The 1153433-nt window shown below is 44.6% G+C and overlaps 2 protein-coding genes, 1 long non-coding RNA gene and 1 pseudogene across 3 annotated transcripts; 3 read left to right on the top strand and 1 right to left on the bottom strand.

Moving 5' to 3' along the window:
• The first annotated feature begins 234023 nt into the window (after positions 1–234023).
• LOC146780111 (uncharacterized) lies at positions 234024–831349 on the top strand. The gene is made up of 12 exons (XM_085638049.1): positions 234024–234212; positions 334157–339847; positions 354704–354904; positions 376084–376202; positions 410540–410598; positions 477249–477406; positions 493085–493144; positions 531157–531322; positions 670022–670189; positions 742776–742879; positions 821331–821407; positions 829942–831349. Exons 1-12 carry the CDS (start codon positions 234152–234154, stop codon positions 830074–830076), a joined length of 6999 nt encoding a protein of 2332 aa, XP_085494175.1. The 5' UTR covers positions 234024–234151; the 3' UTR covers positions 830077–831349.
• On the bottom strand, positions 260559–413885 carry LOC146780113 (uncharacterized). The gene is made up of 4 exons (XR_014972096.1): positions 413763–413885; positions 412858–412944; positions 299711–299779; positions 260559–260794 (listed from the first exon to the last, which is right to left on the bottom strand). It is a non-coding gene; the product is annotated as an uncharacterized LOC146780113 (long non-coding RNA).
• On the top strand, positions 733975–734100 carry LOC146780112 (U4 spliceosomal RNA; annotated as a pseudogene).
• Positions 831350–1020659: 189310 nt separating the features above from the next.
• LOC146780110 (mucin-3A-like) lies at positions 1020660–1153209 on the top strand. The gene is made up of 6 exons (XM_085637119.1): positions 1020660–1020669; positions 1023246–1023364; positions 1045093–1045151; positions 1070633–1070790; positions 1085850–1085909; positions 1153040–1153209. The coding sequence occupies exons 1-6, from the start codon at positions 1020660–1020662 to the stop codon at positions 1153207–1153209; spliced, it is 576 nt and encodes a 191-aa protein (XP_085493245.1).
• The last annotated feature ends 224 nt before the right edge of the window (positions 1153210–1153433 follow it).

The raw sequence follows: 1153433 nt of genomic DNA, 5'->3' as shown, positions 1-1153433 counted from the left end.
GGCCCCGAGGTTTCGTGATCTCAATAAGGTGGAGCCACGACGCAGTCAGCAGGGCTCGTGGTAGAGTCTCAAGCAAGAGTTCTTCTCCGTAGGGTCGGCCGCGATTCAATCAGCAGGGCTCTCGACTCCGGGATACAACTGCTGTCCCATTGCGGGGTTGCCCCAGATATAGGTCTGGAGCCCTTTGATGTCCGCACCCTTGCGCCTGGGGGGGCGGAGAGGCCGGGCTGGGAGAGGCCAGACGCCCAGCGGGGGAGGCGCCAGGCCCCGGGAGGCCGGAGGACGATCGCACCTAGGTGTCGGGGGACGGTGGGGGTCCCATCGAAACTCCCCTCCTCCGGGAGTGGTGAAGTGGTCCGGTGATGCCCCCTGGCCAGATCTTGGTGCCTCGATGTCGGGGCTTCGCTGGGGCCGGGGCCGGCGGGAGCCGGGCCGCGTGGCTGGGGTGTGAAGCAAGCATGATCCAAAAGGGGGGGACCCCGAAGGGGCGAGGGGTCCCTGTGCGGCCTGGAAAGGGGGCCGCGTAGGCTGGTGTAGGGAAACTGGTACAATCCAAGGGGGGACCTCGAAGAGGGGAGGGGTCCCTGGCAGCCCGAAGGGGCAGCCCGGGTAGGCCGGTGCGGGGAATGGGCACAATCCAAGGGGGTTAAGCCAACGCCACGAGGCCGGGTCCAACAGGCATCCCCCCCAGCCAAAGGCAGGGAGAGTCACCCATCTCCTTGGGGGTTCTCCTCGTCGAGGTGGCAGAAGCGGGATAGGCCGTCGGCGTTGACGTGGTCATTGCCGGGCCGGTGTTCGACGGAAAAGTCCATCCCTTGCAGCGAGATGGACCACCGCAGCAGCTTGGGGTTCTCGCCTCTCATTTGCATTAACCACCGCAAGGGCCGGTGGTCGGTTTGAACCCGGAAGTGGGTGCCGAAGAGATAGGGCCGGAGCTTCTTGAGGGCCCACACCACAGCGAAGGCCTCTCGCTCGATGGTGCTCCACCGCTGTTCCCGGGGCAACAGCCGTCGGCTGATGAAGGCCACGGGTCTGTCGAGTCCCTCCGCATCTGCCTGGGACAGGACGGCCCCAATTCCATATTCGGAGGCGTCCGTCTGCACAACGAACTCCTTGCTGTAGTCAGGGGCCTGTAGCACGGGGGCAGTGCACATCGCCGTCTTGAGAGTCTCGAAGGCCGACTGGCAGCGGGGTGTCCAGTGTACCTTCTTGGGCTGCTTCTTTGACGTGAGCTCTGTGAGGGGGCCAACAATGCTGCCATAGTCTTTGATGAATCGCCAGTAGTACCCGGTGAGGCCCAGGAAGGCCCGGACAGCTGTCTGGGTGGTGGGGGGTTCCCAGGCCTGGATGGCATCAACTTTTGGTTGGAGGGGAGCCACCTGACCGCTCCCCACCTGATGGCCCAGATAGGTCACCGATCCTTGGCCTATCTGGCACTTGCTGGCCTTGATCGTGAGCCCGGCCCTTTGGAGGGCGGCCAGGACTGCCTTGAGGTGCCCCAGGTGCTCAGCCCAGTGGTTGCTGTACACGGCAATGTCATCCAAATAAGCCGCGCTGAAGGCCTCTAGCCCGGCCAGAACCTTGTTCACCAGTCTCTGGAAGGTGGCCGGGGCATTCTTCATGCCGAAGGGCATCACCCGAAAGTGGTAGTGCCCATCAGGGGTGGAGAAAGCGGATCTCTCTTGGGCGCCGGGGGTGAGCTGGATCTGCCAGTACCCGGCGGTGAGGTCAAAAGTACTTAGGTAGCAGGCTGCTCCTAAACGGTCGATGAGCTCGTCGGGCCGGGGAAGGAGATGGGCATCGGTCTTGGTAACAGCATTCAGACCCCGGTAGTCCACACAAAATCGTAGCTCCGGGGGATTGCCTGGGGCGGCGGCCTTCGGCACCAGGACGACGGGACTGGCCCACGGGCTGTCGGAGGGCTCGATGACCCCGAGGGCCAGCATCTTTGCCACCTCGGCCTGGATGCAGGCCCGCACCCGGTCGGGTACTCTGTAGGCTCCGTGTCGCTCGGGGGGACTGTCCCCAGTGTCGACGTCGTGGACGCACCATGGGGTCACCCCCGGAGTGAGGGAGAAGAGGGCCGCAAAGGGCTGCAACAGCTGCTGACAGTCGTGGCGCTGTTCCGGGGTCAGGGAGGAGGCGAGTTGGACGCCTTCGATGGACCCGTCGTGGACGCTGATCCGCAGGAGGTCGGGTAGGGGCTCGGAGTCGTCTTCGCCCCCATCGTCGGTTGCCAGTAGCAGGCTCAGTTCGGTCTGGGCAAAGTGGGGTTTGAGCCGGTTAGCATGTAGGACCCGGAGGGGGTTCCGGGGGGACTCCAGGTCGATTAGGTAGGTGATGGGGCTCTTCTTCTCAACCACCTTGAAGGCCCGGTCCACTTGTCCTGGAGGGCGCAGGGGTCAACCGGTGCCATGACCCAGACTTGCTGGCCTGGCTCAAACTCAATGGTAGAGGCGTTCCGATCATACCATCGCTTCATGTCCTCCTGGCTGGCCTCGAGGTTGGCTTCGGCCAGGGCTCGGAACCTGCGGGTCTGGTTTCGTAGGGTCAGGAGGTATCGGTAGACGTCGGGAGGGGCATCTTGGGGCTTCGTCTCCCAGCCCTCCTTGACCAGGCTGAGGGGTCCGCGGACCGGATGCCCATACAACAGTTCGAAAGGGCTGAACCCCAGGGACTTCTGCGGGACCTCCCGATAGGCAAACAGGAGGCACGGCAGCAGGACATCCCATCTCCGCCTTAGGGGCTCTTCCAGGCCCTGGATCATTCCTTTTAAGGTTCTGTTGAACCGCTCGACCAGTCCGTTCCCCTGAGGGTGGTATGGGGTGGTGAATTTGTACGTGACCCCGCACTGCTGCCACAGGGACCGCATGTATTTAGAGATGAAGTTCGTACCCCGGTCGCTCACCACTTCTCGGGGGAATCCCACTCTCGAGAAGATACCCATTAAGGCCCGGCCCACCACGGGGGCCGTCACAGTTCGAAGTGGGATAGCCTCAGGGTACCTGGTTGCGTGGTCCATGAGGACCAGGATGAAGCGGTGACCCAGGGCGGTCCGGGGGTCCAGGGGCCCTACAATGTCTATCCCGACCCGTTCGAACGGGGTGTTGACTGCTGGGAAGGGCTGGAGGGGGGCTTTGACCCGTCCCCCCGCCTTCCCGCTGGCTTGGCAGGTCTGGCAGGACCGGCAGTGGTTGTCCCCGTCTCTCCGCATCCGGGGCCAGTAGAAGTGGGTCACCAGGCGGCTGTAGGTTTTGTCCTGCCCCAGGTGCCCGGCGAGGGGCACATCATGCGCCAGGTTAAGGAGGAACTCCCGGAATCGGAGGGGGACCACCAGCACTCGACTGGCCCCCAGTTCCACAATCTTCTGTTCGCTGTACAGTAGGCCCTCGGCCCAATAGACCCAGTGCGTTCCGGTCTGGTCACCGTTGGCCTGCGAGGACGCCTGCTGTCGGACCCCTTCGAGGGAGGGGCAGGTCTTCTGTTCCTGCTGGAACTGTTCTCGGGTGGGACCCCCGTCGTGGCGCCATTGGGCAAGCTCTGGGAGTGCGTCGAGAGAGGCGATTTCGTCTGGGGAGGGTTCGGTGGGTCTGGTATCAGTGTCCGCTTCTCCCTCGCTGGAGGCGGGTGGTGGCGAGGGCCCCTCGGGCCCGGTGGGGTCGGATGCCATGGACGAGCGGGGGGCCTGTGCGGCCATGGACCGGGTAGTGGCGCAGGCCCATTCGGGTAGTCCCAACATTCGGAGGTGCTCTCGCCGCTCCACTTGAGCCCAGGGAGAACTCTCTAGGTCGTTCCCCAGGAGGCAGTCCACCGGGGCGTCGTCACGGACAGTCACCTTTAGTTTGCCCGTCACCCCTCCCCATTCGAAGGGGACCTGGGCCATCTGGCACATGCTTTCGCTGTTGTCGGCCGTCCGGACGGGGCATAGCACATTTGGCAGGATCTGTTCGGGGGTCACCAGGTGGCAGCGGACAGCGGTGACACTGGCTCCGGTGTCACGGAGGGCTTCGGCCCGTCGTCCATTGAAAGTGACCCACTGTTGGTACTTCTGGGTGTTGCTCGGGATGGGTGTTCGGGGCACCATTTCTCGGCTGCCCAGGCAGACCAGGGACATGGCCGCCGGCTCCCACTGAGTGGTTCCTCTGTCGAGGGGTTCTTCCTCTTCCTCCCCTTCCCCCAGGGCGGCAGCCGCCAGCTGTCGGGGCGGGGGCCCGCCGGCCCCACTTCTTCGGTTCATGGGGCAGGCCGGGTCGCTGGCATAGTGTCCGGTTTGTTGGCAGCCGTAGCAGGTTATCGAGGGCCGGGGTCCGGCTCTGGCTGGTGCCGTCCCTCTTCGGGCTAGGCTCGGGGAGAGGGGTTGCTGAGGCGGCACTCGAGGCGGACTCCGGGGTGGCCCGGCGGGGGTGTCCCAATTCCGGTTCGACCCTCCTCCTCCGCCGCGCTGGCGGGGAGGTCCGGTGGTGTTTCTCTGGTACTCCCCCATCGAGTTCCGGGGGACTCGGGTGTTGACCCATCGATCGGCCTCGGCGGCGAGCTTCCGCGGCTCGGTCAGCTTGCTGTCGAGGAGGTGTTGTCTTAGCTCCACAAAGCAGTTGTTGGAGAGGTGTTCCCAAATAATGAGGTCGACCAGCTTCCCGTAGGTGGTGACCTTGCTACCCTTGATCCACCCTTCTAGGGCCCTGCTGAAGAAGTCCACATACTCTACCCACATGGTACCGGGGATTTTTTTGCAGTCTCTGAAACGCTGGCGGTACATTTCTGCGGTTAGTCCGTAGCGGTTGAGCAGGGCCTCCTTCATATGGTCGTAGGAGGTCATCACTTCTTCTGGTAGCTGGAGCAGGGTGTCTCGGCCCTCGCTAAGGAACCGACCCCACAGGCCGGCACCCCAATCCTTCCGGGGCACCCGATGGGAGGTCATGGCCACCTCGTATGCCTTGAACCACTGCTGGATGTCGTCGTTTTTATAGTACTCTTTCACGACATCTTTGGGAATATGCACCTTGGCTTCGGTGGGGGGTAGAGCGTCTCTATTATAAGGGGTGCCAGTCTCCCCCTTCTGGGCCTTGAGTTCGAGTTCTTTGAGGCCCCGCTCGTGTTCAAGGGTCAACCTTTTTTCTTCCAATTCTCGATGCCGCTTTTTCTCCTCTATCTCTTCCTGCAGCCGTAGCTGTTCTATGGCCATTTTCTTTTCGGCCAGCCGGAGTTCGCCGTCCAGCCGAAGTCGGGCGAGCTCTAGTTCGTGGGTCCGGACCTTCTCCCGCTCTCGTATTTCCTCCGCAGAGAGGCCGGTTTCCAGGCTGTCTCTCCCTCCGTTCGCCGGGGTCGGTGTGGGTGGTGTGGCTGCATTTAGGGGCAGGGGACCTTCGTTCTGGGAGGGGCCCGCCTCGGACTCTATCCAGGTTCTCAGGGCTTTCTGCATCTCTTCCTTGGTACCTAGGCCGGTGGTTGCAATGCCCTTGTCTTTGCAGAACTGTTTTAACTCTTTGTAAGTATACTCTTCCAACCGTTCTGGTTGGAACTCCATGGTCGCGGTGGTTTCCTGGTTGCTCATGGTTTCTGTTCGTCTGGATGGGTAGCGAGTGGGTTACTTGCTTGTACGCACTGCGTTCGGCTCGGATCCCGTCGCTGGCCACCAAATGTTGGAAGGCGGGCCTCGGGGGAGTCGGAGAGACCAACCAGAGGGGCCCCCACACTGCACGAAGTAGCCGAGCGCTGCTGAGAAGCCTCCGGGAGAGGTCCTTCTCCTAAAACGTACCAGCACAGTAACACCACCACACAGGACTCGAAGAGATTTAGCAAGACGAGCAGTTCTTCATCAGCACTTAGGAAGTTACGGTTACCAATATTTACAAGGGGGGATCGAGGGATCCACAAGAGTCTCAAAGTCTTTGGTAGGGACGGGGTAGCGGGACAGTCTTTAGCAGCAGCTTGGTACGAGGGTACCTGAGGCCCAGTTCTTATTCTCAAGCTGGAGGGCCTCTGGATCTCGGAGTGGTCGAGCCGCGACGGCGTCAGCAGGGCTCTGGTGTTCAGTCCTTGGAGTTCGAGCCGCGACCAGGTCAGCAGGGCTCTTACGGTGTCTTGGTTCAGCTTGAGCCGCGACAGCGTCAGCAGGGCCCCGATGTTCCGTGAGGTTTCGTGATCTCAATAAGGTGGAGCCGCGACGCAGTCAGCAGGGCTCGTGGTAGAGTCTCAAGCAAGAGTTCTTCTCCGTAGGGTCGGCCGCGATTCAATCAGCAGGGCTCTCGACTCCGGGATACAACTGCTGTCCCATTGCGGGGTTGCCCCAGATATAGGTCTGGAGCCCTTTGATGTCCGGACCCTTGTGCCTGGGGGGGCGGAGAGGCCGGGCTGGGAGAGGCCAGACGCCCAGCGGGGGAGGCGCCAGGCCCCGGGAGGCCGGAGGACGATCGCACCTAGGTGTCGGGGGACGGTGGGGGTCCCATCGAAACTCCCCTCCTCTGGGAGTGGTGAAGTGGTCCGGTGATGCCCCCTGGCCAGATCTTGGTGCCTCGATGTCGGGGCTTCGCTGGGGCCGGGGCCGGCGGGAGCCGGGCCTTGTGGCTGGGGTGTGGAGCAAGCATGATCCAAAAGGGGGGGACCCCGAAGGGGCGAGGGGTCCCTGTGCGGCCTGGAAAGGGGGCCGGGTAGGCTGGTGTAGGGAAACAGGTACAATCCAAGGGGGGACCTCAAAGAGGGGAGGGGTCCCTGGCGGCCCGAAGGGGCGGCCCGGGTAGGCCGGTGCGGGGAATGGGCACAATCCAAGGGGGTTAAGACCACGCCACGAGGCCGGGTCCAACAAATATATTCTGACAGTCAGCATTTTGTTGAGGCTCAACCCAACAGAGATCCAGCAATTTGTGGCTCCTGTTAATCCATCACACTTCTAACCTGCGATGTCAAAATATTTGCTTCCATCCTAGTAACAAGGCTTCATAATATATGGTTGAAATTGATCTCCACACAACAATCTAGCTGTATTTGAAACCAGATAGGAGACAATACAAGACTAGAAGTGGCCCTAATTGAAGCAGTGGAACAAAATAAACAGCCAATTGTTTTTCACATACTTGATTCAGAAAAGGCCTTCGACATGGTCTTAACTGATAAAAATGCTAGATAAAGTTCAAGTAGGCCCAATGATGACATACATCCTTCAATCCCACTATAAATGGACTTCTACAATGGTCAAATGAACACAGAGGTGCCGATTACGATCCGGTAAAAAACTTTCCCCGTGCGACTCGTATCCGGTCTTTTTACCGTACGAATCGTACAAGTGCCGTACGAACTGGCAATCACAATTCGCATGGTAAAAAGTCCATACGAACCGCATTGGGAATCATTCCCCACACGTCCTCGGGTCGGAAAATGTGTCCGACACGTCCTCGTACGATTTACCGTACAAATGTGAAAGGTGAAGTCCGACCGAGGAATCACGATCCATCCTGTGCGTCCGAGGTTACAACCGGATGGAAAAAACACCGTCCGCACCGAACTCCCATAGCAACCATGGAGACGTGCCCGCATACGCGCCGACCCCCCCCCAGCCCCCGTACGTACGCGCCGACCCCCCCCCAGCCCCCGTACGTACGCGCCGAACCCCCGTGTATGTACACCCGTGTACGTTCGAGTCGAACCCCCCCGTGTATGTACACCCGTGTACGTTCGAGTCGAACCCCCCCGTGTACGTTCGAGTCGAACCCCCCCGTGTACGTTCGAGTCGAACCCCCCCCGTGTACGTTCGAGTCGAACCCCCCGTGTACGTTCGAGTCGAACCCCCCCGTGTACGTTCGAGTCGAACCCCCCGTGTATGTACACTCGTGTACGTTCGAGTCGAACCCCCCCCGTGTACGTTCGAGTCGAACCCCCCGTGTACGTTCGAGTCGAACCCCCCCGTGGCAGGCGGTGCTCACAGCACCGCCCGCCACAATGCTGTGGCAGCACTGTGTGCAAACCATGTGCCCCCCCAACTCAGGAATCTGCATGTCTTTCCGTGGCAAAAGGCTGCTTCCCGCTGGCATACTAATATGGCTGGCGGTGTCTAGCAGACACCGCCACCATATGCAACCCTTTTCCGTCCGGTCGACCCGTCGACCGGACGGAAAAGCGGCAGATGGTCTTTCCATCCACCGTGGTCCCCCCGCCATCATAATATGGCAGGGGGAAAATGGGAGGCGGGCGGGGTATGATGTAGGCCGGATCTCCACTGCCATGTGATATATTGGACTGCAGTATAATGTGGTAAGTTCACGGTATAATGCTGTACATGACGATGACAAAAGAGGATATGACTGGTTAAGGAAAGACCATACAAAATTAAAAGGCAGCCATATTTTTTAGAGCACACTTTGGCTGTGTTGATTGTATGACATAATTTCGAAAGACAAAAATTCGACCTACAAAAATATCGCAACAAAAATATCGTGGTCAAGAATATCGACATCCTATCTACAACATGGTAAGTACAAAAATATCGATAATTTAATATCGATGTCAAAAATATCGTAATTCAAAAATATCGTTTTTTTTTAGTTTAAAAATATATGTAAAATAAACCAAATAATACTTATAAATCAAAGAAACATAATTAAATATATTTTATAATATGTAAAATTTATAATTAATATATGTAATTAAATGAAACTTTAATTAAACATATATATATAATATATAATATATACACTTACTTAATAATTACTTTTAATAATAATTTCTGTAACATATAAATTATTAAATATTTATTTAAATTACCAATACATCTATACACATAAAACAATAACATTAATAAATATTAAATAATTACATATAGCAAATAATAATCAATAATTTTAATTTGAATAATTTTTATTATTAATTATATATTACAATAGCTAAAATATAACAAAACATATTTAATATCAGACACAATAAAACTACTAGTCCAACTTCAACAAAAACAACAGTAAGGAAAATGTTGGATATCGTAGGGGTAAAAATAACTATTCCAACTCCCGAGAGTGCAACAGTAGGGAAAACATTGGATAGCACAGGGGTAAAAATTACTATTCCAACTCCAAAGAGTGCAACAGTAGGGAAAGCGTTGGATAGCGTGGGGGTAAAAATTACTATTCCAACTCCAGAGAGTGCAATAGTAGGGAAAGTGTTGGATAGCGTAATGGTAAAAATTACTATTCCCACTCCAGAGAGTGCAATAGTAGGGAAAGTGTTGGATAGCGTAAGGGTAAAAATTACTATTCCCACTCCAGACAGTGCAACAGTAGGGAAAACGTTGGATAGCGTAGGGGTACAAATAACTATTCCAACTCCAAAGAGTGCAACAGTAGGGAAAACGTTGGATAGCGTAGGGGTAAAAATTACTATTCCAACTCCAGAGAGTGCAATAGTAGGGAAAGTGTTGGATAGCGTAAGGGTAAAATTTACTATTCCCACTCCAGAGAGTGCAATAGTAGGGAAAGTGTTGGATAGCGTAAGGGTAAAAATTACTATTCCCACTCCAGACAGTGCAACAGTAGAGAAAACGTTGGATAGCGTAGGGGTAAAAATAACTATTCCAACTCCAAAGAGTGCAAGAGTAGAGAAAAGGTTGGATAGCGTAGGGGTAAAAATTACTATTCCAACTCCAAAGAGTGCAACAGTAGGGAAAGCGCTGGATAGCGTAGGGGTAAAAATTACTATTCCAACTCCAGAGAGTGCAACAGTAGGGAAAGCGCTGGATAGCGTAGGGGTAAAAATTACTATTCCCACTCCAGATAGTAAAACAGTTGTGAAAGCACTAGATAGCATAGTGATTCTATGAACATTATAACCAATTCAATAATTTCTTATAAAAAACATTGCATGTTAACAATGTTTTAAAACAAAAAATATTATTAAATACCAATTATGTTAAATAAATATTTAAATAAATAAATTTAAATTACATCCCACACTATTCCCCCTTTGACACACAACACACTACACATACAAAATACACAATAGATTTATAAATCAATTTCTCTCTTATTTGCAATTAATAATACATTCTTTATAATTAATATAGTTATTAATTGACTAATTAATACATATTAACTACGAAATTACAAATATTCACCTATTAATTATTAATTAACAATACATTAATTAGCAATAACAACAAATAAAATACAATAATACATTATTTATATTTACTATATTTAACTAACTAATAACAATTAATTAATATTAATTACAAATAAATAAAATATATCATTATTTATTTTATTTTAATTACATCCCACCCTATTCCCCTATAAACCCCCAACCCACTACACATAAAAATTCACATAATTAATTAAATTATGAATTATTCACTTAATAAAATTAAATCACCAATTAATTACTAATTAACAATTAATTAATTAACTATAACAATAAATAAATATTATTAATAAACTAATTAATATGTATATAATTAACCAAATAATAAAATAATTTTACAATTAATAATTAATTAACAATTAATTAACCTATTAATCACATTAATTACCAATTATTAATTAATTACCAATTAATTAATCATAAATACCAATTAAACAATACATATTAATTCATTAATTATAATTAAATTACTTCCCACCCTATTCCCCTATAAACCCACAACCCACTACACATAAAAATTCACATAATTAATTTAATTATCAATTAATCACTTAATAAAATTAAATCACCAATTAATTACTAATTAACAATTAATTAATTAACAATGACAATAAATAAATATTAATAATAAACTAATTATAATGTATATAATTAACCAATTAATAAAATATTTTTACAATTAATAATTATTTAACAATTAATGAATCAATTAATTACCAATTTTTAATTAATACCAATTAATTATTCATAAATACCAATTAAACAACACATATTAATTCATTAATTATAATTAAATTACGTACGCGCCGAACCCCCCGTGTATGTACACCCGTGTACGTTCGAGTCGAACCCCCCCGTGTATGTACACCCGTGTACGTTCGAGTCGAACCCCCCCGTGTACGTTCGAGTCGAACCCCCCCGTGTACGTTCGAGTCGAACCCCCCCGTGTACGTTCGAGTCGAACCCCCCGTGTACGTTCGAATCGAACCCCCCCGTGTACGTTCGAGTCGAACCCCCCCGTGTATGTACACTCGTGTACGTTCGAGTCGAACCCCCCCCGTGTACGTTCGAGTCGAACCCCCCCGTGTACGTTCGAGTCGAACCCCCCCGTGGCAGGCGGTGCTCACAGCACCGCCCGCCACAATGCTGTGGCAGCACTGTGTGCAAACCATGTGCCCCCCCAACTCAGGAATCTGCATGTCTTTCCGTGGCAAAAGGCTGCTTCCCGCTGGCATACTAATATGGCTGGCGGTGTCTAGCAGACACCGCCACCATATGCAACCCTTTTCCGTCCGGTCGACCCGTCGACCGGACGGAAAAGCGGCAGATGGTCTTTCCATCCACCGTGGTCCCCCCGCCATCATAATATGGCAGGGGGAAAATGGGAGGCGGGCGGGGTATGATGTAGGCCGGATCTCCACTGCCATGTGATATATTGGACTGCAGTATAATGTGGTAAGTTCACGGTATAATGCTGTACATGACGATGACAAAAGAGGATATGACTGGTTAAGGAAAGACCATACAAAATTAAAAGGCAGCCATATTTTTTAGAGCACACTTTGGCTGTGTTGATTGTATGACATAATTTCGAAAGACAAAAATTCGACCTACAAAAATATCGCAACAAAAATATCGTGGTCAAGAATATCGACATCCTATCTACAACATGGTAAGTACAAAAATATCGATAATTTAATATCGATGTCAAAAATATCGTAATTCAAAAATATCGTTTTTTTTTAGTTTAAAAATATATGTAAAATAAACCAAATAATACTTATAAATCAAAGAAACATAATTAAATATATTTTATAATATGTAAAATTTATAATAAATATATGTAATTAAATGAAACTTTAATTAAACATATATATATAATATATAATATATACACTTACTTAATAATTACTTTTAATAATAATTTCTGTAACATATAAATTATTAAATATTTATTTAAATTACCAATACATCTATACACATAAAACAATAACATTAATAAATATTAAATAATTACATATAGCAAATAATAATCAATAATTTTAATTTGAATAATTTTTATTATTAATTATATATTACAATAGCTAAAATATAACAAAACATATTTAATATCAGACACAATAAAACTACTAGTCCAACTTCAACAAAAACAACAGTAAGGAAAATGTTGGATATCGTAGGGGTAAAAATAACTATTCCAACTCCCGAGAGTGCAACAGTAGGGAAAACATTGGATAGCACAGGGGTAAAAATTACTATTCCAACTCCAAAGAGTGCAACAGTAGGGAAAGCGTTGGATAGCGTGGGGGTAAAATTTACTATTCCAACTCCAGAGAGTGCAATAGTAGGGAAAGTGTTGGATAGCGTAATGGTAAAAATTACTATTCCCACTCCAGAGAGTGCAATAGTAGGGAAAGTGTTGGATAGCGTAAGGGTAAAAATTACTATTCCCACTCCAGACAGTGCAACAGTAGGGAAAACGTTGGATAGCGTAGGGGTACAAATAACTATTCCAACTCCAAAGAGTGCAACAGTAGGGAAAACGTTGGATAGCGTAGGGGTAAAAATTACTATTCCAACTCCAGAGAGTGCAATAGTAGGGAAAGTGTTGGATAGCGTAAGGGTAAAATTTACTATTCCCACTCCAGAGAGTGCAATAGTAGGGAAAGTGTTGGATAGCGTAAGGGTAAAAATTACTATTCCCACTCCAGACAGTGCAACAGTAGAGAAAACGTTGGATAGCGTAGGGGTAAAAATAACTATTCCAACTCCAAAGAGTGCAAGAGTAGAGAAAAGGTTGGATAGCGTAGGGGTAAAAATTACTATTCCAACTCCAAAGAGTGCAACAGTAGGGAAAGCGCTGGATAGCGTAGGGGTAAAAATTACTATTCCAACTCCAGAGAGTGCAACAGTAGGGAAAGCGCTGGATAGCGTAGGGGTAAAAATTACTATTCCCACTCCAGATAGTAAAACAGTTGTGAAAGCACTAGATAGCATAGTGATTCTATGAACATTATAACCAATTCAATAATTTCTTATAAAAAACATTGCATGTTAACAATGTTTTAAAACAAAAAATATTATTAAATACCAATTATGTAAAATAAATATTTAAATAAATAAATTTAAATTACATCCCACACTATTCCCCCTTTGACACACAACACACTACACATACAAAATACACAATAGATTTATAAATCAATTTCTCTCTTATTTGCAATTAATAATACATTCTTTATAATTAATATAGTTATTAATTGACTAATTAATACATATTAACTACGAAATTACAAATATTCACCTATTAATTATTAATTAACAATACATTAATTAGCAATAACAACAAATAAAATACAATAATAAATTATTTATATTTACTATATTTAACTAACTAATAACAATTAATTAATATTAATTACAAATAAATAAAATATATCATTATTTATTTTATTTTAATTACATCCCACCCTATTCCCCTATAAACCCACAACCCACTACACATAAAAATTCACATAATTAATTAAATTATGAATTAATCACTTAATAAAATTAAATCACCAATTAATTACTAATTAACAATTAATTAATTAACTATAACAATAAATAAATATTATTAATAAACTAATTATTATGTATATAATTAACCAAATAATAAAATAATTTTACAATTAATAATTAATTAACAATTAATTAATCTATTAATCACATTAATTACCAATTATTAATTAATTACCAATTAATTAATCATAAATACCAATTAAACAATACATATTAATTCATTAATTATAATTAAATTACTTCCCACCCTATTCCCCTATAAACCCACAACCCACTACACATAAAAATTCACATAATTAATTTAATTATCAATTAATCACTTAATAAAATTAAATCACCAATTAATTACTAATTAACAATTAATTAATTAACAATAACAATAAATAAATATTAATAATAAACTAATTATAATGTATATAATTAACCAATTAATAAAATATTTTTACAATTAATAATTATTTAACAATTAATGAATCAATTAATTACCAATTATTAATTAATACCAATTAATTATTCATAAATACCAATTAAACAACACATATTAATTCATTAATTATAATTAAATTACGTACGCGCCGAACCCCCCGTGTATGTACACCCGTGTACGTTCGAGTCGAACCCCCCCGTGTATGTACACCCGTGTACGTTCGAGTCGAACCCCCCCGTGTACGTTCGAGTCGAACCCCCCCCGTGTACGTTCGAGTCGAACCCCCGTGTACGTTCGAGTCGAACCCCCCCGTGTACGTTCGAGTCGAACCCCCCCGTGTATGTACACTCGTGTACGTTCGAGTCGAACCCCCCCCGTGTACGTTCGAGTCGAACCCCCCCGTGTACGTTCGAGTCGAACCCCCCCGTGGCAGGCGGTGCTCACAGCACCGCCCGCCACAATGCTGTGGCAGCACTGTGTGCAAACCATGTGCCCCCCCAACTCAGGAATCTGCATGTCTTTCCGCGGCAAAAGGCTGCTTCCCGCTGGCATACTAATATGGCTGGCGGTGTCTAGCAGACACCGCCACCATATGCAACCCTTTTCCGTCCGGTCGACCCGTCGACCGGACGGAAAAGCGGCAGATGGTCTTTCCATCCACCGTGGTCCCCCCGCCATCATAATATGGCAGGGGGAAAATGGGAGGCGGGCGGGGTATGATGTAGGCCGGATCTCCACTGCCATGTGATATATTGGACTGCAGTATAATGTGGTAAGTTCACGGTATAATGCTGTACATGACGATGACAAAAGAGGATATGACTGGTTAAGGAAAGACCATACAAAATTAAAAGGCAGCCATATTCTTTAGAGCACACTTTGGCTGTGTTGATTGTATGACATAATTTCGAAAGACAAAAATTCGACCTACAAAAATATCGCAACAAAAATATCGTGGTCAAGAATATCGACATCCTATCTACAACATGGTAAGTACAAAAATATCGATAATTTAATATCGATGTCAAAAATATCGTAATTCAAAAATATCGTTTTTTTTTTGTTTAAAAATATATGTAAAATAAACCAAATAATACTTATAAATCAAAGAAACATAATTAAATATATTTTATAATATGTAAAATTTATAATAAATATATGTAATTAAATGAAACTTTAATTAAACATATATATATAATATATAATATATACACTTACTTAATAATTACTTTTAATAATAATTTCTGTAACATATAAATTATTAAATATTTATTTAAATTACCAATACATCTATACACATAAAACAATAACATTAATAAATATTAAATAATTACATATAGCAAATAATAATCAATAATTTTAATTTGAATAATTTTTATTATTAATTATATATTACAATAGCTAAAATATAACAAAACATATTTAATATCAGACACAATAAAACTACTAGTCCAACTTCAACAAAAACAACAGTAAGGAAAATGTTGGATATCGTAGGGGTAAAAATAACTATTCCAACTCCCGAGAGCGCAACAGTAGGGAAAACATTGGATAGCACAGGGGTAAAAATTACTATTCCAACTCCAAAGAGTGCAACAGTAGGGAAAGCGTTGGATAGCGTGGGGGTAAAAATTACTATTCCAACTCCAGAGAGTGCAATAGTAGGGAAAGTGTTGGATAGCGTAATGGTAAAAATTACTATTCCCACTCCAGAGAGTGCAATAGTAGGGAAAGTGTTGGATAGCGTAAGGGTAAAAATTACTATTCCCACTTCAGACAGTGCAACAGTAGGGAAAACGTTGGATAGCGTAGGGGTACAAATAACTATTCCAACTCCAAAGAGTGCAACAGTAGGGAAAACGTTGGATAGCGTAGGGGTAAAAATTACTATTCCAACTCCAGAGAGTGCAATAGTAGGGAAAGTGTTGGATAGCGTAAGGGTAAAATTTACTATTCCCACTCCAGAGAGTGCAATAGTAGGGAAAGTGTTGGATAGCGTAAGGGTAAAAATTACTATTCCCACTCCAGACAGTGCAACAGTAGAGAAAACGTTGGATAGCGTAGGGGTAAAAATAACTATTCCAACTCCAAAGAGTGCAAGAGTAGAGAAAAGGTTGGATAGCGTAGGGGTAAAAATTACTATTCCAACTCCAAAGAGTGCAACAGTAGGGAAAGCGCTGGATAGCGTAGGGGTAAAAATTACTATTCCAACTCCAGAGAGTGCAACAGTAGGGAAAGCGCTGGATAGCGTAGGGGTAAAAATTACTATTCCCACTCCAGATAGTAAAACAGTTGTGAAAGCACTAGATAGCATAGTGATTCTATGAACATTATAACCAATTCAATAATTTCTTATAAAAAACATTGCATGTTAACAATGTTTTAAAACAAAAAATATTATTAAATACCAATTATGTAAAATAAATATTTAAATAAATAAATTTAAATTACATCCCACACTATTCCCCCTTTGACACACAACACACTACACATACAAAATACACAATAGATTTATAAATCAATTTCTCTCTTATTTGCAATTAATAATACATTCTTTATAATTAATATAGTTATTAATTGACTAATTAATACATATTAACTACGAAATTACAAATATTCACCTATTAATTATTAATTAACAATACATTAATTAGCAATAACAACAAATAAAATACAATAATAAATTATTTATATTTACTATATTTAACTAACTAATAACAGTTAATTAATATTAATTACAAATAAATAAAATATATCATTATTTATTTTATTTTAATTACATCCCACCCTATTCCCCTATAAACCCACAACCCACTACACATAAAAATTCACATAATTAATTAAATTATGAATTAATCACTTAATAAAATTAAATCACCAATTAATTACTAATTAACAATTAATTAATTAACTATAACAATAAATAAATATTATTAATAAACTAATTATTATGTATATAATTAACCAAATAATAAAATAATTTTACAATTAATAATTAATTAACAATTAATTAATCTATTAATCACATTAATTACCAATTATTAATTAATTACCAATTAATTAATCATAAATACCAAATAAACAATACATATTAATTCATTAATTATAATTAAATTACTTCCCACCCTATTCCCCTATAAACCCACAACCCACTACACATAAAAATTCACATAATTAATGTAATTATCAATTAATCACTTAATAAAATTAAATCACCAATTAATTACTAATTAACAATTAATTAATTAACAATAACAATAAATAAATATTAATAATAAACTAATTATAATGTATATAATTAACCAATTAATAAAATATTTTTACAATTAATAATTATTTAACAATTAATGAATCAATTAATTACCAATTATTAATTAATACCAATTAATTATTCATAAATACCAATTAAACAACACATATTAATTCATTAATTATAATTAAATTACTTCCCACCCTATTCCCCTATAAACCCACAACCCGCTCTGATACTAAAACGATAAATTAAATTTAAAATAATTATTAATCTCTAAACATTTATTTTTAAATGTATTAAAATACATTACAATTATCTTTAACATACAAATAAAATACATATTAAATGACATTACACTAAATAAATATCGATATTATTGACATCGAAATTTTTACTTACGATATTACTTACATCGAAATTAATTACCTCGATATTATTAACTTCGATATTACTTACCTTGGGATCGATATTCTGTCCGTCGATATTCTTGACTTCGATATTCTGTACCTACGATATTAAAAACACGATATTATTGTAGGTCGAAATTTAAAACTCGATATTTTGGCTAAACACCGGCTGGGTTATGGTTTGTACATTAAATACAGGTTATTACTTTCTTCTTTCACCTATATGAAGAACTGAGGTACTTTAAAAAAGATTGAATAGTTAGGGAAACATATTTTTCTGTTGTATATATTTTTCAAAAAGGTACTGGAGTACTACCTTGGAAGAACCGCTGTACTTTTTCCAAATAAAAAAAAAAGTGATTTATAACAAACAATAAAACAATTACAAACAACAATGAAAAATATTGTTTTATTGTTTATCATAAATCCCTTTTTTATTTCAACAGGTACTGCAGTACTTCCTAGGTAGTACCGCAGTAACCCGTTATCGTTTTTAAAAATATAGAGCGAAAAAAAATATGTTTCCCTAACACATCACACTTTTGTTAAGTGCCTCATGTCTTCATGCTGGTGAAAAATCATAGTAATAATTTGCATCTAATGTAGAATCTGAGAACTCAGCCTTTTTTATCACTACGTCTGCCTAACAAGTCGATGTAAAACAAAAAAGATACTGCACAACATGCCACTCCATTCTACTGTACAAGACGCCACTCCCTGCAACTCCCTTCTACACCACTCTACTCTTCACCTTTCCACTCTATGCCACTAAACTCTACGCCACTACACTCTACACCACTACACTCTATGCTATTTTAATCTATGCCACTCCACTATATATCCATCCTATGTAAGACACTATACAACATGCAACTCTATGACACAACTCTCCACTCTACTGTATCACACGCCACTCCACTCTATGCCACTCCACTCTAAGCTATACACCACTCCACTCTATGCACTCCACTCTGTGTGCCAATCCAGTCTACGCCACTCCACTCTACACCAATCCACTCTATGCCTCTCCACTCTACGACCCTCCATTTTAAGACACTGTATGGCACGCCACTCTTTGACACAACACTCCACTCTTCTTTATGATACACCATTCCACTGTGCACCACTCCACTCTGGCTCTGGGATACCCACCTAATTGCTACGCAATTGCCGACTAATTGCTCTGCATTTGTTCTGCTTGTTTTCACTACTGAATTTAAACTGTTATGTAATTTGAATGTGACTTTGACTGATTCTGTTTTTGCTGCACGCTGCTCTTTATTTACGGACGAATAAGGGTCCCGTTTAAACTTGGGGTCATATGTACAAGGAAGTAGTGGAATGAGGCATTAGCTGTCATGGCTTAACGCCTCACTCCGCCACATCAAAAACGTAAGGCTGCACCTTATTTACAAGGATATGGTGCAGCCTTGCATTTCCGCCTGCGATGTCGCTACACTTAGTAGTGTAGGGCCAACGCAGGCACCCTTGCACCATAGTGCAAGCGTGTGTGTGTGCAGGGGAGGATTGTTTATGTGCAGGATGGTGACCCTTACTGCACATAAACAATCATATAATGCAATGTTGTCACTTCTATGTGTGCTGTTTAATGCAGCACACATGGAAGTTAAAAACTTTCATTTTTTTATGGATTGTTTATGTGCAGGAAGGGTCACCTTCCTACACAAACACAATCAAAGGAATTTTGCTTTTTCCACAAGGCAGCAAACATAAACAAAGCAAAAACGGGGAGAAATTAAGCATTTCTCCTTGTTTCGCCAACTAAAGACCAAGGTGCCGATCACGATCCGGTAAAAAATTACCCCGTGCGACTCGTATCCGGTCTTTTTACCGTACGAATCGTACAAGTGCCGTACGAACTGGCAATCACGATTCGCATGGTAAAAAGTCCATACGAACCGCATTGGGAATCATTCCCCACACGTCCTCGGGTCGGAAAATGTGTCCGACACGTCCTCGGACGATTTACCTTACAAACGTGAAAAGTCAAGTCCGACCGAGGAATCACGATCCATCCCGTGCGTCCGAGGTTACAACCGTATGCAAAAAAAACACCGTCCGCACCGAACTCCTATAGCAACCATGGAGACATGTGCCCGCATACGCGCCCAACACTCCCCCCAGCCCCCGTACGTCCGACACGTACCCCCCGTGTATGTACACCCCCACCCGTCTAGGTACACCCCAGTACGTTCGAGTCCTACCCCCACCCCTGTACGTGTCGCACCACCGTGTACCCACACCCCAGTACGTTCCAGTCGTACCCCCACCCCTGTACGTGTCATACCCCCGTGTACCTACACCCCAGTACGTTCGAGTCCTACCCCACCCCTGTACGTTCGAGTCGTACCCCCACCCCAGTACGTGTCGTACCACCGTCTATGTACACCCCAGTACGTTCGAGTCCTACCCCCACCCCTGTACGTGTCGCACCACCGTGTACCCAGTACGTTCCAGTCGTACCCCCACCCCTGTACGTGTCATACCCCCGTGTACCTACACCCCAGTACGTTTGAGTCCTACCCCCACCCCTGTACGTGTCGCACCACCGTCTATGTACACCCCAGTACATTCCAGTCGTACCCCCACCCCTGTACGTGTCATACCCCCGTGTACCTACACCCCAGTACGTTTGAGTCCTACCCCCACCCCTGTACGTTCGAGTCGTACCCCCACCCCAGTACGTGTCGTACCACCATCTATGTACACCCCAGTACGTTCGAGTCCTACCCCCACCCCTGTACGTGTCGCACCACCGTCTATGTACACCCCAGTACGTTCGAGTCGTACCCCCACCCCAGTACGTGTCGTACCACCGTCTATGTACACCCCAGTACGTTCGAGTCGTACCCCCACCCAGTACGTGTCGTACCACCGTCTATGTACACCCCAGTACGTTCGAGTCCTACCCCCACCCCTGTACGTGTCGCACCACCGTGTACCCAGTACGTTCCAGTCGTACCCCCACCCCTGTACGTGTCATACCCCCCGTGTACCTACACCCCAGTACGTTCGAGTCCTACCCCCACCCCTGTACGTGTCGCACCACCGTGTACCCAGTACGTTCCAGTCGTACCCCCACCCCTGTGCGTTTCATACCCCCCGTGTACCTACACCCCAGTACGTTCGAGTCGTACCCCCACCCCAGTACGTGTCGTACCACCGTCTATGTACACCCCAGTACGTTCGAGTCGAACCCCCACCCCTGTACGTGTCATACCCCCCGTGTACCTACACCCCAGTACGTTCGAGTCCTACCCCCACCCCTGTACGTGTCGCACCACCGTGTACCCAGTACGTTCCAGTCGTACCCCCACCCCTGTACGTGTCATACCCCCCGTGTACCTACACCCCAGTACGTTCGAGTCCTACCCCCACCCCTGTACGTGTCGCACCACCGTGTACCCAGTACGTTCCAGTCGTACCCCCACCCCTGTATGTCTCATACCCCCCGTGTACCTACACCCCAGTACGTTCGAGTCCTACCCCCTCCCCTGTACGTTCGAGTCGTACCCCCACCCCAGTACGTGTCGTACCACCGTCTATGTACACCCCAGTACGTTCCGGTCCTACCCCCAACACAACCTCCTAAGTATGGAGCGCACCCCAGGCCCCAACATCACAACCGCATGTACGAGTCGTACGAACCCACACACAAGGACAGCACCGTACAACCAAATGGCCCATGTACACACCGTACACACGCTCAAAACGCACGTACACAACCAGGACAAAACAAAACAACACAAGAATACACTATTCGAATGGCACAAAGCCACTAAACATGGCCAACAAACACTACAAATACACCTTCACTGACCTGCAACTGCCAAAGACAAACAGAGGCCCAAAACACCACCACTCCTTATAACACACCCACCCAAACTTCAAACACTGCCACACCCACCCATGGACCAATAAAAAGGGCCCACACACACAAACCATGAGCCTTTGCAACAGACTCACTGCTGCCAGACACCACAGAACCATACTACAAGCTACACCACACCTTACACTTGCACACCTTCACACAACCACCCTCACAAACACCCCCTCATCACATTCACACACACACACCCACAACCATCCACACACCCCCCCCAACATCCACACCCCCCCCACCATCCCACCCACACCCCTCACCATGCCCACTACCAAGAATCCAAAGTTCAGTAACCGAGAGTTGGAGGTCCTTGTTGATCAAATCCTCAGAGTCGAGCCACAGATCTTTGGAACATTGGTCAGAAACACCAGCCTGGCAGCAAAAACAGCCATGTGGCAGACCATCGTCGATGCTGTGAATGCTGTTGCGGACACCAGAAGGACCAGGCAGGAATGCCAGAACAGGTGGTACGATCTGCGGAGGAGGGTCAGAGCCAAGAGGCAGGAGGAACACGACCAGGCCAACGCCACCGGAGGAGAGCCCTCCTGCAGACCCGTACAGTACCATCCCTGGGAGGAGAGGGTGATGGCCATACTGCCGGTGGAGGCAGTCGAAGGATTAGAAGGACTCCGAGACCCGGGTGAGTACACAAACAACGCACCTCACATGGGGGGAACGGCATCCACAACCAAAATCACTAACAGGCACGCAACCACCACAAGCCATCGCATGACTCAACCACACTCCATGAGCACGCACATGCCACTGCTGCCACCATGCCCCATGCACCCAGCTGGACAATGTCAAGTCACAGGCCACAGAAGACAACAACACATGACACGGTAACCCGGATGGCGGGAGGCTGGGCCCCAAAAATCACATAGTGCGACTCCGAAGCAGACAACAATGCACTCTGCCCAAATGGCCTAGGTCACAGCCAGACAAACAGTGTGTCCCAACACAGGAATGACTTGCCAGCAAATGGCGGACGCCTTGCATCAACACATAGGGGTGAAGGCACTGTTTTGCACATGACAGCAGCTAATGAACAGCCAACATTGTGAAAGAGTGGCAGCACACACCACCACAGCAGCAGCGCAGAGACACACATCACACCCAATGGGTGCCTGGAGATCAGAAACAAACTCACATCAACAAGCCAAGGGCCACTCAAAGATCTGCTAACAGTGTGTGCCCAGGAAGCTGGGCTGAGGTGACAGAGGGTGACACACAGAGGGAGGGAGAGGGGGACAGAGAGGGAGGGAGAGGGGGACAGAGAGGGAGGGAGACACAGGGAGACGGACAGAGGGAGGAGGCTGACACACAGAGGGAGGGAGAGGGGTCAGAGAGGGAGGGAGAGGGGGACAGAGAGGGAGGGAGACACAGGGAGAGCAAATCAGCCGTGTGGTGTGTGGGAATGTCTGCTCGTCAGCAGGTAGACTGCGTGCATGTAGCCAAGGGTGGCCCGTGCCAGAACCCCCCCTCTTCTCCATGGCAAAACACAGGGCCATGTCACAACCTGTGCACGAGCACAATGACAGCTACCTGCATCATATAAGTGTGTGGAACAACTCCATGTGCACATGTACAGTGCTACACGGAAGGCGCCAATGCATGGCTCGCAACACCTGCCCACTCCACTGCTGACTGCAGTCACACTTGACGCAGCAAGTAAGACTGTGCCACACATAGTTAAAGGGGCCAAAGTGGTGCCCAAGGGACACACCCATGCACAAGTGCACTGTGAGTGGAATGCAAGACAGATCCTAATTCCAAGAGGAAATGTGCCAACTTTGAAAATGATGAAACATGGATGTTGCATGGACCAAAATTAACATTGTCTCTCTCACACACAGGTCAACGTCGTGGTGCACCCCCCAACACTGGGGGGGAAGACTCACAGGACCTCGATCTGCAGGAGCCCGATCCCACCGGCAGCGACCACTCTCACCACTCTGTGGACGACCCCGACCGACCTGGCCCCTCTGGTGTCCAAGCACCTGCAGCACCTGCGTCAGGTACAACTGTGCCAACCACCACCCCCACTCCTGCCACATCCCAGGAGACACCCAGGATCCCTGCCCCAACACCACAATGCAGCCAGGCTCGCCAGGAGGGACACGGTGTCCCGGGCACCCAGGAGGAGGCAGGCGACAACGCCAATGCCACCCCTCAGGGGTCCCGGAGACCCGATGTGCCCACAAGGGCAGGCCAGGCGCAAGTGGGCAGGGGTGGTGGGAGTGGAGGACGGCGGAGGCGCGAGCCTGACCAGTTGGCTGGGGATCCGGTATTTTCCCATGTCCGTAACATCCTGGACTTATACCGGCAGGACACCACGGGCATGGCCCAGGTTGTGTCCACCCTCAATGAGATCAAGGGGAGCCTCGATGAGATAAAGACCCAGCAGGCCCAGCAACATGCGGAGCTACATGCCTGTCTACTGGTACACCAACGGAGGATGGAGGACAGACAGGCTGAGCAAGTGACGGCATTCCAGGGGATTCACGCTACACTCCGTCGGATGGCCGACAACATGGCCGACCCTCCCTGTGCCAGAAGGCGGAGAACATCACCACCCACAGGGAGGGATCAGGAGGAGGAGGAGGAAACATCCGACGGAGCATCCCAGATGTCGTCACGGCCTGCTGCTGAGGTTCCCCGCAGGAGGCCGGGTCGTCCACGGAAAGGACCGTGAGGGTCGGCGCTACATCACCATCTCCCAGGACACCTGGCCTGGCACCTGGCCCACTGGAGCAACAGCATCACAGCATCAAGAGACATTCTCTGCCACATGGCCCTGCTGGTCACTGGCTGACCAATGTTGACAAAGACTGTGGCATGGACTCTGAGGACATCCAATGGCAAGGACACCAACTCCCCTACTGAACTTTGGATTCCAAATTCCCGGAAAGACACTCACTTTTTTGCCCCCCCCCCCCCCCAATAATAAATCACACTATGAAGAGTAGATGCCTGCTGGTAGCATTATTACCTAACATGTGTCTTGTAAAGTCAAAACATGCCTGAGTCATCTTTTGTCTTCAACCACCCACACCCTGGGGCCTGAGTCTGGCACAGGACACATGGGTCACAGTGTATTAGGCAAGACAGACATGGAGCACCATACACACCCGTGATGGGCCCAACCAGCTGAGGGGGTTACCGAACAAGCGTGCTGACACACACATTGAGTACAGCAACAGTCATGCGCAGAGGTCAGGGATCCAGTCCAGTGTCCTGGGGGGCACCCAGGTATGTGTAGACAGGTGGCAGAAACATGTCCTGCAAGCTTGAGTCCGGTGGATGCAGAGAATGGGGGCCTGGCCAACGTTGGATGCATGGGGATGGCACATGTCACTATACCCACACAGTCATGGACATCATGCCCAATACACAGTCTCAGCCCACACACACAGCTTGCATCTTGCCACTCGACACATTGACACATAGCCACAATCAGGGAATACCATGCCAGACAAGCAGGATGCACCGTGGCAACACACCAGCATTGACTGAGAAGAGGCACCTTGGAGGCATAGGGACACCTTTATTAGTCATGTATTCGGGATTGCAGAGGCAACTCGAAGTACACATGAACACATCATGTGGAGTAACATGTGGGTCCAACACTGGCACCCCCCTTCAGCAGCACACATGCGTGTTCGCGTGGAACTGGCACACAAGCGTCGGCTAACAGCTAAATACCCACAGCTGCACACGGAGAGCCTGCCATACACCATAGATCCGCCGATGTCGAAGTCCCACACCATGTCAAGCCAATGCTAACCGAATGTGTCCGAGGGCAGTGTCACACACATTGATGCCATCATCACAATCCCCTATCCCATCACTGATGACTGTCAACCAGGCAGACCATCTATTCAGGTGTACACAGCTGCATGTCGTGTCCCATGGGGATGCGACATGGCTGCAGAGGAACCAAACACCGACAGGGGCAGTGTGCACACATCGTGAACAACTGCCACACCCAATACACCCCAGATGCATCCCTTACCCCATGGAGACTTCCAAACGTGTCCGTGCCTGTAACGCTGAGTCAGCCCACGATGTCATGTCCATGAGGAATAGCAGTGCCACAACAATGCAACCAGCAGACGGCATGCGCAGGTACCTGGGAAAGAGAGACACACAAGAAGTCAGCCACAAAAAGCACAGCCACTTGCATGTGCATTTACTCGACACATGTATGGATGACAACATGCTAGGTCACAATTATGACTGAGGAAGTACAACCATCACTGGCACCATCACTCCAGTGACACACCCACACACACCTCTGACTCACGTGCCATACATGCAGGTGGAGACACACATCACAACGCATGCCACACGGGGACCAATGCGTGCACACTCAGACACTGGTACTCACCACTATGCAAAGAAGTCGCGTATGAGCCGAGTCCGGATGTCCTCTTGCGGCTCCACATCCTCCACATCACTAGCCCCATTGCCAAGCCCTTCGTCCTCCACGGGTGGATGGTCCTCGTCATGTTGATTCAGGATGAGTGGCACTGCTCTTTCAACTGCCATGTTGTGCAGCATGCAGCAGACCATGAAGATCTTGCAGACCTTCGCCGGGGCATATGGGAGTGCACCGCCGGTCTTGTGGAGGCACCTGAATCGGCTCTTCAGCATGCCAAACGTCCTCTCTATCACTCGCCTTGTCCGGCCATGGGCGGTGTTGTAGCGGAGCTGGGCCGGCGTGATGGGGTTGCGGAGAGGTGTGAGCAGCCAAGGCATGTTGGGATAGCCAGCGTCCCCTACATGGAAAGCACATGGTCATCGTTAGAAGTGGTGAAGCGGTCGTGCTGGTAGGCTATACTGAATACAGGACAGACAGACTGTACCCACCAACAACACATGCCCGTTCGTTGCGCAGCTGCATCATCATATCAGGCATCCCGCTACGCCTCATGATGTAGGCATCGTGTGCTGATCCTGGAAAACGAGCACAGACATGTGAAATCACCATGTTGGACAGACACACCACAAGGGCATTGATGGAGTGGTAGTGCTTCCGATTGTGGTACGCCACCTCCCGTGCGTGTGGTGGTACCAAAGCTACATGTGTCCCATCTATGGACCCAATGACATGGGGCATCCCTCCCAGGGCATAGAATCCACGCTTGACCTCAGTCATCAGTTCAGGGGTTGGGAACTTGATGAAGTCATCCAGGTGAATCAACATGGCCTCTAAGAAATCATGCAGCACACCACTGAACGTGCTCTGGGACATGCCACCAACATGAGCTATGGTATTTTGAAAGGTACCCGTGGCAAGAAAATGTAGGGCAGCCATTACCTTCAGCTGGGGTGTCAGTGCCGTGGGATACCTGTGCTGCGGTTGCAGGTGTGGTGCCAGTCTCGCCGTCAACTCCAGAATCAACGGTTGGGTGAAGCGGTAGAGCCGGATGCTGTCATTCTCCTGCATGGCAGCCAAGTCTGGAATTCTTCGGGCAAGAGGCGGCGCTCTGCAGTAATTTGGAAGTGACAAGGAAGAGTGAGTGCACTACGACAACAACTCATGTGTACTGAGCACATGTTAATCTGGCAATACACACATGCTACATAGGGAGTCAGGTATGTGCTACATGGTCAGGACACGTATGGATGCAAGGTGACACTCCTTCAAAGACCCAGCTACACACGGAGATTGAGAACCTCCCCATGCCACGCCATGGGAATAGCTGTGTCCCAGTGCAAGTGAACAGCCAGACGCAACACAGGAGTGACATACGCCACATACAGCAGCAGTAGGATGCCGATTGCAGAGATTGGTAGCGGAACACTGGAGCCACAGGTCACATGACATTACACTAGGCCAGCCCACACACCTTGCCATGAAGGTGCACATGTCATGACTCACCACACATACCTTGTGAGGATGCTGACATGTCCTTGTCACGCTACTCCGTGTCCCATGCATACATGTGCACCTCACATCCGATACCACATGTGGCATGGTGTGCGGAACAGTGTGCAATGACAATCTACACACAGACACATGTTGGTTGCTGCAATGGCTGCAGCTTTTGAGGGTGCTCCAACATCAACCTGATGGGAAGCCCCCACACATACATGACATAGTCACATTGTGCACCGTGCGTAGTGACAAGTCAGGTGTCATAACCCCTGTACCGGGCATCAGGGGACACTTCCGTGTGTTGGTGTCCGTGCCATGCCAGTGACGCTCACCCCAAGTGCGCAGTACGACATGCACACATGTCAAAGGAGTCAAGGGCATGCCTGGCACACATCGCACCATCACACAGTACATCTGTAGACATCTCATCATACATCTGGTGCCTTCTCGACTCAGGAGTAATGTTCCACATCACAGGCCGTCACACCTGTGCCCCACACATGTAGTGATGCACAGACGATGCCTCGATGTCAATTAATGGACTAGTATGTCCGCCCTATCCCTACCTGTGTGCCGCCTGTCACCACTGTGATGTGTGAAAACCGCTGTACTGCTGCCAAGAGGGCCTGTGTACGTCCCCATATCACTATGGGAGTGCTGCCGTATATGTACCCATCGTGATGGCGAGCGTACAGGCATGTGTACGGCCCGTACCACTACGAGTACGCATACGCGAGACCACCCATAGTGGTACGGGCCGTACACACGCCTGTACGCTCCCTATCAGTATGGGTGGCCTCGCGTATGCGTACTCGTAGTGGTACGGGCCGTACACACGCCTGTACGCTCCCTATCAGTATGGGTGGCCTCGCGTATGCGTACTCGTAGTGAAAGGGAGCGTACAGGCGTGTGTACGGCCCGTACCACTATGAGTACGCATACGCGAGGCCACCCATACTGATAGGGAGCGTACAGGCGTGTGTACGGCCGTACCACTATGGGTGGCCTCGCGTATGCGTACTCGTAGTGATAGGGAGCGTACAGGCGTGTGTACGGCCCGTACCACTACGAGTACGCATACGCGAGGCCACCCATACTGATAGTGAACGTAGTCACGCGTGTACGGGCCGTTGCAATGCATTTGGGGTGCCCTAGGGCCCCGGAACGCACCGTACCTGTGTGTGAAGCTCAAAATTACATAGGGGACACATGAGGGACAAGTATTAAGGCCTACATGCATGCTGGTTGTCATGGAGACCAAGTTCAAAATTCGAATTTCTTCTGGAAGGTGAACAGCAGTAGTCAGTTGGAATTAAAATACTTTGTTGCAATGTGTTTGTGGAGCTGACATCATGCAGGAGAATGAAACCGATAGAGTACACACAGACTGCTAGGTTTGAAGGGATTGGTGGAAACATAGGATGCAAATGTGAGTGACCAATCACTCTGTACTCCTGTGCATGAGACAGGGCAGAAAGGCACATATAAGGCAGCCAGGTCCCATGAGGGAGTACTTGCCTGCACATCTTTGAATTCGTCGACCCAGCTGCTGCTACTGATTCCCTGGAACCATGTCAAGGGCTTTGGAGAGGTCACAGCAATTCACCCTGGAGGAGAACATGGCATTGCTGGATGTGATCCTCCCACAGTACCCCATGCTGTATGGGCGACCAGGGTATCAGGTGAGTGCATAGGCCACTGGCACAGACTGTCCCTATGTTGTGACTGTGACTTCTGGCATTGTGTCCTGGTGTGACACACATGCCATGTACTGTTGGGGGGGTCCCAGGGGGGGGGGATGTATTGATGTCTCCCAGCAGTGCCCTGAGACAGGAGGGGTGTGTGCCTATCACTAACAGCAGTGCCCTGAGACAGGAGGGGTGTGTGCCTATCACTAACAGCAGTGCCCTGAGACAGGAGGGGTGTGTGCCTCTCACTAACAGCAGTGCCCTGAGACAGGAGGGGTCTAACAGCAGTGCCCTGAGACAGGAGGGGTGTGTGCCTATCACTAACAGCAGTGCCCTGAGACAGGAGGGGTGTGTGCCTCTCACTAACAGCAGTGCCCTGAGACAGGAGGGGTGTGTGCCTCTCACTAACAGCAGTGCCCTGAGACAGGAGGGGTGTGTGCCTATCACTAACAGCAGTGCCCTGAGACAGGAGGGGTGTGTGCCTCTCACTAACAGCAGTGCCCTGAGACAGGAGGGGTGTGTGCCTATCACTAACAGCAGTGCCCTGAGACAGGAGGGGTGTGTGTGGAGTCCTCACAGCAGTGCCCTGAGACAGGAGGGGTGTGTGCCTATCACTAACAGCAGTGCCCTGAGACAGGAGGGGTGTGTGTGGAGTCCTCACAGCAGTGCCCTGAGACAGGAGAGGTGTGTGCCTATCACTAACAGCAGTGCCCTGAGACAGGAGGGGTGTGTGTGGAGTCCTCACAGCAGTGCCCTGAGACAGGAGGGGTGTGTGCCTATCACTAACAGCAGTGCCCTGAGACAGGAGGGGTGTGTGTGGAGTCCTCACAGCAGTGCCCTGAGACAGGAGGGGTGTGTGCCTATCACTAACAGCAGTGCCCTGAGACAGGAGGGGTGTGTGTGGAGTCCTCACAGCAGTGCCCTGAGACAGGAGGGGTGTGTGCCTATCACTAACAGAAGTGCCCTGAGACAGGAGGGGTGTGTGTGGAGTCCTCACAGCAGTGCCCTGAGACAGGAGGGGTGTGTGCCTATCACTAACAGCAGTGCCCTGAGACAGGAGGGGTGTGTGTGGAGTCCTCACAGCAGTGCCCTGAGACAGGAGGGGTGTGTGCCTATCACTAACAGCAGTGCCCTGAGACAGGAGGGGTGTGTGTGGAGTCCTCACAGCAGTGCCCTGAGACAGGAGGGGTGTGTGCCTATCACTAACAGCAGTGCCCTGAGACAGGAGGGGTGTGTGTGGAGTCCTCACAGCAGTGCCCTGAGACAGGAGGGGTGTGTGCCTATCACTAACAGCAGTGCCCTGAGACAGGAGGGGTGTGTGTGATGCACAGTGTGAGCCTTGATAATTGATTGTGACATTGCCATCATTCCACCTGTGTACCCACTATGGCACGTACTGCTTTTTCCCTCACCAGAGGATCATGTCCCTATGACAAAGGTGCAATGCGTTGGCTGCATGACATGCCTTGTTGTTACCAGCTAATTTGTTATCAAATGTCTCTCTGTGACATGTGGCTGGTGTATTGATGTGGTGTCACTTGTTCTTCCTCACAGGTAGGCGCCACTGCCAAGGAGCAGATTTGGCTGACCGCCGTCAGTGCCGTGAGGGGTGTGGATGGTCGGAGGCGGAGCCTGTCCCAGGTGAGGAAACGCTGGCAGGATATCCGGTGCTGGACGCGGAGGATTGCACGGGTCCTGCTGGGGGACTCACCTGTGAGCCACAAGAACTGCGGCCGCCGCCGTCTGAACCACCTCCACAGGCGTGTGCTGCCGGTGGTCTTTCCAGACTTGGATAGGCGCTTACAGGCGACGCAGCAGCCGGAAGGGGGTAGGTACATGTGTGTTTGTTGTGTGTCACCGGCATTTGTAAGGGCACAGTAGCATGAATTCACTGCCAGGGTTTAAAGGTGCTGTGCAGATCCAGTTTGCCCCAGTATAGCGCTGCGCCCCTGCCACCCTTCCCCTCCTTGCAATGTGTTCCCTGGTCTGTGTGTAGTCACTCCTTCACAAGGTAATGTAGGCTGGCGCTTTGTCCACGAGAACTATGCCTGTAGCATCATGTGTGGGGGTGGTGTGTAACAGGTTTTGGGACCTTGGCTGTGCCCTGTCAAGTTCACTGCATGTGGGTTCCATGTCAGTTGGCACTGATGCTGAGTCCAGACATGGGAGTTGGTCTCTCATGTGTCATGCCTTACAGCGCGCATGTCCTATGTAGTGGCCTGTGACATGATGTGCATGAGTGTGCGATACGCATAGTGCAGGGATGGTGGCGTGTGTTGCAGTCATTACCATTCAGGAGCATGGAGTTGCGTGGCCACTACTGTCCCCTCGGGCACCTTTTCATCGGTGTTGTATGTGTCATCATAAACGTGGACACTCTCAGTGTCTACAGCGTAGGTTGTGCTCTGTGCCATTGTCCCCTGGCACCATGTATATAGACGTGCTATTTTGTACAGGTGTCCACTGTGCAGCCTGACCTGAATGTCCTTCTTCATACTCACAGTTGCTAGTGCCTGTGTGTCTTGTTATACTCATCTGAGGATGGGCAATGGTACCTCATTATTTGTACAGGCGCACCTTGGCTGTTTGGCGTCCAATCTTGCATTTTGCCTGCCCCTGTGTTTATCACCCAGACTATGAGATGTTGGTGCCACCTGTGTCTCAACTATTTGCCTCGTGTAGGGGGTGGCTGGGGCGGGCAAAGCCTATATGTCAAATCCTGATTTCTACTTGCTGGGTCTGGCCAGTGTGTGATGTTTGTCTGGACACACACGCAAGGTGCAGTGACCGAGTCATGTTGGGCATGTTTTCAGCATGACCTATGCAGCATGTGTCTCAATTTCATGGATATGGTCCCTGGTCATCGGTATTTTCGCCAACGCTGTGTGGTGCAGATGCAGTGCTGGATTGTCCCCAGGGCCTGGGTGCTATGTCAGACTCCGTTTCCTGTCTTTAGCTATTGTCTCATGCTCTCCATGGTATTTCAGTGGCATGGTGGCTCAACCAACTGTGTGTTTCATGCCCTACATCGGTACCTTGTTTAGTAGATGTTAGTGATCTTCCTTTTCAGGCTATGCAATGTTACCTATGTAGATTGGACTCATGTGACAGATGTGTACAGGTGTCTGATTAATTTCTGTCTCTCCACCCTGCCCACAGCATCGTCGGGGGACACAGAGGGAGACATGGACACAGACAAGGCGGAGGGACCGAGCACCAGTGCCAGCCGTGACATCGGGGCTGGCACATCGAGTGGGACAGAGGTGGAGGATAGTGCGGCCGAGGACCTGTCGACTGGCACGTCAGAATACGAAGCTGACAGGTCCGAGGAGGATGTCTCCGAGTGGGCGGTGGTTGCACCAGCAGCTGACAGCGGAACAACACCTCGCACCGCCCCCTCAGTTCCCATCAGCCGCCTCCCACTTGCTCGTGTCCCTTCCCAGCGTGCCCGGTCACCGCATGTCTCCTTCATGCCAGGCACCGCACCCCCTGCCCCTGTCTCCACTGCTGCCGCCAATGCTGAGTCTGTGGACATCCAGCGGCAACTGCAGGTTGGTCAGGCTGCGATCCTTAATGTCCTCCATGCCCACGGCCAAACCCTCAACAACATCGAGGCATACTTGGAGGGCATTCATTCATCGCAGGCTGACCAACGCAACTTGCTGAGGTCCATAGACTCCACACTGACTGCAGCAGTGGGTCTCCTGCAGCGCGACCTCCCCCCACCTACCCCTGCCCCATCCACACTTCCCACTTCCATGCCTGTCCCACGTACACCCAGACGTCGGCATGCACCCACATCAACAGACACAGGCACCACACCAGCAGGGAAGGTCCACCGCACTCCTCCTGACACGCACACACAGGGTGAGGTAGGCACACCCACTGGGTCGGGGGGCAAACGTGTGACACGCAGCCATAGTGGGAGTCCGCATTCCACCCAGTCCATTCCCTCCAAATCCCCTCCCCTCAGCTCTCCTGGCCACATCTCCCCCAAGGACTCCTTCATGGCCACTCTGTCCCTGAGCCCCACAGTGACACCACCACGCAAGCGGTCAAGGAAGTCCTCGGTCAGGGTGGTTGATTCTCCCCCCCTGTCTACACCCTCCCCCGGTGGCGCTGCGACCCATCCCTCTGACCCCCCCCCCCCCTCCTTGGGGCCTGTGGATCCTTCGGGTGCAGGGGAATCCCTGGAGGACCTTGCAAAGGTGTGTAGTGCCATCCTGGCCTCCGCCTTTGGCCCTGCCCCACCCCCTGTGGTGGAGTCCTCCATCCCTGCACCCACAACGCCTCCCCTTTGCCCTGATGTCCCTGCGGTGCCTGTTGCTTCCCCCCCCCATGATGCCCTCACCCCTGTGGAAGACGATGGCATGTAACTGTGCAGGCAAGGTAGGGGACACGCATCCCACTGTGTCCCCCATCCAGCTGAGACTCATTGACTGCCCTATGGGCTTTGTGAATATTGAACTGCCTGCGATCCACGGACATTGTGCTCATGCTGAATAAAGCTTAATTTTTGTTTCATTATAACACTACTGCTATGCTGGTATTGGTGTTGGTGGGGCTGCTACATGGTTTTGGGTGGTGTTTATGTGTTGGGTGTGTGGGATATGTAGTAGTGTGCTGCTCATTTGGGGGACCCTGGGATCTGTGTGCCATCACAAGGTGTTAGCTAAGTTTCTTTGTTCATGTAAGCAGTTAATGCATGGTGCAATTGTCCCAGGGTGTATTCCTTCCTCTGTGTACCCTGATATCTTCCCTGCAGGGTGTTCCCAATGTTTAGCGCAGAGCTGTGTCTACATGAGTTTTGTGTGTGATGGAGCCCTTCTACTTTGGCCATGCATGCAGGGCCATGTCTCCACCTGCAACATTCGTGGCATCCTTGGTGATCACTGTACTTGTGTGTGGAGTCTGTTGACATGAGTTCATGGGGACATGTTCCCTTGTAGGCAGTATGCATGTGGGTACTTCCAGCCTCACACACATGTGTTGCACCCCTCCTGTCTCAGGGCACTGCTGGGAGCACTCTGTACCCACCCCTCCTGTCTCAGGGCACTGCTGTGAGGACTCCACACCCACCCCTCCTGTCTCAGGGCACTGCTGGGAGTGATAGGCACACACCCCTCCTGTCTCAGGGCACTGCTGGGAGGACTCCACACCCACCCCTCCTGTCTCAGGGCACTGCTGGGAGCACTCTGTAACCACCCCTCCTGTCTCAGGGCACTGCTGGGAGCACTCTGTACCCACCCCTCCTGTCTCAGGGCACTGCTGTGAGGACTCCACACCCACCCCTCCTGTCTCAGGGCACTGCTGGGAGTGATAGGCACACACCCCTCCTGTCTCAGGGCACTGCTGGGAGGACTCCACACCCACCCCTCCTGTCTCAGGGCACTGCTGGGAGCACTCTGTAACCACCCCTCCTGTCTCAGGGCACTGCTGGGAGCACTCTGTACCCACCCCTCCTGTCTCAGGGCACTGCTGTGAGGACTCCACACCCACCCCTCCTGTCTCAGGGCACTGCTGGGAGTGATAGGCACACACCCCTCCTGTCTCAGGGCACTGCTGGGAGGACTCCACACCCACCCCTCCTGTCTCAGAGCACTGCTGGGAGGACTCTGCACACACACCTCCTATTTCTGGATATGTACGCTTGGAACATACACGGTGGGGGTAGGCTCCATGCATACGCGGGTGAGGGTACGAGTCGTACTTACACTGTTGGGGTGGGGGTAGGCTCCATGCATATGCGGGTGAGGGTACGAGTCGTACTTACTCTGTTGGGGTGGGGGTAGGCTCCATGCATACGCGGGTGAGGGTACGAGTCGTACTTACACTGTTGGGGTGGGGGTAGGCTCCATGCATACGCGGGTGAGGGTACGAGTCGTACTTACACTGGTGTGGTGGGGGTACGGTCCGTACGTCCGCGGGTGAGGGTACGAGTCGTACTTACACTGTTGGGGTGGGGGTAGGCTCCATGCATACGCGGGTGAGGGTACGAGTCGTACTTACACTGTTGGGGTGGGGGTAGGCTCCATGCATACGCGGGTGAGGGTACGAGTCGTACTTACACTGTTGGGGTGGGGGTAGGCTCCATGCATACGCGGGTGAGGGTACGAGTCGTACTTACACTGGTGTGGTGGGGGTACGGTCCGTACGTCCGCGGCTGAGGGTACGAGTCGTACTTACACTGTTGGGGTGGGGGTAGGCTCCATGCATACGCGGGTGAGGGTACGAGTCGTACTTACACTGGTGTGGTGGGGGTACGGTCCGTACGTCCGCGGGTGAGGGTACGAGTCGTACTTACACTGTTGGGGTGGGGGTAGGCTCCATGCATACGCGGGTGAGGTTACGAGTCGTACTTACACTGGTGTGGTGGGGCTACGGTCCGTACGTCCGCGGGTGAGGGTACGAGTCGTATTTACAATGTTGGGGTGGGGGTAGGCTCCATGCATACGCGGGTGAGGGTACGAGTCATACTTACACTGTTGGGGTGGGGGTAGGCTCCATGCATACGCGGGTGAGGGTACGAGTCGTACTTACACTGTTGGGGTGGGGGTAGGCTCCATGCATACGCGGGTGAGGGTACGAGTCGTACTTACACTGTTGGGGTGGGGGTAGGCTCCATACGTATGCGGGTGGGTACGGGTCGTACTTACACTGTTGGGGTGGGGGTAGGCTCCATGCATACGCGGGTGAGGGTACGAGTCGTACTTACACTGGTGTGGTGGGGGTACGGTCCGTACGTCCGCGGGTGAGGGTACGAGTCGTACTTACAATGTTGGGGTGGGGGTGCGGTCCGTACGTCCGCGGGTGAGGGTAACGTACTTACACTGGTGGGGTGGGTGTACGCTCCATACGTACGCGGGTGGGGGTAGGGTCCGTACATATCCGTCCCCACGCTATGTGATGCTTGTGCGGGCCGTACCCAGGCCTTTGCCACGTGGGTACGATCCGTCCCGCCATTGTTGGGGTGACGTGGGTGTGGGCGTGGTACGTCTCGTACCCACGCTCTTGAGGTGTGGGTACGGGACGTACCGGTCTGGTTGTGTTGCCGGTTCGCGTGGTGACGGACTTCCGTTGTGGCGGTCGCTGGCTTCGCTGGACATGCCCCCACCCCCTCGTAGTGACCAGGGCATGGGTGTCAGGTATGTCCTGGGCATGTGTGGTGTGTGACTTTGGTGGGGGTTTTGTGGCCTGCCCTGGTCCTGCCACCCCCACCCCCCCCACTTTCCCCCCTCCCTTAGTTGTTCTGACCTTCTGCGGCGTCTGCGTCGGAACCTGTAGAGGAGGTGGACTGCTATGAGGGCCGGGATGACACGTAGGTTCGGGTCCATGTCTGTCTGTCGCGTACTGGTCCTCCTTGTTCGCGTCGTCCTGTCGCGTACTGGTCCTCCTTGTTCGCGTCGTGCTGTCTGTCCGTCGCGTACTAGTACTCCTTGTTCGCGTCGTCCTGTCGCGTACTGGTCCTCCTTGTTCGCGGCGTCCTGTCTGTCCGTCGCATACTGGTGGTCCTTGTTCGCGTCGTCCTGATTTCCCGGCAGTTTTTGGCAGCCGGAAAATATTCACCGTGCGGGATGACGTCGGTGCGAATCGTGATTCCTGGTTCGTGAATGGCAGGCTGCGAGCGTCTCGACGTCAGGTCGGCCCTTTCCCGGATCGCATTGGTAGGTTTATTTTGTTCGGTCGGGCTTTTTTACGAATCGTACGGAAATGGTGTTCCGTGCGAATCGTAATTCCTTGTTAGTAAATTTTGACGACCGGGTACGCGTCGGACGGAGAATATGCTCCGTCCGACGGTTCGTACCCGGTTTTTACCGGATCGTGATAGGCACCCAAGTTTTCATTTTGGCACTGCTTCCTATTTACACTGCCCCTGTAAATAGGGGGCAGCATCAAAATCAATGGGTGTTGCGGGCGAACACCCGCTGCAACACCCACTGCCCACCCCTTTCACGCTAAGCGTAGCTTGAAAGGGAGCCCTATTTGCAAGGCAGCGTTAGGCCATGTTAAGTGGCTTAACGCTGCCTTGTAAATAAGGCGAAGACCCTATTGCCACGGAAACGTCACAAAAAGTGACATTCCTGAGGCGATAGGGGCTTGTACATATGCTCCTTGGTTTTTAACCTTCCTCTATACTTTTGGTCGCATTTGCGATGGGTGGGGGGTTCTTCTCACTAGGGAAGTGTTGTCTTTTACTTTTCTCCTCTTCCGGGCTGGGACGCTGTAGAGGCACCATCTTGGTTAGTGCGCACTCTAGTCGCCCAGCCCTTATGCCTACAAAGGCAGCCGCCGAAGGCACACCAAAGGCAAGCCTGTCTGCGCCCATCAGCGTCCCGTAAGCGTCCAGCGCCAGCCACTATGCCATTTATTCACACCATTAATCACCTTTGATAGGGCCCCTCTACTCCGCATGGACCCTTCAAAAAGATTTTCTTCTCACTGGTCACCCGGTAAGATAACTGAGGAATTTGTGTGTCCTAGCTGCGCATGGACTTACACTAGGCCTTGTTCCAACAGGGCCCTACACATTCCAGATAAGGCAGGAAAACATCAAAAACTGTTTTGGGCTGCCTTGATCAATGTAAGATCCCTCCATGAACATGAGCTTAAGGTTTTGCACCTATTAAACGATGAGGAACTGGATGTCCTCTTTCTCACAGAAAACTGGCTCTCAGCATCTGCCAACCTCCCACTAGCTACTGCCATTCCCCCTAATTACAGGGGGCAGGACGGTACTAGTGTAACAGAAGGAATACGAATGCTCATCATTCTCTCTTGAGGGCCTAGAGATAGCAGAGGCACTTGGGGGCATATTAGCAAGCCAGGCGTTAAAATTATCGCCGCTTTAGCGGCAGAAAACTGCCGCTAAAACTGTGAAAATGGGCTTGATAATATGCTCTAAGGAATTCCAATTGAAGCCCATGTTAGATGTCCTTCACATCTAACATGGGTTTCAATTGGAATTCCATAGAGTATATTATCAAGCCCATTATCTCCGCTTTAGCGGCAGTTTTCTGCCGCTAAAGCAGCGATAATTTTATCGCCTGGCTTGTTAATATGCCCCTTGGCTTCTGTCTGTCCTTTACCACCAACCAGTCTCTTGCAGGGGTCCATCTCTACAGTGTCCCGGGCCCTGGCAGCCCCTGCTTGTGCACATTGGAGAGTGCATTAGCCCCATGGGTGATGAGGTATGCCCATTACCTAGTGCTGGGTGATTTTAATGTTCACTTGGACAACCCATCGGGGCACGAGGCCCCCACACTCTTAGAAATCATGAGTTCTCTTTCCCTGAAACAACAGGTCTCTGGTCCCATTAATCAAGCTGGCCATACCCTAGACCAGGTTGTTTCCAACGTGAACTTGGTGGTTTCTCAACCCACTCCTCTTCCATGGTCAGACCACTACCTTATTCCATTCGCATGGCCTCAGACTGGCAATTGGCCACCCCTGAAGGATAATATGCAGATCTCCTATCGCGCTTATCACAAAATACAGCATGATGACCTGAAGCGTGATGTTACAATTAGCACCCCTGTTCTGTTCGGCTGTGTGGAAGAGGACACCACAAGCCTCAACAGCTGGATTCGCGGGACTGTTAACGCATTAGCCCCCCATTAAAAATAAATCTCAATCAAGGTTGAAGCCATCTGCCCCCTGGCTCAATGATGAGCTTAGTGCATGCAATAAACTCTGTAAACAGCTTGAAAGGTTATGGAGACACATTTCCATTCAGAGGATAAAGCAACATATAAGATCTCACTGAAGAAGTACCACAGGAAATTGTCTCTAGGTAAAAAGACCTTTTTTGATATTAGGATAGAGGAGGCAGACAACAAAACCAAGGAAATCTTTAAAATTATTAATTCTTTTCTGAGCCCTGTTGTCATATCTAGAGTATGTACACCTACTGTTGAGTGGTGCAATGAACTTCACTCTTTTTCCACGAAAAAATCAAGACCATTCAGAACAATTTCCCTAATAATGCTCAAGTCTACCAAGCACAGGCATCTCCTCGAAAGGATTATTTTCCTTCTCCATGCCCTTCTCCCTAGACAAGTTCGCCCCTCTTTCTCTCGAACTTCACTTTCAGCGTTGGAGGGCATGAAGTCCATCTCCCCTTTAGGCTCCCCTTTAGACCCTTACCCGACTACCGTGCTGAGTGTGGCTGCTCAATCTATCAATCCTATAGTGAACCGCATATTTAACATCTTGCTGGCAATGGGTATCATTAGGTTGGAAAAAGGCGAAAGTGCACCCTCTGTTGAAAAAACTGGCAGCTGATCCTAATTAAATTGGCGAATTACAGGCCCATCTCCCTTCTTCCTGCTTTCTCAAAGATTCTGAAGAAAGAAGTCAACTGCCAACTCTCCCTTTCCTTCGAAGGTAATAAAATATTACATCCCAGCCAATCTGGCTTTTGCCCCCTTTTTAGGACTGAGACCGTCCTTCTGGAAGTTGTTGAACATGTAAGGAACACCCTAGACAAGGGAGGCAAGGCCATTCTGATCCTTCTAGATCTCACTCCAGCTTTCAACACTGTGCCCCACTCTAAGCTTCTTGAGCGTCTTCAAGAGATAGGGATCAGAAACTCAGCCTTAAATTGGCTGACATAATTTTTGAGCAAGCGTACTCAGGAAGTATGGCTGCCCCCTTATACCTCGCAAGCCAGAACCCTGACTGTGGGCGTACCCCAGGGTTCGGCCCTTAGCCCCACCCTGTTTAACTTATACCTCACGCCCTTGGCAATACTGGCTGAGTCCCTGGGTGCTAAAGTCATTTCTTATGTGGATGACATGCAGCTACTCTTCGCCTGTGAGAAGGGAAGTGAACTGGATGGGGAACTCATCTCGCGGTGTGTCGCCAGAATGTTTCATTGGTTGGACCGGCAGCAACTAAGGTGTAATCCAGATAAAACCGAGATCATGGTCTTCGGAGATGGCCGCCACAATCTGGTGAGAACCTGCTGGCCGAGCAATGTGCCTCAGCCTGGTCCCCTACAAAAGTCTTTGAAGAACCTAGGTATTAAAATTGACAGCACCCTATCTTTCCAAACCCAGATTCAAGCTCTAGCTGGCTCCTGCTTCAGCACTATCCACATGCTAAAAAATGTTTTACCTCTCCTGTCTGAGTCTGAAGGCAGAAAGGTCGTTCAGGCTCTGATCACAATGAGAATGGATTATGGGAATGCCCTTTACCTCGGTCTCCCTGATTTTCTTCTCAATAGACTGCAGGTGGTGCACAATTCTGCGGCTAGACTGCTACTCAGACTCCTACCCATGTCTCACATATCCTTTCATCTGAGGGCCCTCCACTGGCTCCCTATATGAAAGAGGATAGTTTTTAAGGCCATGGTCTTAATGCATAAGGCCTTGCACGATGTGAGCGTGGTATACCTGAGAGAGAGGATCAGTGAATACATCCCAGCGCGTACCCTTTGTTCGTCCTCTTCACGCCTTGCTAGAGTGCCCCGGATCAATCGTCTTAGAGTAGGCGGGAGATCCTTTTTTTACTTCGGGCTGCTCAACTGTAACAAACTTCCAACAGATTGCCGTATAGTCAGTAATCCTGCTGCCTTCAAGAGGAAACTGAAGACATGGCTCTTTAGGCAGTCAATCTAGATTCCTTGGTCTGTTGCCCTTAGCCTGAGCGCCGGGACACTCTGTTGAGTAGCTGTGCACTTTACAAATCAGGTTTACATAACATGACACTCTACTCTATGACACGCCACTCCACTCTATGCCACTCCACTGTAAACCCCTCTACTCCATGCTATTCCATTCCACACCACTCCACTTTACTCCACCTCACACTACGCTATTCCACTCTACGCCACGCCACTCCACTCTATGCCCCTCCATTGTAAGACACTGTACAACACACCACTCTATGACATAATACTCCACTCTACTCTACAAAATGCCTATCCATTCTATACCACTCCACTCTACTGTATGACACCTCACTCCACTCTACACTCCACTCAGTGCTATGCCATTCTATGTCACTCCATTCTACGCCACCCAACTCTATGCCATGAAACTGTATGCCACGCCACTCTACGACACGACACTCTATGCCATGACACTCTATGCCATGGCACTTTACGCCACAGTACTCTACGATAGGACTTCCATTCACACAACAATGTACGACCCTCCACTCTATGCCACTCCACTCTACTCTGATCTACTCCACTCTATAACTCTCTAAGCTCTGTACAAAACTCTACTCCACTCTACATCACTCTTCACAACTCCCTCTATGTCGCTCAAACCCACTTTAGTCCTCTTTAATCTATGACACACTACTCCACTCTACTCCACTACTCTAATCTAAGCCACTCCACTCTGCACCACTGTATGCCACTCGATTCTACAACACTCTACTCCACTCTATGCTATTCAACTCTGTGCCACTCCACTCGTCTCATTCCACTCTGCTCTATTCCACTCTACACCACTCCACTCTACACCACTCCACTGCACTGTAAGACATTCTATGATACGCTAATCCACTCTACGCAACTCCACTATACTCTACTACATGCCACTCCATTCTACACAATATCCACTCGACACTATGACACACCAATCCAGTCAAGGCCTCTCCACTCTACACCACTCCACTCTATGCCACCTGACTCTCGCCACTTAACTCTACAATATTGCACTCTATTCCACTCCACTCTATGCCTCTCCACTCTAAGACACTGTATCACATGCCACTCTCTGACATGACACCCCACTTCACTCTACGACACGCCACTCCAATCTATGCCACTCCACTCCTACGTTATTCCACTCTATGCCACTCAACTCTATGCCGCTCTACTTTATGCCAGAACACTGTAAGCCATGACACAATATACCCTAGTACAGAACAATACGACACTGTACAACATGACACTATACAACACTTCACTCTACATCACCTCGCACTCTGTGACACTCCACTCTACTCCGCTCTACCATGCTCTACTCCACTCTATGATACTCAACCCCTCTTCACTCTACCACACACTACTCCACTCTATGATATGCCACTCGACAACACTCCACTCCACTTTATCCCACTCCACTCTACTCTACTCTATGATACTCAACGCAACTCCCTCTATGCCACTCCACCCCACTTTACTCCACTCTACTCTATCATACACTTCTCCACTCTACTCCATTCTAGTCCACTACTCCACAATACCCCACTCAACTCTATGTCACTCCACTCTATGCCACTCTATGTCACTCAACTCTACAACGCTCTATGCCACTCTACTTTACAACACTCTATGCCACTCCTCTCTACTGAACTTTGCAGCACTTTCTAACATTCCAGCCCACTGTACAACATGTCGCTCCACTCTATGACACTTTAATCCACTTTCTGTTACACCTCTCCACTCTACTTCAGACCACTCTACTACACTTTACAACCCTCTATGCTATGCCAGTCCACTTGATTCCACTCCACTCTACTCCACTATACAACACTTCACCCAACTCTATGCCACTGTATGTCACTCCACCCTCACCGTTCCACTCTAGACAAACTAATCCACTCGGTGCAACTCCACCCTATAACAGTCTACACTTTATGGCACTCTAAGACACTCTACTCTACTCTATGTCCCTACACTCCACTCTGCAACACTGTGCAAGCGGGCGCAAACCAATATTGAAATTTTGCTCACAACTTTCTCCAGGAAATAAGATCGACCTTTTCCAAGAGGTGGTTATCGCAGATCTCAGAAGTAAAATAACCAACTTCAAAAAGATGAAACTGTCAAATTTAACTACAAAGGAATGGAAGGCTTTGAAAGAACTGGGTGGTGATTGGAGTATAATCATCAAAGCATTCGATAAGGGTGGAAACAGTGATAATGGATCGTACTCAATATATCAAAGAAGTTAGACGCCAACTGGATAACCAAGCACACTATGAGAGACTTTGCTCGGATCGGACAAAAGAAATTTCCTCAAAATAAAAACATAAACTCCTGAAAAGAAAAGAGAAGGATATGCTGGATTATAAAGAATACTACTATTTGAGAAATGATAACCCTATCACACCAGTGGTATACTTTTTACTGAAAATCCATAGAAACAAAAAGGAACCCCCTGGCAGGCCCATAGCAAGTTCTATTGGATCACTATTGGAGAACACATCAGGATTTATAGATCTATTTCTCATTAATTATGTTAGTGTGCTACCTTCATATATATTTGGGATTTTGCAGACTTTCTATCAAGAATCAATACCATTCCATGGGAAAAGAATTATGTTATGACTCCTATTGATGCACTGTACTTTACTATAGACCCCAATTCAATTGGATCAATATAAGAGCACTCCTGTCGACCTAAAGAGAAAATAATTTTTTGCTTTAAAGCATTCTCACCCACTAGCACTATACACATCAATCCAACATGAGGATGATATCAAAACAATGTTTTCATCTTGATTAAGCCTGCTATAACCAGAAGCAGGGTGCTGCTACGAAACATCCTGTGCCCCTACGTATGCCAATTTATTGATTGTATTTTGGGAACAAGAAACAATGTGGACAGACATCAGTGATGTCACTGACCATGTCATGGGTGATGTGATATGTGAGGTCATATTCAGTGCATTTATTGCGAGAGCTGAATTTCTCTGGTTTTGAATTGTGAGCCTAACTATAATGTCCCTGTAACCTCTGTTTTTTTAGTGGAAAAATATAAATATTTAATTTGCTATCTACGTGCTAGGATGTCCCTGTATTCTTAAGTATGTGGGTAGTACAATACTACTGGTCCATAAGAGGGTGCTGAAACACCTCAGAGCGATTAAAAATGGCGATAAGTCATATCCAGTGGCGCGCCATTTTGAGAAACACCATAACAAGAATGAACAAGGTCTTACATATTTTGTCATAGATTCTATTCCTCCTCATATTCGTGGAGGTGACAGAGAGAAGAAATTAAGAAGGCTAGAATCGTATTATATATTAGAGCTAGATACGAGGGCTCCGGAAGGACTGAATATGGAAGAAGATCTGTACACTCATCTGTAAACTCTCTGATAATCTAGTTACCATATAGTTGAATTCTGTCAAAAAGCTCCTTCAGATTTTCTGTTTTAATAATTTTAAGTTTTTGTTAACACTTGCACTTTTTTGGTTAGTTTCAAGCACTATGTTTACACAATGCAGACATTACAGATATGAACCGCATGATTGCATTAAGCCCCGACAGCCCAATCACATGTGCACATTTGCATGAAACAAGTGCATAACTGTACGAAGAATGGTCAGCAAATACTGTATTTCCAAATTCTTTTTTCTTTCAATTCTATATTCTTTTTGACCTTCTTTTTAGAAATCTTCATGTATTTAAACTATGTATTCAGGTTACAGTAATTTAAAGCCTTTCTATGTGGCAATGAGAACAATAAATTCCTGTGAAGCACATAAAAACTAAAAGGGTTTAAAAGCCTGTTGGAAGTCATCTTAACTGTTCTTCTTAAATTGTATGTGATTGTTATTTATTTGATTTTAAATTTTCATTGCAAGTCTATTGCTGGTCTGTCCGTGGCAAGCTGGTGTGATGGCTAGTTTTGATGGCAAAAACATGCCACAAAAATAAAAATAAGACAACATGTCGCCATGTAAATGTAGTAGCAATATGCTTGCTGTGTCGCAGCCCAACCTTTGGTGACTAAATGACCCAGTTTGTCTTTAAATTTACATCTTTTCTTGCGGGGTACAGTCCAGGCCATAGACCTATTTAAACATGATTCCACTCTCCATCAGAAAGCTGACAAACATCATTGTTAAAATAGAAAAAATAGAGAGTACCTCTGACACCATCGATTAGACGTATTTATAATAGCCAGTTGGATTTTTTATTTATCCCTGGCCTGCAATTTAAATACAAAGCAGAGCTATTTAAACTGTTTCATCAAGACTTAAGGTTCTTATGCAACGCCTGCTTAGGCATTAAGTGAATGTTTCAAACTAGTTGATATACATCTGTAACAATAAATACAGCACGAAAACAGATACAAAATCACTTACATCTGTACAAACTGACAACGAGACTAGACACAATATGGAAAAACAATTAGACAATGCTTATACACTTGTACAAATAAAGCTCAGTGGGTTTACATACATGAAAAGAAAAGAAAAGACACCATGCAAGCTATTACACTCTTGGAAGGTAAACCCTTTGATGAAAAAGAAGAATACCTGGTCACACTTGACATTGTTAGTCTGTATACCAATTTCCCACAGGCAGAAGGGTTGGAGGCAATCGAATTCTTTTTGGAAAAACGTGAACGCCCCCACAATGTCCCCACCAGTTTCATAAGGCAGATGGCAGAAATCTGTTTGAAATACAATTTCTTCACATTTAATGGATCCCAATTTGTGCAAATCAAAGGAGCCGCAATGGGATGTCCATTTGCACCGGAAATGGCCATTATGTTTATGGCCTTATTTGAAGACAGGTGGATATATTCCAACAATCCATATGACGGCCACATTAAAATGTGGTATCGTTATATTGACGATGTTTTTATGCTGTGGCGTGGATCGAAAGAACAACTTCTGGAATTTTTTGATTGGATTAATCATAGAAATGGTGACTTTCAATTTACGTTGAACTACAATAAAACTGAGATGAACTTCCTAGATCTAATGATAAGACATGAAGAAGGAAGTATTTATACGACCTTGTACAAGAAGGAAACTGATAGAAACACCATACTTCACTTCTCTAGTTTCCACCAACGCAACCTTAGAGAAAACCTACCCTTCAGTCAGTTCCTAAGAATAAAAGGTAACTGCAAGAAATTCGGCACTCTGCAACACTGTGCAAGCGGGCGCAAACCAATATTGAAATTTTGCTCACAACTTTCTCCAGGAAATAAGATCGACCTTTTCCAAGAGGTGGTTATCGCAGATCTCAGAAGTAAAATAACCAACTTCAAAAAGATGAAACTGTCAAATTTAACTACAAAGGAATGGAAGGCTTTGAAAGAACTGGGTGGTGATTGGAGTATAATCATCAAAGCATTCGATAAGGGTGGAAACAGTGATAATGGATCGTACTCAATATATCAAAGAAGTTAGACGCCAACTGGATAACCAAGCACACTATGAGAGACTTTGCTCGGATCGGACAAAAGAAATTTCCTCAAAATAAAAACATAAACTCCTGAAAAGAAAAGAGAAGGATATGCTGGATTATAAAGAATACTACTATTTGAGAAATGATAACCCTATCACACCAGTGGTATACTTTTTACTGAAAATCCATAGAAACAAAAAGGAACCCCCTGGCAGGCCCATAGCAAGTTCTATTGGATCACTATTGGAGAACACATCAGGATTTATAGATCTATTTCTCATTAATTATGTTAGTGTGCTACCTTCATATATATTTGGGATTTTGCAGACTTTCTATCAAGAATCAATACCATTCCATGGGAAAAGAATTATGTTATGACTCCTATTGATGCACTGTACTTTACTATAGACCCCAATTCAATTGGATCAATATAAGAGCACTCCTGTCGACCTAAAGAGAAAATAATTTTTTGCTTTAAAGCATTCTCACCCACTAGCACTATACACATCAATCCAACATGAGGATGATATCAAAACAATGTTTTCATCTTGATTAAGCCTGCTATAACCAGAAGCAGGGTGCTGCTACGAAACATCCTGTGCCCCTACGTATGCCAATTTATTGATTGTATTTTGGGAACAAGAAACAATGTGGACAGACATCAGTGATGTCACTGACCATGTCATGGGTGATGTGATATGTGAGGTCATATTCAGTGCATTTATTGCGAGAGCTGAATTTCTCTGGTTTTGAATTGTGAGCCTAACTATAATGTCCCTGTAACCTCTGTTTTTTTAGTGGAAAAATATAAATATTTAATTTGCTATCTACGTGCTAGGATGTCCCTGTATTCTTAAGTATGTGGGTAGTACAATACTACTGGTCCATAAGAGGGTGCTGAAACACCTCAGAGCGATTAAAAATGGCGATAAGTCATATCCAGTGGCGCGCCATTTTGAGAAACACCATAACAAGAATGAACAAGGTCTTACATATTTTGTCATAGATTCTATTCCTCCTCATATTCGTGGAGGTGACAGAGAGAAGAAATTAAGAAGGCTAGAATCGTATTATATATTAGAGCTAGATACGAGGGCTCCGGAAGGACTGAATATGGAAGAAGATCTGTACACTCATCTGTAAACTCTCTGATAATCTAGTTACCATATAGTTGAATTCTGTCAAAAAGCTCCTTCAGATTTTCTGTTTTAATAATTTTAAGTTTTTGTTAACACTTGCACTTTTTTGGTTAGTTTCAAGCACTATGTTTACACAATGCAGACATTACAGATATGAACCGCATGATTGCATTAAGCCCCGACAGCCCAATCACATGTGCACATTTGCATGAAACAAGTGCATAACTGTACGAAGAATGGTCAGCAAATACTGTATTTCCAAATTCTTTTTTCTTTCAATTCTATATTCTTTTTGACCTTCTTTTTAGAAATCTTCATGTATTTAAACTATGTATTCAGGTTACAGTAATTTAAAGCCTTTCTATGTGGCAATGAGAACAATAAATTCCTGTGAAGCACATAAAAACTAAAAGGGTTTAAAAGCCTGTTGGAAGTCATCTTAACTGTTCTTCTTAAATTGTATGTGATTGTTATTTATTTGATTTTAAATTTTCATTGCAAGTCTATTGCTGGTCTGTCCGTGGCAAGCTGGTGTGATGGCTAGTTTTGATGGCAAAAACATGCCACAAAAATAAAAATAAGACAACATGTCGCCATGTAAATGTAGTAGCAATATGCTTGCTGTGTCGCAGCCCAACCTTTGGTGACTAAATGACCCAGTTTGTCTTTAAATTTACATCTTTTCTTGCGGGGTACAGTCCAGGCCATAGACCTATTTAAACATGATTCCACTCTCCATCAGAAAGCTGACAAACATCATTGTTAAAATAGAAAAAATAGAGAGTACCTCTGACACCATCGATTAGACGTATTTATAATAGCCAGTTGGATTTTTTATTTATCCCTGGCCTGCAATTTAAATACAAAGCAGAGCTATTTAAACTGTTTCATCAAGACTTAAGGTTCTTATGCAACGCCTGCTTAGGCATTAAGTGAATGTTTCAAACTAGTTGATATACATCTGTAACAATAAATACAGCACGAAAACAGATACAAAATCACTTACATCTGTACAAACTGACAACGAGACTAGACACAATATGGAAAAACAATTAGACAATGCTTATACACTTGTACAAATAAAGCTCAGTGGGTTTACATACATGAAAAGAAAAGAAAAGACACCATGCAAGCTATTACACTCTTGGAAGGTAAACCCTTTGATGAAAAAGAAGAATACCTGGTCACACTTGACATTGTTAGTCTGTATACCAATTTCCCACAGGCAGAAGGGTTGGAGGCAATCGAATTATTTTTGGAAAAACGTGAACGCCCCCACAATGTCCCCACCAGTTTCATAAGGCAGATGGCAGAAATCTGTTTGAAATACAATTTCTTCACATTTAATGGATCCCAATTTGTGCAAATCAAAGGAGCCGCAATGGGATGTCCATTTGCACCGGAAATGGCCATTATGTTTATGGCCTTATTTGAAGACAGGTGGATATATTCCAACAATCCATATGACGGCCACATTAAAATGTGGTATCGTTATATTGACGATGTTTTTATGCTGTGGCGTGGATCGAAAGAACAACTTCTGGAATTTTTTGATTGGATTAATCATAGAAATGGTGACTTTCAATTTACGTTGAACTACAATAAAACTGAGATGAACTTCCTAGATCTAATGATAAGACATGAAGAAGGAAGTATTTATACGACCTTGTACAAGAAGGAAACTGATAGAAACACCATACTTCACTTCTCTAGTTTCCACCAACGCAACCTTAGAGAAAACCTACCCTTCAGTCAGTTCCTAAGAATAAAAGGTAACTGCAAGAAGAAGGATGACTATTTCGAAAATGCAAACGCCCTCATGGGGAAACTAATTGCCAGGAAATACCCAAAGAAGCTCTTGAAAAGAGTCATGAAGAGAGCTTGGTATGTTCCCAGAGAAACATTGTTAACACCCAAAGTACGAGAGGATGATCTTCCCCTTGTGTGCGTCACCACTTTTTCAGGCTGTACCAACGACATGAAAAAAATAGTACGAAAGAACTGGTCGACCGTGAAATCCTTGGTCCCGTTACAAAAACTCCCAATCTTTGCACTCAAGAAGAACCAAAGCCTAAAAGACAAACTAGTACATGCGAATACAGAAAAGAAGAAAAATACTCAATCTATTCGCGCAATGCTAACCTTACCACTGATTAGAGGTCATCGCAAATGTGGGAACTGCTCCTCCTGTGATAGTACAATAGAAGGCTCCCTCTTCACCTATGGAAATAAATTTGTAAAGCATGAAGCATTTACCAATTGCAATACACACAATGTAATCTATGGCGCAATTTGCCCTTGTCCGAGATTATATGTCGGCAAAACAACTCAAGCCATTAAAGCACGCATGACTCAACATCGCTCTAGAATTAGATGCAAAATCATGAATGCACCTAGGGTCTCACATTGTCTAGAGTGTCAGCACAGTCCCAGTGACATCAAATGGACTGTGCTGAAACATGTGTCTGGGGGTAACATCGATAGCCTTCTATCTAGATTTGAAGCCAAAACTATAATGTATTTGAACACAATCGATAATGGCCTGAATGAGATTAAACACTGGGTATGATGTTTGCTTCTAGACAGCTCCTCTTTCTGTCCTGCCCAATCATTTACTAATGTATGTGGGAGGCTAAAATTGGTCTGTGGTTTTTTCTGTTCCTATCACCGTGATTGTTTGCTACTATCGAGAGTAATGTATTTATGAGGGTGTAACAGTACGTTGAATTATGTATTTTGTTTTGCTGTCACCTTTTTTTATAAAAAACCTTCACCAGGTCTTGTGCTATCGATGCTGCTCAGTTCCCGCTTTACCCGATTTGTTTGTCCAATAACAATAGGGAAGCGTGGAGAACTTTATTCAGAGTTCAACATAACACTCACTTCCCAAAAGTAGCGTCTATTTCCATAGTAACTGAGGGGAATTACGCTACGCGGCTTTAGTCCCTCCCCTTGGTCCACTAACCCGGAAGTACTAGGTCGATCCCTTCGACGTCACCCCAGAGCAACGCCCACCTTTCAAAAAAAGCCATGATCTATAATTGAGATAGTCGATCCCCGCCTGTGTCCAAGCCGGAGGTACACAAACCGAGACGCTCCGCGTCTTCCCCGCGTCATTCGAGCACGTAACTACAATTCAGTTGGTGACCTAGTCAGGATGACAAGCTACGCTCTTTCCTTCATCTATTGAAAGGTAACATCCTTGCTGTTTCTCTCCCGGTTCTTGGCCACTTGACACGGGAGTTAAGAGGGTCACTTTTATTGGTTTCAGGAGCCGCTCACTACGGAGAGGTGGTAGGCTTCACAACGTGCCACCTCTTTTTTTCAGTATTTTGCAAGCTCACAATTCACTCTCTCCTTTGGATAATATTGAGAATGTGTCTATTAAAACACCGCGTCTTCATTACAAGACTAAATAGCACGTGTATGTTTGCCACCACGCTCTGTCTCTTTCCACGAAGTTTTTTTCTCTTACTTTGAGACACTACCTAGCACAAGCATGAAGTGCGTACAAATTCAATCTCTAACACCCCTTTTTCTCTAACCCTTAAATATAGTAATTGATATCAGGTATACTACCCTCGTTAGTGAACAGATTTTCCCCTCCTTTCAGCTTAAAAGACCCAGCTCCGACTAAAGAAGCTACGGATTCTGTTACTTACGTACCACTGTGATGGTAGGTAAGATTAGATATTGTAAATAGACACTCTTTTTCACTTGTTAATATTTTGCACATAATAACTTTTTTAAACAAAAATAAATATCTGATTAGTACTCTTGTGCTTTATATTCAGATATCAAGAGTCCTCCGTAGAGAAATGTATTCACCCTGATGAAGACCTCCTATCTAAGAAGCGCCACGCAGAAGGTCGAAACGCGTTGGTAAACTTAAGGTGGAGGCGAGCCCTAAAGAACCCAGAAAAAACTAATGCCAAATTATTTTTGACGAATTCCCCCCAAAATAAGAAAAAAAGCCCCATTTAAATATAGGGTTCGGGATCTGGTTTCTAGACTACAAGGCGACCTCCCCCTATCTTTTTTGGCACCAATAAAAAGACTCTTATATTGTAAGGACTCTATGGCAAAGAGTCCCCGTACCTTTACTTAAAGAAAAACGTAGGACTTTTCTTTTCATGTATATAAACCCACTGAGCTTTGTTTGTACAAGTGTATAAGCATTGTCTAATTGTTTTTCCATATTGTGTCTAGTCTAGTTGTCAGTTTGTACAGATGTAAGTGATTTTGTATCTGTTTTCGTGCTGTATTTATTGTTACAGATGTATGTCAACTAGTTTGAAACATTCACTTAATGCCTAAGCAGGCGTTGCATAGGAACCTTAAGTCTTGATGAAACAGTTTAAATAGCTCTGCTTTGTATTTAAATTGGAGGCCAGGGATAAATAAAATATCCAACTGGCTATTATAAATACGTCTAATCGATGGTGTCAGAGGTGCTCTCTATTTTTTCTATTTTAGCATTAGATTCCAACCTCTGTACTCCTTAACAGAATCATTCCCCTGTTTGTTCAATAGACAAACATCATTGTGGCATCCCCGCCAGCCTAGGAGAATGCACAAGAACACGACACATACGGAGCTCGGAACCAACATCTTTATTCATCAGCATACAACATTCAATTCAAACTTTTATTATTTCATAACCATCAATTACCACACCTTAATACCCCTCAAATGATTACGCAATTCTTTCATTGAGTCTGCACAGGGCTGCGGGTTCCTTGTGCTCAAAGTCTTAAGACACTACAACTCCCTCCTTTTTCAATAAATAGGTATAACCAACAGCAGCATCATATTTAAGGGTGGTTGCTGAACTCCGCTCCGCTGGTGGAGTTTGCGAAGCTTTGCACACTCTGCACTCTGAGTAGAATGAGCCACAATGTTCTTCATGAGCAAGTTCAATGACTTGCTGTCTCAGATTCTCAGGTATGACAATACTAGAGCCTCTTCGCACAATGCCTTTTTAGTGTCAGACAGTTCATTTTGCTTGGAGTTACGAAGGAGAGTTTATCCAGCATGTTCCTCCCTCATTCCTCACCTTTAACATTGGTGACCTGGGATTGGATCACTGGGAGGGGGTACTTTTGCCAATCCTTGTGCGGCATACTGAATTTCGATCTGTTATTTGGTTGCTGGGTCTGGACATGCCTTTGTCTGAGCCGTCCTACTCCAGTTTGAAGAGGGCAGGGCAACTGTAGAACTACAGCCTATCATCTGGTGTACCCCCATCCGCTGAACTTAGCGGCAGTGGCGGCATGTATGTCCGGTTGGCATTGCAGGGCAAGCTTGTTTGCTGCTGGTGCCAATTCCGAACTGCCGATCTGGAAGGCAGAGAGGGACCTGCACGTAGTACGGCAGCTGTGGGCAGAGCACGGGCTGGGCACTGAACCTCTCCTCCCCCACAAATGCACACTTCATGCCGGCCTGGGGCTGCACACCGACACACAATGCCACAAGGCCAGTCAGCAGCACTCAGCAGAAGCCGGGAGCACAGGCAAATGACAGTGGTGGCCTTGGCGTCCCCCTGCTAGGTAGCAGTGTATAGGCACCAGGGAACTCGCTTTTGGGTCGTTCCTTTTTCTCCTTCCCACTAGAGCAACAAATAACAGTCTCTTCGGCAAGAGGGCCAGCTTCTTTGCCCACCCTGGTCACTTGGCTCCCCGTGCAACCCATACACCACCCCTGCTCTGGCTGCCACACCCCTGGCACCATGACCACTGCCAGCTGCACCCAGAACCATGCCCATGCAGAACCCCCGATGCCCAAGACCCCTGCTTTGCCACCACCACCACCAAACCCATAGGCTCCCCCAGACAACTGCTGGCGCCTGCCCTGCCTCCGCCAATCCCTACCCCGAAGCCAACGCCAGCACCGCCTCCGTTTGCAGCAGCCCCAGCCTCAGGTTCCTGAGCTTGAAGGCGGTAGAGCCTGGAGGACCAGGGGGACTGTTGGTACCCTTCAGCATGACCCATCCTTGCCACCCATAGACGCGGTGCAGGTGACATGGCAGTGGGAGAAAGGAGCTGCAGGCACTCAACAACAAGCTTGCAGCCTTCATCGACAAGGAAAGAAAGATTTTTTCCTGTATGGTTCTGTGGCATGTGACTGGTAAAGGCATGTGTGAAATGAAATGGATAGTTGCTGCTGCCCGGCAGTTCAGCCTGGCTGTGCCGAGATTTTTTTAGGCGCTAGACTTCACTCCTCAAGTGGTACAGTCTGCCTGTCACTGGCATGCTGTGCTGATGTAAGCAGCAAGAGCTGTCAGACTGACACTGCAGAGTCCCATCTAGACCAAGCAGACACCGGGCCAGTGAAACACAAGTGGCATTGACAGAATTCCACATCTCATGGAAGTCCGTGGCATTCAGAGGAGTTTTCTTTTAACTTCACAGAATTCCACGGGGTGAAACTCCGCGAGCTCTGCTCAGGCCTAATCATATTTCTTCGATAAGTCGTTGAGGTGCTCGCATAGTATGAGGTAGTTGAACTGTACCTGGAACGGACACCACTGGTACTGGATCTAATTTCTGATCTGGGCTTTCAGGTGGGGCAGCCTCATCTGGGATTACAGGAACAGATTATTTTTGAGACAGATGTTTGAAATGTGACGAGTCCCTTGTGATGGATTTGCAGGGACATAGCATCACTATCATATGTCCATTGCACATCTCAACTTTCAGAGGTTCAGAGGTTCAACAGCAAACAGAGGATCTGTTTTCCGCTTCTATTTTTGTTTGATAAGAGCCCAGTTGCCTTAGTCAAAGACCATCACTGAGTTCGCCGATGTTGATCAGCATATGTCTTCATCTGATGTTTTCGAGCAACAGTAGTGGCACAAACATTTTCATAATTCCAAGTTTGTTCAGAAGTCCACTGTGGTTGTTTGTTTCTTATAGCTCTCCCAAACAGCAAGGTGGCAGGACTCTCACTGGTGGTGGAGTGAGAAGTTAACCGATAAGCCTGTAGGGCATAACATAAGGTCTGACTCAGCTTGATTCCCTCTATCAATGCGCGTTGGATCGCTAGTTCCCCAGAAAACATTCCACAACACCATTAGCCTGAGGCAACAAAGGTGTACTTTTTTGATGCTTAACATTGAGTCTGGTTATAAACTCCTTAAACTCTTTGCTATTGAACAGTGGACCAATTTCAGACTTGAGAATATCAGGTATGCCCCCCCTGCAAATATGTCATCCAGCTGCTCAATTACTTTGTCTTGGGTTGTTGTTGACATTTCCTCCACCAGAGGAAAAAGAGAAAACTCATTAATGATCACCATCAGGTGATGCGCAATCGTTAGGGGCCTAAAGAAGTCTGCGGCCACTCTTTCCCACACCTGTGCAGGAAGATTAGGCATGGTTCGTGGATGCTGGGTCACTTTAGGAAAAAGGAAATTGCGTAAGTGACACTCCTTTAATTGCCTGTCAACTCTCTCACCCAAGTGAGGGACCCACACTCGATCTTTCAGGGCTCTTTTGGTGGCGACAATGCCACAATGTTCTTCATGAGCAAGTTCAATTACTTACTGTCTCAGACTCTCAGGTATGACAATACTGGAGCCTCTTAGCACAATGCATTTTTAGTGACAGTTCATCTTGCACATTTCGATACTTAATTTTGTCTCCCTGATTGTGGTGAAATAATTTTTTTAAGGGCTATCATGTATTTATCTTTTTTAGCTGCACCAATCTGTTCAATGGATAAAACCGCTGGCTTTTTGGGCCTTACAATGAAGTTGATGTATTCTTCAACGGTTTTTTATTTTGAACTGTGCCACTGTAGTGGTACTTATGAGAAATAATCTACAGGATTTTAGTTCTTGCCTGGCCTGTGCACAACTATATATTCGGACTCTTGTAACCGCAACCCCTACCTCTCAATGTGAGGGGCCATCTTGGCCTTTGGATTTACGAATATGATGAGCAGCGCTTGGTGGTCTGTGACAATCGTGAAGAGATTTCCATAAAGAAACACATGAAAATGTTTGCAAACCCACAGCACAGCCATAATATCGTTCTCATCCTTGGAATGGGCAAGCACACTGTTAGATAGACTTCAGCTGGTGTATACCACAATGTGTCTCTGACCATTTGGATTCCCATTATGGTGAGCAAGATTGCTCCCAGCCCCACCCGGCTTGCATCAACAGTAATCTCAGTGTGTAGTTTCGGATTAAAGTAGGCCGTCTCAGTCACATTTTCAATTGCATGCTTTATTCTTTTGCAGCTTGATCACATTCGGAGGATCATCTGAACTGGACATTTTGTTTGGTCAGGTCTCACAATGGGGCACTCACTGCAGCAAAGTCGCGAATGTATCTTGAACAATAGCTGGCCATGCCGAAGAAGGACTGTAAAATAGTGACATCTTGTGGGGGACTGGTGGCTGACAGCACTTGCACTTTATCTGGGTCAGGAGTCATTCCCCTATCTGAACATATGTGCCCAAAGAAACTGAGTTTGGTTTTGTGAAATTCACACTTTTCTGCATTTAACATGTGAGCTGCATTTGTAAGTAACTGACACACTTGTTTGAGGGCTTTATCATGCCCCTTCCTTCCCGTCCCAAATACCTGCATGTCATCACTGAAATTAAAAGCATGCTTAACATGTTGAATTATTCTATGTATTAACATCTTGGAATATTTCTACAGCAGATGACACTCCAAAACTTAACCTTTTGTATCTGAATAAACCAATAAGAGTTTCTTCCATTTCGAGTTGATGTATCCCTTGTTCAAGTCAAAACAGGAGAAGACTTTGGTTCAGTTCAGCTGCATAATCATGTCAGCAACGTGCAGATGCGGCTGTCTTTCCCTCTCTATTGTATTTTTGGACTGGCGCATATCCATGCAAATGTGCACTGCACCTCCACTGTCCTTTTTTGGCACTACAACTATAGGCGACATCCATGGTGTGGGATCAGTAGAGCTATCGATACTGTTGTGTTTCAACAGCGATTCTAGTTCTGTTTTTTATCGCTTTTTGTAGGTGAAATGCTATTCTGCGGTGCCGCTGGGCAACAGGCTGGATGTCTTTTTTAATGTGAAGTTGCACCTTCATGGGGGCGCTAGGTGCGGAATGGCTGCCTTTGGGTGAAGCTCCCGCAGCCCGGCGACGAAATCCTCCATAATCCTGCCTGAAAGTCGTCCTTTGCTGCCTGCACGGACCTGCGTGGACGGCCCGACATCCCTGCTGCAGCCTGAACACTCTTTCATCCTTCGTGGCCCGGTGATATCGGCCTGGGGAGCCGCTGCGGACCGCGCCGGCTGTGGCGGACGTCCCACCGGAGCCGAGACCGGGGAGCTGCTGCGACGAGAGGCCGGTGCTTCCCACGTGGAGGTTAGGCCTCACCTCCGAATCCGGAGCCGCGGGCGGCAGCCCTACGGCGCGACTGCGGGGATCGTAGTGTGCCAAACTGGATACCCCTGACCGGAGACGAGAGGACGGTCTAGGTGGTGGCGGGGGGCCCGGCGGGCGCTAGCACTGGTGACGGGTGCGCCCAGCTGATGTCGCGGCCGCGGCGGCCCTCTGTCCTGCCCTCCATTGATCCTTGCTGCGGTGCGGTGCTGCCTCGCTCGCCTCGGCGTGTGAGGATCTCTCGCCCCCCCGCTGATGCCTGGCTGCCTGCCCACTGGGTGCGATTGACCGACCGGCGGATCGACGGAGGTACGGGGCCCTCCTGTGCCGGTGCCTGCTTCGTGGAGCCCGCGCTAGGGAGTGGCGGGTCTGCGAGGGGGGCCATTGGCCTGGAGGCGCTGGACAGAGGTGCATGCCTTCTCCCCCTGGCTGGCGAGTCGCGGTCGCGGTGCCTACCTGTGGGGCTCGCCCCGGATCCTTCCTCCCCCCGCCTGCCTGGCTCTTATTTACTGGCGATCCGCGCAGAGGTCGCCCCGGACGCACAGGTGAGGAGCTGCCTGCTGAGGAGATGAGGGGTATGCTTGGGTGATCGCGATCGGGCTCTGGAGCGGAGGTTGGTCCCCAGCGGGGTCCCCCATAGCAGGTGGAGGGGGTCGAATGGTGGGATTGTGGATGATCCTGTGACCCGCTGCACGGTCTGGAGGTTTCCCCCCTCTCCTGCACTGCCACATTCCCCCCTTTTGCTTCTTTCCCTCGTGGCCTGACCTGCGGCCCGGCTCGCCCGGACGCGCCCTCGATCCTGCTGTGGGCAGCTTGGCAGCGCCGCCATGGGGAAGCCGGACAGTCGTCAGCCTCGCCTCACTTTCGAGTCCAAGAAGCCGACCAGGTCGCAGCCGGAGCCTGCTGCGGGGGGGTCGACGTCGGTGGAGGCCCCACCGGGGGAGGATGTCAAGTCCATACTGCTGGATATGCGGCAAAGTTTAGCGACCATAGTGGACAAAATGGACTCCATGCAGTCCCGAATGGACTCGATTGTGCATAAGGTTGACAGCCATGGCGAACGCCTCACAGAGACGGAGAGGCGTATCTCGGACACCGAAGATCGCACATCGGAACTGTCTGCCACTGTGGCGCGCATGGACAAAGTCCTACACGTAATAGCAGCCAAAAATGAGGACTTGGAAGCGCGCAGTCGGAGGAACAATATTCGTTTAATTGGCATTCCAGAATCGACCCACACGGGCAAGATGGAGGACTATGTGGAGGGTCTCCTGCGAGAGGTGGTGGGCACGGACTCCCTATCACCTCAGTTCATCGTCGAAAGGGCGCACAGATCTCTTGCCCTGAAACCGCCGCCGGGGGCTCCCCCCCGCCCTATTATCGCACGCTTGCTGAACTTCCGTGACCGAGATGTCGCGCTTCGGACGGCGAGAGAGAAGAAGACCCTATCCTACGGCGGCACAGCCTTCACCATATTCCCAGACTTCACCCCGGTGGTTCAGGAGGAGCGGAAGAAATTCGTCCAGGTCAAGCACAAACTGCGAGCTGCACAAATTGACTATGCGCTTCTTTACCCGGCCCGCCTGCGCATCACTCATCAAGGGAAACAAATCTTTTGCACTAAACCCCAACAGGCGGAGGAGTTCTTGAAGCGAATCAAGAAACGTGACCTGGATTGCCCCTCTTCGCCGGCATCAGGATGATGGTGCTGGATCGTTGTCCTGTCGCCACTGAGACTGTTGCTTGTCAGCTGGTAAGGTGTTGCACGTGTCTGCCATAGTGAGACTTGGTATGGGGACCCATGGACCTAGTTGTGTTAACTGTGAGGGGATGTTATCGGAGTTCAGCACTTCTTTAGCTTGTACCAGACTCTCAGGACTCTTTCGTATCGCTGGGCGCCCTTTGTCCATGGAGAGGGCTCGGCCCCTGGCTGGGCGCACTCTTCTGGGTCGAGGGGTTACTGTGTTTTCACCTAGACTGTCCTCCCAAGGGTATTACCCACTTGACTTTAAGTTTACATGTGGCTCCCATATGGCACTTGCTATAGAGGGGGTTTGCTTCGGGGTGGGGGGGTGGGGGACTGTCCAGATAGCATGTTTGGGATGCTGCTGTGGGTGGGGGGTGGGGGGGGGGAGTTGGGGATTTGTTAAATATGCTAGTCTTGAATGGTATGTGGCGATGTTGGCATTGACTTCTTCACAGTGTTCGGGGGGCGGTGGTTGCATTGTGTTGCTGTATTTGAGTCTTCTCTGTTTCCATGAGTGATCCGCAGACACGTAGGGACTTTACTGGGCAACTTAACTTTTTTGACCTGGAATGTGAGGGGCTTGGGAGACCATAGAAAGCGTAGACACGTCCTGGCATACCTGGATAGGCATCGCATAGGGGTAGCCTTCCTTCAGGAGACGCACCTGGACCCCTCCCGGCCTGTGTTGTTTGCGTCACGTTGGGCTGTGCACCGTACTTTCTCCTCTTACTCCACCTATTCGCGTGGGGTGGCCATCCTTATTAGGAAGCATACCCCTTTTGTGCACATGGGCGAACGGATGGATCGGGAGGGCAGGTATTGTGTTGTTTGGGGACGCATGGGCGTGGACACGCTCACTTTAGCGTGCTATTATGGTCCCAACACAGATGATCCGTCTTGCCTCCAGACGCTCTGGGGGGAGATTTTACGCATCGGTTCCACTTACCTAGTGTGGGGAGGTGACTTTAACATTGCTGTTGACCCCGAGAGGGATAGGGCGAATCCCGGCCCACACCACTACTCCCGCTCGCAGGCATATGTGCATGACCTCCTTATTGAGCGTCATTTGCTGGACACGTGGCGCTCTAGGAACCCGGCGACACGGGAGGGCACGCACTGGACTGCCGCGCATTCCACGTGGGCGAGACTGGACTACATCCTAGTTTCCCCGGGACTTGCTCCCATGATAGGCTGGGTAAAACACCTTGCTCGCACATACTCCGATCATGCCCCGGTCCTGCTGAGCGTCGAATTGACTGACCTCGCTGGCTCCCCGATGTCATGGAGACTGCAGCCCACTGCCCTGCTAGACGACGTCTTCCGGTCCGAAATTGCACAGGAGATTGAGAGCTTCTTCCAGCGCAACGGTGGCACGGTGGATAGTGTTGCTGTGGTGTGGGAGGCTTTTAAAGTCACAATTAGAGGACTGTGCATCTCGAAAGGGGTGGGAGTCCTCAGGGTTCTGCGTAGCGACCTCCGTAAGCTTGAGACTGACCTTAAGGACTTGGAGACCGCCCCCACGTTTCACACTGATGCTGGGGCGCAGGCCCGGTTCCGCGAACTATTGTCCGACTATAAAGAAACTGCGGACAGAGAGGTTCGGTTCAGGGGGAAATACTTTCAGGCTCGCAGGTACGGGGAGGGAGAGCGGCCGGGTAAATTCCTGGCTTGGGCAATCCGGCCGCCTCGTTTTAACAACCAAGTCCTCGAGATCCAGGGTAGCTCGGGGGAGCTCCACAGGGACACCCGGTCTATCATGCAAGCATTCGTTGCTCATTATACTGAACTATACTCCTCCGTTCACACTGAACAGCCGGAGCTAGGTCAATATTTGGGGGAGATCACACTGGGATGGCTCTCTGACGCACAAAGGAAGTTCCTCATGGCACCCCTTGGGATTGACGAAATTCGCGAGGCCATCATGCAAATGGCCTCGGGGAAGGCCCCGGGGCTCGATGGGCTCCCGATCGAGTTTTATAAATCATACATAGATATCCTTGCCCCGATTTTGAAGGTGGTGTTTGAGGAAGCCCACACGCTGGGGAAACTTCCCCCTACCATGAGAGAGGCCTTAATTACCTCCCTCTTGAAGCCGGGCAAACCGGCGACCTCCCCTGACTCCTATCGGCCTCTGTCCCTCCTTAACTGTGACGCAAAGATCCTTTCTAAAACTCTGGCTAACCGGTTGACGCTCCTCATGGAGGGACTGGTACTCCCGGATCAGTCGGGCTTTATACCAGGTAGGGCAACGTCGCACAACTTGCGCACGCTATTTGCAACTTTACAGAATGTGGCCCCCAGCCTCCAGATGGTGGCAGTTTTTTTGGACGCGACGAAAGCGTTCGACTCCCTAGAGTGGGATTACCTGGTAGCGGTGCTGACTAGTATGGGCTTTCCCCTGGTTTTCCTGGGCTGGATAGCTATCCTTTATGGTGGCCCTTGTGCCAGGGTCTTAATCAATGGTAGGACATCGGAGCCCTTCGGAATCGCCCGTGGGACCAGGCAGGGGTGCCCTTTATCCCCTCTCTTATTTGCACTGGCGCTGGAGCCCCTCGCCTCGCGGTTGCGACAACGTCATCAACACAGGGCGCTGTTCTGCGAGCAGCGACAGCTACTGCTGTCGCTTTATGCAGATGACATTACTTTGTATGTGCGTGACCCCCAAAATAACCTGAACCCGATCCTCCGGGAATTCATAACATACGGAGAGATGTCGGGCGTACGAATCAATTGGTCAAAGTCTCAGATCCTCCATCTGACGGATGGATGTCGGACGTTCTCCCTTGACTATCCCATAGAATGGTGTGAGTCTGACGTAAAATATCTCGGCATTAAGATTTCTCGTGACAGGGAGGAACTAATGCGGTCAAATTACGGTACGGCGTTGACGCACGTCTCCTCCTGTGTGGACCGTTGGATTACGCTCCCCCTCTCGATGGCAGGACGTGCCGCCTTGATTAAGATGGTAGTGCTCCCCCGACTTTTATATTTGTTTATGAACATTCCCTTCCCCCCGGGCCGGCATTTTTTCACTCGTTTGCGTTCGGAATTGACTCCGTTGGTGTGGGGTGGGAAGAGACCTAGGCTGAAGTGGGCCGTGATGACTTCTCCATACTCGCGGGGTGGTTTGGATATACCGGACCTGGAGTTATATTATTATTGCGCTCAAGCGCACTATGCGTTTTATTGGTTCCACCCCGTTGCATTTATGCCCCAACTCGCCGCAGAGGACTGGCTGGCGGCTCCTCTACCCCTGCGTGGCCTACTGCATAGTACACTTCCTCATAATACAACAAATTATAACGCCTTGCAGGGTACAGTGAGGGCGTGGCTGGAGATATCTAAGCGAGTGGCGAGCTCGTTCCTGTACTCGCCCCTTCTCCCCATTGCCTACCATCCGCAGCTGCCCCTTCTACAAGAGAGATTGTTCCAAGACTTGATTCACAAATTGGGGATTCAGAGGTGGGGAGATCTATTCTCTGCTGGGCGCTTCCGCGACCGGGAACATTTTTTCGACGGGTACACGCCTACCCCTCTGGAGCTTTTCATCTACATTAGACTGAGGCATGGAATGCGGTCCATATTGCAGACTTTTCCGGCTGAGCCCGAAATCACTGGTCCACTGCATAGAGTCCTACAGGCATCCTCGCCCTCCCACTTGGTCTCCATACTGTATCACACAGTTCGCTCTGACACTGCACTCGACACTTCACGGGCCCGTGGGGAGTGGGAGCGGGAGTTGGGGCTGGAGCTGGGGGATGACAGGTGGTCATATTGTTGCATACAGACAGAGCAGATTTCTGCGAGCAGTAGACACCGTGTCATTCACTTTAAATTCCTGAATCGCCTGTACTGCACACCGGTCACCAAGTACAAATTTCAGCTGCAGAATTCGGATACCTGCGAGAGGTGTCATGCTCCTCATGCAGACTTTTTACACCTGTCCTGGGACTGCCCTGCTATTCAGACCTATTGGACCCAAGTGTACTCCGCCGTTTCGCGGATGGTAGACCTGCCCCTTGAGCCTGAGCCGGTGCAGGCGCTATTGGGATATACCAAACATATTCCGCGAGCGAGTCGCAAATTTGTCACAACGGCGTTGCTGTTGGCGAAACGGCGTATAGCTTGCCGGTGGGGTCGGGGGAGGGCCCCGAAATTTAAGGAATGGCTTAAAGACCTTGTCTACTGCCAAGAGCAGATTCTGACATACTCCGACCTGCTCCCTGTACGATCCCGCCCTGCTGATGTTTGGGGGCCATTAAAATGTTACCTACTGCAGTACCCGGGAGCCCTGACGGAGGATGCTCCCCCTCTGGCCAATGACGACTCTGCTTCTGGTGCTCTTGACGCACATCCTGTGCAGGGTGACGGATGAACTGTTGCAGAACTGCGGGGGTGGGGGTTGTGTTCCCTTGTCCCCTGGCTTCCCCTTTTCCCTGGGCAGCCACTCTGATCCCTCTTCCGCGATCCCCACGCTATGTTGATTGGTTTGCATGCCTGTTACACGTGGTATATGGGTAGCGGTCACGCCTTGGGTGCGGTATAATGCATGGGGGACTTCCATCTGCGGGACCCCACGCTTTCTTTGAACGCTTAACTTGTGTATTACCCTACTGCCAGCTGTTACTGCCCCATGTCCCTGTGCTAAGACTCATGCCATTCTTATGTGTTGCTGTTCACATGCACCCTGGAAACGCAATGGATGTTCTGCTGTGATGATTTATGACTTGAAATGCCACTGAATATCGCTTATGGTTATTGTATGACTGTAATGTTTTGGTACAAAATTCAATAAACAAAGTTTAAAAAAATAAAAAAAAGAAAAAAAAAAAAAGTTGCACCTTCATTGTTCTGAGCCTTCCTAGGCCATGAACTAGTTCGGGAAATTGACTCCCGATTTCAGACTGCATGCATGGGTTGTAATTGACAGAGATCATTCCCATGTCAGGCGTAGTTGCAAAACTACATAGATTGGGGCTTGCGCAGGCATCTTTTATGCTGCAAGGTCACTGTAAATTATCCTTGATTTTGTAACATTTGGAAGCAGCCACCTTCGTGTTTGATGCTTTGAGTCATGCTACGGGTGACACACTGTTAAATTGTTTGACAGTCATGATGTTGATTGATGCAGCACTATCGATTATAAAGGTTATAGTGCAACCGTTGACTTTTAGTGTGATCTTGGAGAAATGACCATATGATTTTTTTTGTTTTGTTGAATCGCTTGTTTTTGTCGTTCGTTTCTCTTCTTTGCAATCGGCAAAGCCCATGTGTGCATGTTACTTTTTTTTAGATAGGATCATTGCATACTTACCCTCTTCACTATTGCACCAACGGTGGCATCGAGGAACTCCTCAGGTTGAACTTTAAGACAATCACCTTCGGTTAGTTCGCACTTGTCGCAGTTGAGGTTGCTTCTTGTCTTTGTTGGCATGGGGAGAATGGTTCTGGAATCTTCTGGTGTCTATTTTGCTTTGCAAGCCATTCTGAAGTGGCTTTCCTTTCCACAACTTTTTCACGTCTGTCCAGTTGGCTGGACATTTGGTTTTATGTGGAAATGGAAATCCACATCAGAACCACAGTTTTTCCTTTTTTGAGGATGCTGACTTCTGTGCACCTACTTTGTGCTTGTGTTTGCTCTTCATGATTAACGCTGATTCACTTTCTGCTGTTCTGATTTCTTGTCGGCAGTTTGCCAATCTGCTCTTTCCTGAGCACTTGCAGCCATCGGTACTTTTTCTAAACTGAGGGTTTCTTTCAAAACACGTCTTCTGAATGAGTCCGAAAGAAAGCCATAATGGACTCTGAGGCTCATGGCTTCTTCATCATTAAATTTACAAAAATTACAGTGTTTGATAAGCAAATCAAGTCTCTCAACAAACTCATCCATTGTTTCACCAACTTGTCTAGCTTGATTGAAAATGTACCTTTCATAGTCTACGTTTGGCATTGGATTAAACATGACTCCCGAAGCTTCTTTGATAAGATGGTATGATATTGTGTGTGAGATTTTCCTTATCACTTCTTTTGCTCCATCACCAGCAAGATTATTTAAGTATTTAATGATATTGTCATCATTTACTTCTTCCAGAACATCGATGAAGTAATTAAAAGCCTCGATCCATGTGGCCCATCTGGCACCAATATTATGCTTTTTGGTGGTATTGAATGGTGTTGGAGGTTTGTTTCAAAAATGTAGCAGCACTGTAGTCCATGCCCCTTGTGGCAGCCCAAATTTCACATTCTGAACAACCTTGCAAGAAAAACCCCAGTGTTGGCTCTCAAGTCACCTCACTCGATTCTGAGGTTGAAAATCAGGTGAGTACATTTTACTACTCGTAGCTGGTTGTCGCTGCCTTTTATTTCTATATTCGGTTGTCGCTGCCTTTTATGTTGTACCCGGTTGTCACTGCCTTTAGCGTCTACTTGGTATGAGTGATGGCTCAGTGTTGTGGGGCATATTCTTCTTCTGCCCCACCAACAAGTCTTGGCAGGCTTTTCCAATGGTGCGCCTCTGCTAGCCCTTCAGCTTCTCCATGAGGCCTTGTATAGGATAGAGTGGAGCTTGGACTCCAGATACACCAACTTCGGACTCCTTTGCACCAGGCCTGGGTGCACATGGCATGCACATGCAGTTTGCTGCATCCTTGCAATGTCTCAGGGAGAGCAGTCTTGTTTCTTCAGGGCATGTAACCCCTACTAGTCTCCAGTTGTCGCGTCCTCCCCAGCCCGGAAGCTTGCAAAAGAGCATGCCACACACGGAGCTCGCAACCAAGGTCTTTAATCATCAGTGTACAACATTCAAACTGAACTTCTCATTATCTCATAGCAATTAATAACCACACCTTAACAACTCCCAAATTTCCACGTAATTCTTTCATTGAGTCCACCAAGGGCCCTAGGACCCTAGTGCTCACAGTCCTAATACACTTCAATCATCATCAGACATAAACATGTATTTCTGTGAACAATCTTGTTTGGAGTGTTTTCTGTTTACCTGTTCATTTCTTCTGTCATTTCCTCATGTTCTACTTGTTTTTCCAATTGCTTGCCCTATGGTTATTGGATTTAGTCTGTGGTGTGTATTACTAATAGACAATTCAAATTTAAATCAAATTGAAATTAAATCAATTTATTGTAGTGAGTCCAGTGAAGTTGAGTTTAAATACGATAGTGATTTGGACTGGCGAAGTTGATGCCTCAGATATGAATATATTTTGTTCATTGCATGTGTAATGCATATTTTCCTGGGATGCAAAAGAGAGCTAAACCTCAACAAGCAAATTATTTAATCAAAGTAGTTTACGGAAAGACAGGCAACAGGGTAAATTACTATGTGGGAAGAGTGATTGGGCTCCTTGAAGAAGTGTCTTCATCTTTTTTTTGACATGCATGAGGTTGTAACATTTCTGAGCAACACATTTCTGATGTTATTGGGGATGTTGCTCCAGAAGATGCAGGAGGTGTGCCTTTCTTGCACCTGTTTGTTTCAGTGATGCAATGTTCTGGGTGGTGTTGTTCACCTGAAGTAGTTAGATTCTAGGTGAGGTAAGTTGAGGTGTCTCTGTTGATTGCCTTGTTGGTGATGCAGTGGCCTCAAAGATGATGAGGGCCTGGATAGGAGTTCCTTGAGAGTTGGGTTGTTGTTAAAATTTTTCAAGTTAATATTGATGAGCGGTGCCACAGTGTAGGATGTCGTTCAGAGGTACCAGAGTGGTGTCTGGTAGGCAGTTGAGCAAAGAGATGCCGGTCTCCAGGAGAGGACCTGAGATTCCACTGCTGTACTGCAAATGGTATCCAGAAGTAAGGCTTGCACTTATTTGGGGGCTTAAAGTGGTACCATGATGTCTTGGTTTTCCTAGAGATGTGTTCTTTGAACGTGAGGTCTGATATTTTGCTCATTGTTAAGCAATCCAGGCTGTGCTTTGGATGGGTCTGCCTGTTGGTGTCCAGATTGCAGATAGTAGATTGCTGGTTTCACATGCCTTGGGCTCCAAGCAGCAAGTGAAGTAGAGATGACCTGGGATCCTTTCAAGTGATGGATGCTTAGCGTGGCAGAGGAACCAATATGTGAGCCATGTCCTATGGCTGAAGTGAAGGAATAGTGGTGATAAGATGGCATGGTCCCTTCTTTAGAGTCCTCAACACTTTAAAAAAGGGTATTATGTGACAAATCAAATAAAATTTTGGGCTAAGCTCTACATTAACTGCACTAACTCCTTATCCTGATTCCCATGTCAGTGATCAGACATTATTCCTTATCAATAAAGGAAGCAATAGGGGAAATCTTTTAAAACCTTCAGAGCAGTCTATATTCTAGGAGTAGCTCTAAAGTTCTCGGTAAACCACTCTACGAGGAGCAGCGTGGATAGCAATCACCCCAAATGACCATGTCCACGAGCTCCTATACTGGTGCTAGGAACAATCAGGGGCTCAGGCCCCTGCAGCAGAGTGCAGCCTGAAAAGAGTTTACAGGCAGCCAGTGCGAGTGTGACATCGTCAGGGCGAAAACATAGCTCATTTGATGCTTCATTTTAAGTTCGGCAGCCCTAGGGAGAGCCAGGACCTGTGAATGCGTGTAGCGGACATCAACGCCCATCTTAGCACCTCTCAACTCTAAATGCAGAGAGTGCCCTATTAATGCCTCATGCCTATCGAAAGAATATAGTCATCCTTGCGGGCAAAATGCCCTTAGAACAATGGATGTTGTGATATTTCCAGGAAAATATTCCACTTTTTTCCTGGTGATGTAACTGCACCTCTGTTACAATTTACAATGGAGGTCTGAGGCCAGGCCGCCTTCTCCAACCTCAGTACTATCCCTTTTGTGCTTTGAGTGACTGGTGGAGCCTAATAACCGGTGCAATTACTGGTGCACTGCGATCTCCATCCACAACCCAGTTCTAGGACCTCAGGAATGGATTGTCCTTGGTGTGCGTAGATAAGGTGGTGTCAATGTCTGATTCATTGGAAGGGAACAATGTCATTGACAGTGGCACAGCTGACACTGGCTCCCCAGAGAGAATGTAATGTGTGCTGTGGTGATGCTGTCTGAAATGGCATTCGACTGCCTCCCCATTCTTCATTTAGACATGCGGGCCGCTCACCATTTTTCAGTTGTGCCATCTCCCTGCATGGCAACCATCGTGGTCTTACATTAAATTACACAAAAGTGCCCTTATTTCCTATTTCATGTTAGAACATTTTTAGGACATCACCGACATATCTAGTTTGCTAAATGGAAATGTTCTAACAATCCGGAGCCCTGCTTCTAGTATCCACAGTCAATGGCAGCAATGCCAACATGCCAACCAGGCATGATGGAACTGCCACCAAGGAATATCTCCTCAGGCTTGCTTCCACCATGCTGGTGGGAGAAACCTCAGGGGAAAGCCCCAAGTCTGTACTAGGATCTCTGCACTGGGAAGACTGCTCTATGCAAATCTGGTGAAGAAGAAACCAGTGACACAAGGGCAGCTGATCAGCAAGCCAGCCAGAGCTAAATTGGCCCTTTTATGGCCACTCGAAAGCTTTGCAACTTGCTGTGGTTCTAGGTAGGAGAAATAGGCGCGTAAAGTGTCGCAGAAATATTACAGAGATCAACCGTGGGTCCAATCATCACTACAAGTTCCGTCTCAGCAAGATGATGGTGGAGCAACAAGTCCTAGCCAGAGTAGGGACTGTTTATCTGAATAGCATCTCACTATCAAGGCTCAGGGGTGTTGTTTGCACTCATGATGGCTGTCATAAATGAAGATAACAGGGCACTGATGGCAAAACAGCTATACAAAGCTCCTCAGAGTGAAAAAGTATCAATAAAAACATAGCTGCCCCTGGCAACAGTTGATGTGTTTGTAAAGTATAGATATCATGTCTCACTGAGAGCGCGAAGTGCAACATACTACGCCTGCGTCATCAAACAGCTTGCAACCTGTTAAATGACATTACAATTTTGAAGGAAATTCAATGACCACTTTTTTTTGCATGACTGTATTTTTTACCACTTTCCTCTAAGTCAGATCTATTGTTCCTACTTATGATGGTGAACCTGTTATCTGGAATTATTGCGAATTTGTCATTGCAGACTTATCAAGGACACACAAAACACCCTGCCCCAAACCACCTGGCCTGTTGAGGTCGTCCCTGCCCATCGGTCATAGCTTACCAGCGCTTCCTCGCTATTTTGCACAAATCCTTATTATTCATGTCCTCAGCATACAAAAAGCCCAACACTGCTCACTAAAAAATCACCTCACTACCTGAACAAAAATCGTCCCCAGCCTACCACTTACGAAATGCAGTTAACAAGAGTTTACGACAGTCTCCACTGTTTTAGACCCAAACATCTAAGCCCCCTCCCCCCTCTTGTGTCCCCAACGTATCCCAAACATCCGGGCAATGCGGGTTGTGCCATTTGCACAAAGTCACCTGGGGAGAGACTTGCTGAGGTCCTACTTCCCCCTGGTAACCCCTTCAGGAGCAGAGAGCTGCCAGGCCAGTAAGTCAGAAGGGTTCCCCTATTGAGAGAGGACTTGCTGACATACATTATTCTCGCACACAACAACCATGAGAGGCATGAAGGTACCAGGAAGGAAAAAAATGAGGCACATATTTACAAGCCCCTATCACCACGGGACCGTCACTTTTTATGACATTATGGTGGCGATAGGGGCTTCGTCTTATTTACAAGGCAGCGTTAAGCCACATATTGTCGCTTAACGCTGCCTTGTAAATAAGGCCCACTTTCACACTATGCTTAGCCTGAAAGGGGAGGGCAGTGGGTGTTGCGGTGGGCGTTCCACCGCAACACCCATTGATTCTGACGCTGCCCCCTATTTACAGGGGAAGCGCAAATAGGAGGCAGCACCAGAATTAAGACCAGGGTCTTACCCTGGCGCAACAAGGAGAAATGTTTCATTTCTCCTCGTTTTTGCTGTTTTCATGTGTGCTCCGTTGTGCAGCACACATGAAAACATCAAAAGGCCAATGATTGTTTATGTACAGGAAGCTCCCCGTTCCTGCACATAAACAATCATTTAAGAAAAATGACTTTTCGCAACTTCTATGTGTGTTGCATTAAGCAGCACACTTAGAAATTACTCAACGCATTTAAAAATTGTTTATGTGCAGGAAGCGGGACCTTCCTGCACATAAACAATCTTCCTCTGCACACAGACACCCTTGCACTATGGTGCAAGGGTGCCAGCGTTGGCTCTAGGCTGGTAAATATGGTGCAGCCCTGCATTTCTGAAGTGGCGGAGTGAGGCATCAAGCCAGGAAGGCTAACGCCTCACTCCACCTCTTCCCTTGTAAATATGCCCCTGAATGTCGAGGCAGAAAACTCTCTGGGGGCCGGTAGAAAACTACCTGTGTATTTGATTTTAAGAAACCAGCTCATTGCTGAGCAGGCTGCCATGACATACAGAGCAGTCCAATGATTTCACTCTAATACCCTGCTGTGTGGGAGGGAGCATTTTTATTGAAAATGCTCTAATGCAGAGGCAGCTGCAACAATGAGGTGATGGATGCAATGCTTGAATTAATTTCAGCCACTGGCAATTGTTCGGGCTGCACTCAAATCCATCTTGTTTTGCCCCCCATGCCACCTCTGTTTGGATCCAGCCATATGCAAATTAATGTTAACCCTGCTCCAATAGGAACAGTCCAGCATGAACAGCCAGGCCCTCCCTGGACTGTAACATAAGCAACCCAAAGGGGTTTTGCCCCTACTGGGGCTCTACATCATATATAGCTTAGTTCCAGTGGTACTGCGAGCACGCGACCCATGTCTGGGCATGACAGTCACACTATTGGCGGCAACTGCACCAACAAGTTTCTGGATTAATGTCAGCCACTGCCAAATTTTTGGGCCGCACTTCAGTCCATAATTTTTCACCAACCATGCTATCATAGTTTGGACCCAGCCATATTAAAATCAGTGGCGGCTGGTGAGTTTTGAAAGTGTTGGGGTGTAAATGTTGGGTATGAGTGTTATATCACGAGTGAGCAAAGCAAAGAAAGCCAAGTGACAAAAGGGGGAATTGGGGAGTTCTACCCCAAGAATTTATTTTTTAAAAGAGTGGTAAATAGTGCGTTTTAAAACAAATTTGAGGAAGCAAAACATTTTATAAATCAACTATGAACATGTAGGGGCTTATTACGATGGGAGATCAAAAAGCCTCCGACACCCATCGTCGGTTTCAATTCAGAGCGGCTGATTATGTATCAGATGGTCGGAATTGAAACCGGACGGTCATTCTGGCTGGCTTCTGACAGGCACTAGGAGCCCGTCGGGACAGACTCGTAATCATAAAGGGCGGGCCTTTCCGCCCTTGGGATTACAATGCACCTTTCCAGGATGGATTCCATGCCAGCCTGTCCGACATGGAAACCATGTTGGAAAGCTTGTTTGGGGGGATCCCAGCAGGGCCCTCTCATGTGTGCAGCCTCCGGTTGGGATCCAAGTGGGCACCTATGGTGCCACTCTGTTGATCCAGGCACCCCGTGCCACGCGGTGCAGGGATGAGCAATACCTCCCATTTTCCTATGGGAGCATGTATTACGGCCGGTTTATGGCTGCCCTGCATGCTCCCTTAAGGAAATGTTGGAATGCAACTGAACAGAATTCAGTCGCAGGCTAATAAGACCGGCAGTACTGCAGACCGGAGGTCGGTCGGTCAGTCCCGTTTAGGAGACGGTGTCGGGTGTCTGCCCGACATCGTAATCGCCCCCGTGGTCTGGAAATATTTAAACCCATTAAAACAGCCCCACATCTTCCTGCATTAAATAGGTTCCATGTCCCAGACTGACTAAGGGTGGCAAATGATTCAGTCCCAGGGCATCATGGCATGTAAGGGACTTGGTCGTAGAAATGTAGATAGCAATTGATCTGCCTGCAGGACATTTGAACATGATGGATTGGGGAGAACATTGTTTCATCCTTAGCTACAACTCTGCTAATACCACCACCGAAGGCCTCTTGGAATTTTCCATGATCAAGAAAAACTTGAACTTGTGGGAATTATTTTATTACATAGAATTCTTCTTTGGCTGTGTTCTTCAGCACAGTTCTGACTCAGATGAAAGGGTATTCCCATATAGACACACTGCAAAAGGACTACTGTGACAAACATACTTTATTCACCATTATGGAAAATATACTGACTCCAAGGTAGCTGAATTAGGAAGAAAGTGTTTTCATTTACAAATGCTGCCCCCCTGTGAAGCACCTGTTGTCACAAGATGCAGAAATTTAGACTTAGATTTGGTTTGCAAGTCTACAGCTTTAAAAATAAAATTGCAGGTTTTCATAAAGTGTGTAAAACGTATGAACACAGCCTCAGAAAAATTAGAAAAGAGGCTGTGATTCATAGGCAACTTGTCTCAAATGGTTTATATCACTGCAACAAGTTGTTAGGGAGCTATAAGGCAAGCAAACATGGTTCATGGAGTAAAACCATATTTTTGGCATTTGTGTTGGACTCTCGCCCCCATCGTCAGAGCCTAGGGACTCAACATTGTGTCATACGCAAACGACACCCAACTCATCCTCTCCCTATCCAACGAACCCAACACCGCCAGACACAAATTTCGAGAAGGTATGGAAGCCGTCGCCAAATGGATTAAAATAGCTGCCTACAACTAAACACCAACAAAACGGAAGTACTCATCATGGGCCCAAACCCCGATGCCTGGAACAACACCTAGTGGCCCCCTGCCCTCAGAAGCCCGCCCACCTCCACGGACCACGCACGCAACCTGGAAATCCTCCTGGACTCAGAGCTCAAAATGGACTGCCAGATCAACTCCTTCTCATCCTCCTGCTTCCACACCCTCCGCCTCCTACGTAAGACCATCAAATGGATCCCCCTCGAACACAGAAAGACCGTCACTCACGACCTGGTCACCAGCAGGCTTGACTACGGCAATGCATTTTATGCCGGAATAAACAAAAACCTCACCCCCAAGCTACAGAACATCCAAAACGCCGCCGCAAGACTGGTCCGCAACCTGCCAAGACACTGCCACATCGAAGCTAGACTCACCTTCAAGATGCTCACACATGCTCACAAGGCCCTCCACGACACCGGACCAGCATACCTGAACAGCTGTCTCAAATTCCACACACCCCAAAGGACCCTACGATCAGCCCAGCTCTCCTACGCTGTGGTACCCCCCACCAGAAAGACCAGATCGGGAGACCGCTCCTTCTCCTTCCTTGCGGCCAAAGCCTGGAACGACCTTTCCGCTCCACCTCAGACAGACAACATCGCTCTCCATCTTCGCTAGAAACCTCAAAACCTGTCTCTTCAACAGACACCCTGCTTGATGGACTGGAACCTGCCAACCTCCCCCCCCCCCCCAGCGCCTAGAGACCCTTGCGGATGAGTAGTGGCACTTAACAAACACCTGATTGATTGATTGATCTCCATGATGTGATTGAATCACAAATTACATTTTGAGAGAGAAATATAAATCAGAAGAAACATAAAAGAATGATCACTAAACAAATCGGAATAGGAATAGGGAAGTAATAACGGATAGGAGAAAGGGTTAAGTTAACAGTGAAAGAAACATGCATTGGCATAGCCATTAGGTCTTGCCTTTGGGACTGTATAAGTGTTCAGCTAGATCTATTGGCTTTGCCAATGTTTTTAAGGTATGTTGTTAAGCATTGTGGCTGCTGTGCTCGATACTGCAAACTTGGTGTCTAAGTTTTGTTTAGTGCAATGATGTGGGGGCAGTGGCATGGTGTGGAATGTAGTGGTGGGTTGTCATATGGTGTGTGTGGGTGCCATGCATGTGAGTAGAGTGTGCTGGTGGAGTGCATGTGGGTGGTATATCGTGGTGTGTGTGCATGGAGAAGCCATGTGGGATGAGCTCTGGTGTGAAATCTGTGAGCGTGAATCTAGAAATTCCCCTGCAACCGGCCCCTGCAGTCACTGACCTGCTGCAGATTGCTTGGCCTCCTGTCTCCCACTCGATTTTTCCAGCGAGTTCACTTTTTTATTGAATACTCCACCGAAATCCTACTATTAAAAGCCAGCAATGACGGGGAAAAATTAAATCCAGGGGAGAGAGTGTCCGCATTGGCCTTAACCTAAAGCTGTGTCCCAGGTTCCTGCCGCAAACATAAGTAGAGAAACCAGAGCTCAAGAAAAGTTGGTACATCACAGTCACTGCGAAATGGTAAAACATAAAAAAAATTAAACATGAAGCATGGCACCCATCTGTGAAGAGGGCGCCATGCAACAAAATGAAGTTTGTTTAAACACGCTTCTAGTTGGAAAATGAAACATGAAGCACAGCACCCGTCCATGAAGTGGGCTCCACGCAACAAAAGAAAGTTTGTTTAAACACGCGATTGGTCGAAAATGAAAGAACAAGCATTGTTAAAGATGAAGAGCAGTGTATGTGTCAGGCTGTCTTGTGAAAACAAGGAGAGGGGCTCAATAACGTCCAAAGGAACAGAGCACCAAAATATACTGTGAAGTAAAAGATTTTCCCTTTGGACTGTCTCACATCAATAGTAGAGGCACTGCTAAGGTATCCTGTCAACGAAAGATATAATTTATAAAAATGTCTACCAAGACCAAGCAAGTGGCCTTATGGGGTTCAAAACTCCCTACAGATATGTAAATTAAGAACCAAGGAATGAAAATAGATCTTTCCAATAGAGTGTCACAAGGGTGATCCAATACACAGCAATGAAATAAACAGAAAACATATGTAGAGTAAATTTAATTAATCAATACATGTTTTATTAAAACAAGTTTTAAAAGAAGAGGCGCATCATAGATACAAGAAAAAATGAATCGTTACACAAAAAAATATTTTTATAAAAAACAATTTTTTCATAAGAAAATATATACACAGATTAAAAACAATCTACCTCACAAGTCTAAATCTCACAAATCAAAAAGAAGGACACCTTTTGCAATAAAAGCACCACAATTGTGCTTCAATAGTGTTGGTTTGTCTTCCCTTTGGACCAATACCACTAAACTCACTATACCCAAATATTTGGTAATTGGTCCCAGGACAAATACAACTCGGGTTTCAAGCGTCGACGCGTTTCGGTGGACAAATTTATAGAGCCACCTTCTTCAGGACGGGTAATAAAGATCCTTCCTTCCGTAAATAGTACTTCTAACAATACCTCAAAGTTGAGAGTTAAGGAGATGCCTGTAGTCTGGAATGGTTAGTTGAAAACTTGCAGTATTCACATAAGGATTCAGCTTATTCACGAGAGATAAGGAAGTTGGTGTGGGTATATTTTAATACACTTCAACTCTCATCGTAGAAAATTGGTACTTTTTTTTACCATATTGTTGAATAGCTAAGATGAACACACTGTAGGCTTTACAATCTATCTGCACCACGTTAATTGATAAGCGGTAGTGAAATAAGATAAGAGTTGGTGGTTGGTAGTCTATATCCACTTGTTTGTCAATTCACCACCTCGTTCACCCGCGAAGAACGAGGTGGCGTTACGGAGGCCGGATCATGTAGAGCTATACAGCCTACCAGTTTTAAACAGATGAGAATCTATGCTGGTGAATTGACAAACAAGTGGATATAGACTACCAACCACCAACTCTTATCTTCTTTCACTACCGCTTATCAATTAACGTGGTGCAGATAGATTGTAAAGCCTACAGTGTGTTCATCTTAGCTATTCAACAAGATGGTAAAAAAAAGTACCAATTTTCTACGATGAGAGTTGAAGTGTATTAAAATATACCCACACCAACTTCCTTATCTCTCGTGAATAAGCTGAATCCTTATGTGAATACTGCAAGTTTTCAACTAACCATTCCAGACTACAGGCATCTCCTTAACTCTCAACTTTGAGGTATTGTTAGAAGTACGATTTACGGAAGGAAGGATCTTTATTACCCGTCCTGAAGAAGGTGGCTCTATAAATTTGTCCACCGAAACGCGTCGACGCTTGAAGCCCGAGTTGTATTTGTCCTGGGACCAATTACCAAATATTTGGGTATAGTGAGTTTAGTGGTATTGGTCCAAAGGGAAGACAAACCAACACTATTGAAGCACAATTGTGGTGCTTTTATTGCAAAAGGTGTCCTTCTTTTTGATTTGTGTGATTTAGACTTGTGAGGTAGATTGTTTTTAATCTGTGTATATATTTTCTTATGAAAAAATTGTTTTTTATAAAAAGAATTTTTTGTGTAACGATTCATTTTTTCTTGTATCTATGATGCGTCTCTTCTTTTAAAACTTGTTTTAATAAAACATGTATTGATTAATTAAATTTACTCTACGTATGTTTTCTGTTTATTTCATTGCTGTGTATTGGATCACCCTTGTGACACTCTATTGGAAAGACCGATTTTCATTCCTTGGTTCTTAATTTACATATCTGTAGGGAGTTTTGAACCCCATAAGGCCACTTGCTTGGTCTTGGTAGACATTTTTATAAATGATATCTTTCGTTGACAGGATACCTTAGCAGTGCCTCTACTATTGATGTGAAACAGTCCAAAGGGAAAATCTTTTACTTCTCAGGCTGTCTTGGCCCGCATGAAACACCAAAAATTAAATAAAGTAGTTCAGTGGCCCAAAGTGAAAAGATCCATGTAGCAGGGGCAGTGCCAGGGTGGGAACAAAACAGCAACAGGGCGGGACAAATATACACTATTCACCAGCAAAAACAATGGGATTTGTAAAGGCACACCAAGCAACCAATCACAAAGATGTGGGCATTTTTGATGGCCACAGAAGGATTACAGCATGCCTAACAGAGCAGCGTATGCTCGTCCTATAAACAGGCAAAATGTTAAGAAAAGTAGGCCAGCTTTTTTAAAATCACAACTCAGAAATGGCACCTGGTAATTCATGGACCGCTCACATTCAGCCAGGACTAAAGGCCTCCCATGCCTCCTGAGACAATCCAGTTAGTACTCCCTTGCTGTTCCAATACTTTCCCTACTGCTGTACTTACTGGAGTAGGAATGGTAATTTTTACCACTCCGCAATCCAACACTTTCCCTACTGTTGTACTGACTGGTGTGGGAATAGTTCATTTTATTCCTTGGCACTGCTTTCCAATACTTTCCCTACTGTTGCACTCACCGGATTGAGAATACTAATTTTTACCCCTCCGCAATCCAACACTTTCCCTACTGTTGTACTGACTGGAGTGGGAATAGTTCATTTTATCCCTCCGCAATTCAACACTTTCTATACTGTTACAGTCAATGGAGTGGAAATAGTAAATGTTACCCCTGTGCTCTTTAACAGTTTCCCTGGTGGTGTATTAGCTGGAATGGGTGCAGTAAATATTACGTATGCGCAATTTATCACTTTTCGTACTGTTGCATATATTGGAGGGAGCTTTGTAAATAGTATTTTTATCAAGTCTTAGGGGTCGATTCCAATGGCATTCGGTAGAGCTCCGAATCAGATTTGTGTTTGTCAAACCTGATCCGGAGCCCTTGTTTCCGACCAAGTTATTCCCAGTTCCGAACTACCAAGAACGATGCCTGGAAACCGTTAGGGCTGACCAAATCAGTTCAGGAAGGCATTTGGACAGAACGAGCCTTTCCGGATCCGATTTGTATAGCTATATGGAAGTGGTTTCTGAACAAGCCAGTACGATGACCGTTTCGGACAGCCTTTCTGATTCGGTTTGACCGGAATGAATCGGCTGCAGTAATCGGTCTTTGGGGGACAGTAGCATGCCCCCATTCACCCGGGGACCTCTGAATCGGGCCTGTGGGGGTACCCATGAGTCCCCTCTTCCCACCTATTCACAGTGTGTGGCACTATGGAGGCACTATGGGGTGCCCATCACAGGGTGCATGCTTTTTCCCGACAACTCCTTATTTCAATGGGAACCTGTCTTTCCGTTCAAAACAGAGGCTCCCATTGAAGTCAATGAGAGCCCGACCAAATCGTATCCGGAAGCATCCAGATGCATCGTACTCGCTTGGTTGGACTCCCCCTATCCGAGTCATCCGGAAAGCATTCCAGAACCGATTCGGTCACAATGCTTTCCAAACATGATCGGAATCGACTCCATAATATTTATGTGTTGCGCTAATTGGGAGTAGTACATTTTTTATATATTTAATTTAATTATTTGCATAGTTTTGTTTAAAGTATAGTGGGAATAGTATGTGTATTAAATGCTGTCATTTATTAATATTTGTATTTGATTTTTAAAAAACTAAATGTAAAGATTTTTAAATAGTTTAATGTTTTAATGTAATTAGAATGGTCCATTAAAGATTTGATATTATTGGTATATGTTCATATATATATAAATTCATTTGTTATATTTTATGTCATTTTTGCAATTATAAAATACATTAAAATGATATGTTTTAAAGTAAATATATATATTAATTTTTATATATGTGTGTTTAACTCTTTTAACTTAAGCTTATTTGTCATATTTGTTGAGATGTATATTTTTTAAATTAATGTTACTATTTAATATATTTAATATATATAATTTTATTTTATATATAGCTAAAAAACTATATTTTGTACAACTATAATAATTGCTGATATTTTTTTTCAATATTTTTGTACTTATGATTATAAATATAGGATTTCGATATTTTTGACATCGATATTTATGACACAATATTTTGGAAAGGGGACATTTTAGGTGTCGATATTCTGTCAGTGAACCGCTCCAGATGTATAGTGAGCATGGGACACACATCTGGGCAACTACAACAACAAGGTGATGGATAGGATTACTTGAATGCATTTTAGCCACTGACGATTGCTTGGGACAGCACTCCAGTCCAACGTTTTTCACCCTCCATGACACTTCAGTTTTGACCCTGCTCCAATGGGAGACGTCCTTTCCGAACTGCCAAGCCAGGTCATCCCTGAACCAAAACACAAGCAACCCAAGACCAGTTTTGCACTGATTGGGACTCTTCAGTCTGGTGCAGCTTGGTTCCTGTGGCAGAATGAGCATGAAACCCACATCTGGGAATACCGGTCATGCTTAGGGTGGCAAGTGCAACAACAACAAGGTGATGGATGGAATGCTTTAATTAATCTCAGCCGCTAACAATTGTTTGGGCCCCACTCAAGTCCATCGTTTTTTGCCCACCATGCCATTTCAATGTGGACCCAGCCATATGCAAATCAGTCTTCCCGTTGCTCTAAGAAAAACAGTCCAGCCCGAACTGCAAGGCCAGGTCCTCCCTGAACCGGAACACAACCAGGCTAAGAATGATTATGCACTGGTTGGAACTCTTCAGTCAGGTTTAGCTTAGTTCCAGTGGCACAGTTACCAAGGAACTCACATCTAGGCATACCCGTTGCACTCAGGACAGCAACCGCAGCAATAATAAGGTGATGGATGAAATGCTTGAATAAATCTCAGCCACTTGCAATTGCCTGGGTGGCACTACAGTCCATAATTGTTTGCCAACTATGCCACATCAGTTTGGACTAAACCATATTCAAATCAGTCTTGCCCCTACCCCAGTGGGACCAGTCTAGCCCGAACTGTCAGGCCAGGTCCACTCTGAACCAGAACATAATCTACCCAAAAGTGATTTTGCCCTGATTGGAGCTGATTGGTTCCAGTGACACAGTGAACATATAACCCACTTCTGGGCATACCGGTCCCACTTAGAGCGACAGACTGCAGTATAAAAAAAGTGATGTAAGGAACACTTAAATGAATCTCAGACTCTGGCAATTACTCAGTGAGTAATTGATCCCAGAGTGATGGATCAAATGCTTGTCATTTTGTACTGAAGTTAATTTCTGGAACAAAGGGTTTCACTTTCCTCAGGCAGGCTGGCACTAAGCTGTCTTGGTTTGAGTGATGTCTGATGTTTTGCTCACTGTTAAGAAGTCTAGGCTGGGCTGTGGATAGGTTCACCTGTTGGTTTAGGTTTTAAAATTGTAAATATTAAATGCCTGGTTTCAAATGCCTTGGGCTGCAAGCAGCAAGTGCTGAGATCGTTGGTCCCAGCTTCATAGTCCTCCACTCTATAAAAAAGGCTCTATGTGATAAACCAAATCATCTTTGGGGCTAAGCTTCAGATTAACAGCTCTGACTTCCTTATCCAGAATGTCACAACAACATTGATCAGACATTATTACTTATCAATAAAGGAAACAGTAGAGGAAAAAATGCAGAACATTCAAAGCAGTCTCTATTTATGTGAGTAGCAACGTGGATAACAATCGCCCTAGTTGACCATTTCCAAGCGCTGCTATACTAGGGTTAAGAACAATCAGGGCTCAGGCATCAGCAGCAGGGTGCAGGCTGCAAAGAGTTTACAGGCAGCCAGTGCGAGTGTGACATTGTGAGGGTAAAAATGGTGCTTGATTGGATGTGTTGGAGCCCTAGGGAAGCCGGGACCTGTGAATGTATGCTGCCAACAGCAACCCCCTCCTAAGCTCCTCTCATTTGAGTATGCCCAGACGTGGGTCCCTTGCTCACTTTGCCACTGGATTCAAGCTAGCCTGGCTGATGAAGGATGTTACCCAGAAATCAGTCCCAGGATGCTTGTTTCCGGTTCAGGGAAGACTTGGTTTGGCAGTTTGGGGTGGAATGTTCCTGTGGGGCACAGGGTCAAGACTGATTTGCATATGGCTGGGTCTGAACTGAGGTGGCGAAGTGAGCTAAAGAATGATGATGGATACATCCCGGGTCTGTGACTGGGGGTAAGTGTTTGAAAAGTTTCAGCGCTCAGTCCATCATCTCCTTGTGTTTGCTTTGTTCGCCCTAAGTTGGTAGTGTATGCCCAGACATGGGTCCCTTGCTCAGTTTGCCACTGGATTCAAGATAGCCTGGCTGATGAAGGGTGTTACTCAGAAACCGGTCCCAGGATGCTTGTTTCCAGTTCAGGGAAGACTTGGCATGGAAGTTCAGGCTCGACTGTTCCCATGGGGCACAGGGTCAAGACTGATTTGCATATGGCTGGGTCTGAACTGAGGTGGCGAAGTGAGCTAAAGAATGATGATGGATTCAACCCAGATCTGTGACTAGGGGTGAGTGTCTGAAAAGTTTCAGCGCTCCGTCCATCATCTCCTTGTGTTTGCTTTGTTTGCCCTAAGTGGGCACGGTATGCCCAGACGTGGGTCCCTTGCTCACTTTGCCACTGGATTCAAGATAGCCTGGCTGATGAGGGTTATGAACCCGAAACCGATCCCAGGATGCTTGTTTCTGGTTCAGGGAAGACTTGGCTTGGAAGTTCAGGCTCGACTGTTCTGATGGGGCACAGGGTCAAGATGATTTGCATATGGCTGGGTCTGAACTGAGGTGGCAAAGTGAGCTAAAGAATGATGATGGATTCAACTCAGATCTGTGACTGGGGGTGAGTGTCTGAAAAGTTTAATGGCTCCGTCCATCATATCCTTGTGTTTGCTTTGTTCGCCCTAAGTTGGCAGGGTATGCCCAGACGTGGGTCCCTTGCTCACTTTGACGATTGATTCAAGCTAGCCTGGCTGATGAAGGGTGTTACCCAGAAACCGGTCCCAGGATGCTTGTTTCTGGTTCAGGGAAGACTTGGCTTGGCAGTTTGGGCTGGACTGTTCTCGTGGGGCACAGCGACAAGACTGATTTGCATATGGCTGGGTCTGAACTGAGGTGGCAAAGTGAGCTAAAGAATGATGATGGATTCAACCCAGATCTGTGACTGGGGATGAGTGTCTCAAAAGATTCAGCGCTCCATCCATCATCTCCTTGTGTTTGCTTTGTTCACCCTAAGTTGGCAGGGTTTGCCCTGATGTGGGTCCCTTGCTCACTTTGCCACTGAATTCAAGATAGTCTGGCTGATGAAGGGTATTACCCAGAAACCGGTTCCAGGACGCTTGTTTCCGGTTCAGGAAAGACTTGGCAGTTCGGGCTGGACTGTTCCCATGGGGCACAGGGTCAAGACTGATTTGCATATGGCTGGCTCTGAACCGAGGTGGTGAGGTGAGCTAAAGAATGATGATGGAGTCAACCCGGAGCTGTGACTGGGGGTGAGTGTCTGAAAAGTTTCAGCGCTCCGTCCAGCATCTCCTTGTGTTTGCTTTGTTCGCCCTAAGTTGGCAGGGTAGGCCCAGACGTGGGTCCCTTGGTCACTTTGCCGCTGGATTTAAGGTAGCCTGGCTGATGAAGGGTGTTACCCAGAAACTGGTACCAAGATGCTTGTTTCCGGTTCAGGGAAGACATGGCTCGGCAGTCCGGGCTGGACTGTTCCCATGGGGCACAGGGTCAAGACTGATTTGCATATGGCTGGGTCTGAAGTGAGGTGGTGAAGTGAGCTAAAGAATGATGATGGATTCAACCCAGATCTGTGACTCTGGGTGAGTGTCTGAAAAGTTTCAGCGCTCCGTCGATCATCTCCTTCTGTTTGCTTTGTTCGCCCTAAGTTGGCAGGGTATGCCCAGACATGGGTCCCTTGCTCACTTTGCCACTTGATTCAAGATAGCCTGGCTGATGAGGGTTATGAACCCGAAACTGCTCCCAGCATGCTTGTTTACGGTTCAGGGAAGACTTGGCTTGGAATTTCAGGCTGAACTGTTCTCATGGGGCACAGGGTCAAGATGTTTTGGATATGGCTGGGTCTGAACTGAGGTGGCGAAGTGAGCTAAAGAATGATGATGTATTCAACTCAGATCTGTGACTGGGGGTGAGTTTCTGAAAAGTTTCATTGCTCCGTCCATCATCTCCTTGTGTTTGCTTTGTTCGCCCTAAGTTGGCAGGGCATGCCCAGATGTGGGTCTTTTGCTCACTTTGCCGATGGATTCAAGCTAGCCTGGCTGATGAAGGGTGTTACCCAGAAACCGGTCCCAGGATGCCTGTTTCTGGTTCAGGGAAGACTTGGCCTGGCAGTTCGGGCTGGACTGTTCTCGTGGGGCACAGGGTCAAGACTGATTTGCATATGGCTGGGTCTGAACTGAGGTGGCGAAGTGAGCTAAAGAATGATGATGAATTCAACCCAGATCTGTGACTGGGAATGAATGTCTCAAAAGTTTCAGGGCTCCGTTCATCATCTCCTTGTGTCTGCATTATTCGCCCTAAATTGGCAGGGTATGCCCAGACGTGGGTCCCTTGCTCACTTTGCCACTGGATTCAAGATAGTCTGGCTGATGAAAGGTATTACCCAGAAACCGGTTCCAGGACGCTTGTTTCCGGTTCAGGGAAGACTTGGCAGTTAGGGCTGGACTGTTCCCATGGGGCACAGGGTCAAGACTGATTTGCATATGGCTGACTCTTAACTGAGGTGGCGAGGTGAGCTAAAGAATGATGATGGATTCAACCCGGGGCTGTGACTGGGGGTGAGTGTCTGAAAAGTTTCAGCGCTCCGTCCAGCATCTCCTTGTGTTTGCTATGTTCGCCTAAGTTGGAAGGGTAGGCCCAGACGTGAGTCCCTTCGTCACTTTGCCGCTGGATTTAAGGTAGCCTGGCTGATGAAGGGTGTTACCCTGAAACCGGTACCAAGAGGCGTGTTTCCGGTTCAGGGAAGACTTGGCTTGGCAGTCCGGGCTGGACTGTTCCCATGGGGCACAGGGTCAAGACTGATTTGCATATGGCTGGGTCTGAACTGAGGTGGCGAAGTGTGCTAAAGAATGATGATGGATTCAACCCAGATCTGTGACTGGGGATGAGTGTCTGAAAAGTTTCAGCGCTCTGTCGATCAAGTCCTTGTATTTGAATTGTAGATCTGTGACTGGGGGTGAGTGTCTGTTGGGGGTGAGTGTGTGAAAAGTTTCATCGCTTCGTCCATCATCTCCTTGTGTTTGCTTTGTTCACCCTAAGTTGACAGGGTATGCCCAGACGTGGGTCCCTTGCTCACTTTGCCACTGGATTCAAGCTAGGATGGCTGATGAAGGGTATTATCCACAAACAAGTCCCAGGACGCTTGTTTCTGATTCAGGGAAGACTTGGCAGTTCAAGCTGGACTGTTTCCATGGGGCACAGGGTCAAGACTGATTTGCATATGGCGGGGTTTGAACCGAGGTGGTGAGGTGAGCTAAAGGATGATGATGGATTCAACCCGGATCTTTGACTGAGGGTGAGTGTCTGAATAGTTTCAGCGCTCCGCCCATCATCTCCTTGTGTTTGCTTTGTTCACCCTAATTTGGTAGGGTATGCCCAGACGTGGGTCCCTTGCTCACTTTGACGCTAGATTCAAGCTAGCCTGGCTGATGAAGAGTGTTACCCAGAAACGGGTTCCAGGATGCTTGTTTCCGGTTCAGGGAAGACTTGGCTTGGCAGTTCGGGCTGGATTGTTCCCATGGGGCACAGGGTCAAAACTGATATGCATATGGCTGGATCTGAACTGAGGTTGCGAAGTGGGCTAAAGTATGATAATGAATTCAATCCAGATCTGTGACTGGAGGTGAGTGTATGAAAAGTTTCAGCACTCCGTCCATCATCTCCTTGTATTTGAATTGTAAATGCAGTCTGAGTCCAATCAGCAAGCTATTTTATTCTCTCATGTCTACTGAAAGCGCATGTAGCCCTCCTTGTAGGGAGAATGGGGCTCAGATCAATGCATTTTGTGATCTTCCCAGAGAGAACACCCCTTTTTCCTACTGATGTAACTGTATCCCGCTGAACTTTACCATTAGGGTCTGGGACCAGACCATTTACTCCTTTTTTCAGGAAATGACTGGATATCCTAATATTTGCTGCACTATGTATGGTCCCAGCCCAAATCTGGTCTGGGGCCTCAGAAAATGGATTGTCCTCAATGTGCTGTATACAGGACGGTGTTATTTCCTGATTCACTGGAAGAGAAAAATGACAGAGTGGAAAGCTCAAGCTAGACTTTTCTTCTTTCTCAAGTCAAAGTAAAATTATTTAATTCGACTTATCTCAGTAAATCATAAAAGCACATTGATAAAAACATTTCACTAGCATCAGTTAGAATGCTTTAAAAATAAAAGTATTTCACTTTATGAATATGAATGAAACCATATTAGTTAAAACAAACATTAAAACTATCTAAATATTGAAGCTACTTTAGACGAGGGCCTCACTTTCATGCAATTCATTGGTAAGAGGAGGGGTTGAATATACCTAAAACGTAAACTAGCAAATTTAGGACAGATAAAAGCAGTATGTTAAGTGGTAAATGCAATAGCCATATCATATGAGCAAAGCAGGGAATCCAGAGGTTTATGCCACCTTGCTACAAGTTGTGGAATCAAATCAGGCGAAAATATGTCAAGAGTCATTTGCTCAAAACTGGCGTATTCAGCATTAAATACAATTTGAATTTACTCTCTGATCTCACCATCGCATACTGTTTGCACAAACTCCAGAACAACTCTATTGCAACTCTTATTACTTGAATATGTGCACAAAATGCCTCCTTCACCCATACAACATCTGACCTGGAGATCAGCCTGGTGTCAGTAAATATTTTTAGCTTACCCAGTTCCCTCAAAATGCCCTAACATATTGCACCCATGGTATTCGAAAGCAATATCCAGACCCAGGCCATGTCGTAAAATCTTTCTATTAAATTCCAAATCATTTTTCAGCCAAACTGAGAACTACAGTAATATGAGGCAGATTTGGATGTAATCAGAAATAAATCCTGCACCAAATTCATCGTGCACAAACTCTTAAGGAACACTCTGGGGAATCCTAAAATCCTCCTGAAGAATTTGTTCTCTGCAACTTGTGTAGGGTAACAAGGCTTGTAACCCCATATCTCATCATCAAATTACACTGTTGAAACACATTTAAAGGACCGATTACAATGTCATGCAGAAAGACTCCGACCGACAGTCAGATTCTCCTAGACTGTGCCGGAACTCATCTGCCTGACTCAGTTGGTTTGCAATCTGCCTGACTGACTATGATGTTCGCTGTCAGATTGCAAACTGAATGGTCTTTCTGAATTGTTTCCAACTGGCTCTCGGAGTATCCTTGTTGGTTGGAGGCGCATCGTATAGCTCTACAGACAGCGTTTCCGACCAAGCAATTACGATGTCGGTTTTCAGCAGCCTTTCCGAGTCTGACTGTCCATCACGAAAAGGCTGTCAGATACTGACTTTGCGGGCCCCTGGCAGGCCCCCTTCACCCTGCGGCCTCCAGCTGGGGGCCAAGGGGGTACCCAAGTGACCACCTGTAAAACCATGTACTGTGTGGCAGGCACTATGGGGTGCCTGCGAGAGGGTGCAGGGTTTTCTGCACATGCCCCATTTCCACATAGGAGCCTGTGTTGTCAGTCGAAACACCGGCTTCCATAGGACTCAATGGGAATCCGACCGAACTGTGTTCAGTCGCATCGTAATCGGACAGGCAGAACCGCCGATCGCGAGTCGGTCATATCCGATTCCAAGAAATGTTCCACCCGACATGGTAATGAGCCCCTAAGCTTTATAGAGGTCCAACATAGACTTAATATAAGCGCCTAGAGAATGCATCAATGCTATGCGCTATCCTATTAAAGGTCTGTACTTGCACACCCATTAATGGATTCCAATTAATTTTGCAAACTAGCAAAATGCCAAGATAACAAAATGTATCTACTTTCCCAATGCCTTGACCGTTATTTGAATATGCTTTAATTTTAGCATGTTTCGGCCCCAGCACCATGGTATATGATTTTGTATGATTCATTTTCAAGCCCAGATTCTCCATAAAATCGATCCAACAGAAACTGAAGGCCGTTTGCTGTAGATGCTATAAGTACAGTATCACCCACATAAAGTAAGGATGGAACCTGTCTGTTCCACACCTTCGGGACATCTTTACAATGTTCCCATAAAAACCTCTTAATGTAAAGAATAAAAAGCATGGGAGCCAATATGTAACCCTGTCGGACTCCGCTCCCTAACTGAAAGTGTGTGGTGCATTCTCCATTGGGCCCAAATCTTACAGAGGCTTCAAGCCCTGCATGAAAATCATGCAGAAAGTTACAAGGACATCATCTACCCCCATGTCTCTCAGCACAGCCCAGAGCTTCGAGCTATCTACTGTAGCAAAACTGTGCTAAGGTCCATGAAGGCCAGATATATGGTTTCCTTCTGAATTACAGTGTTCTTTTTAATCAGCAAGTAAAGGTTCAGATTTTGTTCTATGGTGCCTGGTCCCGATCTGAAGCCATATTGTATTTTCAACATTATATTTCCCTTCTCTGACCAATCAATTAATCAGTTCACTGACAGAAGATCTACCTCAAAAATAGTGATGTAAAAATCTTGAAGGAAAAATATAGGAGACAAAAATATTGGCAGCCTATACTTAAAAAGATAAGTACAAAAATATTGAAAAAAATATATAGTTTATAAAAATATAGGGCCTCATTACGATGTCAGTCAGAAAGGCTCAGAACGGCATTCGGTTTGTCCGAATCCTGGTCGGAACCCATGTTTTCGACTGATTCGGAAACATTTCCAACTGCCAAATTACGATGTTAGGTAACCGTTCTGTCACTCCGACTCGGATCCGATCGGCATTCGGAGAAACCGAGTCGGTCAGAGCTGACTCGTCCAGCTCCACAGATCACGTTTCCGACCAACGTGTTACGATGTCGGATTCGGACAGCCTTTCTGACTCATTCTGTCCGACGCGGATGGGCTGTCGCAGGCCCCCCTTCACCCGGAGGCCTCCGGTTGGCGCTCGTGGGGGTGCCCATGGACCCCTCTTTCCAACCATGCATGGTGTAGCAGGCACAATGGGGTGCCCGCCACAAGGTGCGGGGTTTTACGCAACCACCCCGTTTTGTCAATGGGAGACTTAAAACCGAGCGGTGTTCAGAAGCATCGTAATCGGTTGTTCCAACTCCCCGAATCCAAATCAGTCAGAAGGGATTCCGACACCGAGTCGGTCGGAATGCTTTCTGACCGACAACGTAATGAGGCCCATAGTTGTAATTGAATATCGATTCTTAAATATATATAATTTTAAATATTAAAATAAACATACAATAAATACTAACATTAATTTATAAAACAAAATATATTTATATGTATATTTTAACAAATATAACAAATAAACTTACTTTTAAAAAAGTAAACATATATATATATCTATTTATATATATATTACCTACTGGCGGTCGCCAGTAGGTAGTTATAGTTAGGACCCCTTTTCCATAGGAAAACTGCAACATTCTATTTGGAATAACTTTGGCGCCGGTCGACGAATCCTCGCGAAATTTTCAAAACTAATGGGGCGCTACGCTCCGCTCCTACCCTGAAAGTCTCGGGGGGATTCGTCAAGCGGGGGCTGAGAAAAAAGGGGGGTCCCAAAACGCGTTTTTCCCATGCATTTTTCCATAGGACCTTTAGACACAGCTACAGCCCGAACGGCTGAACAGAGTTACTTGAAATTTGGCAGAGAGGTAGTCCTCAGATCAAGGAAGTGCCTTTTGTAGGTCTGGTGTAAATCTGTTCAGTAGTTCCTGAGAAAATAGCATTTAAATCAATATATATATCTGAGCCAGCTTACGGTGCGCTTACCGTGCGCTTACGGTAAGCTTACCGTACGCGTACGGTGACGTGCGCGAGCGCGATTCTGATTGGCTGTTAGATCTTAGTAAACATTCGAATCGGTCGAAACCAGGAAGCGGCGGCCGCCATTTTGTGTGTTTCACACAGAAAAAAAAGGGTGATAACTTGAAAAGGGGGCAAGGAAGAGAGTTACAGACCCCCTAACATTTGAAAGGGGGTCAAAGAAGGACACAAAAGTACAAAAAAAACATTTATTAATTTAAAAAAAAAATCACGGGGTACGCGTACGGTAAGCGTACGGTAAGCTTACCGTACGCGTACGGTAGAAAAAAAAAATAAAAAAATAAATAAAATTCAGATTTAAGTGTTTAGATATTAGGGGGCTCTAAAAAGAGCCGTTGTGTTTATGAAGTGATTTGATTTTTTAGTGGTACCTACAAGTAAGTACCGATGCAGAGTCTAAGGTTCAAGAGGAAGACTCTGTTCCCTTCATCAGTGAAGTGTACACCATCTCCTCTATAAATGTCTTGCATGTCGTAACGCAAGTTGTTGTGGTAAATGGAACCCATACCATAGTCTCGGAGGAAAGCAGAAACAGATTTGTTGACGTGCTTTCTTGCTTTGTCAATCTGCGGACAAAAATGATTGGACCAGTTCCATTTTTGCCTTTGGCATATATTAGAATACACAAAGGCAGTTTTAGGGAAAAGTGAAAACAGTTGTGCAAAGGTTTCCTTCATAAGCATTTCCAGACCTACCCCAGTCAAAGTGCCTAGGTCATTGCCACCACAGTGCACTATTATGAGGTCAGGGTGTTGGATTTGCATGAAGGATTTCACCAATGGCATCAATTGGTGCCACTTTAACCCTCTCTGACCAATCCATTTAATGTCTACATTTGGCAAAGCAAGGTCTCTCACCATACCTGTTTTCTCTGCATACTTTTCACTCCAGAAGACATAGCTGTGCCCTACAATCCACACTGTGAACATCTTCAAAGGAGAACTGGATGCACTCAGGAGGTGTATTTCAGTAGAATGGGAAAAAGAAATGAAAGACAGTTTGGAAATGGAGGCATACATATTTTTTTAAAATAAAAAGAACTGATTGGCTGTTTCATACCATTCTACACTAAAATCTAGGCTGTATGTGTCAATTTATAGAAGCATGTTTTGTATTGGTACAGAAAAATGTGTTACCAAAGAACAGTACTATGGATTTGCTGTTAGGTTTGAAAAGTCAAGCACTCCTGCTCTTTGGAAATGAAACATTGTGTGGTGAACTTCTGACCTAACTCTACACAGCAGTGTTTCAAGAGCTGTTGCTATGGTAGCAGGCAGAAGTCAAGTTGGGGGAAGGGTACTAGGCTGAAGTCAAGTTGGGGGAAGGGTACTTTTGGAAAAGGGTTGGTTTTCAACCAATAGAAATGTGTGATTACATTTGAAAAAAAGGGGGAAGCACTGAGATTTGAAATTAACATGTATATGTGTGGAAAAAGAGAGGGAAACATTGCCATTATCTGGTTCTGCTGAGAGGAGAGAGGTGTACAGAACAGAGATCCTGGCTCTGATAATCTGCTGTTTGAGTGCCACATTTCTTTCACAACTAACTAATTTTAAAGGTGAGTTATGAGTTTGAGAGGGGATGTATATGGTAAAATAAGAAATGAATAATAGAATTGGAATTCCTTTTGTTGAAGTTGTGTTTATCGTTTTGTGTTTTGGGAGAAATTTAAATGTGAGGAACATGTAAAATAATATGGACTAAGTTTTCACCATAAAATAAGGTGTATTGTTATAAATGAGGAATACTTTTAGGGTTTGAGGTTGCAGTCAGTAATGCAAATACATTCAGCATCACTAAGGCTGGTTGCCCTTGCTGGAGTGTAATCAGTCACCCAGGTTACACATGTTTCTGGTCTCAAAAAGCTGTTTGGACATGTGCTTTTTTAAGAATCTGAAAAGTGGATTAAAAATGTGTCAGACTGTAAAAGTACTTATCACTTGCAAAAAAAAAGAGTAGTAAGTGTGCTTTTAAATTGGCAAAGAAATTTCGTTTTCTGACTAATATGAAACCATGACTCTGTGTGCAAAGAGGAATTATAGACAGAGATTTATTGCGTATTACTCTGGTAATTTTACAGTTGCATTAGTAGGAAAGGGGGAGCTATTTTTTCTGCAGAAGCAGACTCTTAGCACACACCCAGCTGCTTATCTTGTGGAATCATGCATAGTATTCACAACCAAGTGGGGTTTGAGGTTGCAGTCAGTAATGCAAATACATTCAGCATCACTAAGGCTGGTTGCCCTTGCTGGAGTGTAGTCAGTCACCCAGGTTACACATGTTGCTGGTCTCAAAAAGCTGTTTGGACATGTGCTTTTTTAAGAATCTGAAAAGAGGATTCAAAATGTGTCAGACTGTAAAAGTACTTATCACTTGCCAAAAAAAGAGAAGTAAGTGTGCTTTCAAATTGGCAAAGAAATTTCATTTTCTGAATAATATCAAAGCATGACTCTGTGTGCAAAGAGGAATTATAGACAGAGATTTATTGCGTATTACTCAGGTAATTTTACATTTGCATTAGATGGAAAGGGGGAGCTATTTTTTCTGCAGAAGCAGACTCTTAGCACACACCCAGCTGCTTATCCTGTGGAATCATGCACAGTATTCACAACCGAGTGGGGTTTGAGGTTGCAGTCAGTAATGCAAATACATTCAGCATCACTAAGGCTGGTTGCCCTTGCTGGAGTGTAGTCAGTCACCCAGGTTACACATGTTTCTGGTCTGAAAAAGCTGTTTGGACATGTGCTTTTTTAAGAATCTGAAAAGTGGTTTAAAAATGTGTCAGACTGTAAAAGTACTTATCACTTGCAAAAAAAAGAGTAGTAAGTGTGCTTTCAAATTGGCAAAGAAATTTCGTTTTCTGACTAATATGAAACCATGACTCTGTGTGCAAAGAGGAATTATTGACAGAGATTTATTGCGTATTACTCTGGTAATTTTACAGTTGCATTAGTAGGAAAGGGGGAGCTATTTTTTCTGCAGAAGCAGACTCTTAGCACACACCCAGCTGCTTATCCTGTGGAATCATGCACAGTATTCACAACTGAGTGGGGTTTGAGGTTGCAGTCAGTAATGCAAATACATTCAGCATCACTAAGGCTGGTTGCCCTTGCTGGAGTGTAGTCAGTCACCTAGGTTACAGATGTTGCTGGTCTCAAAAAGCTGTTTGGACATGTGCTTTTTTCAGAATCTGAAAAGTGGATTCAAAATGTGTCAGACTGTAAAAGTACTTATCACTTGCCAAAAAAACAGTAGGAAGTGTGCTCTCAAATTGGCTAAGAAATTTCGTTTTCTGCCTAATTTCAAACCATGACTCAGTGTGCACACAGGAATTGTTTTTAGATATTTAATTTGTGATGGTGTTATTGTGATTTTTACTTGTAGGAAAGGGGTACATAGTATTTTAAGATTTGAAAAGATCATAAAAAATGTAGTAATATATTTAAATAAACTAAAGGATTTTTTTTTTAGTTTTTTTCAGGTATTGCTGAAGAGCAGTGAACAAAATTTAAGATGCCTACAAAATCCAGACTAAGGAAAAACCACAAAAAAAAACTATATTTGAAGACAACTGGAGGACCTAAGTTAGTTGGAGATGCTCATGTTTGGGAAAAAGAGAAAGTCTTCTGGTAAGCAGACAAAAGATTTTTTAAGCAATATCTTCAAAAAAAGGAAAAATGTACAAAATGTCTGTACTGGAAAGAATGTTTTAAATAGAAAACAACAGTAAAAAATTGAGCATTTAGTTAATGCAAATACACCTTCAGAAACAATAAAGATTAACTTAAAAAGAAAAACAGCGTTTGAAGAGATTTGTAGAAAAATGTTTCAGAGAAGAGTTATGTCCAATTTGATAAAGGATGTGAAAAAAATATAAGAATAAGGATAAATTTTATAAGAGAAAAAAAGAAATTGAAGCCATTGCAGCAAAGGCATTAGAATTAAAAAGGAAACTATTCATTTTAATTTTGAACAGGATGCGTACATTAGATAAAATGGTCAATGTACTGAAATCACAAAGCAAAAGGAAAAGACTAGTGAAAAGAACAAACTTTTGTAAATTTTTTTTAGGTGAATGGATGCATAGTTCAAGTAGTGAACCTTTTTTTAATGAAGAGAGTTATTTTCAAACTAATAGTTTGCTGCATGCAGTTGACACCAGAGGTCGTGCTTATGAAGTGAAAAATGGTTGTATAATGGAGAAGGAGAAAATGGTTCCAAGAGATGAGGTACAAGTGATGGCGGATGAGGCTATGGGGAGACGACCTAAAGCCCCAGTGTACACTTGGAATTGTAGTAGTATTTGCACTGTGCGTCAGGAATCTATTGATAAATTTCGTGAGTTTCTAAGAGAATATAGTAAAAAAAAGTGTTAAACAGAAGATTAAGGTGCTTCAAAGTCTAGATCCATGCAGAGTGAGAGAGAATACTGGTTTGCAGGGACATTCTCTGGCTTGTCTATCTAGAAAAGTGTGTAAAAGTGTTTTTCATCATTTTAGGATGCTGGCTGTTCATCATACTGAAATGAGAAAGTTTGTGAGACGGTTGTATTTTTCTAAAAGTCCAGCAATAAAGTTAGATGAATTGAATAGGGCTCTGTTCCGTGGATCGGTATCAGATGTAGAGAAGGTTACTGATGAAATTCAGTTTTGTTACTTTGGTCCTGAACAAGACAGTGCAGAAAAGGACACAGTAAATGAGGAAGAAGTGGAAGAGAATGTAGAACCCTCTGTAAGTAAGACATTTAATGATCACATAACAAAATTTGCAATAATCTCTAATGAAAGACCAAATATTACTTGTATTTGTTGCCGCAGAACTCATTATAGAAAACAAACCAGGAATGTTGATCTGTACAGAAAAAGTGAAAATGAAGATAATTATAAGTGGAAGGATTTTGCCACATATATATTTCTTGAAAATTGTTTTGAATTGGGTGAAGATCAGCGTATTTGTAAATACTGTTACAACAAGTTAGAGGAAAATAGAATGCCGACCAGAGCTGTACATAATAATTTAGAATTGGATGCTATTCCTGCTGAACTTTCTGAATTAAATACATATGAGTGTATACTTATTCAATGTGTTCATCCGTTCCAGACCATAGTACGTATGGAGCCCAAAACTGGTAAATTACCTCCTTCAGATTTACTGAGAGATTTAAAAGGTAGAGTGGTGTATTTGCCTTTGGATTTGAAAAAAAATATGGAAACTATTGATGCAGATACTTTGGAAACTGAACCATTAGTTATTCTGGTTAATGGTGTACCTACAAAGAATAAGAAGATTTGGCAGGAGCTGGTAGATGTACGGAAAGTACAAAGAGCAAATTTGTATTTGAAAAGGAATAACAAATGGTATGAATCAATTTATATAGAAGAAGAAGAAGAAGATTTACAAGAAGACACAGAAACACCAACTGGACAAATTGAAAAAGTGGACAAGTCAAAGGAAGAAGAAATTTATGAACATTTTAGCATACATCCTCTTCATTCAAAAGAAGTTATGGGAGACAATATTGATCTGTTTCAGATGAAGAAAGCAAAAGGAACTCCCGTGAGCGTATGGGAGGAGAGCTTGGAAGCTCGATGTTTTCCCCAGCTGTTTCCTACAGGAAAAGGAGGACGATACGACGAACGTCCAGAACAGATTCCAGCTTCTGAGTATCGAACTACAAGACTATATGCAGAAGATCCCAGATTTTGACAAAGTATTCCTTATTTGTTCCATCTTTTATTTGAAAGCGACTTGTCTGCATTATCATATGCAGTAAATCACATTTTAAAAAGTGGAGTACATTTACAAAATGTGTCTGCTAAGGATTTTATGGAGAAAGTGGAGCACCGAGATGATCATTTGGAAACACAACTGATCAATCTGATGGCTTGTCAGCGTGGGACAAATGAATATTGGTACCGACGCCATGGTGAATTAAAATGCATGTTACGGAATTTAGGAACACCAACATGGTTCCTTACCCTAAGCTGTGCTGAGTACGCTTGGGATGATCTTCTGGATTTTCTATGAGAGGCAAATTCAAACATTAAAAACATCGAATACAAGACAGCAGGAGAACTGTGCTCATTGGATCCGGTTAATGTTTGCAGATATTTCAATCATAGATTTGAGGCTATGATGTCCTTCATCTGCAGTAAAAAAAATCCACCTCTTGGAGAAGTAGTGGATTTCTTTTGGAGAAAAGAGTACCAGGCAAGAGGTGCTCCTCATATTCATATGCTGTTGTGGATCAAGGATGCCCCAACGTTTGGAACAGATACTGATGAAGCAGTGTTATCTTTCATTGAAGAATATGCAACATGTGCTATACCAAAAAGCACAGAAGAGAAAAAGTTAAAGGAGCAAGTTTTACGTTTCCAAAGTCATGGGTGTGGAAAATACTGTCGACGGAAATACAAGAGCAAAGATAAATACTACACTAAATGTCGATTTGGATTTCCTAGACCTGTTCTTTCAAATGGAAGAGTAAACAGTTTTATGTCATCTGTAAGACATACTATTACAAGAAAATCACCTAAGAATACCTACAACCTTAAAAGAAAAGAAGAATCAAAAAATATAAATGACTACAACCAAGTCATTTTATCCATGTGGAATGCTAACATGGATATACAGTATGTAGCTGACAATTTCCATAGCTGTTGCTCGATATGTAACGTCTTACATTACTAAATCAGAAAAAACTGAATTGAAAGAAATGTGGGAAGAGATTTCTCACGAGAAGACTGTCAGTAAGAAGCTGTACAGTTTCAGTTTAAAGATGTTATCGCATCGAGAAATTGGATCCTACGAATGTTCAGATAGGTTATCTTCTGCAAGTCTCTACTCGAAATCAAGAAGAATAATTTGGGCAAGTTTAGGCCTTGCAGCAATGATAAATCGGGTACTGAAATCTGTTGGAGAAATTGAATATTTGGCCGAGAATGACCCAGAAAGTACAGATATTTTGAAATCAAACATGTTGGACACATATTATCCTAAGAGAAGTCTTCATCTAGAGAACATGTGTCTCTATGAAGTGCTGCAGAACTACATTTATTCACGGAAAGCCACAGAAGACATCAACAATGGAAAATATAAAGTCATTGGTGAGGAAGGATGTTTGGTGAAGCAAACAAAAGGAAGTTTGATAAATCACAGGAAGTTGCGTCACTACTGACAAAAAGGAATTTTACTACTTGCCTCTTTTACAGCTGTTTAAACCATGGCGTACAGAGGATGAACTACTGGGAGAATTTCAAAGCTATGAAGATTCATTTAATGCTTGCAAAGACAGCATAGAATGTAGTACATTCGCAAATTATGTGCAAATGTTAAATGAAGAAATTGAACAGGAAACTACAATTGCAGCTGAAGTAGCTAGAGACAGTTCTCAAGACAGCCAAAGATCAGGAACACTCAGTCAAGATCCCCTAGGACAACCAATCGTTGAAAATGAAGCTGCAATAGCCATGAATGAAGTGGAAACGGCTATGAATCAAGCTGAAGAAGAATTTATAGACTTACCAAATTTGGAAAGACAACTGAATGAAGCTACCTACAGCAAAAAACGGATTCAACTTTGTCTTGTGTGGTTACTGCTCCAACTGGGTTAGCAGCATATAACATAAAAGGAATCACCTTACATTGTTTGCTAATGTTACCAGTGGAGCATGAGAACAAAATACAATACCACAAGCTAACTGGAGAAGCATGCTTGGAAGTTTCAAGAGTATTGAAGAAGATGCAAGTTCTCATTATTGATGAGGTGAGCATGGTATCAAACTTAATGCTTGCCTTTGTGCATTTAAGAATGCAGCAAATTCTAAGGACAGACTATGACGTGTTATTTGGTGGAAAACATGTCATAGTTTTTGGGGATCTTCTACAGCTTACTCCAGTTAAAGGACAACCAGTGTTTAATACTGTGACACATGAAGACACAAAGAAGTCATTGGGAAGCATTGGTAATGCAAATATTTGGTCCTTCTTTGAGTACAAGGAACTTACTACTAATATGAGGCAAGCAAACGATGAAGAATATGGAAGTATTCTGAAAGATATCAGAATTGGACTACTCACTGAAGCTGGCACAAAAGCATTACAGAGTCGGTTGCTACATAATTTATTTCCAAAGGAAGAAATAGTTGCAGAGAAGATATACAAGAACATTGCAGAAAAGAAAAGTGTCATCTGTTTAATACCAACTCTACGTGAATGCTCAATATTCAATGAGGAGCTTTTGAAATTGGAAAAGGAAGATATCAGGAAATTGGAAGCAGTGGACAAAATTCAGGATGGAAGAATTACTATCACATTAACAGGCAAACTAAAAAATAAATTGGATTCACTAGAGAAGAACATTTCCAAAACTGCTGGATTAGAAAAAAATCGATATGTTTGCATGAACTGTAGAGTATTTTTAAGGAGAAATTTGGATGTTGAAAAAGGTTTAGTTAATGGAGCTATGGGAAGAGTTGTGGGTTTTATTAATTATCAGAAAAAAGATGGAATTGAATGTTTAAAAATAAAATTTGATAAGATAGAAGAAGTTATAGACATTTGTCGTTGTACAGTTCGTTTCATGCTTGTGAAAGACTTATATGTACAAAGGAAACAGTTTCCGTTTTCTCTAGCATATGCTGTAACTATTCACAAGTCTCAAGGATTAACTGTAGATTGTGCATTTGTAAACATTGGTTCAACTGTGTTCAAAGAAGGTATGGCTTGTGTAGCTTTGTCACGAGTGAAAACATTATCTTGTCTATTTATGATAGACTTTGATGATTCAAAAGTTAGTGCTGATACAAACTGTGTAAAGGAGTATAATAGATTAAGACGAACTTATGCTCCTCATTTAGGTCAGTATCCTGTGTTAGAGAAACGTGTAGTTTCTCGAAAAAGGAGAATTGAGAATATCTGTAATGAGGATGTAGAGAGGAGGAAAAAAAAGAGGAGTGATGTAATTGCAAGCAAAAAGAAAAAGGAAAATGTTGAAGAGGTTGTAGGATGTCATTTTGAAAATAGCTCTGGTGTCAACTGCTATGCTAATGTAGTGCTGAATGTTGCATTTTATCTGGAAAGTTTGCAAGAGCAGATAATAGTAAATCAGAGAAAAAGATTCTGTTCTGAGTTGAGTGTCCTTTTTCAAAAGCTGAGTAATGATAAAACTCAAATAGAAAGTGCTACTGAAATTAGAAAACTTTTAGATGTATGTTCAGGATGTTTCAGTTCTAGAACTCTCCTACACCACACCCATTCCCCTCATTTCTGCTTGTGATCCCTTAGGAGAAGGAGCTGACTTGTCTTTGGGATACGATGGCAGACCAGCACTCTTCTACTGAGAGTGAGGCTAGCAGCACCACCATCAGGCAGAGAAGGAGGAAACAGAAGAGCTCTTTTATATGGGAGTATTTTAGTTTTCCTGAGGTTGAGAAAAAAGTCAATGCTGCTTTGGTGACTTGCAAGCTGTGCCAGCGTGTACTTTTGAGAGGTAATCCCAAGAAGAAGTATTCCTTCGGGAATCACACTATGTTGAGACACCTTCACGATGTACACCCTAGGACACATGCTCGACATACTGGAGGAAACCCTTCAGTAAGTCAACCAAGCACATCCACAGCAGCTCAGCCGAGTCCTTCTTCGGAAGCTCAGCAGAGCCCTTCATCTGTGGGGGCAGATTCACCTTTTTCTGATCCTGTGGAAACGAACCATCGGTTTGCGAGGGTTACTATGCGGTGTTCATTTTGCCATGGTCTAATTGTTCATAGGGAGACCAGTCTTCCCCTCATTAACAACAAAATAGACCAGCACATTTGTCCTACCAGCTAATGTTCCCATTCTTCCTTTCCTCTGCCCCTGCATGAACACAACGGCTCTTTTAAGAGCCAACCTTACCTCTCAACTTTTTTGTATTTTGTCTTTAAAACTTTTTTTTTTTTTACCGTATTTTTTTTTTTTTTTTAAAACACTAAAAATCAATTACCACATCTCAAGATCCTTGAGGAATTAATAACTAAATACTAAAAATCTGTTTGATGAGAAGTGGAAGAAAGGGACCATCTAATTTCTGACTTACCTGACCCACCCAACAATTTAATTTTTTAATTAAAATTTAATTGAAATTACTTGTAAAAATGGTTGGTTTTTTTCGAAAATTTTCTTACACAATCTGGAAAAAAAGAAAAAAGTATTAATATTTAATAATTCATTATATAACACAGTACACGTATTTACATATTTTCCAAAAACATTTTTTTGCCTTTTTTTTTGCTGTTTTCAGAATATATTGCATTTCACTATAATTCGTGAAAGCAATTGCATTCATCACTTAACAGCGGGCAAAAAAAAAAAACAATCTCAAAGATTGTTTTAAAAAAGCCCAGAATCTCTTTTTACTTAAACATAACATTATAGAAATGCATAATATTCTAAAAAAATATCATCTAATAACAATAACTATTTTTTTAAAATACCGTCTGACAATTTTGTAACAGAAGCATAATCTCAAAAATAATATATCTCAAATAACTCCACAATACATCTGGTTACATTTCCTTTAGGCCAAATAGTAATTTTAAAATTCTTTTTTGATTAAATTTCCAATGGTAATCTAATAAAATTCCAAAATTTAAATTGTGCAGATGTTACCGATTCTCTCTAACATTTTGTTTTCCGAAAGATTAATTAATAATTAAATAAGTCCACAATACAATTGTTTACCTTTCCTTATGGCCAAATAGTAATTTTAAAAATCTTTTTTGAATAAATTTCCAATGGTAATCCAATAAAATTCCAAAATTTAAATTGTACAGATGTTACCGATTTTCTCAAAATTTTTGGTTTCCGAAAGATTCATTAGGAATTAAATAAGTCCACCTTACAATTGGTTACCTGTCCTTTAGGCCAAATGGTAATTTGAAAAATCTTTTTTTTTGAAAATTCCAATGCTAATCCAATAAAATGGTAAAATTGTTTTGTACAGATCTTGCCAAGTCTCTCTAAAATTTAGGTTTCAGGAAGATTAGATAGGAATTTGCTAAATCAAAAGGCAAACGTTGCTTGAAAATCAATTGGGAATCATTACACAGTGTCCAGCCTTTTTCACATTTAAGATAAACTGTGTAATGTCCAGAAGTAACAGTAGGTCCTTCATGGAAAATTATTGCAACTGTTAGAAAAGTTTTTCCTGAAATTGATAATTGCTGTCCTGTAAACTTCTTTATTAAAGTATCCAATTTTGAACCATCAGCTTTACATCGTTGCATCATTAAAATTACATACTGTCCGTATTCCTTTAAAATTAACGTTGAAAACATGTCAGATTTACACTCACCACATTCCATGCTATGATTAGCATCTTTAACTAATTTAGCAAAATTGACTGTTTTACTGTCTGGCAATGTTAAATAAATAAACCTTTCAGAATCAACATTAGAGCCACATGTATTGTAACAGTTTTCACAACTATGTTTCAGATGTCATCAGTGATGTCATGAGTGATGTCACTGACCATGTCATGAGTGATGTAATATGTTACATCATCAGCAGTGGATTGCGGGTGCGCGAGTTATAGTTAGCTTAACTAACTATAACGGGGGAATTTCAATGGTTTTTTATGAGTAAAATGTCCGCTAACTATAACGTGTGTGAAACCTATGGTTTTTTCACTGAATTTGCAAGGTTTTTTAAATGCTAAATCCTAACTATAACGTGTGTGAAACCTATGATTTTTTTAGTGAATATATATATATATATGAACATACGTATGTAGAAAAAATATAAATAAACTAACATTTTAAATAACATAATTTAAAAAAATCGTATATAATATAATAGTGTCAAAAATATATGTATACATATTTAAATAGTTTAAGAATGTAAATGAGAGGGACCCCTTGTCAAGGCCAAGGGAAATAGGGTACTTGTACCAAGTAAGTAGGGAAATTCCCAGGCAGAGAGTTAGAAAACACACAATGTGAGTTAGAGCGAATGTAGATTATAGCCCATATGTTAGAACATGTACAAATTCGAATTAAGCAAAAACCTGTATTTGACTGATTAAAAAGATTTTTTTTATTTTTATAATTATAAAAGACACTGTAAAAATATTTTCATCATAAAGTATACAAAAGCTCATGAAGGAAACAATTGCAACACCACAACATCCAATCCTGTCTATTTGGGAAAGTTGAATAATCAGCCCTACAAGTTTATCTCATTACAATTGTAATCTAGTATACTACACAGAGAGACAAAGACAGACAGTTGATTTTGTCATTATTATAACACATCCGTTTTAAAATTTTCAAAGTACTAATCTTTGGAACAGTCAAACTGTGGTGTATCTCAAAGAAGAAGCCGTTAGTACGGATTGTGTTCAATAGTAGCGTCGACGCGTTTCGATAGTTCTATCTATGGTCCATCTTTATCAAGACAATAATAACGTCCCTCTTGTTTTTGGCACTGGTTGGTTGCCGTAGTTTACTTGCTCCTGTTAACAATAGATCAGGATGGACAAATCAATTTACACATTTCATCCATACATTTATCACCTGTTTCGTGTACTTGCTATTCATTGATTGCATCTAAAATAAACAATAAAAGATATAAAATGTAATCATTACTTTTGATTTCTGTCAATTGTCATACTGGCATCGATGTGGCCTTTGTTTTCAGGAAACATATCATTTCTATTGATGTTACATCCTACTTATGTTATGTTCAATCCAAAGGGATTTTAAAATAAACTTCATGAACATCACCATAGCCCTTGATGCCTTTGTTATCAGGAAACATATCATTTCTATTCGTATTACACTATATTCCTATTATGTTCTATTAGATGGGCTTTAATAATGAACTTCATAAACATGACCATAGCCCCGGGTGCTTATACACCCCCAAAGAAGAACAGCGGGATTACCTTATATCATCACGTACTATTTCCGCATGTAAAATAGGACCGGTGGGTCTTTGCCATTAAAATGAGTGGAATCTACAAAGATATAGGAATAAGAAAGTATGTCAAATTGGCCATACTTTTACTATATTGTGTTATAATGATTTAAAATCAGGATAATCCCAATTATTACCTCAGTCTTCACCGTAGAAAGTAAAAAGGTTTTTAAAAAGGGTTTTAAAGAGAGGAGCACTCATCAGGTTTGTGCTCACATAAATAGTTGAACCTAAACATAGGAGAGAGAATATATATCAATTTTGATTCTGTTATTATTGTTAGAAACTGTCACATGTATTACAACATGGTGTTATCCACGTTATTTAAGCTATTTCATTGTACTGCTAATCTCCATATCCGGTATCTAATGATTGGTTCTACCACTATTGCTTATTATCTGATTCTTCCATATATTCGTGTATATATTTGTTTTCTAACCTTTTGTTTTTGTTTATCAAATTTTAAAGGAAGGGTTTTAGGCCTACCGTATTAATAATATCTCCACTGGGGGGCGTGGCTTGCGCGCCGCTGCGTGATGGCGGATCGCGCTTGAGCTCTGTGACGAGCGAGGGCCGTCGGAGGCTTTTACACCACTTTGGGGTGCCCCATTCCTTCCAAAAGTTGGCCTCATGCTGCTGCTGATGTCTTGTTCTGCCTGAGTGGCTTTCCAGCGCTCTGTCACTACTGGTGACTGTGTTTATGCTGTTTTATGGTGGCGCTCGGTGTTTTTGCGAGCGGGCGCCATTTTGTTATTTCCTCACGGACGGAGATGCTTGTTTTTCACTGAAGGAGATGTTCGTTTTCTACAACATGACGACGTTTTTTCTGCGAACTGGCCAGGAATTATGTCAAACAGGTGCCTGTGACGTTTTCATTACTTATAAGTGTATATTGGATTTCTTTATTGACTTATTCACACTGCTGCCTATGGTGAGAGCATTTTGGATTTTATTTTACTATACCTCTCTTCAAAGTGCCTCCAATACCTTGATATGGCGCTTTTATGATTTTTGATACCCGTCTTTTTGATTCCTGCAGAATATGGTATTTTTGTGATGGGAGTTCTCTCCTCTGTCATGTAAACCCACCATTATTATTATCTGGGAGTGTTTGCTGAAAGTGCGCTTTCCACTTTTTTGCACATTTATATTTTACATTTTGTGCTTACTAGTTTCCTCTGGCTTCTTCCTTTCCTTCATTTCTCTGACGTGAGGTATTTTGCGCCCGTAGCGGCTGTGGTTCTATGGCTGCGAATATGGGTTTGTCACCGAATGCTAAAGATGCCAAGGATTCTAAAACCTCTTTTAAGAGGTCCAAACAAGTGTCTTTTACACCCGAGGCTGCTCAAAAAGACACTAATTCTACTCTTGAGACTATTCTGACGCGCCTTAATGATGTTCATGCAATTGCGCAGTCTACCAAGACTAACACAGATCTGCTGCAAGTGGAGGTGTCAGCTATCAGGAATGATCTCAAGGCCTTGTCTCTTCGTGTTTCAGCTACAGAAACACGTATTAGTGGTGCAGAAGATTCTATACAAAAGCAATCTAGGTCTCTTTGCCAGTATGAGCGTTCAATGGCGGCATTGCGGAGGGAACTTACTGAACAAGAAGATCGTAATCGCAGATCCAATCTGCGCATTTTTGGTCTTCCAGAGGAGGTTGAGAAGGATGCACCTTCTATGATTGATTTCTTATATAAATGGGTTCCTTCTACGCTGCAAATTTCATTCCAAAGAGACTTTGAGTTGGAACGGGCACATCGGGTTCCCACTTTTCGTTCTAAATCAGCCACGCAGCCAAGAGCGATAATTTTTAAGCCATTGCGCCATCAACATACGGAACAAATTTTGGCTCATATGCGCAAGGTTAAAGTTGTTTCATGGAATGGTCACCGCATATCAATTTCTCAGGACTTTGCCAGAGACACGGTAATAAGGAGGAAGGGATTTCTTAATGTCCGGAAGCGTCTCTCTGAGATGAATATCCCCTTCTCTTTTTCTGGTCCTTCAAAATTCCGCATTACCTTTAAAGGTCGCTCCAGAATTTTCGATGAACCTGCTGACTTGACCTCGTTTTTGGATAATCAGATGGAGCTGCAGATGGATCTTCAAATGGAAGCCTCGCGGGATCCTGGTCCATCTGGCACCTGATGTGATTTCACACAGCTGCATTGAGTTTTCTCTTTTCCAGATCTATTAAGATTGTCTTTTTAGATCTGCGTGGTGGTCTTATTGTACACTGTTGTTGGTGTGCTGTTGCTGTTTTATTTGTGCGTGGCTTTGTAAGATATGCTGTGGGCTGTGTTTCTTTTCTCCTTTTCCTTATCTGTTTTACCTTCCTATCTTTATCGTATAAGTGGAATATTATCTCCGTTATGTCTATTTCTCTGCATTTTCGAATCGTTCGTTATATTATCTCTCCTTATAGGTTGTCCTCTTTCCTGCTCGCTGTTTTGTTTGTGCTTATCGATCTTTTTCCCCCCTACATGCTTTTTGTCCATGGCAGGCTCTGGATCTTTTTTACCTCACTTTATGACCTCTTCTATTTCCTTAGCATTTTTATGTGAGACTTGATCTTATCTCTCTTTTTTGTTCTTCCTTTTGTTCTTTCTTCCTTCCAGACCCCATTTAATGTTACTTCCATTGCCGTACTTTTATTTAGTCTTTTCGCGTGTTGTTTTTCTCTTATTGTTTTGTTTCTGTTGAGTACGCAATTGTTTATTATCTGTATTATTTTCTAGATGGGCTACATAAATTGCCCATAGATATTTATGAACTATTGTATATAGAGTTGTTCTTAACTTCTGTACAGTTAATTTTTATATTTATTTTATTGCTATATCATTGATTGGTTTGTTTAATTATTATTATTACCTGCTTCCCTTTACTTGCGCTAATTTACTGTATTTATATTGCACTTTATAATCTCATGTGTTTTACTTCTATGGTTATATATTTACGATATTCTTACTACTTTAAACTAATTAGTATTACAAGTTTATATATTTGGGGACAGTCTACTAGATGTCTATCTTTGGATTTTGCATTTTTAAATAGTTACTTGTTTCTTTTATTTATTTTTTCCATAGGGCTACATTGATTGTTTTTGTGGATTGGTTACATATATTGTTTCATAGATACCTATTAATTATTATATATAGTGTTAATTCTAATCTATGCATAGGTTATTTCTATATCTATTTTATTGCTATATCATTGATTGGTTTGTTTTCTTTTATTATTAACTGCCTCTCTCTACTAGTTCTAAGTTAATATATTTATATTGCACTTTTAGTCTCTTGTTCTTGACTTCTATGGTTATATATTTACGATATTCTTGCCCCCTTGAATTACATAAGTATAACAAATTATATATTTGTGGATAGTCAATTAGCTGTCTATCTTTAGAGTTTACATATTTAAATATGTACCTGTTTTTCTATTTAGTTGCCATAGGGCTTCATTTAATGTTACATTAACAATTTGGCATATACATGTCGCCTTTATAGTCTTACATGATGAATTGTCTTTGAATACTATAACTAAATCTAGTTCATACTTCAGATATTTATTTTCTTAAATTATTATAATCAGTTATGTACTGTATTGGGGCCATTTACGCTGATTGTATTTATTCCTCGTGATTGTTCCCTTGCTCATCTTCCCATGTTCCCCCAGGTATGAATTTGGTCTCTTTCAGACCTTCCTTGTTGGTTCTTCTCTTTCTTCTTCTTTATACTTTCCTTCTTTCTTTTTCTTCTTCTTGCTATTTTTCCCTGTGGATTTCCTTCGTGGATTCTCCTTGTTTTGTGTTGTCTAGTGTGTGGTGGTGCATTTCTTTGGTTGTTGTACATCCTCTATCATATATGGTGCATCTTTTTTCCCTATTATTGGTTCTATGTCTGGTGTGAATATACTTTCCCTTAATGTAAAAGGGTTAAATCACCCAGTAAAAAGGTCAAAGATATTAGATTACTGTAAATCTCTTTCTTCAGATATCGTCCTTTTTGAAGAGACGAAGGTCTCTGCTAGAGAGGCGCTATTTTTGAAGAAAGAATGGGTTTCTGAAGTTGCTTGCTCAGATGCTTATGGCAAAAGGAATGGGGTAATTACTTTGGTTTCTAAACAGTCTGGTTTGTCTATTGTTTCCTCTGAATGTGATACTGAGGGACGGTGGTTATTATCTAAATTGACTGATGGTAACGTTGATCTTTTTGTCATGAATATTTATGCCCCTAACACGGATGATCCGTCTTTTTGGAAGGCAATCACTAAAAAGCTAAATGACACACCTCATTCTGGTAATCTTATTGTAGGTGGAGACTTTAATTTACCAATGGATCCCATTCTGGATAGAAATTCTGCCTTTAACTTTCGTCCCCCTAAATCACATAAACAAATGATTAATATGTGCTCTCTTATTCATCTTCAGGATGTCTGGCTACTTCATAATCCCACTGGTAGTGATTTCTCCTTTTTTTCTTCCCCACACTCGTCCTTTTCACGTATTGATTATCTTTTGGTTCATTCCTCTCTTGTTCAATCTTCCTCATCTCCGCTTATCCATCCTATTTTGATCTCAGACCACGCAGCGGTGACTTTTACACTTTTGTGTTTTGCCCCTAGAGCGAGATCTCGGTCTTGGAGACTAAACACAGAAATCTTATATGATGATTCCCAGATTCAAGAGTTTTCCAATTATATTGAGACGTTTTTCCTTGAGAATGTTGGTTCAGTCGATTCCCCTATTGTTCTCTGGGACTCTTTTAAATGCACTTTCCGCGGTCAGGTCATCAAATGTATGTCAAGGAGGAACGCTGCTATTAGAAAGGAACTCACTGACTTAGCAGCTGAGATTAAAAATCAAGAGTCTCTTTTTCGACAATCTAAAGACAAATCTTGCCTACAATCTATTAAGAATTTAAAATATACATACAATACTATAGTCACTAAAAGAGCTCATATAGGTTTTCAGGCTCAGAAATCTAAGAAGTTGTTATTAAAAAACCGTGCGGGCAAGATGCTTGCAGCTACATTAAAGTTCCAGGAATCTTCTTATAAATCTTCCCAAATTTCTTCTATTAATGACCATCTTGGTAAGAAAAAATTTCAGACTGAAGAAATTCTTGAGGTCTTTCGAGATTTTTATAATAATTTATATACCCCCTCTAATCAATCTTCTTTTGAACAATGTCAAGAGTTCTTAAAAACAGTTCCTGTGAAAACTGTATCGTAGGACGATAATAAGTCTTTGAATGGCCCGATTACCTCTGAGGAAATTATTTCTGCAATTAAAGCTACTCGCTCCGGTAAAGCTCCAGGTCCTGATGGATATCCTATTTTGTTTTATAAAACCTTTTTATCTGTGATTGTGCCGCATCTTCAATCCGTCTTTGATGCTTTTATTAAAGATGGTTCTGTGTCTGGTTCTGCTGCTGATGCTACTATTGTAGTAATCCTTAAAGAAGGGAAAGATCACTCGGACCCCAAGAATTTTCGTCCTATTTCCCTTCTTAACATGGAAGCTAAGATTTTTGCTAAAATCTTAGCTAAACGTTTAGAATCCTTTATCCCTCAATTGGTTCATCCTTCCCAAACAGGATTTGTAAAGGGTCGTCTTGCGCGTGAAAATATCCGGACTTTTTGTCACATTCTAGGTTCAGCCAAGCGATCCACTCTTCTGGCGGCGGCCTTGGCCCTTGATGCTGAAAAGGCCTTTGATAAGGTCTCTTGGCCTTTTTTACGAGCTGTTTTATGTGCACACAATCTGGGTGACTCCTTTATCGGTATGGTTATGTCTCTTTATTCCCGTCCTAGAGCTAACATAAGAGTAAATGGAGCTACGTCGTCCTTTTTTAATCTTCGCCAGGGTACTAGGCAAGGATGTCCCTTGTCTCCTCTTTTATTTTTGTTATCCATTGATCCTCTTCTCAGACTGATTGACTTACATCCAGACATTAAGGGCTTCTCTTTTGGGTCTCATCAGATCAAAACAGCTGCTTATGCGGATGATGTTCTTATTTTCTCTGATGATATTGCACTGGCCATCCCTGCTATCTCTGATACGATATCTCTTTTCTCAAAGGTTTCAGGATATACCCTGAACAAAGATAAGACAGAGATGTTCCCCTTAAATGCCTACTGTTTCTCTTCTCATATGGGGTTTTAAGTGGCAATCTAAACATTTAAAATATCTGGGAATTTATTTTTGTTCCACTCTTTATGCTACGGCCACTTATAATGAGTGTCAAACTATTCTTAAGGTGCGACGTCTTTTAGAAACTTGGTCCCCGAAGCATATTTCCTGGTGGGGTCGACTGCAGACTCTTAAAATGATGATAACTCCTATTATTAATTTTGTGTCCTCTATGCTTCCGGTTAAGCTATCTGATTCCTTCTTTCACAAACTTGATTTACTTACCTCCAAATTTTTATGGAATGACAAAAGGGCTAGAATTGCCTATAAATTCTTACGGAAATCTTACGATATGGGAGGTTGTAATCTTCCGGATTGGGGGAAATATCAAACAGCTTTTTTGGCGTCTCAGGGTGCTCTCTGGTTTTCTTCTCCCTCTATTCATGTTCCATCGTGGTTGTTAATAGAACAAGAATTGGCCTCCCCTCTGCCGACTGCCTCTTTTTTAACCACAAATACCCTTTCTATTCCATTCTCTCGGTCTATTATTTTAGACACTATTGCTGCAGTTCGTAAGGTTGATAAGAAAGTGGCAATTCCTCTGCATAAAACTAGATGGTCGTCTATCTGGCGGAATTCTAAAATCAAAATTAATATCGATTCAGAATTGATGTCTTACTGGGCTGGGAAAGGTATCTCACTTGTTAAACATCTCTATGACTCCAACAATGACCCTTTCCCTTTCTCCTCCCTAGCTCAACAATTCTCTTTATCTAACTTAGATTTTTATACGTTTCTTAAGATAAAGGTAGCGCTTGCTAAAGTGCACCTTCATCCTTCCTCCCCGACGATTACACTTTTTCAATTATGGTTCAGGACTGGCCATGTAGCGTCTAGGATTTACAAATTCTTATCATCCTCTATACTTCCTTCCCACACTGTTGCACAGCAAAAGTGGCTACATCATTTTGATCAGAGTGTTACCGATCATATCTCTTCAGACACATGGCAAGATATTGGTAAACTTTCCCTTCGTAACAAAATCGCCCCCTCATTAATGCAGTCTAAGTTTTTCTCTATTAATCTTCTTCACTGGACTCCCATCCGTTTGTATTCGTTAAATCTCAAAGAAGACAATCTGTGTTGGAGTTGTGGTCTCTTACCAGGCGATTTTCAACATATGTTTTTTGATTGTTCCCTTCTTCAACCCTTTTGGGATTTAATTCACAAACACCTCATGATTATCTTTAACATTGAGTTTCAACTCTCTTTTCCATTAATTCTTTTAGGTCCTTTGGCATCCCAGGTCCCTTTGCCTTTAGATTCCATGGAATTGCAATTGCTGGATCTTTTATTGACTATTGCAGTCAAAGTAATTCTCATGGAGTGGAAATCGTTCTCTTCAGTTTCTTACCATACTTGGTAGGCTTGGGTTTCCTTTTTACGAAGTGCTCACACGTCAGTGGATCATGCTCATCTCTCTCCTTCTATATCTGCTGGTGTTTGGAAAGCCTTAGATACATATATGGACTTGGTTTCAGAGGGGTTGGTGGATCAATATCCTTTTGATTTGTCTGGTTAATGTTGTCTGATCACTGTTGTCTTGTGTGTCGGATGAATCCTTTGGAAATCTTCTCTTCTTCTTTCACTCCTTCCTGTCTCTCTTTCTCTTTCTTCATCTCTTTCCTACTTTCTCCGTTATTTCTTCTTTCCTTTCTCTCTTCCTCTTATCCCTATTTTGCTAGTTGATGGTGATACTTTTGATAATTACTTCTGCAGAGTATCAATTTTGTCTTCTTTACTTAAATTATTTATATGATATCTGCAGATTAATGGTTGTTAATGTCGTTTTTTCTTCTTAATTTAATTTCATTTTATCATAATATTTATCCCTGTCTAATATCAATTGTATCACTTTTACTTGTATCTTATCTCCTTTTTTGCTCCCTTAAAATAATAAAATTCTTTTGAAATCAAAAAAATAATATCTCCACTGGTTTGCTAGTCGTGTGGTCTCCAATTATCTGCACAAAGCAGGATTGTCCCCCGGATTACCCGCTCTAAGCTACTTAGGCATCACGATACACCTATTAATACTGGGAAAAATAAAAAAATACAAAAGATACAAAATGTTATTGGGTTTTACCCTTTCTGTTTTAGAGTAAAAATTAGTCATAAAACTAATCATAAAAACTGACAGGCTCAATTTACTTGTTATCACATACCGCGTGGGTGTCTTTTTCGCACTTGCTTGCGTTTTGTGAAGAGGTGTTGCGAAACAGCTCACCCTGGTCGCAGGGGTTAAAATAAAATACCATATGCAATACGAACTGAAAACGCTGCCTCGGGAAACGCGGTGGGTTATCTTATCCCAACAACCTATAGAGTACATAGGGATAAATGGATATTTTTTATCTTTTTATCGTGTCAATGGAAAAAGGTAAAATTGTCTAAACCTAGTTGCCCTGGTCTTAAGCAGATCCCTGTGTTTCTTACCTTTAAGGGATTCTCCGTGGCAAAGCGCTTCGCTCTCTCTCTCCCGCATTCGTTTTGAAAATGAGAGCCTGCTGTTCCCGTTTAAATACCACTGGCCCCCTTCCCGGATTGGCCAGCACCTACGCATTTGGAAGTTCTGTCAGCTGTTCGTTGTACAGCGAGTTGCTGCCTAAGTTTACACAGGAAGTGGTATGGTCCATGTGTAAAGGGCCGGTAAACACACCTCTGCTGCCTGCATGGACCGGAACAAAAACATTCCAGTCTCGCACAAACACTGGTTGCGGCTATGTCATCGTTAATTATGCACATCCTCATTTTTCACAGAAACCCGAAGTTGTTTGGAAAACCTAATGCATCCCAAAGTGCTCATTGCATAAACACAGGAACTATTTTAGTCGGCGCACTACCGATTGTATTTGTCTATAGGACCAATGCATCGTTTATATTAGTTGTCATTCAATTTCTTTATATTAGATGTGAGTAAGCCTACATATTATTAAAAATTGAATTCCTGTGCGCATTTCCTGTAGCCCCATCAATCACGCTGTGGGTGGATACATGTGTTGCTACTGGTTTGCTACCAGTTTCATCCAGTCTTCTCTAGTATTAAGACCCTTGTCGATGGTATTCAAATGGCACATGTACCATTGTTCCCTCATCTTCCTTTGTACGTCCAGATTGCCACCTCTCCTGTTGATAGTGACTTTCTCCAAAATAAACCACTTGAACTCATTAAATTGGTGGCTCTCTTTGGAGTAGTGCCCTATCATTGGTGCATTTTCCTTTCTGTTCTTCAAGGCTGATCTGTGTTCTAAAAGTCTGATACGTAGTTCTCGGCCTGTTTCGCCCACATACCCTAGACTGCACGGGCAGACCAACAAATAGACTACACTCTTGCTATGGCAGTTATTTAATGTTTTGGCGACTACAAGTTGCTCGTTGAGTTTGAAACTTTTTGCCTGAATACAGTTTGGGCAAACAGAGCAGGTACCGCATGTGTAGTTACCTATAGCCCTCTGATTCTGTAAGTAGTTTGAAAGGTGCCATGACTATTTTTGTACGTGGTCACAAGGGAATTTCTCATAGTTTTGTTGCGTCTGAACGAGAAAAGGGGTTTAACTAACGGTGTCTGCAACCCATTATTTAAGATTTTCCAATTTCTATTAATTATATTTTTGATTTTGTTGCTCAGACAAGAGTATTGGCTAACAAAAACTATCCGCTCTGCGGTTTTGTTCTTTTTGTCTTTATTGGTGTTGAGGAGATGCTCCCTATCATAAAACCTGGCACGTTTGAAGGAGTGTTTGATCAGTCTTTTGGGATACCCTCTGGCCTTAAGTTTGTTTTCCATTATCTCAGCATGATGGTAGAAATCAGTGAGACTCGAACAGTTCCGACGTAGCCTCAAAAATTCCCCAAAAGGAATATCCTCTTTTTGTGATTTCGGGTGATTACTGCCGTATTTTAGAAGGGTGTTTCTATCAGTGGGTTTGGAGAACAGTTCTACCTGCAATTGACCTGACATATCTTTGATTTTTATGTCCAAAAAGTCCACACTAGTATCACTATAGGAGGCTGTAAATCTCAAGTTGACATCCCCCATGTTAAGCCACTCCAAGAAGACAGAAAGTTGCTCACTGGCACCATTCCAGATGAAGATGATATCATCAATGAAACGATGCCAGTGCAACACATTTTCGAAAAATGGTGCCATCTCGTTATAAATGTGTTTTTGTTCGAACTGGCCAACATAGAGACATGCCAGACTTGGGGCACAGGTGGCCCCCATGCTGGTACCTTTGATTTGTTTATAGAGTTCTTCTTTGAACAAAAAAATGTTGTTCTTCAACACCATTCTAATGCAGTCCAAAATAAACTGGCAGTTGCCACCGTTCAGATTTCCTTGCTCCAGGATGGATAGCATTGCTCTTATTGTGTCATCTTGGGGGATATTAGTGTATAATGCTTCGATGTCCAGGGTCACCAGCAGTTGGGTTTCCCTGTCGAAGCTAAGTCCTTCAAAGATCGCAATAGTATGTGCTGTATCTTTGAGATACGATTTTTGTTTTTGGACAATCGGTCTCAAGAAGACGTCAGCATATTTGCTGAGAGGTTCCAAAAGTGAACCCAAACTGCTCACTATTGATCTCATCGATGGATTTGCCATGTTCTTATGTATTTTGGGGAGACCGTAGATTGCAGGGATAATGGGATTGTTGTTGAAGAGAAACTTATATTCATTATCGCATATCCAGTCTTCCTCTCTGCCTTGGTTGAGCAGTTGAGCTACTTCTTTCTTAAGGGCATCAATCACAGAAAAGAAGACGCGTACATAATGTTCTTTTACGTCAAGTAATGCCCTCATTCTATTTTCGTAGTCTACAGTGTCTAGGATGATCACCCCCCCGCCCTTATCCGCGGGTTTAATGGTAATGGAATCACATTCCTGTAGTGATTTGAGGGATTTTCTTTGATTGAAGGATAAGTTGTTATTCTGTTTATACGGAATTGCTAGACTATTCTTGATCTCAATCTCTACAACTCTTTCAAAAAGTTCCACGTTTTTGTCAAGTTGACTTAGTTGTGGTGTAAAGGTAGATTTAGGTTTTAAGCCTGTGACATTGGGTGCTGGTTCATACGTTTTATCTATGAAGAAGTTATTCAATCTAATTTTTCTAAAAAAACTCCTCATATCTTTTTCCAATTCAAATTTGTTTAGTGGGGCTGTCGGTGCAAAACTGAACCCTTTCTTTAATACCTCTTGTTCCTCGTTAGTCAATATCCTATTTGAAAGATTAATAATAGGAATCTCTTCTACCTCCAGTACCTCTGATTCCTGGTTTTCAGATAGTCTTGGGTTGGGTAGTTTTGAGGTTGATGGTTCCTCATCTGATCCTCTCTCGTATAATTCCGGTAATTCCTTTGCCCCCTGTTGTGGCGCCCCCCTAAAAAAGTTGGTTCTCGTTCAAAGGTCCCTCCTGACCTAGCTGGTTGTTCAGTTATTGGTTCTTCTTCACTGCTTGACCCTGAAGATTCGGAGAAAGTGATTCTTTTGTTAACCCCTCTTGAGTATATCGGTCTTTGGTATTGTGGTTTATCCCACCTTTGTTCTTTCCTACTCGTATAGTACTCTTTATTAAGAAATGGATACACTAGTTCTGCACTGAATTTGCCTACATCTTTCCTCAGCTTTGTCATTTTTTTGTTAGTCAGGTATTCTCTATAACCGTTGGTTTCTGATTCCAACTCTTCTAATTTCTTTTTGCCTCGTCCAATGCTGTATTCTGTTTAAGTGCTGCTTCTAAGTCCTCTATTTCTTTGCGTTCAATTATCATAACCTCTTGGGCGGTTTCTATGATTAGGATGAGCCAATCCCTACTACAGCGATTGGCTATGTGTGTCCAGATCTCTAAAAATTTTTGATTCTCTATGAAGAGGCCTGGTTCGTTCCTAATGCGTAATCCTATTGGTATGACTCCTGCTTTTAAATATTCTATTAGGAAATCAGCATGGAGTTCTGTCCTGATAAGTTTCTTTTTTAGATTGAGTATTTTTATTATTTGTTCATGGCTGCTATTGTTTATCATAGATTTGCCACCACTTCTTGGATTTTGATTAATGAGCCTATTAAATTGATCCTCGGAGAAACCAAATGTTTTAAAATTATCCATTTCAGTACCTTGGAAGGCTATTCAAAGTCTGGACTTTAATATGTCCAAGGAAAGCAACCTCTCCAACCCAAAAGGGCTGTGCTGTGGAGTTTAAGAATGTAAATGAGAGGGACCCCTTGTCAAGGCCAAGGGAAATAGGGTACTTGTACCAAGTAAGTAGGGAAATTCCCAGGCAGAGAGTTAGAAAACACACAATGTGAGTTAGAGCGAATGTAGATTATAGCCCATATGTTAGAACATGTACAAATTCGAATTAAGCAAAAACCTGTATTTGACTGATTAAAAAGAATTTTTTTATTTTTATAATTATAAAAGACACTGTAAAAATACTTTCATCATAAAGTATACAAAAGCTCATGAAGGAAACAATTGCAACACCACAACATCCAATCCTGTCTATTTGGGAAAGTTGAATAATCAGCCCTACAAGTTTATCTCATTACTATTGTAATCTAGTATACTACACAGAGAGACAAAGACAGACAGTTGATTTTGTCATTATTATAACACATCCGTTTTAAAATGTTCAAAGTACTAGTCTTTGGAACAGTCAAACTGTGGTGTATCTCAAAGAAGAAGCCGTTAGTACGGATTGTGTTCAATAGTAGCGTCCACGCGTTTCGATGGTTCTATCTATGGTCCATCTTTATCAAGACAATAATAACGTCCCTCTTGTTTTTGGCACTGGTTGGTTGCCGTAGTTTACTTGCTCCTGTTAACAATAGATCAGGATGGACAAATCAATTTATAAATTTCATCCATACATTTATCACCTGTTTTGTGTACTTGCTATTCATTGATTGCATCTAAAATAAACAATAAAAGATATAAAATGTAATCATTCCTTTTGATTTCTGTCAATTGTCATACTGGCATCGATGTGGCCTTCGTTTTCAGGAAACATATCATTTCTATTGATGTTACTTCCTACTTATGTTATGTTCAATCCAAAGGGTTTTTAAAATGAACTTCATGAACATCACCATAGCCCTTGATGCCTTTGTTATCAAGAAACATATCATTTCTATTCGTATTACACTATATTCCTATTATGTTCTATCAGATGGGCTTTAATAATGAACTTCATAAACATGACCATAGCCCCGGGTGCTTATACACCCCCAAAGAAGAACAGCGGGATTACCTTATATCATCACGTACTATTTCCGCATGTAAAATAGGACCGGTGGGTCTTTGCCATTAAAATGAGTGGAATCTACAAAGATATAGGAATAAGAAAGTATAACAAATTGGTCATACTTTTACTATATTGTGTTATAACGATTTAAAATCAGGATAATCCCAATTATTACCTCAGTCTTCACCCGTAGAAAGTAAAAAGATTTTTTAAAAGGGTTTTAAAGAGAGGAGCACTCATCAGGTTTGTGCTCACATAAATAGTTGAACCTAAACATAGGAGAGAGAATATATATCAATTTTGATTCTGTTATTATTGTTAGAAACTGTCACATGTATTACAACATGGTGTTATCCACGTTATTTAAGCTATTTCATTGTACTGCTAATCTCCATATCTGGCCACATCGATGCCAGTATGACAATTGACAGAAATCAAAAGGAATGATTACATTTTATATCTTTTATTGTTTATTTTAGATGCAATCAATGAATAGCAAGTACACGAAACAGGTGATAAATGTATGGATGAAATTTGTAAATTGATTTGTCCATCCTGATCTATTGTTAACAGGAGCAAGTAAACTACGGCAACCAACCAGTGCCAAAAACAAGAGGGACGTTATTATTGTCTTGATAAAGATGGACCATAGATAGAACCATCGAAATAAAACCAACCAACACAAGTGTATTCCTTAACTCAAAGGAAAACTACACAATTTTCAATGTATCTGAAAACTTACCATGTAAAGCAAAAGAAGGGGTCAAAGGACCGACCTTAAATTTAGGAACTTCATGTATGTCACCTTCCTTTGAAGATGCCTTGGTTAAGCCTACAACTACCTACCTATAGGGGAGAGACTGAAAGTAGCCATGTATCTGGACAAGGCTCTACAGAGGGACCTCCACCAGCAAATGGATTCTCTCAGATATCTGTATCTGACAAAAATAAAGAAAGCCAAGGCATTCCTTTAGTCGCTCAGAAAAATAAATTGTTGTATATAAATGTATTTTCATTCTGGTAAAAATCTAGCACAATCACATGAAGCTATATCCGGAAGAAATTGTGATTTCAGTTGCTCTTGTAGGAGACAGTCAGAAAGACTCGAGGTCACAAGGCACAAGTTCAATTTCAATTCTATTTATCCACAATCATCGACTCAAGAAGAATCCAACATCAATTGTGGACATTTGTGCCTTCTCGCCTGCAAAGCTACTCTTTATTCCATTGTATGTCTCAAGGGGCCCTTAGGATATTTTAAATCGCAGTGATATATGAAAGTTATTCATTTCAATCCCAGAGCTCAGTGATTTAACATCGGATGCCTTAGAATCAGTTCAATTCAAACAAGACCCTAATAACTCCAAACTGGAAGTAACCTTCAGTAAATGGCATAATGAGCAGACGATTAATAGAATTCTTGAACATAGACCGCAATTTGAGAAATGGGGGATCAAAATAAGGAAATGCACAGATAGCCAATATCCAACACTGTTGATTTCCAAAGTTGTGGAAAAGAGACGCCTCCCAATAAATCTGACGTTAAATGGAAATCACAGGGGAAATAATAATAATTTGAAAGGGGCAATAGGCAATCTAGTCAATTCTGAGTCATCTTCTTGAATTAAGATTACAAGCTGTCGCATTGGCACACAAATATGTAAGGAAATACAAAAAACTCAGCCCCTAGTGACGACTGGGCTTGGCTCCCAAAAAAGCTCAGTAAAGGGAACCTTGACGAGAATGATTGAAGGTTGAGTAGCATGGAAGGAAAAAAAGAATTCATTAATATCAATATTTGCTCATGGAGCGTACATGGCCTTACAAGGTTGCTAGAACATCATGATACAATAAACTTAATTCAGAATTTTTAAATCTTAATGTTACAGGAAACCTGTAAATTGTGCAATGAGCCCATCATTGGATATCAAGAGTATGCTAACTTCGTAAATCGAACATCTGCTTATGGTCATGCAAAAGGTGGGCTTTTTTATGTTTCACTAGATTTAGATGCCACCCACTATGTAATCGATTTTCAATTGTCTTGGATAGTTTGCATCAAAATAGACTTCGAAATACTGATTATTTTTTAAAATGCTTATTGAAGTTTAAAGAGAACAGTCAAGATGACTCAGCTTACAGTCCTATCAGAAATAATCAAAACCATATCCCATCAATATCCTGCAACCAGCCTCATTATTTCGGGAGATTTTAATATGGACCTGTCTACCAAGAACCCTAGGAACTCAAAGAAGGCAGGTACAGTTCTGTCTAAGATGTTCCGCTCCCAATTACAAAAATGTGAGCTTAAGCTGCTACAGGAGGATATCCAACATAATATGCCAGACGTTCCAACTTTAAAAAATTCACAACAGGATCCCATCATTCTCTCAAATGATTTGTCGACTAGTCTTATTGGGTTCCAAAAGGTCCCAAGAGTGGAAAGCGACCATAACCCTCAATCAATAACATTTGCAGTGGTCTATTTACCAACGTCTAGAAATTTTGATTCAGGAACACTCACGTATAATTTGAAAAGGCAGGTGTAGCATTCAACAAAACAAGAGGAGATTTTGGTGTTCTTAGACGCTGCAATAGAACTAGCACTTAATTAGCGCTGACATGGGAAATCAATAGTGAAAATCTAGCCACGTTTTTGTTCTATATTAGAGGATCCCTTTTCAGCAAATTCAACATCTAAGGGAAACCCTATCAGGCCAGGTACTCATACAGGTTACATCTTCAAAAGAAAGCACTAAACAAAGCATCTCGGGCCATTTGTAATCAACCAAATAGGAGTTGCCAAATTCACAAAGCTGTGCTCATTAAACCGCCTGGGAAGATCTTACAAAAATTAGATTTGGAAGGAAAAAAGGACATATCACAAAGGACTTTAGGCAAAATTGCATCATGTAAAAGTAACATCTTGAGAGCATGTTGGGGGATAGATAATGACCTGGAGTATGGCAAGAGGTGAGCTAATAGTGCTAACATCACAGCTCCAGCTTGGGAATCTTTCATCTCTTCTCTGTATGGGACTTCTCTTGTAAAAACTCTTGGATCTGACACTGATGTATGTATGCCAGTTCCGATAACCAACTTAAACAGTGAGAATAAAGGAAAAGAAAATCTCTATGAAGATCAACTATCAGCGTTTGAGTCACACCATGAGGATATGGTGAAAGTATTGATAGGTATGATTAAATCTAATGGGGCGCCCGGTCCAAATGGTATCTCCAACGCTAGTTTTAAATCCAAAACAGATTTATGGTAAAGAATTCTATCACAACAGTTTAAAGATGTTGTAAAATCTAAATTGGTCCCTGATTCCTGGCAAGGCAGTATAATACAACCAATCAATAAAAGTGGCCCACCCGACAATCCAGCAAATTACAGGCTAATTGCGCTAACAGATGTGGAGGCGACACTCTTTGCATCATGTCTACTCAAGGACATTGAAGATTGGGTGAGGATAAGGAAAGTAATTCCAATCTTCCAAACCTTATTTTGCAGGGGGCAGTCACTGATAACAAACCTGCTATTGCTCACCTTGTTGGCAGAGTGAGCAAAATATAAAAAACTAAAGCTTTATATCTGTTCTGTTGATTTAAAAAGCTGCCTTTGGCTCTCTTCCTCATTATTTACTTTGGGCAAAGTTATTGGCTTGCGGTGTACCGAATCAGCTGTAAGATATGATCAAACAGGTGTATTTAAATTCCTGAGTGCAGGTTAAATTGGGGGATAGATGTTGTACCACCCGTCGCTTGGAAACACATAGTGGCCTCAAACAAGGCTGCGTACTAGCACCATGTCTTGCTAGCCTTTTTATGGGCGATTTACCACAGCATTCGCAAAATGTCAATGTGCACTCTCCAAATTTTGCAGGCCATAATATAAAAAACTTACAGTATGCAGATGACACCATACTTTAAGCCATACACCCATAGGGCTTTTAAGATTGATAGAGTCATTTAATGAATATGTTTTAGCAAATGGTCTACAAATTATTATTAAATAAACTAAAATTATGACTATAGGTTCAAGAAAATCGGATAAGAAAATATGGAACATCAATTGACTATCGATCAATTCAGTGAAACAATATAAATAATTGGGACTTATGTTTGATGATAGAATGATTTTCAAACAACATTTTAATAACTTAAACGCCAAAGCAACTTCACTTTACTTTGCTTTTAGATTATTGGATGACAAGCTACTATGCCCGAGCCACGAGCATTTTTTAAGGGTAATGAAGGCGAAGTTGATTCCCTCACTCGCTTAGGGTCAGTAATCTCTCGGGATAAAGATAGTAAACTACTTGATAAACTAAATACAAGTTATTACATCAGTTTTAGGGTTCCGAGAAATGCTGGGCATGCTATTGTCAGACTAGAATTTAGCCTAAAAAGCCAATCTCTAGTGAGACAATCCACGTTTCTAAAATGTCTATTTTCGTTTTAACTATCAGATTATGGGCCTCTTGCCAACTTGTGCTGGCAAGAAAGAATGAATAAAGACTATGTTAGTGCTTGGAGATTGTATTTAACTGAGAGCCTAAACACTTTTAAATTCCCGTCTATGGAACACTTGGAGAGAAACATAATCGTTTTAAAGCAGATGTTAAATCAATTAACTAATTTTTTATTGCTTTTACTGGATAAGGATGCGATTGCAAAAAAAAGCATGCTTGGTCTGTTAGTAACTCGTACAATAAAACTGAGCCCCAACCCTGTTTAACCTCCCATTTAAAACCGTTTTTAAGGTATAGGTATCTTATGTTAAGATTTGGTCGCTATCCAACATAGGATGGAACTCTGAGATGGATACAAAATTGGCAAACACGAAATTGTAGATTATGTGGTTGTGTCAATGAAAAGCTATTGCTTATTGTATGTATTTGCCCTAGATTGCGACAAGAGAGGCAAACTCTGTTAAAACCCATTTTTAAGGAAGTAGGAGTAAGAAAGTGCAGCCAAGCAATTATATAGTGCCTCTTAGGGCATACCACCGCTTTACCAGACCATTTTATTCAGTTCATCCTTACAGCTGAGAAAAAATTGACCCAGGCTGATGTTTTGCCTGTGATGCAGGAATAATAAATGGTTATATTAATAACCATGATGTTGTATTAGTATTGCTATTGCAGCAGTGTAAGATGGGTGTCAGTTAAGGTAAAATCTTACTGTTTATAATTAGTAAAGCTCATTGCAACTAGATATTAAAGCTGGTCTATCTACCCAAATTTAGACAAATAATTCTAATCTTAACTCGCACCTTTAAAAAAGAAAATTATAAAAAAGAAATAATTTGTAAGAACATAGGCACATAGACATTTTGAATGTTGTGATGATATTTATTTGAATTTTTCAATGAGTCCCCCAATGTATAGTTTCAGAAATGTGTTATAAAACATAAGTTTCCTTGCAAAATGCTGTTAAGCCTTGAGTAGAGACACGGAGGCACTTTATAGATTAAGTTATTTATTATTATTATGTATGATATGTAAGTATAGCTTGTTTGAAGGGATTGAACAAAGGCACTGTAATGACCAGGCTGGGCAAGGCGGCTAAGATTGAATGTATGGAAGGTTTATTATTATTATATAGAGTTGTTACATAATGAAATTAAATTAAATGAACAAAATATTGCTTTTATGATGTTTTTTGTGATTTCAATAGTCTAGTATGGCATGTCGTCGCTGAAATATCTTAAAATTTGTAATGTATCTGTTCAAAAATTCTTTTTGGCAACTCTGTTTTAAGAAACTTGTTGCTTTTATTCTCCATGATTGTAATGATTTTTATTAATTGGACAGTGAAGACTTATACATACATTAATTATAATTAAATTACTTCCCACCCTAAACCCTTATAAACCCACAACCCACTACTGAACTAAAAAACTCAAAATGTAATTAAATTACATATAATAACTACTCTGGTGCCGATTCCGATCCGTTAAAAATATTCCCCGTACGAATCGTATCCGTAGTTTTTTACGTACGGATCATCTAAGTCCCGTACAAACTGGCAAGTACGATTCATATGTGAAAAACTACATACGAATCACATTGGGAAAATTCCCTGATACGTCCTCGGATCGGGAAAAGTCACCGACACGTCCCCGGACAGTTTTACGTACGATTCGTAAAACTGAAGTCCGAGCGCACAAGTACGATCCGTACCATCCGTCCGAATATACAAACTCATGTAAAACGCACCGTCCGAATATACAACCGCATATAAAACGTCCCGTACGGAGCGAACTGTGTACCACCCCTACCCCAGGCACACCTGGGTGAGGAGTACGAGTCGTACGGCCCCCCCAGGCTCCCACCCCTCCTGCGTACATCTGCACCGTACCCCCAACCCCCCGCATGTACGCACCGTACCCCCAGCCCCCCATGTACGCACCATACCCCCAGCCCCCCGCATGTACGCACCGTACCCCCAGCCCCCCCATGAATGCACCGTACCCCAGCACCCATACGTGTACGCGCTGTACCCCACCCCCGTATGTACAGTGCGTACCCCCCGTATGTACGGTGCATATGCGCACCCCCCGTATGTACGGTGCATACCCCCACCCCCGCATGTACAGTGCGTACCCCCGTATGTACGGTGCGTACCCCCACCCCCGCATGTACGGTGCGTACCCCCACCCCATATGTACAGTGCGTACCCCCACCCCCGCATGTACGGTGCGCTCCGTACATGCGGGGGTGGGGATACGCACGGTACATACGGGGGGTACGCACTGCACATGCGGGGGTGGGGATACGCACCGTACATACGGGGGGTACGCACTGTACATACGGGGCTGGGGTACGGCGCATACACGTATGGGTGCTGGGGTACGGTGCGTACATGGGGGGGCTGGGGGTACGGTGCGGACGTGTAGGGAAGGGGGTACGGTGCGTACTGGGCCCCCTTTTCATCGTGCATCGTGTCTTACTTAGCTTTTCCGGCACTTTTTGGGTCCCGTAAAAAATTTGCCGTCCGGAGTGCTGTCGGTACGAATCGTACTTGCTGGTACGTAAAAAGTAGCGTGCGAATGTCCCGTATGCGCTGTCCCGGATCAGATTTGTATATATTTTTTAGTCGCACGGTGTTTTTTACGATTTGTACGGAATTGGTGTTTCCGTACGAATCGTACTTGCATGTTTGTAAGGTGTTTTTCCCGGGTACGAGTCGTACGGAGAAAACGCTCCGTCCGATGATTCGTACCCGGGTTTTACAGGATCGGAATCGGCACCTAAATATTAACAAACATATTAAGAAACATAAACCATAATTAAACAAAAAAAATATGTCATATACATTAAAAAAAATATACTTAAAAAATAACAATAAGTGAAAAACTATATTTCAAACAGCTATATTTTTACAAACAATATTAATGACTTCTATAATCCAAAAATCAATATTACATACCGTAAAATCGATATTCTTGACAACGATATTTTTGCACTCGATATTTTCATTCCACGATATTTTTCACTCGATATTATGGTCAATCGAAATTTTTAACTCGATATTCTGTCTCACCACCTGATTCATCGATTAAGCAGGACCCGGCCAATAACTTTCCCTTCGGAAACTAATAAAGAAATAGGCCGATAACACGCTGAGTCCGCTCAGTTCTTCTTTTTAAAGATCTGGATAATAACCGATCTTTGCCAATACGGTGGAATATGACCTCTCACTGCTGCATTCAAGTGTTGGGTGACTAATGGGGCCCGAATATCGACACATGATTTAAAAAAATCCCCAGGCAGACCATCCAGACCAGGGTCTATAACAGAGGAAAGGGCCATTATTGCTTTTTTCATTACAGCCACATCAAACTGTAATTTTGTCCTGCTAGAAAAAGATGTAATCGAAGGGGAATAGTTATTATTCAAGTAGGTAGACTCAATGTGCGTGACCATTGCTGAGCTGTAATGGATTGGGCCATATCTGGAACAGCTACTGTTGCATTGTTCTCTGACATCAACATGTATTAGCAAACATTCTCTGTAAATGCCATGTAATGTTTTGTAGTGCATTCTACATTACAGGAGAATGTTGATCCCGGATGTTCTTGACTGCACTCAGTTGAAACAGTTGCTGTCCTGTCTGAATTTGCATATACAATTTGCAACAGCGCTGACCTATGGATTTGATGGAGTTGCGGATGTGCACATAAAAGGAATTTCTCATAGCTTATTTTACCTGCTTTTAGTACAAGGAGGTGTCTGGCAGAGGTTGTTTAATTTCTAAAGCCCCACTTACCACTGGCCGTTCCACAACAGAACCTGCAGCCACATTCCATTTCGGAAACAACATTCGTCAGCAGTGGAACGCACCTGGAGGTTGTTCATGCCTACGCATTCTCTACATAACAATGCATTATTGCCTTTCATAGTGCTGCCACATAGTGTGCTTCTGTCATCACGCTGCATGGCAGCCATTTTGTTTAAGGGAACCTATTATTGGTGAGCACTACAGGTTGATGCCGTTGGCCACGCTACCCCGCGATGGTTAATACTGCGGTGTGCTTTCACAATATCTAGGATATTGCTCAGTATTATCAACATTATATATACTCTTTAAGCTTATACAATAGTATTATTTCTGCACTTTGTATTATTCAACCTTCTTTACTATATGGGGGAACGTTTTCCTGGCAATTCTAAGTTACATTTTAAGTAACATTACTCACTGTAGGTAACCGAGTTATAAAACAAAGAGGCTATGCAGTTTGATCCATCAGCTACATTTTTACAAACTGTGAAAGGGGGATGTAGTGCATCATTTTCAGTTCAGAACAAAGTTCGTAGTAATAATAGGCTAATGCCTTAATTTGTTGTCGCGTAATCCTAGACACGTGTTTCTGGATTCCTCCGTCATCAGTAGGGAAAAATTAGTAGGCTGCTGGACATGCTGCCGCTTAATTTTCCAGGCAAAATTCCACTCAGGGCATGCAGGCGCTCCCAAGCTCGTCAGCTCAGACGGCTCAAGGGAGCCTTTTAAACAGTGAAAGGGGTAGTAGCACACTGTCATCACGTCTCAGCTTCACTACCTCTGGGCATCTTGGTCGACATAGTTCATCATTTTCAGTTCAGAACAAAGTTCGTAATAATAATAGGCAAATGCCTTAATTTGTTATTGCGTATCCCTAGACACGTGTTTCTGGATTCCTCCGTCATCAGTAGGGAAAAGGTTGTAGGTTGCTGGACATGCTGCCGCTTAATTTTCACATGTTATAATCAAAAAGAGAGAGGAGAACTAGAGAGGCTAGTCCGTTTCCCCAGTTTGTGTTAGTAATCAATGAGAACTAGCTCTGGTTTTAATTGTTTGTATGTCTGCGGGTGGAAAAATAAAACACGCTACGGTACTTATATGTGCAAGAGGTGTTTCCTCTCGGGTTGTACACCTGATTGTAGCGAACAACTCAGCATGGATCTCAGCCGGGGGCCAGGACCATGTGCACTTGTGCGATGTCGCTGGACCCTCAATGAACCAGAGCCTCTGCCCGGACAACAGGTTCATTGAGGGTCCAGCGACATTGCGCAAGTGCACTTGGTCCTGGCCCCCGGCTGAGCTCCATGCTGAGTTGTTCGCTACAATCAGGTGTGCAGCCCGAGAGGAAACACCTCTTGCACATATAAGCATCGTAACGTGTGCTTTACACACAGGGCACTGACAAACTCATAACTCATAACTACCCCTACAGTCTTTGGGACACCCAGGACAGTATTTTAAACCTCACTCAGAGCACACTCACAGCACCCTCACGAACCAAAAAAACCCGCTCCGCAGTAATCTGGCGTCGAAGCACACCTGAGGTACACTCGGTACCTCGGGTGGGGCCCAATGATGAAGCATGCCACCAACTAGGTTGGTGGGTGAGGGCCTTCATAAAAACTCTAATGGTTTTTTTTTTTCCACCCGCAGACATACAAACAATTTAAACCAGAGCTAGTTCTCATTGATTACTAACGCTTAATTTTCACAGGCATAATTCCACTCAGGGCATGCAGGCCCTCCCAAGCTCGTCAGCTCAGCGGCTCGAGGGAGCCTTTTAAACAGTCAAAGGGGGTAGGAGCACACTGTCATCACGTCTCAGGATCATTACCTCTGGGCATCTTGGTCAATGTAGTGCATCATTTTCAGTTCAGAACAAAGTTCATAGTAATAATAGGCTAATGCCTTAATTTGTTATCGCGTATCCTTAGACACGTGTTTCTGGATTCCTCCGTCATCAGTAGGGAAAAGGTCGTAGGTTGCTGGACATGTTGCTGCTTAATTTTCACAGGCATAATTCCACTCAGGGCATGCAGGCGCTCCCAAGCTCATCAGCTCAGGCGGCTCAAGGGAGCCTTTTAAACAGTGAAAGGGGGTAGGAGCACACTGTCATCATGTCTCAGCGTCATTACCTCTGGGCATCTTGGTTGATGTAGTGCATCATTTTCAGTTCAGAACAAGACCAAACCTGTGTTTGAATGTGGAAAAGGTGCAGCCACCAACAAGGGCATAGTGTTACCTATTCAAGAGAGTGGAGAGAGTTTGAATAAGAGTATGATAAGGAATCCCCCTAAGTGTGTAGTCTGCATTTCAGGAGGGAAGTTTGACCTCATGGCAAATTCAGGGTCCCCTTGGACCATCATTAGTGGGAAATATTTCCAAGAGACGGTCAGTGGCATTAGGGCAATGGAGTATTTGCATCAGTCTGATATTGTGGCTGAGAGTTTTGATGGCTCAACCATTGTCATGGATGGTTCTATAAGTGTAAAAGTGGAGTTCAGAGGGAGAAGTGCCCAAATCAAGCTGTATGTTGCTGTTAAATGTGTGAACATGTTGGGATGGAGAGACCAGTGGAAGTTTTCATAATTCTTAATCCCCGTGCCAAGGAAACTGTAATGTTACGTGAGGAGGTTTATGATAAACAAGTAACATCCACTGGGGAAGACAATGGAGAGAAGTATCTCAAAGATCGTTTCAAAAAAGTGTTCGCTGAAGATTTGGGGAAGTTAGAGAATTTTTCACACAAGATTAAGCTGAGAAGTAATGCAGTCCCAGTCAATCAAAGGTTGAGGGGTGTGCGAATCAATCTGAGAGATGAGTTGAGAAATATGCTCAATGGATTAGTTAAGGAACAGACCATTGAAGAGATTAAATCGTCTGAGTGGATTGCTCCCATCATTTTGGCCCACAAGACTGACCAGAAGTTGTGTTTATGTGTTGACTTGAGGGCATTGAATGCAAATATATTGATTTATTGCCAACATTTGCCCATCATTAATGATGTGGGGCCATATGTAGGAAGCCAAATTGGGATCGCAAATGCTGAAATTCACCGAATTTTAGCGTTTGTGATCGCAATTTGGGCAGTGTGCTATGTAGCACACAAAAACCCAAACGCAAAATAACGCAAAATAAGGAATCGCAAAATTTGCGATTCCTTATTTTGCTAATGCATTTAAGGAATCCCAAATTGCGATTCCTTAAATGCAATGTAGGAAGCACCCAAGTTGTGAGATTTTGGCTTAAGGAATCGCATATTACCACCAACTTCAGGTTGGTGGTAATTTGCGATGACTTTGAAAAATGCACTTTTTTGCATTTTTCAAAGTGCCATGTGGCGCACACACATGCCCTTAGGGCGTGTATGTGCGCCACATGTGCACCCATGCTCATTTCAGAGGTGCAACAGGGTGTCCTATTGACACCCTTGCAACCTTGAAATTGCATTCTCAATTTGCGATTCTCTAATTGAGAATCGCAAATTGAGAATGTCTTCCTATTCATTCCTATGGGCCTTTTAGCCCATAGGAATGAATGGCAAGGTAATCCTTATTTGCGAATCTCAATTTGCGATTCGCAAATAAGGAATAGGTGGGAATCGCAAAATATTTTGCTAATCCTACCTACATTGCGTTTTGCAATTCTCTAATTGCGATTCCCTAAAAATTGCAATTAGAGAATTGCAAAACACGGCTTACCTACATATGGCCCCTGGTGTCTATGTTGGAGGGAGCAAAATATTTTCCACTGTAGATCTTAGATCAGCTTACCATCAGGTCGTTTTGGCTGAGGAATCCAAGCACCTAACCACATTTATCACTCCACAGGGTTTGTATCAGTTTACAAGCATGCCATTTGGCTTGGCCTCTGCTGCCTCGGCACTTCAGAGAGCCATGTTCAATATTTTCAGAGACATCAACAAATATGTCAAGGGTTTCCAGGACTACATTTTAATATTTTCAAAGGAAGAAGAAGAGCATTACAACATATGATTGAAGTGCATTCCAGATTAGAGACACATGGTCTAAAGCTTAAGGGTCAAAAATGCAAAATGTTTAAAAAATCTGCAGAATATCTGGGACACACTTTGTCTGATGATAGAGTAGTACCAACAAACTCCAATGTAGACTCTATTGTCAAGGTCCCTGCTCCTACTACTAAAGAGCAGTTGCCTTTGTTTGCTAGAATGTGCAAATACTACAGAAAGTTCATAGAGAACTTTGCAACACAAATTTTACCTCTTAGAGAACTGTTAAGACATGAGGTGGGGACATGGTCGGCAGACAACAAACAGCATTTAAGAACATTAAGCAAGAGATTGTGCAGTCCCGTACCTTGAGACTGTTTTGTGTAGGAAAGGAGTATGCCATCACTGTTGATGCCAGCATGTATGGGTGGGGGATGTACCATCACAGAAGTGTGGAATGGAAGAGTGGAATGTAACTTTTGCCTCTTGCACTCTGAGTGAGACTGAACGCAGGTATGTAGTTATCGAAAAAGAGTTGCAACAGCTATCTCAGTAAAGAGGGGCTACTTCACTCCTTCCGAGATATCTCTTGACATACTAAAGTTGTGAACTGCTCCCAAGATTCCATTTTAAGAGCGCTCTTCCAATTCTGGCAGGACATGTGATACTGACTTCTAGCCTTCTTTACTGCCTCTTTGGATCTTAGCTTCTGGTGTAGGGTCCTCATCAGGTCTTTATGGGCCTCTGTACAACTGTTATCAAACCACTTTGGGTCAGAACTATCTACCCATCTTCCCTTCCTAGTGAGGGCACTCTCTACTTCTTTGCAGATATTTGTGAATGAGTCCAAGATAACTTGATCAGAAGTTTCCAACCGAAGGCAAACTTCAAAGTCAGTTCTACATCCTAGCATCAAATCCCTCAGAACATCCTCTGGAATAATCTTACCCCGGCCTATTGTGTTACCCTGGCCTTAGTTTCTTTGTACATATTAGAATTCTCATATCCAGAATCATACCATTTAATCTCCGCTATAAGCAAGTAATGATCATTACCGGCTTTCCATTCTGTCTCAAACTTAATAAGAGAGAGCAGCATGCAAGCAGGCACAAAGATAAAATCAACAGTAGAGCTAAAGAGTCTTCCCTTAAATGAAGGTACTAAATTGGGGGAATCATTCTCATCCTGAGGCAAAAGGTTGATAAGAATGAATTCTGCTAACATGAGATCCAAAATATCACTTTGTTGGGAATTAGTGAAATGTGCCTGCTCTAGATCTACAGAAGTGTCATATTCTCCCCTACTGGAACCACATAATGAGCACAGATGTTTGTAAAAATCCTTGGCTAAAATAATCATACGAAAAAAAGACCGGAGCATTAATGATTTTTCCAAAACTTTTCAGAGTTTTGGCCCTAGCGGTTCATCTGGTGAGGGTGAGTGATAAACATTAATTAACAAAACCATTAGCTTGTGTGGGAAAGATAAAAGAATGCCTACGATATTTCTTGAAACGTAAAGGACTAGCTCTATATTGCATCCTAAACCTAGGCTCACGAATGTCAACAACCCCCCCCCCTTTGCTGTACCATGTAGTGAGGGTATCACATTAACACAAAAAGCTGCATACTGTATGCCCAACAGGCAGAGCCTTCTCCCCAGTAACCCAAGTCTGTTTCAGACAAACAATCCCACAGGATTTACCCAAATTAATCCCATGTTTATCCACTAATCAAAGTCTGCCACATTCCAGCTCAACACCCCAAGAGTATTATAGGTCCCCAGAGATACCTCCTTTTCTCCTAAGGACCACCTTTCTACTAACTTCAATCAAGCACTCACTCTCAAAAGCAACAACAGAATGAGAACCAGACTTCCTCCTTTTAAGTCTGCAATATCCTCTAATGCATCAAACTAATTATAAGGTCGGAATCCCAAATAGTGTGGCATTGTGGGTATTTGGCACTATAGGAATTGTTGACATACGGGCCTCTCTGCACCCAGTTACTGTCCTGGGCAACCCGAGGGTCTGGTTTATAAAAATAGCCCAAAGGCAAAAGAACAACATTACTATTGTCATACTGGGTGCTCATCTGCCTAAAAGTTATACTCTGTACCAGAAAAGGTGATCTGAAATTGACAATAATACAATCTCTTGGCCGGTGCCGGCCCTTCCCCAATACAGCCAACTCTCCTTGTCAGCAAAATATTATTGGTCATGGAAGATGGAAAATCTCTAAATCAACCCTATCTAAGAGTTGAGGTGGACTTTAGACTAGAGGGGTGCCTAAATGGATAATTTGGGTGTAAGCTTAGACCCCTTCCACATTCTAATTTGCCGCGACTGACACACCAGAACCCTGATCAGATAAACCCATGAATGTTTGAGGTTCAATAACAAGCATTCAATAGGATCCAGTCAGGTGAGACCCTGCAAAAGCTCAATTACTTTGACCAAACAGCCCTCAATCAGACTCCTTGTTCCACAGTGATCCGGTACAAAATCTCCCTCACTACTCACCACTGGTAATGTAAATGTCTGGGCAGCATCTAAAGCTGGAGCAGCAGTGAGACACGGTGAAGAGTGGGAGGTCTGAATGTCAATTTAAACTAATGGGGGTCTGGCCGTTCGCTTGCCCACTACTCGAGGTCGTGGACTATCAGGGAAGTGAGATGTCACAGTAGGATGTACAGCATCTATGTTAGGAACAGGAGAAAGCAATGACAACTGACCTGATACATTTGAGAGAACAGCAGATGACCAGATTTGTGGAGAAGTAAGGGGTTTACTTTTCAGGCCTATCTCATTGACCGAGGTAAGGGAGAGTCATCTTTCTATGAGGTCATTCTTATTACTGATGACACTCACCGCTCGCTGGATCATCCTGTCAATCGAGGTAGTTACAGGTGGGGGCGTAACAGTACTAGGAACACATCCCACTTTCCTCTTCCCCATTATAAGTATCTCACACACAAACCAAACATAGCAGAAAACTTCCGTTAGGCGAAAGGTGAAACCGGAGCAAAAAGGCACGTACCTCAAATATATAAAAGGGCAAAATGGCTGGCCCAGCCCAGTCTCCTCCGATGAGCATAGACATGCCCGCCCTTGGCCCAGGTTTTACCAGGGCATGGCCCACATGTGTCCTTTGCAGAGGAACAGGTTTATGGAGAAGTAAGGGGTTTACTTTTCAGGCCCATCCCATTGACCGAGGTAAGGGAGAGTCTTTTTTCTATGAGGTCATTCTTACAATGATGACACTCATAGCTCGCTGGATCATACTGTCAATCGAGGTAGTTACAGGTGGGGCATAGCAGTACTTGGAACACATCGCACTTTCCTCTTCCCCATTATAATAATCTCACACACAAACCAAACATTGCGGAAAACGTCTGTCAGAAGAATGGTGAAACCGGAGCGAAAAGGCACATACTTCAGATATAAAAAAGACAAAATGGGTGGCCCAGTCCAGTCATCTCCTATGAGCATAGACAGGCTCGCCCTTGGCCCAGGTTTTATCAGGGCATGGCCCGTGCGTGTCCTTTGCAGTGGGACCGGTAGCTGTTTAAGTAGAGTAGATTACATACAGCTGGAAATGCAGCAGAGGCTCTGGGATTTGGAGTCCCCAGCGGCTAGGCAGTATAACGGTACACCCCCTGTGAAAGTGGTGTGATCCTGGCTGGTAGATGAAAATAGATGAAGGCAGTTCCCCAGTGTAAATGGGAGCAAAATGATGGCAAAAGCTCCCTAGGACAACGTTCAGGCAGAATCAGTTTGCAAACGCTTTCTCCTTCATATCTTTATTCAAATCCATAAGACATCTCCAGCAGAGCTCTTTTCACCCTCCTACTCCTTTACCTCCATGCTCTGTCGCCATTCAATCTTATGTCATCAACTTCCCCACAGTCTACATTCCCAACTATCTGCTTATCGTCACATATCTCCCCCTCATAATAGCTAAAGTGTAAAATAGAACACTCCTATAATTTTTCTATAAACATGTAAGATCAGCTAAAGGTACACTATAATACTTAATCCTACATTAGTAAAATGTTATAGATCTCAAAAGATTTAAATATAACTCATCGCAATACATTATTTCATATTATACGTTCACATCAGCTTCCATTACAATGTACCTTTCTTTGCAGCCTATCCTTTAACCTTACAGACATCTCCCATACCCCACATAGTTTCATCATCTAAAATTAATACACTATGTTTGACTTCCTTTACCTTGCATGGAATGGAACATTTGCTATCTCCTTTGTGGACAAAATCTCCTCTTCTCACCACAACCTAATCTCCCCTTTGTACACGACAACTTTTCACACCTTTTCTCCTGTTGTAATACTGGACATGTGTTTCTTGTGATTCCTTGTTTCTCTTTCCCACCTCCTCATAATTCACTCTACACTCACTTTTCCTTTTAATCATATGAGACATTCTTTTATTCCAGGTTCTCTTCCTTTCCAGGACCTAAACGGTGATACACCTGTAACTGAATGAGGAGTTGCTCTATGTGACCAAATCATTCTCCATAATTCCTTCCTCCATGAAAAATCATTGGCCAAAGACAAATTAATGTTTTTTATTACTAACCAGTTTATTCTCTACACTAATCCATTAGCCTGTGGACACAAAAGAGCAACCCTCTCATGGACTACTCCCATCCTAGAAAGATAATAAGTAATTTCTCTGGATACAAATTGGACCCCATTGTCTGGAACAATAGTTTTTGGTATTCCTTCATCAATGAAAACCTCCTCCATAAACCCAAAGACCCCTGTCATATTCACCTGTTTCTTTTTTTTTTTACAAAAAACATTTCATATGATAATCCACCAATATTAGGATGTACTTATTCCTCAGTCCCAATGTTGACACAGGTACTAGAAAATCAATTACTAACTTTTCCCATGTTCTTTCTGGAAAATACATGGTGTCTAATAGAGGTTGCCCCACAACCTGAGTCTTATCACAATTGTCACATGCAACAAAATTTCCCACTATTTCCTGAACTTCCTGGTCCTAACTAGGCTCAATTTTCTTTTTGTCTTTCCACGTCCCAGGTGTTCTTCATGTGCAATATCAATAAGTGCATTCAAACACCACTCGAAGGAACAAACTGATTCCTCCTCATTTCCCATTTACTATACTTAATGCGTCCCTGATTTAAAAACTCACACGCATCTTTGTATAATTCATTCCATCCTACCATCCACTCACAACTCGCACCTCATCATCCTTAATCACCAAGTCTCTCTCCTTTGCAGCATTCCAATCTTCCATTTGTATTGCCACTTGTGCAACTACAACTCCTTCCTCTCTGACAATTACCTCCTCAAAAACGTCTTCCACTCCTACTGGCTTCCTTGACAAATAATCCACCACCACACTTTGCATCCTATCACAAACTCCACTTCAAAATTATACTCCGTTATTGATAAAAACCACCTCAAAATACGTGGTGTAATATCCCTTCCAAACCTCTTCCCCCTTTGAAAATATAGGTTAAGGGTTTGTGGTCTGTTTTTACTTTAAAAGGTATACCCCACACACACAATCTAAAGTGGTTTAATCCCCAGAATCAGGCCAGTGCTTCTCACAGAATATGTGGTTTTTGCTACCTGCAATCTCCTGGATGCAAAACCAACCACATATTCTGGTGCCGATTACGATCCGGTAAAAACCGGGTACGAACCGTCGGACGGAGCATATTCTCCGTCCGACGCGTACCCGGTCGCAATAAAATACAAACATGTAAGTACGATTCACACGGAAACAACAGTTCCGTACGAATCGTAAAAAACCCCGACCGACGAAAATTCACATACAAATGTGATCCGGGAAAGCGACAACGCATCGTCGGGACGCACGCAGCCTGCCATTCACGAACCAGGAAGTACGATTCGCACCGACGTCACCCCGCACGGAGAATATTTTCCGGCAGCCAAAAACTGCCAGGAAATCAGGACGACGTGAACAAGGAGTACCTGCACGCGACGGACAGACATGGACCTGAACCTACATGTCCTCCCGGCCCTCATAGCAGTCGACCTACTCTACAGGTTACGACGCAGACGCCGCAGAAGGTCAGAACAACAAAGGGAGGGGGGAAATGGGGGGGGGGGCAGGAGCATGGGCAGGCCACAAAACCCCCACCCAAGTCACACAGCACACATGCCCTGGACATACCTGACCCCCAGGCCCTGGTCACTACGAGGGGGTGGGGGCATGTCCAGCAAAGCCAGCGGACGCCACAACAGAAGTGGTTGACGACGCGAACCGGTAACACAACAATACAGGTACGTCCCGTACCCATGCCTGAAGAGCGTGGGTACGAGTCGTACCACGCCCACACCTACGTCACCCCAACAATGGCGGGACGGCTCGTACCCACGTGGCAAAGGCCTGGGTACGGCCTGCACAAGCATTCCACAGCGTGGGTACGGATATGTACGGACCGTACCCCCACCCGCGTATGCATGGAGCGTACCCCCCACCCCAACAGTGTCAGTACGACTCGTACCCTCACCCGCGTATGTATGGAGCATACCCCCATGCCAACAGTGTACGTACGGACCGTACCCCCACCTCGTATGCATGGAGCATACCCCCCACCCCAACAGTGTCAGTACGACTCGTACCCTCACCCGCGTATGTATGGAGCGTACCCCCATGCCAACAGTGTACGTACGGACCGTACCCCCACCCCGTATGCATGGAGCGTACCCCCACCCCAACCGTGTATGTACGACCGTACCCTCACCCGCGTATGCATGGAGCGTACATCCACCCCAACCGTGTATGTACGACTCCTACCCTCACCCGCGTATGCATGGAGCGTACCCCCCACCCCAACCGTGTATGTACGACTCGTATCCTCACCCGCATATGCATGGAGCGTACCCCCCACCCCAACCGTGTATGTACGACCCGTACCCTCACCCGCGTATGCATGGAGCGTACCCCCCACCCCAACCGTGTATATACGACCCGTACCCCCACCCGGTATGCATGGAGCGTACCCCCACCCCAACCGTGTATGTACGACCGTACCCCCACCCCGTATGCATGGAGCGTACCCCCACCCCATCAGTGTCAGTACAACTCGTACCCTCACCCACGTATGTATGGAGCGTACCCCCCATGCCAACAGTGTACGTACGGACCGTACCCCCACCCCGTATGAATGGAGCGTGCCCCCACCCCAACCGTGTATGTACGACCGTACCCTCACCCGCGTATGCATGGAGCATACCTCCACCCCAACCGTGTATGTATGACTCGTACCCTTACCCGCGTATGTATGGAGCGTACCCCCCACCCCAACCGTGTATGTACGACTCGTACCCTCACCCGCGTATGCATGGAGCGTACCCCCCACCCCAACCCTGTATGTACGACCCGTACCCTCACCCGCGTATGCATGGAGCGTACCCCCCACCCCAACCGTGTATGTACGACCCATACCCCCACCCCGTATGCATGGAGCGTACCCCCACCCCAACCGTGTATGTACGACCGTACCCCCACCCCGTATGCATGGAGCGTACCTCCACCCCAACCGTGTATGTACGACTCGTACCCTCACCAGCGTATGCATGGAGCATACCCCCCACCCCAACCGTGTATGTACGACCCGTACCCTCACCCGCGTATGCATGGAGCGTACCTCCACCCCAACCGTGTATGTACGACTCGTACCCTCACCCGCGTATGTATGGAGCGAACACACACCCGTGTATGTCCTAGGCGTACATATCCTGAAATAGGAGGGGTGGGTGCCTATCACTCCCAGCAGTGCCCAGACATAGGAGGGGTGGGTGCAGAGTCCTCCCAGCAGTGCCCAGACATGAGAGGGGTGGGTGCAGAGTCCTCCCAGCAGTGCCCAGACATGAGAGGGGTGGGTGCAGAGTCCTCCCAGCAGTGCCCAGGCACAGGAGGGGTGGGTGCAGAGTCCTCCCAGCAGTGCCCAGACGCAGGAGGGGTGGGTGCAGAGTCCTCCCAGCAGTGCCCAGACACAGGAGGGGTGGGTGCAGAGGCCTCCCAGCAGTGCCCAGAAGCAGGAGGGGTGGGTGCAGAGTCCTCCCAGCAGTGCCCAGATACAGGAGGGGTGGGTGCCTATCACTCCCAGCAGTGCCCAGACATAGGAGGGGTGGGTGCAGAGTCCTCCCAGCAGTGCCCAGACATGAGAGGGGTGGGTGCAGAGTCCTCCCAGCAGTGCCCAGACATGAGAGGGGTGGGTGCAGAGTCCTCCCAGCAGTGCCCAGACACAGGAGGGGTGGGTGCAGAGTCCTCCCAGCAGTGCCCAGACGCAGGAGGGGTGGGTGCAGAGTCCTCCCAGCAGTGCCCAGACACAGGAGGGGTGGGTGCAGAGTCCTCCCAGCAGTGCCCAGACGCAGGAGGGGTGGGTGCAGAGTCCTCCCAGCAGTGCCCAGACACAGGAGGGGTGGGTGCAGAGTCATCCTAGCAGTGCCCAGACATGAGAGGGGTGGGTGCAGAGTCCTCCCAGCAGTGCCCAGACACAGGAGGGGTGGGTGCAGAGTCCTCCCAGCAGTGCCCAGACGCAGGAGGGGTGGGTGCAGGGTCCTCCCAGCAGTGCCCAGACACAGGAGGGGTGGGTGCAGAGTCCTCCCAGCAGTGCCCAGACATGAGAGGGGTGGGTGCAGAGTCCTCTCAGCAGTGCCCAGACACAGGAGGGGTGGGTGCAGAGGAATGAACACACCTTGGTACGATGTCACCATGCAGCACCTGCTCACATGAACAAAGTGATGTAGCCAACAGCTTGTGATGGCACACAGATACCAGGATCCACCCTATGACCAGCACAAGACTACAATTCCCACACACCCAACACATAATCACCACCCAAAATAATGTGGCCGGTCCACCAACAGCAATACCAGACAGACAGTAGTGTACGAAGGAAAAAAAATTGCTTTAATCAGCATCCATAAATGTTTAGGTCCCTTGAAAGTTCAAAATGTACAATGCCCATAGGGACAAAGGCGGAGGCCAGGATGGCGCTGCACACCTTAGCAAGGTCCTCCAGCGACTCCCCTGCACCCGAAGGAACCACAGGCCCCAAGGAGGGGGGGGTCAGAGGGATGGGTTGCAGCGCCACTGGGGGAGGGTGTGGACAGGGGGGGGACTCAACTCCCCTGCCGGTGTCCTGCCTCCACCGCTTGCGGGGTGGTGCCACACTGGGGCTGATGGACACACTGGGCAGGACTGACCCTGTATCCGACTCTTGGCCAGGAGAGCTGAGGGGAGGGGATTTGGAGGGAGTGGATTTTGTGGAATGCGGACTCCCACTCTGGCTGCGTGTCTTACGTTTGCCCCCCGACCCAGTGGGTGTGCCTACTTCACCCTGTGTGTGCGTGCCAGGAGGTGTGCGTTTGACCTTCCCTGCTGGTGTGGTGCCTGTGTCTGGTGGGGTGGGTGCATGCTGACGTCTGGGTGTACGTGGGACAGGCATGGAGTGGGAAGTGTGGATGGGGCAGGGGTAGGGGGTTGGACGAAGCGCTGCAGGAGACCCACTGCTGCAGTCAGTGTCGAGTCAATCGACCTCAGCAAGTTGCGTTGGTCAGCCTGCGATGAGTAAATGCCCTCCAAGTATGCCTCCATGTTGGTCAGCACTTGGCTGTGGCCATGGAGGACATTAAGGATCGCAGCCTGACCAACCAGCAACTGCCGCTGGATGTCCACAGACTCGGCATTGGCGGCAGCAGTGGAGACAGGGGCAGGGGGTGCGATGTCTGGCAGGAAGGAGACATGCGGTGACCGGGCACGCTGGGAAGGGACACAAGCAAGTGGGAGGCGGCTGATGGCAATGGAGGGGGCGGGGAGAGATGTTGTTCCGCTGTCAGCTGCTGGTGCAGCCTCCGCCCACTCGGAGAGATCATCCTCGGACCCGTCAGCTTCATATTCTGTCATGCCAGTGGACAGGTCCTCGGCCTCACTTCCACTCAATGTGCCAGCCACGATGTCACCGCTGGCACTGGTGCTCGGTCCCTCTGCTCCGTCTGTGCTCATGTCTCCCTCCCTGTCCCCCGACGATGCTGTGGGCAAGGTGAAGAGAAAGCAATTAATCATACACCTGTATACATATGTCACATGAGTCCAATCTACATAGGTTACAGTGCATAGCCTGAAAAGAAAGATCAGTAACATCTACAAAACAAGGTACAGATGTAGGGCATGCAACACACAGTTGGTTGACCCACCATGCCACTGAAAAACTATGGAGAGCATGACACAATAGCAAATGACATGAAATGTACTTTGACAGAGGAGCCAGGCCCTGGGGACAATCCAGCACTGCATCTGCACCACACAGCGTTTGCGAATATAGGGATGAGCAGGGACCAAATCCGCGCACTTGAGGCACATGCTGCATAGGTAATACTGAAAACATGCCCACCATGACTAGCTCACTGCACCTTGAGTGTAGGTGCAGACAAACATCACACACTGGCCAGACCTAGCAAGGAGATATCAGGTTTTGACATGTAGGCTTTGCCCGCACCAACCACCCACTACATGAGACAATTTCTTGAGACACAGGAAGCACTTACATCTCTTAGTCTTGGTGAAATACACATGGGCTGGATAAATGCAAGATTGGACACAAAATACCCAAGGTGCACCTGTCCAAATAATCATGTACAAATGGGCATCATCAGATGATTGTGACAAGACACACAGGCACTGGCCACCGTGAGTATGAACAAGGAAAATCAGGTCAGGCTGTACAGTGGACACTTGTACTATATTTTACATCAATATACATTGGGCCAGGGTACAATGGCACAGAGCACAACCTATGCTGTAGACACAGAGATTGTCGACATTTTTGGATTACACACATGATACCTAGGAAAATATGCCCCAGGGGACAGTAGTGGCCACACAACTCCATGCTCCTAAATGGGAATGACTGCAACACACGCTACCATCCCTGCACTATGCGTATCGCACACTCATGCACATCATGTCACAGGCCACCACATAGGACATGCGTGCTGTAAGGCCTGACACTTGAGAGACTAACTCCCATGTCTGGACTCAGCATCAGTGCCAACTGACATGGAACCCACAAGTACAGAACTGGACAGGGCACAGGCAAGGTCCCTAAACCTGTTACACACCACCCCCACACATGATGCTACAGGCATAGTACACGTGGAGAAAGTGCCAGCCTACATAACCTTGTGAAGGAGTGACTACACACAGACCAGGGAACACATTTCAAGGAGGGTAAGGGAGGCAGGAGAGCACCACTATACTGTGGGTAACAGGATCTGCACAGCACCTTTAAACCCTGGCAGTGTATCCATGCAACTGTGCACTTACAAACGCTGGTGACACACAACAAACACACATGTACCTACCCCCTTCCTGCTGATGCTTCTCCTGTAAGCGCCTGTCCAAGTCTGGAAATACCACCGCCAGCACACGCTTGTGGATGTGGGTCAGACGGCGGCGCCCGCGGTTCTTATGGGTCTCAGGTGAGTCCCCCAGCAGGACCCGTGCGATCCTCCGCGTCCAGCACCGGATATCCTGCCAGCATTTCCTCACCTGGGCCAGGCGCCGCTTGCGACCCTCCGTCCTCCGCACGACACTGACGGCGGTCAGCCAGATCTGCTTCTTGGCAGAGGCGCCTACCTGTGAGGATGAACAAGTGACACTACATCAATACACCTGCCACATGTCACAGAGACACATATAAGAACAAATTAGCTGGTTACAACAAGGCATGTTCTGCAGCCAACTCATTGCACCTTTGTCATAGGGACATTCTCCTCTGTGGAAGGGCAACAGCAGTACGTGCCATTGAAAGTACACAGGTGGAATGAGGCCAACGACACAATCAATGATCCAGGCTCACACTGTGCATCACACCCACCCCTCCTGCGTCTGGGCACTGCTGGGAGGACTCTGCACCCACCCCTCTCATGTCTGGGCACTGGTGTGAGGACTCTGCACCCACCCCTCCTATGTCTGGGCACTGCTGGGAGTGATAGGCACCCACCCCTCCTATGTCTGGGCACTGCTGGGAGGACTCTGCACCCACCCCTCCCATGTCTGGGCACTGGTGTGAGGACTCTGCACCCACCCCTCCCATGTCTGGGCACTGCTGGGAGTGATAGGCACCCACCCCTCCTATGTCTGGGCACTGCTGGGAGGACTCTGCACACACCCCTCTCATGTCTGGGCACTGCTGGGAGGACTCTGCCCCCACCCCTCCCATGTCTGGGCACTGCTGGGAGTGATAGGCACCCACCCCTCCTATGTCTGGGCACTGCTGGGAGGACTCTGCACCCACCCCTCCTGCATCTGGGAACTGCTGGGAGGCCTCTGCACCCACCCCTCCTGTGTCTGGGCACTGCTGGGAGGACTCTGCACCCACCCCTCCTGCGTCTGGGCACTGCTGGGAGGACTCTGCACCCACCCCCCCTGTGTCTGGGCACTGATGGGAGGACTCTGCACCCACCCCTCTCATGTCTGGGCACTGCTGGGAGGACTCTCCACACACCCCTCCTGCGTCTGGGCGGCACCTCAAAGCAGTCACATGCCACAGGCCACTGACGCTACCTCAGCAGAGTACACAGACACACACAGGCACAGGTCATTCACCTGCCATTGCCAAATGCAGCAACATACCTCACTCTGCACATGTGCCACTTACGGGGGGGGTCACAGGTGTGGGGCTGGCTCTGCACGTCAGACACACAGCACTGCTCCCTGCTCACATCAGATGGGCAGGGTATATCCATCCCTCATGCAGCCCGGCTGCTACACTCCACATATGCACTCACCCACATGACAGGGGACTTACACACACACACCAATGTCCAGGGAACAAACACATCATTTGGACACTCTCAGCACATGTACACTAAACAAACACACATCTGTGGGTACTGCCACCTGTCACACTGGGGGGACCACAGATTCACATGATGACTGTAGTAACAACATTCCCAGGAGGATTAGACAGGCAGAATGTGTAATGCCACATGCAGTGATTGTCACAGTACACACAATGCAAGTGAGGAGAGCAGACATGCACCACAGCATGCTCTGGCTGGGAGACATCAGGCATTCCGCCCCCTGGGACCCCCCCTACAGTACATAGCATGTGTGTCACACCTGGACACAATGCCAGAAGTCACAGTCACAAAAAAGGGACACAGTCTGTGCTAGTAGCCTCTGCACTCACCTGATACCCTGGTCGCCCATACAGCAGGGGGTACTGTGGGAGGATCACATCCAGCAATGCCAGGTTCTCCTCCAGGGTGAAAGGCTGGGACCTCTCCACAGACCTTGACATGGTTCCAGGGAATCAGGAGCAGCAGCTGGGTCCTAGAATCTAAAGATGTGCAGGCAAGTGCTCCCTCATGGGACCTGGCAGCCTTATATCTGCCTTGCTGGCCTGTTTCATGCACAGGAGTACAGAGTGATTGGTCACTCACATTTGCATCCTATGTTTCCTCCAATCCCTTCAAACCTAGCACAGTCAGTGGTTGTTCATATTTTTTTTCTTCAGCATGATGTCAACTCCAGAACCACATTGCAACAATGTAGATTCATTCAAACTGACTTCTGCTGTGCACCTTCCTGAAAAATATCAAAATTTGAAATTGGTCTCCATGACAACCAGCATGCATGTAGGCCTTTATACTTGTCCCTCATGTGTCCCCTATGTAATATGGAGTTTCACACACAGGTACGGTGCGTACCGGGGCCCTAGGGCACCCCAAATGCATAGCAGCGGCCCGTACAGGCGTATGTACGGTCCGCATCACTATGGGTACGCATACGCGAGCACACCCATAGTGATAGTGAGCGTACATACGCGCGAACGCTCACTATCACTATGGGTGTGCTCGCGTATGCGTACCCATAGTGATACGGACTGTACATACGCGCGAACGCTCACTATCACTATGGGTGTGCTCGCGTATGCGTACCCATAGTGATACGGACCGTACATAAGCGCGAACGCTCACTATCACTATGGGTGTGCTCGCGTATGCGTACCCATAGTGATACGGACCGTACATATGCGCGAACGCTCACTATCACTATGGGTGTGCTCGTGTATGCGTACCCATAGTGATACGGACCGTACGCTCACTATCACTATGGGTGTGCTCGCGTATGCATACCCATAGTGATACGGACCGTACATACGCGCGTACGCTCACTATCACGATGGGTAGGCCTACGGCAGCACTACCATGGTGATAGTGCACGTACACACGCCCTCAGTGCGAATGTACGGTGCCTCACACACATAACAGTGGTGACAGGTAGCACACAGAAGGTAATGGAGCTGACATACTTGTCCATGGATGGACATCAAGGCATTGTCTGGCCAGTGCTACATGTGTGGGGCACAGGTGTGAAAGGCTGTGAGGTGCCACATTACTCCTGAGTCTTGTAGACAATAGATGTATGATGAGAAGTGTACAGATGTCATGTGTGACGGTGCTATATGTGCCAGACATGGCCTTCACTCCTTTGACATATGTGCATGTCGTACAGCACACTTGAGATGGCCGTCCCTGATGTGGCACAGTCAGCAACACACGCAAGTGTCCCCTGATGCCCACTACAGGGGTTACCACACCAGACATGTGACTACACACGGTGCACGATGTGACTATGTCATGTATGTGTGGTGTGTTCACATTAGCTTGATGTTGGTGTTCCCACAAAAGCATCTCCTGCTGGTGCAACCAACATGTGTCTGGGTGTGAATGGACATGGCACACTGTTACGCACACCAGGCCACATGTGTTATCGGATGTTGGGTGTGTATGTATGCATGGGACACGGAGTAGCGTAACAATGACCTGTCTGCATCCTCTCAATGTATGTGTGGTCAGTGATGACATGTACACCTTCATGGCAAGGTGTGTGGGCTGTCCTAGTGTAATGTCATGTGACCTGTGGCTCTGGTGTTCCGCTACCTGTCTCTGCAATCAACATCCTACTTCTGCTGATATGTTGATGTATGTCACTCCTGTATTGCGTCTGGCTGTTCACTTACACTGGGACACAGCTAGTCACATGCCATGGGATGTGGAGGTGCACAATCTCCGTGTGTAGCTGGTTCTTCGTAGGAGTGTCACCTGGCAGCCATACATGTCCAGGGCATGTAGCACATACCTGACTCCCTATGTACCATATGTGTATTGACAGATTGACATGTGCTCAGTACATACAAATTGTTGTTGTAGTGCACTCACTCTTCCTTGTCACTTCCAAATTACAGCAGGGCGCCGCCTCTTCCCCGACCTATTCCGGACTTGGCTGACATGCGGGAGAATGACTGTATACGCTGCTACCGCTTCCCCCAACCGTTGATTGAGGAGTTGACTGCAAGGCTGGCACCACACCTGCAACTGCTGCACAGGTATCCTACGGCACTGACACCCAAGCTGAAGGTAAGGGCAGCCCTACATTTCTTTGCCACGGGTACCTTCCAAAATACCATTGCCCATGTTGGTGGCATGTCCCGGAGCATGTTCAGCCGTGTGCAGCATGATTTCTTAGAGGCCATGTTGCTTCACCTGGATGAGTTCATCCATTTCCCAACTCCTGAAATGTTGACGGGTGTCAAGCGTGGCTTCTATGCCCTGGGAGGGATGCCCCATGTCATTGGGTCCATAGATGGGACACATGTGGCTTTGGTACCACCACAGGCACAGGAGGTAGCGTACCGTAATCGCAAGCACTACCACTCCATCAATGCCCTTGTGGTGTGTCTGTCCAACATGGTGATTTCACATGTCTGTGCTCGTTTTCCAGGATCAGCACACAATGCCTACATCATGAGGTGTAGCAGGGTGCCTGAAATGATGACGCAGCTGCGCGACGAACGAGCATGTGTTGTTGGTGGGTACACTCTTGCTGTCCTGTATTTTGCGTAGCCTTCCAGCCCGACCGCTTCCCCTGTCCTACTAATGTCCATGTTGTTTCCATGTAGGGGACGCTGGCTATCCCAACATGCCATGGCTGATCACACCTCTCCGCAACCCCATCACGCCGGCCCAGCTCCGCTACAACACCGCCCATGGCCGGACAAGGCGAGTGATAGATAGGACATTTGGCCTCCTGAAGAGCTGATTCAGATGCCTCCACAAGACCGGCGGCGCCCTCCCATATGTCCCGGCGAAGGTCTGCAAAATCTTCATGGTGTGCTGCATGCTGCACAACATGGCAGTTGAGAAAGCTGTGCCACTCATCCTGGATCAAGATGATCAGGACCATCCACCCGTGGAGGACGAAGGGCCTGGCAATGGGGCTAGTGATGTGGAGGATGTGGGTCCGCAAGAGGACATCCGGAGTAGGCTCATACGCGACTTCTTTGCTTAGTGGTGAGTACCAGTGTCTAAGTGTGCACGCATTGGTCCCCGTGTGGCATGTGTTGCGATGTGTGTGTCCATCTGCATGTATGGCACTTGAGTCAGAGGTGTGTGTGGATGTGTCACTCGAGTGATGGTGCCAGTGATGTGTGTATTTCCCCAGTCATAATTGTGACCTAGCATGTTGTCATCCTTACATGTGTCGAGTACATGCACATGCAGGTGGCTGTGCTTTTTGTGGCTGACTTCTTGTGTGTCTCTCTTCCCCAGGTACTTGCGCATGCCGTCTGCTGCTTGCATTGTTGTGGCACTGCTATTCCTCATGGACACGTCATCGTGTGCTGACTCAGCGTTACACGCACGGACAAGTTTGGAAGTCTCCTTAGGGTAAGGGATGCATCAGGGGTGTATTGGGTGTGGCAGTTGTTCACGATGTGTGCACAATGCCCCTGTCGATGTTTGGTTCCTCTGCAGACATGTTGCATCACCATGGGACACATTACATGTAGCTGGATACACATGAACAGATGGTCAGACTTGTTGACAGTCAACTGTAATGGGATAGTGGATTGTGATGATGGCATCAATGTGTATAACAATGCCCTCGGACACATACGGTTTGCTTTGGCTTGACATGGTGTGGGACTTCCACATCAGAGGATCAATGGTGTATGGCAGCCTCTCTGTGAGCAGCAGGGGGTGTGGAGCTGTTACCCGGCACTTGTGTGCACGTTCCATGGATATCACGCATTTGTGGGGCAGAAGGGGGTTGCCAGTGTTGGACCCACATGTTCATCCACATGACCTGTGTATGTGTACTCCGAGTTGCCTCTGCATTCCGGAATACATGACTAATAAAGGTGTCCCTATGCCTCCAAGGTGCCTCTTCTCAGTCAATGCTGGTGTGTTGCCACGGTGCATATGACATGTCTGGCATGGTTTTCAGTCATAGTGGCTATGTGTCTATGTGTAGAGTAGCGAGTTGCAAGCTGTTTGTGTGGGATTGGACTCTGTATTGTGCATGATGTCCATGACTGCGTGGGTATTGTGACATGTGCCATCCCCATGCATCCAACGTTGGCCAGGCCACCATTCTCTGCATCCACAAGACTCAAGCTTGCAGGACATGGTCCTGCCACCTGTCTACACTTACCTGGGTGCCCCCCAGGACACTCCACATGATCCCTGACCTCTGTGCATGACTGTTGCTGTACTCAATTAGTCTGTTGGCACGGTAGTGCGGCCACCCCCTCAGCTGGTTGGGCCCATCACGGGTGTGTATGGTGCTCCATGTCTGTCTTGCCTGATACATTGTGACCCATGTGTGTCCTGTGCCGGACTCAGGCCCCAGGATGTGGATGGTTGAAGTCATTTGAGAACTCAGGCATGCCTAGACTTTACAAGACACATGTAAGGTAATAATGCAAGACGTAGGCATCATCTCTTAAGCGTGTTAGTTTTTATTTGTGTTGGGGTAGGTGTGGGGGGGGGTATGACAAGAGGGGCTTTCCGGGTGTGTGGAATCCAAAGTTCACTGGGGGAGTTGGTGTCCTTGCCATTGAAAATCCTCAGGGTACATGCCACAGTCTTTGGCCACATTGGTCAGACAGTGACCAGCAAGTCCATGTGGCAGAGAATGTCATTTGCTGCTGTGCTGCTGTTGCTCCAGTGGGCCAGGTGCCAGGCCAGGTGTCCTGGGAGATGGTGCTGTTGCTCCGACCCTCACGGTCTTTTCCGTGGACGACCCGCCGTCCTGCGGGAACCCTCAGAAGCAGGCCGTGACGATGCTTGGGAAGCTCCGTCGGATGTATCCTCCTCCTCCTGATCCCTCCCTGTGGGTGGTGATGTTCTTCGCCTGGTGGCATAGGGAGGGTTGCCCATGTTGTCGGCTATCCGACGGAGTGAATGGTCAATTCCCGTGAACAGCGTCACGAGCTCAGCCTGTCTGTCCTCCATCCGCCCTTGGTGTCGCAGTAGACAGGCATGTTGCTCCGCATGTTGCAGGGCCTGCTGTGTCTTCATCTCCTCGAGGGTCCCCTTCATCTCATTGAGGGTGGTCACAACCTGGCTCATGCCCATGGTGTCCTGCCGGTATGTGTCCATGATGCCTCTGACATGGGCATATACCGGTTCCGCAGCCAACTGGTCAGGCTCGCGCCTCCGCCGTCCTCCACTCCCACCACCCCTGCCCACTTGTGCCTGGCCTGCCCTTGTGGGCACATCGGGTCTCCGGGACCCCTGAGGGTTGGCATTTGCGTTGTCGCCTGCCTCCTCCTGGGTGCCCGGTACACCGTGCCCCTCCTGGTCAGCCTGGCTGCGTTGTGGTGGTGGGGCAGGGATCCTGGGTGTCTCCTGGGATGTGGCAGGAGTGGGGGTGGTGGTTGGCACAGTTGTACCTGACGCAGGTGCTGCAGGTGGTTGGACACCAGAGGGGCCAGGTTGGTCGGGGTCGTCCACAGAGTGGTGAGAGTCATCGCTGCCGGTGGGGTCGTCATCCCGCAGAGCCGGGTCCTGTGAGTCTTCCCCCCCAGTGTTGGGGGGTGATCCACCACGTTGACCTGTGTGTGGGAGAGACAATGTTATTATTGTTCCATGCAACATCCATGTTTCATTAGTTTCAAAGTTTGCACATTTCCTCTGGGTATTTGGATATGTCTTGCATTCCACTCACAGTGCACTTGTGCATGAGTATGTCCCTTGTCCACAGCTTTTGAGACTTTACCTATGTGTGACACAGTCTTACTTGCTGCGTCAATTGTGACTGCAGTCAGCAGTGGAGTGGGCAGGTGTGGCAAGCCATGCATTGGCGCCTTCCGTGTTGCACTGTACGTGGGCACATGGAGTTGTTCCACACACATATGTAATGCAGGTAGCTGTCGTTGTGCTCGTGCACAGGTTGAGACATGGCCCAGTGTTTTGCCATGGAGAAGAGAGGGGGATACATGCACTGGCCACCCTTGTCTACATGCACGCAGCCCACCTGCTGACGAGCAGACATTCCCACACCACCCAAGGCTGGATTGTTCTCCCTGTGTATCCCTTTCTCACTCCCTCTCTGTCCCCCTCTCCCTCCCTCCCTCCCTGTGTCAGCCTCCTCCCTCTGTCCGTCTCCCTGTGTCTTCCTCCCTCTGTGCCCCCCTCTCCCTCCCTCTGTGTGTCACCCTCTGTCACCTCAGCCCAGCTTCCTAGGCACACACTTTTTGCAGATCTTTGAATGGCCCTTGGCTTGTTCATGTGAGTGTGTTTGTGATCTCCAGGCACCCATTGGGTGTATTGTCTGTGTCTGCGCTGCTGCTGTGGTGGTGTGTGCTGCCACTCTTTCACAGTGTTGGCTGTTCATTGGCTGGTGTCATGTGCAAAAAGGTGCCTTCAAGCCCATGTCTTCATGCTATGCGTGCGCCATTTGCAGGCAAGTCTTTCCTGTGTGGGGACACACTGTTTGTCTGGGTGTGACCTAGGCCATATGGGCAGAGGGCATTGTTGTCTGTTTCTGAGTTGCACTATGTTATTTTTGAGGCACACACTCCCACCATCCGGGTTCCCGTGTCTTGTGTTGGTGTTTTCTGTGGCCTGTGACTTGGGATTGTCCAGCTGGGTGCATGTGGCATGGTAGCGCTAGTGGCATGTACGTGTTTCTGGGGTGTGGTTGAGTCATGTGATAGCTTTGGGGTGGTTGCGTGCATGATTGTGAGTTGGGTTGTGGATGACCTTCCCCCCATGTGAGGTGAGTTGTTTGTGTACTCACCAGGCTCTCGGAGTCCTTCTACTCCGTCGACTGCCACCACCGGCAGTATGGCCATCACCCTCTCCTCCCAGGGCTGGTATTGTACGCGTCTGCAGGGCGGCCCTCCTCCAGTGATGTTGGCCTGGTTGTGGTCGTCGGTCATTTTGGCTCGGACCCTCCTCCGCAGATCGTACCACCTGGCTTGGAATTCCTGCCTCGTCCTTCTGGTGGCCGCAACAGCATTCACAGCATCGACGATCCTCCGCCACATGGCTGTTTTGTCGGCGATGCTGGTCTGTCTGACCAATGTTCCATAGAGGGGTGGCTAGACTCTGAGGATTTCATCGACCAGGACCTCCAACTCTCGGTTAGTGAACTTTGGATTCTTGTTAGTGGGCATGGTGAGGGGTGTGGGTGTGGATGGTTGTGGGGGGTGTGGGTGTGGATGGTTGTGGGTGTGTGGGTGTGGTTGTTTGTGTGTGTGTGTGAATGTGATGAGGGGGTGTTTGTGAAGGTGTGTGTGTGAAGGTGTGCAAGTGTAAGGTGTAGTAAAGGTTCAAGTATGGTGCTGTAGGTTGTCTGTGGGGTCTGGCAGCAGTGAGTCTGTTGCAAAGGCTCATGGTTTGTGTCTATGGGCCCTTTATATTGGTCCATTGGTGGGTGTGGCTGTGTTTGAACTTTGGGTGGGTGTGTTATAAGGAGTGGTTGTGTTTTGGGCCTCTGTTTGGGATTTTGGCAGTTGCAAGTCGGTGAGTGTGTTGTATTTGTGCTTGTTGGACATGTTTTGTGGCTTTGTGCCATTCGAATAGTGTATTCTTGTGTTGTTGTGCTTTGTCCTGGTTGTGCACGTGCGTTTTTTGCGTGTGTAGGGTGTGTACTCTGGCTATTTTGTTGTACAGTGCTGTCCTTGTGTTTGGCTTGGTACGACTCGTACATGCGCGATGTTGTGTGAAGGTGCTGGTGTTTGGGGCCTGGGGTGCGCTCAGTACTTAGAATGTTGGGGTGGGGGTACGCTCCATACATACGCGGGTGAGGGTAGGAGTCGTTCAGACACGGTTGGGGTGGGGGTATGCTCCATTCGTACGCGGGTGTGGGTACGGCCTGTACATACAAGGTTGGGGTGGGGGTACGGGTCGTACATACACGGTTGGGGTGGGGGTACGCTCCATACGTACGCGGGTGAGGGTACGGCTCGTACATACACGGTTGGGGTGGGGGTACGGGTCGTACATACACGGTTGGGGTGGGGGTACGCTCCATACGTACGCGTGTGTGGGTACGGCCCGTACATACAAGGTTGGGGGGTGTGTTCGGTCCATACATACGCGGGTGAGGGTAGGAGTCGTACAGACTGGGTTGGGGTGGGGGTACGCTCCATTCGTACGCGGGTGAGGGTACGGCTCGTACATACACGGTTGGGGTGGGGGTACAGGTCGTACATACACTGTTGGGGTGGGGGTACGGGTTGTACATACACGGTTGGGGTGGGGGTACGCTCCATACATACGCGGGTGCGGGTAGGGGCCGTACGTACGGTGGTGTACATACACGGGTGGGGGTTCGACTCGTACATACGGGGCCTGGGGGTGGTGTTGGGCGCGTATGCGGGCACATGTCTCCATGGTTGCTATGGGAGTTCGGTGCGGACGGTGTTTTTTCCATACGGTTGTAACATCGGACGGTGTTTTTTCCATACGGTTGTAACCTCGGACGCACGGGATGGATCGTACTTGCGCGGTCGGACTTCACTTTTCACATTTGTACGGTAAATCGTCCGAGGACGTGTCGGACACATTTTCCGACCCGAGGACGTGTGGGGAAATATTCCCAATGCGATTCGTATAGACTTTTTCCCATGCGAATCGTACTTGGCAGTTTGTACGGCACTTGTACAATTCGTTCGGTAAAAAGACCGGATAGGAGTCGTACGGGGATTTTTTTTACCAGATCGTGATCGGCACCATGTCGTCCTTAACTTGCATTAGTACTGCACCAATACCTATATCACTGGCATCTGTAGTAAATATTTCCTCATGTAACATCAAAATGTCCCAATATGGGTGCTTGAACAATCCTTTCCTTTATCTTCTCAAATGCACATTCACATTCCTCCCCTCATTCAAACTCTACAGCTTTTTCCATCAATTTCCTTAAAGGTTTCATCACCTCTGTAAAATACGATTCGTACGGAAAACGTCCCGTACACGGGGAATGACTTTACCGGCTACGAAGCGAAGTTTGTACGAACCGTATCACGGGAAAAGTTGTTCCCGGGGTGCGAGTCGTACAGGCCCCCCAGCGCGTATGTATGCACTGTACCCCCAGAGCGTATGTACGGTGCGTACCCCCAGTGCGTATGTACGCACCGTACCCCCAGCGCGTATGTATGCACCATACCCCCAGCACGTATGTATGCACCGTACCCCCAGCGCGTACGGGTACGGTGCGTACATGCGCTGGGGGTACGGTGTGTACATACGCGCTGGGGGTACGCACTGTACATACGCAATGCACGGGGGTATGCCTGTACGACTCGTACCCCTGGGGACTCAGCTTTTACGGCTGTGTTTGGCTCCCGTAAAAAAAGAGCCGTACGGAGTGATGTAGGGACGAATCGTACTTTCTGGGCCTTAAAACGCTGCTTACATACGTACGTACATCGTGTACAGGCTGTTCCGGATCAGAATCGTACGTTTTTTTTACTCGTACGGTCTTTTGCACGATTCGTACGGAAATAGGCTTTCTGTACGAATCGTACTTCCTAGGTTGTACGGACAGTTTATCGGGTACGAGTCGTACAGAGAAAACACTCCGTACGACGATTCGTACGGCCTTTTCCCAGGATTGGAATCGGCCCTTTAATGTTAGAACTATCTTTTGAATACTTTTTCAGCTGTCTTGAATTTGTTGGCCAATTACCTGAATCTTTCAACTATCCCTACCTTCAATTTTAGTTGTGCGCACTTTTGCAAAATGCCCCCTCCTACCACAGTTTCTGCAAATCACCTTCTGCGCTGCATACATTGTGCTGGATGCAATATCGCCAGGAGCACCACAGCAAAACATTTTACATCTCTCCAACTAAAATGTATTTGTTCTACATCTCCTTCCACTTTAGATTTAGGCATTTCTATCTTCCTCCTCACATCACTGTATTTATTATTACTTTTCATTGTTTCTTGCACAATTCCAATCTCATTTATTGCACTGTCCTTTTAATTATCCCTTCTGTTATCCATTTCTTTTAACCACATCACCTTGTGCTCCATTCCTTATATTACTTGTATAGCTTCTTCCAAATTAGGATTTTTCATTATAAGGCGCTCCTTTACCTTCTTGCTATTAGTACATCTCACCATTTGATCTCTTATCAATGAGTCCATTAGCTGTTTGAATCAACAGGACAATGCAAAGCCTCTCAATGCTGCTACACACAATGCGATGTCCTCATCAACTCTTTGTACCCTTGAAAAAGACTTATTTCGCTCCAAAACCAAATTAGGTTTTGGAGTACACTGAATGTCTAACATTTGCATGGGCATGTCAAAAACATTGCTAGGTTGAAGGTCACCCATGCCTATAGAAACCTCTGGCAGATCCTCATAAATTATTTTTCCTTCAATGCTCAAATGATGAAGAAGAATGGCTTGACTCCTAAGAGGTCCATATCGATCACCTCCAATTGCTAGCGTGAATGTTATAAATACTTTCTTGTTTTGTTTCCATGGTATTGGATGCTCTCCCAGTGTTGATATAAAAAGGTGGTTGGTGACTCCATACTTTGATCTGATATTTTTCCTGTAAAATGAACTTAATCAAACAAACTAAAATTTAAATTTAACATACAAATTCAATATAATAGGTTAACGCAAGAAACTTCCCTAACAATCTAAAATAACAACACAGTCCTATCTTCCCATCTTCTCCTCAATCTATCTGCATGTTGGTAAGTAAACATATTTTTTTCCAAATTTTGCCTACTACTTGTATCTTATTTTCCCAGGACTCCGCCAATGCTTGTTTCGTTCTTCTTGATAAACAGATATAATCCAGAATTGTAGTCCTTCTTTTGTTATTAGTATGTCACTTGCCAAGGGCTTTCCTCCAAAGCAATTTTTGTTTCTTTTTACAGGCACGGTTACATCGTTGTGTTGCAGGTTAAGTGTTGTGATCGTTACTCACAATGCTAATTATCTTTAGAGACAGCGTGAGTAAGTGAAGTCTAGTTTGTACTTGTTATTTTGGATTATGGTTGTTGACAGAATGTGCTCATGTACATATAGAAGTAGCGCATCTTCATTAGAGGCACTGCAGGTGTTGACCTCTGTGTGCTTCGGTTTTAATAATTTCTCGCACTGGCCACATGCTGCTCCTAGGGATGGCGTTGGCACACAGGAATTATAGGAATACCTCTCGGGCTGCCCTTCCACTTGTGCTATGAGCGCATGTCTCGGAGGTTGATCATCCCTCACGCTGCCCTCCTCAAGCCCCAGGCGTTAATAATACTAATATGCCTCAATCAGTAAAAGTTCAAGATAAAGCCCTTGTCAAAGACTTCAAAGGCCAGTCTTGACGTAATTGACTAAGTGAGCGTTCACTTGCCTTAATAATATCATTTCAAATGTACGTAGTTGCAAAACAGTGGTTTTCCAGGGGTGGAGATGTCAGATTTCTGTCCCCTGCACAGGTGTTCTTCTTTGTCGCCAGTATAAAGATTAATATAGACTTTCCTTCTTCGTCATATCTTTATTTATGTTCATAAGACTTCTCCAGCAGACTTATTGTGATCCTCCAGCACCTCTGCCTCTCTATCCCATCTAGTGTCACCACATAGAGCTGACACCGGCTCCCCATAGAGAATATAATGGGTGGTGGTGCTTGTGCTGTCAGAAATGACTGCCTACCCACCCTCAACGTAGCTAGGGTCAGTCACAAGTTTTTGCCCCCATATCAAACCATGGTGGTCTTGCATTATATTACAAAAAAGTGTCCTTATCACACTAGTAAAACATTTCAGGGCATCACTGACATCTCTAGCTGCTTATTGGAAACATACTCACAGCCTGTTTCTAGTATCCACAGTAGGTGGCGGCAATGCCACCATGCCACACAGGCATAATGGAATTGCCACCTCGGAATTTCTCCTCAGGCTTACGTCCACCATGCTGGTGGAAGTTACCACAGGGGAAAGCCCACTTCTATAGCAGGATGTTGGCACAGGGAGGGCCTCCCTATGGAAATTAGGTGAAGAAGAAAAGGGTAGGTGGTCAGACTAGCCGTCAAGAACTACATTGACTCTTTTAGGGCTACTCAAATGCTTTGTAACTCGCAGTGATTCTAGCTGTGAGAAAATGGTGCATAAGGTACTGCAGAAATTTTACAGAAATCAACCATGGGTCTAATCATCAGTACAAGTTCTCTCTCAGCAAGGTTACCCTGGTGCAAGACGTCCTAGCATGAACAGTGACTGTTTATCTGAAGAGCGTCTCACTATCAAGGTTGGGAGGACGGTTTTCCCTCCTGTGCCTGTCATAAATAAAGATAGCAGTGCACAGACGGCATAACAGATATACAGATCTCCTCAGAGTGAACATGTAAACTTAAAAAGATAGCTGCCCCTGGCAACAGTTGATATGTTTGTGAGGTAGAGAGGTCATGTCTCACAAGAACGTGCAGTGCAAAGTACCGATCATGCGTCATGAAATGTCTTACAGCCAGAAGATACAGGACCTGATATAGAAAAAGGTGTTAATGTTAATGCAGTGGGATTGTAGTTTATTAAATTATATTATGATTTTGAAAGAAATTGAATTAACACTTTTTGGGAGGATTACCATTTTGCTCTGTCAGATTTATTGTTCCCACTTCTAATGGTTAACCTGTCATTTGATATTATTTCAGACTTGTCATTGCAGACTTTTCACCAATATGATCATGTCATGCCGAATCCCATTGTACCTTTGCTACCATTACCAGGGAGAATTAACTTAAAATTAAGTTACAATATCAATTAAACCTTACATTTGAACATCCTCATATACTTAACCAGCCTTCCCTGGATCTCAAATGACCTAAGAGAATTCAGAACCCAGACCTCCTTACAGTTCTAAGTACCTTGCTTCTAAACCTCTCTTGCACAGGCAGATTATCTCCTTCTTGATATTAGAACTAACCTCACCCTTCTCTCACTTAGGCAACATCAAAATACTCACACCTTCCACGTCTTCAGCATTCACTTGAATGGACTTGTCTCTCTTACATCAAATACAGCACATTATACATGCTAGTGTGTGCGCAGCTACTGTGATGGGTTCCTATCATGCATCAAATTTGCTCCTAGTCAGTTTACTGTAAATGTCTTAATAGTATCCTGCTTGTTGTAATCTATTTCTGTTAGGCTCCTTGCAAATCACTCTAATATCCCATGTGGTGCAGGTGCACTGTATTAAACTGTTAAATTAGGGGTCTTTTGAGACACTCCTTAAGTGGGAAACGAGATCTCTAGAACAGTTGCTTTCATTTAATAAGGGTTGCACAGGTGCTCTCGCAATGCAGCCCAACTTGTTGCTGAACACCTTGGGCTTCTATACTGGTAAGTAGATCACAGCAAAGCTTACTTTACGTCACTGTATACAATGCAAGGATCCCACTAGTTTTCCAGAACACTACAATGTTTTCTCTGAACTATCATTGCAAAAATGTCATGCCCTAGATAAGTGAAACTCACAGAGTATAGTGAATTCTTAAACATCTTCTAGGGATTTTAAAATCTGATGGAGCAGGACTGATGATGATGATGTGTCATTTACTAAGCTTGAATAGGTACCCAGTCGGGTGCCCAGGCATAAGTTGAACTACTCTCAGAGTCCTCCACACCAATACTTACGCAAGGGTCAGATGGAACCACTTGGGGAATATGACTGAAAAGATAGAGATCTCGAAGGGAGTCAGACAAGGGTGCGTCCTCGCTCCAACATTGTTTAGTCTATTCATCAATGGCGCAGGGAAGACTGATTGAATGCAAACATGATGCCCCGAAAATGGCAGGACTACCCATCCCTATACTGTTGTTTGCGGACGACACCCAGCTGATCTCCTGAATCCCCATGAGTCTCCAATCAGAGTTAAACACTTTTGTTACCTTCTGCGGAGAAAGGGGCCTAGATTTAAATTAGTCCAAATCTAAAGTTATGGTGATCAACCCACACAAAGGGAATAGAGGTAGTGGGACTGTTGAGGGGTGCAAATTAGAGGTAGTCCACCACTTTGACTATTTAGGGGTGAGGCTAAGTGACACCCAGGCATGGGGCCCCCAGTTGGCTAAAAGTAAACTATCCTACACCAGAAAGCTTTTGCCATAGTGAGGCGGTTTGGAGCAGCATCTAGCGGAGCTGTTTCTCCTGTTATCTCTGTATACAACTCCTCAACTGTAGCGTCAGCAATATATGGAGCTGAGATATGGACTTATACTGATACTGAGAGGCTTACAAAAATAAAAAATAGGTTCATCAAAACACTTTTAAGCTCCCCCTAAGCTCTCCTACTACACTGCTTCGCTTAAACATGGCACTCAATCCAAATATTTTAACGGTGGTCCTAAAACCCCTTCTATTCTGGGTCAGATTGTGGTTCACTAATAACCTGGCAGCCTACAAAGAGTGCATAAAAGATGACTCCTAATAGAAACCTGAGAACACAATGGCTGAAACACATTAAAGATCTAGCCAGACCAGATCTCCTCAGTTGCTGCTTTACACCTTTTAGCACTACTTTCCCTAACATCTTTAAAATTTTATGTCTCTGGTTCTACTAATTAGATTTTTGTCATTTTGGTCTTGTGTTAATAATTAAAAACTATATTCTATTTTGCTACATCTGTTGTGGGCTTTTTTTGCAGAGTGTTTTAACTGTGTTATTGTTTGAAGTGTTGCACAAATACTTTACACATTGCCTGTAAGACTGCTCTGTGCCAAGCTACTCGAGAGTAGAGCACAGGTTAATTTAGGGTTTCTGTGTGACTTCAACCTGAGAAGAACTGTGCAAGTTGCTGCTTGAGAAGGGTCTGAGCTCCCTAAAACAGTAACCCAATTTCTTACAGCAAGTAATCTTGCAGGCTGGCACTCTCATATACTGCTGTTTAAATGCACATGTAATGGGGAGTATGGGGCAAAAATAAAAACTCATCTATAAATATGTTAAAAAAACAGACCAGAATAAAGCCAGTGAAGGCCGCTTTATTATCAACACAGCTGTTACTACAACCAAATAGTATTTTCTTCTACGAAAATGACTGCTGATTACTTGCAAAACAAGTGTTATACAAATTATTGGATTTACAGCTAGAAATGAAATGAACCAAAAAACTTTGAGCAAGTTAGATTTGCAATACAGAAAAATATTTTCTTGCTCTTTTTAATTACTTTTTATGGTATCTGTAATGAGTCATATATAGCTACATGCAAGGGCAGCACCTTCTTCTCTCATCTTGGCTGAAACGAGTGAAGAAAGCTCCTTCTTGTAGCCAGTGTGTTGCTTAACAATAAGGAATATCATGTGCAACAGAGGTCTCCTTGAAAGTAGGCCTGGCCCAAATTCCGATCCGCTCGTGGAGAATGCAATAATTTGGCATTTTCGCGTTCCGCGGAAAGCGCGAAAATGTTAAAATTTCCGGAATCCGCATTTTACCGGTAATTTTTTTCTTGCTCGCGCTGTAAAAAAATTAATTCTCGCATGCGCGCGATCGCCTTACCTGAATCCCCGCGTTCGCCGACAAGTTTTCCCGATCCTGTCGCGTTCTCCACGAGATGTTGGATTGTTGGTAGCCATTTGCGCTGTCTTGCGACAGTTCGCGCCCGCATTAACGTCATTTGTCGCACGATCACGTCTTTCTTCTCGCGATCATGCACCGCGAGAGTATGAGAAGATTGAGATCTCGAACACGTCATTCTCCACCGCGAGCGAGAGCATGAGGACGCGGGCACGTCATATCGAACGCGAGCGGGCGGGACAAGTGAAAACAAGAAGGCCGCGCCCGTGAGCAACCGCATGGGTAAGTTGGCGAGCCGCGATCACGTAAAAAATATCGCGAACAGGCGGGAAAAAAACTTCTGCGTCTTTGTGATATTTCCGGCGTGTTTGCGGAGATTTTCAACATTTTCGCGATAGTTTGCGAAAGTGAATTTCGCAAATTCCGCCCACCCCTACTTGAAAGGCCACTAATTGGGGGAAAAAGCCAAGTGGTATAAAGACCTCCTAGGCAAACAGAATATACAAAGTAGAACATTATAGGGTAACCTGGCACTCATAAATCCCGGTCTGGAATAGTTGTAGACCATATCCAAATGGAGTGCAGCTCCAGGTGGAGATGAAGAAATTTAGATTCTTGGAAGAGTTCTATGAAGAAAATTCCGGGACAAAAATCACTAACCAGGGATGATGAACCCACTGACAAAAAGCTACTGCAGTATATGCCATGCATGATGCTGACTGTTTGAGCTATTTTTCTTTGCAGAAACAAGATGTAAGTGTGAAGAAGCAGGGAGAGTTGACAGGACACAGGGAGTGACATACAGAAAACTGTCCAGCCATGACAGACTGGAAAACTAACGAGCAGTATCTTTAAAATAAAAGCCATTTTGAGTTGAGTATAACATACTATGACATTTTCGTCCTTATGAAAAGTGCAGACTTCACGAGGAGTCAACTTAGGCCCAAAAGACCGAAAATATCTCTGCATGTGCTTATCAGGTAAGAGGGTTTGAGAAAAAAAGAGCACTCAGGCTTGGCCCCAGGCTATCCTCGGATAGAACATGAAGGAGGCAAATTCCTATATTCATTCAGGGCCACAAACAATCTCTAACTATGTGCCCCAGAGAAATGTATCCTGGTGAAACCACTGTCAGAGTGAAAGCGAGATGACCATATATCGATTTCAATTTACTGTTTCTGGAGACTTCGCATGTTCAGTGGAACGTTCCATGAAGGATGATCACAGCTCGACCAAGTGAGAAGAATGGCAGACCATTTATTGGAACCAACAGAAGAAATATCATTTTAACTTCACAAACAGCAACCATTGACACACCACCAATTAATGATCTGAGAGCATCTTAAAGGCAGTGATAGAAGATTAAAACTATATTAAGGAGGTAGTATGAGCTGACAACACAACTTGGTCAGACCGGGAGCTGACTAACCCAAATGAAGCCAATTGACACTGTAGGGGAACTGATAGAGTTGGCAGACATCATCTTAGTGAATGAAGAACATGCTCAGACGTATCTTTGCTACCAACAGTTCAGTTTTTTTACTAAATTAATATTGCATCGCCTTTTAATTTGATGTGATGCATGCATAAAATTCTGCAATCAATAAGAACAGCTTTGGCCAGAGTGTACCTTGAGACTTCAGTTAGAAATGTTCAGATTGTACCTCATATCTTACTTTAGCCCAGCAGTTAACTTGTGCCCCCTACCCCTGCCCCGACCCTTAGGGCTCTGCAAAGCCTACTCAGAGGGTCCATGACCGTTTTGAAAAACAATGTTAGCAGATTAATTAATTATATATACATAAAGAGGCAAAATTAAAGTTAAAGATACTAACATGTTCTGTAAATGTGAAGGAATTTGAAACTAGAGACATACCACTCACTGGTGAGTGCATGCCAGAAAGGGTGAATAATTATGTATTGCATTTCGGGACTTTGCCATACCCCGCCCTATGATTAAGGTGCAGGAGCACCGAAACGTGTAAGGGATTGTATTTATCTGTGACGTGTGTCCGGTTTCATAAATAAAATGGCTCATGTTGCACCGTCCTTTGTTTGGAGTGCAGCCTAAAAGCTTGGAGGCTTTTTTCTGACATGTAAATGCACGGCGGCCTCGGCCGTGAGGGTTTGCACCACCTGGGAAAAGTATCAGGACTGCGAGGCTGTGAATTGAATCGTAGACTACTCGCAGCACGAAGGACTTTTAATTTCGAAACCGGACACTTGATCTGAGGCCCACTAGAGGGCTTTAAAACATTGTGACATTGGGAGAATATCATTTTGCAAATATCACGAACCCCACAGAAGGGGAAGAATAGACACTACATTTCCCAGCATACCACTCACTGGAGAGCGCATGCCAGAAAGGGTGAATAATTATGTATTGCATTTCGGGACTTTGCCATACCCCGCCCTATGATTAAGGTGCAGGAGCACCGAAACGTGTAAGGGATTGTATTTATCAGTGACGTGTATCCGGTTTCATAAATAAAATGGCTCATGTTGAACTGTCCTTTGTTTGTAGTGCAGCCTAAAAGCTTGGAGGCTTTTTTTTCTCCATATATTGCTCCTACGATTCCTTGGGTTAACCCACCACCTCCAAAGCAGAGGGCGCGTCGGCAAAACGGACCTCCCAAGCGCGGTCCGAAAATATTACCAAACACTCCCCTTCACAGCAGGAATACCCAAAAGTTCTTTTATTTGTCTGCTGAAAACGTTAGATGCGTTTTGCCTGCCCTGCAGGCTTGCTCACTAACAGTTTGCATAAAGTTTTGCCACAATTTTTAACATCGTGAAGGTACGTGTCACGTGAAAACTACCAAACAATAAAAAGTGCAAACAGACTCGTAGTTCAATAGCGCAATGTCAGTGCAAGTTGTTAAATATACAAATTACATATATTCACAGTATAACAGCACGTTAAAACAATCCATAGCATTAAAATTAATTAAAATGCTTAAAATTACTGACTGTTTGTAGTATGCTCTCTTCTACTTCAGAGCATAAATGAAACACAGGAACAGATGGTTCTTCAAACAAACTATTTATTTCAAGAGCAAATGACCCACAACATATCCCGTTAACATCCTGTCTTCATCTAACTTCTCCCTGAGATTCTAGATCCCAAGAAGCATTCTACCTTTTGCTCACATAGCTACATTCCATAAAGTTACAGCAACCCATTAACCATAACATTATACAATCAACTTACTACACACCCTCCCCTTTTTACACAAACAGAAATTTAAGTCATTCACAAAAAAAAACCCATAAGAGATAATAAATAAAAGACATAAAAACAAAATATGATTACTTAAGTCATGACATAATCACGGAAGCAAATAGGTGCTGTACGTAATCTTGAACCTACAAGATTTCTACCACTACCCTCACCTTCTCCCCTCTCAGATATTACACAAGGAGAAACTGGGTGTGGTAAAATTACCCTAGAATATCACCTTGATGCAAATTAGTATGAGAAAAATGACTAGAGGGCTCCGAACGTGTACCAATATTGTCACAAACACCAAACCAATTCTGATCTGAAATATCTGTAACATTAGGGTCAGTCTTATTTTCCAAAATGATAGCTGCTTGGTTGTTGGTAATTTTAATAAGAGCATTTTTGTTCCACCGACCTCTATCTTGCAGCATAGCAGACATTCTAGAAACTCGTATAACTTGAACGGGAGATGAAAATTTTGAGTGACCTTTAGAAACTTTAATGGGTTTCCGAATCAAAACCCAATCCCCTACTGACAAAGGTTTGTCCACAACATGAAATCTTTTATCATAGTTATGTTTATAACTATTTTGTTTCTTAATTACCCATCTCGAATTTTGTTTAGATCAAGAGGAACATGAGATTGTTTTTCAAGTAACCATGAAGGATTGAGTTTGGAAGTTGGTATGCGGCCCCTTAACAATGTGAAAGGTGTAACACCAGTAGTAGTGTGTGGCGTGGTATTGTACTTCCAAATTCTCTGGAATAAAAAAGAATGGATGTGTAAATCATTACTAACAGCTGTTTGTACTGCATCTTTCAACAATCTGTTGGCACGCTCAACCAATCCGTTTGTTGAAGGACTATACAAGGGAGCAAGAGTATGCTTGATGTCTAACATGTTTAAAAACAATTCGAAATCACGACTAATGAAATGAGATCCATTGTCAGTTACAATATCATCAGGTGTTCCTTCTGTGTAAAACAAATGTTGCAAAAATAAGATAGCAGTGTCAGAATCTGCACTTTTAACAATAGAAAAATATATCCACTTAGAAAAATAATCTACGGCAACAATAAGGTATTTCTTTTCTGAATTGAAAACCGAAAAGGGACCTGAATAATCTAAGCCAATTTTCCTCCATGCTGCAGAGGGCCATTCAACAGGGCACAACGGGGAATTAGATGACTTCCAATGTTTGTCAGAGCACAAGCACTGAGGACATTGGTTCACATGGGTTTTAACCTGATTATCAATGCCAGGCCACCAATACGTAAGTTTAATTTTGTTAACTGTAGCCGTAGTACCTGGATGCCCCTCATGAGCAAGCGAAATAATTTTATCCCGGATACCTCTGGGAGGAACAAATTTATCTTGCCGCATTAAAATTTCATTTGAACAAGATAATTCTGAAGCAACCTGTGCAAAATGTTTTTCTTCTACGGATAAACTCCGATCCAACGGCCAACCTTTGACTAGAAACTTCTTGACATTTTGCAAACAATCATCTTGTTGAAAGCTTAGCATCCAATCATCTTGCGTGATCTTGTAAGTTTGCATGACATCTTCAACAGCGAACACACATTCAACTTCATCATCAACATTCAAAGACTCTTGACCATGAGGAAGCGAAATACGTGAAAGGCAATCAGCCCGAATGTTTTTGCCACCAGGAAGATACTTTATATCAAAGTTGAATTCTTGGAGTCTAGCTAACAACCTGACTAAGCGAGAAGATGCCTTATTGGAAGAACTATCAGCAAGCATATACACCAATGGTTTATGATCTGTATATAACTGAAATCTAGTCCCCCAAATATACGTGCGAAATTTTTCAACAGACCAAGTGCAAGCTAGAGCTTCACGCTCAATGGTGCTATAATTGATTTCAGCAGTAGTTAAAGTACGAGAAGCAAAAGCTATCGTACACTCTTGTCCATCGATTATCTGATTTAACACAGCACCTAGACCTTTAGCACTGGCGTCAACAGTTATAATGCTTTGAATACCATAAGTAAATGGCTTTATTGCAGGAGCATTAACTATTAATTGCTTGACCGATTTGAAGGCCTCATCCGTGTCCCCGGACCACTCAAACTTAGCATGTTTTTTCAATAAGTTTCGAAGAGGTTGTACCACAAGAGCATACCCTTGAACAAAACAAGCATAGTACTCACTCAATCCAAGGAATGCCCTCAGTGAATCCTTATCTAAAGGGGCTGGTGCATTTTTGATTGCATCCAACAATGAATTCTTTGGCTTGATACCTTCTTTTGATAAATTGTGACCCAAATAGTCTACGTCTTGTGTCAAAAATTTACATTTGCTAATGTTTATAGTCATACCATTTGTTTGTAATTTACGCAAAACTTCCTCAAGTAGAGTGTAATGTTGTTCCAAAGTTTCTGAGTGTACCAAAATATCATCCTAAAAGGCTTGAATACCCACACAATTATCAAAAATCTTGTCCATTAATCTCTGAAATATACTAGCCGCAGACGCTAATCCAAAAGGAAGTCTCTTATACATTATCAGATAACGGGATTTGATGATACGCTGAGCGTAAATCAATGGTGGAAAAAAATTTGCTGCGACCCAATTTGGCAAGCATATCATGAATTTTGGGTAACGGGTGGGCATCTACAACAATATTGCGATTGAGAATCCTCAAATCCGCACATAGACGAATATCGCCAGAATGTTTACGTGCTACTACTGCTGCAGAAACCCATTCCGATGATTCCACGGGGCAAATAATATTTTGAGCACACAATTGATCTAAGTGTTTCTTGAGATCCTCCCTAACAGAAAGTGGAATAGGACAAACTTTTTGAACAACCGGAAAAACCTTATCTTTAAGTTTAATGGTATGTTCAAAATTTTTAACTAGCCCAATTTCAGTGCTAAACACCGTTTTATATTTGTCAAACAATTTGTTAAGAACAGGGTCATGTATTTTATCCTCATCAACTAACAATACCGGAAAATCACCAAGAACTACGGGTTCCGGATGACCAGGTTTCAACAAAATCCCCAACCCGGCTTGATCACGCCAACCCAAAATGTCTCTACCATCCAAGGCCACATAAATTTTGGTATTGATGACTCTGCCTTTAAAATTTATTGTATCATTGAAATACCCTCTCATGATGATGTCATACTCACCAAAGGCTTTGGGGTTCACATCAGTAGCTATTAAATTTGTGTTCGCCCATAGCCTGTAAAATGTTTTTTCATCTAAAATCGTAATTGGAGAGCCCGAATCAGCCATTACTTCCATTTCAATTTGACCTATTAAAACTTTACAATTAGGCCCTTTAACTTTTTTCCCATCAAGAGAATTAATATGAATAGATAAAGAAGATTCATTTAAAGCATCACATATGTCATCATCAGTATAAATGTGGTTAACCTTGCTTTTGTCTTTGGGTAACCTACACATAGTAAAGAAATGACCAATTTTTTTGCAATTATTGCATCTTTTGCCTTGAGCTGGACACTTTGGATTGTTACCAACATGAAACTTGGATCCACACCTGTAACAAAAAATGTTAGGTTTACGTTCAAACACTTTTGTGTTTTTTAAACGATTTGCAACAGCATTGACTTCAATTTGATTACAATCATCAGCATCTATATTCATAACCTTGGTGTTGCCAGATGCATTAGAAGTCCCTGCTAAAATCTTGGATGATGTGACAGAACATTCAATGCTCTTAGCGATAACCACGACTTCATCTAAGGTAGGACTTTTACAAGTTAATATGCGTTCTTGTATTTTTTTGTTATAACAGTTAAAAACAAGCTGGTCTCGAAGCGCCGTCTCTAAATGGGACCCAAATTCACACTTTGTAGCCAACACCCTTAAGGTAGCCAAGTAATCTTCAATGGATTCTTCCACAGACTGTTTTTGTTTAAAGAACACATGTCTCTCAATCATTATTGAAGGTTCATCCTTATACTGTTTACCCAAACGAGCTAAAGCTTCTGAATAAACGTTCCAGGAATCATCAGATGATGGATTAGTGACAATAGGAAGACTGTCAAAAACTTGTTGACCTGCATCTCCGAGTTGATTGAATAAAATGGCTCGTTTTCTAGATGGAGAGTATTCAAGTGCATCAAAGCTTCCAAATAATTAGTAAAAACTCTTAACCATTTTGGCCATGGAGTGGGTGGTTTACCAGCAATCTTTAAAAAACAAGGTGGAGCCACAATGCTTTCATTGGATTTAGCCATAGTACATAAAACAGTTCTGTTAATAAAAAAAAACTTTATTAACTTTAAAGTAAACACAAACCTTTGTGTTGACACGTTTTGTACTCTATGCCAATCGTGATGACAAATGAAATGGACTTAAAAAAAAAAAACGAGAGTAAAATGATGTTCGTTTGAAATCGGCAGATAAAAACAACGTGGCTGTAATGCTTTGAAATGCAGGCGATCCCAACCTTTCAAAATGGCCGCTATAACGCGATGATGCAATCACGCGTCGACATCATTTCCTTGTTGACTTCCGATTGAGCAAGCTGTATCGGCAGTTGAACAGCGAGCGCGGACTCCTCAGAGAACCAACACGAAGTTTGAAAGATGCTGAGGCATAAAGAGGTATGAGAGCCAAAAGTCAAATATGCACCACAACGGTCGATGTACTCACAACCTCCAATTTGAATTCCAAACAGGATAACACAGTTGGTGGGTCTTCTTTTCCAATCCTGACAAAAATACCACTATTCCAGAGTTCGAAACGCTCGCTTTGCTATAGAATTTCACCGATCCCATCCAGTGCGTCGCCAAAATATGTAGTATGCTCTCTTCTACTTCAGAGCATAAATGAAACACAGGAACAAATGGTTCTTCAAACGAAGTATTTATTTCAAGAGCAAATGACCCACGACATATCCCGTTAACATCCTGTCTTCATCTAACTTCTCCCTGAGATTCTAGATCCCAAGAAGCATTCTACCTTTTGCTCACATAGCTACATTCCATAAAGTTACAGCAACCCATTAACCATAACATTATACAATCAACTTACTACACTGTTCTAAGAATTATCAAACTTAATTAAAATTTAATAAGAATAAACTCAATAGATTCGAATCCTGGGCCGTTCATTAGCATAAAGTAACACATCATTGGTATCTTGCTCCAGTGGGCTATTTTGTCCTAGTGTCGTCAAGGCTGTGTTTACATAACAATGTACTCTGCCTCCAGCACAGAACCAAGTCTTTATGTATCCAACCCAAGTGGGCATAGCTTACATGATTCAATGACTGTGATACAACTTGCCAATATCGCATTTACTACAGTAAACCGGTCTGCTTAAAGTGCTCGTGCTATTTTTAAAACCCAAATAAAATCAGAAAAAAAATGGGAATAGGGAGTCCAGCGATATTGTATTGTAAACACAGCCTCGATAATATAGATAATATATATATATATACATATATTATCTATCTTATCAATGAACTGTTTTGATTACATGAGGCTGGGGAGACAGCACGGCTGTCTCGAGGGCAGACCTGAAAGTGGATATAAATAGTGTGTTCATCACAATCTTCCTGAACATTATGTAAAAGTCATAGATATATATGACATTTCAAATAATCGCAGTATTTTAATTTACTTGGTGTTCTATCATGCTTTTAAAAAGTACATAGCTTCCTTCCTTTCTACCTCCCATATCCTTCCATTTTTTGCTGGCTCTTTCAGTGCTTAATTTGTGATAGAATGAGTGCCGGTGCCCGAAGCTACTCAGAGGCCAGCACTATGACATGTCGGCACGCCAAAAATCAAGGCTTCTTAATTTTATGTCAGGACCGGAGGCTCCGATTATGCTTCTCATTTCTTTACTAGAAATCTCAGCAGCCAATCAGATAACAGTAAAAGTAAAATAACACTACAATACCCATGAGCATACTGGGTATCACCTGACAACCATAGAGCAACCCCTATAAAAGATCCATAAGAGAATACCACATCCTCTTCCTTTGCTGCTCTGCAGCCAGTTAAGTGTTTTACCTTCACTTGTCATTTTACGTTTTCGATTATCTGTGCAGCGCATTTATCGTCGCTTTATAGCTATGCATGCAGTATTTGCTGTTGACTGTACCTGTATCTGCGCTTTGTCAGCGCTCTGCACGTTGTTGTGGGCTTTATCTCAATATCGGCTTCTTAGCCGTGCGGCGCTCCTCACGCATTGCGTTCTTTTTATTTTGCCGGTTTTCCGTTTGGTACTTGTTGCAGGGAGTGTGTGTTCGCCTCCTCGGTTCAGGCGCTTTGCGCCCGCGATCATCTTTTGTGGAGCAGGAGTGCGGGGCTGCAGGACTACGCGGGTCCATGTCGCATAGTCCTTTTTCTCTTTTGGACAGGCGGCCGTTACTGCGCATGCGCGGCGGCCATTTTCTTTGTTGACATTTCTTGCACAAATCGCAAATTGCAGCGCCGCAGCAGCGCTTCTGTTGCTCAATGCCCACGAGCCTGTCTGAGCCCCATTTTACGCCCGGCTGCCGAAATTATCAGTTTGGGCTGTATAATATAGCATAGGCTCTGCCTAGAGTGGTGTCATTTCTGGCAATCTCTCCCTCCACATTTAATTGCCTATATATTCAAGTTACTTTGTAACTGTTTTGTTGTTGGCTTGCCTTGGGGGTTTTGCCACTCCCCCCTCTCATTTACCTTTGGTATTTCTGTGTTTTTGTTACTTCCTCTTGTGGGCCTTATTAACACTTTAGTGTGTTGCTATGGCTGAATACTTTGATGAGGAAGACTATTCTTATGATGAAGGGGTCTCTGGCTCCATGGAGCAGGATTTGGTTGAAGCTCTGGACGTGGGTGTTCAACATTCAGTAAATAAGGCGCTGGTCCGCGCTATTGAGCCCTTAAAACGTCACCTATCCAATTATGCTTTACAACAGGGCTGGCTACCTACGTCTTCTGGGTGTTCTTCCTCAAAGGCTACCAAAGTTGCGAACCCTCACAAGTTAGACTTTGTTAAGTTGGCTATGGCTCTCTCTAATGACCATTCCTATCGCCAGTCTTCTAAAGAGGCTCTATCCCCTCAGTCTCACCAGACGGACGATGGGGACACTTCTTCTACCACGTCCTCGGACCATGACGTCTCTCCTCCTCCTACTAAGAAGGCTCGTAAAGAGCATTTTGTGGACGTGCCTACACATTCCCATATCCTTACATTTGACCCTCCCGACATTGTGCACCCTAACTCTTCTTCTTGGCTTCCATCTGCGGAAGTATTGGAGTATGTCCAGTCACATATTCGTCAACCATTTGACAAAAAGGTGGGGACCCGTCTACGGTCTGAATGTCCTCGGCCAGATTTAGCTGATAACTTGGCTGACACTCGGAAGTTGATCCAACCATGGTTACGTACCTTAAAAAATATGCGAAAGATCCCAAAAAAGGTATTGATAGTGCATGGCGCTCTTGTCAGGACGAGTTGTTAGATTTACTGGGTTCCCTCACAAAAATATTCGACTTAGGTTTTCGAGCTAAAGAGTCTTCCACCGCCATTGACCCCGATGAGTTAATTGGGTGGTCTCAGAGGGCCATTTGTCAATTGGGAAACACCAATTGTGCCATGTCCTGTGAGCTCTATTCTTTTGAAGTTGGACCCTAAATTAGCTGAATTGTCCGCATCTGAGTCTGGCTCAGGGATTGTTGTTTGGTCAACCTTTGACTAAATTTGTCGCCACGTTTAGTGGACTTGACAAAGCTCAGTCCTCCCTTAGACGAGCTTTTCGCCCGGTTTTTGGACAGGACGGACGATACAGGGGACGATCGTTTGGCCGTGGGTTCAACCACAATACCCCGTGTGGCTATCAGTCCCATCGTGGAGGTACTCAGGATTCCAGCTACAATCACAAATCCTCCTTCTATCCCTCCCGCAAAGGACAAAACCAATTCAGGAAGGGACGCTATGGTGGAAATCAAGGAGGACATCATGATTCCTCAGCTTCAGGTAAGCCTGATCTCAGCTTCAGAGGTTTTGTTGGGGGGCTGAATTCAATTTTTTCTTCCAGGTTGGCAACTGATCTCGAGCGATGCATAGATATTGGAGACTGTCAAGGGTTACAAGATAGAGTTCTTCAGTTGTCCGGTTCAGCCTCATCCTCCTTCAACTCTGTTTTTTTCCCTTCACAGTCAGGCTGTCATTTCCGCGGAAATAGACTCTCTTCTCAGAAAAGGGGCCATAGTTCAGACCCCCCGCCACCCTCAGGGTTTCTCCAGCAACGTCTTTCTGGTCCAGAAAAAAGGGGATGGTTCCAGACTGGTTCTCAACCTTAAGGACTTCAACGGCTGGGTTGTGTACCGCCACTTCAAGATCGAGGGCATCCATCTTCTGAGGGATCTTCTTCAGGAAGGGGACTGGATGGTCCGTCTAGATCTGAAGGATGCGTATTTGTCAATTCCCATTTACGGTCCTCATCGTCGTTTTCTACAGTTCCAATGGCAGGGAGTCTGGTTCGAGTACAAAGTTCTCCCTTTCGGCCTCTCGTCAGCACCTTGGTGCTTCACGAAACTCCTGAGGCCTGTTGTGGAATCTCTGCGAGCCCTGGGTATTCATCTGATAATTTATCTGGACGACATTCTCATCATGGCTCATTGTCCTCGGCTGCTACTGACTCATTGGAGTGGTCAATAGTTCTTTTACAGTCACTCGGATTTCTGGTAAATCCTCAGAAGTCAGTTTTCATTCCGTCTCAATCGATGGAATTCCTGGGTTTTCTCGTCAATTTCCTCACTTGCCAACTCCTCTTGCCCACTCAGAAGATCAAATCTATCAAGAGGGAGTTGAGATTGATTTTACACAAACAGATTGTATCATGGAGGTCTGTAGCTCGGATAGTCGGTCTTTTAGCTTCCTCGATCCAAGCCATCTTTCCGGGTCCTCTCCATTACTGAGCACTTCAGCGACTCAAATCCGCCATCTCCAGAAAGGCCTCGGGTATTCCAATCAGATTCTTCTTTCTGAGGAGGCGAGGTGGGAGATGCTGTGGTGGTTAGAACACATGGAGTCTTGGAATGGTCGAGCCCTGTTCGGAGTATCCCCGGTAGTGGTGATAGAATCCGACGCCAGTCGGTGGGGATGGGGAGCCCATTGCGGTCAGATAACCACAGGAGGTCGGTGGTCTCCAGACGAATTGTCTCTCCATATCAATTTTCTGGAACTTCTGGCGGGGTCTTTTGCAATTCGTTGTCTGTCTCCACGCGTGACGAATTGTTGCATACTTCTCCGCATGGACAATGTGGCAGCGGTCGGGTATGTCAACAAATTAGGGGGGACGAGGTCCAAGATTCTGGCAGAAATCGCCAAGGATTTCTAGCACTTTTGTCTTAAGAGAAACATCACAATGATTGCGGAGTATCTTCCGGGGTGCACCAATCTGATTGCACACTGGCATTCTCGTCACCTCCGAGATTTCAGCGATTGGAGGCTTCATCCTTGGGTATTCAGGTCCCTAACTCGATTATGGGGTCAGTGCCAGATTGATCTGTTTGCCTCTCGCCTCAACAGAAAACTACCAATGTTTTTCAGTTGGCGCCCGGATCGGGAAGCTCTGGCCACGGATACATTTCTGCAGGACTGGCCATCTCATCTGTGTTTTGCCTTTACCCCGTTTGTAATGATCCACAGGGTCTTAGCACGCACGAAGCATTATCAGTCGGACTTGATTCAGATCACTCCTCTGTGGAGGGCTCAGGCTTGATTCACAGTTCTTTTGGAGAGGACTTGTGCAGTGCCGCTCCTTCTTCCCCAGCGTTGGAATCTGTTGCTGGACCCTCTCAACAACCCACATCCACTGATAGAGTCAGGTCAGCTCCTTCTGGTTGCATGGCGGGTTTCGGGGATCGCTGGAAACTCCCAGGCCTTTCACGAGACGCTACCAAATTTATCAGCGAGGCTTGGTCTCCCAACACACACAAACGTTATGCCACAGCTTGTAAAAGATGGTTTAGTTGGTGCGATCAACGGGAGGTGGATTGCGCTTCAGCGGATATCTATCTGATTGTGAATTTTCTTGCATCAATTGCTTCTTCCGGTCTTGCTTATAGAACGGTTAATAATTTTCATTCTGACATTTCTGCAGGCCATGTAATGATTAATGTCAAACCTGCTGGTGATCATCCCTTAATTTGTAAGTTACTCAGGGGTATCAGGTTGGTAAAACCACCTTGTCCGAAGTATGTTGATTTATGGGATGTTTCTACTGTTTTGCGATTCTTAGATGCTTGGCCCTCCAATGATTCTCTATCCCGCAAGCAGCTTTCAGCAAAATTACCTATGTTATTATGCTTGGTTTCTTGTAAACGCGTTTCTGATATCTGTGCTCTGGATCTTGCAGGTCGTAGATTTTCACCTGAAGGTGTCACTTTTGCCATATCCAAACACACTAAGTGTAATACTGCCTCTGTTACTTATCCGAGTTTACCTAATAATCCAAAACTTTGTGTAGTGCAATGTATTAAGGATTATGAGGTAAGTACTGCTCCTTTTCGACAAGATATGCATGGTCAATTGTTGATTGCTCTGCAAAAACCGTTTCGCCCTGTGACCCCAGCTACTTTAGCAAGATGGGTGAGATTGCTCATGGGTGAGGCAGATATTGATATTACCAAATTTGGTGCACATTCAGCTAGTGGAGCTATGGCTTCCAAAGCTTTTTCTACAGGAGTTTAATGGACATTATGAAGGCAGCTGATTGGTCAACTGATTCTATGTTTAAAACCTTTTATTATAAACCAATTGTCGATATTGCATCTGAGGTGGTGGCGCAGATTTGAACAAGCATAATCGGAGCCTCCGGTCCTGACATAGAATTCAAAATTTGCAAACATACGTGACAAGAATTTTCAATTCTATTAAGGACACAGAGGTGAGGATTATCCCACCCATGTTTTTTCTATATTTCAACTGTTGTTTACCTTATTTGCATCTCTTGCATAGGTATATTGTATATTATACAGGTACTCCTTCTTTTTTCTCCCCCTTTTTATTGTGATTCTTCTACCATGGGGGAATGGTATAGTTCGTCTCTATGTCTCTTTTCAGGTTGTGATCCTAAATGAGGCGTGTTCTTCTGTCTCTTTGGACTGTCTGCTGGCTTCCTGCAGGTTCCGTTTTTTTCTGCAGAAGCAAGCATCAACTCTTCTGTTCCAGCCCGGTGGTCTGTTTTTTTCAGTGCTTGAACTTCTTTTCTTCCACGTTCTTCATGCTGGACTGTTTTCTTCATTTTAACTGTTATATTCTACCAAAGAAAGAGGATATGATATTCTCTTATGGACCTTTTATAGGTGTTACTCTATGGTTGTCAGGTGATACCCAGTATGCTCATGGGTATTGTAGTGTTATTTTACTTTTACTGTTGTCTGATTGGCTGCTTAGATTTCGAGTAAAGTGAGAAGCATAATCCTCGCCTCCGTGTCCTTAATAGAATTGAAAATTCTTGTAACGTATGTTCGCAAATTTTGAATTGCCTCTTTGATCGACTTCCAGACACTGACTGCTCATTTATCTCACACCGGCACGTTCCTGCTTTCTCCCTTTGTGACATTTTTTTTGTCTTTCTCATCCTCTGTCTTTCTGTTTTGTGTGTTTTTCATCTGTTGCTGTTAGTAAACGTCTGATGTGGAGAAAAAAAAAGTGCCGGTCCCCAAAAATGAGTGTCAGCGCCCCTCAGATTAAGCACTGGGCTCCTTCATGCAAATTCTCAGAACAATAAATCTGACTTTTACACAGATCTGGGCATCACATGCCATAGAGACCTGAGCTAATTTGAAATAGAAAGTTCAGGATCCAACGAAGCTACTGCTCAAATTCCTGAGATGTGTGGGTTACAACAATCTAGCAGAAACAGACCTAAATGTGCATCAAAGCTGGAATTTTTTTCAAAGGGCACACTGTTTTTGACCAATGCACTTTTTTCAGAGTTACAAATTAGATGTCTTATTGAGCCCAGCCTGGCAACCATGTCTAAAGCAAATTTGCTTATGCTTATTATTTAGCCTTATGGCCTTCAGAAACATTGGCACTAATTTAGGCACCCAAAACATTACACAAACATTAGATTGACGTCAGTTCAGAAGCACTACTTAACACATTTTTATAATTTGATTAGCTGTATTCAGATGAGGAACGTTTTAGAGAATCCAATTTGGTTGAATCTTTATTGACCTGAATCATTGATTTTAGATGAGTGTCAGACTTAAGGTGGTTTCTCAATTGTATTTGCATTAGAAAATGTAATTCTTCTTTGATTTGTAAACTGTGCTGATGAACCCACCTAGCTGAGACTTCTACAAGCGTAAAAGTTTCTTCAAGGTACAGGATGTCAACAATGAGTGAACACAGACCTAGACTTATTACCAGAAAAAGGTAATAAAGAGCACATTTCATTGAGTAATACAAATACTTAACACAAATGAACATCTGATGATAGCTGATACTCGTTAACACATGTTTAAGGAACACATACAACTGCCTAAATTCTGGAAGCATTCAGATGCAAACAGCCATGAAAGCATACGAGACATGCGCAAAATAGCAATAAAATATATAAAAATTACTTTAAAAAAAACAAATAAAATACATATTATCATCAGGTTTAGGATATGAATGACCACCAATCTGAAAGAAATGGTGATATGATTTTTGACAGTGCATACACCGATACAGATCACATTGTAAAAAGAATAAAAAATGAAGTATATAATAAAAAAATTAATGAAAAGTCATATGACTTTGAACATTGCAAACACACACATATATATAAAGAAAATCCCCCAACCCTTGTTCTGATTTAGGAGCCTGCACTCGTAGTTGTGGGTATTTCTCCAGTTTATTGAATCATTTGCAGCTGACACAGGTTGGGACACAAGAGGGACGCGTTTTGGCAGTCAAGCTGCCTTTCTCGACCTAACATGTGATAAAGCTGGAATCTTATCTATCTTACCATCACCAAGAATCCTCTCAGGTCGCCAGGATCTTGTTATCTGCTAAATAGTGTAGAGGGGAGAAAATCCAATATTAACACATAATCAACGGAAATAGAATTTGAACTCTAAAGGACCACTGACTCCGAATCTCAAATATTTAGGGATTTATTACAAAGCCAAAAATAATTGCACATACAAGCACCTCAGCAAGAGGTTAAGAAAATAAATGGGCACTAATGCAAAAAATATCCTACGCAGGAGTCTCATCCAACTCTGAATAAGAAGAATAGTCAGTTGAAGAAGCCTCAGTTGAAGAAGCTTCTCGATATTAGAAGTCATTAACATAAAAGAAAATCAATCAGTCTATCCCTACTCTATTTCTAAAGTGACAACCCTACTTAGCATTTCCCTCCCAGGCAAGAGAGTAAAAAGGTGTCAGAAGTGAAGACTTCCTTAGAAGTACACTCACTTTGTCAGAGCTCGTTCTAAGATGCTCCCTCTAGCTTCCCATCTAAACGTCATCTGCTCAACCCACAGGGCACTGTCCCTAATTCAAAATCCCAAAAACGTAGAACACGCCTCCGGCACACATCTTCAGCCAGATCTTCTCCCAGTGATTTTCCAGTGAAACTTGTCTCCCTTCCAACGACGGTTCACTCGTCCTTGGGTCCCAGGCACCTTCTCCACCGAAAGTATCATCCCTACATTCCAGTATACTCCCATATTGGCTTCTCATGCCATCCTAACTCCTGAAACAAAGGGCTAGTTTCTCTAACGAGCTAGGTGTCCTTGCACCTGCAACAGAAACATGGGAACGAGAAACTTTCCACTTCTCTGAGATTTTCTACGTCTCTAAAACTCAAAGCCTTACCAAGGGAAACCATTTTCGGCCTACAATATTTAGCTAACATAAGAAACGAACAGGCCTTTCTCTAAACGTATATGCGATCAGGCCTTTACACAATTTAAACACACACTTCTAAAATCATACTATAAGCATTTATGTAATTACACTTCATATATGAATAAGCAAATTACACGTGCAGACTTTAACATGGGGCACGTTTTAAACCTAATGCATCACATTATTTGGGAACCAATCATTCTGCATTATCTAAAATACATTTTCGATGAAACACTACATTGAGCTTCATAAATGACTTGATTACTTCTCTAATCACTCTATTATAAGCAGGTTTTAGTAACACATTTCTAAGGTACATGTTAATATGGATCCACTAATTATGTGGGTGCGGACTAACAGTGATTATGATGCACCCCTGCAAACTTTAAGAACAACACGGCGCTCTATCACATGCGTCATATTAGATGCTTCCTTTTAAAGCCTCTATACAATAAAAATAAAAGATGCACTCTACTTAACAGTTATTGGCAAGACACAGGCTTATATATCCTGGCACAAACAGAATTGCATATAATAAAAAACATTTCAAAGCGCTAGCGGTAGCGCTTTTTGCCTTTGCACCACCAGCAATCTGGCAGCATGCCAGTATTACTGCAATTTTGCTTGGAATATATATATATATATATATATATATATATATATATATATATATATATATAGAGAGAGAGAGAGATTTTAAATTAATTAACACATACATAGAAAATAAAAAATATATACATTGGTAATTAACCATAAAAAATAGCAAATAATTCTACACAAACTCAAAGACAAATGATAACTTATTGCATGTCCTGAATACATGAAATGACACACAATACAATTATAGCTGATGCCTGGCATCCACAATGTCACAAAACACAAGGGGAAGAGGACTGCACTCAGAGATTGGAGTCTATTTATGAGCTCCCAGTGATAATGTGTCTGAGGTGTGGATTGTTTTCCTTAGGCGATATCTGTAACACTGTTCTTTAACAATCTTAGTTCTAAAAAGCGGGCCTCTTTCTAATTTGGAGAGGCACGATTGCCGAAGCCAAAGGATTCATCGACAAACCCAACAAGAATGACCACAATCTAGTTTTGACCAGCAATATCAGTCACAATAATGTAGAATTTTTGGATACTAAGGTTGAAATCATAAACAACACCTTACAGATGAGATTGTACAGGAAAGCCACGGCTGGCAACAGCCTTCTTCACGCTTTAAGCAGTCATCCTGACCGGCTCAAGTGGAGCATTTTCTATGGAGAACTTCTTCGAGCTAGACGCAACTGCAGCTCGGAGGAAGCTTTCTCTAGGGAACAGAACATCATGCTCACGAGATTCTTAGAAAGAGGCTATCCGGGTTGGGTACTACGCAAAGCCACTGAGAAGGTGAAAAACATCAGTAGGGAGACCGCCCTTGAGAATTCTACTAAGGACAGTGCAGACGAAAAGGAGGACACCACCGGGGTGATCATGTCTTACAATGGTGGGTCCAAAGAAGTGCAACGCATCTTAGCAAAAAATTGGGATATGCTAAAGAAAGACCCCATTATAGGTTCTAACATCACATCCAGACCACTGATTACCTACAGGAAGGGACGAAGTTTGAGGGATATTCTTGTACACTGTGACATCACGAGGAAACCCGACAGGGGTATCAATTTGCAAGGGTTCTTCCCCTGTGGCCACTGCAAGGCCTGTCGTAGTAGCCACATGCGGAAGGAATACCTCAATACCAACAGTGGCAGGATGACCACCATACGACAGTTCCTCACATGGAGCTCTTCGTATGTGATCTATGCCTTAGAATGCCCATGCAATCTCCGCTATGTAGGCAGTACAACACACATGACAAAAAAGCACGTTCTGAAGTATATGAGGGCAATAACGAATAAAGACTCCAACTACCCCATTGCCAGACACTTTGAGAAATACCATTTTTCAGACAGTATTAAACTACAGTATTTTATTATTGAACAAATAGAGGTCAACCACAGGGGTGGGATCTGTGAGCTCACACTCAGAAAACAGGAATCCAGACACATAATATAATTAGGAACACGTTACCCAAAAGGCCACAACATGGACGAAGAAATGGCAATACATCTACATGAGGAGTAACGAGTTTGACTAATGTACTGCCTTGCAATGAGACTGTATCTCTGTCTGTAGTCTTATTGAATCTCTGCCGAAAGTTTTGGTGAATCTTTGCTATTTATTTTATTTTGCTTTGTCTCTGTCCATGCATATAATTCTCTGCTTACAGTTATGCGTCTGTGCACATTATGCCTTTGTGAACATCCAACCCCATAACTTTTTTCTTTTATCTTCTTCTTTTCATCTCTTCACAGGAGGAAAGAAAGGGACAGGTTGGGTAGAACCAATAGAACGGGTCCCTACCCGTTTCTTCGTGGCATCATTCTCCTGGAATGGCATCTGCCGCAGATAAGACTTTGGTATTTTTTGCTATATTTCCTTCTTCAATTTTTGCATTTAGTATCTTCACACAACAATGTTTGAGTTATACGCTGTCAATGTGATTTTCCGTGCCTCATGACTCTGTGCAGACTGACCAGGACATGAGTCACCCACTAGGGGTATACTAATGTATGTTTTTATTGTGCCAGGCAATACTCATCTTCCACTAAGGGAAAACACTGTTGTGATTTGTAACTGCCCAGACCAATCTCCCACTTGGGGCACACATCACAGATCGCTCATCTTTCTGACCACACCCTGGGTAACACTGTCCCCTGTAGAGATCCCATGTACAGACACTGATTCATTCACGGGAGGGGGAGATAACATCTGGTCCTTTGGACATTATTATCCAGACGGGTGTTGTCGACTTGCTGTATTTCCAAAACCCATATCGCTATGTATAATTGTGTGCAACCCGGACCGCAATTGGTTGCTTACGTGCACTTTTTAATATGACCTATCCTGTGCTTAAGATCGATTCACCAGGGCCGTTTGTCAAGTCGGGCACTATGCCGGCAAACAGATTGTCAGGCACGTCTCAACACATTACAAGATGGCTCTCATTGTAGCATGTACTATAATGTATTAACGGACCACTCATGGCCGTTGTCAGTTTCTGTTTGTTGAACATTTAATGAGGCTGTTTGTATCGTGCACTTGGTATGATCAAGCCGCAAGGCGAAACGCGTCACGATTGATATATGATGGAATAAATCATATTTTTTTTCTTTCCTGAATCCTTTCCTTTTGTCTCTGAGAGCACCAATGATTACTTTTTGAGATTGTAAACATTGGATTATCGGCAGCTCCGCCGACCTGGCGCCACCTCTCATGGGACCCCAGCTTCCAGCAGGAGCATTTGGCTATATATCTCACATTATAAAAATTTTAAATTAATTAACACATACATAGAAATTTTAAAATATGTACATTGGTAATTAACCATAAAAAATAGCAAATAACTCTACACAAACTCTAAGACAAATGATAACCTATTGCATGTCCTGAATACATGAAATGACCAAACAGAGGGATTTACTTGCCACAATAATTTGTAGAGGCCCTTGAGAAGGATCCTGAAATAGACTAATCACACATTGGTGCAGGCAAGAATGGAATTGTTTAATTAAATAAAATCATTTTTATTTTCCAAATAATCAAAAAATAATTAGGTCAGATGGATACAAAGTACATGTATAGTAAAAGCGAAATTCATCATCAGATAAATTCAAACACAAAGTCCCACAGCCTCATTCAAAACACAGAAACATACTGTCACACAAACCAACTCAATGAGCATCATCATTTATACCGCACACAGAAAATTTGTACACTTCAACAATGTGAATCGTGATGGTACAATTGCCAAATTAAAGTTAGAAAGCAAGTTCATAGTTGTCATCCACAGGGCATCTATGGGTGGAGATGGTCCAACTACCCAGCAGCAATGAAAACGCCAACGCGCGTTTCGGTGTCTAGCCCCAGCCGGGGCTGCACCTTCATCGGGGCAAAGATGGACAAGAGGTGTGGGACAAACACACCTAGAATAATGAAGAATTTTTTTCTAGTTTTTTTTTTTTTTTAAAGCATACACTATAGATATACAACCAAATATACATTAGAGAAATCAAGGCTTTTTTTTGCGAAGACTCAGATTTTTCTGATAACTAGACATCTGCCACCGATGTGGGAACAAAGATTCAAAACTGTCATAATGCAATTTTCTAAAAATAAGTACGGAATAGAGTGCGCCACCAGGAACAAATACTGAGAAAAGGATACAAAGAAAACCAGCCAAGGGCAGTGGTTAAGTGGTTGCCAGAGATACATAATTAGTAGCGCCCAAGTCATGAACCATTAGCAAGAGAGTCCAAATTCAATAGGGCAAATAGAAAAAGTGAGAATAAAATAATAATAGAATAAAAGAACATGCCCAGTGAAGATTTTGAAGTAGTGAAAAGGTATATCTCACATACATTCATGCAAAGTGAAGTAGAATGTAAATAACAAATTCGCGCAAATAGGTCCACTAATACCTGATTGTATCAAATATGGGGCAAATCAAATATTCTCCAGAGACTTCCTAAGCTTCGGAATGGAACAATGACTTCCAACGAATGTCTATGGTATCAATTTAAGATAATGATTTCAAAAAACGAATCCGAAAAAAAATATATATGGGTGCAACAGCATGTACATCGGATAAAGAAACAAAACATAAACCTACCATTCAAGGTCCAATAAGATCCAATCAGATGAAAACGTGTGGTCAGAGTTCACAGAAGAGGGGGGTAATAAGGGTTGCCGCTTCAAATGATAAGTCAGGGTACTGCAAGTTCTACTGAACATAGATAGAAAACAGGGTATCATCAGGGAGAGATCAAAGGCCCCAAAGGTAAAGAGCATGGTTAAACAAGGCTCCCTCACCAAGGTGTCTACTACGTGGCAACTAGACTAAAGAAGGCTCAAAAGCCACTATTTAGAAATAAAGTATCGCCGCAAAAGTCTATGGACGCGAAGCGCTCATAGGTATAAACAGTAATCAATAGCGTATTGCTCGTTTAGGTGTCCTATACCGGGTGAGATATTAGGAAAGTCATCCGCATGCTAGAAACTACAGGGAGACAATCTACATTACGCTGCAAGAGGAAACCTGAATAACGCTAAACTGTAAGGGACACTTTTACTGAAAAAGATTTTTATGAAGCGATGAAGATTAAATCCCTCAAGCTAGATTAAAGTTACCTGTGAGTACAAATGACCAATTTCAGATAAGGAAAGGTTCAGTATGCCCCGTCGCTTTCGTTCTCGAGAATCGAGCGTAACAAGGAAGGCGGAAATCAGGGCAATATCAGTGATTTCCGGACCTCGGTTAACCAATGGACGCTCAATGTCGTCCGAACAATGGAAATAGAAACAGGACTGTGGAGAAGGCCGCCTTCTGCAATAATGTGGTGGCCATCTTTAAACAATGGAATTCACACAGGAGTTAAGTACACCATATGACAACTTTTATCGTAGGGAGCATCATATGCCGTTAACTCCTTTCAATTGCAAAGAGGATCACAATCCATGAAGGCCATGATTCACAGAAATGAATAAATAAAACCTCAGAAAAAATAAAAATAGAAAAAGAGGGCAAAGGATAAACAATAAACACGCCCCAACTGCCAAGGAGGGAATTTCATTTGTTTTGGTTCATCAACATAGACGAGCCAAAAACAAGGATCGAGTAACTAGTAAATCTGCAAAATATATATAAATGACAGATCATCACTGGATAATTGCAGTTCATCCTCACCACAGGATCCTTGAGAAGTAACTTGATTGGTAATCCATGTATCACTTTCTAAGCATTGTGCCCTAGTGCACAAGAATATTAGCAGACCACAAATAAAGGCTGTTGCAGTATTACTCACACTCAACCACACTGACCAGTGCTAAAATGCAACAATGTAACAGTTACTCTATGCTGATGCAGTGGCTGGAAAATCTAAGCATGAACAACACAAGCTTCCATCTGACACAAAGAACAAAGTTTCCTTTGCACCGTTACTGACAGAACTATCATACACATTGTTGTCATTCAAACTGGTAGAATCCAACACAATGAAAACCTCAGCAGAAGTCCACTCACATAGAACAGATACTGTCTGTTCCATTCAAAGACAAGACACATTGGAGACAGGCATTGAGGACAAACAAAACCACTTAAAGAACTGGATCAGGGCAAGTGACATGTCCACTAGAAAAATACGGACCTAGATGATGGGTGTCATAGGGATGATGAGTGATCCATCCTTACTACCATCACACTAGATCTTATACATTTCGAATTCCCTCTGTCCTTGCTAATCAAAAGGCCCAAGCCAAATAGTTCCATGCTTCCTATGACATCAGCAAGTGCACCAAATCATTGTAGCCAGAAAACATGGGCATTATCCGTTAAAACATCACAAAATGCACATTTCAACAGATTTCTCTAACAATACTGATGCAAAAATTTAACTGTTACTGACCATGCTCCACTTTGAAAAGGTGGTAAGTACATTTTAGATTTTTTTGAATTAGCCATAATAATTGTCATTATTTATGGCAAGACTAGACAGATTGATTGAGATAGAGGAAATCAAAAGATTATTTGATAGCCCTAGAATCATACATATGTATGTATATGGTACATCCAGGCCAAAAGGCAGTGGAGCAATGTGTTATGGAGCACACACAATGGAGCATAATGGAGCATACATAATGGAGACCTCTCAATCAAGACTCACTCCCACTTGCAGAACCTTCTGCAGGTAGGGTCTCACAAGCTGTGACAGATGCGCAAACAAAGACAGAATTATGGACAAACACGCATCTGAACACAGAGATAAGTGAAGATCCAGGGAGCTATAAAGATAGCTATCCAGTGGTGGCCCCTAAGGATTTGGCTGATTGCACAATCCTGGTGATGATGTTTAGAAACTGTAGTTTGGTGATTAAGTCAGGAGGAAGCATATTTGTTGATAATAGGAGAAATTCAAAGTGTTTGTATAAGCTTCATCATGGACAGCCATGAGCTATTGTCAGGCAGGCATTGGGCTAGGGTGTCAATATCCATTGAACTATCACTCTAAAGGTACACCTGCCCATTGTCCTCTTACTGGTGCAAACCAGTACCTGCCTTAGAGAATATCTCATCCAGTGGTTCAACATATAATTTGAATAATAGGAGCTAGGATACATCATTGTGGCATTCCACATGGAGCAGGAGTGGGGATGGATGGATAACTGCTTATTTCAATGCATTACATACTATTTAGACACTAGGATTTGAAACATTTCCATACAGCTTGGAGGTTTATGTGCTGTGACCAGATCTACAACCAGACTGATGAGGTTCCAGTAACTCATTTTTGGTTGTTTCTCCAACCGGGTAGCTACACATTTCTATATGACTCTAGCCAGGAAGGGTAGGCCTGAAATGGATCTGTAGTTTCATGGCTGTCAGGGACAGTGTTCAATTAGGTTTGAATAGAGAGTAAAAATGGCTCACTCTTAGCACATCTGGAAGATTGCCTTGCACAAGAGCAAACTGTATGATGTCCCGTAATATCAATGGAATGGAGCCAAAATATCCATTGTGCAGGACTACTCTAAAGAAACTGAGGCTGCCAGGAAGGCTTCCGGGCCCTCCGCCTGCCTCTGCAAGACCGCACCCCTTCACCTCATTTGATCATGGGCAGATAAAAGTGGCATACACACATAACCATGCTGAGCTGCTTTGCTTCCATCTACTACACTCATCCACTTGACTTCATGATTAGCATAATGACGCACCAATTGAAATTCTTTCGCTAAATACTAAGGGCCGAAATTCTCATGTGAAATTTAAAAAGATTGCAGACTACTGCAGTAAGCTTAAAGGGGACAAAATACTACTACAAGAAACACACCTTGAATCTACCTGGGATGCAAAATTCTATTGTTATTGGGTGGGTGAGTCTGTGCTCTTCCCAGCACTCAACAAGAAAAACAGAGTTATCACTTTGTTCTCTAGAAAATCTGAAATCACTCTAGTATCCCATACGTATGATCACCAAGGTCTATGGCTTATCACCAAGGTTAAAAGAAAAGACAAAAAATTATTTTATTGTGAACAGATATGCTCCGAATAATACCTCATTGGAATTCTGAAAAGAGCTTGACAAGCGATTATCAGAGCTCGGTTATAATCTAGAAGTCATCCTAAGTGGGGACTTTAACCTCCTGACAGACAGGAACCTAGATAGAATATCAGCACATAAACGTCTTGGCAGCAGATCTCACAGCAGATCTCACAAACAAACAAACATATGCTGTAAAAATAACAATTTGATGGATGTTTGGAGGTTGTATAAGCCGTCAGGCAGTGACTGTACATTTTACTCCCCACCTCACCATTCTTTCTCCAGGATTGACTATATCTTGGTCAATCAACAAGTACACACAATGGTCCAAGATCCCTAAAATAGAACCAATAATAGGCTTGGACCATGCCTGCAAATCTCGTGACCTCGAACTTCCAGCCTTCTCTCCACCCTCCAAACATTCACACCTTAATGATGACCTCTTAAAGGATGACGACACAAGGAGAAAGATCGCAATAGTGATTGCCCAGTTCTTAAGTGGTAACACCCCTGAAGACCCTCTGACACTATCAGATGGGATGCCTTGAAGTTCTCCCTCAGAGGGGCCCTGGTAAACCTTGCATCAATTAAAAATAAGTCCCTAAACAAACAACTCACTGATGTAGAACCTAAAATAAAAACACTAAATGAGTCTATTGGTTCTGCTGATTTATCGAAAGTACGCAACTTAAAATATGAGTACAAAAGAATACTGAGTAAGAGGGCCCAGAAGTGGGTAGAGTTCTCCGATGACAAGAGGGTGGTATCTAGAAACAAACCTGGAAAGCGCTATCAGGAACATATCATCCTAGGACATCCTGTATGTGTTTCAAACTTTTTTACGCTGATCTGTATTATCCTAACAAGTCAATGCACCCCAATACATGCAACAGCTATCTAAAAACATGTGTCCTTCCTCGTGTGTTCCAAAAGGACCAGCTCTCTCTTAATGCACCCATTGAGAGAGAGGATGCTCTGAAAGCGATTCACTGCACCAGGGCTGGAAAAGCCCTGGGACCCAAAGGATATACATCCAAATTTAACAAAACCTTTACGAAACTGATAGCCAATCTCTTAACCTCTGCATATCGGAACTATGCGGACTCAGGCCTGAAGTGGCAACCTGAGGCCCTCAGATACCTGGGCATATGATTTGGTAAAGATCTAAATAATTCTCTAGCGATTAATGGAAACAAAACACTGACCAAAATGAAAGATTTATCGAACACATGGTCCCCCAAAAACATCGCATGGTGGGGTCGAATCAGAATACTCAAATAATGATAGCCCCACTGGTTAACTTTCTTGCAAGTATGCTGTCCATTTCTCTCTAACCCTTCCTGTTAAAAATGTAGAAAAATAAATATCCAAGTTTCTATAGAAGGGCGAAAAGGCCAGGATTTATGGAAATATTTTCAAAATGAATAAGAACGGGGTAGGCCTAATCCTCCCTGACTTTCCAAGATACCAACAAGCTTTCCTACCTGCCCAGGGCTCATGGTGGCTTAGGTAATCAGACAATCGTTCTCCCCCATGGCTACCCCTAACTCACCCTCTATCACTTAACTCTACCATCTCTATACGGGCTGTTGCAAAGCTGCAGTTGGATCACTCAAAACCCATACTATTAGATGCAATCTCTGCATTACTACGAATAGATAAATTACTAAACAAGCCAGTGTCTGACTCAACGCAGGCCTCCTTATGGCATAATCACAACATTAAAATGGATGGGAAAACGATATTCTGGGAGCAATGGGCAAACAAGGGCATAAATACAATAGGGGATCTGGGTACATATCTTAACCCCATACCCTTAGCTGCCTTCACAATTTCTTGAAACTGAAGCGTACCATACGGAAACTGCTACGATCTCATACTCTCTATCTCCCAGGATTAGTGTGTAACTTTAGAAAGCTAGGACACTGCATCCCGCCTCTATAAATTGCTTGCGCCCCCCAAGAATTACTTGCTTAAGGGGCTAATAAAGAAATCGCTCCCGTGGTATGCAGTAATGATATAGAGTTTCAAATATCGATATATAACAAAATATCGATGTTGAAATCTCGATATGACAGAATGTCGACCTGCAAGAATATCGACATGCAGGTAAGAAATATCGTTTTACAGAATATCGAAGTTAGTAATATCGTTAGTAAAAATATCGCTGTTTATAATATCGATTTTTTTTTAGTGTTCTCTATGTTAGTGTACGGGTTAAAAGCATAGCTTATTTTTTAATGTATGTTCGAATTTTTTAGAAATAATTTATTTTATGTTAATTAATTTTTGCGTATTTTCGTTCCATAGGGGGTTGTGGGTTTATAGGGTGCGAAGTAATTTAATTGAAATTAATTAATTACATTTTTATTAATTACTATTTTTGTATTTGATACTTTATATTCTTAATTGTATTAATTAATTTGTTATTAATTATTTGGGTATTAATAATTATTTGGTAAATATGTTAATTGTGTAATTGTTTTAGGAGCGGGTTGTGGGTTGCTAGGGGAGTAGGGTGGGAAGTAATTTAACTATAATTAATATTTGTATTAATTATATTTTATGTAATTAATATTTTATATTGTTTATTGTGTTCTTTTTTTTATTAATTAGTTAATAATTGGCTGTTAATTATAAATAATTAATTGGTAAATATGTTGATTGTGTAATTCTTTTAGGAGCGGGTTGTGTGTTAATAGGGGAGTAGGGTGGGTAGTAATTTAATTTTAATAAAATGTTCATTTGTTTATATATAATATGTATTTAAAGTTATTTTATAGTTTTAATTGTGTGAACTAATTTATTTGAGATGGTTTTTTAATTGATTGTTAATTGTTATTAGTAAATTAGTTAATTGTTAATTATATATGTTAATTGTGTAATATTTAACAATATTGGTGGTGTTTATAGGGGAATATGGTGGGAGGTAAATTATTAAAATTAACTCATTATTTGGTAATTTATATTAATTATTTTGCAATAGTGGGAATAATAATTTATTCCACTCCGCTATCCAACTTTTTCCCTACTGTGGTATTTGTTGGAGTGGGAATAGTAAATGATTCCCCTAAACTATCCAACACTTTCCCTACTGTTCCATTCGTTGGATTAGGAATAGTAATTTTTAGTCACTCGCTATCCAATACATTCCTTGCTGTTGCACTCATTGGAGTGGGAATAGTAATTCTTACCCCCCACTATCCAACACTTTCCCTACTGTTGCATTCACTGGAGTGGGAATATTTATTTTTACCCACCCGCTATACAACACTTTCCCTACTGTTGCAGTCACTGGAGTGGGAATATTAATATTTACTCCCCTGCTATCTAACACTTTCCCTACTGTTGCACTCACTATAGTGGGAATAGTAATTTTTACCCCCCGTTATCCAACACTTTCCCTACTGGTGCACTCGCTGGAGTGGGAATAGTAATTTTTACCCACCCGCTATCCAACCCTTTCCCTACTGTTGCACTCACTGGAATGGAATTGAATGGAAAAACATTTATAAAACGCATTGCTACCCGGAAGTAGCCCAGCGCTAGTACCGACAGTAAGGGGAGGAAGCCAGAGCTAAGGAAAGAGATACGTTTTTATTTGTTTCCGAAAGGACATGTGATCAGAGGTGGTACGCAGATGGAAAGGCAGACCATTCCAAAGTTTAGAAGCATTGTAGGAGAAAAGCCTACCACCACTTCTGGCTCTCTTAATCCTGGGGACCTCAATCAGATGCAAATCATCTGATCTGAGTCTACGCTTGGCTTTGTAAGGGCGAATCATGGTAGCGATAGATGGAGGGCCAAGTCCCTGCAAAGTTTTGTGCCTTAAACAACGGGAGTTGAATTTGATTCGTTCCTGAACCGGAAGCAAATGAAGGGCGCGAAGAGCCGGTTCTGCTGACAGTCTATTGGGAACTCTTAATAAAAGTCTTGCTGCACTATTCTGTACAGATTGTAGTTTTTTGATTGCTGAGAGGGGGGAGCCCAAGTACAGGGCATTCCAATAATCCAGCCTAGAAAGAATTAATGACTGAATCATTACTTTCTTAGCCAAAGAAGGGAGAAGAGGTAAAATCTTCCGGGCCATTTTGAGTAGGCCATAGCAGAGGGCTGCTGTTTTCCTAGCTTGCGTTTTTAGGCTGAGGTCCTGATCCAGCCATACCCCCAAACTCTTGATTTCTGATTTCGGAGTAGGGGCTGGACCCATGCATAGTGGCCATAGCTAGGTGGGAGTGTAATGAAGGGAGTTACCCAAAATCATAATTTCGGTTTTTTCACCGTTGAGCCTAAGTTGTGAATCGTCCATCCAGCTTGAGATGTCTTTCAAGCAGGAATGGATGGTGTGAAATTCTTGGTTGGTTTGGGTTAGTCCGACCACTAGCTGGGTATCATCAGCATAGGTAATGATTCGGATGCCATAGGGTTCTATCTTAGTTGCCAGGGGAGACATATACACGTTAAACAACGTCGGGCTAAGAGAGGAGTCCTGGGGCACTCCGTTCGGCAGGTGTATGGATTTAGAGACCACATTGTCATGAAAAACTTGGAAGGTTCTATCCTCTAAAAAGGAAGATAGCCAGTGGAGTGCTGTGCCCCTGATACAATGTTCCTGAGCCGCTGGATCAATGTAAGGTGGTTCACCGTATCAAAGGCGGCGCTCAGGTCAAGGAGTATAATGGCAGCTGACCCTCCAGAGTCCAAGATCTTTCTGCTTTCTTCCATCACTGCCAGAAGCGCCGTCTCAGTACCTTGGCGTGGGCGGAAGCCAGTCAGGGAGGGATGGAGGAGACCATGCTCCTCAAGAAACCCTGAAAGAGCTCCATTTACGAGTTTTTCAGTGATCTTACTAATGGCTGGAAGAAGAGATATGGGGCGGTAGTTGCCTGAGTCAGTCGGATCCAGGTTAGGTTTCTTTAGGAGAGCTCTTACTCTTGCCTCTTTCCACCTAGGCGGAACTACTCCAGTGGTGAGTGAGGTATTAATCAGACTTATTATGTGTGGGGCTATGATGGGAGTGACTAGCTTCAGTATATTCATAGGTGCTGGATCAGCTGGGGAACCGCTTTTAAGCGTGGTCCATAGAGAGTTAAAAGTTTCCTGAGTTAGCAAATGGAGGTCTTTCAGAATAAGATCTGTTTGAGGATCCAAGTGGGTATGAGGGAGGGAGTCTTCCTCTGTCTTAGTCGGAAGAGATTCCACAATGCGCTGGACTTTATTGCTAAAGTATTCGGCGAGTTTGTTACATTGTTCGCCTGAAATATCGGGGGCCGCTCTGGGGGCGGGGCTTTCAGGAGATTTTTTTATAATCTTAAAAGTTTCTCTAGAAGAGTTGGGTGCTGCTAAGATTTTATTTCATAGTATAAGGCTTGGGCTTTCCTTAGTTCTTTTTTGTAGGTACAAATAGAAAGTCTGTATTCCTGTTTCTTTAATGGTAGAAAGTCTTTCCTCCATTGTCTATCTTTTACTTTACATTGCTGTTTGAGGGCACGTAGTTCTAGTGTGAACCATGGTGTGTCTTGTGTCCCTGCTGGCTTCTTTATCCTAGTTTTGGGAAGGACCGTATTAAGTGAGTCCTCTATCCAGCAAATAAAATCATCATTAGCCTGGGCAGGACATTGGGATATGGTAGGTTTTTCCCTTTCTAATTCCTGAGACCATTTGTCCATGGAAAGCTTATTCCAGCGGCGTCCATATGTCCAGGATGCAACCATCGTGGACATATGGACGCCGCTGGAATATCTTGGGCCTGACTGTCTGAGGAGACCAAAGAAGTTTTATAAGGAAGTGGTCTGTCCAGGGTAATGGGGTGGATTCACTTGCCTTCAGATCAGGTAGGTTGGAGAACACTTGATCAATCATGTGTCCTCCTATGTGTGTCGGTTTATTAATTATGGGGGATAATTTAAGGGAAGAGAGGTCATTTGTGAGCTCAACAGCATTGGAGGCCTGAGGCGCATCAAACTAGAGGTTAAGGTCTCCTAAAATTGTAAAATTGCTTGAGGTGCTCGCTAGTTTTATAGTAGCCTCAAGCAGGGAGCTGTTGAATGATCCTATTGGTCCAGGGGGTCGGTAGATTAAGATGCCTGTGAATGCAAGAAGAGGAGAAAATTCTATCGAGAAAAGGACGTTCTCACAGTCTTTAATCGGATTCTCAAAGAAGCGACAGACAAACTGATCTTTGTGGGCAATAGCTATTCCACCTTCTCGGCCATTGGGCCGGTCAACTCTTTGTAGCATATAGCCCGGGGGAAGGGTTTGTATAATGTCGGGCTCTGAGTTGGGGGAGAGCCATGTTTCTGTAAGAAAAAACAAATCGGGGTCTAGATCTCCGAGGAGTATCCCTATCTCAGTAGTATGTTTGGGAAGGGATCTACAATTAAGAAGAAATATTCTAAACTCAGTTCTTTCCTGGAGGTTGCCTGGCCCATATGGGGTGATGTTTTGGCTACATGAAGGGCATTTGTTGGGGATATTCTCCTGTGGGCAAACAAACTCACAGTTGATTCCAGAAAGAGAGTTTAGATTGTGAAGGTCGGTACTGGTATATGTGCGACGGGCTGATATGCACGGTACAGGGGTTATGGCCCCTGGTCCCGGGCGGGCGCGGACGGGCGCAGACGGGCTTGCCTTAGGAACTGGAGTGGAAATAGTAATTTTTACCCCCCTGCTATCCAACACTTTCCCTACTGTTGCACTCATTGGAGTGGGATTAGTAATTTTTACCCCCCCTGCTATCCAACACTTTTCCTACTGTTGCACTCGCTGGAGTGGGAATAGTAGTTTTTACCCACCCGCTATCCAACACTTTCCCTACTGTTGCACTTGATGGGCATAGTAATTTTTATCAACCCGCTATCCAACACTTTCCCTACTGTTGCACTCACTGGAGTGGGAATAGTAAATTTTACCCCCGCTATCCAACACTTTCCCTACTGGTGCACTCCCTGGAGTGGGAATAGTAATTTTTACCCACCCGCTATCCAACCCTTTCCCTACTGTTTCACTCACTGGAGTGGGAATAGTAATTTTTACCCCCCTGCTATCCAACACTTTCCCTACAGTTGCACTAACTGGAGTTGGAATAGTAATTTTTACCCTCCCTGCTATCCAACACTTTTCCTACTGTTGCACTCGCTGGAGTGGGAATAGTAATTTTTATCCACCCGCTATCCAACACTTTCCCTACTGTTGCACTCACTTGAGTGGGAATAGTAATTTTTACACCCGCTATCCAACACTTTCCCTACTGGTGCACTCGCTGGAGTGGGAATAGTAATATTTACCCACCCGCTATCCAACACTTTCACTACTATTGTATTTGCTGGAGTGGGAATAGTAAATTATTCCCCTACACTCTCCAACACTTTCCCTACTGTTACACTTGGTGGAGTGGGAATAGTAATTTTTACCCACCCACTATCTAACACTTTCCCTACTGTTACACTTGGTGTAGTGGATCACGGGCAGATTGCCCCCGCCGGACCGGCAGTAGCCACCCCTGGCCCAGCGGAGGCAATCTGCCTGCCATCCTTGCCTGATTGACCCCACGCCATATTAGTATGGCTGGGGAGTCCGTCGGTCGAGGCATGCGGTTCCTGCTTATGGGGGCCAGTTGCGGGCCCCCAGGGTGTTGGGGGGTGCACACGGGGGGTACCTATGGTGCCCCCGTCATTTGCCATGCACAATGTGGCAGGCACCATGTCTGTATACATTGCGGGTGGGTCTGCAGCCAGCAGATCCACCCGCAATGTATATGGCCAAGGATGGGCCCGCCAATGTGGCGTGTGCATCCTAATGCACATGGCGGGACCGCCGCCACTTCGGCGGTCGGTCCCTGGCTCCATGGCGATGGCGGGCGGATCGTAATGGACCCCTCAGTTTTTATTAATTATATTTAGTATTTAGTTAATTTAATATTATTTTTAAGACATTTAAAAAAAACGATATTTTATACAACGATATTTCAAACAACGATCTTTTGGTTTCGATATTTTTGTGCTTACCTTTTTAAAGATAAGATGTCGATATTCTGTCCATCGATTTTCTTGACACGATATTCTGGTAGGTCGATATTGTTGTCAGTCATCCGGCTCCCGCATAGCCATCTTCACAATCCCCCTGCTTCACAGATGGAACATGAAGTAGATTTTGTCAATTGCCTTTTACGGAAAAAACCATCCCGGCTTTAGCTCAGTCCACATTTTGGTCCATACATAAGACTTATTGGGCACCATTCAAGCTCTACAAATTAGGCTTCACCAAAATGGACAGCTGTTGGCGGTGTGGGACGGTTAGGGATACCTGGAACATGTTCCTCTCATTTAAAATGACCCAGCTGGTGTGGACAAGAACACATACATGATGGAAGACATTTTTTAAATGCTGCTTACGATTGACTTCTTGATGGTAACATTGCGTATCGCGTCCAACCCATCTCCCTTATCTCTCCCTGAACATGATATGCAATTATTGGACCTCATCTTAACATTGTGGTGCCGATTCCGATCCTGGAAAAATTATCCCCGTACGAATCGTATCCAGATCTTTTTCCGTACGAATCTTACAAGTACAGTACAAATGGGCAAGTACGATTCGTGTGGGAAAAAGTCTATACGAATCGCATTGGGAAAATTCCCCCACACGTCCTCGGGTCGGAAAAAGTGTCCGACACGTCCCCAGACGATTTTACGTACGAATCATAAAAGTGAAGTGCGAGCGCGCAATTACGATCCGTACCGTGCGTCCGATTGTCCAACCATATGGAAAAAACACCGTACGGAGCGAACTTCAATAGCAACCATGGAGACATGTGCCCGCATACGCGCCGAACACCCCCCCCAGCCCCCGTATGTACGTGCCGTACCCCCCCAGCCCCCCGTATGTACGCGCCAAACACCCCCCAGCCCCCGTATGTACGCGCCGAACACCCCCCCAGCACCCTGTATGTACGCGCCGAACACCCCAGGCCACGGAAGGACGCGCCGTACCCCCACCCCCCCGGAAGGATGCGCTGTACCTCCACCCGTGTATGTATGGTGTGTACCCCCACCTGTGTATGTACGGAGCGTGCCCCCACCCCACCCGTGTATGTACGGTGCATACCCCCACCCGTGTATGTACGGAGCGTACCCCCACCCGTGTATGTACGGTGCATACCCCCACCCGTGTATGTACGGAGCGTACCCCCACCCCACCCGTGTATGTACGGTGCGTACCCCCACCCGTGTATGTACAGAGCGTACCCCCACCCCCGTGTATGTACGGTGCGTACCCCCACCCGTGTATGTATGGAGCGTACCCCCACCCGTGTATGTCCGGAGCGTCCCCCCACCCGTGTATGTACGGTGCGGACCCCCAGTGCGTAGCGCTGGGGGTCCACACCGTACATACACGGGTGGGGGGTACACTGGGGGTCCGCACAGTACATACACGGGTGGGGGTACGCTCCGTAGATACACAGGTGGGGGTACGCTCCGTACATACACAGGTGGGGGTACGGCGAGTCCTTCCGGGGAGTGGGGGTACAGCGTGTCCTTCCGCGGCCTGGGGGGGTGTTCGGCGCATCCTTCTGCGGCCTGGGGGGGGGTGTACGGTGCGTACATATGGGGGGCTGGGGGGGTGTTCGGCGTGTACATACGGGGAGCTGGGGGGTGTTCGGTGCATACATATGGGGGGCTGGGGGGGGCACAGCGCGTACAGGGCCCCCTATTCCGCTCGCATCGCGGCGTACTTAGCTTTTCCGGCACTTTTTGGGTGCCGTAAAAATATTGCCGTCCGGACTGCTGTCGGTACGAATCGTACTTCCTGGTTCGTGAAACGCAGCCTGAATGCGTCCCGACGTCACGTCGGCGCTGTCCCGGATCACATTGGTATGTATTTTTTCCTCGGTCGGTGTTTTTTACGATTCGTACGGAAATGGTGTTTCCGTACGAATCATACTTGCAAGTTCGTAGGGTTTTTTTACCGGGTATGAGTCGAACGGAGAAAATGCTCTGACCGACGGTTCGTACCCGGTTTTTCCAGGATCGGAATCGGCCCCTGTGTGTCAAGATGATACTATTAGATTGAAAATCAGCGTCTGAGGTCCCCTTTAATAAATGGTGGAACACGGAATGCTCCACTAGAAAGGCAGACAATATAATGTACAAAAACTACATAAGACATCCAGCTCAAGGCAACCAGGGGACTCTTTTGATAGGTACTTACAAAAGTCCAAACCACCATAAAGAGAATGCATCCACATAGGCCATGTAGGATGCTCCAGAACCCTCTTTTGGATATTGATACTGCCAAATTTGTTCAGCTACCGGTCCTGACAGACTTGTCAATACTACAAGATACCCTCCTCATCCTCTTCCCCCAGTTCCTCTCCCACCCTCTGTTTTCCTCTCTCTGCTGTCCTCTCTTTACTTTCTCTTTGCACTCTGACATGCTAGCTGTGGAAATATCAGCTGAACCTCCCCCCTAAGGGAGACCTTACTGTCTATCTTACTCTGCTCCCCCATGCGCTTGTATTTATATGCCTCTAGCTTATAGCATTTCCAGTTTATATGAGGACTCTACGCTGTACGACTAATACTGTTCGATTGAGCCTCGCCCTGTTGATGTTATCCTTAACTGACTTGCACTCTAAGCCTTTATTAGGTTTAAAATCTCAATAGAAATTGATGAAAACAAAAAGGGTATATTTGGTTGGATGCAAAGCTAAGGATATTCTCCTTCCATACTGACAGAAGGTCAATTGAGTGCGAAAACAGGTGAGGGTTGTGGCAGTGCAGAAAAAAAGTGTATGCTCATATTTTAATTGGTGTTAATTCAGCATGTATGTGACAAGGGGCAAGAGTGATCAAGATCCTCTCCTTGTTCTAAGGGAGTCTGTTCAGAAATGTACACACCTACGCTTCCCTCCCATTTACATACATGGATGTAGCTATGAACAGGATGCACCATCGCCATTTAACTGCAACATGATGTGCTTGTGAAGTGTCACATTGTCCCCTAAAGAAAAGAACTTAAACAAGTGACTAAGTGTTTCTTAGTCTCTTGAGCCATGTGAGGTGCATAGTGTCTCAAGGGGTATTAGCATAATTCCACTAACAATGTTTCTGGTTCTCAACTTGGCTACTGAAGGAAAATAGTGAAACTGTGTTGAAAGATTTGAAAGAGCATTTTAAAATAAATTAATTGTGTAATGTACTACAGGAGCATTAAATCTACCTTTGTGTGTTGTGTACCATTGAGTTTGACAGCAAGATGGAATTGTTTCCCAATATACTTATTGTGTACGTCATCCATAGGTATATTAACCTTTATTACTGCTGGACAGACTCTAAATAGATGTCCTGCATTTGTCCATTCTTTCACTGGCTTTAAGTTGAGATCAGTACCTTCCTTACTACCTGAATTGTTTAATGTGTTAGATTTAGTATTAGTAACTTACATGGCACATTTAACAAGATCTTACAATTGACTTATCAATTCAGTTATGAGACACAGTACTGTTGATCAGTTCCACAGCTAGTATTTTATAAATGCACAAAAAGCTCTTCGTCCATGTTGAGATCTGTCGGGTCCTTGGTTTTACGTCTAATGATATAACGTGATTCAATCTGTCTCAATTTTTTGGTTCTATCGCCGCCACGTTTATTAACTGGAATTGTGTCAAAGCCAAAATACCTCATAGATCTCCAATTCGCATTTTGACATAGGTTCATGTGTCTCGCTGTTGCATAGTTGGTGTCCTTGTTCTGAACAGGACGTATGTGCTCTAGTATCCTCTTTTTCAGCATACATGTCGTTCTACCGATGTTTTGTAGTCCACAGTGACATTGGATTAGATATACCCCATGTGTCGTTTTGCATTTAATGCCGTGTTTAATCAATATGGTTTTCCCATCTTTGTCATTTATTTGTTTCTTCTTCTCTCCGATCTTACACGCTTTGCAGGTGTTGCATTTGGTGAATCCCTTTCTTGCATCCACTAGCAAGTTGTTAGTCTTGATGGTAGTTGTTGTTTATAGATGACTACGAACTAGCTTGTCTTTTAGTGATTGAGTTTTTTTGTACGTCACTGATGGGCGAGTGCCCAACATGTTTCCTATATCTTGATTTTTGTTGATCAGATGCCAGTGTTTCTGTATTGCGTTGATGATCTTTTTGCTCTCTTTGCCGTAGGTCAAAATTAATCTTGGTGCTTCTTGATTCTCCCCTTTGGTGGCTTTCTTTTTGGGAATCAGGGTTTCATCACAAGTTTTTGTTCTTACTTTTCCAAGCTTTTGCTCAATTCTTTTTGCTTCTATCCTCTTTTTTCTTTCTTACAATTTTTTCATTGTACTGTTGTTCTGCATCTTCGTCTTTGGAGCAGTTTCAACACATTCTTATTAGTGCACCTTACGGGATACTCTTTAGAAGAGACTTAGGATGGAAGCTTTCTCTATGAAGCACGCTGTTGGTTGCATGTCTTCTTTCTGAATAGTGTGGTGTGTATTGTGTGCCTTCTTCCACAGAAACATGTGTGTCCAGGATATCTATTTAGATGGGTTGATCGTACAGGTAAATGATAGTCCAATATTATTCTGATTCAGTCTGTTAAAGTATTGCATAAAGTCTTCTGTACTTCCATCCCATATTATAAAAAGGTTGTTCAGTATATCTGACCCATAGTACAATTTGATCAGGTTCTTTATGATATTCCGGACCCCACGCAATTTCTTTCTCCCACCATCCCATTGTAATATTGGCATAGTTTGGAGAAAATGAAATGCCCATGGCTGTCCCACATTTTTGATGAAATATTTCATGGTTGAATAAGAATATGTTATTGGTCAGGCACATTTCGATCATTTTCAACAGCATGTTAGAGTGCTCTAGTTCACTTATGCTCCTTTGTTTTAAGACATAGTTGCACGCCTTCAGACCTATTCTGCGTTCAATTGAGGGATACAGAGACACAACGTAAATTGTTGCCATTTTGTAGTTTTTTTCCCAGTCTATTTTGGATAAGGTACGTAAAATGTCTCTGGTGTCTTTGATGTAAGAGCTGAGATTCTCTGCAATTGGGGCTAGGTATGAATCCACATATATTGACACATTCTTGTAAATAGATTCGCAGATGAGACAATTGGTCTTCCAGGGGGGTTAGTCAATGTTTTGTGAATTTTTGGCAGGAAGTATATTATTGGCATCACAGGTTGTTTTTTCAGTAGGAATAGATGATTAATTTTAAACTCTCCCAGTCATCCAGCTGATGCTCCAGTTCTATTGTCATCCGGTTGTTAGGATTAGATGGTAACTTAGAATATTTTTCTTGGTTGTTTAATTGTCTTTATGCATCCTGTAAATAATCACGTATGTTTATATTTATGTATAGTATTAAACATTAGTGTGATTTATTTAACTAACATTATATTGATTGTATGTATTACAATATTTAAAACTTACAACTTTAAATTATATATATATTAAGAAACTATATTTTTGTATGTTTTTTTAAAGATATTAGTGTGAAACACTATTTTCTCCAGTTATTTTCTACTTACCATTTTCAGGGTAGGGAAATTATGTTTTTATGGGGGGGATTACGATTGCGGTGAATCTGCCACAGGCAGCCTGCCAGTGGCAGATTCAACGCAATTGTGCGGCCAAATCCCCACCGACAGATTGCGATGGCGAGCGGTGTGCGTGGCGTCCAGAAAGCCCGTCTGTCACGGGTCCGAAAGCAGCAAGCGTAATGATTGCCTGTTGGACCGCCTTGCATCAATAGAAAGGTGGCGGTGCCTAGCAGGCACCATCCGCCATATTATGATACTGCATCACCGCAAGTGTTTCCATGGCAGTGAAACCACCATGGAAAGGCTGACGGGGATGTACTTTGGGGGCCTGTTGCGGGCCTCTCTTGTGCTGGGGGAGTTTGGCTTTGCACTGGGTTGGCACCTATAGTACCTCCCTACATTTCCCTGCACCAGGTGGCAGGCACCACGTAGTACCTGCCAGGTAGTGCAGGGAAATGCAAACAGTGCATTTTAAAGATTGAACGGGTGCTGCAGCCAGCAGCACCTGACACAATGTTAAAGATAGACGATGCGACCACTACGGTGGCGGTCGCATTGTAATATCATGTGCGGGTACGCCGCCTTACAGGCAGCCGGTCCCAATCCCCGCAACGGACTTAAGTCCGTCTGCCATCGTAATGACCCGCTATATTTTTTACACTATATTTTTGTTACACAATATTGTTGGCTTCACTATTGTGTCAGTGATCTAAAGGCACCTCATGGGAACACCAAATGGGAGTTCTGATGAAGGATTCTTGGCTTAACAAAATCTGGAGTCTCTTGCCTGAATTGTTTGCATGTATGACATCTGAAGAAAACATAACATGAGCTTAAAACAAAAGTCATGCAGTGCGAAGGCCGCGGCGTGGGTGGGGAGGGGCAGCAGGAGGAACTGAGTGAGCCAGGTGCTGAGGAGTACTATTAAGAAAATTATGGGGGACACTGGGGATAGTATGAGCCGTTTGCTAGCAGCTGTGAAAGCTCCCGGTATATGGAGTCAAAGTGTAATATAATACGTGGAAGGACTATGCAGTGCTGAGTATGCCTTGAACCATGAGGCCTGCTTTTGTGGTCGTGCAGCCCAGAGCAATGGTCTTTGTTGGTGACTCCCAATGACTTCCTTCTGCACAGGCTTCCTCACTACCACACTAAAGGGGTGCCCCTCGTCTTTCCATAGCTCCTTCCTCACATGTATTCAATTTATTTTAGAGTGCTACTCATACCAATGTACAGTATCAGAGCACTTTACATCACACACACATTATATAGAGACAATGAATTGCATAGGTGTGTAAATCTATGTAAAGGAAATGTTACATAAGACGATGAGGACCTAAAGGTATCAGTACTAGTAGTAAGTACATTTTAAGAGTGCTTGGTTTTAACCCCTTGCATGCGCATGACGGAACCACGCCGTCATGAGCCACGGGCGGCATGTGAATAGAACAAAAAACTCCTCATGGACCTTTATTTCTTTTTTCCAAGAATTAATCTAGGCATGGGTTAATCACTTCTTATGGTTCATGTATATAATTGAATACACAAATGCATAGTCTTTACTTTGATAAAAAATCTTCCTTTTATTTTGTTAATTGATCATAAATTATACTTTTGATATGATCATTAAGCATTAGTCTTCATTATTTTCCTCAAAACCAGTACAAATCATTTCACTTTAACAAACATGTGTATTTTTTTGAAAGATTATATTTTTTTAAAGAATTTATATATAAAACAGAACAACTACAACCTACTCAGCATGACACAATCAATTCTCAGACATACTAACCACTCTTACTTATACACACTCATATATAACACATGTACTTAAGGGGTACAGGGAGCATCGGAACGTGGCGACATCTCCAGTGTTTGGTTTGTAGATGGTAACAACCTAAACAGATCCGGGCGCACGTGGTCTACGCGCGTTTCGGTGGATTTGGACAAACAAGGACCACCTTCATCAGGACCTCGCCCAATAAGGATACAGTGTCATCAACTTAATACAGGGTAGGAATACCTAAAAAGGTAACAATAAAACAATTTATGTATTTCACTTTTCAATTAACCCATGCTAAAACAGCAAACATTTCATAGTATCTAAAAAGCGGTGTGTCAGACTTAAGATGTGTGGTTGATAGAAAAGGCAAGGATGCCCCACCACGGGCGGCGTGTGCTCATGACGGCGTGGTTCCGTCATGCTGCGGCCGCTCCGCCTATGCGTCACTGATTCCCCACCTGTGCAGGCAAAATAACGAGTGGGCGGAGTCGTGACGGAACCACGCCGTCATGAGCACAGCTCGCCCGTGACTCATGACGGCGTGGTTCCGTCACGAGCATGGCAGCGCCGCACTCACCCCGCACCCCCCAGCGCCGCAGCAGAATTCGCGCCACGGCGAAGGGGTTAATAGAGCGCAACTTTGCTCTTTTATTTGTAGGGGTGTGTTATAATCATGGTTAGTGCGCATCCACATATAATCTGTTGTCGTTTTTATATTATGCTATGGGAACGTGAATTGTAATAACGTGGAAGCAAAGTGTTAGAGATTTCCTTCATGTAACCAAAGAAATAATGTGGTAAATGTACATATTTAGGTAACCATGTACGTGTGAAGTATATTCATGACTAATGAACGTATCTTTATGAAGGCTCCGATAAAATGTGTAAATTACTAGTTCATACTTGACAGCGCGCGACAGTTACCCGCGTTAATCACTGCCTGTTGTGTCTCGAGCTGTTTGAGAGACGAGGAAGGAGCATTTGTTTCAGATTTCCAGCACTGGTCCCTTTACAAAGGACACAAGTGATAGATCTTGCTGAAAGCTACCTCGCCCTGGTTCCTGCTTGTTGCATTCTGCTGCATTCATCTGACTTCGCCAGAAGCTCGCCGTGTCATCACCTGTGCCTGGAGTGAGGCTATCACGCTGTGGGCTGTGTTAAGTGCGGCAGGGCTGCGTGCAACAGAACAGGGACTCCATCTCCCAGGAGTCCCTGTGTGAACGATCTGCACCTGGACGCTCTCCCTGCTTGCCACGCCCCCCGACCGCCGAGTTAAAGGCTGTTGCTTGCTGGTCAGATTTGGGTCACTGATCTTGCTGAAAGCTACCTCACCCTGGTTCCTGCTTGTTGCATTCTGCTGCATTCATCTGACTTCGCCAGAAGCTCGCCGGACACGCTACGCGGGTCCCGCATCGCCGTGTCATCACCTGTGCCTGGAGTGAGGCTATCACGCTGTGGGCTGTGTTAAGTGCGGCAGGGCTGCGAGCAACAGAACAGGGACTCCATCTCCCAGGAGTCCCTGTGTGAACGATCTGCACCTGGACGCTCTCCCTGCTTGCCACGCCCCCTAACCGCCTCCACACCTTCATAAGTGACCTCGTTCACCGCTACGCGGGAGCGCGCGGGAGCGTCCCGGGAGAAGCCCGGGACAAGGGCGGGACAGTCTGCGACAGTCCGCGACTGGTAGAGACTGGACTGGGCCGCGCACTCTGCTCGTATTTGGTGAGGCACTGCCCCAACCTTTTGTCGGATTATTGTATTTTATCTTACTGGCCTTGCTCTATGATCTGGTTTGGTCGCTTCTTTTGAGCTCTATGTAAGTGTTGTTTTCTAAGCTTTAAGTAGGATTACACTGTATTGGGGCATTCAATGTCTAAGCAAAGGGCGGCCTCGGTATCGAATACCATGGACAATTATTTAGTTCAGGTTGTTGCTAAAATAAATAGTGAGAGGAGGTCATCATTAGGTTTGGGTTCATTCTCTAAGTCTGCTGCGCCTGAATCTATACGGGCCGAACCTCCAGAACTCGATAACAGTGGTATCATTGAAGCAGCATGCGATCAAGCAGACGACCAAATTTTTGCTCAGAACACCTCTACGAATTATGTTGTCGGTAGTGAAGAGGAGGTTGAGTTAGAAATATTAGAGGAAAAAGCCCCGTCCCCAGTACCTGTCCCTCGAACTACTAGAGGAGGCAGAAAGGTCCAGCCTAAACGGGGTGGATTACGTTCGGGCAGGAAAAGGCCCGCCTCCCCACCTAGTAATATTGATGTAGCGGACGAAAGTGGATTGATTGAGGATGTGAGTGTGTCCCTAACCAATGAACAGCTTAAAAAGTTTATGTGCATGATTGACTCAAAGATTAAGGGTATCGTCAAGCCTCTGGTAGCTAAAATAGATAAGCTAACGGACGAAGTGACCAGATTAGGGGGGCTACTGAACAAAACTTTAGTTGAGGTAAAAAAAAATGCCAGCTGAAGTAGTACAGAGAGTCTAGACCGAAAGGAAAACTACGAGGCCTGATGGAGGTGTGGGAGGGAATCCATTGCCCAAGTGTCCTACTGCTCCCGAGATAAATGCAGGAGAAGACGAGTCTGGGGGTGAGGTTCCCCCAGTAAGTCTTACTGCCCTGAATTCATTGAAAGGCTCGGTGGAACTTGTTGTTGAGGCCTCCCCCTTAGTTTTGGTTTTAGCTAATGTTCCACCACTGACGTCTGGCCAGGTGGAATCCACATCTTCCCTGCTGACCAAAGCACTGCACTGGTTAACTAATAACATGGTAATAACCCCCTGGGGTAAGCACCAGTTAGTGGATGAACTAGTCATGGCAAGAAGGGTGGATTGGATAGGAAGTGGTCCAAAAAGATTTAGGGGGGACTGTGTTGTGTTGAACTTTACTGACCTGGCAGTACTGACTGATATATTACCAAATGTACTCCCCCCTCAGCGTAGATCAACCGATATCATTCCACTCACACTTGACTTCTTCTATCAAAGGAGGGGAAGTGGCCTTAATCCGAGCATTTTGAGGACAAAATGGAATTTGGTACAAAACAAACGGGGAAGGGCTACCCAAATTAATGAGTGAGGATTCAACATAGAAAATAGGTTCTCAGCTCTATCTAATCTGAACGATTGCGACTGACTTGTTGGGGGCAAGAGTGCAGTACCTTGTGAACCAACTGGCCCAAATAGTTCAAGTACCCTCACCAAGAAGAGCAATGTACGTGGCAAGAAGACATTGCCAGGTAGTGTGTCGGCTGAGCCTCAATTGTATACTGTTGCATCTATTGTACGCTGTACTTCTGAGACTGACCCGAAAGGTGAGGGTGACATTCTTGCCGCTGGGTTTGGAGGCCGAACAATTGTTGCAGTTTCAGAAGTGGGTAAGGCCATTTATCTTGACCCTGTTCCGAATGCCTTGGCTGGTCCTGCGGCTGAGGTGGGAAAATTAATCTCTTGGAACCTTGCTGGGCTGCGTTCTAAACTTGACTCTGGTGATTGGTTCAGCTTTGTTAACTCCTTTGATGTTTGTGTATTTCAGGAGACTTGGGCATGTGAACCCGTATTTGTGTTGGGATACTTGAATTTTTCTGTGCCCGCTCTAAAGGGCCCAAAGGGGAGACCAATGGGGGGTCTCACTATTTGGGTTCGGCAGTCCCTAAATTTATCAATTAAAGCTATGGAAACTAGTCATAGTGATATCCAGTTAATTAAAATGTCCACTGGCACTATAGGAAAACTTGATATTTATAATATCTACCCCAGAGGCAACAAGGGAGGCAGATCAGAGGTATTAATTACCTTAGGTACCCTTCTTGACACGCATTTGCAAGACAATAATATTGTCATTGCTGGTGATTTCAATCGTACTTTTGAACCCCTAGTCGCTGGTGAAGACTCCCTTGGGGACGAAGAGGATTCTCATTGGGGCATCCCTAGGTTAGAGTTGGCCCCAGTTATATGCTGGACTGAGGATGTGGTCGGTCTGAACGCCTTGTGTTTTGAAAAGGGTTTAAGAGCCTTGAATGGTAGAACAAAATCCGATAAACAAGGGGCTATGACATTTGACAATGGGCGGCACAAAAGCAGAATAGACTATGTATTCTGTAGTATGACCTTATGGCCTAGGGTCTGCGACATGGAGGTTGTTTGGAGAAGTGAGAGTGACCACAACCCCTTATGCGTGGAGCATGAATGGTGGCTAGCTGCCAATGGTCTCATAGGCCCTAATACTCTTGTACCACCCTTGGTTGTTCCGGCAAATGATATGAGGAGGTTAAGGTGGGACAGGGTAGCAACCGATCAACAGGCCATTGATAAAATCAATTCTGAAACAGATAAAGCGATATTAGCTATGGAATCCGCTAATCCCTTTGCAGCTGGACTGGGTTGTGTGGTCAAAATTCATGACACTCTCTTTAGTATGATTAAAGATCAGTTTTTGAAGCCTGCCAAGCGTTACGGGGTGAGAGCCCGCAAAGGTGCAAAATGGTACAATGCTAACTGTAGAAATGCACGACTTGCTTTAGGTCGTGCCATCAAGGGGAGGGAGCCCGCGTCTATCCAGCTAGCCAGGAAGGATTATAAAGCTTGTATAGTGAAGGCTAAGAAAGCCTGGGACGAGCACCACTGGACTGAACTAAAACGTGCTAGTGATAGAAAAGACTCTAGATCGTTTTGGACCATTGTCAAGTGGGGAGGTGAGGGAGTGGTGGACCCCCCTAATAACAATGTTCCACAGGATGATTGGGGAAAATTCTTTAGCACCCAGTATGCTGAGACATGTCAGAATGCAAGAGTAGATAGTATTTGTCTACCGACTTCTCAAGATAATCTCTTTAGTTATAAAGAGATTATGATTGCACTAAGCTCAGTAAATAGTGGGCGCGCCCCAGGGCTAGATGGCGTACCTGCTGATATTTATATAAGTGATAAAGAACGGTGGTGTAAATACTTATTAATACTATTGCGAAAGGAGTAGAGGTTCCGAAATCTTAGAGGGGTGCTATTATCATCCCAGTGTATGAAAAGGGCGATCGATCAAAGCCTGGTAACTATAGGCCGATAAGCCTCATTGATACCGTGCAAAAGATAGTAGGGCGGGTGATAGTAAACAGGCTTCTTGACTGGGTTGATGATAATAATGCTCTGTCACCCTTCCAAGCAGGTTTTCGTAGGGCTACAAGTACGGTGGACCAGGTATTCCGGTTTCAACTACTGCAATGGAGGACTGTGGTGTTGGGGGGGGGCAGCCTTTATGCGGCTTTCGTCGATCTACGGGCTGCCTTCGACCTGGTGCCACAGTCGAAGCTGTGGTTTGTTCTTAAGGATTTGGGGGTGCCAGAGGTGCTACTGTCACTGATAATGCGGCTTCATGAGTTAACTTTTGCTAAAATCCAGTGGGGTTGTCAGGGGATGGTCACAGCGGACTTCCCTGTTGAACGAGGTGTTTGACAAGGGTGCTCAATGGCACCAACCTTGTTTACTTTGTATATTAATGGTGTGGTCGCCCGTATGCTATCAGCGCAGGTGGACGCTCCCTCGCTTTCTGGTACAAAAATTCCCATTCTAATGTTTGCGGACGATACGCTCATTCTATCCAAGACCCCAAGTGGTCTGCAGCGTGCTCTGTCCATTTTTGATCAATTCTGTGGGAACACGGTCTTGAGGTCAACGTGACCAAAACAAAACTCATGATTTTTAATCCCCATCCTAGTTTTAAATCAAAGATTATCATGAGTGGTCGTCCTCTTGAGGTGGTGAACTCCTTTACGTATCTGGGTATTCTCATTGCTGACAATAGTAGGTGGTGCCAGCATATAGATATTGCTACCTTGAGGCATAAGCAATTATCAGGTGCTATTAGCTCGGAACACAGAAAATCTTTGACGAAACCCGTTAAGCCTGCCTTGCAGGTTTACGAAGCGAAGGCGCTTGGGTCAGCTCTTTACGGGGCGGAGCTGTGGGAGTTCGAGAAGTTGAATACCCTACAAGCTTCGGAAAACAAGTTCTTCCGGGCAATCACAGGCACCCCGAAAAGTACTCCGCTGTTGCCTTTAAGGTACGATCTAGGTAGGAAACAAGTTTCCGATCTAGCTAGACTACGCCCAATTCTATACTGGAGAAGGCTCTGGACGACTCCTGAGCTTTCCCATTATGCTGATGGTTTTGAAGACGTTATTAAAGCGGATTCATTCCATAAAATAGGGTGGCGCAAATCGCTGAAGGTAACATTGCTTGAATTAGGTTTGAGCTCGCTTTGGCTAGATCCAGCAGGAGCAACATTTCCTACCAAGAGTGTCTTGAAAAATATCTACTGGGACTACGTTGCCATTAGGAGTAGGAGTAGCTTTAGCACAGGGTCCATGACAGTGGGATTCCTTGAGGCGAAATTGTATCCTGCCCTGGAACCCTACTGGGATATTATAACCAAACCAGGTGATAGAAAACTTCTCTTCCAGTTGAGAGCCGGTGCCCTCCCCCTAAGAAGTCTTATACGGAAATGGGGAGGTGGGGTGTGTGATATCTGCCCAGCCTGTGGTTTGGGGAAAGAAACTCTTGGCCATTTTCTATTTTCTTGTAAGTCCTATTGTGTGCCTAGACGTGTATGGTTATTTCCAATGTGTAGGAACCTGGGGACTAATTGTAGTACTGTTGCCCTGCGAATTATATGTTCGAGTACTCTGTCTTGGATTTCAATTGCCACTGCTAAGTACATCGGATGGGCCTGGTCGATCAGGCAGAGACTGCTAGTCAACTGACTATTCTCTGCCTGGATAATTTTTCTGCAAGTTTAGAGTTATGGCTTTTAGATATTTGTGTTTTTTAACCAAGTACATTTTATTCTTGTATAAACTTTTATCTTACTTGCCAACCTTGTAATAGGTGAAATTATTGTAATTAATTTTATTACTTGAGACAACTGTGAATTGTTTGCTTTATTCCGACTGTCTAGTTTAATTGTTTTTTAATTGGTGTATTTTCTGTTTTTATGAGTGCTAACTCGAATAAAGCATTATTTGACTTGACTAGTTCATATATGCATGTATTTTAAATGCGCGCTCTGTTCTAATCTTAGATGAAAACTTGGTAGGCCTAACTTTCGTTTCTCTAAAAAGGTCGCAAATTTAGAATATGGTTGCAAATTGCAAATGCATAAAAAAAATAGCAAATCTGCTTCCTGGTTCAGGGAGACGACCCCTAAAACAAGACATGCCGGATCCCCGCAGTCAGGAATGGATGCATAGAGAGAGTGGATAGCGGCAGAGCACAGGCACCCCAAACAAAAGACACTCAACACGAGGAGCAAGAGGGGAGAAAGTAAAAATGAAAATTCTCGGAGTAGGAAATTGAACTACTCACCAATGCGCGCTTCAACAAGCACGACCTCCTGTTTAGCCAGGCATCTATGACTGTGCCAGCGAGTGAGACACAGAAGTGCAAGATATGAAAGGACATGCAATGCAACAGAAGATGAATGCGGTAGGTGTGGCACAGCGCTCTGCAGGAAAGATTCACAAGAGGTGGAATGAACTCCGCTCAAAATCGGAGGAAAAGGTCACAAAATGCCTGAACGAGTCATGTCACAAGAGGCGGATCATCAACTGCACCCTTCCCCACTACACTGGAGGCAATGGTAGAGTCCACTCCTGAGCCAGAGGCTGTCATTTGTTTTGCCAGCCAGGATACGTCTGCGCCAATACCTTCGCAAAGTAAGTGCAAAACGTTATTAATGGTAACATTTCTGACCTTGAAACTGGTCTCCAAATGCATGTAAAAGAAACTTACTCAGGCTTATCAGCATGGGGTTATGCTATGTCGTAATTAGCCTTCATGGTGCTTTATGGGACTCATCATTTTAGACAAACACAGTGTAGTTAGTGTCAGTCATTGTTTGAATAAATTTGTGCAACCAAAGAGAATGTGTTTCTCACATAAAGATTTCAATGGTATTTACATTATCCAATCAGATGCATCTGGGGAAGACATTAAAGTTCCAATAGATGAGGGTGAGAACAGACACAAATGGTGGAAGAAGAAGAAGTAGCCCTGGAGGCTCCTTGGTCTGAGGCTACTGCAGAACTACAGGCTGTGTATGGTGGGCTTGAGACGTAAACGCTGCAGGTTCAGCACCTGTAGCACAAACAAATTAAAATGATCAACAGAAAATTACAGATAATCAACTGTCCACTACTGTGGTGTTTAACAAAGTGTCCAATCAGTTGGCAGACAATCGGGCCAGTATTGACACAGAAATGGACAAACTGACAGTGCCCTTGAGAAACTCTGCACTCAGATGTTAGAGGACAGAAGCACTGAAAGGCGCAGAAATGGATGCAGTGGTGTGCACATGGATGCCATGACCAGGTCCATTGGAAGCCTCGTCCAGGACATCACTGCACTATTGAAGCATACTGTGATGCTACAGGTGGAAATGGGCCCCTTCAGTGGGGATGTTTTGAGGGACCTTGGAAAGATAACTGCAACATAGAGGCAATCTAAACTGAACAAATTGCTAGTGGTGTGGAGCAGAGGCTGCTGATAGTGTGTTGTCCAGCGTCAGCAGCATCTCTGCCAGCCGCGGCCCGTGGAGGGAGTTCCGTGGGGCAGAGAGGCGGGGCGGGGGAGGGGCAGGGTGGGGGGTACTAAAAACTGGAATATGGATAATTGGAGGTAAGTAAACAATTAAATAAATAAAACAAATTTCGTAGCGCGCGCGCTGCATTGCATTTTGCGATGCAGCGCGCTACGAAATTCGTTTTATTTATTTAATTGTTTACTTACCTCCAATTATCCATATTCCAGTTTTTAGTACCCCCCACCCTGCCCCTCCCCCGCCCCGCCTTTCCGCCACACGGAACTCCCTCCACGGGACGCGGCTGATCTCTGCCACAGATGCATGTGTTCTGCAATGCAGTAGCAGCCACACTCCTGCACCTCAACACGGTGGCGCATCACATACTGGATGCATTCAAAAGAAATAATTGAGAGACACCAACCAATGATTGGCTATATTCGTTTTTTTCATTTGTTGTTCAGCTGTAACTGACATACATGATTTCTTCATGGGATCAAAATTCATGAGAATGACCGCTTGTTTGTCAACTGTTTAGTAACAGCTGACATTAAAGGTATCTTTACTTTAAGCAATCAATCAAGTGTGGTGCCATTTTTTTACAGTGTTGTGGATATGAAAATGTCTTACCTTGAGACGTAATGTGTAGCAATGTGGTCCCTCGCCTTCTCCCATCCACTGCTCTGCTTTCCTCTGGTGGCTGCAGAACTAGTGGGCCAGGATCCTCCTCCTTCAAATCAGAGTCAGACACCGCAATGTGTAAGCCTCTCATGCTGGCAATATTGTGAAGGATGGCACATGTTTCTACAATCTTACAAGCGGTGTCTGGTATATATATATATATTGTAAGGCACTCCCACTCTTATGGAGGCAGTGAAAACGTGATTTGAGTAGTCGAAATGTCCACTCTATCGAAGTCCTGGTGCGATGATGTGCAGTGTTGTATCACCTTTACCTTTCATTTGGGTGGTGGGAGAAAGGTAGGGTGTGAGGCTCCTGGGGCATAGGGCATATGCACTATCACCAGAAACACATAGATTAGTGTGAGATACTATAAATATTGTGACTATTTATGCACTTACATATAAGCTATATTCAAATAACTTTATTCGACAATTCTGTCATAAAAGCTTCTAAAAACACCTTACACCAGTTGGACAATATTGATTAAGATATTACCTACTGGCGGTCGCCAGTAGGTAGTTATAGTTAGGACCCTGTTTCCATAGGAAATCCGCAACATTCTATTTGGAATAACTTTGGCGCCGGTCGACGAATCCTCGCGAAATTTTCAAAACTAATGGGGCGCTACGCTCCGCTCCTACCCTGAAAGTCTCGGGGGGATTCGTCAAACGGGGGCTGAGAAAAAAGGGGGGTCCCAAAACGCGTTTTCCCCATGCATTTTTCCATAGGACCTTTAGACACAGCTACAGCCCGAACGGCTGAACAGAATTACTTGTAATTTGGCAGAGAGGTAGTCTTCAGGTCAAGGAAGTGCCTTTTGTAGGTCTGGTGTAAATCTGTTCAGTAGTTCCTGAGAAAATAGCATTTAAATCAATATATATATCTGTAAGCGCGCTCCGAGCGCGCACCGTAAGCTTACCGTACGCGTACGGTGCCGTGCGCGAGCGCGATTCTGATTGGCTGTTAGATCTTAGTAAAAATTCGAATCGGTCGAAACCAGGAAGTGTCGGCCGCCATTTTCTCTCTTGCACTCTGAGGGGGGGATGAAAAACAAAGTTGGATATCATTAAAAGGGGGCAGGCTAGACAGCTCCTAACCACCTAGCCTTGGTTATGGTGTGCCAGGCCATCCAAGGCCCAAAAAATAAATTTTTTTTTTTTTTGAAAAAACGCCGAATACGCTTACCGTACGCGTACGGTAAAAAATAATTAAAAAAAAAAAAAAAATCCATATTATCCCCCCCCCGTGAGCAAAAGGTGCCTGCAGGGCACCTTTTGTACATGGCATATAACACATGTCAACATTTAATAGAAAACCTTTCACAACGAAGCGCATAATATGTCCTCCGTGTGCGGACGGTGCGCGAAGGGCATCGTGCGTACATGGCCCTTCCAGCGTAACGTGGGCACGCGGTGCGCGTAGCGCACCGCGTGCCCACCGTGCGTGCACGGCACTAACTGCGTTAAGTGGGCGCGCGGTGCGCAAAGCGCACCGCGTGCTCACTGTGCACGCACGGTGCGCGAAGCGCACCGTGCCCTCACGGAACGAACTGCGTGAAGTGGGCGCGCACGGCACGAACGGCGTAAAGTAACTTAGCATTTAAAAAACCGTACAAATTCACTGAAAAAACCATAGGTTTCACACACGTTATAGTTAGGAATTAGCATTTAAAAAACCTTGCAAATTCACTGAAAAAACCATAGGTTTCACACAAGTTATAGTTAGCTGTACATTTCACTCGTAAAAAACCAATGAAATTCCACGTTATAGTTAGTGCAGGCAACTATAACTCACGCGACCGCAATCCTCTGCTGATGCTAATACTGTATTTAGACACTTATTTGCCCATGTCTTCTTCCATTAAATTTTAGCTATACATATATTACAAATATTTTTTTTTCATAAAGACACATATGTCATTAGCAGAGGATTGCGGTCGCGTGAGGTATAGTTGCCTGCACTAACTATAACGTGGAATTTCATTGGTTTTTTACGAGTGAAATGTACAGCTACCTATAACTTGTGTGAAACCTATGGTTTTTTCAGTGAATAAAACTATAAATGCAATTATTTACATAATAAAATGTCTTAAAATATATTAAATTAAAAAAAACATTTGTCGAATAATGCTAAGAATGGTCTGGATGCAAACCCCAGTCAATTCCTATAATGTAAAACACATTCTCTCCCATGGGTATAAGTCCATAGATTAGGACAACCTCCACATCCCCAATATTTCCAACTGTAAACAGCTATCTCTTAGGGAGTAGGTGGATGTTGTTTTAACGCCTTAGATCATATGGACCATGCCCAGCCTAAAAACTTGGCCAAAGCAATCGCAATATGAGGAGACGCATCTGATCGAAGAACTCTAAGTGCTTCCTCGTGCTTTCTGAAGCCCAGTATTTTGCAAATGGGAATGACCCATACCCTTCGGAGAACACTATAGATAGGACAGAAAAACAATAGATGACTTAAAGTTTCCTGATTATCTGGGCACCAAGGACATACTTCTTTTGAGGACCCTACCCATCTGCTTGTGAACGACCTTAATGGGAGGGAGCCAACCCTCAGTTGAAAGTACAGTTTCCTATCATGGGGTTTCATAATTGCATCCCAGTATTTTTCTAGTATAGGTCTTTGTTTAAATTCAAGAAATAGGCCTGTTAGGTGCCTTGTGGATCTGCTCATGCAAGCCTCTTCCGTTACCCAATCTCAATACATACTCTTCAATGCTTTTTTTTAGGGGAAAACTGCATTTTGGGGATCGTTCCACATTTCGCTCAAGCCCATCCTCAATAGGAGCGATCTGATCTCTTTTAGCCAAGGAATTTTATGGAAGATATCAGCTTCCATAACGTCCTTGAGACCATTGGCGTAGTGTTCTAGTTCTTCTGTACACCAAAGTCTTCGCCAGTATAATAGTGGTCGAAGCTTTGCGGAATCATTTACAGCCTTCCTATCTAGATCTATCCGAAGTGTATACATCGGGGTACTCACTGGGACTCCAACCACTTTGCGTAGAAATGAATTCTCAACCGCAGTCAGTTGATTCAGGTTCGCGAATCCCCATAACTCCGCTCCTTAGAGAACAGATCTCAGAACCTTTAGCCTATAAATTTCCATTACCGGGGTAACGGGCTTCGTGTAAGAGGTTCTAAACTTCCCTAGAAGCACCCCCACCTGTTGTTTAAATTTAAGAGCAGTCAGGTTGAGTTGATGTTTCCAACCCATGTCCTTCTGTAAGGATACGCCCAAGTGTGCAAAGCCTTTAACTTGCTCTAGCATAACATTTTTCATGCTAATTTTGCCCCGAAAGGATCTATGTTCATTGAACGACATGAATTTAGTCTTCCCCGTGTTTATTTCTAGCCCCCGGATGCTACAGAACTCTTCGAACCTCTCTAAAGTTTTCTGTAGGCCACTAGGTGTCTTGGAAATTAATAGGGTATCGTCCGCAAACATGAGGACAGGGATATGGACTCCTGATAGTACTGGGGCGTCGGAGGGGACCAGGGCCAGGTAATCGGCCACCCCATTGACGAAGAGTGAGAACAGGGTAGGTGCAAGCACACACCCCTGCCAACAGGAAAGGTCTCCGTGACCTCGCCACTAGATCCCCACCGCTCCCAAGCATAGTTTTCCTCATGTAAGCGGACGATTAGGGACAGCAACTCCAGAGGCATGCCCAATTCTCCTAGTACGTGCCACAGCTTACTGCGTGGCACAGTATCGAACGCTGCCTTCAGGTCTACGAACACTGCATACAATGCTCCCTTGCCCAGTAAAACAGTCTTCCAATAAATTGTCATAAAAAGGAATACCTGATCTATTGTGCTTGTAAGAGGGCGAAACCCTGCCTGCAATGGGGTGAGTATGTGGTGTTCGTCTATCCATGACTGTACTTTATGCAGAATCAACCGCCCTACGACCTTTTGGTTGGAGTCTATAAGGCTGATCGGCCTGTAATTGCCTGCCACCGATTTATCGCCCTTTTTGTAAACAGGTATTATTTCCGCTCCCTTCCATGAAGACGGGATTTGGGCACCGCATGCGACTGCATTGGCAATAGTGCATATGTAACTACACCACAGCGGTTTGTTGTGCAAAAACACATCGGCGGGTACACAGTCGAGCCCCGCAGCTCTGCCAGGTGTCACTGTGTCTAATGCCCTAGCCACATCGCCCAAAGTAAATACCCATTTAGTAAAGGGTTTGTCGTCGAGGGGTCTACTATCCAATTCGTCTGTTGGTGGTGCGTACTGGGGTTTAAAGTGCTCCACCTAGTGCTCCTGGGCAACATTATTCTGTGGGGGATCTGGGCATCCACCATTCTCCCATTTATATTCATCCCAGAATAATTTCTGATTTTTATCCTTGCACGCTTCCAATAGGTCACCCCATCTAGCCTGGTCCCATTGTTTTTTAGCATCTCCGACTACTTTCCTATAATTGTTCCTTGCCAGCCTTACTCTGTCCCCATCTCTATTTCCTAGGGCAGATCCTAACTCGACCCTGGCCTGGCGGCATTCCTCATTATACCACCTGTGGGATTTCTTTATATTCGGTTTCCTGGTGCTACCATGCTTAAGAAAATAAGACTTCAGGCGATCAAAGAGGGCTATGTGCTCCTCCATCACCACCGTCTTCCATTCCTGGCTGTCATCTTTGGTACCTAATACACCCATGGTATTGCTTAATTCGAGTTCCATTTTGGCCACTATCTCCGGGTGCTCAACGATATGATTCGACTTAAGGTGGCGCATATCATTACTAACTACAACATCATTATTAACTAAAGTATCCCTACTGGGGATTACTTTACATATCGCCCCCACCAAAGTCATAACAAGCGGATTGTGGACACTTTCGGCTCGGTTTACTATAACCATATCATTGAGAAACTGCCACAGGTGAAGGCTGACCAGCCAGTAGTCTATACGGCTTGACGAGATCCCATTATCAAAAGTTGCAGCCCCGGTCCTGTCAGATGAGTGCGGCCGTTAGCCGCCCTCAGCTGCAGGCCCAAACATAGACCCTTTAGATGGATGGCCGCCTCTGTCCATCTTTTTATCGGCGGGATTTCAAGGATAGGTATTCCCCACTTACAATCCTCCTCTTCCGTAAGGCTCCCATCGTCGGGCCCCATCGGCTCGAACGTGGTGTTGAAATCCCCCCCGATTATCGGCCAGACTTTACTAGGCGATGATTCTAGCATGAGTTCCATTGCTGTCACTACCTCAGAACGACACCCTCCAGGAAGGCCACGTGCGTAGATATTATATACATCTTCTCGTATCCCTGACCCCATCTTCATTTTTACGGCTAGAATGTCACTACTTGCTGTAGGTAGTTGTGATACGTACAGGCCAACGCCTGCCTAACCCAAATTACCAAACCACCCACTGGCCGTCCCCTATCTTTCTTCTCTGCGGGAATATAGAAGTTCAAATAGCCCTGGCGAAAAACATGATCCACTGCCCACGTCTCCTGGAACAAACATATATTGTGTCCCTCGATGAAATCAGACCACTCTTCCTGTGATATCTTAGAGCATAAACCAGCAATGTTCCAGGACAACAAGGACAGATCGCTAGAAAAGGGAGGGGGAAGGATTTCTGAAATAACCTCCCGGTCCATGGTTTGGAGCCGTACTTTGCTTGTGTTTGTCCCTGAATCTATTCGAGAATCTAGTCCACCCACCCTAGTAATAGGCAGTGAGTTAACATTCTCAACATCGGGATCGGGCAGAGCATGGGATGCCTGTGTTCCCCCAAGAGTTAGGACATGCAAACCAGTTAATTGATCTTTTTGAGAACCCCTATCTATCCCTGTACTCTCCATCATAGATGTGCGACGACCAACCATGTTTCCGGTCTGAACCTGGGGCGAGTGGCGTCAATCACATTCCTCGAGCCCTGAAAGTATATCATACCTATTCCTGGTCTCAATGCCCCAGGAATTTCCTGTAGGAACCCCCCTGCTCCTGAACGATCATATCCTGTGGCCATATTCCCCTCCGGATAAAAATAATCAAGGGGCACAACATTTATTTGGGGCCTGGGCCTTTCCTGCACCCACCCACATATGTGCGCAACAGCTCTGGTGTCCTTGAAGTTAATTATTATATAATCACCCCGGTCTAGTTTTTTCCTACCCCCAACCCACTCTACCCTTCGGGCAAATAAGATCTCGGCCGATGCCGTAGGGGGGAGCGGGCGATTTGCATTTAACCACTGTATGCACTTTCTTTTCAAGGCGGGATAGTCCTCCCATTGACCCGATCTTAATACTGGTACCCCCACTAATATTGCCACATATGGTGCACAGGCCGGGGGGAGGTTAATACATGGTGTGGTTTTCCGCAGTCGGTCTCTGGAAGGTGTGATATTTATCTCGGGAAGGTTCATAATCGAGGTAGTGTTACAAGGTCCCTCCCCCTTGCACATTGTTGAGGTGCTAGGTCACTCCCAGTTGGCGTAAAACCTCTATCCTGCCCCTGGTGATCTAAATGAGTTATCTGTGGATGGCCATGACCAAACATTCCAACTTCGCACCGGATGGCTGGGAATATCCCACCTACGGGTTCTGTCGGTGGCCTTCCCTGCTTCTCTAATCCCTTTGCTCCTAGTATTGGGGCCCCTCTACCCTGGACCCTCAATACTTCAGCCTCGAGAATACTCAACCTAGTATCTATTTTGTCCAACCTTTCATATATGGGAGCACACGATTTAATGAACAGATTTTCCATTTTGACCCACATGTCCTCTCCCCAACAGAATGATGTCTCCTCCCTAAGACTTGTTATTGGGGCGGTAGATCCCGCCTCTAGAGGGGCAACTTCGGGGGTTGTCTTAGCTGGAGGACCATTATCGTCCATCTCCGGATTATGCTTCTTTGCCTTTGTTTTCCTTCCCTTATGGTGTACATCTACCTGTTTCCTCTTTGATTCCGTTGTTGACCGATTTATAGAAGCAGAGTTTGCGCTACGAGTATGCATGCATCTTCGTGTGGGCTCAGTCAGGATACTGCTGTCCACTGGATTTATTATAGAGCCCCTGCTAGCGCTCCCCTCCTGATTAGATAAACTAATCACAGATGTTGCACTGGTTTGTCCTTGGGTAACTTCGGGCACTATATTCAGAGGAACAGCAAGAGTGTCATGGGGGGACTTTGCCTGCACCAAATTGCCCAGAGAAGACCTTTTATCAAATGTTGGATCCATAGAGAATCTCTTTTCAGTCAGGACTATTTCTCTCTCCAGTGCCGATGATGCGCGTATGATAAACTGGTCTAAAGTGCCCAGCACAGAACCTCCGGTGGTATTTTTTTGTTGGGCCATAGTCAAATGTACTTGCTAACAAACAAGGAGATACCGTGATATACAGATATCCTTGCACGGCTTGCCCCGGTCTAGAACGCGACGGGGATGACGTGATACTCTTATAGGGCCCTGGGCGAAAAGGGAGGGCTTCGCTTCTCGCTGGTTGCCCCCGCTGTCTCCGGGGGTCAGTAGTCTGTGGCTGGTCTCCTGCTGCGTCTCCCGTGGAGCGGGAGGCGCGAGGTCACAAATGCTGATGGGGGCGGAAAGGGAGGGCTTCGCTTCTCGCTGGTTGCCCCCGCTGTCTCCTTGGGTCAGTAGTCCGTGGCTGGTCTCCTGCTGCTTTCCGCGCTGCGTCTCCCCATATAAGCATTTACATTGAATCTCAGTACGTAATAAGTATCCATCATTAAACTCTCCACTTTCCAGTCGTCTGGATGTTCCGCTGTGCCTAAACATGAAGGAGGCATGGGTGCTCCCTGGATATTGTGAGGCAATGTCAGTTATTATGCTGTGGGCATTGCAAACCAATTGTATATTAAGGGACAACATATTTTTCCTGTTCCTAAAAAGGTATTCAAGATAGGAGGGAGGACATATGGTCACATGTGTCCCATCTATACACCCTATGACCTGGGGAAATGTTGCCATCCTGTAAAATTGCAATTTGGTAATAAGCATTTCCGCATCATTCCTGGCCATGAATATGTGTTGGTGGATGTTGAGAAGCATGGTATTGGGGAGTGAGCAGAAGAAACACGGAAGCACTTTTTGCAGCACCCCACCTTCAACAGCTACCACACTCTGGTAACTGCAAGTGGCTAATAGGTGTAGCAAGCAGAACGCCTTGACCTGGGTGGGGATGGAATTGCTGCACAGAGTACTGCTTTCTAGGTGTGATTTTAAAAGGGAAATTAACTCCAATGTGACAGTGCTACTTAGCCTGTATTTGTCTTACAGCTCTATCTCTGTTTGGTCAAAAATGATCAGCCTGACTTTGAATATCCTCTCTTGTCTCCAGTGGCGGCTGATGACATTTGAAAGTGGTGAGGCGTACATTTTTGCAATAAGTCTCCTGTGACAAGTGAGTGTATCGAGCGAGTCCAATCGTCAAAAGGGAGTTTGGGTGAGGGTATAGGGGGTTTCTCCCCCCTGAAAATTTTGAAAAGAGAGTCGGCAAACAGTGCATTTTCATGTAAATTTGAAAAAGCACGAAGATTAATGAAGCAATTGTGAAACTGAAGATATGACATCAATAAAGAGATTTCATATGATAATGACTTAGAGGTTACTGCATGATTGTCTGTACAAATGTTGGGGCTATTGCTATGAATAATGGAAATGTGCTATATGTTAATGACAGTGTGCTATGCTACTGCACCATCCGTTAGTACAATATTTGTGACAGTGTGGCCCAAATGCACCACCAACAACAATACTACACTCTTACCACATTCATGCTAAATGAGTTGGGCCTGTACTATTTCCTGAACCACTACAGATTTACTGACTTTTTCACTCGATCAGCGACACATGCTAGAACACAATCAGCCAGCTACAGAACAAAATCCAAAACATGTTTTGCCTCATTATAAATAATATCAAATGTACACTGCGCTGTGACCGCCGTGCTAGATGGGTGCTAGTGCATGCCATCCTGAGTTTACCTTCTCCTGAGCGTGCTAGTGTGTGCCTGGGTTCCCAAGTGTTGGATGAATGCATGTGCTCCTTGCTGTACTAGTGCATACACCATGTAGTGCATATATGTTTCTTACTGAGTGCACTTTTTCCTGAGCCTGCACTGCATGCCTATGCTCTTGAGTGCTAGACGAGCGTACAATCATGACTGTCAGATGGGAACGTGTTTGTCTCTGGTCCTGAGTACAGAGCACTAGAGGAGTGCGTGTGCGCTTGCAAGTGTAGTGGGTGCATAATATTTGTGTTGCACTGCTTGAGTCTGGCTGTGAATGCTCTGTTCTCCACATAATGTTTTCACGTGGGGCTCAACATAAAACATTCCCCATCATCATTAATAACAGCCTTTCTCCTTGTGTGGCTACTACTAGGGCCTGGTTCTCTTCATTTTACTTTTTAGTGTTTCCTCCTCCCTGGCTGATGAAGTGCCTACTTTCAGGCGCTATGGCTTTCATTAGCTGCAGGTAAAGCTGTTATTTTTATCTCCAACAAGAGTGTGGTAAAACAAACGTATTACCGGCATCAAAGGCAGGCTGCCACACAGGGCTGGACTGGCTGTAGGGGGCTCCTGGGTATTTCCCCGTGGGCTGCCAGGGTGGGGGCCGGTTTTGGGCCGCTGAGGGCTGTTTTTGTTACCAGGGGCTGGCAATATCGGCCCCCTGTAACACAATTGGGAAACAGCATGGTAGCACACCCCCTGACCCCCAGGGGGGCCGGCCGCGCTGTTTGCCAGGGCTGGTTTCGGTTCCCAGTCCAGCACTGCTGCCACACCACTGCCCAGCCTTGTCCCTGCGACCTGGAGTGTTGATTAGTGTTTTGTTCTGTGAAAGGCTGCGTGTGAAAGGCATGGCAGGGAGGTGCTGAACACCTATTAGTAAACCATTGCTAACCATTTAGTCTAAATAATTTAGACAGCATCAGGTTGCATGTGGATGTTCCCAGACACTGAAACTCCAGACTAATGCGGTCGGCGCTGAGGTGATCATAATCAAAAGCTAGTACTACCAGTAACGTGAATCGGACTAAGTAAATGGAAGGAAGGAAATACAAGGACCCATGCCTGAGCTACCTACTGCTGGTGCTACAAACTTTAAAACCTAGGCAGCGCCAGCGCCACATGCTAGATCAATTAGCCACTGAAAAGAAATTGAATTATATTATAAACAAATTTTTTTAAAACATTTTTGTGATATTCTTTTTTTACACAGCATGCGACCTGTCCGCTTCTCCAACTCAGAGTGCTGCCTTCAGTGGCTTCCTTCCAACCTACAGTACGGTTTGTACATGTGCAGTGGTGGCGATCAGACTGATGACTCCTATACAAGTAATACTAGTCATAATCTTAATTAATCTCTGTAACTTGCTGTATGTCTGCCTTCCATGTAACCGATAAATGTAAGCAAAAACAAACTAACGGTCATCCTAAAAAGTGCCAGAGCCACATTTAGAAGTATTCAGGGCAGGGGTATGGTCTGGCCTCAGAAAAGATGGCAGCTGGTTAATGCTGCTCCGCTCTGGGACTCGAGGACTTTTAAGGTTGACGGGCAGAGACAGCGCCCTGTCACCTACCACAACATAAGGACTCTTCTCTTGAGTGCCTCTGGACCTCCGTGACACTTCTTGCAGCTGCAGTAAGCCCTTATAACACTTCAGTTTACTTAAAATGTGCGGCTTGTCTCCGTGACTGGATTTGCAGCCGCCATTTAACATTCCTGACATACTCAGCGCATTATTGGCACCGCTGCGTTTTTCTCCTGTCAGAGGCATGCTGTAACTCTGGTTAACTCTTCGGTGGATTTTCGTTCCATTATTCTTACTGGCATTGATGCCTTAGTTATTCCCCTCTGCAAATGTCATTTATCCTGGATTTACAAATGTCATCTGTTTTTTAACTTCATTAATGTTTTTCACTATTCTCCATATGACAATTTGTGGAAACATTGTTAATGCTATAGTTCTTTGAGAGTAGATGATCCTTTAACAGTATTTGATTCTTCATCTCTGCTATTCAAGCAACAATGTTTTCTGTGCGACTACCTTGCAAACTTTACACAGCTCTTCTCTCCTATTCTGACGCACATGTATTTGGGGGGAAATAAATCTGGTAGAGGTGCAGCTTCTACATCCATCCAATCTCTGCGTCCTAAATACACTACAATACATACCTCAAACCCCTTTTCGGTATTGCAAAGCGACATGGAGGAATCAGAACAAGTCGCACCTTCCCATTTTATAGACACAGAGACCACTTCGCCCTCATTTACTACTCCTCTTCCACACTCCTCACCGTCAAATGGGAAAAATGTATCTAAAATGCCTACCTCTTCTGTATTATCATCTAATAAGATAATTTAAAAGGATCCTCCTTCTCCGACCACATCTCCACCGCCAGCCTCCTTAGAATTGCTTCTGGACGAGGTCAGAGCAATTAAACCCTATATGGAGGAAACAAACATACATCTACAAGCCCTAGAGGATAAATGGCCTAGCTGGATAACAAAATTAACTTAATGGAACACCAATTAAAATCTATACAAATATCCTCTCAACAAATTCACCCTATGAAAACAGAAATCTTACAACTGCAGAAGCAAGTGGAAAATCTCGAAAACCGGAATAGACTAGCAACCTAGGTATTTATGGTTTGGCTGAAGGATTGGAAGGCTCTAATCCCATTTCTTTTTTTCAATCTTTTTTTTGCCTCAGATCTGTAATTGAGACTCTCCAACATTAAACATACAATGAGCACACTTGGTCGTTCTCCTCAGAATGCATTTATCCATCGTAATCCAAGAAGCGTAATATTATATTTTTTAGAATATACGGATTTGTTGAAAGTCCTACAAGCAGTCAAAATCAAACGTTGCATCTCATGGCAAGGATCCCAGTTATTCTTTTCACCGGACTATGCGAAGGTCACGCCAGACAAAAGGAAAGGTTTCTTAGCCATGCGTCCAGCTCCACATAATTTGAATGCCAGATTTGGCCTACTCTACCCGTGCCTCTTTAAAGTGACTTATAAGAATAAAACAACAACATACGAAGATCCAGGCTTACTTCAACAATTTCTTGATGGTTGAAGAGAAGACTCCATGGAGTTTGCAGGATCATCTTTTACTTGAAGATTTCTTCTCCCTTACTAAAGATAATTGTAATTTTAAAATATTCCTATGATATATTTTGATTAGCTAATCTCCTTATGTCTCCTCCCACCAGGTGTCGTTTCCCTGCTCCACCCAATGTTGTATAGTCCGTTTGAACTGATGCCCTCCTCGTGGTCTCTCCCGGAGTTTCGTGACTGACTGTTCATCTTCCCTGTGTGGCCTCAGCACCCTCCATCCATGTTTGAGTCTTTGGTATGTTGTATTGTCTTTTCTGTCTATACTATCTATCTTTTCTCCTCTCCTCTCTTTTCTTTTATCCTTTCTTTTTCCTGTTTTCCTTTCCTTCTCGCCTTTATTCCTTCTATTTCAATATTTTCCATTCATATCTTGTTTCTTTGCTGTTGGAGTGCTTGTTTTTCATTTTCTAAATATTGCACGTTTTCTATTATATCTTGTTTTGCTGTAATAGAATACAATTTTTTTTATTCTTATTTTATACAGTTCATTAATAACGTTACGTGTTATTTCCTGGAATGTTAAAGGTTTGGGTACGCCTATTAAAAGGCAAAGAGTATACTGATAGTAATTAATATTTATGACTCAGTGATGGGTAGTATAGAGAGGTAGCAAGCGTTTTGGATGGGTAGAGTTTTTGGTAGGGAGGAGTACTTAGGGCTCAGGGATGCGTAGTCTATAGTGGCAGTGAGGAATATTTATGGCTCATAGAGTCGTGTATAGTGGTAGTGAAGAGGTTTATCTGGATGAGGAACTGATCCAATGTGCTTTATATCGTCCTCTGCTGTCTCCTCTTCTCCTTCTCTCTACAGCTACCCTCTTCTAACCTCTTTCTTTACTTCAGCCAACCCACCTGGATTAATTCCCTATTTCCTTTTAAATTCATGATATATGAAGTTGATGTGTTTTTTCTCTCTTAAATTATATATGCATATACTGCCGTATCAAAACAACCTGCATCTGGCCACACTCAGAACAGGACTGGCACTCACTAATCCAGCTGTGAGTTTCATTTTAAACAAGACTCAGTAGCCCCCCCAGTGCATTCTGGTGAATGCGGTCCATCTGTTCACATTTGCAGTTCTTCCGAAACCGCAAAGCTTGATAACTGTTAAATACTTTCAAACATTTCATTTTTCAAAGCCCAAGACACATGTATCTCGTTTGCTGCATAACATTCAAAGACCAGTATCTTGTTAATAGTCCAACAAACAGCATGATACTGCAAGGGCCATCCCAGTCCGGTTCGAGCCATTGGCCCAGGGAGCCATCATAGGCAAAACTGCCTCCTCGTAGCCACACTCTAAACAGGATTGGCACTCACCCATAGCTTTCAGCTTTGAGTTTCAAGTGAAACCAGACTCAGCAGCCTCTCAGTGCATTGTGGTCAATGCGGTCCCTCTTTGTAAATATGCACTTCTTCCAATAGACCAAAGCTTGATAACAATTCCTTTCAAATATTTCATTTTTCTAAGCTCCAGTCATGTGCTTCGCTCTTCATAAACTCTTCAATGTATCTAGTATCTTATTGTGTATTTGCAATTTTCATTTATTTTTTAGGTCTCGCTGAGACAGCGCATGCTGTCTCTTCGAGACATTTAGTAGGTGGGTTTTCAAAGTGCTACAAGCTTGAGCGCACGATGGCGTGCACGTGCACAGCTGCTCCCCGCATTCCCCCCTCCCTTCTCGCCCAGCCCTTTGATGCTCTGCTCGCATCTCCCTCCTCTTTTCTCCTCCTCTTTTTTCGTCACTTGTATTCAGGTTCCTCTGCCCCTTGCATTCCCCCCTCCCCCCTCCCTTCTCGCCCAGCCCTTCTTGTCACCTCTGCTTGCATTTACCCCCTCCCTCCCTTTCCATTTGCATTCCCATGTGTTCGCAGTAAACATGCCTGAGGCGCCAGCCAAGCACAAGGCACACAGAGACATCCTCCTTAATTGTTGTTTCCCCTTTGAGCTGAGTCACTTTACGCTCAACTCCAATAAAACCGAACCATAAAAAAATGTACTTTTTAAGCAAAACTACCTTAAACAGTATTGTTAGCTGGGTCTACTTTTAACGAGACTATGGTGGGCTCATCTCAGCATTGTACAGTTTGCATTAGTTTATGGATTACAGCAGATTTAAGAGTTAATTTATTTTAAGGAAAATAATTCTTTGGTATTTACACACAAGGGGAATATACCTGACCAGAAAAAAAAAATCCCTGCATTTCTATCTAACATACATCTCAACATACAACACTCTGTAAATAACTGTCACTTCTCTATATCAACAAATACATTTCTTTCTAAAACCCTAATCCACCTTTATGTCCCACATCTCATTCCTTTACATAAACACTCAATTTTTAGAACTATATTTATACATGACTAGGTACCTACCACACTATTGCTCTAGCCTTAAAAAAAATCTATGTACTTCACACCTCACTTTCAATAAACCTCAGGGCACCACTGCACTTACTTCTCAAAAACTCAACTTGCAACCTCACTGCGAACCTAACTCTAGATCTCTAACTCTCAATCAACTTTCTGCCCCTATCTTCTCCTCAAATCTCGCTCACTCTCCCTCTTACTCTGCATCTCTCTCCCTCTCTCTCTTTCACTCTCTCTTTCACCAGCGATGGCCTGTGTAGGGCGTTTTACCGGGGCGGTGACGTGGCGCAGAGGAGGGGCAGGGTGGGGGGGTTGCAAAATGCAGCATATGGCCGATTTCAGGTAAGTTACGAAAACAATTAATAAAACGAATTTCGTTGCGTGCGCTGCATCACCAAGATGCAGCGCACGCAACAACATTCGTTTTATTGATTGTTTTCATAACTTACCTGAAATCGGCCGTATGCCGCATTTTGCAACCCAGTGCAATAATAACTTCCTAGGCAATTACTTTATCATGTATAATGATATCTACAGCGTGTCCAATGAGTGTAGCCAAAACAATATTTAAACATGTCACAGTGGTTTTTATTATTAAAATGATTCTCATAGAATCAGAGAATGTGTTTTGAGTAAAAAACTATTCGACAATATATTTGTACACAATATAAACATTCAATGAAGTAATATATTTCAAATTACAATAATAGGACAAAATAAAAACAATTCAGTGGTCATATAATTATCTTCTCGTCAGGAAAAGCCACAATTCCTGTGAATTAAAAAGCAGATACTTAAGGTAATGTTACATGTATGATTGTTTTCTTTATTAATTTTTCAATACATATCAGCTACATAATTAGTGGACACGTTACATGAGTATGACTAAAGACAAAGTTAAAAAATGAAATGACATTACATACAATGAAATTAAGTTGAAATTGTGCATATCCATGATGTACTTTTATCTGATTGGCACAGATTCAACAGAAGAAATTCAGGCTAATAACTGAGAAGGAAAAGGGAGAAAATATAAACAATAGATGACAAAGGACAAGGTATTTGGGTGATTGAAACGGTGGAAGTGTAATATGTGAAGACAATAAAGAGTTCACTATGAGCAATGATATGAGGAAAGAATCAAAAGTGAATAATTACTGAAAAGATAAATGGTGCTTACTTAAAATCGCAGCCTAATGGGCAGATGAGAGGTCGAGTGGTTATCGAGAATGAAAGTAACAACCTGAAATGATAGAGGACGATGTATAAGGAGAGTGATTGTAGCAGAAAAGGTAGACAACAGTGTATGAAGCTTTAGTTAAGTACCTGATATTAGATAGGGTTCTACTAATATTATGATTTCACAATGAATTGGTAAAAGTTCAAGCGAGTGACCGAAGATTATTTTAGAACCTGCAATGATAATAGAGTACATTTGTGTAGGTCTCAATTAAGGTACAGAGAAACTAAGAACGCTGACTGTCTCGGTATGAAATTGCATACAAGTATTATTATTATTATTATTATTAATATTATTTATTTTTATAAAGCGCATAGTCACCCGGAGGTATCCCAGCGCTAAAAACCCTAATTCAACAAATCTGAGGCCCGGGAGCTAAGAGCAAAAGAGAGGAAGGGTGGGAAATCAAAACAGGGGGGGGGGCATGGAAGCTAGGGAAAGAGATGTGTTTTTAGCAGCTTCCTGAAGCGCAGATATTGTGGTTCAAGACGTAAGTCATGGGGGAGTGAATTCCAAAGACGGGCAGCTTGTACCGAGAAGCGTCTTCCTCCTGATCGGGCCTTCCTGAATCTCGGGGTATTGATGAGGTTTTCTGCGTTAGAACGGAGGGATCTAGTGGTAGTGTAAGGGGTGACAAAATTGCTGAGAATTGGGGGGCCTTGGTTATGCAACGTTTTGTGGACCAGGCACAGGGCCTTAAATTTGACTCTCTCCCTTATGGGGAGCCAATGGAGGAGTTTGAGAGCGGGTTTAGCAGATGATCTGGCCGGGGTGTTTGTGATGATCCGGGCAGCAGTGTTCTGAATTCTCTGCAATTTATTAAGGGTCGCTTCGGGAGTGCCCAGATAAATCACGTTACTGTAATCTAGTCTCGATATTATGAGACCTTGGATTAGCAGTTTTTGGGGTTTAGGGGCATGAAGGGGTAGGACTTTCCTCAAAGATTTTAGAAGACCGAAGCAGGTCCCTGCTACCTTCTTTGCTTGCGGAATAAATGAGAGATCGGAGTCGATCCATACTCCTAAGCTTTTCACCTCTATTTTTGGGTCAGGGAGAGGACCTAGACAGGCTGGCCAACTATCCAGGGGGAGTGAGGTTCCTTTCGGGCCAAGTATAAGGACCTCCGTTTTTGTCCCGTTTAGTTTTAGGGCTGATCTATTCATCCAACGATGAACCTGCGTAAGACAGTTGAAGAGATCAGCTTTCTGTTGTTTGGGATGGGACAAAGACACCACTAATTGTGTGTCGTCAGCATAGCTGACGACGCTCACTCCGAATGGGGTGATAACCTCCTCCAATGTGGACATATAGATATTAAATAATGTGGGGCTCAGGGAAGAGCCCTGAGGCACACCACATTGGAGGGGCATTTCGGAGGAGCGGGCGTTCTTCTCCCAAATCTGATAGGACCGTTGGGCCAGGAAAGATGACAGCCAGGATAGGGCTGTACCTTCTACTCCAACTCTTGCCAATCTTTCGATAAGGAGTTGATGGTTGACGGTATCGAACGCCGCGCTAAGGTCGAGGAGGATCACTGCCACTGATCCTCCCCCATCCAGTAGTGCTCTGGCCTCCTCTACCGCTGCCAGGAGGGCGATGTCCGTGCCCTGCCCTGGTCGGAAGCCCGTCTGGGAACTTTTTAGTTTGTTATTGGCCTCTAGAAACTGCGAGAGTTTCCTGTTGACTAATTTTTCCGCGATCTTGCTGACTCCTGGGAGTAGGGAAATGGGCCTGTAGTTCGCCAGGTTCTCAGGATCAAGAGAAGGTTTCTTCAGTAGGGCTTTTACCACAGCTTTCTTCCAGCTCGAGGGTACGACTCCTTGTTGGAGTGAGGTATTAATCAAATGAGTAAGGGAGGGGATGATAGTGGGGGCTACCTCCTTAAGGATCCGAAGAGGAGCAGGGTCCCTAGGGGAGCCGCTCTTCATGGAGTTGAACAGTACCTGTTCTGTGATGTACATGGGGAAAAGATGTCAAAGCCGGATTCTCCTAATCCTATAAAATCGATAATTATTCGTGGATGGTAGATAATCTGTATCAGAGAGGCGATTCTGAAATGGGAGACCCAAGGTGTATTATTATAATTTTAGAGGGTACCTATTAATGCCAATAGTCCTCAGTATGGTACATCATTCAGTATTTACCTTTTTGTCTAGTTGTATGAAGGATATTCAACATGTGAAATTTGAAGAGGTACCGTTTGGATGACGGACGTCTTCTTTGTGGGATAGATATCCTGAAGCAAAAGAGAAAAGGACATGGATAGTCGCGAATAAAGTGCATTTGGTGAATATTGAGGTAGCCAAGTATGTGAAATTTAATCAGACTCGGTTGAGTCTTTTATTTGGGGTTTATTTTAAATAATCATTCAAAAAGAGAAATGGTTGTGTGGCAGCCAAATGCAAGAAAATAATTCAAAGTGAGACTATGAACGTGAAATTATGGACAGGTTCATCACGTCATAGCGACAATCTGTTTTCAATGAAGAGTTTAATCTGTTTCTGTCTGAGGGACTTAAAAGCTCATAGATTTAGCTTTTTGGTGCTATGGAGTCTTTACCTGATCGACGCAGATGTGAAGTAGTGGTTACTTCTCTGTGGCTGCGAACTCAGCTGTGGGCCGGGTGGGTAAACAGTAATGACGGGCTTATGGCGTGTTTAAATATTCAGGCTGCGTTAGTTTGATTGGGTGTAGCTGACTCTACGTGCTACGTCAGCAGCGTGTGGGTGGAGTCACTGCTCTATTTACCTTAGATACGTGGAGTGAATAGCAAAAAGTTATCGTTGGGCTATTCACATACAAATACTATCTCTCAGCCCAAGTCAAATTAAAAACATATGTCTATGTGTACAAGTGAGTAGTTACCTTATATGAAATATTTGACTTGTGTGAATTACTGTATGCGGATCTAATGCCACAGAGAACACATACAATACAAGCAGCTATTGGAGATTCTAAAAACTACATGAAGATTATTTGATATGTGTGTAGCTACGTATAATATAACTAACATGAGTGATGCACTAATGGCAAAGAAATAGTTTAATATCAATGAAGTTGCGTTTCAGTAATCTGACATAAATAGTTTATGTTAGAGTGTGAATTTAGATGAAGAATAATTCACAGTACGATTCATCAGTAAGCTGGTATACTGAGGAGTGGATGCTTTATGTGGGAAAGGAAGGGGGGGAAATTACAAAAATAAATTTATAATATTGCATCTTCTTTATCAATGGGGATAGTTAAATGATTGCATTCTCTAACGGCAGTTCACTGTTCAAACCATTGCGAAAAGTATCTAAGGAAAAGATCCAATAAACTTCTCGTTTTTTTCGGATTTGGGTACCACCTTGGTTGTCAGGTGTGTTGATTTTTTCCAAAATGCGCCAGCTCAGCTCATTTGGGTGGTGTTGTGCCTGTACAAAATGTTTCACTAGCGGCGCTAGAAGTTTCTTAGTTTTGATGGCAGAACGATGTTCTGATATCCTTGTATGTATGGCTCTCGAGGTCGCGCCTACATATCCCAGATGGCAGGGGCAGAGGATTAAATAGATGACATTTTGTGTCTTACAGTTCCACAGGTTAATGGCTTGGATTTTGAATCCATTGTGGATCAAAGTTTCTCCAGGTATAATGGAGTCACAAGATTTGCAATTTGTGCATCGTATGGTTCCTTTAATGGGTGCTTCACCATTAATAGGTTTTTGAATGAACGGTGTTTGTGAATTAGGACTAGTGAATTTCCAATGAACCAGAATGTCTTTAAGGTTTTTATTTTTACGGTAGGCATATAGTGGTTTTTCTAATTTTTTGTGATTGGTAACAGCACAGTTTAGGATATGCGAGTTGGTGTTGATGATATGTTTTATTTTGGTGTTAAGTGTTGAATGTTTAGTGACACATACAAGTTGTTGATTTGTGTCTTGTATTTTAGGTCTTAGAAGGTGATCCCTATCATAATATCTGGCTCGTTTATAGGATTCTCTCACGAGTCTATGAGGATATCCTCTCTCTATGAATTTCTTTTTCATCTCGACTGCTTGTCTGTCAAAGTCAGTGAGGTTGGAACAGTTGCGTCTGACTCGTAAGAACTGGGAGAAGGGGATGCTATTTTTTTGACTTCTAGGATGAAAACTTTTGAAGTGTAAAAGTGTGTTTCTGGCTGTGGGTTTAACATGTAAATCCACTTCTAAGTAACCACAATTATTCCTGATTAAGATGTCCAAAAATTCCACTGTAGTGGTATGGCTATTTGCAGTAAACCGTAAATTAGAATCTGTAAGATTAAGCCATTTTAGGTATTCAGGAAATGTATCTTCCCCTCAGGTCCAGATAAAGAAGATGTCATCAATGTATCTGGACCAGTGGGAGACAGATTCAAAGAACGGGGCAATTTAGTTATAGATGAACTTCTCTTTCCAATGAGCCATGTAGATATTAGCTATGGACGGCGCCACAGAAGCGCCCATGCTGACGCCTTTGGTTTGATGGAAAATGTGGTCACCAAAACTGAATTTTTTTTTCGCTAAGATGATATGTAGACATTCCAAGATAAATGGTTTGGAACGTGGAATTTCAAATTTGTCTATGAACCACGATGTCGCTTCAATGGCTTCATTTTGGGGAATATTGCTATATAGGGACTCTATGTCCAGAGTTACAAGGACATCATGAATAGGGTTAAATGGTATATTTTCTATTTTGTTAATCATGTCTCTAGTGTCTTGTATATATGACATGATTTTTGAAATGTGGGGTCTTAATATATTATCTGTAAATTTAGATAGTGGTTCCGTGATAGTGCCGATGGTAGAAACTATAGGTCTGTAAGGTGGCTGATATAAGCTTTTATGGATTTTTGGAACACTATAGATGCATGCTGTTTTTTGGGGGGAACAGTTAAGATAGTCGTATTCTTTACTAGTAATATGTCCTTCACTCAGGGAAAATTTAGTAAGGGTAAGGATCCTTTTTTCTATTCTGGAAATGGGATTATTTCTGATGTTGCGATAAAATTGTTGGTTTTCTAGCATTGTAAGCATGTTTAGTTCATAGTCAACAGTATTTAGGACTACAATGCCTCCTCCTTTATCGCAACATTTGGGTGTAGATTCCGATCCTGGAAAAAATTTCCCTGTACGAATCGTATTCGGATTTTTTTCCGTACGAATCGTACAAGTACCGTACAAACTGCCAAGTACGATTCGTATGGGAAAAAGTCCATACGAATCGCATTGGGAAAATTCCCCCACACGTCCTCGGGTCAGAAAAAGTGTCCGACACGTCCCCGGACGTTTTTCCGTACAAATGTGACAAGTGAAGTCCGAGCGCGCAAGTACGATCTGTACGGGGCGTCCGATGTTACAACCGTATGGAAAAAACACCGTACGGACCGAACTCCCATAGCAACCATGGAGATATGTGCCCGCATACGTGCCGAACACCCCCCCAGCCCCTGTACGTATGCGCCGAACCCCCACCCGTGTATGTACACCAGTGTACGTACGGACCGTACCCCCACCCGTCTATGTACACCAGTGTACGTACGGACCGTACCCCCACCCGTCTATGTACACCAGTGTACGTACGGACCGTACCCCCACCCGTGTATGTACACCAGTGTACGTACGGACCGTACCCCCACCCGTGTATGTACACCAGTGTACGTACGGACCGTACCCCCACCCATGTATGTACGGTGCGAACCCCCAGCGCTACGTGCTAGGGGTTCACGCCGTGCATACACGGGTGGGGGTACGGTCCATACGTACACGGGTGTACATACACGGGTGGGGGTACGGTCCGTACGTACACGGATTGACATACACTGGTGGGGGTACGGTCCGTACATACACAGGTGTACATACACGGGTGGGGGTTCGGCGCGAACATCCGCGGGGGGGCTGGGGGTTCGGCACATACGTACGGGGGCTGGGGGGGTGTTCGGCGCGTACTTATGGGGCCTGGGGGGGGCGGCGTGTACCGGGCCCCCTAATCTGGTCGTTTCGCGTCGTACTTCGCTTTCCCGGCACTTTTTGGGTGCCGTAAAAATATTGCCATCCGGACTGCTGTGGGTACGAATCGTACTTCCTGGTTCGTGAAACGCAGCCTGAGTGCGTACCGACGTCACGTCGGAGGCGTCCCGAATCACATTTGTATGTATTTTTCCCTCGGTCGGTGTTTTGTACGATTCGTACGGAAATGGTGTTTCCGTACGAATCGTACTTGCATGTTTGTACGGTCTTTTTCCCGGGTACGAATCGGACGGAGAAAACGCTCCGACCGACGGTTCGTACCCGGTTTTTCCAGGATCGGAATCTACACCTTGATTGTGAGCGTTTTATCATTGGTGATGTTCTTCAAAGCTAGAAATTCCTCTCTATTTAAATTGTAGATGGGTTTGGGTATGAATTTGAGGTTTTGCTCCAGTTGTTTTAGGACAACATGTTCAAATGTGGACACTTCAGGTCCCACTTGATCTAATGTCGGTGTGAAAGTTGAAGGAAGGGAAAGTGTGTTGTTTCTGGGGATTTCATTATCTGAATCTTTATTATCTTGGAAGAATTTTTTAAGTCAAATTTTTCGGAAAAAGGCATGTATGTCCTGATGTAATTCAAATTTATTGACAAGGGAGTGAGGGACATAAGATAGACCTTTGGCTAAAAGATTAGTGCTGGGGGTGTCAAGAGGATGTGATGATAGATTAAAGATAGGTATTACATTCCCTGTTTCCTGTATTGCCGGTTCCTTGTCTCTAGCAGATATTGGGGATCTGGTTGGTAATGGGGTCCCTGGTAATTTCCTCTGAATTGGGGTTGTGGTTGAAACCTGACTCTTTGTCTTCCTCTGCGGGCTCCTCGATGACCTAAAAAAGACTGGTGAGAGTTTTTGTTAGAGTTAAATGAATTGTATGTGTCACCAGATTCCTGTTGGTGTATACCACTTTCACTGTCTGAGTCTGACGTATCAGAGAAAGTCATGACTTTTTGATGTCTGGCTGTTTGATCATTAATGTATTGATTTTGTTTATAGAAATCTTCATGAAGATATGGATACGTTCTTTCTGGTGTACAATATCTTTTATCTTTTAGTAGTTTATCAGATTTTCTTGTGTTTAGATATTCTGTGAAGGAAGCTAGTTCTTTGTTTGATTCTTCTAGTTTTTTTATGGCCTCTTCTACACTGTTGTTTTTCTTGATTTGATCTTCTAATTCATTCAATTCTATTTTGAGTACTGCTGCTAACTCTTTAGCTGTTTCAATGATTAATATCATGAGATCTCTTGAGCATCTGTTAGCAATCATGCTCCATTTATGTAAAAATTCCTTGTATTGGACAAAGAGTCCTGGAATATTGCGTACTCGTAAGCCTTGAGGTATAATGCCGGCTTTTAGATATTCTAGCATGAATTCGCCATGCGCTTCCAATCTTTTTAATTTCTTTTTGAGATCTACTAGTTTGTTAATATCATCATTAGTATGGATACTAGATTTCGAGCTGTTGCTAAAAGAGCTACTAGTTCCTATAAGTGTGGCAAAATCTTCATCTGAAAAGCCAAAACATTTGAATTGGGCCATGATATCAGAAAGTGGTGGGAGCTAGAGATGGGTAATAATTAATGAGAGAGAATGGTGAATGACAGGTACCAATGTGAAAAATAAAGAAAAGAAAAGAGGAAAAAAAGGGGGGATGAGAAAAAAATAAAACACAATAAAGAAAAAATATATAGTCAGTGATTAGTGTGTAATCGATATGCACAATTGGAAATAATTCAACTAAGAATCAGTGTCTAGAAAAATTAAGAACAGTCCCGCACAGACAGGCTGTGGGTAATAAGGTGCAAATAACAAGGACCCCCTGAATATAAGACAATGAAGTTCCTAGGACAGGGTAAAACACAGTGCAATAATAACTTCCTAGGCAATTACTTCATCATGTATAATGATATCTACAGCGTGTCCAATGAGTGTAGCCAAAACAATATTTAAAAATTTCACAGTGGTTTTTATTATTAAAATGATTCTCATAGAATCAGAGAATGTGTTTTGAGTAAAAAACAATTCGACAATATATTTGTACACAATATAAACATTCAATGAAGTAATATATTTCAAATTACAATAATAGGACAAAGTAAAAACAATTCAGTGGCCATATAATTATCTTCTCATAAACTCAACTTGCAACCTCACTGCGAACCTAACTCTAGATCTCTAACTCTCAATCAACTTTCTGCCCCTATCTTCTCCTCAAATCTCGCTCACTCTCCCTCTTACTCTGCATCTCTCTCCCTCTTTCCCTCTCTCTCTTTCACTCTCTCTTTCACCAGCGACGGCCTGTGTAGGGCGTTTTACCGGGGCGGTGATGTGGCGCAGAGGAGGGGCAGGGTGGGGGGGTTGCAAAATGTGGCACATGGCCGATTTCAGGTAAGTTACAAAAACAATTAATAAAACGAATTTCGTTGCGTGCGCTGCATAGCCAAGATGCAGCGCACGCAACGAAATTCGTTTTATTAATTGTTTTTGTAACTTACCTGAAATCGGCCGTATGCCGCGTTTTGCAACCCCCCACCCTGCCCCTCCTCTGCGCCACGTTACCGCCCCGGTAAAATGCCCTACACGGGCTGTCGCTGTCTTGCACTTTTCCTCACCCTCTCCCTCTTTCCCTCACGCTCTTTCCCTCACGCTCTTTCCCTCACTCTCTTTCCCTCTCTCTTTCCCTCACTCTCTTTCCCTCTCTCTTCTTCTCTCTCTTCGCTCTCCTATCTCTCTCCTCTCTCTCTCCCCTCTCTCCCCTCTCTCCCCCCTTTATCTCCTCTCTCCTCTATCCTTTCTCCTCTCTCTCCTCTCTCTATTTTCCTCTCTCTCCACTCTCTCCTCTCTCCTCTCTCTCTCTGCATCTCATCCCACATCATTTCTCTTACATTTACTTCACCTCTCTCTTAATTTCATCTCTCTTTCTATTACACTTTCCACCATTTATTACAAACATTTTTAACATCTGTACATTACCTTTAACTACCTCTTGCATGCCTCTTTCTAAATCAACATTCTCTTTCAATTCTCTCTCTGCCTCTCAACTCACTGCCTCATCTCTCTCTTCCCCACCTCACAGACAATATCTAGCCTCTCAATTTACCACAACAATTGGACTACCAGGTCTCGCTTATTATTAATGTCACCTTTCTCATTATTTTATTAGTTTATCTCTACAATACTCTCTCTACCTCTTACACTCCATCTATCACGACCATTGCTTTCATCTCTCTTTCTATCTCATTCACTATTACCGTTAAATCTCTGCTTACGTCTCACTCGTTTAATACATTGGTCTTACCTCTATCTCTCTCTCCCAAGTTCTACATTCTGTACTTCTCCCTCGTCCATCCTCTGTATTACACTCATCTCTCTACGTCATCTTCACCTCTTTTCTCTCTACTTCTCATAACTTTCGAATTTTAATCCCACCGGCTCTACCTGCCTCTCTGCCTCGCTACTTTGGTTAAAAACACCTGTCATTCTGTGCTTCACCTTTCTATTTGTGCTATCTCATTATAACTCACCTCTCTTACTAACTTATTTCTATATAGTCCTTGCCCCTCGGCTTGGCACCTTTCTTACTAGCCTACATTTAAAAATGCATGCCAGCCCTCTAAAAAAAAGAATTGGCATAGCCAATAGGTCTCACATTTGAGACCTTATACGCTTTTAGCCATGCAACAGTAACGTTATTGCACCAAGGATATTCTGATGCATAACTAAATACTTATAAGGTCCCAAAAGCGAGACCTATTGGCTATGCCAATGCTTGTTTTATGTCTGTGATTGACTTAGTCTTGTACTAATTGTACTTGTCATTGTAAAACGCTCTAAAGCACTCTAGCACACAGGCCTTAATAGGACTTTATAAAACGTCAAAACAAAAAATAAATATGCTTGAGGTGTTTCGAATGTACCTCAAGTTCATTATGCTACAGATTAGGGGAAGAGAAATGGTAATGCAGAACAAAATACACATTTAATTTGATCTGGACATGAAATGTTGAAAGTGAACTTCTTCTTTTACATTCAGTGTGATATGGTCCTAAACATATATAGGCCCTGATTCCAAGTTTGCTGGAATCCAGGTGCTTCATATGACACCAGATAAGTAAGAATATACTGGGGTACGCTATAGGTACAATAAATGCTACCTATTTTGAGTTTCTTGGGGCCGATTCACAGAATTAATCTGAGATAATCTCCTAAATGTACTACTTTTGGTATTCACAGAATGCATTTAGTAGTAGTACAGTTAGGATTCCTAACTTTACTACTACTAAACAGACAAAATCCTAACTTTACGACTTTCGGTATTCACAAAAGGCATTTAGAAGTAGTAAAGTTAGGATTCTGTGAATTGGCCCATAGTGAATAACATGCAGGGCCGGCTTTAGTGCTGGTGGCGCCCTGTGTGACAATGTTTGTTGGCGCCCCCCCAATGACCACCTCCACCACGGATTCTCTCACTAGCACCCTTTAACAGTGACCAAGTTTCCATAACCACACTCTCTCAGATGCATTGAATTAGTTATACAGCACCACTCACACCAATCATATGTGTGTAAATCAGTGTATAGGAAATGTTACATAAGCCAAAGGACTAAAAGTGTAGGAGTCACATGTCATCCATACTGGTAGGCAGTATAGTTTTTAGAGTGCTTGGTGTGGAGAAGCACAAACTCCGAGTCGAAAAAGAAACAGCATAGTTGGGAGTTTTCTTTAATAAGAATCGATTTCTAGCCAAATTAACCCTTTTTGCAACATCAATCAATGCTCTAATAATGTATACTTTGCAGTGTGTATGCAGGTCTAGGATGAAAATTAATAGCTCACTATTCTAGATTAGGACTTTAAGTTATAAATTGCAAGTAACAAAAGGATGTCTCTTTTGAAAGCAGTAACCTGCTGATCTGTACATACGCACTCTGGAATCTACTGGGTACACGTTCTTTGCAGCAGGCACATTAACCCTCTGCACGAACTTCACCGAAGTCAAAACCTCAACTATGCTAAATGCTCATCTCTCTCCAGGAAGATAATTAATCACACGATTTATCTTGACACTAATGTGAGGCCTGGTCATTGCCGGGGAAAGAAACGCTGCAGCAGGTGCTTCAAAAGCATAATAAACTTTCAAACACGGCGCCCCCAGGAAGCCAGCACCAGGTGCGGTGGCACCGTTCGCACCGCCCTAAAGCCGGCCCTGATAACATGCATATTTTAGTGCGTACTGAACCAAAATCCACATAGTACAGTAAATACGGCACACTTTTTCCTCTGGTAAATTCCAACAGATTTGACCTGCCTGAAATTTAGCAAAGAGAGAGATATTTAGAGCACCGGGTAATTACTGGACACCCTAAATATGACCGAGCTGGAATTCTAAATGCTTTGCAAAAAGGGGTTTTACACAGGAATTGGAAAACCCTGACCTCCTGGTAATCTGTAGAGCAGAAACAGTGGTTCTGTTGGGAATATGTTTAGTTTAAACAGCACTACATGCATTCGATAACTGTTCCAATATTCCTTAGGTACAGTTATATAGACACACACATATACACCAATTTAAGAGACACAAAATGATTTTATTATCACTGTATTCAAATCCAAATAGATATTACTACTGTACAGGACTGACCAACAATAACTGAAATATAACATAAGACACTTAGTGACAAATAGTGCACGGTGACATAACATTCAAACATAAATTGACATCAAGAACATATATACACAATGACAAAAATTATACTTTAAACACAAAAGGTCCAAAATCAATAGCATATAACACCACAACATATATCCTTCAATATTCAAATGGTGGAATTGCATGGACTAATTAAACAGGTAACGTCGACGTTTCGACCCTAAGAAGACGTGCAGCTTTATACGCATCTAAAACGGGTCTTCATCAGGACAAAAAGGAACACGTATGGCTGCCTGGGGATTAGGAAAAGAGCAAATTATCCTAGGATCGCATATGGAGATATCAGCCGACCTCTCACTCAGTCAGGTCAATATGTTCTTGAAATGTGTTTATTCCCGGCAATAAAGGCGGTGCCGTCGTAACGATCACCGAAATTTGGAGCACACTCAATTCACTTCTGATTTCTACAAAAGCTAGGCAAACAATCTCCTGGTAATCTGGGCATTAGAGTGAATGTTCTTTGTCAGTCCAGGTGGAAGTGAGTTAATCCACTTCCGCCAACCGAGTCAATGTTGAATGGCAAAATTCCCTGATACACTGATTGATGCCAACTTATGTTGGTAATAAAAGTTATATCTCACGCTGCAAAGTTCCTGATTCTTGGTTCTGTACTTTCTTTTTATTTATAGTATATTGAAACTGTTTTTGTTTTCAATTCCTGGCTGTTAACACTTTTCCAGAATTAATAATTAAGTGTGTTCTATTATCAGACTCCTTCGGTGGAAATGTCAAGGAGTCCCTTCAGAAAGTGATAATGTGGCCGTATCACGGTCCTCAAGGTCTCGCAGTGCTATCATTAACACAAGTCATCACATTACATGGTATAGTATGAAAAAAAGCAAGCGCCTGCTCATCGGATAGTGTTGGTGATGTGTGGGCAGGCCCAGGCGAGATCCCTATGCATTCTATAACACCGTCTTCTTGGGGCTACCGAGGTGTGCCCGCTTGGCTTCCATCATTCTTTTATGGACTCCTATCAACAGCAATCAGTGAACTTTGCAGCCTGGTTATCAGTGGAACAAGTAATTACGTCTTATGTTCATGCGTACAATGGCATTCCAATGTTTCATTTCCTACTTCGAGATCAGAAGCGAGGCTGCAGGGGTCAAAAATCACCCCACCGCCTGCCAAGCCCTCACTTCTCACGAGGCGGCGAGTCTGCTGCAGCTGTCGGCACAGGGAGTGAAGGCAAGACCCAAAAAGATTAAATGAGGGCGCCCGCATGCTTGGTCCTACTTTGCATATGTTTATACTCCGCTTCTACAACTGGTAAGTACCAAAGAGTAACCGTTAGAACAATGTATGCCGGGACTTCCGGTTAGCGACCTCCCAGCGCGCCTGGGATTGTGGCACGAGCCAGGAAGAATTACCCAGGCGTAACTCGGACTTCTGTCTACAAAAGAGTGGGACTGACACGAGTGTATAGATTTACAAAGATATACAGGCGTATATTTCTTGAATATGAGGGTGTAAACTGTTCATGTGTGCAACACTCGACACATAGTTTACTCAAGTTTGCACAAGAATGTATTTCAAGGTAAGTGTGAAATGTGTTGTCGGAGAAATCGGAGGCAGATATGATAAAATATGTTTAAACTATTTGTAAAGGCATTTGCCACATTTTTCGTCGCTATTTACTAGTGAAAGATTCGGGTATAAAACCCTGATTTGAATAGGCATTTGTTGGCTTACATCTTACTTATGCACAGAAATAGGATCTCCTTAAAACTAATTTGCCACCAATAATTCATCTAATTATTTATTTTCTCCTTGCATTAACGAAAAGTTGTTGTATTGTGCACATATTTCCTTGTCGCGTGCGAATGATTTGGCCAGCCACCCTGAAAGCTAACACTTCATCTTCCACTTCGATGGCAAATTCATGCAGGAGAGGCTGTGGCCTAACGGCCAGAGCGGCGGGCCTTGATGTTGGGGGAAGCGGGTTCGAGTCCCGGCAGCGTGCGCACCTTTCTGTGATTCCGGGCTCTTAATGTCCCCGTGTCTAAGATGAATGTGTCCGTGACCGAACCGGTGCCCATGTAAAGCGCTCTGATAAATTCCGTTAGAGTTCGCGCTATATAAAACTCCAAAATAAAAAAAAAATGTGTGAGAAGGAGATGTGTCTACCCGATGAGCCATTTGAAAATGGTTCAAATATGACGTTTTACACTTATTTAAGCGTTATTTGCATATTCTTTGTAAACATTGATCAATGAGAACTCATGAAAATTTGTAATGTTTTTAGTTCTGCCACACGTGCGGCAATGTTAAACCACCACTACAACTGAAAATATACTTTGTGCAACTATCAAAAGAATAATATTAGAGTATTGACTTGTTTTGGAGAATAGTATGTGCTGCCCCACTATGTTTAATAGTGTAAAATTGCAAAGCGTGACATAATGATTTCTTTAGTGTGTGTAGCAGCCGACATTTACCACTTCTTTGAAATAGTATACATTAATTGTAAAAATCAACCTCATTTAATTCAGAAATTCTGAAATAAAAAAAATAAAAAAAAGTCCCACTTGGACCAGTGCCCCTGTTTTTCTGTAAAATCTGTGAGGTTCTAAAAGCACATATAAGAATGTCAACCCAGGGCGTGCATTGGTTACCTGCAACTCTCCGACTCTGAGAGGCTTTTGGTCAAAGTAAAACTAACGGAAAGCTAGCTGTGCTCAGTCGGACACGTCTATCCCCATCCCTGCGGCTCCGTCTGAGGTGCACTATCCTGGCCGAAGAGCTTCCTTCCCCAGGGTCATGAGAGGAGCACGACTGGATAAATAGAAAATAAAGAAGAAAAAACTCTTGGTGAACAACTTTAGGTAGTATTTATATAGACTCACATTGCCCCCTAAAATGTCCATTTTCAGTTTGCTGTGCACCATCCCTTGAGTTGTCCCGGCTCCATACTCACCCTTGTAAAAATGATCACCCAGAAATTGTCAACAGTTTACAACAAGCGAGGAGCATGTGTGTGTAGGGGTGCAGGGGTCAACCCAAATAACATAACATTAGTAGTAAAGGCATGGGTACTGAAGGCAGTGTGGCGATGGTATGGCTTTCGGCGACATGGCACGCTGTCAGCATTCCTCTCTTATGCCATACCTTTATCTAGTGCTCCTTTTTCAAACACAAGATTGCATCTCAGCATTTAACAGGTACCACAGGTCATACTTGGAGGAGGAATTTAGCTCAGCAGCAGACAAAGTCAGCCCTTGATGGGGAACATCCGGAACAACAAGGCCAGAGCCAGGAGTTCCGGAAGCCCGCAAGCCAAACGACTTTGCCTTAACCACACATGTGCGTGGTTAAGGCAAAGTCTGTCTAATGTTCAGGATGGGCAGGGAGAGAGGAGTGTCAGAAAGAGAACGGGACAGGAAAGAGGGGTTTGTGGTAGTTTTAAGGGGGTGGGGGGTGTTCGAGGTAGTTTTTAGGGGTGAGGGTGATCGGGCTAGTTTTTAGGGGGTGGAGTGTTCGGGGTAGTTTTCAGGGGGTGGGGTAGGTTTCAGGGGATGGGGGTTGGGGTCATTTCTTGGCGGTGGGGGGTTCGGGTAGCTTTTAGGAGGTAGGAAGGGATCAGGGTAGTTTGAGGGGGTGGGGGTTTGGGGTATTTTTGGGGGGATGGGGGAGTTCAGGGTAGGTTTTAGGGGGGATTAGGAGTAATTTTTATAGAGTTTGGGTCGTTCGGGGTAATTTTTCGAAGCATGGGGGGTGTATTTAGGGCTCAAGGGAAGAGGAAAGGGGTGGTAAGCTCAGCCACGAATAGCTGTTTACCATGCATGACTTTACCAGAACAATTTGTGCTAAAGGAATGAGTGGTTAAGCAATTCGTGGTTAAGGCGCGGTCATTGTAGAGACTGCTTTGTAAAGGTAGTCGTTGTCGAGGAACTCATTGTTCCGACATACAACCACACGTGACCAATTTTGCTGGTAATCAGAGATTTGCGGAATAGTTTGTGTTTGCGAGGAACACAGATGAGAAATCGTGTCAAAACTGTAGTGTTGCAATATGAGACCACTATCTCAACGTTCCCTCTTTTTCTTAAAATTGTGTGTTGAATCAGGCGTTAGCACAGAAACAGGCTAATTCGTTCCTGGTGAAGTGAGTCAACTTCGCCAGCTTTCTGTGGCTTCCATTTGGGAGGCACAGTGCTTCTGTCTTCGTTCAGTTAACTTCAATGTTTTTAATGGGCTAACTCGCCAATGTCAAGGTACTGCTTCGTTTCATGCCAACCTATGCATAAATGGTAAAATGCTGTGACAGCGACACTGTAACACACCAAACTGGTTTCTATTAGACATGGTGAAATTGGCATGGAGAGCACGGGACTCACGTCTGAGCATACCCGTCCCACTCGGGGTGACAAATGCAAAAAGAACTATTGATGGACAGAATGCAGAACAATGTCATACATTCACCCCAGTACAGAGATCTGGGCCTAAATCCATCGTTTTTTTGCTCACTGTTAGACGGCGACCTCAGAGGAGCCCGGAAAGGGGTCCTGACTTCCCTGAGTCCCACCCGTGTAGTATTGTAGCCGGGCACTGGCGGGAGATTCCCCAGGGGGAGGAATCTCGCAACTAGGATCGTACTTCTGGCACCACACGACACAGAGAGACCACACTGGGTATTCTCAGAACAAGCTTTATCAAATAGGTATCACTGCAAATATGTACAAGGTGAGTACGGGCTCAAGAGTCTCGGAAAGGTAGGGGGTAGCGGGACTGTCTCTGGTAACGGTTCAAAGCAGGGACGTATCCGGCGCACAGCTCACAATCCTCGAGCTGGGGGATACGTGGTCGGAGTTGGGGTCCGGCGGGACCGTGAGAGTCTGGGGGAGCCGCGAGTCACTCAGTAGGGCTCAGGTACCAGTTCGGAGGTCTTACGTTCTTCAGGGAGCCGCGAGTCACTCAGCAGGGCTCAGGTACAAGTTCGGAGGTCTTACGATCTTCAGGGAGCCGCGAGTCACTCAGCAGGGCTCAGGTACAAGTTCGGAGGTCTTACGATCTTCAGGGAGCCGCGAGTCACTCAGCAGGGCTCAGGTACAAGTTCGGAGGTCTTACGATCTTCAGGGAGCCGCGAGTCACTCAGCAGGGCTCAGGTGAGTTCCAGTTCCAGGAGCCGCGACCACATCAGCAGGCTCTCGTTGTTCCAGCGTCGAATCTGCCGGACAGTCTCAGAGCACCCCTTGTTATAGGTCGACCCTGCTTTGATGTCCGGAGTCTGCGCAGGCAGGGGTCTTGTCACCTGGAGGCCGCTTGTCGGGGTTTCCTGCTATTGTCTCTTGATCCTTTCAGGGCCGGGTCGGGAGGAGTCTCAGACACCCAGCAGGCACGGAGCCAGCCCGCAGGGAGGCCGGAGGGCCGATCGAAACCCATCGTCCCAGGGGAGTTCAGAGGTGCGATAGAAACTGCTCCTCCCTCTCTCATCCCCTGGAAGCGTGATGTCCTCCCGCCGGAGTGGCGCCTCTAGGCCCGGGTCGCGCTGGGGCCGGGCGGCCATCTTGTTGCAGGGAGTGGGCACGTGGGCCCGGGGTGGCCGAAAGGAGAGAGGCCATGGACGGGGAGGTCCGGAGTTGGCGCAGGTGTCCTGGTGGGAAAGGTCGGCTGGGCCGCGTGCTAGGGCTGCAGGCACCAGGTTTCGGTGGTGCGGGGGCACGGAGGGCCATCCTACGAGGCCGGGTCCAACACTCACCATGCCATTTCAGTTTGGACCCAGTCATATGCAAACCAGTCTTGACCCTGTGCCCAATGGGAACAGTCCAGCCCGAACTGCCAGGCCAGGTCCTCCCTGGACTGGAAACAAGCATCTTAGGACCGATTTCGGGGTTTCACCCCTCTTCAGCCAGGATAGCTTGATTCCAGTGGCATGGAGAGCACGGGACTCACGTCTGAGCATACCCGTCCCACTCGGGGTGACAAATGCAAAAAGAACTATTGATGGACAGAATGCAGAACAGTGTCATACATTCACCCCAGTACAGAGATCTGGGCCTAAATCCATCGTTTTTTTGCTCACCGTGCCATTCCGGTTTGGACCCAGCCATATGCAAATCAGTCTTGACCCTGTGCCCAATGGGAACAGTGCAGCCCGAACTGCCAGGCCAGGTCCTCCCTGGACTGGAAACAAGCATCCTAGGACCGGTTTCGGGGTTTCACCCCTCTTTAGCCAGGAGAGCTTGATTCCAGTGGCATGGAGAGCACGGGACTCACGTCTGAGCATACCCGTCCCACTCGGGGTGACAAATGCAAAAAGAACTATTGATGAACAGAATGCAGAACAATGTCATACATTCACCCCAGTACAGAGATCTGGGCCTAAATCCATAGTTTTTTTGCTCACCATGCCATTCCAGTTTGGACCCAGTCATATGCAAATCAGTCTTGACCCTGTGCCTAATGGGAACAGTCCAGCCCGAACTGCCAGGCCAGGTCCTCCCTGGACTGGAAACAAGCATCCTAGGACCGGTTTCGGGGTTTCACCCCTCTTTAGCCAGGAGAGCTTGATTCCAGTGGCATGGAGAGCACGGGACTCACGTCTGAGCATACCCGTCCCACTCAGGGTGACAAATGCAAAAAGAACTATTGATGGACAGAATGCAGAATAATGTCATACATTCACCCCAGTACGGAGATCTGGGCCTAAATCCATAGTTTTTTTGCTCACCATGCCATTCCAGTTTGGACCCAGTCATATGCAAATCAGTCTTGACCCTGTGCCCAATGGGAACAGTCCAGCCCGAACTGCCAGGCCAGGTCCTCCCTGGACTGCAAACAAGCATCCTCGGACCGGTTTCAGGGTTTCACCCCTCTTTCTATATAACCTGTAGAATTGGACGTGGATGCTGTTCACTGCTACATTCACATGGGCTTTGAATGAGATTTTAGGTATTAATACTAATCCTAAATTCTTCAGATTTATACTGTGTATTGGTGCTAGTTGTATTATTTTTTGCTAGGTGAAAAATGTACTATTTTTAGATATGCTGGCCGTCTTAAGCACCCCTCCTTTCATTCAGACAAAGCAATGTTCCCTGAGCCTATGCAAGATGGCATTCATGTGTCCTGAAATAGTGGTATAGTTTACACATGCTTTCAGGTGAATACACGTTTGGGTATAATCTGCATAGGCACGAAAATAAGGTTATTTATTCAATTACTTGTTTTAAGGGGAAAACCTATATTTCGAAAATCAACATGGAGTCATCCTATTTTGTTGGTTGTAGTCTTGGAGGAACAAACTAATGATCATTTGTGAAACCTCAAGACTTATATTCTCAAAGTTGTTCTAAAAGCTTCTGTGGTGGTCAACGGTGTCATATGCCACAGAGAAATTGGACAATATCAGAGTTGTGCCAGTCGAAGGAATCATTTGTTTGGATTGTTTTTGCTTTCTTGGGGTGGCCTGGACTCTTCTTAAAAAGTTTTTAAGTGTTATAACATGATCCTGTAACAGTTTGGTTGCTTCTTTTACTACCATGTTGATAATGCACATAATTTCTGCTATATGTTGATTGCTGGGTTTCTGAAGTTTGCTCTGGATTTTAGGAGGAAGTATGTTATAGGTACCTGTGTTATTAGGGTGGCGGTTGATTTCAGTTGCAGGGATTCATTTAATGTTTCTTCCATGTGTGGTACTAGTGTTTGCATAAATGTTTGATGATTTCATGGTTCATTTTGATGATTCATGTTTTTCAATGTCTTGTTCAGTTTTTCTTTGGTAAAAATGTGAAAGCTATTATGGGAGGCAAGGATTCAATATTAATGTATTGTACGAAGTGTTGTATGAAGACGCCGGTTTCGTTTTAGGACTGGAAGAAAGTCATCTGTGTGTTGTGGTGTATCTGGTCCCTATTTTGTCTCTTTCACTTTGATTTGAATGTTTGCCTTTTGGATATGTATGACATTCCATTGTTTATAATCTTCTCATCAGGATATTGCTCATAATACATTAATTTCTCCTGTAGGCTAATTTTATGCCATTCATGTCCATATCTCTCTTTTCTGTGTTGTTAGGTGAATATTGAACAATTTGTGCTCTATGGTTTTGTTCTTCTTCTATTAGGTTGTGGAAATGTTTTAGTACTATAGTAAGGACTGTAGTAATCAGTATCTTGTTTGAGTTCCAGCAGTTTTTGGAGTCTCTTACATTTTGGAAAGGATTATTGATGCTCTGGTTGATTATTTTTTGCTTTTGTGTTCAGTGGATATTTTACAGAATTCATTAAGATGAGCAAACAACCTTACCTCCTCAATTTCTATGCGTTCACTCACAGAATAATTATTATCATTGCAATAATAACTTATGTAGTGGGGAATCTACTTATTTATCAACTCGATCAATGTGAGACCTGAAGCATGATCATTTCATTCGAGGATGGGGTTATATTTAGCTTGTGGCAGTGTTTGGCAGCACATTGTAGATTGGTAGGCACAGATGTAATCTTGAGTATACTTTATCGGATCTTATGTCAAATGCGTCATTCGGCTGGGTGCTTGATTTTTTATTGTTCAGTCGCTGTACACCTTTAAGTCACTGGTGTTGTGAGCTTTGGTAAATTATAACATTAATTATATATTTGTGCCTGTGACTATGGTAACCAGATAGCAGGTGAGACTGCTGGCATACACAAGCATTGAAAATTGCTTTGGCACTGTGGCAAGGACAGTTATTAATTAACCATTTATGTCTAAGTAAGTCAGGTATCGTCATTAAATCATATAACTGTTATAAAGGAAAGGATATGAAATGCATTGTTCAGGGAAATTAACATGACTCCCAGCAAATTGTGTGAGATAAAACCACACTGCACAGTTAAAGATTGGCACCAGGTTGGAAATTCAAAAGCCAAGGGGTGAAGACAGAATAGTTAATTTACATTTGACACCAAGGAAAAAGTAGGAAGACTGAATTAGAGGTTGTGAAAGAACTCATTTCTAGTCTTATCTCTCACCACCTTCCTCTGGTAGGAAGCCTGGTAACTCTTTTGGAAGTCCCTCCCAGATATCTGCTTGTGTACCTAGCAAGCTACCTGGGGTCTACAAGGTGTTGGCACAGCTCTGTAAAACAAAGACTAAATATGTGCTCTCTAACAATCAGATTGTGCAGCACCTTCTAATCATTCACTTCACTGCCATTCACCCAACAATACAGTGTCTTGGAAAATGATCCACACAATCCATCTATGTCTGCTCGGCCAGCTTCTGGTTGTCCCTTAACTTCTTCCTATATCTCTCTAGGGTGCACCCATATTTCCTACTCAGGGCCTCCTTCATGAGGGGGTACTTCAGCCTGAACCCTTCCCCTAGGGCTAACAGGGCACGCCCCATCATTGGAAATCTGTCTACAGGTGGTCCCCCCCCAGGTTTACTCAGGGATCCTGTGCATCTGTAAGGAAACCTCTAGGCCTCAAACCAGTTGTCTAAAGGTAAACAACGTTTACCAAGAAACATTTTGCCCACAGGGAATCACAACGCAGTTGTTACAACAACCGTGTTGTGATTCTGCATACCAGTACTCCGCAAGTCGAAACAGGGGGGAGGGGGGGGGGGGGGGGAGGAGGTGTTGGATTCAAAATCCAACACCTTCCCTAGTGTCAGCTCAGACTGGAGTTGGAATAGTAAATTATACTATTCCAACATCCAGCGCCCCCCTCCGCAAGTCGTTGTTACGACTTGCGGAGTAATGGTGTGCGGAATCACAACGTGGTCGTTATAACGACCGTGTTGTGATTCCCTGCGGACAAAAAGACTGCAGGATTTCGAGACATATTCTTGTCTAAACCATCTCCCACAACAAAGTTAGGCACCAGATCATTTTAGATGTGGACTCTTCTCTCTCCAATGGACACTTGGTTTTGCTGCCACCATTGCTGCTGGATTCTGAAGTTTTCCTGGCTTTATCTCCACCTTCTTCAGGCCCATCTCGTGCCAACAGAAGATTCTTTTCAGCCATGTCCCTTTCTGCCTCAACTTTATCCATTCCTAACTCTCTCTCTGCCTCAGCTTTTTCCGTGGCCAATGGGCTCTCTGCCTTAGCCTACCTCTCCTATCCTCTCCTCTCCTTGCAACTTCATGTTTTCCAGCTGGTGTTTGAGCTCCCTCTCTGCCTTTCTGTCCTTCAGCTTCTCTGGGAACAGACCTAGGCAGAAACAGTGCTTGCTGCCCCATCCTGGCCATCCTCAGCGGAGGGTGGGGTGAATTATGTTCCTCCTGCCGCTCAGGACTCCCGTTTGGGTCTTCCTCCTCATCATCATCCAAGTGTACACCCTCCTCATCATCAGCATCCGCTGGGGTGGACTGCCACCTCCGGACTTCCTCATAGGCTTTGAGGGCTATTTGGTAGCCCAACTTGTTGGGTTCTTGCTTGGATTCAGCCCCCTTTACTTGCATAGCCTCGGCGGCTCTGCCGTGGTGAGGGTGTTGATGTTGAGCAGCTCCATCTCCATTGTACAAAAAAGGATGGTAGGGTACTTACATTATGAAAAATGGAAAACTAAGAAGAATTCAAAGAGAGGTTAACACTGGTGTAAAATTATTTATATGGAAGTTTTGTGTTACAAAAATCACTGTGTGGTACTGCACAAACACAAGTACAGGATCCCACCACTGAACACCAATGACAGAAGTTGGGTTATAGGTTGAATGGGTTGTTAAAGCTCCATGCTCTGTCTGTCCGAGGCAATGTTATGCCTTAAGAAAGGAAAACTGATTTTAGGTAAGTAAGCGGAATACCAAAGTTAAACTGTTCTCAGCAAAGTGCGGACAATTGTTCTGAGTTCAACAAAGGATAACAGATGGTTCCAATATTTTAAATTTTAATTAAGAGTTCGATTTACTAGTTATGTGCACCTGGACCTCTTTACAGAGTAATACTTCAAAGTACAAATGTCTAATTGTCATATTTTTATAGAAGTGCATTGTGTCGAGTTCTTTGCATCATCCTCTTTTCCCTATTGCATTCTTTTATGGTCCCTATAGCAGGAAATCTTTATCTGAAAAATTCGGTTTGATGCCAACCACAGATCAAGGTCTATATAAGTCTCTGCTCTTCACTAACAGACGCGTTGTAATTGCAAGAGGTAAATTTGTTTCCTCAAAGGTAATAATTATAGAGAACAATGTCAGACATTTAAGTGAATACAAATATCTTCTTTCACTTAGCATGTTTGTGGAAATACGTATTGACCAATAATTGTATAACACTGTAGGTACTTCATAAGGTTAGCAACCACAATAGGTAGCAGCTTCTTCCTCCACCCACTACACTACCTCCACCTGCTTCACTACCTCCACCTGCTCCACTACCTCCAACCACTTCACTATCTCCACCTGCTCCACTACCTCCACCCACTTCACTACCTCCACCTGCTCCACTACCTCCACCCACTCCACTACCTCTACCGCTCCACTACCTCCATCCGCTCTACTACCTCCACCCCCTCCACTACCTCCACACGCCCCACTACCTCTATCCACTCCAATACCTCTCCACTCCTTTGACAATGGTCCACTGTTAGTGGAGGCGATAGTATGGCTTCCCTGTGGTAGTAAATCTTGGAGAAGCGAGGGTGCGGCCAGCAGTGTAAGTGGGACACTTCTTTCGGTCCTGGACTTTTGAGTGACACACTAATGCATGATGGGTGTTGTAGTCTGATTTTGCTTCCCATTGGCCTAGTTAGACTAACACATCTGAAATCAATGATTTGCAAGTAAAAACTTCAGGACAGTGTTTGTAATAACCTGGAGTCAAGCAGTCACCCTATTGGTGGTGGCCAAAGATTCTCACATCTGTCCAGCCCGGGCTCTGTAATACTGCATCCAATGAGCTGCACAGAGGTGTAGCTTGGTCAGTAAGATTGGCGGGTGTGAGCTTCATGTTTGCTAGCAATCACCTTGGTTAAAATACATAATAGGAAAAGCAGGACGTGGTTGGGAGGGGGGGATAAAGAAGCAGTAGGAAGGAAGAGGAGTGCGGAATGAGAGAGGTACTTAAAACTCAACATTTTGTAAAATAACCATTTTTAAGACCTTTTTTTAACAGGAACTAGTGTGTGTGTGTGTGTGTGTGTATGTTTTTGTCCGCATGTGTCTATAAAAATCCCAAGTGAAATCTGACAAGCACTTCACCATACCCACTTTGGAGCACTTGTACCCAACTATTTACTACAGAATACATTTATTAGGGGGTTGTAATACCCCAACCCCTCTCCCCCCAAAAGTACGCCTTGCCCTTACACAGGGGATGAAAGTTGCAAGGTATAGAGAGAATGGAGAGGGTACCTGACTGTGGGCAGAGATTAGAACAAAATAATCTATCCAGGTCTAATTCTTCTACAGACTGTGCACAGGGGAGAAGACTTACTGCACAGCTACATGTTTCTTTAAGCAATGGAAGTTAAGTAATGAATCTTTTCATGCTGGTAAGCAAAGTGTATAATGGTAAAACATGGAACTTTATATGCCTGTCACAGTGTGGATTACATCCATGACCGTGGCGCCTTTATCAGGCGAGGCAACAGTGGATGTTGTCATGGCAGTAGTGATTTATGCGTTACTGGGAAATGTGCATACTGGCATGGCAATGGTGCTTGGGGCAGTATGTACTAATGGATGCTTTGCACAATAAGGCAACGTGAGAGCTGGCTTAGGAATATACGTACTGGGGAAGTATGGCTACTGGTATAAGAATTAGTGCTTTTCACACCGGGCAATGTGGACTTGTTGGATAAGTGTCTGACCCATGAGCATAAAACTTAGCAGTGGATGTTAATAGGTAGCATGACCTAGCATGGAATCAAGAGCAGTAACTTTGACAAAATGAGCAGTGTCCGGCATGCAGCCTAATAGGGAAATGACCAGAAGTGTACTTGGAGTGACATCAGTGATCACACCTGTTGAGTACAAGTCTGACATAATCAATCAGAGCACATGGAAAGCTGGAACATTGAACATGACATCATTAACAGAATCCTGTCATACCTGAGCACCACCCTACTGTAATTGGCAGCTCCCTGAAGAATATATTGAGAGTACATTTAGATATGATGGTGGCAGGCTACCATCTGTTAACAGCAATTCTAGTGGTTTTAAGTTACTGGTTTCTCCTCTTGTAATTACACAATCTAAACTACAGTTTTTGGTAACTGTGGCACTACAGGCAGGGACAATCTAGATACAAATGTGCTTTGTTATGAATAAACCTGAATTGGTAGGTCGTGTGTCTCTCAGTAACCCTAAGTTGGACGGTATGCCAAGAAAAATGTGCCAGAGCTCCGTAGCCGGGTGTGCCATAAGAGTCAAGCTGCCCCTCAGGGAAGGATGAATAAAAGTATATCATGCATGGAGTTGCTTGTGTTCATAATCAGAGTACATGTGACCTAGCAGTTTGGGCAGGAATCAGAGCCTTGAGACCCTCAAGGGTGAGTAGCCGTGCATTACAAACCCTTGATTGATTGATTGACTCTACCTCATGAGGCGTGGCCAAGACTGGTTTGCCATTGGTGGATCCTGGTCAGTGATGGCTCAGTGACTAAAAGAACAATGGACTGGAATGCTTAAAGCTCAACGGATTTATATTTCTGCGGTATGCAATGGCGCCTCCCTATTTTTCGCCAATTTTCCAAACTCACAAAAATTAGTGTGGTGCTTGGAGCCATCACTAGTTGCTGGCTTGTAAGTAATTCAAGACTTTGACCTATTGCATTTTATTCTTCCAAGGAGGTGCTTTGTCAAGGCACAGGATTTACTACATGTGGCTGCTTTTTGGCATGAGGTTTTGTATGAATTTACACTTACATTCCATTAAGGAGTGCTTTATCAGAGAAGCAGTGCTCTCTCCTGTGCCACCGATATTTGCCTTGTGTGCCTTTGGTATTTTGTGTCAGACACACAGCTTTCCTTTAGGAGCAATCATCATTGCTACTATGGTAAAATGTTGCTCCGTGGCAGACTGAGGTAATAGAATAATATATCAACTTTCCTTCAGAAATTCCTGTTAATTCAGTTTAGAAAAAGTGAGAATAGCATTCCCAGTTTAGCCTTTGGTCCTCGTAACGTACGTTGGATGAGAAAGTGGGGATAGCATCACCACAAACTACTCCAGATAAAGCGGTCTTATTTTCAGCACTGATTCTGGTTGCACTTCCCACCATTGATGCCTTTTTCTTCCTGTAAGAAATTGGTTTACTGGTTGAGGGTTGAGGGTGTTGTATCCCTACTCAAGCAGCAACCACAATTCGTTTTTGTTTGCGTTAGGACAATATGCACTTTATCATTGCTAACCAGTGCTAAAGTGCTTGTGCTTTCTCCTTTAAACATGGTAAAATGTGCTTACACTTAATTGCCACAGTTTATTTACTTGTAAGTTGCTAGCAAAGTGGTACTACATGTACCCAGGGCCTGTAAACTAAAAGCTACTGTTTAACATGCAGCACTTATTGTGACACCAATCAAAGAAGCCCTTTTAAACATGTCTCAGGCCTAGCATTGCAGCCTCTGTGCATATTTAAACTGCTAATTAGGCCTGGCAAAATACAACTTTTGCCAGGTCTGAACCTTCCTTTTTAATACAGATAAGTCACCCCTAGGGTAGGCCCTAAACAGCCCATAGAGCAGGGTGTAGTGCATTTAAAAATGTGGCTATGTACTTTTAAGTTTTACATGACCTGGTAGGAAAAAACTCCATCCTTAGTTTTTCACTACTGCAGGGCCTAATTCTCCCATTGGATAATATTAACTTAACTTACTACATTGAATAAGTGATAATTTTTTATTGAATTCAGGTAGGAAGCTCAAGTTTGGTCTCAAAGAGTGTGAAATTTAAAATCCTAATCCTCTTTAATTTTAAAGTCAGGTTTTAAGTCAAAATTCTGAAAATGTCACCTTAAGAAATGTGCCTTTTTTTGTAATATCTATTTGGTGCCTGCACCCTGCATCATGGGTCACTTGACTAGGTGTCATAGGCTGTTGGCCTTTGTGTATTCCTCTCAGGCAGTGATGCAAAAGGGGACCAGGTGTTGTCTGGATAGGCCATTTTGTCAGGATTGGAGAGGCAGAGCTGTCACCTACAGACCTGCACTTCAATGGGGCTGCCTTAGCACACTCACAAAGGACATTGTACTAGTCTATTGTCACCCCAGACATGTCGGAGCCAGGGCAGGGGAAGGAAGGAAATAACAGAGCCAAATATGGGGAGAGTCTAGATGTTTCTCTCAATTCAGCGCTGTCACCAGATATAGATATTGGACTCTCAGACCAACTCTTCAGATTACCTCTGGACCTGTGTAAGATTCAGAAGAAGGACTCCTCTGCTGCTCTGCTTCCGGAAGGACAAACTCCACAGTCCTGCCCAGCATCTGCCCAGCTGCCTAGACTCAACTGGATGTGTCTGTGTCCTTCTGCTGGCCTCTCCTGGAGGGAGTCCTAATCTCAAAGAGGTGCTCAGCAAGTCTTAGACCCTAGGCTGGCATCAGAGTGTACATCTCCTGGCCCAACTGTAGGTTCCCTCAGAACCGATGCAGTGTGATGCAGGACACCTCAACACAGCATCTCGTAGCTCCTGATCATTGGCATCATCGGAACTGATGCACCACGATGCATTTCGATGCAGCACCTTACTGCTCCCGGTCTACAGCCTCATCTGAACTAATGCAGCATGATGCATCCCAATGTAGGACCTCTCACTGCAGCATCTCTCAGCTCTTGGTTATGCTGGGTCTGGTGGCTTAGTGGACTAATGCATCCACTGCAGGAGCTTGTGTTTGACCTCATGGTCACAGGTTCAAATCCTGGCGCGTCCACTCAGCCTTTCATCCATCTGAGGTCGATAAAATGAGTACCATTGAGTTGGGTAACACTAAACATCTGTTATTCAACGCCTTGAGACCCATGGGTGATAAGTGTGCTTTACAAATACAAGTTTTATGTAATGTTATGATTGGCAACCTCATTGGAACCAATGCAGCATGACATAATTTAATGCAGCATCTTTTAGCTTCTGGTTGGGGGCCTCATTAGAACTGGCACAACTTGGCACAGCAAGACACAGGGCCTTGCATTTCAGTTCAAATACGACCTGGTACATTGACCAGTAGGCCGAACTCAGTCGGCACCCTGACCACACTCTATCGTGGCAAGCTTGAACTTGTGGCTTTGTCACCGGTGCGACCGGATAACCCCATTTGGCACTTTGAGCTTTTGGTGATACCTCCACCTAAAACTTTGAAATTGCATACCTCCAGTTTTACTGAGTGGTTTCTTTTCAGTCTGGTATCATTTTATTTATTAACATGTACTCTATGTTTCTAAATTGGTGTGACATTTTTATTGTGTGGTATTTTCACCTCATTACTGTTTGAGGGCAGCATAAATACTTTACACTTTGCGTCGAAGTTAAGCCTGACTGCTTTTGTGCAAAACTATCAGAGGGTTAAGCATAGGTCAGTTTGGTGACTTTTGTGGTTCACCCTGAAAGGTACCGTGGTTGTCCCTTGAGATGGGTTAACACCCCCTCAACCAAAAACCCAATTTCTTACACCCACCAAGAATCGCCTGAGTGTGTATCCGAAAGGTCTCAAGACAAAAAGTAATGAGCTCTTCAAATAGTAAATAGGCAGTATAATGAAGGTGTACTGGCCTCGCACACAGATCTTTTTACTGGGGGTAATCACCTCTGACGAGTGAAGTTGATCTATAATTGGGTAGGCTTGCGTCTGAGCAGCTCACAACAGCACATTTTGCAAGCTTTGCATCAATACATTTTATATTTTTGTCTGCAGCAATATGGTTACTTGATGGTGGGAGGAAGAGTACTCAATCAAATGATCTCCTAATTGGAACACAGAGTTAAAAAAATTGTCTAACTTGTACTCGCAATCCAGTCTCTTTTGGGTTAAATGGAGGTCCTGAGATGTCCTGAGGTCCTGAGATGTGTCATCTTCTGGTAGGCATTGTTATTGCCAAGTTTCACAACAGTGCACTGAGTCTAAATGAATACAGTAATTCAATCAATTATTCAATCATAGGAGACTTCCAATCAACATGTGTTTCATCATGCGAATACTAAGCCCTATGACTTCAACAGTGCTAAAATTATATGTAATACTAATTAGCTAACACTGTAAGTGTGACACAAAATTCATTAATGCAAACTATATTCCAGTGAATCCCTCCTCTGATTGAGGAATAGTATGCTCTCAAACTAGTAGAGAGTAAGCACTCATAAAAAGTAAATATGACTGTAAAGACAATTTAAACAACCAAATACCATAATAATACAAGTGACATTTGTTTGTGTGGATTAATCTGAAATATAGGATTAAAGAACATATGCAATAGAACAAAAATGTTCTGCTCTGCAGTGGTGATGAAGATGGCCAAATAGGCAACAGAGAGCCATGTGCTTGTACACCATCACTTTGGACTAAGGAGTAATATTCTAGATTGAAATGATTATTAGAAAAGCAAACACTAGATGCTCAGTCTCAGTAAGTGATTTTAGGCAAGTGCCCATTAGGAGTGCCCCAAGTGTCATTGGGTGCCCGAATGAAAACAAGTTTTCTAGGGGCTGCAACATGCCTGGAAAGTATGCATCTATCAGTGAAGAAAGGATTAGCTGTTAGGAAACATTCACTCTGTGTTATGTTAAAAAGACACTGCGAGGTAAGATTTGAAGCTTTTATGCAGCTTAAAAGGTAAGCCACCAACTCCTGCTGCCAGCCTGCTGTTACTCCTGAGGCAAACTGTACAACAGAATGCTACAATGGAGATAGACTAAAACAGGCGCATGCAGCTCATTTTAAAAGTTCACAACACATCCTCCTTACCGAGGAAACAATAAAAGGAAGGAAGAAACAAAATGAACAAAGAAAAACCGTGTAGGTAATTCATAAACTGGTTGTACATCTATCAGAACATTGCAAATTCAATTATAACTTCACATAAAAAAAAAATTAGGAGAAGAAATTAAGACATCTCATAATCATCATACCTTTTCGGGAGACAATGAGTTCTAAGAGGGTGTGATGGAGAGTCTCCATTGGAAAGTGCCACAGAAGTAGGTGAAACATCTGGACATGATGGAAATAAAGATTTATCACCTTGAAACTTCACCAATCGAGACATACTCCATTTACTACCATTATGTACAGTGACAACATTTTTGTATACTGCAATGCTAACAAAAGGTCCCTTGTAATCAGTGACTCCTTTCCTGTGTCAGCGTGGTCTCTTGACCAGTACCCATTCTCCAACTTCCCATTTTATAACTTTGGTGGATTTTTGTTCATCAAATCTTTGTTTATAAGAGTCTTGATACGATTTGATTTTATCACTCACCTCTTCTTCACTCAAAACTGGATTTTCGATGGGGGTAACCAGTTTGGATTGAGTTTAGAGGAAGCAGCCCTGCCACGCAATATCTGAAATGGGGACCTTTGCAAAACACAGTTAACAGTGGTACGATGAGCCCACCATGTGTCTCTCAAAATTCCTTTCAAAGGAAGTCTCATCAAAACAGCTCTCTGTACACACTCCTTGACCACTCTGTTCATGCGTTCAGCCAATCCATTGGCTTGGGGGGAATACAGAGCAGTTCTTTGATGCACTATGCCATACTCATTCAAAAATTCATGCATTTCCTGTGAAACAAATTGGAGACCATTGTCTGTGACAATGTATTCGGGAACACCTTCAACAGCAAATTCGTCTTTAAGAAAATCAATCACCACCCTTGTACTCACTGAGCTGACACACCTGGTCGAAACCCATTTCGACGAATAATCCACCAAAAGAATCACAAACCTGTCTCCAGGGCCTAATAGCTCAAAGGGACCCATTAGATCTAAACCTACTTTAACCCATGGTTCCTTGGGAACATCAACAGGAGAAAGCAGAGGATTGTTGATGACTCAGGACTTGTCACAAGAGCCACACTCACTACACTCCTTAACTACTTTCTCGACTTGTCCATCCATTCTTGGCCACCAATACCTTTCTTGTAAACGAGACTTAGTAAGACTTCTTCCAAGATGTCCTTCATGGGCCAAATTAATTAGCTTGGATCTCAGTCCTTCAGGAGGCATTACTCTTTCTCCACGCATGAGTTGTCTATGAGAAAGAGTGAGTTCACACCTGACTTCCCAAAAGGGAAGTAAATCAGAGTCCATACTTTTGCTATCAGGCCAACCTTCAATAACAAAATGTGTTAAAGTGGGAAACAAAGGATCCTCAAGTCTGGAACTTTCCCATTCACTTTCAGGAATAGTAGACTCTTTAACCCAAGCAACACTGATGTTATCATTGTCAAGGGAATTCTCAGTGTACTCAACAGGTAATCTTGATAAACAATCTGCCACCATGTTAGCAGTGCCAAGGAGGTACTCCACAGAAAAGTTATACTCTTCAAGACTTTCACTCCACCGCTTCAGCCTCGGAGTGAGTCTTTCACTTTCCATGGAGGAGAACACCTGTACTAAGGGCCGATGATCTGATCTAACTAAGAAAGGAATGCCCCATAAATAAAACGTAAAGTGTTTGATACCCCTCACAATGGCTCAAGCTTCCCTTTCGATGCAAGAGTACTGTTCAGTTTTTTTTAAAGCCCTGGAGGCAAATGTTACAGCCCTCTCTTCCCCACACACTACTTGAGACAGCACAGTCCCAAGACCACTCAAACTGGCATCAGTTGTGAGAATTGTTTTCTTCTTGGAGTCAAAATGACCCAAGGTTGGCATTTTCCCAATAGTTTGTTTAATATTATTGAAAGCAGAAGCACAATCAGGGGACCAAACAAAATGTACTCCTTTTCTTAGAAGAACTGTGATAGGTTCAACAATGAAGGCAAAACCCTGGATGAATTTAGAATAAAATTCTGCGAGGCCCAGAAAGGACCTAACTTGCTCTTTGTCTGTTGGGGCAGGAGCATCAACAATACTTTTCGCTAAGTCTAATTTTGGTTGAATGCCTTCCCCCGATATCACATGCCCCAAATATGTTACAGAAGATACATCTATTTCACATTTCATACGATTGACAGTTAAACGATTGTCAGCCAGTCTACGAAGAGTGATTCTCAAGGTTGCATCATGTTCAAGATTATCCTTACCATAAATTAAAATGTCATCCTGAAAAAACATGTAATTGGGAACATCTTTCAAAACTAATTTCATCATCCGTTGAAAACATGCAGCTGCAGAGGCTAATCCGAATGGCATTCTAACAAATCGGAAGGCCCCCAGTGGTGTGACGAACAATGTGAGGTGTCTGGAATCCGGATGGAGGGGAACTTGATGATACGCTGAAGATAAATCTAAGACATTAAAAACCTTTGCACCATCAAGTATGGTAATCGATTCAGAGATATTAGGAAGTGGTTGACTATCTACCCATATCCATTTATTTAGGATTCTCAAGTCAACACACATCCTAATACTCTTCCCTCCATCCTTAGGAGCCAAAACCACTGGGGCCAACCATTCTGATGATTCAATTTCCTCAATGATATTGTGAGAAACTAATCTTTTGAGTTCACACTTAAGAGGTTCTAACATCATACTAGGAACCTTCCTGACTTTATGTACTACAGGCAGAGCCCTTTCCTTAAGTATGATTCGGTGCTCAAAATTTTTAAGTAGACCAAAATGATCAGAGAAAACTTGAGGAAACTCATCAAAGAACTTATTCGACGATAAATCGTGATCCACTAACATGACTTGTTCTGAAGGACAGCGAGCATTAGGGTTCAGAATTATGCCCAAGTCTCTTTGGTGCCTCCATCCTAGGAGGTTGTCACCGCGTTTTGCCACATACATTTTTCCAATTGTCTCTCTTCCTTTCAAATGGATTTTCAAAATGACATAACCTGTTACATCTATGTGTGAACTGCCATAACTTACAGGATTAATGTCAGGAGGAATAAGTTCGAGATCAGGAAAAGTCTTATCCCAAATTTAATTTCCAATCATAGTGAATGGGGAACCCGAATCAGCCAAAACGACAAACAATTTATCCCCAATCACAACGTCACATTCTGGCACGTGAATTTGCTAAGCATCTACAGGACCATCATTACGTACACTTAACATTGTCGTTTTGGTTGAAACACTTGTTTCTACATTTTCATGCGTGACATCACCAGTTCGTACCCTTCCTCCAGACTTACATACTCTTGCATAATGGCCTTTAATTCCACATTTAAGGTATGTGGTATTTCTGGCATAACATTGAGGATAGTTGGATTAATGATTGTTACTGCCACATCTGTAACATTTCATTTTCGAGAAGTCTGAATGTGTCTTGGGTTTAGGACCACAGACAACTTCGGAGATGTTGTCTGCAAACTCTTGAGGATGACTGGGACCTGGATCTTTTTGAGTCACTTCATGAATGCTACTAGGTGTATGAGTATCATCAGAATTGTTTTTTTTGAGCTTTCATTTCTTTGACCCAACCAGAGGTGTTCTCCATTCCTTCGACAATAGCTACAGCTTCTTTGAGCGATGGATTTTTTAAAATAAGTTTTTCTTGCACTCTGGAGCCGTTAGTACATCTAACAAGCTGGTCACGAATTAATGAGTCAGTTAAGTCACCAAATTCGCAAGTACGAGCAAATGTTACATAGTTGGCAACTTTTTCATTGTGTTCTTGGACTCTCATAAAAAATGTATGTCTTTCTAAAACAACGTTGATATGAGATCCAAAGTATTTTTCTAACATTTTCATGGACATATCAAACACATCCGAAGGTTCACCACTACCTTCACCAATGGGTATTACGTCAATGCTTTCATAAATGTTACGTCCTTCAATCCCTAGGTTGTGGAGTAGAATTGCTTGTTTTCTGTGAGCTGAGAATTTCTCACCACCTATCGCAACTAGATAAGAATCAAACAACAATTTCCATCGTTTCCAGGTTAAAAGCGGTTCACCTTTTTCACAGAGAAAAGGAGGCGGTTGACTCATGCTAGTTACAGACATGTCGAAAAGAATGTTCACTTGATTTGTAAAGGGAAGAGAAAAAAATGTATGGAAACAGTTTGCAGATTGGCCAATATGGAAATATATGTATGAAATAAACAAGCAAAACACTTTTCCAGCCGGTAGGTCACTAGATGGCAGACTTGTCAAGCAAATAACTGTGAGAGTAGTACATTATTAGTGGTTCCAAGAGGTCAGATTTCAAAATAATGGTGATGGTAGGTCTAGTGATATGACAATCACTAACAGAATTGTAGGTAAAACCAATAAAATATGCTTCCAAAACAATTGATACTCGTAGTGCAGGCAAAGAGGCAGCTTTAGTTCATTTTTCTCAGTGTATGATAATCTGTCTGGCACGTTGAAATTCTGATATGTCTCCGTGTGGGGGTTGCCAGGGTAACTGTAAAAAAAACAAAATGGGCGCACGCACGTAATTTCAACGTGCGTGACGTGCGTGATGACGAGCGTGATGACGAAGATGAGATGACGAGGTTCAACACATCTCGAGCTGCATCTCGAGCTACTCACCATTAAAACTCAGCAAATATTTAAAAAATTTGCAAAGTCAGAAGGGATCATCGGAAGTCAACCGGAAATGCTGGAGAAGGTTCCTCGAGGATGTCGGAACAACACTGCTTCACTAGTTTCACGGCAACTTGCTGTGAAGTGAAGACATCCGTGGGTTCGCCGTGGGTTCGCTGAAAATGGGGAGAGCTGGTGGCCACTTGTCCCCCGCAAGTTTCTCTCGTCACCAGTGTTAAGAAGACACTGCGAGGTAAGATTTGAAGCTTTTATTCACTTTAAAACCTACTATCTAACTAGTTCATATTAAAATATTTACATTAATTAGTCATAACATTTTCTTTGTATGGATTCCAACCATTTAATTATCTACAGTGATGCTAAAACTCAAAAAGGGGAAAACACTGAATTTCAGGGAAGCCTCAAAGTGGTAGGGCCGCCTGATGATACGTAAAACAATACACATTTTGTAAATCATTTGCATTTTGAGTTTTGTTAATGACAAACGCTGGAAGTCTGACCATGTCCCATGACTAGTGGTCTTTAAACATGGTCAGACTGGGCCAAAAACCTGTCATATGCAGTGTTCAGTAACAGAAGGGTCCAGGGAACCGACCTGGATACATTGGCTTCCCATTTGTTCTTAGCTGTCATATTTAGAGAAGAAGTATTGATAAGTGTCTTGCTCAGAGGAAATAAGCTGCCAGGAGACATGGGCCACAAGACAACCTTTTTTTTCCCAAGCATTATTGATGTCAGCGCAGTAAGAACATATGATGAGGGTTTTTAGGAAGTTACAGACCTCGGTGTGGAACATTTTCTGGCATGTCATAACTCCATGAGAGTGCAGTCTCACTTCTTTAAAGATTTGGTGGAGTTCTAGGCTGTCACTCTGTTGTTCTTTTAACTCCCTAAGTTCTCTGCTCTCTCATGTTAAGTCTATTTTGTTCTTTTCACAGTACTATAGTTTAATCTTACTTTCAACCTTCTTGCTTCCCTCTGTCTGTTTCTTTACTCCTCTGTCATCCAGTGCTTAATTTGAGCCAGTGGTTTCTGGTGCTCAGCACCGGCACTTAATGATCAACACCAGCGCTTTTCAAGAGCAGCAGTTAATTAGAAAGTTTCAGGGAAATTAAATTATTTTCCCAGGATCACAGGGTGTTGAGCCAATGCTGAGACTCAAACCTAGTTCCCTACCTCCGAAGTCGGCAGCTCTGGCCATTACACCACATTCTCTTCCCACTTACATGGTTAGTAGTTGGTTTTGTTTTAGGTGGTGCTAATAGGAGAAATGAGCTGATGTAGGTTGCCTCCTGACTAGAGCCACAGCACTTATTTCTTTTACAAATTAACCACTGCTGTGAACAATTCACTCTCCCTACCCACTTTATACACCTTACACTCAATTCTTTCTGTCTTGAAGTATTCATGGTATCAGTTCTTTTAAAAATACTATAAGATGTTAAACATAGAGAAATTGGGCTTTGAATCAACTCCCCCTTCAGCCACCCGTGTTTCATGCTTGGCAATTGCTTGATTCCATGTCTGTCAAGGCCATGGCATTTTGAGGAAGGTTATATTGCGCCTTTGGGGTCCACTTTGCTTTTTCTGATGGGGTTAGTAGACCTTTCGTTATAGTAAAATTGGGATAGGACCTGTAGCTTTTAACTGAGAGGTACTAGATAGTCAACCACTTCTCTCCTCTGCTGTTTGATTTATTTTACTCAGCTGCCACGATAAGATCTTGTTACGTTTACAACTTAAAGACTGTTCCATTACCTAAACACCATAAACATGCTAGACAGACAGTACAATTCTTTTTTCAGCTTGGTATGTTGTGAAATGATTCAACAGATTTCACAGCATGACTGTGAAAATATTTAAATGTCATTTTAGAGTTAGAGACTTGCTCTCTTATTGCCTAATTTAAATCCGACTTTCTGTTCCTTAAATGTAGACGAGAAATGTGAAACACGTACCCAAGGAATCTCAGGCATACCAGTTTCAATATATGTAAAATGTTTATTTCCTTGAATACATCTAATAAAATGCAGCCAAATGTGCCAATGCACATTGAAAGAAAGTGTAAAACGTAGCACAAACAATAAAGTTGTTGATTAATCTATCTAAAACAAACCTCACTTACAACATAATAAAACAGTGTAATCAGCATCATCCTCACCTGGGGGCATATGTATCAAGTTCCGTTTTTGCAAGTCTCAAATAGCGATTTTTAGGGAATCGCTATTTGAGAATTGCAAAACGGGATGTAATAAAAAATGTGCAAATAGTTTGCGATTTCTTAGCATTCCTTAATTGCAATTAGCAAATTGCTAATTGCAATTAAGGAATACCTTCCCATTCATTCCTATGGGCCAGGAGGACCATAGGAATGAATGAGAAGAAATTTTCAATTAGCGATTCGCAATTAGAGAATCGCTAATTGAGAAAAATTTCAAGGGTGTAAGGGTGTCATAAGGACACCCTGATGCACCCCTGAAATGAGCATGTGTGCGCATGTGGCACACATACATGCCCTAAGGGCATGTATGTGCGCCACATGACACTTTGAAAGATACCAAAAAGTGCATCTTTCAAAGAAATCGCAAATTACCACCAACTTGAAGTTGGTGGTAATTTGCGATATCTTAAGGAGAAATCGTACAACTTGGGTGCTTGTTACATTGCATTTAAGGAATCGCAATTTGCAATTCCTTAAATGCAATCGCAAAATAGAGAATCGCAAATTTGCGATTCTCTAATTTGCGATGCCCTTTTGTGATGATACATCCCAAAAGGTCTTTTCCTGTTCGCAAACGGGCCGATTCTAAGAATCGGCCCGTTTGCGAACGGGAAAAGGGCTTGATACATATGCCCCCTAGTGACACTCATTTAAATGAATAAGTGTGCCTGGCCTATAGTAATGATAATGCCTTTATCTGAATGTGCAGGAAACGTGTCCTTATCAGGCTTTCCATAGAAGCTGTTCACTGAGCTGCTTCAACCACTTGGACTTAAAAAGTTTCATAACAGAATATCGAAAACAGAAATATTGTGGAGTCAAGATATTGAGGCTAAATATTGGAAAGGTATATGCATACAGTTAAAGTAGTGATGTACTATCTTTAACTCCACATCTACATACCTTGAACATATACATATATTGTCAAAGTCCATATATGCAAGTATATGTATAGTAAGCCTATATTTATTAACCATATATACTTAGCTTCATGATACTTTGAACCACAATATTTTGGCCCCAAGATATTTAGTAGTCGATATTCAGGTGGAATACCATTCAACGTTCAGAGTATCTAGAGCTATGTAATGTATATTGATTAGGTGATCTTTTTAGTGAAGGGCAGAGGGTCATGGAATAGGCCAATGATCAATCATACGCATTTTATAAAAAGGGTATCCGGTACATAACACATGATCTGTTTGTTTGCTGGAGATTGCGCATAGAGTGCTGGATATCTACAAGACTACAATTCTAAGAGACCAGGATAAGATCTGGACAGGCAGTGAATATTTTTCGCTTTACAATACTTATGAACATTTTGCTTATCAATTATTTAGATTTTTGCCATGTTTTTGAGCAATTATTGTTTTTTTATTTAATTCAGGCATTGTCAATTTTTTATCGTAATGTGTATAAACCTCATATTAACGTAAACAATGACATTCCTTTATTAGTGAAGAATTAAGCATGTCTTCTGGGGAGGTACAGATTGTAATTTTATATGTGTTTTTTTCTAAATGATGTTTAAGTAGTAATGTATATAGTTTCGATTTACAGTTTAAACAATGTATATTTTTATGTGGGAATGTATATGGAGATTTGTTGTTTAGAGTCTCAAATCCCTGTCACTGTTTTATTGAGAACGCCTGTACATTTTGTGGCTGCAACTTTGGTTCCACTGAGACAGCAAGAAACAAAACATGACTTTTGTACTGCAGACTGTCAATGAAACCAAATCAGTGCAATGTAACTTCATGGAAGATCATCGGAATACCAGTTTGTGCAGAGTAATACATGTGCATTGACTGAGCAACATGTAGAAAAGCAAACGTTGGAATGAACCTAGCATATTCATTTACGGTAATGGAAATTTTGTGTGGGAGTATTTTGTCTTACTGATTACTCAGGCAGCTACAGATCAGCTGTTTGTACCTGGCCATTTGCCTATCCAATTCAAGAAACCTGCCAATGTGACTGAATGGACCTTGCCTGTGTCAACGCTCGTCTGCTACAATCTGTGCTGCATGGTACATAGGTCATACAAGTTCAATGCTTGAGTGTGGAAACTCTTTTACCCTTAAGATCTGGGTACAGAGTCTTACATCCAGGGTTTAGTGGACATTAACCTCTTGCATTTTGCTAATGTGGATGAAAGGGAGTACGCACTGGATCAGCTGTTAGTTTCTCCATTAGTTGCTTTATACAGGGCAGGCAGATTTTGGCTGAATACATCCCTCCCGTGCTCTTATGCATGCTAGGTGAGGGAATCATTTAATTCCCCTACCATTTGGCAAGGAAGAGTGGGGGTAGAAGACTCTAATGCCACTTGGGAGGTGTGGAGGTTTTTTTAATCTCTATCCAGGTTGATGAACATGAGGAGAGATTTCAAATATAAAATGAGCACAGGGTTTGGTGGGGCAGTTATTTCTCCTAGAGTTCTTGAAAATTGAGAGAGGTTAAAAAAAAGATTGCAGGACTGGGGATTATTATACCACCCCATTGAGCTTTTCAACCTTCACTTTTCCCACGTTTTAGGGGATTTAGGGTTTTCATAGGTGAACTACCTCCACCTTTGTCAGGTCACAGTTAGGCGCAAGAGAACAAAGAAACAGCAAACATAGTAGAGGTGGCACACAGGTCAATGCAGTAAATGGGAATAGAGCGACACACACACTTAAGTTTTAAGTAGTAGTAATCCTTGTAAACACTTTGAAGGGTGCAAGTGGGTATCGCCTTCTAATCAGTAGGCCTATGAGTCAGAGAAAAGTTGTCTTCCTAAGGACGAGAAACAACCCCATATGTCACTCCATTAATAATTCTTGAATGTAATTCTTTTGTAATAAACACAATTTCATCAGATAGTAAATCCAATCTTCATTTATTATTGTGGAGTTTCTTCAATAAGTATAGTGTTGTCCAATCACACTATTTTAAGTAGTTATTTATCAGATATTCATGTTAACATAACCCAATGCTTTTTGGGACCAGCCCTTCTTCAGGGAAAATTCCATCCTGGTTGATAGGGAAAGTTTTCAGCGTAACGGGATGCGTCATAAGAGACTCCGAATGCATTTCGGGACCCGCCCTTCATCAGGGGAAATTCCTAGAATGCAATAAACGAAATGAATCTAGGTAATACCAAACAAGCAATCAATACTGTGGTCAAAAGGTGAGGAAAAGGGTTGAGAAAACACGTGCAAAGGAAAGTGAAAGAAAATTGTGCACACTTTCAACTCAACAGAATATAGTAGAAAACAATTTCAACTTTTTTATTCATTTTATTTACTTAGTGTTTTCTATAGCACGAACATGACCCAATCCTGGGTGTCAGAGTGCTTTACAAATCAACAGCAATCAGTTTCGTTCACAGTTTACAAATTTACAACAATATACATATTAAGTCTTACTAGGTGACCACTCGGGTTATAGTAGTACATGACATTAAATTCTTGCATATAAAATGTAATATCATCCCTAAAGAAAACATGGAGTCACAACACGAAGACAGTTACAAGACCAGACCCAGAACCATGTGGCTTGATAGAGGTACCTTCATTAGCCATTGTCCCTGAATTTTGCGTATGGAATTGGGTATCCTACCAGGTCTGACTAAGGACCATAGGTGAGACTCAATGAAAGCCCCGTGACTTGTGCTATCTCTGGAGTCATTATTCAGATAATAGCAGTACAATCATACTGATTATCTTCATCTATTAGCACAACTGAAAATAGTAGCTTCAGGAATGACTAAAGGTCTCAAAGGAGCCGAAAGAGGACCCTAGTTAGTTAAGGTAGGAATTTACTCATGAGAAAGGACTTAGACTCTGTTTTGAATCTCGAGACTAAGGTTCGGAGGCAACGCATTTCAAATTATTGCCGAAGCTCCCGAGAATGCTCTGTCGTATGTTCTCTTCTTACGGAAAATTGCTAGTTTCAGTAGGAAATCAGCGGCCCCCCTCGAAGATCTAAAGCCTCCAGAAATCGTAATTTTCTGGGCAAGGTAAAGTGGTGTTTTGTAGTGTAGAGCTTTGTGTGTAATACATGTACTTGTAATTCCATAGAGAGTCTCACTATTCATTGCCCCTTTACTGTTTTAGCTCTCATTGCTTTTGGGGTTTAAGGTGCTTCATGGATCAAACGTTTAATGAGAAACAATGTTTATCTAATCAATGCAAATGGTTTCCAGAACCTATTGTAGGGATTGATTGGAAACCATTGATTTCAGGAGAAGTATGTTGAGAAACATTCCTAATTGAGAACAGCGTTAAATATAGTACATTATGATGCCCCATATTCCCTTTAGTTTGCACTTACATTGATCTATTCATTTACTTTTCTTGTTTTTTCCCTGTCTGGTTTCAGCGGCTCCTCCTGATTCATCACCTGTTGTGATTTGTTACCTTCCTTGTTACCATTTTGTTAGGCTGTCTTCTCCTTCAAGACATCCTCTCTCCCGGTGCTGCATTTGTCTACATCTTTGGCTCTTGAGTTGGTTTTGGGATACACTGGCAGTTTCTTTCTTTCTTTATTTTGAAAGTTTTATATAGCGTGAACGTGACCTAGGTGGGTATCAGAGCGCTTTAGAATTTGGAAAGGTATTACATGAATATGCTTAAAACAACAAGATAGTCGTGCAACACAGTTAAGGTAGGGCGGATACAGACCATGGAGACGAATATCCGATAATATTTACTACATAAATTAGCATGGCAGGCAAATGCTGGGATTCAAAGTTGTCTAACAACTAATAGTAAATCAGGGGGAATTCAATGAGCAGTGGTGCCAGAGCCATTTTATGGCAAAAACGTAGCCATTAGGATTTTTTTAACTTCCTTTTTGAAGGTAGTAGTGGAAGAAATTTGTCGGACTTCCGGTGGAAGAGAGTTCCAAATTTTTGGGGCAGCACCTGAGAAGGCTCTGTGACTCGTTCTCATATTGTGGAAGCTCTGTGGTTTTAAGATCCATGAACTTGCACTTCTTGACTGTCTGCAACCTCCAGATAGCTCTAGTTTTTGAGCTAGATACGTGGGAGTCTTGAGATGTAGGGCTTTGTGAGTCATGCAGGCTATCTTTAGCTGTATTCTAGCCTCAAGGGCAGCCAGTTTAGGGATTTGAGGGCTGTGGAGATGTACTTGTTTCTTTTTGAACCAGTGATCAGTCTATCTGCTGCATTAATGGACGTTTTTAGTGGGGCCAAGTTATATTTGGGAAGTCCACAGAGCACAGTGCTACCATAGTCTAGCCTAGGCAGTACCAGAGCTTGGCAGAACCAGAGCTTGCACTGCCATCTTGAAGTCCTCTTGGGGAAGGAAAGGTTTTAGGTGTTCATCTGGTATTTAGTTCCCTTGCTTAAATTTCTAATATGATTCTGCATGTTCAAGTGCTTATCAAGTGTGATTCCGAGGGATTTCGCAGAGTCGATAATGCGGGTATTGCAGTTGAAGGTCGTAAGATATTTCAGCCAGTGGTCGAACCTGGGGTGGGATTAGGTAAAGCAATGAGAAGGAATTCTGTTTTGGAGGTATTGAGCATGAGGTGGTTGTCAGTTACCCAGTTACCCAGTTTTGAGTATCCAAAAGGGTAGAGATGAGTGAGATGAAGTCTTCAGGGGAGGTGATTTTCAGATAAAGTTGAGTGTCATCCGCATACACATGGAAGAGGATGTTCGCAGAGTTCAGAGCATTTGCCAGAGGTTCTAGGAATAAATTCAAGATTATCAGTAATAGTGCTGACCCCTGAGGAACCCCCATAGTAACTGAGGAGGGCTGGGATAGGAATTGCTTAATCTTGACTTTTTGTGATCTATGATGGAGGAAGGAAGTAAACCATCGCAATACCGGACCTGAAAAGCCCATCCTGTGTTTAAGGATGGATAAGAGATTGTCGTGGTTAAACAGTGTCAAACGCTGAAGAATGGTCAAAGAAGATCAGGATGCATGCTTCGTTGTGGTCTAGCATTATCAAGATGTCATCCATAATATGAGTGAGAGCAGATTCCGTGCTGAGGCTTCTTTGAAATCCGGATTGCGGTTGGTCCAAAAGTTGGAAATATGCTGTGTGTACAAAGTTGCATCTGCACGCATTTTGTCCAGCAGTTTAGCCATTGTGGGGATGGTGGAGATAGGCCGGAAGATATTGAGATCAGATCTGTCTGCATTAGTTTTTTTTAGAATGGGGAGACCTGCACTACTTTTAAGCAGTTGGGGATCGTGCTTTGCGATAGCAAGGCGTTGACAATCTTTGTCCATAGAGAGAGGATGGTATCTTTGATATCTTTGAAGATCGGTGGTGGTAGCGGGTCGGTGAAATGACTAGATGGGTTGATCAACCTCAGAGTGTTGTAAATATCTCTTTCACTGAGAAAGGACATATAAGAGGCGTCATTCTTGGTGCCAACACTGGATGGACTGAGTCGCCCATGGTGAGCTGGAGCAGCACTCCCTGATCATGGGATAATAGCCCTCTTTGCTTCCAGATTAATACTGATGCTTTTCGTTTTCTCAGGAAGAAGGCCGCCACCTCCTCATGATGGAAGGCGATTGCCAAAGTCAGAGCTGTTGGGTGTCTTGCCTGATTGTTGTTTAACAATTTCAAACAGTTTTCTGGGGCGGTTTTTGGCTTTATTGAGTTGGGTTCTGAGGAAGTCAGGCTTTGCAGTTTTGATTTTTTTGTTAAAAGTGTTCCTGACCAATCTAAGGTGAATCAGGTGTAATCAGATGTTCAGTGGAGGGTACTGCTCTCTAGGTTCTTTCAGGTAACCTAAGGGTTGCGGCGTTCAGAGTTTAGGTTGTCATCGAACCAAGGTTTGGAGATTTTGAAGGAGGCACTTTTTTGTTGTATAGGGGCTATTTCGTCCAGGATGCCAGTGATGGTGGTATTATAGAAAACCGTGAGGACATGAACATCAAGACATGTCGGATTGGGGAGGCCTTTCTACAGCGGGTTGCTAGATCCATGGAGTTAATATTCCTAAGGTTCCTTTTCCAATGCTTTGTTTTCTTGGGTTGGACCCTTTTCAGCGACACCTCCTTCTTAATTAGGAAAAAGATGCTGTAATGGTCAGACCAATTGCAAGGGATAATGGCCTCTATTGACATGGTTTTTCCTTTGGAGATGATGAGGTCCAGAGTTTCACCTTTTTTTTATGGGTTGGACTCTCACAATATTGTGTCAGCTCGTGCTCCAATAGGAAGAATTTTAGACAGTTTACAGATTGATCATTTGGGTTAGATCAGTGAAGGTTGAAATCTCCCAGGAATATTTGGGAAACTAGGGTGTCATCATTGGAGGAGATGATTTCCAGAAATTTTTCAATGAAGGGATGATTGTCCCCATGGAGGTTGTAGAATTGGTGTAATTTGCATACTGGGCAGTGATTGCTATAGATGTTGATGCATAGGTACTCGCTGGAGGTCATAGCGGAGGTATCAGAATGTGAGACTGAGAGTGTTTTTCGGCTAATCCTCCACCCTGTTTTATAGATCTGTCTAATCAAAATATGTCATGGTTAGGTGGGACTAGAAGGTCAAGAATGGGGTGGAAGAGCCTGTTAGCCAGGTTTCCATGAGGATGATGATATCAATTTCATTGTTTTGAATGAGGTCAAAGATATCGGCTGCGTGTTTACTTGCTGATTTGCAATTGAGTAGTACGCATTTCAATTGGGGAGGTGTGTGAGCGGTCAGAGTCTGCATGATGTTCACTCGTTTGAGGTTGTCATTGTTTATAACTCTGAGGTTGTGGGAGGGTTCCCTGTTCAGGTATGCATGCATGCTTTGGATTAAGTCCATAGGGGCCTTGCATGAGTCCAGAGGTGTCTTGTCAGTGTTTAGTGGGAGGGCATAAGAGAGGAGAAGAACATCACTATCACTATTGACAGCTTGGTCTTCATTCTTCTGGGGTGGAAGGGGGCATTGGAGAGGGGTAACGTTTTAGAAGTAAGGTGAGAGGAATGCATGTCTGAGACAGGGCCTGTACTAGTGAGGCTCCAGGGTAGATTCCCTAGTGCGCATAGCACTCTGAGCAGGAGGAGATGATCGATAGAGAGGGCTTTCAGTTCATGAAATTCATCCGTGAGCAGGCGCAGGTGGAGAGAGATCTCTTCAAGGTGTGCAGCCAGGTCTGGGTGTTAGCTAATGGATAGTGGTTGTGTGGATAGTTCCGCCAGAGGTGTGGTATCTCTATGGAGATCTGGTAGGTCAAAGGCGCACATGGAGAGGTCAGGGGGAGCCAGTGATTCAATGAAGTCTTGTGTGGTACCAGTTCGCGAGAGGATAGGGGGATGGAGGGGTGGTGGGGTGAGTTAGATGTACAGGATAGGAGGTGGGTGAAGGGTGGTGTGACGGAATGGATTGGATAGAATCCGTGGAGGGCAAGAGCCTAGACTCCAGTTAAGATAGTGGCGTGTTTGGTGGTATCGTGCATAGGAAATCGCCAGGAGAGAGAAAGGGCGGTGGGGCATGAGGGGGTAACCTGCCACTGGGATCGATGTGTGACTGCTTAGTGATCAGGGAAGTAAATGTCGATGCAGAGCCATTAGTCATCTGAGTCGATGGTCAAATGAAGCGTGAGTAGTCTGGCAAAACTAACTCAGGGGATTGAGAGGATCCGATATCACATAGGGGGTGAGAAGGGTTATGAGGGGTTGGGGACCACCCAGGTGCAGTGGTGGGTGTGAGAGTGAAAATGTGTGTAGTAGGATGGATTAGGCTGGGAAGATTGGCCTTGAGATCACCGCTCTTTTGAGAGTAGGGAAGATATTATCCATCCAAGCTAAATTGGAGTCTTGAATTAGGATAATACCGTTGTTGTAGCGGGTGATGGAGGCATTTGCACTGAAAAAGGGTGAGGGCGAGGCTAAGAGTTTGAGGTCATGCGGGGTTTTCATGGTGCCCAATATATGAAGCATGGAGTAGACAACCATTGCAGTGTGCCCTTAGCTTGTACCAGCTAAATCCCAGACTGTGTCACTTACATGTCCCATTTCCCTCCTGTTTAATGAACCCCTTAGTAATTGCATTCTTTTACCCCGAGGTGAAGACCTCAGCTTGATAAATTAAGATTTGATGTGTAGGGCCTAAGGAATCCAGTCTAGATCTTCCAAATACCAAACTTCCGGAATGTCTCTCTATATTCCTGCATCTCTTCACCCCATTTTCTGCTCAATCTGGGTCCTCTTTACTGTCCTCCATCTAATCCAAAGGGGTGAGTCGACCTCTTGGGGAATACAGAGAGATTGGCCTTCACATCCTCAGACTCACAGTACAGAGTCCTTGACAACTTTGCACATGGTCAGGGGGAGCTTCGAAACATAACTACCCTGGCCTTGTCCAAGGGAGGTATAGTAGGCAAAGTATGTTTCCACATCTGCCCTCTCCTTGCCCGAGGTGAGAGGAATCTAAAGAAAGTATAACGTAGTAGATGAAGTCACTCCTGTCCCTGTACCTGGTTTGCAAACAGGGTTCAGTGGCAGATGACCAGTCCCTTTGTGGCCCAAAGCGCTGTGTGGGCCATAGATGAGCAGAATAATCACTCCTGCATGGTGTTCAGTATTGAACACAGGAGGTAGGGACATGAGTCAGACAAGCAAATACAGGTCTACTGATCCCCACTCATGTGAATTTTCCCAATTACAAACAAAGCCAGAGGAGGATACAAGCTGGCCAGCAAATCTGTTGCCCATACTGCACTGTAAGACATTAAGGAGATGTTCAGCTACCACTCACGTCTATTCTCTTTTCACAATTTTAGTCAGGGTGAAGGTGCAGGTGTCAGCTGCCTTACTTATTATACCCAGTCTTGCAGGTCATGGAATAATGGAGAATTTTTCACCTCAGAATCATCTTCCTAATTGTAAAGAGGAGACAAAGGTAGTTGCCCGATGACCAATTACTCCTTGGTCTACATCATTGTGTGGGCTATGGAGGAGTGAGCATTTTGTACCAGAAATGACTGGTATTAGGACAATTGAAGGAGTCACAAGAACAATAGTTAGCAGGAGTAGCGTGGGAGAATTTGGAGCACTGCAAGGGGGTAAAATATAAATGGTGATTAATAAAAAATAAAGACTGTGTAATACCAGCAGACCGCAAGATTTTATATATACCTGCCCATTACTTATTCCAAAAAGGGACCGACCAAGAAATTCCTAGATCTCTTTTACACAAAAGCTCATATTTGGATTTTTCTCTAGATGGGTCAGGGAGGTAGAGATATTTATAAATAGCTGAAGCCCTAGGGCCTGTTTCCAGAAATTCAGTAATGCCAGAAGAGAAGGGAACCGACTTCAAAGAGTTTTTTAAGGAGTAATAAACATCAAGGACCACATTCATTCGTTTTAAAAAATGAGTAAAAAAAGACTTAGGGAAGTGATAAATAAGCCAAATTGAGGGAAATAAATAGGGGAATCATTATAAAAAAGTTGAGATACCCACATTGAGCCCTTATCCTTCCAAGTATGCCAGAAAAGGACCTGTTCTTTATCTTGAGCAAGGAATTGTACCATATTGGCATTTTTAAAAACAAGGCTGTATCCAGAGTGGAAGAAAAGTCAATTTGAGCAGCGATACTGTGTTTCATAAAATAGGTGAATGGAGAAGTGACGTCTTAGCAGTCAGCGATAAGGCTTCTTTGAAGTTAAAGGGAAGACAAGAAACACGTTCAATATCTAGTCATAATGGAGAAAAGGACGAGGCTAGATCCTTAGTCCAAAGAGCCGCTTGACGCAAAGCAAAAGATCTATAAAAACCATAAAACTAGGGAAAATTAACCATTCACACTAATTTCGGTTATTGTAAAGTGGTTAATGCTACTCTTGACTTTTTATTTTTTCCAAAGAAATTTAAGGAGTAGTGTGTTGATTTTCTTGAAAAACTGCTTGGGAATATGAACTGACAGCATAGAAAGAAGGTATAACAGTAAGGGGGAGATCATCATTTTAATAGGGCCCAAACAACCCCACCGTGATACAAATGGGGTATTCCAGGAGGTAAGAATCACACAATTCTGATACTAAGTTCCGTAAAGTTGATTTTAACTGTTCATGAATGAAGTTTGTAAACCATACTCCCCAAATATTTAATTCTTGCAGAAGTGGACCATTGGTAACCAGTAAGGGAGTAAGAATTACTAAATGTGTACTTAGTAAGTGGGAGAACTTCAGTTTTATCCGAATTGATTTTATATCCAGAGAGAGTGGAAAATAGAGACATTTCATACAATAAAGCAGGTATCGAGTCCTTAGGAGAAGAAATAAAGAATAGAATACTTTCTGCGTATGAAGAAACTTTTAAGTGACGATCTCCATGGGATAAGTCATAGATAGATGGGTAAGACTGATCTGAGAAAGAAAAGGCTCAAGAGCTAAAACAAATAATAAAAGAGAAACCAGGCAACCCTGTCTAACCCTGAGAAAGAAAAGGCTCAAGAGCTAAAACAAATAATAAAGGAGAACCTGGGCAACCCTGTTTAACCCTCCTATTGAGATGAAAATACAAAGACATCATGCCATTAACCATTAGTGATGCTTGGGGCGTGTGCTATAAAAGGGAAATGATAGCTATACTTTTTGGTCCAAACCAATGCCATTTTAAGGAGTGAAATAAGAAGTCCCAATTTATTCTATCAAATGCTTTCTCAGTGTAGACTGTTTTAGCTGCGAGGGAAGATTTAAAATAAGGAGCCCTACTAAAAGCGTTCAGAAACAATCTCGCATTATCCGATATAAGCCTACCTCTGATAAATCCCGACTATTCTTTACCTCTAAGGTGCGAAAGAAAGGATTCTAACCGAAGAGCTTAGCAAAAATGTTATAATCGACGTTCAATAAAGAAATAGCCCTATAATTTCTACATTCGCACAGGTCTTTCCCATCCTTATGAATAAAACATATTATAGCCTTCTGAAAAGTACCAGAAGTAGAGGAAGATGCAATACAGTGATTAAATAGGCAATATAGATAAAGGAGCAGATAATGGAGAAATGAAGGTAGAATTCCACTCTAAACTGGTCTGGACCAGGCGTTTTCCTAAATGTAAGTGCTTGCAAGGCTGCCACAATTTCTTCAGTAAAAAGGTAATTCTCTAAAGATCCAAAGTCCAAATCAGGAACAATAGGGCAAGGGGTATGATGCAAATAATCTGCAATTGCAGGATAAGATAGAGTTGATTCAGGTGTGTAAAGGGACTTATAAAACATAATAAATTCTTCAAAAAAAGCCCGATGACTAGTAATAGACTTTCCAGATACAGCAGAAATTGAATCAATAATGTGCCGCTCCTTTCTTACCGTAAGATAGTTCGCTAATAACTTGCCAGCCTTGTTTTTCCCCCCCATAGTAACACGCATTCTTCCGAAGAAGCACAGAAGAGACATCTTCAGTGGAAATAGAATTACATTGCAGTTTGGCCTTAAGTAGGGCAGTTTAGTGGAAAAATATATATTTTCTAAAGATTTAGATTAGCATGTTGCTTTAGTCGTGTCTTCTTTTGTCGAGAGAAATAATTTTAAATGAAGTCTCTTGCCACTGCCTTGAAAGTATCCCCGAGCAAGGAAGGGGAAATTTCCGGATGGTCATTGAAGGAAAAAAAATCAGAGACAAAAGCAGTAAATGAATTGGAGAATTGAGCATCTCGTGGTAAGTAATTATCACATTTCCATCTATGCAAGGAAGGATGAGAGGGGACCAAATCAAAGTCTGTAATGACCATAGCATGATCAGAAAGTACAATTGGAGAGATATTTGACTGATAAATTGTGCAAGGGATTTTGAAAGAAATATATGGTCCAATCATGAAAGTGAACCAAGAGAGGCAGAGTAAAAAGAAAGCTTATGGGCAGTAGGATTGAACAGTCTTCAAGAGTCTACCAAGGCTTCTTTAGGAATAACAGATTGAAATTGTTTATGCATTTTATGGAACAAAAAGCGAACTGAAGATTGTCTATCTAAAAATGGGTCCATTATTTGATTGCAGTCCCCTCAAGAATAAAGTAAGAGTCATGATATTGTGTACATGTTTGTGCAATGGAGGGCCAGAAAGCATTATCAGGTTGTGTCGGGGCATAAAAATTCATGATGGTAAGGAGGACATTATATATGCTAAGGCTTACTTTAATCCACCTACCCATATCATCCATTTATTGAGACACCAAATTAACTTTAAGGGACTTTCTAACCAATATCACCACTCCATTCTTTTCACCCACCGATGGGGATACAAACACACAGCCCAAAACCAGGCTCATTCATATATCAGGGCCACAGACTGTGTAAAATGGGTTTATTGAAAAAGAACTAGATCTGGATTAGATTTACCTAAATCTTTATATTTTATATATATTTTACCTTAATATTCCATGAGATTACTTTGAATTATATACAACAAGAGAAAAAATATTATTGGAAAGTAGTGGGACGTATACCAAAATGTCATTATAGAATACAAGGAAAAGAGGGAGCAATACAGAAATGAGACATATAGGAAAGGAAAAAGATCAAAAAGGGCAAGAAACAGAAAAATGAAATGCAAAAAGAAAAGAAAAAAAGGACCAAAGGAAGAGATAGTACAAATCCATAATGGACGACCAAAAACACATCCCTGCAACAAAACAAAAAAACAAGAACGAATAGAACAGGGATGGTGACGACACATAAGACGATGACACACCCAAAGAAGGGAAGGCCCAGCCGCACCAGGACCAAGAACACTGAGGAAAATGGACCAAACATACGGATTTACCTCAGACTAACCTGCAAGCGAGAGAATAAGACAAGAAAAAAAGAGAGAGAAACAACATAAGACATGTCAAATACAATATAACATATTAAAAATTACAGTCTGAGAAATATTGAATAAAGGCAAAGAAAAAATTCAATTCATTTCTCGGGAAAAGAAAAAGTCAAATAATGAGAACCAAAGCAAACAATTACACAAGACCTTTATTGTAGCATTACACAGTATTACAGCACCACGCCTACAACCTCAAGGGCCGGCTGCATTTGGGAACGCTCTCCTGTTACTCTCGCATATATACACAGCCATTTGTCCGACAACCCGGAGGTGCGGTGGCAAGGCTCCGCAACACATCCCGCTTCCCATCCCTGCTTGATACACAACAGTCCAAAGGTCCATGAAGTTATTTTTGTTTCCCTTTTTTGCTCCTGCACTGTATTGCAACAGCGAAGGTAAACTTGGGGTATGGACGTCCAATATCCTAATACTAAACAGAAAGCCACAATTGCCATAGTCCTGCCGGGCATACAGCTATAATCACCTACAGAACAGGGTCATAAGCCCGATAAACCCCTTGAACAGGAGCAACCTCCCGCCCCAAAGGTCACGAAGATAAGCCGCAATATAGGGTTAAAGGCCGAGGAGAAAGTCAAGCATACCTGCAGCGCATATTGCGCCTCCCATCCCTGTGGTCCAGCTACTATGTCACATATTGAGATATTTATACCAGGTCAATAACCCCCTATAAATCTTATGTCAGACCCCTTGCTCTGCAACAGGCCATCCAGCACCCTCCTATCTCCAGCGCCGCTAGAGCCATAGTATCGCCGTCTGATAGAGCATCTCATCACTGTCAACACATCACATCCTTTAAGAGCCACTCCTAAGCATTTGTGATATCCGCAGGGCCTGAATCCGCTGCTACAGGATTTCCATCTCCATCTGAATTGGCATTGGCTGCCAAGTATTCTCTGAACGGATCCCATATGTCCCTAGCCCTACTGCTCAATGGTTGTGTGTCAGCATATATCGTGTTCTGTTCTTGACAATATAGTAAATCATCTATCCACTCCTTACATTTCGGTGCACAGCCCCTCCCCCACCTACATGCAACCCGTCGCTTCGCTAGAAAGAGTGCATTGTTTCCAAATTTCCGATTCACCTTGGGTATCTGCATAGTATATCCCAGCAGCATCATTTGCGGGTCACGTTCAATCGTTTCGCCCAACATAGCGGTTAGTGCTGTGTGGACCTGCATCCAGTAATCAGAGACCCTCGGACACATCCAAGCCAAGTGTAAAAAACAGCCCCTTCCGAATGGCATCGCTCACATCTGTCATTATCCGATAGTCGGAACCTCATCTTTCTTTCGGGCGTGCAGTAGAATCTCTGCAAAAACGTATAATGGATAATCCGTAGCCTGCAGCTGGCCGAAATCTGAGAGGTGAGCTCACAGCAATATGCCCACTGTGCCTCCGTGATATCCCTGCCTATATCAATAAACCACTGCCTGAGTGCTCTACACTCTCCACTCCCACTTTGCTCTTGAATACTTCGGTACAGGTGAGAAACTAGATGCCTGCCATCCACAGAGGTAAGCAGAACTTGTAATGGCAGTACTATTTCAGGTTCCTTCGGACACTGCGGTAGAACAGCCCTCAATCCCTGTCGCAGCCGGATATAGTAAAAGATGTCTAGCGGTGTAGGCCGACAACCCTGAAACAATTGTTCTCGCGTTTTAAACTGAGCGTTCACAAATAGATCGCCCCAGTAGCGGATTTTTAGTTTCGCGCACATCCCCTGGAACCCCCCTTCTTGCAATAAGGACAGACCCGGATGGTAAATCAGCGGCAAAGTCGGTGCATACAGGAAATTAAGTGTGATCCTGCGTAGGATCCGCTGCCACACATCTATCGTGCACGTCACCGTAGTAGCCGGCGTCTCTATCGCACTCACTGGGCCCTGAATAATGCCCTTCAGGGGCAGAGGTCGAGCTATCCAGTCCTCCACAGCCAGCTGCGGCTTGCATGGCGTAGGCGCAAACCAATGGTATGCGAAATGGGCTTGAGCACTCAGATAATAAGCTAGAAAATCGGGGACATCAAATCCCCCTCTACTACATGGCTGGGTAATAATCGACCACGCCAATCTAGGTTGCTTACCCGCCCAGAACAGCTTCAACAGCTCTGAACGCAGCGTCCGAAAAAAAACACACCTGGATAGTACGGAGTGTTCTGGAACAAGTACAAAAAACGAGGTAAAACCACCATTTTAATTAGTGAAGCCCTACCAGCCATAGTAAAAGTTAAAGAAATCCACTGTGTTACATCCTCCGCCAATTTAGTGATGGCAGTGCCATAATTCAATCTTAACGTCCCCTCCCTCACCTTTGATATCTGGATCCCTAAATAACGGAGGTCCGAGTCACACCATTCAAGCGGATAGTCCAATGAAAATCGGGCCACCGCTGGAGTCAGGGCAAAAAACTGTGATTTCTTCCAATTGATTTGTATACCAGACAATCGACCGAAAACCAAAAATTCCCTGAGCAGCGAATTGAGGTGAGTCTGCGGATCTACCACATACAGCGTTAAATCATCCGCATAGAGTGACACATCTATCTGACGTTGGAAACATTTAAAAGCACTTTATTTGTGCAGCTGTCGGATACGGCATGCTAAAGGTTCAATCGCAATCGCGAATAGCAAAGGGGACAATGGGCACCCCTGTCTGGTACCTCTGGTGAGGGAAATTGGGTCCGACAGCTTACCATTAATTCGTACTCTCGCCGTTGGTTCCGTGTAAAGCAACTTTATCCATGCCACAAATATTTTTGGAAATCCCATCCTATACAAAATGGCAAACAGGTAGTTCCTCTCGACCAAATCGAATGCCTTGCTGGCATCAAGGAATATGGTAGCTACAGGTTGTTCCGGCGCTATTGTGAGGATCAGAGAGAATAGGGTTCGCAAATTACTGGCCGTAGATCTCCCGGGGACAAACCCAGCCTGATCCGGAAGGGCTATCTTAGTCATAAGCAGGGAGAGCCTAGTGGCAAGCACCTTCGCCAATATCTTGGCGTCACAATTTATCAAAGAGAGCGGCGTATACGAATCGCATTCAGCAGGGTCTTTACCTGGTTTCAGCAAAGAGGTAATCACCACCTCCCTCATTGACCCTGGCAAAATTCCCACCTCCAAAGACTCCTCAAAGACCTCCTTGAGCACTGGGGCCATTATATCAATATAACATTTATAGAATTCCGCTGGTAGCCCATCCAGGCCCGTCGCCTTACCATTATTAACAGACATAATTGCATCTCGTATTTCATCAAGTTCGAACGGGGCCCCAAGGAACTGCCTATGGTCGTCACTTAGCCAGCATAGAGCCACCTCATCCAGGAAATCCCCAAAGATGACTTCCCCAGCGCATCGTGCAGTGTATAACTCCTCATAATGTTCAGTGAAGAGGCCTAATATCCCCTTCGTATCCTGATGCGCGACACCGTCCGATGTACGTATCTCCAGTACGTGTGTATTGCACCGCGGATGGCGGGCGATCTCTGCTAAGGCTTGCCCCGGTCTCTCTCCCTCGCAGTATCTTCGAGCCTGCCAGTGTTTACCTCTGAATTTGGCCTCTCTATCTGCTTCCTTTTCATATTGCGTTAGCCTTTCTGTGGTAAATATTTCGTTACCGGTACTATTTTTTATGCGGTAAAATCTATCAAGAATAACTCAGTAAATATAAGAGGCAGAATCCGTGGTATTAGAGGTTTTAAAAGGCTTTATTCCTATACAAAGGAAGACAATTCGAATTGTGGGCCTTCTGTTCCATCACCACGAAAGTTCAGGAAGGAAGGGAGCCTATATTATTGACAGATAGGCAGTTTTATAGAAAATACATTACAGTAAAGCAGATGCAAGAGGCGTAACAGCTGATAAAAGGTGCATACGTAGCTAATAGAGGGCGTAATTTAATAAACGTCACTTAAACATGATATCACAAATGGGTGGATCCATAAAAGAATCCTGCAATGTCAGCAGAAATGCTTGGCAAGGATGCGCACGCAGCCGCATGACGTGTGATTGACGTGCAACTAGAGGGTGAAGGGGACTTGACATTTAGCTCTACATGTGGAGACAGAAGTCTGGGGTTATGTCAACCTAATTCCAAATCATATCTAATATCCTATGTTTAAAGAACTGTGTTATCCAAAAGGAAAGGTCTCTTAGGATAGAATCTTATTCTATACTGACTATACTGACTGTTAGTGCGTGTACAAGCGTCTAAGTGTCTACACTAGATGCGAGGGGGTAGGAATATTCCATGGTAACGGGGCTATGAGTTATTTGCATGAGGGCAGCAAGGCTTGGCCCTTTGCACGGGAGCTGGAAGAATGTTTACCTAAACTACTAGACAGGAATGCATCGGATGAGGAGCGAAGGAGATAATCTCGAAGGTGAAATACAGTTTTTGGCATGCGACAGGCTGGATCAGGCACCGTTAGCCACGCAGGGAGTAAGACAAAGTTCATGGTCACAGAATCGGGCTCAGACTGGAGCTTTCAGAGGCAGAGGGCAGGAAAAGGCTTGATGACAGAATTCGGGCCTACTCGCCTGAATCTGTAATATGTGGAAAGTGAACCATATAAAGTCGGTGGCCTTTCATACTTAGGAATGGAATATCTGACCCATTCATGGCGGATCTGAAAGAGGACATGTTGACGGTGGACACACATATATTTGCGTCTTCAAAACTGGAGCAGGAGGGAACATACATGTACTTATAGCATGCACATGGAGCCGTTGGGGTCTACGATAGGGGACATAACTGATCACAAAATTCATATTTCCTCATTCCCTCCTTGTCCCCTTCGAACCCTTAGGAGATATCGATCTTCATCAATCCATCGATCTGTTCATATAGTATCGTTTGTTCTTCTTTCTTCTTCCGGGATCTCGAACGAATACTTGGATGTGGGATACACGAGGTGGCACACAGACCACAAATCGCTGGCCCACATTGTAGACATAAGCAGCAACTGAATAGTATGAGAAAGCCAATACCTAGGAAGGATAGTATTCTCCATCCCCAGGCTGACAACACGCCCCAGAACCAACCGGACCAAGTCCAGGTGCCTGGACTCTGGTGTATCTGGATTACAATCTTATGAAGGCGGGTTATGGCTTTATATACTGACGGCGAATTTTCTGGTATGAAAATGCAACAACTTGATCCGATGACCCTACAAGCTCCGCCCCTATCGGCCAGGATGACGTCAAGGACAAGACGGTTTTGAAGCACAACAATCCGCATAGCAGACTGCTCTTCTGTTAAATTGCCTAAGGCGGAAATAGTTTCGTTCACTACGGCTTCAAGAGTTCTGGTTAATCTACGTATCAGCTTACTATTAGTGACTGTACCTATATAGGGAAAGAAACCTTTATTGAAATCTGTGTATTTCTCCCATGTTGTTTCAGTGTAATCGACAATTGGGAGATCTCTCTGCTGTCTATTGTGTACTAAGTGAGTATTTCTATGATAATCAGGAGGAGCTAGGAAAACAGGTGGTAGAAGGAATGCTATGTAACAGGTACCATCCCAATCTAAAGGTAGACGTATATATGCGGTCTGGCCACATATAAAGTAGGAATGACGAGAAGCTCTAAATGTAGATTTGCCTTGATCACTGAATTTTATTACAGTGGTGCATTTACTATGGCCCATGTGTATGGAGCCATTCTTTTTTATACATAATTCCCCCTTTACTGGGAATACTGACATGGCGGGCAAGATTGGTGTAGCTTCAGATTCAACGTTCAGGATCATGAGGTTAAGAGTAAAATTACCTAATCCATATACTTCATTTTCTAGATCAGTTCCTGTTCTTTTGGGAAGTCCCTCCTTGTTAGGGTAGCAGACTTTAAGCAGAACTAAGTTCAGGTTGCCCCATACCCAGTTGTCTTGATAAACCGCGGAATTTGAATCCAGGGAATTAATCAAACTAAACCATGCTCCACAGGAGCCATTGTGTGTGAACGGATAGGGAAAGAGGGGCAAGACTCCCTTATAGTTCTGATAGGGAGGGAGTCGGCCACATATCCAACAATTTGTGGCATTGCTGGTTTGATGGGAGTGATGTAACATACTAATGAATGTGTTGTTGCGCAGCGCAAATCTATAGGACAACTCATGCGGAGGAAATTCACTAAAAGAATGTTCTGCAGTTATATTATAAGAATGCTTAGGAATAGGGTAATACATGTGCAATAGGATGCTGACAATGATGATCAAAAGACTTAGAAAAAACAAAATCAATAATGTTACTGTACAATGACTACGAAATGATTTACAATACGCATGCTTTTTCAGCTGCTTTCGCTGATTTCTCTCTCTATTCCGGTCTAGAGGATACATGTCAGAGACAAATTCAACCGATTCACCTTGGAGAGGACTTAAACAATCAAATTGTCTGACTTATTAGACCTCAATTTTACTTTATAGATTTCTGAGTTCGATTGCTCAACCAAGGGGAGCTTTGTGTCTGTCTTTGAGGAAATACAAGGTGTAGTCTCTATATTGGATGGTAGTCCATAAAATTTCTTGATATGACTTGAGTGCAACCATCCTTTTCTTCCCTCGATTTTCACGGCTGTCCTGGTGGTAAGTAAAATTAACTTCGGTGACTTCCACCTAGGATCCAGTTGGGTCTTCCGGTCAAAGTTCCTGACCAGCACCAAGTCCCCAGGAACCACGTCATGGGGCTTCACCTCAGTATTGTCGGGAAAAGCTGCTGATACCTGTGAACGACAAGATTGTAGTGCAGACATCAAGGAAGCCAGGTAATCTGTCAGCATATTACAGTCAACGTCAGTGATTTTACGAGGTATAGGCGTCCCCCACATATTTGGTGGTCTACCGAAGATCACCTCATACGGGGATAGCCCTGTTCGAGAATGTGCTACCATTCTCATGTAAAAGAGCGCAACTGGTAAGGCTACTATCCAATCAACTCCTTTTTCTCTACATATTTTGGACAATCTAATTTTAAGAGTTTGATTATGACGTTCTACGAGACCTGCTGCCTCGGGATGTCGGACACAGTGAAATTTCCATTGATACCCTAACAAAAGGGAAACGTGTTTCATTAGTTCGGATGAGAACGGCTGGCCGTTATCTGAATAGACAACACGTGGTAAACCGTACCGTGGGAAGAATTCTCGAACTAACTGTTTGGCAGTAGTCGGGGCAGTGTAATCTGAAACCGGGTATGCTTCTGTCCAACGGGAAAGAGCACAGACAACTACGAGAACATATTTGAATCCTCGACATCGTTCCATCTGGATATAATCCATCTGGAGGACTTCAAAAGCATGATCGGGAGTTTGGAATCCACCCTGTTCTACGGGGATGCTTTTACCTGGATTAAACTGACAACATATCATACAGGTACGAACTTTTTGTTTAGCTGCGGCTCGTAAATGTTTGTTGAACCAAATGTGTTGAATGCTGTCTAGCATAGCTTTTTCTCCTAGGTGCGCTGGACTATGTATAGTGTTAATGATGACTTGGACCATTGAGTCGGGAAGAAACCATATAGATTTTTCCTTCGTCATCCATCCCTGATCTGTTTGGATCCCTCCTAATTCAGTCCATTTCTTTATTTCTTCTGGTGTAGCGTGTGTCTGTATATCAATTACATCAAGGGCGGGATCCTTAACAGTCATGCAATGTGTTGGTGTCGGAACTATTGTCTTTGTCATGTCAGTTGTGTGAGTCTGATTCTGAGCAGTCTGTTTAGCTGTTCTGTCAGCTAGGTCATTACCCTGAGAAATGATATCGGTAACTTTTGTGTGGGCTTTGCATTTCATAATCGATATTGCAGTAGGTAGATGAATCGCGTCTAATAGGGCTTGAATGAGGGGTCCGTGTTGAATGTGGGCACCGTGAGAAGTTAAATAACCTCTCTCTCGCCACAGTACGCCGAAGTCATGGACAACTCCAAAGGCATAACGTGAATCTGTGTATATGTTGACTTTTTTATTTTTGGCTTGAATACAGGCTTGTGTCAGAGCGGTGAGCTCTGCTGCTTGAGCTGACAAAGTGTTAATACAATTTGTTTCAATGACTTCAGTGTCTGTTGTGACTGCGTAAGCGGCCACTAGCTCTCCTGTATTTGTTCTCATACATGACCCATCTACATACAATGTCAAGTCCGGATCTGACAAAGGGATGTCTGTCAAGTCTTGTCTGGGTTTCGTCGTGATAGTAATGACTTCGACACAATCATGTGCCAATGGATCTGTTCCGCTCACTGGTAACAGTGTGGCAGGATTTAACGTATTACAACGTCTGATTTCTATATGTGGCTGAAACAATGTTAATTCGTAACCGGTGAGTCTCGCTATAGTCAAGTGTTGTGTTTGTGTGCGGTTCAAGAGAACCTCTACTGCGTGTGGTACTTGTACTGTCAATTGATGTCCTAACACTATGGCATCGCTTTGTCTGATTGCTAAAGCTGTTGCTGCCACTGATTTCAGGCACGCTGGAAGTGCCTGAGCTACTGGATCTAATGTACTAGAGAAATAAGCACATGGTTTATGTGATCCTGCTTGTTCCTGAGTGAGTACTGACAAAGCAGTACCTTCGCGTTCTGTAACGAAGAGTGTAAACTGTTTACTGTAACATGGTGTTGCTAGGACTGGTGCTTGGCATAAAGCTTTCTTTAAGCTTTCAAAGGCGTGTGTATGTTCTGGAGTCCAAGGGAGGACAGTCGATGTGGCTGCCTCCTGTGTTGTCAACTGGATGAGTGGTTTTGCTAGAAATGCATATTGAGGGATCCACTGCCTACAGTATGAAGTGAGGCCTATAAAAGCCCGCACCTCCTTTTGTGTCTTGGGTGGTGGCATGTTAGCGATTAACTGGATGCGGTCGGATGTAAGCTGCCTTCCCTCCTTGGACAGCGAGTGCCCAAGGTAAACAACTCGCTGGACACAGAATTGCAGCTTAGAGGGGGACACCTTGTGCCCCTTGTCAGCCAAAAATTTTAAAACCGTCAGTGACGCTTTTTCACATTCAGGTTCGCTTCGGGCGGTGATCAGCAGATCATCGACATATTGAAGCAAGGCAGTGTTAACTGGCATATGGATACTGTCAAGTTCTCGTTTCAGTGCTTGGCTATAGATGCTGGGGCTTTCTGTAAATCCTTGAGGTGCGCGTGTGAATTTAAAACTTCGTCCATTCAAACTGAATCCGAACAAATATTGACTTTCCGGATCTATTGGGACACTAAAGAAAGCATTCTTGAGATCAATTACAGTAAAAAACGTTGCTTCTGAGTCAATAGCTGTGAGTAATGAAGAGATATCTGGGACCACGGGGTATTGTGGCACAATACATTTATTTAATTCGCGCAGATCAATAACTAATCGATATACTGGTGGAACTTTTGGATCCGTTCTTTTAAGAATCGGAATTATCGGAGAATTACATACATTGGAGTCAGTTTCGACAACCACTCCTTGTGCAATGAGCTCGTCAATGATTTGTAGTAAAGCCACTACAGCATCTGGTGGTAACTTGTATTGTCGCATTCGTGGTAGTACTATTCCTGTTTTCAATGTAACTCCATATGGTGTAATGTTCATGCAACCAACATCAGTGGGGCCTTGTGCCCATAAATGTGTAGGTAAATTCTGCAGTCGGTGATCCATGTCTCTGGACACGTAGTGACCTTTAAAGTCACGTAAAAATAGTCGTACTCCTTCCGGAGAACAACATATTATAGCTCCTAGAGCTTTCAATGTTTTTATGCCTAACAAGTTTTCTGGACATGATTTAGTAAGCAATAAATCTGTAGTACGTGTCAATGGACCAATCGTAAGTGGAAGAGGTTGTGTTACGTCATTAATTATAGGTTTTCCTGAGAATCCAAGGGAAATATTCTGTGAGCCTGAGAGGGGTGCCCCTGGAACTTCACTACGTCTTATAGTTGTTCTGCTTGCCCCTGTATCAAGTAAAAACTTTCTGTCTTCCCCTAATAGTTCACTATGTACATAAGGTCCCTCTTGGTCTACAGGAACCTCAATAAGGGGTAAGCCAACTTCCCTCTCTAGGCTATTTCATGTGTATCGCTGATAATCGGGATAATCGGTTTGTGCATACTGATACATTTGTTGTGTTGTTGCTTGAGTTGCAGCAGTAGGCTGCGTTTGTGGTGGTGCTACGATCTGTTGTGGAGCTGCCTGTTGCGGAGCTAATTGTTGCGGAGCTAACCTAGATTGTGCCTGCTGCGTCTGTTGTTGATTCTGATCCTGTCTGGGTGGACGTGGTCTCTCATGTGTTCTACCTGTGGCTATATTATGTTTCAGGACTGGACAATCGTGTATATAATGACCTGGTTGTTTACAGTAGTTGCATGTCCCTTTCGCAGGACCTATGGAATCACCCTTTTGATGACTATCAGCTGGAACTGACTGTGCAACAAGCATTTCCATTTTCGTATCTTTCATACGTCTTTGTTCGTGTTCGTTCGTGTTCTTGTTCTTCTCTAATTCTATTGTGATGATATTGTAACATCTGTAGCATCTGTGATGGGGTATTACCTTGCCAGGTACTTTCGAATTTCAATACTCTATTCTTGACTTGTAGCAGAGAATTTTCAACTAATTTTGTCACAAACAGATGTGGATATGACTCACTACTAGCTTTTATACCACTATTTATACTGAAACATTTTTCAAATCGGGAATAGAAATCACTAGTGTCTTCATCTGGTTTTTGTTTACAGGCTGAGATTGCACCCCAGTCTTCCTTTTTCGTAGTTAATAAACGTGGCAATACCTGTATTAATAATCCTGCTAATGCTGTAGTCTTTTCCCCAAGCCCTGCTCCTGCAGCTCGGGCCTTTTCTTCGTTTTCTAATGCTGTCCAATCTATCTTTTGGTCTCCTACCTCCCATTCTTTTTCTTTGAGTTTTTCATAAACACCTGCGGGTAATAGGACTTTTAATATTTTCATAATGTCGGGGTAGGTATACTCTCCCATGAGTAACATGTCTTTTATCTCACGGTGGAAACCTGCTGGATCTTTATCATGACTGGGTACTACTTTCTTCATTTCTAATAATTCCAGTTTAGTTATAGGCGTGTACACAAACACGCGTGTGAAATTATCGCCGGCACCTCTGATCGGGTGCACTTCGCGTAACGGGTTCTGTCTATCTATGTGATACATTTTTCTTCCCATTATGGGAACTGGAACGTGTTCTGGGCATATGAAATTTAAATATTGGTTTCGGGATTCTAGTATTTCCTTAATCAAATCAGTACCTGACCCTCTCCATATGTTGGTGAGTAGTTCTGTCAATATGTCAGGTAAGGGTCCTGGATCAGAGTGTTGGCTTTTATATAATATAAGGAGGTGTTGAATCATGTATATACTAGCTAAACGCTGTTCATATGGGTCTAGATTCAGAAACGTGTGTGTAAGTACATCATCATTGTATTCGCCGGGACTGTCAGCCCATTGTACTGCTGACCTGACTAATTCTTGTTCGTCCATGGAATCGAGCACGTGGTATCCCCTTCGATCTCGGAGTAATTTATCAGCGGTTTGGAATAGGTGTTCAGGGGATTTTGTATTTAGCATAGGGTTTGGAAAATGTCTATTATATTCTGGACGTATTGGACGTATTGGGTCGTTAAAACCTCTGGTATTATTATGGGGTCTTCCTCTACCTACATAAGCTATCGTGTCTACTTGTTCTGATTCTTGCTCCTCCTCCTCTCTGTTTAGATCAGCGGCGTCTACCTCTAATCTTTCTTCGTGTATTCGTTCTACCTCTTTGCGGATCTTTCGGTACATAGCTACTATACATAACTGTTTATCATGTCTTCCTTCTGATATATTCCGGCCCCAAGTGACAAGTGTTTGCATTTCTTCCGGATTTACCCCAGGCCGGTCTTGATTTCTAATTACACAGTTGATGAGGAAACGTAACAGTTGTCCCTGTACCTCCGCTTTCTGGTACTCCATGGCTCTGCTAATACTTTCAGGGCCTCGCCCTGACTGGACAAAGTGATATATATTTTCTAAATGTGTATTCATTCCTGGTAACTTCGTTAAATATATTGCAGCTCGTCTAATACGTAATGATGACAGCAGCATTTCGTCCCGTTTACCGGGCACAGGATCATATCTACAATCTACTAGAAGTTCCTTAAGCATGTCGGGAGTGGCTAGTTTGGGCGTACGTTGGTGTGCTAATTCTCTAAGGGAAAATTTATTTCCTCTAGGTGGCGTAGAAAAAATGTCTGTCGTACCTCCTGTAGCACCGTCTGGGGTGCTGGGCGTGAAAGGATTTGTTGAGGGTGAGACAGCAACCGTTGTTGCGGGAAAAGCTGTAGAAACAGATGTGCTTGTCTGAATGTGTGTCGAAGCGTGTTGTTGCGGAGGTACAGACGAATGTTCTTGGCGATGAGCATCATCGGCAAGCGGTCTATGTGCTGCGGTATTAGCATACTCGGGAGCTGCGTCATCTAAATAGCGGGAAAGGAAAACATCTTCTGCGGTTCTGGGATGCCCCTTGGGATGTGCTTTTATCGGAAACAATGGGGTTGGCAAGTCTTTTGGTATTTCTTGGGTAGCCTTAGGTAACCCTTCGGCCAGAAGTGGATACATACCATTCATAAGGGCGTTTCTTTGTCTATCCACTTGTTCTGAGTTTACTCGAGTACCTTCCTCAAGTAATAGATTTTCTCGGACTTTATTTGAATTCTCCTTACTCTTATCTTCCTGTCTAAGTGCTTTTTCTGTACGTCTATATGATTCTTTACGCCATAATTCAATGGCATCTTTCTGTGACTGTCTGGCTTTCTTTTTCCATAATTCTTCTTCTACTCTCATGATGCAATCTGCATCCCAGGTCCCCGCTGCAGGCCATCTCTGACTCTCTGGTAATTCTTTGGTGTAGTCCACCCATAAATCAAGAAATAATACGGCATCTAGGCCATGCTTATGATACATAAAGTACCCTGGAGTGTCCCTTGGTGGGATGGGAACGGCTTCTTCGAGTACACCTTTTCTAGTTTTGATCTGTCTTAGTTTCGAAAAGAGCGGCATTTTCAGACCTTATTACTAGAACACACTTTATACAAAAAAACACAATAATGAACAGTCATTCACACCACAATATATAGAACGTATTTAAAACATTTGACGTTTAACAGTTTTTACGAACAATGATAACTAATAGAAAACTGGTTACTGACATTATACTGACACTAGATGATACTTATTTATATGCAAGACTTACTATATTACTATATATACTGCTAAACAGTACAGATACACTGCTAAAACAGTGCAGACCGGATTTGTGTACCCAAACCCGTCTTGACCGGCACAGACTATGTGCACGTTAAATGCCTCCCCGGTAATGGTACTCACCGGGTAGCTCGGAACGGAAGGCCTCGGAACGGAACTTGAAACTGGACCGGACTGGATTCGACTCGACTGGACTCGGAACTTCGGAACCTGGCGGGTCTCTGTATACCTCGGATCTTGCTCTCTCAGCTAGGCTCTGGTCGGGATACTTCGCACTTCTCACCGCCTCGTCTGGGTGTTGATCGCAGCCTCAGTCATCCCCGTTTGGCCGGAGGGAGGTACAGGAAATCCTGCGGGTACGCGTTTTTGTCCGTTCAGCTGTGGCAGGAGACCGGGCCTGCAACGCACCGCCGGCGCGTGAGATGAGAAAGTGTCCCTGTTCGGGCGCCAATTTATGTGGTAAATATTTCGTTACCGGTACTATTTTTTATGCGGTAAAATCTATCAAGAATAACTCAGTAAATATAAGAGGCAGAATCCGTGGTATTAGAGGTTTTAAAAGGCTTTATTCCTATACAAAGGAAGACAATTCGAATTGTGGGCCTTCTGTTCCATCACCACGAAAGTTCAGGAAGGAAGGGAGCCTATATTATTGACAGATAGGCAGTTTTATAGAAAATACATTACAGTAAAGCAGATGCAAGAGGCGTAACAGCTGATAAAAGGTGCATACGTAGCTAATAGAGGGCGTAATTTAATAAACGTCACTTAAACATGATATCACAAATGGGTGGATCCATAAAAGAATCCTGCAATGTCATCAGAAATGCTTGGCAAGGATGCGCACGCAGCCGCATGACGTGTGATTGACGTGCAACTAGAGGGTGAAGGGGACTTGACATTTAGCTCTACATGTGGAGACAGAAGTCTGGGGTTATGTCAACCTAATTCCAAATCATATCTAATATCCTATGTTTAAAGAACTGTGTTATCCAAAAGGAAAGGTCTCTTAGGATAGAATCTTATTCTATACTGACTATACTGACTGTTAGTGCGTGTACAAGCGTCTAAGTGTCTACACTAGATGCGAGGGGGTAGGAATATTCCATGGTAACGGGGCTATGAGTTATTTGCATGAGGGCAGCGAGGCTTGGCCCTTTGCACGGGAGCTGGAAGAATGTTTACCTAAACTACTAGACAGGAATGCATCGGATGAGGAGCGAAGGAGATAATCTCGAAGGTGAAATACAGTTTTTGGCATGCGACAGGCTGGATCAGGCACCGTTAGCCGCGCAGGGAGTAAGACAAAGTTCATGGTCACAGAAGCGGGCTCAGACTGGAGCTTTCAGAGGCAGAGGGCAGGAAAAGGCTTGATGACAGAATTCGGGCCTACTCGCCTGAATCTGTAATATGTGGAAAGTGAACCATATAAAGTCGGTGGCCTTTCATACTTAGGAATGGAATATCTGACCCATTCATGGCGGATCTGAAAGAGGACATGTTGACGGTGGACACACATATATTTGCGTCTTCAAAACTGGAGCAGGAGGGAACATACATGTACTTATAGCATGCACATGGAGCCGTTGGGGTCTACGATAGGGGACATAACTGATCACAAAATTCATATTTCATCTGCTTCCTTTTCATATTGCGTTAGCCTTTCTCTAAATTCCTTATGAATGGGACCCATCGACTCCCGAGCCATCCTAGATTTCAGCTCCTTAAGTTCTTTCTCTAGTTTCGTAAGCGCCCCTCGTATGTCTCTCAGCACCCCAAAGCTCTTTGAAATGTAGTATCCCCTGACCGTCACCTTAAACGCCTCCCAGATGGTATCCACACTATCTACCGATCCTTTGTTGCGAGGGAAAAACTCTGCGATTTCCTCTCCCAACTCTGTTTTAAACAGTGGATCCAAAAGTGCCGTGGAGTGCATACGCCAAGTCGGTACGGCCCTTCCATAGCCCGGGACTGACATCTGAACCAGGACCGGACAATGATCCGAATAAGACCTCGGTAAATGCGTAACTCTGCCTAAATTAACCACCAATCCGCGAGACAAAAAACAGTAATCAAGTCTGGCCCATGTGTTGGCATAGGCTGTAAAGTGCGTACCCTCCCGGAGTCCAGCATGCACGAACCTCCAACTATCTATCAGTCCCCCTTCCTCCAGTATACCCTCTAACGCAGCCCTTGCACTTTTATTGTATTTAGGGCTGCCGTCAGACCTGTCCAAGCCTGGGACCATCGCAACATTAAAATCTCCTCCCCATATAATATGCATTGACCCCGTGTTCAGTATTTTTCCCCAAAGCTGTGTGAAAAAAGCGGGCGAATCTACGTTAGGACAATAACAGTTCACTATTGTGACTGTCAGTGCCCAGCCTGCCCAATAGCAAGACAAATCTCCCCTCTGTATCCGTATGCTCCCCTAGTTTCACAAAAGGCACGTTTTTTAAATTAAAATTGCCGTGCCCCTGGCATACACTGAATATGAAGAGAAACTCTGTACCGCTGCCCACTTGCTAGCCAAGGCATAATTAGAACGTGGACTAAGATGCGTTTCCTGCAGTAATGCGATCTGTACCTGATGCTGCTCTAAATAGGCCACTACCCTCCTGCATTTTCTTGCATCATTTAAACCTCTCACATTCCATGATAAAACTGTGATTTTCGTCATCCGTTCAGCATCGGCCATTACTCAGCAAATTTCCATAATCCGAATAGCCACAAAACATAAAGTACGTTCCCCTTCCCATGAACCCGTAGTCGTATCAAGATTAGCCACAGCAACCACAGCATTGGACTTTCATGAACAAGCAAATCAACATTCCAATAAGCTTCTCCCACCACCCTCCTCTGTAGGCAAAAAACCCTCAACTGTCCCAAGTGTCCCACCCCCTTACTCGAACTCCAAACAGCCGTCCCTTCATCTAACCCTGTATACCCTCCCCGCTCCAACTGAAGCAAACCCCAACCTGCCAGCCATGTTCCCTCCCCTTCCCTCCCACAATTGCCCCAAGAACTAGGGCTAGTAGTCTCCCCACACAACAAAGATATTCTAAGGTATTTCCCTTCGGGGACCATATCTAGGTGGCACCACTAATTCCCCTCATTATCGCCAAACCACAATGTGACTCGTAGTCTGGCCTGGAGACCCAGAGGGGTGTCCGGCGCTATAACTATAGGCAACAGAGGTACCGCCTCAACAAAGTACTATCAATAGTCAATAGAATAGAGAAAACACAAAGTACAAACTGAGTAGCATCCAATAATTCAGAGGTCTCAAAATTCTGCCCACCTCCCCGTGCCCACAAAATTATGGAACAGGCAGAATGCCGATCCTAGTGCAATGTCTTTCTCAGCCGAAGGGCACCATTCTCAACTCTCGTGCTCCTTCCTCGTATATCCCATAGTCATAGTATGCAATCAGTGTTCACCCTACTCACTCTTCGCCTTCCAGCATCTCCCTGTGCAGTGGATCTGGCTCCTCCTCCGCCCCTGCAGCAGGCCTGTGAGCACGCTTATAATGCTTGAGAAAATCCTCTACTTGCTGAGGATTTGTGAAATTTTTTTGTCTCCCCTGGTACGTGACTCTCAGACGAGCCGGGTAGAGCAATGCATAGTCCAATTGCAAGTTGCGCAGCTTGGCCTTTACAGCTAGAAATTTCCTACGCTCCTCCTGTACCATCGGAGTGAAATCAGGATACAGCGTCAAAGAATTTCCATCATAGGACAGTGAGTGCGCGCTGCGAGCCGCCCGCAGAGCCGCATCCCGATCCCGATAGTTCAGCATCCGGGCTATTATTGGCCTGGGGACCGTTCCCGGTTTCGGTCTGGGGCCCAGGGCACAATGCGCCCTTTCCACTATAAATTGGGGAGAAAAAACGTCAGAACCAATCGTCGCCAATAACATCTTCTCAACGTACTCCTCCATTTAGCCCACATTGGTCGTCTCTGGAATACCTACTATGCGGACATTATTACGTCTACTTCTCGCTTCCAAATCCTCGTTTTTAGCCGCAATAACTCGCAGCAGGTTGTCCATTCTTGATAACTGCAAAGTATGCTGTGTCACAGTGTCCTCCGAATCCGATATCCGCTGTTCCGCTCCTTTCAGACGTTCCTCGTGAGCATCCAGTTTCTGAACCACTGCATCCATGTGCGAGGACATCCTATCAACTTTGTCAGCAATCGTCGCAAACCCTTGACGCATCTCGCGCAGAACATCCTGTAGGTTAGTCGCTGCGTCCGGTGGATCCCCCGCAGCTCCACTCGTTCCAGCCGGGCTGTGATGAACCTCCCCAGGTTTGGTCGTCTTCTTGCTAGAGTCAAACGTGAGCTTGGGCTGTCTCGTGTCCTGCCTGCCCATCCTGACCGTCGGTCAGTGCAGTATATCGCACCTTTAGGACGATCACTCTCCAAGTCCCCAGCCAGCAGGCCCAATTTGGTACAAGAAGTGGTAGGGGAGGGAGAGGATGCTCCGACATCAGCGTACAATAGGCTTCCAATGCGTCCCCAAGCCTCAAGTCGCAGGGCCTCAGGGCAGGTAATGCTTCTCACCCCCTCACAAACAATGGTTTCGAGGCATAGGATAATGCACTCTGCTGTTGCCAACAGTGGACCTGAAAGGACGCAGCCGCCTCTTAACACAAAATGGCGCCGATCTTCTCTTTCATCCTCCCGGCTCGGCTATCCAGCTCCAGCAGGCCGGTGCAAGCAGTGTAAGGTACCGGAGCCCGGGGCAGCTCTCCCGGCACCTCAGGCAGCTCTAAGGAATCCCACAATAGGTCGATGCACCACAGTCGCAATCCCAGCTAGCGAGTCTGGGAACTGGGCCACGTGCGCCCTCACCAGCGCAGCCCAACACACCCCACCAGCGCACCCGACAGTGCCAATGCTGGCCTTGGTGGTTTCCCCGGGCGGAGTATGATCATCAATAGGCTATCCGCACCTGCAACAGCGCAAAGTTCCAGTATATCGTCAGCGCCCCTTGCTCCCAGGCACCACGTCACCAGGCCGCCAGCGCAGCTCCTCCGCACACTCCCGCCGTGGTCCCCGACGGTGCACCACACCCTCACGGGGGACCCCGGCAGTGCACTGTTGCCTCTGGTACGGGAGGGTTGATCGAAGTCTCACCACCCCAATCTGTCAGGCGGGGGAACTGCTCACCAAAGTTTTTGAGCCTCTAGCCAGTAGAATTCAGGGCCATGTAGATCCCGGGCAGCCTCGGCACTCCCCAGCATCAGCCCTCGGCCCGCCAATCTTGGCCAATATTCGAAACGGGGGGAGCCGTGCCTCTACCGCCCCCAATCGTGTCCTCCTCATATGCCCAGTGCTCTGAGTTTTCCACTCATTTGGCTCCGAAGCGCGCGTCACTCACCTCACGCGACCTGGAGGCCTACGGCCGGACCCACCGCCGCAGCCTCGCCTGGGATCCACAGCCCGCCAAGCTCCTCACTTCCTCCAGTCGACCTGTCCGCCGGAGCCTCCGGCGCGCCTCTCTCCCGCTGCAGCGCTTCAGTACCGCTCAAACTCGGCCAGCAGTTGCCGATTCACGCACTAGATCTCCGTAGGTAATTACAGCACCAAATATTGCCTACTATAGGATATTTAAGCGGATATTTGTCGCCGGCTGCGGGAGCCCTACACGAAGGCTGCCATACGCTAGTGCGCCACCTAGCGTCCCCTCTATTACGGAGAGTTACTTTAAAAATGCAAAGGTGAAACACACCTTATCTTGACCCTAGTGAGCAAAGATGAGCTCGAAGATTGAAAAATTATTTTCTTCTGGTTGCGGTGGCATTGGAGACATCCTGAGAGAGGAACACCCTTTGACCTACCCAATAGACTTGACACTTAGCCCTGGAGGCAGAAAGAACCGAAAGCAAGTCCGTAAACTTGAGAAATAGAATAAAGACTCCTCTGGGTTTGGCCGAAGATGTAGAAAGTGAAGGACGAGGACCAAGTCTATGGACTCTCTGAATATTGAGCGAGGTTGAGGAGGGCATATCCTGTAGTTTAGGCAAAAAAGAAGTGAAAAAGGAAATCGGGTCATCTCCCCCCAAATCTCCTGGCAGGCCATATTATGTAGATTGTTCCTCCTATTCCTGTTCTCCAAATCCTCTGTATGTTGTTGAAGCTTGCGCAGCTCTTTTTCCAAGGAGTGAATTTTATGAGTTTCATCCTGAACCGCCAGAAGATGTTGCTCCATTTCTGATACACGACTTTCCATTAATGACCAGATGTCATCTAGGTGCTGTATTTTATTATTAGTTTCCTCTACAAAAGGGCGTAGTGCCCGGATTTCCTCCAGCAACAACTCTAAGGAGAAAGAGCTGTCCCATCCCCTCTCATCTCCACTCTCTTTCAGGTGAAGGTGGATCTTGTTTCAACCTTTTTGATGTAGAGGAGGGTGGCAAAGCCTTATTGACGCCAGAGATTGTCAAGGAGCTGCGAATAGAGGCAGAGTTAGCCATTTCTCTAGTAGCAAGAGACTGGCTTTCTGTTGATGAAAGATGTGGAGACATTATTCCACTCTGCCAAGGGGCATCATTTGGATGTAAAAATAAATTGCGGTTTCCTTAATTTCCCCATGCAAAGTGGACCAATGCCAGGACAATGACTACGCAGGTGTTCCTCCAGCTGAACCTGCACCAAGAAATGCCACTTCAGAGTACCTCAGACTGCCAGTAGTACACAAAATTTCCAAACAAAAAGGCACGTAAAACTGCATTTAACATTTAGTATCATTGAATCTCATTATAAGGGCATTGGTGAACTTCCATATGCTACACGTACTTGTCAGGCACAACCCTTTCCAGCTGGGCTTGCATCAAGGAAGTACCGCATAGATTTGCCTAAAAAAATCTCAGTAGAGCAAAGATTTCAAAGAAAAATCAAGAAAGATAAACCGCATTAGGGAAAAAAGTGATAGTGAGATTCTTAAAAGTTATTCAGAGAAAATATTGGTGAAGTCACTGAATAAGGTTGTTAGAAGCTGCATTTCGACCTGCGCGAATCCATGAGAGCAGAAAACAGGAATCCAAAATGGCGGCCTGCTCCTGAGGACCCTGCCATGGCGGCAAGAGAACACGAAGAAACGCACAGCACTTCAGCTAAAAAAAAAGGCTTGTCTGCATCCCTGTGCATTCCTGTTGAGGTGCCTATAATTTGGGCCCTTGAGATGGCACCGTAAAGTGCCCCAATGTCACGACTCGTCCGTGATGCGGTGCACCCAGTCTTCAGGCAGCCATCTTGAGTGGCGCTGAAGCCACGCCCCGGACATCAAGATTTTTGATAAATATATGTTTACCCTGGGCCCGATTCACAGAACTAACTTAAGACAAAATCCTAAACTTACTACCATTTTGGTATTCACAGAAGGCACTTACTCATTTTGGTATTCACAGAAGGCACTTACTCATTTCGGTATTCACAGAAGTTAGGAGTCCTAACTTTAGGACTCCTAAATGCCTTCTGTGAATACCGAAAGTCTTAAAATTAGGATTTTTCTCAGTTTAGTAGTAGTATAGTTAGGACTCCTAACTTTAGGACTCCTAAATGCCATCTGTGCATACCGAAAGTCTTAAAATTAGGATTTTTCTCAATTTAGTAGTAGTAAAGTTAGGACTCCTAACTTTAGGACTCCTAAATGCCTTCTGTGAATACCGAAAGCCTTAAAATTAGGATTTTTCTCAGTTTAGTAGTAGTAAAGTTAGGAGTCCTAACTTTAGGACTCCTAAACTGAGAAAAATCCTAATTTTAAGACTTTCGGTATTCACAGAAGGCATTTAGGAGTTCTAAAGTTAGGACTCCTAACTTCTGTGAATACCGAAATGAGTAAGTGCCTTCTGTGAATACCAAAATGAGTAAGCGCCTTCTGTGAATACCAAAATGGTAGTAAGTTTAGGATTTTGTCTTAAATTAGTTCTGTGAATCGGGCCCCATGTTTTTACAGTTTGCTAAACTTATTACATTTTCCTATATTTTCCCATAGGGAGAACCTTGTCCTTTGTCAATATGTTAATAATTAATAGTAGAAGATATGCACTAGTAGCCTAATTTTTGTATATAACAAATTTAAATTAATGTAATTATTTAAAAATATTTATATATTTCTTTAATTAAAATATTTTACTGCAAAATAATATTAATATTTATTTATACTTTATCGGTTCGGTTCAAAATCTTTATTCGATTCATACAATGAATCATAAAAGCACAAAGTTAAAAAACCATAAAATACACAATTAAGATGATCCATCTATAAAACAATAATTGTAATTTGAGAATCCATCATACAGCATAAATACAAATCCCATGGCAAAATACAGTTCTACAGCTAAATTATCCATAGCGTTTCCTAATCTGAAGTGAGACTCGTATGAAATTTAACATGGCACAACAAGTTTCAACAGAAGATAATGACAACAAGTAGTCGTAGCCTTCTTTATAAGTACATGGTTGCCGCCCCTTCAGGATAGGCTTAATAAATCTAATCCTTGGTTCCCGATATAAAGAACAAAAGAGGACAACATGTATGGTACTTTGGCTAACTCTGTCATTGCAAGGACAAGGGGGTAGCCTCTCACACCAGCCCCCTTGTTTAGGAAAGGCGAAGAGAAAATGAAGGATATTTAGCCTAAACCTCGTAAAGTAAAACTGCCATTGGACATTAGTTGTAAAAGTTAAATAAAACTGATGCTGTAACTTAGGTACATAACTAGTTGGGCCTCCCAAACAAGGTGTGTCTAAAAATTTCCAATAACTTGCTTTAATTTGGGTTTTTATGTTTCCCTGGATATTTTCAGGATTTTCATAAACATAACCCAAACCTATCTTGTTCAGCATGTCACTGACATATGACAACCAGGGGATCTGCTTTGCATTATCTAGGCTCATACAGTCTAAAAGAATTTCTCTGGAGAGCTGCAGGTCATCAGATAACCATATTTTGCCCCATAATAATAGGGGCGACAGACGAATAATGTCAGTCACTTTGGTCATTCCCATTTCATTATGACAAAAGCTGTTTGATGAACCCGATGGGATCAAATAATACCCGTTTTAGGAATTTGTTTTCTATCACCTGTATTACTGAGGGATTTTCGGTCCCCCATACCCCTGCCCCGTAGGTGCCCACAGATAAACATTTGGATATATATAAGGTTTTAAGATGCGCAACAGGTTTTTGACCCAGCTTACCAAAAAAACGGAAAAGACCTTCTATGGAGCGGGTGGCACTCTGGACTCGAGCCTTCATTAATGGGGCCCAACTTAATTTGTTGTTGAAGAGATTTCCAAGGTAATTAAAATTTTCCACCTTTTCAATAGTAAAGTGGTTCACCACAAATATCCTTGATTTTGACCCTTTTGGACCACAGACCATTGCAAAAGATTTTGCAAAATTTACCTTCAGGTCAAGGTCCAGCATGAAGGTGTTAAAAGCATCTAAGCACACCTGCAAACTATTTCCAGTGAGGGTCATCAAAACAGTGTCGTCTGCATATGAGTGTATGGGAATACTCCTACCATTTACCTTTGGAAAGTCACAACAGTGGTCCAACAAATACTTCTCCAATCCGTTTGTGTATACTAGGAACAAAAAAGGTGCCAAAATGCAGCCTTGACGCACCCCCTCAGTTGAGGGAATGGGTTTTGTTGTTTCACCCCCAGGTCCAAATCTTATCGCCACGGACGTTGCTGCATGCAATCTGCGGAGAAGTGTCACCAGGGGTTCTTCAAAACCCATGTCATCCATCATCTGCCACAGCTTACTTCTACAAACAGTGTCAAAGGCGCTTGACAAGTCCATGAAGGCAAGGTAAATTGCAGAACTCCTTGCCTTCGTGTACTTGCCAATAATTAGCGCCAAATTCAGACACTGTTCAACTGTCCCCTTCCCACTTCTAAATCCATACTGGGAATTCACAATTAGACCAACAGAGTCTGCCCATGTTTCTAATCTGGCCAAAATGACCCTTCCCAATAATTTGCATGATGCATCAATCAAGGATATAGGGCGATAGCATCGGGGATCACGCCTATCGCCCTTCTTAAAAATCGGCACCACCACTGCCTCCTTCCACGATACAGGGATACGACCAAGAACAACAGCCCTAAAGACGTTCAACAGTAATGGTGCCCATACTTCAGTATTGTGTTTAAAAGAGTCCAAAGGGACAGCATCAGGGCCTGGGGCTTTTAATGATATACCTTTCCTCAAAGCTTCTTCAACCTCTTCCAATGTAAGCGAAGAGCTAAGGAGCGAAGCTGTGGATGGTACCACCAAAACCCCTGCATCATCCAACAGATCCGGGAGTAATAGTGCTTTGGGATTAAAAATTTTACCAAAGTGAGCTTCCCAAGATTCACCAGTAACCTGCGTCACTATGCTTTCCTTGTCTTCACTTTTAAACAGGGGGCGATTTACTACTTCCCAGAAGAGCCTACTATCTTTTAACTCAGAGGCCTTCTCTAGATCTTCCCAGGCACGGTTTTTCAACTCCTGCTTCCTCTTTGTGATGGCCTCTTTATAGGCCCTTCTAGTCGATCTTATCAATTCTTTGTTTCTTGGTTTTTATATAAGGGCCGCTTTTAGGGATTTATGTGAGGCGGAGCATGCGGAATCAAACCATCTAAAACACCTTAAATTCTTTTTCCCCACTGGTTTTTTAAGGTGCTCAGCCACGTGCCCGCATAATTTTTCGAAACTCCCAATGACCTTGTCTGAGTCAGATGTTGGCAATAGGCATGAATCGATCTCAGTTTTACAAACATTCAAAATCTCCGCCTCTAGGCCTACAGCATCTATTTTCCCCCACTTCATGGTGACACCCTGATTTTTATTATATTTTATGAGTTGCTCCCAAACCGGATGTTTTCCACTAGCAGGAGCACACAAAGATAGCATTAAAGGGTTATGATCACTTACAGCATTTGCTATTACTTCAAGCCTTTTAACATAATGGAGAAAGTTACTGGACACAAATACAAAATCAATAGTGCTCATTGCACCTCTTATTCCCTGAAAGGTTGGTATTGGCGATATGTTTGGGGCGACCCAGGGCTCTACCATACATAAATCATTTAAAACAATGATATTATTTAAAGCGTCCCCCTGGGGCGTGTGTTTAAAATGCATCAAGGGCTGATCATTTAGGTCCTCGAAACCACACACATTTGAACCACCATATTTGCACAATGAACAATTAAAATTGCCAACCCAAATAACAAATAATAGAGGTCGTTCACTACGAGCCTTACATATTACTTCCTCCAAACTCTGAATTGTGGATACATCATTCCTATCGAAGACATTGTGGTACCAATTAATTAATAACAAGGGCTCTGGGAACAAATTTTCCAACAAGAGCAACTGGTACCAGGGAGTGTCCATTATTTTTGAAGTTATCAAGTTCTTCAGTTTGATGGAGAGTGCTGTCATTATCCCACCCCTTGCCCTCCCAGCTGGTGATGGCACCGCCAAGACATTAAAAGATTGAAAACCATCAATTTCCCCACCCGTTCTGCTCCATGTCTCCTGAAAGCACAGGATATCCTGGCCACCCACATAATCCAGCCAAGCCTCGTCTTCCAATCTACCCGCAAGACCTGCAATATTCCATGAGATTAGTCACAGCGTAGGTTCCCCTAGGTTATCATCCACAAGTTCTTTTGGAGTTGCCAGGTCGTGCCCAATAGGTGGGTTTGGCTCACAGCCTAAATTACTGACAACCTGAGTGTCCAAAGGTATATTAGGCTGTGCATTGTGGTTGAAAATGTCCACCACCGAGTTATCCTTCTGCCTTTTCCCCTCATTCTCCCCCATGGCCAGATCTGAAATAAATGAAACATTTTCCTTTTTCTTGTCTAATGGTCAATCTAAACCCTCCATTCCCGCCAGTGGGTCAAAGCGGTTTCTTAGAGGAATATTGTTATTTAGCATCCACCCTAGGTATTCCTCCCCCTGAAATCTCCTTCTTGATTGTTCAAAGGGCAGTTGCATGAAATTATTGAAACTTGTTGGCCCCATGAGACATCCATCACCCTGGTGCCACAAACCAGGATGATTTTGGGGAGGTCGAGATGCAGTATTACTCTGTGTCCACCCAGAGTGACTTTTGCCCTGCAATCTTGACCCAGGGTAGCGATGATTAAGGGGAGCATGATACAGGTTGGGGTAAAAATATTCAAGGCCTATACATTGAATATCCCCCATTCTGGCAAACCTTGCTTTGTTACAAATTAAGTCCTTGACCCACCTGTCCCTAAAGTTAATAAGGATACAGTCCCCCTCTAAATCCTTCTTACTTGGACCAACCCAAGGGACCCTTCATACACTTAATATTTTTGTAGCAGAAGCTGGGGGAAGTGGTCTATTGTTGTTGAGCCAAAATGTGACTTTATTTAATAAATCCTGACTTGATTCATGTTTATTCAGTGCGACCACCGGAACACCTGTCAGGATGGCCATAAAAGGGGCAGAATCAGTATGTTCACACAGATTGATTTGCTTGGAGGTGCCATTTTACCCGGAACTAATGAACCGCTCAATGGAGTTAATTTAACTTCAGGTGCGGCCACTAGCTTAGACGTAGTTGAGCTCAGTACTGGTGCTATAGCTGTAATAGACATTGACTGAGAGCCCACATCAGCCGCCAATGTAGGTTTAGTTGAAACTGACTGCACAGGGATTCGCGGGGAATCAGCAGATGCAATAGGCTGGGATGGATTACTTTGATTTTGGATAGAATTTTTCTGAGCCCCCTTCTTTGTTATAATACGATTCCCCAAGGGCTCAGGGGGTTTACTGTTATTAGCCAGAGTTTCCAGCGAATGCGTGTTAACTGATATTAAATGCTCTAATTGGTCCAATTTTAAGTTGACAATTTGTGTTCTCTCTATAAGGGGCATCAAAAGACTTTTTACCAACTTCTCAATGTGTATTAACAAATCTTCGTTGTTATTATTTTGGCAGCAGTGAGTCAGATAACCGGGATCTCCCAATCGTGTTCCCCTTCCCTTCATGTGACCTCCCCCTCTTTTACGTTTGCTAATTTTTGTGGCTACTTGAGCAGGATCTGGAACTTTGGGTTGTAAGGGAATGGGCCCCAACAAGTTCAAATTAGAGTGTTGGTTCCCATCCCCAATGTTACTCAATACAGTACGATCCTCTATTGGGCTGTTCGCTATATCATCCATAGGTATTTCTTGAAAATCTGGGGTTACGACTAAATTTGGGCTAGCTTCCAAGTCATTAACTATACTCTTTTCAGGAGTGACCACAGAGGCAAACCGTCCCAGGGATGAACGTTTCCCCGTAACTAAATCCAGAGACAAACGCTTTTCAGTGAGGGCAATTTCTTTATCCAGTATTCCCGTAGCCCGGATAATGAAATCATCTAGGGTTCCAGTGGCTTTACCGCTACTTGACTTTACTGTGACCCGCCTACCCTTCCCTGATAATGAGGACATCATTAAAAAGTGTATACAGTTTAAAATATAAATGAGACAAGAAGATAAAACTAAACTTACATACAGTAACTACATTAAGTATCTCATCACATTCATAACTAAAACATACTTTGCATCCTCGAGTCCGGAATGAAAGAGAATGGGCCCGGCCCGGCCCTGTACGCCCTTGGACGGCCTTAGACGGCCCGCCCTTTGCCCGGGCTTAGCCCCGGGCGCTTCCCGCGCGCTCCCGCGTAGCGGGGGCAGAGGCCAGTAATAAGGATTGTAGTGAGGCGGGGGCGGGGCAGGCAGGGAGAGGGACCCAGGTGTTATGGGTCTCGACCTCACGCAGGGACTCCTGGTACATTGAGTCCCTGCGGGTCAGCTCGCAGCCCTGTGGTCCCGCACACACACACGCACTCGCAGTGACAGTTCGACAGAGTCAGCTCAGGAAGAGAAGGCAGGCTCACCGCCAGTCAGGGAGACAGGAACAGCGAAGCGGGACCCGCGCAGCGGGTCCGGCGAGGAGCTATGGCGAAAAATATGGGCAGATAAAGTCCCCACACTGAGGCTCCGAACGACGGCAGGCTCAATTCAACTCTTCAGTCCCAGGTAGGCAATAATCCCAGCAGTAGCACGGAGCTGCCAACACTTATTTGCTGAGGCGGGGGCGGGGCAGGCAGGGAGAGCGACCCAGGTATTACGGGTCTCGACCTCACGCAGGGACTCCTGGTACATTGAGTCCCTGCGGGTCAGCTCGCAGCCCTGTGGTCCCGCACACACACACACGCACTCGCAGTGACAGTTCGACAGAGTCAGCTCAGGAAGAGAAGGCAGGCTCACCGCCAGTCAGGGAGACAGGAACAGCGAAGCGGGACCCGCGCAGCGGGTCCGGCGAGGAGCTATGGCGAAAAATATGGGCAGATAAAGTCCCCACACTGAGGCTCTGAACGACGGCAGGCTCAATTCAACTCTTCAGTCCCAGGTAGGCAGTAATTTATACTTTATCATTTATATAAATTTGATATATATTTCATTCAAATTAATTTATTTTTATTATTGCGATGGGGTTCTATTTTTATTCTGTGTCTGCCTTATTTTCAATGGGAGGGTGTTGCAGTACAGGCGGTTGTTCATGACTATTGCTGGATTTACTCCAGGGACCATTTTGGCTGTGGTAACTCTACAGGAGTAATTCTGTCTCCTGTTTCAGGACATGTAAGTAAAATACATGATGAATATGCAAAAGTAGTAAATTTACCAAAAAATGTAAAAGTAAATTTACATGTGATATACTCACATGAATGTTTACCTTTGCGATTAGGCACCAAAGATTTTAAGTGAGACTCAAATGAATGGCTCAAGATACACTTCAAGCATGACAACACAACATCAAGACGTGCATGTAAATAGCTTTGGGATGTCCTAATTGATTACTTCCTATTCATGTCTTTGCTTTCTCATACTTTTCCAATTTCAAAGTCTTTTCAAAGGAGGATACCTACCTTTTTTGCATGCATTAGGCATTCAAATAAGTTTCTTTTTTCCATGGAGAGTATTCCAATGTACATGATCTGTAAATAGATGACAAAAAGTAAATTACATGGAAACGAGGGGTTGTCGATAGTGTAAAGGTCCTGGACCCAATAAGGGATAATTATACATTGACAGCATGGTCTAATATTCTGACAAACTGACTCCATCTGTTTAGAATGATACTGCTGCTCCAGTAAAGCCTCAAGCTTGGATCGCAGTGTTGTATGGTAATGTTGGTTATGAAGCTGGGCAGTGCTTGGAAGTAAGCACTGAATTTACTTCCCCAGCAAACAAACAAGAATTGTCAAGGTCATAAGCATGTAGTGCTACATCAAACATATTCGCTTTTAAAAAAAAAAATGCTCGAAGATGGCTGCCTGCTGCGTTTGCTTTTTCCTGTGCTTTTTAAGCAATTTTACAAATATTAGCAAAGCTAAGATCAATGTGGTGGCCAACTAATAATGCTACTTCAGTATTGTTAAGATGGTCACCACTTTGCACTTACACACAACATAACATTCATCTTAGAAATATAACAAAATCGCATGCTATTGACTTTGTCAATGCTTGCACTGCACTGTCAAAGTGACACTAATTGTCTTTTCCAGTGCTGTTTTGTTGTTGAAACCTGTTTACAGAATTCTCTATTTTTCTTTGGAATGTTCCAGTGTGGAATATTCATTTAAAGAAGGTCATGCCTACAATAATAAAAGCTAATTTGTGATGTTAAGAGTGTTAAGACCCGGGGATCTTTGTATCTCAGTCTTCGGGTGTAATCATTAAATAACCCCAATGACCATTCGTATTGACCTTTGTTCATTGACAAGGAGAAATGAAAAGGACCAATCTTATACATCAAACACCATGAACAATGGAATCCATTTGGGGCTCTACACTAATCAATACAGAGAGTTGGTGTGAGTTAAAGAACTCCTTTAACTATTCTAATAATGTTTGTTTTATCAGCAATTATTAGTCTTTAGCCATCATTATAACAACTTTGAATGATCCATTAGTCGGTATTTCAAAACAATGTAAAATACCAAATTAGTGGAGATTAGAAATAAAATAGACATAATACAGCAAGCATGTTCCATAAAAGAATTTCCCTAATCTGAATTAAGGATTTGGTTAGCAATTTTATAATTAAGCTAAGGAGATCAAATGTGTCAGTTTGGAAACCCAATAAAGAGACAATAAAATGCATATGCATGAATCCTTTAAATTTAAGCAATAAAGAAATTCTTAAGCTCTAAAGTATGCTCAGCTGAAGAGAGGTAATTCTAAGAATTTCAGAAAGAGAGTAGAGATGAGAGGGGACGGTACAGCTCTAGCTTCATATACACATGTTAATAAAAATATATTGAAGTACAAATTGAAACAATTCACACATTCCATGTTCTCAGCATCCAATACGATTTCAAGAAACCCCTTGGAGAAGGTGAACTCCCTTGTTTCTCACTTCATCACAATAGGCCACAGTAACTAGTCCTTGAAAAGAAGCTTTGTCCCAGGGACATCTTAAGGATTTTGTGGGTCCAGGGCCAAACTTATTTTGGGGACTCCTGTTCCGAATAGCTTTGAATGTATGATCCAAGTTAAGCTCTTTCATGCCCTCTTGGGCCAGGTCACTGACCGTGCACAGGCACATACCTCTACAATTCTAAATGTGTTAACATATATTATTCAATGATAGTGGCATAAGGTTTCAATATTGTAACACAGCAGGAACCCATCTGCACATAATCTTTGTGACAGCTTCCATTTCTCAAATGTGATGTCCTGTTTTTATGATTGTTGCATGGAACATAAACAAAATACTTCTCTTCAAAATGTCTGTAATAGACTCCCCACACATCGCCCGCATTAAAACAAAATTAAAGGAAAAAGATATTTAAAACAATATGTTTAAGATTTATTCAAGGTCTTCAGGGCACGACTCTCAGCAGAACAGAGCTGGCTCCATCAGGGGGGCCCCCCTGAAAGCCTGGGCCAGAGCCCACTTTAACCCATTCCAAGACATTTTAAGGCATGGGCAAAGTTTGGTTTACTTTTTTGGAAAACTTTATTGGTGATGGAGTTAATGTGAGCAGATGGAAAAGCCCAGGCTAGGTTCATTACTTCCTGCTCTTGAGAAAATCACTGAAAAACTGGTAAATAGCCAATTGATGATGTTTTTGAAAGAGGCCAATATTCTTCACCCTCGGCAGTCTCGCTTCCGTCCCAAACACTCTACAGAGTCAGCACTGCTGGAAGTTGCAAATACCCTAAAGTTAACCCTAGACCCTGGAAAGAACACAGTGCTAATCTTTTTAAATATATCAACCACATTTGATACCATCTTTAATAACATCTTATTGCAGCATATTAAAAATTGTGGCATTTCCCATCTCGCTTTGGCCTGGTTGAAATCCTTCCTCTCAGACCTCAGGCAAACAGTGGTATTAAGACCTTTACTATCATCAGAAAAACCATCAGGTTGTGTGTACCGCAGGGCTCATCTCTTAGCCCTGCACTCTTAAAATATACATGGCCCCACTTATTACGTTGATGTCCTCTTTCAGAACTGAAACCACATCATATGCTGACGACACGCAGCTTATTTTGGCTTTGGATAAATTATCCACTGGCTCACAACTCAACTTCAAACACTGCTTAATGGAGGTTATCCAGTGTATGCAATCCAACCACCTTAAATGCAATACCGATAAGATGGAAATCATGCTTTTATGGAAGTCTTACTCCTTCGATCCAGTGTTATGGCGGATGGACTCTGCAACTCCCCCACCTAACACAGTTAAGGTAGTAAAAAAAATTGACGCCAATTAATTTTTTCGCCCACAAGCTCTTGAGGTGGCAGGAGTATGTTTTAATTAAAAAAAAATCAGTGACATTTCATTTTGACTATCTTCCCTTTGCAGCAAAAAAGACAGTGGTCTTTGCAATAATTACGTCCTGATTGGACTATGTAACAGTCTATATGCAGGTGCCACTAAACAGATGTTGCATCAGCTGCTAGGCTTGTGCTGATATTGTCATGCTGTTCCTAAGCCTCAGCTGCGTTTGAAGTCCTTCATTAGTTACCAATACACGAAAGGGTTTTGTTTAAAATCCTCTTGCTCACCTTTAGAGCTTACAGAGCATTAGGAACAAAATATCTAGTTTCTTTGCAAACTCCCTACCTTTGGGTGTAAGACTAAAGGTGGCAAATCAATTGTTGTCCTGGAGACCAAGGCCTGAAATCAACTCCCCTGACACCTGAGATTCATTGATTCTGAGTCTTTTTTCAGGAAACATCTGAAAACTTGGATCTTTATGGCCTGAGACTCACTGTGTCACTCACTTATTCAGAGATCCTATGATTCTCTCCCCGTTATGCACCCTGTATTTTTCTGTTTAGCGCCAGGATGCTTCTTCTGGAGTGACAGCTGCACTTTAGAAATGCAATAATCATTCATTAGAACAAAGCTAGAAGACCTTGTTAAATGCACATTCTCCAGTATATCTGTGCATATCCCATAGATCATGCATTGTGCGTATGTCATCACAAGTTAATAAAGGAGCTTTGTTTTTGAGACGGCCTAAAAAATTTAATGTGCCTCATTTCTAGAAAAGCACACATAAAGATAGCCACTCTTACAGTCATAGGACCTCATATCTCGATTTAGGCTGGGAACCCACTGTAACACATCATCATTTCCATGGAACTTCTCACAGTGCCGCTCAGTGTGTCGGAAAGATGTGCCGAAAACATAGCTTTCCAATTGTTAGCCTCTCTGCAGAGTACACAGAGCAATGGTCACGTAGTCCTGTTGCAAATGTGTGTGAAGGAGGTACACAGTTATCAAACTACTGACAAGGTGAAAGTCCTGAAAGCCCTGTGCCCAGGTTAAATTACACTCTCCAGGCAGCTCTCGACCCCTGGGCTCTGTCCTTGTTGAAGTTCAGTGCTGTGGGTCTGAAGCTGTAGTCTGATTGTGCTCATCGTGATGCATGTGGGGAGCCAAAATGCTTCTCACCTGTTGTGCTTGTGAAAAATTGTGACAAAAGGCAAGTTGATTTCATAATTAGGGGACCAACAACAATTATTTCAAGGGCTGACACTCTTTCCTGTCAGCGAGGAAAGAGTGCATCAGCCACTGTGCTGGCAAGCCTGTACCTCCCATGAGATGTACCAGAGCATGTCTAGGTTTTGGTGGTTCAAGCAGGTTGCCCAAGATGTCTTTCTCTGCTCAGACTGCCCCGTGTGTGTTTCCTTTCATTTGTCTCTAGTCTAAATCCATCCTGGGGCTATCCGTCCAAGCCAGAGCCTAGCAGCATGCAGCAGCGTTTACCACTGTCAAGGCATAAGCAATTGCCCCCTTCCCTTTGACATCTTTTAACAGGTGAGTGGGTATGTGTTGCACCTGTCAGCCTTAGGGTGGTTTCCCCCTACATTTCTGCCTTTGTGCCTCCCATTTTCACAGTACATTTTTGTTGGACTTAGGCCTCTGGGTGACAGCATAATCAGGCCCTAAGTGAAGTTAAGTCTATTATTTATATTAAGGACATGGGGGAAGTGTTGAAGTAACCATAGACCGAATGTTCTCAAGTTGCAACCGGTATTTTTGTGACCAGTGCAATATTTTTGCGAACTTGCCTATGTACTACTAGGTTGTTTTGGAAATACGGATTCCTAGTGGGTCGCTAATCAACCTACCTCATGAATATCAATGAGGTAGGTGGCATTGTCCGACCCACTAAGAATTGCAGCCATCACAGGGATGGTGGCCTGCTGAGGGCAGCAGGCCACCATGTTTGTGATTGCTTTTATATAAAAAATATATATCTTTTTGATGCAACTATTTTTTCGCTAAAGGAAAACAGGATGCATTTAAAAAAACAGATGAAAAGCTAAAGGAATTTTTTTAGGAGTAGGCAGTGGTCCATGGTATTAATGCCTACTCTTTGCTTTTTTCATCCTTTCCAAAGGAGAAGGGGTTCCTTGGGGACTCTTTCTTGTTTGTGTTTGTGTTAACTCTGCAATTTTAGTTTGTAAAATATTCATGTTTTGTGACTGGATTTCGGTCGCTAAACATACCATTCCAAATCTGTATTTGGAAGGGATGCCGTAAGACGCCCATTTCAGATATTGAATCAGTATTGGGTCACAAACCCAAATTGTGATTTGGTAACATTTTATTGAATCATAGTTGGTGGTATGTACATAGCCAAAGGCATTTTTGCACGGACCAAATGCAAACACAAAAAGCCTTTTGTACATGTAGCCCAATAATCTCTTGAGCAGTTTAAATTTTAATTTTCAAGGAGTTCACAAGGTTTAAATTCTAAGGCAGAGGCCTCATTAGTAAGAACTAGGATGAGGAAGACAGATGAGGAGGTGACGAGAGAGGCAAGGGGCTTGAAAAGAGTAGAGAGTTGGAATGTACTCGTGCACAAAGGGAAAAATATTCAGCAGTAGAATGAAGTGTCCATGAAAGAATTAAAGTTTGGGAAATGCGGGATGAAGGATAAAGAAAGATCTGAGGGAAGTTGAAAAGGAATAATTAGAAGGCTGATAGAAGAAAAGTGGGACATGAATAAATGAAAGACAACATTGTAGGAAAGCATGCCCAAGAAAAAATGAAATGGAGCAAAATATGGATAAAGGAGAAAAGAATTTTTTTTAAAAGCAATACAAAAGGAATCAAGAGAAGGAATGAAAGGTGGTAGAGGAAGTAAAATAGTTTGGGAAAGTGGAAGTTATGAGGGAAGAGGAAGTATATCCAAAGGATATGAAAAACAAGGATGGCAGGAAATAAGAAATCATAAAACAAAACATGTGCAGTCAAGTAAGATTATTAATTTTCCAGTTGCTCTGGACACTTATTTCTTTATGTATGGTGTTTGTAAAGCATTACATACAATGTTTCACCCCCTGGGTACACTTTGTTGCCCAGGATGCCTTACATTGCGAAAGTTCACTGTCCAGTCATGGCTTTAAGTGGATTGGGTCCCTCCCGGTCTCAGACCTGGTAGTAATTAAAAACAGACGTTGAAACGGGCCCCTATCCGGCCCTATAGTCATTTTGATTTCTGAACAATGAATGTAAAAAAACTTTAAGATAACCCATGTCAGTAACTTGGTTCCTATTTGTATTTCACATTTTATTTAGAGCCTGATTATGAGTTTGGCAGTGTAGGAGCGGGCCACTACGCCAGCGCCCCGCTCCCACACCGCCAAACTCATCCGCCCAGTGACCACCAAATTACGAGTACATTCGTGGTCTGGCCTGCGGTCGTTGCTGGTCCCAGGTTGTGAGCCTTAGAAAGGATTCACAATGGGAACACCAAAGCCCTTTCCTGCATGGCATGTGTCCCACTGCATGCATCCCAAGGCCCTGAAGCAACAAGGTGCCCTGTGGAGCCCCCTTATATTCCTCACTGCTACAGTTTTCATGGCAGGCTCACCACCATGAAAAGTGTGGCAGTGAGAAAACTCGTAATATGCTTGGCGATGCCACATCTGGACCGCCATCAAAGAAACAATGGTTCTGTCGGGTGAAAAGCAACTTTTTGTACTGATAGTACGAATCATACGTTATTCAAACTCTAACCCCATTCCACTTATCCACAGACTGGAATATTTCGTATGATGCACTGATTTTACCATGATTAGACGGGTCTAGGTGGGAGACAACCGCCCCAACATCTTAATTCAACTAAGGTGAGCATTAACTGACACACCATTCCAATACTCAGCAACTAAACGGCTCTATCTAATTCTAACTCCTTATCCATAGATAGAACTGGAAGGCCTCCATCTTGAGACTCACATGAGATGTCCAAGTTTCGCAATTATCTGAAGGGTTCAGATGTGATTCCACCATACGTAACCTTGTCTCATAATTAGGTGAGTGGAATGCCACCTAAACTATTTGTAAGTCACTATTCTTGGACAACACACCTGATTCAAGTCCTCTCACCATTTACAGGCCATCATTCTTTTGCCCCTGTCCTGATGAAGACCCGCACTGACCCTATAGTTGTGCAGTATCTGGGTTGAAACGTCGACACTATCCCCTGGACCAGTAACTAGAGCCTGCGCAAAAAGAATTGATTTATTTCGCAGTTTTACTACGAATATCTGTTCTCTGGCCAATAATAATTTGCTGACCTTTTTAAATCACCTTGTACATATCATGGACAATATCACTGAGCACTAATTGTCACCTTATCACTAATTGTTATCACTTTGTATTTTGACGGCTTACTTAAATATTTCTGGGTATATATTTGAATGATGCAATTTATATAAAAATCGCTAATTACCCTACAAATTGTTTTATTTCATGTGTTGTTCAGGACTAATTGCAATGTTTGAATAATGTATGATTCGTACTATCAGTACAAAAAGTTGCTTTTCACCCGACAGAACCATTGTTTCTTTGACGTAAGATTGCCCAGGTTCTGAGGTATACTGGGTTACCCCATTGTTTGCCAAACTGACATCTGCACCTCCAGCATATTGCAGGCTTCAGAGTCAGACCACTGCAAGGCTGCCAGAGATCGCTGATCCCTGGCGGTAGCCGCAGTCCCATGGCGATCCGACTGCCCAACTCGTAATATGACGGTCGGATCGTCAAACTCATAATCAGGCCCTTAACCTTCCATTACCTGAGAGTGTTTGTGTTATGATGTTATACTTGCTGTTTTTGTGCGTCCTGCTGCGCGAGGCTGGCCTGTCACACTTGGAACACTTATAGTGTTCTAGGTGGTTGGGTCATTCTTGGAGTGGCAGTTGCTGGAGGCAGGAGTCTGGGAACCCTATCTTTGAAGAAGCAGAAATAAACTTACCTCCTTGGTACATCTATGTGTCCGATTCCTTCTTGAACATTTAGCTATTTCCAGGACAAATGTTCCTGTAATTTTTTGCACTGCATATTACTCTTGTATAGTGTATACTTTGAACAGACTCACATTCATGTGTTTAGAGCAGGCTATGATTGAGGTCTCTGGAATTGAGGCTGAAGGCTTTGCGAGTTTCTCACAGTGCCGCTCAGTGTGTCGGAAAGATGTGCCGAAAACATAGCTTTCCAATTGTTGGTCACGTAGTCCTGTTGCAAATGTGTGTGAAGGAGGTACACAGTTATCAAACTACTGTCAAGGTGAAAGTCCTGAAAGCCCTGTGCCCAGGTTAAATTGCACTCTCCAGGCAGCTCTCGACCCCTGGGCTCTGTCCTTGTTGAAGTTCAGTGCTGTGGGTCTGAAGCTGTAGAGTCCGATTGTGCTCATCTTGATGCATGTAGGGAGCCAAAATGCTTCTCACCTGTTGTGCTTTTGAAAAATTGTGACAAAAGGCAAGTTGATTTCATAATTAGGGGACCAACAACAATTATTTCAAGGGCTGACACTCTTTCCTGTCAGCGAGGAAAGAGTGCATCAGCCACTGTGCTGGCAAGCCTGTACCTCCCATGAGATGTACCAGAGCATGTCTAGGTTTTGGTGGTTCAAGCAGGTTGCCCAAGATGTCTTTCTCTGCTCCGACTGCCCCGTGTGTGTTTCCTTTCATTTGTCTCTAGTCTAAATCCATCCTGGGGCTATCCGTCCAAGCCAGAGCCTAGCAGCATGCAGCAGCGTTTACCACTGTCAAGGCATAAGCAATTGCCCCCTTCCCTTTGACATCTTTTAACAGGTGAGTGGGTATGTGTTGGACCTGTCAGCCTTAGGGTGGTCTCCCCCTACATTTCTGCCTTTGTGCCTCCCATTTTCACAGTACATTTTTGTTGGACTTAGGCCTCTGGGTGCCTCACCACTGCTAAACAGTGCTGAGGTGCAGGTGCTCTCCCCTAAAACATTGTGACGCTGGCATATTTGCCACAAGCCCCTGCTACTGCAGTGAGGCCTAACCGCTAACATTGGGAACCCCCCTTATGGGATAATGTCTGGCGGGGACCTAATAAGTCTGTCATGTTTGGTCTTGTTGGACTCGGGGCGGGGAACCCTTTCCAAGGATAAATGGGCTTTGGGCCCAACTACTTTAGACATCCCACTTTTAGAAAGTGGAACTTTTCCTGCCTACACTTAGTCTGGGCACTGTAGACTCCCCCCTCCCCTCTGCATACTGCCTGGATTGGGAGGTGGGAGTGGTGATTCACACCTTCTCCCCTGGAATGGGCTGTGACCAGCGGCCCATCGTAGCCTTTACGGCCCTGTCTTTCGTCACTGTGACAGCCAGGTCAGGGAAAGCACAGAACATCCCAGAACTCACTGGACACTTCCAGATGCCCCTGCCCCCAGAACCTTCCAGAGACTTCTACCCCCTTCTAGTAACTAGACTGTAGGATATATAAGGAAGGGTCCTGGCCTCACATCCTTGTTACACTGCTGGACCATGAGGGAACTCTGCTGGAGTGAAGACTGCTGCGTCAAGAGGATGGTCACCTTTGCTGGGACGGACTGCTCCAAGGAACTGCTGCCCCAGCTTGCTGCTTTGCCCTCCTGCCTGCTGATCTTGCCCTGCTAAGAGAGGACCTGTAAAACATCTCCAGAGTGTCTCCATAGGAGGAAGGACTGATCCCCTGGGCACTGGTATCACCAGGACAGTAAAAACACGCAGGAATGTCCCTGCAGCGTTGTGGAACTGCTCTGCTGCAGAACAGAACAAGAAGGACAATAACAACCTGTACTCCTCTTATAAATCACCCTGCAGCGCTGGAAATCACCGCCACCGCCTGGGGACCCCAATTAAACTGTGAGGCACTGTGAGCGAGAAGCGCTGTGGCAAGGGAGCGCTGGGGCGGCCGTGGAATCACCGCAGCTGGCCCGGACTGTGTGCCTGATTCAAATCACCCCCGTGGCACTGAGCGGGTGTGTCTGCACCTCCTTGGGGCATTGGGAACACTGTGCCCATCACCGCTGCGGGCCAGAGTGGGCAAACTCAATTGAAGTGCTCCTGAAGTCACCGCCGCAGCCCAGGCGGAAAGTGCACCAGGACAGCTTTTAAAACTTCCCCCGATAACACCGCCGTGAGCCGGGAGCCTCAGGAACCCAAGCAAGGCTGTGCCGAACACCGGAAGGGCTTTCCTGCTCCTCCGCCGTTCCGCCGCACCTGGAACCGAGTGCCCAGAGGACGGGGGAGCTCCCCGCCGGTGCCTGCCTCGCCCCCACCCAAGGTAACACACAGTGGTGTGCACTAGGCCGCTGTGTGCGTTGGCGCCTCAGGCGGGTTGCAAGCTAGCCGGGCGGTTGTGTAGGGGCCTGGGACTGTGTGAGGATACTGTCAGCTGGGAAGTGACCTACCGGGGTCCGAAACTGACTGACTGCAGACCGGGGACTGCGTAGAGCCACAACCAGAGTGCGGGGTCTGCTCAGACAGAGCTTGTTGTGGCTGGAGCAGTTGCCAAGGTATAATTGCTGGGTTTGACCCTGCGCGAGGCCGTTTTCCCATCCGTTGGAAACGCAACCATCTTCTTCTTTACAACCCTGAGATTCAAAGCATGGCCTGCTTCTGCCATAAAGTGCTCACAGGGGCATACTTCCTTTGTAGTTGGCCTTGGGAAGAGTTTGGTGGTCGCCGAGGGAGCACCTTTCACAGGATAAAGGTGACGCGCATTCCTGGCCGAGGCATCGCTCGCCAGGGTGAAAGTGACACGCCTTCATAACACTCTTATCTGGCATCCCTTGCACTTCGAACTGGGCGTACCGCCGCCTGAGGTTTGAAGAATTGTTTTGCCCTGATGATTGCTAGCTAGAAGTCAGTGCCCACTAGGAACTGTGTATCAACCACACCAAAGGTCATCTGACTGATGCCTGTGGATTACAGATGGTGAATTCTTACTATTTCTGAACCGGGCACAATCTCTAGATAAAGATAACTTTACTTCCTTCATATGAAACTGGATTTATCGGATTGTTGATCTTGCCTGGAAACTGGATTTACCTGCTTTTGAATCTCGCCCAATTGTAGATAAAGATTATTTTATTTTTATATAAAAACCGGTGTGGTGTCCCTTTTGTGCGTGTTTTACTGTGTTACTGTTGGTGTGTGTTGCACAAATACTTTACACATTGCCTCTGAAGTTAAGCCTTCCTGCTCTGCGCCAAGCTACTCTGTCAGAAGCGATGGTCCCTACTTGGACTAGGATGCATACCCCGGCCAACTAGAGACCCCGGTTCTAACAGTGCGTTTTGGGTGTGGTGACGAAAATGTGGGAAAGCGCATCAGAGAGCGAAAAAAGGGTGCTGATGAGGAGAGATGAGGTGTCAGATATGGAGATCGACCAGAAGTGGAGAGAAAAAGGGCGTATATATCTAACAGAGAAAAAATAACAGAAGAGATTGAGACATTCTAAAGACCAATACCCCTTTCACAGGCATGAGTAATGTTTAACTCACGGTCTCACAGTTTCAGAATTGAAACATTTACAATATTAATTATTTACAAGAATAATTGTTGTTACTCATTTATCTTAAACATCTAACAACCATTGACAAAGCCAATAGTTCTATCTGGTTTTAGATATATGTCACTTGTGTTGTGCACCTGGAAGAACAGAGAGGAGCCAAAACACCGGTTGGGTGGCAAGCTATGGGAATCAGTCAAATTTTGTTTATTTTTAATCCATGATATAATTTAAATAGGCCACACCTCTTTTAGAGCACCGCCACTTTTTGATCCTACTTAAAGCCCTGTTCCCAGGTTAAATTGCACTCTCCAGGCAGCTCTCGACCCCTGTGCTCTGTCCTTGTTGAAGTTCAGTGCTGTGGGACTGAAGCTGTAGAGTCTGATTGTTCTCATCTTGATGCATGTAGGGAGCCAAAATGCTTCTCATCTGTTGTGCTTGTGGACAATTGTGACAAAAGGCAAGTTGATTTCATAATTAGGGGACCAACAACAATTATTTCAAGGGCTGAGACTCTTTCCTGTCAGTGAGGAAAGAGTGCATCAGCTACTGTGCTGGCAAGCCTGTACCTCCCATGAGATTTACCAGAGCTTTTCTAGGTTTTGGTGGTTCAAGCAGGCTGCCCAAGATGTCTTTCTCTGCTCAGACTGCCCCTGCGCCCCGTGTCTGTTTCCTTCCATGAGTCTCTAGTCTTAATCCATCCTGGGGCTATCCGTCCAATGCCAGAGCTTAGCAGCATGCAGCAGCGTTTACCACTGTCAAGGCTTGTGTGGCCTATGAAAACAAAGAGACCACCTCACCTGCGTGCACATGTGTGAGAACCAGCCAAAGAGAAAAAGCTGTCATTTAGAGATGGAGGCGAGTGAAACCTACACGACTAATCAGATCAAAGAGTAGAAGAACGGGATGAGGAGGCAAAGCCATAGCTGGAGGGGACTGCGGCAATCACGCCGAGGGCACCAGGATGTATCTGCAGTGAGAATGAGTAGTAAGGGGAGCATGGGGACAGGGGGGCATTGAAGCAGAGAGCATACGCAATTGCCCACTCCCCTTTGACATATGTAGGTAGTCGTACCTTGACGCGGGAAAATGTATGCTCAAGATTGACCAAGGTCCTTTAATAGATTCAATACTGGGAGAAGGGCAAGACCCCCCTCCGGGAGCCTAATACACAAAGACTGCGGTCTGCGTTCAGTTGCTTAGCACAAATCTTGTTCCGCCCACCCACACCTACCAGGACAGCGGGTGTCACAGCCACTGCTTTCAATGGGAGAAAGGGATCCGCAATATCCAGCAAGAAGGAACTGTGTTGGTAGTGGATAAGGACAGCCGGTAGCCTGGCAAAAGGAGATTTGCCACAAGAGTGGTCCTTGGAAAGCCTGACAGGTGTGACACTGGGGGCGGAAATAGCACAGTTAAACTGCATCAATAACCCATAGGGATGACTAGTATGCCATCAGAAATGAAAGTTGCCATAACAGTGGTCCTTGGAATGCCTGATTGCTGGAACACTACTGGGGCAACGGAGAGAGCCTGAGAGGATAGCCACCAAGCAGACAAGGAACTTGCAGCCCAGGCATGACTGGAAAGGGCCTCAGATGCCGCACGTCAGTAGGAAGGGAAGCCTAGAAGCTGCTACCCGCAAGCCGAGAGGGCTTCACATCCACAGCATGAACAGGAACTTATGTCGGATGGTGCTATCAGAGATGGTACAGTGGTGCCACATTGGCTTAAGGCTTGGGATCAATTATTCAAGGCTGTTGATTAATTTATGATGTTCTTGAGGCATTTATGGTGTATATCAATGATTGATTACTGTCTTGATGATTTATGGCCATCTCATGATTTATGACTTAATGTTAATAATCCATGACCTTTACCTCCACCCAGGGGGCTCTGACTCTTATGGAAAGAAGGGCGTGTGGAGGGGAGGGACATTCAAAGGCTTGGTAGGATCAGGTAACCTGTCTGGGGTGGGTTGAAATGTCCATTTTATTTTCTACCATTTTTTATGGCACAAATTCGGCCCAAGGGCATTGTAGCGCTTTACATGAGCACCAGATTACATTACACAAGGCCAGATTAAGGGATTTCTCTAATGTAGCATGATGTTGAATGATTCTGGGACTCAAACCTGGCTTCCCAGTTCCATAGTAGGCAGCTGTGGCTGCCAGGCCGCATCGCCTCCCCGTAAGCATAACTTCCTACAAAAAGTAATCATAATAATAACAACAAAATAAAACTTTGATAATGAGTAGTGGTGTCCAGAACTTGCACTTGCCATGCCCCAGGTAGGGCGGGCAGGTGTTCTTCTTCCTGTCCACTGAATCCTTCAGTGATGGAACTGGTAAATCTGTCTTTGTCAGAATTAGAAATCCAGACAAAGGTAAAAGCTTCTCATTTGAACCGTGACCGTCAGGTAACATATTAAATCATGTTTGTAATGTAAACATGGTAATTTGAGTTTGTCTTCTGTTCCAAATGAAGGCTGCAAATACCACAGTGCAAAAGCAAAACAGCACTGGCCCTGTTGCTGAGAGCAGAAATGGAACAAACTGGAATCAGTTCAATTTGAATAAATGATAAATTCTGCTTGTTAGACCTGGCACCTTGGCGTGAGTCTCCCTTCCTCTTTTTGTCGCTGTGCGTCATGGGTTTTTATGGTGCTGGCCGCTCAGCGCGCTGTGCCACTGCAAACCCGTGTCGCGGCGCAAGTGCTCCCTATGTAAATTGTATATGTTGGTTGGATTCCATGATTGGATTGTTTGGTTTACTGTCAGACCCCAGTAAAGTGCGCCAGGAGCGCCAGGGCGTGTAAATGCAAATACCGCTGGTGGGCTTGCAGCACTGGTTGTGCCACTCACAGAAGCGGCCGGTAAAATATGTCTAAGGTCTGCCATAGCAGAACCTGCGTGCAGTCTGGTACTGACATGCTGACTGGCAAGTGCCCACACTTGCCGGTCCCTAAACCTTCCCTTAACTTCATGTTAGTCACCCCTCTGGTAGGCCCACGGGCAGGGTGCGTTGTAAGCATAAGGTAGGACAAGCCTGGATGCGTGGCATGTCCTAGTAGTGAATTACCGCCATCTTGTTGTTCACTACTGTAAGGCTACCCTGTTCTCATAGGCCAGCATGGGCGGCTAGGATTATTACACCCTATGATCCTAACCGACCCAGGGAACATGGTAGAAGATCGAGTTTAGTATGCCTGAACTCGGAATAATAAGGTACATCTTTCCCCAAGGTTTATTTTAATATTCCGCGTTTGCAAATGCCGCTTTTAGAAAGCTGGCCTTTGCTTGCCTAAACATTCAGCCCGCCTCTGCGTGATGTGTATCTGATGTCTGGCTGGTGTGAGTGACAGGGCTGGGGGAACCCAGATGGGCAGGGCTAGGTAGCCTGGTGGTGAATAGGACGATCGACAGGTAGATGGGTGGGAGGAGTACTCTTAGGCTCTGAATAGGACAGTGCTCTGCCCCCACAATGCCGGCTCCGCCCCCTGTGGAGCGTCTGATGACTCTGCCCAGCACCCTGAAAGAAGAAGCCTGCATCACGTAAACAAAGTGCTCAGAAACTGGACTGGACTAGGCAAGGGCCCCCCTGGCCTGGGAGAACAAAAGATTTGCTGTATAAATGTAGGAGCCCTGCTCCTAAGAAACTAGATCCGCTTTTGACCAAGAAGAATCTCTGCCTGAGGAGGAGGCACCGGGAAGGCTGTAAGGAGGAAGACTGTCCCTATCCTGGGGGATTGGCCTACAGTGGTGACCTTGCTGCCAAAGGGGAGAAGAGAAACTGTTGCTGAAGACTTTGCTTTATTTTTACTTTCAAGACTTGTGCTTTTCCAAAACGATCTCCAAGGGCTTGGAACTGAGCTGGCCCCCTGAACTGAGCCCCAGGACCATTGGGCTCTACCTGATCTTCACTCGCCTGCCGCTGGACTGTGGTGTCCTTTCCCTCGCCGGAGCTGTGACCCTCGTGCCCCAGTCCCTCCTTGAGCCGTGACCAGGACTGCTTAGCCGCCCCCGCCTTGGGAAGAGCCTCGCTCGATCTGAGCCGCTCCCCCTACGCTGTGCTGGGCTGCCCCTGTCACCTCGCTCGCCGGAGGCTCGCTGCGCACCCTCACCCTCCCGTCGGAATCGGCGTTGTGAGCATCTCCAAGCCTCGGACGGCCCGGACGTAACCTGCGTGCCCGGCTGCCCCGCTTTGTTCACCCGCCACCTGCAACACCCCGCTCTTGTCGTGAGCCTGAAGATCAGACCCCCATCGTGAAGTGTGGGAGCCTCGGACGCCGCCTCGCCCTTCTGTCGAAGAGCCGCTGTAATCCCGCAACCGCCTTCGCGTCAAGAAACAAGGTACTGTACTTACAAACTCGACCGCAAGCTCGCATCGGATCCAGGGTCCGCAACGTTCTGATTTCCCTGTCATCTGCCGTGTGCTTCCCGGACGCCACCTCAGCACGAAGTGCGCTGAGGCCCACAGATACCTTGCGCCCGCCTAAGAACTTTCCGTAACAAAGAGACTTTACCGTATTTCCAAGAGTTGTGGCCCCATCAGTTCAACGTTACTGGGCCTTGTATTTGAATCTGCTGAATCTACATAAAAGCTTATTTTTATATACTTCCTGATTGGTATCTGTTTGTGGTGCATGCAAGGGGATTACTGTATGTGTAATTGCATTTGCTTAACCGTGTACGCCTGAGACTTAGCCTAGACTGCTCGCGCCACGCACCTAGAGGGTGAGCAGGGGTTATTCTGGGGAGTCATCCTTCGCCCTGACAAGAAGTAAAGGGTCCCTGCTTGTTGTGGGTACACACCTACATCAACCAGAGCCCCCTCATTTCTAACATTGGTGACAGCGGTGAGGATTTACGGATTTGCATTTGTGGTTTGCATATAGTGAATCACTGATCACCACGTAGTGAGAGCAGACCAGTAACACAGCCACAAGACTAGAATTTGTTTGTTGTTTTGCCAAGAATCTCCGTTGTTTAAGCCATGCCTGGTTCACTCCCCGCCGGAAGGGCAGCCTCTATAATCTCTGGATTAGATTACATAGATTGGGGAGAAGGCGCACTTGAGGGCTATACAAATGAAGAATTTAAAGGTTTTTGCTCCAAGTTCAGAATTGCCCAAACTGGATTGAGAAACAAGACCCAAATCGTGAAGGCGCTGAGGGCCTGGTATGAGTCAAGGGCACCAGAGAATCAGGTGGAAGTGGTTCCACCAGAAAGTGTCCATGAGTTTGGCAGAGGCCTGTCACCAGAAGAGTTGGCAGACAGGGCAGCAACCCGGGCACATGAAGTGGAGATGGCAAAACTTAATGGGCAGATGGATATGGAAAAACAAAGATTAGCCAGGGAAGAAAAGAAACTACAATTAGAGCATGAAATGAAGCTGAGGGAGCTGGAGCTGAAAGCAAAAAGTTTGGAGCTTAATCCCTCTGGTGGCAGCACACCGCCAGTACCGGCGGAACCAAGAGTTTATATTCCCAAGGATGTAGTGAAGGAGTGCTTTAAGAATGACGACATCGGGCAGTGGTTCAGAGCCTACGAGGTAGCCATGTCTTCCCACCGGGTCCCTGAGAGAGATTGGGGAGCGGGGTTGTGGGGACGGTTCCTGAGTGAAGGGCGGGACACACTGTTAGATTTACCTGCTGATGTTCATAATTCTTACGCCCATATGAAGGAAGCATTGATGACTAGGTATGGGTTGACCCCTGAGTTATATAGACAGAGGTTCAGGGGTTGCACTAAGATTCCCAATAGTACGTATGTGGAGTATGTGACTTTCTTTTGCAGAGCGCTGGATGGTTGGGTAAAGGGTAGTAAGGTAAATGATTATCAAGGGCTTCTTGATTTAATGGCATGGGAGCACTTGTCCAGTAATTGTTTTCCTGAGCTACGCCAGCACCTGATAGATGGTAGGCTGACTAACCCTAGGAATCTTGCTGAGGAGGCGGACCGCTGGGTCAGTACCAGGGTCCACAAGGGTCCTGTGGGAGATTCCGCCAAAGGTGGGCAGGGTCCCCAGCAGAAGAGTGGGGGGGACAGGGGTAACCAGAGGGAGTTCCCTAGAAGGCCCCAAACTAATCTCCAAGGGAACCAAGGGAAAGGTTCTCAGCCTCCCCCACCCCCGAAACCGACCGGGGCCCCGACAGGTCCTCCTGTTCAGAAGGGGCCCGTAAGATGTTACAGGTGTAACAATTTGGGGCATATTGCCTCTGATGTAAAGTGTCCATTGTTTGGTAAACCAGCACCCACTGGTGCTCCACCCCGGCAGGTGACTAGTGTAGCCTTGGGGGAGGAGAGGGGTATCCAAAGTGGGTGGGGTCCCGCAGAGATGTCCCTAGTCTCGCTAGGAGACCGTGAAGTGGTCCCTCCAACCCAGCTGCCTGAGAACACTAAGAAGTACAGGCAGTGGGTGACCATAAATGGCCATAGAGTGAAAGCTCTTAGAGATACAGGAGCCAGTGTGACAGCTGTCAGGTGTCACCTGGTGTCTCAGGAGCAGGTGGTCCCCAATGCATTCTATCCCGTTGTTGCCGCTGACAACACAGAGAGACACTGCAAGGTGGCTCAGGTTCCCTTTGAGTGGGGGGGGGGGGTCTCTGGTACTCTTCAGGTAGCTGTGAGGCCCGCCATGCCTGTAGACTGTTTGTTAGAGAACGATTTGGAGAGCTCACCTTGGGCTAAGGTGGAGCGGAGTGCTCACCTGGAGATGTTGGGTATGCCGGATTGGGCGTGTGTCACCACACGGTCCATGGCAGCCAGTAGAGGGACTCAAGAGGTCCTGGAGCCTGAGACGGAGGCCCAGGAACCGGCCTCAGAGAGAAGGAGCGAGGGGCGCGGGAAGCCGGCCCCTGAAGTTCCCACGGCCCAGGAGGAAGCAGACCTTGAGGGGGATGCCCTGGAGCCTACAGGGGAACAGATAGCTGAACTGGGAGACCTGCCTGAGCTGACCCATTGGCAGCAGGAAGGAGGTCCCACCAGGGAGGACTTTTGTAAGGCGCAAAAGGAATGCCCTTCTCTCGTGGGTATGCGGCAGCAGGCTGCAGACCAGGTCGCAGGTGATCAGTCAGGATCACATTTCATTTACTGGGAGAACGACCTCCTATATACAGAGCCTAAGGTTGCTGAACCTGGGTCAGCCCGTGCGCTGGTGGTACCCCAGGACTTCAGAGCCTTCCTACTGGGACTGGCTCACGATGTGCCATTGGCCGGGCATTTGGGGCAGAACAAGACCTTTGAAAGGCTTGTCACCCACTTTTATTGGCCTCAAATGCGCAGGAGTTCAGATACTCACTGCAGGACATGCCAGACTTGCCAGGCAAGTGGAAAGAGTGGAAGGAAGCAGAAGGCTCCACTCCAGCCATTCCCTGTGGTTGGTACCCCATTCCAGCGAGTGGGGATTGACATTTAGGGGTGGGCGGAATTTGCGAAAGCGACTTTCGCAAATTATCGCGAAAATGTTCAAAATCTCCGCAAACACGCGGAAATATCGCGAAGATGCGGAAGTTTTTTTCCTGCCCGTTCTCGGTATTTTCTGCGTGTTCGCGGCTCGCCAACTTACCCATGCGGTTGCTTGCAGGCGCGGCCATCTTGTTTTCACTCTTCTCGCGGTGCATGATCGCGGGAAGAAAGACGTGATCGCGCGACGCATGACGTCACTGCGGGCGCGAACTGTCGCGAGACAGCGCAAATGGCTAAAACAATACAACATCTCATGGAGAACGCGACCGGATCGGGAAAACTTGTCGGCGAACGCGGGGATTCAGGTAAGGCGATCGCGCGGGCGCGAGAATGTATTATTTTACAGCACGAGCAAGAACCAAATTATCGCAAAGCTGCGGAATGCGGAAATTTTGACATTTCCGCGCTCTCCGCGGAACGCGGAAATGCCAAATTATCGCAAATTCCGCGAACGGAACGGAAATTTTGCCCAGGCCTATTGACATTGTAGGGCCACTGGACCCCAGGACAGCAATGGGCAATAGGTTCATCCTGGTCCTGGTGGACCATGCCACCCGTTACCCGGAAGCCATTCCTCTGAGGACAGTGACGGCCCCCGTGGTGGGACGTGCACTGATGGGAATTTTCTCCCGAGTGGGATTCCCTCTAGAGGTGGTGTCTGACCGAGGTACCAATTTCATGTCCAAGTACATGAAATCTCTTTGGCAAGAGTGTGGTGTAACCTACATGTTCACCACACCTTACCACCCCCAAGGAAACGGGTTGGTTGAGAGATTCAACCGAACCCTCAAAGGCATGATAATGGGCCTGGAAGGACCCATGAGGCGTAAGTGGGACGTCCTCTTACCATGCCTTCTCTTCGCTTACCGTGAGGTGCCACAGAAGTCTCTAGGGTTCAGTCCCTTCGAGCTTCTGTATGGTCACCCAGTCAGAGGACCTCTAAGTCTGGTCAAGGAAGGCTGGGAGCAATCTCCCAGGAAACCTCCCCAGAATGTATATAGTTACATGCTGGCCTTCAGGAATCAGACTAGGCGATTCAGGCAACTTGCTGAGGCAAATCTGGAAGCTAGCCAGGAGGAGATGAAGCGGTGGTACGATCAGAATGCCACTCTGGTAGAGCTTCAGCCTGGACAGAAGGTATGGGTCTTGGCCCCCGTGGAGCCGTGCGTGCTCCAGGATAAGTGGACCGGTCCCTTTGAGGTGGTGGAGCGCAAGAGTCCTGTTACCTACGTGGTGGACCTGAAGTCTCCTAGGAACCCCTTAAGGGTCCTACATGTCAACCGCCTCAAGCCCCACTTGGAGAGGTCCCAAGTGGGCATGCTCTTGGCAACAGATGCTGGGATGGAAGAGGAGACAGAACCTCTTCCGGACCTCCTGTCAGCCAAGGAGCAAGATGGGTCAGTGGATGGTGTTATCCTCTCTTCCACCCTGACCCCTGAGCAACAGAATGATTGTCGCCAGTTGCTGGGACAATTTTCTGATCTGTTTTCCCTGATCCCTGGTGTCACTGATTGGTGCGTCCATGATGTGGACACTGGGGATAGTGCACCTGTGCGGCACAAGGCCTACAGGGTGACTGACAGGGTGAGGACATGCATCAAGGAGGAGGTCTCCAAGATGTTTGCACTCGGGGTAATTGAGTCCTCCAGCAGTCCTTGGGCCAGCCCAGTGGTCTTGGTCCCAAAGGCTGCAGCGCCGGGAGCCACACCCGAACTCCGGTTCTGTGTGGACTACAGAGGACTCAATTCGGTCACTAGGACCGACGCACACCCCATCCCCAGAGCTGATGAGCTCATCGATCGGCTAGGGGCTGCCAACTACCTCAGCACGTTTGATTTAACGTCTGGGTATTGGCAGATCGCCTTGACCGAGGGGGCCAAAGAGAGGTCAGCATTTTCCACCCCAGATGGGCACTACCAGTTCCGGGTTATGCCATTTGGGATGAAGAATGCCCCTGCCACCTTCCAGAGATTGGTCAACCAGGTGTTGGCTGGGCTGGATTCGTTCAGTGCAGCCTACCTGGATGACATCGCGGTGTTCAGCTCCACTTGGGAAGAACACCTGCGACACCTCTGGGAAGTGTTGATGGCGCTGCGCAAGGCAGGCCTCACGATCAAGGCGAGTAAGTGCCAGATCGGGCAGGGTTCCGTGGTGTACTTGGGGCACCGAGTTGGGAGTGGCCAGGTGGCACCCCTTCAGCCCAAGATAGAAACCATCCTGAATTGGGAGGCGTCCAAAACCCAGACAGAGGTGAGAGCCTTCCTAGGTCTCACTGGGTACTACAGGAGGTTTGTCAAGGGGTATGGCAACCTGGTTGCCCCCTTGACAGCGCTGACTTCAAAGAAACAGCCCAGGAAAGTGATTTGGACTGACACCTGTCAGAAAGCTTTTGAGGCCCTGAAAACTGCTATGTGCACGGCGCCCGTGCTCTTGGCTCCCAACTTCTCCAAAGAGTTTATCATTCAGACAGACGCTTCAGAGCATGGTGTGGGGGCTGTTCTTTCACAGATTAATGAGGAGGGCCTAGATCAACCCGTAGCCTTTCTTAGCAGGAGTTTACTTCCACGGGAACAGAGGTGGAGTGCTATTGAGCGTGAGGCATTTGCTGTGGTCTGGGCGCTGAAGAAGCTAAGACCCTACCTGTTTGGGTCTCACTTCCGGGTTCAGACGGACCACAGGCCCCTCAGATGGTTGATGCATATGAGGGGTGAGAATCCAAAGCTGTTGAGGTGGTCCATTTCCCTACAGGGTATGGATTTCACCGTGGAACATCGCCCTGGTACAGATCACGCCAATGCTGATGGTCTGTCCAGATTTTTCCACCTTAGTGATGAGGAACTCCCTGGGGTAGGGTAGTTCTCCCCACTTTTCAGCTGGAGGGGACACGTGTTAGACCTGGCACCTTGGCGTGAGTCTCCCTTCCTCTTTTTGTCGCTGTGCCTCATGGGTTTTTATGGTGCTGGCCGCTCAGCGCGCTGTGCCACTGCCAACCAGTGTCGCGGCGCAAGTGCTCCCTATGTAAATTGTATATGTTGGTTGGATTCCATGATTGGATTGTTTGGTTTACTGTCAGACCCCAGTAAAGTGCGCCAGGAGCGCCAGGGCGTGTAAATGCAAATACCGCTGGTGGGCTTGCAGCACTGGTTGTGCCACCCACAGAAGCGGCCGGTAAAATATGTCTAAGGTCTGCCATAGCAGAACCTGCTTGCAGTCTGGTACTGACATGCTGACTGGCAAGTGCCCACACTTGCCGGTCCCTAAACCTTCCCTTAACTTCATGTTAGTCACCCCTCTGGTAGGCCCACGGGCAGGGTGCGTTGTAAGCATAAGGTAGGACAAGCCTGGATGCGTGGCATGTCCTAGTAGTGAATTACCGCCATCTTGTTGTTCACTACTGTAAGGCTACCCTGTTCTCATAGGCCAGCATGGGCGGCTAGGATTATTACACCCTATGATCCTAACCGACCCAGGGAACATGGTAGAAGATCGAGTTTAGTATGCCTGAACTCGGAATAATAAGGTACATCTTTCCCCAAGGTTTATTTTAATATTCCGCGTTTGCAAATGCCGCTTTTAGAAAGTTGGCCTTTGCTTGCCTAAACATTCAGCCCGCCTCTGCGTGATGTGTATCTGATGTCTGGCTGGTGTGAGTGACAGGGCTGGGGGAACCCAGATGGGCAGGGCTAGGTAGCCTGGTGGTGAATAGGACGATCGACAGGTAGATGGGTGGGAGGAGTACTCTTAGGCTCTGAATAGGACAGTGCTCTGCCCCCACCATGCCGGCTCCGCCCCCTGTGGAGCGTCTGATGACTCTGCCCTGCACCCTGAAAGAAGAAGCCTGCATCGCGTAAACAAAGTGATCAGAAACCGGACTGGACTAGGCAAGGGCCCCCCTGGCCTGGGAGAACAAAAGATTTGCTGTATAAATGTAGGAGCCCTGCTCCTAAGAAACTAGATCCGCTTTTGACCAAGAAGAATCTCTGCCTGAGGAGGAGGCACCGGGAAAGCTGTAAGGAGGAAGACTGTCCCTATCCTGGGGGATTGGCCTACAGTGGTGACCTTGCTGCCAAAGGGGAGAAGAGAAACTGTTGCTGAAGACTTTGCTTTATTTTTACTTTCAAGACTTGTGCTTTTCCAAAACGATCTCCAAGGGCTTGGAACTGAGCTGGCCCCCTGAACTGAGCCCCAGGACCATTGGGCTCTACCTGATCTTCCCTCGCCTGCCGCTGGACTGTGGTGTCCTTTCCCTCGTCGGAGCGGTGACCCTCGTGCCCCAGTCCCTCCTTGAGCCGTGACCAGGACTGCTTAGCCGCCCCCGCCTTGGGAAGAGCCTCGCTCGATCTGAGCCGCTCCCCCTACGCTGTGCTGGGCTGCCCCTGTCACCTCGCTCGCCGGAGGGTCGCTGCGCACCCTCACCCTCCCACCGGAATCGGCGTTGTGAGCATCTCCAAGCCTCGGACGGCCCGGACGTAACCTGCGTGCCCGGCTGCCCCGCTTTGTTCACCCGCCACCTGCAACACCCCGCTCTTGTCGTGAGCCTGAAGATCAGACCCCCATCGTGAAGTGTGGGAGCCTCGGACGCCGCCTCGCCCTTCTGTCGAAGAGCCGCTGTAATCCCGCAACCGCCTTCGCGTCAAGAAACAAGGTACTGTACTTACAAACTCGACCGCAAGCTCGCATCGGATCCAGGGTCCGCAACGTTCTGATTTCCCTGTCATCTGCCGTGTGCTTCCCGGACGCCACCTCAGCACGAAGTGCGCTGTGGCCCACAGATACCTTGCGCCCGCCTAAGAACTTTCCGTAACAAAGAGACTTTACCGTATTTCCAAGAGTTGTGGCCCCATCAGTTCAACGTTACTGGGCCTTGTATTTGAATCTGCTGAATCTACATAAAAGCTTATTTTTATATACTTCCTGATTGGTATCTGTTTGTGGTGCATGCAAGGGGATTACTGTATGTGTAATTGCATTTGCTTAACCGTGTACGCCTGAGACTTAGCCTAGACTGCTCGCGCCACGCACCTAGAGGGTGAGCAGGGGTTATTCTGGGGAGTCATCCTTCGCCCTGACAAGAAGTAAAGGGTCCCTGCTTGTTGTGGGTACACACCTACATCAACCAGAGCCCCCTCATTTCTAACATTGGTGACAGCGGTGAGGATTTACGGATTTGCATTTGTGGTTTGCATATAGTGAATCACTGATCACCACGTAGTGAGAGCAGACCAGTAACACAGCCACAAGACTAGAATTTGTTTGTTGTTTTGCCAAGAATCTCCGTTGTTTAAGCCATGCCTGGTTCACTCCCCGCCGGAAGGGCAGCCTCTATAATCTCTGGATTAGATGACATAGATTGGGGAGAAGGCGCACTTGAGGGCTATACAAATGAAGAATTTAAAGGTTTTTGCTCCAAGTTCAGAATTGCCAAACTGGATTGAGAAACAAGACCCAAATCGTGAAGGCGCTGAGGGCCTGGTATGAGTCAAGGGCACCAGAGAATCAGGTGGAAGTGGTTCCACCAGAAAGTGTCCATGAGTTTGGCAGAGGCCTGTCACCAGAAGAGTTGGCAGACAGGGCAGCAACCCGGGCACATGAAGTGGAGATGGCAAAACTTAATGGGCAGATGGATATGGAAAAACAAAGATTAGCCAGGGAAGAAAAGAAACTACAATTAGAGCATGAAATGAAGCTGAGGGAGCTGGAGCTGAAAGCAAAAAGTTTGGAGCTTAATCCCTCTGGTGGCAGCACACCGCCAGTACCGGCGGAACCAAGAGTTTATATTCCCAAGGATGTAGTGAAGGAGTGCTTTAAGAATGACGACATCGGGCAGTGGTTCAGAGCCTACGAGGTAGCCATGTCTTCCCACCGGGTCCCTGAGAGAGATTGGGGAGCGGGGTTGTGGGGACGGTTCCTGAGTGAAGGGCGGGACACACTGTTAGATTTACCTGCTGATGTTCATAATTCTTACGCCCATATGAAGGAAGCATTGATGACTAGGTATGGGTTGACCCCTGAGTTATATAGACAGAGGTTCAGGGGTTGCACTAAGATTCCCAATAGTACGTATGTGGAGTATGTGACTTTCTTTTGCAGAGCGCTGGATGGTTGGGTAAAGGGTAGTAAGGTAAATGATTATCAAGGGCTTCTTGATTTAATGGCATGGGAGCACTTGTCCAGTAATTGTTTTCCTGAGCTACGCCAGCACCTGATAGATGGTAGGCTGACTAACCCTAGGAATCTTGCTGAGGAGGCGGACCGCTGGGTCAGTACCAGGGTCCACAAGGGTCCTGTGGGAGATTCCGCCAAAGGTGGGCAGGGTCCCCAGCAGAAGAGTGGGGGGGACAGGGGTAACCAGAGGGAGTTCCCTAGAAGGCCCCAAACTAATCTCCAAGGGAACCAAGGGAAAGGTTCTCAGCCTCCCCCACCCCCGAAACCGACCGGGGCCCCGACAGGTCCTCCTGTTCAGAAGGGGCCCGTAAGATGTTACAGGTGTAACAATTTGGGGCATATTGCCTCTGATGTAAAGTGTCCATTGTTTGGTAAACCAGCACCCACTGGTGCTCCACCCCGGCAGGTGACTAGTGTAGCCTTGGGGGAGGAGAGGGGTATCCAAAGTGGGTGGGGTCCCGCAGAGATGTCCCTAGTCTCGCTAGGAGACCGTGAAGTGGTCCCTCCAACCCAGCTGCCTGAGAACACTAAGAAGTACAGGCAGTGGGTGACCATAAATGGCCATAGAGTGAAAGCTCTTAGAGATACAGGAGCCAGTGTGACAGCTGTCAGGTGTCACCTGGTGTCTCAGGAGCAGGTGGTCCCCAATGCATTCTATCCCGTTGTTGCCGCTGACAACACAGAGAGACACTGCAAGGTGGCTCAGGTTCCCTTTGAGTGGGGGGGGGGGGTCTCTGGTACTCTTCAGGTAGCTGTGAGGCCCGCCATGCCTGTAGACTGTTTGTTAGAGAACGATTTGGAGAGCTCACCTTGGGCTAAGGTGGAGCGGAGTGCTCACCTGGAGATGTTGGGTATGCCGGATTGGGCGTGTGTCACCACACGGTCCATGGCAGCCAGTAGAGGGACTCAAGAGGTCCTGGAGCCTGAGACGGAGGCCCAGGAACCGGCCTCAGAGAGAAGGAGCGAGGGGCGCGGGAAGCCGGCCCCTGAAGTTCCCACGGCCCAGGAGGAAGCAGACCTTGAGGGGGATGCCCTGGAGCCTACAGGGGAACAGATAGCTGAACTGGGAGACCTGCCTGAGCTGACCCATTGGCAGCAGGAAGGAGGTCCCACCAGGGAGGACTTTTGTAAGGCGCAAAAGGAATGCCCTTCTCTCGTGGGTATGCGGCAGCAGGCTGCAGACCAGGTCGCAGGTGATCAGTCAGGATCACATTTCATTTACTGGGAGAACGACCTCCTATATACAGAGCCTAAGGTTGCTGAACCTGGGTCAGCCCGTGCGCTGGTGGTACCCCAGGACTTCAGAGCCTTCCTACTGGGACTGGCTCACGATGTGCCATTGGCCGGGCATTTGGGGCAGAACAAGACCTTTGAAAGGCTTGTCACCCACTTTTATTGGCCTCAAATGCGCAGGAGTTCAGATACTCACTGCAGGACATGCCAGACTTGCCAGGCAAGTGGAAAGAGTGGAAGGAAGCAGAAGGCTCCACTCCAGCCATTCCCTGTGGTTGGTACCCCATTCCAGCGAGTGGGGATTGACATTTAGGGGTGGGCGGAATTTGCGAAAGCGACTTTCGCAAATTATCGCGAAAATGTTTAAAATCTCCGCAAACACGCGGAAATATCGCGAAGATGCAGAAGTTTTTTTCCTGCCCGTTCGCGGTATTTTCTGCGTGTTCGCGGCTCGCCAACTTACCCATGCGGTTGCTTGCAGGCGCGGCCATCTTGTTTTCACTCTTCTCGCGGTGCATGATCGCGGGAAGAAAGACGTGATCGCGCGACGCATGACGTCACTGCGGGCGCGAACTGTCGTGAGACAGCGCAAATGGCTAAAACAATACAACATCTCATGGAGAACGCGACCGGATCGGGAAAACTTGTCGGCGAACGCGGGGATTCAGGTAAGGCGATCGCGCGGGCGCGAGAATGTATTATTTTACAGCACGAGCAAGAACCAAATTATCGCAAAGCTGCGGAATGCGGAAATTTTGACATTTCCGCGCTCTCCGCGGAACGCGGAAATGCCAAATTATCGCAAATTCCGCGAACGGAACGGAAATTTTGCCCAGGCCTATTGACATTGTAGGGCCACTGGACCCCAGGACAGCAATGGGCAATAGGTTCATCCTGGTCCTGGTGGACCATGCCACCCGTTACCCGGAAGCCATTCCTCTGAGGACAGTGACGGCCCCCGTGGTGGGACGTGCACTGATGGGAATTTTCTCCCGAGTGGGATTCCCTCTAGAGGTGGTGTCTGACCGAGGTACCAATTTCATGTCCAAGTACATGAAATCTCTTTGGCAAGAGTGTGGTGTAACCTACATGTTCACCACACCTTACCACCCCCAAGGAAACGGGTTGGTTGAGAGATTCAACCGAACCCTCAAAGGCATGATAATGGGCCTGGAAGGACCCATGAGGCGTAAGTGGGACGTCCTCTTACCATGCCTTCTCTTCGCTTACCGTGAGGTGCCACAGAAGTCTCTAGGGTTCAGTCCCTTCGAGCTTCTGTATGGTCACCCAGTCAGAGGACCTCTAAGTCTGGTCAAGGAAGGCTGGGAGCAATCTCCCAGGAAACCTCCCCAGAATGTATATAGTTACATGCTGGCCTTCAGGAATCAGACTAGGTGATTCAGGCAACTTGCTGAGGCAAATCTGGAAGCTAGCCAGGAGGAGATGAAGCGGTGGTACGATCAGAATGCCACTCTGGTAGAGCTTCAGCCTGGACAGAAGGTATGGGTCTTGGCCCCCGTGGAGCCGTGCGTGCTCCAGGATAAGTGGACCGGTCCCTTTGAGGTGGTGGAGCGCAAGAGTCCTGTTACCTACGTGGTGGACCTGAAGTCTCCTAGGAACCCCTTAAGGGTCCTACATGTCAACCGCCTCAAGCCCCACTTGGAGAGGTCCCAAGTGGGCATGCTCTTGGCAACAGATGCTGGGATGGAAGAGGAGACAGAACCTCTTCCGGACCTCCTGTCAGCCAAGGAGCAAGATGGGTCAGTGGATGGTGTTATCCTCTCTTCCACCCTGACCCCTGAGCAACAGAATGATTGTCGCCAGTTGCTGGGACAATTTTCTGATCTGTTTTCCCTGATCCCTGGTGTCACTGATTGGTGCGTCCATGATGTGGACACTGGGGATAGTGCACCTGTGCGGCACAAGGCCTACAGGGTGACTGACAGGGTGAGGACATGCATCAAGGAGGAGGTCTCCAAGATGTTTGCACTCGGGGTAATTGAGTCCTCCAGCAGTCCTTGGGCCAGCCCAGTGGTCTTGGTCCCAAAGGCTGCAGCGCCGGGAGCCACACCCGAACTCCGGTTCTGTGTGGACTACAGAGGACTCAATTCGGTCACTAGGACCGACGCACACCCCATCCCCAGAGCTGATGAGCTCATCGATCGGCTAGGGGCTGCCAACTACCTCAGCACGTTTGATTTAACGTCTGGGTATTGGCAGATCGCCTTGACCGAGGGGGCCAAAGAGAGGTCAGCATTTTCCACCCCAGATGGGCACTACCAGTTCCGGGTTATGCCATTTGGGATGAAGAATGCCCCTGCCACCTTCCAGAGATTGGTCAACCAGGTGTTGGCTGGGCTGGATTCGTTCAGTGCAGCCTACCTGGATGACATCGCGGTGTTCAGCTCCACTTGGGAAGAACACCTGCGACACCTCTGGGAAGTGTTGATGGCGCTGCGCAAGGCAGGCCTCACGATCAAGGCGAGTAAGTGCCAGATCGGGCAGGGTTCCGTGGTGTACTTGGGGCACCGAGTTGGGAGTGGCCAGGTGGCACCCCTTCAGCCCAAGATAGAAACCATCCTGAATTGGGAGGCGTCCAAAACCCAGACAGAGGTGAGAGCCTTCCTAGGTCTCACTGGGTACTACAGGAGGTTTGTCAAGGGGTATGGCAACCTGGTTGCCCCCTTGACAGCGCTGACTTCAAAGAAACAGCCCAGGAAAGTGATTTGGACTGACACCTGTCAGAAAGCTTTTGAGGCCCTGAAAACTGCTATGTGCACGGCGCCCGTGCTCTTGGCTCCCAACTTCTCCAAAGAGTTTATCATTCAGACAGACGCTTCAGAGCATGGTGTGGGGGCTGTTCTTTCACAGATTAATGAGGAGGGCCTAGATCAACCCGTAGCCTTTCTTAGCAGGAGTTTACTTCCACGGGAACAGAGGTGGAGTGCTATTGAGTGTGAGGCATTTGCTGTGGTCTGGGCGCTGAAGAAGCTAAGACCCTACCTGTTTGGGTCTCACTTCCGGGTTCAGACGGACCACAGGCCCCTCAGATGGTTGATGCATATGAGGGGTGAGAATCCAAAGCTGTTGAGGTGGTCCATTTCCCTACAGGGTATGGATTTCACCGTGGAACATCGCCCTGGTACAGATCACGCCAATGCTGATGGTCTGTCCAGATTTTTCCACCTTAGTGATGAGGAACTCCCTGGGGTAGGGTAGTTCTCCCCACTTTTCAGCTGGAGGGGACACGTGTTAGACCTGGCACCTTGGCGTGAGTCTCCCTTCCTCTTTTTGTCGCTGTGCCTCATGGGTTTTTATGGTGCTGGCCGCTCAGCGCGCTGTGCCACTGCCAACCAGTGTCGCGGCGCAAGTGCTCCCTATGTAAATTGTATATGTTGGTTGGATTCCATGATTGGATTGTTTGGTTTACTGTCAGACCCCAGTAAAGTGCGCCAGGAGCGCCAGGGCATGTAAATGCAAATACCGCTGGTGGGCTTGCAGCACTGGTTGTGCCACCCACAGAAGCGGCCGGTAAAATATGTCTAAGGTCTGCCATAGCAGAACCTGCTTGCAGTCTGGTACTGACATGCTGACTGGCAAGTGCCCACACTTGCCGGTCCCTAAACCTTCCCTTAACTTCATGTTAGTCACCCCTCTGGTAGGCCCACGGGCAGGGTGCGTTGTAAGCATAAGGTAGGACAAGCCTGGATGCGTGGCATGTCCTAGTAGTGAATTACCGCCATCTTGTTGTTCACTACTGTAAGGCTACCCTGTTCTCATAGGCCAGCATGGGCGGCTAGGATTATTACACCCTATGATCCTAACCGACCCAGGGAACATGGTAGAAGATCGAGTTTAGTATGCCTGAACTCGGAATAATAAGGTACATCTTTCCCCAAGGTTTATTTTAATATTCCGCGTTTGCAAATGCCGCTTTTAGAAAGCTGGCCTTTGCTTGCCTAAACATTCAGCCCGCCTCTGCGTGATGTGTATCTGATGTCTGGCTGGTGTGAGTGACAGGGCTGGGGGAACCCAGATGGGCAGGGCTAGGTAGCCTGGTGGTGAATAGGACGATCGACAGGTAGATGGGTGGGAGGAGTACTCTTAGGCTCTGAATAGGACAGTGCTCTGCCCCCACCATGCCGGCTCCGCCCCCTGTGGAGCGTCTGATGACTCTGCCCTGCACCCTGAAAGAAGAAGCCTGCATCGCGTAAACAAAGTGATCAGAAACCGGACTGGACTAGGCAAGGGCCCCCCTGGCCTGGGAGAACAAAAGATTTGCTGTATAAATGTAGGAGCCCTGCTCCTAAGAAACTAGATCCGCTTTTGACCAAGAAGAATCTCTGCCTGAGGAGGAGGCACCGGGAAAGCTGTAAGGAGGAAGACTGTCCCTATCCTGGGGGATTGGCCTACAGTGGTGACCTTGCTGCCAAAGGGGAGAAGAGAAACTGTTGCTGAAGACTTTGCTTTATTTTTACTTTCAAGACTTGTGCTTTTCCAAAACGATCTCCAAGGGCTTGGAACTGAGCTGGCCCCCTGAACTGAGCCCCAGGACCATTGGGCTCTACCTGATCTTCCCTCGCCTGCCGCTGGACTGTGGTGTCCTTTCCCTCGTCGGAGCGGTGACCCTCGTGCCCCAGTCCCTCCTTGAGCCGTGACCAGGACTGCTTAGCCGCCCCCGCCTTGGGAAGAGCCTCGCTCGATCTGAGCCGCTCCCCCTACGCTGTGCTGGGCTGCCCCTGTCACCTCGCTCGCTGGAGGGTCGCTGCGCACCCTCACCCTCCCACCGGAATCGGCGTTGTGAGCATCTCCAAGCCTCGGACGGCCCGGACGTAACCTGCGTGCCCGGCTGCCCCGCTTTGTTCACCCGCCACCTGCAACACCCCGCTCTTGTCGTGAGCCTGAAGATCAGACCCTCATCGTGAAGTGTGGGAGCCTCGGACGCCGCCTCGCCCTTCTGTCGAAGAGCCGCTGAAATCCCGCAACCGCCTTCGCGTCAAGAAACAAGGTACTGTACTTGCAAACTCGACCGCAAGCTCGCATCGGATCCAGGGTCCGCAACGTTCTGATTTCCCTGTCATCTGCCGTGTGCTTCCTGGACGCCGCCTCAGCACGAAGTGCGCTGAGACCCACAGATAACTTGTGCCCGCCTAAGAACTTTACGTAACAAAGAGACTTTACCGTATTTCCAAGAGTTGTGGCCCCATCAGTTCAACGTTACTGGGCCTTGTATTTGAATCTGCTGAATCTACATAAAAGCTTATTTTTATATACTTCCTGATTGGTGTCCGTTTGTGGTGCATGCAAGGGGTTTACTGTATGTGTAATTGCATTTGCTTAACCGTGTACGCCTGAGACTTAGCCTAGACTGCTCGCGCCACGCACCTAGAGGGTGAGCAGGGGTTATTCTGGGGAGTCATCCTTCGCCCTGACAAGAAGTAAAGGGTCCCTGCTTGTTGTGGGTACACACCTACATCAACCAGAGCCCCCTCATTTCTAACACTGCTAATTAGAAACAAATTTCAAAATGCAATGTTTGCATTTTTATTTTTCAGAGAGCTTTAAAACCTAGTTGGGGATCAATGGAGCTCTTTATGTTGCGATAGGGCTTACATAAGAATTATGTGCCTGATTTAGAGTTTGGTGGACATGGGTACTCTGTCGTAAATGCACCCTGTCCACCAACACCTCTGTCTTTTTGCTCAGTGTGACATTGCCTTTGCAAAATTTGCTCCAATGCCCTGGCAGATTAGGGGCTGTCTGAGTAACGGCATCAGAACATTAGCCCTGTTTAGAGCGGACAGTCTGATGTCCTTTTTTCCCTTATAAAACCACTAATGCAGCCTAGTCTTCCCACAAGAGATTGGAGAATAAATATACATAACACTGAACTCCTGAAGGAATTATCTTTTAATAATTCAAATTCTAGATAATTGAGGTTGGTCAATAAAGATACAACCTATACTAATGTTTATTCAAAAAATGGGGGTTTAACTTTGACAGAAGTAAATGAACAAATACATAGGCATACTCTGTGCTTTGATTATGGTACATATAGAGATATATTTCCAAGTTTACAAATCTTTGTAGCATAAAATACAAGGTAGAAACTAAATAATAAAATCCAGGCAGATATAGTTGTTTTCGGGGTTACATGAGTTCAAATGCACCTATAAGGACGCAAAGACCAGTTGATACAGCTTAAGAAGTGACAATATTTGGTGTAAAACATCATTCAACCTGAGGTACATGAAGTTCTAGATTAAGAGTATATACAAGTATACATAATTTCTAAAGACTGATGTGGGTGGAAAGTCAAAATAGGGTCACTTGTTAAACTATATCAGCCGGCCTTTGTGTCATTACAGGTATTTTTGTACTCATGTACCCTAAAAAACTATATCTAATTGCAATTGTTTTATCTACTTTCTACATTGTGTTTATGCTGCAAAGATTTATGAACTTTTAAACATATCTCTATTTGAACCCTAATCAAAATACATAGGACGCCGATTTTTTGTTTTTTTTTAACTGTGTGTATTTCACAGAGATCACTGCTGAGGCAGCGATGTGCTCCAAATTTGGCGGTCCTCTATTGGTCAGGGTGGCAGACGTAGTGTCCTCTGGCACCTTAACAAACGGAGGTAAAACTGCCATCCTCTAAATTAGGCCCTATATCACATAAAGGGATGGATTAAAAGGGATTGCATGCACAACATGTAGATAGCGCTGATGATCACCTCAGAAATGTTTGGACCTAAATCTTATTTAAGTTTTTTTAAACAAATTTCTGATCATTATGGTTGTCTGGAGCCAGAAATCATTATGGTTGTCTGGAGCCAGAACTTGTAATCTGTCTGCTCTCTAATCCTGCAAATTTTATGGAATTGAACAGCGGCATTGCTCTGTGAGTCTGTAGCATTTGTCTAGCACTTCTGTCTAAAGGGTCCAATTCTGATATTTGTAAAATATTTGATCCCACCCCCCGTCCTTTACAAGCAGCGTGGCAGAATCTACTTTGAAGAGATATAGTGCAAAAATTTAGTGAAGAATGAGGCTATCTACATTTTAATAAAATGTAGGTAATTTGTTTTTTTATAATTAGATTGTTTTGAATGCCTGTAATACACATGGCTCGGTAGTTATTTTTTAGAAACTTTTAAGCACATTTATGCCCTCTAAAAACTCACCATCTGTCACTGATTTTGTCTGAATTTTTTTCGAGGGCGAGGCCCCTAAAAGTCATTTTTTTCCACATTGCTCCCCCACGTAGTTCTATTGGAGGGAGCTACTCATCACCCCTTTGAAGCCGTCACTGCCTAGAAACGAGTCTGATGGTAACACCAAAAACAGAGGGCAGATGCCACAGGGCAAAGCCAGTGCCCGTGGTGGCAATTGCCCGCCCCTAAAATATTTTGGTCCCTTACACATTTTTTTTTTTAAACAAATTAAGCCCTGGTCACACGAGATACAGACACACATATTTTACTGGGGTCGTTCAATTTCCTAAGATTTTTATGGAACTTCGTAAAACTTTATGATGAAGAGTATATACCCCCGAAGTGTGTGTCCAAGATATTTACATTGGAATGCTAGTTTCTATGGAGGATACATCCGTCAACTGGCTGATTGTGTAGATGAGTACAGAAGCTACCCAGTCTCCCCTCTGAGTCCTCCTCTGCCCATCCAGTACCAGTGGCCCCTCAACGTTCAACGGCGAGTTTACGCAACACGCACTGCTAGTTCATGCTGAATCGGAATAGCGCTTTTTTAGTCGGTAAACTCAGCCTCTCTGATGTCTGGGCTCGTTAACATGAGAACCATTGTTTTGGATGACAAGAAACAACTATCATTCAGTGCCAAGAAGCCCTAATGAGAGAACCTTTGCTTTACAATCGCACAAGATATGTTGTTATAAAAAGAATAAGTGTTAGCAACTCATTTTTGACCGATAAAGATGAAAAAAGAAGTCATAGTCGGGGAAGCTTGGCATATTAGAGGGACTGATGCAGTAATGTGCGGGCTCTACGTCTTGTTTTTTAGATTTGCGATTTATTTCTCAAATGTTGTGTGCTATGTAAGATGGTGGCAAAATGAGCAAACAGATTAAAATAAGTTCAAAAGGGCGACATGTAAGTTTATTTCTTTGTTTTTTTCTATAAAGCCCACACATGGAGATGGGGATCGGAGGATGTAGCAGAAATAGAGTCATCGCCTCTAAATCAAAAGTCCCTTCAGAGACCTACCAGCCACAGAAAAGACCCTGGAGATGCACACATCCTCCATCGGAGAGCAGCGCTGGGTGAATACTGGAGTGCAGCAGAGCCCACCGTCAAACATGCACACAGAGCCTCTGAAATGACACCCCAAAGGACAACAGCATCTACCACAACTGCAGATGCAAAGTCTGATGCAAGAATGAGGGGGGCTGTCTCGGGTAGCAGTACAGCAAATCCAGACTCTCCAACCCCTGAAGACACCGGTGATAGGAAACAGACCCCTGATATCACCACTGAAGAAGACACAAGTGACACTACAGACACAAAGGCAGACACCACAATTCAAGACTCAACTAATGATGCCACTTACACAACTGATGACACCACAAGTCAAGACTACACTTATGATACTACTGAAACAAACACAGACAATACAGCTGAGGATGATACTACTGATACTGCAGGCACAACCACAGACAACACATCTGAAGCCCACACTACTGATACTGCAGGCACAACCACAGAAAACACAACTAAAGACCTCACTACTGATACTACAGGCACAACTACATACACCACAACTGAAGATTACAATCATACTGATACTACAGACACAACCACAGAAACTACGACTGAAGACAGCACTACTGATACTGCAGACACAACCACATACATTACAACTAAATACTACACTCATATTGATACTACAGGCACAACCACAGATACCTCTACCATAGCCCTAACCTCTGATGCCACTAGTACTGCGACTCCTGTATTTGCTCCCACCACAGAAACCATCATTACAGATCAGTCCTCTGATACAACCACTATAGTTCTCACAACTGATGATACTGGGACTACTCCTTCACAACAAGTCACTGATACTACCCTTTCAACTTCACCCACAAATACTGCTACCCCAGTCCTAAATGAAGATACCACGATTACAGGCACAACCTCTGATACCATTTCTTCAGGTCCTCCTACCACTCACACTACTAATGATGAACAAACCTCTGATACAACTAATGTAGAGCGATCCACTAAGGACACTACGGATGATCATCCCTCCAGTACTACTAACTCAAACCCAACCACTGAAACTTCTACTTCAACCTCAATAGCACATCCTACCACCACAGCCCTGACATCTGGTATAACGACTGGAGAAGCAATCATAGAACCCTTTACTACAGTGCCAACCACGGCTACATTTACTGCAACTCTTCCTACCACAAGCAACTCTTTTATTAATCAAACTTCTGGTACTACTACTATAATGAGCACCTATGATGACACTACTGATGATCAAACCTTTATTTCCACTACCATGTACCCAGCTACTGCGACATCTCCTCCAATCTCAACCACAAATACTGCTACTACAGCTTTAACCTCTGATGCCCCTAATACTGCGACTCCTGTATTTGCTCCCACCACAGAAACCACCATTACAGATCAGCCCTCTGATACAACTACTACAGTTCTCACCACTGATGATACTGATACTACTCCTTCACAACAAGTCACTGACACTACACTTGCAACTTCACCCACTAATACAGCTACCACAGTCCTAAATGAAGATACCATGATTACAGGCACAATCTCTGATACCATTTCTTCAGGTCCTCCTACCACTCACACTACTAATGATGAACAAACCTCTGATACAACTAATGTAGAGCTATCCACTAAGGACACTACACCAACCTCAACAGCACATCTTACCACCACAGCCCTGACATCTGGTATAACGACTGGAGAAACAATCACAGACCCCTTTACTGCAGTGCCAACCACTGCTACAATTACTGCCTCTGTTCCTACCACAGACAATTCTTTTATAAATCAAACTTCTGGTACCACTACTATAATGAGCACCTACATTGACACTACTGAAGATCAAACCCCTGTTTCCACTACCATATACCCAACCACTGCTACCTCTCCTCCAGTCTCAACCAGAGATACTGCTACCACAGCCATAACCTCCGATGCCACTAATACTGTGACTCCTGTATTTGCTCCCACCACAGAAACCAGCATTACAGATCAATACTCAGATAAAACTACTACAGATCTCACCACTGGTGACACTGATACCACTCCTTCACATCAAGTCACTGTTACTACACTTCCAACTTCACCCACTAATACTCCTACCACAGCCCTATATTCTGATACCATGATTACAGGCACAACCACTAATACCCTTTCTTCAGGTCCTCCTACCACTCACACCACTAATAATAAACAAACCTCTGATACAACTAATGTTGAGCTAACCACTAAGGACACTACTGATGATCAGCCTACTAACTCAAACGCAACAACTGATACTTCTACTTCACCTTCCACAACAAATATTACTACCACTGCCGTGACATCCAGTATCACAAATGGAGACAAAATCACAGATACCTCTACTGCAGTGCCAACCACAGCTACAATTATTCTTCCTACCACAGACAACTCTTTTATAAATCAAACCTCTGGTACCACTTCTATAATGAGCACCTATGATGACGCTACTGATAATCAAACCTCTGTTTCCGCTACCACATACCCAGCCACTGTAACATCTCCTCCAATCTCAACCACAGAAATTGCTACCACAGCCATCCCATCTGATGCCTCTAACACTGTGACTACTGTATTTGCTCCCACCCCAGAAACCACCATTAAACACCTGCCCTCTGAAACAGCTACTGCAGTTCTCACTACTGAAGACACTGATACCACTCCCTCACAACAAGAGAGTGATACTACTCTTCTAACCACACTCAAAAATAATGCTACCACAGCCCTAAATTCTGATACGATGATTACAGGCCCAACCACTGACACCATTTCTTCAGCAACTCCTTCCACTCTCACCACTAATAAAGAACAAACCTCTGATACAACTAGCGTAGGGCTAACCTCTAAGGACACTACGGGTGATCATCCCCCCAGTACGATTTCTTCTCCAACTTCAACAGCACCTACTACTGCTACAGCTCTGATCTCTGGTATCACGACTGGAGACACAATGACAGATACCTCTACTGCAGCTTCAACCACGGCTACAATCACTGCAGCTCTTCCTACCACAGATACCTCTGTTATAACTCAAACCTCCGCTACCACTACTATCATAAGCACCTACGATGACACTACTGAAGATCAAGCTTCTGTTTCCACTACCATGTACCCAGCCACTGCTACATCTCCTCAAATCTCAACCACAGATACTGCTACCACAGCCATAACCTCCAATGCCACATTTGGTGCCACAACCGTTAATAACTCTTCTTCAGTCCCAATTGCTACAACTGAATTTGCTACTACCACTGAAACTACTGTTAAAGATCAATCTTCTGATAAAACCACTGCAGTGTCAACCTCCGAGGACACTGTTACCACTACCTCTGATTCAGGCACAGATACTAGTCCAGACTCAAACACACATACTAGTACTGGGGCTGTGACCTCTGATAGCACGAAAGAAAACACAACAACTAATATGGTACCTGAATTTTCAACCACTACTGTAAAGACAACCTCCTTTGTCACTTTGACACAATTATCCTCTGCATTCACTACAACAAATGCATCCTCGACCGTCACTACTGCAGAATCAGCCCCTTCTATTACCAATGAAGAGCCAACTTCGACTGTAACTACTGTAGACAATCGTCCTATTAGCACTTCTGGAAATCCAACATCCTCTGTAGCTACAGCAGAGTCAATCATCACTGTCACTAACCAAGAATCATCATCGACTGTCACTTCTGCAGATCCAACATTAACCTCCACTTTTAATACTACATATCCAATCTTGATTACAACTTCTGCAAAGGAAACCTCAACTGTCACTACTGCAGAATCAGCCACTTCTATTCCCAATGAAGAGACAACCTCAACAGTAACTACTGCAGACAAGACTCCTTCTACCACTACTGGAAATCCAACATCATCTGCAGCTACAGCAGGGTCAATCAACAATGTCACTAGTACAGAATCACCATTGCCAGTCACTACTGCAGAAGCAACCTCCACTTTTAATACTACAGAGCCAATCTTGACTACTACTACTAGAATGGAAACATCCACTGTCACTACTGCAGAATCAGCCCCTTCTATTACCAATGAAGAGTCAACCTCGACTGTAACTACTGCAGAAAATACCCCTATTAGCCCTACTGTAAATCCAACATCCTCTGTTGCTACAGTAGAGTCAATCATCACTGTCACTAATCAAGAATCATCATCGACTTTCACTACTGCAGAACCAGCCTCCACTTTTAATACTACAGATCCAATCTTGATGACAACTTCTGCAAAGGAAACCTCCACTGTCACTATTGCAAAAACATCCTCTATTTTCTTTACAAACGTATCAGCCTCCTCGGTTACTACAGCAGAGACAACCTCTGTTGACTTAAGCCAAACTGCCATAACTTCAGAGCCAATTTACCCTATCACTACTGCAGAGAAATCCTCGATTGCCACTACGGCAAACCTAACCTATACTGTCAGTACTAAAGACAATACTCCGATTGGCACTACTGGAAAGCCGACATCTGAAGGTCCTACAGCAGAGAAGACCTCAAGTGTCACTACAGCAGAACCAATTTCATTTTCCTCTACTACAGTTCCTTCCTTGACTGGCACTATTGCAGAGACATCCTCAACTGTCAAGAGTGCACAGCCCACCTCTAGTGCTACTTCACTACAGACAGCCTCTGCTAGTACATCAGCAGCCACAGAAGTGAATATTACTACTGTAGGGATGTTCTCCACTGCCTCTATCGAAGGAGCAACTTCCACGATCACTACTAGAGCAACAACCTCTGCTGTCACTACTGCAGGGGCATCCTCCACTGTCTTAACAATGGCAGCAACCTCTGTTGCTACTGCAGAACCCGCCTCTACTGTCACGTCAATTCTGCTAAACTCAACAACCACTACTATAAAGACAACCTCCTCTGTCACTTTGACACAATTATCCTCTGCATTCACTACAACAAATGCATCATCTGTTGTCACTACAGCAGTGCCGACCTCCATTATCACTACTACAAATTCACTTTTCACTGCCACTACTACAGGCATAAAAGCTACTGAGGAGACAACGTCCACTCTCACCACCAAAAGTACTACTTCCTCTTCTGCAAAGCCAGTCTCCAGTGAAACTCCTGCACAATCAACTGCCACTGTCTCTCTTCCAATTATAACTTCCACTGTTACTATAGCTGAGTCAATTTCCACTGTCCCTATTTCAAATCCCACTTCTCCTGTCATTAGTACTATCAATGTTACCACTGCAGCTTTGACTCCTAGAACTACCATCATCTCTGCCCCTTCATTTACCACCTCCCTGACCACTGCTAAAGCTAGTATGCCTCCTTCTGCTCCAACTACCATCACTTCTGCCTCTACAACAGCCTTCACAACTACCACACATAACACCACAGCCTCCACCCCTACAACTGTCTCCATCACTAGTACCCCCACAACTATCACTTCTGCCCTTACAAGTATGCCCACCACTACTATCCGTTCAACTACCACCAGTTCTACTCCTGCATCCACGTCCACTACATCTGCGCCTTCAACTACCAGTACTACATCGGCCAAAACAATGACAGGTACGTCCCTTAAAAATAAAAATGTTTAAATATTGTGTGTGTTTTAAAATATTTTCGGTGTGTTTTGTATTTATGTCGAATTTAGGTCTAATTTATACGTATATATATTTGTATACCTATATGTACATATGAAGCAAATGTGCATATAACAGTGTCTAATTTTACAAAGGATGTGGACTATATGAAACAATTGGCACCTAAAAATAAATACATATATATATATTTTTTTTAGGTGCCAGTTGTTTCATGTATTTCACATTCTTTGTCAAATTAGACACTGTTATATGCACATTTGCTTCATATGTGAGGACATGAGGCTTGGTGGTCACGCCTCCTCTTCTACGGCCTGAAACAATTGACTTCTATAGTAGCATATTAATCACTTAAAGAGAAAAAACTGATCACTTCCCAGGAGCATGGCCTAGCCAAGTCTTTTCACAAAAAAAAAAGCAACCTAAAAATGTTAAAATTCAAACCAATAAAATACTGGACATGTTTGAATCGAAGAACAAAAATACAATGTTGCTAGTAGCTTGAAAAACATAAAATACAACTGACTGAATAAGGCAAGGAATGGATTCAAATAATAATGGAGGAAAATAAATACATTAAGACATTGTAGCAGCACAGTTTCAAATAGTTTGGGTTGGATGACAAAAATATTTTTGACTGCTCCTATTCTACGTCCTTGTTGTGAAGTGAAAACAATGCTTGGTGGAATTACCTTTTCACACAATATTCTCAATATTATGAAAGTTGGAATCTGGAAGTAGTAATTTGCGACAAGAATGTTTGTGTACAATTCTTGGACCCAATAACAAAGGTAAAGTGAGACGAAAGTCTATGTTTACGACTTTCGGTATTCAGAAAGAGCATTTACTACTCGTAAATGCCCTTTGTGAATACCGATAATCGTAAAGTTCAACTTTTTGTATCCACAAATGTCATTTACGAGTAGTAAAGGCCCGTTGTGAATACCAAAAGACATATAGTTAGACTTTCGTCTCACTTTTCCTTTGGGAATCGGGCCCATTATGTGGCTTTTTGTTGTGGTTATGTGCTCTGTTGCATTTTGGGCTGATGTGTTTGTGCTAACTTGTTGCAATCTGATGCCACTGTGTTGTATTAGGGTCGTGATATAATATTCTGCTTCAACCGTTTTGTTGTATCGCACCATGTTATTTTTCAATAATTTTGTTATATTGTTTTGTGTATATTGTTTTGTTGTGATCTGTTGCTTACTACAACTATGTTGATAAAACTATGGGGCATATCAGCAAGCTGGCGATGACAAATTATCGCCGCTTTAGCGTCCGTTTTCGGACGAAAAGCGGCGATAATTTTATCGCTTAATCATCAAGGTCACGCTAACGCGTGATTCCTTGCTTTATCGCCCTTTCCCATAACGCCCACCTTTGCATCTCGAATGAGATGCAAAGTGGGCGTTCCGTCCCAAAATAACTGGAGAAATGTCGCTAACCGACATTTCTCCAATTATCAAGGGAATCGCTAACAGGCATAGCGATAAGAAAAGTAACGTTAACCACAGTTAACGCTACTTTCCTTACGCCTGCTTTCACCCTGATTTAGCCATTATATCCAATGTAGGGTGGATATAATGGCTAAGTATGCCCTGCCTTATCAGCAAGCTAACACAAAAATGTGTGAGATTATCGCTGGATTTCCAGCGATAATCTCACTTTTGGCTGTTAGCGCAAGTAATTTTATTGCTTTTGAGATAAGCGTTGCTGATAGCACGCTATCTCAGCGATAAAATTCCACGATAGCCGGCGATAATTATCCTAGCGCTAAGTGCGCTTAGCGATAATTATCGCCGGCCCTTGCTGATACGCCCCTATGTATCCACACAATTGAAACATAACAGGGCACTTCACAAAAAAATAGTCAAAGCATCAAAACAGCTAGAGTCCAAAACAACAAAAGCACATTGAAATATTGCAGCAACAAAAAAACGCATCACCACCACAACACAGTGCTACACAACAAATGTGAACAAACATTCTGGGCTCACCTCCAGAATCCTGTTTTTATACGTAAAATGTGTTCAGAGCAAGCATGGCCTCACTGTAAATATGAACCGAGGACATAGCATTGCGCCAGTCAAAAATGTTTAAATTAGTACGTGCAGTTATAATCACATCATCATAAGATACGTTCATTTGACTTTACAGTGAAACGTTGCTCTCAACCCTGAAAAAAATGTTTCGGACTGATATCACGAAGATTCGAAGATGTGCCTCTTAGCTATCGATGTTGGCTCTTTAAAAGGTATTTGGTCAAAGAATGCCCCAAGATGGCGTCTCCTCATTAGAGTGCCAAACTCAAAAGGCGGCAGATTTGAAACATTTTCAGCTCGCAGGAGGGTCGCTGTTCAATCTTGAAGGATTGTGCTACACACTTGGATTGTCGAGAGCACAATAAAAGGTACAACCACTTTTACACCTGAGGATGAGGCAGGCAATTCCGCTGTACACTAAAATTGTTTTGAGTATTTAAAATATTTGATGTAGTTTGAATGGACGAATTAAACAGTTTATAACTGAAATAGTTTAGAAAACCCGCAGTTACCTTTACAAGTTTTTTTTAGTAGAGACTAGATTGACTTAAAGGTACAGTTTATGATTACATTGTTAAAATCAGTTTTTAAAATTGTATCCTAAAAGCTGCCACTGAATATTGCTGGGCAGTTTTTCTAAAGTCACTGAGGAAGGCAAGTAAAGACACAACCGCCAATACGTGCCTGGCAATTATCTAGATATTTGAAGTAAGGACTATAAATTGCACTCCGCCGACAGAGTTCACAGACTTTTGGCCAGTCCGCGGTATGCTTGTAATGTGGAGTTCTAGCCAAACTCCGCCAACTTCTGAGTGGCAGAGTTTTTTTTTGCCCGTGGCTCGCCAATGGTAAGTTGGAGAGTATGAATGAGAATTGACGTCCCCTAGTGCCATTTTTAGGTGCTAGGAGGGCACACAATGAGACTTTCTCCACCCGGGTGGTAGCAACTGTTTGTAGCGAGCAAATTGCAGCTGGAGTAGGAAATCTTCTTAAGTGGCAGCAAAGAAGCAGCACCCTCTTGCATGCCATATGGTGCTGTTCACACTATTAAACCAGCATGGAACAAGCTCCTGGAACTAAAAATCAGCACGAGCAGCGCAACCTGACGATTTCTGCCCGTTTGCGGAATTCCACGGAATTCCGCAGATTGAAACTCTGTGAGTTCTGCTCACCCCTAGTAAGGACCCTGCAGATGACTTCCACGCTGGAGAGTGAATATAAATATTCAAGGATGGATTCATTCTATAGATTGAATGACAACAGAGGAAGAGAGCTTCAAAGTCAATAAGCTGGTTGGCAAGAAGCAATTAAAGTGTGTGGTGCTAGGAAAAGGGGAAATTCGGTTGAAGCAAAGTGACGCGACAACCATGCAGCCACAGTCTGTATGACCTAGAGTCTAGTAATCAAGTGCCAAATAAAGGATATTTCCATGGTCCAGTAAATGAGAAAGAATGACATGGACCATAGGTTTCCTTCCCTAACTGGGATGAAGGGAGACTCTTTTCCTCTTAGTAAAACATTAATGAAGACAAGGGTTCTCTGTTAACTTATAACAGAGCAACTCCTCAAACAAAAAGCGTAAAAAATGTACCTTGGATGTGGGTTAAGGGTAGGGTCTCTGGAAGTATGTGGCAGGTAGCACCAAAGTATGCAGGTGAAAAAGGCGAAATATGTGCCATAATGCAGCACTTTTTTTGATAGTATTACTTTATCATTTTGTCATTTTTACACATAGTAACACTGGGCAAATATTTCAGCTCAATAGTACCAGTTTAATAACCAAATACAGAAATAAGCAACTGAAGAGTGACCAGTTAACCTTTACAAAGGGCCTTTGTTGGAATTCCTGGTTGGCTGAGGTATGCGCCCAGGCCAGGCAGCAATCACCGATCTAGTAAGGGTAAGCTAAGTACACACAAAAAGATAGCCTGTGCTCAACCTCTGATAGCCTAGCACATACCAGTCAGGCCTATCTAAAGAGGCAATGATTAAAATATATGTGCAACACCGACACACAGTAACGCAATGAATAAACCACAAAAATACTCCATACAAGTTTAGAAAATAGATTATTATATTATGTACACAGCAAGACCAAAACAACAAAACTTCAATGTATAGAAGTTGAGATGTTGAATTTCAAATGTATAAGTGAAATAGCACTTAGAAGCAAATAGCACTTTAGAGGTTATTTGAGGTTATGCTGAACAGGGCAAACGTCAGTGTTCAGGCTGACCGTGATGGAGCACAATCTGGCTACAGGACCCTTGCAGACCCTGGTGAACAAAGTACCTTTACTAGCTGCAACAGCGAGATGCATTAATGAGGGTCCCGTAGATCGAGGATGCATTGATTTTCTTCAAGTGCTGACGGCGATGCATCGGTTCAGTAGATGGGTGCCGGCGTCAAGAGGCATCGAGCAATGGACTGGGTTTCTTGAAGGGATGCGTCGATCTCTCCTAGCTGCATCAGTGATGAACTTTGTCCGGTGCATCGATCTTGGGAGGCAAAGTGCTGGTTCCAATGTGATGCACTGATTTTGCTCTTGCAACCAGGTAAATGCTCCGGTCCTACTACACACAGACAGGAGATGCATTGAAGTTGGTGTTGCAAGTATCTGGGCCACTTCCAGTGAGCCAGGCCCAGGAGCAAGGGTAGGGACTTTGATATCACTAAGTTTCAAGAAACAGGAGGCAATCCAGCAAGTCCTTGGAACACACTTGGAGTGACAGCAGAGTCCATCTCTCCTTCAGCAAAGTCAGAGAGCAGCAGGCAGCAGGGCGACAAGCAGAAACGCAGACTCTCCAGACCAGCAGTCCAGTTTAGAGCCTTTAAGCAGCACAGCAGTTCTTCTGGCAGAGCTTCAGTTACAAGTCCAGTAGTGTCTGAATTTAGGGGATCAGAGACCCACTATTTATACACAAAGTGACTTTGATGTGAGAGTGACTTCAAAGCAGCTCCTTGAAGTGCACAGGTCCTACTTTCAATCCAGCCCTCTCTGCCAGGCTATCCATGGGGGTGGGGAGAGGGGGGTAAATCAACCCTTTGTGTGGCAACAAGATACTTCCTATTCAGTTAAGTGTCGGACCCTTCCTTCCATCCTGCTGTGGCAGGGCCATCAGAATGCAGATGTATATTGTTAGACCCGGGATCCCTGGTAGGCTGAGGTAGGTACCTTAGGCCAAATAGGGACCATCGTTTCCACGTCTGGGAAAGGAAGGACACCTTCTCAGATAGCCCCCGCTCACCCCATTGGTAGCTTGGCACGAGCAGCCAGGCTTATCTTCAAGGCAAATGTGTAAAGTATTTGCAGTCACGCTCACAGCAAACCAATGATGACACCACACATGGACTTCACACGAGTTTCATAAAAACAAGTGTAAATTTATATAAAAAGATATAAGATAAGACCAAGTGATATAAATCCAACAGATGCGTATTTGTAATATTCCTTCTGGCCGGTTGTTAGTCCAACCAGCCCTTGTAAGCTCTGACGATATTAAAGAGCACTTCTAAATGTTCCACTGTAGTCCTAATACAATGTTATGCAGTTCGGAATGCTAGAATGAGGCACTTTGCAATGGAAAAGTAATGCAATACGTAACACAACAATCAGGCACTGTGCAATGTAAAAATAATGCAATGCGTAACGCAACAACCAGGTACTTTGCAATGTAAAAATAATGCAATGCTTAACGCAACAACCAGGTACTTTGTTATGCAGAAATAATGCCATGCGTAATACACTAATCATGTAGTTTGTTCTGCAGGAATAATGCAATGCGTAATACACAGGTAGTTCGTTATGCAGAAAAGATGCATTGTGTAATACGACAATCAGGTACTCCGTTATGCAGAAATAATGTAATGCGTAATACACTCCAGCACCGATCACAGTGCCTTAGGCAGTCTCTCCGCCACTCGTGCTGACTCACAGTCAACCTCTGTCAACAGTTGCCCCCAACACAGGTATGGTGTAACAAAAAGTGCAGCCCTGCACCCCGGCCCCAGTACTGCCACCCCCTTGGCAAGTACGGACCCCGATACGAGCCGAAGCAGAGGTTTGCGCTGCCGGAATGAGAGAGGCCGAGAGTGTCTCCCTCCGAGCCCGCACCCCGCCCCAGGCGTCGACACATGTTACCTGGGGGGTGCGGCCCCCTCTCATCTCTGCTTTTAGCGACTTGGGCCTCCGATGTAATCTTTGTGAATTCTGGGCAGTGGGACTCGGGTCCTCCCTCGACAAGGTTGGCTCGAGGACCCGCTCTGGCAACTGCGGGCTCAGGCAGGCAGCTCAGCTCCTCTGGGGCTGCCGGTCTGAGACGCTGACACTACGAAGATCTCAGGCTGCCACAGGGCAGATGCACACAGCGTCGCTGAGACTCTCTTGAGCTCTGGGTGCACGATCATAGGGCACTCCTCACGAAGGTCTCAGGCTGCACGAAGCACACCCACACAATGTCGCTAAGACTCACTTGAACTCTGGGTGCACAATAACAAGGCAATTCTCACAAAGGTCTCAGGCTGCACAAAGCACACGCACACAGCGTAGCTGAGACACACTTGTATTGATGACATGAGGCCATCCTCACGAAGTCTTTGTGTTCAGGGGGGCACTGACACCTGTTCAAACTAGTTCTGGGTGCCTCTCTGCCAGTGACACCTTCTTCCTTTGATTAGTGGGGGTCTGGATTCTCAATCACTCAGCAGGAGATGGGACAATTGTTGTATGGCAGCAACCCAGGCCTCTTCACCTCTAAGGCTACTCCTCCCCCTCCACTCTAGATGCAGGTCAGCCTGTTGCTGTCTCACCTCCTTCCCTGGGACAATACATTCCTCAGATCCTATTGCTTTCAAATCCAGACAGTCAATCTATAACCAGGCAGAGACACACAGAAATGTTGGAGCACAAAAACCCAGCCACTTCTGAAAGAGTGGCTTCTAAACACACAATGGAAAAACCTCCTGCATAAAAAGATGTGTCATTACATTGTGAGTTCAGGCACACTAAACTTCACCTCTCCATCTTAAGCATTTGAGAAGATAGGCTGGAAAACATATTACACAGCCTCCCCATTTCTTCCTATGGGCAAGATGGCCTTTCCACAGTGAAAAACAAAATGGAGGTTATTTCACTGTCAGGACATGGTACACACCATAGTACATGTGCTACCTTTAACATTTACTGCACCCTGCCCAGGCGGTACCTTGGACCTACCATAAGGGTGTCTGATGTGCATAGAAAGGGAAGGGTAAGGTCTGGCAAGTGGGTGCACTTGTCAGAACAACAGGGCAGTTTAACAAACTGCGCACAGGGGCTGCAATGGCAGGCCTGAGTTCCCTCTTTAAGGCTACTGGTGTGGGTGCACAATTAGTGCTGCAGGCCCACTAGTAGCATTTGCATTACCAGCCCTGGCACACATAGGGCACTTTACTAGTAAGGCAGACATACCAATCATGCACAATCAATTACCATTACACTTTATACAGGGAGCACTTGCACTTTGATACTGATCAGCAGTGGCAAAGTGCCCAAAGCATCTAAGTTGGCAACACCATGTCAGTAAAAAGGTCTAGGGGAAATCAAAAGGTTTAGGGAACTTTAGCCAAAAAGGGCCAAGTCCAACATATTACTGTGTTTGTGGCTGTCTAGGGAAAATACACAAAGTGAGGCTGTCACCCACCCCAAAAGTGTACTGAAGACAAGCTGCATGGCATACAGAGCAGTAAGTTCATAGGTATGTGCACTTTCTAGAAGGATTTATCATTACCATTCCAAAAGTTATAAAACATGAAGTAGCTACTCCTTTCTGATCAGGAATTACCACTTAAAAGTGTATAGCGGAATTCCCAATGCTAACTCATGAGAGGAGTAGGCCTCACAGTAGTGAAATGTAAATTTAGCTGTTTGTCAGTACCAGGACATACAAAACATAAAAGCACATTTACTACCTTTTTCTTGCATAGTGTCCTGCACTTAGGGCTAACTAAGGCCTACCTTAGAGGTAACTTATATGTAGTAAAAGGGGAGCTAAGGCTTGCCAAGTAGTTGTAAATGCCAAGTCGAAGTGGTAGTAAACTGCAGACATAAGCACTACAATAGGAGGCCTGGGACAGGTTTGAAAGGCTCCTACTGAGGGTGGCACAATTATTGATTTAAGTCCACTAGTAACATTTAACTTTTAGGCCCTTGAAATATGGTATACCACTTTACAAGAGTCCTAAGGCCAACAAAAAGATTCAGCAAAATGTTGATGTCAAATGCAAAACGTTTGGGGGAAGAGCACCCAAAGGACGACGGGTCTAACAGCCTTCCATTGCGTGTGAACACATTGCCATCTGTTTAGTAACTTTTGCTTCATTTGTGCTAGTAACAATTTTTTTTGTTAAAATCTGTAGATAATACAGCAAATTATGGATTATTTGGCAAATTAGAGAAATTCCCAATTACGCAAAAAATGTTGCACCCACAGAATCGCATTATTCCAGTGGCCCTGGCTATGGAAGAGGGAGCTATGGCCCCATGGCCCTCATTATAAACTGTGTGGTGTTAGATGTCATTTTTCAATATTGCCGTTACATATTGGGAGCATTAAATATCCAATTAGAAGTTTATCTCTTAAAATGGAGAATATCTTACGGATTCAAACTCAAAATATCCCAGTGTTTACCATCAATGTTTTTACCTATAAATATTGGCAGTTTGATCTGCTGAAATTTGTTGCGTGATGTCATTTTTATCTAGGCCTGGGCGAAGCACTACGCTACGCTCGCGTAGTTTGCGAAGTTCGCGCTACTACGCACTACGCGAACTGCACGTAGCACAGTGCGAACACGCGTAGCGTAGTGTTGCGTAGTGCTGCGGTCATTTTTTGCTTGCTCGCGGTCCTCAACGTCAAGTTGGCGACCGCAACCAACAAAATGACATCCTGGCGAGACTTTTTCCTTGTTCGCGATCGCGAGCATGGAAAATAAACCTCCCGGCGAGATTCCCAACGCGAGAAGGTCAGGTTTCTCATTGCGAGGGGTCGCGTATGCTCGCGACCGCTCGCGATGAGAAACTACCAGTTCGCGTTGAGAAAGCTGCAGCTCGAGGAAAAATCTACTGGAGCAGCAGAAAACTACAGCTCGCACTGTGCAAGATGCCATTTTCAATGATTGCACAGTGCCGGTTGCTTGTCCGCACTGTGCAATCATTGGAAACAACATCTTGCACAGTGCGAACATGTTACTTCGCAGTTCGCGAAGTGCTACGCGTAGCTCGCGTAGTGCGAACTTCACTTTGCGTAGCTTCGCGAAGTGCTACTTCGCGAACTACGCCCACCCTTATTTTTATCACAAAATCTATCATTTCGCTCTGTGCAGGAACAGGAGATTATCTGCCACCTTTTAATGAGGGCCTTTTTTGATGACTAGATAGGGGTGGTCATGGAGAACCTACGTTTGGTTAGGTGTATTTGGCTACATTCAGACTGGAATGCACCGATGGAAACATTGAGCGGTATCATCCTCATTGCCATCCAAAGATCTGGTAGCATGGATATCATAGGTACATGAATGAAACACACAACCAAATGTGTGAAACAGGTTGTCCTTAGGTAACACCTACAAGTTGAAAAGAGTGGGGATTTGAAAGGGTTCTGTGGTACTTTACACTTAAAGGTAAAATATAGACAAAAACAAGAAAGATGAAGCCTGCACATGGCTCACCTCTTAACAGTCAATTAAGGCCAGTGCGTGGGATCTCAGTCCAATTCAGTTCAGATCACTGTATGGTACAAATGAGGAGGTTGCTGAGAAAGAAATCCTTTTGATAGTGGGCAGCTTCTTATTTTGAGTTGAAAACACAGAAAAACTGGCAGCTGTATGCAATATCATCCACTGCAACTTGCTTGTGTCCACTGATATTTATACACTGCAAATCTGTCTTAAAAGCAAAGAATGATGTGCATCAATGAAGAGAATCAAAGACAATTCAAGATTTTGCACATTAAGGCCCTCATTATGTGTGAACTGTTACAATCCTTAAAATTGTACCCTCTTGGAAGTACCATTACCAAGGTTGCCGGTCATTTTGGGGATGAGGAAATAAGGGGGATTATAAGAATTGAGGGAATAACTAGCAGCAGTCAGTGTTCCTGTGCTGATTCTTGCATTTTTCCCCTTTCTTTCAAACCAAAACTATTGATAACTCCGAAGGTAACTCACTTCGTAATTGTGTTACCACACATTTGTAAATTTAAAATGGAATAAGGGCCTAAGCGCATCCTACCAGATAACACCATCTCATTAGACCACTGTCTCCTAAATGGCAGAAAGGTGATTGACTAGGTCCACATCACTCCGGCCCCTCCAGAATGAATTAACAGGTGTGTAGCAATGGCAGGTGGATCACATCACAAGGAGCAGAAAATCCAAAGACCCCTTTGAAAAGCCTCTTCGGGGACAGAGATATCTACTTTCATTTCTGCTGCTGATCTTGATTTCACCACAGAGGAGCTTGTGGACATTTGGGTCCCCCAGGGGGACCAGACAAGAAGTCGGCCCCATCAGAAGTGTTACCCTGGAACTCATTTCAAGTAGGGATCGGAGAAATTGCAAGAGAAGATCCTAATTGCCAGGGGCGCAGACATGCCTTCCAGATGTGCCCTGTGAGGGAGAGGATCTCTTCAGACCAGTGCAGTTGTGGGTACGGAGGAGATAATGTGCTTTAAAACCCATCTTGGAGTAAGAGCATGCCAGGTCATCGGTGAGCCTCTGGTGATCATGCAGGCAACAGAGGAGCCGTGCGATGACCCTTCCCTGCAGTGTCTAAATGCCCCAAAGTGAGGCTGGGGCACTTGCTGGAACAATGTGCTCAGCAGCCACTTTAACTTCTTTAGCCTCTTTAGTGTGGAAGACAAGACGTTCTCCACTCCCAGTGCAGAGGATGCACAAGCCACCCTTGCCTCCACCTAAAGGGAGGAAATCCTTTTTGTTCCGGCACAAAAGGATCTCCTTCACAACCTTTCAACTCAAGTTGCATGGAAAGTGTTTTTTTGCAGCTCGAGGTGTTTTTTTTATAAGCAGTGACTCAGCTCACCACTGCTTTAGAAACTGCAGTCTCCAACTTCTTACTGCGTGATCAGTTCTCGGGGCCTATCTCAGCAACCCTGAGCACCGATCACGATGGGAGAGGTACTGTTGCAAAGAGTAGAATATCACCTTCCCATTGGTACCTCTCCCTAATAGATGCCTGCTTGGGGAGCGCTGCAGGAGGGGGCTTCGAGTGCAGGAATCCACCCAGTAGCCACTAGGGGTGACTTTGATGAAGGGACGGCCTTCCAGGAAATGGCCACTTACAGGCCACCCTCCTAAACTTAATTTGTGGAAGGAAGTGTCAGGGCCCTCGTCCATAGGCCACCACAGCTTACACTACCTATTGCCCCTGCCAGCGCCCTGACTGTCCGAACACACACAACTACTAACCACCACACCCTACAAGTGTGACAATTTAGACAATTCCAGGGCCCCAAATCTAAAGTAATGGCGTGGGAGGCAAATTGGTCACGTTTGATGTATATTAAGTTAATAAACCACTGTTGAGTTCATCTCCAATTCAGACAAACAGTGCCACCATATGGAAGACTGTCATAAGTGAAGGTGGCTCGAATTAAGCACTGCCAGCTCTCCCACCCCCCACAAGGCACCAACAGTCTATCTGTCCCATGGTAGGGCAGATTGTGTTTTTTCTCTCACTTTGTCCTAATAGGGTGGAGCCATCTCACCATGACACCGCACTGCATCCCCCAACAGACTATCTGTCTCCTGGGGGGCAACTGCAGACTTATCCCAAATCTGTCCTCCTGTGGGGGTGTTATAAATCCTATTAGTGCACCAGGGCTCTAAAATGTGGTGAGTGGCACCTCAGGTTTGGGAAATTGCCCCCTTTATCCACCAAAAACCTCAAAAGTCTTACTACCACCCCCTCAGGTAGGACAGATTAGGCATTAATGAATCTGCACTATATCAGCGGTAGGGGCAGGAAACAAATTAGACTCCAAGGATTGGTAATTTAAAAAACAAAATGGTTGTTGGTTGGCCTATCATAACATCAGTTCAGAAATGCGCTCGCACGGGCATCCGCGCATGCGCATTCGTGAAGAAGATATGCAGGAAGCAGAAAGATGGAGCCCTGGGACGCGGCAGCTCAGGTAAGTCATTTTTCTTTATCTAATGATTTTAATCATTGTAAAAGGAGGGCGGGAGGGAGGTGGGCAGGGGCGTAGTGGGGCTACGCGAAGTGTGTGGGTGGGCGTTGATTTGCCCCCACTCCGTATTGCTTCACGTAGCCTCACTACTTCCACTACGCCCAGGGTTAATTAAAATCCTGCTCCCTTGTTAAAGGCTCTCTCTGCCTTCGGCTCAGGCCTTTACTGCTGGACTGGTCCTTTAATGGCCTGTATGCCCGCTATGACAGGCTATATGGCTATAATAAACAAATGCAGATGACATCTTTCCATCCAACGCATTTCGTTTCTGCCAAGATGTAAACAGAGGGTTAGAGGAAGCATTTAATAAACATTTTGCAGTGGTTCTTCCCTTCCCCAATCTGCTTGGATCCCTGGCAGTTTTAAGTGTATTTCCTCAGATTGGAAGGTGTCGTCGAGTATATCGCTGTGATTATGTATTCCTGTTGGGCACCTACATAACTTTTATTCATTAATTTGATGCTGCTACGGCACAGTAGTTTGGAAGGATGCATTGTTGGGGAGGAGGACAGCACAGCCGAGCACACAAAATAGAAAAGACAGGGCCACTGGAAAAATGCGGTACAAAAGGGGGTGGTGATGGATGGAGCATCAGAACCAATCAAACACTCACACCCAGTCAACAGCACTGGGACAGGTACAGACTAATTTGCATGTAGCCAGGTTCTGAGCTGGGATGGTGCCGTGAGCTAAAAAACGGTGATGGATTCAAACCATGATCTCTTGACTTGGTAAGAGCATTCTGCATCATTCAGAAACTCTGTCCATCACCACCCCCTTTTTCCCAAATCACTGGAAAAATGCAGCAGGGGAGAGCCAGCGTACGCGTCAGGCTTGACTATCTTATGCAGCAAGAAAAGGCAATTTATGCGGCATAATGTGACTGACATTTTTTATAGTATGACCAGGGCTTTAAGTGGGCCGGGTCGTGCTGGTGCTGAGCACCAGCTGTTCTAAAAAGCAGGTGGCGAGACGGTTCCCTATCTGGCTCTCAATTTTTGCCCTCACCCTCAGGGAGAGAAAAAAATCTTAACTCAACAACAGTACCACCCTTCACTGTCTTTGGGGTAACTTCGAAGAGATTCGTTAAAGTTCTTTCACATTCTCATCTTTTCAGAACTGAAGCATTGTAATATTATATTCAATGAAGTCATAGTTGCTGCTTATGCAACTAACAACCATTGACAAAGCCAATAGTTTTGGCTTGCTGTAGGTGTAATGTTACTTGCTGTATTATATATCTGGATGCAATGACAGAAGCGGCAAAATACCAGTCGTCCGGCACACTGTGCTAAGCACAGATTTTTCACTTACATGTTCTAAGCCACACCCTTAAATACATTGGCCACGCCCCTTTGAGAGACCCCCCAGTTTTTTCATCCCAATAAAAGCCCTGAGTATGTCGTCATTGTTTTGGGATTTTTACAGATGGTAACACTGCCTGAGGAAAGCGCTCACCTTATTAGTACCAATTTAACCCTCAAATACAGTAATAAGCAGCTGAAAGTTGACCAATCAACCTTTGACAAGGGCCATTCCCTGTAAAGGAACAAACATATTTTGTCATGTTTTTAGTAACTTTTTATCTGTGTGAGCTAGAAACTAATTTGATTTTTGGTAAAATCTGCCGATTATTCAGCAGAAGATGGATTGTGTGGAAAATGCAGCAAATCTATACTTACGTGGAAAATGCAGCGCTTGCAAAATTACATAACTCTAGTAGCTCTGAAAAAATGAACAGGCTACGAGTTAGTTATTTCCAAATCATATATTATTGTCTAGACGTTAAAAGGCAACTGCTGCTCTAATATTTACATTCACATGCAGCCAGGAAGCTATGGCGGAGGAGCGTCGCCCCCCCCACAAAACAGCAGAAAAAATCAATAAAATGGCACTTGTTTTATTTTTCCTTGCCTGCTGAGTCCTTGGGCGGGGCCTGGTAGTGACAGGCGCTGAGAGGAGTGGTAGTGGACTTCCATCACTGCGCATGATGTTTTGGCCAGCCGTCTCAGGCCGGCCAAATGACCATGCGCAGTGAAAGTTCTCTCCAACCCAGCAACGCAGCTGGTTGGACAGAGCAGGCACAGACTCACAGTCCGTCCTAGGGCACGAGTTGAGGGCGCTCAGGCTAATCCTGAAGATCTCTCTGCATGAGAGCAGCATCAGGATTGGCCGCAGGGCATCCTGGGTGGCTCTGCCTTCCTGAAGAGGTGAAGAAGAGTGGGACGTGGACTGCTGCAGGTAAGCTTTTTTTTGTATTCCCTCCCGCGACCCCTAGTGCCCCTCTTCTGCCCGCCTGCCCCCCTGATCCTCCAGCATACCGGCTGCTCCGGGATGCAGTTCCTCAAACGAAAATCGGGGTCAGAGCTTGGAATATTTCAGACTTCTTTTCAGAGAATCAATGATTTTATCTTTCAAGAACGGAAAAGATGGGTGTTGGGGGGGGGGGTATGTGTCATGTCGTGAAGAGCATATATGTCTTGCTCGCTTTATAAGACTGTACGTAAACTCTGTGATCTTTTTTTGTTGCAGCCGCTTTGAAGTGCCAGAATGGAGGGACTTTATCTAGCTCTGGCAATAAATGCATCTGCCCGCCTACTTATGGTGGAAAAACGTGTGAAGAACCCCTGAAAGTGTGCCAGAACGGCGGGACCTTGGATGCTGTAAAATGTCAATGTACCCCACAATTCTACGGGGACGTGTGCCAATATCCCCTGGATGGGATAGAAGTCGGTAAGCATGGCTATAAATTCATTACTAAAGGACTGTCCGAGCTTGAGGGATACACGAGCATGAACAGAAGGGCTGTTGAACAGACACATGTCCCTGCTCTCTGTTGAGCTGCCTTGAGTCATGTGCAATAACTGAGAACTATCTGCTTTGAGTAATACTAACGCTAACAACATAACAAAATTAATAGTAATAGTAATACCAATCATAATATTAATCATAAAAATAATGATAGTTCCAATCATATTCATAATAATTATAGAAATCACATTCACACATCAATGGAATTGACATTTGATGTACTATGTACCACAAACTATTTTATCTTCCGGCACTGAAATAATGCCTGTGATACATACACAACGCTCGACATTGGAGTTACACGTAGAGAGGACTTTGAGCATCATGATTCCCCAATTTGGTGTGAAATTTGTCCACAGGCTGGAAAGTCAAAATAGGCGCAACTTGTGTTTGCACCCAATTTGGCATTTGTCACTGTCATTTGACCCTATAGAGCAAGCAGAGACTCAGATTATTGCACCTATTGCTCGCTGCTAAGGCACCGGGATATTGTGGTTTAATGTGTAATTGTATTTGTATATGCTTACTACCCCTCATGAGGCGTTCAGTTGTTATTGGGAATGGTGGGAGTGATAGATCTATGGACTGACAAAAATATTGTGCCCCAAAAATATTGCCCTGCTGGAGTTATCGCCAAAGACATTAACAAAAATATCTGGCACAATTTATGTATCCAATATTAGGACACCGTCTCTAGTGTTTTTGCCCAGAAGTCTTCAAATACCTTAGGTTGAGCTAACGATATGGATAAATGTTCCAGAATTCCCACATCAATTGTATATAACATGAAGGAACCTGCTAATTAGGCAGACTTCTTGTCTTGTAATAAGTATAAAATGGATTCTTAGGAGCGTCAAGGAGAAAAACATTTACATATCAATTTATGGACATGTTTAGTTAAATCACAAATATAGTATTATTCCTTTTGCACTGCTGAAGAAAAAAATCTTGGACTGCATTTAAAATCCACCTATAATTCTAAAAGTAACCCCTTGCTGGGATATTTCTTAATAGAAAGGAAGCGCTTGTTACAAAACTCCTGTACTTGAAAATACTACACCTATTTTTTGTGTGTGTGAAATGTTGGACTTTGAGAAATATTATTGAATTAAAGTGAGGTTGATTCCTTGGTTTTCTGTCATGAAATTGCATGCCACTAAGAAATTTAGGGGCTTATTACGCTGTCGGTCCGAAAGCCTCTGACCGACACGATCGCAGTCTCGGGACCGACCAACCTCCGGTTGGCGGTTCCGACCGCCTAATTACGATCTGACCTAACAGGGTTTGGTCCCATTATCCTTTTTCTCTATGGGAGCTTGTGTTAGAGCCATACACTGTCTGTAATACAGGCTCCCATAGAGAAATTGGGCTGTGTGGATAACCCTGCACCCTGTGGCAGGCACCCCATGGTGCTCGCCACACAGTGCATGGATTTACAGGGGGGTACCCTAGGTACCCCCTCAACCACAGACCATGGAGGCAAGGGGGCTCTGCTAAGGGCCCCCATAGTCACTTTCCGTGTCGGAAAGACCGGCATGGAAAGGCTGTCAGGAACCGTCATTGTAATCCCTTGGTCGTAAATGTCATCCATAGGGCATTACGGTGTGGTTCCGACTGACTGTGAGACTCCGAGAGCCGGTCGGAACCGCGTCAGAAAGACGGATTTCGCTCCAACGGCTGACATCATAATTCGGAGGTCGGATCGAGTCGGAAAGCCTCTGACGTGGTTGGAAAGCTTCCGACTGGCAGTCAGAGGCTTTCCGACCAACATCGTAATTGGATCCTTGGTGTATAAATGCTCTCACATTACCTTTGCTGGGTCAGCACTTAACTATACACCAACAGTTAAAAATGTCTGGAGGTGTGGTGCAGTACTTTTTAGTTGTCCACAGCTTTAAAGTAACAAAGATCACCCTTCCTCTCCCATTTGCACTGGCTATACTAGTAAAATTTGTTAAAACCTTGAAAGGAAATGAGGGTGTTATAATACTGAATATTTACATCAATCTTGCCCCAAAACAATGACAGGGAATGCATGGGTCCAACTAAAATATACTCGCAAATTTTTCAATATAGTTTTAATAAATCTTTGGCAGATTTGCCAATAAATATGTATTTATTATTTAAAGGAAAACATTGGTGACACTCAAAGTGGCCATCTAGAACTGCAAACTAAAGAAGGCTATGGATGCATAAGGAAGTGTCACTGGTTAAACAAACTAAGAAAAGTTTCAGATTTAGGGAGCAGTAAATAAAAATGTCCATCCATATTCTCTAGTCTCAGACTCCTCCACCAAATTAAAGAAATTTGACATAATAGAATAGAATACATCGCTGGCAGACACAATTCAATTAAGAAACAGCTGGATTAAAATACATCCTCGGCAAAGCGATCAGTAGCCCAGATATATGGCCAGACACCCATGTTCACTTGTAAAAAAACAGTGACCAGCTCTAACATGTAAAGCCAGTTAGGGAATCTGTGAATCCAAGTGATTCAGGTGCGGTTTCAAGGTCAAAATAGAGGTGCATTTCTCCGCCTCTGAAGATGCTTGGTAGTCTGCACCTAATAGCATTATGCTGTCCTGAATGCTATCCTACCTGATATTCCAGGAAACCCAAATGCTTGAGCCATCTAATCAAGTAACAAAAACAAATATGTGCAAAACCTCTCACCTGGGATACATAAAACATAAAATAAAATGATAGTTTAGAGTGAGGTCAGTTTGAGTGCCATATTTTTTAAACTTATAATGAAACAAGGAGATAAAATTCTGATTTAGATTGGCTATTAAAACCTTGAATTACATCCGCAAATAACTTCTCAATTTTTAAATAATTGTGATACCCAAGTTTCTAACAGGATCCTTCCCAGCCACCAGGGTTGACTTCTACATCATTCCAGTTCATCATCCCCGTTTTACTGTTGTTGATCCAATAATTAAAAACCTGATAATGAAAAAGTTATCTTCCCTTTGGAGTACAAATGTATTATTTTTAAATATGAGATCTATTAGTAAATACCTTTTTGCACTTTAAAAAAAATCTACTCAAACATTTAAGTGGAAGATTAGAAAAAAACTTTGATATTTGCCAAAATGATATTATTTTAAAATTATGGAGCTTTTAAATAGCAGTGAGTATTGGAAGTTTGAGTACACAGATGTGAAAAGGGTGTGATGGACTGGCATGGATCTCTCTCGTTAATTACTTTTGGACCCTTTGAAAGTATATAACAAGCCTTTAATGACCTAAACCCATCACAATGCAAATTTACTTCAGCCCACAACACAAGAAAGGCTTTATATTCAGCAGTTCCAATTCCAATAAAATGGCGTTCAGGAGTGCCCCATGTTTATCTTGAATAGAGAATGTTAGGCTTCTGTGGTGAAGCTGTAGCGGAACACTGGGAAGTCTACTGAGTGCTGCTGGTGTTTGAAGTACATTTTTCACCCAGGATTTCAGACATTTTTTCTAGTATGGATGACAAAGGTATTCGAGAGTTTGTAGAGTTAGGTATCATTTTGTACATCATTATAATTTTTAATGGACAATTTATTGAATTTATAGAAGGTTAGTTTTCTAGAGCACTAACCAAAATGTCTATGATGCTTAGAAACCCATCTGTTTGTTAATTTACTGCCGCAGCCGCCTCCTCCGTAGGAAATGCTTTCAATACTAAATCTCTGATTCCACCAGCATGGAGTTCGATGTGCCTTACATTTGTCATGTATACAGAATGTCAGCACACTAGTTGTTCATTAGAACTCTCTGTTAAAGCTGTAGTGGAATAATAGGCAATACACTGACAGACTGATGCTGCTGTTGGAAGCACGTTTTTATCAGCATCTCATACATTTTTATCTCACGTCTTGAAATATTTGTGAATTTATTAAAAATGGGTCGCATATTAGCTTTTGGACCACCTTCCAAACCTTCTATGAAGAAATCATGAGAAGAACCTAGATTCTTTTAAACACAATTCTTAATGTTCCAGCAGAAGATGAGCATTTTCAGTGTAAAATCACCCTATAAAGTACTGCAATTCCTAACTTTAGTAAGATGCCACCAACAAATGATTTATATTGATTATATTGTGACTAAAATCTATTATCTCCCTTTGTATTTGTTTTTTTGTGAGCCTTACAACCAGACGCACACTACAATCCATTTCAATAGACTAAAAATGACAGAGCCTTCTCATCAAAAAAACTTCTTTTACCTTACACCTAAATAGTGTGAGGACCGTGGGACAACTTGAGAATAATTCACTGTTTTCACAAAGCAAGACAAAGGTCACAGAGTTTTAACAAAGCTTTCTTGGTGTTTCAAAAACAAATATTGAAATCATGTGCCAAAAAAAAAAAATGACAAAAATATGTTTCCTAATATGTTACTTAAACTTGACTGCTAACTCTATGCAATAAAAAAAAAAATTCAAACATCATTCAGTGATATGTCTGTGTTACCAGACAATAATGGATTACAGTCTAACCAGAAACTCAAATCAAAGGGAGTTACAATGTTACAATGTTACTTAAACACTTTATAAAAACAAGTTCCATAAAGCGGATGGAAAATATATCCCCATCTAATTGGGGAGCTGAGGTGCAGGCAACATAAATAGCCAGTATTGAATGTTAAATTAAAAGTTAATAAGTAAATAAAAAATCACAGTCTGGTCCTGTATTGTCACAGAGGAGTAAGGAACTAGATAGGTGGATGTAAACACTGTGCACTAGATTTGTACACTTACATTACTTGATGGGGTGGGCACAAGCAAAACGTGAATGACAGTTTACTGAACACTGGATGAATCGTGCTTACCAAAAGCCCCTCTACATGTATGTGAAAAATGCCCCTTTTTAAATAGTGACTGCCAATACCTGCTGAATTTTGTTGCTGGTTTTTAGACTCTGCACACTTAAGCCCTGATGCCCAGTGTATGCACTCTGACCCCTAAAACATATCAAAATTGTATAATCCACAATTGGCATATTTAATTTTCCTATAAGGCCATAGCATATGGTGCCTAAAGTATACTCATTGCATGTAAAGTTAAATGTCATTTACGAACACCGGCACTACTGTGCCATCCATAAGAGTGACAAGACAAACATGACTCCAGGCTTACTACTGTAGTCTGGCTGCTGCTGTTTACCCCTTCAGTCCGACCTCTGAAAATAAATTTTTTGACTGGTTAAAACTTCCCTTTTAAATGTTAATAAGTCACCCCAATGTGGTCTTTGTAGCTCGCGATGCTGAATGCATAATATTTAACAGTAAGACATGTACAAATTTGAGTTAAAATGTCCTTAACGTTGACTAGTAACCAAAAGCTATTTTTAATGTAGGATGGCTGGCTGGCTGGCCCATGGAGAAACATGGTGGATCAATATTAAATATTGATTCAGCTATTTTAGGCTGGGGACAAGCAAGAAAAATAATTTAATTATTCTTTTTTTAGAAAGTTACCTTCCCCCTGCCTGAAGCTCTTGGAGCCTAATTTGTATTAGCTCTTCAGATGTAGACCAATGATTGATTATCCCTGATGAGGTGTGAAAACTGCTCCTAGAGCAGAGACACCTTGGTGTGGGGAGGTGCCTTTGTTCTCTGGCAAGAAGACCAGTTTTACCCAGGAACTTAATTTACTTCAAAGGGGCATTCACATCACAAGCAAATGTTTGGTGACAACTGAGCAGCCCCAGCTTTTGTCCTCCCAGTCTGACAGGCACCAAACCCAGGAAAAGAAGAGGTGCCCCAGGACTGGTTTGTAGTAACCAGGATGGAGAGGATTCTCATTACCCTAGCCACACCTGTGTGCACACAGGCTCTGCACAAGGATAGAAGGGTTCCCCATCTTGGATTTTAAGAGTGAGGGGCAATGAGGGATTATTTTGCAGTAGTTCATACAGGAACAGCTGCAAAAGTGGGCAGGATTACCACTGGGAACTTCTGTCCCTTTGTTTAGCGACAGGCCAGGAGATCTCCTTGCTCACTACATGGTGCCATGCATATTGCACATACATGGCACCCCAAGGCACCTTCTTCAGAATACTCTGAACATGTGGAAAAACAAGAAGGACTGCACCTGCTGTTTGTGACCTGTTTGGAGACCTGAAGGAATGGACCTGAATCCGCTGGTGCCCAGTACATAGACTTCCACTCTAAGAGTCCATTGGCTGACCTCCTATTTAACCTAAAGGGGCACAACAAGCTGCAAGAGGCCTTTCCCTGAAATGCTCAGCTGACCAGTAACAACTGGACAGATCACTGACACAGTATCAAATTCAACAACACTGTTCAACACAAATATACAAATATTGGGTCAAAAATATTGTTTACCAAATTATCGTGTCCCTATCCTTATAATGGTATAGTACAGAAATATCAGAAAGCATTTTGTTTCACACTTATATTGTTAAAAAACTTATAAAAATAGTGTCTATATATATATAAATATATATATATATAATTGTTTTTAAAAAAATGAATTCTAAATAATTATTTTAATATATACCACTAATATAATGTTAATTAAATACACCTCACTAATATTTAAAACAGTAAATATATACTTATGTAAACACATATGCATATATATGTGTGTGTGTATGTTTATGTATATATCTATAATGTAACACAATTATTACAAATATATATTTTACTTTATTTTTTGTTTAATGTGTTTAATTTACTACTGTAAAAAGCACACTATATATACTTTTTTTACAAGGCACACAACGTATAGTAACAATTCCAAAACATTACATTATTAACCAGATAAATAATATTTAAAAAAATGTATGAAATACATTTACATTTTTTATAAACAAATTAAAATGTAAACAACTAATAAAAAATTCTAAACAAACTTTGATAATAGATTTACTTAACCAGTATTAGGAAAAGTATTGGAGTCTGGGAATCATAGATATACTATTCCCACTCTAGTTTCTGCAACAGTAGAGACACTGTAGGACTTCCGAGGGGCTAAATGTATTATCCCCACAACTATATTATGGAAAACAATAATAACAACACAATATTCTCAACAAACATATTACTTACCTAAAAAAATGATATTCTTGACAACTATATTCCTGCATCACAATATTATTTTTCAGACATTTCTGTCTCCCGATATTTACAACTCTATATATTGTCCAAATACCAACTAGACCTCACCTCGGCTGTAGTGAATCTTGACCCCACAAGTGCTGTTCCTGAGGTCCTGGATGTGGATTCTTGGATGTGTCTTATTATGCTTTTCCAAATCACCTTTGAAAAACTGGGACGCAGAAACATTATGAGCTTCAAGACCTTCAGAGAACTGGGAAAAACCTTATAATATGATCCATGCAAGACACAACCTCTGGGCTGAAAAAAAGAGGTCTCTCCTTCTTGGAGCTTGTCAGCAGCAGAATATCTGGTTCTGTAGGCCCTCGGTGAAGAGGTACCTGACCTTGTGAAACCTGCCATCACATACAACCTGTAAATTTGCCCTGCTGGAAAATTCCAAACTCTCAAACAGAGATTTAGATCTCGTGGATGGGTTATTCTGTCACAATGGTGATGGACATCCCCTCTGCTAAAATATAAATCTCATAGGATATAAAGGGATTTAAATTCCGGTGGACGTGATACACGTCACTGTTGTGATGGAGCAACCAGTCTGCAGAGATCTAAATCAGGCCCCAAGTCAGAAATAAAAGTACGTGACCGGGAAAAGTGGCAAAAGTATCAATCCAGCAAGAGAACTTCCCTGAGCATGAATTATGTATTTTCCTGTCCTGAATGTTCCTGCCTAAACCAACAGGTTCATCATGACCTCATCTAACGCCTATCTGGCTATTTGAAGACTTCTTTGGATACAGCCTGCAGTCTTACCCCTTCGAAGGATTTTCATTGTAAAGGCATGTGTGGTAAAGGCATATGCATGGTAATGGTTGCATGGTAATGGTATTGCGTTGTAATGACCACGTTCAAAGCAGGGGCAGTGCCTCCAATAGGACGCTGGGGCATTTCCCCACTCATAAATTGGCCCCCCTGGCCCGCCTATTACATGTAAGTAAATATATATTAATACACATACAACTCTCAATTTGTTATTCAGCTCGCACCTGCAGCACTCAGCCTTCAGCCATAGTGTCTGGCGTCGGCTGCTCTGAAGGAGGTGGGGCTTCAATTTACATATTAGCAGCATACCGGGGGAAGCGAGCTTATGGCACAAAGTGCGCATGTCTGGTTTGCCGGCTGCCTTTCTCTGGCCAGCCCGACATGCGCAGGAGAGGCTTCTCTCCACCTGCACATTCGGGGAGCGGGGGTTGATCAAAGCCGCAACCTTCGGTCTCCTAATAAGCAGTGAGTTTGCCTGCTCAAGCCAATCCTGGCACTGCTTTCATGCAGCGTCTGATTGGCTGAGTGCAGTTTGTGCATGTGAGAAGCACCGCGGGGGTTGGAGGCTCTGCTCACAGAGCATGACCAATCACTGTAATGGTTTACTGTGAAGCTATGCAGTGAGTGGCCATTACTGCAGGTGCTGGACAGGGCTGCTCAGCCAGCCTGTCTGTTCCTTCCCACAGCCGGCATCAGCAAGCGAGATGGGCCAGAGCACACCTGACCTCGTGCTGCTGTGGCCAGACTTGAGTCTGTCCTGACTGACTCCTTTGAGCCTGCGTTGCCACTAAGATCCCTCAGTGGAGTCGAATGGACAGTATTCACAACAACACTAAGATAGCCAGTAAGCCACTTTAGGCAGAAGTAGGTGGCACAATATGGAACTGGGGAAAGGAAGGGCCCAGCGAAGGCAAGGGTTTAGAGGGGTGATGGGGATAATGACGATGTTGAGTTGGGTTGGGTTCAGTGATTGTATATTGTTTTCACTGCCTATTGTACATGCATAAATTACTAACTTTCGATGAAGTCTGTTTTTCCAGGGATAAATAGACGATACCTGTAGCTCAGATTTACTGCCAAATCAGATTACTTCTGCCAAGTTGAACTATTTCCTCTCGTAACTTTCCCCTTAACTAGGACTAAACATAAATAGTAGTCTGTGCTGTCATGATATGGATGGTTGAGTCGTGTATTTCATTCCAGCAGGTCCAATGTCAGCCATCTGCAACTGGCCAGAGATTAAACCAGGCATTACTGCTAGAACACATCACCCAAAGACAAGTGTTGGAACACAACTGAGTCACATTGAATGAGGGACGGACACATTTAAGGAGCTCCAATCAATGTGCTTGGTGATGAGGTCCTAGCTAGTTGAGTGGCTGCTTTTTACGGATATTTTTCAGTTGAAACCTTTGTTGTGAACACAGTCCTATTCTTTGAGATAGAAGTTTTTAATCTGCCGTTGGTGGCAGGGTGGGTAAAGGGGGAGCCCAGACTAGAGCTGTATCCAGAGTAGTTTCATCTCTACCCCCTTGCTTGCCATTCAGACCTGAGCGCTTTTCAAGATCCCTAAGCCGTGGTGATAATATCAGAACTCTAGTGCCTAGTGCTAAGGTGTATTTCACTCCTAGCACTGGACAAACACTACCCTTTCCGCAATGTATTACATCAGCAGGATTTACATTATGGGACCCATTACGATCGACCGCCATCGCAGCGGGATGGAGACCATCCGACAAGTAGTTGGCGATTCCACCCACCATATTATGATGAGACTGCTGGGTAGGCAGTCAGAAACATGCCTTTTTAGGTCTCGTCTGACCCAGCTGCACGGCCGCTTTGATGTTTGATCGCGATCGCGGCCGCTTTGATGTTCCCACCTCCCGTCTCCCTCCTTAAGCCGCATGCACTTCCTTACCGAGCTTTCTATAATATGAAACACTCGCACGTTGATGTTTTTTATCCAAAATATTGTACAGGCGCACGTTTTTGATGGCACATGCCATGCAAAGGAAATTTAAAATAAACTGAACATGTTTGAAAATGAAGTGGTCAGTGACGAATCAAACAAGTCTACTGCTACCACCAATTTTCACAACATCTTTTACAAAATGTATAACATTAAACTTGCAGAGCAATGCTCGAAATTATTAAAGGCTGCACTGAAAGATTTTTTTGAAGCATGGAAAGTAATTACAGTGCATTGCCTTTACTCTCTTTTTGTCTGTGAGAAGCTCCCTTTAGACACCAATTAGAAACTCTCCTCACTGCCCAAGCCAGCCAGCTCTGTTCAAGTAAAGCAGCCAAGCGGGCAGGGCCCCATTGATGATGGAGTCTGCTCTTCCTGGACGTGTGGAGGAGAATGACATCCCCGTTAATGTCAGAGGTGCTCCACGCCCGGCCGGCTCTCACAAAGCCACTTTATTCCTAACGTCGTTTGTTTGACACATTCACATCACTCGGAGCTTCCCGCGTGATATTAATGCCAGTCATCCACTTGCGCACGCAGCACTGTAAAACACACAAACCTCTATGTCTGTGCCGACAAACAGTAGCAGATAAAAGCAGAATTCCATGTAAATGGCTCGCCCATCTTCCGGGAGCACATTGTTCACAATTGTCAGGGAAACAAAAGATTCGGACCCGGAACGGGAGAGGAAAACATCTGTTGAAACGACACCCCTGACAAACTCCCACTCACTCACTCGCCCGCTCAATATTCAATGTATCCCAACAAAACAGGAGACTCGCAGCTCCCACTGGCAGATGCTCTACCCAACTAGGCGCCCTTACCTGCCAGCCAATCCTCTCTCCAGACCAGGAATCTGCACTCCTCTCCTATCCACCTGCCATCTCACCATTATAGGCTTTTATACTTGTAAAACAAGACGAAAATGCACCAATAGCATTTTAGGGACTGTCATTTACACATGTAACAATAAAACCAAGAACAGCAATAACTATGCATTACTTCGTATTATTGGTAATAGTAGCAGCAGCTGAATTAATATTGGTTGTAGTTTAATGTTGTTGTGTGTCTTCAGTTCTGAGACAGTCTGTTTTATTTTGCCCTCCCACTTACATCAAGGAACTGGTCACAATTCCATGAAAGCTTCACTCTGCTTAATTGTTCTTTACATATGAGTTTGCTATGCATCACAAGATGCACAGTAGTAGCTGCAAGTCTGGTTATTGTTTGATTCTGGCTGATGTTTCAGGTTCTGGCTTGCTGTGAGCTGCGGCAAGATTTGACTCTGATTGTTGCTCCTTACGTGGAGGGACCTGGTCTTGGGTTCCTCCTGGTTCTTTATCCCACCCAAGGCGCATAGCCTGTTTATAATGTGCTGCATTACTAAACACTTAAAAGGTCCCAAAGGTGAGAACTATTGGATATGCCAATGCTTGTTTCTATTGTGGCTTGTGCTGCGGCCCGGAAAAGGGCTGCAGCACATGCTGCATTAGAAACAAGCATTTGCAATGCAATAGGTCTCGCATTTATGCGAGTTTAAGCTATTGGTATTGTAAATGACATTGACTTTTATTTATGTTTCAAAAACCAAAACATAAATAAAAGGCGTTGTCATTTACAATGCCAATAGCTCAAACTAGGGTAAATGTGAGACCTTTTGCATTGCAAATGCTTGTTTCCGTTTCAAATTATGCCAGCAGTAGCATAATACACAAAGATATTTCTTTCACAAAGGAAAGGGTGAAGGACCAGGGACACCTAGTAACAGCCTGTGGTACTGCACCCATTTCTTCGTGAAAGGAATTTCTTTGCGTATTATTATTTCTTATTTAGGATTAGCGGTTATGATCAAATACGTTTAGATAATCCAGGGAATAAAAGGGAACCGCAAACATAGGGAGCAGATGGATGGCTTGTGTGATCAGAGATCCCAACATACAGACAACGGGAAATATTGGGAAAGTAATGTAACTCTTTATATTGCCACTGCAGCCGGTGTACTATTGATCGGTAGCAGGGGAGGGTGATACCATGGGTGCTCGTTCAGTTTTGCCTGATGTTCTGGTCAGTGGGATTGGTGTACACACAGACAGCAGCTGTGGTTCTGCAGCGCCGCGCGTTTTCTGTTATATATACAGCTCTTTATTAACCCCTTCGATGCTGCGCAGATTCCGCCGCTGTGCTGGCGGAATCTTGCGCGGGCGGGTTCATGACGGAATGGTTCCGTCATGAGCACAGCTCAACCGTGGGTCATGACGGAACCATTCCGTCATGAGCACCGAAGGGGTTAAAAGGCAGTGAGTCGTCATGCGTGTGCCTGCTACTGCACTATGAGCACTTATTAAACACACATAATTACAGAGTCGCTGTGCTCCTGTGTGTGTGCCCGTGCCGCAGTTTACACCAGTGTGGCCGGTGAGGGTGCTTTTCGTTCAATTGTGCAGTGTGTGTTAGATTACAGTGATATAGTTTGCAGATTACTTTCCGTCTACACCCCTGCTGATGGTTGTAGAGAGCCACCCGGGCTCTCTTATACAATGTTGCGCTAAAACACGCATCCACCCACCCCTCGGGGCGGGCTCATCCCGAGGGGATAAATAAACGTGGGCAAGACCGCACGTGGTCTTCGAGTAACCCAGAACTCACGCTACGGTTCTGTGTCCTTTATTTGGTATCACTCCCAACTAACTGAGACCGAGGCCTGCCGCGCTACACTGGCGACGAGGCCGGTCGTGCCTGGCGTGCTGTCCTATCAGCCTGCGCGGGGAGTGTGCGGAGCCCACCCGTATTGCTGACGCCCCCGCTGCTCACCAGCTTCATCCCGGTGATTGCGGAGCCCACCCGCGTAGTGCTGGAGGCGGACCGCCTCCCAAAGTGGCCTGCTGATCGGGGAGCCCACCCGCATGCTGCTCCCTGCACCGGACGCTTCCAGCGCTGTGCGCGCTCTTCAGGGGTGAGTGGCTGACCCGGCGCCTGATCGGAGCTCTGCTCCCGCCCCCGATCCGAGTCCCTCTGGAGGATTCACCTCGTGCTGGCCCTGGTTTGCATCGGCCGATCGGGGGAGGGGGCCTTGACAGGGCTGCCCTTTCTCCTGCCTGCCTGAACTGTGTCCAAGGCTGCGTGGTGCAGCAACTGAAGTCCGTGGGAGGGAACAACAAGGCCCAGAGCAGGGAGAGGAGGTCAGGAGCAACAAGCATTGGCAAAACCAATGTTCCCAGAAGTTTAATAAACAAGCCTTGGCAGAGCCTCAGTACTAAGTGAGAGTGACCACACTGGGATAATAAGCACTGGCAAAACCCACAGGTCCCACCAGTACATTCGCACGATGTCTTCAGGGCCTGCGGCAGGCGCTGGTGCACCACAAGCTGGCGGGTCCAACGCAGGTGCTGGCAACTACCCACCACCGCCACCGGTGGTCACCCACAACGCAGTAGCGCCCCTACCACCGTTCAGCGAAACCGCAGACCCAGCTACCGCCGCCCCGCGATGGAAGGCATGGGCGGGGCGACTGAATCACTACTTTAGAGGGACCCGAGAAACCGATGGGGCAGTGAAGCGGTCACTACTCATATATTATGGAGGTACTGAAATCTATGACTTGTTCGACACGCTTCCCAACACTGGGAATGATGATGATTATGACGCAGCGGTGGCTGCGCTGAATAGACATTTTGATCCTCAACTGAACCCGGATTTTGAAAAGTTTAAGTTCCGGAGGGCGTGGCAAACCGACACCGAATCCGTCCATATGTTTTACGCGCGGCTGCGCTGGCTGGCCAGCACGTGCCCCTTCACGGACCAGAGAGTGGAGATAAGGGATCAGATCATATTGGGCTGTCGCTCCAAACTCTTACGGAAGCTGATTCTCCGGCAGCCAGGGATCTCGCTGGATGAAATCCTAGTACTAGCACGGTCCCACGAGCTGTCCGATGCCAGGGCGGAGGAAATGGAAGCGGCCCTACACGTGCCCGTGGCCGCAGGACCGGGGTTCAAGAGCGTACCCATCAAAGAAGAAAAGGTGGAAGCGATACAAAGGCGGCCGGCCGCACCTCGCCCAGCGCCCAAACCTGCGACTGGGGCCTCGTGTGGATACTGCGGGGACGACCACCCGGCAACGGCAGTCTGCGGGGCAAAAGGCAAGGCATGCTCCCACTGCGGAAGAATGAATCACTATGCCAGAGTATGCCGGGGTGGGCGTTTCAGACAACCGTCATCGAGACCCAGGTTCGGGCCACAGCAAGTGCGCCAGGTCTCGCAGGAAGACCCGCTGCCAAGCGAAGACCGTCAGCCACAGTCGCGGGCCCCGATATATGAGGATGAGGACGACGAGGTATTCGTAGTATCGTAAGTCAGCAGGATAGGCTCCCGGCGGAGGCCGCCGCCCATGTGTTCAGTCTCAGTGGGAGGCACCGAGGTCCAAGCCCTCCTCGACACAGGGGCGTCGGTCAATGTGATGGACTCCGACCAATATGACCGTCTGTCGCCGAGACCCCCCTTGACGCCATCCAAGGCGCGGATTTATACGTATGGAGGGACGGACCCTCTTCCCCTCCGTGGCGTCATCAGTGCCACCATCGCCAGCAGGGGAAACTCGACTCAGACACAATTTCATGACACAGAAGGCAAGAAAGGGATGCTGCTCAGCTGTCATACTGCAGATTACCTTGGGCTAGTGTTCTTTGCGAACCAGGTTCATGACTCCCACGCCGAGCACATACTCAAGGAGTTCCCAACACTCTTCACCGGCCTGGGAAAACTAAAGGGCAAGAAGTTCAAGCTGCACATAGACACGTCCATATGACCGGTAGCCCTCAGACATCGGAGGGTGCCGTTCAACCTGCACCCGCAAGTGGAAGAGGAGTTGCGGAAGCTCGAAGATCTGGATGTCATTGAAAAAGTCTCCGGACCCACTCCCTGGGTGTCCCCGCTGGTCGTGGCGCCCAAGCAACCAGGGGCCATCAGACTCTGTGTGGACATGCGGCTGCCCAACACAGCAGTGAAGAGGGAGCAGCACATCACCCCCACGATGGACGACATCGTGGCGGACCTCAACGGGGCCAAATGGTTCTCGAAGCTGGACCTAAATGCTGGCTACCACCAGCTAGAACTAGACCCCAGCAGTCGATACATCACCACGTTTTCGACCCATGTCGGCCTCCGGAGATACAAAAGGCTGAGTTTTGGTGTCTCCTCCGCGGCAGAGGTATTCCAGAACGCCATCCGAGAGACCCTGTCCGGTCTGCAGGGCGTGATCAACCTCAGCGACGACATTTTAGTCTACTCCAACACGCTGGAAGAGCATCACACACACCTGCGGGCCACCCTCCGGAGACTGACAGAGTGCGGGCTGACGCTGCACTAAGGGAAGTGCTCCTTCTACCAGGACAGTGTAGACTTCTTTGGATACACGTTCACTCGAGAGGGGTTGCTGGTAGATCCGAGAAAGGCGGAAGCCATCCGAGCGGCACCCACCCCGTGCAGTCCCACTGAAGTAAGAAGCTTTCTTGGAATGGCTACCTACTGTGGGAGGTTCATCCCGAGGCTAGCCGCGATGTCTGAACCACTACGCGCCCTCACGCGCCACGATCACCCGTGGGAGTGGACCCCGGCGGCCAACAAGGCATTCCAAGAGATCAAAGAGGGGCTCCGCGACAAGACAATCATGGCCTACTTCCACCCCCGGAGGAAGACAGAGTTGGTAGTAGATGCCTGCCCGGTGGGACTCGGTGCCGTCCTCTTGCAGGAACATGGGCACGAAGTATGGAAGCCCGTTGCGTACGCTAGCAAGGCGCTTACTGACACTGAGACGAGGTATGCCCAGATAGAGAGAGAAGCGCTGGCCATCAAATGGGCCTGCCAGCACTTCCACTTGTACCTGTGCGGACAGGACTTCACCGTCGTGATGGATCACAAGCCGTTACTCCCCCTGTTCACCGGATTGTCGAGGCTGGCACCGCCGCAGATCGAACGCTGGGCCGTGCAGCTCCAGGCGTACCAGTTCAAGGTGATCTACCGGCCGGGGGCTCACAATCCCGCGGATTACTTGTCCCGGCATCCGCGATCAACCCCATCAGCTGCCATACCGGAAGACACGTGCAACACGGAGGCCTTCGTCAGCATGGTATCGCAGGGGTCCTGCCCGAAAGCTATGACCCTGGAGGAGATCGGTCAAGCCACTCAGGAAGATCCTACTCTCACCCGCGTCCGCAGGGCGCTAGACAGCAATGGATGGGCCCGCTTCCTAGACGGGGTTCGAGCCCTGCGACCAGAGGTCAGTCACGTTCGACAGCAACTATGGCAGGTCAGGAGTGAACTCAGCGTAGGGGGAGAAGGAGTCATTCTGAGGGGAATGCTCATTGTGGTCCCAGAAAGCCTCCAGAGGAAAATCCTGGCGCTTGCGCATGTGGGCCACCAGGGGATGGCCAAGACTAAGGCCCGGCTCTGGGACAAGGTGTGGTTCCCGGGGATGGACGTGCAAGTGGATGAAATGGTCCGACAGTGCCACGCTTGCTCTATCACCGGAGGAGATCCGGCTCCAGCTCCAGTGATTACAGAAGAAGCAAGTAAGACGCCGTGGACCCATCTCAGCATCGACTTCGGGAGATTCCCAGACGGCAGGCACATGCTGGTCATGGTCGATTCCTTCTCGAAGTTCCCGATAGTGGAGGTGATAGCATCCACTGCGTTCCCTCACGTCAAAAAGGTTCTGGACAGAATATTCGCAACTATGGGGCTGCCAGAAGAAGTCAAGTCGGACAATGGGCCCTCATTCCAGGGGCGGGAGTTCCAGGAATACCTGACCAGTCTGGCGATCCGACACCGGAAAATCACCCCCCTCTGGTCTCAAGCCAATGGAGAAGTGGAACGGCTGATGAGGACGCTCAATCGAGCGCTGCGGATCGCCGTGGATAACGAGGAAGATCTGGAAGCAGCTCTAGATCAATTCCTGGGAATGTACCGCCAGACCCCACACAGCACCACCAAGTGTGCTCCTGCTCACATCCTGTTCAAGCGAGCCCCGCAGGACAGCATTCCGGCGGATCCAGGCTGGGCCCCGGTGGAAAGAGACGGGGTAGCTATTCAGGCGCGGAGGGAAGCAACGAACCGGAAGGCTAGCGAGGCCCGGAGAGCCCAGGACACAGTGGTACGAGTTGGAGACCGTGTGGTCATCAAAGATCGGCACCCCGGCTGGAAGTTCCGAACTCCCTATGAGCCTGAAGTGTGGAAGGTGACCCAGGTGCAAGGGACCATGATCACGGCACGGAGAGGACACCAGACCGTCACCAGGAATGTGTCGAGCTTCAAGGAGGTTCCCGAGACGGGCATGGATGGCAAAGGGCTCGAGTCACCAGGGGTTTTGACGGAGAGTGGTGCCCCGGCGTCTCCCGGTGGAGGGGTGTCACCTCCGGCAAGCGGGCAGTCGGCGGCCCCAGGTGGAGAAGACCATCAGAGACTAACTGATTGGGGTCCCGTGGCCGGTGCTCCTGGGGTTACCCCGTTGGACAGGTCTCCCGACCCCTCCACTAGAAGTCAACGGTATGGACTACGCCCCAATCCTGCACCTAGTCAGAGACTAAAAGACTATGTATATACTTCCCCATGATGGGGTGCACTAGGGGACAGCTAACTAAAAGAAAGGAGGAATGTAGAGAGCCACCTGGGCTCTCTTATACAATGTTGCGCTAAAACACGCATCCACCCACCCCTCGGGCGGGCTCGTCCCGAGGGGATAAATAAACGTGGGCAAGACCGCACGTGGTCTTCGAGTAGCCCAGAACTCACACTAAGGTTCTGTGTCCTTTATTTGGTATCACCCCCAACTAACTGAGACCGAGGCCTGCCACGCTACAATGGTGTCTGCTCTCACGTCCGACTCAGAACAACTGGCAGGCAGCATGGCGAGAACGTGCCGGAGTCTGAGCTGCTCCCAGCGGTGCAAACCATGTCTTTTTTTTTTGCATATTTATATAGCGCAAACTCGACCCGAAGGTATTGGAGCGCTTTACATGAACACCGTATTTATATTACACATTCAGGCACGGGAAGATTAAGTGATTTGCCCAGAATCACAGGATGTGGACGCGACCTTGAGGCTCGAACTCTGGTTTCCAGCACCAAAGTCTTCAGTTTATCCGACGAACCACATCCTCTCCCCATTCCTGGCCTCGCTCTCGACACATGCAGACAGCGTTCACATGCATGACACCCCGAGACATGCCTTGAGAACACAGGTCACAGTGGTCGCATGTGCTGGTGACACCATCGCAAAAGCATGTTTAATTTTAAAATGAAAACAATCCATTAGCAGACCTTACACACAAGTGTAAACATGCGTAACTTCCGGACCATTTTACACACACGCAGAAGGCGGGTGAGCAGACAGGCCGGCTATTCCTTTTATCGAGATAAAAGCATATTAATGACATCAGATGAGCGCTCCACTTTCTGGGGAACACTTACACCTCCCAAGAAGTGTGAAAAAATGCAATCACTCTAGAGGTTAATTAGTGGAGAGAAAGATATGCTCCCTCGGTGGAGACGAATCCTAAATGAAGCATTATGTAAATGTGAGCGATTGGCGTTGCAGATGCTAATTGTTTTTCTTCCATTTCAAAGTATGCCAGCAGTACGCAAATAAATATCTTTCACGAAGGAAAGGGTGCAGGACCAGGGACACCTAGGGACAGCCTGTGGTACTGTACCCTTTTCTTCGTGAAAATAATTTCTTTGTTTATGCTAATACTGGCATACTTTGAAATGAAATAAAAATTTGCATTTGCAATGTCTGTAATGTCCGGCGCGCGATGAGGCGTTCTAGCCTACAGCGCTGCCGGAGAGCGCTAGCGCTGACGCGTGACGTCAGACGCTAGTGGGTATTTAATAAAGAGGTGTGGCCTCGGCGGGCAGTCGGAGCCGCGTGTACAAACCAAACCACCGGCTCCTGTGTTTATTTAGCGCGAGCGCGCTAATATGACAATGAGCATTTATTAAAATGCTACAATGTCAAGAGCTGGCAGTTTGACTAATACGACAGGTATTGCACTGCAAATGCTGTGAGCAGCCTCCTGTGTGGCTTCAGTAGTGAATATGTCATTGTGGCAGGAAGCAAAAAGTAAACCTTCAATTCGCCCAATAGAAGTTAAAAGGTAGGACAAAGTGAAAGGAAACACGCATTCACGAGGTAAGAATCAAAGGTAAACTGAATGGAAGTAAGGTATTCTCTGATACAAGGAAACAGGAGACTGCAAAGACAAGTGACCGTAAAGAGGGAGAGTAGCCCCCCTCCCTCAACCAGATGGCTCACTGCAGGCAATTAAGTGCCAGCGAAGCGGTTGCCTCAGGGACTACACGAAAGTTACCATAGAATTAACAGCCAACAGTAATCAACAAAACAACAGCAATGCCAGACTTCATCCAATCTACCATAAAACCAACAGCTAACAGAAATCAAGAAAACCACAGCAATGCCAGACTTCATCCAATCTCGAGGTGCAGGAGAAATCACACAGAGTCGAAGCCAATATACAGATTACTTTAGGTCTCGCTTAGACAGCGCATGCGCTGCCAAGGCGAGACCTAAAAAAGCATGTTTGCAAACATCCATGCACAGTGTGCCAGGCACCATGGGCCTGGCACACTGTGCATGGATGTTTGGGGGGCACCACATGTGCCCCCCTGGACACAAAGCAGTGGCTCACAGGGGACGGGGCCCCTACTAGGGGCCCCAAAGTCCAATTCTGACAGCCTTTTCATGGCGGTGGGACCACCATGAAAAGGCTGTTGAAATGGACATCATAACCTTACGGCTGTACCTGTGCAGGCACCACCTTCATTGTAGGGATTATTGTGTGACCGCCACCCCGACGGGCTCCTTGAGCCAGTCGGAGGCGGCGGTCTTCACCCCCCCTCTACGTTCTGACTGCCGGTATCGTACTCCTGTGCTCGGACCTTTGCCCTGGATGTCAGGCGGACCTCCACCGACGGCCTGTAGGTGGCGGTCCACCCAACATCATAGTGAAGGCCTATATGTGCTTGAAGTTTCTTTGCTTTTTTACTTACATTTTTTGTTAACATGTACCACCTTGTGGATGTTACTCAGCATTATGCCTCAAAGATTTATAAATACTTCCTCGTTAGCATCATCAGTGTCCAATTGGTCTGGTTCTCAGTAGCAAGTCTGTTGGTCACATTATTAATTGCCTAAGTGATGGGGAAGAGGACAATAACAATTTATTGGTGCTTAATTTGAAATGGTGATTGCAGGCAGGTCCCATCGGCACTCATTTTTGGAACAAACACATTTTGCCCCATCAGCAGACTTTGAGGAACAGAGAGAAAATTCACAAAAGGGGGAAACAAGAATGAACAAAAAGAAGGAAACCTGCTACAAACAAAGAAAGCAGAGATGAAAAGAAAATGTAAGAGAGAGGAAAGGGGCCGGGAGTGTAGGTTAGAGAATGAAAAAGGCACAGGTGCAATCAATACTGGACAACTTTGATATTCGGCCTTCCTTGCCTCCTCAACATGTAAGAGTGCCGAGTATGGGATTAGATGGCATTCTTGTTGTGCTTCTGTGCAAGGGAGGATCATTATGAGTAGTCTCCTCAACCCTGTGCCCCCAACAGTCTCAGCAAACTTTAGAAGTGTCTTGCACCACTGGGGGAGGGGAAGCGTGTTATGTAATACTGTAGGAAAAATACCCCATCTCATCCAACAGTCGGGGGCAGAACCGCAGCATGGGCAGTGTAGTTCCTTAACCCTGCAGCACTCAAGTGTCTCAGCAGTGCTTCAGCAGCATCCGCTGCAGGGGGGGGGGGGGGAGTGCACTGTGAAACACAGCAGGGAAAAGGGCTCCCCTTAGGTATTGTTATCTCAATGTCTTTTATGACGTTCTGTGGTTATACTGCATAAGCAGATACCTACGTCATCATCATATGAACATAACAACACTTTCACTATGGCTTTATTAACCTTCTTGCTCTCTCAAAATTGCTTGAAAATGCACCATATTCCCACTCTTTTTTTCAAACTTTTCTCAGGGAGACAACCACACCGACTCCCCCTCCCCCCCCAACTCCCTTATGCCAGTCGGGCTCACTCACTACTCATGTTCGCCACAGGGCACTCATCACACACTTTTATACCTCATCAGTTTCAAATGTCACCAGGTGCCACTGGTTAAAAGGTTGTGTCACCCTGGTTTAGTTTCTCATGAGAAATCTCTTTCTTTCAGCCACCGTCAGTGCAGAAGTGGCCGTCGAGGTAAAGATCACCAACCAAGAGTTCAGCACAGAGCTGACGGATAGTAACAGCAACGAATATCAAGTCTTTGAGGTCAACTTCAAAGCTCAGGTAAGACAAGAGCATGTGTGAGAGGAGGGCTGCCAGAAGAACCATCGAAATGTGTTCTGTTCCTGTTTAAAAGTTTGTTTTCAGGTCAGTTGCGAAACAAACTGATAAAAGGGCAAAATAACATTAGCCACAGTCTTTGAACGAAGGCTCTCTGTATACATCTTTCACAAGAGCAGATTGAAAAAAAATCGAAAAGCACGTTAACAAATGTGTATAGTGCCATGTGGGCAACAGTTCATTAGGGAACATTACAGGCATTTGCAGAGGTGATTTTTTATTTCTGTAAACGTGCTAGATTAATAAGCGTTCACTACGATAATAGTATTGATTTTTATACAATTCATGCACACAGAGGCACACATCACACTGGCACACATGGAGCACGCCCACATGCGCATAGACCGGCAGGCTGACAGACGCCATTTTCGTAGACCAGCAGAAACGTAGGCACACATGCACATCAACCCGGTAGAGCACGGGGCATAGAGCGCTGCGCATCAGCGGAGCACAGAATGATGTGCTGTATGAAAGACTTAGGGGCATATCATCAAGCCCCAGAGATAAAATTATCACCGCTTTAGCGTCTGTTTTCGGCCGGAAAGCGGCGATAATTTTATCGCCTAATCAGCAAGGTCACGCTATCGCGTGAATACTTGCATTATCGCCCTTTCCCCCAACGCACATCTTTGCATCTCTAATGAGATGCAAAGTGGGCGCAAAGTAGCGATAACCTCTGTTATCGCTACTTTCCTTATGCCTGCTTCAAAACTGACTTAGCCATGATATCCTATGTAAGGTGGATATCATGGCTAAGTATGCCTTGCCCTATCAGCAAGCTTTTGCCAAACCTTGTGCGATTATCGCTGGATTTCCAGCGATAATTGCACAATTGGCAGCTTGCGCCCTGAATTTTATCGCTTTGGAGATAAGCGTTGCTGATAGCACGCTGTCTCTACGATAAAATTCAGAGTTGGCCGGCGATAATTATCCTTGCGCTAAGAGCGCTGTGCGATAATTATCACATGGCCTTGATGATATGCCCTTAGTGATGTACATCAGGAAAGTGCACGATGGTGTGCACCACAGAAGCATTGGCGGATGAGCCCCAGCAGAGCAGTGAGCAATGTGCCTCAGGGAATCATTGGACAATGTGCCTCCGGAGAGCACCGGATGACACACTCATGGGAGCAGTGTGTGACGTGCATGGAAGTAATAGGTACAGTACTTCCGGTGGGCACTGGTTGTTGCAAATGAAATGAGCATTGAATCCTATACTACTGAGAGACAATGGATGAAGTACGGTGCATAGGCACGGAAGTGTACACATTATTGGGGCATACCATGATGTGCATTAGGTGGCATAGGGTGATGCACAAATGTGGAAACATGTTGTTATGCCACTTGTCATGTGCTGCACCTTTTTGCAGCCCTGGGCTTTTGAACAGTAGTATTTTTTTAGGCGGGAGAAATAGGAGTACTTTTAGTAATTCTGCATTACTCTTTCAGACAGAATTACGCATAATAATTCAAGTATTCCTCTTCATGTAATTAGGAGTAATTTGCGGGAACGATCCTGAAGCGAGAGCACATTTCACTATTCATGATCTGCTGCATTTAGCGGTTTCTTAGTACAAAATACATTCTTGCATCCATTTTGGATGAGAGGGAGCTCTTTGTGCTAAGAAAATAGTGCTAAATAACGGTAGTAAGTTGGGAAAAATCCTACCCCAAGAACACATTTAGTGAGCCTGAGTGGCTATTTGCGCTCACTATTCCGGCACTGTTGCATTTAGTACTATATCCCATACATTTTGTACTCAAGGGGGGATTTTTATGCTGAGAAAAGTGCTACATGTAGAATTGCACTCTTATGTAATTTGAGTGTATTCTCATGAAATTCTTAGGTAACTCCACATGTTTGCAGTACATGGAATTATGCAAGTTATGTCCACCTCCTAGTATTTTTCTTGTTGACACTTTTAAGCCAATGGGCTATAAGCTTTACCTAGAATGGAAAAAGAAAATCTCATAGCCTCAATTTAAACATTCCTGTTGGCATAAAAGCCAGAACTCATTGAAGGTCTTGACAGATATTGAGATGGACAGAATAATTGAAAATTATAAGAATTCTGCTAATTTAAAAAACTACTACAAACGTGGTAATCACATGATGTAAATATTACAATCAAATGGACAGACAGAATTTCATAAAACAGTTGTGAAAATACAATTGCATGGTTAGGTCAGCAAAAGAAGGCTTACATTCAACAAAATGTTGGCGGTTGATAATGTCTCAAAAGGGATTTTTAAGAACAGTGATGCCCTAAATACTCCAGTGGCCATTGCCAACACAATAGTACCCATTAAGAGCTGGTGAAAGATTATTTAGCATATATTTATGAAAAAACTGGTAACATCAGAGGCGAACTGGCTAGTGATGTGGGGGGAGGAAGCAGTGGTGGTTTCAGAGACCTATTGGGTAGAGTGTCTAAATCAAAACATTAAGGCTTCTGTCCATTGAACATGGTGAGACCAGCCTATAGCAACTTGTCAGACTTGGTCCCGCTTAGATGTGTGTTCTGCCCATTTTGAGAAATTTATCAGCTGTGTTGTAGAAGTGTGCATAGTGCAAATTATAAATTAATGTCTGAGTTTTTATCTAGTACTTAGAGAGTTTAAAGTGGCTTTTATACTCCCACTGTCAAAGAAACCGTTCCTATGCACTGAAGGGCCATCAAACTTTAGACATGTCTCGCCACTACCATAGCTTTCAAAATTGTTGGGCAGGGCATTTACTTCTCAGCTTCGAAGGTTTGTGGAATTAAATAATAATTTGTTGTTGGATGATGCACAAGCAGAGTGGGCCATTGAACAAGTAGTGATGCTAGTAATTGATGAGTTACGAATGATAGTTGATAAGGGGACACTTAGGGGCAGTTTTATTATTAGATCTATCAGCCACCTTTGCTACCATTGACCATCACAGACTCACACATTGTCTATCCAGTGGTGTGATAAAATGCATGGCACTGCTTTGTATGGCATCTTTTCTTCAGGACAGAACTCAAAAAGGCCAAAATCTGTACTTTTTTCCCTTCCAAACTCTTTCCACACAGCAGGAAGCACCCACGAGCACAGCTGGCTCACGACACTTCACCCACCCACACATGGCACCCCATTGCCATGTGTCAGCACGTCAAAAGGAGGTGGCCGAACAGATGTGGGCGGGGTCCTAACTCATGGAAGGCGAACTAGATCACATATGTTGGTGTCCATTACACTTCAGGGACCACCCACACCCCACAAAGGAGACCCTCACAGCCATAGAGACACATGCAGATGCACATTCACAGTACAGTACCACGCCCAGGGGCAGGCAAATAGTAGTCACACACCCACGTTGGCTCTGCCTACTACGGCCCAGCCCAGTCCCCTTAGGAAATGAGCGGGTGACGACAAAACTACATGTCCAAGCTCCAACCCGCTGCCTGTGGTGACATGTCTGCATTCGCTGTACACTGCACAATGTAATGTCATACGGCCCAGGGCACTCATGCATACAACAAGACCACAGGGACACAGGCAGATATCATGTTGAACTGGCTACGTGCACTTGTACCCGGCCCCTTTAGTGGCAGGGCCACATGTACAGTGATGCCTGTGCTGGATGTGTGTGGGGTGAGTGTAAGCCAGCACGCACGGAGTGCTTGGTGCTGGCAACCACTTGAACAGTGGAGACTAGTGCAACGGGAACTGAAAACACCTGCATAACAGAGTCAACTGCTGAGCAACATGGAGGGAGCTGGAGAAAGCCAAGAGGACACACAACATGCAAACAGAAGTGTCCGTGAGTTGCAGTGCACTGTGGTTGAGGATCTAGAGATGAGCGCGCTCATGTGAAGAAAAAGTCTTGAATTGTGTCCCTTCGAGATATTCCAGATGCAGATGCAGTGGGGTGTGTTAGACCTGCATCAGCTTCCTCACCAACGGCCCAGGTCTCCCACACTGCTTGACATGACATTGCTGCGCAGCCTCTCCACCTTCTGCATTCTGTCCATCAGCAGTTATTTTGCACAGCCTCTCCACAGCACAAAACATAATCAGTAACAGACGATGGCTTGCGGTGCACTGAGTTAATGGCACCTAGTGTGCTGAGCAGGGTGTCAGTCTGATGATTGCATCCATGACTGGTGTTTTGCAACTCCGTAGGTTTATCAGGACCACCGTTTTGACTCTGGCAGATGGCGGTTGGAGATTGTCCTGGTGGAGGTGGCGTGTGCCTCCTGCGGTGATGCGACGTCCGGGCCGGTCAGGAGTCGATTTCATGTGTGAGCTCTAGTGGACCGCAGTTGAGGTCGGAGGCAGCGGACATCACAGAGGCCACAGACACATGGCGTTTATGACACTAAGGCCATCGCCTCAGAGGCCAGCCAATAGCCCAGAAGAAGGGGTAACGGACATGACCAGCACAGAGTTAGTGGCCCCGGATGCACAGCGGCTGGCACATGCTCCTGCCACGGGACGGTGACTTGCAGTGCAGTCAGATGGGCCATGCGACCTGAGCTGGTCTTCATCAATGTCCGAGGTGTATGTTGCAGAGTGTTGGGGAGGACAGTGGAAGGGGTCCTCCAGGGCATTAGGCAAAAGGTCTGATGTTAGCCGTAATTAGCAAATGGTGGAGTGGAATGCCACGGCCTCATTTTCGCCACAAAGTTAGTATCACCTCCATGATGGCGACAACAACCTCAAGTCCATGGAGTCAGTCGCCCCCAAAGTCCATCCAGAAATTGACCATGGGTCTCGGGGAATAGACATATTGGCAACGGGGCTGAAAGGGGATGCTGCAATGAGGCCTGTACAAAGACATAAAGTCTTCCATAAATAAATCGAGGCTGAATTCAAAGGTGTGTGTGACCTATTCGACCGCAGTGTAGGCCGGGGGCAGCGGTCAGCAAGGGCCCACAGCCACCTGTCATTGGGATGCTATGCACATGGTTGCTGCCACCTGACCACAGGGAGTACAGTGAAGTGGAATCTTCATTTTAATGCGTACACTGACAATGTATGATCAAGACTCAATTCCAAATGTGTGACCTACTTGTCCGTAGTGTAGGCCGAAGGCAGTAGTCAGCAGGGGACCACAGACGCCTGTCATTGGCTTGCGATGCACAGAGTTAGTGGCAACAGGGCAGTTGTCAGTAGTGTTCGATGACCTCTGTAACGATGATCCTATTCCCTCCGGACTGCAACGCATCATCCTCTCACGCCTCTCCTTCCGTGCGAAGATATGTAATCTGACTTTGAAAAATCGATGTTCAGTTCCAATTCTGTGACCTACTTGTGCGCAGCGTAGGCCTAGGGCAATAGTCCGCGTGGGCCCACAGACACGTGTGGTTGTAATGCTATGCACAGAGTTGGTGGCACCATGTCGAAGGGAGTATACTGGTGTAAACTCTGCAATGAACATATGTACTCTGTCATCGTGTAATCAAGACTCAGTCCCAAATGTGTGACCTGCATGACCGTGGTGTAGGCCGGAGGCGGCAGTAGAGTACGTCAACGTGAAAGGACTACAGCGGGCCTGTGTCGTGGAGGCCATGATGGTCTGAGAGGCTGCCAAGGACGTGGTCCTCGGGGTTGGAGCTTGTGCAGGCTCGTGGTGGGCCATCCTTGACACACGCCGGTGTCGGAAGGTCATCAGTGTGGCCTGACGTCTTCGGGGTCCAGCGGGCCGGGGTAGGCAGGCGCACAGGATCGCAGGCAACTCTGCTCACGAGGATGGTGTCGGCCTCGTGGCGTGGTGAGAGGCGACGCCCTGGCAGAGACGTTGGTCTTTCCGGAAGAGGACCACGCCCAGGACTACGTGCTTTTTATTCACATACCTATGCTGACCTGGCATATGCCGGGCCATCCCACTCCGCTCACGCTTACGGTGGGGACGTAACAGGCAACATTGCGGCAAACTCCCCCACTGGCTGGGGTGACATGGTTGCGTCCACTGTCCAGTACACTCCATACACTAGCGGTGTATGTCGCCATGCATATGGGTGTGTTCTGCATGCTGCAGTCTGTCCAGCACATCTCCGCAACTCTTGACATTGTGTACTATCCCATTCATGGTTCTTCACACATGCCTGGTTGCCACCTCTCCCCACATGTGTGGCTGAGCTGCCATGCCATTGATGGCTCATGTTCACGGCTTGCCCAGGTTACCGTTGTGAGTTGTTCTGTCGTGTCTGGTGGGTGGGCATGTTGATTTGCATGTTGGTTGTGATTTTGTGTCGTGTGCATTGCCAGTGTTGTGTGTTGCATGGTTGCGGAGTTGAGGTGAGTGGGGTGTTCATTTTTTACTTGCCAAGGGACTGTGCATTTCCCTTGGTGCCATCCTGGGAATGCTGGGTGCTGATGGACTGTCAGAGGATGAAGGTATCATGCACACTGGCGGGGAATTTGGAGGCGACATTGGTGGAGGTTCCACGGTGTTCAGTTGTTGCCTGCACATTGATGTGAGATGTGTGCGTTCTGTTGCGGTGAGTGTGTGCTGTGTCACTAGGGGGCACAGGTAGGACATGTGTGCTGTGGATTGCCCCCAACACGTGCGTGCATCCAGCTATGGCGTATGGTCCTTGCTTGGTCTCCAGCGAATCCTGCACATTATGTATGGGGACTGGGGTACCAGGCTGATGGTGATGTCCAAGACAGGTGTGAGGGACTGGGATGTGGCTGGCAGTGTAATTCCTCCGATTCCGGGGGGTGTTGGTTGGGGGTTGTGGAGTGGTGTTGTCATAGCTTTTGTCGCGGGAACGCCTACTCTGCATCTCATTTGCGATAGTTGCTGAGGCCATCCGTGGCGATGATTTTTGCGTCTGCTACCATGAGTAAACTGGTACTGTGGGATGTTTACACCAGCTTGTGATTGGGGTGATAAGTTTATCGCAACTTTGGCTGCAATAAAGTGCCGTTAAGTTGGCGATAGATCCTTGTGAATATGGCCCCCTGATTTTTAACCTAATCGATTTGTCTCAATAGTTTCCAGTTGATCTTGCACTTAGACACTAACTTCAAATTCACAGACATTTAACAGATAACACAGAATAAAACATGGAAGTACTCATAACTGATTTAGAGATCAAAAATAGGGAAAATAGATTTATTTTAGAATTGTTAATAAGTGTGGTACAGAGAAAAATGTATAAAGCGCCATGAAGGCGCAGACACAGAAATATAGAATCACAAAACTTAGTAAAATCCCTATTTAGGCAAGTCAAGACATTTTCTAACAGTCAAACTCATAAAGACTACTGTCAGCCTCTCAATAAGAAAAGTCTAAAACAAAATGGACAGAGTCTTGGGAGGAAAATGGAAAGTCACCCACAGACCCCAAAACCCAGAGGTTTTTATACACAATTAACAAATAGCTATTGATAGAAGCTGCAAATTCAGCATGGTATGATTATAATTGGTTCGCATTTGCAAATCAGAAGCAGCTACATAATTCTTTACAGCTTTAACGCTAACCCATTCCTTAAGGTAAGATAAATATTTCCAGCTACTTCCTCAGCAAATTCACTCCGGAGATGTACAACACAAAATGAAATATTTCTTAACAATGGCTCATAGAATCATGTTCTCTAGCATGCTTGCATCAGAACTTCCAGTAGAAGTCCTTGAAAATGATACTTTAGGTAAACGATTGAAGCTTCATTCACAATACATGCTTTTTAACACAGTTGTCCACCTTTGATATCTTTTCACTTGGTGTTCTGTAGAAATGAGGGGAGAGATGACTTGCAGCGGGTCACTGATTGGCAGGGGGATTGAGTAGGTGCCAGATGAGCAGAACATCAAAAACTGCATCCATTTTAAAATAAATGGTGTCTCACACAAAAATGTGTCATGACTACTATACATCATTAATTACACTTCTAGGCAAGGTAGTCAAATAGTTTCAAATGCAACATCATCAATTCATCGGTTCTGACTTCATATATCATTAACATCATTAATTCTCACAAATAATTTTCTCAAAATAATTTTACATTTCACACATTGAGAAAAAAACTCTCACAAACCCCCTTCTGATTATTTTTCAATAATCACTGAAAACTCCATTAGTAACTTTATTAAAACCCCATTAGTAACTTTATTAATCAGCCATTAGTTCTTTGAAGCCTTCAATTTTTTAGTTAGTTGGACAAGCTCCTCCATCCGTTTCAGCTGTGGGAACACTCACTCCCTGTAATTGTATAGCTCAAAATCCATGGGCCTCTTCCTTTTCCTCGGATTATTATTCTCATTACTTTTACTCTAACTATTATATATACTGATCAGACTTTCTAACAACTTTAATAGAGAAATAGAGAAACTGCACAAATCATTATTATTATTATAGGTGTTAGAATGGACTGCAGAACCCCAACACCAATACTACTCAAATATTCACCCACTTTTCTAAAACCACTCCCTTATCAAGGATCCAACAGCTTCCCATTAGCCTAGTTCTTCAAATTATCTAGTCACATGTGTCAAATTAGTTATCTTAGTAGTGTAAGAATCAATTGCTCCACTATAATCCTGAGTGTAGGTACAGCAGTTGTCTGCCTTAATTGCCTTACAGACTCTGCCCTCTTTCATTAGAAGAATGTCTAGGATGAGACTGTTTTGCATCACCATTGCTCTGATTGCTAACATCTCTACATTTAATACTTTTAAAAACCCTGCTGTATCCACAAGTCTATCTACAACTAGGACAACCATCTAATCTTCGCATAATTAATATCTGTTACTATTGGAGGAATAATAACTCCCAAAATAGCCAAAACCACCAGCCCAAGACTTCTCTTCTCTCTCCTCAAACTATATTCCTCCTCCAACTCTTCCACATGATAATTTCTAGGGAACACTTACGCCAGGTAACATGAACCCACCCACTTATTTTGCAAATGAAAATGTTCAGTCTTTCCACAAACATAATGAATTACCCCCATAATAGGTTTACCTCCAGCCAAAAGATAATTTTCATCTGCAAACTCTACTCTCTTGCCGTTCATAGGAATATGCCTTACCATACACATGTCACCATTCCTTTCCCGTTATGTCTTCAACTTGGTATGTAAATCTGAAAACCTAAATACTTCTTCTTCTTGGCTTTCCTCCAAACCAACCTTCTGTTGTTTCAAATTCCTTTATATTTTTACCTATTTCATTATATTCTCTAATAAAATCATGCTTTTCCCTACCCAGCAAACAATGTTTTCTTTTTATTCCTATTAGTATTACATTTGTTTTGTGCAATCTCTCTCCAATACCTCTCATTCTCATTAATGAATAGATTCTCCAATGCCTCCTAAAAGTCAGTCAGATATAGGGAAAGAAACTCTTCTTAATTAAAGATCACTATACAGACACTGCAAAAAAGCAAATACGAAAGCTCTAACTGAACATAGGTAGATCCCTCCCCAGCTGATGTAGGAAGGAAAATGCTGACGTAGCACCTGCTAACTTTCACTATCTCAATGTATTCTTTAATCATTTTAGTATGTACATGATCTCTAAAACCACTAACCAAATGTTATTCATGTACTGGTATCATTTGCTTACATTCTTTATGATTAGTTGTAATTGCAACATCATTAATATGATCGGAAATATTTCCCACAGATGTAAATAAGCACACAAAGAGGCTAATAATGCTAGTAGTACCACCAGCTAAAACATGAGCGTACAGTTTGCTCAGACTCTCTCCCATCTGCTTCTGAAGGGTGAATTTTTGACTCTGATTTTTAATTGCAACTTGCTGTTGTTTGGATGAAAAACTCCTTCTTCCTGCTGCCACTCATGCTTTGCTCTTTTGCATTGCAACAGCTCTTCCCTCAAACTACTCAGCAATTGGACTTAAGAGGTTTCAGGCTCTCTTCATCTGAACTTTCACTCACTTGAAACCTTTGTTCCCAACTCTGCACTAGATCATCAACAGGTTCAGAAAAATCTTCATCCCCACCCCTTTGGATTTACTCTGCAATGTTGGAATTGGCTATGACCTTGATCAGCAGACGATATATCATGGTCATCTGTATCCTCCTCTGCTTCAGCTACTCTCACTCTCTTTGTGTGAGCAGAGTGGATCCTCTGAAGCACTCCAGTGCACTTGACTGCAATAACCATTGTTAACATGACTTGGAATGGCCTCTCCAGTGTTCATCAAGGCAGCCCTTAAGGACATGTTTCTGGATAACCACCTAATCATCAGCATTCAAACCATCGCAGGGTGTATCCTTGTAATCTTCTCTGGCCGCATTCAGGTTGTCGGAGACAGATTTCACCACATCAGCCAGGCTTTGCAATAATCCACAATGATATAATCAGGTATTGAAACTAATGCAGCTGAATGTCCATGTGCAAGTCTCATTGATCTTCCAATCATCACCTTGTGGTGTGAAAGGCCTGCCTTTCTGTCGAAGTACTGGGTATTTTAAGCCCAGCGGTGCAGGGGAACACACCCTATGACTTCGGGGTTCTTCCTGTTTCAGACCTACAGAAACACAGAGTCTTCTGGGTGAAGTCAAAGATCAGTTTATTGGCTGCAGACCAATTACAGGTATCCGAGAAGTACACCAGCATGTATGTTCTCAGGAGACTGCTAAAAATTACAGAAACAGGCTTCTCCTTAAATACAAAATATCATGCTTCAGGCACACATTCCTTGTTTTACGATATGGTCATTCACATGTATACATTACAAACGAAAAGGCAGAGTCATGATGACCATCCCACATTCCAGTTAAGCCAGCCCACAATTATTTACCCAGCAAGGCTCAGATCCCACATCAGATATCAACTGACCCCAATAAACACGGGCAGCTCCTGTTGATAAAACAAGCCATAAAGCAGGAACAGTCAGGTGTGAAAGAGATTAGCCGGAGGCTTGTGTGGGATGTAAAGGCTTTATGGTGTGTCAAGCCCTGATGCTAATCACAGGTGGCCAGGGGACGGGGAGCTCGTGAGACCGGACTGACCTGGGGCAGCGGAGCCAAGCTGCCCAGGTCACAGAGAAGTCAAAGGAAAGTACATGTCCTTTAAAGGCCCGTATTTGCTTCATAACATGTAGCCTATGTGAGGGCAACCATAAGATGGCCACCGCTCTAAGATGGAACCCACGTAGTGATGTACAATAACGTATACACAGTGCATTCATAGCTAGAACGTTATACAAAGCACTTGTACATACCGCATTGACCATTCGCGGTTCGCTAATACCGGGGGAGACAGGGGTAGGGCCCTGCCTCCTACGCGGTCCCGAAATTCAAAGTACGACACTGTTTGGAGTACTTCTCATCTTCATCAAACCACAGTGAAGTGTGTCAAGCTATTCCAGACCTGTTGAAGCACATAATGTTGCCAGTTTATTCTTGACAGTGCCATTTGCTAGCTTTACTACTCCTGTGGGTTGTGGTCAACAATTACAATGGAATATTTACTTGATTCCTAAAGCTGTGCAGATTATCTGTTACACTTCATTCTTGAAGTATATGCCACGATCACTCTCAATAGACCTTGGGAGGCCGAATCTTGGGATCCATTCCCTCTTCATAAATTTGACAACTGTAAAGTTATCTGCTTTCCTGGTAGAAAAACCTGCTACTCATTTTGAGAAAAGGCAGACAATTACTAAGATATAGTTCAGACCATTGCAGTGTGGCATCTCACTAAAATCTGCCTGTAGTCTTATTAACAGGACTTCTGATTGGGAAACATCCTTTACCACGCAACCATTACAACGCGGTATGGTTACATCGTGGTTTTAACAACGCAAGTCGTTACACCGACTTGCACTGGAGGGCGCTGTAGGCTAAGAAATATTGTGAATTACCATTCCAACACCTTCCCTACTGTACGTAGACTGGAGTTGGAATAGTAATTCACACTATTCCTATGTCCAGCGCCCTCCAACGCAAGTCGATGTAACGACTTGCGTTGTTAAAACCGCGATGTAACATACCGCGTTGTAATGGTACGCGTTGTTATATCATACATCCACAGACATCTTTTACAACGTGTTGAACCTTGTGTTTTCCCAATATTTCTGAAATATCTGAGCCAAACTATCTCTTTCTGTATGAGTTTGATTATGCAAATATTTACACACAGGTTGCATCATTGAGTCTGGTAGGATATATTTTGTTTCTGAATTTACATACAAATATTGATCATTGTTTTTATAGCCTAATGTTTCCCATTTCTTTTTCTCATTTTCAGGAGCATCTTCCTGCAGGTTTCTTAGCTTACTTGAAGTGGTCTGTATTAAGTCCATAAACAAGTAGTTTCCATTGTTTGAGCCTTGTGTAATATCAGCTGTCAATTCTCGTGGACAGCTGACTCTTCTTGCAATGCACAATACTTGCTGTTTGGTTAGCATACTTTTTCCCAATGTAACCACATGTTTGCCAGCATTATGTGCTATGCACCTCACAAATGCCACTTCCTTTTGCTTCTGGATTGCATCCAACAAATCTAATATGTACTTACTCTTTTTCATTGGAGCACTTGAGGATGTCATAATCCTCTTTGCACCTGTAATTGCACATAATCATGAACAACATCAAAATCATACAGGCTATTGGTATAGATTGTCACCACTCAGATTTTCTAATAAGTAACACGCTCTTGTGCTGATGGTAAATTTGACAAGATAGATGCTTTCAGAGTACACTGCATACGTAGCTCTTAATCTTCTATCCTGGTCTGTCAAAGAAGAACCATCAACTAACAATGTCAAATCAATGCCTGTTCCACTGGAACTTCTTTCATGCCTGGTCTTGGTTTTGTTAATAATTCGGTCATTTCAATACATTCACACTCCAATATGTCATCAAGTTCACTCTCCCTGTCTTTACATTTGTCTGAGATCAGAAGCAGTGTTGATGAGTTCAGGACATTACACATCTGAATGGCAATATTCTCTGCTGCAAGAATTATTTATCCTTACCATTCCAACCTACTGTTTGTTATGTGTTGTGTCTTGTTGTTGTGAAATTAATCTCAGCCAAATGTGGGACATAGACAATTAAAGTATGACCCAGCACAATGTTTTCACTTTATTCAATTGCCAGACAAATAGCTGCAATCGATTTCAAACATCCAGTATAGGGAAATGGCCCTCTCTGCAGGGTCACTCCCAAACCTTTTGCCTTCCTCCTCCACTTTGTCTAAATTTATTTAAGTCGTTCTTAGGATTCTGAGCACTTTACTACTGCTAACCAATGCTAATGTGCCCTATCCTCAGAAAATTGTAACATTGGCTCAAACCTAATCAGCATAATAAATGTACTTATAAGTCCCCAGCAAAGTCCACTGCATATGCCCAAGGGCTATAAATTAAATGCTACTAGTGGGCCTGTAGAACATGTTGTGCCACACACTTAAGTAGACCTCTAACCATGTTACAGGCCAGCAATTGCAGAGCCTTTGCGTGCAGTTTACACTACCATGTTGACCTGGCAAAATAAACGTCCCAAACCTTCACTTTTGAAACATATAAGTCACCACAAAGGTAGACTCTGGACACCCCTTAGGGCAAGTTGCAATTTATTTAAAAGACAGGATATGTACTTTTACGTTTTACATGTCCTGATAGTGCAAAAAATCCCAAAGTCAATTTCCTCTTCCGCAAGGTCTATCTCTCTTATAAAATAATATTAGGATTACCCTATTACATTTCATAAGTGCCATTTCCAATTGGGAAAAGATAAGACCCCAAGTCTTATGTCTCTAGAAGCCTAATTTAAAATCCTAATTTATAGTGAAGTCAATACCCCCAAGTCTTATGTCTCTAGAATCCTAATATAAAATCCTAATTTATAGTGAAGTCGGATTTTAAACTCCAATTCTGAAAATGCCACTTTTAGAAAGTCGACATTTTTTTACTATAGATATTTGGTGTGCTGCCTGTCTCTGATCACGCCTGGGGTCGGTGACTGTTGGACTTTGTGTATTCCCCCTAGAGAGCCACATTCAATGGGAGCTTGAGTGTGACTTGATGGGCCATCCTAGCAGGATGGGAGGGAGAAGCTGGACCCAGCCTCACTTACACCTGAATAGGATGTGTCCTGTTCCCACATAATGGACTGAATATCCCCCTGTAGTGAGTCTGGGTCCAGGGCAGGATGGGAGGACCTCTGTGCACTTCAAAGGCATGTATTTGAAGTTCCCACCCAATTCAAAGGCACAACTTGGTATATTTACTGAACCTCTGACAACACCACTTCAGTACATTTCTGGACCGGTGAAGACTCTGCCTGAAAGAAGGACTGATGTGTTGCTGAAGGACTGTCGCTCACTCTGTTGGATGGCTGTTTTGCTAGACCTCTGGCCTGCTGTGCGGCCCTACTGTCTGTTCCCTGCCTGGGTGAGATGGACTGGACCTGCATCACTTGAACTCAGAGTGACTCCAAGGGCTAACTGGCAGGCCTCCTGATGTGAAGTCTCAGGGACATAAAAGACTTCCAGCTTACCTGCTTTTGCACCTGAACTCTGCCATCTGTGAGTCTGCCCTGCCTAGTGGTGCCACCACATTCCTGGACCCTTGAAAGTGAGACCTATGGTGCTTGCTTGAATTGGGACTAGTGCATCACTCCTGCTGCATGACCAGAACCGGTGCACCGCCCTCACTGAGTGGATCGCCCCCCATGCATCGTCTTGGGAACCACCACTGCACAAGGTCACCACATTTATGTCGATGGCATCCTAGATGATGATGTTGAATCTCTGCATTTCAACTCTTCACTGATTGGAGACGGTTCATCATCGCTACTGAGCGGATCAGAGCGAGCAAAGCTTCAGCTGAGGTCCACAACTTTGACGCAGGCAGGATCTTGGTACTTTTGTTCAACAGGCCTCACTAGATCCCTGTATCTGGCCCATGCTCCATCGCGATCGGTGTGAACTTTTGACTTTGTCCTGGTCCGGCGCTACCAGATATTGCAAGTAAGCATTTATTGCTTCTAAGCCCTATTTTACAGCTTATTCTTTAAAAATGTAAATCCCAAGTTCTACTTATTGTATTTTTGTCATTTTGGCTATATTGCTAACCTGGTGTTAAATATTTTTGCTTGGTGATTTTCCTGTTTACTGTTTGAAGTGTTGCACAAATACTTTACACATTGATTCTAAAGTTATGACTGACTGCTCTGTCAAAAGATGCAATTGGGTGAGCACAGGTTAATTTAGGGTACGCCTGCCTCTTATCCTAACTATGCTGCTTGACTAGAGCTCATACCCCAGTCAATGTACAACTCAATTTCCAACATCCAGGAACAGTTACAGCAACTGGATCCAGCACTCCTGAAAGATAAGCCACTGCATGTATATCAAAAGCACACATCCATCTTTTTCATGACAGAATAAGTAAAACAAATTGTAATGAGGCACCCAGAGTGGGAGCGCATTACAGAAACTCTCCTTCAGTTTCTTAAATGCATCAAGGCACTCGGCATCAAATGGTAGCGGATCATGTGCATCATTAAAGTTAGCCTCAGTAAAGGTTTTGCAATCAGGGTCAAGTCTGGAAATGTACTGTCTCCAACAACACTCAATAATTCCAAGAAACATCCGAACCTACCTATGAATGGTTGGAGGACTCAATTTCAATTTACCGAAACACATTCTTTATAGAATTTCCGGACTTCCTTTTCAATATGGTGTCTGAGATAAACAACCTCTCTTTCACAGTACTGCATTTTGTTTGGGGAGAGTAGATGGCAATTTTCAGCCAAATGGTTTAACAATGCAACCGTATCAAGTTTGCAATTTTCTTTTATCTTGGACTCTATCAGCAAATCATCAATATATTAAACTAGGAATGAAATACATGGCAATTTAAAATTCTCAGAATCTTTTTTCAGTATATGGCAGACAATTGAAGGGCTCTCAGTATACCTTTCTGAAATTCTGCACAATACAAGAAATTTATTAAAAAATTGGAATGCAAAGAGGAATTCTAAATCTTTCTGAAATGGTATTGAAAGTAACTCTTGGCAAAAGTCAATGAATGTATGCCATTCTGTCTGTGGGAATCTGAAGCATTAGTGCTGATGGAATCAGTACCATTGAACAACAAGGAACCACAATTCTGTTTATCTTTCAGATATCTTGCATCATTCTTCATTTGCCACTAAGGTTTTTTAATTCCCATCACCGGAGAATAGCAAGAACTACAAATCACTTCTCAAATAATTCCTTGCTTAATCTGTTTCTCAATCAGGGGTTTCATTTCATCTTCAGCCTCTTCAGCTAATCTGTACTGCTTGGTTCTGGGAAATATTGGATCTGGTTTTATCTTGAAGTTTACTGGTCCTGCTGTTTCGATTAATCCATTTATTTCCCAGTATAATTCCACACCTCTTACTTGACTGTATGTCTTAAATCCAGAGGTAGAGAGAGCGTCTTTAGTCAAAACTGTGTACATTTGTACTGTTGTGTCTTCTGAGCTAATTTTGAAAACTAAAACTTCATCATGCATTTCTACTGCAACAACATCTGGTTTGCAATAAATAATGCAGTTCATCTTGCACAGAAGATCCCTTCTAAGCAGGTTCACTGAACTTGAATCACACAATATAAACTGATGTTTATTCTCCATCTGTCCTATTTTGACTGGCACACCTGCTGTAACCTTCCTAATGATTTGTTTATTACTCATCCCTACAACTTGGACTTCTCTCCCCAGAGAGGGGTAGGTTATGGAATTCCACAAAACAACCTGTAGAACGGGTAGCTCCTGCATCAATCAGAATGAAACGGGATGACTATTGACTTCTCTGTCAATATATGGGACACTTTGGTCTACCTCTAGGACTTCTACAAGCAAGAAATCCCCCCCACCCTTCAGGCACTGTCATTGTTAACTCCTTCCTGCCATCTCGTCAGTCAGTATCATAGCATTCTGTTGATAACCTGGATTATATGGCATTTTACTTCTCATGATGTCTTTCATTTATGAGGCTCAGGGATGTGGAATTCCTATAGCCCGATGCCCGGTACATATTGTTTGGAGTCAAGGGCAACAAGTTTTCATGTGTATTTTGTCCTTGGGACAAGAAGGCCCAACCCCCTACAGCGCAAACCCTTTGGCTGCCAGATTACAGTACCACATTATAGATCAGGGGAAAGCATTGACTGCAGTTAAGGTAATATTTATGTCCATGTGTTAATGCTGTTCAAACTTGTATATATGGTTTATTAATGCAAAGCCTTTATTTTTAGTGCGAGTGCTTTAAGTAAATTTTGTAAGCTTGGACTGCACTACTAACGGATGTTCCAGGATAAAAACGTATACACACGTTTTCAATGTTTAGCAATATGAGGCTAAGAATACTACTCCCAGAATGCTCTCTGATTAGATGCAAATATTTGCAGAAGCTTGAAAGCAAGATTGATAATTCTTTGCTTTCAAAATAAAATGTTCACAAAAAATGCAAATACATTTCGCTAAACTACTGTAACATTTTTGGTACCATTTCTTTGCAACATCATTTAGTAAAATGTGTTGATGTATGCTAGTATTCCCCCAAAATATATATAATGGAAAATCAGTGTAACCAGTTTTAATAAGATTATGGGAAACACAAATAAACAAGCATTGGTAAAGCCAGTAGACCTGAAATCGTTGGTCAGCCTTTTGGTTTTGTTAATGCGTGACTTGTTTTGGCATGGTTTTTGTAAAACCTTATTGGTGTGGGAGTTGGGGGGCCCTCACCATTATAACAAACATTGGCAAAAGCAGAAATTCTTTAGGTCTCAAAAAGCACACATTGCCACAGTAGTTCCTGGCACTGAACAAAACGACTGTGTGTTATGCTCCTTGTGAAAGAACAGAATGCTGTCACTCACAGTGAAGCTAGCTGATAGAGTAAGAGACAGACAGAATTTAAATAAACACAAAAGGTTGTGGTTAACGCCAGACCTGATTAGGGGGCCAATTATTAAAGTCTCAAAAGTGCACCCACATCCTTGTATTAAGTACAGATATACTACTTTTGTGAATTCACAAGACTTTACACAAGTAGGCCAAAAAATAGTATCCTAACCCTGGAAGAAGTTTTGTGTTTGCCATTGTCAGGAGTAAATGTCCAACCTTTCAGAGTATGGGAAAAGGATTAGAGAAGAGTTAGTGAAAACCCTTAAAACATGCAAGTTAGTAGGTATGCGCAGACTCAAATGGGCATTCCAACCCTGGAACTGTTGCCTACCACTACCTTCAGCCCCAATATGTAGATCTGCGGAATCATAACAAGGGAATTGCTAGTATTCAAACCCTACTATGGAAGGAGCCCTGACATAATCAGAAAGGATATTTCAGAGCTGCCAATATTTGTCGCCGCATTACATGGCACAAAAGGGACAAGTGGATTTTGTTACAGGACAAGTAGATTTGTGAAGCAACCGGCCCCATGGACATGTAGATATTTTATTAAATTCCACACCCCTGGAGGCTGTAGTCATTGACATTCAATTTTTTTTTTTATTCTGCATGTTCTTTCCAAAATTCTACATTGCCTTCTGTACCTATTGAATTTGATCAGAGTTCTCTTGAATCATATCAGGATTCTGCCTACATTCCCTTTTCAAGTGCCCGATTTGACCACAAAAATGGCAAGCTGTATTCTTTTACAACCCTTCAACATTTCCAGTCATTCCATTTCCTCTACCGCCTTGCATCATTTGATTCATCCCATTCATAAAATTTCACACAAAATTCATACTCAAATCCATTTGATTCTTCGATCTTTTCTCAAATTGTTTTATTTTGAGCAATCATTAACTTTTCCTTTAACTTCTTTAGCCTTTTCTCAAAATAATCACTATTGTTTTTTGTCAATTGCAAGATATCACTAATGCTCTTTGTCGACCAGCACAATGCACTCTTTTGAATTTGATTGCTAATTTCAAACCTTTCACAAACGCAAAAACAAAACCACCAACAGAATTTTTTTCTGGATTTTCACCTCTGCTGTGTTTCCTAAATACCTGCATTATTTCCTCATAATAAGAATGCACTGACTCTTTGGGCTTCTGTGTTGTTCTTATAATCTTTTCCAAATTTAAATCCTTCTCTGGAGTTCGTTTCTTCAAATACTCAATTACAGCCTTGTAATTTGTAGCTACATCTGCTGCAGGATGCATTGTAAGAACCAAGTTTAGCTGGTTCTTGTACTGGCCATCCAAAAACTGCCTTATATTCCAACCAAAAATGTCTAGGGACAACAATCTCAAATAATGGGTGATCCAGCAGTAATTTCATGGTAATTTCTCAATGCAAAACATCATTACCTCGTGTTTACCGCTTAAAGAGGCTGGACCTTTGCCACTGTGTTATCACTATCAGGAGACTTCGCATAAACATGAAAATCAAATGCAATTAAATATGTAAGGCAATAATGAGAGTTGTGAGTAGTTTTAAAGGGTTTTATTTTCTAATCAAAAGTCAAAGTTCTCTGACTCTTTATTCATTAGTCAAATATCAATCAGGTTACATTATTGAAAAATAGGAAAAAATTAGAATTAATACACAAGATATTATAGATTGCATACAAGGCACTCCATAAAGGAAGAAAATGAGGCATAAAATGTCAGTCACAATCTCTTAAAGAGTTTAAGAAAATATAATTCTAGAGTGAGTTTTGCAAGGCTAATCAATAATTAATAATTGGCAAAAATCTCCCATAAAGAGAAATAAAATGCATAGGACAAATTAAGGCAAGTTAATCAAAGCATGAAATTTAAAGTTTTAGAATCTAAACCTGTCCTGTTTTTCAGCTGGTTTCTCTCTGTCTCTGCACTGTGCATCTCTGCCTTCTGTGTCAGGAGCTGCCCATGTCCCCACCTTCCTCTCTGGCGTCGCAGAGCCTTAAAAAACTGTGTGTCCCGCCTCGGGTCCTGCTAAAAAAATATGAGTCTGCCCTGGACCTCTCAGCTAGCATCCAATATTTCTATCAAAAATACACGTGACTTGGTCTTCGTAGCTTGTCCAATAGAAGCTTCAGAACACCCCATAGGCTGACTGGACACGTCATCAATCAGGCGAGTTCTTTTAACAAACTTGAGTCTTGTGTTAGATGACTTCACATCCTGAAAACAATTACATTTTCTGCAACAAAAAGTACTAATCATGCGGAAACAGAGAATATATATTATAATAATCAAAAAGAAAAATGTGTGCTTTGCAGTTTTCTTTCTACATGATGTAGTGAATAATGCATTGGTTGGGGGAAGTGGGGGGGTGAAACCTTACTCATTCAGTAACCACAATCCTTGTCAGGGTGAGGCACAAGCAAACTCCAAAATAAAATGGGCACAACCCTCCAGTAGCTTGGCACAGAGGAGTTAGGCTTAACTTAGAGACAATGCATAAAGCACTTATCCAGCAATTCAAACAGTAATAAAATAAACAAATCACATACAAAAGATCCCACATTAGATTAGAAAATAAAGTAAAATGTAATAAATAAAACAAAAACATCAAAAATCAAATCAATAGAGCCTGAGATATGCAGTTTTAAAGATTTTAGTGAAAATAGTGCCAAAAAGCACAAAGTGCGACTCTGGATATCTTGTTGTGCTGGACCCGGACACAGTCACAAGTTCAAGCTGACCATGGTGGAGTGGAGCCAGCTACAGGGACCCAGTTGGGGCTCCTGAACAAGAGTATGTTAAATCCTGGTTGTGGAGCGTTGTAAGGTCCCATGTCGAAGATTTTTTGTGCAGCCGCAGCAATGCGTAGGTCCGAGGGGATGTGAGGCTGCAATGCGAGGTAACGCGTCATCGTTGAGGATTCAGTCAATGAGGGGCTTATGATGCGAAGTCGAACGCTGAAGATCTGTCATGCAGTCAGGGCAATGCATCAGCTCAAAGGAGTTGCAAGGCTGTCATGGACCCAGGTCATCGCCGTCGAGGCTGCCATCTATGAGGAATTTGTGATGCGAGGGCATGTGCTGAGGATGCATCATGCAGTGGCGGTTGGCAATGCATTTTCAGAATTCTGATTAAAAATCAGAATTTACGATTAAAGAAGGCTTTTAATTAGAATTGTTTAGACACCATACTCAACCTGACTACCTGGCTCTTATTGGAAGTTGCAACTTATTAAATTATTATGGTAACTCCAATGTTATCCTACAGGAGAGGCGGGCCTTAAAGTAGTGAAAATGGATTTAGGAATGATTCACAACCAGGCAGGACATGTAAAAAGTGTATGTCCAATTTTTTAAATACAGAACAACCTGCTGTCTGGGCTGTCTAGGGCCTACCCTAGGGGTGACTTACATGTATGCCTAAAGGGGAGGTTGTCTCGCAGGTGCTTAGGGTGATGGCTGTCATATCTGAGCAAGCTATTGCTGTCTGTGGATTTTTTGCATGTCTTGGTAGCGAACCTACCTTCATTTAGTGAGTTCGATAGGTCAAGGAAAGGTATTTCTGTAGTTGAAAAGTTCTTGCTTAATCTAGGAAAACAATCAAGCGTATTGACCCATTCACAGAACTCTAAACAGGTGTCTAGTATACCTTGCGACAGAATCAGTATATCATTGATATACCTCCGGCAGATCAGGATGTTGGTTTTGTAGGGGTTATTCTTCCTCTGGGTGTACTCTTTCTCGAAATCGGCCATATAGAGGCAAGCCAGGCTAGGGGCAAAGGCACTACCCATCGAGGTGCCCTGCATTTGGTGGTATATCTGTTCCTCGATTTGAAAGTAGTTCCCCTTGAGAGCCATGGCCGCACACTCCATGATGAAGCTGATTGGGGTGGGGGAGGTTCAGTCTTATCCCTGAGGGTGGTGCATCAGAATGTCCTGCTAGAAGCAGGTTGACTGCTGGTGGTCCCCCAACAGGCCCCGGTGCCTCCTCCCCTCCCTACCCATCCCCTACCACTGGGTCGCATGGGTCACCTTCAACCCACACCATCCCCCTGCTGCATTGCATCACTATTTTATGTTGCAGGCACTGCTCCACTCGCCATTCAGTGAGTACCCCGGATGTCACGGTTGGGGCAAATAGGCCCCCCCTTCTAGGTGAGTCAACTCATACCCTCCCCGTCTTGCCATGGGCTGGCTTGAAAGGGACACATGATGTTGTACACTCCTGCAGTGGAATACCACCACCCTACCCTGCAGGAGGGCCACCAATACTGGACATATTGATATGTGGTCCACTACATTACCGATGCATGACTTCTTGATGTGTGGAGTTGCATGCACTTGGACGGTATGTCTGGTTTTTAATTTGCACAAATGCAGGATATAGATTAACCAAGTTCGATGGGGTTGGTAATAGACTAGGCGGCAGCCTTGCCGTGATTATGAGAGAAGGCTGGGAGATCTTGTACAAGAGAATCGAAGATACGGGACTGATTGAGGCCATGTCCTTCTGTATTAAATTCTCTACGATCTCCTCTATGCCCGGACTTCTGGTCTATAGACCCCCGAATGCACTGACTGTCCACTGGTAAAAGTTGTATGACACCATTGCTGACCTCTCACTGAGACATACTAATTTCACAGTTCTCTGTGATTTTAATGTCCATATGGACAAAGAGAACTTCCCCTTAGCGGTTCAACTAGCTGACACCCTTAAAGGGCTAAACCTGTTTCAAAAAGTATTACTGCCTACACATGTGGCTGGCCACACGCTTCATCTACTTTTTATTAATGCTCACACATTACAGGTAGAGGATCCCTTACCTGTGACCTGGTCGGATCCCTGGCTGGTCCCTTTCAAACTGACTTGGGGTGCCTGTAATAATCAGGTCAGATCAACATTTGAGGACAGGAGAAATTGGGGGAAGATTTCACCTGAATCTATGGGTTGTGAGTTTCACAACACCCCCACCCTAAGCTTACAGGTGATCCGAGCCAAGATGCTTCAGTCTTCAATGGTTGGGTAGATTCAGCCCTTGACAAAATAGCCCCAATTAAGACTATGAAATCGGCCAGGAATAAACCTTCAGCCCCTTAGTTTACTATGGAGCTCGGCACGGAAAAAAACCTATGTAAGAAGCTGGAGCGCGCTTTGCGGAAAAATTACGAGCCACTGGCCAAGCACGCATACAAAGCTGCACTGAGGAAATTTCACAGTCTAAAACGTAAGATCATCGGGGACTATGTCGCTAAGCAGATGAAATCCTCTGACAATTCTGTAAAAGAAGTTTTTAAGATAGTCCAAGGGTTTCTTAAACCACAAGCCCTGAAGAGCACCATCCCACCTTCAATGGCTCTATGTGAAGATTTAGCCACTTTCTTTCAGGAGACTCCTCAAGACCTGGCTCTTTGAACAGTAGTAGCGTTCCCCCCCCGCCCTCAGCGCCTGGAGACCCTCACAGGTATGTAGTGCGCTTTACAAATGCTATGATTGATTGATTGATTGAGCTATCTATTCCTCTTTTACTTCCGTGGGACCATTTGATTTGGTAACACATACCCCACAATATCTGAGCATGTGGTCAGTTTTCCGCCCTTTTTGCCCGGAAGCGTCCTTGGTGAAACTAAACAAAACAAAATCAGGCTCTCCGTTGGACCCCTGCCCGGCCAGATTTTTTAAGCTGCTAGCCCCCTGGGCTCAATCCTATATTGAACTCTATCTGGAATGCCTCGTTAGAGATTGGGGTCTACCCTACCAGCTGGAAAAAACATATGTTCGGCCAATCCTCAAGAAAGAGGATGCTGACCCAGCAGAGCAAGAACATTTTAGACCAATATCTCTTCTGCCTGTCCCGGCTAAAATTCTGGAATAGGAAGTCCAGAGACAGCTTTCGGACTTGCTGGAGTCGAACAACCTTCTGCTTGACTCCCAGTCTGGATTTAGATCGGGCTACAGTATGGAGACAGCCTTGCTTGAGGTCGCGTAGTCGATTCGTGAAACCTTAGATCAGGGAAGCTGCACGATGCTGGTGCTGTTGGACTTATCCGCAGACTTTGACATGGTGTCACACAGGATTCTCCTACATAGGCTTAATCATCTAGGAGTGACAGGAACTGTCCTGGCATGGTTCCGCTCATTTCTTGAGGGTCGCTCTCAACAAGTGATTCTTCACCCCCATGTCTCCAGTTCCAGTCCCCTCATGTGTGGTGTCCCTCAGGGCCCAGCTCTAAGCCCAACGCTTTCTAATGTTTATCTTACTCCTCTCACGGCAGTTGTTAAGCAGTGTGGGGTGAAAGTTGTCTAGTATGCCGACGACACACAATTAGTGTTCTCTTTCAGGGAACACAATGAGACAGCTTTGGCCAATTTTAAGCAGTGTCTTTTAAATATCTTGTCTTGGATGACGGATAGTTGATTAAAACTAAACACTGACAAAATGGAGGTCCTGTTTTTTATTCAACCTACTCCCTCTCGGTCGGGACTCTGGTGGCCGACTGAGCTAAATCCACCCCCTCTGCCAGTTGCCTCTGCCAGGAACCTGGGGTTTAAGTTTGATTCTCAACTTACGGGCAAGGCGCAAATTGCTTATGTCTCCTCACTGTGTTTCTGGAAGTTGAATGCTCTGCGGAGATTCCTTCACTTCCTGCCAATGGACTGTAGGAAGACAGTGGTGCATGCATTAGTCACCTCCCAACTTGACTATGCTAACAGCCTCTACCTTGGTCTTCCTGAGTATTTACTCAGGAGGCTATAGATTATTAAAAAAGCGGCAGCCAGGCTAATTAGGAATGTGCCACTGCAACATCACATTACCCCCCATTTGCGCAGTTTACACTGGCTTCTGGTAAAAAGAAGACTAGAGTATAAGGTACTGACCTTGGCACACAGAGCAGTCAGAGGTATCGGTCCCCAATACCTGAAGCGGAGACTTCAGAAATACAGCCAGGCCAGAGTACTCAGATCAAGCAACCAGAATCTACAGGTGATTCCTCGTTTTGCAAAGGATAGGATCGGCGGCCGTGCTTTTACAGTGAAAACCGCTACATTATGGAAACCTTATTTAGGAAAGCTTTGAAAACTTGGCTCTTCGGGTTGCCATAGTGCTCACTGTCCAGTCCGGTTCATTCTTTACAGGTTGGATGCACTGCTAGTGGCGGGACACTTCAGTTGGAGGTAGCTGCGCGCTCTACAAGCTCCAATATTAATAATAATAATAACAAATGTTTTTTTACTATGTCCTGCACAGATGCCCTTCCCTTGTCCCTACCCACCACGGGCACTTGTGTTTCCTAACTACTAATAACTGTGGTTGTTTAACCATCTTGTACCTGTGCTTTCTCTCCTCCAGATGTTTTCCAGAAGGTATAGACCATTTTACATCGGTTTAATCATTTTTTCACTTTGAAACAGGACTACAGCACGAGTTCAGACTATAGGGAACGTGAACTCCTCTCACATACACCAATTCCGTCCCCTTAGAGTAGATGAGGATTCCCCTGGTCCTAATGAAATGCTTAGATCCGCCTGGACAACATAGGGCATGAAACATGTCAACCCCTGCACATTTTACACATCATCCTGAGCTGAAGTAGGTACAATTCTCCCTCCTCAGCCACAACTTCCTAATCGATTTTTACTCATAGCATGGAAACCCAGCGAATAAATATTTTTGGGAGAATCCTGTAGCTATTTTTAAACCACACTCATGTTCTCCCACCTCTACTCGCTACACATACGCCCTACTATTATCTTTTAGCTTCATATCGGCAGCCAGAGAAGATATACGGCACAGAGGCCCCCTGTGGGGGCCGTTGGGCATTGCAGTGCTGGCCCAACGAGGAGCTGCCCTATGATGAAGCATAGCAAAATCAAAGGGAATGATGGACGGAGTGTTGAACATTGCAAGCACTCACCCCCAGTCAACTGATCTGGGTTTAATCCATCATCATTCTTTAGCTCACTCCGCCATCCCAGTTCAAACATGGCCATATGCAAATCAGTCTGACCCTGTGCCTCATGGGAACAGTCCAGCCAGAACTGCCAAGCCATGTCTTCCCTGGACTGGAAACAAGCATACTGGGACCGGTTTCGGGTTCGTAACCCTCATTAGCAAGGCTATCTTGAATCCAATGGCAAAGTGAGCAAGGGACCCACGTCTGAGCATACCCTGCCAACTTAGGGCGAACAAAGTAAAACCAAAGGGGATAATGGATGGAGTGTTGAACATTGCAAGCACTCACCCCCAGTCAACTGATCTTGGTTTAATCCATCATCATTCTTTAGCTCACTCCGCCACCCCAGTTCAGACATGGTCATATGCAAATCAGTCTGACCCTGTGCCTCATGGGAACAGTCCAGCCCGAACTGCCAAACCATGTCTTCCCTGGACCGGAAACAAGCATCCTGGGACCGGTTTCGTGTTCATAACCCTCATCAGCAAGGGTATCTTGAATCCAGTGGCAAAGTGAGCAGGGGACCCACGTCTGGGCATACCCTGCCAACTTAGGGCAAACAAAGGAAAACCAAAGAGGATGATGGACGGAGTGTTGAACATTGCAAGCACTCGCCCCCAGTCAACTGATCTGGGTTTAATCCATCATCATTCTTTAGCTCACTCCGCCACCCCAGTTCAGACATGGCCATATGCAAATCAGTCTGTCTCTGTGGCTCATGGGAACAGTCCAGCCCGAACTGCCAAGCCATGTCTTCCCTGGACCGGAAACAAGCATCCTGGGACCGGTTTCGGGTTCATAACCCTCATCAGCAAGGCTATCTTGAATCCAGTGGCAAAGTGAGCAAGGGACCCACGTCTGGACATACTCTGCCAACTTACGGCGAACAAAGCAAAACCAAAGGTGATGATGGACTGTTGTTTTTACATTTGTCACCCCGAGTGGGAAGTGTATGCCCAGACGTGGGTCCCTTGCTCTCCATGCCACTGGAATCAAGCTATACTGGCTGAAGAGGGGTGAAACCCCGAAACCGGTCCTAGGATGCTTGTTTCGAGTCCAGGAAGGACCTGGCTTGGCAGTTCGGGCTGGACTGTACCCATGAGGCACAGGGTCAAGGCTGATTTGCGTATGGCTGGGTTCAAACTGGAACAGCATCGTGAGCAAAATAACTATGGATTTAGGCCCAGATCTCTGTACTGGGGTGAATGTATGACATTGTTCTGCATTCTGTTGATCAACTGTTGTTCTTGCATTTGTCACCCCAAGTATGAAGGATATGCCCAGACGTGGGTCCCATGCTCTCCATGCCACTGGAATCAAGCTATCCTGGCTGAAGAGGGGTGAAACCCTGAAACCGGTCCTAGGATGCTTGTTTCCAGTCCAGGGAGGACCTGGCTTGGTAGTTCGGGCTGGACTGTACCCATGAGGCACAGGGTCAAGACTTATTTGCAAATGGCTGGGTTCAAACTGGAACGGCATGGGGAGCAAAAAAACTAGAGATTTAGGCCAAGATCTCAGTACTGGGGTGAATGTATGACATTGTTCTGCATTCTGTCCATCAACTGTTGTTTTTACTATGATGAAGCATGATACCCTTTGGAGTGTGTGAGGGCCCTTGCTCCTAATTGAAGCTATTCCTTCTTTACTACATCTTCCGCCTTTGAACACCTGGCTTCATCCAATAGATCCTGCCCTCCCTTCAGTTTCCCTTCATTCCACTCAGGAACAGCGTACCCTTCTCTCTTCAGTTTAAAATTGCCCAGACAGGCTGCACTGACAGGCATGCGACATGTTTAAAGGGCGACTTGAGCGGGTCTCCTGCCTGACAGTGAATACTGGATTTGCTTGGATGATGCCTGTGATCTCATCCATGTACTGTGAAGCTGCCTCTTAATACGTCCCTGTTGGGACATGCTATGGATATAATTGCAATGCCTTCATCCTCAGCTGTCCCCCCTTGGCACTTCTTGCCTTTCTACTTGACATCGATGATGTGCCTGACATGGATATCCATTCCTGCAGGGGACTGCCCATGGTATTAGCAGTCGCAAAGATTTGTATCCTACGGCATTGCAACCAACTCACGTGTCCCACATACTCCGAATGGCTGCATGAACTCCACAGAGTGGCCTTGCACAAACGGTTTACCTATAAGCTCAATGATAAACTAGAAGTGTTTGACAGAGTCTGGTTGACTTTCTAGAATCACTAGAACCCAAAATTGGACATCCCCATCTGGGGCCCATTCCCTCGCACTGCTCCACTTGGACCGTGGAAACAGCCTGATGCTCACTGATGACTGCCCGGCCCATACCACCCTTTTAGAGTTACCCCCATCTGTGGTGCCAATGGTTCCCAAGTTTCCTTCTCGCTGCACTCTGCAAGGTCATTCAGGCACTCCGGTACCCTTCCAATTCCCACTCAATCAATCAATTAATCAATCAATCAATCAATCAATCATTGGTTTATAAAGCGCACTACTCACCCGCAAGGGTCTCAAGGGACTTGGGGGGGGGGGGGGTGCAGCTCAGGATCAGTCGAAAAGCCAGGTCTTGAAATCCCTCCTGATGGTGTAGAGGTAGGGGAAGCATCTGATGCTGACTAGGAGCTTGTTCCAGGCTTTAACTGCGACATAGGAGAAAGCTCTTCCACCTGCTCTGGTTTTGTGGATGCGGTGGGTCTCTGCGAGGGCGAGATCGGCGGAGCGGAGGTTCCTCTTGGGTATGTGGAATGAGACTCTCTCATTGAGGTATTTGGGTCTGAGGTTGTGGAGGGATTTGTAGGCGTGAGTGAGCAGTTTGATGGTTTCTCTCTTCTGGACGGGGAGCCAGTGGAGGTCTCGTAGGTGTTGGGTCATGTGTTTGTGCCGTGGGGTTCCAATGACGAGTCTGGCTGTGGAGTTCTGGATAGTTTGGAGCTTGTGAAGGAGAGTTCTGTTGATTTCGGCTTAGAGGGCATTGCAGTAGTCGAGCCTGTTGGTTCTGAGAGCGTGGGTGATGGTTTTTGTGCATTCGGGGGGTATCCATTTGAAGGTCTTGCGAAGGATCCTGAGGCAGTTAAAGCAGGTGGAGGCAATGGAGTTTATCTGGCCGGTCATGGTGATGGATGAGTCGAGGATGATGCTGAGGTTCCGTGCGTGTTCTGTTGGGGTGGGCGGGCTCCCGAAGGCAGAGGGCCACCAGGTGTTGTCCCAGGCGGAGGTGGAGGGTCCGAGGATGAGTACCTTGGTCTTCTCCGAGTTTAGCTTCAGGCAGCTGCTTTTCATCGAGGCGGTGACATCCCTCATTCCTTCCTGGAAATGGAGTCTGGTGTCTTCGGCATTCTTCATGAGGGAGAGGATGAGCTGGGTGTCGTCGGCAATGCTGTCTGACGATGGCAGTGAGGGGGGCATGTAGATGTTGAAGAGCGTGGGGCTGAGCGGTGATCCCGGGGGCACTCCGCACTTGATCTCTGTGGGTTCGGCAAGAAGAGGAGGGAGTCTGATCCTCTGTGTTCTGCCGGAGAGAAAGGATCGGACCCAGGAGAGGGCGGTTCCTCGTATCCCATTGTCGTGTAGTCAGGCTGTGAGAGTGTGATGTGAGACGGTGTCGAAGGCTGTGGAGTGGTCTAGTAGGGTGAGGGCCGTGGTGTGTTCCTGGTCGAGTAGCATGCGGATGTCGGCGGTGGCAGCGAGGAGGGCGGTCTCGGTGCTGTGGTTTCTGCGGAATCCGGACTGGGAGGCATCGAGGATAAAGTTATCTTCGATGAAGGCGGTCAGCTGGGTGTTTACGAGTCTCTCTGTGACTTTGGTAGCGAAGGGGAGAAGAGAGATGGGACTGTAGTTTTTCAGGTCTGTCGGGTCAGCCATGGGCTTCTTGAGGAGGGGTTTAACCTCCGCACAATTCCAGTCATCTGGGAAGATGCCGGATGCAAAAGAGGCGTGATGGTACATCCTAGTTCAGGTGCAATGGCGGCGGCGGCCCTGTGGTAGATGAGCGGTGAGCAGGGGTCTGTGGGAGCTCCTGAGGGGGTGTTCTTCATGGTCACTGTGGTGTGTTTGACGGTGGTAGGATTCCAGGTTGTGATGGTCGGCTCCTTGTCGGTGGTGGTGGCAGGGGGTGGCGTCCGGATTCTGTCTGCTGGAGTTGTCGTAGTGGACATTGATTTTCAGATGGAAATAGGAGCAGAGTTTCTGGGAAGATGTGATGTCCGAGGCTTCGCTGGGGGGTTTGGTGAATTGCTGTATGGTCATGGTGTTGAAGAGTTCTTTAGTGTTGGTAGCGTTGGTGTGGATTTTGTTCTTGATGAAAGTCCGCTTGTTGTCTCTTATGTACTGGTGGTATTTCTTCAGGGCACTCCTGTAGCTGTTTAGGTCTTCCATGGTTTTCAGGTTTCACCAGGTTTTCTTGAGGTGTCTGCAGGAGCGTCTGGCTTCTTGTGGTTTAGTCGTGAACCAGGCAGCTTTTGGGGGGCGTTGTTTGCCAAGGTGGCATAGGGGTGCGAGTTTGTCGGTGCAGCTGTTAATCCAGCGGTGAAATTCCTTGGCTGCGGAGTTGGCGTTGGTTGTGGTGCAGGGTGGGCCTAGGATGAGATTAGTGTTGAGGTGCTCCTCTGTGATCTTGCTCCTGTTCCTTCGAGGTGGGCCCGGGGGGGTCTGGGTCCGGTGGGGGTGTTGAAGGTTGAAGTGTACGCAGTGGTGGTCCGGCCAGAGGGGCTGCGAGGTGTGGCTGAAGTGGAGGTTCGTTCCTCCTGCAAAAATGGTGTTGAGGGTGTGTCCTGCTATGTGTGTGGAGGTGGTGACGAGCTGCTTCAGTCTGAGGTTGGAGAGGTTATCAAGGAGGGTGATGGAGTCGGGGTCGCTGCGGTTGTCAAGGTGGAAGTTAAGGTCTCTGAATAGGATGTGGTCCGTAGAGGTGATGGCGTGGGGAGCGACGAGGTCGCCACTGGTTGAGGCGGATTGGGTGTGCGGGCCGGGGGGTCTGTAGGTGAGGGTGCCGCGTAGCATAGTTCTGGGGTTGGTCGGGATCTGAAAGTGGAAGTGGAGGTGTTCTGTGTTGTGGTGGGGGTCGCTCGTGTTGGAGGTGGAGAGTCAGAGGGAGGTCTTGTGTGTGATGGCGATTCCTCCTCCTGGGCAGTGGGAGCGGTACCTTCTCTGGATCTTGTATCCGTCGGAATGGCGTTGACGATGTCAGGGCCGGAGGAGACGTTAGTCCAGGTTTCCATGAGGAAGGTTACGTCAGGCGAGAGGGTGTCGAGCAGGTCCCAGATATTGCCGGCTTGTCTATGCATGGAGCTTACGTTGAGGAGTATTCAAGTCAGGGTTTCGGTGGTGCGGGGGTTCAGCAAGTCTTCAGCGGCCATGGGGGTGCTGTTGATGGTGAAGGATCGTCGGCAGTGTCTGCAGGAGAACTGTCCTTGGGTGGTGTTCGGTGTTGCTATTTGGCAGTATTTTTGTCTTACGGGGTTGAGTGTGTGGAGGGCGGCAGAGTTGTATCGGCAGGGTTCTGGAGATCCAGGGTTCTTGGCACTGGCCGCGGTTGGGTCGCGGACGGGTGCAGACGGGCTTGCCTTAGGCGTGCCTTTGGCGCGCCAGCTGCGCGCCCGCTGCACGTCCACGCAGCGGCCACCATTAAGTAGGGGAGGGGGGTGGGACTCGTGGTAGGGAGGCGGTAGCGGGGGCTGTGTCAGTGGGAGGGGCCGCAGGGGCAGCAGTGGCGGGAACCAGCAGGGAGCAGGAGAATTACAAATTATTAAATTGAACCAGGGGCTGAGCAACAGGCCATCCACCCCTTTCACCTTAGCCCTCTCTCAACCAGCTCCCCCCACTTTTCTCCCCCTCCCGTAACCCTGTCCTTTTTACATTCCCTCCACAAGTTAGAAACTGTTACTTGGTTTGACTAGGTGATTATCATACTCCTATAGGGATCTGACCCTCATAATCTGGCTAAAGTCAGGTGATGGCAATTTGTTTTGTGATCATGCACACCGATAAGGATATTGTCTGTGGGCAGCCACATGTGCTGGATTGCCCTACTCCTCCTCCCTGTGCCACCTCCCATGGAAGCTTATCTGTACATGGCATGATATATCTGGCTGAGGGTTCCCTTTATTCTCTTACTCACCTACCTGGTTCTACTATCTCTTATTGTATTTTGCGTGATAAAATATAAATAAAGGCTGCAAATAATTAAAAAAAGGGCTACTAAAGTGGCTGGCACAATCGGTGATGCAGACCCACTGGTAGCATTTAATTTACAGACCCTGTTCAAAGGTCAACCTATCACAGCGCAACTATACTGGCAAAGAACCAATCAGAGCGCAGCCTAGTGACGATGTCACATCAATCCCAGTACAGCTCCCTAGCTGAGGAGCCAATCACAGTATGATTTCTCCGTGAACAGGAAAGCAACCACAGAACTACATTACCCCTTTAAATTAAAAAAAAACCTCTTTGTATACCCTAGAAAGGAAATAAAATTAGCATTTAAGACAAATCACTCACAATTTTGAAAACTCAATAGTTAAGTTAGCAACTCGATTTCAGCAAAGACGAGAAAAACAGTATCAGTAAATAAGATTGGATAACAGACGGGCTACAAAGTTCTCGCTTGGCAAACTTTGACTAGAAGAATTCTACCTCCGATTCAACGTATAGCACCCCGTGCACTCAGGGCAAGCACAATAATTCAATTTAAACTCTCAAACCTGTTAAGAAAAACAAAGTCCTCATAAAAGTGTAAGTGGTTCGTCACTCTACACACCACAATGCAGACAAAGTAATTAATATCTCAACATCTCAGATTTTTTACAAATCCAGTTTCAATACAGAACAAATCCTGTTTCAATACAGAACAACTTCAAATGGGTTTTCAAATATGAACAATACATCAATACAAGAGAAACTAGCCCAGCAATGGAACCCAGGATCATAATCGCATCTCCGAACAGCTTGGAACACAACAAAGATCAGTCTTCAGACACTCATACTCAGAGGTCACTGATTTGGAGAGGGGGATGAGCAGGAGCAGGAGAAACATCTGAAAAAACATCAATTGTTAAATAAACGGCGTCTCACACAATGATGTAGCACACCTACTTCACATAATTGATAACACTTCTAGACAAGGTAGTCAAATATTTATAAGTGTAACATTATTCATTTATCCGTTTTGACTCCATAGATCATTACAATCATTAATTATAACTCTCACATATGCACTTCCCACCTTACCATTTTCGCCCTCTGTATTTTGACTATGATATTCTGACAACTCGATATTCCCTACTTGATTTTCCAGACTGCAACCCTTGCATTACAATTTGTGAGGTTAATAAAGACAAACCTAAAATAACTAGAACTCATCGTCATTTTAAAGTATGTCACATCTGGCAGAAGAGTTTAGCAATAAATAAGAACTTATCTCTAAAATAAAACATATTGGGTGAGTTTGAGAACAACGTTGAAATGTCATGTCACACTATTTATAGATAGGATTCTTGCCAAGTATTACCTGCCGAAAACATGTAGAAAATACCTAGGGGTACATAATGTGCACATTCACATATAGTACACGCACAATTAGCACTTGCGTCGATACCACCAAATTGGAATCCAGTTTCAGGTGCAAATGGGAATTTGCACTCAAAATGGAATTAGCCCCTTTCTTGTAATCAGTGACTAGGAATGAAGACCCAGGGGCAGATTTAGAAGCCCCTTGCTTCACTTTTCGGATGCAACGGTGGCGTAAAGATGCGGCAAGTGTACAACTTAACGCATCTAGAGAGATGCGTCATGTTGTAAAGCCCTGCGTGACATTATACCTGCGTCAGGTATAATGTATGCAGGGTAGGCGTTACCACGCAGGAGAGCCTCGTAAAAGAGACGCAGTGAAATCTACAAGAATTCACTGCGTGACTTTTAGGATGCCACTGCTTAAAAACCTTACGCCTGCTTGAAGCAGGCATAAGGAGTGACGCAGTGTATTGGGAATAGGCCGCAACACGCATTGCTGGAATTGCGATTCCAGCAATGCGTGACTTTTCCGCCAACAGATGCGTCAGAATTTCTAGGCATCTGTCAATCCTTGCACCATAGTGCACCTTATTGTAAATACGGCGCATCTATGGTGGTGCAAGGGTTTTTCACGCAGGCGCAGGGAAACTGGTGCATCTATACAGATGCGTCAGTTTCTTGTAAATCTGCCCCCCAGTGTACTAGCACTGCAAGTAGAATAAACAAAGAAAGTTGGAACTGCATTAGGACCAAGTAAATTTTTTTTACATTGCCGGGACTGCCATGTTTTTTAGCCCTGCTCCATTAGTTGCACACATTACTCATTACTAGAGTCTTTAAGAAATAATCATGTGCTAGTCTCTATATGCTTCAGACTCAGAGGTAAATTCAGGTGTAATGTATTGGAAATATTCTTTCAGGAATTCAGAACGCTGCTAAAAAAGTTACTGAATGGATTTATAACTTTGTCAATGTCTCTCCTAGATGGTGAAGGCCTATAAAAATGTCCCAGGTTTTAAAGACGTGGAAATCCTCTCAATAAGGTAAGAATACACCCTACTGCACTACCTTCACTGTCACCCTTGAGACTGGTAAAATTATTGGGAAGTTAAAGCCTTCTATATACTTGAGTTTTAGCATTAGCCATTAGAAAGGTGTAAAGCATGACACTGGCCATGTAGCATATGGATTATTGTGAATTCCTTGGACGCTTTAGTACAGCCTGGTCTCAGTTGTGCAATGCTTTCTGCAGCCTGCCCAATTTGTTTTTTAAGACCCATATTGAAAAGGCTTTCCTACTCTGTAGGGGAATATGGAATTCGCTTTTGGATTGATGTGAACATTTTTTAAAACTATAACAGCAAAATTTGTGAAAGTCAAAAAACAACTGATGAAAAGCATGTCAAAGCAAGCTTTGTAGGAGGTAAATCTTGCAATTTCTACTTTTTGGCAAAAGGATTTTCTTGAAAGCGTTTTTTGTTAGAAACTTCACCCCACAGATAGAGTTTAATTAAGTTCACTAACACCACAATTTCTCACTGTAAAAGTTGTAAACTTTGCACAGGGCCAACTATTTGAAACTACAAGGTACATAAAAGAACTTCCTAATGAATCATGCAAATTACCTGGTTTGGAATCTCGTGGATGTGCCGCTTAGCAGCCAGTGTAGCAGAGGAGCCTGTAAAAAATGGGATTATTGGATGACTGGAGTGTCAGCCCTGGCAGTGGTGGATGATGACATTTGAAAGTGGTGTGCCGTAAAACAATTGTTGTACCGCACTGTGGCGAGCGAGCGAGCCCGAACCACCTAAGGGGGACTTGGGGGTGATGCTACCCCCGAGAAAATTTTGAAAAAGAGTGGGCAAATGGTACATTTTCAAGCAAATTTGAGAAAGCAGGAAGAGACAGCTGCCGCCTGCCTGGCTCCTACTGTACACTTTGTGGCCCACCCATATACCTCCGAGAGTAGCAGGCTCGACCACAGAAACACATGTTTGTACAAATACTTTGGAGCAATGACGGGCCAGGCGCCTGTCGCCACAGTACGCTCACAGGGTTCAGAAAGTGAACCATGACGGTGTGTGTGGACACCAGGACGGACACACACATGTGCGTGTGCCTTGTGCAGGGATTGCCTGTGTGGGCGGCAGAGTGCAGGAATGTGCAACAGATGCATTACAAGCCCCCCTTAGTAGGTTTAATTTCCCAATTCATAAAGTTGTTCAAGGCATGTGTCTGGCTGATGATCAGTTACACGTAATATGAAAATATTATGCGCTGAAACCTTTGGACTGTCATTAATAAAATAACTGTTCAAAGGAAAGTGTCACAGAACTGAAGAGGTGTGTAGTGCAATTTAGACAGACACCAAAAGTTAGTACATTTTGTGCATTCGCAAAGCCTGAGGAATGCACTCTCAAACTTGTAGACTTAACTTAAACCTGAATAGTTCAGTCATTAGTGGTGCCGAAAATGTGGGAACATGCCCAATCTCTCTAGTTAATGCTGGCTGATTGTAGGAGGAGGTTTCCTGTGTCTAAAAACAGCCTATGTACAGGGAAGGTGCTGTAAGGAAATGATACCACAATTTGACTAACCCTTGACTTGCATGGTGTACGCATTGCAAATGTGAGGTAATGAAAATAAGCTAGGAATATTGAACAATATGAGAAGAAGTGGAGGTGGCACCAGGTATGAAGTCACGATCACATGAAAGCGATTAAGTTCACTGTAGTGCTTTATTCTTCTTTATGTAACATGTAAAAACAACAGCCAACGCGTTTCGTTCCCTTTAAAGGAACTTCATCAGGGCTGTAACCAATACAAAACAACATATAAATGACGACATAAATATAGACATATACATTTGATGACAAAAGAAAATTATAATCATATCACATGTGTGGCACTAAACACTTAAAACACCATACAATATATAAGAAAGACAATTATAATGTCACATGTAGACATGACTCATAAACAACACACCATAAATAATCATCTCAATACAAAGTTAAAAACAACGACAAATCACAATATAAATACTATTTACGATCATATATAGTCATCGTTTCTTGTAAGCGAAAAGTGAAATAGAGTCAACATAAAAAAGGAAAGAAAACAGATGAAAGGAGAAAAAACGAATCTGACCATAACACAACATCACATAATACTAATATAAGTGTAAAAAATATATACCCCGAAAAAGACACATACATTAATACAAAGGCAAATAGATTGATATACAGTTTCCAAATTGGTTGAATACATCAGGAAAAACATATAAATGAGTGAAATCTCACCAGAAATTTATTCAGAAAAAAGCATTTTATGTGGACTTTCTCTGTAAATGTTCATGAGAGTAAACATCAAAGGTTGATGAAGTATATCTAAAACAAGAACGAATAATAACCATTATAATGTGGCCAACTAGACTGCAAGATGTTAACAGCTAATGTTTAAAAGAATCCATCACAAACCAGACCCTGTATCTAAGAAAAAACGTTCCAAACAAAGTTTCACGAACGTATCCTAGGCGTTATAGTAACGGCGATCCCTGTCATCACAAGATCCCGCAAAATAATCCTACTTATTATTATCGTAGTACTAATATGACATGCAGTGTATGGTTGGGTTCGAAAATATGACCAATCGTAATTATGATAACAGCGATCCCCATCACTTATGATGAAAAATGCCTGTTACCCCAAAAACCAACAAGCGAAAAGGCAAGAAAAAATTCCTAGTTAATGTCGTTATATCGGTGTTACACACCATATATAAATGAACAAAGAGATTTAACCAGTCAATATCCAGTGTCATAAATACAATTCCTATCATTTAGGATGATATGTGCCCATCTAGTCAGAGGGATTACTGATTCTTAGCATGGCATAGGTATAATATGCAATATATAGATAAACAGGGAGATGTAAACAGTAGCAAACCTCCCGTATAAAGCCAACTAAAACGTCATGTGTGTGACTTCGCACTCAATTTATTTCGTGCAAGTTTACATTTCACATTATTGGAGCAATTGACTAGTGCATTGATAAATCTTTGAAATACAAGGCAAATCCTACTGGGGGCACCGAGAGTGTGGAAAGTCCACAGATATAAACCACAATAAACAAATTTAAAAGTACAGTAACACAGCATTCAAAGTTAACGCGTAAGTGACGCAAGGTCCGCACGGAGATTCACTTACATATTAACGGCGTTACAATTGACGCCTCTCGACAGACGGTTCCGCATCCACGATTCACAGAGGAAGCAACCGAAATCATTTCGGAACCCAGTACTTATGCACAAATCTTGATGGAGCATGCCGAATTGCGTATGACGTCGGGAGATAGGCAAAAAACCACTGGCAGTGTATAGACCCGCTCGCCGCCATCTTAGAATGTACCAAACTCCGTGTTGGAGAAATGAAGATTGTATTGTAATTCCCAAGATGGCCATATATTAGATGACGTACCATTTGATTTATCTACTATTGTGTCACGTATATAATATTATACATCGTATCGATAGGAACCGGAAGTATATTCATGATATCAGTGTGCTTCGCAAATTGCGCAAGGATTTTAAACACCCATATAAAGTAATATTTATTTTGTGTTAATTTTTGAAAACGAATTACTCGGGACAAAAGGTCACAGACTCTAGTTTGTAAGGATCTCTAGGTGACCAAATAGGTCAAAATTGTATAGCGATTTGGGAATCATAGAGAGACATCCGGCGCCATATTTGAGTGGACAAAAAAGCCTACTCTGTATGAAAGAGAAATATATATCGACTTTGGAGTAAGCTTCATAAAGATGAAGGGAACAATTTCGATAAGGGCCACTACTCGTTATATTAAGACCTAAGTTCTCGGGGCCAGTTTAGACAGCAATTTCAAAAAATCGCAATGGAGCAAAACGATTGATTAACTACTTTTGCTCTCTAAGAAATATCATCAGATGTTCAGAATCGGTACTGTGAGTGACATAGTTTAGGCCATATGTCCCATGAGGAATGCAGGAGTTTTATTATTAGAAATTGAGCATCAAACCTTAGATGTCAAGCTATTATTCATACACAAATCCTTGTACATATCCTAATAATAATCTCAGAACCCTAAAAGTTATTGGATCCGGAGATGGCTAATAATAATAAGTGTCGCTAATAGAGTTCAAATTATATATGCATTACAAGCCCCCCTTAGTAGGTTTAATTTCCCAATTCATAACGTTGTTCAAGGCATGTGTCTGGCTGATGATCAGTTACACTACATATGAAAATATTATGCGCTGAAACCTTTGGACTGTCATTAATAAAATAACTGTTCAAAGGAAACTGTCACAGAACTGAAGAGGTGTGTAGTGCAAATTAGACAGACACCAAAAGTTAGTACATTTTGTGCATTCGCAAAGCCTGAGGAATGCACTCTCAAACTTGTAGACTTAACTTAAACCGGAATAGTTCAGTCATTAGTGGTGCCGAAAATGTGGGAACATGCCCAATCTCTCTAGTTAATGCTGGCTGATTGTAGGAGGAGGTTTCCTGTGTCTAAAAACAGCCTATGTACAGGGAAGATGCTGTAAAGAAATGATACCACAATTTGACTAACCCTTGACTTGCATGGTGTACGCATTGCAAATGTGAGGTAATGAAAATAAGCTAGGAATATTGAACAATACCAGACAGATATGCGTTTGCATATCACATGTGTATGTTTTGTACAAGCCACTAAGGAATGTATGTGACTATTCTAAATGTGATAAACAACATGCAAGTCTAAATACACAAGAAGGCCGGTATGGACATCTTGATCTTTCTGGAATGGCCCTTTAGAGCTATGATCTAGTACAGAAGGCGCTTTCTGCTCCGTTCAAGATGGACAGGGCCAAAGAGTGCACTCTGATTGTGATGGGATAGCTAGCACGCCATGCAGGATTCCTTGTGCCTTGCACATTCTGAGTATATGGCCAGGGTCAGAGAACAGCAGTTTAGTGTCACTGAAATATGCCACTTATGGAATCCTTACATCCATGTAAACTTTAGCAGGGTATGAAATCCGGTCCAATTGCAACAGTGTTGGCATTGGGACGAGGCACATACAGTGAAAGAAAAACGCATTTTTGGGGTAGTGCAATCCTAGCATGGTTGCGTCATTACTAGTAAATGATGCTATTTTAATAATGTTCTGAAGTCAACAGAAGTTACGTCGCATAGACCACATAAAGAGCGTCGTCTGTAGTAGCCGGCATTGCGGATATGATGACGCCTCAGACGTTGTGAGTGTGCCCCACGTTACATGTACGCACATTCCTAATTCTGGGCAGACATCTGTATATTATGTGGCACTGCGTACCTTGTCCTGTGGAGCTTGAAAAGAGCCTTCACTCAACAGCAAGTGTCACAATAGCTGCCACATAAAATGACTTCAACAGTGGCCACATCCACTTGCCACACACAAGCAGTGAGAAGCCTATGATGGTCAGGCTATGCCATTTGAAGCTTTGTTAGTTTACCAATGCATCCCTGTGCTGTTAGGTCTATAGTACCCAATGACATCACACACTATACAACTTATATCTCTGCACTGCCGGTCTCCGTAATACCGAAGGCTCAAGGTACACACCCTATTATCCCAGTGCCACCCATGCCAAGACAGAACTGCGGCTTTTAGCTAGAGAGGGGGTTGTGCTCTTTCTCTCGTTTCTGGGGGCAGGAGGAGTGTTCTAGCGTGGGTTAAGTTACGCAATGCAGAAGACTGATTTCGACCTCAAAGGACGCAGTCGCAGTTCGAGTCTCAATACTCGCGCAGTGGGTGGGGGCCAGGGGAGGTTAAAATGAAAAGAAAACCTACCTGACCGCCGAGTCCCGCCGCGTTGGCTCTCTTCTTCAACTGAACGAACAGGAACAGCCGCGTCACTGCGGCAACCCAGCTCTCAGCCAATACGGACGCTACTCCAGCAGCGCCAGGATTGGCTTGAGCAGGGACTGTCCCCGCCCATAGGAGACCAGGGGCTGCGGCCACTCGCCAGTAGCAACCCTCGCCCTTGCTCTCCTAATGTGCAGGGGGGCACTGCAGGCTAGTACAGTTCGCATGTTCGGGCTGGTTGGAAAAATGACCAGCCCAAACGCGAACATGCGCACTATTGCTGCTGCGCTACACAGTCTGTCAGTGTCAATCAACAAAAAACCCTGCAGTGCTGCCCCACCCCCTTCGCGATCACGTCCTGACTGACTCGAACGGCAGGCCCAATTTCGAGTCAGGACTGGTGAGGTGAAGTGTAAGTTGTGTAACGAGTCTGTGGCCATGCTGTTCATGCTGTGGCCATGTGGCATTAGTTCAAGAGAGTAAAGTTGATGAAGTATATCTAAAACAAGAACGAATAATAACCATTATAATGTGGCCAACTAGACTGCAAGGTGTTAACAGCTAATGTTTAAAAGAATCCATCACAAACCAGACCCTGTATCTAAGAAAAAAAGTTTCAAACAAAGTTTCACGAACGTATCCTAGGCGTTATAGTAACGGCGATCCCTGTCATCACAAGATCCCGCAAAATAATCCTACTTATTATTATCGTAGTACTAATATGACATGCAGTGTATGGTTGGGTTCGAAAATATGACCAATCGTAATTATGATAACAGCGATCCCCATCACTTATGATGAAAAATGCCTGTTACCCCAAATACCAACAAGCGAAAAGGCCAGAAAACATTTCTAGTTAATGTCGTTATATCGGTGTTACACGCCATATATAAATGAACAAAGAGATATAACCAGTCAATATCCCGTGCCAGGACACTACCTATTGAAGTGTAAGTGTCAGCCCGTCCCATTCCTTCCTGCCCAGGAAGATTCATCAGAATGCAGATTAATATAGACGAGTGCTCAAAATGCAGTTGAGCCTCACCTTCCTGTGTTTGTGGCTGTCTAGAGGGACAGCACAAACTATGGCTTTCACCCGTCCCTGACGTGTATTGGAGACAGGCTGTAAGGCACAAGGAGTTATATGCACAGAGAAATGTTCACTTTCTAAAAGTGTAATTTCTAAAACAGTAATGTGAACACCAACTTCACCAGTGAGGAGGATTTATCATTACCATTTCCAGCATATGAAACATAAAAAAGCTACTTCACTCTGATCAAGAATTACAGCTTAAAAGTGTATCAAGGAATTCCCAATGCTGGCCTATGAGAGGAGTAGGCCTCGCAATAGTGAAAAATGAAATAGGCTGTTTGTCACTACCAGGACATGAAAAACATAAACGTATATGTCCTACCTTTTACTTACATAGCGACTCTGCACTTATGGCCTAACTTAGGGGTCGTTAAAATGTAATTAAAGGGGAGTTTAAAGCCTGGCAAGTAGTTTTAAATGCCAAGTAAACTGCACACACAGGCCCTGCAGTGGCAGGCCTGAGAAAGGTTTGAAAGGCTACTTCTCGGGTGGCATAATCAGTGCTGCAGGCCCACTAGTAGCATTTGAAATACATGCCCTGGGCTTATGGTATGCCACTTTACAAGGGACTTATAAGTAAATCAAAAATGCCAAACAGGTGTAAACCAATTATCCCATGTTTAGAGGAGAGAGCACATGCACTTTAGGACTGGTCAGCAGTGGTAATGTGCCTGGAGATCTACAGCCAACAAAACAAAGGTCAGAAAAAGATAGGGCAATTTTTCAACATGTCGCTCCCCCCAACCTAAAGCCGGCATAGACTAATCAACACCTTGATGGGCTTCCCTGCTTAGGGTGGTAGAACATAGACAATGGTTTATTACTGCAGGGGCACTTGCCAGTTCTGCGCCTCTGAATCCAATTGGATCCCTCTGTCTATGCTCTCAGGGTCCACTGAGCTAACCCGTGGGGAATCCTTCTCCTTACCTCTGGAACCCATCTGTGCAGCACCTAACTTTAACTTGCTCACAGATGCATCCAGGTAGGCCGATAGTACAATCTTGGCCAATTCCACCCCTTGGGTCTCACTTCTGTCCCCAACCAAGTAAAACTCTGTCCATAAGGACAGCAACCAGGAGCCAGGGCCCAGGCCATACAGGGTTCTCTGTCCTCTGTGGGTTCTCGGAGTAGGCGCTGTAGCCCCAGGGCACCTTTCATTCTTTCGCCACTCCACCTCCCACCAGTTCAGGGGTGGTATCCTGCAACTGGTCCTCCAACCCAGGGTCTGTACACTTGCGCTGGACAGGAGTCAGGGGTGAGTTCTTCCTTCCCCTGCCCCTCCCTAAAGCCAACTAAAAGAAGGTCAGAAAAAGAGCAACATTTGGGGTGACCCTTAAGTGAGGGCCATTTTCCAACACTTACACATTTCTACTTTTATTAATGTGGCGAACCCAGACAAAGACAGTATATTTTTGAGTAGTGTGTGCAGAAAAAAGCATTTTTCTTTTCAGTAAAGGCATTTGCTGGACAGTGATTTATTGGGTTTTGTTTATTGCATTCTTGAGGGCTGGGGTACTAGCAGACACCAACCCGCCTGTGTGGCACTTGGGCTGATCTGCATCAGTAACCTAAGAGAATCAAAATCTACAATGTCATACTTGATTGCCAGTGAATGGGAGGTTGTGGACTTATTTCTTTGGAAAGGCCCTCTTCCTTTGCAACTGATAGCCCACTTTCTTACAGCTTCCTAAACCCAGCATAGATGATCCCCCAAGCATAAACTTTAATTAAACTTTAAATATATTTAATAAAATAAATACTTTTCTCTGAAAAAGCAGCTTGTCAGCTTATGGAAATTCACATTTCACCATGAAATACAACATTTTGAACTGCACCAATATTTTCACTTCCTTCGAGACAAAGTGTGTCAGTTTCATAAAAATTGCTGTATTTGTATTCTGAAATAACAGATTTTTAATTTTAGAAAATACATTTGTGCTATATTTCAACATGAGTGCCAACGGCGTGACAGAGATAGGAATCTTTAATGCATTTCCTTTCAAGAATGTCACCATGAATGTCCCCTGTATGTCTAAGTTGGGAGTCTATAATGCCTGTGATAGCCAGAAGGCCACTATGAATAAATGTCCTCTTTAGGTCAATTTAAGTACCCTGTTCTCATTGAAAGCACCACTCTGGGCTTGCAACATTCCCTGCCTCACTTGCAATGGAAAATCATTTGTGTATTTAGATGAGAGCATTTTGAAAGATTCTAGTTCTGTGTAGAAGGTGGGAAGCCAGGCCTCCCCCAACTTGATTATTTGTACTAGCCATTGGAAGCCGGATGGATCACAGCTTCTCATTCCCTCCCTATTGATTATTACAATCTTTGGGTTCCAGCAGGTCAACCCTGGCCTGTAAATGAGGATGTTATTGTTCAATGTATCAATGCTTTATGTGTCCATGCATTTTCACAGTCACCAGTTAATATTTTACGATGGCAATCTGTATGCATCTAGGCTGCATTACATGCATTCATCAGACACACTCTGTTGTCTTTAAAAGTAAGTAATAAACAGAAAAAGTCAAAATTATGTTTGCCCTAACCATTACAAATGACATCTCAAAAAACATCACTGATGACATCACTGATTACACCATCCAGTGAATGTGTGTTTCTCTAAACCTTAAATATTTTTCATATATATCTATGCAAAGGTGTTTTGAAGAATGAGTGGATTTACAAGTGCCTGAAGGAATAATTTAATAGGCACATGACTGACTGTATAAGTGAGTGATTGAACGTGCCTTACTGAATGCATGGGTTAGTGACTAAACTGTGTGAAAGTCTGTATTAGTCTCTCAGTTGGTGTGTAAGTGGCTGCATGCGTTAGTAAGTATCTACATAGGTGTCTATATGGGTTATTGATTTCTTGTCTGAGTATCTGTATGAGTGCCTGAGTGTCTGTGTGGGTCGGTGGAGGGGGTATGACTCTAAACACAGATGTCTGAGTGGGTAATTCACTGGTTGTATGGATTCAAAAGTGCATCTGGGAAGGGCTGTATGGGTGACTTAGTGTGTGTGTGGGTGTGTGGTGAGTGAACAAATGTCTCAGTGGTATATGTGTGAGTAACTACATATGTTTTAAGGCAGTATATTTGAGTGTTGGAGTATATAAATGACTATTATGTCAGAGTAAGTTATTTGAAGAGTGGATGTATAAATGAGTGTCTGCTTGTATCACTGATTGTATAAGACAATAAGTATGTCTTAGTATCTGCATAAATAAGTTATGTGGTGAGTGTATAAATAACTCAGTTGGTGTATATAACTGTATACATGAGTAAATAAGTATGTAATTCATTCTTTGCATGACTAACTAGGTGTGTGACTAACTCTATGAATGAGTGGTAGAGTGTGACTATGTATAGGTGTATCAGTACATATTATAGTACTGTATTGATGAGTAACAGTATGTGTAAGACACTGGATGTGTGTATAGACCTAGGAAATAGTCGGTGCTATGTAGTATCTGGCATTCTTGTGTGTATGGTTTCAAAAATAGTAGTCTGTATTTTAGAGTGCGTGTATCATAGTTTTTATTAGGGCATCAGTATGTGCATCAGATTATCATGTGGATGATGTCATCAGTGATGTCATCAGTGATGCCATTTGAGATGTCATCAGTGATGTCATCAGTGATGTCACTGACCATGTCATGAGTGATGTAATATGTGACGTCATCATTGCGGGCGCGTGAGTTATAGTTAGCTCAGCTAACTATAACTGGCGAATTTCTCTGGTTTTATATGAGTCAAATGTCCAACTAACTATAACGTCCCTGAAACCTATGTTTTTTTCAGTGAATTTCTAAGGTTTTTTAAATGCTAATTCCTAACTATAACGTCTGTAAAACCTATGGTTTTATCAGTGAATTTCAAAGGTTTTTTAAATGTTAATTTGATAGTTTAATATTAATAAAACCTATATTTTTTCTAATTGTTTTTTAATATTTTGCAACTCTATTATCCTTTTTTTAACTTTAAAAATGATGTCATGTTTTATATCTTCCCCCAAGAATAGGCATATCAAACTTTTTTTTGGGGGAGAAAACTACAGTCCCGTACCGGTACTCTACCAACCTCGATCAGCACGCGAATCCTATCCAAGTGTATATGAGAGTACACTGTGGTACAGCAGGTCCAAACAGTGAAATGGGGTCTTGATTGTATGATTGAGGATGTCAGAAGTTGAAGTTTGATATTATTTCTGTGTACCCCTTCTGATCTGCTGCAAGCAAGTCCATGCTTTCTAATTGAATGGTACATGGCTGTCAGGTGTTAATGAATAGTGAGTCTGGCCTACAATGCAGTATGGGGTCGTGCCCTCTGCACGCTGCGAATGCACGCTGCCACACCCTGTGTTACATCATAAACGTACGGTGTTGCGCCGCGTACGCCATTCCCTCTTTTTTTGGGGGTCTCAAAACTATATCTAAATACCTTTAAAGTGTATATGAGAGGAAGCGATAATCTAACATATTTTAAACATTTATATATTTCTAACTGTAATAATAGAATAGATAGAATTGTTCACAATTCAGATCGAGTGCTGATTGTTTAATTATAGAATCCAGTAGTCAAGTAACTACAACGTCTATTCGAATATACATATTATGTTTTTAGTATACTTCTTTGAAGACATTTTTTGAAATGACTTATGGGTTTAGTACAATGACCAAATTTAATTTGCAAGTGCAAAGGAACACTGAATAGTCTACACTGTAGACAGCAGGAATGGTATTTGAATTGTTTTGTTTTGTTTATTACAGATTTTTCTGCAATTGATGTTGTTGTCTTTTGTTAAGAGGAAGTGAGAGAAAGTATTCATGAATGTCTGTGTGAGTACTGTTTATAATTAACACTGCAGATAGCAGTGTTTCCAATTCGGATCGAGTTGGTCTTGTAGATGACGTAGTTCTGTAGGAAAAGACATTGCTCCAGTATGCTCTGTCTATACCATGAATACGTATTATTACAGGTTTCAGACACACGTTTGTTGCTTCGCGTACGACAAACTGTGTAGCTGAATTCCACCTTACGTAGCTGTGGGCCCTTGCTGACCACTCTCTCTGGCCTACACTGTAGACAGCAGTGTTCACAATTTAGATTGAGTTGCTATTGCTGATGATGTTCTGTTGATGGCAACAGATATTACTCCAAGTACGGCCTGCCGTCTACAGCACATATCATTGCTGGTTGTTGACATGCTGAATGATTTTGATGTGGCTTTCTTAGTGCACTAAAACTGATCGACCCTTTAAGATAAAATCTTTTTGTGTATTATTTCTGATCTATTAATTGTGTCTCAGTATACCATAAGTTGTGTTTCTTTTACGATAGAATATTTTTCTGTATTACTTCACATCTACTGTCCCTACCTTACTGCAGTACAAACTATTGATTCTTTTTTTATTGAATGTTTGTGTGTGATCCAATGATTACTGTTGTAGTAGATGATAGCAGCAACTATTCCTTGAGGAATAGTTTACACTGACTCCACACGCATCCACCACAGACGTTACTGGATATGTGACCCTGGTAATAAAAAGGTGTCGAGCCCATGTGCTCATATCCACTTCCACTATCTATCTGTGTCCGTGTGTTCATTATCTATGCATAATAGTGCCCCTGGGCCGTATGATGTTACATTGTGCTGTGGGTAGTGTATGTAACTATGTTACCTCTGGTAGTGGGGAAAACTTTGGTTATGTAACGTGTAGGTGTACGGCTATCACAGGTGGAAGGCTACTTTACAGACCATGAATATTGATGAAGATGATGGTCGCATGTTGTGTGTAGTGTAAGATATGTGTACATTGCAAAAAGTTTAGAAAAAAGCTCTCTAAACAGAAGGGGTGTGTCTCATCAAATGCAGTACAGAGATTGACTAAAATGGGTGGCGTTTTCCAACTGTTATAAAGGGAAATGTGATGAACTAATGAAGTGCTTTTTTTAAGGGTCACATGGCAATCGCGCCCCTAATGCCCAAGGAGACCGCACCCGACGTGATTTTGAGAAAATATAATTGCTAAAATATACGTTTATTACAGTTAGAAATATATAAATGTTTAAAATATGTTAGATTATCGCTTCCTCTCATATACACTTTAAAGGTATTTAGATATAGTTTTGAGACCCCCAAAAAAAGAGGGAATGGCGTACGCGGCGCAACACCGTACGTTTATGATGTAACACAGGGTGTGGCAGCGTGCATTCGCAGCGTGCAGAGGGCACGACCCCATACTGCATTGTAGGCCAGACTCACTATTCATTAACACCTGACAGCCATGTACCATTCAATTAGAAAGCATGGACTTGCTTGCAGCAGATCAGAAGGGGTACACAGAAATAATATCAAACTTCAACTTCTGACATCCTCAATCATACAATCAAGACCCCATTTCACTGTTTGGACCTGCTGTACCACAGTGTACTCCACCGACTAGTGTCAACCAAACACAATAATAATGTGCAACAGTCAGCTATGGAAACACCAAGCCTGATGCACCTCAACGGAGGGATTTCTATGAAAACCAAGCAACAAGTAATAGAGGACATCTTCCACTGTGGAATCAAGACACCGTTCCACTGTTGGGACCTACAGTTGCTTGCACCTGGTCGAAGGGAGTACCTTCATCTCCACTCTCAGAATAAGCTCTAACATCCTCCATTGTCAGATTAAGACACCGTTCCACTGTTGGCACCTAGAGTTTGATGCACCTCCTCGGAGTGGGTACCACAAATCATCACAAACTGTAACTTCTGACATCCTCAATCATAGAATCAAGACCCCGTTCCACTGTTTGGACCTTCTGTACCGTGGTGTACTCCACCAACTACAGTCAACCAAGGCCATTAATCATGTGCAGCAGTTAACTACGGAAGCACAAAGTCTGATGCACCTCAACAGAAGGACCTCTGAAAATTCACCTGCACGTTATATCGGACATCGTCCATTGTGGGATCAAGACAACGTTCCACTGTTGGGACCTAGAGTTGGTTGCACCTGGTCAAAAGGAGTACCTTCCTCTCCACTCACAGATGCAGTTCTATCATCATCCATTGTAGGATCAAAAGACCGTTCCACTGTTGAAACCTACAGTTTGTTGCACCTGATCAGAGGGGTACACAAAAATCATCACACACTTTAACTTCTCACATCTTTAATCACAGAATCAAGACCCCATTTCACTGTTCGAATCTACTGTACCACGATGCACTCCACTGACAGCACAATAATCATCTGCAACCGTTAACTACGGAAGCACAGTGTCTGATGCACCTCAACAGAGGAAGGTCTATGAAAACCAAGCAACAAGTAACATTGGACATCTTCCATTCTGGGATCAAGACACCGTTCCACTATTAGGACCTAGAGCTGGTTGCACCTGGTCGTAGGTGTTACACAGAAATAAACACAGACTTTAACTTCTGACATCCTCAATAATAGAATCAAGACCCCGTTTCAGTATTCGAACCTGCTGTACCACGGTGTATTCCAGTGACTACACTCAACCAACCCCAATAATCCTGTACAGCAGTTAGCTACGGAAGCACAGAGTCTGATGCACCTCAACAGAGTGAGTTCTGCGAAAAACAAGCAGCAGGTAATATCGGACATCATCCATGGTGGAATCAAGACACCGTTACACTGTTGGGACCTACAGTTAGTTGCACCTGTTCGAAGGGAGTACCTTCATCTCCAATATGAGATGCAGTTGTAACATCATCCATTGTGGGATCAAGACGCCATTACACCGTTGGGACCTAGAGTTGATTGCACCTGGTCAGAGGGGGTACACAGAAATTATCACAGACTTTAACTTCTGACATCCTCAATCATAGAATCAAGACCCCGTTTCACTGTTCGGACCTGCTGTACCGCATTGCAATTTCAACTTCATGCATAGCAATGGCTGCTTCATTTTCCAGTATTGCTCGTCCAAGAAGATCGTGACTACATGGACCACTAGTTTCACTATCTTGAGAACTTTCATTACTAATTTCAGCTGTAATAGTTTTTTTCTGTTCAACTTCATCATTCAACATTTTTAAATATATAGCAAAAATTGTACATGCAACGCTACTTTTACATGTATTACAAGGATCTTCGTAACAGTCAAAGTCTCCAAATAATTCACTTTCACTACACCATGAATTAAACAGTTGCAGAAGTGCTAAATAGTAACATTCTCCCTTATCTAAACTTTCACAACTAACTTTCTTGTGGTTTATGAGATTACTCTTTGCATGTTTTACTAAACAACCATGACATCCAACTACTGCATATTTCCTTCTTTTACATTCTCTTTAACATTTCAAGCTGTATTGTTGAAGTACTTCATACAGACATAGCTGTTGACTCCTTTTCGGTTAGTATGTGTCCAACATATTAGTTTTAAGATTGTCTGTACTGTCTGCTTCATTTCCTGCTAATTCTTCAATTTCTTCAAATCATTAAAAGAATTCATTTTGTTTGCAGGCAAGACCTAAACTTACCCAAATGATTCCTCGTGACTTTGAATTTAAACTTGAAGAGCACAATCAGTCTGAACATCCATACAATCCAATTTCTCGGTGGGAAAGCATTTTCAAAGTAAAGCTGTACAATTCTTTACTAAGGCTTTTCTCTTGTGTAATTTCTTCCCACAGTAATTTCATCTCTATTTTTTCTGATTTTGTTATCTACGATGTAACGTAACATGCAACAGCAATTGAGTTATCTGCAACATACTAAATGTCCATGTTCGCATTCCACATTTTTTAAATGACTGGATTGTAATCATTGACATACTTTGACACTTCTCTTCTTTTTAACTTGTAGTTATTCTTTTGAGATTTCAAAGTTATTGTGTGCCTTACAGAAGAAAACAAATAATTTACTCTTACTTTACAAATGACTGGACAGGAGAAACCAAACCGACATCTGGTGTAAAATTTTCCTTTAAAGTTGTAGTTTCTTCTGCAATACTTTCAACAACTGTGATTTTGGAAACGTAAAACTTGCTATCTCAAGCTTCTATCTCCTTCTTCTCTTGGTATCTCACATGATGAAAGACAATACTGTTTCATCAGAATCATTTCCAAATTTAGGTTCATCCTTGATCCATAGTAGCATATGTATATGAGGTGCACCTCTTGCTTGATACTCCTTTCTCCAAAAGAAATCGGTAACCTCTCCAAGAGCTGTATTCTTTTTATTGCAGATAAAAGACATTATAGGTAGAAACCTATCATTACAATATCTGCACACATATACAGGATCCAATGAAACACAGTTCACCACGAGTCTTTATTTCAACATTTTTTATATTGGAATTCGCTTCTCTTAGAAAGTCAAGCGAATTTTCCCATGCATACTCTGCACAGCTAAGTGAGACAAACCATGTTCTTGTACCTACGTTCTGTAACATACACTTGAGTTCTTCATGACGACAATACCAGTACTCATTTGTTCCACGTTGACATGTCATCATATTGATTAAGTGTCCTTCTAAATTTTCATCTCTTTCTTGAAGTTTCTCCACAAATTCTGTCGCAGAAAGAACTTATTGATGAACATTAGTTTTAAGTATGTGGTTCACTGCAAACGACAAAGAAGACAGATCAATTTCAAACAAAAAGGTGAAATATGTATAAAATGCACTGTCAAAATCTAGGATCTTCAGAATATAATCTGAAATTTCAAGTGGTCAAATAGAGAAAGTGGACAAGTCAAGAACTGAAGATATTTATGAACATTACACAATATGTCCTTTGCATTCAAAATAAGTAATAGGAAGCAACATTGAGTTATTTGAAATGAAAAAAGCACAGGGAACTCCAATAAGTGTATGGGAGAAAACCTTTGAAGGTCATTATTTTCCACAGCTGTTTCCTACAGGAGAAGGTGGACGGTATAATGATCCACCTGTACCGATTGCAGCTTCAGAATATCGATCAACAAGATTCATCTTCTAAACTCATTACCTGTTCATCCACATTTACAGTTTTGTAATAAATATTGTTCTCTATAAGATATAAGATAGCCTTTTCAACTTTATTAACACCCACAAAATCTTTACATATTTTCCGACTTTTTGTTACTACAACATTTACTAGAATGACTACTGCCTAATTTTCCTCTTTCACTACAGCAATAGTTTCAATATTTTTCATGAAATCCAAAGGTAGGTACACCACTCTTCCTTCAAACCATTTTGCAAGTCTGTTGGTGACAGTTTACATGTTTTAGGCTCCATCCGAATTATAGTTTGAAAAGAATTAACACATTGAATTAGAACAGCCTCATATGTATTCAATTCTGCCAGTTCCTCCGGAATAGCTACTAATTCTAAGTTATTATGTACTGCTCTAAAAGGCATTTTGTTCTCTTCTAATTTGTTATAACAATATTTACATATATGTTGATCATTACCTAACTCAAATTGACCTTCAATCAAACAAGTAAATTGTGAATTGTACCCACTTACCATTGTTCTCTTTTTCACGTTTCAAATACAAATCAACATTCCTACGTCGACAACAAACACAAACATAGTCTCGTATTTTCCACCACACTACATTAAACTTTCCAATTTCTTATTCAAACTGATCAGTGCTAGTCACTTTCCCATCTCCTTCAACATCTGTAATTGTCAAACTTTCACTTTCAATGAACTACTCCTCTGAACCAAAATATCACATTTCAATATCATCACACTTTTTTAAACAACGAATATAGAAGCATATAAAAGACTTGTACTCAGTTCACTTAAAAATAATGCAGAACTTTTTACATAGTACACTTCCTCACAAACCTCCGCATTTCTGAATAACATACTGCTAACATCCTCAACTGATAAAAAACACTTTTACAAACTTTTCTTCAAAGACAAGCCAGAGAATGCCCATACTTCTCAGTATATTTTCTTACGTGACATATATCTAGTCCTTGTAACAACTTAGCGTTCTGTTTAATACTTTCTCTTCAAAATCACAATGAATAACTTCTGTTTTAAATTGAAAGCACTATCCACTATACTTTCAATACGCTGTTTCTCTTTCAACTCAAAAACATTCCTTTTATATTTGAAGCATTCTTTCATTGAATTCTGAATCACTCTTGATCGAAAAAGTCTCTGACGATTTTCATGAAAATCCTTTTGTCTCCGAGTAACAGATACTAATTCTTTATCATCTTTCCTTTTCCTGGTATTTGAAATTGAACTTTGCTTCTCCTTACTTGAAAAATTCCTATTTTTCCTCTTGTGTGATCCTTTTTTCATCTTGTACTTATAGTAGAACAAAGTTATTCTGTACTACTCCCATTTTTTCCAAATACAAACTTTTGCCTTTTGCACAAATATGTATTTTTCTTCACTTTTTTTTCTTTTTTTACTTCTGGGCATTTCCAAATTTTCATCCAAACAAAATAATTTTCTGCAAAAAAAAAAAGATTCAATTATTTTTCACATTTGTTCACTATGTTAAAATTATAACATACAATTACAAAACTTCCACTAACGACTTCCACACCCAGTGCTGCAATGTGATTGAACACGACAGAGCAGCACTAACATGACAAGTTGTGCCATAGAACATACAGCAAGTATTTATTTAATTATATGCAAACACCTTTACAATTTATATGTAACTGCACTACCTCGTACTTTTCACCTCTCCGCTGCACCCCACCACCCCACACCACTCTCTCTGCAACCCACCACAGACAACTTTATAGATGGTATTTTTTTAATTTTTGAATCTATGTACTTAAGATGATATTATCAACCAAAAAGCACACACAAAAACTACCATTATTAGCCTACAATTTTATCTACAACTGTCCAAACATAACACTGCCCCCTCCCCGTTTTAAGTGCGGGGGGGAGGGGTGTCTGTGGGTGTCTTAGCAACAGCACTTTATTTTAGGTGGCCTCGAAACAGGTCTTTATGGGGGTCTACTTTCGGGCCTCGCACAACTCATCCTTTTTTTTTTTCTTTATTGCACTGCAGTGAGGCTGTGAGAGCATGCACACTACTCACTACTTAGAAGTGCAGACATCATGCCAGGTGATTCGCATTGTAGGAGAAGGGAAATCCTTTAAAATGACACTTTTTCTCTCAGAATTTCCCTTCTCTTTTTGCAACGCAGGAGCAACATCATCATGGGATAATATCCAAACACACCACCAGGCGCGCATCGCCCATTGCCCCGGACTCTCTCAAACAGCTTCCCGAGCGCACAAACACAGCCGCACCCGAGTACTTCACAGGTTTTCAAAAGATCATTTTTTGGTAAAGAAGACTCTGTTCTTTTTCACCCCTTTTTATAGCCCCTACATCCCCACTCTGCCTATTGCTGAAAAAATTAGGCTCCTCCGAAATTTCGCTCTAGTTGAGCCTCTTGAAACGACCACAAGCAAGCAACCACAGCACAAACCTGCTCTGACCGTACACATTCTCTTGTTATAGGGCTACAAAAACACACGCTTTGCCTGCCTCACTTAGTTCTCACACCCCCTCTTTAATATGAACATAAAAGCTTTCCACTTAATTTTATATTCCTATACTGTACTTCACATGGAAATATAGAAATCAAGGTTCTCACCACCCCAAATTACCTCTCTGGTATACTTTCTCAAATGTAAGAAATACAGGTATTCAGTATCTGTCATTCATGGCCGCTTTTAAACAGTGTACCTATATACAACTCGACAAAACATTATGTTTCTAAATTAACGTCGTATACTTAAAAGCTCCTTTACATTTCTTTCGCTATATGTACCTTTCTTTAAAACACCACCAGAGAAGGATGGTGAAGTATGCTCCAGAAAGAGCAACTCAAAGCTTTGTTATTCTTTACAAAATAATCTGCCTGTCAATGCTTTTCGCAAACCTTTTCGACCCCTTAACAGGCTGGATGGATGAGTATAATACGTCCTATTTAGGATCGGGCGGACGATGCCCGAAAATAAGAATGTATAGTTGAATGAAAGGCGAGTGGATGCATGGCCAGATGCATCAATGCATATATACATAGATGGATGTATAAATGTATGAATGGAAGGATAAATGAATACAGGGACCAGTACTTATGATAGACTGGTGGACTGATAGATGCTTTGGATTGGTTATGGGACAGATGTATCTATGGATATACAGGCGTATGGCTGTATGAATGACACAGTGCTTACAATAGGCGAGTGCGATCATAGATGCTTAAGATAAGTGCAGGAACAGATGTATGTATGTATATAAGTAGGAATGTATGCATCAATTAAAAGATGGTTGGATGGCGCAGTGCTTAGGATAGATGGATAGATGAATGCTGGGCTTTAATTGGGCCGGGTCTGAGGACCAGCACTTATTTTCAAGGAGCCTCCAAAAGGGTCTCTATCAGGCTCTATTTTCAGCCCTCGCAAACATAGTCAATTTAATTTTTGGCCCTCGCAAACATTTTTTGTATTGCACTGCAGTGAGATCATGCACATTGATGTACGCATGCTTATTTTGCTCACTACTGAGAACTGGAGACATCACGCTACTTACCCACGTTGTAGAAGGAAGGGAAATCATTTAAAGAATGTTTTTTCCCAAACGTAGGATAATTGGAGAGGATTTTCTAAAGCACACAATGATACTTATCTTGATTTAGACCACGGCCCAACTTGCATAGCCCACACCCCTTTAAGAGCTTTGCCCCCCCTTTTAAAGCACCCCCACTTTCTGAAACGCTCATAAGCAAAGTGTATTAAACATGCAAATTTGCGAGTAAAACATATACCATGCCATAGGGCACTTTATAAGTGCTCCCAGTGGTACTGCATCATCTTTATTAGGTCGACATCTGCATGTTACTATATTCTGTGTTTTAATCAGAAACATACCCACCTCCCCCACACCCACAACCACCCACGCCCTTCTTTAACCGTACAAAATAGAAAAGAAACCCCCACCATTCCTAGTAGCGCCACTATACCCATACACAGGCTTAATTTTAACAGGTGTGTGCCGGAAAACTTATCCACAAAAAGTATTCAAACATGCAAATTCGCGGGAAAAACATAAACAATACCACGGCACGGTTAAGAAATGGGCCCAGTGAAACTACATTACCTTTACTAACAACACATGCCCACGTTACAAATGTCCATCTTATAATCAGCAACATACGCACATCCACCACCCCCACCCATACCATGCTTAACCTTATGAAATCAAACAACTAGCCCCTGCACTCCCGTTACTGCCACTATAGCCATAGATAGATTTAATATCAACAGTTGTCTGCCGGAACGCTCATCAGCAAAAGCTATTGAAACTTACAATTTTGCAAATCAAACATACACCATACCATAAGACGGTTTATAAATAGTCACAGTACCACTACACCGCCTCAACACCCGCCCTTGCTTAACTTTACGCAATAAAAGAAAGAGCCCAAGCAAACGTAGAAGCGCCACTATAGCCATACACAGCCTTAACTTCAACAGATGTCTCCTGGAAAGCTCATCAGTAAACCGTATTAAAACATGCAAATTTGCGGGTAAAACATACCATGCCATAGGGCGCTTTATAAGTGCTCCTAGTGGTACGACATCACCTATAGTAGCTCCACATCTCCACGTTACCGTATTCTGTATTTCAAACAGGAACATAACTACCTCCCCCACACCCACCCCCGCCCTTGGTTAACAGTACAAAATCAAACTGAAACCCCCCATTCCTAGTAGCGCCCCTATACCCATACACAGGCTTTATTTTAACATGTGTCTACCGGAACACTTATCAGCAAAAACTATTCAAACATGCAAATTCGCGAGTAAAACATAAACCATCCCATAGCACTGTTTAGAAATGGGCCCAGTGAAACTACATTACCTTTAGTAACTACACATGCCCACGTTCCAAATATCCGTCTTATAATCAGCAAGATGCGCACCTCCCCCACCCCCACCCATCCCTTGCTTAGCCTTACGAAATCAAACAATGAGCCCCAGCACTCCCGTTACCGCCACTATAGCCATACATAGACATAATGTCAACAGGTGTCTGCCGGAACGCTCATCAGCAAAAGGTATTAAAACCTGCAATTTTGCAACTCACACATACACCATACCATAAGACGGTTTATAAATAGTCACAGTACCACTACACCACCTCAACACCCGCCCTTGCTTAACTTTACGCAATAAAAGAAAGAGCCCCACAAACGTAGAAGCGCCACTATAGCCATACAGAGGCTTAATTTCAACAGATGTCTCCCGAAAAGCTAATCAGCAAAACGTATTAAAACATGCAAATTTGCGGGTAAAACATATACCATGCCATATGGCACTTTATAAGTGCTCCCAGTAGTACTACATCACCTTTAGTACCTCCACATCTCCATGTTACTATATTCTGTGTTTCAAACAGCAGCATAACTACCTCCCCCACACCCACCCCCGCCCTTGCTTAACAGTACGAAAACAAACAGAAACCCACCCATTCCTAGTAGCGCCACTATACCCATATACAACGTTAATTTTAACAAGTGTCTGCCGGAACACTTATCAGCAAAAAGTATTCAAACATGCAAATTGGTGAGTAAAACATACACCATCCCATAGCACGGTTTATAAATAGGCCCAGTCGAACTACACCACCTTTACTAGCTAGACATCTATATGTTACAAAAGTCATTTAAACACTCTGTAGACGGGGCGTGGCCAAGATGGCGGGGTGAGCGGACGCTTCCTCCCGTAGCTCCTCCGGCCCGGCCAAGCTAAAGCCCTTTTCTTATGCTTCTCTCCCCCCGCTGAGGCTCAGCGCGGGAGAGGAGCGTGGCGGAACATCAGGGGCATACACCGGTGCTGTTTTTGTCCGGATCGCCCCGGGGGAACCCCCCAAAAGTTCGCCCGAGATCAAGGGACGACGGCGGCGAGCCCGAGGGGCGGAGCGTATTGGAGAGCTGTCCGGGCACCTCGGTTGGGCCTGGTGCTGAAAGTTGCGGTCTGGAGGGGATCTGGCCCGCCGCTCGACGGTGACTGAAGGAGCCTGGCGGGAAGGGGCCCGACGGTGTGGAAGGCTTGGGACGGGTGCCCCGGCACTCGGGCTGGTGATGGCGACACCTTGCACTGCGGAAGCCCTGACCCCTAGCCGAGGTACGGCGGACTCTCTGATGGGGTCGGACCATCTGGCCCCCTGTGCGTGACAATCGGGGGCCGGGGGTGGAACTTATTTTACTGCGGGGTGCCTCGGAGGCCCCGGAGGTGTCGCCGGGCCTAGTCTTTTTGGCTTGCTCCGACCGGCCGCCATTTTGTCCCCGAAGGAGCAGTGGTGGCGGCCTCGGCTGGAGTCCTGGCTGCAGGCTGCGGGCGACCTCCCGCTATTGCTGGATTGACTACCGGAGGGATGAGCTGTTGGGACCCCTCCGCTGCGGCCCCCTTGGTTGTCTCACGCTAGCTCTTGCGGCTGACGGTGACCGGACTAGGCCGCCATTTTGTCACCTGTGACGCAGCGACCTCACTTGTGGGGGATACCTGGGGCGCCTGGATCAGTGCCCGACTGCGGAGCTGGCGATGTCTGGAAAAGGAGGCCCGAAGAAAGGGGACCGTACTCTGCCGGACATGCTTGGCAGGGCCCAGCACTTGCGGGACAGGACACAGCCCTCACCGGGGCCCTCCCGGGCTCCAGCAGATGTGACTGGAGGGGAGCCACCCGTCACGAGGGCCTTTATGGAGGAACTGTTTAGCTCCCTCAGGGAGGACTTCCAGACACTGAAGCGGGAGGTGGCCAGCGAGGTCCGAGAAGTGCGCAGAGAGGTGGAGGGCCTAGGTGAGCGTGTGGAAGCGGCGGAGACGGAGGGCCAACAGCGAGCGGAGGAGATAGTCCATCTCCAGCAGGACGTTCTTCGCCTCCGGGAACAGTGTGTGGAGCTCCAGGCCCACTCTGAGGACCTTGAGAACAGATCTCGGAGGAACAACATCCGAGTGCGTGGCGTGCCGACTGCGGATGAGGGGTCCGATCTGGGGGGCTACCTGCGGGCCCTGTTCCGAGAGATCCTGGGGGAGGCCACGGACTTTCCCATCAGCATCGACAGGGCGCATAGGGTTGGCCGTCAGCGCCAGCCATCGGCACCCCCACCGGACATTCTGGCCTTCCTGCCCGACTTTCCACTAAAGGAGCGTATCATGGCCGAAGCCCGCAGGAAACAGCCCCTGACCTTTCGGGATCGGCCGGTGGCGCTTTACCAGGACCTCTCCGCCATCACTCTGCAGAAACGCAGGTCCTTTAGGATTGCCACTGACTTTTTGCGCGAGCACGAGACGCCGTACTCTTGGGGTCACCCCTTCCGCCTGATTTTTCGGTGGAACGGAGTATTACACCAGCTACGCTCCTTGCAAGACATTTGTGGTGTCCTGGGGCTCACGGCAGCGGAGGAGGAGGGAGCTACGCCGTCGTGGAGGTCCTCGGAAGGACGGAATCGGCGGAGGTCAACGAGGCGGCGCTCAGCGACCAGTGCAGGGCGCCCGGACTCCCCTACCATTAGGGCGGACAGGGCTGACGCCCTGAGGGCGGCGGCCGGGGACTCGACCGGCTCCTCTAGCGTGGCCTTGACGGCCTAACACACACTCCGGGGGGAGATGTCTTTAGCTTCTTAACATGCTTGGCACGGGGCGGGGGGGTTGGGGGGAGCGGGTGGAGGTGAGTGGCTGGACGTCCATTTTGCTCTTTTCTACGGACTTGCCCGTTTTGGGGCTTGACTGAGACTATGGGGTGTTTGAGTTTGGGGATGGCTAGTTGCCGAGGTTGGGTTTTGGGTGGGGGAGGGGGTTGTTTTGGGGTTGGGACGGTCTCGTCCGATGTTGTCTACGCCCGCTTTGTTTTGGCTTGTCCCGCGCTGCGGCCCCGCGCGCCCCGCCCGCTGATTCCCTACCCATTGCATGGCGCTCCCGATCCCTGCGAGGAATGCCGGGCCTAAAGGTAGTGACCCTTAATGTTCAGGGTCTGAATAACCCGGTGAAGCGCAGAGCGATCCTGTCGTTGCTGGAGGGGACGCAGGCGGATATTTGCCTTTTGCAGGAGACACACTTATTGCCCCGAGACTGCCATAGGATGCGCTCTGCTAAGTTCCCCACCCAGTTCTTTTCCTCGGCAGCGAACAAGACAGCGGGGGTGGCCATTCTCCTAGCGAGCTCCTTTCGGGGGGAGGTATTGCATAAGTGTGCTGAACAGAAGGGGAGGCTCCTTGCGTATCGCATGCGCCTGGGAGGCATAGCATTTACGGTTGGCTCCGTTTATAGCCCAAACGAGCATCAAGAGCGCTTCCTAGATTCCGCGCTGGTGGATGTCACTGCTTCCCCAGACCGACACATTATCTTGGGCGGAGACCTCAACATTGTCTTTGACTCTGGGATGGACAGATCGGCGCAGCGCTTTCCGCAGACGGGGGAGCTGTCCCAGGCTGGGAAGGCCCGGATTGCGGAAATGGACTTGCACGATCTCTGGCGCTCCCTGCACCCCACGGATAGGGACTACTCTTTCTTCTCGCACGCACACCGCACCTACTCACGGCTGGACTACCTCCTGGTGAGTGGACCGATGCGTGCCGCTGCCACGGCGGCGGACATCGGGGTCCTGACCCTGTCTGACCACTCTCCAGTCACCGGCGTTTTCCGGTGGCCGGCGGCCTCCCCCTCTCGGGGAGCGTGGCGCCTCCGGGACACACTTCTACACAAAAAATCGGTGGTACAACGCGTCGGGGAGGTCATACAGGACTATCTCACTCACAACAGCAACACTGACACTTCGCAGGCGACACAGTGGGCGGCACTGAAGGCCGTCCTACGGGGGGAATTCATCTCTATCTCTGCAGCCGAGAATAAGGAGCGGCAACTGAAGAGGGATGAGTTGACAGCTCAAGTCCGGGAGCTTGAGCAGGTCCACCGCCGTACGGGAGCGCCAAGGGTATGGAGGCAGTTGAAGGCAGCGAGGAAGCTCCTCTCGGCTCTGGATCTTGATAGGGCGGAGTACGCCGCCTTACGCTTGAAACATGCCTACTACACTGGGGGGGACAGATGTGGCAAGCTCCTAGCGCACCGGCTCCGGGTCGCGCAACAGCGCAGCGTGGTGAAAGAACTGGCGGGTGCGGACGGGGGGGTTGTCTCCGGGGACGCGGAGGTAGCGGAGACTTTCCGCGGCTTCTACGAGGCGCTGTATGCTGAGGAGCCCTCCTCGCCACGGGACGCCGATAGCTATTTGGAGTCGGTGACCCTCCCGGTACTGGACCCGGCTCAGGCTGACCACCTGGAGCGGGACATCCATGTGGAGGAAGTGATTTCGGCTATCGCGCGGCTGAAACACGGCAAGGCCCCGGGCCCGGACGGGTACACGTCGCTATTCTACAAGACTTTTTGCACGACCGTGGCCCCTGTCCTTACGCGGCTGTTTAACTCCTTCTCCGAACCGGGAGCCATCCCTCCGGATCTCCTGAGGGCGACGGTCGCGGTAATCCCGAAGCCTGGGAAGGACCGGGCCCTCTGCGGCTCGTACCGGCCCATCTCGCTCCTAAATGTCGACCTCAAGTTGTACACGGGGATTCTCGCATCCAGGCTGGGTCCACACCTCCCCGACCTGGTGGAGGCGGACCAGGCTGGTTTTGTGCCCGGTAGACAGACGGTTGACAACACCAAGAGAGTGACGCATGTTCTGGAGAAGGCCTCAAGGATCTCGGGGGAGCGGATGTTGTTGTCCGTTGATGCGGAGAAGGCCTTCGACAGAGTTCACTGGCCGTATCTTGAGCGGGTCCTCACAAAACTGGGAATCGGCGATAAGTTCCGCACCATGGTATTTAATTGCTATAAGCATCCTTCAGCGTCGGTGCGGGTAAACGGGTGTAGCTCTGGTGGCTTCGCCATCGAGCGCGGCACGCGGCAGGGCTGCCCTCTCTCGCCGCTCCTGTTTGCCCTCTACATGGAGCCGTTTGCTCAGAGGATCCGTAATAATCCGGATGCTGTCGGGGTCCGGATGGGCCAGTACGTCCACACCGTCAGTCTCTACGCGGATGATGTCCTGCTGACTTTGGACGACCCTAGGAGGTCGCTGCCTGCTTGCCTCCGAGAGTTGGACGCCTTTGCGGGGGTGGCCGGCTTCAAAATGAATATGAGCAAGTCGATGGCATTAGACGTGTCCCTGGCTGCGGAAACCAGGAGGGATCTTCAACGGCTCTTCCCCATGCAGTGGTCCTCGTCCACGGTGCCGTATCTGGGGATTCTGCTGGCACCTACATTATCGGAGATGGTTACGGCCAATTATGCCTCCCTCAGCAGGAAGATCAAGGACGAGCTTTGCCGATGGAACAAAGGCCTGCTGTCCTGGCTGGGGCGAGTCGCGGCGGTCAAAATGACGGTGCTGCCCCAGATACTATATCTTTTCCGAGCCCTTCCGCACCAACCCCCGGTGGGCTGGATCCGACAAATGCAGGCTGACATCTCCCGCTTTGTCTGGCAGGGCCGCAGGCCACGCATGAAGAGGGTCCTCTCCACGCTTGCTCCGGAAGCGGGGGGTCTCGGCATTCCGGACCTCCGTAAGTACTTTCAGGCGGCACAGCTTCGCTATCTGGTGGAGTGGAGCAGGTGGGAGTCCGACAAACATTGGCTTTTTCAAGACCAGGCAGTGGCGGGCCGCACCTTACAAGAGGTTCCATTCTTGCGCCGCACGCACCGCCCCCCTAATCTTTACGCTTCCTTTGTTACGCGGGTCCCCCTGCGTGTGTGGGACGCGGTCTGCGAAACCCGGGGCCTCACCACCTTCCCTTCGCCGTTCACGCCCATTGCGGGCAACCCGGACTTCTCCCCAGGGATGGAGCCGGGGGTTTTCTCCCACTGGGTACGGGCGGGCTGCAGGGCACTCTTCCAGATCCATGGCCCGGAAGGCGTGGTTCCTTTTCAGCAACTCCGCCAGGAGTTCGGCCTGACGGAGCTGGACAGATTGCGCTACATGCAAGTTCGGCATTGGGCCCTCCAGCCTCAGGTGCGTGCCACCGCTGCCCGTCCAATTACACCGTACGAGCGGTGGTTGGCTACTCGGACCTCCGACGCTAAACTGATCACTGATCTGTATAAACACCTACAACCCCCGCCGTTTCACTACTACAACCCGGGGAGGGAGCGTTGGCACAGGGAATTGGGTAGGACACTCAGCCACAAGGAATGGGACCAAATTGCGTATCGGGCTCGGCACTCTGCATATCACACGGGCCTTACGGAGACATTCACTAAGGTGTCCACATACTGGTACTACACCCCGGAGAGACTGTATGAAATGCATAAACACACTGACAAGGGGTGCTGGCGGAACTGCGGGCAGGAAGGTACCCTTACACACATTCTATGGGATTGCCCAGTGCTGACCGCCTACTGGAAAGAAGTCTTGGACGAGGTGGATGAGCACTTTGGGATAGAGCTGCCGCGACTCCCGGCGTATGTCCTGCTGGGCCTCCCCAATGACCTAATGTACCCACTGAAGTCCCGCAGGGGTAGGCAGATTGCAATAGCGCTGGGGTCTGCGGTTCAGAACATTCTGATCCACTGGCGCACATCCACCGTCCCCTCCATCACCGGTTGGTTGCATAGGCTCTGGCATGTGCTGGGGATGGAGAAGCTGTCGCTTACGGTTGCGGGGGAGGTAGACCAATTTGAAGAGCTATGGCAACCCTTTCTAGCGCTGCTGTCCACTGAATTCCGGGAGCTCACCTGCCCGAGGTACCTTAGGCTTCTCAGGCTGAGGCCGCCGGTGACCCCGGCGGACTAGCTTACATGTGAGGTGGGGACCCCCGGGGAGGGGGGAGGGGTGCGGGGCTTCCTGGTTAGGGCTACTTTGATGCGGGACCATAGGACGGGGGGAGGGGGGAGGGTTGTTGTTTTGTTACTGGGAGGATGGGGGATGGGAGGGGGGGGATTGCGTTCTGTTGAGGTGTTGATGGGGGGGGATGCTCTTGCTCAGCTTTGGGGTGTCGGATACGCGCGTGGGATTCCACAGCTTGTAATTCTAGCGTTCAGTTACTGTGCTCTTCCCTCTGAGCCACCGCGCCACCTATTGCCAACCCTCTGGAGATGCATCCCTTCTTCTTTGACTGTATTCCATGTATCCTGCCTCCTATCCCCCTCCCCCATGGTTTGTTTTGTCTCAATAAAAAACGTTTTAAACTTAAACACTCTGTAGACTGTATAGCAGGGCATGTGGAGAGTAAACCAAGTTCTAATTCCCAAACTTTTGATTTACAGTCCCTTTACTGTATCTATATTAAAGATATTAAATGGAATGAATAAATTGACGACTGTCTCAAAAGGGATAGTGAAGCTCACCATCAGTAAAACACGAACCACTTCAACACCTACATATATCCGCCACAGCGACACAGCCTGACAAATAGTATCACTTATAATCACATGTAGTTCTCTAATGTCAACAAAGTTATACAGAAAATATACCGCACATTTACATTTTTTTTATCTCTCATACATTTATAAAACATTTCTTCTAAAAAAGCACTCCCCAACTACTTCTATTCCTTAAGAACAGACAATAATTAATACGGTTACTACCATATATTTTAGTATATCTACCTTTTTATTATTCACTAGTCAGAAACTACAAAAACTATTCACTATACCCAAATGCAAACCAGAAACCATATTCATATTTATCTCAACTTAGGATCACATGATTGAAACTATGCGTACATATAAAAGGAACTTATCACTTTTCCTATCTCCATCTCCACTCCATGTAATCTGAAAACACAGTATACGGCCCCACTGTACCACAACCTACCCTGACTTACATTCAAACCTACCTCTCAGTGCCCAAAAAAAAGACCACAACCTGCCCACATAACATTTCTGCATATCGTTTTATCGCTTTTAACTTAATAACACATATGTCTCCTACCACCAGCCCCCCACCCCACTATTTCCACAAAAAGTATCAGTTGCAAACGTGCAACATTTTCTTTATCTCCCCAAATACATTACAAACTCAAATTAACGCTGTACCTCATTTTCAAAACAATACACTCCTATAAAGATGACAAACTACACTTCTTCTCTGTGAAAAATCCCTAAACATATATAAAATACTTATATAACAACAGCTCAAATTGTATGCATATTTCATAACCAATATCAAACACGACACTATACACAAGTTTCAATGTTCGAAACAAAAGATCCTCAAAGTAGGCATAACTACATGCTGACACTACTTGCACAGATGTGGCACAGCGGCCAGAGCACATGACTTCACAGCATATGACACACAGTTTGGGCTCACGCTTTCATCCCCGAGTCCGGCAGCAGCTCAGCTTAGCAGCATGAGACTCTACACACTACCTCACATATTTTCCGCACCCCAGAACTTTCAGACCAGTACGGATCAGTAGTTTGTCCTAGTAGTTATGAACACATGATGACACTACTTCCACAGCTGTACTGCAGCGGCCACGGCACATGACTTCACAGCATAAGACACACAATTTAGACTCACGCTCTAATTCCAGAGTCCTGCACCACCTCACCTTAGCAGCATCACACTCTAGGCAATACCTCACTTAATTTTCGTAGCCTAGCATTTTCACACCGGTAGGTATGATTAGTTCACTTCTCACCCCCTCTATAGCACACCCTAAACACCCCACAGAGGTTACAGTGCTCCTACCCTCCTATTTCCCACTTTTTTTGCCCTTTTTTCCCCTTACTCGCTTCAACGGAATCACAAAATGGCGGCCAACACTTCCTCCTTCCATGAGACTCTGCACACTACCTCACATATTTTCCGTACCCAGGACTTTCACACCACTACGGGTCAGTAGTTCATCCTAGTAGGTATAAACACATGCTGACACTACTTCCACAACTGTAATGCAGCGGCCAGGGCACATGACTTCACAGCATAAGACACACAGGTGCCAATTACGATCCGGCAAAAACCGGGTACGCACCGTCGGACGGAGCATATTCCCCGTCCGACGCGTACCCGGTCGTGTAAATATACAAACATGGAATTACGATTCGGACGGAAACACCTTTTCCGTACGAATCGTACAAAACACCGACCGACGAAAATCAACGTACAAATGCGATCCGGGAAAGCGCCGACCTGACGTCGGGACGCACGCAGCCTGCCATTCACGAACCAGGAATTACGATTCACACCGACGTCATCCCGCACGGTGAATATTTTCCGGCTGCCAAAAACTGCCGGGAAATCAGGACGACGCGAACAAGGAGTACCAGTACGCGACGGACAGACAGGACGACGTGAACAAGGAGTACCAGTACGCGACGGACAGACAGGATGACGCGAACAACGAGTACCAGTACGCGACGGACAGACAGGACGACGCGAAAAAGGAGTACCAGTACGCGACGGACAGACATGGACCCGAACCTACGTGTCATCCCGGCCCTCATAGCAGTCGACCTCCTCTACAGGTTACGACGCAGACGCCGCAGAAGGTCAGAACAACTAAGGGAGGGGGGAAAGGGGGGGAAGGGGGGGGGCAGGAGCAGGGGCCACAAAACCCCCACCATAGTCACACAGCACACATGCCCTGGACATACCTGACTCCCAGGCCCTGGTCACTACGAGGGGGTGGGGCCTTGTCCAGCCAAGCCAGCGACCACCACAACGGAAGTCCTTGACGACGCGAACCTGCAACACAACCAGACAGGTACGTCCCGTACCCACGCCTTAAGAGCGTGGGTACGAGTCGTACCACGCCCACACCTACGTCACCCCAACAATGGCGGGACGGCTCGTACCCACGTGGCAAAGGCCTGGGGACGGCCCGCACAAGCATCACATAGCGTGGGGACGGATATGTACGGACCGTACCCCCACCCCGTATGCATGGAGCGGACCCCCAACCCCAACAGTGCAAGTACGACACGTACCCCCACCCGCGGACGTATGGAGCGTACCCCCCACCCCAACAGTGTAAGTACGACACGTACCCTCACCCGCGGACGTATGGAGCGTACCCCCACCCCAACAGTGTAAGTACGACACGTGCCCACACCCGCGGACGTATGGAGCGTACCCCCACCCCAACAGTGTAAGTACGACCCGTACCTCCATCCGCGGACGTATGGAGCGTACCCCCACCCCAACAGTGTAAGTACGACACGTACCCTCACCTCGAATGCATGGAGCGTACCCCCCACCCCAACAGTGTAAGTACGACCCGTACCCCCACCCGCGGACGTATGGAGCGTACCCCCACCCCAACAGTGTAAGTACGACACGTACCCTCACCTCGAATGCATGGAGCATACCCCCCACCCCAACAGTGTAAGTACGACCCGTACCCCCACCGCGGACGAATGGAGCGTACCCCCACCCCAACAGTGTAAGTACGACCCGTACCCCCACCCGCGGACGTATGGAGCGTACCCCCACCCCAACAGTGTAAGTACGACACGTACCCTCACCTCGAATGCATGGAGCGTACCCCCCACGCCAACAGTGTAAGTACGACCCGTACCCCCACCCGCGGACGTATGGAGCGTACCCCCACCCCAACAGTGTAAGTACGACACGTACCCTCACCTCGAATGCATGGAGCGTACCCCCCACCCCAACAGTGTAAGTACGACCTGTACCCCCACCCGCGGACGAATGGAGCGTACCCCCACCCCAACAGTGTAAGTACGACCCGTACCCCCACCCACGGACGTATGGAGCGTACCCCCACCCCAACAGTGTAAGTACGACACGTACCCTCACCTCGAATGCATGGAGCGTACCCCCCACCCCAACAGTGTAAGTACGACACGTACCCCCACCTCGAATGCATGGAGCGTACTCACATCCGTGTATGTAATGAGCGTACATATTGTGAAATGGGAGAGGTGTGTGCGGAGTCCTCCCAGCAGTGTCCAGAGACAGGAGGGGTGGGTTCCTATCACTCCCAGCAGTGCCCAGACACAGGAGGGGTGTGTGCAGAGTCCTCCCAGCAGTGCCCAGACACAGGAGGGGTGGGTTCCTATCACTCCCAGCAGTGCCCAGACACAGGAGGGGTGGGTGCAGAGTCCTCCCAGCAGTGCCCAGACACAGGAGGGGTGTGTGCAGAGTCCTCCCAGCAGTGCCCAGACACAGGAGGGGTGGGTGCAGAGTCCTCCCAGCAGTGCCCAGAGACAGGAGGGGTGGGTGCAGAGTCCTCCCAGCAGTGCCCAGACACAGGAGGGGTGGGTTCCTATCACTCCCAGCAGTGCCCTGAGACAGGAGGGGTGGGTGCCTATCACTCCCAGCAGTGCCCTGAGACAGGAGGGGTGGGTGCAGAGTCCTCCCAGCAGTGCCCTGAGACAGGAGGGGTGGGTGCAGAGTCCTCCCAGCAGTGCCCAGACACAGGAGGGGTGGGTGCCCATCACTCCCAGCAGTGCCCAGAGACAGGAGGGGTGGGTGCAGAGTCCTCCCAGCAGTGCCCAGACACAGGAGGGGTGGGTGCAGAGTCCTCCCAGCAGTGCCCAGAGACAGGAGGGGTGTGTGCAGAGTCCTCGCAGCAGTGCCCAGACACAGGAGGGGTGGGTGCAGAGTCCTCCCAGCAGTGCCCAGAGACAGGAGGGGTGGGTGCCTATCACTCCCAGCAGTGCCCAGAGAGAGGAGGGGTGGGTGCAGAGTCCTCCCAGCAGTGCCCAGAGACAGGAGGGGTGTGTGCAGAGTCCTCCCAGCAGTGCCCTGAGACAGGAGGGGTGGGTGCCTATCACTCCCAGCAGTGCCCTGAGACAGGAGGGGTGTGTGCAGAATCCTCCCAGCAGTGCCCAGACACAGGAGGGGTGGGTTCCTATCACTCCCAGCAGTGCCCAGAGACAGGAGGGGTGGGTGCAGAGTCCTCCCAGCAGTGCCCAGACACAGGAGGGGTGTGTGCAGAGTCCTCCCAGCAGTGCCCAGACACAGGAGGGGTGGGTGCAGAGTCCTCCAGCAGTGCCCAGAGACAGGAGGGGTGGGTGCAGAGTCCTCCCAGCCGTGCCCAGACACAGGAGGGGTGGGTTCCTATCACTCCCAGAAGTGCCCTGAGACAGGAGGGGTGGGTGCCTATCACTCCCAGAAGTGCCCTGAGACAGGAGGGGTGGGTGCAGAGTCCTCCCAGCAGTGCCCTCAGACAGGAGGGGTGGGTGCAGAGTCCTCCCAGCAGTGCCCAGACACAGGAGGGGTGGGTGCCCATCACTCCCAGCAGTGCCCAGAGACAGGAGGGGTGGGTGCAGAGCCCTCCCAGCAGTGCCCAGACACAGGAGGGGTGGGTGCAGAGTCCTCCCAGCAGTGCCCAGAGACAGGAGGGGTGTGTGCAGAGTCCTCCCAGCAGTGCCCAGACACAGGAGGGGTGGGAGCAGAGTCCTCCCAGCAGTGCCCAGAGACAGGAGGGGTGGGTGCCTATCACTCCCAGCAGTGCCCAGAGACAGGAGGGGTGGGTGCAGAGTCCTCCCAGCAGTGCCCAGAGACAGGAGGGGTGTGTGCAAAGTCCTCCCAGCAGTGCCCTGAGACAGGAGGGGTGGGTGCCTATCACTCCCAGCAGTGCCCTGAGACAGGAGGGGTGGGTGCAGAGTCCTCCCAGCAGTGCCCTGAGACAGGAGGGGTGTGTGCAGAGTCCTCCCAGCAGTGCCCAGACACAGGAGGGGTGGGTGCCTATCACTCCCAGCAGTGCCCAGACACAGGAGGGGTGTGTGCTGAGTCCTCCCAGCAGTGCCCAGACACAGGAGGGGTGTGTGCAGAGTCCTCCCAGCAGTGCCCAGAGACAGGAGGGGTGGGTGCAGAGTCCTCCCAGCAGTGCCCAGACATGAGAGGGGTGTGTGCAGAGTCCTACCAGCAGTGCCCTGAGACAGGAGGGGTGGGTGCAGAGTCCTCCCAGCAGTGCCCTGAGACAGGAGGGGTGGGTGCCTATCACTCCCAGCAGTGCCCTGAGACAGGAGGGGTGGGTGCAGAGTCCTCCCAGCAGTGCCCTGAGACAGGAGGGGTGGGTGCAGAGTCCTCCCAGCAGTGGCCTGAGACAGGAGGGGTGGGTGCCCATCACTCCCAGCAGTGCCCATGGAACGCAAAGGGTGGAGTAGCCACAGATACCATGCCCACAAATGTCAGTCAGGTGCACAAAGACCCTGCAGTACATGTACCACGTCTGCGAGGCTGGGAGTAGACGCATGCATAGGGCCAAAAAGAAAACATGACCACATGAAGTCATGTCAATAGTCCAAATACACAAGTACAATGACTACCAAGGATGCCACGAATGATGCAGGTGGAGAATGGCTCAGCATGCATGTGCAAAGGTGAAGGACTACGTCACACACCCAGCGAATGTACACACAGCTCTGCGCTAAAGTCAGGGGACACCCTGCAGGGAAGAAGTCAGGGTACACAGAGGAAGGAATACACCTTGGGACAATTGCAACATGCAGCAACTGCTTACATGAATGGAGAAAGGTAGCTAACACCGTGTGATGGCACACAGATCCCAGGGTCCCCCCTATGAGCAGCACACTACTACATTTCCCACACACCCAACACATGACCAACACCCACAACCATGTAGCAGTCCCACCAACAGCAATGCCAGCAAAGCAGGAGTGTTCCAAGGGAAAAAAATAAATAGCTTTATTCAGCATGAGCAAAAAACTAGTATGAAGTAAGTCCAATAATTACAAAGCCCATAGGGCAGTCCAGGAGTCACAGCTGGATGGGGACACAGTGGGATGCGTGTCCCCTAGCTTGCCTGCACAGTTACAAGCCGTTGTCTTCCACAGGGGTGAGGGCATCATGTTGGGGGGAAGGAACAGGCACCGCAGGGACAGGAGGGCGAAGGGTAGGCGAATTGGGTGCAGGGATGGAGGACTCCACCACAGGGGGTGGGGCAGGGCCAAAGGTGGATTCTAGGAGTGCGCTGCACACCTCGGCAAGGTCCTCCAGGGACTCCCCTGCACCCGAAGGAACCACAGGCCCCAAGGAGGGGGGAGGGTCAGAGGGATGGGTCGCAGCGCCACTGGGAGAGGGTGTGGACAGGGGGGGGGACTCAAGCACCCTGACCGTGGACTTCCTTGACCGCTTGCGGGGTGGTGTCACTGTGGGGCTCAGGGACAGAGCGGCCATGAAGGAGTCTTTGGGGGAGATCTGGCCAGGAGAGCTGAGGGGAGGGGATTTGGAGGGAGTGGATTGGGTGGAATGCGGACTCCCACTCTGGCTGCGTGTCACACGTTTGCCCCCCGACCCAGTGGGTGTGCCTACTTCACCCTGTGTGTGCGTGTCAGGAGGTGTGCGGCGGACCTTCCCTGCTGTGTGGTGCCTGTGTGTGTTGTGGTGGGTGCATGCTTACGTCTGGGTGTATGTGGGACAGGCATGGGAGTGGGAAGTGTGGAAGGGGCAGGGATAGGGGGTGGGACGTAGCGCTGCAGGAGACCCACTGCTGCAGTCAGTGTGGAGTCTATGGACCTCAGCAAGTTGCTTTGGTCAGCCTGCGATGAATTAATGCCCTCCAAGTATGCCTCCATGTTGTTGAGGACCTGGCTGTGGGCATGGAGGACATTAAGGATCGCAGTCTGACCAATCTGCAACTGCCGCTGGATGTCCACAGACTCAGCATTGGCGGCAGCAGTGGAGACATGGGCAGGGGGTGCGGTGCCTGGCAGGAAGGAGACATGTGGTGACCGGGCACGTTGGGAAGGGAAACGAGCACGTGGGAGGCGGCTGATGCCAATGGAGGGGGCGGTGCCAGATGTAGGGCTGCTGTCAGATGGTGGTGCAGCCACCGCCCACTCGGAGAGATCATCCTCGGACCCGTCAGCTTCATACTCTGTTGTGCCAGTCGACAGGTCCCCGGGTTCACTCTCCTCCGCCTCAGTCCCACTCAAAGTGCCAGCCCCGATGTCACCGCTGGCACTGGTGCTCGGTCCCTCCGCGCCGTCTTTGTCCATGTCTCCCTCTGTGTCCCCCGACGATGCTGTGGGCAGGGTGAAGAGACATACATCAATCATACACCTGTATACATATGTCACATGAGTCAAATCTACTTAGGTTACAGTGCATAGCCTGAAACAAAGGAAGAGTTACAACTACAAAACAAGGTACATATGTCGGCCCTGCAAGACACAGTTGTGTGACCCACCATGCCATGGAAAAACTATTGAGAGCATGACACAATAGCAAATGAGATGACATGGAATTTTGACTGAGGAGCAAGGCCCTGGGGACAATACAGCACTGCATCTGCACCACACAGCATGGCAGGAAATTGGGATGAGCAGGGACCATATCCAGGAACCAGAGGCACATGCAGCATAGGTAATACTGATAACATGCCCACCCTGACTGGCACACTGCACCTTGAGTGTATGTCCAGACAAACATCACACACTGGCCAGTCCTAGCAAGGAGATAACAGGTCTTGACATGTAGGCCATGCCCGCACCACCCACCCCCTACATGAGACAAATCTGTGGAGACACAGGAAGCACCTACATCTCTTAGTCTGGGTGAAATACACATGGGATGCAATAATTCAAGATTGCACACCAAATACCCAAGGTGCGCCTGTCCAAATAATCATGTACAAATGGGCATCATCAGAAGATTGCAACAAGACACACAGGCAATGGCCACCGTGAGTATGTACTTTGAAAATCAGGTCAGGCTGAACAGTGGACACTTGTAATACATCTCACGTCAAGAAACATGGTGCCAGGGGACAATGGCACAGAGCACAACCTATGCTGTAGACACAGAGATTGTCGACATTCTCGGATTACACACATGATACCTAGGAAAAGATGCCCCTGGGGACAGTAGTGGCCACACAACTCCATGCTCCTGAATGGGAATGACTGCAACACACGCTAACATCCCTGCACTATGCGTAATGCACACTCATGCACATCATGTCACAGGCCACCACATGGGACATGCCTGCTGGAAGGCCTGGCACTCGAGAGATTAACTCCCATGTCTGAACTCAGCATTAGTGCCAACTGACATGGAACCCACAAGTCCAGAACTGGACAGGGCACAGGCAAGGTCACAAAACCTGTAACACACCACCCCCACACATGATGCTGCAGGCATTGTACACTTGTAGAAGGTGTCAGGCTACATAACCTTGTGATGGAGTGACTACACACAGACCAGGGAACACATTGCAAGGAGGGGAAGGGAGGCAGGAGAGCACTGCAATACTGTGGGGAACAGGATCTGCACAGCACCATAAACCCTGGAAGTGTATCCATGGAACAGTGCACTTACAAATGCTGGTGAAACACAACAAACACACACATGTACCTACCCCCTTCCGGCTGCTGCATGTCCTGTAGACGCCTGTCCAAGTCTGGAAAGACCACCGCCAGCACACGTTTCTGGATGTGGGAGAGACGGCGGCGCCCGCGGTTCTTGTGGCTCTCAGGTGAGTCCCCCAGCAGGACCCGTGTGATCCTCCGCGTCCAGCACCGGATATCCTGCCAGCGTTTCCTCACCTGGGACAGGTGCCGCCTCCGACCATCCGCACTCCTCACGGCGCTGACGGCGTCCAGCCATATCTGCTCCTTGGCAGAGGCGTCTACCTGTGAGGATGAACAAGTGACACTACATCAATACACCTGGCACATGTCACAGGGACACAGATTAGAACACATTTGCTGTTTACAACAAGGCATAGTGTGCATCCAACGCATTGCACCTTTGTCATAGGGACATGATCCTCTGGGGGAAGGCCAAAAGCAGTATGTGCCATTGAAAGGACACAGGTGGAATGAGGGCAACTACACAATCAATGATCCAGGCTCACACTGTGCATCACACCCACCCCTCCTGTCTCAGGGCACTGCTGGGAGGACTCTGCACCCACCCCTCCTGTCTCAGGGCACTGCTGGGAGGACTCTGCACCCACCCCTCCTGTCTCAGGGCACTGCTGGGAGTGATAGGCACCCACCCCTCCTGTCTCAGGGCACTGCTGGGAGTGATAGGCACCCACCCCTCCTGTCTCAGGGCACTGCTGGGAGGACTCTGCACCCACCCCTCCTGTGTCTGGGCACTGCTGGGAGGACTCTGCACCCACCCCTCCTGTGTCTGGGCACTGCTGGGAGGACTCTGCACCCACCCCTCCTGTCTCAGGGCACTGCTGGGAGACATCAGGCATTCCCCCCCCCTGGACCCCCCCTACAGTACATAGCATGTGTGTCACACCTGGACACAATGGTAGAAGTCACAGTCACAAAAAAGGGACACAGTCTGTGCCAGTGGACACTGCACTCACCTGATAACCTGGTCGCCCATACAGCATGGGGTACCGTGGGAGGATCACTTCCACCAAAGCCATGTTCTCCTCCAGGGTGAATGGCTGTGACCTCTCCACAGCCCTTGACATGGTTCCAGGGAATCAGTAGCAGCAGCTGGGTCGTGGAATACAGAGATGTGCAGGCAAGTGCTCCCTCATGGGACCTGGCTGCCTTATATCTGCCTTGCTGGCCCATCTCATGCACAGGAGTACAGAGTGATTGGTCACTCACATTTGCATCCTATGTTTCCTCCAATCCCTTCAAACCTAGCAGTCTGTGGGTTCTCTATCTGTTTTTTTCTCCTGCATGATGTCAGCCCCAAAAAAAGGGGTATCAATGGGGTGTTAACAGATATTTTTAATAACCCCCTAAGAAACTTGTTCTCAAGGCTTTCAAATGTATTTCTACATACGGGTCCCCATAATTCTGCCCCGTATAATACTGCCAATTGAGCTTTATACTTAAAAATCTCTAGGGCAGGGGTCACTGCCTTGTTCAAGCATTTTTTATGTCTCTTAAGGATTGGGAGACGTACAGGCGTGTGTACGGCCCGTACCACTACGAGTACGCATACGCGAGGACACCCATAGTGATAGGGAGCATACAGGCATGTGTACGGCCCGTACCACTACGAGTACGCATACGCAAGGACACCCATAGTGATAGGGAGCGTACAGGCGTGTGTACGGCCCGTACCACTACGAATACGCATACGCGAGGACACCCATAGTGATAGGGAGTGTACAGGCATGTGTACGGCCCGTACCACTACGAGTACGCATACGCGAGGACACCCATAGTGATAGGGAGCGTACAGGCGTGTGTACGGCCCTACCACTATGGGTGTTCTTGCGTATGCGTACTCGTAGTGGTACGGACCGTGCACATGCCTGTACGCTCGCCATCACGATGGGTACACATACGGCAGCACTCCCATAGTGATATGGGAATGTACACAGGCCCTCTTAGCAGCAGTACGGCGGTTTTCACACATCACAGTGGTGACAGGCGGCACACAGGTAGGAATAGGGCGGACATACTTGTCCATGGATGGACATACTTGTCCATGAATGGACATCAAGGCATCGTCTGTGCATTACTACATGTGTGGGGCACAGGTGTGACAGGCTGTGATGTAGAACATTACTCCTGAGTCAAGAAGGCACCAGATGTATGATGAGATGTGTACAGATGTACTGTGTGACGGTGCAATGTGTGCCAGGCATGCCCTTGACTCCTTTGACGTGTGCATGTCGTACTGCACACTTGGGATGAGCGTCACAGGCATGGCACGGACACCAACACACGGAAGTGTCCCCTGATGCCCGGTACAGGGGTTACCACACCTGACTTGTCACTACCCACGGTGCACAATGTGACTATGTCATGTATGTGTGGGGGCTTCCCATCAGGTTGATGTTGGAGCACCCTCAAAAGCTGCAGCTGTTGCAGCAACCAACATGTGTCTGTGTGTAGATTGACATTGCACACTGTTCCGCACACCATGCCACATGTGGTATCGGATGTGAGGTGCACATGTATGCATGGGACACGGAGTAGCGTGACAAGGACATGTCTGCATCCTCTCAATGAATGTGTGGTGAGTCATGACATGTGCACCTTCATGGCAAGGTGTGTGGGCTGTCCTAGTGTAATGTCATGTGACCTGTGGCTCTAGTGTTCCGCTACCAGTCTCTGCAATCGGCATCCTACTTCTGCTGATGTGTGGGCGTATGTCACTCCTGTCTTGCGTCTGGCTGTTTACTTGCACTGGGACACAGCTAATCCCATGGCATGGCATGGGGAGGTTCTCAATCTCCGTGTGTAGCTGGGTCTTGGTAGGAGTGTCACCTGGCAGCCATACGTGTCCAGGGCATGTAGCACATACCTGACTCCCTATGTAGCATATGTGTATTGACAGATTAACATGTGCTCAGTACATATAAATTGTTGTCGTAGTGCACTCACTCTTCCTTGTCACTTCCAAATTACTGCAGAGCGCCGCCTCTTGCCCGACCAATTCCGGACTTGGCTGCCATGCGGGAGAATGACAGTATCCGGTGCTACCGCTTCCCCCAACCGTTGATTCTGGAGTTGACGGCGAGACTGGCACCACACCTGCAACCGCAGCACAGGTATCCTACGGCACTGACACCCCAGCTGAAGGTAATGGCAGCCCTACATTTTCTTGCCACGGGTACCTTTCAATATATCATAGCTCATGTTGGTGGCATGTCCCAGAGCATGTTCTGCCGTGTGCTGCATGATTTCTTAGAGGCCATGTTGATTCACCTGGATGACTTCATCAAGTTCCCAACCCCTGAAATGTTGACTGGGGTCAAGCGTGGATTCTATGCCCTGGGAGGGATGCCCCATGTCATTGGGTCCATAGATGGGACACATGTAGCTTTGGTACCACCACACGCACGGGAGGTAGCGTACCGCAATCGGAAGCACTACCACTCCATCAATGCCCTTGTGGTGTGTCTGTCCAACATGGTGATTTCACATGTCTGTGCTCGTTTTCCAGGATCAGCACACGATGCCTACATCATGAGGCGTAGCAGGATGCCTGAAATGATGATGCAGCTGCGCAACGAAAGAGCATGTGTTGTTGGTGGGTACAGTCTGTCTGTCCTGTATTTTGCATAGCCTATCAGCACGACCGCTTCACCAGTTCTAACGATGTCCATGTGCTTCCCATGTAGGGGACGCTGGCTATCCCAACATGCCATGGCTGCTCACACCTCTCCGCAACCCCATCACACCGGCTCAGCTCCGCTACAACACCGCCCATGGCCGGACAAGGCGAGTGATAGAGAGGAAGTTTGGCCTGCTGAAGAGCCGATTTCGGTGCCTCCACAAGACCGGCGGCGCGCTCCCATATGCCCCTGTGAAGGTCTGCAAAATCTTCATGGTCTGCTGCATGCTGCACAACATGGCAGTTGAGAAAGCTGTGCCACTCATCCTGGATCAACATGACGAGGACCATCCACCCGTGGAGGACGAAGGGCTTGGCAATGGGGCTAGTGATGTGGAGGATGTGGAGCCGCAAGAGGACATCCGTACTCGGCTCATACGCGACTTCTTTGCTTAGTGGTGAGTACCAGTGTCTGATTGTGCACGCATTGGTCCCCGTGTGGCATGTGTTGTGATGTGTGTCTCCACCTGCATGTATGGCACGTGAATCAGAGGTGTGTGTGGGTGTGTCACTGGAGTGATGGTGGCAGTGATGGTTGTATTTCCCCACTCATAATTGTGAACTAGCATATTGTCATCCATACATGTGTCGAGTACATGCACATGCAAGTGGCTGTGCTTTTAGTGGCTGACTTCTTGTGTGTCTCTCATCCCCAGGTATTTGCGCATGCCGTCTGCTGGTTGCATTGTTGTGGCCCTGCTATTCCTCATGGACACGTCATGGTGTGCTGACTCAGCGTTACACGCACGGACAAGTTTGGAAGTCTCCTTAGGGTAAGGGATGCATCAGGGGTGTATTGGGTGTGGCAGTTGTTCACGATGTATGCACACTGCCCCTGTCGATGTTTGGTTCCTCTGCAGCCAAGTAGCATCACCATGGGACACGACATGCAGCTGTGTACACCTGAATAGATGGTCTGACTGGTTGACAGTCATCAGTGATGGGATAGTGGATTGTGATGATGGCATCAATGTGTGTAACACTGCCCTCGGACACATACGGTTTGCATTGGCTTGACATGCTGTGGGACTACTACATCAGCGGATCAATGGTGTATGGCTGTCTCTCCGTGAGTAGCTGTGGGTGTTTAGCTGTTGGCCGACTTTTGTGTGCCAGTTCCATGGCTATCACGCATTTGTGCTGCAGAAGGGGGGTGCCAGTGTTGGACCCACATGTTACTCCACATGACGTGTTCATGTGTACTTCGAGTTGCCTCTGCAATCCAGAAACATGACTAATAAAGGTGTCCCTATGCCTCCAAGGTGCCTCTTCTCAGTCAATGCTGGTGTGTTGCCACGGTGCATCCAGCATGTCTGGCATGGTTGTCCCTGATAGTGGCCATGTGTCTATGTGTCGAGTAGCAAGATGCAAGCTGTGTGTGTGGGCTGAGACTGTGTATTATGCATGATGTCCATGAGTGTGTGGGTATTGTGACATGTGCCATCCCCATGCATCCAACGTTGGCCAGGCCCCCATTCTCTGCATCCACCAGACTCACGCTTGCAGGACATGGTTCTGCCACCTGTCTACACATACCTGGGTGCCCCCCAGGACACTGGACGGGATCCCTGACCTCTGGGCATGACTGTTGCTGTACTCAATGTGTCTGTCAGCACGGTTGTGCGGCCACCCCCTCAGCTGGTTGGGCCCATCACGGGTGTGTATGGTGCTCCATGTCTGTCTTGCCTAATACACTGTGGCCCGTGTGTCCTGTGCCAGACTCAGGCCCCAGGGTGTGGATGGTTGAAGTCAAAAGAGAACTCAGGCATGTTTAGACTTTACTAGACACATGTAAGGTAATAATGCAACCAGCAGGCATCTTCTCTTCATGGTGTGAATTTTTATTTTGGGGGGGGGGGGGGTATGACGTGAGGGGCTTCCCGGGAGTTTGGAATCCAAAGTTCAGTAGGGGAGTTTGTGTCCTTGCCATTGGAAATCCTCAGAGTCCATGCCACAGTCTTTGTCCACATTGGTCAGACAGTGACCAGCAAGGCCATGTGGCAGAGAATGTCTCTTGATGCTGTGATGCTGTTGCTCCAGTGGGCCAGGTGCCAGGCCAGGTGTCCTGGGAGATGGTGATGTAGTGCCGACCCTCACGGTCGTTTCCGTGGACGACCCGGCCTCCTGCGGGGACCCTCAGAAGCAGGCCGTGACGATGTTTGGGATGCTCCATCGGATGTTTCCTCCTCCTCCTGATCCCTCCCTGTGGGTGGTGATGTTCTACGCCTTCTGGCACAGGGAAGGTTGCCCATGTTGTCGGCCATCCGACGGAGTGTATCGTGAATCCCCTGGAACACCGTCACTTGCTCTGCCTGTCTGTCCTCCATCCTCCGTTGGTGTTGCAGTAGACAGGCATGTAGCTCCGCATGTTGCTGGGCCTGCTGGGTCTTGATCCCCTCGAGGACGGACACAACCTGGGCCATGCCCGTGGTGTCCTGCCGGTATGAGTCCAGGATGTTACGGACATGGGAATATACCAGATCCCCAGCCAACTGGTCAGGCTGGCGCCTCCGCCGTCCTCCACTCCCACCACCCCTGCCCACTTGCACCTGGCCTGCCCTTGTGGGCACATCGGGTCTCCGGGACCCCTGAGGGGTGGCATTGGCGTTGTCGCCTGCCTCCTCCTGGGTGCCCGGGACACCGTGTCCCTCCTGGCCAGCCTGGCTGCTTTGTGGTGGTGGGGCAGGGATCCTGGGTGTCTCCTTGGATGTGGCAGGAGTGGGGGTGGTGGTTGGCCCCGTTGTACCTGACGCAGGTGCTGCAGGTGGTTGGACACCAGAGGGGCCAGGTTGGTCGGGGTCGTCCACAGAGTGGTGAGAGTCGTCGCTGCCGGTGGGATCGGGCTCCCGCAGATCCGGGTCCTGTGAGTCTTCCCCCCCAGTGTTGGGGGGTGAACCACGACGTTGACCTGTGTGTGAGAGAGACAATGTTAATTTTGGTCCATGCAACATCCATGTTTCATCAGTTTCAACGTTGACACCTTTCCTCTTGGAATTAGGATCTGTCTTGCATTCCACTCACAGTGCACTTGTGCATGGGTGTGTCCCTTGGGCACCACTTTGGCCCCTTTCACTATGTGTGGCACAGTCTTACTTGCTGCGTCAAGTGTGACTGCAGTCAGCAGTGGAGTGGGCAGGTGTGGCGAGCCATGCATTGGCGCCTTCCGTGTAGCACTGTACATGTGCACATGGAGTGGATCCACACACTTATATAATGCAGGCAGCTGTCGTTGTGCTCAAGAACAGGTTGTGACATGGCCCTGTGTTTTGCCATGGGGAAGAGGGGGGGTTCTGGCACTGGCCACCCTTGGCTACATGCACGCAGTCTACCTGCTGACGAGCAGACATTCCCACACACCACACAGCTGATTTGCTCTCCCTGTGTCTCCCTCCCTCTCTGTCCCCCTCTCCCTCCCTCTCTGTCCCCCTCTCCCTCCCTCCGTGTGTCAGCCTCCTCCCTCTGTCTGTGTCCCTGTGTCTCCCTCCCTCTCTGTCCCCCTCTCCCTCCCTCTCTGTCCCCCTCTCCCTCCCTCCGTGTGTCAGCCTCCTCCCTCTGTCCGTGTCCCTGTGTCTCCCTCCCTCTCTGTCCCCCTCTCCCTCCCTCTCTGTCCCCCTCTCCCTCCCTCCATGTGTCAGCCTCCTCCCTCTGTCCGTCTCCCTGTGTCTCCCTCCCTCTCTGTCCCCCTCTCCCTCCCTCTGTGACCCCCTCTCCCTCCCTCTGTGTGTCACCCTCTGTCACCTCAGCCCAGCTTCCTGGGCACACACTGTTAGCAGATCTTTGAATGGCCTTTGGCTTGTTGATGTGAGTTTGTTTGTGATCTCCAGGCACCCATTGGGTGTAGTGTCTGTCTCTGCGCTGCTGCTGTGGTGGTGTGTGCTGCCACTCTTTCACAATGTTGGCTGTTAATTTGCTGCTGTCATGTGCAAAACAGTGCCTTCACCCCCATGTGTTGATGCAAGGCGTCCACCATTTGCTGGCGAGTCTTTCCTGTGTGGGGACACAGTGTTTGTATGGCTGTGACCTAGGCCATATGGGCAGAGGGCATTGTTGTCTGCTTCTGAGTTGCACTATGTGAATTTTGGGGCCCACTCTCCCGCCATCCGGGTTACCGTGTCATGTGTTGGTGACTTCTGTGGCCTGTGACTTGACATTGTCCAGCTGGGTGCATGGGGCATGGTGGCGCCAGTGGCATGTGCGTGTTCATGGAGTGTGGTTGAGTCATGCGATAGCTTGGGGTGGTTGCGTGCCTGTTAGTGATTTTGGTTGTGGATGACGTTCCCCCCATGTGAGGTGCGTTGTTTGTGTACTCACCCGGGTCTCGGAGTCCTCCTAATCCTTCTACTGCCTCCACCGGCTGTATGGCCATCACCCTCTCCTCCCAGGGCTGGTAGTGTACGGGTCTGCGGGAGGGCCCTCCTCCAGTGGCGTTGGCCTGGTTGTGTTCCTCCAGCATCTTGGCTCGGACCCTCCTCCGCAGATCGTACCACCTGGCTTGGCATTCATGCCTGGTCCTTCTGGTGTCCGCAACAGCATTCACAGCATCGACGATGGTCTGCCACATGGCTGTTTTTGCTGCAATGCTGGTCTGTCTGACCAATGTTCCAAAGAGCTGTGGCTCGACTCTGAGGATTTCATCGACAAGGACCTCCAACTCTCGGTTACTGAACATTGGATTCTTGTTAGTGGGCATGGTGAGGGGTGTGGGTGTGGATGGGGGGGGTGTGTGTGGATGGTTGTGGGTGTGTGGTTGTGCAGGTGTGTGTGTGTGTGTGAATGTGATGAGGGTGTGCTTGTGAAGGTGGTTGTGTGAAGGTGTGCAAGTGTAAGGTGTGGTGAAGCTTGTAGTATGGTGCTGTAGGTTGTCTGAGGGGTCTGGCAGCAGTGAGTCTGTTGCAAAGGCTCATGGTTTGTGTGTGTGGGCCCTTTTTATTGGTCTATTGGTGGGTGTGGCTGTGTTTGAAGTTTGGGTGGGTGTGTTATAAGGAGTGGTGGTGTTTTGGGCCTCTGTTTGTTTTTGGCAGTTGCAGGTCAGTGAATGTGTTGTTTTTGTGCTTGTTGGACATGTTTAGTGGCTTTGTGCCATTCGAATGGTGTATTCTTGTGTTGTTTTGTTTTGTCCTGGTTGTGTACGTGCGTTTTTAGCGTGTGTACGGTGTGTACATGGGCCATTTGGTTGTACGGTGCTGTCCTTGTGTGTGGCTTGGTACGACACGTACAGGGGTGGGGGTACGACTCGAACGTACTGGGGTGTACATTGACGGTGGTACGACACGTACAGGGGTGGGGGTACGACTGGAACGTACTGGGGTGTACATAGACGGTGGTACGACACGTACAGGGGTGGGGGTACGACTCGAATGTACTGGGGTGTACATACATGGGGGTCGGACACGTACAGGGGTGGGGGTACGACTCGAACGTACAGGGGTGTACATACATGGGGGTCGGACACGTACAGGGGTGGGTGTACGACTCGAACGTACTGGGGTGTACATACATGGGGGTGGGATACGTACAGGGGTGGGGGTACGACTGGAACGTACAGGGGTGTACATTGACGGTGGTACGACACGTACAGGGGTGGGGGTACGACTGGAACGTACTGGGGTGTACATAGACGGTGGTACGACACGTACAGGGGTGGGGGTACGACTCGAACGTACTGGGGTGTACATTGACGGTAGTACGACACGTACAGGGGTGGGGTTACGACTGGAACGTACTGGGGTGTACATAGACGGTGGTACGACACGTACAGGGGTGGGGGTACGACTCGAACGTACTGGTGTGTACATTGACGGTGGTACGACACGTACAGGGGTGGGGGTACGACTGGAACGTACTGGGGTGTACATAGACGGTGGTACGACACGTACAGGGGTGGGGGTACGACTCGAATGTACTGGGGTGTACATACATGGGGGTCGGACACGTACAGGGGTGGGGGTACGGCTCGAACGTACAGGGGTGTACATACATGGGGGTCGGACACGTACAGGGGTGGGTGTACGACTTGAACGTACTGGGGTGTACATACATGGGGGTGGGACACGTACAGGGGTGGGGGTACGACTGGAACGTACAGGGGTGTACATTGACGGTGGTACGACACGTACAGGGGTGGGGGTACGACTGGAACGTACTGGGGTGTACATAGACGGTGGTACGACACGTACAGGGGTGGGGGTACGACTGGAACGTACTGGGGTGTACATTGACGGTGGTACGACACGTACAAGGGTGGGGGTACGACTGAAACGTACTGGGGTGTACATACATGGGGGTGGGACACGTACAGGGGTGGGGGTACGACTCGAATGTACTGGGGTGTACATACATGGGGGTCGGACACGTACAGGGGTGGGGGTACGACTTGAACGTACAGGGGTGTACATACATGGGGGTCGGACACGTACAGGGGTGGGTGTACGACTCGAACGTACTGGGGTGTACATACATGGGGGTGGGACACGTACAGGGGTGGGGGTATGACTGGAACGTACAGGGGTGTACATTGACGGTGGTACGACACGTACAGGGGTGGGGGTACGACTGGAACGTACTGGGGTGTACATAGACGGTGGTACGACACGTACAGGGGTGGGGGTACGACTCAAACGTACTGGGGTGTACATTGACGGTGGTACGACACGTACAGGGGTGGGGTTACAACTGGAACGTACTGGGGTGTACATAGACGGTGGTACGACACGTACAGGGGTGGGGGTATGACTCGAACGTACTGGGGTGTACATTGACGGTGGTACGACACGTACAGGGGTGGGGGTACGACTGGAACGTACTGGGGTGTACATAGACGGTGGTACGACACGTACAGGGGTGGGGGTACGACTCGAATGTACTGGGGTGTACATACATAGGGGTCGGACACTTACAGGGGTGGGTGTACGACTCGAACGTACTGGGGTGTACATACATGAGGTGGGACACGTACAGGGGTGGGGGTACGACTGGAACGTACAGGGGTGTACATTGACGGTGGTACGACATGTACAGGGGTGGGGGTACGACTGGAACGTACTGGGGTGTACATAGATGGTGGTACGACACGTACAGGGGTGGGGGTACGACTCGAACGTACTGGGGTGTACATTGACGGTGGTACGACACGTACAGGGGTGGGGGTACGACTGGAACGTACTGGGGTGTACATTGACGGTGGTACGACACGTACAGGGGTGGGGGTACGACTCGAACGTACAGGGGCGGGGGGGAGTGTTGGGCGCGTATGCGGGCACATGTCTCCATGGTTGCTATGAGAGTTCAGTGCGGACGGTGTTTTTTCCATACGGTTGTAACATCGGACGCACGAGATGGATCGTGATTCATCGGTCGGACTTGACTTTTCACATTTGTACGGTAAATCGTCCGAGGACATGTCGGACACATTTTCCGACCCGAGGACGTGTGGGAAATCATTCCCGATGCGGTTCGTATGGACTTTTTACCATGCAAATCGTGATTGCCAGTTCGTACGGCAATTGTACGATTCGTACGGTAAAAAGACCGGATACGAGTCGCACGGGGAATTTTTTTACCGGATCGTAATTGGCACACCGGTGTGGGTTCATGCTTTAATCCTCGAGTCGCGCACAAGCTCACTTTAGAAACATCACACACTAGCCAATACCTCACTTAATTTTCGTAGCCTACAACTTTCACACCGGTAGGTATGATTAGTTCACTTCGCATCCCCTCTATAGCACACCCTAAACACCCCACAAAGGTTACAGTGCTCCTACCCTCCTCTTTCCCACATTTTTCGCCCTTTTTCCCCCTTACTCGCTTCAACAGAATCACAAAATAGCAGCCAACACTTCCTAGTTCCAAACGCTCGCAGCGCTCGCAGCCAATCAGCAGTAAACTCGTGCTTGTAACGCCTCAGCTAATCAGATGGCAGAATGCCCAAATATCGATATTTGTAAATTTTGATATTTCTCAAAAGCTACTGAATGGATTTACACCAAATAAATAAAAGCGTGCTTTCTAGACCAAGACCCTTGTCTCTGCCAAATTTGGTGTAATTCAGTTCACCCGTTCGACTTGTAGCCTTGTCTAAAGTTTCCAATGGAAATTAACATTGAAAAAACACATTTTGGGACCCCCTTTTTTCTCGGTACCCCCTTGACAAATCACCCCCAAACTTTCAACATAGGAGCTGATCTCAACAAAGAATTAATTTTGAAAATTTCACGAAGATTCATCAATCGGCGCCAAAGTTATTGCGAATAGAATGTTGCCATTTTCCTATAGTAACTAGGTCCTAACCGCCAGTAGGTAATAGATATACACATATATATACATGTCTAAATATATCGGAAAACACCTCTCCGGCAAAGAAAGGAAAGAGGCCACTCGGCGAATCCATATGGAAGCCTTTAATTGGAAACAGCACAGCATAATGCATTTCGGCACAACTTGCCTTCCTCAGATGCTACTGCCATCACGGTAAGTCTCCACCCACGTCTTATGAAGTGTCCTACTTGTCCCCGATTGGAAGATCAGTTCCAACCCCCAGATCACATGTCCTTTCACCCAGAGTGGTTTGTGTTGCACTACAATTCCCAGAGAGCACTGCTCCCTGGTGGGTGTTTCATGGAGAAGGAACCGCTGTTCAGGGCAAAGAAGCGGTAATGGAAATGGAGTATCCGCTAAAATAACTTCCTCAGGCTCCCTCTGGTCCCCTTGACATTCCAGCCTCCCATATGTGTGACTGTCAGGCCGTGAGTCATCAATATAATAGTTGCGACCACTTGTGCAATCAAGAACTGCACCTGGCAGCGGCTCTGGCTGAAACATCGCTGGAGGCGGGCAGGAGTGAGTTGATTCGATCCCTCGAAGAAAAAGAAAAGCTGCAAGAGCTGGAGCCAGCATCTCTCCTGCCTTTTAATGGAATGGGGCCTCTTTGAACACCTCTGGCTGGTGCACACATTAAATCGAAAAACACCTCTCCGGCAAAGAAAGGAAAGAGGCCACTCGGGGAATCCATATGGAAGCCTTTAATTGGAAACATATATATATAACCTCCTGGCGGTCGCCCACATTTAGTTATAGTTAGAACCTTGTTTCTATTCAAAAAGCGTTTTTTCTTTTGCCAATATCTTTGGCGCTGGTTGACTAGTCTTCGCGAATTTTCAAAACTAATGGGGCGCTCCAGTCAGCTCTTGTCTTGAAAGGTTTGGGGTGAATCGTCAAGCTAGGGCTGAGAAAAAGGGGGTCACAAAATGCGTTTTCTCAATGTTAATTTCCATAGGAAACTTTAGACAAGGCTACAGCCCGAACTGCTGAACAGAATTACACCAAATTTGGCAAAAAGGTAGGTCTTGATTCAGAAAGCGACTTTTTTTTATAAATGGTGTAAATCTGTCTAGTAGTACCTGAGAAATACATATAAAAAATAATTAGTATCTGGTGACCCCAGTGGATTCACAAACCCTCCCATTCATGAGCTGAGTTCTGATTGGCTGTCAACACTTCAAACTAATGAGGGCTATACTCATTTAACTGCGGGGGCAAGCGGCCCCCCACAGCCCCAGGGACCGCCACCTCCTCAGGATATTTTTACAGTAAAATGCATGCCGGCCTCCTGCCCCCCACCTGCCCCGGGGACCGCCATGCCTTGGGGACCGCCACCTCCCCGGGCGTTTAAAGAAAATTGTGTACGGGGCTCCTCCCCCCACGCTGCCCCATGGACCACCACCTTCTCAGGGCTTTTTTAAAGTAAAATGCCTGGAGGGGCTCCTGCCACCCAGCTGCCCCAGGGACCGCCACCTCCCCATGGCAGGGCGGGAGTACTGCTCTTGCCCTGCCATAGCAAACACTGCTTTGCTTCATGGAAGCGAGAGCAGGAAAACTGCTCTCACTTCCATGAAGCGAAACAGAATTGCTTTTCGGCAAAAGGAGCTGCATGTCAGCAGCTCCCTTTGCCTAAAAGTAATGCCGGCTCCCACAGGAGGCGAGGAACTGGCTGAGACCGTGGGGCATTGGGGCAACCCCTGCGGTTCCCAACGAAATTGGCCTTGGGGGGGGGCCACTCGTCCCCTCCCCTTTTATTTATTTCTTTTTTTAAATGGCCAGGCCCCAGGGGAAGGGGTCTCCAGGCCAAAAATGGCCTGGGAGGGGGGCCACTCCATCCCCTCCCCTTTTCTTATTTACTTTTAAAAAATGGCCAGGCCAAGAAAGGCCTGTAGCCCCGGGGTATTTTTTTTTTTAAATGGCCAAGCCAAGAAAGGCATGTAGCCTCGGGGGATGGGGTACATGGCAGTACTTGGCCTCAAGAGGGGGACCACGCATCTCCACCATTTTTATGACATTTTTTTTAATGACTCAGGCCCCAAGGGATGGGGCCCACAAGGCCCAAAAGGGTCAAGGGAAGGGGGGCACACAGCCCTCTTCTTAAAATTAAATTTAAAAAAAGAAACCGGCAACTGGCCGGATGCCCCTCCCTGCACGACTCTGCAAAGGCGCCTCCTGGTGCAATCTTGGTTGGGGAGTGAGATCCCTGTCACTACTGAGGGTCCTCACCACCAGGTACCTCTAGTAAGCCCTACACAGCTGGTTTGCTTGGAGGTGGTAGGAGGCCATGCCCCTTTTTACACCACTCTGCAAACACGCCTCTTGGCGCACTGGTGGTGGGGTGATGACGTCCCCTTGTGTCCTTCAGACCTCATGACTAAACTGGACTTCATCCCCCAATGCTCGTTTGTTGGACAAGATAAACTAAGGGCTTGTTGTAAAGACTAATTCTGGACAGCCCCCATAGGATATGTCATCCTATAGTCCTGCTAGCTCTCAGTGCTACCATAAGCTCCCAAACATTACCAAGGAGCGAAATGTTTCTAGCAACCACTGAACATGACAACCCTGACCCCTCAGGTGATCGAGGAAACAGTACAGTACTTTTCGCTCAGTCACTCATGCTCGCTTAGTCTCAGAAAGATACACAGAATAAAAGATGGGGATGTTTATCAATAAGCATTTATTGAAGCAGTGTCATTCCAGTGTAAAACATCTGTGCTGCAACAATCATTAAACAGAAGCAAATGTAGAAGATTCGAGCCCCAATAGAGTAAACAGTCGATAGATTTCTACCATAGTGCTAAAGCAAGGAATATATGCAGGCATATATAATATAGTAATCTCAGCGTACTCCTACTAATGCAAACCCTATCTAAGAGTACCTAGATGTATGGAGGTGCAAGGCCGATGTGTGGGTGTGAAGCCAAGAATCCCCTAGGAAAGAGCCAATCCAATTACCTGATGGGAGGGAATGAAGGACCCCATCTTGGTCTTGAGTTGGACACCCCACAAGGGATGTCAGACTGCTGCATGTTGATGATTCAGCATGAAGGACCCAGCGTCAGCGTGGAAGTGTCTCCTCTGGTAACCCAGTGGTGGTGTGGGTCTTTTATACCAAAAAGTTACCCTCAGGGGTTCTACCTCGATTGATATGTTATGGTTTCAATTATGTAAATTAACCTAGATCAATAATTGCAACTGTGGACAGCAAGCCTGTCATCCAAGGATGACGATGTTGGTGACTTTTGTACAGAGTTATTATACAGAGTGTGAAGGGGATTAAGATACGGTACTAAGAATCCTCATTCATAATAAATCAGAGAAGTTTTCAAAGAAAACCATACAACATTTATTCAGCTCATTACTGGGTATACAGTCAGTGCCAGAACCGTTATGTAGAGAAAGGTAGGATGAATGTAGGTGAAAGGTCACCTTACTACTTAGGCCTAGCTTATTTAGTATAATAAGTGGGTGTGTGAGTGGCTGTATGGGTCTGTGAGTGGATGTGTGAGTGGCTGTTTGGGTCTGCAAGTGGGTGTGTGAGTGACTGTATGGGTCAGTGAGTATGTGTGTGAATGATTTTGAGGGTGTGTGAGTGGGTTTGTAAGTGGCTGCACGGGTCTGTAAGTGGGTGTGTGAGTGGCTGTATGGGTCTGTGAGTGGATGTGAGAGTGTTTTTGTTGTGGTGTGAGTGACTGTATGGGTGTGTGAGTGGATGTGTAGGTCTGTGAGTAGATGTGAGAGTAGTTGAATGGGTGTGTGAGTAAGCTTCTGTGTGGGTGTTTCATTTGTTGTGTGAGTGACTGCACCAGAACAGAACCTTACTTGCCCTTTTATCCAAAAAGAATCCACAGTTTTACACAAAATGTCTCCCTAACTGGAGTACTTCCTACTGTTTAATTAGTAAGTGCTAACTTGTTGTGTACATGTCTAGTGCCTATTCTGCAATACAGCTGCATAATGGACCAGGAGGAAATGTCTCCAGCGACCTTCTGTGCATTTAATTTCAGCAATGTGATTGTTCCTCAAAACATCTTTTCCAGAAATCTGTGATAAAATGAAAGCTCCTACAGAGAAGATGACGTGACTACAAAGAGGTGAATCTCTACCAAACAGGGGTACTTCCTCTGAACTATATGAAGTAAATGCTTCTTTGTTTGGTGGATATGTCCTCATATTCCTTGGCATCAAGAACGCTTCATCAAAATTGTCAAGAAACGTTCTGGAGGGCCTTTCAGTAAGGTGCCAATCATCCTGGCAAAAGGTGGGAAGACGTTTTCGTACTTCTAAGGTGGATGGTGCGGGGCCAAACAGGTTGAGCTTTTAGTTAATTTTGCACACTTTCGTACTCGTAGTGATTTAAAGGGAGAACCATGCACTCTGCTCTCCCTAAGAAAGAACTCACTTGTCACAGTCACTACTGATTGCGCACCAATAGATCAATGATGCATTCACCTCCAAAAAGGATTTCAGATCGCTTTTGAATGTAGAATTCCTAAGAAAACACACTTGCTTTGCCTTTGCTAAGCCCAAGAAGTTAAGATCCTTTGCCCTTTTGAAGAGGGGAGGTACTAGGCTGATATTGGCCAAGAATTGATGGGGGAGGGGGCCACATGGCCCCCATTCTCGGGTTGGTTTAGGCCTCAAGGGCCACCATCCTCTGGGCCCATCCACTTGATGTTGAGTACCCTGGCCCCACCCAGGGCACCCAGTGTGCTCTGTTGAGGACCACATCAAGCCCCAATTGTCCCTGCCAGCTCCCCTCTTCCAGCGGGAGCCGTCATTGCTCTCGCATGCATAGAGTAGAAGAAAACTGCTTCCTGCATGCAGGAGCATTTCTTTCTTTACCTTTTCTGCAGTGAGCAGCAGGAAATGCTGCTCCCTGCTTCAGTACTTAATTTGTAAAATATTATGTGCCAGGGCTTTGACCAGGAGGCCACTGCAGCTTGCACCACCTATCGCCCCTGTCATCCCTGCCAAAACAACTACTAACCATCTCTCTTGCATGTATATGCTACAGTTCAGATTATTCCAGGTCCCCAAAGCTAAAGAAATGGCTGGGGAGGCAGGTATTAGTAATTGTTTTATGTATATTGTTTTCCTAAACAACTGTTATACTGCTCATCTCTAAATTACGTGAGCAGCGCCACCTTGTGGCAGACTGCCCTACGTGTGGTGTTGACAATAAGGTGCCGGTGTCGAGCACCGGAAATCAATTAAGTGCCCGTGCTCAGTGCTGGAAAGCTCCGGCTCAAATTAAGCACTGCCCTGCTTGCAGGAAGAATTCTTTCATCTGTTTTCCTGTCTGCTTGATAGCGGGCAGGGAAACAGATGAAAAGTCAGCTCCTAGCGGGCTGTAGCAGCTTTCCTTTTCCCACCCACTGGGAGTGGACATACTGTTTGCTGTCTCTTGGCAGGAGTTGTCAAAGCTCCTGCCAAGTGAAAGCAAACATCTGTGTTCCAAGGGTGGTCACCTCAGGACATAGAGAGCCGGCCCCAGCGAGTGGAGGTACCCAGGGCGAATAATGGTTTCAAGAGGGGGAGCCCCTCTCACTTTAAGTTGATGGCCTGGCCCCAGAGAGCTGGTGGACCCTGGGGTCGTAATGGGACCATCCCCCTTCCATTTATTAAACTTTGGCCTGCCCCTGGTAGGTGACGGTCCCTGGGGCCAAAATTGGCCATGTAGAGGGGGGCCGCATGCGACCTCCTCTCCAATATAGTTATTACAGTTTGCTCCCAGGGTAGTCACCAGGGCCATTAATAGTTCCAAGAGGGGGGCCTCACAGTCCAACTCCTTTTAAAGTGCATGGCTATTCACTCGGGGAGGAGGTGGCCCCGTGGAGGATAGTCGCCCAGGGAGTGGGGCCGCGTTGCCCCTCTCTCACTTAAAGTTAACGGCCTGGCACTGGGGGGGGGGGCTGGTGGACCCTGGGGCTATAATGGGACCACAGTCCCTAGGGTCGAAATTGGCCATGGGGAGGGGGGGGTGCATGCAACCTCCTCTCCAATATAGGTATTACAGTTTGCTTACAGGGGGGTGGTCCCCAGGGCCATCAATTGTTTTAAGAGGGGGGCCGCGCAGTCCACCGCCTTTTGAAGTGCATGGCTGTTGACCCTGGGAATGCGTGCCCCCGTGGCGGACAATTCACCCGAGGAGTGGGGTTGCTTTGCCCCCCTCTCACTTTAAATTAATGGCTGGCCCCGGGAGTGCTGGTGGACCCTGGGGCTGTAATGGGACCAGCCCCCTTCCGTTTATTAAACTTTGCCCCATCCCGGGCAAGTATCGGTCCCTGGAGCCAAGATTGGCCATGGGGAGGGGGGGCACGTGTGCCCTCCTCTCCAATATAGTTATTACAGTTTACTTCTGGGTCCTGGCCCACTCAGGGGCTAAAGTGTAAACAAGCACTTTAAAAATTTTGACAGAGACTCATGGATCATCAATGATGTATGCAGCAAAAAGAAAAAAATGCTTTTTGACCCTGGCGGGGTCCCCCACCACCAGACCTAGGGGATTAGGGCATTCCTATCCTCACCCCTTCCTGAGTTTTTAAAACTTTTTTCTTGGAACTCGACTGAGTCGGAGTCTCAAGATGGCTGCCAGCACTTCCTGGTTAAAGTGTTGGCATCCAATCAGATCTCAGCATGAGATCTGTCAGATCCGTGGAGGGTCTGTGTCTCTAGATATTTATATTTCTTTGTTTCTTTTAATAACTCCAAAACTACTCAATGGATTTACACCAAAGTACAAAAAGGGCTCTTTCTGGACCAAGAGCGAGTTTTCTGCCAAATTTGGTTAAATTCCGTTTAACAGTTTGGGCTGTAGTCGTCAAAAATCCCTATTGGAAATTGCATTGGAAAAAAAGCTTCTTACGACCCCCGTTCTTCTCAGACCCTTCTTGATGAATCACCCTTAAACTTTCTAGTCAGTGGCTGAAATGAGGTGTACACTAGGTTTGAAGAATTTGTGAAGATTCCTCCATCAGTGCCAAAGTTATTAGCAAAACAAAAAATGCTTCACGATGAAAACTAGGTCCTAACTATAACTAGCTACTTGCGATCACCATTAGATAATATATATATATATATTGTGGTAGCCATTCTGCAATCATAGTTAGAGTCACCAGAGAAAAGGATTTTTTGAATATTTGTCCCTTAATACCTTTCCATCTGTTTTAAGACTCTCTGTGAAACTTTGCAGACCACTGCCCCGTTTAATTCACGGAGTAGTGAAGGTTTTTCTACATTTAGCTAAAAGGGGGTCACAGAAAAAAGGGGAGTCCCAAAATAGGCATAAAATTGAATGCCTTTTACATATACCTTTTTATTTTGCATAGCTCTCAAAACGTTAGTCCTATGTTGACTAAATTTGGAAGGTTTATATAATATGGTACGCAGATGATTCTGTGGGGAACTGCAGGTAAGTTGGAAGTATTTCATACCTTTTAGGGGTTTTTCATTTACCTATATCTGTGGCTGGATTATTACCGCTGTACTCCAGTGGTACACATCAGTGCCAAGTCATTAGCTGATTGGCTAATGATTGCCTTTGCAAAAGTTAATGGCAGACATCATGTTTTCACCTCGAGTTTCCCTGTGTTCCGCAAAACACCTTGTATTGTAGGTAAATATTATGTTTGATATTTTTTCTATACCGCTTACCACTTTTTTTAAAGTGGTAATAGGTAGGAAAAAATATTAATAAGTGGCTATATATTATTTATACCCAAAGATTTTTTTTTTAATTGAATATTTTGGTTCAGGTCTAAGGAACCTTTTTTGCGTGCAGCCATTGATACTTTCATTTGTCTCAAAATCGTTGAAGCCTTCGGCTAGTTTTCCTTAGTCGCCTACCAAATTATTTTAGTTGGCTTGTTTACATTGATTAATCATTTGGGGGCATATCAGCAACAACCGGCGATGATTATCGCACAGCGCCCTTAGCGTGAGGATAATTATCGCCGGGTAACGTGGATTTTTATCACTGAGATAGCGTGCTATTAGCAACGCTTATCTCCTCAGCGATAAAAATCCTCACGCCGACTGCCTAACAAGAGATTATCGCTGGAAATCCAGCGATAATCTCACGTAGTGTGGAGTTAGTTTGCTGATAGGGACTCACAAACGTAGCCATGATATCCACCTTCCATAGGATATCATGGCTAAGTCAGTCCTGAAGCAGGCGTAAGGAAAGTAGCGATAACAGGGGTTATCGCTACTTTTTCTGATGCTATGCTTCATAGCGTGGGGCTTGATAATAGGAGAACTGTCGCTTAGCGACATTTCTTCTGTCATGTTAGGTCAGGAACGCCCCCTTTGCATCTCATTAGAGATGCAAAGCTGGGCGTTAGGAATCCCGACGCTAAAGCAAGGTTTCACGCGTCAGCGTGGCCTTTCTAATTAGGCAATAAAATTTTCGCCGCTTTTCGGCCGAAAAGGGCCGCAAAAGCGGCGATAATTTTTTATTGCCAGCTTGTAAATATGCCCCTTGGTCTCTTCCTTGGTTAGTTGGAAATAGATTCATGTAGACATTGTGCCTCCTTCAAAGCCATTTTTGCAGCTCACATTTCATGCATGTGTCCTTCAAAATGTGGTGCATATTGGCTTTGGTATTCACATAGCTCCCTGGTTTATTTTATTTACCTCGTTAAGTGTTTAGTTGTACATGGATTCTTGCACTTTGCTGACTGTGAAGGTATCTCTGTTGGTTTCACTTCCATCTCTACATTAGGGAGACTTTTAAATGAATTATACTCAGCTCGCCAGTCAGGTGCTAGATGTTGACAATTGATATCTTGAGCTCATTCCTGTGACTTAAAGGTCTCTTTTAGGGTTTGCTGGGAAATGTCTTCAAATGTCTTGAGTTACAGAGTTGGGTCACTAGAGTGCTTGAACTATTTATTTAAAAGCAATATGAGACTTTGTTTTCTTGCCACTCATACTGGTCCCTGTGTACTTGAGCTTGTTGACAGAGATAGTTTGATGTGACCTTTAGCATTAACAACTACACTTTTGTCCAAGTGGACGCCCAGCTTTATACCTCGTCTCCTCGGTTGCAACTCCAATTGCATGCTTCTCTGTGTGAAATGCAAGCCTCATGGCTAGCAGAATGGGGTCCAAAGGAGTGTGGCGCATATTGTTTTCTATGATCAAATCAAAATATCTCTACAAGTGTGTAGTCAATTTGTGGACATTGTGGGATCTATATATGCCTCAGTCTGCAAGACAGCTCCACAAAGGCAAGAAAGTGGCTACTAGCACTGTTACTGCTGTTAATGCTACGGAAGTTATCATGAATGACCATTTTCAGGCCATTCTGTCTGCATAGATTTGGCAGTTACTGCAGTAGTATGGCAAGATGAACCAACACAGGGTTATACCACTCCCTTTCCACAAACCATCCTTACTCACCATCAGCCAAGGAAGAACAAAAGCACTTCTGTGTGCTGCACAGCATCCAATGTCTCTGTTGCAGCATGATACGTGAGACCACTAATACACAGTGTGTTGACCCTATGCACTGAGCCTTAACAAGTGGTCTGCTTACGGTATCTCTCTGGTGTGCCTCACTAACCCAGTCTTTCTTTGTGATGAACCTTCTGGCTACATTGACCGTGGGGGGTCCATTAAGTTCCATCTACAGTGCCAGGGCAGGTGCTGCATAGTAGTAGGCTTTGGATGGCATCATAGTAGAAAGCCCCACAAATGTGTTTTTCACTACTGTGAGGCGGGAAACAGCCTTTACAATGCAGTTATTAATTCGCGTTAACTTTAGAATGCGGTCGTTACAACGACCGCGGGGTTTACAATGCGATGCCTTTACATCGCAAGTCATTAGATCGACTTGCTCTAGATAGCACTCCAACCTAAGGAATAGTATGATTTACTATTCCAACACCTTGCCTACTGTTGCGGAGGGTGGAGTTGGAATAGTAAATTATACTTTTCCTAAGGTTGGAGCGCCATCTAGAGCAAATCGATCTAATGACTTGGTTTGAAAAGGTATCGTGTTCTAACAACGCGGTCGTTCTAACGACCGTGTTGTAATGGAATGTAATGTAAAAGCATGCGTTGTAGCATGCTACATTCCTGTGATGCCTACCTATCCTATAAGATAACATTGGTTTATCCTATTGTATTTAATAAATGATAACTTTTGTATAGGAGCAGGTTGAAATTTCATGTTTGATGGCTAAGAAATTGTAATTTAAAACCCTCTATAAAGGTAAAGTTGGATTTTAAGTCACATTCTGAAAATGCCACATTTATAAAGCTGACATTTTCTTGTATTAGCCTGCAGCCTGTTTCCTGGGAGAAATGACTAGGTGGAGTTGCTAGTTGTTCTTTGTGTATTCCTCCCAGACACGCATGCATTAGCAGGGCTGGGACTTGGCAGATTGGGACTTCCTTACTTGACTGCATGGGCATAGCTCTCACCTGTCACACTTGCACTTCAAAGGCACTGGCTAGCTCTCCCACAAAGAACTTAACACAAGCATATTGTGCCCCCAGTCATCCTGCAAACAAGGCAAGGCTGCAAGAAATTCCCAACACTTCTGTAGGGGGAACACTCCAGAAGTTTCTTCTACTTTAAAGCTGGCACGAGGTATAAAACTAGGACTCTTAGACTCATTCTTCAGTACATTCTTGGACCTGTGGATTCTATACAAAAAGGACTGCCCTGCTGCAAGGGGACTGCCCTGCTGCTTGAGGCCTGTCCTTATGTCTGAGAAGGAAGACTAGACCTGCTGCCTTCATTCCAAACTACCATAGTAACTCCAAGGGCTAGCTAAATGGCTTTATGTCCTAAGCGATAGGAATACAAAAAGCTTCAGAGGCCTCATGTCCTCTACTGGAGTGAGTTCCTGATCCCCAAGTGGTGCCTCCCAGGACCTGGACCATTGGTGTTGCATCAGTTGAACTCCTCCTGGCAGAATAGGAGAATCTCTGAAGTTTGCACTCTTTGAGCGGATGTCGGAGTTTGAAGGCTGTGTTGCAACCCATTTCTGGCCAGTGGGTTGTGCATTTTTAAAACTGTCCTTGCTTATTTTTATGTTTTGTGCTGTCACTGCTGTTTGTTGCTGGGTGCACAGTGTTTACTGTGTTGTTTTAGGAGTTTGAATCCGTGTGTACCTTGGTCCTTGCTGCTCTGAATTTTCCAAGTGCAGGACACACTTTTGCTTTTGCTTTGAGCCCACCTTGACCGAGGCAGAGCCAAGCTCAGGTGCTCCTTGGCATGGAGTTGTCCCATTGTGGAGCGCCATTTTCACCTTGCTCCTTCGGTACTTTCTCCGACACCATCTTGGTGAGGTTAGCAGACCAGTTTTCCCTCCTGGCTGCTATTGGAACATCACGGTAATGCGGACGTGCAACAGAAGTGTGCATTGGGTGCGCAAAAGGCAAGCCTGTCTGTGCCCGTCTGTGTCCGTATTGCGGCCAGCGTTAGCCATGCTGCCCAATGGGATAGTGGCAGAATGCTGAGATGGGGGCGCAATGAGCTGATGGCACTAAGATCAAAAAAATGCTCTGGTATGCCTCTTGCCGATGTTGGGGGAGAGAACAAGGTGTATTGGTGCCCGGCTTGTAAATTCTCATTTAACCCCAGGCTTGCCCCTCAGGTCTCTGAAGGGAGGCGTGGCTCAGCCCAGAATCCCAGTTCCAGTGAAATAAAAGCCTGTCTTATCAACTGTCTATTCCTACCCAAGCATGCACTTGAGGGTTATCAATCCCTCGAGGATAATAAATGGGAAATCATGTTTCTCACTGAGATTTGGCTAAGGAAGAACTTGAACCCTGTGGTGACCCTGGCAATACCCCCTGGCTTTCACATAGTATGTGCCAATAGGGGTGACAACAGGCATAGGGGTGGTGTGTCCATTGTCTACAAGGATTCTTGGGAGATTGCCACCTCCAACCTGGATCAAATAGGTAACATTGAATGACTCTCCTTCTGTATTAAATTGTTCCCCATCTTCTCCTTTTGGGGTTATTGCTTTATAGGCCACCAGATTGATCCCATAGCTTCATGCTGAATCTGGCAGACTACATCGCTCAGATAGCCACATGCTATGCCAACTTTACTGTACTGGGGGATCTCAATCTTCATGTCGACGACCCCCTATGTCCTCACAGTACGAAGTTCATAACTGCTCTTGCGGGCTTCAACCTAGATCAGCTGGTCTCTTTCCCCACCTACAAGGCTCGTCACACACTTGACCTCATCTGCACAAACATGCAGGAGCTGAGGGTTGAAAGCCTCTACATATCATCTGGTCGGACCACTTGCTGGTCCCTTTTCCGTTTTGCCTGAGGACCACAGCGATGGCCATAAGATCTAATGAAGTTAAAAGGAACTGGAGTAGAGTCATCCCTGAGACCCTAGGCCCCGTGCTGGACGGCTTCAGGCCAAACCTTATGGACAACCCCAACCACGACGCTGCGTGTTTTAACATGCGGCTGACAGCAGCACTTGATAAAAATGCCCCTCTGAAATCTGTCTGCCCCATCTGCCCCGTGGTCCTCAGAGGAAGTCAGATGGGAAAAAAGCACTTGTAAAAGACTGGAACATGACTGGAGAAAGTCATACTCGCTAAAAACACCTATAAAAACACCTTGAAAGACCATCATAAATTACCTAACTGCAAGAGAAGGGAATTCCTGGCTGACCATATTGCCAGTGCTAAAAACTCCTCAAGGGAAGTTTTTAGGATAGTGAAATCCGTCACAGCTGTCGGCCTTCTCAGGACCTTTTCACTAGTCTTTCAGACTTCTTCGAAGAAAAGATTATGCAGCTCTCCTCTTTTCCTCCAGCTTCAGATCTCGGAGCAACGGTAGACAACTTCGGCTCTCCCAATAACCAGCATGGTTTAAAATCTTTTCCCCCGATTCCCGCAGAGGTGTCTCTGGCCGCACTTCGGAAAGGTAAATCAGGGTCAACTGGGGATCCCCGTCCAGCTCAGCAGTTTAGGCTACTGGGTGAGTGGCTCAATCCGGTCCTAAATCATAGCTGGAACACCTCACTAGGGTCTGAAATCTTCACAGCTTTGTGGAAACATGTTTATCTGCTACCTCTCCCGAAGAAAGCCAACACAGAACCAGAAGTACATTGCAACTTGAGGCCTATCTCCCTGCAGTAGGCACCGGCTAAGGTGCTAGAGCAGTTGGCTCATTCAAAACTAGCCAAGTATGTGGAAGCCTATGAGTTGATAAACGACTCTCAATCTGGCTTCTGCACAGCGTATAGCATGGAAACGGCGCTGCTTGAAATAGCAGACTCCATCATACTGTCTGTGGATGACGGTTCATCAGTCATGCTTGTATTATTAGACCTTTCGGTGGCATTTGATACGGTGTTGCAAGTAGTCCTGCTGGAAAGACTTAAGCAGATAGGAGTGCTGGGGATGGCCCCTAAGTGGATTGCTTTCTATCTCAATTGCTGTGACCAGCAAGTTTTTCTCCGCCCGTACACCTCCTCAGTTAAGCCGCTCAGATGCGGAGTGCCCCAAGGTTTGGCCTTAAACCCACTGCTTTTTAATATCTACATGGCTCCATTGGCAGCTCTCATTGCTAGGAGAGGGGTCAAGATGGTCTCATACACGATTGACACCCTGCTGGGTTTTCCTTCAAAGACCACTCTACCGCAGCTTTTAACTCTTTCAAGTCATAGCAGGGTGGATGAACGGAAACTGCTTAAAACTGAATTCCGATAAGACGGAGGTCTTCTTCTTTAATCAATCCTCCCCACTCCTTCAGGCCTATGGTGGCTTGGGTAACTTGGCCCCCCCACTAGTGCCCAAGGACTCAGTCAAAAACCTTGGCCTCAGGTGGGATAAGGGCTTGGCCTTTTCAGCCCAAGTCCAGCAAGTTTCTGCAGTTTGCTTTGGAAAGATGAGAACCATCATCAAATTCCTGGGCTTCCTGTTGGGAGAAAGCCAGAGGACCATGGTTCATGCCCTGGTGACCTCTCACCTCGACTATGCCAATGGCCTCTACCTGGGAATACCAAGGTTCTTGATTGGAAGGCTACAAATGGCGCAGAACATAGCAGCTAGTTTAATTCGCAAGTCCCCCACTGCACCAGCACATCTCTCCTCACCTTAAACAACTTCATTGGCTCCCAGTAGCCAGGAGGATCGAATTTAAAGCCCTGACTATTGCTCTCCGTGCCTCTCAGGGTAAGGACCAAGGCTACCTGAGGAAGTGACGTTGCCCCTAACACCAAGAGCAGACATTAAGATCCAACCTCCGACGTTACCTTACTGTTCCCTGCTTCACCAAAGCAAGGAAAGGGAGTAGGCCTTTCTCCTTTGAAACTGCCAAATTGTGGAATAATTTGCCTCCCGATCTACGTATGCTGAACTCGGAGCAGGATTTTCGAAAGGCGCTGAAAACCTGGCTCATTAAGCAATGGGAACAGCTGCTTGGGCTTTAATCTCTTTAGTCTGCCGCATTAGTGCCGGGACACCTCGCCCAAGGTATTTGTGTGCTTTATAAATGCTCTTTATTATTATTATTATTATATTGTAACTGAGAAAGGGCCCAATTGTGCCAAGATCTTGCCACCCATGTAAACCGCCATTGTGAAGCTCAGATTAACCCAACTCTCATGCTACAGCAACGACAGTCAACGTGAGATCTGCACTTCGTGCCAGAGCATCGGCAGACCCAGGTTACCGCCAATGATGAGAAACGACTGTCCGTGATGCCCAACAGTATCTTTTCACTACAGCAATAACTGTCTGCGATGCCTGCCTGCTCTTCGCACTACAGCGATGATCATGTGCAATGCTCTCCTTGCTCCTCGCGGCCTCCTGCATCACTAACTGGGCTTGTCATGCCGGACTTTGGAAAAGTAACTTTTTCTGTGACTAACATGGTCCTTGTATCCGTCCCTCACTCCATCGTGGGCAGCCTGAACTTGAGACTTTTACCCAGTCTTGCATGGCCAGATATCTGCGAGTGGTACTTTGTGCTGTTGGGTGCTATACTTACCTTAAATCTTTGAAATTGCATATCTTCGGTCCGACTGATTGGACTTCCCTCAATTTCATGTCAAATACTTTATTAAAATGTACTCTATTTTTCTAAATTAGTGTGGGATTTTTCTTTTGTGGTGTTTTCATTTATTACTGTTTAAGCGCTACATAAATACATTACACTTTGCCTCTAAGTTAAGCTTGACTGCTTTTGTACCAAGCTACCGGAGGGTTAAGCACAGGTAAATTTAGTGACTTTTTTGGTTCACCTAGACAAGAATTGTGGCTGCTGCTTGAGAAAGGCTCATATCCCCTCATTTAGCAACCCTATTTCTCACAATAGTGAACTCGTTCATAGTCCTATTTGGCACAATGGCATTTCACACCTTTTAAAAAAAAAAGACTGCACCTGACGTCACTTGAAAATCTCTCTTTCCTGGTGGAATATGTGAAACTTTATGGGAGTTATACTATAATGTGGCAGATTATCACGGATAATAGGTCTATAGCAGATTTCTCCCTTGCAAGAATGACAGAAATTTGGAAGTAGGCACTTGTGAAGCAAGAATTTAATTTTTTATGTACAGATGAATACTAATTTTATCATTATATGGAATTGTTTATTTTTGTATGCAATCTATATGAGTCTTACACATTTCTAGAGGTTTGTTCTTTGTGGTCCTATGTTGGCATCCACTTGTGGACATTTTACCATGGGGCAAACACCGACACATGAATGTCACTGGTGGTTGCCCTGCAGTGATTACTGTTTTTATTTGGGGGGGGGGGTTTGCCCCTCACCCTTTCCTCCGCTCCCTTCTGCCCGAGGGTATTTTGCTACTCCCACTGCAACGCTGTTTAATCTGGTGTTGCTGTGCAGTCAGAAAAATGTTTGATGGGTGGGTGGTCATCGCTTGACACATCACAAATGTACAGTTTGTGCCCTTTGCAGCCATGGCTTCAATGGCCATCCTGCCACCCTGGCATTTTCCCCTTAGGCGGCATCTAGAGAGCTGCTTTTTTGAGCAGGATGTGCTCTCATGACCCAACCATGCCCCATACTCAAATTTTAGTTGTGTCCGCCTACATTGTGGGGATGGTTTGAATAGTTTGCCATGTCTGACTGTGGTTCCTAGGACACCCTGTTTGAAGCATAGATGCACTAGAACTTTGTAGGAGAGACACAGCTGGAATTGCATCCTCTAGACTAAAGTTTAAAGAGCATAACTCACAAATCCAAGTATAACAGCTAAAGACCACCATAAAAATGGGTGGTTTTAGTTCAAGAATGAAATGTACCAGTAAGTACGGCTCACTGGTTATAATGCAGAGTAAATTGATGAGTCTGAGTTAAAGCACATTAGATGAAGTTGTTGTTTTCACTTGCTGCGATTGGTCACTGTCTTTCAGAATTTTTAACTGTTTTTCCCTGACATTAATATAAATTTTTCTTTTTAGTGAGGGTAGTATAATTGTGGATCACAAAGTCCTTATGGAAATAGAATTAAAGCCAAATACCTCAGTCCAACAAGATTACAAGGAGGTGGTGACTGTACTCAAGGAGGAGCTAAAAGCGTTTGTCAGCAATGACACCAGTTGTAACAAAACCGACCCATGTAAGTACAGCAAGAGCTTTATGTATCTGATGTGATTAAGTTTGCAAGGAGGTGCCTGCATTCCTGCGAACATACAAGCCTGTGGGTAAAGAGTTTGAGTTGATTGATCATTTCTTAACATACTATGTAACTGCTCCTAAAAGCCCATTGCTTGGATTGTTTTATTTTTTATATATATCTTTTTATTTAAAATGTTTGCAATAGTCAGGTGAGAGAGTTTGCATCACAAATAACAAGCATTATACAGTGCAATATACATTACATGCATCCTGGCAATTATTATATTTCAATTTCCACATTATCACATTCTCTCAGACCCCTCCGTCTTCGATGTCTTGCAAATTCTCATGTGGGCTAGATACATATATCCCCTCTGTGTGTGTTTCACTTTCCCCATTTCTTATCCCAGTTTTTTAGGGAAGGCTCTGGACATATATACATCTTTTTCAATGAACATACATTTATCCATATCTTTTTTCCATCCCTGCAAGGTAGGTATCTTGCTCGACCCCCATTTTAGCGCTATGTTTCGCTTGGCCAGGGTTAACCCTAATGTGACCCACGGTAGCTTAGCAGCTGTTAGGTCAGTGGCCTCCCATATATTCAGTAAGCCTAGTTTGGGCATTAGGTGAATCTCTTTCTCACACACATTTTACATCTGGGACGTGATAGTTTCCCAGAATGGCTTAATAGCTGGGCAGTCCCAGAGGGTATGATAAAATGTGCCCACTTCTGTGCATAGTCTAAGACACTTAGAGTCCTCCCTCCTTCCGATCTTAGTCAACAATCCATCCAAGTTCTGTGCAGTATTTTAAGTTGAATCAATCAATATTTCAGTGGAATCACCGCCTCCCGGGGGGTAATACAGTGCTTCCTGCCATTCTTCGTCATCTAGCTCTCCTACGTCTTTCTGCCAACGTTCTCTGAGTGAGAGCAGTGGGTCTGGCAGATTATTACTTAGCTTTTGGTACATCATTGAAATAGCCTTCTGGATCATTGGATTTAAAAGTAATCTATCTTCTAATGGAGATGCTTTTGGTATCACCTTGTTTCGCGGGATTATTGTTATTAACGCATGTCGTGTTTGCAGGTATCCGAATAATTCCTGGTCAGTCATTTTATAGTCAGATTGCAACTCAGTGAATGGGATTACCTTTCTATTCTTCCAGAGATCACCTACGGAGGAGATGCCCATGTTGTCCCATTTATTGAACCCTGGTTGACTCCCTAACTTGCCTAGTTTCTCTGCTGCCCACAGGGGCATAGCTTGTGTCACTTTCTTGTGTCAGCCTAGTTTTTTATATGGTTGGCGCCAAATAGCAATCATCAGAGCCATTGGGCCCGTTAGCGATTGAGATCTGGGGTCTGTGTAAAGGCTTCTCTATATCCCTCAGGACCCATTAAAAGCCTGTCCATCCGGTATGTATGCCGGGTCTTTATGGGGATGGTAGGCCCAATGATTGATGACCATCGTTTGGCCTGCCCAAATATAAAACTTAATGTTAGGCAGTGCAATCCGCCCATCATATCAGCTTTTCGGCCTTCTATTTGTTGTTATGCGAGGGGGTTTACCGTCCCATAGCAGGGTCCTCACTTCGCTTTCGATATTAGTGAAGTACGTTTCAGGGACTTTGAAGGGGTCATCTTGTAGGATGTATAAAAACCGCGGCAAAGACAGCATTTTAAACAGAGCTGCATGCCTAAGTAGGGGCAAAGGCAGCATCTTCCAGTGCTGCACAACTTTTTGCAATCTGGACAGAGAACCCAGGAGATTGTTTGTGAAAAAAAAGGGTGGGATTTGGTGTGATATAGATCCCCAGATAGTGGATGCCTTCTGTCTTGATCTTAGCCTCACAATCAGATGGCAGTTTTGGTGGTGGGCCATGTAATATGCATGCGTTGGATTTGGACCAGTTGATCCTAAAACCAGAGTACCTGCCAAAGTTAATGAGCATTTGGAGAATTCTGTTAATCGACCTAACTGGTGACGCTAAATATAGTAAAATGTCATCTGCATATAAGGATATTCTATCTTCGAAGTTACCCACCTACCATAGTCCTCTGACTATCGGGTCCCCCCTCACCCAAGTTGCCAAGGGCTCCAACATTAAGGCAAATATTGGAGGCGACAAAGGGCATTCTTGGCATGTTCCTCTTCCTAGTTGACAGCTTTGTGAAGTATGTCTATTCACTATTACTTGCACAATCGGCTCCATATAGAGCACCTTGATCTATTTCAGGAACTTCAGGACAAAGCCCATACATTCCAGGACAGCGAAGAGGTATTGCCATTCTATCGTATCAAATGCCATCTGCGCATCAAGGGAGAGTATAGTAGCACTCTCTCAGAGTGTTTCAATCCTACCCAGTACCCCATGGAGACGGCATATGTTGAGTGCAGTGTTTTGCCCAGGCATAAAGCTCGACCTGTCTGGATGTACTATTTTGGTGATAATGGAAATCGAGCGTGTGGCCAGTGTTTAGGCCAAACTCCTAGCTTCTGCATTGAGCGGTGAGAAGGGTCGGGAGGAGCTACAGCTCTCTGCCGTTTTACCTTGTTTGTGTATATCTACTATGGAAGTCAGTCTCTGATCATAGAGCAGGGTTCCTTTATGGGAGCTCTCTAGATACATGTCCCTTAGATAAGGTGGTATTCGGGATGCAGTTCGTTTAAAGAATTTAATCAGGAGGACATTGGGGCACATCGCCTTCCCTGACTGCACACAACGAATCACAGTGCGTAATTCCTCCTCTGAGAGTTCGTCCTTTAGTGAGTCCCGATCTTCAGGAGACAGGGTTAATAGCGGGATGTCCTTCCGTTGTTCTCGTAAGTCATCCATTGTGGTCTTAGTTGTGGGTGCATATAGATGCTCAAAATGGTCCGCAAAGGCCTCCGCTATTTCCTGGAGATCTCTAAGGGTCCTGTCTCCATTTATTTTTAGTTCAGGTACCCATTGTTGAGTCTGTTCCCTTTCTTCTAACCAGGCCAAGAGCTTACCTGCTCCATCTCCCATTTCATATGCTTTGTGTTGTGATGCTCTGAGTTTAGTTCTGGTTGCCTCAGCGAGCATTGCTTAGATTTTGACTGCTAAAAACTAAAAGTCCTGAGGTTACAACAATATTCCAATTTTAAGGAGATACTCGCAAGCTAATAAAATATGTTTTTTTGGCCCCAAATATTCTAATACGAAATGTTTTTTTAACACTGCAATAATTTTAGAAAGGAAAATATGCAGTAATTATGCTTTTCTTAAATAGTTTTATTGGGTTTTACAAAGTGCATACAGGAAATAACAGCAAAGTGTGAGGAAGCACAATGGACACGCCAGAACATCAACTTTACACGAGCAAAAAACATGTTTACACAAACAAACATACATCTGGCATTGCCTCCAATAAAAAACAGTACACTAATGCACTCCATCCCATAGAAAACACAGTGAGAGAACAAGAAATAAATGCGTGGCGTAGATTGGTAACAATAAAGGAGAAAGTGGGAAAGGGGGAGTAGAAGAGGGAAAAAGGGGAAGGAGGCAAGTAGGGGAGGAGGGAAGGGCCATATGGGGAGGGAGGAATGCCCAATTGGTAGAGATGGCTCCAAGAAACAAAACAGGAGATGAAGAAAGAAAGCGGGTGGGGAGATCAGTCCGCCCACTGTGTGTCCAACCCACCCCCCAAAATAAATGGAGTAACAAAGAAGGCTGAAGAAACTTATCAGGCAGACCCTGAGCTTGGTCCTCCAGTTCAAACGCAGAAATCCTGAACTGGGCTCAGTGTCCACGCTGCATGGGGGGGTTGGTGTCCCCTGTATGGCCCCAATAGAAGCAAGCTAAGGCAGTGTTAATGGGCTGTAAGGAACCCTCCACAAGTATCCAGGAATTTCTCCAAGCAATTGTTCAGTCTAGCGACAATACATTGTAAGATGGCAGATGCTACATATGAAGGGCCCGATTCACAGAAATAACTTAAGACAAAATCCTAAACTTACTACCATTTTGGTATTCACAGAAGGCACTTACTCATTTTGGCATTCACAGAAGGCACTTACTCATTTCGGTATTCACAGAAGTTAGGAGTCCGAACTTTATGACTCCGAAATGCCCTCTGTGAATACCGAAAGTCTTAAAGTTAGGATTTTTCTCATTTTAGGAGTAGTAAAGTTAGGACATCTAACTTTAGGATGCCTAAATGCCTTCTGTGAATACCGAAAGTCTTAAAGTTAGGATTTTTCTCAGTTTAGGAGTAGTAAAGTTAGGACTCCTAACTTCAGGATTCCTAAACCGAGAAAAATCCTAACTTTAAGACGTTCGGAGTGGTGTCAAGGGCCGGAGAGGTGTCAAGGGCCAGCAGTGAAGTATTTTAAAGTAGCTAAACTTCAATCAGACTACCCTGAGAGAACCATCATAATTAGCCATCAGATCCATCCCATCCTCATCCATATATAGCAGACCCAGCATGTCTGACCACCAGGTTTTCAGGGAATGAGAAGCTGGCATAGAATATTGGTGGTCCATCAAAATACTGTATAGGCCTGACACCACACCCTTATGTGTGCCCCATCTCCTCATGTAGGACGCTATGGGGGAGGCTGAAGAAACTTATCAGGCAGACCCTGAGCTTGGTCCTCCAGTTCAAACGCAGAAATCCTGAACTGGGCTCAGTGTCCACGCTGCAAGGGGGGGTTGGTGTCCCCTGTATTGCCCCAATAGAAGCAAGCTGAGGCAGTGTTAATGGGCTGTAAGGAACCCTCCACAAGTATCCAGGAATTTCTCCAAGCAATTGTTGAGTCTAGCGACAATACATTGTAAGATGGCAGATGCTACATATGAAGGGCCCGATTCACAGAAATAACTTAAGACAAAATCCTAAACTTACTACCATTTTGGTATTCACAGAAGGCACTTACTCATTTTGGCATTCATAGAAGGCACTTACTCATTTCGGTATTCACAGAAGTTAGGAGTCCGAACTTTAGGACTCCGAAATGCCCTCTGTGAATACCGAAAGTCTTAAAGCTAGGATTTTTCTCATTTTAGGAGTAGTAAAGTTAGGACATCTAACTTTAGGATGCCTAAATGCCTTCTGTGAATACCGAAAGTCTTAAAGTTAGGATTTTTCTCAGTTTAGGAGTAGTAAAGTTAGGACTCCTAACTTTAGGATTCCTAAACCGAGAAAAATCCTAACTTTAAGACGTTCGGTATTCACAGCAGGCATTTAGGAGTCCTAAAGTTAGGAGTCCTAACTTTACTACTCCTAAACTGAGAAAAATCTTAACTTTAAGACTTTCGGTATTCACAGAAGGCATTTAGGAGTCCTAAAGTTAGGACTCCTAACTTCTGTGAATACCGAAATGAGTAAGTGCCTTCTGTGAATACCAAAATGAGTAAGTGCCTTCTGTGAATACCAAATTGGTAGTAAGTTTAGGATTTTTTCTTAAGTTAGTTCTCTGAATCGGACCCCTTGTAACCAGGATCATAGGATGGGCAAGCACCAGTGCACCACAGCTGAAGAATGCAGAACTTTGCAGTAGCCAATGCCGTGGAGAGCCATCTTGTTGGCTGGTTAGTAATGTCAGGGAATTGCACGATATCATGGAGAAAGTTCAACTGAGGCGGTGCGGGTCCTTGGAGAGGAACAGTGTTCTTGATCATTGCTGTCATAGAGAACCAGTACGGAGCCAGCGAGGGGCATTCCCACAGAAGGTGGACTCTGTCTCCCTCCACGGAGGCACATCGCTGGCAGGGAAGGAGTGGTAGGGACTGTCGTATCCGGAGTGGTGTCAAGGGCCAGCAGTGAAGTATTTTAAAGTAGCTAAACTTCAATCAGACTACCCTGAGAGAACCATCATAATTAGCCATCAGATCCATCCCATCCTCATCCATATATAGCAGACCCAGCATGTCTGACCACCAGGTTTTCAGGGAATGAGAAGCTGGCATAGAATATTGGTGGTCCATCAAAATACTGTATAGGCCTGATACCACACCCTTATGTGCGCCCCATCTCCTCATGTAGGACGCTATGGGGGAAGAGGCCAACTGAACGGGAGGGGGACCCAATCTTTTTCCATACACAATGTTGGAGACGTTGGTAATTCCAAAAGGAGCATAAGGGCAGGTTGTATTGTCCAAGGATTTGTAAGACTGGTCTGTGAGTAGGTTCAAAATAGAGCATAGGCCTTTAGAGTGAAAGATCTTCCACAAGGGTTCAGTGCAATTGTTGAACTTGGCCCTTTTTGCAAGATCATCCCTGAACTTTTTTGCCTTCCGCTGTATTTTGTCTGACCTGTTGTTAGTGGTTTAATGACTCTGGCCACTTTTTCACTGCTGGTTAGTGCTAAAGTGCATATGCTCTCTTTGTACATAATTGTTATGGTTAGTGACTCCATGATTGGCTTATTTGATTTATCTTTCAGACCCTAGTACAGTGCACCATGTGTGCCCAGGGCCTGTAAATCAAATGCTGCTGGTGGGCTTGCAGCACTGGTTGTGCCACCCACAGGAGCAGCTTTTAAACTATGGCTCAGGCCTGCCATTGCAGAGCCTGTGTGCAGTCTGGGACTGCCATGTCGACTTGGCAAGTGCACCCACTTGCCAGTCCCTAAACCTTCCCTTTTCTGCATGTTAGTCAACCCTAAGGTAGACCCAAGGTTCCCCTATGGGCAAGGCGCATTGTATGTGAAAGGTAGGACATGCCCTGATGTGTGTGGCATGTCCTGATAGTGAATTGCAGCAAATTTTGTTTTTCACTATTGCAAGGCTACCTGTCCCCATAAGCCAGAATGGGCAGTTTGATTATAATACCTTATAATCCTAACTGACCCAGGGAACGTGGCAGAAAAACAAATTTATTATGCCTGAACTCAGAATGCTAAAATACATCTTTTAGTGAAATTGGTTTTAATATTCTGTGTTTGATAATACCACTTTTAGAAAGTATATATTTTCTTACCTAACTATCCAGCCTGCCTCTGCTAGGTTGTTTAATTGCATGTCTGGATTGTGAGTGACAGGTGCTCGGGTGGCTCCAGGAGACAGGGTGAGTCAGCACAGGGCTGAATAGACCTATTTGCATTGGGAGTGGTGGGAGGAGTAGAGCTTTGGCCTGAATAGGGCTGTGCCTGCCTTTTACAATGCTGGCTCCACCTCCTGTGGTGCGTCTGATGACCCTGGCTCACACTGACAAAGGAAGAAGTTGTGCACTGGCAAAATTTATCCAGAACTGGTTTGGACTAGGTACAGACACTTTCTGCCTTCAGAGACAAATGATTTGTGTGTATAAAAAGGGAGACCAAGACCCCAAAACTTTAGATCACATCTGGGAAATCAAGAGGAACCTTTGCCAAGGAGAAGAAACCGGAGAAGCTGAAGGAGGATTACTGCCCCTGTGCTGTTTACTGTCTGGAGTTGGCCTGCAGTGGTTACTTGTTGCCAAGGAAAGGAGAAAAGGACTTTGCTGTTTGCTTTGTCATCTTGAGGAAGATCTCCATGGGTTTGAACTGAGCTTGCCTCCTGTCTGAAGTCTCAGGGACACAAAGACTTCACCACCAGCTCCCCCTGAATTTCCTTGCTGGGAATTCTGACCTGCAGGGAGGTGCCTGCTGTTGTTGGGGCCCTCTGAGAGACTGCGTGTCGCTGGAAGCGCGACACAATGAGGAGAGGTGTGTCACCGCCGCAGCAGTTGCAGTTGCATCGCCGAAGAAGCGTGCCGCCGCTGCAGCTGTTCGCATCGCCAACAAAGTGTGCCGCCGCCACAGAGGTAGCCGTCGCATCACCGGAGAAGCGTGTCGCAGGGCCTGTGGCGGCTCCAAAGATCATTGATTTTGCCGCACAGCCGTCGGGCGTGCATGCATTGCATCCACGTTATCGCATCAAAGACACCATTTTGTCGCATCGCATCAAAGACCAAAGTCACCATTTTGTCACATCGCACCGGATCATCGCATCACATCGAGGCGCCATCTTGTCGCATCGCACCGGATCACAGTAAGAAACCGATGCATCACTTCCTCTCCGGTAAGGAACTGACGCATCACCTCTCCTGCGTTGCAGTAAGGAACCGACGCATCACCTCCCCCGTAGCGAGGAACCAACGCATCACCTTCCCTGCAACCCTTTTGTTTGTTTTGCGTGACGCATCCAAGGTACTTTGAGAGTAAAGTGTCACTTTTACCGTCTACATTGAAGTAAGCTGTTTCTACTTATTCAAAGTCATATTTTTATTACAGTATTGTGGATTTTTGTCGTTTGGTCTTGTGTTAAGTCTAGTAAAGATCACTTATTTTTCTAAACTGGTGTGGTGTCCATTTGTAGTGTTTTCAATGTATTCCTGTATGTGTTCACAATTGCATTACACACTGCCTCTGAGAGAAGCCTGCCTGCTCGGGCCAAGCTACCAAGGGGGTGAGCAGGGGTTATTTTAGGAGTGTAGCCCCTTACCCTGACTAGACGCAATGGTCCCGATTTGGTCAAAGGTACCTACATCTGCCAACTAGAGACCCCCAAATCTAACAGCAATCTATTAACAAAGAGGCATTGCATCAAAGTGTTGCTTCAGAGTAAAGCGTGGGGTGAACTTTCAGGCATAGATTGTGGTGATCAGGACGAGGGGAGATGAGAGTAGGTGGTCCAAATCCCCAGAATACTGCATCCTCCTGAGGCATCTAAGGTGGCCAACTAGTGCCTCCTGTATGTGGGCCCATTTCGGTGTATCCAGAGCGCTCTGGAGGACTTACCTCAGGGGTATCAGTTGTGAAGCAAGGCAGTAATCTCTCTGAGGCTAGGAAGACCCACCCTGTAAGCATGCAGTTTGACAAGTTTTAGTCGGGGCTCATGCCATCCCACCCAACCAAGGGTCTTAATGTGCTGGTAAGGGCATGCATTGAGTTAGTGGTGATCGGAAGGGAGATCACCAGGATGTGGTAGTTAAGCGTGGGTAAGATATCCATTTAGATTATCTAGGTCTTACCCCAGAGGGAGAGGTAAAGATGAGACCATCACAGGAAGTCGGCCTTGATACTGGTGTGTAGGGGCCCAGAATTATTTTCAACCATGTTGGTCAATCCCAGGGATACCCTATTGCCTAGGTATTTCAAGAAGTAAGGGACACATGAGAATGGATGGAAACAAGGACAGACTAGGGTGTGTATGCTGTCAGGGGCGTGGCTTGGTACTAGTTCTAATTCACCTTGTATCTAGAAAGGCCAGAGAAATGGGAGATGAGTGTGGTCAAGACATCAAGGGAAGACATAGGAAGAGAAATGGTAACCAGGATGTCATCTGCATACAATGATACTTTATGTATTCCACCCGGGATAGGAACACCTTGTATGGGTGGGGGTGATGGATAGCTATTGCCAAGGTGCTCCAAAGCTATAAGTGGGGAGAGAGGGCACCCCTGTTGTGTTCCCCTAGAAACAGGGAATAGGAAGGATAAGTGACTGTTGCATGTCACCCTTGCTGTTGGCTGAGTGTAGAGTTTCCGTGACCTTGCTGTAAAAGTGGGCCCGATGCTGATATGGTTCAGCACCTGGCACATGTGATTACACTCCACCTAGTCAAACGCCTTCTCGGTGCTGAGGGAGACCAAGAGCTTTTCGACCATCTCATTGCGCATTTGCCAGAGGACATGAGAGAGGGCTGGGTGGTGGGATATAGAAGAATGGTGAGGGATCCGATCTGGTCCCGATGCATCAAGGGGGTGATAACCTTTTGGAAACAATTGGCTAGTAGTTTGGCCTGGATTTTAGTGTTGGTGTTAATGAGAGCGATGGGTCATTAGCTCAAGAAAGCAGAGGGTTTTTGCCCTGTCTAGGAAGAGACTTGATTATCACACTATACCCCAGTTCAGGAAGGACCTCAAGACCTGGCTTTTTGAATCTCCCCAGCACTTAGGCGGGTCTGCTCTCCACCTCCCCTGTGCACCTTGAGACCCTCACAGGTGAGTAATTGTGCTTTACTAATCCTTGATTGATTGATTGATTGACTGTTAGGCTCTGTGAGCAGGGCAGCTGAAGGATGTGCTTTGAGAAAACCTGGCACAATACAGAGGCCAAAAGATCCTTGTTCATCCTATAAAATTCAGAGGGTATCTGTTGGTGCCTGGGGATTTGTTATATGGCAGGCCCTCTCTGACCTTCCTCATCTCATCCTCAGTAATGGGGAGATCGAGCCAGGACTGTTGCATCAGGGAGAGGCAGGGCAGGGCATTTTGCTCCAAGAAGTCAGCAATGTCTGTAGCAGCACTATCGATGTCTGAGCTGTAGAGGGAAAGGTATTAGGAGCTGAAAGTCTCCAAGAAGTCCAAGGGATGTGTGTGAGGCATGTCTTCTGCATGGGGGATAGCTGCCATGGTTCAGGATGCTTCCTGCTAGCAGGCTTGTTAAGCTTAAATATGGCCAGCCTTCTTCCCCCTTTCATAGTGATGCTGTTTTAGGGGAAAAGGGGCTTTTTCCATTGTGGTGTGGTGGTGTAAAGGGAGTTAAGGTTATACTTAGCCTGCAGGAGGGCTTGCAGTGTTGGTAAGGTGGGTGTGGAGGAGCACTGGGCCGTTAGCATACCAATCTCACACTTCAGTGCTGTTTGAGCTTTTAGGGCTTCCCGCTTTGTGGAGACGGTGTCCTGCATTATGTTGCCCTTAAACATCACCTTCTGAGCTGCCCAAATAACCCCGGGAGATGACACTGCTTCCCAGTTGGGGTCCAGATAGGTTTGAAGGTGACCAAGGCGGCATCGTTTATCATTCAACAGTTTATAGCGGGAAAGAATCAGCCTCTACTGCACTGGAGAAATCGTATCAGTCCCAGGAGGGGCCACACCTGTACTGCATCATGATAGGACACCCCAGAGGGGGATATGGATGTGTCAGTCAGGTGAGCCAACATGTATGGGGATGAAAGGAAGTAATCTATCTGTGTACGAGTGCCATGTACACAGGGAGTGAGCATGTAATCCTGGGTCACCGGGTGGGTCAGTCTCCCAAAGATGGACTAGGGAGAAGTCATAGGTCAGATCTAGGAGAGCCCAGTCTGAGGAGGCAGGGAATCATGGGTGGTTGTACTTGTCAAGAAACGAGTCGAGGACCAAGTTCCATTCGCTCCCCAGTATGGGCTTAGTGCTGGAATGCTGGTTTAAAATGCGGTCTACATTGAAGGTGTCTCTTTTGGCGTGAGTCGGGCATAGATGGAACCAATCATGAAGGTCAGGCCCTAAAGGGAAGCCTTGAGAAAGATATAGTGTCCATGTGGGCCCGCCATATCTTGCTCACCTCTAGCAAGAGGTGTTTTGTCACTAGGATGGCAATGCTCCCTTACTATATAGGTGTGTAGGGTATGACTCACCGTGCCCCAGGAGGTTTTTCTAGCGTGATATTCACTAACCACCCATTCCGGATGAAGTTTCTGACTCTCTGCATCGGTGAGATATGTGTCCTGTAGCAGAACAAGGCCAGGGCAGAGGAATTTCACATAATCCAGCACCTTTTTATGGTAAGTTGACAATCCATTATCATTCAGGGAGACAATGGAGAGGGAAGGAAGTTGCTTAGTGGTACCCAGTGAGCGGCCAGGCCCAGGAGGTGAGGCATGCTGTGCCTGGGCAGACCTGGAATGAGGTTAAGGCACGTGGAAGGAACCTGAGTCAGGTCAATAGTGTCCGCTGTGTCTAGGTGGGAGAATGAGCCAACGAACACGACGTACCGATTGTTGAAGAGAAGTACTAATGGGAGGGGTCTTGGCCTGCTAGAGGTGGAACATTAAAAGGGGGAAGTGTGAGCCAGGGCACGGAGGAAGGACAAAAGGAACAATCCTTGCAGGGCAATGGTCCAAGTTCGTGGTCAGAGAGACGTGGAGGGCTTCAGAGATCGGCACTTGTCTCGGACATGAAGACCTGTGCAAGCCCATCTCTGTTTAGGCCTGCTCGATCAAAGGTTGGCAGCTTCTTCCGACTGACAGCGTTAATCGTCTGGGGTACTGGGCAGGGCTGTGCTGGATTGGTCAGTGTGAGGGTGGAGGCCAGCCTGGTCACCCACTGACCTCCATCCCAGAGGGAGTCAGGGAATCCTCAACTGTATTGTTATATCTTTCAAATTCGTTCCTGCTTTGCATATATACTGGCTGGATCAATGTTTTAAAATAATCCTTCATGGTCGAGATAATTGATTTTTGGTCATCATTGTGAAGTCACACAGATAAAAATGTATTTCTGATGTTAGCTCCCTCAAAATGCTTCAATACGACCAGTGGGAGAATTTGTTTGATGATTTCACTAAGAGATTGAGGTTTAAATATCTATGTTGTATCATTTTCAGTGAGTTTTGGCTGCCCTGTACTCACTGTTTCTGGTTCTAACTGCTGTTTTGATAAACGTTCCAAGATATTACTTGCCAGCAATGATATTACTTTTATTTTCAAGCTTAGGTCTTCAAAAAAGGGATTACTAAAGACAACCAACATTCACAACATACCATCTTGCTGTATCCATTTTGAATGGGTAACTAGAAAGCTCTTGATATTTCAGAATTTCTAAATTGGTGCCTTAGTGTGGAGCAACAGCAAGGATTTTAGGTGGTTCTGGATACTATATTCAAAAGAAACATGCATCTGACAGTTATCCTTTTCTAAACATTCTATCATCTTGATCAATCTTCACAAATTGCTCAATGCACTTTAGATTTTGGGTAGGACTCTAACAAGTGACTCAATTTTATGGGGCTGATTACGATCGTTCCGGGATCGGGACCACCCGACAAGTAGGCAGAGGTCCCGACTTCCAAATTACAATCCGACCGCCTTGTAGGTGGTCAGAAACGTGCCTTTTTGCATTGAGATTTGTGCTGCTGCTAGGAAAAGGAATGCAGCACAAGCCTCAATGCAAAAAGGCATGTTTACAAACATCCCTGTGCCAGGCACCATGTGGTGCCTGGCACAGAGTGCATGGATGGTTCGGGGGGTACCACGGGTGTCCCCCTGGACCCCATAGCGGAGGCCCAGTGGGGGATGGGGTCCCTTCTAGGCGCCCCAAAAGTCCCTTTCCATCTGCCTGTACATTTTTAGGATGATATATCATAGAAAACACACATACATGCACACACACGCATGCCCACACACATTGAACAACTGTGATGCCTGAACGGCAGACACTCACAGATCAGCTGAGAGCTGTGAGATTTTCAGCCATCTTTGTATATACATTTGCTCAGATTTTTGCTAATATCTATATTCAGCATCTAGAAAAGCATAGACAATTATTCTCTGGATCATTCTGATAATATTGAGCACTTTGCCACTGCTGATCAGTGTCAAAGTGCAAGTGTTCCCTGTGTAAATTGGTATTGTGATTGGTTCTCCCTGATTGGCATATTTGATTTACCAGTAGGTCCCTGGTAGGTGCACTGAGCGTGCCAGGGCTGGTCAACCAAATGCTACTAGTGGGCCTGCAGCACTGGATGTGCCACCCACATGAGTAGCACTGAAACTATGTCTCAGGCCTGCCACTGAGGTGCCTGTACACAGTTTATTACCTGCCATGTTGACTTGACAAGTGCACCCATTTGCCAGGCCCTACCCTTCCCTTTTCTTACACATAGGACACCCCTATGGTAGGCCCAATGTACCCCCCCTGGGGCAGAGTTCAGTGTATCTGAAAGGTAGGACATGTACTGGTGTGTGTAACATGTCCTGATAGTGAAATACTGCCAATTTCGTTTTTTTAACTGCTGAAAGGCCATCTTGCCATACATAGGACAGAATGGGGAATACTGTGTAACATTTTACAAGCAGATCTTCCCATAGGAATAAGATGGGAAAAGGAAGTGTGGTATCCCTGAACTCAGAATTTGATAACACTTCTTATAGTAAAGATGGTTTTCAAATTGTGTGTTTGAAAATACCACTTTTTAGAAAGTAGCTATTTTCTTGTTCAACCATCCTGTGTGCCTCTGCCTGTTTGTGGATTGACTGTCTGGGTTTGGAGTGTCAGTGTCTGGGCAAGTGCAGTGGCTCCAGAGAGTCTGATGAGTCAGGGCTGGGCTGAATAGACCTTCGCTGCATATAGAGTGGTGGGAGGGGATTTTCCTTGCACCTGAATGGAGCCTGCCTCCCTTGCACAATGCTGTCTCCACCTCCTGTGGTCAGGGTGCACCAGTGAAGGCAGAACTGGTTAAACTTCCTTCACAAAGAGAACAAAGACATTTTAGGGTATAAGTATTAGATCTAAAATCCCAGAACTTTAGATCATTCCTAGAATTCAAGAGGAACCTTTGCCAAGGAGAAGAGTGGGAGAAACTGAGGAGAAGTACTGCCCCTTTGCTGCGTGCTAAGTGGGGTTGACCTGCAGTTGCTGTTTCTGTCAAGTAAAGGAGAAAGACTTTGCTATGTGCTGTGTCCCCTGCTTGAAGGAGATCTCCAAGGGCCTGTGTGTGCTAGCCTCCTGTTCTGAAGTCTCACAAAATACTTCACCCCCAACTTCCCTGAACTCTGCTGCTGTGAGTTCTGATTTGTAAGGAGGTGCCTGTGCCAGTATTGGGCCCCTGGGGGTTTTTGCTGCTGTTTGGGAGCTGAATGAGAGAAGAAACTTGAAGTGCTGTTTTCCTGAAACATCTTCGCGGTGCGGGAAGAATTTCCACGCATCGCCGCTGCGAAAAGCGATGCAGTGCCTGTCGCTACTGCAAGAATAGATGCATCGAGGGGTCGCAGCTGAAGAGGACCGACGCAGCATCGCTCGATGCCACTGCGAAAGCATCCCGGATTTCCACGCATTGTACCTGTGCGGCAAGTTTTCCCAACGCATCACCTACGGACTGGAACTGCCACGAAGAATTGACGCATCACTTTCCCCTACAGACCGGATTCTATGCATCCCTTCTCCTGTGTGCAGCAGAAATGTCGCATCGCCTCCTCAAGGTCTCAGGAACTGACGCATCTCTTTTTTTCCGACTCTGCGGCTGTTTTGCCTTGATGCATCTATAGGTACTTTGGTGTAAAAGTCACGCATCCATACTTTTCTATGGTACAAATTCTTGAAACCTTTTGGAAGTCATATTTTTAACTGTGTATGTTGGATTTTTGTCGTTTTGGTCTTGTTTGGTTTAGATAAATATATTTTATTTTTCTAAACTGGTGTGGTGTCCTTTTGTGGTGTTTCCACTGTGTCACTGTGTGTGTTGGTACAAATACTTTACACATTGCCTTTGGGAGAAGCCTGTCTGCTCGTTCCAAGCTACCAAGGGGGTGAACAAGGATTATCTAAAGTGTGTATCCCCCTTACCCTGACTAGAAGCAATGGTCCCTATTTTGACAAAAGTACCTACCTCTGCCAACTAGAGACCCCCAGATCTAACAACCTGGAATGTGCAGGGGTAGGGATTTGGAAGAACTTGCACAGACTGATACAGCAGATAGACAGCTGGCAAGAACATGTCGTTTTCTACATCTGAGATCAAAGTCAAACCAGAGACAACTCAAGCTTCACCCTCTATCTGATGTCGCTTGGTACCCTCTTTAGAGAACAATCCCATTATTGACAGCTACACATCTATAATTCTATGCTTTCTATTTAGCAGCCTATGCATGCATGGTGATTTTCTTCCTAAACTGAAACCCTTTTAAGTATAGCAACTGATGTGAGAATAAAAATCTGGACGAAGATAAGACTGTTAAATGCATTGTCCATTTCTTTCTAGATTCTTTTTGTTGGCTCAATGAAACTAAAGTCGATGAAGTCCCTCCGCCCACGGAAGCTGGTAAGAGAAAGAAAAATCTTCCATGGTCTCAAAAAGAGTCTGTAAGAACCAGTGCTGCTGCATCTAGTAATTTCTTTTGACATTACAAAGAAATACATGCTAACTAAAAACAGATCTCAATGTCCTGAAATGGTAAAACCCACAGACTTGATGATATGCATGGACGAATTAAAATTATTTCATGCATGATAGCCTAACTTTTTTTTTTACCGCAAAACATGTGTCAAAGGTATTGTGTACCTGGTGGTTCATGACTCCCAGAGTGTTTACATGTATTTACTTATATGATGCGTATTGTAAATGAAATTACGTAATGGCAGTTGACCCTAGGACCTGGTTAACAGATTTAGTTTAAAGAGACAGCTGTAAATGCAGTTCTCTGAAGGACTTTGTTTTGGCTACCAGTTCGCTTGACAAAGTAGATTTCTACCGCAGCCTGCCCCTCACTCTTGCCACTGTCAAGTATAATGGAGAGCCACCTTTGATGGTGAGATTATTCTGTTCAAGAAGGAGGTAGAAGCTGAGACAGGAAATTGTAGGGGCTGAAAGACCAGAGAGCTACTCAATATAGGTTTTCTCTGTGGATTCCAGGAAATATATAATTTCGTAGTTAAATTAAGATTACAAATTTCTTGTATGTAAAAGAAATCGTAATAAACACAAAGGGCTTGATTATGAGGTTGAGTGTCCGATTGATACTGTCTCGGTCCCGGGCCGACCGACCTCTGGTCGGCGGTCCTGACCGCCTCATTATAAAATGACCAAACACTGTTCAGTCGCATACTCCCATTTCTCAATAGGAGCTTGTGTTACGGCTGAAACCTGCAGTAACACAAGCTCCCAAGGTACCTGTCACAAAGGTGCAGGGATGAACAGGGGCGCACCATAGGTGCCCCCTCGGCCCCCAACCGGAGGCCGAATACAGACGGAGGCCCTGCTGTGGGCCCCCAAACATGCTTTCTGACATGTTTTCCATGTCAGACAGGCCAGTATGGAAACCATGCTGGAAACCGTGCATCGTAATCTCAAGGGCGGAAAGGCCCACTCTTGAGATTACTATCCGGCTTCCAACTAGTTGACGGGTTCCTGGAGCCCCTCGGAAGCCAGCCGGAATGACCGGCCACTTTACTTTCTGACCACTTAGATTTTAATTAGCTAGTTCGAAAGTAAACAGCGCGGCCAATTACGATGCAGCCCTTAAGTCTCCGACCCTCTGTTGGATCCTTTACGGGCTGCATCGTAATCGGCCCTAAAATATTTTCAGTCATGAACCATCATACATAGAAAATACATCACCATATCTGAAACACTGGTAGACTTATAGTTCGATAAGTCCCAATTAATTTGATTTTGCAATATCACAGCATTTTCCTTTCTAAGTGGGTGATTTTTCGATGTCATACATAAAATTAATTTATATTACAACCAAATATTCCCCAGGTGGGAAAATTAAACTGTTCGTCATCCTTCGACAAGTAATCTGGATAAAATATATAAACATTTGTAAACAAATCTTTATGTACAGTACCTTTTGCCCTCATCCATTGACCGGAGAAAGTAAAACAAAATACATCCAAGAAAATAACCTCTAAACAGACAATCCAAATGATGTTTCAGGAATTCAAATTAATTTATCTTCCATAGATATACAAAGGGTTCCTCTTAAATGTCTTATCTCATTGGTATCTTAAAGTTGAATATATACATTCCAGACACCGTTGTCTTCATTTCTCATAGCCGCCTGGAATATTCTAAGAAACCATATCAATCACAATGCATTTCCTATCATGCTTCATTTTTCTGGGGGACGTTTCTAGACACTGGATAGTTTTCATCCTTAATTTCAATGGCTTTAAGGTGTTGAAGCTCCTGTTATGATCTGGTAAAATAGGGCTCCCCATGTACCATTTAGAGCAAGGCTAGTATAATACTTCGGGCCTGATTATGATGTGGGTCAGTGTTGCCTCCGACTGACATCGCCGCAGATGCGGAACGACCAACCTCCGGTCACCAGCCCCAGAACCGCAATTAGGGTGCAACCGCATATGGTGTGGTCGAAATCTTCCATTTTACGTATAGTGCTTGCCACATGGTGCAGGGCCACAACTAGAGGGCCAGGGGAGAAGGGGGCCCTGCCAGGGGCATCCAAAGTCGCTTTGGGTGCCCCTTTTGGAAAGCCTGACATGGAAAGGCTGTCGGAAACCGACAGCATAATCCAGACAGCAAAAACGCCACCCATAAGGGATTATGAGCAGTGTCTAACTGGCCGCCGGCTCATTGAGCCTGTCGGAACCGAGTCGGTTTCCCCGGCCAGTTTACACTCCAACCGCCGACATTGTAATTTGGCGGTTGGAGTGTAAACATTCCATGTCGGTTGTGAAAAGAGGCCTGTAGACTGCAGTGCCACTCTTACCGTTGAGACGTACAGTTATATTGGTGAATTTTACTGTAAGTAGAATGCCCCCCTTGGAGAAATCAATCAAACATTTTTATGTCTCACAATCAACAAACAAACAAACAGCTCACATCTCACAAGCTTGAATGGTTTTATCATTCACAGGAAGATACCACATCTACATTAATTGTGCACGGAAGCATTTTTGTATTATTTATACAGAAAGTAGCATGACACAATTCATTTCTAAAATATTTCCATTGTTAAAATCATGCATCATTAAAAATGAAGGTTTGTTCAATTATAAGCAGAAATTAAACATAAATCATCCCAAACCTCTCAAGTCAGTGCAACAATTATTTTAACAATAGGAAATAATGTATAGCAAAATAAAAGTAGAGAAAAACAGGGAGAAAAATAAACAATACAGTACACATAGATCAGTTCCTGTGTTTCTGGCCCGCTGTATATTTAACAAGCATTGGCAAAGCCAATAGGTCTCGCCTTTGGGGCCTTATAAGTGTTTATATAGAGGTATTGGTTTTGTTAACGTTTTTAATATGTGTTGTAGAGCTTGGTGAATGTTGTGCAGCATGTTGAAAAGTTATGTTATAATATAAAAAGTGTTATAACCATTTTTGTCACCTTTTATATAACCTAGAAAACATTATACACAATCAACCTTCTTTCTTTTGTCAACGCTTATTTTCTTAGTGAGCTTTTTTTAAATGAATACCATGCAACACACTAGAGGCCTGGTAGCAGTGTTGGTGGTGAACCTGTCAGTTCCTTGTCTAAAAGCCAGAATATAGATTATTTAAATGTAAAATCACACATAGCACCAGTAGTCCCTGACACTTGAAGGGACTACTTACTGTGAAGATGTGTACAATGTGTAAGGGCAGAATTCGGTCATCCAGCTAAGTAAGCCATTTGTTGAAGTGAGCGTACCCTGCGCCCTATGCTGTATGCTGTGGGGGGCGGAAGCGAAATGTGAATGACACTCCAGCAGACCAATGGATGATGAGGGCTGACTGAATGCCCCTGGAAACAAGCATAAACATAACAGTCACGCTTTGCCAGATCTGAAAAAAATAGAAGCTTTGGTTCTATCCCTTTGTTGATCTTCTTATGACACTTCACCATTTTATTGGCTATCAGGTTTGTCAGGCCACCAAAGGTGTGCTTCTTCTGCAAAGCATGGACACTGCAGTGTCCATTGGCTTCAAAGGAGGCACACTGTTATCATGCCTAAAGCAGGCCTACCAAAAATAGTAGCCAACGTATGCCCCATATATGTCTGTGTGCCAGGAGGAGAGCAGGCCACAACAGATGGCAACCAGCGCCATCCAAACATCGCTGTAACTAGAAGCGCCAACAGTACCCACAGCGCTCCAACCAGGACCTTCTCCGCACCAGGAGGTAAGCGCTCAAGGGGCCAATGGCATCCCAACAAATATGGAAACTGACACAGCCCTCAGTCTGTTTGGGAGATGAGCAGTCAACAACCAGTCGCCGGCGCAACGCATGACTTTGGGCCACCAATGCAAAACCCACCATGTTCTCCCTCCCCCTTCCAGTCCTGTGGAACCAGTGTTTCCAGTGTGACATAGACAGAACCTCTTAATTTCCATATTTACACAATGTTCCCAGGTTTAGGGATGCCAACAAGTCATTTACAGGTGCCAGGCCTGTAATGCACCATGTGTAGGCGCTATGACTCCAGGTGCAGTGCTCACCCACTCCCCCAGGTGGTGGATTCGTAAGGGTGCTCACTCACTACCTGCATTGTATGCCCCACTCTTTATAGATGGCACACGCTCCTACAAGTGTTCGAAATAAACGTTTGTCCTTCTTCTATTGCAGCACTTGGCGGTGCACTACTCATACACACTGTTCTATTACACCAGGGCCCAGGAAGATGCCAGTTTTCAAATAAGAAATGGTCAAAAAGCACACATCCGATGTAAGGAAATGTGCCCCTGAGTTTTGTAGCCAACTAAAGGCTTGATGCTTCAGCCTGACACCCTCACCTTGGCATCACACATCACGAGAAGGGAAAGGGTGCCAGGCAACGGCTGCATGAAGAAGAGTCTGTGAGCATCACACCTGTTTGTCACTTTGGATGGTCCGTCAGTAACAAGCATATATCAAACTTTACTTACCATAGGAGTACACTTTGCCATATGTATTTATAAGTGTAAATAAGACATGCATTAAAAACAAAGGGACGAGAACGTCCAGTTGTTCTAACATGTCTGTAGAGCGCTATGCTGTAGAGGGCTCTGCTGGTCTGTTCTAAGGGCACATAGAATAATCATATTTGGTGCGCAAGCTGGTTTATTTTCATCTTTTCTTGAAATGTTGCCATGTTGAAGCTTGAGATCACGTGAGAGGCGCCTCTAGGTGCTTATACTAGCATTGTCCTGGTATCAGCTGCGGACATGCTCGGGTTCTCTTCCCCGTAAACAGAAGTGGTGTTTCCCACTCATCTGAATGAAGGCTTTTTTAATCGTGACAATGCAGGGCTAGTCCTACAAAGGTTGTGGTTAAAAGAGAATGGCTTGGAAAACAAGCGCGGTTGCGAAAGTGAAAGTGACTGCGCTGGGTTAATTAGTAACCTGATCGTGGAATGCAACTAGCACACTGCGCACCGCTGCTCCTCCGCTCACTGCCGAGACCCATAGGCCATGGGACTGAACGTTTAGAGGAAAGGCGGGACATGCACCCATCTTTGGCCATGTGCGTATTTTCATTATTGAAAGCCACACGCAAAGGCTAATGGAATGTGTGGGAGGAGTCCGACCCACACGGAGAAGTCTCTGGGAAGTCCGGAGTGATTCCAAGAGGCCCTCTCCTAGGGCAGTGCATGCGCGCTGCGCTAGGCTCAACCTAAAAAGGTAAAATGATGCGTTTCTCTCTGCAAATCATCTAATATATTGCAATGTGTAGGGGATCTTGCATAACATCAGACTACATAGATGTGTTTCGGTGGCTCTTCTGATATATTTCCACCTTCTTCAGGACATGACAAAACTATAAATCTCTCAGAGACATGCACAATAGGACGAATTAATACCAATATAACAAGAAAGACTGTTCTATTCGACTTACTTTATTTAGATACAGTGACCCAAGGATTGCTGCTCCAATCTCCTTAGTATTTGGCAGTCCTCATGTTGGATGGTTACTCTTTTAAGAGCGCAAGTGGGTAGCCAGAAAGAACCTGTGCATGCGTTCGGGTTGTGTTTTATTCTTTTGTTTGACCTCAATTGCCCAAGATGTAAGCCTCCTCTGAGTATAAGATGTGCGTCGTCCTTCGCCTTGATCATCAAAATAAAAGGTGCCCTATATTATTGTCAGTCCTTTCACTTGTGAGCTTGACAGGTTTCCGATCTACTGACTGTCTTCTTTCTGAGCAACCTTAAATTACGTGCTTGTAAATAGATTTTTATTTGTTCCAGTTATTTAATTCTGTCACAATATAAAACAACAGCGTTCTTAAAGCAATAAAAGTGGCAAGATGACACAATATAACCTATTGCCTTTATACATTTAGTAACTCATACATCTTTCCAATAAAAGCCATGGTCAGCCAGTCTATTGTTATAAAACACAATGCACCTAGGGGCATATGTATCAAACCCTTTTCCTCAGAATCGGCCCGTTTGCGAACGGGAAAAGGCCTTTTGGGATGTATCATCCCAAAAGGACCTCGCAAATTAGAGAATCGCAAAATTTGCGAATTTTGAGATTGCATTAAAGGAATCGCAAATTGCGATTCCTTAAATGCAATGTATGAAGCCTATAAAAATTGCAATTTGGCTGTAAGAAATTGCAAATTACCACCAACTCCAAGTTGGTGTTAATTTGCGATTTCATTGAAAAATTCACTTTTTGGCATTTTTCAAAGTGCCATGTGACGCACAGACATGCCCTTAGGGCATGTATGTGCGCCACATGTGCATACGTACATATTTCAGGGGTGCAACTGGGTGTCCTTTTGACACCCTAGCACCCTTGAAATTGCATTCTCATTTTGCGATTCTCAAATTGCGAATGGCAAAATTAGAATGTCTTCACTTTCATTCCTATGGGCCTCCTAGCCCATAGGAATGAATGGGAAGGTTTTCCTTAATTGCGATTAGCAATTTGCTAATCGCAATTAAGGAATGCCAAGGAATCGCAAAAAATTTGCGAATTTTTTATTACATCCTGTTTTGCAATTCTCAAATAGCGATTCCCTCAAAATCACTATTTGAGAATTGCAAAAACGGAACTTGATACATATGCCTGCTAGTTTGGGCCATAATCCGAAAAAGTGCCCGATGCAATGTGATTCAGGCCTGGGACTGAGAAGGCCTGAGTGCAACTTTAAAGTATAACGAAGAGCAGCTAAAGTGACCTACAACAGACCAGGCAGATAAAAAAGGTTGATTATTGCATCTTCGGCAGCCAAACAGGACTGATGTTTTCTTCAAAGGTACCAGTGCTGGAGTTGGATAATCCAGTGAATAAGGTGCAAGCAGCGACCATGCGGGTATGCAGACCCCAGGGGATCTTATTTGGACAGCAAGCATTTTATATGCTGAGGGATTTTATAGAAGGAAAGTGAAGAACAGATTGATATATTGATATATTGGACACGTGCCTAGTGCACTGAGAGCTGGCAGGTTTTCTCCTAGGCGGGGCAGATGACTGAGATGTAAATTTAAGGTTCGATTAAGTAAAGTGCAAGTGCAACGAGATGTCCATTTTGGTTGTGCTCTAATAGACTGATTCTTTTGAGGTGAAGTGCCAGTGATCTAAAAGAGACCCGAACAGATTACAAATGAAAAAGTGCCCAGTTCCCTAAGAACTGGCAGGCACCTCTGCAGCAAGATCAATGGCTGGAGTGCAAATTTAAAGTTCAACAAAGGTAAAGTGGAAATGCAGATGACAGAAGACTATATTTGCTGTGCTCTGATAATCCGATTTGAGATAACGACCAGGCGGACCAAGGCAGACCAGAGCAGAGTAGAATTGGAAAAGTGGCAAGTGTAGTAAGATCTGGCAGACATCTCTGCGACAAAGCCAATGACTGGAGTGTAAATGTGTGATTTAATAGGGTAATATACTTATGCAATGTCATGTGGGAAGTCCATTTTGGCTGTGCTCTAGTAGTTAGATTTTTGAGGCGAAGCACCAACGATTGGGGACAGGCCTGGTTGGAGAAGGTCTCGAGTGGCCTGCTACCACAGACAGGCCCGTTGCGGCCTCTCCTGCTTGCCATAGCTGGAGTAACCTGAAAGAAAGAACAGAGGATCAAGGAATTACCCATTTCAAAGGCTTTCTAGGTGCGTTCAGTAGCTTAAGTGCTTTTTTGAGAAATCTCACACATCTAAATGATAGTCGCACATCCATACCACTCAGACATGTGACGACGGCCATAATGCATTTTGCTAAGTTGAGGTTGCGGAACAATGATTTCCACCAATAGAACCTTAAACTCTTAAAATCTTAAACTTTAGTTCTGGACACAAGCATATCAGCTGAGTTAGAATTTCCTTCTTGTAGTTGCATAAACTGCAGTTATGTTCCACTGATCCAGTTAAACGGCCAAACTTGAGGGCTTTTATAGGGAATTAAGTCACATCTCAACCTCAAAAAATCTTTTGTAAAGGCCAGTTTCATGGGGCTAGCTAGATTTGATGCTTTCCCCAGAACTTGGTACAAAGTCTCACATAGATTGGCGTGGGCTTTTTGAGAAAGATCGTGTTTCTCATTGATTTCAGATTGTATCTTGGCCATTTTAACTAACAATTTTGCAGTGAGCTTCAGGATTAGATTTTGCTTAAAGATGTTCTGCGTGTTGAATGCTTCTATTGCCTCCCTCGGCTAGGGTTCCTTCAGTACTTTTTTGTCTTAGATACCTTGCCCTATCATTTCTCTAAGGGACCCCGAAGGGTCATACTTCAGCTTCGAATAATATCCCAATAACCGGGCTTTCAACATATTAGTTTGTTTATTGAGACCAAATTCCAGCCATATCAGTGAGGATGGTGCAGCATCAGGAAGGTTGAGTAGACGTCTGTAACATCTTGTCTGGGCCTTGCCCAGCCATGAAGAGATGTGATCTTTAAAAATCAATGAGCCGTACATGAGCATTGGTATAAATTTGGCATCAATGACATTACAGATGGCAGTTAGATGTGGACTGCTCATCTTAGATGCCAGTTTTTTAAGCTCATTGTCCTTGACAAGGCAGATTCCTTTAGGGTGGACAGGTGTGTGACATGGGAACCACGCTATTTAAAACAATTGCCCAGATATTTGAGGCTTGTCACATGTTCTTGCCCTTCCCTGCGCACCCAGGCCTCACTGCTCACCTGACGCCACCGGCGTGTCTCCAAGAGGGCCCACCACGTGCCGGTGCAATCTTCAAGCCCGAGGCCCATGAGCCTGGCAGCCTCCTCAGCCGATTGCTGGCTTCTGTGCAACAGGCCCCCAGCGCACCCTGCGGCACCGCACCATGGAGTTCTGTGTGTGATGACTGCTCCCTCTGGCCTACACTGCGGTCCAGCAGATCTCATATAAATCTATTCCAGACGGGCACACCAGGCCTACTGCGTTATCGCAGGCTGCACACCCGCTCAGCTCTTCAGGTGGGCCTACCTCAGTGCACTGCAAGTCACCGTCCAGCCTCCAGGCCACTGCATCATCGCAGTCTGCACACCCGCTCAGCTCTTCAAGTGGGACTAACTCAGTGCACCGCAAGTCAACGCCATGTGGCGGTAGGCCTGTGCCGGGTGCAGTGCCTGAGGTGCCACTACCTCTGTGCACCACAAGTCACCGTCCAGCCTCCTGGCCACTGCATCATCGCAGGCTGTACACCAGCTCAGCTCTTCTGGTGGGACTAACTCAGTGCACTGCAAGTCATCGCCAGGTGGCGGTAGGCCCGTACCGGGTGCAGTGCCTCAGGTGCCACTACCTCTGTGCACCACAAGTCATTGTCCAGCCTCCAGGCCACTGCATCATCGCAGGCTGCACACCTGCTCAACTCTTACAGTCGGACTAACTCACTGCAATGTAAGTCATCGTCCCGTGGGGCTACCCCACAAGTCTGCCTCCAGCAGCCAACAGTATGTCTTCGGTAATGCCACTGGAGCCCTTCACAGTCACGGGGCTAATCCCGTCCTAGGCAGGCCGCTCGAAGGCCTGGGTGGAACGTCTAGAGACGTACTCCGAAGCACACAACATCCCAGTGCTGTGGCACACGCGTAGGCGTATGAGGAGTGTGAAGAAATGGCCCGGGACTCTGAGCATGGTTCAGTTCTGGGCTCTGGGCATGGTTCAGTTCTGAGCTGCTGGCCACAAAAGTAACTATGGCGTGTGTCTGTTGTAGTGTCAGCGCCACCCGGACCTTATCGACAATGTTGCAATGTAGCATGCACCCTGAGGGTGGGCTTGCCTGAATGGATAACTAAAGGAGTGCAAGACAGCTTGGGGTCTTGGCCCATACATGCCAACTGTTGTGTTTGTATCTTCATTGCCACAGCATAAGCCAAAGGCCTAGCCTCAATCGCATACTTGCTTGATCATAGACATGACACATCTGTGTGAATTAGAATGTTTTAATCACATTCGGTGGAGTGTTGAAGCTGGACCAGTACATGGCCATGCAATCCCCACTTTACATTGTTGCCCCGTGGAGGGCCAGCCAGAGTCGTTTAGGGATTGACAAGTTCATCGGAAGAGGAAGAGTTCAGTCTGCAGTCTGATTGCTGTGTCATTGGTAACCATACCAAATATGGCAGTCCATGTTGAGGGCCAAGGTAAGTGTCGCAGAGTGTACCGGGGGACAGTGGAAGGTGTTATTACAGGGCATGATGCAGAGGGCAGAACCAAGCTGAAACAGGCCATATGGCGGAGATAAATGCTACCGCTTCCTTCTTACCAGAATAGCAGAATCATCCACATCATCGTCCTCTGATGTGTGATGTGCCTCACATGTGGGTGGTGGTTTTTCATCTGCAGCACTGTGTGACACTGACACATCAGGGGCAGAGGTGGAATGTCTGCCGCATTGTGTGGCAGTGCCACATCAGGGGCCGGAGGTGGATTGTCTGCCACACTGTGAGGCACGGACACATCAGGGGGCGGAGATGTAAATGGAGTAGTAGCAGCAGCATTCATCTGCGCCAGGCCTTGTGGCAGCAATGCCTTGATGAGGATCTGCAGGGCATGGAAGATCCCAGCTACATCTCGCTGGTGTGCAACCGTGGCCGCCATTCTTTCCGCCTGCATCCGCTCCATGTTCTCCATGATCCTCCGCATGTGTCCCAACTACCTGGTGACATCGCTGGGGCCACTCTGACTAGACAGTTGTTCTTGTCTCAGAGTCATGACTCCAGCGATGTCAGCCATGGATTGTTGGAGAGCATGGACCGGACTGTGGGTGTCCGTTAGGGGCTGTAAGTGGTCCCTGATGGGACTTAGACACCCACGTATGGCATCTAGTTTGGCTGCCCTGAGGTCAAACCCCACCTGCACCTAATGCCATGTGTTGGTCATGGGGGTCCTGGGTGATGGCCGTGGTGGTGGGTGCTTCCTGCTGTGTGGTCTGTGTAGGTGGTGGGGTCTCCTCGATGCAGCTAGGCTGCCCTGCTCCTGGGGGTGGAGAGCTGAGGGTGTCCATGAGCTGTTGGAGGGCTTCGGTGTCGATGGTATGGAGGTCCTCTTCATCATCAGTTAAGAGATGTACGGTCTGCTCTGCAGGAGGTGTTGATTCTCCCTCTGCAATGTAAAGGGGAGATGCAGTTTAACAGTGTGTTCCATGTATGTTCATGCATTGGACAAGTTTACAGACAGACTGCATGACAATGTACATTGTGACTGTTTGCGAGGAGATGCCAATTTGAGCGGGACAGTGGACATTTCTACACCATCAGGGATGTGAGGTTGTACTTGTACATTATCATCTCACAGTTTCCTGCTATGCGAAATGTGATTGGCCAGTTTCTACACACAAGCGGCAGCAGTTGTGTCCTCTGTTCTGTAGTGAAAATGTTGCAGTTTGTACCACATTGTTGTCAAAGTTGATGTGCTCTGATTCTTATGTGTGTGTGCTGCATTGTGGGAGAGTCACCCCTGCAGCCCTGATTTTGCTGGCCCTTATCCTTTTCAGGCAGTGTGCCTTTTACTTCTGTGCTCATACAGTGCTGAGATGTTGCAGACTTGGGTAAATTGGGCTTTTGGTGGGAGTTGGGACTCTTGGACATGGTTTGTCTGCAGATGTCTTGTTGACGTCAGGGGTTGTTTGTGCACGTGGATGTGTCAGAGTGTGACCTACTCCTTTACGGATGTGGTCCACACTCAGCCACCTCAGTGTCATGGCGTGCACCATGTCATGATAATTGTACTGCAGCCATGCTAATCGTCATGCAGTGTCACTTGCATTGCAAGTGTGGCTCATTGGACCCGCAGCTTTGCTGGGTTCAGCACATGTGCATGGGTTTGTTGTGAGATTAATGATGTGTGGAGAGGGCCCCCTCTGGGCACATTGTCGACTGGGGCCTACTTGCTGTTTCTATGTGTGCTGCAGTATGCCAAGGAGATCAGGGACATGATTCAGAGTCATTGTGGGTGTGCACTGTGCTATACTGAATTGTGCATGTGTGCCATTGTGCCCATCTCCCCCGTCCCCTCAGTCCCTGGTCGTCACTCACCCTGTTGGGTCAGGTCATGTTGAGCAGTGTCCGGTCCCCCAACTCCTGCCACCATCTCCCCACTGATGACTGTGGACACCATTTTCTCCATCTCATCTGCTCCTGATGTGGCGCTGGACTCCCACCTCCAGTCTGTATTGCGGCTTTACGGTTGTTAGCAAGTTTCAGCTTGGTTTTGCACTTCACATCATTCCAGCGCTTCTAGCACTCATCCACTTCCCTTCTCTTCACTCCGACTGCATTCACCTTGGCCAAGATGGACTGCCATATTGCATTTTTAGTTGCCAATGACACAGTGGAGGTGATGAACAGTTGTTGGTGGTGTTCTATCACCTCCGTAATCAGGATCTTGTTTTCCTGCGGACTGAATCGCGGGTTCCTCTTCTTCTTCTCCTTGTCCTTCTCCGAGGTCCTTGGCTGGTCTTCCGGGGGGTTTGTGGGGTTCTGGATGGCCTCTGTAGTTGCTCCAGATTCCTTCATGGTGCTTCTCAGTTCTTTTTTTTTTTTTTTTTTTTGGGCAGCTTTTATGGTGAATTTTCCCATCTGATGTGGGAATAGCAAGCCTGGCGCTGATTATTGCTGATATTTTTATGGCTGTTGGGCCCATCGTAACTTTTTTCAGGTTCGGGTTTCCTTTTTATCGGTGTCCAGGTAATTTTAACGCAGACATTTGAAGTGTTATCGGGGAACTATCGCCTGTTGCCGACGTGTTGATAGTACGCCGTTAACACGGCATTAGTTTCCCCCGATAGACGGCGTTATGTAAAGTTGCGTTAGCCTAGGTTGGCGATGATTATCGCACATTCTTTAGAATAGCCCCCCGATATTTTCTTTACCAGGTTCCAAAATTTTGTGGGATTTTTTTTTCAAGGCCATGCGGAGTTCAATCAATTCCATTTCTTCGTTGCACCGGAGGATTTACTAGGCTTTGGAACTATAGGCCTTCCTTGTCTTCTGGATTTTGATTGCTTGTAAAGGGGTATTGCTGATTTACTGCGCTAATCTCCGGAGCTGGTTTAATTCTTACGTGAGAGATCTTACCACAAGATTGCGAGATCACACATGGGTCTGTGGACTTCCTGCTTTTTGACCTTGATAAAAAATCTGTCAGTTATCTTTTTTTAGTGAATTCGGCGAGTTTGCAGGTGTCAGAGGAGATTTCCTGGCCTTGTATTATAGAGGTTCTCTCAGCCCCTCTTGAAGGAGTAAGGATGGGGTTCAGGAGGGCTAGGGAGCCGTTAACGGAGGAACAAGTGAGGGGTTTATTTGTTTTAGAACCTGCACACTGGTTTTGTTTTACTCTCCCTTGTAGTAAGGGATTCGTTTTTTTATATAAAAAAATATCTGTGGCCACTTTAAACCATACGCTGTATTTGTTCTTGGAGAGATGAAGACTCTCTCTGTATCCTGAAGGAGTTATAATAAGGGTAAGGAAGATCACCTGGTGAGCTGAGCACCATTGATCCTATTCTTCTACCTCACAGTTTTTATGACCATTTCGCTCTGTTTTCTGTAAGTCTTATGTCTACCTTTAATTCAATTGTCTTCTTTGATAGCAAATGTACATGTTCTAAGATGCAAGGTTGGTCCTATTCATAAAACCGATGCAGGAGGGAGCTTGGATTACAAAAAAAAATGGCAGACCTGTGCATATTTCTTCATCCGGATACCAAATCTCTTGCACTCTCAGGTGATTCTGAGGTTCAAGTCCTGATAAATATATCCAAGGTACCCATAGGCTCCCAATTATTTCTTATAATTATTATTATGTTTTATATGCCACGTGGGGAGGAACGATCCCACTGAGCAATAACACTGGTGGCAGTGGTGTAACTAATCTTGAGAGGCCACCCGGGCAAAGTACCCCCCAGACCCAATCAGGAATACTCAGGCCAGGGGCCCATTACCTGTGCACACTGTGGGAGGGGGTCCACTGGATCTTGCCCTCCATCCCGCACCGCGGAAGCTAACATAACAAACGACAAATTATGGGGCATATTTACAAGCTGGCGATAAAAAATTATCGCCGCTTTTGCGGCCGTTTTCGGCCGAAAAGCGGCGATAATTTTATCGCCTAATTAGCAAGGCCACGCTAACGCGTGAAACCTTGCTTTAGCGTCGGAATTCCTAACGCCCAGCTTTGCATCTCTAATGCGATGCAAAGTGGGCGTTCCTGACCTAACATGACAGGAGAAATGTCGCTAAGCGACATTTCTCCTATCATCAAGCCTCACACTATGAAGCATAGCGTCAGGAAAAGTAGCGATATCCCCTGTTATCGCTACTTTCCTTACGCCTGCTTCAGGACTGATTTAGCCATGATATCCTATGGGAGGTGGATATCATGGCTAAGTTTGTGAGTCCCTATCAGCAAGCTAACGCCGCACTACGTGAGATTATCGCTGGGTTTCCAGCGATAATCTCACGTTAGGCAGTTAGCGTGAGTATTTTTATGGCTGAGGAGATAAGCATTGCTAATAGCACGCTATCTCAGCGATAAAAATCCACGTTACTCGGCGATAATTATCCTCACGCTTAGAGCGCTGAGCGATACTTATCGCCGGTTGTTGCTGATATGCCCCTATTATCTCCCGTCCAGTGGTAGCTGGTGAAATTTAAAAGTGGTGGGACATAAACAAATGCCTGAAACGGAACCGCTCAAAGTACAATTTCACCAAGGCTGGTCTCTGGAGATTGAAAATGTGTGCATTATATACCATAATTTACCAAAGACACTGACTATGAGGCTCCATTCATAAAAGGCAATTCTTAAGGTTTACTTGATAAATAAGGATTTATAGAGGTCTCTTTTTGTAGTTAGGTGGCGCCCACTTGGCCAACTGTTGTGCATATGTTACTTTAAGCAGATTTGTGTAATGCATTTAGGAGCAAATCTTGTTTTCAGATGCAGGATAATTAACACCAACAAAATGCAAAAAAAAAATCAAGTTTCAGTGCAATACAGAAACATCTCAAAACAGAGTGAGAGGTCACTACAAAAAATGTGTCACAGTCTAGGTAGGAAGACAAGCTTCTAAAGCCACACAAACCACAGCTACATCTAGCCTTCTACATCAAAACACCCTAGTATGCACTGCTCACTGAGCAGCCACGTCATATGCACTCTGTGTGAAAAATTCACATCAATCCAGTGCCAGCATGGAAGGGTCTCTGCAGTGAAAATCTTCAATTACATCAAACAAGTAACACCTTAGTCCTGAAATGTGCTACATCACATTTAACATCAAATTCACAGAGCAATCTAGCAACCACGAAACTTCCTATTTTAAAAATAAAATTGTTACAGACCTTACTGTTTGTTGATTTCTCCCTCCTACATTTTCTTCACTCCACTAAAGGGCTGTAGGCAAGTGCAGTCTCATAACTTCTGAGGCAAAATCGCTTGCTTTTGCATTTCAAACGGCACATTGCGGTCTTTATATCTAGAGTTAGAGTGCCTCGACACATTCATCCTTGTAATTGGGATGAACGTGATCCTGAGCTCCCCTTCCGTCACTTGGGGCCTAAGCTTTAAATCTGTGTCATGTGCATGCATGAATGAAAAGTGAAGCTGGACACAACCTGACATCAGAAAATAACATGTTCATTATCACTGACGTCTAGTTACAAATACCTTGATCTCACCCTTTACCGCTTCATCACAAAGTGAGGTGGAGTAAAAACATTTCTAGCTGGCCCATACGTCATGAATGTTCAATTCTATTAAGGACACAGAGGCAAGGATTATGCTTCTCTTTCTTTACAGAGTAAAAACACAGCAGTCAATTAAACACTTGCAAACTTTAAACTACATATCCCATGAGCCCCAATAGCCCAATATCTTGTCCAACCATAGGGACCATATCTCCTTATAAATATTCTTATTACTATTGTCCTTCACCTCTCTTCACGAACATCAACATAAGGCCTCCAACCAGAGTCCAATGAGAAACCTTTGGTGAACACCAACTTGCCGCACTCCACGGGTAGAGCCAGACTCAACAGACGAAGGCGAACTCCCTTTAATCGACCAGAAACCAGTGGTTCTTCTGTCATCTTCATGCGGATTTATTTTCCATCCCTGATAAAAAGAATATTGAGAATAATATCGAGCCCCTCAAAGACAACATAAACAATCTTGGGAGGGAAATTTCAAATAGAAAAAAGTAATCAAGCAGTGTTTCACAAGCAAGAGCAATAATATTTGAAATGCCACGTAAAAATGCAAACAGAGTTTAATTTAAAAGGGTGGGATAATCCTTGCCTCTGTGCCCTTAATAGGATTGAAAATTCTAGATGCGTCATCTTGAATTCTTTTTATTCAGTGTCAGGACCGAAGGCTTCAGATTATCCTAGATTAAAGTTGAGCCACTACCATCGATGCAACATCCACAATAGGTTTATAATAAAATACCCTGAAGGTGGAATCAAAAGACCAATGCGCCGCAGTCATAATGTCTTCTAAATGAGAACCAGTAGAAAAGGCTTTAGAGACCATAGCCCCTCACACAGAATGCATCCCAAAAAGGGATACATCAATTTCAGCTGCTGCCAGCAGCCATTTAATCCAATGGGCTAAATTTGCCAATGAGACCTGACAGAAATGTTTCTGTAAAGATAAAACCAGTTTATTTGTGGAATCTCTGTAAAACTAGTAGGTACACTTCTCAGAAGACTTAATACATTTAACCACACATAATTTTTGATTAGGAGGGGAAACTGGATAACTAATACATCGCGATGCAGTTTTAGCATGGCTTGAAATAGAGAAAGAGACCCCAGAAGGAGTAAATACTCTAAATGCTAAATTGTCTACATGAAATGAGGCACAGAAGAAGCGTCAGCTTGGCAGACAACTGTTTGCGAGAGAGATCTTTGTTTGCGAAGCACAAAACTACATCAGCATCCCATTACATGGAATTTTTCGGTTGAGGGGAGTGGACCAACCGAAAACCCCTAAGCAATTTGCATACTAGAGGATATTCACCCTCCGGTTTTCCATCCAGATCAGGATGTCCAGTGGAATAGCAGAATGGAAGTTGTTTATCATCCTATATGCTAAACCCTGATTAGCAAGGTCCGATAAAAAAATTCACAATCATATGGATACCCACTCCCTTTTTTTTTTTTTTAATTCATATTTAACTTATTGGTCACAGTCACAACATACAAAAGAAAAAAAAGAAAGAAAGATACATGTCATATTTGTCTTCTACCAACAATTAAAATAAAAAAATAAAAATTCAAACGGAAAACAAATAACAAACATTTTCTATGACATAGAATACTATTACATTGGGTAGATAAGTAAATACAGATGGATACTTATAGAGCTACCATATTAACATGTCAAATCATGACCAAACCAAATTTCAGCAATAATAGCTAAGAGTACTTTTAGTCCCACTGAAGACAGGACCAAAGCCGTCCAAATTTGACCAGAGAACGTAGACCCCTTGCTTTCGACAAAGCCATCTCCATTTCATAAACCCCCCTCAACAGTAGCCAAAATTCATTAATAGTGGGGCTAGACTTTTCTATCCATACTCTAGCAATAGTCAGGCGAGCACAAGCCATAAAGATTGACACAAAAGAATTTGTGACATTACCAGTGTCCACTAGAAACCCCAATAAGATTTCCTTTTCTGATAAGACCGTTGTTTTACCAATTAACTTACTCATTTCATAAGCAATCTTACACCACAAATCAACAAGCTTGGGACATGTGATAAACATATGCCGCAAATCTGCAGCGAATTCATTACATTTAGGGCAGAAAGATTTAATAGTATTATTTGAGGCAGACCATTTGGAAATCACTTTTGGGGTATAGTACAGCATAAATAAAATACGATGTTGTTGCACCCACTCCCAAGGAATCCAACCGTTCACTACACCAACATATCCGTCAGCGCCAGGCCTCCTCATATCGTTAATGCGAGTGGGAGCTCAAGACTGTACCAAGAAGTATATTGTTTCTTGCAAAACTCCTAACACTCAACAGCATCGCCAGAAAGTCTCCACGCCATGAGGGACAAGTGCTCCTCACTCACTAATGGTTGAGGGAGACCCATGTGGTTGGAAAGAAGATCCAGGGTGGAGAGAATCTGCACTGGTGGCACACAAGACAATGACATTGCCACAATAAACCAAGACTAGGCCTTCTAGCAAGGGGTGACTAGGGCAAACTCCACTACTTGCCGGCTCACCTCAGAGAGCACTCTATGGATCATAGAAAAGGGAAGAAATGCATACAGATGAGCTGTCGACCAGGATTGGAGAAAAGCATCTGAGTTGGCACCAGGGTATCCAGCCTCCAACTGTAGTAGATCAGAAGCTGGGCATTCAGATGGGATGTGAACAAATCTATTGTGCACGGACCCCAAAGCAGATTCAGCTTGTGGAAAATCTGAAGATGAAGCCTCCAATTGCTGGAATCGCGCAGGAATCAAGAGTTCCAGTGCCCTATCACTAGGGACCTACCCGGAATATACTCCGCCTTCACTGAAATTTGATGCTGAAGACAGTAATGCTAGAAATGCTTGGCAATCTCCACCCAAAGACAGGACCTTGTCCTGCCAGACAGTAGATGTACTGTACTGCCGAAATGTTCTCCATTCTCAGAAGAATGCAACAACTTGTCTTGCACGGGGATAAAGTGTGAGCTGCAAAGGCCCCGCTAACAGCTCAAGGTAATTGATGTGGAGCACCTGTCCCCCTGTACCCATCAGCCACACAGCGCCCCCCAACCCCACCAGCTGGCATCTGATTCTATGGTCACCTCGGAACCGAGCCATTCCACTAATCCATGTGATCCAGCCACCAGGACATCTCTGTCCTGGCTTCCTCCAATAGCACTTTTCGCTCCGAATAGTACAGCCCCTTCTGAAGTTGTAAGATCTATAATCTTTGAAGGGCCTGATAATGAAGGGGTTTGGGAAATATCTCTTGGATGGATGACCTCAAAAGACCTACCAGGTGATCTAAAATCCTCAATGATATAGTTGGAGAGGCAAGGGCGTCCTCAACTCTTTTTTGATAGACAGCCATTTCTCTAATGGCAACTTGAGCTGGGCCTTGATAGAGTCCACCTGAAAACCTAAGATTTCTAGGGTCTGAGAAGGAATTGGGATTGATTTCTCTTGAGTTGATGACAAACCCTAGATACTGAAGGAGCTGGATAGCCCAAGAGAGATGAAGAAGAACCGTGTCCATGCTTTGTACTAGATGATGGGGGCCCCCGAGCTGAGCATCTGACCTCGGGAAGGAGGTTGCCTGACCCCAACATGGCAGCATCTACACACAGCGGGCCGCTATTTTGCAGAACGAGGTCTCCGGTCAGCGCCCTGGACTCTCAGTGAGAGCCAGCAACAGCCTGCCTAATCGCCACACCAAGGGCCCGGCTTCGAGTCCCACAGCACTGGTCTAGGCGCAAATACAGTGGCACAGACAGGGCCCCACCTCAAGCGCCCCATTTCTCACAAGTTGATGCTTTGGTAAGCCGGCAGGGGTAAAGCATCACCAGGGTGCTAGGAAGAACACAGAGCCTGCAAGCACGACTCCCCGGGAGAGGTGGGCTGCATGGCTGAGTGGATGGCCTAGGGCGGGTGCCCTCCCCACAAGTAAAGCAGCTTACCTTGGTGCCGCAAGCCCTGGGATTCGGGACCCCAGATAGAACGTCAGGCCCCAGGAGAGGGGTAGCCTAACTTCAGCGGGAGCCGTTGCCTGGCAGCGGGAGGCTATTCAACTACTCGGGACCACTGCTCGAGATCCGCGCCCTGAAGGCAGTCTAACAGGAGCCAGCCTGTACACCGAGTCAAGGGCACTACCCTAAGGGGCACAGTGAGCTAGAAGGGAACCGACGGGAGGCCCAAGGGCCAGCAGGGTCCACTAGCAGACGTTAGACCCACAGGACCAGGATTGCAAGCGATCGCCGATGAGCTGCCTGGTTCTAACAAGAGGCCGTGGGATGTCGTTGCGAAATTTAGCTCCTTCGAGACAAAGGAATTGGTACTGCAGAAAGCAAGGGGCTCAGAGAAAATCACCTTTCAGAACGCTACTTGTTCACTCTTCCAAGATGTGGCCCAGGCCACCCTGATGCGTCAGCAGCAATTCCGTCCAGTAACAGAAGCATTGAGAGAAAGACAAGTCAAGTACAGATGGACCTATCCCTTCGGCATTGCCTTCCATATGGACAATAGGCAGGTTCACTGCACAGAACTCGATGAAGCGATGGAGCTCCTGGGTCTCAGACCTCCCCCCTCACCCAGTGAATCTGTGTCTCGGAACAATGAAGGGGGCCAGAGAAGGGAACAGAGAGGCGCAGGTGTGTGGAGGATGACAGGTTGAGTAAACAAGATGACTCCAAGTTAATGCTGGACGGATGCAGGTACGCTGAGTACATTTTCGGGCGAGCAGATCCACCTGAGGGGGTGTGACATTGAATGATGGCAAGAGGACTCTGGGGGGTCACAGCTGCCAGAACATGGGCTCGAGGCCCCCACATAGACATCCTCCGAATTGTGTCTCTTAGGGACTGCCGCCCACAGAGCGAACTAGGCTTCTGGAAAGAAGTAAGGGAAAGGGTAATGGTTACATTTACGACGGGGATAAAGTACACACCCTGATTATAAAGTAGCAGGAGTAACTGGGAGCGGAAATGGGCTCGCTCCTAATGTCCCTCCTCTGGGATGGAGGTTTCTACAACTCACTGTTTTAGTTATGTGTTGTTATATTTGTTGTGTATCATGGTGAATTTTCATTTTGCATCGATGGGTGGTGATGGGTGGGTAGGGGGCCTTAGAGAGATTTACTGCGGGGAGGGACAGACGTGCCCGGGAATATGGCAGTTAATTGTCTTTCCTGGAATGTAAGGGGGCTTGATTTCCCCAATAAAAGGCAATCCCTATGGAAATATCTAACGGACCATCAGATCCTCCTGGCCGCACTACAAGAAACACACCTTAAGAAAAGTAAAGAGGGCAGGCTGAAACACAAGAGGTACCCCCAGATATTCGGTTCCTCACCTTGAAGCAGGATGGGGTAGCCCTACTCTTTCATTCCACGGTCCCCTTCAATCACTAAGCTACTAAATCCGACACGTCAGGATATTTTGTAATGGTTCGGAGGGAGCTCATGGGCAAGGAGTGCACCATAGTCACAATATATGCGCCTATCACGGGGCAATTGGACTTGGGCATCCTTCCTGACCTCACTGGAGGGGTTTGCCACGGGAGAAATTCTGCTTCTAGGGGACTTTAATCTCATCTGGGAACCCACACTGGACACGACCTATCCCCAACGGGCCGCAGGAGGGACATTTAGTAAATCTCTTAAGGTGGTGCTTAGTAGATGCGTGGAGGGAAACCCACCCCACTGAGAGAGACCATTCGTTTTTTCCCATAGAGCCCATTCTAGAATAGACAATGCCTTTCTCTGTCAGTCCCTCCTGGGAGTGGTATCAGATACCCGCTATCACCCGATCTGCCTCTCAGATCATGCCCCACTGGAGACTACACTAAATTGGCCTGAGCCACTGCCAAAACACAGGAGATGGTTTTTCCTCAACATTCTCAGCCGGGACAGACTTTTTAGAGATGACCTCACGGAATTTATTAAGAATAATGACCCAGCCCTGACATCCTTCACCAACAATTGGGAGTGATTTGGGGCAAATGTATAGAGTTAGTCACTACTCTTCGGAACCAAGAAAAGGAGGAGAGGCTTCTAGCGGAAAAAATCTGACAGGTAGCGGAAAAGAACCACCAAGAGGCCCCATCAAGCCAATCGCTTTGAAAGGTCGTTGCCCTTAAGGGTAAATTAAAAGCCATATGCACTAACAGAGCTGAGCACACACTATTGAGGCTACAAGCAAGAGGGTTTGAAAGTGGCAACGAGATAGGCAGACTCTTAGCGCGCCAACTAAGGGCAAAACAAGAAAAAGCATATATTAGGTAGTGAATGATGCGGGCGTCTCCCATTCCAAGGAAGAGGATAAAGCAAATGCTTTGGCCAGTTCTACAAAGAAATATATTCTGCAGATACAGTTGACAGCCAAGCCCAGGAGCAATACTTGCAGACCCACTTCCTACCCCAGGTTTCAGATCACATCAATGAGGAACTGAGTAAGCCCTTCACCAGGGAGGAGGTTTAAAAGGCAATAGATGCTCTGAAACTTCAGAAGGTGCCAGGCCCGTATGGGCTTAATGCCCACTTCTATCGTATGTTTGCTCCTGAATTGACCCCACATCTGGTGACCTTATTTAATGACATAGCAAAGGCGCGCAGAGTCACAGACACTGTGGGGGAGGACCTAGTTACAGTCATCCCCAAACCAGGTAAAGACCCAACAGTATGCGCCTCTTATAGGCTAATTGCTCTCCTGAATTGGGATGCTAAACTGTACTCTAAAATTCTGACTATGGGCCTGGAAAACCTTCTCCCGGAGCTGATAAATCCCGACCAATCGGGGTTTGTCAAGGGGCGCCAGACCCATGAGTACCTCAGTAGAATATCATTGAAAAGGTACAAAGCAAAGTTATCCCCACGGCCATCCTCTCGCTGGACGCAGAGAAGGCCTTTGACGGGGTAGATTGGGCCTTTCTATCTAGAACACTGAAACGATTCAGCTTTTGCGACACGTTCATAGGTATGGTACAGGACAATTATCACTCCCCCACTTCGGGAGTTCTAGTAAATAGAACGGTGTACGATGCCTTCACGCTCATGAGGGGGATGTGGCAGGGCTGCTCTCTGTCTCCCATGTTGTTCGTGCTTAGTATTGAGCCTCTAGCAGAGAGGATAAGGGCCAACCAGGACATCAAGGGGGTTCCTTTCAGCACGGATAGCCACAAGATTTCCCTCTTTGCCGATGACGTGCTCCTACTTATTACTGACCCACAGAACTCACTTCCGGCAATTCCAGCGGAGCTTGGAGGTTTCGAGAGAGTGGCGGGTTTTAAGGTGAACAGCTCCAAATCGTTCCTGTTAAACCGGACCCTACCAGCGGATGAATGGGAGTGCATAAATGAGACCATGCCTTTCTGTTGCACAAACAAACACATTACTTCCCTAGGGGTCAAACTCACTCCAAAACTCTCCGGACTCTACAAGGCCAACTATCCGCCTTCACTGAGACAAATTAAGGCTGACCTCAACAGGTGGAAAGTGGCCTACACATCCTGGATAGAATGAATAAATGCGGTAAAAATGAATATCCTCCCTAGACTTCTCTACCTATTTCAAGGCCTCCTGATTTCCGTAGACAGGGATTTTTTTGTTGACCTCAAAAAAGCGGTCACCAAATTTATCTGGCAGGATCAAATAGCCCGACTCTTGCACTGGTTTCTGGTTAGGCCAAGATCAGAGGGGGGCCTGGCCCTCCCGGATTTTAGAAGTTATTACCGAGCGGCCCAGCTATCGGTCATCACTGAATGGTCGCTTAGGGAGTTTGAAAATCACTGGCTGCATAAGGATCGCCAGATAACGGGCAGGACCATATGGGATCTTTTATGGTTAAAAAAACAGCACAGATCACCAAACGCGTACATTTGGTGCAACCACGGCCACTACCCTGAGAGTGTGGGACCTGCTTACTAAAACGCTATCCCTGTCGACCTCTCCCTCGCCCTTCACCCCCATTCATTTTAATCCTGATTTCCCCCTGGCCATGCAGGAGGGGCCATTCACACAGTGGAAACAGGGGGCTGTCTAATGATCTCTCACCTCTTTAAGAAGGAGGAACTAATGACATTTGCGGAATGTGCTAAAGAGTTCCATTTAGAGTCATCTGAGGGCTTCCACTACACGCAACTCAAACACTGGGTGCAGCAACCACAAGAGTGGCTGGCCGCTACCAGGGACCTGCTCCCACTGGAGAAATGTGCACAGTCAAGGACCTCCACCAAGGGCAATATCTCTTTTTTGTATGCCTTCATCCAGTCGCTGAGCCCTTGGGAGAGAACGAGACACAGAGCTTTCGGGGACGCCACCTTGTCTAATCCAGCGAAGGAGAAGCAGTTGAGTCGCCTATATAAAGACCTAATCAAACATAATCGCTCTATGTATCTCCGGGAAGCTCACTACAAAATAATTTATGATTGGTACATGCACCCGCAGAAGCTTCAGAAAAAAATCCCGAACACTTATGATAGATGTTGGAGAGGCTGTGGTCAGTTGGGAGACTTTAGACACATTTGGTTGGACTGTCCATCCATCAACCCATTTTGGAAAGAAATCCTGTCTCAAATAAAACTGATCCTAGGGTATCCTATACCGGAGACCATTGAACACACCCTCCTGGGGCTTAGAGATCGGTTACTGAAGAGACAAACAAGCAGTGACCGTGCCATTAGGTGGTTGTGTATCAGAGCGGCTAAGATGGCGATCGCAGCGGCTTGGAAAAAGGCAGAGCCACATCTATCACACAGAGGCATGTGAGATTGTGGCAAGCGTTAGCGCTCAAACGACTGACGGACATTATGGTGGACACTAGGAAAGTCTTTGACTGCATTTGGTCCCCGTTGGTGACATACCTATCTGAGGGTCTACCCTTAATTGCATGCAGCCCCAGACTAAGGGCCCTTCACCTTTTCCACATCTAACCAAGTAGGGAGTCCCATAGGGACCATATCTCCTTATAAATATTCTTATTACTATTGTCCTTCACCTCTCTTCACGAACATCAACATAAGGCCTCCAACCAGAGTCCAATGAGAAACCTTTGGTGAACACCAACTTGCCGCACTCCACGGGTAGAGCCAGACTCAACAGACGAAGGCGAACTCCCTTTAATCGACCAGAAACCAGTGGTTCTTCTGTCATCTTCATGCGGATTTATTTTCCATCCCTGATAAAAAGAATATTGAGAATAATATCGAGCCCCTCAAAGACAACATAAACAATCTTGGGAGGGAAATTTCAAATAGAAAAAAGTAATCAAGCAGTGTTTCACAAGCAAGAGCAATAATATTTGAAATGCCACGTAAAAATGCAAACAGAGTTTAATTTAAAAGGGTGGGATAATCCTTGCCTCTGTGCCCTTAATAGGATTGAAAATTCTAGATGCGTCATCTTGAATTCTTTTTATTCAGTGTCAGGACCGAAGGCTTCAGATTATCCTAGATTAAAGTTGAGCCACTACCATCGATGCAACATCCACAATAGGTTTATAATAAAATATAATAAAATACCCTGAAGGTGGAATCAAAAGACCAATGCGCCGCAGTCATAATGTCTTCTAAATGAGAACCAGTAGAAAAGGCTTTAGAGACCATAGCCCCTCACACAGAATGCATCCCAAAAAGGGATACATCAATTTCAGCTGCTGCCAGCAGCCATTTAATCCAATGGGCTAAATTTGCCAATGAGACCTGACAGAAATGTTTCTGTAAAGATAAAACCAGTTTATTTGTGGAATCTCTGTAAAACTAGTAGGTACACTTCTCAGAAGACTTAATACATTTAACCACACATAATTTTTGATTAGGAGGGGAAACTGGATAACTAATACATCGCGATGCAGTTTTAGCATGGCTTGAAATAGAGAAAGAGACCCCAGAAGGAGTAAATACTCTAAATGCTAAATTGTCTACATGAAATGAGGCACAGAAGAAGCGTCAGCTTGGCAGACAACTGTTTGCAAGAGAGATCTTTGTTTGCGAAGCACAAAACTACATCAGCATCCCATTACATGGAATTTTTCGGTTGAGGGGAGTGGACCAACCGAAAACCCCTAAGCAATTTGCATACTAGAGGATATTCACCCTCCGGTTTTCCATCCAGATCAGGATGTCCAGTGGAATAGCAGAATGGAAGTTGTTTATCATCCTATATGCTAAACCCTGATTAGCAAGGTCCGATAAAAAAATTCACAATCATATGGATACCCACTCCCTTTTTTTTTTTTTTAATTCATATTTAACTTATTGGTCACAGTCACAACATACAAAAGAAAAAAAAGAAAGAAAGATACATGTCATATTTGTCTTCTACCAACAATTAAAATAAAAAAATAAAAATTCAAACGGAAAACAAATAACAAACATTTTCTATGACATAGAATACTATTACATTGGGTAGATAAGTAAATACAGATGGATACTTATAGAGCTACCATATTAACATGTCAAATCATGACCAAACCAAATTTCAGCAATAATAGCTAAGAGTACTTTTAGTCCCACTGAAGACAGGACCAAAGCCGTCCAAATTTGACCAGAGAACGTAGACCCCTTGCTTTCGACAAAGCCATCTCCATTTCATAAACCCCCCTCAACAGTAGCCAAAATTCATTAATAGTGGGGCTAGACTTTTCTATCCATACTCTAGCAATAGTCAGGCGAGCACAAGCCATAAAGATTGACACAAAAGAATTTGTGACATTACCAGTGTCCACTAGAAACCCCAATAAGATTTCCTTTTCTGATAAGACCGTTGTTTTACCAATTAACTTACTCATTTCATAAGCAATCTTACACCACAAATCAACAAGCTTGGGACATGTGATAAACATATGCCGCAAATCTGCAGCGAATTCATTACATTTAGGGCAGAAAGATTTAATAGTATTATTTGAGGCAGACCATTTGGAAATCACTTTTGGGGTATAGTACAGCATAAATAAAATACGATGTTGTTGCACCCACTCCCAAGGAATCCAACCGTTCACTACACCAACATATCCGTCAGCGCCAGGCCTCCTCATATCGTTAATGCGAGTGGGAGCTCAAGATTGTACCAAGAAGTATATTGTTTCTTGCAAAACTCCTAACACTCAACAGCATCGCCAGAAAGTCTCCACGCCATGAGGGACAAGTGCTCCTCACTCACTAATGGTTGAGGGAGACCCATGTGGTTGGAAAGAAGATCCAGGGTGGAGAGAATCTGCACTGGTGGCACACAAGACAGTGACATTGCCACAATAAACCAAGACTAGGCCTTCTAGCAAGGGGTGACTAGGGCAAACTCCACTACTTGCCGGCTCACCTCAGAGAGCACTCTATGGATCATAGAAAAGGGAAGAAATGCATACAGATGAGCTGTCGACCAGGATTGGAGAAAAGCATCTGAGTTGGCACCAGGGTATCCAGCCTCCAACTGTAGTAGATCAGAAGCTGGGCATTCAGATGGGATGTGAACAAATCTATTGTGCACGGACCCCAAAGCAGATTCAGCTTGTGGAAAATCTGAAGATGAAGCCTCCAATTGCTGGAATTGCGCAGGAATCAAGAGTTCCAGTGCCCTATCACTAGGGACCTACCCGGAATATACTCCGCCTTCACTGAAATTTGATGCTGAAGACAGTAATGCTAGAAATGCTTGGCAATCTCCACCCAAAGACAGGACCTTGTCCTGCCAGACAGTAGATGTACTGTACTGCCGAAATGTTCTCCATTCTCAGAAGAATGCAACAACTTGTCTTGCACGGGGATAAAGTGTGAGCTGCAAAGGCCCCGCTAACAGCTCAAGGTAATTGATGTGGAGCACCTGTCCCCCTGTACCCATCAGCCACACAGCGCCCCCCAACCCCACCAGCTGGCATCTGATTCTATGGTCACCTCGGAACCGAGCCATTCCACTAATCCATGTGATCCAGCCACCAGGACATCTCTGTCCTGGCTTCCTCCAATAGCACTTTTCGCTCCGAATAGTACAGCCCCTTCTGAAGTTGTAAGATCTATAATCTTTGAAGGGCCTGATAATGAAGGGGTTTGGGAAATATCTCTTGGATGGATGACCTCAAAAGACCTACCAGGTGATCTAAAATCCTCAATGATATAGTTGGAGAGGCAAGGGCGTCCTCAACTCTTTTTTGATAGACAGCCATTTCTCTAATGGCAACTTGAGCTGGGCCTTGATAGAGTCCACCTGAAAACCTAAGATTTCTAGGGTCTGAGAAGGAATTGGGATCGATTTCTCTTGAGTTGATGACAAACCCTAGATACTGAAGGAGCTGGATAGCCCAAGAGAGATGAAGAAGAACCGTGTCCATGCTTTGTACTAGATGATGGGGGCCCCCGAGCTGAGCATCTGACCTCGGGAAGGAGGTTGCCTGACCCCAACATGGCAGCATCTACACACAGCGGGCCGCTATTTTGCAGAACGAGGTCTCCGGTCAGCGCCCTGGACTCTCAGTGAGAGCCAGCAACAGCCTGCCTAATCGCCACACCAAGGGCCCGGCTTCGAGTCCCACAGCACTGGTCTAGGCGCAAATACAGTGGCACAGACAGGGCCCCACCTCAAGCGCCCCATTTCTCACAAGTTGATGCTTTGGTAAGCCGGCAGGGGTAAAGCATCACCAGGGTGCTAGGAAGAACACAGAGCCTGCAAGCACGACTCCCCGGGAGAGGTGGGCTGCATGGCTGAGTGGATGGCCTAGGGCGGGTGCCCTCCCCACAAGTAAAGCAGCTTACCTTGGTGCCGCAAGCCCTGGGATTCGGGACCCCAGATAGAACGTCAGGCCCCAGGAGAGGGGTAGCCTAACTTCAGCGGGAGCCGTTGCCTGGCAGCGGGAGGCTATTCAACTGCTCGGGACCACTGCTCGAGATCCGCGCCCTGAAGGCAGTCTAACAGGAGCCAGCCTGTACACCGAGTCAAGGGCACTACCCTAAGGGGCACAGTGAGCTAGAAGGGAACCGACGGGAGGCCCAAGGGCCAGCAGGGTCCACTAGCAGACGTTAGACCCACAGGACCAGGATTGCAAGCGATCGCCGATGAGCTGCCTGGTTCTAACAAGAGGCCGTGGGATGTCGTTGCGAAATTTAGCTCCTTCGAGACAAAGGAATTGGTACTGCAGAAAGCAAGGGGCTCAGAGAAAATCACCTTTCAGAACGCTACTTGTTCACTCTTCCAAGATGTGGCCCAGGCCACCCTGATGCGTCAGCAGCAATTCCGTCCAGTAACAGAAGCATTGAGAGAAAGACAAGTCAAGTACAGATGGACCTATCCCTTCGGCATTGCCTTCCATATGGACAATAGGCAGGTTCACTGCACAGAACTCGATGAAGCGATGGAGCTCCTGGGTCTCAGACCTCCCCCCTCACCCAGTGAATCTGTGTCTCGGAACAATGAAGGGGGCCAGAGAAGGGAACAGAGAGGCGCAGGTGTGTGGAGGATGACAGGTTGAGTAAACAAGATGACTCCAAGTTAATGCTGGACGGATGCAGGTACGCTGAGTACATTTTCGGGCGAGCAGATCCACCTGAGGGGGTGTGACATTGAATGATGGCAAGAGGACTCTGGGGGGTCACAGCTGCCAGAACATGGGCTCGAGGCCCCCACATAGACATCCTCCGAATTGTGTCTCTTAGGGACTGCCGCCCACAGAGCGAACTAGGCTTCTGGAAAGAAGTAAGGGAAAGGGTAATGGTTACATTTACGACGGGGATAAAGTACACACCCTGATTATAAAGTAGCAGGAGTAACTGGGAGCGGAAATGGGCTCGCTCCTAATGTCCCTCCTCTGGGATGGAGGTTTCTACAACTCACTGTTTTAGTTATGTGTTGTTATATTTGTTGTGTATCATGGTGAATTTTCATTTTGCATCGATGGGTGGTGATGGGTGGGTAGGGGGCCTTAGAGAGATTTACTGCGGGGAGGGACAGACGTGCCCGGGAATATGGCAGTTAATTGTCTTTCCTGGAATGTAAGGGGGCTTGATTTCCCCAATAAAAGGCAATCCCTATGGAAATATCTAACGGACCATCAGATCCTCCTGGCCGCACTACAAGAAACACACCTTAAGAAAAGTAAAGAGGGCAGGCTGAAACACAAGAGGTACCCCCAGATATTCGGTTCCTCACCTTGAAGCAGGATGGGGTAGCCCTACTCTTTCATTCCACGGTCCCCTTCAATCACTAAGCTACTAAATCCGACACGTCAGGATATTTTGTAATGGTTCGGAGGGAGCTCATGGGCAAGGAGTGCACCATAGTCACAATATATGCGCCTATCACGGGGCAATTGGACTTGGGCATCCTTCCTGACCTCACTGGAGGGGTTTGCCACGGGAGAAATTCTGCTTCTAGGGGACTTTAATCTCATCTGGGAACCCACACTGGACACGACCTATCCCCAACGGGCCGCAGGAGGGACATTTAGTAAATCTCTTAAGGTGGTGCTTAGTAGATGCGTGGAGGGAAACCCACCCCACTGAGAGAGACCATTCGTTTTTTCCCATAGAGCCCATTCTAGAATAGACAATGCCTTTCTCTGTCAGTCCCTCCTGGGAGTGGTATCAGATACCCGCTATCACCCGATCTGCCTCTCAGATCATGCCCCACTGGAGACTACACTAAATTGGCCTGAGCCACTGCCAAAACACAGGAGATGGTTTTTCCTCAACATTCTCAGCCGGGACAGACTTTTTAGAGATGACCTCACGGAATTTATTAAGAATAATGACCCAGCCCTGACATCCTTCACCAACAATTGGGAGTGATTTGGGGCAAATGTATAGAGTTAGTCACTACTCTTCGGAACCAAGAAAAGGAGGAGAGGCTTCTAGCGGAAAAAATCTGACAGGTAGCGGAAAAGAACCACCAAGAGGCCCCATCAAGCCAATCGCTTTGAAAGGTCGTTGCCCTTAAGGGTAAATTAAAAGCCATATGCACTAACAGAGCTGAGCACACACTATTGAGGCTACAAGCAAGAGGGTTTGAAAGTGGCAACGAGATAGGCAGACTCTTAGCGCGCCAACTAAGGGCAAAACAAGAAAAAGCATATATTAGGTAGTGAATGATGCGGGCGTCTCCCATTCCAAGGAAGAGGATAAAGCAAATGCTTTGGCCAGTCCTACAAAGAAATATATTCTGCAGATACAGTTGACAGCCAAGCCCAGGAGCAATACTTGCAGACCCACTTCCTACCCCAGGTTTCAGATCACATCAATGAGGAACTGAGTAAGCCCTTCACCAGGGAGGAGTTTTAAAAGGCAATAGATGCTCTGAAACTTCAGAAGGTGCCAGGCCCGTATGGGCTTAATGCCCACTTCTATCGTATGTTTGCTCCTGAATTGACCCCACATCTGGTGACCTTATTTAATGACATAGCAAAGGCGCGCAGAGTCACAGACACTGTGGGGGAGGACCTAGTTACAGTCATCCCCAAACCAGGTAAAGACCCAACAGTATGCGCCTCTTATAGGCTAATTGCTCTCCTGAATTGGGATGCTAAACTGTACTCTAAAATTCTGACTATGGGCCTGGAAAACCTTCTCCCGGAGCTGATAAATCCCGACCAATCGGGGTTTGTCAAGGGGCGCCAGACCCATGAGTACCTCAGTAGAATATCATTGAAAAGGTACAAAGCAAAGTTATCCCCACGGCCATCCTCTCGCTGGACGCAGAGAAGGCCTTTGACGGGGTAGATTGGGCCTTTCTATCTAGAACACTGAAACGATTCAGCTTTTGCGACACGTTCATAGGTATGGTACAGGACAATTATCACTCCCCCACTTCGGGAGTTCTAGTAAATAGAACGGTGTACGATGCCTTCACGCTCATGAGGGGGATGTGGCAGGGCTGCTCTCTGTCTCCCATGTTGTTCGTGCTTAGTATTGAGCCTCTAGCAGAGAGGATAAGGGCCAACCAGGACATCAAGGGGGTTCCTTTCAGCACGGATAGCCACAAGATTTCCCTCTTTGCCGATGACGTGCTCCTACTTATTACTGACCCACAGAACTCACTTCCGGCAATTCCAGCGGAGCTTGGAGGTTTCGAGAGAGTGGCGGGTTTTAAGGTGAACAGCTCCAAATCGTTCCTGTTAAACCGGACCCTACCAGCGGATGAATGGGAGTGCATAAATGAGACCATGCCTTTCTGTTGCACAAACAAACACATTACTTCCCTAGGGGTCAAACTCACTCCAAAACTCTCCGGACTCTACAAGGCCAACTATCCGCCTTCACTGAGACAAATTAAGGCTGACCTCAACAGGTGGAAAGTGGCCTACACATCCTGGATAGAATGAATAAATGCGGTAAAAATGAATATCCTCCCTAGACTTCTCTACCTATTTCAAGGCCTCCTGATTTCCGTAGACAGGGATTTTTTTGTTGACCTCAAAAAAGCGGTCACCAAATTTATCTGGCAGGATCAAATAGCCCGACTCTTGCACTGGTTTCTGGTTAGGCCAAGATCAGAGGGGGGCCTGGCCCTCCCGGATTTTAGAAGTTATTACCGAGCGGCCCAGCTATCGGTCATCACTGAATGGTCGCTTAGGGAGTTTGAAAATCACTGGCTGCATAAGGATCGCCAGATAACGGGCAGGACCATATGGGATCTTTTATGGTTAAAAAAACAGCACAGATCACCAAACGCGTACATTTGGTGCCACCACGGCCACTACCCTGAGAGTGTGGGACCTGCTTACTAAAACGCTATCCCTGTCGACCTCTCCCTCGCCCTTCACCCCCATTCATTTTAATCCTGATTTCCCCCTGGCCATGCAGGAGGGGCCATTCACACAGTGGAAACAGGGGGCTGTCTAATGATCTCTCACCTCTTTAAGAAGGAGGAACTAATGACATTTGCGGAATGTGCTAAAGAGTTCCATTTAGAGTCATCTGAGGGCTTCCACTACACGCAACTCAAACACTGGGTGCAGCAACCACAAGAGTGGCTGGCCGCTACCAGGGACCTGCTCCCACTGGAGAAATGTGCACAGTCAAGGACCTCCACCAAGGGCAATATCTCTTTTTTGTATGCCTTCATCCAGTCGCTGAGCCCTTGGGAGAGAACGAGACACAGAGCTTTCGGGGACGCCACCTTGTCTAATCCAGCGAAGGAGAAGCAGTTGAGTCGCCTATATAAAGACCTAATCAAACATAATCGCTCTATGTATCTCCGGGAAGCTCACTACAAAATAATTTATGATTGGTACATGCACCCGCAGAAGCTTCAGAAAAAAATCCCGAACACTTATGATAGATGTTGGAGAGGCTGTGGTCAGTTGGGAGACTTTAGACACATTTGGTTGGACTGTCCATCCATCAACCCATTTTGGAAAGAAATCCTGTCTCAAATAAAACTGATCCTAGGGTATCCTATACCGGAGACCATTGAACACACCCTCCTGGGGCTTAGAGATCGGTTACTGAAGAGACAAACAAGCAGTGACCGTGCCATTAGGTGGTTGTGTATCAGAGCGGCTAAGATGGCGATCGCAGCGGCTTGGAAAAAGGCAGAGCCACATCTATCACACAGAGGCATGTGAGATTGTGGCAAGCGTTAGCGCTCAAACGACTGACGGACATTATGGTGGACACTAGGAAAGTCTTTGACTGCATTTGGTCCCCGTTGGTGACATACCTATCTGAGGGTCTACCCTTAATTGCATGCAGCCCCAGACTAAGGGCCCTTCACCTTTTCCACATCTAACCAAGTAGGGAGTCCCTCCGTTTTTTTTTTTTCCAATTTGAGAGGCACCTGGATTCTGCCCACCGGCCCGCCCCACACTGAATACCACTCTTCACCACTCACACCATGATACACTGGTTACACTGTTTTTTGTTTATGTTCCCTCAATGGAGAGCATAGTATGGACAGTATACATTCACATTCTAACTCAGTGCCCCAACAACTGGGTCGATAACAAGAGGAACTGCTAGTAGAAGCAGGTAGATTAAGAAGGGGCATAGAAGCATAGCTATGTACTGGGTCGAGTCCTCGTTCACAAGCTCTGTTCACCTAGAAGCTATCTATAACACTTGACCTGTTTACTGTATGAATGTACCTGCCATGTTTTTTATTACTGTGATGCTACGATTAAATTCAATAAAAAGATGTTGATACAAATGGAAGGGTGGTAAACTCAAGCCAGTGATGGTACCAGCAAATGGAGGAACATTCAATGGTGGACAAAGATGGGGACCGCTAAGTGAGCGTCCTTGAGATTGAGACAGACCATCCAATCTCCCTCCTGTAAGAGGTGGCGGAGCAAGTGTATGCCTTGCATTTTGAAAAAGTGACACACGATCAAAGAGTTCAAATATTTGAGGTTCAGGACCAGTTGAAAGACTTCTGGACCAAGATTATTGTGCTGACAAACCCGTGCAGGTGGGGTGAATAGCCTCACCACTGCTCTTTTTAAGAGCAGCGAACGAATCTCGTTGTCTATGAAACCGCTTTCTGCTTGGGAAAAAAGAAGAGGAGTTGGATCCTTCCTTTGCTGATGGGTGGAGTAAAACTCCAGTCTGCACCCCTGAACCATCTGCAACACCCTAGGGTCTTGGCTGATAGCCCTTCGATTGTGCAGGTACAACTAAATTCGTTCCCACACCACAGCCTTTGTAGATGGGATAACTCTTACCTTTGTGAGTGGCAACAGAGGCATTGTTTCTACCCCGATATCTACCTTATTGGGCATGGCCACACCCTCTTCTGTTACGGGTGGGGACGAAGTTGGAAGAGTCGGAGGGAGCACCTCTTCCCCTTTGTGAATAGCCTTGGGAAGCCTGGTTGAATCTATGGCCTGGTGCTTGGCATCGAAAGTGCCTGACCCTGGTAAAAAGGCCACTGTTAAACACTTTCTTCATGGATATTTAGGGCTTGTCCAATGCGAAGAATGTGGCAACATACTTGCTGAGGTCTTTGACGAATTTGTCCCCAAACAGTAACCCATTCACTATAGTGCCTGCCTCCGTTGAGGTCAACTCCGCCAGTTCTGGATCAACCTGTATAAGGAAAGCCTTGCGTCGTTCTGTGGACATTTCTCAATTGGTGTTGCTTAGAAGGCACAGCACGTGTTGAGCCTATTCAAGAAGTTCCCCTGGATTCAATTGAGAATTTGCCTCTTTCAACTGGAAGGCCAACTCTAGAGCCTTAGCATGTGGACTGGAAAGATCCAACAGCTTATCTTGGCATTTATGCCATTCCCTATCCAGGGCCTTTTTTGGGGTCTTTTGCAAATGTTTTAAGAAAATTCGTCAACCTTCCGAAGGAGAGAGGGCTGAGGACACCTCTCGTTCAAAGCCTTTGCTCAATCTAACCTGTTCCTGATGCACCACTTCCATACAAGGCTCCCAATCAGTGGAACGTGGGTGAACTAAAATTTCTGGGTCAAAGAGTAGGTCTTTATTGGTTGGAACATAAATTGCATCATGGTGCATTTTACGCTTGAGTTTTTGCCACTGGCTGTGGATCTCCTAGAGGAGCTTCCAAATCTGTTGAGAGGGGAGATGACGCTGCAGACACGTTTGCCACTGGGGGTATTTCGATTGTGGAGATCCCCGAAGGGTCTTGAGGAGGCATGCTCCCATATTCATGGTCCTGGAGGACTGAAGTGGCAATTTGCGAGAGGACTTCTGCCGAGGAAGAACCCCCAGAAGAGGCTCTCTGGGCAAAGCCCAGCTCATTGGTCGTGATGTCACAAGGTAAGGAGTCCCCAGAGGGCCCAGCCGACTCATGCCACCCATAACAGGCCTAATAAGGGCCCCATTAATGGAGTCCTGCACATGGGTATTCAGTGCCTCCATCAACCTCTCTTCCATTTTGTGCCCATAGGGCACATCAGCATACTCCATGTATCCTTCCTCCTCTTCGGCGTAGTATGTCATTTGTGAATCAATCTCATGAGGATGGAATAGGTTCAAGGGGGGTACAGCCCAAAGGCAGGTGTCAGGTAGTCCTAGAGAGGCAGTGAACTGCCCTGGCCAGAATATAGACATTTACTGTGGAAGGAGCAACCTGCAGTATTCCCTCAAGCAAAGCCTTTATTCATGTTTATCCAGCCCAGTTGGGCATTTCTTAGGAGACGAAGCGTAGGTCCTCTACACATCAGGCACACAAAGCAAATCGGGGACTGAAAAAGTCTCTGTCGGCTGCATGAGCATGCATGAAGACAGCGAAAGAGGACAACGTCCTCACTCCAAGCGGCGAGATGGCACCTTACAGTCCCTGCTCTCACTCTACTTCTGGCCAATGCGACAGGGGTAATCAGAGAATTCGCCCCACCCCGAGCAGAACCCACTCCGTCTCCTATAGCATGAAATCTAGAGGAGCAATAAAGTGCCTTGCATGGCACGTGTTTAATGAAGGAGAAATGAAAGTGCATTTATCTCTGGCCGCTGCAGAATCAAAGAAAGAAGAACTTTTGTGATAAGAATATATATGTGGAGATGTGGTCCCTATGTTTGGACAAGACATTGGGATGTTGGGGCTCATGAAATATGTGGCTTAAAGTTTATTCAGTGTTTAATTAGCTGCTGTGTTGTTAGTCACACTCTGAGCCTCCGGTCCTTACATAGAATTAGTGAAGCATTCCGATCTCACACCACTCTGATGTAACTTGAAAGGGTGCAGAAAACCACTTTTTACTGACATGCTTCTTTGAAAAGCCTGGGCTTGAGGGCGAAGCGCCCAAGCCTGTTTTAAATATGTGGCGCTTAAAGTAGGAGGAGACAGAGAGATGAAGACACCTGCTCCGAGATGAACCCCGCAGTGCAAATTGGGATATAAACCTATTAGGTCTAATTTCCTCAGTGCAAAATAAATTCCTCATATTATGTTCCAAGCACTGTAGCCATAATAGAATGATTCTCTTATGCAATGCAAATAATAGCTCTAACTGTTATGTGTAACTAGTGAAAGAGCTGGGGTAGCATTATGGGGAAGCAGGAGATAAAATAGTGAAAATACTGTTTGGGCATGTAGTGGACTTCCCTTACCATCTGGCAAACATGTTTTCAAAATTTAGATTTGCAGACGCCCTCCTGAATTTTATGGGGCAGGGGTCACAATTGACAGTTGAATATTCACAGGTCACGCTCAGTTTGAGAGTCTTACTTACAACTACGAGTTGGGTCAATTTTTAACAACATTTGCACAGATCCATACGTTTGGGATTGCTTCCTAGAGGAGTTCCAGACTTGGCTGGACTACAGGGGTCAACCCAAAGTGAAAGTCTTTTTGACACAGATGATGTCTGTGTCCATGCCCAGATCATGGCACAGTTCATGGCTGGAGGGAACGGATACATAGTTATGTGGGACAGGTCTTTTTACCTGCATCTGAGAGAGCGCGGCATGCCTTCATGATAAAATCCATGTATTCTATTATATTTAGACTCTTCACATGGGTGAGTAGATAGAGATGAGAAATAGAAGGACTCTAGTATGGGGATCTCCCTGTGGGTTGTATGACAGAACCCCACATGCATTTACCCCGCATGCCTTTACAATGTAGTCACTACACCGACTGCGACGTTACCTCTTGTTACTTTGCCACGCAAGTCATTACAATGACTTGCTTTAGAGGGCGCTGGACATTGGAATAGTATAAATTACTATTCCAACTCCAGGCTACGCAAAAGTAGGGAAGGTGTTGGACTTAAAAATCAAACAAAAGTCCAACAACGCTCCCCCTACAGCAAGTAAATGTAATGACCTGCGGTTTAAAGTCACACATGGTAATGTTGCAGTCGGGATAGTGACTGCGTTGTAAAGGTTGGTTGTTGCTGAGACTGCAGGTTAAAGGATGTTTCCCATCTCTGTGTGTTTATAGCCCCACATCCATAGAGATCCAGCAGTAGCATCTGGTTCCTGTGGCTCGAACAACACAAGTCACAGGTAACATGGTTGGTAGTATGCTTCAGGGTTCTGTCAAAACAACCTGTACCACTTCTACAGCTTCCTGTTCCTGCAGCACTAAATGTGTAATATGTATCATGCCTATTGTATCTTTATAAACTACAGCATCCCAGAACTGTGCAACAATCAGTTTAACATGTGTCACACATGCTATCACATTTCTATCACATACCCTGTTTTATTGGCATGTTCAGTGGGCCAGTCACCTGTACTGCCATTTATGAAGCAGAGGAAAAGAGAATTTCATTTTTGGGATCTACTAAATTATGAGATTTGTTGAATGAATATGAAATGATGATATTATTATGGATACTTTTTCAACAGAAGTATGCCAAAGTAAAGTACCTGCCAACTACACACAATACTACTTCCCATATTACTTTGCTGATGGGCTGCTGAACTGCGTGACCTACTGCAATAAGAGTGTGACAGGAGCTATAGACTGCAACCACGGGGAGTGCAAGCTGTTAACAACAGGACCTCAGTGTTTGTAAGTATAAACCATTGCTTTGCACAAATACTTTCAGTCCAAGACTTTGAGTCAGAACCATTCGTCTTTTTTCACTGCAGATTTTTTCCAGCATCACCACACCTTGTGACATGGTGTCTGGGTGTAGGGCTTAGCTGAAATGCCCACTGTGGACATAACCCACTGCATATAGCTGCGGCTAATGTCATCATGGGTAACACAAAGCTGTGAGGTGCACACATATCCGGTTTTCCTCGGTGCCAGTCAATCCCTTACCCAAACATTGTTGCCAACACCTATGGGAACTGTAAGGAAATATTGTGCTATGTTGGCATAGTTCAAAGTTTGGAGTGCATTCTGGATAAGAAACCCCACACATGTGAGATACTGTGTTTTTTATCTGAAGTGTGGAACTCTCAATCAAAGGAAATTTGCCACTGGCAGGGAATTCTGGTCTTCACTGCTTTGTAAATCTGAGGAATCAGTATTTTCCCCATATTTGATATTCACAGGTATTACCAGTAAGAAAGTCTTTGACAGTACTTAGATTCTACCATGCTCTTAGGTTTCTGCTCTTTAAAAATGTTCGTGTGTTGTAATTTATTCAAATTCAATGTCACGTGCTGCTGCCAGCACGTGACAGTAACTGTTCACAGGCTCTACTGCGCGAGAGCACCCATTGTTATCCACCCCTTCCCATTGGCTCCCCACCATTCCATCTTGCTCTCTCCTCTCCTTCCCTGCTCCCAACTATGATAACGATATTGTAGCTCTGACTTCTAACCGCACTCCATGTGGGGCTGTAAGGGATAAACTTAGAACTCTACTTATCGCGTCTGCTTCATTTCCACAAGTGGCGACGAGGATGGGATCTCGGCGGAGGAGTGGAAAAGACATAAGTCAAAAGATCCCCCCCTACTGACATTGTGCAAATATATCAACAGCTCCTGGCCTGAGAAAAAGCATCTTGATGAAAATGTCAAGGTCTATTGGGAAATAAGAAATGAGCTCAGTCTGGAAAATGGGGTATTGTACAGAATAGGTAAAGCAATAGCCCCCGTCACGCTCAGAAATAAAATCCTCAGCTTATGCCATATAGGTCACCTAGGTATCTCAAAAACCAAACAAAGAGTCAGAAGCAATTATTGGTGGCCCGGAATCGACAAGCAGATCGAAGTCCCGATTAGAGATTGTGTGAACTGCAATGACTCAGACAAGAGTCTGAAAACTTCCAGGGTTCCTCTGTCTTCCCTCAATCCTCCCACAATGCCATGGGAGGGGAGAGGTTTGGACATCACTGGGCCCATTGAAGGCTTTGATGGAGTGATCAAGTATATTCTGGTGATCATGGATCACTTCTCCAAATGGCCTGTGATAAAAATCATATCAAGTACTGACAGTTCTTCGGTCATCTCATTTCTAGACAAGCTATTCTTAAGTGAGGGATTACCCAAATTCTTGCTCACCGATAATGGCCCTCAATTCTCCTCCGAGGCATTCAAATCATTCTTAGAAATAAATTGTATCACCCACCTCACCACCTCACTCTACCATCCCGAGGGTAATGGCCTCGTTGAACAATTCTATCGAGTCATTAAAGGGCATATACAACTATCCCGGAATGCCAACCTCAATTGGGAAGAGAAAGTATTCAAACTCATTTGGGCATTTAGGATTTCCCCATGTACCAGCACTAATGAGGCACCATTTATCCTGATGCGAAGCAGACAACCCCTGAGCAAAGACCTATGATTGATGCCCGCTTCCAAACAGATTGAGTGGTCACCTGAAACCATCAGAAACAGCAAAGAAAAGGCACAAATGTGCTATAAAGACTGGTACGACTCCAGACATGGTGCCAAAGAGCATTCTTTCAAGATTGGTGATCAGGTCAAAGTTTGCCTTGAAAGGAAAATCAGGAAGGTAGAAAGCAGATTCACCACTCCCCTGCACATCAGCAAACTGTACAACAATGCTGCCAGACTCAGTGATGGCAAAGTATGGCACATGAACAGATTGGCAAAATGTCATTCTACTGGAAAAGAGCCGAACCAATTTCATCCCGATAGCACCAATAGAGATGGGTCAAGTCTATGCCCGCCCAACGGATGTATGACGTTACAACGCACACTTTTACAACGCATGTACTTACAACGCATTTTTTACAACGCATAATCCATTACAACGCACTACACTTACAATGCATGACACTACAACGCATTTTTAAAAAATACCTTTACAACGCATACCATTACAACGCATAATATTACATTGCATTTAAGGTAAGTATTAGATAGTATAGGGGTAAAAATTACTTTTCTAACTCCAGGGGGGGCAACAGTAGGGTGAATGTTGGATAGTATAGGGGTAAAAATTACTATTCTAACTCCAGGGGGTGCAACAGTAGGGTAAGTGTTGGATAGTATAGGGGTAAAAATTACTATTCTAACTCCAGGGGGTGCAACAGTAGGGTAAGTGTTGGATAGTATGGGGGTAAAAATTACTATTCTAACTCCAGGGGGTGCAACAGTAGGGTTAGTGTTGGATAGTATAGGGGTAAAAATTACTAATCTAACTCCAGGGGGTGCAACAGTAGGGTAAGTGTTGGATAGTATAGGGGTAAAAATTACTATTCTAACTCCAGGGGGTGCAACAGTATGGTAAGTGTTGGATAGTATAGGGGTAAAAATTGCTATTCTAACTCCAGGGGGTGCAACAGTAGGGTAAGTGTTGGATAGTATAGGGGTAAAAATTGCTATTCTAACTCCAGGGGGTGCAACAGTAGGGTAAGTGTTGGATAGTATAGGGGTAAAAATTACTATTCTAACTCCAGGGGGTGCAACAGTAGGGTAAGTGTTGGATAGTATAGGGGTAAAAATTGCTATTCTAACTCCAGGGGGTGCAACAGTAGGGTAAGTGTTGGATAGTATAGGGGTAAAAATTGCTATTCTAACTCCAGGGGGTGCAACAGTAGGGTAAGTGTTGGATAGTATAGGGGTAAAAATTACTATTCTAACTCCAGGGGGTGCAACAGTAGGGTAAGTGTTGGATAGTATAGGGGTAAAAATTACTATTCTAACTCCAGGGGGTGCAACAGTAGGGTAAGTGTTGGATAGTATAGGGGTAAAAATTACTATTCTAACTCCAGGGGGTGCAACAGTAGGGTAAGTGTTGGATAGTGTAATGTAATATTATGCGTTGTAATGGTAGGCGTTGTAATGGAATGCGTTGTAAAGGTAGTTTTTAAAAATGCATTGTAGTGTCATGCGTTGTAAGTGTAGTGCGTTGTAATGGATTATGCGTTGTAAAAAAAGCGTTGTAAGTGTAGTGCGTTGTACCAGTTGCGTTGTAAAGGTTGTTCCCCCGCCCAACAGTACCTGTAAAGATTTGTGGGTTGATTACGACGAACCTGAAAGGGGTCACAGTTCCATGCCCTAAAACAATAGGGGGTGTCCCACAAATGAAGATGTGCAAGATAACAGTCATCCACCCACCTCTGACTCCACAGAGTGTTACACATTGGAACAGCTTGATGATATCAGCTCGCGCGCTCCTGAGTTTGATCGGAGTGGTGATGGTGATTCACATTCTGATTCTGATGTTGCATCTGACAGTCAGGGTCTCAGGGGTAGGTTTGGAAGGACAAATGGCGATCCCCATTCAGACACTGAGGTCGTGTCAGACCATCACAGTCTCAGAGGAAGGTTTGGCAGAACCATCAACAAACCCAAACGTTTTGATGATTTTGTTTGTGGATAGTTGTTAAACATTCAAGAGAGGAAGATTTGATGTAATTTATTCATATGCAATGTCGCGCGCTGCTGCCAGCGCGTGATAGTAACTGTTCATAGGCACTCCTGCGCGAGAGCACCCATTGTTATCCACCCCTTCCCATTGGCTCCCCAACATTCCATCTTGCCCTCTCCTCTCCTTCCCTGCTCCCAACTGTGATAAAGATATTGTAGCTCTGACTTCTAACCGCACTCCGTGTGTGGCTGCAAGGAATAAACTTAGAACTCGCCTTATCGCATCTGCTTAATTTCTACAGTGGGCATGGCAGATTTTCTTAGACATCATGCAGGCCGAGAGAGAAAACTGTAAGCATACCACTTCACAACTGTTTTGACAACAAACCTTGAATCAAAAATACACCCGTACACAGTTTTGGTGTGCCTGTTTCCACTGTGGTATGGTCACACACATATGTGAACTTATTCTGATTGATTGCTGTGTGGAATTGCTGACTGGCAGGGCACAAACAGGCCAAGCACCAGACCATAGTCCACATCTTGTAAATTCCACATTTATAGAGAATAAATACGCCCTCGTAGTTGGTGTGTTTCAGCTCCTCTTGGGTGTAAAATGAGGGTAACACTAAACCCATTACTTCATGGAAGATTACATTCTAATGTTGGGTGGAAGAAAAAGAGGGTCTGTTCCCCCTCTGTTCTATTTTGTCGCTTAACAGAAAAATGAACGCTAGTGTTGAGGGGACTGTCCCAATCAAAAGGTGACAGATGGAGAGATGAATGGTTCTCAGGTAACACCTTGTGTTCTCCCTGTGTGTTGAATTCTAGAGGATGTGTAGAGATTGCATATATATATTTATGTATGTATGGGTGTATATATATAAATATATATATATATATATATATATATATATATATTCACTGAAAAAACCATGGGTTTCACACACGTTATAGTTAGGAATTAGCATTTAAAAAACCTTAGAAATTCAGTGAAAAAACCATAGGTTTCACACATGTTATAGTTAGCTGGACATTTTACTCGTAAAAAACCAATGAAATTGCCCCGTTATAGTTAGTTCAGCTAACTATAACTCGCACGCGCCCGCAATGCACTGCTGATGACGTCACATATTACATCACTCATGACATGGTCAGTGACATCACTCATGACATCACTGATGACATCTCAAATGACATCACTGATGACATCATCCAGTGAATGTGTGTTTTTCTGAAAATTAAATATGTTTTATATATGTATATCTCAAGGTTGATGGAAGAATAAATGGGTATATAAGTGTCTAAATGGATGATTTGTTTTTGAAAAATTGATTGTGTAACTGACTGATTAAGTGTATCATAGTGAATACATGGCTTAGTGAGTAATGTTTAAATATGTAAATATCTGTAACAGTCTCTCACTTGTATAAGTGGCTGCATGGGTTGGTGAGTAGGTACATGGGTGTCTATATAGGTTATTAGTTGGTTTTTTGAGTGTCAGTCTGAGTATCTGCATGGTTCGGTGGGGGGTATTATGTAGTGCATAGGAACATGAATGAGTCACTCACTGTTTGTATGTGTTGAAGACAGCATGTGTGCAGGACTATATGGGTGGATGAGTGTGTGTATGGCTGTGTTAGTGAGTGAATGACTGTCTCAATAGTGACTTTATGAGTAACTACATATGTTTTAAACTAGTATATGTGACTATTGGTGTATATAAGTGAGTATATGTGAGAGTGAGAGATTGAAAGAGTTCCTGTATGAATAAGTATGTGTTTCTAAAAGTGATTGATTAAATGACTAAGTATGTTTAAGTTTCTGTAGAAGTAAGTGTGGTGGTGTGTGTATAACTGTGTATGAAAGTAAATGTATGTTTGATTCTTTATTAGCATGAGTGACTATGTGTGTGAGTAACTCTATGGATGAGTGGCATTGTGTAACAGGATGTATAGGTGTATGAGTACATATGATGAGTGAGTACATGTATGAGTGACTGTATAGGACTGTTGGTGAATGAGTGGATGTGTATGTGGATCTTAGAATTACTGAAGAGGTTGTTGTAACTGGTATTGGTATGTCCATTGTTTTAAAAATTTTAGTCTCTATTATTCAATGTGTGTATCAAAGGTTATATTAGGGTGAGAGGAGGTCTGCCACTCTATCACAAGGATGATGTCATCAGTGATGTCATTTGAGATGTCATCAGTGATGTCATGAGTGATGTCACTGACCATGTCATGAGTGATGTAATATGTGACGTCATCAGCAGTGCATTGCGGGCGCGTGCGAGTTATAGTTAGCTGAACTAACTATAACGGGGCAATTTCATTGGTTTTTTACGAGTAAAATGTCCAGCTAACTATAACATGTGTGAAACCTATGGTTTTTTCACTGAATTTCTAAGGTTTTTTAAATGCTAATTCCTAACTATAACGTGTGTGAAACCCATGGTTTTTTCAGTGAATTTGCAAGGTTTTTTAAATGCTAATTCCTAACTATAACGTGTGTGAAACCTATGGTTTTTTCAGTGAATTTGCAAGGTTTTTTAAATGCTAATCCCTAAATATTTCGTTTTTGAAACCTATGTTTTTTTCTGAGAATTTGTATGGTTTTTTATATGCTAAGTTATGTATTTTTAATTAAAGATATTTTTTTTTATTTAAATAAAATTACTTTATATTCATTTATATATTATCTGTATTTTTTTATAAATTATTTTTTTAAATAATTCAATTTGGATATTTTTTTTTTATAATTTTTTAAATTATTTAATGTCCTCTTTTTTTTTTTTATTTATAATTTCTTGGGGTGCGCGCTCTGAGCGCGCACCTAGTACTATTTCGTATGTTTTTTAAGAATTCCGGCGTACGTTATTTACGTACGCAAATATACTTGTTGGTGCGCGCTGGGAGCGCGCACCCAGTACGTATGCGTACGTACGTACGCACGCATGCGTCCTACGCCCTCGACGCGGTTTACTTCCGCATACGCTAAAATTACGCGCAATAACGGTCGCGTATACGCGTGTTAAACGTATGCGCGCTAGGTGCGCGTATATGACGTATGCACCTGCGCGTTTACGCGTTCGTGCATACGTCATCACGGGGTGCGCGCTCGGAGCTTGCGCAGTGCGCGCACCTCGGGTTTATACATAATAAAACAACATTTCTTATTGGTTATCATTACTTTCAGTTTCTAATTGTTTCAATACCACACCCAATCCCCTCATGGCAAGTCATGTGATCAAGAATCATCACTTTTGATTGGTTTGAAGTACTTTCTGTTCCAGATTCTTCCCAAATCACACCTACTCCCCTCATTATTAGTTCTGATTCCTTTGGAGAAGGAGCTATTCTGTTGTTGAGAGACAATGGCTGAACAGCAACCTACTTCAGACAGTGACCAGGACACTCTTGAGAGGCAGAGGAACAGGAAGCAGAAAGACAGCTTTATATGGCAGTTTTTCACTTTTCCAGAGAATGAGAAAAAGGTAAATGCACCAAAAGTTACATGTGTACTTTGTAACAAAGTCTTATCTCGTGGGAATCCTAACAAGAAATATTCTTTTAGCATTCACACTATGTTAAGACATGTTGACAAAATGCACCCAGTATCTTTTCGTCGAGCTTCTGGAGAAAACTCTCCACCTGCTCAGCCGACGACATCAGCAGCAGCTCAGCCGAGCACATCTTCGGCAGCTCAGGGGAGCACTTCAGCTGCGATGGTGCCTTCACCTGTTTCTTTACCTCTTGTTGGTCCACCTTGTTTGGCGAGGTTGTCTACACGGTGCACTGATTGCGGTTCACTTATTTCTGTGGGGGAGACCAGTCTTGATCTCCTTCAGAGAAAATTTGATGCGCATTCATGCACTAGGCCATAGATTTTTTTTCATTTTTTGCGTTTTTCTCTTCCTGTTTCCCTCCATTAACTCAAGGGCTCTTTTAAGAGCCACTTATAAACTTAACCAAAAAATTTTTTTTTTTTGAAATTTTTTTTGGAAATTTTTTTGAGGTGCGCGCACCCAAGGTTTTTTTTTTTTTTTTTTTTTTTTTGAGAGACTCCCCCTTTTTCCTACTAATGCAACTGTGAAATCACCAGAGGAAAACGCAACAAATCTCTTCCTGTAATTCCTATTTGCACACAGAGTCATGTTTTCACATTAGTCACAAAACGAAAAATCTTTGCCAATTTGAATGCACACTTACTGCTCTTTTTTGTTGGCAAGTGAAAATTACTTTTACAGACTGACACATTATGAATCCACTTTTCAGATTTTTTTAAATGCACATGTCCAGACTGCATTTTCAGACCACAAACCATGTGTATGCTGGGTGACTGCCTACACTCCAGCAAGGGCAACCAGCCTTAGTGATGCTGAATGTATTTGCATTACAGACTGAAACCTCAAAACCCCACAGCACATTATCAGAGCCAGGACCTTTGTTCTCTACACCTCTCTCCACTCAGCAGAACCAGATAATGGCAATCTTTCCCTCTATTTTTCCACACATATAGATGTTAATTTCAAATCACACTGCTTCCCCCTTTTTTTCAAATGTAATCACACATTTCTATTGCTTCAAAACCAACCCTTTTCCAAATGTACCCTTCCCCCAACTTGACTTCTGCCTAGTACCCTTCCCCCAACTTGACTTCTGCCTGCTACCATAGCAACAGCTCATGGAACACTGCTGTGTGGAGTTAGGTCAGAAGTTCGCCACACAATGTTTCAATTCCACAGAGCAAGAGTGCTTGACTTTTCAAACCTTACAGCAAATCCATAGTACTGTTCTTTGGTAACACATTTTTCTGAACCAATACAAAACATGCTTCTATTAATTTACACATACAGCCTAGTTTTTAGTGTAGAATGGTATGAAACAGCCAATCAGTTCTTTTTTTTTTATAAAAAATATGTATGCCTCCATTTCCAAACTGTCTTTCATTTCTTTTTACCATTCTACTGAATTACACCTCCTGAGTGCATCCAGATCTCCTTTGAAGATGTTCACAGTGTGGATTGTAGGACACAGCTATGTCTTCTGGAGTGAAAAATTTGCAGAGAAAAGAGGTATGGTGAGAGACCTTGCTTTGCCAAATGTAGACATCAAGTGGATTGGTCAGAGAGGGTTAAAGTGGCACCAATTAATGCCTTTGGTGAAAACCTTTCTACATCTCCCACAGCCTAACCTTATTATTGTGCACTGTGGTAGAAATGACCTAGGCACTTTAACTGGGGTAGGTCTGGAAATGCTTATTAAGGACACCTTTGTGCAATTAATGTCGCTTTTTCCTCAATCTGCCTTTGTATATTCTAACATATGCCAAAGGCAAAAGTGGAACTGGTCCAACCAATTTTGTCCGCAGATTGACAAAGCAAGGAAGCACGTCAACAAATCTGTTTCTGCTTTCCTCCGTGACTATGGTATGGGTTCTATTTACCACAACAACTTGCGTTACGACATGCAAGACATTTATAGAGGAGATGGTGTGCACTTCAATGATGAAGGGAACAGAGTCTTCCTCTTGAACCTCAGACTCTGCGTTGGTACTTACTTGTAGGTACCGAAAAACAAACAATAAACACAAGGGCTCTTTTTAGAGCCACCTTATATCTAAACACTTAAATGCAATTTTTTTAAAATTTCTTTTATTATTTTTTTTTTCCGGGTGCGCGCAGGGTGCGCGCACTCGGCGATATTTTTTTTCAAAATATTATTCTTTTTTTTTGCCCTACAAGGTCCTACTTTGACCCCCTTACAATGCCTACTGGGTCTATTTCTACCCACTCTGCCCCCTTTTCAAGTGCTCCCCCTTTGTTTATCACCCCCTCTTTATGCGATAGACAAAATGGCGGCCGCCGCTTCCTGACTTCCACCGATTCGAATGTTTACTAAGATCTAACAACCAATCAGAATTGCGCTCGCGCACGGCGAGGTGCGCGCACCCAGCGCGCACTCTGCGCGCATACAGATATATATATTGATTCAAAGGCTATTTTCTCAGAATCTACTGAACAGATTTACACCAAACCTACAAAAGGCACTTCCTTGACCTAGGGACTACCTCTCTGCCAAATTTTGAGTAATTCTGTTCAGCCGTTCGGGCTGTAGCTCGTTCTAAAGGTCCTATGGAAAAATGCATGGGAAAAACGCGTTTTGGGACCCCCCTTTTATCTCAGCCCCCGCTTGACGAATCCCCCCGAGACTTTCAGGGTAGGAGCGGAGCGTAGCGCCCCACCTATTTTGAAAAATTCGCGAGGATTCGTCGACCGGCGCCAAAGTTATTCAAAATAGAATGTTGAGGTTTTCCTATGGAAACGTGGTCCTAACTATAACTACCTACTGGCGACCGCCAGTAGGTAATATATATATATATATATATATATATATATATATATATATTAGAAAAGAACAAAAGCGCTGCCAGGCAACAGCACACTTCGTAATTTAAGAATGCACTCACTCGTGTGCTTGAAATTCAAAGGCGCTTTATTTACAAAAACGCTACTTCACCCAACGCGTTTCACCTCTCCTGAGGCTTGATCACGGGATGTTGTTTGTGTCACATAGACTTCTTTTATTTCCACTTTTTGTGCACTCAACACTTGATGTCTGTCAAGTGATGCATTGTGGTATTCGTAGTGTGCACGTGAATACAAATATACATTTTTTTTCTTTTCTTTTCATTTCTGTTTTTTAGGTTTTAGTGCTCTTATAAAGTGTTTAAAGAAAGGGTTTTTAAAGAAGTGCTTTCTATGAAGTGTGTTTATTAATGTTTGTCAATTTTCTGTGAAGCCAATAAGTTGGAAATCAATTTGTCCATTAATAGTCTCTGGTGAGTTGTCTTAACGTTCACAGTTCATTTTGACGTTTCCTCATCAATCATTTCATCTCTCTGGTGAGTTATTGTTATTCTCATAGACTGCATTTGCACTCTCTGGTGAGTTGTGTTTGCAGCTTTCTATCCTGTTGGTCAGTGATCTGTTTCTTATTTTGATGAGTTTGTTGATGAGTTTTTATTTTCAAATGTGCATTTTATTGTGTTTACAGATGTACATAAAATTCTTCATTTTGATTCAAACCTTTGGGGTCGAGGGTTCTGAATGTTATGATGTGGCGGGATTCTTTCTGTCTTAAGGTCTTTATTCTGTCTCCGCCTCTTTCTGATTGTGGTATTTGTTCCAGAGCCCAAAATTTCAATAACTCCCATTTGCCATCATGATGTTGAACCATATGTTTTGCTGTGGCATTTGTTGAATCTTTGTGGGTTGTAGCTCGGGTGTGCTCTAGGATTCTCTTTTTTACTTCAAAGATTGTGCTCCCGATGTACCGTTTCCTGCAGGGGCATTCTATCATGTAGACCACATGAGTGCTTTTGCATGTTAGATGTTGTTTGATTTGCCAAGTTTTGTTTTTCCCAATGTCTACAGATTTCGTTGGTATTGCAATTTTGCATACTTTACACTGCTTGCAGGGCCAGAAGCCTATTCGTTGAAGCCAAGTTGTGATTGGGGCCTCTTGGAAGTGGCTATGTATGATATTGTCACTTATGTTTGTTGCTCGTCGATAAGTGATGTCAGGGTGGTTACCGATGATTTTGGATAAGGTCTGATCCAATTGAAGGATTCCCCAATGTTTCTTAATTATTGCTGATAACTTGTTATTTTCTGCACTTTGTGTAGTTATCAGTCTTATGGTCGTTCCTTCTTTCTCTTTTGGTGTTGATTGTGGCTGTAGGATGTCTTTTCGATTCATGGTCGATACTCTGTTTAGGCTTTTTCTCACCACATTTTTCGGATATTTTCGTTTGAGAAATCGTTCTTCAGCCTGTTGACTGTGTTTCTGGAATTCACAATCTTCTGAGCAATTTCTACGCATTCTTAAAAACTCTCCATATGGGATGCTCCATTTAAGATTTTCTCTGTGGAAGCTTTCTCCATGCAAGACTGCGTTTGTCGCAGTTTTCTTACGGTGTAATGTCGTTTGGAGAGAGTTTTTTGTAACGTAGATTTCTGTGTCCAAGAATTCTACTCTTTCAGCACTAAATTTATATGTGAATTTAAGATTCATTGGACTGTTGTTCAATCTCTCAAAATAGGTTGCGAATTCCAGTTCGGTTCCATCACAAATGATGAAAAGATCGTCTATGAAACGCAGCCACAGTACTATCTTTTGTCGAAATTCATAATGTGTCGTATTCCATGCCACTCTTTGTTCAAACCACCCCATTGTTAGGTTCGCGTAGTTCGGCGAAAAAGAGAAGCCCATTGCACATCCCTTTATCTGTTTAAAAATGTGTTTGTTGAACACAAAGATATTGTTGTGTAAACACATGGAGATTATGTTCTTTGTAATGAATGCTTCTTTTTCCCAGGAAAAATTTGCATGCTTCCATTCCTATGGTGTGTTCAATGTTCGAATATAATGCTACCACATCCATGGTTATCAGGTTGTACGTCGGATTCCATTTTATTGAGTTCAGTTTGTTTAGAAGATCCGTTGTGTCTCTTAAATAGGAGCTCAGGTTGGTTACAAGGGGTGCCAGGAAGTGGTCTATATATTCTGAGATTGGTTCCAGTAAAGAATTATTAGCCGAAACTATCGGTCTTCCTCGGGGATTAGTCTGGTCCTTATGAATCTTAGGCAGACAATAGAAAGTTGCCATGGTTGGGTGTTTTTTGTTTAGATAGCGATATTCATCTGCATCTAATAGGCCCTTTTGGAACCATTTCTGTAGGTTCTCCTCTAGTTTATTTTGGATTTCGTTGGTTGGGTCTTTGTTCAGTTGTTGATAACATGATTGGTCCGTTAACTGTCTTTTTGCTTCCAATATATAGTCTCCTTTGTTTAAAATCACGATGTTTCCCCCTTTGTCCGCGGGCTTAATTTCAATTGTTTTGTCCTCTTGTAGGTTTTTCAAGGCATCCATCTGTTTTTTGGAAAGATTGTTTTTCTTTTTGCAGTGGGTCATTTTATATAGATCTTCTATTATTGCCTCATGGAAGACGTCGATCTTATTGCCTGCTGGTAGGTTACGGTAGTATTTGGATTTCATTTTGAGGCCACTCTCACCTGCCCCTTCCAGCAGTTGCAGTTCCTGTAGTTCCCCAATCGCTTCTCTCTCCTGGGACTCTGTTGTTGTCCCCATTGTCATCAGTAATTCTAAATTTTTTAGATCTTCTACTTGAAGATTACTTTCTATTTGTCTTGTGGTGGGTTGTTCTGCGTTGCTGATTTTCTCTGCATAGATTTTTGCCAATTTTAATTTTCGTGTATATTTATATAGATCTATTCTCGTTTGAGCAATATCGAGGTGTGATGTGGGGCAAAAGTTTAATCCTTTCTTTAAGACATTGCTCTCTGTTGCTGTCAAGATTTTTTGTGATAGGTTGATTATGTTTAATTCCTGGGAATTGGAGGTTGTCATCTCTATTTCTGTTTCCTTGGTTGTCTCAGCCGGTCTTTGGACCACATATCTGTTTTTTGTTGTGGTTCCTCCCTTCCCTCTCTGCCCTCTCCTTGTCTTCCTCGTTGCGCTCCTCTTCCTCGGCCTCTGCCACCTCCTCTTCGTGGTTGGTTGGTTTTGTTTTGTTGCTCCAAAGCCATTCTCATTTCTGTTAAAAAATTGGTCTTTTTTCTCTGATCTGTTGATTGTTGGGGATCTTCACCGTCACTAAAATCCGTGCTTGTTAGGGAGTCTATGCTTGATGATTGTTGGTTTGTCATTTCTAGTTGTGTTCTTCCTTTCCGTTCTTGATATTGTCTGCCAAACGTGAAGATTCTGCCTTCTTCAAAGTCTATTTTATCTCGGAGGAATTTGTGTTGCTTCCGGAGTTTCACTCGTTCCTCGTGCTTCTCTAAGTTTTTCAAGATGTCTGACTTGAGTTTTTGAAGGTCTTCACTCAAGGTCAATTTGTTTATTTCCTCCTCCAAGATTCTTAGCTCACTTCTCGTTTCTTTTAAGGCTTTGTCAATATGCTTTCCTAGGATGAGTATTAGTCCCATTGATGACTCTAGCAGGTGTTCCCCCCATTCTTGCAGAAGTTCCCCACTTGTGTCCTGATGACTTGGCATAAGCATAAGGCGCAGGCCTCTTGGGATTCTTTTGACTTCTATGTATTTTTGCAGGGTTATTAGTTCCCACCATTTATTTATCTCTTTTTTAGATAATCTTTCCCAATATCTTAGTTTGTCCTTATTGTCACATTTGGTCGTTATTTCTCCTCTCTCCGTTCTTGTTGTTGGTGTCACTGTGAAAAGATTGGAGATTTCCGCATTCCGTTTAGCTTCGCGTTGTTCCATTGTCAGCGTATTTGTTTGTGTAGTTATTGTATTGATTGCGCCTTTGATTCACACGAGTCCCAATTTCCTCAGTGAAATGAAATGATTGATGAGGAAACGTCAAAAGGAACTGTGAACGTTAAGACAGCTCACCAGAGAGTATTATTGGACAAATTGATTTCCAACTTATTGGCTTCGCAGAAAATTGACAAACATAAATAATCACACTTCATAGAAAGCACTTCTTTAAAAACCCTTTCTTTAAACACTTTATAAGAGCACTAAAAACTAAAAAACAGAAATGAAAAGAAAAAAAATGTATATTTGTATTCACGTGCACACTACTAATACCACAATGCATCACTTGACAGACATCAAGTGTTGAGTGCACAAAAAGTGGAAATAAAAGAAGTCTATGTGACACAAACAACATCCCGTGATCAATCCTCAGGAGAGGTGAAACGCGTTGGGTGAAGTAGCGTTTTTGTAAATAAAGCGCCTTTGAATTTCAAGCACACGAGTGAGTGCATTCTTAAATTACGAAGTGTGCTGTCGCCTGGCAGCGCTTTTGTTCTTTTCTAATATTAAACCGACTGTTCCCCGTCGGAAAGAATGCACCGCCCTAGAAAGGAGCGCCGGCGTCAACATTGGGAAACCTTGGAATATATATATATATATATTTTTTTTTGTCAATGGCCCTTGAGCTTTCCAGAACACCCTCAGTGGCATTCCAGACCTTTGGCTTTCAGGGATTTCACTCTCCGTTACTCCCGGGTAAGTAGCATTTATCTGCCTGACGCGTTTCAAAGCTTTACGCCCCTTAACCATAGGCTGCTCAGCATGCAATAGTGATTTGCTCTTTTATTTAATTTATTTGCATGCTTCCCATTGGTTCCCCGCCCGCAAAGGGCTACACTTAGTCTGTGCATAATTTCATTGCATGCTGGGAATTGTATTCTAGTCAGAGCCAACAGTCTTTTCCTTAGTAGGTTCACTTTCGCACGCAATATTAAAGCAATTATTCTCGCCTTAGTAGGCTTCAGGGAGTACAGTAGAGTCTCTTACATCAGGTTTGCAGCACTGAACGGGTTTGAATCAGTTTCAATCGCCAGCCCCTTCTTTCTTGATAACCGAATATGGTGCAGTCCTGACGTGGCGAAGGGCAATTATTTTCTCCTTAGTAGGCACTCCCTGGAGCCTATGATTAAGGGGCGTAAAGCCCTAAAACGCATTAGGCAGATAAATCCTACTTACCCGGGAGTAACGGAGAGTGAAATCACTGAAAGCCAGAGGGCTGGATTGCCGCTGAGTGCGTTCTAAAAGCTCAAGGGTATATATATATGGCTATTCCTCGCGCACATCTGCTACTCCAACAAACGAGAGTGGACCCAGGTATTGTACTTCTTTTTTCAGTTTATTCACGCACAAACAGCCTCGCCGTCGCGTTTCGGCAGTTGCCCGCCGTGATCACATGACAGCGTTAAGAAGTCTGATCGCCATTTTTAAAGTGACAGTGCTTAACATTTAATTAATGGACATAGAAGAAATGTATGCTTCAATATATATGTAAACATTAGTGATACAATTGTTGGCTTAAATGCTTTTTTGTAAATTCATAAAAATGTACTTATCGATTTCTTCTAAATACATATTATGGACACACTAAACTTGGTTTAGTATTCATGATTCTTACGAAGATTTCATTAGCACAAATACTGCTCTAAACCATCACATGTATCTTACTTGTTTCCCATTCTCATCATACAACTGTATTAAAATATTGTGAAAGTGCCTATCAATATAAATACCCTAGAGAAGTGCTAAAAACCTATAAATTGTGCAAGTGCTAAAAATATTAAAAAGTTATATATTTTCAAATTGTAAATATCCTCTTGTGCCAGGGGCAACATGTATTGACATAATGTCCTTCTTCATACTACTGGGCATGCCCTGGCAAAAGACTTTGGTGAAATTTATAGCATGTGCAAAACTAAGCAAGTATATACGGGGGTCATAATTAAACCTAATGGTCTTCATTTCATATGCAATTGATTCCCACAGTTGTAAACACAGACATAAAATATGTAATTAAATAAATAAATATAAATATCAATAAATATACAACTCAATTGCTAAAACCTCAATTCCTTTTTTTTCCTACTGTATAAAATTCCTTGGTTTTCAGTCTATGTTTGGAAATGATCATTAAATGTTTTGTATATTACGGACAGATGAACAGTTGTATGAATACCATCTTTTAAAAATAATATTAAATACAATAAAATCCATTACATAAACATTTGTGTTCAGTATGGGCTAAAGGTCCTATTTTGCTGGTCTTTCAGAGATAAGGCGATTTATTGTGGAGGTTTCATAATTAAGTATAAAGTTCCTCACTTGTGTTGAGATCCCCCGGTGATTTAGTATCCAACTCCAATATATATTGGGTTTCCAGGCGTCGAAATTTTGCTTCCCTGTTTCCCCCTCTTTTGTCTAAGGGAATAGCATCTAATACATAATATCGTAGATGCTTGAGATTACTTTCATGCTGTTCTTTAAAGTGTTGTGCCACAGGGTAGCTCGGGTCATTGTTGGTAATTGCCCTTGTATGCTGTAGGATCCTTTTATGAACTGCCAATTTATTACTGCCGATATACTTTAAGTCACATCTATATTCTAAAACGTAGACTGCATACTCGGTTCTGCAGCTCAAATGTCGAGTGATATTCAGAGGACTCTCATTAAAAGCTGTGTAGTATACTGATTTATTAACCCCAAATTGGCAAGCCTTGCAACTTGTACATCTAAAAAACGCTTCCTAGATGTAAGCCAAGAACTTATCTCCTGATATTCAGGATTATTTTTCACCAAGGCATTCCTCATAGATGCCGTTTTTCTATAGGTAATGGCTGGTTTCCTAGGGAGGGACTGCCCAATTATAGGATCATCTAATATAATGGTCCATCTACATCTCACTATCCCCCTAATCTGTTTCTCCTGCCTTGAAAATGACATAATAAGACGTGTGGATACATTCAGTACATCCAAGGTGTTAGAAGTTGTTCCTTCCAGCCTACTTCTATGAACAAATCATCGATATATCTAAGCCAACAGATTATTTTTTCCTGGCAAATATGATCATATTGCTTCTTGAGGGCCAGCTCCTCCCACCAGCCAATGAACAAACATGCATAGCTGGGGGAGAAGCTGGCCCCCATTGCCACTCCATGTACCTGTTGGTATACCTGATTTTTGAAAAGGAACAGATTATTGTTCAGACAGAAGGTTAACAGATCAATTATTATCCTGTTGTGTTGAACAAATTGCATCGGTCTATCAGATAAAAAATGTTCAGTTGCCCGTATCCCATCACAATTTCGTATACATGGGTGTTACATCAAGTGCTATTAGATGGTACCGACTTTGCCATTGTATATTTTTGACTTTCCGCAGAAAGTCACGAGTGTCCTGGACTTAAGAGTCCAAACTATGGACATGATCTTGCAGGAAAAAATCGATGTAACGTGACATGTTTTCAAAATGGCCCGTCGCATGTCAAAATGATCGGTCTTCCCGGTGGCTTGTATCTGTCCTTATGTACTTTGGGGATTAAATATATCTTAGGGATGGTAGGATGCTCTTTCCTGAGATATTGTATTCATTACTGCTTAACATGCCCACATTTTTCCACACCAACAGTTTTGTTAAAAAACAATTGTGTGTGCTTTTGAATTTTTGAAAAGAACATTTTTTATAACACTCCATATTGTTAAGTTGTCCCATTGCCTCAGTCATATATTCTATTAAGGGCCACAGGACAATGTTTTCTCCCTTATCCAAGTTCCTGACAACAACCTCTTTTTCTTTTCTCAGTTTTTCAATTAGTTAGCCATATTTCATTTCTTGATCTGAAATTTTCCTTTTAGTTTTATTAATATTGATGTTAAGCATATAATTTGTGCCACTATTTGTTCATTGAAAACATCCAAGGAATCTCTCGGCATAATGGGAGTAAATTTCGAATTTTCCTTGAAGTGAGTGATGGATTTGATGCTAGTTTCTATATCCAGTCCACTGCCCTGAGAATCATTGAGAAAGTCATCATGTGCACCTCCGTCATTTGTGGCAGTGCTTTCCTTTTGTAAATCCCTTCGCACATTAAAATCAGCAGCTGTCAAATTGGGCATGTTAGCAGTATTTGTTGCAGTTATATTGTTCGTTTTTGCTTTGTTTTGTGACTGTAACTGATGATATTTTTTCAGCTTAAGCTGCCTAATAAATCTGTAAATATCGGCCTGCGTCTGTGTGTAATTAAAATTTGTCTCAGTACAATATGAGATGCCTATGGAATGCTGTTGTTTTTCAGAAGCACTTAAATCTATGTTTGACAGGTTGATAATAGCATTAGGATTGGCATTTATAGATGTTATCCCAACCTTTTGCTGCCTTATTTAATTGTGCTTCCAAGCTCCCCGTCCCCTTGCCGGACGCTTGGTACTCGCGCCTTCTTGCTGTTTTTCTTCGACTGCGTCTTATATATTCAAGTTCTTCCCCCAATGTTGGCTTGATAGTAATTTGGGTAGATCGATTTCTTTGACCCTCCGTTTCTGACTCGCTTTCCAGCGCTGAACTTAAGTCTGAGGTTGAGGTCACTGACCATGTCATGAATAATGCAATATGTGACATCGTCAGCAGTGCATTGTGGGCGCGCAAGTTATAGTTAGCAGAACTAACTATAACGGAGGAATTTCTATGGTGTTGTACGAGTGAAATGGCCAGCTAACTATAACACCCCTGAAACCTACGTTTTTTTCTGTGTTGTACCTTGTCGCGCGCCAGGACGCCCCTTAGCTGGGGCAGCTGTGCGCGTAATAAATGTTATTAACATAACATAACATAACAATATATATATATATATATATATATATTATCTACTGGCGGTCGCCAGTAGATAGTTATAGTTAGGACCGAGTTTCCATAGGAAATCTCAAAATTCTATTTTGAATAACTTTGGCGCCGATTGACGAATCTTTGCGAAATTTTCAAAACTAATGGGGCGCTCCGCTCCGCTCCTACCCTGAAAGTCTCGGGGTGATTCGTCAAGCGGGGGCCGAGAAAAAGGGGGGGTCCCAAAACACGTTTTCCCCATGGATTTTTCCATAGGGACTTTAGTCGCAGCTACAGCCCGAACGGCTGAACAGAATTACGTGAAATTTGGCAGAGAGATAGCCATAAGGTCCGTTTGGTGCCTTTTGCAGGTTTGGTATAAATCTGTTCAGTATTTTCTGAGAAAATAGCATTTAAATCAATATATATATCTGTACGCGCGCACCGTGCGCGCAGGGTGCTTGCACTTGGACGTCCGCGAGCGCACTTCTGATTGGTTGTTACATCTTAGTAAACAATCGAATCGTTCAAAACCAGGAAGTGTCGGCCGCTATTTTGTCTCTCGCACTGAGAGGGGGGTGAAACACAAAGGAGAAAAACATGTAAAGGGGGCAGGCTGGACAGTTCCTGACCCCCTAGCAGGGGTCAAGGTGTCCCAGGAGGTCCCCCCAGAGCAATTAAAATGTTTTCGTTTTTTTTGTAAAATCGCCGAGTGCGCGTAGCGTGCGCGCACTATAGAAATGAAAAAAATTCCGCGAAGTTCGCGCAGCGTGCGTGCATGGTGTAAATGCGTTAAAAAAAAATAGCATTTTCAGTCCCCCCGTGTTCGCAAGCTGCGTGCAGCGCAGTGTGCGTTCATGGCATATCGCAGACTAACTTTATATGTCAAAACCCCTAACAACAAAGCGTATCATGTGTCCTCCGTGTGCGGACGGTGCGCGAAGCGCACCGTGCGTACCCGGCCCATTAAGCGTAACGTGGGCGCGCGGTGCGTGCGTGCACTTTAAAACAAAATAGCATTGTCAGTCCCCCCGTGTGCGCACGCTGCGTGCAGCGTAGTGTGTGTGCATGGCATATAACAGACTAACTTTTTATGGCAAAACCCCTAACAACAAAGCGTATCATGTGTCCTCCATGTGCGGACGGCGCGCGAAGCGCACCGTCCGTACATGGCCCAAGAAAATCAAAAGTAAAATCATATATATATGTGGGCGGAGCCTTACCACACATCTCATTCTGAGATCTGATTGGCTGTCAGCACTTCATCCAAGAAGTGTTGGCAGCCATCTTGGGACCAATATACATGATAGCACCTCATTAAAAAGCATTGCAGTTAATAGAAGGTTTTAAGACTTTAGTTACATTATAAATCATTTGTTGATGGTACCATACTCATTTTAGGAATTGTGGTATGTTCTAAGGTGATTTCACCATGTGAAAAAGCCTTCTGCTGGGATATCATGATTGAGAGAAAAATATTTTCTCATGCTTTTCCCACAGAGGTTCGGAAGGTGATCTATAAGCTAAACTGAGAGCTTATTTTCTGTAAATTCACATTATCTTTCTCAGTCATGTGAGAATGAAGTCTGACATTCTCAGTAAAACATGTACATCCAACAAGGGCAGAGACTGTCAGTTGATTCCTTTGTGTTCTACTGCAGCTTCCCAGAGTGTTCCAAAGAACAACAAGAGCGCTAACAGTCCTACTTATGATAAACGTATGGCACACCTGAAGCCATCTTGCTTGGATTAAAGTGGTAACTCTTAAAACATTTAATTTAAAAAGGAACAAAATGAGGGGGTTAATTTTTCCATAAAAAGTATGATTAGTGCTGCAGAAAGAAAAATTAGGGCACATTTTGAGTGACTTCTCAAATCCTCTTCTATTTCATTAAAAAATTCTGACATGCAGACTGAAACATGCACTTTCAATACCAGCAGCAGTTTTCCCTGGTGAGCAGTAGCTTTACTACAGTGATCTAATGAGCAAAAAGAGTGCTAACATTCTGAATTTATGGCAAATGTGTGACACATCTGAATGCCTTTGGAATCAAAGTAAAAAATTGAAAGTATTTCCTACTGAGGAGACTGCAGTAAATGAGGAAATTAGGAAACTTCATAACAAATAAGTCTGCCAAGATGGCCACCAGAGACAAAAGAGCCCAAATGTAGCCCAAATATCACCCAGATGTAGCCCAAGTATAGCCCAATGACAGAATGTCCCAGAGTGTTCTTAAAAACAACTAGAGCGCTTACTGTCTTCATTATGACAAAAGTATGGCACACCTGAAGCCATCTTGATTGGAATAAACTGGTAACACTTAAAACATTTAATTTAAAAAGGAACACAATGAGGGGGTTCATTTTGCCATAGAAATTATGATTAATGCTGAAGAAAGAAAATGAGGGCACATTTTGAGTGACTTCTCAAATCCTCTTCTATTTCATTAAAAAGTTCTGACATGCAGACTGAAACATGCACTTTTAATACCAGGAGCAGACTTCCATGGTGAACAGTAGTTTTACTACAGTGATCTAATGAGCAACTAGAGTGCTAACATTCAGAATTTATGGCAAATGTGTGACACATCTAAATGCCTTATTGATGGAACCAATCTAAAAAACCTGAAAGGCGTTCCACACTTTTGTAATAAATATAGAATGTTAGCAATCTAGTTGTTCATTGGGATACTGTTGAGAGGCAGAGGCCAGGGGCACGGACTCTGAAAATTGAAGGCAGGTAGGAGGGTGCAAAGGCAACAATTTAACCACACTGAGCAGGCAGGAAGGGCCGTGGCAGCACAACAGACTATGGAGGGCAGTGGAAAGGGGGGCAGGGGCAACAAACCAACAATTCAGGACTTGCAAGAGAGGCTGTGGCAATGTAATAGACCATTGTGGGCAGAAGGAAGAGGCAATGGTAGTACAACCATACATGCCAACAGACTCGATTCAGCCAGGAAACGTCCAATGTTTTTAAGCTCAAATGGGCTTTAATGTATCTGTCTCCTGTCTACAATCTCCTCTTTTTCAATGTAACTCAAAGGGGAAAATCAATACCCCAGTTTTTTTTCAAAATCTCCCTCTTACCAAGTTCAAAATGTTCGCAAGTATGGTACATTGGATCATGGAAGGAAATGGGGTAGGGACATGAACTTGGATAACAGAGGACAGGAGGGACATGGAGAGGTGCACCAAACTGACCATGCAGGGCAGGCATCAGGGTTTGCAGCAGCACAATACACCACACAGGGCATGCGGGACGGGAGTGCAGCACAAAAGTCCATAGAAAGCAAGAGGGAGGGGACAGGACCATGCACATGGACAACAGAGAACAGAGGGGCAGACAGGAGAGAAAGCTGCAGCATAACAGACCATAAAGGGCAGGAGGGATGGATCAGGGGCATTACAATGGAACAGACAAGCCAGGAGGGAGGGAGTAGGGGTCTGCACATGTAAACAGAGGGCTGGGGGCAAGGGGGCAGGGCAGGAGCAGCAAGATAGCCATGGAGGTCAGGCAGGATGGGCACTAGAAGCAAGACACACCATGAAGAGCAACAGTGAGACTGTGATGGCATACACACAGACCATGGAGGGAAGGTGGGAGGGACTCAGGGGCAGCTAACTGACCACACAGGGAAGGTGGGAGGGGCCATGGCAGCACAGAAGACCATGCATGGCAAGTGGGAGGGGTAGTGGTAGCACAATGGCTATGATGGGCAAGAAGGAGGGTGCAGGGGCATGCACAAAGGACGATGGAGGATAGAAGGGAGGGTCAGGACCTGAGCACAGACAAGAAAGTTCAGGGGAAGGGGCCTCACAACAGACCGCACTGGGCAGGCAGGAGGAGCAGTTGCAGCACAATAGACCAGGGAGGGCAGAAGGGTGTGGCAGTACAATGGACCATGTAGGACAGGAGGAAGAGGATAGGGGCATGGCATGTGGACAGGCAGGGTGGAGGTGGCAGGGACAAGTTACAGTCATCTGACAATGCTAGGCAGGTGGGAGGGGAGTGGCAGCTCAACAGAACACTCAGAGTAGATAGGAGTGGCAGGTCCATGGAACATGGTGGGCAAAAAAGATGGAGCAGGGACATACACAAAGACATCGGAGGGCAGGGGGAAGGAGAATAGGGGCAGCAAGCTAAGCACAGAGTTTAAGCAGGAGGTCAATGATGGGACATAGAATTGGGCAATGGAGGGCAGGAGGAGTGGACTGGTACATCATACTAAATTGAGGGCAGTGGCATGGCAGGAGGGAGGAGGCTAGTCCATGGATTCACACAACAGAGGATAGGGAGGAGGGGGATGGGGCAGCAAGCTAACTGTTCAGAGAAGGCGGGTATTAGGAACTTTATTGTTTTTAAAACGTGTGTCTGCGCGAACTACTTAAAATATGAACAAGTATGCAGCATAATCTCACTTTTATTCAGGAAGAAGAGGACGTTTGTGACTGTGACTCTGGGCTCACTTGGCAGAAACACCCCCTGACCCTCCACCCCCTATTGCAAAATGTAATGCCCGTGAAAAGGGTAGGTGAACACAGTGTTATATAGAACATAGTCCTGAGAGCACGATTGAAAATGAAAACTAGATATAGTGTATGGTATAAACTATGCACCAAAAAGTGTGATATAAGATGAACCGGGCGTGAAATATAATATGCAATACATTGTGCGCAATGACAGATTCATTGGAGAGCGCGAGATAGCACAGGCACTAGCGCGTGCTATGCGATATGCGCCTTGGAGTGTAATATGCACAGGGCAGTGTTGTGTAACCTAACTAGTCTCTAAAGTTGTAATATAAAATATGTGCTGGGGAGTGTAACGTTGCATATGCACTGTGACAAAGATATGCATCCCAGATTGTAATATGTATGGCATAGCACTGTGCGTTATAACATAGGCATCGAGGAAGGCACGTTAGATGGGGCAATATAACCCGTGCGAAGACAAGTGTGGCATGACATATTCATGGGGTGGTGTTACAGTGCACATGGGCTAGAGAGTGTCGTAGCATATGCACTAGCTAGTGGAATACAACACAGAGGTATGTGGCACTCAGCAGGCAATGGTGGGTGTAACACAGCATTGGGCTCTGCCAGGAGCGCGCTGTGACTCTCAAGTGATGTTCGTCCCCTTTCCAGAGAGTAAAATAAAAAGTATTACACATCCGGCAGTGGATGTGTGTTTTATTAACCGTGAGGGGGGTTTCTTGCATAGTTTTGGTCGAATTTTTGTCGAATCCCCTTTGAATGGCTTGGTGTGCATGTGTATTAAATGTGCCCGTCAACAGCTAGCCATGTTTGTATAAATAAACGACAAGGGTGTCTACCGGGATTAGGCACGGTAGGGCATCAGACATGTCAGAGCTTCACTAGTGGTGTAAATACATTCCACGTGGATTCATTGTATGCATAGTCGCCTTTTAATGAATATCACGCAAATCGTCATGGTGATAGGTACGTACGGTTTGTCCAGCATGTCCTAGGTGTGTCTATAAATATATATTTTTTTAAAATAATAAAAAACAGTGGCCGGCCCTGGGGATTGGGGTCAAAAAAATATAATTAGGAGACAGGCCCTGGGGGATGGGGTCATCAGGGCCAATAAATTAGAATAAGAAGGGGAACCACACAGCCCCCCTTCTTAAAAAATTAAAATAAATAAAAGACTGGCATCGTACCGGAGGCCATGCCCCCTCCTTGCAGCACTCTGCAAACGCGCCCCCTGGCGAATTGTAAGTTGGGGAATTAATTCCTCTTCAATACTGAGGGTCCCTGAGGGCCAACTAGCCCAACAGGTATCTCCAGTATTCACCAGGGAGCTGCGCTGCAGACAGGTGTTCTGAGGCCAAGCCCCTTTTTACACCTCTCTGCAACGCAGCTCTGTGGCGCTTACTGGAGGTACCTAGTGGTCTAGTTTGACCCTAGGGACCCTTAGGATTCAAGGGGACTTAATCTCTCAACTTAGAACAGCCACAGGGCGCGTTTACACAGCGGTGAAGGGAGGGAACGGGGCATGAGGTGACGTGTGCAAACACGCACTATGGCACGTTTTAAATTGGGGATATAATTTTCCTTCAATACTGAGGGCCCCTGGGGGCTAACTAGCCCACCAAGTGCTTCCAGTAAGCGCCACTGAGCTGCATTGCACAGAGGTGGTCCAGGCCGTGCCACATTTTACACCTCTCTTCAACGCAGCTCTGTGGCACTTACTGGAGGTACCTAGTGGGCTAGTTGGACCCTAGGGACCCTCAGGATTCAAATGAACTTAATCTCCCAACTAAAAACGGACACAGGGCGTGTTTACACAGTGGTGAAGGGAGGGGACGGGGCCTGAGTTAACGTGTGCAAAAACACCCTGTGGCCTGTTTTAAGAGGTAGTTTTAATCCCCCTGCCCTATTATATACTAGGGGCTTACAGAGGAGGTCATGCTAATCACAGGGGGACCCCAACGCATAATGTTCCCTAGTGTATGTAGGTGTTTTCACTGTATTCCAAGTGTCTTTTAACATAGCACTGGCTCTAGGACTGGTTAGTCAGACTCAGTTACCACAAGTATCCGTCTGAAAAAGTTGAGGGTACTGGATGATTTTGCAACAAGGCTTCTTTCTGCTCTTCTTTTTGTTCTTTCTGCATGTTATCCTTCTTCCTGCACTTTTGTTCGTCTTTGAGGACTTCTGTTGCTTCTTTCTGCACTTCTGTTTTTTTCTTTCTGTGCATTTTTTCTTTCTGTGCATTGTTTCTTCTTTCTTCACATGTCCTATCTCTGTAGGCATAGTTAAAAATTAGCATTTAAAAAACCTTTGAAATTCACAGGAAAAACCATAGGTTTCAGGCACGTTATAGTTAGGAATTAGCATTTAAAAAACCTCAGAAATTCACTGAAAAAACCATAGGTTTCAGGGGTGTTATAGTTAGCTGGACTTTTCACTTGTACAAAACCATGGAAATTCCCCCGTTATAGTTAGTTCAGCTAACTATAACTCGCGCGCCCGCAATGCACTGCTGATGATGTCACATATTACATCACTCATGACATGGTCAGTGACATCACTCATGACATCCCTGATGACATCACTGATGACATCACTGATGACATCATCCTTGTGATAGAGTGGCAGACCTCCTCTCACCCTAATATAACCTTTGATACACACATTCAAAAATAGAGACTAAACTTTTCAAAACAATGGACATACCAATACCAGTTACAACAACCTCTTTAGAAATTCTAAGATCCACATACACATCCACTCATTCACCAACAGTCCTATACAGTCACTCATACATGTATTCACTCATCATATGTACTCATACACCTTAACATCCTGTTACACAATGCCACTCATCCATAGAGTTACTCACAAACATAGTCACTCATGCTAATAAAGAATCAAACTTACGTTTATTTGCATATACAGTTATACACACACCACCACACTTACTTCTACGGAAACTTACACATACTTAGTCTTTTAAACAATCACTTATAGAAACACATACTTATTCATACAGGAACTCTTTCAATCTCTCACTCTCACATATACTCACTTATATACACCAATAGTCACATATACTAGTTTAAAACATATGTAGTTACTCATAAAGACACTATTGAGACAGTCATTCACTCACTAACACACCCATACACACACTCATCCACCCATACAGTCCTGCACACATGCTGTCTTCAACACATACAAAGAGTGAGTCACTCATTCATGCACCTATGCACTACGTAATACCCCCCACCGAACCATGCAGACACTCAGACAGATACTCAAAAAACCAACTAATAACCTATATAGACACCCATGTAGCTACTCACCAACCCATGCAGCCACTTATACACAAAGTGAGAGACTGATACAGATATTTACATATTTAAACATTACTCACTAAGCCATGTATTCACTATGATACACTTAATCAGTCAGTTACACAATCAATTTTTCAAAAACAAATCATCCATTTAGACACTTATATACCCATTTATTCTTCCATCGACCTTGAGATGTACATATATAAAACATATTTAATTTTCAGAAAAACACACATTCACTGGATGATGTCATCAGTGATGTCATTTGAGATTTCAACAGTGATGTCATGAGTGATGTCACTGACCATGTCATGAGTGATGTAATATGTGACGTCATCAGCAGTGCATTGCGGGGGCGCGAGTTATAGTTAACTGAACTAACTATAACGGGGGAATTTCAATGGTTTTGTACAAGTGAAAAGTCCAGCTAACTATAACACCCCTGAAACCTATGGTTTTTTCAGTGAATATATATATATATATATATATATATATATCATCCTCCTGCAGCTTGAAGAAGCACTCGACAGGCAGGTAAGTAAACATCCATTTTATTGCAGAGATGAAGATGTCATTTCACCCGTTATTTTCCCTTTCAGGCTACGCGTTTCAGAGCTGTGCACTCCTTCTTCTTGGTCTCGTTGGTGGAAATCGGAATTTGGCAGTCCTCGATGGTTCCCCATGTTGCATTACACTTAGTGGTGTGCAAATCCAGTACAAGCTTAAGTAGCTTCAAAGTATGTTGGGACTTGTAGTTGCCACCTGCCATAATTACCAACCACCGTGGGTCCCGCGACTCACCAACTAATTAAAAAGGTTCAGGGGTTCTGTACAAGTCCTCTGAGTTTCAGGCACTTCAGTGCGCCCTGGATGAAAGGGCACCTTCATTAGTGTAATGCCCCTGCTGTGCTGGTTGAAGCAAGACACTTTCTGCTTTCACGGACCCTATTCCATTGGCTCTTGCCTTCTGTAGGTGGTGCTCCTTCCACAGCCAAAGCCGCTGTGTTCACATTATCCTCCAATTCGCTCCTGCAGCTTTAAGAAGCATTGGACAGGCAGGTAAGTGAACAACCACTTTATCGCAGAGATGAAGATGTCATTTCACCCGTTATTTTCCCTTTCAGCCTACGCGTTTCGGAGCTGTGCGCTCCTTCATCCTGGGCTCATTGGTGGAAAGCGGAATTTGGCAGTCCTCGATGGTTTCCCATGATTCATTACACTTAGTGGTGAGCAAATCCAGTTCAAGCTTAAGTAGCTGCAAAGTATGTTGGGACTTGTAGTTGCCATCTGCCATAATTACCATGCACCGTGGGTCCCGCGACTCACCAACTAATTAAAAAGGTTCAGGGGTTCTGTACGAGTCCTCTGAGTTTCCAAAACCGGAACATGCACTCCAAATAGTCTCTTTCCCTATGCATTTCAGAGCGGCTGCTCCTTCTTATGGGGAGATTCTGACCAGCAAGGAACCACTACAACATTCATTTCCGCTTATGACATGCACTCCCAGGTGAGTAGCATATCAGGAGTTGTAGTGTGCTTTTAGTCAGGCAAACTTCCCATGAAGAAGGAGCAGTCGCTCCAAAACACATAGAGAAAGAGACTATTTGGAGTGCATGTTCCGGTTTTGAAATAAAGATTCAGCAGAAACATTTCACGTGGAGTGGCCTCCTTAAAGATCTGGGGCTTTGTTGGAGATGTGTACACGGCAGTTCCGGCCATGAAGGATGCACCGCCTGTGTAAAGACGGGACTGCAAGGCTTGAATTGGTTTAGCCTGTCAGCAGCATGTAAAATTTTGAAATGAAAACAGACTGGCATCTCTGAGGCCCACCGGAGGTCTAGAATATTGGTTTAAATTGAATGCAGATTGCCTGACTATTACACGGACCCCACTGGAGAGGAAAAAGCACACTACAACTCCCGACATGTTACTCATGTGGGAGTGCATGTCATAAGCAGAAATGAATGTTGCAGTGGCTCCTTGCTGGTCAGATTCTCCCCATGAAGAAGGAGCAGCCGCTCCGAAACAAATCTTTGCGAAATTTGCAAAACTAATGAGGTGGTCTGGTCAGCTCCTGTGTTGAAAGTTTCCGGGTAATTCGTCAAGCGGGTGCCAAGAAAAAGGGGGATCCCAAAATGCATTTTCTCCATGTTTATTTCCGTAGGTCACAGCTACAGCCCAAACTCCTGAAAGGTATTACACCCAATTTTGCAAAAACATAGGGGCATATTAACAAGGGCTTTATCTCCACTTTTTTGGCTTTAAAAGCCAAAGAAGCGGAGATAAAAATATCGCCCTATCAACAACAGGGTGCTAACATGCAAAATTGCATGTTAGCACCCTTTTTCACTACGCTTCCCTTTGCATCTCTAATGAGATGCAAAGTGGGTGTTCCAGAGCAAAATAATAGGAGAAATGTCACTAAGCGCCATTTCTCCTATTATCAAGCTTCACGCTAGCCATGTAATCAAATAGGAGGTGGAGTATATGGCTAAATCCACCACTGGCTATCAACAAGGATATCCCTATCCTTGTAGTTTTATCACTGCATTACCGGTGATAACGTCCCAAAATGCCGCTATCGCTGGATTTTTTATCACCTAGGCGGTTAGCGTTGTTAATAACGCAATAACTAGGCGATATTATCCAGCGATAGCGGGCGTTAAAAAAATTAACGCTAAGCGCCCTTAGCGTTAATTTTTTCTGTTCCTTGTTAACATGCCCCGTAGCTCTTTGTCCGGAGCACTCTTATTGTTAAATGGTTTAAATCCATTTAGTAGATGTTGAGAAATTTAAACTTTCTCAGATATCCATATCTCAAGTCTGCGATCTGATTAGCTGCCAACAGTTCCAACCAGGATGTTTTGGCAGCCATCTTGTGACTCGGTTGAACCGAGTCACAAGAACAAAGGTTAAAAACGGATAAAAACAAGAAAAGGAGGTAGGGTAGAAACACCCTGACCATCGAGGCCAGCTCAGTGAGTCCCACAGTAAACTGAGGAAGTTAAAAAGCATTTTTTTTAATTTTCATCGGGAGTCCTGCCGGAATTTAAAAAAAAACACAAAGCTTGTTCTCCCGTGCTTCATTTCTTTTGGGCCCAGGTGGGGCAGGTCCTGGGAGAAATTTTAATTAGCCAACTCCCTGGGGCTTTAAAAATAAATAAATGCGTGGGGGCCTCCTGCCCCCCATGCAGCCTTCGGAACCACCACCTCCTGAGTGCTATTTCTTTGGGTCCTTCACGCAGCTGTCATGGCTAAGAATGTGTGCTTTCTCCTCATTTCCACTGTGAAAAGATCGCTGTAATCCCTGATGAAGGTGGTTGCACCCTTGCTTTTCTCGAGCGCAAAACCTCAGGCAGTTCCTGTGACCAGGAGGTTCTTTCTCATCATCTGCAATTGAGATAAGAGATAGTGTGCAGACCTTTTATATCAGGCATGTAATCTTGCCGAGAACCCCCTTCGTTTGGCTTCACCCCATATGCATTAGGGGGATGCAACGTCTTCCTGCTCTTTTCCCAGAATGATGACAGTTTACTGAAAGCACCCCAGTGCGTTTCCCGCTCGGTGGCAAACTTACAGACACACAAGGTCACTGGAGACATTTGTTTGGGTCCTTCACGCAGCTGACTGATTAGCCATCAGAGAGTACTCCAGTCGAGTACAGGTATTGCACAAAGCAGTGGCCTATTCTTGGCTAAATATGTAGGGCAGGAGTCATCCTGGCACAATGGTCTTGTCACAAAAATTAAACCTCAACAGGAAGCACTTACAGATATAAGGAAAGCAGGTGCCTGAGTTGAAGCTCCACTTTTGTAACACATTTATCAGCCTAACTTGGCGGGCATGGTCATTGCTAAGAAAGTGTGCTTTCTCCTTATTTCCACCTTGAAAAGATCACTGTAATCCTTGATGGAGGTGAATGCACCCTTGCTCTTCTCGAGTGCAAAACCTCATGAAGTTCCTGTGACGGGGAGGTTCTTTCTCGTCCTGTGCTGCCAAGACAAGAGATTGTGCCCTGACCTTTTATAACAGGCATGCAAACTTGCTGTAAAGCCCTGCCCGTTTGGCTCCGCCCCACAAACATTAGCGGGATGCAACATCTTCTCGCCTTTTTCCCAGAATTATGGACAGATTAGTGAAAGCACCCCAGAACGTTTCCCGCTCTGTGGCAAAGTTACAGACACACAAGGTCACTAGAGACATTTCTTTGGGTCATTCACGCAGCTGTAGTGTGGGAGATGCACTATATGTTTCCCCATCGAGAGAGCACTACTGATTAGCCATCAGAAAGTACTCTAGTCGAGTACAGGTATTGCCACAAAATGGTAGCCTCTTCTTGGCTAAATATGCAGGTCAGGATTCATTCTGGCTCGATGCTCGTATCACAAAAATTAAACCTCAACAGGAAGCACTTACAGATATAGGGAAAGCAGGTGCCCGAGTTGAAGCTCTACTTCTTTAACGCATTTATCAGCCTAACTTCGAGGACATGGTCATGGCTAAGAAAGTGTGCTTTCTCCTCATTTCCACCGTGCATGAAAAGATCGCTGTAATTGTTGATGGAGGTGGTTGCACCCTTGCTTTTCATGAGCGCAAAACTTCATGCAGTTCCTGTGACCAGGAGGTTCTTTCTCATCATCTGCTGCTGAGACAAGAGATGGTGTGCTGACCTTTTAAAACAAGCATTCAAAGTTGCCGAGAAGCCAGACCGTCTGGACCCATCCCATATACATTGCAACGTCTTCCCCCCCTTTTCCCAGCTTACTGACTGCACCCTAGCATGTTTCGCGCTCAGTGGCAAAGTCACAGACACACAAGGTCACTGGAGACATTTTTTAGGGTCCTTCACGCAGCTGTAGTCGCAGGCCAAACCCCCTTTCTCCACCACTCCGCAAATGGGCCTCGTGGTACGCTCTTGGTTGGGGCATGAAGTCACCTTTCCATTTTGTGGGTCCCTGGGTGTCACCTAGCCCTCCTGTTACCTCCAGTAAGCCCCACACAGCTAGATTACTGAGAGGTGGTCGGGGGCCATGCCCCCTTTCATCACCACTCAGCAAACGCACCTCCTGGCACAGTACTTGTTGGGGGATAAAGTCCTCTTTACTGCAGAAGGACCTTGGGGGCCAAGAAGCCCTCCTGGTACCTCCTGTAAGTCATATGCATCGGAATACCTGAGTGCTGGTCAGAGTCTCAGACCCTTTCCTCCACCACTCCGCAAACGTGACTTCTAGTAAAAAAACCTTAGAAATTCACTGAAAAAACACAGGTTTCAGCGACATTATAGTTAGAAATTTCTATTTTAAAAACCTTAGAAATTCACTGAGAAAAACACAGGTTTCAGGTACGTTATAGTTAAGAATTAGCATTTAAAAAACTATATAAATTAACTGAAAAAAGCAAAGGTTAGGAGGATGTTATAGTTAGGCTGACATTTCACTCGTACAAAACCAAAGAAATTGCACTGCTGATGACGTCACACATTACATCACTCATGACATGGTCAGGGACATCACTGATTAAATCACAGATGACATCTCAAATGACATCACTGATGAAATCACTGATGACATCATCCACATATTCTCTGATGCACTTACTCACACTCTCCTATACATTTTCATACACCCACTCTGAAATTCAGATACAAATCTCAAAACCATAGACAGACCAATAGCAGTTAGTGCATACCCTCTCACTAATTCCTAGGTCTAAACACACATCCAGTCACTCACCCATACAGCCACTCATACATGCAGTCACTCACCAATACACCCACAGATATATGTACTTATACACCTATCCAAACACTCACACACCGCCACTCACCCATAGAGTTAGTCACACAACTAGTCACTCACCCAAAGAGTCAAGCAGACTGACGTTTACTCAATGACACAGTTATATACACAGCACATCACTTATTCCTAGAGATACTTACACATACTTACTCTCTTATACAATCACTGACACCAGCTCACATGTATCTATACAGTCACTCTCACAATCACTCACTCTCAAATCTAGTCACTTATATACTCCAACACTCACATATACTGCCATACACATATGCAGTTACTCACCCATACACCACTAAGATATCCATTCACATACACACACTCACTCACCCATATAGCCCCTCGGAGAAGCACTCATGAACCTATACACCCAGTAAATCACCCACCCACACATCCCTGCAAGGCGTCACACCCCCCCACCTACCCACACCGACACTCAGGCACTCATATAGGTACTCAGACAACCAATCAATAACCCATAAAGACACTTATGTAGCCACCCACCAACCCATGCAGTCACTTACACACAAACTGACAGACTGATACAGACATTCACACAGATTAGTCACTCAACCGTACATTTTCTGAGACACATACAATCACTCACTTATACAGTTAGTCACGCACCCACTGAATCATCCACACAAACACTCATACACCCATTCATTCTTCAATACACCATGGTATATGTTATAACAATATTAGGGTTCCTATGACACACCTTCATATATTTAATAGATCTATAGATATTAAAGATCGAGTTTATAGAAAATATAGGGTACAATTTTCCCTCTCCTTTTTCATATTAAACAGAATATAGTGACAGGAATTCAAAACATTGATTCAACACAAACCAATTTTAGTGAAGAACTGTATTTCTTTATTCTTTCTTTTATTCTTGTCCGTGAAGATTTTTCATTGTTTGTCATAAAATATTCTCAGCACATTATAGCCAACACGTGTTTCGTCTTGTACTAAGACTTTCTCAAGGCTGGAATAATAAACACACCAACATAAGTATATAAACACAAAAGGACAATCCCATAAAACATTTTAAAATACCCAAGAAAACATATCCATTAAACAGAGTGCCAAAATTGTCACAGGAATGGTGGCATGAGCAATCATACTCTTGCAAGGAAAAACACCTAAGAAATTATAAAATGACCAGGACAAAGTATCCATGGGACAATAAGATAAAGTTGGCACAGAAATAGTGACACGAGCAGTCGTGTTAGTAAGTATTGACCAGGGAATAAGCTTTATGTGTGCTTTCAGTATTGTAACCTTGTGTCACCAAACACAAAAGGAAAAACAGCATACCAGAAAAAGTTGAAATGTGATCATTAACAAGAAAAGTGAAATAAACTAAAATAGAGGAATGAGCAAAATATTAAAGTCCCAGCTCACCAAAAAGAGCACCAGTGAAATCCTCCTTAAGTGTAACCAAAAACTCTGGACAATGTATGCGTTGAACCTACCCTTTAAATATGCAACTGAATGTCAAACGGTAATAGTGACCCAGGCCCTTTGAAGTAAGATGGGCTAAGTAAATCGACTGATGAATGGGTCTTGATGTAACCTATAGAAAACTGTAAAACAAAAATGTAAACCAAATCAAAACAATCCCTGACCATGTCCAGCAATGATTAGGACAAGATGTACCAAATGAGTTTAGAACAATAAATGTATAGAAAGTATATCAGTTTTTGGGAAGTCATCAGAATCAAATCCCGCTGATGTATACGAAATATAATATGGCTTTCTCCTCGTAGATCTGGGTCAAATGTATCAGACCATACCAACCCTTCTGGGCAGAACATCGTAATCCTGGTAATTTTTAGACAATTTAAATTGTAATTTAAAAATCCAAAATTTTAGGTAACGGAAGTACAGTGGTTATATAATACCAACTAGCTCCCAAATTTATGCTACTCGAATGTAGATTCTAAATAAGAAACTACCATCCTACATATAAATTGACTTTGTCCCTTTCTATCTCGGGATGAATGGCACTGTGCTAATCCTACGCTTAAAGACTTTGATAGAAAAGCAAACATTTGAGGTGAGCAAATTTAGAGTGTCGCTGGTGTTGAGAGTGCTCTATGTTGGAGCTACTTTCCACCGAAACTTGAGAACTAACCAGAGTTCTCTTTTTTTTCTTTTTTGACAAAAGTTGTGGTCAAACATAAGTTTGAGACTGTCAAAACATTAATACAGAATATCCTGGAAAAAGAAAAAGTAAGAAAAAATAAATAAAAAGCAGGACCTCATAGAATGACACAACAAATCGAGAAGAAGGAAAAGAAATAAAATAAAGGGAAAAAAAGAGAGAATTCAACCGATCCATTCTGTGATGGGGCTCCAAATTTTCCGGCTCCTTTCAGATCTGCTACGTCCTTTTAGACTGTATACTGCTAATTCCATACTATATATTGCCAACAGCCAAGCTCTCCAGTTTATAAATGTGGGGGAATCAGGACTGACCCATTGGGAAATTATGCCCGCTCTTAAAATTGACATAGCAATGAACACAAAGCTTTCCTCAGATTTGGTCCACCCTGCCTGATTTTGCTTCTGGTCAACCCCCACTAAAATGGGAGTTAATTGCAATTCTCTACCGATTATTTGAGCTAGAAATAATTCAATATCTTGTAGGTAATTAGACAATTTGGGACAGGAAAGGAACATATGAATTGTGTCAGCAGCCAAGATGCCACATCTGCTGCACGAGTTCCCATGATTATTAAACCATCTCGAGATTTTCCCTGGGGTGTAATATAGATCGAAAGCTGACATGTAGTGCTGGGCCCTCAGACTGCCAGTTATTAAAGTCTTATTGGCCAGCTCCAAAGAAGCTTCCAGGTCAGTTCTCACTTGGCCAAATTTCCTGTCCCACCTGTCCTTTTGAATAGTTAAGTCGTCGGGCAAACCAGAAATAAGTATTTGATATATTAACTCGATCCGGGGCCTTTTCTCAATAGTCCCCATCAAAGGAATTTTCCCAAACTTATCTTCACCTGGTGTTACTAGGTTAAGCAGGTAGCTCCGAATTTGTAAAAACTTAAAAAAGTGCCTGGTAGGGAGCCCATATCTATCTTGTAAGTCGGAAAAAGATGTTATATGACCCTCAGAAAAGAAATCGCCCAATACATTAATTCCTAAAGTACCCCAGCTAATAGTGATCGAGTCCTGAAAGACTAGCGGCAGCAGACCGTGAGACAGAAGAGGGGTGTGAGCGTTAATATTGAATATGCCAAAACGCCATCTGATTTTTTTCCAAACAGAGTAGACAGGTTGCATTACTTTGAATTTGACTTTCTTATAGTAACTAGGTTCAACGTTTCTAACTAAGCAGTTGCAAGCGTCTTCCCCTAATAGGACCTCGAAGATTGTAGGTCTGGCAAATTCCGGCACCACCGCCTTTCCTCCGACCAATAATATACCCATTTGCTGTAAAAGTGCAGCCCAGTAATATAGCGTTAAGGAAGGTAGGCCCCAGCCACCCCTTGATCTAGGGAGTATTAGCCATTTAGCCTCCCGTCTAGATTCATAATAACCCCACAAGAATCTCGTGCAAGCCCTTTCTGCACTGGAGATAAGGTGCGCTGGGGATTCTATGGGGATAGTGCGAAATAGATATAAAAAAATATTAGGGAAATCAGGCGATAGGAAGAAGGACTGACTTCTGGTTTTATCCTTTTTCTTAAAGACTACGATGGTAGTATTATGCCAAGAGTCAGGAGTCTGACAATTCTGTGCAAGTAAAAATAAAGATTCAAGCTCTCCGAATAGAGTATGCCTAAATGTACGATAGAATTCAAGGGGCAGTGAGTCAGGACCAGCAGCCTTCCCTGCTGCCAGTAAGGCCATCGCTAGTTCCATCTCCTCCCTGGTTATCGGGGCGGAGAGCATAGCCCTCTGTTCCGGTGTGACCTTGGATGTTTTATAGTCACACAGAAATTCCCCACCCGGCATTTCTTCTTCGTGCTTGTCCGGAGAGTAGAGCGTCTTATAGAACTCTTGAAATACCTCCAAAACCTTGCCCGGTTGATCCTGAATCTGGCCATTTTTGTCCTTGATTCGGCATATCTGGTTTGAAGCTGCCTTCCGTTGCAACCTTTTGGCCAACAGTCTGCCAGTATTTTCGCCGAACTCATAAATATCAGTTTTATATTATGAGAACTTAGCAGCAAGTTCCTCCCCAAAATGTTGATGTATGCTATTTCTAGCAATTGCTATCTGACGTTGGCATTCCTCTCTTTTGTCCTGATCTGCATTTACACGAACAAGCTTTTCCTCTGCTTCCTGGCGAAGAAGGGAAAAACTAAGGGTCTCCCCCCTCGCAGCTGCATTAAAAGTGTCCCAGACAGTTATCTCGGATGCTGTACCCTTGTTCCGATGAAAGAAATCCGTTATCCAGTTTGTCATATACCTACAGTATTCTTGGTCCAGCAGCAACTTTCGCTCAAATGTCCAAGTTGCCACCGTTTTTTTTGGGCCACTAGATGGAATTTGCATTATTAACGGATTATGATCCGAGATTACTCTAGGGTGCAGTTCGCAGCTAGAAACAAAAAAATAATCCAAACGTACAAATTTACTGTGGGGGGCTGAAAAAAACTTATCGCCAAAGTCTGTCTGTCGCAATGTTTGCCATACGTCTACCTTGCATGTTCAAGACAGAGTCCCCGTATAGCTTTGAAAGTCTTACCCTTCCTTCCAAGATATGGGGTATTACTATACAAATCAAAATTAGCATTCAAATGAATATTAAAGCCCCCACATAGAACTTTAGGAGAGGGCCATAGAGCAAGTTCGATACTCAAGAAATTTAAGATAGAGGGGTCATCAAGGTTAGAACCATACAGGGAACAGATAGTGTAGAAAGACCCTTTAATTAGTATGTCAGCCATTACCCAGCGGCCTAAATTGTCGACCTTCACTTGCTTAGTAATAGCAGTGCCTTGCCTAGCCATTAGGGCAACACCCCTAGTGGTTGTGGTTTGTCGAGTACAAGCAATAAGATCAAGACCCAGTTCTTTTAGCCAAGCCCAGTTGTTCCAAGAAACATGAGTCTCCTGTAGGCATAACAGATCTATATCCAAGTGCCTCATAAGTTTTGCTAAGATGCCCCTCTTCTTTCTGTCATTTAACCCACAGCAGTTTAAAGAGCAGATTCGAATATAATTGTGCCTACCCGACATCCTTAATTGTTGGCCAGACCAGCCCAGTGCCCCCAAAACAGATCAGTACAGTTTTTCTATTCAGGATATAGCCAAAAATAAGATTAGCCAAATAATAATTTTGAAGTATACAGTATTGATTGCCACAACTGCAGTTAAAAGGAGCTATGTGTACCCCCCAGCACCCACCTCCCTTACCGCCCCTCCAAGTGACCCCCTACCCTTTTACCCTTATTGCCCCTACCCCAACCCTTACACCCGCCCCCCACAACCTTCTTCTTCTGAGGCTTGGGGACCAGTGGTCCCTGGTGATGCTGAGCCAAACAACCCACTCTCTCACCACTACACCCTAGATGTATTTAAAGATAGGAACATGCAATGAAGAACAAACAAAGAAAAAAAAAAAAAAGAAAATTAGTGCCAGGAAAAATCGGAAAAGACTAGCTAAAAAATTAGACAAATTGAAAAAAAACCCAATGAGAAGCAGAGAGCCTCCTGAGAAAGTTTAGTGACAATGTTAATTTGAACAAAAAGTCAATCGAATCACAGATAGTCAGCGAAATTCTGTCCACTAGCGGCTCTGATAGTTATATCAGACATTATGACCTGACTTTATCGAATGTAGATACTCTTTAGCCTGAGCTTCTGACTGAAAAAAATGAGCTTCCCCCTTAAAAAGCACTTTTAATTTCGCCGGGCTCAGAAGGAAAACCTGGGCTCCCTTCGCCTAAAATTCGGGCATCAATTGACGAAAATGCCATCGTAATTCGACTGTCTTCTGACAGAAGTCGGGTCACACAAAGAAACTACAGCTTTTCCCAGTTCTTTTACGATCGGGCCTAGTCAGATCGTACAGAGATTCCCGGGCCAGGAAATTATTAAGAGAGATCAAGATGGCCCGAGGGTGACTGACAGACAGCCACACTGAATTACGCTGGTTAAATGGGAAACGGTGCGCCCTTTAAATTTGAGTCTTCCAGTCCCATTGAGGAAGATCTGGAAAAGCTTCCTCAAAAAGTTCGGTCACAAATTGGCGGATGTTAGCACCTTCCTGACCCTCCAGGATGCCCAGGATTCTAAGATTATTTCGCCCTGCCTGATTTTCCAAGTCAGTCAGTTTAACAGAGTGTCTTCTCGGGCCATCTGCATAAGTTCCGTCTTAGTTTTCTGCGATGCCAGTTCATCTTCAAGTTGAGAAATCCTGGTTTCTGCTTCTCCAATTCTTGTGGAAAAGTCTGAGCATGTCTTAGCTATCCTACGGATAGAGTTTTGCAGTTTCCTGCAGGCGCCTCGTGTATGGGAGCTTTTGACCCTTGCCTCCTCCCTATGTGTCATCATCACCTGATAGATTGTAGACAAGGTGATCTCGTCAGGACAGCCAGGAGCTATAACCGTTCTGGCAGATAATGCTCCATCCGTTGTGCTATTTTTATCTCCCAAGTCTGGTGAGTAGGAATAGTCCCTGGACATAGCTCCGGTAACCTCCTTCAGCGGAGCAGGGCAAGTAGGGATTACTCTCGATTTTTTCACCGTCTCTGGGTTCAGCTGGGAGTGGCCATCATAGCCCTCCCAGTGGAAGCTGCTGGTGTCTCTCCCATCCCCAGCCCATTCTTTCTCCTGGGTGTCGTCCTCTGAAGAGTCGGATACATCAGATAAAGAAAAAAATTTATCCAATGTGTCATCCTCCCTATTAAGGTCAGAGCCTTCCTTCTGGGTACTCAAAGCTTCTGTTTTAGATGTATAATGTTTATAGGCACGCTGATTCTTGTGCTCCAGCTGGGGGGACTGCATCTACCAGAATGCATTACGTTTGCTGGGTAGAGATTAGGTCGTTTTCGTTTTCTGGCCCGTCTGGAAATTCAGTCAGGGTAGGACCTGTAGAGCCTACAGCCTGGCCCGATGCTGCACGACCAGTAACCAGCGATTCTGCACTCAAAGACAATTTGCTCTCTGGTAATAACAAAGATGTAGGGGGAGACCCCCCCATTAGTACGATCATCAATCACATCAGAACAACCATTTGAGATGAGGGCTCGTGAATTTGTTCCTCTACCCCCACCAGGGCACTGAGTGGTGACTTGATCTTCAGAGACTGTGTCTTGAACTCGCCGGTACAGTCTGTCTCCCCCGGCCAGCAGTATGATTCTTACTGGTGGTTTCCATCGAGGAAGGGGGGGCTGTCTGAGGGTTGCTGTCTTCCCTGCCAGCCTCCCTGATCTCGATGCCTGAGTCAGTCACAGGAGTCTTCGCTTGGCTGCCTGGAGCAGACGATGAGCCGCGACCCCTAAGGCTTCTGCTGGATGTCTTTGGCGGCATAGCGGCGATTGACGGCGTCCGCGCCGTTGTTCTGCTTGGGTTTTCGGATCAGATAGAACCCGCTCATCAGAGCCTCTCTAACCCAGCCAGAACGTTACCCCCTCCCTAGGGCCTATTCACAATAAGTAACCACATGTATATACCACCTAAGGACAGGGAATTCCTACTAAATATACCAAGACCTCTTATAATCGGCGGCCTCGCAATCCCATACGGATCCAGACCTCTCTGCCCATACGACAGTATCACAAGTGGCGGCCTCGCGATCCCATACGGATCCAGACCTCTCTGCCCATACGACAGTATCACAAGTGGCGGCCTCGCGATCCCATACGAATCCAGACCTCTCTACCCAGACGGCAGTATCAGCACAAGTGGCGGCCTCGCGATCCCATACGAATCCAGACCTCTCTACCCAGACGGCAGTCTCAGCACAAGTGGCGGCCTCGCGATCCCATACGAATCCAGACCTCTCTACCCAGACGGCAGTATCACAAGTGGCGGCCTCGCGATCCCATACGAATCCAGACCTCTCTACCCAGACGGCAGTCTCAGACACAAGTGGCGGCCTCGCGATCCCATACGAATCCAGACCTCTCTACCCAGACGGCAGTCTTAGCACAAGTGGCGGCCTCGCGATCCCATACGAATCCAGACCTCTCTACCCAGACGGCAGTATCAGCACAAGTGGCGGCCTCGCGATCCCATACGAATCCAGACCTCTCTACCCAGACGGCAGTTCATCCTATGATCACCATAACATACAAGAAGGGAATCGGTCTCACTATTCATCAGATCACACAAGGACTGCTAGTTCGAGCACAGCCTGTTGTCTGGTTCGAGGGGCTCCTCTCTCCCTTATTCAGTTACCACTTACCTGATCAGGGTTAACATCTGTTCATGTCAAGTCACAGCTGACTAGAAGAATAGGCTACCCTCTCATACAAGAACACGCAGCACATGTTGGTTCACTACAAACTGGGTACTTTATTACTCATTACATACGCAATCACATAACATTACAATATAACACATAACCTGCAAAGAAAAGTGAAAGGTTAAGTTGTACACTCTAATAAGAAAGGGTCGACATCACCTTAGTAGTGTGTAGCCTGCACTTCGTGGTCATCTAGGTTCCCTTCTCGTCTGTGCCTCGGCTCGCCTGGAAGTCACCCTTCCGCAGTCTGCACCCTTCTCCGAGTCACTGGAACCTCTTCCTTATCGGCTACTCTCTCCTCTCTGGCTATTCTGCTAGGAGAGTATCTGTCTCTCGGTTTTTCTCCGCCTTCAAGATGGCGTCTGTCTTCCCTGGAATAAGTAGTAGCTATACTGCTAACGGCTAGATGCCGCCTACGGACTGAAGCAAGTGCCAAGTAACTGCCTCGGGCTTTCACTAATATAGAGGTGCGTTTCCTCATGGAAAATTCCGGCCCGTAACCTGCCGCCCACCAAATTCTTGTACCTCCCCGTACCAAGGACACGTTCCCAGCCGGCCGGCCTGATGTAGTGTCTTCGGCATGAAGAAAAATACAATCCTTCGATAAGGGCCGGCCTGAACCGGTTCTCTCCAAGCGAATAACACCTCATAACTAAAACATTACATTTGACCTAGAAGCATCCCAAGCTGCCGGAGCAGAAAGAAAGATGGAGTCTCTCCCGTTTGAGGCCTACCAGGCCTGAATTCAGCACGGCTCCATGAAATACCCTCACTACAGGACAGGTTATCCCTAATACTAACGAATCTATCCCCTAGGCTATGTGTGCAAGCCCTGATCTATGGGGAAGGGCACAGGATCATGTCGAAGTGCCTAGTAAATAGGCTCCATTCACTACTCTAACCCTTAGACCTGGATGGTAAGAGACTGAAGTCACAGTCAATCACCCTTCAACACAAGAAGGCCGTGAAAATCGAGCAGTACATTTCACCCTTGACTTCAGTCTATTATACATCCATTAAACAGAATTAATATCTGTAGAAGAATAATATGAAACAAAACCAACTGATCTATGTCTAGTACTAGGGGTGCAGAATTGAAGCAGTGAAGGAATACACTGAATAAAGCAACAGATAGAAATCAAAATGCCGACAGTAATCAGAATACCACCTAATATTTGACGTAACATATACAAATCAGGTAACCAATTAAAGAGCCAGTCAAACCAGCCCTGGTCAATGTGTTTTCTAACTTCTTCTGTCAAGTCACGTAGTTTATCAATGTGAACTCGAATGGAATTTGTATGATCAGACAAGTTAAAACAACAAAGACCCTCAAAATCAGAACAATCGTGTCCATGTTTAAGCAAAAGATAATCAATGGCCGCTCGATTTTGCAAGATAGCTCTGCGTTCACCCTGGGCGTCTAATAGCATGTCAGACAGGACTGTAGAAGTATGATTAATGGATTTCACCATCCAGCAGGCCATTTTCTCAATAGATTTGGCATTATAAACAGCCAAAGCAGGAACACCAATAATTGAAATAGCCAGGCTAAGGTATTCAGACTTAGAATATAAATGCAAAGATGAGTCACAATCCTCCTGTAACCTCACTGTATCTCGAATCACACGAGAGTTGGCATTCGGATGTGATGAGAACATCAACAAACTCAATCTAGTAATGGCACAAGGGCCTCCAGAAATATTTGCGGGGATATATGGCCAAGAAGTATTACCACATGAGAAAAGCCATCCGGCAAGTAGTAACATTGTGCGATAATGACTGGGGGTAACTACCAAACTCTTGCAAGTCATGTTATTCTGAACAGAAGTACATGTTTTCGGTGTCCTTTGAAGGCACAAAGTTCGTTCATGAGCGGTGAATGAAGTGGCACCTTTCAATTTTAAACGCATACATTCAGAAATTGCACTAGGATTACACGTAAGGAAAAAACACAAATCACCCTGTGTGATATTATAGGTAACTATTTGGGACTGGATGGGGGGTATCGGGTCTGACAGTTCAGTACACAAGGGGCAATACTCATGGGTAGCAAAATCGCCCAGAAGAACATTGGGGCGAGCATTCGATATATTGAAAATATGAGTCAAAGTCTCCAACGAAGCAGGGACAGCAACCAAACAAGTTGCCAGAATGTCATTCACTGATCTCATCGGTGTCAAGCAGAAATGAGGGGCTTTAGTCACCCGTTTCGCTAATGAAGTCCAAAAGTTCGACGACGAATCCCACGCAGCGAAGGAACGCGACACTCGGGTTTTCAACTCATCCCGGGTTGATGGGATCCCTTCTCTCTCGTCGTACCAGCCCAAAAACAGTCCAACGCCGACACATCCTGCAGCAACAGTCCAAAGAATGATCTGAAAGAGAATCAAATACAGGCATTATTCATTCTCGTAAGTAACATTTGTCAGCCGGGACTGCTTCCCAGCTATCTTTCCCTGGTCTCATAACTAAAATGGTATTGTCTTGACCGGTTGCAATGACCTCTGCTTGTTCAGGGGGATTCTTAGGCCACTGCACCCAAACTCTGGCCCCAGGATTATCTGTGGAGCCAAAACCTTTCTGGCCTCGTACAGTTAGCAACGTTGGGGCAGTGCCTTTTGCGATCTCACCACTGAAAACAGGCATTATTAGCAATTGAGCCACTCGGTCAGTTTGATGTATCAGTAAGTCAACCTCACTGCTATTCAGCAGGAGCACCTTAATCTCTCCCTGATAATCACTGTCAATGATTCCTCCAAGCACCTGAACGCCTTTTACAGCCAGCCCCGATCTAGGGGCGATTAATCCGAAATTCCCAGTTGGTATATGAACACCAACACCGGTTTCAATGATGACTCGATCCTTACTTTTTATAACGGTGTCATCCATGGCATGCAAGTCTAAACCTGCCGACCCTGGGGTCGCTCTACATGGAGCCAAAGCTCCGGGAGTAATTTCCCAGTACATCACAGTCTCTCTAATTTCATTGGGCTTAGCATCAACATTCGGAGGAAACAAACGCATAAGTGGGGATTCAGCATTTAGAAAAGGACAGTTATTCAAAATCAATAGCGCTTGAGGCAAAAAGTCTCGCCAATTCTTATACTTGTCATCTGTTAATTTGCGTAATTGGTCTTTCAGCAGGCCATTCAACCTCTCCACAAGACCCGAGGCCTGTGGATAATATGGTATATGAAACACCCATTCAATATTGTTTTCCACACAGAATTCCTGTACCAATCTTCCACGAAAATGGGATGCATTATCAGATTGAATTTGGAATGGCACACCATAATACATCATAATCAATTCCAATGTTTTAATAGTATTCAATTGGGTAGCTTGCTTACAGGGAAGGGCCACCAGCAGGCCACTGTATGTATCAACAATAGTGCAAACATATTGACAATTCCTACTCATAGGAAGTGGGCCGATGTAATCAATCTGCCAAATTTGAGCGGGCAATTTCCCGCGATGCAAATGACCTTTAACAATTTGGGGCACTTTACGCTGCCTGATATGCTGACAAATGGGACAATGCAGAATAACATTTTTGATTAAATCTAGGGGAATATAAATTCCTCGATCAGCAGCCCACCTGCTAGTGGCTTTCTCTCCAAAGTGTCCTGCTTTCTGGTGGGCCCATTTCGCCAATCCCGCAATATCAGAATCTTGCCTGTCCACCACTGCCTCAGCAATTTTAGATTTCTCATCTGCAATGTTATGAAAATATTTGTCAAGAGAGTCTATCGGGGTATGAGCATCCACATGGAAGATTGTAACAGTACTCTGTGGGAGCATTTCCCAAATCTCCTGCCATAATTCTTTTCCCCACAGTTCTTTTGAATGCAATTTCCAACTATGGGAATGCCAAGTCGGTAACCAAACTGCCAGTCCATTGGCAGTAGACCAGGAATCGGTGAAAATATGACATGTACCAGGTAACTCTTGTTTCAGAACTTGATAAACAGCATAGAGTTCAGCAAATTGACTGCTCTTACCCTCACCAGTTGTGCTCAGCAATTTTTGTGTGATCGGATTATAGGACACCGCCTTCCAGTGCCGTTTCGTCCCTATGAACCTTGCTGAACCATCCGTAAACCAGACATGGTTTCTGTCCTCTGCGGACAAATCATCAAAAGGTCTACCCCACTTAACAGGAGACTCCTGTACTAAAGGTACTGAACATTCACTCTCAGTCTCAGTCGATGGCGCTCGCGCCACCTGCTCATGCAAAGATGCAACTCCTTTTTGTCCCACACGTGCCCTGTCTTGTATATACCATTTCCATTTAATCACACTCGCCTCTTGAGCGTGTCCAATTCGGTGAGTTTTCGGCGAACTCATAACCCACTGCATGATAGGAATTTCAGGTCGCAAAACTATATCATGTCCCAAAGTCAATTGCTCGGTATCCACCAGAGCCCAATAACATGCAAGTAACTGTTTCTCGAAAGGTGTATAACGCTCACCAGCATCAGGTAACTTTTTGGTCCAGAAACCTAACGGTACTCTACTCCTGCCTTGTTTCTGCCACAAACTCCAATTCGCATAAAGGCCTTGTACAGACACATTCAAATCCACATCACCATCACGTACAGGCCATAAATCCAGAGCATGCTGAATTGCTTCTTTTGCCAGACTGAACGCATCTTGCTGTGGTTTCTCCCATTCAAATGCATTCTTTTTACGAGTGACACGGTACAAAGGGGCCAATATTTGACTCAAATGAGGAATATGCTGGCGCCAAAAACCAAACAAACCAATGAAGCTTTGGGCTTCTTTCCTATTCCTCGGAACTGCAAAATCAAGAATTTTCTGTTTAACCTGAGGGATCACTTCTCGGTGCCCTTCATGCCAATTAATACCCAAAAATTTCACAGCCTGGGACGGACCTTGTAATTTATCCGGGTTGATTTCCCAACCTTTCTCACGCAGGCACTCAATGACTCTGTCTAATTGGGTCTGAACTTCCTCTTGTGTTTCGCCTTGGATCAAAATATCATCAATATAGTGACATATCTGAATTTGCGGATGAACCGGTACCTCAGCCAAATGCTCTGCCACCAGCCGGTGACATATCGTAGGACTATGCACATAGCCCTGAGGAAGACTTCTAAACGTCATCTGACGCCCGTTCCACGTAAAACTGAATTGTTCCTGACACTCAGGGGCAATCGGAATCGAAAAGAAAGCATTAGCAATATCAATGGACGCATACCATGTACCTGGATGTTTTTGGATTCTTTCAATTAGGGTAATAACATCCGGTACTGCAGCAGTCAAAGAGGGTGTGTGTTTATTCAATTCTCGATAATCAACAGTCATGCGCCAAGAATTATCACTCTTACGTACAGGCCAAACAGGATTATTCCAAGCAGAAGTAACTGGGGTTATAACTCCTGCATCCACCAACTCCTGAATAGTGGTACTAATCTCTTCATGACCACCTGGAATACGATACTGCTTCTGACAAACCACTTTTGTCGCCTGGGGAACTTTTATGGGGGGCATTCTTAAACGACCAACCCGTACAGGCCTGGACGATATATAATGTGTAGTTCCAAATTGGTAACATCCATCATCTAAATGCAAAGTCATTCCTTTCAAAATATCAATTCCAATTATGAATTCTAAGAGTGGCACCACTAATACAGAGTATTCTTTTCTAGGAATTCTACCTATTCTCATTTCTAGTAAAGTTTGAACTGCGGGAGTTTCCTTTCCACCTAATCCGGTAATTGTAAAAGGCTGACCTTTAAACTTCTTTGATTTTCCATGAATAAGAGTGGCCTCCGCTCCTGTATCTACCAATGCTCGGGCCCTTTGGATATTACGATGTCTCCAATAAATATCAATATCTACATAGGGTCTATTATCTCTGTGAGCCCATCTGTGTACTGGAGCTTGTCCTATTTCCTAGTCATTTTTACTGCATTCTGTGTACCAGGATAAATCAGGATAAAGACTCTCACGTTTCTTAGGTATCGATACCTCCTGTTCATATCCATTTCCATTACGAAATGGATTCCTGTCCTCTGCATTGTACTGCAGGTTTCGATCGGCCAATCTGTGTCGATCCTCTCTCCTTCTCAACTCAGGGGATTGATCCCTATCATCTCTACGTCTGCTGTTAACATAATCATCTCTCCCCCTTTCTCTTTCCCCCTCTCTCTCTCTGTCTCTCTCCCGACGGGGGGACAAATCACGTACATAACATCGATCATCCCGACGATCAGAGCGCCCACGGCGGTCGTCATCACCGCTACCGTCAGAACAACCACGATCACACTCAGTCGTCCGAACACGCCGGGCACCCTCCTTTCGATCCAAGCCACGTTTGCGAAACATTTCCCACAAACGAGTAGTAGTCTCACCGTCAATGTCCTCCTTCCGCACACCATCGGCCAGAAGACCAGAAAAGATATCACGTCTAGTAAGTTTATTGTCACCAGGAGTACGAGTGTCAGGCCGGGACTGACGTTCAGGTTTAAACCACTCACCCAACTCACCGAGTTGGCGTACCGATTCCAGCACCGTAGATAACACGTTACCAGTCTGATTAATTAATAAAGTCATCATGACCTGCTTATAGGCAACAGGGGAAGAACGAATAATACGATTCCGCACAGAAGATGTCAACAAACCATCAAGCAACCTGTCAGCAGTACCCAGAAAAATTGCCGTTTTCATCACCTCCTCTTTGAGACGTTGTGCAGCGTCGCGCAAAGTATACCACGGTTTGTCATTCACAGGCCAGTCAGACTCAGAAGGATATTTTTGATTACAACCCTCAGTCGCCAATTGAAGCAAAGAAATTTGACCACCACCATTAAAGTTACAAAAATGATCCTGTACAGTAGAATCCGAACTCAAGGAACAAAACTTCAAACAATCGCCAGTATCCAACATAATGCCAGCAGCGCCCAGTTCATAAAGGCGCACCATCCATGTGAGTAAGGTCTCACCAGCTCGCTGCCGAAATCGCTGCAAAATATCACTAATTTCTTGTTGAGTAAAATCCTCCAAAGAGTCTAAAGAAACACCATGCGGAGCATTGGGAGCCTGCTGCAACTTTCGTCGAAAAACCGGATGCACCGAGACCGCGGGACGAGCATCACAAGGAGCTCGATCAGTACACGTAGAAGAACAATCAGTGCAAGAAGCATCGACCCCACTCGAAGGACGAGCGCAATCACGGGGTGCACCATCAGAGGCGCAAGAAGCAGATCTACAAACACGGCCGGAGCGAGAGGACTCGCGCTTGGCAGACTCCTCACCCGAGGAACAAGAATCACTCGAGTTCCAGATATTACCATCCCATTCATCAGGATTCCAATCTAGTCCGGCTTTCGCCACGACCAGACGCACCTTTCGCGTCGAAACCCGACCACGCCGATTCTTGTATTTATAACGAGCAATTCGCACAGCCGCCCTCTCGGCAATAGTTTGGTAAGTCTCAAGCTTGTCAGCAAGCAACTTATTTTGACACCGCAACAAAGTATGAGCATTCTGAATCTCAACAAAGTTCGCTTCCACATCCTTATGTGATTTCTGTAACTTCAACAACCTCTCATGCAGAAGTCTGTACGCAGACAGAACAATCCAACCTCTGCGCCCCAAAACGGGAAGCTCATCACCCTTCGATACCGGCGCCTTCTGTAAACAAGTAATCACATTAGCCGGCTCTGCCAGCTCCAAAAAAGAATTCCAATTCTCACTCAAACCAGTAGAATCAGCCCACTCACGGGCTAAGGCTTCATAAGGCGTTGAATCCCAGCCGGGAATATCAACGGGCAACTTAAAAGTAGATTTCGACTTTCTAGAAAACATCTCGGAAAAGAAAAAAAAAAAGAGAAAGAAGAAAAGAAGAGAGAAGAAAAAAACTATACACACAATTATATAAAAATAAAATACAAACAAAACCACGCACGCGCCGAAAGCAAACACAATACAACCACAACGCACACAGGTTTCGTAAACGGTTCGTGACGCCAAATGTTCTGCTTGGGTTTTCGGATCAGATAGAACCCGCTCATCAGAGCCTCTCTAACCCAGCCAGAACGTTACCCCCTCCCTAGGGCCTATTCACAATAAGTAACCACATGTATATACCACCTAAGGACAAGGAATTCCTACTAAATATACCAAGACCTCTTATAATCGGCGGCCTCGCGATCCCATACGGATCCAGACCTCTCTGCCCATACGACAGTATCACAAGTGGCGGCCTCGCGATCCCATACGGATCCAGACCTCTCTGCCCATACGACAGTATCACAAGTGGCGGCCTCGCGATCCCATACGAATCCAGACCTCTCTACCCAGACGGCAGTATCAGCACAAGTGGCGGCCTCGCGATCCCATACGAATCCAGACCTCTCTACCCAGACGGCAGTCTCAGCACAAGTGGCGACCTCGCGATCCCATACGAATCCAGACCTCTCTACCCAGACGGCAGTATCACAAGTGGCGGCCTCGCGATCCCATACGAATCCAGACCTCTCTACCCAGACGGCAGTCTCAGACACAAGTGGCGGCCTTGCGATCCCATACGAATCCAGACCTCTCTACCCAGACGGCAGTCTTAGCACAAGTGGCGGCCTCGCGATCCCATACGAATCCAGACCTCTCTACCCAGACGGCAGTATCAGCACAAGTGGCGGCCTCGCGATCCCATACGAATCCAGACCTCTCTACCCAGACGGCAGTTCATCCTATGATCACCATAACATACAAGAAGGGAATCGGTCTCACTATTCATCAGATCACACAAGGACTGCTAGTTCGAGCACAGCCTGTTCTCTGGTTCGAGGGGCTCCTCTCTCCCTTATTCAGTTACCACTTACCTGATCAGGGTTAACATCTGTTCATGTCAAGTCACAGCTGACTAGAAGAATAGGCTACCCTCTCATACAAGAACACGCAGCACATGTTGGTTCACTACATACTGGGTACTTTATTACTCATTACATACGCAATCACATAACATTACAATATAACACATAACCTGCAAAGAAAAGTGAAAGGTTAAGTTGTACACTCTAATAAGAAAGGGTCGACATCACCTTAGTAGTGTGTAGCCTGCACTTCGTGGTCATCTAGGTTCCCTTCTCGTCTGTGCCTCGGCTCGCCTGGAAGTCACCCTTCCGCAGTCTGCACCCTTCTCCGAGTCACTGGAACCTCTTCCTTATCGGCTACTCTCTCCTCTCTGGCTATTCTGCTAGGAGAGTATCTGTCTCTCGGTTTTTCTCCGCCTTCAAGATGGCGTCTGTCTTCCCTGGAATAAGTAGTAGCTTTACTGCTAACGGCTAGATGCCGCCTACGGACTGAAGCAAGTGCCAAGTAACTGCCTCGGGCTTTCACTAATATAGAGGTGCGTTTCCTCATGGAAAATTCCGGCCCGTAACCTGCCGCCCACCAAATTCTTGTACCTCCCCGTACCAAGGACACGTTCCCAGCCGGCCGGCCTGATGTAGTGTCTTCGGCATGAAGAAAAATACAATCCTTCGATAAGGGCCGGCCTGAACCGGTTCTCTCCAAGCGAATAACACCTCATAACTAAAACATTACATTTGACCTAGAAGCATCCCAAGCTGCCGGAGCAGAAAGAAAGATGGAGTCTCTCCCGTTTGAGGCCTACCAGGCCTGAATTCAGCACGGCTCCATGAAATACCCTCACTACAGGACAGGTTATCCCTAATACTAACGAATCTATCCCCTAGGCTATGTGTGCAAGCCCTGATCTATGGGGAAGGGCACAGGATCATGTTGAAGTGCCTAGTAAATAGGCTCCATTCACTACTCTAACCCTTAGACCTGGATGGTAAGAGACTGAAGTCACAGTCAATCACCCTTCAACACAAGAAGGCCGTGAAAATCGAGCAGTACAGCCGTCGATTGCACAACAGATGGAAGCGTAGCGACTTCAGGACTGTTCAAACTCCGGGATGCCAAATACCAAGGGAGTGGGATGCTCCGCGACCAGAGCAAAAAACGCCAAATCATTAGAGAAGACCGGCCAGCATTTGGGGAGTACTCAGCTCTTTTTCCATTCAGATAGCAAAGATCTTCATTTAAAAAGGACAAGTCAGCGGTGGAGAGTGAGACGGCAGCTCATTCAACCGTCCGGGCGGCCGCCATCTTTCCCACTAACCAGAGTTCTCTGCTTCTTTTTTTGCATATATATATTTTGCACTCGGTACACAGTGAAACATTGTGCAGTTTTGCCAAAATCGACGTTGAGAACCAGCAAGAATGAAATGGGCAGTTACAAGGTATTCTGGTAATTACAGTCCCGAACTTTGAGTAAGAACTAACGAAATCATGCAACGAAAAAAATACATTGATAACAATACCATTTGGGGGCTAACCTGAGACAAGAATTTGTACTTACCTTCGCTGCATTATTGAAAAATGTAGAATGGTGATAATTGTAAGCAAAAAAACTAATAACCAACTGCCCCTTTAAAACTGGAAGCATTGACGGTTGTCCTTTCTCAATGTCTCATGAGTTACGTTATATTTGAAATCAAATGAACCCACTGAGATCACAGCAAGCGGCTTATGATTAAGAGTCGTAGGACTCGAAATGCGTAATGCCTGTTGTTTTTCGAATAAAGAATCTTGTCAAGCACTGTTGGTGTGGCCCGTATTGCATTGCTGAAGAAGCGTGTTTTCTTTGGGATATATATATATATATACATATAAATATGTGTATACACACAAAATCTCTCCAGCCGGAGAGATAAAAACGGGACGAACTCTCGTATTTTTTTACTTTTTGCACTTTTTAATTTAAATCCTTCACAATAGCGTGTCACGTGAGCAAGGAATCAGGCATTCCGAAATGCGTAGATCTTGCCTTGCCTAAACATCCCGCTATTGTGAAGGATTTAAATAAAAAAGTGCAAAAAGTAAAAGAATACGAGAGTTCGTCCCGTTTTTATCTCTCCGGCTGGAGAGATTTTGTGTGTATATGGAGCGGCGAGGTTCTGTCGCAGGGAAACAAACCCACAAGGAGTGCTGCATGTCCCGGAAAAGGTGAACCAAGGGAAAGGATATATATGTGTGTGTATATATATATATATATTCACTTAAAAAACCATAGGTTTCACACATGTTATAGTTAGCTTGACATTTCACTCGTAAAAAACCAATGAAATTCCCCCGTTATAGTTAGTGCAGGCAACTTTAACTCACGCGACTGCAATCCTCTGCTGATGACGTCAGATATTACATCACTGTATTTAGACACTTATTTACCCATGTCTTCTTCTATTAATCTTTAGCTATACATATATTACAAATATTTATTTTTCATAAAGACACATATGTCATCAGTGATGTGATGTCATCAGCAGAGGATTGCGGTCGCGTGAGTTATAGTTGCCTGCACTAACTATAACGGGGGAATTTCATTGGTTTTTTACGAGTGAAATGTCCAGCTAACTATAACATATGTGAAACCTATGGTTTTTTAAGTGAATTTGCAAGGTTTTTTAAATGCTAATTCGTAACTATAACGTGTGTGAAACCTATGTTTTTTTCTGTGAATTTGTACGATTTTTTAAATGCTAAGTTATGTATTTATAAAAAAAAAAAATTCAGGTTTTTCACGGTGCGCGCACCGTGCGGCCACCTCGCGATTAAAAAAAAAAAAATGTTTTTTTCGCCCTTGGGGGTCCTTCTGTGACCCCCTAACCAAGGCTAGGGGGTCAGGAACTGTCCACTCTGCCCCCTTTTCACGTTCTCCACCTTTTTTTTTCACCCCCTCAGACTGCGAGCGACAAAATGGCGGCCGACACTTCCTGGTTTCGACCGATTCGAATGTTTACCGACATCTAACAACCAATCAGAATTGCGCTCGCGCACGGCAGGGTGCGCGCACAGTGCGCGCACGGTGCGCGCGTATAGATATTGATATGCTTTTAAATGCTATTTTCTCAGGAAATACTGAACAGATTTACACCAGACCTGCAAAAGGCACTTCCTTGACCTTATGGCTACCTCTCTGCCAAATTTCACGTAATTCTGTTCAGCCGTTCGGGCTGTAGCTGCGACTAAAGGTCCTATGGAAAAATGCATGGGGAAAACGTGTTTTGGGACCCCCCCTTTTTCTTGGCCCCCGCTTGACGAATCACCCCGAGACTTTCAGGGTAGGAGCTGAACAGAGCGCCCCATTAGTTTTGAAAATTTTGCGAGGATTCGTCAACCGGCGCCAAATTTATTCAAAATAGAATTTTGAGATTTCCTATGGAAACTAGGTTGTAACTATAACTATCTACTGGCGACCGCCGGTTGACGAATCCTCGCGAAATTTTTAAAATAGGTGGGGCGCTTTGCTTCACTCCTACCCTGAAAGTCTCGGGGGGATTCGTCAAGCGGGGGCTGAGAAAACAGGGGGGTCCCAAAACACGTTTTCCCATGCAATTTTCCATAGGGACCTTTAGTCCAAGGTACAGCCCGAACGGCTGAACAGAATTACTTGAAATTTGGCAGAGAGGTAGTCCTCAGGTCAGGGAAGTGCCTTTTGCAGGTCTGGTGTCAATCTGTTCAGTAGTTCCTGAGAAAATCAAAAGTAAAATCATATATATATGTGGGCGGAGCCTAACCACACATCTCATCCTGAGATCTGATTGGCTGTCAGCACTTCATCCAAGAAGTGTTGGCAGCCATCTTGGGACCAATATACATGATAGCACCTCATTAAAAAGCATTGCAGTTAATAGAAGGTTTTAAGACTTTAGTTACATTATAAATCATTTGTTGATGGTACCATACTCATTTTAGGACTTGTGGTATGTTCTAAGGTGATTTCACCATGTGAAAAAGCCTTCTGCTGGGATATCATGATTGAGAGAAAAATATTTTCCCATGCTTTTCCCACAGAGGTTTGGAAGGTGATCTATAAGCGAAACTGAGAGCTTATTTTCTGTAAATTCACATTATCTTTCTCAGTCATGTGAGAATGAAGTCTGACATTCTCAGTAAAACATGTACATCCAACAAGGGCAGAGACTGTCAGTTGATTCCTTTGTGTTCTACTGCAGCTTCCCAGAGTGTTCCAAAGAACAACTAGAGCGCTAACAGTCCTACTTATGATAAACGTATGGCACACCTGAAGCCATCTTGCTTGGATTAAAGTGGTAACTCTTAAAACATTTAATATCAAAAGGAACAAAATGAGGGGGTTCATTTTTCCATAAAAAGTATGATTAGTGCTGCAGAAAGAAAAATTAGGGCACATTTTGAGTGACTTCTCAAATCCTCTTCTATTTCATTAAAAAATTCTGACATGCAGACTGAAACATGCACTTTCAATACCAGCAGCAGTTTTCCCTGGTGAGCAGTAGCTTTACTACAGTGATTTAATGAGCAAAAAGAGTGCTAACATTCTGAATTTATGGCAAATGTGTGACACATCTGAATGCCTTCTTGATGGAATCAAAGTAAAAAACTGAAAGTATTTCCTACTGAGGAGACTGCAGTAAATGAGGAAATTAGGAAACTTCATAACAAATAAGTCTCCCAAGATGGCCACCAGAGACAAAAGAGCCCAAATGTAGCCCAAATATCACCCAGATGTAGCCCAAGTATAGCCCAATGACAGAATGTCCCAGAGTGTTCTTAAAAACAACTAGAGCGCTTACTGTCTTCCTTATGACAAAAGTATGGCACACCTGAAGCCATCTTGATTGGAATAAACTGGTAACACTTAAAACATTTAATTTAAAAAGGAACACAATGAGGGGGTTCATTTTGCCATAGAAATTATGATTAATGCTGAAGAAAGAAAAGGAGGGCACATTTTGAGTGACTTCTCAAATCCTCTTCTATTTCATTAAACAATTCTGACATGCAGACTGAAACATGCACTTTTAATACCAGGAGCAGACTTCCATGGTGAACAGTAGTTTTACTACAGTGATCTAATGAGCAACTAGAGTGCTAACTTTCAGAAATTATGGCAAATGTGTGACATATCTGAATACCTTCATGATGGAATCAAAGTAAAAAACTGAAAGCATTTCCTACTGAGGAGACTGCAGTACATGAGGAAATTAGGAAACTTCATAACAAATAAATCTCCCAAGATGGCCACCGGAGACAAAAGAGCCTAAATGTAGCCCAAAATCACCCAGATGTAGCCCAAATATAGCCCAATGACAGAAGTGTGCAAAACACTTATTATTTTGTGTTTTTTCAGTGTTATATAGTGCAGACTTGTCAGGTATTGGAGTGCTTTACATGAGCATTGGTTACATCACACAAGAACAAATTCATTTTGGTTTAGACATGGGGAGACTAAGTGATTTGACCAGAATCACAGAATGTCGAGCTGAAGCAGAAACTCCAACCTGGTTCCCCAGTTGCAAAGTCTGCAGTTCTGGAAGTAACACCACATCCTCTCCCCTAAGTGCAACATTTAATCAAGTGGTCAACTGGATAAAAAAACATAAAGATAACAAATAATTTAAAAGTGCTTTGTCGCTATTTGAAAACTCAGAAAATATGTCCTTATTTTAGTCTTTTAGAGCACTAACCATACTTTTGATGCCAATAAGACCCTCTCATATATGTAATTTCTAAAGGAAATGCTCTAGGTATTACAGTTTTCATTACATCAAGATGACGTCAGGCATTCCACACTTTTGTAATAAATATAGAATGTTAGCAATCTAGTTGTTCATTAGGATACTGTTGAGAGGCAGAGGCCAGGGGCACGGACTCTGAAAATTGAAGGCAGGTAGGAGGGTGCAAAGGCAACAATTTAACCACACTGAGCAGGCAGGAAGGGCCGTGGCAGCACAACAGACTATGGAGGGCAGTGGAAAGGGGGGCAGGGGCAACAGACCAACAATACAGGACTTGCAAGAGAGGCTGTGGCAATGTAATAGACCATTGTGGGCAGAAGGAAGAGGCAATGGTAGTACAACCATACATGCCAACAGACCCGATTCAGCCAGGAAACGTCCAATGTTTTTAAGCTCAAATGGGCTTTATTTGATCTGTCTCCTGTCTACAATCTCCTCTTTTTCAATGTAACTCAAAGTGGAAAATCAATACCCCAGTTTTTTTTCAAAATCACCCTCTTACCAAGTTCAAAATGTTCACAAGTATGGTACATTGGATCATGGAAGGAAATGGGGTAGGGACATGGACTTGGATAACAGAGGACAGGAGGGACATGGAGAGGTGCACCAAACTGACCCTGCAGGGCAGGCATCAGGGTTTGCAGCAGCACAATACACCACACAGGGCATGCGGGACGGGAGTGCAGCACAACAATCCATAGAAAGCAAGAGAAAGGGGACAGGAACATGCACATGGACAACAGAGAACAGAGGGGCAAGAGGCAATGGTAGCTAACTGACCATAATGGACAGACAGGAGAGAAAGCTGCAGCATAACAGACCATAAAGGGCAGGAAGGACGGATCAGGGGCATTACAATGGAACAGACAAGCCAGGAGGGAGGGAGTAGGGGTCTGCACATGTAAACAGAGGGGTAGGGGCAAGGGGGCAGGGCAGGAGCAGCAAGATAGCCATGGAGGTCAGGCAGGATGGGCACTAGAAACAAGACACACCGTGAAGAGCAACAGTGAGACTGTGATGGCATACACACAGACCATGGAGGGAAGGTGGGAGGGGGTCAGGGGCAGCTAACTGACCACACAGGGAAGGTGGGAGGGGCCATGGCAGCACAGAAGACCATGCATGGCAAGTGGTAGGGTTAGTGGCAGCACAATGGCTATGATGGGCAAGAAGGAGGGTGCAGGGGCATGCACAAAGGACGATGGAGGATAGAAGAGAGGGTCAGGACCTGTGCACAGACAAGAAAGTTCAGGGGAAGGGGCCTCACAACAGACCGCACGGGGCAGGCAGGAGGAGCAGTTGCAGCACAACAGACCAGGGAGGGCAGAAGGGTGTGGCAGTACAATGGACCATGTAGGACAGGAGGAAGAGGATAGGGGCATGGCATGTGGACAGGCAGGGTGGAGGTGGCAGGGACAGGTTACAGTCATCTGACAATGCTAGGCAGGTGGGAGGGGAGTGGCAGCTCAAAAGAACACTCAGAGTAGATAGGAGTGGCAGGTCCATGGAACATGGTGGGCAAAAAGGATGGAGCAGGGGCATGCACAAAAACATCGGAGGGCAGGGGGAAGGAGAATAGGGGCAGCAAGCTAAGCACAGAGTTTAAGCAGGAGTTCAATGATGGGGCATAGAATTGGGCAATGGAGGGCAGGAGGAGTGGACTGGTACATCATACTAAATTGAGGGCAGTGGCAGCACATCAGACCATGCATGGCAGCAGGGAGGAGGCTAATCCATGGATTCACACAACAGAGGATAGGGAGGAGGGGGATGGGGTAGCAAGCTAACTGTTCAGAGAAGGCGGGTATTAGGAACTTTATTGTTTTTAAAATGTGTGTCTGTGCGAACTACTTAAAATATGAACAAGTATGCAGCATAATCTCACTTTTATTTAGGAAGAAGAGGACGTTTGTGACTGTGACTCTGGGCTCACTTGGCAGAAACACCCCCTGACCCTCCACCCCCTATCGCAAAATGTAATGCCTGTGAAAAGGGTAGGTGAACACAGTGTTATATAGAACATAGTCCTGAGAGCACGATTGAAAATGAAAACTAGATATAGTGTATGGTATAAACTATGCACCAAAAAGTGTGATATAAGATGAACCGGGCGTGAAATATAATATGCAATACATTGTGCGCAATGACAGATTCATTGGAGAGCGCGAGATAGCACAGGCACTATAGCGTGCTATGCGATATGCGCCTTGGAGTGTAATATGCACAGGGCAGTGTTGTGTAACCTAAGTAGTCTCTAAAGTTGTAATATAAAATATGTGCTGGGGAGTGTAATGTTGCATATGCACTGTGACAAAGATATGGATCCCAGATTGTAATATGTATGGCATAGCACTGTGCGTTATAACATAGGCATCGAGGAAGGCACGTTAGATGGGGCAATATAACCCGTGCGAAGACAAGTGTGGCATGACATATTCACAGGGTGGTGTTACAGTGCACATGGGCTAGAGAATGTCATAGCATATGCACTAGCTGGTGGAATACAACACAGAGGTGTGTGGCACTCGGCAGGCAATGGTGGGTGTAACACAGCATTGGGCTCTGCCAGGAGCGCGCTGTGACTCTCAAGTGATGTTCGTCCCCTTTCCAGAGAGTAAAATAAAAAGTATTACACATCCAGCAGTGGATGTGTGTTTTATTAACCATGAGGGGGGTTTCTTGCATAGTTTTGGTCTATTTTTTGTCGAATCCCCTTTGAATGGCTTGGTGTGCATGTGTATTAAATGTGCCCGTCAATAGCTACCCATGTTTGTATAAATAAACGACAAGGGTGTCTACCGGGATTAGGCACGGTAGGGCATCAGACATGTCAGAGCTTCACTAGTGGTGTAAATACATTCCACGTGGATTCATTGTATGCATAGTCGCCTTTTAATGAATATCACGCAAATCGTCATGGTGATAGGTACATACGGTTTGTCCACCATGTCCTAGGTGTGTCTATAAATATATATTTTTTAAAAATAATAAAAAACAGTGGCCGGCCCTGGGGATTGGGGTCAAAAAAATATAATTAGGAGACAGGCCCTGGGGGATGGGGTCATCAGGGCCAATAAATTAGAATAAGAAGGGGAACCACACAGCCCCCCTTCTTAAAAAATTAAAATAAATAAAAGACTGGCATCGTGCCGGAGGCCACGCCCCCTCCTTGCAGCACTCTGCAAACGCGCCCCCTGGCGAGTTGTAAGTTGGGGAATTAATTCCTCTTCAATACTGAGGGTCCCTGAGGGCCAACTAGCCCAACGGGCATCTCCAGTATGTGCCAGGGAGCTGCGCTGCAGACAGGTGTTCTGAGGCCAAGCCCCTTTTTGCACCGCTCTGCAACGCAGCTCTGTGGCGCTTACTGGTGGTACCTAGTGGTCTAGTTTGACCCTAGGGACCCTTAGGATTCAAGGGGACTTAATCTCTCAACTTAGAACAGCCACAGGGCGCGTTTACACAGTGGTGAAGGGAGGGGACGGGGCCTGAGGTAACGTGTGCAAACACGCACTATGGCACGTTTTAAATTGGGGATATAATTTCCCTTCAATACTGAGGGCCCCTGGGGGCTAATTAGCCCACCAAGTGCTTCCAGTAAGCACCACTGAGCTGCATTGCAGAGAGGTGGTCCAGGCCGTGCCACTTTTTACACGTCTCTGCAACGCAGCTCTGTGGCACTTACTGGAGGTACCTAGTGGGCTAGTTGGACCCTAGGGACCCTCAGGATTCAAATGAACTTAATCTCCCAACTAAAAACGGACACAGGGCGTGTTTACACAGTGGTGAAGGGAGGGGACAGGGCCTGAGTTAACGTGTGCAAAAACGCCCTGTGGCCTGTTTTAAGAGGTAGTTTTAATCCCCCTGCCCTATTATATACTAGGGGCTTACAGAGGAGGTCATGCTAATCACAGGGGGACCCCAACGCATAATGTTCCCTAGTGTATGTAGGTGTTTTCACTGTATTCTAAGTGTCTTTTAACATAGCACTGGCTCTAGGACTAGTTAGTCAGACTCAGTTACCACCAGTATCCGTCTGAAAAAGTTGAGGGTACAGGATGATTTTGCAACAAGGATTCTTTCTGCTCTTCTTTTTGTTCTTTCTGCACGATATCCTTCTTCCTGCACTTTTCTTCGTCTTTGAGGACTTCTGTTGCTTCTTTCTGCACTTCTGTTTTTTCTTTCTATGCATTTTTTCTTCTTTCTTCACATGTCCTATCTCTGTAGGCATAGTTAGAAATTAGCCTTTAAAAAACCTTTGAAATTCACAGAAAAAAACATCGGTTTCAAGCACGTTATAGTTAGGAATTAGCATTTAAAAAACCTCAGAAATTCACTGAAAAAAACATAGGTTTCAGGGGTGTTATAGTTAGCTGGACTTTTCACTTGTACAAAACCATTGAAATTCCCCCGTTATAGTTAGTTCAGCTAACTATAACTCGCGCGCCCGCAATGCACTGCTGATGACGTCACATATTACATCACTCATGACATGGTCAGTGACATCACTCATGACATCACTGATGACATCTCAAATGACATCACTGATGACATCACTGATGACATCATCCAGTGAATGTGTGTTTTTCTGAAAATTAAATATGTTTTATATATGTATATCTCAAGGTCGATGGAAGAATAAATGGGTCCATCTTCGGCAGCTCAGCTGAGCCCTTCATCTGTGGGGGGAGTTTCACCTTTTTCTGGTCCTCTGGAAACTAACCATCGATTTGCGAGGGTTACAATGCGGTGCTCAAATTGCCATGGTCTAATTGTTCGTGGGGAGACCAGTGTTCCCCCAATTAACAACAGAATAGACCAGCACATTTGTCCTACCAGCTAATATTCCCATTCTTCCTTTCCTCTGTCCCTGCATGAACACAACGGCTCTTTTAAGAGCCAACCTTACCTCTCAACTTTTTAAAAAATTTTCTTAAAATCTTTTTTTTTTTTACCGTACGCGTACGGTAAGCGTATTTTTTTTAAAAAAACACTAAAAAACAATTACCACATTACAAGGTCCTTGAGAGATTAATAACGAAATACTGAAAATCTGTTTGAGGAGAAGTGGAAAAAAGGGACCATCAAATTTCTGACTTACATGACACACCCAAAAATGTAATTATCAATTTAAATTTTATTGAAATTGCTTGAAAAAATGGTTTTATTTTTCGAAAATTTTCTTTCTAAATCTGAAAAAAAAGAAAAAAGTATTAATATTTAATAAAACATTTTATAATACAGTACACGTATTTACATATTTTCCAAAAACAATTTTTTGCCATTTTTTTGCTGTTTTCAGAATATGTTGCATTTCACTATAAATCGTGAAAGCAATTGCATTCATCACTTAACAGCGGGCAAAAAAAAATAACAATCTCAAAGATTGTTTTAAAAAAGCCCAGAATCTCTTCTCACTTAAACATAACATTATAGAAATGCAAAATATTCAAAAAAAATATCATCTAATAAAAATAACTATTTCTAAAAAATACCGTCTGACAATTTTGTTACAGAAGCATAATCACAAAAATAATATATCTCAAATAACTCCACAATACATCTGGTTACCTTTCCTTTAGGCCAAATGGTAATTTTAAAATTCTTTTTTGATTAAATTTCCAATGGTAATACAATAAAATTCCAAAATTTAAATTGTACAGATGTTACCGATTCTCTCTAAAATTTTGGTTTCCGAAAGATTAATTAGGAATTAAATAAGTCCACAATACAATTGGTTACCTTTCCTTTAGGCCAAATGGTAATTTTAAAAATCTTTTTTGATTAAATTTCCAATGGTAATCCAATAAAATTCCAAAATTTAAATTGTACAGATGTTACCGATTCTCTCTAAAATTTTGGTTTCCGAAAGATTAATTAGGAATTAAATAAGTCCACAATACAATTGGTTACCTTTCCTTTAGGACAAATGGTAATTTTAAAAATCTTTTTATTTGAAAATTCCAATGGTAATCCAATAAAATGGTAAAATTGTTTTGTACAGATGTTGCCAATTCTCTCTAAAATTTAGGTTTCAGGAAGATTAGATAGGAATTTGCTCAATCAAAAGGCAAACGTTGCTTAAAAACCAATTGACAATCATTACACATTGTCCAGCCTTTTTTACATTTTAGATAAACTGTGTAATGACCAGAAGTTACAGTAGGTCCATAATGGAAAATTCTTGCAACTGTTACAAAAGTTTTTCCTGAAATTGATAATTGCTGTCCTGTAAACTTCTTTATTAAAGTATCCAATTTTGAACCATCAGCTCTACATCGTTGCATCATTAAAATTACATACTGTCCGTATTCCTTTAAAATTAACGTTGAAAACATGTCAGATTTACACTCACCGCATTCCATGCTATGATTAGCATCTTTAACTAATTTAGCAAAAGTGACTGTTTTACTCTCTGGCAATGTTAAATAAATAAACCTTTCAGAATCAACATTAGAGCCACATGTATTGTAACAGTTTTCACAACTATGTTCCCATTTATAAGAGAGACCAAACATATTTTCAATTTGTACCCCTTCTTCTTCCAGTACCTGAAGAAAATACATCAAGAATTCCTGTGCGTCTTGCTGTACGTTTTGAGAAAACTGTGTACATCCTGAACATACATCTAAAAGTTTTCTAATTTCAGTAGCACTTTCTATTTTAGTTTTATCATTACTCAGCTTTTCAAAAAGGAGACTCAACTCAGAACAGAATCTTTTTCTCTGATTTACTATTATCTGCTCTTGCAAACTTTCAAGATAAAATACAACATTCAGCACTACATTAGCTTAGCAGTTGACACCAGAGCTATTTTCAAAATGACAACCAACAACCTCTTCAACATTTTCCTTTTTCTTTTTGCTTGCAATTACATCACTCTTCTTTTTTTTTCTCCTCTCTACATCCTCATTACAGATATTCTCAATTCTCCTTTTTCGAGAAACAACACGTTTTTCCAACACAGGATACTGACCTAAATGAGGAGCATAGGTTCTTCCTAATCTATTATACTCCTTTACACAATTTGCATCAGCACTAACTTTTGAGTCATCAAAGTCTATCATAAATAAACCAGATAATGTTTTCACTCGTGACAAAGCAACATAAGCCATACCTTCTTTGAACACAGTTGAACCAATGTTCACAAAAGCACAACCTACAGTCAATCCTTGAGACTTGTGAATAGTTACAGCATATGCTAGAGAAAACGGAAACTGCTTCCTACGTACATATAAGTCTTTCACAAGCATGAAACGAACTGTACAACGACAAATGTCTATAACTTCTTCTATCTGATCAAATTTTATTTTTAAACATTCAATTCCATCTTTTTTCTGGTAATTAATAAAACCCACAACTCTGCCCATAGCTCCATTCACTAAACCTTTTTCAACATCCAAATTTCTCCTTAAAAATACTCTACAGTTCATGCAAACATATAGATTTTTTTCTAATCCAGCAGTTTTGGAAATGTTCTTCTCTAGTGAATCCAATTTATTTTTCAGTTTGCCTGTTAATGTAATAGTAATTCTTTCATGCTGAATTTTGTCCACTGCTTCCAATTTCCTAATCTCTTCCTTTTCCAATTTCAAAAGTTCCTCATTGAATATTGAGCATTCACGTAGAGTTGGCATTAAGCAGATTACACTTTTCTTTTCTGCAATGTTCTTGTATATTTTCTCTGCAACTATTTCTTCCTTTGGGAATAAATTATGTAGCAACCGACTCTGTAATGCTTTCGTGCCAGCTTCAGTGAGTAGTCCAATTCTGATATCTTTCAGAATACTTCCATATTCTTCATCGTTTGCTTGCCTCATATTAGTAGTAAGTTCCTTGTACTCAAAGAAGGACCAAATATTTGCATTACCAATGCTTCCCAATGACTTCTTTGTGTCTTCATGTGTCACAGTATTAAACACTGGTTGTCCTTTAACTGGAGTAAGCTGTAGAAGATCCCCAAAAACTATGACATGTTTTCCACCAAATAACACGTCATAGTCTCTCCTTAGAATTTGCTGCATTCTTAAATGCACAAAGGCAAGCATTACGTTTGATACCATGCTCACCTCATCAATAATGAGAACTTGCATCTTCTTCAATACTCTTGAAACTTCCAAGCATGCTTTTCCAGTTAGCTTGTGGTATTGTATTTTGTTCTCATGCTCCACTGGTAACATTAGCAAACGATGTAAGGTGATTCCTTTTATGTTATATGCTGCTAACCCAGTTGGAGCAGTAACCACACAAGACAAAGTTGAATCCGTTTTTTGCTGTAGGTAGCTTCTGATGACTTTTATTAAGAAACTTTTTCCAGTTCCAGCTTGTCCGCTTACATACATCCTGATTGGTTGAAATGATGTGCATGAGCACTCTTTTTTTCATGTAGTAATCCGTGATCAATTTTGTTTCTGATCTCTTCATAAATTTGTTGCTGCTCTTCATTCAGTTGTCTTTCCAAATTTGGTAAGTCTATTAATTCTTCTTGAGCTTGATTCATAGCCGTTTCCACTTCAGTCATAGCTATTGCAGCTTAATTTTCTACGATTGGTTGTCCTAGGGGATCTTGACTGAGTGTTCCAGAACTTTGGCTGTCTTGAGAACTGTCTCTAGCTACTTCAGCTGCAATTGTAGTTTCCTGTTCAATTTCTTCATTTAACATTTGGACATAAGTTATGAAAGTACTGCATTCTATGCTGTCTTTGCAAGCATTAAAGGAATCTTCATAGCTTTGAAATTCTCCCAGTAGTTCGTCCTCTGAACGCCATGGTTTAAACAGCTGTAAAAGAGCCAAGTAGTAAAATTCCTTTTTGTCAGTAGTTTCGCAACTGAGCTTCCTGTGATTTATCAAACTTCCTTATGTTTGCTTCACCAAACATTCTTCCTCACCAATGACTTTATATTTTCCATTGTTGATGTCTTTTGTGGCTTTCCGTGAATAAATGTAGTTCTGCAGCACTTCATAGAGACACATGTTCTCAAGATGATGACTTCTCTTTGGGTAATATGTGTCCAACATGTGTGTTTTCAAAATATCTGTACTTTCTGGGTCATTCTCGGCCAAATATTCAATTTCTCCAACAGATTTCAGTACCCGATTTCTCATTGCTGCAAGGCCTAAACTTGCCCAAATTATTCTTCTTGATTTCGAGTAGAGACTTGCAGAAGATAACCTATCTAAACATTCGTAGGATCCAATTACTCGATGCAATAACATCTTTAAACTGAAACTGTATAGCTTCTTACTGACAGTCTTCTCGTGAGAAATCTCTTCCCACATTTCTTTCAATTCAGTTTTTTCTGATTTATTAATGTAAGACGTTACATATCGAGCAACAGCAATGGAATTGTCAGCTACATACTGTATATCCATGTTAGCATTCCACATGGATAAAATGACTGGGTTGTAGTCATTTATATTTTTTGATTCTTCTTTTCTTTTTAGGTTGTAGGTATTCTTAGGTGATTTTCTTGTAATAGTATGTCTCACAGCTGACATAAAACTGTTTACTCTTCCTTTTGAAAGAACAGGTCTAGGAAATCCAAATCGACATTTAGTGTAGAATTTATCTTTGCTCTTGTATTTCCGTCGACAGTATTTTCCACACCGATGACTTTGGAAATGTAAAACTTGCTCCTTTAACTTTTTCTCTTCTGTGCTTTTTGGTATAGAACATGTTGCATATTCTTCAATGAAAGATAACACTGCTTCATCAGTATCTGTTCCAAACTTTGGGGCATCCTTGATCCACAACAGCATATGAATATGAGGAGCACCTCTTGCCTGGTACTCTTTTCTCCAAAAGAAATCCACAACTTCTCCAAGAGGTGGATTTTTTTTATTGCAGATGAAGCACATCATGGCCTCAAATCTATGATTGAAATATCTGCAAACATTAACCGGATCCAATGAGAACAGTTCTCCTGCTGTCTTGTATTCGATGTTTTTAGTGTTTGAATTTGCCTCTCGTAGAAAATCCAGTAAATCATCCCAAGCGTACTCGGCACAGCTTAGGGTAAGGAACCATGTTGGAGTTCCTAAATTCCGTAACATGCATTTTAATTCACCATGGCGTCGGTACCAATATTCATTTGTCCCACGCTGACAAGCCATCAGATTGATCAGTTGTGTTTCCAAATGATCATCTCGGTGCTGCACTTTCTCCATAAAATCCTTAGCAGACACATTTTGTAAATGTACTCCACTTTTTAAAATGTGATTTACTGCATAAGATAATGCAGACAAGTCGCTTTCAAATAAAAGATGGAACAAATAAGGAATACTTTGTCGAAATCTTGGATCTTCTGCATATAGTCTTGTAGTCCGATACTCAGAAGCTGGAATCTGTTCTGGACGTTCATCGTATCGTCCTCCTTTTCCTGTAGGAAACAGCTGGGGAAAACATCGAGCTTCCAAGCTCTCCTCCCATACACTCACGGGAGTTCCTTTTGCTTTCTTCATCTGAAACAGATCAATAATGTCTCCCATAACTTCTTTTGAATGAAGAGGATGTATGCTAAAATGTTCATAAATTTCTTCTTCCTTTGACTTGTCCACTTTTTCAATTTGTCCAGTTGGTGTTTCTGTGTCTTCTTGTAAATCTTCTTCTTCTTCTTCTATATAAATTGATTCATACCATTTGTTATTCCTTTTCAAATACAAATTTGCTCTTTGTACTTTCCGTACATCTACCAGCTCCTGCCAAATCTTCTTATTCTTTGTAGGTACACCATTAACCAGAATAACTAATGGTTCAGTTTCCAAAGTATCTGCATCAATAGTTTCCATATTTTTTTTCAAATCCAAGGGCAAATACACCACTCTAACTTTAAAACCTCTCAGTAAATCTGAAGGAGGTAATTTACCAGTTTTGGGCTCCATACGTACTATGGTCTGGAACGGATGAACACATTGAATGAGTATAGACTCATATGTATTTAATTCAGAAAGTTCGGCAGGAATAGCATCCAATTCTAAATTATTATGTACAGCTCTGGTCGGCATTCTATTTTCTTCTAACTTATTATAACAGTATTTACAAATACGCTGATCTTCACCCAATTCAAAACAATTTTCAAGAAATACATATGTTGCAAAATCCTTCCACTTATAATTATCTTCATTTTCACTTTTTCTGTAGAGATCAACATTCCTGGTTTGATTTCTATAATGAGTTCTGCGGCAACAAATACAAGTAATATTTGGTCTTTCATTAGAGATTATTGCAAATTTTGTCATTTGATCATCAAATTTCTTGCTTACAGAGGGTTCTACATTCTCTTCCACATCTTCCTCAATAACTGTGTCATTACCTGCACTGTCTTGTTCTGGACCAAAGTAACTAAACTGAATTTCATCAGTAACCTTCTCTACATCTGATACCGATCCACGGAACAGAGCCCTATTCAATTCATCTAACTTTATTGCTGGACTTTTAGCAAAATACAATTGTCTCACAAACTTTCTCATTTCAGTATGATGAACAGCCAGCATCCTAAAATGATGAAAAACACTTTTACACACTTTTCTAGATAGACAAGCCAGAGAATGTCCCTGCAAACCAGTATTCTCTCTCACTCTGCATGGATCTAGACTTTGAAGCACCTTAATCTTCTGTTTAACACTTTTTTTTACTATATTCTCTTAGAAACTCACGAAATTTATCAATAGATTCCAGACGCACAGTGCAAATACTACTACAATTCCAAGTATACACTGGGGCTTTAGGACGTCTCCCATAACCTCATCCGCCATCACTTGTTCCTCATCTCTTGGAACCATTTTCTCCTTCTCCATTATACAACCATTTTTCACTTCATAAGCACGACCTCTGGTGTCAACTGCATGCAGCAAACTATTACTTTGAAGATAACTCTCTTCATTAAAAAAAGGTTCACTACTTGAACTATGCATCCATTCTCCTAAAAACACTTTACAAAAGTTTGTTCTTTTCACTAGTCTTTTCCTTTTGCTTTGTGATTTCAGTACATTTACCATTTTATCTAATGTACGCATCCTGTTCAAAATTAAAATGAATAGTTTCCTTTTTAATTCTAAAGCCTTTGCTACTGTGGTAAATAAAATACCGGACTGAATTTCATACGGAATCTTAAAATAAAGTAAAATAGCTCAAAATAACAAGAGGCAGAATCCGTGGTATAAGAGGTTTTCTAAATGGGCTTTATTCCATTCAAAATGGCCGACTCGAGTCACGGCCTTCAGGTTCCGTCACCACGAGGGTTCAGGAAGTGAAGTACAATACTTTATTGACAGACATGCATTTTTATAATAAGCACATTACAATGAAACGAATGTAGAAGGCGTAACATTTGATAAGAAAAGTGATATGACAGGTACGTGATCGAAACTAGGCGTAATAAGGAATAAAAGAAACATGATTGGTTAGGATTATCAGACATAGGTGGATCTATAAGATAATACTTGGCATAGATGCGCGCGCAGCAGTATGACGTGTAATTGACGTGCAACTAGGGGGTGAAGGGGACTTGACATTAACTCTACATATGGAGACGAAAAGTCTGAGGGGTCAAGTCAACCTAATCCCAAATCATATCTAACATCCTATGTTTAGAGAACTATGTTATCCACAAGGAAGGACTCTCGGACAGAATCTATTCTATACTAACTGTGTGTGCGTGTACAAGCGTCTAAGTGTCTATATGAGATGCGAGGGGCAGAAAACTTTCCATGGCAGCAGGGCTATGAATCACTTGCAGGAGGACGGAAAGGCTGAGTCCCTTGCTTGTGAGCAGAGGAAATGTTTACTTAAATCACTAGACAGGAATGCATCGGCTGAAGAGCAAAATAGATAATTCGAAGGTGAAATACAGCTTCTTGGCAGGCAGGCGAAAACTAGCCGAGGCAGGCACCGTTAGCTGCACAGGGAGTAGGACAAAGTTCATGGATACAGATGCAAGCTCAAGCTGAAGCTGTCAGAGGCAGAGAGCAGGGAAAGGCTTTGAGGACAGAATCGGGCCTACTTGCCTGAACTGTAAAAATGGAGTAACTTAGCCATATAAAGTCGGTGGCCTTTCATGCTTAGGAATCGAATATCCAGCCCATAGATGGCGGATCTGACAGAGAACATGTTGACGGTAGACACACATATGTTTGCGTCTTTAGAAACTGGAACTGGAGGGAACATACATGTACTTGTAACATGCATATAGAACCGTTGGGGTCCAAGATAGGGGACATAACTGATCAGGAAAATCCACATTTCCACATTCCCTCCTTGTCCCCTACTTGCCCTTCAAGAGATATCAATCTTCATCATTCCATCGATTTGCTCATGAAGCATCATTTCTTCTTCCTTCTTCTTCCGGCATTTTGAACGAGAACTTTGATATGGAATGCATGATGTGGCACACAGACCACAAATTGCTGGTCCACATTGCAGACATAAACAACAACTGAAGAGCATAAGAAGGCCAATACCTAGGAAGGATAAAACTCTCCATCCCCAGGCTGATATCACACTCCAAAACCACCCGGACCACGTCCAAGTGCCTGGATCCTCGTGTATCTGGCTTACAATCTTATGAAGGCGTGTTATAGCTTTATATACAGATGGCGAATTTTCTGGTATGAATATGCAGCAGCTGGATCCGATGATCCTGCAAGCTCCGCCCCTATCGGCCAGGATGACGTCAAGGACAAGACGATTCTGGAGAACAACAATTCTCATCACTGATTGTTCCTCTGTCAGATTGCCTAGGGCGGCTATAGTCTCGTTTACTACAGCTTCAAGAGTCTTGGTTAGTCTACGTATCAGCTTACTATTTGATATTGTACCTATATAGGGAAAGATACCTTTATTGAAATCTACATACTTGTCCCATGCCGTTTCAGTATAATCGACAACCGGGAGATCTCTACGCTCTCTTTTGTGTACTAAATGAACATTTCGATAATAATCAGGGGGAGCTAGGAAAACAGGTGGCAAAAGGAATGCTATGTAACAGGTACCATCCCAATCTAGAGGCAGACGCATATATGCCGTCTGACCACATATAAAGTAAGAATGGCGAGAAGCTCTAAATGAAGATTTGCCTTGATCACTATATTCTACTGTAGTAACGCATTGGCTATGGCCCATATGTATGGAACCAACTTTTCTTACACATAATTCACCCTTAACTGGAAATACTGACATAGTGGGCAGAATTAGTTCAACTTCGGATTTGACATTCAAAATCATAAGATTAGGCGTAAAATTACCTAATTTATACACTTCATTTTCTAAATCAGTTCCTGTTCTACTGGGGTGACCCTCCTTATTGGGGTGACAGACTTTGAATAAAACTAGATTCAGATTTCCCCATATCCAATGTTGTTGATAAACTGCTGTGTCTGGGTCTATGGAATTTAATAAACTAAACCATGCTCCACAGGAGCCATTGTGTGTGAACGGATGTGGAAAGAAAGGCAGAACTCCTTTGGTATTCTGATAGGGAGGGAGTCGGCCACACACCCAACAATTGGTGGCATTACTAGTCTGATGGGAATGATGTAACATACTAATGAAGGTGTTATTGCGCAGCGCAAGTCTATAGGACAACTCATGTGGGGGTAGGTCACTAAAAGAATGTTCACCAGTTATATTGAAAACACGTTTAGAAACAGGATAGTACATATGCAACAATATACTTGCAGTAACTATTAAAAAACTCAAGGAAAACAAAATTAATAAAGTCACAATACAGTGGTTACGCAGTAATTTACAATAAGCATGTCGTTTCATTATGATTCTGGACTCTACGTGATTCAGACCTAAGGGGTACATGTCGGGACAGATTCAACCGCTTCACCTTGGAGAGGACTTAAACAATCAAATCGTCCGACAGTTTAGATCTGGACCTGAGTTTCTGTTTATAGAGTTCGGTGCTACTGGCCTCAGCCAAGGTTAGCTTTGAGTCAATGGGGGAAGACACACGGGCAGTACTGTCTGTGTCAGGAGGAAGTCCATGAAATTTCTTGATATGGCTGGAATGCACCCAGCCTTTCCTCCCTTCGATCTTCACAGCTGTTCTGGTCGTTAGCAGGACCAACTTAGGAAGCCTCCACCTTGGCTCCAGTTGGGTTTTCCGATCAAAATTCCTGACGAGAACATAATCACCGGGGATTACGTCATGAGGTTTCACCTCGGTGTTGTCGGGAAAAGCTGCGACTACCTGTGAACGACAAGATTGTAGTGCAGACATCAAAGAAGCCAGGTAATCTGTCAGCATATTACAGTCAACATCAGTTATTTTACGGGGTATAGGCGTCCCCCACATATTCGGTGGTCTACCAAAGATCACTTCATAAGGGGATAGCCCTGTTCGAGAGTGTGCTACCATCCTTATGTAAAATAGTGCAACTGGTAAGGCTACTATCCAGTCCACACCTTTTTCCTGACATATTTTAGACAATCTGATTTTTAAAAGCTGATTGTGTCGTTCCACGAGACCTGCTGCCTCGGGGTGTCGGACACAGTGGAATTTCCACTGATATCCCAACAAAAGTGAGACATGTTTCATTAATTCGGATGAGAAAGGCTGGCCGTTATCTGAATATACAACACGTGGTAACCCGTACCGTGGGAAGAATTCTCGAACTAGCTGCTTGGCAGTAGTCGGGGCAGTGTAATCTGATACGGGATACGCCTCTGTCCAACGGGAGAGAGCGCAGACAACTACGAGAACATATTTGAATCCTCGACAACGTTCCATCTGAATATAATCCATCTGGAGGACTTCAAAAGGATGGTCAGGAGGCTGAAATCCACCCTGCTCTACGGGAACACTCTTTCCTGGATTAAACTGACAACATATCATACAGGTACGAACTTTTTGTTTAGCTGCTGCTCGTAAATGTTTGTTGAACCAAATGTGCTGAATGCTGTCTAGCATAGCCTTCTCTCCTAAATGTGCTGGACTGTGAACTGTAGCTATAATGGCTTGAACCATGGAATCAGGGAGAAACCATACAGATTTCTCCTTCGTCATCCATCCTTGATCTGTCTGGATCCCTCCTAGTTCAGTCCACTTCTTCATTTCTTCTGCTGTGGCATGTGTCTGTATGTCAATTACGTCAAGTGCGGGATCCTTAATTGTCATACACTGTGTTGGTGTCTGAACTATTGGCTTTGTCATGTCTAATGTGCGATTCTGAGCAGTCTGTTTAGCTGTTCTGTCAGCTAAATCATTGCCTTGAGAAATGGTATCAGTAACCTTCGTGTGTGCTTTACATTTCATAATCGATATAGCAGTGGGTAGATGTATTGCGTCTAACAAAGCATGAATGAGGGGTCCGTGCTGAATGTGGGCACCATGGGAAGTTAAATAACCTCTCTTTCGCCACAGCACGCCGAAGTCGTGTACAACTCCGAATGCATAACGTGAGTCAGTGTATACATTAACTTTCTTATTTGTGGCTTGAATACAGGCTTGTGTTAGAGCAATAAGTTCTGCTGCTTGGGCTGACAAAGTATCTATACAATTTGTCTCAATAACTTCAGTATCTGTTGTGACTGCATACGCGGCCACTAAATCTCCTGTACTTGTTCTCATGCACGATCCGTCTACATACAACGTCAGGTCTGGATCTAACAATGGAACGTCTGTCAAGTCTTGTCTAGGTCTCGTCTTTATTTCAATGATTTCAACACAATCATGAGCTAGTGGGTCTGTTCCTTTTACAGGTAATAGTGTAGCAGGATTCAATGTATTACACCGTCGGATCTCTATGTGTGGTTGAAACAATGTCAGTTCATAACCGGTAAGTCTTGCTATGGTCAAGTGTTGTGTTTGTGTTCGGTTCACAAGAACCTCTACTGCATGTGGTACTTGTACTGTCAATGGGTGTCCTAATACTATGGCATCGCTTTGTCTGATTGCTAAAGCTGTCGCTGCCACTGATTTCAGACATGCAGGCAAAGCCTGAGCTACGGGATCTAATGTACTGGAAAAATAAGCACATGGCTTGCGTGATCCTGCTTGATCCTGAGTGAGTACTGACAAGGCAGTACCTTCGCGTTCTGTAACAAAGAGTGTAAAATGTTTGCTATAACATGGTGTTGCTAAAACAGGTGCTTGACATAAGGCTTCCTTTAGGCTTTCAAAAGCTTGTGTATGTTCCTGAGTCCAAGGGAGAACAGTCGATGTGGCTGCCTCCTGTGTGGTTAACTGAATGAGTGGTTTTGCTAGAAATGCGTACTGAGGGATCCACTGCCTACAATATGAAGTGAGGCCTATGAAAGCCCGCACCTCCTTTTGTGTCTGGGGTATTGACATGTTAGCAATTAACTGGATGCGGTCTGGTGTAAGCTGCCTTCCCTCCTTGGACAGCGAGTGACCAAGATAAATAACTCGCTGAACACAGAATTGCAGCTTAGAAGGGGACACCTTGTGCCCCTTGTCGGCTAGGAAATGTAAAACTGTCAGAGAAGCTTTTTCACATGCTGGCTCGCTTCTCGCGGTGATCAGCAGATCATCGACATATTGAAGCAGTGCAGTATTGACTGGCATGTGGATACTGTCAAGTTCTCGTTTCAGTGCTTGGCTGTAAATGCTGGGGCTTTCTGTGAATCCTTGGGGAGCGCGTGAGAATTTAAAGCTGCGCCCATTTAAACTGAATCCGAACAAGTATTGGCTTTCCGGATCTATTGGGACGCTGAAAAAGGCATTCTTGAGATCGATTACAGTAAAGAATGTTGCTTCGGAATCAATTGCTGTCAACAATGATGATATATCAGGGACCACAGGGAATTGTGGTACAATACACTTGTTTAGTTCACGCAAATCAATAACCAATCGGTACACTGGTGGGGCAGTAGGATCAGTTCGTTTAAGAATCGGAATTATCGGTGAATTACATATATTTGAGTCTGTTTCTACAACCACTCCCTGGGCAATTAGCTCATCAATGATTTTCAGCAAAGCCACTACAGCATCATGCGGTAACTTGTATTGTCGCATTCGTGGTAGTACCACTCCTGCTTTCAAGGTGACTCGATAGGGTGTAATGTTCATGCAGCCAACATCCGTAGGGCCTTGTGCCCATAGATGTACTGGTAAAGTCTGTAGTCGGGGATCCATGTCTCTGGACACATAGTGACCTTTAAAATCACGTAAAAACAACCTTACTCCTTCCGGAGAACAACATATTATGGCTCCTAGTGCTTTCAGAGTTTTAATTCCTAACAGATTTTCTGGGCATGATTTAGTAAGCAATAAATCTGTAGTTCGTGTCAAAGGTCCTATCGTAAGTGGTAGAGGCTGTGATACTTCATTAATAATAGGTTTTCCTGAAAAACCAAGGGAAACATTTTGAGAGCCTGAGAGGGGTGCCCCTGGAACTTCACTACGTTTTATGGTTGTTCGACTTGCCCCTGTATCGAGTAAGAATTTTCTATCTTGACCTAATAATTCACTATGCACATAAGGTCCTTCTTGATCTACAGGAGTCACGATAAGCGGTAAGTCAACTTCCCTCTCTAGGCTGTTTCATGCGTAACGCTGATACTCAGGGTATTCATACTGTGCGGTCTGATACATTTGTCGTGTTGTGGTTTGTGTGGCAGTAGCAGGCAACGGTGGTGCAGCTGGCACAAACTGTATGGGTTGCTGTGAGGCTGGCACGGACTGTTGCTGAACTGGCATGGACTGTCCATGCTGCATAGCTCCTTGTTCATTCTGATCTTGTCTAACTAATCGTGGTCTCTCTTTTGAAATGCCTGTAGCTATATTACGTTTCAGGACAGGACAATCGTGTACATAATGGCCTAGTTGTTTACAGTAATTGCAGGTTCCTTTTACAGGAACTGCGGAATCACCAGAATGTGTCACACCCTTTTTGTGACCATCTCCTGGTACTGTCTGAGAAACTAGCATTTTCATTTTTGTATCCTTCATGCGTCTATGCTCGTGTTCTTGTTCATCCCTAATTCTATTGTGATGATACTGTAACATTTGTAGCATTTGCGACGGAGTGTTACTTTGCCAGGTACTCTCGAATTTCAATATTCTATTCTTTACTGGAGGCAATGCATTTTCCACTAATTTAGTCACAAATAAATGTGGATATGAGTCACTACTTGCTTTTATACCACTATTTATACCAAAACATTTTTCAAATCGAGCATAATAATCGCTTGTGTCTTCATCTTGCTTTTGTTTGCAGGCTGTAATCGCACCCCAATCTTCTTTTTTTGTAGTGAATAAACGTGGCAGTACCTGTACTAGTAAACCTGGTAACAGTTTAACTTTATCCCCGAGCCCTGAACCTGCAGTTCGGCCCCTTTCTTCCTCTGCTAATGCTGTCCAGTCTATCTTTTGGTCTCCCACTTCCCACTCTTTTTCTTTCAGTTTTTCATAAATGCCAGCAGGCAAAAGCACCTTTAATATCGTCATAATATCAGGAAAGGTGTACTCTCCCATCAGTAACATGTCTTTAATTTCTCGGTGGAAACCCGCTGGGTCTTTGTCATGACTAGGTACTACTTTTTTCATTTCTAATAATTCCATTTTTGATATGGGTGTGTAAACAAATACACGGTGAAACTCATTGTCTTCGCCTTTTATTGGGTGCACTTCTCGTAAAGGATTTTGTCTATCCATATAGCACGGCGCTCTTTCTCTGCGGGGCAGCGAGAGAGAATCCGAACTTACAAAAAGGACATACTGCTTACGTGACACTAATATCTCTTTAATTAGCTTGTTACTAGAACCTCTCCATCTGTTCGTGAGCAGTTCCGTTAATATATCAGGTAAAGGACCAGGGTCAGCATGTTGGCTTTTATATAATATAAGGAGTTGCTGAATCATATAGATTCCAGCTAAACGTTGTTCATCTGTACTGAGATTAAAAAATGTGTGTGCTACGGTCTCATCACCGTATTGTTCAGGACTGTCAATCCAGTGAACGGCTGATCTGGCTAATTCTTGCTCATCCATGGAATCGAGGAGGTGGTAACCCCTTCGTTCTCGTAGTATTTTATCTGCGGCTTGAAACGAATGTTCAGGAGACTTCAGTTTTATTACAGGCGTCGGATACGTTCTGCTATTATTTGGACATACAGAGTGTATTGGATCAGAAAAACATCTAGTATTTTCACAGGATCTTCCTCTGCCTACATAGGCTATGGTCTCTGACTGTCTTGCGGAATTCCCTGATTCGGACACTTCATCTTGCTCAAACTCGTCTGTTCCCAATCTTTCTTCATGAATGCGCTCTATTTCTTTACGGATTTTTCGGCACATGGCTATTATACAATTTTGTTTATCGTGTCTCCCTTCTGATATATTCTGACTCCATCTTGTAAGAATAAGCATTGCATTCGGGTCTACCCCCGGACGATCTTGATTTCTGATTACACAGTTTATGAGGAAACGTAACAGTTCCCCCTGTATTTCTACTTTCTGGAATTCCATAGCTCTGTTAATACATCCTGGATCTCGTCCTGTTTGAACAAAATGATATATGTTATCTAGATGCGTAGTCATTCCTGGTAACCTTGCTAAATACTCTGCGGCTCGCCTGATACGTAATGATGCCAGGACCATTTCGTCCTCTTTACCAACCACCGGGTCATATCTACAATTAACAAGGAGTTCCTTAAGCGTACGTTCACTTACGAATTTTGGTGTACGTGAATGTGCTGACTCTTGAAAGACAAGTTTATTTATTCTAGGTGGTGTAAAGGTACTGCTAGCACCTCCCGTGGCCCCATCTGGGGCGTCGGGTGTGAATGGGTTCGTTGAACGTGACACAGCAACTATTGGTGTCGATACCTCTGTAGAGTCGACTGCGGAGACAGATGCAGAAACAGATGTGCTTGCCGAAGCTTGTGTCGGGACTTGCTGTTGCACGGGAACAGATACCTGATCCTGACGTTGAACCCTTCCGCCAGACGGTCTATGTGGTGCGGCGTTAGCATACTCGGGAGCTGCGTCGTCTAGATATGAGGAGAGAAAAACATCTTCTGCGGTTCTGGGATGCCCTTTTGGATGTACCTTAATTGGAAATAATGGGGGTGGCAAGTCTTTTGGCATCTCTGGAGCAGCCTTAGGTAGTCCTTCGGCTAGAAGGGGATACATACCATTCATAAGAGCATTTCTTTGTCTATTTATTTGTTCTGATTTCACTCGGATACCTTCCTCAATTAATAGATTTTCTTGAACTTTATTTGAACTTTCTTTACTCCTCTCTTCTTGTCTACGTGCTTTTTCTGTTCGTCTATGAGATTCTTTACGCCATAACTCAACAGCGTCTTTCTGTGACTGTCTGACCTTTCTTTTCCATAACTCTTCCTCCACTTTCATGATGCACTCTGCATCCCAGGTTCCCGCTGCGGGCCACCTTTGACTTTCTGGTAATCCTTTGGTATAATCTACCCATAGATCAAGAAACAATATGGCATCTAAGCCATGCTTATGGTACATAAAATGTCCTGGAGTGTCCCTAGGAGGAATAGGAACTGCTTCTTCAAGCACCCCTTTTCTGGTAGTAATCTGTCTTAACTTCGAGAAGAGCGGCATATTGCCAACTGATCTGATACTTACTCTTGAACTTACTTAATACGAAAAAAACACAATAATGAACAGTGAACAATGAACAATCATTCATACCACAATATGCAAGACATTTCTGAATACTTTAAACATTAAACATTAAACATTTTAACAACGACCGACAATGATGATAGTCTGCCTAACTAATCACCATGCTGAATTCTTGACACTAACTGAATACTTCGGAATACTTGATATACTGCTAAACAGTACATATACACTGCTAAACAGTGCAGACCGGATTTGTGTACCCAAATCCGTCTTGACCGGCACAACCTATGTGCGCGTCAACACGCCTCCCCGGCGATGGTACTCACCGAGTAGCTCCTTGAAACGGAAGGCCTCAGAGAATGGACAGGACTTGATGACTGCTGACAGCGGACCCTCTGGACGTCGGGATTTCGAAAAACCTGGTGGGCCTCGGTATACCTCGGATCTTGCTCTCTCAGCTAGGCTCTGGTCGGGATACTTCGCACTTCTCACCGCCTCGTCTGGGTTGATCGCAGCCTCAGTCGCCCCCGCTTGACCGGAGGGAGCTTACAGGAAATCCTGCTGGTACGCGTTTATGGTCCGTCCAGCTGTGGCAGGAGACCGGGCCTGCAACGCACCGCCGGCGCGTGAGATGAGAAAGTGTCCCTATTCGGGCGCCATTATGTGGTAAATAAAATACCGGACTGAATTTCATACGGAATCTTAAAATAAAGTAAAATAGCTCAAAATAACAAGAGGCAGAATCCGTGGTATAAGAGGTTTTCTAAATGGGCTTTATTCCATTCAAAATGGCCGACTCGAGTCACGGCCTTCAGGTTCCGTCACCACGAGGGTTCAGGAAGTGAAGTACAATACTTTATTGACAGACATGCATTTTTATAATAAGCACATTACAATGAAACGAATGTAGAAGGCGTAACATTTGATAAGAAAAGTGATATGACAGGTACGTGATCGAAACTAGGCGTAATAAGGAATAAAAGAAACATGATTGGTTAGGATTATCAGACATAGGTGGATCTATAAGATAATACTTGGCATAGATGCGCGCGCAGCAGTATGACGTGTAATTGACGTGCAACTAGGGGGTGAAGGGGACTTGACATTAACTCTACATATGGAGACGAAAAGTCTGAGGGGTCAAGTCAACCTAATCCCAAATCATATCTAACATCCTATGTTTAGAGAACTATGTTATCCACAAGGAAGGACTCTCGGACAGAATCTATTCTATACTAACTGTGTGTGCGTGTACAAGCGTCTAAGTGTCTATATGAGATGCGAGGGGCAGAAAACTTTCCATGGCAGCAGGGCTATGAATCACTTGCAGGAGGACGGAAAGGCTGAGTCCCTTGCTTGTGAGCAGAGGAAATGTTTACTTAAATCACTAGACAGGAATGCATCGGCTGAAGAGCAAAATAGATAATTCGAAGGTGAAATACAGCTTCTTGGCAGGCAGGCGAAAACTAGCCGAGGCAGGCACCGTTAGCTGCACAGGGAGTAGGACAAAGTTCATGGATACAGATGCAAGCTCAAGCTGAAGCTGTCAGAGGCAGAGAGCAGGGAAAGGCTTTGAGGACAGAATCGGGCCTACTTGCCTGAACTGTAAAAATGGAGTAACTTAGCCATATAAAGTCGGTGGCCTTTCATGCTTAGGAATCGAATATCCAGCCCATAGATGGCGGATCTGACAGAGAACATGTTGACGGTAGACACACATATGTTTGCGTCTTTAGAAACTGGAACTGGAGGGAACATACATGTACTTGTAACATGCATATAGAACCGTTGGGGTCCAAGATAGGGGACATAACTGATCAGGAAAATCCACATTTCCACACTACAATGGCTTCAATTTCTTTTTTTCTTTTATAAAATTTTGCTTTTTTCTTATATTTCTTCACATCCTTTATCAAATTGGACATAACTCTTCTCTGAAACATTTTTCTACGAATCTCTTTAAACGCTGTTTTTCTTTTTAAGTTAATCTTTATTGTTTCTGAAGGTATATTTGCATTAACTAAATGCTCAATTTTTTCCTGGTCTTTTCTCTTTAAAACATTATTTCCAGTACAGACATTTTGTACATTTTTCCTTTTTTTGAAGATATTTTAAAAAAAATCTTTTGTCTGCTTACCAGAAGACTTTCTCTTTTTCCCAACATGAGCACCTCCAACTAACTTAGGTCCTCCAGTTGTCTTCAAATATAGATTTTTTTTGTGGTTTTTCCTTAGTCTGGATTTTGTAGGCATCTTAAATTTTGTTCACTGCTCTTCAGCAATACCTGAAAAAAAACTAAAAAAAAATTCCTTTATTTTATTTAAATATATTACTATATTTTTTATGATCTTTTCAAATCTTAAAATACTATGTACCCCTTTCCTACAAGTGAAAATCACAATAAAACCATCACAAATTAAATATCTAAAAACAATTCCTGTGTGCACACAGAGTCATGGTTTGATATTGAGCAGAAAACGAAATTTCTTTGCCAATCTGAAAGCAGACTTACTACTCTTTTTTTGGCAACTGATAAGTACTTTTACAGTCTGACACATTTTCAATCCACTTTTCAGATTCTGAAAACAGCACATGTCTAAACAGCTTTTTGAGTCCAGGAACATGTGTAACCTGGGTGAATGACTACACTCCAGCAAAGGCAACCAGCCTTAGTGATGTTGAATGTATTTGCATTACTCACTGCAACCTCAAACCCCACTCGGTTGTGAATACTATGCATGATTCTACAGGATAAGCAGCTGGGTGTGTGCAAAGAGTCTGCTTCTGCAGAAAAATAGCTGCCCCTTTCCTACTAATGCAAATCTAAAATTACCAGAGTAATACGCAATAAATCTCTGTCAACAATTCCTCTTTGCACACAGAGTCATGGTTTGATATTCGGCAGAAAACGAAATTTCTTTGCCAATTTGAAAGCACACTTACTACTATTTTTTTGGCAAGTGATAAGTACTTTTACAGTCTGACACATTTTCAATCCACTTTTCAGATTCTGAAAACAGCACATGTCCAAACAGCTTTTTGAGTCCAGGAACATGTGTAACCTGGGTGAATGACTACACTCCAGCAAAGGCAACCAGCCTTAGTGATGCTGAATGTATTTGCTTTACTCACTGCAACCTCAAACCCCACTCGGTTGTGAATACTATGCATGATTCTACAGGATAAGCAGCTGGGTGTGTGCAAAGAGTCTGCTTCTGCAGAAAAATAGCTGCCCCTTTCCTACTAATGCAAATCTAAAATTACCAGAGTAATACGCAATAAATCTCTGTCAACAATTCCTCTTTGCACACAGAGTCATGGTTTGATATTAGGCAGAAAACGAAATTTCTTTGCCAATTTGAAAGCACACTTACTACTCTTTTTTTGGCAAGTGATAAGTACTTTTACAGTCTGACACATTTTCAATCCACTTTTCAGATTCTGAAAACAGCACATGTCCAAACAGCTTTTTGAGACCAGGAACATGTGTAACCTGGGTGAATGACTACACTCCAGCAAGGGCAACCAGCCTTAGTGATGCTGAATGTATTTGCATTACTCACTGCAACCTCAAACCCCACTCGGTTGTGAATACTATGCATGATTCTACAGGATAAGCAGCTGGGTGTGTGCTAAGAGTCTGCTTCTGCAGAAAAATAGCTGCCCCTTTCCTACTAATGCAAATCTAAAATTACCAGAGTAATACGCAATAAATCTCTGTCAACAATTCCTCTTTGCACACAGAGTCATGGTTTGATATTAGGCAGAAAACGAAATTTCTTTGCCAATTTGAAAGCACACTTACTACTCTTTTTTTGGCAAGTGATAAGTACTTTTACAGTCTGACACATTTTCAATCCACTTTTCAGATTCTGAAAACAGCACATGTCCAAACAGGTTTTTGAGACCAGGAACATGTGTAACCTGGGTGAATGACTACACTCCAGCAAGGGCAACCAGCCTTAGTGATGTTGAATGTATTTGCATTACTTACTGCAACCTCAAACCCCACTCGGTTGTGAATACTATGCATGATTCTACAGGATAAGCAGATGGGGGTGTGCTAAGAGTCTGCTTCTGCAGAAAAATAGCTGCCCCTTTCCTACTAATGCAAATGTAAAATTACCAGAGTAATACGCAATAAATCTCTGTCAACAATTCCTCTTTGGGGGGAGGAGCCAAGATGGCGACCGGAGCAGACGCTTGAGCGCCCGGCTCCGTCGGCCCTTGGCCTCGGACTATCATCCTGATCCCTATCCTCGCCGATTTTCGAGGTGCACCGTGTGCGACGACGCGCTGACCGCGCCGCCGCTTTTCCGGAGTCTTAGCCCGCCCGGATGCCGGAGTTCTTGGTGCCTTTGTCCTCCGCACTGGACCCCTGCTCTATTGTGGCCTTGGCCGGCCCCCTGGAAGCTCCGCAGTCACCGGACCCGCTGGCGCAGACCTGAGCCCCGCGGTCCCGATCCCGCCTCACACCACGGACTGTCGCCAAATGAGCCGGGGGAGAGACGCCCGGACACCTCCTGCACCCTGCACCTGACGGGCTGGAGCTATAGGGTAAGCCCCGGTGTGGCGGGTCTCCTGCCCCGCTCTGTGGACCGCGCTGTGGAAGGCTGCAGACCCCCTTCTTCTATCGCCTAGTCGGCGGCAAAGAGAGCCCGAGGGAGGGTAAGCGACTGTTGGCTTTCACCTGTTGCGGCGCAGACCTGATGGGAATTGCCTCCTTGTTACGACCCCCCCCTGGCCACTGTACCGTTCAGCGGTGAAACATGGCGTTGATTGCCTGCTCGCTGCTGGGGGGTGATGCTCCGGTCTCGCCCGCTGCCCGCTTCGCCCTCCCTCTACCAGACTCTAGCTCCACAGTGCCGTCCCGGATTGCTGCCGATGTGGGGGCGCAGCTTCCGCTGACATGCGGCTCCGTTCTGGCTGCCCTGCGGGACTTTCGTCTGCAATTGTGTGCTGGCTTGCAAACGCTGAGTGAGCGGTTTGACTCCATACTGTCGGCTGCGGGTCGTGAGCGCCCCGTTTGTTATCAACAAGACATGGGTCTGCCGGTGCTTCTGTCCTCTTGCCGGGACGCAACGACTGTGTATAACCGTGCTACACTGGTGTCTGCAACTGGCTTTCCCGGCACCCAGGATCAATCGCTCTCCTGCTCAATTGCGGATACTTTGTTTCCCCGTTCATCGCTGCCTGCTTTGTTGTTGCCTGCCCCACCGCGCCCGCAAGAGTATCCACCTGAGCGACACCTGACGTCCTCGAGGAACCGTTCACGGTGGCCTACGGCTTCTTTTATGTGGAACTCCTGTACTTTACAGGCCAGGTCTGGATTTTATATGGTGCACAAGGGGACCTCAATAGATGATCGGTGGCCATTTTGTGACTCTACTTCTCCATCTTCTCCCCAGCGGCCATATTGTCTTTGTCTGCACGGGATGCGGGGCCTTCATGTGGGGGCTGGTCTAATCTTAAGCCCGCGATCGGGCCAGGGCTAGATTGAGTTATATCACCATGGTTTCACGGATGGACTGGACTCGGACTGGAACTGTTCGCATATGTTGTGCGCACTCGTCGCGATTTGTCTGCTTTCATTTAAATTGTTGTGACACGTTATCTTCACACGACCGCTTTTGGGTGTAGTGGGTCTTCAGTGTGTGGAGGCGTGGTTGGCCGGTGGTTCCGGGCGCTCCGAGGTTACGTGGGCTCCTCCCCGCTTTCTTTCTTCTTTGTTTTCTTATTTTCTTTATGCTATTCCTACTTTCTCTCTTGTCTATATTTCGGGTTCATTGGGCGACAGGCACTATGCTGGGGGGGGGGCAGGCCGTAGCCTCCGCATTGGTGTAGGGTGGGGGGGTAATTCACTGTTTCTTTTTAGTTCTATGGGCCTTTTTCTTCTATGTCTCTGCGCTATACTTGTTTCGATTCGGGGTCCGGGTGTGGGGTGGATTGAGTGGGGGCGGCTTTGGAGGGGTGCGTATTTACTCATGTGACTATCCTGTTATCTAACTGCACCGCCTCACTGTTTGAGATTTTCTATGGCCGTTTTAATGATGCTGCTGCTCTCCCGTGTGGTGAAGCCATCTTGCGGACTCGAATCTCCTTGGTTCTATCCTCTACTGACTTTTTCTCGAAAAAATTATTTTAAAAACCTTAAAATTAACCTTCACTTCTCCTTCCCCTGGTGTCAAGGATCTCTCCAGTGTCTACCTCCTGAATCGTTGCTAAGCTTGACCATTGATGCACAAGGGATGTAATGTTTGACTTAGTGCTTAACCGTATTGTGGCCGGCCGGATGGTTGTAGGCCCGTATTTGTTCTTTTATTATGCACAAATAAAGGTTTTTTAAAAAAAAAAAAAAAAAAAAAAACAATTCCTCTTTGCACACAGAGTCATGGTTTGATATTAGGCAGAAAACGAAATTTCTTTGCGAATTTGAAAGCACACTTACTACTCTTTTTTTGGCAAGTGATAAGTACTTTTACAGTCTGACACATTTTCAATCCACTTTTCAGATTCTGAAAACAGCACATGTCCAAACAGGTTTTTGAGACCAGGAACATGTGTAACCTGGGTGAATGACTGCACTCCAGCAAGGGCAACCAGCCTTAGTGATGTTGAATGTATTTGCATTACTCACTGCAACCTCAAACCCCACTCGGTTGTGAATACTATGCATGATTCTACAGGATAAGCAGCTGGGTGTGTGCAAAGAGTCTGCTTCTGCAGAAAAATAGCTGCCCCTTTCCTACTAATGCAAATGTAAAATTACCAGAGTAATACGCAATAAATCTCTGTCAACAATTCCTCTTTGCACACAGAGTCATGGTTAGAAATTAGGCAGAAAACGAAATTTCTTTGCCAATTTGAAAGCACACTTACTACTCTTTTTTTGGCAAGTGATAAGTACTTTTACAGTCTGACACATTTTCAATCCACTTTTCAGATTCTGAAAACAGCACATGTCCAAACAGCTTTTTGAGTCCAGGAACATGTGTAACCTGGGTGAATGACTACACTCCAACAAAGGCAACCAGCCTTAGTGATGTTGAATGTATTTGCATTACTCACTGCAACCTCAAACCCCACTCGGATGTGAATACTATGCATGATTCTACAGGGTAAGCAGCTGGGTGTGTGCTAAGAGTCTGCTTCTGCAGAAAAATAGCTGCCCCTTTCCTACTAATGCAAATGTAAAATTACCAGAGTAATACGCAATAAATCTCTGTCAACAATTCCTCTTTGCACACAGAGTCATGGTTTGATATTAGGCAGAAAACGAAATTTCTTTGCCAATTTGAAAGCACACTTACTACTCTTTTTTTGGCAAGTGATAAGTACTTTTACAGTCTGACACATTTTCAATCCACTTTTCAGATTCTGAAAACAGCACATGTCCAAACAGCTTTTTGAGTCCAGGAACATGTGTAACCTGGGTGAATGACTACACTCCAGCAAAGGCAACCAGCCTTAGTGATGTTGAATGTATTTGCATTACTCACTGCAACCTCAAACCCCATTCGGCTGTGAATATTATGCATGTTTCTACAGGATAAGCAGCTGGGTGTGTGAAAAGAGTCTGCTTCTGCAGAAAAATAGCTGCCCCTTTCCTACTAATGCAAATGTAAAATTACCAGAGTAATACGCAATAAATCTCTGTCAACAATTCCTCTTTGCACACAGAGTCATGGTTTGATATTAGGCAGAAAACGAAATTTCTTTGCCAATTTGAAAGCACACTTACTACTCTTTTTTTGGCAAGTGATAAGTACTTTTACAGTCTGACACATTTTCAATCCACTTTTCAGATTCTGAAAACAGCACATGTCCAAACAGGTTTTTGAGACCAGGAACATGTGTAACCTGGGTGAATGACTACACTCCAGCAAGGGCAACCAGCCTTAGTGATGTTGAATGTATTTGCATTACTCACTGCAACCTCAAACCCCACTCGGTTGTGAATACTATGCATGATTCTACAGGATAAGCAGCTGGGTGTGTGCTACGAGTCTGCTTCTGCAGAAAAATAGCTGCCCCTTTCCTACTAATGCAAATGTAAAATTACCAGAGTAATACGCAATAAATCTCTGTCAACAATTCCTCTTTGCACACAGAGTCATGGTTAGAAATTAGGCAGAAAACGAAATTTCTTTGCCAATTTGAAAGCACACTTACTACTCTTTTTTTGGCAAGTGATAAGTACTTTTACAGTCTGACACATTTTCAATCCACTTTTCAGATTCTGAAAACAGCACATGTCCAAACAGCTTTTTGAGTCCAGGAACATGTGTAACCTGGGTGAATGACTACACTCCAGCAAAGGCAACCAGCCTTAGTGATGTTGAATGTATTTGCATTACTCACTGCAACCTCAAACCCCACTCGGTTGTGAATACTATGCATGATTCTACAGGGTAAGCAGCTGGGTGTGTGCTAAGAGTCTGCTTCTGCAGAAAAATAGCTGCCCCTTTCCTACTAATGCAAATGTAAAATTACCAGAGTAATACGCAATAAATCTCTGTCAACAATTCCTCTTTGCACACAGAGTCATGGTTTGATATTAGGCAGAAAATGAAATTTCTTTGCCAATTTGAAAGCACACTTACTACTCTTTTTTTGGCAAGTGATAAGTACTTTTACAGTCTGACACATTTTCAATCCACTTTTCAGATTCTGAAAACAGCACATGTCCAAACAGCTTTTTGAGTCCAGGAACATGTGTAACCTGGGTGAATGACTACACTCCAGCAAAGGCAACCAGCCTTAGTGATGTTGAATGTATTTGCATTACTCACTGCAACCTCAAACCCCATTCGGCTGTGAATACTATGCATGTTTCTACAGGATAAGCAGCTGGGTGTGTGCAAAGAGTCTGCTTCTGCAGAAAAATAGCTGCCCCTTTCCTACTAATGCAAATCTAAAATTACCAGAGTAATACGCAATAAATCTCTGACAACAATTCCTCTTTGCACACAAAGTCATCTTCTGATTCTATGCAGAAAACAGTATTCCTCATTTATACCAGTACACCTTAATTGATGTTGAAAACATAGTCCATAATATTTTACATGTTCCTTACATTTAAATTTCTCCCAAAACACAAAATGATAAACACAACTTCAACAAAAGGAATTCCAATTCTATTATTCATTTCTTAATTTACCACATACATCCCCTCTCAAACACATAACTCACCTTTAAAATTAGTTAGTTGTGAAAGAAATGTGGCACTCAAACAGCAGATTATCAGAGCCAGGATCTGTGTTCTGTACACCTCTCTCCTCTCAGCAGAACCAGATAATGGCAATGTTTCCCTATCTTTTTCCACACATATACATGTTAATTTCAAATCTCAGTGCTTCCCCCTTTTTTTCAAATGTAATCACACATTTCTATTGGTTGAAAACCAACCCTTTTCCAAAAGTACCCTTCCCCCAACTTGACTTCTTCCTAGTACCCTTCCCCCAACTTGACTTCTGCCTGCTACCATAGCAACAGCTCATGGAACACTGCTGTGTGGAGTCAGGTCAGAAGTTCACCACACAATGTTTCATTTCCAAAGAGCAAGAGTGCTTGACTTTTCTAACCTAACAGCAAATCCATAGTAATGTTCTTTGGTAACACATTTTTCTGTACCAATACAAAACATGCTTCTATAAATTGACACATACAGCCTAGTTTTTAGTGTAGAATGGTATGAAACAGCCAATGAGTTATTTTTATTTTAAAAAAATATGTATGCCTCCATTTCCAAACTGTCTTTCATTTCTTTTCCCCATTCTACTGAAATACACCTCCTGAGTGCATCCAGATCTCCTTTGAAGATGTTCACAGTGTGGATTGTAGGGCACAGCTATGTCTTCTGGAGTGAAAAGTATGCAGAGAAAACAGGTATGGTGAGAGACCTTGCTTTGCCAAATGTAGACATTAAATGGATTGGTCAGAGAGGGTTAAAGTGGCACCAATTGATGCCATTGGTGAAATCCTTCATGCAAATCCAACACCCTGACCTCATAATAGTGCACTATGGTGGCAATGACCTAGGCACTTTGACTGGGGTAGGTCTGGAAATGCTTATGAAGGAGACCTTTGCACAACTGTTTTCACTTTTCCCTAAAACTGCCTTTGCGTATTCTAACATATGCCAAAGGCAAAAATGGAACCGGTCCAATCATTTTTGTCCACAGATTGACAAAGCAAGAAAGCACGTCAACAAATCTGTTTCTGCTTTCCTCCGAGACTATGGTATGGGTTCCATTTACCACAACAACTTGCGTTACAACATGCAAGACATTTATAGAGGAGATGGTGTACACTTCACTGATGAAGGGAACAGAGTCTTCCTCTTGAACCTTAGACTCTGCATCGGTACTTACTTGTAGGTACCACTAAAAAATCACTTCATAAACACAACGGCTCTTTTTAGAGCCCCCTAATATCTAAACACTTAAATCTGAATTTTATTTCTTTTTTTATTTTTTTTTCTACCGTACGCGTACGGTAAGCTTACCGTACGCGTACTCCGTGATTTTTTTTTAAAATTAATAAATGTTTTTTTCGTACTTTTGTGTCCTTCTTTGACCCCCTTTCAAATGTTAGGGGGTCTGTAACTCTCTTCCTTGCCCCCTTTTCATGTTATCTCCCTTTTTTTTTCTGTGTGAAACACACGAAATGGCGGCCGACACTTCCTGATTTTCGTCCGATTCAAATGTTTACAGTCATGTGACAACCAATCAGATTTGAGCTCGCGCACGGCACCGTACGCGTCCTAACTATAACTACCTACTGGCGGTCGCCAGTAGGTAATATATATATATATATATATATATATATATTCACTGAAAAAAACATAGGTTTCAGGGTCGTTATAGTTAGTTGGACATTTGACTTATAAAACCAGAGAAATTCGCCCGTTATAGTTAGTTGTGCTAACTATAACTCGCGCGCCCACAATGCACTGGTGATGACTTCACATATTACATCACTCATGACATGGTCAGTGACATCACTGATGACATTCCTGATGACATTACTGATGACATCATCCAGTGAATGTGTGTTTCTGTAAAGTTGAAATATTTTTCAGATATATCGATGCCAAGGTGTATTACAGAAAGCGTGAATTTACAAGTCCCTGAATGGATTATTTAGTAGGTGCGTGACTGACTGTATAAGTGAGTGATTGAACATGTGTTACTGAATGTATGGGTTAGTGACTAAACTGTGTGAAAGTCTGTATTAGTGTCTCAGTTGGTGTATAAGCGGCTGCATGGGTTGGTGAGTATCTACATGAGTGTCTATATGGATTATTGATTTGTTGTCTGAGTATCTGTATGAGTGCCTGAGTGTCTGTGTGGGTGGGTGGGGGTGTGTGACTCTGTGCATACATGTCTGAGTGGGTGATTTACTGGTTGTATGGATTCAAAAGTACATCTGGGAAGGGCTGTATGGGTGAGTAAGTGTGTGTATGGGTGTTTTGGTGAGTGAATGAATGTCTCACTGGCATATGTGTGAGTAACTACATATGTTTTAAGGTAGTATATGTGAGTGTTGGAGTATATAAAAGAATATACGTGAGAGTAAGTTATTTGAAGAGTGGGTGTATAAAAGAGTGTCTGCTTGTATCAGTGATTGTATAAGACAGTAAGTATGTGTTAGTATCTGCATAAATAAGTGATGTGGTGTGTGTATAGATAACACAGTTGGTGTGCAACTGTATACATGAGTAAATGGGTATGTGATTGATTCTTTCCATGACTGACTAGGTGTGTGAGTAACTCTAGGGATGAGTGGCGGACTGTGACTACATGTATAGGTGCATGAGTGCATATTATAGTACTGTATTGATGAGTAACTGCATGTATAAGTGAGTGGATGTGAGTGTAGACCTTGGAAATAGTGGGTGGTATTTAGTATCTGGCATTGTTGTGTGTATGGTTTCAAAAATAGTACTCTGTATTTCAGAGTGTGTGTATCAAAGTTTAAATTAGGCCATCAGTATGTGGATCAGATTATCAGGTGGATGATGTCATCAGTGATGTCATTTGAGATGTCATCAGTGATGTCATCAGTGATCTCACTGACCATGTCATGAGTGATGTAATATGTGACGTCATCACCAGTGCATTGCGGGAGCGCGAGTTATAGTTAGCTCAACTAACTATAACAGGCGAATTTCTCTGGTTTTATATGAGTCAAATGTCCAACTAACTATTACGTCCCTGAAACCTATGGTTTTTTTAAATGAATTTCTAAGGTTTTTTAAATGCTAATTCCTAACTGTAACGTCTGTAAAACCTATGGTTTTTTCAGTGAATTTCAAAGGTTTTTTAAATGTTAATTTCATATTTTAATATTTATAAAACCTATATTTTTTCTATTTGTTTTTGTAATATTTTGGAACTCTATTCTCCTTTTTTTTATTTGAAAAATATGTAATGTTTTATATCTTCAAAATAAAGTATGTATCTTGTGTTCTGTTTTTTTTTTTAGAAAACTGAAATCCCGTACCGGTAGTGTCCCAAGCTCCATCAGTGCGCGAATCCTATCCGCCATATTGCTAAACTCATAAAGGATGCGCATTTCGTATCTGACGGGTTTGTGGCACCGCGTCCTGCATAACATCATATACGTATGTGGTCGCGCCAGCTGCTACTTTGGTATGCGACAGGTACGCAGTACCAAGCTGCGCCTTACGTCATGTACATACGGGGTCACGCCCGCTGCGTGTTGCGTATGCAACAAGTGCACGCTGCCAAGCCCTGTGTTACGTCATAGTCGTATGGTGTGGCGCCGGGAACGCCATTCCCTCATTTTTATTTCCGTCTCAAAACTATATCTAAATAAGTTTAAAGTGTATATGAGAACAAGCGATAATCTAAAATATTTTAAACATTTATATATACCTAACTGTAATGAAGTTATATTATGGTAAATATTTTTTCTCAAAATCGCATTGTGTGCTCGGTGTGTGATTGCCATGTGACCTTAAAGGAAAGCATTTGATTGGTTCATAACATTTCCCATTGTAACAGTTGGAGGACCCCACCCATTTTAGTCATTCTCTCTACAGCGTTTGATGAGAGACTTCTCTTCTGCTTACAGAGCTTTTTTGAAAACTTTTTGCTATGTACACATATCTGACACTACACACAACATGCAACCATCATCTTCATCAATATTCATGCTCTGTAAAGTAGCCTTCCACCTCTAATAGCCATGCATGTAAAAGCTACATAACAGAACTTTCCCCACTGCCAGAGGTAACATGGTTGCATACGCTGTCCACAGCACAATATAATGTGGTACGGCCCAGGGACAGTATCATGCATAGATAATGAACACACAGACACAAATAGATAGTGGAAGTGTGTACGGGCATGTGCGCTTGACTGTTTTTATTACCAGGGTCACATATCCAGTGACATCTGTGCTGAATGCGTGTGGGGTGAGTGTAAACCAGCCCTCAGGGAATGGTTGCAGTTAGCATCAACTACAACAGTAATCATTGGATCACACACAGAGATTCAATAATAAAAGGGTCAATAGTTTGTGCTGCTGTAAGGTAGGGACACAAGATGTGAAATAATACAGAAAAGATTCTATCGTAAAAGAACCATAAATTGTGGTATACTGAGATACAGGCAGTAGATCTGAAATAATACACAAAAAGGGTCCATCAGGTCTAGTGCACTCAGATAGCCACATCAAAAGCATTCAGCATGTGCTCAGCCAGCGATGATGCATGCTGCGGGTGGGCCATACTAGGAGCAATGTCTGTTGCCTACAGCTCTACTTCATCTGCAAGAACGACTCGATCTGAACTGTAAACACTGCTGTCTGCAGTGTAGGCCAGAGAGCGGTCAGCAAGGGCCCACAGCCACGTGGCGTTGACTTGAGCTGTCCGGTTTGCTATATGCGAAGCAGAAAAAAACATGTGCAGACCCTGTGATGATGCGTATGCGTGGTGCGGACAGAGCGCACTCAAGCAATGTCTTTTGCCTACAGGACTGCGTCATCTACAATAGCGACTCAATCTGAATTGTGAACACTGCTGTCTGCATTGTAAATTGAAGGCAGTAGTGAGCACAGTCTTCCATGAATACTTTTTCTCACTTCCTTTTCACAAAATACAACAACATAAATTACACAAAACTCTGTAATAGCGGATGCAACGCAAAAAGGTATCCTGGCGGAATGGGATTTCTGCACAGCCGCAAAAGATCTCCTGCAATGTGCGACCTTTGACAACATCGCAGATTGCCTACCAATTAAAATTGCCGCTCCAACATTTGAGGAACATTACTGTCCCTTCGAGGATATGAATTGAATCGCTTCGCTTTTCTCACACGATGGCAACAATTGCCTCTTGGAACATTACGCATCTCAAGCCGCTGAAGAACTTCCGGACTGCAATCTCCAAGACTTGTAAGAAATTCACTTTTTTCTTCGATTGATTTTTTCCAACTTTTTTTTTCTTTTTCCGATTACATTTTTTAATACACTTCAATTGAACTGTTTTCATATAATAACTTTCCTAAGTATGCTTAGGCATTTGAACTCTGTTTTCATTATTGGCCCTTACGTCTCCACACTAACCAGGGATGGATGATGTCTGGCCTATGCAAATACGCTATTTACTTGCTAAATAAGCCTAAACCTGACATCCATTTTGAAACCATATCTATTCTTTGTACACACGTTTCTCTGCCTGTCTGTTATCCACGAAGCCCTTTCACACAAATTAGCTCATCCTCAGCCTCTGCTCAGGCGATCAAGATAAAAAAACGTGGCATTGTTTAAGTACTGGTTGGCACAGTGTGGTAATCGTATCCTACCATAATTTTCATTCTGCAGTTTACAGTCATTCATGTCTAATAGGTATTGTTTATGTCACATGGAACTGTAACATGTAATGTGGAATTGAATGATGCAGGAGCTTATGTTTGAATACAGCAGAAGCGGTTGGAGTTTGCCTCAGCTGGATGCCTTAGCTCTTGCACCAGTGGTTCCATTTATGGCACTTAAATAAAGACACTTTTTATATAACTTGCAGACTCCATAACTTTATCCCACACAGCCACTTTCTTAAACACACCTGATTTCACCATATGTCTTCTGTGGCATTGCAACATTCTGCATTATATTCTTCACGATTATTTCTTTATTCCTGCTTGCTAAAACACTCCATTCGAGCCTTCAGACCGGTAGGGGTGAGTAGTTTGCTTCCCACTCCCGCTAAAGTCTAAACCCATACTAACATCACTTGCACAGCAATGCTACAGCAGCCAGTATGCTACAGTGCCCAGAGCACATCAGTTTACAACAATCAGCTCACGGTTTCATCCCCAAGTGTACTGGCACCTCACCTCAGCACCATCTCACTCTGGGCAAAACAGCACTTTCACACTGCTAGGGGTGAATACTTCGCCTCACACTCCCTGTATAGCACACCCTAACCACCCCACAGAGCTCACAGCGCTATAGTCTAAACCCATACTAACACCGCTTGCACAGCTATGCTACAGCTGCCAGTATGCTACAGCGCCCAGAGCACATCAGTTTAAAGCAATAAGCTCACAGTTTCATCCTCAAGTGTACCGGCACCTCACCTCAGCACCATCTCACCCTGGGCAAAACAGTACTTTTACCCCTCTAGGGGTGAATACTTCGCCTCACACTCCCTGTATAGCACACCCTAACCACCCCACAGAGCTCACAGCGCTATAGTCTAAACCCATACTAACACCACTTGCACAGCTATGCTACAGAGGCCAGTATGCTACAGCATCCAGAGCACATCAGTTTACAGCAATCATCTCACGGTTTCATCCCCAAGTGTACCTGCACCTCACCTCAGCACCATCTCACTCTGGGCAAAACAGTACTTTCACACCGGTAGGGGTGAATACATCGTTCCACACTCCCTGTGTAGCACACCCTAACCACCCCACAGACCTCACAGTGCTTCTAACCTCCTCTTTCCTACCCTTTTTTCCCCTTACTCGCTTCAACGGAATCACAAAATAGCTGCCAATACTTCCTAGTTGCAACCGCTCGCACCCCTCACAGCCAATAAGCAGCAAGCTCGTGCTCGTAACGCCTCAGCCAATCAGAAGGCAGAATTCCCAAATATCTGTACATTTCGATATTTCTCCAAAACTACTGAATGGATTTACACCAAATAAACAAAAGCGTGCTTTCTATACCAAGACCCTTCTCCCTACCAAAGTTGGGGTAATTCCGTTCACCCCTTCGACTCGTAGCCTTGTCTAAAGTTTCCTATGAAAATTAACATGGAGAAAACACATTTTGGAACCCCCATTTTTTCTCGCCCCCCCTTGACGAATCAACCCCAAACTTTCAACATAGGAGCTGATATGAACAACAAATTAGTTTGGAAAATTTCATGAAGATTTATCAAACGACGCCAAAGTTATAAGCAAAACAAAAAATGCTCTTCCTATGGAAACTTGGTCCTAACTATAACTACCTATATATATATATATATATATATATATATATTCACCCAAAAAATCATAGGTTTGAGGGACGTTATATTTAGAAATTTGCATTTAAAAAACCTTTGAATTTCACTGAAAACTTTGTTTCGAAACCATAGACACACCAATACTAGTTACTACATACCAACTCACTGATTCCTAGGTCTACACACATCCATACAGCACTATCATATGCACTCATACACCTATGCAGACACTCACACACCACCACTCATCCATAGTTACTCACACACTTAGTCAGTCATGAAAGAATCAATCACTCCCATTTACTCGCCTATACAATTATACACACCACCTCACTAATTCATACAGATACTAACACATACTTACACTCACATAAAATCACTGATACAAGCACACACTCATTCATACAGCCACTCTCACAATCACTCACTCTCACATATAGTCATTTATATACTCCAACACTTACATATACTGCCTTTCACATATGCAGCTACTCACACATGCACCACTGAGACATCCATTCACTCACCAACACACCCATGCACACACTCACCCATCCATACAGCCCTTCACAGATGCACTCTTGAACCCATCCACCAAGTGAATCACCCACTCACACATCTATGCACAGAGTCACCCACCCCCCACCCACCCACACAGACACTCAGGCACCCATATAGATAATCAGACAACCAATCAATAACCCATATAGACACTCATGTAGCTACTCACCAACCCATGCAGCCGCTTACACCTTACATACCAACTGACAGATTGACACAGACATTCACACAGTTTAGTCACTAACCCATGCATTCAGTAAGACACATTTAATCACTCACTTATACAATCAGTCACACACCTACTAAATAATCCATTCAGACACTTATACACCCATTCATTCTTCAATAAACCTTGGCATATATATATAAAACATATTTAAACTTTACAGAAACACACATTCACTGGATGGTGTCATCAGTGATGTCATTTCAGATGTCATCAGTGATGTCACTGACCGTGTCATGAATGATGTAATATGTGACGTCAACAGCAGTGCATTGCGGGGGTGCGAGTTACGGGCGAATTTCTCTGGTTTTGAGGCAACATCAGTGATGTCATTTGAGATGTCATCAGTGATGTCATGAGTGATGTCACTGGCCATGTCATGAGTGATGTAATATGTGACGTCATCAGCAGTGCATTGCGGGCGCGCGAGTTATAGTTAGCTGAACTAACTATAACGGGGGAATTTCAATGGTTTTGTACGAGTGAAAAGTCCAGCTAACTATAACGCCCCTGAAACCTATGGTTTTTTCAGTGAATTTCTAAGGTTTTTTAAATGCTAATTCCTAACTATAACGTGCCTGAAACCTATGGTTTTTTCAGTGAATTTCAAAGGTTTTTTAAATGCTAATTTCTAACTATGGCTACAGAGATAGGACATGTGAAGAAAGAAGAAAAAACGCACAGAAAGAAAAAAAAGTAATGCAGAAAGAAGCAACAGAAGTCCTCAAAGACGAAGAAAAGTGCAGGAAGAAGGATAACGTGCAGAAAGAACAAACAGAAGAACAGAAAGAAGCCTTGTTGCAAAATCATCCTGTACCCTCAACTGGTGTTAACTGAGTCTGACTAACCAGTCCTAGAGCCAGTGCTATGTTAAAAGACACTCAGAATACATTGAAAACACCTACATACACTAGGTAACACTATGCGTTGGGGTCCCCCTGTGATCAGCATGACCTCCTCTGTAAGCCCCTAGTATATAATAGGGCAGGTGATTAAAACTACCTCTTAAAACGCGCCACAGGGCGTGTTTGCACACGTCATCTCAGGCCCCGTCCCCTCACTTCCCCACTGTGTAAACACGCCCTGTGGCCATTATCCTGAGTGTCCCTAGGGTCCAACTAGACCACTAGGTACCTCCAGTAAGCGCCACAGAGCTGCGTTGCAGAGAGATGTAAAAAGGGGCACGGCCTAGACCACCTCTCTGTAACGCAGCGCAATGGCGCGTACTGGAAGCACCTGGTAGGCTAGTTGGCCCCCAGGGGCACTTAGGATTGAAGGGGAAATATTTTCCCAACTTAAAAAGCGCCACAGGGCGTGTTTGCACACGTTAACTCAGGCCCCGTCCCCTCCCTTCACCACTGTGTAAACATGCCCTGGGGCCGTTTTTAGTTGGGAGATGAAGTTCATTTGAATCCTGAGGGTCCCTAGGGTCAAACTAGCCCACTAAGTACCTCCAGTAAGCGCCACAGAGCTGCGTTGCATAGAGGTGTAAAAAGGGGCGTGGCCTCAGAACACCTGTCTGCCACGCAGCTCCCTGGCACATACTGGCGATACCTGATGGGCTAGTTGGCCCTCAGGGACCCTCAGTATTGAAGGGGAATTAATTCCCCAACTTACAACTGGCCAGGGGGTGCATTTGCAGAGTGCTGCTAGGAGGGGGCGTGGCCTCTGGCGCGATGCCGGTCTTTTATTAATTTTTTTAAGAAGGAGGGCTGTGTGGCCCCCCCTTCTTTTTCTAAGTTACTGGCCCTGGGGACCCCATCCCCCAGGGCCTGCACCCTAATTGTTTTGTTTAAAAAAAATAAATTTGGCCCTCTCAAGGCCTTAATCGGCCCCGGGGACCCCAACCCCCGGGTCAAGGCCTTTTTTAAAATTTTATTCTTTAGGAGGGGGCTGCGTTGCCCCCCTCCTCAGGCCACTTATGGCCCCTTGGACCCCATCCCCCAGGGCCGGCCTTTGTTTTTTATTATTTAAAAAAAATATATATTTATAGAAACACTTAGGACATGCTGGACAAACCGTATGTACCTATCACCATGACGATTTGCGTGATAATCATTAAAAGGCAACTATGCATAGAATGAATCCACATGGAATGTATTTACACCGCTAGTGAAGCTCTGACGTGTCTGACGCCCTACCGTGCCTAATCCCGGCGCCCCCGCCAGTGGGTACTCTCCAAGTAGACACCCTTGTCGTTTATTTATACAAACATGGGTAGCTATTGACGGGCACATTTAATATACACGCACACCAAGCCATTCAAAGGGGATTCCACAAAAATTCGACCAAACTATGCAAGAAACCCCCCTCACGGTTAATAAAACACACATCCACCGCCGGATGTGTAATACTTTTTATTTTACTCTCTGGAAAGGAGACGAACCTCACTTGAGAGTCACAGTGTGCTCCTGGCTGAGCCCAATGCTGTGTTACACCCACCAGTGCCCGCCGAGTGCCTCACACCTCTGTGTTGTGTTCCACCAGCTAGTGCGTATGCTATGACACTCTCTAGCCCATGTGCACTGTAACACCACCCTGTGAATATGTCGTGCCACACTTGCCTTCGCACGGGTTATATTGCCCCATCTAACGTGCCTTCCTCGATGCCTATGTTATAACGCACAGCGCTATGCCATACATATTACAATCTGGGATCCATATCTTTGTCACAGTGCATATGCAACGTTACACTCCCCAGCACATATTTTATATTACAACTTTAGAGACTAGTTAGGTTACACAACACTGCCCTGTGCATATTACACTCCAAGGCGCATATCGCATAGCACGAGCTAGTGCCAGTGCTATCTCGCGCTCTCCAATGAATCTGTCATTGCGCACAATGTATTGCATATTATATTTCACGCCCCGGTTCATCTTATAGCACACTTTTTGGTGCATAGTTTATACCATATACTATATCTAGTTTTCATTTTCAATCGTGCTCTCAGGACTATGTTCTATATAACACTGCGTCCACCTATCCTTTTCACGGACATTACATTTTGCGATGGGGGGTGGAGGGTCAGGGGGTGTTTCTGCCAAGTGAGCCCGGAGTCACAGTCACAAACGTCCTCTTCTTCCTGAATAAAAGTGAGATTATGCTGCATACTTGTTCATATTTTAAGTAGTTCGCACAGACACACATGTTAAAAACGATAAAGTTCCTAATACCCACCTTCTCTGAACAGTTAGCTTGCTGCCCCATCCACCTCCTCCCTATCCTCTGCTGTCTGAATCCATGAACTAGCCTCCTCCCTCCTGCCATGCATGGTCTGATGTGCTGCCACTGCCCTCCATTTAGCATGATGTACCAGTCCACTCCTCCTGCCCTCCATTGCCCAATTCTATGGCCCATCATTGACCTCCTGCTTAGCCTCTGTGCTTAGCTTGCTGCCCCTATTCTCCTTTCCCCTGCCATCCGATGTCTTTGTGCATGCCCCTGCTCCATCCCATGGACCTGCCACTCCTATCTACTCTGCGTGTTCTGTTGAGCTGCCACTTCCCTCCCACCTGCCTAGCATTGTCAGATGACTGTAACCTGTCCCTGCCACCTCCACCCTGCCTGTCCACATGCCATGCCCCTATCCCCTTCCTCCTGTCCTCCATGGTCCATTTTACTGCCACACCCTTCTGCCCTCCCTGGTCTGTTGTGCTGCAACTGCTCCTCCTGCCTGCCCCGTGCGGTCTGTTGTGAGGCCCCTTCCCCTGATCTCTCTTGTCTGTGCCCAGGTCCTGACCCTCCCTTCTATCCTCCATGGTCCTTTGTGCATGCCCCTGCACCTTCCTTCTTGCCCATCATAGCCATTGTGCTGCCACTAACCCTCCTGCTTGCCATGCATTGTCAGATGACTGTAACCTGTCCCTGCCACCTCCACCCTGCCTGTCCACATGCCATGCCCCTATCCCCTTCCTCCTGTCCTCCATGGTCCATTTTACTGCCACACCCTTCTGCCCTCCCTGGTCTGTTGTGCTGCAACTGCTCCTCCTGCCTGCCCGTGCGGTCTGTTGTGAGGCCCCTTCCCCTGAACTCTCTTGTCTGTGCCCAGGTCCTGACCCTCCCTTATTTCCTCCATGGTCCTTTGTGCATGCCCCTGCACCCTCCTTCTTGCCCATCATAGCCATTGTGCTGCCACTAACCCTCCTGCTTGCCATGCATGGTCTTCTGTGCTGCCATGGCCCCTCCCACCTTCCCTGTGTGGTCAGCTAGCTGCCCCTGCCCCCTCCCACCTTCCCTCCATGGTCTGTGTGTATGACATCATAGTCTCATTGTTGCTCTCCATGGTGTGTCTTGTTTCTAGTGCCCATACTGCCTGCCCTCCATGGTCATCTTGCTGCTCCTGCCCTGCCCCCTTGCCCCAGCCCTCTTTTTCCATGTGTAGACCCCTATTCCCTCCCTCCTGGCTTGCCTGTTCCATTGTAATGCCCCTGATCCGTCCCTCCTGCCCTTTATGGTCTGTTATGGTGCAGCTTTCTCTCCTGTCTGTCCATCATGGTCAGCTAGCTACCATTGCCTCTTTCCCCTCTGTTCTCTGTTGTCCATGTGCATGGTCCTGTCCCTCCCTATTGCTTTCCATGGATTGTTGTGCTGCACTCCCTGATGCCTGCCCTGTAGGGTCAGTTTGGTGCACCTCTCCATGTCCCTCCTGTCCTCTGTTATCCGAGTCCATGTCCCTACCCCAATTCCTCCTGCCTATCATGATCCAATGTACCATACTTGCAAACATTTTGAACTTGGTAAGAGGGAGATTTTGAAAAAAAACTGGGGTATTGATTTTCCCCTTTGAGTTACATTAAAAAAGAGGAGATTGTAGACAGGAGACAGATCAAGTAAAGCCCATTTGAGCTTAAAAACATTGGACGTTTCCTGGCTGAAACGGGTCTGTTGGCATGTATGGTTGTACTACCACTGCCTCTTCCTTCTGCCCACAATGGTCTATTATATTGCCACAGCCTCTCTTGCCAGTCCTGTATTGTTGGTTTGTTGCCCCTGCCCCCCTTTCCACTGCCCTCCATAGTCTGTTGTGCTGCCACTGCCCTTCCTGCCTGCCCAGTGTGGTCAAATTGTTGCCTCTGCACTCTCCTACCTGCCTTCAATTTTCAGAGTCCGTGCCCCTGGCCTCTGCCTCTCAACAGTATCCCAATGAACAACTAGATTGCTAACATTCTATATTTATTACAAAAGTGTAGAACGCCTGACGTCATCTTGATGTAATCAAAACTGTAATACCTAGAGTATTTCCTTTAGAAATTACATATATGAGAGGGTCTTATTTGCATCAAAATTATGGTTAGTGCTCTAAAAAACTAAAATGAGGACATATTTTCTGAGTTTTCAAATAGCGACAAAGAACTTTTAAATTATTTGTAATCTTTATGTTTTTTTATCCAGTTGACCACTTGATTAAATGTTGCACCTAGGGGAGAGGATGTGGTGTTACTTCCAGAGCTGCAGACTTTGCAACTGGGGAACCAGGTTGGAGTTTCTGCTTCAGCTCAACATTCTGTGATTCTGGTCAAATCACTTAATCTCCCCATGTCTACAACCAGAATGAATTTGATCTTGTGTGATGTAACCAATGCTCATGTAAAGCACTCCAATACCTGACAAGTCTGCACTATATAAAACTGCAAATACACAAAAAAATAAGTGTTTTGCACATTTCTGTCATTGGGCTACATGTGGGCTACATCTGGGTGATATTTGTGCTGCATTTGGGCTCTTTTGTCTCTGGTGGCCATCTTGGGAGATTTATTTGTTATGAAGTTTCCTAATTTCCTCATTTACTGCAGTCTCCTCAGTAGGAAATGCTTTCAGTTTTTTACTTTGATTCCATCAAGAAGGTATTCAGATATGTCACACATTTGCCAAAAACTCTGAATGTTAGCACTCCAGTTGCTCATTAGATCACTGTAGTAAAGCTACCGCTCACCACTGAAGTCTGCTGCTGGTATTAAAAGTGCATGTTTCAGTCTGCATGTCAGAATATTTTTATGAAATAGAAGAGAATTTGAGAAGTCAAAATGTGCCCTAATTTTTCTTTCTGCAGAACTATTCATAATTTCTATGGGAAAATGAACCCCCTCATTTTGTTCCATTGTAAATTAAATGTTTTAAGTGTTACCACTTTATTCTAATCAAGATGGCTTTAGGTGTGCCATACTTTTGTCATAAGTAAGACTGTTAGCGCTCTAGTTGTTCGTTAGAACACTCTGGGACATTCTGTCATTGGGCTATACTTGGGCTACATCTCGGTGATATTTGGGCTACATTTGGGCTCTTTTGTCTCTGGTGGCCATTTTGGGAGACTTATTTGTTATGATGTTTCCTAATTTCCTCATTTACTACAGTCTCCTCAGTAGGAAAAACTTTCCGTTTTTTACTTTGATTCCATCAAGAAGGTATTCAGATATGTCACACATTTGCCAAAAACTCTGAATGTTAGCACTCCAGTTGCTCATTAGATCACGGTAGTAAAGCTACCGCTCACCACTGAAGTCTGCTGCTGGTATTAAAAGTGTATGTTTCAGTCTGCATGTCAGAATATTTTTATGAAATAGAAGAGAATTTGAGAAGTCAAAATGTGCCCTAATTTTTCTTTCTGCAGAACTATTCATAATTTCTATGGGAAAATGAACCCCCTCATTTTGTTCCATTGTAAATTAAATGTTTTAAGTGTTACCACTTTATTCCAATCAAGATGGCTTTAGGTGTACCATACTTTTGTCATAAGTAAGACTGTTAGCGCTCTAGTTGTTCGTTAGAACACTCTGGGACATTCTGTCATTGGGCTATACTTGTGCTACATCTCGGTGATATTTGGGCTACATTTGGGCTCTTTTTCCTCTGGTGGCCATCTTGGGAGATTTATTTGTTATGAAGTTTACAAATTTCCTCATTTACTGCAGTTTCCTCAGTAGGAAATACTTTCAGGTTTTTTAGATTGGTTCCATCAATAAGGCATTTAGATGTGTCACACATTTGCCATACATTCTGAATGTTAGCACTCTAGTTGCTCATTAGATCACTGTAGTAAAGCTACTGCTCACCAGGGAAGTCTGCTGCTGGTATTCAAAGTGCATGTTTCAATCTGCATGTCAGAATTTTTTTATGAATTAGAAGAGGATTTGAGAAGTCAAAATGTGCCCTAATTTTTCTTTCTGCACCACTAATCATAATTGCTGTGGCAAAATGAACCCCCTCAGTTTGTTCCTTTGTAAATTAAATGTTTTAACTGTTACCACTTTATTCCAATCAAGATGGCTTCAGGTGTGCCATACTTTTGTCATAAGTAAGACTGTTAGCGCTCTAGTTGTTCATTAGAACACTCTGGGACATTCTGTCATTGGGCTATACTTGGGCTACATCTCGGTGATATTTGGGCTACATTTGGGCTCTTTTATCTCTGGTGGCCATTTTGGGAGACTTATTTGTTATGATGTTTCCTAATTTCCTCATTTACTACAGTCTCCTCAGTAGGAAAAACTTTCAGTTTTTTACTTTGATTCCATCAAGAAGGCATTCAGATGTGTCACACATTTGCCATAAATTCAGAATGTTAGCACTCTAGTTGCTTATTAGATCACTGTAGTAAAACTACTGCTCACCAGGGAAGTCTGCTGCTGGTATTGAAAGTGCATGTTTCACTCTGCATGTCAGAATGTTTTAATGAAATAGAAGAGGATTTGAGAAGTCACTCTAAATGTGCCCTAACTTTTCTTTCTGCAGCACTAATCATACTTTCTATGGCAAAATGAACCCCCTCATTTTGTTCCTTTTTAAATTAAATGTTTTAAGAGTTACCACTTTATTCCAACCAAGATGGCTTCAGGTGTGCCATACTTTTGTCATAAGTAGGACTGTTAGCGCTCTCGTTGTTCTTTAGAACACTCTGGGAAGCTGCAGTAGAACACAAAGGAATCAACTGACAGTCTCTGCCCTTGTTGGATGTACATGTTTTACTGAGAATGTCAGACTTCATTCTCCCATGACTGAGAAAGATAATGTGAATTTACAGAAAATATACTCTCAGTTTAGCTTATTGATCACCTTCCAAACCTCTGTGGGAAAAGCATGAGAAAATAGTTTTCTCTCAAACATGATTCATGATATCACAGCAGAAGGCTTTTTCACATGGTAAAATCACCTTAGAACACATCCCAATTCCTAAAATGAGTATGGTACCATCAACAAATGATTTATAATGTAACTAAAGTCTTAAAATCTTCTATTAACTGCAAGGCCTTTTAATGAGGTGCTATCATGTATATTGGTCCCAAGATGGCTGCCAACACTTCTTGGATGAAGTGCTGACAGCCAATCAGATCTCACGATGAGATGTGTTGTTAGGCTCCGCCCAGATATATATATGATTTTACTTTTGATTTTCTCAGGAACTACTGAACGGATTGACACCAGATATGCAAAAGGCACATCCCTGACCTGAGGACTACCTCTTTTCCAAATTTAAAGTAATTCTGTTCAGCCGTTTGGGCTGTACCTTGGACTAAATGTCCCTATGGAAAATTGCATGGGAAAAACGCGTTTTGGGACCCCCCTTTTTTCTCAGCCCCCGCTTGACGAATTCCCCCGAGACTTTCAGGGTACAAGCGAAGGGTAGCGCCCCATTAGTTTTGAAAATTTCGCGAGGATTCGTCGACCGGCGCCAAAGTTATTCAAAATAGAATGTTGCGGTTTTCCTATGGAAACAGGGTCCTAACTATAACTACCTACTGGCGACCGCCAGTAGGTAATATATATATATATAAAAGCTATTTTTTCCTTGCCTTTTTTTCTGTCCTATTTTATCTGATTTCATCTGTGCCCCAGGGAACGTTTTCGCACACTCCCTTATTTTAATTACACTTCTTTACACCTTTTTTCACAGTCTTGGCCCACTTGGGCGGCACCCTCCTTCATATTTCCCTACCCACTATTCGCTGTATTAGGACCACCATAGACGCTTTCTGCTTTTAATAGGCCGACACTTTGCCAAGGTATCCTATTTCCTCCCCGGCTGCTCCTGTCTCTGTTGCGAATGTTCACTTGAACTCTCCACGTATTGACGGACACCCGAGTGAGACACGTTAAACTGAAAGCGTCCTCCTTTAGGACTTTAAAATGTATCTAGTAGGTCCATTTGGGTATCTTTCCTGACAGATGCATTTTGCATCTCTTGTGTGTATTTAGAATATTTTAAGTTGATATTTTCCGCTGTGGGCTTATTTTCATGTCTTCTATGTCCATATATGTTAACAGGACAGAGAGACATATAAGGCACTTTTGTTTCTATTTTAGTTAAGCTGGATTAATTGTCATTTTCGTATATATTTGCTTAATAATATATGTATGTGTTTAATTTTTACATGTATTCAATTTAAACACGTTTATTAGTATGTTCGTGTTTTTGTCAAGTCATGCCGATTAGCTCGGTCATGATTCTTTATGTCTATGATGACAGAGTGGTGGTTGTCATGACAACTGCACATTAACATATGTAAGTGTCACTGGCATGTGTAACAGACAAGTGAACAAGGCGGTTCGCCGTCGAAACGCGTCTTGCTGTTGTAGTCTGTGCCTGTCTGCTCTTCGTTTGCCAGGATTGGAATTGCATATATATATATTCACTGAAAAAACCATAGGTTTCACACACGTTATAGTTAGGAATTAGCATTTAAAAAACCTTAGAAATTCAGTGAAAAAACCATAGGTTTCACACATGTTATAGTTAGCTGGACATTTTACTCGTAAAAAACCAATGAAATTGCCCCGTTATAGTTAGTTCAGCTAACTATAACTCACGCGCCCGCAATGCACTGCTGATGACGTCACATATTACATCACTCATGACATGGTCAGTGACATCACTCATGACATCACTGATGACATCTCAAATGACATCACTGATGACATCACTGATGACATCATCCAGTGAATGTGTGTTTTTCTGAAAATTAAATATGTTTTATATATGTATATCTCAAGGTCGATGGAAGAATAAATGGGTATATAAGTGTCTAAATGGATGATTTGTTTTTAAAAAATTGATTGTGTAACTGACTGATTAAGTGTATCTCTCACTTTGTGTATAAGTGGCTGCATGGGTTGGTGAGTAGCTACATGGGTGTCTATATAGGTTAGTAGTTGTTTTTTTGAGTATCAGTCTGAGTGTCTGTATGGTTCGGTGGGGGGTATTACGTAGTGCATAGGTGCATGAATGAGTGACTCACTGTTTGTATGTGTTGAAGACAGCATGTGTGCAGGACTGTATGGGTGGATGAGTGTGTGTATGGGTGTGTTAGTGAGTGAATGACTGTCCCAATAGTGTCTTCAGGAGTAACTACATATGTTTTAAACTAGTATATGTGACTATTGGTGTATATATGTGAGTATATGTGAGAGGGAGAGATTGAAAGAGTTCCTGTATGAATAAGTATGTGTTTCTATAAGTGATTGTTTAAAAGACTAAGTATGTGTAAGTTTCCGTAGAAGTAAGTGTGGTGGTGTGTGTATAACTGTATATGCAGGTGAATGTATGTTTGATTCTTTATTAGCATGAGTGACTATGTGTGTGAGTAACTCTATGGATGAGTGGCATTATGTAACAGGATGTATAGGTGTATGAGTACATATGATGAGTGAGTACATGTATGAGTGACTGTATAGGACTGTTGGTGAATGAGTGGATGTGTATGTGGATCTTAGAATTACTGAAGAGGTTGTTGTAACTGGTATTGGTATGTCCATTGTTTTGAAAATTTTAGTCTCTATTTTTGAATGTGTGTATCAAAGCTTATATTAAGGTGAGAGGAGGTCTGCTACTCTATCACAAGGATGATGTCATCAGTGATGTCATCAGTGATGTCATTTGAGATGTCATCAGTGATGTCATGAGTGATGTCACTGACCATGTCATGAGTGATGTAATATGTGACGTCATCAGCAGTGCATTGCGGGCGCGTGAGTTATAGTTAGCTGAACTAACTATAACGGGGCAATTTCATTGGTTTTTTACGAGTAAAATGTCCAGCTAACTATAACATGTGTGAAACCTATGGTTTTTTCACTGAATTTCTAAGGTTTTTTAAATGCTAATTCCTAACTATAACGTGTGTGAAACCTATGGTTTTTTCAGTGAATTTCTAAGGTTTTTTAAATGCTAATTCCTAACTATAACGTGTGTGAAACCCATGGTTTTTTCAGTGAATTTGCAAGGTTTTTTAAATGCTAATTCCTAACTATAACGTGTGTGTAACCCATGGTTTTTTCAGTGAATTTGCAAGGTTTTTTAAATGCTAATTTTTTTTTTTATTCTTCATTTTTTTCAAACATATTTTTAATTTAATTTTCTTTCATTTTATAAAGACTATGCTTAAATTTTTAAAATCCTTAAATATTTTTTTTTAATATATTTTTTTAAAATAAACTTTTAAATTTTATTTCCAGATTTTTTTTTTTTTTTTTTTTTTTTTTTTTTTATAGTACGCGTACCGTAAGCTTACGGTAAGCGTACGGTTTACGCAACGTCCGTAATCTATCTACGCTGCTTGCGTATAGTTACGCACTTTGCGTAGCTGCGCGTACTGCGCGTGGGACGCGTGCGCGCTTACGCAACACGCGCACGTTACGCGGAAGTACCGGGGAGTGACTGTTATGCGCATGCGCGCAAGCGCGTGTCTTTTTTACGCGCACGCGTACTTTTTGCCGTAAGCGTACCGTAAGCGTACCGTAAGCGTACGGTAGGTCATGTGATCTTGAAACACAACTTTTGATTGGTTGAAACTACTTTCAGTTCTAGAACTCTCCTACACCACACCCATTCCCCTCATTTCTGCTTGTGATCCCTTGGGAGAAGGAGCTGGTTTGTCTTTGGGATACGATGGCAGAACAGCAGAGCTCTTCTGAGAGTGAGGCTAGCACCAGCAGCACTGTCTTGAGGCAGAGATCGAGGAAACAAAAGCCTTCTTATGTTTGGGATTATTTTACTTTTCCAGAAGGCCAGCAAAAGGTGAATGCACCCTTAGTTACTTGCAAGCTGTGTAAGCGTGTACTTTCTAGAGGTAATCCTAACAGGAAGTATTCCTTTGGGAATCACACCATGAAGAGACACCTCCAGGATGTACACAGAAGGACACATGGTCATCTTTTTGGAGGTAACTCTTCAGAAAGACGAGCCAGTACATCCACAGCAGCTCAGCCTGGACCATCATCTGCAGGGCTGACTCCTTCTTCTGCAGGTCAGGTGAGCCCTTCATCTGTGGGGGGAGAATCTCCTTTTGCTGGCCCTCTGGAAATGAACCTTCGATTTCGGAAGGTTGATATTCATTGCACATTTTGTAAAGGTCTAATTTGTCATAGGGAGACCAGTGTTTCCCTAGTGAACAACAAAATAGATCAGCACATTTGTAGCTTTGAATGATTTTCCCATGCTTCCTTTCCTCTGTCCCTGCATGAACACAACGGTTCTTTTAAGAGCCAACCTTATCTTTCATCTTTTTTTTACATATGTTTTTTAAAACCTTTGTTTTTTTTTTTTTTACCGTACGCGTACGGTGCGCGTACCTTTTTTTTATTTTTTAAAAAAAACACTAAAAATCAATTATCACATTACAAGGTCCTTGAGAGACTACAATTAGTATTATTGACTTACCATACTCACTCAAAAAAATATTTATTCATTTGTTTTTTTAAAAAATAGTTTTAAAAATGGTTGTAGTTTTCGAAAATTTTCTATATCGATCTGAAAAAAAAGAAAAAAGTATTAATATTTTTTTAACAATTTATAATACAGTATACATATTTACATTTTTTTCAAAAAAATATTTTTGCCTTATTTTTGCTGTTTTCAGAATATATTGCATTTCACTATAAATTGTGAAAGCAATTGCATTCATCATTTTACAGCGGGCAAAAAAAAATAACAATCTCAAAGATTGTATTAAAAAAGCCCAGAATCTCTTCTCACTTAAACTTATCATTACAGAAATGCATATTATTCTAAAAAAATATCATCTAAAAACAATACTTATTTCTTTAAAATACCGTCTGATATGTTTGTTTCAGAAGTATAATCACAATATTATATCTCAAATAACTCCAAAATACATCTGATTTCATTTCCTTTAGGCCAAATAGTATTTTTTTTTTTTTTTTTGGAATAAATTTCCAAGGGAAATCCATTAAAATTCTAAAGTTTAATCTGTCCAGATCTCACCGATTCTCTGTAACATTTTGGTTCACGAAAATTTTTTGAATAATTTATTTAGTCCACAATAGAATTGCTTACTTTTCCACATGGCCAAATAGTAATTTTTTAAATCATTTTTGAAAAAATTTCCAATGGCAGTCCAATAGCATTCCAAAATTTAAAATGTGCAGAAGTTACCGATTATCTATAAATTATTGGTTTTTCAAAATTGCATTAAAAATTAAAAAAGTCCACATTACAATTGGTTATCTTTCCTTTAGGCCAAATGATAATTTTAAAAATATTTTTTCTACAAAATTGCAATGGTAATCCAGTAAAATGGTAAAATTATTTTGTCCAGATCTTGCCAAGTCTCTCTAAAATTTAGGTTTCAGGAAGATTAGATAGGAATTTGCTAAATCAAAAGGCAAACGTTGTTTGAAAATCAATTGGGAATCATTACACAGTGTCCAGCCTTTTTCACATTTTAGATAAACTGTGTAATGTCCAGAAGTAACAGTAGGTCCATCATGGAAAATTATTGCAACAGTTACAAAAGTTTTTCCTGAAATTGATAATTGCTGTCCTGTAAACTTCTTTATTAAAGTATCCAATTTTGAACCATCAGCTCTACATCGTTGCATCATTAAAATTACATACTGTCCGTATTCCCTTAAAATTAATGTTGAAAACATGTCAGAATTACACTCACCACATTTCATGCTATGATTAGCATCTTTAACTAATTTTGCAAAAGTGACTGTTTTACTCTCTGGCAATGTCAAATAAATAAACCTTTCATTATCAACAATAGAGCCACATATATTATAACAATTATCACAACTATGTTCCCATTTATAAGAGGGACCAAAAAAAATGTCAATGGGAACTCCTTCTTCTTCCCCTACCTGAAGAAAATACATCAAAAATTCGTGTGCATCTTGCTGTTCATTTTGAGAAAACTGTGTTCGTCCTGAACATACATCTAAAAGTTTTCTAATATCAGTAGCACTTTCTATTTGAGTTTTATCTTTACTCAGCTTTTGAAAAAGGAGACTCAGCTCTGAACAGAATCTTTTTCCCTGATTTACTATTATCTGCTCTTGCAAACTTTCCAGATAAAATGCAACATTCAGCACTACATTAGCGTAGCAGTTGACACCAGAGCTATTTTCAAAATGACATCCTACAACCTGTTCTTCATTGTCCTTTTTCTTTTTGCTTGCAATTACATCACTCCTCTTTTTTTTCCTCTTCTCTATATCTTCATTACAGATATTCTCATTTCTCCTTTTACGAGAAACTACACGTTTCTCCAACACAGGATACTGACCTAAATGAGGAGCATAGCTTCTTCTTAATCTATTATACTCCTTTACACAGTTTGTATCAGCACTAACTTTTGAGTCATCAAAGTCTATCATGAATAAACCTGATAATGTTTTGACTCGTGACAAAGCTACATATGCCATACCTTCTTTGAACACAGTTGAACCAATGTTCACAAATGCACAATCTACAGTCAATCCTTGAGACTTGTGGATAGTTACAGCATATGCTAGAGAAAACGGAAACTGCTTCCTACGTACATATAAGTCTTTCACAAGCATAAAACGAACTGTACAACGACAAATATCTTTAACTTCATCTATCTGATCAAATTTTATCTGTAAACATTCAATTCCTTCTTTTTTCTGATAATTAATAAAACCCACAACTCTTCCCATCGCTCCATTCACTAAGCCTTTCTCAACATCCAAATTTCTCCTTAAAAATACTCTACAGTTCATGCAAACATATAGATTTTTTTCTAATCCTGCTGTTTTGGAGATGTTCTTCTCTAGTGAGTCCAATTTATTTTTCAGTTTGCCTGTTACTGTGACAGTAATTCTTCCATCCTCAATTTTGTCCACTGCTTCCAATTTCCTGATCTCTTCCTTTTCCAATTTCAAAAGCTCCTCATTAAATATTGAGCATTCACGTAGAGTTGGCATTAAGCAGATGACACTTTTGTTTTCTGCAATATTCTTGTATATTTTCTCTGCAACTATTTCTTCCTTTGGAAATAAATTATGTAGCAGCCGACTCTGTAATGCTTTTTTCCCAACTTCTGTGAGTAGTCCAATTCTGATATCTTTCAGAATACTTCCATATTCTTCATCGTTTGCTTGCCTCATATTAGTTGTAAGTTCCTTGTACTCAAAGAAGGACCAAATATTTGTATTTCCAATGCTTCCCAATGACTTCTTCGTGTCTTCATGTGTCACAGTATTAAACACTGGTTGTCCTTTAACTGGAGTAAGTTGCAAAAGATCCCCAAAAACTATGACGTGTTTTCCACCAAATAACACGTCATAGTCTGTCTTCAAAATTTGCTGCATTCTTAAATGCACAAAGGCAAGCATTAAGTTTGATACCATGCTCACCTCATCAATAATGAGAACTTGCATCTTCTTCAATACTCTTGAAACTTCCAAGGATGCTTCTCCAGTTAGCTTGTTGAATTGTATTTTGTTCTCATGCTCCACTGGTAACATTAGCAAACGATGTAAGGTGATTCCTTTTATGTTATATGCTGCTAACCCAGTTGGAGCAGTAACCACACAAGACAAAGTAGAATCCGTTTTTTGCTTTAGGTAACTTCTGATGACTTTAATTAGGAAACTTTTTCCAGTGCCAGCTTGTCCGTTTACATACATCCTGATTGGATGAAATGATGTGCATGAGCACTCTTTTTTTATATGTAGAAATCCGTGATCAATTTTGTTTTTGATCTCTTCATAAATGTGTTGCTGCTCTTGATTCAGTTGTCTTTCCAAATTTTGTAAGTCTATAAATTCTTCTTGAGCTTGATTCATAGCCGTTTCCACTTCATTCATGGCTATTGATGCTTCATTTTCAACGATTGGTTGTCCTAAGGGATCTTGACTGTATGTTCCTGAACTTTGGCTGTCCTGAGAACTGTCTCTAGCTATTTCTGCTGCAATTGTAGTTTCCTGTTCAATTTCTTCATTTAACATTTGCAGATAAGTTGAGAATGTACTGCATTGTATGCTGTCTTTGCAAGCATTAAAAGAATCTTCATAGCTCTGGAATTCTCCCAGTAGTTCATCCTCTGTACGCCATGGTTTAAACAACTGTAAAAGAGCCAAGTAGTAAAATTCTTTCTTGTCGGTTGTGTCGCAACTCAGCTTCCGGTGATTTATCAAACTTCCTTTGGTTTGCTTCACCAAACATCCTTCTTCACCAACAACTTTATATTTTCCACTGTTGATGTCTTCTGCAGCTTTCCGTGAATAAATGTAGTTCTGCAGCACTTCATAGAGACACATGTTCTCCAGATGATGACTTCTCTTGGGATAATATGTGTCCAACATGTTTGTTTTCAATATATCTGTACTTTCTGGGTCATTCTCGGCCAAATATTCAATTTCTCCAACAGATTTCAGTACCCGATTTCTCATTGCTGCAAGGCCTAAACTTGCCCAAATTATTCTTCTTGACTTTGAGTAGAGACTTGCAGAAGATAACCTATCTGAACATTCGTAGGATCCAATTTCTCGATGCGATAACATCTTCAAACTGAAACTGTACAGCTTCTTACTGACAGTCTTCTCGTGAGAAATCTCTTCCCACATTTCCTTCAATTCTGTTTTTTCTGATTTCGTAATGTAAGACGTTACATATCGTGCAACAGCAATGGAATTGTCAGCTACATACTGTATATCCATGTTAGCGTTCCACATGGATAAAATGACTGGGTTGTAGTCATTTATATTTTTTGATTCTTCTTTTCTTTTAAGGTTGTAGGTATTCTTAGGTGATTTTCTTGTGATAGTATGTCTCACAGCTGACATAAAACTGTTGACTCTTCCATTTGAAAGAACAGGTCTAGGAAATCCAAATCGACATTTAGTGTAGTATTTTTCTTTGCTCTTGTATTTCCGTCGACAGTATTTTCCACACCGATGACTTTGGAAACGTAGAACTTGCTCCTTTAACTTGTTCTCTTCTTTGCTTTTTGGTATACCACATGTTGCATATTCTTCAATGTAAGATAACACTGCTTCATCAGTATCTGTTCCAAACTTTGGGGCATCCTTGATCCACAGCAGCATATGAATATGAGGAGCACCTCTTGCCTGGTACTCTTTTCTCCAAAAGAAATCCACTACTTCTCCAAGGGGTGGATTTTTTTTATTGCAGATGAAGGACATCATAGCCTCAAATCTATGATTGAAATATCTGCAAACATTAACCGGATCCAATGAGCACAGTTCTCCTGCTGTCTTGTATTCGATGTTTTTAATGTTTGAATTGGCCTCTCGTAGAAAATCCAGTAAATCATCCCAAGCGTACTCGGCACAGCTTAGGGTAAGGAACCATGTTGGTGTTCCTAAATTGCGTAACATGCATTTTAGTTCACCATGGCGTCGGTACCAATATTCATTTGTCCCACGCTGACAAGCCATCAGATTGATCAGTTGTGTTTCCAAATGATCATCTCGGTGCTGCACTTTCTCCATAAAATCCTTAGCAGACACATTTTGTAAATGTACTCCACTTTTTAAAATGTGATTTACTGCATAAGACAGTGCAGACAAGTGGCTTTCAAATAAAAGATGGAACAAATAAGGAATACTTTGTCGAAATCTGGGATCTTCAGCATATAGTCTTGTAGTCCGATACTCTGAAGCTGGAATCTGTTCTGGACGTTCATCGTATCGTCCTCCTTTTCCTTTAGGAAACAGCTGGGGAAAACATCGAGCTTCCAAGCTCTCCTCCCATACACTCACGGGATTTCCTTTTGCTTTCTTCATCTGAAAGAGATCAATATTGTCTCCCATAACTTCTTTCGAATGGAGAGGATGTATGCTAAAATGTTCATAAATTTCTTCTTCCTTTGACTTGTCCACTTTTTCAATTTGTCCAGTTGGTGTTTCTGTGTGTTCTTGAAAATCTTCTTCTTCTTCTTCTTCTTCTATATAAATTGATTCATACCATTTGTTATTTTTTTTCAAATACAAATTTGCTCTTTGTACTTTCCGCACATCTACCAGCTCCTGCCAAATCTTCTTATTCTTTGTAGGTACACCATTAACCAGAATAATTAATGGTTCAGTTTCCAAAGTATCCGCATCAATAGTTTCCATATTTTTTTTCAAATCCAAGGGCAAATACACCACTCTACCTTTTAAACCTCTCAGTAAATCTGAAGGAGGTAATTTACCAGTTTTGGGCTCCATACGTACTATGGTCTGGAACGGATGAACACATTGAATGAGTATAGACTCATATGTATTTAATTCAGAAAGTTCAGCAGGAATAGCATCCAATTCTAAATTATTATGTACAGCTCTGGTCGGCATTCTATTTTCCTCTAACTTGTTGTAACAGTATTTACAAATACGCTGATCTTCACCCAATTCAAAACAATTTTCAAGAAATATATATGTGGCAAAATCCATCCACTTATAATTATCTTCATTTTCACTCTTTCTGTAGAGATCAACATTCCTAGTTTGTTTTCTATAATGAGTTCTGCGGCCTTAAATACAAGTAACATTTGGTCTTTCATTAGAGACTATTGCAAATTTTGTTATGTGATCATTAAATATGTTACTTACAGAGGGTTCTACATTCTCTTCCACTTCTGCCTCATTTACTGTGTCCTTCTCTGCACTGTTTTGTTCAGGACCAAAGTAACAAAACTGAATTTCATCAACAACCTTCTCTACATCTGATACCGTTCCTCGGAACAGAGCCCTATTCAATTCATTTAACTTTATTGCTGGACTTTTGGCAAAATACAACCGTCTCACAAACTTTCTCATTTCAGTATGATGAACAGCCAGCATCCTAAAATGATGGAAAACACTATTGCACACTTTTCTAGATAGACAAGCAAGAGAATGACCCTGCAAACCAGTATTCTCTCTCACTCTGCATGGATCCAGACTTTGAAGCACCTTAATCTTTTGTTTTACACTTTTTTTACTATATTCTCTTAGAAACTCTCGAAATCTGTCAATAGATTCCTGACGCACAGTGCAAATACTACTACAATTCCAAGTGTACACTGGGGCTTTAGGACGTCTCCCCATTGCCTCATCTGCCATCACTTGTACCTCATCTCTTGGAACCATTATCTCCTTCTCCATTATGCAACCATTTTTTACTTCGTATGAACGACCTCTGGTGTCAACTGCATGCAGCAAACTATTACTTTGAAAATAGCTCTCTTCATTAAAAAAAGGTTCACTACTTGAACTATGCATCCACTTTCCTAAAAACACTTTACAAAAGTTTGTTCTGTTCACTACTCTTTTGCTTTTGCTTTGTGATTTCAGTACATTAACCATTTTATCTAATGTACGCATCCTATTCAAAATTAATATGAATAGTTTCCTTTTTAATTCTAATGCTTTTGCTGCAATGGCTTCAATTTCTTTTTTTCTCTTGAAATATTTTGCCTTTTGCTTATCTTTCTTTACATCCTTTATCAAATTGGACATAACTCTTCTCTGAAACATTTTTCTACGTATCTCTTTAAACGCTGTTTTTCTGTTTATGTTAAACTTTTCAATTGCAGAAGGTATATTTGCATTAACTAAATTCTCAATTTTTTGCTGTTCTCTATGTTTTGTTACATTTTTCCGAGGACAGACATTTTGTACATTTTTCTTTGTTTTGAATATTTTGTTAAGAAATTCTTTTTTCTGCTTACCATTTTCTTTTTCCCAACATGAGCATCTTCTACTAACTTTGGTCCTCCAGTTGTCTTCAAATATAGTTTTTTTTTTAGCGTTTTTTGAGCTCGAGATTTTGTAGGCATCTTAAATTTTGTTCACTGTTCTTCAGCAATACCTGAAAAAAACTAAAAAAAAAATCCTTTATTGTATTTAAATATATTACTACATTTGTTTTCACAATAGTCATAAAACAAAATTTCTTTGCCAATTTGAATGCACACAAACTGCTCTTTTTTTTGGGCAAGTGAAAATCTCTTTTACAAACTGTCACATTATGAAACCACTTTTCAGATTTTTTAAAAAGCCCATGTCCACAGTGCTACACTCCAGCAAGGGCAACCAGCCTTAGTGAAGCTCAATGTATTTGCATTACAGACTGAAACCTGAAAACCCCACTCGCTTGTAAATACTTTGCATGACTATACACGGCAAGCACATGGGTGTGTGCTAAGACTCTGCTTCTTCCCCCAAAAATTCGCTCCCCCTTTCCATCTAATGCAACTGTGAAATCACCAGAGCAAGACGCAATAAATCTCTGCCTATAATTCCTCTATGCACACAGAGTCATGTTTTCACATTAGTCCCAAAACGAAATTTCTTTGCCATTTTGAAAGCACACTTACTGCTCTTTTTTTTTCGGGCCGAGTGAAAATCACTTTTACAGACTGACACATTATGAAACCTTTTTTAAAAATTTATTTAATTGCACATGTCCAAGCTGTTTTTTTTTCAGACCACCACCATGTGTATTCTCTGTGTCTGCCTACACTCCAGCAAGGGCAACCAGCCTTAGTGATGCTGAATGTATTTGCATTACAGACTTAAACCTGAAAACCTCACTGGCTTCTAAATACTGTGCATGACTATACATGGCAAGCACATGGGTGTGTGCTAAGCCTCTGCTTCTTCCCCAAAAAATTCGCTCCCCCTTTCCATCTAATGCAACTGTGAAATCACCAGAGCAAGACGCAATAAATCTCTGCCTATAATTCCTCTATGCACACAGAGTCATGTTTTCACATTAGTCCCAAAACGAAATTTCTTTGCCAATTTGAAAGCACACTTACTGCTCTTTTTTTTTCGGACCAAGTGAAAATCTCTTTTTACAATTTGAAATCACTTTTACAGACTGACACATTATGAAACCACTTTTTTTTCTTTTATTTAAATGCACATGTCCAAGCTGTTTTTTCAGACCACCACCATGTGCATTCTCTGTGACTGCCTACACTCCACCAAGGGCAACCAGCCTTAGTGATGCTGAATGTATTTGCATTACAGACTTAAACCTGAAAACCCCACTGGCTTCTAAATACTGTGCATGACTATACATGGCAAGCACATGGGTGTGTGCTAAGCCTCTGCTTCTTCCCCCAAAAATTTGCTCCCCCTTTCCATCTAATGCAACTGTGAAATCACCAGAGCAAGACGCAATAAATCTCTGCCTATAATTCCTCTATGCACACAGAGTCATGTTTTCACATTAGTCCTAAAACGAAATTTCTTTGCCAATTTGAAAGCACACTTACTGCTCTTTTTTTTTAGGGCCAAGTGAAAATCTCTTTTTACAATTTGAAATCACTTTTACAGACTGACACATTATGAAACCACTATTTTTGATTTATTTAATTGCACGTGTACAAACTGTTTTTTTTTCAGACCACCACCATGTGCATTCTCTGTGACTGCCTACACTCCACCAAGGGCAACCAGCCTTAGTGATGCTGAATGTATTTGCATTACAGACTTAAACCTGAAAACCCCACTGGCTTCTAAATACTGTGCATGACTATACATGGCAAGCACATGGGTGTGTGCTAAGCCTCTGCTTCTTCCCCAAAAAATTCGCTCCCCCTTTCCATCTAATGCAACTGTGAAATCACCAGAGCAAGACGCAATAAATCTCTGCCTATAATTCCTCTATGCACACAGAGTCATGTTTTCACATTAGTCCTAAAACGAAATTTCTTTGCCAATTTGAAAGCACACTTACTGCTCTTTTTTTTTAGGGCCAAGTGAAAATCTCTTTTTACAATTTGAAATCACTTTTACAGACTGACACATTATGAAACCACTATTTTTGATTTATTTAATTGCACGTGTCCAAGCTGTTTTTTTTTCAGACCAACACCATGTGTATTCTCTGTGTCTGCCTACACTCCAGCAAGGGCAACCAGCCTTAGTGATGCTGAATGTATTTGCATTACAGACTTAAACCTGAAAACCCCAGTGGCTTCTAAATACTGTGCATGACTATACATGGCAAGCACATGGGTGTGTGCTAAGCCTCTGCTTCTTCCCCCAAAAATTCGCTCCCCCTTTCCATCTAATGCAACTGTGAAATCACCAGAGCAAGACGCAATAAATCTCTGCCTATAATTCCTCTATGCACACAGAGTCATGTTTTCACATTAGTCCTAAAACGAAATTTCTTTGCCAATTTGAAAGCACACTTACTGCTCTTTTTTTTTAGGGCCAAGTGAAAATCTCTTTTTACAATTTGAAATCACTTTTACAGACTGACACATTATGAAACCACTATTTTTGATTTATTTAATTGCACGTGTCCAAGCTGGTTTTTTTTCAGACCAACACCATGTGTATTCTCTGTGTCTGCCTACACTCCAGCAAGGGCAACCAGTCTTAGTGATGCTGAATGTATTTGCATTACAGACTTAAACCTGAAAACCCCAGTGGCTTCTAAATACTGTGCATGACTATACATGGCAAGCACATGGGTGTGTGCTAAGCCTCTGCTTCTTCCCCAAAAAATTCGCTCCCCCTATCCATCTAATGCAACTGTGAAATCACCAGAGCAAGACGCAATAAATCTCTGCCTATAATTCCTCTATGCACACAGAGTCATGTTTTCACATTAGTCCCAAAACGAAATTTCTTTGCCATTTTGAAAGCACACTTACTGCTCTTTTTTTTTCGGGCCGAGTGAAAATCACTTTTACAGACTGACACATTATGAAACCTTTTTTAAAAATTTATTTAATTGCACATGTCCAAGCTGTTTTTTTTTCAGACCACCACCATGTGTATTCTCTGTGTCTGCCTACACTCCAGCAAGGGCAACCAGCCTTAGTGATGCTGAATGTATTTGCATTACAGACTTAAACCTGAAAACCTCACTGGCTTCTAAATACTGTGCATGACTATACATGGCAAGCACATGGGTGTGTGCTAAGCCTCTGCTTCTTCCCCAAAAAATTCGCTCCCCCTTTCCATCTAATGCAACTGTGAAATCACCAGAGCAAGACGCAATAAATCTCTGCCTATAATTCCTCTATGCACACAGAGTCATGTTTTCACATTAGTCCCAAAACGAAATTTCTTTGCCATTTTGAAAGCACACTTACTGCTCTTTTTTTTTCGGGCCGAGTGAAAATCACTTTTACAGACTGACACATTATGAAACCTTTTTTAAAAATTTATTTAATTGCACATGTCCAAGCTGTTTTTTTTTCAGACCACCACCATGTGTATTCTCTGTGTCTGCCTACACTCCAGCAAGGGCAACCAGCCTTAGTGATGCTGAATGTATTTGCATTACAGACTTAAACCTGAAAACCCCACTGGCTTCTAAATACTGTGCATGACTATACACGGCAAGCACATGGGTGTGTGCTAAGCCTCTGCTTCTTCCCCCAAAAATTCGCTCCCCCTTTCCATCTAATGCAACTGTGAAATCACCAGAGCAAGACGCAATAAATCTCTGCCTATAATTCCTCTATGCACACAGAGTCATGTTTTCACATTAGTCCTAAAACGAAATTTCTTTGCCAATTTGAAAGCACACTTACTGCTCTTTTTTTTTCGGGCCAAGTGAAAATCTCTTTTTACAATTTGAAATCACTTTTACAGACTGACACATTATGAAACCACTTTTTTTTCTTTTATTTAAATGCACATGTCCAAGCTGTTTTTTCAGACCACCACCATGTGCATTCTCTGTGACTGCCTACACTCCACCAAGGGCAACCAGCCTTAGTGATGCTGAATGTATTTGCATTACAGACTTAAACCTGAAAACCCCACTGGCTTCTAAATACTGTGCATGACTATACATGGCAAGCACATGGGTGTGTGCTAAGCCTCTGCTTCTTCCCCAAAAAATTCGCTCCCCCTTTCCATCTAATGCAACTGTGAAATCACCAGAGCAAGACGCAATAAATCTCTGCCTATAATTCCTCTATGCACACAGAGTCATGTTTTCACATTAGTCCTAAAACGAAATTTCTTTGCCAATTTGAAAGCACACTTACTGCTCTTTTTTTTAGGGCCAAGTGAAAATCTCTTTTTACAATTTGAAATCACTTTTACAGACTGACACATTATGAAACCACTATTTTTGATTTATTTAATTGCACGTGTACAAACTGTTTTTTTTTCAGACCACCACCATGTGCATTCTCTGTGACTGCCTACACTCCACCAAGGGCAACCAGCCTTAGTGATGCTGAATGTATTTGCATTACAGACTTAAACCTGAAAACCCCACTGGCTTCTAAATACTGTGCATGACTATACATGGCAAGCACATGGGTGTGTGCTAAGCCTCTGCTTCTTCCCCAAAAAATTCGCTCCCCCTTTCCATCTAATGCAACTGTGAAATCACCAGAGCAAGACGCAATAAATCTCTGCCTATAATTCCTCTATGCACACAGAGTCATGTTTTCACATTAGTCCTAAAACGAAATTTCTTTGCCAATTTGAAAGCACACTTACTGCTCTTTTTTTTTAGGGCCAAGTGAAAATCTCTTTTTACAATTTGAAATCACTTTTACAGACTGACACATTATGAAACCACTATTTTTGATTTATTTAATTGCACGTGTCCAAGCTGTTTTTTTTTCAGACCAACACCATGTGTATTCTCTGTGTCTGCCTACACTCCAGCAAGGGCAACCAGCCTTAGTGATGCTGAATGTATTTGCATTACAGACTTAAACCTGAAAACCCCAGTGGCTTCTAAATACTGTGCATGACTATACATGGCAAGCACATGGGTGTGTGCTAAGCCTCTGCTTCTTCCCCAAAAAATTCGCTCCCCCTTTCCATCTAATGCAACTGTGAAATCACCAGAGCAAGACGCAATAAATCTCTGCCTATAATTCTTCTATGCACACAGAGTCATGTTTTCACATTAGTCCCAAAACGAAATTTCTTTGCCAATTTGAAAGCACACTTACTGCTCTTTTTTTTTCAGGCCAAGTGAAAATCTCTTTTTACAATTTGAAATCACTTTTACAGACTGACACATTATGAAACCACTATTTTTGATTTATTTAATTGCACGTGTCCAAGCTGTTTTTTTTTCAGACCACCACCATGTGCATTCTCTGTGACTGCCTACACTCCACCAAGGGCAACCAGCCTTAGTGATGCTGAATGTATTTGCATTACAGACTTAAACCTGAAAACCCCACTGGCTTCTAAATACCGTGCATGACTATACATGGCAAGCACATGGGTGTGTGCTAAGCCTCTGCTTCTTCCCCAAAAAATTCGCTCCCCCTTTCCATCTAATGCAACTGTGAAATCACCAGAGCAAGACGCAATAAATCTCTGCCTATAATTCTTCTATGCACACAGAGTCATGTTTTCACATTAGTCCCAAAACGAAATTTCTTTGCCAATTTGAAAGCACACTTACTGCTCTTTTTTTTTTCGGGGCAAGTGTAAATCACTTTTACACACTGTCACATTATGAAACCACCATGTGTAACTACAACAAAAACAATTCCCATTTCTATTATTCATTTCTTAAGTTACCACATACATCCCCTCTCAAACTCTAAACTCACCTTTAAAATTAGTTAGTTGTGAAAGAAATGTGACACTCAAACAGCAGATTATCAGAGCCAGGATCTCTGTTCTCTACACCTCTCTCCTCTCAGCAGAACCAGAAAATGGCAAACTTTCCCTCTATTTTTCCACACATATACATGTAAGTTTCAAATCTCAGTGCTTCCCCCTTTTTTTCAAATGTAATCACACATTTCTATTGGTTGAAAACCAACCCTTTTCCAAAAGTACCCTGCCCCCAACTTGACTTCTGCCTAGTACCCTTCCCCCAACTTGACTTCTGCCTGCTACCATAGCAACAGCTCATGGAACACTGCTGTGTGCAGTTAGGTCAGAAGTTCGACACACAATGTTTCAATTCCACAGAGCAAGAGTGCTTGACTTTTCAAACCTTACAGCAAATCCATAGTACTGTTCTTTGGTTACACATTTTTTTGTACCAATACAAAACATGCTTCTATTAATTTTCACATACAGCCTAGTTTTTATTCTAGAATGGTATGAAACAGCCAATCAGTTCTTTTTGTTTTAAAAAAATATGTATGCCTCCATTTCCAAACTGTCTTTCTTTTCATATTGCCATTCTACTGAAAGACACCTCCTGAGTGCATCCAGTTCTCCTTTGAAGATGTTCACAGTGTGGATTGTAGGGCACAGCTATGTCTTCTGGAGTGAAAAGTTTGCAGAGAAAACAGATATGGTGAGAGACCTTGCTTTGCCAAATGTAGACATTAAATGGATTGGTCAGAGAGGGTTAAAGTGGCACCAATTGATGCCATTGGTGAAATCCTTCATTCAAATCCAACACCCTGACCTCATAATAGTGCACTGTGGTGGCAATGACCTAGGCACTTTGACTGGGGTAGGTCTGGAAATGCTTATGAAAGACACCTTTGCACAACTGTTTACACTTTTCCCTAAAACTGCCTTTGTGTTTTCCAACATATGCCAAAGGCAAAAATGGAACTGGTCCAATCATTTCTGTCCACAGATTGACAAAGCAAGAAAGCACGTCAACAAATCTGTTTCTGCTTTCCTCCGTGACTATGGTATGGGTGCCATTTACCACAACAACTTGCGTTATGACATGCAAGACATTTATAGAGGAGATGGTGTGCACTTCAATGATGAAGGGAACAGAGTCTTCCTCTTGAACCTTAGACTCTGCATCGGTACTTACTTGTAGGTACCACTAAAAAAATGACTTCATAAACACAACAGCTCTTTTTAGAGCTCCCTAATTTCTAAACTCTTAAATCTGCTTTTCATTTATCTATTTTTATTTTTTTTACCGTACGCTTACCGTAAGCTTACCGTACGCGTACCCCGTGATTTTTTTTAAAATCAATAAATGTTTTTTTTGTACTTTTCTGTCCTTCTTTGACCCCCTTACAAATGTTAGGGGGTCTGTAACTCTCCTCATTGCCCCCTTTCCTTGTTTTCACTCTTTTTTTTCAGAGTGAAATACACAAAATGGCGGCCGCCGCTTCCTGGTTTCGGCCGATTCGAATGTTTACTAAGATCTAAGAGCCAATCAGAATCGCGCTCGCGCACGCCGCCGTACGCTTACCGTAAGCGTACGGTAAGCGTACCGTAAGCGGGCTCAGATATATATATTGATTTAAAGGCTATTTTCTCAGAATCTACTGAACAGATTTACACCAAACCTACAAAAGGCACTTCCTTGACCTAGGGACTACCTCTCTGCCAAATTTTGAGTAATTCTGTTCAGCCGTTCGGGCTGTAGCTCGTTCTAAAGGTCCTATGGAAAAATGCATGGGAAAAACGCGTTTTGGGACCCCCCTTTTATCTCAGCCCCCGCTTAACGGATCCCCCCGAGACTTTCAGGGTAGGAGCGGAGCGTAGCGCCCCACCTATTTTGAGAAATTCGCGAGGATTCGTCGACCGGCGCCAAAGTTATTCAAAATAGAATGTTGAGGTTTTCCTATGGAAACGTGGTCCTAACTATAACTACCTACTGGCGACCGCCAGTAGGTAATATATATATATATATATATATATATATATATATATATATATATATAAATATATATATATTATTCACCAAAGGCCTAAAAGCTTTAGGGGCACACTCGCAGTTAATTAACCATTTGGCTTTCACACAGGGAAGAACCACTCGTTGCTGCTCCCAGTACTCTATCCACTGACCTGACACGTTTCAAGGCTGTCTGCCCCTTTATCAAAGGTCTCTTGTGTAATGACTCTAGCAGGCAGTTTCCACAATACTCGTTTTAATAGCAAGGCACGCCCCCTCAGTGGGCTATGCTGGTGCACGTCTTGCATTTTGAGATCAGTAGTCCCATTGGAAACTAAAAGACATCGTTATGTATATATATATATAGATATGTATATATATTCACTGAAAAAACCAGAGGTTTCAGGGGTGTTATAGTTAGCTGGACATTTCCCTCGTACAAAACCCTAGAAATTCCCCCGTTATAGTTAGTTCAGCTAACTATAACTCGCGAGCCCCCGCAATGCACTGCTGATGACGTCACATATTACATCACTCATGACATGGCCAGTGACATATTACCTACTGGCGGCCGCCAGTAGGTAGTTATAGTTAGGACCTAGTTTCTATAGCGTTTTTGTGATTTGCCAATATCTTTGGCGCCGTTTGACGAATCTTTGTAAAATTTTCAAAACTAATAGGGCGCTCTCGTCAGCTCCTGTGTTGAAAGTTTAGGAGTGATCCGTCAAGCGGCGGCTGCAAAAAAAGGGGGGCCAAAAATGCATTTTCTCCATGTTAATTTCAATAGGAAAATTTGGAGAAATCTACAGCCCGAACTGCTGAATGAAATTCGGCAAAATGGTAGGTCTTGGTTCAGAAAGCCTCCTTTTTTAAATGGTGTAAATATGTCCAGTAGTTTCTGAGAAATTCAAAAATAAAAAAAAACTTCTATACCTGGTGACCGCAATGGATCCGCAAACCCTCACAAGCACGAGCTTGACTCTGATTGACTTCCAATACTTCAAACTAAGAAGTGCTGGCAGCCATCTTGTGACTCGGTAGAACCGGGTCACAAGAAAAACTCTAAAAAACAAGATGAGGGGGCAGGGTAGAAACACCCCGACCCCCTCACCCTGCTCAGGGGGTTCCTGGCCCAAAAAATATTTTTTTCTTTTTAAATTTTCAGTGGGATTAGCGCAGGATCTGCAAATCCAGCAGAAAATTTTAAAAATTGAAGCTTTGTTTGTTTGTTTTATGCCCCTGGTGGGCCAGGTTTCAGGGGCAATCCAGTATTATGTAGTGGGGTCCCCACACCCTGGGGACCACCACCTCCCCTGGGCTTTGCTAATAATTCACAGGGGCACAAGGCCCCCCCGCAGCCCCGGGGACCGCCACCTCCCCGGGGCTTAGTGAAAAAAGTGCATTGGGGGCCCTCCCCTGCTCACGCTGCCTCGGGCCTACCACCTCCCTGGGGCTCCAATTTATTATGGGTGGGGTGCCTCCAAGGCCCCTCAATCCCCCGGGGCTGCCAGCTCCCCAGGGCTACTTGTAAAATGGAACTGGGCTTCACATTAATTGGGAGGGGGGACAGTGTGGCCTCCCTCCAGGAGCCCTCCTTGGCCCTGGGGATCGCCCCCCTCAGGGCCGGCTCCAGCAATGTCCCAGGGTGTCCACCCCAGGACATTGCAGTTTGTAATAACAGGGCGGGAGCAATGCTCCGGCCCTGTCATTGCAAACTTCTGCTTCGCTTCATGGAAGCAAGAGCAGGAAAACTGCTCTCGCTTCAATGAAGCAAAGCTCCCCTGTTCCAAAAGCAATGTGGGTTCCCGCAGGAGGCGGGGAGCCGGCTAGGAACACGGGGGCATTGGGGCTTCTGCTGCGGAACCCAACGTAAGGCCAGGCCCCAGGGATGGGGTCCATGGGGACAAAAGTGGCCCAAGGAAGGGGGGCCATGTGGCCTCCCTCCCGAAAAAATATAATTAAAAGAAAAAAAGTTTCTGAGCTCTGAGGGATGGGGTCCCTGGGGCTGAAAAAGACCTCAGGAGCGGGGCCAAGCAGCCCCCCTCCTTTAATTGTAGTTTTTTTTTTAAAAAACAAGTGGTCATGCCCTCGGCTCCCGTCCCGTTTTTTTTATTAAAAAAATAATTTAAAAAATGGATCAGGTCCTAGGGATGGGGTCCCCAGGGCCCAAAAAATATTAAGAGTAGGGGGGCCACGCAGCACCCTTCTAAAAAAAAAAAAGAAAAGGAATGAGAAGCCGGCATCTCACTGGAGGCCCCACCCCGTATCTGCACCACTCTGCAAACGCACCTCCTGGTGCCTTCTTGCTTGGGGGATTTAGTCCCCTTGAATCTTGAGGGTGCTTAGGGGCAAACTAGCCCAACAGGTACTTCCAGTAATCCCCACACAGTGGGATTGCTGAGAGGTGGTCTGAGGCCATGCCCCTTTTCACACCACTTTGCAAACACGCCTCTTGGACATTGCTGGTGGGGCGATGAGGTCCTCTAGCGTCCTGAGGACCTCAGGACTAAAGTGGACTTCATCCCCTGAGCAGCAGTGTGCCAGGAGACGCATTTGCAGAGTGGTGTAAAAAGGGGGCATGGCCTCAGACCACTCTCAGCATTCCAGCTGTGTGGGGCTTACTAGAGATAACAGGATGGCTAGTTGGCCCCATAGGGACCCTCTGAAGGCAAGGGGACTTCATCCCCTTAACCAAGAGCGCACCAGGAGGTGCATTTGCAGAGTGGTGGAGAAGGGGGCATGGCTTGTGTCCACTTCTCAGCAATCTCTTTATCTGGAGCTTACTGGAGGTATCAGGTAGGCTAGTTGGCCCCTAAGGACCTCCACAAGCAAAGGGGACTTTAATTCATGCAAGGTGGTGCATTTGCAGAGTGGTGGGCAAAGGGGGCATGGTCTGCTTTAAGAACTTAGCAATCCTGCTGTGTGTGTCTTCTGGAGGTAATAGGAGGAGTAGATGGCCCCCAAAGATGTCCTTGGGGGCCAATTACCCCTCCTTTTACCTCCAGTAAGTCCCACACAGTGGGATTGCTAAGAGGTCTTCGGAGGCAACGCCCCCCTTTCTCCACCACTCTGCCAATGTGCCTCCTGACACACCACAGAAGCTAAACTATGAACTCAATGAGACAAAAAAAAGAAGGAACCACTTAGGTGCACTTCTGGACCTAGTCAGAGGAATGAGCAGGGCCACTGGAATTATGCGACTGTTTGACTACACCGACTTTCGCACAATTATACATTTTCTGTGTTAGCCACATGATCCATCATCTGCTGCCTAATCTGCAGATTTGAACAAACAAAGCCTTGTTTCTAGCTCAAACGGCTCAAATGCTACCAAAGATGCAGCGACAAGTGTTACAGTGTGGTGGAAGGCCCTTTGCAAACCTAGAATGGTCACCTGTTACATATTGCTAAATGTGGGTGTTAAATTGGTACTAATGGTGTGCAAACCACTCTTTCGTCTTTCTCTGCCTCTCTTGCCTCTTTCTGCATTTCTGTTGCTTCTTTCTGCACCTTTCTTTCTCTTTCTGTACTTGTCTTGTCCTTTTCTGCACATCTCTTCTACTTTCTGCACCTCTCTTGTCTCTTTCTGCATCTCTGTTGCCTCTTTCTGCACCCCTCTTCCCTCTTTCTGCACCTGTCTTGCCTCTTTCTGCACCTCTAGTCCTTCTTTCTGCACTTCTTTTGTTCCGTTCTGTATGTATCTTGCTTTTTTCTGCACCCCCTTGCCTCTTCCCTCTGTTTGCACTCCTCTTGCCTTTTTCTGCACCTCTGTTCCATCCTAATGCATTTATTTTGTTTCTTTCTGCACCTCTCTTGCTTCTTTCTGCACCTCTCTTGCTTCTTTCTGCACCCAACTCCTCTCTGTCTGTACCCCCTTGCCCCTTTCTGCACCTCTGTTCCTTCTTTCTGCATTTATTTTGTTTCTTTCTGCATCTCTGTTGCTTCTTTCTGCACGTGTCTTGCCTCTTTCTGCACCCCTCTTCCCTCTTCAGGCACCTCTGTTGCTTCTTTCTGCACTTCTCTTACTTCTTTCTGCAACCCTAGTGGCTCTTTTTGCACCTCATTTCCTTCTTTATTCACCCCTCTTCCTGCACCTCTGTTCCTTCTTTCTGCACTTCTTTTGTTTCTTTCTTCACCTCTCTTGCTTCTTTCTGCATCCTTCTTGCCTCTTTCTCCACCCTAACCCCTTTCTGCATCTCTGTTGCTTCTTTCTGCTGTTCTCTTCTCTCTTTCTCCACCTCTGTTCCCTCATTCTGCACCATTGTTGCTTATTTATGCACCTCTCTTTATCTTTCTGCACCCCTTGTGCCTCTTTAAAACCCCTCTTCCCTCTTTCTGCACCCCTCTTGCCTCTTTCTGCACCTTTATTCCTTCTTTCTGTCCTTCTTTTGTTTCTTTCTGCAGATCTCTTGCTTCTTTCTGCGCTCCTTGCCTCTTTCTCCACCCCTCTTCTCTCTTTCTGAACTCCTCTTGCCTCTTTCTGTGCATCTGTTCAAACTTTCAGCACTCCTTTTCTTTCTTTCTCTACCTTTTTTGCTTCTTTCTACACCACTTGACTCTCTTCACCCCTCTTCCATCTTTCTGCACCCCTCGTTCCTCTTTACGCAACCCCTGTTCCTTCTTTTTGCACTGCTTTTTTCTCTCTCTGCACCTTTCTTACTTCTTTCTGTACCACCTTTCCTCTTTCTATATCCCTCTTCCTTCTTTCTGCACTCCTCTTGCCTCTTCTTTTGTTTTCTTTCGCATGTCTTTTGCTTCTTTCTGCACACCATTGCCTCTTTATGCACCCCTCTTACCTCTTTCTGAACCCCTTTTGGCCCTCTTTCTGCACCACTGTTCCTTCATTCTGCACTTCATTTGTTTCTTCCTGCAGCTCTCTTGCTTCTTTCTGCACCCCCTTGCCTCTTTCTCCACAACTCTTCCCTTTTTCTGCACTCCTCTTGCCTCTTTCTTCACCTCTGTTCCTTCTTTCTGTACTTATTTTTTTTCATTCTGCACCTCTCTTGCTTCTTTCTGTACTCCCTTGCTTCTTTCTGCACCCCTCTTACCTCTTTTTCCACCCATTGCCTCTTTCTGCACCTCTCTTCCTTCTTTCTGTACTTCTTTTGTTTCTTTCTGCAGCTCTCTTGCTTCTTTCTGTATCCCATTGCCTCTTTCTCCACCCCTCTTCCCTTTTTCTGCACTCCGCTTGCCTCTTTCTGTACCTGTGTTCTGTCTTTCTGCACTTCTTTTGCTTCTTTCTGCACTTGTCTTGCTTCTTTCTGCAACCCTTGTGCCTCTTTCTGCGCCCCTTTTCCCTCTTTCTTCACTCCACTTACTTCTTTCTGCACCTCTGTTCCGTCTTTCTGCACCCCTCTTGCCTCCTTCTGCACCTCTTTTCCTTCTATATGTACTTCTTTTTTTCTTTCTGCAGCTCTATAGATTCTTTCTGCACCCCTTGCATCTTTCTCCACCCCTCTTCATTCTTTCTGCATTCCTATTCCCTCTTTCTGCACCTCTGTTCCTTCTTTCTACAATTCTTTTGTTTCTTTCTTCAGCACTCTTGATTTTCTCTACACCCCTTTCCTCTTTCTCCGCCCCTCTTCCATCTTTCTGCACTCCTCTTGCCTCTTTCTTCATCTCTGTTCCTTCTTCCTGTACTTCTTTTGTTTCTTTCTGTACCTCTCTTACTACCTCCTGCAGCCCTTGCCTCTTTTTGTACCCCTCTCCCCTCTTTCTACACCCCTCTAGCTTCTTTATGCACCTCAGTTTGTTCTTTCTGCACTTCTTTTGTTTCTTTCTGTACCTCTCTTGCTTCTTTCTGTACCCCCTTGCCTCTTTCTCCACCCCTCTTCAATCTTTCTGCACCCTCTTGCTTTGTTCTGCACCTCTGTTCCTTCTTTCTGCACTTCTCTTGCTTCTTTCTGCAACCTTCGTTCTGCTTTCTGCACCCCTCTTCCCTCTTTCTGCACCCCTTTTGCCTCCTTCTGTACCTCTGCTCCTTCTTTCTGTACTTCCTTTGTTTTTTTCTGCAACTCTCTTCTTTCTTTCTGCAGCCATCTTGCCTCTTTCTCCACCACTTTTTCCCCTTTGTGCATATCTGTTGCTTCTTTCTTCAACTCTCTTGCCTCTTTCTGCACAACTGTTCCTTCTTTCTGTACTTCTTTTATTTCTTTCTGCACCTCTCCTGTTTCTCTCTATATCCCTCTTGCTTCTTTCTCTACCCTTGCCTCTTTCTCTACCCAACTTCCCCCTTTTTACATCTCTGTTGCTTCTGTATGCACTTCTTTTTCTTCTTTCTGCACCTCTCTTGCTTCTTTCTTCACCCCTCATGCTTCTTTATGCACCCCCTCATTCCTCTTTTTGCACCCCTCTTGCCTCTGTCTGCACCTCTGTTACTTCTTTCTGCACTTCTTTTGTTTCTTTCTGCATCCCTCTTGCTTTTCCCTGCACCCCTGTGTTCTTTCTGCACCCCTCTTGCCTCTTTCTGCACCACTGTTCCTTCCTTCTGCACTTCTTTTGTTTCTTTCTTCACATCTCTTGGTTATTTCTGTACTTGTCTTGCCTCTTACTATACTCAAATGGGAAGTGCGAGCTGTCAAGTTTAAAGGTCTGCATGCTCTAGTGACTGAGGTATGGGTCTACTTGTATATGTATTCTCACATGTGTTATGCATCTGAAGATGGTAGCTTAAAAAGTGGATAGCTTCTCCTACAGGTGGTTAAATGTTCTCAGTTCTGCTCTGTCATTCAGTTGCACAGGCAGACATGTCTTATGTCTTAGGTGTTATTCATACCCTCAAATATACTATTGAATACCAATGCGCCCTGTATTATGATCAGAAAGAAATACATACACCTTTTTGTACACATATTTACAGAGTATGCCATTTGAAACACAGGTATTCAAGTATTTGTATGTTTATTTTTATGTAACATGTCACTAGGTAAAAGTGGAGACACACATGCATACCTTCACAAACTTGGTCAGACTTACAACAGTGATATGCTTAGGATTGCTGTTTTAAATTTGGCCGACCTAACATTCTGAGCAGTCGATTAGTAGTGAACCTTCAAGAGAAAAGTGAGCTTTAAGACATCTTGGGAGAAGGATTAGTGATTAGGCTACATAGTATGAGTCTGTTGTAATGTACAGTCAAAGTAGGCATCTTTTTGCACCTCTGTAGGTTCTTTCTGCACCTTTCTTCCTCTTTCTGGACTTCTCTTGCCTCTTTCTGCACTTCTCTTGCTTCTTTCTGAATCTTTCTTCCTCTTTATGCACATGTCCTACCTATGTAGGCATATTTTAGAAATTAGCATTTTATAAAACCTTAGAAATGTACTGAAAAAAACAGTGGTTTCAGGGACTTTATTGTTAGGAATTAGCATTTAAAAAACCTTGGAAATTCACAGAAAAAACACTGGTTTTAGGGATGTTGTAATTAGGAATTAGCATTTAAAACAACCTTAGAAATACACTGAAAAAAGCACAGGTTTCAGGGACGTTATAGTTAGGCTGACATTTCACTCATACAAAACCAGAGAAATTCAGCCATTATAGCTAGCTGTGCTAACTATAACTTGCGCCCCCGCAATGCACTGCTGATGACTTCCCATATTACATCACTCATGACATGGTCAGTGACATCACTGATGACATCACTAGTGATATCTCAAATTTCATCACTGATGACATCACTGATGTCATCATCCACTTAATATCTGATGCACCTCCTCACACCCTAATATAACCTTTCATACACCCACTCTAAAATACAGACTACCATTTTCGAAAACATAGACACACTAATACCAGTTAGTACACACACACTCACTGATTCATAGGTTTACACACTCATCCACTCACTCACCCATACAGTCACTCATTCACACAATCACTCATCAATATAGCCACTGATCTATGCACTCATATACCCATACAGACACTCACATACCGACACTCAACCTTAGAGTTACTCATGCACCTATTCAGTCACCCAAAGATTCAATCACACTGCCATTTACTCACCTATACAGTTATACACACACACCACCTTGTTTATTTAAACAAATACTAACACACACTTACTCTCTTCTGCAATCACTGATGCAAGCACACACTTATCACATAGAGTCACTTATATACTCCAACACTCACATATACTGCCTTTCACATATATAGTTTCTCACATATATACCACTGAGACATCCATTCGCTCATCAACACAGCCATACGCACACTCACTCACCCATACACCCCCTCACACACACACTCATAAACCCATACTCCCAGTGAATCACCCACTCACACATCCATGCAGGTACCCACACACCCTATCCACCCACATAAACACTCAGGCACCCATACAGGTACTCAGACAATCAATCATTAACCCATATACACACTCATATAGCTACTCACCAACCCATGCAGGCCTTACACACCAAATGAAAGACTGATACAGACATTCAAACAGATTAGTCATTCACCTCTGCAGTCACTAAGACACGTTCAATCACTCACTTATACAGTCAGTCACACACCCACTAAATCATCCATTCAGTCGCTCATTCACCCACTAATTCTTCAGTACACCTTGGCGTACATTAATATATATATATTCACTGAAAAAACCATAGGTTTCACACATGTTATAGTTAGCTGTACATTTCACTCGTAAAAAACCAATGAAATACCCCGTTATAGTTAGTGCAGGCAACTATAACTCACGCGACCGCAATCCTCTGCTGATGCTAATACTGTATTTCGACACTTATTTGCCCATGTCTTCTTCCATTAAATTTTAGCTATACATTTATTACAAATATTTTTTTTTCATAAAGACACATATGTCATCAACAGAAGATTGCGGTCGCGTGAGTTATAGTTGCCTGCACTAACTATAACGGGGGAATTTCATTGGTTTTTTACGAGTGAAATGTACAGCTAACTATAACATGTGTGAAACCTATGGTTTTTTCAGTGAATTTGCAAGGTTTTTTAAATGCTAATTCCTAACTATAACGTGTGTGAAACCTATGGTTTTTTCAGTGAATTTGTACGTTTTTTTAAATGCTAAGTTACTTTACGCCATTCGTGGCGTGCGCCCAGTTAACGCAGTTCGTTCCATGCGCGCACGGTGCGCTTCGCGCACCGTGCTTGCACAGTGAGCACGCGGTGCGCTTCGCGCACCGCGCGCCCACTTTACGCAGTTAGTGCCGTGCACGCACGGTGGTCACGCGGTGCGCTGCGCACAACGCGTGCCCAGGTTATGCAGGATGGGCCATGTACGCACGATGCGCTTCGCGCACCGTGCGCACATGAAGGACATATTATGCGCATCTTTGTGAAATGTATTCTTTGTTAATTTCATACGGTAAGCGCACCGTAAGCGCACCGTAAGCTGTCACAGATATATATATTGATTTAAAGGCTATTTTCTCAGAATCTACTGAACAGATTTACACCAAACCTACAAAAGGCACTTCCTTGACCTGAGGACTACCTCTCTGCCAAATTTCAAGTAATTCTGTTCAGCCGTTCGGGCTGTAGCTGTGTATAAAGGTCCTATGGAAAAATGCATGGGAAAAACGCGTTTTGGGACCCCCCTTTTATCTCAGCCCCCGCTTGACGAATCCCCCCGAGACTTTCAGGGTAGGAGCGGAGCATAGCGCCCCACCTATTTTGAAAAATTCGCGAGGATTCGTCGACCGGCGCCAAAGTTATTCAAAATAGAATGTTGCGGATTTCCTATGGAAACGTGGTCCTAACTATAACTACCTACTGGCGACCGCCAGTAGGTAATATATATATATATATATATATATATATATATATATATATATATATATATATATATATATATATATATATATATAACATTTTTAAACTTTTCAGAAACACTCAGTCACTGGATGATGTCATCAGTGATGTCATCAGTGATGTCATGTCAGTGATGTCATTTGAGATGTCATCAGTGATGTCACTGACCATGTCATGAATGATGTAATATGTGACACCATCAGCAGTGAATTGCAGGGGTGCGAGTTCTAGTTAGCTCAGCTAAATATAACGGCCAAATTTCTATGGTTTTGTACGAGTGAAATATCAGCTTAATTTATAAGGTTTTTTAAATGCTAATTCCTAACTACAACATCCCTGAAACATGCGTTTTCTTCAGTGAATACATATATACATATTGATGTGATCAAGGCAGGCGACTGCCGAAGCGCGTTATGGCGAGATTTGTTTGCGGTGAATAGAACACAAAAACTGCACTCACCTCTGGGTCCGCTCTCGTTTGTTGGCAACAGGCGACGCACAAATCAAAGCGATTTGTGGTAACATATATATAAATATATAAAAACATTCTTAAACTTTTTTGAAACACTCACAGTCACTGGATGATGTCATCAGTGATGTCTTTTGAGATGTCATCAGTGATGTCATCAGTGATGTCACTGACAATGTCATGAGTAAAGTAATATGTGATGTCATCAGTAGTGCATTGCAGGGGCGCAAGTTATAGTTAGCTTAGCCAACGATAACGGCTGAGTTTCTATGGTTTTGCATGAGTGAAATGTCAGCCTAACTATAACGTCTCTGTGACCTTTGTTTTTTCAGTGGATTTCAAAGGTTTTTTAAATGCTAATTCCTAACTATAATGTCTCTGTAACCTTTGTCTTTTTCAGTGAATTTCAAAGGTTTTTTAAATGCTAATTCCTAACTAAAACGTCCCAGAAACCTGTGGTTTTTCAATGAATTTCTAAGGTTTTTTAAATGAAAATTGCTAACTATAACGCCGCTGAATCCTGTGTTTTTTCCAGTCAATATATACATATATGTATATATATATATATATGTATATATATATATATATATATATTCACTTAAAAAACCATAGGTTTCACACAAGTTATAGTTAGCTGTACATTTCACTCGTAAAAAACCAATTAAATTTCACGTTATAGTTAGATCAGGTAACTATAACTTGCGCCCCCGCAATGCACTGCTGATGACGTCACATATTACATCACTTATGACATGGTCAGTGACATCACTCATGACATCAATGATGACATCTGAAATGACACATTGTGCATTGCGGTCGCGCAAGTTATAGTTACCTGATCTAAATATAACGTGGAATTTCATTGTTTTTTTACGAGTGAAATGTACAGCTAACTATAACTTGTGTGAAACCTATGGTTTTTTAAGTGAATTTGCAAGGTTTTTTAAATGCTAATTCATAACTATAACGTGTGTAAAACCTATGGTTTTTTCAGTGAATTTGTACGGTTTTTTAAATGCTAAGTTATGTATTTATTTTTAATTTTTGCGCGCACGGTGCGCTTCACGCACCGTGCGCGCGCTGTGGGCGCCCACGTTGCGCATTTCGTACCGTGCACGCCTCTCCATTTTTTACAAAATATCAATAGTTTTTTTCTCCCTCGGGGGTCCTTAGATTTATATATTAAATGTGATTGTTAATTCTATTTTTTTTTTTTTTTTTTTACCGTACGGGTACGGTAAGCTTACCGTACGCGCACTCTGCGATTTTTTTTTTAAATTATTAAATTTATTTTTCATACTTTTTGGTCCTTCGTGAACCCCCTGACGAACGCTAGGGGGTCTGCAACTCTCTTCTAGGGGTGGGCGGAATTTGCGTAATTGCGTTACGCAAATCTCCGCGAAACGGTAAAAAATCTCCGCGAACACGCAGAAATTCCGCGAACACGCGGAATTGCTTGTTCGCGATGCTTTTTTCCTGTTCGCAATTGCTGTTTGCGTGCTCGAGGAAAAATATCTCGCGAACATGCATTTTGAGAACGCGAACAAGCAAAAATTTCGCGAAATCGCGGAAAGCAGACTTTTGAGCAATTTCGCAATCTCCGCAGAACGCGAAATTACGCAAATTACGCAAATTCCGCGAGCGGAACGGAATTTGCCGCCCAGGCCTACTCTCTTCGTTGCCCCCTTTTCATGTTATCAACCTTTGTTTTTCAGTGCGAGAGACAGAAAATGGCGGCCGATACTTTCTGATTTCGACCGATTCGAATGTTTACAGTCATGTAACCACCAATCAGAATTGAGCTCGCGCACGGCACCGTACGCGTACGGTAAGCTTACCGTAAGCGCACGGAGCGCTCTTACAGATATATATACTGATTTAAATGCTATTTTCTCAGGACCTACTGAACAGATTTACACCAGACCTGCAAAAGGCACATCCCTGACCTGAGGACTACCTCTCTGCCCAATTTCAAGTAATTCTGTTCAGCCGTTCGGGCTGTAGCTCGGACTAAAGGTCCTATGGGAAAATGCATGGGGAAAACGCGTTTTGGGACCCCCCTTTTTTCTCAGCCCCCGCTTGACGAATCCCCCCGAGACTTTTAGGGTAGGAGCGGAGCGTAGCGCCCCATTAGTTTTGAAAAATTCGCGAGGATTCGTCAACCGGCGCCAAAGTTATTCCAAATAGAATGTTGCGGATTTCCTATGGAAACACGGTCCTAACTATAACTATCTACTGGCGACCGCCAGTAGATAATATATATATATATATATATATATATATATATATATATATATATATATATATATATATATATATATTCACTGAAAAAACCATAGGTTTCACACATGTTATAGTTAGCTGGACATTTTACTGATAAAGAAACCAATGAAATTCCCCCGTTATAGTTAGTGCAGGCAACTATAACTCACGCGACCGCAATCCTCTGCTGATGCTAATACTGTATTTAGACACTTATTTGCCCATGTCTTCTTCCATTAAATTTTAGCTATACATATATTACAAATATTTTTTTTTCATAAAGACACATATGTCATCAGCAGAGGATTGCGGTCGCGTGAGTTATAGTTGCCTGCACTAACTATAACGGGGGAATTTCATTGGTTTTTTATCAGTAAAATGTCCAGCTAACTATAACATGTGTGAAACCTATGGTTTTTTTAGTGAATTTGCAAGGTTTTTTAAATGCTAATTCCTAACTATAACGGGTGTGAAACCTATGGTTTTTTCAGTGAATTTGTACGGTTTTTTAAATGCTAAGTTACTTTATGCCGTTCGTGGCGTGCGCGCCCAGTTAACGCAGTTCGTTCCGTGCGCGCACGGTGCGCTTCGCGCGCCCACTTTACGCAGTTAGTGCCGTGCACGCACGGTGGTCATGCGGTGCGCTGCACGTGCTCACATTACGCGGTGCGCTGCGCGTGCCCGCGTTACGCGGGATGGGCCATGTACGCACGATGCGCTTCGCGCACCGTGCGCACATGGGGGACATATTATGCGCTTCGTTGTGAAAGGTTTTCTTTAGTCATTTCAAGTATTAAAAATGCCATGTACAAATGGGGCCCTTCGGACACCATTTACACACGGGGTGGGGAGAGTATGTATAATTTTTTTTTTTTCAATAATTTTTACTGTACGCGTACGGTAAGCGTAATCGGCGATTTTTCGAAAAAAAAAATTTGTTTTTTTGGCCTTGGGGGTTGTTTGGGAACACCTATATCAATGCTGGGTGGTTAAGAACTGATTATACTGCCCCTTAAGATGTTTTTTGTCTTTGTTTTTGCTGCCCCACTCAGAGTGCGAGAGAGAAAATGGCGGCCGCCGCTTCCTGGTTTCGACCGATTCGAATGTTTACTAAGATCTAACAGCCAATCAGAATCGCGCTCGCGCACGTCACCGTACGCGTACGGTAAGCGCACCGTAAGCGCACCGTAAGCTGGCTCAGATATATATATTGATTTAAAGGCTATTTTCTCAGAATCTACTGAACAGATTTACACCAAAGCTACAAAAGGCACTTCCTTGACCTGTAGACTACCTCTCTGCCAAATTTCAAGGAACTCTGTTCAGCCGTTCGGGCTGTAGCTGTGTCTAAAGGTCCTATGGAAAAATGCATGGGAAAAACGCGTTTTGGGACCCCCCTTTTATCTCAGCCCCCGCTTGACGAATCCCCCCGAGACTTTCAGGGTAGGAGCGGAGCGTAGCGCCCCATTAGTTTTAAAAATTTCGCGAGGATTCGTCGACCGGCGCCAAAGTTATTCAAAATAGAATGTTGCGGTTTTCCTATGGAAACGTGGTCCTAACTATAACTACCTACTGGCGACCGCCAGTAGGCAATATATATATATATATATATATATATATATATATATATATATATATATATATATATATATATATATATATATATATATATATATATATATGTAGAGAGAGAGAGAAAGAGAGAAAAAGGTTATAGTTAGGTGACAATAACAGTTGTAACACAAAATTTTGAAAAGTAAAACAAGCACTGGGATTCACCAGTTATAACTATCTAAAGTAACTATAAAGTGTGCCCTAAAGTAAATATAACTCACACCCTCGCCATGCACTGCTTGCACCTTCACATATTACATCACTCATGAAATTTTTAGTGACTGCCTTGATAACAACCCTAATGACATCTGAATTTACATTATTGATGACAACACTGTGCGTGATGGGGGTGTGAGTTACAGTTACTGTAGTGCTAGTCTTTTCCCCAAACACTATCAGCCTATTTTCCAAAGCTGCAAATCCCTGGGTCCCAGGCTCTTTCTCAATGTTCTGTGTTACGTTTTGGTATTCGTTCGTTATTTATTTTGTTCTGAGCCATTCGTCTATTCTCCTGATGCTCAAAGACATTTGCATGCCTCCTGTTCTCACTTTGTGTGCATGATGTCAATTTCCTAAATTGCTGATTCCTAGCAGCAAATGTTTGTGGCTTAATGGGAATCGTAGTTTCACATAACCCGTTCTCCATGTGCCTCCATTTTTAGTCCAAACAATGTTAGCAATTCATGATGAGTGCGTACCTCTCCTTCACAGAGAAGTACTTACTGCAGGTGGATTTAGATTACAGCTCCCTCTCATGTGAGTCACACTGAGCAGTAAGTAATATCATCAGCCCCCTTCTTGACAGTTTGGTTTTAATCTATTCAGTGGTTTCCAAGATATTGGTGTTGCAAAAGTGTTTTTTTGTAGATCTTAATTTGAGATGAGCTAAATCTGTGTTTGTGGACCATCTAAAGACCCACATTTCCAAAAATTATCAACTGCAATAGGATGTTGAAGCATTTTATACCATCATCCTTTAACATCAACAAATCCTAAATCCTGCCTGCAGATTGGAAGCTCTATGGCTTCAACTTTACGAAAAATGTTGCAGCAGCCATTACAGAAAGACGGAATTCAGTTGACATGCCCTGAAAAATAAAATTGAGGCACCATAAGAGGGCAGTCTTAGCTGGCCCTTTAGCTCAGGTGTGGGGTGGTCATAAGCAGGACATTGCAGTGAACTGTAGCTCAGTGAACTATAACTGAGGAATTTCAGTGTTTTTGCATTTAAAATGCAACATTAACATTATGACTGTCATTCTAATCTAACTATAGCTCATGTATATATATATATATATATATATATATATATATATATATATATATATATATATATATATATATATATATATATACACCCCTTAGCAAAGAAGACTAGTACCCCTCCATAATCAGACTAAAGAGGGACTGACAGTTGAAGGCAGTCTGACAGCAACAGGCACATAGGCCCCTTTTTTCTTGAAATAATCTGAAAGGACACAATTGTTCCCTCATGTTTCATCCAACATGCATCAGAGCTATCATTACCCCAAGGGCTCTGTTAATGATTGGAATGCTTGTGCTTGTACCTGAGTGGAAAGCTTCTCTTTTGAGTGGACCTACCTCAAGATAGTGGGTTACCATTGGAAAGAAGGTGTTGATCCATTCAGATAACATGACCACGCTCTCTCACTCTTTGCATGTCAAAATCGTTTTAGAGAGTATTCCCACCGAACAGAGTATATTGTGGAATGCCTCCCATTGCAAGGGTTTCTGAGACATAACAGGCCTTATTGACACTTTGTAATGTCAAATCACCATGGTGTTGGACAACTAACAAAAAAAGAAGCACTTCAGCTTCCTTTGCTCCTCTAAGTATATCGAAGTATAGCTGAACAAGCAGCTCATTTCTAACCACCTCTAGGAATATAAGCTGGTGTTTAAAGCCAGCAAATATTGCAAGACCATTAACTTTCAGGAATCACCATACACAAGCACAGATGAGGTTTGCAATGCTCTTGTGAAGCAGTTAGGGTTTAACTGGGAATCAAAAGCAGCCTGGGAAAGATGTTCATGTGCCACCTTCCATCCTCCCTCTACCTCATAAAACCCTTGCCTTACCTTCTGTAATTAACCGGTATGCGATGGATGAAGTGACCAAGGTGCCGGTAGCAACCCTAGACCTTCATAAACCGGCCTCCAATGGCAACCATACCCTAGAGCAATGCCCGATGGGATAAATGCCAGCCCTTCCATTAAAGCAGGTAGCCACATGTGACATTGCTAACATTCAAATTTTAGACTTAAAAGAATAGTAGTGGCGAGTCTCACTAGAAATTTGCTAAGACATTTAAGCACTTGTTGTTGATGATTTCTAGACAACAAACTATTGACCTAACTTACTACATGTCTTTTCTACAGCTGCCCTAATCATGACATATATTGGTACAGTGGAGATCGATGTAATTCGAGAGTCAATAAGGGTGCTGTCTATGGAGGCTTCGCTGCAGGGCTCGCTGTCCTGGTGATTATCATCATTATAGTCACTGTATTTTGGCAAACATCTAGGAAGAAGAAGTATCTTGGGAGGTAAGTGATAAAATGTGTGCATCCCACCCAGAGGGGTGAATACATTCACACCATGGTATTCGTTCCGTCAGGACTGAAGTTGTTGTATCTGTTCATTAATGATTTGATTTCCTTAAAGCTTGAACCTTAATTATGGTTGTTCCAAAGCAGCATATTTGTTCTGCCCAGGTTGCGCGACTGTCACACTCTTCCCTCATGCACTGATCGAGGACTGTGTGAAGCCTCAGCGTAGCCCGTGATGTTGATCAACATCTGGAAACTTCACAAAAGTTTCTTGATCAACATCTGGAAACTTCACAAAAGGTTCTTGACTTTGCCCAGCTGTGACAAGGAGAAGTGTGGCTCAATGGTTAGAGCGGCAGACCATGATGCAGAGGTCTGGTCTGGACCAGGGTTCAATTCCCGCCTTGGTGGGTCTTGGGCTCAATTTACCCGGACCCGATAATTCTCGCCTCGGTGCCTATTCTAATCTTGGGTCCCACTCTGCAACTCTGGGCAATAGCTTGCTTAATCTCCACAACGGCCCCAAAAGCACTAGGATGCCTGGCTTCACCTTGGGGGTGCCCAGGAGTGGGCACTTCACAGGGAAAGGCCAGGAAGGGTTCCACAGCTGTATGTGCACAGTGCCTGAGAGACCCTTTCGGGGGTGTGCGGAGCGCTATATAAATGCACTACATTTACATTTACATTTTACAAGGCGAAGCTTAGCTTCTCTCAGGCATCAGTTTCCTGCAGCCCATAGGTCTGACCAAGCTGGGTGTGAGGTCATGCTGTAGACAGTTCCCAGTTTTGCCCACTTACCTTGGGTGATATTTGGGAAAGGCTAGCGTTCCCACTCAAAAGCCAGTAGTCCTTTATTGGAAGTATCGCCCGAAGTAGGATGTATCTGACAAGCGTGCTCATGCTAGATTATAAGTGTTGAGCAGTGGTGGGACTGCGGTGGGCTGCTGGTGCGACAGCGGGAGCATTTTCCTACTGTTGGACATGACGCCGGGTGGTTTGCGTTTTTGTAAAATGCCACCAGCTTCTCATTCATTAAAGTTATAATCATGTTAATAATTATATCCTTATATTTGTTCCCATGCTTTTAATATCATGCTTTTATGCAGCATCTCAGACCACACTTTCATTTGTATTCAATTTATAATTGCTCTATTTCAAACGTAACCAGGATTCAAACACTTGTCTTGAAGATCACAGCACACCTCGGCAACAAGGGCTCTGCGAAGATCTTGCCAGCTTTAGCAGCCAGTATTCATGCTTCTATGGTTAGATAATGCTCGATTTGAAATCTGTTAATACAAAAGGTTACATTAGCTTTAGTATTCTTGTATTGTAACTGCTGCAGAACAATGAGTACCTGACTTTAAAGTCATCAGGATGCAGATGGAGAGACGCTGCGTTGCTGCTTTTGACTTTCTCACCGCAGTAGATAATGCCTCCAATACCCTGCTACCACTCAGATATCACCATCCTATGCTCTGAGTAGTAATACACTGTTGTGGAACAGAAGTCAGAGGTTTACAGCCATAGGACAGGTATCAAACCTTAACAAGAAAATATTCGGTATCAGATTTGACTTTTAGCTCCCACCAAGCGGTATGTAAGTCAGAGACATTCACACTCAGTGGCTACTTGCAATGTCTCCTCTTCAGAGTGATGGGCGCTCTCTCTTTTGGAGGTAACTAACTGGACAAAGTAATCCAGAGTAAAAAAGATATATAAGACTAGTGGGTCCAAATAAGCAGTTGACTTACTAATCCAGGGTAAAACTGATCACTCATAAACAAAACATGGCTTTCAGAGCTCTTCTTGAATTGTGTTGTATCTGCTCATAAGGGAGCAAGACAAGTTCTGGACAGCCACATTTCATAAAGGGTAGCGAAGACAGATCACAAATGAGGCAAGATTAGATGAATTAATGAAAAAAAAGTAATTTATAGAGCTTACACGGTTACACCAGGGGCCCTATTCACGTAGGGCACACTTTTCTTGTTTGCGCCAAAGCACACCTTTACATTGGTGCACATTGCGCAGACAGGGAAGATGAGCCCTATAACAGGGAATGTGCTGCCCCCAGGGAAGAGGCAAACTCGTGGTCTCTGGGGGCGGTGCATTGAAGTGAAATGCGAAGCGGCTGCTTCAAAGCTGCTCTGTGACTCACAGTGCAGGGGGCAACCCACCTGCACTTTAAAGAGGGATTACAGATCCCTTTGCAGGGCGGTGCAGTTGGATCGTGTGTACCCAGACTTGGGTCCCATGCTCTCCATGCTACTGGAGTCAAGCTATCCTGGATAATGAGGGGTTAAACCCCGAAACCGGTCCTAGAATGCTTGTTTCCAGTCCAGAGAAGACCTTGCCTGGCAGTTTGGGCTGGACTGTTCCCATTTGGCGCAGGGTCAAGAATGATATACATATGGCTGGGTTCAAACTGGAATGGCATGGGGAGTAAAAAAACGATAGCTTGAGGCCCAGAACGCTGTACTGGGGTAAATGTATGACATTGTTCTGCATTCTGTCAATCAATTGTTCTTTTTGCATTTGTTACCCCGAGTGGGAAGGGTATGCCCGGACGTGGGTCCCATGCTCTCCATGCCACTGGAGTCAAGCTATCCTGGCTGATGAGGGATGAAACCCCAAAACCGGTCCTATCATGCTTGTGTCCAGTCCAGGGAGAACCTGGCCAGGAAGTTAGGGCTGGACTGTTTTCATTGGGCGCAGGGTCAAGAATAATTTGCATATGGCTGGGTTCAAACTGGAATGGCATGGGGAGCAAAAAAACAATGGATTGAGGCCCATATCTCTGTGCTGGGGTGAATGTATGATATTGTTCTGCATGCGGGCCATCAATTGCTCTTTTTGCTGTTTTTTTACCCTGAGTGGGACAGGGATGCCCAGATGTGGGTCCCGTGCCCTCCATGCCACTGGAGTCAAGTTATCCTGGCTTATGAGGGGTGAAACCCAGAAACCGGTCCTAGGATGCTTTTTTCCAGTCCAGGGAGGACCTGGCCTGGCAGTTCAGGCTGGACTGTTCCCTTTGGGTGCAGGGTCAAGAATGATTTGCATATGGCTGGGTTCAAACTTGAATGGCATGGGGAGCAAAAAAACGAGGGATTGAGGGCCAGATCTCTGTACTGGGTGAATGTATGACATTCTACCCATCAATTATTCTTTTTGCCGTTGGTAACTGCACCGACCTTTCAGGAGATGTCTGGGGGTCCTTGGGACTCCCTACATCCTCTCCAGAGGGTTCCATCAGGAGGCACACTGACAGTGCACCACATTGTTGTTGTGCACTTTCAATGTTCTTTCTGACAGCTTCTTTTCCTAGCGCCTGCATCCATGGTACAGTTGTGGGAGAGGAGGGAAAGAGATTCCCTCAGTGCACTGGGCCACGCCCCTATGTACATGAGGGAAAGCCCTATTTAAATAACAGCACTACTTGCGTGCAAGCGCTGTCTGTATTAAAGAAGGGTCCACACAAGCATCTTTGGCCCCTTCTGCAATACCAAAGTGACCAGGGGGCACAAAGCAGGAGCATATGTCCGCTGTTGACCCGGAGCACTTTGTGTAATATGGCCTCATGGTTATCCTGGTGCTTATGAAAAGTAAAAAAGGCTGCAAGCTAAAAATAAGAAAGAAAGACTTTTTTTCAAATGTTTTTGTAAACACTTAATGATTATCAGTGGTTTAATTGACAAAGGAAGGATGGTAAACTGTTTAGCAGCCAGGAAAGAATACGATCAGCCCCAATTCTAGGTCTTTCTTGCTGCATGGACTATGAGTTCATAGGGTGAAGATGAACATAAAATATGTGTAGGAATATGTTGCCCACCCTTCCTTCTTAATCCTTCAAAACTTAAGGTTATTTTTCAGGAGAGAACTCATTTTTTTGCTTCGGAGAGTGCAGCAAAAGAATTTCTGTCTAAGATGTGATGATCTAATCCTAGCTGGATTTGCTTGTGACTGTTAGCTTAAACCTGATTTGGGGGTCCACTTTCTCTAATCATTTATTTTGGCTCTACTGTCTTTTTGCTTCTGTTATAGGTGGGCCTATTTTTTTTCTCAGACCATCACCATTAGGGACTGTTTAGTCCTTTTGCCCCTTATGGGTGGGGTTGGGGTTGAGGGGGGGGGGGGGGGGGTTGGGGGTTTGGGGGAGTGGGGAGGGGGGTGTGGGGAACGGTTAAATAAGTACAGGATTTCTGTAGCTAATTTGCATTTTAGTTTAGCAGAGGTAGAAATGGATGCTTTGTTCTTCTTAGATTTAAGTTTTCTTGTTTTTTTTAATTCTGAATTATGTAAAGAGTGGTGAGAAATGATAAATATCCAAAAAAAAAAAAGAATCTTAAATGGCTAACCTAAGAGTTTGTTCTTGGAATATTTGTGGGCTGAATAATAAGCAAAAGAGGGGTATGTGTGCCCATATTATTCAAAGTATGTGAATAGATGTCCTCTGTTTGCAAGAGACACATCTGACTTGGAATAATAGAAAATGTTTTAATGATCTAGGAATGCATCTTGTGGGCTGCACGAGTCAAGGAACTACTACCAGGGGGGTGGCAATTCTTATCAGAAAGGGGCTAGGGTCATGTAATCGTGTCAAAACTAATCAGTTTGGAAGATGGGTCATAATAGAATTGTTTCTAGATGGTAGACAAATGACCATTTGTTCTATATATGGCCCTAATTCTGATGACCCTGACCTTCTAAATTTTTTAAGTGTCGAACTAGCTGGCTGGTCCACTCCATTAATGCTTTGTAGAGATTTCAATATACATATTGATAGAGATGTTAACCTTACTTCAGAAATTCCTTATTCTGGGCTTAAGAAGGTTTACAAGGCACTAAGAGGTTTAGTTTTAGAGGTTGGCCTTCTTGATGTAGGGTTTGTAAAAAGAGATACGGCACCGGGATATACATTTTTTTCAGCCCCACACCGGAAAGTTGATCGCCTTGATTATTTTTTTTTGTGTCCTCGGTACTTTTAAATAATATCACATATGAGGTATCACCTAGAATCATTTCAGATCACAATCCCATATTAATTGAGATTAAGTATAGATTGGGATCATGCCCGAAGATAAATTCCTGGACATTTGAACGTAAACTTTTGGTTGATCCAATGTATATTGAACACATGTCTAATTGGATTAAGCGATTTTTTGATATTAATCGTGGTTCTGCTTCTACTCAATTGGTCTGGGATTCTTTTAAGGCTGCGGTCCGGGGCGAAACTTTGTCATATTCTATTAATAAACAAAGGTCTTCTCGGGCCCAATTTATTATTCTTCAGAAGTTAGTATCAGACTGGGAGGCTAAATTAGTTGCTGCTATTACTGCAGCCCAAGATATTGAATCTATCAGTTCAACACTTGCCATACACAAATCTAGGCTCTATGAGGTCTTTGCCTTGAAATTAGCAGAGCAGGTCACAGTGTTTCGCTCCCAAATTTATGAAGTGGGGGAAATGACAGGCCGGATCTTGGCTAAAAGGCTCAGGCAGCAGGAAGTGTTCAATACTGTGAGTGAGATTCAAGGTGACCTGGGTCAAATCTATACTCTACCGGAAGAAATTTTAGAGGTTTTTCGTTTATTCTATAGCAAACTTTATACTGAGGAAAATGTATCTTACTCTTCAGAATCTTTGTTAAATTTCTGTGGAACCGATAACATTTCCAAGTTAACTAAGGCCCAATCTGCAGCATTAGACGCAGAAATCTCATGGGATGAAGTAGAGGCAGCTATTCTCTCACTGGCCTCTGGGAAAGTCATGGGCCCAGATGGTATACCATTAGAGTTTTATAGAGTATTTAGATCCCTTCTTAAACAAGATTTTCTCCGGACCTGTATAGAGGCTCAAAATGAGGTTGCACCCCCTTCCTGGAGTCAATCCACAATCATGGCGTTTCTTAAAAAAGGCAAACCCCATCTTCTTCCCTCATCTTTTAGACCAATATCCCTCATTAATTCTGATAGTAAGGTTTTTAAAAAGATTTTAGCAATCTGTATATCTAGGGTAATCTCTACAGTAGTATCGCCTTTTCAGCATGGCTTTATTCCTTATCGAGATACCTCGGATCATGTTAGGCGAGTAATTACTCTAATGGACAGGGCCGAAACGATGCGGTGTGATTTAGATATTACCCTGTTGGATGCCGAAAAGGCATTCGACAGGGTAGCATGGTCATATCTTTGGGAGATGTTAGCAATAAAAGGGTTTGGTCCAAGTATCATTCTTTCTATAAAAGCTCTCTACGTATCCCCCACTTCTTGTATAAAACTGGGCTCTAAAAAATCTTTTTTTAAACAATTGGAAAGAGTTGTATCTAGTTTTATATGGGGTTATAAAAAACATCGTAAGGCATAAAAAAAGATGATCTTACCAAAATCTAGGGGAGGATGGGGAATTCCGCATTTTTTATTTTACTATGCTGCTTCTGTTCTTCAGTTTATCTCTCCATTGATTATTGGGGATAAAGTAAGGATTCCTCAGTGTCATTCACCTTCCATATATGAACTTTTAATGGGAGAGGAATGCCGGGGCTGTTTTCTCAAAAATATAGAACCAAGTTATTATAAAAAAATTAAGTTTAAGACGTTGAAAGCAGCCTTTGGGGTATGGAAGTTAGTCAGGCATCAATTTGGAATTCTGAAACTATCGATTTATACACCTCTTTCTGCTTCTAAAATATTCCCTCCAGTTTTTCAGGATGCAGTCATGTCTAGATGGCGAAACAAAGGAATTTACTGTGTGAACGATATATGGCAGGATAGCCGGTTACTTACCTTCTCGGAATTAACGGAAAGGTATGAGCTTTCAATGCAGGATTATTTTAAATATTTACAGATTTATAGTTTTTTTTCTTCTTTGTCAACGTTGGAAGTAGCCGGCATTGTAAGGATCCCACTCATTGATAATCTCTTTGTTAAAAAACGAATTGGTTTTTACTATAGACTTTTTTTGGATACCTGTCCTGATGATTTAGCTGTCCATGCAGCAAGATGGGCAGAGAGGTTAGGATCTAAGGATATTTGCTTAGAGGAATCAATTACCTTGGCTAACTCGGTTTTGGTTACTAGTAGATCACGCACTCAGCATTATATGGCTGTATTTGATTTATACTATACGCCTTTAAAAATTTCAAAATGGGGTGGGACGTCGGGAATAGTATGTAATAGGTGTGGCAGTCAGGCTGCAGACTCAATACATATGTTTTTTGCCTGCCCGCGGCTAGCACCTTTTTTTGAGGCAATATAGACATTTTTGAACACAGTACTTGGGTCTTTACCTCCCCTAATGGGGGAACTTGTTTTGATTGGTGTGAATTCAGATACGTTACCAGAAGGAAAACAAGCTTTTTTATTTATTTCTATGGCTCTGATTAGGGCTTGCATAACTCAAGAATGGATTAGTTCCTTTCCTCCCTCATTTGAAGCATGGAGAGCCCGTCTCTTAGCCTCTTTTAAAATTGAAAAGGCCCTTTATAGAATAAAAGGCAGAAGGAAAAGGTGTCTTGGTAGAAAAATTTGGGACCCTCTTCAGCAATGGATTCAGGGGGAGCTGGCCTGAACTATATTATTTTCATTGTAATTGTATTTTTTGTATCCTCTGTTCTCTCCTTTGTATTCTCTGTACTGTCAACTCTGTAGTAATCCTGTATGTTCTGTAAAAAAATAAAAAAATAAAAATAAAATAAAAAGGAATATGTTGCCCAAAATGGTTTTGAACACTAATTTGAAAGTTTCTAGTTGGATATTGGAAACCAAAGCAAAAATTCCAAATGAATTGAGATTGCCGGTCAAAGCAGTAGTGCTCTAGACATAAGTTAGGGACTAAGGCATAGATCCCCTCTTTTCTGCTATCTGAATATTACTCAAGACCTGAATTAAGGTATTTTATACTGGAGGGTAGCACTGTGGGTGCCATGTTATTGTTAGGGTTATCAACAGCATACAAAACCAGATGCCCATGGGGCATCCTTCCTGTCATAGAGATCTTAGGCAGTCCAGAAATGGTCCTACACCCAAACCAACATCTAGCACTGGGGTAGGAGTGCATATCTGAGTGGTCAATGGAGTAGCACACACTCTCTGAGCTCATGCTCCCCACCTTTAACATTGCTGTTTCCAGTCCAGAGAAGACCTTGCCTGGCAGTTTGGGCTGGACTGTTCCCATTGGGCGCAGGGTCAAGAATGATATACATATGGCTGGGTTCAAACTGGAATGGCATGGGGAGTAAAAAAACGATGGCTTGAAGCCCAGAACGCTGTACTGGGGTAAATGTATGACATTGTTCTGCATTCTGTCAATCAATTGTTCTTTTTGCATTTGTTACCCCGAGTGGGAAGGGAATGCCCGGACGTGGGTCCCATGCTCTCCATGCCACTGGAGTCAAGCTATCCTGGCTGATGAGGGATGAAACCCCGAAACCGGTCCTATCATGCTTGTGTCCAGTCCAGGGAGAACCTGGCCAAGAAGTTAGGGCTGGACTGTTTTTATTGGGCGCAGGGTCAAGAATAATTTGCATATGGCTGGGTTCAAACTGGAATGGCATGGGGAGCAAAAAAACAGTGGATTGAGGCCCATATCTCTGTGCTGGGGTGAATGTATGATATTGTTCTGCATGCGGTCCATCAATTGCTCTTTTTGCTGTTTTTTTACCCTGAGTGGGACAGGGATGCCCAGATGTGGGTCCCGTGCCCTCCATGCCACTGGAGTCAAGTTATCCTGGCTTATGAGGGGTGAAACCCAGAAACCGGTCCTAGGATGCTTTTTTCCAGTCCAGGGAGGACCTGGCCTGGCAGTTCAGGCTGGACTGTTCCCTTTGGGTGCAGGGTCAAGAATGATTTGCATATGGCTGGGTTCAAACTTGAATGGCATGGGGAGCAAAAAAAACGAGGGATTGAGGGCCAGATCTCTGTACTGGGTGAATGTATGACATTCTACCCATCAATTATACTTTTTGCCGTTGGTAACTGCACCGACCTTTCAGGAGATGTCTGAGGGTCCTTGGGACTCCCTACCCCCTCTCCAGAGGGTTCCATCAGGAGGCACACTGACAGTGCACCACATTGTTGTTGTGCACTTTCAATGTTCTTTCTTACAGCTTCTTTTCCGAGCGCCTGCATCCATGGTACAGTTGAGGGAGAGGAGGGAAAGAGATTCCCTCAGTGCACTGGGCCATGCCCCTATGTACATGAGGGAAAGCCCTATTTAAATAACAGCACTACATGTGTGCAAGCGCTGTCTGTATTAAAGAAGGGTCCACACAAGCATCTTTGGCCCCTTCTGCAATACCAAAGTGACCAGGGGGCACAAAGCAGGAGTGTTGGAAGGCGGACCTCGGGGAGTCGGAGAGACCACCCAGAGGGGCCCCCACACTGTACGAAGTAGCCGAGCGCCGCTGAGAAGCCTCCGAGGGAGATCCTTCTCCTATCATGTACTAGCACAGTAACACCACCACACCGGACTCAAGGAGGTTGTCTCAAGACGAGCAAATCTTTATCAGCACTTAAAGGTTACGGGATCAATATTTACACGAAAAGGATCGAGGGATCCACAAAAGTCTCAGTGTCTCTTTAGAAGGGAAGGGGTAGCGGGACAGTCTTTGGCAGGAGCTCGGTACGAGGGTACCTGGGGCCCAGTTCTTATCCTCAAGCTGGAGGACCTCCGGATCTCGTAGGGGTCAAGACGCGACGGCGTCAGCAGGGCTCTGGCGTTCAGTTCGTGGAGAGCCGCGACCAGGTCAGCGGGGCTCTCAAGATGGTTTCTGCTCAGCTCGAGCCGCGACGTCGTCAGCAGGGCTCCGAGGGAGGATTCAGCGAGGTTGGGCCGCGACAGCGTCAGCAGGGCCCCGCTGTTCCGGGGGGCTTCAAAGTTCAGCAAGAAGGAGCCGCGACGCAGTCTGCAGGGCTCGTGGTGGATTCAAGCAGGAGTTCTTCTCCGTAGGGTCGGCCGCGATTCGATCAGCAGGGCTCTCGACTCCGGGATACAACTGCCAGTCTGTTGCGGGGTCGCCCCAGATATAGGCCTGGAGCCCTTTGAAGTCCGGACCCTTGCGCCCGGAGGGGCGGAGAGGCCGGGTTGGGAGCGGCCAGACGCCCAGCAGGAGAGGCGCCGGGCCCAGGAGAGATGGAGGCCGATCGCACCTCGGTGTGTGGGGACGGTTGGGGGTCCCATCGATACCGCCCTCCGCCAGGGCGATGAGGTGTTCACGTGATACCCCCTGGACAGTTCTTGGTGCCTCAATGTCTGGGCCTCGCTGGGGCCGAGGCCGGGTTGAGCGGAGTCAGGTGGACTGGTGTGCAGAGTCACGTGGCAGGCAACAAAATGGTGGAGCCCCGAGGTGTATGCGACCTCGTGCGGCTCGAACGGGTGGCCCGTGGAGGCCAGGGCGGGGAACGGGCCCAACCCCAGGGAAGTCAGGACCACGCCACGAGGCCGGGTCCAACAGGCGTCTCCCCCAGCCGAAGGCAGGGAGAGTCACCCATCTTCTTGGGGATTCTCCTCGTCAAGGCGGAAGAAGCGGGACAGGCCGTCAGCGTTGGCGTGGTCATTGCCGGGTCGGTGCTCAACCGAAAAGTCCATCCCTTGCAGGGCAATGGACCATCGCAGCAGCTTGGGATTCTCGCCTCTCATTTGCATTAACCACCGCAAGGGCCGGTGATCGGTCTGGACCCGAAAGTGGGTACCGAAGAGATAGGGCCGGAGCCTCTTAAGGGCCCACACTACAGCGAAGGCCTCGCGCTCGATGGTGCTCCATCGTTGCTCCCGGGGCAGCAGCCGTCGGCTGATGAAGGCCACTGGGCGGTCGAGTCCCTTCTCATCAACCTGAGACAGGACGGCCCCGATCCCATATTCGGAGGCGTCTGTCTGTACGATAAACTCTTTACTGTAGTCAGGGGCCTGGAGCACAGGGGCAGTGCACATCGCGGCCTTGAGAGTCTCGAAAGCTGATTGGCAGCGGGGAGTCCAGTGCACCTTCTTGGGCTGCTTCTTCGAGGTGAGCTCCGTGAGAGGCCCAACAATGCTCCCATAGTCCCGGATGAACCGCCGGTAGTATCCGGTGAGGCCAAGGAAGGCCCGCACAGCGGTCTGGATAGTGGGAGGTTCCCATGCCTGGATGGCATCGACTTTTGGCTGGAGGGGGGCCACCTGACCGCTTCCCACCTGATGGCCCAGGTAGGTCACCGATCCTTGGCCGACCTGGCATTTGCTGGCCTTAATCGTGAGCCCAGCCCTTTGGAGGGCGGCCAGGACGGCTTTGAGGTGAACTAGGTGCTCAGCCCAGTGGTTGCTGTACATGGCAATGTCATCCAAATAGGCCGCGCTGAAGGCCTCGAGCCCGGCCAGGACCTTGTTTACGAGTCTCTGAAAAGTGGCCGGGGCATTCTTCATGCCGAAGGGCATCACCCGAAAGTGGTAATGCCCATCAGGGGTAGAAAAGGCTGATCTTTCTCGGGCGCCGGGGGTAAGCTGAATCTGCCAGTACCCGGCGGTGAGGTCCAGCGTGCTCAGGTAGCGGGCGGACCCCAAGTGATCGATGAGTTCGTCGGCCCGGGGTATAGGATGGGCGTCCGTCTTGGTCACAGCATTCAGGGCTCGGTAGTCTACACAAAATCTCAGCTCCGGGGATGGCCGGGGGCTGCGGCCTTTGGTACCAGGACGACAGGGCTGGCCCACGGGCTGTCAGAGGGCTCGATGACCCCGAGGGCCAACATCTTCGCTACTTCGGCCTGGATGCATGCCCATACTCGGTCGGGTACCCTGTAGGCTTGGTGTCGCACGGGGGGGCTGTCCCCGGTGTTGACGTCGTGGACGCACCAGTGGGTCACCCCCGGGGTGAGGGAGAAGAGGGCTGCGTAGTCCTGCAGCAGTTGTTGACAGTCGATGCGCTGTTCCGGGGTCAGGGAGGAGGCGAGCTGGACACCTTTGATGGATCCGTCGTGGACGTCGTTCTGCAAGAGGTCGGGTAGGGGCTCGGAGTCGTCCTCGCCCCCCTCGTCGGTCGCCAGCAGCAGGCCCAGTTCGGTCCGGGCGAAGTAAGGTTTGAGCCTGTTAGCATGTAGAACCCGGAGGGGGTTCCGGGGGGACTCTAGGTCAACTAGGTAGGTGACGGGGCTCTTCTTCTCCACCACCTTGAAGGGCCCAGTCCACTTGTCCTGGAGGGCGCAGGGCTCAACAGGGGCCATGACCCAGACTCGCTGGCCTGGCTCGAACTCGATTGTCGAGGCGTTCCGATCGTACCACCGCTTCATGTCCTCCTGGCTGGCTTCGAGGTTGGCTTCGGCCAGGGCTCGGAACTTGTGGGTCTGGTTACGTAGGGTCAGGAGGTATCGGTAGACGTCAGGAGGGGCGCCCTGGAGCTTCGTCTCCCAGCCCTCCTTGACCAGGCTGAGGGGCCCGCGGACCGGATGTCCATACAATAGTTCAAACGGGCTGAACCCCAGGGACTTCTGCGGGACTTCCCGGTAGGCGAACAGGAGGCATGGCAATAGAACATCCCATCTCCGCCGGAGGGGCTCTTCCAAGCCCTGGATCATCCCCTTTAGGGTTCGGTTAAAGCGCTCTACCAGCCCGTTCCCCTGGGGGTGATAGGGGGTTGTGAATTTGTACGTGACCCCGCACTGCTGCCACAGGGACCGCATGTACTTGGAGATGAAGTTTGTGCCCCGGTCGCTCACCACTTCGCGGGGAAATCCCACTCTGGAGAAGATTCCCATTAAGGCCCGGCCCACCACGGGGGCCATTACAGTTCTTAGCGGGACAGCCTCCGGGTACCTGGTGGCGTGGTCCACGAGGACCAGGATAAAGCGGTGCCCCAGGGCGGTCCGGGGGTCCAGGGGCCCCACAATGTCGATCCCGACCCGTTCGAACGGGGTGCTGACGGCTGGAAAGGGCTGGAGGGGGGCTTTGACCCGACCCCCGGTCTTCCCGCTGGCTTGGCAGGTCTGACAGGACCGGCAGTGGTTGTCCACGTCTCTCCGCATCCGGGGCCAGTAGAAGTGGGTCACCAGACGGCTGTAAGTTTTGTCTTGCCCTAGGTGTCCGGCGAGGGGCACGTCATGTGCCAGGTTGAGAAGGAACTCCGGAAGCGGAGGGGGACCACCAACACGCGGCTGGCCCCGAGTTCTGCCACTTTCTGTTCACTGTACATTAGGCCCTCGGCCCAGTAGACCCAGTGGGTGCCGGTCTGATCACCGTCGGCCTGTGCGGACGCTTGTTGTCGGACCCCTTCGAGAGAGGGACAGGACTGCTGTTCTTGCTGGAACTGCTCTCGGGTGGGGCCCCCTTCGTGGCGCCATTGTGCAACTTCTGGTAGGGCGCCGAGGGAAGCAATCTCTTCGGGGGAGGGTTCCGTAGGTCCAGTGTCGGTGTCTGCCTCCCCCTCGCTGCAGGCAGGGGGTGGTGCGAGCCCCTCAGGCTGGGCGGCACCGGGGGCCAGGGATGAGCAGGGGGCCTGGGCGGCCATGGACCGGGTGATGGCGCAGGCCCATTCGGACAGTCCCAGCATTCGGAGGTGCTCTCGTCACTCCACTTGAGCCCAGGGGGAACTCTCTAGGTCGTTCCCCAGGAGGCAGTCCACTGGTGCGTCGTCGCGGACAGTCACTTTTAGTAGGCCCGTCACCCCTCCCCACTCAAAGGGGACCAGGGCCATCTGGCACAGGCTTTCGCTGTTGTCGGCCGTCCGGACGGGGCACAGCACATTGGGTAGGATTTGTTCGGGGGTCACCAGGTGGCAGCGGACAGCGGTGACACTGGCGCCGGTGTCACAAAGGGCTTCGGCCCGTCGGCCATTGATGGTGACCTGCTGCTGGTATTTCTGGGTGTTGCTTGGGATGGGTGTGAGGGGCACCATTTCTCGGCTGCCCAGGCAGACCAGGGACATGGCCGCCGGCTCCCATTCGGTGGTTCCTCGGTCGAGGGGTTCTTCTTCTTCCTCTCCTTCCCCCAGGAAGGCGGCCGCCAGCTGTCGGGGCGGGGGCCCGCCGGCCCCGCTTCTTCGGTTCAGGGGGCAGGCCGGATCGCTGGCATAGTGTCCGGTTTGTTGACAGCCGTAGCAGGTTACTGGGGGCCGTGGTCCGGTTCTGGCTGGGGTCGCCCCTCTTCGGGCTAGGCTCGGGGAGAGGTGTTGCTGCGGCGGCCCTCGAGGTGGGCTCCTGGGGGCCCCGGCGGGGGGGTCCCGGTTCCGGTTCGGCCCTCCCCCTCCACCGCGTTGGCGGGGAGGTCCGGTGGGGTTCCTCTGGTACTCCCTTATTGAGTTCCGGGGGACTCGGGTGTTGACCCATCGATCGGCCTCGACGGCGAGTTTTCGTGGGTCGGTCATCTTGCTGTCGAGGAGGTGTTGCCTCAGCTCCACGAAGCAATTGTTGGAGAGATGTTCCCAAACGATGAGGTCGACCAGCTGCCCGTAGGTGGTGACCTTGCTACCCTTGATCCATCCTTCTAGGGCCCGGCTGAAAAAGTCCACATATTCCACCCAGGTAGTGCCCGGGATCTTCTTACAGTCTCTGAACCGCTGGCGGTACATTTCCGCGGTTAGCCCGTAGCGGGCGAGCAGGGCCTCCTTCATGTGGTCGTAGGAGGTCATCACCTCCTCTGGCAGCTGGAGCAGTGTGTCTCGACCTTCACTAAGGAACCGACCCCACAGGCCGGCGCCCCAGTCCTTTCGGGGCACCCGATGGGAGGTCATGGCCACCTCGTATGCCTTGAACCATTGTTGGATGTCGTCATTTTTGTAGTACTCCTTGACGACATCTTTAGGGATATGTACCTTGGTTTCGGCAGGCGGTAGGGAGTCTTTATTGCTGGGGGTGTCGGTCCCCCCTTTCTGTGCCTTGAGCTCGAGCTCTTTGAGGCTTCGCTCGTGCTCAAGGGTCAGTCTTTTTCTTCCAACTCTCGATGCCGTCTCTTCTCTTCTATCTCCTCTTGTAGCCGTAGCTGCTCTAGGGCCAGTTTCTTTTCTGCTAGCTGGAGTTCGCCGTCCAGCCGTAGTCGTGCGAGCTCTAGTTCGTGGTTCCGGACCTTCTCCCGTTCTCGTATCTCCTCTTCGGAGAGGCCGATTTCTAGGCTGTTTCTTCCTCCGGTTGCCGGAGTCTGTGCGGTTGATGTGGCCACAGTCAGGGGCAGTGGACCTTCGTCCTGGGAGGGGCCTGCCCCGGCCTCTAGCCAGGTCCTCAGGGCTTTCTGCATCTCTTCTTTGGTACCTAGGCCGCTGGTTGCAATGCCCTTGTCTTTGCAGAACTGTTTCAACTCTTTGTGCGTGTATTCCTCCAACCGTTCGGGCTGGAACTCCGTGGTCGTGTTGTTCTCTTGGTTGCTCATGACTTCCGGTTGTTTGGATGGGTAGCTAGTGGGTTACTGGCTTGTACGTACTGCGTTCGGCTCGGATCCCGTCGCTGGCCACCAAATGTTGGAAGGCGGACCTCGGGGAGTCGGAGAGACCACCCAGAGGGGCCCCCACACTGTACAAAGTAGCCGAGCGCCGCTGAGAAGCCTCCGAGGGAGATCCTTCTCCTATCATGTACTAGCACAGTAACACCACCACACCGGACTCAAGGAGGTTGTCTCAAGACGAGCAAATCTTTATCAGCACTTAAAGGTTACGGGATCAATATTTACACAAAAAGGATCGAGGGATCCACAAAAGTCTCAGTGTCTCTTTAAAAGGGAAGGGGTAGCGGGACAGTCTTTGGCAGGAGCTCGGTACGAGGGTACCTGGGGCCCAGTTCTTATCCTCAAGCTGGAGGACCTCCGGATCTCGGAGGGGTCAAGCCGCGACGGCGTCAGCAGGGCTCTGGCGTTCAGTTCGTGGAGAGCCGCGACCAGGTCAGCGGGGCTCTCAAGATGGTTTCTGCTCAGCTCGAACCGCGACGTCGTAAGCAGGGCTCCGAGGGAGGATTCAGCGAGGTTGGGCCGTGACAGCGTCAGCAGGGCCCCGCTGTTCCGGGGGGCTTCAAAGTTCAGCAAGAAGGAGCCGCGACGCAGTCTGCAGGGCTCGTGGTGGATTCAAGCAGGAGTTCTTCTCCGTAGGGTCGGCCGCGATTCGATCAGCAGGGCTCTCGACTCCGGGATACAACTGCCAGTCTGTTGCGGGGTCGCCCCAGATATAGGCCTGGAGCCCTTTGAAGTCCGGACCCTTTCGCCCGGAGGGGCGGAGAGGCCGGGTTGGGAGCGGCCAGACGCCCAGCAGGAGAGGCGCCGGGCCCAGGAGAGATGGAGGCCGATCGCACCTCGGTGTGTGGGGACGGTTGGGGGTCCCATCGATACCGCCCTCCGCCAGGGCGATGAGGTGTTCACGTGATACCCCCTGGCCAGTTCTTGGTGCCTCAATGTCTGGGCCTCGCTGGGGCCGAGGCCGGGTTGAGCGGAGTCAGGTGGACTGGTGTGCAGAGTCACGTGGCAGGCAACAAAATGGTGGAGCCCCGAGGTGTATGCGACCTCGTGCGGCTCGAACGGGTGGCCCGTGGAGGCCAGGGCGGGGAACGGGCCCAACCCCAGGGAAGTCAGGACCACGCCACGAGGCCGGGTCCAACAAGGAGCATATGTCCGCTGTTGCCCCGGAGCACTTTCTGTAATTCGGCCTCATGGTTATCCTGGTGCTTATGAAAAGTAAAAAAGGCTGCAAGCTAAAATTAAGAAAGAAATACTTTTTTTCAAATGTTTTTGTAAACACATAATGATTATCAGTGGTTTGATTGACAAAGGAAGGATGGTAAACTGTTTAGCAGCCGGGAAAGAATACGGTCAGCCCCAATTCTAGGTCTTTCTCGCTGCATGGACTATGAGTTCATAGGGTGAAGATGAACATAAAATATGTGTAGGAATTTGTTGCCCAAAATGGTTTTGAACACTCATTTGAAAGTTTATAGTTGGATATTGGAAACCAAAGCAAAAATGCCAAATGAATTGAGATTGCCGGTCAAAGCAGTAGTGCTCCTAGACATAAGTTAGGGACTAAGGCATAGATCCCCTCTTTTCTGCTATCTGAATATTACTCAAGACCTGAATTAAGGTATTTTATACTGGAGGGTAGCACTGTGGGCACCATGTTATTGTTAGGGTTATCAACAGCATACAAAACCAGATGCCCATGGGGCATCCTTCGTGTCATAGAGATCTTAGGCAGTCCAGAAATGGTCCTACACCCAAACCAACATCTAGCACTCGGGTAGGAGTGCATATCTGAGTGATCAATGGAGTCGCACACACTCTCTGAGCTCATGCTCCCCACCTTTAATATTGCTGCAATCCACAATCAAAAAGGTGAGTCGGAAAGTAATGTTGCAGGGATTCTGCTCATGCACAGAACTATGCGCAGGAAACCAGGACGTCAGTGACTTGTGGTGTTCCAAAAACTCACCTCAGTACCCAGAACCCCTATCCGACTAGCATCAGTGTCTCATTCGTTCTCCGTATCATCTCGAAGCTACCAATGATTAGACAACCCAGAACAAGCGACTTAGAGTACTCTCAGGAATGGTGGGAATCAGAAACACCTTTTCATTATTATTCTCATATCAGTCCACAATAAGAGTAATCTGAGACATGATAAAGTTTAAAACGTTTATTTTTAACTACGTGTCCTAAGGAGCAGTACTTTGGCTAATACAAGCAGGCAAATGATTAAAAACAAAACCATCATTATTGTTACAATACCATAGAAAATGAAGGGAGAAATCATATTACAAATGATAGTGGAAAACAACCACCCTCCCTTCACAAGTAAACTAATATTATAAAACTAATAGAAGGTTTCTAGGTTTGAATGGGGAACCCCATACCATAAATATCAGCTTAGGTGAATCACATCACAGGATCAGCTCTGCTCTGTGTCTGGAAAAGGTTCTCTCCAAGTGCCCTAATCAGGCATGCAAATGCAATCTTAAAGGCACCCGAGTTTCAGATATTTGCAGCTGTGTGTGTGTTATGGCTAGAGTGTGGGCCGATCAACATGAATTCAAAAGCATACATTGTTATTTGGCCTTGACGGGTTCTGCACACAGTGTTCAGACTAAGGTCGCGATGCACGTCTAGGGATGTGAACAACAGACTGTTCTCATGTGAAGAAAGTGCAAGCAAGCAGTTTTTCTTATAATAATTGTGTGCAAAAGCGGCAAAAGGGCAAAATGGCATTTTACATCCAAAGCTCTTATGCTAACATAACAATGTGTGTACATGGAACTCTGTCTCCACTACACCCTCCCTTTGATTGGACCACGGACAAAATAGGGAAGCAAAGTAGGAACGCAGAGTTCAAGTTCGATAGAAACAGAAACAAGTTCATGTATTGTCAATCCGTATAATTGGTAGTGACAATTCGAAAACGTGTTCAAAATAGCAAAAAATTAAAAACATCTCGCAGAAGCGTGACAGAGCCTAAGTATAGAGCAAAAAAAAGAAGAAAAAATAACAATCGAGCGTGGACTTGCAGAAGAAGGACTACTAACAATTTAATCCATCAACATGTAGGCACAATAAGTAGCAACTGCCTCCAAGAGGAAGTCATTATAATGTTCTGTAAAAGATTCCGCCATCCAGTCAAGTAAGGGAAAGGAACATACATGTTCTTCAATAACTGGAGCCTTTATCACAATCAGAGGACAACTTGCGTGTTCTTCAAGACAAATTCTAGCAAAGAAGCTATATGCTGCCGCATATATAGCCCAACTCCCTAGGACTCCATGTGCCGCTCCACAGGCCATAATCCCGATGCCAGAACAGTCCAACTCATGAGCCACTAATGGACTCATCAGTCGATCATAATCCGGGGCAGGAGACGCCGAGTTTGTTAAGCACAAATCCAGATCCCATTCGAATGGACAATCGAGGCAATGAAAAACAGGTTGCACGCAAGTAAAGTAGGAGAGCCAGAAGGATAATCCATAGGCTACGCTTAAAGTGGCCAGAGGTAATGTTCCATAGTATTCTAGCATCCGGTTACGCAGTTGAAGCAGCCGGGCCAGGCTGTCGTGTGATACATATCGTGCAGCCATTGCGCAGCAAGCAGACCAACAGGAGCACACCAGCAGTGAGGGCGAGAATCAACAGTAGCCCGCCGAAGATGCTGGAAAAAATAGAATGAAAAAATGCCGGTATCACACCAAATATTGTTTGGAAGGAGGTCACAAGGCCGGAGCCCACAACTTTGAAAAAATGCACTAAGCCAGTTGTTGACGAGGCATTGAATATAGTGTGAATCAGAGCACCAAAATGAAGGGGGAGATCAGTATTCAAAAGCTCATGCACCTCGGTGTGGGTGTTTGCCACGTGAAGGACAAATGTTTCACAGGATGAAGTCAGTGTGACTTCTTTTTGAGACAATAGAGCCCTTATTCTACTCATCTTGCTGAACTCTCCTTTCAAGGTTGGGATGGAAGGCCAGATGGATACATCTAGTCTCCTGTGCGGGGGCGGGAAAAGAACATTTTTACAGCAGACTACGCGTTGCAAAACAGTTACAATGTACGGAATGCCCACTAGCATCCCGCAGCATGGCTCATTATTTAAAAGCAAATAACTACCGTTAGCTAATAATGTAAAAGTTGGCGTAATCGCTGGCACAGGATTTCCTTTCAGAATGCAAGCTAAATTCGGTGCCTGAACATTGCAGGCGCCATGCAATTGGATGTGTCTACATACTACTGAGTGATCAGGTGTGGAAGTGCATCTCTCTCCTTTCAAATAAACTTCTCTACCCTCTCTCATACACCTGTATGTAAATGGGAGTGACCAAACCTCATGCAGGAAAGCAGTACACAATGGTTCATATCTGCCTAGGGCAGAGGTCTTCAAACTTTTGGATGCCGAGACCCCCCTGTCAACATTTTGAGGCGTAAGGACCCCTTCCTGACAAAAATGTCTAAACCTGTTGACTAAATTGCGTGGGATGAAAATGTAAATGAGGTTATGTGATGCCGCGTATTTTGGGATAGCATTGCTTCATTATTTTGATATTTGTTACACACAGTAACACTGAGGAAAGATTTTACCCAATCAGTACCCATTTATAACCAAAATACAGCAATTATCATCAGAAAGATTTCAAGTCAACCTTTGTGAAGGGCCTTCCACTCTGCAGCAATGCGTGCTGCCACATTAGAAGCTCACCTGGCCCTGACCGGGAGAAGCAGGGGTCCCTTAAAACCCTGGCGGTTTTGTGTAGAGTTAAGCCGTTTACCCATGCAGCTTTCCTCTCACCCCCTCACCCCTCCCTTCCATCCCTCTCTCCTCTCCTAACCCCAGATCCCTCTCTCACTTTGCAGGTCATTTTCTTTCACCCCTTTTTACAACTTCTGAACTCTCCCCATTCAACCTCTCACTTCACCTTTAATCACCTCTTGCCATTCTGTCCTTTCACTGCCCTCATCTCTAACAGTCTCTCACATTTATCTCATGGCCTTTCTGGCCCTGTCACCTCCCGTGCCCCTCAGCACTTCTCATTCACCTCGTCTCTTCATTAAAATTTTTGTCCATTTGTATCGTACACCTCTCCAGTCCCCCCATTCCTCTTTCACATCTCCCCTTTGTTCGGACAGAAGCCCTCACCTTTGGATCACACTCACTTCTTGCGTGTCCACACTTCTCTTCGGCAATTCACATTTCTCCTCATCCCTGACCTCTTCAATCAAATTCTCTCACTCCCTTGCTGTCCTCTCTCATTTTGGGTGCGGATGCAAGTTCAGAATGGGATGAATGAATGTATGATTACTGATGGGCTTGTTTGAGTGAGTTGCATATTGAGTAGTGAGGGGGACAGGTGAGTGAAGTGTCACATGAGTGCAGGATGAGTAGTGTACTCGTGTGACTGCAGGTTGAGGTATAGTGTGAGCAGGACAAGTGCATTGTGAGTGCAGAGTGATCACTGTGAGTGCAAGGTGAGCGTGACAATAAAGGGCGAGAATGAGGAATGAGTTGTCTGAATGCAGGGTGCATTCCCAGACCCATGAAGTAACTCAGCATTTTATTGACGGGGGCGTAGACTTTAAGATCTAAGTTAAACTATTGCGGCATTAATCGGGGATCGAGGGTGAAGGAAATAAATAATGTGCTGATCCTGCAACAAACTTCCAGTCCTATTGTTAGGGTTACCAGCAGATTATTTTGATGGCCCAGTCGGTACAAAAAAAAGCAGTCACCTATAGCGGTATTTTCAGCGCTTATCTGTGCATACTTCCCAGGGCCGGCTTTAGTGCTGGTGGTGCCCTGTGCGACAATGTTTGTTGGTGCCCCCCCATGACCACCCCCACCACGGATTCTCTCACTAGCACCCTTTAACAGTGACCAAGTCTCCATAACCACACTCTCTCAGATGCATTGAATTAGTTATATAGTGCCACTCATACCAGTGTAGGGTGTCCGAGCACTTTGCATCAAACACACACATTACACAGAGACAATCAATCATAAGTGTGTAAATCAGTGTATAGGAAATGTTACATAAGCCAAAGGACTAAAAGTATAGGAGTCACATGTCATCCATGGTAGGCAGTATAGTTCAAGAGTGCTTGGTGTGGAGAAGCACAAACTCAGAGTCGAAAAAGAAACATAGTTGGGAGTTTCCTTTAATAATACGAATTGATTTCTAGCCAAATTAACCCTTTTTGCAACATTAATCAATGGTCTAATAATGTATTCTTTGCAGTGTGCATGCAGTTCTAGGAGGAAAGTTAATAGCTCACTATTCTATATTAGGACTTTAAGTTATAAATTGCAAGTAACAAAAGGATGTCTCTTTTGAAAGCAGTAACCTGCTGATCTGTTTACATCACACGCACTCTGTAGCGTTCGCAGCAGGCATATTAACCCTCTGCACTAACTTCACCCAAGTCAAAACCTCAACTATACAAAATTCTGATCTCTCTCCAGGAAGATAATTAATCACGCAAGTTATCTTGACATTTATGTGAGGCCTGGTAATTGCCGGTGGAAAGAAACGCTGCAGCAGGTGCTTCAAAAGCACAATAAACTTTCAAACACAGCGCCCCCAGGAAGCCAACTTTGTATTCCTTTCCATGAAATGCATTCTCACACTACCGCAGTGAATGTAAAATCCAAATGTAAGGAATAGGCACAGTGGGGACCCAGGGGGTACTGGCATGTAAAAATGCAAATGGTCTTTAAAGACCTGTGAAAAACACGGGGGTGCCGGAGATAAGACTCCAGACACTGCCCAGCTGAGCCCCCAGCAGCTCAAGTTTCACTGCAGCAGCCCAGGCTGAGACACAGGACGGGGGAAGTGTGGGGGGGGGGCTGAAGCCCTTGGGCCTGGGCAGAAGTGTGACTGGGAAGGCGCGACCCCCTTTGCATCACTCCACGCCCCCCCTGGGGGTCGCGCCCCACAGTTTGAAGACCCCTGGCCTAGGGCATAATGTTTCATACATGAACTGAACTTAAACAATGGAAACGCCAAAGTGATTAAACCGTGGATCGGCCACAGAGAAAGGCAATGGTTCCAACTTTTCAATACGCAATAATGAGTATGCAGCATCTTTCATGGACATGAATTGTTGTTTTGCAGTTAGATTAAATGGCAGGAATAAAGATGATGTATTCATGTAGTCCCAAGGAACTTTCCCAGCCTTCAAAGTTTGTAAAGTCCATGCAAACTGCATTATAGACCGCAATTGATTTTGACCATGGTATAAAACAGAGATATCATCCTGTACAATATCCACAACAGATGAAACAATATTCTATAATTTATCAATTCTGGAAGAAAGGGTGTTAATGCTATTATCGATGACAGCGAGCACTTTTTCCAAATTTGCTTGATCAATAGCTCTTAATCTGGAGGCAGCCTCAACTTGAGATAATTTCCAAACTTTGTTGTAAATAGCATACACCCATCTTTTGGACCTACCACCCACAGGACCCTTAACAAAATCATTTAAATCTACTTTGTCATTTAATTTGGATAAATGAAGTTTAACAGATGCCAATGTGGGATGTTTTAGCCAGTTCTGATATAACTTCCCCACAGAATAGGTAGTAACAGAATGGGTCTATTCTAACCTGTGTATAGCCAGGGGATAGACCCAGAAAACGATGTTGACAGGAATCTGAGCTCTTCTGCCATATCAACCATCCCTCAGGATCTAATTCGGCGATGTTGAAAAATGTATTAGTAATAAATGACTGCAAGGCATCAATTGACAGATCTGTGTAATTATTCCATGTAGGATAAGCGCCCAGATCCCGAACAGAGGGGGGAATTCATCTTTTTAGAAGTAGCCAGTCCAAAGCAGGTGGTTTGAAAAATGGTAGAGTTTAAAAACAAAATGTGGTTTGGGATAAGGCAGGCACGCTGCAGAGCTTCTGTACCTTGTACCTGCCACGCTTTAGAACCCCACACAGATTTAAGATCAATGGTACCTTTCCACAGCTCATAGACCCCAATAGCCAAATCATCCATAAAGGACTTGGAATACAATAATTTAGTGTGGGTCAGCCTAACTTTGGAAGCTGACTCAGCAGCCACTTTAAAATAAAAGGCATCAGGGTTAGATACACTGAAGTCAGTAAAATATTTAAATTTGTTCACTAAAGTTTTGGAGCTGCCTTCAATAGGTGCTGGGCAATGTTCCCATTGCATATAATTGACAATATTTCTAAATGTATTTGCTTTATGCAGGAAGTGATTGCCATAGTGTTGGTAGCAAAACAACTCTCCATAATTAGCTGTGTTTAAATATAAATCTTCAGCATCAAAAGCAGCATAATATTTCAAATCAGAAAATAGAGCCTCTACGGCTTGGACATCCCAATCATCAGAGCGTATGTTTTGTTTAACAACATCCCCCATAGAAACACGAAGTACATTGGGGACATTAATCACCTCTGTGGGACCATGAATCTGAAATTTAACAGCATCCCACACAATCCCATCCAAAACAGGCCAGGCAGTAATATTCACAAAAGTCTGGTCCCGTTTCATGATGTGTGATGAGGAGTGGGGGGCCAAAGTTCCATCAATTAATCTAATTGCAGATCTTTCGGCGAGATAGTGTCCATTTACCAAACGAAAAAATACCACCACAAATCCAATGGACATAAACAAAAAAATAGTTATGAGCATCAGCCAAATGTAAGTCCAAGGGGGATTCAAAAAAAGTCTTTTGAACCAAGCATCAAAAATAGAGACTTTCAATGGGGCATTGGAAGTCATAGAGTTAGTGTCAAATGAAAAACGAGACTGGTCTACTGCACTTGACTGTAAACCAGGCAACGACACATCTGTGGGCTAAGCATACTCAATGTCTTCAACTGGACCACCAGCCGGTGGAGGCAACAAAGGATTAGTAACTGTATGCATCTCGATGGCAATGACAGGCCTGTTGGTAGGTGCCGGAGCCAAAACAGGATTTCTTAGCATCGCTGGACAAGAGACCGCTGGAGTCGTACTAAGAAGAATCAGCCACTCGCTGTAGTTTGACATTGTCAATAGAGATGTACCTGTTATCCTTTTGACCAGGAAGTTGAGGTAAAATGACTGTTCTTGTACCCTGCACGCCAAGCACTGGAACCAGAGCATGACAAGAGGGGCCAAACTTCTTCTTGTTCTCCACCTTCTCACGGACCACGTCACCAACTCAAGGTAGCCAGCCAACTCCCAGAATCTGAAGCGCAGCATCAGTTGTGGAGGGAAAGTGTTCCTTTGCAAGACTGTCTCTGGTCTCTTGTAGATTCTGTAATACAGCACAGTGATCATCTACGTCAAAGTGTGCAGCTGATGCTGCCATGTCAAGACCATCAAGGTCCGGGACAAACATCTTTATGCCAAAGAGCTTTTCGTATGGGGTCCACCCACCCAGAAACCTTCTAGGGAGATTGTTAAGTGCACGTTGGACGCTATACAAATGGGCCAACCAGTTCCTGCCAGTACCTAAAACTCTAACTGTCAGGGATTAGGCTACGGGCGAGAGTTAATCTCTAACAACAAATGGAGCGTCTTTTGTGAAGCGGGTAGTCAACAAATTAGGTTACGGGCGAGAGTTAATCTCTAACAACAAATGGAGCGTCTTTTTGTGTAAGACGCTCCATTTGTTGTTAGAGATTAACTCTCGCCCGTAGCCTAATTTGTTGACTACCCGCTTCATATTCGGCATTGAGTGCCACTTACATGCTCTTGAACGATTGAATAGTTCTTCCCCTCGCGTTTAGGCTCATAATTCTCCCTCTTTTAAAGGAACCATTGTGCCTGTGCATCTACAACCATTATTGTCCAGGTCCACGGTACATTGTGATTTGAATTTGCTTCATTTCGTTTCTAAAAAGGTCCACATTGATTTACTGTCCTGCCATAACATCAGTGGTTTCCAAAGTCGGCTCTACTGACTGTAGTTTGGAACAGTGACTTTTACAGTCGGCATTGCCAGCACTACTTAAGAAAATTGTAACCAAAGTCCTGATGATGACCATTACTTAGATTGGTCGAAACGCCGTCGACTTAACAGCATCAATCGTGACCTTCATAGGGTCATTTGTAATTAATATTGAAATTGCATCTATATTGATTTGAATTGTATATATATTGACCCTTTATAATTTTTTGTATTTTATTGTTGTCTGTTGTTTCACGCTGTCCATATCACTTGTGTCACTGTGCCGTTCACCGTCACTAACACGACCAGTGCACATTTGGTTTTGTTTGGTTACTTCAATATATTTGTATTGTAGTGCTGTTTAACTACCTGCAAATAATATACTGCCTTTTTCTAATTTCTTTGGTCTCCCTGGTTTCGCTCCTCCTGTGAACTTGATTAAAGCATATGGTTTAACGGTCCTTACAAATGATTACCGGTTGAGACACTGTTGTTTTGATATATTACCTACCCGGTCTCTACTGGGTTAACGGATTTAGGGGCATATGTATCAACATCTCCATTTGCGATTCTCAAATAGCGATTTTTAAAGAATCGCTATTTGAGAATTGCAAAACGGGATGTATTTAAAAAATTGCAAAACATTTGCGATTTCTTAAAATTCCTTAATTGCGATTAGCAAATTGCGAAATCGCAATTAAGGAATACCTTCCCATTCATTCCTATGGGCCAGGAGGCCCATAGCAATGAATGGGAAGTCCTTCTCAATTTGCGATTCGCTATTTGCTAATCGCAAATTGAGAATAATTTCAAAGGTGCAAGGGTGTCATGATGACACCCTTATGCACCCCTGAAATCAGCATCTGTGCACATATGGCGCACATACATGCCCTAAGGGCATGTATGTGCACCACATGGCACTTTGAAATATGCAAAAAAGTCCATATTTCAAAGAAATCGCAATTTACCACCAACTTGAAGTTGGTGGTAATTTGCGATTTCTTAAGGAGAAATCGCACAACTCGGGTGCGTGTTACATTGCATTTAAAAAATCGCAATTTGCGATTTCTTAAATGCTTACGCAAACTTAAGAAATTGCAAATTTAGCGATTCCTTAAGATTGCGAGGCTGAAATGCCTCATACATCTCCTTTTGCGATTTTGTATTCGCAAACGCTGTTTTTTTGCGATTCGCAGCGTTTGCGAATACAAAATCGGTTGATACATATGCCCCTTACTCCTCTAATTTTGTTTTCCACTAGCAGAATGTCATATGTAGAGGTCAGATTATCACCAAAAATCCCTTTTATTTACGTTGTATATCACCTTCTATTAAAAGGACAATGTCATATAGTCTATTGGGGGAGCCACTCTAGTATCAGCAGTTTCTACAGTAATAAATGTATTAGTTGCTGTCGCCTTCAGATATGGACGCAGTGCTTGCCGCACTACTGTAACCTCCGCTGTGCTGTCGAGCAGCGTTAGTGCCCATGTCAGGTTCTGAAGCTGCGTTCTCACTTTCTGTGGCATACCTCGCTGTTAGCGCAGCAATTTTCTTCTTTTGAAACGGGGGTCTTTGTCTAGCAAAGTCATCCTGCTTGCTTTTACTGACACTCTGGCGGGGCTGCTCACGTCCTTGTTGGGCACCCGACCTTTGCCACGTTCTCCTCCACTGGACTGTGAGACCGATGTTTCCTGTGAAGAACGAGGAGAACGTTGTTCAGAAACCTGAAATCTATCAGGTGACCTAATCCTAGTGCAATCGCGCAAATCATATGTGCGTTCAGTACTCGCCTGGACCGGTGACGCAGGACGAGACCCCTGTTTCTGTTGCTGCTTCCCCTGTTTCTTAGCTTTCCAATTTTGTTTCGGAAATGTTGGACGTTCGTCCTTAGAAGACGTCCCTGACTTAGTTTGCGGTTGTGCAGTTGCTATCTGAACAGAAGGCTTAACCCCCAGACTATTGCGGCCAATGGTCCTATACGCCTCCGCAATAATCTTCGGTAACTCGCGGGGCTTATCGACGTCATCGGCGAGGTGCAGTGCATTCAACACTTGAAAGTTAACTGCATCTCCCTTGACGTTACGAAGGATGAGCGTGGCAACTACGTCGAACACGCCGACAAGTCTCATCCCTAACTCGACCACCGCCTCCGGACCATTTTGATCTTGAACACGCTTGATCACGAAGGGCAGTACAGCCATAGACGGAGTGCCAAAGCACTTTGAGTAGACTGCTGCAAATACTTTACCCCAGTGATCACAATCAGCCACCTCTGGGACTAAGTCCTTCTGCAAACTAATGGTGAGTATCCTGTGTTTTTCCACAGGAGTAGAATTTGGAAAAATGGCTTCCAGCTGGTCAAATTTCTCTGCAAGCCAATAAGGCAGATCGTCCTTATTTTGGGGGCGCTTGCCCATTACTGAATTAACCATAACGGGACTAATAGTGATCCCGGCTAGGCCAGCTGGTTGCCCCGCAACAACAGGTGCCCTCACCTGGTCATTGTGTGAAATGTATTGCACTAAAGCCCGATGTACCGTAATCAGTGCGGTATGGAGTTGACGTAACTCATCCACCTTGGCTTGCAAATAACGTGGATGTGGTGTTAACCCAGCCAAAACTGGTCAAGTGGCCCCTGGAATCGACAAGGGACCCAAACGAACCGGTGTGACCATGTGGGGGAGGGCGCCATTGAACCAAATACGATGCTGCCAAGCATAAATTGGTATTTCCTGTGTCCTATATGGAGTGTAATTAGCCGGGACTGCCGTAGGAGTGTATGAGTGAAACGCATTATCATCCGCATTCACCGCCGGCAAAGTAACCCAAGAGTAAAATAGCTCATAGGGATGTGATGCATCGGCACTCACTACAAAGATAATAGACATCCCGTCGTCAGGCACCCCGAACTGCGTCAAATGACGCCTGAGAGGCGCGCGACTATGAGCTGCAATAGCGACTTCAGCCATAAGGACTCAGAGAAGAAAAACAATCAATACGAACAGTAGCACAAAAAGGGTACAAGAGAAAACGAAACTTATTTAATTGTCAAGCTTGAGAGAACCTATATAGTAACTATTTAGGTAGGTTAAAACCGTCACTCCCATCAATCGGAAACAAGAGTGAGGGTATTGTGGACTAATATAAGCCCTACTAAGGCGTGCCAATCATAAGACCATAACGTTAGGTGCGCCATGTTTGCGGGATTCTGCTCGTGCACAGATCTATGCGCAGGAAACCAGGACCTCAGTGACGTGTGGTGTACCAAAAACTCACCTCAGTACCCAGAACCCCTATCTGACTAGCATCAGTGTCTCATTCGTTCTCTGTATCATCTCGAAGCTACCAATGATTAGACAATCCAGAACAAGCGACTTAGAGTACTCTCAGGAATGGTGGGAATTAGAAACACCTTTTCATTATTATTCTCATATCAGTCCACAATAAGAGTAATCTGAGACACGATAAAGTTTAAAACGTTTATTTTTAACTACGTGTCCTAAGGAGCAGTACTTTGGCTAATACAAGCAGGCAAATGATTAAAAACAAGACCATCAGCATTGTTACAATACCATAGAAAATGAAGGGAGAAATCATATTACAAATGATAGTGGAAAACAACCACCCTCCCTTCACAAGAAAATTAATAATATAAAACTAATAGAAGGTCTCTAGGTTTGAATGGGGAACCCCATACAGTAAATATCAGCTTAGGCGAATCACATCACAGGATCAGCTCTGCTCTGTGTCTTGAAAAGGTTCTCTCCAAGTGCCCTAATCATGCATGCAAATGCAATATTAAAGGCACCCGAGTTTCAGATATTTGCAGCTGTGTGTGTGTTAAAAGATGGTGGCAGCAACCGGTGGTGTGCAGTGAGGAGAAAAAGGTGCCGATTACGATCCGGGAAAAAAAAATCCCGTACGACTCGTATCCGGTCTTTTTACCATACGAATCGTACAAGTGCCTTACAAACTGGCAAGTACGATTCGCATGGGGAAAAGTCCATACGAATCGCATTGGGAATTATTCCCCACACGTCCTCGGGTCGGAAAAAGTGTCCGACACGTCCTCGGACGATTTACCGTACAAACGTGAAAAGCGAAGTCCGACCGTGCAAGTACGATCCGTCCCGGGCATCCGATTTTACAACCGTATGGTAAAAAGACCGTCCGCACCGAACTCCTATAGCAACCATGGAGACGTCCAAACAGGTGCCTGGCACGTGCCGAACCCCCCCCAGCCCCCGTATGTACGCGCCGAACCCCCCCCAGCCCCCGTATGTACGCACCGTACCCCCACCGTGTATGTACGCACCGTACCCCCACCGTGTATGTACGCACCGTACCCCCCACCGTGTATGTACGCACCGTACCCCCACCGTATATGTACGCACCGTACCCCCACCCGTGCATGTACGCACCGTACCCCCACCCGTGTATGTACGCACCGTACCCCCACCCCAACCGTGTATGTACGACACGTACCCTCACCCACGTATGCATGGAGCGTACCCCAACCCCAACCGTGGATGTACGCACCGTACCCCCACCCGTGTATGTACGCACCGTACCCCCACCCCAACCATGGATGTACGACACGTACCCTCACCCGCATATGCATGGAGCGTACCCGCACCCCAACCATGGATGTACGACACGTACCCTCACCCGCGTATGCATGGAGCGTACCCCCACCCCCACCGTGTATGTACGCACCGTACCCCCCCGTGCATGTACGCACCGTACCCCCACCCATGTATGTACGCACCGTACCCCCACCCCAACCGTGTATGTACGACACGTACCCTCACCCGCGTATGCATGGAGCGTACCCCCACCCCAACCGTGGATGTACGCACCGTACCCCCACCCGTGTATGTACGCACTGTACCCCCACCCCAACCGTGGATGTACGACACGTACCCTCACCCGCGTATGCATGGAGCGTACCCCCACCCCAACCGTGGATGTACGACACGTACCCTCACCCACGTATGTATGGAGCGTACCCCCACCCCAACCGTGGATGTACGACACGTACCCTCACCCGCGTATGCATGGAGCATACCCCCACCCCCACCGTGTATGTACGCACCGTACCCCCCCGTGCATGTACGCACCGTACCCCCACCCGTGTATGTACGCACCGTACCCCCACCCCAACCGTGTATGTATGACACGTACCCTCACCCGAGTATGCATGGAGCGTACCCCCACCCCAACCGTGGATGTACGCACCGTACCCCCACCCGTGTATGTACGCATGGTACCCCCACCCCAACCGTGGATGTACAACACATACCCTCACCCGCGTATGCATGGAGCGTACCCCCACCCCAACCGTGGATGTACGACAGGTACCCTCACCTGCGTATGTATGGAGCGTACCCCCACCCCAACCGTGTATGTATGCACCGTACCCCCACCCCAACCGTGTATGTACAACACGTACCCTCACCCGCGTATGCATGGAGCGTACCCCCACCTCAACCGTGGATGTACGACCCATACCCCCACCCCAACCGTGGATGTACGACCCGTACCCCCACCCCAACCGTGTATGTATGACACGTACCCTCACCCCAACCGTGTATGTACGACACGTACCCTCACCCGCGTATGCATGGAGCGTACCACCACCCCAACATTCTAAGTACTGAGCGCATCCCAGGCCCCAACACCAGCACCTCCACACAACATAGCGCATGTATGAGTCGTACCAAGCCAAACACAAGGACAGCACTGTACCACTAAATAGCCTGAGTACACGCCCTACACACGCAAAAAACGCACGTACACAACCAGGACAAAGCACAACAACACAAGAATACACTATTCGAATGGCACAAAGCCACAACACATGTCCAACAAGCACAAAGACAACACATTCACTGACCTGCAACTGCCAAAATCCCAAACAGAGGCCCAAAACACAACCACTCCTTATAACACACCCACCCAAAGTTCAAACACAGCCACACCCACCAATGGACCAATAAAAAGGGCCCACACATACAAACCATGAGCCTTTGTAACAGACTCACTGCTGCCAGACCCCACAGATAACCTACAGCACCAGATTTGAACCTTTACTACACCTTACACTTGCACACCTTCACACATACACACCTTCACAAACACCCCCTCATCACATTCACACACACACACAAATAACCACACCCACACACCCACAACCATCCACACCCACACCCCCCACAACCATCCACACCCACACCCCTCACCATGCCCACTAACAAGAATCCAAAGTTCACTAGCCGAGAGTTGGAGGTCCTTGTCGATGAAATCCTCAGAGTCGAGCCACACCTCTTTGGAACATTGGTCAGACAGACCAGCATCTCCGACAAAACAGCCATGTGGCAGAGGATCGTCGATGCTGTGAATGCTGTTGCGGCCCGCAGAAGGACCAGGCATGAATGCCAAGCCAGGTGGTACGATCTGCGGAGGAGGGTCCGAGCCAAAATGACCGACGAACACAACAACGCCAACATCACTGGAGGAGGGCCGCCCCGCAGACTCGTACAATACCAGCCCTGGGAGGAGAGGGTGATGGCCATACTGCCGGTGGTGGCAGTCGATGAAGTAGAAGGACTCCGAGAGCCTGGTGAGTACACAAACAACTCACCTCACATGGGGGGAACCTCATCCACAACCCAACTCACAATCATGCACGCAACCACCCCAAAGCTATCGCATTACTCAACCACACCCCAGAAACATGCACATGCCACTCGCGCCACCAAGCCACATGCACCCAGCTGGACAATCCCAAGTCACAGGCCACAGAAAACACCAACACAAGACACGGGAACCCGGATGGTGGGAGTGTGGGCCTGAAAAATAACATAGTGCAACTCAGAAACAGACAACAATGCCCTCTGCCCATATGGCCTAGGTCACAGCCAGACAAACAGTGTGTCCCCACACAGGAAAGACTTGCCTGCAAATGGCGCACGCCTTGCATGAAGACATGGGGGTGAAGGCACTTTTCGCACATGACAGCAGCTAATGAACAGCCAACACTGTGAAAGAGTGGCAGCACACACCACCACAGCAGCAGCGCAGACACAGACACTACACCCAAAGGGTGCCTGGAGATCACAAACACACCCACATGAACAAGCCAAGGGCCATTCAAAGATCTGCAAAAAGTGTGTGCCTAGGAAGCTGGGCTGAGGTGACAGAGGGTGACACAGAGGGAGGGAGAGGGGGAGAGAGAGGGAGGGAGACACAGGGAGACGGACAGAGGGAGGAGGCTGACACAGGGAGGGAGGGAGAGGGGGACAGAGAGGGAGGGAGACACAGGGAGACGGATAGAGGAAGGAGGCTGACACAGGGAGGGAGGGAGAGGGGGACAGAGAGGGAGGGAGACACAGGGAGATGGATAGAGGGAGGAGACTGACACAGGGAGGGAGGGAGAGGGGGACAGAGAGGGAGGGAGACACAGGGAGACGGATAGAGGGAGGAGGCTGACACAGGGAGGGAGGGAGAGGGGGACACAGAGGGAGGGAGACACAGGGAGACGGACAGAGTGAGGAGCCTGACACAGGGAGGGAGGGAGAGGGGGACACAGAGGGAGTGAGAAAGGGAAACACAGGGAGAAGAATGCAGCCCTGGGTGGTGTGGGAATGTCTGCTCGTCAGCAGGTGGACTGCGTGCATGTAGACAAGGGTGGCCAGTGCATGAATCCCCCTCTCTTCTCCATGGCAAAACACTGGGCCATGTCTCAACCTGTGCACGAGCACAATGACAGCTACCTGCATTACATAAGTGTGTGGAACAACTCCATGTGCCCACGTACAGTGCAACACGGAAGGCGCCAATGCATGGCATGCCACACCTGCCCACTCCACTGCTGACTGCTGTCACAATTGACGCAGCAAGTAAGACTGTGTCACACATAGGTAAAGTCTCAAAAGCTGTGGACAAGGGACATACTCATGCACAAGTGCACTGTGAGTGGAATGCAAGACATATCCAAATACCCAGAGGAAATGTGCTAACTGTGAAACGAATTAAACATGGATGTTGCATGGAACAATAATAACATTGTCTCTCACACAAACAGGTCAACGTGGTGGATAACCCCCCAACAGTGGGGGTGAAGACTCACAGGACCCGGCTCTGCGGGATGACGACCCCACCGGCAGTGACGACTCTCACCACGCTGTGGACGACCCCGACCAACCTGGCCCCTCTGGTGTCCAACCACCTGCAGCACCTGCGTCACGTACAACTCGGCCAACCACCACCCCCACTCCTGCCACATCCCAGGAGACACCCAGGACCCCTGCCCCACCACCACAACGCAGCCAGGCTGACCAGGAGGGACACGGTGTACCGGGCACCCAGGAGGAGGCAGGCGACAACGCAAATGCCACCCCTCAGGGGTCCCGGAGACCCGATGTGCCCACAAGGGCAGCCCAGGCGCAAGTGGGCAGGGGTGGTGGGAGTGGAGGACGGCGGAGGCGCGAGCCTGACCAGTTGGGTGCGGAAACGGTATATGCCCATGTCAGAAGCATCATGGACACATACCGGCAGGACACCACGGGCATGGCCCAGGTTGTGTCCATCCTCGAGGAGCTCAAGACCCAGCAGGCCCAGCAACATGCGGAGCAACATGCCTGTCTACTGCGACACCAAGGGCGGATGGAGGACAGACAGGCTGAGCTCGTGACGGTGTTCACGGGAATTCACAGTACACTCCGTCGGATAGCCGACAACATGGGCAACCCTCCCTGTGCCATCAGGCGTAGAACATCACCACCCACAGGGAGGGATCAGGAGGAGGAGGAGGAAACATCCGACGGAGCTTCCCAAGCATCGTCACGGCCTGCTTCCGAGGGTTCCCGCAGGAGGGCGGGTCGTCCACGGAAAAGACCGTGAGGGTCGGCGCTACAACACCATCTCCCAGGACACCTGTTGACAAAGACTGTGGCATGGACTCTGACGATTTCAAATGGCAAGGACACCAACTCCCCTAGTGAACTTTGGATTCCACACACCCGGAAAGCCCCTCATGTCAAACCCCCCCCTACTATAACCAAACAAAAAAAAAGTCACACCATAAAGAGAAGATGCCTACTGATTGCATTCTTACCTTACATGTGTCTTGTAAAGTGTAACCATGCCTGAGTTCTCATTTGACTTCAACCATCCACACCCTGGAGCCTGAGTCTGGCACAGGAAAAACACATGGGTCACATTGTATTAGGCAAGACAGACATGGAGCACCATACACACCCGTGATGGGCCCAAGCAGCTGAGGGGGTGGCCGCACAACCGTGCAGACAGACATATTGAGTACAGCGATAGCCATGTGCAGAGGTCAGGGATCTTGTGGAGTGGCCTGGGGGGCACACAGGAATGTGTGGACAGGTGGCAGAACCATGTACTGCAAGCTTGAGTCAGGTGGATGCAGAGAATGGTGGGCTGGCCAACGTTGGATGCATGGGGATGGCACATGTCACAATACCCACACAGTCATGGACATCATGCACAATACACAGTCTAATCCCACACAAACAGCTTGCATCTTGCTACTCGACACATAGACACATAGCCACTATCACGGAAAACCATGCCAGACATGCCGGATGCACCGTGGCAACACACCAGCATTGACTGTGAAGGGGCACCTTTGAGGCATAGGGACACCTTTATTAGTCATGTATTCGGGATTGCAGAGGCAACTCGGAGTACACATGAACGTGTCATGTGGAGTAACATGTGGGTCCAACACTGGCACCCACCTTCTGCACCACAAATGTGTGATAGCCATGGAACTGGCACACAAGTGTCGGCTAACAGCTAAACAACCCCTGCTGCTCACGGAGAGACTGCCATACACCATTGATCCGCTGATGTGGAAGTCCCACACCATGTCAAGCCAATGCAAACCGTATGTGTCCGAGGGCAGTGTAACACACATTGATGCCATCATCACATTCCACAATCCCATCACTGATGACTGTCAACAAGTCTGACCATCAATTCAGGTGTACCCAGCTGCATGTCGTGTGTATCATGGTGATGCGACATGTCTGCAGAGGAACCAAACATCGACAGGGGCAGTGTGCATACATCGTAAACAACTGCCACACCCAATACACCCCTGATGCATCCCTTACCCTAAGGAGACTTCCAAACTTGTCCGTGCGTGTAACGCTGAGTCAGCACACGATGACGTGTCCATGAGGAATAGCAGTGCCACAACAATGCAACCAGCAGACGGCATGCGCAAGTACCTGGGGAAGAGAGACACACAAGAAGTCAGCCACAAAAAGCACAGCCACTTGCATGTGCATGTACTCGACACATGTAAGGATGACAACATGCTAGGTCACAATTATGACTGGGGAAATTCACATCACTGGCACCATCACTCCAGTGACACATCCACACACACCTCTGACTCACGTGGCATACATGCAGATGGACACACACATCGCAACACATGCCACACGGGGACCAATGCGTGCACACACAGACACTGGTACTCACCACTAAGCAAAGAAGTCGCGTATGAGCCGAGTCTGGATGTCCTCTTGCGGATCCACATCCTCCACACCACTTGCTCCATTGCCAAGACCTTCGTCCTCCACGGGTGGATGGTCCTGATCATCTTGATCCAGGATGAGTGGCACAGCTTTCTCAACTGCCATGTTGTGCAGCATGCAGCACACCATGAAGATTTTGCAGACCTTCGCCGGGGCATATGGGAGGGCGCCGCCGGTCTTGTGGAGGCATCGGAATCGGCTCTTCAGGAGGCCAAATGTCCTCTCTATCACTCGCCTTGTCCGGCCATGGGCGGTGTTGTAGCGGAGCTGGGCCGGCATGATGGGGTTGCGGAGAGGTGTGAATAGCCATGGCATGTTGGGATACCCAGCGTCCCCTACATGGAAAGCACATGGACATAAGTAGGACAGGAGAAGCGGTCGTGCTGGAAGTCTACGCAAAATACAGGACAGACAGAGTGCACCCACCAACAACACATGCTCGTTCGTTGCGCAGCTGCGTCATCATTTCAGGCACCCTGCTACGCCTCATGATGTAGGCATCGTGTGCTGCTCCTGGAAAACGAGCACAGACATGTGAAATCACCATGTTGGACAGACACACCACAAGGGCATTGATGGAGTGGTAGTGTTTGCCATTCTTGTACGCTACCTCCTGTGCCTGTGGTGGTACCAAAGCTACATGTGTCCCATCTATGGACCCAATGACATGGGGCATCCCTCCCAGGGCATAGAAGCCACGCTTGACAACAGTCAACATTTCAGGGGTTGGGAAATGGATGAACTCATCCAGGTGAAGCAACATGGCCTCTAAGAAATCATGTAGCACACGGCTGAACATGCTCTGGGACATGCCGCCAACATGAGCTATGGTATTTTGGAAGGTACCCGTGGCAAGAAAATGTAGGGCTGCCATTACCTTCAGCTTGGGTGTCAGTGCCGTAGGATACCTGTGCAGCGGTTGCAGGTGTGGTGCCAGCCTCGCCGTCAACTCCAGAATCAACCGTTGGGAAAGCGGCAGCCCCGGATGCAGTCATTCTCCTGCATGTCAGCCAAGTCCGGAATTGCTCTGGGAAGAGGCGGCGCTCTGCAGTAATTTGGAAGTGACAAGGAAGAGTGAGTGCACTACAACAACAATTTCTTGGTGCTGAGCACATGTTAATCTGTCAATACACATATGCGACATACGGAGTCAGGTATGTGCCACATGCCCTGGACACGTATGGCTGCCAGGTGACACTCCTACCAAGACCCAGCTACACACGGAGATTGTGAACCTCCACATGCCATGGCATGGGTTTAGCTGTGTCCCAGTGTAAGTGAACAGCCAGACGCAACACAGGAGTGACATACATCCACACATCAGCAGAAGTAGGATGTCGATTGCAGAGATTGGTAGCGGAACACTAGAGCCACAGGTCACATGACATTACACTAGGACAGCCCACACACCTTGCCATGAAGGTGTACATGTAATGACTCACCACACATTCATAGAGAGGACGCAGACTTGTCCTTGTTACGCTACTCCGTGTCCCATGCATACATAGGCACCTCACATCCGATACCGCATGTGGCCTGGTGTGCGTAACAGTGTGCCATGTCCATCTACACACAGACACATGTTGGTTGCTGCAACAGCTGATGCTGTTGAGGGAGCTCCAACATCAAGCTAATGGGAACCCCCGACACATACATGACATAGTCACATCGTGCACCGTGGGTAGTGACATGTCTGGTGTGGTAACCCCTGTAGCGGCCATCAGGGGACACTTGCGTGTGTTGTTGACCGTGCCATGCCAGTGACGCTCATCCCAAGTGTGCAGTACGACATGCACACATGTCAAAGGAGCCAAGGGCATGCCTGGCACACATTGCACCGTCACACATAACACCTGTACACATCACATCATACATCTGGTGCCTTCTCGACTCTGGAGTAATGTGCCACATCACAGCCATTCACACCTGTGCCCCACACATGTAGTACTGCCCAGACAATGCCTTGATGTCCATCCATGGCAGCCCTATTCCACCCTGTGTGCTGCCTGTCACCACTGTGATGTGTGAAAGGCACCGTACATCCGCTAAGAGGGCCTGTGTACGTTCCCTATCACAATGGGAGTGCTGCCGTATGTGTACCCATAGTGATACGGACCGTACAAACGCGTGTATGCTCACTATCACAACGAGTACGCATACGCGAGGACACCCATAGCGGTATGGACCGTACACACGTGTGTACGCTCACTATCACAACGAGTACGCATACGCGAGGACACCCATAGCGGTACGGACCGTAAACACGCGTGTACGCTCACTATCACAACGAGTACGCATACGCGAGGACACCCATAGTGGTATGGACCGTACACACGCGTGTACGCTCACTATCACTATGGGTGTTCTCGTGTATGCGTACTCGTTGTGATAGTGAGCGTACACGCGTGTGTACGGTCCGTACCGCTATGGGTGTCCTCGCGTATGTGTACTCGTTGTGATAGTGAGCGTACACGCGTGTGTACGGTCCGTACCACTATGAGCACGCATACGCGAGCGTACCCATAGTGATACGGGCCATGCACACGCGCATACGGGCCGTTGCCATACATTTGGGGTACCCTAGGGCACCGGTACACACCGTACCTGTGTGTGAAACTCCATATTACATAGGGGACACATGAGGGACAAGTATAAATGCCTACATGCATGCTGGTTGTCATGGAGACCAATTTTAAAGTTTGAATTGCTTCTGGAAGGTGCACAGCAGAAGTCAGTTTGAATGAATCTACTTTGTTGCAATGTGGTTCTGGAGTTGACATCATGCTGAAGAAAAAACAGTATGAAAAACAAATGAGTGTGCTAGGTTTGAAGGGATTGGAGGAAACATAGGATGCAAATGTGAGTGACCAATCACTTTGTACTCCTGTGCATGAAACAGGCCAGCAATGCAGATATAAGGCAGCCAGGTCCCATGAGGGAGCACTTGCCTGCACATCTTTGGATTCTACGACACAGCTGCTGCTACTGATTCCCTGGAACCATGTCAAGGTCTGTGGAGAGGTCCCAGCCTTTCACCCTGGAGGAGAACCTGGCATTGCTGGATGTGATCCTCCCACAGTACCCCCTGCTGTATGGGCGACCAGGGTATCAGGTGAGTGCAGAGTCTACTAGCACAGACTGTGTCCCTTGTTTGTGACTGTGACTTCTGGCATTGTGTCCAGGTGTGACACACATGCTATGTACTGTAGGGGGGGTCTCAGGGGGGGGAATGCCTGATGTCTCCCAGCCAGTGCATGCATGTGTACATGTTTTCTTTTCTGCGCTATGCATGCATATACTCCCAGCCTCGCACATATGTGGTACATGTACTGCAGGATCTTTGTGCATCTGACTGACATTTGTGGGCATTGGATCTGTGGGTACTCCACCCTTTTCTTTGCAGGGGCACTGCTGGGAGTGTTAGGCACCCACCCCTCCTGTGTCTGGACACTGCTGGGTGGACTCTGCACACACCCCTCCTGTCTCTGGGCACTGCTGGGAGGACTCTGCACACACCCCTCCTGTGTCTGGGCACTGCTGGGAGGACTCTGCACACACCCCTCCTGTCTCTGGGCACTGCTGGGAGGACTCCCGCACGCACCCCTCTCATGTCTGGGCACTGCTGGGAGGACTCTGCGCACAACCCTCCTGTCTCTGGGCACTGCTGGGAGGACTCTGCACACACCCCTCCTGTCTCTGGGCACTGCTGGGAGGACTCTGCACACACCCCTCTCATGTCTGGGCACTGCTGGGAGGACTCTGCGCACACCCCTCCTGTCTCTGGGCACTGCTGGGTGGACTCTGCACACACCCCTCTCATGTCTGGGCACTGCTGGGAGTGATAGGCACACACCCCTCCTGTGTCTGGGCACTGCTGGGAGGACTCTGCACACACCCCTCCTGTCTCTGGGCACTGCTGGGTGGACTCTGCACACACCCCTCCTGTCTCTGGGCAGTGCTGTGTGGACTCTGCACACACCCCTCCTGTCTCTGGGCACTGCTGGGAGGACTCTGCATACACCCCTCCTGTCTCTGGGCAGTGCTGGGTGGACTCTGCACACACCCCTCTCATGTCTGGGCACTGCTGGGAGTGATAGGCACACACCCCTCCTGTGTCTGGGCACTGCTGGGAGGACTCTGCACACACCCCTCCTGTCTCTGGGCACTGCTGGGTGGACTCTGCACACACCCCTCCTGTCTCTGGGCAGTGCTGGGTGGACTCTGCACACACCCCTCCTGTCTCTGGGCACTGCTGGGAGGACTCTGCACACACCCCTCCTGTCTCTGGGCAGTGCTGGGTGGACTCTGCACACACCCCTCCTGTCTCTGGGCACTGCTGGGAGGACTCTGCACACACCCCTCCTGTGTCTGGGCACTGCTGGGAGGACTCAGCACACACCCCTCCTGTCTCTGGGCACTGCTGGGAGGACTCTGCACACACCCCTCTCATGTCTGGGCACTGCTGGGAGGACTCTGCACACACCCCTCCTGTCTCTGGGCACTGCTGGGAGGACTCTGCACACACCCCTCCTGTGTCTGGGCACTGCTGTGAGGACTCTGCACACACCCCTCCTGTGTCTGTGCACTGCTGGGAGGACTCTGCACACACCCCTCTCATGTCTGGGCACTGCTGGGAGGACTCTGCACACACCCCTCCTGTCTCTGGGCACTGCTGGGTGGACTCTGCACACACCCCTCCTGTCTCTGGGCACTGCTGGGAGGACTCTGCACACACCCCTCCTGTCTCTGGCACTGCTGGGTGCACTCTGCACACACCCCTCCTGTCTCTGGGCAGTGCTGGGTGGACTCTGCACACACCCCTCCTGTCTCTGGACACTGCTGGGAGGACTCTGCACACACCCCTCCTGTCTCTGGGCAGTGCTGGGTGGACTCTGCACACACCCCTCTCATGTCTGGGCACTGCTGGGAGGACTCTGCACACACCCCTCTCATGTCTGGGCACTGCTGGGAGGACTCTGCACCCACCCCTCCCGTCTCTGGGCACTGCTGGGAGGACTCTGCACACACCCCTCTCATGTCTGGGCACTGCTGGGAGGACTCTGCACCCACCCCTCCTGTCTCTGGGCACTGCTGGGTGGACTCTGCTCACACCCCTCCTGTCTCTGGGCACTGCTGGGAGGACTCTGCACACACCCCTCCTGTCTCTGGGCACTGCTGGGAGGACTCTGCACACACACCTCCTATTTCAGTATATGTACGCTTGGAACATACACGGGTGGTGGTACACTCCATGCGTCCGCGGGTGAGGGTATGAGTTGTACTTACACTGTTGGGGTGGGGGTACGCTCCATGCATACGCGGGTGAGGGTACGTGTCGTACTTACACTGTTGGGGTGGGGGTACGCTCCATGCATACGCGGATGAGGGTACGTGTCGTATATACACGGTTGGGGTGGGGGTACGTGTCGTACATATACGGTTGGGGTGGGGGTACGTGTCGTACATACATGGTTGGGGTGGGGGTACGCTCCATGCATACGCGGGTGAGGGTACATGTCGTACATACACGGTTGGGGTGGGGGTACGGTGCGTACATACACGGTTGGGGTGGGGGTACTCTCCATGCGTCCGTGGGTGAGGGTACGAGTCGTACTTACACTGTTGGGGTGGGAGTACGCTCCATGCATACGCGGGTGAGGGTACGTGTCGTACTTACACTGTTGGGGTGGGGGTACGCTCCATGCATACGCGGGTGAGGGTACGTGTCGTACATACACAGTTGGGGTGGGGGTACGCTCCATGCATACGCGGGTGAGGGTATGTGTCGTACATACACGGTTGGGGTGGGGGTACGTGTCATACATACACGGTTGGGGTGGGGGTACACTCCATGCATACGCGGGTGAGGGTACGTGTCGTACGTACATGGTTGGGGTGGGGGTACGGTGCGTACATACACGGTTGGGGTGGGGGTACGCTCCATGCATACGCGGGTGAGGGTACGTGTCGTACTTACACTGTTGGCATGGGGGTACACTCCATATGACCGCGGGTGGGGGTACGTGTCGTACTTACACTGTTGGGGTGGGGGTACGCTCCATGCATACGCGGATGAGGGTACGAGTCGTACTTACACTGTTGGCGTGGGGGTACGCTCCATACGACCGCGGGTGGGGGTACGTGTCATACTTACACTGTTGGCGTGGGGGTACACTCCATATGACCGCGGGTGGGGGTACGTGTCATACTTACACTGTTGGGGTGTGGGTACGCTCCATGCATACGCAGGTGAGGGTACGAGTCGTACTTACACTGTTGGCGTGGGGGCACGCTCCATACGACCGCGGGTGGGGGTACGTGTCGTACTTACACTGTTGGCGTGGGGGTACACTCCATACGACCGCGGGTGGGGGTACGTGTCGTACTTACACTGTTGGGGTGGGGGTACGCTCCATGCATACACGGGTGAGGGTACGAGTCGTACTTACACTGTTGGGGTGGGGGTACGGTCCGTACATATGCATCCCCACGCTATGTGATGCTTGTGCGGGCCGTACCCAGGCCTTTGCCACGTGGGTACGGCCGTCCAGCCATAGTTGGGATGACGTGGGTGTGGGCGGGGTACGACTCGTACCCACGCTCTTAAGGCGTGGGTACGGGACGTACCTGTATGGTTGTGTTGCCGTTCGCGTCGTCAGGCACTTCCGTTGTGGCGTCCGCTGGCTTTGCTGTACACGCCCCCACCCCCTCGTAGTGACCAGGGCCTGGGGGTCAGGTATGTCCAGGGCATGTGTGCTGTGTGACTTGGGTGGGGGTTTTGTGGCCTGCCCATGCTCCTGCCCCCCCCCCATTTCCCCCCTCCCTTTGTTGGTCTGACCTTCTGCGGCGTCTGCGTCGTAACCTGTAGAGGAGGTCGACTGCTATGAGGGCCGGGAGGACACGTAGGTTCGGGTCCATGTCTGTACATCGCGTACAGGTGCTCCTTGTTCGCGTCGTTCGGATTTCCCGGGAGTTTTTGGCTGTCGGAAAGTATTCAGCGTGCGGGATGACGTCGGTGCGAATCGTGATTCCTGGTTCGTGAATGGCAGGCTGCGTGCATCCCGACGTCGCGTCGGCGCTTTCCCGGATCACATTTGTATGGTTTTTTAAGTCGGTCGGGCTTTTGCACGAATCGTACGGAACTATAGCGTCCGTGCGAATCGTACTTCCATGTTTGTAGTTTGGTACGACCGGGTACGCGTCAGACGGAGAATATGCTCCGTCCGACGGTTCGTACCCGGTTTTTGCCGAATGTTCTGTGTATACTAAATGAGTCTGATTTAGGTGGAGCATATTAAATTAGCAAGCCTTACATGTAAGGTGTAGGCTTGAGACTACTAGAGAAATTCCTTTAAGTGAGGATGTAGGAGAATCCACACATCTACCAATCTTTAGTTTTGTAACCACTTAGCTAAACAATACATCTTTTCCTCTCCTGGTGTCCCAGCCAAAGGGTGTTGTTATGTATCTAACACAGCTTTAGTCTGTATCAAGCACTACCAGGACGTCCAGTCATTGTGCAAACACTTTGATTTCGCTGGAAAGAATTTCGGTTGATCAGTACTGGGGGGCATATATGATTTCCAGTATATCCTTTAAGCTATCAACTCTGCCTCTAGGAAGGACATATCTGCTGTCTCTATCTATTTAAGTCTAAATGATTTGAATTGTACTCTGTAAGCGATCAGATTAACACAGCCCTTGCAGATGTGGAGTAGTTTGTCGCAAATATTCTGCCCCTCCATCAGGATTACAACCTGTCTTGTTCAGTGCCTCAAAGGTGTGTCTACTCGAGGATTTCTTTTAGACACAGAAACCATGCACATATATTTCATCCAACAGAACTATATTTATTTATTGTAACCATCTAAATTCTTAAGTGTACTTCTAATATATCAGAAGTGGTGTATGATTCCCACAGAGAAAGGATTTGTGGATTACCCGTTGATCCTTGCCTCCCAAGTCTAATAGATATTTATTTCCGTTGCAGACTTCCTTCAGCCCATCACCAACAACCCTCAACTCCTATCCGCAAGAGAGAGCTGCTTAGTCTAAATTATGTTTGTATAAAGGGGTATATTCCCACTCAATAAGAAGGGCAAGGATTTAGGGAGTTCTAGAAGATCTGGCCACAGTTTCCCTTCTACTGTCTTCCCCACTCCCAAAGTATATAGGAGACCTGCAAGACTATCCATGTTCTACACCATTGAAAGTTTTCAAAAAAGGCTGGCATGCAATCCCTTTCTTGGGAAAATGTGAAGCATGCCACAAGCTTTCTCTGTTTGAATGAGTTGATTAGAGACCATGAAAAGCCTGGCATTTTGTGATGTACGTGAGTTTGATAAGCCACACCAATAGGTGACATGCTTCATCGTTGGGCTTCTCACACCCTAGACTCGGTTCAGTCCAAGCTGGGGTCTGCCACTGTGAGTGGGCTCGAGGTTTATTTAAAACTTCGATTCTATCCTAAAAAGAGTTGGCCATAGTGAGATAAACTGTTAAAACTATTTAGGGCTATCCAAGAATTACTTTAATGGTGGACGCCCTGATAGGGTTAAAAAAACAATGGATGATATCAAAGGGTTATCAATCACCCTGTCATCCTTTATTCACATCAATATGGTTCAGCTGACTTCTAAAGTGACCGAAGACTCAGCTGCTTTTGTCACAATATCCTACCAAGGTACTAGCAAGACATATATCTCCACTACTACTAGAATGATTACACTCAGATCAAAATGGGTTTATCCCCATACCTCTTTCATTGAGAACACCTAGGACAACAGTGTTGGTTGGACTAGGAAAGGCATTCAAAACATGTAACTGTAAAGATGGTAAAGATACTATCATCACCCATAATCATCGCCCGTGGAGCAAGGCAAGGTTGTCTGCTTTCGCCTAAGTTATTCATTTTGGCAATAGAACTCTTTGTTAGCATTGCCCATAAGGAGAGAAATGAGATAGGTCTACAGTTGGCCGATGGTGTGCATACCATCTCTCTTTATGCAGATGATTTATTGCTCTTCACAAGACAGTGAAACCCAAATATTCCTCAAACTATAAAGAGTATTAATGAGTCAATACTCAGGTATTATTGCTAGTATGAAATAACGTGTCGCTTCCCACTCGGATGATATCCTGCCCAAATTGACAGATTTGGCATTAATTTGGAAACTGAAATGTAAAATACATGTTGATTCAAATAAACTGATCAGACCTTTATCTACTGATTTGGAACTGAGACAGAGCATTACTTTCCCTCAAGGGATCTGTAGAATTCTGGAAAACCTATCCATGTTGCTAGTGGTAAAAAACACCCTTGTCAATGGGGTTATGCTGCCCCACCTCCTGCATTTCTTTACTAACATACAAATGTGGGTGCTGAGAACTTTCTTTAGAGATCTGGGCTCTCTGCTAACCCAGCTGATCTGCAGATCCGGTAGACAACTGGTTGCACTTGTCAAACTTAAATTCCCAACCACTAAGGGTGACCTCAGTGCACCAGAGTTGGAACAATATTACACTTCCGCACAATTGCAGTGGGTGGTGAACAATGAAAAGATTTCAGACTAGCAGGTTTATTAGAAGAGTTGTGCGGCCAGCTCCTGATTGAGTATAAGGATTTTAAAGAATCAGAAATGTTCATCACACTACAGCTGATTCAATTATAATAGGCAATGCAAACGCATGAAAATGAATACAATAATGTACAAAGTTTAAATAAATTCAGGTGTATCGTCATTGAGCCAATGAGCCAAAGTACCATAAAGCCAGAGGAAACAAATGTCATGATCTGCGAGTCATAGAAAGAATGCAATGCAGAATACTTTAAACAAGCATTGGCAATGCAATAGGTCTCGCATTTGCTAGAATTTAAGCTATTGGCATTGTAAATGACAATGCCTTTTACTTATATGTTCTGAAATTTAACACATAAACAAAATGCATTGTTCATGTACAATGCTAATAGCTCAGACTCTTGTCAATGCGAGACATATTCAAAGAAGTAGCCGCCATTGTCCCGGGCTGCTTAGAAAGTGAAAGCGCGCTTGGCGCACTGAATGTTGTAGGAAAGTATGTCAGGCCTGCAGCAGGAGAAACTACTTATGAAAAATAGTGCTTACAGACAAAAAAAAGCTCACTGTGCAACAACCGATGTAAAAGGGCAATTCCTCATGGGAGGTTAGGAATGAAGACAAGGTGGTACTAAGGACGAATCAGATGCCAGCATTTACGAAGGACATTGACCCAAGCCAATGACAAATATGGGAGAAGAATGGTCAGGGCTTCTATTCCATTCTTCAATACAGCATGGCTTGCAGCGCATGCGCTGCCCAGCTCGACGTAAAAAAGACATGGACTAGGGCTGCCACCTGGCCAGATTTATAATGGCACAATCGGTATTTTGATGACTCAGCTGGTAAAAAAAAAATGGAATAAATACCTTAAAGCCGCTATTTTTTCCCTTATGAATAAAACTTTAAACAGTAAATTTAAGAAGTAAACCCTATAAAATGTGTTCTACAGCTGCCCAGAGCACCCAAACAGATAATTAAAGTAAACAAAGACAGAAAGGCCATGTTAAAAATGAATACAGAGGAATTCAATTAACGTTCTATTTATGAAGCGAGTCGGAGCCTTTGCAGAATATAAAAACGTGAAACAGATGGTCAGTTTTTTTCTGCCGGGAAGGGTCAACCCTAACCCGGACAGTGCGGGAATGTATCTCTTGAGTTTCTGTTGAGTGTAGGTGATGCCTGTGCTATAAAAGATTTGATGACAAAAGCAGAGGGCTTTAGAGGCACTGTGTGCGCCAGTGAAGCTCAGCTAAAGGGGCGAAACTGAAGAAAAGTGGCCTGGAACACTGTCTCATAACTGTATGAAGAGCACCAGAGAAAACACTGAAGAGCACAGGATATGGCCAACCGGAAATTTTGGATTAAAAAACATTTATTCTTGTTCCATAGTTGCCAGCTAGCCCACTCGAACAGTACTGGGGTATGAGTGATGTGATATCCAGGCCATGGACTACTCTGCCCGGGGAAATGTCACTCTGCTGTGGGCCCTCTCGAGACTCTCAATACAGTGATTCCATCCAATGTGGTTCGGTAAAGTGATGAAGTTAGATCTCAAGTCGCCCTAGGTCCATTGCTAAAACGTGGCAGCTGAACCACTAATGGTGGTGTATCCTCCATTCCACTGAATTACCCACCATGGTAAGGGTCTTGTCGAATCAATTGTTACTGGGCAGTACCCCTGGTGGACACAGTTGTTTCCCATCAGTGATTGAATAAGACTCTTTTCACTCTATTTGCACAACTGTGTTATTCATTTGTAATCTTGTCTGTTGGCAACAGCAAGCAGTAAAGGCTTACTGCAGGAGGTGTGAAGGCACCAAGACTCAAATGTAGTACAACACCGTAGTCCCACCCAATAGATCATTATCCAGCTATGTTACCATTTAAATGGACCTGATATGGAGGAGGCGGTTTGGGAATAAAACCACAAAAGTGTGCTCTGTGATACATAGACGTCTTGTGTTGTAGCCCCGTGAGAGGTGTCCTGCAAAGAGATGATGGAAAGCTTGCCACCCTGCATCTATCCTTCCTTGCTGCCTGGCCATTGGGAGACTAGAGCAGCACATACTTCCACCCAGTTCTGTAATGGCAGGGGTTTGGCCGGGCGGTGGAGAGGCCTCCAAATGATTGGTGGGCTCCACAATACCGCTTTGTAATCGAAGGACAGCTAGCAGGGCTGCGTCAGAGGGAGTTCCTCCGCGTTGATATTAAAATGTCCCCTAGCGCCTCGCTTAGCCCAGTGAATGAAGCCTGGTAAATTACACATCCGCCCGCCCTCTATGAAGTGTAGTTTGGAAGGGGCGGAGCTAGCATAAAAGTGCTAAGCCTGTTGTCGTTTGAAGAGGGGGGTCTGCACATGACAGCAATGTACATGGTTTTCAATTTCTTTTCTTTCTTACACGTAACGCATATTTAAAGATATTTACTTGCATTCGTAATTCTCGTCACCTTGTCACTGACGCTGTTCCGGAGTATTCTTGTCCAAAACTGATTTTTAGGACATGCTGACGGATTACCAGACTCATATCCTTTGGCAAGATGTAGATGAGAAAGCAGGCTCTAAACTTACGAAAAGAATACCCCTGCTGCAATTGTGATGTATGTAACACCCGCAGCAACCGATACCTGAGAAGGCAGTGGTGGAGATTGTGTCAGCAAACACAGGCTCATAAGAGAAGGAAATCTACTTCCCGTACCTCTGGTGTGCCTCAGTGCTGCCATTCAATGAGAAAATTCCCGATAGCGATAGCATGATGTTTTTAGGTCTTGCCTAGCGGTGCAGCGCATGCGCTGCACGCTTTGCGAGGCATGCATTATACACTATAGGTGAGGGAAGCCCCGCCCACTCCCCAGCCCACTTTTTCATTGGCTTGTGGCTTTTTCCTTTCTAAATGCTGACTTCTGATTAGTTTAGAGGCTGCTAGTCCCTCCTTATGATGGCCATGTCTCCTTCCACGGCTATTGGCCCCTTTACTGCTTGTTTCCTGAGTACTACTTCGCAGTCGATCGTCATTTGGTCTACTTTTTGGTAGGATGTTAGTTAGTTTTGGGCTTTGTTTTAAAGGGGATTGGGCTTGTTCCTCTTGTAAAAGCTGCTGCTGCTACAGTGCGCTCTGTGTACAGGCAGCATGGTTAAAAGGCACTGGGCACCTTTGGATTTGTAAATTTAAAATATTCCTCACGGCGCCCGCTTTCACTTTTAAATATTGAGTGTGAGGGCAGCCTTTAGTTTAAAATACTAAGTCTGACCCCGCCTTCATTTCTACATCTAAACGCGACGGCCGCCTTCACTTATCCCACCATCACTTTTATTTCTAAGTGTCACAGCTGCCTTCACTTTTAATTATTAAGCGCGGTGCACTCCTTCACTTTTAAATTGTTAAAGCATCCGAGGCATTCTGGTATCAACTCACATTACATTCAAACATGGCCGTGAGCTTTGCTGCCTCCAAATCACGCCCCGGTTTGCAGCTCCCCTTGTTTGTGCGCATGCTGAATATCAAAAGCATGTGCACAAGGTTTGGTCGTCCAGAGCCTCCGGCTGCAAACAAGTAAGACTGACAGTCCTCCCACAGAAGAGCAGCGTTAGTGCTGTGAAGTGCTTCGTGTTCATTTTTCGGTCCATGTACTGTCTGCAAATAAATATAGCAGGCTCACGATCTAGTTTCAGCACGGTGCCCTTTCACGAGCACCGCGCTGGTTTTGCTTTCTTTCTCGTGTCTCTCTCTTCGCTCGCTCCTCCACCCAATCGGTCTCGCATTTGTAAGCATTAGAGATATTGACAATGCTACAAAGGCAACTCAGAGGGAGGCTTGGTGGGGAAATGTTATGGTCCGGTGCTGGAACAGCAGAGGTGGGTTTTTATTTATTTTGTTTTTTTTACTTCTGCCAGCCCCGTAGGCTCCTTTAAAAGAAGAAGCAGGGAATACGGACAGTTGAGAGTGGATGTGGCTTAAGAGGCGAGCTGCGTGATTGGACCTGGGGAACTAGGTTCGAGTTTAGCATGCTGTGATTCTGGGCAAATTCCTTTAGCTCCCGTACCTACCAAAAACGAGTGTGTCCTTGTGTAATGTAACTGGTGCACATGTAAAGTGCTCTAATTGCTTCAGTTCGAGTTCGAGCGTGTCACGCAGTTTGGTGCTTTCTTTCCCTCCATATTAAACAATAGATGTTTCAGCACCCAGGCTAATGTGCTACATAGCTAAATGCATATAAGTCCTCCCACAGAAGAGCAGCGTTAGTGCTGTGAAGTGCTTCATGTTAATTTTTCGGTCCATGTACTGTCTGCAAATAAATATAGCAGGATAACGATCTAGTTTCAGCACGGTGCCCTTTCACGAGCACCGCTCTGATTTTGCTTTCTTTCTCGTGTCTCTCTTCGCTTGCTCCTCCACCCAATCGGTCTCGCATTTGTAAGCATTAGAGATATTGACAATGCTACAAAGGCAACTCAGAGGGAGGCTTGGTGGGGCAATGTTATGGTCCGGTGCTGGATCAGCAGAGGTGGGTTTTTAATTTTTTATTTTTTTTATTTCTGCCAGCGACCGTAGGCTCCTTTAAAAGAAGAAGCAGGGAATACGGTCAGTTGAGAGTGGATGTGGCTTAAGAGGCGAGCTGTCTGATTGGACCTCGGGAGCTAGGTTCGAGCTTAGCATGCTGTGGTTCTGGGCAAATTCCTTAAGCTCCCGTACCTACCAAAAATGAGTGTGTCCTTGTGTAATGTAACTGGTGAACATGTAAAGTGTTCTAATTGCTTCAGTTCGAGTTCGAGCGTGTCATGCAGTTTGGTGCTTTCTTTCCCTCCATATTAAACAATAGATGTTTCAGCACCCAGGCTAATGTGCTACATAGCTAAATGCAAATAAGTCCCCAAAGGCGAGACCAATGCATTGCAAATGCTAGTTAAATACTAAGGTCTCCTCTACTGGGCGGTGCGAGTCGAGTCTTATGGGGGTGGATGGCTCTTCGTGGTTCATAGTGGTGGGCGGGAGCCTCTCGACCCGGAAAGACAAGTCTGAGCCGCAGCATCGACCCTGAAAAACGTGCTTACAAGGCATGTGCACATTAAACAAGCATGGAGAGAGAACTGTATGTTGCTCTCAGAGGGAGAGGTTGTGGTTCAGCGTTCAGAGCTGCCGACTCGGGACCTGGGGACTCGTGTTCGAGCCTTGGCGTCGGCTCAGCATCTGCATTTATTAGCAAATTTGGATCTAGCACTTCAAATTAAAAAAATAAATAAACTCTATCTCGGAAGGGCTGGGGTGGGAGACGGATAAAACAAGTGAGGGGCTGCTGCTTGGAAAGTGAAAGCACGTATCGCGCTCTGAAAGCATGTTGTGCTTCTAGTAGGAAGAACTCATTAAAAAAAATTGTGCTCACATATACCGTGTAACAAGCATTGCAATGCAATAGGTCTCGCACTTACGCAAGTTTAAGCTATTCGCATTGTAAATGACAACGTCTTTTATTTATGTTTTTAAAACAAAAACAAAAATAAAAGGCATTGTTATTTGCAATATCAATATCTCAAACTCGCGTAACTGAGAGACCTATTGCATTGCAAATGCTTGTTATATACGGTGGAGATCCATAACCATATTGGTAGAATGATACTTCCAGCTGGTAACAGTTTTCTTAATGTCTCAAAACAAATATTAAAACTATAGAGGCCAACTGCCAGGCTTAGAGCAATGACACACTCTGAAGGGCGTTAGTGTGTAAGTGTGACTTCTGAGACAGAATTGCCTATCTTAACATATTCGAGTTTGTTTGGGGTACGATAGAGGACGTCATCATCAAGGGCCATCCTTTCTTACAATAATATGGGGAAAATGTCCTTTGAATCACGCCAGCAATCGTGAAAGATTGAAATGCTGTGTTTGTTTGGCAGTTTTATATAGCGCAAACTTGACCCAAAGGTATTGGAGCGCTTTACAGGAGCACTAGTTACATTAAACAAGGACACATTAAACTTTTTTGTAGACACAGGGAGATGAAATGATTTGCCCAGAATCACAGGATGTTGATCCAACGCCAAAACTGGAATCCGGTTTCCCAGTTCCAACGCGGACAGCTCTGGCCTTTACGCCACACCAGGGGTCTCTAAAGTGTGACCTGCAAGTTGCACACAGTGCTATTTGTGCAATGTGCTTCACGCTGTACCCATCAGCTGTTTCATGAGTAAACAGCACAGTCATCACTCAGCACTATCGCCATTTAAAAGTCCAGTTAATAGCGATATGCTGACGAGCTGGCAGGCTGAGTTAAAACTGAATTATGTAACTTCACGTTGATTAAATTGCAAAGTGCAGTGTGACTCCGCTGGCACCTGTTGCCCCGTGTCTCCAGTAATACAACTGGCATTTGGGAACGCTGGCAGGCCCTTGGCATGGAGATATGCTCCAAGGCTTGGCAGTCAGAGAGTGACTGAGGATACACCCTTGCCGGTGGCATGGAAGATGAAGGGGGCGCCGTGGACTCCACGGGGTCCGACGAAGGCTCGCCCCGGGCCCCAACGGTGAAAGATATTGAGCAGCTGCTGGCCACGGGGAAAGGGCGTGTAACCACGTCGACGAAGTTTGGCCACGTCTATTCCTTGGTGACTTGTAAGTAAAGATGACCTTTGAACCTAGGATCACAGCCATTTTATGTTTTAGAGGCGGACTTGGGGGCATATCAGCAAGGAGAGGCGATAGAATTATCGCCGCTTAAAAGCAGCAATAATTTTATCGCCTAATTAGCAAGCTCACGCTAACGCGTGAAAACTTGCGTGTTAGCGTAGCAATTCCTAACACCCAGCTTTGCATCTCTAATGAGATGCAAAGTGGGCGTTCCTGACCTGACATGACAGGAAAAATGTCGCTAAGCGACATTTCTCCTATCATCAAGCCCCACGCTTTGAAGCATAGCAGCAACAAAACTATAGATAACCCCTGTTATCGCTACCTTCCTTGTGCCTGCTTCAGGACTGACTTAGCCATGATATCCAATGGAAAGTGGATATCATGGCTAAGTTTGTGGGGCCCTATCAACAAGCTAACGCCACATTGCATGAGATTATCGCTGGGTTTCCAGTGATAATCTCACGTTAGGCAGTTACCGCTAGGAATTTTATCGCTTTTGAGATATGCGTTGCTAATAGCATGCTATCTCAGCGATAGAATCCACGCTAGCCGGCGATAATTATCCCAGCGCTAAGTGCGCTTAGCGATAATTATCACCGGTTGTTGTTGATATGCCCCTTGGTTAGCGAGCTCCGTAGTTTACTAGGCCCGTGAACGAGTTGCACCTTCAGTCCAAATCTCTTTTCTGGGGCTTGCGGTCCTGCTCGTGTCATTTTAAATTAAGGAGTTCAGGTCCTACATTGACTATCTGCCCGCTTATGGAGTTGGGAAACTTCAGATCTCTGACACTACTTAAAACGTAGGAGAAATCATGACTGGCAGATGGGGGCCCTTGAAAGGCTCATCGGACTGGTGCAGCTACTCACATGTCATTAATTGCCTAGCACATTAGTGTCTATGTCTGGCCCTGCCAGCCTTCCTCATTAAAATGGGGCAAGGGGCGTGGCCGATGTAATTAAAGGCGTGGCTTAAAAAACACTTAAGGTAAAAATCTGTGCTTAGCATAGTGTGCCGCCCGACTGGTATTTTGCTGCTTTTGTCATTGCATACAGATATATAATGCAACAAGTAACATTACACCTACAACACACACGTACTATTGGCTTTGCCAATGGTTGATAGTTGCAGAAGATAACAAGCTAGAAAAAAATGTACCCCTGAATACGCTGGACACTTCTGCACTAACCAAACAATTTTCTAAAGAGGCAGTGTGAGAACACAAGGTTTTCTGCAGTTTTCATGCAGACAGTCATCAGCATCTGTGGTAGAAGTGAGTGCTGTTCTTATAGAAAGAAATTAGGCATCACTTATTTTAATTGTTTTTTAACGGACTGAGCACTGGCGTTTGTGAAATATGGAGGCAAAAGAATATGAGCGGTTGAGGTAAAAAAAAAAACACTGGTGTGAGATGCAGACATGAAATTGGGGATATGGAAGCAAAAGGAAAACTAAAAGAAATAAGAATGCGACTTATCCAGATAGGGGTGAGAACATGAGAGGTAGAGAGGAGAGAAACTGGATGGAGACAGCGGTGAAAGAATGTGAGAGGAAACTGTGGAAGATAGAGGTGAAAGAATAAGATGGTGATGAACGAGAAAATAGGCAAGATGGAAACAGAATGAGAGTGGTGGATGAAAAATCGAAATTGTTAAAGTCAGAACGAAACCAGGAGAGGAGAGCAAAAAAAAAACAAGCATTGGCCGCACGCGCGCCTCGCGCTTAAAGTAAAAAAAAAAAAAAAACAAGCCCTGGAGTTGTGTGTGCACGTGCGCGGGCTAGAAGCCGGGGGGAGGAGGGGGGCCTGCGCGATTTACTTGCGGGAGCGATAATTGCTACCATATGGCGGCGCTCGCTCCCGCAAGTAAATCGCCTCACGCGCACGCGTTGCCATTGAAGGCAATGGAACGCATGCACGTGTTTGGCTGAAAAGACATGGCGATTGGAAAAGGTCTTTTGCCTATTCAGCGCATGCGCGCTGCGTAGGCGAGACCTAAAAAGGGCCAGTAGTCATGGGAGGCTACAAATGAAGACAAGGCCATACTAAGGAGGGACTAAAAAGCCGATAACTGAATCAGAAGCCAGCATTTACGAATGACAAAGAACCAAGCCAATGAAAAATATGGGCGGAGAGTCGGCAGGGCTTCTCTTCCATACTCCAGTACAGCAAGTCTCACAAAGCAGCACATGCGTGCTGACACTAGGCTCGACCTAAAAACTGGTATTTAGTGTTACTTGTCAGAGCAAAAGCTCAGGGACGATAAGGCATCATTACAAGGCCTGTGCTACCCTTTTATTGCACCCACAATATTTGCATCTCATAACATTTGACAAATTCTGCATATACTTCAGCTTCAAAATGTTGCACTATCTGTTGGAGACCTGTTTGATGAGATAATGTCTCACAGGATATAATTTCTCCTCAAACATGTCCTTTTGATGATCTCTTGCATGACTTTTGAATGAAATACTATAAAATCTATACATTTTAGGTGACATTTAATTACATTTCATAATACATTTTTTGAACCATGTACCTATCACAGGAATTAGAATCCAAATAAAGATGGGTCATGCTTCGCTGTGCTGGCTCACTCACTAGTTTTCCCTTGCTCACTGATTCAGGGTTGTAATGTAATTTACACTCCACGTGTGCAGTAAAAACACTGCTTTGACTTGAAAGAGGCTGTCTGGGAAGAGAAAAGAAGCAGTTCTCTTTCCCCAGTCCTGCATCACTAACAATAACCAGCAATAAGCATTCTAGTATGGTACTTTGTTTAATGATGTCCTCTTGGGGTTTGAGATATATTGTTTCTACCCAGGAGATGGCCTCTTTAAATCCTAATTACTCGGGCCGCATCCAGGGCCGGACTGGCCATAGCGGACACCGGGTGTTTCCCCGGTAGGCCACCAGGGTGGCGGCCGATTTTGGGCCCCTGGGGGCTGTTTTTGTTAAAGGGGCTGTTTTTGCAGCATAGCTGCAAAATGGGCCATTTTAACAAAATCGGCTGAAACCAGCCCTGGCAAACAGTTCGGCTGCAGCCCCAACCCCCCCGGGGAGACTGCCGAGCACTTTACCAGGGCTGGTTTTGGTTCCCAGTCTGGCCCTGGCCGCATCCCAGTCCCTTGTTATTTTGCAAACTATGCCACCCCAGTTTAGACCCAGCCATTTGCAAATCAGTCTTGACCCTGTTCCAATAGGAACAGTCCAGCCCTAACTGCCAAGCCAGGTCCTTCCTAAACCATAACACAAGCAATCCAGGACAGATTTTGCCCTTGTTATGGGCTCATCAGCCAGGTAAATCTTGCCTCCAGTGACACAGTGTGCACGGGACCCACGTCTGGGCATACCCATCCCACTTAGGATGACATACTAAAGTATACAAAAACTGAGGGATGGAATACTTGAATTAAGCCACTGGTAATTACTTAGGGCTGTATCCCAATACATATTTGCTTTGCACACCATACCACCTCAGTTTGGACCTTTAAATTCTAGTCATGATGCACATTTTAGTCAGACGTTAGAACAGCCTGCATTTTTAAGCATGTACAGCTTAAGCAAATCATTCATTTCATTTTTCAGTCACTGCTCCTCACACAATCTATTGCCCTGTTTTGTGACATAAAAGCATAATCTCGTCATTTGGCTGCAGTTTGTCATTTTTATGGAATTACTGATATAATCTCACAAGAGGGATGAAACAGTTACTCATCATTTCTCTCCATTAGTAGCTGTCCATGTTCAGCCAGCTTTGGATATGTATACTGTTCAAACCATACTATTGAGGGACTATAATGTTGAAATCTCATGCGTAAGTGACCATAATCTGTTTGTCATGGTCAGTGCTCTACACCTCTTTGATTCCAAAGGGTCTAAGGAAAATCTGCCTTTAAAATATTCATGGAATAAAGGCACCAGGATAAAATGAGACAGAGCTGATAAGGAGGCATTTTTACATAGGCTCATCAAAGATAACAGTCAATCAATTTTATGTTTAACGTCCCCTGATAAAACCCCTGAAAACCTTCTCACAGCTTTTAATATTCTTTGCACATCCACAGTGAAGGGGGTGACAATGTATGTTTCTAAAATGTCCCCTCCACAGGTCTGGTTTGATAATTCATACTAACTAATCGTTTTAAGGCCGCAATAAAAGGGCAACTTCTTTCTTCTTGGAAGAAAGAAGTGGTTTTCTCTGTGTTGTTATCGTTCAATTTCCCTCTTACATAGCTCCTTTAAGAGCCTAAATAGGGTTCTTGATGCTTAAATTAGAGACTTGGATGGTGGGACATCAGACTCTCTCTAGAGTGCAGTATGGCTTTCGGCCAGCTGTAGTCACTGTAGAACAGTGACTACATTTTCAACTGATAATTGGTGACTACGTCAAGGCCCGGAGGGCATCAATTCACCTTGTGTTTATGGACCTCCTCTGTTGAACAGGTTGAAACATCGGGATATTATGAAGATGATGGGAAATGATCAGATCTTGATTAATTTACTTCAAGGGTGCATTGGGACACTGTGACAATTATTAGGTATGGAACAGAGGGTGAACTTTTCCACGTAATTAAATCCTCATTAGGGGTCCGTCAAGGATGCGTGATGGCTTCATTGTTATTCCTCATTTATATTAATGGCTTAGAACAACATCTGTGAAATATAGGGAAAGATCTACCTCAAATGAATTTGTAAGCAATGCCATTTTGTCTTTATGTGGATGATACAGTGTTTTATTTCCAGAACGGCAAATAGTTTACAACTTCTTGATGCTTTTTATTCTTTTATCGGGTGGAGGGTGAATCTTAAAACCAACCTTAGCAAATCATTTACTATCAGCATATGCCCAAAAAATGTTAAAATAAGGACATTTCAATAGGAGGGTGAAAAATCTCTAAAGTAACAACCGGTACTTATTTAGGTTTTCCCCTTGATTCTCAATTAAATTAGAACAGCTTGTATTCCAAAGAGCTACAGAGTCAGTCTTTAGCTTTGCACATCGACTCAGACACAAACCTTTAAAAGAGTAAGGTCCTGATTATGAGTTCAACGGTCCATGGCGCTGCCAAACCCGTTGTGGCGGTCTCACCACCATCACACAGCGGGTCAGCTCGCAGTATTTCAAGTGTGGGAGTCGGAGCGCCGTTGATTAGGATTTTCATCGTAATCTGGCGGGTGGTGTGAGAACGGCTTTGGTGATCCTTCTGCAGAGCGCTGGTTAGGCATCCTGCTGGAGGACCGCTGAAGTTGTAATAAGGTCCTTAGCCAACATCTATAAAAGCAGGTGTATTGCAGTGGCAATGTATGGGCCTGGTGTTTGGGGGTACAAAGGTGCACACCAAATACAGTGGGCTGAAAATATGTTTATTTGCAGACTTCTGGTTGTCCCTCAATCTATAACATCCTTTATGTGTTATCTTGAAGTAAGAATGAATTCAATGGTGGATAAGGTAAGACTAAGGGGCATATGTATCAAACTCCCGTTTAGCGAATCCTAATTTGCGATATTTTGCGATTGGCAAATTGAGATTCGCTAAGCGGGATGTAAAAAATAAATCGCAAATCGATAGCGATTTCTTAAAAATCGCAAAATATTCTCAGACACCCGTTTAGCGATTTCTTAATAGCGAAATTCGCTAATTAAGAAATCGCAAAAACGGGAATCTGCAAGCCAGGTGCAGCCTGATGACATCACAAACAGGAAACTGGAGTGATTTCCTGCACCTGCTCACCTGAGCCACACCCAGAGGCTGCTTGGGGAGTGTGAGGAGGCATCCAAGGAGAGTGCAACCAGCAATGGATTCCACCAAACAACAGCAGGGCAAGGATGCAGAGTTCTCTGAAAAGGAGCAGGAGGTCCTCATTGAGGAGATGGTCTGCAGCCATGAGCTCCTCTTTGGCAAGAAGGCACTGCGTGTCCCAGAGGCGAGGAAGAGGAAAATCTGGCTAGAAATACAGGAGAAGGTGAATGCAGTGGGAGTCACCACACGTACCATCGAAGAGCTGCGCAAGCGGTGGTACGACATGCGCCAGAGGTCCAAGGAGAGGGTGGCAGCCAGACTGAAGGACGCTAATCAGACTGGAGGAGGACCATCCACTGCAGAGCAGCCAACCCCCCGTGAGGAGCTCGTGGAGTCTACTCTCCTGCCTGAGAGCGTTGGTGGTGTGGCTGACATAGACAGCTCCGACCCTGCATCCAGCAGTCAGGGTAAGATGCATGCAAAATCAATCTGCACTCCTCCCCATCCCATGCACACTTCTCCAAATGCGCATAGTAAACTCCCAAAATGTCAATCCAGCCCAGGTCTTACAGCACACCCAACAATGCATCATGGGACTCGTAGTACTGTGTCTGACTGTGTGTCCATGAGACTCAGGAAATTAAATGCAACATGTGGGTTGGGGATAAGTGAATGATACAGTGTTAGAGGTTAGCCAAAAAAAACGGTAGTAACTTTATTGATTGCCACATGCAGACAAGAACACAAACTCATGTAGTCCCCTTTACATCCAGAGCACATGGCAGGACACAAGAAGACAGTGCAGAGGGAGAGGAGCCTGCACACCCTGCGGACTCCAGCGATGACAGTGAGCAGCTGCCAATCCAGCGCAGGAAGCGCGCACATGTGCCCCCACTGCCTCCATTTGAGGACGATTTACCTGCCACAGGGGATGACACCGACAGGAGAGAGGGGAGTCAGGGTGTGTCACACATGCCCATGCATGACATACAAACACAAAGGAGTAGACCACAGGAGACATGCAGATCAAGGCCCAGGAGCAGCACTGTGACTGAAGCTGATGGATCCGTGTTCTCAGGCCTGGAACAGAGCATGCTGCAGGAACAGCGCCTGCAAAGCAAAGCACTGCGGTCAATTAATCGGCAGCTATGCCGCATACACAAGGACCAGAAGAACATGGGGAGGGCTTCGTGGCCATGGCAGGGGCGATCCATGAGCTCTTCGACACTTTGAGGCAGACCCAAGCCGCCAATGACAGGGCTGGCTGACGTGCCAATGCACGCCTCCAAAATTACATGAAGGCCGTGAACCGCCTATGCACCACCACCAGCACCCTCACACGCAGAAGCGTAACAATGCAGGTCGAGATGGCTCACTGCTGCCAGGACATAGCCCGAGGACTTGCGCAGGTAAGCACTGCTGTGGAGCAGCTGCAGACGGCCAATGCTGGTGGCAGCGCACTCATGGCCTCTGCCGACAGTGAGGACACCTCAAGTCGGAGCAGCGTCACTCCCACCCTGCCAGGGGAAAGACGACGCAGTGGCAGACAGGGCACAGGACAAGGGAACACCATGGGGGGCACTCAGCCTGGACGGCAACGTAGGAGGTGAACATGTGCGGTGACACTCACTGCAACACGGGTGAATTAACCCTACAATGCTGTTTGCACAGTTACTTGTGCCTTACCTGCACTGTGTGCACAACATGTGCTGGGGACAGCTACTATTTCTTTAATGTGAAGTGTGAATAAACACTTCACACATCATCAAGCTTAGTTGTCTCATTTCATCATTACTCAGCTAGAAGTAGTTTTGTGTGATCTCTGTCCGTCTCTGGCGTCCAGCAGCTGCCCCAACTCCTGCTGCAGGTCTGGCAGGGGGAGCAGGGCGCTCGTCATCCGATGTGTCTCTATCGGTCACATCAATTGTGGTGCCTTTCCTCATTGCCATGTTACGTAGCATTGCACTGCTTGCCACGATTTTACAGCAGGTCTCAGGGCTGTATTGCAGTGCGCCTCCACTTTTATGCAGGCACCTGAAGCGGCTCTTCAGGATTCCAAAGGTTCGCTCAATGACGCAGCGTGTAGATCTGTGAGCCCTGTTGTAGCTCCTCTCACTAGCATTTGCAGGATCCAGATATGGGGTCAGGATGAAGTCGCGCACTGCATAGGCACTGTCACCTGCATGGAAAAAAACACAATTGGTAAGTCAATGTCCCCCCCCTCAAGTGATGTAGTGGATGTATTGATGTGTGCCATGTATTTACCTAGCAGGTACCCCTCCCCAAACACTCCAGCACTCAGACGTCTGTGTATTCCACTGTGTCTGAAGATGAAGAGTCATGTGTACTGCCGGGGTATTTGGGTACGATGTCTGTGATGAGATACTTTGCGTTGCACACAATCTGTATATTGAGGGAATGGTAGCATTTCCGATTCCTTTAGAGATATTCAGTTGCTGCTGGGGGTGTGATGGCCACATGGGTCCCGTCGATGCAGCCAATGACGTGGGGGAAACGTGCAATCTGGTAGAAGTCCAGTTTTGTTTGCTGTAATGCCTGTTGGGTGGTGGGTAAGTAAATGTGATGTGAGAGCCTCTGTAGCATTGCGTCTAGGAAGGCATGGAAGAAACGCGAAAGTGCACTCTGTGACACCCCACCAACCTCCGCTATTACCCGTTGAAAACTCCCTGACGCCAGGAGGTGCAGGGAGCACAGGACCTGCACATGTGTTGGAATTGTTTGTGTCCTGCGTGTAGGGTGCTCCAAGTAGGGTTTCAGCTCCTCAATCAGGTCCATTATGGTCTGTGGGTGCAGTTTGTACTTGTCATAGATGTCCTCCTCAGTGTGCTGGAACAGAGTGATGCGCAGCCTGAATATACGTTCCTGTCTCATTCTCCTCTGAGCAAGGGCCCGAATACGCAGCCTCCTGGCTATCACGAACATTGCTGCCATTGTGGGTGGGTCTGTTGCATTGTGGGGTGGTTTAAGTACCTTGCACCAGTTTACCACCTGCAAGCAATTGGTGTTAATAGCGATTTCTTAAATAGCGAATTTCGAAAATTTGCAATTAGCGACATTTTCATACATGTGTTTGCGATTTCTTAGTTTGCGATTTATTTTTAGCGATTTTCGCTAAGCTAAAAATATCGCAAATTAAGTATTCGCAAGGAAAATCGCAGTTTTCATGTTTCGCAGCCTAAGAAATCGCTAATTTAGCGATTTCTTATTTTTCTGTGTGGAAGTGTGTCATACATATGAAATTGCGAAAAATCAGTCGCAAACGCTGTTTTTTGCGATTCGCAGCGTTTGCGACTAATTTTTCCTTTCATACATATGCCCCTAAGTTCCTTACTTCTGTGGATAAGATTCTGAGGGAATCTTGAGGCCCACTTTACGAATCAACTGTTGGTGGATTGTTTTGCTTTAGATAATGCTATGGCAATTTCCCTGGATCAGATATATCAAAAGTGTTTTTTAGACCTGTCCAGGTCTGTTTATGACTAGTGGAGTTGTTTTACAACACTAAGGTTGTTGAAGCACAAACCAAGATGCAGGAGAAGGAAATATTTCTGGCAAGGCAAGCTAGACCTCATCATGAGAAATTTGAGAAACTGCTTTCCATCATTAGTTACAGTTGAATTAAACATTCTTTGGGATATGTGTTTTATCTGGTTAGTGTCTCAAAGGTTAAACACAGGTTTTATCTCATGAGATTTAATTTTAACCTTATCTGTTTGCTAGTGGCATTTCCCAGGCAGGGTGATTGGAATTCTGTATTGCCAAAAGTGTTCCTGTGATAATGCTTCCCTTCAAATCACCATGCACTTAATGCTTTTTTGGCAGTCATATTCCTGTTCACGTAAGTGTTATCTGGTATCAGTCTTGCACATCAGAAATCACAAGGAAGTTTTAGTGTATTTGCAACATCTGAAAAATTTAGACACATGTGCTTCAGTGGTAAATGTTACTCCCTGTGATATAGATATGGAACTTTATAAATTATGTTGTGATCTATTTTCTAGGTTTTTATCTGGTGAATAGTGTGTGAGGACTGTTTTGTGTAATTTTAGTGTATATTCTGTGTAGTTTGTTTATTTATATTTGAATTGTTCTTTTTATGGATGTGCATTTTAAAGGTTTTTCAGCCGAATAAAGTTCGAATGATGATAATGATAATGATGATTAGAACGCTGTCCTTGTTGGACAGCTTCTCCTTTGAGAATGAAGCCATGCAACTTTGGGCGAAGCAGGCAGTGGTCAGTCAGTCAGTCAAATAACTTTATTCGATTCTTAAGAATCATAAAAGTTTGCATATATGTACATAAAATAGTTCTTATGAAACCTATACAAAAAGACTGTCACAAAGTACATGATTAAGCTTTAAAATTTAGGACTCAACACATATATTATCCTCCAGCATTGTACTAACTCCCCCTGCATGACTGCCATATTTAATAAAATTGATTCATCATATCAGTGTTCCACACATAAATATTAAATAAATAATGCTATAAAATCATTTAAAAGCTTAATTTCATATTACAGTTCATAACGTTCATAAGGCAGTTCGGGTGAAGTTAAGTATAGCAATACAAATAGCAGCAGTGGATAAAGAGCGTAATAAAAATAAATCCCTTCTGATAGGAACAGGGTCTAATATCACGCAAGACAGGTTTAATAAAACGTGCCCTTCGATCTTTGTAGAGATTGTAGAACAACACAAAGTGCATTGTGCTTTGTTGGGCTAGATGATTTCACGGACAGGGAGTTAGTCTCTCACACCAACTCACCTGTTTAGGGAAAGCCACAAGAAAGTGCAATGTGCAGAGTCGAAATCTAGTCATGAGGAAACGTGAATGAACTTGAATGGTAAAAGATAAATAAAATTGCGGATGGTTTGAGCGCCCATCTACACAATTGCGTGTTTCACAATCCCGATTAGACATACTTAATTCGGCATAATAAGCATTTTTTTATCATCAATTTCATATTAGGTTGAAAACAGTCTGGATTTTCATAATAGTGCCCTGGCCCAAACTTATATAAAAACTTTCTTTGACATATTGGAGCCAGGGAAAAGCAAGAGCCCTTTCAAGGGACATACAATCTCTAAGAACCCTCTTTGAGAATGATAAGTCTTCTGATGTCCACTCTTTTCCCCAAAGGATCAAGGGAGCAATATTTATTCTATCTCTTAGAAGATCCAACCCCACTTCTAAGTGGCTAAAAGCTTTGGAAGAACTAACAGAGATCATTAACAATCTTTTAAAAAATGTATTTTCCAGAGTTTGTATCTGGTTGCTTTTGTGATGTCCCTGAACTCCTTCCCCGAAGGTAGCTACTGATAAACATTTAGATTTGTATAGGGTTATCATTTCCGCTACCGGCTTATGTCCTAACTTACAAGCAAAGTGGTAAAGCCCCTCCACTGTTCTGCTAGTGTGTTGGACTCTGGCCACAATCAGTAGCTCCCAGTTTAATTTGTTAATAAAAACATTTCCTAGGTAAGTGAAATTGGGCACCTTATCTATAATCTTTTCCTTCACCACAAATTTCCTTGTTTTCATTTGTTTGGGACAGCACACCATAATAAAAGATTTACTCAAATTTACTTTCAGGTCCAATGCCAACATAAAGTCAGTAAAAGCATTCAAAGCTTTTTGAAGGCTATTGGCCATCAAGGCCATCAAGACAGTGTCATCTGCGTATGACAGCAGGGGCACTGATTTACCTCACATGCTGGGAAAGTCTAGTTGTTGCTCCAAGAGAAAAGCCTCCAGGCCATTTGTATATAAAAGGATATAACCATGGCGAACCCCCCTCTGGGAAACAATTGACCTAGTCTTCTCTCCCCCAGGGCCATAACGGATAGAAACAGTAGTGAAGGCATGCAGCCTCCGCAACAGAGTTATAAGGGGCTCCTCGCGAACCCATTTTTCCATTTTGTGCAGTTGCAGTATCGTAGCCAATGAGGTGTATCCGAGGCGCAATTATTGCCTATTGAAAACATTACCAGGCAGTGGTCCTTGGGACCACAACCTGCTTCCTTCAATGTTCTCCAAAATGCGGTATTTTTATTTTTTAGAGTAGCACTGTTTTTTTAAAGAAGGATGGCCTTCCTTTCAAGAATCCCATTTGGGAATGCAAACACAGGGGTGATGGCCTGCTGCTCCTTGCCAGGCACCATCCCAGTGTTTGCAGTCTATCACTGGAAGTTGCAAATAGTTACCTGCCTAATTAACATTCATAAGGCAGATCATTCTACAGCCCCCTACAAATGGACGTTCAGCAATGTGGCCTCTTACAACATAGTTTGCATCACAAAATTAAAAACAGATCCCACGGGGGGCGTGGCCTAGTGAACCGACATGGCGGACGTGTGCTAGGGAGCTCCGTCCAGCACACCGATTATCTGTCGCATATCCTGGCTCCCTCGGACCCCAGACGAGTCCTGGAGGGAGCGTGGCATCCCTGGCACCTGGCAGTGAGTGAGGGGCGAGTGGAGGCGGTGACCGGAGTGCGGAGACCCGGACACTGGCGAGCGCTCGTGGCGCGGCCCAGTAAGCAGCGGTGAAGCCAGGGCCTCGAGTTTGGCAGCCCCGGGGTGTGCGGCATCCGCTGGGTACTTGAGGCGGCGGATGGCGTGGAGAGAGACCTGGAGGCGGCGGTGATCCTTGGAGGGCAGGTCGGCCCCTGGAGCGGAGTGCAGCAACAGCTGGTGTCCCGGTGAGGAGCTGGGTGGAGGGGGGTGCCCTGCACGTGGGTAGCGTGGGCCTCGTTTGGTCCGTGGGCCCTGGGGTCTGGCCGGCCTCGGCGGCGCCGGGTGCGGGGGCCCCCCTCCTGGTTTGCTGATCGACGCGGCGGGGCAGCGGTGGCAGGAGGTTGACAAGGCCCCCCCGCTCGTGCCCCCCCTCCCCTCATTCTAAGTGGGACTGTGCCTATGTTGGGGGTCCGGCGGCTAGATCGGGCCGCGCCGGGGGCTAGGGGAGTCCTCGCAGGAACCGATTGAGGGATCAGAGGGTGTTGGCACTTGGCGGCGAGAACGGCCATCGGGCCCTGAGTGACATCGGCCGCCGGGGCCACAGAAACGCCCTGTCGAGGGAAGGGGGTGCTCTGTCGGGGGCGCCCTGCTCCAGCAGCGAGGTCCACTACAAGCCAGACAGAGTGGTAGGTCCGCAGGATAAGGCGGCGAGCCCGTGGGCCCTGTGGTCGCAGTGGGAGCCCGGGTACGACTGCTGGGGGGCTGACCGGCGTGAACAGCGGGGGCCGGGGCTCGGCAGCCGTGTCGGGTCGTGCCCCTTGGGAGAGCACGGATTATTGGCGGGCCCTGGCGACATCGACGTCGGACGAACTTGACAAGTGATTTGTCGCTGGTAGAGGGCCGTGGCTCTCGCCAGCGGACTGTGGGTCCTTCCGCCTTCCCTTTTGCTCTTTGTGCGACGCCCTGGGAGTGGGCCGGGCAGAGACTGGGTCTACACTGAGCAGACACTTAGGGGTCCTTGGTTCTGGCTCCTTGTTCACAGCTTTCTGGGGGCGTTGTAGGTCTGAGGCGGCCCACCATGACGAGGGATAAGGGCAGAGGCGGCTCCACGAAACAGGGGCCGATCAACAAGTTTACAGGCCCGGGGGCAGCGAGTGGAGCCGCTGGGACCTCCCAGAATGTTGTACCGGACAATGTGGCCCTGCTGGCGGTGATTACCCAATCTCGGGATATGCTGGAGGCCAAAATCGGCGCGGTGGGCGCGGACGTTATGCTTCTGCGGCAGGATCTCAGAAATGCAGTTTCCCGAATCACGGAGGCAGAGACCCGTTTGGCACCACGGGTTGAGGATGCGGAGGGCCGGGCCCGGAGGAACAACCTGCGCTTCGTGGGATTTCCGGAGGGATGCGAGGATGGTGGGATGGAGCGCTTCCTCACTCAGTGGTTGGAGAGTTGGATTCCATCTGAGGCGCTCTCCCGGTGCTTCGTTGTGGAACGGGCGCATCGAGCACTCCTGCAAAAGCCTCCGGTGGGGGCCCGTATGAGGCCGATCATTGCAAGACTCTTGAATTATCTGGATCGAGACACTGTGCTGAAACAGGCCCGCGCCAAAGAACCCCTGCTCTATAATAATCACCGTATCTTAGTGTTTCCAGATTACACCCGACTGGTGCAGCAACAGCGCCAGTCGTTTATGGCAGCAAAGGCCAGGCTGAGAGACCTGAATCTGCCATATGCTCTTCTTTTCCCTGCCCGCCTGCGAGTAGTTTTTCAGTCCCGCACTCATTTCTTCGATTCTCCGGAAGAGGTATTCCAGTGGACTGACGAAACGGTGCGAGTGCGGGTGAACTCGCCGCCGGACAGACACTCAGACTCTTCCCTAAGCGAGGGGCCATCCAGGGGTGCTCGGGCCGGCATCGGAGGGGGCATGGCCGATCGCGTTCCCGGAGGCGCTCCGTGTCTTGGGGCGCCCGGGCGCGGGCGGACGCTGCAGCCCAGCCTCCACCTATGGCTCCAGAATGATGGTGAGGAGTGTGAGGCCGTGCCGCCGCCTCCCGTGGACTCTGTGACAACTGGCTGCATTGGGTCATGAGGGAGCCCATTGATAGGGCTGCGTCCCTACTTGGTCAGGGTGGTGGGAGGTGGGCTTGGGCTCAATGGGCTGTTTGAGGGAGATCCATTGGCAGGTGCCTCCCCGTTGGGGGGCCGGTGATGCACACGCCGCGACAGGTACTTCAGTGTTCTTGAGGTATGGGGTGGGGGGCTTGTTTTGGGGAAGGGGTTTAGTTAAGGGAACGAGTTGCGCTCTTAGGTTGTGCTCCGGTGGCCACACACACCCGCAGTTGGAACTATATATTCGTGACCTATCTCAGTTGACCACTCCATGGCTGAGGGTGCCATAGGGACTGGGGGGCCACTGGGCGTCCTTCGTATTGTGAGCTGGAACGTCCGGGGGGTCCTAGACAAAATTAAGAGAGTTGCAGTATTGCGTCAGGCCAAGCGAGTGGGGGTGAACATTCTCCTCCTACAGGAAACTCATTTGATGGGTTCCAAAGCCCTGTGTCTGCAGCGTTATGGCTTCCAGCAGGTTTTTCATGCGGGTTTCATGCAGGGTTCAGCGGTTTTGGTGCACCGTAGGGTCCCCTATGTACACACACAACAGTGGCTCGACCCGCAGGGACGGTACCTATTTATCCAGGGTAACATAGGCGACAAAGCTATTGTGTTGGGTTGTGTCTACACTCCCCCCCCCTACAGTGGTCCATGTGGGCGGTTATGCCGGACGTAGCGGCTGTAGTAGGGGGTGATTGGAATGACGTCTTAGATTTGGGGAAGGACAGGGACAGGACGGGGGGGTGGGGGGCACCCAGTCCACGAAACTGCTTTCTATGGTGCGCAGGCTTGATTGGGTAGACACCTGGTGTCATGTGCATGGAGATCGGAGGGAATATACTTACCTCTCTGTGGTTCACAAGTCCTTTTCACGGTTGGACTATGTATTTGTGCCCCGCGCGATGGCGACTAGGGTGATGTCTGCGGAGATCCTTACTAGAGGGCTATCGGACCACTCGCCGGTGTCAGTAGCATTGCAGTTGGGCAGGGGGCGCCAGCGTTTTGTTGTGGAACTTGCAAAACCCGGATTATGAGAGATGTCTGAGAGAAGCGATCACGGACTATTTTGCCTCCTATGCGGGGTCGGCCCCTAGTGCAGTAATACTCTGGAAAGCCTTGAAGCCAACTCTTCGGGGCGTACACATTGCGTGGTGGGTGGCGGCCCATAGGGAGCGTCGGGAGGCGTTGGTCTGGGCGGAGGCGGAGGTGGAAGCGCTCGAGCGTCGGGGCCGGGGCCGGGGGACAGGTGGTGGTCCAGTGGTGCGACAGCTCCTGCTGGCGCGGCAGTCGTATGCTTCCCTTCTGATGGACGAGGCTCGCCAAGTGTGGCTAGCGACGCGTAGTAGAATTTACCAATGGGGCGACAAGTCAAGCAAGATGTTGCATCGGCTCTGCCAGGAAGCGTTTGCCCCACAGGTCCTGCCGGGGTTGCTGGATGAGAGGGGCAGGCCGATTATTGACCCGCTGACTATAGCCGGAATCTTCGCCGTATACTATGCGGATCTGTATGTCCCAAAGGAGTGCCTTCCTGAGGCAACAGTGGTTAAATTCCTCGATGACCTCCCGCCCAGGGCGTTGTCGGATGAGACGCGCCGGCAGCTGGAGCTCCCCCTCTCGGAAGAGGAACTAGGTAGGGCCCTAGGGGAACTCAATACCGGGAAGGCACCGGGACCTAATGGGTTTCCCAGTGAGTTTCATCGTCGCTACCGCTTACAATTGACATCATACTATCGGGCGGCAGTTGAGGAGGCTAGGGAGTCCGGCCGGCTCCCGCGGGACTGGTGACATGCGGAGGTGGTGGTGTTCCATAAGCCTGGTCGGCCCCCAGAGCACCATGCGTCATATCGCCCTATTTCTCTCCTAAATGTGGAGGCCAAAGTCCTGGCTAAGGCTCTAGCCAATCGCCTTCTGCCCCTTATCTCGACTTTGGTTCATCCGGACCAGGCCGGATTCATGCCTCACCGGGCTACGAGACACAATATATGGAGGGCTCACGCGGCGCTGGCGGCGGTTCAAGGGACGGGGGTGCCAGCGGCGCTCCTGTTGGCGGACATGGACAGGGCGTTTGATTCCTTAAGTTGGACTTACCTATTTGCTCTACTCAGCCGGATTAATCTTGGCCCTCGGTTCCTGTCGTACGTGAAGCTTCTATATACGGAGCTGACGGCTTCGGTCCGCGTGGCGGGTGCGGTCTCACCCGGCTTTCCTATAGGTAGGGGCACGAGACAGGGGTGCCCTTTGTCGCCCTATTTATTCGCCATCGCTAGGGAGCCATTGGCGGCATGGGTGCGGGTAGATGCGCAACTGCAGGGATTTGAAGGGGCTCCGGGATTGTCGGACAGGATAGCCCTGTATGCCGATGACGTTTTATTCTTCCTAACGGCTCTGGACAGGTCGGGACCCCGTATCCTGGAGATAATGCGAATCTTTGGGGAAACGTCCGGGTTATATATGAACCCCCGCAAGTCCACTTTGTGGATCTTGGGTGACCGGGTGGGGGTGGGAGAGTGGGTGTCAGCCCTGCAGAGAGCCGATGGTGGTCTCAAATACTTGGGTGTTTTCCTGTCTGAGGTGCCGGGGATCTCGTGGGAACGGAATGTGGCACCGGTCTGGGAGCGTGTCCGGGAGGACGTTGCGACCTGGTCCCGTATGGCGCTGACGATATACGGTAGGTCGGCAATCTTCAAGATGGTGGCTCTTCCCCGCCTACTGTATCAACTTCAGAACCATCCGTACCCGATCGCGCCGCGCTGGTTCCGCCTGGTGATGGGCCAGTTCTTGTGGGGACAGGGGGTGGTGCGGGTGGCGTTGCGCACGTGTTTTCTTTCCACCTACTGTGGAGGGCTGGCGACCTCTGACATGCTTTCGTACTACCAGGCGTCGCACCTGCTGGTCCTCAATGAGTAGTGGTATGGGGACCGAGGGGATCCGGCCTATGCTCTAGAGAGACACCTAATGGGGCGGCACACTCTCCACACAATCCTATACTCCGCAGCGCTGAGGAATGCGCTGCCGTAGGTGTCCAGAGTGGTTTTTCAGATATGGCGGCAGTCACTTAGGAGAATGGGGTGGTGGAACAAACTGACGGGGGAAACCACTCTATGGCACAATGGTCAACTACCGGAGCTGGCGGCGCTGCAGGGGTTTGGCAGGTGGGATGACATAGGTATTTCCACCCTGGGCGATGTGATGAGGAAGGGGTCCCTTAAATCGTTTGGTGAGTTGCAGAACGAATTTAGTATGCCCCGGACACAGTTCTTCCGTTACCTTCAGCTCCGCCATGCGCTCTCCCCTAGTCTTGAGGGCCTTGCTGACCTCCCCGATTTTAGCCCATTGGAGGCGAAGGTATTTATGGGGGATCTGGGCACCAAGAAGATCTCGGGGATCTATCAGTCCTTGGTCATCCATAGCGCGCCCACCTTGGACAGGCTGCGGAGGGTGTGGGAGGAGGATGTCGGCGCATTGGAGGAGGAAGATTGGAGGGAGGCCCTGGCCGCTCCGCGGGGAGCGGCCATTGCGATGCGTCTTCACCTGATCCAATTCAAATCCCTGCACCAGGTCTATCATACTCGGGTGCGTCTGTACCGTGCGGGTCTGATAGCCTCCCCGGAGTGTCTTAGATGTGGTGGTGCGAGGGCACATTCATACACACGGTCTGGCATTGTTCGTTGTTGGATCGCTTTTGGGGGGGATCTTTTCTTGTTTGTCTGAGGTCCTGGGTTGGTTGCTCCCGCGCAAGCCGCAGCTCGTGCTACTACATGTCATGGACAGTATTGGGGGCAACATTTATAAATGGCACCTCATGCTGCTTGGCCTTACTTTAGCTAAACGGGATATTGTCAGGATGTGGAAGGATGAGCGGGCCCCCGCGGTAGCCGCCTGGAAAAATGGCCTGGACTTCTGTATGGGGTTGGAACAACCCATTTTTGTGGCCAGGGGCTGTCCGCGTAAGCATTACAAGATTTGGAAGCGGTGGGCGGAATATCGGGGCTTGTGGCTGGAACCCCCAGTGGTGGTGGAGGACATTCCAGTGGCATGAGGTCAGGGCTAGTGTGGTGGAGGGTGCGAAATTTGGGGGCAGTGTGGCTGGGTGGGATGTGGGGGTGCCTCGGAGGGGTCGGACTTTTACCAGAACGAATGGGCCGTTATCCCTATTCCTTTCAATGGACATTTGGGTGCGGGTGGGCAATGTGGTTCTTAGTGGGCAGAGCCTCAACTCGAGGGGGAGTGGAGGGGGGTGGGCGTGGATCTGAGATTCTATTTCTGCTCAAATACTGTGCTTGCTTTGTTTATGTTTTTCGTTTTTGTGGATGTTTTAAAAATGAAAAAGTCTTTTGCAAGATTGTTACGCTGTGATTTGATGTGGCAGTGGTCTCTGGGGTACAGAGCCCTGCTTATAATGTGTAAATGACAAATAAAAATCAGTTGTTAAAAAAAAAAAACAGATCCCACAAATTCATGCTCATATTTATGTACCCAAGTGCAAGGCCAAGCGCAAGGCAACACAAGGACAATGCAAAGGCTTAAGTAATTTTGACAAAGCCACACAAGTCCTGGTTTGCTTAGCCTTGCGTGGCTTTGTAATGAAATGTAACTCATGGCAGGTGCCTGTGCTGCATTACGCTACTTTCCATTCCATATGTTCTTGTGCATCCACCTATGGATTTCGGCAGTTTCCCAGATTTTTCAAGACTTGTAAAACTGAGAATGCATCAAAATGCTACACCTTTGGAAGTGATATGTAATGAAGAGAAATATCTTTATATCTCCTTGTTATTTCTTCATTTCACATGTGTTGCGTCCTGCACAACACCTAGAAGGAGGACAATGCTGCTGTGGATTGACTTTCTCCTAGAAAGTTCCCCCTTCCTGCACAAAAACAATCCTGTCTGTAATGCATGCACCCTTGCATTATGGTGCAAGGGTGCCTGTGTTGGTGCTAGACTGCACACACAGAACCATTGCAGTGGGAGAGCAGAAATGCTCTATATCTTTGTAGATATAGAGCATTCATGCTGTCTCTAGCGTATACAACGCAGCATATCAACTTTGCTTGCTGCCCTACACTGCATGAAAGTGCAGCAAATGTACCCCTCAGTTTGTCCATCACATCCATCAGTGTTTATGATTAGTTCATGGATTGGAAAATCTATCATAATCAAAAACGTCCCTAGCCCTTAAACAGTTTTCATTAGACCCAAATCATTCTCCACTTATTTCATGTCATATGTGAGTGGTTACTCCAGAACAATACTTAATTTTGCTTTCTAAAACATTTACCCCAGTATTTTAATTGTAAAATGAAAGCTGTAATCAACTACTGCCAGCATGCAAGGAAATAAAATCCAAATGTATGACCTCCTCATACCTGACATGGAAAAGATTGGGATTTCTCTTCTAGAAGTATCTCCCTTGGGGTGTCATGTTTCTTCTGATGAGAATGAAACACATGTTTATTTTTTATATTTGCATGATCCGGGCAAGAATGTACATTCACCATAATTCTAGTTGTAGGTTAAGTGGCAACACTGACAGACTTCAATGCCATCATATAGTTGACCCCTTGCTGCATTCTTAACCCCTCGGCAGCCTCCTGTTTCCTGCTGAGGGATCAAAGTAAAGCCAAACAGTGGGAACTACAGAAGGTAAACATAGCTCCTGGAGCCCTGCTTAGCACTAAATACAGGGATAGCATTAGCAATGTCAAGCCTACCAGAGGTTTATCCTAATGAGGCAGCCTCTACACTGAAGGTCCCCTAATTGAAGCCTTTGCTGCTTGTGGTCTTGTGAAGCACTAGCATTCTGCATTCTTTCAAAGGCTGTTGGCACAGGCTTTCTCATCCATGGTTTACTTCATATGTACCACATTTTAGATTTAATTTTCCTCTTCCATCAGCTCTTTGATTTATTTGTGATGGGTGGACCATCCTTGCTAGTGCTGATGGAATACATCCAAGCTGGCGAGAAAGAGAACAAAGAACTGGGAGGTACATGATTTTAAGTGCAGGAATAACGTGAATAGTGCATGAATTGAATCCACAAAGGAAGACTTCTTTTATAAGAATGAAAGAAGATATTTGTGACTCACATGGTAGGATGAACGTATTAATTTCCTTAACCAATGCGTGTCTCTAATTTGTTCCACAGTGAGAGGAGTGGAAGTGAAGAAGGACGATGGTACGAAGATCCAGATGATTTGGACATCAATGAGGGGATCACAATCAGAAACACTGGAGCTTTGATTTGGGAAGGTAAGGATTGATTTGTTATTTGTGCTAGCTCCTCTTTGGAAATAACAAAAATGCCTAAGAGATTATGGTCCTCAAGGGATGTGCATTCAGTAAATAAATAATGGGCACAGCCTATACATTTATTTATCATTTGTTGGATCTTTTCTAAGATGAAAGTAGATATAATATGTCATATTGTACTTTTGTTCCAATAATCATGGACAGAAATGTTTTTAGTACTTGAAGTAGGTGGTGTTAGACCTGACATCCTTGGCGTGGGTTTTTCCCCTATCTTTTGCCTCTGCTACATGGATATTTGATGCTGTGCTGGATTTCGTTTTGCTGGTTTAGATGCTTTGGACACTCTGCCGCTGCTAATCAGTGCCAGAGTGTAAGTGCTCCCTGTGTAAAATATCGTATTGATTGGATATACCTGATTGGCATATCTGTATCACCATGAAGTCCCTAGTAAAGTGCACTGTGTGTGCCAGGGCTGGTGATGACAGATGCTACTAGTGGGTCTGCAGCGCTGATTGCGCCACCCACCTGTGTAGCCCTAAAACAGTGTCTCAGGCCTGCCGCCGCAGGCCTGCCCGCAGTCCCCGGACTGCCATGTCCTCCTGGCCAGTGTCCCCACTGAACGGGCCTAACCCTTCCCTTTTCGTACACATCAGTCATCCCTATGGAAGGCCCAAGGTACCCCCCTGGGCAGGGTGCAGTGTATGTAGAAGGTAGAGCATGTACTAGTGCAGGTAACATCTTCTGGTAGTGAACACCGGCCATTTTGTGTGTTCACTACTGCAAGGTTATCTTGTTCCATAGGCTAACATGAGGGAGGCGGGTGCCAATGGCTATCCGCCTATCTTCTCATACGAACAAGATAAGACATGAGTGTTTGATATCCCTGAGCTCAGCATTTAATAACACATCTTTTAGGAGAGATTGCTTTTAAATCCTGAGTTGGAGAACAGTACTTTTTAGAGAGTAGCTGTTCTCTTGTCTGACCCTTCTGTGTGCCTGGGCGCGCTTGTGGATTGACTGTCTGGTTTGAGAGTGACAGGGGCTGGGGATCCCCCGGGAGGTTGGCTGAGTCAGCCCTCTGCTGAATGGCGACATTTGCAAGGACCTGGGATTGAATAGGGCTGTGCCTGCCTGCCACTCTGCTGGCTCCACCTCCTGCTGGGCGGCTGACAACCTTGCCCCTCGCTCTGAAAAGAATGTAGAAGCCAGGAAAACAAAGTGCTCCAGCAACACCCAGAACTGGATCAGACCGGGCTCAGGACCCACTTGCACAAAGACTTCTAGGGGTATAAGTACAAGACCACTGACAACAGATTTTTAGATTCGACCATCGAGAGGAACCTCTGCTGAAAGACGGACTGCTGAAGAACTAAAGGAAGATTGCCGTGCTGTGTGCTCTAAAGGCTGACCTGTTCTGGCATACAACTGAAGCTAAGGAGAAGAAGGGGTCCTGCTGTGTGCTGACCCTATCCACTTGACCAAACAAGACTTTGCTGTGTGCTGTGTCTTCAACTGAATCTCCAAGGGCCTGAGAAGAGCTGGCCTCCTGTTTCGCAAACCAGGGATAGAAAGGTTGCCAAGAACTCAAGACTCTGCTGTGTCCCACCTGCGCTGCTGTGTGCCGCAGGGAACGTGGACTGTTCTACCAAGCTTCTCAACATCTGCCTGTGAGGTGGGCTGGCTGCTCTCTGTCTTGCTGGAGAGTACCGCACCGAGCCGGGCCCGACACCGGTTGCCGCATCAAGAAGATCGACGTGCTCATCGGCACGTGCCTTGCCGCGACCCGGAGGCCTGAAGCAGATCGAGAGTCGTATTTCCCTGCTCTACGAAGCCGCGCTGTGAGTGGCTGACTCCAGTGACGTCGACATCGTCACTGGGGGCTCGTCGAGGGAGTTGTGGAATCCTTGCACCAAACAGCCCGAGGAGCGCTTGTACAACGAGCGCAGCGACACTGCCGGAGCAACGTAGCTGCCTAAAACATCGAGAGCCTACAAAGTGATTCATTCTCAGTGAGTATCGAATCACTCCAGAGACTAGAGACTATCATCTTATGATCCCGACCAACCAAGAAAGCGAATATTGTGTAAACCTGTGATGCTTGACTTCAACTGCGGAAACTAGATAAAGATATATTATTTTTGATATAACTCACCTGTGTGGTCTAAGTTTGTGGTGTGCGGAGGGGGGATCATTGTGGTGTCTACGTGCAAATACCTTACACATTGCCTTGGGGATAAGCCTGTCTGCTCGAGCCAAGCTACCTAGAGGGTGAGCAGGGGTTATCTACCGTGTGTGTCCCTGTACCCTGACTAGAAGCAAGGGTCCCTATTTGGTCTAAGGTGTATACCTCTGCCAACTAGAGACCCCCAGATCTAACAGGTGGTAATTGTGAGTGTTCTGTGACCGCAATTGTGGTTGCAAAACATTAGTACATGGGTTTGAGACTCGCTATTTGGAAGGGAACACCCCCTTCCAAATATCGAGTCTCTAAACAGTTTTTTGAGAGTCGCAATTCATTTGCGACTCTCAAAATTGTGTTGGTACATGGCCATGACAATTTTAGCATGCGCAAATGGGTCGCTAACCTGTTTGCTCATGCTAAAATTGTTCGTACATCTGGCCCATAGTGTAGGGGTGTACAGTTCAGTGGGGTAGCATAGAGAGGAGTGTGGTAAAGTGTAGTTACATTCTGCTGTATTGTAAAGTGTATTCTCATCTACTTGACTGACGTACGGTGGAGTGCTATAAACTGTAGTGTTGTACACTGCAGGGGTATATATTGGAATATTGTATACTGAAATAGCATACAGTTGAGTGGCGTACAGTGGAGAGTGGTACAGTGAAATGGCATAAACTGGAACAGCATACATTAGAGTGGGGTACAGTGGATTAATTTACAGTTCAGTGGTGTACAGTGAGCTTACATAAAGTCAAGTGTGTACAGTGTATTGTTGTAAAGCAAAAATAGCGTAAAGTGGAGTGCCGTATATTGGAGTGCCATACAGTGCAGTAGTGCAGTGCGTAATAGCATACACTACGGTGGGATACAGTGTAATAGGGTAGAGTGCAATAGCATATATTGGAGTAGCACAAAGTGTTGTGCCATACAGTGGAATAGCGCAGATTTCAGTAGTGTAGTGTTCAGTGCCATAATGTAGGGTTTAGTGGTGTTAATTGTTCAGACATACATTGGAGTGGCTTAGTGGATTAGCATACAGTAGAGTGTTGTATAATTCTATTGGGTTAATTATAGAAGCATAGAGTCAAGTGACATACAGTGAAGTGTTGTTTAATGGACTGGAGCAGAACGTAGTCTTGTAAAGTGAAATAGCAGACAGTGGATTGTAGTACCGTCCAGTGACGTATACTACATTTCGATACAATGGAGTGTCGTAGAGTCGAATAGCATACAGTAGAGTAGCATACACTCTAGTAGTGTACCATCAAGTGGGGCATAGTGGAATAGCATATAGCGGAGGAATAGTGTATGGTGGAGTTGCGTACGGTGGAATAGCACACTGTTGCGAGCAGCATACTTTAGGTGCGTCCAGTAAACTGCCATACACAAAAGTGTAATAGAAGACAGTGGTGAACAGTAAAATAGCATAGAGTATAGCAGTGTAGAGTGGAGTGGCATACAATGCAGTTGGGTGATGCAGAGTGGAGTAATGTACAATGGATTAGCATACAAAGTAGGGGTGTATAGTGGAGTGTTGTAAATTGGAGTAGCATACTCTAAATGGCATACAATGGAGTGATGTAAATTCAACTGTTTGGGCCCCAAAACATGCTTAAATCCAATTTATCTTAAATACCCTTTTGTAGTTTGCATATCGCAAAAACCGACATTTGTATTTTGTTCAAATTTTTCTGAATTAGATAATATGGTGTACAGATGAATCTTTAGGGTAGTGCAGCTAAGTAGTGTAAGTAGTTTATGAGGTTTAAGGTATTTAAAGTTAGTGATATCTGTTGTTGCAGTATTTTTCCAAAATGAGGGGGTGTATTATGCAGTACTTTCACGGTACATAGTGATCTCAAGTCTTGAGATGATTGGCTAATCAGTGGCCTTACAAAAGTGAAAGCCAGCTATGTTGTTTGTAGGTACACTTTGCCTGTGTAGTGGATTATGCCTTCCAATGTAGGTAATATTATGTTTGGTATTTTCACCCTAACTATTACCACTTTAGTAAAGTGGCAATGGGTAGAGCAGAGTATTTCAGATTTTTAATTAAAAAAAAATGAAATACTGAGAAGTGTGGTGCTACTGCTGTACCCCACAAACATTTTGGAAGGTTAAAATCTTTGTTTCTAAATTTCTATAGATTGTTATAACAGTGTAGGGGGAAGGGCGCTTTATTTTACAGTAGCGCAGTCATTTTAACGAATTAAGTGGTACTCCGTACACTTTGTTGTGGATATTTTCATTATGTAAAACTATTTAAATACACTTTAGCACACTATATTTATAAAATATAGGGGCATATTCACAAGAAACTATCGCCGAGTCAACGGCACTTTATTGCACACCCGCTCAGCAGCTTAAGGTGCCACTGACTCAGTGCACCCAAAGTAAGCGTCCCGTGACGCCTGTGCCGGATGGGTGTGGTGTGTGTGCAAACCTGCCCTCAGGGAGTGGCTGTGACATGTTGACGACTAGACTAGTGACCTGCACACCACCAGCAAGTCCGTCTGCGACGGGTAGCAATGGTGGCCCCCCCTCAGTGCGTCATCGGAGTGGTCTGGCCTGCCGTACGCCGGACCAGCGCAGGGGTGGCCACAATGACTCGTGGGCTCGGCGCGTGGTCCAGTCCATGTCTGGACAAGGAAGTGACTGATGCGTGTGTCCCTGTTGTAGTGTTCACGGGACCCGGTACACAATATGCAATGTGGCAACCTCTGACTGGCATCCCACAGGATGAGCATCATTGACGCAAGTGAAATCACTGTCCCTACATTCATCCACACATTCATAAATGATCAAAGACATGACACAGCAGTGCGTCACTGGATGTTTATTTGCACATCCAGTGCAGTTATGCATCTGGAGCGGTACAGGGCAATGCCGAACACACTACACAATATGGGCCCGTGGAGGGCCAGCCAGAGTCCATCCGGGGATGACACGTACTACAGAAGTGGAAGGGTACAGTCTGCAGTCTGTCCACCGTGTCATTGGTCGTCGAACAGGATGTGGCAGTCCATGTCGCTGTCCAAGGTGAGTTCATCGGAGTGTGTCGGGGTTAGTGGAAGGTCATGAGGCCATGTGCAGCACCAAGCAGAAACAGGCCAGGTGGTGGAAATGAATGATAGTGCCTCCTGATCACAAACCCATCCACGTCCTTGTCCCCGGATGTGTGCCTCACCCTCCCTGTGGGTGTTGCAGTACCGGCTGCGGCACTGTGTGCCACTGACACATCAGGGGCCTGAGTGGATACGTCTGCCGCACTGTGAGGCACTGACACACCAGCGTGCGGGGATGTGGATGGTGTGGGGGTAGCAGCATTCATCAGCACCACGCCTTGTGGCGGCAATGCCATGATGGAGGTCTGCAGGGCATGATAGATCCCAGCTACATTTCGATGATGTGCAGTGCGGGCTGCCATCCTTTCCGCCTCTATACGCAGCATGTCCTCCATGAGCCTCCGCATGTGTGCCAGCGCACGGCTGGTATCGCTGGAGCAACTCTGAGTGGACAGCTGTTCTACTCTCCACGTCATGACTCCAGCGATGTCAGTCAGGGCTCGTTGGAGACTATAGGGCGAACATAGACACCCAAGGATGGCGTCCAGTTTGGAAGCCATGAGTTCAAACCCCACCCGCACCTGCTCAGCCGTCTCCCTCTGGCCCCCCAGCACACGGCGTTGGAAGGCCATTTGTTGTTCCTGGTGGACTTGGGAGGGTGCCGGGGCTGTGGGTGCCTCCTGCTGGGTGGTTTGGATGGTGGGTGGGGTCTGCTCGATGTAGCTGGGCCGCCCTGATCCTGAAGGTGAGTCGCTGATGAGGTCAATGATGTCTAGGAGTGCATCAATGCTGGTGTTGTCCTCCTCATCATCAGTGAAGAGTGGCTGGAACTGCTCTGCAGGAGGTGTTGACAATGCCCCTGTTATGTGAAGGGGAGATGGTGTACTACAATGTGTCCACATGTATGTAGCCTTATGGTACAGGTTGACATTCTGACAGCATGGCATTGTACATTGTGACACTCTGTGGGTCTGTGTGAGGAGCCAGGGTCATTGTGGGTGTGTACTGTGCCCTGCTTGAATGTGCATGTGTGCCATCGTGGCCATCTCCACCTGTACCCCCAGTACTTGGTGGTCACTCACCCTGTTGCGGTTGTGTTGTGTCCTGTCAAGCAGTGTCTGGTCCCCCGACTCCGGCCACAGTCTCCACACTGATGACTGTCGACACCAGCTCCTCCATGTCATCCAGCACGAACTGTGGTGCTGGGCCCCCACCTCCAGTCTGCATTGCTGCCTTCTGGTTGGCAGAGAGTTTCTTCTTGGTCTTCCGCTTGATGTCATTCCATCGCCTCTTGACCTCGTCCATTGTCCGCTTGTGCGCTCCTACGGGATTCACCTTGTCGACGATGTTGTGCCACATTCCAGTTTTAGCGCCCAATGACACGTTGGACGTGACGAAGAGTTGTTGATGGTGTTCCATCACCTCCGTGACTTTGATCCTGTTCACCTGCGGACTGAACCTCGTCTTCCTCATCTTCTTGTACTTGCCCTTCCCTGTCCCCGATGTCCTGGGCTGGTCGTTCGGGTTGCTTGTGGGGTTGCGCTCGTCCTCTGCGCCTGCTCTGACTGCCTCCATGGTGCTTGGGTGTAGGTCAGTTTGTGTGTGGGGGTTTTTTCTACTTTTATGGTGATTTTTTCGGCCTGCCAGGTGTGTGTTGCTGGCCTGGCACTGCTTATTGCTGATTTCCTCATCGTGCTTTGGCCCATCGTGTGTTTTTTGGTGTTGTGGTTTGTGGTTTTATCTCTGTCGTGGTGGTTCTATCACGGACATTGTCCATGGTGTCGGCGGACTATCGCATGGTACCGCCTTGTTGTGAATTCCACATTGACACAGGGTTATTTTCATGCGATGGGCTGTGATATTCGAAGTTGCGTTACTCTACTCTTGCGGTAGTTATCACACGTTCTTGTGAATATACCCCATAGTGTCTTATAGTGAATTTCACATTTTTTATTTATCTGTTTATTTATTTTTTGGTACCACGGTACCCTGTACTTAAAAAAACATATATATATATAAATTTATAATTAATTTTCCCTACCTATTACCACTGTACTAAAGTGGTAATAGGAATTGCAAAAATACCAAACATAATACATATCAAGCTTAAAAAGCGTAGCGCAGAACACAGGGAAACTTGAAGTGAAAACAACATGGCTACCTTCAACTTTTTTAAAGGTAGCCATTAACCAATCAGCTAATGGCTTGTCATCACTATATAATTTGGTAGTGCTATAGTCTTAACATGAATTGGATTTCTGTAAGGGCGAGAAGTGAACTCTGCTACGCTGGCAAAGTTCGAAGAGTTTTGCCTATTTCACAGTCTGCTTGGAGCATTGAGTTCGGCAAAACCTCTGTGGGCCACCACGTAGCTGAGTTTGCTGCCCACCCCATTAAAAAAAATGCAGAGTTGGAGTCCTGTAATCGCAGCACAGGTTGTAGTTGGCTGCAGCGTTCTATTTGCTCTCTCTCTTTTGTGTGACTGTGGGACGACTCTATATCCTCTGCTCTGCGTCTCCACTGCGCCAACATGCTGCAGTTGAAAGTGAAACAGAACAGAAGTGGCAGAGGAAGATAGGAGAGGAGGGGCAGAAAGACATTGATATCTGAGAGCAGGAGCCCTGGACCTGGCCAGGCAGTTCATCCCGGGTACTGTGAGCTGCGGTCTACATATACTTAATGCTTGAGTTGGTACAAGAACAACAACGTCTGCTGTGGCATAGCTACTTTAGTTGAATATTTGTTTACCTACAGCTCAGCTCTGAAATGGGGCCATTACCGACTGTGGTCCAGCCCAAGTAGTATGCTCTCTGTCACTGGGTGGCACTGGTAATAATCCATGAATCTGTTGGAACCACTTTTCTCTTAGTTATGCACCGCCTTCCCTCCCACGGGCTCTAACACCAAGTCGCATCTCTTCCTGCAAAAATGATTCACTGAAGAAGCAGACCAAACATTGACAGCTTTCCGTCTCCCCATCCTTCCTGGTAACTAGCTGTGCATATTGCTCTCTGCTTGGTAACAAGTTATTTCATACAAATGTTATGGGATGGCTCTATCTTAAAAGACTGCCCGCTGCAACTCAATCAGTTGTTGATAGTGGCTGAGAGGCTCACAGTATTAAATTAGACCTGCTGTAGAGTTCTGCATGAGTGTATGCATTTTTGAACAAACAAGGTTCTAGCACTTTGTGTGTATAATAGATTAATTTGAATGGTCAATATTCCAGGCTAGTATGTGTGCGTGTAATTGTAGTAAATAAAAATATTGCTGGGTGTGTCTCTTTGCATGGGTAACGAAAAAAGTGACATAATTGAATGTTATTACCATCTGCATGTTACTGTTTGTGTTGTGAATGTTTTTAATAATATATGAGCAATATTTTAGGAGACTCATGCCTTCAACTCCCAGTGCTAGTCTCTCACTTCCGAAATGAATAAGCGCTGTTTATCTCCATTGCAAGGCGTGAGACTTCACAGGCAGAACATGGAGGGGACTATCGGAGAAGAGGGACAGGAGATTAAAGTACAGCAGAAGATGTCACCTGTACCAGCTGGATATGAATAAAACTGAAAGCCTTTACCTCTTGTAAGCCTTTGCCTGGCTTTTTTCTCTGTATTTGTCTAACGTGGTCCCGTGACTGAGTGCCCATGTTATGAAGAAAGATGCACCTTCCAGTAGGTTGAAGCACAGAGCAGGACGACTTTTACTGTGCAAAATGGAATTTCACAGAAAGTGCTCTGCTGCTGGCGGAACTACGCAGACAAAGTTATTAAAAGACAAAAATCCCCAAAATCCTTATCTCTGGTCAGCCTAACTATAATGACAGAGTAGCTACTGCCACTCTGTGATATATATATATATATGTATATATTTTTCACAAAGAAAAACAAAGATTACAGGAACGTTAGGCTCTGAATTTATACACAAAACTATCTAAATTCCACTATTATAGTTAGAGTTATCTCAAGTAACTATAACTTGTGCCCTTAGGTAACTATAACTCACGCCCCCACCATGCGCAGTTTTCTCATCAACAATTTCACAGCTGATTTTGCACTGATATTATCAACAATGTCATACAAGATGTTATGAGTGATGTAATATGTGGGGTAATTAGCAGTGCATGGCGAGGGTGAGAGTTATAGTTACCTTAGGGCACGAGTTATAGTTACTTGAGATAACTCTAACTATAACAATTTCTATGGTTTTGTGTGTGTAACATTTGAGCCTAACTATGTGGTCCCACTAACCTTTGTTTCTGTCAGTGGCTTTCAAGGTTCGTTTAAAGTAATTTCCTAACTAACACATCCTTGTAACCTTTGGTCATTTAGTGAATTTCACTGTTTTTCCTTAATATAAACTGCACTGAAATTTTACCTATCAGTTCTATTTCATAAAATACAATTTTACAAACATATAAATACATTTTATTCACACATTTAATATTATTAATTTTAAAACTAACAATTAATAAATGAAAAATATATAACTTATTGAACTTTTTACAAATGCAAACACAAAATCTTTCTATGTTTTCTATTCATTTTATGGATCCAGTGATCCACCATGATGGCATCACAAATCAGTCTACTCATCCACATTGAAAATCATACCCTAAATCAGTTATTTCAGTTTCACATCTCTCTGGAGACAGTCTCGGAAGCACAGCTCCATCATATTTTTGCCTTTCCTTCAAAAGGAAGAGAGTTTCAAAGTTAAGATGGCTTCTGCTGAAGATAAAAGCGAACGGAAAGAGCAGAACGAAGAAGAAGACTTACCACCTCCAAAGAATTCCTCTGACGTTTTGAAATATTTCTCTATCCCTTCAGGAGAATTGAAAGTTCTTGCAAAATTTGTTCAATGCAATCTATGCAGAAAAAAAACTGTCAAGAGGTACTGTAAAGAAGTATTCACTTGCCACATCCTCTGTTTCAAAACACCTGAAAACCATACATACAAGGACATTTCAGAGGATGATAAGAGGGAAGGTGATGCATCATCATCAGCAGTTGGATCATCTGTGGGACCCTTACCACCTGACCAGATTCTTACCAGCACCACTGTTTCACCAAAACTGCAATACATGGTGACTGATTGTAGCAAATGCCATATGCCATTTGCAATAAATATGTCATTTGTTGCCTAGTTTATGGATGCTGTCAAGAAACATGATTCTTAATTTTTTTCCACCTCACCATTCTTTCTTCCATTCCAATTTAAAGATAAGTACATATCTGAAAAGAAAATATAAAATACATTTAACTTGCAAACTATTAGATTACTTACTACAAGCAAGTGTGTAGCTACATAAGTGGTTATGTCAGTATGTTGGAGGCTATCTAAGTGTCTGAGTATGGGTGTATAAATGGATATATGAGTAGCTGTATGGGTGGGTGACTGGGTGTGTGAATGGTTGAATAGATATGAGAGTGACTGTATCAGAGCCTCTGTGGTTGTGTCACTGGATAAGCAGCCATATGAGTGTGTGATTGGGGGTGTTAATGACTGTATGGTTGTCTAAATGGGTATGTAAGTGGCTGTGTGGATTGGTAACTGGCTGTTTTAGTGGGGGTTTGGGGGAGTAAATGTGTGTGCATGTGGCTCTATTAGTGGTGAATACATAATTGATGTGTGGGGGTGTGAATGTATGTGTAAGTGCCTCTGTCTGACTGTGTGTGTGAGTGGCTTTTTGGTTTCATAAAAAGGTATGTGAATGTCTGTATGAGTGGGTGACTGGCTTTATAATTATAACTGGGTGTATGGGTGCATACGTGTGTGTGTAACTGACTGAATTCTGGGTGCATGAGTGGCTGTGTAGTATGAGTGTGTGTCACAGTGTCTGTACAGGTGTGTGAATGACTATGAAAGTGGATATATAGGTGAGTAAATGGGTGTGTGAATGCTTTCATGGTTGTCTGACTGAGAGTGTCAGTCAATGTCTGGCTATATGAATGGTGAGTACTAAAATGCTTTTCTGGAGGTGTAACTGTGTGTGTAATTACCTGCCTGGCTGCTTGAGAAGGTCTACATTCAATACCATTCAATTACATGCTATAAGCAAGCACCCACCTCTAATTTCTATAACAATCATTTATAGCCATACTGGCTTAATAAAAAACTATATTTACAGTCTAGCAATTCCTCATCTTCCTTTGCTGCACACTATGGTGTCGATTCCGATCCTGGAGAAAATGGGTACGAACCGTCGAACGGAGCATTTTCTCCGTCCGACTCGTACACGGTTGTAAAACTTTACAGATATGCAAGTCTGATTCGTACGGAAATACTATTTCCGTACGAATCGTACAAAACACCGACCGACGAAAATAAACATACAAATGTGATCCGGAAAAGCGCCGACGTGACGTCGGGACGCATGCAGCCTGCGTTTCACGAATCAGGAAGTACGATTCGTACCCACAGCAGTCCGGACGGCAATATTTTTACGGCACCCAAAAAGTGCCGGGAAAGCGAAGTACGCCGCGAAACGACAAGATCAGGGGGCCGGTACGCGCCATACCCCCCCACCCGTGTATGTACGCACCGTACCCCCACCCGTGTATGTACGCACCGTACCCCCACCCGTGTATGTACACCCTTGTATGTACGCACTGTACCCCCACCCGTGTATATACGCACCGTACCCCCACCCGTGTATGTACGCACCGTACCCCCACCCATGTATGTACGCACCGTACCCCCACCCGTGTATGTACACCCGTGTATGTACACACCGTACCCCCACCCGTGTATGTACGCACCGTAACCCAACCCGTGTATGTACGCACCGTACCCCCACCCGTGTATGTACACCCATGTATGTACGCACCGTACCCCCACCCGTGTATATACGCACCGTACCCCCACCCGTGTATGTACACACCGTACCCCCACCCGTGTATGTACGCACCGTACCCCCACCCGTGTATGTACGGCGCGGGGGTTCGCGCCGTACATACACGGGTGGGGGTACGGTGCGTACATGCACAGGTGGGGGTACGGTGCGTTCATACACGGGTGGGGGTACGGTGCGTACATACACGGGTGTACATACACGGGTGGGGGTACGGTGTGTACATACACGGGTGGGGGTTCTGCACGTACATACGGGGGCTGGGGGGGTTCGGCGCATACTTACGGGGGCTGGAGGGGGTTCGGCGCGTATGCGGGCACATGTCTCCATGGTTGCTATGGGAGTTCGGTGCGGACGGTGTTTTTACCATACAGTTGTAACATCGGACGCACGGGATGGATCGTACTTGCGCGGTCGGACTTCACTTTTCACATTTGTACGGTAAATCGTCCGGGGACGTGTCGGACACATTTTCCGACCCGAGGACGTGTGGGGACTATTTCCCAATGCGATTCGTATGGACTTTTTCCCATACGAATCGTACTTGGCAGTTTGTACGCTACTTGTACGATTCGTACGGTAAAAATACCGGATACGAGTCGTACGGGGAAATTTTTTAACGGATCGGAATCGACACCATATATATTTAGTTGATGTTCTCATCTAAGTCCCCTTCTATTTTTCCATTTACTATATCGCCTAGGAGCCACACAGTTTCTATCAGCTCATATACAATAACAGTTTTAAAAATATTTTTAAATATACTATTTTGTAGCACAACCTAATTAACATACCTGTAAAATTTCTTTACTGTTGTCCAATTGTTATTGCAATATCTGTTATCATCTGTTTTCCACAGGGAATTTTAAGTCAGAAAGATGGCAATCCTCACCCAATATCAGTAGAAAAGTACCTAAAATGGCTACCCTTCCCCATGTATTCTTATAATACTACTGTGTTAAGCAAATATAAAGATTCTCTTTCATCTTTTATTTTTGTTATATCACTTCTAAAATGGTCCCTAATATTTAACCCTTTCCACGCTTCCTGTAAAGAAGACCAACGTTGTTGTTGTTGTTTTTTTGCAGATCTGCGGATCCTCCGTGGTGCTCAGAGCAGCCTCCCTAAGAATTCATGTCGGATCCGTAGATCTACACGAAACCCTTATAATCATTCAAAAATCTGCCGTTATTTTGTAAAATATTGTCAATTACAAGACACACACTCCTTACTGAGTAATTTTTGTACACTAGTGTTATTTTCAGTTTCACTGATGACATATGTGTCTTTCTGTAAAATAAATATTTGTAATATATATATAGCTAAAGATTAATGGAAGAATACATGGGTAAATAAGTGTCTAAATACAATGATGTAATATCTGACATCATCAGCAGTGGATTGCGGTCGCGTGAGTTATAGTTGCCTGCACTAACTTTAACGGGGGAATTTCATTGGTTTTTTACGAGTGAAATGTCCTGCTAACTATAACATGTGTGAAACCTATGGTTTTTTAAGTGAATATATATATATATATATATATATATATATATATATATATATTCACTGAAAAAACCATGGGTTTCACACACGTTATAGTTAGGAATTAGCATTTAAAAAACCTTAGAAATTCAATGAAAAAACCAAAGGTTTCACACATGTTATAGTTAGCTGGACATTTCACTCGTAAAAAACCAATGAAATTCCCCCGTTATAGTTAGTTCACCTAACTATAACTCGCGCGCCCGCAATGCACTACTGATGACGTCACATATTACATCACTCATGACATGGTCACTGACATCACTCATGACATCACTGATGACATCTCAAATGACATCACTGATGACATCACTGATGACATCATCCTTGTGATAGAGTGGTAGACCTCCTCTTCCCCTAATATAACCATTGAAACACACATTCAAAAATAGAGACTAAAATTTTCAAAACAATGGACATACCAATACCAGTTACAACAACCTATTCAGTAATTCTAAGAAACACATACACATCCACTCATTCACCAACAGTCCTCTACAGTCACTCATACATGCACTCACTCATCATATGTATTCATACACCTACACATCCTGTTACACAACGCCACTCATCCATAGAGTTACTCACACACATAGTCACTCATGCTAATAAAGAATCAAACATCCATTTACTTGCATATACAGTTATACACACACCACCACACTTACTTCTACAGAAACTTACATATACTTACTCTTTTAAACAATCACTTATAGAAACACATACTTATTTATACAGGAATTCTTCCAATCTCTCACTCTTACATATACTCACTTATATACACCAATAGTCACATTTACTAGTTAAATAGATATGTAGTTACTCATGAAGACACTATTGAGACAGTCATTCACTCACTAATACACCCATACACACAGTCATCCACCCATACAGTCCTGCACACATGCTGTCTTCAATACATACAAAGAGTGAATCACTCATTCATGCACCTATGCACTACATAATACCCCCCACCGAACCATACAGACACTCAGACTGATACTTAAAAAACAACTAATAGCCTATATAGACACCCATGAAGCTACTCACCAACCCATGCAGCCACTTATACACAAAGTGAGAGACTAATACAGATTTTTTCTTATTTAAACATTACTCAGTAAGCCATGTATTTACTATGATACACTTAATCAGTCATTTACACAATCAATTTTTCAAAAACAAAGCATTCATTTAGACACTTATATACCCATTTATTCTTCCATTGACCTTGAGATATACATATATAAAACATATTTAATTTTCAGAAAAACACACATTCACTGGATGATGTCATCAGTGATGTCATCAGTGATGTCATTTGAGATGTCATCAGTGATGTCATGAGTGATGTCAGTGACCATGTCATGAGTGATGTAATATGTGACGTCATCAGTAGTGCATTGCGGGCGCGCGAGTTATAGTTAGGTGAACTAACTATAACGGGGGAATTTCATTGGTTTTTTTCGAGTGAAATGTCCAGCTAACTATAACATGTGTGAAACCTTTGGTTTTTTCATTGAATTTGCAAGGTTTTTTAAATGCTAATTCCTAACTATAACGTGAGTGAAACTCATGGTTTTTTCAGTGAATTTGCAAGGTTTTTTAAATGCTATTTTTTTTTTTTTTACATATTTTTATTTTAATTTTCTATCCTTTTTTAAAGACTATGGTTAAAATTTAAAAATTCTACAATATGTTTTTATTTTATATTTTTTTAAAAATAAACAGGTAAAATTTATTAGCAATATTTTTTTTTTTTTTTTTTTTTTTTACCGAGCGCGTACCGTAAGCGCACATCGCGAGGTATTTACGCTAGTTTCCTACGCTGTTTGCGTTCATTTACGCAATTTACGTAGTCATACGTCACGCGCGCATAGCGCGTAACGCGTACGCTGCACGTGCACGTTACGCGGAAGTGGAGGGGCGTGCCAGTTTTGCGCATGTGCGCGTGAGCGTGTCTTTTTTACGCGCATGCGTACTTTTTGCCGTAAGCGCACCGTAAGCGTACCGTAAGCGTACGGTAGGTCATGTGATCATGAAACACAACTTTTGATTGGTTGAAACTACTTTCAGTTCTAGAACTCTCCTACACCACACCCATTCCCCTCATTTCTGCTTGTGATCCCTTAGGAGAAGGAGCTGGGTTGTCTTTGTGATACGATGGCAGAACAGAAGAGCCCTTCTGAGAGTGAGGCTAGCAGCACTACCTTGAGGCAGAGAGCGAGGAAACAAAAGACCTCTTATGTATGGGATTATTTTACTTTTCCAGAAGGCCAGCAAAAGGTAAATGCACCCTTAGTGACTTGTAAGCTGTGTGGTCGTGTACTTTCAAGAGGGAATCCTGACAGGAAGAATTCCTTTGGGAATCATACCATGATGAGACACCTTAAGGATGTACACAAAAGGACACATGCTCGACTTACTGGAGGTAACCCTTCAGTAAGTCAACCAAGCACATCCACAGCAGCTCAGCCTGGACCATCATCTGCAGGGCCGAGTCCTTTTTCTGCAGGTCAGGTGAGCCCTTCATCTGTGGGGGGAGCATCTCCTTTTGCTGGCCCTGTGGAAATTAACCCTCGGTTTCTGAGGGTTGATATTCGATGCGCCTCTTGTCATGATCTAATTTGTCATAGGGAGACCAGTGTTTCCCTAGTGAACAACAAAATAGATCAGCAATCTTGTCACAGAGACTAATTTTCCCAATCTTTCTTTCCTCTGTCCCTGCATGAACACAACGGCTCTTTTAAGAGCCAACCTTATCTTTCATCTTTTTTTATATATGTTTTTAAAAACTTTTTTAATTTTTTTTTTTACCGTACGCGTACGGTGCGCGCAATTTTTTTTTTTTTTTTTTAAAAACACTAAAAATCAATTATCACATTACAAGGTCCTTGAGAGACTACAATTAAAAACTGAAAATGTGATTGTAGAGAAGTAGAAAAAAAGGAACCATGATACTATTGACTTACCATACCCGCTCAAAAAAATATTTATTCATTTGTTTTTTTTAAAAATTGCTTTAAAAATGGTTCTAGGTTTTGAAAATTTTCTATATCAATCTGAAAAAAAAGAAAAAAGTATTAATATTTTTTAAAACATTTTATAATACAGTACACATATTTACATATTTATCAAAAAATATTTTTGCCTTATTTTTGCTGTTTTCAGAATACATTGCATTTCACTATAAATTGTGAAAGCAATTGCATTCATCATTTAACAGCGGGCAAAAAAAAAAATAACAATCTCAAAGATTGTATTAAAAAAGCCCAGAATCTCTTTTTACTTAAACTTAACAATATAGAAATGCATAATATTCTAAAAAAATATCATCTAATATCAATACTTATTTCTTTAAAATACCGTCTGATATTTTTGTTTCAGAAGTATAATCACTATATTATATCTCAAATAACTCCACAATACATCTGGTTCCATTTCCTTTAGGCCAAATAGTAATTTTAAAATTCTTTTTTGTTTAAATTTCCAATGGTAATCCAATAAAATTCTAAAGTTTAATTTGTACAGATCTCACCGATTCTCTGTAACATATTGGTTCCCGAAAGATTTATTAATAATTTATTAAGTCCACAATAGAATTGGTTACCTTTCCGCATGGCCAAATAGTAATTTAAAAAATCTTTTTTGAAAAAATTTCCAATGGCACTCCAATAACATTCCAAAATTTAAATTGTGCAGATGTTACCGATTTTCTCTAAATTTTTGGTTTTCGAAAGTTTCATTAAAAATTAAAAAAGTCCACATTACAATTGGTTATCTTTCCATTAGGCCAAATGATAATTTAAAAAATCTTTTTTTTTGAAAATTCCAATGGTAATGCAATAAAATGGTAAAATTGTTTTGTCCAGATCTTGCCAAGTCTCTCTAAAATTTAGGTTTCAGGAAGATTAGATAGGAATTTGCTAAATCAAAAGGCAAACGTTGCTTAAAAACCAATTGGGAATCATTACACAGTGTCCAGCCTTTTTCACATTTAAGATAAACTGTGTAATGTCCAGAAGTAACAGTAGGTCCTTCATGGAAAATTATTGCAACAGTTACAAAAGTTTTTCCTGAAATTGATAATTGCTGTCCTGTAAACTTCTTTTTTAAAGTATCCAATTTTGAACCATCAGCTCTACATCGTTGCATCATTAAAATTACATACTGTCCGTATTCCTTTAAAATTAAAGTTGAAAACATGTCAGATTTACACCCACCGCATTGCGTGCTATGATTAGCATCTTTAACTAATTTAGCAAAAGTGACTGTTTTACTCTCTGGCAATGTCAAATAAATAAACCTTTCATTATCAACATTAGAGCCACATATATTATAACAGTTTTCACAACTATGTTCCCATTTATAAGAGAGACCAAATAAATTATCAATGGCAACTTCTTCTTCTTCCAGTACCTGAAAAAAATACATCAAGAATTCCTGTGCATCTTGCTGTACATTTTGAGAAAACTGTGTTCGTCCTGAACATACATCTAAAAGTTTTCTAATTTCAGTAGCACTTTCTATTTTAGTTTTATCAATACTCAGCTTTTCAAAAAGGAGACTCAGCACAGAACAGAATTTTTTTCCCTGATTTACTATTATCTGCTCTTGCAAACTTTCCAGATAAAATGCAACATTCAGAACTACATTAGCGTAGCAGTTGACACCAGAGCTATTTTCAAAATGACATCCTACAACCTGTTCTTCTTTTTCCTTATTCTTTTTGCTTGCAATTACATCACTCCTCTTTTTTTTCCTCCTCTCTACATCTTCATTACAGATATTCTCATTTCTCCTTTTACGAGAAACTACACGTTTCTCCAACACAGGATACTGACCTAAATGAGGAGCATAGCTTCTTCTTAATCTATTATACTCCTTTACACAATTTGTATCAGCACTAACTTTTGAGTCATCAAAGTCTATCATGAATAAACCTGATAATGTTTTCACTCGTGACAAAGCAACATATGCCATACCTTCTTTGAACACAGTTGAACCAATGTTCACAAATGCACAATCTACAGTCAATCCTTGAGACTTGTGAATAGTTACAGCATATGCTAGCGAAAACGGAAACTGCTTGCTACGTACATATAAGTCTTTCACAAGCATGAAACGAACTGTACAACGACAAATGTCTTTAACTTCTTCTATCTGATCAAATTTTATTTTTAAACATTCAATTCCATCTTTTTTCTGATAATTAATAAAACCCACAACTCTTCCCATAGCTCCATTAACTAAACCTTTTTCAACATCCAAATTTCTCCTTAAAAATACTCTACAGTTCATGCAAACATATAGATTTTTTTCTAATCCAGCTGTTTTGGAAATGTTCTTCTCTAGTGAATCCAATTTATTTTTCAGTGTGCCTGTTAATGTGATAGTAATTCTTCCATCCTCAATTTTGTCCACTGCTTCCAATTTCCTGATCTCTTCCTTTTCCAATTTCAAAAGCTCCTCATTGAATATTGAGCATTCACGTAGAGTTGGCATTAAGCAGATGACACTTTTGTTTTCTGCAATGTTCTTGTATATCTTCTCTGCAACTATTTCTTCCTTTGGAAATAAATTATGTAGCAGCCGACTCTGTCATGCTTTTTTGCCAACTTCAGTGAGTAGTCCAATTCTGATATCTTTCAGAATACTTCCATATTCTTCATCGCTTGCCTCATATTAGTAGTAAGTTCCTTGTACTCAAAGAAGGACCAAATATTTGTATTTCCGATGCTTCCCAATGACTTCTTCGTGTCTTCATGTGTGACAGTATTAAACACTGGTTGTCCTTTAACTGGAGTAAGTTGCAAAAGATCTCCAAAAACTATGACGTGTTTTCCACCAAATAACATGTCATAGTCTGTCTTCAGAATTTGCTGCATTCTTAAATGCACAAAGGCAAGCATTAAGTTTGAAACCATGCTCACCTCATCAATAATGAGAACTTGCATCTTCTTCAATACTCTTGAAACTTCCAAGGATGCTTCTCCAGTTAGCTTGTTGTATTGTATTTTGTTCTCATGCTCCACTGGTAACATTAGCAAACGATGTAAAGTGATTCCTTTTATGTTATATGCTGCTAACCCAGTTGGAGCAGTAACCACACAAGACAAAGTAGAATCCGTTTTTTGCTGTAGGTAGCTTCTGATGACTTTAATTAGGAAACTTTTTCCAGTTCCAGCTTGTCCGCTTACATACATCCTGATTGGATGAAATGATGTGCATGAGCACTCTTTTTTTTCATGAAGAAATCCGTGATCAATTTTGTTTCTGATCTCTTCATAAATTTGTTGCTGCTCTTCATTCAGTTGTCTTTCCAAATTTTGTAAGTCTATAAATTCTTCTTGAGCTTGATTCATAGCCATTTCCACTTCATTCATGGCTATTGATGCTTCATTTTCAACGATTGGTTGTCCTAGGGGATCTTGACTGAGTGTTCCTGAACTTTGGCTGTCCTGAGAACTCTCTCTAGCTATTTCTGCTGCAATTGTAGTTTCCTGTTCAATTTCTTCATTTAACATTTGCAGATAACTTGAGAATGTACTGCATTGTATGCTGTCTTTGCAAGCATTAAAAGAATCTTCATAGCTTTGAAATTCTCCCAGTAGTTCATCCTCTGTACGCCATGGTTTAAACAACTGTAAAAGAGCCAAGTAGTAAAATTCCTTCTTGTCAGTAGTGTCGCAACTCAGCTTCCTGTGATTTATCAAACTTCCTTTTGTTTGCTTCACCAAACATCCTTCCTCACCAATGACTTTATATTTTCCATTGTTGATGTCTTCTGTGGCTTTCCGTGAATAAATGTAGTTCTGCAGCACTTCATAGAGAGACATGTTCTCCAGATGATGACTTCTCTTGGGATAATATGTGTCCAACATGTTTGATTTCAAAATATCTGTACTTTCTGGGTCATTCTCGGCCAAATATTCAATTTCTCCAACAGATTTCAGTACCCGATTTCTCATTGCTGTAAGGCCTAAACTTGCCCAAATTCTTCTTCTTGATTTCGAGTAGAGACTTGCAGATGATAACCTATCTGAACATTCGTAGGATCCAATTTCTCGATGCGATAACATCTTCAAACTGAAACTGTACAGCTTCTTACTGACAGTCTTCTCGTGAGAAATCTCTTCCCACATTTCCTTCAATTCTGTTTTTTCTGATTTCGTAATGTAAGACATTACATATCGAGCAACAGCAATGGAATTGTCAGCTACATACTGTATATCCATGTTAGCGTTCCACATGGATAAAATGACTGGGTTGTAGTCATTTATATTTTTTGATTCTTCTTTTCTTTTTAGGTTGTAGGTATTCTTAGGTGATTTTCTTGTGATAGTATGTCTCACAGCTGACATAAAACTGTTTACTCTTCCATTTGAAAGAACAGGTCTAGGAAATCCAAATCGACATTTAGTGTAGTATTTATCTTTGCTCTTGTATTTCCGTCGACAGTATTTTCCACACCGATGACTTTGGAAATGTAAAACTTGCTCCTTTAACTTTTTCTCTTCTGTGCTTTTTGGTATAGCACATGTTGCATATTCTTCAATGTAAGATACCACTGCTTCATCAGTATCTGTTCCAAACTTTGGGGCATCCTTGATCCACAACAGCATATGAATATGAGGAGCACCTCTTGCCTGGTACTCTTTTCTCCAAAAGAAATCCACTACTTCTCCTAGAGGTGGATTTTTTTTATTGCAGATGAAGGACATCATAGCCTCAAATCTATGATTGAAATATCTGCAAACATTAACCGGATCCAATGAGCACAGTTCTCCTGCTGTCTTGTATTCGATGTTTTCAATGTTTGAATTTGCCTCTCGTAGAAAATCCAGTAAATCATCCCAAGCGTACTCGGCACAGCTTAGGGTAACGAACCATGTTGGTGTTCCTAAATTCCGTAACATGCATTTTAATTCACCATGGCGTCTGTACCAATATTCATTTGTCCCACGCTGACAAGCCATCAGATTGATCAGTTGTGTTTCCAAATGATCATCTCGGTGCTGCACTTTCTCCATAAAATCCTTAGCAGACACATTTTGTAAATGTACTCCACTTTTTAAAATGTGATTTACTGCATAAGACAGTGCAGACAAATCGCTTTCAAATAAAAGATGGAACAAATAAGGAATACTTTGTCGAAATCTGGGATCTTCAGCATATAGTCGTGTAGTCCGATACTCAGAAGCTGGAATCTGTTCCGGACGTTCATCGTATCGTCCTCCTTTTCCTTTAGGAAACAGCTGGGGAAAACATCGAGCTTCCAAGCTCTCCTCCCATACACTCACGGGAGTTCCTTTTGCTTTCTTCATCTGAAAGAGATCAATATTGTCTCCCATAACTTCTTTTGAATGAAGAGGATGTATGCTAAAATGTTCATAAATTTCTTCTTCCTTTGACTTGTCCACTTTTTCAATTTGTCCAGTTGGTGTTTCTGTGTCTTCTTGTAAATCTTCTTCTTCTTCTTCTTCTATATAAATTGATTCATACCATTTGTTATTCCTTTTCAAATACAAATTTGCTCTTTGTACTTTCCGCACATCTACCAGCTCCTGCCAAATCTTCTTATTCTTTGTAGGTACACCATTAACCAGAATAATTAATGGTTCAGTTTCAAAAGTATCCGCATCAATAGTTTCCATATTTTTTTTCAAATCCAAGGGCAAATACACCACTCTACCTTTTAAACCTCTCAGTAAATCTGAAGGAGGTAATTTACCAGTTTTGGGCTCCATACGTACTATGGTCTGGAACGGATGAACACATTGAATGAGTATAGACTCATATGTATTTAATTCAGAAAGTTCAGCAGGAATAGCATCCAATTCTAAATTATTATGTACAGCTCTGGTCGGCATTCTATTTTCCTCTAACTTGTTGTAACAGTATTTACAAATACGCTGATCTTCACCCAATTCAAAACAATTTTCAAGAAATATATATGTGGCAAAATCCTTCCACTTATAATTATCTTCATTTTCACTCTTTCTGTAGAGATCAACATTCCTAGTTTGTTTTCTATAATGAGTTCTGCGGCAACAAATACAAGTAAAATTTGGTCTTTCATTAGAGATTATTGCAAATTTTGTTATGTGATCATTAAATGTCTTACTTACAGAGGGTTCTACATTCTCTTCCACTTCCTCCTCATTTACTGTGTCCTTCTCTGCACTGTTTTGTTCAGGACCAAAGTAACAAAACTGAATTTCATCAACAACCTTCTCTACATCTGATACCGTTCCTCGGAACAGAGCCCTATTCAATTCATTTAACTTTATTGCTGGACTTTTAGCAAAACACAACCGTCTCACAAACTTTCTCATTTCAGTATGATGAACAGCCAGCATCCTAAAATGATGGAAAACACTATTACACACTTTTCTAGATAGACAAGCCAGAGAATGACCCTTCAAACCAGTATTCTCTCTCACTCTGCATGGATCCAGACTTTGAAGCACCTTAATCTTCTGTTTTATACTTTTTTTACTATATTCTCTTAGAAACTCACGAAATTTATCAATAGATTCCTGACGCACAGTGCAAATACTACTACAATTCCAAGTGTACACTGGGGCTTTAGGACGTCTCCCCATAGCCTCATCTGCCATCACTTGTACCTCATCTCTTGGAACCATTATCTCCTTCTCCATTATGCAACCATTTTTCACTTCGTAAGCACGACCTCTGGTGTCAACTGCATGCAGCAAACTATTACTTTGAAAATAGCTCTCTTCATTAAAAAAAGGTTCACTACTTGAACTATGCATCCACTTTCCTAAAAACACTTTACAAAAGTTTGTTCTGTTCACTACTCTTTTCCTTTTGCTATGTGATTTCAGTACATTAACCATTTTGTCTAATGTACGCATCCTATTCAAAATTAAAATGAATAGTTTCCTTTTTAATTCTAATGCCTTTGCTGCAATGGCTTCAATTTCTTTTTTTCTCTTATAAAACTTAGCCTTTTGCTTATATTTCTTCACATCCTTTATCAAATTGGACATAACTCTTCTCTGAAACATTTTTCTACGTATCTCTTTAAACGCTGTTTTTCTGTTTATGTAAATCTTTTCAGTTGCAGAAGGTATATTTGCATTAACTAAATTCTCAATTTTTTCCTGTCCTTTTCTTTTCAAAACATTCTTTCCAGTGCAGACATTTTGTACATTTTTCCTTTTTTTCAATATGTTTTTTAGAAATTGTTTTGTCTGCTTACCAGAAGATTTTTTCTTTTTCCCAACATGAGCATCTTCTACTAACTTAGGTCCTCCAGTTGTCTTCAAATATAGGTTTTTTTTGTGGTCTTTTTTAACTCTGGATTTTGTAGGCATCTTAAATTTTGTTCACTGCTCTTCAGCAATACCTGAAAAAAACTAAAAAAAAAATCCTTTATTTTATTTAAATATATTACTACATTTCTTTTCACAATAGTCACAAAACGTAATTTCTTTGCCAATTTGAAAACACACTTACTACTCTTTTTTTTGGCAAGTGATAATCACTTTTACAGACTGACACATTATAAATCCACTTTTCAGATTTTTTAAAAAGCACATGTCCAAACTGCTTTTTCAGACCACCACCATGTGTAACCTGGGTGACTGCCTACACTCCAGCAAGGGCAACCAGCCTTAGTGATGCTGAATGTATTTGCATTACTGACTGAAACCTCAAACCCCACTCGCTTGTAAATACTGTGCATGATTCCACATGGTAAGCAGCTGGGTGTGTGCTAAGAGTCTGCTTCTGCACCAAAAAATGTCTCCCCCTTTTTCCTACTAATGCAAATGTAAAATCACCAGAGTAGTACACAATAAATCTCTGCCTGTAATTCCTATATGCACACAGAGTCATGTTTTCACATTAGTCACAAAACGAAATTTCTTTGCCAATTTGAAAGCACACTTACTGCTCTTTTTTTTGGCAAGTGATAATCACTTTTACAGACTGACACATTATGAATCCACTTTTCAGATTTTTTAAAAAGCCCGTGTCCAGACTGCTTTTTCAGACCACCACCATGTGTAACCTGGGTGACTGCCTACATACCAGCAAGGGCAACCAGCCTTAGTGATGCTGAATGTATTTGCATTACAGACTGAAACCTCAAACCCCACTCGCTTGTAAATACTGTGCATGATTCTACATGGAAAGCAGCTGGGTGTGTGCTAAGAGTCTGCTTCTGCACCAAAAAATGGCTCCCCCTTTTTCCTACTAATGCAACTGTGAAATCACCAGAGCAAAACGCAATAAATCTCTGCCTGTAATTCCTATATGCACACAGAGTCATGTTTTCACATTAGTCACAAAACAAAATTTCTTTGCCAATTTGAAAGCACACTTACTGCTCTTTTTTTTGGCAAGTGATAATCACTTTTACAGACTGACACATTATGAATCCACTTTTCAGATTCTTAAAAAAGCACATGTCCAAACTGCTTTTTCAGACCACCACTATGTGTATCCTGGGTGACTGCCTACATACCAGCAAGGGCAACCAGCCTTAGTAATGCTGAATGTATTTGCATTACTGACTGAAACCTCAAACCCCACTCGCTTGTAAATACTGTGCATGATTCCACATGGAAAGCAGCTGGGTGTGTGCTAAGAGTCTGCTTCTGCACCAAAAAATGGCTCCCCCTTTTTCCTACTAATGCAAATGTAAAATCACCAGAGTAGTACACAATAAATCTCTGCCTGTAATACCTATATGCACACAGAGTCATGTTTTCACATTAGTCAAAAAACGAAATTTCTTTGCCAATTTGAAAGCACACTTACTGCTCTTTTTTTTGGCAAGTGATAATCACTTTTACAGACTGACACATTATGAATCCACTTTTCAGATTCTTAAAAAAGCACATGTCCAAACTGCTTTTTCAGACCACCACCATGTGTATCCTGGGTGACTGCCTACATACCAGCAAGGGCAACTAGCCTTAGTAATGCTGAATGTATTTGCATTACAGACTGAAACCTCAAACCCCACTCGCTTGTAAATACTGTGCATGATTCTACATGGAAAGCAGCTGGGTGTGTGCTAAGAGTCTGCTTCTGCACCAAAAAATGGCTCCCCCTTTTTCCTACTAATGCAACTGTGAAATCACCAGAGCAAAACGCAATAAATCTCTGCCTGTAATTCCTATATGCACACAGAGTCATGTTTTCACATTAGTCACAAAACAAAATTTCTTTGCCAATTTGAAAGCACACTTACTGCTCTTTTTTTTGGCAAGTGATAATCACTTTTACAGACTGACACATTATGAATCCACTTTTCAGATTCTTAAAAAAGCACATGTCCAAACTGCTTTTTCAGACCACCACTATGTGTATCCTGGGTGACTGCCTACATACCAGCAAGGGCAACCAGCCTTAGTAATGCTGAATGTATTTGCATTACTGACTGAAACCTCAAACCCCACTCGCTTGTAAATACTGTGCATGATTCCACATGGAAAGCAGCTGGGTGTGTGCTAAGAGTCTGCTTCTGCACCAAAAAATGGCTCCCCCTTTTTCCTACTAATGCAAATGTAAAATCACCAGAGTAGTACACAATAAATCTCTGCCTGTAATACCTATATGCACACAGAGTCATGTTTTCACATTAGTCAAAAAACGAAATTTCTTTGCCAATTTGAAAGCACACTTACTGCTCTTTTTTTTGGCAAGTGATAATCACTTTTACAGACTGACACATTATGAATCCACTTTTCAGATTCTTAAAAAAGCACATGTCCAAACTGCTTTTTCAGACCACCACCATGTGTATCCTGGGTGACTGCCTACATACCAGCAAGGGCAACTAGCCTTAGTAATGCTGAATGTATTTGCATTACAGACTGAAACCTCAAACCCCACTCGCTTGTAAATACTGTGCATGATTCCACAAGGAAAGCAGCTGGGTGTGTGCTAAGAGTCTGCTTCTGCACCAAAAAATGGCTCCCCCTTTTTCCTACTAATGCAACTGTGAAATCACCAGAGCAAAACGCAATAACTCTCTACCAGTAATTCCTATATGCACACAGAGTCATGTTTTCACATTAGTCACAAAACGAAATTTCTTTGCCAATTTGAAAGCACACTTACTGCTCTTTTTTTTGGCAAGTGACAATCACTTTTACAGACTGACACATTATGAATCCACTTTTCAGATTCTTAAAAAAGCACATGTCCAGACTGCTTTTTCAGACCAGCACCATTTGTAACCTGGGTGACTGCCTACATACCAGCAAGGGCAACCAGCCTTAGTGATGCTGAATGTATTTGCATTACAGACTGAAACCTCAAACCCCACTCGCTTGTAAATACTGTGCATGATTCCACATGGAAAGCAGCTGGGTGTGTGCTAAGAGTCTGCTTCTGCACCAAAAAATGGCTCCCCCCTTTTCCTACTAATGCGACTGTGAAATCACCAGAGCAAAACGCAATAAATCTCTACCTGTAATTCCTATATGCACACAGAGTCATGTTTTCACATTAGTCACAAAACGAAATTTCTTTGCCAATTTGAAAGCACACTTAGTGCTCTTTTTTTTGACAAGTGACAATCACTTTTACAGACTGACACATTATGAATCCACTTTTCAGATGTTTTAAAAAGCCCATGTCCAGACTGCTTTTTCAGACCACCACCATGTGTAACCTGGGTGACTGCCTACATACCAGCAAGGGCAACCAGCCTTAGTGATGCTGAATGTATTTCGATTACAGACTGAAACCTCAAACCCCACTCGCTTGTAAATACTGTGCATGATTCTACATGGAAAGCAGCTGGGTGTGTGCTAAGAGTCTGCTTCTGCACCAAAAAATGGCTCCCCCTTTTTCCTACTAATGCAACTGTGAAATCACCAGAGTAGTACACAATAAATCTCTGCCTGTAATTCCTATATGCACACAGAGTCATGTTTTCACATTAGTCACAAAACGAAATTTCTTTGCCAATTTGAAAGCACACTTAGTGCTCTTTTTTTTGACAAGTGACAATCACTTTTACAGACTGACACATTATGAATCCACTTTTCAGATTCTTAAAAAGCACATGTCCAGACTGCTTTTCAGACCACCACCATGTGTAACCTGGGTGACTGCCTACACACCAGCAAGGGCAACCAGCCTTAGTGATGCTGAATGTATTTGCATTACTGACTGAAACCTCAAACCCCACTCGCTTGTAAATACTGTGCATGATTCTACATGGAAAGCAGCTGGGTGTGTGCTAAGAGTCTGCTTCTGCACCAAAAAATGGCTCCCCCTTTTTCCTACTAATGCAACTGTGAAATCACCAGAGCAAAACGCAATAAATCTCTGCCTGTAATTCCTATATGCACACAGAGTCATGTTTTCACATTAGTCACAAAACGAAATTTCTTTGCCAATTTGAAAGCACACTTAGTGCTCTCTTTTTTGACAAGTGACAATCACTTTTACAGACTGACACATTATGAATCCACTTTTCAGATTCTTAAAAAGCACATGTCCAGACTGCTTTTTCAGACCACCACCATGTGTAACCTGGGTGACTGCCTACATACCAGCAAGGGCAACCAGCCTTAGTGATGCTGAATGTATTTGCATTACAGACTGAAACCTCAAACCCCACTCGCTTGTAAATACTGTGCATGATTCTACATGGAAAGCAGCTGGGTGTGTGCTAAGAGTCTGCTTCTGCACCAAAAAATGGCTCCCCCTTTTTCCTACTAATGCAACTGTGAAATCACCAGAGCAAAACGCAATAAATCTCTACCTGTAATTCCAATATGCACACAGAGTCATGTTTTCACATTAGTCACAAAACGAAATTTCTTTGCCAATTTGAAAGCACACTTAGTGCTCTTTTTTTTGACAAGTGACAATCACTTTTACAGACTGACACATTATGAATCCACTTTCCAGATTCTTAAAAAGCACATGTCCAGACTGCTTTTTCAGTCCACCACCATGTGTAACCTGGGTGACTGCCTACATACCAGCAAGGGCAACCAGCCTTAGTGATGCTGAATGTATTTGCATTACAGACTGAAACCTCCAACCCCACTCACTTGTAAATACTGTGCATGATTCTACATGGAAAGCAGCTGGGTGTGTGCTAAGAGTCTGCTTCTGCACCAAAAAATGGCTCCCCCTTTTTCCTACTAATGCAACTGTGAAATCACCAGAGCAAAACGCAATAAATCTCTACCTGTAATTCCTATTTGCACACAGAGTCATGTTTTCACATTAGTCAAAAAACGAAATTTCTTTGCCAATTTGAAAGCACACTTACTGCTCTTTTTTTTGACAAGTGATAATCACTTTTACAGACTGACACATTATGAATCCACTTTTCAGATTCTTAAAAAAGCACATGTCCAGACTGCTTTTTCAGTCCACCACCATGTGTAACCTGGGTGACTGCCTACATACCAGCAAGGGCAACCAGCCTTAGTGATGCTGAATGTATTTGCATTACAGACTGAAACCTCAAACCCCACTCGCTTGTAAATACTGTGCATGATTCTACATGGAAAGCAGCTGGGTGTGTGCTAAGAGTCTGCTTCTGCACCAAAAAATGGCTCTCCCTTTTTCCTACTAATGCAAATATAAAATTACCAGAGTAGTACACAATAAATCTCTGCCTATATTTCCCAACATGTGTAACCTGGGTGACTGCCTACATTCCAGCAAGGGCAACCAGCCTTAGTGATGCTGAATGTATTTGCATTACTGAGTCCAACCTCAAACCCTTAAACTATTCTTTTATTATACCAGTACACCTTAATTTATTGTGAAAACATAGTCCATATTATTTTACATGTTCCTCACATTTAAATTTCTCCCAAAACAGAAAATAATAAACACAACTTCAACAAAAGGAATTGCATTTCTATTATTCATTTCTTAATTTACCATATACATCCCCTCTCAAACTCTAAACTCACCTTTAAAATTAGTTAGTTGTGAAAGAAATGTGGCACTCAAACAGCAGATTATCAGAGCCAGGATCTCTGTTCTCTACACCTCTCTCCTCTCAGCAGAACCAGATAATGGCAAAGTTTCCCTCTATTTTTCCACACATATACATGTTAGTTTCAAATCTCAGTGCTTGCCCCTTTTTTTCAAATGTAATCACACATTTCTATTGGTTGAAAACCCAACCCTTTTCCAAAAGTACCCTTCCCCCAACTTGACTTCTGCCTAGTACCCTTCCCCCAACTTGACTTCTGCCTGCTACCATAGCAACAGCTCATGGAACACTGCTGTGTGGAGTCAGGTCAGAAGTTTGCCAAACAATGTTTCAATTCCACAGAGCAAGAGTGCTTGACTTTTCTAACCTAACAGCAAATCCATAGTACTGTTCTTTGGTAACACATTTTTCTGTACCAATACAAAACATGCTTCTATTAATTTACACATACAGCCTAGTTTTTATTCTAGAATGGTATGAAACAGCCAATCAGTTCTTTTTTTTTTGAAAAAAATATGTATGCCTCCATTTCCAAACTGTCTTTCTTTTCATATTGCCATTCTACTGAAAGACACCTCCTGAGTGCATCCAGTTCTCCTTTGAAGATGTTCACAGTGTGGATTGTAGGGCACAGCTATGTCTTCTGGAGTGAAAAGTATGCAGAGAAAACAGATATGGTGAGAGACCTTGCTTTGCCAAATGTAGACATTAAATGGATTGGTCAGAGAGGGTTAAAGTGGCACCAATTGATGCCATTGGTGAAATCCTTCATGCACATCCAACACCCTGACCTCATAATAGTGCACTGTGGTGGCAATGACCTAGGCACTTTGACTGGGGTAGGTCTGGAAATGCTTATGAAGGAGACCTTTGCACAACTGTTTTCACTTTTCCCTAAAACTGCCTTTGTGTTTTCTAACATATGCCAAAGGCAAAAATGGAACTGGTCCAATCATTTCTGTCCGCAGATTGACAAAGCAAGAAAGCACGTCAACAAATCTGTTTCTGCTTTCCTCCGTGACTATGGTATGGGTTCCATTTACCACAACAACTTGCGTTTCGACATGCAAGACATTTATAGAGGAGATGGTGTGCACTTCAATGATGAAGGGAACAGAGTCTTCCTCTTGAACCTTAGACTCTGCATCGGTACTTACTTGTAGGTACCACTAAAAAATAACTTCATAAACACAACGGCTCTTTTTAGAGCCCCCTAATATCTAAACTCTTAAATCTGCCTTTCATTTCTTTTATTTATTTTTTTGTTACCGTACGCTTACCGTACGCGTACCCCGTGATTTTTTTAAAAATCAATAAATGTTTTCTTTGTACTTTTCTGTCCTTCTTTGACCCCCTCACAAATGTAAGGGGGTCTGTAACTCTCCTCCTTGCCCCCTTTTCTTGTTATCACTCTTTTTTTTCTGAGTGAAACACACGAAATGGCGGCCGCCGCTTCCTGGTTTCGGCCGATTCGAATGTTTACTAAGATCTAAGAGCCAATCAGAATCGCGCTCGCGCACGCCACCGTACGCGTACGGTAAGCGTACGGTAAGCGTACCGTAAGCTGGCTCAGATATATATATTGATTTAAAGGCTATTTTCTCAGGACCTACTGAACAGATTTACACCAGACCTACAAAAGGCACTTCCTTGACCTGAGGACTACCTCTCTGCCAAATTTCTAGTAATTCTGTTCAGCCGTTCGGGCTGTAGCCCTGTCTAAAGGTCCTATGGAAAAATGCATGGGAAAAACGCGTTTTGGGACCCCCCTTTTATCTCAGCCCCCGCTTGACGAATCCCCCCGAGACTTTCAGGGTAGGAGCGGAGCGTAGCGCCCCACCTATTTTGAAAATTTTTCGAGGATTCGTCGACCGGTGCCAAAGTTATTCAAAATAGAATGATGCGGATTTCCTATGGAAACGTGGTCCTAACTATAACTACCTACTGGCGACCGCCAGTAGGTAATATATATATATATATATATATATGAGGATTCCGCTTTTCCCATAGGGAAGTTTTTTCCTCGTGCACTCCCGTGTAATGAAATCAAGGGAACCAACACCGGGTTTTCAATCAAATTTCCATGCGTTTATTACAACATCCAGCAAAGCCTTACGCGTTTCGGTCTCTACGGAGACCTTGCTCACAGGTAAAGTTTTCGATTGAAATTGTGCTTTTTAAATCAGAAGACAAACGGAAAAACCAATAGGGTTACATCACTTCCTGTAAGTTCTACAGGCATTATGGGACATGTAGTTTGTTCAACAAATTTCAGAAATCATACGCAAACATTGATTATGTCTTTTAACACACAAAAGGGAAACAAGAGTTACTTTATAATTAAGAAGTAAATGCATTTAACTCAAGCATTAGTTATCGTCCTTGTTGACATTGAAAAAATAAGATTCCAAATCCATCAATTTATATCAAGGCCTTCCAGTGGGCGTGTCTGGTTTACATTACTAATTTTTATCATCAATTAGAATGCTCCTGTGAGCGTATGCCTATATTTATCCAAATTATTATCAAACAATAAGAAAAGAATTGTGTGTTAAATTGAAAATAAAGATCAAGCCCTCTAGTGGGCGAAACATTCCACATCGCGATGCATGTGGTAACATGTTCACTGTGCCAAATAAACAATTGTTCAACCATGTCCCAATTGAAAAAAAATGGGTTTTTTTTTTGTGATAGAGTTTAAGAAAATATTAAAAAAGAGAGTAGGCATCATTCACTGTCTGATAAATGTCTTTACAAGTGGCAGTGTAATTCTTCATCTTGATTATGGCCATATGGGCTCAAGGTCCGAAAGTTCATGATATGTTTGGACTCTTTTTGTCTCATCACCAATTCGCGGTCTCCGCCTCTTTTGTTTGGTCCAACACTTTCAATACCATAAAATTTAAGAGATTTCCAATCACCTTTGTGTTCCTTCTCCATGTGTCTCTCGGCCTCCTACAAAACATTCCGTATGGAGAATTTCTCCGAATTAAAAGAATCTGTTCGAATGAGAACGATTGGCAAGAACAAAAGAAACTATCCATAAATAGATTTTTAAAACGAAAATATAACCCAGCTTGGATACAAATTGCTTCCAATCGTTCTACAATGATCAACAGAACGGATTTACTGATGGATAAACAACAATCATCAAAAGATGAATCAGACAAAATACGTTTCATTACCACCCATTCAACGGGCAACCAAGCAATCACGAGGATTCTTAAAAAGAACTGGCATATTCTCCATATGGACCCCATAGTATCTCAAATTGTGGGAGACCACCTCAATGTAATGTATCGAAGGGCAAAAAACCTGAAGGACAAATTGATCCATAGTCATTTTCATGAACCAAAAAAACCGGAGGTATGGTGTAGACCAAAAGGATTCTACAAATGTTCAGGATGCAAAGTTTGTTGCATCGCGAAAACAACGAAGGAACTGCAGATGGCAAACAACAAAATATGGAAAATTGAACAACTGATTAACTGCAAAACACAGTACGTTGTGTATGCCCTTGAATGCCCATGCCTTAAGAAATATATTGGAAGTACAAAAAAAGAACTTAAATTACGGATTTTGGAGCATGTTCGTGCTACAATCAACTCTGATCGCAGCAACGCTATGGCAAGACACATGGAGAAGGAACACAAAGGTGATTGGAAATCTCTTAAATTTTATGGTATTGAAAGTGTTGGACCAAACAAAAGAGGCGGAGACCGCAAATTGGTGATGAGACAAAAAGAGTCCAAACATATCATGAACTTTCGGACCTTGAGCCCATATGGCCATAATCAAGATGAAGAATTACACTGCCACTTGTAAAGACATTTATCAGACAGTGAATGATGCCTACTCTCTTTTTTAATATTTTCTTAAACTCTATCACAAAAAAAAACCCCATTTTTTTTCAATTGGGACATGGTTGAACAATTGTTTATTTGGCACAGTGAACATGTTACCACATGCATCGCGATGTGGAATGTTTCGCCCACTAGAGGGCTTGATCTTTATTTTCAATTTAACACACAATTCTTTTCTTATTGTTTGATAATAATTTGGATAAATATAGGCATACGCTCACAGGAGCATTCTAATTGATGATAAAAATTAGTAATGTAAACCAGACACGCCCACTGGAAGGCCTTGATATAAATTGATGGATTTGGAATCTTATTTTTTCAATGTCAACAAGGACGATAACTAATGCTTGAGTTAAATGCATTTACTTCTTAATTATAAAGTAACTCTTGTTTCCCTTTTGTGTGTTAAAAGACATAATCAATGTTTGCGTATGATTTCTGAAATTTGTTGAACAAACTACATGTCCCATAATGCCTGTAGAACTTACAGGAAGTGATGTAACCCTATTGGTTTTTCCGTTTGTCTTCTGATTTAAAAAGCACAATTTCAATCGAAAACTTTACCTGTGAGCAAGGTCTCCGTAGAGACCGAAACGCGTAAGGCTTTGCTGGATGCTGTAATAAACGCATGGAAATTTGATTGAAAACCCGGTGTTGGTTCCCTTGATTTCATTACACGGGAGTGCACGAGGAAAAAACTTCCCTATGGGAAAAGCGGAATCCTTTACTTCGCAGCGGGTCCTGCTGCGCCTCGCGTGCACCGCCTGAGAGAACCCGGAAGCCTCCGAACTTGGGCCAGACTGAATGAATATATATATATATATATATATATATCGAGTCCAATCCCACTTCAAAGAAACGGGCCGACACATGCTCAGTGGAGAAGGTGGATTTATTGCGATGGTTTCCCAGTTCAAAGTCCTGTTAAAATGGTGAAACGCTGGGCAGACGCGTTTCAGCCTTGCGGCTTTCCTCAGTGCCCGCTTCACTTTGATAGTGTTCTGCCTGGGGGATTGTATTTGAGGGTAGATAGTACTTCCCTCATTGGAGCATATTGCTCTTGACCCCGCCTCTCTCAGCCTTTGACTCCGCCACTCCTGCTGTGATCCGTCTCGGGTTTTCATGTCCCACGCTGTGATTGCAGATACAGTGATCTGCTTTTTCATACACCAAGTGGTGTCCCATTGCTGGCTGCGTGTTGCAATCATCCTCCGGCAGTCAAGGCAGGGTGCAATGATGTCATCTCCATTTTCAGCCACCTTAAAGCAGCATACTGCTACTTCTTCTCTCCCCGTGTGGTCCCTTGCTCAGGTGAGTATCTGAAACCAGCTGGGGGGGCACGCGCTTGTGTCTTCCAAACACCAAACCAAACTGATGCAAGCCGAGCGCGTGCTCCTGACCGAGAAGGCGTGTCGGTAAACGGTGCCTGCTACCGGTACAATATCGAGTCCAATCCCACTTCAAAGAAACGGGCCGACACATGCTCAGTGGAGAAGATGGATTTATTGCGATGGTTTCCCAGTTCAAAGTCCTGTTAAAATGGTGAAACGCTGGGCAGACGCGTTTCAGCCTTGCGGCTTTCCTCAGTGCCCGCTTCACTTTGATAGTGTTCTGCCTGGGGGATTGTATTTGAGGGTAGATAGTACTTCCCTCATTGGAGCATATTGCTCTTGACCCCGCCTCTCTCAGCCTTTGACTCCGCCACTCCTGCTGTGATACCTCTCGGGTTTTCATGTCCCACGCTGTGATTGCAGATACAGTGATCTGCTTTTTCATACACCAAGTGGTGTCCCATTGCTGGCTGCGTGTTGCAATCATCCTCCGGCAGTCAAGGCAGGGTGCAATGATGTCATCTCCATTTTCAGCCACCTTAAAGCAGCATACTGCTACTTCTTCTCTCCCCGTGTGGTCCCTTGCTCAGGTGAGTATCTGAAACCAGCTGGGGGGGCACGCGCTTGTGTCTTCCAAACACCAAACCAAACTGATGCAAGCCGAGCGCGTGCTCCTGACCGAGAAGGCGTGTCGGTAAACGGTGCCTGCTACCGGTACAATATCGAGTCCAATCCCACTTCAAAGAAACGGGCCGCCACATGCTCAGTGGAGAAGATGGATTTATTGCGATGGTTTCCCAGTTCAAAGTCCTGTTAAAATGGTGAAACGCTGGGCAGACGCGTTTCAGCCTTGCGGCTTTCCTCAGTGCCCGCTTCACTTTGATAGTGTTCTGCCTGGGAGATTGTATTTGAGGGTAGATAGTACTTCCCTCATTGGAGCATATTGCTCTTGACCCCGCCTCTCTCAGCCTTTGACTCCGCCACTCCTGCTGTGATCCGTCTCGGGTTTTCATGTCCCACGCTGTGATTGCAGATACAGTGATCTGCTTTTTCATACACCAAGTGGTGTCCCATTGCTGGCTGCGTGTTGCAATCATCCTCCGGCAGTCAAGGCAGGGTGCAATGATGTCATCTCCATTTTCAGCCACCTTAAAGCAGCATACTGCTACTTCTTCTCTCCCCGTGTGGTCCCTTGCTCAGGTGAGTATCTGAAACCAGCTGGGGGGGCACGCGCTTGTGTCTTCCAAACACCAAACCAAACTGATGCAAGCCGAGCGCGTGCTCCTGACCGAGAAGGCGTGTCGGTAAACGGTGCCTGCTACCGGTACAATATCGAGTCCAATCCCACTTCAAAGAAACGGGCCGACACATGCTCAGTGGAGAAGATGGATTTATTGCGATGGTTTCCCAGTTCAAAGTCCTGTTAAAATGGTGAAACGCTGGGCAGACGCGTTTCAGCCTTGCGGCTTTCCTCAGTGCCCGCTTCACTTTGATAGTGTTCTGCCTGGGGGATTGTATTTGAGGGTAGATAGTACTTCCCTCATTGGAGCATATTGCTCTTGACCCCGCCTCTCTCAGCCTTTGACTCCGCCACTCCTGCTGTGATCCGTCTCGGGTTTTCATGTCCCACGCTGTGATTGCAGATACAGTGATCTGCTTTTTCATACACCAAGTGGTGTCCCATTGCTGGCTGCGTGTTGCAATCATCCTCCGGCAGTCAAGGCAGGGTGCAATGATGTCATCTCCATTTTCAGCCACCTTAAAGCAGCATACTACTACTTCTTCTCTCCCCGTGTGGTCCCTTGCTCAGGTGAGTATCTGAAACCAGCTGGGGGGGCACGCGCTTGTGTCTTCCAAACACCAAACCAAACTGATGCAAGCCGAGCGCGTGCTCCTGACCGAGAAGGCGTGTCGGTAAACGGTGCCTGCTACCGGTACAATATCGAGTCCAATCCCACTTCAAAGAAACGGGCCGACACATGCTCAGTGGAGAAGATGGATTTATTGCGATGGTTTCCCAGTTCAAAGTCCTGTTAAAATGGTGAAACGCTGGGCAGACGCGTTTCAGCCTTGCGGCTTTCCTCAGTGCCCGCTTCACTTTGATAGTGTTCTGCCTGGGGGATTGTATTTGAGGGTAGATAGTACTTCCCTCATTGGAGCATATTGCTCTTGACCCCGCCTCTCTCAGCCTTTGACTCCGCCACTCCTGCTGTGATCCGTCTCGGGTTTTCATGTCCCACGCTGTGATTGCAGATACAGTGATCTGCTTTTTCATACACCAAGTGGTGTCCCATTGCTGGCTGCGTGTTGCAATCATCCTCCGGCAGTCAAGGCAGGGTGCAATGATGTCATCTCCATTTTCAGCCACCTTAAAGCAGCATACTGCTACTTCTTCTCTCCCCGTGTGGTCCCTTGCTCAGGTGAGTATCTGAAACCAGCTGGGGGGGCACGCGCTTGTGTCTTCCAAACACCAAACCAAACTGATGCAAGCCGAGCGCGTGCTCCTGACCGAGAAGGCGTGTCGGTAAACGGTGCCTGCTACCGGTACAATATCGAGTCCAATCCCACTTCAAAGAAACGGGCCGACACATGCTCAGTGGAGAAGATGGATTTAGTGCGATGGTTTCCCAGTTCAAAGTCCTGTTAAAATGGTGAAACGCTGGGCAGACGCGTTTCAGCCTTGCGGCTTTCCTCAGTGCCCGCTTCACTTTGATAGTGTTCTGCCTGGGGGATTGTATTTGAGGGTAGATAGTACTTCCCTCATTGGAGCATATTGCTCTTGACCCCGCCTCTCTCAGCCTTTGACTCCGCCACTCCTGCTGTGATCCCTCTCGGGTTTTCATGTCCCACGCTGTGATTGCAGATACAGTGATCTGCTTTTTCATACACCAAGTGGTGTCCCATTGCTGGCTGCGTGTTGCAATCATCCTCCGGCAGTCAAGGCAGGGTGCAATGATGTCATCTCCATTTTCAGCCACCTTAAAGCAGCATACTGCTACTTCTTCTCTCCCCGTGTGGTCCCTTGCTCAGGTGAGTATCTGAAACCAGCTGGGGGGGCACGCGCTTGTGTCTTCCAAACACCAAACCAAACTGATGCAAGCCGAGCGCGTGCTCCTGACCGAGAAGGCGTGTCGGTAAACGGTGCCTGCTACCGGTACAATATCGAGTCCAATCCCACTTCAAAGAAACGGGCCGACACATGCTCAGTGGAGAAGATGGATTTATTGCGATGGTTTCCCAGTTCAAAGTCCTGTTAAAATGGTGAAACGCTGGGCAGACGCGTTTCAGCCTTGCGGCTTTCCTCAGTGCCCGCTTCACTTTGATAGTGTTCTGCCTGGGAGATTGTATTTGAGGGTAGATAGTACTTCCCTCATTGGAGCATATTGCTCTTGACCCCGCCTCTCTCAGCCTTTGACTCCGCCACTCCTGCTGTGATCCGTCTCGGGTTTTCATGTCCCACGCTGTGATTGCAGATACAGTGATCTGCTTTTTCATACACCAAGTGGTGTCCCATTGCTGGCTGCGTGTTGCAATCATCCTCCGGCAGTCAAGGCAGGGTGCAATGATGTCATCTCCATTTTCAGCCACTTTAAAGCAGCATACTACTACTTCTTCTCTCCCCGTGTGGTCCCTTGCTCAGGTGAGTATCTGAAACCAGCTGGGGGGGCACGCGCTTGTGTCTTCCAAACACCAAACCAAACTGATGCAAGCCGAGCGCGTGCTCCTGACCGAGAAGGCGTGTCGGTAAACGGTGCCTGCTACCGGTACAATATCGAGTCCAATCCCACTTCAAAGAAACGGGCCGACACATGCTCAGTGGAGAAGATGGATTTATTGCGATGGTTTCCCAGGTCAAAGTCCTGTTAAAATGGTGAAACGCTGGGCAGACGCGTTTCAGCCTTGCGGCTTTCCTCAGTGCCCGCTTCACTTTGATAGTGTTCTGTCTGGGGGATTGTATTTGAGGGTAGATAGTACTTCCCTCATTGGAGCATATTGCTCTTGACCCCGCCTCTCTCAGCCTTTGACTCCGCCACTCCTGCTGTGATCCGTCTCGGGTTTTCATGTCCCACGCTGTGATTGCAGATACAGTGATCTGCTTTTTCATACACCAAGTGGTGTCCCATTGCTGGCTGCGTGTTGCAATCATCCTCCGGCAGTCAAGGCAGGGTGCAATGATGTCATCTCCATTTTCAGCCACCTTAAAGCAGCATACTACTACTTCTTCTCTCCCCGTGTGGTCCCTTGCTCAGGTGAGTATCTGAAACCAGCTGGGGGGGCACGCGCTTGTGTCTTCCAAACACCAAACCAAACTGATGCAAGCCGAGCGCGTGCTCCTGACCGAGAAGGCGTGTCGGTAAACGGTGCCTGCTACCGGTACAATATCGAGTCCAATCCCACTTCAAAGAAACGGGCCGACACATGCTCAGTGGAGAAGATGGATTTATTGCGATGGTTTCCCAGTTCAAAGTCCTGTTAAAATGGTGAAACGCTGGGCAGACGCGTTTCAGCCTTGCGGCTTTCCTCAGTGCCCGCTTCACTTTGATAGTGTTCTGCCTGGGGGATTGTATTTGAGGGTAGATAGTACTTCCCTCATTGGAGCATATTGCTCTTGACCCCGCCTCTCTCAGCCTTTGACTCCGCCACTCCTGCTGTGATCCGTCTCGGGTTTTCATGTCCCACGCTGTGATTGCAGATACAGTGATCTGCTTTTTCATACACCAAGTGGTGTCCCATTGCTGGCTGCGTGTTGCAATCATCCTCCGGCAGTCAAGGCAGGGTGCAATGATGTCATCTCCATTTTCAGCCACCTTAAAGCAGCATACTGCTACTTCTTCTCTCCCCGTGTGGTCCCTTGCTCAGGTGAGTATCTGAAACCAGCTGGGGGGGCACGCGCTTGTGTCTTCCAAACACCAAACCAAACTGATGCAAGCCGAGCGCGTGCTCCTGACCGAGAAGGCGTGTCGGTAAACGGTGCCTGCTACCGGTACAATATCGAGTCCAATCCCACTTCAAAGAAACGGGCCGACACATGCTCAGTGGAGAAGATGGATTTAGTGCGATGGTTTCCCAGTTCAAAGTCCTGTTAAAATGGTGAAACGCTGGGCAGACGCGTTTCAGCCTTGCGGCTTTCCTCAGTGCCCGCTTCACTTTGATAGTGTTCTGCCTGGGGGATTGTATTTGAGGGTAGATAGTACTTCCCTCATTGGAGCATATTGCTCTTGACCCCGCCTCTCTCAGCCTTTGACTCCGCCACTCCTGCTGTGATCCCTCTCGGGTTTTCATGTCCCACGCTGTGATTGCAGATACAGTGATCTGCTTTTTCATACACCAAGTGGTGTCCCATTGCTGGCTGCGTGTTGCAATCATCCTCCGGCAGTCAAGGCAGGGTGCAATGATGTCATCTCCATTTTCAGCCACCTTAAAGCAGCATACTGCTACTTCTTCTCTCCCCGTGTGGTCCCTTGCTCAGGTGAGTATCTGAAACCAGCTGGGGGGGCACGCGCTTGTGTCTTCCAAACACCAAACCAAACTGATGCAAGCCGAGCGCGTGCTCCTGACCGAGAAGGCGTGTCGGTAAACGGTGCCTGCTACCGGTACAATATCGAGTCCAATCCCACTTCAAAGAAACGGGCCGACACATGCTCAGTGGAGAAGATGGATTTATTGCGATGGTTTCCCAGTTCAAAGTCCTGTTAAAATGGTGAAACGCTGGGCAGACGCGTTTCAGCCTTGCGGCTTTCCTCAGTGCCCGCTTCACTTTGATAGTGTTCTGCCTGGGAGATTGTATTTGAGGGTAGATAGTACTTCCCTCATTGGAGCATATTGCTCTTGACCCCGCCTCTCTCAGCCTTTGACTCCGCCACTCCTGCTGTGATCCGTCTCGGGTTTTCATGTCCCACGCTGTGATTGCAGATACAGTGATCTGCTTTTTCATACACCAAGTGGTGTCCCATTGCTGGCTGCGTGTTGCAATCATCCTCCGGCAGTCAAGGCAGGGTGCAATGATGTCATCTCCATTTTCAGCCACTTTAAAGCAGCATACTACTACTTCTTCTCTCCCCGTGTGGTCCCTTGCTCAGGTGAGTATCTGAAACCAGCTGGGGGGGCACGCGCTTGTGTCTTCCAAACACCAAACCAAACTGATGCAAGCCGAGCGCGTGCTCCTGACCGAGAAGGCGTGTCGGTAAACGGTGCCTGCTACCGGTACAATATCGAGTCCAATCCCACTTCAAAGAAACGGGCCGACACATGCTCAGTGGAGAAGATGGATTTATTGCGATGGTTTCCCAGGTCAAAGTCCTGTTAAAATGGTGAAACGCTGGGCAGACGCGTTTCAGCCTTGCGGCTTTCCTCAGTGCCCGCTTCACTTTGATAGTGTTCTGTCTGGGGGATTGTATTTGAGGGTAGATAGTACTTCCCTCATTGGAGCATATTGCTCTTGACCCCGCCTCTCTCAGCCTTTGACTCCGCCACTCCTGCTGTGATCCGTCTCGGGTTTTCATGTCCCACGCTGTGATTGCAGATACAGTGATCTGCTTTTTCATACACCAAGTGGTGTCCCATTGCTGGCTGCGTGTTGCAATCATCCTCCGGCAGTCAAGGCAGGGTGCAATGATGTCATCTCCATTTTCAGCCACCTTAAAGCAGCATACTGCTACTTCTTCTCTCCCCGTGTGGTCCCTTGCTCAGGTGAGTATCTGAAACCAGCTGGGGGGGCACGCGCTTGTGTCTTCCAAACACCAAACCAAACTGATGCAAGCCGAGCGCGTGCTCCTGACCGAGAAGGCGTGTCGGTAAACGGTGCCTGCTACCGGTACAATATCGAGTCCAATCCCACTTCAAAAAAACGGGCCGACACATGCTCAGTGGAGAAGATGGATTTATTGCGATGGTTTCCCAGTTCAAAGTCCTGTTAAAATGGTGAAACGCTGGGCAGACGCGTTTCAGCCTTGCGGCTTTCCTCAGTGCCCGCTTCACTTTGATAGTGTTCTGCCTGGGGGATTGTATTTGAGGGTAGATAGTACTTCCCTCATTGGAGCATATTGCTCTTGACCCCGCCTCTCTCAGCCTTTGACTCCGCCACTCCTGCTGTGATCCGTCTCGGGTTTTCATGTCCCACGCTGTGATTGCAGATACAGTGATCTGCTTTTTCATACACCAAGTGGTGTCCCATTGCTGGCTGCGTGTTGCAATCATCCTCCGGCAGTCAAGGCAGGGTGCAATGATGTCATCTCCATTTTCAGCCACCTTAAAGCAGCATACTACTACTTCTTCTCTCCCCGTGTGGTCCCTTGCTCAGGTGAGTATCTGAAACCAGCTGGGGGGGCACGCGCTTGTGTCTTCCAAACACCAAACCAAACTGATGCAAGCCGAGCGCGTGCTCCTGACCGAGAAGGCGTGTCGGTAAACGGTGCCTGCTACCGGTACAATATCGAGTCCAATCCCACTTCAAAGAAACGGGCCGACACATGCTCAGTGGAGAAGATGGATTTATTGCGATGGTTTCCCAGTTCAAAGTCCTGTTAAAATGGTGAAACGCTGGGCAGACGCGTTTCAGCCTTGCGGCTTTCCTCAGTGCCCGCTTCACTTTGATAGTGTTCTGCCTGGGGGATTGTATTTGAGGGTAGATAGTACTTCCCTCATTGGAGCATATTGCTCTTGACCCCGCCTCTCTCAGCCTTTGACTCCGCCACTCCTGCTGTGATCCGTCTCGGGTTTTCATGTCCCACGCTGTGATTGCAGATACAGTGATCTGCTTTTTCATACACCAAGTGGTGTCCCATTGCTGGCTGCGTGTTGCAATCATCCTCCGGCAGTCAAGGCAGGGTGCAATGATGTCATCTCCATTTTCAGCCACCTTAAAGCAGCATACTGCTACTTCTTCTCTCCCCGTGTGGTCCCTTGCTCAGGTGAGTATCTGAAACCAGCTGGGGGGGCACGCGCTTGTGTCTTCCAAACACCAAACCAAACTGATGCAAGCCGAGCGCGTGCTCCTGACCGAGAAGGCGTGTCGGTAAACGGTGCCTGCTACCGGTACAATATCGAGTCCAATCCCACTTCAAAGAAACGGGCCGACACATGCTCAGTGGAGAAGATGGATTTATTGCGATGGTTTCCCAGTTCAAAGTCCTGTTAAAATGGTGAAACGCTGGGCAGACGCGTTTCAGCCTTGCGGCTTTCCTCAGTGCCCGCTTCACTTTGATAGTGTTCTGCCTGGGGGATTGTATTTGAGGGTAGATAGTACTTCCCTCATTGGAGCATATTGCTCTTGACCCCGCCTCTCTCAGCCTTTGACTCCGCCACTCCTGCTGTGATCCGTCTCGGGTTTTCATGTCCCACGCTGTGATTGCAGATACAGTGATCTGCTTTTTCATACACCAAGTGGTGTCCCATTGCTGGCTGCGTGTTGCAATCATCCTCCGGCAGTCAAGGCAGGGTGCAATGATGTCATCTCCATTTTCAGCCACCTTGAAACAGCATACTGCTACTTCTTCTCTCCCCGTGTGGTCCCTTGCTCAGGTGAGTATCTGAAACCAGCTGGGGGGGCACGCGCTTGTGTCTTCCAAACACCAAACCAAACTGATGCAAGCCGAGCGCGTGCTCCTGACCGAGAAGGCGTGTCGGTAAACGGTGCCTGCTACCGGTACAATATCGAGTCCAATCCCACTTCAAAGAAACGGGCCGACACATGCTCAGTGGAGAAGATGGATTTATTGCGATGGTTTCCCAGTTCAAAGTCCTGTTAAAATGGTGAAACGCTGGGCAGACGCGTTTCAGCCTTGCGGCTTTCCTCAGTGCCCGCTTCACTTTGATAGTGTTCTGCCTGGGGGATTGTATTTGAGGGTAGATAGTACTTCCCTCATTGGAGCATATTGCTCTTGACCCCGCCTCTCTCAGCCTTTGACTCCGCCACTCCTGCTGTGATCCCTCTCGGGTTTTCATGTCCCACGCTGTGATTGCAGATACAGTGATCTGCTTTTTCATACACCAAGTGGTGTCCCATTGCTGGCTGCGTGTTGCAATCATCCTCCGGCAGTCAAGGCAGGGTCCAATGATGTCATCTCCATTTTCAGCCACCTTAAAGCAGCATACTGCTACTTCTTCTCTCCCCGTGTGGTCCCTTGCTCAGGTGAGTATCTGAAACCAGCTGGGGGGGCACGCGCTTGTGTCTTCCAAACACCAAACCAAACTGATGCAAGCCGAGCGCGTGCTCCTGACCGAGAAGGCGTGTCGGTAAACGGTGCCTGCTACCGGTACAATATCGAGTCCAATCCCACTTCAAAGAAACGGGCCGACACATGCTCAGTGGAGAAGATGGATTTATTGCGATGGTTTCCCAGTTCAAAGTCCTGTTAAAATGGTGAAACGCTGGGCAGACGCGTTTCAGCCTTGCGGCTTTCCTCAGTGCCCGCTTCACTTTGATAGTGTTCTGCCTGGGAGATTGTATTTGAGGGTAGATAGTACTTCCCTCATTGGAGCATATTGCTCTTGACCCCGCCTCTCTCAGCCTTTGACTCCGCCACTCCTGCTGTGATCCGTCTCGGGTTTTCATGTCCCACGCTGTGATTGCAGATACAGAGATCTGCTTTTTCATACACCAAGTGGTGTCCCATTGCTGGCTGCGTGTTGCAATCATCCTCCGGCAGTCAAGGCAGGGTGCAATGATGTCATCTCCATTTTCAGCCACCTTAAAGCAGCATACTGCTACTTCTTCTCTCCCCGTGTGGTCCCTTGCTCAGGTGAGTATCTGAAACCAGCTGGGGGGGCACGCGCTTGTGTCTTCCAAACACCAAACCAAACTGATGCAAGCTGAGCGCGTGCTCCTGACCGAGAAGGCGTGTCGGTAAACGGTGGATGCTACCGGTACAATATCGAGTCCAATCCCACTTCAAAGAAACGGGCCGACACATGCTCAGTGGAGAAGATGGATTTATTGCGATGGTTTCCCAGTTCAAAGTCCTGTTAAAATGGTGAAACGCTGGGCAGACGCGTTTCAGCCTTGCGGCTTTCCTCAGTGCCCGCTTCACTTTGATAGTGTTCTGCCTGGGGGATTGTATTTGAGGGTAGATAGTACTTCCCTCATTGGAGCATATTGCTCTTGACCCCGCCTCTCTCAGCCTTTGACTCCGCCACTCCTGCTGTGATCCGTCTCGGGTTTTCATGTCCCACGCTGTGATTGCAGATACAGTGATCTGCTTTTTCATACACCAAGTGGTGTCCCATTGCTGGCTGCGTGTTGCAATCATCCTCCGGCAGTCAAGGCAGGGTGCAATGATGTCATCTCCATTTTCAGCCACCTTAAAGCAGCATACTACTACTTCTTCTCTCCCCGTGTGGTCCCTTGCTCAGGTGAGTATCTGAAACCAGCTGGGGGGGCACGCGCTTGTGTCTTCCAAACACCAACCCAAACTGATGCAAGCCGAGCGCGTGCTCCTGACCGAGAAGGCGTGTCGGTAAACGGTGCCTGCTACCGGTACAATATCGAGTCCAATCCCACTTCAAAGAAACGGGCCGACACATGCTCAGTGGAGAAGATGGATTTATTGCGATGGTTTCCCAGGTCAAAGTCCTGTTAAAATGGTGAAACGCTGGGCAGACGCGTTTCAGCCTTGCGGCTTTCCTCAGTGCCCGCTTCACTTTGATAGTGTTCTGTCTGGGGGATTGTATTTGAGGGTAGATAGTACTTCCCTCATTGGAGCATATTGCTCTTGACCCCGCCTCTCTCAGCCTTTGACTCCGCCACTCCTGCTGTGATCCGTCTCGGGTTTTCATGTCCCACGCTGTGATTGCAGATACAGTGATCTGCTTTTTCATACACCAAGTGGTGTCCCATTGCTGGCTGCGTGTTGCAATCATCCTCCGGCAGTCAAGGCAGGGTGCAATGATGTCATCTCCATTTTCAGCCACCTTAAAGCAGCATACTGCTACTTCTTCTCTCCCCGTGTGGTCCCTTGCTCAGGTGAGTATCTGAAACCAGCTGGGGGGGCACGCGCTTGTGTCTTCCAAACACCAAACCAAACTGATGCAAGCCGAGCGCGTGCTCCTGACCGAGAAGGCGTGTCGGTAAACGGTGCCTGCTACCGGTACAATATCGAGTCCAATCCCACTTCAAAGAAACGGGCCGACACATGCTCAGTGGAGAAGATGGATTTATTGCGATGGTTTCCCAGGTCAAAGTCCTGTTAAAATGGTGAAACGCTGGGCAGACGCGTTTCAGCCTTGCGGCTTTCCTCAGTGCCCGCTTCACTTTGATAGTGTTCTGCCTGGGGGATTGTATTTGAGGGTAGATAGTACTTCCCTCATTGGAGCATATTGCTCTTGACCCCGCCTCTCTCAGCCTTTGACTCCGCCACTCCTGCTGTGATCCGTCTCGGGTTTTCATGTCCCACGCTGTGATTGCAGATACAGTGATCTGCTTTTTCATACACCAAGTGGTGTCCCATTGCTGGCTGCGTGTTGCAATCATCCTCCGGCAGTCAAGGCAGGGTGCAATGATGTCATCTCCATCTTCAGCCACCTTAAAGCAGCATACTGCTACTTCTTCTCTCCCCGTGTGGTCCCTTGCTCAGGTGAGTATCTGAAACCAGCTGGGGGGGCACGCGCTTGTGTCTTCCAAACACCAAACCAAACTGATGCAAGCCGAGCGCGTGCTCCTGACCGAGAAGGCGTGTCGGTAAACGGTGCCTGCTACCGGTACAATATCGAGTCCAATCCCACTTCAAAGAAACGGGCCGACACATGCTCAGTGGAGAAGATGGATTTATTGCGATGGTTTCCCAGTTCAAAGTCCTGTTAAAATGATGAAACGCTGGGCAGACGCGTTTCAGCCTTGCGGCTTTCCTCAGTGCCCGCTTCACTTTGATAGTGTTCTGCCTGGGGGATTGTATTTGAGGGTAGATAGTACTTCCCTCATTGGAGCATATTGCTCTTGACCCCGCCTCTCTCAGCCTTTGACTCCGCCACTCCTGCTGTGATCCGTCTCGGGTTTTCATGTCCCACGCTGTGATTGCAGATACAGTGATCTGCTTTTTCATACACCAAGTGGTGTCCCATTGCTGGCTGCGTGTTGCAATCATCCTCCGGCAGTCAAGGCAGGGTGCAATGATGTCATCTCCATCTTCAGCCACCTTAAAGCAGCATACTGCTACTTCTTCTCTCCCCGTGTGGTCCCTTGCTCAGGTGAGTATCTGAAACCAGCTGGGGGGGCACGCGCTTGTGTCTTCCAAACACCAAACCAAACTGATGCAAGCCGAGCGCGTGCTCCTGACCGAGAAGGCGTGTCGGTAAACGGTGCCTGCTACCGGTACAATATCGAGTCCAATCCCACTTCAAAGAAACGGGCCGACACATGCTCAGTGGAGAAGATGGATTTATTGCGATGGTTTCCCAGTTCAAAGTCCTGTTAAAATGATGAAACGCTGGGCAGACGCGTTTCAGACTTGCGGCTTTCCTCAGTGCCCGCTTCACTTTGATAGTGTTCTGCCTGGGGGATTGTATTTGAGGGTAGATAGTACTTCCCTCATTGGAGCATATTGCTCTTGACCCCGCCTCTCTCAGCCTTTGACTCCGCCACTCCTGCTGTGATCCGTCTCGGGTTTTCATGTCCCACGCTGTGATTGCAGATACAGTGATCTGCTTTTTCATACACCAAGTGGTGTCCCATTGCTGGCTGCGTGTTGCAATCATCCTCCGGCAGTCAAGGCAGGGTGCAATGATGTCATCTCCATTTTCAGCCACCTTAAAGCAGCATACTGCTACTTCTTCTCTCCCCGTGTGGTCCCTTGCTCAGGTGAGTATCTGAAACCAGCTGGGGGGGCACGCGCTTGTGTCTTCCAAACACCAAACCAAACTGATGCATGCCGAGCGCGTGCTCCTGACCGAGAAGGCGTGTCGGTAAACGGTGCCTGCTACCAGTACAATATCGAGTCCAATCCCACTTCAAAGAAACGGGCCGACAAATGCTCAGTGGAGAAGATGGATTTATTGCGATGGTTTCCCAGTTCATAGTCCTGTTAAAATGGTGAAACGCTGGGCAGACGCGTTTCAGCCTTGCGGCTTTCCTCAGTGCCCGCTTCACTTTGATAGTGTTCTGCCTGGGGGATTGTATTTGAGGGTAGATAGTACTTCCCTCATTGGAGCATATTGCTCTTGACCCCGCCTCTCTCAGCCTTTGACTCCGCCACTCCTGCTGTGATCCGTCTCGGGTTTTCATGTCCCACGCTGTGATTGCAGATACAGTGATCTGCTTTTTCATACACCAAGTGGTGTCCCATTGCTGGCTGCGTGTTGCAATCATCCTCCGGCAGTCAAGGCAGGGTGCAATGATGTCATCTCCATTTTCAGCCACCTTAAAGCAGCATACTGCTACTTCTTCTCTCCCCGTGTGGTCCCTTGCTCAGGTGAGTATCTGAAACCAGCTGGGGGGGGCACGCGCTTGTGTCTTCCAAACACCAAACCAAACTGATGCAAGCCGAGCGCGTGCTCCTGACCGAGAAGGCGTGTCGGTAAACGGTGCCTGCTACCGGTACAATATCGAGTCCAATCCCACTTCAAAGAAACGGGCCGACACATGCTCAGTGGAGAAGATGGATTTATTGCGATGGTTTCCCAGTTCAAAGTCCTGTTAAAATGGTGAAACGCTGGGCAGACGCGTTTCAGCCTTGCGGCTTTCCTCAGTGCCCGCTTCACTTTGATAGTGTTCAGCCTGGGGGATTGTATTTGAGGGTAGATAGTACTTCCCTCATTGGAGCATATTGCTCTTGACCCCGCCTCTCTCAGCATTTGACTCCGCCACTCCTGCTGTGATCCGTCTCGGGTTTTCATGTCCCACGCCGTGATTGCAGATACAGTGATCTGCTTTTTCATACACCAAGTGGTGTCCCATTGCTGGCTGCGTGTTGCAATCATCCTCCGGCAGTCAAGGCAGGGTGCAATGATGTCATCTCCATTTTCAGCCACCTTAAAGCAGCATACGGCTACTTCTTCTCTCCCCGTGTGGTCCCTTGCTCAGGTGAGTATCTGAAACCAGCTGGGGGGGCACGCGCTTGTGTCTTCCAAACACCAAACCAAACTGATGCAAGCCGAGCGCGTGCTCCTGACCGAGAAGGCGTGTCGGTAAACGGTGCCTGCTACCGGTACAATATCGAGTCCAATCCCACTTCAAAGAAACGGGCCGACACATGCTCAGTGGAGAAGATGGATTTATTGCGATGGTTTCCCAGGTCAAAGTCCTGTTAAAATGGTGAAACGCTGGGCAGACGCGTTTCAGCCTTGCGGCTTTCCTCAGTGCCCGCTTCACTTTGATAGTGTTCTGCCTGGGGGATTGTATTTGAGGGTAGATAGTACTTCCCTCATTGGAGCATATTGCTCTTGACCCCGCCTCTCTCAGCCTTTGACTCCGCCACTCCTGCTGTGATCCCTCTCGGGTTTTCATGTCCCACGCTGTGATTGCAGATACAGTGATCTGCTTTTTCATACACCAAGTGGTGTCCCATTGCTGGCTGCGTGTTGCAATCATCCTCCGGCAGTCAAGGCAGGGTGCAATGATGTCATCTCCATTTTCAGCCACCTTAAAGCAGCATACTGCTACTTCTTCTCTCCCCGTGTGGTCCCTTGCTCAGGTGAGTATCTGAAACCAGCTGGGGGGGCACGCGCTTGTGTCTTCCAAACACCAAACCAAACTGATGCAAGCCGAGCGCGTGCTCCTGACCGAGAAGGCGTGTCGGTAAACGGTGCCTGCTACCGGTACAATATCGAGTCCAATCCCACTTCAAAGAAACGGGCCGACACATGCTCAGTGGAGAAGATGGATTTATTGCGATGGTTTCCCAGTTCAAAGTCCTGTTAAAATGGTGAAACGCTGGGCAGACGCGTTTCAGCCTTGCGGCTTTCCTCAGTGCCCGCTTCACTTTGATAGTGTTCTGCCTGGGGGATTGTATTTGAGGGTAGATAGTACTTCCCTCATTGGAGCATATTGCTCTTGACCCCGCCTCTCTCAGCCTTTGACTCCGCCACTCCTGCTGTGATCCGTCTCGGGTTTTCATGTCCCACGCTGTGATTGCAGATACAGTGATCTGCTTTTTCATACACCAAGTGGTGTCCCATTGCTGGCTGCGTGTTGCAATCATCCTCCGGCAGTCAAGGCAGGGTGCAATGATGTCATCTCCATTTTCAGCCACCTTAAAGCAGCATACTGCTACTTCTTCTCTCCCCGTGTGGTCCCTTGCTCAGGTGAGTATCTGAAACCAGCTGGGGGGGCACGCACTTGTGTCTTCCAAACACCAAACCAAACTGATGCAAGCCGAGCGCGTGCTCCTGACCGAGAAGGCGTGTCGGTAAACAGTGCCTGCTACCGGTACAATATCGAGTCCAATCCTACTTCAAAGAAACGGGCCGACACATGCTCAGTGGAGAAGATGGATTTATTGCGATGGTTTCCCAGTTCAAAGTCCTGTTAAAATGGTGAAACGCTGGGCAGACGCGTTTCAGCCTTGCGGCTTTCCTCAGTGCCCGCTTCACTTTGATAGTGTTCTGCCTGGGGGATTGTATTTGAGGGTAGATAGTACTTCCCTCATTGGAGCATATTGCTCTTGACCCCGCCTCTCTCATCCTTTGACTCCGCCACTCCTGCTGTGATCTGTCTCGGGTTTTCATGTCCCACGCTGTGATTGCAGATACAGTGATCTGCTTTTTCATACACCAAGTGGTGTCCCATTGCTGGCTGCGTGTTGCAATCATCCTCCGGCAGTCAAGGCAGGGTGCAATGATGTCATCTCCATTTTCAGCCACCTTAAAGCAGCATACTACTACTTCTTCTCTCCCCGTGTGGTCCCTTGCTCAGGTGAGTATCTGAAACCAGCTGGGGGGGCACGCGCTTGTGTCTTCCAAACACCAAACCAAACTGATGCAAGCCGAGCGCGTGCTCCTGACCGAGAAGGCGTGTCGGTAAACGGTGCCTGCTACCGGTACAATATCGAGTCCAATCCCACTTCAAAGAAACGGGCCGACACATGCTCAGTGGAGAAGATGGATTTATTGCGATGGTTTCCCAGTTCAAAGTCCTGTTAAAATGGTGAAACGCTGGGCAGACGCGTTTCAGGCTTGCGGCTTTCCTCAGTGCCCGCTTCACTTTGATAGTGTTCTGTCTGGGGGATTGTATTTGAGGGTAGATAGTACTTCCCTCATTGGAGCATATTGCTCTTGACCCCGCCTCTCTCAGCCTTTGACTCCGCCACTCCTGCTGTGATCCGTCTCGGGTTTTCATGTCCCACGCTGTGATTGCAGATACAGTGATCTGCTTTTTCATACACCAAGTGGTGTCCCATTGCTGGCTGCGTGTTGCAATCATCCTCCGGCAGTCAAGGCAGGGTGCAATGATGTCATCTCCATTTTCAGCCACCTTAAAGCAGCATACTGCTACTTCTTCTCTCCCCGTGTGGTCCCTTGCTCAGGTGAGTATCTTAAACCAGCTGGGGGGGCACGCGCTTGTGTCTTCCAAACACCAAACCAAACTGATGCAAGCCGAGCGCGTGCTCCTGACCGAGAAGGCGTGTCGGTAAACGGTGCCTGCTACCAGTACAATATCGAGTCCAATCCCACTTCAAAGAAACGGGCCGACACATGCTCAGTGGAGAAGATGGATTTATTGCGATGGTTTTCCAGTTCAAAGTCCTTTTAAAATGGTGAAACGCTGGGCAGACGCGTTTCAGCCTTGCGGCTTTCCTCAGTGCCCGCTTCACTTTGATAGTGTTCTGCCTGGGGGATTGTATTTGAGGGTAGATAGTACCTCCCTCATTGGAGCATATTGCTCTTGACCCCGCCTCTCTCAGCCTTTGACTCCGCCACTCCTGCTGTGATCCGTCTCGGGTTTTCATGTCCCACGCTGTGATTGCAGATACAGTGATCTGCTTTTTCATACACCAAGTGGTGTCCCATTGCTGGCTGCGTGTTGCAATCATCCTCCGGCAGTCAAGGCAGGGTGCAATGATGTCATCTCCATTTTCAGCCACCTTAAAGCAGCATACTGCTACTTCTTCTCTCCCCGTGTGGTCCCTTGCTCAGGTGAGTATCTGAAACCAGCTGGGGGGGCACGCGCTTGTGTCTTCCAAACACCAAACCAAACTGATGCAAGCCGAGCGCGTGCTCCTGACCGAGAAGGCGTGTCGGTAAACGGTGCCTGCTACCGGTACAATATCGAGTCCAATCCCACTTCAAAGAAACGGGCCGACACATGCTCAGTGGAGAAGATGGATTTATTGCGATGGTTTCCCAGTTCAAAGTCCTGTTAAAATGATGAAACGCTGGGCAGACGCGTTTCAGCCTTGCGGCTTTCCTCAGTGCCCGCTTCACTTTGATAGTGTTCTGCCTGGGGGATTGTATTTGAGGGTAGATAGTACTTCCCTCATTGGAGCATATTGCTCTTGACCCCGCCTCTCTCAGCCTTTGACTCCGCCACTCCTGCTGTGATCCGTCTCGGGTTTTCATGTCCCACGCTGTGATTGCAGATACAGTGATCTGCTTTTTCATACACCAAGTGGTGTCCCATTGCTGGCTGCGTGTTGCAATCATCCTCCGGCAGTCAAGGCAGGGTGCAATGATGTCATCTCCATTTTCAGCCACCTTAAAGCAGCATACTGCTACTTCTTCTCTCCCCGTGTGGTCCCTTGCTCAGGTGAGTATCTGAAACCAGCTGGGGGGGCACGCGCTTGTGTCTTCCAAACACCAAACCAAACTGATGCATGCCGAGCGCGTGCTCCTGACCGAGAAGGCGTGTCGGTAAACGGTGCCTGCTACCAGTACAATATCGAGTCCAATCCCACTTCAAAGAAACGGGCCGACAAATGCTCAGTGGAGAAGATGGATTTATTGCGATGGTTTCCCAGTTCATAGTCCTGTTAAAATGGTGAAACGCTGGGCAGACGCGTTTCAGCCTTGCGGCTTTCCTCAGTGCCCGCTTCACTTTGATAGTGTTCTGCCTGGGGGATTGTATTTGAGGGTAGATAGTACTTCCCTCATTGGAGCATATTGCTCTTGACCCCGCCTCTCTCAGCCTTTGACTCCGCCACTCCTGCTGTGATCCGTCTCGGGTTTTCATGTCCCACGCTGTGATTGCAGATACAGTGATCTGCTTTTTCATACACCAAGTGGTGTCCCATTGCTGGCTGCGTGTTGCAATCATCCTCCGGCAGTCAAGGCAGGGTGCAATGATGTCATCTCCATTTTCAGCCACCTTAAAGCAGCATACTGCTACTTCTTCTCTCCCCGTGTGGTCCCTTGCTCAGGTGAGTATCTGAAACCAGCTGGGGGGGCACGCGCTTGTGTCTTCCAAACACCAAACCAAACTGATGCAAGCCGAGCGCGTGCTCCTGACCGAGAAGGCGTGTCGGTAAACGGTGCCTGCTACCGGTACAATATCGAGTCCAATCCCACTTCAAAGAAACGGGCCGACACATGCTCAGTGGAGAAGATGGATTTATTGCGATGGTTTCCCAGGTCAAAGTCCTGTTAAAATGGTGAAACGCTGGGCAGACGCGTTTCAGCCTTGCGGCTTTCCTCAGTGCCCGCTTCACTTTGATAGTGTTCAGCCTGGGGGATTGTATTTGAGGGTAGATAGTACTTCCCTCATTGGAGCATATTGCTCTTGACCCCGCCTCTCTCAGCATTTGACTCCGCCACTCCTGCTGTGATCCGTCTCGGGTTTTCATGTCCCACGCCGTGATTGCAGATACAGTGATCTGCTTTTTCATACACCAAGTGGTGTCCCATTGCTGGCTGCGTGTTGCAATCATCCTCCGGCAGTCAAGGCAGGGTGCAATGATGTCATCTCCATTTTCAGCCACCTTAAAGCAGCATACGGCTACTTCTTCTCTCCCCGTGTGGTCCCTTGCTCAGGTGAGTATCTGAAACCAGCTGGGGGGGCACGCGCTTGTGTCTTCCAAACACCAAACCAAACTGAAGCAAGCCGAGCGCGTGCTCCTGACCGAGAAGGCGTGTCGGTAAACGGTGCCTGCTACCGGTACAATATCGAGTCCAATCCCACTTCAAAGAAACGGGCCGACACATGCTCAGTGGAGAAGATGGATTTATTGCGATGGTTTCCCAGGTCAAAGTCCTGTTAAAATGGTGAAACGCTGGGCAGACGCGTTTCAGCCTTGCGGCTTTCCTCAGTGCCCGCTTCACTTTGATAGTGTTCTGCCTGGGGGATTGTATTTGAGGGTAGATAATACTTCCCTCATTGGAGCATATTGCTCTTGACCCCGCCTCTCTCAGCCTTTGACTCCGCCACTCCTGCTGTGATCCTTCTCGGGTTTTCATGTCCCACGCTGTGATTGCAGATACAGTGATCTGCTTTTTCATACACCAAGTGGTGTCCCATTGCTGGCTGCGTGTTGCAATCATCCTCCGGCAGTCAAGGCAGGGTGCAATGATGTCATCTCCATTTTCAGCCACCTTAAAGAAGCATACGGCTACTTCTTCTCTCCCCGTGTGGTCCCTTGCTCAGGTGAGTATCTGAAACCAGCTGGGGGGGCACGCGCTTGTGTCTTCCAAACACCAAACCAAACTGATGCAAGCCGAGCGCGTGCTCCTGACCGAGAAGGCGTGTCGGTAAACGGTGCCTGCTACCGGTACAATATCGAGTCCAATCCCACTTCAAAGAAACGGGCCGACACATGCTCAGTGGAGAAGATGGATTTATTGCGATGGTTTCCCAGGTCAAAGTCCTGTTAAAATGGTGAAACGCTGGGCAGACGCGTTTCAGCCTTGCGGCTTTCCTCAGTGCCCGCTTCACTTTGATAGTGTTCTGCCTGGGGGATTGTATTTGAGGGTAGATAATACTTCCCTCATTGGAGCATATTGCTCTTGACCCCGCCTCTCTCAGCCTTTGACTCCGCCACTCCTGCTGTGATCCTTCTCGGGTTTTCATGTCCCACGCTGTGATTGCAGATACAGTGATCTGCTTTTTCATACACCAAGTGGTGTCCCATTGCTGGCTGCGTGTTGCAATCATCCTCCGGCAGTCAAGGCAGGGTGCAATGATGTCATCTCCATTTTCAGCCACCTTAAAGCAGCATACTGCTACTTCTTCTCTCCCCGTGTGGTCCCTTGCTCAGGTGAGTATCTGAAACCAGCTGGGGGGGCACGCGCTTGTGTCTTCCAAACACCAAACCAAACTGATGCAAGCCGAGCGCGTGCTCCTGACCGAGAAGGCGTGTCGGTAAACGATGCCTGCTACCGGTACAATATCGAGTCCAATCCCACTTCAAAGAAACGGGCCGACACATGCTCAGTGGAGAAGATGGATTTATTGCGATGGTTTCCCAGGTCAAAGTCCTGTTAAAATGGTGAAACGCTGGGCAGACGCGTTTCAGCCTTGCGGCTTTCCTCAGTGCCCGCTTCACTTTGATAGTGTTCTGCCTGGGGGATTGTATTTGAGGGTAGATAGTACTTCCCTCATTGGAGCATATTGCTCTTGACCCCGCCTCTCTCAGCCTTTGACTCCGCCACTCCTGCTCTGATCCGTCTCGGGTTTTCATGTCCCACGCTGTGATTGCAGATACAGTGATCTGCTTTTTCATACACCAAGTGGTGTCCCATTGCTGGCTGCGTGTTGCAATCATCCTCCAGCAGTCAAGGCAGGGTGCAATGATGTCATCTCCATTTTCAGCCACCTTAAAGCAGCATACTGCTACTTCTTCTCTCCCCGTGTGGTCCCTTGCTCAGGTGAGTATCTGAAACCAGCTGGGGGGCACGCGCTTGTGTCTTCCAAACACCAAACCAAACTGATGCAAGCCGAGCACGTGCTCCTGACCGAGAAGGCGTGTCGGTAAACGGTGCCTGCTACCGGTACAATATCGAGTCCAATCCCACTTCAAAGAAACGGGCCGACACATGCTCAGTGGAGAAGATGGATTTATTGCGATGGTTTCCCAGTTCAAAGTCCTGTTAAAATGGTGAAACGCTGGGCAGACGCGTTTCAGCCTTGCGGCTTTCCTCAGTGCCCGCTTCACTTTGATAGTGTTCTGCCTGGGGGATTGTATTTGAGGGTAGATAGTACTTCCCTCATTGGAGCATATTGCTCTTGACCCCGCCTCTCTCAGCCTTTGACTCCGCCACTCCTGCTGTGATCTGTCTCGGGTTTTCATGTCCCACGCTGTGATTGCAGATACAGTGATCTGCTTTTTTATACACCAAGTGGTGTCCCATTGCTGGCTGCGTGTTGCAATCATCCTCCGGCAGTCAAGGCAGGGTGCAATGATGTCATCTCCTTTTTCAGCCACCTTAAAGCAGCATACTGCTACTTCTTCTCTCCCCGTGTGGTCCCTTGCTCAGGTGAGTATCTGAAACCAGCTGGGGGGGCACGCGCTTGTGTCTTCCAAACACCAAACCAAACTGATGCAAGCCGAGCGCGTGCTCCTGACCGAGAAGGCGTGTCGGTAAACGGTGCCTGCTACCGATACAATATCGAGTCCAATCCCACTTCAAAGAAACGGGCCGACACATGCTCAGTGGAGAAGATGGATTTATTGCGATGGTTTCCCAGGTCAAAGTCCTGTTAAAATGGTGAAACGCTGGGCAGACGCGTTTCAGCCTTGCGGCTTTCCTCAGTGCCCGCTTCACTTTGATAGTGTTCTGCCTGGGGGATTGTATTTGAGGGTAGATAGTACTTCCCTCATTAGAGCATATTGCTCTTGACCCCGCCTCTCTCAGCCTTTGACTCCGCCACTCCTGCTGTGATCCGTCTCGGGTTTTCATGTCCCACGCTGTGATTGCAGATACAGTGATCTGCTTTTTCATACACCAAGTGGTGTCCCATTGCTGGCTGCGTGTTGCAATCATCCTCCGGCAGTCAAGGCAGGGTGCAATGATGTCATCTCCATTTTCAGCCACCTTAAAGCAGCATACTGCTACTTCTTCTCTCACCGTGTGGTCCCTTGCTCAGGTGAGTATCTGAAACCAGCTGGGGGGGCACGCGCTTGTGTCTTCCAAACACCAAACCAAACTGATGCAAGCCGAGCGCGTGCTCCTGACCTAGAAGGCGTGTCGGTAAACGGTGCCTGCTACCGGTACAATATCGAGTCCAATCCCACTTCAAAGAAACGGGCCGACACATGCTCAGTGGAGAAGATGGATTTATTGCGATGGTTTCCCAGTTCAAAGTCCTGTTAAAATGGTGAAACGCTGGGCAGACGCGTTTCAGCCTTGCGGCTTTCCTCAGTGCCCGCTTCACTTTGATAGTGTTCTGCCTGGGGGATTGTATTTGAGGGTAGATAGTACTTCCCTCATTGGAGCATATTGCTCTTGACCCCGCCTCTCTCAGCCTTTGACTCCGCCACTCCTGCTGTGATCCGTCTCGGGTTTTCATGTCCCACGCTGTGATTGCAGATACAGTGATCTGCTTTTTCATACACCAAGTGGTGTCCCATTGCTGGCTGTGTGTTGCAATCATCCTCCGGCAGTCAAGGCAGGGTGCAATGATGTCATCTCCATTTTCAGCCACCTTAAAGCAGCATACTGCTACTTCTTCTCTCCCCGTGTGGTCCCTTGCTCAGGTGAGTATCTGAAACCAGCTGGGGGGGCACGCGCTTGTGTCTTCCAAACACCAAACCAAACTGATGCAAGCCGAGCGCGTGCTCCTGACCGAGAAGGCGTGTCGGTAAACGGTGCCTGCTACCGGTACAATATCGAGTCCAATCCCACTTCAAAGAAACGGGCCGACACATGCTCAGTGGAGAAGATGGATTTATTGCGATGGTTTCCCAGTTCAAAGTCCTGTTAAAATGGTGAAACGCTGGGCAGACGCGTTTCAGCCTTGCGGCTTTCTTCAGTGCCCGCTTCACTTTGATAGTATATATATCGCTCCACACCTCCGCAGAGGCCACACAGGGGAGACGGTGGAAGCCCTTTAATTTGTAATGCAGCATAATACATTTCGGCCTAACGGCCTTCTTCAGATAACAATGTTCAGGCGACTTGACCACTTGCTTTTGAATGACCTGCTAGTTCCCCTATTGGTCGGAGTCCGCCCTGCCCCCTTCATAGATTATTTGCTCACCACTCGCTGTTGATGAAGGCTACGAGTCCCAGAATCCCATTCTCTAGTATGTGTTGCGCGGGACATTTCTAAGTAGTTGGGCGGAATACATAGCATTTAGTGATGTGATCAATAGTCAAAATCCCGTGATTTTGAACCAAAAAAGCTTCCTCCGGTCCCCAAACGTTCCAGCCACTCAGCAAACAATTTTCACTGGGTAGGGGTAGATATGGCAATGCACTCCACCCTCCGTGAAGTCACGGACCGCGCTGCAGCTGCCCTTGTATCATCTGTGCTGTGCGGCGGGCACCAGGTCCTCCCAATACCTTGTACGAAAGAAACACCGTGCCAAAGCACGCACCAGTGTGACCCAGGCCAACTTGAAGAATGGGGCCCCTGTAGCTCGTCTCTGACAATCACGCAAAATATCACTCCACACCTCCTCCAGCAACGAAGAAGCAGAGGCCACACAGGGGAGAAGGTGGAAGCCCTTTAATTTATAATTGGAGTGGAAATAGTAATTTTTACCTATCCGCTATCCAACACTTTTCCTACTGTTACACTCAATGGTGTTGGAATAGTAATTTTTACTGCTCCGCTATACAACACTTTCCCTATTGTTGCACTGACTGGAGTTGGAGATTTAAGTTTAAAGATTTTTAAATAGTTTAATCTTTAATTTATAATAGATTGTTTTTAATTAGATTTTATGTTCTTGATATATTTATATTTATAAATATATATTTAATTTTAAAATTATTAAATAAAATTAATAGTTCATTAATTGTTACAATGTATACATATATAAATATTCATTATTATGTATGTGTGTTTACATTTTTTCAATGAAGTTTATCTGTCATATTTGTTAAAATGTATATTAAATCTACTTTATCATTTTATAAATTTTGTTATTTAATATATTTCATATTTATTATTTTATTATATATATAAATATATATATATATAAATTGATATTTTGATATTTTGCACAAATATATTTTTGACATCGATATTCTGTCAGTGAACTGTGTAGATCCGCAGATCCTCACATGTAGCAAAAAAACCTTTATCAGTCCCATTGGGTTGGAGTACCTCTACCCTGACCCCTTCCAGCACTTTTAAGTTCAAAGTTTAATTTCCCCTCCACAGGAACCGAGTCCCGATAAACAAATGGTGGCTGCAACTTTCCTATCAGGTTGCGGCCAGCCAAAAACGACATTGCTGGTGGCGTATGGATCCACAGATCGATCACTGTAGATCTGCTGTTGATCCATGTCTCTAGAGCTATATAATCTTTTTTCTTTATTAACTTCAAAACTACTGAACAGATTCACACCAAATAACAAAAATCAATTTTCATGGAACAAGATCTAGCTTTCTGCCAAAATTAGTGTAATTCCGTTCTGCTGTTTGGGCTGTAGTCTAAAATCCTTACAGGAAATTGCATAGGGAAAAGAGCATTTTTGGACTCCTTACTTTTTTTAGACAGCTGTTAAAGTGAGTTGTACACTAGTTTTGAAAATTCATGATGATTCATCAAATGGCACCAAAGTTATTAGCAAAAAAAACTATGGAAACTAGGTCCTAACTATATCTAACTACTGGTAACTGCCAGGTTTTATATATGTATATATATATATATATATATATATATATATATATATATATATATATATATATATATATATATATATATATATACACTCCACTGGTTCCCAGTTACCGGGTTTTTTAAATGATAATTCCTAACTATAACGTGCCTGAAACCTATGGTTTTTTCAGTGAATATATCTATATATATATATATATATATATATCCACAAGAAATCCCTCCAGCCGGAAAGAAAAACGGGATGCACTCTTAACAACCTTTTATGCGCTTTATTTTCTTTATATCTTCACTGCATGGGGTACAGGCAAGAGCTGATCTACGCGTTTCGGTATTCCTGATACCTTGCTCACGATCAACTGTTTGTTTGGTCCCGCCCCCTTTAAGTTCAATTGTAATTACATCATTTCCTGGCGGTTTCCAAACACCCCTTTGCAATCTGGAGAATGTAGTTTTAACACAAAATGTTTCTTTATGTTCTATATGTCATTCTTATTTGTTTGCACTCTAATGTTTTTTGTAAGAAAAGTCAAGTCGACATTATTCTTCATGAACGCCTTATCTTTTCTTCGCTTTGCCTCCTCTGGTGGAGTTTGATCTTATGAGTGATGAGTTCTTTTGGATCATTAATTTCCATTTTTTTCTTGATTTGTTCTTCGATGTTTTCATCTCTTGACTACATTTTCTTTTTGTTTTGATTTTACTGTTTTCATATTCTTGTCTTCTTTTTTATAAATGTATGTAGAGCTCTTCTGACTGGTTAAGGCCGTGCGGATATAATGTTCGTAATTTTAAAATGTAACGTGACTCCTTCTGTCGCAATTGTCTTTCTCGATCTCCCCCACGTTCTTTCCTTGGAATGGTTTCAATTCCATAATATTTCAATTTTTTCCAGTCTCCTTGATGGACTTGTTCCATATGTTTTGCCACTGCGTTGGATTTGTCTTTATGTATTGTAGCTCTTATGTGTTCCAGTATTCTCTTTTTCAATTCAAAGATGGTACTCCCCACGTACTTCAGTGGGCAGAGACACCCAATACATAAATCACATATTGCGTCTTGCACGTTATTATTTGGCGAATCTCCCAGATTTTGTTGTTTGCCATCTTTATGTTTTTTGTCTGTTGAGCAATTTGACAGGCTTTACACATGTGACATTTTATGAAACCTTTTGTCTTCAGCCATGTAGATTCCTTATCTTTTCCTTTGAAGTGACTATGGATTAGATGATCCTTCAAGTTCTTTGCTCTCCTGTATGTTACCATTGGATGCTTTCCTACTAATTCCTTCACAGTAGGATCCAGCTGTAGTATCTTCCAGTTTTTTCTTAAGATACTCACTATTTGTTTACTTTCCAATGAATAATCCATTATTAGGCGGATGGTCTCAGGTTCTGCTTTCTTTGGATTTCTGGATAGACAATCTTCTCTCGTTTTGCTGTTTGTTTTTTCCCAGCATTTTTTTACTATGTTGGTATTGTATTTTCTTTTTTTGAATCTTTCCATTGTGTTTTGTCCGTGTATTCGCCATTCATCTTCTTCGCTGCAGATTCGCCGAATCCTCAAGAACTCCCCATAAGGGATACTTGAAATTAGGGGTTTTTGGTGGAAGCTTGTTGCTTCCAAGGTGGCATTGGTTGCTGTACTTTTTCTGTGTAGAGTTGTTTGTATATGGCCATTTTTGATGTATATTTCCGTGTCAAGGAATACCACTTTTTCATTACTGATCTCATATGTGAATTTTATATTTGTTTTGCTGTTGTTTAATAGCTCAAAGTATTCCTTGAATTCCATTTCTGTGCCATCCCAGATGATGAATAGGTCGTCAATAAACCGTTTCCAACTGACGACCGTATTCACCATTCTGTCATTACTTGCACACCATGCGACCTCTTTCTCCCAATATCCCATCGCTAAACAGGCATAACTGGGACTGAAAGAAAATCCCATTGCAGTCCCGTTCCTCTGGCGATACACCTCATCATCGAAAACAAAGATATTCTTGTTCAAGCATATTAATATCATTTCAAGGAGCATCTTGTTATGTTCACTGTACTTGATGTTACGTTCTTTCAAAAAGAAGTCACATGCCTCCAGGCCCATGTCATTTTCAATGTTAGTATATAAGGATATAACATCCATTGTTACCAATTGGTATGTGTCCTGCCAGGGAGTGTTTTGCAGTAGTCTTAACAGGTCTGTTGTATCCTGTATATAGGAGCTGAGTTGAGTTACGTAGGGGTTTAGGAAGAAGTCAATATAATTGGCCATCGGTTCTAACAATGAACCCTTCGCTGACAGGATAGGTCTACCAGGTGGTTTTTTGTAATCCTTATGAAGTTTTGGCAGAAAATAAATTGTGGCTGTGATTGTATGGGACACTGTTAAATATTTACATTCTTCTTCATTTATGAGTTCCCGTCCTGCCCATTCTTGAAGCCTGTTATCAACTTTTTCTTTTATTTCTAGGGTGGGATTCTTTTTCAATTTTTCATAGTAATTAGTGTTTCTTAGCTGGCGGTGTGCTTCCGCTACATATGCTCCTTTTTCCATTATTACTATATTTCCCCCCTTGTCTGCCATTTTAATTTCAATCTGATCATCCATTGTCAAGTTCCGTAGGGCCTCCCATTCCATCTTGGTTAAGTTGTCAGTAAATGCCGGACTCTTCAATTTGTATAGGTCTTGAATAACCGCTTCTTGAAACAGATCTATTTTGTTTCCTGGTGTTAATTGAGGATAAAATTTGGACTTTGATTTCATCCCGCTTAGACCTGCTCCTCCTTGTGTAATTGCCATGCTTAATGGGATTTCCTCTCCCTCCATGGCATCCAAGTTTAATAGCGTCAAGAAGCCTTCAGTGTCTTTTACTTGTACGCTTGTTGTTTTTTCTTCCGATGTTTTGATTTTGCCTTGATATTTTTTCTCTCCAAAAAATTTGGCCAACTTGATCTTGCGAATGTATAAGTACAAATCAATCCTTACTTGTGCTAGGTCCATTTTACTTGTAGGGCAAAAGTTTATCCCCCTTTTTAGTAGCGATTTCTCTGTATCTGAAATGGATCTTTTGGATAGGTTCACTACCTGTAATTCATTCTTTACTTGTTCTTCCTGCTCATGCTCCTCGTTTCCGTTCCCATTTTTTCCACTGTTACGTTTGCCTCTGTTGCCCCTTCTTTTGGGTTTCTTTGTGACCATTTCCATCCTCTTCCTCTTCCCCTTTGTTGTTGGAATGTGGGTCGATTTTGTTCCCATTGCCTCTGTTGCAGTATTAGGCGCATGTCCCCTAAAAAAGATAACTTGCTCCTATTTGCTTCAGTTTGTTGTTCCCCATCACTGGGCTCATTGGAGATTAGGGAAGAGGCACTACTTGAGAAGCTTGTTGCGATATTCCAGGTTGCTTGTTCCTTCATTGCATCAAACTTTCGAGAAAAAGTAAAGATACGCCCCTCAGCGTAGTCATTTGCATCCCTAATGAATTTGGAGTGCTTGCGTTCTCTTACTAAGTCCTCGTGTTGATCGATTTGTACTTCCAACTCTTCCTTGAACTTTGTCATCTATGTTGTCATCTTTAATGAAGATAATTCCTTTTCTGTTTCGCACAGTTGTTCCATTATTTTAATAAGGCCAATTTCTATATGCTTTACTAGAATTTCAATTAGGCCTAATGAGGATTTCAAAACGAAATCCCCCCATTCCTGCAATAATTCATTTGATGCGTCTTGATGGTTGGGCATCAACATTATTCTCAGCCCTCTAGGGATTCGTTGTACTTCCAAATACTTTTTCAGAGTAATCAGCTCCCAGGATTTATTTATCTCTTTGCGGCTTAATTTCTCCCATACACGTATTTTACTTTTAATGTCCGTTTTTCCTGTCATGCCTGATGTTCCCGGGTCTTTGTCTGCATTGCCTTTTTCAAACATAGAGCCCAACATCTCATTCCTTTTAGCTTCTCGTTTCTCCATTTCTGACTGCCCGTCTGTTTTTCCCCAATTGCTTGCAACAATGGCTTCGTGTTTGAACAAGATTAATGCGCGGTTGTGAATCGGACTTTACTGTAACTTCAAAACGCTCAATTAGCCGCGTGTTTTCCTGTTGAAACTTACAATGCGGATTTTTAGCCCAGTTACTGTTCTTCCGACACTAAGCTGAATTATCACAAATGTGAAACAATGTTGCCACTTTTTTCTTGAAGAATAATGTCGACTTGACTTTTCTTACAAAAAACATTGGAGTGCAAACAAATAAGAATGACATATATAACATAAAGAAACATTTTGTGTTAAAACTACATTCTCCAGAATGCAAAGGGGTGTTTGGAAACCGCCAGGAAATTATGTAATTACAATTGAACTTAAAGGGGGCGGGACCAAACAAACAGTTGATCGTGAGCAAGGTATCAGGAATACCGAAACGCGTAGATCAGCTCTTGCCTGTACCCCATGCAGTGAAGATATAAAGAAAATAAAGCGCATAAAAGGTTGTTAAGAGTGCATCCCGTTTTTCTTTCCGGCTGGAGGGATTTCTTGTGGATATATATATATATATATATATATATATATATATATATATTCACTGAAAAAACCATAGGTTTCAGGCACGTTATAGTTAGGAATTAGCATTTAAAAAACCTTAGCAATTCACTGAAAAAACCATAGGTTTCAGGGGCGTTATGGTTAGCTGGACTTTTCACTCGTACAAAACCATTGAAATTCCCCCATTATAGTTAGTTCAGCTAACTATAACTCGCGCGCCCGCAATGCACTGCTGATGATGTCACATATTACATCACTCATGACATGGTCAGTGACATCACTCATGACATCACTCATGACATCTCAAATGACATCACTCATGAAATCACTGATGACATCATCCAGTGAATGTGTGTTTTTCTGAAAATTACATATGTTTTATATATGTATATCTCAAGGTTGATGGAAGAATAAATGGGTATTTGTTTTAGAAAAATTGATTGTATAACTGACTGATTAAGTGTATCTTAGTGAATACATGGCTTAGTGAGTAATGTTTAAATATGTAAATATCTGTATCAGTCTCTCACTTTGTGTATAAGTGGCTGCATGGTTTGGTGAGTAGCTACATGAGTGTCTATATAGGTTATGAGTTGTTTTTTTGAGTATCAGTATGAGTGTCTGAGTGTCTGTATGGTTCGGTGGGGGGTATTACGTAGTGCATGAATGAGTGACTCACTGTTTGTATGTGTTGAAGACAGCATGTGTGCAGGACTGTATCGGTGGATGAGTGTGTGCATGGGTGTGTTAGTGAGTGAATGACTGTCTCAATAGTGTCTTTATAAGTAACTACATATGTCTTAAACTAGTATATGTGACTATTGGTGTATATAAGTGAGTATATGTGAGAGTGAGAGATTGAAAGAGTTCCTGTATGAATATGTATGTGTTTCTATAAGTGATTGTTTAAAAGACTTAGTATGTGTATGTTTCTGTAGAAGTAAGTGTGGTGGTGTGTGTATAACTGTATATGCAAGTAAATGGATGTTTGATTCTTTATTAACATGAGTGACTATGTGTGTGAGTAAATCTATGGATGAGTGGTGTTGTGTAACAGGATGTATAGATGTATGAGTACATATGATGAGTGAGTACATATATGAGTGACTGTATAGGACTGTTGGTGAATGAGTGGATGTGAGTCACACGGATGTATGTCGTTACAACGCACACTTTTACAACGCATGCACTTACAACGCATTTTTTACAACGCACAATCCATTACAACGCATGACATTACAACGCAGGACACTACAACGCATTTTTAAAAACTACCTTTACAACGCATTTCCATTACAACGCATACTACCTTTACAACGCATACCATTACAACACATAATATTAAATTGCATTTAAGGTAAGTATTAGATAGTATAGGGGTAAAAATTACTATTCTAACTCCAGGGGGTGCAACAGTAGGGTAAGTGTTGGATAGTATAGGGGTAAAAATTACTATTCTAACTCCAGGGGGTGCAACAGTAGGGTAAATGTTGGATAGTGTAGGGGTAAAAATTACTATTCTAACTCCAGGGGGTGCAACAGTAGGGTAAGTGTTGGATAGTATAGGGGTAAAAATTACTATTCTAACTCCAGGGGGTGCAACAGTAGGGTAAGTGTTGGATAGTATAGGGGTAAAAATTACTATTCTAACTCCAGGGGGTGCAACAGTAGGGTAAGTGTTGGATAGTATAGGGGTAAAAATTACTATTCTAACTCCAGGGGGTGCAACAGTAGAGTAAGTGTTGGATAGTATAGGGGTAAAAATTACTATTCTAACTCCAGGGGGTGCAACAGTAGGGTAAGTGTTGGATAGTATAGGGGTAAAAATTACTATTCTAACTCCAGGGGGTGCAACAGTAGGGTAAGTGTTGGATAGTATAGGGGTAAAAATTACTATATTATGCATTGTAATGGTATGCGTTGTAATGGTAGTATGCGTTGTAATGGAATGCGTTGTAAAGGTAGTTTTAAAAAATGCGTTGTAGTGCCATGCGTTGTAATGTCATGCGTTGTAATGGATTGTGCGTTGTAAAAAATGCGTTGTAAGTGTAGTGCGTTGTAAAAGTTGCATTGTAAAGGTTGTTCCCCGAGTCACACACACCCCACCCACCCACACAGACATTCAGGCACCCATACAGATACTCAGACCAGCAATAAATAACTCATATGGACACTCATGTAGCTACTCACCAACCCATGCAACCACTTACACACCAACAGGCAGACTGATACAGATATTCACACAGTTCAGTCACTAACCCATGCATTCAGGAAGACACGTTTAATCACTCACTTATACAGTCAGTCACACACCTACTAAATCATCCATTCAGACAGTCATACACCCACTCATTCTTCAATACACCTTGACCTATATATATATATAAAACATATTTAAACTTTACAGAAACACACAGTCACTGTCTGATTTCATCAGTGATGTCATTAGTGATATCATTTGAGATGTCATCAGTGATGTCATGAGTGATGTCACTGACCATGTCATGAGTGATGTAATATGTGACATCATCAGCAGTGTATCGCGGGCGCGCGAGTTATAGTTAGCTGAACTAACTATAATGGGGGAATTTCAATGGTTTTGTACAAATGAAAAGTCCAGCTAACTATAACGCCCCTGAAACCTATGGTTTTATCAGTGAATTGCTAAGGTTTTTTAAATGCTAATTCCTAGCTATAACGTGCCTGAAACCTATGGTTACCAGTAGGTACCTCCAGTAAACGCCACAGAGCTGTATTGCAGAGAGATGTAAAAAGGGGCACGGCCTAGACCACCTCTCTGCAACGCAGCGCAGTGGCGCTTACTGGAAGCACCTGGTGGGTAGTTGGCCCCAGGGTCCCTCAGGACTGATGGGGAATTATTTCCACAACTTAAAACATGCCACAGGGCTTGTTTGCACACGTTAACTCAGGCCTCGTCCCCACCCTTCACCACTGTGTAAACACGCCCTGTGGCCGTTTTTAGTTGGGAGATTAAGTTCATTTGAATCCTGAGGGTCCCTAGGGTCCAACTAGCCCACTAGGTACCTCCAGTAAGCGCCACAGAACTCCGTTGCAGAGAGGTGTAAAAAGTGGCACGGCCTGGACCACCTCTCTGCAACGCAGCTCAGTGGCGCTTACTGGAAGCACCTGGTGGGCTAGTTAGCCCCCAGGGGCCCTCAGGATTGAAGGGGAATTATTTCCCCAACTTAAAACGTGCCATAGGGCGTGTTTGCACACGTCACCTCAGGCCCCATCCCCTCCCTACCCCACTGTGTAAACACGCCCTGGGGCCGTTTTTTAAGTTGGGAGATTAAGTCCCCTTGAATCCTGAGGATCCCTAGGGGCAAAATAGCCCACTAGGTATGTCCAGTAAGCGCCATTGCAGAGAGGTGTAAAAAGGGGCACGGCCTACACCACCTCTCTGCAACGCAGAGCAGTGGTGCTTACTGGAAGCACCTGGTGGGCTAGTTGGCCCCCAGGGTCCCTCAGCATTGAAAGGGAATTATTTCCCCAACTTAAAACGCGCCATAGGGCGTGTTTGCACACGTCACCTCAGGCCCCGTCCCCTCCCTTCACCACTGTGTAAACGCGCCCTGTGGCCGTTCTAAGTTGAGAGATTAAGTCCCCTTGAATCCTAAGGGTCCCTAGGGTCAAACTAGCCCACCAGGTACCTCCAGTAAGCGCCACAGAGCTGCGTTGCATAGAGGTGTAAAAAGGGGGCGTGGCCTCAGAACACCTGTCTGCAACGCAGCTCCCTGGCGCATACTGGAGATACCTGTTGGGCTAGTTGGCCCTCAGGGACCCTCAGTATTGAAGGGGAATTAATTCCCCAACTTACAACTGGCCAGGGGGTGCGTTTGCAGAGTGCTGCAAGGAGGGGGTGGGCCTCCGGCGCGATGCCAGTCTTTCATTTATTTTATTTTTTTAAGAAGGAGAGCTGTGTGACCCCCCTTCTTTTTCTAATTTATTGGTCCTGGGGACCCCATCCCCCAGGGCCTGCACCCTAATTTTTTTTGTTGAAAAAAATAAATTTGGCCCTTCCAAGTCCTCAATCGGCCCCGGGGACCCCAACCCCCGGGTCATGGCCATTTTTAAAAAATACATCTTTAGGAGGGGGCTGCGTTGCCCCCCTCCTCAGGCCACTTATGGCCCTGGGAACCCCATCCCCCGGGGCCGGCCTTTGTTTTTTATTATTTTAAAAAAATATATATTTATAGAAAAACCTAGGACATGCTGAACAAACCGTATGTACCTATCACCATGACGATTTGCGTGAGATTCATTAAAAGGCGACTATACATAGAATGAATCCACATGGAATGTATTTACACCGCTAGTGAAGCTCTGACGTGTCTGACGCCCTACCGTGCCTAATCCCGGCACCCCCACCGGTGGGTACTCTCCAAGTAGACACCCTTGTCGTTTATTTATACAAACATGGGTAGCTATTGACGGGCACATTTAATATACACGCACACCAAGCCATTCAAAGGGGATTTGACAAAAATTTGACCAAACTATGCAAGAAACCCCCCTCACGGTTAATAAAACACACATCCACTGCCGAATGTGTAATACTTTTTATTTTACTCTCTGGAAAGGAGACAAACCTCACTTGAGAGTCACAGCATGCTGAGCCCAATGCTGTATTACACCCACCAGTGCCCGCCGAGTGCCTCACACCTCTGTGTTGTATTCCACCAGCTAGTGCATATGCTATGACACTCTCTAGCCCATGTGCACTGTAACACCACCCCATGAATATGTCATGCCACACTTGCCTTCGCACGGGTTATATTGGCCCATCTAACGTGCCTTCCTCGATGCCTATGTTATAACGCACAGCGCTATGCCATACATATTACAATCTGGGATCCATATCTTTGTCAGAGTGCATATGCAACGTTACACTCCCCAGCACATATTTTATATTACAACTTTAGAGACTAGTTAGGTTACACAACACTGCCCTGTGCATATTACACTCCAAGGCACATATCGCATAGCACGCGCTAGTGCCTGTGCTATCTCGCGCTCGCCAATGAATCTGTCATTGCGCACAATGTATTGCATATTATATTTCACGCCCGGTTCATCTTATATCACACTTTTTGGTGCATAGTTTATACCATATACTATATCTAGTTTTCATTTTCAATCGTGCTCTCAGGACTATGTTCTATATAATACTGCGCCCACCTACCCTTTTCACGGGCATTACATTTTGCGATGTGGGTGGAGGGTCAGGGGGTGTTTCTGCCAAGTGAGTCCAGAGTCACAGTCACAAACGTCCTCTTCTTCCTGAATAAAAGTGAGATTATGCTGCATACTTGTTCATATTTTAAGTAGTTCACACAGACACACATTTTAAAAACAATAAAGTTCCTAATACTCACCTTCTCTGAACAGTTAGCCTGCTGCCCCATCCACCTCCTCCCTATCCTCTGTTGTCTGAATCCATGGACTAGCCTCCTCCCTCCTGCCATGCATGGTCTGATGTGCTGCCACTGCCCTCCATTTAGCATGATGTACCAGTCCACTGCTCCTGCCCTCCATTGCCCAATTCTATGGCCCATCATTGACCTCCTGCTTAGCCTCTGTGTTTAGCTTGCTGCCCCTATTCTCCTTCCCCCTGCCCTCCGATGTCTTTGTGCATGCCCCTGCTCCATCCTTTTTGCCCACCATGTTCCATGGACCTGCCACTCCTATCTACTCTGAGTGTTCTGTTGAGCTGCCACTCCCCTCCCATCTGCCTAGCATTGTCAGATGACTGTAACCTGTCCCTGCCACCTCCACACTGCCTGTCCACATGCCATGCCCCTATCCCCTTCCTCCTGTCCTCCATGGTCCATTTTACTGTCACACCCTTCTGCCCTCCCTGGTCTGTTGTGCTGCAACTGATCCTCCTGCCTCCCCCGCGCGGTCTGTTGTGAGGCCCCTTCCCCTGAACTCTCTTGTCTGTGCCCAGGTCCTGACCCTCCCTTCTATCCTCCATGGTCCTTTGTGCATGCCCCTGCACCCTCCTTCTTGCTCATCATAGCCATTGTGCTGCCACTAACCCTCCCGCTTGCCATGCATGGTCTTCTGTGCTGCCATGGCCCCTCCCACCTTCCCTGTGTGGTCAGCTAGTTGCCCCTGACCCCCTCCCACCTTCCCTCCATGGTCTGTGTGTATGCCATCATAGTCTCATTGTTGCTCTCCATGGTGTGTCTTGTTTCTATTGCCCATCCTGGCTGACCTCCATGGTCATCTTGCTGCTCCTGCCCTGCCCCCTTGCCCCCAGCCCTCTGTTTCCATGTGCAAACCCCTATTCCCTCCCTCCTGGCTTGTCTGTTCCATTGTAATGCCCCTGATCTGTCCCTCCTGCCCTTTATGGTCTGCAGCTTTCTCTCCTGTCTGTCCATTATGGTCAGCTAGCTACCATTGCCTCTTTCCCCTCTGTTCTCTGTTGTCCATGTGCATGGTCCTATCCCCTCCCTATTGCTTTCTATGGATTGTTGTGCTGCACTCCAGGCCTGCATGTGCTGTGTGGTGTATTGTGCTGCTGCAAACCCTGATGCCTGTCCTGTAGGATCAGTTTGGTGCACCTCTCCATGTCCCTCCTGTCCTCTGTTATCCGAGTCCATGTCCCTACCCCAATTCCTCCTGCCTACCATGATCCAATGTACCACACTTGCGAACATTCTGAACTTGGTAAGAGGGAGATTTTGAAAAAAAAATGGGGTATTGATTTTCCCCTTTGAGTTACATTGAAAAAGAGGAGATTGTAGATAGGAGACAGATCAAATAAAGCCCATTTGAGCTTAAAAACATTGGACGTTTCCTGGCTGAAACCGGTCTGTTGGCATGTATGGTTGTACTACCACTGCCTCTTCCTTCTGCCCACAATGGTCTATTATATTGCCGCAGCCTCTCTTGCCAGTCCTGTATTGTTGGTTTGTTGCCCCTGCCCCCCTTTCCACTGCCCTCCATAGTCTGTTGTGCTGCCACTGCCCTTCCTGCCTGCCCAGTGTGGTCAAATTGTTGCATGTGCACTCTCCTACCTGCCTTCAATTTTCAGAGTTCATGGCCCTGGCCTCTGCCTCCCAACAGTATCCCAATGAACAACTAGATTGCTAACATTCTATATTTATTACAAAAGTGTGGAACGCCTGACGTCATCTTGATGTAATCAAAACTGTAATACCTAGAGTATTTCCGTTAGAAATGACATATATGAGAGGGTCTTATTTGCATCAAAATTATGGTTAGTGCTCTAAAAAACTAAAATGAGGACCTATTTTCTGAGTTTTCAAATAGCGACAAAGAACTTTTAAATTATTTGTAATCTTTATGTTTTTTTATCCAATTGACCACTTGATTAAATGTTGCACCTAGGGGAGAGGATGTGGTGTTACTTCCAGAGCTGCAGACTTTGCAACTGGGGAACCAGGTTGGAGTTTCTGCTTCAGCTCAACATTCTGTGATTCTGGTCAAATCACCTAATCTCCCCATGTCTACAACCAAAATGAATTTGATCTTGTGTGCTGTAACCAATGCTCATGTAAAGCACTCCAATACCTGACAAGTCTGCACTATATAAAACTGCAAATACACAAAAAACAAGTGTTTTGCACACTTCTGTCATTGGGCTATACTTGGGCTACATCTGGGTGATATTTGGGCTACATTTGGGCTCTTTTGTCTCTGGTGGCCATCTTGGGAGATTTATTTGTTCTGAAGTTTCCTAATTTCCTCATTTACTGCAGTCTCTTTAGTGGGAATACTTTCAGTTTTTTTGGTTCCATCATGAAGGCATTCAGATATGTCACACATGTGCCATAAATTCTGAATGTTAGCACTCTAGTTGCTCATTAGATCACTGTAGTAAAACTACTGCTCACCAGGGAAGTCTGCTGCTGGTATTCAAAGTGCATGTTTCAGTCTGCATGTCAGAATTTTTTTATGAAATAGAAGAGGATTTGAGAAGTCAAAATGTGCCCTAATTTTTCTTTCTGCAGAACTAATCATAATTTCTATGGCAAAATGAACCCCCTCATTTTGTTCCTTTGTAAATTAAATGTTTTAAGTGTTACCACTTTATTCCAATCAAGATGGCTTCAGGTGTGCCATACTTTTGTCATAAGTAAGACTGTTAGTGCTCTAGTTGTTCGTAAGAACACTCTGGGACATTCTGTCATTGGGCTATACTTGGGCTACATCTGGGTGATATTTGGGTTACATTTGGGCTCTTTTGTCTCTGGTGACCATCTTGGGAGATTTGTTTGTTATGAAGTTTCCTAATTTCCTCATTTACTGCAGTCTCCTCAGTAGGAAATACTTTCAGTTTTTTACTTTGGTTCCATCAAGAAGGCATTCAGATGTGTCACACATTTGCCATAAATTCAGAATGTTAGCACTCTAGTTGCTTATTAGATCACTGTAGTAAAGCTACTGCTCACCAGGGAAGTCTGCTGCTGGTATTCAAAGTGCATGTTTCAGTCTGCATGTCAGAATTTTTTAATGAAATAGAACAGGATTTGAGAAGTCACTCAACATGTGCCCTCATTTTTCTATCTGCAGCACTAATCATACTTTCTATGGCAAAATGAACCCCCTCATTTTGTTCCTTTTTAAATTAAATGTTTAAATGTTACCACTTTATTCCAATCAAGATGGCTTCAGGTGTGCCATACTTTTGTCATAAGTAGGACTGTTAGCGCTCTAGTTGTTCTTTAGAACACACTGGGAAGCTGCAGTAGAACACAAAGGAATCAACTGATAGTCTCTGCCCTTGTTGGATGTACATGTTTTACTGAGAATGTCAGACTTCATTCTCACATGACTGAGAAAGATAATGTGAATTTACAGGAAATATGCTCTCAGTTTAGCTTATAGATCACCCTCCAAACCTCTGTGGGAAAAACATGAGAAAATAGTTTTCTCTCAAACATGATTCATGATATCACAGCAGAAGGCTTTTTCACATGGTAAAATCACCTTAGAACACACCACAATCCCTAAAATTGGTATGGTACCATCAACAAATGATTTATAATGTAACTAAAGTCTTAAAACCTTCTATTAACTGCAATGCTTTTTAATGAGGTGCTATCATGTATATTGGTCCAAAGATGGCTGCCAACACTTCTTGGATGAAGTGCTGACAGCCAATCAGATCTCACGATGAGATGTGTGGTTAGGCTCCGCCCAGATATGTATATGCTTTTAACTGCAATTATCTCAGGAACTAATGAACAGATTGACTCCAGACATGCAAAAGGCACATCCCTGACCTGAGGACTACCTCTCCGCCAAATTTCAAGTAATTCTGTTCAGCCGTTTGGGCTGTAGCTTGGACTAAAGGTCCCTATGGAAAATTGCATGGGAAAAACGTGTTTTGGGACCCCCCTTTTTGCTCAGCCCCCGCTTGACGAATCCCCCTGACACTTTCAGGGTAGGAGTGGAGCAGAGCGCCCCACCTATTTTGAAAGTTTTGCGAGGATTCGTCAATCGGCGCCAAAGTTATTCCAAATAGAATGTTGCGGATTTCCATATATATATATATATAATATTAACAGTGTTCGAAGATTGCTGTGCACTCCAGCAAAAGTATCACTATATCTTTTCATTATTTAAATCATTCCAAATACGAGAATACTGACAAACGCATTTCAGCCAACTGGCCTTCATCAATGTCAGTGATTGCATTAAAAAAAACACCCTTTTAAACAATGATTCATCTCATTGGATCGCAATGAAATATAAAATCAAAATCAAAAAGGAACTTAGTAGTCATATCACATTCTAAATGAAAAAATGTGTCGGCCATTTTTCCACTATTATTCAGTAGAGCTCAATGTAAATCATCAGTAGCCAACTCCACATGAATGACAATGATCAGATCACCTATACATTAAATTCAAAATATATTCACAATATGCATGATTTATAAATAAAAATCAATGACACATGGGTAAAAAAACACTTCGGAAGTCAATCACATTCCGTTATTTGAATTACCATGGACCTGATTTGAAGGTATTATTCAGCTTTGAACGAGCCTTGTTTTTCACACATCATTCCACCTCTAATTATTCCAACGGTGCTTATGGCTACTCAAAGAGATTTCATTAAAGAAAGTGTATCAACATTTCATTCAAAATTTCATTTCAATGTTGTAACTCACAGGGATGGTTCATAACAATTATATTTAACCAATGAAATACCAAAGTTCTTCTTCACAATTTAACCCCCATGGAATATGGCTTCAAAGGTTGACTATATATTTAGCCCCAAGCTGCCTCAGGAGTTTGACCCTGTCGCCCCCTCTCTCTTTTGCCAGGATTAGGTCAATAGAATAATAGACCAATTTGTCACTCCTGGCCTCATGCAATGTAGAGAAATGTCTAGCGACAGGGTAGGTTTTGTCATTGTTAGTTATTGCCCTCTTGTGCTCGAAGATTTGCTTCTTTGCTGGGTGTATTGTACTTCCAATATATTGTAGTCCACATGGACAAAGTAAACAGTACACCACAAAATTGGAATTACAGTTCAGCAGCTTGTTAATAGATAGGCCTCTTTTCTTTCTTGCATGGTACCGCAAAGTCCTTCACCTTTTTGTAATTCTTGCATGCTTTGCATGTCGTGCATGGAAAAAACCCTGTGATAGTTGGCTTATTCCAGAGCTTATCCTCAAAGTGTCTTTGCACCAGGATATCTTTCAATGAGGCACTCCTCCTGAATGTGATATCTGGTCTCTCTGGCATTAGGCTGCCTATGATACCTTCTGTCTGTAGGATATTCCAGCTTTTCTGGACCAATTCCCTGATCCTCTGCGACTCTGCAGAAGAAGTTAAAACCACTTTGGATAAGTCATCCTCCTCCCTGAATCCATGGGAGTTCTAACTCTTAGTACCTCCTGTTTTTACCAAACCCCCTCCTTGAAAATCTTGCGAGGGACTCCATTTTGGCTTCATGATAATCCTCTGGGCAATAATAGTTCCTTTTGAGTCTCAATAATTCCCCATAAGGTATACTCTTAATCAAATTACGGAGATACTGACTCCAAGACTGTAGAACTGTAGTCCCTGCCGTTGGTTTATGGTACAGTTTTGGTACATAGCTTATTGTCTGATACAAATACCAATAGGTCTAACAATGGGGCTTCACTTTTGCTGATGTTGCTAGTGAACTTAAGATTGAACTCATTCTCATTCAAAATCTTGATATAATTAACTGCCTCTGTGCATTTACCCCACCAAACAATAAACAGGTCGTCTATATACCTGGTCTACAGGGCTATTTTGTCTACCTAGGATTCGTTCTCCTCCGCTCAAGTGATGTGCTTCTCCTACCAGGCCACGAAAAGATTTGCGTAACTGGGGGCGAAGCACATGCCCATGGCAGTCCCCTGTGTCTGCAGGTATAGTTGCACTGCAAAGAGAAAAATATTGTTATGCAGCTAGAACGACACAATTTCCAAAAGCATTTTGTAATTTTCTTGAAATCTCAATGGTCTTATTTTAAGAAAAGATTCTATTGCCAACAGGCCATTCACATGCACAATACTCGAGTAGAGGCTAGTGATGTCACGCGTGATTAGTACTGACTCTTCCTCCCAAGTGATGTTTTGGATTTGATGCATGAAGTTGGTAGTGAACAGAATAAACAAACTTAGATCCTTTACTATAGGAAATAGAAACAAATCAACATACATTGGGGCTTTCTCCAATAAACTCCCTTTTGAGGACACAATTGGATGACCTGGAGGATTATCCAAGTCCTTTTGCGCCTTTGGCTGGTGATAAAATATTGGCAAGCTCGGATAATCCACCTTCATAAACTGCAACTCATTCTCCAGCAGGATTCCCTTGGACCTCCATTGTTGCAGAAGATCGTAGAAGTCCAACACACTTCTATTGTAGGTCTCTCTGTTGATTCGAGTATAGCTTTTCTAATCCCCCATGAGACGCAGAGCCTCGTTTTTGTAAGATTCTTTAGATATCACAACAACATTCCCTCCCCTAATCGGATTGCTTTATTATGAGGGCTGGATCATCCCCCAGGCATTTGACAGATTCCCATTGCACTTTTGTAAGATTGTATTTCCTTCTCTTGCCTGCTTGGATGCCAGGCGTTCAAAATTTGTCCAGGTCCTTAATCATCGATGGCATCATGCGGTGTTTGGGGAATGAACTGATATATATATATATATATATATATATATATATATATATATATATATATGGTATATATTGCTCAAAATAAAGTGAGCCCTAAAGCTCATTACAAGTCCCACTCCTGCGCAATAATTGGAATCAGTAGTGCATAAAGGCCCAGATTCACAAAGAAATGATGCATCACAGCTAGTAAATTTGCTGTGCTGCTTTACATGAAAGAGACAGAACAGAACAGGGCTACATCTACTAAGATTTGGTACTATTCTCTCTCTCTCCAATTGTGTACTTTAAGCTACCATGAGCGAACACAGAAACCCGTGCTCCATCGGGTAAGGGTATCTGCATTGTGGTAAGCATAATTCTTGTGCAGAAAGGTGTCCCTTTCGGCTAAAAAACTGTAGGTTAAAGGCATTTCTTTTTTTGTGTGTATGCTGTAGGATACAGCATATATGCAATGAGGGAAAGGCGATGAGGAATTAAAAGAGTTCTATCCGTTGTGCCTGCCTCAAGGGTGTGTAGGATTTTGGCACAAATCACTATCTACAGTTCTTTGTGTAACTTTTAGTTACAATCCAACGCCAATCGGATCAGAGCAGGACAGCTCCATATCTACAGAGATAATGTCAGAATAGGACTTGTCCTAGAAGGGTGCCCTTCTGTGGCAAAATACTATGCTCAGACTAACTGTAAAACCTTTCCACTTTTGTATGTGTGCAGTACAGTACAGCACACATGCAAAGTCAGAAAATAAACGGACAAATAAAAGCATTTCTCCTTGATAGCCCCTACTTCAAAAGGGCATACTGTTTTTATGCAAACCCGGCTTTTTTTATTAGATAGGATTTGGATCAAAAGTTATGGGTGGTTGCAATGGAATGCCCATGCAACACCCATGGAAAGCCCTCCTTGGCGCTAAGTAATGCAAAGCAGCAATAGGCGCTACTTTGTGCTACATTCACGTGAATTTCCAAGGTAAAAAGAATTTGCACTGGAAAGTAATTTGGAAAAAAATAATTTTGTGTCGATTTGCGTCATATGGCACAAAATCTTAGGAAATATACCCCAAGTGCGTGAACTTTAAATGCATGATATGAAATTTATTGCATGCATTGTGCACGGTTTAACCTCGTGAAAATAGCGTGTGCAAAAAACAGGAGGCTGTGCTATTACTTCCCTGGTAACACCAATCCCAATTCAGACTCAGACTGCTGTTTGTGTCTTAATCTTGATTTTTAGGCATCTGTAATGAAGCAAATGCAGCTTTATTTAAAATTGAGTCGTAACAGAAAAATCCCTTTATTTGTGGAGGACGTTTTAGTTCCATAGAGAGTACAGCTGTGGAATTAACAGAAGATTACTATACATGTGATTGGAAACATTCCACTGGAATACAGATGCATAAAACGCTCCAGAAATTGGAGGATTTCTTTTACCGCCTAACTCTCATTGAGAGGCACATGCATCAAGCTTTTTTGCCTTTGCAAATGGGCCGATTCGCAGAATTGGCCCGTTTGCGAATGCAAAAAATGCTTTTCAGATGCAGCAAACCCCTTTTTGCGATTCGGTAACCTGTTACTGAAGCACAAAATGGTTTTGCGATTCGGTAATTGGAAGGGGCGTGTTTAGGGAGTCCCTTCCAAATACCGAATCCTAACTGTATGCATGAATGTTTTGTGACCGTGAATGCGGTCGCAAAATATTCGCATATTACCACCTACTAGCATGTATAAGAGCAGGCAGTGGTCCCACAGACCACTGCCTGGTCTTAAAAAATGAAAAGAAAACTTTTCATTTTACTTTTTGTAAAACATCTCTTGAACTGGCTGCTTTAAAAAAAAAACAGATTGCATTATTTTAAAGCAATCACTGACATGGTGGTCTGCTGACCTCAGCAGGCCACCATCCCTGTTTTTTTTTGCAATTCCTAGGGGGTCGAAAATTGCTTTCTACCTCATTAATATTAATGAGGTAGAGCGATTTGTGGCCCCCTTGGTAACGCAATCTGAAACTCATTGAGTTTCATCCATTGTAAATTGTGATTACCTAACTGCGAGTCTAAGGAATTCATAAATTGGGAATTTGCAATTTACAATTTTGATACCTGTGTCCCTTAGACCCTTAACTTATCATGGGTGGACAATCAAACAAGTATGGTTCCACTTTTTCTAGAAGTCTCAACTTACACAGTGAGGAAATGTACTAATCGGGTACCAATGAAATGCCATTTCATTGATAGTGATATGAACGAGATGCCATGACTTCCTGCGACTAATAAGTGATAAATGTCTTATTTTTATCTTCATTCCGAATAGATCAAGAGGGCAGCAACTATGCTTCCACTAAAGAGAAATTTCGCCCGTCATTGGACAAGGTGGACACCACTCTTCAGGTACTCGCAGTGTTGTTATAAAATTCTAAACAGTACTGGGGAGGCGGGCCGAGTTGATCAAAATCCCTTTTTTATTTTTATCTGAACATGAAACATTCATGAATGTGTGCCCCCAACTCCAACCTACAGTCTATCAGGGGAAACATAATTTTATCTAAGAAAACCTGGGGATTACTAACTCAGAGCAAACTCAGGATTACATCAGGACACTCACTCGTGGGGTGTGCCCGGCACAGACCCGAGCCATGCACCAAATGTGCACAAGAAAGAAAAAGATGAAGAACACAGCGGAGAGGTTCAACCGGTTTCAATGTTATGTGCAGGAAGCGACATTGACAATGTGGCTCCTTATACACTATCAGTGTCTCCGCAGGTGCACCCCAGCCTGTCTTTAAAGGAGGGCCATGGATACCCATGCAGAGTGCATGCTGTTTGAGGTTTCATGCCTGTGTGATGAGGCGTCTTGGAGTCTCTGGACTCCCAGTACTTTCTCCAAATGGGTGTGATCCGTGTGGAGGGTACAAACGGTGTAGATTGTGCAATAATTGCCTGCCACCTCCCAGTCGATGCAGTTACCATGTACCCTAAATGCCTTTTTGCCTGAGCACACTGGCCGATAACATGGCACAGTCATATCGGCGTGGTTAAGTGATTCATATAGGCAATAGCTTCATGCATGACATACAGTGACTGTTAAAAAGGGGCTCACAGTCTATGGTCCTTTTTGTAACATAGATGTTACACCTATTGCACTGATGTTAGCCATAACTGGTCAAAGTCTCCTCTGGGACACGAGGTTTTTAAAGTTTATTCATAGTTACATTAAGTCAGAGCTACAATAATCCAGGGATTGCAAATGGATATAAAATGCATGTGTCCCACCTCACAAACTGCCACATCACCATGGGAAACAATGTAGATAAAATAGATCAACATAAAGTGTTTCTGGCTCTATACTATATTGAATTATCTTACACTTTCAAGTGGGATTTCTTTAGCGTGCAGACTCCTGGGTCACAATCCACTGCATCAACACAGAATACAAACATAGGATTCCTTTGGGATGTATTGTGCTAGATCTCAACTCCCACACTCCCACATCAACACAAGAACCAGGGCACTGTGCTCGAATCAGAAGCCCCTCATGAACAGCCATACAAAATTGTAGTAAACACGGCAGGACACTCTAAGTTTTAGGCAACTGCTAGTTTTATTCACCAGAGGAAAACCCCAGCACACCATCCCAAGCCAGGCACAGCCAGGCACAGCCGCAAATGTTTTCTCCGCATTCCAACCCCCCAGAACTCCACAGTGCCACAAAAACCTTTACATGGGAATCATTCCGCAAAACTCCACAGAAATGAGCTAGGCAGTACTCATTACATTATAAAACATCCCCTTTCCTTCCTAACATGAAAGACATTCCTAACATAAAAACAACAGACACACAAGACAATGTACACAAGATTCCACGAACACACCCCCAAAAGAGAACCCTAGGCAAAGCTATGGCATTGTTTAACTACACAGGTAATCACCAAAATATCCAGGTGGACTCTGTGACCTCATTGCTCAGCCTACTGACAATTGCCCACACTTGCACACACCTCCATACCGCTACCGCTCTGAAATTCACTGTCTCTCATGAGTAACCATTCTGAACACTTCTCTACACTCCTGGGACTTATCTTCAAGGTACCAACACTCTGATACAAGACAACTCTCCTTAGATTTCCCTTTTGGCCATTGCCCAACTTGACTCAATTACCTCCCACATCTTTCATTTTGTACGGACTCCAAAAATGGGACAAAACTCTACCCACACCACCAGGTCTGACCTTAACTCAATCTATGTAGTTGATGAACATATGCAGCTGGTTTTCCAGGACTCCCCTTACCAACTACTTGGAAACCACAACATGCATCCATGAGAAACCAACATTGTCCCAGACTGTCTCCTTCATCCTTTCAAAAGGAGTTTTCTCCATGCTTGCACTGACTGTGGTCTAATGAGCCCACAACATGTCTTTGACGGCATCTTGGACGGACAATCCCGCACTACATACCATCTCCATGGTGTTCTTAACCATCCGGTTGATCCTTTCCATCAAACCATTCCCCTCGGGATTGTGCAATAACGTGCATGTATGCCTGCTGCCTATTTTGTCCAGAAAAGGTGAGTTGAGTGCAATTGTCTTTTACCAACACAAAATGAACTCATACACACTACCTCAACTCATTTAATTTGGCACACACCCTGACAGCCGCAAACCTTTCCTGCTGGTAGAAAAGAAAATAGACCTATTAAGTCCAAACACACCTTTACTCGACTTCACTTTCCTCTGCAACATGTTCCTCATCTGAAACACCTAAACCCACTCTCAACTGCTTTTCCGATTCCTGATTCCTTACATACTCCATACCCTAGTGCCCACTTTGTCACCAGAGTGTCCATAAGAGGCCACCAATATTTTTCTCCCATATGACCCTCATGTGCCAAATGCACCAATTTGAGTCTCACAAATTAGGAGGCAGAAAACGACTACCCTCCATAATAACACCTGCATCAACAACTCATCAACTACCTTATGGAAAGGCCTAACTACCTCTGGAAATGTGCTTCATCTCATATTTCCTTTGATTAACTCACCCACGCCCATGAGTATGTTATCACTTTCCATAGCATTCATCCACTCTTACTTAGAGACAAAACTGTTCAACCCTTCCGTGGCATGCATGACATTAGCCGCAACTGCTTCTGTATGCAAGTCATACTCTACTGCTACTCTGTCCGGTAGCATTGATAAGCAATAAGTCACTTTGGTTATCCACCTAGATACATATTCAATGCTGCAATCATAATCCTACAACTTCACTGTCAATCTTGCCAACCTCCGTAAACACATTTTTGTGCCAGCAGGGCCCAATACCTTGAGTAGAGGCTTCTAATCAGTCCTCAATACCACTCTGCTATTCCAGATAAAAGTAAGGAAATAATTGGTTGCCCATGCAGAAGCCAACAGCTGCCGCTCCATGATGAGTAATTTCTCTCAGCAGCCGACAATTGAGGCAAACCTCACTGTCTTTTCCACATGCCCATGGACTTGTGACAACACTGCACCAATCCCAACTACACTGTCATCACTGTAACAACCGTTTTTCACCACTTCTGAAAGGGCACTAAAACCCCAGCATTGGCAATGTTATCCTTGATCTGCATAAAATCGGTTTGTTGTTCTTTTTCCCAGGTAAATGTATTGCCTTTTCTCACTGATACCCTCAAGGCTTGCGTCGTATGGATGAAATCATAGACAAACTTGGAATAATATTCCACCAAGCCCATGAAAAGATCGAAGCTTGTCTTTACCAGTTGGCACCTCTGCATTCACTATCGCACTCACAAATTCGACTTTGGGTTTGACACCCTCTCTTGTGATCAAATAGCCTAAGTATTTCACATCCTGTCGCAAAAACGTACACTTGTCTCTCTGCAATGTCAACCCAGCTTTTGCAATGAGAGACAGCATCTCACCCAAAATATTTTCATGTGCATTAATGATATCCACAAACACCAGTATGTCATCTTGACAAAAAACAATATTTGAGACACCAGATAAGCTTGAATTCAGTCTTTCAAAGGCATTTGCTGTAGACAACAAGCCGAAGGGCAGACTTCTAAATTGGAATGTACCCTCAAAAGCAATAAAGGAAGTCAGGTGCTTAGAGTCTGCGTTAAGCGCTATCTAATGATTCACACTTCTTAAATTGAGTTTTCTAAAGTATTTCCCTACTGAGAACAGCAAAATCCGCTCGCTGATGTTGGGGTGGGGAAAAAGGTCCATGACCACATTTCCGTTGAAACTACGAAAATCCACAGAAAATCTCAATGACACATCAGATTTTTTCATGACGACCACTGGTAAAAGCCACTCAGTGACTTCCACAACCGCCATTACATTGTCCTTGATCATCTACTCCAAAATGTTCTTGACCTTGTCTTTCCTGGTCACAGTTACTTTTCTCGCACCATGCCTTACAGGTATTGCGTCTCCCTTGAGTTTGCTTTATTGAAATTACCACTTAGCAATCCCGACCTGTTCTCACAAACAGCCTCATGTTGTTTTAGACTCTTTTCTAAGTCTTTGTCCCACATCACCATCACCTGGTTGTCTTCCCTAGGCTTCACTATAATATGTAAGTCGGATTGGTGTGATGAACCTAAAATAGGTGGACCCTCAGCTGCCACAGACACGTTTCCTTTGGTCACCCTACCACCAAACTTGGTTACTACTGAGATGTAGCCCATCACTCCTATGTTCGCTCCTTGATATCCTTTTACAATCACATCAGTGGATTGTAGTACTCCGTTAGGACAAGTACTGTCAAACAACTGTTTTGGTATTCTGGTGTACAATGACCCTGAGTCCACCATTGTTCACCTCAAAATAGAATTTAGGACGTGTACTCCTTTTTGGCTCTTTGCCTATATCAACAGCCTCACTATTTACCATGAGCACTCTGTGTTCAGACTCACCATCGTCCACTGATGCAATTTTTCTGCTGGGAGCTTTGCACATCCATGCAAAGTGGCCTTTTCCTCCACTTTTGCAACAGTATTTTCCCAGGGGAAAATAGTTTTTTGAGTCAGCCATGTGATGGCCACTCCCACACCTATGACACACCGAGGCAACCCCTTTCCAGTATAGTTTGTTGTGCCTCCAATTCTCGAGCCACTCGCTTTATTGCTGTTCGCATTGGCAGAAGACAGTTTTTGTCTCACTATATTGATCAGTTTGGAATCATCCTCTACCCCAGCCACCTCCAACGTATACCTGCATTCCACCTCACGTTTTTGCATTTCTCTCATATAAGAGTTCACCAACCCGCCCAGCCAATCCTCAACATCCCTCCCTCCCAGGACCTCTGCATGAAACATGGCTCCTACTTCCATCTCAAGATCAGAACTCTCTACAGCAACTTCGAGGAGCAGAATTTAGACACTGACCCTACACCTCCAACCGACAATGCAACCCAGCCTACCATCACTGCCTGAACCCCTGTCACCACAGAAGACACCGCCAAGACCATGTGAAGTATACAGTCAAGAGCACCCACTGACCCCTGCCCACCCCACATCTTCCACAGAGCCTCCTCTACCATTGCACCCAAACTACGACGTACCATCAATTGCTCTCTCAAAACAGGCATTTTCCCTGACTACTGGAAACGTGCAGAGGTCTAGCCCCTCCTCAAGAAGCCCATCGCAGACCAGACGGACCTCAAGAACTACCGACCCATCTCTCTCCTCCCCTTCGCAGTCAAAATGTCACTGACAAGATCGTCAACAACCAGCTCACTAACGTCTTAGAAGCCAACTCGATCCTTGATTCCTCCCAATCTGGATTCCGCAGCAACCACAGCCCGAGACTGCCCTAGCCGCCACGGATGACAACCGCACCCTCCTCTACCAGGGCCACACAGCAGCCCTCATCCTACTAGACCTCTCAGCAGCATTCAACACCGTCTTCCACTGCACACTAACCACCAGACTCCACGACGCCGGCATACGGGGAATTGCCCATGACTGGATTAGCTCCTTCCTCACCAGCCGAACCCAAAGAATCAGACTCCTGTCCTTCTTCTCTGAACCCACACAGATCAGGATCCTCACTCAGCCCCACGCTCTTCAGCATCTACATGGCCCCTCTCATCACCATCGTCAGAAAACGCAGACTCAGCATAGTATCCTACACTGACAACACCCTGCTCATCCTCTTCCTCACCAACAAACCTGACATCACCAGACACAGCTTCCAGGAAGGTTTGTAAGACGTCACCTCCTGGATGAGCAACAGCTGCCTAAATCTCAACTCTGAGAAAACTGGAGTCCTCGTATCCACCACCTCAATATGGTACAACACCAGGTGGCCTTCCACCCTTGGCGAACCTCCCACAGACCATGCGCTATACCTCAGCATCATACCCGACTCTTCCCTCACCATGCACAGACAGATCAACGCCGTATCCTCCACATGCTTCAACACCCACCGCAAGACCTTCAAATGGACCCCCCCGAATCCAGAAGGATCATCACCCACGCACTCATATCCAGCATACTGGACTACGGGAATGCCCTCAATGCCAGAATACACATTTCTGCTCCTCACACTCCTGACAATCCAGAACACCACAGCTAGACTTGTCCTTGGCATCCCACGACAACACTACATCACCCAACACCTACGAGAACTCCCCTGGCTCCCCGTCAAAAAGAGAGTGACCTTCCAGCTCCTCACTCATGCCTACAAATCCCTCCACAACATCCAACCCCAATACCTCAACAAAAGAATCTCCTTCTCCACACCCAAGAGAAGCCTCCGATCCACTGATCTTGCCCTAGCCGAAATCCCACACATCCGCAGAGCCAGAGCAGGGGGGGCGTTCCTTCTCCTACATCGCAGCCAAGACCTGGAATGAACCCCCACTCAGCATCAAACAAACCCCCACAATGCAAGCTTTCAGGATGAGCCTCAAGACCTGGCTCTTTGGATGAGATGAAACTGCGTGAAACCGCACTTCCCCCGTGCATTGAGAGCCTCGCAGGTGAGAAGTGCGCTTCACAAATCTCTGATTGATTGATTGATTCATTCATTCATCTTTCTGACTCTTCAACTACCTTGGCTATGGTTATGGCATCTTTCAATGATGGATTACTGCCACCCACAATATTTCTTGACTTTTCTTGTTGCTACTTTGTACAATCAGCTAATCCCGAATCAACTCCTCCGTCATTGGGCCAAATTGCATTTAGAAGCCAATTCTTTCAATATGGCCACAAAATCATATACAGATTCAGATGGCCTAAGTATAAAATGTATGTCTGCACATTACAACATTCACAGTCTTTACAAATCTGGTTTCGAGGGGTAATTTAGCTTCCTTGTAAATATCTTCAAATTCATTCCTTTGGTTGTCTCGCAGTGGCAGAGGATATTTAAACACATTTTGGCCCTCCTTACTCAATTAACCCAACAGGAATGTTTTTTTTCTGACAGCAGAGAAATCAGTAACATCCAGGACAAACAAATCGCAGACCTAGGAGGGGTATAGTGAGTTCTCATGAGGGAGCGATTCAATGCAGGGCGGTTGAGGTGGCTAAGGTGAGGCAACTCAGGTTGGAGGTCGCGTGGGTTTACCTGATGCTTCAGGAAATATGTTGAGGCTCGAGCCCACCCTCCACCAAGTCGTGCTCAATTTTCATGGCTTGTCATCATCCCTATCCTACAGTACCAAACCATATCTCTAAATAAATTATAATAATCAATTCTCTTTTTTTGCTCAACTGATAACACCCTTCTTCAATATTTCACTTTTTTTCCACTACCCCATCTTTTGCCATATGGTGCACCACCTTCAGTGGCGGTTCCTCTGCTATGGCGAAGGTGCATTACCCTACTGCTTTAAAGCAGTGTGAAGTAGAAACATAAAATGATCATAACTTGGAGTGAGGTTGCTCTGCTCTCGGAGCAGGGCAGGATAGGAGTGGTTTGCCACTCCTAAGTGCACAACGCTTGTTTGGTCAGTACTCTCAGGCCGCCCAAGCCAGTCATGCCTACTTTCCCCATTCTCCGTGCAGGCTGCATTGCAGCCTGCGTGGAGGACATGCCCAGGCCCCCATTCCCTGGCTGAGCATCCAATCAGGATGCTCAGACCAATCACAACGCTGCATTACAGTGTTGTGATTGGTCAGATGAGCCTGGGTGCTTACCAATCACAATGCTGCATTGCAGTGTTGTGATTGGTCAGTGGGGGCTGCTGTACTTCCTGTTCCTCGAGTCCCACAAGGAGGGCAGGAGCAGAGATGCTTATGTTTATATTTAAAAATTTTATATTTGCCCCCCCGTGCGCCCAACCCTGTGACCCCCCCGCGCCTGCCTCACAACCCACGAGCCATGCCGGCCACCACTGACCACCTTCCTCCTGCACCATGTGCAACCCTCCTTTCTGTACAACCCCTTCTTCCTGTGCTTCAATGTAAACTCCTCTCTTGTACAGCAGTCAGTCGCTTTGTAGTTAGGTTTGTGCAAAATAAATCACATACATAGTGACAGATGTATGAGTGCGTATTTTATCCAAAATGTGTGTTATTCGCCACATATGATGCACATCTCATTGTGAATAGTGTAGCCATTGATGTGTTTTGAATCAACAGTAAGAAGGGAATGTCCAATTTATAGCTTATATGCAACTTGCAAGTTTGAAGGGACTGGTCCATTGATCACCAAAGCGAATAAATGAACAGACCCTACACATCTATAGGATATAGGGCTGGTGATCCTTTTAGTGCTTGAAAAATTATACTTTACCTGTCACAGAAGACACGTAAAGAGGCAATAGCGTTAGCAACTATTGTGCCCACTACACATAACTGTTTCCTCTTGTTTTCTTAACCCCCTCTATAGCATATATTCACTTGAATTCTCAGATTGCTCGTTTCTTTTGGAAATAAAGGTTATGTCTTCATCTTTTCACAGATAACAATCCAGAGGCCTGAGGTGTCCCCAAGTCTCTCCGATGTCGAAGAATCTCAGTCCGATAATGGACCATCAAAAAGAAGCTTGGGTGTGGAGAGAAGCTGCTCCTCCTACAGAGATGGAAGTAGCTCCTGACTGAATTCTGAAGGTCGCTCTATGAGCCAGTTTCGGGACTTACCTTTTCAAGATGACAAAGTCTAAGAGGGTCATGCTCTGAACAAGGTCCATCTTGCACATTGCAGCACTTTTCCAGTTTCTCTGGTACTGGGACTTTTTTGCCCTACGGGTCATACAGCAATCCGGGTACTCAGACGTTCACTGAGCTTCTCAAAAAGCCATTCATGAAAGTCCCAGCACTTGTAGGCAACACCATTTCTGTAAAGCGGAGTCCAGATTGAAGTATAGCATAGCATAACTTATATTAACATAAATATATAAATGTACAAATATATATATATACATGATGCTGACATACTGTAGCAGAAAATTGCCAATTCAACAAAGTACAAATTTACCGAAGAAGATGTCAAATCGCTGCAAATCAAATAATAGCATGCCATCAACCCGTATGCCATTTAGCAGTTCACAAGTGAGCCGTGTGCTCTATCAGTTGAGTCTCGCAAAAGCCTAACCCAAAATCTGAATTCTCAAAAAGGCAAATCGAGATAATGATCTAGAAATGTGAAAATGTAGGTTTTTGACTTCTACCTTCCAAAGGGAAATACCCTTGGATTTACAACGTTTTCAATAGAATATCATTCCTATAAAAATGTATTCGCAACATAAGTGCTGTGAAGAAGGATTCCTAAAATGAGGGTATAATGTTGACAAGTCTTTGTGCTAACTTGCGGCTGAGCTGTGTCTCGTAGTGCGATTTCTCCAATAGGTCTTCATTTTCCAAGAGTATTCCTCCTCAACTATATGTGTTCCACATAAGAACAAGTGTCTCCTCATCTCATCTAAGTACCTTGGAATGAATATCTGTGGGTGATCGATGGACATCTCAGACCAGCTACCACTGTTAGTGCCTGGATACCCACTCGGGTGATTAGTGCGCTATACAAATCAACATAACATAACTGCTGTCATTTCAATACCACATTTGACCACAATCGAAGGCCTAGCTTTTGATTCAGCTTTAGCATCAGTGTTTACTTAAGTGGAATAATTACAAAGGTGAAATTTCTGACAGCAATGAATGAACACTCTTTTCAGAATTATCCATGTTGTGATTATGCTGGGACCCTCCAACTGCTGTTGGGAATAGGTGGGATGAATTCAACTTTTCTGATATCTTGAAACCAATTTTGGATTGGAATACAAATTGAGCTCAGAAAAACATTGTACTAAAATGTGGAAAAATTCATCTATTGTGAATAATGCAAAATTAAAAAAATGTGAAATGTTATTTTTGTTCTTCTTTTTCATTTTTTGCCAGGGATACTTGGTAAATCAGAAATGTCTCATGGCAGCTGAAAACATGAGGTTATGAGTCATTTTATACTCCAACAAGACTCCTACTGGAGTCTCGCATGACATTTGTATGCAAGCTATAACCTTGCATTGAATTTTCTTATGCGATATGTCCCAGAGCCATAATCTATGCATTTCACATATTTTTTGCTAAAACTCATGCATATGTCCTAACAAAAAGTGCTATTTCGCCCACCCCTAATAAAAATTATGATTTCATTTCTGTACTTTTCATTGTAGTAACCACATGCACTTTACTTTCTAATCTCTTTAAGCATACACATTTGAAATGGAAATAACCAGACTATCAGAGAAAATAATAATGAACCATCAGCCGCTGAAGGTGGCCCAGTGGACGAACGGCTGCGTAATCTGCAGAATGACAGAATAAATGTGGGAGGATAGCACATTTTCATTCACTTATTTTGGATGGAAGCAGCAATATGTTTCTATGCTACATATTTAATGTTATAGATATTGCAAAAATAAAACCTTGAATGTTTGACTCAGCCTGTTTCCCACCCTTTCCAATGACCCTCGAGTTGTCTATGCAGTGATGAAAGTGTCAGTAAAAGGTCCTATGCTGACAATATCTTCACACTATGCAAGAGCACAAACAGCGTAAGTGCTAACGAAGAGGAAGTGGGGGTATTCGTATCAATTTAAAAACTCACATCAGTTTCAGAAGAACACCAGAGGACACTTCAACACCCAAAATGAATAAAAAGGTAGATGATGAACCACTGCGGACAGAGCTGCCAACTTTGGAACTGTGGAATTAGGTTCGAATCTCGGCGTCAGCTCAACATCCTGTGATTCTGCGCAAATCCCTTAAACTCCCCATACCTTAAAAACAATGTGCCCTTGTGCAATGCGACTGATGTTCATCATGTAAGGTGTTCTAATACCTTTAGGTCGAGTTTGAGCTATGTAAAAAAACTGCAAAGAAATCAATAAGTGCAGGCTTGGGACCCCACAGGCAATTTCCATCTACAAATGAGTATCTCCAAAATCCCTGTGACAAAAAAAACTCTCAATATAACGACAGAGCAATTTATATCCAAGCTTCATTAAGTTGGATCTTTCTGAAAATGAAGATGGCTACAATGAAGAAATACAGATATAAAATGCGGACTCTACAATGTCTACTTTTTTCATTTTAGATTGAGTTTTTATTAGTCTTGAGCACATAAAGAATTCGGTGATAATTAACATATGGTTTTAGAGCCACATGCATCAAACTGTGCATTTGCGATTCCTAAATTGCGATTTTTAAGAAATCGCAATTTAGGAATTGCAAATACTTATGCATGTAGGAATCGCAAAAAAATGTGCGATTCCTACACATTCCCTATTTACGACTCACAAATTGCGATTCGCAAATAAGGAATTGCTTCTCATTCATTCCTATGGGCCTAGAGGCCCATATGAATCAATGGGAATTTCATGCACAATTTGCGGGTACCATATAGGTACTCGCAAATTGCACATGCAGTTTCAAGGGTGTCAAAAGGACACACCCTGATGCACCCCTGAAATTGCAATTTCAAATGTTGCACACACACATGCCCCAAGGACATGTATGTGTGCAACATAGAACTTTGAAAAATGCACTTTTGTGCATTTTTCAAAGTTCTGGCAAATTACCATAAACTTTTAATTGATGGTAACTTGCGTTCCCTAAATAGCGATTTTTGCATTTGGGATGATGCATCCCAAATGCAAAAATTGCGGTCGCAAAGGGGCAGTTTCGCTTTGTGACCGCAAATTACAATCTTGTATGTGGCCCCAAGTCCTTATTTCACCTCTAACCTAGTGCTAACTCTGACTCTAACCCTAATGCCCTCTTACCCTAAACCTTATAATAATCGCCATTTTATTATTATCAGATTTCTATTTTAAAAAGTTTCAACAAGTCATATTGGTTCAATGATCTTTATTGTTTCTTCATTATTTCTTACAAAAAATCTTAATTTTACCAATGTCTTTACCTTGGATTCATTGGTGTAATGTTGGTTTATTAGGATTTCTAAAAATCATAAATTGACAGAGTATTTGGCCATAGGTTTGAAATAAAGAATTGCTCTTTATGGGGTGATGCTTCTGCCACACACACAGAAGGTTGATGTATTATGGACACTCAGTAGTAACTATTAACCACACGAATAAGTATTCACAAGTACGTTTTCTAATGTAGTCTGGGACAGCATTGTGACTGAAGACTACATGGGTAGGCGGGAGTTCTCCAGGCAAGAAAAGGGGACAAAATAGCTACTGCTTTGTGATAAAGTTTGGACACAATAAATGTCATTCTAACATTTAGAACACTTTAAGAAGCCTTTCACTATGGTAGGTATACTGAATGGAAGGATTGTTCCATAGCCCGTTGACCAGTAAATTGTGTGAAGTGTAATCGGACATTAATTTACCATTACCAGCCAGATAACTGTCCAGGGGACCAGAGAAAAAAAATGCATCCAATTACGAGTAATTTTCGGGTCCAGCGATAATGATTTTATTGTGCGCAACTTTATCACACCCGATTTTACCGGATGTGATTTCTCGGCATGTGATTGTTAACAGCGGTAAAATCAAAATAAGCTTATGCATGGAAACACTGCATCAACAGGAAATGACGTCACCAAACAGGAAATATGCAATTTAAAATTGCCAAAATGACTTGAAGAGTACAGGAGAGCATGGTCATTGCTTGCACTGTATTTTGGGAAATTTACTTGCTGCATCATGTGTTTTTTTGGCGTATACAAAGAACTTTTGGCAGCCATTTTGCAGGTCTGTGATGAGAGCCATCCATGTCTATTTTTTCATTCAATACCATGGTTCCTGAACGTCTAAGTAAATATAAATTCAGTGAGTCTGAATTGTAGGTATTGGCAGAGGAGGTGGAGAAAGAAGAGGCCAGGCTGATGGGATATTTGCTGCACAGAACGAGTGCAAATACTAGATCGGAGATATGGAAACAAAAGACTGCTAAAGTCAAGGCAGCCTCATCCCACTCAAGGAATGTAGAAGACTTTGAGAAATGTTTCCAGGATTTGAAGCGTTATGTTTGGAATTGTATCTGGAAATACATATGAGAGAGTCTGGAAACTGGAGGAAAGCCACCCTCAGTACGGAAGCTCACACCATGGGAGGAAAAAAATTAGTCAATAATCAACCTTGCCAGCATTGAGGGCACTTGAGGAGTAGCAGAAGCTGGAAGAGCAGAGGAGCCAAGTAAGTGCTACTTTCATATACACAACACTAATCTAATTTCTGGAATACTTACTCTTCAAATCTAGCTCCTATTGCAGTCACCAAGCTTCCCTGTGTATCTGTGACCACATCTACAACATCCACCATCTTAGCTGTTGTGAATGGCAGCAGTGGTCAGTGCCTGTCCACCATGATTACCCCTCAGGTTTCATATAAGCCTGCATATTATTTGTCTTTGGCAAGACTTGACCTATTAGCATCAGTTCCAAAAATATTTCAGAAATGAAAGAAGTGGAAGAGAGCGGTCCACCATGCTGGTGGCCCTATCCCACATGCACCACCAAACCTGTGCTTGCACTCCCTGCCAGATTACGAGTTTCCTCATGTCTGGCAGGCTGTTTTGACGTGCCCTCGGCAGTGCCTCTGAAAACCATTGTAATGAGAACGCCAAAAACAGTTCCTTAACAGCATCGACTGTAAGTCCATACCATGCAGGAACTGGGGTGCATGCACACAGGTGCCCCCCTGAATGCATCCACATGCAAACGGGCAACAGGGGACCCTGTATGTCCCCTTTGATTCAGGACCTCCAGTCATTTCATGGTGGAAAGACATCTATGATACTGCTGGTAGTCCTGAAACTCGTAATATGCATGGTGGGGCCGCAGCGGCACCACCAGTGTATTACTGAAGTCCTCACTGCAGCACCATCGCCAGGGAACGGTGGTTCCCTGGTGGCTGTGGAAGTGCAATGGCAGTCCAACTGCCCAACTTGTAATGGGGTGGACAGACCACTGGTGCGGTGGAGGCTGGACCACCACCCCCGCACCCCTGCGTGTCTAGAGGTCCTCGGACCACCAGACTCGTATTTAGGCCCTGAGTGAAGACCATTTTTACAGGATGTCGAACATCTGGTGGAAGCTGAGGACATCCCATCTATGCCAATCTAAACCAGTGCTGTAATGCAGACACTAGAAGAAATTTCTAGAAGAATGACAGTGATGGGATTCTGTCATGTCACCATTCAAGCACAGTCACAGGCTGTATGAGTGCTAAAAGGCATGGGTACACATTTACAATCTGTCTTTGAATCTGAAGGACAGCTGGTGAAGGTTCAACAAGAACAAAGATCTTCTGTCCACGATTGTATTCAAATGCAATGTGATATGAGGTCTACACTTAGGTACCAGATTGTTTTTTTTCTGAGAAATGGGCATATAGAATATCTATCTGTTGGCAGTGCTTAATTTGTAATATGATGAGTGTCAGTGCCTCTTTAATCCACAGCCAGACACACTCTGCCCCTTTATTTTACTCTCGTAGGCTTTTCCATCTTCTCTTCCTCCTTCTTTTCCGTTTGTTTGTTTTCTTCTCTTTTGCTTTTGGGAAATATCTAACAAGGAAATATAAAGTGCCGGTGAGCCCCATATTCCGTACTGGTTGGCCCTACCTGCAACCACTGGCTCAAATTAAGCGTTGTCTGTTGGTTGAACCAAGCTGTCCAGGACCTTAGCACGTATGGAGGACAGTTATCCCTGTTATATAAACACATGCAATCAGTGGCGTAACAAAAGTTGAAGGGGCCCCCTGCAAGGTACACAGAGGTGCCCCATACCGGATTTAATCCGGAGCTCTCCGGTGTGAGTACAGTGCTGAGGGGGCCCCCTGCAGCTTGGGCCCCCCCGCACTGCGGGGGATGTGGGGGCCTGTGTTACACCCCTGCATACAATTCAAGAGGCACTCATGAGGCAAAAAACTACTGCTCTAACGTCCTCCTGCTAAAAGTTCTAGCAGTCTTTCTCCTTCCTCTACCTTCCACTAATTCAACATCATCCAAAAAGGTGTCTCCCCAGCATCCTAGAAGGTGCACAAATGTCTGGGCCTTCTGCTCTCCCTGCTAAAAAGAACAATGCACCTTCACTGACGAGTCAAAAGAGAGATAATTACCTAATTTAGGTTTCGGTTTGTGCTAGTGTTTTGTTTAAAAACATAATACTACTTGTTAAGAACATTTTCTAAAACTTTCGTTTGATAAAAAGTATATTTATAAAACCTAGGCTGTGTCAGAGTGGAGACATGCAAATAGCACACGAAGATATATTTCTGTAAGTAACTCCGGAATTAATTTAGAGTGCATGAGTAGAACTTTGTCCACAGGGAAACTGAAGCACAGGCTTTAAAGGGCACTGGACATGTAGCTCACAAATAAGCCACACAGAGGTGGTGGCAACCAACAATACTTCATTCAAAGGCAGTGTATATAAAACGATGGTTTCATATAAAAAAGCCAATGTACTTGATTGTGATATGTTGGATCACTCTCAGCAAAGAAATGGTATTCCGCTGGTTTGACGCGACCCCTCGCAATGAGAAACCTGACCTTCTCGCGTTGTGAATCTCGCCGGGAGGTTTATTTTCCATGCTCGCGATCGCGAACAAGGAAAAAGTCTCGCCAGGATGTCATTTTGCTTGCTCGCGGTCGCCAACTTGACGTTGAGGACCGCGAGCAAGCAAAAAATGACCGCAGCACTACGCAACACTACGCTACGTGTGTTCGCACTGTGCTACGTGCAGTTCGCGTAGTGCGAAGTAGCGCGAACTTCGCAAACTACGCGAGCGTAGCGTAGTGCTTCGCCCAGGCCTAATGTTTATATGGGGAAACAGCCTATACAAAGAGGTTTTTACCTTGTTGTCCCCTTATCACGCATTTTTTAGTACACATATTTTTACCACATGCATGAATTTACAACACATGCCTTTACCACAGATTTATGGTAAGTTGTGGAGTGGGGGGGTCTCCTCCCACAAATACATTGTTTTTATAAATAAAAACAATCGGGCCGATTCCGATCCTGGAAAAAATTTCCCCGTACGAATCGAATCCGGGTTTTTTTCCGTATGAATCGTACAAGTACCGTACAAACTGCCAAGTACGATTCGTATGGGAAAAAGTCCATACGAATCGCATTGGGAAAATTCCCCCACACGTCCTCGGGTCGGAAAACGTGTCCGACACGTCCACGGACGATTTTCCGTACAAATGTGAAAAGTGAAGTCCGAGCGCGCAAGTACGATCCGTACGGGGCGTCCGATGTTACAACCGTATGGAAAAAACACCGTACGGACCGAACTCCCATAGCAACCATGGAGACATGTGCCCGCATACGCGCCGAACCCCCCCAGCCCCCGTACGTATGCCGCGAACCCCCACCCGTGTATGTACACCAGTGTACGTATGGACCGTACCCCCACCCGTGCATGTACACCAGTGTATGTACGGACCGCACCCCCACCCGTGTATGTACACCAGTGTACGTACGGATCGTACCCCCACCCGTGTATGTACGGCGCGAACCCCCAGCGCGTAGCGTACCATCATAACAGCGATGGGTCCGACCGCCAGACGTGCTGCGGTCCCACTGACCCAATTAAGATGCGCACACCATGCTGGCGGGCGCATCCTGTCCTTTTACCATTGCGGATGGTGCTTCTGGCTGCAGCACCGTCCACAATAGTAAAAGGGCATGCACAGCATTTCCCTGCACCACGGAGCAGGCACCATGCGGTGCCTGCTACTTGGTGCAGGGAACTGTTGGGGGTACCATGAGTACCCCCCAGTGACCACCCCAGGGGGCCCACAACGGGCCCCCAAAGTCAATCCCTGCCAGCCGTTCCATGGCCAAGGCCTCTACACAAGCACATCCTAATATGGCTGGCGGTGCCTGCTAGGCACCACCACCATATTAGTGGCCTAGCTCCGCCCTGCCGGCAATCATAACGATTGCCGACCGGCGGAAAATAGGCGGATGGACTTTCCATCTGCCGCGATACCCACCACCATCATAATCTGGCAGGGGTTATTTCACATTGGGATGGCGTAACGATCGCCATCGCTGGCCACACTCAAACAGTTAAAAAAAAAACTATATTCTAAATTGAAACAAATTATAAAAATAAATAAACAATATTTAAAAAATAAAAAATCTAATATCTTAAAACATATCAAAACAACGCATATTCTAATATAAATTACATAAAACAAAAACATACAAATATTATATAAAATAAAATAATGAATACATTTATAAAAATAATTATTTTAAGCTAGAAAATATTTACAAATAAATGTATTAAAACATGAATGTATTTATTGTATTTCCTACCCTATAACACCACATCAGTAACAAAATACTTCAACATTTTTATTTCCATAATTAACATAATTATTAATCAATTAAAAAATATTATTTAAAAAAACAACTAATAAACATGAATTGACTACACACACTTTTACACTATAATAGCCACAACACACACCTAAATTAAACTATAAAATAATAAAACACAATTAAAACCTATTTTTAAATTAAAACTATTACTATTAACAACTAATATTTAAATAATAAAATGTATTTAATAGCCACCGTTTACCCCTTTGAAAAGTAAAAACAACACACAAAAAATAAACAATTACCCAAAATAAATATCAAATAATTAACATTAATTAACAAATATATATTACTTAATTAAACACAAATTTCTTTCCACCCTTTACTCCTATAAACACCACAACACACACCTAAAATTAATTACACAATAACAATAATTAATTACCAATTAATTAATTAAAATGAATTTACAACCAATTATTAATTCAGCAATAAAAAATAAATTACTTCCCACCCTTCCCACCCTTTACACCTATAAACACCACAGCACACAGCTACAATTAATCACACAATTACCACAATTAATTACCAATTAATTATAATTAATTAACAGCCATTTAATAATTAATTATTATTAATAAATTACTTTAGACATTTAACACAATAACATCTCAATTAAACAAATATTAATAAATAAAAAATAATCAATACATTTAATATAATAAAATTACTTCCCATCCTATTCGCCTATAAACCCACAACCCACTATGGACCTAAAAACGCAACATTCAAATAAAAAAACGTAATAACTACTAAAAATGTAACAAATATATTAAAAATACAAACAATTCTTAGACAAAAAAACATACATCACATAAGTATAAAATATATACAAAAATACATAACATTAATAAAAAATGATATTTTAACAACTATATTTTTGCTAACTATATTAAACACTTTGATATTTTTAAAATCAATATTACTTACCTTAAGTCGATATTCTTGACCACGATATTCTTCCTGTCTATATTTCTGACCAATGATATTAATGACTCATTATTAGTGCAACTCGATATTTTTTATTCAATATTCTGTCTCTGCACCAGAGGAGGAAGGCTGAGGCTACAGTGCAAGCAGAAGTGGGGAAATGGAAGAAAGCTCTGCTATATCAGGGGAGTAACGCCCATTGGGTGCCCCCCAGCCTCCTCCCCGTCATCATGTGCTGTAGCCCGGCTCTGCTTTGTGGGTGCTTGTCTTAGGTGCTTACCTGAGCAGGCCACTGCTTGGGACGCGGGCGTTGGAGAAAACATTTTATTTTTTTCAGAGAGACATGTTAAGATTTACCTGCTGCTGGCAAGTGTCTTCAATTGGTGAAGGTCCCCCATGGTAGCTTTCACTGTGCACAGCTGCGTGCTTTCTTATTCATCACTGTTTTGAAGGAGAAACAATGATTGCCCATTAACAGTGTGATGACGGGGGCAGCATTTGCACTTGAAAGGATTTATTTGCCCTGTTCCCAACCTGATAAGCAAAGAAGGTACAAATGACAAATTATATTGCATGCAGGGTTACTGGAATTATGTGATTGTGTGGCTGTGACATTTTTCGCATAACCATAGATTTCCCGCATTTGCCACATAATCCATCTTCTGCTGTATAATCTTCTGATTTTTTCAGAGAGACATGTTAAGATTTACCTGCTGCCGGCAATTGTCTTCAATTGGTGAAGGTCCCCCATGGTAGCTTTCACTGTGCACAGCTGTGCACAGCTGCGTGCTTTCTTATTCATCACTGTTTTGAAGGAGAAACAATGAAGGCCCATTAACAGTGTGATGACGGGGGCAGCATTTGCACTTGAAAGGATTTATTTGCCCTGTTCCCAACCTGATAAGCAAAGAAGGTACAAATGACAAATTATATTGCATGCAGGGTTACTGGAATTATGTGATTGTGTGGCTGTGGCATTTTTCGCATAACCATAGATTTCCCGCATTTGCCATATAATCCATCTTCTGCTGTATAATCTGCTGATTTTATCAAAAGAAATAGTTTCTAGCTCAAACGGTTCAAAAGTTACTAAATATGCAAAATATGTAGCCCCACGAGTTACTGGGCAGTGGAAGATCCTCTGCAAAGCTTGACTTGTCACCTATCTGTTGCTTAATGCTTTATTTGGGTGTTATACTGGTACTAATGAGGTGCAACTAATGCCCAAACAGTGTTAATAAGATAAAAATGACAAAGTAATAAAGTAATAGTGTCACAAAATGTGCCACATTACATCAAATAATCTACTCAACCCTGCTGCACTCTTTATCCCTCCCCTGTTGCATAAGTCCAACAGCCCTGACTTAATGTAAGAACATGCAAAATGGTAGGTGGCACCAGCACTTATTAGTGGGGGCAGTGACTTTTAAAAGATTGTCCTGTGAGCAGTCTCTGAGTAAAATGTTCCTGGCTGCCTGCTCTATCTCAGAGAAAGAAGGTCTGCCATGGCCCAAGTGTTATTGTGGCCAGTGAGTCTATCAGGCAATATTGGTGTCAAGGATATGGTTTAACAATAACATCATGTCATGCAGTTACTCTAACACTCCGCACAAAGGCAGAGGAAGAGAGCAGCCAGTCACTGTGCTCCTCTATCTCATGATCGCTACCTATCTCAGTTTGGGTAGGGTGCCACAATAGGGACACACGTAGGTTGCAATATTTTTCTGTGACTTATCAAGGGCTGCTGTGTGCTGACCTCTCACAGTCCAACTCGCAGAACCCTGTGTGTATCTCTTGCCCTGGTTATTTGTTTGCTGAACATGTAATAGACTGACAAGTGGATCTGCATGGCACTGTGTATGGACAGCACCTGGCACTGCACCCACCAAAGCTCTCTGTCATGGCAGCCAGTGCGCACTCTGCATTCTACTACCCTATGCCGATTTCAGTCTCGCAACTGTGTTCCTGTGCATTAGTGCATCTTCTGCTGAGATACAATTCAGATGCCTCCCATCATGTGTATGATTGCCTACAGAGAGGATTTCAAACTTGATTCCAGAGACAAGAGCTCACATTAACACAAGCGAGGGACTTTCCGAGGTTGAGAGGGAATGACATCTGTGCGCATACTCAAACCAGCATCATTCCCCACCACAGCATTAAAGCAATGAAGTACCCTGAGGCCACCTGACTTGGTTTTGAGATTCAAACATTCTTGTGCCATATTTATTTATGTTCTTAAAGACACATAAATAACATTTCTTGATATTAACACACTTCAAAATATGTATATCATGCATATTGAACATCCATATCAATTTAAGTCTACACATAAAATGTTCTGCCTGAAATATGCAAAATCATGTTTACCCACTGTGCTGACCCTTCAAGCACCATCCCCAAGAAGATTTGATTTGGTACTCCCAGATTTCCACTATAACCTTCACTTGTTACTTGACAGTGTGAACCCAGCCACTCCCTCATACTCGAGGATCGCCCTTGGGTCAACCAGTAAGTTAGACCATAAAACATTTCAGAGCAACCCAAAATCGGATACCTCTGGCACCACTTTGAAAGATTGACCTGGGTAACCTGGCCATATCTTGGTCCCCTGGTACTAGATCATCTCCTAAATCGCGCTAGGCATTGTTAAAGAAGTACCCATTGGAAGCCAAAATATAATTACCCTGTGGCTCAAACTTCAACAACCTGCAGACCGCTGCTCCACTAACCCTCCATGGGGTAATAATCAGAGCCAAATTCTGAATTTACTTGACCTTGTAGGGGCTGCATTTTCACAGGCTTCAGAGTCCACTCTCTGGCTCCTGCTGAAAGTTAGAATTTCCACACAGGATGGCAAGAACCACCATTGGGCACTACCTCCCTCCTCCCACTGGCCCCTTCCTAAATGCTGGTGGCTTCAACTTGGAGCCGCCATTGTTCACATTAGTTCTTTGGCTTTCGCTTTTCTGCCCACGTCCTCTTCTTCCTTCCCATTGTACTGCAGTGCATTTTGACTTCTACCACATCATCCATAGGCAGTCACCTGGGCTTCAGCACTGTACATAGTTTCATACTAATCTCTATCCCTGTAGTTCACCTCTCCATATACTGTGTCCTTTTTTCCTGCTCTCAGGAACCCAAAACCGAAGTTGGTTGCACTTCTAAAGATGGTCCTGAATACCTAGAAGACATAAGTGAGTTCTGTAGAGTCTTGTAAATAAAAGAATGCTGTAACTCTGGGTTTCCATGTACACCGTCGGCCTGTGACATAAGCATTGGAAAGATGAGTTGAAGGCAGGCTTAGACTGTTGAGTTCTGACTTAAATGCAGCAGAATAAATATGAGTAAAATTGCTCTCTGTGTGTGGAATGGGTATTGGCAAGTACCTGGGGCTGTCAGGACACTCTAACTGGTGATGAGATAAGGGTTATGAAGCCCGTACACCGCAAGCGCTCTTCCAGAGAGCTTCTCAGCAAAATGCCAGCCTGTATAAAATGCATAAAGATAAAGAAAGCAACATTGAAAGTCTATGTGTCCGTGGCCGGGAACTGATTGAAATGGCCACAAATAAAAGGTACTGTGCCATTATGCAAATGAATGCCTTATGTTAAACGGAGTAAGAACGCTAAAGGCAGATGCATTCAGGTTACGAAAGCAGCACACAGCCATAGTTCAGTACAAGTCAAACTGAAATTTATGTGCTATGAAACAGAGATTAACCAGTTGTTTGTGAAAAAGCATTTGAGCACAACAACCAAATATCAGAACTTTATCTGCTTTTATGGACGAGCAGAATACAACGTTTATCTACTTAGCAAAAGCACTAACGACTCACCGTGCAGCAACCTGCTGCAGAGAGGCCCAGAAAGACGGTTGGGGGATATGCTAGCGGAGGTGTGTCTGAACGAAGAGGCCTGCCACCAAAGCTGCAGCGTAGGGACTCAGAACAGCTCCTTAGACCACCATCAAGTAAAGAGCTCAGATGGAGAGCCAGGTCGAGGTCCAAGCTCCAAAAGTCGTTACTGCTGACCCCGAAGTCAGCACACCCCAAGACGCTAGAGAACATCTGCCTGCTCAAGTTCCACAAAAAGTGCCTTATAGACCACTACTGCCCCCAATATATATATGGCTGCCGTATTCTCAAAACTGCCAACTGCATTATACTACCAACAAACACAATATTGGCAATAGATGGACTTCATGGATAGAGACTATTCAAAGATTTCATAGATGCAGTAGATGAAGAAGATGATAAAATTATTATAAAGTATCTGAAGAACATGGCTGGTCAAGGAGTGAAAGAAACCATGAAAAAGATACCACAAGAAGACGAAGTGTCATAGAATCAAGTCAAAACAGCCTTAAATGTCAAAATTAATCTAGTGGCAAGTGTGGATTATGAAAGATACATATTCAGTCAAGCACACCTGAGACCAGGCGAAACCATCAATGAGTCTGTTAAGAGAATTGATGTTCTGGTGAAGCAGTGTAAATCCAATGAATTTAATGAAGAGGAAACTACCCGCATCAGAGTAATTGATGGATGTCTGTCAGATTCCTTTCGATGATGATTGCTGAAAGAAACTTTAAGCTTAGTACAAGTACTCAAGGCTGCCTGAGCTGAAGAGCGTGCTAATCGTCAATTGACTGACATGGAGGCAGGAGGTGTCCAAAGTGCGTTGATCAAGCACATGAAAAGTAAGCTGACATACAAAGCCAAGGGACACAAGGAGATGTCTCCACAGAAAACGAAAACATGTAACAGATGTGGACAGTGATTTCCACATGAAAGTAAACTGCCCGCCATTAGACAGATATGCATTGACTGGTGTAAAGTGAACCATTTTGTAACAATTTAAAAGGTGAAGAGAAAAGTAAGTGCATCCCAGCATGAATAGAAAATGGCTGACTGAATGCTACCACAGCAATGTTCAACACGGTCCCACAAAGCGAAGCAGTCCTACCAACTGAGGCAAATCGACACCAAACTAAGTTGATCATCATCTAAATCATCTACAAAGAGTTCCTCAGTATTCGTTTCCACTGAAAGTACCAATGACATATTTTCAGTGTCGATGTTTACTTCAAAAGACCATACACATGTGGGACTTGTCCAATGTGAGGAAAAATCAAAGGTGAAGAAAAATCGACATGAAAAAGCAGCACAAATATTCAAACATTGTCCTAAGATCACTAAAAACGGTTGTTCTATACTATTCATAATTGATAGTGGCACGTCAATAAATATCATGCCTGAGGAGAACTATCAAGTATTTACTCTGTTACTAAAACTTTAGAAGTCCAAGACTAAAGTATACACATGGGCTGCCTCAATGCCCTTAAAGAGTCAAGGTTTGTTTGTAGCCACAATGAAACATAATAAAACTGTGGTACCAGCGCCTACTAATGTACTTCAAGGAACAGCCTCAAGTACCTGTCTGAAGAGTTTCAACACTGTTGCTGATAAAGGAACTGATTTGAGTGAACTACAATATGAGTGTTCATCATGATATTGGAAGTACATTTCCTTCATTGTTTCATGGCTTAGAGAAACTCAAAACAATCAAGGTAAAGGTACACATAAATGAGGATGCTCATCCTGTTGCTCAAAAGCACAGACAAGTTTAGTTTCACTTGCAAGAACCAGTTGAAAAGGAACTTAATTTGTTGCTTAAGCATGACATTGTTGAACGCGTCATTGGTCCAACATCATGGGTTTCTCCCATTGTAATAGAGCCTAAAACACAGAGTGAAGAAGCTGTAAGCATATGTGTTGACATGTGTCAGGCCAATTAGGCAATTGAGCGATAGGGACACCCTGGTCAGCACATTGCTGATATGATAACTCAATTGAATAGTGCAAAGTTCTTCTCTCTGCTCAAGCTAAATAAAGGATATCACCAATTGGAACTTGAAGAAAAATGAAGTTACATTACAATGTTTCTCCAAAAGCTATTGAGTGTTGGTATTTCCTCTGCTGCAGAACTTTTCCAAGATGTCATTCGACATATCATACAGCCTGTAGTAAATGCATTTAAGTATAGTAATGACATATTGGTTTTCAGAGCTACACAGAAAGAGCAAGGCAAAGATCTCATGCAAGTATATCATTTGCTGAATGATGTAGGCTTAAATCTAAATGCCAGCGAATATGAATTTCACAGTAAAAGCTTGACATTCTTTGGCCATGTCTTTTTTGATGGAGATATGAAACCTGATCCAGCTAAAGTACAAGTGTTGTCTACTGCCAATGCCCCACAAGACATTTCTATCTTACAATCAATTCTTGGAATTGCCAGATACTGTTCTAGATACGTACACGACTTAGTTATGGCCAGTGCACAGTTATGAACTAACAAAAAAGACTGTGTCTTTTCATTGGTAATGAGAATGGCCAACTTTAATCCCAATCTTCATACCGAGGTTATAGTTGATGCTAGCCTATTGGGTTAGGTGCAATCCTTGCACTGCACAGCAGACAGCCAAATGCCTGCAGGCATATGATGGCATATGGCAGTAAAAGTGTGTCACAAACGGAATATGCTTACTCACAACCTAAAAAGAAAGTTTGGCAGTGGTTTGAGCTTGCAAATATTTCCATGTGTTTCTGTACGGAAAGGCCTACACAGTAGTGACTGATCATCAAGCACTTCTGCCACTCTTTGACAATCCCAAAGCCAAAATTCCTCCTAGAAATGGACGTTGGAGTCTGAGTTTACAAGAATAAAACTGCACAATTCTCAGTCATCCAGGGAAAGATCAGAATCCAGATGATTATTTTTCAAGAGTGCCAATACAATGCCCTGGTACCCCATCTAAGATGGCAGAGGCTTACATCAATTTTATTGTGAAATTGAGCAAACCAGCTGTCACGTCTTTAGAACAAATTGTCACCACCACGAGACAAGATAGTGACATGTTAAAGCTAAAAAACATTATTGCTCATCAATCTTGGTACCACACTCTAAACCCCTAACTAACGGCAGTGAATATTTGAAATTCAAAAATGTAGGAGATGAACTTTCAGTGACTCAAGAAGGCCTCATTCTGTGAGGAACACAAATTGTCATTCCTGAGTCTCTGACAACAAGTGATCGATGTTGCCCATGAAGGACATCGAGGAATAGTTGCCACTAACACAGGTCTCCATTATTGAGTCTGGTTTCAGTATCTCGACGCAGGTTCGAAAAAGAGTTGAAGACTTGTCACATATGCTACCATCTTTTATCTCAAGTTATTCATGTCAGAATTGCCACACCATTCGTGGGAGAAAATTGATATTGATGTTTTGGTCCTCTTGAGAATGGGCATCATCTTCTAGTAATTGTTAATGAATACTCCTTTCTTCCATTATTAGAAGACCTTTCATCCACTACACTTGAAAAGGTTATTCAAAAATTAGATGGCCTCTTTACGACATGGGATATACTTGCAATCTTAAAATCTGACAAAAACTATAGTCTAGAATTAAAAGATGTTCTAAATCACCTCAATATAAATCATCAATAAAGCACGCCTCTTAGGTCCCAGGGCAATGATCTGGTAAACCAGCTCATGTGAACTCTAAAGAAAGATGTTCAGCATGCTACATTAGAGAAGCTCGACCTTGAGTTCTTTTGAACACTATTCTTTTCGAGCTTACCATTCAATTCCTCACTCAACAACAGGGCAATGCCCTGCAACTCTCATGTTTGTAAGAGCCATGACAACCAAGCTGCCCCAGTGGACCAACGTTAGCTCCAAGAACTAGGAGACATTCATGCTACAGACTTTGGTTACAAACAAAAGGTGAAAATATATGCTGACAGATGACATCATGTAAAAGATGTCATCTTTACAAGAGGAGAACGAGTGCTTTTCAGACAACACAGAACAAAAAAAGTCTCATGCTCCTTTTGAGGCTGAACCCTTTACCATTACTAATACCAAAGGACACATGGTAACTTCCCAGCATCCTAGTTAGTCCCTAACAAGAGATTTCTCTCATTTTCAACATGTGGCCATTCACTCACCAAACATCGATGTCAATGTAGAGAATGGGTCCCGACAGACTCTTGATGACTCTGTGTTTGCTGATAATTCCATCTAACCTGTGCAAAGCACTAACACTTCTACTGCCAGTTCCCGGTTTCCAGTGATCCGATCAGGATGTGTGATTCAGGCGCCATGACGTTTAATTGAAGAACTGTAAGTGCCTGTATATCTATGATTATAGGTGAATTTATTTTGTGTATTTATTTATTTAGTTACTTATTTATCTATTTTGAAAAAGTTGTAACTTTTAGTTGAACAAAGAGGGAGTTGTAGTGTCTTAACGCTGGAACCTTTTTGGTTCCCACTGCATACCATAGGCCTGTGACGTCGGCGTTGGAGAGGTGAGTTGAAGGGAGGGAGAGGTGAGTCGAAGGCAGGCTTAGAATGTAGAGTTCTGACTTGCATACATCAGAATAAAGACGTGTAAAATTACTCTTCATGTGTGGTGTGGTTCTTGGTGAGTACCTTGGGCTAGCAGGATGCTACAAGTCCTTGCACAGATAAAATTAGTTCCTGCACATGAGGAGAAAGTAGGACTCTTTCATAAACAGAACCCATCCTCTTGAAGAGTGGAGCTCATTCACAGTTTTATATAGCAAAAACTTGAACTGAATTTAATGGGGTGCTTTACAGGAGCACAAGTTACATTACACCAGGTCATATTAATTTTTTCCGCACCGGGAGTTTAAAAGATTTGCCCAGAGTCAGGAAATGTAGAGCTGGCTTCGCAATTTGAACCTGGTTCCTCAGCTCCAAAGTCAACAGCTCTGGCCATAAGACTACAGCTGAGTCCCTGCATACATAGTGCTGAACCCCTGCAAAGATATGGCAGAATTTATGCAAAGATGGAACTGAGCTCCTATAGATATAGGTGCCGATCACGATAGGGTAAAAAAAATCCCCGTACGACTCGTATCCGGTCTTTTTACCGTACGAATCGTACAAGTGCCGTACAAACTGGCAAGTACGATTCGTATGGTAAAAAGTCCATACGAATCGCATTGGGAATTATTCCCCACACGTCCTCGGGTCGGAAAAAGTGTCCGACACGTCCTCGGACGATTTACCGTACAAACGTGAAAAGCGAAGTCCGACCGTGCAAGTACGATCCGTCCCGGGCGTCCGATTTTACAACCGTATGGTAAAAAGACCGTCCGGAGCGAACTCCCATAGCAACCATGGAGACGTCCAAACAGGTGCCCAGTACGCGCCGAACCCCCCCCAGCCCCCGTATGTACGCACCGTACCCCCACCCGTGTATGTATGCACCGTACCCCAACCCGTGTATGTACGCACCGTACCCCCACCCGTGTATGTACGGCGCGAACCCGCAGCGGTACGTGCTGGGGGTTCGCGCCGTACATACACGGGTGGGGGTACGGTGCGTACATACACGGGTGGGGGTACGGTGCGTACATACACGGGTGGTGGTACGGTGCGTACATACACGGGTGAGGGTACGGTGCATACATACACGGGTGGGGGTACGGCGCGTACATGCGGGGGCTGGGGGGGGACGGCACGTACATGCGGGGGCTGGGGGGGACGGCGCATACATGTGGGGGCTGGCGGGGACGGCGCGTACATGTGGGGGCTGGGGGGGACGGCGCCTACTCACGGGGGCGGGGGGGGTACGGCACGTACCCGGCCCCCTACACTGGTCATTTCGCGCCGTACTTCGCTTTTCCGGCACTTTTTGGGTGCCGTACAAATATTGCCGCCCGGACTGCTGTCGGTTCGAATCGTACTTCCTGGGTCGTCAAACGCTGCCTGAGTGCGTCCCGACGTCACGTCGGAGCATTCTCGGATCACATTCGTATGTATATTTTCGTCGGTCGGCGTTTTGTACGACTCGTACGGAAATGGTGTTTCTGTGCGAATCGTACTTGCATGTTTGTAAAGTTTTACGACCGGGTACGAGTCGGACGGAGAAAAGCCTCCGTCCGACGGTTCGTACCCGGTTTTTACCGGATCGTAATCGGCACCCTAATGTTGAGTTTGGCTTCAGAGCTACAAATGGAAGGACAAAATATGATAGAATGGGAGCCAACTCCTTTAACAGAATAAATGGAATGAGTTCCACCGATTATATTCTATTAGACCTGAAGCTTTGGCGCAGTGTTATCGATATGGTTGTGGGTCAAGTTCATATAGCGACCATAATCCCCTCTATTTGAGACTGACGTCCCCATGGAGTGGCATATATGATGGGCCTGAAAACCAACAGATAATGAGGGAGGTTCAACCATCCAATGATAAGCGCCACCTTAAGTGAAACTAAATGATTCTCCATGAAGTTAAACTTCAACTCATAAATGAGGATCTGCTAGCTTGCACGTTAGAGATAGCAGCTTTGCATGAGAAGCCAGGGGGGTTAGAGGCGGTGCCAGACACTCATTCTTTTTGTTTTGTTTCGGAGTTCGGCCCTCATTTTGTCATGCCTGTGCCTAAGAATAACTGTAGACCCACTAATAGGGAATCGAAAACCTGGTTCAAACGAGAATGTAGACATCTCAGGATCCAACTCTCCATGGCCATAAAATCTAAAGATACTGGATGTGGAAGAATGCCCTCTTAAAATCTAAAAAGGAGTGGGACGAGAGTAGATGGCAGCTCATCAAGGTAGCCTGTGATTCTTAAGACCCAAAAACTTTCTGGTCCCTGGTCATGTGGGGTGACCAATTGGGGGCTCCCCATCTTGCAAATCATATTACTGTCTCCAACTGGCATGATCATTTCAAAACCCTATATTCCGATTCGTGCACGTCTGACTTTCTGGTAAATGCACTAATACTCTCCCAGGCTGATAATAGGGATATGTTTACTATGAGTGAAATTGAGGCTTCAATTGATTGAATTGTTGAAGCAAAAGCCCTGGGCCCTTATGGAATTCCTGGTGATCACTTTCTACATGAAAGTGTCAACTGGTGACGCTATATCCTTTTACTGTCTACTGCCATAGCAGGGGGTGCTCTGATCCCAGGGTCCTGGCAGGCCTCAGAGGTAATTTCTTTATTTGAGAAAGACGAATGGGACCAACCTTGTAACTATAGGCCCATAAGATTAATTGACTATTCAAAAAGTGTTTTGCCATGCCCTCTTGTCCAAGATCCAGGGTTGGATAAGAGATAACAATATCTTAACACCCTACCAAGCTGACTTTAAACAGAAGACAGGGACAATAGATCAGGTGCTTCACCTCATCCTTTAATTTTGGAAAACCGTGATCCTTGGCCTGGGAAGCTTATATGATGCTTTTATCAACCTAAAGACAGTTTTAGATGTGCTAAAATATATGGGATTGGCAAGTAAAATCGTAGCCCTGGTTATCAACATGAGGTCAACTATGCAAGAGTCTGGCGGGGCTCTCAAGGTCAGCTCACTGATCCAATTTATGTTATTAGGGGAGTATGCTGGCACCTATTCTTTTCGTCCTCTTTATGAATAGTGTAGTCCAGTTTTTATCTCAGAACCCGTCAGTTGCACCCACTCTAGTGTGGGGGGGGGGGGGAGTTGTGACCCTCCTATTTGCAGATAACACCTTGCTGGCGTTGAAAGACCCGGAGGGCTTCAGCTGCTTTTAAATCAATTCAAATATTTCTGTGATATGCAAGGCCTAGAGATAAACACGTCAAAAACAAAATCCATAACACCCCACCCTCACACTGAGATACCAGTCACCAGCTCCTAATCTGTGGGAGTGGTTAGTATCTGACATAGCAATTCTCCGATAGTGAGTCAGGAGGAAAAGGTAAGAGGTAGGATGATAGTGAGAGGGAAGGGATTGAGGAAAGAAATTGCAGAAAAACTGAAAAATGGAGAATAGTGACAGAGAAGAGAGAGAACATATAAGAGAATAAGTAGGGATGAAAGAGAGGGAAAAGAAATTAGGAGAATGTGACTGAGATGGGAAAGAGGAGAGAGAGGATGTGAAATGGGAGATGGAAGAGTGAGTGATGTGTGAACAAGCAGTAAGAAATTATGCTAAAACAAACTTTACTGCTCATTTCACTAATTACACTTGTTCTCTTCTTCCTCAGAAGTCAGACTGACACCATGTCAATGACCTATGGCATTGCTAGTTTTGGATGTTGCAGGTGCAATGAAATATTTTGGGTAACAGCACATATGCTGTCTTTGTTCTTTTTTTTCTGACAAACTAAGCACTGTGCGGGGGTGACTATATAACATAGTCACTCGGCAGCCATTTTTCAGAACTGTACAAGGTGGTATAGTCCCTTTTGGAACTGTGTTTCACATAAAACATCAAGCATTAACCTTTTGCATATTTTGGTAAGTCTTTTATGAATATAACATAAAAATAAGCACAGACAAGTCATTGTTTTGGCTTCTGTCAACATATTTTTTATTAGAAGGTTAGAAGGATCACTAAAACATAACAGAGACACATCATGACATGAGCAGCATCCATAGCACAAAAAATAGGTACGGGGCATGTGGCAGCAGAAGTAGGAGCAGCACAGATGCTGTCAACCATAGGAGTTACAAAAAGGACAGCTATTGTGAAGTCTTCCCTGCAGAATAGGTAGAAGACCAGCATCAGTAGAAATGTGTATCTTCTTCACAGAATGGGTACAGATGGGACAGCAGCAGTTCAAGCTTTGCTTCCTTATAGAACATGTGCAACTTAGTTGACAGCACTGCAAGCCGTACTCTCTCACAAAACATGGCTGTCCTGGGCAGCAACAATGCAAGTTTCACTACAAACAGGCCCCTATAGTGCAAGCTTTCTGCCCTCACAGAAGAGGTACTCCTTGACAGCAAAAACAATGTTGCTTGCAATAGGCAGCAGCAGTGCAGGCTAAGCATCTGTCTAGAACAGACACATCAAGGCACGTTTTTTTTAGTTTTTTTTTTACGTAGTTTTATATTGCGCGAACTTGACCCAGTATCGGATATCAGAGCGCTTTACATAGCACCCGTTAGGTTACATGAGGACTCATTCATTTTTGTTAGGCATGGGGAGATTAAGTGATTTGCCCAGAATCACAGGATGCTCAGCGTAATTACCGAGACTCAAACCCGGTTCCCCAGATTCGAGGTCGACAGCCCTAGCCGTTAGGCCAACTCCTCTCCCCCTGTAATGTAACCTTTTTTCTTTGACAGGATATGTGCATCACAGGATGCAGGTTATGCGCAGTCTTTGGAGCAGGTTCTAAATCCATTGAAATGGGTATATTGGTGAAAGTGTGAGTGCTGCTGCCATTCTCACTTCGGCAGCATTCAGACAGTACATGTGTGGTCACACTTGTTTACTCAAGATGCTGTCTAGCGACGCCTCTAACATATTCTGAAACTTCTGGAGCTGGCACATTGAGTTTTGTTGTTACCACAACTCCTACTTTTGTCATATCCTTGAGCTTTGCTGCAGCTGCTGAGTCGTGCCTTCTGTGCCTGCAGGTCTTAATGCTGTCATGTCCTGTAACTTGTGCCCTTGCCACTGCAAGCGAGTTCTGCAGCCATCATATCATGTCTGTTATGGCTGATTTTCACTCTGAGTACTGCTGTCAATGGATATAACTCATGTCAGTGCCCTGCTTCTTCAGGACATCATGCACAATGATGTAATTCACTGGTGATCCAGCTGTCAGTCCTTATGGTACCAACTGTCGGGGCTTTATTGCAGCAGGCAAACCACAATTGAGTGGATGGATGCGTGAAGCAGAAAGCCTGTGAGAGTAGGTCAGCTTCAAGGGTACAGGAGGAGAGATTTCCTTCAGCAGCCTCAGGCTCCGATCATGGTTCAACCAGCAGACAAAAGATCTAAACACTCCCCTAGATTTCTAGCTATTCCTTATGTCTATTCCTTAGATCATAGACATCTGATGCAGTGGAGAAACATGAGCTCCTTACTGGCTGGTGATGCAGGTGGTGCTAGCCAGCTGGAGCTACAGCATCCCAGTGTGAGTGGCCAGGTTCATGGGCATGTTCAAACCTTTCCACGTCCATGGGCTTGCACCCAGGTCTTCATCTGGCTAACCTCATATCTCTCATTCTAATCCTGCAGCAGTGTGTCTTGTGCTGTTGATGCTCACCATAACAAGATTTCATCTGATTTTTACAAAACTTTGGCTCCTTCATAAGAATGGCTGACAACATTATTTATCATAATTAATTTCTGCTGCAGCATGCACACATTTACATTTTGACAGCTTTAGCCAACCGCTTTTCATTCAGAGAAAATGAAAATGTGACTGAGTGCAAATTTGGCCTTGCCACGTGCCTGTATTTTTGTGAAAGATATTTTAAGTCCAGCTCTCAATCAAAAACTGACATTATAGTTGTAATTTACAATATTGGTTCTTTCCTGTCACAGCAGTTCATAGCTATTTCAACAAAGGATTGGAGTGCCAAAGACTGAAAAAAGCACCTCCACCCCTTTGTATAATATTTTAAATATTAGAAAATACGCCAGTAAAAAAGGCACTCATCTTCTGTTCCACCCTGATGGGTACAATGGGGATGCATCACTATTGATAAATCATTACATTGATAGAACTACGTAAATATTTGTGTTATATATGACATTATACTTTACCCCATAGTGCATATGCACATAGACAAAACTGAACCTTAAACGAGAGGCAACATAGTCAAGGCGTGACCCCTGTATAATAACTAAATACCACAATAATGTTTATTCAATCTACTCAGTAGACATCATGGGTAACACAACATAATGCCTATGGGAAAATATCCAAATAGTATAAGTGTTCACAAGGATTGATGAAGGTGAACTTTGTAAGCATTTTCAACTCTTAACCTTTTTTAGAATGCTTTATAACATCAACTAAGGAAGAAGATGTGGTGTAGTGACTGTGTCAACATGGGAACCTAGATTTGAATCCAACTTGGCACTTGACCTTAAACTGTGCAGTTCTGGGCAAATTACGTAATCTCAACTGATGCTTTAATTGTGTGCAACTTTCTGTTGTTCAAAGATTCAAGCCCTTACTTGATGTATCCAATGTTGATTCGGCTTCCATCACTCCCCATAATGTACAATGCTCTGTTGCTCCCCAGCTATGTCTGAGTTATAATAATGTAAACACATATATGTTTTTACATTGTGACGTTATCCCACTTACTCCGCTCTGTGAATGCTCCTTACTTTTGAGCTCTTTGTGAACCGCCCTCATTTTGTGACATTCAGATAAAAGTCCAATATACTTTTCTTTATCCCAGTATACGCGTCACACTTTTATTAGGGTTCGCGTAAGTCTACTTCTTGATCTCTGTGAGAGCACTTTCTTGTGTTTATTTGGCAAACCCCCATGCACATCTTCTTGTTCCATGGAAGTTTTTGTTTATTATGTGTCTTTAGTTTAGTTGGTAAGAGAAGATACTTTTCTACTAAGACTTCAGAGCTTTCCTTTCTGTGTGTCAGACATGCACAGATGCACCAGACTCGCTCAGTACCAACCATCTTACAGACATCTAAATCTCACAGGTGTGGTGAATACTCTTGAAACTCCAGCAGTGCTTAGTGTCTGAGTGGAAATTATTGGCAAAGCCAAAAGATCTGACTGTAATGTGCTGAAGCATTAAAATAAAGACATGTTCAAATGCTGCTTGCTCATGAAACCCAGGAAACAGAACACCTTGTCCTAACTGAAATCAGTTAAACAGCAGAATATTTTCAAAACCTATCATGAAATGAAACACGAAAAGATGGCTTTACAAATTGCCTGTTCTTCAAAACACTTTTTGTTTATTTCACATCCTTATTTTTTGTGTGATTAGCAAAGTTAATTAACAAAAAAACAGAACAACTGTACATTACTCATACATATATATACAACACAAATGACAGTATACTAAACAGCACCCTGACGGATTTATACATTCAATCATCAAACATTCTTGGCCAATACATTCATACCGGAAACTGACATATACTAAACTAAACGGTCCTTTAACCACTACTCTCTTTTAGGCACAAATTGTTGTCCGTATTTTATGCGTATTAAGACATTTTCTTCCTTAATATATACTTAAAGACCCACATGAACATTTAGGGCAGAGCTTTTATATGGAGTGTGTGGAGGACCGACTGGTCGACGCGTTTCGAACCTCTATCTTTATGAGGTTCTCCTCAGGACCAATAAATTCTTGTGAACAAGCGTCAGCATGGAACCTTGACCTGCTTTCGTCCGCAAACGATTCAACCAGCTAGAGCCGGAGCCTGCGATTTGTAGTCTGCTTCATACAAAGGAGTTGGTGTGACAAACGTTCAAACGTGATTTTAGCTGTATTTGGTCGTATCCCTTATCATTTGCTTCCAACAGGGACTGATTTCTTCTCAATTGCCGGCGTGCCGCGAGCCCGTGCAGCCGCATCAGGGACTCCTCCATGAAACCCAGTCATGTTGGCAATGTGTGCTAACAGACTGGCTCTGAGGATATTTCTATATGAAGTGGTAGCCACACCACTGCAGCTTGACGTCATATCCCCCCTCCATCGAAGTTCAGGTCTAGTTACACCCCAGCATTATATGCCTGTAAAGGAAAACACTTTACAAGTAAGAGAGCAACCTGCTCTCTTACATAACTAGCTCTGCAATGCCAGTGCATTACACTTTACATTTTGTGACGAACTATTGTCATCGCTATACTGGAACAGAAATAAATATGCTTAGCTTGCTTCAGGGTAGAATTTGATTCCTGACTCCTGACCTTCTTCAAGATGCAGGGAGAAAGAGAGAGCCAAGGCCAAGATTCTTTCTAATAACCAGGGAAAGACCAAAGAAAATGTGCTTGCTGTTTTAGTAAAGTGAACTATTTGTTGTGCTTGAATAAGCATTTTAGTTCAGGAGCGATACCCAAGTAAACTATGCAGCCTAATCACTAGGTCTATACCAGTTAACTCTCGAATATCAGTGGAATCTGATGCCTTCACAAAGAATGGACTGCAGGAAGCATTTGATTTAAGACAAGGACATTGCAAAAGTACAAATGACCACATTGACCATACCTACTTAAACTCAGCACGAACCATGGACAAGGGCTGAGAAATGACTGGATTGTGGCACAGGACTCCTCACCTCCTGATGGAGAGGAGGGGACTGAATGGATGGTACAGATGATATTGACAGACATTAAATGACTGAAAAGAAGCTAATTTAGGTCCTGATTATGAGTTGAGGTGCTATTTATCACCCCTAAAAAATAACAAATCGATGGGGTATGCTATTTATTGGGTGCACTAAATAACACCTATGATGAGTTTCTGGGGAATAATATGAGAATTGTTGTGTTTAACACACCATATGTTTTCCTCTGTTAAATTTTGACAGGTTTGTCCTGATGAAATGCCATGAAGGGTTGTCTAACGCAGCTGCTAATGATCAGATGTGTTAAATAAAAACAAACTCGTAATTCCGCCAGGCATAAACCATGGTTTAGTCACGGAATAGGATTTAACCAGCCACTCACAATTAGGTCCTTAGGCTCCATACTTAGCTCACAGTGACGGTGGCTTGAAAGAAGGATAGATGACTAAACATCGTATAGTCATGGATCTAGAACAGAGAGTGTTGGACTTTGAGGGCTTGCATGGATTGTGATGACTTGTGTTGCTTTATTCTCAAGACATTTCAAAGCACAAGTTGAGGACTAGGAAATCAGGTCAAGACAATGCAGTTTAAGATTTTAGGTATCCCAGAGCCAGATCAGCAAAAATCTTCAGAACAGTAAGCATCTTATTTGTACTTATGTGATAACATAGAGCAAAGTAGATTTAGCTATTAGCAGAGCACATCACAAACCATGACTGTATTGGTGAGCGTTTCTGACTATAGATTGAAAGAAAATATACTGACTATCACTGTAAAAAAGCAGAAAGAGTTACAAAAAATCACCAAATAATACTCCTTTCAGATTCACCTGGATTTTTCATTTGAGACTGCTAAAGGGAGGAGAATGTTCAAGCTCATCATACCGGAATTTAGAACTGCAGTAACTCAAGCTCAGCCAGCAAAATTTACAGTTACACGCGCCCTTCAGATCTTAAAATCAGACCTAGGACTAACTGGCCTATTGAAAAAGGTGAATCCTACATTCCAAAAATATTTTTTTCAAAAAGATTTTGAATTGCTGCTTGAATAGATTTTTTTAAAAATGTCTTTAAATGGGATAAATAAGCCCTGAAATTTTGTGACAAACTGGTTACCTGAAAACAAAGCATTTTTGAACCGTCTTTCCATTCTACAAGAAAGTTTTCCCAAAGTGGAAGTTAGATCAAATTCTGTTATATGATGCAGAGTTTTGTAAGAACATTAAAACAAGTATCACATTTTTTTCTAAATATTTATTAGGATGGCTCCATTAGAGTTTGTATGGGAAGCTTGAAAGCATCTCTAAAATAGGAAGTGGTATAAGTTCAAGCCCAACAGGATAAAGAATGCAATTTGAAGTTTATCAATCAAACACAATACTCTCAGCCAGACAGAAACAACTCTGAATGAACAGATTATTCAAGTAAATCTTGGTCAATTGAAAAATATTTTGTTAATTAAATGTCAGTAGGAATCAGCAATTTTATGTAGAGGGTGAGAATAGTTGTAAAATCCTGGCATGGTACATAAAAACACTGGTAGTTTCATCTTGAAATGCGTACATGTACATCCAATCTAAAACAAAACAAGGAGTTGTTTCAGAAATTGTTCCAAAAGATTTATAATGCGTAAGAAAAAATCACATGGGTCTATTCTTGAATATTTAAATTAATGGTGTACTACTATGACCTCCCCCCCAAGGAGCTAAAGGGTTAATTAGATTAATTACACACAAACAAGTAACCATGGTTGTTAAGAATCTTCCTAGGGTTAAAATGGCTGGACAAGATGGTTATACATCTGAAAGGTCAGACATTTAAAGAAGAATTAAAGGCCCTTATGACAAAATTAATTAATTAATTTCTTTTTGGAGGTAAAATTCCCCCCTCCTTATTGAGAGGGAACCTAATATTTTTTTTAAAAAAAGGATAGGCCCCGGCCAACCTAAATTCATTTCAACACACGATTCTGCTGAATTTGGATTATACAATTTTCGTGAAATTAATCGCAATATGCCTGGTAGCATAAATACCTGAAATAATCCATAAAGTTCAAAATGCATATCTGTCCAGACATCAACTATATGGATATATTTTTGCTCAAGTCTATTGATTTTGTATTTGCTGATAATATCCCTGTTGTAATTTTTTGTTTTTAAATGCAGAAAAAGCATTCAACTTGATGTGATGGAAATGTTTGTTCTCCCTGTTGAGGAAAATCGAGGTCATGAGTCAATTAGTCAGGACATTAGCTTTTTTCTATACAAGAGCAACATATTTTCTTATAATTAATGGGAAGAACATGGGGCAAATCAAGATAACATGGGGTCCACCGCAGGGATGTCCTCTTTCCCAGTCTTGTTTGTGCTTTACACGTCAATCCAAAGAGATCTTCAAAATTCACCTCCCAAGAAGCGTGTACAGGCCAACAACTACTAACCATGGAATGGTGTGAACAATTGGCACACTTCTTTCATGATAAAATTGAAACAATTCAAGCCAGTAAACCCCCCCCCCCCCCCCCCCCCCAGGTGGTAATGCGGAGTCTCGTGCATTAGTGGGGTAGTGGAAATTCTCGAAGGTAGCATAGGTGGGGAAAACCCTAGAATTATTCATCAAGGCACTCATACCCATGCCAAGACCACTTCTTTAGAGACTTTTCCTCCAATCTCTCGCAAGAACTCTCTGTTAGCTATAGGGAGCCTTAAATCAGGTTCACCATCTGATCCTTGCCCGGCCAACCTCGGGATGCAGAGGCTATCAACCCTATCGCAAATCCTCATTTCAATAACTCCCTCTCGCTGGCTACTGTTCTGAAAACGTGGATGCAGGCTAAAATCGTGGCGCTATTGAAAAAACCTCAGGCCGATCCCACAGACCCAGCCAATTACAGACCCTTCTCTCTCCTCCCAGTCTCTCACAGGTCCCCGAAAAACATGTCAACCAGCAGCTATCTTTATATCTTGAAAGTAGCAACCTGCTATTCACCAGCCAATCTGTGTTTCGTCCCAATTGCAGCACTGAGACAGTACTAGTAGAGGTGGGCGATTAAATCAGACAGCCTTGATGCCTCGATGCAGGAGGCAGGGAGCTCCTGGTCATGTTGGATCTATCACCAGTGTTTGATACAATCCCTCCTCACACCCTACTGGCATATCTCAAGTCCGTTGGAATTCAAGAACAGGCCTGGAACTGGCTAGCATCCTTTTTCGAAGGAAATGTCTTCCCTTCTCGGCTGAACGCTGTAAACTGACGTTGGGAGTGTCACAGGACTCTGCCCTAAGCCCTACACTTTTTAATGTGTACCTCACTCCTCTAACAGGCCTGGCAGAAGCATAGGGTACCAAGGCTGTGTCATTTGTTGATGACACCCACATGCTCTTTTCTTGGTAGAAAAATTGAACATTCCTTGTGAGAAAAATAGAAACTGTCTTACTAAAGTGTTCCAATGGCTCTTCTCCCATCTACTGAAATGTAATGCAGGGAAGTCTGAGCTGCTCTTCTTCAGACTAAGAGAGGAGGAACCGTGGCAGACCTTTTGGCCAAAGGATGCTCCTCCACCATACCACTTTGGTCAAAAATCTAAGCATCAAGTTTGATGAACAACTCTTGTTTCAATCACAAGTCAATGCAATGGTGGGAACCTGTTTTTCCTTATTACGTATGCTGAGAAAGTTCCTTTATCTCCTGTCTTTGGCGGCAAGACAATGGGTGATCCAGGCTTTGATCACATCAGGACTGGAAAATGGCAATTCACTGTCTCTAGGCATGCCTGACTATCTGATCGATAGGCTGCAGATGGTTCAGACCGCAGCAGCTTGAACAATATTCTGCCTGCCACGAAATACTTATGTATCTCGACTCCTCAGTGACCTGCATTGGCTTTCGATCAGGAAGAGGATCACTTTCATGATCCCACTCCTCATCCATAAAGCTTTACACGGGGCCAGCCCAGGCTACTTACGAGCAAGAATTGCATTCTACACTCCCCTCCGAAACTTGTATTCATCAAATCTTTGTCGAGCCAAAGTTCTACAGATCCATAAAGCTGGGGGCAGATCATCATTTTCCTTCCTAGGCCCCTCTGTTTGGAATAAACTTCCTCTGGAACTTGGACGCATTAAAGCTAACCTTTTATTCTGAAAAAAGTTGAAACCATGGCTTTACCCCAATAACTGATATTGATCACTATATCCCCTCGCTAGCCCACTTCTGCATTAGCACCAGCACACTCCTTGGAGTAACAGTTTGCGCTCTAGACATGCTTCTACATTGACATTTACATTGAACCAATGACAATAGCTTTTAGAGCAACATCGGACATTAAGCCCGTTGCTCAGGGCTCCCTGAAGCTTAAACTATATGCTGATACCCTAGTTGTTTATACAACCCCATACACACAATCAATAGAAGCTCTTTTTGAGGTAATGGTTAGTCTTCCTAAAATAGAAGGCTATAAACTGAATATGACCATTTAATTCACAAATTGATTCACTCCCAGAGGATTTATCTGCCACCTGAAATAAATGTCCTAAGAAATATTTGGACATCTGGGCCACAGTAGAATGTGTTGACTTGTATGGATTGAATCCACTAATACCTAAATCCAAACCCTACTAGAAAAATGCAGTAATCTTCCTATCTCTATAATTGGTAAAACCGCCATAAATAGAATGAGCATTCTCCAATTATTCACATTAAAAAAAAACATCACTTCCATGTATACTTTATTTGGAATGCTTTAATAAGCTTCAATGATTAATTAGCAGATTTCTTTGGAATAATACGTCTCCAAGATTTAGTTTGATAAAGCTCCAAAAAGAGATGGAGAAATAGGGGCTAGCAATGCCTGGTTTTACTAATGCCATTATCTTGCTAACGTCTTAACTGTTATTGCTGGGCTGTATACATTAGAAAACATGGAGTATGAAAAATATTTTGTTAAATGGATCATAGACAAATTGTGTGCCCCACTGGTGCAAAAAAAAACAAATTAGCAACCTAAACATGTACAATACCTTATTTGGAACGTTTATAATATTAGATTAATACATCTTTTCTGATATGAGACTATACCAAAGGTGCATGGGAAATCAATGATGGAGATGATGCTTCCTGGGGTATCAAAGAAGGAAACACTGAGTTTAGGCAAAAAAGGAGACTGGTTAAAAAATTGCCAATATCGGCTCATGGGAATACATTGAACAGAAGATTGTGGATAATAGAAAATGGTACCAGTATGTGTTTAATCCTTCTTAAATTCTTTATTTCGGCCATAGGCCATAAATGTCTCACAATAAAACAAGATTTTCAAATAATCCACATTCAACCATACTATAAGCGTGCATCGCATTTCTATTTGGGTTTCGACCCTAAGGGGCCGATTCCGATGTCAGATGGAACGGAGTGCGTCTGACATCGGTTGCGAACTGGAACCAAACGACCTCCTGTCGTCTGTTCCAGCCCAGCAAGTAGGATGCGACCGAACCATGTTCAGTCGCAATCGTATACTTTACAACAGGAGCATGCATTCCGTTCGGTGCCTTCTACCGGGTGAAGGGATCAACAAAGGGGCACCATAGGTGGCCCTTTAGTGGCCTTGCACCCATGGGGGCCCTGCTAGGGGCCCCCAAAGGCAGATTCCCAAAGCCTTTCTGTGGCAGAAAGGCCGGCACAGAAAGGCTTTGGGAATCTGCCATCATAATCCCTCGGCCGGAAAGTGCCGGCCGATGGATAACTGAGGTTTTCCGAACAGCGGAAGGGCTCTCTGAGCCCATCGGAGCCATTCAGAAATTCGATTTGGATTCCCTTCCGACCGACCCCATAAAAATTGGTTGGTCGGAAAGGAATCCAACCAGCCGATTACGATGCGGGCTTAAGGGCTCCATCCGACGGTCGGAGCCGTTTCAGCCTGCATCGTAATCGGGCCCTTAGTATTCAAACAAGGGAAGGAGATGTTTATCCATGAATCCATCAATAAATCCTTGGAGAAAAGCTATACTTTCCTGTGAGTAAAAGTGGACACCTTAAAATCAATAGTATCTAAAAATTAATCAAACAGTATATGCAGTATTCGTAGTAAAACTGTAATCAATCTCAGTACAGAGTCCATGGTGAATAAAGAATGTGCTATTCCCTACAATATTGCAATCTAAGCCCCATCTTTCTCATGTGTATAAAAGCGGTTGGAGCAGTATAAAACAATATAAAGTATTTACAATAAAAATTAGCATCCTTCATAGTGCAAATTTCAAAAGGAGGAACGCATTATTCACTGCAATATCACAGCTTTAACCCCTTCTTTCTTTATATAAACTCTACTGCAAGCAGATATTTGCATGTAGCAAATGTTGCATATGGTATTGTGTTGTATTTCAACACTCTTAAGTCATCTTGATGCTTCCTGAATGCCAACCTATTGCACAAGGGACAAATCCATTTCTACTTGCCGTAGCATATGCTGGGCATAAGAAGAGGATATGCGCATTGTTTTTAGTAAGGTCCAAAGTGCCGAAAGTGCAGGTTCGCTCTCCCTGGGTTCCCCAACTTGATGTATAGCTGTTGATCTGTAGTGTGCCTTACCTTCATTTCAGGTACAAAATTCTCGCCAGATGCGGATGGATGTTGTCAAGGAACTCTTCATAGCATGGGTTAGGTTTAACTTTAAGAAATTGCATTGTTAATTGACCCAAATTGGGGTTTTGATGAAGTGCATTTAGGGCATGTGTCCAGTATGTTTGTTTCAGCACGTTCTTGCAACTTTGCAGCAGCTTGTATGGCTCAGTCCAGTATGAACAGAGACCAAGTTCTATGAACCATTTCTTAACAAGTCTAAGCCAAGGAAAGGTTAGGCATCTATCAATGGCTAGAAGTTATTTAATGCCTTCTCTATAGATCGCTAATACTGGCTTTGTCCATAGCCTAATCCAATAAAGAAACAGGCGTATTGTTGAGATTTGCCCTATACGTTTTATATTTAAGTCATGAAACATTGGGGTAAGTGGCGTTGCCAGGGATAACCCCAAGATTCTTCTCACAAACTTGTTCTCTCCGCTTTTCATTTGCTTAATATTGCCACTACCACAAAATTCTGATGCACATAGGGCAGCTGTCTGTACTTTACATTTATAAATCTCTAAAACTGGTGTCATTGGTTTACTTGAGGATAGGCTATACTTTTTAAGAATAGCCTCGGACCCCTGTGCGAGCACTAGTGCAGAGTGGTTTATCTGTGATTTTCAAATACATTTTGAATCGAGTAGTATACCTAAATAGGTGAATTTTAGGACATGCTCCAATTTCTGATTATTCACCCTGAGATTGGTTTTGAAATCCTTGTGGGGATTTATGGCCATATACGTGGTTCTCCAATATTTATTTCTAGGCCTTTTGCATTACAATACATATTAAAATTGTCCATTAAATTTTGCAAGCCCTCTGGCGTCTGTGAGATCAGGTTGGCATCGTCTGCAATTAATATTGCTGGGGCCAAGTTCCTGCTAAGCTTTGGAGGATAGTTTTTGAGTGTTTTTTTTAGGTAATAGAAGTAATCAACCACATCATTAATATAGAGCGAGAACAAAGTGAGCGCAAGCACACGTCCCTGTCTCACTCCTCTGGCTATAGGGATCGGTTCAATAAGTTCACCATTCATGCCCCAGCAAACTCTAGCATAATTATCATGATGAAAACTTGCCTTCTGATCTAGCAGGTCTGCAGGTACTTTTTATTTTGTCAATGAGTCCCACAGTAAACCTCTGGGTACGAGATTGAATGCTGCCCTTAAATCTACAAATGCTATTTAGATATGGCCTCCCTTTCCCTTGGTGTATTTCTAGATAATGCACAGAAGTCTGTAGACTTGATCTATCGTACTTGTACGAACTCTAAATCCTGCCTGATATGGGGACAGTATGTTGTTGTTATCTATCCATTTATTTAGCCATTTCAAGAGCTGTCTTGCATAAATTTTTTGTAATACATCTATTAGGCTAATTGGCCTATAGTTCTCAGGTTTTTGTTTTCTACCTTTTTTATGAATAGGGACAATTTCACGCCGTCTTTAGGGGGAAAGGAACATGATATGGCAGCGCCACTTTGAGACGCTTTATGCTGAGGTAGGGGGGGAACAAAATACAGTTGGTGGCATAAAGACATCTAGTCATACGGGAGCTCCCTTTACTGAAAAAGAGGTGAGGGAGGCCATCAAGGGTCTAGCTGCGGGAAAAGCCCCGGGACTCGATGGGGTGCCTGGGGACTTGTTCAAACAGGAACCAGGGATATGGGTCCCATATCTTACACTAATATTTAATGCCATTCTGGGGGGAATGGAGGTCCCCGATACTTGGCTGGGAGCAGAGGTGGTTCCAATTTTCAAAAAAGGTTCCCCTCTGCTCCCAGCCAACTATCGTCCTATCAGTCTCATCGACATACCCCAAAAACTTTTCGGAAGACTAATTTTGGACAGGCTTCTGGCCTGGATCGAGGAGATGGACATCCTGTCCCCCTATCAGGCGGGCTTCAGACAGGGTGTATCGACAGTAGATCAAATTTTCCGGCTGAATCTCCTTTACTGGAGAACAGCCGTAATCGAGGGCGGTACTTTGTATACTATTTTTGTAGACTTACGTGCCGCCTTCGATTTGGTACCTAGGGCACGGCTGTGGAGAGTCATGGAAGAGCTAAACGTCCCTGGTGATATTCTGGCAATCCTGATGAGACTTCATTATAACAACTACGCCCGCGTAAGGTGCGGCAAAGATGGCAAGTTAACCAATGGTTTCCCCGTTCGCAGAGGGGTTAGACAGGGTTGTGTCCTTGCACCGACCCTGTTTTGCCTCTTTGTGAACGGGGTAGTTGCCCACCTGAACAGGATTGCCAACACCGATGCCCCCAAGTTGACAGACAGCAGGGTGCCTGCAATCATGTTTGCAGATGACACCCTGCTGTTGTCTAAATCCCCTATGGGGATCCAACGCATCCTAGACGGTTTTTTAGAGTTCTGCTCTGAGCGTGGATTGGAAATTAATCCTCAAAAAACTAAATTTATGATTTTGAATCCTAATACCCATAACCGAGCTCCACCTAGGTTAGGCACAGTCCAATTAGAACGTGTGCATAACATCGAATACTTGGGGATTACTATAAACGAACATCTAACGTGGACGTCACACCAGACTAAAGTGACTATCAAACTGGCTCAGTTGGCAGATGGCACTATGCGTCTGGCGAACAAACCTTCCTATCGCCCACTAACCCCAATCATTCATATTTACAAAACTCAAGCCCGCGCGGGTGTCACATACGGGGGTGAGCTGTGGGGACACACCAATCTGTCTAAACTACAGTCAACGGAAAATAAATTTCTGAGACAGATCGTTGCCCTACCGCAGAGCACTCCACTACTGCCCCTAAGATTGGACATGGGAATTCGATCGATAACTGAGGAGGTAGGTCTTAAACCCTTGACATTTTGGAGACGCTTGTGGTGCAGCCCAGATCTCATAAACTACAGAGAGGAGTTACAGGAATTCCTGCACCTACGGAACGCCAAGCAAATTCCATGGATGATTTATGTTAAGGGAATGCTAGAGGAGATTGGTTATCCGGAACTATGGACGGATCCTACAAACGCCTGTTTAAAGACTCCAAAAAAGGTTCTTGTGAGAGCATACCAAGAACTATTGCTCACCAGAGCTATCGATGCCACACGAGAAGGATCTTTGACCCATTTGTTCCTAAAAGTAAAAGATTCTTACCATCTTGAAAGTACTCTAGATGCCATGTCTCCTGTACTAACGAGGAAATTATTCTTACAATGGAGATACGGAACACTTCCCTTAGCATCGTTCACAGCGTCCTGGACATGCCGCTCCTCCATAGAAACTTGCCCAGTGTGCGCACATCCAAAGGAGAATGACGTTCACGTTGTTTTCTTCTGCAAGGGCTATGAGAGGAGCAGGAAATATTGGTTAGTCCCCCTACTTAAGAACTTGGGTTTTAGATCCTTTCAACCTGCTTATAGAGTTTTAAAGACAGACCTCTCCCCCACTGTAGTCTTTGCCCTCTCGAAATTTTTAACTTCCATGTGGTACACCCGAAGCCGATGGGTAAAAAGACTCGTATAAAAAGTCTCCTTGATAGCTACAGACTGAATTTTATGCACCCTCTTTTTAACACTGTTTTAACTACTGGATCACACTGTTGTTTAATTCGTTTTTAAAATTTTTTGTACTAATGTTATGCATCTTTTATGATCTGTGATCGAAATAAAGATTTCTGAAATGATAATATGAGGCTAATTGGCCTAAAGTTCTCAGGTTTTTGTTTTCTACCTTTTTTATGAATAGGGACAATTTCACGCCGTCTTTATGGGGAAAGGAACATGGTTACATATGATCTGGACTTGTCAATGCTCACAAAACTTCTGAAGTAGGATTTTAGACGCTGTTGGCAATAGTGTATTTACTCCCATATCACTGGATGATCTTTTTTCTCACAAACGCTGGCTCTCAGCATTTGGAGTTAGCATCTATGCTGCCAGAGTAGGGTGGTTCATTTAACACCTAAATGGGAATCCACAGAACTTCCAATTAACCAATGGATTAATAAACTGTATATAAGAGGAAAACAATGTATACAAAAAATGTTGGTGTTGTAAATAAACTGACTAAGACATGGTCTTTTTTTTAAAGTATGCATAACTTAGCTGTTATGAACTGTTGTCTGATTTGTAATCAATCGTGTGGTAGTGGAATGATTAAAAAAAATGTATATATGTTTTGTATTGGAAAAAATAATTTTACACTGAACGAAACTAAAAAAAAATAGGCTTATCTTGCTAATATACAGCAGCAAAAATTTGGTAAGGTGCAACAATATTAGTGGAAGAACTTGCTAGAATTTATAACCTATTTTTAATTTTTTTAAATTTTATTGTCAAGAAGGGAACACCAAGACACTTTTGTAAAGACATGGCAAAGCAGGAAGCAGTAATTATAACAATAATATATACAAGCATTCTGTATCATTCCAAATCATAGCATGAGCAGATTTAAAATATGTGAACTTCCTACTACTAATGGGCCATGTTCTAATAAATAGTCCCGGTTGATCTGATACTCTAAGCATCTTGGATACACTCCCATATGGAGTCAAATTGCTTTAGCCAGGGTCTTCTCCCTTTCAAAAGTTTCTCTCACAATTGCCCACCATTCAGCTTCTGAGGGAAGCTTAGATGAAATCCAGGCCCTGGCTATAGCAAGTCGAGCTGCCACCAGCATTATTGAAATAATTAATCTATGTCCATGACTATTCTCTTTGTAGCCAAACATGATCTCAGCCAACGATAAAGTATAGTCGACCCTTAATCTAAGCTTCATAGCATATATGATCTTCTGTCAAAATGTTTCTAAGTCAGGACAAGTAGCGAACATGGGCAGAATATTAGCTGCCTGCAAGCCGTATTTGGGGCATTTACAGTGGTCCCCTCCTTGTCCCCCACCTTGTCCTCCCCCGCCTCAAGCCCATCTAGCAGTCCTTTCTGGGGTATAATATAGTGCACAAATCGTGCGGAACTGCTGCAACCTTAGACTGACAGAGTGTATTAATCGCTCTATAGTTCCAAACATCGTCTTGATTGCTTCAGAGGTGACATTTATCCCCAGAGTCTCACTCCATCTTGCTACTAGTTTTTCGCAACCATTTACTCTAAACTGGCACAAGCATTGGTACATCATGCTAATTGCTGACCGTCTATTCTGCCCGTACAGACATTCCCACACCGCAGAGCTCGATACTGGTAGTATCGCATGGTGTCTCATAAAGTGATCCCTGAGCTGGAGGTATTTAAAGAACATCTGACGAGGAACATCGAATGTGAGTCGCAGGCTTTCAAATGACCGAAAGCCATTATGGTCATATAACTGGCCCCGCCTGCTATCAGAGTCCTGAAATACCTCCGGAAACATTGGATTACCCCATTAGGGGAGATTATCATGGAAAAGATAGATAGAACACCTGGCAACGATCCCCTGCCATATGTGTACGCAATCCCTGATGGCCTTAAAGTGGACACATTTGGAGCAGTTAGGGTCAATGATTCTGTATAAAAACATTCAGGGGCGGCTTTAGCACTGGTGGCGCCCTATGCGACAATGATTTTTGGCGCCCCCCCCCCCTTCCCCTGAATGACCACCTCCGCAATGGATTCCTGCACTACCCACCCTTTAGCTGTCTTCATAACCACTCTCTCTCAGATACATTTGTTTAGTCGTATAGTGTCACTCATAAAAATGAAGGGTGTCAGAGCACTTTACATTGCACACACATTACAGAGACAATCAATCATATATGTGTAACTCAATCTATAGGAAACGTTACATAAAACGGAGACTACAAGGTAAAGGATTTATATGTTATCCATACTGGTAGGCAGTATAGTTTAGGGGGGCTTGGTCTGGAGAAGCACAAACTCAGAATCTGAAACTTAACACCATGGTCGGGGGTTCTCTTTAAAAATCAGAAATTATTTCTACCCAAATGAACCCTTTGTGAAACATTAGGATAATGAAAGTCTGGGAAAAAAATCAATACGCTATAATCTATACTTGACGTCTGCGTTTCAGTTCTTTGATGACAGTAGCTCACTGTTTTACATTAGGAGTTTAACTTGTAAACTGCAAGTAACAAAAGGAAGTCTCTGAGGAAGGCAGTAACCCACTGACCTATTTATGTTCTATTCACTTTGTGATTTGCATGGTACACTTTCTTTGCAGCAGGCATATTAGCCCTCCGCACTACCTTATGAGGAATCAAAACTGCCAGCAGTCAAAACTTCCACTAGAGAAAACTACGGTCTCTCTACAGAAAGAACACTAATCACCGGAGCTAACTTGACATTTAGGAACACGGCAGCGTCTGCTTTAAAAAACAATATAAAGTAGCAAACAGGCGCCCCCTTTTGAAATCCGCGGATTCTAGCCCCCACTGGTTATACGGCAATTTCATTAGCCCTATTGCCTGTCATAATTTTCTAAAGAAGGAGTTAGGGACACGCATTGGAATTGACCAGAATAGTTATTAAAATGTTGGTAGCACTTTCATTTTTATAATGTTGAACCTCCCCAATATGCTAATTGGAAGCTTATGCCAGCTTTACAGTTGCTTGGTCATAACTTCCAGCAGAGGATCAAAATTTAGTGCTGGTATACGATCAATATTTGAGGAGATGCGTACCCCTAAGTAAGTAGCAGTGGGGCGGACACCTGAGATAGGTCGTTCAGGCTGGAAGTTAAGAAGCACCTGAGTCTTATTGATATTCAGCCTGTAACCAGAGAGAAGACCACATTTATTTGCTTCCGTTTCAATAGCTACTATCGCCGATGCTGGTTCGATAGTGAAGACGGCTATGTCGTCAGCATAAGCGGTGATTTTCAGATGGCGCTGCCTTATGGTCACAGGAAGTATCTGTACGTTAGCATGCAGCGCTTTAATGAATGGCTCAATATATAGTGCGAAGAGGAGAGCATTTTTGTCTGGTGCCGCACTGAATTCGAAACGGAGCAGTTTGCAAGCTGTCGTAATACAATTTAGCCTGAGGTCTACTGTACAAGGCTTGTACCCATTTACCTTATCTTCCTCTTAATCCAAATGATGTAAGTGTTGCCCATAAGGAATCCCAAGAAACCCGGTCGAAAGCCTTTTCGGTGCCTATCAAGACCATGGCCAAGCTCGGCATTGACTTCCCAGCAATGTCAAAACCCCCACTGCGGTGTTAACATCAGCGGTGGTTTCTCTACCCTGTATAAAGCCATGCTGCTGGCAAGAAAGTAGGCCTGACATCATGAGAGTCAGTCGGGTGGCCAGGATTTTAGCAAGTATCTTTGCATCCGCGTTTATGAGGTTTAGCGGCCGGTAAGAACTGAAGTCCTCCGATGGCTTGTCCTTTTTCAAGAAAAATACTATCTTTGTAATATTCCATGACTCAGGAGCCAAGTCTCTTGATCCTATAAGTTGAATAACCTCTCCCAGTAAAAGAACCATAGCACTCTTACAGGCTTTGTAAATCTCGGCTGGGATTGAGGCTTCACCGGCCACTTTCCCCGATGGTAACCCAAGTATTGCCTCAATGATTTCCTCATGCGTAACTTCTTGCTCCAACAAGGCAGAGTCCTCCTCCCTCAAAAGCGGGAGCTTACTCACCATTAAATATTCCTGAATTCCTGTCTCGTCCCGCACCACCTTTTGTTTATAAAGTTTCTGATAGAAGATTCAGAATTGCTCGACTATAGCTTATGAATGCTTATGTAGTATGCCGTTCTCCCCTTTGATGACTTTTATTAGTGTCTTCGCTCGATTGTCTGCTAGCTGATGAGAAAGCACATTCCCTATTCGATCCCTATACTCATATTTTAACAACCTGTGCTGGTTGTAGGTCACAACAATTTTCTCTCTGAAAAACCTGCTTATAGCCAGTCGCTCATCTATTAGGGACGTATACAATAGATCCTGATCTAGAGTGCCTCACCGAGTTGCATCTGCATGGCGAAGTTCACTGGCTAATAGTTTTTGAAAAGCAGTTCTGTGTGTGGGTTCTCCCTCTCTGTTTTGCTACCATAGATACTTCTGGGTAACCCCCTAGTATATGCCTTCAACGCGTCCCACACTATACAAGGAGAGGCGGACCCCACGTTATCCACAAGGAACTCTGCTAATTTTTTATGAATAAGAGCTAAGTAGTCACCATCGATAAGTAGATAGCGTGGGAATGAAAAGGGCCAAGATGTTTTGAGCCTTGACTTAACCTGAAAAAATAACAATATGGGTTTATGATCAGATGCAATCATAGGGCATACTTCCATGTCAGCAGTTGACAGTATATTGTCAGAAATCCAAGCAATGTCTATTCTAGAATACTGTCAATGTGGAGCAGAGTAGTAAGTATATCCCGGACCAGGTGGATAGAGTGAGCGCCAAGCGTTCTTTAAAGAGTGCAGCTGCCCCAGTTCAAGGATTGAAGCTCTCACCTTCATCATTTTAGGAGTGGCCACCTGGTTTGTGGAGTCAATGGCATATTTCACTATACAGTTAAAATCACCCAAGATTAGTGGCTCCCCTTGCCAGTATAATAACTCCAAACTAATAAAGTCAAAGACAGCATGTTCATCGATATTGGGGTCATATATTACGCAAAACACATACTTTGTACCCTTGATTTCCACTTGCATCTGTGCCCATCTACCTCTTTGGTCAGCCAAGGACTCTATAATCCAGTGCCTTGCTCGCAAAAATAGCAGTACCCCTTATAGACGTGGTCTGAGATGTACAGATAATTATTTGATACCCAAGATGCTTAAGCAAGCCACGGTCTTTATAAGTTAAATGAGTCTCTGTGAGAAGGACAATATGGGGTCTATACGCTTTCAGCTCCTCCTGAACTAATTGACGCTCAGCTCCACTATTTAGGCCTGACACATTCCGGGCTATTCATCTAATCAGTGCCATAAAACTTGGCGATCTGTGCCACTACCGTGTATTTTAAGTATGGACCCATTATCTATCCTCAAGTCGTCTTTCTGTCCCTAATCCTGCCCCCTGACCCCCATCCTTCCCCAATTATGTGTGCCTTTTTTGACTTTTCCATCAGCAACCTTCCCCGCCCCCCTTTCCTCATGCACCCCTACCCCTTCCCCGCTGCCCCCCCAGTATTGAGAAGAAGGAATCATCGTTCTTATAGGCTGCTGGTTGAATTGGCAGCTATCCGCCCACAGCACACCCAGAGCAGCCCTCCGTCCACTCATCACCCGCCACCAAAGTGCCCCGTGGAGAAAAAAAAGAAAAAGGTAGAGACATTCCAAAATCAGGATAAAAGTGAGAAGAGGGAGAAAACAGAAATCAATCTGTTGATTTGCCTTATTTCCGAAAATAAAGCACTTATTGTCTTTAGACTTCTAGGTCTTATTAGAAGCCCTCTCTAGCTGCCATTGGCTTAAAGCTTGCTTAGCCTCATGGTCCATGAGAAAAAACTGCAAATGTCCGTCTTTTATAACTTTTAGTCATGCTGGCTCTTGAAAAAACACCTGGGCGCCTTCCGCCATTATAAGATCGATAAGTTGTCTCATCTTCCAGCGTCTGTCCATGGTTGCTCTGCATAGGTCTAATCTGACAAAGATAGAAAGGGAGTCTACAACTACTGGGGAACTATGCCTAGCTTTAATAGATATCACCAGGCTTAATAAAAAAAACTCAGAAAGTCCTGGGATAATGAGAGTTTGGTTTGTGCAGAATTATAGGCAGTCTATGTGCTCACTGGATTTGACAATCCCAGTCTGACAGTTCAGTGAAAGCCCTTTGGAATAGCTGAACCACACAGGCACGAGGATCAGAGTCCTACTTGCCTTCGGGGACCCCGAACAGCCTTAAGTTGTTACAACGCTGCGGGTTCTTCAAGTCCTCTATTTTAGTTTGCATGGCTAGTATTTTCTTGTCATGAGATTGTACAATTCTAGTGGTTGCTGTGGTTGCCTATTCTGTCTCGTGACCCGTGTTTGCAGCTCAGTGATGTCCTTCGTTCGTAACCCCACCGTGCTGGTCACCTCATTTAAGGACTGCTGGATACTGAGATTGTCTGCCCTAGCCTGCGCATAGTGGTCTTGTGCCTCCAGCCATTGCTCCTGCAATGCCTGCAGGATTAGAGAGAGTGATGGCTCTTCAGAGTTTGAGGAGCCCCTCATCAATTGTTTCCCAGCAGTATCCTCCCCTTCACTACCAATGTAGGGGTTTGATTGAGACTCAAGTGGTTCGGGGGTATGTGTTTGGTAAGCAGACGGAGCCAATACATCTGGCCGGAGGCCAGTGAGTAAGCCGAGTGAGTACCTTCCAGTGATGGCTGGAGCCTTAGGACCCAGCCCAGATCCCGTGCCTGAGCTTGATAGCTGGGAGATCAGAGATTTCAGTTCCCCCTTTGATTGTACACACTTACAAAGGGGGCAACCATCTGGAGTGACCTTTGTATGAGTGCTAGAGCTATTATAGTGATTGCTTCCATACAAATATAAGCCTTTCTTCCCCAACCTGCTTGATTTAGGTTTCTCTTTCTTACTCCCAGTGGATGGACTTGACCCCAGCCAGGTACCCGCTTTTGGTTTTACCGTGCCCAAAGAGGGTGGCCTCCTGGAACTTGCGTGTCTTCCACAGGTCCAGAAGCATGCTGAAGAGTTGGGTCTGAGGGTCCAACATTTATACCTGGTGCCAGCTTTGAAGTGGGAGAAGCTTCTAGAGTGCTCCCCCTACAGAGACGTCTGGAATTTCCTGCCTCCCTGTCTTGACCCAAACTCATCTAGGGACGCAAAATATTAGTGTTCTGAGGCAGAGTCTGTGTGATGTGCAAGTGTGGTTGGTCACAGCTCCCCCTCTCCTGATAGAGATGGCCCATCTTGCCAACACCTATTCTCCGCTAAGATTAAGACAGTTGGAATGTTATTGGATCATCCAATTGAGGGCGGTGCAACAGGGTTTGAATGTGGACAAGGAACTACATGTGTTTCTGCGGATCTGTGAACAATTGTATCATGCAACAATAGTGTATGCCATATTGTTACAGCACTTACAATTATGTATGTTGATTGTAGTATATTGGGGAATATAACACCGTCTATCGTGCAACAATGTGTGAATTCTGAAACATGCACCTCAACAATGAGTCACATGCTACTAGTTCGCACAATCCCTTGATGCTTGGCCCATAGACCATGACCATGGGTATTTTATCAGCATCTGGTCACACAGCACACACTCACATTTATCCTGTCTAATAAGGCTTTATTACATAGTTGACTATTACCCAGACTTATGAGCCGAATCAGAAACATGTCAATTCTATCATCAGATGCATTGGTCTGCTGACCTTAAATGCAGTCCTCACCCAGGATGTGTACTAAGATATGTGGTCATCCCCAATCCTGGGGTCACATACAGGTTTGTTACGTTTTCAATCTTCGGATACAATTGCTAACAGCAATGCACCCTTACCAGACCCAATTGCCTTTGCGGCTGGACTGAGTTTGGACCTCACATTACTTCATCAATTCACCATTTTCTAAACAATGTGGAATCCGATGACCAAACCAACATTGCGTCCGTGAACTAGCTAGGAGTTACCCACCTTGGTGGGATCTCCCTATTGGTACTACATCACTTTTGCACACAATACAGGGCGACAGACTACTCCTGCATGTATATTGTGTTGCAAGTCCTGTGGTTTACAGAACTGGTAAGAACTGTTCTCCTTCTCTGCTTCTCCGCTCAGATTACTCACCTTAAACCTTCTCACAATCCTGAGTTAGGGGAAAGGATTTCATGCTATTTGTCCTCCCATCTTACAGTTAAGACCCCGCTTTGTGATACCGTCTATCAGCCGCGGTCCATGCAGGTAACAGCAGTGGGGCAGCGGGGCCACGTGGGGGTGGATTTCGAAGGACAGAGGGAAAATTAATTAATTATTTATTTTTCCCTCGGCATCACCCCTCGAAACCCCCCCCCCCCACATGGCCCCACCGACTCACCACTGTTTCCTGCATGGACAGTGGCTGCCGTCTATATTTTTTACAGAAGGCTCATCAGGGTCCTGCCCATCCCCTGACCAGTGGATCTTTACCACGTTGGGATCCCACATGCTATGACTATCTTGACTATTACAGAACTTCAACATGAGCTTCAACAAGCTTAGAGGAAGGGTAAGTGCCTGCACCTTCTTCTTTGCTGGTTTTTACAGTCTCATTTTTACACTGTACTTAACAGATACTGTTACTAGTCTTTATTTAGAATGCATAGGTGCACAAACAATTGGGTTCTTTTTAACAGATGCTTTCTGAATCCTCAGTCATTGGGACATCTACCACAACGACGAGGTCTACAGACGGATGTTCCATTAACCTTGACATATGAACGTAAAAGAAGGAGAGACGTCACTTTTCTATCCATGCACGTAGGTACGAAATACCTCCACACAGCCTACACCCACAACATGATTAAGAGATTATAGACATCGTGTACATTCACAATTAATGCACATTAGGCATTTTTATCAAACTAACAAAACCATTTGATTCTTTTAATAGACCACTCTACAGGCACTTTATGATTTCCCACTAATCAATTTGTATGCACCGTACGGTATAAGCCTTTATAGGATAGTGACATTTCAAACACATCCCTTCCCTATGGGGTTCTTTTGGATGCATGTACATTAATCACCGCAGTGGGTTGAACAGGTGATGGCACACGAATGAGGGGATGGCACTGATTTCTTGGTGTCAGGAATACGGAATATATAATCATGCAAAAAAACTGTACAATAGGATCTTGCAGGCTTGAAAAAGTCCAGGAGGATGAAACATGTGTCAGCTGCAGTGTTTATGGACATTAATGTAGAAAGAATTTTCTGCTGAAGTAAACAAGACTGAAGTACTGTGCATTTTGACTGGATTCAACTACTGGAAGAGTGGAACTCGACAAAGAAAGGAACTAATAATAACAAACTGGACTGTGTGTGCATGAGTGCTAAACTTTGTGTTAGTTAGTAGGTCTGCATTTTTTATAAGTGCGGTCGATTTGCACCAAAGGTGGCTGGATGCAGGCAGCATGATAGCACCACTAAGTGAAAAGACATTTAACTCTGTTGTGTTAATTTATTCTTGGTTCTCTTATGGCCTTAATCTAGAGGTAGATGTGCAGACACCAGGCTTAGCCACCGTATGCTAGGTCTTCAACACCTATTCCCCCTTTGTCTCACTCTTTGGAAGTAATAAAACAATGATCAACTGACACCTACAACTAGTCATGTGACCAAGAATACAGGCGGTAGGCATCAAATGGATGGGACAAGTAAACACCAACTTTCTAAAAGTGGCATTTTCAGAATGGTGACCTTAGATCCAACTTTACCATTAAAGAGGGTTTTAAATTACAATATTGTAACTTGACTTTCCTATTTGCTCCCAATTGTAAGTCATCACTTATTAAATGTTGTAAGGGAACCCAATGTTATCCTATGGGAGGGGTAGGCCTCACAGTAGTGAAAAATAAATGTAGGAGTATTTCAGTACCAGGACATGTCAACCTTAAATGTACATGTCCAACTTTTTAAATGCACTTCACCTTGCCCGGTGGGCTATCTAGGGCCTACCCTAGGGGTGCTTTATATATATTAGAAGTTTAGACCTGGCTAAAGGTTTATTTTTCCAGGTTGAAATGGCAGTTTAAAATCACACACATTGGCTGCAATGACACTTTTAAGGCATGTTTAAAAATGTTACTTAATTGGGTGGCACTAGTAACTTTTTTTTTTACAGGCCCTGGTTACCTTTAGCACCACTTTGCTAGTGACTTACAAGTAAATTAAATGTGCCAAGTGTAAGCCATTTTCAACATGTTTAAAGGAGAGAGCACACATACCTTAGCACTGTTAAGCACTGTGGTAAAGTGTGTAGAGTCCTAAAGTCAACAAAAACAAATTTTGCATAAACAGGAGGACTAAGTCAACAATTTGTGGAAAGACCACCCCAAGGCTGACAGATCTAACAATGATTATGTAGATAAAATATGCTATCATGTGTAGGCAACTATGTTTCATATATGGAAGAATATATTGATAAGCTAAATCTACATCATCCTAGTGCAGTCACAAACATTGCCAATGATTTCAATATGAGGTTGATCCCCTGTACAACTAATTTAATTATAGGTGACTTGCTAAAGTCATGCTATGTTTCAGTTGCTGAGTTTCCATCCTAGTCCTCCTCAAGAGAAGGGAATTACATTGGCCAAAGATTACGTAGGCTACCCTAATGGACACAGCATGATGGATTCCTGAGCTACCTTTTGAAGTGGATTCTAGTGCCACATCATTGATTATATAATTGCAGAAGGCTCTGACTTATTTTGTTTCAAGAACTTTTCCTTGTTACCAGGAAGGTAGTCACCATTGGCATCTTCAGGTTACCATGATTATAGAGTTTTATTTGCCTGTAAATAAGGTTTTACATGTTCAAGTGGGTTACCCTCATAATTTGACAGTAAGAATTTACATACTTCACCAGCACTAATGATCCGTCTATCTGAATTCTTTAAATGAGTGATACATTTCAAACAGCCAGTAACAAGATCATGTAGCATGTAAAGACAACAGAAATTATAGTAGCATAGATATGCCAAAAAATTGGCATAAGACAAGGGGAAGCTTGAGCAGAAATATGTTTACAAAGAGGCCATTCTAGGAGAAGTAGGGGCAGTGTAATAGTACCCAAACTTATTTGATTAGCCCTTTGCAAGCCTTAAAAACAAAATCTGTAAATTGAAAAGGATAGATAAATGTGATCCCAATAATAAATCCACTCTAAACAGACAAAAAAAAGTGTATAAATCTTTGACTAGTAGGGAAAATATTGATTATTTAAGAGAAAAGGGAAATTAAGAATGAGGTAATTCAATAGCAACATCTTTAGAGATTCTGAAGAATGGAGAAGGGCAGTATCCATGCATATCCCACTTGACTAATCTGTATGATGCTAGAAGAAGCCTGGATAATACAATTTAAAAATCTGCATGATCAGCCAAAATCAGATGTTCCCACTGTATGTAAAGGATTGTCCTTTAGCCTATTTTTTCTCCTCTCAACCCTAGTGAAGAAAATTATCCAGTCAATGAAATGAAATCATGCGGTGGGTCCCTACAATCTCCCATTGGTCACAAATAAGTAAACACTGAATGGTGAGAGCAAATCGACTGCTGCCCTTTTTTCAAGGGCCTATTAGCTTGTAGAGATTGATAACTTTCCAAATACTTGGAGGGTAGCAATGGTGAAAAACATTTATAAGGAGAGTGGTGGCAATTTGGGTCCAATTACAGACTCTTTGTCCAAGTGGTGCTATATCCAAAGCATTTTCTAATACTAATGGTACACCAGCTGAAGAATCAATTTCAGATAACAATGCCCATTAAACAAGGTGGCTTTAGGGAAAGCAACTCAACAATGAACTATGGTTTTGTTTTTTGGGCTGTAGTGCAGAAAACGGTTGGACAAAATGTAAGACTGTTGTTGCTTTGTCCATTTCCAAACCGTCTTTGAGACAGTTGAATGAGAGTCCCTTTTGGTAGAAACCTAAGACATGGAAAATCTTACCAGAGTTACTGTCTATTATACAGCTGCTCCACACTTTTAACTGGGCTAAAGATGTATTGATACACTAAAATGGCCTAAAACAATTGAATGTTGACCCCTACCCTCTTTGGATTGTACCTATCTGATCTTCCTTCTGTTGTGAAACAAACCAATTTATTCTCCACCAAGATAGGTGGAGCTCCAATTCCCTGGTTAGTGCTCTTGTGCTCTTGAACTAGCAATAGGCCTTCAAAGTAAATTGGAAGATCTCCCAGCTTACTGCTCATTAAATCATTTCATGGTTAATATTGAAAAACAAAACATATGTGTTTTTGTAAAAAAGGAATGAAATTTCTCGTGGCATCTAGGTGAGTGAAAAGCTGACGTGGTCTGTGTTTAGTGATTTCATTTTCAATTGCTAATCACCTGGAGTCACTAAAAACATATCTGCACTAACAGTAGGAGGCCGAGTTAAATTTAACCACGACTATAGTGGTTACCCTCTATCACCCTTAACGAAGGTCTTTAAGGGCAAGATACCAACAATGATCTCATATGCCCATTAATTGTTACACGAGGACGCCAGTGTTTCCTGGAAATCATTGGAAAACAAATGTTTAAAGAAATTGCTTACATTTTCTCCAGGCACTAAGAATGAGGCATTACATTGTGAATTAATACTGCATTCCTGGACAGTAATGGGAGGGCTGCATTTGTTGAGATTTCATAGTATAACAAACTAGTGGCAAAAAAGAATATAAATAACAAAGCTCATGTGATCCCCTACCCACCAAGGTCTATTTGAACCTCTCAAATTATTAACTAAAAATGAATCAGTTCACCAGATAAGACGTCAATTGCCCTGTTGATAGGTTCCTTAGAAAATTAAGATGAGAAATTATGTGACAGCCTCTTAGTATAGGCGGTACTAAATTTACATTTAGGTCGTAGCCCTCGGTCTACAAATCAAATTATGTTTGAGGTTTAAATGAATGGTGGTCTTTGTATATATACTCATACTATATTACGATTGGCAATAGATTGACCAATTTAATTAAGTGTTTGTGGGTTTTTATTTTAAAGTAAACCACTTTAACGCAAGATATAGCTTTGAAAATGTTTACTGATATACCTCTTTAGATGTGGAAATAGGTCTTGGGTGCATCTTAAGTACTTTTAGAATTATATGTATTTAATTAATAGTATATTTTAAAAACTGCATAAAGTTTTTGGCCACATTTGACTCAATAAATGTATGCTTTGATCTTATCATTGCAAAAATGATCTCAAGTGCAATAGGGAAATGTCATATGGCTAATTCTTCAATTTGATCAAATTCAATATAAACGTACCCCTTTTCACAAAACTGCCACCTTGGGAAGAGATATACATACACACTCCAGAGGCAGAGGTAGTTTATGCATGTAACCATTGTAGGTTACATGTGGTAGGTGGGTGATATATGATAGGTAGGTTCAGTAGGGTAGGCTAGGTATGGCAGTCAGATGGAGTAGGTTAAGTATGGTATATAGGTGGGTACTGTAGATGGTATAGTAGGTCAGGTATAGTAGGTAAATTATGTTAGGTTTGGTAGGTAGGTATGGTAGCTACACTCAGAAGGTATGGATAGCAGTTGTGGTAGGTAGATATAATTTTCATGAGTGTTAAATATGGTAGTTAGTGTAGGTAGGTGTGGCATGGTGGGTTAGGTAGGCAGGTATAGTAAGTTAGGTATGATAGGTTATATATGGCAGGAATGTGTGTAGGTGTGGGTTGGTTAGTAGGTATGTATGGTAGGTTAGATATAAAACATATGGTATGAGATGTATGGTAGAGATGGTAGTTAGATAAGGTATGTAGGTAGTTTAGGAAGATATATTTAGCAGATTCTGTGTGGTAGATCAAGAATGGTACGAAGGTTCTATAGGTAAGTACAAGAAATTAAGCATATATATTTATTTATCTTACATTTTTGTATAGAACATGTTTATGACAAAGCAAGTGTCAGAGCACTTTACAGAGGTAACAAAAACACTGGAGGATTAAGAACTTCTTACAGTGATAGCTTATTTAGGATAGGCTATGGCCAACGTATATATCCCCGCCTGCCTAGCAAGGATCCCTAAAGCCTGACTACCAGCGAGGCAATTGCAGTAAAGGCTGTTAATTTTGTGCCTGCTCAGCAAAGTTTTTTGTTTTCCTTAAACAAACCCCCAAAGCAAGGGTTTGTTGGTGAAAAAACACTAATACCTCTGACATGCAGGGGCCATTGAGGGAGTTCCCTGCCCTGCATCACCATACAATTCCACCTGGAAATTGAAATACAGGGATGTTTCTTCCACCCTAAATAGGGCAGAGAGGTTATCAATTTGACCTGGAAGCCTAGTGGCAGATTGTCCATTAGGTCAGTGGTTCCCAAACTGGGGTCCGCGGACCCCCAGGGGTCCGTGACACATTCCCAGGGGGTCCGCGGGAAGAAGTATTAAAAGCACTGCAAAGTTCATTGTATAATCAGCAGTGTTTGTACAGCAATAAAAGCATCGAGATAACTCCGGTGATTAATGTACCTGCTGAAGAGAGATGGGGGTTTTGTCTAATGGCTGCCGTGACTCATTTTAGGAAGCCCAGATGGCTAATAGGCCTGCTGCAAAGAATGTCTACCATGCATTAAAAAAACAACAGTATTTCGTTTTGTTCATAGCTCAGTGAGTACTGCTTTTGCCACAGAGATTCTTTTGTGATTGTGCAGTTCACAAGTTCCAATCGTAATCTAGCACAGTGAGCTATGAACTGCCATCAAAGAGCTGCATGCAAACTGCATTGTACAAGTTAGTAAGTTATGCTTTTTCCCAGTCTTTCATTATCTCAATGCTGCTAAAAAGGTTTGTTTGGGTAGAAATAAATCCTTATTATTAAAGTCAACGCTAACCCCTGTGATATGTTCTGAATCCTGAGTTTTTGCTCCTCCAGACCAAGCACTTTTAAAAAATACCTACCAGTATGGATGACATGTGAATCCTACACCTTGTAGTCCCCTTTGCCATATGTAACATTTTCTATTCACTGATTTACACACCATATGATTCATTGTCTCTGTATGTGTGTGATGTAAAGTGCTCTGACACCCTACAGTGGTATGAGAGAGGTGCTATAAAACAAATTAAATACATGTGACAGTGGGGCTATAGAGAGATGAGAGGCACTGTTGGGTGTCAGTAGAAAGGGAATCATTGAAGGTTGACAAAAGATTGTGTATCCTGGTGCATTGTAAGGTAATTATTTACTATGCTTTAAAAGCTAATACAATTCAATATATAATGACAAATCTGTTGTAAATGCACCATTTCCCCCCAAACTTTCTTGGGGGCAAGCCTGCCAAAGCCCCCTTTGTAGTGGTCAGGCTCACTAGCTGCACTTGGTGTGCACTGTACGGGGACTGGTCTGTCAACATTTACCAGAGCAGCTTTAGGTTTCCAGTCCAGACTTGGCAGTAGCTGGAGCCTCGGGCTGCGAAATAAAACCAAACAATGAAAAGTTAGTTGCGAGATGCAGCACCAACCTTCCCATTAGGATTTTTTGAATTTTGCAAATATTTTTAATATAAAAATACTAGAATCTTTCGTAATTAAAGGCTAGTCTTTGCTTGATGTGCACATGTGTGTGTTTTGTTCTTTGAATTACAGTGTTAATGTTTGACATTTAAATCATACAAATTGCCTGGGGGTCCCTGGCTTCCAGTAGTGACTCAATGGGGGTCCTCAGGAGTGAAAAGTTTGGGAACCACTGATTTAAAGTATACGTTAACAAGCAGGATCTTCAAGTACTGGTCATATATTTGCCGTCCACCCAGGGTCACCAGTTGGAACATTTCATTGTGTAGTATGGAAGTGTTGACTTTCAAGTCTAGGTCAAGGCTTACATAGATTGAGAGTCCACCGGAGGGTCTGCCAAATATATTGGTTCTTAAGGCTGGTTGGTGGAATTCAAAGAAACCTGGGAATGTGATGGGACAGGTTGCCCATGGTTCCTGAAAGCAGAGCAGTAGCTTTGCTAGACCTGCAACATTCTATGACCTAATGAATATACTTGGATTTATTTTGGATTTGAGCTGAAGCGAATAGCTGCCAATGCTAGGAATGCTTTCTTATATTATTCTGAAGTGTTGCTGATAGATAGCTCCAGTCATTTCCTTGTTTTGTATTTTCTGCTTGATCGAAGACTCATCTCCTTATTGGGCCTACTTGTTTGCCGTAAGAGTGTGATATCTACAATTCATTATATGTTAGGTTGAGTTGTGAATTTCCAGCCCCCAAAGAATACTGTGTCCATTGAGCCTTGGCAGCTCTCCTTGTCCCTACAGCGGGTCAGGGTACTTTGGGGTTAAAGGTTCCATGATCTCTATCCCTCACTAGTCAAACGAAGACTTGTTGGACAGAATATCTGCTACTAGTGTGGAGAATTTAAATGTTACGACTGTTGATTTGGGCCCATTCGGGCAATTTGTCAATGTTTTGAATTTGACTCCAGGAATATCATCTGTGGATTTCTTGCTAAGTGCGGAAAGGTTTGAAACAGTCTCACCAAGTTGAATCTGTTTAGTATATTGTGTTGGCCCTCTGAATGATACGGGAGTTCAAGGATCAGCTTTTCTGATGTTCGTTCATCTCTGAACTCATTGCTGGTGCTATTACTATTCAAAGAGATGATGTCATGCTTATCCCAGAGTTTTCCATCCAGGTACTGGTTTACACGTGTTTGAGAAATGCCAACGTTATGGGGGTCTTGAGTTTTGAGTGGCACTATTGTTCTATGTGGGAGAGCTTCTGGCTTTGGCCCGGGCTGGGCATTTATTGTTTGGATGATTCTTCACTGGTAATGCAACTGGGGAAGAGTGTCCTGAGTATCTAGGTGATACGGCATGTTTTCAGAGTACTCTGGTACTGAACAGGAAAGTGCATGCGATTCCTGAGGTTGATTTGTGTTGCTCCCGCTGGCTGTCTTTCTTGGGGCTAGAATTCCATGGAAGATGGGGTACAGGTTGGCGATGTTTCTCTTATCAGGAGCATCCAAGTTTGGGACACCAGCTTTTGTGACACTAGTTGTTGTTTTATGGCTATTTTGATCCTTTTTCTTCTTTTTCCTGGATCTCTTTGATATTGGTCTGCTCCCCAATATGGCCGACTTAGGTGATGCTCTTTGATTGTCACTATCAGTTGTTATTGTGCTCCGAAGTCCTCCAGTAGTTGTGGGGGCAGCAGTGACTTAAGTAGCAAGACTATGGGGTCAATTATAATGGTGGGCGGATCGCCACAGCCCGTATGGTGGTGGTGATCCGCCCGCCATTATTTACCGCCCACACTTAATTTACCCCCGCCTGATTAGGTTGGTGGGGGGCACCGCAGCGGACGGAAAGACCATCTGCCACTTTTCCTCCCAGTCGACGAGTCGACCGGGAGGAAACGGGTTTAATATGGTGGCAGTGTCTGCTAGACACCGCCATCCATATTAGTATGCAGGCGGTGAGCAGCCTTTCTGTGGCAGAGAAAGGCATGTGGAGTTGACAATTGAGGGCCCGTTGCGGGCCCCCAGGAAGTTGGGGGTGTGGGGGGTGCACATGGGGGATACCTATCGTACCCCCCTGCATTTGGATGCACAATGCGGCAGGCACCGCACGTAGCCTGCCACTTTGTGAATGAAAATGCACAACATGCATTTTTACCATTGCGACGGGTGCTACTGAAAGCACAGCCCACCACAATGATAAAAATGCGTGATGCGCCCGCCAGTGTGGCGGGCGCATCATAATCTCCCCCACGGGACCGCCGCACATATGGCGGACGGTACCATTTCCTGTCAGGCCCGCCACGCAATCCAAGATCACCATGGACATTTTATTTCTAATAATATTTGATCAAACTATTATTCTCCTTCCAAAAAAGTCTAATTCCCTGGAAACGTTGTATGGTAGCAGATATTTAGAATGAATGCACAATCTGCAGTTCAAAATGAAGCCCACCAATAGGCAGCTAAACAATATTGAGGTAAAACTGTGTTATAGGCAGATTCATGTACATAATTTACAAAAGAGGGTTGTAGTTCAAAATGTACCAACCGGCAATAAAATTTATTGTTCGATTAATTAAAATCTTTACAATAAGAAACACTCTGATAATAAAAATGTATTAAGAAAGATTCAGTAATACAAAAGTTAAAAAGTAGTTCAAAATGTATTTAACAGGCAGAGAGATTCCTGCTTTTGTGTAATTAACTCTAGGTCTGTAAAAATAAACGTTCACCCAAAATATCTCCTTTCTACTAATATTTATTTCAAAGAAACTTAGTTCAGGACAGCTGAAAGGTTATTGCACTGTTCATTATTTACCTAATAGCTGCAAATATTCTCAGTGACCTGCCTTTCATATGTATGGCCATTGCTGACAGCAGAGATAGTGACTCCACCACTCAGCTGTGATAAGTTATTATAGCTGAGTAGCTGCGTCATTTTCTTATTGCAGTTAACTAGTGATGAACCAACTAGATTGGGGTAAGAAATGCAGAGAAAGGTTTTATACTTAAATTGCGGGATTCGATGTCTAACATTGATAACTATTATTTTTATAATGTACTTTTATATAATTTCATGGTAAAACATTTATTGCCGTCTCCAAAGGCTGCAATTAAATTGATGTTGCTTTTACCCTGCCTAATGGCACTCAATTACTCAATTTAACAACCTCTGAAGAATAAAATGCGGAGTTGGCCGTGGTAAAATAGATTATTAAAATAAGATTTGGTAATCTTGCAGGAACTGGTTCATCTGCTTTTACTAGCAGAGCTGCTAGTATCCTCTATTTACATGTTTGTGAAATATTCAAATCATATTAAAAATCTCTAGTATAGAAGCTAAAAACATCTATAGTTGAACAGTTATTCACATGTCTCAGACATTAGAAATTCATTAATACAGAAATCTTGATGAATAAAATGTTCTATTTGCTGAGAACATGTGTGCAATATGATGTAATACAAAGGCAATACATATGCTAAACAACCAATCAGATGAACTCGGAATATGAACCTTTAAGGAAGTGAAGAAGGATGCGAGGCAGATTCTTCGTGCTTCAGGGAGGTTTATTAGAATAGGAGAGGACAGGAGGAGCTCGTCCTTACAGGGGCCCAGAGGTAACGGCCTGTCCTGGAATCACCGAGTGGTTTGGCTTCCATGACGGAGCAGTGTTCTAGGCATACATCACCACACATCTCCCTTTTTCCAAATTAAAGACAAATCAAGCAGGGGGGGCGCTAGGTGGCGCCGGACCAAGATGGCCGCGCATATGTGAGGCTCTGGCTGCCCGGCCTCAATATTAATTAATTATCTGCTTTGAAAACCCTCGCCCATCGCTGCAAAGCTTGCTGAACAGACCCAAAAGTGATCTGGGAGACTCGCTGCTGATTTGGTGGCGTTCCGAGCTGCGGCCATGAAGTAATCCGGATCAGAGCTGACCCGGGGAGAAGGAGCCCATTGCCGCTGGAGGCGAGCGGCGGCTGCCGGGGCTACGCGAGCGCCGGTGCGGCCACGAGGAGCTAGGCCTGTGACAGCGGTGAGTGCGCCACGGCCCCCCTGAGTGGCCCGCCTGCGTGCTGAGAGTGGTGCGGGCCGCCTGAAGTACCTGGCGTGAAGAGGGCTGCCCCCTCAGAGTGCGACGGCTGCAGAAACCCACCGTATGGCTGAGGCGGCCGGGTGGTAGCTACAGAAGCCGAGGCCCGAGTGTTGGACTGTGGAGCAATTCCCACTGGGTGGCTGGGCTGGTGCCGGGGCGCCGGGACGTTGCTGCCGGTGCGCGGAGTGCATTACCCACGCAGCTGTGGAGGAGCAGAGAGCGCCTGCAAATAACAAGCTGCGCTCGGACAGGCTAGACACAAAATGGAGGCCTGACGTACCGCCTAACTGAGGGGCCAGTACACGGATACTGCATAGGCCACGCTGCGGCATAAGAGATCAAGCGTAAGTGACATGTGTGAGGGGCTGACTGGCCTAAGAGCGGACAGGATACGGCCTGAGGAGGGACGCACAGCGCCGCGCAGACTGCTGAGAGGCGCCTGAGGTGAGGGGATACTTGCGACTATACCACTCAGGAGGGGGGCATAACTATAAGGAAGTGGCCCTCAGGCACGGCAATGGAGAGCACACTGTCAGGGCTGCGGCGACGGCGGATTGTACTAGCATCCGGCAAGACACGGAACTGTCACTCGTGTGGTGGAGGCGACCTTGCGCGTAGTGACCGGCGAGCCTAGCATAATGGGGAAGGCGGAGGCGCGACAATCACGACTGACTTTCAAGCAGAAGAAGACGAATACATGCACCACCGCGGCCAATCAGGATGATACTACTGCGGAGCCGCCAAATCCCCCGGAAGCCTCCCCTTCTGGAGAATTGAAGGCAATGCTCACAACAATGCAGCGGAGTCTGAATGCCCTATCAGGTAAAATGGACACCATGAATACTCGCCTCGACTTCTTGGGGCTGAAAGTTGACAAGCATGATGAACAACTTAAAGATGCGGAGAAGAGGATCTCTGACATAGAGGACAATGCCACTGGCGTGGCCAAGCAGATGGCTCAGATGGACAAGTTGCTGAAGGTGATAGCCGCCAAAAATGAGGACCTTGAAGCCCGCAGCCGAAGAAATAACATCCGCCTTATAGGGATTCCAGAGACAACGTCTACGGGGAGAATGGAGGAATACGTGGAACGGCTTCTTACCTCTACACTTGGGGCGGACTCCTTCTCAGCTCACCCGATAGTGGAGCGGGCGCATAGATCATTGGGCCTAAAACCCCCGGCTGGAGCTCCGCCGAGACCCATAGTGGCAAGACTGCTTAATTATCGGGACCGCGACGCCGCCCTGCGGAGAGCTCGGGACATTCCGATGCTGCAGTTTGAGGGGAATCAGTTCTCAATTTACCCGGACTTTACGTTGGCTGTCCAGGAAGCGAGATGGAAGTACGTCCAGGTAAAGCAGAAATTGCGGGCGGCAAACATCGAGTACGCCCTGCTGTACCCAGCCAAACTGCGGATACGCCATCGAGAGCACACGATTATCTGCACCAACCCGCAGCAGGCGGAAGAGTTCCTTAAGTCCATTCGACGGGCCTCTCCCGTGCAGGGTGGTGGGAACAGCCACTCAGGATCCCGGTCGCCCATGGAGGAAGAATGAGAATGGAGCATTGTACTCATACTTGTTTGGTCAAAACTTGCCTGACACGGCCGGCGCACCTCTGGGGCGTCCAAGGAAGAGACATCCTGAACTTAGTTGGCGGTAGGGAGAACACTGGGCGACTCTGCGAACAGCTGCTGCATGGATGTAATCACGCAAGAATTGCAGGAGCGGAGTTTGCCTTGAGGCTACGAAGCCCTTGACAGTTGAATATGAGGGGTTGGAGCTACATTGTTTGGTGGTATTATGGACTGTGAGAGTATCTCATATGATGAGACTTGTTGTTAGCCATGTTACTAGGGTCTGACCGAACTGTTGCAAAGATTGGGCTTGCAGGGGCCCATCGCATAAGGTGCGGGCACCCTCCACCCTGGCCTCCTCTGTCCCAGATTCGTTGGGGAGGATACAGGGAGCCCCCGCCATTTGGTAGGGCATGAGGGTTTAAGAGGCATACCAGCACCCCACTACGGGCGGTCCCCAACACCTGCGGATAGGTAGCTCTGAAAGCATTAGACCTTAGAATGTGTTTCCTTTATTCCTCTTTTTTTTATTTCTTTTCTTTTTTTCTTTCTGGCTCCAGGTTATTGCCTAGTTATGCTTTTAAGTTAGTGTTGGGGGCAGTGGGGGGAGGGATGAGAGATGCCGGCGCATTTGGGGTGCTGATGTGGGAGGGTACACTGGGTGGGAGGGGTATGGGAGGGCCTCACGGGAGAAGGGAAATGGGTCGATGTATGTTTGTATTTCGGTGCGCCTTTAGAACTTTCCACCACTGCAGGACGACAGTGAGAACTGCATTACGCTGCATGCTACTGTGGGAGGTCATATCGTATGATGCGACAACACGAGTGACCGCTCTTGATACTGGATCACAAGTATGGCAGAGACGCGGCGGGACTCGTTGAAATTCCTGTCCTGGAATGTGCGAGGTCTGCGGGACCCTAGGAAGAGAAGGCAAATCCTCTCCTACCTTGATCGACATGACATTAGCATTGTGGCACTACAGGAGACACACACTGACCCCAGATGTCCCTCGAACTTTGGCTGCAGATGGGCGTCCAGTAGGGTATTCTCTGCCTACTCCACTTACGCACGAGGCACGGTAATCCTGATCAAGAGAGGGACCCCTTTCAGATGTGCGGGGACGCAGAGTGATGGAGGAGGCAGATTCTGCATGATGTGGGGCACCCTTGGAGCGCACTCGGTGGTCATCATTAGCTATTATGGCCCCAACACAGATGACCCTGACATTCTGACTGGTCTGTGGGGACAGATACTGGACATTGGGGCCACCCACGTGCTTTGGGCGGGGGACTTTGCAAAAACAACAATTGATGGACAGAATGCAGAACAATGTCATACATTCACCCCAGTACAGAGATCTGGGTCTAAATCCATCGTTTTTTTGCTCACCATGCCATTCCAGTTTGACCCAGCCATATGCAAATCAGTCTTGACCCTGTGCCTCATGGGAACAGTCCAGCCCGAACTGCCAAGCCAGGTCCTCCCTGGACTGGAGACAAGCATCCTAGGACCGGTTTCGGGGTTTCACCCCTCTTCAGCCAGGATAGCTTGATTCCAGTGGCATGGAGAGCACGGGACTCACGTCTGAGCATACCCGTCCCACTCGGGGTGACAAATGCAAAAACAACAATTGATGGACAGAATGCAGAACAATGTCATACATTCACCCCAGTACAGAGATCTGGGCCTGAATCCATCGTTTTTTTGCTCACCATGCCATTCCAGTTTGAACCCAGCCATATGCAAATCAGTCTCGGTCCAGGGAAGACATGGCTTGGCAGTTCGGGCTGGACTGTTCCCATGAGGCACAGGGTCAGACTGATTTGCATATGGCCATGTCTGAACTGGGGTGGCAGAGTGGGCTAAAGAACGGTGGTGGATTAAACCCAGATCAGTTGACTGGGGGTGAGTGCTTGCAATGTTCAACGCTCCGTTCATCATTTCCTTTGGTTTTGCTTTGTTCGCCATAAGTTGGCAGGGTATGCTCAGACGTGAGTCCCTTGCTCACTTTGCCACTGGATTCAAGCAAGCCTGGCTGAAGACAGCTGAAATGCCAGATACCGGTCCTAGGAAGCTTGTTTCCGGTCCAGGAAAGACATGGCTTGGCAGTTCGGGCTGGACTGTTCCAATGAGGCACAGGGTCAGACTGATTTGCATATGGCCATGTCTGAACTGGGGTGGCAGAGTGGGCTAAAGAACGGTGATGGATTAAACCCAGATCAGTTGACTGGGGGTGGGTGCTTGCAATGTTCGACGCTCCGTCCATCATTTCCTTTGGTTTTGCTTTGGGCGGGGGACTTTAACACGGTCTGCGACCCTGAGATAGACCGGTCTGCACACTTGCCTCAGCACTACACGCGCAGCCAGGGGACCTTAAAAGGGTTATTGGACAATGGATGTTTAGTTGATCTGTGGAGGTACAGGCATGCGGAGAGACGGGAGGGAACCTTTCATTCATCAATACATGCGTCCTGGTCGAGGCTTGATTATTGGCTTGGGTCCCGTGGAATATGCCCTTGGGTGTGTGATGTCAACCACTTGGCCCGTACACTGTACGACCACACCCCGGTATGCCTTACTCTTGGCGTCCCTGACCTGACCACCAGCCCAAGGTACTGGAGACTTGCCCCTGAAGCGCTGCTTGACGAGATGTTTCGGACAGAGCTAGGAGAGGCAATAACTGACTTCTTTGAGCAGAATAGGAGGTCGGTCGAGCGGGTTGGGACGCTGTGGGAGGCGTTCAAAGTGACCATCCGGGGGATCTGTATGTCCAAAAGCTTTGGGGTACTGAGGGATATCCGACGTCGGCTGCGGCGGCTGGAGGGGGAACTTAAAGAACTGGAGTCAAACGTCTGGCGGGCTGAGTCTGGGGCTGAGCAGGCTAGGTTTAGGGAGCTACTGACTGATTACGCTGATATGACAGAAAGAGAGACAAGGTTCAGAGGGAAAAATGCCCAGGCACGACGGTATGGTGAAGGCGGCAGACCTGGGAAAGCCCTAGCCCAGGATATTAGATTGCCCAGGCAGGCTAACTGTATTCTTGAGATGGAGGATGGGGAAGGGCATAGCCATTATGACAGTGCCTGGATTCTGCAGACCTTTACTGACTTCTACACGGAGCTATACAGCTCTAAAGGGACCAATGCAGTGGATTACCCAAGTTTCTTTGGGGATATCACGCTAGGGTTTCTAGAGGACAATCAGAGGGAGTTTCTTTGCGCGCCATTTTCGAACGATGAACTGAGAGAAGCGGTCCTTCAGTTCCGGTTTGGAAAAGCCCCGGGGCCGGACGGCCTACCGAGTGACTTCTATAAGTTGTACCTTGACCAGCTGGTCCCTGTATTGAAGGAGGTATACGCGGAGGCACTGGAGACACAGTCACTGCCGCCCACAATGAGAGAGGCCCTTATTATGTCAATCCTTAAACCGGGGAAACCGTCTAACAAGTGCGATTCCTATCGACCTTTGTCCCTCATCAACTTTGACAGTAAAATCTTAACAAAGCTGTTGGATAACCGACTGAACCTACTGATGGATAGATTAGTCTTACCGGACCAGGCGTGGTTCATCCCCGGGAGATCCACTTCCCACTACCTCCGAACACTCTTTTCGATCATCCATCAAGTGGACCCGCAAATGCCACTGGTGGCTGTCTTTTTGGACGCCACCAAGGCGTTCGACTCGGTGGAGTGGGAATATTTGCACGCAGTACTCCGCTGCATGGGGTTCCTGGTAGAATTCTCTGCCTGGATTAAATTGATTTATGCTGACCCGGTGGCCCGTGTGCAAATTAAAGGACACACGTCTAAGGCCATACTACTGTTGCGGGGTACCAGGCAGGGGTGCCCGCTGTCGCCGCTATTATTTGCTCTGGCGATGGAGCCATTAGCGGTTAAGGTGCGCCAATATCATCAGGAGAAGGCTCTAAGATGTCTGCTGCTCCCCATCCTGATTTCGTTGTACGCGGACGACGTTACCCTCTATGTCAAAGACCCGGTGCACAACCTTAACCCGCTCCTGAGGGAGTTTGTGCGATTTGTGGGGCTCTCTGGTATACAGATAAATTGGGCGAAATCCCAGGTCCTTCCTCTCACGCCGGCTGTCACTCCCTTCGAGGTTGACTTCCGATTTGGAGTGGTGCGGCGCGTCTGTTCGATACTTAGGTGTGAATGTCACCCTGGATCGGGAGGCATTGACAAGCTGCGCGACACCATAACAAGATGGATAGCCATGCCCCTATCTATCACCGACCGGATCTCTGCAAGGGAGACTGCGCGGCCTGCTGGATGTGCTGGTGCATGCGTCACTGGGGTGTGGGGGTTTGGGCATGCCGTGGAGGCCTCCTCTGTTGGACTTCTGCACTCAGACCTGTGTTGTGAGGTTCTGGTCGCTCCTAAGGTTGAAGTGCTGCCGTAATTGCTGTCCCACTCCCATTGTGAGGCTAGTTGGGGTATGTTATAAGTTTGTTGTTATTTTGTTGTTATTTTCAAATTCGGAGAGGATGGGACCCCTTGTCCCATTAAATAACAAAGCCTGCATGTATTTTTTTACGCGGCCGGCCCTCTTGGGTTGTTGGCGATGTGCTGTGTATGTCTTTGCTCTTCCTTGCTATAGCACACTATCGGCCAGAGATGGTTGTAGGCATTAAGCTGTGTAAGGCCATGGCATGCTAAATAAAGGTTTTGGAAACTTTAAAAAAAAAAAAAAAAGACAAATCAAGCAGAAAACAAGGAATGAGGAAACCTAAAAAATATGCAATGAGGAAAACCATAACGAGCCATAAAATAAAGAAGAACAATACGCTCTCCTCCCCTCTAAAGGAGAAGAAAATTAATCACAAATAAAGTCTTGGTACTTGCTGGGGGTGAACTTGGTGCGGACGCTTCTTCTCAAAGTTCCATTATCTGCTTGTATGAGTTGATGATAAGAAGGGTTGAAGTCATTTTGGCTGTTAGGGGTGAAACCATCACTAGGATCACGTGTAAGATGAGAAATGTTCCATCAATTTCCATCTGAAAGTTTTGCAGCATTTTTCCTGAGATCCAAAATTTGCAAAGGCGCTTTAAACTTAGAGAAATCCTTCCCAGCAAGACATGGATTTTTTACGCGAACCCAGTCACCTAACTTCAATTTGCTGTATTTTGAGTTGTCACAAATTCTCTTTGCACTTGAAGCGTCTGAATTGGATTTAGCTGTATTCCAAGAGTCACTAATATCCACATTTTTGTCAAGACTTGAGGTCATCCAAAAAGGGCATAGTTCGGTTGTGGCTTTCCTTCCTCGCATTAATTCGAAAGGGGTCTTTGTCGTGACGCTATGGAGTGTCGTTCTGTAACTCCAAATCAACTCTTTCAAAGCAGTTTCAACATTCATGTTACACTTTAAAGTAGACTGGATACATTCAACTAAAATTCTATTGAAGCGTTCTACTTTACCATTACTTTGAGGGTTGTATAAAGGTGTTTTAATATGTTTGATGTTACACTTCTCTAAAAAGGACTTCATTTCAATGGAGACAAATTGAACGCCATTATCAGTTAGAATTTCACCTGGAATACCTCCTCTTGCAAATACATCTTGGAAAAAATTGATAACATTTCTTGTAGTGGTCTCCATTACTCCTCTAACTTCTATCCACCTAGATAAGTGGTCAATTAAAATTATATATATATATATATATATATATATATATATATATATATATATATATATATATATATATATATATATATATATATATATATTATCTACTGGCGGTCGCCAGTAGATAGTTATAGTTAGGACCCTGTTTCCATAGGAAATCCGCAACATTCTATTTGGAATAACTTTGGCGCCGGTCGACAAATCCTCGCGCAATTTTCAAAATAGGTGGGGCGCTACGCTCCGCTCCTACCCTGAAAGTCTCGTGGGGATTCGTCAAGCGGGGGCTGAGATAAAAGGGGGGTTATAGTCTAAGACAGGCCATGGAAAGAGAATGGTGAAGTAATTGTCAGGCTTGCACTAATCTGGTACCCTGGATCTAAGGAGATGTTTTCATTATTCAAGAATTCTCAGCCGTCTTAGATTTATGTGGTTAACTCATAGCTTGTTGTATTAGCTGCCCAGAAGGTACATACAAACATTTCAATTCATGTACCAACCCGGATTTCTCACTTCTGCCATCCTTTTCTCTGACTCAAGCTTCTCTATTAATAGAGGTAATTCTGCACAGACTTTGATTTAACAACCTTTAACGTTGATTAGGGCTACAGAATAGTTTTTCTGGCTTCTAAATCACCAAATCAATGAAGGTTCAGTAGCAGTGTTATTTTCATTTGCAGGTTGATTCAATCAAGATAAGACATCCACCTTACCATTATTTGGACCGGGTTTACAGTTGATCACAGATTCATATTCAACAAAGAACATTGCTCAGCAAAAACTGTTGTAGCCGATTTAGATTTTAAACTGTGCATTTCTGTGGTTAGTGTACACTTATACTGTATGTTTGGCTCCTAATAAATAATGACCAATTCCTAAAAATATCTGTTTGTTTCTGAAAGGTATATTCTGTAATGGTGTGATTTAGTTCTGCTGGTAAAAAGTTCTAGGAACATTTTCTGCTGGCAAAAAGTTCTAGGAAAATAAGCCACTGTATGTATCAGACCAGTGATTGCATTTCCGTGGGACAAAACTATTCCCATTGCAAGAAATGAAGCCCACTAACCTCTGGCTCTTTAATAACAAGTTTTCTCGAGATTAAACTTGCTCCTCTATTTAAGCCTTATATGGACAAGATAGACCCTCCCTTTATTAAGGCTCTTTACATTAGATTTAGGCTGAGCACTCTACCACTTGCATCTTTCACCTCTAAATGGAGCGGCCACACAGAGGATGACAAACTATGCCCAGCTTGCACCAAGCAGGAGGAATCGGTTGAGCACCTCTTGTTTTTCTGCCCTAAGTATGTTAAGCAGCAAACACGCTGGATTGTCCCACTATGTCGAGCCTTGGACATATGTCAATCATGGGTATCACTCAGAATCTTCAAGTCAGACACTATACCTTCCATTGCTATTTCAGTTGCAAAATACCTAGAAAATGTATGGCATATTCGATCTAGGCCCTAGCCCACTGAACCAAATGAAGGTAGTTTTGCTGTAATATGTTAAGATGTTAGCACTCTATCACATGGGGGTAGTAGTAGGCAAATCACTCATCCCACACAGTGGAAAATTATGCTTTAACACTAATCTCTCTTCAATGGATTCAAGGTGATGGTTTATATGCTGCATTGTGAATCTTTGGAACTCTGCAAGCATGCTTTACAGTAATGTCTTATGAAACTGTGTGGCGTGATTAGGTCAGAATATTATCATGTAATGATCTAAACTGATTATTGTATAAATGTACTCGATTCTGCTTTTATGGTCCTTGGCCGAAATAAAGTGTTGAAAGATATCACTACAATAAATGGAGGCTTTACACTTAGTAGTTGTAAAATAGGAGCAAACAAAGGCATTTTGTTAAGAAAAGGCTTGATCAGCGTCTTTCTGCCCTGTGAAGGTAGATCCTTTACAAAGGAGTTTGGTAATGGGTCTAAATGTCTAAAAAATTATGAATATCTATATAATGTAAAAATAGCAAAGCCTATGAAGCTATGCACACATTTTATTGAATTAGGTGTAGGCCAATTGCCAAAACATTCTTGTAATCTATTTTAGCTCCTTGGGGGCAAATATGCGTCCCAACCTTTCTCCTAAATTGTTATGGAATATGTCTCCACACAAAGAGCTGCATATCCCCTGTAGTGAATCTGAATCCAGGGAAGGAAGGGAGGACCTCTGTGCACTTTAAAGACCCTTCCTTGAAGTCACCCCCACTTCAAAGGCACAATTGTTATAAGAACTGAGTCACTGACCCTACCAACTGAGTAAAACTTTGGGCCTGAAACCACTCTCTTAAGAAGAAGAACTGCTATGTTTAAGGACTGCCACTCTGCTGGACTGCTACCCTGGAAAACTGCTGTCTTGCTGTGCTGCCTTACTGCCTGCTGCTCTCTCTGACTGGGTGAAGATTGGACCCCCATCACCTAAACCCGGAGTGACACAAAGGGCTAGGTGACTAGCCTCCTGATCTAACAACTTAGGGACATAATAGTCTTCCATCCTGCTCCTGTACCTGGCTCACTGCAAAAGGACTCAGATGCTTGCCCCTGCAGAACCAGCGCATCCTCTGCTGTGAGAGCAAAATCATTGTATCCCTGCTGTTGTGGGAACCGGACTGGCGCATCGCACTCGGAACCACTGCATCAGAACCATCGCATCACCAGCATCGCAGAGAGACTATGGACTCATGTCCTCAAATGCGCGGAGAAATCAGGTGCATTGGCGTCAGAACCAGTGCATTGCAGAACCAGTGCTTCGTCTTCAGAACAGGCACATCGCCATCGTTGCATGGAAAAAATAGATGCATCACCTCAACTGCAGTTGGCCTTACGGAGTCCCTGTATCCCACCCACGCTCCATCGTGGTTGGCCTGAACTTTAGACTTTGTCCCAGTCCAGCATGACCAGATTTCCCAAATAGATGCTTATTGCTTCTAAGCACTATTTTCACATTTAATCTTTAAAAAATAATATCTCAATTTCTAATTATTGGATGTTTGACATTTTGGGCTTGTTTGATTTCTTAAAATACGTTATATTTATTGTTTTACTGTTTGAAGTGTTGCACAAATACTTTACACATTGACTTTTAAGCTAAGCCTGACTGCTCTGTACCAAGCTACCAGAGTGTGAGCACAGGATAATTTAAGGTGTACTGTGACTTACCCTAAACTAGGATTGTGGTTCCTGCTTGGACAAGGGACATACCTCTGCCAACCACAAACCCAATTTCTAACACTATTCCAATATGAGGCCCACAAAAGATATCTTGGCCTACAGGTGGCAGCACCCTGTTCTACCACAATATTGGGAGATGCACAGTGGTGTGTTCGCAATTAATTTACACTCAATAGGAAATAATGCACACGTAGCAGCAGACTCAATTTATGATTTTTCATCCTAAAATGGTTTCATGTTAGTAGTCTCCTTTTTAAAATTGCTTGAGCTTCAATTTAGGTAATTGGGGAAAATTCAGTCCCCATATTTTCTTTTTCAAAATAGTCCAGTTTCCAACGTCAAAATGTTGGCATGCATGATAAAAATCAGAATATATATCATGTGAATATATTCCATAAAATACTTTAAGCTGTGAATCATCAAGCTCTCCAACAGTGAACATTGCCATTGTCACATTTCCTCACAGTGTTATTGTCAGTCCTGCTTATTGTCAGGAATTAGTGATTGAAAGCACAGCATATGTTAGTTGCCCCATTTTGTTTTGGGGGGAGGGGGTCAGAGGGAACCACTCAATGCATGCGGTTGTAATTAATTTTGTTAGAATAACAAATAATATAGTATTCAGGTGCTCACACAAGAAGTCACAATAAGCGTGACGTGATAAAGTGAGAGGGAAATAAAAAGACATTGCATTGACAACAGTATTAGGGACTCCACAAGAGTTTTACAAAGAGTAAGGAGTTCCTGTTGTAGGGGGTCAACGGCGTTTCACTGGTTTGATTACAGGTGCTGACAACAATACAGGAGGGCAATGTACCTGCAAATGTTTGTGCTACACGGCTCCATTCATGAGTGACAGCACTGCTACCAGCAATGGAGAATCCACTGTTAGGTCACTGTTACAAACGTATAGTGCCACCACTATCTCCAAGTGTGGGTGAAAGGCACAGAACAAGCCAAAGAGCACTAAGTATATTGCATGTCTTAAATATATCATTCTAACAATCCCTGGTTTCTTTGCAGATCTTTATTGTCATGCACACCGCGAGTTGCCCCAACAGGGCTGAGTGGTAATCACTGATCCTATTTGTATTTGCTCCTTAACAGAAATAAATGTGCACCAAAATTAACTAGCTCACAGAATGTGAGGGAGTTATGGGGTGTATATTCAAGAACTGGGTAGGGAGGGGGGCTTAATGCGAGGCAAGAGGTGGAAGAGTGAGCATGCTCACTGACTGTGATGCCACTGTTTGTGATCTGTAGTGTTGTGCAAATGCAGCACTAGGGTGAGGACAATGAGGGTGTTTGGACCCTGTGGTTAGGTGCGCTAGTGGTTTCATCAATGATTATGTGCTATAGCAAATAAAAGGGACAGGAGCCAGGAGCACAGAGTCAGTCCAGTTGAGGTACCTGCAATACCTGTGTCTGTGTCATCATTTTGGTAATGAAAGGGCGACCAACATTCTCTGCAGGCCAAGACCTCTTGAGATGCTACACCGCTGCCACAGTGTTATGGCCACCACACATGTGTGCTAGCACAGCACCGCAATCCACTGCCATGGGGTGGCACCTTGGGCAGTAAGTTGAACTTGTGACCTCATTGGCTAGTAAGCGGTGTGAAGCCCGCAGCAGCATGGGGGACACAAGGGCAGAGCAACGCTCCTCTACTCAGCACAAGGGAGAACTCCCAAGACTGACTGTGTGGGCCCCAACACAGCTAGAGAGCACTCAACCCCAATTCCTGGTGGTCCCATTCCCCGTTGGCGGTATGTAACCAGGCCTGCACTCACCCTGTACAAGCAGGATGGGCATTGCCTACCCGTCCCGGGTGGGGGCCAACCAGGGCATGTGGCAGTGGTCCTAACAGGGAAGTGCTGCGGTCTTCACCCCAGAGGGAGGAGCCTACCATCTCTGAAAAACAAATTTGATTCCAGCCAGCAATGGCAGCCAGGTCTTTGTCATATCCATGTGGTGGACACAAATGTGGTGCAGGATTAAGCAAGGTGGCAAGCAGTCCACTGGAGGCAGCAGGTTAACCTGGCTCGTACTAAGGCCCCACTCAGTAACTGAGTCGCCTCTTATTGAAAGGTTACTCCATCTTAGTACTCACCCAATAAGGGTAGCTAAAAGGGCAAGCACCAATGAAAACCATTCAAGTTATTGAGCACTTTCTCATCTTGGGGCAACCGACGACTCAAGCACCCAAGTGAAAACTATGGATGGAGCGACTAGAACTGAATTCCACTGCAACTGCAGTGGAAGATAACACCCTTTGCTGCTACACCTTGCGGGGGAAGACATCTACAAGTTGTCACACTGTCTTCCAAAGGAAGCTCTCCTGTATGAGTACGCTAGAATTAGCAAGGTCAAAGGCCATTTTGAACCCAACCCAGACTATAAGCAAATATTACTATGAAAAACACAGCAGACACCAGAGAAATCTGTTGATGCTTTATACACCCAGCTCAACTCAAGTAGTTTGCCAGCACAGGCATTCTGCAGGATGAAACAGAAAAGATACAGCACTGTTTATCCACGGATGTGCGTTAGTCAAGCTGAGATAAAAGATACTACAAGAGCCTTGCAAATCTCTACAGGACATTGTGAACTTAAGGCACTCCAGAGAGCTTTCAAAGGGAACAGACTCCTAAGATTGAGCTCATATATTAGGTCAAGAAAGAGCACTCACAAAAGAAGAAAAGGCTTCACATGTGGACACTGTACTGTAGTTGACCGTTCTCTCATCTGGTGATTGCCCAGCCAGTGGGAAAGATTCACCACATGTGGAAAGTTGGAGGGGTTCATAAAAGCATATTATTGCAGATATTCCAGACCACTGCCCCCAATGAGTATGTGATCAACATCACTCATAATTATATTGTCACCCAAGTGAAGGTGTATGTCACTTAAGGAGGCACCAGTGTGCAATTAAGCTGCCAGACCACTGAGATACTGTGCTCACTCAATTTGCAGTCAGGGTACATGCTTCTGAGTTTGAAAGGCCAACTGAGGGATTCAGGGAACTATTCTATGGATTAGGGTGTCTGAAAGGAAAAAATGTATGACTAGATATCAATCACTCAGTATATCCTTGGCACTGCAACATCATAGACTAGATTTTCATCACCAGCCAAAAGTTGAAGAAGAACTGATGAAGTTAGAAGAGGCTGACATCATTGAAACAGTAGAAGGCCTCCACCTTGAAGTATCGGCAGATGCCCCACACCTACGTGACCATGGGCCAGTGCTTGGGTCATGGTGTCTGTGTGAGTCACCTTTTCAGAGAAGCCACTCCTCGTCACACGAGTTAGACTCTGGTCCATTGGGACGATGAGTTGTCACCGGAAAAGTGAAAGAAATGAAATGCTACTCCCAGCTGGAGTCGGCATGCCACAGTGAGTAACTTAAAAGAAGAGGATCTAGAATTAGTGTTGGATCATCATCTGCATAGCAAGTTTCCACTTCCGTATGAACCAAACCTCAGGAACATGATGCAAGTTGAAGACACCATGGTAACTGACCAAGGAGATGAAGTAAGAATCCCAAGAAATATTTCGCTTTACAAATCGTTCACAGAGATGGAATCATGGTCCGCTGTTCTGGAAGCCAATTAGACTGCAGATCCCAGCCCACTAGTCATAACTGGTCTTTCTCCTTTGAGAAGGAGTGGTGCCGCTACCTTTATGATACCATCCGAAGACCCAGAAGGAGCTGGTTAAGGGTGGGTCCCTGATCATCAGGAAGTGTTAAGTGGTCCTCAAAGTAGTCCTGCAACATGTTCTCGAAAGAATGATCGTAGATAAAATCTTCGGTCTCATTCGCCTCCCTCTATAAAATATTGAGACTGTGAACAGTAGTGGGATGTAGGTGGGGTGTCACCTGTTTTGAATAGAACTGTTTTGGAAACTTTTATATTTTGGTCCCAATGTGCTGTTGCGCACGCTCAGCGCTAGAATGGTACCATTGAGGGTGTTCGCATAGCTTAGGGCCTAATGGTTTGGGTTGTTAGTGGTTTAGTGAATATAAGGGACTGGAGCACGAGGAATGGGGTCAGTCCAGTGGAAGTCCCTAAATTGCCTGTATCTGCAACATCATTCAATAGCAGCCTGCTACAACCTCACAACCTCCCAAGGCCCTAGGTAATAGCTGTTGAATGCATATGTGTAAAGAGTGATGTTGGTAATTGATAGTTTGGAGATTGGTGACGGGCTCAGGTTGGCCCTTCGTTAATTTACTGTGCAATTTTGGTACGTTCCAGGCACGTGTCTGGTACATCATGGTTCTGTATCCTCATTTGTCCTGTGATATAAACCTTTGTGGCAACTTTTATTATTTGCAGAAACCGACACTGCAGCACTGATCTACCACATCTGAAAATTCATATTTTACACCTGCAGTGTGCCAAATATTTTAATTCTGAAAACATGCTGCAGAGCAACCAGTGCTCAACCATTCTATCCATCTCCCTTGTTGTTGGTGCCCTACGTGCGGCAGGTGTGCCCAGATGTGAGTTCCGTTCTCAGTGTTCTGTAGGATGTAAGTTACATCCTACTGACGATATTCAGGTAGGGTGAAACCAGTCTGTGGTAGGTTCTGGTGCTTTCTGGAGGGTGTTTTGCCTTGCCGTTCGGGATGGACTGTTCCCATGAAGATTAGGTTCAGTATTGATGCGCAGAAAGTGAGCCTTCGACTAGTGTGGCATGGTAGATAAAAATGACGGACTGGAATGCGACTCTGAGCAATTTCCTGTGGCCAAGAACAATTCAAATATTTCAACCATCATCTTTTTGCTGTTGCATTACTATATAAACACTGTCACTATTACTGCGTGCACCTCTTCATCTGGATGGGATTTGTTCTACCAGGCTGGCTGGCTGGTCTGTGTGTGTCTTCTCTTTGGAATGCTATATGTGTGAGAAATAAATGTATATGTGTATTACTTTTATGATTTCTCTATACTTAAAAAGATTAAAATGTGTGAAATATATGTCCCTGTCTTTACAGACTATTAATTGAGATAATGTCTTTGAGTTTAAAGTAAGTTAGAAGGGGATTTTTCAGGAAAAAAAACGACACTTCAACATTTGGACTTCAACTCCCATAATGCATCAAAACGTTAGAAAAAGCATTAAAATAAAGTTTTGTTTCGCTAAATGGTTTGATAGCATTGAAAAATGTGGGCCTTAAACATAATAGTACTTATCAAAGTAGTAGAAAATCTTACCTTGGGACGTAGATAGTGGGTTGATACTTCCTCTGTTGGATGAACCAACAACACTGTTCGGCTGTGGAGTTGACTTTATTAGAGTTTTCATCGGTGTTGGTGGTACCTGTTCTGAGGGTCCCTAACCAGTACCATGTGCCTCTGCCTGTCTATTTGCTACCTTTCCCTTTGTTCTGGAATGCAAATCGTACCATCGTTTGCAAATTTATGGGATGGTACACTGTGTATCTCAAACGGATTTTCTTTTCCAATGTATCCATGCAGATTCGTTTTTCTGATATATATTCAGCAACGCTGAAAGAGCCCCTCCCAAAAAGCTTCTTTCAAATCCTCCAGTTCCTTTTCACAAAATGTAATTTTGCCCTTTCTTGCAACCACATCCTTCTCTGCAGCTTCTCTTAACCACCTACATCTTTTTAAATCAAAAAATGAAACAGAGGCTCCTATTGGGCTTCCCTATGCAATCCTGCACTTCCTCTGTGTCGAAGAACACTCAGAATATCATGGATTTAGACTAAGGGTGGGCGTAGTTCGCGAAGTAGCACTTCGCGAAGCTACGCAAAGTGAAGTTCGCACTACGCGAGCTACGCGTAGCACTTCGCGAACTGCGAAGTAACATGTTCGCACTGTGCAAGATGTTGTTTTCAATGATTGCACAGTGCGGACAAGCAACCGGCACTGTGCAATCATTGAAAATGGCATCTTGCACAGTGCGAGCTGTAGTTTTCTGCTGCTCGAGTAGATTTTTCCTCGAGCTGCAGCTTTCTCAACGCGAACTGGTAGTTTCTCATCGCGAGCGGTCGCGAGCATACGCGACCCCTCGCAATGAGAAACCTGACCTTCTCGCGTTGTGAATCTCGCCGGGAGGTTTATTTTCCATGCTCGCGATCGCGAACAAGGAAAAAGTCTCGCCAGGATGTCATTTTGCTTGCTCGCGGTCGCCAACTTGACGTTGAGGACCGCGAGCAAGCAAAAAATGACCGCAGCACTACGCAACACTACGCTACGCGTGTTCGCACTGTGCTACGTGCAGTTCGCGTAGTGCGAAGTAGCGCGAACTTCGCAAACTACGCGAGCGTAGCGTAGTGCTTCGCCCAGGCCTAATTTAGACACTTCCTCAATGTGAAGTAATGAACCTGCACACAAATGCGACTTTGTGATAACCTAATGCAGATTCACCATTTTCCGATTCTGTTTTAGGAAATCACAAATTACGAATTGCGAATCAAACAAATGTGCAGATTGACAAAAGATGACTTTCATGTTAGTTCCCTCATCAGCCAAAACTCGGTGTTCTTAGAAACAGCTGAACATTGATCATCTATATTTCGCACTATGTAGAATAAACTATACCATTCTGGTTAGCACTGAAGCCTTATGAAATGGTTCAGTGTGCAGTGACGCACCATAAATGTCTCCACCCCTTATTCTTTTCAATTGACCTCTCATTTTGGGTCTGTCAAGCCAAAGATGTCTTGTAGAGAATACAGTGACAGTGGGGTTTGGGTGAATGCATCCATTTCCTTGTTTGGATCACCTCCCTTCAGTTGCTTAAGCAATTAGGTGTCATTCACATAATAGATCAGGGCAGAAGAGAATTTCTCACTCACCTTCATGCTATCTGATGTAAGGCTCATCATTTCACCTCCATGGAGTGCAATGATTGCGGTGTATTCGGTGCATTGTTTTCAGTAGCAGCAGAAGCTGGCGGTGACTACATAGTGAGCACAGAAGCCATTTTAAAAACTAAGGGGCACATTTACAAGCCCCTTGTGACAACTTTATGCCACCGTTGAGTCACTTCTGTGACGCAGCGGTGTCTTAAAGAATGTGCCACGTTGTGACATATTTGTAATGTGACGCATCTAGGGAGATGCGTCACGTTTTAAAGCCCTGCGCTACATTATACCTGCGTCAGGTATAATGTATGCAAGGTGGGCATTCCGACGCAAGAAAGCCTCGTAAAAGTGATGCAGCGAAATCTGCAAGATTTCACTGAGTCACTTTTACGACGCCACTGCGTCAAAAAACTTGCGCCTGCTTGAAGCAGGCATAAGGAGTGACGCAGCATGATAGGAATAGGCATTTCTGACCATTTATGGAGTTGCGTCGTGCTTGCGATACGACTTCAGCAATGCGCTGCCCTTATGCCAAAAAAGTTGTGTCATGCATCTGTCTATCCTTGCGCCACGGTGCGCCGCATTGGAAATGCAATGCATCCATGGTGGCGCAAGGGACTTTTACGTGTCGCAAATTACCTGGTGCATCTCTGCTAATATGTAGAGATGCACCAGTTCTTGTAAATCTGCCCTAAAATGTTTCCCATTCAAAAGCAATACATTGCACACGATAAACCCATGCTTATATGAGCCATAATGTAAATAAGCATGTAAATAGTTTATAATATTTGATGGTGACATTTTATAATAAAATCATGATTTGTTTTACCTTCTGACTTTTCTGGGGGTCGAAGTATGTCAGCGGGTTAAGCAACAGAGGCAGAGGCTGAGCAGAGCTCCAGAGGGTTGGATATCTTATTCATAAGATCCCACAGAACCCTTGATTAATGTGGCAAAAAAGCTCTGAGGTGGAAAATCGAGGAAATCTTGACAACCTCTTTGTATCTTCATTGGACCACACTGGCAATGTGTCTCAATGTAACATAGATGAAAACGTTTATAAGTTAAAACCTTCAGAACTTGTAGGAAAAGTTCTCTAACTGTTATTCTAGGGTTCCAAACTTCCAGGGAAGGTCCGTAGGTTTCAATGTTGAAAAAGCTTTCCCACTTCCATTCAGGACAATACCCAGAGGTGCAGTTCCACATTTTTGGTTTCCTTACCCAGGGGAGGTTCCTCCGTTATTGCTGAGGAGCGTTGCTCCCCCTGCTGAAAGCCGGCAAAGACTGTCAGCCGAGTCGAGTCCATAGTGACGCAGCGGCACCAGGGAAGAGGGGGGGAGTGGTGGGCACTGCTACGTGTGCATGACAGTGTGGCCAGCTGTCTGCCGTCAGTCAAACCGACATGCGCACTTAGCCTTTCTCCATCCCGAGCTGTGTTGTACAGCCATGTGAAGAACCAACACAGGGTCCCGATCCATGTCTCAGCGCCGAACCGGGGCACTCAGAGCATCCCAGCACTGCTCTCATTCTGGGAATGGTATTCACAGCATGAGAGAAGCACTGGGATTGACAGCTGGGAGTCTGCGCAGTGTGCAGCAGTTCCTGGACGGGAGGTGAGGATCGGGAGCAAGGCAGAGGCTTTCGGAGCAGGTAAGTGCTATTTTACATGTTCATAATTCTGTCTTTCTTTGTTTGTGTTCCCCCTCCCCACCTCACCACTTCGCAATACGAGTCACCGCTACCGTTCTTACCTGAATAATGCAGGTGACTCTGGGCCTTGGATGTTCAACACCTCTACTTCCTACAAGGTAGATACTGCATGGACAGGTCACAGGTTTCTTCCAAAAAACTCCTGGACCCTTCTAGCTTGTGGGATCTTTTGGTGGTCAGTGCTTCTGACCTTGAGAACAGCTTTAGAAGTGATACACCCTCACTTCTTATCATGTCAGACAGGACATTGTCCAAGCAGGCTTTCTTTTTATGTCTCCTCTTCAGCATACAGAGTTGGGAGTGGTGAGTAGCAGTTTTTATAATCTTACCTCATAAGTGATTTGCAGAATTCTCTAAGCAAATTATGTTGAAATTCCTAACACTCTTCTCCTTCCTCCCTCAGCACCTTAATTCAGTTCTGGCATCCCAGAGATGATCTATGACCAAAGGAATACTACAAGTTGTTTTTTTCCAGTTTTGTAAAAATGCAGAATCGGGTATTATTAAATTTACTCTGTCACCTACGTCCCACAAAAGCCAATCTCCTGCCCGTTATTGAATAAAAAAAATAATAATAACTTCAAGGCACCCTTGCCCTACTCTACCCTAGGGTGTAAGTCTTCTTGCAGTCTGTGAGAATCTGTACTTTTAAGGAGGACAGTATTGTGGTTTTCTTCACATCTATAGATGCCAATCATAGGTGCATTCAGAAGCTGGATGTTGCTTATGGGAGCTGTTGTTTGAAGGGCGTCAACTCATGACAGATGGCAGCCACACACTGGCAAATCCCTTTGAACAGCATGCTGCTAAGTGGCAAGCTGCCTTTGATCTGTCATAAGAAGGTATTTCTGATCTTTTCTAAGTCAAAGCTAGAAATAACTAGGTTTTTGAAATAGCACACATCATTCAATTGTAACATAGTCCTCCAGCTTGTATGACCCCTGTGTCTTGTAATGCTAGTTTTAAGCTTCTTGTATCTAATAGAAAGCATCCTAGAATGATCTTACAATAAGCTGGAAGTAAGCCAGATGTGAAACTTAGAAAAACTTTATTAGAAAAGACTGCACTTATTGAGGAGGATAACCTAGTAAGAAAAGGTAACAAATACAATTTATTTTTGGATGGTATCCTGAATGTGCTCCATTTAAACGGTGTTGATGGGTATATGGGTTACCTCATTATTGCTCTCTTTTTTGACTGGTAGTAGCTTTATAATTGATTTGTATGTGTTTCAGTCTTGAAGTTTTCACTTTATTTGTCACTTGTGAATCATCCTGTGAAATCACTTATTGAGTTATAAATGTATTTATTGTTTTGATCTCTTTTTTAGCCTAACTTTCATATTATGTAAATGATGAAGTGTTGTCCATCTCTACTCTGTATAGTTCTTAAATGGATAAGACTCTTTCAGAAAAAATAATAATTAAATGATGGAGACCATCTTATTTGTGATTTTGGTCTCAGTCTGTTAAATAGTTGATAGCATAATAAACAGTCAGGTAGATATCTCTTTTTTTCTGTAAACTAGTGGGACTGCTGCACTGATTATGCCACCCATTTAAGTAGCCTTACCTGAATAATGCAGGTGACTCTGGGCACTCCCTTCACTGTGCATGAGGTGCTTGGCCGGCCATCTCAGGCTGGTCAAACCCCTCATGTGCAGTGAAGTGCTCTTCAGCCTCAGCTGCATTGCTGGGGCTGGAAAGACCAGGTACAGGCTCCCAGTCTGCCTGGGAGTGCAAGTTGCTGACTCTCAGGCAAATCCTGAAGTAGCTATCATATGAGAGCAGCTTCAGGATTGGCCACAGGGCAGGCTACAAACCTGTGCCCAGCTCCAGAGCCAGAAGAAGGAAGATCCGAGGCACAGGTAACGGCGGTGGCAGCGCTAAGTACGTTTATTTTACATTTTGTATTTTTTTTGTAACCAAACCCTCCCCACATTTTCTGCTACTGCAAGGCCTACTTGTACCTTAGGATAACATTGGGTTTACTTATTGCACTTAATAAGTGATAACTTTCATTTGTGAGTAGATGGACAGGTCGAGCTTGGTGTCTAAACAATTGCAATTAAAAAGGCTCTCTAATGGTAAAGTCGGATTTTAAGTCGCAATTCTGAAAAAGAGACTTAGGAATTTGGTATTTTCTTGTCATAACTGTTCGGTGCATGCAGACTGTCCCTAGGTCACATGATTAAATGTAGCGAGCAGTTGGTTTTTTGTATTCCTCCCAGACAGTGAAACAAAGACTATAGGTGCTGGAAGGGCCATCTCAAATTTGGTGACAGGGAGGAGCTGTCACTTACCACACTTGCACATCACAAAGGCTCAGCCTGAGCACACTCACAAGGGGTTTGATACTGGTCTTTTGTGAACACAGGCAATCTGGGCCTATAGAAGGGAGTCAGGAAATCCTAGACATCTCTGGGGGGAAAAACCTTCATAACATTCTCCTGCTTCAAAGCTGGTACAAGGTATAAATATTGGACCCTTAGACCCAACTCTTCAGTATACCTCTGGACCTGTGCTACCTGAGTGAAGGACTGGACCTGCATCTTGAGCCCTGGACCATCAGAGTGAGTCTAAGGGCCAGCTGGCCTTCTGATCAGAAGCCTCAGGGACAGAACAGTCTCCAACCACCTTGAACTCACCACCTGGACTCATACAGATGTGAGTCTTGTCCCCCAAGTGGTGCCACCAAAGTCTTAGACCCCTGGAAGTAGACCTGAAGGTGCATTGCCAGCCAAGCTGTGGTCCTGCGTGCAGAACCTTTGCAGCCCTATGCCCCTCCTCACAGTTCTGCTTCAGAACAACTGCTGCACGATACATCCCCCGACGCCAGATTCACACTATAACCCACAGTCTTCTCTGAACTGCCACTGAGTGACTCATCCTCAATGTAGGACTTCGCATTGCAAGCCTCCATCGACAGCATCCTCAATGACAATACAGGACTCTGCATTGCAGCCCCACAGCTTCTTCAAACGTATGGTGCAGGATACATCTTTGCATCACAAGCCCCTTGTCGAGACGGTATCCTCGAGAACAATGCAGGACTCAGCATTGCTGCACTGAAACTCTCTTGGAGCCACCGCTGCATGATGCACCCTTGAAGCAGGATCTTGCAATGCTCTGCAAGCCAGGATTTAAAGTACTTTGTCCAATGGGCCTAACTTGGTCCCTGTATCTGGCCAGTGGTCCAACACAGTCAGTTCGAACTTGTGACTTTGTCCCGGTCCAGTGTGACCAGATATCCACAGTTGGTGCTTTGTGCTTCTAGGCACTATTTTCAATAAAATCTTTAAAATTGCATGTCTCCAGTTCTTCTGATGGGATTTTGGTCATAATTATTTCATTTTACTTAATTTTTCTAATTTGGTGTGCGATTTTTCTTGTGCTGTGTTTTCAATTTATTACTGTTTTTTAAAAGCTGCATAAACACTTTACAAATTGTCTCTACGTTATGCCTGACAGCTTTGAGCCAAGCTACTAGAGGGTTAAGCATAGGTTAATTTGGAGTTTGCTTGTGTTTCACCCTGAAAGAGAATGTGGTTGCTGCATGAGTTGAATTTCACCCACCTCAACAAGTATCCTAATTTCCAACATGTAGTACTACTCAATGTGCTACAAAATGGTTTTTGTAAATAGGTCTCGTTCTCTTCTGTCACATGCCATAGCGTGGCTCGTTGCCTTATGAAAGAGGAGTGAATCCACCTGAATTTGGGTCTAAAGAAGGACATTTTCAGAAAAAAGTTATGTACTGTTAGTGTCTGTGTGTAACATCAATCTTTGGAACACTCTTTGCTCAGTCATTAAAAATACTTCATAATGCATAGATCCAACTTTCCAACTTGCTGTTTATCTCTGTTATAAAACTAAATAATTAGTCATTACGTTTGCATTTATCTGGTGCTCTTTGAGCTTTATCAGTGGAACTTGGAATCACACCAAGCCTCTCTCCCCTTGTATAGTTCTACTTCCCCTTTGACCTCTGAGTTGTAGTCCACAGATCAAACCTTGTCTCGGATGTATTGCTTCCTCCAAGCCTTCTCTCCTCACATTCACAACTTTCTCTGTTCATCAACGACTACCCGAGGAGAAAGCAGATGAATTATTGAGAAGATGAAGATTTCACGTGCAGACTTGTTCATTTGTAGGCCTGGGCAAAAATTTCGTTCCGTTCGCGGAAATTGCGATAATTTGACATTTTTGCGTTCCGCGGAGAGCGCGAAAATGTCAAAAATTCCGGTTTCCGCAGCTTGGCGATAATTTGTTTCTTGCTCGCGCTGTAAAATGATACATTCTCGCGCGCGCGCGATCGCCTTACCTGAATCCCTGCGTTCGCCGACAAGTTTTCTTGATCCGGTCGCGTTCTCCATGAGATGTTGTATTGTTTTTAGCCATTTGCGCTGTCTCGCGACAGTTCGCGCCCGCAGTGACGTCATGCGTCGCGCGATCACGTCTTTCTTCTCGCGATCATGCACCGCGAGAACAACTCAAAACAAGATGGCCGCGCCCGCAAGCAACCACATGGGTAAGTTGGCGACCCGCAACCATGCAGAAAATCTCGCGAACATGCCGGAAAAAAACTTCCGCATCTTCGCGATATTTCTGCTTGTTTGCGATAATTTTAAACATTCTCGCGATAATTTGCGAAGGTTAATTCCGCAAATTCCGCCCACCCCTATTCATTTGTCTTTTTTTACCTGGTGAGTAACTCAAACCTCTAGTTAACAAACATTTGTGTTCCTTTCATTTTTTTGAGTATTCTTGACAAGCAGCACAATCTTAAATGCGTGAGGATCTAAAGTAATGTCTGGACTTCTGAAGATAAAAAGGTTGTCATACATGTTCTGCTCTTCTGAAGTGCTCTGGGGCCGAAAGACATGCTGTGTACAAAGATTGTGCACAACTTGGCACTGAATGTGACCCCAATTGCACTGCATTAGAATAGCGCGTGAAATCTGCCTGAGCACAGGCGTACTTTTCGCACCAAAAGCTTGCTAGCAGTTGTTGATTAAAGCTGCAGTTGGACTATTTTACTATCCAGTTTCTTTATGAGGACTTCATCACTAGGTTCTAGTGTCTCCTTCATGCAGGTTTATTACATTTAGGTCAATTTTGTTTATCTTGTTGTCTGGTTTTTCTTACCTCTGGGCTTCTGTGTATTCATATTGTTAGTAGGGGGACTTAGTCCGGGATGGTAGTGTGTTCCCTCAGACCCTATAACATACTTGTTTTTTTGAATATTTTGAGCAGCTTTGGGCTGCGGTCGTATCACACACATTTTTAGATACGCACAATTTGTAGCGTTATCTACGCACGCTCTAGTGGTTTTGTGTATAGTCTTTCTACTTATTTTTTTGAGTTCTAGTATAGTGTCGTGTCTGTCCTAAAACGACTGAATTCACGGGCCTGGCTTTCGATGAGGAGATGGCCAGACTCATTCTGACAAATACTCCCTCTATTCTTGATAACACGAGCTCTTTAGTGAGTGGTGGAACAGACGAGTGGTCCAAACTTCTCTCCCTTAAGAAATCATGGACTCGCACGGGGATACATGGCGCAATCATGACAGAGTACCTTCGGGCTAATTGTGCTCCAACAGGGCTCATCGTGACTAACACTCCGCGCTTCTTTCTACAAGACAAGTTATTTCTCAAGGATTGGTCCCTTATAGCTTGGCGCTGTATGCGAGATTGGTTGATTTTAATTATCAGCACTGCCAAGCGTATAGCTGACAACGTCCTGATCGAAATCCAGGTTCTTGAAGGCCAGATTAAGACTACCCTTACCAACTCGGTCTACAAGAAGAATCTGGGTGAGACTAATAAAGCTAACAAAGATTTAAAGGAGTCCATCCTAGCCTCCAAAATTGAGAAATTCAAGAAAGACTTGGCCAAGTTTTCGTTTGAGAAAGTCTATCCATGCACTCAAGAAAACTATGTTGCCCCTGACTACAACAGGAAGGGCAAGAAATATGGGTCCCACTACTCAACATCAGGTTCGGATGAGTGGTCAAGTGACTCTGATACCACTGAACGCCCTCCCGCACAAAATCGAGGGAGAGGCAGACAGGGCTACAGACGTAATTGGCAAGGTAATCCCCATACACAATGGTGGAACCCGGCTCCGTGGCAGTTTTCTAATGTCCCTTTCCATCCGCAAATGATGCCCTTCAATCCTCCTCCACAGATGTTCCAACCACAGCCTTTTTTAGGGCAGGGCCGAGGCAGAAACCGAGGCAGAAGGAGAGGACAACAGGGCCAAACACAAGTGCATTGGAGCCCGCCGACATCTCCACGCAGTCTGCGCAGCATGACGAAGGGGCCTCAAGTAGCAGGACCCAGCAGCAGTTGATTGTTAATTTGAGTTCACATGTCTTGACCCCGGCAGTAACTAATGTTCTTAACAAGGGTTGGGTTTTGTACCCACAAACCCAGGCGATTCATTTTTGATCCAGTGTGAACTAGCAAAATATTTTCGTAAGATTAGATTACGCTTTTTCTTTCAGGATAAAACTGATGAGTCTACCATCCCTATGGATCTGACCACAGACAGCGGGTTACGCAATAAATCCACCTTTGTACCTCCAGCGAGTGCATTACCTCCACTGGTACTAGCATTTGAAACAGCGGTTTCTCTTGAGGTTTCGAAATTAGACTTGGGTTCGCATAACTATTATCATAATCCCTCCAACATTGACAAACAAGCTATTGAATCCTTGTCTAAAAATCCGGATATTACCATCAAGCCGGCCGACAAGGGCGGTGCTATCGTCATACTTAACACCTCAGATTATCGCCAGGAGTGCCTAAGGCAACTCAACAATGAGAGCTTTTATAAATTGTTGGGTTCCGATCCTACGGCTAGACTCCAAAAAGAGATTGATGAACTGGTGTCCGAAGCAAAACTTGAAGGATGGATTTCCAGTCATGAGGCTGATTATTTGGTGACCACTCACCCGGCAATGCCTTATTTCTATACCTTGCCCAAAGTGCATAAGGAGCAACGCCCTCCTCCTGGAAGACCCATTATTTCGGGCATCGGTTCACTTTTAGAACCTTTATCATCTTTTGTAGATGTGTTCTTGAGACCACTGGTTAAGACGATGCCGACGTACCTCCAGGATACTAAGGATGTCTTGAATATACTTCCTGACTTTGATTTCAACATTGAGACTGACTATTTAGTCAGCTTTGATGTGGAATCGTTATACACATGTATTCTCCAGGGTGACACACTTGAAGCAATTAGATCGCTATTGGACAACATCGCCGAACCACTGAGTTCACCTGTTCCATTCATAATGGAGTGTGCCCGGCTGGCTATGACCGAAAAAAAAATTCAGTTTGAAGACCGGTTTTTCCTTCAGATCTCCGGTACTTCAATGGGCAGTGTTTTTGCCCCCAGCCTGGCCAATCTTTATGTCCATCTTTTCGAGCAGAATCATGTGCTTGCGTCAACTAATACCTTTCTTGGATCCATAAAAGTATGGAAACGTTACATCGATGACGTTCTGGCCATATGGCGAGGAGATGATATCTCTCTTAGGGCTTTCCATCATTGGCTCAATGACCAGAACGTCTTTCTTAACTTTACTGTTGAATTCAGTAAATTGGGATTTACTTTTTTGGACTTGTTGATTTTTCCTACTGAGGTAGCGAACTATACACTAAACCTATGGCAAGAAACTCTTTGTTGAAATTTGACAGTTTCCATACTAAGGGATTAAGGACTGGTCTGCCATTTGGTCAATTCCTTCATTTGAGAAGGAACTGTTCTACCACTGAAGCTTTCACGAAACATGCCAATGTTCTCTCGCAGAACTTGAAGCTTAGAGACTATCCATCGAAGCTGATTAAGCAGTCTTACAAACGAGCAGCCAACAATAACCGGGAGGCTCTTTTAGAAGTCGCTGTTCCAAAAGCACAACATGAGAGATTGACTTTCATGAACACCTTCAGTACATCCTCTAACCGCATTCAGAAGATTGTGCGGAAGCATTGGCGAATTTTGAATACTGGCCAAACAAAGTTGCCTTTTCCGCTCTTTTCGTACAAAAGGGGCAACAATTTGCATGATGCCATGGTCCATACTAGACCTCGTAGTGGACCACCAGCTTCTGCTAACCCCTTATGGAACCTTCCACCGGTTAGGGGTCACTTTCCCTGTGGTGGGTGCGTTGTTTGTGCACAGACAGCACATACCACTGAGATCAACATCGGTCTCGCTAAACCATGGAAACAATTGCGTCATACCAATTGTAATAGTGAGAAAGTCGTGTACCTAATCACCTGTCCCTGTCAGAAACAATATGTGGGGATGACCATGAGAAAAGTGAAACAACGCATCATGGAACATAGGAGCACCATTCGATGCAAAAAAACTTCTACGAGACTGACTAACCATTTTTTGGAGTGCAATCACAGTCCGAATCAAATGTCCTGGACGGTACTTGAACAGCCATTCATTCCTGCACACGTCACTGACATGTCTAAATATCTTTTCAGCAAAGAACAATGCTGGGTGTTCAAGTTACAAAGTGACCGCGTTGGTCTTAATGACTCCATACCATGGTCCCATTTATAGTTGGTTTCCGTGATTGTGCTTGTCCTTGGCGATTATATTTGTATTTTGGAGCCTTTTACGAACATCTAAGCAGCCGAGAGCCATGTGGTGATTGTTGCACCGGTTAGCTTAGGGTTGGCTCACCTACACATATCGCGGATATGTTCTACAGCACGCACTACATTAATAGATGTTGTCCTCAGACTTATGCTCGAATAGGGGGCCGACAGTGGATTGTACAATGGGCTGCAAGTACAGCTTATGATGCTTACACTTGTATATAACATCCATTTGTTGGTCCCTTTATTAAGGTGTTTGCATTTGCGGTGTTTGGCTTGATTTTGGCAGATAATCTTATCATAGACATAGAGTTGTTGTCTCGTCTTTTTCTGCCTTAATCGGAGCCTGCCGTATGTTCTCGAGTATGGTTAACTACATTTCCCATACTACCCGCTTCTTTGGTGACGTCATCAGGTGGAGGCCGGTAGATTGCCATTGACGTGCCTTGCCGGTACGTGAGTTTACGTGTCCGGACGCTGCCGGCGCCTTCTTATTCAGAAATCGGCCGTTTACCAGCTGCCGCCGCCAGCATTCAGGAGGACAGTTTGGGGTCACGACGGAGAGGTGAGACACTGTATGCTACTGCTTCGCATGGTTTGCCCTGTCATTTTGTGCAATACTGTGCATTTCTAGCACTGGCTATCTATTTGAATTGCGGTGTCGTGAATGCCCCCTTTTCATGTTTAAATACATTGCAATTTTGTCCTCACGATTCACGTGAGTCATTGTTGCCGCTTTACCGGTAGCGTGTTACTTCATTAGAGGCTGTTGCTTCGGCACGTTTGCACAGTTGCTGTCTCTCTGTCTTTGACCTGCGCTCCGTCTTGAGGGCCGCCACATGAGTCCCTGAGGCTGGTCACGACACTAGAGTAGCGTTTTTCTTGAGACTAGCGGAGCGTTAGACACTCTTTAATCATCTATGTGGTATATTTTAACACGCTGGTTTTTGCTCGGGGCTTTGGGGCAAGTTCCCTTAATATAACTACTTTTGCCGGTCTCAGTGTTCACAGGTTATGAATAGTTCTGTGAATGAGAGCCTTGCTTTTTGGAGCACTACATGCAATTACTCCATTCTCATATACATTATGTACCTGCTTGTTGGCATTGCGTAAGTCTCTATGTTGTCACCACTGTTGAGCTATTCCAGGGTCCTTCCTTGAACACATTTGAGTTTTGTGATGTTCAAGGTGTTTCTGACTAGAGGGCGACAGCCTTCGTTGTCTGTTGCACCTCTGACACTTTTATGATGCACTATACTAGACTATGTTTTTAATTGTGTATTTCACAGAGCGTTGCCTCATGCCCTGAGTTGCTTCCAGGAGCGGCAGGCCTAGTCCCGATTGCATAACGGGTAAGATATCAATTGGATTTTCGATATCTTTGCTTGTATTGGCTATAAACCTGTACGAAGTACAGTTCCTAGTTACTAATTAAGTTTCACGTTTTGTGTTTTGTTTAATTGATATAGGTACTTACCGTCTTGACAGGCAGGAGTTCAAATTTTTGTAATTGTTCCTGTGGTACAAGGTTGGTTGTATCGTTTCACGTTCAATTCGCACTAGTGTTTCCCTTCTTTTGCACTAGTTTACAGTTGCAGTAGTTTTGTTTTTTTGGTCCTGAAGAAAGCCTTGATCATATTTGCTTGATCTGTTATGGCTGAAAAATGTAGACCTTTTTTTGGCGATTATAAGCGCGCTCTGTTTTTAACATTGGCACAGGCACATCTTTAATTAAAAACCTTTTTGTTCCTGTAGTCAATTTTATATCACTTAGTTTCACACTGCACTTTAGGTCCTCACCCAACTCAGGCTAGCCTCATTGATCTTTAGGAGATCTCATTTCATTAGCGTAGTTTAAAACATCCGCGATCTCCTCCTTTAGTTACATCTTGATTAGCTCCTTAGCCAGACCAGGTTTGGTTAAGAGGAGATCCCAAATGATGAAGCATGCCACCATGGTGGGTGATGGGATTCTGTCCTCTTTATGAGGACTTGATCACTAGGTTCTAGTGTCTCCTTCATGCAGGTTTATTACATTTAGGTCAATTTTGTTTTTCTTGTTGTCTGGTTTTTCTTACCCCTGGGCTTCTGTGTATTCATATTCTTGACAAGCACCACAATCTTAAATGCCGTGAGGATCTAAAGTAATGTCTGGACTTCTGAGGATAAAAAGGTTGGCATACATGTTCTGCTCTTCTGAAGTGCTCTGGGGCAGAAAGACACGCTGTGTACAAAGATTGGCAGCAAAACACACAAGATGATGGACGGAATGTTGCACAATGGCAAAACATTCCCCCCCAGTCACAGATCTGGGTTTAATCCATCGTTATTTTGCTCACCACGCCACCCCAGTTCAGACATGGCCAATGCAAATCAGTCTTGACCCTGTGCCTCATGGGAACAGTCCAGCCCGAACTGCCAAGCCATGTCTTCCCTGGACCGGAATCAAGCATCCTAGGACCGGTTTCTGGCTATCAGCCGTCATCAGCCAGGATAGCTTGACTCCAGTGGCATAGTGAGCACGGGACCCACGTCTGGGCATACCCTTCCCACATAGGGTGAACAGCGTTACAACAAACAAATGGCATGGTGAGCAAAAAAACGATGGATTTAGGCCCAGATCTCTGTACTGGGGTGAATGTATGACATTGTTCTGCATTCTGTCCATCAATTGTTGTTTTTGCATTTGTCACCCCGAGTGGGAAGGGTATGCTCAGACGTGGTGAGTCCCTTGCTCTCCATGCCACTGGAATCAAGCTATCCTGGCTGACGAGGGCTGAAAGCCCGAAACCGTTCCTAGGATGCTTGTTTCCAGTCCAGGGAGGACCTGGCTTGGCAGTTCGGGCTGGACTGTTCCCATGGGGCACAGGGTCAAGACTGATTTGCATATGGCTGGGTTCAAACTGGAATGGCATGGTGAGCAAAAAAACGATGGATTTAGGCCCAGATCTCTGTACTGGGGTGAATGTATGACATTGTTCTGCATTCTGTCCATCAATTGTTGTTTTTGCATTTGTCACCCCGAGTGGGAAGGGTATGCTCAGACGTGAGTCCCTTGCTCTCCATGCCACTGGAATCAAGCTATCCTGGCTGACGAGGGCTGAAAGCCCGAAACCGGTCCTAGGATGCTTGTTTCCAGTCCAGGGAGGACCTGGCTTGGCAGTTCGGGCTGGACTGTTCCCATGGGGCACAGGGTCAAGACTGATTTGCATAGGGCTGGGTTCAAACTGGAATGGCGAGCAAAAAAACGATGGATTTAGGCCCAGATCTCTGTACTGGGGTGAATGTATGACATTGTTCTGCATTCTGTCCATCAATTGTTGTTTTTGCATGTGTACAAAGACTGTGCACAACTTGGCACTGAATGTGACCCCAATTGCACTGCATTAGAACAGCGCGTGAAATCTGCCTGAGCACAGCCGTACTTTTCGCACCAAAAGCTTGCTAGCAGTTGTTGATTAAAGCTGCAGTTGGACTATTTTACTGTTCAGTTTGTAAAGCAGTCCATCTTTAGGAAGCAAATCTGAATTTGTATTTTTCATGCCGAAGAGCAACACGTTTATAGATGTGTCTAAGGTGGTGGAAAGAGTTTTATCATGCGAGTAAAGAGTTACAAATTGTCGCCCTTTGCATAGTTCTCAGTTCCCCACCCTTTCCCTACGTGTGATTTTCTTATTGTGAGTCTTAGCTTATGCTTAAACTGGGGAACTGTTCCTCCGCCAGAACAACAACACAACAGTTACGACAATTGGAATACATCATGAGGAAAGAAATTAACCAGCGTCTCCACGCTACAACGCTCATCGAGTACCACAAAGTCAAAAGAATCCCCAGAGGCTTAAGAATTGCCTTAAAACCCATGCTCTTTAAATTCAATAAACACTTCATGTCTCGTTGGTATGCGATCTTGAATAAATGCTCCTTGGATCTTATATTACTTATAGTTGAAGAAATCTCGTCCATACTCCAGGAATTAGATCAAGACATCAACAAATTGAAAGATGAAATAGCTGAAAATATGGAACAGGAAGACTGGAATAAAGTTTTAGAAGACATTAATAACAAACTTGATGTCCACGCCAAGGAAGTACACGAGCGCAAAATCAGAAAATTCAAAAGGGACACAATCGATTATAAACTTGACGAAGTTTACTCTTGGGCTGAAGTTTATGCTCAAAAACGCCCTTTCAAAAAGACCGGAAACTCCTCTTCTGAAGAAAGCGTGGTTAATGAACAAGATCTGTTACTCCATAGACCAACAGTTGGGTCACGACTTCAACCTGGTGATCAAACAGAAGAACAAGCAACCACCTCAACCACCAAACCGTCTTTTTTAGCCGAGGTCCAATCTTCGAAATCCCCTCCAGACAAAACCAACACACCAAGCGACAACGCACCCGCAGGGGAAAGATCCAAAAAAAACATCGAAACGGGCAGACCACAGCGGAGTACCAAGAAAACAATTCCCTAGTTGTAAACATTTCCAACAAACAACTCAATACAGATCAACTTAGAGTATTGAACAGAGGGATATCGTTTGTGCCAACCTATACATCCAACAGCTTGGAAACAGAAATTGCATTCTTCAAATTCATGCGCAAACTACGACTCAAATGGTTCTTTTCCATCAACCTGAGAGTTGAGGATGAGACATCTACCACTCAATCATTTCGACCAAAAAGTAAATTCATGTCTCCATTGTCACACAAAACTCTAGATACCTTTGAGATTTTGGTTAAAAAGGACCTGGAAAGCATCAAGTACAACAAACCTCAACACCCGAACCTTTCCCAAAAAGAATCACGTACCTTGAATGCATTACGACAAGATATGTCCATCACATTCCAACCAGCCGACAAAGGCGGAGCCCTAGTGGTAATGGACACTGAGTTCTACGCAAAAAACGTTGATGAGCATGTGAAAGACATCAACACATACATAGCCATGGACCAAGACCCTACCAAGGATTTTCTTACAATACTGAATTGTATTTTACAGAAAGGAGAAGAAGACGGCATCATTGATGTAAATACCCGAAAATTTCTTTTTCAATCCACACCAAAGGTTCCGCATATATATATGCTCCCTAAAATACACAAAAACCAACAAAATCCACCATTTAGACCCATAGTAGCAGGCTGTGGATCCATGCATGAAGCAACAGGCCAATATTTGGATCACCATCTGCAACCTTTGGTTCAATCTTGGGAAACGTACATCAAAGATACAACTGACTGCCTTTTAAAATTGGAATCGATCAAAGAACATCTTGACACTGATTATCTCCTTTGCACAATAGACGTTGTGGCCCTCTATACATCAATAGCCCACGATGAAGGTCTCGAGGCTGTAGAATGGAGACTTCTTAACTCATCATTCACCAAAGAAAAAAGCATCTTTCTTTTGGAATTACTACATTTCGCATTGTACCACAGTTACTATTCATGGAAAGGCAAATGCTACCTTCAGATCACAGGCACATCCATGGGCTTTCCAGGAGCCCCAGCGTACGCGAATACCTTCATGGCTTACTTTGAGCATCTTTACATTTTACACAACCCAGTCTGGCGAGCCAATACAATCCTTTTCTTGAGATATATTGACGATATCTTAGTTATTTGGAAAGGTTCCAGAACTCTTTTGGAGCACAGCATCACTGAGTTGAATCAATGCAACCCAAGAATACAATTCACCCATGATATTCAAAATGACAAGATCAACTTTCTGGACATTGAGATTCACAAATCCACCCATGGCTTAATCACCACAATTTACAGAAAACCCACAGATGTCAACAATGCACTGCATTTCAGCAGTGCCCACCCATACTCTTTGAAGAAACATTTACCGGTGTCCCAACTTACGAGAATCAAAAGGATTACTTCAGACAACCAACTATGTGAAATTAACATCAAACAACAATTGGAGAAATACAAAAACAGGGGCTATCCTGACAACATCCTCTTAGAGGCAGAACAAAAAGTGGCACAAAAAAGACGAGAAGATCTACTTCTTACTTCCTCTAAGGCCTCTTCTAAACGGGAAGTTTTTGTATTAAGACACTCTATGCAATCCAAAAACATCAAATCAATCATTCACAAACGATGGGACATCATTGCACAAGAAGCTGATTTTCACGAGTTGTTTAAGGATCCACCTATGTTTGCGCATACTAGACCGAAGAACTTGAGGGATCTCCTTAAAAACAAAGTTAAACCTCAAACTGCAAAAAACACAGGGATGAAAAAATGCCACAACTGTGGGCAATGTGGCAACGTCATAGTAGGCAAAGCTTTCACACATCCACACACAGGCAAAACTATCACATTACAACACACATCAGATTGCAACACCGAGTGGGTCATCTACGCCATTAAATGCCCCTGCGGCTTGGTATATGTTGGGAGGACGAGTCGCAAGATTAAGACCAGAATTATCGAACACAAGAGTAGAATTCGCAATAGGAACATGACCTCCTCCTTGGTTACACACTGGATCAACACACCTCACACCATCCCTCAATTACGATTCACTATTTTGGAACGTCTTTCCATACTGTCAGACAGAGATATGAACACAGTTCTTTCATGCAGAGAAACACATTGGATAAAATTCCTGGGTACGGTGATCCCGGGTGGTCTGAATGACCACTACGAAATGTTATGCTTCATCTGAAAGTTTTGTGATATTATGTATTTCGTTTCTTTGTAAAGGATTTGCACTCACACTACGTTTCTCGTCTTCATATTTATTTTAAACTTTTCTTCGTTTTCCTCTTGTTTTATATACAAGCGGTAGATTAGATTTCACTCGCAGTGCTTTACAGCATAATCATTGTCAAACTCACTCATTTACGAACATTGACTCCTCTTTTCATTTCCATTACATGAACAGTACGTTAGTCCTTTGTTCATGTCATTGACGCATCACCGTTTTTCGTTATAACCGTCACACTTGTCACCCATACGCATGCGCTAGCAGAAGGCTTGCAGTTCCCGGAAGTTTTGCTGAGAAACACGAACACTTCACTAGTAAGGTGAGACGCGTAAGCGGTCATTAAGCTGATACATTGTATTACAACCACTCGGTTGTTTCTAACCTACGGCTTCGCTTGTTACAGACACATTCCACTTATTGACCGGCAGATATTCAGACCCTTTGCATGACTTCAGGCGTTACAGCAGGGTGAGTCGGGGCGCAATTGATTTTCTTTTGAGTGTCGGTCTCTCTGACTTTTTAGTTTAAATACGCTCCTTACGTAGAGCTCACTCATCACGTTTTCTTACAGATACTTTGAGTTACGCACGACTTATTTATTCCGGTAAGCACACACCTCCTGATTTCGAGCATTTCGCTCTTTTCCCCTTAACAGTCTATCAAACACATACCTTGGTGAGACTTCATTTTTCTCGCACGTTAACCTTTTGATGTGGGTTTCCATCCTATGATCTTCCTATGAGTGCAAATCCTATAAATCCAACATACATGTCATTTCTCTAATTGAATTCATGTGGCTTTTGTTGTAGCTCCGGCTGGAGGCTGAAAAGAACTTAAAAGAGAGCAACTTCATTTACTTTGATTGTTTGTGAATGTATATATCCCCTGACGAAGGGTTAGAGATTAACCCGAAATGCATTGGGACCTTGTTTTTTACAATTGTTGAACAATGTAATTTAATTTGAATTGGAATACAAACTTCATAACTGATGTATTGTGACGATAACAATACCAATTGAACCAGTTATAAAACACAAAAAAATACAAACAAACAGTGGTAAAACCAGTTACTTGTTCACTGTTTTTTGTACCATTTGTATCTTGTTTCACTGTATATCTATTGCACATTTTGTAAATTTTCGGTTTACTTTTGTTGAGACCTTAGGGTCCTAGCTGTGATTCACGCAGGCTCTGGTCCTTCCAGAACCTCCCTCAACTATTGTTACACATAGGGACGTAGACTCACATCCCTCCGCGTGAAAGCACGCTTAAAACACACTAAAGATTTTTTCAAATTTTTATTATAACACACCAGTACATAGAATAGGTGTGCAGGCCCACTCAACCACATAATAAACTGGGGAAACGACATAGCATTGGTAATTCAAAGTCAAAGATTACTTTATTTCGACCACAAAGTCATAAAAGTAGACACAGCATGGTAAAAGAGCACATTTTAAAAACAGATATAAAATAGACAATAAGGTATGATTCAATATAAAAATAAGAATAAGTTACAGAGATAGGAATAACAATCAGTACAGTCTGTGGAAACAAGAAGGTCAAGCAAAAAATCATGTGAATCAATTTGGTAATCATAAGTAACTACCATACTAAAGTGCATAAAAGTTAATCCAGTTCACAACAATGACCATCACATCAAGCATTTGGTCCTTTTCAGCCATAAGGCATGCCAGTATCTAGATAAACCGAAAATCACAAATCTCCTTGTGTCAGTGCTTAGCAATCTAAGCACCTCCAGATAGTGGCCGGAGCCAACGATTTTTCAAAGTGGAAAAATCCACTTGGCCCTCAGCAATTTATATATCGGGCAGAAAAATAGGAGATTAATAATAGATTCACCACTAGTGCTGGAGCAGGTAAAATAATCGAAATCGAAATCCCTGTTCCATTTTTGTGGGTTTATATTAAAATTACTAGATAATTAATTATAATAATTAATTGTGTGAAGTCGTTTTATTAATCAACCTTATTAACAGAGAGAATACACGTGGGAATGCATCTGCATGGCTAAAATAGTAATTAAACTAAGTTTGTATGCATACTGACTAAATACGTGTTGCTTATGTGATGTTATTATGATTTGCGCCTAAATAAACATGCACTAATGGCTTAGATGTCGCAAATGGCTAGATAAATACACACACATATGGGTATTAGTGAGGGAATAACACTGTTTTAATTATTTCTATGTATTAATTACGATTTGTATGTTTCTTTCCTGAAGTTGACCATTGTGGCCTGCTATAAAATGGCCACCATCCGCAGCCTGTTCTCGAGTAGATGATTTAATGGAGGGAAAGCGCTTTGCACTGACAACGACCCTGTCCTCCATCTGACCTGGAGAGAGATGCCATGATGACTGTCTGGGAAAGATGTCAAGTACCCCTGAAACCTGAAGTAAAAAGATACATTAAGAAAAATGAACTGTTGAACTTTTCCTGTTCCTGACGAAAAGCAACAAAAGAACAAGATAACAAATTGCGCTTCCCCGAACTATCGATTATGAACATTAGGCGAATGGGAAAATAAAGAAATGTTGCAGGATAAAATTAAGACTATTTTGAACTGACCGATTGAGAAACGTCAAATGCAACATTTGGAATGTGAAATTTGGTATAAATATTGGTAGTCTAGAGAGGTTTAGCGCCAATCCCTTCCTGAACTTATGACCCGAGGTCCCGACGCTGACGGACAGGACGGTGACGCCTATGACTGAGCCAGAGTTACTGACGGATGTATTGAGGACCAGTTCTGACTTAGAAAACTACAGATAGCCAGAATAGGTAAATATGACAAAGATGATGCTGCATTTTGCTAAGTTTTAACCTGCAATTAATTTAAAAAAAGAGAAATTGATGTTTAATAAATGTGTCAGGTGATTATTTTAGTCAATGATTTATTTGAACATTTTAGAGTGTTTATATTTAATTGTCAAACCAGCAACTAGGTGGTCCAGGCGACCTATCTGAGGGAGGGACTCTTAGAGTGATTTTAAAAGAAAGTGGTTCTTCCTTCAGAGTGAAATGCAGATTGGTTAGGAGACATTTCAGTTAGTTTTATTCCCTTTACAGGCACGGATAGTTTGATAGAATGAATGTTGGTGATATGGGCCCCACCAGCGTATGATGTGTGAGTGTGCGTGTGACTGTGAAATCATTCCTTCCGTGGAAGTAGAGGGGATTTGGAAGCTCCGATCTGCACCAGTTTCTTGGTAGCAGTAGAATGGTCATCTATTGTCTTGGTTTGATGATTTGCGTGTAAATAGGCTTATTGATTATTGATTGGTATTGATGTATGTACTAACCTATATGTTGAAGTCGTATTGAGTTCTATGTAGTGTGTACGGCTTCTGGGACGTAGGAAGTCGGTGACAGTTCCGTAGTAGGGCAGAGGCAAGCGCTGCTCTCGGGAAAGGCGGAATTGTTGGCCCTGTACGCATGCAGGGGAAAACGTGTGACAATTGAAGTTGCGCGTCGCATTGTCTGTGTTCGATTCGGTGGCACCGCCGTGTGTTGCCATTAGAGATGTATTTTCTGTGTGTGAGAAGTGTGTATGATAGCGAAGGTTACCTGTGAAGTTCTGGTCTTAGGTACCAGGGATCCTTTTGGCATTCCGATAACGCTTATCACTAGAAAGGTAATAGGTATTCTCTGAGCTTGTTAGAAGGACAGGGCAGAGGTAAGCGCTGCTTTGTTAACGTATGTTATAATTCTGTAGTAGGACAGACTGTTCTCTGTTCTCGGGAAAGGCAGGATTCTGTGTGAATGTGCTATATTTTCTGGTGTGAAAGTGCGTGAATGAAAGGCATTTTGGTTAATTGTAAAACTCCTCGGAGCATTTCGGGAGGAAACAGTTAATTGGTGCTTGTTAGAAGAGTAGAGTAGAGGGATGTGCTACTTTATCAACGGAAGTAACAATTCCGTAGTGGAGCAGAGGTAAGCGCTGTTCCCGAGAAAGGCGGGATTCTCGTGAGAAAGGTCTTTTGCTATTCTGTGGTTAGCGGAGCAGACAATGGAGATGTTTATATGTTGTAACTAACTGAATCGTAAAAGCTGAAACAAAGTCTACCGAGTAGTTTTGTAAAGGAGGGGTAGACGAGAGACAGGAGACAGGATCAGGAGCTGCTGCAGCGACTGCCGACGTCAGGAAGACCGCGCTGTGATTGGACAGTGGGTTAGAACAGTGGAAGCGCTGTGATTGGTGCGTTGGTGTGTGCCGAGAAGGGATTGAAAGAAGTACAGGGTAACGTAGACGCTCCAGGATTGGTGCGTTGGTGTGAGTCGCGCTGGGATTTGTGGACTGAGACAGTGACATAGACGCTCTGGATTGGTGCGTTAGTGAGAGTCGCGCTGTTATTGGACAAAAGATCGTACAGTTGTAGTAAGGACTAGAGAGTTGCGATAAACGAGAAAATGTATTACCACACTGAGGAAAATAAGAAAAAGTCCTTGTTTAATAAAATGAAGACCTGGTTTGACAAAGACAAGGAGATTGTGACAAGGGAAGGGCAATTATTGCCTCCGACAAGAACCCCCGCATCCTTCATGGTTGCGAAATATGGGTATCATACCTGTATATGGTTGGAAAATTGGGTGAAATATACAAAGGACGACGGAGTTTTAGCTTTCCCAGAACATGGCTCATTTAATCTGGCCACGTTGAGAAATTTGAGGGAAAAGATGATGTGTCTAGAGCCTCGGCCTAGACAGACGCAGTTCGAAGCATTGACTGAATGGGAAGATGAAATGCATGAACGGGAAAGACAGAGGAGTGGGAACCGTTATAAGTACATGTTCGGACGAACTAGTGATCGCGAAACTCATCATGATCGGATGAGAAGGTGGCGAGATGCTAGCATGACTGAAGGACTGTTTCCTGTAAGAACAGAAGGGGAGACAGAAGAGGTGAAATGTACAGAGAAAAGAAATAATGTGGAAACTAGAAGGTACGGAGCGAATGAGTCCGATGATGATATCTTAGATGACCTGTTTTTCAAGAATCCACCTCCGTATAGACGAGAACCCGAGGTAGGAATACCAACTGCCCCAATGAGAGATACCCTGAGAACGATTAAAACAGAAGTCATGACACCAGAGGTGAAAGGAAATAATCCTTTCAGAGAAAGAGAGATGGAAAGAGAAAATGAGATTGAGAATGAAAAGACAAGGGAATTAGCGAGAACCACGCTAGAATTAACAGAGAAAATAAGGGAGCTGACTAAAAATCTTGAAGCAGTTACGGTTCCTGTAACAATAGGTCCCGTTATGCCCGTTTTTGACAAGCAGAAAATAAGTGAACATGGTCTAACAGTTCCGTATGTGAACAATAGGCAAAATGTTCAGTCAGAACAGACTCCAATAAGAACAGGAGAGAATCCGTGGAGACATACAATATGTGAAAGCGGAATAAAAGTGCAGAATAACCCATTTTTCAGTCCCGATGATGTGGAAAGAAGCAGGATAACCGGAGGTTCGATATTAGAGCCAGTGAGTCCAGAGAAATCTATGGGGATAACCACTGATGAGTTGAGTGAGTGGCTGAAGGGTTTGCAAGGAAAGGAAAAAGAATCCCAAACAATTGATGTGGCTAAATTACGCATGGTATTAGAAGAGCTAATAGTAGGAACGATCCCTACAGAAAAGCTGAAAAATTACCAGGATGAGGAATTACTATTCCTTTGCAAAAGCATTACATGGAGAGCAAAGAACACACACGACAGGCTGGTGGAAATAGCGAGTGAAATGGGAATTGATATGGAACGGGTAAAAGGTTTACAGAAGCCTTACCGGGTGGATTTCACAGATAAGGATATTGAGAACCTGAACACCACAGGCCGAATAGGGCAGATTAGAGATATAATCACTCTGTTGAGGAAATGGGGAGATGTTGAGAAATGGAAAAGTATGTGGTATAAGAAACAAGAAGAAGCATCAGGCAGAAATTTCCCAGCATTTCCACTGAGAGAAAAGGAAAGAACAGTGACAGCATTTCCCATGAGAGAGATTCCAGGAGGAGGATATGTGCATGTTCCGTGGACCAGACAAGACATTTTGTCATTTACTAATGACTTCCCTCGATTGAGAGAAAAGCCCGTTTAGTGGTACAGGCAGGTAGACAGATTTGTGAAGTTGTCAAAAGTGCTGTGGATTGACCTGAATAGTCGGTTTGATATAATTGTACCAGCAGACTTGTGGGCAGAATGCAAGATAGTGATAGATTGGCCAACAAAAGAATACCCCAGAGATCCCAGAACAGGAGCGCCAGACCCCGAGGTAATGAAGAAATATGAACAGGTTATGGTTTTCCTGAAGAACAAGGTACCTCCCAAAGAAACAGACTGGGTTAAGATAGACCGAACACAGCAAGAAGTGAAAGAATCAGTCCATGCATATTATGAAAGAATAATACCGGCTTTCAAGCAGTTAGTGGAGACGAACATCTGGGTGAGAAGGAACTGAGCCATTTTGTATACAGATTTGTGTATGGTCTGCGTCCTGAGATTGGGGAGATGATCAGGCAGCATACAGTGGACTGGCAGAGTAAAAAGATTGATGAGATCCTGAGACATGCCAAATATTTCAGTGATGAAATTGAGGCAAAGCAAAGAAAGCTGAAAGAAAAGGCAATGTGGGCACAAGTGAAGGTTGCAGAAAGACAGGAAGCCCAGCTAGTTTAACAAGCAAATAACCCAGAAGGCAAACAGAGATTTGGCCCAGGAAAAGGGAGAGGCAATATAGAGGAAGTGAAGAAGAAGTTCCCCTGCCACAATTGTGGAGAATTGGGGCATTGGAAATCCGAGTGTAAGAATCCTCCATGTGCTAACAGTGGAAATCCATCATTGAATCCACAGGTGCAGAGTGAGGGGTGTGGCCAGCAGCAGCAGCAGCAGCAGAAGGCTGCTAAGCAGCAGAATCAGGTGCCAAAACCGCCCTTGCCACAAAACAGAGGACCCCAGAAGTACACCCAGGATTCGGGATTCTACAACGAAGGACAGGTAAACAAACCAAAACGCGCGAGTACTGTGTCACAATATTGGCTGAGGAATGAAGGAAGTGATACTGAGGAGGAAGTCTGACGGTGCCGAGGAGAGGAAGAAGAGTGCGTGCTTGGCGCATCTCTAGAAATAGACCAGACAGGACCTTTTGTGGATGGGAAAATTAATGATGAGAGCATCATTTTTCTAGTTGACACTGGTGCTACACGTTCTACTGTCAGGTCAGCTGATGTTAAAAACCTTCCTCTCTCGGATGAAACAATCCAAGTAGTTGGTGTGTCCAACACACAGATCAAGACTTACCTTACTGAACCAGTTAAGGTTAGAATAGGGAAATTTTCAGACATGCACCGATTTGTGGTGTGTGACACCAGTCCTGTGAATTTGTTAGGTAGGGATTTGTTGTGCAAAATGAATTTCACCATTTTCTGTACTCCAGATGGAATAGCCTTTGAAACACCAGAAGAGGATGTCCTATACAGAATGACCATAGACAGAGAAAGTGAGGCTGTTGGAACTTATGCGGTATTAAATCCTGATGAATTCCCTCCAGAATTAAAGCAGACTGTAAAATCAGCAGTCTGGGATTTCACAGGAGAAGATGTAGGTCTGATGAAAAATGTGGACCCAGTGAAAATTTCTGTAAAGGATGGGATAAGCTACCCAAAACATCCCACAATACAGACTGACACCTGAAATAATTGAAGGAATAACCCCTATAATTGAAAAGATGATCCAGCAGGGGGTGTTGACAGAAATATTGAGCAGTCCATGTAATTCACCTATAATTGGACTGAAGAAACCTAATGGAAAGTTCAGAATAGTGCAGGATTTGAGAAAAATTAACAAAATTGTTGTGCCGTGTTGTCCCATTGTGCCGTGTTGTCCCATTGTGCCAAATCCATCAGTGATTTTGTACCAGATTCCCCATGATGCGGAATGGTACACAGTAATTGATTTGTGCCATGCTTTCTTTTCAATCCCTTTGCATCACGACAGCCAGCCGATTTTTGCCTTTCGGTTTGGAGAGCGTATTTTGCATGGTGCCGAATTCCACAGGGGTACACAGAGAGCTCTTCAATATTTAATCAGTTGTTGAAGAAATCTCTGGAAAGTCTGACAATGCCTGAAAATTCAGTTTTGGTCCAGTATATTGATGACCTACTTGTAGCATCAAAAACATGTGAAGCTTGTGAAGTAGACACCATTGCCTTGTTGAATCACTTGGCAGATGGAGGATTAAAGGTATCGCCAGCCAAATTGCAATTCTGCAAGAAAGAAGTCCAATACCTAGGACATAACATTGAGAAGGGCCTGAGAAAGGTGACAATTGACAGAATCAGAATCATCAAAGGAATGAGAGCCCCAATGACACAAAGAGAAGTGAGAATGTTCTTGGGGATGGTTGGCTATTGTCGTCAGTGGATAAGTAACTTTTCCCTGATTGCCAAGCCACTGATAAAATTGACCAAAAGTGAAGTGAAAGACCCTTTGGAACTAAACCAAGAACAAATGGCAGCTTTCAGAGAATTGAAAAATAGATTATGTGAAGCACCTGCCCTGGGTATGCCAGACTATGAAAAGGAATTTGAGTTGTATTGCAGCGAAAGGAATGGATGTGCACTTTCAGTGTTAATTCAAAAACATAGACGACTGAGAAGACCCATTGCGTACTTTTCATCAGCTCTTGACCCAGTAGCTGTGGGTTTACCAGGTTGCCTGAAAGCAGTAGCTGCTACATGCAGAATTCTGGAACAAAGTGAGGGAATTATAATGGGATATCCTGTACGTGTATTCGTACCTCACGATGTGGCTATCTTTTTAACAAGGAGCCGGACACAGTTTATGTCACATAGTCGGCTGACTAAATATGAGAAAGTCATTCTAGGAGCATCAAATGTGAGTCTGGAAAGATGTGTGAATGTGAATCCAGCAACATTGTTGCCAGATGCTGAAAATGTGCAGATAAGAGAGGAAATTGATCATGATTGCCTGGATGTGCTTGACTACTGTACAAAAGCCAGACCAGACATAAGAGATTTGCCACTGCCTGAGAGTGATCATGTGTTTTTTGTGGATGGGTCTTGCCTGAGAACGGATGAAGGTGTGTTGAATGCAGCATATGCAGTATGTACAGTTGCAGGAGTGGTAGAAGCATCACCCTTGAAAGGAGTTAAATCGGCACAAGTGGCTGAATTAATGGCAATAACAAGAGCCTGTAAAATTGGAAAGAATGTAAGAGTGACTGTGATGAATGACAGCCAGTACGGCTTCGGAGTTGTCCACGACTTTGGCCAGTTATGGCTGCAGAGAGGTTTTCTGACCTCAAGTGGAACTCCCATAAAGAATGCAGAAGTGATTGGAAGATTGCTTGAGGCGATACAGCTGCCTAAAGAACTGGCTGTTGTAAAATGTGCTGCCCATAGCCAAGGGGAAGATTTCATTACCACCGGAAAACGGTTTGCAAATAATATGGCTCAGTATTGTGCAAGGAACAATTATTCAATTAACAGGGGAAAAGAGAGAGAAATGTCTTCTTGCTCCTTAATGTTCGCTAACGTTGTAGAAACATGGGAAGAAGTGAAGCAGTTGCAGGATGAGGCAGGAGATGAGGAAATGAAGCTATGGGTAAAAGCAGGTTGTGCACCAAGAGAAAAAGACCATGTGTGGGTCTACAGAGATGGAAGACCAGTGATGCCAGATAGCATGCTGTCCACCATGGCAAGGATGTATCATGGCCAGGGACACCTGGGGAGGGATGCTATGATAAGAGCATTTAAGCAAACTTGGTACAATCTAAAATTCATATTAATAGCAGGGAGCCTCTGTCAAAGATGCCTGATATGCCAGCAATACAATCCTGGAAAGAAAACAGTGGTGAGCCTAGGTACAATAGGCAGGGAAGGAGGACCCTTCACCAGAATGCAGGTAGATTTCATTGAAATGCCCCAAGTCAACAGGTTAAGATATGTCCTGGTGGTAGTTTGTCTGTTTTCCAGGTGGGTGGAGGCTTTCCCGACAAGAAGAAATGATGGGATAACGGTAGCTAAGCTATTGTTGAGAGAATTCATCCCAAGGTACGGGTTCCCAGTGACCATTGAATCAGACAGAGGGGGACACTTCTATAATGAGATCATGGGTTTGATCCGTGAAGCACTGAGTATACAACAGAAGCTACATTGTGCCTACCGACCAGAGGCTTCTGGTGTGGTTGAACAAATGAATGGTACCATCAAAAACAGAATTGGTAAAAATGTGTTTAGCCACTGGAATGAAATGGCCTGATGTCTTGCCTCTAGTCTTGATGACGATAAGGTCTACTCCAGACAGAACAACAGGTTTAAGTCCACATGAAATCATCATGGGACGTGCCATGAGACATGCATTTGTACCCGTCAACAAGCTGATGACAATAACTGATGACATGATTTTGGATTACTGTAAAGGCCTGGCTGACGCAGTCCATTCTGTGTTTCACCAGGTTGGAGAAGACGCCACCACACTTGAAAAGAAACCAGCCCATGATTTGAGCCCAGGGGACTGGGTGAGAATAAAAGTACACAGAAGAAGAAATTGCTTGGTCCCGAGGTGGGGAAGACCAAGGCAAGTCGTCCTGACCACAACGACTGCTGTGAAGTGTGCTGGAGTGAAAAACTGGATACATGCGAGTCACACACTGAGAGTTCCAAGTCCAGGTGAAGGCACTGGAAGAGAATACTTTGATGAATCAGAATCAAGTGACGATCCAGAAGAAGAGACTGCAAAAAAAAAAGAAATCCTGAAAGGGGGGAGAATGGGCCACGACCGGCTCTAATCCCACAAGAAGGAATTTCAAAAAGAACATTGCAGATTCCAGAGACAAGACCAGATTCTGGAGAAGTGCCTGAAATCCCAACTACCAGTAGTGAACACAAAAAGAAAGAAAGCAAAGAAAAGAACATTACAACAGAAGTAACCCTTGAAACAAACAAGGAAACTGGAGAAGTCTCACCTGAGATAATCGTTGTAGATGAAGAAGGGACAGAAGTAGAAAGAGAGGGACAGTTTTCTGCGGAAAACCCCCGAGGAGGTGTAGGAACCATCAACACTGAGCTAGGTGAAGGGACAAGTAGTCAGAAAGAAGATTGCGTGCCAGAGACCCGAGGAGGGAAAGAAGTAGGGCAATCTCAGGTTGGTGAAAAAGAGACTGTTGTTGAAAAAGGAACTGTTGTTGAAAAGAAAACTACTGTTGAGAAGGAAACTGTTGGTGAAGAAGAGGCAATTGAAACAGAATCTGATGAAAGTGAAAATGAGGCACCTGAAGGTCGAGTTCTGAGAAAGAGAACTTGGATCAAGGAGAAAAACATTAAAGAAGGAAAATCAAAGAGAAATGCTAAAGGAGACCTTTGGCCCAACAAAATAAAGAGGCTGAGATGTCGATTGACACGAATTGAACCATCAAAGGCTGAACAGGTGAACGAAGTGTCAAGTCAGAACCAAGCCAAAGAAGGAGAAACAGAGAAATTTGAAGAAAACAAAAGAATAAGAAAACCCAACCAGAAGTACAAGTCGCCAGAATGGACGTATGTGGCACTGCCTGAACAAGGAGAAGAGGCAGACAGTCAAGGAAATCCAGAGGAGACTTTGCTAAGAGTGGTTGAAGAAGAAGAAACAGTGGGAATCCTGATAGTCATCTTGTCTGATATTGGAGAAGAGGCGGAAGTTCAGGACTTTCTGCATTTCGATAATAATGAAGAAGTGAAAAGTGATGAGAGACCAGATTGAGTAATTCCAGAGAAGTCATTCGTGGAGGAAAGTGAAAAGAGTAAAATAGAAACTAACAGACTGTAATAACCCGTTGGGTACTTGCTGCCCTAGAAGTACAGTAGTGGAGTAGAAGAGGCTAAGTCAAAAGACACGGTTAATTTAATCAGATGGCTAACACAGAGAATAACAAGAATAGATGTACCTTCATGAAAAGGTGGTGCAAGATGTGCTGCTGTTGTACAGGATTATTGATGCTTCTGTGGAGCGTGCTTGCTCTACTGATTTCTTTCAAAGTAACGATAGACACATTAGGTGGACATACAGAGAACACTACTAGCATAGGGAAAAGCTCCCAGAGAATAGTTCCAACTAGTATGAGCAATATGCATGTACATAAGGATAGGTCTATTAATGATTTTTCTAGCAATGTATTTTCAAAATTGTTGTACGAATACGTAAAGACAATGGATGTAAGGGATTGCTACATCTGTATGCAATTACCTGCCTCTGTTTCAGAAGGAGTGACTTATCATCACCTCCCAGCTACGTATGGAATTTCATGTAGTGTATTACTTAGTATATTTTATCAATTAGGGAAATTAAATTATAGTTTGTCTAACGTAGATAATGTTTTATGGCAATTGCCAATGAACAAAGATTTAAATCCTGCTAAGGAAGCTAACATTTTAGGTGAGATTTTTATAGAAACTAAAGAATTAACATTAGAATATGTTTATAGAAACAATTTAACTTGTAGTTTGAAGGGAGAAGAGAAAACATTCCTAGACATGGTTGAGAAAAGGAGATTAGGGATGCACAAGAATGCTGATGGGAAGAAAATGAGAGAAACAATGTGGGATGTAGAAAAGGAGAGAGAATTGAAGAATGGAGCCAGTCCAACTTTGGCCATAGATGCATCACAGAAGGGAAAACTATGTATCACGAGAAGGAAATCCCAATATGATACTTATTTTATAGGGACAAGTGAGTGCCATGATACATACTTTATTGCAACCGGTTGGGGATTTAGAGGTGGAGAAGATCCAGTCTTTCCTGGAGTGTATTATATTTGTTGGAATAAGGCTTATTACAGATTGCCTGACCATTGGTATGGCACATGTTATGTTGGTCTGGTCTTTCCAAAAATCTTTCACATGGATAGAGTAGAAAACACTGAAGAAATTAACATACTAACACGCGGTAAAAGAGAAAGTTGTGCAGAAATTGTAGGTGATATTTTTGGAGCATTGATACCAGCAGTGGGAATAACTTTGAATGCTTATAACATTCGAAAATTGTCAACAGTTGTGGATCGTTTGTCCACAAATACAGCTGGAGGCTTCCTAGTAATAGACACTGAAATGGTTGCCTTACGTGCTATGGCGATGCAAAATCAACTTGCCCTTGATATCTTATTGGCAAAAGAGGGTGGAGTCTGCGGAATGCTGAAAGTTCAACATTGATACACTTACATTCCTGACGAAAGCAAAGATCTAAAGGTCTATATCAAAAATATTACTGATTTGCATGAAGAATTAGTACCACTGGAGGCTGAAAATATTTGGACTAGAATGGCTAATAAATTAATTGCTATTAAGAATTTCATAGCTAAAATAGGTAGTACAATATTTGGGAAAATATTATTTCCATTAACATGTGTGATTGTTGCATTATTAGTACTAAGACTAGCATGTATGTGTTGTAGATATAGAAGAAATAAAACGAAAACCAAACGAGAAATTGTAAAAAAAAGAGAAAAGAAACATGAAAGAGAAAAACAAGAAATAGAATTAGAAGAATTGAGGGAAAGTATGTATATAGAACCTAAGAAAGAAGATGAACAAGAAACAAGATTATAAAATCTGAGCAAAAAGACGTTTAAACTTTCGCAAAAGTGGGAAAATGTTGAAATTTGTGGGTATTATTTGGTGATAAAATCACCAAAGGGGGGATTGCTGGAGCAGGTAAAATAATCTAAATCGAAATCCCTGTTCCATTTTTGTGTGTTTATATTAAAATTACTAGATAATTAATTATAATAATTAATTGTGTGAAGTTGTTTTATTAATCAACCTTATTAACAGGAAGAATACACGTGGGAATGCATCTGCATGGCTAAATAATCAGTAAACTAAGTTTGTATGCATACTGACTAAATACGTGTTGCTTATGTGATGTTATTATGATTTGCGCCTAAATAAACATGCACTAACGGCTTTAGATGTCGCAAATGGCTAGATAAATACACACACATATGGGTATTAGTAAGGAAATAACACTGTTTTAATTATTTCTACGTATTAATTACGATTTTTATGTTTCTTTCCTTAAGTTGACCATTGTGGCCTGCTATAAAATGGCCACCATCCGCAGCCTGTTCTCGAGTAGATGATTTAATGGAGAGAAAGCGCTTTGCACTGACAACGACCCTGTCCTCCATCAGACCTGGAGAGAGATGTCATGATGACAGTCTGAAAAAGATGCCAAGTGCCCCTGAAACCTGAAGTAAAAAGATACATTAAGAAAAATGAACTGTTGAACTTTTCCTGTTCCTGACGAAAAGCAACAAAAGAACAAGATAACAAATTGCGCTTCCCCAAACTATCGATTATGAACATTAGGCGAATGGGAAAATAAAGAAATGTTGCAGAATAAAATTAAGACTATTTTGAACTGACCAATTGGAACTCTGAGAAACGTCAAATGCAACATTTGGAATGTGAAATTTGGTATAAATATTGGTAGTCTAGAGAGGTTTAGCGCCTATCGCTTCCTGAACTTATGACCTGAGGTCCCGACGCTGACGGAGAGGACGGTGATGCCTATGACTGAGCCAGAGTTACTGACGGATGTATTGAGGACCAGTTCTGACTTAGAAAACGACAAATAGCCAGAATAGGTAAATATGACAAAGATGCTGCTGCATTTTGCTAAGTTTTAACCTGCAATTAATTTAGATAAAGAGAAATTGATGTTTAATAAATGTGTCGGGTGATTATTTTAGTGAATGATTTATTTGACCATTTTAGAGTGTTTATATTTATTGTCAAACCAGCAACTAGGTGGTCCAGGAGACCTATCTGAGGGAGGGACTGTTAGAGTGATTTTAAAAGAAAGTGGTTCTTCCTTCAGAGTGAAATGCAGATTGGTTAGGAGACATTTCAGTTAGTTTTATTCCCTTTACAGGCACGGATAGTTTGATAGAATGAATGTTGGTGATATGGGCCCCACCAGCGTATGATGTGTGAGTGTGCGTGTGACTGTGAAATCATTCCTTCCGTGGAAGTAGAGGGGATTTGGAAGCTCCGATCTGCACCACTAGCATTACAAGCAGGACATTGATCGTTATTCTCAGAGTCTGACCTCCAGTTTTTGCAAAAGTTTTAAGCGGGAGTGTTTTATAGCGGAACTTAAAAAACAACTTCCGAGCCAAGGGAGGGACAATTACATCCAATGAGTCTTCAAAGCGAGGTACACATTTAAAGTAAACAACATTGGTGGTCAAGCTACCCTTGGCGTCAAGTGCAATTTGTAGGGATGTTGCTTCCCAATACCGTTCCTTCAGCACAGCTCTCGAGATGGTAACCATACTTCCTGGGTCAAACCAGTACCCCATCATTCCAAGCCTCTCTAGGAGAGCCCTCAGAGCTCTAAACCAGGGGACAGATTTAATAATAGGAAATTTCATAAGCCCACAAAGAAGCTCCCAGTATGGGCGCAATTCCTCCACTGTCCACAGGCTGTGCCAAAACATCAAGTGCTTATAACTAATTTTATGGGCAAGCTGTCTGTGTGCCAAATCAAAATAAAGGGGGACTGGAGGCTTGATTACTGGAAGATTAGTCAAAGATCTAAGAAAACGATTTTCAACAAATGACAAGGGAGCAGTTATACCAGAGCCCCAAAGTTCTGCTCCATAAAGTGCTCCCCCCAAGATTTTCATATTATACATTTCCAATGCTGGTGCTAGCTGCCTTGTAAAAGTATTTCTGTGTATGTTTGCCAGATTTGCGGTTTGAAGGATAAGTTGCAACTTTACCTTATCAATGTGTTGATCCCACCTCAGTTTGGGAGTTAAACGAATGCCCAGATAATCAAAAAATTCCACACGCTCTAGCTTGCTACTGCCAGCGAGGACCTGTCTTTTATTTTGTTTGTCCTTACCCTTCCTAAAAATCATGTATTTTGTTTTAGTTTCATTTAACACCAGGCCTCGTTCCTCGCAAAACAGAATAAAATCATGCTGGAGACATTGGGGAGATTTTGCAATTAAAAGAGTGTCATCAGCGAGAGGAGGGCTGGAACTCTTCGGCTGCCCACCTTCGGAGCATCGCACCCGTCCCTATCTAGCCACTTTGTAATGTCATTAATAAAAAGAATAAAAAGAGTAGGGGCATGGACACATCTCTGTCTCACACCACAGTCCACAGGGAAGGTGTCCGTAACTTGGTTGTTCTCGCCCCATCTGACATGTGCTGTATTAGATGTGTGGAGTCTAATTAAAATGTCTAAAAGATTAAGTGGCATGCCTAATTCTTTGAGAACCCTCCATAGTTTTGCCCGGGGAACTAGATCAAAGGCAGACCGCAGGTCTACAAAGGCCACATAGAGTTCCCCTCCATTGATATACACTTCCTTCCAAAATAAGCATAGCAAATGGAAGGTTTGGTCCAGGGTACTAATTTTGGCTCGAAATGCTGCCTGAAGATCACTCAAGATTTCAGACTCTGTGATCCGGTCCTGGAGTCGAGCTAGTATCTGCTTGCAGAAGATCTTTTGTGAGGAGTCAATAAGACTTATCGGCCTAAAGCTTGAGGGCTGTGTTCTGTCCCCTTTTTTGTAAATCGGGACGATCTCGTCATTTTTCCATGAAATAGGTATAGGACTACCCCAAGAATGGAAATTGATAGTATGTTCATATACCGACCCCATAGGGCCACATCCTCTTATAAAGATCATTAGGGATTCGATCAGGCCCTGGCGCATGTGCTAGGGTACAAGAAGCAATAACAACTCGGGTCTCCTCTAGCGAGATGTGAAGATCAGTTACATCCAGGGCCTCATCAATCAGACTTATGTGTTGACCTACAAGTGCCTTGTCCCTAGATTCGTATAGGGTGCAAAAGTGGGGTTCCAAGGCCTCCGGTTGAACCCCAAGCATTTAGTGCATGGTGCTTACTATGCTCATTTTTCCCTCGCAGGTGACTCGACAGTCTCTAGGAAAAGGTGTGCTGAATCGACCAAAAATGAATGGGCTTTTTTATGATCCCCTACGTCACTTTTGTGCCACCGGTGCAGAACTTTTTGTGATGCACCAGGGGGTAAACAATAAGCCAAGTTGCATCATATTTCCAAAGTGACGCATCTAGGTAGATGCATCACTTTTTAAACCCCTGCGCCAGGTATAATGTATGCAGGGTGGGCGTTCTGACGCAAGGAAGCCTCATAGAAGTGACACAGTGAAATCAATGAGATTTCACTGCATCACTTCTATGACGCAAATAAGTCAATATCTTATGCCTGCCTCACAGCAGGCATAAGACTGATGCAGGCACCTTTGAAATGGGACCTGCCCATGTGAGATGACCCATTGCTGGAGTTGTGTCACTTTTCTGACGCACTCCAGGAAAGCGTCTTTTTTGCGCCTACAGATATGTCAGAAATACTGGCGTATCTGTAACTCCTTGTGACATGATGTGTCATACTGTAAATATGACGCATCCAGCATGTCGCAAGAAGGGCGCAATGAAAAGTGACGTATTGTTGTTTTCACGCAGCGATGCGTCACTTTTCATAAATGAGGCCCAAAATATTTATGAGAAAGGCGAAGTGACCTAGAATGTCAATTCAATTTCAAGTCTTTATTGCGATTATTCATCATTAAAGACAGCAAATACAATAAACTACCATTGAGAAAAACAAAGGAATAAAATTAAAAATAAGCAGTAATGGACCAGGTTCACATCATAGATTGCGGAGGTTACATACACAGTAGCAGTGTTACTAATAAATATTGGATTAAAATATCCAGTAATCATAAAATAACAATGTAATAAATATTTCATAGCTAAAATACATCAATAATAAAGCATCTATATTAACAAATGAGGCATAATTTATGTGCACGTATAATCCAAAACCAGTGGAGAAATGTTCCTACAGCAATAGTCACAGATTGTATGGTGTTGGTTTTCAGACACCGCAAAGCCTCAACACCCGTCTTTAGACCTAATGATAAACAGATTGGTTTCAACCAAACCCGCCTAGGTGTTCTATACTCAGGACAGATAAAAAGGACATGTGCAATACTTTCCCTTTGAGCAGTACAAAAAGGGCAATACGATTTAACTCCTAATCGCCATTTGGCTACAAAGCAGTTGATAGGAAGAGTTCCCACTCTAAATTGATGATATCGCTTCCTATCTTCTGCAACTGTAATACAGTCCCAATAGTTTTCAAAAAGGGGACTATCCTTTTGGTCCAAAAAAACCGAAGTCAAGGACGGACCAATACTTGAGCCAAATCTACTTTCCGCAACTACTCGCCAATATAAATCTTTTAGAAATTTTTTTGGGGGAAAAATGTGTAGTGTAGGTTTGTCCCATAAATTTGCTAGGCCCATAGCTCGATAAAGTAACCTGACCTCACTCATCCAAGCGATCTTATGCGCCTTGTCAACCCCCCTAACGTCCAGTAATGCCTGGCCATACTCAGAGAGTTCTGGGGTCACCCAGAGCCGCCTCCAGTAGGCCACTGGGCGATAACGTGCGATATCCTCTAGAAATAAAACCCCCAAATCATAATAAAGGGGTATAAAGGGGGTGGATGCTGGGAGGCCAGTTATAATACGCAGGAACTTACTTTGGGCCCGAGTTAATTGGGTAAGATTACTATGACCCCACAATTCTGCCCCATAGAGGATTGCCGAGCTTATCTTAGCATCATATATTTTGAGGGCTGGAAGAATAGGTCTAGTGTGAGACAGGTGGAGCTCTTTAGTTAATGCGCCCGTTAGTTGGGCATGGTTAGTTAAAACTTGGTCTATGTGCGGTTTCCAATTTAGCTTTGATGCAAGAGTGATACCCAGGTATGAAAAGACCTCTGTCTGATCTAACTTAACTTTATTCATAAACACGGTCCCTCTAACGTGTTTGGATTTGTGCAAGACCATGAATTTAGTTTTAGATACATTTACAATAAGCCCACGATCCTTGCAAAAAACCTCAAACACGTTAATGGCTTTTTGAAGGCCTTGTTGAGTTTTGGAAATTAATAAAGTATCGTCCGCAAACATCAACAGGGGGATCAACTTGCCATCCAACTTGGGGGCATCAGTGGGAGTATCCTTAAAATAGTTGATCACCCCATTGATGTATAAGGAAAATAAAGTCGGGGCTAGAACACACCCTTGGCGAACACCTCTGGCAATTGGAAAATTATCTGTGGTGTTACCCGATTGATTCCATCTGACTTGGGCAAAATTATCCTCATGTAATTTCATTAAAAAGTTTAAAATATCTCTAAAAACTGACCACATTATTGCTCGGGGAACTAAATCGAAAGCTGATTTAAGATCAACAAAGGCAGCAAAAATCAAGCCCTCACCCACTAAGACCCGCCAGTAGATTAACAAAAACCTAAGTACTTGGTCTATAGTGCTTGTGTGGCTGCGAAAACCGGCTTGAAGAGGTGAAAGAACTTCCTCATCTTCGATCCAACCTTGAATCTTTTGTAAAACAAGCCTAGCTATCACCTTTTGAATGCAGTCAATCAGGCTTATAGGTCTCTAGTTGCCTGGATCAGAGCGATCACCCTTCTTAAAGATCGGAATGATCTGAGCTCCCTTCCAGGTATAAGGTATGGGAGTGCCTTTGGATATACAATTAGCTAGGCACAGGATATATTGTGCCCATAGTTCCCTGTCATGCATAAACAAGTCAGCCGGGACCGAGTCTAAACCAGGCGCTCTACCTTTAGGGAGGGATTTCAACACATTATTTACCTCGTTTGGGGTGAAGACCAGAGGAGCTACGTCTTTGGTTAAGGAAATAATTGATAGGCAGCAATCCTCCGGTACTTTATTAGACGCAAACTGGGATGCATAATGAGAAACCCACAGATTGGGTGGCATAAAATTTGTAGGTTCTTCTCTCTTTGAGCCCCTCCCCCATCTGATCAGGTCCCAAAAGGAACACATTGAGCGTTCTTTACTGGCAGAATGGAGGTCCCTCCAGTATTCCTGGTGCCATGCTCGTTTAGCATCATGTTGTGCTTTTTTGTAAGATGCACAAGCATTCCTAATGGAGACAATATCTTTAGTTTTTACAGCATCTGACAGGGACCGATAAGCAATCCGACAGGATTTCCCATACCACTGATTCTCCTTTCTGGTTGGTCTATTGGGTTTAGCATGGGTCTGCTTTGTAAAGAAAACACTGAGTTGATTAAAAAAATGGGTATGAATAATATTAATGTTACCCAAATCTTCCTCCTGAGCAATATAATTTTGTAAGGCATTATTAGCCTCAATAGTTCATTTCTTAATGGTTAAAATCTGCCTCTCATTTCCCAGGCAATTGGCCCACTTAACACGCCTTGAGTCATTAGTTATGACAACTTCAGTCTTCCTAGATGGAGGCTCCTGACATTTGGTTTTGGATAATTGGAAGGAAAGTAGTAGGGGTCATGATCACTCTCTACTCTTGCCACCACTTCCATATCCTCAATTCTAGACCAGTGTTCTTTGTTAGTAAGTATATAATCAATACGACTTTTACGAAGGCCATTGTTAAACGTAAAGGCAACTTGCTTATCAGAAACTGATCTGCCATTTGTTGCACGGAGCCCGTGACCAATACAAAGAACCTTAAGCTGTAGTGCAGCCTCCGTCCACTTCTTAATTGGCGTTAGTGTCAAGTGGGGAATATTCCAGGCGTTATCCTCATCATGCGTGAGGTCAATATCATTAATGTCGAGGGGTTCGAAGCAAAAGTTAAAATCACCCGCTACTATGACATTGCCATTTCTGCAATACATGTCCAGAAGCTGATCCAACTCCTCCACAGTCCTTGATGATTTGCCCCCAGGTAGCCCTCTAGCATAAATGTTAATAACATATAGATCTTTTTGACCAGAGCACTGGACAAGTACAATCAAAATATCACTGCTTTTAGAATCCAATTGGGTCAGATTATATCTACTATCCTGTTTAATCCACATTAAGAGACCCCCCTTAGCCCTTCCATGAGAACTAGGAACAGCAGGGACAAAGAAACTAAGGTATCCCGGTCTATAGACCAAGTTGGTCGACCATGTTTCCTGCAATAGTATAAAATCCCTATTGTCAAGAAAATTTGACCAATCAATAGATCCGACCTTATTCCTAAACCCTGCCACATTCCAAGAAATTAGGGAGGAGAAGTCCTTGGGCTCATCATAACCTTGGATGGTACTTGGCAAAACTTCCTGTAAAACTTCAATGCCTAGAATGTCATAAATTGAAGGCTTTTGGAAGTAATGCATGGTTGCAAGAAAAAAACGTTGCAACTTCGCACACCCCACAGATTTAATGCATTTAATAAAAAATAGAGTTGAGTTATTGCAAAACAAATCACATACAGATTTGTGACACTTCCACATGAAACAATTAAATTAACACATAAGGGCAGATCTACAAGAAAGTGCCGCACCGCTGCACCAAAAGCCCTTTGGCTGCGCCATGCTGCGGCACTTTCAGAGCTTAGGAATGTGACATATTTACAATGAAATGTCGCATTCCTGTGCTCTACCCTGCACTAGCGCAGGCACCCTTGCACCATGGTGTAAGGATGCCTGCGCCTTGGGGAGATTGTTTTTGTGCAGGAAACCTTCCTGCACAAAAACAATCACTACAGACATTTTCCTCTTTCAATGCATGCTGTAGAATGCAGCATGCTATGAAAGAGGAAAAAAACGAGGAGAAATGAAAACATTTCTCCTTGTTGCGCCTGGCTATGCCACCTCTAGGGTGGCATAGCAAACCGATGCATTTCCAGATTTGCGATTTCTCGTAAATCTGGAAATGTGTCTGGTTCCATGGGTGTTGCGTGGGAACACCCACAGCAACACCCATTGAACACCCCTTTCACGCAAAGTGCTGCGTGTAAAGGGGCCATATTTACAAGGACAGGAAAAGCCACCCATTGTATATATGGGGCAGAAAAATGCGCTAATACTCTAACTTAAGCCTTAAGCTACTGTAAAGTAGTTTTTAGTGCAAAAAATTGACTTTTTGCCACTTACCACTTGCCAGTTCTGTGAACTTTTGCAATGCAGTTCAAAAAGAGGTGACAAATACAATTTTTTTTTTTATTCTTTATTTATTTATTTTACAAATGATAGGCCGTACGTGTATGGCTTCTTTTCCAAGATGCTGACTTCTACGAAGAACGGTGATGGATTAAACCCAGATCAGTTGACTGGGGGTGAGTGCTTGCAATGTTCAACACTCCGTCCATCATTTCCTTTGGTTTTGCTTTGTTCGCCATAAGTTGGCAGGGTATGCTCAGACGTGAGTCCCTTGCTCACTTTGCCACTGGATTCAAGCAAGCCTGGCTGAAGATGGCTGAAAATGCCAGAAACCGGTCCTAGGAAGCTTGTTTCCTGTCCAGGGAAGACATGGCTTGGCAGTTCGGGCTGGACTGTTCCCATGAGGCACAGGGTCAGACTGATTTGCATATGGCCATGTCTGAACTGGGGTGGCAGAGTGGGCTAAAGAACGGTGATGGATTAAACCCAGATCAGTTGACTGGGGGTGAGTGCTTGCAATGTTCAACACTCCGTCCATCATTTCCTTTGGTTTTGCTTTGTTCGCCATAAGTTGGCAGGGTATGCTCAGACGTGAGTCCCTTGCTCACTTTGCCTCTGGATTCAAGCAAGCCTGGCTGAAGATGGCTGAAATGCCAGAAACCGGTCCTAGGAAGCTTGTTTCCGGTCCAGGGAAGACATGGCTTGGCAGTTCGGGCTGGACTGTTCCCATGAGGCACAGGGTCAGACTGATTTGCATATGGCCATGTCTGAACTGGGGTGGCAGAGTGGGCGAAAGAACGGTGATGGATTAAACCCAGATCAGTTGACAGGGGGTGAGTGCTTGCAATGTTCAACACTCCGTCCATCATTTCCTTTGGTTTTGCCTTCTACCATGGGGCACAGCCTTTGGAATGTAGTTTATGTGGTTTTATAAAAATTTAAAAAATGAGTGAAGACGATCCTGAAGCAGCGCAGACATCTATTTTTAGGCAACAAAGGTTGGATAGCGTGTGAATTACAGCAAGCGAGAATAAATTAACTGTATGAGTGTATGCTAAAAGTCTAACTTTCAGTTACCTGTCGTCCAAGGCTCTCACGGCAGAACCGAGTCTATGCTACAACAGCAATCTGTACTTAATTAATTAACAGAACTAACTGCATGGCATTAAGTGGGCCGGGTTCCTCTGTGTCTCAGACCTGGTAGTATTTAAAAACAAATATTGAAACTGGGCCCTATATTCATATCCTTAACTGTACTGATTAAACTATGCCTGAGTGGAGATTGCAGTGTTCCGCAATGCGAAGTGACAAAAAAACTCTGCCAAGCTACGTGGAGTTCCGCGAGCGGCAGAGTGTGTTAACCTCACGCCGTTTTTGATGATTAGTAGCACTGGATGTTTGTCCTGTGCAGTAAAATCAGTGTGAATGGCATCATGCGCAGTGCAAGAGGGTGCAGCTTCTTTCTGAAGATCTATTTGAGCAGCAGCTTCCTCAACACGAACGGAAGTTCTCAATGCGAGTAGTTGCGACCATCTACAACCACCCATGTTGAGAAATATCGCTGGAAAGCAATCTAGCATTGGATTTTCCTCGCGTGCAATCACCAACTTACCATTGGCGAGTGGGGAAAAAACCTTGCAAACTCCATGAACGGAGCAGAGTTCACTGCCCAGGCCTAAACATCACACTGATAGATATCTGAAGAATGACTGTAAAAAATGTTAATTTAACCCATGTCAGTGATTTTGTTCCTGTTTATATTTCGCATATTTAACGTAACCTTGCATTGCCTAAGAGTTTTGGCTAATTCCAGGAAGTCGGGTCTTTCATTTTTTTTATTTAGCATATTACTCCTGTGTAATGCATAGTTTGAACTGAATCACCTCCATGTGTTGGACCACGAGTGAGAATTCTGGATTTGAAGCTGACGTCAGTGCAAGTTTCTTACAGTGCCTGTGAGTGGGTCAAATCTCTGTTCACAATATATTGTCATTCAATCCATGTCTGCATTGTAGAGCACGCAGAGCAGTGGTTGCATATTTCAGTTGCAATTGTGACTGTGCAAATGTTCTGTGTTTGGGGGATGATGAAGTGAAGGAGAGAAGAGGAAGTGAATTCAGGAGAGAGTGAAAAGAGGATGCTGAAAAGGATGAAGTGAGATGTAACATATGCAGATGAAGGAGATGTGGTAGGAAAAAGGGTGTACATGTCTGACACAGAGAGAACATAATGGGAGTGACTGAGATATTTTGAAGGCCACTAGCCTTTCCAGAGTCCTCAGTACTATTCAATTCACATTCTGTCCTTTTCAGTACTGAAATATTTTTAATATTAACAACAAAATCATTGTTTCAAAATTATCTTTAACAGCTAACTATCATTGATAAAGCCAAGAGTCCTGGTTAATTTTAGGTGTGTCACTTGTCGTGGTATATATCTGGATGCGACAAGAGAAACCTCAGAGAGGCACTAAAATACCATTCATGTGTCACATACCACTTTTTTCATACCACTTAAAGCCCTGATTAACTATGAGCACTTCATGTTATGCAGATTTGTAGAATGCACTACGACAGGCAGGGTATTCTGGCATTGAGCAGGTGTGAGTCTAGCTGAACCTAAGACCTAGTCGGAGTACTCACAAAAAACAAGGTCTTCAGCTTCTTGCAGAATCCAAAAAGTGAGGAAGAGGTTCATATGTGTAGTGGCAGCTGTAGGAATGATGTAGGTGAATGCTCAACTGCCAGATCGACTTTTCTGTATGTATGGGATATGTGCAAGTAGTAGTCAGAATCCTATGGGGCTATTTGCTAGTATGACGAGCGGTGTGCGACCCACTTCACATTTGTATTTAAAGCTCCCTCGAGCGATGGGCTGACGAGCCTGGATCCCGCACCCGCGTGCCGTGAGAGGTACTATACCTTATATATTTTGGCAGTCTACTTGGCACCCCGCATACATACCTGCTCCCTGCTGACGAGAGGCAATTACCTCGAAACACGTGTCCAGGGATGGCATTATAACTATATACTCGTGGCATAGGTGTACTCGCCGCTGTCACTACATTCTCCAGAATCCTATGGGGCTATTTGCTAGTATGACGAGCGGTGTGCGACCCACTTCACATTTTTACTCATATCCCGCTGTCTGTGCCTTCAAATGATAAAATTACCGTATTCTAACCCCGAATTCCTGTAATGTCTTGTATCAAGTCATTTTAGGGAGTTTAGTGGTTTTGATAAAAACTGGAATCTGAGATTCTGCTTCCTGCACCATCCTTTCCACAAATCTAATGCATTTCTGATCTTTGTAGCCATCGCTACATAATTCAGTTTAAAAAGTTCCTCATATCTGTATGTAACATATATCCCCAAATACCAAATTGGGTCTGGGGATTGGGCTTGCCGTTGCAGAAAACTTGGAAGAATTTGACTACCTGCGTTGAGTAGCAGGATTTCAGCTTTGTTAGGATTCATTTTATATCCCCCAATAGATTCAAACTGCATGAATTCTGTCAGTGTTGTCTTGATGTTATGTTCCTCTGGCCTAAGGTAAAGAATAATATCATCTGCAAACAGTTTTAATTTGGGCATCCCCTCCAGAGGCGCTTTTATCTACATATTAGCCCTAATCCTAGCAGCAAGTGGTTCTATAAAAAAAGCAAACAAAGCGGGGGATAGAGGACATCCCTGGCGAGTTCCTCTCTTTATATCCACCCTTCCTGCTAACCGAGAATTTATAAAGACTTGAGTCTGGGCCCCTTGATATAAATTCCCTAACATTTGAGTTATTTGTATTGGGAAATCCCACCCTTCTAAGAACAGCAAAGAGAGCGTCCCAATTAACAAGATCTAATGCTTTTTCAGCATCGCCCATCATTATTAAAACAGGCAGTTTGTTGGAGTAAAAAAAACAAGCGCTTGGACTAAAAACCCAGTGTTAGATGACATGTATCTTCCTGAGACAAATCCCGTCTGGTCTTTGTGTATTACTTTCTGTGCTATTGGAGAAAATCGATTTGCCCAAATTTTCATTATTATTTTATAATCAACATTCAGCAAACTAATCGGCCTGTATGAGTTGACCTTTTTAGGGCTCTTGTCCTTTTTAACAAGCTAATTATAGTAGATTCATTAAAAGTAGATGGAAACTCACCCCGACTTTCACAAAATTAAAAAGATCTACCAAAAAGGTATTAATTCCTCTGATAATACCGTATAAAACTCAGTTGGTAGGCCATCATTTCCTTAGGCCTCTCTACACTGCATTAAGGCAAGGTCACTCTTAATTTCCGTTAATGTAATTTCGGAACTTATTTCCTCTGTCTGTTCATTTGTCAGCTGCGGAAGTTTAATGCCCTCAATATATTGACTTATGGCCTTATTTGAAACCGTATATTTTGTTGCGTATAGCTTATAATAGTGCTCCAAAAAGTTTTTTGCTTATCAGTAATCAATACCCCTGACTCTGGTTCTTCCAATTCTGTTATTAGCGTGGCCTCCTGCTTAACTCTGCTCGACCAAGCGAGCAGTTTCTCCACCATCTGGCTCTCCTCATACACATGCTGCTGATATGTCCGTGAACTAGTTATTTCTTTGAGAATAAAAAATTCTCTTAGCTCCTGCTTAGCTTTATTCAATTGTTCCTCAGCTTCCAAATGCTTTCTCCTGTCGCTATTCCTCTGTATTTAAGCAGTATCAACAGCATGTTGCAATTTAGTTATTTGCAGCCTCTGCATCCTAGATTGCGAGGCTGAGAAAGCCAGCACCTGAACCCCCAATGTAGCCTTAAAAGCCCCCCAAACCGAAAACAGAGCTGCTGTACTCTTATTCTCCTGAAAGAATGTCTTTATCCATTATTTCATATCCTCTACCCATTTGGGGTTCAAAAGGAGGAGCCAATCCATCTGCCACCTGGATCTCTCTCGCCTTTCAGCCTCCACTTTAATCTCAATTATAACCAATGAATGATCTGAGAATAAATTGGCCCTGATTTCAGCGCTTATACAATTAATATAAGGAGGGATAAGAAAAAAATCAATAGAGGAAGCTGTCTGAAATCGGTGGGAGTGAATGACTTTGGTCTTATTTCTGTTGATTTCCAGCATATTTTACTGGGTGTATTTTGGAAGCATGTCTATAAGATGCTGCAGACCAGCCTTTGTTTGACTACAGAGGAATACATTGTCTGCATTAGGCCTGGGCAAAAATTTCGTTCCGTTCGCGGAAATTGCGATAATTTGACATTTTTGCGTTCCGCGGAGAGCGCGAAAATGTCAAAAATTCCGGTTTCCGCAGCTTGGCGATAATTTGTTTCTTGCTCGCGCTGTAAAATAATACATTCTCGCGCGCGCGCGATCGCCTTACCTGAATCCCTGCGTTCGCCGACAAGTTTTCTTGATCCGGTCGCGTTCTCCATGAGATGTTGTATTGTTTTTAGCCATTTGCGCTGTCTCGCGACAGTTCGCGTCCGCAGTGACGTCATGCGTCGCGCGATCACGTCTTTCTTCTCGCGATCATGCACCGCGAGAACAACTCAAAACAAGATGGCCGCGCCCGCAAGCAACCACATGGGTAAGTTGGCGACCCGCAACCATGCAGAAAATCTCGCGAACATGCCGGAAAAAAACTTCCGCATCTTCGCGATATTTCTGCTTGTTTGCGATAATTTTAAACATTCTCGCGATAATTTGCGAAGGTTAATTCGGCATTTTCCGCCCACCCCTAGTCTGCATGCAGTAGATGACTTAGTTGCAGTAGATCCAATCAAGCAGGGTGACCGTTTGTCTTATCAAGTGACCTTGTTAGATCCGCTAGGACTAGGTTGAAGAGAAATGGCGCAAAGGCACAATCCCGTTTGAGGCCTTGATAGAACCTTATATTTCTGGTGACCCAGGTACCTATTTAGAATTCTAATACAAAAGTAGTATCCCTCTTAGGAGAGCCTTGGGAATGCTCACCTTGACCAGTTTCGACTAAGTTAACCATGTAGCTAACAATTAGAAAGGGAAATTTAGGGCAGGAGTTGGGATACTGTGGTAATCAATTTATCTAAAGAGGGGATTAGATAGCACTTTTCTCTTAAATAATGGGGAAATTCCTCAAGAATCACATAAAAATAGAAACATATTTTAAAAGCAATTACTTCTTCCTAGCTATTTAAATCTGTTCATATATCTTGTAACTTGTGCCCCATCTGCCTTTTCATTCAAAATAGATAATTGTGTTTAAGACATTTAGAATGAAAGGCACACCTTGCAATGTGCTAAGCGAACATATCTCTGTACACCATCTCAGGCTTCCAAAATGTACTTACTTCTCACAAAGAATGCTACAGCGAAAACATAGGCAGCTGCAGTGCAAGCTTTCCTCAAACACTGAATTACGAATTCAGATTTGAGAGTATTATTTCAAGCTTACTTTATACACATGGAAGGAGCACAGCACAGGCGTCAGAAATTGAGCCTCAAAAAGATTCACTACTGAATTGAATTAGCTTTCCCCACGTTTTATCAATAACCCCATATTCTAAGTTCTACTTAGCAGTAAGCTCTCTAATTACGGCATTCTGATTGATTTGTGTGAGAATATGATACTATCTACCTATACCAAAAATAAAAGTCGCAAAAATTGCATTAGTTATTTCATGGAGATAAAGTGTGGGTTTTTAAAATATGGCTTTAAAAAGGCTCTTATCTGTGGTGGGGGGGGGGGTAATAAAGAACAATGAGGATATTTTAGTGAACTAGTTCTGACTTGCCTCCTAAGATTTGATTATCCCAGCAGTCACAAACATCTGTAAACCTGTTGAAAGCCAGCATTTTTCAACGTTTTTAGTTCTTTTATTTCAGTATTTAGATTCATACACTAACACTGTTCTAAGGCGTTCAGTAAATTTATCTCAGCATTACTTCATTAGGCAACAAAAATTCACAGACCTATCATCTTCAAACGTTCACATCTATTCTTTTTGCTTTACCCTCTGGTAGCTTGGCACAAAAGCAGCCAGGCTTAACTTAGAGGCAATGTCTAAAGTATTTATGCAGCATGCAAACAGTAATAAAGTGAAAACACAACACAAGAATAATCCCACACCAATTTAGAAACATAAAAAAAATATTTTCAAAAATAACACCAAAACAAAATAGATCCAACCATCTGAACCAGAGTTATGAATTTTTATATTTTTGTGTAATCTAATGCCTAAAAGATCAAAGAAAGCACCAACTGTGGACATCTGGTCGCACAAGAGCAGGGCAAAGTCAAAAGTTAAGTATGATAGTGATTTAGAGCGAGTTGAATACATGGGGTGGATCAGCATAAGTATTGGCACACCTTCAGAACAAAATTCGAAGAAAAATCCAGGATGCAGTCAAGTTCAGCAGAGCAAGCAACAGGCTAGGTCTGAGGATGGGCCCTTGACATAGCTGAACAAATCGAAGGACAAGGACTGGGTGACGTCATCATTCATAGTGGGAACAGCTCTGAGATAGAAAAGCTGGATATCCAGGATGAGGAGATATTCGTCATCAATGGGGAGCTGCTTAACGTTGAACCCGGTGAACATTTGTATCTTCTGACTAAGTCTGGGTGGTGAACTCCGCTCTGCAGAGATTTCCTCACTCCGCGTTACGCGGAGCTTGCGGAGTTCCGAAAAACTCAGCTCCGTATAGCGGAGCAGAGTTTTTTCCTCACTCGCGTTCGTCAATGTCAAGTTGGTGAGTGCTAGTAAGGAAAATCCACCTCCCAGCGAGAATTTTCCTTGTTGGCAATCGCGAAGTTGGCGAGCGCGAGCGTGGAATACTAACCTCTCGTTGAGATTTCTCAACTCAGGCGGTCAGATTTCTCATTGCAAGTGGTCGCGTATGCTTTTAATGGCTCGTGTTAAGAAACTGTCCGTTCACGTTAAGAAAGATGCCGCTCAAGTAAAAATCTACTCAAGCGGCAGAAAAGAAGCAGCACCCGCTTGCACTGTGAATGGTGCCGTTTGTAATGATTGCACACTGCAGGGAAGTACCTGGCACTGAAAATCTCCGCAACCAGCATTTATCCAATTCACTCTGCTGCTTGCGGAGCTCTGCGTAATGTGGCAGAGCTTTTTTACACTTCGCAGAGTTCCGCGAAGCAGAAGTCTGTGAACTCCACCCAGGCTTACTTATGACTTAAATAAGCGAGAGGGGTCCCACTACACCAAGGGGAACAAGACACCAACCAAAGACATATGTCAAATGAAAAAGACCCCCTTGGGTATCTTATGTAGCATACATCAATTCATTCACATTCACTCACAAGAGCCAGGTATTAGCACCAATAGGAGTCCGGAAAAGTAATATATAGAAAATAATCAATGTATTTATTATTTATATCATAGAGACGTTAAAAACATTAAAAACAATTTGTCACAAAATCCATGGGAGAGCAAAAAGATCTTCAGGGAAGTACATAGGTAACGATATGTTTTTGTATCAAAGGCACTCAAAATGCATAGACCAAGATGGAAAAGTTCATAAGTGCATATTCAGTAAGCATTTCAATTTTTTCTTTTAATTGAATCCAAAGATGTTGCCAGTGCCTTTGTGAACCTGATACTTTCTTGATGTTCAAAATCGTTGTGTGAATCCTTCCCAAAAGTCTGTACAAAAGAGCGACGCGTTTCGGTGGTATCTTATGATTCCCCACCTTCTTCAGGCTAGCAAAATGCTTGTAACAAAACTCCCACAAAGACTATATCTTGTATGGCATCCTTAAAGATGGCACATATATATCAACCGATAAGACGTGGTAAAACGTGTCGTGCCGCAACCGTAGCACTGAATTTAGACTCCAAATTTTATGAACCCACAGAGGCTATGGGACTCCTTGTGAAACCAACATGGGCCCAATAAAACGTCATATATTGTGTATGATCAATTTTTCATGCCGGTTGCCGGGACTGAAAAGCCTCACAACCTGCCTCTGTTCTCCGTCTAATGCTCCGGTAGAGCAGACCTCGTTCTAGTGCTGTTTGCAGCACGAGAAAGAGGTCTCATAAGATCATGGTATCATAAGATACCACCGAAACGCGTCGCTCTTTTGTACAGACTTTTGGGAAGGATTCACACAACGATTTTGAACATCAAGAAAGTATCAGGTTCACAAAGGCACTGGCAACATCTTTGGATTCAATTAAAAGAAAAAATTGAAATCCTTACTGAATATGCACTTATGAACTTTTCCATCTTGGTCTATGCATTTTGAGTGCCTGTGATACAAAAACATATCGTTACCTATGTACTTCCCTGAAGATCTTTTTGTTCTCCCATGGATTTTGTGACCAATTGTTTTTAATGTTTTTAACGTCTCTATGATATAAATAATAAATACATTGATTATTTTCTATATATTACTTTTCCGGACTCCTATTGGTGCTAATGTCCTGGCTCTTGTGAGTGAATGTGAATGAATTGATGTATGCTACATAATATACCCAAGGGGGTCTTTTTCATTTGACATAGTTACTTATGACTTAGACAATACTTTTACTGACACGAAACTCTAGCCGAAGAGGACTCCATGAGGCCAAATACGCCTATTGGGATTCTGCAGGATGATTGTACATTTCAAGGACAGGGAAGAATATATTTCTGCCAACATGACCTTAGATCTGGTGACTCGCTTTATAACCATGCCTTAGCCATGCCTAATCTTACAACTGTTATTGCATGAAAATAAATCCCAACCAGATTACGCTCTATTGACCTCGAATGGCCCAACATAATGAGCTTTGTATCACAATTGACTTCACACTGTAACAGGTTATGTAATGAATTGAATAGTGTGGCCCAATATGGTAAGAGGACTGGGCAAGTTGTTAAAATATGAGTAGTGTCTGTGCCTGGCCCCATCCACCAAAAACAATCAAAGATTACTCTAAAGCCCATTCTAAACAATCTATGAGGTTTATAATACGTCATACAAAACCTTGAAAGAATGAGCTTTAAAGCATGACACATTGAGTATACTTTGGGCCAGATGGATACTAAATCTAATATCATCCAAAGAGACAGCCAGGCCTAAATTCTTAGCCATTTAGTCACTAATAGATAAAAGTGCTGTTCATTAGAACTACAACTAATAAAATTCTGCTACAGGGGACTGACAGAGTGGCATATATGCATGTAACACAACGAAGCATAAATTCAATGTGACCCATAGAAACTTAGGGACCGATTACAATTGCGGAAGGACCACCACCGCCAGCCATGCGGTGGTGGTCCTTTCGCATTTCCCATGCCACGTTACGATGGCAGGGGAAATCACGTTCGGACCGTGGCAGACTCAAAGACTGTCCACTACGGAACCGCCAGAGGCAATCGTTGCAATTTCCTGGCGGAGAGATCTGCATCCATGGAATGGTGGCAGTGCCTAGCAGGCACCATCCACCAAATCACGATGCTGTCTCCAGCCAGCCTTTCCATGGCAGGTAAAGTGCTATTGAAAGGCTGGTGGAGATTGGTTACAGGGGACTGTTGCCGGCCCCCCTTGTGCTGGGGGGAAGTGTGGGTGCACTGGGGGGTACCCATGGTAGCCCCCTACATTTCAATGCACCAAGTGGCAGGCACCGTGTAGTGCTTGCCACGGAGTGCAGTGAAATGCACAACATGCTGTTTTAACATCGCAATGTTAGAATGCAAAATGCGACCGCCATGGTGGCAGTCGCATCCTGATTTGGAGTGCGGGACCGCCACTTTTATTGCAGACGGTCCCACTCAACTCCACAGTGGCGGACGGACTCCAGTCTGTCTGCCATCGTAATCGGCCCCTTAGTTAGCAGGAAGATGGGCGACAAAATCTCTAAGCTGCAAATATCGAAAAAAAGCTCTGCTCATAAATGACCCAAAAATGCTGCAATGACCAGAATAAAAGGAATACCCCACAGAAAACAATTGACTGAGCCATTTTATACCAGTCCGTTGCCAAAAATGTACTTAACCCTCATGCAGTTACAACAGGATATTAGGATTTGGACCAAAGCAGGTGTACTGATTGAAAGTCAAAATATTACAATCGTTTTAATTGAGAGCCGTATCTTGTGATAGACAAAAAGCATCTTAAACTTGGTACATTTGAAATAGACTGTATCAATCAGCCCCTGCAAAGGTGAAGGGGTACAACAAAAAATCCAACACTATGGAATAACTACAAGACAACTGCCAGTCAGAAATACCCATGACGGACAGAATCCTCCACCCAAATGAGGAAAGAAAGTACAGCCATAATGAGGGAAGGGCCATACCACCCATTGTTGTGAAGTTTCTACAAATCTATATAGGATCTGTGCATTTAGAAACATAACCTGTAAAATAGGTGTCCAGACTGATTGTAGACACCCCCACCGGTTATGTTCGCCTGTATACCAGCTAGCTCACAGTGCCACTATGAACTCCTCTTACCAAGGAGTGAATAGTTTCTGGCAACTACTGATATTGAACATGACAACCCTGACCCCTCAGGGATTGCAGAAAAAGCACCTTACTTTTCGGTCAGTCACTAGTGCTCACTTTGTCACAGAGAGATGCACAGAAGAAACAATGGAGGACATTCATAAATAAGCATTTATTGAACCAGTGGATTCTAGCGTAAAATACGTGTGCTGCAACAACCATGTGAGAGAAACAGATGTATACTGGTATAAGCACCAACAGAGTAAATAACTGGTAGAATTCTACCATAATGCTAAACCAATGGATATATGCTGCCATATAAATACATGACAGTAATAATGCGTCTTCCTATGATGCTATCCCTAACTATATGTACCTAAACATACCTAGCATGTATGTAGGTGTACAGCCTAGAATCCCCTTAGGATGGAGCCAACCACATTAGCTGATGAGGGAGAGCAAAGGACCCTGTCTTGGACTCGAGATGGACACCCCACAAGGGATGTTAGTCCTCTGCGTGCTGTGGTGTCTGCGTACAGGAACCTCAGCGTCTCTCGTCAGCATGTTAGCATGAAAGTCTTTTTCCTCTACCTGCCCCAGCAAAGATATGGTGCTTATATATCCAAAATGTACCCTCAGGGGTTCTACCTTGCTGTGTCATGTCGGTCGAGGATGACAATAGTGATGAGCCTTATACATAGTTGCTATGTAGAAAATGGTAATCCTGCTGTGATTCTGAGAATCCACATGCATAATAAATTAAGCAAATTTTTTTGAGAAAAACACACAACATTTATTCTAGTTGTTTTAGAAAAAGACAGAATTCTTCGCAGCACAAGGAGAGCCAAATGTTTATGTGTCTTGTGTGGGAGACGCAGCATTACTGCTGCTTGACTACGCAGATGACAGTCCCTGTAACACCTCACAGATCAGATCAATCGAGCAAAGATGATCTTCTTCAGTTACCACAGCCGATGCCCGGTAAGCATTTGAAACATCCAAAGCATGCGTACCTGTAGTAGAGCCAGTGTCCTATCCAACAGGAGCTGAAGCATCCTGTGCTGTCTCTAAGAATGCAGACATCATCATGGGAATACGCTGAGGACACTGCACTACGTGGGCCGTTAATGGGTCCAGCAATACATCCATGTCTGGAGGCATAACCGATGGAATTGTTCGAAAGAGGTCCAACAGCATTCTTGTCCACAGAACAAGCAGCGGAGAACAGGCAAAACACAGTCAATCCAGACTGGTAGGAATGATAGAAACCAAGACTCGCTTAGCTTCCGAAGTCGAGGTGTACCCAGATGGAGTACCATGCAGTCAGGCTAACATCTCTCCAATATCGTATTCCCCATCTCCTTGGTGACTGGGACGTCCATTGCTAAAATCAGGATACCCTCTACCAGTAGCAGGATTAGCAGAAGCACTCCAAAAATGCTTTCAAATAAGGAGTGAATAAATGCTGGAATCACTCCAAAGACCTCCTGAAAGGTGCTTAACAGTCCAGAACCTATGGTCTTAAATCAGTGTACTATACCCTTTGTATCAGACATGTTAAAGATACGCTGTACCATTTCTCCAAAATGGTAAGGGCAATTTGTTTGCACCATTGCCTGTATCTCAGCTGATGATCTTGCAACCTGAAAATCAAAAGTCTGTTGGGCTGAGGTTATGGGCACACCCTTTTGTAAAAGCATGGTTTTCAGTAGGCTCAGAGAATCAAACCATATAAAGGAAACATTCACTGAAGGCCATAATGGCGCTTCCCTGACTGGGTGGGTCGGTGGAAACAATACTTGCATGCAACAAGTAACCCTGGAACTTACTGTGACTAGATATGCAATGCCTGGAAGCATCCCACAACAACCTTGATCATTCAGCATTAAGTAACTCCCATTCAAGAGCAGCCTGAACGCTGGATTAACCATGGCAGCTGGGGATCCCTTTAAAAGACAGGATAAGTTTGCAACTGAAACATTACAGGCCCAGTGAAGCATAATATCCTGGCAAATTAGAGAGCCACTTAACGAAGTGTTGCAGTCTGTTCCGCTGAGAAACACCTCCGTGTCCCCATTCCTGCATCTAAATTTGTATGGTAATTCTCAAGATTCATGGATGAAATCCTTACTCATTGCTTCATATCTGCCTACCTGTTTTTTGTCTAGGCAATATTGAAATTGGAAACTTGTTACTGGCAATGTTATATGGCCATGAATTAACTATCCGGTGGACTGTGACTCTGCCACGGTGAAAGGTATTTGGTCTAATTTTTCAATGTGCAGCATTGTATATTTTGCATCTATTTGTGCCATTGTTGTCTGTCTTTCTGTTAGATTATAAGCAGGAAACAGAGACGTATTGTTAATATATCTGCAGGGCACGTGACCGGAGAACAAGGATTGTATTGTCCAGCTTAATAATAGAATCGATCTTAGCTGCGATTGCCCATGTTCTAGTATGGACAGATCATGTCCCATTATATATATAGCAGAAGACACAATGTTGCCCAGTATATAAATCCTCTATGTTATTATGGTCATACCATTGTCAACCACTGCCAAAGACTTTTCTAGATTAAACCTATCAATCTCACGCAATCTCTCCTCAGCTTCCAAACTTCATTGTAAATAGCATATAAGAAGCATTTGCAGCATGGCTTCCGGGGACTTGTCAAAGAATCCCTTAAATTCATGTCATCTGAGAGTAAGGACAAGTGTTGTTTCACCTGGGACAGTGTTGAGGTTCTTAGCCATCTAGGCATATTTTCCCAACACTGTATGATGTCACCATACCCAGATGTTCCTGTTGTACATAGTGTAGGTTAGGTCTATGGATACGAAACCCTTCGGTGTTACCCATGAATCTTGACTGACACTTATTTGTGTCAATAGGCCAAACTAACCATCCCTTCCATTAGGGGTCTGAAGAATTGTGTGAAACGCCATGCATGATGTTATCTAATGTATCCTCATCCTTTTCTGTATAGTTTTGCCATCCCTCAAAGTGTGAAAGCGAGGGAATAGGAGGTGTGTTCAAGTCCCTAATCTTGGCTAACCCTAAGACAGGAAGTCTATTGCACAGTGTTGTTCAGGAAGATAATCTGTTGTGGTATGAGGCATGCTCTAAATAATGCCTCAGTTACCTGAACCTGCCATTCCTTAGTCCCCCAGACTGATTTTATGTCTATAGGGTCTTTCCATAAGTTGAAACCCTGTTCAGACAGTTGGGAAATAAAGGATACAGATTATATCTGTTTCGTATTAGTAAGCATATTTTTCTTTGCAGATGTGGGTGCAAGCTTATAATATTATCAGCGTGGATCTGTTAAATCCAGAAACTGTTGTGTAAAGGTTTGCAAACTACCTTTAGGTGGTGTTGGGCAATGTTCCCATTGGTAGTATGTAAACACATTACGTTGTGTACTTACCTTATCCAGAAAATGATTGGCATAGTGTAAGTAACAGTACATGGTGTCAAAATCAGAGGTATAATCATGGATTTTGTTTTTTTAATGCAGCAGATTGTTCTAAATCAGACAGCATACTATTTACAGTTTCAAAATCCCAATCGTCAGAGAATGTACTGGAGGTGATGATATCATTCAAAGAAAATTTTAAATACATGTAGTACTTTAGTAACTTCAGTGGGACCAAATACATCATATGAAACCCTATCCCAAATTATTCCCTGAGGTATTTGAACTGCTGTACTGTTCACAAAGGACTAGTCTCTCTGTTCACGATGAGATGATGTATTTGGTTTCACTACTAAGTATACATGTGATACAGAGGAGCGTTCTGGAAGATAATGCCCATTTAGCAGCATGGAAAAGACATTCACTAAACCTATCCAAAGGACTAGGTATAGTAGACCAATTGCTACCCAGAGCTGTAGCCAGGGTGAAACTAGGTAAGTCTTTCCCAACCAAAGGTAGAAATCCAGAAGTTGTTTCCTGCAGGAAACTGGTGCTGGTGTTGGCTCAGGTTTACTTGGATACAGAGAGAAGGTATCAAAATCGATGAAATAGCCACATGCAGTTCGATCTATCTTTGGTAGCTCATCATGTTTTGTTGAACTGGCAGATGACTCCTTCTGAGGCCTATTCACATAGATGTAGGTATTAGGACGAACTGAGATCTATGTTTAATTTGTGATTTGATATTTCATTTCAAGAGGCAGAAATTCCAGTCTATTGTTGGCAACTCCGTTCCTTCGAGTTGTAGAATCTTCAAATTTTATTAGTCTTTCTGTCTAAGCTTCCTGTATGGTAGCAAGAGGAGATTGGCAGCTACCCATGAGCCCAAGCGGCCTACTATTCAGTATTAGCCACATAATGTGATTTGATCCGATCAATGGAGACAAATCTCTTTTCTTTCTTGCTGGCAGGAGGCGGAAGAAGTACTGTTCTTGTTCCTTCAACAGCCAGGACAGGGATGATGGCCCAAATTCTTAATTGCCCACGATCTTTTCTCTGACCAGATCCCCAACTTTTGGGACCCAAGCAGATCTTGCCATAACTGACTTTAATTCCCCAGTGGTGGTGTGTTTCACTTGGACAGTGCTTTGTAGTGCCCGGAATTCATTGAGTTCCTCTAAAACAGCCAAATGATAAGTTTATGTCAAATCCCTTTCCATTCGCTACTGTGCTGCCACAATCGAGGTCGGGCACCCACATTCTCATCTCAAACAGGGCCTCATAAGAAGTATGGCCTCCCACAGAGCTTCTTGGCATGTTTTTAAAGTGCCCTCTTGACCCTATATAGGTGATTGACCCAACTGCCACCCGGGCTTAATACCCTTGCTGTTAAGGATTTCTTTAAATCCCGGTTTTTCCTTTCCACAATCAAATTTCCCTTGAGATAATACAGAGAGAAGTACCGCCATGATACACCCACACTTTCCATGGCTTCCTTGTATGCCTGAGAGCTAAATGCGGGGACACGGTCAGAATGTAATATGCCAATTGTGTTTGTCCCTATAAAGATTTGCAAATCCTTTACATCAGTTTGGGCATAAGCCGAGTGCTGAGGCCAAACCCACAGGAATCTTGAGCATGAATCCACTGCCAGCAATATATACTTGTAAGCTCCATCAGATTGTAGAGGGGCGCAGTTGTCCAAGTAGACACACAAGAGAGGTATGTCTGAAATCAGTAGTGGTGTTTATGGTGGACGTGCTATGGTTGAACCCTTCATCTGCTGACAGATTTCACACTTAAGGATGAATGCATTTGTGTGTTTCGTTAAACCTGGCCACCAATAGTGTTGTTTCAGTAGTGAAACTGTCACAGTAATCCCTGAGTGTGCTGAATGCAGACCCTCTTGTGCTGCTAGAATTAAACCTAATCTGCGATCTATGTTTGGTATTACTCTATTCCCCACTCCTGGAATTTGAGCATATGGTGTATTTTGCGCATGTAGCTTGTAGGGGTACTTGAGTGGAAAACCTTTGGCAAGGCTGTGCTGTTTTTTTGCAAAGCAATGACAGCTACCATTATCTGTTTGTCTACCCTCGTGCGAGAACGAGTGATTAAAGCTACGGCAGCAGTTCGCACTGTCACCTTGGCTGCTTCATCAGCCAATGAATTCCCTTTAATGTGTATGCCAACACATTGATGACTCAGCGTATGGAGCACATGAGTCTGCTGCAAGCCTTTTTTCAGCTCTGCCACTTGTTCCCAAAGCAACTTATGCTTTATTGTGCAACCTTCTGAGTCATTCAACCCATTCTGGCCCCAATAGTGAAGATTTTCATTGGATGACTGGACACAGTAAAACAAATGACACACAATGAATGTGGAGAATTCTTAATCCGTATTTTTTAGTGCCAGTACTAGGGCTTTTAATTCTGCCACCTGAGCCATGCAATCTCCTAGAGACTGCGTCTGCGTATTGCTAGGACGGAACTTGCCATCATGCATGTGACCCTTTACAATCGCACATGTGGCGCTGTATTGCTGTTTACTTCTTACGGCAGGCTGAGCAGAACTATAAGTTCAAAAAGTACATTCATACTGTTCTAGAGATATTATTTAATTCGGGAGAGGACATTCTTGTTTGTACTGCAGAAATGCTTGTGTTTTTAATGTAGAATCAAATTTGTAGTCCACATCCATTGCAGTGAGAAAATTAGCCCATTGTATCCATCGTGGATGCAGTGCTTTTACATTTGGAATTCTTGCTTTTTTAACAGCCTCTAAGCCTGGTACCGGAGTTACGACAATTATTTATTTCCCCTGAGCCAATGCTCTTTCTCTCAGTACAGCAGTCTGAACTGCTGTCAGAATCTTTTCAGTGGATGCAATACACATCTCAGTGTTTGTGTACAAATGTGATTTGTATGCAATGGGTACAGTTTCTTCTTCATTGAAGGTGATTTAAGTGTATCCAGATTGACCCGCGATTACATGGATCACCAGATTCATCGGGTTTACACTTGTGTGTATGTGTTTGGAAGCTATTGAATCAGCTTGTAAGGAATAAAGGATGTCTGTGTGTTCCTGTGTCCAGTGTTGGACTGAGAAATCAGGCCTGATTAAGTTGTAAAAAGGTTCTACTCTATCTGTGTAATCTAAAATGTATGTTCTGCCAAAATTTAGAAATCCTAAAATGGATTGTAGGTTTTTAAAGTCTTTAGAGGTTGGAGCAGCGCACACTTTAAAAAAAAGTTAGCTTCAAGACTTTTTCCTTCACTTGAGAGCTCATATCCCAAGAATAGGGCATCAGATAAATATCATCTACCTAGGACAATGCCTTCTCATAAAAATTTTGAAGCAACTCTGTTACTCTTTCTAAGAACAGCCCGGGGGTATTCTTATACCCTTGGGGCAGTCAACAGAATTGACGCTGAGAGCCTAGGGCTGAAAATCCTGTCAAATATCTGCTTTCAGGTACTATATTTTGGCAAATTGAGATATCCAGTGTTGTTTCGTATTCTTTCCGCACAATGTTATTCATTAATGCAGCACTGCGTGCATTTTGAATTGCAAATATCTTTGTGCATGTGTTCCAATGCCTGTAGTCTAAAACTAGACGATATAAATCATCAGGTTTCATTACAGGAAACAAAGGATTATTTATGGAAGAGGTACAATCTTCTATAGCACCTTGATATTCACATTGATCTAAGATCTCTCTAACTTGTTTTTTCACGTCATGTTTTATTGGGTACTGCTCCTGTGGAGTTAGAGTAGTTTTAACTTGGATTACGTGGTCAGGTGACTCAGCATTCCACCCTACATGATGGCAGTATAGTGCAGGAGCTAATGCTACCGTCCACACCTGCGCGCATGAAGGTTTTAGTGATTCTGGGATGAGGTCAGAGAAGGCTGGTAAAATCCTTTCGGACAATCCATATCAAACTCAGGCGGCCAATCTTTCTCAGCAAAAGAATGCTGTATCCAAAGGATGGATTCTCTGAAAAGAGACCTTTAACATTCATGGGTATTTCCCCCACCATATGGACTGTTATTTCGTATAACTGGTGTGGGACACTTACTCTAGTATCAGGTGTTCCCACTGTGATATGTTCATTCAACACCGCTGTCACCAGAAATTCCATCAGGTTCTGGAAAGCTATTGTTACTTCTGCTCTGCTGTTTACATCGTCAGAGCCCATTCCCCATTCAGAAGCTAAGTCCTCAGTTGCCTGGACATTTATTACTTTAAGGCCTGCTACTTTCTACTTTTTTAAATTGTGGTTTTGTTTTTGGTTTATCTTCTTTTTTGATATTAAAGTCTGAACTGCGATGCATGTCCCTTGACTTTGTTTGCTCTTCTGATCTGTGTTCTGACCGTCCTTCTATCTCAGAGTTTTTTGATGAACCCTGAAGGGAACGAGAGGAACATTTCTCAGTATCCTGATACCTGTCAGGTTTGTTAGTGTAATCACAATTTCTAAGGTTATACCTCCTTTCGAAGGGCTCCTGTTGAGGAGACCCACGCCTAAACTGTGATATATTCTCTCTATTGTTTTTTCCGTTATCCCATTCTTTCTATGAAGAATCAGGTGCTTGCCTGGTATTATCCTGTTTGGAACTACCCATTACTTGTGGTTTTGTAGTTCTAGCTCCCAAATTATCTCTACCTAATTCGGCCAATGTATCCTTGATAACTTTAGGTAAATCTTGCTCCTGTTATGCAGGAGTGCATTCCTTTAGGCGTTGGCGTATAGCCACCGCTGCTGTCTCCCCTTTTATGTTTGCCAACAAAATTGATGTATACTGGTGTAAACACCAACAGAATAAATAGATGGTAGAATTCTACCATAATGTTAAACCAAAGGGTATATGCTGACATATAAATACATGACAGCAATAATGCCTACTCCTACGATGCTATCCCTAACTAGATGTACCTAAATGTACCTAGCATGTATGTAGGTGCAAAGCCAAGAATTCCCTTAGGATAAAGCCAACCCCATTACCTGATTGGTCTCGAGACAGACACCCCGCAAGGGATATCAGACAACTGCGTGCTGCAGTGTCTTCAAGCAGGAACCTCAGCCTCTCTCGTCAGCATGTCAGCATGGACGTCTTTCTCCTCTACCTGCCCCAGCAAAGATATGGTGCGTATATAACCAAAAGGTTACCCTCAGGGGTTCTACCTTGCTGTGTCATGTCGGCCGAGGATAACGATAGTGATAAACCTTATACATAGTTATTATGCAGAAGATGGTAATCCTGCTGTGATTTTAAGAATCCTTATGCATAATAAATGAGGCTAGTTTTCAGAGAAAACCACACGACATTTATGCAGCACTTAATCTAGGTAAAAGGTCAGCACCAAAAAACGTTATGTAGTGCAATGGCAGGGTAAATGTAGGTGAAAGGTTAGGAGACTACCCAGGCCTACATTGGGGTGCATTGCGAATCATAACACCATCTCACAAAGTAGCTGCAAAAAACAGTTTACCCAGCAAGGCTTTTTATAACCTCATATTAATTTCTGCCAACTGGCCTCGACCTTCTTAATAAACAGTTTAGGGAGATGTAAAGGTATTGACATAAACCAGTACAAGAAGCTTATCCCATTTACGAAGGACAGTCTTCGATTCATGTTAGCTCAGAATTAAGGTCCACAATGTTCCTAATACACTGGGACATCAGAAGCCCTAAATATATTGGTGCTTTAATGTACCAGGAATTAGAGGAGCCAGGCAATAAACTAGTGACAATCTGGGATTTACCCATGTTCATCTTCCACCCTGACACGGACCCAAAACAAGCCACCAATAAGTGCTTGAACCGAAGATGATGATACAATGGCGATATCATCAACAGATGCCATTACCTTAACAGTGAACTGACTAAGTCGCAACAGGTGGATGATATCCGTAAGCTTCCACTTCTGGAAAAATAGTTCCAAATGCAGTGCAAATAATAGTAGAGACTGCGGACTGCTCTGTCGGGAACCCCATTGAGCCATAAGGCTCGTCGATATTCTTCCCATGCTAACTTTTCTCCTAGCTCCATTTTAGGCAGTACGAGCCATGGAAGCCCAACAAGACCCTATTGTATGCTTTCTCTGCATCCAGCAGGATGATTCACAAGGGCTCCTGCTGCATTTCTGCAACATCTAAAACAGATATGAGCAGTTGTGTCCTGCTCCTGAATAAATCCATGCTGCTTAGTACCCACTAGAGTAGAAATAACTGAAGATAACCAATTTGCAAGAATGCTAGTATGGATTTTTGTATCTGTATTCATCAAAGATATATGGTGATATAATAGGCAGTTAGAAGGGTCTTTATCCTTCTTTAAAAATACCAAAATATACGCTTCTCTCCAGGATGCTTGTACAGGCAGTGAAAACGATTGAGAGTTGACGTGCTCATCAAGCCTTGGAACAATAATATCAGGAAAGGTTTTTTATAAAATTCAGTTGGAATAGAATCAGGGCTAGATGCTTTCCCTGAAGCCAGTTCAGTTTTTGCAGCAATAGCATAACGTTTAGTACATGTATGCATATTTGTTAATGAGTAACCTTTATCCCACATCTTCAGTGTCTTGCAAAAAAACTTTTGATTTTGCATTGAGAATAGTCTTAGGGGCTTATTAGGATGGCGGGCGGATGTGAAGCAGTGCTGGGACCGGCCGCCAGTGGTGCGGTGGTCCCACACCAGCAATTAGGATGCCACGGTGGCATCCCCCATCCACATCATTGTGGCGGGCGGTGCACAGTGCACCACCCGCCACAATGCTGTGGCTGTACATTGTGCATGTGCATGCACAACGTGGCAGGTACCGCGCGGTGCTTGCCACGTTGTGCATGCAAATGCAGAGGAGTATCATAGGTACCCCATGTGCACCCCCACCCCCTCCAACATCCTGGGGGCCCGCAACGGGCCCCCAACTTAGGAATCTGCTTGTTACCGCCACAGAAAGGCTGCTTCCCGCTGACATCATAATAAGGATGGCGGTGTCTAGCAGACACTGCCACCATATTCAACCCTTTTCCGCCCGGTCAACTCGTCGACCGGGCGGAAAAGCGGCAATACGATCTACCCGTCTGCCGCGGTCCTCCCAGCCATCATAATATAGCGGGGGGAAATGAGTGGCGGGCGGGGGATGATGTCGGGCGGATCACCACTGCCATGCGGGTGGTGGCGATCCGTCCGACATCATAATAGAACCCTTAAACTCTAGAGGGCATTCTGGGGCTGTACCATAAACTTCAACTTCAAGCAAGCTTTATTCGACAATTGTCATAAAAGCACAATGCATACATTAATCGTAAAAATTCATACCCTTACTTTTAAAAACTTTAAAAAAAATTCAAACATTGCACAATAAGAAAAAACTTCATAGTCTAAAAATGCAGATGCGATATTTTCATAATAAATATAATACAAACAGGGTATTTAGAAAAATCAACCACTAATCATTTTCCTCCTTAGAGCCCAAGACCACCCAAGAAACTTTGCCACTGATATGTAAACAAAAGGAATGGTACTTGTGCAGATAATTCTAGCTGCTAACACACCACTCCTAGTACCAAGTAGTTTACACATAGGTCTCAGCCATACCCTGCGCGGGGCAGAGTATGCCGGGCACTCAAATAAAATATGAATAACTGATTCCATAGGTGCTAGGCAACTAGGACAGGTGGCCATTCCGCCTTGGGACCATCTCGATGTAAATGCTCTAGTTGGTAAGCTTCCAATTCTAAGTTGAAAATAGAGCTTCCTATCAAGTGGCTTAGTTATATCATCCCAGTATGCTTCAAGGCCAATTACATCTTTAAAATCTAAGAAAATCCCTGTGAGCGAGAGTGGAGCACTTGAATGTCTTAAATGCTACCATCTCCCAATATTTATCCTTGAGGGCCCTCTTAGATGGAAAACTAGCATTAAGAGGATCCTCCCAGAGTGTTTCCATTCCCAATTCTACAAGAATGCCCCTGATGCCAGCTAACCATTTGATTTTATGAAAGATGTCATGCTTAATAATATCCATAAGGCCTGTGGCATATGTTCTTAATTCAGGGGTTAACCACAAGCACCTCCAATATCGCACCGGGCACAATTTAGCAATGTAATTAATTGGATTCATTCCTAAATCATAAAAGAGGAGACACATAGGAGTACTCTGGGGTAGATTTATAAGATTATGTAGGAACTTATTCTCAGATACAGACATTTTTGTTAAATTCTCAAAACCCCAAATCTCAGCACCGTAGAGGGCAGAACTAACCACCTTCGCATCATAGACTCGGAGGACTGGAACAATTGGCTTAGTAAATAATAATAATAATAATACAGCATTTTGTAGAGCGCGAACAGCTACCTCACAAGGAGGTGTCCCGGTGCTGAAGACCGCTGGGGAACCCGTCCTGGTTTTCCCTGTGAGATGGTCCCTTTCTGGGTGTCTCCAAGGTGAAACCAGGCATCCCTGGCATCTGTGGGGGGCCGTTGTAGAGATGAGGCAAGCTTAATGCCCAGAGTTGCCGAGTGTGTTCCTGGTTAGAGTAGGTACCGAGGCGAGAATTAACAAGTCCGTTTTTGACCCTGGTCCACAACCCTGCCGCGTCGGGAATTGAACCCTGGTCCCTGGCCGAATCTCTGCTTACGGGTCAGCCGCCTCTAACCAGTGAGCCACACCTCTCCACAAATGATTTAGCAAACTCAGAACATAAGGCTCCAGTCAATTGGCGATGTTTAAGCGTTGCCAGCTCTGTATGCTGGTTCCAAAGCAAATCATGTTGGACATTTACACCCAGATAACTAAATGCCCTCACATGGTCAAGCGGTAGGTTATTCATAAAAAGTTTTCCCTTAAAGGTTTTGTGCTGATTAAAAGACATACATTTCGATTTTAACACATTTACCTCGATGCCTTGAGTGGTACAGAATTCTTCAAAAATAACTAGTGCTCTCTGTAATCCACTTGGGGTCTTGGAAATAATTAGGGTATCATCTGCAAACATTAAAATGGGTACTTTGACACCAGCTAAAATTGGGGCATCTACATTGGCTGCGACCATTAGCTTGGCTACACCATTAATATACAATGAAAACAAAGTGGGTGCCAGGACACATCCCTGGCGTAGGAACTGGCTGGTAACATTTCCAGGGGAACCCCACCTAATCTGTGCGTAATTATGCTCATGGAGTCTCATGACCAGTGTTAAAAGGGCACAAGGCATGCCCAAGTCATGCAAACCCGACCACAATGTAGAGCGTGGAACAAGATCGAAAGCCGCCCTTAAGTCGATAAAGGCAGCATATAAACTACCCTTATCCAATTGCACTGTCTTCCAGTGCAACATTGAGAAATGTAATACTTGGTCAATGGTGCTGGTGCAAGCTCTAAATCCTGCCTGGAGGTGTGATAGGATATTCTGCTCTTGCTCCCAGTCCTGAATTTTATTTAAAATCTTTCTACCTAAAATCTTTTGCATTGAATCTATCAAGCTAATCAGGCGGTAATTACAAGGTGTCAGGAAGGCCAAACGGAAACTCTCCACGGAGGCAGAATGAAGATAAGTTCCCAATGCCCTCCTCCCAGAGCTCACTGCGTTAATACAGCTGCTCCAGGCAGGGGGAAAGGGGAATTGGACAGAGAAAGAGACACTCGAGCTGGCCTGGCTCCCTCCTAATCTTCAGCGGGATTTCAGGGAGACCTAATGCACAGAAGGAGACAAAATGCCTTTCAATACCTTCTCTACCTACTTAACATTTCTAGTTCCTCGCTCTCTCACTATCTGAGCCTTTCTCCTACCAGATCTTTTGCTTGAGTATTGCCTCTCTTTATATTGTTCGATGTAGTTCAGGTTCACGGCTTTCTATTAACCTGACTATGGTCTTAACAGATTTGACAATTGGTAACTGCTGTTTTGAGAACCTGTAGTTCTTTCTTCCGCTACAAGTCTTAACTGCTTGGAAGGATAGTTGCAGTGAAGTCTCGAGGCTCCCTTGCTCTTTAGTAAACGCGCAAAAAGGGACAGGGAAGGATAGACAGAGGAAGGGAAAGTTCAAGGAAAAGCGCTTAGGGCGGGAAGGGGAGTCAGAGCTTGAGGTGAAGCAAAGTTCTGCAGAGTGGCAAATGATCTGGACAACTGTCTCTCCGATTCTGCTACTTGAGATACTGAATGAACACTCTCACCGTGGCTGCTGCCGGTCTCAGGCGGACCCCCTGCTCAACGGTAAGCCTACCGGAGGACGAAGTTCCCTGGAAATACGGAAGTTACTCTGGAACTTTGATATCTCTTCTTCTCTCTTCCGCGACTCTGGTTCAGTTCTCCAACTGACTAATTATTTCTCTCACTCAGACTTTGAGTCTACAATCTTCTCAGAGATGTGTCTCCAACCACAGACTAATGTTCTGTGGAGACAAACTGTTTCTTCCAAATATCAAAGTTCTTTGTGAGGAGCGTGAGCTAAAGCTCCCTCACACGACTATGGTCAAATTGAAGTGCGCAGCAAGACGCGCTTCGTGAGGAGACGAAGTCTCGCGATCCCGCGAGACTTCAAACGTAATGGGCTAGTCAGGTAAACTCGGCGGCCATCTTTGAACGAGGTCCAAAGCTCTAAATACTTGTCCATAAATTGCAGAGGGAGGGCTTAACCCAAACTCGATGCAGTCCTAACGAACTGCGCGGCGTGATTGTAGCATTCAGCCCCATCCTGACACAAGGGAGGGACTTATCCCCCTTTTTGTAGACTGGTATAATTTCCGCACCGTTCCATGAGACCGGGATGGGCGCTCCTTTTGCCACTGCATTCGCTAATAACAGTATATACCTACCCCTGGACTTTTTATCATACAAAAAAGTGTCTGCTGGGACACCGTCAATACCCGGCGCCCTACCAGCAACCACAGATTCCAGTGCCAAGTTTAAGTCCCCTATGTTAAATGCCTCATTCAAAAAGGGTGTGTAGGTAGGTTGATCCCTTATACTTACTGCCTGGCTTTTTGCATATTGGGGCTTAAAATAAACCACCCAGTCATCCTGAGCAACCCAGTTATGGGGGTTTTGTGGTTTCCCACCACATCCCCACTTGATTATACCCCAAAAACACTTTGAGTTTTTAAGGACACTAGCTTTTTTAAGCTCGTGCCACCTCTGTTCATCCCATGCATGTTTTGCTTTATACATTGCATTTTTGTAGTCAATCCTTGCGCTGCGGAGCACAACTAGATCCTACTCTTATAGCCTGCCCCAAAGCAAAACGAGCTTGCCTACATTCTTTGTTATACCAGAGTGGCGAATTATTGGGCAATTCCTTACTTGGCTTATATGGTCTAACAAAGAGGCTTTTTAGTTGTTGAAAAAGCGTTTCTTGAACCCTGGTAAAAGACTCAAGGTCTGAGCTGCTACTAAGGATGGTCCCCATCTCGAGGGTTGCGTGTGCTAGCGAACTAAAAATAAAATCTACTTTCATCTGGTTATCTAACATTTGCGCCCACTTCAAATGGCGCATATCATTTGTAGGAACTATATTTGGGGGGGGGGGACGATTCGTTATACACACTTTCAGGATCGGTCAATACCCAGTAGGATAAAAACATAGGGGGTTATGATCGCTCTCCAAACGGTCAGTAACCAACATATCCTCTAGGTAGTCCCATAATCCTAGACTCACTAGAATATAATCTATTCTACTTTGGCCCAAACTGCTCTTATAGGTACTTACCCCCAACCTGTCCTGCGCAGTCCTGCCATTGGCTGCCCTAAGGCCTTTGTTTAAACAAATTGAGTTGATCTGAATAACCACCTCGGACCATCTTTTGATTGGCACAAGTTCCAATTGGAATACCCCATTGTGCATCTTCTTCCATTGCAAGGTTCCAATCGTAACTTAACAAAGGCTCGAATGTCATATTAAAATCACCAGCAACAATTATATTCGATTGCGTGGAATATCTTTCAAGAAGGTCTTCTAAGGCAGCTATTGTCTCAGATTTCCTACTCCCTGTGCTCCCAGCGTATACATTGTAAATATCCACAGGTTTAGACTGCCCTTGTTTAAGACTGATGATCTGGATATCCCTGTGATTAGATGGGAGTATCTTCACACTAATTTCCAGATTCTGCTTTATCCAGATGGTCAATCCCCCTGAGGGACGCCCTTTTGCGCCTTTCTCTGCAGGTATATTAAAACTATAATACCCTACAAGAAATTGTGGGTCGTGAAGCCATGTTTCCTGGAATATGCAAATACTGTGCAAATTAATAAAAGTGGTCCATTCCGGAATCAGTACTTTTGAATTCAATCCTGCAATATTCCAATATAGAATTGAACCTGATCTCTCTAAAATATCAGGGGATTTAAGAGTCTCAATCTCGTTAGAATCATTTGGACAGTTTCTTGGCCCGGGGAATGAAAAACCTTCCAATAACCGTGGAATTACTAAAGTGCTGGTAATATCTAAATCGGGGACCACATGTTTGCTCTGGCTTTCAGCTGCCTTACCCTGAAAAGAATTAGATAGGTCACTTGGCCCCACTAGTCAATCATTAAGCTCGAGGCCCGAACAGCTCTGACCTTTCTCAGTTAACCATTTTATCTGGCTATCGTGCCAATGTTGGGGGAGTGTGGGTCTGAGTTGAATAGCCGAGTAATCTGGGGAACAACTTCTAAACTCCAATAAGACTAGATTTTCAGCCATGACCACCTGCTTAAATGTCAGTTCAATACAATCGGTTGACTCCCCACGGTGAATAAGCCTGCGCGCCCTGGTAATATCTTCTCTGATCACAGAGCGACAGCCCCTGGTATGCCTGATCCAATGACTAGCCTTATTTGTTAAAGAATTTATTGATTCTGTGTCTTTTCCTCGGCCCAGTCTCGGGACATTCACCATATAAACTTTAGGTGCACTAGGCATCTTTACAACACACGGGTAATCTCCCCTAGCATCAGTGGCAGGTTTACTGTTAGCTTGGTTAGATACAAGCGAAGAGTTACTATGTCACTTACTTGTTGACTACCACTCATTTCGTTGGGCAATGATTTCCTAGGACCATCGCTTTTTTGGTTTGCGCTATAAGCTTTCTCGACCCCCTTTTTACGTTTGACCACTTCACTATATGGGTCGGCAGTTTTGGGCAGTCCACTATCCCTACATTTGCCATACATAATGGATTGCACTAACTCTTTTTCCAGTACTTTAAATTTGCTGCTTGATTGCTTGTTTGCTAGGCAGGTTGAACGGTGGCCTTTATCTACTAGGCTACTACTCACTACAGAGGTGAGGTTGTCAATCTTAACTTTCATACATTCAACTGCCTTACATAGTAGTTGAACCATAGAGGTCAGGTCAATCCGACCATCCACATTGTGTGGATGGAAATCAGGCGCATCACCCAATAATATCTCTTTGTCACCCCGGGGAGCATCAGACTCACGTGCGCTGGATAGAGGTAGATCATGGCCTTCCATGTGATTATCACTTACTGCATTTGCTAAAGCTTTGAATCTATTTTACATACTATAATGGGATCAACCACAAGAGGGCAGATATTTCTTGGCTCAATATTGATATTGGGGGTTACACCCTCTCCCCCTCTATGTAATGTTGGTCTGGGCCTTTGTTAAGATTGTCACCCTAATCACGAGCTACAAACATTTCGGGAACCACTGGGCCTTGTTTTTTGCCAACCCTCGATACTGTGGCTGGATTTTTACACCCTTTTTCTACCGTCTTTCTTGGAAGGGGGTTGGCTATAAGTAGGTCTCCACATTCCTCAATTAAGTCATCAATACGATTCATAACACAATTGTTCCCCGCATGTGTGGTTGGTTTCCTTCTCTTCCTTGCTTTTTTTACCTTGGTCAACACACTTAAACCCTCGTCCCCTCCCTCAATGCTCTTCCTTTTCCCCATGATATGGATCTTATTTGAGGCAACTGGGCTTTTATAGCCTGGAAGAGTCAGTGTCAATTGAGTCTCTTTAAAAAGAAAGAATAACAAAACAACAGTACCTTTAAGTCATGGAAATGGGGGTGGCCCAGCCCGGCCTTATCAGGTCACAGACGGGCAAGGATGGGCCCGCCCTTGGCCCGGGCTTCGCCCGTGCACCGCCCGCGCACGTCCCGCGCTGCGGGGCACCTGCTGCGCTTATGAGCAGCCCTGGCGCAGCCTGATGATACCAGTGGCAGTCGCCTGGGCTGGAAGCGAGGCTCCTGGGAGATGGAGTCCCAGCTTCAGCTGGATCCTTCGCTGGCCGTTCCCCACACGGCGCTTGGGAGCCTTCGCTGGCCGTTCCCCTCACGGCGAAATAGCAGGTAAGAATTGGCCCTTGGTATGGCCAGCAGATAAGAGCAAGAGATTGTGGCGGTGCGTCCCACACTGCGGGGCACCTGCTGTGCTTATGAGCAGCCCTGGCGCTGCCTGATGACACCAGTGGCAGTCGCCTGGGCTGGAAGCGAGGCTGCTGGGAGATGGAGTCCCGGCTTCAGCTGGATCCTTCGCTGGCCGTTCCCCTCACGGCAGACTAGCAGGTAAGAATTGGCCCTTGGTATGGCCAGCAGATAAGAGCAAGAGATTGTGGCGGCGCGTCCCGCACTGCGGGGCACCTGCTGCGCTTATGAGCAGCCCTGGTGCAGCCTGATGACACCAGTGGCAGTCGCCTGGGCTGGAAGCGAGGCTGCTGGGAGATGGAGTCCCGGCTTCAGCTGGATCCTTCGTTGGCCGTTCCCCTCACGGCGCTTGGGAGCCTTCGCTGGCCGTTCCCCTCACGGCCGACTAGCAGGTAAGAATTGGCCCTTGGTATGGCCAGCAGATAAGAGCAAGAGATTGTGGCGGCTGTACCATAAAGAGCTGTGCTGGCTCAGCACAGCGCAGAACCTCTGTTTTCTGTGTTTGAGGTGTCTAAAGTTCATATGTGTAGGAAAGTAGGATCTGCTGTTATGGTTACCCCCCACATTTTGCCTGGTGCTAAGTTGTTATTGACTAGTCTGACTGGGATACTGCTAATCAGGACCTCAGTCTATCTACTTTCTCCCTTAAATTGTTATGACAATTAATTAGGTTCATCCCAGATTGGATACTGGGGTACCCTTTTAAGTCTCAAGTATATATACCCAGGGCATAGGTACACCAGAGGTCCCCATGAGCTGAAGCATGTATTATGCCACCCACGGGAGACCATTCAAAATGGAACTACAGGCCTGCCATTGCAGCCTGTGTAAGCTGGTGCTAGCACCACTTACTAAAGATATTGGTTTCCTATGTCTAGGTTCACTGCACTTAAAACCTATAAGTCACCCTTATAGTAGGCCTTTGCAATCCTGAAAGCCGGGTGCATGGTTAAAAGTGTGAGGGTGCCCCTGCGCAGGACACCCCTACAGCCTACGGAATCCATTCTCCTGGGTTGTCAGTGAAGCAGCCTAATGCTAGATAGAGGGACACCGCATAATTACGTGATGACCATGTTAAAATTAGCCGCAACGAATCCTATCATGCTTGGAATCAAGCATGTTGGAATCATGGCCCCACACCGTAAACGGTGTGGGAAGTATGATTCCAAGCACTGGAAGAGCCCTCTGTTAGGCCCTCACCATTACTGATGGCAGCCTTCCAGACCCAGACAGCACAAAATGGTTGCTGCCGACCAGAGACACGATTCTGCCCTCCTGCTGCTGAGCCAAGCTCGAGCAAGCGAAGGCAGAACAATAGGCATCCTGTCAGTTCAATACGCTTTATTCTGCATGTACAACAACCATAAAAGCAATTACAAATTTGAAATACAATCCTAAAAACATTTCCAGCAGTACATAAAACAATCCAGATAAAACATGTAAATCAATAAGCAAGCATGATGCCTTTCCTCACGTCAATTGTTCTTTGAATATATGACGCAGCGTGTAAACATATTTTAGGGTCATTGAGGGTAATAAGTAATTTCATAGCAGCATGGGTTGTTCTTACATTGTATTTTTTTAAAAAGTGGCTTCAAATAAAATTGACTAAAATACAGATAACATTTGCAAAGAAGCATAAAGTACATGGTGCTTTGTTTGGATTGTCAATCACAGGGGCAGTGAGTGGTGGGACACATTTTCATAATGGGGAAAGCAACTAAGGGGAGGGCTATTCCTAGTTTCAGTATAGTCAGAACAAAGCAATGTGAGGGCTTAGTCACCAAGGACAGGTAAGCTTGAAATCCCATTCTATGTTCAATTATTTGATAAAATATAACGGTGGGTTGTTTACCAACCACTCTCATACAAGACTTTTTTTATGGGCCAAAAATATATCCTTTATCTCCTGTTTTGGTAAGGTTGTCATGTATCCAGGGTGTGCATGAATCTGAAACCTAAATAGATTGCTTTATATGAATCATTGATGTATTTTAGCCATGGGATACGTGAACTTCTATGTAAGAGTAGACAATCCTTAATAATAACTTGGGTAAATTTAGCCTCGTATTTGGCCCAGATAGATCTCCTTAACAGCAGTGGCCGCATAGCAATCAAATCACCTAAGTATTTTTTTCTTACTTCTTGGTGTATTATTTCAGTAGACGCTGATGTTGGTAAAATCAAAAGACGCTTTAGAGAGGAATTTTCTTCTTTTTGTAGGGTCTGACTACAATTATGGCCCCACAACCCTGCACCATAAAGAGCTGTGGCAACACATCTAGGATTATATATATCTACCATATCCTTAAAACAGCAATCACCTAGCTTAGTTGCATATCTAAAAATCCCATGTGCACTCTTGACCATCTTTGAATGGACATTGGTTAATTTGTGCGTCCAATTCCCGTTGCCTGAGTTATTCCCAGGTAGCAAAAGGTATTAACTGTTTCTACTGGGGTGCTGTCGATGTAAGAGGTTTTACATTTCTTAGATTTTGGGCCACACACCATTGCAAAAGTTTTAGTCTTAATAATTAGCAATTTACTACTAACAATAAAGTTCCTAAACCTGTTAATTAATCGTTGTAGGCCAACCGGGGTTCTAGAGAGCAGCACAGTGTCATCTGCATAAAGCAGGACAGGTACGGTACTGCCCGCAATTTGGGGTGCATCCGCCTCCATCGACCGAAGTGCTTTATCGACCTCATTTATAAATAGCCTAGCGGATACCTCGTTTAGCCTCAAAAGTTGGCGTGCACTCACCACGCTGCCTGTATCGCACTTTACATTATAGTATTTCATACAACCTTACAAGGAAAAAAAATATTGATTTGGGGGCTCCGAGATTAAACAACGTTGTCCATAGGATGGTGTGATCAATGAGATCAGAGGCACTACTAAGGTCTGCAAAGCATACATATAATCTCCCTTGCTTTGCACATGTGTATTTACCTATTAAAAGTTCTAAATTAATACTTGCTCTATCGTTCCTAACCCTTTCCTAAAACCATATTGCACTGGTGAGAGTATCTCATTTTGGTTGGTCCACTCTCCTAATCTCATCAATACTTTACTCACCACCTTTACTGACGAATCTAGGAGCGAGAAAGGACAATCATTTTTTGCTTCCAATTTATTGCCTCTTTTTAAAAAAGGAATGATAACTGATTGACCCCATGACAGCGGTATATACTCTGTCACTGCTAGGTTGAAAACTCTGGTAAGGATGGGCCCCCATATATCTATTGCTGCTTTATAAACATCTATTGGGACCCCATCTGGGCAAGTTGCTTTCTCACCTCTGCTCCCAGTCAATCCTGCCTGAACCTCATCAATTGTGATATTTTAAAGTATAACCGGCCACTTACTCTGCGTTGAGCTTTGTACCCTAGATGCATCAAGATCTGATGGGTAAAAAAAGACTTGAAAAATGTGTGACCCAAGCTTCGCAGTTAACATGGGATAGTAATTCAGGAAATGAGTCACACATTAACAACGGAGAGTTCATAGTTTCCCAAAATAACTTATTATTGGCTGTATCTGCTGCCATGGATAGCTTGTCCCACGCTAACTACTGCAACTCCCTTTTCCTTGTCTTAAGGACAGATTTGTAATTGAGGGGTAGAATTTTAATCAATTCGTTGTTTCTTGGTTTGTTATGTAAAACCTGTTTTAGATGGTTTAATGCCTGAGTACCAGTGTGAGCCAACCATCCTCTACATTGTCTACTTTTTTCCCTAAAGAGGGCAGTCATTATCCCTTCTATAACAGTATTTATTTTGATAAAAATTAGCTAACAACTGGGGAGGGCTAACATCCTCATTTAGGCAGTAGGAAATCTCTAAACCACATTGTGTTACAAATTCATGCAATACTTTTGTCGGTTCAACCCCCTCCCATTTGATACGTGTCCCACTCGGTCTGGTAGGGGGGATGTTAATTATAGTGTTTTGGAGTACTACAACTTTTGGGCCCCAGACAAGAGCTGACAATATAATACAGTTGTGGTCACTCAGTACTAGCTGGGTGATCCATGGGGTGGAACACATATGATTAATGTTTGTTGAAATTAACATATGATCAATAATGGATGCAGCATTTCCACCTATGAAGTAGGTATTAGACCACCACTTGTGTCATGAGCACACTGTAATAATTCAAGGTCATATTTAGCCATCAGTGTTTAAGGCTCCTCCCTAGTTATTGTGTGGGAAATGCATACAATCATTATCCTCTTCATTCTTATCCCCACAGACCTTGGTCATAGACATCGGGCATGATTGTGTTTTTAAATCACCAACCCATATGATTGAAATATTAGTGTTGATTGTGCATAGCAAGTTATTAAGCCCTTTGTCTAAGTCTAATACAATATTATTGTGGGTTGAATCAAACACATTATCTTAGAAGTTAACCACAACCACGCCATTTTTACAATGCAACCACATAATGTGAGAATGTGCTCCAATCGTAAAAACTCTTTTAACAACGGACGGTAACTTATTTGAGATCAGGGTCAAGAGCCCCCTTTTGCTCTTCCTGTGGGAGAAGGCACTACCTGTAGCCAGTACGAGGTAAACCCTTCTATGTAGACCGTGTCAGTGCACCAGGTTTCTTCCATGCAAATTATGTTGAGATCGCTAATAAAGTCTTGCCATCCTAGTGAGTGATCCTAGTGAGTCAAGTTTGCTCATTAAGCTATCGATAGTCTACATTGCAATTGTATATCCATTATCTGGTATCTTCCCTGGGTTGACACGCAGGCTCTCACACTTACTTCTTTTATCTGTGCTTATATTGGAGGACTCTATGTGTGGGCACTCAGTGTTTTTGACAGCAGATAGGTCATCATGGGGTGGGTTGTTTACAACTGATGCCCCCACATCATGATCAACTACTCCATCTCCAATGATGAGGGGCTCCTTGCTGGGGGGGATGAAAACCTTTTGTCGATCATTATCTTGTACTCAGTGCTTGGTATTCATTTGAGACTGATAATGCGTTTTGGTGACAGGTTATCAGATTTGGTGTCATACAAAAAAGGCCTCGATCCTCATCCCTATGTTGTGTTGGCCTTAGGTTCCTATAAAAGAAACCAATGGGTTGTAATTACATGTTCAGATCAAACTGTGGTGGTGGAATCGCTCTATCCAGGGTATTTCTAGCATGGCTAGGGTTTCTAAAATTAATGATTATGCAATCTCCTTTAAGAGTCTTCCGTAAGCGGCCAATCCATCCCGCTCTTCTCGTTAGGAGTATCTGATTAGCTCCTGCCACTGGGCAGCCACAATTCTTATCTAACCAGTGTATCACTCTATTCTTTAGGGTGTTATGTGTCTCCATTTGGCCTGGCAGCAGGGGGGGCACATTAACTAGGACTGCAACATGAAGGCAGCATTCAGGTGGTAAATTAATGGATACTTCTCCACCTCTCTCATAAGACATGTTGTCTCCTGTCTTGGGGTATTTTGTGATTGATTGTTCCAGGTCAGACCTATCCCCTTGAACTTGGTGGGGTTTGTTAATCAGGGCCTGTCGTCTTTGTGGAATAGAGTTTACTAACTCATTACTTCCATTGTTATGCCCTACAATTACTGTGTCTTTGGATCCACCAGCTGGTTCTCTACCTGGTTCTCTACCTGCCTCCTTAATTGTAACCTTATCTTTTGGCACAATTGCCTGGAGTGGGCACTCATTTGACCCCTCCCTTACTACATCCCTCTTTGCCCCAGAACTAGGGCTTATATTCCTTAGTAGGCCACTAATCTTAGTTACTTCACTAGACGATTCGTCAATTTTATCACGGATCAGCTTAAGCAACTCCTCGACCTTCGGTATTATAGTGGCTATGATTTTTGTAGCTTGAATATTTAGGGTAGTGCTTTGATCAATTAAGCTATTACATGCTAAGGCTTAGGGATTTGCATGAGTACTTTCTTACCGTTGTTGCTATCCACCACTACTTGACTCTTCTTACACCCTCCTTTCCTCTTCCGAGTTGGTGATCCGTCAGGTGTATATATTTGTGGGGGGGTAAATATGTATGTGGGGTTCAGGTTCGGTTATGTTTTCAGAGGTCCTAGGAGTTCCTTGATACTCGGTGTGGGCTACTTCCTTTAATTGCGCACTCCCTTCCTGTGCTAGTCTGCTACCATCCTCTGCGTGTCCTCCAACTACCATTCCAAGTCCCAGAGATAAACAGCGTTCTGTCCTGTCATATTCATCAGTGATAGCACTAACTGCTCGTACTAGGTAAGAGTCAAAAGTAGCACATGGGTTCTCAGCTGCAGATTTTTGAGGTTTGCGTTTAACCATTATGTCTTAAATAGGAGGCAGGTAAGTTCTTTAGTTTGAAATACATTAAAATATTATATAAAATATGGGGGTATAGAGTGATAGGTTTAAAGTGCAAAGTAAAAAGTACTAGAGTAGGAGGCTAGCAGGTAAGTTCTCAAATATGAGGTACTTTGAAATATTATAAAAAATTACAAAAGTGAGGGTACAAAGTGCTAGGAACAAAGAGCAATATGCTAGGTTTGAGTGAAAAGTGCTAACAAAAAAGACTGGAAAGGTTACACAATTGTTAAAAAAACAAGCCAATTTAAGTTGAACTCAAGAAAGTTTTATGAAAAAGGACACTATTTGTTAGATATGGGGGTCTCTAGTTGGCAGAGGTAGTTACCTTGTCCAAATAGGGACCCTTGCTTCTAGTCAGGGTAAGGGGGATACACACTTTGGATAACCCCTGCTCACCCCCTTGGTAGCTTGCCACGAGCAGACAGGGTTATCCCAAAGGCAATGTGTAAAGTATTTGTACCAACACTCACAGTAACACAGTGATAACACTACAAATGGACACCACACCAGTTTACAAAATAAATTATCTTTATCTAAACTTAACAAGACCAAAACGACAAAAATCCAACATACAAGTATTAAGAAAAATTACTTTCAAAAGGTTTTAGCTACTGAGGCCATAAAAAACTATGGATGCGTGATTTCTTGCAAAGTGCCTGTTGCGACAAAATTCACCAAGCCAAACAGCTGCAGTAATGAGAAGCGTTGAAAAACAAAGAGATGTGTCGTTCCTGAGTCCTTTGTGGAGGAGATGCGACAATTACGCTGTACACAGGGGAGTGATGCATCACTCCCCTCTCTGCGGGGGAAGCAATGAATCAATTTTGAGACGACTCTGAACCGTGGGTGATGCGTTGGGGTAAAAATTGCCACACAGGAGTGTTGCTTCAGTCAAACTGCTGCAAGAAGAGCGATGCGTCAATTTTCTTGTTGTTGCATTACTTTCCAGCTCCCAGTAGCAGAAACAACCTCCTGAGGCCACACACTGCCACAGGCACTCCTGGCAGGTCAGAACTCCCAGCAAGGAAGTTTAGGGGAGAAAGGGGTGAAGTCTTTGTGTGCCTAAGACTTCAAAACAGGAGGCAAGATTTACTCAAGCCCTTAGAGACTTTCCTCAAGCAGGGGACGCAGCACACAACAAAGTCCTTCTCCTTTCCTTGGCAGAAACAGCAACTTCAGGTCAACCCAAGTCACACAGCAAGGGCAGTACTACTCCTCGGTTTCTCCAGCTCTTCTACTTGGCAAAGGTTCCTCTTGATTCCAGTAGTAGTCTAAAGTTCAGGGTTTTTAGTTCTAATACTTATACCCCAAAATGTCTTTGTTCTCTTTGTACAGTGGTATCTGAGCCCAGTCCAAACCAGTTCTGTCCTCGCTGGTGCAACTGCCCAGCAGGAGGTGGACACAGCATTGTGTAAGGCAGACACGCCCTATTCAGGTGCAAGGGAAATCTCCTCCCACCACTCTAAATGCAACCCTGACCTATTCAGGTCCTAGTGAGAACTCTTCCCCTACTCTGAAAGCAGTGCAGGTCTATTAAGCCCAGCCTTGACTCATTCAAGAAAGGCAGGACACGCATCAACCCCCCCACCGGTGTCTGTCTGAGAGAATGCACCTCCCCAGCCCCTGTCACTCCAAAACCAGACAGTCAATACACAAACAGGCAGAGGCACACAGAATGGTTAAACAAGAACATGCATACTTTTTAAAAGAAAAATAGATGGACAGAATGTCATACATTCACCCCAGTACAGAGATCTGTGCCTAAATCCATTGTTTTTTTGCTCACCATGCCATTCCAGTTTGGACCCAGCTATATGCAAATCAGTCTTGACCCTGCGCCCAATGGGAACAGTCCAGCCCACACTGCCAGGCCAGGTCCTCACTGGACTGGAAACAAGCAACCTAGGACCGGTTTCGGGCTTTCAGCCCTCATCAGCCAGGATAGCTTGACTCCAGTGGCATGGAGAGCATGGGACCCACGTCTGGGCATACCCGTCCCACTCGGGGTGACAAATGCAAAAAGAACAATTGATGGACAGAATGCAGAACGATGTCATACATCCACCCCAGTACAGAAATCTGGGCCTAAATCCGGTTTTTTTGCTCACCATGCCATTCCAGTTTGGACCCAGCCGTATGCAAATCAGTCTTGATCCTGCGCCCAATGGGAACAGTCCAGCCCGAACTGCCAGGCCATGTCCTCACTGGACTGGAAACTAGCACCCTAGGACCGGTTTTGGACTTTCAACCCACATCAGCCAGGTTAGCTTGACTCCAGTGGCATGAAGAGCACGGGACCCATGTCTGGGTATACCTGTCCCACTCGGGGTGACAAATGCAAAAAGAACAATTGACAGACAGAATGCAGAACAATGTCATACATTCACCCCAGTACAGAGATCTGGGCCTAAATCCATAGTTTTTTTGCTCAACATGCCATTCCAGTTTGGACCCAGCCATATTAGTCTTGACCCTGCGCCCAATGGGAACAGTCCAGCCCGAACTGCCAGGCCAGGTCCTTCCTGGACTGGGAACAAGCATCCTAGGACCAGTTTCGGGCTTTCAGCCCTCATCAGCCATGATAGCTCGATTCCAGTGGCACAGTGAGCCCGGACCCATGTCTGGGCATACCCGGCGCACTTAGGGCGAGAAAGCAAAAGACACACAATTGATGGAAACCGGTCCTAGGATGCTTGTTTCCGGTCAAGGAAGGACCTGGCTTGGCAGTTTGGGCTGGACTGTTCCCATGAGGCACAGGTTCAAGACTGATTTGCATATGGCCAGGTCTAAACTGGGGTGGCATGGTGGGCAAAAAAATCACTGGATTTAACCCAGATTTCTTCACTGTGAGTGGATGCTTTGATTTGTTCTGCATTTCAGTCTTTTGCTTTCTCGCCCTAAGTGCACCAGGTATGTCCAGACGTGGGCCCTGGGCTCACTGTGCCACTGGAATCAAGCTCTCCTGGCTGATGAGGGGTAAACCCCCAAAACCTGTCCTAGGATGCTTGTTTCTGGTCCAGGGAGGACCTGGCTTAGCAGTTCGGGCTGGACTGTTCCCATGAGGCACAGGTTCAAGACTGATTTGCATATGGCCAGGTCTAAACTGGGGTGGCATGGTGAGCAAAAGAACGATGGATTTAACCCAGATCTCTTGACTGGGGGTGAATGTTTTGATTTGTTCTGCATTCCGTTCATCAATTGTGTGTCTTTTACTTTCTAAATGTAGCATTTTCAAACACACAATTTAAAAACCATCTTTAGTAAAAGATGTGTTATTAAATTCTAAGGTTAGAGAGATATACTTATAGCATTTTACAAAGCATTCTGTCCTATGGGGCAAGATAGCCTTTCAATAGTGAAAAACGAAATTGACAGTATTTAACTATGAGGACATGTTACGCACAACCGTACCTGTCCTACCTTTCACATACACTGCACCCTGCCCAGGGGTGTACCTTGAACCTACCATAGGGGTGTCCTATATGTGAGAAAAGGGAAGGTTAGGGCCTGCAAGGGTTTTTGTGTACCTCCAGGCGCAGTGCGGCAAGCGTGTTGGTGGCTCAAGAGCTGCAAGGAATGCTGGGTGTTGTGGTCCCCCCAGTTGTGGTAATGCGGTTTCTCTCTCCCCTGTCGCAGGGAGGTGTGACCACCTCCAAGACAGGATTTAGTGTATTGGAACCGGGTGGGTGCACTTGCCAGCACCACTGAGTCTGCATGAGGAGCACATTTGGTGCCTCCTTGCAAAGTCCAGTTCAAACCAGCTCTGGGAGCCGTTGGCTCGAGCTCTGGTGTGAAACTGGACAAAGGACATGGGAGTAACCTCCCCCCTGTCCAGATCCTCAACCTGGGAGGGTTCCCTGAATTGTCCCAAACCTTTCCTTAGGGTACTTAAGGGCTTACCTGTTAGTGGGTCCCTAGATTCGTCGTGGGACAAGGTTCAAATCAGACACCACTTCTTCTTCTACCGTCCGTGCACTCTAGATTTTGCTGGACTTCTTTGGTCTCAACTTCATCTCTCTTTCAGTCTGCAGCACATATGTACCTGTGCACCATACATGAACCTTCCAATGCATGTGGGCATCCAAAACACCTGATGGAATCTCTCTTGAACTGAAGGAGTCCCTTTCCTGCATTTGCAGGCACTGCAACTAAGCTGACCGGTCTGATGATCCTGAGCTTCTACGGACTCCGAAAGGTTCTGCAACACAGGTGGTAGTTCTAAACAGCTCTCGAGGCCTGCCCTACCTTCTCACCAAGTTTGAGGCTAGTATCCCCTGGTGGAGCTGCAGGAACAGAACTCCTGTGCACCACGTCAACTTGCAGTTGCAAAGGCTTGTTGGCTTCCATCCACCAATATCTTCAGGCTCCAAATAACCCCAATCTCAAGCACCTCCAGTGACCAAAGTCTTTATCCACATTGCATTGTTTACACCCTGGCCTGCATATGTTGGTGAGCTGCTCAAGGTCCTCTTTTGACTCCAGTGCCTCCAGCCTGTAGGCCCTGCTGAGGGTCACCTTTGTTTCTTTTAGGCTCCCCTGATTGCTCTGGGTCTGCCCTGACTCCCCTGCTTGTGATTAGTCCCCTGGACCTTGCTGGTCCCAACAAAACACCTTCTTAAACTTCTGCCTTAGTTACATTTGACAAGGCTTGTTGGTGCTCCCGCCGGACACCGACCCCTTAGCACTCGACATCCGACATGGGACAGCTCGTGCACGGCTCCTGGTCTTCTTCAGCATCGCCTGGTCCTCACAGCTGCAGAGTGAGGGTCATTGTCATCTCTCTTGCATCACATGACATTGGAGGGCATTTGTCTTTCAAGTCTCCTGATCACTCCTGAGTGACATAAACTCCAAAGCAATAAAGTTATGTTTATAGACTCTAAACCATTAGATTATACCTCTACCTTTCCTTATCTAGGAATTCTGTTTGACTGTTCAGGTCAGTGGAACTCAGCAGTTAAGGTGAGGAATATGTTATTTACTAAGTCTATAATGGCCCTTAAACTTTTCAGCAAAAAGATGGGCAAGAAACCAGTTAATGTGTTACTGTGCATTTATAAATCTAGTTGCGTGGCAGTGGCAACTTATGGTGTGGGAATCTGGGGCATCTCAAATGTAACTAGTTTACAGTTAACAGAGAACAGTTTTTTGAAATTTCTCTTAACCACGCCAGAGAGTACCTCAACTTATAATGTCCATGCTCGGTATATTATATATATATTATATATATTGAGGACATTATTAGAATCCAGCCAGTCCTTTTGTGGTATAGGGTATGGACCGTAAATGAGTGCCATTTGAATCGTCTTATATTGAGGGACGTTTTCAAATTGGAGGGTGTGTACCGAGTGAAATGGCTGAAGTACATTAAAAGTTTCTGTGATCTTATTAACCATCCAGAATTTTATTTTGACCCTGAGTCTATGGTAAAGATCACTAGAAAAGATCTGAAAAATCTTTGTATTTTGTGCCTTGTGAAATTAAGAGAATACACTGAACTGCCAAAAAAAAAACTGTGATGTCCCATCAACTGACTTTAACCTCGCAGGCTCTTCAACCATATTTAACCCTGAGGCTGACGGTTCATGAAAAGTTTTTATTGATACGCTTTAGACTCGGGTTTCTTTTTAGGTCTGTGAGTTTTCCCGTTAGCAATGACTGGTCAGTTGGAATAAGCAAATGCCCATGTGATAATATATCCATTCAATCGGATATTCATATTTTATTCTTCTGTAAATATTATATTTTACCCAGGTAAAGGTGGATCAAACCAATTTTAAAGTATTTGAAACTCAGACAGTGCTGACCTGCTTTTCTGCTTATTAGGAAACTTGAAGATATATTTACGGTGGCATCCGTCTCTGTATTCCTTAGAAAATGTTTTTTATCTAAGAAAATCAATTATTCCTTAATGTTTTGAGCCCATGTATTTTTAAAATATGTATTTTTAAAATTTATATTTATTTTACATACTTGAAATCGTCTGGAATGTGTAATAATATGGTACTTTTAGTGTTATCATTGTTTTATAACCAAATAAAGTCTTTTGATGATGAGGACATAGACTCAATCCCCTATGCTTGCGTAGGACACTTTCTCCTTCTTCAGCAACAGCACTTTCCTGAAGTTCTCCATTGGGTTCTACAGCAGTTTCCGACACCACTTCACACCTATGCACCCGGCTTCCATGGTGCAGATAACGTGGGTAGTAGGGTATCCATGGGTGGGGTGGCTCTCCAATCTTCTGTCTTCCACGAGTTTTCTTCAGGGTCCGCTGGGAAGGGTCCTTAATCTTTAAAAATCCAGTGCAATTTACAAGTTGACTTGCTCTGAGCACCCAGTCATGCCTCCTCACTGCACACACTCTCCGTGGGGTTCCTAGTCACTCACCTTGGTTGGTTCTTTGTGTCCCCAGCAATTCTACGTCCTCACAACATTGTCGTGACCTGAGTCGTGGTTCTTATACCACTTTCTTATTACATGGTTTGGTCCCACCTGGGGTCCACTGTGTATTCTGTGCTATTTACTTCATTTCTTTGCAAAGTATTGTGTGCATCGTGCATATCTCCCGGTAGGAAATATTTGTATGTGTTAGAGAGTATTATATAATAAATGCATATTTTTATAAATACATTGTGTGGTTGTTTTTCACTTAGTCTATATATATTTAAGATTGCAGTCTGGTTAAAAAAAAAAGCTGCTTACACTCCTTCTGGACTGAGCCTGAAGGCCAGTTAGAGAGCTTCCTAAGGTTGTCTAAGACCTCATAAATCACCATAAGGGTTTTCTGGACTGGTGCAGGGTGCCCACTTACATAAGTGGACATCATATACCAGACCAGCTTCTCACAATATGTATAATGGAATTTCTGGGAGTATGATCTTTCGACAGCACTAGTCATAAACCGAGGGAGGCAATTTGGCTCACTGTTTCTGGCTTTTGCACTCAGAATAATGCATGAAATACAGAAATTAATGCATGGAGGTGCCGCTCGCGCTGTGTGTGAATTGCTGCTCTGCTCACTCGTGGACGCATTGGGGGCTAGTACTGCTGCGGAGCATCTTCATTAGCATATCCTGAGACCTGGGAGCACATCGGCTCGGTCACCTCGGCAGGGGGAGAGCCTGGACTACAATCTGCCGTGGGAGCGGGACTGCGAGGTCCAGAAGTGCTAGCGCCGTCCACCGCGCGCACCTGGTTCCTCTTCCCGCCCCCTTCTCTCCTCCTCTATTTCAACCACGCCTGGAACGCGTACGCGGGACGCGCGCGGACGAAGAAGCGGGCGAAGACCGGGCCAAGAGCCGGCCCGTTTGTGCCCGTTCGTGACCGGTAGTGACCGGACCGGGCTACCCCCCTGTACCCCCCTGAATCCTCCTGCTGCCTGATTTCCTGTGGATCATGGTCGGACGCGAAACCAGGAGCAAATCCCTGTTGGCTGGAGGATCACAATCTGCCGCAGGAGGTATGGAGAAGTTTCTTACTAGGGCTAACAATATTATTGACAAAGAAATTGTCACACTGGAGAAACGATTGTCCAAGGAACTAATGTCTTTCAAACGTTCCAGTATGGGCCCTTTTGCTAATGCTAAAACCCCTGAAAGACCTACTGACTGCTTGCCTGTGGTGGATGCCCAACTTTTACTTTCCGATTCTGCCCCCCAGCTAAGTGTAGACTCTGTTGTTATATCTAATCCCTCCATCGTCATTGCTGATTCTAGCCATGTCTCCGATTGTGCAAATGTTTCTCTTATCTCTGTAAATAATGGAAATTCTACCCTTCTTACAACTCAGGGGGGAATAGAAGGGGCTATTAAGAAACGGAAGAGTCAGTATTACAATAAAAGTAAAAATAACGGGAGGGCATCTAAAACAGCTAGAATAGATGGAGTATCTGCATTGTTGAATTCCGAAGGTGGAGGGAGTTTACCTAGTAACGATATCTCCATGGATAAAATAGCAACCCTACTAAAATCGATTATTTTTCCTTTAGAGGCCAAACTAGATAGGCTTGATTTTAGAATGTCTAATATAGAGAAATCAACCGCTATACTTTTAGCTAACTCCTCCAAGCCTAATAGTTCTGGTCTCCCTCCTAGCATGCCTGCCCCCCAAATTATCCCTCCTACTACTGTGCCCCAAATTCCTGTTTCAACGTCCACAAGCATCCAACATGATCCCCAAGTTCCTAGCTCTGTTAGCCTAGTTGCCTCTCAGAATATCCAAGCACCCCCCCCAGGTTCGCATATCCCACCCGCACCTTTGTCTATCGTTACCCAAGGGCCCCCACCCGAAGACCTCAAAACTCCAAGAACTAGACGGCCTGACCTACCACCGGAGGCCAACCGGTTCATGGTAATTCTGGCAGGAGCACCTCCATTAGATAGGGGGGAAACCGAAACTTTTAACTCCCTTAAAAACCAAGTCATAAAATGGCTTAATTGGAACCGACCCTTACCGGCACACCTGCACAATGAAGTCATCATGGTGAGGAGGGTACCATGGATTGGTAAAACTCCCAAATCCATTAAGGGAGACTGTATCACTGTCAGTTTTAGAGACCCACGTACTGTGTCTTACATATGTGCGGGTGTTAATAGGTCATTAGATTCCTCTATCCAGACTCTCCCTGTCTCCTTTTTCTTCCCCCCACCCATTAACCCCATGTACTATGATGAAAGCAATGAATGGACTATGGTTGAACGTAGGGGAAGGCCTTTTCGCCCAAGTTACCCCAGATTGCCCCCATTTCAGCCCCCGCAGATCACCTTCTGGGATAATAATCGATATAGTTGTCTCGATGGGCTAGAGGGAGTCGACTGACTACCCAGTGCTCCCACCACTGTTCCCCCTCTACCCATCGAGACTAATCCTGCCGATAGCGGGGCTACTGTGGAGTATTATACCTTACCAGTAACGGTTGGCAAAATAACTTCTGATCTACTCGATCTGACCCCCTTAACTCTCGATAAACCAACTGAAGTCCACCTTTCACCACTCGATGAGGCTATTGCTGATAGGGGATGTACAATGATTTCTCCCTTGGAAGAGATATCTACCCCAAGTGATCAAGGGTATTCCATGGTGAGCTGGAATATAGCTGGCTGGCGTCAGAGAGCTTCGGCTCTAGGGTGGAGGGAACTTATCCTTGGGTTTGATATTCTATGTTTACAGGAAACATGGTCCACTTTAGACATTCATTTTGATGGTTTTGTTTCTTATAACTGTGTTGCCCAGGAATCTGCTATGGGGAGGGCTAAAGGGGGTCTGCTTGTTCTTATATCAGTTGATCTCCCGATAACTGTAGGTTCGTATTCTACTGTTGGCACACATTCACAAATCCTGGAATTACAATCCAAAAAGGGTAGGAACACTTTACTGATCAATCATTACAATAACACATTTGATCCGACCAGCACCCTGGTTGTGGACGAACTGGAAGCCTTCCTAAATATAATCTGTAATAAATCCCACACATCTTATGACATCATATGGGGAGGGGATTTCAATATCAGAACGTGCCTGCACTCTCAAACCCCAGTTTGTGGGTTTGATGGGGATTCGGGGGAGTATTTAGCACATTTTCAACACACCCCATATGGGACTTCCCTTAATGGTCTTCTGTTAAAATTTGATTTAGTTATTCACCAACCAGCTCTTGATAAAAAGGGCAACATTGTTCCAACGTTCAAAGGGAGGGATACTGAGTCGGTTATTGACCATTTGTTGATTTCAACCCATTTGATGCCATTCTGCACAGTGCCAATAATTAAGGACTATTGTCTGAGCGATCATAATGCCCTAACTATGTCTATTCTTATCTGGGGCCCCAGAATTACGCCTACAGGCAGGGTTGTTGACAATATTGTCCCAAGTAGGCCTAATGGAACCCGGATAAAGTGGTGCACAGAAAAATCAGAAAAACTACATAGTGCAGTTGTGGTAGGTGGTTCCAGGCAGATATTTCGCTGTCTGGAAGTCAATGCCCTCCCTAAGGGTATTATAGCGGATTTTGAGGATCTAGGCACTATTATTAATAGAATTTTTACTAACAATAAGATGAATTCTAGACGGGATAAGGTTGGCTGGTTCGACCAAGCCTGTACAACAGCGCTAAAAACCCTTAAGCAAGCACTATCCAATCTTCCAAGAGACAGGGAAGTGATTAAAACCTTGCGGTCCAATTATAACATTGAACTTAAACGCAGGAAAAACGAACTCCGGGAACAAGCCTGGGACAATCTGGATTGTGCCGCAGCTCTCCGGGATTGTAAATTGTTTTGGAGTACGATTAATGCCCCATTCCTCCAGAAAGAAGATTTCCCAGTACTTACCTCATTAGTAAGCGAAGATAGCTGGGTCCGATATTTTTCAGGAATATTTGACCCCCCTGGGAGTCTTATGATAAAATCTGTATGAATCCCCAGCTGACCCCGCAGACTTTGGGAATCACCATCCGAGAAGTAGTCACGGCAATTAATTCTAGTAAAGGAGGTAAAGCCCCGGGACCTGACGGGGTCCCGATAGATCTTTACAAACATGATCTGGCCCTTTGGAGCCCCCTATTGACCCAGGTCTTTAATGCTGCCACTGATCTCTCCACCCCGGCAACCTGGAGTGAATCCGTTATTATCCCGATTTATAAGAAGGGAGATAGAGGGGAGGCCAAAAACTACCGTCCCATCTCCCTTTTAGACTCCTCCCTTAAAATCATGAGCCGGGTACTACTACTACGCCTGGAGGAGTGGGCGACCAATAACAATATCCTGGCACAATCCCAATATGGCTTTAGAAAGGGTTTGGGGACCATTGACCAGTGCATTAACCTCAACCTTTTAATAGGTAAATATACCAAGGTCAAATCGGGCTCCTTATTTCTTTGCTTTGCGGACCTCTCTAGTGCCTTCGACCTGGTGAACCATTCCCTGTTGTGGACAACCCTTCTCGATATGGGAGCTCCCCCAGCCATTATCCATTTCTTAGCTAGGTTATATTCCAACCTTACCACTCAGATACGATATGGACCAGCAGGAGAGTGTACGAGAAAGATTATGGTAAAATCAGGCATTAGGCAGGGGTGCGTATTGGCCCCCTTGCTTTTCTCCCTTTTTATTAATTCTATGGAACAAGAATTAAAACAGGTCCAAGCAGATGCACCACAAGCAGGTGGCCTACCAATTCCAGTGTTGTTATATGCGGACGACACCGTTTTATTATCTAGAACCCCAATCGGCCTACAGCGGCTAATGAACTGTTTTTATGATTTTATCCAGGGCAAGAAACTCAAAATTAACAATTCTAAAACATTCATTATGGTCTGTGGCAAAAAGGTGAATCACCCCAAGTCTTTCTATTTTAAAGATAACAGAATTGAGGTTGTAGATAACTTCTGTTATCTGGGCATTACTTTTAACAGTCGGGGCTCATGGACACCTGAACACATTAACATAAAAGCCAGGTTGGGGAAGGCTACACTAGGTGTCTTCCGATTTGCCAACAAACTGGGTAGCCGACGGATTCCAGCAATGCTAAATATTTATAGACACAGATGTTCATCAATAGCACTTTATGGTTCAGGGGTATGGGGGTACGGATGTAACGAAGACTTACAAATTCTGGAAAATTTGTTTTTGAAACGGCTACTTTGTTTACCCTCATCGGCATCTAACTACCTGGTCCACGAGGAACTAAGGTTGGACCATATAGCCGATTTAATCGAATTGAGACCCCTCCTGGTATGGAGGTCTATTTGGCTGAAGGACGAAACAAGTTTCACAAAGAGCATTATCAAAGATTGTCTGTCTTTGGATAATTTCAAGAATATACCATTAATAAAGTATGTGACCACTACTTTTAGAGAACTCTTTGATTTGGATGTACGCAAAGATCCCGAGATTGTAACCACTTTATCCAAAAAGGAGGTGAAAGAGGAATTTATGAGGGTAAAATTCGTTAAACGGAAAGCAGACATAAGTCACTACTCAACCCATGCTTTCTATTCCTCTAATGCAAACGAGGGTCCTGGTTTGCCTATCTATCTCAAAATAATCTACAGGCAATCTCACCAATTCGTCCTATCCAGACTTAGACTTGGTATTGTCCACAACCTTGTGGCCTTTCCAAAAATGAAATATTATACAACATCTGCCTGTCCATGTGATGAACTAACCAAGCAAAGTACCCTTCATTTTATGTTAATCTGCCCCCTTTATAAAGCCCTACGTATTGTTTACTTGAAACCGTTATTTAAAAAATATTCCGTGTCTTCTACTTCAAATGCCATGAAATTGTTATTTTCACTTGCTAGCCCGGATTTGTGTTTTTTTATAGCAACTTTTATCCTGAAATCTGTTGCTGCAAGAAAAAGTATGGTTCTTTAGCTATTTCTTTTTTTTTTTTTTTTTTTTTTTTTTTTGTACTGCTGACTTCTGTATGCCCTGAAAACAACCCATGATGATATGTACTTTCCCTGTGTAATGTCACATGTATGATTTTATCTGTGTACTTTTATGACGTTTTTTAAACTGTCGAATAAAGTTTATGACTATGACTATGCATGGAGAAATTGCAAGTTATGATCCAGTTTTGTGCTCTGGAATTCTCTCCCTGTTTCTTTAAAATCTCAATCTATTTTCACACAGTTTCGTAAGGGCCTGAAAACTTGGCTCTTTCCTCAGTAGATAGTTATCTCAGTTGGGTCTTTTTCATCTTTGGCGCCGGGAGACCCCATGGTGGGTAGCTGTGCGCCTTATAAATTTATTTACAATACAATACAATTGCACTAACATGGAAGGGGTCTGTGTGTGTCTATTTCCAGTCTACAGCGCATGCATTATTAACTCATGAAAATCATATTCTGCTGACAGATAAGCTTGGGGCACACACAAGGAGATGATGGACTGAGCACTGAAACTTTTCAGACACTCACCACTAGTCACAGATCTGGGTTTAATCCATCATTGTTCTTTAGCTCACTTCGCCACCCCAGTTCAGACCCAGCCATATACAAATCAGTCTTGACCCGGTGCCTCATGGGAACAGTCTAGCAGGAACTGCCAAGCCAAATCTTCCATGGACCCGAAACAAGCATTCCTGGGACCAGTTTTGGAGCAACACCCCTCATCAGCCAGGTTATCTTGAATCCAGTGGTAAAGTGAGCACGGGAACTACGTCTGGGCATACATTGCCAACTTAGGGTAAACAAAGTAAACACAAGGAGATGATGGACAGAGCGCTAAACGTTTTCAGACACTCAACCCCAGTCACAGATCTAGGTTCAATCCATCATTGTTCTTTAGCTCACCTTGCCACCTCAGTTCGGACCCAGCCATATGCAAGTTAGTATTGACCCTGTGCCTTAGTGGAACAGTCCAACCCGAACTGCCAAGCCAGGTCTTCCCTGGACCGGAAACAAGCATCCTGGGACGGGTTTCGGGGCAACACCCATCATCAGCCAGGCTAGCTTGAATCCAGTGCCAAAGTGAGCAAGAGACCCACGCCTGGCCATACCCTGCCAACTTAAGGTGAACAAAGCAAACACAAGGAGATGATGGACGATGCACTGAGACTCTTCAGACACTCACCCCCAGTCACAGATCTGGATTTAATCCATCATCGTTCTTTAGCTCACTTCCCCACCCCAGCTCAGAACCAGCCAACATGCTAATTAGTCTTTACCCTGTGCCTTATTGGAACAGTCCAACCCGAACTGCCAAGCCAGGTCTTTCCTGGACCGGGAATAAGCATCCTGGGACTGGTTGCGGGGCAACACCCCTCATTAGCCAGGTTAGCTTGAATCCAGTGGTAAAGTGAGCAAGGGACCCACGTCTGGCATACCCTGCAAAGTTATGGCAAACAAAGCAAACACAAGTATGATAGATGAGCTTGGAAACACAGAACTCTAATTATCTCTGTGTGTTACAGAGCTCTGCTGCCTGCAGTACATGAAACACAACAAGTACTCCTGGGGTTCGTGGATGAAATCTGCGTATTTTTATATGATGGTCCCTAATGGGGTGTTAGAGGTAAGTCCTATCTTGAAGAGATACCCTAGGGAGTGGGGAAGGAAACAATTCCTTCTGTTTTAATTACCCACACACACCCTAGTGGTGTCATGCTTCATCATTGGGTCTCCCTAACCCCTATAAGTCGGGTGGGCTTGATCGTATTGCAGGGAGCTCTTAGTGAGAAAATGACCAGAGGGCGTTAAAGATTAAAAAAACATAAACAGGTCCCAGTATCCCTTTATTCTTGGATCTGTTGTGGTTAATAATACATAAAAACGTGGTCAATTGGAGTATTAATGGTCCTATGACCCTAAAGCCAACATTTGTCAGTCCTGCTTGGGCCTCTTCAGGTCCCGGACTTTCTTTAGGGCAACGTGATACCCTCCCTGGAAGGCGCAGAGAGATTTTCCCTATACTGCTGTTTGTGTAAGGGCAGATAGCTGCTCCTTATCAGTTTGTTAAAGATAATTATCTTTATTTAAAAATCCTTTTCACTCCATCCTATTACAGGGGAGGAAATCATCTCTGGGCACCTTGCTTATTCAAGGAGTAGCCCTGTAGTCACACATACACCAAGGGTCCTGCCCGCTTAATAACCTATTCTGCACTGAATAGGTTATCAAGCGGGGCAGGACCCTTGGTGTATGTGTTTTTGTGTCATCTGCCTCCTAAGGTTTTGTTTTCGAGGTATCAGGAATGAGCACAACTGTTCAGATACACTCTAATAAAATAAATGAGTAACAAGAATTGAATGTCATGGGATTGTGTTAGAACTTCACCTCACTCATGGCATAATGTATTTCTGTTTTGTGCTGTAAAGGTTTCCTTACTCATGGCCAAAGTCAAGCAACCACCATCCTGAATACCACTGCCACAGTTGCCAATTCAACCAACACCATAGCTACTACTCCTACCGGAACTCCTACTCCTGACATTAAGACATTATCTACTACTGCTGTTAATCCTACTACTACAAACAGAAGAACTACCACCACTATTTCTGCCAGTACCACTACCAGCACCACGTCTGCCAAAACCACATCCAGTAAGTTATAGAAAGATAGTCAAAAAGATTGTTTATTAAAATTTTAAATCTGTCCCTTGATATGTGCATGATAACTGATGGAGAAATTGTATACTCATTATCTTATGTTTTGAGTGAAATGTGAATTTTGCTTTAGAAACCAAAATTATTTACAAATGGTGTGAAATGTGTGCAAATGCATTCCGTCGTACACAATATTCTTGACTGAAATCCTAGCAAATGAGTCCAGTAGCACAACCTCAAGAAGTTCTAGAGACCAGGATGCAAGTGAACTGCAAGGGAGGGTGTTGAACGTGACCCTCTGTGCAGTCATCCCAAATCATTTTGCTTTCACCCTGCTGTTTTATGAACCTGTTTTTATTTGCTTTTAGGACTCTGTGCTGGTTAGGACCACTGCTAACCAGCGCGAAAGTCTTGTGCTCTCTGCCTTAACCATGGTGAAATTGGATTGCACCTAATTGGCACATTTAATTTACTTGTAAGTGCCTAATAAGGTGGTACTACATGTTCACAGGGCCTGTCAATTAAATGCTACTAGTGGCTTGCAGCACTCATTTTTCCCCCCACTTAAGTAGTCTTTCAAACAAGTCCCAGGCCCCAGCCTTTCAGCCTGTGTGTGCCTATTTAAACTCCCACTTTGACCTGGCAAAATAAAACTTTTGCCACACCTAACAGGTCATTTTTTAATGCATATAAGTCACCCCTAGTAGTGAAAAATTCTTACATTCATTTTTCATTACTGCCTAGCCTACCTCTCCTATAGGATATGAATGGTTTACCATTTTGAATTTAATACATGATAATGTTTGATAGGAAGTAGGTAGAAAAGTTATGTCTGGTGTCTGAGGACTTGTAATTAAAATGTTTCTTTAATGGTAAAGTTGGATTTTATCTTACAGTTCTGAAGATGCCACTTTTCTAAAGTTGCAATTTTCTTGTCCTAACCATTTGGTGCCTGCAGCCTGTGTCCAGGATCACATGACCAGATGTAGTTGGCAGGAGACCTTTGTGCATCCTCCCAGACAGCATCACAATAGAGGGTCTGGTTTTTAGCAGGATGGGCCATTTTTCGCAGGATGAGGGAGCGGGGTAGCTGTCACCTACCACACATTTCAAAGCCTCTGCTCCAGCACACTCACAAAGGACTTAACAATAGCCTATTGTGCTGCCAGGCAGACTGGCACCATGGCAGGGAGGTAGGAAATTTCCGACATCTCAGTAGTGGGAAACTCCAGAAGCTTCTCCTACTTCAAAGTGGGCACCAGTTACAGATCCAACCCTTCAGATCACTTCTGGACCTGTGGGAGACTCAGAAGAAGGACTGCTATGCTGCCCTTCTGATATTCTTCAAGAAGGACTGCTCAGCTGCTCTGCTATTCTTTTGCCCTGCTGTCCTGACTGCAAGAGGGACTGCTCTGCTGCCATGCTTTGTAAGGAAGAAGGACTGGATCCACACCTTGAACCCAGGACCACCAAAGTGGCCCCAAGGGCTACTTGGCTGGCCTCCTGTTCAGAGCTACAGGGACACAACAAGCTCCAACACCCTTGAACCCTGCACCTGGATTCTACCTGCTGTGAGCCCTAACCCCCTATCTGGTGCCATCCCTGCCCTGGACGCTTGGACGTGGGAATAATGGTGCTCTGCCAGCTCAGCTGTGGTTGTCATCAGAAATGACATAGCATGACTCAACTCGACCTCTCATGGCAGCCCTAGCAGCTCATCGGAACCGACACAGTGTGATACATCTCGATGTAGGCCTCGCAGCTCCTCATTGGATTTAGCACAGCAAAGTGCACCTCAATGCAGGACCCTGCATCAATCCATGGAACTGCTGCAGTGTGGTGCAACGTCCAGCACCAAGGAAATAAGGTACAATTCTCAAAGAGCCTAACCTGGTCCGTGTACCCAGCCCACACTCCTTCGTAGTTGACCTCAACTTGTGACTTTTCCCCAATCCAGCGTGACCAGATAACCAGAGTTGTGGCTTTGAGTTTTTAAGCACCATTTCTAAACATTAAAAATTGTCTATTTCTGGTTCAACTAATTGGATTTTTGTTGTTTGGGTGTCAAATAATTTAATTCATTTTACTTTATTACTGCTTAAGTGTTGCATAAATACTTTACACATTGCCTCTAGGTTAAGCCTAACTGTTTTTGTGTCAAACTACCAGAGGGTTAGGCACAGGTTAATTTAGTGACTTTTTGTGGTTCACCTCGACAAACACTGCGGCTATTGCTTGAGTAGGTTTTCCCTCCGCCCCCCAGCCAACAACTAAATTTATCACAGAGGGCAACAGACATTTGCCACTGCACCATAGAAGGTCATCCTAGATAGTTTTGAGCAACATATTTGAAAAAATAGAATTGCTGGTAGGGTCCAGTGAGTAAATGTGAACTGAGCTCACCAAATAAATTGAGTTCTAGAGAAAATGGCCATATTAAGATTTAAGCATGAAGTCTGTGAAACAGTGTACCGTGTTTGGGAATGATTTGCTCAAATCGAAGGAAGTACCGTAGCCTTTGAACAACTGCCTTCTGAAGAAGTTTAGGTTTCGTAACCATTTGAGCGTTAGCTCTGTTTAAACAGTTAACATAGTCCAGAATGAAGTTAAAATGGAAGTCCATGGCTATGGGTGAAGGAAATTCACATTTTGGCCACAAAATAATGGGGGATATTCTCAAAAACGTGTGATAACCATTGCAAATTTAGCTTAGCGCAACTTTGCATATCACAGTCTATCACGGGGAAAAAACGCTGTGTCAGCGTAGTATTTCTCAACCTGGCGGCACCATGCGATAGACCCACGACAACGCGTTAAATGTCCACGATTAAGTCAACACAACGCCGCAAAAATGCAAAACACCAATGCAAAAAATGCGATGAGGCCAATAGCGATACAAAAACCAGTGAAAACCAGAGACAGGCCTGCAATTCCCACACATCATGTGGGAAAACGGAACACAAAAGCAGAGCACAAAAACAGTGAGAAGACAATGTACAAGCACACCACCATATCCGTGATGTAGAACAAATGACCATCGTCCCGCATCACAATGGCATCGCCTCACAGTCACAATGTACATTGACATGCAGTCTGCATGTAAACTGCGCCAATACAGACACACTCATGGAACACGCAGTGAAACCGCAACTCACCTTCGCATTGCAGAGGGACAAGCAACCCCTCCTGCACACAGACGTGTCATGACCATGAGCAATCATTCATGACAGCGTGGACGAATGTAGGGGCAGAGACTCCCGCTTACGTACATGTTGTGGGATTTGAGTCACAGGGGGCATCCCTGCATCATGGTGGTACATAACTGACCCCACAAGGAGCCCTGTTGTCAACTGTAGGCCACAAATATCAGCCAAAATGGAAGGACCCTGGACACATGTGAAACGCCGAAGAGTGGGATACCCTACCAACTGTGACACGCAGGACTGGCAGTTAGAATACATGACACCCCAAACAGCCCATCTGCACAGAGGTGACACACCCACCATACATGAACACATCATCAAATCGCCATCAACACATGGCGCACTCACACCTGTCTGAGTGATGTGCCTGTAAAGATAAGTGACATGCATTTAGTGCATGTAAGTTTGCAATGCATTTATATGCGCATGCCATGCCTGTGGTCATTCTGTACTGTCCCATGATTACCAAGGACAGTCACAATGTGACGTGATCATCAGAAGAAATTAGTAATGATGTCGTCCCTGCAGGCTATTCCTGCTGCGGCTTCAGTGGGGCGTGGTCCACCTGCCTCATCCCCATCCTCATCGTCCGGTGCCTCTGGAACTGGTATCCATGGAGCCTTGCTGTGTACACATATGTAGTGCAACACACAACATGCAACAATCATCTTGCACACAATGGTACAGGAGCCGTCTACCTGAGACATCCAGGCACCTGAAACGTGACTTGAACATGCCAAATGTGCATTCCACGATGCCCCTAGTGTGTTTGTGGGCCTCATTGTACTGCCTCTAGTTCTGTGTGTTCGGGGCAGGGTGGGGTGTCATCATCCAAGTGCAGAGTGCATATCCATGGTCACCTGAGACAGTGCAGAGAGACATGAGTCAACAGTTGGTTCTGCATGATGTGTTGGCAGGCTCACTGTGTCATTGGTCTGTGATATGTGTGACTATGTGGTTCCTGTATGACATGTACTGCTTGTTGCAAATGAGCGGCATCAATGTGTAGTACATAGCCTCACTGCTGCTTCTCCCTCCCCTGAGCCTATTCACTAGTGTGCACAGCGCGGTTGCATCACCTGCACCCCTACGGCACACCATTGACATGCCCGTCTGCGCATGTCCACAAGCCTGACAACGGCAGAGTGATGTTGTGTGCTGAAGGTGTGCGGCCACGTGCGTGCAGGCCTATGGTAAGGACAGGGCATACACAGATGTAGGGTACATGCCTGGCCGAACTCACCCTTCGCTTGAGGGTAGACCTCTGGCTCATGCTGCAGATATAGCGACACACACACAACAGGTGGCATGTAGGATCCCGGACCCCGTGCGGGCTTGCTCACCCTCATGTACCCCTTAGCCGAGGCTGCATGCCGTGGGCATGCAACATAGCAACATTGCACAATGCGTGACGGATGGAGCAGACACCACACCAGAGACACACGCATCAGTTGCCTCTTTGTCAAGGCCTAACCTCAACCACGCCCAGAGCCACGTGTCAAAAGACCACACCCCACGTCGTACGCCGGTCAACTCACTTATGCTCACAGGGGGGGTCCGAAACAGCCACATGTCCAAGGTCTACATCACTGCCTGAGGTGACAAGGTTACGCAAGCTGTATACAGCACAATGTGATGTGGTATGGCCCGGGGCCCTCATGCATATATAATGGCCACACAGACACAATGAGACAATTTGTGGTATGTGCACGTGCACCCGGCACCCTTTATTGCCAGGGTCACACGTCCAGTGACACCTGTGCTGGATGGGTGTTGGGTAGTGTAAGCAACCACTCAGGGGTTGGTTGGTGCTGTCAACAACTATAACCGTGATCTGACAATCAGAAGTCCAAAGTACAAACAGCAAGTGTCCATGACTTGAGCTGCACAGAGTTAGAGGCCCCGGATGCACTGCAGCAGACACAGGCACACTCGCTAGGGATGGTGACTTGTGGTGCACTATGATAGAGCCACGAGAGCTGAGCGGGTCCTCATTGATGTCCCAGGAGAATGTCGCGGAGTGTTACGGGGACAGTGGAAGGTGCCCATCCAGGGCATGATGCAGAGGGGCAGATGCAAGCAGAAACAGGCATAATGGAGGAGATGAATGCTACAATCTCCTTTGTCCCACCATGTCAGAATCAGCTACATGATGAAGAAAACCCCCAGGCCACGGACTCTGGCACCAACATAGTCCAACAGGAGAGTGCCCATGACTCCTGTGGTACAGAGTCAGTGGCACCAGAGCTGGAAGGGAATGCAGTCTGCGATGAGGCCTGTACACTGATATCAACTCTGCAATTGACAAAGCAAGAGTCAGTTCCATATATGTGTCTTACTCGACCGCAGTGTGTGCCGGAGGCAGCGGTCAGTGTGGGGCAGCCACTGTGCAGCCAGCTCCTCCTGGATCTCTAACACACGGCATTGGAATGGCATGTGGAGACGTTTTCTGGTTGACGGAGGTGGAGGCACCAGAGCAGGGTGGGTGTGCAGTCGGCGACGATGCCGTGTCCTGGCTGGGACGGACTGAATAGGATTTGTCTGATGCCTGCTGGACAGGTGTGTAGGCCTAAGGCTGCAGTTCGCAAGGGCCCACAGACAAGTGTGCTCGGAATGCTATGCACAGAGTTGGTGGCACCACATCAAAGGGAGTATATGGATTTAAGCTCTACCTTAAATATGTACTTTGCCATTGTGTAATCAAGACTCAGTTCCAAATGTGCAACCGACTTGTCCGCTGTGTATGCCGGTGGAGTGCGTCAACAGGAAAGGAGTACTGCGGGACTTGCTTGCGGAGGCCGTGATGGTTTGAGGAGGCTGCCAAGGTCGCTGGCCTCAGGCATGGAGCTAGCACAGGCATGTGGTGGGCACTCTTGGAGACACACCGGTGTCGGCAGGTGAGCAGTGAGGCCTGGATGCACAGAGGCGGACGAGACTGCTTCAAAGAGAAGCAGCCCTGGCTTCGGCAGTTGCACAAGATCACAGGCACCGCCGCGCATGGTGTCGTCCTCGTGGCGGGGTGAGAGGTGCCACCCTGGCAGCCACCTTGGCCATTCCGAAAGAGAACCACGCCCAAGGCTAGGTGCTTTTTATTCACACCTCTACACCCGTCCACGCCCGACCGGGACCAAGGGCCAGACCCCTGGATCTGTGCCCCCATAAAGGCTCTAATGTTCCAGCTCAGTACTGAAGCAGCTATGCAGAGTCTCAGGTCCCAAGTGTACTCATGCCATCTCCTTGGAGGAGCATCAAGACAGGTGCCCATACTGTGACTTCAGACTCACCCCACGAGATCCACCCATACTCCCAGTGGGCCCCACCTATCAACTTCTCTTACTCAACTGCAGATCCCTGCCCGAACATACGACCGAGATCTCCATGTTACTAAAGGACCTTGGCCAGAGGTTCTGTTTCTTCCGGAGACCTGGCTCAACGCAAGCTCAGAGCCGGACATTGTCCAATCACTTCCCCCAGGATACTTAATCCAGAGGAAAGACAGAATGTCAGGAGTGGGCGGTGGGATCGCCAATTTCTTATAAAGATCATTTGACCTGTAGATTACTAGTGTCCACAAGCAGATTGTTCAATTGAATTTACTCCCTCACTGTCATTCTCTGGCATACTGATCTACCGCCCACTGGGGTCTTTGGGCCAATTTGGTAAATCTCTGCTGGAAACAGCTATGACCCTGGCAAGCTCCTCGGCTAATTTCACCCTCCTTGGAGATTTTATTCTTCATTTTGATGATCCTTTGGTATCATGGGTGACTGAATTAACACAAGACCTGTTGGCATGCCAACTTCACCAGAAGGTCTCCCAAGCAACTCATATCAAAGGTCACCTCCTTAATCCAATTTTTTCTAACCTGATGGATATAAAAGGAGAAGTCCCCATCCCCATATCATGGTCAGATCATTTCTTAATTCCTATAACATGGGCCCCACATACCCCCGCTGTGCACACACAGTCAACTCAAAGACTGACCCGACCCTGGCCCAAACTTCCGGTGAAAGAATGGATCCAGGAAATGACTATCAGAAATTCACACACTGGATTGAGGAGTCACTGAACTCAGTGCTCCCTAAGAAATCAATCCTAAAGTAAGGGGTCTACAACAAGTCTGCATGGTTCTCTTCAGAGCTGCGGACATTAAAACAACAATACAAACGTTTAGAGAGTACATGGAGGAAAGATGCCTCAATTATTAAGAAACAGGAATATAGGATAGCTTTTAGAAAAAATAAGGCCGAAATAAAACAAGCCCAAGCCACTTATTATGAGGAAAAGATTTCTAGTGCAGCCAATTCCTCCAGAGAGACCTTTCTGATTGAAAAAAAACTCCTCAAAGTTCCTGACCGCTGTAACGAACTTGCAGAATTCTTCGCCACTAAAGTTCATAAAATCTTCAAGCATCTCCCACAAAGAGACAATGATACACCTGAGCCGACCGTCGCGGACCAGCATGGAAATAAATACCACCTGGAGACTTTTATTCCGCTGACTCAGGAATCATTCTTAGCAACCTTAACTACGGTCAGATCGGGGTCACCATTGGACCCTGCACCACCTAACATCTTAAAGTTGGCAGCATCCACAGTGGCTCCCATTATGACCAGCTTAATTAATTCTTGTCTCTCATCAGGGATATTTGCCCCTGAATGGAAGAGGACAATAGTATAAGCTCTTCTAAAAAAGCCTAACCTGGACCCTGCAGATTTGGGCAACTATTGTCCCATCTCGCTCCACCCGGTAATGGGTAAAATTGCAGAGAAACATGTCAGCCATACACTTTCCACGTTTCTGGAGTTCAATAACCTGCTCCACCCCTCAGAAAAAGGCTTCCGCCCTTCCCAAGGCACCAAGACCGCCTTATTGGAGGTGGTGGAGGAAATGAGAAAAATACTTGATTCCGGAGGCACAGCGCCCATAATACTCCTCGACTTAAGTGTGGCCTTCAATACGATCAACCACCACACCTTGGCTCACCGGCTCAGGAATATAGGAGTGTCCGGCAAGGTGTTATTGTGGCTCCAGTCCTTTTTGGAGGACAGGTGTTTTCAGGTGTTTGAAGGGGACGCCCTCTCTAAACTGGTTCCCTTTAGGTGTGGAGTTCCACAGGGCTCATCCCTGAACCCAACCCTTTTTAATGTCTATATGCATCCATTGGTGGAGATTGTTGCCCCCTTTGGGATTCATATAGTCACTTACGCCGATGACACACAATTGGTGGTGTCACTGACCCAGGCCGATCATACGCCCTCTGATCTCCACGCCTGTCTAGAGGAAGTTACTAAATGGATTAGTCTATCCCACTTAAAGTTTAATGGTGACAAAACAGAGCTTATGATACTTGGCAACCAGTCAAATTTTAAATCCAATATTATGTGGCCAGCGTGTATTGGACCGGTGCCGATCCCGAAAACGGAGATAAAAAGTCTGGGTATCTGATTGAACCAAGATCTCTCATTTAAAGTCCAAGCCAGAAAAACCGCCGCTCATTGTAATGGCATGTTAAGAATGATCCGTAAAGTGCTACAACTACTACCAGACAAAGCCAAAAAAAAGCTGGTCCAGGCGCTCATCCTTTCCAGGATAGATTATGGTAACGCCCTTTATGTAGGCACCCCTAATTCTGTCATCACAAAACTGCAGATTGTACAGAACTTAGCTGCAGGCTGCTCACGGGAACCCAGAACCGATGTTCAGCAAACCCAGCACTACGCTAGCTCCATTGGTTACCGGTGCAGGAAATAATTATTTTCAAGGCCATGTGTGTTGTCCATAAGTCCCTTGGAGAAAATGGACCTCCGCTTATCAAAGCCATGATCTGCCCTTATAAGGCCAACAGAAGCCTACGCTCGGATGAGATGTACCTTGCAGTGGTACCAAGGATCAAGAAGGCTAGAAGTGGAGGCCAGCGTTTTTCGTACAATGCCTCCAAAATGTGGAACGGCCGCCACTGCATCTGCGCAGACAACCCAACCATCTAGCATTCCGGAAACAACTTAAAACTAGGCTCTTTCCTTAGAAGTCAGGTCCCGCTCTAGTATCCAATAAAACACAGGGATGCCCCCGGGTAGCCATGCGCTATATAGAAATCATTCTATTCTATTCTATGCTAGCCTGGTGTACGCCGGGCAAGCCCACTCTGCACACGCTTACAGGGGGGACATAACAAGCTACATTTCCGTGATCTTCCCCACTGGCTGTGGTGTCCATAACACTAACACCACCAGCATTATATGTCGACATGGATATACTGCAGTCTGTCCAGCTTATCCACACCACACTTGGCAATGTGTGCATTTTCATTCATGGGTCACTAGCCTCCTTCGCACATTCCTGGTTGCCACCTACCTACACATTCCACTGGTGTGTGGCTGATGTGCCATGCCATTGGTGGCTCAGGTACATGGCTAGCCCAGGTTACCACAGTAAGTTGTGCTGTTGGGTCTGGTGGGTGGGCATGTTGTTTGGCATGTTGTATGTGGGTTTGTGACGTATGCATTGCCAGAGTTGTGAGTTGCATGATTGTGGAGTTGAGGTGTGTGGTGTGTACTTTTGGTACTTACTAATGAGCACTGCATTTCCGTAGGTGCCATCCTGGAATCACCGGTTGATGATGGACTGTAGGAAGATGTATGAGTAGTGCACACTGCCTGGGTAGTTGGCGACAACATTGGTGAAGAGTCCCCGGTGGTGCACTTTTGCCTGCACATTGATGGAATACGTGTGCTTGCTGTTGCTTTGTGTGCAGTGTCGGCAAGGGGGATAAGTAGGACATGTGTGCAGTCAATTGCCCCAACACGTATGGAAATCCAGCTATGGCGTAGAATCCTTGCTTGGTCTCCAGCTGTTCTTGCGTGGTGTGGGGGAAGTATAGGTACTGGGGTACCAAGCTAATGATGGCATCCAGGACAGGTTTGAGGAACTTTGATAGGGCTGGCTGAGAGACTCCTCCGACTCTGGCGGTTTTTGGTTGGAATGTCGCAGAGGCCAACAGGTGCAACACAGCCAGCAGCTTTGTCTGTGGAGGGATGTTGGTTGTCTGCTGTGTTGGTACCGTCAGCCTGTGGGTGATGATGTTCAGGAAGCAGAGGATGGTTGTGCTTTTGAGCCTGTAGTGGGACAATGACATGCTCTGGTGTTAAGTCTGTGAGGCTGGTGCGTTTCCTGAAGGTCCGCTGTCTTTGTATGCGCTGCCTCCGTGGTGGTCTGGGGGGTACGGGTGGGGTGGCCATCCTGGGGGTGGTGGCAGTGTGTGTTGTGGCACTCTTGGGGCTCCGAGCTGCATGATGAGTAGCTCCATGGCATCTGTTGTTCTTCAGGTGTTGCTCTGGTCTGGGCTCCTTTTTCTGTTGCCGGTAGTCATCCGGATTTGCAGCAGGTCAGAGCAGGTGTTAATTTCCTGCAGCTAACGCGCCTTATATGTTTTGTGATCTTATCGCCAATGTGGCTGGTCATTGAGAATGTTGTGGTGTGGTGTTGTTGCAGGTTTTTGCTTGGGAACGCCTACTCTGCATCTCATTAGCGATAGTTGCCGTGGTCATCTGTGGCGATGTTTTTTGAGGATGCTATTGCGGGAAATCTGGTGATATTGGCTGTTTGCACCTCCTTGTGAATGGGGCCGTAATTTTATCGCGACTTTGGCTGTGATAAAGTGCCGATGACCCTGCGGTAGCTCCTTGAGAATATGCCCCAACGAGTTTAAAAACTTTGCTCTCCCATCAGCTGGCAAAGTATGGTAATCTTTGCAGTCTGTATTCTGCAGGCAAAAATTTGTGCAAAAATGTTTAATGGAAGAATTCTCAAATTTTACCAAGATTTGTATTTTCCCCTGGAATTTGTTTCTCAAAGTTTTTTTAAAAAACAAAAATGCATATTCCAAGTGAACTGTGAAGCAACCAAATAAAAAAACAATTGCATGACATTTGAGAAGAAAAAAACACTATGTTAAACCCTACCAGTCCGCATTTCAGTGAGCAAGATTTAACACCAGCTGCAGTCTACCAAGTAATATTCAAGTATTTGCAATAATAATAGTTTCAGACTCTAGGCCTTACACACCATCAGTTTTCCTAAAACATTTATCAAGTTTCCAGTCCCAACCTTCAATGTTGGACGAAATCCACAGCTTCAACCACTGGAAAAATAGAGCACCAATATTTTTTTTTAGGAATGGGAGCCTCAAATCACTGAATAATTAAACCAAATATGGATTTTAGGTTATCCATAAAATATCTGAAAACAACAAGAAATCCGTGGGTCTACAAACGTCAAACTAATTGTCCAGAGCCACAAAATCAGATGCTAATAGCAAACAGAAAAGTCCTCATAAAGAGGACGGAGTCCCATCACCCACCGTGGTGGCATGCTTCATCATCTGGGGCCTCCTGTTAACCACAACCTAGTGTGGTTAATGAGCTACAACTCCAAGAAAACTAAGGAAAGAGGAGCTCACGGATGTTTTAAGGATCTTAATAACCTAATGAGGCTAAATATAACAGAGACTGAAGCTGCCCTAAGTGTGGTGAACTAACGTGAAGCGTGCAGTGTGAGTGCAAGATCAGTTAAAATTGACTAACGAAAAATATGTTTATTAAGTATCGTTGGATGTCAAAAATTAAAACAAGGGTGGTCAACATGTTTCAGCCATTATAAATCACAAAATTGTGATCAAGGCTTTCATCAGGACCATATGCTACTCCTGCAACATAAAGCAATGCCAAATGAGGACAAGATACATCTGCATGAAATCAAAACGATACCTCCGGCAGATGCAACCACTCAGATATTGGGAAGTGGGGCTGCAGGGGTTCTTAAATGAAGTAGCTGTACAGAATACAAGAGAAACACACAACAAGCAAATGTCAATGTAGCACGGGGATAGGGGTTAGAACAATTAGTGACTTACAGCGGTGGGTACCAAAAGTTATACCACTGCTCAGCTTACCCGTCAAAGATTGGGACTGTGCGTCAACGCTCCTGGTGACAACTCAGGGCGTGAAGCAGCGCTCTGTAAAAACAAAAGTAAAGAACAACCTGGTATAGAACAATGTATCAACGCTGGTAGGAAGATCTTTAAAACCAGTCTCGCTCTAAAAGGAACTAAAGCGCGTATGTGTCACAAAACCTTTCACAAACAAACTCTTACTCGAGTGTGAAGGCCTACAGAGAAGCAAACCCAAAAACTGCAGGTTTCTGCTCGCTTTCAGGTACCTCAGCAAGGTATCGGTATAGTACTATCCTGTATACTGAAGGCAAGCTAGTGCGTCTAATGTGCAACTTAAGCCCGTAAGTGAGGAAACACATCACTCGAGGCCGGCCATTAGGGACCTACGTATAATGATCTAAAATCCAGCAGAATCTGGGAGCTGTACAAGCTAAACCAACTCGCACTAGAAACTGTTGCTGTGAAATGATTCTGCCCCTTGCGGAATAGATGCGAGGCAAATATCGGAGTGATGTGACATACTACCAACTCACAGGGAGAGAATCTCAACTCAGCGCACGTTCATGTCTGGCAAAAACACGAGAACATTTGATAACCAGCTATATTGGAAATTAGTCAACCAGAGGATACCCCGCTAACGAAGTAACGGTCAGCAAAGCACTAACTAAGACATAAGTACGACCTTGTCTCTCGGGAAAGACGCGCTATACAGCCACAAATATGAGATGGCTCGCTAAACCTCGAGGTATATCTTGAAAGGCTAAGTAAGTAAAAGCCTACCTATCCGTCGCTACCCCAGGTGGTCTTCCTGGTTGTCCCTGGCAGTACTGGAGCCGCAGCCGACAGCGCTAGATGAAGCCGGTAATCACCCGGAAGTGATCCAGGAGGGCGGGACCAAAGCAGGCAGTATCTGGTGAATGGCTCGCGAGACTCTATTCATGAAACAAGCCTCATGGGAGATGTAGTCAAGGAATGCTATGCGGTATCAAACACAGTAATACCGCACCATTTGCTGTGACCACACTCATTGGGTGACGTAGAGAGCCATGTTCGACCCAAAGGATTGAAAATGTCCGGATCAGTCAAACGCTTGAATAATAAGCGCGGATGAACATGATGCGCAAACGTGGGCGGAAAAAACAATCACTGCGCATACAAAAAATTGAAACAGTGGAGGGATTGTCTAGAGGTATCTAGAACGTGACATACATAAATCAGAACATGTCAATAGGTTCACGGATAGTAAAATGATAGCCAAAACAAAGGAGTCAATCAGAGCACCTAAGACCATGAGTATGTAATTATAGTATCAGTGTGTAAATACAGTGACAGAAAGGCCTCATATGCTAGGGGATTCCAAGTGGAGCAAAGCAAAAAGAGGGGGAGCATACCGTTAGACGATAAGTGATGCCACCACCTGCTTATGAGGAAATAAATAGTACAAAGTACCCTCTAGTACAGACTAGAGCAACGCGTGGCATCAGGTGATGTAGACACCCACATGGGGAATAACAGAATGTCGTATGAACTCCAGTTTTAATACCATCACCACCTGAACATTAGTGAATGACCACTTCAGCGGAGTGAGGTCCAAGGGATGGTTTCATTCAAACCCATTGTGTCACTGTGAATTCTGAAAACCCACCGCTGTTCACATTTGAACAGAAATGATGACACATCCGTGATATGCGGAGGGATGAAGGATTGCTCAAGAATTGTCCAATTAATCTCATCAGGTTGATGTTTAAATTCCAAAAAGTGATTGGTCAAACGGGTCGCTTGCTTTCTACATCTTATAGTACTCTTATGCTCCGTGATTCTAAGTTTAACCTTTCTGGTCGTCATCCCCACGTATCTTTTCTTGCAGGGACAAGTAATGAGGTAGATTACCTTATCACTATTGCAATTGGTATGCTTGATCTGTCTCCATGGTTTGCTCAAACCCAGGTCAACCTCAGTGGTGTGTGAGGTCTGTGCACACGCCGCACAACCACCACACGCATAATGTCCCTGTACTGGAGGCAGATTCCAGAGTGTGTTAGTTGTAGCTGTGATAGTTCTGGGGCGTGTATGCACAAGTGTGTCTCGTAAATTGGTGCTTCTCTTGAAAGAAAACAATGGGAGAGGTAAATGATTAATGCCCACGTTTAGTATACGCCAATGTTTACGTATGCTTTTCTGAATGGAACTGGACTGGGTGCTGAAAGTGGTTACGCACGTCAGTCTGTCTAGTGTAGGTTTAGGAACACAGGTTCAAGTAAGGCCTCGCGATTGTTGTTCGAGGCTCGTTTGTAGGATTAGCGGACCAAGCGGGGGGGATAATTCCTCGCTCTAAGGTTCTTGGATAAGGAATCTGCATGTGTCCTAAAATTCTCAGTATTGGAGCAATTCCGTCTTAATCTCAGAAACTGCCCGAAAGGTAAACCTTCTCGGGTCGATTTGGGATGAAAGCTATCATATCTGAGGATGGAATTTCTGGCTATTGATTTGATGAAGAGTTCACTCCCCAAGCCACCATTCCAAGGAAAGATCCGAAGATCTAAGAAGGGGAGACCAATTTTGCTAGCCTCCATTGTGAATTTCAAGAAAACGTTCTTGGAGTTGAGCCAACTTTATCCATAAAAGATCAGCATAAGATAAGTTCACAAATATTCTATTTAATTCATTCAGTCATTGCCAAAAGCTGACTGAATGGGTCTACTCAGTTGGCAGCCAAGTAGGTCTGGCCGAGATTTTAATTGGAGTAATTTCACTATTTACACATTCCTACTGTGATGCACAATTACCAAAATTATGCAACTATGCCATCTTGAGTAATTAAGATTAATTTGGGGCAAAACTCCTTCTGCAGGACCAAAGGAATAATTAAGTAAGGGAGAGTGAGGGGCTGGTGGCTACTGCTGTTCTTGTCTTGTAGCATTTGGCGCTATTTTCTTAGCACAAAATGCAGCCTCTGGCCCATTTTTGGCACGAGGGTACATTTTGCACTAACAAAAATGTCACTAAAAGCTGGATTGCGCTTCTCTTGTAATTAAACTTAGTTACAAGTAAGTTTGCAGTAATCACGATAGAGAATATTACGCCAGTTTTCCCCACTCGTACATGCCAAGCCCAGCCTAAATTCTCTTTATTCCGGGGCAAAAACTGAACCATACCAGATGTATGGTTCAGTGCAGTTACCGGGTTAACTGTCGCAGTTGTCATGCCCTTCTTTTATCAGCCCTTTAGTGCTGTGCTGGTTGTTAAATGCACCCCCCCCCCATCTAATTCTAAGTTACAGCTGCAGATGAGGGCTCATAAGCAGGGAGAGCGCCTGGCAATGGTGTTAGAGCACCCCAACCACTGAGGGTAACATCCAAAAAACAAACATTGGGCCATATGTACAAGCCCCTATCACCACTGGAACGTCACTTTTTGTGATGTTACAGTGGCGATAGAGCCTTGCCTTATGTACACGGCAGTGTTAAGCCACTTAACGTGGCTAAACGCTGCCTTGTATAGAAGCCCCACTTTCAGGCTACGGTGAAAGGGTTGGGCAGTGGGTATTGCGCTAGGCGTTCCACTGCAACACCCATTCATTTTTACGCTTCCCTCAATGTACAAGGATGGCATACATAGGAGGCTGCACCAAAATTAAGACCAGGTAAATCCTGGTTTTAAGTTGGCGAAACGAGGAGGAATGCATTATTTCTCCTCGTTTTTGCTTTTTTCCTTTCTGCTGCCTTGTGCAGGACACATGGAAAAAGCAAAGTGCCATGGTTTGTTTATGAACAGGAAGGTGTCCCTTCCTGTACATAAACAAACCTTTAAAAAAACAAGCATTTACAATGCAATAGGTCTTGCATTTACGCGAGTTTGAGCTATTGACATTGCAAATGACAATGCCTTTTATTTTTATTTCGTTTTTTAAACATAAATAAAAGCCATTGCCATTTACAATGCCAATAGCTTAAACTTGCGTAAATGCGAGACCTTTTGCTTGGCAAATGCTTGTTATAATTGGGAAAACAGAAGCACCAACAGCAAACAGCTATAGAGTAAAACAGCCAGCAAACATGCCACAGGGAGGTACACCGTGATTACCAGTGAGTGGTGTTTTGGTGGAGACCGAACATAACAGTAACCTCTGTTAGCTCTCGACATAGGCACATATGCTGTGCTCTCTGAGGACAGAGGCAGCTGGCGTTTTGTTCCTGTGGTGCCCCCTGTCCGGGCTCCGGGAGGCCAGCAGTGTATGTAGGGGGGGCTCTACATTCTCCAGGAACACAGGCTCGGGGTGCATTCTTCCAGCCTGGAGGGGGTAGATGTCACAGGGAGCAATCGCTCCTCCCTTCCCACACCACACACTCTGTAACAATGCTGGCTCGCGTGACGGCTGCGGAAATTCTGTGGGTTCCTGCATGTCATTTGACTCGGGGCTTTCAGTGCATGACCCCTGGCAGTCATCTGATCGTGGAAACCGCGTGCAGCTGTTTCTCATGTTCGTCCTCTTGGTGCCACAACAAACATGGGTTTTAAATGCTCGCTTCAGATTTGCGATACGTTGCATTACGTGGGTGATGGCAGGTACCAATTTATGAAAAAAATGCATATTACACGCTCAGGTATGAATCATTTTAATGTTGCGACATGTATGTAACAAAATGTGCAGCTGTGAATGCGAGGAAAGTGCAAAACACTTGCCTTGATGGCTCGATGCCATGTTTTTGGCATATCATAAACAAGCGTACGCGAGTAGGGGGTGGGGTGGAGTGAGGCCGACAGCAGGCAGCGTTTCCCTTGCGGGAGCGAGCGCAATGATTTCTACCACATGGCGCTACTCGCTCCCGCAAGGAAATCGCCAGACGTGCACGCGTTGCCATTGGAAGCAATGCAACGCGTCCATGTATTTGCCTACAAAAGACGGACCGATTTCTAAAGGTCTCTTCCTACGCAGCGCATGCGCGGTGCGTAGGCGAGACCTAATGACATTTTGTCACTTTCATGTGTGCTGCATTAAGCAGCACACATGAAAGTGACAGATTGCAATTCTAGGATTGTTTATGTGCAGGAAGGGACACCTTCCTACACATAAACGATCCTCCCCTGCACGCAGACACCCTGAACTATGGTGCACGGGTGCCTGCGTTGGCACTAAGTTGCTAAATTTAGTGCCATCGCAGTGGGAAACGCAAGGCTGCAACACATTCTTGGAAATATGGTGCAGCCTTGCGTTTCTGAAGTGGCAAAGCGTGGCGTTAAGCTAAGGAGGCTAACGCCGCGCTCCGTGACTTACTTGTACATATCCCTCATTGAGTTGGAGAACAAGTTCCATATCTGCCATTCTTGCCCATATATCGCTCCATTGTTTTCAGTGGAGAGGATTTTTAACAAATGGAACAGCCCAACAACCACAAAGTACAGTAAAGTTATTGGAACATTCTACATAGTAAGTGTAGAATGCTCTATAATACACAGTATCCCTCTAGACCTATATTGCTTTGATTTTTGTGGGTTCACATAGAGAAAACCCAACAACCTATTATATGCATTGTTTTTATGTCTTTTTTATTTAATTTCTTTTTTTGCCCATTATTTTTACGTACAAGTGAAATTCATCTTTTTCTTTTATATAAAAAAACATACAAAAAAGATTTTTTCCTTTTTTTATGTGTACAAAACTGTCTGAGCTATACAGAAATAAATATATAGCGAACTTTACATCTATTTTGACTTTTGAAGAGCAAAGTTAGTGCTGAATAGAGAAAGATATTGTTTTCCACCAACATACAGTTATTGTCACTAATTTGAAAAAATCCCCACACCATTTACACCTCTACACACTTCACATACATGTCACTATCATCCATAATATACATACTACCCACCCCAGAACCAATCAGCATGCACAGAAGAACCAAGACAGGGATGAACCGCTCAACCCTCTGATACTGTGCTGAGCGCTGGGGTGTGTCATACACACTGGTCGATGCGCGTTTCGATGGCTTAATCTTCTTTAAGTGCCATCTTCTTCAAGACCTGTTACTCAATGATTTTGTAACGGGCACGAATGGGGGGATAAATATTCTGAAAAGAAAATATAGGGTATTACTTTTTTTATTTTTTTAAACTTTTGCATTGATGTTGATATATTCGCAACCCACAGGAGAATTCTCAAATTGTCTCCGTAATGAATGACTTAAAAATTTCTATGCTATCAAGGTTACAAATATGTCACTAAGACATGCTCTTGCTGGATAGAATGAGACCATGCCCGTGAGGAAACATCAAAAAGAGGTGTAAGATGATACATGCGAGATAAGAATTTGCTGAGGGTCATAGTGCTAGGACAGATATATCGTGTATACCCAGGGACACTACTTGTCTATACAGATCATTTATCTGGTGTGTTCATTTGTATTACTAATCACGAATACTGTGTTTACCTTCTACAAGATATTCCTAAGACTTGAAATTGGAAGGAATTGTTTTATCACACAATGGATACTTTAGCACCTATCTCAGCGGGTACAGCTTTAGGTGCCCGTCTTCATATTATCATCTCATATCTGCATATAATGACAAAAGGTATTTATATAGAGAAGATGAGTAACACTACTAATCACCTTTCTATAAGTAGTAGCGGTACAGAGAGAACTTCTTATTTAGTATAAGGAGGATCAATATATTGTAAGTGACCTACTTGCTCATGTAAATATTTCTCGACTTTCTCCTTGTATTATTTCTTTTATTTCCTTATTTCTTTATAGACCACAACGTTTCTGATATCGTCTTAGGAGTCTGTGATATTCTTCTACCAGGTGGACCTAATAGTGATGTAGCGAGAGATTAGGTTAACCATTGTTAAGAAAAAGTTTTACACGAAACATGAGTTGTACATCAAACTGATGCAGATTATCTTCGTGGGCGGCATTTGTAAATGGTTAAATGTTACCGCTCAGAATGAATGATTCTGTCATGTTCAAGTGTGTGCTATACACAACAACTATAAAGATACTCTCTGGCTTGTGTGTTCTTTTTAAGACTAATCACATGCCCTATTTATTGAGCCTCAATGTTATCTAGTGGCCTGATGCGAAAGAATGTTTCGTAAATGTTGTTAAAAAACTCTCACTCAGCAATAAACATGTCCTGGCATTACCACAGGGCTGTATAAGTTAAGTCTCGCATACCGATACGGGACTAGTCTATACACACTCGTACCATCAGATATCATACCTTGAGAGGGTGGTGAATTTCACACGTGACGCCGTCCCCACGTTATAACAACTCTGCTAAAGTCCAAAAAGTCGTGCTGTCTTCTTATATCCTAAGCCCTGATTTTTGAGCCTCGACGCTGTCTAGTGGCCTGTTGCAAAAGAATACTTCGTAAGTGTTGTCAAGACGCTCTCGATCAACAATAAACATGTCCTGTGATTACCACAGAGCTATTTGGGTTAGGTCTCACATACGACAAAGGACTGGTCTCTGCGCACTCGTACCGTCAGATATCTTACCTTAAAAGATTGGTAAATTTCACACGTGACGCCGTCCCCATGTTGTAACACCCCCGCTAAGATCCAAAGGGTAGAGCCGCCTTCTTATCATGGGGGTTTTGTCCAGTGGCAGCTTTGACTCATATTAGGAAGCCCAGATGGTTAACATGCTTGCTGCAAAGAATGTCTACCACGCATAAAAAAACAGTATTTTGTTTTGTGCATAGCTCAGTGCGTTCCTGCTTTTGCCACAGAGACTCTTTTGTTATTGTGCAGTTCGTAAGTTCACTGCCATCAAAGAGCTGCATGCAAACTGCATGGTACAAATTAGTAAGTTATGCTTTTTCCCAGTCTTTCATTATCCCGATGCTGCTAAAAAGGTTAGTTTGGGTAGAAATAAATCCTTATTATTAAAGTCAACGCTAACCCCTGTGTTATTTTCTGAATCCTGAGTTTGTGCTTCTCCAGACCAAGCACTCTTAAAAAATGCCTACGAGTATGGATGACTTGTGAATCCTACACCTTGTAGTCCCCTTTACCTTGTGTAACATTTTCTATTCACTGAATTATACACGCGTGATTAATTGTCTCTGGATGTGTGTGATGTAAAGTGCTCTGACACCCTACAGTGGTATGAGAGGTGCTATAAAACAAATTAAATACATGTGACAGTGGGGCTATGGAGAGATGAGAGGCACTGATGGAGGGCAGAAGTGAGGGAATCATTGAAGATTGTCAATCATTAAAGATTGACAAAAGATTGTTGTATCCTGGTGCATAGTAAGGTCATTATTTACTATGCTTTGAAAGCTAAAACAATTCAATATATAATGACAAATGTTTTGTGAAAACACAATTTTACCCCAAATTTTCTTGGTGGACATGCCTCCAAAGCCCCCTTTGTAGGGGTCAGTCTCACTCGCTGCACTTGTTGTGCACTGTGCGGGGACGGGTCTGACAACATCTGCCAGAGCAGCTTTAAGATTCCAGTCCAGCCTAGGCAGGAGCAGGAGCCTTGGGTTGCAAAATAAAACTAAACAATGTAAAGATAGTGGCAAGACGCAGCACCAACCTTCCCATTAGGATTTTTCGATTTTTGCAAATATTTGTAATATAAAAATACTGAAATCTTTAGTAATTCAAGTCTAGTCTTTGTTTGATGTGCACACGTGTGCAGGTTTTATTTCTTCAAATTACAGTTTTAATATTTGACATTTAAATCATACAAATTGCCTGGGGGTCCCCGGCTTCCAGTATTGACTCAATGGGGGTCCTCAGCAGTGAAAAGTTTGGGAACCACTGTCCTAAGCGGTAACGAAAAAAAGTCTCTGATGCAGAACACCTGCAAGGCGTTGTGACGTAGTTAGGCTATGCGACGGCTCGCTTTGCGACTAAATGAGTGGCTATACTATCAGCGAGTCCATCTTGGAGTGGATATTATAAAAGTAAATACTATGTGAGCTCCATGTCGCTACAATGCTAGGCTTGTCAAAAACGTGTGTTTGCTTTGTCTATCAGGAATACGATCGAAAAAATGTATATTACCTCAAGGACTTTGTATCGAGGGGTTTTAAAAATCTATCACTGTCATCAAGTGAAGTTTGGCTATATTCTTGCTCCTATTTGCCAAGTACCAGCGCCATCTTGGAACGGGAACGTGGTGGTTTCCATATAGTTGATTTAAAAAGACTATATTTAGATAGCATGTTAATGGTAGCAAATGCTATATGCCAGATAATTTATATGCATTGTTATAAACCTACCCACGGAAAGTAAAAGAGAAATACACGCACAGTGGGCGGGTGACATGAACAAACAACACCCATACTGACGAACCGTATACAATATTTATGTGAGGTCAGAACTTCTGTTCTTCAGCCAGGATGTTGAGAGTTTCCACCCATTGTGGGACAATATCACAGTGGTTGACCACCATCACTAATACTGCACACAGAAGGGTGCCGCAATTAATATATAGAAACAATCTTAGTGCATATATTTAAATACATCTCCTATATGTTGTGCAGTGTCAGTAGATTGTTAATGAGATGTTCATATGGGGAATGGTATTGGTGAATAGTCACGAGATTTGCATCATTCCACTGTCTAATCTCTTTATCATGTCATATACTTTTGGACATAGGAGTGATGTTATACCATTCTTTCGGTGATACATAAGGAATGAGTGAAAATTATAACAAACATCCCAATTGTATGTGCTGCCCGTCTGGATCTAGTGGGTGAAGAGGAAAGATCTTTAAGGTACCTGATGTGTAAGCGGCACATCATCTTGTGTGCCACACTATTTCTTCATTAAGACCTATCTTCACCGTGTCCAAAGTATAGATCCAATAGGTTTCTCGTACCTTCCGTACTTCTTTAATGTCTTGCCTGGGATGTATCTTACCTTTTCTAAAATTAGCCACCTCAGTTCGTTTTCATTATGTTTGAGATCACTACAGTGTTGGACCATTGGACATGACAATTTTCTTGTTTTTATTGCTGATCTATGTTAACTATAGCGCGTTCTGAATTCACGCCCCGTCTCCCCCACATATCCCAAATTGCATGGGCACAGGATGAGATAAACAAGATTCTGGCTCCTACAATTTGTGAAGTCACGTAATTTGCCTTTTTTCCCTTGGTAATTCCAAGTTTCAGTAACTAAGGCACTGTCACACGTAATACATGTACCACATTTAAGGTTTCCCAAGATGGAAGGTCCTACCAGAGTGGTTTGTAAGTTCAATTGATTGTACTTGGGCCTCGTGTGGACAAGACTGTCTTTAAGATTCGTATTTCTACGATATGCGAGAATTGTTTTTTGAATAATCTCTTGTTCTTCGTTTGTGTTTAAGATGTGCCAGTTTTTGTTCAGAACCTTCCTTATCTTAAAATTCAAGGTCGAATGGTTTACGACACAGACCATTTTGGCATTTTTGGGACGTATGTTCCCTGCTAGTAGGGCATCACGGTTGTAATAACGTGCCCTCTTATGGGCAGATCTGATCAGACGTTTCGGATAACCACGTGATAGCAATCTCTGTTTTAAATCTTCCCCATGTTTATCGAAATCTTTGATACTGGAACAGTTACGTCTGATACGCAAAAAATCGCCAAAAGGAATGGAATCTTTTTGGCTGTTTGGGTGATAGCTAGTATGTGATAAGATGGTGTTCTTAGATGTAGGTTTTCTGAAAAAGTTAACGGAGATTTCGCCCCCATCAGCTTGGATAATAATGTCCAGAAATTCTACCGATGTAGTGCTTCTGTGACAGGTGAATTTCAAGTTCTCATCACTGGCATTCAACCAGTCAATGAAGGTAGTCAAAGTTTCTTCTTCTCCACGCCAGATAAAAAAGATGTCATCAATAAATCTCTGCCATCTGTGGACATTCTCATAGAACAGTGCTATTTCGTTAAAAATATGTTTCAGTTCATATTCGCCCATGTATATGTTGGCTACACTTGGGGCACAAGATGCCCCCATGCTGGTCCCTTTGATTTGATGATAGAGGCTTCCTCTGAAGTCAAAGTAGTTATTTTTCAGTACTATTTCTAAACATTCCACTATGAAAGCGCCGGGTCCATCTCCTGGTGTTCTTTCTAGGAGGGTCTTTACTGCTTCCACTGCCTGTTGCTGTGGTATGTTAGTGTACAATGCTTCAATGTCTAGTGTAACCAAGATCTCACAATTAGGGTCATATGGTGCATGTTCCAATTTTTTAATGATGTCCCCCGTGTCCTTAATATAGGATTTGTTCTGAGTTGTTAGTGGGCACAGAAATGCATCCACATATTTGGACAACGGCTCAGTAAAGGAATTGATGGAAGATACTATTGGATGCAAAGGTGGATCAAAGATATTTTTGTGTGTTTTTGGCACACCATACAATGCTGGAATTATGGTGTTAGTTTTATTCAAAAATAAGTATTCTTTCTCACAAATGGTATCTTCCTCCTAAGCTTTGCTAGTTACATGATCAATAAGTTCTTTTAAATTCGTAATCGCCCCTGATTTAATGGGTCTATAGCCACGGCTAACATTTGATAAACCTTTTCCTCGTATTTTTTAGTGTCCATAAGGACTATGCCCCCACCTTTATTACAAGGTTTTATAGTGAGTTCCAGGTTATTTTGAAGTTTTAAAAGGGCAGTGTAGAATGCTCTAAATTACATAGGGCTAAAAAAACATGACCACACTTGAATGCTGTACAGATGGCCAATGGCAGCCATTATTGGCCTGTTACCCATCAAAATGCATCATGTTTTCCTCTCCAGGGATCTTGTATCCAGGGCAAATTGGCAACATCAGGTTGTCATTCAAGATCTTACTGAGTTACGTCATGGTAACTGCACCAGGCAGGTACTGTGCCGCATGTCTTATTCTTGTTGCAAATGACTGTTTCACGAGATGATCTTTTTTTGTTGCAGACACTTTCATTTGCCAGAATGGAGGAACTTTATCTAGCTCTGGCAATAAATGTCTCTGCCCGCCTACTTATGGTGGAAAAACGTGTGAAGAACCCCTGAAAGAGTGCCTGAACGGCGGGACCGTGGATCCATATAAATGTCTCTGTACCCCACAATTCTACGGGGACGTGTGCCAATATCCCGTGCATGAGATAGGAGTCGGTAAGCATGGCGTATCATTAATTATTGTATCACTGCCAGAGCTTGAGCGATTCAAAGCACACAGACCTGCTTTCTAAAGGCTCAAGGGGTGCTGCAGCGAGTTTTTACTATGGCAAATATAAACATGCTGTAAGTGGTGACCCCTCAAAGTTTTGTAACGGGTGCAACAATAAGGGCCGATATGATGTGTTCCGTGTATTCTGATTGTTTGGAATTACAAGTTAAAATATTTAACCTATCTGATAATTATCGAATGCATTAACTGCCTAAAGACTCATCATTATATTTTGGCAGCACAAACATGCAAAAATTGAACAGGGTAAAAGCATACCGGGGCAGATTTATAAGCCTCATGCGCCACTTTTGCGTCACTTTTAACATGGGAAAAGTGATTCAAAAGTGGCGCAAGGGGCTTGTTGAAAATCTGCCCCACGGTATTTACCATCTCATGCGGATTTTGGTTCATTAAACACCAAAATTGGCATGTTATTTCACGTAAACTTGTAATAGGTGCAATTTATGACACTCAATAAATAATGTACCCCATGGTGCTGTTATTTTTCAGGTGCATGAAACAGCACCTACACTTGTAACCAGGGCCTAAGTCTCAAAATACTAAGGGGTAGATTTACAAGCCCCTTGCGCCACTTTTGCGTCACTTCTAACATGGGAAAAGTGATGTAAAAATGGTGCAAGGGGCTTGTAAATCTACCCCTAAGTGCCTATTAGTTACTTAGGAGGTGGCTAGGTTGTTCGCAACAAAAGAGGTTACATCTACTCTTTAGTGCATGGAAAACACAAGAATAAAAACAAGCATTTGCAATGCACCCGATCTCACCTTTGGGACCTTATATGTATTTAGCTATACAGCACACTTGCCTGGGTGTTGAAACATCTACTGTTCTTTATCATGGAGGGAAAGTAAGCACCAAACTGTGACATGCCAGGTATGGGGACACATGGAGAGAAATATTGCCTTTCAGCGGGAAAAGGTATGGTCCCAAGCTCTGTTTTTAATATAAAATCAAGGCCTTCGGTGGTCATATCACTGAAAATACAAGATTTGAAAATAATATTATTATGGTCTGCACTTGAACTGCAGCTGCACGTGTTGTACCTGTCCTGTATGAAGAGAAGCATGCACTGGTGCTTTGTCACCTGTGCCTGTCCTGAGAGAAGAGAAGCTTGCACTGATGCTTCATCACCTGTGCCTGTCCTGTGAGAAGAGAAGCTTGATCTGCTGCTTCATCACTTGTACCTGTCTTGCGAGAGGAGAAGCTTGCACTGTTGATGCCCCAACTGTCCCTGTCTTTTGAGAAGAGAAGCTTGCACTGGTGCTTTGTCACCTGTGCCTGTCCTGTGAGAAGAGAAGCTTACGCTGCTGCTTCATCACCTGTACCTGTGCTGTGAGAAGAGAAGCTTGCACTGCTGATAACCCAACTGTACTTGCCTTGTGAGAAGAGAAGCTTGCGCTGCTGCTTCATCACCTGTACCTGTGCTGTGAGAAGAGAAGCTTGCACTGCTGATGCCCCAACTGTACTTGTCTTCTGAGAAGAGACGCTTGCGCTGCTGATTCATCACCTGTACCTGTGCTGTGAGAAGAGAAGTTTGCTCTGCTGCTGCCCGTGTTGTACCTGTTCTGTGTGAAGAGAAGCTTGTGCTTCTGCTTTATCACCTGCAACTGTCCTGTGAGAAGGCTGCTGCCCCAACTGTCCCTGTCTTTTGAGAAGAGAAGCTTGCACTGGTGCTTTGTCACCTGTGGATGTCCTGTGAGAAGAGAAGCTTGCACTGCTGCTGCCCGTGTTGTACCTATTCTGTGTGCATGACAGAATCTTGTGACTAACTTCCTGCTGCCGCTTTACCTTTTCCTATTCTTTGCATGAGAGATGGTTGAACTGCTGCTCTCCTTGTATTTGTGTTATGTGGTAGGAAATGAAAGAACAAACCCTAACACTGCAAAAAAGGCAAGTTCAGTACTTGTCTCAAGGCCGATGTGAATGAAAGAGCAAATCTTCCCAATATAGTTTGCGTTTGGATTTGCCTGTGAAACAAGTAGTTCATAAAACGAACTAGACCTCTTTGTAAAATTTTAAAAGCCTGCCAAGTGGTTCAATGTGATGTGTGATGCCTTCATCCAACTCTGGCTTCTTTGCCGATATCATTTTGTATGTTGGGATTTTGAGCCCCTAAAAACGCTAATAAAAACATAGACAGAGTTTTTTTGGAGTAAAATAAATCATTTCAGCTCTGGGTTTTCTGCTTTTTCATTTGAATGGTTTCGGAGCAAGAGGGCTGAAATGCAGATGTGAGCACCCCACTGCTAGTGAGCAAACAGTAACACTGCTCTGAAAACAAAGTGACCAGCTAAAAACTCTTTAGTACCCAAAACAATGAGAGAGTACATGGAGTCATTACTGCGTGGGAAAAGTTGAACCTGTTTAAAATGAAGGGAGCAAAGAAAACACTTTTTGCTGGTGCCTCTCAACTTTAAGTGTGGCCTGATTTATGCGCCATATCTGTCACACCTCTGTGAAGCGCCCTGCCTTAAACAAGTACAGCACGTGTTGCAGGTGCTACCCCACGAGGGCCCACAATGCATGCTGTGTGAGTGAAAGGGCCACAGGCACTCTTTACAGATTCCTTTAAAGATTTGATTTCTCCGATTGTTTTTATCTTTTCGAAAAATGCATCTAGGTAAGGAAGACCTCAACGATGAGGTCTCACACACTATGGGGCATATCATCAAGGGCTTTATCTCCGCTTTTCTGGCTTTAAATGCCAGAAAAGCAGAGATAAAACCAATGCCCTATCAGCAAGAGGGTGCTAACATGCGTATTCGCATGTTAGCATCCTTTTACACTACGCCTACCTTTGTATCTCTAATGAGATGCAAAGTGGGCGTTCCCGACATACACTACATGTCAGGAGAGCAATAACACGTCTTTGCGCTATCAACAAGGATGCCCTTGCATTTTAGCAGACGTTAGTTTTTGGAGAAAACTATTGTTTTCTCCAAAAACTAACGTCTGCTAAAATTCTGACTAAGCCACACCTAACATTGGGGGTGGATTATGCTAATACGACCACAGGGTCGTATCAGCAAGGTTGTTGCCCTTTTGCAGGAAACATCGCTGGAAAACCAGCGATGTTCCTTGCAAAACGGCAATAACATTGCTATCTCTGGAATTTGTATCGCCCTGGAGCAGTGCGTTGATGATAACGCGCTACCAGGGCGATAAAAAGCCCAGAGAGCCAGAGATAAGAAAATTATCGCTAAGCACGGCCAGCGATAATTATCGCTGGCCGTTGCTGATATGGCCCATTCTTCTTCTGCTCCCTCCCTCTCTCGCTCACTCTTTCCTACTTAAAGAGCTCTACCAGAGAATCACCTTCAAACATTCCTGTTTCCTCACATTCTGGCGTAACTTCGCTGGAATGCAGTTACCTTTGTTGTTACAATTTGTGCGACCTCTAAAAATGAGTTTGCAAATGGTCTAATTAGCAGAATCTATCCGTTTGCAACCTCAAAAATATTTTTGTTTATGTATAAATCTCAAATTGGGTCTGGATTTGCAACCCAGTAGCATTAGGGTATATTGGAAGGGGTGTGTTTATGGCTTTCCTTCCAAATACGGAATGGTAGTGCTATGCATTAATGTTTTGCGACCACATCCAGTCACAAAACATTATTTTAACACCTCTTCATAGGAGGTGGTAACCCATTCGCAAATGGGTCCCCTGCCTCTTTGAGAATTAAAAAAAAATATTTTGTAAGAGCAGGCAGTTATCCAACGAACCACTGCCTTCTTTTAAAAAATGAAAGTTAAAAGTTTCATTTTTGATTTTGAAATGCATCTTGTTTTCCTTTAAGTAATCAGACATGGCGTTCTGCTGTCCCCAGCAGGCCACCATCCCTGTGATGACTATCATTCATAATGCATCACAAAGTGCAACCTCCCTCAATAATATACATAAGGTAGGTCGGCTTGCTACCCACTAGGAATCGCTAATTAAAAGTAGACAGGTTTCACACATTAGGAATAGTGATTAACTAACTGGCATGCGCAGAAAAATGCAATTTGAAAATTGCGATCCCCAAATTTTGCACATCCGGCCCTAAGTTCCCACACGCCAACACGATGAGTCAGAACTCAGCAATCACTGGATCAACCCATTGTTCTTAGTTTTTTGTGTCCAAGTTTATTCTGTTGTTATTCTTACATTGGAATCGTTACAACATGCACACCCCTGACATTCATGCTCTACTTTCTGTGACCTCAGGTGACCAGAAATCCCATTTGAAATTCTTTGGCAGTCAGCTAAGCTGGCCACTTAGGGCTATGTGCAGGGGATTGCTTTAGCACCAAAGTCTCTTCCTTAACTGTGCCTTAGGACCGTATTACAAGTTCTCAGTAAATTGGAATTGTGCAGGGATCACAACAATAAGTGGTGCAATATTGATCACACCTGGTAGTTACCAGGTGTAATAGAGTTCCTACCCCAATCAAAGCTCAGCAAGTAAAGCTTTCTAAAATTCTATAGGGGATAAAGACCCCTGTATTTGCAACACATGGGGATTTTAGTGTGGTAAGGGCCGGTATCTGCCAGGTCTTTCCCAAAAACTCTGAACAAGGGCTATGGCTTCAGTTAATATTCTATCATCATTTTAGAATTGTTTATTTTACCTGATAAATAACAATATCCTGGGTTTCATTATCTATCAGAAGTGATAAATAACAGAAACATAGGGCCTAATTATGATGCCGGGCAGAAAGCCTCCGACCAGAGGACATGGTAGGTTTACAGTCTGACCGCTGTATTAGGTTAGTGGTGGTCGGAGTGAAACCTTTCAGGGTGGATTCCAATGTGGTTCTGATGGACTCAAGGAGCCAGTCGGTCTATCGGATAGACAGCATAATCCCTTAATGACGAGAACTCTGCACCGGGGTTATGATGTCGGTTTCTGACAGTCATTCATGTCTGTCTGGGTTGTTTGGGTTTTTCTTTTTTTTTTTTAAAGTCACAAAGTGCTTTGTGATTCATGCTGTGTCCTAGAGGATCTATCGCAGGTTGAATCCACTGCTGTATGGTTGCTTCTGTCACTGTGCTTCTGTGAAGTACGTAAACAGTCCACCTCTGCCAGGGATCCAATCAATGCAGTTGTAACATGTTTTCCCATGCTTGCCCTCATAACAGTGGTTAATAATTCTTGCCACTAATTTGTGGTTTTTGGGTTAATGGCTGTCACTGAATACCTGTATCTTTCACAGCCACCGTCCAGGTAGAAGTGGCAGTCGAGGTAACAATCACCAACCAGGAGTTCAACCTGGAGCTGATGAATAATAACAGTGACGAGCATAAAGTCTTTCAACACAACTTCAAAAGTGAGGTAGGAAATCATTATGCAACTCAGGCTACAATTGTGAAACAACACCATATGGACACTCTTCTGGCTAGTGATGCAGGACTTTGGGGAACCTTAGCTGGATGGTTTAATCTAGGACAAAGTATCCACCCACAAAATCACCATATGTATATCCTTAATCTTGTAAAGAGTCCTGAATTGCATGTGTAGGCTCTGCCTATACCTGAGCTGAGTTCATGCTACATAAGTACCACTCCATTAATACAGATGTACAAAGTTACGCCAGGCATATCGATGGGTGAATAGGGCCAGGGTGCACGGTTGAAATAATGAACACTTTAGATACTAGTCCACAAACACATACGACGTGTAAATAACTTGAGGAGCCAGTAATTGGGTGCTGCTGTGTAGATGTGCTTAATAACAGGAATGGGAGAGTGCTAATAAGTCTAGTTCATATGAAGAAGAAATGTATGACAAGCTGGGACCACAGAGATTGGTTCCTGGGCTGATGCTCCAGAATACATCCTTTGGGGGTGTCACAGAGGATCTGGCTAGTATGTAATGAGTGTTTACAGGCAGTGTGAGATTTGCCAGGGAGAGAATTCTTGAAGTAAATCAGGGAAAACCAGGTGTATTAAGAAACAGTGGGAGACTAGTCTAGCAGGCGTCAACATTGGTCAATATAGCCAAGAGCAAAGCCATCAATTGAGGAAACAGTGATACCAAGGAGCTATACAGAGTGTCTCATGCTTTTTCCTGTTAAGTTGTCGGGACCATCTAGCAATACCAAAATGTTCTCTGCTGGCCTCCTGTAGGTAATGTAAATTTAATATCTCTGTTTAATCCAGTTTCTACATGCTTAATAACGTTATTCCTCTTAATCAATTTGCACCAAATTTGGGTGAAGCATTAATCAGTAGAAACACATTCAGACTTCCAAATTTGGTACAGATTTCTTTAAAAGACCATAATAATTTTGAATGTGTGACTGATGAAAATACCATGGGGTTTCCTATAACAAAGCTTCTCCAAGGGTATCTCCAGAACACTGAATTAAAGTCCATCAAGTTATCATGACAATGCAGCCCTTCTGTAATTCAATGCCTTTTCTTGGTTTGGTGCAACTTGGCTACCTATTTTAGAGACATCAGCAAATATTTGACTATTCAGTAAACATGATCCAACTATGCTTTTTGTCTCAAATATCCTGTCCCCTAAAACTAAAGGATTGAAATGAGTCAAGACCTTCACTTCAATTTTGTTTCATAATTAAATCTTTTAATGAATTTTTGAAACATGAGAATGTAAACTGGTAGAATAAATTGATGCACCTAAGAGGATGATCAAGTGATCCCTGGTCGCCTAATAAAAATTAATGTCCCACAAGTCTAACTAAAACATAATACAATAATCAACACTATAAAATAAATGCTGACACCTTAACCCCTTCTCATCCCTCTCTGGTCTATCAGTAATGGTGCATAACTTGATTATCAATCTATCATGGCGTGCCTCACAGCCAGATTCCATAGGTGACTCTTTAGATGGATGTAGTTTTGGAAAGTCTCTCGAAAAAAGCTGTGAATGCCTCATTGGAATTATCTTAAGTATTCTAAGACACCTAAGGCGCAAAAGCTCTGCAGACTCAGAGGACAAGAATTTCCGATCCAATGTCCAATTAGCCGTAAAAGAGTCTGCCTTCCCATCCATGGCCATCATGATTTTTTCAATGCCTAAGAGATCTCACAAATAGTCCATTCAATCAGAAGCATCTGGGCTCCCTGTCTTCCATCATACAAAGGTAAATGCCTGTCTGACGGTACAGCAGAACATGAGATCTGTCTGATTTTAAGGACAAGAGTCATTGTTTTCCTGTTTGAGAAACATAATGTAGTGTATGTAGGAAATCAAGGTCCTGCAGCATCAAACAATGTGGCTAACACATCTAATATATCAGGCAGAATGTATGTGCCCTGAATGGAGCTGTGCCATAGAAGATGCACTAATGGCCCTGTGACACCACATCCTACCCAACAAGTCTCTGATCAGAGTATATACCACTTATAGAATCCATCCAGAGTATAATGCAAGGGTACATCCAGTTTAGTCATAGGTTCCCTCCTAGAAGTGCTTCTACCAGTGTTACGAGTCATGGTGTAGATCTCCTTCCATTTCTGATCTGAAAAGGACCTTGCAAGATCCCTTTTACAGCATTTCTGAATATTGCTTTTCTAATATGTACCAGGACCCAAGAGCATGTTATACATATCGAAACTAAGCTTTATTGTACTCCTTCATAAAGATCTATTTTTCAAACTTCACAAGTTTTCTAGTGACGTGTTTTAAATGAAGGCTGGAAAGCCAAATGTCTAATTTGATAGAACCTGCATCTTTTACTTTCTGGGATTACATAACCATTCTTTATCATCTCAAATGATATAATTTCAAGCAGATCAAAGACTTCCTGAGGCACTCCAGAGATCTCTATTTGCTGAATTGTTTCTCATTTAGAGCAGCAAAGAAGTCGACGTTACCCAGAATAGGAGACAGCAGGCATGGATACTTGGCGAGGCCTAACTAGGCAGAAATATTATCCCAACTGAGCAGAGCTCCCAGTCACGATGTAGCATCGCCAACCAGGAGACCTTCCACATGCACATACTGGCAATACAGTAATCAATAAAGCCCCATTATTTTTCTGATTCCAGTCTGTTTGATTTCACATAGTTAAACGGTTTGTTGCCTGATAGCATTGGAGGTTTGATCCTTAGATAAGTCGCAACACAGTAATGCTCTACCTTCGTCAGCCTGATATATCAGTCCTGATTCTATTGAATATTATGCATGAATTTGGTGACTATTCGGGTCTGTATATTTATAATACTAAGTCGGCCCTGTTCCCAATAGGCTTGATGGTGAGATTGCCTGTTGCGCAGATGCCAAACACCGATGAATAGGCCACGTTGCAACGCATGCGATACATCGCATGCCATTACAACAACCGCGTTCTTACATCGCATACCATTGCAACGCAAGTCATTACAACGACTTGCTGTAGGGGGCGCGCTGGATTTTGGAATAGTATAATTCACTATTCCAACTCTAGTCTGTGGAACAGTAGGGAAGGTGTTGGATTTTAAATCCAACATTTCCTGCCCCCTACGGCAAGTGGGGACTTGCAAAACGTTCTATAAAATAAAACGGTAAATACGTCAGGACCCAGCAAAGTAATAATTTTGAGCCTTTCAATATTAGTGATCAATTCCTCTGTCTCAGTGGGGTGATCTAGCTGTGCTACTTGCTCCCTTGTAAGCTTATGCACCTAGGCCTACTCCTAATAGGAATCAGTTAGTTCCACTGGTACTTTGTCTACGCTATGCAAGCATGCATAGAAGGCTTTAAATACAATGGCTGCATTTCTGTTGTTGCCAATTTGCGACCCATGTCTATTTTGCAAAGTCATTATGCTCTCCTTTGCCCTTTTTGCCTGCAGCTTTCATGCTGCTATACACCCAGCATCTCGGCCAGTATCTTTCCTTAAGGCGGAGAAAGGTGCATTCTTTTTTGTCAATGTCATAGGATCTAACCTGTGACCGAATCACTAAGGGCTTATAGTGCTTAATTTGTAAAACATTAAGTGCCAGGGCTCTAACCAGAAGGCCACTGCCGCTTGCACCACCCATCACCCCTATCATCACCACTAAAACAACTACCAACCATCTCTCTCGACAGGAAGTGCTACAGTTCAGATTATTCCAGGTCCCCAAAGCTAAAAGAAAATGGCTAGGGAGGCAGGTATTAGCAATTTTAATGTATATTGTATTCCTAAGCAACCATTGTTCTGCTCATCTCTAAATTAGATGAGCAGCGCCACCATGTGGTAGACTGTTCTAAGTATGGTGTTCACAATTAGGTGCCGTGCCAGAGCAATGGTGATGCCCACTAAGGACCGAAAACTATGCTCACCAATCATGACCTTACCGCCACAGGCCAGTATAGTTGCCCGACTATCTGGCCTACCAGAAGGTCATGCCCTGCGCCTTGCCTCTTCTAACCATGCCAGTATATTTTCCGTCAATACCTGATTACCTTGACTTGAGAGGTGCACACCATCCTCCAGAAAAAACTGCTCCCCTCTGATGCACCCGTGTCCTATTGATCTAAACTTCTCCATCTTGTTGTTAATCCTCTTAACCAAATGATTCAAGGCCCACACAGAGTCACCCCCTCTCCAGTCAAATCTAGGAATCATGTGTGACCACACTATCATTGATTCGGGGCATCTCTTTGCCAACCACCCCACTTCAGTAAGCAGGGTCTCTATTGCACTCCTCCACCACAGGTGTACCAAGTCGTTACCCCCTAACTGCAAGATACAAACTGCAGGAGGTCTCTGATTTTTGCCCAGCGCACGTGACACCAGATCCCTGAATTGGCAAAAACGCAGCCCACCCTGCCCGTAGAAAGAGATTTTTGCACCTGCCAGGCCGTGCCCTAGCCTCGTAGGTACCTGTAAAAAAGAATTTTTCCAACCTCCTCACTCACGTATGAGTGACCTATTATCCACACATCCTGTTCTGTGTGTTCCCAGGCGTCAACCCGGTCCGTAACGTGCGCTGTGTGGCGATGAATTGCTGGCTGTTGTCCTCCTGCCTGACAGGATGACATAACCATTGAAGGATGTTGAACCAATGCCAGCTTCCCTCCTGCATGACAGGATGTAGAAACTGCAACTCAAAACCATGAAAGAAAACCAACCATAAGTACATCTACTTTGCACCCTCTAGAGCATGTGTAAGCGTACATAGCATTTATAACAATCTGAGGACCACCTACCAATCCTCTGCACCTCACTTCCAGTAAACCCCCTGGCCACCGCTTCAGTGGCGGCCCCTATGCTAAAGGAGTGGGTCCCAAAACTGCCAGAATCTAAACCCGCTTTCTGCATGGCTAAGCCCATGACCCTCTTGAACTGGAAAATAGTGAGCGGGGTCCGGTCTGCGTGAACCAGTAATGTCCTTGCCGCATCCATTGGACGGTGCACTAGGAATGTTTCCAGCCTGGCAATAGGACAGCAAGCCCTTCCTTCTGCACTACGCAAAACCACCCCTTCCCCTCTGCCTTCCTGATCAGTTTTGGACCTGGGTATTGATAGGGAGTCCCTAATCTGCACATGCCCCAACTGAAGCCCCCCATGCCCGTCCATTTTGTTTTTTGTCACCAGTTCCCCTATCCTGAAAGCGCTATAGAAAGCTAAACAGAAAGCAGCTTGAAACTTGAGTGTTTCCCCAGCAGAATTACACACCTGGTGCAGAGCATCCATCAGTGTGGCCAATGTCTGTATTCCTATAGGTCTCCTCACGTCCGGATGCGCCCCCTGTAGGCGTTGCCATCCTTTTAGAGCTTTGCACACTATAAAAGTGCTGGTAGGATCCCCCTTACCCCCAGCTATCGCAAAAAAGGAAATGGCTGCAATATGTCGCCTTGCTGATGCTACTGAGCGCCCCTCATCTCTCATAGTTCTCAAATAGGAGACAACTGAACCAGTGTCGTGCCATAACTCCTCCCTACTGTCCCCCAAGAAATACCAGTAAGCCCCAAATGCCCCTCATATGCCCTCCTGGTCGTGGGTGCTAGGCTAGCTGCCATGAGGTCCGATAACTGGGGGCTACAAGCTGCCAAAGCTGTTCTGGGAAAGGCGCTGGGTTCTCTGCCGCTTCTGGGTGATGGGACCTGAATACCTGCATCTTGAAGCAAGAGCACACATCAGTGGCATGATTCAATACTCCTGGCAAATCTTTGGCTCTAAACAGCAGATTCATCCTTATGCACAGCAGTATTATCTCTTTTGGGAGCCGCAAGATCATCTTACATTTTGCAGTCTGATTATCTACACATTCCACAACAGCCATGTTGTCTGACCAGTATACCACCAATTGGTTCCTCAGTTGTTCTGGCCAGATGGACAATGCCACCAAAATGGGGAGAAGCTCAAGGAAGCTTATGTTGCTTGTGAGTTGTAACGCCCTGAAGGTCTCAGGATCGTTTAACAGACACGATAATGAGAACGCAACCACTTGTGAAGGTTTAGTTATTTTAATGAAGGCAAAAATAATACAAGGAATAAACAAAGGTTATAGTCACTGGAATCCTCCAGGCTAAGTACGTTACCAGCCCACAGCACGGATGGTCCTAACCGTCCTCTGCATATACGCCAATCCCGGCGTATGCCAACAGAGGGCAGAAATGAAATGGCCGACAATGCCAATCGGTAGGCTGTGAGGGGCACGAAGAGTGTTGGGGAGAATCGAGGAGTCAGGGAAACACCCAGCCGGGGTCTCTACCTGAAGGGAGCAGCCGCTCAACCTCTTCCTCAGACTGCACCGGGACGTGGAGTCACCTCCTGGTGATGCGTCACCGATACCCCAATCACAAGCAAAGAAGACTGAACCGAGAGCAGCCGCTCGATCGATCCTGTGGACTTCCGAGTCTGTAACGCGGCAAACACCTCCTGGTGTGCGTTACAGCTGGCAGTCCCTGTATCTCTGGTCGGGCTGGGAGTTACGACTCCAACCAGCAAAAGCGCCACTGCGCTTTGACTCAGCCGAGTCAAAAAGCGAAGCTCAATGGTTATCCGGTAGAGCTTCCGGGTCCTTCACAGGTGACGATGGGGCAAGACACGGCCCAGGGAGTAACGACTCGACCTACCTCCGTTCTTGCCTTACTGGAGCACCACTCCGGAACACTGCTCTTCACTAAGCAGGTACGTCGGTTGTAAACACAATATCCGACAGCGTTGTACCTCCCGGTTCCTCCCTTTATAGGGCGTTGTTTTCCTTGAGTTATGTAACAGCTCTCCTGTTTTACATCAGGGCGTGTTTTCCTCCCCTCGCATGACAGGAATTCTTGACAGTACATCCTCCCTCTCAGTGGCTCCCCACGGGTCCAGCGCTGGCAGGAAAACGCCGATGGAACAAGGAGACCAAGCGCGGAGCATGAACCCCTTCAGCCGGTTCCCATGACTGCTCCTCCGGGCCATAGCCTTTCCACGCAACCAGGTACCACAGCTTCCCCCTGCGCCATTGGGACGCCCGTATGCCCGACACTTCATACTCCACCTCCGACTCCACGCATACCGGCCTAGGTGTCCCAGACGGCTTGGAGGGTGCTGGTTTGAGCAACGATACATGAAAGACAGGGTGTATCCGCAATGACTGGGGCAAGCACACCTTCACGTTCACGGGACCCATACACTTGGTAATTCGATAGGGGCCCATGTACTTGGGATGGAACACACTGTTCTTTCGAAACCTCATGTTTCTTGTGGATATCCAGACGTAGTCTCCAGTGCGGTACAGTGGCCCGGGCCTTCTCTTCCTGTCTGCCGCAGCCTTGTAACTTCTCTTGGCCTCTATTAGGACAGCCCTTGAGCGCATCAACGTGTCTTTTATGTGTGCCACCCTGTCCGCTGTGGCGGGAATCCTGTCCTCTCTGAACGGATGTAGAAATGGCAAGAACCTGGGATGTTGGCCATAGTTGCTATAGAACGGAGATGACTGTGTGGAGCTGTGAGTGGCGTTGTTATAGGCGATCTCTGCAACCCATAGCAAGTCGACCCATTCTTCCCTGCCCTGGTCCACAAAACATCGCAGATACTGTTTGAGCGTTTGGTTCAGGCGCTCGGTTTGGCCGTCCGTTTGAGGGTGGTAGCTGGTGGACAAGGCGGTCTTAACATGCAGCGCAGTGCACCAAGTCTTCCAGAATTGCGCAGTAAACTGCGACCCCTTTCTTTCACTTAGCCTATGTTCCAGCCGTAATACCAGGTTGATAAGGCCCTCACATGTCTTGGGTTGTGGGTCAATATGAGCCACGGCGTCCTTGAGCTCATCGCACAGCCCGTGATGGAAGAGCGCCGTCTGTTTAGCAACAGGCCACTTGGTTTCCGCAACCAGCCTTCGGAACGCGTTGAGATACTGCACCAGGTCGTTGGATCCCTGTCTCAACTCAAGCATTTCACGGTCCGCCGTGTACGAGTCAGCCCTTCTGTCGAAGACCTTCAGGAATTCCTCGCGAAAAGCACCCCAATCACATAAGATGGGGTCGTCCCTGCTCACCAGAGGTACGGCCCATTGTGCCGCGTTTCCAGCCAAATAGGATATAAGGAAAGCCACACGAGCCTGACTCGTGGGGAACGCCCTTGGTTTGCACGATAGATGTAGCGCCACTTGTGTGAGGAATACCTGCACTGTGTTAGGATCCCCACTGTACCTCTCTGGTGTTGCCAAGGGGACGGCTACCGGCATTTCCACTACTACCGCAGGGGTCTGGTTCGTGAGGGAGGTGCTGGGCGTGAGCGGGTCCAATTGGATAGCATCCAGTCTGGCTTTTACATCGGCTGTTTCTTGCCTGGAGGCAGCCAATTCAATTTGCACGGTCGCTAAAGCAGCCAGCACATCATCAAGTGTTGCCATGTCTGTTATCGACCGGGAGACAGTTAGTGTTATTAAGGTCGGATATTTTGTAACGCCCTGAACGTCTCAGGATCGTTTAACAGACACGATAATGAGAACGCAACCACTTGTGAAGGTTTAGTTATTTTAATGAAGGCAAAAATAATACAAGGAATAAACAAAGGTTATAGTCACTGGAATCCTCCAGGCTAAGTACGTTACCAGCCCACAGCACGGATGGTCCTAACCGTCCTCTGCATATACGCCGATCCCGGCGTATGCCAACAGAGGGCAGAAATGAAATGGCCAACAATGCCAATCGGTAGGCTGTGAGGGGCATGAAGAGTGTTGGGGAGAATCGAGGAGTCGGGGAAACACCCAGCCGGGGTCTCTACCTGAAGGGAGCAGCCGCTCAACCTCTTCCTCAGACTGCACCGGGACGCGGAGTCACCTCCTGGTGATGCGTCACCGATACCCCAATCACAAGCAAAGAAGACTGAACCGAGAGCAGCCGCTCGATCGATCCTGTGGACTTCCGAGTCTGTAACGCGGCAAACACCTCCTGGTGTGCGTTACAGCTGGCAGTCCCTGTATCTCTGGTCGGGCTGGGAGTTACGACTCCAACCAGCAAAAGCGCCACTGCGCTTTGACTCAGCCGAGTCAAAAAGCGAAGCTCAATGGTTATCCGGTAGAGCTTCCGGGTCCTTCACAGGTGACGATGGGGCAAGACACGGCCCAGGGAGTAACGACTCGACCTACCTCCGTTCTTGCCTTACTGGAGCACCACTCCGGAACACTGCTCTTCACTAAGCAGGTACGTCGGTTGTAAACACAATATCCGACAGCGTTGTACCTCCCGGTTCCTCCCTTTATAGGGCGTTGTTTTCCTTGAGTTATGTAACAGCTCTCCTGTTTACATAAGGGCGTGTTTTCCTTGAGTTATGTAACAGCTCTCCTGTTTACATAAGGGCGTGTTTTCCTTGAGTTATGTAACAGCTCTCCTGTTTACATAAGGGCGTGTTTTCCTTGAGTTATGTAACAGCTCTCCTGTTTTACATCAGGGCGTGTTTTCCTCCCCTCGCATGACAGGAATTCTTGACATGAGTCCAGTGTCCTCCCACCATGCTGTCCAGCATTGGGCAACCCATGCTGGACCCAAAATGGCACCAAAACCCTCGCTACCTGCTGCATCAGTCATCAACCCTATCTCTGGGCGGGACCAGGGGGGGACTGGGCCACACAACCCTACCGTTGAAGTTGCGCAGGAATGCCTTCCATATTCACATGTCCTGCCTGACCTCACTGCACACTCTGGTGTGATGGTGCTTCTCCCTGAGCCCTGACATAGCCTATGTGATGGTGTGCGAAAAAAAAGTGGCTGCTACTACTAAAAGGTAAGGGTCTGGGCAGTGTTTTCAGACCTGAGCACGGGGGACTGTAGTGTGTGCCATTGGCTGGGATAATTGTAGGGTGGTGGTGTGCCCTCATTAACTGATTGTTAGTACGTTGGGGAACGGCACATTGTGGGTTTTGGGTAACAGGTATTTAAGGTACTGACACGTTTGTGTGGCAGTCCAGTTTTGAGAAGGTGGTACAATTGCCCCTAAGGTGAAGCGGAATGAGCAGCGTTCGCACATGGATACCTTTATGGAGACCATGATGAGAAAAATGAGGGCAGTGGACTCCATGATGAAGAAGGTTGAAGACATGGGCCAAGTTTTAGCGGAATTTAGGGATAAGGTGGATGGACCAGAAGGGGCAGAGGGCAGGCCCAGACGAACTGGGGCAGCCCCTAAGGCACTTTTCCCCCAGTGCCCAAGAGAACTAGACCTAGGAAAGGTGGGAAAGGTGGGGCACCTACACCTCATGAAGGGGCCAGGCATGACAGGGCCACAGCGCCAGCCCCCGAGTGGGTTGTGCCTCAGGCGGTGGATCCTTTACCGGTCCCACATGCTACCGATGGGGGTAGTCAGCCTAATACAGGTCGGGAGAAATCAGCCAAGAGCACATGAGGGGGCTGGGGGGCAGCCAGGTACACCGGGTCACACTCCTCCCACTGACGGGCAGCCAGGAGCGGGGAGACACCCCACAGGCCCCACCTGTCCCTTTGACAGGGGGCCCAGCAGGGATCACACCAGGCTCTGTTTCTCTGTTGGCTGCCCCTGCAATTGGAAACAAAACCAGAGAATTGTAGGTAAGATTGGGGCCCTTCGCTCACCACCCCTGAAAGCTCCGATCACTTGTGTGCAATGCTGCTTGTCGACCAGAGCGCTCCAATGCTCCTCGCATTGCAACGGCACCAAAAGCAAACAAAGCACTTCAAAGTACCCCGGCGTCAAAACCTATAGAGGGGAGAAACAGTAAAAAGGAATTAGAATCGTTGGGGCCTCCGACTGAGACCCTGACCCGTCGTTCACAACTGCAGGCTGGGGAGCGGCAAAAAAAAAGACTGTCTGCTCCGCTCCCCAGCTTTTTATACGCTTGAGGCGGGCAAGCCAGTTCCGACCGTCTTGCTCGACGTTGCCCGAGCGCGTGAACCGGAAGTACTAGTAAGTGCTTCTGGTTCACATGGGCAACAGCCAATCACCAGTGGGCTAGGGTAAGCCGGGGTGCGACATCACTATTGTGCGTGGCGCGCCCAGCCTTCCATGAATGCGGGGAACCGGTCCGACTGCTATACTGGTGGCGTGCCCAAGTCCGTGCCTGCCTTTCAATTCTCTGTAATACAAGTGCATTAAGCCTACTGACTTGCACGACAAAAGATGGGTTGACGCAGTATCCCATCATCCAAACTCTAAATCAATGCTGTCCTGTAGTCTTCATCTTTTTTATCCTGTTTACTTTCCTTAACAAGCTTTAAAAGCGAGAGAGTGCCTTTAGTCAGCTGCTTGTGGAGGCAGTGGTTGGATCTTAATTAGACCAGGCTGCAGAAGAAGTTGCAGAAGTTCTGGAATCCTCATCCTAATTAAATCCAGGATGCACATTGGAACCTGAACGATGATGGAGGTGGTCAGAAGAAGTATTCCTCTTATTATGGTTAGTTCCTAAACCTGTGGTAGTATTCTGTGTCTACCTATTCATCTGTTTCTCCTTCTGGGAGACATGAGCTTTTAGGTTCATGGGTTCACTTGCATATTCAATTGCTTCCACTCCTCTGCTTCACTGAAGATGGCTTTGATTTCTTTCAGCAGTTCCTTCTCATACTCTTCATCGTCTTCTTGGCTTGAAGTTGGTTGCACAGGATATGTTCTGAGGAGATAGGTGTAGTTCTGATTTTGGAAACCTGTCAGAGGAAAAGAGTAATAGTCGACGCAATAGGTATTCTCTAACATACAGACAATTAAGTTGCGGAAGGCATCGTCAATAGAAATATTGTGGTAATCAATAATCGGCTTACAATATTTTTGTTGGACAATATTTAAAACTGGATTTTCAGGTTTTACATTAAATGTTTGAAGTATGCTGGGAGTGATGCTACAAGTCCCTGCAATTGTCCAGGTTTTAGATCGCCAGATGAGTTGGAAAGACAGCTGGAGGTGCTGTTTTAGCATTTATTCCTGATCATGGCCAGCCCACTGACACAAAATTATTTTGACGTGACAGGTGATTTAAGTGTGGCAGAAAAGATGAGTCTTGAGATGCTTGCACTGTGTTCAGACGACCATCTTAAGGAAAAGAAGGTAGAGAAAAGAAGATCCTTGATAGTAAAGGGACTGATCATTTGCACTTTATGTCTCATTGGAAACGTGTATGATGGTAATAGGAAGCCTTCATTAGGCATCTGGGTGCATTTACAGAACTAGTTTCAAGGTGAAATTATAAACACCTGTGGTTGCAAATTAAGGATTTAGTGCTAAGAGGAAATCAATGTAGAGTTCAGGAAAAGCAAGCGTTTTTGGGTGTAGTGATTTCTGAACGGGTACCTTACAAAAAACCTTTCTCACTGAAAGAGGCTTGTCAATCCACTATGAATCAACATTCATAACGTGGGGCAAATCAACAGTGAGGGTCTCGAGTCGTGTAAGATACATAATTCTTTATCTTTGAATGTATATTCCTGCTTCAAACCCAGATCATCTTCATTTATTCAAACAATGTGAGAAATGCCAAATGCTCCTTTGTTTTTAATAACAACATAGTCTAGTGGATAAAATGGCGACCACGCCATGCTTGCTAATGAGTTGATGCGAGGATGTCATGTTGCCAAGAACAACAAAGTTTTCTGTGGGGCATTAGATTAATGGGTAGTTTCTCCTGTATTGGCGGTGAGTGGCATATCACAAAATGGAAGTGTTTGTCTTTGTTGTTATTGCAAACATGCAGTAAAGGCGTTTTTTTCACTTTTTTAGGAACGTAGGATATCGTGGTCGAATTTAGAATTGTGTTGTGAGTAAATCTAGAAAGTGCCACATAATCATTTTTTAATATAGTCGTGGGTGAGGCGGGATTTAAGATAAAGAAGAGAGGTGACGTGGTGATGGTTGTAAGTACATTCTTTTTTAAGTTTAAAAGAAAAATTTTATTGAAACAATTAAAGGTATCCATATTATAGGCAATAACAATAAATACATATCAAGGTAATCCATTGACAAAGAGCAAAAAGAAAATGATAATTTCATGCCATCACATTACAATCGACTTATACTGCATAAAAATAAAAGACAAACTCATGGGTAGAAGATATGCTAGCAATGCATAGAAAATGACTCAAAACAGTGTTAAAAATTTGGAAGTAAATCTGGGAACGTATAAGGGGTTCATGGGGGCTTCAAGACCTCAGGTTGGGACGGCTTTATCTGAGAGGATTTTTTAGCACACATATCGAGGAACAATGTAACAGGGGACCACAGGTCCAGACGTTTCGTTGCCAACTGCACGGGATATACAAAGGAGGTGTCCAGTCTGTGATTATGGCAGATTACATACCACCACGCCTTATAAGAGATTTTAGTAGAGTCCTTCCAATTAACCGTGATCTCCTGAAACGCAGCCGCTAACAACAGATCAACAATTTTAGTATTACCTGGGACATTCTCCCAGCATGGTGAGAGACTTCCCAAGAAAATATGAGGGGTAGAAAAAGGAAATGCAGTGTCAAAAATTAAATTTATTTGGGACCAAACTCGCTCCCAAAAGCTCTGCACAAGTGGGCATAAAAACAGCGCATGAAATATGTCAGCGTTTGGGGACGAACATGACCAGCACGTGTCTGGAGTGGATGCGAATCTTCTGCTCAAAGCACTTGGTGTAAGTAGAATACGATTGTACACAAAAAATAACGTTTGTGTGAGGTTTGCTGCCCTGGAGGATTTACGCAGCTTGAGCCAGATATTATTCCAAAGAGAAAGTGGCCATGAAAGTTGAAAATCGCGCTCCCAAGCTTCCTCCACCTTAGATTTCTGTCTAGGAGCACCTGCTCCTTGCAAGTGTTTATATATGCTAGAAGCCGAGGGTTTAGACTTAAGTAGGGAGGAGAGTTGTGAGGGAGAAGTCTGAGGAGCGGGGACCTGAGGCGAAGCAGATAGGTGATCAAACCTATCCATCACAGCCGACTTGAGCAAAGGATATTTATGCGCGAATGAGGCAGGCAAGTCAAAACGTTGTTTGAGCAGGTGAAAGGACATAAACTTTGAGTCTGAGAAAAGCTGGTGTACCCATGTTAAACCCTTTCGACGCCAGGTTTTCCAAAAGAATGGTTTGCCACGAATAGTCAAGTCTTTATTATGCCAGATTGTTGAATTTAGGAAGTGGTCAATCGAATCTGGAGGAGAAGAAGGAGAGGACAACAGGAGCTTGGAAGTCAGTTTAATTATAGGAGAGGACACCGCCTGCGGTTTACGTGAAAATGAAAGGTATTCAGGGAAGGAGAAAGGAGAGAGGTAAAGACGCTCTATCCTAAGCCATAGAGGGCAATTTTCCGAGGGGTCAAGCAACCAAAGTGAGGCTTGTCGCAGAAGGAAAGCTTTTTGATAAACCTGAAAATCAGGAAAATTAACTCCTCCCTCAGCTTTTGGGCGAATCAACTTAGCTAATGACATACGAGGTCGCTTTGAATTCCACAAGAAGGAAGAGAGGGCGGAATTAATTTTTTTAAGGAATTTTGCCGGAATGGGGACTGGAATGTTGGATATGGTGTATAGTACAATGGGTGCAAGCATCATCTTTATGGTGTCCAGCCGGCCCCACCACGATAAGTACAGTGGATGCCATCTGGCCGTTAAATCAGTGATTTTTTGTAGACATTTGTTTAAACATAGCGCTACTGTGTCAGATATTGAGGGAGTAATATACATGCCTAAATATCTAATATGAGAGGGGCTCCACGTAAAATTTGAGGCGCTGAAATCTGCTTTAAAAGTGTACTTGGTCAGGGGGAGAATCTCACACTTATCGCTATTCAATTTGTAGCCAGAGATGTTAGAATATGCCTGTACATCTGTCAAAAAGGCAGGAACAGAAACACTAGGATTGGACATGAAAAGCAAAATGTCGTCTGCATAGGCAGCTAATTTAAGGTGAATGTTCGCTGATTGAAAGCCGAATAAATTTGGGTTCTGGCGAAGCTTAGAGAGAAAGGGCTCCAGAGATGGATTAAAAAGAAAAGGGGAGAGAGGACACCCCTGACGGACTCCTCTGCCCAAATCAAAATATGAGGATATCAGGCCATTGGCGCAAATAGCCGCACGCGGGTTGGAATAAAGGAGAGAGATCAAGGACACAAACTTGGGACCGAAGCCAAACCAACGAAGAGTATGAAACAAGTACTTCCATTCGACCCTATCAAACGCCTTCTCGGCGTCGAGCGCTATTGCCGCTAGGGGGTGCTTCAAGGACGAGGATTTGGTCAAGACGTCAAAAAGAAGTCTCGTATTGTCCGTGATAAATCTGCCTTTAACAAAGCCCGACTGTTCCGCTTCTAGTAAGTCAGGCAAGTAGGAGTCAAGACGTATGGCTAGGGCTTTTGAGAAGATCTTATAATCTATATTAACCAAAGAAATAGGCCTATAATTTTTGCAGTGTCTATGGTCTTTCCCTTCCTTCGGTATCAAACATATGTGTGCTTCCGAAAAGGTGCCTGAAGAGCACCCCAGTGTGTTAAAGGAGGCTATGAGGGAGTGCAACTTGGGTAATAAGAGCTTAGAAAAGTGTTGGAAGAACTCTACTGTAAAGCCATCAGGCCCCGGCGCCTTATCTTTCTTGAGCAGCTGGAGTGCCGCTGACAATTCTTGGTGCGTTAGATCGGATTCCAGGAGAGTAAGATCCGACTGATGACAGGGAGGAGTCTGAAGTGTTGAAAAAAACTGGGAAAGAGAGTCATCAGAGGGCTGCGATTCCGAGGTATATAGGGATTTATAAAATAGGGAGAATTCGTTCAGAATATCCGAATCTTTAAATTTTAAATCCAGGCATTCATCATAGATAGACTCAATATTGAGTCTGTTCTGTTTAACTTTCAGGTAGTTAGCCAGAATCTTTCCTGCCTTGTTTTTGCCCCCATAAAATTTAGCACTGGACTTTAATAAGTACAAAGAAGCATCCTCCGTAGACTTTTTGTTAAATGCTAATTTGGCGTTAATGAGGGCCGTAAGGGATTGGCTCGAGTGCGAGGTGTAAAAGGAGTGTTCCAGTGTTTTGATGTCCCGTAAAAGGTCAGCAGTAAATTTGCGGGAAAGTTTCCGCCTCTTTGCAACAAAGCCAATTACGAAATCTCTCGCTGAGGCCTTGAAAGCATCCCAGATGGTGGAAAAGGGCATGGACTGGTCAGTATTAAACACAAAAAACTCTTCAAAAAAAGTAGTAAAAGCAGCGATAAATTTCGGGTCCAGAAGGAGGGTATTGTTAAAGCGCCATCTCTTAGGACCTGTGGCTCGAGGGAGAATTTCGAATACAATTGACACAGGGGCATGATCTGATAGCAAGATAGGGCCAATTTCTGCTTGCGTAAGGGTTTGTGAGATAGAATGAGAAACAAAAATGTAGTCAATTCTCGATTGGGTATGATGTGAGGGGGAATAGAAGGTGTACTCCCTGGTGGTTGGATTACAGAGACGCCAGGCGTCAAAAAGTTGGTGTTGGGAGATAACTCGCACAAATGATTTCTGGGGTTTGTTGGGGATATAAGGGACTTTGGAGTTTCTATCTATAAAGGGGTCAAAAACCTGATTACAATCACCAGCAAAAATAAAATTATCTTCCAAACCAAGGGCAATCTGAGCTGCTAAGGTGGACCAAAAGGATGGTTCTCCGCATGTTGGGGCATATACATTGAACAAAGATACAGGAACCCCTTTAAAGGACAATTTGACATTTAACCATCGTCCATTAACATCTGAATTCTGAGACAATAATGTAAACGAGAGAGATTTACGGCAAAGAATCATCACACCATTCCGTTTGCCATCCCCAGGAGAGAAAAAGACCTCCCCCACCCAGCCCCTTTTCAGCTTTAACGATTCATCAGCGGAAAGATGAGTCTCTTGCAAAAAGACAATGTCCGCATTTAATTTGGCCAGATGGGTTAAGATCCTTTGCCGTTTAATGGGAGAATGTAAACCCCTAACGTTCCAAGTAATTAGTTTCAAAGACATGAGCAATCATAAGTAAACCAAAATGCAATTAGAAAGCAGAAAGTCAATGCAGTACAAAATCCGTAGAAAATGGAAAAAATGCATGGCACAAAAGAGATCTTCTGATTAAAGAGAGGGACAGAGGAAAGAGACAGAGCAAGGATTGAGAAGAGAATAAAGATAAGTAAGAGAGAGGGAGTCGGAGCAGTAGGGATACCATAAAGGCAATGAGATACGAATGAAAGAACACAACACCAAAACAAAAACATTACAACAGCGAGGACGCAAAACAAAATGTAAAACATACCTACAAAAGGAGAGAGTGAGTGGGAGGGTGGGTGAAACCACATGGAGCAGACACACGTCCAGGGAGGGTCCGATGGGGAACGGGGAAGACCGTATGAGGAGACATCATAACTGTGAAACAAGAACATGTGACAAGAATTAATCTCAGGAAGCAACTGTGAGGGAAAAAAAAACATGAACTAGGAAAGTACGAGCCTAAAAAAGAAAAAATATTGAAGAACATTACTGTAACAATGCAAAACCATTAATGCAGTGGAAAAAAGCTGGCACTATTATATAAGATAGAATGAAAACAACTTCGCCTAGCGGGCGGAGAGACTGTGGAGCAGGAAGAATGAGAAAAAAGCACAACTATTGAGTAGCAATTAAGCAACATGTGAGGAGGATGTTTCCGCAGAGGTGGTGGCATCCATCCTGTGTGAATCAATAAAGCTCTGCAGGCGCCCAGGATCTTCGTAAGTCGTGGTCCTATTATTGTACGTGACCTTGAAAAGACAAGGGTGAAAGAGGCCAAATCTGGCCCCCATAGAACGAAGATCAGGTCGAAGATTCAGGAAAGCTTTGCGTCTGTCAGCAGTGGCCTTAGAGTAATCCTGCGCAAAAAATAGCGTGGAGCCTGACCATGTGACACGCTGAAGAGCTTTGGCTGCCGCCAACACCTTTAGCAAATCCGTGTACTCTAAGAAATAGATAATGACCCCCCTCGGTCGCTGGGGAGAGGAACCAGCCGAAGGAGCGCGCCCTAGCCTGTGGGCTCGCTGGATGTTGAGCATAGTTCCGTCTGACAAGTGAAGGACTTTAGGGAGGAAAGTCTTAAAGAACGCAATGGGGTCACTCCCTTCAAGTCCCTCCCCCAGGCCAAAAATGCGGCGGTTGTTCCTCCGGTTGCGGTTTTCGAGGTCTTCAACCTGTTTCTGGAGGGTGGCAATTTGCGAGTGCATGACAGGAACCGTTTTAGTAGTGTCGATAAAAGTGGCAACATCATGTTCAACCGCTGTAAGCCTTGTATCGAGTTGCGCCCATTTGTCAGAGAGAGCTTGTAGTGTGGAATTTGTTTCCTCCATAAAGGGTCTGAGAGCCCTTATCTCATGTAGCAAAAGTTCCATGGAGATGTCCGAGGATGCTTTGGGAGGCGAGGGAGGGTCTTTTTTTAGCCTCTTCACGTTCGACTTGGCAGTTGTAGCGGGTGCAGAATCCATCTTCGAATGCTTGTCTTCTTCCTCAGATAACTGCGAATCTTCCAACTTGGAGAGTTGTGAGAATAAAGTAGAGTTTTTGATAAAAGAACGTGGCGGCAGGGACGGACTGGTATGAGCGCCCCGTGTCCTACCCATCAACTAGCAGGGCCAGTAGCAAGGCACGCCACGCAAAAAAGAAAAAGGGAAAAAGAAGAAGCCACCGACTATGGTACACATTAGCTGGTCATGAGGCAGCAAACAGGGTGGAGGCGAGGATCAGAAATCATTTGCCAATACGGTTACCAGAAACCCCAATCCGCCAAAAAAGTGGTCATGAAGAGTAACAGCAGGAAATCTTCGTGGGCTACAGGCAAAAACTGTGCAGATCCAGCCAGCAATGGGACGAATCATTACCTAAGATGGCGGCCACTGCTAGCATCCATGCAGGCTGAGGTAGAAACAGAGACAGCGACAGAAAAAAAAAAAACCAGGAAAAACGGTCATTCGGACATCATGAGTAGAGGAGATATCGATTGCCACTGGAATTCTGTCCTTAGGTCGCCTTGTGGTGAAAGCTCGTGAAAGGGGAAGCCATTCCGCCGAAAAACAAAATGGCGGTCGCGCTGCTGCTGAGACGAGCAGACACTAATTACCTGACAAAGGCAAAGTAATCGTCTCAAATCTGTTCGAAAAACATGGTGCGCGATGCAGGAGCAATTCCTATGCTAACTGCTGCCAGCTGCTTTCCTAGAAATCATCGCGAAATTGCACTTCTCCGCTCCGGGACCGGGAGCCTCACGGAGACGCGTCCATACTCCTTGGGCGTCAAGCCACGCCCCCCCGTAAGTACATTCTTGACATCACTAGACATGAGTTTCTCACGAAGTGATGCACTTTGCACGATTTTGAACATAGAGGTGGTGATGTTATTATTATTACTTGGAGGGAAAACTAAGATTCATGATGCTTGCCGGTATATTACACACATAGAGGAATCATGAGTAAGAATGAGACTAGATGATGAATAGTTACTTATACAGGGAGCTTAACGCCATAACATCGTAAATGTGCAGAAATAGGATTCTATAGAAGGTGGTTTCCCTGCCTAATTGAAAAGCTGGCTTACCAGAATAAGAAACCTTTGAATTTTAACAGACAATGAACTACCCCTGAAGGAGAGCTTTTCAACGCAAAATTAATTGTGGAATTTGATTATAATTTGAACATTATTATGTATGAAAAAGGACAGTTCTTTGGAACAATACAATTCTGATGTAAAAATATTTTCAGAAGTGTATAAAAGGTCTGTTAAAACTTGATTCATCAAAAGTGGAATACGAAAATCCACATACATATATAATATAATATATACTAGAAAATATGTTTAAACAGTAATTATGAAATGTTCGAAGACTTGGTAAAAGAATTTAAATATATATATATATATATGGTGGTCAGTCATCAAGGGGGTCCTCAGATCTTTCGAGGGGAAAGATCCACAGAGACGATCTGTTGGTTAGATTTGAGTTCTATGTGTCAGAGCACTAGGTTGGTGCACTCAGATTTGTATATATGGAACTGGAAATAAATAAATAGCGACAGCTGCAACTAGAAATTTTACCAACAAGAGTGAGAGCTCGTGACACTCACAAGGTAGGGTCGCAGTAAAGTCTTTTGGGGCCAACGAAAACATGGCAGGCCAGCCGAGAAGTTCCTGGTCTGGTGGAGCCCCCGCAAGTACTACCTAACAAAGTATTACACCATTATTGTGGTGAACGGCTATGCAGCTTATAGCTGCCTGACCAATGGTAGGCAGTTCCTGTCGTACTTAGATGTCCCGACTGCTCAGGTGGGGAATATTCATAAAAGTGCTTTTGATGACCCAGCAGGAGCACTTTCATTATAAATGGAATGCCAGATGAGCCATCATCTTATGTCAGCCTGCTTGACCCTTTTTTTGTATTGAGTAGACAAGCCCCCTTAGTGGGGTTTCATTACGCAAATAAGGTCTATAGCGTTGATGAGCTGGGAGTTCTCTCACTGTGTGTGGGATCCATTGATACATTTTCTGCCCAGAATTCCCAGGGCTATCACATGGGTCCTGAGCAGGAAAAATGAATGGCAAAAGACCTGCCCTTTATATGGATTGCCAGGTAATCATGAAGCTGTGGCATGCATTTGTTAGATGGAAGAGGTGTGGCGCAGCCGCCAGAGTGTCTGACTCCAGAACGCGGAGCTCACGGTTCAATCCCCGGCGCCAGCAGCAGCTCAGCATCATGTGACTCTGGGCAATAGCTCACTTAATCTCCTCTTTGACCCCCAGCACCTGGATACCCTTAGAGGTGATAAGTCGTGCTTTACAAATCTGGAATGTTATGGGCAGCTGGCTATAACGTTCTGATGGTGGAACCAGCTGAGTTTCTGATGTCGGAAATTGTAGAGTTTCAGTCTAGTGTTTTGGAAAAATGATCAAGATGCAACTGTGACGTAGAAATAAAGTTATGGTGCGGAGCATCTAAGAGAAAATATTTGGGGGCTGGACCTCGTTGCTGAAAGTCACTTATGCATAAATAAACCTGAATTGGAACATATATGTCTGGAGAGCTTCGCAGTAGTGCAGCAAAGATGCCTCTGATCCTGGTGCAAGGAAAATGGAAACCTCGGACTGCTGTATGAGTAGAAAAATATAGCAATTGCCAGGGTTTCAAGGGGCCCATCAGGGCTGTGTATCCCGGTGCCAATGCACATGCTGCACCAATGGTATCTACACCCTTGGGTCTTTGGTAATTGTCACTGACATAAATCTAGTCCTTAACTCACCTGTAAATGAGACAGGGGAACTGCAGAAAAACCAAGATCCGGCTTTACCAACATCCAGTTCAGGTTATTTGTCTTTTTAACAGATGGGATTTCAAGAAGGAACGTGTCAGAGTGCCAGAGTTGGGGCTGTCCAGCAAAGGCTGTTAGTTTTAAAACATATTTACTGTTTTACCACAGGTATTTGATCAACAGATGTATTCCAATAAATGTATGTATCCAATGCAATATACATGTTTTATGCTGCACATCCATCATACTATATTATGCAGCCATAAGGACTTCAAAAAATGTTACATTTTGGTGAATAGTCAACTGACAATGCAACTGATGTATTAGAACATACTAATGATAATTAGGATAGAAAACCTTCTTTTAACTTTCTTTCAGCATAGCAGCCACACCATATCTATGTTGTTGTTTTTTTCCAGATGGTAAAGGTCTATAGCAATGTGCCAGGGTTTAAAGACATTGAAATACTATCTGTAAGGTAAGATGATTTAAAATATTTGATAATTTATCGTGTCAGCGTCATGAAATTCTAACACGCCCACTCAGCAGGAATAGACATATGGTCTGGCCTGGTGAGAAGGCTTAGACATTTTGGGATTTTATTTTCTGTTTTTAGAGATGGCAATGATAAATATGAATTATGGAGAATTAATTATTAGTAGGAGGCAACAGTCTGAGCTGCTGGTAAATGGCGCAACAATGGGTGCAAAAGGTTTCTCTGCAGGGTGGGAGAGGAAGGATGAGGGTGGGGAGGGGTAGGCAAGGGAAGAGGTTGAAGTGAACTAGCAGAAAGAAACATGTATTACAGGGGGCGTCCGGCATGGACAGGGGGTGGCGCTGAGTGGTGGAGGGTGTAAAAAAAGAAAGGAAAAAAGCACTCACTATTTCTCCTCCATCTCTCCTCCACGTCAGCTGTAACAGGAAGCACTCAGGCTCGTACAGTGTTGTGATTGTTCTGAGCCCCTTGCTCTGTGCTCAGACGGGGACTGGAAGCCTGGGCATTTTCTCCACCCAGGCTGTAATGCAGCCTGCTTGGAGAACATGCAAAGCCCCAAGATGGCCAGCCACGCCTTCATGCACACTTTACAGAGTGACCACCACTCCCCCCTACTCCTTGAGTAAAGCAGCCCGCCCCCCCTGCAGCAAGAACAAATAAAATTATAACACTGAGGTATCATTTAATTTTACATTTCTTAACACTGCTGCAAAGCAGTGGGGTAACGCTCCTTCGCCTTAGCTAAGGAACCGCCCCTGATGCATTGACCGAAAAGGAGTTCAGGCGTAGCCAGCGGACAAAGCCTAGCTGCTGTTGCAGCAGAAGCCTACTGCAATTCCATCAGTTCTTTTTTATTGCCAGTAATATCAGGTCCAGTGTTCCTGTACCTGGGAAAAATTGATGCAAAAACCCTGAGCCATTCATGATCTAGCAGAGCTTAACTCCATACTGCACTTTGCCCAGTTCACCAGACTGGTAGTGAGAGCCATAGTGTGACTGGGAGGAGCACAGTGTCATACACAGCTCACATTGTGAACTAGAAAATAGAACAACACAGAAGAAACTGTGTGACTCAAAAAAGATGTTTAGACAGAACACAAAGTGTGACACAGAAAACATGTTAATCGTCATATGCAGTGTGACATATAAACAAAAGATGTGATACAGAAAATATAGTATGACGAAGGACAAGCTGTTACACAAACAGTGACTAGTCGAACAAGCTATGAAGTGACATGAAGTAGAGTTAAGTAGAGTGAAGTAGAATGAAGTAAAGTGCTGGTATCAGAATAGCCTTTTCCACAGTTACATTTTAGATGATTTCTGGAAAATCATGGCTGAAAACCTAAGACTTACAATGATGTTACTTCCATTCAACACACAGCCTGAAGTGATAGTATGGTGCAGGCACCCATGACACAAGGATTATGCAGCACCATCTGTTTATGTTTTCCTAATATCCATGGGAAAAGACCTAAACCTTTAGTGAGTCCATACCATGGCTCCACCTAGTAAGCAGAACCAAGCCATGTTGCCAACCTTGTAAAGTCCAGACTACACCATCTTATGATACAGCACGACAAATACTATTGTGATGTCAAGTTGGAGAATGCTACCAGAAACTGATCCAGCGGAAGCGGTGTAAAATGTATACTCATTTACAATATCTCTAATATATCATGAATAGACTCTTTATTACATCTAAGAGTTTGGGCCCATAGAAACCTCAATGACTACTTGCATACATCTGGTCCTCCGATAGATCTTTGGGAGAGCTCTTAGGGACTCAGATAATAAGAGACGGATGTTATTTCTCATGAGGACCTATAATGAAGGAAAAGCCTGCCCAACAATAATAGTCACAATAAGCATTATGTCGAATAACTCATCAATAAAGACAAATTCGATACTTATCAAGTCACTTTTATCTAAATATGTCAAAATATGAATGGTCTATACACCAAATACATTAGTAATGTCAATTTTGTAATATTTCAATGTTACAGGCAAAATCACAATAAAGAAATACAGTTCATGGCAAATACATCATAATCAATGACAAGTGTGAGAGGAGAGAGAGAGAGAGAGAGAGAGACAAAAGGAAATAAATCATGCAATATCAATATGCAATTCAGATTTTATGCGAACCTAAGATCAAAGGACTACTGCACGGCGCACAATAGTCAGAGGTAGCTAATCATTCAGCTGAAAAGGTATAGCTTGAGCAACATCACCAGCCGATGAAGGACAAGGTAATCAGGATAATTATCATTTAACCCCTTCGATGCGCATGACGGAGCGGTTCCGTCATGCGCATCGGTTGCGCTGTGCGGATGACGGAACCGCTCCGTCATGGCCCCGCCCGCGCTCGAACCCTTCAGCACTGCGCGGTAATCTGCGCCGCGCTGAAGGGGTTAAAGAAAATCAGGTTCGTACTGACAGCATGTCAAACCCAGAATTTGCATGGATTATAGCCAGCCAGACTAGCAGACAGAATACAGCACCAAAGGGCTCTCTTCTCAAAGAAACAGCTACTGCCAAATTATTTTTCCACGGAAATAATTATATCCCAAGATGTTCACAATCCCAACCCTAATTGTTTCATTTTCACAGTTCTGCACTATTCCATTGGTTAAGTTCATGAGGTGATCATTCTCCAAGCTGTGTCATCCGGAACTATAACAAGACAGTCCATTGTTTATTTAGAAAGATGTCATCTCTCCAAGGAAGCAGGAAATAAAATTGAAACTTCTTTATGTCCTCACGCTCGCTTTCACATCAGCTTACAACATAGTCAACACTATTATTCATAGAAAGAAATACTCTTAACAGTAGAGAGGAAATTCTAGTGATGTATTATGCACAGTTAAAACAAATAAAATACGCATTTTTGGAAATAACAGTGGATGAAATACATTTTTTTGAGGCCTAGTTTAGCGAAAGGAAAAAAAAATATTTGTAGCAGGGGTTGAGGCCTTCATAGGAAAAGCATAAATTGCCGTTTTCCCGAAGAGTAAAGCACACACATTACTGTTTAAGAAATGAGAAGAAAATTACATCAGAGAACGATAATGAAGGATTCATTATTCTGATTAAACTCTCAAGTGTAACCCAATTTCAAAATGCGCGTTATTACTTAATCGATTACTTTCTTGTTATAAATAAGAAAACATAATCATGAAACATTTTACTCTAGGTATTTTCATTATCATTATTTGCTAAATTCCACTTATAAGTTTTGCTTTAGCACCCTTTTTTTTTTTCCCCATATCACATAATACATATACGATATCAGCAAGTGTGTGTACATAAATCCACGGGCAGCATTAGGCATAAAAAACAGAACTAAACAAACAATACTTCAAATCCCGGCATCTAAGCTAAAATAATACTCAGCTTAACATTAACCCAGTTTGAATCATATTTAGGGGTAGTTTACAACATTGGAGCACCTTAAAACTCATTTATCCATGCAGTTAATAATCCCCAGATCTTCCTTCCTTTTCGTTTAGCCTGAATACCCTTACGTTTATATAGAGCCATTTCAAAGTGATATACGTGCAGGAAGCGCCCTTTCCATTGCTGGAATGTCGGAGGAAGTCTATCCAGCCATGCAGAAGATATACACAATCTATACACAGTCATAGCTATAAAAATCAATTCCAGCCCAGGTCCTAAGTAGGTTTTGTCTACTCCCAATAGCATAAGCTACGGGGACGGAGTAATGCTGCTTTTTAATATCTCCCCTAAAAAGCCCACGATTTCTAGCTCTATTTGATTTAGACTGGGGCAGGAGTAGAATATATGAACCTGGTCTGCCCCTGGAGCATGACATCTGGGGCAATTTGTCCCAGCCGTGCCGCCCCATGTTGCAATCTTTGCTAGGGGTTATATATAAATCATACACCGTTTTATAGTGTTCCGATTGCAGATTCGAGGCATACATCACTGTGCCCCCTAGCTCCAGTGATTCCAAAAACCCTGAATCGACCATGTCAAGTTTCTCCTTCCATTTCCCATCCTGTTTCTCGAGGTCGTCAGGGACCAATTCCAATAAGCAGCAATATATCTGAGAGATGGAAGGGATAGCTTCTTTTACCATTACCTCCAATACCGGTATTTGATCAAAGCCAGTGGTCCCCCCTACTTTAAAAAAAAAAAAATCCCTGATCTGTAAATATTAAAAAAAATCTTGTGATAAGATATTGAATTTACTGCAGACCAGTTCAAAAGGAGCAAACAAACTCTCTACCAAAAAATCTCCCAGTCTGCTAACCCCGTTACAACCCCATCTTGTAAACAACTGTCTTGAAAAATACAAGGCAGTTGCTCATTTTGAATCAGAGGGGTATATCGACTATACCTGCCCACCCCAGCTTTTTTCCTAACCAATACCTAATTCCTGTAAGCTGCATACAGGGTCTTAAAGCGGGTTCGTTTGAAATAGCTTTGCTCAAAGAATATCATTAGACAACCCTGAGCAGATTTACCAAGCAATAGCTCATAGATGGAGGGTGACCTGATGCTGGAATCCTGTGCCGTTGTGCGACAGCGAAACAATATCTGATAACACTGCAAGACTGCAGAGAGATAGTACAGCCTGAAGTTTGGTAATGCCCAGCCGCCCCTACTTCTAGGTAAACACATAAAAGTATTCGCTCTTCTGGTCTTCCCGTATGCCCAAATAAAGCTAGCTATTATCCGATCAAATTTCTTCAACCATATATCATTAATTTCTAATGGGAGACATCTAAACACGTATAATATTTTTGGAAGAAAGATCATTTTGATTAAATTGCATCTTCCCATTATCGGCAGTCTCATATTATCCCATCTTTTAAAATCAAGCTTGGCTTTGTCCAGAATAGGGGAATTTTTTTTATCAACTATTGTTTCTATCTTTGAAGTAATACGAATACCAAGATACGTAGCATCATTTGTAATCCTAATATCAGATGCTAGCGTGTGCCTGTTGATTAAAATTTGAGTTTTAGTTTTATTCAAAAGGAATCCTGACCCCTTTCCAAATACTTCAGCCAGTTCCTCCACAGCCCTTATAGCCCTATCTGGATCACTTGTAATTATGGCGATGTTGTCGGCATAGGCGAGGGTCTTGGTGTCCCACCCCTGTAATGTAACGGGCACAACCTCTTGTGAGACTTCTAACATTCTAATAAAAGGGTCAATAAATAGCGCGAAGAGTAGAGGAGACATAGGGCAACCCTGTCTTTTACCCCTCTCTATTACAAAGGATTCAGTTTGTTGTCCCATTATACTCAGATAGGCAGTAGGTCTTTTATGTATTGCCTGGATTGCGTTGATAAAGTTTATCCCCAATCCAAGACCCTCCATCACTTTCCAGAGTAAGGCCCATGACACACGGTCGAAGGCCTTTTCGGCATCCAAAAAACAGACCCCCATTGGTTTAGACAAAACTTCAGTTGCGTCGAATATGGTTATAACCCTTTGGATATGGTCTGTAGTTCCCCGTCCCGGGATAAACCCATGCTGTTTATCCGATACAAGTTGATGTATGACCCCAGCCAGTCGGGTAGCAAAGATCTTTGAGTACAGCTTTCCATCACTGTTTAGCAGTGTAATGGGTCTATAGGAGCCAAGAGCAGTGGGATCTTTACCTTTCTTTAAGAATATAATTATATTGGCAACATCCCATGATCTGGGTGGTGAGATCCCCTTTCTGACTCCATTTACGAGGTTCAAGAACTCCTGCTGAACTTCTGCAAAGAATATTTTATAGAACTCTAATGGTATAGAGTCTAACCCTGAAGCCTTACCTGAGGGCAGGGCAAACAAGGCCGATTGCAGCTCTTCTAATGAAATTTCTCCCCCTATCATCAACCTGTGCTCATCTGTGAGTGTAGCAGAGCCCAGCGGGCCAGCTGAGTGGTTATCTGGTGATGCAGAGCCGGATATAAGCGGTTCTTTATACAGGTTAGCGTAAAACTCCATGAAGGCCTCCCTAGTTTCCCCAGGTTCCGTGACTATATTTCCGCTCATGTTCTTAACTTTACTAATATTAGAATCCATGCTCTGCTGTTTGGCCCTAACTTCCAGATACCTCCCAATGCGCTCATTATATTCATAGCGATCCTATTCGCTAGCAAGGAGTTTCCCAGCTGTTTTCTCTGCATGATGTTCGTTTAGGCGGGCCTTAATGATGGCTATCTCGTTTAAAACAGTAGCCGAATCTCTTCCATTTTGGACAGTGCCAATTAATCTAGTTTCCAAGGTACTTAAAGTACGATATAGTTCTCCCCAGCGATCACAGGCCTTCTTCTGTTTAGCGATGCTAAAGCTCAAGGTTTCACCCCTTATGCATGCTTTGAAGGAGTCCCAGACGAACCCTTCCGCAGCGCTTCCCTTATTTATAGAAAAAAAGAGCACAATCCAGGACCGCATATGCTCAACAAAATCAGGATCCAAGAGCAGCCCCCTTTCAAACAACCACTGTCTAGGTACTCGCGTCAGACCAGCAATTATTAGTTCAAACACAATCGGATTATGGTCGGACACTACTCTAGGATATAAATCCACCCGTGCACCTCTGACCAATACGGCTGTAACCAGAAAGTAGTCCAACCTGGCAAAGCTGTCATGCGGAGCTGAATAGTAGGTATATCCTGGGTCTGGTGCCCTTAGGGCATGCCATACATCTACCAGACCAAGCTCTTTACGCAAATGCCCAAGTGCCCAAAATTATTGTGCCTTTCGTCCAACATAGTTTCCTTCTATATTACAGAACCCCCCTCTTGACCCATTTAGATTGAGGTCCCCACAAACAACAAATGGACCAGGCCACGTTAGTAGTTCAACAGCCAAATAATTAAAAACACTTGGATCATCCAACACTGGGGCATATATAACACATAGTGTAAAAGAGCCACTACCGGCCTTGCATTCCTGTATCACCCATCTGCCCAGCTTATCAACTGCACTGCGGCCTGGAATAGTTGAGGTGCCTTTCACTAAAATAGCCACCCCCCTGGTCCTGGTTTCTTGTGTTGTATGACAAATAACCTTTAAACCTAGAGTATTCAGCAAGGCCCTATCTTCTCTGGCAACATGAGTTTCTTGAAGGCAATACACGTCTGCTTTTAAATAACCAAATTCTTCATGTACCCTCCTTCTTTTAGCCTTACCATTCAGGCCGCAGATGTTAATAGATGCTATACGCAACCTAGCCATATCTCAAGGGGATAATTTCAACCATGCGAGAAAACCTCCAATTAGAGCCTGAAGTCTTACTCCAGTGTGATACCACTAGGGCCACCCCTACTTCTAAAATACCTGCTGCCGATTCTCTTTCCCTTCTAATTTGATATGCATCAGGACGTTTACTTCCCAAGGCCATAAAATGCTGCACCAATAATACTGTTACCACTACCTGCTGTATATTGCATAGCGTGCCATTGCTCAGTCTACCATTACCCCTACCATTACCCCAACCCCAACCCTCCCTCCAGCCTGCCACCAGCCCCCCCTCCCCCCCACCTCCCCCCCTCTACTGAAATCAGTCAGACCAACTGGTCTGTGTGATGGAAACCGTCTACCAACACCAAGGTGCTCCCCCCCTCTTAACATGTGTTGTCCCCTTTGCTCCTAAAAAAAAGCCACAATTCACACAAAGACAAAGATCATTGACCGAACATTTGCCATAAGCAGGAAAAAGAGGATTGTCTAAATGACCAACAAATTTAAGTTTTTTTCCCGCCCCCATATCCTTGTCCTGGTCTTCAAGTATTGTTATCGCTCTTTGAGACCTGACCCAGATATTCATTAGCCTGGATCTCTGACGTAAAAAATTTTACTGAGCCACGCACTATTGTTTTCAGTCTGGCAGGAGCCAGTAGATGTGCTTCATGGCCTGCATCTTGGAACGGCTTAATAGCCTGTCGCAGTCGCAACCTACGTTCAACTGTCATGTGGCAGAAGTCCGGGCGCGTGAAGAATGATATACCTTGATATGTCCGTCGAGTGTCTGGGTGGGCTTTTTCAAATATTGCTTGTCGCAGCAGGAAATTCCCCAAAAAAACTAAGATGGCTCGTGGCTGCTTTGAATTCCTGTCCGCTGAAGATGTTTTTTTGCTAAACATTGGAAATCTATGGACTCTTTGTATTTCCGAGACCCAGTTCCATCCGGCCAATTCAGGGAACGATGTTTTCAAAAGCTCCAACATATATGCTTGTATGTCCTCGCCCTCTGCGCCTTCCTCTATACCAAGGAAATGAAGGTTGTTTCTACGTTGACGGTTTTCCATATCTTCCAGCTTCCATTGTACATCGCTTAGTTGGTGTTCATGCATCTTGGTTTGCTCTTTCACTTCCGTAACTGCATCTTCAAGAGCCGCCGTTCTATCCTCAATGTGGGTCAAGCGTTCCCCAATCTCCGAGCATGCCTTCCCAACTTTTCATACAGCCCCTTCTAGTTTTTTTGTCGCCTGTCTGGCTTTTTTACTATCCGCCCGTGTCTCAGCTTGGTGTTCTTTAATAGAATCTAATATTAAACTAAGCTCGGGGCTAATAGGGGTGGCGTTAGTAGATTGTGGGGTAGTTATCTTTGAGTCATCAGCGGTAGGATCCCCAGGCGAAGTCCCAGCCATCCTTATGTGGGAGTAATCCCATTTTAAGCCGCTACCAGGAACTTTCTTTGTTCTTTGTTTTCGAGGCTCAATGCTGCCCTTGCGCATTTTCTGTTGTTTCTGGCGCTTAAATGCTGTTTCAGGTGCCTTCAGAGTGCTAGATTTCGATGTGACTGAGAGATTCCCACTAGACTCACTGTTGTATGAGTCAGAATCTGAGTCATCAGTCAGAGAGAAGAATTTATCAACCCCCTCCAAGGTGGTGTCGGAGGATGCGGCTGCTGTAGCGCCGTGCAGCCCAGCGGAGCGGTCCTTATCCTCTTCGCCTTTATCCACGCCACCCCCTGCCCCTGCAGGTTTGGTTACTTGTTCAGGTGGCAAAGGGTCACTAGTACTATAGGGCTCCCAGCCCTCTGACCCATCCTCACCATTCTCTCCCATCACATCTGCCTGTGGCGTGGCATCTAGCGCTGCCGGTGTAGCCTGCCTAATAGTTTATTTACGCGGAAATGGCAGGGATGGTAAAGACGGCCAGATCTCGGTATGTTTGCTGGTGAAAAATTCTGTAATTGAGGTCTGCGGTACGTATTGTAAGTCAATGTCCAGAGCCCCTGTTCCTTCTTCAACACCTGCACCAGCACCAATCTTGCTTGATTTAGGGGCTTGATTCCTCCTTTTACTAGTGTTAATACTGCCCTATTGTTTTTCCCCACTTGGGCTGTTGCTGCCGCTGCCGTCTTGCCTGGCCCAGGCTGCTCAAAAGTCCCATCCGGTTTGACAGCAGGAGCTCGAGTTGAAGATCTATTCAGAGCTATGCTGAGCGCTTCACCTTTATCTTTCAGGGTCTTTACAGGTTTTGGTGGCATTCTCGAGCAGGCAGCCACCCAGGCAGTACGGTAAACTAATCCAAGGGCCAGTCGTGGAAGCTTCCTGGCAAGTCCCGCCCACCAGTCCAGAGCACTGAGACACCGGCGAGCAGCAGGCTCACAAAGCGAGCGCCAGACCCCGCTCTTCGTCCCTCTCCACACCGATGATCCCGTGAGCATCACAATGAGGCGAGTTAAACGATCGACAGGATCCGCGAGGGACTCCAAGCGGCCGATTCCCACAGCAGGAGCAAGGTAAGATTTTGAAAGCTCCGGGGAAGAGCACCGGCGTGAGTGTCTAGGCGGCCGCCATCTTGCTTTCACGTCCATCAACTTTCTCTCTCATGTCATTTAAGTTCCATAAATCTCATATTTTCCATGCTTTCTGCACGTTTATTCACTGCAGTTTCTGTTTACTAAACGTGTTGTGTCTTTCGTGCACATTTTTTACATTGTACTTTCGAAAGTTTCACATGTTAATATATTTTTAACACTGTTAATTATGTTTATTAATACACTTATGAGCAGACTTGTAATAATCATGCTCCAGCACTGCCTTGCAGTGAGTATTGGCCATTCTGTTTTTTGGCCCCAGCCTCATGCTAATCTAGTGTATGTGTGAAGGTCAAGGGCTGTCATTGATGTGAGTGAAGTCCTGAACTTTGCATGCCCTCACTTGTTTGACAGCGGACTACCACACCTGTCATAGGTTTAGCGTGTAGACCGGTGGAAGCATACCATGCTTTTTTAATTAGTCATTGTAACCAGGCCTTTTTATCTCTGTCACAAGAGTGGAGGCCTACTGGTCCGCTCACTTAAAGTTTTGTTGCTAAACACTATCCCAGGTCCTTGTACTAAAATCACACTGCATGTTATGCATCTGTGCATGTGTTCAACCCATGTGGTGAAAACACTGTATGCACAAGTGAACCAGATTAAGGGAAGCCTGTAGAATCCATTTTAGAAGCCTTTTGTCTACTCATGTTGACAAGATGTAAGTGAGGTTATTTTCAAAGGCAGTGAAAGTCAATTGCTGACATTCCTGAAATTTGAGGGAGGAGAGGAAGACATGAAGTGGGGAAAGAGGAGACAGAGCTCCCTTTAGAAATATGATTAGGTCCTTTTGTTGCGAATGGCAGACTGCTGATTAGTTTTCCTGAGCCCTGTCATTTGGGAGATGGTGTGAAGTGAGGGATGGGACTACTGTTACTGTTGTTCAGAGCTATGCTATGATATGTGTATTTGTATGGCACACATATCAGCTGGGGGTATCCTGGTGCATAAACAGGAGCCTGCAGACATGGCTGGGACCTATTGATAATAACAGGTTTTCAGGTTCTTGCTATGAGAAAGTAGATTATTAGCTGGGTTCAATGGTAGCCCTCCAGTATCGCTATTGTCAGGTACACTAAAGGTGTCAGTAATTTAAACCTGAACTCAAACCCTTGTCATAATGTACATTAGGGCCCGCGCTGAGTCTCCATGTTTTGGTTCACGTTTTAACTTGACATCTTTTTCTAATGATGACTTTTACATGTTTTACACTTACACAATAATGTACTGAGAAGCTCCTGTATATGTAGTTCATTTCTTAGTAAGTCTTATTATCATGGCGTTCCTACACTCTGTCCAAGGCTATGCACATTGAACGCAATGCCCTTGCATTTGGTTGTCCAGCTGCAAACAGCTCTAAGACTCTAGACAAACCACTGCATCAGCTCTGCACTTGTGACGCAGTGCGAGACGAACAGTGCTTTTATTGTATAAACTGCCTCTGTACTACATTTGACAGAGGAGCACTTCTGTGGGGATTATCATGTAACGCGATGTACTGTGACTGAGATGCATCCGTGCTGACCCAGACCACAATCCAGCAAAGGATGATAGTCTGTTCTACACATACCAGCTTCCAAACACATCATAATCGGGTATGGAAGGTTAAGCTATCCCAATGGATTTGGCAGAGGGTACTCCAACAATGCTCTTGATAGTGTAGGTAGTAATATATAGGAGTATAACCACATAATAATGTTATCATGGTTGTACTGTTTATCTTTTTCATCATACTTGTATTGCTGGTTACCATGCTTTGTTTCATCTGAATAGGAGACTTTACCCCGCATCTTTTACTCTGCATGCCATTACCCCACATTTTTTACTCCGCATTAACTTTTAACGCAATCCGGTACAACGCATTCCCCATTCCAACATTTACTATTCTAACTCCAGGGGGTGTTACTGTGGGGAATGAGCTGTAACAGTTTTGTGGTGTAAAGCCCTGCATTGTAAAAGTTAATGCGGAGTAAAAAAATGCAGGGTAATGGCATATGGAGTAAAGCATGTGGGGTAAAGGATGTTTCCCGTTTCATCTACCTGATAATCGCAGCTTATACTTTTTTTTTTTTTTTTTTTTTAATTTTTTTTTTTATTGAAGTACTTTAGTTACAATAAGGATTACTGGTCAAACATATACAGTATCAAATACCATAAAAAAACAGCTTCAACATAAAGGATTCTCACATAATAAAGTTAAACATCATCCACTAAATAACCATCAGTCCGAATCAAAAAAAGAACCCCAAATTTTATCAAATTTTCTCCCACCTCCCACCCGCAGAGCATAAATTTGTTCACTCTTTCTTACTCTCCTCATTTTCTGTATCCACTCTAATTTACTTGGAATCTGTTTTGTCCGCCAGTTTTGCAGTAGTAAAGATCTTGCAACTACCGTTGCTATATACAATAGTTTAGTCAATTGGGCGGATATGTTAAGATCTGAATCAAAACCATATAGTATCAGTTTTTCATTAAAAGGGAGCGTAATTTTGAAATTAATCTGGCAGAACACAAAAATATCGTCCCAAAATTCCCTTATATTGGTACAGTGAGCCATTACGTGAGACCAGTTGGCGGAGATGTGCTGAGTACATCTGAAACAGTTTGAAGGATAGTTTGAATACATTTTGGAAATGGCAGCAGGAGTACGATATAATAACCATTTCCCCAAAAATAACATTCTTCGCCAATTAGCTCCCCGAAGTATATTGAAATTAAAATGGTTAATGGTCTTCCAAGTATTCATAGATAATACATGGTTTTCTTGTTCCTTCCATTTTTTAATTACTTTTTGACTTAAATCCGTTTCCCTACTATATGCTAAGCAACGTTTCCATTCCCCTGGTCTCTTTATACACTCATTTATCAAGAGATCTTTAACCAATTGCGTTGGTTGATTAAGCTGTTCAATATCAAGTTGGCCCAAAAATTTAAAAATAGTATTATATGACAAAACCAACAAAAAATTTGTCTGAACAAGACTTGCCATCTCTCTAGGAGTTATCCAGCCTCCATTTTTTAAAAAATCAGCTACTTTACTAAATCCTACTCTGGCCCAATTGTCCACTATATCCGATCTACCTTTAATACCCATCAGTGGAAAAATACTGGACAGTGGAGTTGTTGCATTAACTAGTGGGAGTGAATATCTATTAAACATAACAGTACGTTTTTTAAGAAACCATAAGAGAATCTTATAGCGAACTAATTTGGGGGATTTAAAAATCTGCGGGGGAGGGGGTAGCTAATTTTCAAAACAAATTAGATCGAAGAAACAATTAATAAACAAATTTTGACCTAGAGTTTGATTCCTGAATCTCGACAGATACTGTATAAAATAGGCATTATAATAATCTCTAATATTTGGCAGAGAAAGTCCTCCTTGATCTAAATCAGCATAGAGAGTATTGATTGCTATACGAGGAGGCTTCTTTGCCCATACGAATGCAGAGAACATAGATTCAATCTTGGAAAAAAACGTTCCTGATAAAAAACAAGGAATAGTAGAAAACAAAAAATTAAATAATGGAAGAATGGACATTTTTATCAGGGCAACCCGACCCAGGATTGATAGTGGCAGGGAGTTCCAGCGTGTAAACATTAAGCGGATTTTAGAAAGAAGGGGATCGAAGTTAAGCATATATAAGTCCGTAACTGACAGTGAGAAATAGACCCCGAGATATCTTTTGGGTTTAGTATTAATGCAACACTTTAGATCGGGATGTATTTCTGGATCTCTGTTCCCACAAATCAAAATCTCTGTTTTCTTTTTGTTTATCCGATAACCCCCTAAGGCTTCGAACTCTTCGAAGATCTGAAGCATCTTAACTTGCGAATGAAGCTCAGGTTTAATTAATAACATAATATCATCCGCATAAAGTTTGATCTTACTTATTGAAGGAATAGGGGGAGAGATATTAACACAGTTCCTTATTGCAGCCGCAAGGGGCTCAATAAAGAACGCAAACAAGACTGGGGATAAGGGACATCCCTGTCTCGTACCTCTCTTAACGAAAACAGTACCGACCATTACCGTATTTATAATAATATTTGCTTTGGCCATAGTATACAGATTTCGAATTAAATTTACAATTTTATGGGGAATACCAAAGTGCCTTAAAATAATAAAAAGTGTCTCCCAAACCACCAAATCAAACGCTTTTTCTGCATCTAATAACAAAATCAATGCTGGGATCCCTCGTGTCTCAAAATAATCTAAGGCATCAACTAAATAATGTGTGTTTGTAAACAGTTGCCTTCCTGGAATAAAACCGTTCTGATCCGGGTGGATCAATTCTGTTGAGATTTGATTCATGCGCATTGATATTAATTTAGTAACGATTTTTATAATCTGTGTTTAGTAAGGTAATTGGTCGGTACGAGTTTGGGTCTTTAGCATCCTTCCCCTTCTTCAGAAAACTCACCACCGTTCCTTCTCTAAAAGAGTCCGGGATCGAGCCTCCTTCTAACATCGAATTTAATAATAACAAACAAATATTTGAAAAAGTGCAAAAAAACATTTTAAAAAATTCCGCTGGAAATCCGTCTGGGCCAGAAGCCTTCCCATTTGGTAGGTTTTTGACCACCAATTCTACCTCTTCCACTGAGAAAGGGCATACCAATGCTTCCTGATCGGTTTGAGAAAGGCAGGGCAATGCACAATTTTCTAAAAAATCCGATAGTTTTATTTGATCAATACTATGTTGCTGACTATAGATTTTATTATAGTGAGTGAGCATTATCTTCCCTACCCCAATCGAGTCTATTGTATCTATTTGAGTCGCTGGGCATCTTAATTCTCTGATCAAATTAGCCGTTGCTTGTTCTCTCACCTGCCAAGCTAGGAACTTCCCAGTAAAATTACTGTCTTCATATATTTTTTGAGAATGTCTGCGAAAAATCTCCTCGCTTTGAGCATAATAATGTGCGCTTAATGCCCTTTTGGCTTCATCTAATTGATGTGAAATCGTATTGGATGAGTTCGCCTGTCTTAATTTGTTTAAAGCTTGTATTCTTTGTTCCAGCGCCTCTTTTTTACTTTTAATTGCTTTAAATACTGCTGCATCTTTACTTATAATTATACCACGGATAAAGGCTTTCATAGCATCCCAGATAATATTAATCGGGGCCGAGTTGACATTGCGAAATACAAAATCATTGATCTCTGTTTTCAAAGACGTTACCCACATTTCATCATTCAAGTATGTTTTGTTGAATACCCAACGCTTAGGAGTCTTTGAGTTTGGATCCAGAGCAAAATTAATAACCAACATTGCATGATCTGAGAACCCATTATGAATAGGCCTTTGATTCAACATATTAAGCTGTCTAGAGGCTAGAAAAAAGTCAATCCGTGAAAAAGACTTAAACCTGCCTGACCAACATGTGTATTCTTTTTTTGACGGGTATTGAGTGCGCCATGGATCACAAAGGTCCAAAGTTTTTTTATAGTTAAGAATAACTTTCAATGATTTAGGTTTGACTTGTTTCCTAGATTGCGTGGTCTTATCCAGCCGTAAGTTCATAATTAGATTGAAATCTCCTCCAATAATAATATCTCCTGCCACCATCAGTAAAGATTGAAATAGATCCTCATAAACTGAGGAGCAATCGTCTACCGGAGCGTATAAACTGACGAATGTAATAGGTCTCAATCTATTTTTTATTCTACAAGAGGCCCAGCACCAACGTCCTGATGCATCCTCATTTGTTTGTATGATCTCAGGATAAATATTCTTATTCAGAAATATGGCAACCCCTCGCTGAGCCTCTGAAAATGAAGAGAAACCACGATATGAGGCCCATTTTTTAAACATAGAGAATTGATCCAATTTTGCATTTGGGATATGAGTCTCCTGCAGCAATATTACCGAAGGATTTTCCGACTTAATCCATAGCTCTATGGCCCGTAGTTTCTTTTTGTTATTTAAGCCGTTCACATTGAAAGAAATAATTTTCAAACAGTCACTACTCAGTATTTAGATAGATTACATATTTTCTGGAGGAATCTCTCATTTTAGTAAACAAAGAACCACCTATCAGGCATAGAATAGTTAATAAAAAACATAATAATAGACCTAGCACTAAAGACTTCATTATTTTAACCCCTACAACACACCCACCACCCCCCCAAACCCCACCCTCCAATCGCCCCCCCCCCACCCCCACCATTGGCCAAGATTCCCCAACCCACGCAGACCAATGGTTCCAACCCCCTGCCAATCGGGTGACATCTCTCACCCCCTGGACCCCCTGGACTCCGCACTCCATCCTGTGCACCTGATCCTCCCCTCACCCTACCAAAAAAAAAAGAAACATCATCTAACCACGACCGTCACAACTATCAGTCTATATTTAGGGAAAGAAAAAAACCCCAGACCCAACAAAATCCAAGTCCAAGTCCTTAAAGACCATAAATTTCCCAAATGTTTCCAAATTTATCCTTATAAAGAGCTGGAAATGTCCCGGAGTAGTTCCTGCGCTGCTGCAATATCTGACAACATAAAAAATTTGCCTTTCACTAAAACTTTGAGTTTGGATTGCTGTGCTATCGTGGCTTGAGCTCCTTTAGCTTTAAATAATTGTAGCATCTGGACAAACTCTTTTCTTCTACGAGCAGCAGACGCAGACATGTCTGAAAAAATGCGACACTTCACGGTTTCATTGACGAAAAATTGTCTTTGCTGAATTGCCGTTGAAAGAATAGTCTCCTTAATCCGTATGTCCGAAAAATTCAATAAAATTGTTCGAGGAAGGGAAGAATTTGGGAAAGGCTGAGCGGGAACGCGATGTGCTCGCGTAATAGTCAGGTCGCCCTCATGATTAGGGATGACTTTAGATTTCAAAAAAGAGGTGACCCACTGCAGCGTGCTGGGCCCTTCAAGACCCTCCGGAACCCCCACTATGCGTAGGTTAGATCGACGATTATAGTTCTCTAAATCGTCCAATTTGGATTCAAGAGCACGTGAGGTGAGGGAGAGCTGATTTGTGTCCTGTTTGACCTTAATCATTTGATCCTCCAAACTAGAAATGCGGGTTTCGGCTTCTTGCAATCGAGCGGGGAATGCGGAAAAGAGATCTTCCATTTTATCCAGACGTTGATGGATTAAAGCTAGCTCAGATCTCTGGAACCTCTTCAGCTCTCTAACCTCATCGAGGATTAAATTTAACATATCCTTGACTGTCATCTTCATCTCCCCCACTGTCTCAGTATCCAAATCAAGCAAAGGACTGAGATGGTCCCCATTAGAGACATTAGAGACAGATTTAGTGGTCGAAGCATCCGCCATAGTTGTTGGGGGATGTGCGGAGGGATTATCACTCGACGAAGGCGTAGAAGGCATAGATAACATAGGGGGTGCCCCTAAATTAGATTTAGGCGAAGAATTAGGAGGGTGAATAATTGGAGGAGAGAGAGCAGAAGAAACTTGGGCAGACACGACATTTTTCTTTTCAAAGAGAGGAAATGATTTAGTGCCTTTAACCCCCTCCACTGGGCTTGCCTGCGTGGATGCCCCGTCTTTAAAGAACGAAGACCCTGCGATTTCTGTGCAGTGAGAAGCTTTCAAAACTGAAGGTGGAGATAGAGATGAAGACAGAGTCTCACAGATAGATTCCTCGAGCTCTTCCGAACTTTCTGCACTGTGACTTCTCTCCTTTGCCTTACCATCACCGAGGCACCCCTTATTTAATAATTTGGCGGCATTCCGCGCCTCTTTAGCCTGAATGCGAGAAGCCTTCGCCTTCCGTGTATTCAACAGCTTCCCCATCCCCATCCCCAAAGCAGATAGAGCAAATATAGGCCTTAATCGTTGTCGTTGTCACCGGATGCTGCTACCATAAGCTAGTTCTGAGATATGAGAGTTCAAAAAGTTCAAAAAGAAATTTTAAGTCGTTTTTGCTGAAGCTCACCTGGCGCTTGCAGCTCAGCCACCTCTCACTGTAGCAGCCGCATCCAAGACCCTCGGGCGCAGCGTCAATGCTGGGCGCAGGTACAGACACCGGCTCTGGGATGAAATAATACTGTAGACGCTGCCCTGCGATGCTGCGATGCTGCGAAGTACAACGCTATGTCAGAAGCGGCACGTCTCGAAGTCCATGAACCAAGCTGCTTCCCTGCCCAGAAACGATGAAAACGATGAAAACGAGCTTTCACGGCAAGCTAGTAGCAGTATGCTGCTCCCCCGCCGTCTCAGACACGCCAGCCGCTCACGCCGTCAGCTGCCATCAACCGCGCCGGAGCTGCAGAGCTTTCGAGGGGAAAGGGAGGAGCCAGGAGCCGGGAGTCCTCAGGTGCGCGTGGAGGCGTGGATCTCCATCGCGCCGTCCTCTGTAAGTCCACCAGGTCACCAAACCTAAAATGGGAATCGCAGCTTATACTTTCTATAAAAGAATATGATTGTTCCAATAAATGTTTGAAAAGCTATTTTTGTAACTTTCCTGTGTTTACCTTGGGCATGCAGAGTAACATTGAAAGGGTAGGTCTGTTTGCACAATTTCCTTTGGGAATAAGGGTGGTCAAGTTCAAGGATGTAGATACCATCTAATACCCTGGTAAGGTTAGGGGGTACTGATGGGCACTGTGAGCTAGCTCGGAAACTGGGCCAACATTTTCTTATGATATGTGTGAACAACTAAGTTCCCATATTCTGACGTTTATGTTGTCTAGATACACAGTCCTGCTTAATTTGTAGGAACTATACAACACTGTTGTAGCTATAGCACAGAGCAGACAGGCTGCTCCAATCTATAAAAATAAAATAGAGACTAATCTAATGAACAACATGACAAAATCCAATAACGAGAGCCAGGATGTGATTTTTTAAAGTTTAAATAAAAAAATAGCACAAAAAAGTGCTATGGTGCATCTGGTTGCACTTGACCGATAAATAGGTGTGATTTAAGGCATGGGTAGGAAACAGTTACCATGTTCGTTCCAGTTGAAAGTTTTATCTTTGCACTGATTTAGAGTTGGCAGACTGGATCCTCCGTCGCAAATGTGACAAATATCCTATCCTTCGTATTACAAGTGCCATGAATATAATGCACTTGAAATTATGGAGATGGGATATGAGTCATGTTTGTGATAGAGTATCCCAGCCGCCAAACTCTAAATTTGTCCCTTGGAAAAGCCTCAGCAATGGCAAGGCAGCATGCTGTGTCCAAAGGGCTCCAGGAGGTTGAATAACCACCAGATGAAGCTGTTGACTTTTGGCAGGAAAGCTCGGAGTTAGAAAAAAATAAAACTTTGTGCCCAAGAAACGTCATTGGTCGAATACATTTGGCGCCTTAGCACAGTGAACATTTCTATGTTTGAACTTAGACTCCTTTTTGGAGCTCGGATTTGCTAGCTGGGCAAGGCTACAAGCTGCAGCCAAACAGGGCTTCACAAGGCCAGATAGCTTCTCTGCAATGTCCCACCGAAATTAATATGGTGCTGTGAAAAGTTTAGTGTGAAAAAGTTTTGAGTGGGAGCAATGTGAATATGTGGCCCAGAGGCAATGCACCTTCATCAGATATTCTTGGTAGGTTTGTCCAAGTCCTCCTGAGGTCTTAGATGACAAAAAACAGGTTTTCTTAGGATGTTAGGAGAAGTACACTTTGATTCAACCAAGGGTTCCGGATCTCAAGAACATCTCTTGGGGGTCAAGACTCACTCCAGTAGCAGCCACCAGCAGGGCCCAGGGCAGGTCCACTTGGAACTGGTCAGCTGGGAGTTTCAGGAAAAGTACATCTTACACCATTTTTGTGTCCCTGCAGCCAAGCAAATGGTCAGCCAACTGATGCTTGGAGGTAACAATTTGGTCCGGTACAAGTGAGAGCAGGTCCATCCCTTTAGGCCTCCTCACAGGAATTTAACCACCCCAATGCTGATGATCTATCCAGGTTCGCCCTTCTTAGTGATGAAAACTCACAGGAGTTTGGGTAGTTCCCCCTACTTTCAGCTGTGGGTACATATTTTAGACCGGTCAGCCTTAGGGTGGTCTTCCCCAAAACATTTTTCCTATTTCCCTCCATTTTTGCTGAAATGTATTTTTGTTGACCATAGGTTTCCGTGTACTTTAACATTGCTAATCAGATCTAAGGTGCTTGGATTCACCCCTAAACATGGTCAAATTTGCTTACACTTACTTGGAATAATTAGTTTACTCATAAGTCCCTTGTAGAGTTGTATATCATATAGGCAGGGCCTGTAAATTAAATGCTACTAGTGGCCTGCAACACTTATTTTTACAATCCAGTTAAGTAATCTCTTAAAACATGTCCCAGGCCTGCCATTGCAGCCTGAATGCAGTTTTTAACTGCCAATTCGACTTTGCATTACAACCCCCTTTAAACTCCCCTTTTATTGCATATAAGTTACTCCTAAGGTAGGCTAAAGGTAGCCCATAGGGCAGGGGGCATTGTATTTAAAAGGTTAGACTTGTACTTTTAAGTTTTACATGTCCTGGATTTGAAAAACTCTTAAATTCACTTTTCACTACTGTGAGGCCTATCTGTCCGATAGGATAACATTGTATTGCCTTATTACATTTCATACATGCTAACGTTTGAATGGGTACAAATAGGCTTTTCATGTCTGATATCTAGGAAATTGTCATAAAAAAATTTCTCTAATGGTAAAGTTGGTTTAAAATTACAATTTTGAAAAAGCTATTTTTAGAAAGTTGGAATTTTCCACTCTTTAGCTATATGGTGCCAGCAGCCTGTCCAATGTCACATGACTGGGTTAGTTGGCAGTAGTGTAGTTATAGTTATACTTTGTGAATCTTCCCAAACAGTCGCAAAATAGAGAGATTAGCTATGCCTGAATGGCTCATCTGCATCAGAATGGGAGGCTGAGCTGGTTACAGCCCCACTTGCAACTGAATGGATTGTGCTCTACCTTCACACAAACAACTAGTCACCACCTGCATTGCCCCTGCAACCAACTTGGAGCCAAGGCAGGGGTATCAGGAAATTTGAAGCACTTCAAAGAAAAACCTCTAGAAACGTTTACTACTTCAAAGAAGGCACCCCAGATATCAAAATAGGGCACTCAGACAAACTCTTCGTTTTACTTTCTGGAGGGACTCTCAGTGGACTGCCTGCTGCTGTGGACTGCTGTTTACTCCACTAGACTGCTTTGCTGCATCTGGAAAGTCTGCTTTGCTGTCTGGAGCCTGCCATGATTCCTTAGCTTCCTGCCCTGCTGCTTGAGCCTTGTTCCGCTGCTTGAACCCAGGCCTAGCAGAGTGACTCCAAGAGCTAGTTTGCTAGCCTCCTTTTCAGAGCCACAAGGACATAACAGTCTTACACTATCTTGAGCCCGCACCTTGTACTAGCCTGAGTGAGTCTTAATACCCAAGTTGTGCCCGTCCAGTCCTGGACCCTTGGTGGTGGTGCTAAACTTGCTCAGATGGCAAAATACCAAAACATGGAAATGAGAAAATGTTGGCGGTAAACTGCTCTGAAAACTAAGGGAAGACCAGGACCAATCTGCTTGTCTATCTGGCAGAGCTGCATCTCTGGTTGGCCTGACTTCATGGTAGCACCCCCTACATTCTTCTCTGCAGCATCAAATCTTATGCAGCGGTCCTGTGCCTAAGATGTCTCTGGCCTCCTGGAACATTCATCAGCTACAGCCTCCTGTCTTGCACACTATAGATTTTTGAGTTCCAAAAAAGTGACTAAGGCTGAAGGTAGAAATCTTCACCTCGACTTTGTCTAGTTACTCCTCAATAACAAAACTTCCTCCTCGTACACCGCCTGCAGCCTTGCCCCACTGAACTTTTTCTTCTAAATTCCTTCTGCTTTGACTTAGTCTCACATGACCAGATGTCTACAGTTGGCGCTTTGATCTTTTAAACACTCGATTTTCACTTAAGTTTTAAAAATTAATAACTTGCAATTTTGTCATTTTGGTGTCAAATAGTTTATAGTAATGTATTCTAGTTTTCTAAATTGGTGTGGTATTTTTTTTGTGCTGTGTTTTCATTTTATTGCTGTTTGTGTGCTGCATAAATACTTTACACATTGCCTCTAAGTTAAGCCTCACTGCTTTTTGTGCCAAGGTACTAAGGGTTAAGCACAGGGTAATTTGGTGAATTTTGTGGTTCACCCTGCCAGGGATTGTGGCTGTTGTTTGAACAAGGGCCAGCCCCCATTCAACCGATAACCCAGTTTCTCATATCCACCATAGTGTCGGAGAAGTTGGTAAAGTAGAATATATTAATCGTACCCAAAGGTATTCTTACAAGTATAAAGTATACCTTCAGTATACAAAAACGACTATATTTTGGAAAGTACCATGGAGGCAGAGATCTGGGTAGGTTGGTCTCATATCGCGCTCTGCAGCACCATTGTCTATACACCAGTGAGCATCTCCTCTGCCACACATTGTTGGGGCTCAATACTTCCCATAATATGGTTGTTTTTTTATACTGAAGGTATACTTTTTTCTTGTGTGAATACCCTTGGGTGTGATTATAATATTGTAAACTCTTTGGCAACACGAGCAGGAGTAGATAAGGATTATAGTCCTGATGAATTGCCATGATCGGTTTTGACATTAAATAGGCAAGAAACATGTTGACCTTCTTTTAAGCTATCAATCTTCAAGCTGGTTTAGACCATTGTACCCATCTCTGGTTCACAATCATTTTATAATGTTAACAAGGGAGCCCACATATTAAAACACTAGGGTATCCCTTAGTTATTTTTAGCCTCATATTGCACCATTATACTCACATTGGCTCACACAACACAGCACCTCATACTTCACATCGGCATAAAAAAAGAGAACTCCGGCAAAAAGCCCCCTCGCAGGGTGCGTTGGACATCGCAGTGCCGACCCAAAGATGAAACATGACACCCTTCTGGTTGTGTGATGGCCCTTGATCCTGAGCAATCAGATCCCTTGACCTGGGGCTTCTGGCTCCTCCCAATCTCCTCTTTTCCTCTCTATTCAGAAACTGCATACTCCTTTGACCTACACTGCCCTAAAGTGTGCCCGAGTGGACGGCATCACTACAAATCTTCAATATCGTACCTAAAGGGGCAGCACCCTAGCACTGCCCTGAAGTGTGCCTGAGCTGGCCGAGCTGCTGCAAACCTGCAAGTTGTGCCTAGGCACCTGCGTGTTACATTGCACTGAAGTGTGCCAAAGTGGATTGCACTGCTGTGATCCTGAAGCATCTTGCACTGTGGCAATGTCCACTGTAAACTCGAACATTATGCCTGAGTGGACTTGTCATTATAATTTGTGGAGCTGTAGCTGAAGCGGACTACACCACTGCAATGACTGCCTGGCCTATGTGTACCGCTCCACTGTCCCATCGCCATGAGCAAAGTTGAAGCTGCACCACCGCCAAAGAAGTGCCAGCAGCCACATGATTTGTAAACCCATAACTCACGGCACAACTTGCAGACATGTGCTGAGGCTCCTGATCGTAACTTCAGATCCATTGAGCTTGCATTGGTGAGATATAAACAATTTGACTGAGATTAACTGAGTACACTTACTTTAAAAGAGGGGGTGGCACTGCACTTGTGCCTGAAACCTAGCACACTAATTCCATCCCCTGAGTTTAGGAGAGAGAGGGGATGGGGGAGGAGGTATTCCTGATCCCTAGTTATACTAGCCACTCACCAGTAGTTTGTGTACCTGCATATTATAGTGTGTAGTACTAAAAGTTTTTCTTTTTTATAAAAGATAAGAACTGGGATGGACAATCAAGCATTGCACTGTCGGGTGATTGTGTTCTGAGCTTGAGACACCCCCAAACTACTTCCCTGAGAAGCCTGTGTTTGCTCATCATCACTATCACTAAGAATCAAGTGCTGAAATAATTGTACTTGACCCTGTTTGTAAAGCCATAATAGGATGGACCCTGGGACATGCATGGTAATGGTTCTCCAGCCTCCACAACTGCAGCCCAGGAGCCCTGCTTGATCACTGGCCCGCAGTATGGAGTCCGAAGACGAGTGAAAAACACTGCTTAGCTGGTATTGGCAGACGCAGCCTGGTGAATGCATTTGAGGGAATTGAGTAGAAAGCTAGTTTGATAGTATGTTACCAAATCATCATAGCCAAAATGTTTTACATACGTTTTATAAAAGTATTGCCACCACTGGAGTTAACAGTAGTAAATCTGCACCCAATGGGACGATATTTTTGTAAAGAAAATTTAGAATGCAATCTTTATTTAAGACGACATTTCTGCATTTGATAGTCTGGCATACACCCTTACACAGACAAAAATGTATAAATATTTTCCAGTTTTCTCTCAAAAGTGTTTTTCACATTCTCCCCTCCAATGTAAAATAATTGCGCTTACTCTACTATAGTGTAAAATTTTCTCTACAAGTTTACTCAACTATTATGTCTTTTGCGTGGGTCTCTGTTTTCTGAGTATCAGTCACGTCTGGCATTAATCACGGGTGGGGGCAAGGGGTCACGCGGGCAGGGGGATGGGTAAATTTAATAATTAATTTTAAAAAAAACATACCTGTCTGCCGTCCGGGTCCCGCGTTTTCTCGGCAATGGCAGCGTTGTGATAAGTGGGGACGCTGCCCAACCATGGGCTTAGCGGGAGGCCATTACCTCCATGTAGTCTGCATTGCAGCCTGCATGGATAAAGGGCAAAGTGCGCATGGTGGGTTTGGTTGGCCTCAGAGGGCCGACCAAACAGTCATTGCGCACTCAGGGGTGGACACACCACTTCTTCCCTGCCCATCCCTGCTCGCAGAGCAGCCCCGACCACCCACCCTCCCTCAACCAAACCCTTCTGCTTTCTCGCAGTGCAAGCAAGCAGTGGGGCAACGCGCCTCCAACGTAGTGGAGGACCAGCCCCTGCTGAGTAGCCTCCATACATTCCTTTGCTATCAATAACACTGTCCTCTCTTTTTTTGTACTTCCTACGATCCCTACAGTCAGTGTGTGGAACCCATAGTTACGCAGCCAGTGTGATGGTGATATCTTTACTATTTCACATGCAGTACATTGCATAACAGTAATGTTGCAACCATTATATCAACCTAGCTACTACATCACAGGGTAAGTTTAGGTGAGTAGATGTGGAGAAAATTTTAATAAATATATACTTGACCAGTGATGATGTGGTTAGGTCGAGGTAGTGGACACAATATTATTGTGGGTCCATATTATGGATCTCAAGATAGTGACATACACCTATGTTGCTGCCTAGAAATACTACAATTTAGATAGAGAAAGCGAGACCACCCTTTTTTAAATTATTGGCCACTGGCTGCACATTATCCTCGCTATTGGCCTCTGAGACACCCCAAGTCCTACTAAACGAATGGTTTTTGATTAGTATTTCGGTAAGCAGCTTGGGGATGTTTTAGGCTAGTTTTTGGGGTGTGTGTGGTCCAATTGAAATTATAGTTCAAACAACAGACAGGCTTCCAAAGGTAGGTTTTATCCAGCACACATGGGTATTGCAGACATATTCCTTACAATGTGATGCAGCGACAACATCTGAACAACATGGGAGCTATGGATCCTCCGGAGGTCACAACCTTATGTGAATAACTTGCTGTGTCTAGATTATGGCACACTTACAACTAAGGGGCTGTAGAAGTGAACCTCTCTTTTGCTAAATGAAGATTGTGAAGCTGGTGAAATGTCTAAATGTTTACATTGGATGTATGTTTTTAGAGCCGGAAGCATCAATGTGGATCATAAAGTCATCATGGAGCTAGAGCTAAAGCCAAGCATCACCATTCAAGAGAATTACAAGGAGGTGGTGACCATACTCAAGGAGGAGCTAAAAGTGTTCATCCAGAGCCAGCCCAGCTGTAACCAAAGCAACCCAGGTGAGCACAGCAGGAACCTTCTTTTATGATAAATCAAGTGGACAGGAAAACATTTCCAGAGGTCCAGGAGATAAAAGATGTGGCAGAACTAACTTATTCCAATTAAGTAGTAATTACTATCAAATAATATCAAATTAGAATTAGAAACATATCAAATAATGTGTCACTTTTATTTTAGAAGATCAGAAGGGGTACCTGCCACAGACCCCAGAAGGTTAATTCATGAATTTCCTAGGCCACTCTCCATCTTGCCACAGAAAAAGAAGACATCTGATTGGCATTCTACAAATTCTGAACTAACCTAGTAAGATACACATACAGCAAAATGATAGCAAATGTCATGCTTCCAATAGCAAACATAATGAAATATTGTATATTTGTGAATACGTTACCTGTTTATCCAAGCCCTTATTGCTAGTTGCTAAGTTCTACCATCATTTTAAATGAGATAGTCACATAGCAGAGGCACATAAATACAGCCTTTGGTTAGCACGCCCCCTGCCGGATGTGGGTAGATGTCTGGGAAAGATGGCAGAAGTCCCTGGAGGCACTGCTTACTGCGTTCAATTCACTCTCACTCTCACAGGATATACAGAGGATCAAATGTTTTATATTAGTACTGTCAGGGGTTGTGAGGTGTCTGTGATTTATAGGATGAGTGGTAAAAACAGTAGCCTAAGAATTTGTAGTTACAGTATCCTCACGATGGGCTTTCCAACGTAATATAGTTAACCTACATATTTTGCAGGGATAAAGTCTGTAATACATACCATTAAGAGCTAATACCCTAAAATATATATGTACTGTGCATAAATAAAATATAGGCACTATATTGTGAATAATATCAGCTCATACCAGAACATAAGCATAGTAATGCAACAATATACATTATAGAGGGCCTAAGAAACAGGAAAATGACGCACTTGTTAGACATAATTTAATGATGTCACAGATCAGCGGTTGCATGGTGTGTCCTTTGATGAGGCTATGGACCCAACCTGTGCAGCTATGAACAGCAGGTGTTAGACACAGGGCCCCCAATCTATAATATGCATCGTTATGGAGATAGAAAGATTTTGATAAATGTTTTTATAGATTTATTTATATAGTAAATTATCTACTGTGATGGTTAGAAATAATTATATAGTTATCATTTTTCAATGTGGTGGTGGCTATTGAATTCCTGCTTTTGCTTTCAGCTTTCGTAAGGTAACCCTGGAAATCACGATTACCAAAGCAATTGCGATCTCCGGCCTCACCACAAAAATGGTAAATAGGTTTTAGAGATGTTTTTATATAAACTCTCTAGAAAAACATGACTTTAGAGAATACAGTAAGAAACCCCTGTAGTGTAAAATACTGTAATAATTGTGGAAATATGAATTTTACACTTTATGGAAAAGGCGTGATCGTCGCAGTTAATAGGTCTGAAAGATGGTTTTCAAAGAAACTTAGTGGCAAAATATGAGTTTAAACATGCTTTGAAAGAAGTATGTATAAAGTAATATGTGTAGAGCTATGTTCAGAATGGATTTATTTTACATATTATTTTCGGGTTTGTTGGTGGACATTGATTGTCTGCTTTTGTTTTCCATTTTTGCGACATGTCCACGGGCATCGCCACGTCATCGCAAATATCAAAACTGAAAAAAAACTTTATTAACCCACTGAAGAAAATACAAGCTTATAAAAATACCTCTTACGGAGCAATTTTAGATAAAAAATAAAATGTAAAAACCTTAAAAATTCAATTAAAAAAACACAGGTTAAGTGGACGTTATAGTTTGGAAATAGAATTTAAATAACCTTAGAAATTCAATGAAAAAAACAAAGGTTACAAGGATGTTATAGTGAGGATTTAGCATTTTAAAAAACCTTGGAAATTCACTGAGAAAAAAAGGTTACTGGGGCGTTATAGTAAGGAAATAGAATTTAATAAAACCTTCGAAATTCTGTGAAAAAAATTAAAGGTTACATGGACGTTATAGTTAGGCTTACATTTCACTCGTACAAATCCAGAGAAATTCAGCAGTTATAGTTAGCTGAGCTAACTATAACTCGCGCCCCCACAATGCACTGCTTATGACCTCACATATTACATTATTAATGACCTGGTCAGTGACATCACTGATGACATCTCAACTGAAATCACTGACTACATCATCCAGTGACTGTGAGTGTTTCTAAAAAGTTTATGAGTTTTCTCCAAAAATGGATATATATATATATAGATATATATATATTTTCTAATCCAAATTGCCCAGGAGCATGAGGACACACAAGACAGGTAAATTAAACCATCCGGTTTTATCTCAGCAAAAGCCAGCTTTGACATTCCAGTTCTGTAATTCGTAAGTCTGACGCGTTTCGAGGTACAAGCCTCTTACTCATAGGCCATATTGAAAAACAACTCGGATGCACTAATAATACGCTCGTCTGTGTCTGTTAATTGATATCAGTCCTCTGTAAGCCAATCAAGTTAGTTCAACTGTTCCGACGCATTCTAGTAATTGTATATTAGGCCGATTCCTACCCTTCAGTGGGTTCCGTTTTGTTTTCAAGTCCTTTAAAACATTGTTGCCCTCCAGTGGGCCCCAGAATGTAATGCCGGCTTGTAATTTTTGACATTCTCTTTGCCGCTCAGCAGATTTGGCATAGTTCCAGGCCCGACAGCCCCTCACATCATATTTAAGGTGGTGCATCCCTCCACAGCAGGGCTTCAGTGTAGTTTATTTTAATCCAAATTGCCGAGAAGCATGAGGACGCACTCGAAGGGGAATTAAACCATCCGGTTTTATTTCAACAAAAGCTAGCATTGACATTCCAGTTCTGTAATTCGTAAGCCTACAGGCTTTGTTTTTTATTTATATTTTTCTATTTTTTAAGAAGGGGGTCACGTGCCCCCCCGGGCCGATTTCGGCCCTGGTATCCCAGCTCAGCCTTTTACTTTTTATTATATAGCACCCCTTTCTGGGCTATTTTTAGCCCCAGGCACCCCATCACCCAGGGCCTGCCCCTTTTCTAAAATAAAAAAAATACAAGGGACCTGCCATGAGGATCTCCTTGGCCCAGAGGATCCCTTACCCCGGGGCCCGGCATGTAGTGTGGATGCCCTGGTTCCACCCTGGGCACCCACAGGCTAAAGGGGGAGCCTTAAAGCCCACGCGGTCCTTGTCAGCTCCCCACCTCCTGCGGAAGTTGGCATTGCTTTGAGACCGAGGGAGCTGCTAACATGCAGCGCAATGGATCTCAAAGCAATTTGACTGTTTCCCTGCTCACTTGACAACGGGCAGGGAAACAGACATGTCTACTTTTAGCAAGTGAGAGCATTTTCTGCTCTCACTTGCTGAAAGTGGAGCACTGTTTGCTATGGTTTGGTGGGAGCAAGCCATAGCAAACTGCAATGGCCCGGGGTAGGCACCCCAGGATATTGCTGGAGCCAGCCCTCAGGATGGCTGTACCGAGGGCCATATATAAAAAGCCCTGGGGAGGTGGTGGTCCCAGGGCAGGGGGGTCAGCGATGCCCCTCATATTATTGTAATTCACACTGGGGAGGTGGTGGTCACTGGGGCAAAGGGGGGGGTTCACGAGGCCCCCCATATTTTTGTAATTTGCCATGGGGAGGAGGCCTTGCCCGGGGCTTTGATAAGCCCTAGGAGGGGGGCCCGTGTGACCCCCTCCTATATTTATGATATGCCCCCGGGACCTGGTCCACCCAGGGGTTATTTAAAAGGAAGTGCGGAGCCGATGATAATTTTTTTTTTAAATTGCCACACATTTGCAAATATTGCAATTTCGCGAAAACAAATGCTTTTATGCCGTGGTGGGGCCCAGATGGAGCCCAATGCCATAGTTTGGGGGTCAGGGTATTCCTACCCTGCCCCCTTTTCTTTATTTTCACTTTATTTTCTTTGGACTTAGTGAAGCTGAGTCCCAAGATGGCTGCCGACACTTTGTGGTTGAAGTGTTGGCAGCCAATCAGAGCTGTGCATTTCCCTGCACAAGCTCATCTTTTTTCATGAAATATCTGCAGCCAGAGATATCACTATAATTTTCTTATTAAATTTCTCAACAACAACTGAACAGATTTCACCAAATAACAAAAACAACTATCTGCGTAACAATACCTATTTTTCTGCCAAATTTGTAGTTCAATTGATTGGTTCAGAATGTAGACATGTTTGCAGGTTCCAATGGGAATTAACATTTCAAATGCACCATTTTTTCAACCCCATTTTTCTCAGACCCTGATTCAGGAATCCCCCCAGGTCAAAAAAGCTTTTCCTATACTATAACTACCTACTGGAGACCGCCAGTAGGTTACATATATATTTATATATATATATAGATAGAAGGAACTGCACTCCAGGTTTCTTTCAACAATTATTTAATCAAGACTGATGCGTTTCGACCTTCCCGGTCTTCGTTTGAGTCAGTTAATACAGTCAACACGTTTTTGTGCACATTCGCACTTCTTCAGGGCTGTTAGACACAGAAATCATATATCAATATTTACCACCGTAAAATCATAACAAAAGTAAATCAAGATAACTAAATACACACTACACAAGATTCGTATAACCTATAGATTAAACTCCTGTTTCATATAAATTCAGATGCAGAGAAATATTGTCTGTACATACAGTGAAAAAATAATATGTCAATTATTACGCAACATGTACTACAATTACATATACATGCATTCAGAGGGACAAAATCTATACACGTACCGAGTGGCATAGTATGTCATATTTTCAATTATCATACACATTACTATTGTAAACCTCTGTATGTATAGTTTGTATTAAGAAAGAAATTATTCTCAAAGTTGATATAATCTAATTAAAATTCATTATATACCATTCTTATTCATATTCTTAAACTTTTCATTCTGTAATCTTTTTCCCAAGGAAGTTATTGCAAGACTAAGCATTTCCCTTGCAAATTTTCACTTTCACCTCCATATGGTCTATACAGTACCTTTCTATTTGGTTCACTTGAAATTGTTATCAAGCTACTTAATTCATCCTCGGCAATCTTGCCTCCTCATTCTTCTTCAATTAATTGTGTCTGCTTGGTTTGCACCCACTACAATGAATGGACAGAAATGGACAATGTAACTGTAACTGTGGATCTATATGATAGGCCAAATAATGTCTCTATCTTGGCCTTATTGGCCTTTACTAAAGTTAATCCATACTCACTTATGTCAACAAAGTGTTCATCTTATACTTTAATATTATTATTATCATTCTTTATTGTTTGATTAATTAAAATCTTACAATGAGACAACAAACGCAACCAACTGTAAAAATCCACGTTAATATATGTAGGACAAGAAAAAATAGTAAAAGCAAGAATAAATAATGCAATATTTTTTAGGTGAATTAAATTTGATAAAATCTATTTCATAATGCTATTTACATTTTAGTATATATCATACAGTACATGTAGATTTAAATTTTTGCTCATCTAATTTTGATCCTATTCTTACTAAAAACTTTGCAAAGGCAGAATTAATTATTATATCATCGGAGTGTAAACATATTATCACAGTTTCCCTGCAAGTCTGTACTCCGAGCATTGAAATGTTTCTTAAGTATGTTTTTTCTTTCAATTTCCATTTCTGGGAGACACACAGCAGTTGAGTAATGTTCTCCTCTCCTAGTTTACATAGCCTACATAGCGTGTCTTCTTCTGACCTTAGCCACAGCGGAAGATGACATAAGCCCAGTAGTGCGCCAAAACGAGCTTTTGTGAAATATTTGTTTACATTTCAAAGTCCACGTGGTTTCTAAGTATGATTGAACTTTCACTTTTGGAAAACCATTCATTATTGGCAAAGCATGTTTTCTTTTTGCAAATAAGTCTTTATCCCTTAGCAGCGATAGATGGTTTGTTATTTTATTAATAGCTTTTTTAAATGTTTCAGGAGTTATTGTAGTCCCCCAGATTGGGGTAGCAGGGTATTCTTCTAATGCAGCTTGTAAGTATTTCCCGGCATGAGATTTCCTATTCACATTTATTTCCTGCCATAATAATGAGACATTTGATTTTCATTGTCATTTCTTATTCTATTCCATACTTTTATAAATTGTCCTTTTCTCGAATATAATTGGTTAATATGTCCAAACTCCAGCCTTATTTGCACTGGTGATGCATTATTAGACAAGTTAAAGAGGGTTTTGAAAGTTTTTTTGAATGTTTTGGTGACCGCTTTATTGATGATCACAGCGTCTTTCCCACACAGGGCTTCGCTATCATATGTTAAGCAATCTTGCCGATATAACTTTTAAGAATGGTCAGTAATTCAGCTCACCTGCAAGATTCTAAATGCAGCTATCAAAGCATTTGCTTTAATTTGGATATCAGTTTTTTGCAAGAGACAATTTCCGTTATCATCGAATAATACTCCCAATTATTGGTATGATTCTACTTGTTCTAGTAGCATTTTCTCCAGAAACCATTTAGATTTATATTTTAATCTTGAATTTTTGCTGATCACCATAAATTTTGTCTTTGATTTGTTTATTACCATTCCGTTTTCTTTTGAATATGTTGATATTTGATCTACTAACCGTTGTAACCGCACTTTTTTTTGGCTTAGAAGGATGACATTGTCTGCATATATTAAATATGATATCTGCATGTTGGCTAATTTAGGAGGGTGTGTATTTACTTCATTCAGTGCATTAGTAAGATCTGCTAAAAACAATTTAAAAAAGAAAAGGGGCCAATACACACCCTTGCTTTAACCCTGCAGTGGTTAAAATTTCCTTCGTTAGCGTCGAGCCATCCCCTATCCGTACTTTAACCCAAGTGTCAGCATAGAGAAGTTGAATTGATTTTAAAAGGGACACTGGGATAACTTGCTCCTTCAATTTTCTCCACAGAAGTTGTCTGTGCACACAATCAAAGGCCGATCTAAAATCGACAAAGCACAAATACAAGGGTTGTTTCATGGAGGTACATTTGTCCAGTAGCACTGATAAGGCTAATATATTGGTTGTATTGCCCAGTCCTTTAATAAATCCTGTTTGGTTGGGTGGGAGTATCTGGTTCTCCTTTGCCCATACAGATAGGTTTGATAATAAAACTCCCGCGAATAATTTGGCATCTGTGTCTTGAAGAGTAATTAATCTAAATTTTCCTGGTGGGCCCAATTTCCTTTTTTATAAATTGGTGATAATATTGACCCTCTCCATGATTCAGGTATTGTCAATGTCCTGACAATCTCTTTAAAGACTGCTGTTAGATATTCTGACTATAGATCCGGATCTTCCTTATAAAGTGTGAAAGGAATACCATTGGCACCTGGTTCCCCATCTTTTTGTTTCCGTATTAATTTTAATATTTGAATTTTTGTTATATCAAATTTATGGTCCAGTACCTGACTTAATGTATCAATCATATTCCATTTGCGATCCAGATACATTGTTTCCCTGTCGGAGTTTACATGTGCAGCCAGAAAACTAACCCACTCTTTTTCAGTCAGTGCAGATGATATCACTGATTTATTAGGTCGTACTAGACCATTTATCGTTTTCCAGAATTCCCTAGAGTTCGTTTGATTACTAGCGGGGAAAACTTTAGTTCAAAGACCGTGCTTTGCATGGTTTCTTTTGTTCCAGAATAATTTCCTCAAACTTTGATTAATATTTTGTAATTTAATGGACAATTCATTGTTATTTGGGAACTTTGTTAACGGTCTCCTAAAGTTGTTACGAGTCCTTCTCATATTCCTTATTGTATCTGATAAATTAATTAAATTTTTATTTATTTCCCCATTCCCGTTGTTTGTTTTTTCTTAACTTTGGGCGCTAATTCATATGATTTCACTAATTTACGTGTACAGTTTACCCATTGATCAATAGGAGATAAAAAGATTTTTTCTTCAAAATATTCTTTGGCCAATTTTTGTGCCAGCTTATTAGTGTTGTCTTTGGTATGAGCTGTCCAGATAAGTCTCCTATAGTTGACGGTTCCAGTCTGTCCTGGTGTTGTCAAATATGTTTGATATTTTATACTGGGCAAATTAGTGGTGAGTATTTGCTGACTATGATCACTGTCATCTTCCCAAGACAGTACGAAGTAATATTACTAAAGATGTTTAATGATACTATTGTATAGTCAATTCGTGACTTCGAATTTTGTGACTGAAATGTCCAAGCTGGTGGTGGTTCTTGAGGGAATCTCCCATTTCGTATTCTTAGACCCATTGCTTCTATTTCCTCAACTGAATGTATACCCACTTTGCTTCGTCTGGGCTTCATTGCTGTATATGTTGTTTGTTGGGGAATCGTCCATTGATGATCCTGTAACTGAGTTGTATCGTCTCTTGTAAAGGGCACAAGTAGGTTTAAATTAAAATCCCCTGAAATGATAAAGTCTGCAAAAGGGTCAACCATCATTTGCTGCAACAGAAAACTGGTAAGTGTAGTACACATGTTGGTTCTTGAACTTGGTGTAGGGTGTATATACAAATTAATTAGTAATAAAGATTTTGATTTTAATTGATTAATTAGGGTTGTTTGTATCCACTTGCTCATGCTCCACTCTCAAATCATTGGCTATGAATGTAGCTAGGCCCCCACTGGGCGACCATATTTATGTTGCTTGAGTGCGGGCTCAAAGTATCCTTCATAACCCTCTAACATTACAGGATTGATAGTTCATGTTTCCTGTAATAAAAAACCCTGATAGGAATTAGACATAGATTTTAAGTGGGCATTATTGACCTTATTGCATACCCCATTTATATTCCATGAGCAGAGCTTTAATATTTCACTGTCCTTATTTACTTTGTTTATTGTAAATCTTGAAGTGTTCTGTCATGGATCAATATTGCCATAAAGAGCCGTAGATATCCACTTTTCATTAATTCTAATTAACTTTTCTCTTTTGCTTTGGTTTAATGTCGTTTCACCTACTTGCTCTGATTTTCCAAGGGAATTTTTTAATATAGAGAACACTTTCTTTTTGCTGTTTCTTTGTTGAAGATTCAGACTCTCTTCTTTGATGAAAGGACTTGGATATACCTTTGGTGCTGGCTTGCTAATTATTATTCCCCAGCTGTAAAAAATGTATTTTTCATTCACAGTTAATTCCGCTAAAGAGCCAGAGTTCAAGGTTATCAATGTTAGTTTCAGGCTACTTTCTGTATTTGGTAACAATCCAATACTTTCAAAGTCTTTGCCTGTCACATTTTCTAACGACGGGATAGACTTAAAGAGGCGGAGAATGTTTCCTCTATTCAGTGTGTCTTGCCTGCCTCGAAAGTCATATACCTGTTTGAAAATCAGTTCTACCATCCCAGGTGATTCCTCTTTCCTGTCTTTTTCAATACCTTGTGGGACTTTATTTGTGACTAGTTTCTCCTCTCCATTTTTTACGATGACCCATTGATCCCTATTCGATACATTCCGGTTCTCCTCAGCTTGTTCTAACATGTTGTTTTGGTTCTCATTTATATACCTTTATTTATTTGTATGATTTACTAGGTTTTGAGAGTATTGATGGTTTTGACTTTGAGTTGTATTTTGACTTGACCTTTGAGCTGTATTATGATGTACCCGGAATGTCCTTTGTACTACTGGTCCAATATATATTATTTCCACATCATCTTTTTCCGGATCTTTAGTTTTCTGAGGATTTGACACACTCTTTGTTTGATCCCTCTTTTTCAACGATACACTTTTTTTATCCTCAGATGATTTCTCTGAGATACAATAGTTTCCTAGAAGCTCATCTTCCTTTTCCTTTGGTTTGATTTTTATCCCCTCCTTCTCTGATTCATTAGAGGTTCTTCTAGTTTTACCTGATGTAGTAGATATATTTGTTTGTCCACATGTTTTGTTAATTTGCTTGCTCAATTGTTTTCCGCTTATAACTTTGGCGAATATAGCAAAATACGTCTTGTTTTTGTTATTCACTATAGAAGACTGTTCTCCATATGATTCTTTTCCCTGTTTACCCGTTGTTTCCTTACATCGTTTTTCTCCATCACTACCAAATTCACTTGGTACTTCATCTTGAGAGTGTATTGCATTTATGGATTCATGTTTGGCCTTATTTCATGCCTTTCGTAATTTTTTCTTATGTTTTTGTCATACTGAATAATGGAGAAACTGCTTCCTTAACCTCCGGGTCTTCAGTAGTATCCTCTATACAAGGGACCGATGTTTTGGTACCCATTGGCCTCTTCCCATCTTGCTGTATGTTCTGACCTGCTATCGATGTTAAATTATTCACGCTTACTAAGTCAATTGTGGCACTCAATTGTTCAGCATCTCTTGAGTGTATAATATTATTGTTGTCTCCCGTGTCCTTTCTTATTTTGCTGCTACCCCCTTTGTATTTGTATTTTTTTCCTTTTGAAGACTCCATTTAACTTTTTCCAGTACTGTATTCATTGCATCCGGTATTGGTGCCAGTTTGTTAATTATTGGGGCACATGCACAATTAAGGCATGTTGCAGCAGCTTTAGTTTGAGCTCTAATTATCAGACTATTCAGCTGTGCCAATTTTTGGACAATTCCGGCTACTGCATTTGCAATCACATTAGGTAATTCAATTTGAATCTCCATTTTGCTAGACTGGTATGGCAATGCTTCTAAACTTAATGATGATGTTTGATAAAAAATATTCCAAATAGACCCCAAGTCCTGATTGCCTATAAGTTGGGCCTTTTGATTCTGCTGGGGACCGTGCTCTTTGTGGGTGGTATTTTCAGAACCCGCTAGGGGAGGTTGTTGTTCTTCAGTTGCTGTTTTGGGGTTGACCATATCAATATGTTCGCCACTGCCTTTTCTACAGCACAGTGTACTATTGCTATTAGTACTGTTGGAGTATGCAAATTCCTATTTTTTTCTAGTTTTTGTTGCTTCCTTGTAGAGTATCTTGTTCTATTTCTAGAATTTTGTCATTGAAGGTCATTAGAATTTGGCCATTGGGAGGTAAGCTACTCTCCTCTTCCTTATTTAGTTCGGCAACTGTACCTATATCAGTTCTTATTTCCGAGATTGCCCTGGGGGTAAAACTACTATTACTTTTAACTCTGGACTGATTAACCTGGGTGGCATCTACTAAGTTCTCCTTAGGGTCTTGATTAGCCACCTGCCTAGAGAGTATATAGGATTGACTGCCATCTCAATCGTTTTCCTTATTTCTACTTTAGTCTCTATAGGGAACAGGCACTCGTTAACAGATTTTTCTGGGATTTCTCTTCCCAGGATATCCCCATCACATCCATGTCATTTTGTTCCAGGTGAGTAGGTGATATTGTATTTAGCATTTCAAGGTCGGTAATATGTCCCTCAATCATACATAGATTTTCTGTTTCCACATTTTGGGAGCTCTTGTTCAAGGTTGGCAAATACCGTTCTTGTCCGGTAAATTGCATGCTACCAACAAGATTGTTAGTTGGCTTAATCGGAGTTTGGAGTTTAATTACTTCTGTCGCTATTTGCATTGTCATCATAGCACCAGATGAGTCTTTCATAAAATCAAATTTATGTGGGACTTTGGTAGACTTTTCAAACATCCGTGCAATTGGCAAAATTAATGGTTGGTTCCCTCCAGAAGTATTTGCTTTTGCTTATTTAATTACTTTTGGTACTTGTACTTTCCTTGCTCTTCTTGTAGGAGGGCCAGATGCCCACTCTTTTCCTGAACACATACCAGGTTTTTGCAAAGATATAGTCAATTGGAGTCTTTTATGTCCTGTGCCCTATCTTTTGTTTTGGTTTAATCCGGGTTTATATTATTCCCAGCACCAAGCAAGGAGTTATGAAATTAATTTAACCTCAACTGGCTCCCCCTTTACCTTGACCTTTACCTTTAGCCCTCCGCAACATTCACTACTCACCGCTATGCTGTTATTCTGGTTAAGAATGCTCAATCCCTTAGCAGTGTTAACGGGGACTGGTGAAATTGCTCAAACGTGGCTTTGTTGTAGGCGGGTAACAAGTGTGTCGATGAGCAATAGCCGGTGGGGTTGGGGGGGTATTTAACGGCGTCCAAGGGTGTCACAAACCGCACACGATAGACTGGGCCATCTCTGCAACACCCAGGTGCCCCTACACTTCGTAGTAGCAATGCCCCCACCAAGCCACCGAGAACTCGCTGCAAAGCCCTTCCTGCTGAGCCAGAAAGCCTGTAAGCTGTAAGCCGAGGTCCGGTTTTTAATTCCTCTCCGGCTCCGACACAACCTCCCCCGGCACAGTCCTTCAACTACAAAGAGGCGAGGGAGGAATAGGGGGTTAGATACACCAAACGTCGTTAAAAACGTTACAATTCAATCCAACACGGCTGCCACTACAACTGCTACAGCCGCAGCTCCACAGCTACGACGCTCCGGTGTTCCAACGCTCCAACACTGACGGTGGCGAAAAGCAAAACCAATACGAAAATGCTTCCTTGTAGAGTATCTTGTTCTATTTCTAGAATTTTGTCATTGGAGGTCATTAGAATTTGGCCATTGGGAGGTAAGCTACTCTCCTCTTCCTTATTTAGTTCGGCAACTGTACCTATATCAGTTCTTATTTCCGAGATTGCCCTAGGGGTAAAACTACTATTACTTTTAACTCTGGACTGATTAACCTGGGTGGCATCTACTAAGTTCTCCTTAGGGTCTTGATTAGCCACCTGCCTAGAGAGTATATAGGATTCACTGCCATCTCAATCGTTTTCCTTATTTCTACTTTAGTCTCTATAGGGAACAGGCACTCGTTAACAGATTTTTCTGGGATTTCTCTTCCCAGGATATCCCCATCACATCCATGTCATTTTGTTCCAGGTGAGTAGGTGATATTGTATTTAGCATTTCAAGGTCGGTAATATGTCCCTCAATCATACATAGATTTTCTGTTTCCACAATTTGGGAGCTCTTGTTCAAGGTTGGCAAATACCGTTCTTGTCCGGTAAATTGCATGCTACCAACAAGATTGTTAGTTGGCTTAATCGGAGTTTGGAGTTTAATTACTTCTGTCGCTATTTGCATTGTCATCATAGCACCAGATGAGTCTTTCATAAAATCAAATTTATGTGGGACTTTGGTAGACTTTTCAAACATCCGTGCAATTGGCAAAATTAATGGTTGGTTCCCTCCAGAAGTATTTGCTTTTGCTTATTTAATTACTTTTGGTACTTGTACTTTCCTTGCTCTTCTTGTAGGAGGGCCAGATGCCCACTCTTTTCCTGAACACATACCAGGTTTTTGCAAAGATATAGTCAATTGGAGTCTTTTATGTCCTGTGCCCTATCTTTTGTTTTGGTTTAATCCGGGCTTATATTATTCCCAGCACCAAGCAAGGAGTTATGAAATTAATTTAACCTCAACTGGCTCCCCCTTTACCTTTAGCCCTCCGCAACATTCACTACTCACTGCTATCCTGTTATTCTGGTTAAGAATGCTCAATCCCTTAGCAGTGTTAACGGGGACTGGTGAAATTGCTCAAACGTGGCTTTGTTGTAGGCGGGTAACAAGTGTGTCGATGAGCAATAGCCGGTGGGGTTGGGGGGGTATTTAACGGCGTCCAAGGGTGTCACAAACCGCACACGATAGACCGGGCCATCTCTTCAACACCCAGGTGCCCCTACACTTCGTAGTAGCAATGCCCCCACCTATCCACCGAGAACTCGCTGCAAAGCCCTTCCTGCTGAGCCAGAAAGCCTGTAAACTGTAAGCCGAGGTCCGGTTTTTAATTCCTCTCCGGCTCCGACACAACCTCCCCCGGCACAGTCCTTCACCTACAAAGAGGCGAGGGGGGAATAGGGGGTTAGATACACCAAACGTCGTTAAAAACGTTACAATTCAATCCAACACGGCTGCCACCACAACTGCTACAGCCGCAGCTCCACAGCTACGACGCTCCGGCGTTCCAACGCTCCAACACTGACGGTGGCGAAAAGCAAAACCAATACGAAAATGCCTCAAATGTACCTTCCACGATAAGCACAGTGGAAAATTAAATGATATACTGGAGAAAAATGTAAATATACGGCATTTCATTTAGTCAAAATTGTCTTGAGATGTATTTTATATTTCTTAGCCTACTTTTTATACTTCTATTTTAAATCCTCACCTGTAATGGATTTTTAAAGCATTGCTACACTGAACTCCGCGAATTTCTGAAAAAACACTGCCGTGCTACACCGAGTTCTGCGAGCGGCGGAGTCCGGTACATCATGCTGTTCGTGCTGATTTTTAGCACCAGGGATTTCTCCCACTCTGTAAGATCAGCGCAAATAGCATCACGTGGAGCGCCAGAGGGTGCTGCCACCTTCTGCCACTCGAGTAGATTTTCTTTTTATATTTTATTTTCCTTTTTCCATTAATACAACACAAAAAGAAATCATATACTCATACAATATTTCCCAAGACATGAAGGATAAAATAACATGATGCTACCACACTAAATCCAATCTGATGAAATAATAACAAACAATGAGAACAAAATCCAAAATTAAACATAAAAAGTCTCAAATAGCTGGACCTATAAAATTAAAATATTAATACAAACATTTTACTATTGAGGACACATCATCCCAAGTCCAGGCCCCAAGCCTACCCCCACTCGAGTAGATGTTGTACCCGAGTGGCAGCTTCCTCAATGAGAGCGGTAGTTTTCTCAATGAGAGAGGTTGTGACCTCCCGCGACCATCTGGGTTCAGAAATCTTGCCGGGAGGTAGTTTAGCGATTGATTTCTCTTGCTCACCAACTTAACGTTGGCAAGCTGCGCAAGGTAACAAAACTACGCTCAACGTCACTTCACAGAGCTTTCACAGAACTCTGCACTCCACCGGCGTAGTGGTATTCTTCACCCACCCTTATCCATAACTACACTTTAAATGAGTTTTTAACTCTTTTTCTGAGTTTTTAAACATTTATTATGGTGTTATAACCAAAGCTAACCATAACGTCACATTATTATTTGCTTTTAGTAAATATAGTTTTCTGTGAGTACTTACGAGCTGAAAAAGATAATTTGATACCTGAAAAATGAGTAAGCTTGCAAAGCCTGAAAATTGTTTCATTGCATTATTTTTTCTCTCTTAGATACTATGTGCTTATCTAATTCAACTAATGTCAGCGAAGTACTTCCCCCTACAGAGACTGGTAAGTGAATAAAATGACGTATTCTCTACCTAAAGAAAAAGTAGCACAAGGCGGTGATCATAGTGGCTTTAGTAATATTAGTTCATAAACACCCTCTGTCAGACTGATGCAATATCCAGCACTGTCAGGTCCAAAGACTGGAGTAAAGTTTTCCACTACTCAAATGTATGTGTAATCTAGAGATCGGGTGCCCATATTGCACCACCAACATCACGGTCACCTAACAAATAAATACGTATTTAGATGATGATGCTACTAATTGCAATGTGTTAAAGACCAGAGTGTATCAGTGGAGCACCATACTGCTCACTAGATTGAGGTGGGTGGATATAAAAAATCCCTGAGCAATTTTCTAGGCTGGAAGAACTAGAAATATTGTGGAGTTTTCTGTTTTACTTCTGCATAGAAGTCAGGTGTATATTTTCAGAAGTACATGTCTTGTCTACCGCAATCAGTCCGGGACTCATGTTTGAATGATTCAGTTTTGGCTATTTGGATCCCCAGCTTTTGGCATTTCTTCAATTTGGCTATTAGGGGTGGAATGAGATGTGAAGGGAGTTCATGAACATTTTGCAATTTCTTGCTTTTATGGCAAGACCAGGGGCTTGCATTATACATGACATCTCTTTACTGCTACACCTCAACAGTAGCTTAAAAGCATAGTATAAGTAATGTTATCAAACACTTAGATTGCTCATCTGTTCAGAAAATGGCATCCCTCCATTTCATCATTCTTGCTCTTTTTAAGACTGCTTCTTGGCAGCTATATATGTTTTCTTTGTTCCTCTGTTATTAGGAATTCTTATGGCTAGGGTGAGAGAGGTGTCTGTCTGTTGTGGAAATAAAGTAGACATGTTGCAGCAATGAATTCGGTGAAGCATATTATGAATCATTTTAATATTAATACCTACAGTTCTGATTCAGGGAGCACTCACTCCCTTGGTGGCATGGTGGCTTCTTTAAGAAAAGACTTTGGTGATATTGCATTTTCAAGTTTGAGGACAATTTAATTTGGAAATTAGTCATTCCAGTAAGGCAGTTACTTTTTTAATGAACTTTGCATAAGTTTGTGTCAATGAGGCAAGCACCGGGCTGAATGCACGAGACAAGGATGTCATTTTTGTAAACTGATGGAAATGAACAGCCTGATGGTGATGAGGTTGGCAACTCCCATAATAATAGACACTTTTCTGACTCCAAGGTTTTGTAGGAATATTTCAGGTTTTATTACAACATGTCTAATGACATGGTCTGATTAGTTGCTAGCTCTTTTTCATAATAAACTACACGAGTCAAATGTTATATTATCTATTTATTTTAATTTATTAAAGAGGGCATGCCCCCTCTAGGGATCATGAAACCGCTTAAAAGACACAACTTTCATCACTGAAATCTGAAGGTTTACTATGGGTAGCAATACAAGTGCCCCAGTACCGGACCTGGTTTCCCTCCCCACAGAAGTACCAATACTCTGAGCATTGGTTAATCCAAGTAGAGAGCTTGAGGGAAATCATAGGATACTTTGAGGTGTACCCTCATGATTTACCAGGAAAATTGTGAATACCACACAGATTACCCGCAGCAATTACTTACCTCTCCCTGGGGTGTCACCACCATAAAAGTTTCTGGGTGGAACACACATAAGCCTTGAAATGATCCTTGAAGAAAAGATGTTTTTTGTCACGTCACAGATGGAATTGTGAATATTTTGTAGTGTGGTTAATGTGTTCCCTTTGAGTGTATGGTATAAGAATGTGTTTAGTTTTGTCCTCAATATATACATTTTGTTCTGCATCAATAAAAATCTTTTGTACAATTGATTATAGCTCATTTGTGGGATAATTTTGCAATCCTTCATATAGCTCCTCTTCTAGATGATAACAAACCTTTTTGACATAACACTCACTAGGAGATGGGGCCTAGTAGCCAGTGTTGTTGACTTTGGAGCTAGTGAACCCAGGTTGAAATCCCAACTTTGGAACTTGACTCAACAATTGGGATTCCTTAAATGCAATGCAGGAAGCACCCAAGTTGTGCAATTTGGCTTAAGAAAATCGCAAATTACCACCAATTTCAAGGTGGTGGTAATTCGCGATATCTTTGAAAAATTCAAATATTTTGCACTTTTTAAAGTGCCATGTGGTGGACATACATGCCCCTAGGGCATGTATGTGCGCCACATGTGCACACATACATATTTCAGGGGTGCAACAGGGTGTCCTTTTGACACCCTTGCACCCTTGAAATTGCATTCGCAATTTGCGAGTACCTAATGGGTACTCGCAAATTGCGAATGTCTTGCCATTCATTGATATGGGCCTAGTTTAGAAATTTTCAAAACTTGTAGCCTGCTCTGGTCAGCTGATATCCTGAAAGTTTTGGGGTGATTCGCCAAGTGAGGGCTGAGAAAAAAGGGGGGTCCCAAAACGTATATTCTCCATGTTATTTCCCATAAGAAACTTTAGACACGACTACAGCCCGAACTGCTGAACGGAATTACACAAAATTTGGCAAAAAGGTAGCCCTCGGTTCAGAAAGAGACCTTTTTTTCAAATGGTGTAAATCCGTTGAGTAGTTCCAGAGGAGTTCAAAAGATAGAGGTAAAAAAATCAATTTCCCATAGGAAACTTTAGACACGGTTAAAGCTGAAACTGCTGAACAGAATTACACCACATTTGGCAAAAAGGTAGTGCTTGGTTCATAAAGTGACCATTTTCTTAAATGGTGTAAATCCGTTCAGTAGTTTGAGATATTAAAGGAAAAAAATCTTTATATAACTGGGCGGGACCTAACTACACAAGCACAAGCTTGGCTCTAATTGGCTGTCAACACTTCAATCCAGGAAGTGTTGGCAGCCATCTTGGTGCAATGCTTTTTAGGTCTTGCCTAGTGATGCAGCGCATGCGCTGCCCACTACACAAACACCACTGCACTGCCCTAAACCCTAAAACACTACCCCAGCACGACCCCCTACACTGCCTGAACACCACTGCGCTGCCCTAAACCCTAAAGCACTACCCCAGCACGACTCCCTACATTGCCCGAACACCACTGCACTGCCCTAAACCCTAAAGCACTCCCCCCAGCACAAAAACCTACACTGCCCGAACACTACTGCACTGCGCTAAACCCTGAAACACCCCCCCCAGCATGACCCCCTACACTACCCAAACACCACTGCACTGCCCTAAACCGTAAAACACTACCCCCAGCACGACCCCCTACACTACCCAAACACCACTGCTCCGCCCTAAACCATAGAAACACTACCCCCAGCACGGCCCCCTACACTACCCAAACACCACTGCACTGCCTTAAACCCTAAAACACTACTCCCAGCATGACCCCCTACATTACCCAAACACCACTGCACTGCCTTAACTCTAAAACGCTACCCCCAGCACAACCCCCTAGACTACCCAAACACCACTGCACTGCCCTAAACCCTAAAACACTACCCCCAGCACGACCCCCTACACTACCCAAACACCACTGCACTGCCCTAAACCCTAAAACACTACCCCCAGCATGACCCCCTACACTTCACAAACACCAATGCACTACCCTAAACCCTAAAACACTACCCCAGCACAACCCACTACACTACCCAAACTCCACTGCACTACCCTAAACCCTGAAACACTACCCCACACGACCCTCTACACTACCCAAAGACCACTGCAATACCCTAAACCCTAAAACATGACCCCCTACACTACACAAAGACCGCTGCACTACCTTAAGCCCCAAAACACTACCCCCAGCACGACCCCCTACACTCCACAAACACCACTGCACTACCCTAAAACCTAAAACACTACTCCCTAAACTACACAAACACCACTGCACTACCCTAAACCCTAAAACACTACCCCCAGCATGACCCCCTACACTACCCAAACACCACTGCACTACCCTAAACCCTAAAACATGACCCCCTACACAAACACCGCTGCACTACCCTAAACCCTAAAACACTACCCCCAGCACGACCCCCTACATTACACAAACACCACTGCACTACCCTAAACCGTAAAACACTACTCCCTCCACTATACAAACACCACTGCACTACCCTAAACCCTAAGACACTACCCCGAGCACGACCCCCCTACACTACCCAAACACCACTGCACCAGCTTAAACCCTAAAACACTACCCCCAGCAGTACCCCCTACATTACCCAAATACCACTGCACTGCCCTAAACCACTACCCCAACAGTACCCCCTACACTGCCCAAACACCACTGCACTACCCTAAACCCTAAAACACTACTCCCAGCAGTACCCCCTACACTACCCAAACACCACTGCACTGCCCTAAACCCTAAACCACTACCCCAGCATGACCCCTACACTACCCAAACACCACTGCACTACCCTAAACCGTAAAACACTACTCCCTCCACTACACAAACACCACTGCACTACCCAAAACCCTAAAACACTACCCCGAGCACGACCCCCCTACACTACCAAACACCACTGCAAAAGCTTAAACCCTAAAACACTACCCCCAGCAGTACCCCCTACACTACCCAAACACCACTGCACTACCCTAAACCACTACCCCCAACAGTACCCCCTACACTACCCAAACACCACTGCACTGCCCTAAACCCTAAAACACTACTCCCAGCAGTACCCCCTACACTACCCAAACACCACTGCACTACCCTAAACCACTGCCCCAACAGTACCCCCTACACTACCCAAACACCACTGCACTACCCTAAACTCTAAAACACTACTCCCAGCAGTACCCCCTGCACTACCAGAACACCGGTGCACTACCCTAAAACCTAAAACACTACCCCCCAGCACGACACCCTACACTACCCAAACACCACTGCACTACCCTAAACCCTAAAACACTACCCCAAGCATGACCCCCTACACTACCCAAACACCACTGCACTACCCAAAACTACTACCCCTCCGCACGACCCACTACACTACCCAAAGACCACTGCACTACCCTAAACCCTAAAACACCACCCCCTATACTACACAAACACCACTGCACTACCCTAAACCCTAAAACACTAACCCCAGCACGACCCCTACACTACACAAACACCACTGCGCTACCCTAAAACACGACCCCCTACACTACACAAACACCACTGCACTACCCTAAACCCTAAAACACTACCCCAGCACAACCCCCACACAACACAAACACCACTGCACTACCCTAAACCCTAAAACACTACCCCCGCATGACCCTCTACAGTACCCAAAGACCACTTTACTACCCTAAACCCTAAAACCTGACCCCCTACACTGCACAAACACCACTGCACTACCCTAAATCCTAAAACATTACCCCAGCATGACCCCCTACACTACCCAAACACCTCTGCCCTACCCTAAACCCTAAATCACTACCCCCAGCAGTACCCCCTACACTACCCAAACACCACTGCACTATCCTAAACCCTTAAACACTACCCCCAGCAGTACCCCCTACACTACCCAAACACCATTGCACTATCCTAAACCCTAAAACACTACCCCCAGCAGTACCCCCTACACTTCCTAAACACCACTGCACTACCCTAAACCCTAAAACACTACTCCCAGCACTACCCCCTACACTACCCAAACACCACTGCACTACCCTAAACCACTACCCCCAACAGTACCCCCAACACTACCCAAACACCACTGCACTACCCTAAACCCTAAACCACTACCCCAGCACGACCCCCAACACTAACCAAACACCACTGCACTACCCAAAACCACTACCCCTCCGCACGACCCACTACACTACCCAAAGACCACTGCACTACCCTAAACCATAAAACACCACCCCCTACACTACACAAACACCGCTGCACTACCCTAAACCCTAAAACACTACCCCAGCACGTCCCCTACACTACACAAACACCACTGTGCTACCCTAAAACACAACCCCTACACTACACAAACACCACTGCACTACCCTAAACCCTAAAACACTACCCCCAGCACGACCCCCTACACTACCCAAACACCACTGCACTACCCAAAACCACTACCCCTCCGCACGACCCACTACAGAACCCAAAGACCACTGCACTACCCTAAACCATAAAACACCACCCCCTACACTACACAAACACCACTGCACTACCCTAAACCCTAAAACCCTACCCCCCGCATGACCCTCTATAGTACCCAAGGACCACTGTACTTCCCTAAACCCTAAAACCTGACCCCCTACACTACACAAACACCACTGCACTACCCTAAACCCTAAAAGACTACCCCCAGCATGACCCCCTACACTACCCAAACACCTCTGCACTACCCTAAACCCTAAAACACTACCCCCAGCAGTACCCCCTACACTGCCCAAACACCACTGCACTATCCTAAACCCTTTAACACTATCCCCAGCAGTACCCCCCACACTACCCAAACCAATCAATCAAATATACTTTATTCGACAATTGAGTCATAAAAGTAGCATATAACAACCAATTATAAAAACAGAATACATCAAAACAGAATAATCAATACAAAAAAAGATGCGGACGTTTCACATAGATGCAGCAAGAAAACAGTCCACCCCTAAATCAAACAAACCATATAAATTTTTCCTAATTTGGAAAATGTTCATAAGTAAATAAAGTAAAATGGAATAAAATGAAATGAAGGGTGCCTATTCGCGAGACGCTTTAGTGTTGATCAGTCTAGATCGAATTATCCAGGCCCACTTTATAAATTTTGCCATTGCTATTGCAATTGTCGGGCTTGGGTCTGAAGACAAAATTCTCATGGCCTCCTCAAACCTTCGGATTCCTATTAACCGACAAACAGGTAATACCCATTTTTTACGCGGGTGATGTAAAGAGGACAAAAAAGCATGAAGTGACTCATTGATTCATTCTTATCACTACACTTTGGGCATTTATCTTGAGACCCTGCAGCCCATTTAGATGTAAATGATCGTAACGGGAGAGTACCTATCCTGAACTGAAAGTAAAGCTTACGATCAGACGGTACTTCAATCAGACCCCAATATGATTCCCGTCTGGGATAGGCCTTAAATTTCAAAAATCTACCTGACAGATGGGATGAACACCCCTTAGTGGATATTTCCAACCCGATCATTTCCCAGTATCTAGTTTTCACAAATTCTTTTGAAGGAAAGACCGCATTTTGGGGGTCATCCCAAAGGTCTCTCAATCCCAAACGATAGAGTAGCAATTTAATAGACCTCAACCAGTCTATTTTGTGGAAAGAATCTTTTTCAATGATTTCCTTTAGGCCCAGGGCGTAGTGGTTAAGCTCCTCGGTTGACCATACCCTACACCAGTACAACAGTGGGCGCAGATAGGCTGTATCTTGTAGAGATTTCAAGCCGATGTCCCAAAAAAGGGAGAGTAAGGGAGTACTTTGCGGGACTCCAACGACTTTCCGAATGAATTCATTCTCCATGGTATTCAAACATTGCGGATTTTTGCCATACCCCCATAGCTCAGACCCATATAGGGACGAGCTACGGATCTTCATCGTGTAAATCTCTAGGAGTAGCCCTATTGGTTGGGTCTGCGAGGATTTGAATCGTTTCAATAGGAAGCCGGTCTGATGTTGGAGCTTCAATAGCGACAGGTCTATTTGGCTATTCCAACGCATATATTTCTGCAGTGTTACTCCCAGATAGGTAAATGCTTCGAACTGTTCTAAAGGAGATCCATTCATAAGGATTGCACCTTTGAAAGATCTATAAGCTTTACTAGGTTTAGGGCCATTAAGCACCATAAACTTAGTCTTGGCAGCATTAATTTCCAGTCCTCGCAGTAGGCAGAACTCTTCAAAGCGCCGCAGGGTAAGCTGGAGGCCACTCGGGGTTTTCGAAATCAGCAGAGTGTCGTCCGCGAACATGAGGACTGGGACACGAGTTCCAGCCATAGCTGGAGCATCCGAAGGGACCCGGGAGAGGAACTCGGCCACCCCGTTTACGAAGAGCGAGAACAGGGTGGGTGCCAAAACACAACCCTGTCGCACTCCCCGCTCCACGGGGAAGGTATCCGTAACCTCTCCCTGCTGTCCCCACCGTATCCGCGCAAAATTGTCCTCATGTAAGCGGACAACCAATGCCAACAACTCCGGTGCCATCCCCAGCCCCTGGAGTACTCGCCACAGTCTGTCACGCGGGACTAGATCAAAAGACGCCCGCAAGTCGAAAAACACTGCGTACAGGACCCCTTTTTCTAGGACTACTGTCCTCCAATAGAGGACCAAAAACCTAAACACCTGGTCTATGGTACTGGTTTTGGGACGAAACCCTGCCTGGAGAGGGCTCAGAATATTACCACCCTCCATCCAGGACTGGATTTTGCCCAAGAGCAGCCGGCCCATAACTTTTTGAATAGCGTCAATCAAGCTGATGGGCCTGTAGTTGCTGGCCAATGATTTGTCCCCTTTTTTATATATCGGGACAATTTCTGCGCCTTTCCAAGATTGGGGAATAGTCATACCTTGGGCAATGGCATTAGCTAAGTGGGTGATATATAAGCGCCATCTTTGCCTACCATACACAAATACATCAGCAGGGATGGAGTCCATTCCTGGTGCGCGACCCTGGGTTATCATATCGAGCGCCCTATCAACCTCCTTTATGCTGAAGACTGGCTCATTATAAAAAACCCTTTCCTGGTATGGCAAGCTAGTGTCCTCTGTGCCTTTAGCATATTGACTCTTAAAAAACTCTATCCAAGAGTCCTGGGGGACACAATTGTGCGGACTATCAATTACTTCACCCTTTTTCCATTTAAAAATGTCCCAGAACTTTTTCTGTTTTTTGTCGATACATGCTGCCTTGAGATCTTGCCACTCGCTCTCTTCCCATTCTTTTTTGGCTTTCCATTGTATCTTCTTGTAATTATTATGGGCTATCTTGATATTGTTGAGATCTTTAGTTTTAAGAGCGGACCCTAATTCTTCCCGGGCTTGCTTACAGGAGGCATTAAACCAACTCTCCTGTTTACTTCTGGGAACATATTTTGCTGAAGATGGTCTACAGAAGTAAGTTTTAAGTTTGGCAAAAAGTTTGTCATGTATATTCTCGACTACTGTGTGAGGCTGGCTTTTAGTACAACCTGCCGCCATTGATGTCAGCGCCTCATCAAGGTTAGTTTTTATGCTGTCTATTAGGTCAGGGTGTTCTACTACTTTTTTCCACTTAAGGTGGCGTTCATCATTTGATAACACGACAGACGGACCTTTCATAGCAATTACCCCATCCGGTCTATCCCCCAAACCCAGTTTAAAAAGAGCTACTAGTGGGTTATGATCGCTTTCGATCCGAGGTTTGACCACCATCTCCTCAAAGGTATGCCACATCCCTAGGTGAACCAGGAGGTAATCTATAGTGCTGGTCCTGGTACCATTATCGTATGTTTTACTCCGAGTCCTGTCTGACAGGGTTCGGCCATTAGCTGCCCTCAGTTGGTTGGCCAAGCAAAACCCTTTCAAGTACAGGGCTACCTCTGTCCACTTACTGACTGGCCTTGTCTCGAGCTCTGCGATACCCCATCTAAGGTCCTCCTCCTCCGTTAGGGACAAATCATAATGGCCTAATGGCTCAAAGGTCGTATTAAAATCGCCCGCTATAAGTGGGAACACATCAGTAGCTCTAGATTCTACAAGGGAATTTAGTGTTGATACCACCTCCGATTTTTTTCCACCTGGTAAGCCCCTAACATAAACATTATATATATCTATGTGTAAGTTTAATGGAAAGTTTAGCCTAATTCCTAAAATGTCAATGTTCTGGGTTGGGATAAGTTGGATATTACACTTTATACATTGTTTAATCCAAATGACCAAGCCTCCTACTGGCCGACCCTTGGGCCTTTTCTCTGCTGGAACGAAGAAATTCAGGTAACCTAACCTAAATACGGGCTCTATTGACCATGTCTCCTGAAAAAGACATATATCATGATCACCAATAAAATCTGACCATAGGGGTGATGCTAATTTAGATCCCACACCCGCCACATTCCAAGATAAAAACGTTGTGCAGCTTATATTATTAGGCATCCCTTTGGTGGACCCTACATTTATTGTTGGAGGAATGACGGTGCCCTGCAGGGAAGATAAATTACCATCATTGCTTGATATTTTTTGTCTGAACTTGGGACAAAAACCCTGCTCCACATCCCTATTAATGTTTGTTAGGGCAAGCAGCACATTGTCATCGCTACCGTCACTACGGCTATCTATTATGGACAGCTCTCCCTGGTTTTTGGCCTTCTCTAGCTGAAGGGTTTGATGAACCTTTTCGGGATTGAAGTATCCATTGCTAGCTTTCTGTCAATCGCAGTCCATTAACCCGGATAGCACATCAAATCGATTGATGGGCCTTATGTCCCCCATTGGGTAACGCTTATTCGAAAATCTTCCTCCATTTAGCCCAGACAAAGGCAAAAGTACGGGTGCATAGAAATGAGACAATGACATAGTGCGGATTGGAGATGAAGGATCATCAGCATGGGGCCAACCACAAATATATTCTACACAGCGTCTGTCTCTAAAGTTAATGATAACACAGTCCCCCTTTGTTGTCTTAGGTTTTCTGCCCACCCAATTTACTCTCCTGGCATACAAGATTTCAGCACACATATTGGTCGGCAAGGGGCGTTTAACATTGAGCCAAAATGTGCACTTGTTCTGTAAGTCCCAATACGTTTCCCTAGTCCCGATCGCCAGGGGTGGAACCCCAGTTAGGACCACCACATATGGGGCAGCCTCTGGGGGGAGATGTATTTCAATGAGACCCGGAGAGGCCTGCCCCGGAGACTGTACCAATGTAGACTGCTTGGCGTTTTTGGCTGTGTCAGACCGGATCCGTCACATACTGGATGATTTCCTTCACTTGACTGATTATCTATTGCCATAGACACCTGTGACTCATTAGAAACTGGCAAATTAGTATTTGCGGCAGAGCTAACTTGGTCATTAGTGGTGGATTTGGACTTGTTACATTGGTCTTGCTCACTGGAGCGTTCCCTTTGTGAGCTGGATCCCCGTCTGCCGCCCCGTGGCTGTGCCGAGGCGAGAGAGAGTTCCATACACACAAGTCTGCTTTCTATAGAACCCAGCCTTTCATAGATAGGATCACATACGTTTTTTAATATACATTCCAATTTTTTCCAAAATGCGGGATCCACATCTTTCGTAGAAACATTCCCCACAGGTGGTGATAGATTTGCCCTCTCTTCAATTGTAATGGTTTGAGGACATGAGGCAATTTCCTTCCCGGGGCTGGGAACAGGACCAGGTTTCACATTTTTCCCCGCCACAGTCTGTTGGCATCCCCTACGTTTTTTTTCTCGAAGTTAGACCTGAATACTGTTGAGCAAGACCCGCCTTGGTATTGCTAGCAGAACGGGTCTTAATGCTTGATGAGGGCTTGGTTTGTGGGACAGAATTACCAACAAACGGAATTTCGACAATTGTACCCGGCAATTCAGACAAAGGAGAAATACATGTTATTATATCACTATTACACTCCTCTACCAAAGAAGATACTTGACCTGAGGTATCCAGCATAACTGTCTTATTGCACGGAGGTGATCTTACATTGACAATGTTTCCCAGAGAAGACCTCTTGTCACATAGGATATCTAATGATAATCTTTTTTCAGTTAATTCTATGTCCTTGGCTAACACTGATTGAACACGCACAAGGAAATTATCTAAGGTTCCCATTAGGGCACCCCCAGATGACAACGAGGTTATCCCGTCCCTTTTATCCGGCTTATCCATTGATAGGTGTATGGTTTCGGGGACAGGGGACAGTTTGCTCTATTTCTTACAACTATTTCTTGGAACCTTAGGCCACACCTTTGCCCTAATCCTCAACGTACAAAGCTCAATCCGCAAGTGTTAAGGGACGGGCCCGGCCCGGACTCAATCGGTCTCGGACGAGCTCAGACGGGCCCGCCCTTGGGCCGGGCTTCGCCCGGCACGCGCCCGCACCCGTCCCGCGAAGCGGGGGCCGTGAGGAGCTTTATAGCGTCTGGGCGTGGCGGGAAGAGGACACAGCTGGTATTGATTGCGGGGCTGCTGGTCCTCGCAGTCCCGTCCTTAGTACCTTCCCACCGGCAACTTGCAAAGTTTCTCCTGTGGCAAATGGATTGACAGCACCAATACCAGGAATCAGAGTTGTTTGTAGTTTAAAATGATTAAAACGCACTGGCTCTCCCTTCACGAACGGCTCCCGCGAAGCGGGGGCCGTGAGGAGCTTTATAGCGTCTGGGCGTGGCGGGAAGAGGACACAGCTGGTAGTGATTGCGGGGCTGCTGGTCCTCGCAGTCCCGTCCTTAGTACCTTCCCACCGGCAACTTGCAAAGTTTCTCCTGTGGCAAATGGATCGACAGCACCAATACCAGGACTCAGAGTTGTTCGTAGTTTAAAATGATTAAAACGCACTGGCTCTCCCTTCACGAACGGCACTACCCAAACACCATTGCACTACCCTAAACCCTAAAGCACTACCCCCAGAAGTACCCCCTACACTACCCAAACACCACTGCACTACCCTAAACCACTACCCCAGCACGACCCCCTACACTACCCAAAAACCACTGCACTACCCTAAACCCTAAAACACTACTCCCAGCACGACCCCCCTACACTACCCAAACACCACTGCACTACCCTAAACCCTAAATCTACCCCCACCATGACCCCTGGACTACGCAAACACCACTGCACTACCCTAAACCCTAAATCTACCCCAGCACGACCCCCTACACTACCCAAACACCACTGCAGTACCCTAAGCCCTAAAACACTACCCCCAGCATGACCCCCTACACTACACAAATACCACTGCACTACCCTAAACCCTAAATCTACCCCCACCATGACCCCTGGACTACGCAAACACCACTGCACTACCCTAAACCCTAAATCTACCCCAGCACGACCCCCTACACTACCCAAACACCACTGCAGTACCCTAAGCCCTAAAACACTACCCCCAGCATGACCCCCTACACTACACAAATACCACTGCACTACCCTTAACCCTAAAACACTACCCTCAGCACGACCCCTACACTACCCAAACACCATTGCACTACCCTAAACCCTAAAGCACTACCCCCAGAAGTACCCCCTACACTACCCAAACACCACTGCACTACCCTAAACCACTACCCCAGCACGACCCCCTACACTACCCAAAAACCACTGCACTACCCTAAACCCTAAAACACTACTCCCAGCACGACCCCTCTACACTACCCAAACACCACTGCACTACCCTAAACCCTAAATCTACCCCCACCATGACCCCTGGACTACGCAAACACCACTGCACTACCCTAAACCCTAAATCTACCCCAGCACGACCCCCTACACTACCCAAACACCACTGCAGTACCCTAAGCCCTAAAACACTACCCCCAGCATGACCCCCTACACTACACAAATACCACTGCACTACCCTTAACCCTAAAACACTACCCTCAGCACGACCCCTACACTAGCCAAACACCACTGCACTACCCTAAACCCTAGAAAAGTAACCACCACTCCATGCCCATCCCCCTTACCTCTCACTCCTCATGGTTCCTCTGTTCTTGTGGTTCATGCTTCATGTCGACTCTGAGGGGCGGTGCACGTCGTTCTGAGGAAACGGAACAGCCTCTGTTTCCTTACAATGACGTGGATCGTCTACATTTCTTTAGAACTCATGGTCATTTTCCATACATACCTTTACAATAAAATTCATTGTAAAGGCATGCGTGGTAAATGACCATGCGTTCTAAAAAGATGCGTAGTAATGACTTTGCTATTTACAGCGCACGCATGGTGAGGCATGCGTTGTAATGGTATCGCAAAGTAAAAAAGTGGTTGTAACGGTTGTTTACTGATCGAAGCTGGCCCCTGTTCTTCAGTGAGTCGTTTATTTGATAAATTCGGAGGAAGGAATGATTTTTTACCGAAAAGGGCATTCCCGGCTGTTGTATGGTGAAAGTGTCCGCGTGGCCTGGTTTCACTTCTGGTGAGAGAGTGGAAGAGTCTGTTTGGATCTAAAAGGGTTCTGCTGTTGGACGGGGCCGGCACGACATGTCATCAGAAAACACAGCTAATGGAAAGCGTTGTCCCCGAAGTGTGGAGCAGTGCCATGTGCGTCCCACCGCAGTATGACCGTACCGCGTGACCCATGTGCTGCCTCCAGTGTACGGAAGGCAGAAGCGGCACCCATCGCAGGTCCTCTTGAAGACCGTTGTAGCACTAATTCTACATTTTGGAACTAGGGCATTTTAACCTTGTTGTTCCTGCCAGATACAAAGAGAAGATCATTTGTTACTCAGTGCCCTCGTTACCTTTTCTGTGGGTAGTGGTGCTTGTCACTTCGCTACCCCGCCAGTGCACATGACTGGGCCCCCCCACCTCGTGTGCCATGTGCAGGGCCTCTGCCCTCGGATCACTGGTTTCGGTTTCTGGAGTGGCAACATAAACAGTTGCTCCCAAAGAACTAGCCTAAACACTTAGGTAAACATCCCCTGCGCCAGCATTCTGCAGAAATTCTTTCCTAGCTCTCCCACATCGATGACGAGGTCATAATAGCACGGCTCCGCTCGCGACACCGTATGACGTCATAGGAGCCATAAGATGACCTCGGCGTCGTGCTGACGTCAGTTCCACCCATTTGTTCCGTGCCATAAGCATGATTAAGACATCTTAAAAACATTCATGCCAAACAGTAAAAGCATATTTTGGTAGAAACAGGTGGACAACGGGGAGGCGGGTGGGACAGTGAGCAATCCACAGGCAGATACTGTATCCACCAGAAAAAGCATTACTGAAGGTAAGTAACATGTTCTTCTGATGGATACTTCTGCCTGTTGATTCCTCACCTTTTGAATAGAATCCTCAAGCTGTACCTCACCCGGAGGAGGGTGTCCACCTGACTAGACCACATAATCTTGCAAAACAGATCGAGCAAAATGGCCATCCCTCCTAACCTCCGTATCCAATAATAATCGAAAAATTTAGACAACCAATCAAAGGAAAACCTTTATTTATAATTAATTTAAAGATATTTCATACTTTACAAATTACGCCGAAGTCGCGACCCCAGCGCGACTTTTCAAAATGGCTACCGGAATGCGCGCAGCCATCGTGTAGGATGCGCGAAGGGCGCGCGACTTCACTATAATATTAAAAAAAGAAAAAAAAGAATGGATATATTTTTCCTAACTAAAAATCTAAAAATTATTCACACTTTATAATGAAATGAAATGAAATGAAAAAAATATTTAATAAAGCGCACTGGGGCCAAGCGGCTTCCTGGCGCTGAAGACCTGATCAGAGCTCACAGAGAACACCCCGGGAGACTAGGAAGGGAACGCCTGAGAGAAAAGAAAGGTTTTGAGGGCCTTACGGAAGTGAGTGTAAATGGGAATAGAGCGAATGGAAAGTGGAAGACTGTTCCAGAGCTGAGGGGCCAGGACTGAAAACCGGGTACCCCCGTTCTGGATTTACGGAAGCGGGGGATGTGCAAAAGAGACAGGGAAGAAGAGCGAAGAATGCGGCTGGGGGCGTGAGAAGAGATAAGAGAAGTGATGAAAAGGGGAGCAGAGCGGGAATGAGCCCGAAAGGCTAAACAAGCCAGTTTAAAAAAAGATCTAAAACGAACAGGAAGCCAGTGAAGGGACTTGAGTGCAGGTGTGATATGAGAGGATTTAGGGAGGGAGAGGATGAGGCGGGCCGCTTGGTTTTGAATGGCCTGAAGTCGGCGGGATTCGAAGGCGGGTATGCCCACATACAGGCCATTCCCATAGTCGAGGCGAGAGGTGACAAGGGCCATGACTATGGTTTTAAGTGCGTCGGTGGAAAAAAACCGCGAAATCTTCCGGATAAGACGGAGGGACAAGAAGCAGGAAGACACAACGGAACTAATCTGACTGTGCATAGATAAGTCATGGCTGACTTTGATGCCAAGGTTGCGTACAGAGGGGACGGGCAGAGGGGGGGACCAAAAGAAAGGGGCCAATGTGCAGGAGACCAAGGGTTGGAAGGGCCACCAGTGAGGACAAGTTCCGTCTTGTCCGGGTTAAGCTTCAAGTGGTTGGCACTCATCCACTCAGAAATAAAAACTAAAGTAGAACAAAACTTAGGGAGAGAATCAGGGGAAGAAGACAGGTCAAAGACGAGCTGAAGGTCATCTGCGTAGTTGTACACAGAGACCCCCAGCTCAAGAAGGAAAGTGATAAGGGGATGGATATCAAGATTGAAAAGAAGGGGGGAAAGGGAAGAACCTTGGGGGACACAACAAGTGACCGGGCGGGAAGGGGCAGAAAAGCCAGAAAGATGAACCGCCTGGGACCTCTCCCGAAGAAAGGACGCAAGCCAGGAAAAGGCCGCGCCCCGAATGCCAGCTGAGCTGACACGGTCGAGGAGGATGGAGTGGTCGACCGTGTCAAACGCAGCGGAGAAATCGAGAAGGACCAGGGCTTGGGGGAGGTTAGAGTCGGCTTTCCCCTTGAGTTCATCCAAGACCGCGAGGACCACCGCCTCCGTGGAGTGGCCCGGGCGGAAGCCCGCCTGATGGGATGCCAAAAGGCCATTCTCCTCGACATAAGTGGAGAGGCAGGAGGTGACATGGGCTTCGAGGATCTTACCAAGATAGGGAAGAAGAGAAATGGGTCGAAAGTTAGAAAGGAGAGTGGGATCCAGACCGTTTTTTTTTAAGATAGGAAGGACTATAGCAGATTTAAAAGAGGAGGGGACAGAACCAAGAGCCAGAGAGGAATTAAGAAGGGCAAGAGGAGGGGCAGGACAGTTGGTGAAAAGAGTTTTAAGAATACGAGCCGGCGCACAGTCCGCGGGAGAGCCAGACTTGACTTTGACCAGGAGTTTAAAAAATAATTCAAGGGAAATGGGAGGGAAAAGGGCGAACGAAGGAAGGGGAGGAGGAAGGAAGCAAGTGGAACTAGGTTGAAGCACAATAGGGATATTGGCTTTAGTCTTCAAAATCTTGTCGATAAAGAAATCATTAAGTGAGGAACAGAGGGACTGTGAAGGGACAAGGCTGGGGGTAGAGCGATCAGAGGTGGCAAGATTGTGAACCAAGGAAAAATTTCACGAGATTTATTAGCGGCAAGAGCCACTCTCTCGGTGAAATATGAGGTTTTAGCCACTAGGATCGCTTTTTTATATTCGGTGAGGAGTAGTTTGTATTTGACGCGCAAGGAGGAACAGTAGTTCCGTCTCCAGTGGCGTTCCGACCGCTTAAGATCGAGTTTAAGCGCTTTTAGCTCTGGAGAGAACCATTTGTGCGCGTCGTAGGGGCGAACCGCTTTGATCTTTCTTAGCGGGGCAACTAGGTCACATGAGGAATAAAGCCAAGTACTGACGGCGTCGGCCTGGGATTCGAGAGGAAGATCATTAAGGTCCGGGGCAGAGGAGGCCAAGGTGAGCGAGAGGGAATCGAGGTCGGTCTGATTCCAATTACGGGCTAGAAGGTTTTTCGGAAGGGGGGGCTTATCGACCGCGCCCAAGTAAATAGAAAAAGAAATAATAAAGTGATCCGACCAGACACAAGGGGATATAGAAGGAGATGAGATGACAGGACGTGTAGACCAGATTTGGCCCAGAATGTGACCCTGTGCATGGGTAGGGACTGTAACATGAGATGTAAAGTTCAAGCACTGAAGGGTGGCAGAAAAGTCTTTAGAGGGAAAATCTTCCCTAGGATCGCCCGGCCAAAAGTTAAAGTCGCCGAGCAAAAGGACGGAAGAGTTATTAACCACCAAAGTGGACAAAAGGTCCTGGAGGGAAGCTACAAAAGAAGGCATAGATTGAGGGGGTCGGTACACAAGGACAACGGTGAGGGGGGCAGAAAGATTAAGTGAGCGGGCCACCAAGTAGTCCACGTTAGGTATGGGGGGGTGAGTAAGAAGTTGGAATTTGAGAGTCGACCGGATGATCATCGCCACACCACCCCCAGCCTTGCCAACCGGACGGTCAGCTCGGAGGGCATAGTAGGTATCGGGGAGAATGGCCAGAAGATCAGGAAGGGAATCGGTGGAAAACCAGGTTTCAGTCAAGAACAGAAAGTCAGGAGAGTCCGTGGTCAAAAGATTGAAGAGTGCTGTCTGATGTTTGACTGCAGAATGGGTGTTAAGTAAGTAAGCAGAGGCTAGAGTAGGAACAGGAGAGGGACGGGGGACAGGAGGGGGGTCAGAAGAACAGGGAATGGGGCAGTGAGTGACAGGTACCGGGTAAGAAGACGGAGAGGCAAGAATGCCGAATGAATCAAGGTGATGCAATAGAGAGAGAGGAGGAAGGAAAGTAGCAGAAAGGGCAGTGAGTTGAGCTGACGTGTAAACCAAAAAAGGAACAGGGTGTGTGGCCCCTGGTCCTGGCTCGTTGCGGACAGGCGCAGACGGGCTTAACTTAGGCGCAACTTCGGCGCGCCTTCGTCGCGCCCGCTGCGCTCGTCCACTGCGCTGCCGGGAATGAGTAACCATGATGTAGGGACACATGGGGGAGGAGGATCAGTGGGGCGTGGCAGGGGGTGGAGGAGCCAAAGAACTGCAGCGCGGCGCCCAGACCCGCCCAAGATGGTGGACCCGCCCGTCCCACTCCGAGAACCAGGCGAGGAGGGGGCGGTCAGCGGAGGCGGTCTGGGTCGCGTGCAGGTGAGGGGGCAGCCAGGGAGGATCCAAGAGCGCTATGTCCAGAGCGCTGAAAGTGCAATGCAGGTATGGCAATTTTAAAAGTCATCGAGCAAAGAAAGTCTCTAAAATGAACGTTGCACCCGGAGACGCCTCGGGAGATCTGAAGGTGGATACAGGGATAGGCGCGCGATCAGCCGACTGCCTAAAATACTTTGCCAGGGAGGGAGGAGCCAAAGAACTGCAGTGCGGCGCCCAGACCCGCCCAAGATGGTGGACCCGCCCGTCCCACTCCGAGAACCAGGCGAGGAGGGGGCGGTCAGCGGAGGCGGTCTGGGTCGCGTGCAGGAGAGGGGGCAGCCAGGGAGAATCCAAGAGCGCTATGTCCAGAGCGCTGAAAGTGCAATGCAGGTATGGCAATTTTAAAAGTCATCGAGCAAAGAAAGTCTCTAAAATGAACGTTGCTCCCGGAGACGCCTCGGGAGATCTGAAGGTGGATACAACATCTGCAATATATATCCAATCTCTGCACATCTAGCTTCTTATGACAACTCGCATCAATCACGGCAGCTTTTGCTCTCGGTTGCTTCTGCTTTTCTCTGCATCACTTTCTATATATATATATTGTATTGACTTACCCATGGAAAGGTGTGTTAGTAGTAAGATGAAGTCTCTTATGTAAATCTATTAGCGCTTACTCCATTCAGATATTTTATTTTGGAAATAGCATCTACGAACACTTCTCGTTCTTTTAAAAGAAACACCCCAAATAAGTTTTTTTACTTAATTTTATATTACTAATTTTTACACTTTTCCCTTGTGCTATTTATTTATGGATTATGAAATGCCAGGCATCAAGCACATTATAAAGTTGTTAAATAACACATAGGAATTATTTGCACAAAATTGCACAAGGCACTTTCTTTTTTTGTATTAATATGTGCTTTAAAAATCAGCATTATGCTGATATTAAAAAATATATACAGAGAAAAATATATATAAAAAAATCAAATTTGGAAGAACAAAACGCATTTAAGCAGACATATGTTTTTCCAAAGGCAGACATTTGCACACAATTTCGCTATTTTTTACATTTGTCGAAGTGTGATAATGTGTATATTTTAAATTATTTATACATGTTTATTTATTATTGAAAATTCATTATTTTTCTAAATATTTAATACATTTTAAATTATTTATTTAAAATGCACACTTCAACAGAGGTGATTGTTTATCTGTATGAGGTTTGTGATAGAACAAATCGAAGTCTGTCTTCAACTATCATCGTATTTCAAAATATTTTGGAGCATGTAACAAAAGAAAGTGTTTCATCACTGTTTACTATTGTAGAGGTGTGTTCTTTCTCACTAAGCATATATAAAAAAGATGGCGTACCACAAGCTTTTCATGTGATCAAGGGCACTTGATGCCCGAAACGCGTCATGAAATGAGGAACGAAGAACAATAAAAGAAATATTGCCACTGACTTGTCCTGGTGGTCCGTTTCTGTCAGTTCGCCGGAAGGAAGTGCTGAGAGTTGTTCGAGTGCATATATATATATATATATATATATATATATATATATATATATATATAAATTAAAAAAACATAGGATTGAGGTACATTAGACTTACACATTTTCAGTTAAAAAACCTTTGAAATTCAATGGAAAAACCCTAGGTTTCAGGTATGTTATAGTTAGAAATTAGCATTTTAAAAAACATAGAAATTCACTGAAAAACCATAGGTTTCAGGAACGTTATAGTTAGTTGGACATTTCACTCGTACAAAACCATATAAATTCCGGCGTTATAGTTAGTTCACTGATGACATCTCAAATGACTTGAAGATCAATTGTGCACTGCCTGAAGTTACGTTAAAGTTTCTCAATTTGTGCCGTGCTCCTGGGTATCACTCCCTGCTTAGGAGTGTGAGAGTAATCCAAATGGTAGCAGCCCCACCTTCGTGGGGTGTCTCCCTGGGCACTGGTCTGTGGCTGAATTAGCTTTTCACTTGGTTATGAATAACGCAATGTGCTTCTCAATAGTTGCTGAATATTCAAGATTGTTTTATTTTCACAATCATATCATTGTATTCCAAAAACTTCATTTCCCAAAATGCAATATTTACGTATGCATCAATGCAACATCTTATTTAGCGTTCCAATGCATTTTGGCGAGTCGCCTTCATCAGGGAACATCTATAAAAATCAAAATTTATCTGTGTATAATACAAGAAACTTTTACATGAATCACTATTGTTATCGTAACATAATATTGTCTTAAGAAAAGTTTACGATATTCTAAAGTTGTACGGTTTCGTAACAGATTATCCGTGATAAACGTTAACTAAAATGTGTAATGATAACGTGCCTTTCATCAAAGTGCGTTAGTCTTTTTTCATACGCGGTGTGACTCTAACGTAAATAAACGTGTTGGTGAATGCTAATGCTGTTGCCTTCCAATTAGTGATGTTAGCGTTTAAAGCGTGCATGGGTTTTGAATGTGAGATTAACCTTTAATACCCGGCTGATTACTTGCCTAATCTTTCTAAATCTTACCGGTGCTACGTGATAGTGTGCCTTTCTGCTCGGGACCTGCCGTCTGTGTGGTGATGATTCCTGACTACCCGTTGCGTGTTGTGCTTACGTGTTTTAACTAAACATGAAAAGGGGACTGATCTAGGTGTGTTAAGACCCGTTGTGTGTGTAAATAAAGTAATTCAAAAACGAAAACTGTGCTGGGTTGTATGAGGTGTTAACCTTAGCGTGTAATTGGTGCATCTAAGATGCAATTATTTTCAAAGTTCATATGTCAATATATGAATAGCTTGTATATGCGGCTATCCATTCATGTGTATGTATAAATTCACAACGTGCACTATATTGATGTAGACACAACGATGTCTCGCTGGCAGTCCGATGAGGTACCCAAAGAAAACAAATGGGTTACTGTCTTGGTGTTGTAGACAATTATTACAATGTTATGCGAGTGTAAATGGTTTAAAGATAACATAAAAATTCCACTCTGTCATTCATTCCATATGTCTGTAATGTATTCAAATGGTATATCCAGAAGTTTTCTCTTTGAAGTAATAAAATGTGATTGTCTTTTCCTTCTTGTTTTTGTACTATCTCTAGTACACAGGCTTTTAATTGACTGTTGTGATGCTGTGCTTCAATGAAATGGTGGGCTACCATTGATTTCATTTGTTTGGTCCTAATGTTGCTTTTATGTTCATTCATCCGAACTTTTAGTTTCCGTTCTGTTTGACCAACGTAGGCTTTCCCACAAGGGCATTTTAACAGGTATATTATGTTGGATGTGTCACATGTAGCCGTAACTTGCAATTTGATTTTATGTCCTTTCATTGGGTGCATGATGTAGGTGCCCTTAATTATATTGTTGCAGTTGCTGCAGTTCCAACACGGGATGGTGCCCTTATGTGCTACTAGAAGCTTCTCCGTATTAGGGTGTTTAATTAATTCACCTATGTTTTTGCCACGAGTGTAGGCGAACATTGGTTCCTGGATGAAGATGTTTTTGAAATCTTGTTCTGATTGTAGCAACGTCCAGTGTTTTCTGATGATTCTCTTGAAATGTTGACTCTTGGTTGAATATTTACTTACGCAAGTTATTCTGTCTGTCTTAGGTTTGGGTTGCGTAGATAGTAATTGTTGTCTGGTTATGTTTTTAACACGATCTTTAGCTTGTGTTAGTATGTGTTCCGGATATCCTCTCGTTCTGAATCTTTGTAGCATTTCTTCTTGTTGTTCTGTGTCTTTCGTGGAGTCTGAGACGATCCTTTTGACCCTCAATAATTGAGAATATGGTAAGTGTTGTTTAAGAGATTGAGGATGGAAGCTGTCATATGCCAAAGTGTTGTTTCTGTCTGTAGTTTTCTGTGAAGATTTGTTTAAAAACCTATGGAGGTTTTGGTGATCTTTACATCCAAAAAATTGATGGTGTGTTCATTTATCTCATGCGTGAATTGTATTCTGTCGTCTATTAGATTGAGTAAGTGGATTTGATCCTCTAGTTCTTTTTGTGCACCTTTCCGTATCAAAAAAATGTCGTCAAAAAATCTCAAGTATAGTAATATTTGATTCTTCCAAGGTTGAACGTTTAGAATGTGCTCTTCCTCATAGGCGTTCATGAAAATATTGGCATACGTGGGCGCGGCACAGTTGCCCATCGAAGTGCCGGTCTTCTGTAGATACCATGTGTTCTGCCACTTGAAGTAAGAGTGTAAAAGAGTGAATTCCAGGAGTTCCATCAAAAACACCTTCATACCGTCTTCATATTCAGTGTTCAATAGAGCCTTTTCAACGGACTCTATGCCTGCTTGATGAGGGATCTTCTTCTGTGATGTTGATTTGGTGAAGTTTATTGAGAAAATCAGTAGTGTCCTTAAGAAATGATCTCATTTTCAGTACACATGGTTGTAAATAGCTGTCCAGAAATTTCCCCACTGGTTCGTGAAGGCTTCCTCGAGTTGAGACTATTGGACGACAAGGTGGTTGAATGGGGTCTTTGTGAATCTTTGGTACCATATAGAACTTGGGACTTTTAGGGTGGTTTTGAATTAGATATTTCTTCACTTTTTCATTAATAATGCCTCCATTCATTGCTCTTTGTATTATGTGTGTTAGGATTGCTTTGAATTCCTCTGTGGGATTTGTTGCCATTTCCATGTAGGTGTCCTCATCCTTTAGGTGTGCTTCTACCTGTTTCAGGTAGTAGGTGGTGTTAAGTATCACAAGGGCTCCCCCCTAATAGACGACAGAATACAATTCACGCATGAGATAAATGAACACACCATCAATTTTTTGGATGTAAATATCACCAAAACCTCCATAGGTTTTGAAACAAATCTTCACAGAAAAACTACAGACAGAAACAACACTTTGGCATATGACAGCTTCCATCCTCAATCTCTTAAACAACACTTACCATATTCTCAATGATTGAGGGTCAAAAGGATCATCTCAGACTCCACGAAAGACACAGAACAACAAGAAGAAATGCTACAAAGATTCAGAACGAGAGGATATCCGGAACACATACTGACACTGTGGAATCTGAAATATAAGCAAGAAATGAATCCACACAAACGGTCCTCAGTCAAGGGTAAGATGACAGCGTTTATTAGAAACCAACAACAGATTAGCGTGCAGCACGGGGGCACCCAGCAAAGTCACTGAGTGCCCAAAGATGTGACATTGGTGATAGCTTTTATAAGCCAAAACCACAAAGGATACGGCATCATCACATACGTAGCACAAATTAAGCATAGTTCATTTGACCAATTTGCAAGGGCCTAGATAGTTATATACCATTTAAGGTCCGAAAAGTACTGTTGCAGACTGCGTGACCTAGGTCTGCTTCTGGGACTTTCCACTGTAATGTAAGATATAGGTCTGGTGCTTTTTCAGTTAATAGTTGCAACATAATAGAATGGACTAGACATATTACAAAATGTGCTATGCTGAAATGTCTGTGTCTACATGAGCATCTTCTGTATTATTCTTGATCGAACCGTGTGTTACAAAAGCTGTGTCTCTGAAGCGAATGGTAAAGTACGGGCATTTTGTGCACTGCTTTTCATGTCAACTTAGCAGGGCCTAGAAGCTTACAGCATTTGGTATCATACAAGAAAGATGGCTTCTACATTGCCCCATCTGATACCAAATCACTACCTTCTAACCCCTCACCTCCCTGCCGGCCATTGATGAACAGTATTTCAATTGTTTTTGCAAATATTATTATCAGTGCAGTCACTATTGTCCATGGGACTGGTGTCAATATGGCTCCTAATACTGATGGCTACGTTCTGTCCGTTCTTCTTTGTACTTGGCATTGTTCCTTTCTTTCACTTGTTTAGTTAATGTCTCTGATAAGACCAGATCAGATCTCTTCTATTGCATAAATCACGCAATCCAAAATGTCAAGTCAAATGTCTGCTATTTCTTGTGCTATTGTTTGATGTCCAAAAAAGTGGGGAACGAGATGTCTTGCAAGATCAGGTCTCTTAACACACTCAATAGCGGAGTATTTGGCACAGTTAGTTCCAGCACACTATTTAATTTTATTCCAGGACACAATAACCTCATATGAATTGTTAGTCGTTACTCTTCTACCCTCACTTGTATAGATCTAAGCCTTCCAGATCTTGTTGCTGGCATTTGTCGTAATTGGGGTGTACTTAGGTAGTTGCATACCCTTAACCAAGTGTTCAATTCTGTTCTTTGATGTTCCAAAGCCTTGTCCTTAATATCTAACTAGCGGGTGATGCACCTCCTAGGGGTCTATTGGTGCAGACACCAGTCAACCATTTAGAAGAAAACGTTGGTGCCTTGATGGTGTACTGTCAGAGGTTACTAGCACATGACAGTTGGCACTCCCTTGGAAAGTAGCTGGTACAGACGTCTCTGGAGTGATGATACCCAGAGGCCTGGGCTTGTTGTGCGCATTATGTTACTGCCTCTGGTGTCTTCTGTTTTCTGTTGGAGGCCTAGCCTGCCCCGAGCAGGTGTCTGCCTCTATCTCCTGTTGTTCTTGTCTTGCGTGGTGGATCGAAGGTTGTACCTGCGAGGTGCCTCAGCTTATTCTCTGCTGTCTGGTCCGTCTGCTTTGGAGCTGTGGATCCAGGATGTCAGCCCTTGGCACTTCACTGCTGTTACTGTGCTGAGGATGATCTGTTGATGTCCCTTCCACCTTGGCTGGAAGCAGTGCCGTCGGGTGTGGGCTTTTACCCCGATCCAGTCACCAGGCTGCAGGTCATGTCGCGGTGGAGATGTTGCTTCTGGAAGAGCCTGCAGTACCTGGTGGTGAAGATAACGTAAGGTCTCTGTTAATTTCTTGCAGTAACATAAAAGCAGGTAGTCTGTTAATGATAGTGGAGCTGTGGACATATGGCCTGCAATGTTCATGGGGTGGCCAAATATTATTTGCTGGGCTGGGCTTTGTTACCCTATCTGGCGTGCTCCTCATAGTCAGCAGGGCTAGTGGTAGTGCACCTACCCATGAAAGTTCAGTTGATGCACACATTTTTCCAATCTTATTCCAAAGCGTGGGATAAGTTCCTGTAGGAGGCATTTGGCAACCGTATGTGCATCACAGTTCTCTGTTGGGTATGCTTCGGTCCACTTACTGAACATGCACACAATTACCATCACATGTTTGTACTTGTGGGTGAGGGACATGTCTATGAAGTCCATCTGGAGGCTTTCAAATGGTCTTGGGGAGGTGGGAAATGACCATGTGCAGTTGGTGTGCCCTTTCCAGTATTGTATTGTGCGCAAACAGTGCATTGCCTGCAAAGTCTTTCTGCTATTTAGCGGAACTTGGAGTTGTACCAGCATTGGGAAAACAGTCTGATTCATGCCATCTCGGCCAACATGTGAAAAAAGGCATGTGATAGAAGGAAGCATTGCTGAGGGCAGGCATATCTTCCCATTGGGCGCTGTCCATAACCCCTCCTTTGTTTGCACACATCCTCCTTTGGCCCATTTCTCCTTTTCATCCTCCCCTACCTTCCTCTTAATATAAATTGGGTCAGAGTGTACCGAGTCACTGTTATATTTAGTATTCTTCTCACTGCTTGTTATTTGTACCATTGCTAACTGGCAGCCTGTCGGTGCTATTCTCCTTTCTTCCCCATCAATAAATGCGATGCCCTTTAATACATATTCGTTTGATGATGTGTGCGCTGCACATTGTATTATAGCCACTTTTGTTGGTCTTAGTAATGCTTGGAGGAGGCCACTTATCAACTGTGCATGTTATATTTGTTGGCCTGTGGGTGTGAGGAATCCCCTCATGGAGAGAGAGGGAAAGAGACAACATTTTGATAAACACAGAAGGTCACTGTTAATGCCAGACCTAATTAGGGGCTGAGTTATGAAATAAAGTGCACCCACGTACTCTGATTAAGTGCAGATATACATCTGTGGTTATTTCACAAGACTTTACAGAAGCAGGACAAGAAATAGTACTCCTAGAAAATATTTGTGAACTGCATTTAAGCATGAGCAAATATGCAGGTGTAGATCTACTCATGCGAAAATCTGAGTGTTTGCAAGCTCACTTTTCCTCCATCCACTTTTAGCCAACCTTGGAAGAAGTATTATGTCTGCCATTTTCAGGAGTAAAAATCCAACCTGTCTCAGCATTCCTACCATTACCTCCATCCTCTGTATGTAGATCTGTGGAACGTGGCAGCATAAGGTAATAGTTAGTATTCAAACCCTACTATGGAAGGAGCCCTGGCATAATCAGAAATGCTCATTTAGAGATCTTATATAATGATATTGCTGCCATAATTTGTCGCCGCATTGCATGGCACAAATGGGACAAATATTTTTGTCACAGGACACTTATTCACTAACACCCCTAAAGACTGCCCCTGTACATTAAAAGACATAATAGATCTGTACACATTGTATCCTTAAAACATCATAATACGAAGCACAGTTTATCAATGCGCACTATCCTTCTGCATTGGCATATACTCATTACTAAAGAACAATAAATAAACATAATATCACTACTCTTTGTCCAATCCTTTGTAGCCCCTGGCGAATGCACTGCTTTCAAAAGCATTTTAGCGCATTCCCCTTACAGTATAAATTGTTATATATCCTGCAACTCTGAAGAACCTAGAAATGAAAAACATTAATATACATACACAATATTTCTTTTAGATGCATACATAACATAGTACTTCTCCTTGCTCCATTCAATTTAGGCAAAACCCTTTAAGAGCGCAATATACCTAGTATATGTGCTTGTGAGGATGGTGACGTTATATGTTAGGCTGTAGGAGTGAGAAATGGGAAAAACAAGCCAGCTACCTAACATGACCTAATTGTGTTATCCTGGGCATTTCATTTTTATCTTAGCAACTTACATCTTTTTTAATAATTGGAACCCAGGCCACCCAGATCATTCATCTTTTAGCTCAATAGCTAATATGTTCAAATGCACACTTCGAAAAACCAGCACTTGAAACAGGGACAATACTTATAAATGCACGGAAATAACCTGATAACTGGCAGGAGGGTCCTCTGTTCCCCCTGCTTTTTAATTAAGTAGCCTTTGCGCAATGTAATGGAATCTTTTGTCCTTTAAAATAGCAAATGTCTCCTGTTGTAAATCACTCTGGGAGATGGGGTGGGGGACCTGTGGATAGCATCACTCTGGCCCTCACAATATCAATTGACAAGACACCAAACAGACACGTACGACACACATCTTTTCTCTGACGTTCTTGCATCTGAAAATGTTGCACCAAAACTTATTAAAGTGCATATACACAAAATAACATTTCCCTTCATCAATCTTTAAATGAAGTTTAAACTATAAATTGTAACAGGTATTCAATCCTATTTTGTTAATACACATTTAAGAATTAGCATTCCCTTCCAATCTCCGCTGCGAAGAATACATATTTTTTTGTATAACCAGTTCTGTTTATACCCACAGAAAACTGTTGTAGTGTGTGGTGTAGTCTTGGCGCAATGCCCAGAATCTGTGGCCAGCCCACGATCGTTATTTCAAAGCCAGTCCACAGGAGTTTTCTTTAACCCCTTAATGTATCATATAATCAAAGGCCGTGCTGGCCATTTCTCAGTAACTATTGCTTCATTTTTTTTTTTTTTTTCACTCTATCTACTCTATAAAAGTATCAGGCGTTCCCTTCCACCTATTTGTCTCCCTTCCTGTCTTATTAGTTCTATGTACCCTCTTCTTTGTTCTACACGTAATTTCAGAAAGTCGTTGGTAAAGGACATGAGATGCCACTTTATTCTCCTTTTCCCCAGGTGGAGGGGGCACATTTCACAGGGGCATTATCAATGTGGTGCGTTGTGGGCACTTGGAAAGAAATCAGGGAACGTAAATCTGACAACATCGCAACTATAATATGGAGAGAGGGGGGCTGTTCCCGTATTCTGTGTTAGTCTTAGGGCCATAGCCTTCTGCTTAGAAGCACAGTGGGCCTCAGGACCTTAGCCCATTAAGACGCGGTATTGTATTTGATTTTTCTGTGCATAATCTTAACAGCTTATTTTTCTTTCTGCAGAACTTGAAAGGTGCATAGGCTGCGTCCTGTCCCATAGTTACAAGAGAAGCAGTATTTTGAAACATCCTGTCAAAAGTTCTATTTGGTGAACTTCCCCATTTATGAGTTTGTGCACGAGAAATTTGCAAAAGGTCTGCTCATCATGGGACAGCTCGGTGGGTTGTGCACCTGTGGTAGAGAATACCAGTGCATACATATGTGTTCGGCACGGGCAGTTGTATCCATTCCAAAACACATTTACTTTGCACTGTAAGGGTAAACACACTTCAGCGCACCCCCCACTTCCTCACAGAGGAGAAGCGTTCTTACTCATGTACATCAATCTAACTGAGGGGATGTCTATCAACCCCTTACTGATGATAGAGTGGGCCTGCCCAATATTTGTTGTGCAAGCTCAGGGTCCAAGAGCTCTGTTGCTAGAGTAGTACAAAACAAACCCATAGTTAATCAAAGACCGCATATCAAAATAAAAGCACTTCAAATAAATGCATACAATACAACAACAGATCTTCAAATTAATGCATATAATGCAATACCAACACCAACACCAACACCCTCCTATTTGTGAGTAGGTGGACACCTATTCACAACTGGAGACCACCCATGGTGTCCAGCAGGAGGCAGTGCACCAGAGCCAACTCATCTCTGGCCACAACTTCCCAAAACAAGACCCACACCGTAATCTTCCATTCCCTTCCTTCCAGGAGAATAATCACAGTCACAAGAAAGACATCGTAATCTAAACGACAGACAATATGCAGTCCTATACAATTGTATTCCCCATTTTCAATAGACGGAAACAGCAATGCAGTTGTGAACTCGTACCCCAATTATAGCTCTTAGGAAGTGTATGAGGGAAGGAGTAATCTGTCCCTCTTGCAGTAGACAAACTTACAGGCACACTTCGGAACAGTGACACAGAAGGTAGTCAGCAGACTATTTCTGGCTGCTCATTCCTGAGGTGTGGGGATACGGATAACAGATAATACAAATTGATAACAGATACTAATCAGTCAGTGATCAAACAGCCAGCTGCGCATTGTTAAAATGAAGCAGAGCAAGCGCCCATTATCAGACAACGTGACATGAAATGACATTTGCTACAAGTTCACCGAAAATATTCATAGACAGGAAGAAAAGAGACAGAGGTAGAGTAAGATATTTCGTCCCCTCCCTTTCTCTCCGGGCCACGCAGACCCACAGAGGTGCTGCTGAACGAAATTTTTAGAATCACATAAAAGGTGAGACAAAAACAGGTGAACTCTGTACTTACACAGGCACACACATATAACACAAATAGCCGGGGTCTATCCCTAGTTGGTGCGGATCTACACAAGCACCTGTTATCTAATTCCAAAAGAGTGTGAGTGTAATGAGTGTCATCATAAGGAGAGCCGGAACCTGACATATCATAAGTAGCAGTGCACAGACGTAGGATAATGTGCAATATAAAAACAATGTGAAAGCGTCTATTTGAGCAGTCAAGAAATATTATTGTATGAAAATGGCAACAGAAATCGTCCTTGTGTCCAAGTCAGATCAGTCAAAAATGTAGATGTACAGTCAAATTTCGATAACTGACGAACACAGGTATTGAAAACAAAAATCATAAAGCTCAAGAAACTTATTAATGCAAATCAAGGAAACAATAAATCACGTATTCCTACACTATTTGAAACCAGGCGTTCACCCCCCTTCCTTTTCTCAGCATCCGACACCTTCCACCCCTGGAGACAGTGAGTATCGCAGGCAAGACAGGGAACTGCAGAATTTCACCCTCCATGAAACATCAGTAGCCGTGTGCTTCCTATTTTCAGGGAGTTACTGCGTAGTCAAGGAAAAAAGGCGAACATTTGCCCTCACCGAACCCCAGTGGTGAAGGTGACAGTGCAGTAAGTATAATCCCAGTACAAAGCACATCATCAAGTAGTGAGGTGAACCCTGAATCATAGACAGCGATAGAATACCAGGGGAGCATCTGCAGTTGCAACCCCTCACGACGCTGGGTGTGCTCAAACCGAGACAGCACCCATGGGCCCACTTCCGAGAATTCCCGCCGAATCCTCCTGACCCTGCTCTCACTGAGCAGGGTCCCTGGACCTATTAGTCTGGTTGGAGCGCCACTGGCTGCCTAGAAACAGAAACGTAACCCTAATCTAAATACTGAATGAAGCACCATATCCAAACAGTTCACACCTATCACTAATATGTAAATCCGGAGGGGATGCTAATCACCAACCCTCCACCAGTCCCTCCAACCAAGGTCCCAAAGGAGCTCGTCAGCTCAATCTTGAACTACGCGTAGCCGCTGCACCTAAACCGCGTGCAGCCACAGGGGTGCTTTCACCGCAACCACCTGCAAATGGGGAGCGAACCTGCCACAACCCAACCAGGAGGATATAAACCCCCAACATGTACTCACCTAGTGATCACTGGTCTGTCAAAGCGTACCGACCTCAGTTGTCACCAGGGGACCAGGGGCCAATTGTCCTCCACCCCCATAGACCAGAGACTCTCTGCAGGCAAGACAAAGGGGTTGCAGAAGCACACCCTCCCTGGTCCTAGTTACAGCCAAGCGCTGCGTAGCACCAGGGAGTGACTGCGTGCATGGAATCGAGCAGAAGGACACCATCGCCGGTCTGGAGGGGTGGAGATGAGGACCAGGAACTAGAAAAGGAGATCAAAATGCACATTAAAAAACAGCTGATAGTCGGCAGCAGTGTCAGATGACAAAACGCAGAAAGAGCTCCGAAGCAGAAACAGAGTCAGTGCGCCGATCAAACGTTTAAGAGGAAATGTCACAAGCAGAATGGCGACACAGTGGAAATTTTCCGTGATAGAAAAAGGAGAACAAAGAAAGTAATGAGGACTGCCAGTATGACAGCCAAGAAGTACTTCGGTAAACAACCAATGGAGCTATCCCCGAGACAGGCACACTGGCCAAAGAAACACTGGCTTCGGCATGAGAAGAGTACCAAGAGAAAAGGAGACAGAAGGAGAGTGCATAGAATCCAGTAAAAATAGTGCCATACAAATGTGCTGAGAGAGAAAGAGCAGGAGCCAAAGACATGACACAAGCAACTAACGGTTAAACACTGGTGTCGTCCTCCAACAGCCAGAGAGCGGAGATAGAGAAGACAAATTGAAATGTCACCACCTCAGGCCTCCGAGCTCCCGAGGAGTTGGAGTCCAGCAGCCGGTGGCCGTCGAAGCCGGTCAGATGTTTTGGGGCTGCATTCTCCACCAAATGTGGAATCTGAAATATAAGCAAGAAATGAATCCACACAAACGGTCCTCAGTCAAGGGTAAGATGACAGCGTTTATTAGAAACCAACAACAGATTAGCGTGCAGCACGGGGGCACCCAGCAAAGTCACTGAGTGCCCAAAGATGTGACATTGGTGATAGCTTTTATAAGCCAAAACCACAAAGGATACGGCATCATCACATACGTAGCACAAATTAAGCATAGTTCATTTGACCAATTTGCAAGGGCCTAGATAGTTATATACCATTTAAGGTCCGAAAAGTACTGTTGCAGACTGCGTGACCTAGGTCTGCTTCTGGGACTTTCCACTGTAATGTAAGATATAGGTCTGGTGCTTTTTCAGTTAATAGTTGCAACATAATAGAATGGACTAGACATATTACAAAATGTGCTATGCTGAAATGTCTGTGTCTACATGAGCATCTTCTGTATTATTCTTGATCGAACCGTGTGTTACAAAAGCTGTGTCTCTGAAGCGAATGGTAAAGTACGGGCATTTTGTGCACTGCTTTTCATGTCAACTTAGCAGGGCCTAGAAGCTTACAGCATTTGGTATCATACAAGAAAGATGGCTTCTACAACACAAGCTAAAGATTGTGTTAAAAACATAACCAGACAACAATTACTATCTACGCAACCCAAACCTAAGACAGACAGAATAACTTGCGTAAGTAAATATTCAACCAAGAGTCAACATTTCAAGAGAATCATCAGAAAACACTGGACGTTGCTACAATCAGAACAAGATTTCAAAAACATCTTCATCCAGGAACCAATGTTCGCCTACACTCGTGGCAAAAACATAGGTGAATTAATTAAACACCCTAATACGGAGAAGCTTCAGGTAGCACATAAGGGCACCATCCCGTGTTGGAACTGCAGCAACTGCAACAATATAATTAAGGGCACCTACATCACGCACCCAATGAAAGGACATAAAATCAAATTGCAAGTTACGGCTACATGTGACACATCCAACATAATTTACCTGTTAAAATGCCCTTGTGGGAAAGCCTACGTTGGTCAAACAGAACGGAAACTAAAAGTTCGGATGAATGAACATAAAAGCAACATTAGGACCAAACAAATGAAATCAATGGTAGCCCACCACTTCATTGAAGCACAGCATCACAGCAGTCAATTAAAATCCTGTGTACTAGAGATAGTACAAAAACAAGAAGGAAAAGACAATCACATTTCATTACTTCAAAGAGAAAACTTCTGGATATACCATTTGAATACAATACAGCCATATGGAATGAATGACAAAGTTGAATTTTCATGTTATCTTTAAACCATTTACACTCGCATAACATTGTAATAATTGTCTACAACACCAAGACAGTAACCCATTTGTTTTCTTTGGGTACCTCATCGGACTGCCAGCGAGACATCGTTGTGTCTACATCAATATAGTGCACGTTGTGAATTTATACATACACATGAATGGATAGCCGCATATACAAGCTATTCATATATTGACATATGAACTTTGAAAATAATTGCATCTTAGACGCACCAATTACACGCTAAGGTTAACACCTCATACAACCCAACACAGTTTTCGTTTTTGAATTACTTTATTTTCACACACAACGGGTCTTAACACACCTAGATCAGTCCCCTTTTCATGTTTAGTTAAAACACGTAAGCACGTTATAAACCACGCAACGGGTAGTCAGGAATCATCACCACACAGACGGCAGGTCCCGAGCAGAAAGGCACGCTATCACGTAACACCGGTAAGATTTAGAAAGATTAGGCAAGTAATCAGCCGGGTATTAAAGGTTAATCTCACATTCAAAACCCATGCACGCTTTAAACGCTAACATCACTAATTGGAAGGCAACAGCATTAGCATTCACCAACACGTTTATTTACGTTAGAGTCACACCGCGTATGAAAAAAGACTAACGCACTTTGATGAAAGGCACGTTATCATTACACATTTTAGTTAACGTTTATCACGGATAATCTGTTACGAAACCGTACAACTTTAGAATATCGTTAACTTTTCTTAAGACAATATTATGTTGCGATAACAAATGTGATTCATGTAAAAGTTTCTTGTATTATACACAGATAAATTTTGATTTTTATAGATGTTCCCTGATGAAGGTGAGTCGCCGAAATGCATTGGAACACTAAATAAATGTTGCATTGATGCATACGTAAATATTGCATTTTGGGAAATGAAGTTTTTGGAATACAATGATATGATTGTGAAAATAAAACAATCTTGAATATTCAGCAACTATTGAGAAGCACAATGGTGCCATATTATGTCATATATATATATATTAATACCCAGTGGCGTAGGTCTGCATTTCAATAGAAAAAGGCTTTTTTGGTTTGCTAATAACTTTGGTGCCATTTGACAAGGGACTCTCGCAAGAGTCCCTTGAGCCCAATTTAAAAAAAATTGAGTGATCTGATTGGCAAAAGGGGCTTTTTCCCTTGGGCTCCTCACTCCTGTGGGAGTGCACTTCAACTGAGTGAGCACTCTGATTGGCTGTCCACAACATGAGAGAAAATGTTGGGGTCAACCCTTAAAGGACTTGGGGACTTAGTCCCCTATTCTGACATTATTTTTTTAAAGATATGTGGGCAGTGTATGGATACTCTGCACCCCTAGCCCATATTGGGTGCAGGGGAGGGGGAGGGGGAGGTGCCAAATAAAGATTTATGCCGCAATCCCACATGCCTCATATTGGACTAATATGGCATTGCAGCATTAAAAAGCAAAACACTGTCCAGGGTTCTTTGATATTTTAAATATTAGACCCCCTAAGTGGGCCAGAGCCCAGGAGAATTCATTTTGGGGAGGGGGCATGAGTTCCCCCGATCCACAGAACACCAGGGACCCCATCCCCTGGGGCTGACTACTAAATATAAGGGAGGCGGCATGCAGCTTACCTCCCTGAGTCCCTTTTCGGCCCAGGGGAGTGGTGTATGCAGCTTCCCTTCCTAGAGCTGCTAATAGGCCCGGAGGGACCATTCTTTGTCAGAAATGGGAGGAAGCCGCTCCCCCACCCCACACAATAACTGCCACAGTTACCCCTTCCCTCAGGGCACAATACTTCACACTGTTCAGGAGAGCTAAACCTGGGACACTATGGCTCACTACCAGTGAGATTACAGGCATGCCGTTCCCACTTTTTTTGGGCAAGAAATTCAACTTTGGTCCCGTCCTTTGAGAAAATTTAAAAAAATGCTGCTCTAGACCTGGGTGATAGCAAAGGTAAAATATGCTGGTTCCTGACCACCCAATATGGTGCTGGTTAGGGAGCCAGCTAGGGGCATGGGGGCCTTGAGGGTGCATGGATTGAAGCCAGGGCACCCACCTATAAAAAAGAAATGACCAGCTCTCGCAAGGGGAGCCTTTGAATTCCCCCTGGCTATCAGATAAAAACAGAGTTGTGGGTGCTGCGAGTGGACACTGGGCCAGCCACTTAATGAAAAATCTGCTGGCACCCACCAGCACAGACTATGTGTGCTGGCTGAGGAGTAGGATGGAGCAGCAGGGTCCCTGGGGCTCCCCCATAGCCCTGTAATAAAATACAAGATTTGGGTGTCCCAGATGGGCACCAAGGACAACCACAAAAACATTTTCAAAAATGAATTAAAAAAAGAATCAGAAATGGGTTGCAGGAACCCCTCCATGAAGGAAGGCCCCAAAGTTCCATGGGAGAGCTCTTTTTCTTTTTCTTCTTTTTTTACCTTGGTCGTGTCCATACAAGAGGCTGGGGCACCACCAAGCATTTTTTATGCTGTTAGGGCCTGTAAGGAGTGTAGCGCACCACCTGCAACCTTACAAAAAAATAACAGTAAGTTTCCTGGGTCATTAAATCCATGACCCTAGAAGAACGTATATGTTTTTAAATACTCCTAACTGTGATCTAGCTATTGTAATTTATATGACTAAAATGGCTTCCGAACAGTCAAAAGCTTACAACTTTCTTATGAACTCCCACATCAGTTGTTTTTCAAATAATTGCAGATCAGGGACTATTTCTTGAGACAGCAAGCCATACAGACATTGGAGAACTCCGAGGTAGTGGCATATTTGCATGGTATATCTCGGAAATCACTAATAAGTACTATGTATCAGCATTTCTGTCAGCTTAGAATGGACGGAAACGCAAAATTGGTGGTAAAATGGAGCAATGCTTTGGGGTTAGACATCACCCCTATAGCAGTCAATAATGCATTAGAAACATTAGATGGATCAATACACTCTATCAATCTAAAGTTGCAACAGTTTTGGGCGATCTGCATGCTATATTACACTCCAGAGAGGATAGCTAACTGGGCTCAGAAAGAGGGAAGGTATGGGGGCCATAGGAGTAAATGCCCAAATCCTGGCTGATTGCTGCAAATATATTGTATATGTTTGCTACCTGCCCTGTGCTAGAGACTAACCATGGGCAATGAACTCCGCTCCGTTGGCGGAGGTTGCCTTACATTGAATACACAGAATTCATGCAAAAACTCTGTCTCTGCCATGTAACGGATTCAACTACTGCACCCACAACCCTTTGATAAATCAACTGTACCTTTACATGCTAAAAGCATATAACCAATTCACAAAAATTAGCTTTGAAACAATATCAGGCAATGAGAGAGGTGATGATGTTGGGGTCTCCCCTAACCTAGGGGGGAGCACCAAGCAGATGCCTTGAACAGAAAGAGCATATCATGCTGAACGATTCGGTGGTGGTCCCATCCTCCTAAGGACACCCCAAGCAACACTATGGGCAAAAATACAATGCCAACCAAAGGCCCAGCAAAGCATTATGGGGTGAGATTCTAGAGTGCAGTGAATATTATAAGATAGAGTTACTTGTTGTTTCACTAATTGGAATGAGAATGGAGTTTTTGTTCAACTCTGCGGAATTCCGGGTAGTGGTGCTCCGCCAACTTCACCCACTCTTACAGAGACATTTTGGAACAAAACAAGGCATATTATGAGTTTTTGCCTAGGTTTAGATTATTTTCGGATAGTGAAAGAGTTTATGTTGGGCTATAAAGAAGATACCTCTGGCCTGAGATCCCTCTTTTCTATTATTCTTGTTGCTGCTCAACTTGCCATAGCCAGAGCAAGGATTTCTCCAAAGCCTCCCCTCAACACAGTGGAATGGTGGGCAATTATGATGGAAATTTATGAAAGGGTGAAGGCCTTGGCCAGAGCTAGAGGAATACGATCTATGAAGAAATTTGTTTATATATGTAGGAGACTTGCACATAATTATCAAGATAGGACGGGAGATTGATCACTTATTTTTTGTTTTCTTTTTACATGGTAGCAATATGCATTAACCTTTGCTAGCTGGTATGTAGGAAGGTGGAATCTGACTAATGGTTGCCCCCAACTTTTTGCCTGGTATTTGAGTGGTTTTTGACTAGTCTGGCTGGGATCCTGCTATTCAGGACCCCAGCCTATCTGCTTTCTCCTTGAAACTGATGTGAGTACCCTAGGTAAAAAACAATTGGATACTGAGGATACCCTGGCAGTCCCTTGTAGATGGTACCCTAGGTACCCAGGGCATGGGTCCCTCAGTAGGCCTACCATAGCTGCAGCACTTATTGTGCCATCCAGGGACAGCCATACAAACTGACACCACCAGACCACTACTGTAGTCTGGGTAAGGTGGTGCTAGCACCCCTTACAGGGATATAGGTACCCTATATCCCACCCCATTACAACACATATGCTCTCATAGGTCACCTCTATGGCAGGCCTTGGTAATCCTACAAGGCAGGGTGCTGAGGTATGTGTGAGGGGGGACCCCTACCTGAGTAGGGCCCCTCTGCAACCTTCATAAAATAATTGCTGGGTTGTTTGTAGTGTAGCCATACCATATACTCTTAACCGCATTATAAGTATATCGCGATAGCGTGATAACTTGAGAATGGCTTCACAGAACCATATCGTGTTTGGTGTCAAACATGTAGGAATCATACCCCCAGTCCAGCCATTAGCATGAGGGCATGATTCCCCCCTGCTAGAAGGGCGATATGGGAAAAGCGGCAGAATTTAGACACCAATTTAAAAGCGCACACGTAGTACAAAATGGATGCTACCAGCCACCCACACAACTCAGGCTGCCTGTTGCTGGGGAAAATCCCAGCCTCGGCAGCTGGACAATAGGGCTCCTGTGACAGGGAGGTGCCAGCACCTCCCCAGACAGGATATGTGGATTGGAACTGGGTGGGTGCACCTTAGGATGCCTTTCAGAGTTGCACGTAGGCAGCTACAGCGCCAACATTCTGCATACACCGCCTGGAACCAGTTCAGGGGCATCCTGCCCCTCGCCCAGGCGGGAAACAAACAAAGGGGAGAGGGTGTAGCCACCCTTTCCCGCCTCACCTCTCATTGGTGGACACTACTCTGGACACTCCCCTAATCTTGGGGATAAAGGTGAATAACGTGGCCCCAGAGCCTCAGATTAATCTTGGACTTCACAGACTTGACCTTCGACGAGCTGCTGCCTAGCTGACTGAAGAAATCTTGCTTGGGGTAAAGGAGTTACCCCCCTGCTTGGCAGGCACCTGAAACACTGCAAGAGACCCGGTTGGAACTTTGCTGCTCCTGCGGACTTTGTTGACTTCCAGCGCCCTTGAGGTGGGTTTCCTGAGCATCCCAGAGGCCAGTGAGTGTGCACAGCAAACCTGAGCACCGTGGACCGCGTGGGTGCCGAGATCTCCAATACCCCAGGACACCATCCACCTCTTGCATAGCACACAACCCTGACCAGTGGGGAAGTTGTGCTTTGGCCCGTTATTGAGCCAAACACTCTACAGCAATTATGCAAAAGATCAGGGCCCTAGCCCCCTCCGGTGGCCCGTGGGCTCCCTTTTACGCACTCCAAATTGCTGCCTCCCACGGTCCATTGTCTCTCAACTTGCGGGCCCTAGTGGAGGTCAAACTCAACATTTAAGAGTTCCCCTGGTTGCTCCAGGCATGCTCTACAGTCTCTCCAAAGCAGACCTCTCACAGCCCGCGTGGGTCTTCACCAGTAGCTGATTTGTTCATCTTTTGTGGATTGCGGTTGCCAAGGCCTAGTGGATCCAATCCAGACACTAACACTGCAGCGACCCTCATCCAACATGTGACAGTTGCCTTCCAGAAGCTGGCCTTCCTTGAAGCCTCCCGGAGCCCGTGGCTGCAGATACAATCTACCCTTCTTTCCACTTGAAGCACCCGACATTGAAGGGCTCTTTCCTTTGAGCTCCCTGGTCCCTGTGCCGTGACCCAGACTCTGTCCCCTCTGCTTTCAGGTTCTTCTCTACAAACTCTACAACTTCATTCTTCACGGCATCATCGACGCTTTTGGCTGGCAGCAGTTTTGTACATTTTCCCATTGAAAATCAGCCCGCGACCCGACATCGAAAATGACCTATGCACCCGGCTTCCCTGGGGCAGGTAACAGTGGTACCTTGGTACTCTCGTGGTAGTGGGCTCCTCAAAAGCTTAATTCTAAGTTTTTAACTTTGAACTCCTGCTAGAAGTGTCTTTAATCTGTTTAAATCAAACCGCGACATTCTCCATAGGATATAATAGAATCCCGATAGCAGCTATTTCCACTGCACGTGCCTCCCATGGGTCCCCTTCCTCATAACCTGGGGTGGATTCTAAAGGGGCCAGCGATCCTAAATGCCTTAGGCATTGTCTGTAGAATTGTCGTGGTTCTTATACCACTTTTCTAGTATATGGTTTGGTCCCCCCCTGGGGCCCAATGTTAACAGTGCTATTTATTGTATCTATCAATACTTGTTTGAATTGTAACTTTGCCTTAGCCTCATAAAGGGACTGTGGGATTCTGTCTAGAATAAATACATATATTTTATATATATACCTGTGTGGACTACTCTTTCATTTGGTCATTCAAGAGGTTATCTATGGTAAAACAATAAGCTTAACACGCCTTCAAGACTTAGCCTGAAGGCTGCACTCCACAGCTACCACTAGGATAGCTTTCTTTAAAGGTTGTCTTTTAAACCTATCACCATAAGAGTCGAATTGGACTGGTACAAGGTGGCCACTATAACTAGTGACCAGCATATGCCAGGCCAACCTCTCACATTGGTGTGCAGCGGTTGGATTCAAGCTTGCCATTGTTTTACCAGATAACAAATTGAATTTCTAAAGTGAAAGCCACTTGGTACCAAAGGTACATATAACATTCAAGCTTAGAATACAATAAGTTCTATTGAACTTAGGAGTTGTGTGTAGAGGGTTTAGCACACCTTGACTACAACTCAAGAAAGGGTTCAGTAGGCCACACCTAGTGTAGGTAGATACACCAGTACCACTACACTAGAAATGTCTTTAGGTTCAGGTGCCCATAAGGCTTTGGAAGGACCCCATTGGGTTCCAGTCGACAAATATGATCATCTCTCCTTTGCTGAGCTTAGGGAGATGTGCACCACTAGGCAACTTAGGACAAACAAAGTTGCCAATACTCAACGTCTCAGGGAAATCCTGCTCATAGCAGACTTTAAGCAGACTTTAGTGTCTGATGGGGTAGACAGGTTGGGTGGGCATCCCCAAGAAGAGGACACCCCTGAGGTGGACTCTGATGAGGACCAGGAAGAGGAAGAAGAACTTGACCTGGATGACCAAATACATTCACAACATGGAGGTGAAGGCCCAAGAGGCACTCTCTCCATCCCTAAAGGGAGAATGGTAGTTCCAAACAGAAGTAACATATCCCCCTCAGTGGGGTCCAACCATTCTGAGAGATCCAAAGGGACCTCTGCCTCTTCTCAGAGAAGAGAATCCTCCCAAGAGAGTAAATGCAGACTGATCCAGTTTGAGCAGGCTAAACTACAGCTCAGGAGAGAACAGTTAGCATTGGACAGGGAATCCCTGGAGCTTCAGAAAGCTTCAAGAAAGTGGAGTCTAGAGACCCCTGGTGGCAGTAACACCCCTAGAGTTAGAGCGAAAGCTCCTGACAATGGGAACCTACATAAGATTGTGCCCCCCTATCAGTCAGGGGATGATATCCACAAATGGATCACTGCACGTGAGAGGGCATGTAAAGTTCAGAGGGTCCCAGTAGAGCAGTGGGCAGCAATCTTATGGCTATCCTTTGCTGACAAAGGTAGAGACAAGCTCCTCTCTGTTAGAGAAGAGGATGCAGATGATTATTATATCTTGAGAGATGCTTTAATAGATGGGTTTGGCTTAACCACTGATCAATACAGACTTAAGTTCAGAGACACCCAAAAAGCACAGAATCAAGATTGGGTAGACTTTGTGGATTGTGCTACCAAGGCACTGGAAGGTTGGTTAAATGGCAGTAAAGTAAAAGATTATCAAGGATTGTACAATCTCATCATGAGGGAGCAGATTCTTAACAATTGTCAAAACCAACTCTTACACCAGCACCTGGTGGACTCTGATCTGACCTCTCCCCAAGAATTGGGAAAGAAGGCAGACAAATGGGTCAGAACCAGGATTAGGTCCAAGAACCAAGGTGGTGACCAGAAGAAAGATTCCACAAAGCCCAAAGAGAAAGGTGGGGATAATAAAACAGAAAAGTCCTCTGAAGGGCCCCGAAAACCCAGTTCTGGGGGTGGGTCCCAAAATCCTTCCTCTTCTAACAAGAAACCATATTGCCATGTGTGTAAGCAACCTGGCCACTGGAAAACTGACTCCAGTTGTCCAAAGAATGGCAATAAAGAAAATGTTCCTCCCATTGCAGCTCCAACACCTCCTGTTACTACTAGTAGTAATCCCCCAGGTGGTGGGAGTGCACCCAAAAACTTAGTTGGGCTTTCTTGGGGAACTCAGGTTGACTCTGGCCTAACCAGGTCCCCTACACAAGCAACTCTAGTCTGTGATGGTGGCATGGGGTTTGCCAACTTTACCATGAGTCCCAATATCTTGGGCAGATACAGACAAGAGCCCATGATCAATGGTCAGAAGGCTGTGGCCTACAAGGACACAGGGGCTAGTGTCACAATGGTGACCCAGAGACTAGTGCCCCTATGTTGGACTTGGCCCTTCTGGCCAGTTCACCCCTAGAACTTTTTGCATTAGCTTAGCCTTTTTTCCTATGTTGTACTAGTGGTTTTAGGCCTCTAGGCGCTTTCACACTGTGTCCCAGTGGAAAGCGTGGGCGCTCTGTGTATGGTTTCGTGAAACTGACCTGCCCTCCCATAGGAATGCATGGGGGATCTGAGTGACCGTGTTAAGTCCTGATGTGAGAGGAGTACAGGGTCGAGTGTGATATGTGCAAACTTGTGAGATTAAATGCTGCGCGATGATGTGTGCGGCGTTACTGTGGCTAGTGTAGAAGTGCCACTTCTAGACGCTGGCATAAAAGTGCAGTGACTGTCTGCTTGTGATTGGCTGGTGTGTCTGTCTCCAGGAGTCAGGATGTCTCTGCCCCGGTGGTGGGTGGAGAGATCTGCATGTTGATGGCAGGGAGGAGTACACCTGGGACCTGAATAGGGCTGGGCTTTCCCCACACAATGCTGGCTCCACCCCCTGTGCTGCGTCTAATGTACCTGGCCTGTCCTGTGAATAGGGAGAGGGGCTGAGCAAAACAAAGTGCTCAGGAACCAGTTGCATCTGGTTCGCCCCTTCCCTGCACCTTTGGAAACAAAGGATTTGGTGTATAAAAGAGGGGCTGTGACCCCATGAAAATGTTCTTATTCTGACTTGAATCTACTAGGGGCGTGCTGCTGCTGGGGCCCAGGGGAAGGCTTGCCTCCCTGGGCCCTGCCCAGCCCCTGGATACCTGATGGACTTCAAGGACTTTGTTTCTAGCGCCTGGTGAGCGCTTTATTGCTTCTTCTGGCTTGGATATTGACAGGAGGGGGCTTGCTGCTGGTGGGGCCCAGGAGGGACCGCCATGGGGGCTGCCTCCTTGCTGGAGGGCCCTGTGTGCTGGCCCCTGGGCCCTACATTGCCCCCTGGATGCTGCCAAAGCGTTGTCCAGCCTTCTTGCGCCCTGAGTGCACTGTGCTTTTCTCCAGGAGAGGGAGAGCCTGGGGGCTGAGCAGCGCGGCGCTGCAGCCCGGGCTGAGGGAATCCCCATCGTAGGGATTCCCCCCTTTTGATGTATTGCGGCTGCCCACCCCGCGTTTGGATTACTGATTGCCATTTATGGAGCGCGGGTGCCCACCCCGCTCCCCTGCTACTTTGAATAGTGGGTGCCTACCCCACATGGCCGCTTTTCAATTCTATTTAAATGCGGGTGCCCACCCCGCGTTCTATTATGAGGAAATCTCCGCGGAGTCCGCGGAGTCCGCGGCCCGCCTGGTTGTGGGCGGGGCCGCGGGACGGAAGCGGAAGTGCAGCCATTCCTTGTAAGAGGAAGTCCCGGAGCCTCGCAGGCTCCTCCTGAGAAGTCCCGGTCCCGAGATGGGGGACCGGGTGAAGACCGGCGCGTCAAGAGGACGGGGCTCTCATGAGGTGAGAGAGCCCCGCCAGGACCGCCACCGAAGTGGAGAAGCTGCCGATGCCTGGGTAGGGCTCCCGTGTTGGAGAGAGAGCCCCGCCCGTTGCCCGCGCCACGAGAGGAGTGCTGCTGCTCCTACCGAAGAGGAGACCCAGGGCAATGACCGGAGGAGTCGTGCCTCCGCCCCCCCAGCCGGTGAGTGGTACGAAGGAGTCCAGGTGGGGAGGGGCAGAGTAAGAGCGGCCCCGCCTGGCAGCGGGCCGCTCCAACGACGGGCATTATGGTTTACAGAGCCTACGTGGCTCCAACGCTGGGTGCCAGTTCCTCGTGTGGGGACATGTTATTTCTAGAGCCTATGTGGCTCCAACGTGGGCCATATTTGTTTAAGGGCAGCAGAGGGGGCAAGTTCTTTTTGTTGGTGCATTTGCCTGAGAGCCCGTGTGCTCCAGTGTATGGTGGGGCCTGATGGCGGCCCCAGATGAGCTCCCCCGAGGCACATTGTCGGTGCCTGGAGCAGTGTAAGGGCCATATTGTTTTGAGAGCCCCAGTGAGATGCACGTTTAGTGGCAGTGCTTGTTTTCGCTGGCCATCTTTCCCAGCTGCCCAGCAAGTAGTGGGCAGCTGCAACGTTTAGGTCTGCGCAAGAGTGCGTACCCTTGACTTTCGCTGCTTTGGCAGCGCGCCCTGACTCTTTTGGACACAGGGCATTTGAGCCCCCTTATTGAGAAGGCCAGTTGGCCAGGGGGACTGTGAGTTGTGCAGGGCGCCAGGCCCTAATGTGATTTTGGTGCTAGGAAATGTAATTCATGTAGTATGTTTTACGCACCCTGTGTTATACCTCTAAATGTGGTCTTTTCTGATTCTGAGGTTGTTCTTGCCAGTGAGATTATGTCTCCCTGTGTGATGTACGCCCCTAGTGTAGTTATACTTAGGAGGTTAGGTCTAATGCGTTAGACTTGTGAGAAATTGCATAATGTGTTTATGCCCCTGTGATGGATGCAGGATAGGTTTTATAACTGATTCTAGTGTGATGATGCTGAGGTCATTATTGCGCCAGTAGTTACTGGTTGTGCTCTACCGTTATAATTTGTGTTCCAGTTGGTATATGTTCTACATTTACAATTGGTGATTTGTGCTGATTCTGACAGTGGTCCATGTGGCCCTGTCCCGTGTAAATAGTCCCTTGTAAAATTCTGCCCAGTGCCAATTGGCACAGTGTAAATTATGTGATTATCATCTAATATGTGTATTATAATACAAAGGCTATTTTTTGATATATAACCTTGTGTGGAGTTTCTTTTGTGGTGGGCCTAGGGTGTTTTTGCTGTGTGCGCGCGCAAACGCTTTACACATTGCCTCCGGGATAAGCCTGACTGCTCATGCCAAGCTACCAAGGGGGTGAGCAGGGGTTATCTTTGGCGTGTAACTCCCCGGCCCTGACTAGAGTGGTGGTTTCTGCCTGGCTTTTGCGCAAGCCCTAGCCTACCAGAAATCCCATTTCTAACACCCTAGAACAGCTTTTACCTGGGTTTAGCTACCAGGTGACCAATATAGATGGAATTAGGACAGACCATCCCATGGCAGTGGTAAATCTCAGCTGGGGGGGGGGGGGTCACTGGCCCAAAGAGAGTGGCAGTGTCCCCAACCTTGCCTGTAGATTGTCTACTGGGGAATGATCTGGAACTATCAGCCTGGGCTGAGGTACACCACAAAGCCCATTTAAAAATGGTAGGCATCCCTGAGAGAGTGGATGAGACCCTGAGGGCCTCACCTCCACCCCAGGAGAAATTAAAGGGAGTGAAGCCTGAAACTATGGATCACTCCACCCAAACAGAGAGCATAGGGGGTGAGGAACAGTTCTCCCCCCACCAGACTAAAGGTAAGGGTTAAGTTTCTAAGGGAACTGATCCTGCTACTTGTGAAGTAACTGCCCCAGAAGTGGTCAGGCCTGTCCTGACCACGGCTCTGATGGCAGGGGATCCTTCCAAGGTGGTACCCAGTCTGGAGCAGGTATCCTGCCCCTCTCTACCCTGCCTTAACCAGCCCAGGACTGCAGAGGTCAGGGAGGTCAGTGGACCCTTAATGGGCCCCTGTCCAGAGGAACCCCCTCATCAGCAGATTAGGGACACCCAGCAGAATAGTTCTAGCCAGGTGAATATTCCTCTACAAACTGAAGGATCCCCCTTACCCCTAGGTACAGGTACCCCCCAGATGGACTTTGTTGGGCACAGGGAAACCTGGGGTATAGTTGCCACAAACATTCCAATGCCCTCCACAATTCCAACCAGAGGGACTAAACCCCCAGCGGTAGGCAGCCAGAGGTTGACCCTTAGGGCCAGATATGACACAGTCATGGACAAACAGGCTTCCAAGGTGACCAGTGTTCTGAGGAGGTTGAGACCACCCCAAATAGGGCCTCACTTCCAGACTCAGACACCTCATCAGCCCGATTCTGTACCAAAAACCAACACAGGTAATTTCCCTAGACTTTGGAGAAACTCTAAAACCCCTTGGGGCAGGATTTCCCAAGTGGACCATGAGACAGGGAGCAACCATGCTAGTGCAGGTTCTTCCTTATATGGCCACTCAGGAAATAAAGGCTTATCTGGACAAGGTTAGCCTTATGTTCTTACGTTTGGGGGGGGGGGGGGGGGGGGTTATGTAGGAAGGTGGAATCTTACTAATGGTTGCCCCCAACTTTTTGCCTGGTATTTGAGTGGTTTTTGACTAGTCTGGCTGGGATCCTGCTATCCAGGACCCCAGCGTATCTGCTTTCTCCTTAAAACTGATGTGAGTACCCTAGGTACAAACCAATTGGATACTGAGGATAACCTGGCAGTCCCTTGTAGATGGTACCCTAGGTACCCAGGGCATGGGTCCCTCAGTAGGCCTACCAGGGGTGCAGCACTTATTGTGCCACCCTGGGACAGCCATACAAACTGACACCACCAGACCATTACTGTAGTCTGGGTAAGGTGGTGCTAGCACCCCTTACTGGGATATAGGTACGCTATATCCCACCCCATTACAACACATATACTCTCATAGGTCACCCCTATGGCAGGCCTTGGTAATCCTACAAGGCAGGGTGCTGAGGTATGTGTGAGGGGTACCCCTACCTGAGTAGGGCCCCTCTGCAACCTTCATAAAATCATTGCTGGGTTGTTTGTAGTGTAGCCATACCATATACTCTTAACCGCATTATAAGAATATCGCGATAGCGTGATAACTTGAGAATGGCTACACAGAACCATTTCGTGTTTGGTGTCAAACATGTAGGAATCATACCCCCAGTCCAGCCATGGGCATGAGGGCATGATTCCCCCCTGCTAGAGGGGCGATATGGGAAAAGCGGCAGAATTTAGACACCAATTTAAAAGTGCACACGTAGTACAAAATGGATGCTACCAGCCACCCACACGACTCTGGCTGCCTGTTGCTGGGGAAAATCCCAGCCTCGGCAGCTGGACAATAGGGCTCCTGTGACAGGGAGGTGCCAGCACCTCCCCAGACAGGATATGTAGATTGGAACTGGGTGGGTGCACCTTAGGATGCCTTTCAGAGTTGCACGTAGGCAGCTACAGCACCTACATTCTGCATACACCGCCTGGAACCAGTTCAGGGGCATCCTGCCCCTCGCCCAGGTGGGAAACACACAAAGGGGAGAGGGTGTAGCCACCCTTTCCCGCCTCACCTCTCAGAGGCCAGTGAGTGTGCACAGCAAACCTGAGCACAGTGGACCGCGTAGGTGCCGAGATCTCCAATACACCAGGACACCGGCCACCTCTTGCATAGCACACGACCCTGACCACTGGGGAAGTTGTGCTTTGGCTCGTTATCGAGTCAACCACTCTACAGCAATTGTGCCAAAGATCAGCGCCCTAGCCCCCTCCGGTGGCCCGTGGACTCCCTTTTAGGCACTCCAAATTGCCGCCTCCCGCGGTCCCTTGTCTCTCGACTTGCGGGCCCTAGCGGAGGTCAATCTCGACATTTAAGAGTTTCCCTGGTTGCTCCAGGCCTGCTCTACAGTCTCTCCAAAGGAGACCTCTCACAGACCGCGTGGGTCTGCACCATTAGCTGATTTGTTCATCTTGCGTGGGTTGTTGTTGCCAAGGCTTAGTGGATCCAATCCGGACACTAACACCACAGCGACCCTCATCAGACGTGTGACAGTTGCCCTCCAGAAGCTGGCCTTCCTTGAAGCCTCCCGGAGCCCGTAGCTGCAGATCCAAGCTACCCTTCTTTCCACTTGAAGCACCCAACATTGAAGGGCTCTTTCCTTTGAGCTCCCTGGTCACTGTGCCGTGACCCAGACTCTGTCCCCTCTGCTTTCAGGTTCTTCTCTACAAACTCTACAACTTCATTCTTCACGGCATCATCAACGCTTTTGGCTAGCAGCAGTTTTGTACATTTTCCCATCGAAAATCAGCCCGCGACCCGACATCGAAAACGACCTATGCCCCTGGCTTCCCTGGGGCCAGTAACAGTGATACTTCAGTACTCTCGTGGTAGTGGGCTCCTCAAAAGCTTAACTCTAAGTTTTTAACTTTGAACTCCTGCTAGAAGTGTCTTTAATCTGTTTAAATCAAACCGCGACATTCTCCATAGGATATAATAGAGATCCCGATAGCAGCTATTTCCACTGCACGCGCCTCCCGTGGGTCCCCTTCCTCATAACCTGGGGTGGATTCTAAAGGGGCCAGCGATCCTAAATGCCCTAGGCATTGTCTGTAGAATTGTCGTGGTTCTTATACCACTTTTTTAGTATATGGTTTGGTCCCCCCTGGGGCCCAATGTTAACAGTGCTATTTATTGTATCTATCAATGCTTGTTTGAATTGTAACTTTGCCTTAGCCTCATAAAGAGACTGTGGGATTCTGTCTAGAATAAATACATATATTTTATATATACCTGTGTGGACTACTCTTTCATTTGGTCATTCAAGAGGTTATCTATGGTAAAACAATAAGCTTAACACTCCTTCAAGACTTAGCCTGAAGGCTGCTCTCCACAGCTACCACTAGGATAGCTTTCTTTAAAGGTTGTCTTTTAAACCTATCACCATAAGAGTCGAATTGGACTGGTACAAGGTGGCCACTATAACTAGTGACCAGCATATGCCAGGCCAACCTCTCACATGGTATTTTTATTAATTATTTGATCTATATGTAACTTCATGTACTGCTGAAATACTACACTATAAATGCCTAGTGTTTAATGACTGTCCCCTTTTGACAACAATAAAAATAATTATTTTTTTAAAGTACTCGCGACTGGAGGTCTTTACTCTTTAGCTGGAGTGCAAGGCCCTCTTGTGGTTGCTTTTATGATTGTATTTTTTTAGCTGAAACATTTTAAAAGAAAGATGCAGAAGCTCTAAATCTTTCATTTAACATTTTTCAGAAAATGTCATGTTAAAACTATGTTAAAAGAAAGAATCACAGACCTTTTTATGAAAACTTTGTTTTAACATTTGTATCATAATCACTAGCATTAAAAATTGCATTGTGTGAATTACTGAATATACGTTAGATTAAAAATATTGGTGATTTTTGGAGAAAGATGATATATCTGCTTTACATATATTGATATGCTCACCCCTTGTGAAAGTCGATCGGCTCACTTTCTATATTTTGGTACTTTGACTTGTAAGGAATTGGGCTTTTGGTTGACTTGGGTATGAGCCCTGGTCAAGCAACAGCTACAATCCGTTGCAGTGTGAACCACAAGCAGTCACTAAATTAACCTGCGCTTGCTCCTGGGTAGCTTGGCACAAAAATCAGTCATGCTTAACTTATGTGTAAAGCAGTTATGCAGCACACAAACAGTAATGAATTGTAAACACAAGACAAGAAAAATCCCGAAGCAATTAAATAAAATAGAGTACATTTTAGTAAATTATTGGCACCAAAATGACAAACGTTCAATCCGTAGAAACAGAGTTATGATTTTTTAAAGTTTTAAGTGAAATATAGCACGTAAAAGATCAAAGCACTAACCGTGGACCGAGACCGGGTCAAAGTCAAAACATAAGGTTGACCGCAGTGCACGATTCGGATACAAGAAGTGGATTTGGCCCAGTCACAGCTTGCCTTTGGACATAGAAAAAGGTCTGAGAAGGTAAAGTACAGCGGGGCAAGGCTGCAGAAGTTGTCCAAGGAGGCAGTGCCATTGTCAGATGGCCTTGGGTTGAAGCTAGGGTGAAAATGTCTACATTCAGACTTAGTCACTGAAACGTATGTTGAAAAACTCCAGTGGGGCAAGGCAGAAGGCTGTAGAGAGTTCCAGGAGGTCGGATACCCCTTTCGCTAAAGAACATGGCGGAAGAAGCCGCAACGTCAATCTGACCGGCAATGAACCTCGGGTGGATATCCAAGCAGGTTGGTCCCTGTCCCCTCCTGATTCTAAATACAATTTTTGGCCACATTTTTTCCAAGCCCTCAGTTTTAGAGAATGGCCATGTAGGAAACTTTAGCACCAATACCAAGGGTCCAGGACTAGTAGGACACCACTTCGGGGTTCAGGACTCACTCAGGCTGGTCCAGGTGCGGGTTCAAGATCAAAGGAGCCTGTTATGTCCCTGTGGCTCTGAACAGGAGGCCATCAAACCAGCCCATACAGACACTTCTGGTAGTCCTAGGTGCAGGTGTAGATTCAGAGCTCAACAGCAGGACTGGCCTCCGAGGGTTCAAGGCAAGCTCTAGGCAGCAAAGCAGTCCTTCCAGGTACAGAAACAGTCTGACAGAATGCACAGCAGTTCGCAGCAGCAGGCAGTCCTCTGAGAGTCCTTCCACAGGTCCCATATTGAACTAAAGAGTGGGTCTGAATGTCCTATTTTTTACACTGGTGCCCTTCTTCTGGAAGGCGGGAGATGTCTTCTCTGAAGTGCTTGGAATTTCCTGATTCCAATGCCTGGGCTCCAAACTGGATGCGGTGACAATACAGTGTTGTTAGGCCTTTTGTGTGAAGGTTGAGCATAAGCTATTCAGGTGTAAGTGGGGCTGTGCTCAGCTCCACCCTGCAACCCTACCAATGGATGGCCCATTCAGGCACACCTAACCCCTCTATTGTGTGACTGGCTGGGATAAATTCACAAAGTCTAACTGTCAGCTACACCCAGTCATGTAACCAAAGACAGGCTGCAGGCATGAAGTTTAAGGGCAGAAAATAACTTTCTAAATGTGCTAAAAGAACAGATGATGGGCAGAATGTTGAATTAATCAAACATTCACCCCAGTCACAGATTTTGGTTAAATCCATTGTTTTTTTGAACACCACAGCATTCCAGTTTAGACCCAGCCATATGCAAATTAGTCTTGACCCTGTTCCAAATGGGAACAGTCCAGCCCGAACTGCCAGGCCTGGTCTTCCCTGGTCCAGAAACAAGAATCCTGGGACCGGTTTCGGGGTACCCCTCATCAGCCAAGCTAGCTTGAATCTCGTGGCGTAGCGAGCATGGGACCCATGTCTGGGCATACCCTTCCCACTTAGAGAAACAAATGCAAAAAGAAGAGATGATGGACGGAATGCTGAATTAATAAAACATTCACCCCCAGTCACAGATCTGGCTTAAATCCCTAGTGTTTGTGCACGCCACGCCATTCCAGTTTACACCCAGCCATATGCAAATCAGTCTTGACCCTGTTTCACATGGGAACAGTCTAGCTTCAACTGACAGGCGAGGTCTTCCCTGGACCAGAAACAAGTATCCTGGGAGCGGTTTCGGGGTACCCTCATCAGCCATGCTAGCTTGAATGTGGAGGAGTTTTCTAAAACTGGCATTTTCAAATTTGTAATGAAAAATCTGATTTTACCATTAAGGAGGGTTTATTATTACAATTCCATTAGTGCTAAACATGACATATCAATATCCTCTCAATTAGGAATTATAGCCTATAAAATGTAATAAGGAGTCCCTAATGTTATCCAGTGTGAGGGGTAGGCCTCAGAGTAGTGAATAAAGAATTAGGGAGCTTTTCACCATGAGGACATGTAAAACTCAAAAGTACATCTTCAACCTTTTAGTTACAAAGCATCATGTCCTATGGGCTACCTAGGGCCTACCTTAGGGGTCACTTATATGCTATAAAGGGGAAGTTTAAGGCTTGGCAAGGGGTTTTAAATGCCAAGTCAACATGGCAGTGTGACATTTCACTCAGGCTGCAATGGCAGGACTGGCACAAGTTTTAAAGTGCTACTTAGGTGGTTGCATAATAGGTGCTGCATGCCCACTGGTAACATTTAAATTACAGGCCTTGGGTATATAGTATACCAATCTACAAGGGACATATAAATAAATAAAATATGACATTTAGGTATATGGCATTCAAAACGTATTTAGAGTAGTGAGATTAAGCACTTTAGCAGTGATAACATGTACAGTGTCCTAAGGCCAACAAAAGCAAAATGCAGCAGAAATTGGAGGTAATTGGCAAAACGTTTGGGGGAAGACCAATTTAAGACTGACAGGTCTAATATGACTCGTTGACAAAGTTAGTAAATCTGTCTAAGTGTGACCAGAACTTACCTGACCAACTGCACACTGCACAAATCAGCAGGCTGTGCATGGCACGGGGTTGCTTTCCTGTGTCCAACTCCACACCACGCATGGGCAACGGTTGACTGTCTGCAGGAATTTGTACACAGGGCCGGGCCACAGGCCATTTGCAACATGTGGTTGCTTGCCAGAGAGGGGTTTGACACAGGACCTGGCCATGGACGCGCATGCCTGGGGGTTGGCTTTGTGCATGGTAATAAAATACTACTTTACGTTAAAAGAAAAACTAGAAATTCACAAAAAAAAGGTTACATTGATGTTTTAATTAGGAATTGTGATTATATCTTACTTTATGTTAAAAAAACCTTTGACAATCACTGAATAAAACTAAGTTTAAAGTAGTGTTAGAGATAGGTGATAATTATATTGATAACGTAACATTTTAAACTTTAAAAAACCACTTAAATTCACTAGTTATCATGCCACCACCATGCACTGCTAATTACTAAGGATGGGGGAATATTCCGTTCAACCCGCGGAATTGGCGGTATTTTGGCGACTCCTCATTAGTCTTGTAACATGGAGCTACGGACAAATTCTGACAATCATCGCGTGGCGGAATTTTTTCTTGTGTTCGGCTCTAGAACGGTAAGTTGGTGAGCTTGGGTGAGCGTTGGCATCCCTTAGCACAATTTCTGTCCACTCGAAAGATAGCCTGTAAGATGTTTCTAAGGCTGCTAGTCACGACGGTTCAGTCAGAAGTCTGCTGCTCGAATAGAAAATCTGCTCGAGCAGCAGCAAAATCAGCTTGAGTACTTGAAGGTCTTGTGTTAAAACAAATATGTAATGTAGCACCACCTTTTTTAAGTAGAAGAAAAAGGTACATATAATTGAGATATTAAAATTAACTCACCTGGTTAGTACACGTAGGGAAAGATTGTACAACCCCTTTCCCCCCGCCCTCTCCTCCTGTAAATCTCGCTTTGGGATGGTGTACAACTGATAGGCATATCTCACGGTTCATTCATCCATTCATTGAATACACTTTCTGCAAAAGCTGGGAAAATAATAATTAAAATCATCTGTTACTATGAATAGAACGTCAAGGAGCAATTCCCTCATGGATTTTATTAACCTAAGCAGTTCCATCAAAGTGCGATTTTTAGTTCTTTAAATGCCAAAATTGGTCTAGCAAGACCTATTCTAAACACTACATACACCCCACAACACACTGAACACCCCATAACACACATCTCACTATACACAACACACACCCAACAATATAGACATACGTATTTAAAGGAGCTTTTGGTTACCCTCTTCAGCCATTTATTGGTTTGGGTGAGACCCCTTCAAATATTGCCTGCTTGATCTGCCCATCACAATTTAATCAGTGCCTGCCATATTGAAGATGAACAAAGAACCAAGTAGTCCCTTCTCTGTCGCAGACATCGGAAAGGAGCCTTTGTCCCTGTTGGCAATCTCTTGGCCCCCAAACCAACCCTCCATCCCTGATCTTGCCTTTACTGTCAGCTTCAAACCAATTTTCACCACAGTGCTAGTTTAAACATTAAACACCTGATGAACTTTCTAATTTGACTGCTGTCGCCTACCCTGGAGCAGCTACTGGCTTTATTACTTCCAGGCAAGGCAACACAAATGTCTGAAAGCCATACTAGAATGGTCATTTCACAGTGCAGTCACCTCACCCATCTGCTGATCATAGCACAGGAAGCCTGAAACTTTAACTTGTGAAGCATGACACTTCTAGAACAATACAAAAGCAATAATAAAAATTAAAGCAACCTGCCTGTTTATGAATAATCATGTGCTTCAGTAAGAGTGACACAGAGAATGTCTTAGTGTGTGTATGCAGCACAGGTAGTCCACCTTCTTAAGAGCAACCATTTGAGGTTGATTTGCTGTATGTATGGCAGAAGCTAGGGAATGATTAGATCCATGTGGGGTCATGAATGGTTATATGGATAAGACAAAGGATGCAAATCTTAAGAGTGTTTTAATACGTGGAAAATAATGCTTGATTCAGATGTGCTTAAGTGAGCACAACTACTCTGCAGTTGGCATGACTAAAACTCCGCTAACTTGCATTTACAGGCATTCATATTTGCAGAGCAAAATGTATGTTTATTTTATGTCAACAAGCTTTTCCTCATTTATGTGTTTCTCTTTGTATGTTTTTTCTATTTCAGAAAATAAGCAAAATAAAGGCGTCAGCCACTGTCTTATGCATTTGGCAAAACATAACTATTAATTTGTGTTCCTCTTGAGGATGCCACGTCCAGGATGTTCCTGTCTTTGTGACTTTCTAGGTTCTTTATTCGAGCCCTTTCTATGAGTTATTAATTGCTTCAACTAGTTATTGTATTGTTGTGTTACATAAATGTCATGTAATTTTCTTCATTTGAGATATACACCTCATTCATTAACATGCAGCAAAGTAGGTGGTCCTAGATGTATTTTATGTGATGTGTGTTGTGTATTTGAATAGTGATTTGTATCCTTAATATGCATTTTTTTTATCCAGCTCTATTTCATTACTCATCACTGATTGTGTGATTGGTTTCTTTGACTAAAACCCTATAAAGGATGCTGTTTTTGTGAAATGTCAGGTTTCTAGCTTTCTTTGGAGGCAAACTCTATGTTGGTCCTCTTGCTGACCTATACTTAGTTATGGTTGTTTGCTTTCTTTACAGTTTGACCTTATGTTGGTTGTCTTGATTATTTGATTTTGACTTATTATGATTGTTGATTCTATAATAAACTAACTAAGGACTTTACACCTTCTGTAAAGATCTTAATTTTGAGTAGACGTTATGGCTTTGACTTTGAATCTTGTCTCATGAAGGTTTTGTTTGATGGCATTGGACTACGTCTAATGAAGACATAGACAGTCCAGATCCTGTGTGCCAACCCTTTTAAGCTGATACATTCCAAGATGAGGAATTTCTTGTTAATAATCCTTCTCTTCATCTCTTGCATGCACATCAGTACATGGACCAATAAAAACAAATTCCACCTTGTTGGAAGGGGGGGTCCTTATCGCTTCCGCCGGCACCAAATGCTGGAGGTGGGAGTCCCAGACCCCTCGCTTCAACGTTAGGCTAAGTAAGGACACCTTCTGAGATAGCCTTGCTCACCCCCTTAGTAGCTTGGCACGAATAGCCAGGCTTATCTCCAGGGCACGAGTGTACAGTATGTGCAACCATACTGTACACTCGTGCCCTGGAGATATCACCACAAATAGACTCCACACGAGTTTTGATAAAATGAGTATAATCTTTATATAAGAAATTATACGATACGACCACATGATACAAAATCAACATTTAAGAATGGGCAGAATTCTTTCCAGTGGGTTGGTAGGTTCTAATCCCAACTACCGCTTCTAACCAACAGTTCACTTCTAACCATTTCCCAAAAGAATCACACACATTGCAAAAGGAAACAAATACTGCAATGTGTAATCATATTCTCTTGTACTGTGCAACAGAGAAACAATGCCATACGTAGTGCCACAGTCATGTACTTTGCAGTTGAAGGAATAATGCAATGCATATCACCACCAGCATGCCCTATACCATGAAGAAACAAAGCAATGCGTCACTCTACAATCCTGTATGGTGCAATGAAGAAATAATACACTGCGTCACATTATAATCAGATACTGTACGCTGAAGAAATAATGCAATACGCCACGTTACACTCAGGTAATCTGCAAGGGAAAATAACGCAGTGCGTAGCACACCAAGCATGTAGTTCATCAGGCACAAATGAGGTCAGGCGTCATACGACAGTTCAATAGTTCATTAGCAGCAATAATGCAAAGTGTAATACAACAGTTTTAGATGCTCCATTAACAGTGCCCCCGTTATGGATCAAATGATGACACAAAAGTACTGCTTCCCACTCCGGCCCCAGTACTGCCCCTCCTTGGGTCAGCACGGGCCGAGATCTGAGCCGAAGCAATGGCTCGCGCAGCTGACAGAAGCGAGAGTCTGAGAGAGTGTCCCTCCGGGCCTGCACCCCACCCCATGTGGTGATCCACGTTACCTGGGGGGGCACGACCCCACTCTCCTCTCCAATGTCAGCGACTTGGGCTTTGATCCAGAACTCCATCACGGGGTCGACGGGCTCAGCCCGGCGGCTCAGCTCCTCCGGGACTGCCAGTCTGGGCGCTGCTGGTTTACTCCGAGGGCCCAATGTCTTGACCCTCCTTCCGGCAGACTCAGTCAACACCAAGATCCGCCCTCAGCACTGTGGAGACTTTACTTCAAATTTGGTGCACACCCTACCCAGGCACTCTTCACCAGCGCCTCGGGCCGCACCTCGACACGCACACCTTGCATCCGAGACTCGCCTCTTCTCTGGTGCTCATGACGACCTGGTGCTCTTCACCAACGCCTCTCTTGCACCTCGACACGCACCCTGCGTGTCTGAGTCTCTCCTCTTCTCCCGGTGCACACGATGTCCAGTTGCTCTTCACCAATGCCCTGGCTGCACCACGACACGCACTCTGCGCGTCTGAGACTCACTTCTTCTTTCAGAGCACACGATGTCCAGGCGCTCTTCACCAATGCCCTGACTGAACCATGACACACACTCGGCGCGTCCGAGACTTACTTCTTCTTTTGGTGCACACAATGCCCAGGCGCTCTTCACTAACGCCCTGGCTGCACCACGACACGCACTCTGCACGTCCGAGTCTCACTTCGTCTCCCCATGCACACCACAACCAGGGGCTCCTCACCAACACCCTGGCCTGCACCACAACACACACCCAGCACCTCCGAGACTCAACTTACTCCTGGGTGCCCACAATCACAAGGCACAACCTCTGAGGGTCTCAAGCTGCAAAAGCACGTGCACACCGCGTTGCTTGGGACTTCTCCGGAAACTTTTATGATCCTGTATTGCCGAACAGGGAACAAGCTCACCTCGGGCCCTTGGGGTTACAAGACACAGCACAAAGCACAGTATTCTTCAAGCAGGGGGACCCAGCCTCTCCAAGCACAGACCCAACAGCCTCTCGCTTAGTTAGAACAGCAAACTGCAGACCAGCCCCAGATCACGAAACAAGGATTGGTATTTCCACAGCAGTCTCTTCAGTTGCTCCTTCTTTAGCAGAGGTTCCTCTTGACCACAGAATGGGTCCAAGCCTTTTCAGTTTCAATCCATATCTGTTTCATTCCAACGTTCAGGGGCTTCAGCTCTCATAGTTGTACCCCTTAATGTCTTTGATGTTTGTTTGTGCTCAGGGGGCCCTGACCCCTCCCTTAATCAGTTCTGGGTCTCTCTCTCCCAGCGTCACCTCTCTCCCTTTGATACTGAGGGTCTGGATCCTTAATCACACAGAAGGAGATCGGTCAATTAGTTTATAGCACCAGCCCAGGTCTTTTCACCTCCCAGGCTTCTCCTCCCCCTACTCTCCAGAAGCAGGGCAGCCTGTTGCCATCTCAACCCCTCCCTGGGTCAAGATTTCTCCCAGCTCCTCTCACCTTTCAGTTCCAGACAGACAATCCACATTTCAGCAGAGACACACAGAAATGCCTAGAGCACAAAACTCAGCCGCTTTCTAAAAGAGTGGTTTCTGAACATACAGTGACAAAACCACCTTCGCAGAAAGATATGTTATGATACTGTGAGTTCATACATACTAAACTTCACCTCTCCATTATAAACTGACAGAAAACTAGGCCAACAAACACAACACCCTGCCTCCCCCATTCTGTCCTATGGGCAGGAAGGCCTTTCAGCAGTGAAAAATGAAATGGAGTGTTTTTCACTGTCAGAACATAGCACACACCTTAGTATATGTTCTGCCTTTTACTTACACTGCACCGTGCCCAGGGGCTACCTGGGACCTACCACAGGGGTGCCCAATGTGTATGTAAAACAGAAAGTCAGGCCTGACAAGTGGTTGCACTTGTCAGGACAACATGCTAACTTAGCACTCGGCGTGCAGGCCCTACACTGCAGGCCTGAGTTCCCTTCTCCGCGCACCTTTGCATTACTAGCCCTGGCACACACAGTGCACATCACTAGAGATTTTACTAGTAAGACAAACATACCAATCATGGCCAACCAATTACCATTACATTTTACATAGGGAACACTGGTACTTTGACACTGATCAGCAGTGGCAAAGTACCCCAAGCATCTAAATTGCAAAAGGAGGCAGAGGAAAAAAAATCAGGGGTAATCACACCAAGATATGCTGGGTCTAACACACCTCATCTGTAAAAAATCAGTGCTTAAATTGGGAAAAACTATTGTGGGTCATTTGTGTCTCATTGCATGTTTTCTTTCTTGCAAGAACACTCTTTGAGTTATTGAAACGTTTCACTTCTGCCATAAATTACAATCTGGAACCGGCGGCGGTGATCTTGTACTTGCCCATATGAAAACACCTGTAAAACTGAAACCCAAATATAACTCATTCACACTGTTAGAGGGAAAGTCTGTTGAACAAACACCAAGAAAACAAGTTGACAAAGCAATATGGTTCTTTTTTTAATTTATTTTTATATAAATTGTATACAGGTTCCGAAGAGAATGGAATCAGATGTACAAAGTGCAGATCCAAAACAGCAGTTTATATACTTTCAAACCGCAAAAGAAAAAGATTACAAGTTGAATACTTACGTCAGAAACGTACAAGATAAAATCAGCAGATACACCAAATTCTCAGAAACAAAAGGACATATATGTGGCGGCCACATTGCCCTCGCCTCGCATGATTAGCAGAAACCCCATCTGTAGGTTCTCTGTTCTCGAAACTTTAATAATATTAACAACATTAAAGATATATTTGTCTTTCTGCACAGTGAGTGATTATATCTTGCTCGATGTGGATTAGCCACACTTATCTGACATTTTGTATGTGGTTTCTTCAAGCAAGCCTAGCTGTTAAGTTTGAAGTATAGTTTTCAGTAAAAGAGGGCATGTACGTCACCATGTTCCTAGGTAGAATGTGCACTGGGGTTGGTCCATCCTGTGTACGTACTTTATCTTTGGGTGCACAATTACAAAAGAACCACGCCCTAGTGTGATTGGCACACTTCAGCCTGTCTTTCTAGTAGATGGAGATTGTGGTGACCTATGTCTGTAACCTCTGTGCTAATTACTGATGGTTTCCTGAGTCTGGAGAAAGATGTGATCTATGTTTGGTGCAGTAGCTCAACTTATTAACCGCAATATGTTCCTTGACCTTTAGCGTACAATATGACCTATTTATTTCTGCAATACTGTTTGGGGCAGATTTACAAGCCCCTTGCGCCACTTTTGCATCACTTTTAACATGGGAAAAGTGACGCAAAACTGGTGCATGGGGCTTGTAAATCTGCCCCTTTGTTTTTGTAGGGGCCTAAAACTAACGTGAAAGCTTTGTATGGAGGTCTCAGGCCTCAGATCTGTGCGGGTCGTAGTATAATGTATCCCATTTTTCCCTGCATCAACACTCACCAGAAATACACATGCCTGCTCACCATCTCTTACCTTGTGCACAGTACATGCCAGAAAGTACACAGTGCTACACACTCGAGAATTGAAGGTGGAGACAGTGAACAGAGTCCTCCAGAATTTAAAGGCATCCTGTATTTAAAGAAATGTGCTCCCCTCTAAAAACATATACACAGCAGGTGAATAGTAGACAGCTCCTCTTTTTGCTGTTTTTTTAAATCTAAAGTGTGACTCTCACTTTTTTTAAGTCTTTGTGAAAGGAGTTTAAAAATGCTGAAACTTGCAGTAGCTCTATGTGAGCTAAGTTAACGTACTCAACATATAGCTAGGCCAGGGGAGTACCTTTCAAAATCAGACCTTTGGCCCATGTCATGTCATACTTGATATGGTGAACAGTGGCTGGTGATTAGGGTTACCCTACTCTCAAATCCCTCACACTAGTTAAGTCTTCATTTTCACAGAGTAGCAGTCTAAGATTTAGAAGCGGCCCATCATTATACGTGCTGGGGCTCCGCTATCCTTTCTGAAAGCATGTAGAGTGTCTATCAGGCTTAGCAACGGTCAATTTGATGAATACTCATCATGTCAAGGTCAGTGTAGTGTTCGGTTTACACCGATAAAGCAACAAACGAAGGGCTTCACCACGATCTTGGCGGACAGGGTTACTCCTCACAAAAGTGACGATATCCAGTCCGACAAAGTGCAAGTTCCATAGGATATGGTAGAATTGTATTTTGGTGGACGGGATATCCATCACATTTGTGATGGAGTAATCCTGTCTGCCAAGATCGAAATCAGGCCCTCAGTCAATTTGAAGAAACAGCTTTAATTGAATCTAAAGAGAGCCCTTGTTGTTCATGTACATCCAGCAGCGACTCCCATCTCTCTACTAACTGTCTCTGTTCGAATTCCCATGAGCCTCAAAGCAAACTTGCATCAGAACTTTGGCACAAGACCATTCGCATTAAAAGGTAAGCGTACAGAGCTACATACACATTACATACAACAGGAATCCTGCTACTTTGCATGCATTAAAGCATTGGTACTGGCAGCCTGAGCCAAGGTATGCCAAGATGAAGGTCTCACAGCCTTGATGCAGTGACCTCAGCATCCTGGCAAAGCCCTATCAGGTCCTTCTCCTCATTACAAGATGGACCATCACAGATAGTCAGCTCAGGGTGTTGAAGTGTCCAGAGCTGATTGTCTATCAGTGACGCCTCACACAACCCACTCCCAACTGGTCCTAGAGCAGGGTGAGAATACCAAGACTCACAGATCTCAACCCACTGTGTGATGAGTTAGAGAAGGTCCACTTCTCATTGTGTGATTTATAGCAGGAGTAGGCAAAGAGAGGGGGTGTCAGGAGGATCTTCTTTTTTATTTCTTCCCGCCTGTGCCATCAGGCTTCTTCCTCCCACCATCTGTGCCTTCTCTGCAGCGACCCAGTAATTTATTTATTGAATGTTCGGGTGCGTGTATGTTTGTATGAATGTACGTGTATTTGTGTGTGTATGTTGTGAATGGGTGAGTGCAAGTGTGTGCTTGTATGTGCTTATGAATTGATGGGTGTGAGTATGTGTGTCCATGCATGTGCTTGTAGATGGATGGGTGAGAGTATGCATGTGCGTGTCTGCTTGTGAATAGATGAGTGTGAGTATGTGCATGCGTGTGTGCTTTTGAATGGATGGGTGTTAGTGAGCGTGCCTGTGGATGGGTAGAAGTGAGTGTACACATGTCTGACCTCCACACTACTCCTCTAAATTTCCATCCAAGACTTCTCAGACTACCAGCAACATTCACACCAGCAGTCACACAGTGCCTCAAGTACTCTCCTGTCAGACTCAAGGCACCTCTAATATTGACCTGACTAAAGCATATACTTGCAGCTAACGCCAGAGAAAATGTAGATCCACAGCGCTACGGTACATGGTAGAAAAATGCACAGTTTCTTATTTGATAAGAGGCGCTCGCTGATGACCTCATCAGCTTTGTTTGCGCTAGAACTACTCTGTTCGCGCAATGCTAAAGTGCTGTGCCAGAGTAAAGGCAAACGAGTCGTGCCTTGCAAGAGAACTGTATTCGAGACACACCCATTGTTACAAATGTCTACTCTTAACAACTACCTAAGAGTAAGCCATATCAATGTGTGATTATGTGGAAGGTACATGTGCTACGCGTGGAAATATCTCACTGTATTCTGCTTGCCAGTGGTTGCGTCTGGTTTTCAAATGATGCTAGCTTCCAAGCTAAGCCAGTCAGTGGCGGTTCCTCCGCTAGGGTGGAGGAGCGCCGCCCCACTGCTTTGAGCAGTGAAAAGGAAAGGCAATGTAAAATGATAATAACTTTTAGTTATTATCCTTTTATGTTTCCTTCCTTTGCAGGCGGGTGCACAGGGCTGCTCTGCTCACGGACCAGGGGCAGAGTGGTTTGCCCACTCAAGTTTGCACATTCGCTGTTCTCCATGCAGGCTCCATTACAGCCTGCACTTCCCATTCCCTGGTTGAGCATCCAACAGGACGCTCAAAACCAACTACCCACGACTCATGCCGGCCGCGACTGAAGCCAGGCCACACTACTTTCTTTAATTTGTACTTCCAATGACGTTTTCACAGTTCTCACTGTTTAGTGCCAACTTTGACCTATTTATTAGCTGTTTCTCTCTATGTGCTACAATGTTGTTTCGGCCCTGCTCTCGCGCCAACTCGCTGTGCAGAAATAGGTGCTTGACACCGCCAATTGCATTGCTCGGCATGGCGTAGCCCCCCTTTGGGTCGCACGGTAGCCCACTGTGGCATTCAATAAATGCGGGCCAGAGTGTGTAAAGGTAATACCTGCGTACTGTCACATTGTCTCTCATCGGCTCTGTCCCTTGCTTCTGCCACGCTCACCAGCTATTTCGGGGGTAACCAGAGTATATTTCTTCCCGCTTCCACCACACGTCACACCGACTGACTCCATTTTACTGATGATACAAGATCCCGTTGAAGAGAGTCAGTTTCTCCCCATGTCATTGAGATTTCTCCAGGGAATAGACTCGGGCTTTTTACCCCAAAAAGTAGCAGAAATGCAGTACAAGGGAAATAGTTTAGCGAAACAGTGGCGTGGGGCAATTAGCCCACCTATGAAAATGTACTTTCATTAATTGTGGTATATGAAAAAATTATCGCCATTTAAAAAAAAAAATGCTTTTACTTTTCTACAAAATGAAGCACACCAGAGCGAAAGAAAATCAAACAAGAGTTGTTTGTCGCTGTCACAACGAATCAAATGCAATGACAATGCCGCTGGCCACGTCCCACGCAGGGGGACATTAGCAGGTCAGCCTTCTAGTGGCCACCCGTCGGAGACTCCCCCCCTGGTTCCACCTCTCTCAGGACAGGATGCCGCGCCTCGGGAGGGGAGGCCCCAATCATTGGCCCTGCCGGGGTAGGCGGGTCACTGGGCTGGGCGGGCCTAGGCCTATTTATGCCTCCCGCCTCTGCAGATCGCCCTCTGCTTCCTGTTTCCCTCCTGGCCGCGCAAGTTATTGGGAACATTCTGAATGAGACGTATTGGTGTAGATACATGTTATTTGCTGATACAGTAAACTGGCTACTGTTACTCCCACTTTCATCGAACATAACGGCTTGCCAAAACAGCATGGTTTTCAGAGTCTGATGTAAGATATATAGGCTTTGGTGTCCAAACATCATGTTCACATTGGTCCCTGTGATGTATTTCTTATTGCAGCCCACACGCTGGTGGAACTACAATCCATGCAAGCAACCTATGGGGCAGTTTTGCACGCTTGAGTTGAGTTAATGGCTCTCTTAACTTGACGGATGTTTCATTCCGAAAGCCCTGCTGAACCAGAGGCCACCATCACTATTCACACTATTGTCCCCAAGCTTTCCTTCGATTCCTGGCTTCATGTTGAAAATGCATGGCTTTTTATTTCAAATGTACTCTTTTGCGGCCCACTCGCCATTTTACTAAGGAAGTAGGCCCAGGCTGATTGTGATTAAGTTAGTTACATGTGGTCAAAGATTGGTAAAAGGTTTGGATTTGGAATACCGATGTTATTATTGTGAGTTCCACGCTTGAGTCAAGAGGTGCTGCTGTCTTTCATCTTTGCCTTGCTATTCAAAAACAGCTGTTGTAATGTTTTCTTTCAAATCACAGTCATAGTGGCAGCTTAGTCTATACAGGAAAGTCAGCAGCTTAAGCTGTATTGAGACAAGTTGAGGGCCTGGGGGTTGTGGGTCATACAGAACATCTTGAAGGTATGTATTATTGTGAGTTCCACGCTTAAGTCAAGAGGCTGCTGCCTTTCATCTTTAGCATTGCTATTTGGAAACAGCTTGTAATGTTTTCTTCAACTCACAGTCATAGTGGCAGCTTAGTCTAGGCAGGAAAGTCATCACCCTGAGCTGTTTGAGACAAGCGGAAGGCCTGGGTTTGTGTGTCATACATAACATCGTTAAGATTATTCTCCCTGTTCCACAGGGAGGCAAGGTACAGCCCAGAGTGACATGGTCTACCAAGACCTAGCCTGGCTCGCCTCCTCTGCGACCTGTTGAAGTTCGTTTATTATTTATGACGGCGACAGATGCTGTCACGGTTGTTGGATAGGCACCAGGGCCAGATGACATTCAAGTGCATTGTGTTCTGGGAACCAAGGATAGGGTCCAATTTTGTAAGCACAAGGAGCGGTAAATATTTGGTGTCGCTCATAAGATGCCCTGTGTTGGGTGAATGATATGTGAGAGCTGTACTCCTGCGAAAAGGACATTGCCAAATAGGCAAGCCAATGGCACATCAAGGGGTCATGGTGCAAAATCTCGAAAGTCATTTTGTTAGGTAATCCAACAATACTGCTCTATTTTATACATTCTACGATATTAATGTGTTGACGTGAAATGTTCACCGTGGCCACGTCACGACCCCCAAGAGTAAAACTACATGTGGTTTCCTCAGGGATCCTTTACATGGACACACTTTGGTGGAACAAGGTTTATCACACCAGGTCAGAGATATGGGAACTCCCCACCTCTAGAGATTAGGTCCTGCACAGACCTCATGACCTCCCGCAAACTCCTAAAACATGGCTAGTTTGACAGGTATATGAGTAACATACCTCCCTATCAGGTTTCAGAGTAGCGCCAGGAAACCAATTTGGTACGGTGCCCTACAAATTTAGTATAACATAACACAACAAACGTTGGATTGGTTTTCATAATCTTTTAGGAGCAGAACATAATGTGTTTGTTGCACAAACTGAGAGATTCGAAAACAGAGCTGTGGAACCACACAGGATGTTTCACAAGGTGACAGTAAGCCATACTGTTGGAATAAACAATTAACGAAAAAAGAATTTACACAATTTTTAAATTAATTGAATGGAAGTCAACAAGTGTAACGATATTTTGGACAAATAGTTATGGTTAAAGGTGAGATAAGGTTACATCATTTCACAAAATCAATTCTAAAATTGCAGTGCAAGTTGTATCAATCAATAACATCAACTAACAACATTATATAACGATCAGTACACAAACGGGTAAAATTTTCAGTGCCTGTTAAAAAGACTTTGCACATATGTTCCCGATTGTTGTGGTTAGCATTAGGTTTTGAATTAGGGAAGGAGGTGCTGAGCCAATTCACGTATTAAAACTGATTGATTGCTATAAATATTGGTTCAAATTACATGCCGTCTTCAGGAATTAAGCTTTAATTTTAAGTAAATTAAAAAAGTAGGAATCAACCGAAATATTTAAATAATATTTATCTTAGTTGATTTATATGAACTATTGTAGAACAAGGCTGGAATAAGACTCCATCATCTATTTTAATGTAACTTAACTTGCAAGAATATGCAATAAAACTCGAAATATCTGGTTAGTTAAGATAGATCCCGAGAATGCCAGGTCATTTGGCAGTGGGGAGGCCAAAGCCAGGAGATGTTGCGGAGATATTGGTCATTTGAAGTAAACAATAGGATTATAATACAATGTGAATGGAAGCAAAAGTAGGGAGCGTTGGCCGAAAAGGTAAATACGGCAGAGCTAGCAGTTTTATCTATTTTATTGTGTGCTGTAGGAAGGTGAGATTGTCTCAACGAATCACTTGCCAAGAATGCTGTCACTAGCGAAGGGTGGCAGTAACCATTCAGAGACAGTGTCATGAAGCAGCCAGGGACAGCGAGCATATGTTGCCCGTGTGCGGGGTGAGAGTACAAAGACAGAGGCTGTTCCCCCCCTACTGTCGGATGTTCACAGCTTTATAAGCGCCCATCCCATCATTAAATACCCGTGATGTCAGCTTGTGTTGATAAACGTAGGGAAGGGAGTAACTCACACGTTACCTTCATCTTGCTTTATTGTGCTGTAGCTGTTGGAAACACACTTCTAAGCCACAAAGGACTCTAATTTGGCCCAATTGAAAAGCACAACAGGATGTCATGTCCATACCACAACCGCCAGTTTCAACGCCTTGTTGCCCATGCCATATTTTCCAGCCTGAGAAACAGAGTTAGGTGTTGCTCTTCTTCGCTCAGTCTTTCCTTGTAGCCCAGGGGCTTGAAACGTTCGAAAAGTTTGGTTCGTGAGCTGAAAAATATGTATCCTTCAGAAGCAAATTCTCATCTGTGGCAGGCAGCGTTGAATATTTAGCCCTGCCTAGAAATCATGCAAACCCCGAAGCAGCTGCATGGCGGGAACCATAAACACTATCAACACATCACATTTTTAGACAAAGTGGAACATGAAACCTTCTTCGTGCCAGGAAAGATACTCTGTTTTCCGTAAATACATCCACCTTCTCCTGCAGAAAACATAGTCTTCCATTGTTTATAAAATTATGTTCAAGGAACGAAGGGTATAGATGGATTGAAGAAACTATGGTTCAGTTCTGGCTCTACAATGCAGGTTTTAGATCGTCACACAATTACGTTAGGATGATCTGCAGTTGCATCGCAAAGTAGCTAGGAACATCAGTCACGTATAAACTGAACAGCAGTGGGGCCAAAAGACATCCTTGCGCCAATTCGCTTTTGGTGGAAACCCCCCTTTGTTAGTCGGCGCTGGTGTTCTGAGTAAAGTTGCAAATTACAGAACAGGATCCATAATTCAGCCCACTAAAAGCTAGCTCGCAGGGGAAGGGCACCTATAACAGCGAAGGGAGGAAGGGGGGGCTCTGGCAGCGACGGAAGCCTCCCCAGAGCTGTGGCGGAGTTACAGGGCAATCTGGAGGCAGAACGGTACAGTAAGGGTACCTCTGCGACAGTCGGTACAGTAAGGGTACCCCTGTCCGGCACAGTAAGGGTGCCCGAGCCAAGGTCCAGGAGCCAAAGGAGGTTCTGGGAAGACCGCGACGGCGCCCCGTTAGTCCTTCGGGCGGTTGGGGGGCCTGACCAACCGGCGGTGTGCCATAACACGCTCCACCCCCGTAAAAAGGGGGCGGGAGTATTAGACAGATCACGTGATCCAAAGGAGGATCTGAAAAGTATGTGCCGCGCTGCCGGGCATCGACCCACCGTGCGTTCTGGCTCGTAAGGCGGGCGGAGCAGCGAGGGGCTGCTTGCCCTGGATCGCCCGTAAGATAACCCACTCTATCGTCATACTTATGTTGTATGAAATAAACCTGCAGCAGTTCTTCACCCATAACGAATGTGTCAGTGTAATCCTTGGGTGACGTCTGTGCATGCGTGTTGAGTGGAGCGGATGACGGTGTGGTCACTATGATACTAAGAGTTATTTTTACTTTCACAGAGCTGTGCCAATGGAAGGCGCCAGCAAACTACTCCCAGTTCTTCTTCCCGTATTACTTTGATGGCTCCAGCTTCAGTTGTGTGACTCACTGCACCAAGGGTGTGCCAGATGCCATTAACTGCAACCATGGGAACTGCAGGCTCCTGAGAACAGGACCCCGATGCTTGTAAGTGCAAGAGATGAGATAATAGAGTGACTTGCGTGATTGCTGTATGTTTCACTGAGATAAGTTTCGACATAGATAGTGACACATAACGTGGTTTTATGTAGTGCTTCGTACCACACTTCTGCACTTTCTATTCACTGTAAATAACTGTTGTTATTGTTATCCAAAGTAATGGCACTCGATTGTATCGACCTCTGAGGGATGGAAGGCTGAGCAGGCCTTCTTACC

The sequence above is a fragment of the Triturus cristatus genome, chromosome 12 (genome assembly GCF_964204655.1).
Source record: "Triturus cristatus chromosome 12, aTriCri1.1, whole genome shotgun sequence".
Classification (NCBI taxonomy): domain Eukaryota; kingdom Metazoa; phylum Chordata; class Amphibia; order Caudata; family Salamandridae; genus Triturus; species Triturus cristatus.
Note: the sequence above shows the minus strand (reverse complement) of the source record. Positions and strands in the feature narration are given on the sequence as shown.

Excerpts from the sequence above, each read along its gene's own strand:
- LOC146780111 (XM_085638049.1), top strand. The coding sequence starts at position 234,152 with ATGAGGGCGCCCGCATGCTTGGTCCTACTTTGCATATGTTTATACTCC. Across the intron at positions 493,145-531,156 it reads CCCTCCGCCCACGGAAGCTG|AAGTATGCCAAAGTAAAGTA; the intron begins GTAAGAGAAAGA and ends CTTTTTCAACAG. Across the intron at positions 531,323-670,021 it reads ACAACAGGACCTCAGTGTTT|CTGCCCTAATCATGACATAT; the intron begins GTAAGTATAAAC and ends TCTTTTCTACAG.
- LOC146780110 (XM_085637119.1), top strand. Across the intron at positions 1,070,791-1,085,849 it reads CTGTAACCAAAGCAACCCAG|ATACTATGTGCTTATCTAAT; the intron begins GTGAGCACAGCA and ends TTTCTCTCTTAG. Across the intron at positions 1,085,910-1,153,039 it reads ACTTCCCCCTACAGAGACTG|AGCTGTGCCAATGGAAGGCG; the intron begins GTAAGTGAATAA and ends TTACTTTCACAG.